The 1,050,913-nt window shown below is 42.6% G+C and overlaps 32 protein-coding genes, 3 long non-coding RNA genes and 1 pseudogene across 68 annotated transcripts; 22 read left to right on the top strand and 14 right to left on the bottom strand.

The window, feature by feature from the left end:
• Window positions 1–1,770: 1,770 nt before the first annotated feature.
• On the top strand, window positions 1,771–3,445 carry Nd-19 (NADH dehydrogenase [ubiquinone] 1 alpha subcomplex subunit 8). The gene is made up of 3 exons (XM_071707071.1): window positions 1,771–2,170; window positions 2,648–2,823; window positions 2,923–3,445. Exons 1-3 carry the CDS (start codon window positions 2,042–2,044, stop codon window positions 3,143–3,145), a joined length of 528 nt encoding a protein of 175 aa, XP_071563172.1. The 5' UTR covers window positions 1,771–2,041; the 3' UTR covers window positions 3,146–3,445.
• Window positions 3,446–3,510: 65 nt separating this feature from the next.
• Mgat1 (alpha-1,3-mannosyl-glycoprotein 2-beta-N-acetylglucosaminyltransferase) lies at window positions 3,511–7,651 on the bottom strand. The gene is made up of 13 exons (XM_071707059.1): window positions 7,259–7,651; window positions 6,913–7,126; window positions 6,735–6,817; window positions 6,516–6,646; window positions 6,326–6,437; window positions 6,067–6,239; window positions 5,670–5,900; window positions 5,428–5,566; window positions 5,090–5,318; window positions 4,896–5,000; window positions 4,673–4,763; window positions 4,415–4,585; window positions 3,511–4,334 (listed from the first exon to the last, which is right to left on the bottom strand). The coding sequence occupies exons 4-13, from the start codon at window positions 6,621–6,623 to the stop codon at window positions 4,221–4,223; spliced, it is 1,473 nt and encodes a 490-aa protein (XP_071563160.1). The 5' UTR covers window positions 6,624–6,646; window positions 6,735–6,817; window positions 6,913–7,126; window positions 7,259–7,651; the 3' UTR covers window positions 3,511–4,220.
• Window positions 7,652–9,266: 1,615 nt separating this feature from the next.
• On the top strand, window positions 9,267–14,965 carry LOC139772962 (T-cell activation inhibitor, mitochondrial). Of its 2 annotated transcripts, none has more exons than XM_071707056.1 (8): window positions 9,267–9,710; window positions 9,830–9,944; window positions 12,706–13,094; window positions 13,175–13,487; window positions 13,554–13,654; window positions 13,697–13,858; window positions 13,937–14,068; window positions 14,146–14,965. In XM_071707056.1, exons 1-8 carry the CDS (start codon window positions 9,682–9,684, stop codon window positions 14,378–14,380), a joined length of 1,476 nt encoding a protein of 491 aa, XP_071563157.1. In that variant the 5' UTR covers window positions 9,267–9,681; the 3' UTR covers window positions 14,381–14,965. The 2 variants fall into 2 exon arrangements, with proteins under 2 accessions (XP_071563157.1, XP_071563158.1); XM_071707057.1 differs by having other exon boundaries at window positions 9,269–9,710; window positions 13,715–13,858.
• Window positions 14,966–16,998: 2,033 nt separating this feature from the next.
• LOC139772968 (histone H2A) lies at window positions 16,999–19,051 on the top strand. The gene is made up of 3 exons (XM_071707072.1): window positions 16,999–17,186; window positions 17,308–17,515; window positions 18,181–19,051. The coding sequence occupies exons 1-3, from the start codon at window positions 17,165–17,167 to the stop codon at window positions 18,356–18,358; spliced, it is 408 nt and encodes a 135-aa protein (XP_071563173.1). The 5' UTR covers window positions 16,999–17,164; the 3' UTR covers window positions 18,359–19,051.
• A 589-nt stretch (window positions 19,052–19,640) lies between these two features.
• On the top strand, window positions 19,641–25,042 carry LOC139772964 (UBX domain-containing protein 1). 2 transcript variants are annotated; one of them, XM_071707060.1, is made up of 7 exons: window positions 19,648–19,851; window positions 19,925–19,978; window positions 20,041–20,202; window positions 20,347–20,598; window positions 20,681–20,918; window positions 20,992–21,172; window positions 22,303–25,042. In XM_071707060.1, exons 1-7 carry the CDS (start codon window positions 19,796–19,798, stop codon window positions 22,347–22,349), a joined length of 990 nt encoding a protein of 329 aa, XP_071563161.1. In that variant the 5' UTR covers window positions 19,648–19,795; the 3' UTR covers window positions 22,350–25,042. The 2 variants fall into 2 exon arrangements, with proteins under 2 accessions (XP_071563162.1, XP_071563161.1); XM_071707061.1 differs by lacking the exon at window positions 22,303–25,042 and having other exon boundaries at window positions 19,641–19,851; window positions 20,981–21,162.
• Window positions 21,174–24,748, bottom strand: LOC139772965 (ribonuclease Oy-like). Of its 3 annotated transcripts, XR_011718232.1 has the most exons (5): window positions 24,614–24,748; window positions 23,594–24,131; window positions 23,298–23,461; window positions 22,650–22,709; window positions 21,174–22,365 (listed from the first exon to the last, which is right to left on the bottom strand). XR_011718232.1 is itself a non-coding variant. In XM_071707062.1 (4 exons), exons 1-3 carry the CDS (start codon window positions 24,673–24,675, stop codon window positions 23,300–23,302), a joined length of 762 nt encoding a protein of 253 aa, XP_071563163.1. In that variant the 5' UTR covers window positions 24,676–24,748; the 3' UTR covers window positions 21,174–22,365; window positions 23,298–23,299. The 3 variants fall into 3 exon arrangements, 1 of the variants encoding a protein (XP_071563163.1); XR_011718231.1 differs by having other exon boundaries at window positions 22,650–23,461; XM_071707062.1 differs by lacking the exon at window positions 22,650–22,709.
• Window positions 25,043–25,753: 711 nt separating the features above from the next.
• Window positions 25,754–79,787, bottom strand: LOC139772958 (ATP-binding cassette sub-family G member 1). Of its 4 annotated transcripts, none has more exons than XM_071707042.1 (12): window positions 79,772–79,787; window positions 55,820–56,134; window positions 36,036–36,153; window positions 33,922–34,111; window positions 32,963–33,108; window positions 29,336–29,574; window positions 28,205–28,404; window positions 27,516–27,684; window positions 27,076–27,176; window positions 26,647–26,802; window positions 26,342–26,585; window positions 25,754–26,214 (listed from the first exon to the last, which is right to left on the bottom strand). In XM_071707042.1, the coding sequence occupies exons 2-12, from the start codon at window positions 55,992–55,994 to the stop codon at window positions 26,045–26,047; spliced, it is 1,908 nt and encodes a 635-aa protein (XP_071563143.1). In that variant the 5' UTR covers window positions 55,995–56,134; window positions 79,772–79,787; the 3' UTR covers window positions 25,754–26,044. The 4 variants fall into 4 exon arrangements, with proteins under 4 accessions (XP_071563143.1, XP_071563140.1, XP_071563141.1 ...); XM_071707039.1 differs by lacking the exon at window positions 79,772–79,787 and adding an exon at window positions 59,014–59,238; XM_071707040.1 differs by lacking the exon at window positions 79,772–79,787 and adding an exon at window positions 57,553–58,667.
• Window positions 65,653–67,929, top strand: LOC139772956 (uncharacterized). Of its 2 annotated transcripts, XM_071707037.1 has the most exons (4): window positions 65,653–65,807; window positions 65,877–65,926; window positions 66,029–66,146; window positions 66,729–67,929. In XM_071707037.1, the coding sequence occupies exons 3-4, from the start codon at window positions 66,038–66,040 to the stop codon at window positions 67,457–67,459; spliced, it is 840 nt and encodes a 279-aa protein (XP_071563138.1). In that variant the 5' UTR covers window positions 65,653–65,807; window positions 65,877–65,926; window positions 66,029–66,037; the 3' UTR covers window positions 67,460–67,929. The 2 variants fall into 2 exon arrangements, with proteins under 2 accessions (XP_071563138.1, XP_071563137.1); XM_071707036.1 differs by lacking the exon at window positions 65,877–65,926.
• Window positions 79,788–80,966: 1,179 nt separating the features above from the next.
• On the bottom strand, window positions 80,967–126,488 carry LOC139772954 (ATP-binding cassette sub-family G member 4). 2 transcript variants are annotated; one of them, XM_071707033.1, is made up of 13 exons: window positions 126,210–126,488; window positions 123,029–123,142; window positions 113,643–113,773; window positions 96,490–96,607; window positions 92,059–92,248; window positions 91,510–91,655; window positions 89,735–89,973; window positions 89,242–89,538; window positions 85,747–85,910; window positions 85,256–85,424; window positions 85,039–85,139; window positions 84,237–84,578; window positions 80,967–84,156 (listed from the first exon to the last, which is right to left on the bottom strand). In XM_071707033.1, the coding sequence occupies exons 2-13, from the start codon at window positions 123,085–123,087 to the stop codon at window positions 83,998–84,000; spliced, it is 2,115 nt and encodes a 704-aa protein (XP_071563134.1). In that variant the 5' UTR covers window positions 123,088–123,142; window positions 126,210–126,488; the 3' UTR covers window positions 80,967–83,997. The 2 variants fall into 2 exon arrangements, with proteins under 2 accessions (XP_071563134.1, XP_071563133.1); XM_071707032.1 differs by lacking the exons at window positions 123,029–123,142; window positions 126,210–126,488 and adding an exon at window positions 115,300–115,702 and having other exon boundaries at window positions 113,643–113,968.
• Window positions 126,489–127,394: 906 nt separating this feature from the next.
• Window positions 127,395–128,001, bottom strand: LOC139772955 (small ribosomal subunit protein eS28). Its single transcript, XM_071707035.1, has one exon. It carries the CDS (start codon window positions 127,891–127,893, stop codon window positions 127,696–127,698), a length of 198 nt encoding a protein of 65 aa, XP_071563136.1. The 5' UTR covers window positions 127,894–128,001; the 3' UTR covers window positions 127,395–127,695.
• A 559-nt stretch (window positions 128,002–128,560) lies between these two features.
• Window positions 128,561–152,405, bottom strand: Atet (ABC transporter expressed in trachea). 2 transcript variants are annotated; one of them, XM_071707030.1, is made up of 12 exons: window positions 151,887–152,405; window positions 144,481–144,650; window positions 137,420–137,649; window positions 136,388–136,505; window positions 136,121–136,310; window positions 135,799–136,006; window positions 135,549–135,725; window positions 134,966–135,330; window positions 133,523–133,691; window positions 133,344–133,444; window positions 133,108–133,263; window positions 128,561–132,916 (listed from the first exon to the last, which is right to left on the bottom strand). In XM_071707030.1, exons 2-12 carry the CDS (start codon window positions 144,639–144,641, stop codon window positions 132,572–132,574), a joined length of 2,220 nt encoding a protein of 739 aa, XP_071563131.1. In that variant the 5' UTR covers window positions 144,642–144,650; window positions 151,887–152,405; the 3' UTR covers window positions 128,561–132,571. The 2 variants fall into 2 exon arrangements, with proteins under 2 accessions (XP_071563131.1, XP_071563132.1); XM_071707031.1 differs by lacking the exon at window positions 151,887–152,405 and adding an exon at window positions 148,606–148,650.
• Window positions 152,406–167,394: 14,989 nt separating this feature from the next.
• Tbc1d15-17 (TBC1 domain family member 15/17) lies at window positions 167,395–172,104 on the top strand. Its single transcript, XM_071707029.1, has 10 exons — window positions 167,395–167,576; window positions 168,316–168,408; window positions 168,496–168,994; window positions 169,468–169,638; window positions 169,914–170,008; window positions 170,139–170,337; window positions 170,426–170,643; window positions 170,727–171,041; window positions 171,116–171,379; window positions 171,852–172,104. Exons 1-10 carry the CDS (start codon window positions 167,472–167,474, stop codon window positions 171,987–171,989), a joined length of 2,097 nt encoding a protein of 698 aa, XP_071563130.1. The 5' UTR covers window positions 167,395–167,471; the 3' UTR covers window positions 171,990–172,104.
• Window positions 172,105–172,715: 611 nt separating this feature from the next.
• LOC139772951 (uncharacterized) lies at window positions 172,716–173,754 on the top strand. The gene is made up of 2 exons (XM_071707028.1): window positions 172,716–173,073; window positions 173,156–173,754. Exons 1-2 carry the CDS (start codon window positions 172,844–172,846, stop codon window positions 173,658–173,660), a joined length of 735 nt encoding a protein of 244 aa, XP_071563129.1. The 5' UTR covers window positions 172,716–172,843; the 3' UTR covers window positions 173,661–173,754.
• Window positions 173,755–189,850: 16,096 nt separating this feature from the next.
• Ds (dachsous cadherin-related 1) lies at window positions 189,851–541,259 on the top strand. Its single transcript, XM_071707027.1, has 17 exons — window positions 189,851–191,545; window positions 466,476–466,656; window positions 471,645–472,127; window positions 490,782–490,945; window positions 491,319–491,723; window positions 494,586–494,994; window positions 499,681–499,959; window positions 501,385–501,608; window positions 502,189–502,855; window positions 502,948–503,298; window positions 506,919–507,245; window positions 507,329–507,773; window positions 510,573–511,521; window positions 511,822–512,107; window positions 534,181–534,477; window positions 537,286–537,736; window positions 537,872–541,259. The coding sequence occupies exons 1-17, from the start codon at window positions 189,860–189,862 to the stop codon at window positions 540,186–540,188; spliced, it is 9,921 nt and encodes a 3,306-aa protein (XP_071563128.1). The 5' UTR covers window positions 189,851–189,859; the 3' UTR covers window positions 540,189–541,259.
• On the top strand, window positions 336,036–338,531 carry LOC139772950 (uncharacterized). Its single transcript, XR_011718230.1, has 4 exons — window positions 336,036–336,194; window positions 336,828–337,096; window positions 337,393–337,596; window positions 337,692–338,531. It is a non-coding gene; the product is annotated as an uncharacterized lncRNA (long non-coding RNA).
• Window positions 372,806–374,931, top strand: LOC139772944 (KIF-binding protein-like). Its single transcript, XM_071707018.1, has 2 exons — window positions 372,806–372,936; window positions 373,177–374,931. Exons 1-2 carry the CDS (start codon window positions 372,882–372,884, stop codon window positions 374,733–374,735), a joined length of 1,614 nt encoding a protein of 537 aa, XP_071563119.1. The 5' UTR covers window positions 372,806–372,881; the 3' UTR covers window positions 374,736–374,931.
• On the top strand, window positions 376,556–379,444 carry LOC139772946 (KIF-binding protein-like). Its single transcript, XM_071707021.1, has 2 exons — window positions 376,556–377,459; window positions 377,847–379,444. Exons 1-2 carry the CDS (start codon window positions 377,405–377,407, stop codon window positions 379,370–379,372), a joined length of 1,581 nt encoding a protein of 526 aa, XP_071563122.1. The 5' UTR covers window positions 376,556–377,404; the 3' UTR covers window positions 379,373–379,444.
• Window positions 382,038–383,931, top strand: LOC139772947 (KIF-binding protein-like). The gene is made up of 2 exons (XM_071707022.1): window positions 382,038–382,177; window positions 382,255–383,931. The coding sequence occupies exon 2, from the start codon at window positions 382,284–382,286 to the stop codon at window positions 383,769–383,771; it is 1,488 nt and encodes a 495-aa protein (XP_071563123.1). The 5' UTR covers window positions 382,038–382,177; window positions 382,255–382,283; the 3' UTR covers window positions 383,772–383,931.
• On the bottom strand, window positions 511,682–513,830 carry LOC139772948 (deoxynucleoside kinase-like). Of its 3 annotated transcripts, none has more exons than XM_071707023.1 (4): window positions 513,637–513,830; window positions 513,103–513,293; window positions 512,672–512,921; window positions 511,682–512,583 (listed from the first exon to the last, which is right to left on the bottom strand). In XM_071707023.1, the coding sequence occupies exons 1-4, from the start codon at window positions 513,779–513,781 to the stop codon at window positions 512,297–512,299; spliced, it is 873 nt and encodes a 290-aa protein (XP_071563124.1). In that variant the 5' UTR covers window positions 513,782–513,830; the 3' UTR covers window positions 511,682–512,296. The 3 variants fall into 3 exon arrangements, with proteins under 3 accessions (XP_071563124.1, XP_071563125.1, XP_071563126.1); XM_071707024.1 differs by lacking the exon at window positions 513,637–513,830 and adding an exon at window positions 513,387–513,492; XM_071707025.1 differs by lacking the exon at window positions 513,637–513,830 and adding an exon at window positions 513,442–513,465.
• On the top strand, window positions 514,957–519,082 carry LOC139772943 (uncharacterized). The gene is made up of 3 exons (XM_071707016.1): window positions 514,957–515,835; window positions 516,033–516,159; window positions 516,831–519,082. Exon 3 carries the CDS (start codon window positions 516,855–516,857, stop codon window positions 519,027–519,029), a length of 2,175 nt encoding a protein of 724 aa, XP_071563117.1. The 5' UTR covers window positions 514,957–515,835; window positions 516,033–516,159; window positions 516,831–516,854; the 3' UTR covers window positions 519,030–519,082.
• A 151-nt stretch (window positions 541,260–541,410) lies between the features above and the next one.
• On the bottom strand, window positions 541,411–552,007 carry Eaat2 (Excitatory amino acid transporter 2). 2 transcript variants are annotated; one of them, XM_071707020.1, is made up of 11 exons: window positions 551,521–552,007; window positions 549,550–549,675; window positions 549,253–549,460; window positions 548,319–548,361; window positions 547,984–548,237; window positions 547,663–547,896; window positions 545,287–545,481; window positions 545,031–545,165; window positions 544,617–544,725; window positions 544,342–544,460; window positions 541,411–544,023 (listed from the first exon to the last, which is right to left on the bottom strand). In XM_071707020.1, exons 1-11 carry the CDS (start codon window positions 551,693–551,695, stop codon window positions 543,975–543,977), a joined length of 1,647 nt encoding a protein of 548 aa, XP_071563121.1. In that variant the 5' UTR covers window positions 551,696–552,007; the 3' UTR covers window positions 541,411–543,974. The 2 variants fall into 2 exon arrangements, with proteins under 2 accessions (XP_071563121.1, XP_071563120.1); XM_071707019.1 differs by having other exon boundaries at window positions 544,326–544,460; window positions 551,521–551,841.
• Window positions 552,008–567,990: 15,983 nt separating this feature from the next.
• On the top strand, window positions 567,991–636,522 carry Gaba-b-r3 (gamma-aminobutyric acid type B receptor subunit 3). 5 transcript variants are annotated; one of them, XM_071706983.1, is made up of 20 exons: window positions 567,994–568,083; window positions 571,711–571,919; window positions 576,213–578,521; window positions 598,496–598,813; window positions 600,871–600,975; window positions 601,541–601,606; window positions 609,776–609,979; window positions 613,174–613,398; window positions 614,502–614,562; window positions 625,624–625,747; window positions 626,548–626,664; window positions 627,009–627,147; window positions 627,703–627,819; window positions 628,015–628,176; window positions 628,332–628,435; window positions 628,764–629,057; window positions 629,677–629,921; window positions 633,039–633,218; window positions 633,714–633,941; window positions 634,252–636,522. In XM_071706983.1, the coding sequence occupies exons 2-20, from the start codon at window positions 571,859–571,861 to the stop codon at window positions 634,923–634,925; spliced, it is 5,733 nt and encodes a 1,910-aa protein (XP_071563084.1). In that variant the 5' UTR covers window positions 567,994–568,083; window positions 571,711–571,858; the 3' UTR covers window positions 634,926–636,522. The 5 variants fall into 5 exon arrangements, with proteins under 5 accessions (XP_071563085.1, XP_071563084.1, XP_071563083.1 ...); XM_071706982.1 differs by having other exon boundaries at window positions 633,018–633,218; XM_071706984.1 differs by lacking the exon at window positions 571,711–571,919 and having other exon boundaries at window positions 567,991–568,908; window positions 633,018–633,218.
• A 64-nt stretch (window positions 636,523–636,586) lies between these two features.
• On the bottom strand, window positions 636,587–643,996 carry LOC139772931 (uncharacterized). 2 transcript variants are annotated; one of them, XM_071706987.1, is made up of 6 exons: window positions 643,792–643,996; window positions 643,480–643,559; window positions 642,953–643,085; window positions 642,174–642,376; window positions 637,427–642,065; window positions 636,587–637,351 (listed from the first exon to the last, which is right to left on the bottom strand). In XM_071706987.1, exons 3-6 carry the CDS (start codon window positions 642,953–642,955, stop codon window positions 637,340–637,342), a joined length of 4,857 nt encoding a protein of 1,618 aa, XP_071563088.1. In that variant the 5' UTR covers window positions 642,956–643,085; window positions 643,480–643,559; window positions 643,792–643,996; the 3' UTR covers window positions 636,587–637,339. The 2 variants fall into 2 exon arrangements, with proteins under 2 accessions (XP_071563088.1, XP_071563089.1); XM_071706988.1 differs by lacking the exons at window positions 642,953–643,085; window positions 643,480–643,559; window positions 643,792–643,996 and adding an exon at window positions 642,634–642,908.
• A 1,731-nt stretch (window positions 643,997–645,727) lies between these two features.
• LOC139772941 (uncharacterized) lies at window positions 645,728–646,990 on the top strand. 2 transcript variants are annotated; one of them, XM_071707014.1, is made up of 3 exons: window positions 645,728–645,904; window positions 646,501–646,647; window positions 646,727–646,990. In XM_071707014.1, the coding sequence occupies exons 1-3, from the start codon at window positions 645,830–645,832 to the stop codon at window positions 646,862–646,864; spliced, it is 360 nt and encodes a 119-aa protein (XP_071563115.1). In that variant the 5' UTR covers window positions 645,728–645,829; the 3' UTR covers window positions 646,865–646,990. The 2 variants fall into 2 exon arrangements, with proteins under 2 accessions (XP_071563115.1, XP_071563116.1); XM_071707015.1 differs by having other exon boundaries at window positions 645,730–645,904; window positions 646,519–646,647.
• Window positions 646,991–647,126: 136 nt separating this feature from the next.
• On the top strand, window positions 647,127–652,628 carry Fig4 (polyphosphoinositide phosphatase FIG4). 3 transcript variants are annotated; one of them, XM_071707000.1, is made up of 14 exons: window positions 647,127–647,403; window positions 647,477–647,702; window positions 648,117–648,281; window positions 648,945–649,323; window positions 649,423–649,669; window positions 649,759–649,954; window positions 650,042–650,240; window positions 650,310–650,891; window positions 650,967–651,079; window positions 651,156–651,396; window positions 651,481–651,696; window positions 651,806–651,988; window positions 652,060–652,225; window positions 652,295–652,628. In XM_071707000.1, exons 1-14 carry the CDS (start codon window positions 647,320–647,322, stop codon window positions 652,388–652,390), a joined length of 3,093 nt encoding a protein of 1,030 aa, XP_071563101.1. In that variant the 5' UTR covers window positions 647,127–647,319; the 3' UTR covers window positions 652,391–652,628. The 3 variants fall into 3 exon arrangements, with proteins under 3 accessions (XP_071563101.1, XP_071563103.1, XP_071563104.1); XM_071707002.1 differs by lacking the exon at window positions 648,117–648,281; XM_071707003.1 differs by lacking the exons at window positions 647,127–647,403; window positions 647,477–647,702; window positions 648,117–648,281 and adding an exon at window positions 648,315–648,621.
• On the bottom strand, window positions 652,626–653,955 carry Rpl40 (ribosomal protein L40). Its single transcript, XM_071707013.1, has 3 exons — window positions 653,801–653,955; window positions 653,193–653,392; window positions 652,626–652,914 (listed from the first exon to the last, which is right to left on the bottom strand). Exons 2-3 carry the CDS (start codon window positions 653,380–653,382, stop codon window positions 652,718–652,720), a joined length of 387 nt encoding a protein of 128 aa, XP_071563114.1. The 5' UTR covers window positions 653,383–653,392; window positions 653,801–653,955; the 3' UTR covers window positions 652,626–652,717.
• On the top strand, window positions 653,945–923,954 carry LOC139772932 (protein turtle). Of its 10 annotated transcripts, none has more exons than XM_071706996.1 (24): window positions 653,995–654,082; window positions 654,930–655,106; window positions 657,036–657,186; window positions 668,824–669,186; window positions 669,531–669,572; window positions 724,164–724,221; window positions 783,934–783,978; window positions 828,933–828,971; window positions 858,327–858,454; window positions 859,113–859,286; window positions 859,705–860,030; window positions 869,688–869,821; window positions 889,175–889,400; window positions 892,294–892,572; window positions 897,311–897,352; window positions 899,198–899,485; window positions 899,727–900,136; window positions 900,714–900,985; window positions 901,250–901,422; window positions 903,463–903,543; window positions 907,394–907,579; window positions 907,822–908,049; window positions 908,581–908,662; window positions 917,063–923,954. In XM_071706996.1, the coding sequence occupies exons 10-24, from the start codon at window positions 859,132–859,134 to the stop codon at window positions 918,255–918,257; spliced, it is 4,077 nt and encodes a 1,358-aa protein (XP_071563097.1). In that variant the 5' UTR covers window positions 653,995–654,082; window positions 654,930–655,106; window positions 657,036–657,186; window positions 668,824–669,186; window positions 669,531–669,572; window positions 724,164–724,221; window positions 783,934–783,978; window positions 828,933–828,971; window positions 858,327–858,454; window positions 859,113–859,131; the 3' UTR covers window positions 918,258–923,954. The 10 variants fall into 10 exon arrangements, with proteins under 10 accessions (XP_071563092.1, XP_071563097.1, XP_071563090.1 ...); XM_071706989.1 differs by having other exon boundaries at window positions 908,569–908,662; XM_071706995.1 differs by having other exon boundaries at window positions 653,996–654,082; window positions 869,688–869,809; window positions 889,169–889,400; window positions 908,569–908,662.
• On the bottom strand, window positions 777,335–782,893 carry LOC139772928 (uncharacterized). Its single transcript, XM_071706981.1, has 5 exons — window positions 782,759–782,893; window positions 781,316–781,427; window positions 779,868–779,920; window positions 778,196–778,304; window positions 777,335–778,087 (listed from the first exon to the last, which is right to left on the bottom strand). Exons 1-5 carry the CDS (start codon window positions 782,792–782,794, stop codon window positions 777,624–777,626), a joined length of 774 nt encoding a protein of 257 aa, XP_071563082.1. The 5' UTR covers window positions 782,795–782,893; the 3' UTR covers window positions 777,335–777,623.
• Window positions 781,464–782,691, bottom strand: LOC139772974 (uncharacterized). Its single transcript, XR_011718235.1, has 3 exons — window positions 782,434–782,691; window positions 782,098–782,361; window positions 781,464–781,626 (listed from the first exon to the last, which is right to left on the bottom strand). It is a non-coding gene; the product is annotated as an uncharacterized lncRNA (long non-coding RNA).
• On the bottom strand, window positions 897,218–974,598 carry LOC139772942 (uncharacterized). Its single transcript, XR_011718229.1, has 3 exons — window positions 974,300–974,598; window positions 899,947–900,139; window positions 897,218–899,492 (listed from the first exon to the last, which is right to left on the bottom strand). It is a non-coding gene; the product is annotated as an uncharacterized lncRNA (long non-coding RNA).
• Window positions 926,061–929,935, bottom strand: LOC139772927 (uncharacterized; annotated as a pseudogene).
• Bdl (borderless) lies at window positions 935,856–946,462 on the top strand. 2 transcript variants are annotated; one of them, XM_071707006.1, is made up of 12 exons: window positions 935,856–936,470; window positions 937,025–937,167; window positions 939,665–939,893; window positions 943,056–943,192; window positions 943,300–943,444; window positions 943,559–943,833; window positions 944,182–944,316; window positions 944,401–944,660; window positions 944,833–945,008; window positions 945,084–945,128; window positions 945,264–945,446; window positions 945,556–946,462. In XM_071707006.1, exons 1-12 carry the CDS (start codon window positions 936,416–936,418, stop codon window positions 945,780–945,782), a joined length of 2,010 nt encoding a protein of 669 aa, XP_071563107.1. In that variant the 5' UTR covers window positions 935,856–936,415; the 3' UTR covers window positions 945,783–946,462. The 2 variants fall into 2 exon arrangements, with proteins under 2 accessions (XP_071563107.1, XP_071563106.1); XM_071707005.1 differs by having other exon boundaries at window positions 943,026–943,192.
• Window positions 951,889–968,765, top strand: LOC139772937 (protein croquemort). Its single transcript, XM_071707009.1, has 10 exons — window positions 951,889–952,271; window positions 955,104–955,355; window positions 957,933–958,093; window positions 962,855–962,999; window positions 963,268–963,474; window positions 964,261–964,472; window positions 964,906–965,377; window positions 965,671–965,744; window positions 965,876–966,089; window positions 966,195–968,765. The coding sequence occupies exons 2-10, from the start codon at window positions 955,239–955,241 to the stop codon at window positions 966,324–966,326; spliced, it is 1,734 nt and encodes a 577-aa protein (XP_071563110.1). The 5' UTR covers window positions 951,889–952,271; window positions 955,104–955,238; the 3' UTR covers window positions 966,327–968,765.
• Window positions 969,288–971,649, top strand: LOC139772936 (uncharacterized). 2 transcript variants are annotated; one of them, XM_071707008.1, is made up of 3 exons: window positions 969,288–969,440; window positions 969,665–969,881; window positions 969,966–971,649. In XM_071707008.1, exons 2-3 carry the CDS (start codon window positions 969,669–969,671, stop codon window positions 971,535–971,537), a joined length of 1,785 nt encoding a protein of 594 aa, XP_071563109.1. In that variant the 5' UTR covers window positions 969,288–969,440; window positions 969,665–969,668; the 3' UTR covers window positions 971,538–971,649. The 2 variants fall into 2 exon arrangements, with proteins under 2 accessions (XP_071563109.1, XP_071563108.1); XM_071707007.1 differs by having other exon boundaries at window positions 969,665–969,890.
• On the top strand, window positions 972,300–995,510 carry LOC139772939 (protein FAM151B). 2 transcript variants are annotated; one of them, XM_071707012.1, is made up of 5 exons: window positions 972,300–972,413; window positions 990,533–990,673; window positions 993,120–993,346; window positions 993,434–993,576; window positions 994,088–995,510. In XM_071707012.1, exons 2-5 carry the CDS (start codon window positions 990,541–990,543, stop codon window positions 994,482–994,484), a joined length of 900 nt encoding a protein of 299 aa, XP_071563113.1. In that variant the 5' UTR covers window positions 972,300–972,413; window positions 990,533–990,540; the 3' UTR covers window positions 994,485–995,510. The 2 variants fall into 2 exon arrangements, with proteins under 2 accessions (XP_071563113.1, XP_071563112.1); XM_071707011.1 differs by lacking the exon at window positions 972,300–972,413 and adding an exon at window positions 980,740–981,066.
• A 5,611-nt stretch (window positions 995,511–1,001,121) lies between these two features.
• On the top strand, window positions 1,001,122–1,046,423 carry LOC139772934 (uncharacterized). Its single transcript, XM_071707004.1, has 3 exons — window positions 1,001,122–1,003,533; window positions 1,041,512–1,041,821; window positions 1,046,068–1,046,423. The coding sequence occupies exons 1-3, from the start codon at window positions 1,002,130–1,002,132 to the stop codon at window positions 1,046,406–1,046,408; spliced, it is 2,055 nt and encodes a 684-aa protein (XP_071563105.1). The 5' UTR covers window positions 1,001,122–1,002,129; the 3' UTR covers window positions 1,046,409–1,046,423.
• Window positions 1,046,424–1,050,913: the final 4,490 nt, after the last annotated feature.

The raw sequence follows: 1,050,913 nt of genomic DNA, 5'->3' as shown, positions 1-1,050,913 counted from the left end.
GGGGACGGTTACCGCACATTTCGTAGAAAAATTAATTATTAAAGCATAAATTGCTTGATTTTTCGTCTGCTAGACTGCCACGGTCGTGAACGACGTGAACAGCAGCACGCACTATACACGCGGCGACCATATCAGAGCAATCCCCTTCACTCCCACTACTTCAAACGCTAGTAGTAGGGGAGACCGGGGCTAAACAGTCCGTTTTTTTTCGGTGCCGATTTTTAACAACAAAATAAATAATTGTAGTTAAATGTGGTATACCACTGTAAAGAGTGAACCTTTAGCTACAAAATTTATATAGGAAATTTTTGTCTACGTCGCTTTGTTTAACCGGTATAGAGCAAAAACGACAACGGTGGAAAAATTGAAATCTCAAAAATGCCGGGGTATAACAGTCTGCACTGCATTTTCAATACATATACGTACATCTAATCTTAAAAAATAATAGGATACATGCAATAATTGTTTTTTAAGAGAAAAATATAAAAATTTATTTAAAATTTTTATGCGAAACATTATTAAAAAATAGTTACGAGGGTTCCTCTTTCCGCAGAAGTCACTCGCCCGACTTGTTTCACTCCTCGACGTCCGATGACTCTATTCGGTGTCTGAACGGTTGTAATTCCCGTCTCATCCATATTCCATATGCAGTGAGCCCGAAAATGCCTTGGAAATGCACCCGGACTGCTTACTGACCGATTAGCCCCAAACACAAGTTTCAGGTTTGATCGCCCACGAAATATTAGACATCAACGATAATGAAAAAACTACACTGGATTCGTGTTCAGCATGCATTACTCTTTATAATCACGTATCTCGAGATTTGGAGAGCAAATATTATTGCAGATATTACAAAATTTCCACGCGCAGAAAATGTAACTTTCACCTTTCGAAAACACGTTTGCCCTCGTAAAAATCATAACACGGCAGGTAACCTGCCGAAACTCCGTTGGTCACATGGGTACTATAAGCAGCGTTTACAATGTTAATAGCGAGTTCGCACAATATACAGGTTCCGAGATATTTGATTAGACGTATTTACCCCGTAGACGTTTTAGCCCCGGTCTCCCCTACGCTGTTGCCAGAAACCCCGCGTCCCACTACTCTCCCCGATGAAGCAACCGAACCTCCTTAACTACAAGGAAATCTGGAACAAAAAATGAGTAAAAAGAGCTAGATGTTATTACATATTTTTTGTAATTTGAGCAAAATTATAACATTCAAAATTCTTTAGTAATATAATAATTCCTCCTAGTAGGCGATATTTTATATCTTCATATTTTATACGCGGTGTCTTTTCATTTTTTTCGGCTGATGACAGAGAACGAGACGTCTGTCGTAACTGTGGACGTAAAGTAAAGCAGAGAGAAATGTAAGACGTAAAAATACTATATAATTGTATATACAATAGTTACGGACTTACGTTTTTCTTTGCCTTAGGACCTGAGCAGAATGGTTGACTTATAATTTTAAGACAATGTTTTATACTTTAAGTCTTTGTTTTTAGTAACGCACAATTATAATGTCTTGTGTTTCAAGTCTTGAACATGTATACGAAATGTCAACATTTGTAACACTTGAGACAGATTGTACGTTACTAAAAACGAAAATTTAAAGCATAAAACGTTGTTTTAAAATTATAAGTCAACCATTCTGCTCAGGCTCTTATATTTTACATCCACAACAGATGTAAGCGCTTACGTCTCGTTCTTCTTGCGAATGAATTCAAGAATTGAGCTCCGCGGGTCTCTGTCTCTGCCATCAACCTTTTTACCATCGACTTGAGAAGTCGCAACAATCGAAATCGTGAATCGAATGTCGAGATAGAGCGAAAGGTTCGCTATTGAATATCGATCCGATAACGAAGTCGTCATTGAGGTTAGGTTACCGTCACGTTACATGATCGCGTGTGCATAATAAACGCGCTTTGCGATTTTGTATTAAAGTTACCGGGAAGTTTCGTGCCGAGACGTCTCTCATGACCGACGGCCCCGATCGTAAATGACAGGTCGTCCCGACGAAGTGCTGCTATAAAGGAAACATGGCCGCGACAGCGAAGACGGTACTGCCGGAGGAGAGCGAGCTAACCGTTCAGGAGCTGAACGTCAGCTGGCCGGTGTTGCAAACCGCGTCCGTTTATATCGGCAAGGCCTGTGAATGGTACAACAATGTGAGTTAGAAGTCTGCGTGACAGCCGAACAATCCCCCTGGTCCCTACTGTGTTCATTGCTCGTCGAGCCGTCCCCCTCCAAGGGATTACATAATGCTCGGAATCTCTGTAATAAATAACGTTTAACGTGTATGCGCGCCCTATGTAAATAATAATAATAAAAATAAATTGCTAATAATATATCTTTAATTAATAACTAATATCTATTAACTGTTAATATTAATAATTGATATTAAATAACTTGAAAAATTCTCATCTGAGACAGTATGTAATTTAAAACACCCTGTAGGATAAGTTACTAAGTTTTTAATTGAATTGTTGTTGGGTTTAAATTGTTTGCATAGCCCGAAAAGGAGTTATATCTTGTTAAAGAGCTTTAAAATATAAGAGTCGTTTTTATAATCTGATAACGCTTGAAGATATATGTTCAAGATAAATGGTCGCTTTCGAATTGCAAGAGATTTATTTCTTCTGCAGGACTTTATGTTGTGCAGACAAGAAGAGTGCGACCCACGTCGCTGTATCGATGAGGGAAAAGCCGTGACCGCTTGCGCAATGAACGTTCTTAAAAATATGAAGAAACACTGCCTAGAAGATTTTAACGCTTATATGTCCTGCCTTGAGAGGTCAACGGGAAGATTGGAATTAGATCCGTACGTTTATATATTACTTTATATTCCACTGTGTTAATTCCTCTTCTGATGCTTTGTATTAATTACGACAATGATCATATAACATGACTGTCACTTAAGATGCCGACTGACGCAAGCTGCCATGGACGAATGTGTTCGTAAGAATTTGAATATAGAACGTCCGCCCTTCGGATACTTTTGCGAGGCTAAAGTGCATAACACATCGAGGCCGCGGCCACCGAAAGAGGAGCCTACGGTGTTTCCAGATCCAACTCCTGGACTATCAGCCGACATACCACGTGAGAAATCGAAATATAGCAATCGCTTGTGGTATAAATCATAAATCTCTCAACGAACGTTGCTATAGTACTTTGATCGTGCTGCAAAGATGATATGTTTTCGAGATTCGGGACGCGTCAGGTAACTAGACAATTATAGGGAAACGAGCGTGTGTAATTTTCAGTGCGCGCACTGAACGCACGTACAACGTAGAAACGTTCCTCTCATATGAAAACAGAATTGTACATGTTCTGTGAATATAAACATATTAACAACAAAATAAGTGATAATTTGCTTGTTGTTATACCTTGTACAAATATAAATACGAAACATACAAAATATACTCTTCGTTTATCCACCTTAATTGTACATAACGTTTAATGTCAAAATCCATATAATTATCTATATATTAAAATACAAGCATTAATATATTATTAAACTCTGGAAAATATTTTATTTATAAAAATTGTAAAAATAAGTTAAAAAATCAATTTAGATTAAGATAGATCTTTGGCAAAGAGTTAAGAAATATATAGCCCATGTAGGATAAATAATGCAGATGCAGAGTTTGATTGGGTTTTTCGATAAAATTATATACTTCATTTGTCACATGACTTCATAACAAAATTAATTTTCAAAAGCAGCATATGAGCAAAAATATATCAACACATTCTCGTTTTGGAAGATACATGATAATTAATCAAGAGTATTGCTTTATCAATATTACTACGGCATTTTATGTACATGAGATACGATCAATTTCAGCAGTCATTTAAGTATTTATATACTAAAAAACGACGAATGTAATTTTTAGAAACGCAGATATACAATACATGATGTATGTAAATGAATATATACATGTAATATTCATTTACACATAAATCACGTACATGTAAACTTATTGAAATATATCTGACATGTTTCTGCAAGAAAAGATCACGTTCAAAACCGTTTACATGAGGAATGTAATACCGGCTTCTACTTAATTCTACAGAGCATAGCCGTACACTGTAGACATAAATACAGATTTCACTGTCAGCTTGCAATTGTTTTAGTATTCACATAGTCTGTTGAATACCAAAGAAGAAATACACGCAATATCGTGCAATCTATAAGTCTTTGTAGAGCATGATCATGTGTTAGCTCCATGTTATATCATAACCGCTCCAGTTTGCACTCGGTGCTAAATGCACGCGTCTCCTATTATAGAAAAATGTCACGACTCCGCGATATCCTGATCTCGGCACACCGCTCTGTAACATCGTATTATGGAACTTTAGGATACTACAGTTTAAGATAAATTACGAGAATATTAATGAAAAAGATACATTACTCTGAAATCGTCCATTAGACCAAGCAATTTGGTGGTATTTTTAAACGATTGACGAGTGTAGTATGGTATCCGTACTGGACCAGGAGCAACTATATTCCCACTCTTCAATTCTGAATAACTAACCACTGTCGACTGATACACTTGGTTGACGAAAGCTATATCGTAATTATCCTGGAAATGGATGCAACAATTACAAATACACGTTGCATTCAACATTTGTACTTGCCAATGGATTACGTCTGACATTTGCTCCCTTACTTTTAGTAAATAGGATAGATTCATCTTGGTGAAAGGCACAAATTGTTCATTCAGCTTGATGTACTTCAAGTGTTTTTCAAAGAATAAGCCGCTAGAAATAACAAAACAAATTTTGGTGCTGATTAAATTTACTCAAACTATTTGATTAGTCTCGAGTTACAACATCTGTCTGCAGTATCTTTAAATCTTAAATAATATGCAAATAAAAAATACGGATAAGTACTTGCTGACTCCAAGTTTGCCGAATGTTCTGGTTCGCGAGATTTCCGGGCGGATGCAAGCTCTATTCTTGCGCTGTTCCGGTTGTCTTATCCAATCGTCCCAATATCTACACGAGCAGATGTGTTATTAAAAACACAGATATTACAGATTGATAATATAAAATATAACTACAGTGAAATATAAAGTCAGACTTACGATTTGGGCCATTTTGGTGCAAGCTCCAACCATAAGTCGCGCGTGAGCATCCAACCTAAGCCAGGAAAGAAATCTGTCCTATAAAGTAAATGTGACGCGTGTTCGTCCACCAAGCCAGCTTTACCATTATCATTCCACGCTGATACACACCATAGAGAGCTATCGTTCACTAATAGGGGGTAAGTCCCCAGGAAGTACTCATAAAAGTCTGGTGCGACGTCCAAGTCGTCTACGTAAAAATCATAAGAAATTTTAATCAAATTTTACATCCCGTAGAGATGTGTCGCATTTGTTATGTAATGCTTGTGCTTATAAAGATTTGGCCGCACTAATCATACCTTCAACTATAATTGCTGTATTATAACCAAGCTTTAGAAATACTTGATTCAACGCCCATTTATAATGGCGTGCGATTTTGAAGTATCCTCTGAATTTCTTCTCTTTAGGTGGTATTTCAATATCGGATTGATCAGGTTGCTGAAATGATAAAGATTATAATAATTGCGTAATCTCATTAAAAGAAATTGAAAGAATCAAGAATTCATACAGATAACGATCAATAACAATACACTCAAATTACCTTTATATGTAGCAGCTGGTTTCCATATCTCGCTATGACATCAGCAGTTTGTCGATGATCACAGTCTTGCGATACAATTATTGGAAACTGTTCTTTACTAGGTCTTAACTTAATTAATTGGTTTAAACACCGCTCTACTGTAATACGATTACAAGAAACGACCAAAATAGCTATTATTGGAGATCCATCGGGAAGCTTTTGCCTCGAAGGAGTACTGTGTGTTGCCTCCGTCTACCGAGAGATTGGAAAATAGACAAAATTGAAAACTCGAGATATTGTTGAGACTATAAGTTAAATAAAAGTTAAATAAAGATTATATTCATAAATTATATATTTAACAAATCATTGAAGTTAATAAGATGATCAAATAAAATTGTTATATGGATTAATATATTACAGATAAGATAGTATCCTGTGTCGGCCCCTGTTCATTTTGAGACACCTTCCACTTATTTTTGTTTTCGATTTTTTGCAATAATATACTCTTCTTATTAGTCTCATATTTTTTGTGTTTATCTTTCTCTGTATCATCTATTGGCAATTGGGCAGCGCTTAATCTATCGTATTCTTCTAAAACGACAAATTATATATTACACTTGATTTATCTGTTCTCTCAAATGTGCGACACAACATAAACTCATTTTAACTGATCTTACTCTTAAGACGTTTGCTCTCCTTGATTCCTTCCAGAAGCTCCTGGTTTATGATTATCTGCTGTTTTACTTGCTTCTCCAACTTGCTTATTTGATTTGATAGCTTGTCCTTGTCCTAAAAACAAGGGTACAATTACAGTTATGGTCTTATCTTCGCACGACGGATCGTAACTTATTATAAGGATCTTCTCACCTTATCCTGATCCTTGCCGACCGATTGTTGATCCAAAAATAAAAAGTATGTAGCCACAGCCCATAAGATAAGGGACCCAAAGATGATACTGACTGATCTATTCCGCATGACAAAACCAAGTGTCACCTTAACTGCAACATGAAGAATATTGCTGCAAACGGGAGAGCGGGTGCGCGAGGTACGCGGAGCCGCGGAGAACAAGAGCGAACGGATACTAACGGGATTTCCACACGTTGCGGCGCACGTCAGTACATATTTGTTACACATGGATTCCTAAACGTGTCGTCCAAGTATCGTTCCTTCTGTGAAATTGCAACGGCCGTTAGGAACACAGGTATAGCGTGTATATCCCCGGTCGCGCCTTCGTGGTGCGATGCGTGGAGGCGTTTTTACTTACGGGCGTCGCGATCATATCCGCGATCCGGAGGGTCCTCGTGATCGCAAGTCATATGGAAGCGTCGTGTCCCGTGTCGCTCGTACGACCCGTATGAGTCATGGCAATTATTTACATCACACGTGGATACGACGGACCGGGGCTACGTTGCTACAGGCGGAAGAGAGTAATCTCAACGGCGATCGACGACGACGGCGACAGCGGCGCGCGAGCCGCGCTGAAAGCAGAACGTTTTTTTTTTCTTTTTCTTCAAGCGGATGTTCGAGCAAGTCCGAGTCCGTCCGCGGGTTAGGTTTCCGCGGGACGGACGTCGACGAGATACCGCGGGCGCGCAGCGCAGGTTACTTACCATTATGACAAACGGGAAGCGACACGGTGGCACGGTAGCACGGTGCCCCTCGGTGCCCCTTCACGCGGAGACTAAACTCGAGGTCCGTCCCGTCGTCCGTTGATGATCGAGCCACGTGAGATCGCCGCGGCGGTCCGCCTGAAGGACGAGCCAAGGAAGAAGGAGGCGGAAGATCCTGACGGAGATGCTTGGGACGGTGCTCACACGCTGTCTAGCTGGGACAGCTGTCAGTCTATGTTGGTACGTGTTGTACACGTCGGTAGATGAGCTTTACCTTGCGAGTGAGGCCACGGGCAGCTCTGCCGTAGCGGCGGCGCGCTCGGCAAAAGCCGTATCCGCGACGATAAAATTGATAATCCGTCGAGAGGCGATAATCATGGAGTGGGCAGCGCGAGATAGTGTATCATAGTGTATTATATTTCTTATCATTCTCTATTCCCCGCACTCCCCGGATTATAGTGATTCCCCGTTTGATTCGACTGAATTCTGCTGACGTAATGTGTAACCCCGCATATTTATTGTATGTACATTACATTGTATGATAACCCGCGGACATTGAGCGATATCAATCGGCGAACATGGAAGAGAGGGGAGTAGTAGTATAATATCATTCTGTTTCATAGAATCGGCTTCCGATTAGATCTCTTCCTTCACCGATAAGCGATAAGAGTCCTTTACCATTGATATATATAAAAGTTTTATCAATTATATAACTAATTAAGTCACATATTACAATTAAATTATATCAATTATGACTATTAATTACTTTTATTCTTGTTACTATTGCCACATAAAAGTAAATTTCAAGATTATACATCGAGTATGTACATCTACTCATGGATAAAATTATATTTACAGGCATAGAAGGACAGCTCCCTAGACAGCACACGCTTGTCTAAAAGACGTTGTAAAGATACATATATTTTAAAGATGTCTTTTAGGCCGGTATTTATAGTCGGTTCTTATATTTAAGACCGTCTTAAGTACAATCTTAAGATATCATTAACCAATCACAGAGCCGTATTAGCATCTTAAGCTATTACTTGACGGTCTTGAAATAAGATCTGACTATGAATACCGGCTTTAGACACGTATGTCTTTTAGACATGCGTGCTGTTTGGGTCGTCAGTGCTCGTCTATATTCGTTGGTATTGTTTATATTATGTTTACGCGTACCTTTTTTATGTAGACAATATAAAGCAATGTAAATTATTATAAATTAAATTATTATAAATTATAAATTAACTAATTAATTAACTGATTTTTAAAAATATATTTTCACAAACAGTTCTAAAAAATAATAATAAAAACAGTTTTAGAGTATAGGTTAAATATTAGATGCATTTCACACAGTTACAATTTATTTATATAATTACCTGTACAGTGACATAAAAGATACATAACACTACTAATATAGAAATATTATTTATTTGCGCTTATCTGATTTGTTAGTTCTTCATGGCGTGCTAAAAACTGTGCCCGAACTACATAATAACTGAAAATAAAATTGCAAACAAAATATAAATTTTTGATATGTTTGACGAAATGTGAATGTTCGATAATCCATGGATTACATAACAGATAACACACGGGTGTAAATTATTATTATACATATTTTACGCGTAAATGTGCGCGCGACTCTCGTTTCATCGTCTACCTACTTCTACAATCAAGCTAGTGGAATGACGTAAAACATAAAAAATATATATATTCAGATTTAAAATTTAAATTTTAAAACATTTACCTTATGGATTTTTTTTACATATGAAAAGAACCATCCGCATTTGATTTCGCTGATTTAATTTTTATTATTGTAGCTTAATTCTTTTCACGATTGGGAGTACGTCGAGGAAATTTCTGAGGGAGTAATATTCAAATAATATAAAAGTCTTTATTATTCTCAGGCTAACTTATCGACAATTTCACAGGCCGAACGTGTAATTCCGTCCGGAGCAACTCCGGAGTTTATCATCGGGGGCGTCGTGCAGCGCGCATTATTTTTGTATATTATCGGCGGTCGTGGTCGGCGCGTCGCAGTCAGTGCGTGTTGGTGCGTACTCGTGCGTGCTATGAATGTGTCTTCGCCGACCCGCTCGTCCACCCGTTGACGTCGAACGGTTCCGCCGTTTTGAAAAAAAAAAAAAAATTCTCAACGCGAGCAACGCGAGGTATCTACCCGTGTGAAAGCATCAAGCGAGAGGGGTGAGAGGAAAGGGGAAGCGGCGCATCCCTCGGGGCGAGAGTGAAAGAACGGTAAAAGGGAGAGAGGATCCGTGACGTGACGAGTCTCACGTCCGCTGCGTGATCAGCCGCGTGACATGAGAGCCGCACACACCGACGACGATATAACTGCCGGGGCGACGGCGACGGCGACGGCGACGTGGACGACGACGACGACGACGAGGGAGGGTGCGAACGAGTGAATGATGTACTGCACGACGCTCGGAAGATGGTAAGGGAAACCCAAAAGTTGGAGTTTACTCCACGAATTCTGGCGTTTACCTCTCACCGTGGTAAACGTCGGCAGCCCGTCCGGGAAACTGACGTTATACTGACAGCTCTTTCTGACAGCTTTTGCAGGAGGGACGCGGTGAGGGCCCTGAGCACCGGCGAGGTGTCCACCGCGCTGCGGCCGTTTTACTTCACCGTTCATCCCGACCTGTTCGGCCAGTATCCCACGCAAAGAGTAAGGATCGACCCGAATCCAAATAAGCATGCACGTCTCTACTTTAGAACGAGTGTTGTATGAAACGATCGGGATATATCGCGATATTATCGCGGTAGGCCGGTATTCATAGTCGGTTCTTATATTTAAGATCATCTTAAGTACAATCTTAAAATGTCATAAACCAATCACAGAGTATTAAGGCCATTGCACGTAACAAAGTTTTAGTCATAATCGTAAGGCCGTAAGAAAATAGACCAATATCACACTCGATTATTCTTCGAGCCCAAGGAGAATAATCGACTGTGATTGGTCTATTTTCTTACGGCCTTACGATTATGACTAAAATTTTGTTACGTGCAATGGCCTTTAGCATCTTAAGGCATTAAGATGCTAAACAAAAACAATGCAGATACGAGATTCTATTTGCTTCTCAGACAGCACGCATGTCCAAAATTGGGATGTAAGACGTCTTTTAGCCATCATTTCGTAAGACGCCTAAAAAATGTCTTTAAGACACGTCTTACGTTCCGATTTTGTGTGTGGACATGACGCTGTCTGAGTTCATTCGCATTCATTCCATACAGTCTTTCTCTTTCTATCGGAGTCTGCGAACGTGCATTTATATATATATTTGTTTTAATGTAAAATCTACAAGATAAGAGACGGCCAGAGACAATCGAGCTATCGTACACTTTCCCGAACATTTAGAAAGCTTTTGTCCTGCACCCACACACCTTGGAGAGAGGAAGAGAGTAAAGATAACGTCTGCGAGAAATATAACTAAAAGGAAAAGAATGGAGCATGGCGTTTGCGCCCGGTGTTTATTACATTTTCATTTGTTTTGCGTTCTCTTTTACCGCGAATTACGTCGACCATCCATTTCTCTTCAAGGGCACGAGACATGCGTGGCCGTTGTCAAAGCGTCGCGCCTCACAAAGCGATCGGTACTCCGGTAGCACCGTCATCGTGGCGTGATAGCGAGCGCGCGAGCGAATGCGGTGAACGGCATTATTTTTAGACGCGTGAAAACGCGCGCTGTCCCGTCCATGGCGGAATAGTGATTAGTGCGGCGATCTTTGGACACGCGCACGTGCGTGTGCTGTGTGCAAGGACTGCAAGGTTGCTCGAATCGGAATAAATTTCCTGCCGCCACGCAGTCAGATGTTTGTGTCGTTTATCAAGCGATAATTGTTTGCGCGCGAGCAGGGCCGCATCGAGAGATCGCAAAACGTACAATACGTCACAAAAACGTAGTAACGTTCAGTATCTCTCATTGTCAGATCCACCTGTTCGAGAAAGGATATAGAACAATTGGTGGAGAACTGCAATTAAAAGTAGCGGAGCGGAACATTTGTTTTTTCTCGCGAAGCCTATTTTCTTGAGTCTCGATGTGTTTATCATCGCGATGTTTGCTTATGGCAGATTGGATTGAGAACATGAGAACGATATTAATAAAGAGAATATCTGTGATATACATATATTTTTTAATTTTTTATATTCATAAAATGCAGACTATTTTGTACAACAGCTTTAATCTTTCTGTATAAATTAAATTAAAATCGTATTTTATTCCGTATATCGACGCTATTTCGGAAATTGGGCAATTAAACGCGATAAACTCGGCCCTGCGCGCGTCTGATTAATTAATATGTTGATTACGACTTATAGCTCACATGTAAATATTTTTGAGTGTAACAATGGTGACAATTTAATTCTGACAAACCATTAACCGCGAGAATTTTTTTTTATCAAATGCGAGAAGAAATTTAAATCAGAACTCGGAGAGTTCTGTAAAAAAATCGCGGATATTTTTAAAACTATAAGAGTTATTATAATTCTTTTTTTAGGTAGCTTTTTATCTCTTTACACAAAATATTTTTGAAGTGCTTAGCTAACTTTTATTAACATATTCTATTAGGATTGACGAAAGAACATCATGTGAATGCAGATTCATAAACAGTTTCTTCTCGAGTTGTAGCGTTTTCAAATAGCATGGATATCAATAGAAATATTTTTATACTATACACTCTGTTTCCCCAAGATAATTACTTAAGTCAATTGTTAATGAAAATTGTTTATCGAAGAAGATAAAAGGACTTGATCAAAGTCTATCCCTAGCAAAACCAGAATCTGAATGCTTGTAGTTGAAAATCAAATTAGTACGTCTTATCGTTATCCTTCGGTATTCGATTGTGATCAATCCGTTATCATATTCGAACAATGTCAGATAATATTTGGATGTTTGTATCGCATTTTCTCATAAATACGATTCATGGGAAACAGTTTGGCCAAATGTTTTATGAGCTCTATATACGAGGTCTGACAATAAATTTCGCGAACTCGTCACGGTACAATTGCTATATACATACCTTATTACCGATTACCACTGTGATTCTCTTAAAAGTAGTCCTCTTAGAAAGCTATACACCGATGCCTTGTCCACCCTTCAAAGGAGTTTTGGAACTGTTGTTGTGAAATGGCCTCCAGAGTTGCCGTTGTGTTACTCTTAATGTCATTAATGTCATCAAAGTGCGTTCCTTTCAATGTTTCCTTTATTTTTGGGAATAAAAAAGTCACACGGGGTCAAATCCGGTATGACTTTTTTATATAGCAATTATACCGTGAGTTACAAGAGTTCACGAACTTTACTATCATACTACAGATATATTATTACTATTATTTTCTTATCTCCATCCTTAATTACATGTTAATGCAAACAGTATATTAAAAGTATTGTTTGTATTTGTCCACGTTATTGACTGTAATTTATTATTTACAGACAGTGAATGAAAACTCTCTGAAGCAATTAAGTTCAATCTTAGAAACCCTGCAACAGAAGCAACCTATACGGCCGACCACTTTGCCCTTTTATCTACGATCGAAAGATGAGAAAGATGTAAAGGCTGGTAAATTTACGCTTGTTAAAATACAATTGAAAGAAAAGGATCTGAGACAAGCGATACTTTCCATTTTAAAAACATGCGATCTACCTACGACGTTTGTCGACAAAATCGAGGAGCAGAAGCCTCCTGTCACAAAGCACAAATCCAGATTTTGGCAACGCGCATATTCTGGAGAAAGGATGGACTTTTCGGAATTGGAAGACGATCCTATTTATGCTTCGATTATTATGAAACGCAAGATTAATGCAGAGCCAGATACGCTGAAGTAAATATAACATTGGGATATGCTTAAAATATTGCTATCAAAAGTATTACTATTATATTCTTATATATGTTTTTGATTAGGGCATATCTGGACAAACACATCAATGAAGTACATGTTAAACTGGAGGCATGTAGACCAGTAAGAGAGGAGGTGGAGAAATTGGAGAAAGTACTGTGCAGCGAGTTGGGTCTGAAGGATATCATATGGGACTGTGGTTGGAATATCGCCCATTATCGCGGCTGTTTATTAGCCTTTCAAGCGTTAGCCGAGCATCATCCGGAATCGATGGAGGTATTGAGAAATCGCACTCTCGTGTTCGCAAACGACACTGGTATCAGTTTAGAAGGCAATGTTATGCTGAATTCTGGGGAAGTCAGGCACAATTGGCTCGACGTGAGTTGAAAATAGCTTATCTCTATCGATACCTCCACATATATTAAACTCCTTCGTCTTTTACAGCTAATAAAGAATGTAAGAAAGCATGATGCCGTGTTGTTGAAATTGCCGGCGTTTGAAAAAGCAGTGTCCCAAGTACTTCTCGACATTAAAGTTGGTCGACGGTGCGTAATACATCATATTATTTGAGTTATGGTAAGGCTCAGGGTGCTCTATATGTGCAGGAAATTCATGCCTAAGGTAATGGTCGGCCAGTATGAGCAACAGCTGCGACAACTCACGACTACGCTCTCTGATTATCGTGGCAAAAGAAAGTATCCGAGTTCTTGGCCGGCTAGTCTATCAACTTACGAAATTGTCATCGAAGCGTTAGTATAAATATTGCTGCTTGTGGATGATTTTAAATCTTGTGCAAGTAGATCAACGCGTTTTATGATATCTTAAAGCGAGGCAGGTCCTTTGATGTTATCACCGACCGGACAATTCATCGTGCCATCGTCGTGCCCAAGCTTTCTCTTGGTAAATTTTATTACGGAGAACTTAGAGGAGGCTATGAAAAGGCTATATCACTATAATAAGTAAGACATCTCAGATTTCTGATTGAACTTAGATCAATATAGAACTTTATTACTATTTGTGTCCTTACTATTTGTAGCATAAAGCATGTGGAGCGAGAACTTCATCGTAAGACCATCGCGGAATTAGGTTTAGCTGCTCTTAACAAAGACGACAGCATTACTCCGGATCTAATGATACAGTGCTGCGAACGACTACTTCTGCACAAAAAGGATGTGGCACCATCGCTCGAGGGCGTCATGCTCTGGGTTACTCATTATTACTCCGTTATGAGCGACGGCGTTCTTTGTGTGCCATGGGATTGGAGGTTCTAACTTTCGACAAAAAACGAAATATGTTAACGGTTATTGTTAAGCCACTAGCGTAAGCGCAACGCCAATAATCACGACAATGCAAATAAGTTTTACAAGTTCCGAGATTTGCAAGATGCAAACGATAGTAGCAGTTTAAAACCGGTAATTAACTGCATAAGCTAAACTATTATGATAGATTGCATTATATAACAGTCATACTCTATTAAAATAGTTACCTTGTGTCACACAGATTTGAATAATATTAATTCGTCGGAACGAATTTATATTACTTGCGTTAACGTCGTCTCTAACTTCGTGACAGCCAAAGACAGATTTCTCTGGAAATGGCTGTTCCATGCGTGATCTTTTTTAAAAAAAAAATAAGATAAGACAATTGGATAGATAAATACAAACTGGGACTGTTGTAGACTCTTAACTAGTCTTGCATAAATCTTAGTTTAGCTAGGGACTCGATGCTATGCGCTGTAGACAACTGTACACATATATATATTTTTTTAATTCGATTCTATACCGACTCAATTGTCTAAATGTATAATCTACGATTGTGTCCAATCAAGGACAAGATTAAATCAGATTTCGCAATAATTGACGTTTATACATCTCTGAAAATGTATATATGATCTCCTTTATTCCAAGCTCGTCGGAGAATCAAATGTTTTCTCTACTCTAAAATATCCTTTCCTCGTTCTTGTTATACTCTACGTAGAGCAGTAGAGCACTCGAGTAAGAAATGTACAAATTATCCTTACGTAAGCGATAAGATGTCTATTAAAAAAAACGAGCGACTTTGACCAAACTTGAATTAAATGAATTGGCGACTAATTCAATCGGTAAAATTGTACAATTCGTCGTCCATAATCTAATTTTTTCTTCTCACGTGTTGGAGCGACTTCGATCAAACTCCGATTAACTCGACCAGCGATTACATTTGCTCAGTAATACTTGTATCATTCTATTAACATGGCTAAAATTATTTATTCCTTGTTTGGTACATGGAAAGAATTATATATAGGTAGAAACGTTGTCGCAAGCAAGATAAGTTAACTGGCAATTAACTGGTCAAGTAATACCTAATAATTACCTTGTCAACAGGAAGAAAATTATCCCAGTGAACATAATGTCTCAAATCGGGAGATAAGACGTCTTGAAGAGGTCATTAAGACGTCTTAATGACGTCTTTAAGATGTCATATCTCTCGATTTGAGACATATGCGTGTTGTCTGGAATCACTCTTTTGTCGTTTCACGTGTAGAAAAGAAGATTAGAGATTACCACTTATACAGGATGATTCAGAAATACTTGTACAAACTTTGGGAGTGAGTTCTTCATCACACATAAACAAGAAAAAAATGTCATATACACATATATATGTCCAGAAATGCCTGGTTTATGAGTTATAATCGAAAGATTTACATTTCAGGCCTGCACATTTGCCTGACCTAAATCCATTAGATTTTCGTCTGTGGAGACACTTAAAAGTCCTAGTTTATGCTGGAATTACAAATAAAGAGATGCTTTACCAACGCATCATAGATGCCTGCGAAACCATCAGCAATTCCGTCATGGGATCTTTGAAAGGATGCGACAGTCCGTGATTCGACGTGTTCATACGTGCATTGAAGCAGGTGGAAGACATTTTGAGCATTTGTTGTGAATTATAAGTAGATAAACAATCGAACTGAAAATTACATTACCCAGACAATACGCATGCATGTCTCAAATCGACGTCTTTAAGACGTCATATGTCTCGATTTGAGACATGCGTGTTGTCTGGGTATTCATGTGTTATTAGGCGATTTTTGGTGATCGTTTGGTATGGTTTAATTGGTACATATACCAAAGTTGCTATCGGTAGTTGCTATTGGTGCTGGTGCAATTTGATACACTTTTGACTTTGGTACGTTGCAATTATATCAGAGTCACGCCAAAAATCGTCTATTGTAGATGTATTCTGTCAGTTTTTGTCGAATGTAATCTTAGGCTGCGTTCGCTTTGGGTGCTTTTCGTGCTGAAAGCATCACTCCATCTTTTTTCAACATGTAATGAGCAATAAAGATAGACTGGACGCTTTCGATTATAACTCATAAGGCATTTCCGGACATATGTATACGTGACATTTTTTTCTTGTTTATGTGAGGAGAACTCAGTTTCAAAAGTTCATGTACAAGTATTTCTGAATCATCCTGTATAGCTAGAAATTTTACTTTAAATTTATGCCGCGATTGAATTAAAATCGAAGTTTGATCAAAGTCGTTCTCTGATGATAAAAAAATTGGTGATTTAAATAAAATGTTAGTAAAATATAGGCGTTACTTGATATATTAATCGTAGTTCGATCGCCTTTAGTGCGCCGAGGGGGATGTTTCGCGAAGCGTTCATGCGAATATCCGTCCGGAGTTCAGACTCGCGCCGAATTCTCGTCATTCGTCATTTCTCGTATGTCGTATGTGTCTAGTGATGCGAGATAACCAATTAGGCGAGGCAGGGACTTTCGGGCGGGACGTGGGACGTGTCGTGTGTCGTGTCGCGCGATCGGCGGCCGGCGCCATCGGCGCGGCCGTTCCCGCGCAAATGAGCGCCAAAATATCCGACGTGCATGCGCACGAGCGTCACGGTTGCGCGGGCCGCGCCGCTTCATTCGGCTTTCAGCGCTCGGTGTCTGCGTGTCGGCGTGCGATCCCGTGCATCATTCTATCTATCTATCTCGCGCTCCCTCCCCGTTCCTCCCTCGTGCAGTCGTGCAAGGAAATAGGAAACGCGCTCGACTAAACTTAACGGCGAGACATGTCTGGACGCGGCAAAGGCGGTAAGTAAAGACGAAAAGCGACAAAAAGGGAAGCCGGAAAAGGGAGGAGAGTCTCGCGCCGCGCCGCGCCGCGCCACGCCGGGCGACGGCGACGACATTCCTCGACGTGTCCCTTTTCCAGGTAAAACCAAGGGCAAGGCGAAGACTCGCAGCAGCAGGGCCGGGCTGCAGTTCCCCGTGGGGAGGATCCACCGTCTCCTCAGGAAAGGCAACTACGCGGAACGTGTCGGCGCCGGTGCGCCGGTCTATCTCGCTGCCGTCATGGAATATCTGGCGGCCGAGGTGCTCGAGCTGGCTGGAAATGCCGCCAGGGACAACAAAAAGACTAGGCAAGCCCTTCCTCATTCTCGCGCTCTCTCCCTCCCTCTCCCTCTCTCTCTTTCTCTCTCTTTCTCTGTCGCGCGCGCGCGCTTTCTCTCGCTCCGTCTCTCTCACTCATCGCGACTTCCTGTTTCTATCTCGTGTCTGCGTCTCGCTCGGTTTTCTTCGCACCCTCGGGCCTCGGCTCCAGGCCGAGAATCTATACTCCAGAGGGAGTGTAGATCACCGCCGTTAACTGACTCATTTTAAGAAAATTACTTCTCGAGTCGTTTTCGGCGTTATTCATCTTGAATCGCGGTATGCGCTCGTAAGCGCGACCGTTATATCACGCTCGTTTGTTTCGGAGGAATCTGTATTGCCTTTCGTAAATTCTATATATTTATTTATTAGTCTGCCCTTGCGTTTGAATTTTTGCAAATTGTGATCGACGTTGGTATATTTTGTGTTTGATCTTCGCCAACGTGGATTGCCTAGCTTATTCGAACATAAAACAAATGAAAAGGCTCGTTTCTTTCCTTATTATTATATAGAAATATGGAACAATTTGTAGATTATATCAATAGGTAGCATGAATATCATCTTGACTTGCGATACCTTGTAACGTTGTTGCTTTTTTTTTGTATTTAATATGTATCAAGTTGAAATTGTGTATAAATGCCTATTTTTTCCACAGGATAATCCCACGCCACTTGCAATTGGCCATTCGTAATGACGAGGAGCTGAACAAATTGTTGTCCGGAGTGACCATTGCTCAAGGTGGAGTCCTGCCTAATATCCAAGCGGTCCTGTTGCCGAAGAAGACCGGCACCGGCGGCTCCGGAAAGGGCGACAAAGCGTCGCAGGAATATTAGATTATTACACGTTTATAATTTTAACCGTAACTCTAGAGAGATGCCTTTGTTTCGTGAAACCGGAGTAAAAGGAACGAATGTCCTTATAAACCCGTATGATAGGACTGAATTTACACGGTTCTGGAGATAAAAAATATGGAGGTCGATAACAAACGTTACATTGTCATATTGGTTTCCTTGTTAGTTCCATCGTTTTCACGAATTCAAATCTGCGAACGTTTTTTTCCCTTTCTTCTTTTTTTAATTACGACCACTCGCAAGAATTTTCATTGTATTTGTATGGAGATTTTTGAGCTAGATTCACGCTCTCTGACACGTCTGTCCTTGATACTGTTGAAAGTATAATTGCTGCTTGACGAAATGTATTTGATAATTGTGTTTTGGTTAAAGATGTTACAGTGCTGAACGGAATCTTAAATTCCTGTCTCAAAGATCACACTATTAATTGTGACTGTTTTGTTCCTGCATGTGATGTATTTATGATACAATTATATTATTTAAAAACTACTGTTACAATTATATTCTTTCTGCATATATTTTTCTTTTTTTTTTTCATCTTTAGCTTCTCATTTATTTTGATTCTCCCGTGTCTTATTAACAATGAAGATTCGAAGATGTATTGCGAAAGCGCTTGAATGTTTTTGTTGAATGTAAACGATATTTAATGCAAAAATAAATAGCATTGCGTCCTTACTTGAAAGTTCAGTTCGCAGGTGTGTAATCCCAGTTTTAGATATAAATAAAACTTCGTTGTAGAAAGATCTCTTCGAGCTTTCGACGTTTCATGTTCCAATGTTCCATTTACTGTGAGATACCCTTTTTGTACATTTGTAATACAGCAACAGTCATAAATGAGTGAACCGAACGTTTCATTACGATTTTATTGTCTGCCATTATTCGCGAAAAGTTATTGATCAATATTACAATTTCGTATCGTTTGTTGCTTGCGAAATGTTACTGAACAATTCTGCCTAAGTGTGTACCAAGAAAATGTTCGGAATGAACAGTAAATCGGACTTTTTCCGTTTTTCTGGGAAAACACGATAGAAATCTAGGAAAGGACAAAGTACTAAACAATTCCGATCGAGATTGAAAAAAGTCTCACAATATCCCAGGTAGCATTAATGTCTAAAAGACATCATAAAGATGTCTTTAAGATGCCAGAAATCTTAAAGATGTCTTTATGATGTCTTTTAGACATTAATTGCTACCTGGGATTTGCCCGGAATGCCCGGTCGCGAATTCGAAATCGGTGCTCTTGAATCTACTGTCGCCATCTCGCAAACGAGTCCGGACTCCGGGCCTGCGTTGAGGTCTCATAGCGTTTAAGTAGCGCGTCGATTCGACGTGACATTTAACTTTTGGACGGCGGTGCTCCGCGGTGAACGGCTTTTTCGAGGTGGTACATTCGCCGAACGTGGCAGCGAGCAACGCGAAATGTCGTCGGGCGTGATAGACATCCTCGTGGACATGGGTTTCAGCATGTCCAAGGCGTAAGTTCGTAGATAAACGTCGCGCCGTCGGGGCCTAACCTACGTTGACGTTTCGACGTCGTTTTTGTTGCAGCGAGAAGGCCCTGGAGATCACCGGCAACAAAGGCGTGGAGCCGGCGATGGAATGGTACGCGAACGTTGCTGCTACGACTCCCGTCGCGTTGTGACGCTATCGATTTTTCATTTTAGGCTGCTGGCCCACTCGGACGAGGCCGAGTCCACGCCAGAACCCGTCGTAGGCGAGAGTGCCCCGGCGTTGGCTGCCGATGCACCGATACAGGACAACGTCGCTGGTGCTAGCAGCCAATCGGTATCTACGACTGAAACGGCCAAGTCTATGAAGTGCGACGTGTACGTTGAATTGCAAGGATAAGACCCCTAAACGGTGGAATATGAACGCTTGCTTAAGCATCGACATTGACACGTTACGCTCTTCTATGGAATATCGCTGAATTTTGCCAGAATACATGTCTTTTTCCAAAACTCTCCTTGCAGATGCGGAAAGCTATTCAAATCTAACTTGGAAGTTGAGTACCATGCCACAAAGTCCGGGCACGATAGATTTTCGGAAAGCACGGAAGAGAAGAAGCCACTCAGTGAGGAAGAGAAACGGGAGCAGCTGAAGATGCTGGAGGAGAAGTTGAGGCAGAAGAGGAAGGAGAGAGAGGAGCAGGAAAAGAAAAATGCATTTGAAAGGGAAAAGAATAGGATACGATCGGGAAAGGAGATGTCTGAAGCCAGGAAGAAGTAAGGGACAAAATAATGAAATTGATAACAGAGATTGTAATGCAAATTCTATATTTTATATACGTATATATGTATGTAACAGATTGGAAGAGTTAGAGATGCAGAAGCTCCTGGAGCAAAGAAAACGGGAGAAGGCGGAGGAGAAGGAAGCTAGGCAAAGAGTTCGAGCACAAATCGAAGCCGACAAAGCAGCAAGGCGAGCTAAAGCAGCTGCTGAAAGCAGCGCTCAATCAGTTAATACTACTTCGACCCCATTACCCGCAATATCTTCATCTGCGTCTGCGCATCATAGGAAGGATTACACTGAAACTAGGCTTCAGGTATTAATATAAATATAATGAATGAAATGTAAAAATATGTAGACCATATATTCTTCAAACAGTTGCAATTTAGCTTAGGCTTACCAACGGGCAAACCTTGACACAAAGCTTCGGAAGTAAGGAACAATTGTCTGCAGTAAGACTGTTTATTGAAATGAATAGGACAGATGGTAATGGTCCCTTCCAGTTAATGACCACATTTCCCAAAAAAGTCTTTACAGATGAGGATTACGATACGCCATTGGATGTGTTAGGTATGCTGTATATTGATAATTTATTCTTATATATATATATATACATTAGTTATCATATTCACATATATACATATATACGCGATAATTATTATTATTTATCGGTGCAACGAATTCTATTAAGGGGTTACATACCTTTGGCAGGCCTTTGGCAACTAGGTAGAAATTAACGCATTTTTATTGTGAGTAAAATTATGTTTTATTAAAAAATGAAAATACATGTTTTTTGTAGAGTGGCAACAATTTGTAGCAAAAAAATGTGATTCTAATAATTTTCTTTTATTTATAAAAAAAACAACTAAGGAATAAGAGCCTCCGCACAAGGCTATCATATGGTAACGTAACGTAACGTAACGTAGGTCTACGCATAAGAAACGTATAACGTTGTAACCGATACGTTTCTACTGCGTTGACCTACGTTATGTTGCGCTACGTTATTATACGAGAGTCTTGTGCGGAGGCTCTCAATCGAAAAAATCTTTATATAAATCACTAATTTCTGAGATATTTCTGGTACTGATATTTAAGGCTCCTGGATACTCGCCGTGGCCATGTTGGAATCGTGACATCAGAAGCGAGAAATGACACGTTGAAAATTCTTATATGGTATTCCAAAATACCAGTGGGCAGTTACATGCTCACTACTACCAAGTTTTTTTTAGAGAGAGGAGCCGACGTAAATGTTCGGCACGTATTATGGAACTTTTCGGAATGGATTCCGATCGGAATTGTTTAGTTATTTCCTAGATTTCTATTGTGTTTTCTAGGGAAAACGGAATAATTCCGATCGGCATCTATTCCGAAAAGTTCCACAATACGTGCCCTGAAGCCGTTCCCGTAGGAATCATAAATGAAAAATTGACTGTGAAAATCGCCTTAAAAGACCCACGGTGTCCGCGCAGTGTTAATAAAACATAATTTTACCCACAATAAAAATTCGTTAATTTTGACCTAGTTTTAAGGTATGTAACCCCCCGTAATTAATTATGCAATTTTATCAACCGTAATGTGATAACATCAAGTTGTAACTGTTTCGGTAATTGTATCGGTTGTAATTACGATGTGCGTATTTATCATATATATAAGCATTTTTCCTGGATATTGCATAAAGTATATTCTTGTTTTATTTACAGGCCTAGTACCCTCAGCAGTCGTGATCGTTCAAAAGAAGGTGGAATGATGTAGCCAGTAATGCCCTAATTTGTAAGCAAAAAATACTAATGTATATTATCATACAGATTAATTATAAGATAATGATAATCTAATATAATGATATTCTTTATTAGAAACGATAGATTCAAACTCATTGTGTGTGATATACGAATCTTTTCGATTTCTGAAACTGATTCCTTTGTAGTCTGCTTTTTCTTAACAAAAATTATAAATTTGTCGCAATTGAAAAAATAACGTTACGATTAAAAATTTAAATAATGAAACATTTGAGACTTGTATTAATATTTATAATTTTCAACGATACTACCTTCTGTTTCTACTGTTTCTTGTTTTCACGTTTCTTTGAATCTTGCAAACATTATTTAATCTAGAAATTATGATAACATCTCGATCTGAACTATATATTTCCGATGTTATTTTTTTAATACTACACAGAGAGAATTTTCTCTTAGAATTTACCTTGAAAATCATGGTAGTTGTGGGACAACATGTATTACGAAGAATTTTATGCGAGCTATTCTGATTAATATCTACCATAATAAAAAATATTAATATCTATTACATTAAAATATAAAATGTGTTTGATTAATTTTACTAAAATATATCTAGAAAATTTCAATAATTTTTTAAAAATTATCAATCTGCTTGGTAATTTTTATCACATTGTTTGTAAAATGTCTGTTGTATATTTCAAAAATTTCTTGGTTGCCAAGTTGTCCCAAGTTTGTAGTGAATTTAACGGTAAAATATAACGAAAAATTCTCTCCGTGTATTGATTAAAAACTCGAATCATACTATTTAACTTCTATAAAGATTTAGTGTTGATTTCTTTATATCATAAAATTTGAAATGGATCTGTATATTGTATATGTGATATAATTCTATTAAATTTTATCTCGCTGGCACACACAGGCACACACACACACGCATACATAAATAATGATTTTAATATTACCGTTATGTCTGCGTCACATAATAATGTGGTACATGACTAGGATAGATTATCTCTTTCGATCTATCACAGTTCGTAGGGAAATGATATATACCATCGCAGTTTACCAATTGTAATGTTTTGTCAAAACAAAGCCTCATCTCGATCACATATGACTCATGCGTTTTCTGGAAAAAAAATGCATTTGAAGTAAAAACTATTATGTTTATTTTTTTATATCTACATCTTTTTTTTATATCCGACAAAAGAAAAAAAAACGATTTAAACGACGTTTATCTTGAAATAATTTTTGGACTTACGTCGTCAGTCACACACATTATTTGTCCCCTTGTATTCAATATCTTTTGAATTCCTTTCAACATATCTTGTACCATATATTTGTTACCCGGCAAGATATTTGCTTTCGCAAGTACGTCCATCATATTGTACTTGTCGAATAATTTTAGTCCCGCTTCGAAATAATTAAATTCGTTATTTAAAGCTTTTACCGTGACTGCACAAGTGCCGTGTTTATCCCATTCGTGTTTCCAGAACGAATAAGGTTTAGACCCTTTATGGATATCGAGCCAATTTTCTTTTAATTCACTTTCTATAGGCGCTATAGTGCTTGGATTAAATTCTAACGACTTGTTACAAAACTGTGGGCCTAATGTGTTATATTTTGTGGGCCAAATTCCATGGATAGTCCACTCGTCGTGCCTGGGTAACGAGCAACTGCGTGTGTCGGATTTATTTTTCCATACGAAACAAGCTGTCAACGGCCATTGCTGAGTAAATATCAGGACGTCAAATTCATTGGATGTTTGTTTTCTGTACCCTCTTGTATTAAAGTATCTCCTATTAAAGATAAATAAAAGTCGTACATTATAAATTACAATTTATACAAATACAATTATTCGTAGAATATTATTTAAAATTTAAATCATTAGAATTATATTTAAAAATTGAAAATTATCTATATTGATTTAGATCTTGCATACCAGGAAAGTCCAATGGGTCAATTAGAACGCTTACGTGATCTCTTGATTGAGCCAAAGAATAGCTTGTCTCGCGTGCGACTTAATTAAAATAATTGAAAGTTATACGTATGTGCGCTATATCAATAGAATATCGGTAGATATCGATAGATATCGGTAGAATTCTTTGAAAATGCGTTAATAACACTTGTTGACACTTGCGTGTGTACGTTTGCAGGTGCTAACGCCAATATACTTTATCTTCAATTAACGTGTTGACCCAATGAGCCACATGATATTTACACAATATTTCGAACAATTTATTTTGACGCCTTCATCATAGATGTACATCGTTTTACTCACCCATGCGTGACGCACAGTAGATAAAGCAAGACAATACACGACGCTATGCTGTACTTGCGCATTCTGTTGGGAAGTGAGAAATCGTTCTATGCGAAGAGAGAGAGAGAGTGGAGACTGACCCGAGGGAGCAACGGAATTAAAGGCACTTAACGCTCCCACCTTTTTCACTACCACCACCATCTTTACCGTTCTTTACATTGTCTGTCCGGACAGCAGTATTTTCTACCTGATCTTGTCGCTGGTTCTTCGAGCGGCCGCATTATGAAAGCGCATCTGTATTTACCACTGCCACGTGAATGTTTCTAATAAAGTATTCTTAACCACAAGCGTTAAACTAAACATATTTGTGTTTATTTATGTAATATTATACAAAATATAATTTGTAAAAAATAATTTAAGCTTGGTACAAAATAAATTTTAGAAGAATAACTTTTGTGATTGTGATGTATCTTTTTTATAATCTTTTTATGAATTGCGTTAAATATCTAAGTAATAATAATCATTTCTTATTATTTAAACAATTAAGATATAATTGCTTATAATTTGAGAAGTAATTACCGCTAAGTCAAAGAGTGCATTTATAATTGAGAATATTATTACATTCTATTTAAAATCTTGTTAAAATTATAGTGTATATAATAATAAAGAGTGTATGAAAGCTTGCTGGAATTAAATTAAACGGTCGTAGATTATGACTACACGTCAGATCTTCTAACATCGTTTATTTATATTTATCGCCAGATGTTTTTCTTATTGTTCTACGACGTATGACGTATGTGACGTGTGTCCAATGATAAATAATAGTCATATTATCATTGTGCCAAGCTAGATGCTTAGACAAATTCTTGTAAACGTGTAATCGAATATGCGCAATAGCAATATTGATAGCAACGGTATTAAATGGCATTGCTATCTCTTATCATGATCTCTTCTAATAATCGTTTACAGTGAAAGAATAATTTTTTTTATATTTTAGACCGGTATTCTAACACATACTCTACGTGTCTTGTGCAAAATTGAATTCGACGTTGTAATAGTTATATAATTTTGTGTAAAAAAAACCTTATCTCAAACTTACCTTGAGGCGATACTTATTAAATATTCTAGCTTTGACAGTATGATGACAAAAATAAGAGCACATAATTTATTTTCTTTTTATTTAGCAAAAATTGTATAATTGATTGTCTATTTTATTTTTACAAATTATACTATTATATTATTTTCTGTCTTTTATAATTTTAGCTATAATTTTTCATTTTAGTTATAATTAATATCACGTTCGACATATTGTTGTATCGACAATTTTGTACCTTCGTCGCAAATACATTTCAAGATCACATTTCCAGAATGCGTTTTATTTACTTAGAAACACGCGTATAATGTCGACACATCATGATGCGAGCGAAAATGAAACATATATGTAACTAAGCATCACATGTTGAAATGGCTTTTGATTAATTTTCCTATTAAGTGGAGCATCTGGAAAGTTTTGTTTGGTTGCACCCTTTGCCTCAGCAAATAATATAAGATTCCCTTAGAAATAAATAAGATGACGAAAAGGGCGGATAAATCCAACCAGAAATTCGGAACTGTCTTCATACCTGGAACACAGACAAATTTACTTAAACACTTCAGATATTTACAGATTAGCATCGAAATAACGCGTGATGTGCGTAATACCTCCTAAAACGGGTACCAGAGCGACTAGACCGATCAGTAGGTTCTTACCTATGATTCGCATGAGTTCTGTAGGCGAGCTGAAATGACAGTAAACTTCTTCCACTGGACAAGGTAGTCTCTGTCTATTATAACCGTATACGGCCGCTGTGAGAGCTTCCAATGCGTACCGAATATAACTCATATACATTAGAATCGTTCGGTAGATCGGTCGAGGAACGATTGACTCACCAAAATCTTGCACCGCGATTAGCATCAAGGGACAACTTAACGCGGGTCCAGTGAATACACTATTCTGTAAAAGGACAATGGATCTTAGGAGAGTTTCTCCTTTCCTTTTGCAATTTTGAACGTACCTTGACATTAAACACACTGGCAATGTTGTGTCCTATGCTCTCCGCGATGAAGGCACACACGAAGCAAGTGCCGAAAAACATGGAAATTCTCTGCAACTCCAGGGGTTGCCCCGTGATAAGATAAACCATTGAGAGATATAAAACTGCGAAAAATATCTAGGAAAAGACCAAGAATAATTTTTAAAACGTTTGGATAGATAAACAGATCAGGATCAAGATTTAAAGTAAAATAATGAGATATAATTCTCTTTGCTATAAGGAGAGATTAAATTCTTCCCATAAAAATTACAATTGACGAAACCAGGAGCTATAGTTCACGTCGGACAATTTTTCTCCAGGAAGTTAAGATTTTTTATTCGGACGCCATCGAAGATATATAAAATATCCATACTATATAAAAGACAAATTATATAATTTACAGAAACCAACCTGTGAAGGTATACTGACTACTGTTAAAGCCCAATAATATGCGCTAAAATTGTACCATCTGTTGAAGTGTTCCCGTTTCATCATCTGGATTTCTGAAGGAACTGCAATGAGAAAATAACGAGATAAAATACAATTTTGAGCTGATGTCTTGAAAAGTAATGTCTTTAATCGTTTCTGTGTCTTTACGAATCGTGCCTTTAAGAAGAGATTTAATTTTTGAATATAATTATGGCAATTATACGACAAACAAATATCATAAAATCGTGTTATGCTTTTCAATTGTACGACGAACGTGCTTTCTTATGGCGAGATTTCCGTATCAAAGGAATATCCGCGAACATAAAATTGATAGGTAAAATTTCCGATCATTCAGAAAATTGATTTTTATTTTTTTATAAGCACTGTTTCTAAGTTTCTACGCGCAGAGAATTTTTCCTTACACTGCAGCAGCACCGGTAGCATAGGTAAGTACAGAAAAACTATGATGCACGCGAAGCAAAAGCCGAAATTGAAGAGGGCCTTGGAGCCGTCGTTGCCCATATTAAAAAATAATCCGCCGATCACTAGCCCCAAAAAGATGTTGAGCGATATCTTCAGGTATATATAATTCTGTGAACACAAAGAAACCTGCTCTTTATGCGCGACTTCAGAAGAGATTTCCTGACCAAATATCTAATATTCTAATAACTTTGTTAGCGCTCTTATCGGATATACTATGTTTATGTCTACTTTCTTTTCATTTACAAAATAGCTTCAAGATCACTCAGTATCGTTTCTTACGTTAGTGGATTCTCTTATAATACAAATCACTTGATACTTAGCATACTAATCTTAGTAAACAAAATGGTAGCAATTAATATGCTAGTAGTTTGCTACAGCAGATTTGAATAAAATGTTGCGATGCAAATTGGCATCACATTGCGTTCACATTAAGCTCATGTTCTACTATTAGTCAATATAATTTGACAATAGATTGCCAATAGAAACCAAACGACAGATTTTACTACCTGTAGCGGGATTCTGTCAGGTATTATATGTGGTAAAAGAGCTGTGCAACGATACTGAAACTGTCGTTAAGGAGTTACAGAATCCCGCTTCTGGAGAGATATGTAAAATACGCCGATCTTACTCTGTTTCGATAAAGCTGCAGCATCATTCTCCTCACTAGCGTGCCGAATTGATAGATCCACGAGATTTTCGGGATCTTTTGGTCGAGGTCAAACTCGCTCTTCGATCGAGGAATCGGAAGTAGCGGTAGCTTCGTCTTGACACATGTAATCATCCGGTCGATCCAATTGAAACCATATTCACCCGACGCGATCTCTATTACTGAAATGAATATTCGACGTTAATGTAATTTTGTTAACATAATTGTTTTTATCCAAATTAAACTATGTATTTTTAATTAATTAATTCCTAATTCTTAAAAATTAAATTATAGATTATTAATTTTTTATTCTTATAATCTTCTTTGCATTATTTATGAAAAGAGATTTCGGAGCTCGATGGAATTAAATCGTTTTTGATCGAAATTGAACTACATATAAATCCATAATTAATTAATTCCTAATTTTTTTAAATTAAATTATTAATTCTTAATTTTTATAATCCTTCTCTTCTGCATTATTTATGAAAAGAGATCTCGGAGTTCTAGATAATGCTTTTTTCGCCTACATTTTACTCTTAATGATGCAAATAAAACCATAATATCCGTATCATGAATTGTAAATCTTAGAAGTAATTTAAAGCATAGCCAATGGCTACAGCTTCATCCTTCAGATGTCCATCATTATCTCACACGTGTTGCTTCGCGAAGCGAGAAACGCGATTGCATAGGCGACAGGGTTCTTGAGTTATGCGAGATTATATACATGGAGAAAATTTTTCGTTATATTTTACCGTTAAATTCACTACAAACTTGGGACAATTGGCAACCAATCAAATATTATCGGTAACGATAGAAATTTTTTTAAATATACAAAAGAAACTTTACAAACAACGTAATAAAAATTACCAAGCAGATTGGTAATTTTTGAAAAATTATTGAAATTTTACTACACATTTTAGTAAAATTAATCAAACATATTTTATATTTTATTGTAATAAATATTAATATTTTTTATTAGGGTAGATATTAATCAGAATAGTTCGCATAAAATTCTTCGTAATACATAGATATTATCCCGCACAACTATGTATCATGATTTTCAGGGTAAACTCAAAGAGAAAATTCTCTCTGTGTAGTGTATAACTAACTCACTAAAGTCCGCTGGATTGTAATGTTTCGGGCATTCTAGGCCTACGTTTCGCAAGAAAGGCACTACGTTGCTCGCGGTGTCCCTGTAAACGCATTGTCCGTCGGTCATGACGTAAACGTGGTCGAATTTCTGAAACGCGCTCGCGCTGGGCGTGTGCACCGAGCACACGACAGTCCGCCCGAAACGCGCCAGCCTCCGGAGAACATCAACGCACTGGGCAGAAGCGATCTCGTCCAGTCCACTGAAAGAAAGAAAAAGATATCTCTTTTTGACACTTCTGTGATGAAAATACGCTTCGAGAGCGGATGAGTCTGATGGCGGAGTCTCTCCACGCGAGACTTCTTTGTCGTCGTTAAAAGTGCATAATTAGTATCTGCGATCAACATAGTCCGGGTGAGATGTGAAAATATTTACCGCGAGCAAATGTTTGCTGTCTCGAACGTTTATTGTCAAATAATTTTCTTTTATGCGCGTGTGTGCTTATATTTATGCGTCTGGTTCCGTCATCTAGCATGCCGTAACTACAAGAAGGAGAATCGATGATCCTATCTGCAATCGATTTCTAAAATTCATTTTAATGATTTTGTGATTTTTAACATAGCTTTTCGACGGATTTCTATTGACGCACGAGACGCTTTTTTAAATCTTGTTAGAGAGACGTGATTGATGAATAATAAAACATTTATGTATTATATTCTTCAGTTTTTGCTTCATGACAAATAGGCGGTCTCTTGAGATCAGTTTTTACTTCTTCTTCTTCGAATGCATTTGTAGTTCAACGAAGCAGAGTTAAGACGACAGAATGATCTTAGCATAATCGAAATTTAATTCCTGATTAGCAATTAGTAATTGGATAGCAATAAAAATGGATATAATAATTCAGCGAATATTAATACGATTTTAGACAATAGATTTAGAATAAATTATCGATTCTCTCCTGCATTTTAGATTTTTGCAGTTGCAGATATTCGCGTTTTCGAGGTACCGAGATGTGGCATCACTGCGACATTACACATTTCGCAATTGTACAGTGATTTTTTTTATATATGTAACCATTGTTTAAAACAATAGCTCCAAAATTTCTCTTATTTATTAGGTACACTCGCGTGATGATAGAAAAGAGAGATAAATCCTTGATGGAACAGCAACAAGATAAAATTTAGGAAGTATGATTCACTTGTTTCTCTATCTATCTCATCAGTTTTTATCGTTATTTACACACACACACACACACACACACACACACACACACACACACACACACACACACACACACACACACACACACACACACACACACACACACACACACACACACACACACACCACACACACACACACACACACACACACACACACACACACACACACACGCCCACGCACACACACACGCCCACGCACACGCACACGCACACGCACACGCACACGCACACGCATATACCTATATATAAATCCGCATAAATATAGAAAACGGGTTAACTAAGAACCAGGCGCGGTAAATGATGCACGAAAGTTTTATTTATATTTTTATTTTACATATTTACCAACCTTTGACTGCGTGCCGACTAGATTTATCAGACTTGAAACACAGCTCCGGTTGGAGTAGTAAAATCCCCCCCCCCCCCTATACACCTAATTAAATCGATTCGATTTACTTTTTGATGCTATATGCATCTAAATAACTGTAAAAAAATCATTGCGAAAAATATTATCTCAGCCAGGGTTCGAATCTGGAACTTCCTTCATTCCATGAAGGTGCGTACCAATTCGACCACTGAAGCAGGTTACTAGTCGGCACGCAGTCAAAGGTTGGTAAATATGTAAAATAAAAATATAAATAAAACTTTCGCGCATCATTTACCGCGCCTGGTTCTTAGTCAGCCCGTTTTCTATATTCGTGCGGATTTCCATTGGAACCTATACTTCGAATTTTATATATATAAATATGTAACTTGCAATATGCAACTACATGTATTTTTTGAAAAGCAACAATTAATGTGTTTTCTTTACACCAATTGATTTATCTTATTATTCTGTACCTGAAAGTGTTAAGGTACAGTTACTAAAAATGAATAGCTAGTTTACGAGATACTTTATATTTTATGTCAAAATGTGCCAGAATAAAATATGAAATTTTAATACTTTTAATACTTTTATATGAATATGTAGAGTAATTAGAAGAATCATGTTATGAAAAAAAATCATATAATTCCATTTTTAAAAATGGCAATGACCTTTATGTGACCTTAAAAAATTAATTCTTTTGAAAATTGGTTTTATCTTGTTTGGTCTTATTTTCTTTTGGTCTAAAATGTTTTTCCATATCTTTCATATTTTTCGAGATATTTGCTTGGACATTTATGGACAGACACCTTGTATACATATGTATATACATATACATATGTAATGAAGTAATCCAATCTCGATTAGTTATAGTTTCGAATTTTAGAATAAGTGCCTGCAGAATTCGAAATGTACTTGTAAGTTGTAAGCAGTTTCTATCGTAAGAAATAGAATCTTTTATAAGTAGTATTCGAATATATTATCATAATTATAATGTAAAATTGTAAGAGGAGAGTGGTATGAAAGACCGGTATTCATAGTCGGATCTTTATATTTAAGACCGTCTTAAATACGGTCATGAAATAATATCCGACCATGAATACTGACCAAAGAACCATGTTTTAAAAGAACCATCGCATATTTGACTACATTCACTGTGACTGTTACTAAGTAACTGAATGTAGCAAAAAATTTTAAAATATTTTAATTTGATAGCAACACTGAAACTACACGTCATCCATAGACATTTGACAGTCAACGTCAAAACGGCATTGCCGTATAGTGAGAGGTGAAAGATTTTTACGACAAAAAGTAAGTTTTTGAGTTAAATTTCCATGTCTTTTACATTTATTTGCGATTAAATTTCTAGTAAAGTACTCATAAAAGGTTCGAACATATTTGATCCAGGTTCGAGGTCTATTTGGAAGTAACACTCTTGTTTTTCGAGGTACTCATGAAGGATTAGAAACCATTTCGTCCAGGTTCGAGTATACTTGAAGTATTGCTTTTATTTTTCGAAGTAATCATACACGGAGATAATTTTTTCTTAGAATTTACCCTGAAATCATGGTAGTTGTGGGACAACATGTTACGACGAAAAATTGTATGCAAGCTATTCTGATTAATATCTAATAAAAAATATTAATATCTGTTACATTAAAATATAAAATATGTTTGATTAATTTTACTAAAATATATGTAGGAAATTTCAAAAATTTTTCAAAAATTACCAATCTGCTTGGTAATTTTTATCACGTTGTTTGTAAAATGTCTTTTGTATATTTCAAAAATTCCTTGGTTGCCAAATTGTCCCAAGTTTATAGTGAGTTTAACGGTAAAATATAACAGAAAATTATCTCCGTGTAGAGAGTTTGAAACTGCGTCAACAGATACGAACTGTATTTGTCGGATATTTAATCTCATCAATAATATATTCGCATAATATATCGACAGCTATTATGATACGAAGTGACATATATGAGCCTCTTATGAATGGTAAGTTATTGAGGTATATATGTAACTAGGAAATTAGATAATCAGTTCTAATTATTGCGATTAATACTTACGTGGTCGGTTCGTCGAGGAAAATGACAGGCGGATTATTTACGAGCTCGAGTGCTATTGACAGCCTCTTTCTTTCACCACCGGAGAGTTTGTCTGTGATTGTATTTCGCGTTCCGGTTAATCTGAGAGTACTTAAGATTTCCTCTATCTGAAACCAATTGTTGATATTATGCGAAAGCCGAAATGTATCTTCGTGAATTATTTTGCGTGCAATTTGCGCGGTAAAAAAAAGCGCTTTTAATCACTCGATGTTACACATAAAAACATACTGAACTGCCGGACGTTACGCAATTTTACTCGTAAAGGCGTAAAAAAAAGAACATTTATAAAGTAATCAAATACTACGATTCACTCCCGAATTCGACTTGTGGAAAATTTTTGGCTTCTTTTCCTTTTCTGATTGCGATTCTATCGAAAATTTTTTTACGAGTTGTAAAATACGTTATTTTACGAGTTGTGGGATATACGTTTAACGATGTGGCTAACACTAGTATATTGGTTCTCCAATGGCATTAGCATTTCAGATTGAAGTTCCTCGAGCGAATTATTGAAATTAAACTACATTATTATCAGCACAGAATTACACAGTAGTATTGCAAGAAAAAACTTAATCGCAGAAGAGAGAGGGAGAGATGATTATACACGAGTGGCATAAAAAATAGCTGATATGTTATTTAATTTTAAGAAATATCTATCCACACGCCGTTTATCTTGTAAAGTGCAGTTTCGCTGTGTATTACTCTCTCTCTCTCTCGTGTTGTCTTTGAATTTTAAACCATTTTATTGCTGTAGAAAAAAAGTCGTATGATTTTATGGCATGCCGAAAACTTGTCGTCGCTTGCCACTTTTAGTTTTACAATAGTCTGACGCATTGCGTTATTAAATTGCGTTTTCTCAATCCGTTTGTCTTCCAGTATATAGCTGTGATTTAAAAGGCCGAGATCTCTCTCTATATACTTACAGCGGCGCATTTCTGAGATTTCGATTTCCTTTTGCCGAGCTTTAAGTCGGCGGCGAAGGACATAGCCTCATAAACTGTGAGATTTGGTTGTATGAGATCGTTTTGCATGATGTAACACGACATCTTCTTGAATTCATGCATATCCCGCAGTTGTCCATTGATACTTATCGAGCCACCTATGTCCGTGCATCTGTAACCGGAGCAGCTTTACTTCACTTTATTTGCATATATTGAAAGAGAAAAGGAAAAACGTCGCACGTTTTTTGTAACGCGCCGGAAAACTTTTTGCCGCTTGTCACTTCCTTTGTATTAGGATACAGTTTGTAGTAACGCATTGCATTAATTTTAATATCATTGATTATTCAGTCGATGTGTCACAGGTCGATTCCGAGGTCAACAATCATTAAAGTTTACTAAAAAAGTTTTTTTGCAGACTGTAGTGTTTAGCCGACGAAACCTCGCATGAATGCTGACATAGACAACTAATCCCGGTTAATATAATCTCCGGCAAATGAATCCGAGAAGAATATTATATCCAAATGGAAATGTAAAAGCAAAACGATGTTATACCATTCTGACATTTACATTGATAAAATCCTGATCATTAGATCACTGGAAAAAATAATAAGTTATGTATTCTGATCGTTCTTTCATGTTGGTTTTTTTCAAATGACCATTTTATGCAACCATGGAATAATTAGTTATAAACATCATTATGCAGAGTTAGAAACTCGTTGATTTCTCATCGACATTTAACCCTTCGTGTGCAACGTCGGGTCACTCGTGCCCTGGCGAAAGTGACTGTCCCCTGTAGCTGTATTTGTTTATATAAATATAATGTTTAAACAAATGAAAAAATCGGCAATATAGCGATTGATCCTTAAAGTAGGATAGTTAATAAGGTAACATGAATTTTTTCAGATTTTTTTAGAACACTTTAAAGTATTTTTTAGGCGTCGGACACGAGTGACCCGACGTTACACGTTACAGGTGCCGAAAAAGACGTTGCACACGAAGGGTTAATTGCGCTTCAGCGGCTAAACAACGCGAGGAAGATAATAAGACTACACCGATTAAAAAATATAGTTGAAAATACTATAATTACACTATAATTTATAGTATTTTATATTACTAGTTTATATTACTTTTATTACTAGTTTATATTACTAGTATTACAATAGAATTTACTATAAAAATGAGTATCTCGACTATAATTTTTTAACCATGCAATTATACTTAATTTCATTATCAACTTTATTATCAGTGTAACCAATTTAAGGTGGTTCAAGCAGTAATTTGAAGTCACAAAAACAACTATTGTTACTAGTGACAAATATGAATAATTTAGTATGTAAAAATCAGCATACATTTAAATTAATTATTCCGTAAGGTGTTTTCTCATTTAACCGTTGCTATAAACTGAAAATATCAGAGCAAAGTCACAAATTTGACTAGAGTTGGTGATATAACCATAAATGATCACGCCGGTAAAGAATAAAATATACTAAAATAGAAAAAATATACATCACAATTTCTACAATTCCGCGATAGTGAATATATTCATACAACTGCCGAAAAAAATATGTTATCCTTATAACCTCCATTCAACGGTGGGAGAATGGTAGGACACGCGTCTTGTGCGTCAGCTGACGCGTGCGACGTTGCCAAGCAGCCACTCAAGACGGCCGCCATGACTCTCGTGTCGTGTCGAAACGTCGAAAGTTGCCGAAAGTTTGTCGAAAGTTTCGCTTTATTTATATACGGTACGGTCAATCAGTTTGGTGTCGCGTCAGTATCTTTAGAAATGTTTATTGCATCGATTAAACAGTTTTTTATTCGTTTATCTACTCGAGAAGTATGAACGTATTCCATAAATGTGCGATCTGACCCTCCTTTCCCTATTATCACCATGTAAAATTGGCAAAGTTTACGGACATATATCTCCGGAACCAAGCGGTAAAAAAATTCGAAATTTTTCAGACACACTCTAGGAACGTTAACCTTTCATTTAATATCATATTTTCCGGGCTATCTACATTTGACCTAAATGCTTGAACCACCTTAATTTGCTACCCGATTAAATAATTATTATAATTCGCGATTATTATACTGACTTGTATCCCGCGAGAACGTTGAGTAGCGTCGATTTCCCGGCACCGGATGGACCCAGAATCGCCGTCAGCTCGCCCGACTTGAATTGTCCGCTGAGTCCCCTCAGAAGCATCTTCGATTCTATAAATTTAACAGAAAGTTAAGCGGTATTTTACGCAAATAACAACGATTTTTTGTGATTAAAGTATCGGAAACATTTGATGTGCAAGGCAACGCACTGCCGGATGGAGATAATTACCATGACAACCTTATTTTAGTAAGCGACTATAAAAGTTTATTGTCGATAGACTTTATTAGTAAGGCGACGTATAGGTGATGAAGCTATTATAGTGTCATCGCTATGACTTTACATAAGACGTATGAGGTAAACGAAAAAGAGACCTTTGCGCATCTCCTTGAGCTCATTAGCGATACCATCCGTATCACTCGGTCACGAAGACACATTCTCGTCTGCTTTATCGTTGTTATAGGCATATTACAGGAATTCTTTATTACAAGCAATAAAGAACTCAACTCTGGATAATTTATTCGTGCTGATTGATCATTAAAACAGTGACCATATTATATCGTATATAAAAATCTCTTAAAACTAATGTTTATTATAGAAAAACTTTTTATCATTGGGTTTTGTTTAAAAGATTTATTATTCCACTAAAAATTGAACGAGTTTTAGCGATAATAAATACTTATGATTTTATTATAACAAAATAATCATTTCAAGGTATGACAAAAAAGTAATCACCTTAGAATTAATTGTAGAGTCTTCGCGTTGCGTATAACACGTGTAAAATGTAAAAACAAAGAACTGTTTATTACTGCGACCTGTGACTAAAGCCCTGTGTCCACGATACTAGAGATCGCTCCGAGATTTCGGACGGAGAAAAAATTGATCAATCATATTTAAATAATTCGGCAATTGACCAATGCGATTGGTTAATTCTTTCTCCGTCCGAGATCTCGGAGCGATTTCTAGCATCGTGGACAGAAGGCTTAACAGTTCCTGGTTTACATTTTGAACAAAACGTAGTATATAGAAAGATATTGAATATGACTGGTCGACAAATTTCTTATCAGGTTCGAAACCTGATTATCAAAGATAATGTAAACGCGATGTTTCGCAGCGGCAGATCGCTCAGAAATATGAAATTAGCAAAAACGCTATTCAGAAGCTTTATAAGAAGTTTTTAATCACAGTGGCTGATCGGTCTGGAAGAGGTAGAACGCCCGAAGCACAACTTGGCGTGATGATGCAAACATCATACGAATGGTGAAGAAAGATCCGAGGACAACTGTCAGAAATCTTTGTGAATCACTCTATCTGACCATTTCCGACCGGACAGTGCGCACGAGATTGCGGGAAGCAGATCTACAGAGCCATTTTACGCGTAAGCGCCCATTAATTAGTAAAAAGAATAAAAGGAAGCGACTCGAATTTGCAATAAAGTATGCAATAAAGTATGCAAATCAACCTGTGAAGTTCTGGAAACGAGTTCTGCGGACGGACGAGAGGAAGTTCGAATTTCTTGGACGCATACAACGAATTCGTGTGTGGCGAAAAATTACAATAGCCAAATGCTAGCAGAATACCGGTAATATGCCAGCAGATCCAAACATGAATATGCAACAGATTCCTGTCCACTACGTCCTCATTAATTAAGCTTATTTTCTAGCAGCATGATTTGCTGCCACAATATGTATACGCAGAAACGCAGCAGAAACCATGCACAACGTGTCGTCACGATCTACTATTATATCATGATGTCAGATTCTGGTAGATTTCTGTTTCATTTTCTACGCATATATCTGACACGGCAGATCATGCTTTGCTACTACCAAAATTATGCCAATATGGCATGCGGCACACAATTTGTAAATCCTGCCCTTAGCAGACGTGGCTATCTGGCGAAGAGCTTCAAGATCGTCACCTCCAGAAGACGGTGAAACATGGCGGAGGTAACATCTTGGTCTGTTTTTCTTGGGAAGGAGTGGGTCAATTAATAAAAATCAGTGGTATCATGACTGCTGACACTTAAATCGATATTTTACGTGAAATAATTTGGAAGTTTTATTGATCCAATTAGGCTCGGAGAACAACAAGTTTATTTTACAACAAGATAATGATCCCGTCAAGCATGCCGCCAAAAAAACAGTAAGAAATCTCTTACCTCCCACCACATAAAACTGCTTGATTGGCCTCCACATTCTTTAGACCTGAATTCCATCGAAAATTCATGGTCGATTTTAGACGAAAATGTGAACAAAACCGGAGTTATAAAAATAATTAGTTTGATGAGCTGCAACGACTTGGAAAAATCTCGATCTTAATCATTTGCATAATCTGGTCAAAAGTATGCCCACAGACAGTTGGCGGCGGTCATTAAGGCCATACAAAGGAGGCCATACAATAAATAACTAAGTTTTTTCAACTACAGATTAAGGGCCGATATCACAGTCTCCGATTAACGTGATCCTCCGATTAAACTCACTCTGCATCTCTTTCTAACTGTCCCCCTAGAAAGAGACGAAAAGACAGTTAGAAAGAGATGCAGAGTAAGTTTAATCGGAGGATCACGTTAATCGGAGACTGTGATATCGGCCCTAAGAGTTATAAAGTGGTCACTTTTTTGTCATACATGAAAATACTTGTTTTGGTAAGATAAAGTTATAAGTTCTTGTTGTTGCAAAAATTCTTTCAATTTTTAAAACAAATCTTTAGTGTGATAGTAATCCTTTCAAAAAAGCCCCATAATAGGATGCTTTTTCATTAAAAACATAATAGTTTTAAGAGATTTCTGTGTACGATATGGGATGGCAGTGTTCGGCATCAATCAATTAAAGCTTTAATCAATTAATCAATTGATTGAATATTTAATTGTGGCATTTCAATTGCGTATTTAGTAATCACTCATTATCAATTTATATATTTAGTAATCACATTACATTAATAAAAAAAATTACAAATCAGAATTATTACATGCTATATTTTATTGAAACTTCTTTGCCTCTTTCCTCGTTTGCCATCTTATTCTATAAAAAAAAATATTCTCGCAAGGACATACAAACAGCCAGTAAGAATATCTAATCTTTAAAATAAATAGCACACATTAAATCATCATCACAATAAAAATTAATTGTTAATTGCACTGACAATTAAAATTAGTAAATAATTAAATAATTAGTTTTAATTATAAGGACAATTAACAATTAATTAATTTTAATCATATAAAACAAATATATACACTCACAACTAACTAATTTAATTGTCAATTGCAATTAACGGTTAAAATTTTAATTTTCAATTGTTAATTGTCAATATGATTTAATTGTGCCCAAAACTGTGGGATAGTCACTTTATTATGCCGGTCACTGTACTTGTGACGTGAAAAATGATTAATTGCACTACGAACGGGCGAATCTTCTAACGTAAGCATAATTTAATATTATTCGATATAGAAGTTGTTTAAAGTGCAGACTCGATTACGATTCCAAGAAAAAAAAATGGGTATAGTATCTTTAGATGTAAAACAACATTATTAGGTATGAAAAGATCTAAATAACATGTAATTTTATATGATTATATATAATTAGATCCGAAATTTGGCGCAATATGATCTTATCTTTATATAATCATATTCGGCTTGACCTTATTATGACAGGGTGTTTCAGAATTGCACGGCACTATTTTAGGGAAACATTTTTTAGGTCAAAATGAACAAAAAAGTTTATATAAATATATGTCTTAAACTTATTTATTAATAAGATATTAAAGAGTAAAGATTACGTTTAACGTAAAACATTTAAAGTATGTTTTCGAAGTGGCCACCGTTTTGTTGAATTCTTCTTGCGTGCCAATAGGTCTATAATAAACTAAAACTTCATCCAACCCCATAGAAAATAGTCTAATGGCGTTAGATAAAGGGGGTTGGATAAAGTCTTTAGTTTATTGTAGACTCATTGGCACGCAAGAAGAATTGAGAAATCGCATAATGGAAGCTGCAGTAACTATCAGGAATATTCCTGATGCCATAAGACGTGCCAGAGAAACATGAATACATCATGCTGCATTCAACAAAACGGCGGTTACTACTTTAAATGTTTTACTGTTAAACACATAATCTTTACTCTTTAATATCTTATTAATAAATAAGTTTGGGACATATGTTTATATGAACTTTTTTGTTCACTTTGACCTAGAAAATATTTCCCTATAATAGTGCCGTGCAATTCTGAAACACCCTGTATATGACAACAGACCTGGTTGAAAATTATTATATTATATGACAACAGATCTGGTTGAACATCATTATGTATATATAATCATATTCAACCAGATCTGTTGTCATATTATATATAATAAAATCAAGCCGAATATGATTATATAAAAATAAGATCATATCGTGCCAAATTTCGGATCTGATTATATATAATCATATAAAATTACATGTCATTTAGATCTTTTTATATCTAATAATGTATTTTTAAATATATATAATTTATTTATTAGAAATATCTCGATTTATATAAATTAAAAAAAGTTCGATATTTGCAATTAAATAATTCATGCCGAGGAAATGTACAATTATTTGTAATAAATAATACTTATTTAAAAAAATAAAATATATGGTTTATTTATTAGAAATAAAATTTTATTTCGCCGTATTTAAATAAGAGATTTATTTCTGTGAAATAAATCTTATATTCCACAAATAAATTTTTAAAGCCGGTATTCATAGATCTTATTTCAAGATCGTCTTAAGTAATATCTTAAGATGCTAATACGGCTCTGTGATTGGTTAATGATATCTTAAGATTGTATAACTAAGACAGTCTGAAATATAAGATCCGACTATAATGAACATCGGCCTAAGTATTTTTTTTTCTCAGTGTATACTTTGTACGTTTAATCGTATATGATCGGGTTCACGGTCTTACTTGTTATTGACGTTATCGGAACAACTGGGTTACGCAGCAAGAACACGACATTAGCATATATTTCTCAAGTGTCATTCTCTTATCGTCTTCCGCTACATAACACACACGCACAAATACTTGTAACGCGTATACTTGCGCTTTGATTTGTAGGAAATACGATTAAATTAACGAAAACACTGAGGAAATGTTTACGTTTTTGCGTAGTGCGATAATTTATAATTGTATATAAAAATAAAGTAATTTATATTAACATAAAAATGATAATATGAGAGTAATATGTGTCAAACTAAAATAAGCGGCCGTAAGAATGTTCTGCTTGATTTACTTCAGATGAATGTACTTTTCTACTGTCGGCATTCAAGTAATTTGCCTCATTTATGTCATTTCCCTCGGCAGGCTGCTCTATTAAATAGTTAAAATAACTATATGTACCGCTAAGCTCTCATTATCTTTATTTTTGTGCATTTTACGTGAGTTTGTCCAAAGTCTTAGTTTCTCCACGAAGAGCTGCACAAGCAGCAAACGCGGTTGCATTATGCAGCAGCTGACCGTGAATTATACAATTTGCGCGTGATTTTTACAAGACGGCTATTCTTCTTTGTTTGTCACGCGCTGTCATATTTAACTGACATTATATCAGCATCCATCTATCATTCCTTCGCCTCGTCTCCGCGCAGAAGAAAAAGCGACCGCGACTCGCGCGTGTGTTCCCATCGATGCATCTAACACGTCTCGCGAAAACATGAGTCACGCTTCAATCGTTATCCTTTGCGGAATCACAAAGAAGGTTTCTTGACCTGAAACTGCCGACTCATGCATCAACCGCAAGTGAAGCGATGCGCACCGAGATCATGCAAAATGTACACGTCGCTTTCAGACGCCCTCGCTCCGCGCTATCGTTACGTTTTGAAGTTATCCTTCCCCGAAATCTTTCTCCTTTTTTCTTTGCTGGTATTTTGACGTAGAACTACGTCTTTGTCGACAGTAAGTAGGGGGTAACATGTAACATTGGGAGCACAGATGCAACGAAAACATGTCACACTTTGAACGTTTATATCTTCAAAACTAATAATCATAGAGTAATGATTAATACGTCATTAGATAGCTTATATAGTCCCATTTTCTTTCAAAAGTTTCAAAAGTCTCAAAAAAGGAGGAAGCCAAACAATTATAAGCAAATAATTATGCTCAAGTCTCAACCACTTTCAATATAATTCTTCTTTTTTGGCAATTTATTATTAATTATTGGCAACTTTTCTAATTCCATTATATTTTTTAGTCTTTTCTACCCCTATTTCATATATAATACTTTAAGATTTGGTTGATTAAATCCAACTTTATTAGGCTTCTATGTATTTACGTATTCCTAGCAAATTCTAACGTATGTAATTCAAGTACTAATCAATTTTAAAGAATTATATATGAAACTAGCTGATTACCCGGGCTTCGCCCCGGAGAACATATGTAATAAGACACAAATAGTCTCTCTCTCTCTCTCTCTCTCTCTCTCTCTCTCTCTCTCTCTCTCTCTCTCTCTCTCTCTCTCTCTCTCTCTCTCTCCTCTCTCCTTCTCTCTCTCTCTCTCCTCCTCTCTCTCTCTCTCTCTCTCTCTCATCTCTCTCTCTCTCTCTCCTCTCTCTCTCTCCTCTCTCTCTCTCTCTCTCTCTCTCTCTCTCTCTCTCTCTCTCTTCTCTCTCTCTCTCTCTCTCTCTCTCGCCATCCTCTATCTCTATCGCACTCTCTCCTCTCCCTCTCCCTCTCTCTCAGTCTCTCTCCTCTCTCTCTCTCTCTCCCTCTCTCTCTCTCCCTCTCTCTCTCTCCCTCTCTCTCTCTCCCTCTCTCTCTCTCCCTCTCTCTCCTCTCTCCCTTCTCTCTCCCTCTCTCTCTCTCCTCTCTCTCCTCTCTCCTCTCTCTCTCCCTCTACCCCTACTTCATGTATAATTCTTTGAAATTCAATCAATTATTTCCCAAAAAATTGGAAAAATTATAAAAACCGGTTTCCAAAAAGATCAATAACAAAAATAGTACACTTTATAGCACTTCCCGGGAAATTCTACCCCTTCTTCATATACAATTCTTTAAGATTCGGTCAATTAATTCCCGAAAAATTGAAAAAATTTTGGTACCGGCTTCCAAAAAGATCGGTAACGAAAAATTATACATTTTATAGCACTCCCCGGAAAATTCTACCCCTGTTTAATCTATAATTCTTTGAGATTCGGTCAATTATTTCCCGAAAAATTAGAAGAATTGGAAAAACCGGTTTCCAGAAAATCGGTAACAAAAAACTATACACATAGTGGCACTCCTCGGAAAATTCTACCCCTATTTCATATACTTTTGGTAGAAATTTGATCTATAATTCTTTGAGATTCGGTCAATTATTTCTCAAAAAATTAGAAAAATTAAAAAAACCGGTTTCCAGGAAATCGGTAACGAAAAACTATACACTCTATAACACTCCCCGGGAAATTCTACCCCTATTTCATATACTTTTGGTAAAAATTCGGTCGAATAGTTCAAGAGTGTATAAAGGACATACATACATACATACATACATTCATTTTTATATATATAGATAGGGGTAGAAAAGATTGAAGAATATAATAGAATTAGAACAAAATTGCCAATATAATAGAAAAAGTGTACAAATTAGAAATTTGCACATTTTTTCGCTTATATATAACTCAAGAACTAATCAACCAAATTTTAAAAAATTATATATAAAATAGGGGTAGAAAAGATTGAAGAACATAATAGAATTAGAAAAAAATTGCCAATATGATAAAAATCAGACGGGCACGGTAACAACTGTGCCGCAACCAACAACGTATTATATAGAACTACGTTTACCGTCACTAATTCATGTCACTAGTTAATTAAAGTAACTGTCCTTTGCTGAATACTTGAACATGAAATAGTGACAATTTTTTTTCTCTAAGATTGAGATACGTTCGATGTAATTTTCGACGAAAATGTATTTTTAATCTACACGAGCGAATAGTGTGCATCGCGACGCGATGGAAGGAAGCGATAATCGATCGGGTCCAATTGGTACACGCACCGCATAAGCGTGAAACAGATGTCCGTGAATCATTGCCACGCAATTGCGTGAGGAAATTTATAGTTAGGCGCGTGACATATCTCTCTGGCGAACGCGACATTGCGTTATATTTTATCCGCGTCGCATTGAATTATCATCAGCTCGTTTTTATTCGCTGTAACAGAATACTGCAAACAAGAATATTTTTCCGTCATTTTATTCGACATCAGAAGGAAAAGTAATGTTAGAGTCGAAGCTCGCGCACACAAATATGCGCAGCGATATAATTACAGATTGATTTTTCTTAATTTGCATAAGGAAAAGCTGACCGGATATTCTCGGTATAATTACACATCACTGATCACTTAGTTTTCATGATAATCGCTTAAATTAAACCCATGTGCCTGTAATTGTAGGAGCTACGTAACTTGTTTTTATTAACGGCTTTGATTGCCAAAGTCTTACGTGTGTGAAATTGCGAAAAAGAAGGAACACTTGCGATTCTGTTTTAAAGTATCTTTTCCTCCTTCATAAGGAATGACTGGTATTAAAGGAATTGATTGTAATTATTTATGAGCTTCTGACAGTTATTTTTCTTCGCCTGAACACTAACGAGAGAAGTATAGATTAAAAAAATGTTTGTTGACGCTTCATTATGTAGATGCGCAATTAGCGAATAATTAACATAATGCAGTTTATCGGTACTCTGACTCTTTGTATTATCTTTAACTTATGTTATCTTTCATTTCACAATTAAATCAGTAAAAAACATGTAGATTAATGAGAAATACTACGATCTGTTATTGCTATTTGCAATTCACGATTATCTCGGATATAACAGTTCTACGTTGTAAATCTTAAATGATTAATTTTCCTTAATGGTTTATTAACAATGTTTTTATCTCAAACTTTTGCGAAAGAGATATTATTAATGTGAACATATTACGTATTTCTAATGAAGCAGTTGATAAAAATGTGTTATTAATTGCAAGTTATGAAAATCTTCTAACAGATATTACGTTGTTTTTTAAATAATTACATCTCATCTGTATTTTTATGATATTGTGTTAACGGAAATGCGAATAAGTATAAGTACGATTATATCTATATATATATATAATTCAATGTCCCGATTGACTCATTAACGCCCAGCCCAAACCTCTAAACCTAGAAACATGAAATTCGAGGAGTATATTCCTTCCATGGCGTAAGCACTCACTAAGAAGGGATTTTTAGAAATTCGACTCCTAAGGGGGTGAAAAGGGGTAAAATGTGTTTTCACGACTTTCTCAATATCGCTTGGGCCCGATGAGATATCGACTTGGTTTTTGCTTACAAAGGTTACCCATACAAGTGCTTAAAAACATAATTCAAGATTTTGCCTTAATCATCTATCTATCTATCTTCTATTTATCTATCTATCTATCTATATATATATATATATATATATATATATAATATATATATATATATATCTATATATATATAATCGAATGTTCCGAGTGACTCATCAACGCCCAGGCCAAATCCTTAAACCTAGAAACATGAAATTCGGGGAGTATATTCCTTCCATGACATAAGCAACCACTAAGAAGGGATTTTTAGAAATTCGACTCCTAACGGGGTAAAAAGGGGTAAAATGTGTGTTACCGTAGCGAAGCACGGGTATCAAGCTAGTTATTACATAAGCAACTACTACATAACTACAAAGAACATTATTTGAATCGTATGTTTTAAAAGGAATTAAAATGAAAAATCCTGGTACACGATATTATGAGAATACCACGAGAATACCCACAATAATCTCGGAATTACAATTCGTTTCTGGCGAGTAGAATTTAGGCATTTAGAGTGATAATTATACATACACGTGTAGGCACTCCGATTATTCCAGTGATTTTTCCTTCGCTTAGCTGACGTTGAGTTTTATACGCAACTGATTTTGCTTCTTTTTGATACAATGTGAAACGAGAGATATATTGTGATAATGTGATAAGACATTAGTTATGAAAATTTTCATAAATTAAAATGACATTTAAATTTTTAATTTTTACGCGTATACCGGGTGCGCTCGCAATGGTGAGGCACGCCGTCTCTGCCTACCTCCTGTACTCCGCCTGTAATAAGGTAACTATTTTCTTTTATAACTCGAAAATTAAGCTTCGGCAAAAATTTTGCTACAGGAAAAATCGTCTCAGAATCGAATCAGGAATCTGTCTTTTGCGAGACAATAGGGTTGTTTTGAAACACCCTGTATATTATCGAGATGTAAAAGTTCAAGATCTAGAAATCAAGAGACACGGTGGTGTCTCGCGCCAAATACACGCGAAGCGAGACCGCACCGTGACTCTTACGCGAACGCACGAGTTGCGAGTACCCGAGATTTTGAGATCTCAATAACGAGTGAACGGATCAAGTTCTAAGTATAGGCTTGATCGATAGCTTGGGTTTGAATTATATAATAAATAACTTTGTATTAAGAATAAAACGTTGGAAATCTTTTTATTCGTTTCTTTATAAGGACAAATCACTGACCGAGCGGTACTGAGGGAATAAAAATTCTGCGTGAAGCATATATAATACTGTGCCTTCCTAGTTTTTAGATTGCTAAATAAACAATATAGACAACAGGATTTTTGTTTTGCAATAGCTAGTTATTTTGACCAAGCTCTTTTTCTTCCTTTATTTTGAATCTAATTATAATAAAACAATAAGAAATAATTTACTTTGTAAGATATAATGTTATTCTATGGAAAAGAAATATCTCTCTTCGAATACAAACGATACCAATATAAATTGTTTCTCATAACGAGAAACATATCTAGAGTTTCATTGTACATACATTATTGTTAATTCTAACGAACACCGGATCATAATAAAACGGAAGGCCAATTATACGAATGCGCAAATTAATAAATTGATAATTTATTCTTAATTTACAATATTTAAAGATGACGTGTGATTCGGTATATGAGAGCGGTCGACTTGTATTAATTCTGATTCTTACCTCATGTATGCCTCGGTTTTATAAGATTAATTATATAATTAGACTCGTGAAATTGTCAAGCGATTTAAACGGCGAATGTGAGTCAGGCGCGGGACGTGGTGCGCAATAAAACTTAAGACGTGTATTCACATATGACGAACGTTTCGGCTCTTCCTTTGAGCTATCTTCAGCATTTATTAAGTAAAAGAATTCTATTCCTGCAGAGCTCGAGGTAGAGCTCTCTCCTTTCTTTTTTGTTTCCTTAAACGATCGATCAAACATATTTTTCTTTCTTTTTCACAGTGGAAAATGTCCACTATTATCGTGCGTACCAGCTCGCTAGTCACGACATCTCCTCAGAAAGGGAGCTTTCTACCTCGAGCTCTGCAGGAATAGAATTCTTTTACTTAATAAATGCTGAAGATGGCTCAAAGGAAGAGCCGAAACGTTCGTCATATGTGAATACACGTTTTAAGTTTTATTGCGCACCACGTCCCGCGCCTGACTCGCATTCGCCGTTTAAATCGCTTTATAAGATTAATTAGAAAGTTGAAGGCTATGAGTAAAGGAATATGGGTAAATATGCATAATAGGGGACCCAGCCCCAATGACCTTGACCTTGACATATGTTGTCAAGGTCACCCTCCTGAGTGACCTACAGAAAGTTTTAGCCGTCGCTCGTTTTTTATTAAAAAGTTATTAACAAAAAAAGTTTGAAAAATATAGCAGCTATTTTGAGTATTGGAAGGCTATAAATGACTAATATACATGTTGAAATAGTTCACGCATACACTTTCCACGCGAACCTAGGTTCACCCCACCCCCCCTGCTTTCGGGGGAGGTGCGGTAGCCCCTCCCTCGCTTACGTGTGTACTGTTTATGCACACACATAAATAATACGTCAATTGTGTGTGCCCATACACACGTGTGTGTGCCCTGCTTTAACGAAAATCACAACTTTTATAAAGCAGGGCATACACACGTGTGTCCGTATTTTATTTATTATAAATTTTTAAGAGCCAAAATGGAAAATCCAGCTCTGTACCGGGTTGCGGCTGATCTTACTGAGTAAAACGAGCATAAGTTTAATGAGATTCGTTAATTAATTTAGCTAAAATTTGGGAAAAACCATTTGTATAGTTCACGGCTACAAATTCTTGCCGAATTATCTATTTCTACGCGATAATTTTAGTCTCTAAACATATTTCGGCGCAAAGCGTTGAAATAGTTTCTTTTCTCTAAGGAAGACTTTTTAGAAGTTTATTTCCACTTTATATACACAGACAGTTTGATATCTCCTTGCGTTATACATATTCTTCATTTAATTTTCCGACGAAGAGAAACGGATACGCCCGAGGAAGGACTTCGTGGAAGGAATTCTAGAAGAACTCCCGCAAAACTTTATATACTGCCTAAAGATATTATATCAAGTACATGAGACTAATCAGTAGGATATACTAACCGCGCAACTGTCACTTTGGAGAATTCTTGTTTTTTTTTCTTAGTATTATTCTGTAAAATTTGTAATTTATTGCATATCCCCGCAGGGTTCGCAATCTACTACCAATACTATCCTTCTCCTCTCACTTTAACCCTTTGGACCAACGGCTTAACGTCTCTTTCCGAAAGACGGAGCCCAGTTTTCTCCGCACAAGAGCCTATTTTGCACGGAGGGGCGCAGCTATCGGAAAAACATTCCATGCTTCATGGCTCTAGTGGACTCGAACCTGGTTCCTCAGATTACGAGTCTGGCGCTCTACCACTAGACCACACTGCCGCCCTTCTTAGTATTATGAATATAAAGTATTAACGATACATAGTCACTCGATAGCACAACGTATCGCCGAGCGTCGATCTTTGCTCTACGATTTTTCGAGCGATTTTAACGCGACGAGATGTGTCCTCTTCGCCGGGAACAATGATCACTCGTACGTCGCGCTTTCCCGGAGCGCTCCAAAGGCGATTCAAGGAAGGATTCAAGGAAGTTCGTCTTGCTATATATACTACTATTTCGGTTCGTGTTTTTGTTTGGGGACACCGGTAATAATCGAGAATCTTTTAATTTCTTACTTTAAAATTTATTTAAGAAACTGTTGGCCTCCTTGTTGAATACAAAGCTGTGCTCTTTTAATCACAGACTCATGCATTTTTGCCAAGGTGGGTTGAGCTTGTAATTTTTGAAATGCTACTACAATTTGTTCTCTTAAGTGAGCAACAATATTTTGACTATTTATGGCGTAAATTAAACGTTTGACATGACCATAAATAAAAATCGAGCGGAGTAGATCCGACGATTTTAGGGACTAAAGATACTCTTCCGCGGCCAATCCATAATTCGTTGATTTAATAAATCTTGAATAGAAGTAGTCTGTAGCAAGATCCGTTAGTCGAGATATAGTTAAGTGCGTGTATACTTCATAGATTTTCAAAGTTGTTTATTTCGAAAATAAAGCCTCGTACGAAAAAAATTATTCTACAATTTTGACTTATTTTGGCACAAAGAATCACCTTGTTCTCGGTTGTACTACAAATTACCACCCATCCTGATATAGATAATTGTATAAAGCTATACAGTACTATATACATAGTTATACAGGGTGTTCGAAACGGGACGGCGAAATATCTTGAAAAATATAAGTTGTATAGAACATTGTTTTAGACAAAAGTTGTAAGGTTTAAAAAGGTCTATTTACTAGTCTTATAAATTTGACCTTAGATGGCACCTCCAAGGTCGAGGTTCTTAATTTTGTTTTTGTTCTTTATTATTTAACTTTTATTATTTTATTCTATATATTCTTTATAGCTTATTTTCTTCTTTATTCTTTATTTTTATTAGTTACAGTCACCGATATATTACCATAAAAGAAGCTCAATAACTTCGAAACGGTAGACCCTAAAATTTTAGTGTTTTGAAAAGGTCTCGTGAGGAGCTATAAAAATATGTGATAAAAAATAAGAAGTCTCGTTTAAAAAATTCATGATAATCTCGAACTGATCTTGGAGACACCATTCAAAGTCATACTCATAAAGCCAGTAAATAGACCTTTTTAAGTTTTACTACTTTTGTCTGAAAAAATTTTATATATTTTTCAAGATATTTCGCTGTCTCGGGATTTTTCAGACCTAATCTATCCCTGTATAAAACAATATATAACCGTGTATAAAGTAATATAGTTTTTCTTTCAACCTCAAATAAGGTAGCAAAACATATTTTACAGATTCCCGTTGAGGGCACAAACTTTTGAACCCCCTCCTTTAAAAGATTATGACAATTATATTTTTTCAACAAGATTTAGACAAATATTTTTTTCTGAAATCAATTATTATGCTATAATGACATATTATGACATTTTTAGTAGCAATAATATATTTCGTTAATAAAGCTATCTTAGATTGATAGCAGAGATCAAGTAAAGGTTACCATATCTGTGAGAGAAACGTCGGCAATATTACGCCTGCATAGAATGCGAAATGTTACAAATTATAATCGCATTACGTATCTTTATTATAGACCGCAACAAATTTCACGAAGTTTCACCGTTGTGCGGAATTTCTTACAGAAGGAAAAGCTATCATAATACCTTCGCGACATTTTTACGAATCCGATTTTATCGCATACGAATGTGATTTTTAGGGCGAAAAAGATTCCCTGTAATTCCTACGTCTCAAATTTACGAGTTGAAAGATTGCCACAGACGCAAGTGTGAATCAATATATCTTTGTCATTAAAGTAATAGATTCGATTCTCTGTTCTGCGGACGCGAAGTAATTTTTTACTCGTCAGTTGTGGCATTGCTCGCGGTTGTTCTCACGTGATATCTAATTAGACGTCGAGAGAGTAAGAAGTCATTGCCTTAAGATACATCCCGTCCAGAGAATTGTCGATGCAGAGAGATAAATATATCGATTCAACATCATTGAAATGCACGCCCGTACTATATGTTACTTAACGCATATGACCTACTCCATTACACGCCTCGTTGCGCGAAGATACCTGTATTACGGCAAGAATATTCTCCGCGTGAAATGATCTTGACATAAATTACATCATACGTAAACATGTACGTGGGGTGTAGCGGTAAGTGTAGCCTACGGTGAAAGAATAAATCAGCATCGCGGAAAAGAGGCGTCAATGAAGTGCCTGTAGGCATCGACTTTACCACGCTTTTTCTGAAAAGCGGAATCTTCAGGAGAGGAAGAAAGGAAACTCTTGAGAGCAAGAGTTGAATGGAAAACAAATGAAAATTTACATTCTTCACTCGAGCAAGCGGAATACCGACGAAACCACGTAGTGGTACGTGTCTTGATTTTACAACATATCTAATGCGATATCTTTCAAGTCGATCCCCCTCAACAAAGTCTGCATAGTTAACTACTCGACGTGTAGCTGCTTGGAAAATATATATTTTTTTTTAATACAACTTAGTTACATATGTATGAGACTTGATTCCGGATAATTACCAAGAGCATAAAGAAAGCTGTAAATATAAAAAGAATGAGACGCCAGCAAAGCTGCTGTGGAAAAAAATATAAAAACAGTTTAATCGGAAGGTGGATAGAAAAGAAAAAGAAAAAAAGAGAGAACTTAAATTGACAGATCGTAATATAGTGAACGTAAAAATAAACGAATGTAAACAGAAGCCAAAAGAACATAAGCACAAAATCAATCTATAAATAATGAGATTCGGTAAAATGGCTGAGCGAAATGAAGAAGGAGAATTGAAGATTTTATATCAGAAGGTTTAATTGACTGCAATGTGATATAGGAAAAGACATTTAAGACAAAAATTAGTATCTTATTATTTTTCCTATTACTTTTCTTCGCGTGGGTTAAATTCGATTAGATTGGTTTGAAAATTTTATCCCACCGCGGATTTGAAAATAACACGGTCAAGGAGATGATTCGTTTTAGGTAATTGATCTTCTTTTGGCTGACTAAGTCTTAAGAATATGATGATATAATCGTCAGAAAACGAACGGTTTAGATGCATAATAACATATAATGGAAGTATCTCAAGGCTGCAATTCCTTTTCTTGCGCAAGTTGCGATAAATCGCACGCGATTTAACGACTTAATATTCTAACGGAAAAGTAACTTCTTGTCTTGTTAGTGATATGCTTAGAGATAATTTTGTACAATGTACGCGCTATATAAACGATTAAAAATAACATCAATCAGTCATTTATATCAATTAATCTGAGGGAAATGAATTTAATACTGAATTAATACTGAATTAATATTAAATTAATATCGAATTTCGATAGACCGCCACTTTAACCTAATCGAGCTGTTATATCTCCATTGGGCTGCTGTCATATCTTTAAGTTCATGATGTCCAATGCAGCTAAACTTACACGATCTGCGATTATATCAGGACACGAATCCGATTGTAAACAAGTAATCGGATGACGATATCGCACAAAATCTTATAGAAGAATGGTAGCAAAAAATGCAATTAACTTGGCTATTTATTGTTAGCATAACTCACAACTGAAGTATTTTTTACGAGTTTGGAACAAAAATGCGATTAAAGATCAAATTGCGTTCTTCTATAGTAATATACGATAGTAAAAACGCTACGTGTAGAGTCTAAAACTAACATTAAAAACAGATTGTAAAACTTACGCATTCCTTTTTTTCGACATGGTTGAAAAAACGGGAAGTATCTGTGCGTCTACTTTTTTATACGTTATATCTTGCTGTATATGTATACATATCGGAAAAACCGAGGAGCATCGCATCTGTGCGTCTTCTTATTTATACTTTTTTACACTTTATATCTTTTTGTATGTACACGTGTATGCTCCTATACCTCTTTATTATACTTTTTGTAACACACGAAGTTTATTGTTTTGTTTAAGGAAAATCAAGCATCGCCGTGACGCAAGCAATGTGCGTTTCTTATGCGATACATGACCTAAAATACATTTACAATGTAAATTATGATTGTCTATTTCACTTTATCAAGGATGCCGTTTGTTCACCTGCCGGCGTCTTTATTGAAACGACTGACTTGACTTTTGTTCTGGCGACCTTTGAAATCATAATCAAGCTAACGTGGCAATTCTCTATGCGTACTTGTTTTTTGCTTTTCTTTTTCAGTTGTGATATTGATCGAGAATTCTATATTTTTAAATATTCGAAAGGGATTATCGAAACGCGTTAATCTATCATAGCATTAATTCGTAGACAGTAATAGGACAGTAAGAATTTTCAGGTAATTATTTATATGTCCATCATTGCAGAAGGATTATTTTTTGAAATAATTTAAACTTGCGGCAAAGAAGCTTGAGTTCATATTCTGCAGAAAATTACATTTATTCTTTAATATTCTCGTCGATGTTTAATTGATAATTAAGAAATATTGCAATATTGATTTTGAAAAAATTGCTAAAACTAGACGTGCTCGCCGATGCAGAGTATGAAAATTCTTTTTCATTGCAAATTGAAAGTTGCGCTGTACTTTGTTCAGGCAAATCATTCATCAATTAATTGACAGGCCGCTATCTGTAATTATATAGTTTGATACCATGTAATACTTGCTACACAATATCTCCCGATTACATATCTCTCATACATTTCAATCATCATATTATCGAAAACAATGACATTCAGTTCATTTTTCCTGATAAAAAACAAAGTAATAAGTAGTGATATTTTATTATTACAATTATGACTCGATGATTCGTACGAGTTGCGAAACATAGTTTTAAGCAATTGCAATTTACAAAAAAATATACAACGCGAGATAATAGCAATTTGGCAAGTATAAAACAAATACTGCATGCCTGAAATGTTGCTGTAAAGTGCATGAATTGCGAGATGCCATTCTTTAATTAGAATAGATTGCCGTTTTGATATATATAAAAATGTTTATATATTAATATTAAGCATATCACTCCGGGAAGCATGGCCGTCAGCGTTTCCTATAATTAGTATACTCTTATTAGAAATAAATGTTCTAATGATATAATGAATGTAATCGAATGCTTCGATTATTATTGTCTGCGGTATATAAATCGCAATCTGAGATTGCTTTAGGGTACAGAATAAATAGCTTTGTATAAAACAATACTTTGCAACGATTTTCTTTTACCTATATTGCATAATGCATCGTCATGTGTTATTTATCTCGTGAAACTTACTCTTTATTTTATCAGTAATTGTAGGAATATAATCGGTGATTACCGGATTCCCAAAAAAAGAAGACTATGTCGCGAAAGTATTTATCCCGCAGACAAGAAACAATTCTTATCAAGTATTAAATAACTTGAGATCTTTAATTATCTATCTATTAATTATCTATTAATTATATTAGTCTACGATATTTTTAAAGTGTGATTGGTTATCAAATTCAAAAAAAGAAGAGTGTATTGCGTTATGAAGCTATAAAGATTTCGCGCATGCGAAAAAAATACCGCCTTATAAAGTAAATAACGTAAGACCTTTAGCATTAATCATGCCAATCATGTATTAATCTTGAAACGTGATTGATTACTGGATTCCTAAAAAAAAGAAGACTATACCGCGTTGCTATTGACTATTCCGCATGTGACGAAACTATTCTGGCTTAACCATTAAATACACAGCTTTGCATATACATATTTAAAGCGACTTTTCGATACTCTTTATACTCTTTCTTATGAAGTTTGAACTGAAAACGCGCGGCTTTGTACATCTCTTTGCACATCTGTTCTCACATTATTACAAAAATAGTCCAAAAAGAGTTCCAAGGATTCAAACTAGTAAAGAAGAATTTTTTTTTAAATATTTTAAAATTCTTTAAGTACTCATTATTTATTTAAAAAATACTCAGAATTCTACAAAAAATTGCGCATTTAATGGCTAAGATTAAATAATTGGAGACTTTTATCATTAATTGTATACTAATATCGTATGTCTCTTGACTCTCTTGTATATCAATCTTAACCCTTAAATGCCACCCGGGGTCCAGCGGACCCCAGACCCTTTAGAATGATATATTTTCAAATGTTCCCGCCAAATATGGAGCTCATATTTATTTATTTTTTATTTTTTATTTTTTTTATTTTGGAGCCAACATTTTAACTGTTGGCGATCTTAATTTTTTATACTATGTTGAAATTGAAATTTTAACAATATAAGCATTTTATTCTCTTTTCTAAGCCTTGAACAACATTGAAAATAATTTTCATAACTAAATATCAAAAAATCAATAAGTAAGGAGACATTTTTCATGCTGGGGTCTTTTAGACCCCATGTGTCATTTACGAGATTCTTGAGAGGTGTGGCATTTAAGGGTTAAGGGGATGCTGTAGTGGCAGTAATTACCGACATTTTTTTGAACACACAAAACTTTGAATTGGCTTTACGGAATTGAAAAAACTTTTTTACAGAATTAAAGTACGCACAAAAACGGAGGGCGCTGCAGTCGATTTTACATCAAAAACGAAAAAAAATAGAAAAATTATAGTTTTGTTATCGATTTCTGCGGTCGACTCGTGACAACATTTGCTGCACATAAAAATTTAAACTTTGTACGTATAAAATAAGCATACAGCGCCATCGGAATTACAAAAAAGAACAATGTTGTGCTTTCAGAAATGAGCCTAGAAGCTTTAGTATAAGAGAAAAATGTATCTGAAAATCTCATATGTATGTATGCGTGCGGAGTAGTATTGCGTGTAGCGAGAGATGGCGCAGCAATCGAACAAGGACATCAGATGTCATTTCGTTAGACAAAGACAGATATAGAGAAAACAAAATTAGAAATGTTGACATTATCGACATCGAGGAAGTTCGGCCGTCACTCCAGCATCCTCTTAAGAAAAAAAAGATTTATTACCTTTCCGAGAGCTCGGCACTGAAAATGTCACATCATTGAATTCAATATCCACCGCAGCCATTTTGGAGAGAGACGACATACATGTAGTGCCGTTGCCATTGTTGAAGACATCTTTCGCACTCTCGTGGACGCCGTTACCAGTTCCATTTACGTTGTTTTCTGGAGTAAGGTCCATGACGATTTTCCTACACCGGAGTTCTCGAGAACGGTTTATCTTCAGCTGGCAGCTGTCATCACGCGATACTTTCTTTCGCGGTACAACGAGTCGTTCGGCATCGACGGGGAAACGATGCGGGCGGAAAGAAATGATTTTAACTGAAAGCAAACGGACAGAAAAATGAGTGTCAACGTAAATTCAAAGAAGAAGAAAAGAGGACAATGAAGTTTCGCGCGCTCGAAAGCGTGGTTACCAATTTTACATTTGTGCAGAAAAAAATGACACTTACAAATATCCGGACAGCATCTTTAAGACATCTTTAAAATATCTTCAAGTCTTATATTTCGATTTTGGACAATGCGTGCTGTCTGGGTATCTTAATATGTTCTTTTTTTGACAGATGAAAAGGATTATTCGGAGCTCTGCGTTTCGTCATATTCGCGAGTTATGACAGCATGCGTGTTTTACAGCATTTAGAATGTTCCTGGAAGTCTCCTTTCATAAAGGAAACAGATCGTTTTTTTCTTCTTTATTTTTTTTCATCTTTTTTTGCATTTCTTTTGAAATCTCCGACGACGATTACGCGTGGCCCTTAGACGTGAATCGCCACGTGTATTATAGAACGTACGTAATAAACAACCAAGGTGAACGACAGTCGTTCCAGAATTTTACATGACACGCATGCGCGATGCGCCACTACGGAAATCTTATGCGGCGCATTGAACTTCACCCGCGCGAGTGTCGATGTTCGATCGAGCGTCCGCGACGTCCGTCGGTGAATTACGGCTAATAAACACACATACGTGAATGCGCGCGTGCCCTCGCGCCCCCGTCAGAGACGATAATGTGTCTAGCTGGATTTAGAAATAAAGGTCAAGGAGACGTCGAATAATTGGCTCTTGGAAGACACTCCTGACATAAAACTTAATTTCTTCTATCCCTTACAAAATCGGTACAACTTATTTATATGGGACACCGACGCCGACATTCGGTGACGTAGTCGCCTCGCGTACGACGTTGTGTACGACGCAATTACGAAATTGTGCGTCTAATATCCATTTCTAACAATCTAGATTGACTCTAATCTCGGTTTAACTTACTTTTTATCTTTTTTTTTAATTCTTAGAACCAGAAAAAAAAATAAAACTCCAAGTTAAACCGAAATTAATCTGCATTGGTGGAAATGGACATTTATAAAAGTGTTCACGAGATCGTGTTTTTTCCGTCCCGTTTTCATTCCGCACTCCGGATTAGGGCTGGTGATTTGCTTCGAAGGTTTCGATACTCGAAGCCTCGGAGATTCGAAAGTTTAACATTAAAATCTTCGAAGATCGAAATTTCGAAGCTTCGTAGAATCAAAATTATACAATTATTAATCTAATATAATAGTAATAGTATCACAATAAACACACATAAAATTTATAAAATTATATGACAAAATCTGAATAAAATTTCTAATGTTGCAATTATATGTCGCTTGTCGCAAATATATTTTTCGAAGCTTCGAAGACACCCTTAAACTTCGAAGGTTCGAAGTTAATTTCGAAGCTTCGAAACTGTCGGATGAGAGAATTACCTCGACGGGTGTACAATACGACCGTGTTTTACGAGCCGCGTTGACTAACTCGGCCTTCCGCCGAGTTTATTCCACTGTCAGGTTTAGTCACGCACCGCGATCAAAGGGCCTGATTTATTTACGATCCGCTATGACCGGCGAGGGCAACGACGTGACGTCGTCGTCCTCCTATCCCGATCCCGTGTCGCGGCCGCAACCCTGCCGGCTGCAACGACCGTGCTCTCTTCCGGTTTTACCGCCGCGCATTGTGCGGTTTCAGGAAAAGTCTGTTTCCGCGTAACACACGTGCACGCGAAAATCACGCGGCGTCGTGAAAATTAGAATTGTTGGTGCACGCGTTTCCGACGTGTGACGTGCGGCAGCATTTCGTGGAACTGCGCTTCAAGTTCCTTCACGATTTTTTCTACGTTTTTTAACTATAACCAGCCAAACTTATATTTTCGAGTTCTTAATTCTTCACACTCCGGTCCGTGAGACCGCTCGACTTTGTCGCATTGTCATTTTTATTCTAATTAATATTTTTAAGCTTGTACCGTAGCTTGAAATTGGAAATACAGGCTCTGAATAAAATGTTTATGTGATAATATTAGGTCAAGAAAATGATTTGAATTTAAACTAAATTTATTGTAAGAAAACTATAAAATTATGTTATTTGGTGAAAACTAGAAAACCGAAAAACGTTCAGCGATCCACTGGACCGGAGTGTGGCGAGCTAGGGTTAAATTCGAACGCCATTCCCCGGACCACTTTTCCTTTTAACAATACTGAATTTCACACTCGTTTTGACACATTTTCTTTATTCATCACGAGTTGCGTGTGCAATTTGTATTAAGATAAGCAAGTAAAACGTAAGAAGAGCGTGGGTAAGAAGGAAAAATAAGAAATGAGAAAACGTTAATCAGCAGTCAGCACAAAGTTCGTTGTCTTCGTAACGTATCCTACGCACAACCGCACATTATCTTGTTTTTTTATTTACAATATCTTTTAATTGTTTATCAACATTTCCGTTGCGCAAAAAATGCAAGGTTCCACAAGTTTTACACTCCTTCCTTCGCCTGCAAATTCTTTAATTCCTTTGTCTTTTCGCGCATTAAATTTCAACTTTGTCTTCCCAACTAGCTCTTAAATTCTGTTCGAATTCAGTTAAAGTTAAAAAAAAAAGTTATTCACTTGCAATGTCCGAAATGTAGTTTCTCAAACTCTCCGAACTTGGATTATTCGCGACTGGAAAATTACTGGCCCGCGCTCAGGCATTTTAAGATAAATATATCGCGGAACTGAATGACAAAGTCCGTAGATAAGAACGTTCCGGAAGTGGGCCGATGATTCTGCATCGCGAATGATCGATTTAACGTTTAACGGTCCCGTCGTCTTGCTGGAATAATGCTTCAATTTCGCTCCGATTTTTCGCTATTGCTGGGAAATTACGGTAGTTATCGAAGTTGTACGCGAATAACTCACGTTGTCGAACCCGCGGTTCGTCAATTTGCACTATCACACTGCTGGGTGACGGAGGAACCGCAGTGGCGGCAGAACGTTGCAGAACGTCGGCGTACCGCAACCAGCAACGGCCGTAGACTGACTCGGAAATAACGTTGGCTAGCTCCCGCACGAGCTATATCTCTCCCGTTGGTGTATATGTACGTCATGAGCCTCGCAACGGGCGCTCCTCGTTACGCTGCAGAGACCGCTGCACGCGGTGTGGTACTGTGGTGGGTGTCATGATGATGATCAGCGTCGTAGTTTGCGCGATCAAAATACGGGATGAGGCGAACGAGGCGCGGGTGTCGCAGCATTTTTGACGTCGATCGGCCGGGTTCCATGAGCGGAAACAAACGTGATGCCTTTTAGCGCGGACGAAACGGCGCGGCGGCTTCCGAGTTCTGTTGGTTTGGCGCCATTGCGCGAATATCGATTTCTTTTGTAGTCGCGTCCCCGCCAATTTTTGCCTTCTACGAAATTTAAACCGGTTGTTGGAGTCGTTTGTTTCGGGGTGAGATCAATTTTTCGCGGTGCGTCGCGTGGCCTGTTCCCACTAATGGCTCTAATCGGCTTTAATTTTTAATTTGTATAAAAAAAAATCAAAGGGAACCTACATGCATAGTGTGTATTTATTGTGCGATGGCTGTTGGATAAAAACGAGAGGAGAAAGAAGGGAAATTGATATATCTCCTTATATATTCGAGCTACTTACTCATTCTACATACATAACACTTTACCGAAATTTAATGAACAGGCTTTATTGTTCCATTGAATGAAAAACAAGTTTATTCGCTGATAACATTTATATTATCGCGATGACCTACATAGTAGTATATGTAATACATTATTTGCAGGAAATTTTTTGCTGTACACTATCTTAATGAGATAATTAAAAAGAAATGCGTAATAATTAAAAAAATTGCGTGTTTTCAGCCTCTTACCGAAGAACTTTCCAGAGAGAATAAAATTATTTTAAAGCGACTCAGGGTGACCCCTCCCCTCTCCTGGTCTTCTGTTTTACATTTTCGTATACATTATCGATAGAAGTTTAGTATTCGAAATAACTTGTCCGCTTTTCATTAATAAAAGTTCAGTAACCGTCATCAACACTACGTATTTAAACCCAGGTAGCAGACAGTCGTCATAATGACGTGATTCTTACGTCATTTATTCCTAAAGTTTAACGTAAAAATGACGTATTTTTCACGGTCCTAAGTTACATCCACAACGACGTCATTTTCTGACGTTTTATTGACGGCAAAAATAGGTCCAATGTACGACATACCGGTTTCTAGAAATGTTTTTTATGAAATTAAAATGTCTACTTGATAAACGTTTATAAAAAAATGTTCTTTTTCTTTATCTAAGATAAAAAAAAACTTTTTTAACTGTTTCGTTACATATATGCCATGTGCGTATAGCTGCTCTCAAGGCGGTCACCCATCCTAGTACAGGGTGGGGAAAAATTATTGGTCAAGCTTTTGCCAGTCGATTCTACTCGTCGAGATCGCCAACATTGCATCATAAACATGGTGCCGCAAAATTAACTTTGAAGGTCATTTTTAATGTCAAATTTTTTTATTGGCTTATTCGATTCTACTCGTCGAGCTGAACAAAAGTCTCAAAGGGACCATATGCCGGAAATCAATATTTCATAGAGAAATCTTCGTTTGAAGTTTTTAGAAGCCAAAATATTTCGTAAAATTAATTGTCATGGGTGTAAAATCTGCTTAATCTACTCTTAACGCTACCCAGGAACAACGAAGTGGGCGTGGTAGATTTTTGTTCCTTTTGGGGTGACTTGATTATAGTGAGTTCCCCTCGCCTCTCACTTCGGGGTGACTTGATTATTGTGAGTTCCCCTTGCCTCTCACTTCGGGGTGACTTGATTATTGTGAGTTCCCCTTGCCTCTCACTTCGGGGTGACTTGATTATTGTGAGTTCCCCTTGCCTCTCACTTCGGGGTGACTTGATTATTGTGAGTTCCCCTTGCCTCTCACTTTATCGTCGTCGACGTTGCCTACGAACAAACAGAACTGACCCATCGGCCCCAATAGCTCTGAGCAGTTGTGCTTGTCTGCCAGCTTCGATGTGACCACCACCGTTATCAATGCAAGCTTGGAGTCTCTCCACCAAATTATCTCGCACTCTACGAAGCACAGCTCGATTTCGTGCTAAAGTAGTAACCGCCTCTTCAATGCGATCTCGTAAATCCTGAGCCGTCCTTAAAGCCCTGCCTGACCCATAAACAATGGCTTTCAGAGCTCCCCAGAAATAAAAGTCCAGAGGGTTCAGGTCAGGTGAACGGACGGGCCATAAGTGTGGCGCAGGATTACGACCGATCCATCGGGTTCCAAAAACTCGTTGTAAAAAAGCGCGGACTTGCCTGCCGAAATGCGGTGGAGCACCGTCTTGCATAAAAAAAATTCGATTACGGGCATTCCTCGGTACCATACGTCGCAGTCGATTCAGGAGACTATGACGTAGAAACCGCAAATACTCAACGCTTGACAATCGGTTTGAGAGAAACACAGGAGCAATATAATCATTCCCGAGTATCCCTGCCCAAACATTGACTGAAAAACGGCCCTGTTGAACTCTTTGGACCATTGCGTGTGGATTGCGTCTGCGCCAGATGCGAACATTTTGCCGGTTCAAAATGGAAGTGCTGGAAAAACTGGATTCATCAGTGAATACTATATTTTTCAGAAACTGCCGATTTCTTCGGATCTTGCGAAGCATCCACCGACAAAAACGAAGACGAGCTGTGCGATCACCAGGTTGTAACTTATGCACTACCTGCACTTTGTAGGGTCGTAGGCCTTCCTCACGGAGAATGCGCAAGACTGTTCTATGATCAACCCCTACTCGCGCGCCTATGCGTCGTGATCCCATGACAGGATAAGTTCGAGCTAGAGCAATCACACGTTCCTCAATTCTCCAAGACACACGAGGACGACCTGCCCTACGCTACGGTGGCCAGCACCTGCAAAATTTATTTGCTCCTGATCATGAAATCGTTCATCGAGTCGTTGAAATCTCGACGATCAGGCACGGACCCTGGACGTAATGGTCTGCCATTAGCTTGGCGTCGCAACCAACTAGCATAAAGAGCTCGTGCTCGTGTGTAATTACCATGAACACGATCAATTGCTCGAAGCATTAGACGTTGGTCACGCCCATCCCTATGCGACCGATCACGACCACCACGGCCACCACGTCGAATGTATCTCAGAACTTTTTAGGAAATGAGAGGAGTGAGGATTACCAGATTTTGGTTGAAGAGTTGTTGAAAAATTTTAAAAAGTTAGGTTGCTTGATGAATCTCAAATTGCACTTCCTACATTCTCATCTTAACTACTTTCCTGAAAACCTTGGAGACTACAGTGAAGAACAAGGAGAACGATTCCATCAAGATATACGTGAAATGGAATTTCGATACCAAGGAAGATGGGATATCAACATGATGGCAGATTACTGTTGGACACTAAAGAGAGAAACGAATCAGAATGGGAAGAAGAGAAAGAGAAACCCACTGCATAGGTCATTCGAAGAGAAAAGAGTTCGCTACAAAAGAAAAACAGTATAAGAAGAACATCAAAGTAAACCTGATTCCGTACAATTTGTTCTGAAGTAATTCATATCCATGACATTTTTTTTCTGGATTTTTACTATTCACGATTTTCATTTTTTTTTAATTTGTGATTTTGCCAAATTTTTTTAGTAATGGAGCTCAACAGACTTCAGATTCGGAATCAGCGCATTAAAATACAAAAGAAACACACTTGATCCAGGTCAGAAGAAATTTTTCCGAATTTTCTCGCACTCGTTAACGTGATTTTTCGCCATTTTTAGCTACTTTTTGCGATTTACTCGAAATTTTGAGGGTGTTTGGGCTAAACGGACTTCAGATTCGGATTCAGCGCGTCAAAATACAAAAGAAACACACTTGATCCAGGTCAGAAAAAATTTTTCCGAATTTTCTCGCACTCGTTAACGTGATTTTTCGCCATTTTTAGCTATTTTTTGCGATTTACTCGAAATTTTGAGGGTGTTTGGGCTAAACGGACTTCAGATTCGGATTCAGCGCGTCAAAATACATAAAGATAGGTGGGTCTGGTCAAAAGAACAGACCACTTTTTTATTTTGTGTGCCTGTGTTATTAATACTGATGTATAAACAAGCGTTTACGTTAGCTCGTGAAGGCTGTTTATCTTTTCATAATTTCACAATGATTATACCGAAGGAATCTTATTTACTCCTTTTGCGGAGATCAGTCATGTAAAAAAAATGTCTATGATGCTTATTCATCGCTTCCATCTATTTATCTGATAAATTTAGTTATCGCATCACACATATAATAAACTCAAACCAATCGTGCGTTGTTCGCACTTCAGAATGTACGTCGAAAATCAATTATCGAAATTTTCGCGTGATAACGATTGATTTGTACGTAATCAGTGACTACTTACGTTTAAGTAGTCACCGCGCACTTCTCTCTATCGATCGATCGATCGGGGTTATAAATCTTTTTAAGAAATCGCGAAGATTCGGCGACAGATCATCGCGTTGAATGAGAAATTGACAGTCGATCTTTATGGCGCGAATCTCCACGGCAAACTGGTGCTAAACATAACATATGATAATCCAGGACAACGATAACAGCGTTTTCCGGTAAAGGTATAACATGTGCGTTGCTCTCTCCACGCGCGCGTTCGCAATACGATGTATTTAATATCGATACTTCTTGTTATTTATTTTAACTAATGCCAGTAAGTGATACTATGAGTGATACACGGTGTTGATGGATACGAACCCATAATTAGCCTCGATATAAGAATATCGCTATCGATTATGCCGTAGAGTTTTATAAAAAAAATTATCAGCGCTTGTGTCCGTGTAGTCGAATCTTATCGCTGTTCTTTTACATTAATTGATGTCACCGGCTTAATAATCATCCTTTAATTATTTAAATATCTGAGTTGTGATTAATTTGCAAAATATCAAAACACAATAATAATATTGATTATATCACTAAAAATACAGTCCTACTTTATAGTCCTACTTTGAAACAATGCAAATTGAAGGACTTTATTTTTACACCACCTGCAAATAAAATGTTTTACTATTTTGCATAGTGCCTATTAAAGAAAAATATATTGTATACAATGTACTATACACGGTAAAAAATATTTTGTATTTTAGTGGATTTCTATTAGTAGAAATTTTTGTGTTAAACTTTTGTGTTAACATACACTTGTGTAATGTAATTGCTATTGTGTTACTATTTTGTCCTTTCTGCGTTAAGCTAATATTCACGTTAAGTTAATATTCACGTTAATATTCTATGAGAGTTAAAATAACACAATTTATATGTAAATGCACGAATTCTTGGTGATATATTTTATATGTCAAAATAAACACTTAAGGATGTTCTACATATACAATCCCTGCCAAAAGTTAGCTTTCAATAAAAAATTATTAAAATGAAGACTTTGCATGTATGTCGAACAACTCAACATTTTTTTAATTTTCGAAGTATAGGTTCCAATGGAAATCCGCACGAATGTAGAAACTGGGCTAACTAAGAACCAGCGCGGTAAATGATGCGCGAAAGTTTTATTTATATTTTTATTTTACATATTTTCCAATCTTTGACTGCGTGCCGACTAGATTTGTCAGACTTGAAACACACACAACACAGCTCCGGTTGGAATAGTAAAATCCCCTCCCCCTACACCTCATTAAATCAATTCGATTTAATTTTTGATGCTATATCTAAATAACTGTAAAGAAATCATTGCGAAAAATATTACCTCAGCCAGGGTTCGAATCTGGAACTTCCTTCATTCCGTGAAGGTGTCGTACCAATTCGACCACTGAGGCAGGTTACTAGTCGGCACGCAGTCAAAGGTTGGTAAATATGTAAAATATAAATATAAATAAAACTTTCGCGCATCATTTACCGCGCTGGTTCTTACAAGGGAACGGTCGGGGGTGTCCGAGACCGATTTGGATGCGCTTTGGATATGTTGTTGAGCATCAAAAAATATTAGACTCGTATTTTTTTTTTGCGGCTTATCTCGACGTTTATTGGTCGAAAAAACCCGATTTAGAACCTATCCGATTTGGATGCGCTTTGAATATGTTGTTGAGCATAAAAAAACATTAGACACGTGTTTTTTTTTGCGGCGTATCTCGACGTTTAGGGGTTGAAACAACCCCTCGAAAATAACGGATTTTATAGTTTTTAGCGAATATCTTCGAAAATATAAGGCGTATGAAAAAAAGTTTGGTACAAAAGGTTTATGGCTTTTTGTGCTCTTTACAATGGCGTAATCAGATTTTTCAAATTTGTCACATTTTTTAATTTAACCCCACCCCCACCTATTATTTTTGCCAAATATAACAATTTTTCCAACGCAAATTTAAGAGCGTCAAATGCCAAATACATCCATGTGTATTTTTATTATGATACCATTATTAGATTTTTGGCAAGACGAGATGATATGTGGTATAGGCGTCGCGCTGTAGGTAGGTGTTGCGTTATTTCTGTTCAAGTTGCGCCGTACGCTTAAAAATTTCCATTTCAACTCCGGGATGACCGAAAGCGCTGATACGAAGGCCAGCGCAAGGCTATTTCGAGAGTCCTGGACTAGCAACGGAATGTCGACTCCGACATTATAAATACCGCCGAATTGTATCGGGCGGGCAGTCGCAAATTGGAAAGAGACGGTATCAAACCTAACAAAGACCACTCCATTAATTATAAAGTGCGTATTTATTTATATAATTAAAGTTCGAGACAAATATTTAATTGTATTTCGCGCCTCTTCCTCAAGATCACCCTGTAGTACCCGCCTCTCCATGCCAATGTTACCACAGGTTAAAAGTAAAATAAAACTTTTCCCCGCTACGATGGCGCTCCTGCGACGCGTTTCGTGCTTCATTCCAATTTTTTGTGCCAAATAGACCACACGCGTTTATTTTCCAGATAACAAATATGGGTAAGAAAAGCAGAAAACGGTCGATTGAACACGACGAGGAAAAGGAGAATAGATGGAGGAAACGATTTCGACGTCTGGAGAGACAAATAAAGAACCTCAATCGCAGTAAGTTGACAAGGTTATCAAGATTACGACACGCATAGACCACACGTACAGGTTAGGCCTGTTACGTACCGGACTAGGTCCGGGACCGCGTCTGCACGAACAGGAGTTCGACCGGACGCAAGCAAGATGCGTAGGCCACACGTACAGGTTAGGCCTGTTACGTACCGGATTAGATCCGGGGCTGCGGACAGTAGTCCGACCGGACGCAGACAAGATGCGTAGGCCACACGAACAGGTTAGGCCTGTTTCGTACCGGATTAGATCCGGGGCCACGTTTGCACGAACAGGAGTTCGACCCGACGCAAACAAGATGCGCAGGCCGTGCGTACAGGTTAAGCCTGTTTCGTACCGGCGTAGATCCGAGGCCGCGCTTGCACGAACGTTAGTTCGACGGGACGCAAACAAGAGGCGTAGGCCATACGTGCAGGTTAAGCCCGTGACGTACCGGATTAGATCCGGGGCCGCGTTTAACCTTAATAAGGGACGGACAAAAGTTCGTTCAGACGCAAAAGCGCACGCGAAAATTGAAAAAGTTTTCACAGGCCGTCGACGAATATTATTTTCAGACTCAAATGATTTCAGATCACAACGTTCCTGAGTCGTCACCAACGACGCAGCAATCCGTTTCGGAGACCGAGGAGCCCTTAGCCCCTATACAGGGGACACCACCGCCAGAGGATCCGATCCAAGCGGACGATCAACCGCTAGAGACGAACCAGGTCGACGAGAACGTTCTCAAAGCACTAGGAGAGCGCGTGGCAGTTGACAAGCCACTTGGAGCCCCGATATTCGAAGAAATCGTACTAAGATGGACAGATCTCTTCAAAGCCGGTCTTCCAAAGGAAGAAAAATCCTTGCTGTTGAAGAAATACGGAACACCAGAGAATTGCTTGTTCATAAATCAACCCAAGATAAATCCCGAGGTAAAAGCTTCTCTCAATGAAGCATTCATAACCAGAGACACTCGCTTAGTTGACAAGCAAGAGAAAGTAACCGTCTGCCTGGCTGTATTAGGGACAACTTTATCGGATTTACTGAAAGGTCAGCCTGTCGATAAATTAACGCTTCTAGAAAGATTGAGCGATATAGGAAGGTTGCTAGTGGATCTACAACGGGAGGAGACTCTCACGAGGAGAGCCCTGATCCTCCCTAACCTCAATGCATCGGTTAAAGAAGCCCTTAAAGCTACAGTCGTGGATGAGTGGCTCTTCGGGAAGCAGTTGGAAGAGAACCTTAAGACGGCGAAGACGCTAGAGCATTCCGCTAAAGGACTGAGCAAGACAACACCGAAAGTACCACCCAGTCGTATATAAAAAAAACTCCAAAGGTCCGTTCCGTCAACAGACCTACAAACGACAGTCCACGACGACGGGCGGACAAAGGAAACCTTACAGTCAGCGACACTCGGGATACCGCAAGCCGGAACACGATCGATATCCGAAACACGATCGATATCCCCAGAAGAAACGTTCCCAGGTAGCAAGGTGACGTTAATATGACGTCAATAATTCGTCATTTTTTGGGTACGACGTCATTTTACCAACTTAAGACGTATAAATGTCGTGACTTTTTTGACGAAATAATCGTAGAATGACCTCATTATAACGTACCATTGACGTCATTTGTATAACCATAAAAACACTTCGACAATTTAACCAAATTATAACGTCCAAGTAACGTTAGATTAGTGCCCATTTAATGACGTTAGTTATTTATCCATTGTACGACGTATCTGAGACGTCAGAATTTCGACCAATAAAAGACGTTAGTTAAATCACTTTAATACGACGTTCCTGGTTCGTCAGATTGTAGACCAATAAATGATGTTAGTTAACTGACGTTAATACGACGTATCTGAGACGTCAGACTTTAGACTAATAAAAGATGTTAGTTAACTGACGTTAACACGACGTACCTGAGACGTCAGAATTTCGACCAATAAAAGACGTTAGTTAAATCGCTTTAATACGACGTTCCTGGTTCGTCAGATTATAGACCAATAAATGATGTTAGTTAACTGACGTTAATACGACGTACCTGAGACGTCAGACTTTAGACTAATAAAAGATGTTAGTTAACTGACGTTAATACGACGTACCTGAGACGTCAGACTTTAGACTAATAAAAGATGTTAATTAACTGACGTTAACACGACGTACCTGAGACGTCAGACTTTAGACTAATAAAAAATGTTAGTTAACTGACTTTAACACGACGTACCTGAGACGTCAGACTTTAGACTAATAAAAGACGTTAGTTGACTGACTTTAACACGACGTATCTGGTGCGTCAGTTTGTAGACCAGTACCCAACCCAAGGAGCAAAGTGACGTCAGAAGACGACATCGACATAATGACGTCTATTTTTAGTCATTTTTGGTCTATGACGTCGGCAACTAATAATGGACGTTTATAAGACAATGATAACTATTTCATGCAGTGTTATAGCTATCAAGAAGATATCATTACAAGATTTTTGAACACTTTAAAGATGTACTTGTTATAGACAAGTACAGTTACTAAGGAAGCATCAGGGTCAGAAGATCGTCACTGTTCACTGGATCATCGAAGTCAAGCAACACGGGCGCGGTACTGTACTAGGATGGGTGACCGCCTTGAGAGAGCGGGGCTATATGCACATGATACGTAAAGAAACAGTTAAAAAAGCGTTTTTTTTCATAGATAAAGAAGAAAAACGTTTTTTTATAAACGTTTATCAAGTGGACATTTTAATTTCATTTTACATTTTAACATCTTAACATTTTAATTTCATAAAAAATAATGTAGATTAAAAAGTTGTCGTCTATTTGACGACATTTTATGGTCAGTCTTGTGACTGCCATTCCAAGATGACGTCCAAATGTTCAAAATCTGACGTACTTTTATTTCGTCCCGGCGACGTCATTAATTACGTATTAGTGACGTCAATATGTGACGTCACGGAGATGAGACAAAAGTACGTCATTTTTACGGCACTTTGACGTCATTTCATAACGTCGCAATCGTCAGAACATGACCAAAAAATGACGTTAAACAGACGTCACCTTGCTACCTGGGTTATTAGATCCGGTAAGGAAATTTGCCGGGCGTCTTAGATATTTCCATACAAAATGGGAAGAAATCACCACGGACGCGGTTGTCTTAGAATGGATATCGGGAATAGAGCTACCGTTAGAGGAAACAATTTGTCAAAAATCGATTCCAAGAGAGACGGACTGGTCGCCTGTAGAAATATCACAAATATCAGAACAACTTGAACAATTACTGAGAAAGGGGGCGATCGAGGAATGTGAGAGCGCCCAAGGAGAATTTATATCACCAATTTTCCTTACGCCGAAAGCGGACGGCACTAATCGTTTTATTTTGAATTTGAAAGAATTAAACGAATTCTTAGAGACAGAGCACTTCAAATTAGAGGATATCCGGACAGCGAGAGATCTTTTGCGTCAGGATTCATTTATGGTAACGCTAGACCTGAAAGACGCATATTATGTCGTCCCGATTAAAAAATCGCACCGGAAATACTTACGTTTTAGGTTTAGGGGAAAACTCTTCGAGTTTTGTTGCCTTCCCTTTGGACTGAATATCGCGCCTTACATATTCACGAAAATTATGAGACCGGTGGTAGCCTATCTAAGAAGGTTGGGACACATCTCCGTTACATACCTAGATGATCTTCTTTTAATCGGTAACTCTTATCAACTTTGCCTAAAGAATCGAGATGAAACTCGCGATTTATTACAGGAGTTAGGTTTTGTGATTAATGAGGAGAAAAGTCAACTCGAACCCTCAAGGATTCGAAAATATCTAGGATTTCAACTAAATTCTAAAAGGATGCTAATCGAGCTCCCCGATTCTAAAAGAATCAAGGTACTGTCCGATATCCAAAAATTTGAAAAATTACGCTCATGCACTATACGGGAATTCGCGTCATTCGTTGGAACACTCGGGGCATGCTGTCGAGCGGTACGCTACGGTTGGGTGTACATGAAGAGCCTTGAAAGGGAAAAGACGTTAGCATTGATAGCGAATAACGACAATTTTGAAAAGACAATGATCCTATCAAATAATATTAGAGAGGATCTAGTTTGGTGGAAATCAAACATCATGTCGGCAAATAATCCTATTGAGATAGAAAATTACAAAACGGAGATTTTCTCAGACGCGTCCCAATCAGGCTGGGGTGTAAGCTGTGAAGATGAGAAATCCTACGGACATTGGGATGAGGAAGATAGGAAACACCAGATTAATTACTTGGAGCTTCTCGCGGCGTTCTTTGGGCTTAAATGTTTCGCGAAAGATTTGAGAGAGATTTGTAACGTACTATTGAGGATCGATAATACGACAGCTATTGCGTATATTAATCGGATGGGTGGCACGCGGTACAAAAACCTTAGTAAACTCGCTAAGGATATTTGGATCTGGTGCGAGCAAAGAAATCTGTGGATCTTTGCTTCCTATATCCGTTCGGAAGAAAATACGATAGCTGACTTAGAATCAAGAAGAAGAGAACACGAAACAGAGTTTAGTCTGTCGGGATATGCGTTCAACGAGATATGTCGGGTGTTCGGAAAACCCGAGATTGACCTTTTCGCGAGCAGAATAAACGCAAAATGTGCGCGTTATGTCTCTTGGCGGAAAGATCCAAATGCGTTGACTATCGATGCATTCACAGTCAATTGGCAAGCATATTATTTTTACGCATTCCCTCCTTTCTCAGTAATTCTAAAGATGTTGAGAAAGATCCAATCTGATCGGGCTCGAGGCGTAATAGTTGTCCCTCATTGGCCATCACAAGCGTGGTACCCACTTTGTATGGACATGTTTGAATCGGAACCGATTTATTTCAAACCAGATATGCATCTTTTACTCTCTTCGTGTAGGGATCCACATCCCTTATGGAGGCGCCTTACCCTGGTAGCCGGAATATCATGCGGCAAGCCCTCGCACTAAAAGGAATACCAGAAGACTCCTTGGACATAGCAGTTTCGTCCTTAAGCGATTCGTCCGTACGTCAGTACGAAACGGCTTACAAAAAATGGTGGTCTTATTGTCAAGAGAACCACATCGACGCCTTCACGATTTCAATCCCGAATATTTTAAGTTTCCTTTCAAGAGAATTTCACACTGGAGCGTCGTACGGGACGATAAATAGCTATCGCTCGGCTATCGCATTTATATTGGGACCGGAAATCGGCCAAGACGACAGGGTAAAAAAGTTTTGCAGAGGCGTCTCGAAGAAACGACCACCGAGACCAAAGTACAACTCAACTTGGGACCCAAGGATCGTGATAAATTTTTTGGAAAAATGGACACCGAACAACGAGTTAGACCTAGAAAAACTTTCATTGAAGCTCGTCACGCTACTCGCTCTAATAACAGGTCACAGATTTCAGACCTTAGCACTCATAGATGTGCGGAATATCGAAAAAGCAAGAAACTTAATCGAGATAAAGATTCCAGCGAGGATCAAAACTTCGCGTCCAGGAAGAGAACAACCAACGTTAATAATTCCGTTCTACCCTCAGAATAGAGATATCTGCGTGGCATCCACACTGGAAGCGTATATGGAACGAACTCGAGAATTGCGAGGCAGATGTACAAGCCTCTTTATTTCGTTCAAAAAGCCTTACAAGGCTGTATCAACGCAGACCCTAAGCCGCTGGGTTAAGTCAACACTAACGATAAGCGGAGTAGATACGAAGACCTTTTCAGCATACAGCACGCGCCACGCTTCGACCTCGGCGGCAAAAAGGAGCGGCGTCAGCATAGATACAATTAAGAAGACAGCAGGTTGGACCATAGCTTCAGAGACATTCGCCAAGGTCTACAACCTAAGAGTGAGAGAAGAAAAAGAAGTATTTGCAAGGGCAATTCTAGAACAGTACCCAGGTAGCAAACACAAGTCATTTTGACGTCAAATTTTGGTCCTTTACTGACCATTCCTGACGTCACTAACTGGCGGCATAATGACGTTAAAATGACGGTCTAATGTCACAGACAATTGACGTCATTTTCTGACGTCTTATTGACGGCAAAAATAGTTCCATTGTACGACATACCGGTTTCTAGAAATGTTTTTGATGAAATTAAAATATTAAAATGTCTACTTGATAAACGTTTATAAAAAAATGTTCTTTTTCATTATCTAAGAAAAAAAAACTTTTTTAACTGTTTTGTTTACATGCCATGTGCGTATAGCCGCTCTCAAGGCGGTCACCCATCCTAGTACAGTACCGCGTCCGAGTCGCTTGACTTCGATGATCCAGTGGACAGTGACGATCTTCTCACCCTGATGCTTCCTTATTAACTGTACTTGTCTATAACAGGTACATCTTTAAAGTGTTCAAAATTCTTGTAATGATAATCTTCTTGATAGCTATAACACTGCGTGAAATAGTTATCATAAAACTATAATCACACGCAACTACATCCACTTATACCATAAATTCGCCACTTCAATCATAAAGTTGCGAAACAAACACATTGTAGTTAATTTTGTGGTTTTTATTTTATTATTACTTTATTAAACAATATTAAGAAGTAAAAATAGTTATATTACAAAAAGACATTATTTGGACGACTTTAAGACGTCTTTAGATGGTCTAAGAAATGACGTTTTATAAACGTCCATTATTAGTCGCCGATGTCATAGGTTAACCTAACCAAAAATGACTAAAAATAGACGTCATAATGACGTTATGGAATAACGTCAGTATAATGTCATTTTTAAAGACATAGTCGCTTTTTGGTCATTTGACGTCATTTGTACAAACATGACTAGTATTTGACGTCAAAATGACTTGTGTTTGCTACCTGGGTAAGCATTAGAAAGCATTAGAAATATAACTCCCTGCTAAAAAAAAAAAAAAAAAAAAAATATATATATATATACATACATTTAAAAAAAAAATAAATAAATAAAGAAAAAATAAACGCACTTCTGCCGTAATAGGCTTTAAACGTCTACAGGGTGATCTTGAGGAAGAAGCGCGAAATACAATTGTACGATTAAACGAACTTACCTGTAAGTGAAGTTCTATCGTAATTGTATGTAGCGCCTCTTCCGAAGAGATCACTTCCCACCCACCCATAGCTAAGAGACCTTAGCCCCTAAGAATTACGGCAGCACTTTGAAGAAATAAAGCACGAAACGCGTCGCAGGAGCGCCATCGTAGCGGGGAAAAGTTTTATTTTACTTTTAACCTGTGGTAACATTGGCATGGAGAGGCGGGTACTACAGGGTGATCTCTTCGGAAGAGGCGCTACATACAATTACGATAGAACTTCACTTACAGGTAAGTTCGTTTAATCGTACAATTTTAATATCTTTCAGAATGAAGTTTAATCCATACAATGTAATAATGCTACTTTCTGCAACTTTCACTGCTTTCAACTATTCACCTCTCTCTCTCTCTCTCTCCAAATTATGTTATGTACTTCTCGCTCAGCGACTCAAATCTATCTGCCGTCCGTCCGTGCCTTCCTTCAGAACGCGCGAAGGCTTTCCCCTACTCCATATAACCTTCCGGACTTCCTGCTTATTTATTTTCGTGCTAACGCTATCGAAATAGCGTAAACTCCTCGCTGTCAGCGCCTAGTGCTGACCTTCGCATCAGCGCTTTCGGTTGTCCCGGAGTTATAATTGGGATAGTGTATTATTGTAGCGGTTAATGTGACGCACGTTCAAATTTGCGACTGCCCGCTCGATCTTACAATTCGGCGGTGGTATTTATAATATCGGAGTCTACATTCCGTTGCTAGTCCAGGACTCTCGAAATAGCCTTGCGCTGGCCTTCGCATCAGCGCTTTCGGTCATCCCGGAGTTGAAATGGAAATTTTTAAGCGTACGGCGCAACTTAAACAGAAATAACGCAACACCTACCTACAGCGCGACGCCTATACCACATATCATCTCGTCTTGCCAAAAATCTAATAATGGTATCATAATAAAAATACACATGGATGTATTTGGCATTTGACGCTCTTAAATTTGCGTTGGAAAAATTGTTATATTTGGCAAAAATAATAGGTGGGGGTGGGGTTAAATTAAAAAATGTGACAAATTTGAAAAATCTGATTACGCCATTGTAAAGAGCACAAAAAGCCATAAACCTTTTGTACCAAACTTTTTTTCATACGCCTTATATTTTCGAAGATATTCGCTAAAAACTATAAAATCCGTTATTTTCGAGGGGTTGTTTCAACCCCTAAACGTCGAGATAAGCCGCAAAAAAAAATACGAGTCTAATATTTTTTGATGCTCAACAACATATCCAAAGCGCATCCAAATCGGTCTCGGACACCCCCGACCGTTCCCTTGTTAGTTAGCCCAGTTTCTACATTCGTCAAAATTTTTTATATGTTAGAAAGGATTACCGTTAACAGTTTGAGTATGGTTTTTTTGTCATTTAAATAATTAGTATTGTTTAAACAATTAAAAAATAAAAAAATTTTACCAAAAAGTTTTGAAACTTAAAATACAATATCAATAATGTATGTTTTTCATATAAAAAAAGTTTTAGAAATATCTCACTGTTTTTATTTATGTTTACCGCAAAAATGTCGATTCTCCATAAGGGATAATGTTAATTTCATCAACTTTAAACTTAAATAACTCTTAAATCGTTTAGTAAATCACTTACAGAGTATTTTTAATTTAATTTAGAAGAAACATCTCGAAATTTCAGCCATTTCTGAAGCAACCGTTCAGTGGATTCGTTGCAATTTTTTTGCAGCACATCAGAAAAACTAAAAGAACAATCTCACAAATTTTTATCGACTTCTCACTGTTTTTAAGATTATAAGTAGAACATCCTTAAGTTGTGTCATTTTCATTCTACATATAAGAGTTTCCAAGAAAAAGAGAAAAAAGAATAATATTTAATGTAAGAATAACATTTCATTTTAATTAAATTTAACATCATAAATATATTAATTTAACATAAACTTTCAGATAGCGTGGGTGTTACAATTTTGTGTTAATTTTTTACATATTATTTGTGTTATTTATTTACATATTTATCTTCTATATTAAATTAACATAAAAATTAGAATGGACGTTGTGAAATGTGTTAAATTTAACACAAAGTTTTTTAATAATTGTAAAAGTGTAATTCTCGCAAGTTATACATTACATATTTGCAACGTATTCTTCTGTTGCTAATTTTAGAAAAGTGAGAGAGATTTTCTTATAATCTATCTTTCCTGTCATTTTATATCAGTTATTACATAAACAAGTAATTAAGTAATTATTAGCCACATTAGTTTTCTTTCCCGTAAAAGAACTCGAAGCTAAAAAGAGAAGAGCAGATTTAGTAAATATGTAATTTGCAGATATGCATATTTTAAATAATAACTCTAGAAATGGTTTTTGCAACTGTTTGCAATTATTCACGCGCGTCTTAAAAAAATAATAATTGACTCAAGATTGCATAATGGTATAATAGTTTCCGACATCTTCATTGCATCCTTTAATGACACACACAGTGAGCATGATTAATTAAACGACGGAAATTCTACGTTTTTATTGTTAGATACTAACATATGATTAAAAGTCACGAAAGTAATCTTAAAGACGCTAATGTACACAGTAAAAAATCGTGTGTACAGCCAAATGCCTCGTCATCTAATTAGTGACGCGCATGAATGGATTAACGAGATTCCCACTGTCCCTATCTACTATCTAGCGAAACCACTGCCAAGGGAACGGGCTTGGAAAAATTAGCGGGGAAAGAAGTTGAGCTTGACTCTAGTCTGGCACTGTAAGGAGACATGAGAGGTGTAGCATAAGTGGGAGATGGCAACATCGCCGGTGAAATACCACTACTTTCATCGTTTCCTTACTTACTCGGTTAGGCGGAGCGCGTGTACATAGCGTGTACATAGCGGTCCATATGTTAAAATTTTTTTGTGTCACCAAGATTTGATTATTATTTCAATGTAAAATTAACATACAACAGGTATGTTATTTTTTTCTTAACATTTTTATGTGTCCCATTTATGTCAACGTAATAATTTAACACTTTATATATGTCATTTAGAAATTAAATATTATTTTGAGTTCTTTTAACACAATTACTTCAAAAAAATCAACACGTCTTAAAGTTATTTTAACACATAAACAAAAGTTAAACGTAAATTTTTAAATAATCGTAAACTTTGACATACAAAATAATTAAATTTACTAAAATTAATTGTTTCTATTACACATAATTTAAGTAAAATCTACACATAATTTAAGTAAAATCTGTAAAATATAATTAATATCATGTGTTAATATAACTTGAAAAATAAAGTCAAAAGAACAAATATAAATGTAAACTATAGTGTCAATTAAATAACATTTCTAATTTGTCAACAAGTAACACACGATGAATGAGTCATTTTAACTTATTTAGAGTGAACTTTCTGGGACATGTAAAAAATGTTAAAATTACGTTTTATTTTTTACTGTGTAATAGTGTGATCTACCTTTCTGGTTAATTATCTCCCATCCGTAACACACTAATTTACGACGTATACAGTATATCCTAATAAGCAAATTGCTTGTAGTATAACAAGAGATTGGCAGCAGATTTGCTCTAATGTCGCAACTAATCCGGTATCATCTGTATTCGCATTAAACTCGTATTTTGCCGTACAGAGCCTGCCAATATAATCTGACAGCAGATTGTCGGCAGAAACCGAACAGAATCTATCATTTCGTAAACATTTGAATGTAACACATTATTTAAATGCGGTTACGAAATGGCAAATTTTGCTTCTAGTTTCTACAGTCAATATGCCATTATGTTTTGTTAACAGATTCTGTTACATTTCTGCTGACATTCTACCGACGAAACTTGTGCAGCAGACACTTTCAAAATAATTTGCTCTCGACAGATTTGGCTATTATATCCGGGATTATATCCGGGATTATACATATAAGTTGTAAATTTATGCATGCCACAAAAAACAAACAATGTAAAACGCCGCATTTACGATTTGTCTCGGAACTATAATTACTATCATTTTCTATTCGCGAATTCATTTAAAAAACGACATTAATTAAATGTAGATTTTATAGCATGTAAATTCAATCAAAAAAGTTAAAATAAACGTTCTGTGAAATTAATCTTATATTTGTTCTTTGATCTTTGATCTGCCATTCAGTTATATCACTAATAATCACGTATCCGTAATACAAAAAATATTTTATCACGGTGCATGTTTCGACCAGTGTATTATAGTGCATAGGTCTTGGATAAATTGTAGATAATAAAATCCAAATAATGTAGTTGAATAAGAAAACAGCCAAACGAGAAATCATAAAATACGACCTTGCAATGATTTATCTGGTCAAAAGTTCAAAAGTCTAAAAGATTTTGAAAGAATTATCTTTATATATGTGATTATTGTGATTAAAATATTCTTTTAACGCACATAAATCTAACAGGATACATATTATTAATCTCTTACATAAAGATCAAATAAAAGAATAAAAATCGAAATACAGAAATCTAACAGAACAAACTTATTGTTAGAGTAAGTACAGGGAAGTTGCCAGTAAGTCGAAGATGCCTGCACTTTGTTAATATTTCATTCATTATCCGATAGATGGTAATGTTTTTAAGTCATTAACGTGAGATTGTGTGCGAGGGGCTTTTCACTCAAGAAATCTGGAAATCAAAGAACTTGGACCGCGGCATTTGCAATGAAATTTCTATTGACTCCCATGTTGATTTCTAAGATTTCTTCGGGATTACCAGTGATTTCCACGGGATTACCAGTGATTTCGAGCCGGGCTCGACTCGGGCGAGGTCGGGACAAATCGGTTTTTTTTTCGATTACTTATATTCGTACGAATCAAGTAAGATGTTAAGAACGTAAAGCAATTCAAATTTTTTAAATATGTACGAAATTAAAAATAGTTTTTCATGATAGTTTTTAGATTGTTTTTATTCTTAAATAAATCTCAAATATATATTTACTCAAATATATATTATAAACGTTACGAAACAATTAAAACTGATTTAAATAAAGATGAATATTAATAGATATTTGGAAAATTCCTTATTAAAATGAATGAAATTTAGAAATTGAATAAAAATATTAGTTTATTAATTGTCTAAACAAATTATTAGTCTCATCTTAGATAATTACTATTAGAATCCTTTCTAAAAAAAGGCATGTTAAGTCGATACTCGCATATCTCGAAGTTTATTGTTGCCGCTTTTCCGCGATGCCAATTGGTTCTCTCGCTGCGCTTACTTCATTTGCAGCTGTCATCGTATATTTTGACAGTTGTGTGTATCAAGAAGTTAATAGTGTAATAGTAATAGCATAATGTTAAAGCTAAATAGCGCGCGCGAAGCGCGCGTCTGTGGTGTCTAGTTAAACGTTAAAAGTGAATGGTTATTTTGATGAAACAAAAGTAATTACAATTCTACAAGAAAAAAATATTGTTTTAAAAAAAACCATGTTTTAAAAACTGGAATGAAAAATGATTCAGTGTCGAACATTATAGTCGTAATTGTTTTGGTATGAAATTATAAGGTTCGTTTAATGTTTTAAAAAGTATATTAAAACGAATGTTTCTACACAACTTATCTGCAAAATGTATTTAAATCATGTAACTGCGTACTACATAATACATTACAGTTTGAACTACATAAAATACTTTTAGTACTTTTTAATAACAGAAGCATTAATTTGTGATTCATAATAATCTTAAATAATACTCGAAATAATACATAAAATTACACAAAGAAAAATTTTTAATACTATTTATTTGATAGAATCCGATAGAATCTTCACATTTTTCAAATAACAATTATTACTGTGTCTGGAATTAACAGCCATATTATACAGTCTTTTTACTTATACCATAAATTTTTTAAAACTGATTAACAATATATTTGGCATCACGTATATAAATAAAATAAAATAAAATAAAATAAATAAAAAATAAAGCAACATTACACGGAGAAAAATGTTAGGTTTTGACGAGCGAATATTAGCCTGTGACATCAATATTGTAGTGCTGGAATGGACATAGTCATCAGGTAGCCTTACTGTTATGCTGCTTATGCTTTAGGAAGACAATTCCACCATGCTAAATCCTATTCTTATGGCACATGTACGCGTCTTTGTCTTACATATGGCAACAATGCATTTCCAAAGTTGTTTACTTTTCTCAATTCGTCGCATAATCTCGCGCATAACCTCTATTGTTATCTATAGAGGTTATAACCTCTATCTATATAGCGACGCCTCAAGCACAGGTGCCAAGTGTACGCTAATGCCGAAAGTGTTAGTTCTGTCCTAGCCTAACGTTGTGCTGTAAGAAACTAAAGTTTAGACTACAACTTATGTTACCACAGCATAAGGCATTTTCCTGCAATACAGTAGCGAAAACTTAACCCACTCTAAATGTGACTCTATGAGAATGCAATTTCGTCAGCACTACGTGTTGGGCTCCGCGTCAACAAAATTTTTTTTCCGTGTAATCTTTATAACAACTGAATTTCATTACGAATCGAAACATGAAAAACGAATATTTTTATTCTACACACAGTTTCACGACAAAATTCACAACAAACTTATGTACTTTAGTAAAAAAAATTAAATATTATTTCTACTTACGAAGGGTTATTACTTTATTTTGATAAACTTTATTTTAATCTCGAACTCGGACTATCTCGGATTATACTTCGCCCTCGACTTCGCCTCTTGTCAGCTGAGGTCGACAAGACTCGAGTTAGCACGAAAGAGATCCGAAGTAATGCGAAGTAATCCGAAGTAATCCGCTAATCAGTATGAGTTGGTGTGAGTGCGTGACACTGAGAAAACTTTTATAAGATTTCCACTTTGATTTCTATGTGATTTCTATCCATGGCTGACAGATTTCTGAATGATTTCTGTTGATTACTAAGATTTCTAAAAGATTTTCTTAACGTTAAAACAAGGAAATCCACGATTTCTCAAGTGAAAAGCCCCTCGATTGTGTGTGTTATTCATACAACGAGTGGAGACACATACACTCCAGTTTTATCTTGTGTATTCGAAGAATCTGGGTAGATCTGTTCAAATCAAGTAATGAATAGGCTTTATAATATTGTACTCTTCTTTGTTAAGATCTTTTATTGTTTCTTTTCATTGAAAGTGGATTTATTTAACATATTTTGAAACTACGTGAAATAACTGTCTCATGACCTGAATAACCATTTCTTTTATGACGTTAGTGTATGAAGAGTCAGAGGTGGAATTTTCTCCTCGTCATCGGGATAAAATGCCACTTTAGGAAAAATACTATTGTCGTGACGGATTATTTTATTTACACGAATATTAACATAAAATATTTGTGTTCTTATATTTTAATTTTTTTAAATATCGTGAACGCTACAATATTCGCATATCTAAATATATATCTAAAATAAATGTATATCTAAAACAAAAATATCAATTTTTCTGAAATTGTGTGTTTACTAATTGTTAAACTAATGGTTAAACAGTTTATTGTTAAAAATAAATCTATGTTTTTGTATACGTATTGCACTTCATTTATTGAGTGCTGCATGTCTCTCACAGAATTTATATTGATTGTCTTCTTCCATTAGAAGTGGCATCTTACCTATCCAAGCATAGGGGTAAGATTGCCAGTTTTGCAGGGATGTAATCAAATTACATTTTAATGATAACTTTTAGGGTGGCTATTTTCAGCACTGCTATGTAAAAACTTAAGTCTTGCAAAAATGCATTTTGCAAAAATTTCGAAGCGGTTGATTATTGGTATGATAGGATATGAGGATTAAAAAAATAATAATAATAACAGAGATCATTGAAATTGAAATTTATCGTAATACGAAAAGCATATTTTATTCGTATTATACATACAACATAAAGTTAATTATATATTAATGATCATGCCAAACCGGCATAATCAGGTACGTGCACATTTCGACAAAACTTGTTTTATAAAAGTATATCTATATTAACAATCGAATATGCTATCGATTGATTATTGTTTATTTCATTTTTAGGTAAAAATACACATATCGCATCGTAAAAATTACATTATCCGTTTGAGCGTCATGATCGTATTAGTATGTAATTGCATTTGTAAATCGTCGATTCAAATCCTTAACGTTGATGAATTATGAGAATATACAAAGAACTTTATTTACTAATTTACAATTAGATCGTTTTTTAAATCGCTGTTTTCCTCTCCCGTCCTTAAAAGTTTTCTGTTAATCTTTTTGCCACTTAACGACCCAGACAACCAAGTCTGTCAAAAGCAGATCTTGCCAAGTATTTGCTATAAATTTTGTCGACAGAAAGACTACAGATTTGATACCGATTCTGATATATCACATAATGTCGGCAGAACGTCAACAGAAGTATAACAGAGTCTGCTAACATAATCAGACAGCAGATTCGCGGTAGAAATTGAGCAGATTCTGCTGGAACCGTTCAGGGTCCGCGCGGTTTCTGTTGCCAATCTGCTCACGTTGCCTGTCAGTAAGCTCTGTCTGCTGCGCGGTTTCTGCTACCAATCTGTTGTCTGATTATGTTAGCAGACTCTGCTGGCGGAACACAAGCTGAATCGCGGACGCAAGTTGATGTCAGTCTGCTGACATGTCTGATCAAATCTGTTACCAATCTACAGACTACTATTATTTTGCTTACTAGGAAATTGACACTTGACACTAGAAAGGTCGGGGTTCACGCTTGTTTAGAAGAATAACTTCGTATTCTGTGTATAAAAAATAGTAACAATTCATAAGTAAGAACAAATCAACTTGATAATTTAATAATTTGTTCTTGAAAATTTGTACAAACTTGACTTCTGAACTGATACAAGTGTAGATTAGCGTAGAAAAGTTCGTCATTATTCGTGACGAGCTGTCAAAGAAATATCCTTACATACAATTGCTCGCCGTTATCTTCGGCGACGAAATGTGGCTGCGAATATTCATAAGCTTTTACAGGAATGCGTAAACACTTGTTTCGACATAATCTATTTATCAGAACCGCCGTTCTTTATAAAGCGTCAAAAACACGTGGTCTTCAAAGTACAAAATTAATCTGGCAAGATACGTAGAAATTCGTGCGCTTATATAAATCACCTTGGACGTTCGTTGTTTAGTCCGAATATAATTTTAAGAACACAAGCATTCACATTTGATTTTTTCTAACTCTTTCTTCTTCTTTTTTGCATCATGAAACTCACAGCCATTGGATAGAATAGAGTGATCGTTCGTGAAATACGTCATCGATTAAGGGGATGCTGGAGCCGCAGGCGAACTCGATCAGCGTCGATAAAGAAGTGCTCACCGACTATATCTGTCCTTGTATAGACAAGGATATAGACAAGGATAGCACCTAACCTTGCATCTTCCACTGGTCTAAGTAATATCTTTTTTTTTAGGCTTCAAATCTTACTTCTAATTGCACGATATTATTCCTGACAGTTTTTTGTAGAGGGCTGCATCACTATTTTCTGTATAGAAAAACTGCAGAATTTTTGTATAAAGCAAATATTGTCGTCAGGTGAAGACAATATTTATAAAAATAAATTTTTTTTTAGTTTATCAGAAAAAATCATGTACAGCCCTCTACATTTTTGTGCGTACTTTAATCGTGTAAAAGGATTTTCCATTCTGTTCAGCCAATTCAAAGATATTGCTTAGACCAATTATGCCTTGTCGCTGTCACTCCAGGATCCCCTTAAGGCCGCGTATTCGTCCACTAAGGGTAGACACGATCGAGGGCGACTGATAAGTCCCTCCCGAGGATCACGCGTGAATTGATCCTCTCGCTTTGCCTTCCCGTAGAGCCGCATAATTTAGTGATAACCGTTCGAATCCTTCTTTTGAAAAATTTTTCAAATGACTCAAGCGTATAAAAATTCGAATTGCCTCAAATATTATTCGAAACTGGAAGAGTCTTGAAAGTCTTGAAAAATCTTGAAAGTTTCGAAATTCTTGAATTTGTAAAGAATCTCTCATTTGAGGTGTTCGAATATCTGAACGTTTAAAATTTTTAGAAATAAGATTATTTTCCGTCTATGAAATGGATAATTGGAATTAATAAGTAACATAAAATGTTTAAAGAAAAAAATTTGTTTTCAAAACATTCAAGATCATCAAAATAACTTCAAACATTTTTTTATCTCGACTAATATTCGAAACAATTCTGGACGTTCATTATATAGAAGTAATTCGTACTTAATGTCTCGAAGTCATTCTGCGATCGCATCGCGCTGACAAACGCTTGAATTTCGACGATAAACTTAAGATCGATGCGTGTGCTTGGCTGTGTTCTAACGAAAATGGGTACTGATACAGTAAAACAGGGAAGATACATATTTCGGATATTTATACGTGTATACTATAGAATAGTACCCTGGATAAATATGTTACAATATCGTAACTACCAGCCGACGTCGTTATTAAACTAAATCATATAAATAAGTTACATCAGTATTGGTCCTATATATCAACTAAGCAACCCTAAAACACGAAAGAAGTATGTCATATTTTGTGGTACTTTCGAGACGTACCTCTTCGACGGCGAATGGTTGTCACCGTGAAAGTTCTCACCGAGAAATGCCGCGGAAATCCATCATTCGCGTAAAATTTTCTGTGTCTTGACTAAGTTGTGAGGCGCCGCAAGCGAGTCTTCGTATCGCCAATATCGCCATTTTACAATATCATTACGAGATTACCGATTACAAAAAAATGCGTCTGTTGTTGTCTGCGCAGTTCTACGCGGTAAAAGGTAAACGTAAAAGTATAACACTTGTGCTAACTTGTTCGTCCACTCGCAACCACATCTGATTTTACAAGATGCTTAAGCGCACCGGTAGTCTACCGGGCGGTCTTGATCTTCCAACGCAGGAAGAGATACGCGGCGATTCGCAGCACGACGAAGATGAGGAGGAGAGCGAGAATATCCAAAGTAAAGTCAGCGTCGAGCATGTCCAGTTCCTCCAGGGTCGTCTCCGGATTTTTGAAGTGACAATACACCTAAAAAAAAAAACACGGAAATTCAGCAACATTGTTTGCCCACGGCTATTAACGTCGTGCGGATGCGGCATCAAACCTACCTGGAAACATTTCAGTTTCTCCCGGCCGTAACCGTAAATGGTCAAAGCGGTGCCTTCGAAACCGTATCTGATGTAACTAAGGTACGTGATCCATCGTAGATAGACCGGGATCGCGTCGAAGCTGACGAAGAACCCTGAGAAGAGGAGGAAAGGCACCGACATCACTGGCGCCAGGAACACACCGTTCTGCACATTCATCGCCGCGCCGACCACGAGACCCACCGATTGCGCGACGAAAGAAATCAGTAGACAGGTGCCCACGAACATGGAGAACCGCGTTATATCCGCCGGCTGACTTGTCAGGAAGTACACGACGGTGACGTACAATATGCAAAATATGGTCTGAAAAGCAAAGGACGTGAGAGTAACCATTTATTCATCGTACAACGGTTACATATACATTGACAGCTAAGTCTGTCGAAAGCAGATCTTGCTGAAGTATCTGCTACAAATTTTATCGGCAAAAAGACTACAGATTTGATGCCGGTTCTGATATAGATATCACATAATGTCGGCAGAACGCCAACAGAAGTATAACAGAGTCTATTTATTATCAGACAGCAGATTGGCGGCAGAACTCGAGCAGATCCTGCTGAAACCGTTCAGGCTCTGCGCGGTTTCTGCTACCAATTTGTTGTCTGATTATGTTAGCAGACTCTGCTGGCAGAGCACAAGCTGAATGCAATTGATGTCAGTCTGCTGACATGTTTGTCATGTTTTCAAATCTATTACCAATCTGCAGACAGACTGCTATCATTTTGCTTACTGGGTTTCGCTTATATCGTTAATCGATGAATCTTACCTGGAACGGTAGATCCGAAACGGTAATCGCTAAGTAATACGACTTGAGAGAGTACCATCTGTTAAAGTTTTCTTTCAAAAGCACAGGCAGTTCCAGCGGGACTACAAATAAAAAAAAAATTAGTGTTTTATAGATATGTCACGATGTATCCATGAAAATAGTTTTTCGCGGTTGCAAAAGTAATAAGTATGATAAGTGTAAGTTGCAGACGACTTACAAGACAAAATTGTGATTGTCATGGAAGTGTACATGAGGAACAGCATGTTGAAGAACAAGAATCCCAGATTGCTAAGTACTTTGGCGCCGTCATTTCCGATATCGTAATACAGCGCGCTGATTAACGCTGCCACCAGAATATGAGCGAAGAGTCGGAGATACATGAGAGTCTGTAGACATAATAAAGAAATATTAGAATTAGATAACATCTAAAAATTGAGAAACACATATTAGAAATAATGGTATATTTCATTATAATAGTCGCGGTTATATTAAAGTTCCCAGACACCACCGTGTTCAAAATCGGGACATAAGCTGTCTTACAGACGTCATTAAGCTTGTCTTTTAGACATCATATCATACGACGTCTTAAAGATATCTTAAATGTCTTTAAGATGTCTTATGTACCGATTTTGGACATGCATGCTGTTTAGGTTGCAAGTATCGTAGAATTCGCAATTACGAATAGACAATGTTTCTTCAAATACCTACCCAATCTCTACGACTGAAAAGTAAAGCACGTTTCAGAATGATGTAAAATTGCGTTAATTCAGATGTGGGATATCTTTCCGGTGTAACTACAATGGATTCGTCGAGCAAGGCTATGTCAGCATTGTCCTTCTTATCCGGATCCATAGATATTGCCACATCCAGTGCTAAAACATTAATTTTAATATATACATTACTTTATATTATTTTCAAAAATTGCAACTGTAATATAATCAGAAGGAAGCCTATGTGGTGTCAAGATCCACATACACAGAAAAAAAAGGAAGTGTCAAATCAACACTGATATACTTATATACTATATGCAAGAATATATAATCTTGAAATCAGATTATATTGCATTAAATGAAGAAAACTTGCTTGAATGAAATTATTTATGTAGTTAAACGAAGTTTTATATAGTTTAATTAAGAAAAAAAACTTGAAATAAAAAGTTGAAATTCTTATAAGAAGATTACTGATACAAAGTATATCAGTCGAGAACAGAAAAATATCTGCTGCAAATGTTGCCGATAGAATGCCAGCAGAAATATAACAGATTCTGCTAACAGAATGTAATGGCAGATTGATAAGTGAATAAAATCTACCATTTAATTTTAAATAATGTATTCCATTTACATGTTTAAATAGTGAAATGACAGATTCTGCTCGGTTTCTGCCGACAATCTGTTGTCAGATTATATCGGCAGGCTCTGTCGGCAAAACACGAGTTCAATGCGGACACAGATGATGTCGGTTCTGTTGTGATATCTGAGCGAAATCTGCTGCTAATCTATTGTCATATTGCGCGCAGATTGTTTACTGACTATATTATATTATATATATATATATATATATATATATATACTAGCTTTTTCGCCCGCGCAAAGCGCGGGCTCAAAAGTTCTTCCTTCTTTTCTCCAAATAGTAATATTTACCCCAAAAAATTTTTTTTTCAAAAAGGGACCTTTTTTAGACAATTTTATATGGGAGCCCTTTGTCCCCGGGCTCAGACTCCTTCCCAAAACTCTCTACGGTCTAAGTTAGAGTATCATGAGATAATATACCAAATTTGGTTGTTCTAATTTGAAAACTGTGAGAGTAGAATAATAATATCACAAATTAAATTGATCATCAAATTCTAAACGCAACTAGTGCTAATAAACATTCTTTCCCAGCAGACCTTTTCCCCTCGCTTCGACCCCTTCCCAATACCCTCTACGGGCTAATTTATTAGACAGTAGACGATGTTATTTCCCCGAATAATAATATTTACCCCCAAAAAATTTTTTGGGAAAAAAGGGACCTTATTTTTATTTTTATTTTTATTTTTATTTTCTTATATTAATTTATTCTTTATCGACACCATCCCCGAAAAATTAGACAAATTTTGGTACCGGTTTCCAGAAAATCGGTCCATTAATAAATAAGTAGTTCGCGGTCAGACAGACAGACATTGGAAAAATTTTGGAACCGGTTTCCCAAAACCGATTTCCCAAAATAACATTTTTGTGAAAAATAAAACTTTTTTTTTTAAAAGGGACCATAAAAATTATGTATATTTCCCGAAAAATTTTGGAACCGATTTTCAAAAATAATTCTTTAAGATTCGGTTTAAAAATCGGTAACAAAAAATAATACACATCATTGCCATCCCCAGAAAATTCTACCCCTGTTTCATATATAATTCTTTAAGATTCGGTTGAAAACTGTACATTTGCATAGCGGAAAAACATACATACATTTTTTCAAGAAAATCGGTCCATTAATGAAAAATTAAACCCATCGACACCATCCCCGAAAAATTAGACAAATTTTGGCACCGATTTCCAGAAAATCGGTCCATTAGTGAATGAGTAGTTCGCAGCCAGACAGACAGACAGACAGACATTAGAAAAATTTTGGAACCGGTTTCCCAAAAAATCGGTAATTATGCGGTTCTCAAGATACGTCTACGGTCTAAGTTAGAGTATCATGAGATAGTATACCAAATTTGGTTGTTCTAATTTGAAAACTTTAGATTTGCATAGCGGACAAACATACATATATACATTCATTTTTATACATATAGCTGATTACCCGGGGCTTTGCCCGGGCGTCTTTTTTTTAAACGACTATATTTGTGTTATTACATTTGTGTTCTAGCTAATCTTAAGCCCCTTGCACAATAGGCGATAGCGATAGCGATAGCGACAGCGACAAAGTTGCCGACAAAGGTATAGTTTTGTCGGCAACTTTATCGCTGTCGCTATCGCTATCGCTATCGCCTATTGTGCAAGGGGCTTTATATCCACCAATATATGATTCATAAACACATATTTTCAATAACTTTCCACATCACCCATAATTCTCGTCAAATTCAATAACAACCTTCCTTAAATGATACTCTATCCATCAAATAACTTATTTTTTAGGCATAAATCGGTACCCCCTTCAACGATCATCGCCAAATTCAAAACAACCTTCTTTTAATGATACTCCATATAAGATGACATGTATAACTTATACACTTTTTAGGCAAAAATCGGCAACCCCTTCACCGATCCTCGCCAAATTCAAAACAACCTACCTTTAATGATACTCCATCCATAAAAAAAAATTTAGCTCGATATTTACGGAAATTAGAGCAATCACGTAGATTTTTTTAGACAGAAATCGGTAACCCCTTTATTATTAGCAATTTTTTGAAGTCTATTATATTCCTCAGTTTTTTCTACCTCTATTTCATATGTAATACTTTAATTAATAAGTGAGTAGTTCGCAGTCAGACAGACAGACATTAGAAAAATTTTGAAACCGATTTCCAAAAAATCGGTAATAAAACATAATACACATCATTGCCATCCCCAGAAAATTCTACCTCTCTTTCATATATAATTCTTTAAGATTCGGTCCATTAACGAATGAAAAAAATTTTGGAACCGGTTTCCCAAAAAATCGGTAATGATGCGGTTCTCAAAATACGCCTACGGTCTAAGTTAGAGTATCATGAGATAGTATACCAAATTTGGTTGTTCTAATTTGAAAACTGTAGATTTGCATAGCGGACAAACATATATACATACATACATTCATTTTTATATATATAGAGATAATATATTCTATATATATATATAGAAATGGATATATATTATTTCACTATTGAGATTCTATAGTTTTTGAAAAAATATACACTTAATTTATCAATGCTTTATTCTTATCGAAGTTAACAGTTCTTTTTCAAATTGACTATATATGATTATATATACTTACATATATATAATTTCATTATATATGTTTATATATGATTATATATAATTATATATAATTATATATGATCATATAGAGACAAAATTCATATATAATTGCATTATATATAATCATATATATTTATATATATTATATATCATCTTTTTCTCGTGGGTATATATATATATATATATATATATATGAAGTTATACATAAACAACTGAAAAGTTATTATTGCAGACATCATTACCAATATAAAAAAGTGTCATATACCTTGTTTAGCAATGTCGTTTGTAGCGTATCCGGAAATGAGTTTTCCATTACTAATCTCGCTAGTTTTCTCTTCCGTGAATTTCTCCTCCAGATTACTGACGTCATTCTTGTTTTTGATCTTCAACTTGTCCAAGTTATCACTGTTCTTCAAAATACCCGCCGCAGCGGTGCAATTGTTCATTCCCTCTTTCGTCTCGGGGAACGGGTGTCCTTCGCGTATATCGTATTTGCCGTTGTTTATCGCGTTAATTAAGTTCTTGATATTATCGCCGTATTCGCCGCATGACACCTCAATGACTGAAAAACAGATCAGGAATCGTGCCATAAATGTTTGCCTAAAGAAAATTACTAATCTATTATAAATAAAAGCAGATCTTACAGAAATAATTTTTTTCGAAACTATTTTCCTTAATTTATATCGCTCTAATATATAAAACAGTTATTATTATAAAATGCTAGAGAGCGCATTATAGTATCATTTAACAATACTCACTAAACGACGCCGGATTGTGATAGCTCGGGCAATTAAGGCCAATTGTCCTTAGGAAAGGCACCAGTTGCGATGTAGAACCTTGATAAACGCATTGACCCTCGGCCAATGTGTAGAGAGCATCGAACATCTCGAAAAGTCTCGCGCTGGGCTGATGAATGGTGCATATTATCGTTCTGCCCCCACGTGCCAGAGTCTTGAGTAACGAGATACATTGGAAACAGGACGAGGAATCCAGGCCGCTGTAAGTGTAAACAGCCGAATAAATCAGTATCGTTACAGTGTACTTATACTTTCTTCTTCATATTTAGTAAAAAGAGTGCAGTAATATATAATATATATATGTTTATCAACACTAATAAATAAGAATTAAGTCTTATTAAAAGTCTCCCCTCCTCCAACATTAACGTGTAAACGGCGCCGGTGGCGCTAAATAAGAGTAATTTTTTTAAACGGGGGAGAACCAAAAGTTCTTGATCCAAGTATAAGCCTTGAAAGGACCGGTCACGATTTACCCGCGTGACGTCGTGTTCTGTCATCATAGTCCACGGAGGAAAGTGATACCGAGCGATCCTTACAGAACAGGTTGCGAGACAAAAGAATGTTTCGAGAAGACGCGTGATACGATAGGTCAGGAAACTGACTGCCGAACTTAAACTTTGAACAGCATGAGTAATATATTATTTATGTCGCACTTACGTATCGCTACGTAAACACGCACAGATAAGATCATCTATCAAAAGCATTGCGCGCGATAATTCGTGGAATGAGATGCGGCGCCATTGTAAATACAAAAATTCCAATGTAGGTGTAGGTATGTACATACGGCGCCTCAGTGAAAGTTGCCGGCGAGAAAGAAAACATTTCAAAAACCGAGTTTACTTTCTCCCGTTGCGTGTTAAACCCTTTTGCATCTCATTTAATCTAACGTAAGTGAGATGATTCCAGATATTCACTCGTATTCGTGTATCTAATAATTTTTCTACATATATCAATATGTGATTTAAAGTGTGGATTAGTTTCCAACCGATATTAAGTAGAAAGCACAAAAGTCAAATTAATTTAAGTTACTTAATTTCCGGTGACAGATTTGATGGTTTCAAGAATAAAAAAATTTTCGTGTAATTATTTATCGTTATAGTTATCTTGCAAGATTGCAAAAGTTGTAAATCTGAAACATAGCTGATAGCTGCATCGATATTCCTTGAAAGTTGCAAGGAGAAATTCAACCTGAATTATACGCGTTTTATTAAAATCTAAAAAAATTCGTTCGTTTCCTTGCAACCTTGTAGAAAGATAAGGGATATCTTGGCATTGCCCGTGCCATTGCCCGTGCCATTGCCCCAAGATCGACATTCGAAGATCAAGGAAATTATTGAGGAAAGGCGAAGTTTCTCTCATTTAGAGAAAGCAAAAGAGATCGTTACTAGATTTCCTGTGGGTTGATTGACTAGAGATCAATTCGATCAAACGCTCTTAAGCATTCTACACTCTTCTTTATTCTCTTTTCATGCTTCATTTTCATTGATAAATCATATCACAAAGTTCGTTCTTGAATTAAAATTGTTGTGTGCATGGGGAATTAAGATTATAATACGCGATATGTCACTTATGGACAGTTTATCAATACACCATAATTTTTATCTGGATGCAACATGTTTATTTGAGTTAATGCGTCAGAGTTTTGATTTTTAAGGGCAAAATTGACTTTCAAATTTATGTAAACACGATCATAAATATTGAATTATGTATTTTGCATAATAATTATAAAAACTTACCTAGTTGGTTCATCGAAAAACATTATAGGGGGATTGTTCACTAATTCCAGAGCGATGGACAGCCTTTTCTTTTGACCGCCGCTCAGGTTCGAGGTCATGGTACGGCGGTGCTCAGACAAGCCGAGAGTCTCAAGGATTTCCTGGATCTACGCGGAAGAATCGACGAAATTCATGGCAATAAATTGAATAGCATGTAAAATCATATTGACCTTAATTGAGGACAAAGGCGGAAGTTGTCGCAAACCGGTTTGAAGAATACATTAAATTTTTATTTCATATAATTAAAATAATCCCGATAATTAGCTGTAATTGCGCAGATTTCCTTTTAATAAATAATCATTTTTTCGTAGCGCCGAAGTAGATAAAACAAGCAACAAGTACAACGATAAATTTTATTATTTATCACTATATGCAATATTTTTATAATGCAACAAATAAAATTTATATGTATTGCATATCTGTACACGAATAAACAACTGCACTCAACCGTTATGCACTTTGAAGAGTTTGTCCGAAAGGCAAAAGATTAAATAGGAGGATTTAACTTACCACTTCTTCTTTCTCTGCTTGGCTAACGTGTGAGCCGAGCTTGAGGTTCGCTGCAACCTTCATAGCTTCCGCGACCGTTAGATTCATGTGAAGCTGATTATCCTGCATGATGTAGCAGGAGAGTTTCCTGAAGGCACTGAGGTTTCTTTCGTGGCCGTTCATCGTGACGCTGCCTTCCGCGCCTGTCGTCCTGATAAGAAATTTCTAATGAATAATTCTAAATATTGAGGAAAAAACAATCTTGATACGTTTTGCTGCTAGCAATTCCCCGCAGATGCATATGTTGTATCATAAAGACGATTTATAGAAGATGCAAATTTATGCACACGCATATCTCTTCACCACTCTCATTGTCCGAATATAAAAACGTCTTTCATCCGCTCTTACGTCAGAACGACGCTCTTTTACGTCAGTAAAACGTTCGCTGAAGAAATTAGAATTTAGGCTGCCCTGGTGAAAAAATTCATCATATTTTCTCAGAAATTTTGTAAGAATTGAGACTTGTAAACAATTTTTTTTAAAATATAGAGGAAAGTCCCCTATTATGAGACAGGATCCTAATATGAGATATGTTAAGCTAAAAGGCCCTATATATATATATATATATATAGTATAGGCCCCATCTGTTGATCCCACCATGAAAAAACCTCGCCATCTCATATTAGGATCCCTATCTCATAATAGGAAACTTTCCTCTATAAAATTTCTCAGATACTTTACGGAAATAATTGGATGAGGATTTTCGGAATATATCAGTATCCATATATATGAAAATTTCTGATAAATTGCATAGATTTTCTCATATTTATTCAGATTTCTACAAAGTTGATATGTTGATTGGAAAAATCTGAAATATTTTATTTTTATTTTGTCTGAGTTTTTCTGAAATACGTTCCAATTCGTATTAAAAAATCTGAAAAATTCTGAGCATTCTGATGAGAAAGTCTGAAAATTTTAATAGAAATTCTGACTAATATTATAAAAAATTCTGAGACATTTTTCCACCAGGGCAGCAGTAGACGCTCCGTCCTGTTGGCCAAAAATACAGTCATTAATGACTCATCGATTTTTCGTTCCGTCGCATAAAGACAGGCTCAATGTCAGATCGTCGTGCGTGCATCGTGAAAAGGTTCTCAATCGCGGATGCGCGAAACGCGATATCGCGCGCACGTACATATTCGACGCACCGCGCTGGTTGACTGTGAAACCGGTTTGGAAAATGCGATGGAAAAGAAGCGAACGAGCGGCGAAACAACTTTTACGTGCCAACAAATACACCGTAGGTCACGTTGCTCGCAGGCAGACTGCATCGAGCCTGCCGAGCTGTGTACCACTGTGCAAATATTGCGGGGAGCAGAATCGAAAAGCTGATCGATCTCGAGGCGCAATTAAGCAGGTGAAATCGGGTGGATCGGAAGAAATCGAAAGTGATTCGTATCACCGGTCGTATTCGTGTCGCACATGTGTGTTTATAATTATTCATACCTTTTTTATATCTATATATTATATATTTTTAAATTTTAACTTAAATTATGCGCAGAATATTCATTTAAACAGACCGCGACGTACAAAGTCCACGACTGTGAACAAAATAATTTATTATAATTGCATATATTGCTTTTTATACCATAATTGACTGTCTCGATCGAAAAGCAATCATGAAACGTCGTTATATCGGGCAATTAGCGGCCGAGATCTGCGTGCCGGTTTCTACAAAATGTCGAAGACCGGTTCAAACAGTTTAATTTGAGAGCATTCCTCGGAAAGGTGTCATTTGCAACGCCCTTGTACATACGATTTAGAGGCAGCAAAACGGACGTTGTCACGCTATAGTTTCTTGCTTGACAGTTGTTCTTACAATCTCTACGTAAAATAGATCGGAGGCAGGAACGCGCCTTGACATCGCAACTATTCTATTCGATTTGTACGCAAATGAAAAGGAACTTTTTTTATTATGCGGAATTCTAAATAGGCAACCTCTGACTAGGCGATAGCTCTCGACGCTCGTAGCATTTTGAAAGATAATTTATTTCTCGGACAAGCCAGTTCGGTATCCATTGATTTATTTAAATAGATGCATAATGCCGTATTATTTGCATTGCAGCATTAATTAGCTTAACATTCCGGGACAATGTAATAAATAAAAAATATATATCGCGCTTTAAAAAAATACGCTAAATGAAAGAACCCAGTAAATTTTTCTGACAATTTACATAGTTCTTTTAGAGTATTCTTGAAAAAGTACAAATGTAAACTGCTTCATCAAGTGGAATGTTTTGGTAGAAGTTAATCGGCCGAACCATATTGAAGTAAAAAATATCAAATGTGTTGTCAATTTTTTATAAATTAAATAATCCCGAACGCTTTTGCGGAGTGGTTTCTATACGATGCGCAGCTGAATTGTATGTACGCATGGCTGTATAAAAATTGACGCGCGATATATGTGTGGATATTCCTGTCGCGCGTATAAGTAAAATTTTTTATTATCTCAAATATCAACGGCGGAATATTCCGGTTCCGTAGCAGTTTCATAACGGTACAAAATGCGAAGAAAGTGAGAACGTACATGTATCGCCGAAGAAAGCGAGACCGTAGCATGGCGAAGAAAGCGAAACGTTTGGACAACGTTTGGACAAAAAACTGAAAGTGCGCGGCGACGAGGTCATGGCGAGAGATTACGCGACGAAATCTTTCCGCAAAGAGACGCACGTCACCGTAAACTTTCCGTGCGCTGCATACACTTAAATTCGTAGTGTTAAATTATACTCAACTATAGAGTCATTTTTAACCGACTTCAAAAAAAGGAGGTTCTATATTCGGCGTGTATGTATGTATGTCCACGATTTTTTCTAAAACTACTGGATAGATTTAAATGCGGTTTTCACTGTCCTATAGAGCAATTCTCCAGGAAGGTTTTAGTACATAAAATATCGCGCTAGAACATCAGGGTACGGAGCAGTAAGGAAATATGCGATAATAATTATTATTCATATTAATTTAATGAAGCACTAAAAAAGTATAAAATAAAAAATTTTTTTTAAAATAGAACCAACTTCAAAAAAGCTCTAAAAAGTATTTAAAAAATAAAAAAAAATTGAAAAAAGCTTTAAAAAGTATAAAATAATACTTTTAAGGATCCCTTTCAATTTTTTGAAATCGGTGCAAAATGAATAATACTTTTAACAATCCCTTTCAATTTTTGAAGTCGGCGCCAAATTAAATTAATTTACTTTTTAAAGCTTTTTTCAATTTTTTTTATTTTTTAAATACTTTTTAGAGCTTTTTTAAAACTATTCCTACAGGTCTACTACTCCTATTCAATATGTCGTTAATTTAACTAAACTAATGAAGTTAAAATAATACTGTTTTGTGTTAAAATAATAAATTCTGACACGCGTATAATAGTTAAAAATAACAAAATGTTATTCAACTCAAGATATTGGTTTAAATTTCCTTTAATATTTAACAGTGTAGATTTGTACGAATGCCCTAATGTCCAGTAATGAGTTAAAACTTTAGAGTTGAGGCGTTCAATTTTTGCAGAAAGAGAAAGACGTTGTTATTCTCTGTTCGCGCATTATTCTCCTGATGGTTGCAGTTTTCCCAATAGGTGTCGCATTTGTTTATTGACGTATGAACAACAGTTACTCGGCGTTTCGGTTAATAATCTGACGTATATCTTTTCTAAAGAAAGGTCCGACGAAATGCTTCGCGCGTTGATGCTGGAAGAGACTGCGAATGTTCTGCGATCGGAGAAACTGAATAAAAAGCCGCTGATGGCGACATTCAAACCGCTTAAATATTCTTTTTGTTTCAATATTCTTTTCAACGGGTCTTTGAGAAATGGAAGTTTGCAAAGTATATGCAGTACTTTGTAGCAATATATCAAGGTAATCGAATAATAATATGATTTATAATATGAATAAATGGCGAATTAAAAAATCCTAATTTATGGAGATTGTTCTGTACGATAAATTAAAACCGACTTTTTGGAAGTCGCTCATTATTCCCGAGTGAATTTTTTGTCTCCCCGATTTTTCTTTTAGTAACTTTACTTTCAATAATACAGAATTAGTGACAATATAGGGGAATAATTAGAATGAGAGTCGTACACTCGAGTGAATCATGGAACACTATCAAGCTGTTCAACGGCAAAGAATGAATAAAATGACCTTTCATCTGCTACTACTACCAGCCTATTTGTATCTGTGGTAATATACATTAATTGCAACATGTTGCAAACTATTACGATAACAAGACGACAAGTATGCGCGAGTTTATATCTCATTCTACCGATTAATTTGCGCAAGATATATTTAATTCGAAATATGCGTGCGCCTTTTAACGCCATTTTAATGCGCCGTTACAGACGTTACAGTATTATTTTACTGGCAATAACTGTATCATGTGGAAGCTCCACAGCTGACTCACTTGTATCCGGTGAGGATATTTAGGAGCGTTGACTTTCCAGCGCCTGAAGGGCCCATAATAGCCGTCAGTTCGCTGGACCGCAGTCTGCCGCTGACGGATTTGAGGATCGTCTTCACATCTGAAAATGGAATAAAACTTTTAGATCCGTGATAATTAAGAGTGAAGCTTAATATTTTCTGTTTGCCAATAATATTGGCGATAACCTATAGACCATTAAAAGATATTTTTGATAGATTTGCATTAAAATAATTATAAAGAAATGATTTTCTGAAATAGTTATCTTTTAACAAATATTTTTTAATGCAAATGCGTGAGATAATAAGGAACAAGGATAAATTATGTTTATTTATTTTTGATCATTATATTTTCTAATGACTTATCGGATTGAAATATTTGCGCGTATCGTGAAAAACAAGTTTACGGTACGCACGTATTTGCAATGGCAAATAATTAAGTATTAATGGTACTCTCGATGAGCTCATATGGATTAATCAGAATTAAGTATTTCTTTTTTTATACGATCAGTCAACCGTTGACCGTCGTACCGAGATGGCACATAAGTGTAATCTCTACTTTTTATGACTTACGACTACTACTAATACATATCTTAAGGATATCGGACAAAGAGAACAGGACAAAGTCCAAGCCAAATAAACTTATACATTACATCGCATTCGCGTATACAGCTTGTGTGATTCATATATAGGCGCAAGGCCGGCGAAGAGCTATTTTAATTGATGAATTCGCTGCAACGTAGAAAGCTAAATTATTCCGTTATTTCAGGCTCAATTGTTAATTGCGATCATTAAGTGATTTATATAATAATAAAAGAAATAAAGCGATCAAGAGTGATAAAAATTTTTGGTAATAATTAAACGGATATGTATAACGTATATATTTTTAATTCGTAGTTAATTATATGAGGATTCGGTTTGACGCAGTTTCTACCTATTATGTTTTAATATGTTCAAAAATCGAAAACGCGAATCACTGTATACATTTTATTTTATATTTTATCTGATCACTATCAACTTACTTGGTTAAATAAATAATGCGTAATACCTGTTCTACATTTTGTATTCGTTTAAATATCTTAATTTTAAATCAAAATCATGACAAAAGAAATTTATCCACGTATTTTCAAACAAATATTTTTCTCGCGTTGCGTTGTAATAAATATAAAAAATATTTATTTACTCCCAATAACATAAAAACATTTTAATATTCTTGAAATACGGGAATCCCATTCTATTTCTGCCAGTAAAATTATTGTTCCATTCGTTATCGATTCGATCGAAAAACACGTTTTATTATTTACCAGCCAAAAAGAAACGAAACTTATTGCTTTTCAACGTAAAAGCAAGTGTAATCTTGTTTGAATTCCGGTATGCAAAAAGAGTTTTTTTCTATTTCTGCCAATATTGGTAAGAGAATTTACAAAGCGAAAGAGAAAAAAGTATCTGCTTCGACTGCATGAACATGAACAAAATTTATCAATCTGACTTGATACGTCAGAAGCGATAACGATACGATTGTCTTACTAGGGTCGTATAACTTGACCTCCCGACTTTATAGCTCTCGATTTCACTAGTGTTCTTATTTCAAAATCGTAAGTGGAGAAGTGGATAATGGCCTGAACACGATGCTTTAGCAATCGCAGTCCCCTTAACAGGAACACACTTGATTTAAAGTTAGGCTACTATTGCAACGCACGCGTCTGTCCCAAGGAAAAAAGACACCGGGCACGTTAATGTATATTGTTGACCGCAAAACTTTGCATATTGTTTCTCACGTCACGAACTGCATAATCAGTGAAACAATGAGCTCTGCAGAACAAAAGCTCGGCAGAACGATTTCTCAGAATCTGTTCTTCGACTTTAAAACTTTAATACATTCGCAGAGACTATGAAAGCACATAAAGTATATAAAATATACAATATATAATATAATATATATTATATAATATATAATATCTATTATATTATATATTATATATGTATATATATATATATATAATATATATATTATATATATATTATATATTATATATTATATTATATTAATATAATATAAAATATATAAGAAATGCACAAATTACTATATACAAAATAAAAATTGAATACTTTTTAACTATTGTAATATCGCATTTTAAAAGTTTATTTTATAGGCACGCTTTTTCTCCAAATCTGATAAACGAAAAATTGTTTAAAGAACGTTTTAGTCTCTGAGATGTCTAAAAGCGTCACAAGAAATATTTCGTTCGCTAATCGTTAGCCTTTAATTACCAAGGCAAGGAAGTACTGTCTATTTTCATTCATCTGACCATCCGGACGAGGTATTTCGTACGAAAGTAACAGCGAAATAATCGCTTAAAGACACACTCCGTATTACATTCACGTGTTGTCTTGCCATAAGATGGTGGCGTTACGTATGCACGTAAAGTGGCAATTTAACGTTCCCCGAGGAAGATAAATGCCACCGTTGTCACGTACGTCATTCATATGAGTATCCTCCACCTGGCCACCCGGTTGCTCGCTACGTGCGCAAATATTTGCGAATCGAACGTGAAGATGCATAAAATCGCAATGACACAAGCTACTAAAATGCTATTTTGATTTCAATTCAAGGCGAACCAGTTCCAATCCACTTTTATACATGCCGAGACAGTACCCAAGAGTTCTAGGATGTGATATTAGTGACGAAACGGACCGCATGCAAATCTCTTAATGTCGAACGCAAATCATTCTGGATTTGCGATAAATAGCGTACGAATTTCGATGAAATATCTTTATTGTCTATATCAATATATCTTTGTCTTTAAGCACGATCCGTCTGTTATATTTGTCACGCATTATATTTGGCAATACTTGCACTAAAAAAAAATTATTATTTGCAAGAAAATAGATTTCTTTGAATTTAGTTTCCTTTTAATTCAAAGAAGTATTAGGTAGATTCGAGAAAATATTTTAAACTCGCAATCAGAAAAATGTTTTATTAAATCCACCCAATACTTCTTTGAATTAAGGAAACTAAATTCGAAGAAATTTTTTTTCTTGCAAATAATAAATTTTTTTCCAGTCTATAAATCCGCTTTAAACTTTGGCTTTTATTAACTATGGCCAGTATTCATAGTCGGTTCTTATATATAAAATCATTTTAAGTTCATCTTTAGATACTACGTAGCCAATCAAACATTATCTAAAGATAAACTTAAGACAATCTTAAATAAAAGATCTGACTATGAATACCGGCCTACGTCTATTATTCTCTCTGGAACGTGTATCACTCTCTCTTTATCTTGACCAGGCATTGTTGCTGTTTCTAGGAAATCCGATAATGTGTGGGCGTTGTGCGTTCTCTTCACATGGCTTTTAATGTGATCAACAGGAAACATACGATTTCTGGAATATCCTGTACATTATTCCCTCCCCATGCTTGGCGAAGTTAACGCGAGGCGTTTATTGCCTCGTAAGATAATTTCGCTATGACAGTTTATCACCTATGACGTTTATTGCTCGAATGCACAATATTATGATCGTAACTACTATATATGACCGTATATACACGTTGATCTTATATAATTGCTTTTTCATGAATCAACGTTATATCCTACACATGTAAATATGACATTATACGCGCGAATATCGCGGATAAATTATTACGAACCTATCTCCTAACTCGGATTTATCGTGCCACTTATAATTAGGTCAAATAACAACTATTATTATCGATTAAATAGGGACATTTCGTATATAATGCCGATATATCTAGATATATATATATATATATATATATATATATATATATGCTCATACAGTGAGTCACTATTCTCACATCCGATAACTTTGTAACTATTTTGTTGCTAGAAAAATTAGTTCAAATCACAAGCATTTAATTATATATGTGCATCTTATAATTTTCTCGTTGTGTTTTAATTTGCGTTTGTGAATTCATTTTTTTAGTAACAATAGTTACAAAGTTATTGGATGTGAAAATAGTTAGTGACTTACCCGGTATATATATACAAATGTTACTGACTCATAAATAATATAATTAACGTTTCTACTTTTAAAATCGGCGGTATATAATTTTTACTACGTGTATTTTTTCTGACTTCAACCTCTGTGTATTCCAGAACACGGCCATGTGTTATAATCAGAACGCGGGTTCCCCGTTATCGCTCGAATAGAGAGCGGTTTGTTTAAAGAAAAAGCAAAATATACAAAGTGCAAATACTGTTAACCCGGTCTCTGTTCCTCGATCCTCGAAAAGCGAAGGAAGCCAATGACCTCTGCACGCTGATGGCTGCTTTCCTAAGTAGCAAAGAGCTACGTGCCCGATTAATGTAATTAAAGTAAGTGTCTTCGTGGAAAGATCCGCGTCTTTAATATACCGACTGTTTCATAAGCTTAAAAAAATGGAGAATGAAATACGACGAATCGTGCATGGCGAAAGGTCATCCGACAATCTAGGTCAGGAGGTTTCTGATATGTGCCGCACTATCATTTTAGATCATTATTGTCGATACGTTTTACGATCGTTGCAACTTTCCAAAATGATTGTGTCACACGAAAATATAAAAAAAATGTAAAAGTTACTCCTTAAGAGGATTGAAACTCGTTAAATGTTGTGAAATTATATTAAAAGTTGATAATCACGGTTAATACATTTTATTTAATAATAAAATATATTTTAGACTTCGGTCGAATAATTTCAAGATGACTACCGCTCCTCAGTGACAATATAAAGTAAATATCTACTGTCTGTAATAACGCCCACTAATTGCACCATTGCCGTCGATGGAGTACGTAGAATATCGCCGACCATACACGAACGAGCCTTCGGACTTACTCGCAAAGAGAAAGAGAGGCGAATCGAGTTTGCCAATTTCGAGTCTGGAAGAGGCTGCATGAGGCGAATTGCGCAAAACGTGGATTGCAAAAATCTCGCTTTGACATACGGCAGTTTACAACGCTTAAATTACTCCGATTGCTCAGGCTGTACGTTCTACGACCTACGTGCATGCGGATACGTTTATGTATTGAATGTATAAATACAGAAGCAGAAGATATATATATATATATATATATATATATAGAGAGAGAGAGAGAGAGGGGGGGGGGAGAGGAGAGAGAGACGAGAGACAGACGAGATCTCAAAATCTCATGCCCGGCTAGCTGTCTTTTCGTCATTTTAACATGACGTCATGTTAAACTTTCTTCATTTTATGTTGCAACTGTGCGAATACAACAGCACAAAAACGCTTCACGTACGTTTCATCGAGGCGCTGTACCCTAATTTCACAAATGTATTGTGTATCGTATGACCATCAGCCGCGACGAGCAATCCTATCTGAATAGTATTCGCACACATCCGATAATTTCAACACAATATTTGCATAAGACAACACGAGATAATCTCGAGAAATCCTCAACATACTATAGAAATTATTCCTCGTGGCATCTTCGCAGGCTGCTCTGAAGAATCGCGATTATCTCGAAGAGAACGAAAAATTCTGTGGACATTTTTTCCTTACTCCGAAGAAAATATCGAGCCTTTTATTAATATAATAATTTCGTGGTGGGGAAATGAAAAGTGTCCAGGATTTGTGCCAAATTTTTCGAAATATTGAAATATGCGTTTACTCACAAGACGACATTCGACGCCTTGGCTCGTCCCTATTCTTATACATTATTGATAAACATTTTAATGACCGTAAGGAAAGTGATAATTGCGAGCAAGGGTATTTGATAAGGGACGCTCGATGAGTCACCTTAGTATATCAAGTTTTATTATGTGAATACTGCCTTCTTGATAGAACAATGACATAGGAATTTCCGTAGGGAGAAGGGGGAGGAAAGAGATTGTAATAAAGACCGCTAAAGATAGCATCGCAATTAAGAGTAAGTAAAAACGTAAAGAGTGGGAGCCTCGGTAATGGGATGCAAAGTTGTATTGTTCCACGAAACAGGTTTCTTTATTTTTTGCGCACGTCGAAACGTGTCGCCACGCGAGCGATGTAGATTTTACTGCTACTCGAAATGCATCTTGCTCTCTAAATCAACGAAAAACACGCTCGATGGCCGTTACAAGTTACAAGACACGAATTCGATAAGTATAAGCCGGGAAGTCACAGCTCGTGCTTTCCGCGTGCCGCGATATCTGTTTAAGCTGATATCAGTTTATCTGTGATACATCGTGACATAAAAGATTCGTTCGAGCTCGTCAAGTACGTGCACATAAATAAATTTAATCGATCGAAAACCAGAGGCACGCGATTATGTTCCCCTAGCGCAACATCTTTGTAATAATGAAACGGGTAGACTTAATTGAATCTTGAATTTAGCTCTAGTATTGTTGGCCCATTATTCCCTCCTATATCTTTGCATAAAACGAGCCTAATATTTCAATAATTAAATATCATATCTTGTTGTTAATGACAGTCGCATTATTTATTTTCGATAAAACACCCTTATAAAAGACAAGATCATCAAAGTACGAGTGTCCCTGCATCCACGAATGCACACCTACAACCATATGTGTCCCGCGATAAGAATTATCTAACACAATGAAGTGCCGTTCGTATTTTTATCTGGACTATAACAATAATTATCGTTTGTAATACACGTTTCCTTGGTCCCGAACAAACAATTAGTCTTCTGATAATGTTACACATTAAACGAATGATATTTCTTGTTCTATCAGTTCTATGCCGAGTTATGAAAGCATCCGAGCGATTGATCATCGAAATGTTCGCCGCGCCGCGCCGGCGCGCTATGTAACGTCTATCACTGGAAAAGGGAAAAATAACGAATACGACGTATCATCGTCCGGTGCTTAATTACCGTCCATCCACGACAAGAAGATGAGTATTATTACCGGAGGTGTCTCTCCACAAGAGAGAGATAACATTACTAGAATAACGTAATAATGCTACTACGTCCTGAATTACGTGGTCGCGGCTGTATACTAGACTCCAAATGGCGGTCGTCAAGGCCGCCAGAGTATGATTTTCAGTACTCTCAGATGATGCATTACCGGCGGATTGCAAAAGATATTTTGATTTTCACATTCGATAGCACGACAAGGCGCGCGATCGATCGATATCGCGTATCTTCGCCATCTGCTATACGTATCACGTTCGGATGCTTCAAATCCATTACCAATCAATTCCGTAATCAAAGTGTCTAAAGTTCTAGAATATCCAAAGTAGAATCATGATCCGCGGGTGATGCCAATAAAATGGAATTTTATCGTTACAAGTGAAGCGATTCACTTCGCGCTCGCGAGAGTCACGATAAGACGGAACAAAGACTCTCCGATGATGTGTTTACCGCTCGATATTATTATTATACGTTTATCTGTCGACTACACGTCGATTCAAGCGTGCGTTTCGAGCAATGCTAGAAAGAACCGTGTTCCGTTCTCGTTTCTTGAAGAAAATCACATCTATTCCCTAAAATTTTCCCCGAAATATTTTCAAATGTAAGAGGACAGGGCTAGCGAATAAAGCTGGATATATATGTTAGTGCTTAAAATATGTTGATTTTTAAATTCTGACCAGTATTTTTATCAAATCTCTCATAGCACAGGTTTCATATATACGCACGGTCTCACATTCACGGGTCTCATATACACACCATCAATTATGAGAATCATCAGAACGGTGAACATCCTTTTCGGCACTAATTAAGAGATTCTCATACATATGAAGGGGTAAAAGCCATAGTGGCGTAAGTCAAATTTTTTAAAATATTGACTCGTGTGCATAGATGCAATTTATGTATTGTATAGATTGCATCTATGCACACGAGTCAATATCTTAAAAAATTTAACTTACACCACTATGGCTTTTACCCCTCCATATATGTACAATATATCGGCTCTATTATAATGCGAGATATTAATTTAAGTTTTTTCGTTGGAATTCAACAACTCTTATTAATTTGCGTTTTTCCGTTGAAATAATTCGTAATATCCATTACGCACTGAAGATGACCATATTGAAGGTTGAAACGTTTGTTTTTAATGTTACTAATTTATGATACATATTTTAAACACCAACATCCAGCTTTGTTTGCTAACCCTGTCCTCTTATATTGTTTATAATTATACGAACGTGGTAATATATTTACTTTTACATATTTTCCAAAGTATTTAAGATACACGCACACAGTTCAACTCAAGATTCATGTGTTTCTTTGTAGACTCAAGAATTACATGCCGACATACCTTGGAGATCTCTAAGATACCATGTCGTAATCGGCCTTCTTGCAAAATTGCAGTCGCTAATCCTATTCGTGAGAAGCAAGCATCGAATTACACCTCTTATTACGAATTTTTCATCGAAAACTTGGAGAAACACGCACGTTGCTTACGTTACTTTCAAATCGGTTTGCGCTGACGCTAATAAAGGATAAAGAGGTGAAGGCAATCCGTCCAGTGACCTGATTCTATAACGTTATAATTTCAATAATAACAAGCAGCAGTGAACGATCGATTTTAATACTCGGTTAATACCCTTACGCATTCATCAAAGATTGATTCGTTGCGGAAGTACTTTCATATGAGCTATAAGAAGAGAAAGAGGCAAGACGAGTGCGTCATGTTCTCAGCCTATAAATAATCGGAATATACGACGTAATCTATGACGTGTATACCCATAAAATATGTATACCCATAATATAGTCTGACTGCGATACAAAGGGCATTACGGAAAATTAATCGTGCGTATGTGTACGATACGACTTCCTAGCACTATTATTAATATATCGATCTGGTGCACATTAGGTACAACGGTGCACCTGATACTGATACCGAGCACAACAGGTGGTATTGCTTAGCTTGCGCCCGCGCAAACCGTGCAGCATCGATCGTATCGGATGGGGTTTTCCTAGGTTTTTCCTGTTCAAAGTACGAAAGAGAATCATTTATGAATATTTCCTTTATGAACCGCGTTCCGGCACCGCCTTATCTTTCGCATGCCGTATCACGATGATAAGAATATCCAAGAGTGCATTCGCGGGCGCCCGTTGCACGCGGTTACACCGTGCCGCATTTCTTCAGACACGCATTTCTTCGACGTGTTTGGCATGCGAACGGTGCACTTTCACTCGACGGTCAATGTCATCGGAAACCAGTTTCCAACCGTTTATCTGACGCCGGCTGGTTCCTGCATACGGGAAGGTGCGGAGGATAAAAAATCAGGAAATCCGGAGTTCGTTTTAGGGGTCCTTTCTCATGGGTATGTGCAAATGACCCGTAATACATTCACGGACGTTCCTAAACAATGGAATTATCTGCTACCGCATTAAAAAATATTCCACACAAGGTTATAAAAAAGCGTGTAATATCAGATAATTAACCGATGCCAAGAAGATGATTACGTGATAAGTAACGTCATTCACAGAATAAGTTAAACAATACTTCATTGCTGCACAATACAGAGAGCACATTTTTTATTTTTAGAAGAACTTTAAGTCAAAAATATGTTCTGCTTTTCTATAACTAAATATAAATTGTATTATTATATTAATATTTACTGGTTATATTCTCTGATCATTCGATAGATGGCATCCGACAGAATCCGTTTCTCGTACGTAAAATATGATGACCGGTGATATAAGAACGATATATAAATCACCCAAAATCGCACGTATGTCTAAAAAACGTGATAAAAATGTCTTAAAGATGTCTTTTAGACATGCGTGCTGTCTGGGATGGAATTGCACAACTTGTATCAGTTGTATCATGGAGTATCAATTGGAGCGGGTTGTATCAATTTACTCTTGTAATAAAGTGTGATACAATTTTGGATTGATGTAACGTTAATGTAACCTTATTTTAGTTAATGGTACCTTTATTTTTGAAGACTGAGATAATAATTAAATAAACACAAAACATAAAATGTATGTATTTTATAATAAATCTCGTTTCAAATAAAATAAATTTGTACATAATTTTGATTTTCACAATCCTCTACGTTATTAAAACGTCATTAAATCGTCACTAAAGGGCTAAAAAAGATCATAAAGTCACATCTTTTTAATGTCTTGAAATGTCGTCATTGACATTAGTCTGACATTTTTCTGTCATTTTCACGTCATTCTTGGTCATCTACATTGGTCATTTTTGGTCATCTTCTGACTAATTTTTGACATCACACAGTGTTGCGCAACGCCCAATTTTGTGAACAAAAGCCATTTTATGAAACGTAAAATAGAAAGTTTTTCTTTTTGCAAATCAAAAGCGTAATGTTTAAAGTATAGGAAAACGCATAAATAACAAGAATTTTTGCTCAGATAGTAATCTTACAGATCAAGAAATATGAGCGAATGAAAAAAACTGTTGTATGAGTACAATCATACCTATATTAAGAGGTTATGTTCTTCACGGTAAATTAGTACTGGAGAATTGTATTCATAGTTTAAAAATATCTAGGGGAGACCGGGGCACCATGAGCCACGGGGTACCATGGGTCATTGACTGTTTACGGTAATCCAGAATGTTTAGGTTGATTCAACTAGTATCATGTGACAGTTATTTCGTTGCCCATACTTCGTATCTAGGTGACAGTCATCAAAGTCCGTAGTCTCGAGACGCACGTGACATAAATGGTTTTCATGATGCGTAAATAACTTTTTAATCATTAAGAAATGTTTTAATATTGTTTTTGTAGTAAAATATACACGTACTAAAAATTAGGTGTAACTTTCTAGCATCTTTTGTCATTTTACTACACTACAGATAATCATGTATCATTTATTTTTTTTTATTACGTTTCACCGTTTTCTATATTAAGTGCATTCGGGGCATCATGGGACACTCAATGCTGGGGCACCATGGGTCACACATTAACCTATGCACGCCATCGAGGATATTGATAGATAAAAATTTACAGTCAACAGCACAAGAAAAAGAAGTAGCTGATGAAGTCCCAAGCCAGTTTAAAAGTCCCGCAGAAATTAGAGGCTATCCAAAGGCAATACATCAGTATGGAACTAGAAAACGTAGACAGCAGGGTAGCAGCAAAATTTTGACTGATTCTCCGGAGAAAAAAAGCTTAGTAGAAAAAAAGAAAAAACAAGAAGAAAAGGAAAATAAGACACGGAAGAGAAAACCAAAAAAGTAAAAAGACGTCCTTACAGTTATTAATAAAGAGAGTTATTAATGAATTAGATAAAGAAAAGAGTATAAACGTTTATGTTTTTTGTTTGTAAAAGTGTATAAACATTTGTTTTTTGTTTGTAAAAGAGTATGAACATTTGTTTCGTTTGTAAAAAAATGAACATTTATGTCTTTTGTTTGTAAAATGTTATTTTTGATCAAAGAAAACATGTCAGAAGTTAGTTTTTCTTTCAGAAAATAATATTTCAATAGTAAGTAGTTCGGATATCTTGTCTGTCCTGCACAATCCTGAATAGTTTTATAAGAAAACGTATAAAATAAATTTTTTTTTCAACTTTTGTAACATTTTGTTACTTCTTGAATGAATAAATCTAGTTTTTGTGTGTGACCCATAGTGCCCCAGTGACAGATCCATGGTGCCCCGATGTTGCCATCTCCCACTTATGCTACACCTCTCATGTCTCCTTACAGTGCCAGACTAGAGCTCAACAGGGTCTTCTTTCCCCGCTAATTTTTCCAAACCCGTTCCCTTGGCAGTGGTTTCGCTAGATAGTAGATAGGGACAGTGGGAATCTCGTTAATCCCGGGTATGGGGCACCTTGGGTCATTTCTCAAAAAATGTGTTTTAATTTTTTTCTTAAAAACTAATCAATATTTATCAAATATGCTAAATAAACTTTAAAATATACATTGCTTTAACTATTAAAAAAAAATGAGACAAAAAATCTTATATTTAAAGGTACTTTTAAGAGTTTGAATTTTTGTGGCTCATGGTACCCCGGTCTTCCCTATATATTAATCTTTTAATAAGCTCACTGATATTGGTTCTCCTATATGTCCTGATAATTTTCCTATAATATATCATAATCTAAATTATTGACAAATCCCAACAAATTATTATTCTTGACAAATAATAAGGAACAGAACAGAAATATTAAATAATGTTACGTACATTGTGTTACACTGTGTTAATTTTGGTCTACATAGTAAGTTTGAAGCGTTACTTACATGAGGCAAATTGAACTTTCCGCGCAAATGATGTGCGCCTAAGGCCCAGTTTCACAAGTGTCGGTTAACTTTTAATCTTAAATTAACTCACTCTTCGTCTCCTTCTAACGTCCCCCTTAGAAAGAGACGAAGAGTGAGTTAATCTAAGATTAAAAGTTAACCGACACTTGTGAAACTGGGCCTTAGGGTCGGTTTCATCATCTCCGATTAACTGTAACCTTCGTTTAGTTCGTTTAAACTCACTCTTCGTCTCTTTTTAAAGCCGGGTTCAGACTTGTATCGTATCACCGTATCGTAACATGATGTTTTCTTATCAAAATACGGATATGTTATAATGATGGATGGTTATAATTTATAATAATATGCCAAGGCTTTTTGTTTCCAACCTGTAAGATACGGGATACGAATAACGGATTGAAAACAAGGCCTTGGCGTATCATTATAACCAACATATCCGTATTTTGATACAAAAATATCACGATACGATACGGTGATACGGTACAAGTCTGGACGTGGCTTTAGGGGGACAGTTAGAAAGAGATGAAAATTGTGTGAGTTTAATCGAAGGTTACAGTTAACTGACGTTGGTGAAACGGGCTCTAAAGCAATTCAGATGCAAAACACTATTCCGGTATTTATAGTGTTGCGCAGCGCCCAATTTTACGGACAAAAACCGGCATTTGAAATGTATTCAAGATAAGTAGGGGAGACCGGGGCCTAACCGTCAGTTTTTTTTCGGTGCCGATTTTTAACAAGAAAATAAATAATTTTAGTTAAATGTGGTATATCACTGTAAAGAGTGAACCTTTAGCTACAAAATTTATATAGGAAATTTTTATCTACGTCGCTTTGTTTAACCGGTATAGAGCAAAAACGACAACGGTGGAAAAATTGAAATCTCAAAAATGCCGGGGTTTAACCGTCACACTGCATTTTCAATACATATACGTACATCTAATCCTGAAAAATGATAGGATACATCTTAATAATTGTTTTTTAAGAGAAAAATATAAAAATTTATTTAAAATTTTTATGCGAAACATTATTAAAAAATAGTTACGAGGGTTCCTCTTTCCGCAGAAGTCACTCGCCCGACTTGTTTCACTCCTCGACGTCCGATGACTCTATTCGGTGTCTAAACGGTTGTAATTCCCGTCTCATCCATATTCCATATGCAGTGAGCCTGGAAATGCCCGGAAATGCCTTGGAAATGCACCCGGACTGCTTACTGACGGATTAACCCCAAACACAAGTTTCAGGTTTGATCGCCCACGAAATATTAGACATCAACGATAATGAAAAAACTACACTGGATTCGTGTTCAGCATGCATTACTCTTTATAATCGCGTACCTCGAGATTTGGAGAGCAAATATTATTGCAGATATTACAAAATTTCCACGCGCAGAAAATGTAACTTTCACCTTCCGAAAACACGTTTGCCCTCGTAAAAATCATAACACGGCAGGTAACCTGCCGAAACTCCGTTGGTCACATGGGTACCATAAGCAGCGTTTACAATGTTAATAGCGAGTTAGCACAATATACAGGTTCCGAGATATTTGATTTGACGGTTCAACCCCGGCGACGGTTAGGCCCCGGTCTCCCCTACCCATCTAAAATTTTACATACATATATTACATATACGGAAAATAATGTTTTGCTTACAATTAGTCAGTGACCAAAGGAGGATGTTAAAAAAGGCCGATTTTCTGACTATGGATGGAACCTAAAATTCGAGTTGCATGGATATCTATGAGCTGTATAAGAAGTGGAAATCACAGCCCTTTTTCCAGGAGACCTGTGGAAAGGGCAGAAAATCCGTCAAAACTGTTGAAAATTGCGTCATTCTATCTATCCGGAGACAACTAGAGTCGGCGACATTTCAAATCCTAACACTAGGAATTGCATCAATGATTTCGAAAGCTGTCACTTGACTACTCGCACCCATAATGTTTTTTACATGTAGTGCAAAACATGCAAAAATCACAATTTTTCATATTCTGGTCCGTCATATTGGGTCCGCCATCTTGAGTTTCGGGATCCCGATATTGAAACATTATTAGCGATCTCATAAACTATTGGATAAGTATTTAACCGGAAGCTGGTTTGACTGAAAATTCTTCCATGTCGCCGACTCTAATTGTCTCCGGATAGATATATAGAATGACGCAATTTTCAATAGTTTTGACGCCGATTTTCTGTCCTTTCCACAGGTCTCTTGGAAAAAGGGCTGTCACTTCCACTTCTTATACGACTCATAGATATCTATAGAACTTGAATTTGAGGTTCCATCCACAGTCGGAAAATCGGCCTTTTTTAACATCCTCCTTTGAAATGATAAAAACATCGAGGGGCAAAGGGGTATATTAATTGCGGGAAAAGTCATATACTTATTACTTATTATTATATATTTACTTTTATTATTAACAAATACTTTTATTATTAATATCAGTAATATATAACATTATTATATGATTATGTAATATTTTACATTATTAACACATAATGAAAAATAATTTTCGCAGTAATTACATTTCTGTCTAAAAAATGTTTTGTTTATCAATTTGTGGTGAGTTCAAGAGTGCAAGAACTTCAGGAGACAAAGAAGAATTCTTCTTCGAAGGCAATTTTCTTAGCGACATAATTGCCTTCGAAGAAGAATTCTCCTTTGTCTCCTGCAGTTCTTGCACTCTTGAACTCACCACAAATTGATAAACAAAACATTTTTGAGACAGAAATGTAATTACTGCGAAAATTATTTTTCGTAATGTGTTAATAATGTAAAATATTACACATTTATATAATAATAGTGTTATAATAATGTTATATATTTGTTAATAATAAAAATAAATATACAATAATAATAGTAATAAGCATACGACTTTTCCCGCAATTAATATACCCCCTTGCCTTTCGATGTTTTCATCGTTTCAAATTTGGTCACTGACTAAACAAAACATTATTTTCCGTATGTAATATATATATATTATATATGTATGTAAAATTTTAGATCGATATCTTGAATACATTTCAAATGCCGGTTTTTGTCTATGAAATCGGGCGCTGCGCAACACTGTACGTCATTTTGACGTATGCTTGCTAACTGAGATATTTCCAGTACAATAAAATATAGTTCAATCATTTTTATATGCGCGTCATAAATAATAATAATAAAAATATAATTTATATTACATGGGAAGACTGATTGTCGGCATTGTCGCTCGTTATTAGTAACATTCGAGCTGCTAGAGATAAAGCTCCCATCTGCGTTTCTAATTATAATGACCCAATAGTAAATCATTATGTTCGAACATCCCATGCGCTACAATAAAACATGCGAAGTAACGATATCAATCAATTACAATTTTGACATTTATCAGACTTCATTAATAACTCTAGCAGGAAGTTATATTTTACATTTTAATTTTGCCTTTTATAAAAATAAAATACCGTAATAAAGTAATTCAATTTGACATTGAACACTTTTGCATGCTTTTTCGAAAAACAACTTGTGACAACTCCTTGTGTTACATTTATTCGCTTACATCTGCGGTCTGTATGCAAGTTTCAGCGTATCATGTGTAAAAATACAGGATCGTCGCGGACTTTACGTAATTAAACAAATAACGTAAATCAAATTATTACGCGGAAGTAGATAATGTATGATAATGTGTGATATTTGCGAGGAACAGAGTGTTCCTGGGTGTTCAATAGGAAGCTATCCGATTTCCATAAGTTATGTATGTTTGTTAAGCAATTATGGTAATTACATAGACCAGAGATCAGGCGAGTGCTTTTTAGAAAGAACCTCGTCATGCTGAATTCGAATAATGTAACACGTGGAATGCAGTTCAAGGGCGCGGTACGTTCACATGCGGTATATGATTTGCGAAACAATCTTTTTACAGTTTCTCGACTTTTTTTCTATGACACTACATCGTATTCAATTATAATAATGTATTATCATGCCCGGCTAATGCCTAATCGGTTGGGAATTAATGCTACGTTACGCTCTGACCGTTGGCTTGTCTTTCCACCTCCAACCAAGTTATATCGCGAATTTTTAACTGAAGTCCCATGGTATCGGCTTGCCCAATCAAACCTTATCCAATTACTGTAAACCTGAGGTATGCCGACCGCGCGCATGTTGGATTACGAAAGTCTTAGATAATATTTAGATAAAGAACATTCGTTAAACTGCAACACTGACAGAATATACAACAGTTAATTAAAAATTTTTTATACAACTTGGCGATATCTATCAAGTGTGAAATCGGTTCTGACATTTCACACGTGTAGAATACTAAGAGCTGTATTATAAGTGAATTAATATTATAGTTTATGATTCATTAATACGTGCGAGGAACGGAATGAAGAGTCATCTTGATTCTTCGAATGTTTGTAAAGAAAAAAAATTGCACGCTAATCGGCATGGCATTAACGTTGCGTGTGTCGTCTATTAAAAAATGATGTAACTATTTGCAACGTGAAACTTAAGTTCAGGGTAGCGATCATGTAACTTTTTCCCTAGAGCGGAAACGTGAAAAGTGAAAAGTTTCATGTAACTATCTCTTTCTATTGCTGTTGAATAGAAAGAGATAAACTTTTCACTTTTCACGTTTCCGTCCTAGGGGAAAAAAATACATGATCCCCAGATCGTGTCGAAGGTAGATATGATAACACCATGAGACGCCCCTTGGTGCTGCGCGTTAGATTGTAAGAACGCACGAACATGCGAAACGCATTTGGAAATATTGTGAGATGTTACGGCAATTTAGTAAAAGTTAAGCGATATCGATTTTCTCTTTTTTTACAACACTCAATTCTTTTGTAATATATCGCCATATTAATCCACCTTGCCTGAATCAAAAGTGAAAACGCGCCGGTCTTAATTATTGACGAAAATTATTCGATGTACGACTTAATTATTGGCAAATAAGCGTTGAAGGACGTGTACGTTATTCGACCGCGTATTGAGATCAAATCGACATTAAGTAGGAATAAAAGTGTACTTACTGCTTTTGCGGCCTTCTCGCACTTTATACGTGAGATCGGTGAATGCCAAGTCGACCGGCGGCCTCTTCGGCAGATGCGTGATCGTTTTCGGCTGCGCCGGCACGATCTGCAGTCGCACCGCCGAACTCTTTCTAGTTTGCAACAAAATTCCATTGCAGTCCTCCGCCGTCGAGCAATTTCCCTCATGCTTCATCTTTCAGCGAGATTGTTCTTCGTACTTTCGTCACGATCCGCGCGCGTATTCGCAACGTTTAGAGATCGATGAATCACCTTCGCGCGGGTAACACGCGAAAATATTCCGTAATCGGCGATTTATTTTTCACAACCTGCAATATCGTGCGCCCACATGATGCAATGCACTCCGTAAACCGACCATGTTAGGGATAGCGTTTTGTTTCGAGGGGAAAGAGAATATTACATCCATACACTGAGAAAAAAATACTGTTACTTCAATTAAATGTGGAATCCCGGGGTGCCAGAAACATAAATAGTTGATTCAATTGTATAAATAGTTGATTCAATATTTGAATTATTAAAACGACTACACTATAGTTGAATCAACTATTTATACAATTGAATCAACTATTTATGTTTCTGGCACCCCGGGATTCTACATTTAATTGAAGCAACAGTATTTTTTTCTCAGTGTACTATGAGTTACTTCCGGAGCGAGAACTTATTTAGAATTTACTTAAGTTTGCAAATCTCTTTTCCGTAAGAAATATTGCGCTTCTTTTAAACTCAACCAAGGCGTCAAGGTTTTAAATCCTGCTTTACGATGATTTACCATTCACGAAAGATTGCAAGAAACCATGTTTATGGTAGAAAGAAATTATAAGTATACAAAGACACACGATAATCGAAAAACTGTCATTTGTATATATTTGTATATGTTATTTCATTATTTTTCAAACAGAAGTATGACTGTAACATTAGCATTGGCCGTTTCACCGCAGTACAACCATACGAGACATAAAATTAATGCGATTGCGGCTACTAACTATGCAATTTACGTTACTTTAACGAATTATTAAAGGTTTATTCCATCAAACTAGTTAAAATACTAGAGTACTTATTAAAAAACGCAATTTAACTGAAATTTCAATATAATTATAACATGGAACATCGATTGCACGCAGAAAGATTATATGCCATAAAAATCTATGTAAAACAAGATGAGGAATAAACAAGGTCTAGAATTGACCTTGTTGTAAATTAGTGTTTTATAAAACAGCGCGAGCAATTTTTGATCGCCATCGCATATCAAGCGCTAATTTTTTTTATGATGTTGATTACGATTTACCCGCATGCTTCACACACAAAGCTAAAATTTTTTCTTTAACTTTATTCCTTCCTAATATTTACTCATGCAGTAAGAAACACTTGAGCCGTCGTATCGTGTTGTGATAACACCGCGAGACAGGAAAGACTATCCGGTTCTCGCGGAAACTACACACAAATCAACCTTTGTGGAAACGTTTAGAAAATTAATCTATCTTTCTTACGAAGTAATACTAGTACTACTCCAGCAAATCATTTCAAGAAAACTCCATTTCTTGACGACAAAAATTACAGGATGGAGAATGTCTCTTTATGAGATACTCTTCCGTGGAAAAGAGAAAAGAAGAGAATAATTTTGATGCACTGATTCTCTTACATTGTCCGACTTGGCGGAGTGCCGTTGAGAAATCTTCGTCGTTGGAGAAATCTCTCCGCGGACGCCGAAGCCTAGCCCTGAGATATAACGAGGCGCATCTCCGGAGTTTGACCCAAAGCGATCGCGAGTAGTACAAATGTGCGGACGACACCGAGAATGGTATAAGACACGACGACGCGACGCACTCGATCCGCACGGCTGCACGTGTCGCGGTGCACTCCCGAGCGTGCGCGACTCACCGCGGCTTTTAGAATCCCACCGGATGCGCTCCGATAACAAAGCCCGCGCGGCAGGAAGGATCCGGTGGGGTAACAGAGTGAGAGGAGCGGCGCGCTTCGTGCCTTCGCACCTTGTCCCTCGCGATGCACTTGCCGGCTGCCGCTTGCCGCCGCGACGACTCGAGACCAACTGAGCTAAAAAGCTACGAGTCTACTGCAAGTCCGTCGCCGTTGACCGCCACCGTGACGTCCCTTTTGTCTCGCTCCCCTGGCCTTCCTTCCCTTTTTCCATTCCGTGCCGATCAAGGAAGAAGGCATTCACAGTGTTGCACATGGGAACAAACGCTATATCGACAGATCAAAGTCTGCGCAGAAGGCGATGACTAACGTAATGTTGGTAATATCCGCGCCGAGGGAGGTCAGCCATCCTCTTTGATCTTATCACAAACTTTTCGTAATTTGTTATCGCGGTGGAAAATTAGAAAGCTATATATAGGCGGATGTGACTTCCGTCGAAAATCCAACGAACTCTCACCGCGTTTTAACGAATCGTGCTCGGATAAAAAACACCGTCCATGCTGCATCCCAGTGAATATAATGTCCCAAATCGGGACATTGTCTTTTAGACGTCTTTTAGATGTTATATCATCATAAGACGCCTGGAAGACGTCTTATGTCCTAATTTGGGACATACGTGTTGTCTAAGACGTAGTGAATGTAAAATAAAATTAAATATAACAGTTATTTTAATCACTTGCCGTCAGTTTTAGGACTGGATTACAATATATTGCGTTCTTAATGAGCAGGGCGTAAATGGATCGCATCTTGAATTGCCACCGTGGAAACTCACATAAATGGCTTCAAAGACAAAGATGTTTATCCATCGCGATGATTCGCAGGAGAAGAAACAGACTCTCTAAATCTCATAGAGTTGTTTCGTCACTAGTATATTAGAGTGATTGCGATAGTCACTCTAAAAGAGAGGGTTGTCACTCGAATTTGAGTAAATGCGGGCACTCATAAGGTAGGAGTGAATTTTTCACTCAAATTTTTAAAGCAGCTACACTACCGGAGTGATATGATCTCACTCTGAAGCTATGGTGAATGACGATGCACTCTAAAGATCGACTGATTTATGATTCTGAGTGAAATTTTCCACTCAAAATTGTGACATAATTCACTCCTATGGACATTGATCTAGTGCACTCGAAAAGAGTGCCCTTTCACTCAAATGGAGTGCAATTTCATTGCAACTTATAGAACGCAATTTTACTCTTTCTCAAAAAGTGGCGAATCACTCGAAGGGCACGGGCTCAATTTTCACTTTTCATTACACTTGCATTTCATTCGTTTTGAGTGATATTTCACTCTTCAACTTTTAGAGAGGAGGAAACAGAAAACGAGACTCCTAACTTTATCCCTATTTCGAATTAGAAGATATAAATAGACTGCGAAGAGTGCACTAAAATGGAGTACAAGACGTAAATACATTAGTCAAGGATATCTCAGTTGGTTGTAGCGCGTCATGTGAAAGAGCTTAGTTGTCCCAAACCAAACTCAAAGTTTTCGATTTTTCGACGTTTAGAATCAGGATTGTATGTTACATGCTCAGCAATAATGCGAATGCCAGCGATGACCCTTCTCGATTTTATTTGCAGTCAACCATCTGGAATATACCGATTGATAATGCATTACGCAAGCCATTGCTGCTGAAACAGCACTATCCACGTGTACCTGTATCGATGTTTCATAAGCGAGCTTATCGTCGAAGGCGGTTAATTAACATCGTTCGAGGCTATGCACGCGTACAACATTACAGACTGAACGTGCACGCTACAACATTAGTAAAAAATGCGCGGTCGGAAAATTTTTTATTTTACTTTTTTCAATTTCAATGAAGTATGCCGCCTGAAGGCATTCTTTACTTTAGGCTTCCACTGGAATATTAACGAGCTGAGGCATCAAAGGTAACGTATTATAATTGCGACAGTAACAGAGTTGAATCTCATTGGAGTCCTATATAATATAACTATTCGTAATTTTGACGAGACAACATTCTGGAAGAAAATTTCCTAACAGCTACGTATGGAATTAGTTTGCACGTCATATATACTCATTCAAAATGCAAAAGAGATGTAGAGCGGCCATTGTAGCGCCGTTAAAGGCTCGCCATTAATCGATTGACGTAAGTGCGTAATGATTTAATATGAATCTATAAAGACTACGACGGATTAATTACGATTATCACGATTCTTTGTTCTCCAATACCTTTAAATCATTATTACTGTAGTTGTTGAAACTCTTGCCACTTCAGTGCGCAATAATGTCATAATGTGTTAATAATAATCATGAAGGACAATTTTTTTACAAAAATATCTCTATAATCACTTCTCTGCATCTCCTATCAGGTTAAAATAAGATACCAGCCATACAATTCGACGAAGTAGACTCGTTTGACGTCAATTGAAACCTGTGTGTACTTCGCATGAATATACAATCACCGGAAGACTGAACGGTCAAGCATTGAGACGCATTCGCAAATCAAACGCGGTTCGACAGCAAAATTCTGCTTTATACGTCACGAATAAGCGTTCCCACTCATTAAATGCAACTTGTATTTTTTGCGCGTTTGATCGGCTATAATTCGCCTGAGGTCATATTACTACAGACTAAAATTTCGACATATTTGTGGCTGTATTTCGCTACGTTTTGTTACTGCGCTCGTGCAGAATGCAAAATGAAAACTAACAATGAGGAGAATGTATCGAAATCGGAAAATATATGCAAATACTTCAGACATTGAGAGAACAAAAATTTGAATTCATATTAAATACAGACCGTAAAAACAATGTTGCTTTTTAAAAATATCCTCATAATATCCAAAAATATATCCTACGTTTAAAAAACAAATAAGGAAAATAAACGGATAAACAAATCAGCGAAACATATAATAAAGCATAACAGTTTTTTCCTATAAATGATAAAAAAGAAACAAAGAAAAAATAATATCGAAAAATGAAGAAGAAATAATAATTTCCTCTTAAATCACTACGATGATTACACGATTGTACTCGCACTTGATCATTTTAAAGGTTATCAAATTGGCCGATAAAGCGCGAAGCTAAAATCTGATCGCGAGCGTAAAATGCGCATACATTTACGTATCATTTCAGAAGTAGTGCCTTGCCGAAAGACGCCGTCAGGCAATTCGGTGACGCATGTCAAACTGTCGTGCGTTCTTTCCGTTTAACGTCATTGTATATGCGCGCGTGCAATATAAAGTGGTTTGAATGCGTAAGATGCAGCCATATATCGCGGCACGGGCCACTTTTTTTATTCTCAAATATTCTTATACTCGAAATATTCACAAATTGGAACGAGTAAATAGCTTCCGATAAAATATTATGTCGCCAATCGCATACAATTCCATCGTACTTTTATTGGTCTCTCGCGTTTACGTAACTAATAACAGCTCATCACGCAATGAGAATTATGAGATAATCTCTTCCTCGTTTCCTCAAGTATTATATACAGTCACACGAAGTGCAATCATTTTTTCATTTCGGTTCGCGCGAAGATGAGATTTTTATTTCGAAGGAAAAGAACCATGAAACTATGGACGACAAGTTTTGATCTTTAATTCGATAAATTTAAAAGTGTGTCATAATAGCGGAAATGCTGAGCACGCTGCCACGCTGTCGTGAACGTGACTCTTTTGCCGATGATTATTTTTTTGTGCTGGAAACCTCAGAATAGAATTATACGCGGAAAAGCACGAAGGATTACAAAATCCGTGAAGAAAATTAAATAATTGGAATTAGAAACGTAGACAAAGTGTAATTTCCTTCGCGTTTCCTGAAAAGCGGCAGTACATAACTGTAGGTTGCATAACAGTTTCAGAAGAGCTATTTTGTCGTATAAATGCTCTGATAAAGCTGATAAGTGCCATTAATTGCAGTGTAATTTTACCGCAATTATATGTCATAAAATGCGAATATGATTAATATCATATGCTGAGAAATTTATTTATCAGAATTATTTAATTCTAATAAATATGGATTAAATAATTATTTAGAATAATTTAGAATAGTTTATAGAGGCTGTCTTCTCTTTTTTCCGCGAGTTTGTGGAGTAAAATCTCATTCTAAATAAATCTTGTGGTAAAATATTTTCTAAGACACGGAAAGAATCAAAACATTTAGCCTTAGCTAGCGTGCATGCAGCAGCAATTAAAAATGTTTCGCTTAAAGTATGCGTTTCTATTATTACAAGATGCGGTCTGTGCAATTACATCATAATATATCACTTAATTACACGATTAGAAAAAACAGCCTTGAATAAAATATTCTAAAACAAAAACAAAAGCGATAAAAATGATGTAGAAGCGAGATATCAGACGTTATCACGTTGCAATATGGAAATTATTAATAATTATATATGATGAAAAATTTATGAATTTATGCGAACGGAATAAATAATTTATTATAAGCGCAATTTATCGACAAACAGAAAAAAGTTTATATTAACTCGTTGACTACTCCGGATGTTTGCAATTGCTAACACTCCTCTTTCTCAACTGATTTATCAAATGTAGCGGAAGAATTTCGTACTTTTATAAGGATCGCGACACATGGATCGCAAATCTTGATGATGAAATAAGCAAACATCTTAGCGAACGAATGTACGGTTCGAGTACAAGCGAGTCTTTAGAGATTATATTTTCAGAAAAATAAATTTCCGTTACGGTGGATTATCGATCGATAGAATCGTTTTGCGAGTGATTCACGCGCACGCTGCCACGGCCAAAGCGAGTGTCACTCGTAGAGTAAAAAAGAGAAGCGCAAAGTCCGCTCGAACGAAACACCAATGGGCGCGGTGATAACAGTGTAACAGCCGCAAGGAAATGGTAGAAATTTTGCTGGCGCAGTTACTCGACCGTGGAATCATCGCGCTCTTTGTTCCCCCGTATCGCGACATTGGCGGGTTAATTAAAACGATAATAGCGTCGCCCATATACGGCGTATCTAAACGTTAACGGGACGGATTTCACTTATTATTTCGGCGAATAAGCGCAGATAAATCGCTCTCTCGTGACGTGAGAAGATAATCACGAAACTGTTAAAAGAGAAAGAAAAAAAATGGAGCGCTCGTGGCACGTTTAATTGGGGATAATTTTAATTTACATTTTTCACAACTGTTTTCGTAAACCGCCTAAAGATCGCGCGTGTTAGTATTGAAGATAGAAGCGGACTTTAGTCGGGTCAGATAAAACGCGTGGAAAAATGAGAAATCGCGATAACAATTTGAGACAAAGTATCGTAAGATGAACGCGAGATTCTTCACACGTGTCAAGCGGGTTCCCATTGTCTAGGTCATTGCAATTATGTAAATCAACGCTGGCAAATCGCATGTTGTGCTGCGCATAAATATATGTCAAAAAAATCATTTTTAATGATTCGCCAGAGCCGAGCTACATCTCGTTAAGAAAACTGTCTGTGTGTGCTCACATTGATCTGAGTATAAACCGGTTTGCATGATGGCGAAAAAAAAGGGAAAATTCTTGTCGTTTTTTTCTCCTCAGAAGAAGGATTGCGAATGCCAATCGAAAATGGTCCTTCGACGCTGATGTTCTAGAATCAACTAGTTCTGACGTGCGAGAATGCTGTCTCAAGAATGCCGTTAAATGAATACGGCAGACAGAAACCTATTATTTTACCGAAATATAAAGCGAGTCATGTAAAAGGTTACATCGCTTCGTAATTACGTTATTATTTTACCGTCGATTCACTGAAAATATAAATGGAAACTGATGCGTAGGCCCGGAACCAACGTAGATTTTATTTTAATTCATCGCGATGAGAAAAATATTATTTTGAGGGGGGGGGACTGTACACGATACTGCATCTATTATATAAGCGTAACATTTAATTTTACATCACGATAAATACTCGCGTTATTTGCCTGTTCGTAAGTTTTTTTTTAAATGAAGTCCGAGCTCTTGCGTAGAAACCTTGATGATATCTCTTAGTATTCGTTCGAAGATCAATGCGCTACAATTGATAATAAGAAGGAACAAAGTATCAAGTAGGTGCGAAGTCCTCTACCGTGCAGTATTAGCGACACTTCATCGTTCCCTAAGCGTCAATGATACAGACGCTGAAGTTTTCTCACGGCCGCGATAAGCATAGCAATTTAAATTTCGTAACACATTCCTAACACGTTCAAGTGTAAGGCCTGGCATCAAAGATCGAAATCAAGAAAATCTGCGAAGAAATCGGATTTTTTCTAATACTCATCAAGACACTTTACATCGTCGGAACATAACTTTTTTTTTACCGTCAACGCTTGTCCACGGAAATGATATTGTAGCTTTTTATCACGTTCTAAATCACCGCGTAATTTAGAACGTATTTATCACAGAACGCGCGCACGAAGTGGAACGAAGTTACTCTAATACAGCAAAAAGAACGTATCAAGACTCGTTATCTAATAATTATTATTCGATAGCAGACATATGAAACGATTCCTGGCAGCCTGAGACTTCAGGTTGAAGGCCTAAGTAGATCGCCGGGGGCGACAAAGTTCAAATTCCGAATATCTTGAGATCTGTTCACTTCTATTATCAGACGGAATGATTTATCGATGATTAACGATATCGATTGTATCGCATGAAAATCGTAAATCTTTAGCCAAGATTAAGGGGTATCATAAAAATTTTGTATACAATGCTAAATGCATCAGTGAGGTTCAAACTGCTTTCAATTTGAGGTAGAACAAGATATTACCGGTATATCATATATATATCAGATCAATTAATTGATTAATTAATGTAACTGTGTTTCACTATTTTCAACTGGTTTAACGAATGTGCGTTATTTCGATGTGTTAAATTAATAACTTTGTTATATTTAATTGATACATACGCCAAAAGCGTATAACTTCTTAAATTGTTATTTAAATTTTCTTTTCTTAATTCTGCAATCAGTTGCGATGATTAAAAATTGGTAATTCCAAAGTACTTGAACAACAAAGTCCACTGGATATTTTTCTTTTTAGAAATATCTTAGGCATTACGTAATTACGCGATTAGAATATCAAAACGTCACAAATGCGAAAATATAATTTAGTTAAAAGGAAATGAAAACATTATCGAGCATATGGATGAGCGAGGGTATTCTGATAACACTGAATTAACGCTGCCAAACACGATAATGACAAAACAATATTGCAGCGTTGTTTTAATAGCGTTATAAGTGAGTGCATTGCATTGTCCTCATGGGCTGCAAAATTTTGAAGATTTTTTTCGTAAATGCGCCGTTTCCTGAATTCCCTTATTATACTACACATTATTAACTGTAATTTATTGTAATTTAGATCGCGTCGCTGATATGAAGCTTGAGGGATTATTTTTATTTCTTATTTAACTTACGAACTATATTCAGGAGTTATACGTTCAGAAAGTATATAAGTAGCAAAATATAAGAGAAAAATATGCAATTTCAAGAACTCACCCATTAATCCCATTACTGAGCAGACCGTTCTGCATGCTATTCTTTCCGCCTTCCACCATGGTCAAAGTTACGTTGGTCCACACACGCTCGACTTACAATACATACGACACAGAACTGAAATTAAAAAAAGAAAATATTAATGCAAGAACATGGAAAGCCGCTATATGTATCGACACGTTACAGCAGACATTCGCTGGAAGTAAGAATGTCTGTTGTAATTGCAACCGTGTAAAAAATTACTTATTCACTGCTGAACACTAAGTAAGAAAATACTAACGTCGTACCTACTGGAAAAACAGATCTCGCAAGAATGAGTGTAATTATAGATAATAAGAATAATTATATACATGTGCAGAAGTCATGCAAATACGCTAAAAAGTAATCAATGCATTTTTCGTTATATAATAGTTACTTTATAATCACTGTTAAATAATCTACTTTTTAAACTTTGATAGTCAATAGTTATTTTAGAAAATAAACGATAAAATATCTCATGCACTATATTTACAATTGGAAGGATTATTTAGAATGTTTATGGAACTTGAGAGATTCAATAAATAATTATATTTAGTTATCATTTTGAGTCATTAATTTACAGACAGTTTACATTGTAAATGGGACGCAGGTCTGATTTATCAGAATGCATACAAATCAATCGATGCCCGTTAATTGATTTGTAACCCGATGTTCCTTTCGATCGCTCACCGTTTTCTAATTATAGGAGTTACTTCATCAAGGTTGATGCAACTGACAGACGAAGTTCATGTTCAACGCCGCAGACTTGCTAACACTGCACCTTACAATATATATTGCGCGCACGTTGTTACCCAGCGACATTCGCGAACGACTGTGATCGCGTGTAATTCAAACTTCATTTACGGATGATTACGGTGGAGTTCACGGGTACGATATTATGTATGAAGAAACGCAGAGCGCGCGATTCGTTATCCTCAACGTTATGCGTCACGTATAGCGGTAAACACACGCGGTTTCATAATATCCTTCTTTCGCCACCCTTTTCGTCGTGCTCGTTCCCGCAAACAACCGAAATAACTGGTGTTTCGCTGAAATTCAGGTGTTGTTCCGTAATATTTCAGATTCTCCAATTTGTCGCGGAATTTCCGTTGGCACCGTGAACGAAAAATACTTCCTGTTTAGCATGTTTACATTATTCATTAACGAATCAATATTCGCGCTCGCGTTATCTTCGCTCGGAGAACCAGAAAGGAGATAAGAATTTTAATCGCTTTACATTACCGGTTCTATGCCGATTGCCTTTTTTTTTTCTTCTCAAAGGTACCTACGCAGATTCCACGACACGAGCAAAATAAATTTCAGCGCCAGCGGAGGGATTTTTGAAGTTATAAATCCTTCGTACTCTTTCTCTCTCTCTCTCTCTCTCTCTCTCTCGCCCCTCATCAACATTCCTCTGCTCGTGGCGCGAGTATGCCGAAAACGCGGAATTTTATTGGGAAACTGTATATAGAACACGCCTCAAAGAACGAGTGATATACGTGCAGGCAACGTGCAACGCACGTGGTTTCATCGTAAATTAGGGAAAATATTCCGAGCCGGCTGTTTCTCTTGGCGCGGTACACGTGCAACGCACTCCCAGCGAATGACGATAATTGCTACATAGATACCGTTGCAGCTGGCATAAATATAATGGCCAAAACACGCCGGCGATGCATCTCGCGCAACTTTCACACGCTCGTCAGAGTACATTGCTCTTAACTAGACTTTTATCTAGTTTCTAAACCTCTACATTCTCTACAACGCTATGTGACTTAGAAGTTACATATCCATGTATCAATATTCAAATCTCAATAATTCATTCAGTGTCTTTCATTTACGCCGGTTGTGTAATTTCTTTCATATAAGTAACAAAAAATCCAATTACAGGAGTTTAATGAGTCAATTACGTGAAATAGCGAACAATTGGTAACTTTGAATTGAAGTGCCTCGAATAAATATTAGAGACGTATCTATATTAATTTTTGTGTGCTACCTAAATATTATTATATAAATCGACCCCAAGCTATCGATTGAGCCTACTTAGAACTTGATTCGTTCACCGTTATTGAGATCTCAAAATCTCGGGCATTCGCAACTCGTCGCGTCGCGTAAAGATACATGATGCGATCTCGCTTCGCGTATACTTGGCTCTTGATTTGTATAATTACACGCACAATAATCAAATTTACCAAATGCAAGTTTAAGATACACATTCCAGACAGCACCATGTCCAAAATCGGGACATAAGACGTGTTAAAGACGTCATTAAGACGTCTTTTACACATCATATCATAAGACGTCTTTAAAACGTCTTATGTCCCGATTTTAGACATGCGTGCTGTCTGGGGAATGTTATACTTGTACATATATTTCTGATGCATATACAGGGTGTTTCCTATAAGTAAGTATAAACAATTGAAGGCGATATTCCGTGGCTTATTTGAGGAAGGAAAGGTCCTATAAACATATACCCTAAACTACTTAGTTTTCAAAATACAGAGTGTCAAAGATGCACGCTTCTAATAGATCTAAAAATGTTTTATCGGTACTGGAAAATGGTTCTTAATACCACATGTACGCACACCAAAATAAAATATTTTTAAACGTTTTCTAGATTTTCGAAGTTTTCATTTTTTTCACGCACCCTGCATTTTGAAAACGAAGCAATTTAGAGCACATATGTTTATAGAACCTTTTCTTCTTAAAATAAGCCACGCCTTCAATATTTATCGCCTCCAATTTTTTGTACTTAGGTACTTAGGAAATTGATATAAAATCATCTTGTATTATATTTCATATCAATTTCTTTTTGTATATATATTTCAGCTAGAACAATACAATGGGCCTGTTTTCTGTTACTGAACTGGCTGCACTAGTTCAGAGTTTATCTTTTTTACTCCACATTGGAAGGAAAAAGATAAACTCGAATCTGAACTAGTATAGCCAGTTCAGTAACAGAAAACAGACCCAATCACTACAAATGTGCTTCGTGAGTAATGTAAACTTTATCTCAATTTTGTATCAAATAATCGTCAATGATGTACCTATTTTCTTGGTCCCAAGGCGATTGATCAATGATCAATCAAGTTATCAATCAAGTTACTAGTGAAGCGTATAAATATCTTGGTCGCACATGGTCGAAATAGTGAAGATTTAACATAGTTACCCGATTGTGCCGCAACTCTGCTGTCTGCAAGTTTCGTGAGCTAACCGACGCGACGTGAGCTAATCAGCTCTAGGCGAGGAAACGATGAAAAATGGAATCGGATCCAGATGACGGAGCTATCTCTGCAGCGCGGCGGCACTCTCACGCGCGTGCTATTTCGCGACGCGACATCGCACTAAGCTCGCCGATCGATCGCACGCCGGCTACGTCTTCTAATCGGCTCGGACCTCGGCTCGGCGTCCCCGTTCGCAAATCTCGCGCAGCGGATTGGCCGCCGATAAAAGCCTTCGGCGTCGGCAAACTTTGACACTCGCCCGACTCGCCGCTCGCCGCTTCTCCCGGCCCCCACCAAGCGGCCGGCCGCCGCGCCGCGCCGTTCGTTCGCCATTCACGCACCGCGGCCTTTAATCGCGCGTGCGTGTATGAGTGCATGGCTTGTATGCGCTCGGGCATGGCGGCCGCGCTTTGACAGCGACTCAGCTGACTGAAGCTTGACGCTATGACGCATGTGTGACAGATATTTGTGTACGTTGGACATACGGATTTGTGGATCGTACACACACAATTGAAATCGGACCTTGTTACCAATGTTAGGAGGCAAAATATATATCAATTTGATGATTCTTTGAATTTGGAGTAAAGTTATATCAGAAATAAAGTTATATCGTTCAACTTAATAAAACTTGTTTTTCCTGATTATCACTAAAGCAACAAAGAAGTTGTCATCATTGATGACATCTTGCTCATCAGCAACTGATAACTTTTTATCAACCATCGGTGTGGTCGCTAACTGCTCGTCATTGAAGAACCGATGATTCTTGCAAATATTAGATATATCGGAAATCAAATACGTAGCAAAAATATATTTTTGTTTGGAGTATTTTTTTTTTAAATAAATGATTAATATATATCACTTTGAATAAACACCTTGAAAGCTTAATTATTAATCTGTTCACATAACAAGACTTGTGAAGATTTCTGAGAAACCTGTCACCATCTTGCGATGACGGAACGAGGCGCATTGGGTCTGGCTAAATTTAATCGCGAATATTTGAAGAACTACGCATGCATCGAGCAAACTGCTACTATTTTGACTATTTTTAGTCCTCTCTAGGAAATCTACGGAAAACATATGAGTAATTTTTGACGTGTCTACGGCACGTAGAAGGAATAGAATAAAGCATGTTATACGTGATAAACTGTAATTTATTGGTATGCTAAAAGTGGAAAGACAAAACAGAGGCTACAATAAGAAAATTCCACTTTTCGCAAACATAAATAGAACACATGTGTTTCTTTCTTTGTTTGGTACATTGTTTCAAAATTTAAAAATAGACGTGATAAAACGGAAGAACCAGTCGCAGCTCCTTCCTCCTCGTCTTCGTCGACGTGCTTGCGGCCAGAATATCAATATTTAATTTCGGCTCTTTTGATGCGTCACACCAGTTTTCTTCCATCAAGCACGCGACGAATTGTTTCCTCCGGTTCAGCGGAGTCTCCTGGCCTCTCGTTCGGATTCCAGCAACGTCAGAATGTCCCCTTCGCGCACGGGACCTTTGACATTCCTGATAAGCTGCCTGTTCTGCTCGTTCAGGAATTCCACTTTGACCTGCGTGCATTGTCCCTGAGATCCCGTTCTGCCGAGAACCTTCACCACTCTCGCTCTCACTATGGGTTTCTCCATGCTCTCGATACGCGGCTCCTTATCTCACCGCACAATCGCACACGCAGAACGGCTCTCTCGTGCGTGTCGCAATGCTGCACTGAACGTGCAGATCGCTACCAACTTGGACCGCGCGAGAACCGCACGCAGATCAAATGTCATCTTGACAATGTTCCAAGAGAGAAAGATAGAGAGAGAGAAAGAGCGGAACGTGCCAGATGAAGATGCTAAAAAGTTTTTTAAACTTAGAGTGCGCGGACAATGCAGGAAACTATGTTGATCGAGTAATAATATAAGTGATTTTTTTTCTATTTCTGAACAAAGATTACATTTATTTAAAATCAATCAAGGATTTAGTCAAGATTGGTAATCTACTGGCGCCGCTGTTGCATTTAAAATAAGAGTGATGCATATCTACATCGTACGTGCGCACGTGATTTTGATGCCGCTCTCTGACGTCGCCGTGTCGCTCGGTTCGAAGTCTGCAACTCAGCTATGTCGTAAACATCTGTCGTTAAGACGCGTGACGCTATTGTGCAGAGTATTTCTGCGTCATTTCTACGAAACTTTGTCCGCAGCCGCTTTGGTCAATTTCGAGGTCGACACTTCAGCAACGGAAAGACGCCGCGGCGAACGTATATAAACACTTTGATGATCAGGCTTCACGGGCAAGGAAATAACAACTCGCTCATCGATACAATCGTTTATTCATTTGTGATTTAGTACAAACGTGACGTTCCTCGATAAAATCAAGACACGCAGTACATTAGCGCCGAAATCCGGCGAGGTTCACTCCCCGTTTCTTTCTCATCATCTCAAAAAAGAGATATCTCTTCTACGCCCGTGTCTCTCCGTACACACTCGCGTGCGCGCAATCACACAATGCATTCACATTCTTTCCGTCATATAAAATCACGGTAGTGGAAAAAGATTGCGGTATTCGGAATGGAGGTCGTGTAACGTTAAACATTGTACATCAATGTATGTATGTATTGCGTTGATGTGTGTGAGTGTGTTGGTGTGTGTGATGTGTGTTGGTGTATTTTGGTGTATGTTGGTATGTGTTGGGGTGTGTGTGTGTGTGTGTGTGTGTGTGTGTGTGTGTGTGTGTGTGTGTGTGTGTGTGTGTACGCGTTCAGACGGTTCAGACGCATGATAAATGATTTGAATGGATTCTTACATGCTGCAACCCTTCCCTATACACATTTTGCGCTTCCCTCTTGATCCACGAGTGAGATCCCTCTTGATCTATGGGTTTACAATGACGAATTTGCGCGCTTTTATACCGATAACGCTCGTGAAGTCTTGAACACAGAGCGCGTGATACGATCAAATACGATCATTATTCCGACCTCTCAAGAGTGCGACTTGCGCGGCGTCATGCGAAGTTGAAGTTTGATCAACAGGAAATAATATCACAATCAAGCATAATCGGGATTAGCCGCTAATTATCAAAAAAAGACGATCGATACGCCGGCGTACTGCACGTTCAGATCTCGATTGTGTGGCTGAATATAAAAAAAATCGGGAGAAATTTTACAGTACACTATATAATATTGTTATATGAGGATAGTGTGCGCGCTTTTTCAGGATAAAACTTTCCAGAGCAGCACATCGAGGTCTGAGTGCGTTAACAATTATCAGTTTAACCACGTATCGCACGCGTGCATGTAAAATTGTCATTGGGATATCGATACATTTACAAATGCCACTGTAAACACGAACTTTAATTACAGCAGATCAAACTTCTTTTTATACCTAGTGTCATGTAACATTTGCCTTCCCTTTTGGTTAATATCAAATCATTGGCATTCTACGTAATAACGCAGAAAGCTAATTAATCAATATGTTTTTGGCATGATATATGTATAACCCACTCATTTGTCGATTCAGCAAATAATCGGCATAGAGAAATTAAATTAAGTTTTATAATACAATAACGTAAGAAAGATACATAATAATTTACAGCAAATTTGCTAAAATTACTAAAATTGTGCTCCCCATTTTATCGTGATAATTATATACCTTGCTATACCTATACCGCCTTTCCTTTAATAATAAGTACAAATATAATCAAAATGAAAACCTATAAGATATATAATTCTAAAAATATACAAATTTATTTTCCACAGCTTAATGCATACGTCTTCTTCTAATATACACTTAATATCAGAATCATATAACGCGGAAAGCATGCGCACAAATTCTTTAGCAAAAAAGAGACATTTGATTCCGCATTTTAATACTGCGAAAATATATTTTGCAATAGCCAGATTTATAAAAATCTCAGTAATATTTCCAGTGATATACATATATTTAACACTTTGATAATTTCTGAAATAAAATAAAATAAAAATTATCGAATTATAGATGCGTGGATTATAATTGTATAAACAAATTAGTATCTTAAAAATTAATATCTACTATAACGTCACCTAAAAATTGTTCTAAATTCTGTTCTAAATTGTTCTGGAAATAAAATTGTTACATGGCAAGAAAAAAAATATTGCATAGTCAAAATAAGGCATTAATAACTTCGATTCAAAGAAATTATTTCAACTATCGCAATATTTCATATATAAGTAAATCTACGTACTTAATTAAGCTCAAATATTATTCTTATCATATTGCCATGCATTTACAGTAATCTATAATAATAAAGTAAATAAATGTATGTGTAAAATAAAATAATATCAAAATATAAATACTGTTTTCCTATCACTTATGTGGATAACGAAATTGTCAATTGGCTAAAAAAAATGTACCATTACCACGATGTAATAGAATTACCCTTGTAATAGAAAATATTGCACGAGAGAGATTATTAGGTAAAATATACGAAATTATTCCTTTTGTGATAGACTCTATTGCCTTGTCGTTCTACCATTATCGCTATTTACTCATTGATACAAATAAAAAAATGGGACACATTCATTGTTATTTACACCTGTAGCTTTGTGCATATTATACAAACAATTACCATAACTAACGTTCGTTAACTCTTAAAAATAAAAGACGCCCTAGATTACCTGCGAAATCAATATCTATATTGCATAAATCGTTTTTCTCCCCAAATTTATATTTTTCCTTCGATTTGTCCGTTAGTGCGGCACGGCCGTATCGATTAGTATTAGTAATATTTGCAGCAAATCTCAACTGTGTCCAAAATATAATATCTACGATTTTAATCCTTGTCGTCTTCGTTAATCGTTGAATAAATAAATCCGAATTAATATACTCAAGCATAGGCCGCGAATCGCATTATTATAAAAAGGAAACGTATTCATTGACGCATCATTTATGTCACCTTTATACAGCTTTATACAATTTTCCCATCGTTTGAAGAGTAATTTTTTTATACTATGATAAGTGTAACAACACTTAGTACTCGCACTTAAAAGCAACGCTCAGGCAGCTAGTGATTGGTCAAGTGTGAGCTTTTTACAATAAACACTTCTCTTCCTCATCTTTTCCCCTCTTATGATAATTATTATTAGCTATTATTATTAGGTAAATCGTTGACGAAATTACGATATGAAGAAAGAGCGATTATGTGATTATGCGAGACATGTCGCGTTTCTACCGTCTCGTTCATACGAAAACGCCATTTGTGAACGAGCGTTTGCTCTCGGAGTTGGCGAATTTTTGTTCGGGGACACTATTACGATTAAATGTGCGATTCGTTTACCACCGTGATACTCGTCGCGATCGTAATTGAAAACGTGGCCAACTATGTGTAATATGTAAGATGAGAAATAATGAAAGACTTATCTTAACGATCCGTATATGTCCTACCTTGCCTACCTATAGAAACCTCTATTTTCGCGTTTTCGCGCTTAAACGCGCTCGTTGGAGGGACACGGAGTCTCAAATGGGCCTAAGGCTCCTGGCGAGTTCGTAGTAATTGGCTATAAACGCGTTCGCAGTTTCAATTCGATACCAGATAGCCCGACGTATTGCCATATCACGAATCGGCCTACTGTTGTTAATGCGCGATTGAAGGTAGCCTAACTCCTGCCTGGACTATTTGTTTAAATGCCTATCTAAAAGATTATGATTCGTCTTTAATCAGAGATTCGAGTCCTCTCGTCGAGGTATATAACTCCCGGTAGCTACTTTACTTAATTACTCGAACTAACCAAGTACGATAGAGTGTCCTCTTTTGCCAACGGCAGAGATCATTCGGTTTGGTATCGCAAACACCGCTACGATCAATTAAGCACCCTTCGAAGCGTTACCGCTACACGATTAAAATAATAAAAAAATGTTATATATACTTCAATAGAGAGAGAGAGAGAGAGAGAGAGAGAGAGAGAGAAACGAAAAATTAAATAAAAATCTCTAACGACTTAAATCACGTATCAAAGTTCGCAAATATCAAACGATCGTTCGAATCAAAAGATAATTTACTGCATTACCTCAATGTCCCTATTCGAAGCGTATATTCTTTTCGTAGGATACTTCTTTCACACTGCGTTCCTTCGCGACTGGCGTTTGTCATCACGACAAAAACGACGTGTTCTACCCTTCTCAATCTCGAGATCGAAATAATCCTCGCGATCCTCTTCTTCGTCGTTGGTTCTTTACGGATCATACGAAAGTATGATCTTGGATGATATTCAGATCGTGGTTTATGGCGGTCGTAGAGTCATGACGTAATCGATTATTGTCTGTCCTGGACTCCTGTTAGTTAGAGTATTTAACGAAGGGATCGTAACTTGAGCTTCAGCACGAAGTAAACGATCACTCTGAGAACGAGCAGGAAGCCGAGCAGGGCGACGACGTCCACCCAGTAGACTGCGTTCTCCATGGCCATCTGTTCGAGGAATTTCGTCGGGCTCTTGAAGTGGCAGTAGTACTCGGAACACTTGAGCTTCGCCCGATTGTAGCCATACACGGAAATCATGGTGCCCTCGAAGCCGTACCTCACGTAGCTCATGTACGAGAGGAACTTTAGATACTTCGGCATGGCTTTGAAATTAACGAAGAAGCCGGAGAACAGGATGATCGGGACCGATATCACGGGTCCGATGAACACTCCGCTCTGTGGACGATAATATCGAATAAATAACAGGAACGTTGGAGGAAACAGCCCAGCAAACATCAAGTAACACGTAACTTACGTATGTTACTTGGTGTTTGCTGGGAGGAAAACAGTCGTGCACATATTTTAAGTATATGTAATAAGAAAGGTTGTTCTTATGGATAATACATTTTGCTGATCATCGGCATTACCTCCACGCTCATTGCTGCTCCTATCAGCAGACCGAGGGATTGCGCAACCAGCGATGTCAGTATGCATATATTTAGGTACATAAGAAAACGCTCCACCTCCAATGGTTGCGACGTAAGGAAGTAAACGATTATCACGTAGGCTATAGAGTACACCATCTGCAATGATTTACCATCGCGTGAGTCGTCTCGATATGTCTAGCTCTAATTGAGCATGGGGGACCGTAATTTGTACTCACTTGGAACGGGATGTCCGCCAGCGTTCTCGCGAGGTAAAAAGCTTTCAATGAGTACCAGTAGTTCAGGTGCTCCCTTACAAACACGGACATTTCCATCGGAACTGCGATAAAAGTGACATAGTGACAATAAAAGCACTGCGAATAATACATTTCGCGACGGCGCAGCGTCAATCACTTACATGTACATATCGTAGGCATCATGGCGGTGAACATAAGAAACATCACCGTGAAGAAGACACATCCGGCATTGCTCATGACCTCCGAGGCCTCGTTGCCAATGTCGTAATAAATTGCGCCGATCAGGAAGCCGACGATTATGTGCGAGATCAATCTTACTCTTGTTAATGTCTACAAAAACAACAAGACGAAAATCAGATAGGTATCTTAAAGTTGTGTCTATGTCACCAATATAGGAAGTTTCCATAAAGGAACTTATATCTTCTTTTGCAATAAAAAATTATGTCGCATCTATTCAACGACATAATATACAATTATTTGAGCAATTTTTTAGGGTCTTTTGCATAGCGCATAAACATAAGCATAAAGAAATTGATTGGTTCACATATACATGTGCATATAAAGAAATAGACCAATCCATTTTCTTATACATATGCTTACGCATCTATGCAAGTATGGATAGATTAATTAGACGCAGTTTTGCAATGCCGAACCAACTTCAAAATCTTACTTTTTCGAGAATAAATTTCGCGAAATATTAGAAATTCCGTGCCAACGTTATCTCAAATATAACGATCGACCTATAATCGTCCTCAAATACAACTCCATGTGTTATATGGGTTTTTAGAAAATCTCCCATCCTGTCTGTGATTACTTAATTGCAATGCAGAACTAAAAATTACGAAAATGACATTTAGTTCCTTATTGCATAACTATATCCAATTAGGTTCCAATTAGCTTCTGACGTGGTAATGTCATTTTCCTTAGAAAAGAAGGTAGAAAAGAATATTTCGATTTATGTGTATTACACAGAAAAAAAGTGTCAAATCAAGACTTATATACTCATATCTATATACAACAATCTATATAATCTTGAAATGAGATTATATTGGCTTTAAACGAAGAAAATTTGCTTGAGTAAAGTCATTTATATATTAAACAAAGTTTTATATAGTTCAATCAAGAAAAAAAGTTGAAATAAAAAGTTAAAATTCTTATAAGAAGATTATAGATTGTTGCGTATATATGAGTATAAGTAAGTTTTAACCCTTAAATGCCACCCGGGGTCCAGCGGACCCCAGACCCTTTAGAATGATATATTTTCAAATGTTCCAGTAAAAAATGAAGCTCATATTTATTTATTTATTATTTTTTATTTTTTTGATTTTGGAGCCAATATTTTAACTGTTGGCGATCTTAATTTTTTATACTATGTTGAAATTGAAATTTTAACAATATAAGCATTTTATTCTCTTTTCTAAGCCTTGAACAACATTGAAAATAATTTTCATAACTAAATATCAAAAAATCAATAAGTAAGGAGACATTTTTCATGCTGGGGTCTTTTAGACCCCATGTGTCATTTACGAGATTCTTGAGAGGTGTGGCATTTAAGGGTTAACTTGACATTTCTTTTTTTCTGTGTATAAGTACATCGTGCTCACCATATCTCGTATCTGCGATAGGAATGTCCTCTTGAGCAATATCCAGAATTGCACCCAACCGTTCGTCGGGAAGCCGACCTTCTGCTCTATGCTTTCCACGCTGTCCAGCAACGACGTCGTGCAAGAAACCGGCATGTTGATCATCGTCGCGCCAGTCGGTGGCTTCGCGACTCCGTTCGGTATCAAAGCGGCTCCCTCCGGTTTTGTCTGCTCCTGCGGCGACTCCTTGGCAATGTCGTTCGACACCGTCTGCGCTGCGGCGATGGCTCCCTGATGGTGCTGATAGTTGTTGCACTTGCCGTTGTTCACGGCCATCACGAGCTTGTGAACGCATTCGCCGTGCTCCCCGCAGGCGACCTCCATCACTGAAACGATAAAATTTGGTTAACGCACCGCATAAGAAACTTGGACGATGAGTATTAATCTTCGTAAGATGCTCAAAATCTCGAGATTGAAATTATAATCTTATCCTGAAAGTTTATCTGACAAAAGAAATCATAATTTAAAATCTTGTATATATATAGAAGCAACAATTAAAATTTGGATCGATTAGGATGATGGAAACTCCATCGAGTATACTTGCCGTAATCCGCTGGATTATGGTAACTTGGGCAATCGAGGCCCATCGATGACAAGAAGGGCACTAGGCCACCGACGTTGCCTTGATATATACACTGGCCTTCGGCAAGTATGTACAGATGATCGAACATCTCGAACAGTCGCGCACTCGGTTGATGGATCGTACATATGATCGTCCTTCCTGTAAGAGATACCAGCACGTATCGGTAACACACACACACGATTCCTTTATAAACTCCTTTATAAAACTTTACCTCCTCTGCTTAGGGACTTGAGCAAATTTAGACACTGGAAACAAGAAGAGCTGTCCAAGCCGGAAGTAGACTCGTCGAAGAACATAACCGGGGGATTGTTGACGAGCTCCAGCGCTATCGACAGCCTCTTCCTCTGCCCACCGCTGAGACTCTGGGTCTGCGTGTTGCTGGCTTCGCGTAGGCCAAGCGTTTCGATAATCTCCTCAATCTGTCGATTCGATTACAAGGAAAGATTTCAAGCACGAGACTTGCTGAAATAGTCTGACTTATGTCTCTCTCACGAGGAAAGACACGAGAGGAGAGAAATCATGTTTATTCGTACCACTACTTTCTTGGCATCTTGGCTGATGTCCTTCCCCAACTTCAGATTCGCCGAGACGGTCATCGCCTCGTAAACGGTCAAGTGAGGTAGAAGCTGGTCGTCCTGCATGATATAGCAGGACATCTTCCGAAATCTTCTGAGATTTCTGTCCTTTCCATTTATCAGGACCGAGCCGCTCAAGTGCGACGTTCTAGAAGGTATCGGGAAACGATTACAATTCTCGCTCAACCCAAATGCGCCGTTAATTTTCCGTCGAAATGATCTTACTTATAGCCTGCTAGAACGTTCATAAGCGTGCTCTTTCCAGCGCCGGACGGTCCCATAATCGCCGTCAGCTCTCCAGATCTGAATTTTCCGTTCACGCATTTTAGAATGGTTTTGTATCCTGCAATATAAAGCGAAGATAATAAAGAGAAATGGAGGATACGTGAGAAATATGTTCCTCTATAATCTAAAACATTTTGTCCGCAGTGCGGATTATATCGCTAGAAAGATTCGTAAATTTTTAAGAAAATTTAAAGGTTTCAGAAATTGAGACTTTCCAAGCGTGTATCACTATTATGTACAGTGCATTATAGAAGAGGATACATTAAATATGAGTGGCATTATTTTGATTAACGTGAAGTGACGAATATATCCAGCAAAAATAAATAAATTAGTATTTTATAATAAAGATCTAAACGCGCTCCAATTCTGGCGATAGCTGATTGCCAACATTCTCGCTACGATCTTGCCAATGACGTTCGCCAGATTATTATATAGAGTTATAGAGATACATTCGAATTGAATATCCCTCGGGCAGACAAAAACCCCTGGCTGACCTCCTTATCGCTGGTGCAGTTGCACCGCGCGGACGATGCAACTGCACCGAAACGTCTACCTGCATGCCCGTACATTTCTATCGATTTTTTCGGCCAGGTCGTTCACACACGTTGCGATGGGACGAAAAGCCTACCGCATGGTACCCCGCATATTCGATTCGCCACTTCAACCCGATCACTCTAACTTCTTGAATTATCTACGTCTTCGTTCCACAGCGAGCCGTTATTGAATCGATACGCGCGGCGTCGAAAATACACCGTGCCGATACGTTATTCCGAGGCATAAGCAGTTAATTTGATTACAGTAGGCGGCTTCGCTCGTCCAACCTCGGTTTCTTTTTTATTTCATTCTCGCGATAACGATCGCGCGATTAATGATTGATAATGAACTCGACGCGCGCTGCTAGAACGCGAATTAGACTTTCTCCCGGGAATTGGACGTGTGTAATTGCAATTGCCGCTCATCCTCGAGACTCACCTCTCTTTCTGCCCTCGGACACGCTGTAGGCCAGGTTCTTGAACTCCACGTCGACCGGCGGCCTTTTCGGGAGATGCGTCAGTGCTACCGCCGGCCTCTTATTGCTCTGTCCGGGACTGGCGCCGCTGTGATTCGGCACCTTCCTGGCCAGAACACCACCGGTGCACACCGTAGCCGCAGCCCCGTTCGACGTGGTGCCGTTGCAACTGCAGTGAAGGTTGTTCTGCGAGCTGCAACAACGATCGAAACGTCCATTCGTTAATTTCGCCCACCGAATGTCTGCATTCGACCGATAACGAGCTTAGCGTAGGGTGCTCTATAAATCGCAGAAATCCGCTGAACTTTTACGTGTCTTAGCGTGACCTTGCCAAACATATGTTGTACAATGATAACGCTCACGTATTGCTTCTGTCTCCTGCTTGAGAAGCGTGAAACCATTGCACGTTAAAAAAATAGCTATCTATATGCGATCCTCGCCACGTTGAATGCGGACTACGAATCAACGAAATTTTAGGAGTATGCTCCATAAGACTGTAATTAACTGAAAAATGAGTTCGCCTTCTTGTGCACACGATATCGGATGAAGCGACAATTGGATATTAAGCGCACATCCTCTTCAACGTTTCAACGCAATTCGCGTTTATTTTGCGTGTGTGACAAACAGTGCCAATCCCATTAATTAATCCGTAGCATTGAGTAATGAGACCGATTGTCTTCGAAAACGTAGAGCGTTGTTGAACGTGAGATAGATGCAATATTGCGGAACACGGAATATTTAGTTCATGGTCACTTTCAGCATTCGAAGAACAATGGTGTACGTGATGTCTCCTCCTATCTTATTAAATTTGGGTTCTCCGATTTATACTATAATTTGCAAGTGCATTAAGGAAGAATTTATTACCGCGTAATGTCCAATGAGCATAAAATACGATATCGAATTTATCCAATGGTATTATAATCGCGCGTAATAAATCCAGCACGTAGAAGAAATTCAGTTCATCTCTTCGGAGTCGTTTCTCTTATATTTGTGTATCGTATATCGTCACGGTGCATCATTACGTCTCGTAGCTAATAACGATTTTACGTGCGCTTTGAGTTTCCTGCTGTAAACGTAAATTTTCTGCAATTTCTGCCGCGGTTATGGCCGCGTGAAAGTTTACTATTTTCTAACGTTAAAGGAAGACAAAAACACGGGATCAGTTATTTTTACTACTTTGCGCTCGGGTAGACATGAATAAGAAACTTTGCTGTATTGAGATGCTCGATATAAATATTTCTGTGACTGTCTCTAATCACTATTTGGATGATTCACTATCGCAATTTAATTTATTTGCGAGAATCGCGGATCGATCGTACGATTATACGGGAAAATTTTTCCTCGGCTTCTTATTACTCGCCAAGGCTGCGATCAATTTTATTGCGTATATCCGTCTATCGTTCGGTGATCGCGCGCGTTGGAAAAACTTTCAATGGAACGCAATAAAAGTGGTAAGTAAAGTTTGACGTTGCGGTAAGTAAATCCCGAAGAAACGAGAGAGAACGTTGATATTAATTCGCAAAAAAAAGACCAAATAATTTGCACTCAACGGACAGCGCCAATGAAAATAGCCACACTTATTCGGCAGTTGGGTAATCGGAATGTCTCGTAAAGATTTGGAGTTCAAGTAGAACCAATAAAACTTCATGCATTTATTTTGCCACCCCGACGGATATTACTCACTTTCAAAAGCTTTACGTAGAGTCATGAATAAGCGCATTTAAAAATCATTGACTTAGATATTGAACCAAGACATCACAGAACGCATAAATTTAAAAGAGCACAATGCTATTATTATCTTTTATCATGTAAATTAAGCTACTTTTAAATTTAGCTTAATTTATTTTTAAATTATCTAGCTTCACAATATATGATATTAATGGTAAAATTGTTAGTTTATTTTAATTTGTTACTTTAATAAATTGCAGAGAGAAGTATGCGCAGATTTTTTGCAAATTTAATAAATTTAATGGAGTATTTTTCAAGGCACGTATTTTTGTATTTTTGACCGCGTGGCAAATGAGTCAGTCGAATAGACAGCGTGATTAAAATGCGAATGCGTAATATTCGATACTTTCGCTGACGATAATATCATGTAATAGAAATATTGCGTGCGAAACTTCAACTCGATTATATACGCCTGTCTGCATTTGTATAGCCAAGTCTTACAAAACCTTGCCCTCTGCAAACTTTCGTCTTATAAGTTCTCCTTGTTGTCTATCGATTTTTCATATGTATGATATTAAAACGTAATAACACTATAAAAATTTAAAATACCAAGTACCAACTTCCTATTTTTCCGTAATATTAAAGAATCTATCTTGCAATATAGCACTGAATTACGTTCAACTACTTAAGAAAGAAATACTTTATATTCTGTACTTAGTAAAAAAATTTTTGTTAAATTTAACATATTTCACATGTCCCAATTTATCCATTCTAATTTTTATGTTAATCTAATAAAAGGGAAATATGTAAATAAATAACAGTAATGTGTAAAAAATTAGCACAAAATTGTAATACATGCTATCTGATTTCTGATTTCTGAGCTATTTCAGACGCTATCTGAAAGCAAAGTTTAAATTAACATATTTATAATGTTAAATTTAATTTTTAAAAAATTGAATGTTATTCCTTTTCCTCTTTTTTTGCAAAAAAACAGAAGACAGCGATATCTCTTTATAATACATTATTTGAAATAGATGCATTTGATATATATATACAAAATGTAAAATGCCTATTTTATATTTTGCATTTAAAATACAACATTTTTTTCAAAAACTATTTTATATTTCCATTTAAATGGTTTTTATTGGGTACCCATTTTCTATTTCAAATGCATTTTTCTTGGAAACTAAAAATTAATCGTGATATCAATAACACCGTTTAACAAAAAAAGGGCACACGAACAAGAATACAATCATTTCCCGTATTTTTTTAATGCTGAATACGGTCCCGTTTATTAAATTGCTCTATCACGTCACAATTTTGAGAAATTTGCAGTTAAAATTGCGAAAGGAGACTATTTTAATGTATTTTTCGTTACATTATAAATACAATAGTATGTGTTGGAGAAGTTGTAATTCAATTTTTACAATTTAAATTTATGTTAAAAAAAATAAGAATTTAAGTATAAGAAATAATAGTAAGAAATATAAATAACAAACAATAATAATAAGTAAAACAGGACCGATGATATACAATTAAAATTACAGAGAAAAATGCCATTTACGACCCGGACTGGACAAATAATAAAAAATAAAAATTTAACCATATTAACCATAAATAAATATAAAAACATAAATATTAAAAAAACATTTTTATTTTAAAAACTATTTTAAAAATGCCTATTTTCCATTTCCTATTTTGGTTGTCTAAAAGCATTTTGTATTTTGAATTTTTTAATGAAAAGATTTCAACTAAGTATTTTGCATTTTTTATTTCAAATGGGTTTGGACACCCATTTTGCACATCATAATATATAACATAAGAAAATGTCGATTTAATAAATGGAGATTCTTATAGAGAGGGAAGTAACACAATTTAGGTGCTCATATTAATATTTAAAATATGTCACCAAGAGTTCGTACATTTACATATAAATTATGTTATTTTTACGTTGACTATTAACTTAACGCAGAAAAGTCAAAATAACACAATGGCAATATGTTACGTTATCACCAGTGTATGTTAAAAATTTACCGCGAAAATTTCTACACAGATAGAAATCCTTTCAAATACAAAAGGTTTTTTACCGTATAGATTGCTCATACAAAAAAATAAAGAAGACACAAAAATATTAAATATATGCTATTTATTTTGGGGGAGGGGAGAGATATTGCTTCGGACTAGTTTATATCTTCATCGTACAAAATATGATGAAACGCAGTAACATGGAGATGTATCTTTTTACTCGCTCGACTGACTCTCAGGAATCATCGAGAGAGTCGCACAAAGGAAAGGCGTCTTTGTCCGGTGCGTTACGGGTGCACTCGACGATGAGTCAGAGAGTCGTGGATACCGACTGTATCTCGCGACACACACCGATGTTTACTTTCAAGAAATTGCAATTGAAATTACGAGTGAGAGCACTGAGAGTTTAAACTACATACGTATATGCAAGTATGAGTTCGCGCATTCCTCGGTCTCGGGAAATGCTCAAGTTCGTGAAATGCTTAATCGAAGCTCCCGCGAGGTCAAAAACCTTGACCGTGATCGTCAATACGAGCCTTGAAATTAGAATCAATTGTCATGCTAATAAGCAATTCTTCGATAATCCATCAATATCCTTGAATATTTCAGAACTATATATCGCTGTTCTTTCTACCTGTGAATTTTAGTTTGACTTTAAGAGAAATTGATTTATCATTGAGTTTTCCTCTCGTTTGAGATAATAAACGAGATAAAAAGCTAGCGTAATTAATTAGTTGTGCATTATTATGTTTAATTATTATTTTCGTCTCAATTATTCTTGCACGCAAAAAAGATTTATATCGCAGGGGATTTTCAATCCGACTGTCATTAGCTTTGACAATAACAAGTTTACTTGCATGATACGCAATTTAGGAATAAGTTACCTATATAGACAGAATAAGTTACGTCATTTTATAATGGAGCTCTGTATTTTAGCATGCAAATTGAACGTTATTTTTAGCGGTAATAGATTAAATTTGGTCGAAAACCAAGTTTAAGGACAAGCCTTGAGAAAAGCACGATCGAAGCTAAAGCCTTGAAATCCCTTTTAGACCTCAGTATTTAAGGGAAAGGATTGCGTGTAATCCAAGGGTTGTATTCTTCCCCTCCCTCATTCACAGTCTTCATGACGCACGGCCAAATTCTGACTTATGTACATCGGAATGAATCTATTCTTGATAGCTTGATTTCGAGATTATGATACAAAGATTAATTTACAACAAAATAAACTAATCCTCACATGATTATTAGATTCATTAGTTACAATTCGCTGCATCTTGAAGCAATTTAGTATAGCACTATTATATAAAATAAAAAATTAATTTTACATTTATCACATATAACAGATTTAACATAATTAATTGAGGAAAAAATCAATTTGATGTTAAATAATAGTTTATGCTGATTCTAGAACTGTTTGATTAATTAAACATTATAAGAGCTTAGTGGTCGTGAGTGCGGATGGACGATGTTAATTTATATACAAATACATATAAATGTGTATTGTCTGATACAAATTTGTATCAAACAACATTTCTGTAAGAAATCATGAAGTAACATCGTATAATGTAAATCGATATCAATCGTATTAGTAAGTAATCGTAAGTAGGTGTTATAGAATTCTAAACGGTAAATCATAAGCGGTTTATATTCAACCCGAGGCCGAACAAAGAAACTAGATTCCCTTTTCTTAAGGCTAGAAACGAAGGCTGTCTGGTAGAGTTCGAGGTAATCTGGAGACCTTCTTTCTAAGTACTATTCCATACTGTTCCATCTACTGTGTAGGTGAATAATGTAAAAATTCTTCTTTAACACAACAGTTTTATTTTTTCTTTACGATCATCAGCTATTGATGATATATTAGTAACAATTTTGATTTATTTATTTAATAATCTCTCTTAATGACATAGCAATTATAAAACATTAAAAACCCTCTATAACCACAAGCAAGATAAATTATATTATAGTAACGCAATCTTTATTATTTCAATTCCATCAGCCATCATTTTTGCTTTCATCAATCAAATTTTGTAGTACTAATACTTGTATGAGTCAAGTAAATCTATAATAGCTTGATATTACCTATATTATAGTGTTTCAAATTTTTATCGTTTACATAAGGAAAGACTTTTATGTAATCAGGTGCGATATATTCCTAATTTTTTCTCCATACTTTTGCCTTTACCGTATAATTTCGTAAGAAATTCAATGCATTTTCAGCTATTCATTATTTAACGATTTAACATCTAATCAATCTAATCTATACATTCAACTAAAGTTTAACTCTTACTTCAATGGTGCCAGTTTACTTATAATAAGATGTTTTGATTGGCTGCATGTGTTTTATTTTTCTTATTTATGTATAGAACTTATGTATAGTGTTCATTTTTATGTATAAAACGCATTATGCGCACGGCACTTATATATGATATACAGATTTCTCCATTATAAAAAAAATATATCAATTATAATAAAAATTAAATTATTAACACTAATGTAATACTATATTAAATATTTTTAATGGAATAATCCGTCGAAATTTGCCATTAAAGCCTCTTCTAAAAAGGAGATGTGAAGTTTATTGTTGTCGCTTTTCCGCGATGCCGATTGGTTCTCTTGCTGCGCTTACTTCATTTGCAGCTGTCATTGTATATTTTGACAGTTGTGTGTATCAAGGAGTTAATAGTGTAATAGTAATAGCATAATGTTAAAGCCAAATAGCGTGCGCGAAGCGCGCGTCTGTAGTGTCTAGTTATACAAAAAATATATTTCACGAATTTTTATTTTGAAATAATTCACCTTGATCATTCTCGTGTTATTAATTTTCCTAACTCGTTACCGTTGACTTTTATTTTATTAACTGATTTTGATTTTTTACCTTGAAGCTGAACATAGCATCGTGTAAAGTTCAAAATCATAATTATGTTTACGTGTACATTTATATATCATTATATCAATGATTCCATTAATCTTTACGTAACTGACGTTTTTATTGTTCGAATATAATTTTCATTTTTAACTCGTCGCAGGAGAAAGGCAACAATAAAATTCAATTCAACTTTGCGCAGCTCTTTTAAAGATAGATTACTTATCATTACAATAAGTATCATTATGATTATTATTATGATCATTACGAGTGATCGTTGTAATAAGCAAACTAAAAGCGATAAATTATTGCTATTTTAATTTTTACTTATAGCAGTAATTTTATTTTCTTTCAATTTATCGTTAACCTAGCGGCCTCAAATTGAAATCCAAACTTCGAATAACGCGCAAATAATAATTAAGCGTATAATATAACAATCACAATATAATAATAATAAATTCTTACCCGTGGACCACATTATTTAGATTTTCCAAATGTAAGGAGGGAGGGGGTGATCTGATCGTCACCTGATGACTCCCACCTGGAATAAACTGCACTTGCTCATCGCCGCTGTACCTGGATGATCCGCCACCGCCAAGGGTGAGATTCTTCAGGTCAGCCATCATCCAATCGTGCTGTAAGCACATTTACATGTTAGAATAACTTTTCATTACACCGAGCAACACACAAACTTATTTCTACGCTTGACTTTTATTCCGACGAGACAATGATACTCGAAAGCGTGGGCAAGTCCAAGTTGTCAAAGGTACAACCCGTTGAGAGTACTCAGGCAGCGTGCAACACTTGGAATTCCATTATGATATCCTGCGCACTTAAAGTAATGGCTCAGAACTGTCGGGGCATTTTGCAGTGCAAGAATCGTGTCGCGTCTCCATCAGAAGCAACATTTTCTGTTTCGTCTTTGTCATACGGTTAGCTGAACATGCCGTGACGCACGATATCGTAACTGTACTGTATATTTCAGTGCTGTATTATCGAAAAATTTTTAAGAGAGACGAAACGGAAGGTTTCAATAATTTACGACCAGTCGATTGAGAATGGTCTCTAGGAAGCCCATCGATTCGACAATATTAGATACTGTATATATAAATGTTGGAGATAACCAAATGAACATCTCTTCTTTCAAGTCGTTAAGATTCGTTGCGTGAATCCGTGAATTGTTAAAACGCGTGACTCGATAGATTTTCCATTTCGTGCCTGTAGAAGAATGCAAAAAATTAAAGGCACAAAATAATTTCTATATTGTAAACTTAAACTTAAGTTTAGAGTATAAAAATTACTTTTTGGAAAAAAGTTTTAACTTACAATTAGATTTATTAGAATATTCTTTTGTATTTGCAGACTTAATACGAACAACAAAATAATATAATTCATTAATTTTAATACACGCCACTCTCATCATAATTAAAGTAAAATATATATTATATACAACGTATCGTACTAATCACAAACGCGCATCTATTAAAATAATGTGCATATTGAGTTTTCTTGCGTATACCAATCCAGAGAGTAACCGGAAAAACATTCGAAAAAATAGAAATTGTGTTTATCCATTGTGTTGCTGCAAAATTATTAAGAAAATAAATATGTTATCGCGATCGCGCATTGTTATCGTGATGCGCTATATATCACAGCCATTTTCGAACAATAATGTCGGTAGCTAAGCAGTTCTATGTTCTATGTTCTTTATGAATTATCATGCAAATCTGCAGGGAAATATGCATGAGTTTCCCCGGTACCGATACACGCGCGAATCGAACAAACTTTGAATAATCGTCGCTTTCAACCGGAGAGAAGAATATCGCTTGGTTTCACCAAGGAATAATAGTGGTTGTCTTAATATCTGTAATGCGTCTAACATACATACGGCGTGGTAAACGTGTCAGCATTAAAACCTACCAACATACTTTATTCGAATTGTCAGCGGTAAATGTAGAACAAAGAAATCCATTGCGACGCACGAGAAAGTGTAATCGGTATTTGCGTCATTATAACGGCAAACAGAGTTTCCTAATAGGGCTTTACTCTCTTTTCAGGAAATTGGCAGATGCAATCTTACTGTTGATTACCACACAGTGACGTTCTTCTCTCCCGGAAAAAAGATAACTTCCACAATGCGAACTTGAATTTTGCTCTTTTTGATAAGAACGGATTATCCGTATCGCGTATAGACGACGTATTATTGCCGGCCGAAAGAAAAACAAAAGAAGGAGAGTGTTCGTTAGTCGAAGAAACAAATCAAATATCGGAGAAACAAGACACACGGAAATTACCATACACTTCGCACTTTACTAGAACAATCAACAATCAACCCCGTCAAAATAACTAATTTCAAATTTCTTGTTTTGAATTATAGAAATTATTAAGGTGCTTTTGTTGGAATTTATCTTGACTTTTTGATATAAGAAAATGATTATATATACCAATTTATATTTTCCATCAATCACTCTATATTTCGAAGTTCTGTATATGGAATATTTATATGTAGCAAAATAACTCCACTATTCTTTACTTTAAATTATTAGAATGCTAGGCTCGTTACATGCAACGCAAAGAGTAATGAGATAACGGACCAATGATACGAGCTAAATAAAAACATATTCTATTAATAAATAGTTTATTTACACAAATATAAAAGAAACGAAATTTAATATATACGTTTCGACTTGACTTAATCTTCTTCAGTACAAGATTGAAAATATAAATTAAAATAAAAAATAATCATAACGAAAAATTAAAACGGCGATATTATCATTGATTATATATAACATTGTCAAAATTACCAAAAATAACAAAAAAAGGTGAGAAATGTGAATGTAAGGTCAAAAAATAAGAGGCCACGACAATAGAAAGAAACATGATCTTTTTATAAGTAACGTTGTTTAACAATCAAATTATGTTCGAGCTATTATGTCGTAAATTCAATAGTTAAAATAAAATTTGACGTATTCGTCGTTGAGAGGCGAGAATATGATTGTCCAAAGTGTCCAGAGGAATTTTCACGTGAAAATTCGAGTCAGATGGATGGTGTAAGATTTGAGTCGATTAAAAAAAGAAAAAGGCTGTATAATCCAAAGTAAGAATGCAAAGACTAATTGCCGAAATCCAAATTGAAGTAGTCTGAAGATATAAACATGATAATTGCACTTCTCTTAACCCTTCGCAGAACAAGTGGGGCATTAAAGACCCGGTCGATATTTCAGTTTTGAATTTTTCGGAGACTTTACGGACTCATAAAAAAAACCCAAATAAGAATCAGGCATATATAACGGTATAAATAGATTCTTAAAGCCTTCGAAAGTATACTTGAATTTTTTCAGATTTTTTATGGCACTATTACAGCTTGAAAATCTTAACTGGCCTAAAAAACCCACATGTTCGACGAAAGCAGCAAAATTACACGTGTTCTGCGAAGGGTTAATACATTTTTTTTTTAGAAAAAGAATTAATGAAAAACTGAAACTTATAGGAATGTGAAGAAGTAATAGAAAAGATGTATGCCCAACCAATTGTCGTTTGCCTCCCATCATCACGAAGCGTAATCTGAGGATAGGGGAGACCGGGGCAAATTCGACACGATTTTTTTGAAGGCAATTTTCAACAATTAATTAAAATTTTCAAGCAAATTTAATGGTACACGTTTAAAGAGTGTTCCTTCAGGTACAAAATTGCTTCAGGAAATTTTGCTGCACGTCGCTTAGTATTGCCCCCAGGAAAGGAAAAGTGACGCGAAGACAAATTTTCAAATTAAAAAATGCCGGGGCAAACTCGACACTTTGCCTGATCGACACAATTTGATCTGGAACTTATTTTTTATTGTCTGAAACTAAACATACATTATTTATCGTGTATTTAGAAAGTACAAAAATTCGGAATTAAGTAAAACAATCATTGGAAATAATGAGAACAAAAATTGTTGAACATTCAATTATTTTCATCTAAACTCATGTCTGAAAAACAATTTATGCAAGTAAATTCGCGATTAGACAGGCGCACACATTTGTCATGGGCCATATAGCTGTATGACAAGCATCGTTTGTTATTGGGAGCCGATAAAACGGCATGGTGTCGACTTTGCCCCGAACCTCGTTTTTCACTATTGTCACTCCAAAAACATGAAAATTTTGAAAATATTCAAAAACTATTATCGGATTCGTATAAAGCATCGAATTTCGCGTCAAAATCACTTACCGATAGATTCCGGCAAGAGTAAAGCTCGATGAAAGAGTATAGAAATTTTCGAGAGATCAGAAAAATTACTTTTTACTATCAAAAACGCTTATGTCGCGCTAAAAATTACACCATAACTCAGAATGTCACCAAATTCCGTTGATAATACTGGCACATAAAGACGCATTTACAGTAGGAAAGGCAAGTTTCTACGATAGATTTAAATTGGCAAAAAGTAAAATTAATTCTTTATTCTCGACAAACTGGCAACAATGTAAATAATGTGCACTACGTTTCGGCTCTTGGTGTGAGCCCTTCTCAAGTGCGGTCTAAAAACTAAGAACATAGAGTTGTATAATACAATAAATAAAAGATAGTCATTAAATTAGAGAGCATTACCTAATCGTCAATTTTGACTCGTCATTTGGTTGGCAAAAAGTGTCGAGTTTGCCCCGGTCTCCCCTACATGTCAAAAAATTGATAGATATAGTTTATTACAATTACAACTAATGAACATAGTAAAGAAAAAAGAAAGAATCTGCGATGTTCACACCTGAGATGTTAGAAATTTCATCAAGGATATCAAAATATGCGCTGTCAAGAAACTCTCAGGCTGGTATTCATAGTCGGTTCTTATATTTAAGACCGTCTTAAGTACAATCTTAAGACGTCATGAACCAATCACAAAGCCGTATTAGCATCTTAAGACATTACTTAAGACAGTCTTGAAATAAGAACCGATTATGAATACCGGCCTCAGTGTTTTTATTAGAATTAATTCCATTGTTTTCATTCTTTGATATGAATTATTTCTGAAATAAGTCTTTTATAACAATTTTTCTTAAAATCAAGAACTTTAATGTTATCGCGGTTGAAAGTATGATGTAGGTTTAGGGTATATTCAGAAACCACCGAGTGTCTTGAAGGGTCCAGTCTAATATTTTTGATGTAACTATTGTTTAATTTCTCGAACACGAAGTCTTTGTACACGATATTTGCAATGTACGCTTTTTGCACAATGTGTAAAAAGCGAATTTTATTCGAGAAAATTACTTTTCAGTGAAACATAAAGTAGTAGCAAATTTCACACGGCGAAATTGAAAAGTAGTAGCAAATCTCGCGACGATGCTGCGATAGAATGGGCGATCTTTAATTTATAAAAATCTCTGATCAACGTTGCTTGCAGATGCTATCAGAGCAGGTGAATCTCGAAACCTGAAGCCTCTCTAATTTATTCCCTTGAATTTCTGAGAAGTTTGACATTTTATAAGAATCTGAACAAACACGTTTCGGGAGTCATAAGTTGACCTGAACAATAAAAAAAGATTATAATAACTTAATATAGAAAATGCCGAACAATCCAAATTTACTTTAGGGCAAACGCGATTAATTCTTTGTTTAGCGCAACTGATTCAATATTCTAAAATGTTTCAAATTTTAAGCATATTTTTAATGAATTGAGTTTCTCTCGCTTTAAACAAAGAGAAACGTATCTACATATATTTAAAAAAAATAATAATAATATACAAACGAAATAATTAAAAATATAATGAAATTTTTTACTCATTAATTATAAAAATGGAGAAGAGGGAAGAAAGAGGACCGGTTTCAGATTCGAACATCGATAATCCTAAAGGGGATTAAGTCAGCGTGGTTCGTACGTTATGCTATAATTCAGGGCATATCTCTCATTTACACAGCACACAGTATGCACACAGTATATCTTGCTGATGCTGTTTCCGCGTATCTCCCGCGTCAGAATCTCGAAAATCGAAGATCAGTTCGCGGCTATTTTGGCCGTTGGAAATCACCGCCGCGCGGAGATATCTGTTTTTGCAGGGCGTGCACGTGTCAGGAATTACGCCGGTCGCGTGTTTGTGATGCACGATGCGCGCAATTGCATATTGCACACGACGGCAACGGCGCGCGGCGTACCCACCGCGCGCCGTTTCCACTGTTTCCGCCGCAACGTTCATCTGTGTCAGCAACCCGCAGCTAGGCGCCATTCGAAATGAGATTGTTCGGGTTTTATTATTCCGGGACGACACGCGTTCCAGAATCGGTCGGCCGCCAGGCGACCTTCTTTGTTTGAACAGCTAAACGTCCCGATCAGCCTCAGAGCGGCAATAGCCGCTCGATCGTTCCGAGTTTTCGTTAATTAAGCGCTCTGCTCACAACAGAATCAATTCTGCAAGTCTGATAAGGTACCTCGGAACTCGGAACTGCCATGGAGTGTGCGGAAAAACGATTCCCGTTTAGTTCTAAATGCAACGCTGAGATAAAGTTCAGTTTGGGATTCCCGACGAGCTGCACTTAACTCATGTAAGATTTATTTTCCCATATTAATCGCGGTGACAATTGCACTAATGAATTTATCCTGGCAGTACTTCGATTCTTTCAATTCGGATATGGTAAGAAAAGCACAATTATTCTATCAATTTATTTAAAGAGCAATACAATTGTGAATAAAATTTATGATCTCTTTCCTATTCGCATGATTAATTGAATTTAATCATTTAACAGAATATACTCAATGTATAGATAAAAAAAGATTGAATAATAAATCAAAAATTCTTCGTAATATAATTTGATATATTTCTAAATTTATATATTCGTGCAGAATATTTTGAGTGGAATCTCTCTCGGGTCTTTTTTTAAGTAACTGGAACTCTCCAAATTTTTACTAAAAAATATGTATATATGAATATATTGTCTGCCAATGGACAACAATTTTCCGAACGGAAGTACGATCGATCATATTGATATATACAAATTCTTCTCGTTGAATGCGATGTTATGCACATATATGACACGTGCAATTCGCTTATTGTACATTTGTCCTATATTGATGTTGATTCCAAGGCATTTATTAAATAACCCGGATCTTGATTCTAGTTCTAGATACGTTTGAGTCTGCCTTTATCAGGCAGAGGAATCTCTTGTTCCGCCCTACGTGGCATGATAATAATGTTGGAAACTTCATTTAACAAATTATCTCTAAATAGAATTATAAAAGCTATACAGCAAAATCACAATCGTATAACGAACGCAGCTATAAATGCCGTAACGCATCTCTAATCGAAGATTCTGCCGTATGCTGCAAATAATGCCGTATGATCATATCGCGGAAATAACAAGCGAAATAATGATGACTGTTTCCGTGGATGTCAATCGTCTCAAAAATAAATTAATATAAATCACGCGAGAGCCACAGATCTTCTCCCGTTCCCCAAATCGCCAAAGACGAGAGATGAAGACGTCAATTGCAGGACGAAAAGATCGAATGGCAGCAGAAGCACTTACGATAGAGACTGAAGAGTAATATGTCGATGACCGGATAAATCGCGTGCGTTACTACGCGATCAGTGCGTTAACATCGTTACGCGGAGCTTGATTTCGCAGCGCGTCACGATACATTCACATCATCGCTTTGCGTATAGCGAGGCTAATTAGTTAATTGAAGGATCGTTGATAAAGCGGAATGACCGCTGCACTTGGGAATAAATTAATTCCTCCTTCTATCCCGTAATTGATTACCGCATTAGTGGACGAGGGGGCAGATCCGCGGTGTCTATGACGCACAGCTAGCAAGAGTGGCTGAAGAACCACCGAAGTAGTTACACGTCCGTCCGATTGCACGCGCATCGTTAATAATCGACAACGTTAAGGAGACAACTCACCCTCGGACAAAAGTGGGTTCAGCTACCGCCGCGACGTTCGAATTCATACCACGGCGACGACGCTCCGCATCTTCGGCCTGATGTCCGAAACACCTTCGGGCGGACCGCGGAAGAACAGAAGTATCTCTGGGTACAAAGGGGATCTCACCACTCTGGTCCTCGCACTTGGTCAGGAATACGCCACGGTACCAAGCCGATTCCACCCCGCGTATCGAATCTCTCGTGTCGTCTGATTACTGATGCACCGCCACCACTATGTCCGTAACACCGCATTCGTTCGGGGATATACTCCGGATGTACGTACAGGAGCGATCGATCGCGAACGCTTTGCACTCACACAGCTGATTCTCCGGATGACCGATCGAACCAGGATCGGAGCGAACGCACCGAACGGATCCACAACGCGCACTGCGACTGGACGCAGGGAGAGCGCCGATCTCTCCGCGACTCACCACCGCGATCAGCTGTCGAGCTCTTGTGCACCTCCATACCATCTCCACCGACGACCGAGTGAGCCAAGCTCGTGAGCGGTAGGGTCCAGGGACGGCGGCGTCGATGGCGATCGTTACCCTGCCTTATAACTTTCTTCTTTTCTTTGTCGTTGTTTGTTAGGCCGCGCGAACGAGAAAAGTTATTCGTTCCTAACGTCAACTGCATGCTTTTTCTCTCCTTTATGGAAAATCGATTTGGTGGGCTCGTATAAAAGGAGCGGAAAAGTCGTGCGCAAATAAGGAAAACTATAAACACACGAGGCATGGGAAATTTGTCATCCAATTTTCTTCCCTCATCCCGCAACTAGATTCGTAAAAAAGCATTTTCTTAGTCATACCTTTTAATATATGCAACGCAGTTTACCAATGTTTCACATAGACTTTATTATTCTTGAGAAGAAACAAAATTCTAATTTTTCTTCGTTGTCTCTATTTCCTAAGTCTCTACTTCGATCTCGAGAATATTTATATCTCGCTCTAACAGCTTTCGCATCTTGCTTATCGTTATCACGTGTTAAAGTCAAGGATAGCCCTTGTCCTGGTTGTTGTTAAAACATTCATGGTAAATATTGAACTTTGGAACTTTATCGCATGCAATTAACTTAATCATATAGCGGTTACGCTATCGTAGTATAGCTGGGTAACTTAATTGCGTATGTTTTAAAGCAAATTTACAGTTTCCAGTTTGAAAGGTCTTCGTGGTATGCTTAATCAAGGACCCGATATTAGTCTTAATCAGTCTCCGATATTACATGCTAGACGCATTAGTCATCACATTACTGATATGAGCACATTGTTGCTTCTACGAATTTCCTTTACGTGAGAGAACGTAGCTGTAAAATTCCTGTAACGCGTTTCCTGGTATAACCGGGATTCAGAATAATTCAGTAAGACACACGCAAGTTTGTCATTTTCTATCGCTTGCTCACGTAACTGTCCTCTGCATTAAAAAGAGTGTTATCGCTTTAATTGTTCAAGATAAGAATAATCGACAAATTAACTCCGTCAAATGTAAAATATTACTTAGATTCAAACAATAAAAAGAAAAGATTACAATGCTCGATGTATTGCTGGATATTAGTCAAAGAAAAGAAGATACCGAGAGAAGCAATAAGAAAGAAATAAGATAGAAGTAATTATCGTTCGACGAGGCTCTCGGCTCTTTAAAGGCGCTGGACGGGGTGCCTCTTCCTCGTCGTACATCGTTGATCACCGCGCATGTACAACAAAGCGAGGTCGCACCAAACTGGCGGAATTCCCGTGCACGTTTACGCGAGTATCGACCTTAGAGTAGCGACGGCGGAGTGCTCTAGGAGAGCACGACGAAGAGCGCAGGCGGAAAGCCGAGCGAAACGATGATAGAAAATAGGAGAGGGAACTGTAATTTCTCGTGCGAGCGAGGAGGAAAGGAAGGAACGAAGGAGAAAGGAGAATGAGCCACCACATGCCGTGGGTCGATACTCTAGCACTGAACCCGCGGTGATACTCATTGAGTACGGCTGCACCGGCCTCGGGTACGACTGCACCAAAGGACGGGACCAAAGGCTGTTCGCCTGGCATTCACAAGCGCGACAAAGAGATACGGCCGGTTCGTAAGAGAGAGAGAGAGAGAGAGAGAGAGAGAGAGAGAGAGAGAGAGAGAGAGAGAGAGAGAGAGAGAGAGAGAGAGAGAGAGAGAGGAACGTACAAGCCAGTGCTGAAGTTCATTCGGCGGACATCTGCACTCGTGAATGAGAATCGAAGTTCGGATTCGGGTTCTTGGTTTCAGAATAACGCAAGTATTATTTAGCCACGCCGCGATACATTGTTTATTACGTTAGTAATGTAGAATACGCAGAGAACACATTCCTTCATTAATAATTAGGGCTCCATTGTTCGTGCATTCAGTTTGGTGTTTCGAAAGCATCATGAGCAGCTGAACAATGATCGCCGAGAGAGAAATGCATTCTGACAGGATATGGGTTTATCGAATTTTCCATGTTTCCTTTCATTCCATTCCGCGCGGATATTTGAACCAATTCGGCGATGGTTCTCTTTTTATGATTTGAGAATCGTCGCTACCTGAATAATTTCATTAAGAAAAAGCTTATTCCACCTATTATTGGTTCTAATAGGTCCATTCTAGCGGATTAAAGAACTTAGAAAATGCGGAGAACACTCTTAGGACTTTACGATGATTTCTTCGCCTCTGCACGAAACGTGATAGTTGAGAATTAACGCACGGCTGGAAAAATCTCTGATGATATTTCCAAGAAATAAAGAAGCGGATTGTTCTATATAGCAGAAGAAAAATGCAAGGCCCACCGGAGCACGGCTTACTCGTTCAGCTCGCGTAATCCTGGGATTTTATTATCCGACACATCCTGCTTGGACTCTCGAACTTTAGATTTTGTATCGCATTGATTAATTGATGTAGATTGATCTTTGGATGGTTGCTGACGTTCTTTATTCCGAACTGCGCGCGGAACATTTCGCTATTTTAGATTCGCTTTCCTTTGTACCGAACTTTGCACCTGTACGGTTACGAATAACGTTCTCCTGTCTTCATCACGTAACCTTGAGTCCGTCGATACTGCGTACCGTTGCTGGCCAATGGAAGACAGTGAGACATGTACTTTCCAAATTTGCGTTTTTTGATGAAAAATCTACACTAACGAACTTTCCTGCTCGGCGAAACAAAGTTGCATGTGAAACTGTGATTTGCGTTAACGAGTCGATGATGGGGGCGATGTTAAATTTTTACAAAGCGATTTGTATCGTTTGGATTTTACTCAGCGACCTTTTAATAATTCTTACTTAATTTTATCCATAAAATTGCAATAATCTTTTATATAACTTTTTGCTCAAAATGTTTATCTAACAGAGAAAAGCGATTTAAGAGAAAATGATACACGCCGTGCACGTTGCAGATAAAAGGCGTTTGCAGTTTGAGCCGATTTTTTGTGGTACTTGTTAAGAGGATCTCTGTAAATTGTTCGACAGTTCTTTTTATTCACAACCAGGTATTAGCTCAAGGATCCTCCGAGCGAGCCAATAAAGCTATCTTGCACGAATATCGGATGCACACGTTAAGAGCCTCAGGTGTTTTCTTGATAAGGATGACAAATGCGCGTGTCGAGATAGCCAATGTGGATATTCCTGTGCTATGACAATACCTAACAATACTGCGTACATACTTAACTGTGTCTCAACATCCTTAATGCTAATATACGTGCCAAGTGAAAGGAAACTCATCATGATGATAATGATAATCAAGCCTGCACTATCAAACACTGATAAAAGTATTTTGTGAAGAAACGCACAATTTTCTTAAAATTCATATTATTTAAGTTTGCAACTGAGAAATAAAATAATTTAATTAAAATATTCCAACGTGTGACACAAAATATTTAACAAAATATATTTCTTTCCAACCATGAATCGTCGCAGTACGAAGTACGAACTCAGATAAGAAGTTTTCAGTGAACGGTATTTCTTTCTGTTTGCGCTACCGAAATTATTTGTGCCAGGAATTATCTGTACTCTTAGCGTGTCTCTTAACGCTCGTTAATGCTGTATTTCTAGAAGCTCGGTTGGAATGCAAGCAACGACGTGATTTCTCGTAAAGCGATGATTCACAAATTGGTTCCGAATAACGTATAATTAATTCCTTGTTTCTCCGCAAGATAGGAAATTCCGGATTATGGGTGGGAGATCGAAGTTCACGCTGCGATCCCCTTTCTCTTCTAGGCACACTTCCGCCGACGATCCCCGGAACCGTCATCGTTGGCTGTTCCCAGTGCGCGTGCACTCGCAGCAACGATAGTCTCTATCCGATAGATTTCATGACTAATGACCTCGATCTAGCGCAGCATGTTTGATACGCTCCGCGTATCTCGTCTTTGTCCGCGATAGAAATCGTGACACTCATTACATCGGAGAGATAGATTTTCGGAGAGAAAGGCTTTCCGCGATTACGCTTCCGAACGCGCTTCGAAAGCGATCGATTTGCTCGCTTTCGTGAAATGGACAACGCATTCGCGTGGGTGGGCCACAGAGACAGTATCGCGTAATTACAGGCAGATGTACGTAAGCTTTTACGTAATCGAACCGTCCATTTCTGGCCGTCGCTATTATTAGAAGTCACGCGTAAAAATTCTCGTCGAAATATCGCGGTCTATGCGTTACCCGTAATTCAAGTGGAGAGAAAATACGTGGGAACCTGCCGCGACGAGTTTCCGAGGAAATAAATTCGACCCAAATTTGCAAGCGCGAATTTCGAACTGCAAATATCGCCTATCCTGGTCTTAAGTTACCTCAGCCAATATACAAGGATCACTTTAATACTTTATGTTAGAAGCGGGATGCTCGTCAATTGCTCATTTCTCTTTTCTCCCGCATTTTCCCTGAACAACTAACGTCTCCCAAGGGCGTGGTACGTATTGGAAACCTTCGTCCTGGTGCATAAAGTACCTTGAACGACGTGCGTGCTTAGCGAGGTTGACTCGCACAAGATGCCACGAGATTGCCGCGAACCGTAAAGTCTTGTTTGAGCGTTCAGTAATGGAGAAATTATTTTAATAAGCGTAAACTGCAACCGTAATACATCAAATGCACCGAAATTAAAAAAGAGTCGGGATAACTTCTCGTTCGTCAACTCCTACTTGCGTCTATTTTCTCGGAACAGTTAATTGCCGGCAAATGGCATTAATCAAAGGCGAGAGAAAGATTATTGCAAAAACGCTTTCATGAAATACGAACGTTTCGTTCCTCTACGTTGCTAAAATAAGGATTCGCGTGCGTACAGTAAACTCGATATCAAATTTGCAGCTCGATTAAAATTGAATAAAGCACTTAATTAGAACGATCGTTGCCTTTGTCACAATGTTGTCAGCGAGAGGCCGAGCCAAAGGCACGCGCATCTCGAATGCCAATTTTTTTTCGGGGCCACTTTTCTGTTCACCGTAATTGACCGAGAGAATTACGCGTTCCCTCGGGAACGCGAAACGTATCCCCATATAATTACTTCCTAATCGAGCAACTCGCGGCGCGAGAGCGAGGGTTTCAATTTGCGGTGCAAAGAAGCAACGCCTTTACGCCGAGAAAACGCAGTCGGGACCACTTTTCTCGACCCCTCGCGCCTCCCCGCCGCCTCACTCCCTCTATTTAGATGCTCTCCTCCCCATTTCTCTCTCCGCTCCTCCGCTTCGAAATACGGGCCGAGCTGCCGTACAAACCCGTCGTTCTCACTCGATTCCGAGGAACGAAGACCTAGAAGAAGAGATGCGCTACAACGATTTTCTTCAATCGGCATCGCCGATCGCAAATCGTAGAACGCGCAGCCTAACTTCAACCAGCGGCTGTGTGCCGTCGTATGTCATATGCGACTATTAATTAATTATCTCGAAGGCTGAGGCAAATATACGTATCTCTGAGAGACGTTATTAATTCATGAATTATATTATACTATGAATTATAAATGACCGTCGGGAACTGAAATCGCTTGGAGATACTTTCGGAAACTGTGACGCGCAATCATATCGCGAAGAAATATACTATCGACTTTTCGTCAGACTGGTTCTCCACCCAGCTGCATTATAATCGAAGAGTTCGGTGTAGAAATGAGATAAATCTGTAATTTGTGAAATAATAAAGAGAAAACACACACTCATAAATTACAGATTTATCTTATCCTCGTACTGATCTGCTCGACTGCGAACTTCGTGTCATGTTTTACGAGAGATGAAATCCGCTTAAGATTCTGCCGGAGACGCAAGAATATATATATTTAAAAACAAAAAATATATTATTAATACAAAAAACATGTCATGATGGCATGATTGATTTTTCAGAAAAAAATACTTGTCTAAGGCCGGTATTCATAGTCGGTTCTTATTTTAAGACCGTCTCAAATAATGTCTTAAGATGCTAATACGGCTCTGTGATTGGTTCATAACATCTTAAGATCGTACTTAAGATGGTCTTAAATATAAGCTTCGACAATGAATACCGGCCTAAAACTTTGTTAAATAGCTTAAATTTTTCAATAAAATAAATAAAATATATTTGAATCATATATTTGAATCTCGAGGGTCCTTATATTAATTTATATTAATTTATTTAAATAAAATTTATTACACACACACACACACACACATATATATATAAAATTATATAAATTAGGTATATATAATTATATCTAATTTAGCGTAAATATATATAAATTTGCATATAATTTGATGTATCTCAACTCGAAAAAGAATTCGAATATAATTTTGCGTAATTTGATATAAAGTTATAAATATTTTGATATAATTACATATAATTACTTTTTGCTCAAAAAAGAGTTCTAATATAATGTTGTATAATTCGATATGGAGTTATAAATATCTTGATATAATTACATATAATTAAATACATAAATAGATCTTATTGTATGTAATTATATGTAATATGATATAATTATATATATAATTAGATATAAACTTTTTTCCCGCCAGGAAAAGAATATAATTATCATAGTATTTTATATAAAACTATAATATATATACAGCTTTATATAACTATGATAGTTACATACAACTAATAAAATAATGTTAATATCCCACAACACATTTGTTGCCGCGGTTGTATTTCTCAAAACTTTTGTTCTCATGATTTTATTTTAATATTAGTTATATGATAGTTATATATGATACATTAGTTATATGAATACTTAAATTTCAGTGCCATCACATTATAGCTGGCAGAATTATTTTGTCATTCCCCGTCCTTTTTAAGAACGCTGCGAGTAGAATTTACGCAATCAAAGCGACAATAATTATATGTTTAGACACTATAATTATTCCAGTAATTTTCCTTTAATTTGACTGACGTTGATTTTCAAGCGCAACTGATCTTGTTTCTTCTTTATATAACGTGATACTATATACTAGCTGAGATAAGACATACATTATGCCAATTTTTATAAATTAGAATAATATTTAAATTTTTTACTTTAATGCATAACTTGCTATACTTACGAGGATAACGTCTTTTTCACAAATTTTCATATAATCCTAAAAAGCCTTTACAAAAGAAAGAAAAAGCCAAGTATATAACAAAACAACAAGTATATGTGTGGACTTTAAAAGTAACAGTTGTTTTAAAAGTTAATTTTGCTCCAAAGATGAACATGAGATCAATACAATTAACCAAGTACATAATTGTGTATGTACTTACATTATGTACTTCATCTACACATTTATGTACTTGGTTAATTTTGTTTTGTTATGTACTTGGCATTTTGTTTCTTTTGTAAAGACTTTTTGTTAGGATTATATAAAAATTTGTGAAAAAGACGTTATCCTCACCAGTATAGTTATATAGATATTTTCAGATCTTGAACGTTTGCATCTTGTTCATATATTTCACAATGCTCAAGATACGCATGAAAACTAAAAATTTAAATAAAAATAAGTGTTGAAAATTTCAAAACCAGTTCAAAGTTCGAAATTTTAAAAACAAAGGATACAAAGGGTTTACGAACCAAGCAAGGTGTATGTGCTTAATAATGTATTATAAAAAGTAAATATAGCAAACGTTTCGATCTGTAATAAAGTCTCATCTTCAGCGCGATATAACACAATAACCGTCAGTTACAGAGAAAAATTTTTCTCTGTAACAATATTAAAATAAATTTACAATCTAACCACATTTCATCGATTTTAGTTTAAGTGACGGTTATTGTGTTATATCGCACTGAAGATAACCCTATTACAGGTCGAAACATTTGTTATATTTACTTAAATTTGAAATACATTATTAAAGCACGTACATTTGCTTGGTTCGTAGATCTCTTTGTATCCTTTGTTTTAAAAATTTTAATATATTATTCTAACTTATGTAAATTGGTATAAATGTTGCATTATGTTTTATCTGAATATATCGTACGTTATATAAAGAAGAAACAACATCAATTGCGAATAAAAATCAACGTCAGCTAAACTAAAGGAAACTTACTAAAATGATCAGAGTGTCTAATGTGTCTCATTGCTCTAAATGCATAAATTCTACTCGCCAACGATTAATTTGAATTGCTTATATCTCCGAGACTGTCGTGGGTATTCCCATGTTTCGTGTGCCAGGATTTTTCATTGCTTAAGAATCATATTCTTGGCATTACATATTTTAAGAATCGCCGAATCCCGCTGGCGCTCATTCTCGAATTCTCGCCACCCTGGATACCTGGATACCCCAGCCATCATCGACCAGCAATCTCCCGTGACAAGGTTGAGCGAGCTACAACGGGGCGTCGTACGCGCTCGGTGCAATCGCACTCGGTGCAGCCGCACTCGCCGTGACACTTGGACCGCGTACGTGAAAGGAGTGTACGCGTTCTCCATTTCAAAGAGTTAGACACACAAAGGTCCTGGGCACGTCCTCGGCGTGGCCGTCCTTCCTCGCGCGTATTACTGTCAATTCAACTGCATCGCGATATTGACAATTACGTAAACGAAAGTTTCCATTGTTTTATCTAGAAGAGGCAGATATACAATCAGATGTTTTATCTGTAACAGCGTTTTATATCCGTTGTAATAATCTCGCGCGTATACATGCCTAATATAAGTCGAGTTTTGACATTTCTACGTCTCACTTGAGACTTTTTGCAGAAGAAAAGATTTATAACGTAAACATTTCTGCAGAAAAATGACAAATGCGCATTTTGCTGTGTAGGTGCGCAGCACGGCGACGTCTTTTTTTTTCATGAGTAACAAGTAATATGTAATTATTGCTCATGTACACATGGTTATCTGCGCGATTATCTATATCGATATTATCATATGAGATTTATACGCGAACGACATAACGAGCGAGCGGTAGATCAACAATTGTGTCACGCGGTGCTTTCGGAACTTCAAAGTATTGTAAGATGGAGATTACGACAAACTAGTTCTCAATTAAGATGCCACTTTTCTAGCAAAGGAAAATTCCATCTAGAATTTCGTAACATCGCGTTCGTACAATTTTATTTATCCTATATTCGTGATATTAAAACAATACGTTACGTGCGCACCGTTTGTCTTGGTTTACGTGCGATAAATTTTGCTACAATATGTAATTACATTATATCTTTCTGATGGAATAACCACTGATCTGTAATAGAATTTTTAAATGATATGCACGCCGATCACTCTTCTGCTATGAATTTCCACAGTTCAGTTAACATCGATTTTTATTGTTCAATTGGTTTCGTTTTTGCGAGGTACTCGAGCTTGTTTTATGCGAGGTACTACATAAATTATAAAAATTATAAATTATAATTGAAAAATTATAAATTGTAATTTAATAAATTTCCCATCTGTAATCTTGATCATTTCTTATAAGATGTATATGACTTTGAGATTACGTAAATGACTCAGAAATCTGATTCTTGCTACTTCATATAGAGTTCCAAATAGAAAATGTAAAATGTGTAAAACAGAGGAATTTCTGAATTTCTGTGTAAAAAAATTAATAAAATAGCTTATATTAATGTGCTGTCAAATTATTCAATATCGATCCCTGATGAATAAAATTAATTGCGTAGTTATTAGCATCAGTAATTCAGTATATTATTTCATACCGTGATGACAGTAATTTGCAGTATGAGTTAACAGTAAATTAAAGTTTATGCACAAACTTGAGATTAATTATACCTACATTATGGCTTCCTTCATCCTCCCAAGTGAATTGATATTAAATTCTCAATTCTCCAAAATAAAAAAAAATAACCAATTGCTATAACTATATTTTAATTTTCTATCAAAATACTTCGCAACAGACAGTTACAAGTGAATACAACGTAGCAAAAAATCGGCATCACGGATGTAAAAAAATTAAATTCTTCACACAACTTGTTTTTAAGTGAATTGCAAATATTACGTCAAACGAAGAAAAAAGTATATTACGCCAATAATATCCTAATGTATATTTAGAAGTTGTGTCAGAAATGAGCAAAAAGTCGTGCGTGATTTATAATAATAACAAAGCGTTCTCAGAAGCAAATAGATTTTTCAATTGAAACATAAGTAGTATCGACATAAGTAGTATCATAATTATGTCATATATTATTCCAATATCACATAATATATTACTTACAAATAAACTTACCCAAGTAATACTCCGATTTCTTTTAAATTTGGCACAAATGTAGAACTATGAAAAATATTTTACCCATATCTTTCCGTTTTTACCCATAAGCAGTTTTATGGGCAGTTAATATCCTTTCAATTTTCACTCTCCTATCATCAATAAATACAATAATGATAAATACAATAATGCATAATGCCTAAAAAACAAAAGGTAATACAAGATATAGGAGATTTTGGATCGTTGATTACAAATATAAAGTCAGATTTGCAAATTTATTTGTTTAAATTTTAAATAAATTAAATTGAAAAAATACAGTATGCTAACATATGCCATAAGAGTTATTCGAGTAAATAATGTTATATGGCATTAAATTTGTAAAATAAATTGTTTTAAATTATTCTAACGGTTCAATAAACGATCATTTTAAAATCGTTTATGGGCAATAATGGAAAGACATGATTGAAATATTTTTATATAATTCTATAAATTTGTGCCAAATTTAAAAGAAATCGAAATGTATCATTTGGGTAGGTTTACTTGTTAGTTATATCATATTACTTTATTGTTATTCATCATTCAATGAATGAATGAATAATTGACCGCTCCGAAAGAAATTCAATGTGACAATAAAGTGCACTTGCACGCTTAACAAGCTAAAAAATATAAGAGACGAATTAAATCAGGGAATTGAGAAATAAATTTTACGCGCGTTAAATCAACAAATTTTATATTTTATGGAACACGTAACAGCATCTTTCTTCACATTGATTTTTAACGTGACGGAACGGAAAGTTGAATAATTTATAAATGATTATCTCAGGGAAAATTCAACCAAGTGAATTAACCTAATTAGTGATTAATTTATCAATCAATATTAATAGTATTATTTTGTTAACATAAATAGGATAATTTATTTTTTGTTGTTTAATAGGTACACGGAGAGAAAAATTAAATTAGGGACAACGAATTATATGGTTAGAAATTTTGCAACAACCAATTGCGCTGGTTAAATTAATCACTGATTAAGTTAACCAGAATTTTATCGGAAAATAGAAGTTTGTAATTTTATAATTTTATTTAATTTTATAATTTATCATTGTCTTGATGTTTTGTATAAACATATATACGTATATTTACGATTTACATAATAATATCTAATTTTCATATAGAACTACATTTTATTATTGATGGTATTTATACCTAATTACCTATAAAAGTAATAGAAAGAAATGCATTTTCACGGCATATATGATATTATTGGATTGTAAACGCAATAATATCATGTTTATTTATAAAGCATCTATATAATAATAGACCATGAATTTAATATCTACTGCATTATAAGCTAATTGTTCAAATATTTGTGTTGACGTCAGGGACGGGTTTATATAGAAGCTTATATAGAAACTTACAATGTTTAAGCATATCAGGGCTTCCAACGAAAAGGGGTCCTAAACAACGACAATTATACCGAATAATGATACTTATGAGTAGGTATGTACAGATCTAAAATGAGAGATGAAAGACTGTGAAAGAGATGAAAAGCTATTTATCAATTCTTTTAACGGAAAATGACATTAGAAGAGCTGTTACTCATAAAGAAACCATAAGAGAATATGTATAGTTTTCATGAATATTGCTTATAAACACATTTTATTCAAATTGTATAGATATTTATTAATGTTCAAATGTTAGCTGTTATTTTTTAGATAGAACAGAACATTATAATATCAAAATAACGAGAAAATAATTTAATCATGATAGAAAAGTTAGTATTTATAGTAAATTTTTTTGTCATTTTTTGACGCCGTTGTAATTTTCTATTCTGCTCGAAAAAGGAGCCCCCTAAAATAGTATTAGCATCAGGCCCCGAAAAGTCAGCATCCGCCCCTCTAGTTGGCGTTCAAAAAATGTATCGATATAGTCGGTAGTCGATAAATGTTAAAACATTCTTTGATTATCTCCGGGGGTCCCTGGAGCTTCATACTTCATAGATAATCATGAAAATATATAGGGTCCAAGTGTCGATGGTTTGTTTTAATCTTATCAATATTGAGGCGCGCACAAATCAACAATAGAACCTTTCTTATTTTTTATCTTTCGACAGTTTTAGCTTCTGAGTTCATCGCTCAAGAGACCGAGGCTTGTCGTTCCTATAAAATATAGGCAATAGCGTCAGCTGTTTATTTGCGCGACTATCTGTACACATGATGCGCAACGGATTGCAATAGCGCAGGCGTCGAGAAGCAATTTCCGCGTAACTTTAACTTCAATCGCGTGCGCGTGATCTTCTCTCTGTCGATTGATCTGTCTCGAGTCTCGAGACAGATCTCGAGAGTCTCTGTGAAGAGAAGCACTCGCGAAAATGTAGAGACGCGAAATTTATCGCTAATCACCCCGAGATGCGCACTTTGCCGTGCTCAATAATGCACGGCGCGTTGCGCCCGAGTTTTAACCCGTCCGTTTAGGGCATCGGGACTGTCGGTAGAACACCGCGGGACGTTCCGCACCGCCAGACTCCAGAGATGTGCATTATTCGAAATAGATGCATTTGTGAAATGGAAAAATACAAAATGTAAAATGCCTAATTTTGTATTTCGCATTTAAAATACATTTCTTCAAAAACTATTTTACATTTCCATTTACTTAAATGGTTTTCATTATTCATTTTCTATTTCAAATGCATTTTTCTTGCAAACTAAAAATTAATCGCGATATCAATAACACTGTTTAACAAAAAAAGTGCACGCCAAGAATAATCATTTCTCGTAGTTTTTTTAAACGCTGAATACTACGGTCCCATTTACTAAATTGCTCTATCCCTTCACAATTTTGAGAAATTTACAGTTAAAATTGCAAAAAAGGACTATTTTAATGTATTTTGTCATTATAACTATATACGATATTTGACGTTGAAGAAGTTTTATTGCAATCAAAATTAAGTATGTAGTTAGGTCTTTCAACCCTTAAAAGGAATTTGTTGTGTCGATTATGACTAAAAAGATATTGATGATTAACATAGAGTCTGTTGCGTCAAAGTTGCGATTATTGATGGGACCTATGAAATATTTTATTTTATACTATTCAAATACGAATCTGATGTTAAAATTGATAAATTCAATATGGCGAAATTAAAAATGGTCGAATTTTTACTTTTAATATTCACCATATTGGCTTCGTAAAACCCTTAAGGACGTTCTCCGGTCTTTATACTAGAGAAAATCGATTTTCTTTAGATTTTCTTGAAACTGTGAATATACGTTAATTTAGGTGTGCTTTATGCGTGGTATAAATTTCAGTACCTCTTCCGGTATAAAAAATCAAGATACTGAGCCTCAAAGTTTCAATTTTTACCAAAAAAAATTTTTTAATTTAATTTTTTTTTAATTTTGGCATTTTTTCCTTATAGAACTCGACGAGAGGAGCAACTTTGGTCCTTTTGACCAACCTCGTATCTCTTACCGTTTGGCCTGGAAACCTTTTCATTAGTAAAAGTTGAAACTTTGAGGCTCAGTATCTTTATTTTTTATACCGGAAGAGGTACTGAAATTTATACCACGCATAAATTAACGTATATTCACAGTTTCAAGAAAATCTAAAGAAAATCGATTTTCTCTAGTATAAGGACCGGAGAACGTCCTTAAGTTTGAATAACATAATAAAAAAATATTTCATAAATACTTATTAATGGCTATGTAAGATGCAACTTGTTCTTCTTAAAGTATCCACTTCTAAAGCAAAATGTAATTTTAAAAGAATAATTAAATGTCTGTAAACAAAATGTCTGAAAACAATGTAGGTAAACATTTTTTGCAATCCCATATGTGAATGTTTATGTAATTCAATTTTTGTAATTTAAGTTTAGGTATATTAAAAGAAAAAGAATTTAAGTATAAGAAATATAACAATAAAAAATATAAATAATAAACAATAATAATAAGTGAAACCTATAGGACCCGCGTTGATATACAATTAAAATTAGAGAGAAAAATGCCATTTACGATCCGCACTGGATAAATAATAAAAAAATAATAAATATAAAAACATAAATATTTAAAAAAACCATTTTTATTTTAAAAACCATTATAAAAATGACTATTTTCCATTTCCTATTTTAAATGGTTGTCTAAAAAGCATTTTGTATTCTGTATTTTTAAATGGAAAGATTTCAACTATTTTTCTTTCTATTTCAAATGGGTTTGGACACCCATTTTGCACATCTCTGCGCACCGCAAACACGCGATCGAAGTACATCCATTTGAAGTACTCGCGGGCGTTTCTACGCATCCACAAACCACGCACTTTAAACGTTCTTCTCGTCAAGAAGAACTTCTCAATCCGATTAAACGAAACCGGTTTGCAATGAGATCTCTCCAATTTACGGATCAATTTGCATTAGAAACTGCGACGATATCAGAGCTTCTATAACGTCGTATATTCGACGTCTGTACTCTCTAAATCTCAAACAGTGGTTTCGTCACTAATATATTAGACTTATTAGAGTGATTGCGATAGTCACTCCACTCACTCCAAAAGAGAAGGTTATCACTCCAATTTGAGTGCCGGCACTTATAAAAGGTAGGAGTGATTTTTTTCATTCAAATTTTTAGAGCGGCTACCCTACCGGGAATTTATATATATATATATATATATATAAATTATAAAAAAAATTCTTTTTTTAATTCTCCTTGCTATCCGGATACACACGTGGGAATGTTCGGGAATGTTCTCTGTCACGTTCGCCGCTCGCCCCAAGAAGCTGAGGATCCGGAGTTTCAACTCGGTGAAAAGCATCCGGTCCCTCTCGCGGCGCGCTCGTTACTTTAATTCGCGAGGCAACGCGGGATCAAAGCCGCGCAATAAACGGCGGGCCGGGCGGACGGCGTTATCGTCCGCGAACGAGCGAGGCGACGGGTGCCTCGGACGCGCGCGCGCGCGCGATAGAGAGAGAGAGAGAGACGGCGAAGGAGGGGATGAGCGGGACGGAGGGTACAGTGCCGCGATGTGGGACAGTTGCGATGAGAGCGAGTGCAGGGAGCTGAATTCGACGAGGACGACGGCTGATCGCGCGAGGCCCGAGATGTTCGAGCCCACGGAGCAGGGAAAGGTGAGCGCGGGGACGCCCCGTTTCTTCCTCCCGACGTGTCGCGGGTGGACGTGGACGGCGCGTACTTACGCCGGGCTGTGCTCGTAACGTGTTCACGTTCCGCGCGTGCGATCGCACGGGATGACACGTTCGCCGAGAGTGCACCCGCCCGCGTGTATGTACACCCGTGTGCGAAACCGTCGCGCGATTCGACGGCGGGCGCGGAATTTCGACGTTCCGCGTCCTCGACCGATCGACCGTGACCGCGAACGCCCGGCGTTCGATCCGATCGACGGTCTCGCTCTCCGAGCGTTTTTTTTCTGTTTGGCCGGAGAGGTTAGGTTCGCAACTCGACTCTCGGCACCTCGCGAACGATCGACGCGTGGGTGATTCTTGCTCCACGTCGAAATTAAGAATACAATTTGCATTTGATATTTTGTTATTTGCTTATAAATAGTATCTATAATTCACTGTTGGCCATTATCTTTGATTACATCAGCAGCAGCACTCGCGTTAATGTTAAGAACTTCCGAACCTGCAGTTCTACATTTCAGAGATGTACCCAGTTCTGCTACCCAAGCAGAACAAAGAGTCATAATGAGATCAAAGTGACGTTAAAATAGCGTTTAAGTGATTTTTAAGTGATGAATAAAGTCCTGATGACGTCATCCTGATGATGTCATTATGAGTTTTATGTTCTACCTGGGTAGCTATTACTTCTTGCAAATCCTTGATTTATCATTAATTCTGTTGATACCAGGATCTCTGCATCCATACGGGCGTTGTACTTCGTGGAGCGAATGCCAGAGAAGACGAGGTTCACAGTTCAGGAACGCTCAATATCGTGGAATATGTAAGATTCTGTTATTACAGTTAATGTTATGTAAACATGTATGTACACAAACCTGTCATAAGAAGCTTGTTTATTTTTGCATCGCAGAGTTTCGGCAAATGCATAGAATGGAAGCCTGTAGAAGATTCCGTGGTATCGGAGTGGCAAGATCAAGATCCAGAATGGTCCTTAGTGGATACGCATACGAGAAGGACTCGCACGAATTCGGAAGGTCCGGACTCCGGACGTACGAGAACCGTTAAAATATTGTTCTCCGACTTGAAGTCGTTTCGAGTGAATCACGGTGGACAGCAGCTCATATTTATGCAGAGGGATGGTACCACCTACGTTGCCTTCTTTCAGCTGGCTAATGCTGAAAGTTTTGTTAATTCGCTGAAGGGATTTATTAAATTTGTAAAATCACGCTCGGACAAGAATTTATATCTGGTGATGGACGAAGTTGAGACTGTATTGAAGAAATCCTTCGCCGAGTTGGATCTGTTTCAAGAGAACGCTTCTGATTATGTGTGGAAGTTTGTGAAAAACTTACATAATCGTCCCTATGAAACAACGCTGGAGGCATTCAGCAAACTCGCAGATATCTGGTGTAAGAGGATAGATTAGTAATCTGTAATGAATACATCTGAAGGATCAAAGTCCACTTTTTGTCGAAATTGATCTGATCATGCTATCGTGTGACATTTTCAAAGAACTTTCACAGTTCTTATCTGTTTTGATCGAGAACAGTTACAATTCATTGGAAATAAGGCCGAAAGATGTGCTGCGCTGGGAGAAAACGATCATAGTCCACACGTTTGTGTGATAGAACCATTAAAGTCCAGCATACAATGTAAACACTAGGTAAACACTACGCATTCCGATATTTGCACTGTCGGTACTATTTTCAAGATATAAGATATCTGATATCTTGAAACTTAAAATTGTATTTTTCTCGAAATTACTCTGGATGGACATTGATCGTTCTTCTCCTGTATCCTTCAGCAGTAATAAATAGATCCTAATTTTCATTACATCGGTAAACATAAATAGTTTTATATACGTATATTACTAATGTTACAGTGTATAAAGAGCCAGTAAAGCGACCAGTTGAAGAAGCAGTCGCCGATTTATTAAATCAGTCTCTTACGATCGATCATCATCCGCATGTATCTGTGTCTATAGGATCTGGAGAAGAGTACGAAGTGATTGGAGTTGGAGTGGACCTACCTCTGCGACCACCATGTCCGCGTGGTAATAATACATTATTGTATACATTCAAAAATTCAGATATCACTATATTATAGGATGTTTGCTTATAACATTTTCAATTGTGTATATATGGAGGAGTAAAAACCATAAGCAATTTATATATTGCAATTTATATATTGTATAGTTTGCATCTATGCACACGAGTCAATATCTTAAAAAATTTGACTTACACCACTATTGGTTTTTACCCCTCCATATATATATATATATATATATATATATATGTTATGCTTAAATAAAAATTATAAATCTGTTAGGTGCGCCATTGACACAAGAACAGTGGGAGAAATGTAAAGATCGACAAGGAAGAATCACTAATCCTGAAGCTGTCAAAGAAATTATCTTTCGAGGGGTATGTGTCTAAATATTTTTTCATCAATGATATAAGTTGGAGGGATACCCGTTCTTTTCTCGTGTGAATGATATAAGTATTCTATATGGTGAAAACATAATTTTATGATATATTTATGATAATTTATTAGGGTATTTGTCCATCATTGCGTTTTGAAGTATGGAAATTTTTATTGAATTATTACCCATGGAAATCGACGCATAACGAAAGATTAGAACTTAAGAGGAAAAAGACTGACGAGTATTTCACGATGAAATTACAATGGCGTACATTCACGACCGCGCAAGAGAGTCGGTTTTCTGATTATAGAGAACGAAAAAGTTTGATAGGTAAAGTAGTAAAATTGTTATTTTTATAGGACTAGTTATGTGCTTTTATGTTTTGAATTAAAAATTGAATTTCTTAATGTTATTTCAGAAAAGGATGTTAACAGAACAGATAGAACACATCCTTATTATGCGGGGGATAATAATCCACACTTGGAGCAATTATACGACATACTCATGACCTACGTGATGTACAATTTCGATTTAGGATATGTTCAGGGTATGAGCGATCTTCTTAGCCCTATCTTGTTTTTAATGGATAATGAAGTAGATGCGTTTTGGTGTTTTGTTGGATTCATGGATAAAGTGGTAAGAGTGATGTTCTCTACATACATACGTAGTATAATACGCACTACGTATACCTGCAAGTAACTTTTATTATTTTAAAACAGAGCACTAATTTTGAAATGGATCAGAAAGGTATGAAAGCACAATTGTGTCAATTGTACACGTTATTATGCACTACGGAACCGCAATTAGCGTACTATCTGAATAGACACGATTCTGGCAACATGTTCTTTTGCTTTCGATGGTTGTTGGTATTATTCAAGCGGGAATTTAGCGCAATCGACATATTGAAATTATGGGAGATCCTATGGACCGATCTACCCTGTAAAAACTTTCATTTGCTTATATGTGCAGCTATTTTGGACACAGAGAAGAATATTTTAATAGAGAACAATTACGGATTTACGGAAATTTTGAAGGTAACTCAAAGCATTTTCCCGATATAATCGCGAATTTGTCGAGATCTATCCTGTTGTAATGTTACTGTTTACAGCACATAAACGACTTGTCACTTCATATCGAGTTGCCTTGGACAGTCTCTAAGGCAGAAGGTATTTACTATCAGCTGATGTCCGTGGAACATCAGATTCCTGATGATGTTCGTGTAATTATCGGATTGGAGCCATTGCATAAATCGTCATCAACGAATGGAAGCGATGACGAAGCGTCCAGTAATAATGTCCGAGCTAATGGTCCTCGTAGCAATTCGAGAAGAAATAGTTCAGGCAGCGCCAATGTTAAATTAGGAGATGACGAGGTATCGTTTGAACGCGGATTGAACATGTCGTATATGTGAGGTCAGGACTGGACCTTTATAATCATTCACTAACAGAAAACTGATTGAGAGTCTACGCGAACGGAGGATAATATATCTGTTGCAATCTTTACATCTGCAAACGGGAGTCTCACATATTATCTTATAGTTTGAAAGTAGCTAATCTTATATTTTAAACATATTATTGACAATAATTTCCACGCAGCTTTCAACGAAATTAAATCGATGCTTCGAGGCATAAACGATAGGAAGCATGTTCCTAAACGTATATCGATCAGATTTCTTTTAATTGGATGGTAGATGCAATTCTTTTGCTTTAAACGTTGTGATTGATTGATTGTGATCGAGATTGAAATTCTAAACTGTAGAATGTGAATGTAATCGATAAGTTTCGAGAAGTAACTAATTGTAGTGTTGAATTTTGAGATATTTATAACACTTACTGCGTGTACAGAGAAAAAATGGAAGGGAAGAAACAGATTATAATCGCTGCTCGTGCAAGAGCCGTGCAGATATTTTAGCGCGAAAAAGAACCCGCGACGATTGTGATGCGCGAAAACATAACAAAGACGACATCCTCAGACCTCGATAAGTGTTATATACGCGTAACTTTCACCTAAGTTACAGTCTCTTTTCTAGATTTGTATAAAGCTTGACGATATTACTGTACATTTCTAATAAAAATCACCTATTTAATCTTTCATATACTCCTGATGTGTTGTTTTCTCCCTCTTGTAGTCATTCTGTCTAGTGTCTATAAAATAATTTAAAGGACGGGAAAATTAGTAAGAAATACACTAACAAATAAATATCAACTGACGTTGATAAATGTGTATAACACATAATATAAATATTGATATTATCAGGCGGGGTTTTTCTGCGCTTAATAATTTGGTGAATTTTATATCTTGCTTTAAATTATGCGCTGACTAGTATTTTGTTTTGAAAAGCAATTTTATATCAAAGCTGGAAATATATTGAATTAAATTGGTAATTTTATATTACTAATAAGTATCACTTGCTATTTTTCGCAATAAATTAAATTATTTAAGTATGATGCTTATATAGAAGCTTCAAAATTACAATTTGGAAGGACCAAAATCAATGGTCGATTTGTTATAACGACGATAGTCAATCGAGTTGATTAAAGTCTTAATTGTGATCACTTATTGTTAATTGATAAAAAAAAATACATCGAGATCCATGATAGAATAAAAAATATCGAAATATTAATTTGTTAAAAAATATATTTTTTCGATATTTTATCGCTGATTTATTCATTTATAATATAAAAATATTTATATATTGCTCCAAAAGTTCCATCGCTTCGCGGTGGATGTCATGGCGTTTGTGTACGGTTCGCGCATTGGAATGTAAACAATGACGTACTTATGGCTGTCAGGTATACTCAGCTGATTTTTCGTAACAAAGAAAATTCGACCGAGCATGGAATTTGCCGTCAAAACGAAACGGCACGGGAAGCAGAGAAGGAAGCGACGCTTGAAGCAACGGCGGATGCGCGAGCGGATCAAGTGTGAGGTTAGGGTTAGGTCCGAAAGGCATTGGAAGGTCTTCCCCGAGTATGTCACCGATGCACGCGAGACGCTAGCGACGGGCACGATGCAGGCCGACGCTTTCTGGAAGAATTACGCGGTGGCCCAGGAATGGCAGAAACGGTGAGTTCACAAGTGAAATAGACGTCGAAGAGAAGGTCGAAGAGAATCGTCGATCCTCAAAAGGCACCTTGCCGATTTGCAGACACAGCATAACCTGGTGGAGATCGCGTTGCGTCGCCCTCGAGCACGAGAACAAACTGCTGCGCGACCGAGTGAGACTCTTAGCTCGGCATCGCGGCTATTGTGACACTCGGCAAGACGGTTATCACGCGGGGGGTAACGGCGAGGGCAACAATGACGACGACACGCGGGACGAGAACCACGCGGAACTCGGGACGGATAATGAGGACCTGGAGTTCAATGTGACCGAGGACATGTTGAACTTCTTTGAGACGAGCGAGAGGCATAAGCGAGAGATGCGGCAACAGGACGGATTTAACAGGGCCGCGCACGAGGAGAATTCGGAGGAAACGCCCTTCGTCGGCGCCGCCGAGAAGGCCCGGGTGAGAAACAAGGAGGCAGAGCTGCTGTACGGCGACGCCGGATCCAAGGTATTGGCGATGGAAACCGCTCTGCAGAGTACGGTGGAGCGATACGAAGATACAGCGAATCCACAATACTGGCCCAACATTCCTCTCAAACCTTAGGACAATTTAGTTAATCTAGTGCGCTCTGACAGTTAATGTTTACTAAGAATATTTTGAAAATAAACTTCCAAACTCTTTTTTATATAAATCGTAATACAGCATTACCGAAGCGTCAATTGCCTCCTCTTTCGCGATTGCATTCCAATGTCTCACACCATTTCACACTTCCAACTCCAACATTTCTCCGTTAGTGCAAAGAACAACCGTTAGAGAGTGCCACCTTAATGTTTCTGCGTCTCTTGTTTGTCGTTATGTAGCTGTAGATGGAATTACATAGCATTATATTGAGGCTCATCTCGATAAGATATTTAACTTTTCTTATCTTTTCTATTTCGATAATATATAATATATACATATGTATATATACTTCACCAAATAATTAAGAAATCAAGAAAAATTGTCTTAAAAAATAAGCAAATTTTAAAACTATAACTTTGTTTTAAAAAATGGGAATCTAAATCTAAAAAAAAATATATATATATGTATCAAAGCTTTAAGGACGTTCTCCGGCTCCAGTCGTGCTCAACTTGTATTCGTGCTTAAAAAGATGTTTATATACAAAATATTACATATAATAACATCTAAAAAATAAGAAGTTAACTTCACGCGAGAGAACTCATGCGGCGTTGCCAAGTAACTGACGCCTCTTCTCTTCTGTCACTCTGAACCGAGCGAAAAATTCATCAAATCGCGTACTTTACACAAGTATTTCTCGAAAACGAGTACCGCAAGGGTATTGACACTTAATTGCATATTATTTCTATTTTTATGGAGCATTATACATATACTAATTTTTCAAAAACATTTAGAGAAAACTTTTTTCACAATTCATTATAATGTCTCTTTTACAATAGCTCGGAATAGGAATTACATGTTAAAAGTTGAAACTTTGAAACTCAGTATCTCGATTTTTAATACCGCAAGAGGTATTGAAATTTATACTATCGCATAAAGCACACCTAAATTAACGTATATTCACAGTTTCAAAAAAATCTAGAAAAAATCGATTTTCCGGAGAACGACCTTAAATCTACTTTTGAATGGTCGCAGCTGTTTTTCACTTTCTTCAATTATGATAATTTTAACATACAGAAAACTACGAGCTCGACGAAATAAGAAATTCTTGTCACTTTGTAGGCGTGTCATGTACACGAAAAGGACCTAAACAAATTTTTTTAGCTTTTTATGTTGAAACCTGAAGTTTTTCCCTGTAAGTCCTTTTTTTAAGATTTTAATTTCATTTTTTTCTTATCAAATTATCCAGAAATGGAGAAAAAATGGGCAGTTTGACTTTGATTGTTCATAACTCCGTTAAAAATCATCGTCCAACAATTCCAGAAATGGTATGGCTGATTTTTTAAAAACTTGTGGACATGTTACAAATAGATGAAGATAACGTAAAAAATTCGCGATTTTTTTTTCATTTAAACCTCGGAAAAAATTATGTAAGGTAATTAAAAAAAATTTATCTAGAATTTGTGTGCCTCTTAGTACTCCAAACTTGAAAAAAGTTACAGACTTGCTGTGATAATATTTTTATTGAAGGGGTGACCTATGACCTAGTTTAATGGTAAAGCGCCAGATTCGTAACCACAAAAAAACCGGGTTTGAGTCCACTTAATCACAGGAATTTTAATGTTCTAAACTGCACCTCTCCGCACGAGAAATTAACGGGGTCTCCCGTGAGAGAAATTCTGTCTTTCGCAAGAGACGTTAAACCGTTCATCACGTTCAAATAAACACGCATAATGAAGCGCAAACCCAACCGTACAACTTCTACGTGGTGCGTTTTGGGAGAAGTTAAAGAAGACATTTTGCATTTTTTTAATTTTATGCTGAGGAAGTTAAACAGTTAAACAGTTACGCGGATGCTGAAAAGATTTTTCTGCAACGGATTTTTAAAATTTTTTTATCAAAGCAAATCAAGTATTTCCATGATACATTGTATGCATCGATCCATTTAAACGTGCGGATCATTATAAAAAAATTATCACAGCAAGTCTATGATTTTTTTCAAGTTTATTGGAGTACTATAATTGTAAGAGGCACAAAAAGTTTAGACGATAACATTTTTTCAGTTATTTTGCATAATTTTTTCCGAGGTTTAAATAAAAAAGAGAGAAATCGCGAATTTTTACAATTATACCATATTATAGAGCAAAAATTCAGTTCGATCTATTTCTGGAATTGCTGAACGATGATTTTTAACAGAGATGAACGATTAAAGTCTAAATGCCCTTTTTTTCTCCATTTCTCGATAACTTGATAAGAAAAAATTTAAATTAAAATCTAAAAAAAAAAAGGTAAACTAGGCCTTGACATGAAAAGGTCAAGAAACTTTGTCAGGTCCTTTTTGTACACGTAACACGCCCACAAAGTGACAAGCTTATTCGTCGAGCTCGTAGTTTTCTGTGTCATGTTAAAATTACCATAATTGAAGAAAGTGAAAAACAGCTGTGACCTTTCGAAAGTAGAGATTTCAAGCTTCAAAATTCTTTTGTTAGATTTGGATTCCCATTTTTTTAAACAAAGTTACAGCTGTTTAAAATTAGCTCATTTTTTAGACAATTTTTCTTGTTGTATATATGTAGTTGCTAGACTTACAAATCGTAAAAAATTAATGTAGATTTAATTAATATCAAATTTGACAGCAATATGGACTCAATTTCAGCGTTATTTGCTAATTTATTTCTCTTAATTAAAAAAGAAAGATCGCCTCTCGTGCGTTATTCTTTAATAAAAAGCAAAATTTTTTGGATATACAAGCATTACATTTCGTTTAGGAGGATAATCGTCGAAAATTTGAATCATTTCCTGTACAGCACAAAAAGGTTGCAGACGTAGGTTCTTCATCGTAATCATCATTAATCCCATCACTTGCGTAAGGCCGGAGCCAAATCAAACCGAGTGAACAAGTGCGAACAAACGCGAATAAGCAATCTCAATAAGTACGAACGGTTCGGCTTTGTTCGCGCTCGTTCATTTTTGGATTCGACTTCACGTTAAGTATTCGAATGACAAATTCGATTCGGATTGTCCTCTCTCTTTCTCGGAATAGAAAGGTCGCGTCCCAATCGCAAGATCGAACTTGTAGCTGGTAAGACCCGTCTGAATCGTAGACACGTACATACGTGCACATTAAACTCGCGAACGTCCGCGGTGCGAGACGCAACCAATCGCGCCGGAGGCAGTATCAAGTTGTTTCTCTCGCGCGGCAACGACGCGGCCATAAATGACACCCATCATATGAAATACACCGAGGGGGGAAGCAATTAATAGCTAATCTAAACGACGGAGCAATTGCATTCACATATTATTATTACTCGGATCAGAAATAATCGATCGCCACTGTCGCGGTGTGAAAAATATTATTGCCTCGCGACACGGTTGCCGCGTGTATGCCGCGTTACGCGCGCGTGCGTGGGACGAGCGTAGAAAAAATGAAGAGGAGAGAAAGCGCTTGGCGAAGATGAAAAAGTTGCACGCGGATCCAACGTGAAGACAGATGCTTTTTTGCTATCTGTTAGTTTCATCGCGAATATACATAGGTATGCACAAAACTCAGCGTTTTACCTAATATTTTCTGGAATCATTAGTTAAAAGACGTCGAAACAGTAAATAAAAAGAAACGCGTACTTAATTGCTTGATAGTCCGCCTAAAATGATTTATTCGTCATGAGGATGTCGTTAAGTTCATCACGGTAATATTGGTTTCAGAGAGATCAGATTCATATCTCTAGGATATGCTGCTGATGCAGCACTGGAAGACGTTCTGAAAGCGGGAAAAATCGGTGTACGGATTCTCGTCTATCGGTATCGCATTCCGAGGGATGTGCCCGGACGCGGTCGGGTCGGACCTGCAATTCTATCGTGTCGTCCACGTGTGTGGAATCGCTCACGGGCTCTGAAGAGTTGCCTGTGCGCGCGCTATGCCTCTGTAACTCAATTACCGCGTATTGTGTTCGTGCCTGTGGGTATACCACAGCGCACGCGGCGCACACGATTTACCGTGTGCACGACGGCGACGGCGACGACGACGATGGCGCGCGGCGGCGGCGACAGCGACGGTAACGCGAAGGTGCCGCGCAACTTGCCCACAGTATGGATCAAGGCCATAACTCCTGCGTGCGCGGAGTAAAGTGGTTGATATCAAGTAGTCAGAGTCCCACAGCCAGACCTCCTTTGTCGTTGATTGAACGTGGCGTCCCTAGAATTTCAGGGCTTACATACGACCCGAGAAAACGTGAGCATAGCGAAGATAGACCGTATCGAATTCGGTAAGTTCGTTAAATTGGGAAACAATTGTACAATCATATTTTTTTTCTCGTCGAAGATAATTGATTTAAAATATCTAGTAGGAAAAAGCACCATGCAAGTAAACCAGAGAACAGGCCTCATTTTCTTTTTTTTCATAAATGGTCACCTGGGGTTTTACACCCCAATTAAAAAGTCATTGTTATTAATAAAAGTCATTGTTATTTAGGTACATATTGCATATTTTTGATGGTTCTATAATTTAATAGTATTTGAGGATAATATGTATAGATTTACTCCAAGTAAACCAAATGATATTTAAAAAATGAAAGAAGCACACATTAAGGAGGTTCGATGGCTTCATCGGGGGGAGCAGTGGGACGCGGGGGTTCTGGCAACAGCGCACTAGCGTTTGAAGTAGTGGGAGTGAAGGGGATTGCTCTGATTGGTCGCCGCGTGTATAGTGCGTGCTGCTGCTCACGACCGTGGCAGTCTAGCAGACGAAAAATCAAGCAATTTATGCTTTAATAATTAATTTTTCTACGAAATGTGCGGTAACCTTCCCCTTTCTTTCACTCATTTATTTGTAAATTATTAAGTTACATGTGCATATTTTTTTTCCCTTATCATTTGCATTTTTTCTTGCACTTATTTAATTCTGAAGGTATGCAATATGTTATTTCCCATAAGAACCTATGCTAAAAAGTACAATTTTTGGAGTAGATTTTTTTCAAAACGGGACGGTGAAAAATTCCCAAAAAATTCACATAATTCTATTTTGCATTCCAGAACAACATATTAAAATTTCATGAAACTGGCTGCATTTTTTTGTAGCCACTGAACCTCCTTAAACGGCTTATTACGACAGTATTAAAAAAAATGAAGATATCAATTAATAAAACGCTTTTATATGGGTTTTCGATGGAATTGCATATTTAAAGGTTCGTAAAAAAAGTAGTTATTAGAAAAAAAAGAAAATTATTATATAATATTTATTTTATATAGTAGGTAATCTAAAATAATAAGGCTATTTACGCTATCATATAAAATCATGTATACTGTGTTTGCTCGTCCAGAATTATTAAAAACGATTTATTTTTATGATATTTGTTTATTATATTATATATATAAATATAAATTACATAAAGTATTTTTACATAAAAATAAATATTTATATTAAAACTTGATTCTTCCTAAAATCTTTTACATATTAATCGGATTGAAATATAATTAGTTTATCAAAAATATCATATTTGTTATTAACAAAAATATGTTTTGCATTCGATAAATTTACAACAATTATTTTATTGTTACTTTTTTTTCTAAGCTTTTACACATATGTTTTCATTAAATTTTGTTATTTTTTCTATTTTATGGTAACTGTTATAACATTATTATTTATTTATTGTAAACATATAGGTTTTCATAACCTTATTCAAATACATATTATTATTTCGAATTTATAATATAAAACTTTTACTATACTTTATTAATTTTTGTAACGTAAACAGTCACTTGATTCCTATACCCCAGCAAGTTTTAATAGGTACTATATGAAGGTACAGGTCCTAAATTTTTTCTATTATATGGATTAGGTTAGTTTAGAACTTTTAAGTGAAAGGTATAGATATGGATTCTTGATCAATAAAATAATTACTGTAACATGAGTTTCACTTTTTCGACACTGCAGGGGTGTTTCCCCTTGCTCGCCACACTCCGGTCCAGTGGACGGCTGTTTTTCGTTTTCTAGTTTTCACATAATAACATAATTTTCTAATTTGCTTATAATAAGTTTAGTTTAAACTCGAATTATTTTCTTGGCCTAATATTATTATAAACATCTTATTCAAATTCTGTATTTTCAATTCGTTTACATTACAAGCTTAAAAATATTAATTAGAATGAAAATAACAATGCGACAAAGTCGAGCGGTCTCACGGACCGGAGTGTAGTTAAGGACTTGAAAATAAGTGGTTAGTTAGGGTTAAATCATTCTAGGTGCCCATTCTCGGGTTAAAGGTTTTCGGTTTCGCGAGATTTATATATTAATCGTCTGCAAGTCATTACGATGGAAAGCTTCCTGAACGAAATGTTTTGATAAGGCGTATCGCGTCGCCGGATAATTCGGGGAAACAAGAGACGATCTTGCGATATATCGGAGATAGATTGAAGCAGGACGCGGGAGAGACAACGGTCGGATCATTCAGGCGTGCCTTATCTGTAGACCAAACCCGCGTACAAGGGCCGTAGGATTCCCGGACCAGTTTCGTGAGAAGGCGGTATCGATACCTTCGTCCTAAGAAGAAAGCTCCTAATTATCGAAATAACGTGTGTGTGTGTGTGTGTGTGTGTGTGTGTGTGTGTGTGTGTGTCGCGGTGCCCGATACTCTGGCTACGTGTTGGATCGAGCTCTATCTTTTCCTACACTCCCACAAGAACAGGATCCCGCGCGTTCCTTCGGATCTAAATTATTCCGTTCCCGTATCTTTTTCACGAAGACAAACGCGGACACGAGGTAAATTAAAATCGTCCGCATTGTTTATCGCAGATAGGACGCGAGAGATGCTGTAATTGAGACCTAATAGATCCGAAAGTAACAATGCGATGAGAATCACCGATGATGAACGACAACGATCAACGACCGTCGTTTTTCAACAATTTCGCGACGGCTGTAAACGTTCGCATGTCGATACATGCGTAAGAGCGTGTACGTTGCATGGTTTGCGTGGTACGACTAGCTCGGCTAAATTATTTATTTTCATTCGAGACGAGCTGTGACTTATAGGCGGCAAGTTCCCAATCAGTGTAGAACACGTAACTTGCAAAACGTCTTTCCTCTCTTTCCCTGGTAAACCGGTCGGTCCTACGCAAAGTAGCTGCGCTCCGGAGAGTCGCTTTATATTCCCTCCGCGACTTTCATTTAGATCTTTATCGATCAACTTTCACGGTGTGCACGCCGCGCATTGCACTTCATTACTTTGCTTCCGACCTCTGCGGACTTTCGCGCGAATACAATATCGTGAACTCGTACGTTATAAATTCGCTTTTCACTCCGTTACATCCACGAGAATCGTTACGGAGCTTTCACAAATTACAATAAATATCAATCGATCCCTAACGAACGAATGATAGCGATGTGTCATTAAATGTGACCCCCGAGTACGACTTTTTAATCGACAATAAGAGATTTCGAGCGCGTTGGAATTGGAAAGCCGGGGAGAAATAATATTATGTAAAGAACGAATGAGATAGCAAAATGCTAACTCGCGAACACGTGTATTCTTATAGCACTTAGGCGTCGTGCGCAATGACAATTATTGTCCATTATTCGCGTGAATAAGCATTCTTGTAAAGTCACGCTTTTTTACGCTAATGTACTTTTTTCAAGACGCGCCCATATTTTCTTGCGAAATCCATTCAACGGAAGTAAAAATTACCAAGTCTCTCGGCATTGCCGAGTGTACACTTTTGCAGTTGCAGGCTTTCAAAGCCATTTGTCTTCAATTATCGAGAGACACGCTCTCGGGACGGAGACGGGCGAAAAAATATCGAGAAGTGTTTCGTTTTGGCAAAGTGCTCGGGAATCTTTTACCCCCCGGCTCGCCAATTCCCAGAGGTCGCACACGACTCCTGGGGTTTCGTGCCCTTCTCCTCACTCTTCCCTTCGTCGCGCCCCGGAATCCTGCCGTTGCATTTGCAATCTCATTGGGACACTTTAAGGACCACCTTTCGCGGTACCAAAATGGCGCCGCTACGGACGAGGAAAAAGATCGCGGCACGAAGAGAGGGTGCTCTTGCTTTTTATCGGGTCCGTGTCATTGGCGGCCGCGACGAGTTCCTACAAGTTCGTATCGGATATCCGCGCCTCGAGAGAGGAGAGGTCCGCGAGTCGCTCGAAAGGACAACGAGAACGAGGACGCCCGACGCCGTAGAGGCACCTACGATCGCTCGCCTTATTAAGCCCCCTATCTCCCACTCCTTTAGCCCTATCCGTCTCTCTCTCTCTCTCTCTCTCTCTCTCTCTCTCTCTCTCTCTCTCTCTCTCTCTCTCTCTCTCTCTCTCTCTCTCGCTCTATCCCACTGTGCAGCACTTAAAATCATGGCTGCACGTAACCGTCTACTGATTATATGGATTCGGCGATGATTTCTGATGATGCCCCCGACCCCCGAAATGGTAAAATAATACAGTGTCGTGTCCTAGCCCCGGACCCTTTGGGTTCTGTGGGCCGGTTCGTTAGCGGGGCCTTGGCGCGAGGCACCCTGTCATTATGCGGCTGGTCCCCATCATCCCCCCACCAGTACTCAATTTTCGGTGCCCCTCCACAGCGCGCGAGCTCGACAAATCCCCCTGGCACCACCGCCGCCGCCGCCCTCCTTTCTTTTTCTGCCATGCGTGCGCGCACGGTCTCTTCGCTCACCGGGGGCCCGGGGCCCGGTCGTCCACGGTGCTACTATTCTACGCCGTCGCTCCGCGACATCGTCGCCTGTTTATTTACGCTGCGGGTCGCGTGAAACGTCGTCGTGAGAAAGTATCCGCGCGCACTCTCTGCCGCACGACGCGCGTTACATGTCCACGGTTGTTAACTCTTTTCAGGACGAAATAGAAAGAGCTTCTGTAGAGAAATATGTCATAAAACGCGAAAAAATTGCATTTGTGACGTCCGCAAATGCTCTTCACCTCTTTGACCGTAGTATCTTTGTGAAATGGACTATCTTGTATTCCATGACGCCGTTCGCCACGTCAAATTACGGGAACACTTATGCTTGCCTCTTCATAGTGGGATATTTATTTAACCCTTTGTTGTATAGTGTCCTTATATGGGAACATCTATTTCTTCGCAGTTTTTTTTATGTTTCTACGTATTTCATAATTGGTTTGTGTAACATATTTAGCATCGTTATGTTCCTAAAACTTGTATGTGTACATGAATAACATAAATATGTAATTATTTTTCCGTTTTTTATCCTATTACTGATAATTTATAAATTCATCTATCACTTCTAAAATAAAATTTCATTACAATTGAAATTTAAACTTTTCAAGATACTCTTGTAAGAATTTTTAAAAATTATTTATGCATATTTGCGGTATATTTATATTTGAAACTCTTGAGAATTATTCTAAGAGATTTTTTCGTTAAAAAGTAGCAAAAATTTCATCAATATCGGATCTGCCATTTTGTATTTATACATTTTAATTGCAGATTTAAAATCAGAAGCTTAAAAAACTCTTACGTATACAATTTTATACGTAAATAACCATAGTTAACTTTTTTTCAATTTTGCTGCCATATTGAATCTGCCATTTTGATTAATTTTGATTTCAAATTTGCAATTAGCAAACCCCAAAAATCCTCATATACTAAAATTCAGCAAAATATGTTCAACGGAAAAATTGTGCATCAAAGGGTTAACGAATATACACCGTAAATCATTTATCGAACAAAATAAAAGAGCAGCGTGAAAATATGCGACGTTTACTGACTTTAATTTTAAAAACTAATCAAAATGAAAAAGATATATAAATATTGATGCACCTTCCATAATTTTTCAATCTCTCAATTTTAATTTGAAGAAACGAAGTTTCGGAGGAAACCTGTTGGATGAAAGTAAGAAACGGTATCATTTTTTATCGTTGGATTTTATGAAGTAGAAGGAGGAATAAAATAGCAGACACAATTAGCGTGTGATATAACGCACGATATATCGGGGAGTTTATGTTAGTATCGCCTCGACTTTCGTTTTCTCGCCTCCAAATAGCATTTTTTACGAAATTTGAGCGAGCAGTCACGACCGGCGGACATTCGAAACTCGTAACTCGATCGCGCGCTGACTTCGCCTAGCAACGTTTTTCGTCGTGGCCTACGCTCACAAAGTCACACACACACACACACACACACACACACACACACACACACACACACACACACACACACACACACACACATATTTTCCCCTATCCTTCTCATCCCCACGACTTTGTATAATTCAATTTCTTCGGCATTGAAGATAGATCTATTCGCCTATAAAACCGAGTTGCAAAAAATAAGTTAAAGCGACCGCTTGCGACAAAGCCGGTGGGAGTCTCACTCTCGGATGCAGAATAGAGATTAAAAACGCCTAACGATATTCCTTAAACAGCCATTTACCGGTGCATCTATCTTACTTTCGAGAATAATGACACGACGGCTTGTTTTTGATCTTTCGAAATACTTATTCCGCGGCATAGTAGGGTTTTCTTGGGCGGCCGACGTCAGCTGATTGGCTCCGCCGGAAGTGGATCGACAAAACCGCGGGGTTCCTATTCGTACGCGCTTGTAAAGGCGCGCGGTCCAGTATCCTTGGGGTGCCACCGTCCTTGGGACGCCTCTTTGTGGGTGTAGGTGGTCCCCGCGAACGCGGCAATCATTTCGCTTAATGACGAGACCTCGGTCCTTTCCTTTCTTCGGTCTCAGATTATCGCGCGCCGTGGTTCTTCCCCCGGTATCCACGGGACCACTTGGGCTCCTTCCTCCTCTTTGCGTCCTCTCGCCCTCTGCCCCCGCTACCACCTTTTATCCCCGAACTCTGTAATTTTCCTCTAGCGACCGTGCCACCACGTCGCGCCGAAATTGGTGTACGGCGGAACGATTTCGTGGAAATATACGTCGTCGTCTAAAAAAGAGGGGAATCGGGCGCGACGGTGACGGTGGCACTTCCACTCCGCGACCTCAGAAGGGGGAACGACGGGAAAGAAGAGAGAATTGGGCGAGAACGAAGACGAACGGAGCCGAAGGAGAACGACGAGAATTAGGAGAGGAAAGGTAATAAGTAGAGGAGAGCAGAAGAGATAGCGGGAGAGAGAGGAAGTCTCCCTTCGTTCCGCGAACAGTCGTATGATGAGGAATCGTACCGAACGCTCTCCGTCGCTTTCCTCTCGACGGCGACGGCGAGGTCCGCAGGTGCGCCAATCTCTCTCTCACCCCGGTGCCATCCGTAGGTATAGGGACGCCGAACAAGCGTGACAACACGCAACATTTCTTTCTATCATGCCAAAAATGATACACATTGGTCGCGCAGATGGAAGTCATTATTATTACAAAGAAGCGTTTTTGCTGCCCGCCGTCTGTCGATGCAGGATACATAGACGCGCTGACGACTTACTGAGAAAAGCTCTCCTCCCCAAAAGTTTGCTTTCTCACTCTCTCACTCACACACACACTCTCTCTCTCTCTTTCTCGAATCTCTTCGCGAGACGAGATTGCTGCGCACCGAAACTTGCAATGAGCACATTCCCACGTCATTAAAACCAACTACCGCCGATCCCGGCCATTTTTATGGAATTTGCGCGCGGCAGGCACGATGCGCGACGAGCGCATCCTGAAATCGCGCGTCATTTCCACGCGGACACACGGGGACTATGGGGAGCGGCTTCCGCGGGCGAGCGACTTGATTTCCGGGAAATATCCAGCGTGCCGGTTGTGCTGTGCGCGCGCGCGTCGTCATGTTACGTGATGGCTAAAGTGCGCGCAGACACGTTCCTCCGCTCTTCTCCGCTTCCAGCACCTGCGAGAAAAGCCGGGCGGTGCGCCCGTTGGCCAAGCAAACAATACGGACGATGATGCGCCGTCCCGAGCGCATTGTCCGTCGCACCGCCGCACCGCGCGGCGAGGTAGTAGTAGGCGGCGGATTTATCTACCTACTCGTAGAGTCAGGTAGAGACGAGAGAGAAAGAGAGGGAAAGAGAGAGACTCAGGGGTTCTCGACCCCCGGGACACACGTCGCGTCGCCGCTCGGCGACCGACCGGCTGCCGCCGTCGCCGTCGCCGTCGCCGTCGCCGTCGCCGTCGGAAACGCCTTGGATGGAAGGTAGGGGGATGTTCCTTTCGTTCTGGACTGATTTCGCGCGGCCGACGGCATCGTGGTGATCTATCAAACGCCTATCATCTCGCGAAGTAACAAACCGCCGCGCCGTATTCTCCTCAAGCAACGGGTCTCTCGAAGCGGAGCGTATTGGCGGATGGTTGTAACGTGCGAATGAGATCCGATTTGCGACGGTTCCACGGTGATCGCCGATCGTTATCTCATCTCGTAATCCTCGTTAAACCTCATCTGCAAACATACTAACTTTTCGATCGCCACGCGCGCGTTTGCGTGCCCGGCGAATGCTATACAACCGCGAGGAGAGGAATGTCCCGCAATTGAGGAAACGCTGACAGTCTAATGTTAACCCGATACCTTGGGCTCCGTATTTTACGACAGTGCTTACACTTTTTACGCTACCGTGATTGCAGTTGTTAAGGATGTCCTATGACATTGATTGACAAGGATATTGGCATTTGGAGCGATCGAGTACTTATGATCTCCCGACAAGGAAGTGTTTATATCATTATATCGTTGATATCTCTAATTCGCCTTATATAAAGACATTTAAAACAATAATATTGCAGATTATATATGTGAGAAATTTGTCATTGGTGGGAATTGTCCGTCTGCATAAATTATTGCCAATCGATATGCGTGCATTATAATTTTTGCGAAATGGTTTGAAATACTATATTGTCCAATTACTAGAAATGTGCGAACTATATTCGAATAAGAATCGAACCGGGTGAGATTTGATTTGATTCGAATTCGAATTTCTATGATTCGAATTTGAACTATTCAAAAGTTCAAATCTAGATAGTTCGAATATGAATCATATAATTGTCAATTTTATAAAATCATATTTTCCGTTAATAAGCAAAATAGTATGTGATCATGTTAATAGTTGCATTCATTGAGTGCATTTATTCAGTATTACAGCCGGTTGAGCGACTAAGTAGTTAAAAAGTTTATTCCTAATTTTTTACATGCTCTGTGACCCTACCAAATTGTAAGTAAAAGTTTGAATATACGTAAGAAACAGTGAGCTATGAGTATTCATGATAAAACAAACTATATTATTTATGTTATTTGATTTAATTATGTATGTAATTGGGTAAAGTTATTGGATACTATATTAGAGTATTTTAATACTTTATCTATGATTTTTCGTCTAATAATTGCAGTTAAAGTATTTGATTAGTTTTATATTAATATTTAAATATGTTTTTTGCCTTAAAAAGAATTTATAATCAATATCTATGATTTTTCCACATCAAAATATTCTCTTATTATCTACGTGTTAAAATTCAATCTAATAATTATTATATTGTTAATTAAAAATTATATTTCAAGGATTTGACTCGACTTTCTTCCATTCGGATGAAATTTTGTTAATACGATTCGATTCGATATCAAAAATACTTGATTCGCACATCTCTACTAATTACATCTTATTACATTTGTGCAATTAATATTAACTTTGATTTCCTAATCTTAACAGATTATCAGAATTAACATGACGCTGGAAATATATGTTTATAATAATTTTTTTACTTCTAATACATTATAATTCGTAAACATCGTATAGTCATAAAGATGCAAACTTACGATATAAATCTGATTCGAAGCTTGTTCGTCGTACTGTAATACCCGTGGGAATTTAGAATTTCTCTTTCGATTCAAGTTCAGGTTGCAACTTACTCTATTCAGTTTTATTAGACGCTATGGCATTTCGAAAATGCGTTTTATATCTTATAAGCATTCTTCTCACAATTCGCGTAACACGCGTGTCTAAGAAACGGCACGTTCTCGTAGCCGCTTTTCCCGTCACGTTACGAAATTCCAGGACCTTTGTGTCTCATCTAAAGGGTCTTGTGTCATTAGTCAATTCGTACGATACATTGCCTATCGTTCGAGGGAATCTCTTTTGTGGAAAATGTTTGTGGAAAAACGTCCCTCGGCAAGCGTTTCTCAGGTCGCAAAATTCCAGGATCCTCACGATCTGCCGGGTTTGATTAGGCCGTTAGACAATCCGTGCGACGCATTCAGGTCTTTTCGTTTTGCGAGGGGCATATCCCTCCCGCAGGGTCTGGCTCGCGTACAACACGCGTTTCTAGGAGACGGCACGTTTCCTACGTGGTCGCTTTTCCCCGTTTCGTGTCACGAAATTCCGGGACCTTTGGTACGAAGAGGGTTCTCGGTACAGGAGGCTCGAAGGGCCGGGCGCGGAATGAGCGCCGACGGTAAGTCAGTTTTTCGCATACCGAGGCGCTCAGGTAGGTAGGTAGAGGTAGAGGAAGAAGCACGCGGCAGGGAGGGGGGGGAAGGAGGAAGATGAGGAGGGAAAGGGACGGGAGCGAGGGGAGCGAGAGGAGCGCGAAAGAGAGAAGGCGAGAGAGAAGGAGAGAGTCGACTCGGCATGCGAGCAGGCAGGCAGGTAAGAGAGTTTGGTATGGTCTAGCTGCTTGCTGCCGCGCGAAGCGCGTTGAATGCCGGGGCCTCGGTGTACTGGGGCCCGGTACCAGCGCCGCGCGGCGCGGCGCGGCTCCCCTCTCCAAGATGGCCGCCGCTGGTCGGGGCCCAGCCGGCCCAGCCGTGAGTCCCCCTGACCGAGCCAGGCGAGTCCGTCGGGTTAGGGGAAGGGTAGGCCTCGCAGGTGCCGCCATGTCAGTGCATGCCTAACCTCGAAGCCGCGCGGAACGGACGTTGGGCCCAAGTACGCGACACCTCGTGCTACCGCCGCTATATCTGCGAGGGATTCTAAGCTCTCTCTCTCTCTTTCTCTCCGTCGTTTTGGTCCCCGCGGTTCGCGTACCTGTTGCGGATCTGTAGCTGCCGTTGGACCGGGGCCACGATCCCGTCTCGTTTGGTTCGGGAGAGAACGGTGCGCGACCGAGGAGAGGGTCCGACCCTTCGGGATCGAGAGGAGGCCGCGCGGAGACGTCGGACGACGACCGGGGCGTCTCTCCTTCTCCGTGAGAGCCGCGGAAAGAAGCGCGTGTACGGGGCTAGTCGCGTCTCGATACCGTGATACTCGGCGCGTCTCGCGTTGCGAGGTTGGGCAAGGGCGCGTCGTTTAATCCATCTACTTCGTGATTTCGCGCTCTCACACGTATCGACTGGTGTACGATTGACAGTTCGGAGTGTTCTTTCGACGATCGCCGTTCCACCTACTTTTCCGCTTTTCTTCCGGAATTCTGTTCCTGGAGCCGCAGACTGGTTTCCCACCTTGATTCGTCAACGCGAACTGGTGGACGGACGTCTTAAAGCGGTTGACCAGCGAGAATGACAGCGGCAACGACCGGCCCGTGACGTTCTGGGACGAAACACGCGATCGGATTCGCGAGGTGTCCGACGGGACGGGAACACGACGGTCATGCATGACGCGGGGCGATCGCGCCGGGTTCGCGACCGGTCGTGCTGATCGGTTGGGCCGGTTATCGGGACGTGGATCTGACGCCGGGAATGCCCTACATCTCGCCGTCGATAGTCGATAGTCCGCTGAAGGAACCTGGCGGAGAAACCGGGAAAGGAGTCGCTTTCTAGGGAAAAGTGGAGCGTCGCGAATAATTCGGTTCCCTTCAGCCCGAACGAGCGAATCCCCGCGACGCGAGACGCGACGCCGCTATGTCCTCACTAAGGGTACCGGGACACGGTTTGCGCGGCCGCTGGTGCGAATCGACGACGCGGTGAGACAATTACGCCGGTACTCGAAACACGAGAGTTCGCTTAAAGTGAAGGGAGGCTGGTACTTGGTATGTGAACATAACAGTCGGTGGAAGTGAATCTTAGCCGCGAGAGACCCGCTTATACGGGTAAAACACAGTGATATTTGGTGGTTGCTTGTCGTGTTGGTGCTACAAGGTTAGGTTTATAAGTTGGGTGACAAGAGGATAGTGCCGGTGGAAGCGAGAAGCGCGACGGGAAGGTGCACGAGGACTCGGGGTCGTCCCCCGCGACGCGATCGGCGGCCGCGCGGAGAATGGAAAGGAGATAATATCGCGAGTCGAGGAGGGCGAGGTGGGCGAGGTGGGCGAGGAGGAGGAGGAGGAGGAGGAGGCGGAGGAGGACGGCCGTGGCGTGGTGTTGGAGGCCCCAGGATGTGGCGTCTGCTACTGTTCCTCGTCCTGGGAGCGACCCCCGCCCCGGGCGCGCTGCCCGAGCGCGTCAAGTACCTGGAGGTGTCCGAGAACGTGCGGCCGGGCACCCGGGTGGGTTTCATCGACATCGACAGTCCGCCGTATCTGATAGCGTTGGTGCCGGGCTCGCCGGTGGAGACCGACCTGATCGTCGAGCCGGCGACGGGCGAGATAAGGACGCGGGTGCCGCTGGACCGGGAGACCCGGCCGTCGTACAGCCTGGTCGCGCTGCCGAGCGTGCGGGTGGTTATCACGGTGCTCGACGAGAACGATAACGCGCCCACCTTCGCCGAGGCGCACGTGGACATAGAGTTCCCGGAGAACTCGCCCCGCGACGTCAAGCGGCCCCTGCCGCCGGCCTACGATCCCGATCTCGGCCAGTACACGACGCAACGCTACGAGATCGTGTCCGGGAATCACGGCGACGCGTTCCGGCTGTCGCAGCAGCGCGGCCGCGACGGCGTTCTGTACCTGGACCTTCAGATCGCCGGCTCGCTGGACCGGGAGGCGCGCTCCCGTTATCATCTGGTGATCGAGGCGCTCGACGGCGGCACGCCGCCGCTCCGCTCCCGCCTCACCGTCAACGTCACCGTGCAGGACGTCAACGACAATCCGCCCGTCTTCAACCAGACGCGCTACGTCGCGAGCGTGCCGGAGAACGCGACCGTCGGCACGCCGGTGCTCGCGGTGAACGCGACCGACGCCGATGCCGGGGACAACGGCCGCATCGAGTACTCCATCAATCGCCGGCAGTCCGATCGCGAGGAGATGTTCCGCATCGATCCGGAGACCGGGATGGTCTACGTCAACAAAGCCCTCGACTTCGAGTCCAAGGAACGTCACGAGCTGGTGATCGTCGCCCGGGATCGCGGCGCCCAGCCGCTGGAAGCCAGCGCCTTTCTCTCCGTCCGCGTGACCGACGTCAACGACAATCAGCCGGCCATCACCGTCATCTTCCTGTCGGACGACGCGACCCCCAAGATCAGCGAGAGCGCGCAGCCCGGCGAGTTCGTCGCCCGGATATCCGTCAGCGATCCCGACTCCCGGACGGAATACTCCAACGCGACGGTCACCCTGACGGGCGGCGAGGGTCACTTCGGCCTGGCCACGCGGGACAACATCATCTACCTCGTGGTGGTCGAGCGGCCGTTGGACCGCGAGGAGCAGCCCGTCTACGAGCTGTCGGTAGAGGCGACGGACGCCGGCACGCCTCCGTTGTGCGCCGTCCGCACCTTTCGGCTGCTCGTCACCGACGTCAACGACAACGCGCCCAAGTTCGAGCGCGACGTGTACGAGGCCCATCTCCTGGAGGTGTCCGAGCCCGGCACGTCGGTGATACAGATGGTCGCGACCGATCTCGACGAGGGCGCCAACTCGGCGATCCGTTACTCCCTGGCGAACGCGACGTGGTTCGCGATCGACGAGACCACCGGCCTCGTCACCACGGTGACGCACGTGGACTGCGAGGCTGACCCGGCGCCAATCTTGGTGGTGTACGCGACCGATTCCGGACGTCCGCCCCTCAGCAGCAGCGCGACCGTGCGAATCACCATTCACGATTTCAACGACAACGAGCCGATCTTCGAGAAGCCGCTCTACAACGCCACCGTGCCGGAGGACATGCCCGTCGGAGACTGCTTCCTCAAGGTAGGATTGTGAAAACCACTTTTCTCCCGTGTTGCGCGCCACGGAAATGTGAGAAAGCAGGGTAGACCCCTTTAAGTGGCGATCTTACTGGAGTAACAACGAGCAAGTTTTTGTTGATGGTTTCTTTAAAAAGTTGCTGATTGTTGCCGAAAGTTTCTTGAAGTTGTTTCTTTATGTTTCTGTTCGAGGTTGCCGCTTGTTGCGTGTCTTTATTCGAAGTGATAAAGATGAAAGGAAAACGCGTCAACGAGTAACAAGAACAAATGTTCCTTCAATGTGAACGTTCAGGGCTGCAAATGGGAAGACGGGAATAAAAACAAAACCCAAATGTTTCTGTGATTATGTTGCTTCGGTGTGGACAAAATGTTGCCACAAGTTGACATATTATTTTGACGGATTATTTAGAAACATTTAGCAACAAGCAAAAGTTGCACGTTGTTGCTCCAGTGAGGATTGTGTGCGTTTGGGATTCGGCTAAACGCTAATGTCACGTCAAGCCGCGTGACGGGTAAACGCGCGCAAACGCGAGAGTCTATGGGAATCGTTTCGCATCCTGTTAGCATTGTTGCGCTCAAAGTGTGAGCGATATGTTTACGTTGCGCTTTTCACCCGCCGCTCCGTGATATCGTGTTTTTTAACGCTGCTCTCTTAACGCCGCGCTCGCTCGCATATGAAGTCGTATATAGCAACGCTAACGGGCAATTGTTTCGTCAGTCGGGTTGCAACGCAAAAAGTTGCGGAATAGGTCCGCGGGCTGTTGCAATTTTGTGAATTGCTTGTCACGCCGTTTGATATCTATATGACGTACGGAATATTTTCCACACTTGTTCGGACGTTTGCGGGTGTTGCGTCGGACTGACGTAACGCTGTCATCTCCCTTAACAAGCGCGGTACTGTCGGTGTCTCTCTCTCTCTCTCGGTGCGTAATTGATATTTATATTCCGTGAAAGAGACGGAGAGAGAGAGAGAGAGAGAGAGAGAGAGTTCGACTCGAGCTTGAGGTTGAGGTGTCTTCGCTATCTTAATTTGTTAAACCACCAACGTCCGCGCGCGAGAAAGCGCCGATTATACAGAAGTCGCACAAGCCACGTTTCGCCAGTGCTCATCAATGCGAGATCGAAGTTTAATTGACATACACTTGAGAAATCACGCTAATCCCTACCGACCGATTCGATCGGCGAAAATCCGTCATCGGTCTTTATGCCGCGGCTTCTAATTGACCCGTCATCGGAATCGATTGCGCGAGAGACGTTTACCGGCCGTGTTGCACGCGCCTCGCGACACGATCAGCCTCTATAAATTAATATCTTAAATGTCGCGCGTCGGCGCGAGAGAGTGACGTTACACGCCCGGTGGGTACTTGGCGTTTAAACCCTTACATAAGCCACGTCGTTTCGCGTAAAGTCGCTAAGATTCACATTAAAGGTTCCTCGATGCAGTCAGCCGGGCAAAAGGGCACGAACGAACGCTCGTAACTAGCCGCGGGCCGTCAGGCACGTATGTTAAAGCCGGGAAAGCTGTAATTGGTACTTGGAGCGAGAGAGGGAGAAAGAGAGAGTAAACGGGAGGGAAGGTTTTCTTCGGCTGTTTCAATTAGTATCGCGAGTATCCGGACAGAGCGTTCGATTGATTTTCGTTTCGTTTTCTCATTCCGCGAAAAAGACACCCGGTCCATACGGCCCAAACAAATCCGTGCTACGCGTCATTTGCATACGGCCCGCGTGTCTTTCTCTCCGCGAGGAAAGAGAGGTGGAGTAGCGTTCGAGCGAATACGAGTAGGAGCCACGAGCGGCGACCTGAATGAGGAAAGAAGTGTTGCGTACGCACGGGCACGCATAGCGGCGACGTGAGTCGCTCAGGGGCGTAACGTCGTCGATCCGAGAGAAGAGGGGAGAGAGAGAGAGAGAGAGAGAGAGAGAGAGAGAGAGAGAGAGAGAGAGAGAGAGAGAGAGAGAGAGAGAGAGAGAGAGAGAGAGAGAGAGAGAAAGGAGAGAAAGGAATGTAACGTCTTCCTGGTGGTTCTCCCGCGCGCCTCGCTCTTCCGGCGCTCTCCTCCGCGTATAGACCGCGCGGCGATCACGAAGAAGAATCCCCCGCTGACGCGTTCTCTTAGCGAGGCCGTCGCCGCCGCTGTACATGCCGAGACGCCCTTTCCCCCCGGAGCGGTGCTAGAACGCGAACAAGTTAGTCCCGACACCCGATGGGTGCTTCACGAGCCGGCGCCGCGTCGTTACGTCCCGCCGTGCGACCGGCCGCGCACATTTGTATACACCCCGCGATGACAAGGCCAGGACGCAATAAAGGATAGATCCCGGAAAAGAGATAGGACAAGGGATAATAGACGGCGCCGCGCCGCGTCGCCGCCTTCCGCACGTGTTCGCAACGCGTCACTGAAATTTGAGATGTCGCACCGTCTCGGAAAGACGATTACGCGTGTACCGGCTGTCGCCGTACCGACGTTACGAGTGATCGTATTACGTTCGACGTAATCGTCGAAAGTAATATTACACTGCCGCGGCTCCCGATTGTGTCAGCGCGTAACGAATTTACAGCAAACTTTCATAGACTAGCAGAAATAACGAAAGGATTCATCTTAGTTCTCCTCGCGTAGACGGATTTGTTTCCGAAAGCCGTTAAAAACTGAAGCTTTAAACATGTCGATAACATCAAAAATAATTTGTTGACCATTAGATTGCCTCGATGAATGATCAATGCGTTTTCTGTACGCTTTGACGAAGCGTTTTTCGCCATTAATATATTAGAGTGATTGCGATAGTTACTCTAAAAAAGAGGGTTGTCACTCTAATTTGAGTAAATGCGGGCACTCATAAGGTAGGAGTGAAGTTTTCACTCAAGTTTTTAGAGCAGCTACTTTACTGGAACTTTAGAGTGATACGATCTCATTCTAAAGCTATAGTGAATCACGATTTACTGATTGACTGATAAATGACTCTAACAGAGTAAAATTTTCAATTTAAAATTGTAGAGTGATATAATTCATTCCTATGGACACTGATCTACTGCACTCGAAAAGAGTGCCCTTTCACTCAAATGAAGTGCGGTTTCGCTCCAACTTATACAGCGCAATTTTACTCTTTCTTAAGAGAATGGCGTATCACTCGAAGTGCACAGACTCAATTTTCACTTTTCGTTACACTTGCATTTCACTCATTTTGAGTGATATTTCACTATTCGACTTTTAGAGCGTACGCTTATCACATTTCAATTGCCGCGTTTCTGACGGAAATGTTCATCCATGACGGAGGGGACTTCGTAATAACGTCCGTCATTCATAGTAACGATTTGTGAACCGTAGATTCCTGCGAGGAGGAGGATGAGGATACGAAGCAAGAACGCGAAATGAAGGGAGAGAAGAAATCTCCTCCGCCTTCCTTCTCCCACATCCTGTCTGTCTCGCGCGGACGCTCGCTCGATCCTTTTTTGTCCCTCTGGATTGTCATCCGCGTGCGGCGCGGGTACCCACCGCCGAATGCCGATGGAAATTGCACCGGGAATAATCCGAGGGTATTTTTCAATCGTGCGCGCGGGGCACGACAAACGCATCCGGCGAAGCCGTGCGCAACGCGACGCCGGCCGCCGCGCCGCACCGATGTTATAATGTCTGCTCCCGGTACGATATATATTTTATTGGCGTTTCGCTGCCTAGTTCAATGATGATTTATAATTGTTGTTCGCTCGGCTGTAATTATTATAATTACAGATTTTTCGTCCGGGCTCTCGGAACCGGGCCCCGGCTTGGCCCGGGCCCGGGCCCGGGCCCGGACCCTCTTCGCTCCATCCCCCTTCGATGCGACTCCACCCCTTTGGTCCTCCGTCTCTCGGGCTTCTCGTCTCCTTTCCCTCTATGCATTTCTTCCGCTCTCGCTCTTGCTATCGGTCTCGCTTCTCTTCCCTCTCTGTCCCACTCGCTCGCTGTTCTTTCTATCTCGCGAACAGAGACCAGATCTACGGCGGCTCCGACGTAGAAACGGGTTTTGGAAGTTGGACTCGCGCGATGTCGAGTCCTTTGCGCTCTCGGCTCCTGAGAAACCTCTGTCTCTGCTCTCGCCTTCGTTTAACGCGAATCGCGGCCATTTGATTCTGATAAGGATATATGCCGATAGATTAGTGGGGCGGATGATTAAGAGAAAAAAAAAACGAATATCAAACACAAACATCATTTTCATTGGATCGGCAAATAAACTCAGTTATGAATACAATTCATTTCTTCAACACGGTAACCGTGATTCGCGTAGGAATCGCGCTTTCAGCGGACACCTTCGTCACGCGCGCGCGCGCGCATTTCTTTCTCGAATCTAACGATATCCGCGCATATTCACGCGTGGAATAACGGAACGCGCGCGCGTACGTACTTATGCGCGCGGCCTACACATCGGGAACACTGGTTCCAATTCATCCTCGCGCAGGTCTCTCATTATCCGTCCTAACCGGCGACGGAGGATCATTAAGCCACGGCGCCTTTTGTCCGTTTCTCTATACGCGTCCGTCTCTCTAACAACGAGCTCGAAAAGAACGAGGGACTTGAGAAAAACGCCAGCGAGGCGTGCTCCACTTCGGCGTACTTTCCTTCCATCCTCCTCGTTCTCGAGGACCGGGAGACCTCGCCTCCCTCCCCTGGCGCTCTCCTCTTCCCGATCGTCGCTACACTTTCCACGGCCACTGCTCTCGAGTCGAGAATCGATTACGAATCGGACGATCGCGGCGGTGCGTGGCAGTCGATGCGAATGCGAGAGCGAATGCAAGAGCGAGAGCGAGAGCGAGAGCGAGAGCGAGAGCGAGAGCGAGAGCGAGGCCGTTGCATCGGCTCCGCCGGTGCACACACACCGCGTGTATATCGCGGTACGAAGTGATGACCGTAATGACTCTAACCACCGTCTGACATCTGGCATTAGGCACTCGGGCTTTCGAGTGGCAACGCCCGCAGCAATTGTTGCCGTTTACGACTGCCGTGCGCGCTCTCCTTCTCTCTCGCGCACCGCGACGGCGGCGACGGTTCTTCTTCCTCCAGCTTCTTCTCTCCATCTCTTCTCTTCTCTTTCGCTCCCTCTATCTCGTTGTCGCTCCTACTCGGACGAATCCGGCTTCCTCGTCTCTCCGCGTCTCTCCTCTTCTGGTCCTTTCCCTTTCCCTCATGATCTTTCGCTCACGGTATCTCTTTCTCTCTATCTCGCCTTTCCTCATATCTCTCCTTCCCGCTCTTCCCGTATCTCCTTCTTGTTTCCTCTGTCCCGTTCGCTTACACGTCTTCTTCGTTCTCTCGCTCTTTCCTTCATTCGCTCCCGGTCTCTCCCTACTTCTCGTTGGTCCGCTCTCGATCCTACGCGCTATAGACCGCATTCCCGAGCGCAAACGACGAGGTAGAGATATATGTATATGCATTCGCATGTGCACCATTCGCGCGTCGCCGTCGCCGTCACCGTTGCCGTCACGAAGCGTGCAGCAGCACGCTCCGCGATAGCGCTACTCCGCGGCCCTGAAAAGTCATAATTGCGATATTCATATTCGCGCTACTCGCGCGACGCGCGATCGCCTCGTCGACAGGTGACACTCGCTCGCATTCTTTCGGGGCGAGCGAAGCGAATGAACGAGCGTGCGGGCGCGAGCGCGCGGCTCCGCTTATTTACGAGCGGATTATGCAATCGAGCGTGCTGCACACTCGGCTCTAATCGTAATACCGCGCTACATAATGCGAATCTGATCCTTTTTTTTTCCTAGGAGACTCGCGCGCTCCACTCGGATTGCAAAACGTGACACGCGCTCGTTAACCGCGCGAGCACGAGTGGCTCTAAATTAAAAAAGCAAATTTGTAATGAAGACTGTAGCGCGCATAAATATGATGTGTTTATAGATCCTGGCGGATTGGAAGTGAAAATACGCGGAAGTCGTTTATCTCTAAACTCTAACCTAACCGCGATGCAGTATTCTTGATACCCTCAAATATGAATTAAGCGTGTTTTTTTCGTATTTCGTATCAAAAGTGATTTCCATTTATGTAAATCTGCATGTTATTATGCATGTGTTGACAGCCCAACACAGTCGCTGAATTGAAACTCTCGATCCTTTTACCACAGAATCATATGCGGGTTGTGTAAGAACTGTGCGCAGTATCCGATGTAATAAATTAAATGCGTGTGGGATAATATAAGACTTAAAAAACGATATTTCATATAATCGTCGCGTAAAAATAAAATAATTTTCAATTTTTACGAGTTAAACGATTTAAGTGAGAAAGAAGTAGGCGATCGAGTAACTTCGTGTCTCCATAATATGTGTATATATATATATATATATATATATATACAAGTATATATATATATATATATATATATACTTTTATAAATCGCTAATTAATTCACGTTTTTTCGTTACTGCTCGCAGAATCGATACCTGACCGCGTCGAGAAGTCGTTAATGTGATTTAAGTCTTAGCTTAAGCTAAGATCCTGATAGCGATTTCTTCCGTATATTTCGTTGTATCGTTTCGCGGTCGTTTGCGCTCGCTTTAATTCTCTCCGCGCTGAAAATTTCCGCCGCGGCCGTACGGATGGTGCGAAAGTGTATTAGTCGCGTGTGCGTAACGCCGTTGTTCTCCATTCCGTCTCCATCTTGGGAATAATAGAGGCCCAGATCTCGATCCTCGGGATAGTCGGTAAAAAAAGGATATACCGCCTCTCACCGAACGGGAATAACGACTTATATCGCGAGACCGTATCGCGCGGAGCAATTACGGACATTAGAAAGTCATCCTTGTTAAAAGCGGTGCTGCGGACTGTTGCGCGTTAACCAAATTTCTCCTCGTACAAAAATACGCCACGTCGACGGACAATCGTGGTCCTCGCTAATGGCAATGAAACGCAGGAAACTCTGGCGTACGAATGAATTCTGACGCAACAACAAAGTGTCTCTCTAATCTCTCGTATCGCTCTGCGCAACTCTTTTGTTTACCCGAAACAATTAAATGGAATCTGGGTGGCGGAATGTTGTATCTCTGGATATAACAACGTTGCCGCTTTTTAAAGGAATCAGAAACCTTCAATCTTCGGAGTCCACGTGTTTCATCACACGAATTGCAGCGATTTCCCCTCCGTGCAGAAATGATCGGAATAATTCGCGCCGGTTCGCGCCAGCTGAAAATAAATGCCAACAAGGCGGCGATCGTTTAGCGATGAAAAGAAGAGAATTATCCTTATCGGCGTTGTTGATTACCATCATTTTCCCGCGCTCCTAGCAGCACTGCGCGCGATAACCATCCGTTATCGAGTTTCCCGCGTGTTCCTGGATTACCCAACGTTCTCTTCTATATCTCGATAGCGGGTGGTGAGGTATCGGACGACTTGCTCCGTTCGTTCTCGCGTTCCGTAACACCGAATACACGTAACACGGAGCACCGTGCTCCGTTTAAACAATCGTGAAAAAAGGCGAGAGACTTCTCGCTCGTAAATTTCGCGGAGAGACCAGTTCTTTATATCGACGAGGAAGCGTTACGCGAAGAAGCGACCTAAAACTTGACCGCCACACTTTCAGTGCATGCAAGTCTTTTTCCGCGTGTTACTCCGCACCGGCGGCGCGGCGGTTAATGTTACCCACCGGGTGGGAAGACCGCAATTCCGGGCTGAGAATTCCCGGGAGATTATTCTCCGCGCGCTCGAGATCCCGCGAAAAATTCGAGCTTTAGTACCGCGCGCCGGCATCCTTCAAAAATCACCCTTTCACACGCGCGAACACGCGTGATGCTTGCAACGGCGCGGACAAACGATGCCGACTGGCTATCGGGCCGGCGCGGCGCGAGGAGCAGATGGTAAGAAGGTGTGTACGTCGTAAGAAGTAGGTGATTGCTCGAGAACTCTTACGAGAGGGCCGGGACCGAGTTGGCGGGCTCTCGAGAATCTACGATGCATAACGCCGTTAAGAAGAACGGCTCGTAAAATCTTTGGCGAGCTCGGCCAGACACACACGCACGACCGGGACAAACCGAGAAAAATCCCTACGTTCTCTACGCGCGATCGTGCGGTATACCCCTCCTTCCCTTCGTGTCGTCATTACCGGGATTGTAAGCGCACCCACACTGGAAAAAAAAATCTGGTTGAATTAATTGGACGTCTGGTGGAAAATGAACGAACCAGATTTTTCCAATTAGGTAATGCAACCAGAATTCTAGTTATGCAACCAGAATTCCTATTAATTCAACCAGATTCTGGTAAATCTAACCAGTTTTTTCTAGTTGAAAATAAACAAGCCAGATTTTTTTTAGTGCGATAAGTCATTTTACAATAGCTTACGAACGATTCACGAAATCCTGGGAGAAGTTTTGTTCAAAGCTCAACACGTATTTTCTCAAAAATTTATTTAGATAGAAAAAAGATAGAAGATGATTAATGATTTAGAATATTTTTTCGGTAAACGATCAACAGCGCATAAATCAATTTCTATGACTTTCAGAATAATATTGTTAAGTGCTATTAGGGATGCAAAGATAGTAATTTAAGTAATCTCTCACTATTTTACTGACATTGCAAGATGCTTGATTCGTCAATAGTGCATGATTGCCTTTAAATATTCATAAAGTCGCTGGTATGTATCGTCGCTTTAATGAACGAAGATAAGTGGAAGCTCTTTGGAAGCTTAATCATCGCTATTGCGATAACGCTTATCATAATCCCGCATGTAAAGTATAATTTTACCGACGTTTTGAGCATTCAATAATTTTTTTTTGCCGCAAAACAGATGTGCGTTTCTCTTTCAGGAGAAATTGAAATTTCTCACGAAGAGCTTGTGGTCGGCTTTAAAAATTAAAGGCAGCGAATGATAGAACCGCGTATAATTAACATAGTTCTCATTTTCCGTGCTCCCTTTCTCGCTCTCTTTCTCGGACGAGCGGCTCAATTAAGTTATAACAAAGATACGAGGATGAAGGACGATTAAGAAACTCTCCGGATCTCTGTCGGAGAGCCGAGGGCGTTAAAACGTTAAAATCGGGGCCGTGTCTCGTATCCCGATCGAAGTCGGTCACTCTCGATCACTCCGTGCCGAAGAGCCCGCGGCTGCATCCGAGCGTTTCCTCCGAGTTTAACGAAACCAAGAGAGGCAGGAGGGCAAGGGGGGGGGGAGGGCCACGGAAGAGAGGTCGATCTTTAAGTGCGTGTGTATATGCATCGAGGCGTCGAAGAGAGAAAGCGCTCGGTAGGCAGATCGGGCTGTAAGGATCGAGTAGAGGCGGTTGACGAAGGAGCGAGAGAAGAGGGACGGGAAACTGCGTGTGAGCCGCACTTTCCAATGCACTTGGTATACGACCGGGAAAGTGCAACAAGCGGCGCGGCGGGCTAAGCCGAGAGTAGACCTCGTTCGCACGTGCATCACGCGCGTGACAGACGCGTTTGCCCTAAACGGAACGGCCACGATTCCGTGGAAATTAGTTTCGCCATTCGCGAAAGTTTATATCTCATCAGAATGAATAGGAATATACATTTCGTACGTTGTCGTTGAAAAAGAAAACGTGAAATCTCTCAAAATCAAAGCATTAACTTTAAGGGAACTTATTTGTAATGTTAATGACCAAATAAGTTTTCACGAGGCAGTTTTTTGTAATATTCCTTTCAATCTGCCAGACTGTATATTTGTTTTTATTACCTCGATTACGAAATAATCGAGGAAAATTTGTTGCGGATCGGTCGTTGCTCGATCGCACGGAATGTCCGAAGGCCGCACGCGAGATCGGATTTCGTGAGCTTGGCTTTACACTTAATTTCACGATCGATCATCGGCGATCCCACGTCCCGGGCATTTTCTCCGCCGCACGATTGAGCTCTGGGGCGCATTCCGTCGCACGCATCTCATCCCGCGCGACCAACGCGACCGGCTGCAACGCTCAGAGGGAAAACCGCTTTCCGATCGATGCCACGGCTGCAGGAAAGTCGTGTAGGTGGTCGTGTACGCGCTGTGCGCGCGGCTTGATTATCCTATCGATAGGACAGACGGTTATGCATGTGGAGCAGTTAACGAAGCACTTGAGAATTTCTCCGATGCAGAATGCCATTAGACAATTTACATACGCGCGGCACTTCGCCTGCATACTAATGGCCGGTGTAACGTGGCCGAAGAGTAACGTGTCAAAATACCACTTTCAATTGATAGTCTTAATCGCGATATTATTAAACGCGTGTCTCGATCGTATACTTAAATCATTTTTTTCCCCTTTTCTACTTTCTCTTGTCGTTAGCGAAAATGTTACGAGCTTGTTTATCGTCGTATTGCTATATAAGAATTGACTGGTTATCGGGGAAAATTTATTTTATGACTTACTTGAGAGGAAGCGGTGGCTGTATATTGATAGATTACTTCTACTCGCGACGTACATCAGAGAATGCTCTTTGCGTTAAACAAGTACTCGTGCTAAGCCATAGAAGATTACATTTGAGTTGTTTTGCATTATACAATTACATAATCCATCGTAATATGATCGATAAACGATACAGGCTGTGTTATAGTTAATATTTTAAATCAATGACACAAACGTCAGGTATTATAAACATATTATGTTATTTTTACAACCGTTCTACGTCTGTCATTATAGTAAAAGTTTAAGACAATTTTGATAATTTTATTGATATTTGGATTTAAAAGTAAGGATCCAATTTAATTCAAAATATTTTAAATATGTTATGTTATTATGACGCGTAAAAGAGTCACGGTGCGGTCTCGCTTCGCGTGTACTTGGCGCGAGACACTACCGTGTCTCTTGATTTAAGATCTTAGATTAGCCAAGGTTTAATCAACTTTATCCCTTTTTTTATCATTTTGCGCGCGAGAATTAAGGCTCCTGGGTAGTCACCGCGGCCATATTGAATTTCTTGCTATCGAGGCGAGAAATTACCCTATTTTAGGTTGCGGTAAATTCCGAAATAAAAAGACATTTTAATAAAAAATCACTATAGATCGTTTCAGAACACTTCTAAAATTGACCGGGGACTATTCTTTTCCCTTGACAATAAACAAACAACCATAAAACGAAGCCTAAACATACGGGAAAACAAGCCGTTTGACGACTATCGAAAGGAGTGGAAAATGTTCTTCCACATATGTATTCCTTGCAAATCTTACTTCTCGGTCAATTTTACGAGTTTCATGAATACGTTAAACGTTATAGCACAAGTACAGAGCGAATAATAAAGAAATTAAACGCAACACAAAATAGGTTGTCAACATGTCACAAAGGACAGAATTCTCTATTGGAGAGAGTTCTTATTTCTGCCGCGACGGTACGTCGCTACCGTCAACGCAGAGTTCTCGGCTCAGGGACCAGGAGCCTTAAAATGTACGTTCATCGAAAATACTCGGAAATCTCTAAAAATCAGAACTCAATATATGTATATTAAAATTCGATATTGTGTGAAGCTAGACCAAGCAAAAAACGGAAATGAGAACGGTTGGTGCTACGCGTATGTACATAGACGATACGTTCTATTTCTTTTCGGTATATCAAACTGTTTTTCGGTAACGGATCATCGATTTCTTCTTTGCGACGCGTATACAGCCTGTTATTGTAAACACGCGTTCGCTTTGTTTACGTTCGCGCGGTGAGACTCGGCCAGCAGGCAGCCATGCAGCGGCGTAGGCTGCACCGTCTGCTGCATTATTATCTCTCACGATGCATTCGCGAAAAGTAGGGGAACGTGGGGCAAGACAAGGTACCGGGCTTTTTTCCCCACCACGTGGAACTATCCATTAGATTTTTTTGGAATTTAATCATGCGAAAACCAGCCTTTGGTTCGACAGTCGCTGATTTCATTCCGATGCGTTGTTTCGTCATTTTCATAAATCGCATCTAGTTTGTGCACTGTGTTACGATATTGCGGATAAAGAAGGATTCAATAAAAGGATTTATATTGAAAAAATAGATGTTTGTTTTATAATTAGCAGTCATGTGGTTAAACATTAAATATCCCGTCTTGTCGCACGTTTCCCTACCAAGATATCAAACGCGATCATTTCTTGTAATACAAAATACACCATTCTCACTGTCATGTCAGTCCGTAAAATTAATCGACTCTCATTATTAACCTTTAGAGGACGGGCAAGTTTTTTCATGACTTTTTATGATTTTTATTTATAAACTTTCGTAGTATATGTGTTAAAGTGTTATACTACGAAAAATAAGCGACTCTCGTGAAGTATATATAGTAAACCTAAAAATAGACTTTCCGTCCTCTACAAGTTAACGACTCGTAAACGTATCGAGATAACAATTACTTATAAATATTTCGCGTTATGTTTTCATCGTACGCAGTAAAATGCATACAATTAACAGGAAGTGCCATATAAAGTATTATATTGTGATAATTAGTACGCATACGACTGCAATTGAATTTCCGCAAGTGTTGTGAGAGTGCGATGAGAAAACGTGGAAAGAGTACAAAATTTTTATTTATGTTTCTTTATGGTATTTGTATTAGATTATTTTATTTTTTCTCTTTTTTCCTTTAAAAATTTTTAAAAATATATATTGAGATTTGTATTTGATTTCTAGGCATTTGGTGTTTCGGTCTTTTCGGGATTAAATATTACATAACCATTAATCGCTTGTAAATTGAAAACTCTTGATTTTTGTATTTTTATATCAGTGTTTTTCATTTTAATTAATCTTTAAATAATATGCTAGTAGAGTACGTTGCACAATAATTGTGGAACACCCAGTATACTGCCGTGAGTAATGATATTGTTAAACAAAAAGTGTTATCAAGTATTTTATTGAAGCCGCATTTACTCTCCTATAATAAAGTATTCCATTATTTTATTATACTATCATATCGCGAAGCTAAAACAAAGAACTGCCGTATCAAGGCTAACGTATCGACAAAATCGCAGGTGTTACGAATCGTAATCCTTCTCATGGCGGGATAAGAACGATAAGAAACGATAAACCATAAGAACAGGTTAAATTTTTCACGGTGAGGCTTATGTGATGCGTTTTGCGTGCGCCGCTGTTCTATTATTAGACACGGATTAATCCTTCCGCGTTTGCCAAGTTATACATATCCTCAACGTCTTGACGATCAATCGGACCAAAACCAATGGTCCGAATCGTCACGATGATCATTTGCCAATTGCAGTCGATGAAATGAACGTTAATGTTTATTATACATATCCTATTAGATGAGAGATATATAAAAAAACGTGAAAACACAAGTGTGAGGTATATAGACGTAGAACGGTTTTGTTCATAAATTTATCACGAAAGAGTCCAATATTCGTCAAGTAGCGATTAGTTGTTAGCCAGGGCACGCTACTACGGCCACCCTGCGTGTTATAGCACTATAATCCAGTAAGGAACGGCGCGAATCGCTCAGCTCAGGGTCAGTTAACCCGGTCTTTTCCGGATCGAGAGCGGCTTCTTCCGAGTTACACTTAATCCGTTCCGCACTCCCATCTCTCGCGCGCGGCCCCGCGCGGAAAACCAATGGCTCCGCGACGGTGTAATCGGAGATAAGCGGTAAGAAGAAGCGCGGCGAGATGCGTCGAGTGACGACCTCGATTGACCCGTCGATCCGTCACGGTTCTCTGCTGCCACGGACGAGAGGAGGAAGAAAGAGAGAGAGAGAAAAAGAGAGAGAGAGAGAGAGAGAGAGAGAGAGAGAGAGAGAGAGAGAGAGAGAGAGAGAGAGAGAGAGAGAGAGAGAGAGAGAGAGAGAGAAAGAAAGAGAGAGAAAGAGAGAGAAAGAGAGAGAAAGAGAGAGCGAGAGGCTCGCACAATTAGTCGGATAAGGTGCAAGATCGGAGGATCGTGCGCGTCAAGTGGAAGCTAACGCCGAGCGAGCGCGAGAATGCCGAGGGAGTGCGAGCGGATCCTTGTGCGTGCACGCTCGCACGCTCGCACCCTCTTCCGTGTGCGCGCCGGTCGACGATAATACACGCGAGACACGCGTGTTTCACTAATGGATTCCTCTGGCCGCGGGGCCGATTCGTTTTCGTCGCGTCATCCCTACGCGGAATTTGATTAATTACGACCGCACGACCGGCCCGGTAATTACTTTCCGATAGGATCCGCGCCTCTCTTCTCACTCTCGGCCAATCATCTTCCCCATTCTGCTCCTCTCCCGTACCCTCCCACCCCACGTGCTTACCTTAATCTACCCGCTCGCTCTCGCTTCGACGGAAATTCGTCGTTACGCCGGCCGGGGCCGATCGATAAGACCGATAACTCGACAGATCGCGTTCCGATGCGATGCTCAGGTGGATACGGGCCCTTCGTCCCCTCTCTCTTTCTCCCTTCTTCTCTCGTCGCGGAAACGCTCGTACAAAATTTCGTATTGTTCCACCAAGATCGAAGTCTCTCAACTTCAATGTTCTCTCGTTTATACGAAAATTAATGCGCCGAACATCTCGCATCTTTTACGTCTTGCTTTTTTTTTTAATGCTACTTAATATAATCCAAACAAAGAATAATTTTTTTCCAGAGAAATAAAATTCAACCGTCAATGTACAATTACATTACAATCTTATAAACAAATCGTAAATAACACAAATTTAATAAATACTATTAAATTATATCGTTACGTACGCTGGCGTCTCGATAATCTTGACATGGCCATTATTACTCAGCCGCTCCAGTATAGACGTAACGCAAAATGGTATGATTAGCGGTAATTATATTTCGTTTATGAAACGTGCGTGGAAGATTTATTTTACCAAAGTATACAGCGAGAACCCATCTCTGACAAGATAATCATTTATTTACCTTCATTTACATATGGACGCAGAAAACAGGTCCGGATCAATCCGGTAGCCGTCGCGTTGATTCGTATATGTAAAATTTATTTCCCGCCGCGCGCGATCGTGGCGAATTTTTCACGCCTTACATTACGATGAGATATGAATGTAACTCTTCTACCGCACCGTAATTATAGCATAACGGGCCGTCTAGGAGTTCCTGGAATTATTCCGGTACTACCGGGGCAATTCTCTATTGCAATTTGATATACGATCGGTTCAACCACCCGCTCTGGTTCTTCCTCCCCGCATTGCACGTGTATCCTCGCTCTCTGGCGTTTACGACGCGGTAGACCTCGTATACGTTCGCGAGTTCCTTGGTGGGTATCCTCTCGAGCTGGCCGCCTCGAACTTTCACGGCGAACGAATCCAGAAGCTAAATTCGATTCGGCCCATTTGTCCAGCGTACCCGTTCGCTGGCATGGCACGTATCAACATTCTCGCGTTCCTGCGCAATTTACCTCGCGATCCGATATCTTGAGATATCTCGTGCCAATCGTTAAGCAGAATGCATTGGGAGCGTTTCTTCGTGCGGAAGGATTAAATCAAGATTCTTGTTTGACGTCCGCGAGACAAAAAGCAATTAATGTGACGTAACCGTGAGATGTAGAGTCACGCGCGGCAGAGTTCACGAGATTAGCGCATACTGTAACCGTCTTTCGAGCTAATATCCTCACGCCGATGGTATCCTGCCTGCCGATGAACCACGATGACCCTCGAGCGCCGCGCGCGCCGCCGCGTTTCATGCTATATTCGCGGTTCCGCGCGCGCGTGCGCTCATAAATAAGGGCCGTTCTCGTAAGCGAGTGGAAACGCGCGAAAACTCGTCGCGTCCTAATTTACGAGCCTTTAAGGCTCGTGCTACGAGTATATATCATTAGATAGCGATAGAGACGCCGTGAGATACCTTTTAACGCTATATCACCGCAGCACTGTGTCATCGATGATGATGACGATGTAGTAGTAATGACGCGGATATCCACGGGACCGCGCGTTTACACACACAAGATCGACTTTTAATTAAGTCCACGTTCAATCAACGGGCCAACCGCGCGGAATCGTAATTGTGGCTGGGTACGCGAGATGCGTCAGCTGCGTTGATATTATGGAGATGACGAACAAGATATTTGCGGATATATAAAAGAAACAAGATTTAGGACTCTCGAAAATGAATCAAACACATATAGTGATTGAAGGGCTATGAGAACACAATGCGGTTATTGGTGCGTAATCTTATAGATAAATTGATTTATTCAAAATTCCACATAGAATGTTCGAACATTTTGTCTTCGAATTGAGCCATCTGCAGTGGTATAACAATTAATGAAAATTTATATTCTCACACTCTCCGTTACCATGCTATAGGTGAGTGTTTCGGGAAAGTCGAAAAGCCAATCTGTTTTTAACATTGTTATAACGTTGTTACGTAGCGTGTAGCTGGACTATGAGATAATTGTCCGGATTCAAGTAGTCCGGAGAACATGAGTGTACGCATTAATAACGGTAGTCGAAATTTACATATCTCTGTCACAAAATTAAAAACGTAGACGGTAAAACTTATAGTAAAACTGAAGTCAGACGTTGTCAGAAGTAAAATGATTTTGTAGATAATATAATATGCAGTTTGTTACATTCGAATGCACACCGCGTGGATACGACAAATTGTCTCGCAAATTTCGTTATATCTTTACGGCGAAAGTGTTTATAAGCCTGATAAATATGTGTCGGCAATTTTGACGCTAAGAACTATTAATCATGCTCTGTTTGCGTATCGTTTGCGGTATTGATGTGGAAAATCCAATAATAATGTGATATGATAGGTTGTTATGTAATAGATGGATAGATAAATATATGGTTTTGTTGGTGCCTTCAATATGCAAAACGTTGTTTGAAAAAAAATTCAAGTAGCGAAGGAACTTTCTCAGTAGCTTGATTTGTATCGAAACTGTTGTCAAGAATGAGGATAGATAACCATTTATGTTACCAGGCGACGTTCCAATTAGCCATGCCATTTCTCAAACGGGAATTGTTGACCTTAGAGTTCTCTCGATGTGATATTTCGATAGTAACGTATGCAACGCTAGTAACATGATGATATCATTAAACCGGGTGTCAATGCAACCGCTGCAGTCTTCAGCAATTCAATTATTGGCGAGCTGGTCTCTCACAATGTTGCTTATCGTATAACTAAGATATCGTAAAAAACATCGTATCACGACCACGATCGATTACCCTTTTATATACTGTCGATTCTCGATGACTAAACGTATGATTTACGTTACGCAACGAGCACCATTGATATGAACGCGGCTTAGAATGAAATGTCATCATTATTCTATTCAACTCAAGTTCGACTAACGTCGATGAATGGGGTCCCGAGGATTATCGCTCTCGCAGCAGGTTGCGGATTCTCTCCGGCGCAACGTGTGAGGATTGGCATTCAGATCCGCGTGTATAAGACTAATTGTAAGTATGGTATGTGAATAGACACGCCTAAATACGTGGGGCCCTGATTTTAATTTCGCTGAGACTTTCACTCGCGAACACGACGCGACACGACGATGACGCAGTAGGACGAAGGGCGCGAGTAAGACTTTTAATTAAGCTGACGTTCAATCAAGCCAGCGTCTATCTGCCGTTGTTCAGCGCAGCTCGCTCCTGGTGCATTTCCGCGTTCCCTGAGCACCGCGGAGTTCAGCTTCAGGTGAGGCTTCCGCTTCGCCGTTTCTCGGTTTCTCGCTGCTCGAGCGTGGACGAGGGAGACGTCCTCACGAGACTCGTCGACCAGGTCAATCCACTCGTCCACGATCTCGAACTCGGGGGACATCTGTCCGCGTCTTTCTTCCTCGGAGCTCTCTTTCTGGTTCTTCTTCTGCGTTCGGTTTACCTATTTATGTCTTCATCTGCCGCGCTCTTATCGGCGATCGGCGAAACTTAGAAAACCCTCTGGAAGCGATCCGCCACCTGATCGTAATTAGATTGGCAAAGCGGATGAAAACCGGACGCTCGGAGATCGTTATTACGACAGCCGTCTCTGATTTTATGCGGCGTATGTGCGTCGCGCCGGACATTTGGAATGCGGCGTTTATCGTCGGGTTACGAGTTGCACGCGCTGCCCCGTTATCGGACCTAGCAACGTAGTTTTTTTTATCCGCCGTCGCGAGAGCGCTAGCCGAGAAGTCAAGTATATCGCGATGTCTCCGCGCTTAATGCACCTGTAAATTTCCATCTTATTGCCGACTACCGAACGCTGAGAAAAGCATCAGCCCTTCGAAGTTTCTGCACTTACGTCTGCATGGTCAGCATGATGTCGGTAGAGACGCGAGTCAAGCAATCAGGTACGATTTGCTCGCCTCTTTAACGGGCAGTAGAAAAGGTAATAGAAATTGTGCAAGTAATTTTCTATCCTTGATTTGCCTCTCTTTACCGAGGGGGTTACCCTAAACGCGGCTAAGGTGGAGAAAAGTCCGGCTCGTGGTTTGAATGGACGTACCTCGCGGTACATCCGCTGGTCAAGAGAGGTCATAGAATTGTCGTCATCATCGTCGTCGCTGCGCGACGACCTTGCTACGTCCCTGTGCCTTTTCGACTTGCATAACTAGCTCTGGTTCATCCGCCGGATGAGAATCGGCACGATGCCGTAATACGTCTGAATACAAGCTAGAGAGGAAGAGACGCGGGGGAGCGGCTGCTGGTGATGCGATGGACAACTGGCGCGGGGTAGGGGAGAAAAGGATGAGGAGGTAGCCAGGAGGAGATCCGAGAAAGAGAGAGAGAGAGATAGTTAGTCTGAGCAGCATCAGACTAACAGCAGGTGGTTGGTTGGCTTAAATGCCTTCCCGGGAATCGGTTCAATATACAGAGTGTCTCAGAAGTCACGCGCTATCTCCGAGTGCACATCGCATATATCCGAACTGATGGATGCCAATCTATAATTCTTAATTTATTTACAAATGTACGAAAATAGGAACAGAAATTTTGAGTATATGAACAAAACTGTAATCTCTCAATTAATTGGATGTGAAATTTATTTTAACATAATTTTTATTAGGCAGCTTTTGCGAATAGAAATTCAAGTTTTGAAAGCTGAGAGGAAATGCCGCGATAATTTTGATATATTCCGCACACACGTAGGCGAACTATAATCCTGGCATCTCTTCATCTCGAGAGTGCACATGCGTGGAAACGCATACGCGTGCATATACGGGCGCTATAAGTTGATTCGTGGCTCTACGTGTCGCGCGGGGGCGTGCACGCGCGTATGTCGTCTCGTTTTCTAGCGCTACGATAATCGCTACGATTTCCTCGGAAAGGGCATTCAAGAGGTCGGAAATGAAAATATTATCTAGTATCTGACTCTCCGCGTGACTCTTCCAAAGCGAACTCCGCGGCTGCGGAATGCATAGAACCAGGAAGTTTCTAGGCAGTATATCGTCCGTGTCGACGAGGTTTATGCAAGAGTCAGAACATTGTACCTCGTCTTTGCAATATGTTGCTTGAAGCAATTACTGATAAAGTATGACTTAAAGTACGCCTTCATCGCACGAGTGTTATCATTGAGTGTATCAACCCTTCGTATTATAGGTACCTTCTTTCGAGTCGTGAAAGGAAATGCATCTAGGAACACCGATTGTTTCGTTTAACTATCGTCAAAAATAGACTTTTGTTAAATTGTTGTAAGGACGATAAAAAATGAAATAATATAATTCAATTTATCTTAAAGTACAATGTATATTAATAAACTTTATAAACACACACACATAGAATTATGGGATGTTTGACGCATTTTTAAATACTTCGAGATTTCGGAGTATCGAATCGGGCTCGCAAAATTGCATTTTAAACGCCGCCCTGCCATTTACTTCGCTACCATACTTCCGTTGGCTACCGCAATCCGATCATCGGCCACGGTCTTCAAGCCCTTTATCTTCTTTCATCGTGGCGCGGTCGAGCCGAAGTTACGTGGAAGATCGCTCACGATCTTCGTCGAAGTCTTGACTTTCGAGAGAGGAGAAGCATGACCACCTGTCGTCTAGCCTCGTACGCCTCGTGACGTACTTTGTCCGCAGGATGTTCTCGGGTGGCTGACGTTATACGCGTGTCCATGTATCTACCAGAGTGCGTGCCTGTCTTGCGTGATATTTCGCGTCTGATAATCTTTGATGCGATGGAATTTACAACACGGTTAGAGGATGAGAACCGGGCTGTCAAGCAATAATTTTTTTTTATCACATTTATCAACTCGATATGATATTTTTTTCGTTCGAATGAAATGTTTATGTTTTTTATTTTGGTCGGAAAACCAAGTGTGTACCTCACAAAATACGTGAAATATCGCAACGTCGAAAAAATAGCTGAATAACGTTCAGTGCTCTAATATCGAATGTTCGTGACGAATCAGTTAATTTAGACCTAGATCAGAAAAAAATCCGGACTTTACACTTGCTTTGTGTTGATTGGTCGAGCTAGGTATAGGTATGTAGAAGAATTTTAAGATCAATAAAAAAGCATAAAAGCAATAGCTAATAGAAAAAACGGTCAGATATCGAGCAATAGTCAGGTGTTAAAAGAAACTGTCTTGATTAGAGCAATTCGTTTATTCTAAATTGCTGTAAGCTTACGTTTTGACCGTGCTCTTCTTCAGAGCAATTACGAAACAATATAAACGAATAAAAAATAATAATACACCATTATAGATCACATTTAAAGCGTTGGAATAATTACAATCGCGAAGGTCAAAGTTAAAACAGTAAATTGAATTTAAGTCAGTGATTAATATTAAAACTTAAATCTAAGTTAAGAATTTCAAAATTGAAATCTAATCAAAAATCGTTTTCGAAGAAGTCCCATAGATTTTAAGATCGCCGGGTCCTCTGTCTCGATCACACGCTCGTTATTATTGTTGTCCGACAATGCGGCGGTCATTGTGTGGCCGAGTGTAGACTTGACCCTCGTTACCGGAATGATCTCTACCGAAACGAGTCGTCAGTAGTAGGTTGTCAGGTTAGTATTATTCCGTGTATTCTCTAGCTCAGTGGTTGTAAGCGACGTGAGATTAATTACAAGGACGTGCTGTGAGAAAGACATTCGAAACAAGATGAAATCTATCATCGCGCAATACGACCCCTTACGTCATGCGTATTAAATGTTTACGATTCTCACGACTATACATATGTCGATATCGATTTCTTTCTCTCTGTACTCCCATTTTTTCATCTAAAATTTCTGCAATAATTGTAATACTCTCTAAATCTCATAGAGTGGTTTCGCCACTAATTAGAGTGATTGCGATAATCACTCCAAAAGGGTTGTCATTCTAATTTGACTAAATGCGGGCACTCATATAAAATAGAAGTGAATTTTTCACTCAAATTTTTAGTGGCTATTCCGCCGGAGTGATATGATCTCTTAGAAACTACAGTGAATCATGATTCAATAAAAATCGACTGATAAATGACTCCAATAGAGTAAAATTTTCTACTCAAAATTAGAATGACATAATTCACTTCTGGACACTGATCTTCTGCACTCGAAAAGAGTGCCCTTTCACTCAAATGGGGTGCGATTTCGCTCCAGCTTATAGAGCGCAATTTTAGTCTTTCTTGGAGTGGCGAATCACTCGAAGTGCACAGGCTCAATTTTCACTTTTCGTTACACTTGCATTTCAGTCGTTTTGAATGATAGTTTATATACTCTTCGATTTTTATAGAATAATTTCAACAATTACAAATTGCCAATAATAATAAGCTAAAAGAGAGCTGTTTATTGCTAACTGCGATCTATTCTTTAGAAGTAGCACATCGTTAACGCTAACACGTGCCTTCTCTTGCGCCATAGTTCCGCCGCGACCGTGCGTGGGATGCAATCGGAACGCGGTGCATTGCGGTGCGCCGGTGACGCGCCGCAATAACGCGAGCGTGTACGTGTCGATCGATTTACCTCGACGGCTTAAAGCGTGCAACGATTTCGTACGTGGCATTGGCCGATCGTAATTGAAGATCCGGAGGATACGCGTCGCGTCGGTGTCGGTGGGCATGAATATGGGTAACGCGTACCGTTCACGCCGTTTCGCCTCGTACGAGTCTCGTACGAGCGCGACGCGTGCGTGCCGCGCGTGAATGACGGCGCGGCCGGCGCGGCGTGAGCTTGTACGTGCACAACGACGGCGTCTCTCTACCTCGTGTAACTCGAACCGAAAGCCACTTCGGACACTACTCTCGCACGACTCTTTTTCTCTCGCCTCTCTCGCGCTCTCTTCGACGCGGCGGCGCGGCGTCTCGTTCGCTCGCGCGTCATGTAACGCGCTCGAATGCAAGCGTCACCGTCGCAACCGCGTCACTCGCCATCTGTAACCGATGGAATGCGTGTTGGTGGCACGTGCTGTTCGAGGAAAATATTGATGTTTACCAGCGAGAGATTCTGTTTGGTGTTTGCTCTGAGAGCGCCGGGCTCGTACATGCGTTTCTCTCTCTCTCTCTCTCTCTCTCTCTCTCTCTCTCTCTCTCTCTCTCTCTCTTCTCTCTCTCTCCTCTCTCTCTCGACCAATAGGTCTGATATTTTCAAACTCCAATCGCATAATATTGCGAAACTGGTTTCTAACACCCGTATTTACACAGACAAGTGGCACAATGAGTTGGATGTCTTATCGCTATACGTACATTATCGCTGACTTAGTTTCAAGAATTATTGTTACATTATATTGATATGATATTGCGCGCGATATACCCCGCAAAAATGCGCGTCAATTGGGGATTTCGCATTACACTCTTGTTTTTTTACTTTAAAAAAGTTGAGATAATGTCTCTTATAAAATTGCAATTTTGTGAGCGAGTCGTCTGGTTACTTTTCCATCCACTTTACATTATATTTTAAATCGCTATGACGACGTGATAAATTTTTTGATTTGAGTTTATAATTGAAGTGTCCGCTTACAATATAAGGCACTTTCACGACGATATTTTCCCCTCAAGGTAAATAAGTCTGCAACCGAGTGCAGATACTGCGCCCGGCGAACGAGAGTCCGGCGCGCAATTCTCTCATAGCAAGGCCAACCGCGGCATTATAACGTACGCGAATAATTTCGGCTCTTAATGCGTAATGCGTGCATATAAATTTGAAGGACGCCGTCGCTCGCGCTCGTCGCCGCCGCTGCGCCGCGCCGCGCCGCGGCCGTCGCGCGGCTACGTTTGTATTAAATTTCGCTAACGAGATTCGAAAATTAAGATAATCGTCGCCGTCGCAGGATTGCCCGTGACGTTATTCGGGCAAGGTCAGCCGCGCGGTTCGCCGTTTGCCTTTCACCTTCGGTGCATCGCGATGATATACTCGTGCCGGCCGAATCCTTAATTGGAACAGATAAATATCGCGCGACGAGCGCGCGATTGTTAACAATCGTGTCCGCGAAGTTTATCGCGCGGCCGAGGTAGCGCGAGTGGGCGATGATGCCGCCACATTTTTCCACGTCGACCATTTTTTCGGAGGTTTAATTGCACGTTGCGACATAACGTAATAGCTTCGCTGCGACATGAGAAAGAATACGTTCACCGTGTACGAGCAAAAGTGAAACGTTACCCGCGAATTATGAGAAATGGACGCAAGAGGATTAAAAACGACGTCGACTTTGGATATGAATTATAATACTCGTGACTCGTGAGCGGCGATTCAATTCGCGAAAGTATACGATCGGCAATGAAACGATTCTTTTCTCTCGACTGCTTTTTGTACAAGCTCTCACTGAAATACAATTGCGACCAGTTGTTCCCACATTGAAATAGCCAATTCCATTTAAATGAATAAAAGGAAATCGTGATAATTAGCGCAGGACGTTTGTAGATAATAATGTCACGAGCGCGTCGAATTAGCAGAAAAACCTTTATTTATTCATTCCGCATAAAATTTTTTTGCGTGAGACGACATAATGGTCTTCACGCATGCAAATTTGATAGAAGAAGGTTAAAAGGAATGTCACGGAATAAAAGCTTAATTTGCCAGTGCACACACTTATTCTTCCTAAAGTTTCGCCCGAGACAGGGCCCCCTCGGACGTGACATGAAATTCAGGAGGAAGAGATCGTCGATCGAAAGTAAAAGTATTCTTTCTACATCCCGCGCCTCTCGCGCCGCTCAAAGCTGTCTCTCGTTTTCTGCGTATGCAAGAGTGATCGCGGTGGAACGCGTGGGTAAGGGAACCGTGGCATATCGCATCGGTTCTCTCGAGAGCGCGCGGGGGGCCACACGGTGTCGAGAGGGGCCCGCATTCGTTCCGCGGAGAGCCGAGGGATACGTTGGAAATGCCGGGGATTCGCTATCAGATATTCGTTACTCACATCGGACCTTCTTTCACCCGCCGTCCCTTCCTCCACCCCCTATCGTGCCCCCACGTCGCGCTTCTCTGCCTCACGATTCGCGCATGTGTTTCGTTTGTACCACGGCGTGTAACGTATGGGCCCTGCGTTATTTATCATACGAGCCGCGGCCCGGCCGCCGATCGCGAACGGGGATGTACGTTGCATTCAGCGGGGCCCGCCGCCGCCGCTCACTGCGCCGCCTAATCATGGTAATTTTAAGCCGGCGATGTAAATTAAGGCGCTCTCGCGCGCGCGCAGGGCGGTTACACCGGGGCCCCAGTTCAGGTTGTTTCGCTCGAGAAAAGGTCCGCGCAAACCGATTATTGCAATAATTGTGAAACGATTGCCTTCGCGTCGGTAGCGTGACGTGATCGCGCGAACCGCGCGCCATCGGACCCATCGTCGCACCTCTCATCCGCGCTGCCTTTCGTCGATCCGAACTCTGTATCATCGATCTGTATCAAGAGACTCAATTAGGCGTCATTTTTTCTGTCGATTATTTTTATTTCTTCCAAATTAAACGCTTTTACACGATTTCTTTAACGACGAAGCGTATAATAATTACAGCAATGTACCTCGATTTACCTCCGCGGAAGCTTGCGCCTCAATTTCTCATCGCGATCGTCGCAATCTCACGACAATAACGCTTCGCCCAAGCGCTCTCGCGGATCCCACTGGCTTCCCATCTCGTCTCTTTCCATTTTGTGCCCCCCCCCCCACACACACAGACACACATACATATATACATCTTCGCCACGCACTTCTGTCTGCATCTTGCGAGAATGCATCTCACCGCGGCTCTCTCCGACAAGGCAAGGCAGCCACGACCGAAAAACCATAACCGTGGATAATGCACGGTGGTGAGGATCGTGCAGTGGGACCCGTCCGTTAATGGGGAATCGCAGGCCGGTAGCCAGCGAGATGTAGGAGAAGATGAGAGAAAGAGAGAGATAGAAGGGAGAAAGAGAGAAACACGGACCGACCGGCTACCCATATTCCATTCCGACGACCGGAGGGCCACGTCGGCTTTTTGCGGCTGCATTTCACTTGCACTTGGCCAAACTCAGCGGCGCTGCGTGCACCCGCCGTCATTCACCGGGCGCTGTGCTTGCCTCTTGATCCGAGTCGCTATGGGGGCGCATTTTCTTGGGGGTGTTCTCGAAGAAGGTCTCCCGCACACACGCGGCTCTTGAAACCGCGCGCCGTGTAACGTGCACCAGATAAGATAATACAACGTGAACGTTAATTGATCTGCTTTGCCTCATGCATGATCCAATCTGCTATGGTTGCATAGATAATATTATGCATGAAAGGTGGAGGGGTATAAGACGCTCGACGAGGTGTATCGAAAAATGGGGCGTTAATTACCATGCCGCCCATACGCGAGCGTTATGTCGCGTTAGCTTTATATTGAAATCACTGCGATTACACGTATCATCGACGTTTACTTGTGGTGAATATCCTTGCGCCGGAGGTGGCCACGGATTTTACGATCTGCTGCGTGCGTTAAAGGAGAGAGTGTCGAGGAATCTCAAATATTTCAGGCTGTGGCAAGCGAGCCTTAAGGGGGATCTGTAGTCTCTTCGTCGTCATCATCGTCATCGTTGTCGTTGTCCTCGTCGTTGCCGTTGCCGTCGCCATCGCCGTCGCCGTCGCCGTCGCCGTCGCCGTCGTCGTCGCCGTCGCCGTCGTCTAGATTAAAGCAATTAAAACGCGAGAGTCTCGAAAGCGACAGGGGGGCACCGCAGACATCCTTGTCCGTGTAACGCTTTCAAGGCGAACGGCGGCGGGTGTCACCGTATGAAAAGTGGAATACGACACGAGAGAAAACGCTGAATGCGCGCAGCGCGTCGTGTCATCGGCGGAAATTAAGTTAATTTCGTACCGCTGCTGAGGCGAGTCCCCGGTGTGTGCTTTTTGCTCACCCACGCTCGCCCACGGCCGCGCTCATTTGTCCGGTGCAGCGGGGTAATTACGGTGCCGATATATAGTGTGAGTCATCAAGAAATTTCCAAAGGTTCCAAGGCCGTCGCGGCCTTCGTTTCAGGTCCTGTCCGAGCTTTTCGTTATCTCCCGCGCGGCCTCGTATTTTCTCGCGTTTATCGCCTCCTACGAGCGTCGGTAAATTCGCGAGATTATTCTCTCGCATACGCGCTGCCGCGACGCAAGCAGCCTCCTGGAATCGTTGCCGTGCCTTCGTTAATTAAACCGGCGCGGCGGCGATTCGATACCGGACCGGACACGTTACGCCTTACGAAATCACGAAACTTACGAAACGAAATTTAACACTCGCACAATCCAGACGGAGATTATTATTATAATTAAAGTGCCACGCTTATTAAGCGCGTGGAATAAATATCCTCTCACAATCAGAGGTCGCAATGTTCAAAATTCAAACTGAATTTTGAAAGTAAAAATCGCAGGTTAACACGCACAGATGTACCATTTTATTTAATTTAGATTTAAAAAGAAACGTACAGTCACATCGCGTTATAGCTTGCTAGATTTTGTGACTAGTATGCGGACAAATTGCATCTTGGAGAAGTTAAGAAGTAAGAAGAACGAGGAGAGCGGCCCAAGGGATAAAAGGGCGAAGAAATTAAGGTAATAGGCTTTTCTTATCTGATCGCCAAAGTCAGACGGCCGTAAAGGTGCCGGGAAAAATGGAGTCCTCGAAGCGCGCGCTTTAATGGCTTTTCTTTCTCTCCTCTCATTCTTTCTTCTCATGCCCCGCCGTTCCTCTACGTCCGTCTCTTTCTCTCACAGCCGTGAGACAGGCGTCAGGATTCTTCTCCCCAGATCCGACCGTCGAGAAAACTCGTCCGGGAATTTCTTCCCGACCGCGCGCCCGTATCCCCATATCCCCTTCCCCGCTTTGCCCCTTTTTTTTCGTCTGTCTTCCCGTCGAACTGACCTGCGATACGGCATTGCAAGCCCACGGTCCTTCGAACTGGAGAGAGAGTCGACACCGCGACGAAAGGTAGGCGCGACCGATCCGTGAACAAGGCACCGGGCAAACATCGAGAACAGAGGGGCCAGCGTGCTGAATGAGAGAGGCTAGTTTGTTCTAAATCGAAAAAGAGCACGCGCAGGTGTTGGAAGAGACACAAGAGAAACGAAGCAAACGCGGCCGGATGGCTAGTTCGGTAGGCATTGATAATCGGTGTATGTATACACCGGTTGCATAAATCGGTTGCGCTACGGGAAGGAAAGGTGCTCTCGATTTTACGCCGGCGTCGAAGGAGCCGGCTCGATCTGCAGAAACGGGTGAAAGGAGATCGTATTCCTTCCCCCGCCGTTAATTGCATCGATCATACAATGTTGTGTGGTGATACGTTTATTTAATTTCCTCTCGCGCGCGAGCGCGGATTTGTTTTAGTTTTCTCACCAGCACATTCTGCCTTCACGCTTTGCTCGACGAGTCAATGCGATAACTCGGATCAATTATGCATCTATTATTAATAAAGGCTGTAAACGGCCGTAGTAACGGCTATAAATCGGTAGCTTATCGCGTCGTCCAACGAATTCGATCGCAGTTGCGGCTGGTTGCACCGTGTGTCGGTGAATTAAGTAACGAATCTTACCGATGCAAACGACGTTAATGCCGTTTGCCTTCGTGCCGTATGCTCGAATCGCACGTTTCCTTAATAAATTACACACGTATTGACACCTGCTGCTAATTCGAGCCATTGGCGTGAATATATTTGTCGGAGTAGTGATCAATTACTTAATTTGGTACACGACTCGGCAGTAAAATCTCCTTTTTCAGCAAATTGCACTGCTGTTCTATACGCCTTACGCGGATAACGAACCTGAATAACAACAAATTAAGCGCGAGTAACAGAGGTATTAATAATGTCAATGTAAATGTTGTTCGGCATTGTGAAACATTTCAGTCACGCGATTCGATAATAAATTATATACATGAGTACGGTTGATTCTTTGTAAATCATGATATCTGGTTATGTACATACAAAAGAAAATTTTAAAAAGATTCTCTTCATTAATCTGAAAAAGTTTCACGTGATTTTAACGAAATCGCGCGAACGCCTGTGCTATTTTCTAAACTGTTTTATATTAGATTATTTGAGCGACGAGGAGAGACGTCGTCGTTGTCGAGTTATTTCCCGCACGCCACGCTATTTGGCGATCGACATCCCCGTCGACGTACTTCGCCGTGGCGCCCTACTTGGATAACGAATCTGAAGAACGCGTTGTCCCCTGGCATTCAGCATGAAATTACGCGCTGTCGCCCTGACGTCGGCAATGATAATTTTCTCAAGAACGCGGCGCACGGTCAGCCGAGGCGACTTTCGTGCCTCGCGCATAATACGCTAGTCAGCGACATACTTGCTATCCGACGGTTAAACGAAGAGCGGAGCTCCGGTTATGAAACTCGCGAAGGCGAGGGAAGAAGAAAGGGAAGGGCGCTCTGCCTTTTAAGGCGAATCGACTTGGCTCAGTCCAGACCGGCGCTCCTCTTTTTTCCTGACTCTTCCTCATCATCTTCCTTCATCATCGTTTTCGACGAAATATCGGGACGATTCAATCGGTCGACTTGTTAATAGCGTTAATAGAGAAAATCCCGTTTGCCCGGCGTGAAACGATCGAGATCGGTAGGAACCGGCGCACTTTCTCGCACGGACGACAAGTGAGTTAATTAATAGCCCATCTTTTTCGCTCGGCTTCCTGGGATTCCTCAGTAATACGGTGTAATGATTTTTGTCGTCGTAGCCGAAGACACCTGTTGCCATTCTTACGATTGCTCAATCCGACGTGCAGAGCCGGCGATTAATTCACGGGAACATTTTCAAGAGAGAGAATTTATAGAATAATATTGTATACGTATGTCAATAAATATTTCACACGTTACATCTCTTTTTTCTGATATTTTTAAATTGATATTACAATATCGGTTTGAGAAACATCACCTCGCCAAGTATTCACGAATTAATGGCCGCGGTTCTGTTCGGAATATGGAGAACCGTACGCTTGCATTATCGCTCGTTATGAAACAGTTAGGTCTCGACTTCTTTTCTGATTTTGCCTGCGATTCCTCTCGAGGGCTGGTTCCCTGGGAAAAACATCGGTCCGTAATGCGCACGGGTATGAAGAAACTACGAGAGGTCGTTGTTTCTAGCGTAGCACGTCTACCTTGTTACAAATTACTCCATTAAACGTGCTACGGGCAACGCGGAAGCGATTTACAAGTGTTTCCTTCACACACAGTCGACGCGACGCGTGCCGGAGAGAGAAAGAGAGAGAGAGAGAGAGAGAGAGAGAGAGAGAGAGAGAGAGAGAGAGAGAGAGAGAGAGAGAGAGAGAGAGAGAGGAGAGAGAGAGCTTAAGAGACGCCATGCCAAGCTTTAGAAAAGCCGTCCTCGGATGAAAAGGCGAATAGGCGCACCGTGAAAAATCATACGCGCGCGACGCGTTCTCTTTCCTGTGCCAAGATACTCAACTGCTTCTGTGGGGCCCGCGGATAATGCGGGTCCAATATTTGGGCTGCGGCTGTCAGAAGGAGCACTCCGCCACCGTGCGTGTTGTCGCCGTCCTCGTTACGCGTGCTCCACTTTTTAATTTCTTTTCCGTCGGCGCGGCGGCTCCGAAACGGAGAGAGGGGCTTTGAGAGGGTTTTCGGTTGCCCACAGACCAGCCAGGGGTTGTCGAAGCCCGCCGTCAGGGTCTAGGCGAGGGCACGGAAACTGGTCAGATGTAGGAGACGAAGCGGGATACGGCGGGACAGGAGGGGGCGGAATGAGTGGCGAGGAAGAAGGTAGGGAAGGGTACGCGCGGGGGGACCCAAGAGAGTGAGGCGACCGGCATTCCACGGGGCCCGTATTAATTATACCAAGCCTCGGCGATGCTACGCGAGTATGGGAGAAAGAGCGAGAGGAAAAGAGAGAGAAAGAGAGGGAAAGAGAGAGAGAGAGAGAGAGAGAGAGAAAGATAGTTCTCTGAACTACTCGTTCTCTCTCGGCTACTACTACTCCTTTCTCCTTCTTCGTCCGTTTCTTCACTCGTTTCGCAGTGCGAGAAAGATGACAGCACGCGACGCAGGTGCGAGGGAGATGGACCAAGCCGGGCAAACTGAAAGGAGGAAAGAAGTATATAGATAAGGCAAGAGGAGAGGAACGAGAAGAGAGGCATCTCTCCCGACTGCGGTAGGAATACGCTAATGCGGATCTACTGCTTCTCTAACAATAAGCCGGAACGCTCGAAGGAATAAACCATAACGGGGTGCATCTCAGTAAGTGCAGTGAAGTAACCTTGTATCGTCAGAATGTCCGTATACGCGTATTTCCGAAACCACCATTTGGATGTGTGTCATTCTTTTATATAAAAAGGATCTTCCTTTTTTCAAGATTTTTACATGAAGTTGGAGATTCCTCTCGATGCAGGTCGTCGTATTTAATTTGGTTGACGAAGGATCGAGACCTTCCTGTCCACGTTGACGTGCTATCACTGTTTTGTATGCGAATAGAAAAGCGCGTAATGAATCCGTCTATTAAGGGACCAAGCAGGTCCCCGCAGGATTACGTTTGTGCACAATAGAGCGTAACGGGAGGGCGCGATCCCGACCTGAGAATTTCTGAAAAACCTAGAAGATATTTTTAGCCGAGATGAGGGAAACGGAGTTAGCGCGTTCCGAGTATAGGCCGCGCGCGTCCGAAGGAAAGAAGAAGAAGAAGACAAACGGCGGCGTAGACAGGAGGAAGAAGGAAGGTATCTGGTACTTGCGGCGAACGAAGGAGGATGGAAAGTAAATTACCTCTGGAAGGTGGGCCGGTATACGGTGCGAGGAGAAGAGAGATGGGTTAAAGGATGGGACGGCACGGGATTCGAGAGGATAGGATGCACGCGAGATTAGTGGACGAGAGGAAGAGAGACGGAGAGAGTCTGCTGACCGACAGTAGGCTAGCGAAATTGCATCGCTAAAATCCTAGGTCCTATGTCCGGGAACTCTTTTCTTTGGCGCTCGTTTTTTTATTTAAAAAATCCCTTCTTCCATCGTCCTTGCAACATGATCTATCGATGCTAATCTTTTTTTTTTTTCGGAAAAGAAACGCCGTTATGATATTATGATATCCACCATAAGTTATTGCATAGTTTTTTTCTATTATTTATAAGAAAGAATTTTAAAAAATTTCCCTTATATATCTTCATTTATTGTTTAAAAAACTCTTCTGGTATCGGTATTTGATGGTGAAGATGAGCTTTTTACAATTTTAAGAAGGGATATGAAGTATTTCGACGATGTGACGTCGACCGTCATTACTTCATCAAATCAATTTTTCTTCTGCTACACGGTGTCGCTTCCTCTTCTTCCTCGACAGAGGACGAAGGTGTACCGACCTTCCTCAGATTGCAAGACCACCTGGGCAGCCGCATCGCAGTCGACAATTCGTATCTAGCCCAATCAACCGTGCGAAACTCGCACGTCAACTCATCGCGTCATGCCCATCGATTTCAACGGCGATTCGCGAATTTACGAAGCGTCACCCCATGGGCGATGTCGATCTTTCTTAGGCGGCAAATGTATTTACATCGATTGTAAATCGAAATCGGTGTCAGTGAAGACACGATTGGAAGTTCAGGATTAGATCCGTTAGTTATTACATCGAGCTATGTGCTATAATTATAGATCCGTAATTAAAGGTTCTTAAGAGAATGTGCGTATTCTTAAGAATAAATATTATTGTATATTGTACATTGTACCGGATAAGTACACGTCCACAACATAAGTTAACTGCAGGCATCGAATAAATAAAAATATATATAATGTTTGAAACAACAAAAAGAGTGTCTCTCATCTAGCGACGAATTTCGCGTGATCTCGAGCCATCATTCGCCCAGTGCAGGCGGATCGAGCAGGAAGCGGTGCACGTTCGTGCGAAACCTGTATATCATCAGCCCACTTACATTTAATTTTCGTGCCGTGCAAATGACTGGTGCCGCGACAGTGCACGTCAGTATGCGTAGCGCATCGATTATAGCCGCGAGTTCTGCGGGAGAGCGGCGAGAGGGAACGCGGTTTTTAATTATTACGAGTAATTTGGAAGTATCCACGGAGGTAGCCTATCTTGGGAATATTTATAATTATCTAGGCAATGTTTTCTCTTTCTCTCTCTCTCTTTCTCTCTCTCTCTCTCTCTCTCTCTCTCTCTCTCTCTCTCTCTCTCTCTCTCTCTCTCTCTCTCTCTCTCTCTCTCTCTCTCTCTCTCTCTCTCTCTCTCACTCACTCACTCACTCACTCACTCACTTACTCACTCACTCACTCACTCACTCACTCGCTCGCTCGCTCACTTTTGCCGTGAGAGTCGATGCTCGCGGGAGTCTGCCTTTCATGCGTATCTCGTTTGCACGGTAATCATCGGCGCCGCCGTCGCCGCCACCGCCACCGCCTCCGACGTCACAACGGATTCACGTTGCAGTACGGTCCGCGTGTAGTAGTGTTGCGTGCGAAGAGGAGACGTGCGCGTGATCCACGAAAGAGCCGGTGGTGGCCACGCGAGCGCTTCGGGCGACTCGCCTCCGCGCGCGCTCGCTCGCTCGCTTTTCGCCTAGATGTCCCAACACATTCCTGCCGTACGCACACACCACCCGCGCGCGAAACAGCCCCAAATCAGTTTCCACTGTCCGCTTCCCTCATCCTCATCTTCGCTTGTTTCGGGTATTCGAGGGCCCCGTCCCGTGTGTGCGTGTCCCAAAAACCTCTCTCTTCCTCGCCCGTTCAGGCACGCGAGAGTCACTGTCTCTCTGGTGTCTCTCTTTCTCGCGCGGGCCGTGCGGCATAATTTCTGCATTCTCAAACGCCACTCCTCTTTTTTCGTTATTAACCCTTTGAATGCCGAGATAGACTGCAGTTATTATATTGCTCCGCGCCAGATTGCACCGCGTAATTTCAACCATTCCGTGGCTGCCCACTTTTTCTTCTGTCTCTTTCTCGTTCCTTTCTCCTGCTCCTTTTTTCTCTCCATCTTTCTTTTAAATGTTAACCAGATATCCGCGTCGAGGTGCGCACTAATAACTCTGTTAAGTCTTCGATAGGAAAATGTAATTAGTAATTGAAGATATATAGTTTTACAACAATTTACTGACTTATCACGGTTACATCTCGTACATTATATTGTTCAAACGATGGCGGTTTAGTTAAAATGCTAAGCGGAAATAATTATACAATGCCTTCACGCCATGCCGCCTATCGCGGATGATGCTAAAAAATATGCAGTTATTTTACCGGACGTCGTTATTACATGTGAGAAATAACCGCGTATTACCATGGGAGAGAAAAAGAAGCCGTCGCTGTAAATCCGGTGCTATACAATAGTTACCGTTGATCCGAGATCTTGACTTTACGGCAGTCATTCGTCGCATTATCCTAATGTATCCTGACAGCTCGGCCCGTCGACACAAACTCCGTAGAGGAATACCGAAGTTATCTCTCGGAACGGTGGGCGAGGAAGAAAAAAAAAGAGACGTGCAAGTAAGAATGTGTGTACGAGCAAGAGAGAGAGAGAGAGAGAGAGAGAGAGAGAGAGAGAGAGAGAGAGAGAGAGAGAGAGAGAGAGAGAGAGAGAGAGAGAGAGAGAGAGAGAGAGAGAGAGAGAGAGAGAGAGAGAGAGAGTCGTGTAAAAGTCGGCGTTCTTTTTTCCTTTTGTGAAAAATCAAAAAACAAATCGGGACCGCGCGTCGACGCTAGTCATGAAGCGACGATTTATCAAAAATTAATTATCCATTAGGCTTGGGATCGGGTAGAAAAGTGTAGCTTTGTTGCATACAATGGTCGGTTGCCCGGGGCCTCGTCAGGTATAACAGAATAAGGGAGAGAAAGAGAGAGGAGAGGGGGAAAAAAGAGAGAAAGAGAGAGACCGCGACGAGTTCTGCTGCAGCGGCCACAAAAAATCGTCTACGCCTCCGAATATTCTACCTTCGTAGCCAGGACGTCGTGGTCCATCGACAACAGGACATCTTTCTCTCTCATTGACTTTTCTATTCCGCTTTGTCTTTCATCTTTTCACGGATACGTCAAGAATCCCTTGGACGGTTATAAGCGATATCTCTCAATTAAGTAAAATAATTTCGTCTACAAGATTAATCAGTGATCTCTTAATTTAACACAATGAAAAACTTCAAAATATCATTAGTATCAGTTAGTAAATAGTTTTTATCATATTTTTAAAAGATTCCAAGATATGACGAGTAATAATTAATATAGTCTGTGATTGCGAGGAACTTATACTGATAACCATGTGTACTTTTCGATGCTTCTTTCGGTCTGATAAAACGTACCGTCTTTTCTCGCCAAACAAATCCGTTTGTTAGCATTGCTGTACGCCGTATTTCTCTCCGTACTCTCGGTCCTCGCTCTTGAATCAGATTCCCGCACTTCCAAGTAATTCCGCGCCGACGAAGAAGATCGAGAGGTGGCCGCGTGGTGACCCCGGAGGTCAGGAATGCCCAAAACGAAAGAGAGGGCACCGATCGGAGGGCCCCTGAGAGAGGCGTTCGGACCTGTGACGGTTCCGACTCGATCCGGCGGAGGACTTACGAGCGTTTCGGGACGTTTCCACGAGACGCGCGGGACGCAAGGAAAAGGGAAAAAAAGAGAGCTACGCGGGCGCGACGTTGGGGTACACTTTAGCAGATCATGTTAAATCGTAGAATTAGCCCCCTTGGTCCCCTTTCCCATTCCTTCTCCGCGGCACGGCATAACTTACGGTATTTATCCCGTAAACCCGGTCCTCACCCTGACCCCCGGACCTTATTTATAACTGTAGACAGGTTCACACTATGCTCGACCCTTCCTCCTCTGCGACACGTACGAGCCTCCAGCGCGCTTTAACTGACGGAATAATGCGAGAGGCGTCCTTCTCTCTCTTAGCATTCACCTCTCTCTCTCTCTCTCTCTCTCTCTCTCTCTCTCTCTCTCTCTCTCTCTCTCTCTCTCTTTCTTTCTTTCTCGTCGGCATTTACATTTCTGTACTACTTACTTGCCAGACACAATGCGCGCCCACTCGATAGCTCGAGCACGAGCGCTGGATACGCCCCAAGAGCGATGCTGTTTTTGCGGTTGTATATTTATTATTCTCTTTGATTTATCATACTCACAATTTTCTTGCTATTTGGATGCACAATGTAGACGTTTCCGATAGCTCGAGAGTGGGAGAAAGGCACAGAGAGAAAGAATTTTGCCGTACCCCGGGGCCCAGAGTGGCGAATACCTATGGCACGCGTGCCCCCACTAGTGCACGCGGTAAGAATTTGGGTGGCATGCACTACGACGACGTGCCATTTCTGAAATTTCTCTCCGCGCGCACTATAGGAAGGTTAGTCAACTTTGCAACTAAAATTTATTATGGACTCCAACAACGTGGGCACACGCAACCACTTAAAAAAAAATTAAATTTGCATATTTTGGCACGCACCACCAAAACAGTTCGCCGTCTCTGCCTCGCGGCCGTAACCGTTCGAGCACACACTAAAGATCGTACGTGTACATATCGAGTAGTGTGCAACGGGAAATTAACGTGGATAACTGTGAACGTATACTAATGGACTTAAGACAGGTTAATAAGCTATGTATATATAAAAGCCACTCAGGGGTAATACAGACGGGGCAAGACGAGAATTATTAGATTACATTTGAGTTTACGGAATAACGATCGCAGTAACATTCCTATTTAGCTACAGCGAAGTAAATAAATTTGTGAATTAATCAAACTCTCTCATTAGACGTATTGATCGCGATATTTTATATTTTACTGATAAAAAGATTTTACTGAAAAGACTGACACGTGTCTAAGTACACGAGCGTAGCGTGTTCGTGGTGGACACGCCCGGAGGGAGATTCTGCGCTTTTTCTGTGCATACATTATCTCCGTTAATTTATCGGACTTACATCTTTGTGCTATTCGCATGGTGCACGATGCGTTTCCGATAGCTCATACAAGTGTGAGAAAAAGGTGGGAGAGAAAGCGAAAGGGGACGGAGGGCAGGGGACGTTTCTGCGAGCAAGGGTCTGGAATTTTTCCCCCCCGAGATTTATCCCCCATCGTGTTGATCCCCCGAATTTACATTTCCATACTCACTCGGCTAGCGCAATGTAGCCATCCCGAGCCGCGCGCGAAAGAGACTAGAGCGAGTGGGCAGACGAGAAGCTATAATATTCGATAGTCTTTAGTATTCGCTTATCTTTATCGATCCCTCGAATTTACATTTCTGCAGTACTCACCTGTGCCGAATACTATATGACCTCGTCTCGAGGTGGCGCTTTCACGATTCTCGATCTCTAAATAAACTAAAGAAACGCGGAGTTTTATATCACGGTTGTTTTTGTCGCAAATTCCTCGTGCGTTACGCCACCGTGTTGAAAATATATCGTAAAACAGAATTAAAATTGCGTCAATATAGTTAATTTTTTTTACCGGAGAGGTTCTCCTTGATTTCGCATTACTTCGAGAAATGGTATCATCGATTCTCTTCGAGACGTTCCGGGCCCGTTGGTGGATATAGCTTCACGGCTGAAAAGAGACGGTGGTTGCATTTTTGTGGGTGGATGTTGAGGAAGAGAGTCAGCCCGAAGGGGACACGAAAGAACCTAGCGGTAGAAAGGGACGAGGATAAAGAGAAAGAAGAAAAAAGACAGAGCACGGATGGGAAAGAGAATTTTATTTTTGGTGGGTGGTTCGAGTGAGAGTCTGTCTTCCTCCTTCCTTCTCTCTCTCTCTCTCTCTCTCTCTTCACTTTTCCCCTCTCCTTTTCACTTTCTTCCTTCCGTCTCTCTGTACCGTCTTTTATTCGTTTTCACGTCCTCCATGTCCTCCTTGTTCACCTCCATCACCTCAGTTCGAAGGGACATCGGATACGTGCAATCGGCTAATACTTTAACATCTGTCACTGATGCAAACCGATGCCGTTTCCGCGGACCCACTGTCAGCATGGTCAGCATCGTCATGAAAAAAAACAAGATTCGTCTCTGTAATCCGCGCGGTTGACCCTACACGGATGGAGTTTAATTTGTATAGGACGGATGACTACTTCAATCACTTTTCATTTCACGAGGCTGGCATTTTTAATTACGTGTGACTTTATCGTCGTTACAAGGGGACAATTAAAATTCGAGCTATCGCTTGACTTTAGATTTTAGATCAAACTCGCTTCTTTGTACGCGCTTTATATTTCGTAGAGCGTGAAGGCCATCGCGTTCCGAATGTCTTGTCGTTCTGGACGCGTGGCTGAGAGCTGTGTTCAATAAAAATAATTTGTCGTCGAAATACATATTGTGTAAGAATCGCGCGATATGTCATGTCCCGGTCTTCATGTTCGGCCAACGACGCGCGAGATACGCTCGCGGCGAGCAATGTATTTAAATGTCTTTTACCGGATAAGAGAATCGGTGATGTGACAAGAGCCGCTCTTAAGCTATTAAAAATCGCAGTACGAGCATATACGTTTCTTAATACTACAATAATTATGTACGTGGCTTACATTGTCAGGATGATTTTCCTTTTTCTTTATAACACATTACTTTAAACTGCATTCTGACTAGTGGACTAGTGCCTGAATTAGATGTTAGAACTGTACTAATTTATCTTTAATATCGTTCGCGAGCAATATGTGAGAGAGAAGAAACATAATTGCTAAGAGAGAGAGAGAGAGAGAGTCATTCTATTCCTTTTACATTTCTTTTCACGCCGCTTTCTGTCTCGTTAAGGTCACGCGGATTATGCAATCACAGAGTTGGTGGAGCGTGATAATGCCAGGACACGCGTTACGCATACGACTATTGCATTCGCAACGATCGTCGACCTTAGATCACAGTACAGGCGACCAGGTGTGTCGCCTTATCCGGTCGGTATCGCGGTAGATAGCACGCGTGCGGTGCCAGAGAAGGGGCTTTTTCTGCTTCATGACTCACGTAAATCGTGCGTACTCTCGCGTAAATTGTGCATTGTCTTCGGGCTTCGCGACAGTCATGTGCCCCGCGGCCGCGCCGCGCCGTTCGAATCTTTCATATACCTCATCGTCGAGAACGCTAAGGCTCGCCTTATCTCTCACCTTTCAACCATGCGCGAAATCGTCGGCGCGGTTTGCCTACGCGCCGCTTAATTACCGCTAATCTGGTTAATCAGGCGCGTACAGACGGGGCCGCGCCTGTAGGCCTGAAAAATGGACGTGCGCCGTGCGCGCAATCGTATGCAGATTTTCAAGGTGCACGACCACGTCCTACTCTCGCGTCGCTTGTCGCAGGTCGCGAATTCCCGCTCGCGCGACAGTGATTTGTTTTACCGCGTTACCGGGCCAGCGAGAGGCGATAATCGCGAAGGAGGGAAATCGGGAGAGGACCGGAGGGCCCGCGCGCGCGAAAGGGAATGGCGGTAAGGAGGCCCTGGCGACGGGGGCCCCGTCGCGCTTTTTACGATCGCCCGCGTCTCTCGCCACTGGTCACTGGTGGGGCAGTCCTTGAGAATTCTTTTTTTTGCGCGAAAATTTAATTAGATCGGCGGTGGGCCCCGCGCGCACTCAATTTGAAATTACTTTTACGAGGGGGCCCCACTTCCTTTTTTCCCGCTCCGCGCGCAGCCACGGCGCCGTAATTAAAGCTAGGCGAGTGTCTGGGCCGCGTTCCTCCCGACGTGTCCGGTGCTCAGGGCCGACGCCCTCTGGTACCTCTCCAGCCTCCCTCTGGCTGGATTCCCTCTCTCTCCTTTCCTCGTTTCTCGTTTCGTCCTTCTCCTAAGTCTCTCCTCCCTTCCCCTCTCTTCGCCCGCTCTTCTTCCCTCCACCTCGCCACATCCTCACGGTTCACCGCGTTCTGCGTCCTCCTCTCTCGCTTTCCTCTTCTCGCTCTCGATATCTTAATTGCCCGTCTGCCGAGATATTTTCGCGAATCGCAAATTTATGGACCAGCCCCTTAGCGGATCGCGCTAACGACGTACTTGTGTGTACGTACGAACGTGCACGGGCGCGCGCGAGAGCAGGAGAGAGTTATAGGGAATGGCCGCGTGCGGGGAGGACGTGAAGGAAGAAGGTGATCCGGGGCGAGAGAAAGAGAGAGAAAGAGAGGGAGAGCGGGAGGACAGAAAACGTAATCGTCGGTCTCTCGCTGCGAGAATCATTTCGTTATTTCGCGCGCTCTCTTTCGTGGAATCGACGTGGCAATATCACTGTCTTAGCATTAAATTAAAATCATTAACGCCGGAATACTACGGTGTTAAATACCCGGCGCTGGTTGCGCCGGTATTCCCTCCTCTACGTGGCCGTTCCGTCCGTTTCCGTACGTCCGTCCATCGTCGGCCGTGTCCTGGCTCTCTCAAGCCATGCCGCGTCGCCGTCGCGCGCATGCACACACGTTGCATTAACATTTAAGTTACCGGCCAATCTGCTTTACGATTAACGAGCAGCAGGCATCATTTTAATCGGGAACTCAAGGGCGTATTCGTAGCGATTTTTGATGTAATCTTATTTCGCTCTGCGTATACGAGTCCGGATTGAGCAACACGATACCTCTCGAAAGGTTTCGATATCGACGAGACTCGAGAGGTTTCCTCCCTTGTAGACGAAGCCGTATTTTTCTAGCAGGTATATTAAAGGCGGAAAACTTTTCCTCTTTGTTGTAAGCAAACGCAGGATTTGTTTCTCTGTGTCGATACTCGTTACGAAAATGATATAACGTCACTTGTGACGATTTATTGTTAAAGATTATTCGGTATCACTTTATTTAGATCGTATTATCATGATAAAAGTTCTCCGAGAAAATACGGATCCCACGCGGATGAGATCGTCATTTACCGTAACTTATTTTCGTCTCACCGACACTGACTCTCTCTCTCTCTCTCTCTCTCTCTCTCGTCTTCTCGATTTCCATAGAAGGTTGAATTGATTTTTATTCATCGCGGCGATCCGAGAGAACTCCCTCCCGGTCGACGAATTATGCCAGTATAAAAACGATCGTACGATGCCCGGCAAGGATCTTGCGTCTTGAGCCGTAGCGGTTATCTAAATCTGTCGCGTGTAATAACGTGCGACGCCGTTTAAAAGGCGCACAATTTAGATAACATCTAAACGGGGCCATGAGGTATCGTTTGAGGAATGACTCCCATGCGATCAACTGTGGAGTCTCGACGCTCGTATCGAGGTAATTCCGAGATTCAATTTAGGGAACACTGCAGGCGTCGCGTGACATTCCGATGGACTTTGAATATAATTAATCCTTCGCTGTGACGATATGATTATTATTGTTTGATGATGATATCCACGAAATCGTCAATTAATCACATATTTCATTATCTTTCACGTAATTAAAGTTTTTTTTATATATAAATATCTTTGTACAATGATATAATTTATCGTAATTACACACAATTTTTTTTTTTAATAAATATCTTTTATATTACCTTTGCTCGCGACTTTGTCAGGACAAATATGTATAATTTTATTCTGTGTGCTATCTTAGTTAAGATTTATATTTTTAAGCATCGAATTGAGATAATGAAATTCGCCTGTAATCACATCTGGAACCTATTACGTTCCAAGCACGATGACCGATTATATTTTTGGGCGTCGCTGGCCGTTCGCGATTTAACGACGCAGTAAAAACGCACGCCCCCGTTATCGATAATGGAAACGGCGGAGGTCCGACAGTGCTTTAAAAGTCGTGATCGTGCGGGAGGGTGAAAGCCGCGTTCCACTGGCGAAGCTCGCGCGCATCGGGGTAACGATCGGGGCGGGGGAAAGGGGCCCAGAAGTGGTCTTTTGGCTACGTCGTCGAAAAAGGTCGAGAGGCGCGGGAGGAATTTTAAGTTGGAAACCTTGTCGCGCGTTCCTTTACCTCGAAATCACGAATGCCGGCGCCTCGTGCCGGAGAAGTACCTTTGACTTCTATCAAGCGAGAAAGAGCGAGAGAGCGAGAGAGCGAGAGAGTGAGAGAGGGAGGGGGGAGGATACGGTGGAACTCGAAAAAAGAAGGGGAGAAAGAGTGACGCGCGTGGAGATTCGTCCTTTCGATCCGATTTTCGAGTTCCTCGGAGTGGAAGAGAGCAGCGGAGAGCGAGGGGGGGGGGGGGCGCCGACTAGGACAGATCGTTCGCCTAATGGGGTTCCGTGTAACGCGAAAACGGTGCCCCAACGACCAATTATCGCCCTCTTCCTCCCGTTCTCTTCCGCGGATACCCGGTGGTTTCGGGGATCCAGAGACTCTGGATGAGTCCCTGCCACTGAAATTATATCGGCATATTCGCGTAAACGTTTCGACCCGTGTACATACGCCCGGCACTTGTATTTTATGGTTGGATTCTCGTCGTAAAATTAACGAAATTCGAAGGATATTCGCGGCGCGCTGGTCCACCATCCTAATTGACGACGTCGCTACCTGTGAAATTGATTCACTGTATACTTACCGTTTTTGGCGCGGACTTTCCTCCAACCGAGACAAGTCGTGGCGCAACGCGGGTGCCAGCTCCGCCGTAGCAGTTTGCATACTTGATTATGAACAAACGTTATTTGATAAATTAGCAGCTATATGTCTCATCGTGGAATCTCGTAGTGTCTCGTTTCTTGCCTGGCGAATGTCATAACGATTCGCCGCTATTCAGAAAAAAAATCAACGTTGCGGGTTATTCTAAGTAGTGGCTAATTTAATTTTTCGTCGTGTGCCGCGCAATGTCTACGTGACGAGAAGCTCAAGTTGAAAGTTCTATCGACCTCGGTCAATATGACCTTGGTGAGTTATGTGAAGCGTCATCGGTTTCGTGGTAATTAACTCGTCGTCAACATTAATTAATAGGCATTGAACAAGTATTAATGGATATTCAAATCGTTTCGTGGACCATTTACATTACGCGGATTTCGTGATTTACATATGAGGAAAATATATTTGTAAGCTAGGTTATCTCTACTTTATGAATTTGGCCAAAAAAATTTCAGCTAAACGATGAGACTTGCAGTTTCGAAAATCGTAATCAGTTGGTACGGAATGCTGTGAAATGTTGTGGAATTTTGTGGAACCTTGTGCTTCACTCAGGATTAATATCGCCGCGATGGCCGCTTATCCGAAGAAGCCCGGTCAGCTTGAAACGATCGCGATAGAGACCGCGAAGGCCGATATCTTCGGGACGGATAGTGCGTGTCTGCGGACGATCCAGTATTTTCTATACGCCGGTTGCCCGGTTGGTACAGCTCTTGCTATCAACCGGCTCGCGGTAATATTACCCGGAAAGCGTCAATGCTGCGCATTACAGGGCGCCCTAAGGCCCCGCGCTGCCACACGCCCACGATCGCTCCTCGATTTTCTAACGGCTGTGGCACGCACGCTCGTCAACCTTATTCCTCCACGCATCGTTCGCCATCGGTAGATGTATCAGCGATATATCTACCTCTCTTTGTAATAGAACGCCAATGGCTCTATAAGTGATTCACGCTAAGGACGCCCGTTCTTCCTTTCTGTCGACTTTAAGTTTGACAGATAAACATGAATCCCAAGCTTCGAGCGAAATCAGCGATATAGCGTGATTCGCTTTACTCGAAGGCGTGCTTAGATTTTCAGTTTTGCATCTTTTCACGGGAAATACTTTCACGGGAGAGACTCTTGCTTCTGAATTGATCGCGTTGCCATCGATCTAGGAGACACCATCGAGGAATTCGCGAGTTCTCAGAGTACCATGATTTCATGCTCGAGTAGCCGTGCATATGCGATATCAATCGGGAGAATGAGGCATCGAATAAATCGATGACCGGTTCCGGTCCAGCAGAGAAAATGGGTTTGACTGCAGAAATTAGAAGCGCGGCATTCCGCGTTTGTACGCTAAACCGGTAGATAAACGACGTTACCGTTGTACCATACTCATTTCTTCAGCGTTTCTTCAGCATTGCGTATCTCTTCTATCTTTTTATTTTATTTTATTATATAATATAATATAATAGACACGCACTCCTTCTCTCAAGAATCTTGAGGTTTCTCCATTAAACTTTTCTTATCTCTAATTAAACTCAGTATTCCGTTGTTACGGCTCGTTGCCCTTTATTTATTCATTTGATTTTAATTTTGTGAGCCTTATCTTATACATTATATTCCGTTTAAGTTTTACTTATTAATATTAATATTTTCTGCACACTTTTACTTAACATCTCAACGCGTCGTTGCAAAGTGCTCTGTACCGGTAATGAATGAAAAAAGGAAGAAGAGAAAGATTCAGGAAAATCCGGTCAACTGGTCTCTCGCGTACAAATCGCGGGCGACCGACGGCGCGGCACTGCATCGCCGGTGGACCGTAAAGCGCGGAATATACGGTGGTTCTTGCGGCGAGGACAACATTGTGATCGTACAAGCCATGCGTGTACATGTGCGTCAGCGAGATAAGTCGCGAGACAAAAAAGGGAATCGCGGGTCGCGAGGGAGAGACGCGGCGGCGACGATGGTGGCGGCGGCGGCGGTGGCGGCGGCCGCGTTCGTCTCGGAACTCGTTCAAGGTTCCTGCATTTGGAGGAGAAGAAGAAGACGACGAAGAAGCACCGCTGCTGCGGCAAATGGAGCGACTCTATAAAGGCCGAAGGATAACCGTGGCGCCGCGGTTATCCTTAATAATCGTCGCGATGCGTCCACCTCGCAGCTTTTTAGCTTTTCACGTCGTGCGGAAAAATCAGCGAATCGTTAACTGCTAAATACCGGCCGGGGTCCGGTATCCCGTTCGTCGATTAGGGTCGTGCTGCGCGCGAGCCTAATCGAGCTGATCCGCGAAATACGTGTATATGATACGCGCACCTATCACGAATGTGTTTCCCCGATTATACATTACGGTCGCCGCGTACGTGCATTTCGATCCGCGAAAAGTCCGCGAGTCGTTAATTGGCCTGCACGTCCCGGTGATACGGACGATAGATGAAGCCGAACGCGAAATCGATTTCGATACCAAACGAGACCATCGGTGTTACGCGCGAATGCACCGCGTTGCGTGTATAATGTAACCCCACGTGGGCGTGTTCCCTTGGATATTCATGCCACTCCGTGCAAATACGAGGAGATAAATGCAGACTTCGTATACCTCAATACGAGGTGGGATATGTAATGCCGGGGCCTCTTCGCGGGTTATCGGGTGTAGGAAGTATCGGGGCGGTTTTATGCATGGAAGTTGCGTTACAACGGCGATACGAATCGATTGTGAGTCGCGTCGATCGGAGCTTAAATCGACGCGCTATCGGCCATTAAGCGTATGACTTGATTACGAGGGTTGCCGATATGAGCTAGATGTCTCGATCACGACGAGCAACGGGGGAGACAGTACGTTGGATTACACGGGTAATCTGATATCCCGCATCGCGCATTTCTGTCCGCGGCTCCTTAAAGGTTTATAACAGCTCTTTCGACGATAACGTAATGGTCATCATTATTGCGGCAGTGGATATTATTATTAACCTTTTTTTTCCGAACTGTCATCTAGTTGTGAGTCGATAAATCGCAGGATAGCACGAGATTGGCCTATTAGAGCTAACTTTGTATCGTAGAGAAAAAGGACAAGGAATATCTTGTGAAAATGTCAATATTCTACTGTTTCACATATCCTTTCGGTTTCGAAATCCAAATTCAAGTTTCCAAGTAGCGCTTTCCCGTCGAGCCACTCTGATTTAGAGCGGGATCTCTTCGCCAATGCCGATAACTGTATTCGTGCGTACGTGCGTGCGTGCGTTCGTGCGTGTGCGTATCGGTGCGCGAAAAGTGCGCGAAGGTCGTTAGCCGTTAAATATCGGACGATGCCTGAGATTGAACGAGGTGCGTACGATCGAGAGAGATCTCTAAAGGGTTCGCAAGCACGCATGCACGCACGCATGCATGCATGCACGGGTAATATCCGCGCAGCACATACGCGTTTATGGAACGTATTAACCGAGTACACGAGCGAGAAACACGCCACAAAGACGCGAGGGTGTCTATACGCGACGCGGCGCAATGTTGCGTTTTTGCAACGAGAAAAAACGAACGAATTATATATTTGCAATTCGGCACAGGAAAGAAAGGAAAGGAGGCCTCTGTTTTTAGTAACACAAGCATTAAAAAATACTGAGCGATTTTATTAAATAATGACAATATAAAAAATACATAATATAATAAACGGTATAAAGAGCGGTAAGATGACAAGAGTCGAGAGCGCATTTTATCCCGTAAATTTCACGGAGAAACGGGAGCACGAAGCCTTACACATGAGTAATGCGTACGGCCGTTCCTAAACTGACGATCGGCGTAAGGAATCTCGAATGGAGATCCCACGCAAAAACTGGCAGAGACACGCGGCGTTTTTGAAGAGCGCAGAGGGTGCGCTCGTCGCGACGCAGGACGCCCGACATCGGCAAAAACGAGCTCTCTCTCTCTCTCTCTCTCTCTCTCTCTCTCTCTCTCTCTCTCTCTCTCTCTCTCTCTCTCTCTCTCTCTTTCTCTCTCTCTCTCGCTGATACGATTTTTGTCATCTTCCTTGTCAAGGACGCGTACGCGTCGTCGTGTGCACGTCGCGTCGTGCGACGGTAGTTGAGAAACGCGAGAAACGCGGGAAGAGCATGAAATCGATCAGAAGTCATGAGAGATCGAAGCGGAGAGAAGAAACGAAAAAGAGACGAGGAGAAGGAAGTTCTCGAAGGCGAAAAAAAAGAGCGAAAGGAAGAAGCACGCGTACGAGAGAGAAAGAGAGAGACACACAGACAGAAGAAGGGTTCGTCACGCTGGCAGGTATACGAGTACATACATCGCGTCCGCACGCACTAACACGTGGATCCATACCGCGACACATGGAACGTGTACGCGCTCGCGAGTACCTCGTTTCCTTTAAAAATCCGCGAAGCTATCGGGTTTCCGTCCTGCTCTATCATTCTCCTCCTCTCTACCTCCTCCGGTCCGTCGCGCCATGCGCATTCCCGACCTTGAAGGATGTAACAAGTTGTAACGCGGACCAACGTGGACGAGAGCGAGCGAGGCGATCGCGCGCGGTCGACGGAGCAGCCGACTTTAGCAGCTCCGTGGCAGCCTCCTGGATTGTAACTCTATAAAAGCTTAATTGTTTCTCATTTTACGGTTCAATCTTCGTGACTCTTCTCTCCTTATACGCTACGCCCTTCCCGGTCCGGTGCTATTCTCCCCCCCCCCCCGCTGCCTAGTTTCTTCTTCCACTGTGCCGAGCACGAGATCGATGTTGCCTCCTCCATCGAACACGAATTCCCCCGTCTCCTTCTTATACGTTTTCTCGTCGTTCCGAGATCCTCTGCGCTCCTCCGCGACGTCGATCCTCGTCTTCGGTCTCTCCTTTCGTGTCTTCGCCCTCTGCACCACCTCTTCTTCGTCTCGTTCGTATCCTGATTGCTTTGAGGTGGCTAGCGTAACTCTAGCAGACGCGTCCTCGATAACTCTGCTCTTACTGCGAGTCCAGTTACGATGATGATGATTTCCGCGATATTGGCTGGTCCATAAACACAGATACAGATCTCTGTAGCGTACTGAAATCTGGTTTCAAGCCTCACTCTTTAGTATTAATATGATCTCGTAATAGGGATCACTGCTGTTTGCTAATGCTCTTTTTCTGCAGCTTTACTTAAAAATTCATTTTTTAGCACTATTCATTCAAGATCAAAGGTATCAGGGATTGAATCACGCGATATGGAAATTAGCAGCTTTTTTCCAAGTTGCTGTCAGCGTGTTAAACGAGGGTGAGAAACGAAAAACAGAGTGACTCTTGCGACATCTCGTACGAAATCCCTGCGGCATGAAAGAGAAAGGGCCAGGTTAATATTACGCAGTTACGACGCAGTTCTTCCTTCGCTTCTCTCGAGCCTCCTTTTTTTTTATTTCCGCATCGCTGTTTTATCGCAGTCGCGCAACACCGCAAGAAAGGTCATCGTGCGCAATCACTTTTATGCATTTGCAACTCTGACATTGATGATGAAGCGCCTTTCAACTTTCCTGGGCACACCTTCTTTTCATTCTTCGGTTGACGATCATAATCAACTGCCGGTTGTGTACCCGACTTCTCGCTGAATACATGTTATCTTTCTGATGCTTGCTCAGCCTGATTTTGACATCGTATTATATTTCTTTCCACATTATTCGCAAGACAATCTTCGTCTTACTATCAGATATGCTCACAATTGTTTCACACATACACAAACTTCAAACGATAGATTTGATCTATAATGTATCTGTATTTGTTGTTTCTTATTGGCATTCACTTGTGATAAAGAAGCATAGTCGCATAACGTTAGAAGGTTTTAAACTAGGCTTTAAAATGAGGGACAATAGAAAAGACTAACATATAAAGGACGGTTACGAAACAGTCGCTTGTATCTACACAAACAAACGCTAGTGAGCGATCGGTTGCCACGTGATAATTATTCGTCGAGATATATGAGGCATTTACGTGCGGCGCGGTATAAACCCCGGAAGAACTCGGAAGAATGCCGTGGAGCCGTCGAAAGGATGGAGTGCGAAATGTTTTCTCGCACGAGCGCTTTGACGAGAGTTCGAGGAACGCGCTCGAGCGCGATCTCTCCCAGCCGCCCTGCTTCTTCCCCGCGATGTCTTTTGGGGTACGATATCTTTCCTCGAAACACTCGTAAATATATCGGTAAAAGGCGCTGCGGGCAAACTCGCGGGACCCGCTTAACCGGAGTCGATCGCGCGGAATTGCTTCACTCTTTCCGAAAACACTATTCCCAGGATACTCTAGGACTAGGAAGAGCCGGAGCAAAAAGGATGAGTATGAGAGCATGGTCGTGTCCTTGAGAGCTAGAGGCGAGGATAAATACACCCACCGTCCTAGAATTTCAACTCTCTAGGCCTTCTCTCGGTCTCTCACTCGCTCTCGCGGCGATGCCCTAGACCCGGTGCAAGAAAGGGCGTACATAGGCAAGTCCAGGTAGGACGCGAAGAAAGAGAGGGCTGTGGGTAGCGGAGTGGTGGAGGCACGGTTATTACAGAACGTTGTAAAATTATGGATCGTTAAGCCGCTTTACGAGTTTGTTCTGTTCGCCCTGGCATCTCGCTTCCTTTCTCTCTCTTCCTTTCCTACGCGCGCGCGCGCGCGCGCGCGCTCGCTCTTCTCCTTTCTTCTTCCTCTCTCTCGCCTCTTTCAGTCCGTGCGAGGATATATCGATTCTCTTCCTTCTCGCGGTCGATCTCGCGTTTTCTGTGCCTTGGCTCAATATCGATGGACTATCGTGGAATATTTTTCTTGGTTGTGACCGGCGAAATTCATTCGTTCGTTGTGGCGATTCGAGCAGTGCAAAATTTACCTTGATGGACATATAGGTACGATTTTTGTCACAAATATTCGACCCTGGCGATCGGCCTTACCGCTAAGGACGATGACGAGCGGTTGACGACAGCTTATCGTGGTCGCCGGGTTTATACGAGCGATGCCTCGGCGTGATCATCGTAAAACCTACCTACTTACGAGTTGTCGATACATGCGGCAACCGCGTACGCGTATGCGGCCGCATACGCACACTAACACGAATGCACGAGAATGCCGAGAGATAAAAAGATTGGTATCGATGCTGTTAAACAGTGCTAGACGATCGCTCGTTCTCTCGAGTCGCCGACTTATTTGAATTTTTTTCGTTTCGTACAAGTGCCGGAGTACTTTTCCAGTAATTTTGTGGGAGAGACGTTTTATCATTGACGTAACGTGTGCTGAAACCAAGGACGCATGAGAGGAAGGCTTCTAATTGCGACTGCGGATTCGACGCCACCTCGCTACTGTGATTTCGAGAAAATAAATGATCAAATTGAACGAGAGAGGTATATCCTGGCACACACGCAGAGCACTCACGCGAAAGCACGAATGAGATTAAATCCGGAGTTGCGTGTTTCCTGTTACGTGTTGTCGGGCGTCGGGCCAAGAGGTCTCAACGGAATGATATTATTAGGGATGACCCAAATAGGTTTTTTCGAATACTCGCCGACGTAGAAATCTTCGGGACGCTAACGGGTTTCAACTTATATGGAGCGGCGTGAGAGGGACGTCCGCGAGCGTGAACGCATGTAGCATTTCGAAAGGAACGCTTAGGGCTTAGAGGCATGCCATTATTCCGCGTGATCTGGCGTATTGTCAGATCGGAGAGTAGAAGTGAGAAGAACAAGAAGTATAGGAAGATAAAAATGCGATAGAAAGTGATGTAGCCTCGATGATCTAGAGCATCGTTTCTACCGCCGATTTCGTCTCGCCCCTTTTGTCCTGGGACGGTCAATATCGTTCGAAGCGCGTAAAACTCTTTCGTAATGGACGAAACAAAAGGTTGCGGATATCATTGCGCTCAGCCGCAGGTATAATACGAAATGCTCACGGTGGGCACATCTCGGTTTCCCTCCCTGTAGTCCGATATCTCTCGTTCGCGACCACCAAACCATTACTACCATCTTCTTCTTCGTCTTCTTCTTCTTCTTCTCCATCCTTCTCCTCGCCTTTTTTTTCTTCTCGGAAGCGATCCCATGGCGGTAAGGTAATTGTAGTGATTATGCCCCGTTCTCTCGTTCCCTCTTGCTCGCGCTCTTTCTCCCACTTTCTCGCTTTTTCCTCATCTCTCACTCTGCAGAGCCATCGATGTTCGTGTCCTTCGCGAATCCCAAAAAATCATACCGCGCCCGTAAACCCGACGAATGATCCGGCGAATCATCCTTTTTCTTGCCTTCCGTCATTTCCAGCGGTAATCGCTCGCTCTCTTTGGTTTTCATCGTCATTGTTTCTCGGCAACAACTCTGCCCCCTTCTTCGCCTATGTTTCGCTACTCTGATTCGTTCGTGTTTCTTGCTCGCCATCGACGAGCTCGCGATGGTGATCGATGTTTTGTTCAGATGCACTGGCAACAGCTGCTAGTTCGTCCTTTTCGTTGTCGTCGTTGTGCCAGTGAAGGTTCACCTGTTTCTACGAAGCAGATTAGGTAGTACGAACGGGTCCGTATTTCGCAACCTGCGTCCGTCCACCTTGTCGCATAACGTATCGTTGTGTAACATGCCGTAAATAGTATCCTATCTATTTGAGGATAGTTTTATGGCCACCAGCCATTGGTTGCGCGAAGAATCCTATGAAACGCACCTGGCAAATCCCGGTACTCGATGAAATGATATATCATTACATTTTTGAATTTATGAAAAGAAAACAATGGAATTTACACTTTAGCACAAAAATTTTATAGAGATTTTAAGATTTTAAATATTTGAAGAATTATTAATCTTGCAGAATTATCCAATTTTCTAATTGAAATCGCTTGAAGAGATATTTTTGGAGTTACATATCAGATTTTTCTTAGACCATTCTTCGTAACATTTTCACATTTTGTGTTACAACGCAAAACGCTGACGGAATCGCATTCTGATATACATCGCGAAATCACGTCGTATCGGGGACAGAAGCTTCGACTGCCGTGCATGCCGCCGTGATTTCGGTAGGGTGCTGCCACAGCGAAAGCCCGGAGTTTTCGGAAGGAGGCGAGCGCGAGGGCACGAGAGAGGAGAATGCGGAGAGGACGAAGGAGGTTCAGGATGCTCGCGAAAGAGACGGCGGTCAGCCCCTCGCGGTGTGTCCGTCAGCCCGGCTATATATCACGTGTAAACGACTCGGGTATTAGCATATCTGTATCTGTCCAGTGGTTGTCCCTGCCAACTCTACCGGGATGAACGTCTCCTCCGTACTCGCCTCCACCGTCCCCACGGGCCCCCTACCTACCTACCCGGGATTCTCCCTGGTTCCTGTGTGCGCGGCCGAGATGGACCGGGCAGATTCGGCGAGCGGACCGGCGAAGTCGGTTCGGGGAGACGCGATGACGAAGACACGCGAAAACGCATGGCTCGTACGAAGTAAGACGAAGAGAGATAGAGGGCGAGCGGACAGATAGCGAGTGCGCGGCGCAGGAGCAGAAAGGACACGGACCCGCTTGCCGAAACTTTAATTGGGAGCTTACACGACGTTACAGTAATGTATTTACGTGAGGGGAGGTCACCCTTCCTCTCTCCCTCACCTGTCGTTCGTTACATCGCGGAGACAAAGGTACCCGGTGTGCTCATTACGATCGTTAGGCATCGGCTGCGCCGACCGGAACGCCGAGAGATGGAGATGCTCGGCGGCGATGTTGCTCCAATAGTAGTAGTAGTTGCTTTCTGAAGAAGATGAATACGTGTGCCGCACGTCGTATTGCTTCGTACAAAGTAATGCCGCGAGGCTCTGCGCGGAAATCGAAATTTATAAATATAGCTATAGATACTTTTCTGACGCTAATTGAAAAGTCGTTATGAACAACACGAAATTATCTTACCACTTTGGTAATCGCAGTGAAAATTTTAAGTAGACTTTTGTAAAAATAAGTATGTTTTTCTTGTGGTGGGTTCGATAAGTATTTTTTTCAACGAATAAAATGATAATTGACGCGCCCTTGATGCTCGGTTCCGTCGAAGTTTACGGTTGTTTTGACGCCTCCGAATTCTCCGAACATGGACATCGATGCGAAGGCATCGATTAACGAAGGAAGGTAGCCGAGCGCATGTAACTTGCGCGTAATTCGGCGTAAGAGTCAAAGAGCTACCGATAGTATCGAGGAATTTTGGAAGCGAGGCTACGCTACTTAAGTTAATTACAAGCTACGTGCCTAACTCGGCCGTAACGTTTTGCGGGGATCGTCGCGGCGAGTTTTCCTCGGCTCGAAACGGCATGGAGGCACGATAAAACGATTACGTTCGGCGCGCATCGCGTTTCGGGGAAGGAAAAAGGATCTCCACGACGTGCCACGGCGCGGCGATGCGTTGATGCACCGAGCGAGGAAAGGAGAAGACCGCGCGGCGGTGATGGGGACAGGAATTGGGGACGATGAACAGTCGGCTCCCGTGAAAGAGAGACGAGGAAGTAGAGGGAGACCAAGGAGGGGCAAATCGGGAGGGCGAGACGGAGAGAGAAAGAGGGAGAGAGAGAAAGAGAGAGGCCGGGTCGTAATAACGGCCGAATCATTTTGCCGGGGTATTTTTCAAAATGACTGGGCACTGTAGGAACGGCGGTATGCCGTGTTCCCTCGCGATCCGTCGGGGGCTCCGCCGCGCCGAATTGCTCGCAGATGCGAGGGAACGAGGAGGAAGGACCCCGAAGAAGGGAGAGGGCGAAGGTGGCCATGGAAAGGAAGGGCGTCCTGTGTATCCAAAAGGTACAGAAGGGTGGAGGTGGGGAGCAGAGAAAAAGAGAGAGAGAGAGAGAGAGAGAGAGGGGGGGGGGATAAAAAGAGATGGGGGATTTATGCGCCTCATATGAGGGATGCGGAATGGGGAGGCATATGTATCGCGGCCAAGCCAATGGGAGAAAAAGAAAATGGAAGGATGGACGATAAAGGGCGGGGAGGCAATGGGCAGAGGGGGAGAGGAGATGGAATGAGATCGAGGGATAGAAAGGGAGGAGGATAGCCTCTGCTACCGCATGGGCCACCGGTAAAAAGAGCGCGCTGACCGAGTAATTGCGCCGATCGCCGATCGGTTCTCTACCGTGAGGATGAATATTTCGATCTCTCGACCGGTTTCCGGGAATTGCCGAGAGCGTGACTTCTTCGGACGCAGAAACGCTCGGGCATCGGGGATCGAACATTGACGAAATTTGTGCCACTGAAGAAATGCTGAGTTCGCTGGTTCTCGTCGCTCATTCCTTTCCGTGGCCCCTTCTCGTGGCCCTTTCTTCGCCGATCGCGAATCCACCCTCGGGCCTATCGATTTCGACGAGCCGCGAATCACGAATCTATATCAAGCGTGCAGGTGAAATAGGGACCCGCGGGGTCTGTGACGAATGGGCGCGAGGAGTCGAGGGGTTGCAGCACGGATCGAATAAAATGACGATCGTCGAAATGATTCGGACCGAGAGAAAGAGAGAGAGAGAGAGAAAGAAAGAGAAAGACTCCCTTTGTCTCTGAGCGGCGCGGCGGCCGATTCGTATTCGAGGCATATCCTTCGTTTAGGTAGACAGACGGTATAATTTCGTCGGGTCTGTGTCATTTCGAGAACCTTCGCGGCGCAACTCCTCCTTTCCGAGGCGGGCTCGCTAGCCCTTTACCTGGAGGATCCGTTCTGTCTCTCTCTTTCACCCGTCTCGATCCTCCCGCTCTACCGACTATCCCTCCCCTGTCTTAACTATCCGCCGTCTCATTATAGGCGGACGCTTAATATCGCGTGTGTCTCTACCGTTCTAAGACCGGGCAGTTATTTGCGAAATATTCGGAGCATTGCGTTGCCTAACGTCCAGAGACGCGCCGTGCGATCGAGGCCCTCGGGGCCTTGCGTCGGGCCCCGACGTTAAGGTACGTCCCAAATTCGTGAATTCTGGACGATCCGGAGATAAACGAGCGTCCCTCCATACAAACGCGTCACGAAAAGGCCGGTTATCTAGCGAAGGTTGTATAGTTAAAAGTAGAACTGGAAAGTGGGTAGGGCGGGTCTGTACACGCGTCTCGATATAAGCTAGGATGCGGGGTGTGTGCGTGCATACGTATGTTTGTGCATGTGCTGATATAGGAACGTGGGCGGTGCGTATCCGCCGTCATCGCCACTGTTCGTTAATTGCCAACGATTCGCTAAACATGCAACGACATTCCCGAACACGCGATGCATTTCGGAGCACTTTTCTTGGCATATCGGTGAAATACTCCGATTCGACATGTAAGGACGCGGAAGGGGAAGGAGGGAAAGAGGGAGAGAGAGGGAGGGAGAGAGAGAGAGAGGGAGAGAGAGAGAGAGAGAGAGAGAGAGAGAGAGAGAGAGAGAGAGAGAGAGAGAGAGAGAGAGAGAGAGAGAGAGAGAGAGAGAGAGAGAGAGAGAGAGAGGGAGAGAGAGAGAGAGAGAGAGAGAGAGAGAGAGAGAGAGAGAGAGAGAGAGAGAGAGAGAGAGAGAGAGAGAGGGCGAGCGTAAAGAATATCGCGAATTCGTCCCACAAGCGTTTGCACGCATACACGTGCGTGTCAGGTCTCCACGAGAGAAGTGTCTGGTCTTCTATACGCCGATGTCCGTTCTCACCTCGCTCAAAGAACGGTACTTTTATCGATACGACGTTTGAATCGCTCCACGATAGCGCTCACCGTTTTTCTCACCTTCGCTTCGAACGACACCGGGGGAATCGTTATCTGTCGCCAGCCATGAAACGTCGACAGGTCGGAATGATCGATACTTAACGGGTAACAATTAATATGCGAACACACGCGCGATTAGGCGGTGTTACGCGTATCAGTTAATCACGACGGAGGGAAATTCTCGTACCACTCCGACATTCGTATATTTGCCGAGTGCGTGGTCGACCAGTCGTGTATATTTTAAATGAAGTAACAGTATTTTTTTCTCAGTGTATGACAAGCCGAATGTCAGATTGCTGTTGGCGCGTCTCGACACTGTCATCGATAGAGAGGAGTGGTTTACAACGAAACGCGACACGCGAACCAATCCCCGGATGAAGAGGCAATAACATTTTACATAACGAGCCTAAAACTCCGCCCAAAATGAACCAACGTGGCCAAGATCCTCTTGCCGAAAGCGTTCTAACGCCTTCCTCGTGTTCTCGTGAACTCGTGCGATTTTCGATATTCCGGAGGGAGGGTTACGTCACTATTCGACCTTTACGCAACGCGCGTTCGGCGTTCGAGCGTAGATTTTCTTCACGGCTCGTTCGGCCCGACCGTTCGCGAGGCGAACGAAATATCAATTCGTCTCGGATCTATTTCGTGAGAGACCGCGAGCATATATTACCGCGAGAGAAGAGAGAGAGAGAGAGAGAAAGAGAGAGAGAGAGAGTAACTTGAATTTGATTTATGCCACGTTGAGTCACGGTGTAAAGTCATGTTAGTTACCACAAAGACTATCATATATCACTGCCCGATCGCGCGAGGGAAGTGCAAGGGCGGCTCGAACGCTCGTCTGAGCGCTCGTGCGCGCGCCGCGTTTAGCGGCTAATTTTATATCGTATCGGATCGTGCTGTAATATTCTGCCACCTACGTGCAGTCTGCGAATCGTCTCTCTGAACTAATTCCAAAAACGAAAAAAAAAAAAATTCGGGCGAATAATCTCGATTGCTGGCATGGACAAGTTCGCTCATCGTCTTTCAAAGGCCTGATTTCGAAAACTTCTTGCAAGTTCCGACGAGACAGAGCAGGATCATTCGCTAAATTTTCGAAGAAAGGTGTCACGCGACGTATCGTCGTGTCGAGAAACGAGTAGTTCTGCCGCAACGGGGGGAGGGAGGAAGAAGGGGTGTTGATTCTTATTACGGCACGGTCGTTCGCCGTCCAATTAGAGCCGTCTAATTGGATCCTCTCGTGGAGTCGCGGTGATGACGGAAGTGTCGATAAGACCGGGTACAGGCCGTCACAGTGAAACCACCGGACGAACGAACGAGACCCCGAGAAGAAGGCTGGGAGGGGGGGGGGAGAAGAAGGGGGACAGAGAGAGAGAGAGATAGAAAGAGAGAAAATCAGAGGAAGGCGCACGGTCGAATCCGTGCGTACACACGAGTGACGTATCCGAACGTATGCGGCCCTCACAGAGCGATGTGAGGCGCGAATATAAATCACGGCGTGTTATACACCCAAGCGTGTGCTGGCTGCAGCAGTGCTTTTGCACGTATGCACACGCGAGGAGAGACCGTGGCCGGGCGCAACCGACGCACAGTGCGGGCGCACACGAGGGCCTCTCCGTAGATCGAAGCGATCTTCCTCATGTTCTTGTTTCTCGTCTTCCCGTACCGGCCGTTCGTTCCTCCGCGTTCCGCTCCCCTTCTTCTCTCTGTTCACCGGCCACGTTCATCATCATCACTACCGAGAACACAAGCGTCATCCTCACCCCCCGATTCGTAAGAAGGGAATCGTGCAAAGAGCAGCAGCATCGTGGCTGTATTTCGCGCCCCACTATTCGTGAATTGCTTGCGTTGGACTCTCTTCCCTCTTTTACGATCTACTCCTTCGCGAAGAGTTAAGTCCGAAACGATTATGCATCGTCTTTGAGAACATTAACGCAGATCGATTAGAGGATGGTTATTTTTGGTGCTGGTAATAGGTGCCGCTTTTGGTGCCACTGGCTTTCGCTCATAATCGGCATCTCGCGACAGTCTGAACCACGCGTTGAAGTCACCCGCGGACAGCGCGATTCTTCGTTCACCTATGCACACGTCTACGCACGCCTGTATGCACGGTGCACCTTCCGCAGGCGGGACACGCTTCAATGCGAATACGATCGATACCGCGTCGATCGAGTGCGCGACGATAACGCGACGACAATAATGCAGCCATAATCGAGCACTCGCCGTCGGCGAATAGGCGGACGCCCGAGCATCTCGCTCATTAATTATGACAATGCGGTGCATCGCGCCCGCATCGTTCGTCACTCCAGGCCTCTATCGCGCCGTTGATAATTGCAATCAAGCTCGGCGTTTTCCTCCCGGAGGAGGCATCCCGCCTGCGTGGCTTCGCGGCGGGAATGTGAGAAAAAATCGGTCGGCGCTTCGAGTTGCTCGCGGAGAAGCTCATTGCGCGATCGGGTGATATATGGCGCGCGGGAGCGTAGGTAGGCATCCGTCCGTCCATTCGTCCATCTAGTCTATCGCGGCTTTACCTACGCGCGTCCACCTCTACCCGGCGTTGCACGGCGGCCTGAAATCCTCGTCGATCGAGCACCTGTCCGCGCGGATAGTCCTACAACCCCGGCAATAAAAGAGAGCATGAGCGAGCCGCGCCGAGTCGCACGGCCTCGCACATTGTTGCCACAACGATCTCTTCGGCTCCCCTCTTCCGCTTCCTGCATTCCAAACGATTTTGTCGACGGAGCACTAACGAATCGATTGTTGAAATTTATAGTAATAATTATCTATTTACTATCAACGTCCTTTCTTATCTCTTCTTAATAATTTTTTCTTCTTTGACCGCGAGATATATTACTCATGCAAATTGCGATTCTACAGAGTTTTAAATTTTAATTGTAGATCTTATCTAATAATTTTACCTAAGGTAATAACGTAGCTTTTGAGAGACCGCGTTATAATTTAACGATTTACTTTCCTTGCTTGGCCTTTGATTTATGTAATGTCGATTTGTACGTTGCTAGTATTAGTTTCGAAGCTTGTTCATTAGCGATTGCGTATCGATCGATCGTGATCACGTTTTCGCAAAGATTTAATACCTTCAGAAAAATTTGTTTAGTCACACATACTTGTTCCAGTTTTCCTTTCTCTTTTCTCGAATGTCTCGCTGGTGATACGTGCACGGGTCGTAAGTCAACATATCGAAACAATAAATGCGGCAAGATATACACGTGTTACTCCATTCCCTTTCGCTGTTTCGTCTTTGTCTCTCCTCGGCCGTGCTTGTCGGCGATGTTGACGTTTTAGAAAGCGACTCCACGTCGTCCCGCTGCTTTTCCGCTGCAGCGAGCGCTAATGAAAAATAGCAGGTGGAGGTGAACGCGGGATGACAGAGAGAGGCAAGAAGGAACAGCGCGAGACGAGAGTGAAGGAGCGGACTCCTATAGTTATCTGCATTCCGGTTTACCGAGAACCTATGCACTTGAAATGCATAACTCTCCTCTGCATGTGGCGTTCGCTGAAGCGAGAAAGAAAGAGAGAGAAAGGGAGGAGAGGTATAGGAGTTTGAATAATTTCGCAACGTTTCTAGGTACATATATCTTGATACTTACGCGCGAAACGTGAAACAAATTCGAGATATGCAAATGAACCGCGTCCCGTACGTCGAATTATAAATTAAATTTATCAGTTTATGTGTTAAACTTGGACAGAAAAAATATTTTCCGAAGAGATGGTATTTCAGAATATAATTATTTCGAAGAGAAAGACGAAGAGAATTTATTCTAATTTGTGAAATTTGCCGAGATGAGTTTTATACATTTCAAATTAATCTAAAAAGAACTGATATCTATCTATCTCTTTCTCTGAGAGTTGATCTGATTTTGATCGCGAACTCTTCTGGAATCCGTCGGCGAAAACGTAGTTTTGTCAAGAACGGCGTCTTATACGACTACCTTGCGTATCATCTCCGGTCTCTACTACGGCGATTCCGTAGTCCGATACCAGCGTACTTCACCGCGGTATTCTAGGATGCGATCCTATCGGTAATTGCGGCCGGCCATCTCGCGAGTTTAAACAGTCCTCGTGACTCACTCATAACGCGATATCCCGCAATTTCTATTATTATCCAACATATTTTACTACACCCTCGGTATGTGTATCAATGCCTATATAAGAACAGTGTAATTATATGTAATACATCACGTAAGCGATGCACCGACCGCGAGTTAGGCTCACGATATACGTCAGTCAGATGCACCTTAAAGAACTCCCGCGTTCTACGGTTACTCGCCTTAACAAATGTGAAATATTTGCGAAGCAGGTGCCGATATATCCAACATTATTCTCGAATATTTCATTTTTTACATATACTTCTCTTCGTATATAGAATCTTATATAATTTGGAAATAATCGAGATTGATAAAAATATCAATGATTTATTTAGTTTTGTGAGGACGAAGTTATTTTAAACGTTTTAGTCTCTTCTTGTTGAATTCCGCGCTGCTGCTCAGGCATTTTCAATTCGTGTTGCGTGCCGTTCCTTTTCACCTGCATCGTCTGGAATCATCTTACTCCGGGAAAAGGAAGCGAAGCTCACCGCTTCGTCGTGATTTCTGGGACGATACACTCGGCCGCTTGTCGTCGTGGGACGAGACGAACCGTGCAGCGCGACGCGATTCTATCGGTAATTGCAACCGGCGAGCGAAGCGGCGCGGCGCGGCGATCAGAAGACGATGCGACTCGACCGTCGCTACTCGTCACAAGACAAAATCTATGATGAAAAGTCGTTGAAAAAGAAATAATATTTTTGATGGATTAAGACGCAACAAAAAGGAACGAGAGTAAAATCAGCACATGTATTATGAAATGTTTTAAATCGCGTAATCATGCGTCAAATAAAAGGAGCTTGCGCGGAGCTCGACGGAGTGCAGGAGTGACGAAAGTAAGTCCTAACTAAGGGACAGGACGGGAGGGATATAACGCGGGAGTTAGCGAAGCGGATCGCGAGACGCGCCATAATGTAATGGTCGCAGGTGCAGTTCGACATGAACGCTCTGATGCAATTAGTAAGGGGCTGTATCTATCCTATCTGGGCACGAGTGCCTACAGCTCGTGCGTTACGCTGTGAGCGCGTAGCGAGAGAGTAAGAGAGAGAGCAAGAGTGTGTGGAGGTGGATTGGCTAGGGAACGTGTGCCGTTTATTTATGCGTGCCAACGAAGCGTGTCTGTCATGTAGGTTGGTAGATGAGAGCGACAAAGGCGAGAGATCGAGAGATCTCTCGGCGAGCTGCCTCCTCGACGCCGACGCGCGATGCCAATTGCAGTTGCAGTTGCAATCGTACACGCGTAGCACATGGGATTCTCGTGTGCGTGCGATTCGTGTCGCGCCGAATGCTTTAATTAGAGCAAGTTTGTGCCTGATGCGAAAGCGCTGTTGGCAGCCTGGCGAAAAGTGCATAGACACGTTCGCATTGCGGAAGGCATTGAACTCGCCGCCGTGAATTATTCAAGGCCCAAGCAGCGGTGTCCTTGATTCACGCATAATTACAGGAGAAACTCTTTCGCTGATATTTTAGTGAAGCTCTTTAACAACGTAATTTATGTAATAGAAATTCACATTAAAAGTCTCTTTTACTCTCTATATAACAATTATATTTTGCATATAAGAGGCGGGCGATCGCGTAATTACATACATACGCGCGGAAAATGTTATAGGAATATATTCAGCGTACATATCTATTATAAATATTATTAAAGTGACCGAGAGAGTTTGCGAATTAATATATCACCTCGTTGTGCCGTTTAACGAGTCTCGCGTTGATACACGCGGCTCTGTCAATAATGATTCATCGCGACTCGGTAGAATTCACGACCGTCCCGCCAGGTCGGCCCGTACGCGTTCGGTCCGCGTAAGAATCGGCGCGAGACAGCGCGCGTTAAGGGACAATTGGTTAACAGCAAACGCGAACGATCGGCGCAACACGATCAGCGACTAATTGGACACTTGGCAGTGAACGGGCCGATTCATCGACGGCCCGTCTTCGGTTCCGCAGATTAACTTCGCCTACGGGACGCCTTCTCTCTCCTCGCCTCGCCTCGCCTCGCCTCGCCTCACCTCACCTCACCTCTCCTCACCTCACCACGCTTCGCCTCGCCCGGTCTTGCGATCGGTTAACGGCGTGCCGACATACAACAGCGACGTTTCACCCAGGCAAGGTCGTCAAGTGACTGGCGAAATCGGATTCGTGCGCGCACAATTACGATGTCTTGTCGTGTCGCGCATGCACAGGTTTTACTACATTTGCGCACGACGTATGTTTCATCGATTACTGAATTATATCGCGAAGGAGTAAAATTTATAGTTCCCTTTCCGCCATTCTCTCGACGTTCGCGATATCGCGAGAGACCGAGGAGATAGAGACGTATTTACGCACGTAAATATATTCGCTCAACGTAATATCAGCCACGAAGTGAAGAGACGAGAGCGGGAATATCTTCGCGTTGAAGCGATATTACTTATTTGCATATCGATTGAACGAGCTCTCATGGACTGGATACGTGAGCCGAGTCTTAATAACGCGGTAATGAGAGCGTTTTCCTCTCAAACAACAGCGCGCCCATTACGGCGCGACGGACTCTGTTATATCGCCTAAAAAGGCAATGTACGAGAGGAGAGCGAGGAAAGAGCTCGCGGTGATGCAATGAAAATCGGTTGATTAACGAGCTCAGTTTATTAAAGAGCTCGCCGAGTCGTAGTTGCTCGCGAGCAATGATCTAATTAAATTACATCACGCCCGAGAATCCGCGCATTCACCTGGGTGTACTCGAGGGAATCAATTAGCCATATTTTACTCTGCAAACGCTTTTAAATTATGCGCTATATGTTATCGTCTCGTGCACTCCCGCAATTGTGCGGGCCGTCGTCGTAACTCTATATCTGTCCATCGGAAATGAGGGAATTATTGCAATTAAAATCATCAACGATATATACGTATATATATATTTTGATCGAAAGTTACGCATTTCCGCTTAATCGACCGTCGTGAAAGCAACTTTTGATATCGCATTCGATCGATTTGCGACTCTATCTGCGATCTGCGAGTCGCTCGACTCGTTATCGCGCCGGGATCGAGTCTAATTGCGCGACCGGCGAATGCCTCCGTTGCGGAATATCGCTGTTTCGAGGTGCGCATATCTACGTGCGTGCGCGCGCGCGCGAACGTCGTGGAAAGTCGTAAACGCGGCGAATAGAATAATTATCAGCGCACATGCGCCTTCCCTCGGTAGATAACAATTACCTACGTCGCGGGGAAAATTCGCTCGGCTACTTTCCGCGCAGCGCTAAACTCCGCGAGATTACGGTACACGTCGCGTTTTAATGGTCCGCGAGCATTAGCACGGACCACTTATCTTCCCATAAAAACACCCGACATTACGTCGTCCCCTCCAACAATTTTATTCGTCGTCGTGGTCGTAGCGATCGGCATCTAGCGGGATCTCCGTTCGCGGATATCTCGTAATCGTCGAGCATCTCGTCGCATCGCGGAAAACGTAGGTTTGCGCCGAGACGAGTCGCAATATTACGAGTGCTTTACAATTAGAGGAGAATACTTTAAATTAATTCTCCATTATCGAATTCCGTTTCTTTGTAATAAATTATATTTTTGATAATCCCAATGAGCTTGCTTTGCTATTACAGTCGAGATATGTTACGGACTGGCTGTTCACAAGCTCGCGGAACGTCAAGTCCCCAGGACGTACCGGCAATCGCGAAAAAAAGCGGATGTCGCAATCGTTCACGATCGGGTCCCCCGTGCCGCTAAAGGGCAAAGCTAATTTCCATCGATCATCCGCTCATCGTTCCCCGATTTTTGCACCGGTGAGGGAGGGGAGGGATAGCATTAGCATGAAGGCACTCCTCCGGGAAAAAGAGTTGCGCCGGGCTCCTTTGCCAGGCAAACTCCTTTACAGGCAAAATCGTGCGTCGGGCAATCGATCAATCGCTTCTCTAGGCGTTGCGGGTTATTACGTGAAAAATGCTTGTACCTTCGATAGCTTCTCACCGCGGGAGGGTTCGGACCCCCAGCGTACTCCTTCCTCGTCCTTCGTCGGTCTTTAGTGTATTCCTGTCGCTCTTTCTCTCTTTCTTTCCTTTTCTATCTCGCTTCTCTCTCTTTCTCTCTCTCTCATCTCTCTTCCCTCATCCTCGTGCCATCAGCAATCCTCATCTATCTTAGCCCTCTCCTTCCATCGAACGCCGTCCTAGGCCGAGTAGAGTCCTTCCAGCCAGGGGATTCTTCCTTCCTTCCTTTCCCCATCCCTTTTCTCTCTGTCCGCGGTTACGGTTCAACTTCCACGAGCTCCTCCGTACTTGATGGTACACGAACGTGCGCGCATATAATTCTTCGCGCAGGGGGGAGGAGGAGGTAGCGGCGGTCGGGGCAGGATAGAAGAGAGGGGGGATTGTAAACGGCATACGAGCAACCGCACGGAAAGCCAAAGTGATAGAGCATGATTTATCTGTCGGTCGCAATTTTTATCGTCGCCCCCCACCTTTAAAGGTTGCAGTTACGACGTTCGCGGTGTTGCCCGCGCGAACGCACGCTTCCGCGGGTATTTACGCGCATCCATATGCATCCTCCTCTCGAACCCGACGACGAGGGATTGATTGTAAATTTCGCCGTTGACAGTAGACCGGGCGCCTCCGCGTGACTTCATAGGGGACCCAAGTCTCGTGTGTATTGATTACACGATTTCGGCACGCGAACCTGATTTACGATCTCCGAAATCCGGCACTCGGAATTTATAATCAGATTATTGAGTCACGCCCATTCGCGCGCGTGCGCACACACAAGGCGGTGTTACCTAATCAAAACTAATCCAAGATCACTACTGGAGAACATCATAAAACGTGTATAATTTTATTCAAAGAGGTATTAATAGCGTTGTGACTTTTAACGCAATTATTTTCGGAGATTATTTTTATTTTAACGATGTTCTCAGGACTATCGTTTGTTTGGGCGCGCAAATTAAACGAAGCCACGACTCTCCTCTTCTGATTTTCTCGGCAAACTCGCGGTTGCAAATTGCTTGCGCGCCGCGATCACGGCGCCATAAAATTAAGGCAACGATTACCGCCATCCCGTTTTATAGATCCGCCGTATAGCCGCATTATTTAAGCGCGCGTACGCCGCGACTATATATACCATACATACCGCGGAATTTCAAATAAGAGATTGTAAATTTTGAAAACCCGGTGTGTGCGCAAGGGTTCAACCGTAAATTTCTCGCAGGTCGAACGGCGAGTCAAAGTAGGCGCATTTACGTATGCCGCTTTGCGTGCACTGTAACTCACGGCTATTGTTATTATCGTCGATCGACCATTAACGGCTGTCGGCTGCCGCCGCTTTCGCATCGATAGAAAATCGCATGGGATTCGTCGAGAGACGTGGCATCGTACACTGTTAAATTCGTAGTCAAATTATACTCAATTTGAATCACTTTTTACCATTCCTGCAGGTCACCACTGCATTCTACTCGATATGCCGTTAATTTAACTAAACCAATAGAGTTAAAATAGTACTGTATAGTTTTGTATTAAAATAATAAATTTTGACACATATGGTAGTTAAAAATAACAAAATGTTATTTAACCTTCCGTGTGTACACGTGGGTCAACGGCGTCCGAGCCAAAATGATATCTGTTCGAAACTGTAAAACTTGCAAGCCTGCAAGAAAATATTAAATAAACGACGTTCATCAAAATGACTATAAAATCGTTAACTACAATGTAGACAGATGTTTTGTGAATTTTTTTCAGATTTTTTAAAATACTTTAAGGTAGGGAAAAATAGCGTCGAACATGACAGACTCACGTATGCACTGGGAAGGTACCGAAAAAACGTATGCGCACGGAGAGTTAACTTAAGATACTGGCTTAAACATCCTTTAATATTTAACAGTATAAGCGCGCATGTACCACAGCTCTAGCGGGACTCCCTCTCTCGAAAAAACATCGGTCATTTTCCCGATCATTGTCCCGATTTCTCTTGGTTTCCCCGAGATTTTTTCAGACCAAAACGATGAGCTTCGATCGCGATGGAAATTTACATTACATACGTGAGATGACAAGAAGGATACAAGTTAACAATAGCGACAGATGCTTAGATGCCTGGCCTTTTTCTCGCTGCCAATGCGCCTGCATAGTTCGCTCGTGAAGAGCTCGAGCCTCCAGGGGCCGGTGCATTCGGCTGCACCGTACCGTGTAACGGGCTGTTTAGTGGCTGCTTAGCGATCCGATTCTACCGATTAAGAGGGAAAAAGCTTGCGTAAACAGCAGCCGGCGCGTATGTTTCGCACCGGTGGGTGCATATGTGCTCCACATTATATGTATGTATATTGTATATAACCGCGTGTACGTACGTTCTCCCCTGTGTGTTCACGCCGGCAGCGCACCGTATCGTGTTAAGACGTTACGCTGGTGCGACTCGAGACACGCTCCTGCTACGCGATAAATGCAGTTAGAAAATCTCAATCTGGTGCATCGCGTAACGCGTTAACGCCGAATGCTATTATCGAATTCGTATCACATATGTCTCTCAATTATTCTTCTTATTGATCGTATCATATCTCTTCTTCTCGATTTCGATCATAGACCCGGTGGTTATTTCGGGTCTAAAATACATACGTAATACGAGATTTAGCTCGCAAAATTATATTTATATCATGCCTGTCGAGATATACGATCGGGAATGTCAATGTATACCGACGCGCGCGGCGAAGAGGGGGCCCCCTAGGCGCAGATACCGGTACACTGAGAACGCCGGAACGACATTAAAATTATATTTACACCGTTGTAGTGGCGTATATAAATAGAAGTCACGTTCGCGTACTCGTACTAATAGCTCGCGCGAACGTCGGCAAGAAGTGCGCAGAGGGAAGTTTTATAGTGCATCAATAATGACCGACACCGGTGCCGGCTTTAAGACAGAACGTTACCTTGATGCAACTTGGATCCTTCATTAGGCGCTACCGATTGACCGGTAGGTAGGTAGGTAGGAAGATAGCCGTGCATGCACATGCATGCATGCATGCATGCATGCTGAACGCTCGACAAAAAGCGTACGCGTGCAAAGCGTTTCGCAGCCTCGGGGCGCAAACGGAGAGAGATTCCAGATTCTCGACACCACTTATCTCCCCTACAAATTTCTGCCAGTGGAGCAGATGAGAGGCGCCGATAAAAGTGCATGAAATATATCGATAGGCTGTGCACATATGTATAATCTTGATCGACGATCGGGTTATTAATAATTCGACCGCGTTTCGCCCACTGTAAATCACGCGAAAAACAAGTTGTCTACCAAGAACGGGCCTTCGCACTGCGAGCGTTTATAACTGGTTTCCTTCCGGAAGTAAGAAGGAAGAAAAAGAGACAAAGAAAGAAAGAGGAAAAAAAAGGCAAAGAGAAAAGATGTAGCACGGTTTAATACTGGTAGCGGAAGAAACGTGCCCCGGCGCGGCGCGGCACGGCGCGGCGCGGCGTTCCGCTATCGCAAATCCGGCGTTCCTCGGAAAAGAATATATTAACCCTCATCGGGGATGCGCATCACGCTCATCGATATCCCGCACTTTGTTTCGGCGAAAATAATCAATATCGGAGCTCCTCTTAACGCGCGCGCGCGCACACGGACTACCCGGCTTGAATTTATAGGCCCGCGATATCGGTTACGTCGTATAAAATCATAAGTAATTTACGGAGACGCGTTAAAAAAGTGATATCGATAGCAAACGAACACGGCGTCGTATTTCTCATGGGCTGTCTAGGATGTAAGCACGCAATGGAACGCGATATCGAGAGGATAAAATAAACGACGGGGTAATTAATCGAGACTTCGCGCGGCTACACGCGGTCGTAATCGGTGAACCGCGTTTTTTTCCCCCGCGTCCGCCAATCCACTTTGACTATTGGAGGCCAGTCGATATACGGTTTGTATCGACCCGCAAAAACCGTTTACCGTATACGCATGCAAAGCTGGTTTTATGCGCCCGCGGCCACCTGAAGATTCCAGATCTCGTCACGGTCACTTATACAACTTTGTTTCCTGTAAATGGAATCACGCGATGGAGTCACTGTAATTGTAACAAAAAAGCCGCGGCCGGCTCAATTCGTCCGGAACTTCCGCGCAAAAAACCGTAGTAGAGGGCGGCGGCTGGCGCACAAATTTGAGGGATCATAATTTTGGCCGATGTGCATGCGCGGCCATTGAACGATGAATATATGTTGTGACAGCAGGTGGAGGCAATTGAGAGAGGCGATTTGAGAATGCATTCATTTTATTACGGCAAGCTCTTTCTACATATTTCGATTACCTTTTCTCGTTTCTTACTGTAAACGCGAAAATGTGCGTAGGCTATAGGTGCGAAATTAGAAGAGAGGTGTTCGCACGGTCAACGGTTCGTGGAAAAACGTTTACGGTTGGGACGGATACATTGTGTCGACTTGTTACGCATTGCCGGGCGATAATAACCCAACAATGGCTAACGGTCCAATAAACGTTACAGATCCGATAACTGCCAAGTGCTATGTAAGTACCGCACGGGCGGCAACGTAGGCAGCGTAATAGGTCTATTTAAGCGGGACGGTCAGGAGGGTTATCATTACCACCGGGTTATTAGAATTCCTGATCCTCCGTGTCGATACGATTGCGCCTCCTCGGAGATACGTTTTATCTGTTCGAGATGTACGACGAGAGAGAGGAGAGAGAGAGAGAGAGAGAGAGAGAGAGAGAGAGAGAGAGAGAGAGAGAGAGAGAGAGAGAGAGAGAGAGAGAGAGAGAGCCGGTCCGGTCCGAAACCGCTACGTATGTATACTTTCGTCATGTGCGTGCAAAAGTCGATGCGTACCACACCGCCTCGGGCATTTTCGGTATGACGGAGTCTCGACGCCATTCATTTCTCGTGCAATCTTGTTGCACGAAGAAGCAAGCACGAAAGTCACCTCCGGCTTCGAAACCGGCTGCGTATTCGTCGATCGCTCGCTTTCAGCCACATACGTTGAACAAACAGGGCATTGATCGCGCGAGTGTCCATCAGCTCCGCGAAGTCCAACTAAGGACTACAACGGCCATTCTAGAATTATTCCGAAAACTTCGCTGGCGATGTCGTACGAAGTGCGAAGTGTCGTCCTATGTAAAATTATAGATGGTTTCACGGTCTGATTTTTGACGCTTCTAATTTCTGACAATCTAACGAGAAAATTATCTTATCACGCGCGTTTAAACCGCTCAGACAATTTTTGCGTCGACGATTCCTAAGAGAACAGCATTCGGATTATCTTTTCCGTCGTATTTTCATTGTTTGCGTCGGTTTGCGTGCCGCGAGCTTCTCCGGTGTGGTTTCGGGCGTTGCCTCGTAGCGTGATTAGAAGTGGAAGACGAACGGAGAGCGCGCGGCAAGATGGAGAGAGATTAGAAAAGATAGCGATGGCGGTGGAACTCTTCTAGATGAGTTCCTCCGGGAGAAAATAATTTGCGGGTGACCAACCGACCAGCGGTGTGTCTGCGGTCTTCGTACAATCTCGAAGAGAGAGAGAAAGAGAGAACGTGAGGAATGTGTACGCGGATGATCGCGGACGAACGAGAGGCAGGGATAGGTGGAAGGGAAAAGAATATTGTGGTCTCGACGCTCGTAGATGAGAGAGTGAACGGGGTGGCCGGTAACGGCGGAGGAAATGCAAAGACGCAGAAGGAGATGAAGACGAAGAGGAGAACCGCGGGCCAGGCCTCGACCTCGGGGTTTATTAACTCCGGGTAACGTTATACAGCGCTTTGTGGGTCCGCGAGCGCATCTAACGCACACTCCGACACGCGCGAGCTGCAAAATTCTGTGGTGTAAGATCCGTTCATTGTGCCGGTGGAGGACTATCTCGTTTAACGCCGGCCAAAGAAAACCTCCCAACGGTCCATGCCCAGTAATGCCGTGAAAGCGATTCTAAGAAGAATAAATTTAGCGGAGTATGGCGGTATCGAATGGAATATAAGAATTATACGCAATCACCGATTGCGTTCTTAGAATCGATCTAGTAAGTAAGATCAGTTGGTGTGAACGCCATGAAATATCATAGAGAATTTATTTTTTGAATAGGTGAACGTCTAATTCAAAATCTGCAACTTGGCGATTCCGGCTGTCTTAGAAAAATTTCGCGAAATCCCGTTAACACGAGATAGAGGATCGGTTCCCTTCCTCTCTTTTCTTTGCAGCGTTCATCTCTTGGATTTCCGGGCACAAACCACTCGGTTAGACTGGCTCGGAACGAATTATTAACGGCATTGGTCCGTCCGCGATTGCGTTTGTCCCTGACTTTGCCGAGAAAGGATGATGAAGGATGTACACATATTTCATGTAAGTCCGGTGCGCGATATTTCAAAAATCTGCTACAGGAAGCTCATAGAGCGGAACGGGAGAGCGAGATTACGACGGGCAAGTGAAAATAGGGAGGTCGATCGGATTGATTGTCTCAACGAATGTTGCGACAAACGGAAGTGTATTACACGAAATGACGTAACGCGGTGGAGAACCACGAGTAGGGTCGCGATGCGCGATATAGCGTATAAGAAAATATAATATAAATGAATTATACTTATATCGTGGCCTCTGTAGGAATTGTGCAGGTAATAGAAGCCGTTTCACGGCTTCTGGAGCGCCATCGCGCGAATATTAACCGGAGCCGCGCTCATGCACGACCACGTATACACGCAACCGTGGGATTTCGCGTTATTACGCGAGTCAGCGCATTTAGATATTCCCTCGTGTCTCATGGCGCTCCCGTATAGCAGCGACACGCGCGAACGTGCGCACACACACAGGTGAGAGAAGCGAAAGAGACGCGCGCGCGCACACTCGTAGGCGCACGTACTCGCGCGCACTCGCGTATATCCTCGCAAGGAGTACGGGGCCACGGTTTGCATTCACATGCAAACACAGTAAATAGTCGTGCAAACAACGCGCGCGGCAAGGGAATAATAGCGTTAGCGTAGATGGTAGCAGAAAAGGGCTCGTGCGAGCGTCACTCGCGCCAGACTGTACAAGAAACGCATTCCAGCATAAAGCACGCTGTAAGTCCCTCAGATAATTATCTTGCTTTCGAGAGATGGAGATAGAGAGAAAAGAAGAGAAAGAGAGAGAGAGAAAGAGCTCGTCCAACCCCGGAACTTTCTGTTTGCACGCGCAACACCGCTAAATCCTGTACGTAGTAAATGCGCAGCACGCGGCCCCGCGCTCTATATCTCTTGATACCTGTCGTGCACGTGCGAGCACGTTTCGCGCGTTTCATCCGGAGGCGATCTTAGTGGCGATGCGCGGCGCGTTGGATGTCGTTCCGATCTGCGGAATACCGCTGGACTTGCGTATAATACACTGTATTTTCAGAAATTGCTTCGCACGTCGATTTACGCACATAAAACCTGAAATCGCGCGAACGCAACGGTATCTCGCTCTTTTTACTCACGATCGGGCGCTCGTTGTGGCGTTCGTTTCTCTTCAGGCTTACGGTAGCTCGTTGTACCCAAGCTGATATACAAGATACACGGTCGAAGCGCGTTGCCGACGCTGTCACCTACGCTGGGGCTCTTCGAAAGCATCACTATTATACATAAGCTCATCGCGAGGCTCATCGGGTGTTTCGTAGTTCTTCTTTTCGTGACAGCAAAACGATATTCCGTGTGAAAATAGGGCGACGAAGGCTGATTTTCGACGGTGTTGGCGCTAGACACACGATTTCGAAAGACGCGCTGCTCTGAAAACATACGTATTTTTTAGTCGCGCTGAGATTCTTACACTGTCCGCAGGAATGTGTCGCGTCATACCGTCAGTTCCGGACCCTGCACCGAGGTATCGACCACGCAAACTTGTCTCTCAGAATCCGAGCCCGACGTGTTGTACGTTGCAGCTTGTCTTGATTTATCTGTAATATAGCATTAACAAATGATTGCTGCTGTGATTAGAAGATATTCGGTAATCTTTTTGCTTCTAAATCACATTGATATCTATATTCGAACGAATTTAAACAAACTCTAGTTCTTGTTGTAAATCGATATTTCGTAAGCTTGACGTTTGTCTGTAGTTTCGGACCGACTTGTTACATTGGCACACGAAAAACAATAGAGAAGAGGACTTTGTATCTTGAAGCGGGAAGAGACAGCCTCTTCACTCACGTGCGAAGGGCCCTCGCAACTAATTTCACTTTCAAAAGTGCCTACCTCGCGCGTTCTCATTATTTATCTGCAATTAAGAATCTCAAGGGGCGTCGGCGCTCTGCCACGCCGACGTACCCTCTCCTGTCCCACTACTGTCTGCTCCGCTCCACCTCCCGCTCTTCCGCTTTCAGCCACTTCTGCATACACCGACCGGGGCACCGGAGAAGAGAGGATCCTGACTGTTCGGGTGGTCTCTCGCACCGGCCCCTCGGGTTCATCACAAACAGCGCCGCGGCAGACTCGCGGCTCCCGACGGCGCTCTCCTTTTCTCTCCCTGCATGCAATTCTCTCTCGCTCTCTCTCCTTCCTCTCTCCACCTCTTTTCGATCTCTCTTTTTCTTTCTGTCTGCCTCGGGTTAGGTCTCCGTCCTCCCGCAGCTCTCTCTTCTCTCCCCTTTCTCTCTCTCTCTCTCTCTCTCTCTCTCTCTCTCTCTCTCTCTCTCTCTCTCTCTCTCTCTCTCTCTCTCTCTCTCTCTCTCTCTCTCTCTCTCTCTCTCTCTCCTCTTTTTTTTCTCCGCTGCCGCGCTCTCTGTCTCATTCTCTCGCAAGCCGCTCATCTCGCTTAACGTCAAAAAACATCGCGATTTTATCATCCCTTTCAATTAACTTAACAATATGCCAGATACACAACAAGAGATAGCCAATAGTTCCGCAGCCGTAAACGCGACCGACGGGGACCGACGGGGCGGCGCGGCCGCCGGCATCGGCCGCCGGCAAAGTTTCGTCCCGCTGTGCCGTGGCTCGGTGGCTGCGGTCGAAGCGAACGGAGCGACGCCGTGCCCGGAGCACGGAGAGAACCGGCGAGAACCGCGCGCATAACACACCACCTCTCGAACGAGTGACGATGCCTTGGCATTGAAACGAGTCTACTTTTCGGCGCGCGTAATCCCGATCGTAATGTCGTGGCCATTATGCCCGGTGATTCTTTCTGTCCCCTCTGCTCCATTCCCTTTCTTCCCTCCCTCTTTCTCTTTTCCTTTTTTGCCTCTTCTCTCGCATCTCGATACGTCGCGGAATTTGCCACCGCATGGTCGATAAGATTCTCGTGCATATTGAAGTAGGTGCTCGCGAGGATACAATGTTGGTTATCGAGGAGAAGCGACGGGAGCTCTTTTTTTTTATTTATACTGGTGCTTCTCATCCCGTTCGTCGTCCGTCCGCCCACACGTACATGATACTTGCTCTCTTTCCATGCATGTGCATGCCTCGAAAGATATCCCGAAAAGTTGTACGATGACAAATGATCACTCTCGAGTAAGCCATCTGTATTATGCGGCTTATCTCGTGATATAGTCGCGCTCGGAATATGTTTCGAATTATTGTTCGTTATATCGCGCTTGCGCTCGCGACTAACCGACTACCGATCTTACGCGCGACTCTCGCGCGAGCGTTTCAATTTTATGTCCCCGGTAGGTAATCTTGTTCTCAAGATCGCGCTCGTTATTTACAAGGAAGCTGGCTTTTTACCGCTACGCTATTTGTTCTTTTGCAGCTCGTTACGCCGCGACGCTTTTTCTTCGCGGTGGTTAAGGAGCCAGCCGGTGCCCCGTTGACGAAATGCTGCGGCGCGGCGCGGCGCGGCGGCCGTTTCGCCCCGCGCGACGTAATCTCGCGTTGCATTATTTACCGCGACGTCTCGCCGCCGCCGGTGCCAACGACCGGCGAGTAACGCCGCGCGCATTTTACGCTCGTAAAACACGATTAAAATAAAGCGTTAGATTTCTTCCCGAAACCACTTAACGACAAATTCCGGTCGTTGACTTTTGCAACGTCATTATTGCGAAATTGCCTCATTGTATCGGCCGAGAGGAGCGTAAGAGAACGCGCTACGGTTTCTGTATTGAAAGTAGGAAGTAAGAAGCTCTCTCTCTCTCTCTCTCTCTCTCTCTCTCTCTCTCTCTCTCTCTCTCTCTCTCTCTCTCTTTTTTCTTTCTTTCTTTCTCGACTGTTACCATCGATCAATCACGATTCTTATCTTCCAGCTGTGTCGAGTTCACGAGATCGCATTCGATAACGATGAGAAAAGAATTACGCAAACGTGCGGTCAAATGCTGCCGAACGAAAATGCCTACCTGAAAAGTTACGTTCGTATACGCCCGTCCATCGCGAAAAAGTTCTCAAGCTCTTCCACACGGCGCGACAATGTAACGAGGACCTTTATCGTGCGATGATTAATCTAAAAGTGCCTGCGAGATCGGCCGTGCGGCTAACGGAGCACGATCGTGGCGGAACCGTGTTAAAACGCGCTTTTTACCCCCCGCGGTAACCGAAACGCCTCTCCTGTGTCCATCGAGATCAGCACCGTCATCGTCGTCGTCTTCATCGTCCACCTCTTTCTCCTCCTCTCCTTCCTTCTCCTTCGTTTTCGTCCTCTACCACTTTGTTATCGACATGCACGCCGATAGATTACGCGGCGCGATGTCCAGTCCACCTCTCGCTTCACCTACATCCCGCCTACCTCCTCTCATTGTTTTTATGTATTTTATCCTTCAAAAAATCTCCGAGGAACACCTTATCTTATATAGGCTCCGTTTTCATCCTTCCTCGCGGGAATGTTTCGAGATAGAGAGACGGTGAGCGTGCGGAGTAGCGACAGTCTGAAAAAGTCGGGAAAAGAGCCCACATTTGCTCAGCTGCAAAGTGCAATGGAGTCGAGTTGAGAATGGTCTGCGGATCATTTCAAGGACGCGGTGAGACCGGTAGAAGAGTATCGTTGCGCGTTTGAAATTCCTTCGACCCACCTCGAGGACTCGCGTTCAAGTAATTGCCGTCTTCTTCAGTTCACCGAGTGCCTCTAACGGTTAAACTCGCGTCGGAGATTCGCATGGTCAGACACGGCGGCGTGCGTTTGAGTATCCATACATCGCGTGTCGTTAGGAAAACGCGCGATTCATCGCCGATTCAAGGAATTAAAAGACTAACTGGAACAGGAAGCGGAAAGACTCCGATAAAGAGATCTTACGCGTGCTATCTGTTCTCTTTCTCTCTCTCTGTCCCGTTTTCGTCACGTGGCAATTTTACCGCGAAAGAACAAAGTTTGTAGAGATGATATGAGGCACTTTGCGATGCCGCCGCGTGTGGAGAAAGACTTCCGACTGTCTCCCCCCCCCCCCCAGAGTTCGCGTGAAGAAACATTTTCGTGAATAAATATTACATTTTTTTTAGTCGAGGCAGCGGCCGGGATGCGGCCGGCCGTCTCGCACGTACTTACCTCCCGGTTTATCACGAAATCCGCGACCGGTGCTGCGTTTTTACGTTTTCTTTCTTTCCCTTTTCTCCCTTTTCTTTTTTTAATGGCGCATGGATAGTCCGTGCCAGAGCCTTGCTGCGGGGCTTCCACCTTGCTTAACCATCCTCGTTGTCGTCAACTTCTTGTTCCTCTTGCTCTACGCCTTCTCATTATCATGCTGCCGAAATGTAATGGGTCACGGTTTGCGAAAAGCGGGAAGAGAATGAGAGATAGAGGCGAAGAGAGCTCTCTCTCTCTCTCTCTCTCTCTCTCTCTCTCTCTCTCTCTCTCTCTCTCTCTCTCTCTCTCTCTCTCTCTCTCTCTCGTGATTCCGTCAGAACGCAGGAAGAGACGGCGCAAAAAGAGTGGCGAGAAAAGTGCGAGAAGAAGCGAGGTTGAGATGACGGAAACACGAGCGAATTCGACGATTGCGCCCGACGTCGTTTCGCGTAATTATTAATTACAGCTTTTAAGAGCCGTCTAAATGAAGTCGTCCGAGCACAATCTAGATTCCGCCCGAAGAAGGAAACCATTTGAGATTCCGCGACGGCGACTACGCCGCGTCTTCCTTCATTTTTTTTTATTAAGCAAACAGCTCGAGATTCAAAGTGTCCTAACGAGCTATTGATTTAATGGCAATCGGTTTAAATTATAATAAACCGGTTACGCGAGCTTCATCTAACGATGTAGAATATAAAATTTGACGGGAAAGTACTTTCGTCCTGCCGATCGCGACGTTTGCGCGGCCGCGAAGAAGAGAGCGCGGCGAACGGTGCTGATGATGCTTTCTATAGAAACCCGATTAGTCGGTTTTGTTTTCGAAACGCGGCAGCGCTCTTTAATAGCGCAACCTTGTAACTTATCGAGCGCGTACACGAAGGCTTCGCATTTATACGCCTATTTTATTTACCTTTACCGCACACAACTGGTTTCGAAGAATTAATGTCTCTAATTTATATTATATTTCTCAGAAACTTGTTATTACTTTTATGCCGTTCCACTTTGCAGCAAATTTAAAGTTAATTCCATTTACAAGGCCAAAAATTAATTGTCAACTTCGTATCATTATAACACGTGTAATTGTTGAATGAATCACGCGTTTGCGTGACAAAAATGCCTCGGATATAATTAGCGGACAAAGATATACAATATTTCCGCCGAGCGAATATTTCCGAGCGACAGCGGCGCTACACGTCACCTCGTTCCACATTGCACTCTGAGACTCAAAGGTATATCTCTCAGCGATCCCGAAAAGCCGGTATCTCGCGGAGGACGATCTTGAGCGAAAGTACCTCACGGTGATGCGCTCACGTCGCCCATCATCCTCGTCTACCCCGTAACCGTATTGTATCCGTACCGTATCGCCCGGTCGGGCCATTACGCCGGTACGTGGTCTATAAGCTATGGGGAGCACAGAAAGTTACGGGCGTGCGCGGTCGCGCGGCGAGAAAACCCCCGTGGACCGTGGCCGGTGGATCGGCCGGTTGTCCGCTCGTAACTCGAGGTAATTAGAATCAAGAAGTACCTACACCCTTCTTCCTCCGCCGGTCGTCCGTCCGTCCGTCCGTTCGTCCGTCTCTCCGCCCTGCCCTCGCTCTCTTCCTCTTGTTCTTATTCCACCTCTCTTGCCTCAATGCCTCGTGTACTCTGTCGGCCGTCGTCTCGTCGCCCCATGCGGCGCGTTTGCATATACACGCACGTGCGTAAGCGATGCGCGAGGCAGGTCGCGCAGCGCGTAGACGTGCGCGTGCGGCTCTTCTTCTCTTTCTCCCTCTTCCTCCTGCCGAGGAAACGTCCATCTCTTAAGTTGCTACCTTCTGCCCCGTTCTTGCTTGCTGCCGCAGAGTCTCCATAGGTCTTTCTCTCTCTCTTTCTTCTCTCGCGGCGCCATATGGAATTCCCTATCTGATACACGAGTATCCCCGCCGTTATTAACACGTTAAAACAGCAATGTGTACTCGCTTGAACGATGAATTAAACTAACGTTAAATTCTAAGTAAATCTGAAAGTTCAATGAAATTTATTCAATGAGATTTTTTAAGATAACTAAAAGGCTAGGCTTTCTTTTAAATGTTATTTGTGCAAATATAAAATCAAGACATCTTTTTACCGTTGACTTGTATCAAATATTCATGAGAGTTGTAGCTTCAACTTATGCAGTAAATGCAATTTCTATTTTTTCCCCTTTTTTATCTTGTTCCAGTCTTTATTTCTTTCTTTCACTGATTCTTCCTCAGTCCTAACGGATACGTCTCGCTTCAAGTACACGCTCGTTACGAATGACTACTTCGTGATTGCGATTATTATCGATCTTCCGGAGATGCTGGCAACATTATAGTAATTTCGTAAATCGGTAGTTTCCCTACGTATCTGGGTGGTTTCCTGAGGTCTCGTCTTGTGTCTTATGTCGTTGCGCGCGAGTAATTTTACTTCGTATGACAATTTTATTGACGATAAGATATAGCGAACTCGTTGCGGAACAGCTACGGTTGCACATACATGCGTGCACACACACACACACACACACACACACACACACACACACACACACACAAAATTAATATTATTAAATTTTTGACGAAAATGACGTTGCTCGACAGGTTCATTGAAAAAACTCGCCGGACGAGTAATTCAAGGAGTAGAAGTTTTTAACATCCTCAACGAGTCACTTCTATGCACTCTTTCCTTGCATCTATTCTCACGTCTGTATGATACGTGTTAATAGATAAAGAATAAACTGTGACAAAGCTCAGTTAATTAAGGGACGGTGTTATTAATGGAGTCAACGTTATCTATACCGTGTTCTCGTTAATCCGAGCGATTCGCGTATTTCGTATAATGGTGATAACGGAACGATTAGTTGCTTTCCACGTTTGATAAATAGCACCGAAGAGGGAGATCGCAAAATATCGACCGACTGTCGCTTGGCTACCGCGACAAAAGGACCGGCCGGCGGGATCCAAAAACTCGCGCCTACCCGTGAGCTGAATTAATTAGCTGCGACCGTGGCAAAATCAAGGCCGCGCGATGTTGTGCGCCCGGGTTCCGGGCGAGGACCCGGCCGCTTTTTAATAGCCCCCGGGAGTAATGATCGATTACTCCGGAGTTGCGTGTTAGGAGGTCCCGCAGGGGGGAAAGACGACATTGTCGCGCGATTCGCCCAGCAGGCGACTCCGGAACATCAAATGCGGCCGCTCGTCGCCATCCAAATTATTATTACCGCTCCGCACGGTAACACCCGTGGGCCCGCAGGTGTAAAAGCTGGAGTCCCCGCGTGTGCGTGTCCGGCCGGCGGCACACGCACTCTCACGCATTCACGGATTCCTCGTAGCGATAGCGTGTAAAAGCACGCTCGCACGTGAAAGGGCTTCTAAGAGAGCTAATGCGGCCGATCTGTCTCCTTTCGGCTGTGTAATCAGACGTACGGGGAGCCGGGGACCGGCGAGCGGAGGAGGCGGCATTAAGAAATGGCGCGAGAAATAAAAATTAGGCCCATTTGCTGACCGTTGGTATTCCCCCGGAGGTCGCCCAGGAACGAAGACCGGCGAAGATTTCGGTCCGGTCATTATGCAACATTGGTGAACACAAAGTTGTTGAGGAAATTTATGCATACGTGTATATACACAATCTTACCCCGCGCATCGTTTATCACTTATGTTAAGTCTGAAGACGTGACGCGTCTTTTAGAAAGATCTCACCGTAAGGTAATAAACGAAATAAAAAAAACTACGTCACGTATCACTTGAAAGAACTGAGTGAGAAACGCTTAACGTCGTAAGTTGCCATAGCGAAAGATTGTGGTAGCGGCGAATAGTCTCATTTTAATATGGCATACTTGCTGTCACAAATATCTTCTCTCATTCTATGTCGAGATACGTTTATAATGGTGCTTTCTCGTGGATTTATACGCGACATTATCAGCACACCGTCACCCTTTCTGCCCGATTATAGAGCCGGTCCTGGAGTAGAGGTCCACCTCCTGGATATGTCATCGAGATGTGGAATCTCCTCTTCTCATTTCTCTCTCTTCCTCTCTCTCTCTCTCTCTCTCTCTCTCTCTCTCTCTCGACTGGCGAGAGAGGAAGAAGTTGAAGGAGGCGCGCCGTTGTCGAATCGAAGGCCAGGAGAGGTCGTCGAACGGCCGTCGTTCCCGGGTGTAGGTGGTTGAGAGAAGGCCAGACAAATTACCCCCGGCTTAATACGACAATGTGCCATCAACTTTGGCCTACACGCTGACAGTTACTATTTCATACACCTCCTCCTACCTTCGTCCGTGTCCCCACCGCTCGCATCGGGCTCCATCGTCCCCCCCGGTTCCAAGTTCCAACCTCCCGCCGCGTCGTTATGCCACGTGCACGGTGGGCCAAGAGATCGAGATCGAGAGCGATACAACTCGATACACGCGAGCACGTCAGATTGCGGGGGAAGTTTCTTTGAACTTCACCAGGCAGATTCTTCGATTTGGATTTTAATTCGGTTCAGTGGAATCTATTTATTAACTTTTGTTTTAGCTCTTACAAATCTGTCTCCATCGAAATTTAATTCTGTTTCATAAAATGTACAGACATCTCAGTTGATACATATTAATTATGATTAATTTCTTATTGTACGTGGAATTCATAATCTTCTTGACATGATTACTATACTTGGTGAGACCCACGTGTTACGTGATACGTAAAGATCCGAAGGCGACCCAGATAATGTTGATCATTCAACGTTGATGTTCCGTAATTAAATAACAATTAGCGAGAATGAATAATCGTCCGAGAAGCGTAGGTATGCGAGCGGCGCGCGTGTAACTGCTCTTGATGTATGGTTCTATAAACGCGCATTGTGCCCGGGACGAAACTGATCCTGGAGCTAAGAGGCGAACGAGGAACCGCTCGCGCGAATGAAAAGTCGGCTCGACCTGGCAGACCTACCTACCTACCTACCTACCTACCAACCTACCTACCTATCTACCTGTCGGTGAATGCGAGTCGTATCGGTGGACGCTTCGCTTGTTTCGCGAAGAATTCGACAAAAGCGCTAATGAAGATACCCGCGGCTGAAGCAATGAATACGAAATGAGACGCTCTTAGAAAAGCATCGGTACAATGAACCGCGGCCACGAAAAGAGTCAAAGACCCTGAAGGGGAAGAACGCTCGTACGAAATGTAGTCACCGGACACTTAAACGACGTCTCTCTGCATCTCTCTCTCTCTCTCTCTCTCTCTCTCTCTCTCTCTCTCTCTCTCTCTCTCTCTCTCTCTCTCCACGTTCCCTGCCTCCCTCTCCCCCTCCCCCCATTTTGCCCCTTTTCGCGCTCGTTTTCCATTTTCAGACGCGTGAGAGATATCTCCGAATCATTAACGGCAATTAAAACATTGATCAAGTGGGACGGAGCCCCGCAACGTAGCAGAGGGACGTATCCAACTGAACGTGAAAAGGGTTCCGTGAGGTCCCGGAGGGTGAGCGAACCTGGGAGGGGAGGGGGAGAGGACCTCATGCGGCGAGAGCATATTACTTCGCAGGAGTCTACGTGGGCCCATCTCTTCTTCTTTCAGTTCTCTCTCGCCCTTATATATTTCCCTTCTTTCTCTTTCTCTCTCATTCGCTCTCTGCGAGAGCCTCTATGGATGCCCTGCTCGTTGCAGTGTCTCTCAACATGTCTCTCGTGTAGCCGCGTATACATCGCAAATGGGAGTTTTCCGCGTGGCTAGTGTACCTCAAGTGATTATCGTTGAGGCAATTTCTCTATTAAGCAATCTCAGCTACAACGTGTATATTTAATTGGTATATTGGTGCGAGTGTTCGCGTAAACGAGATCGATTAATACGCCCGTGAATAGTCGATTACGCAATCCGGCGGAAATGCACTATTTCCGCGTCTCAAGTTTCTCTCGCGACCACATGATTTAAGTAATTTCTAAACGACCGATCTTTTTTTTTTTTGCGTTACCTCGCTCCCGCTGCGCTCCGACTCGCTTGATTGGATAGCGGAGTTAAGCGGAGTTTAAATGCCAATCGTGCGTGATTTGTATCGCGCGTAACTCGACGATTAAATTGATTCAATCTGTAACGCAAATAAGGTGGACAATTTAACATCTGCAAAAGAAAACGTAAATCACATTAAGCACGTTTCATGTAATTTATTCCTAATTTGAGGGTTGTTAGTTTTTGCTTTTCCTAATCTAATCAAATTTAATTAGAAAGCGATATGACAGCACTGCTGTACTTAGAGTCGCGTTTAGAGAAATATATTTTTCGCTTCTTGCTCTTCTTGATGTACTTTTCCGTTTAGAGCGCATCTCGATATAAACGACCGGCGTGTATCGAGAAAATTGCTATCGAAGGAAAGATCAAGGGCTCGCAGCAACACGCAGCAGTATATGACGCGGCGGTACCGCGCTATCTTGCGATATGTTCGCATAGAATGGAGATAGTCGCGCGAGCGAAAAGCTCGATCCAGATCCTGCTCGTCCCTATTTCTCTATCGATGTATAGTTACGAAGAGGGAAGAGCCGGGACTCTCGCCGAAGCTGACAGCCACACACGAATGCATAATACGGTACCCAATTGGTATGGGCACCTTTAACTTTCTTACTCTTCTCTCTTCTGTCAGCAATCGGCACGTAAGGCGCCGCTAAACAATTCCGTCGTAATCGAGCTCGCCGTGCGAGAACATTTTTTCCATACCTCGTAATAAGCTATGAAGCTGGCGAGCATCTTAGATCAGCCTAGACGATGCGGGGGCGAGAGAAAACAAGCGAGAAAGAGAGAGAGAGAGAGAGAGAGAGAGGGAGAGAGAGAGGATAGTGCCATGTGGAAGCTTGTAGAAGGGAGAGATGCGAAGGGTTGATGAGTGAAGAGGCCGGAACCGAGAAGGGGTGAGTGTCGGCAATCGTGTTGTCATTTCTCAAACGGTCGTGCCGCCACATTCGTGGACTCCGGTCGTCCTCTTTCCCTCTGTTTGCCTTCTCCCTCGTTCACCTTCGATGTCTTTTCTAGCGATATCCATCGCTTCTCTCTCTCTCTCTCTCTCTCTCTCTCTCTGTTCCGGACGGAATCGCCTGTCGTGTCCCGTGTCGTGCGGCTATTTATTTAATATTGTCACCCGTCAACAACGTAAGGAAGAGAAGGGAGAACGGATGAGAGGAGGTGTCGGGAGTCTCGTTGACGATCTCGTCGCGAGAGATCGATGATTTCACTCGCCGCGGTGACGACGTCGACCGAGTCACGACGTATTTCGAAAGAAAATACGAAGGATACCCGAGAAAATAGAACTCCCTTTGATCTTCATGATCGATTATCGGTTATAGAATCGCGTGAGACGAGGAGCGCAATGATCCTGCGATAACGAGCATGCGAATGTCAAGTAGCGCGTCGTCTAATTGGCGATCAACGATAAATGGGTATCAGTAAGCAATCAACGATTCGACACAGTCGTCTGTTTTCGACTGGTTGTGACCTCCGGGGATCGATTCTAATAGTGAAATTAATGATTATGGTTATGACAGAAGTGCGCGATGATGTGTATTTAATTGAACGCGACCGCAAGGCCCCCGTCCGTTCTCGAATCGTTTCGCTTCGCTCCTAACAAAGTGCTCGTTCTCACGTTTTACGGAGGCACAGATAAATGGGGACGGGGAGGGGGAGGGAAGGGGGAAGATACGGCGTGTGCGTTAAAGGAATTTAAATTGGCATCTGCTGGATAAAGAGCCTGGAATTACTGCAAAAGTCTCCGATCCTCGCCCACGCGCGTTTATTACCAGACTCTTCGCTTCTCTCTCTCTTCCCTCTCCTACCCTTTTCTTCCTTCCCTCGCGTTTTGTTCTCTTCTCTTCTTCGGCGCCAGGGTGAACGGTTTAGGTTAAATTCGTGAGGCATGGGCAACCCTCTTATTTATTTTACCGGCTCGCGAAGATCGCGCGTATTCGATAAAATTCGACTTCGAGAGGATGCTCATGCCTTTCCAAACTTCATCTTCCTTCTGATCCAGACTCCTTTTCATCCTCCCGTCGGGATAATGATAAATTTTAGTATTAATAACTATTTCGATTCGAAGTCGATTATTTGGATTGGTTTACTTCTTGCGGTACTGCCTTCCTATTTCATTGATCTCTACTCTTAAGAAAATTGGCATATACATAGAACGTATATAACGGCACTTAAATGTCGATGGAAATCTGGTATCGTATGTATGAGAAAGGCAATATAAAAGGAGATCCACGAATTGTTCGAAGGCGCGATGTTCGCGATGCAACTCATTTCTGTATAGTTTTGTGAAATAAGGAACTGAAATAATTTCCCGCTGCATAATAGCTGCACAGTATAATTAGACTACACTGAAACGAATAAAAAACATATGATTCAAGACAGATTCACTCAACCGGAACAATACACATATGATTATGCTAATTAATGTTAGACCGTAATAAGCGTCGAGTACGTGACCGTAATAATAACTAAGTATTTCCATCGTATAAATTGTAATTTGCATAAATTACAAATGACACAAATATTACACAGTAGTTAACATAAGTAGAGTAAATATAACCAAGACTTAATAAAATTATCGAAACTGCTTGATTAGCGACAATTATTTTACAATTATTTTACAATGTGACAGTGCGTGTTGCGATGCAATATATATATTGAGGGTTGTATATTAAGCCCTTATAAAGAACTTACGTAACGAGGCAGCGTGTGAAAGAAGAATTTTCTGAATTAACGCGGTTCGTGTGCCGATGTAACTTAAACGTAAATTCTTTTTCGAGCGCGAAAGATCGCCGAATTCGACGTTGGTGCGCGAGCATCTCGCTCGAACACCTGCGCCCGAATGTCCGAAAGCAACGAGCAACGCGGAACCGCGAGAATTCGCCGTTCGTTCCACGGGGCCCGGGGTACCGGGGTACCTGGCGCGTTCGTTGGATATCCCGAATCCCGCGTTCCTCGGCACCTTGTCCCCTCGGCCGGCCGCGCCATTCGGTGCCTTTTGCGCGAGCAAGAGGGATTTTCGGGCGCCCCGTATCTGATTATTTACCGGGGACGGACGATCTTGATACCCGCCGCTCGCCCGGCTAAATGCCACGGGGGAATAAAACATTGTTTGCCGATAGGAGCCGCGCGGACGCGGACGTGGACGCGAACGCGGCCGCTGTACCTCGAGCCACGTGATATACAATGCCGTACGACCATCGTTATTTATGCACCTCCACATGCCGGCCCCCTTGCACTCTTCCACGCTCGCTCGGTCTGTCGACTGTTTCAGCATGATCAGGCTACGAATCAGACTACGTGAAACGAACGTGTACGTCCCCTAAATTCTGGCATTCTCTCCCCTCCGCCCTTCCTCGAGAAAACGATGGAATTTGTCGAAATTCGCGGACTTGCCGCAGAATGTAACCCTTCTTTTCTAAAGTCGAAGAGTGAAATATCACTCAAAACGTGTGAAATACAAGTGTAACGAAAAGTGAAAATTGAGCTTCTGCACAGTTCGAGTGATTCGTCACTCTAAGAAAGAATAAAATTGCGCTCTATAACTTGGAATAAAATCGTACTCCATTGGAGTGAAAGGGCATTCTTTTCGAGTGCAGTAGATCAGTGTCCACAGGAATGAATTATGTCACTCTACAATTTTGAATGGAAAATTTCACTCTGTTAGGGTCATTTATCAGTCGATCTTTAATGAATCATGATTCACTATAGCTTTAGAGTGAGATCGTATCACTCCGGTAGAGTAACCGCTCTAAAAATTTAAGTGAAAAATTTACTCCTACCTTATGAGTGCTCGTATTTACTCAAATTAGAGCTACAACCCTCTATATACCGTTAGTGGCGAATTCACTCTACGAGATTTAGAATTTCCTTGTAGCATCTCCCTTGATATCACAAGGGTATTGACATGATATCTCTAATGCCTATAAGCATGGATAATACTGAGCATTCGTTTACGTGTGCTTTGAAGAACAATTGCATTGCATATTGCAGTACGAAGCAGTGATACGCAAGAATCACTGCTGATATGTACACAGTTTCTTCTACTTTTCTGACGAAAGTCCAAAACGACGAAAAGAGGATGGATGATGCTGTTGCAGAACATCACATCGTTCCGAGTTTTATTATTTTCTATGGTTAATTGAAGCCGACGTTCCCTCTCACATAATCGACAGTACGTGCAATCCGGCATGATCCCCCGAGGCGGAATTCGTCGACATTCGCGGACGCGTCGTGGAATGCACGCCCCTCGTCGTTGAGAATCGAATCCTTCCTCCTGCGAGAGAGAACGAGGTATCAACGTGGTATTTTACAGGGGTCCGAAGTGCGCTTTAAAGGATTGGTTGGTACGCGAGTGACTTACGAGGAGCGTTTCGCTCGATACGAAATACATTCCGCTTGAAGCGCGTTAGGGGAGGAAGATTTATTGGATACGAAAGACGTTGCTGCGAATAAATGGCTCGGCATTAAATTTTAAGGAAGCATAATTAGTATCGCGGTATTCGGAATGTCCTGCTATCGGTACGCGCCGCGCGCATCTCCGTGCGATAAAAGCTTCGAGTGTCCTTTTGTAATATGGTCCATAATCACCATGCATCGACGTCAACTTGTTACGGCTTATTATCGCATATATCGTGTTATAATGTTACACTGTTGCGTGAACATCAACGACGACGAAGAAGCTGTACATACATTCAACAAGATGATGATTTTCGAAATAATAAATGTATAAACGTATGATTGTATTCGTCGAATTACAATGTATTGTGTTATTCATATCGATTAATTATTAATAGATATGTTAGAATCATAGCGTTTGTTTGATTGAGATGGAGTTTTGTCAAAGTTGATTCGTATCGATGAACGTTTAACCCCGGCGAAACGCGCGCGTTAAAAAAGGAATTCGCATTTCTCGCGAGGCGTCTTAGAGAAAGGCCTCGGATCTACACGTAGGTGGAAAGACGCGAGGCATCCGGTCCTCCCCCTCATCCGTCTCCCTGCCACCGAGGCGCACACTCTCGTCGTTATTGTCACCGGTTGACCTGTTCTCTTTTTCCCTCGACTCCACCTTTCATCGCCGAAAAGGCGGAGGGCCCCGACTGAAATTTCAACCAAACACACTCCTCACGGCCGACTCGGCAGTAAAAAAGCGAGCCCGCGCGCCTTCGCCCGCCGGTTTGCAACGTGAGATAAAGACGGCAAGAGCGATTGGGCCTGCGCACCGTGTCTTCCCTCTCGATTGATCTTCTCCTCGATCTCGCTCCCTCTCTTTCTCTCTCTTTTCCTCTCTTCCTTTTCTTTCTCCTTCACTTCGGACCTGTTGTAAACGCGAGACGGAGCGAAAATCGCGGAGGGCGAGCAAGAAAGAGAGGCCGGAAGATCGAGGGGTTAACGTAGCGAGGAAGAAGATAGGAGGGTGCACACGAAACTGAAGGCAGAGAGGCACATTAGAAAGAGAGAGAAAGAAGGAGAAAAGGGTCAAAGACGACGCGAGAAGTACATTGAAGCGAGTCGGCGGACCGGGGCCATGGTCAGGGCCCGACCTAAATGCGGGTCGAGGCGCGGGCGGGCCCGTTGATATCGAATTTATCGGGTGTCGGGTTGCAACCGTTCATGCTCTGTCCTTAAGCACGCATCCACGCGTTTTGCCGGGCCAACGCGCCCGCAGGTTCGCCGGGCGACTTTCGATTTGCTACGCTCCGAGAAGCGACGACGGCACCGCGTGGCATTAGAGGTCCGCGGGATAGGGAGATTGCGGCTCCCGATTCCGCCGCACGTCCGTCAGGAAGGTGTTGACCGTTTTGCATAATAGAACACCCTTAGAACTCCTGCTGCGGTGTATTCTTTGATCCACGCCAAGTCGAGATCAAGTCGCAATACTCCCGTATGACAAAGGAACATTGAAAAAATATCCTTTGATACGTGACGTAAAAAAAAATAACCCCGTATTAATATTTTAATGAATACTGAATCTTTTCATTAGCACGGAAGATTCGCGTTCGAGTTATACACGAAATCATAGTCGTTTAAAAGTTTTCTTTTTTGTCGCAAAAATCATGATCTCGTAAAATGCTTTCTGCCGCGCTATCGCTACGTGCTATTACGTTTCCTGTATCCCAGTCGAGAGCATTATCAACGCGGCCAATCGAGTTTACGAATGCGCGAGCAACATCACGTGTTTCGCTGCACGTCTCGAGCACACGCAACACGTGGAGTTATCGAAGGTTGAGTAGGTTGAGGAGAAGGTCGAGGCACTAGACAGATGTTGATTAGGTGGTGCTCGGGGCATCCTTTCTTCGATCCACCGGCCACTTCACTCTCTCTTTCTCTTTATCTATCTTCTTCTGCCAGCTAAGTCTCGTTCTTTCTTGTTCCCTTTTTCCTTCGTCTGCCTCCTTATACCATGCCTCGCCGTGAGTTTCGCCGAGTCGCTTCTGTTTTCAGTCAGACACGAAGCACGCAATTCTTGTTGTTCGCGTGTGTAACTGGCACTACCACCATCGTCGTCGTCATCGTTGTGTCGTTCGTTCGTTCGTCCGCCTGTCCGTTTGTTAGTGGTTCCTCGCGCAGCCGAAACGTCCATGTCCGATAAACGCCCATTTATCGCATGTACCGTGTTGCTATTAATATCAATCGCTGGAGTCATTTTTTCACCCACACTATACCTGCCATCGTCGCGTCGACGCGAACCGTTGGAGAAATTATTTTTGCCATGCGAGAGGATCACGAAAATTTATCGTTATAGAATATCTCGGATTGCATCCTCATATAGATTTACACGAAATTTGTTAATTTTTAGAGACATTTTTTATGATTTTTCTAATTTTTTGAGATGTAAAAACACATTGTATAAAATTAGAAACATAAATATAAGATCTAAGAACTAAAACTGTATTTTATTTAATCAATTATTTATTTAATCAATTTTACCGCAGATGCGATAACGAAGCAATACATTAATTACATAAATCGGTCACAGATAATTTCTGTTATGCGTCAAGTAGTTCAAACGAAACTATAAATTACGTTGTCGCTAGGGCTATTACCAATCGAGTCCTTATCTGGACGTTAATAGGAACCTGTGGAGTTCCAAGTATGATTAACGATCTCTGCTTAGATGACTTTCAATGATTTACATATTATAGAACATGTCTTAATTTGAGACCAGAAATTGTAAATATTAGTTTCGCCCGAAAATTATAGACGTTACCTTTAATTTTCGGTTGACGTCTCGACCGACCGAATTCGATTCTGAGTATCTTTCGTTTTCCTTAAGAGAAGCGTATGAGAGAAAGAGAGAAAGAAAGAGAATATAAATTATTTTCAGCGACATGGACGATAATGCGTGGCACAGTTTAACGGCGTTTCTTTGACTAATTTGTAATTGCTCCTAATTTGTATTTGCTCTCGTTAATTTTCGCCGACATTCACGAGCCTTTAACCTTTGTGATAGAACTTCGACGGGCCTATCAGCCTCGTGGTCGATACAATAGACGACAAAACTATCAGAAACATTTTATTGAATACGCGAGTTAGGAACGACGGCGAATGAATACGAGGCAAACGTGACAGCCGGCCGTTTAGATAAGCGTATCATAACTGCATTCTATGACGAGTGGTATTTTCGTGACATGCCTGCCCCACCGATTTTACAAGAGGAGCCTGCCACGGGCCCCGAATTAGAAATGTAGCCGCGGCGCGGTGGCGCAAGGGACGAAGAAAGAAATGAAGCGATTCGTATGCGACCCGTGAGGGTACCGTATGCGCGCATGGCCACATACTGGTCGCGGTGCCCCTTTTACGACCGGTATGAGATAGAGGGAGAAGAACGCGGCGAGGACAAGAGAGTACGGATATGAATGCGGCACCAACGTTATCCCACCTCCGCTTCTCTTCCTTCATCGGCTCCGACGCGACCGGAAGCGCGCCACTTGATCGTTACCGCGAGACGAGGTTTTACTCTCGTTGGCATTCGTCATACCGCGCGCTTGCACGACGCTTGCTTAACCGTGCTTTCTACTTGATGTATTCGCTCATCGGCGAATTCTAAAACCGCCGCGCGGTCCGCGGCGGAATTTTAAATGTCCGCTTATGATGTGCACACGTCGAGCTGAGGTCACCCGCGGCATCGTAGTTCTCGAAAATAAATCTCGCGGATGTCAGTTTTTCGATGAAGAGATAAGGTATCAGAGTCGCGTTGTAATATTCTGACCTTCAAGTCGTTTCCGTCGCGCATGCCTTGCAATCCTAATGTCTTATATTTCAGGATATTTCATATTTTTTCCTAAAAGTACTTTTATAGTGAATCGTATCGCGAGAAGCGCATTGCCTCCAATTATATGTATCAACAGTATTTCAGTATTTAAAATTATACGTTCACCGTTAATTTCCGCTATCGTGTTTTCACGAGAAAAGCGTGCTCGTTTATTTATTGACAGTTTCCTGAATATCTCGCGAACGGGGCTGCGATCGGTGAATGCCGATCTGTGAACCAGAGTCCGGGGCCCTTGCCGATAAAACGACCGGATAGTCGTAAATTCGTTTTGCCCGTCTCCTTCCACCGATTCCTTCCTTTCGCGTCGTCGTGGCGCGATCGGTAATTCCGCTCCCCGCCCACCTCCTCCTCATTTTGCTCCTCCGCTCCCCTTTTGCAATGCACTTAAATGTGCATCGAGCTTTGCACGCGAGCACTGGATTTCGTTGAAAGGTAGGACGTGACCGCGGGGAAGAGCACGAGGGAATCCTGCGGGATCACGTGGGTTAAGGATCCATCTCCTCGATGAAACCAAAGTAGAGACACTCGAGAAGACGCTCCGCGAGGTTGCGCCGAGGAGTCGCGGAGGAGAGAGCGGAGAGAGACGAAAAGAAATGCGCAAGAGCGGGAGACGAAGATCGTTACGAGGAGGAAATTACATTGGTGTCTGGACTCCATCGGACTCCTATTAGCAATAAAATTGACCAGTACGGGCAGCAACGGGCGAAGGCAGCTCGTCGGCGCGCTGCGTTCGCCGGTCGATCAGTCGATTGGTCGGTACGGTGTCGTCTCTTAAAGTGGTGCCTTGCTCTCGATGTATCACCGATGTTGCATCGATTACCGGGTCGGCGGCCACGGCGGGGTCGGATTGAGATCGAGGACCGGACGCAACGGATCGCCTTGGCAAGCGATCTGTCCCGGTTCGGCGGATGTCTGATTTAACGATCGCGCGCGGTTCGACGCCGATTGGCCGTCGCGTGATTCACGGCCCGGTATAATCGACGCGGCCGGTCGACGAGACGAAAATTAAGAACCGACCGGAAGAAGAGGTGAGGCAGTATCGACAATACAAAAATCCGGAAGTGGAGACGAGGAAAGATTTACGGAGATTGCCGGCCACTCTGAGACATACGAGTTTCGGCATTGCACGAAATCCTGGCAGCCTAAATTTCGAATACACAAAAACCGATGTCAATGACATTCTTCAAAGTGCACGAATATTTTCATCGCATATGTAATAAATTTCAATTTATTTTTTAATCATAATCCAAGAGATACTGGCACAAGTTGATTTCACAATTCGCCACGTATAGAATCATGAGCGAACGAGTTGCTATATCATGTTCTTTGAATGTGAATTTCAAGAGGAATGACCGCGAATTTCCCAAAGAAGAAAGATTACATCGCGGAGCGAAGAAACATAAAAAAAGGAAAACAACAAGGAAAAAGAAGAATAATGGGAGAAGACAAAGATGAACGTGGTTTAGGCCGTGCATACATAATATCTGATTCCACATTCGAGAGAGAGTCAGGAGAATACCCGCGATCTTGTTGTCTTTGGCGAGATAGAGCCGAGAGTACACGGCTAAGGGAAGGGAGGAAAGGCACGGATAAATGAGCCTGGAACAAAGAGAGAAACCGACGAGGACACGAAAATCCCGGGAACGAGAGCGAGAGGAGGACGGAATGCGAAGTAGGGATAGCGATTGTTTTGCCGGTGACATGATAATACTTAGCATAAGTGTATTTAAAGAGGACGTAGCGTTGGGATCTAAGGGTCTGAACGAGAAAGAGAGGAGAGCCCGAGGGCGAAAGAGGGAGTCTGTGTTAGTCTATGAGAGGCAAAGCGTGACGAGGACCGCGCGAGGAGTGCATCTCCGTCCGGATCTTCATTCTCGTCGTCATCGAACCGAAAGAGAAAGGAGGAAGAGGAACGAGACAGCGAGAAAGAGTAGAAGAATGAGTAGCTGGTTTTTGAAGGAAGATAGAAGGAGAGGAAGAAGTAACTGAGAGGATCCGGCGACGACGACGACGATGCGGCGGCGGCGGCGGCGGCGTAACCTATTGTCCTCGTATCCACAGCCTTTTTCAATTCAAATTGAAGCCGCAAAAAAAGCGCAGGGCACGCACACACGCGTGCGGATATACATGTCCGGCGCGCACTCACACTCGCGCGAGAGTTGGTCCACCGGCCTCTCTACGCGCGTCCCTCCGCACCACCTTCCGTCTCCCTCTCTCTTTCTCTCTTTCTCTCCCGGGCTATCGCTCGTTTTCGTCCACGTCGCGCGAGAGAGTGCTGATTCTATCGGAGCGTAAATATCACCGTCACAAACACAGGTAGCGGCGAGAGGCATCCGCCCGCCGCCTCCTCTTCCGCACACGCGCGTATCGGCATAATGCATCGACGAGAAAGGGGGGCTTTTGCTTATGCGTCGGGTGCAGAACGGGTCTAACCCGATGCGAATGCCTCTCTCCTCCCCCAGGCCCTGTCGTCGTTCCCTCGACTCGTGCGCTCGAATCCAAGATGCAACGCGGGTTTCGTGCAAACGCAGAAGAATTATCGAGAGTGCTTTCGCACACCCCGATCGCTCTACCGATTAATAACTTCCCAATAACGGATATTATGTCGCCCGTTTATTGCGCGAGGTCTTTTATTGCGTCTTAGTGCCAACGGCGATTTACATAACATGACGGTACGGCTCGGGTACCGAAAGAGAATGATGATCGTAATAATTGTAATTTATGCGATTAACTTCGAAAAAACCGGTATGCGCCGAAATCGCGGTAGGGAAAGATCTCCCCCTGACCTGTCTTAAATCTATAAACGCGTCCCCTGGGCGTTTTTTTTTGCGGCGCATGGGAAGCGCGCTCCCTTTCATAAATTGTATTTTACTTGGTAATCGTGTGAGATGTGTATTATATAAAGAGTTAAAGAGAAATCAAGATCAAATGACGAGCGATGCGCGATGTGCGCGGCATTAAGCAGCGCGCGTTAACGTTTATGTTATACTTTTTTACGCGGAGAAAGTTGAATGCGGGTAAAAATGCGGATTACATCGACCTCGTGAGTGCAGGAGGCACACTCATTGTCAGCGAATACATTTTCTCTGACGATCAAAACGGCTGCGTTATCTGTATTTGGCCAGACGTATCACGTAGAACGCGCTTATTTAATTTACATTGCAAATGTGACTAATTCGAAATACTTTGTGTGTTTTCAGGTAAGACACCGAATCCGCCACTTGCGATTAACCAGTCACGTACGAGCGGACGCGCGTAGGACGCGAGTTGTGTAAGTAACAAATTGCCTTCGTATCCGTCCGGGAGATGAGATCCATGGTACGGTTACGCGTTCTAATCAGAAAAATTCGTTTAACCATCCTTAATACGGCTCGCACGTATAAAAAGACTTAATTGCCAATCGTGCGGATATATACCGGCGCGCTCATAAGCATAAATTCAACATCGATCAACGCGTAGGGCAACTTCTCGAATTCAGTTGCCGTTGAGGATGTTGGTCCGAACAAAAAGATGAGAAATGCCTCGTATCCATACGGACGTAAATTATAATTGATCGAGGCAGCGACGATCGGAAACTGAGATTTGGCATTGATCTGCGATATAATGGCATTTATGCTAATCCCCGCGTCCGAGCGATCGAACATTAAAGGTATACCATGCTTATTAAATACCGCGGCGCGGCGTGGAGATGCAGCGGGATAACTCCGCGTGGATGCATTTACATGCGTCCATGTATGCACAAACGCGGCTTGCAGCGATTGGTATAGGGTTTCTCTCCCTCAAGTTCCTTGGGCGCTGCCCAAACTCGGCATAAATGAGCACAGTCTGGTAATATAAAGCGCTATTAGACGTTCGGTTCCCGGGACCGTGTGTCTCCGCGGGCCCTTTATTTGGCCACCGTTCGTCCCAATGACACTTTGCAAAGAACGGAATGATCGGTCTGCGCGGACCCACATATCGGGGGCTCCTTTGAAAGAATTATGGGTACGTAAGGTCCCGCGAACGATCTTTGTCTCACTCCGTGCGAGCCGCTCGAGAGTAGTCTCGAGTTTGTCCGTTTGGTTTTGCAGGCCCTTTAACTGTCTCTCGTCCCTCTCTCGCCGTCCCTATCCACTGTTTCGGCAAGTAGATACTTTAAGGCGGTACCGTGAGCACCAAGTAGTCCTCGATCGCGGAATCGAGCTTCGGCCCGGGGTTCCCGCTTTGCATTTGTTTCGCCGATCGTTCGCGGTTGGTGGGGCCCGCTTCTCCTTTCAGATGTCTTCCTCTTTGGAGGCCTCTTGCCATTCCTCCTGGTCCCCTTTCACCGTCGTCGCGCGGTGTTTCTTCCTCTCTCATTCTTCTTCTATCTCGCCGCCCGCTGCCCATTGCTGCCGATGCTGCTGCTGTTGCTGCTACTGCTGTCCCTACCGCTGCCCCTTTGCTTCTTTCTGAACAGCCACGTTGGTTCCTAAATTACGCGACGCGGTGTGCCCGTCCGCTCCTGTCGCTTAGCCGAAACAACCTTCACGAGACGAAGAGCAATGCATTTCGTTCCTGCTGAGAGTGCTCTCGTTAATTGATAACTGATATCTCAGGGGGTCTCTATCAGTACTGTTCAGGCTGCGACGACCAGAAGAAGAAACGGAGAAAAATCAAGTCCATGTCAAGATAGAAGTTTCTTCTCGGTCAAGTCTCCGTCGCCTCTCCTTTCTCTGTCGATCTCATCACCGTTATCCACGATCTTTCCAACTGTCTCTTTTCTCTACTTTCTACATTCTTCTTTCCTTTCTGTTCGCGCGGCGTCTCTTGTGCGGTGCTTCTCTGTCTCTCTTCCGGCGTTCTTTCTCAGCCACCGTGTTCACCACTGAGAAAGAGAGGGAGAAGGAGAGAGAGAGAGAGAGAGAGAGAGAGAGAGAGAGAGAGAGAGAGAGAGAGAGAGAGAGAGAGAGAGAGAAAGGGCAATCTTATCTCTCTTTTATTCGTTCGTTTCGGGACCGGCCAATGGCTGGATGGAACAAGGACGACACCGACAGAACCGCGAAGAGTACGAGTCGTGCGGAGAAGCGAACGAACGCCGCCGACTGTCGCGCGTCTTTTTTTCCCTTCTTTTCTTCCTCCGTTGCAGCAACTTTTGCCGCTGCCTTCGTTCATTCGTTCGTTCGCTCGTTCGTTGGTTCGTTCGCCCGCACGCTCGTCCGTTTGTCCATCTTCTTCCTCCTCCCTTTTTTTGAGCCTCCGCGCCTCCGCTTATAAGGCGATTCCTTGCGTTCCACTCGAAAAAAGCAGGAACCCGCGCTGCCGCACGCTGGGAACCCGGGCCCGGCCTCTCGCGGATCTGCGGAATAACGTTCATACGACGATCTCGGCGCGAGACACCCCTGGGCGAGTCGAAATAACTTCCGGGATGACCAGACGACTGGTCGCGCGGACCCTAGCGAGCGATTTGGCATTCGGACTATTATTTTCGCGTCGTTATGGCGTCGAATCGTATTTGTTCCGCGCGCGGATTTATCTTTAATCTTTAGAAAATAGAAAATCTAGTTACGTTGTATTTGTATCTATGTAGGTAAATGTGTATAACTTGTAACTTAGCTGAATGAATGGATCGTGAGCGTGGACAATAGACTGGGAGGTGTAATAGGAAAATTTAACGTTTCGAGTTTTGATAACAATTATTTGCGACGACGCGGAGTGATTATCAATTGTCTGGATTGCATCTTGCGCATTTTTTCCCCCCGTACGAGCGCGGACGTACGTGGTCGAACGAAACGGAACCGAGACGACCGATAAGGAGCATAATGGGAAATTAGATGCGGGTCGAACGTTGCCACGAAGAAGGCATCGATCATAGAGTACGTGCAAAGTACGGGGTACCGGAGACAATGCACGGGACACGTAATGACTAGGTTAATGGGAAAGGCAATGTGCAAACAAGGCGTTGCGAGTACGAGATGAGGGAACGCAGATACGCGTTAGGAAAACGACGCGATGATTCGGATCTTACATAATATCGAACGTTAAACGTTTATACGTGAATACGCACCACAGGTATCGAGTGTTGCTAGTCGCGAGAGCGATATTTACATAATTGTCAAGTGTCGAGTGCCTCTTAAACGAGAGCAATCTTGATGATCCGACGTATCACGCGGGTACGTTACGAGAGAAGAGCATCGTCGACTTTTGGTAGCCTCCGGGCGGGGTGAAGATCCTTTGTAAGGTCAGTAATCTCGCGCGGCAGTTGTCAGGTCAGGCTCTCTCTCGTCTCTCGGGGTGAGAGAAGGCATCGAGCTGCTCCCGCGAATCTCAATTCTTCGGGAGCCCCGGGATGGGAAGCGGGGGTGGGTTAGGTCTCCGTACGCGGCCCGTGAGGCCGGATGTTTGGCCCAGGCAACAATGGAGGGTGATAAATGTGCACGTCAGGGGCCGCGAGGAGGGCTTCTTCTTCTTCTTCCACAAGCCGCTGCCCGATGGTAGAGAGGTTCTAAGCTTCCTCTCCCTCCTTCTCCTCCTTCTCTCGGCAACGAGCCGGGACGAGAGAGCCTATCTTCATCTTGAAACGGGATACGAGGACGCCCGCGCATCCTAATGCCGATTTCGGTCGGCGCGGGCAGGTATATATACGTAAGAATACCGGGCCCTTCACGTGGAGATTTTTAGCGGACCGGTGTATGTCCGGGGTCGACGAATCTCGTCGCTAACCCCGAAGGTATTCGCGGTCACGATCGCGAGGTCTCCCACCGCGAACTCTATTATACGTGGGATGAAGTTGGCTTACCGTCGTCTTCCGTAAACACGGACATTTCTCATGATAAATGCGACGTGAAAATGAGGCAGGTAATACGATGACCAATAATCCCAGTTCGTGAACGTAACGCCTCGGGATCGTAAACGCGAGGACTAGCTTCGGTCATATTTTTAGATCCAGCATCCGCTCCGTTTCTCGTCGGTATATACGGGCCGCGTAGTCGGGTATTGTAATTAAGACCTTCTTTGGATACCTATAGTGTTTATTAGAGCCGTATTTTTCTGTAATGTTGCGGTAGCGACGCTTTTTGGCGCTCGCCACGACCATTTTTCTCCGTCTCGGCCCCGACGACTTCGCTCGTACGTGCACGCGCGCGCGGAGATCTTATCGGGAACCAATTTCATAACTCAATATATTCGTGTAGAGATTCCTGCGAGCAACGCCAATTAATTCGACGACTCGATTAACACCGATATAGCGGGCCGGTATCCGTCGGCTTTTATCGCATTTTAACCGTTCGCCGTTTCTTACGACTTTAGTGGTCTTCCTCTTAGCGTAGCGCTTCGTTCCTGTTTCTCTCATCTACGTCTCCTCTTCCTTTCTCACATGTGCCGTGATGTATACCGTCGACATCTTATTACGCGTTACGAGATCGAGCGTGGTTTTCTTTTTTTAGGGTGGACGCGGTTTGTTCACAGTCGAAATTCAAGAAGCGCGAGAAGCGCAACGCGCGACAAATGCACTGTTCCGAGTTGCGAGGCGTTTTTTTAATGAAGTAAATGCATTTTTTTTATACGCGTCTCATATTTTACATTGAATTTCATACAGATTTTCTCTGTTCGGTCATACATCGGTAGCTAATGAAATGTTTGTAAGTGTTAAATAGTGTGTTACCGATCAATCTAGATTGCCGTTGAATCCGGTAGAACTAGCTAGTATACTATTCCACCATGATTAGCGCACTTTGAGGATATTTTGATGCTTTTATAACGCCGTACATAAATTCTGTCAAACAAGCTTGGTTTTACCGTCAGATAAATAAGTGACTTGTGAACAAGATTGTTGAAACGCGATTGAAACTAGAAAAGACTGACTGACTGTCCGACTGACAAATGAATAAATTATTAAATATGTATGATTGTATAATGTGGTCGCAATACCGGTTAGTCGATACAGTTATCCGATAATCTCGAGCTCATTGAGCGCCGTGGCATCAATTCGCCGTGTAACGATTGCGTGGCTGCATACATCTCACAATCGTATTCGCTGGACCGTGACCATGTCTATTGAGAAAGTAAAAGCCGAGGTAAAAGAAGAATCCTGATATTTTTTTTATTAGGACTGGAATATTTGTAAGAATAGATAGATTGCCATCAAAGAAATTTGCATTTCCCAAGTGTAATTAAAAATTTCCATCGCGTTTAGCCTCTCGGCAGTGTTTAAGTAAATCTTAATAATCTTAATCTAATCCTATTAAAATCGAAATTGCTGCTTTGGCAGCAAAATTGCTGCATCGGACGCGTTAGTCGCATAAATATCACGTATCTACGATACTAAATCGACCAACAGCTATTAAATATACGGCCGTGTGTACTTCATTTCTATCGGATGGTATATTCGTGCACACTTTACCTTAGGCAGAAGGCAGATGCACAGCGCGATGCGTGCGTGCGTGCGTACGTGCGTGCGTGCAAGAGTTTTACATCGAGTCGCTAACGAGTGTCGCATAGCCGCGGACCGCCCGGCGATCCTAAAGCAATTATATTCTCTTCTGTCGCGGCGAAGTCACGAACGATCTTTTAGGGTAAACTCATACTACTTAGTCGGCAAGATTCTAAACGAGGAACGATTGCGGTACGATCGCAGTACAACAGCATCAGGATTACATGCGTTTTAATATGAAACGAGAATAGAATATCGTCTGATTGCATTATTCTTGGAACTTGAGCGGCAAAACTGTCTCTGTGAATGACGCTTTACCGCGCTTACCCTTGTGCAGCTAAAAAATATGATACATCGGTAACCCATAAGGAATTCAGTTTCTGCGACAGCTTCTGCGCGGAGGAGTTTCCCGGAAATAGCAAAATGAGTATAACGACGGGGAGGAATGAGATCAGTCTTGCGCTTATTATAAATAGATACTTTCGTTATATCGAAACGTCAATGATCATTTGATAAGCGCAGCTTCTCGGTAAGCACAGCTTTCCATTCGATTAGTTCGATTAAGATTCGTGGCGGCTGTATGGCCGCTATTGATGATATCACATGATGATAGATAATGAATAGAACGCGGTACGGGTAATAACTGTCGTTTAATCGGCTTCCGGCATCGTACAGGATTATGCATGTTCACGAATTATATTTAATGGATTAGCCACGTCCGGCTACACGTTTTCAATTAAGCATTTCGCAATCAGCGAGTCAAACGTCAATTATTATTATTGCATACCAGCATATTGATATCCGCCTGTATAAAGGCACATTAGAATAATTCGTAATACACAAGGTGACGATATTAAATTATAATACTATCCGGTCTTATAAATCATGCTATTGTTAGAAATAATGAACTTTCTACATGGTAACGTGAGCCGATTATTCGTTGTGGAAAAACAAGCTTTCTCGATGACGTGGAATTTCTTCATTTGTACCAGCGATATTTCGATTGCGTAACGTTGAATTATCGACACCTTGTCTGAGATTAATCTTTTAGCAATATTTCGAATTAGTAATACCGTCATGCATGATTTACGGAAGGAACGTTACGGATTACATGCTCGAATAATTTTAAACTCGAGTTTTCTCTCTCCATCTATTCCTCCGGCTATTCGGCTTTTTCTTCCCCGACCTGTGTTGCTCTTCCGCTGTGCATAGTCGCTCGACCGTTATAGGAATTCAAAAGCAACGCCTAGATGCGCGGGATAATTCGGTATGATAGCATCAAGATGAAAGCAAGCCAGAAAAGCCTCTAACATTTTGTGGAAGGGAGATTATATCCTCTATAGGTTCTAAGAAGTTTCCAAACGAGGCAATAATAATTTTATTTTACGGAAAAGGATTTAATTTCTATGTAAGACATCTGTGAAAATCTACAGTTTTATGTTCGTCCGTTGTTTTATATGTTTGTCTACAGTCTTATGATACATTTAATTATTATTAAGAACAATAGTTTTTTAATACTCCGAGAATAATTGATATTCCTATTAATTAAAATAACTATAATTGAGGAAGATAAAAATTTCTTTTATTATGAATTTTTATTTAAGATATTCAGTCAGATTTAAAAATATTTAGTTAAGAATAAATAACGAAGAGATTCTTCGAGGCACACCTTACTACGAGTCATTCGCGTGTAGCTCACCGCTTATTTCTCGGATAAGGGACGTTGCGCCGTAATTTGTGCGTATTATGCCACAAACATCGCATCTTATAGTTCGTCTAGGTTTGTGCCGAGCTCCAGGGGGACTGATGACGGTATGTGTCGTTAAAGTCTACGCAGGAAAACATCTCGGGGCGTGGGTGTCGATGGTCGCAGTTCATTGAAAATTCCATCGTGTCTCCGGAATCCCGTTAGAACCGCGCCAGGGGGGCTATACCGTCGCGTCTCCACCGGCGGATTATTTAGTGAAGGCACGCGCTACCGCTTGATTTTCACCGTCAGATAACTCAATCCGATGCGATACCTCCGCGTTACGTTGACGAATTCGGAGTCACGACGTAACAATCTGTCTTCGTGCACAATAGATTCTAAATGTTTTTCCGAGAATTTGGCATTAAACAGTCCCTCCAAGATATCTGTCTTGGTATTATAATGTTTGCGTTAACAACAAATGCATCAACATTTTTAAAATAATAAAAGGATGATTAAAGGATTCTAAATATTTACATTTTATATATCTTGTTTTTTATATTGACGACGATAATAGTTTATTTCTTAACTACTCGATTTTAAATAATTTTGTTTTATTTCTTTTATATCAAAATTCTAGGAGAATCCCTTTACCTATGATTATTAACTCGATAAGGATAACTATCGCCCTACCGTTACGGTCGACGCATTATTTTGATATTCATCGAGACGACCCGTGCGTTTCGCTCGCGCGACTGGACCGGCAGAGACAGGGCACGCTCTGAAAAGACGAATAAGCAAAGGGAACTGGAGGAGAGGAAGGAGGAAAAGGGACAACGAGAGCATCGGTATTAATTACACACTGCGCGTCTGGCTCCCTAGGCCACCTACGGTTACTTGCTTTGCATAATACGTATATACACTTAGCGTAAGGACGGTGAGAGGGAAGACGCGCCGAAGAGGCCTTCGTGAGGTCCGACGAAGTGTAAGAGGAGGGCGCGGGGGAGAACATAGCGAGAGGGAGGGAGGGAGGGAGGTAGAGAGGAGGATCTGGCGCGGATCGAAAACGAGGAACGGCGGAGAACGTGTTCGATTCCCACTCGGTCGGAACCGGAATCTCCTTCTCCGCCTCTTCTTCTCTCTCTCTCTTTCTCTTTCTCGCCTTCGACACAGCTCTCATTCCCCTGTATCCCTCTCGCTCTCGCGCGCACGTTTCAACAGACGTTTTCTCTCTTTCTCTTGTTCTCCCTTTCACGATCCTTCTCCCTTTCGTCGCCTCTCGGCAGTCTCCGCGGGTCGAAGCGCGCCTGATTATTTAGGCAGCGAATGTTTAATCGAAGCATTGTATCGGTGGGACCTTGAGTCGCTGGCTTCCCTCGGCCGCCCGGCTTCTCCTCTTCTTGAGTTTGGAGGAGACACCACTTCTCCTCCTCCTCCTCCTCCTCCTCCCCCCTTTCGTTCTCGATCGCCGTCTTCACCCTCTCACCCTCGTTCCCCGTGTCAACCTCCTTCTCCTCCTCGTCCACCTCCACCTCTTTATATTTATTCGTTTATTTGCTGGTGGCTGATACCTCATTACCGCGACAGATTCACCGATAAGCGCAACGTTCTCGGAAACACACAATGCGCCCCTCCTTCCTCGAGGAGCTGAGCCGCAGCTTCTTGGTCATCGGCAATAGAGGAGGAAAGAAGGGAGATCGCGGGATGGGGGCGAGGACAAGGACGAGGCGGCATCAGTAGCAGAGGCGCATATTCTCCGCACAACTTCTTCTTTCCGCGCTCCCCTCTTACTCTCCGTCTCCCTCATCTCTCCCTTTTGTTCCCGTTGTTGTCGTCGATTCTACCGGGAAAGTAAGTATCACTGCGACCCTTTTACATGCTTAGACTCGCCTTCCCTCCCTAGTGCACCACCCGGCGTAGCTCGATTTGATTGCGTCGCGCCAACCACCAACCCCGCGTCGGCATTTATCGGTCAATCTCACGCGAACTCACGAATCGGAATCTCTAATCTATTAGCGGACCCAGGTAGTCCCGTCCGATCAGCGAAGAAATAAGACCGTCTCGAAATACATATAGCTATTAGTCTTACTTACCTATTAGGAAAAGATCGAAAGAAAGCCGCGTCAGGTATCGGTATCTATCGGTTTCTCGGAGAGAATCGTCGGATATTTTCGCGAGGACCGATTAGGAGGGATAAGAAAGGATACGAAGGATATCGCTCGTAGCTATTAGCGCGATAGCAATCCGAGCAGAGGAACGGCTTTATGGTCGACCGGATGGGCGCTTTTATCGGCCGCTCTCGCGTTCGGCGACTCTCGCGCGCTTTTACGAATCTCATCGGCCGCGCCCGGACGACGACGGTCGCGTGTGTGTCACCCAGTCGAATCGAATTTCCATTTATTAATGACCGGCTCGCGCGTTGGCCAAGCGAAAAAACGAAAACGCGCGCTTGTACGCCTATTAGCCAGATCGTAGTTATGAGATAACGTCGTCATACGGAAAGAGATATAATCGACGAGGCATAAATCCGTATCGCTTCTATCAGCGACGCGCTTATTGACATGATTATTTGAGAAGAATGGAATGCATTATGTAAACGGGACAGATGAATGAGCCATTTGATTATATTAGGCGCGGCTGACTCCTATGTTATGTTAATTGGACCGGGCGGAAAGCTTCGGAGAGAAATCAATCCCCGCGGGCCGCAGCACGTCGTCGTTAATGATCTCGATCTTTATCCGAAATTCCGGAACGCGCGTTCTCGTTACGGTATCGCGACGCATTTATTACGTTCCATAATAAGATCCATTGAACGCGGGGAGTATTTTTTCCCGAGAAAAATTATAGCGCAACGTTAGGCTGCGAAGCGCCTCACGTCTCGAGCGCGCTCGCGCGCTAATCGCGATCTGGCTAGGATAGTCTGGTTACCGGGACAAGATAAATGGGGCCGCTCGCTTTTATTCGCGAGCGCGGGATCACAGAGAGTACGGACAGCAGGTAGCGTCTTGAGATTTGCAACTGAAATCAGATCACGTCGCTCGTATTACATCCAAGTGACTCGATATAAATACTGCAAAAGAAGAAGGAAAAGAAATCGATGGCAAAGGGAGAACACGAGGAGGGGGAGGAACGGAAGGGGGAGGAGGGGGGGAGGAGAGGGTGAACGAAGGGTTAGTGGTTGGGCATTATTTATCGATAGCAATGAAAAGGTGGCGGTCGGTGCTTGATGCCGGGGGCTCATTATTCAGATTAACGTTACGCGCCTTTTTTCGCCAGCCAATACGCCGCTGAATATTACTCAATAAATCATGGACGTCACAGTGCTAAAGACCCAAAGAAAGGAGGGTCCTTGAGATTTTTCAAATCATCCGACCTGATGAATGCAACATCGTTCGTCGGGGGCCACGAGCGTGGCGGCGGCTGTGCGGCGCGGCGGCCACGGGAAACATTTGCATGAGCTACCAACGCGCGCGGCCGCATTAGCATGAGTTAAAATGGTAATGATAACGCAATGCGCTCTCGATGGAGCATCATGGGATTGGCGTAACGCGGCCGTGGCAAATGTTAAAACGGCGTTGAACGCGACGTAAATCGGGAGTAGATAAGTGAGGCACTGCACGCGTGTGTCACGGTTGACGTTTTCTTCTCGATTATCATAAATATGTGTACATTGCGGCCGAGAAACTGTCTCTCTCCTCTCTCTGTCTCTTCATATCCTTTAAAATAAATTCAATATTCAATTTCTACCACCTCCTCATTAATTATCGTGTTTCGGATTAGTCTTGGATTAGTCATAGACGTTGAGAATAATCGAAAATAGCTGTTCGGTATTTTGATTAACGGTAATAAAATAAAAAGCGATTCGAGAGACCTACACAAATCGAGCAAATCGGGATAAATCAAGGAATATTGACGCAATCATTTGCGAATGGCGTTTGATGCGGCGCCAATTGTTCTTCAAGCTTGGCTACAGATTTTTCTAAATTCGGGGTGACCGGGTTCCATACCAGATCACAATCGCCCTCGTTCGCGACCGCGATGCATTACGAACGGTTAGCGTCGTTGTCGAGCGTGGGATAAATATCTAGGGTCTGTGTTTCGTTTAATTAGCATCGGTATATACCGGCGTACACTCGCGCGCTGTGCTTCACGTACTCGCGTGCATGTGAATATCTGAAGAGAGGCAGAGAGGGAAGGCGGCCAGAGGACTAATGTGCTACTTCGCGAGCGCAGACGAAGGGAGAAAAGGTCGCCTTACGAACGTAAAGACGTACGAATACCAGGATGAATAAGGGGGAGGGAGGGAGAAAGAGTAAGAGGCAGACGAAACAGGAGGAGTAAGAAAGGAGAGGCAACAGTCGGACGGATACGTTGATGAAGCACGGTAGTACCTCAGGGACTAATTAAATAAATCCGGGAGCGGCTTCTCGGGGGCCGCCGGCGATCGCGACCGTAACCGCCACGACGATGGTTAAGGTCGCCGTTGCGGAGGCGTCTCGGGTCAAGCGGGAGGTCAGCTTGCCGGCGGTCCACCGCTCTCCCGCTTTTCTCTCCCGCTCTTCTTTGTTCATCCATGCCCTATCCATCGCCGTGCCGGTGCTCCTCTTTTCGTGACGGAAAGTTAGCGCCGTTCCGTGTCATTGATTACTCTATATCTTTCGTCTCCGTTTAGTCGTGCTAATTCGTTCGATCGCCGAATATCGCTGGCTTCCGCGAGATTGGGATTAATTAGTTAAAAATAAATATCGTATCTACAACACAGAAATGTAATGCGACAATAATGTCATGGCACTCTTATACGGCAATTTTAATTCTTTTAATTTTATTAGTTTAAAAACATTTAGAAGTTTCTGTCACCTACAATGTAGTATATTGTATAACGTATATTGTACACGTTGATCGTTTCATGATACTTCCCTCGAGCGATAATTAATTAACTAGGTATCGCGGTGCCGAGATAATTCTCACGCGGGAATCGTGCGACCGGGACCGGGCTGACAAGGAAAAATCGTTTCGGCACATCGTTATTTCCAGCCGACCCGACAGTACGCGGACGTGCATGCATCCGCACACGTCTGTCTTCCAGCGTTTAAGCGAACCGCCTCGCCGATAGAGAAGTAGGAATCGATGATACCCGATGCACGACTCGATAGAGAAGCGGCGGACCGCCTCGCCGCGCCGGTGCACCTTACTGTTAGCAGGCGATATTGGTCTAGGTGCCAGCTGGTGGTAACAACCTCCGCTTGTATCCAATCAATGTATATCCAGTCTTCTCTCTCTCCCTCCCCGGCAGCGCTTCCTCTGTTGCTTTCGCCGTCCATCATCCGGCATGTCGGCATGCCGCAACCTTTCCCTTTCTCTCGCGAGCAGAGCACCCGGCTATCAGCGGGTCATTATACGAATACCACGATGTCAGTGATCAATACCACCTGCGGGCATCTCGACCGCGACGGGCCGGCACTTGCCATTCCGAGGAAGCTCGCGAGAATAGAAATATCAGCTATCGACTTAAAGCCGCGCGTTAACCCCGTGAGGTTCGCTGTCTCTTTCATTTATCACGAAAGTCTCTCGTGGGACTTGTGGTAGTCTCTCCTCGCGAACGGTTTTCGCAGTTAACGGTTCGCTCGTTTTTCCGGCCGCGAAAGCTTTCGCCGCGTATAGGTACTTATGCACGTCGTGTCGCCGTGACAAAATACGTATATGCCGAGATAAGTTGTCACGGATACGAATACAACCGTCGCTGTCCGAGATGATAAATAATAAGGCTCGTTCGCGTAAGGAAAACGGTCGACGACCGTTAAGAGTAGACAAGAGAAAGGGGACGAGGGAACAAAAGGGGTGAGTGCGCTCTAAGGACACCAAGCCTATACTCTTCGATCGTATACGCCGCTCTTATCCCCAATTAGCATACAATTTCTGTCATTGCGAAGGCTGGTGCGAGCCGGTGAGCCGAGTACAAGCACCGAATACCGGCTCTATACGTATGTTGCGGATGTGAGAGCTTTACAACCGGACCATCTACTCTCGCGACCAACCGCGCCGCGGACAAATTGCGTTGTCCATTTACATGTCTTTCCTGCGCGATACTGTTTCTGCTGCAAAACCTCGTCCATTCCGGTTGATTTACTCTGGCGCCGCGTATAACGTTCTATCGCGAAAACGGTCTCTGGGGTACACGATGTGCTGATCACCAATATAATCGCCGATGCTAACAAATATATTCTACATCATGGTTAGCGAGGTTTAAAAGGAATCGGTAAAAGTCCCTCGTTACGATAGAAAAGTTGACGAGAAGACTCGCGTTGATCATCACTGATCGCTCAAGAGATATGCAGGCAGATTCTTCCGGCGCTCCGCGTTAAAGTAGGAGCAAAAAGAAAAGATCGGACGTGGAGTATCACGGGTGTACACGACGACCCAGGGACATCGCCCCCTGCGGTTCGGCGATGCAAGTGCACCGAACGCGTATATGGAACGGCGCTTCGTGCGACTAGGGAAGAAGGGACGAAGGGACAGAAGAAGAGTACCTTGGAGAAACGTGCACACACGCACACACACGCACACACACACGTACACACGTGGAACGATGGTAGGACGTGCTGCGCGCGTTTGTGCGAACCTGCGCGATGGGACTTAGCGGAGGCAATCTATATGCAGGCAAGTGCGTGTGCGTCGAGGTACACCGTCAGGCATACATAATTAATATTTAAACAAGCAGCGTCTGCGCTGGGGAGCCGCAGCGGCGGCGGCGGCGGCTCTACGCGGTCCGGTGCCTCGTCGCAGAGGGCCCCGGACAAGAGACCCGCGAAGGGATAGCACGAGGAATAACACGGAGGCACTCGAGTCAGAGTGTGGTCGATGCGCTACGTGACCCGGCCATTGGCAAATCGCTAGTCGCGCGCAAAAGGAAATGAGAACGAAGCGCGCGCGCGCGCGGTAAACGATAAACGCGTGTGTACGTACGTCTTCGCCGTGTGTACTCGCTCATTCGGAGTAATTAGCAGTCGGGACGTGGATCGGGAGAAGGCACTCTCGAGCGTGATCGCTACAAGTATCCTCTCGCCAGAGTCAATGGGGCGAATTCGTGCGCAACGGATGCGCGCCGCCGCAAATAGCGCGCCGCTGTATTGTGCGCAACGTATCATTCGCGCGCGTGAAATATCGCGGCGAAGGAGTCATTATATCCGTCTTAACGTGAAATACACAACCTCGGTTTAATACGTAAAAAAGACTGTACTACTTCGCTTAAAGACGCTCGCACGCATTCTGACTGGCCGCCGCCACCGCGTGAAATGTTTAAAGATCGCCGGAGAAGAGGAGGATCGAATGACTGATGAACCTCGTTGAATCGAGGAGTACTTATCGCGCATCGAGCTTGTGAAAGAGGCAACGGCGCGGATGCCGGCTGGCGGATATTACATGTATCGAGGCACGAGCGCGCGCGTCTCGAGTGTACCGAGCGGACGCGATGCGAAAAGTGGACGTACCAGTCTGGAGAAATTCAACGTCTGGACGTCGGAACGTCATGGAGAGAGAGGAAGATCCGCGCGGCGGAAACCGCACTGTTTGACTTGGAAAGCGAGTCCGGACGCGATCGTTGAAGCGAACAGCGAGCGAACGGAGGCGGGAGATGAGTGCTTATCGTAGTCGCGATTTCTTCTATCGCACGTGCGCGCGCGCGCGCGCCCGTGCGCATTCGCAGTGGCATGAAGGATTCGCATCCGCTCTTCGGCGCGAATAGAGAAAAAAGCGGAAGAGAAGCGCGTGTTTCGTTACGAGAGGGTGGTCTCCGTGCGCGGCATGCCGATACATAAATATCTTAAGAGTTATTAAACGGGGACGCCCATTCTTTAATAACTGAGATGCAACCCGAGTCGTATATAGGTACGTGTACATCTTTGTGCGGATGAATAACCATTCAGTAGTATGCGGGCCTTGGGCCCGCGCCCATCATAAGACGTCCAACGAGTCTCCGGAGCTCGAGCTTCGGAAAGTTCGATTAGAGTTTTTGTTTGCTGCTCAGAGAGGCGAGATGCTCTTCTCTCTGCCTCTATCCCCCGTTCTTTCCTTCGCCTCCTGCCCTCTCTCTCTCTCTCTCTCTCTCTCTCTCTCTCTCTCTCTCTCTCTCTCTCTCTCTCTCTCTCTCTCTATCCCGCCGAACGCGCGAGTCCTGTTGCTCTCGTTCGGCTTTCCGTTCGTCGATGGTTCGTCCAGGTGCACGTCCCGCAGTTTCCATCTTCGCTCGCACGGATAAACTAAGACGGAGATGGCCACCCGCGATTTTTTCGTTGCCCTGCGCCGTCCATTCTTCCGTTCTCGCAACGGCGCATGTGTCCATAAGGGAGAAAGAAGCGTTCTCTCCTCTTTGCATACATTGTAACCCCGTAACCCTCGATTCACCAGCGGATGAATTATCCTCGGCCCTTTGTTTCCCTTTTTTTCTTCACCCGCGAGAGTCCGCCGGACTCGCATTCACCACCGCGGAATGAAGATACTTGAGTTTTCTATGTAATTAGTTTCGCGTAATACCTCTCTTCGCCGAATGACTTGCAAATGTAATGAGTGGTAGTAGTGGTTGCGGTAGGGTTTCTCCTCAAGGATACACGGGATCCGCAATACTGATTGAAGTGTTCTTCGTTAGCTTGTGCGCGCCCGCGTCTATAGGGATATATACATCGCGTTCTTCTGCGGACTATCGTAACAAAGTGGCGCTCTTAACAAACATTATTGCGCGCTATTACTGCGCCTTGAGTTGAATTAAGATTCTTAAAGCAACATTACGGATCTTAATCTTTACACAGCTGAAGAGATATCTTCGCTTTGGGAAAAAAAACCTCAAACCTTTCTCGTTTTGTTAGAGTACAACATTCTTCGGAGTATGCCTTTCAATCCTTTAATGATTAATGCATCTCTCTCTCGGCAATCGCAATCGGAGAGATCCATCGTGTGTCCAAAATCACTTGGAGTTCGATAAAACTATAATCGCTATCTCGCGCGATTTATGTATTCGCGTTTTATTGAAAATGCACGCGAGATAGAGTCTACCTATCTCGCGGAGACGGCACGATGCGCGCCATAACCGCCTACGAGTTAACACACGTGGACACAGCCGGTCGATCGCTCCGGGCTTCAATTTAATAGTACCCAGGCTAAAACAATAGGCCGGATCTGCCATGGTCGTCAGCCCGTCGTTTGGACAGCCCTGGAGGCCGGATCGGGAAAAAATAAATGGCCCGAAGAGCCGAAACTCTCCGCGCCCGCGCGCACGCGGAGAACGGGGGTGTCGGGCTCCCAGACAGAGGGGAAGTCGAAGGAAAAGACGTTTGTTAGAGAGGTAGGCTAGGCTGAGGAGGTATATATACCGCGTCGAGGATGTAAAGGTGGATGCCACCACGCCCAGAAACGACCTCGAGACCTCGTTCGCTCTTCCCCCCGTATGTCGCTTTCTCTCTTTCTCCTCTCATCTCGCATGTATTATCTCTCGCGAACCCGAACTTGTAACCCGTTCCCGCGAACCGCCCCGCTAGAAGAACGAACGGTATCGTGCTTACGAGGCAACTGGCTTCAAGGCCAGCGCATACGAAGCGGCATAAATGCGGCACAAATATTATAAGCGCTTACCTAGAATCGTCGGCGAATGGAAATTCGCCATGTTGATTCTAATCGCTCGCTTCGACTGCATAAACGACAAATTGATGCTGAATAACGCTTTCGGAGAATGCATTGTGATAAAACGCTTTCTGATTGGAATTGATCTAAATATAACGCCTGACATGCAACGAGTACTTAATACCGGTCACGATATGTCAAGATTTTCTGTTGCGCATTCCGTTATAGCAACGATTGACTTAATCCTTCGTGTTTAGAATTTAATAGATGGCATTAATCTCGACAATCTAGATTTGCATACCGATTTACATCGAATCTTGTAGCACGTTGAACATCTAAAATTGACTTATACAAGGCTTATCGGGAATTAATGTACATTCTCGTGTTCAAAATTTGATAGCTATAAATTACTCGTCTGCAGTAATTATAAAATCAACTTATATCGAATTTCGCAGCATATTTTGCTTGAAGAATGTCTTGAAACGAAAATGGTAGAAAACGAAAATTTTAATTTCAATTCTGCAGTTTTGCTCGATGTAAGACGAAGATACGTCTGCGTCTATCTTAATTTGGTCTTGTTAAGTAGTGAAATCTCATTTAGATAGTAAATGTCAATGTGAGATTGTGCGGCGTCCCTGACCGACGACTCGTTAACGACGATGGTTACATTCGACGTTTGGATTAACGATGATATCCTTCTCGAAGGGTCTCTCCTCTTACGTTATATCCGACGTCTCCGAGGAACGCGCAGGGATTGTAGTGGGAGGGTACGGGGCCGAAGGAGGATAATAATTTCTATGATTGCGACTCTAATAACACGGAATGCTTCCGCGCAGAGGAAAGGGTACAAGGTACATACCTTAACCGGTCCCCGGCGACGACGCGACGGACGCGATGGACGCGACGGGGCGAAGAACTCTCGCGGACAGTTTCAACCGGGTCAACGCGAGTTTCAAGGTGCATGGCACACACGTATGCGCGATACAGAAGGTGACTAATGGTGCTCCGGGGTCTCTACGATGTGTCGTCGGGGGCTGCAGCCGCGGATCGTTCCGATTAGCCATTACTTTATGCGGCGAAAGCGGTCTCTTCTTTGCCGTGCCAGGGCTAAGCTACTATGTAATTATCCTCGGAGGGTCCTCGAGGGGATCCGGGGGGACAGGTGGCAGGGACAAGTCATGCACCGTCATCGTCCTCGAGTTCGGATCCGTGCCCTCCGTAAGGACGAAGTCGGCGGATCTATGATCTTACGGTATTACAGCGTGTCGGCGAGACCGTTTTTCGTAAAGTCGACAAGAAAATCTCCCCCCCCCCCCCGCCCCCTCCACCCCTACTTATGTATGAGAAACATCCCGCACGCATGGACGCAACGATGAAGTAGCAGTATAACATCCTGCGATGTGCATTTGAGTTTTTGGCGGCAGCGTTTTGCATACTAAAGTGTTACTGCGCCGAGCGATTAACGCGTCAGATATCTACCGGGAGTTACTCGAGGGACTCGTGGAGGAGAAGGGAGGGATTCTCTCTACCTCGCAGAATTGATTCGTCGTCGCTTTCTAAATTCAGATGCCCACCGCGCTGCTGAGCCAATATTAAAGCGCCGAGGGAGATTCGATCGAGCGCCCGCGACGCGCACAGAAGGAGAGTGCCTTTTGCAGCGAGCGGAGCGAGGAGGACGCTCCGAGACGCCGAGGGAGATAGAGATGACGCAGGAAGGTCTAATTGTGAGACTGGAGGCCCCATTACGGGGCCTGAAATTACAGGGCCGGTCCCCCGACTGCCTGATCCATAGAGTAGTCGCCGTCCTTGCTCGCCCATAGGGCGCTGTTTTCGGGTGCCTCGACGCATTCCGAGAATAGGCACCTCATTATGGTACCCTCCTACATTTTCGAGGCAGCCTCCCGTGTCATTTGTACGGAGGAATCGGATTAATCCTCGCGGTATCGTCTAATCAATAATAAGGAATGCGTGTGTTTGACACCGTGCCTGTACGCCAGAAAATATCACCTCGATGCGATGATTAACTGGCGGCCGGGAATGAATTTTAACCCTGAAGCGCATTCCCTCGTAATGATAACTCTATCCTTATGCAGCGGAGATTCCCTAAAGACTGAGAATGTTTAGTAATTAGAAATTAAAGTGAATCTTTTCAATCTTAATCTTAAGGGCATTAATTCTGTCAATTAACAACACTTGAACGTAAATAAGACTTTTCTTTAAACAGATTGAATTCCTTCAAGAATTTTCCAATTTGTCTCTTTCTTAATCTTTCGAATATATTTATTCGCCTGTGACGAGTTTATGATTACTTAATTTCACAGCGGCAGAAAATTCACTTAGCCGGTTCGAGCAATCATGTCTATTCCAGAATATGCCTTGATGTCGCATTGACGAGCTGTGAAATTGAAAGTGGCAAAAGTTCGCGATGGTTTCGCGCAAAAGCACTTGTCATCGAAGCCGCGGCGATGTGGCTGCGACATGCCTGATAGCCGATGGTAATTGAGAATAATAGCCGCGGCGGCCGTTTCGCGTATGTACGTGTGCGTGTCGCCGCGTGTGCGTGTGCGTATACGTTCACGTATGTTACATACACGACGGTCAAGTACGTTCACCCCGCGGCGATGCGCGGCTGTATCGCCTCGTAGGTCGCTTCCCTCCACCTAATGCTGTGTAAACCTATTTGCTGTAAAATTACTCTGTGGTGGCATCTCTCGCTACCTCGCCTCGAGCTCATCTTGTCTGCCCCGTGCGCTCTCTCGCGTGTAGAAGCACACGAACGGCGGCGTTGAGAGCGTTCCGCTTTCGAGACGGGCGATTTAAAGGCTCTCTCTGTCCCTCTCTATTTCTCTTTCTTTTTCACTCTCTCGCTCTCACTCTCTCTCTCTCTCTCTCTCTCTCTCTCTCTCTCTCTCTCTCTCTCTCTCTCTCTCTCTCTCTCTCTCTCTCTCTCTCTCTCTCTCTCTCTCTCTCTCTCTCTCTCTTTTCTCATTCTCTTCTTGTTTCTTCCACCTGCGCGTCACCTGCCTTTTTATTCGTCGCCGCAGAAGCTCTTTTCGCGCGTGAAAATAATCAAACCGAATGCACCCGCGGCTCTGAGCCGCGGAACAGATCTACGCTCCCGTATTGTACGAGATCCTTTGCTTTTTGCATCTTTGATATAGCGCGTGCATGTCCGATATACATTAAAATACTGTATAAATTAAATGTTATTTTTGTGTATTTCAAACATTAATTATCTTTTTTTTTTTTTTTACAGAAAACTGTGTTATTTTTGTTAGCAATGTTAAGAAAGAGGTATAATGGACCTGTAATACAGTATGATATTCAGATGTAATTGAAAATGTATTATGTCATCCGTAATAACATTACGTTACGTCACGAAGGAAGAATGCGCTATAGCGGGAACACAGCGAATTGTCATGAATATTCCATCCCCGTCCTGTGCCTCCCTCCCTCCCTCTCTCTCTCTCTCTCTCTCTCTCTCTCTTCTGTGACCGAAAAAAAATTAATTATCTTTTGCGCGACATCTGTTGCGACATCCGCTCGTGGGCGGTGAGGCAGGAAAGAGGAAGGCTCCGGAAGAAACGGCAGGGAGGTTCGCGCTTTATATCAGTCCGCCTCTTAGGTGCGTGTGCGTGTGCGTGTGCGAGTGGGACTAATTCGGTAAGCCAGCGTCAAGCGAGACGAAACCGCCACCGTAGTCGTAAATCAGCGCGAACGCATGGCGCAACGGCACGCTGCGTGTGCCATGCCGCCGAACGTGGCCGCGCCGCGCGCGAATGTATTGGCGCGTACCTACCGGCCGCGGCGCGGCGGTCACACGGGTGACGGGAGATCCTCTCCAAACGTAACGCGCCGACCTGATGCACAAACTCACTATACACGGTAAACACCGTGAATTGATTCGTTCGTGCCGCGCACGTCGATCATCCGAGACCGGCGTTTATTTTCCCGTTTGTTTCTGGATCCAGGTTCTTTTCTTCGCGAGGAACACAGCACGGTGATGCAATTACTGAATCTAGCCAGGCGTGACTAATGAATAGTCGAATACATTCCATGTGGCAAACAGGAACGCGATGCATGTAAATTTTGCGAACCTGTCGACGAACTTGGCTCGCTCGCGCGCACAACGTCTTCCTATACTTTCATAAACTTGTTCTCTCTCTCTCTCTCTCTCTCTCTCTCTCTCTCTCTCTCTCTCTCTCTCTCTCTCTCTCTCTCTCTCTCTCTCTCATATCTCCCGCTCATGTACCGCAAGTTGCGAATCGCGCCGATGACGCAACCTCCCACCGCACACGTGGCCTGGATTTGTCAAGGTTCCGTCATCGCCATCGCGTGACCGGTTCTAAAGGATACAAATGTAGCCAGGTCGACGCGCTTTGTGCCGTCGATGACCCCGGCGCGTTAGGTGAAGGCCGCAATAACAGCAACCACAACGCCCCGGAACGTTGGCCGCGAAGTGTGAACTCGGCATTTTTGCCGCCTGTCCCCGAACCATTCTCGATCTGTCATTGAGCCCAGCCCTACTCGCCCGAGAGAGAGGACTATTAATCAGCCCGTGCCGGTCGGTGGTCCCTTTAAACGGATTTAAAGGACCACACCGACAAAGGAACGCTTTTTCGGATCTGTTCCCTCGCTTATTCGTCTTGCTCCGTCGTCTATTTCGAAAGATGCTGGCATTTCCCCGTCTCTAGTCCCGCCCGTGCGAAAATATCACGTCCGTCCAAATTGAGTTTTATTATTCGTCTCTTTGTCGGAAGGCACACCGCGTCTGCCTTCGTTATAACAAATTCTTTTAATTCACTTGTTTTAATTATTATTTTTTCAATATATTAACCATACTGCTGTGATAAATAAATGCTGATTCTCGAGCACTCGAGTATTGCAAACTTTTCCAAGTTCGATGCACGTTACGTAGTAATTCACGTCTCTTAAATTGCTACCATTTATTTCGATTTATACCCTAATCTATTGGCCATACAATTGTCAAAAGCGCTTCCGAGCGTAGATTGTATACGACTAGCGTGCACGGCATCATAATTTAGAAGTTATATCGTCCGTAACATATTCTAATAAGAGGCCTCGGCCGCGAATTCTCCCGCTAAATGTAGATTACAATCTGCAACGTGGAAATTACAATCCGGCTATTACAACCGGGACGTTATTGGATCGCGTTTTTCAGGCGGGTTTCGCGTCCTACCGCTTGATAAGCGGCGGGAGAGCCAATACCGCACCGCGTCCTCCCTGCACGCCGTATGCGAAAGAGCCGTGCACGCATGTAAGCACACATGCCGCACGTTCTCCACAGCGGCGAACCTAACGGTAAAACCCGGGATTCGATTGGCGAGATGCCGACGAAATAAAGAGGAAGAAAGAGAGAAAGAGAGAGAGCGAGAGAAACGTTGGGGACGGAGAGGATAATTACCAGGGAGAGGAGAGAGGGGGTTAAAGAATACAGTGGACGGCGGGAAGACTAGATACCGCGCTTGTGAAGAATGGGAACGATAACGACGATCGAGGACCAATAAACTACTGGTTGCGCACGCCTATCTCGCTTAGCCGCGGTGTAATTATTCCGGGGCGGAAAAAAAGGAACGAATAGCACATATCGACGGAATTTGCAACGTTACCTTCTGCTCGCCATGCCGCGCCGCGCGCGCCGATTAGCCGGGTTAAAGCCTATCCATCTAATCGGATCGATAATTCGACAAGGAGGCATCCTGGATGCGCGGCTGGATAACTGGTTTCCAGAAAAATCATCGTATCTCTCCTGCGACCGGTGCGCGGTGGAGAATCTACTACGTAACCACGCTTAAACAACCATAATTTACGTGTAGCAATAATCTGAGCTATCATTTTATGCACCAGCGCAAAATAGATGAAAAAGCAACTACCGCCTTGTACTATATGTTTGTACCTACCTGGAATATAAACTAGATATCGCGATTTAACTATTCTACGCACAGATTATTTTTTCTATTGCATGAAAACGTTCTAATTTTTCAGACGTTCTTTTCAGCTCTTCTCTTGTTTGACTTGATACTTGTTTGATACTTTACTGCAGGTCTCGCGTGTAGAAAGGTGATCGACTCTGAACTTTACGCGATTTTTACGCGCCGAGGTAACACTCGAGTGTGGCGAGAAGGTAACGTGACAAAGGTTGCGAATGATCCTGGATACGCGATTTCGAAGTTAGTACATGACTCGTGAGCACCGTGTGGCTAACGACACGCCAAAGGAACCGAGGGCTCATTTCGGGAGTTGCAAGTGGCGCCGTTAATATTATACGCTGGGATTCGATGTCCATCTACATAAGCAGATGCGCGGTTTATTACATGGGAGACGCCGCGGAGGGACGCTCGCGCAAGGGTACGGCATGTGAGCCCTTTTAAAGGTGTCGGGTGTGTAGTTTTGCCAGAGATCGCTGAAGTGAACGCCGCATTTTTTTTCCTCCGAAAATTAGTCGGTCATTAAATCGACCGCGGCTTCTCGATGCTTCTTCCGCTCTCGCGCTTTATTTCTTCCCGCTTCGAAAGTACCGAAATTGGCGCGTGACATGATTTTATCTATCGCGCTTACGCTGAACGCGTGTTATTAAGAGCACCCAACAGGGGCAAGTGAAAAACCTGAAAAATTCATCTGAAATCCGATCGAGAATTGAGATTAAACGGCTGATAATCGTGGCAAATGGGCTGGCCGTTTTATCGGCGAGAAGTCGTTACTCTTCAGCCAATCTTGAAGCACCAACATGAACCTGCGAAAGGAATCGGCATTTACGACTTCTGTTCTGCTCGTAGCGTGATTTATATGCCCATACGCTCTCTCTCTCTCTTTCCCTATCGTAACATCTCTCCGCATTCCTACGAATAGCTCGGAATCATTGCTCCTCTCGCTGATACTTGGCGAATACGTTCACAACAGGGGTAATTGTTCGTTGAAATGGTGCTTAACTCACCAGTAATTTCGCGAGGGCCGATCAGCTGCGAAATCGATCGCCAGGTCGCGAGGGACACGTCGACGCGCGCTTATGTGAGCGTCATTATCATTATCCTTGGCCATTTCAATTCCAACGAGTCTCGGAGCCCGTTTCGACGTTGCCTCGGGTTGCGCGGAGAGAGAGAGAGAGAGAGATAGAGCAACGGGCGTTTAATATTCCTTATCTTTTATTTAAGTTCCCGCACACACCCTCGTGCACGCAATCGACTTTGTAACTCTATGCCTTTACGTTCGCGCGCGCGCCTTCTATGACTTCGATCGAAGCTCGAGCATCGTCAGATTCGTACCCACACCGGATCCGATCGGTATCTCCAATCAGCGTAGTAGATACGTCGCCCGGTAATGTACATTCACGTGCATGTCGCCTAACGGTATCTCGCGGGAACAAGAATCCCGCGTGGTAGAAGGACGTCAGTGTGTCGATCACGCCGGGTTTCGTGGCGATGCAGCAGAGATTGAGAGAGAGAGGACCTTTTCCTTGTTTGATTATCGTCTTCTTTCCCGACATATTTTCAACATATTTTCACGCTGAAATAATATCCATCGAATGCACTTTACTTAATTTTCGAGAGTAATGTATAAGAAAGTCTAGATAATGATAGCGTAACTATCATCCTTACATTTAGCGCGTGTTAGATAAATTCCGAAGTTGTCAATTAATAACGCATCAATATCCTCTCCGAATAGTAAAATAAAAATTAAAGCGAAAGAACTTGTGTCCATGAGAAATTAACTTTCAAGTTAGTTGACTATCGGTGGTAAAGGTGACAAGATTAGTCTCACACATTCGTGCGAACTCCTTCGATAGAAATAGCGTTCCTTGACAACCGGTTCGGCGCCGCGCCGTTGCAACTACTCGCTGCACTCTCGCCAGTAACGAGCAAGGGTTGCGAGAGGGAGCAAGGCGCGGAAAGGGGCAGGCGCGGCGAGGGCCGGGAAATTAATTTCGTTGTACCGTGGATGTTCGCAGCACGAGCCGCGTACGCAACGTGGCTAACGAGCTTCCACGAGTTAAAAGTGAGCGCTTCGCGTTGCGGATTAAGATATCGCGCGGATTACTACAGCCGTACGCGCTTGAACGAGAAGGAGAGAGCAGAGGAAACGGACTTGCGCGAACAGGGGAGGGAAGGACACAAGGGAGAAGGGAGAAGGGAGGAAGGAGGAGAGGGGCCAGAGAGCAGAGAGGAAATCTTAATATACACCATCGGTGTGTACTAACATCCCTTAAGAACGGTCGACTAATTGCGCAAAGCCGTATAATCCGCGTAACAAAGCCACGCCGCGGTGGATTATATCAATTAGACGTTCGCGCAAATGCGAGCGCGAAAGTGAAGAGGAGAGCGAGAGGGCGGATACGCCACACGGGAGAAGGACGGGTATGGGGGAGGTGCAGGTTTGCGCCACGGCGGGGTGCTCGGGGGGGGGGGGGGGGGCCCGTAATGCCGGCGCTTGTACATCTGGTCGTAACGAGTGTTAAGTGTTACGACCAGCTAAAAGGACGAGACGGTAGAATGAGGAAGGATACACGACAGGAAGCTAATTATAATAATCCGTCGGGGCTATAGGGCTCGATGAATGACGGCTCCGTGTTCCTTGTAGTTAAGAGAAAATCCGTAGCCGTTTCTTGCGCGCGCTCGCGCGCGCGGCCAGGTAACACTCGCGCCACGTTCTAATCCGTCCATGCGTGGCGCGCCGTGTATTTGCTGTGCATTTGCGGTTATTCCTACCTAATGCCACCTCCGGTCTTTGCTAATGCGCTATCGGGAGATGAAGGGAGAACGCACGCGTATCTTCCCGCGAAGTAACGCGAGTGTCCTACGGCGCAACCGCGCGTGGTACAGCGCGCAACTTTTGATATCGCGATACGGATCTCCAGTTAGCTTTTGTGATCTAGATGAGATTTTTCAATCGTCCGTTACTGCGTGAATCGAAATTTAGCGCTGCGATGCCAGTGTCGCGATGACTCGCGGTCATCCCCTTTATTGTTATCCGATCGGCCGATCGCGGCCCGACCGGATTCACAAATGTGCATTTCGGATACGTTTCGGTGGGCGAGCAATCTGCGGCCAAAGGAGAATGAGCGAGCGAGCGAGCGAGCGAACCGCGCTTTATCTGCGAAGTACGCGAGGAGCCGCAATTATGCGGAGGGACTCTCTCATTCGTCATCCGCGGTGGTGATCGCTTATCAGCGGTCATTCGTTTCGGTAGCAATATGTCCTACGTGCAGGGCAAACCAGCGGTCGGCTGGCTACCCAGAACTTCTCGTCGGTCACCTCGGACGATCAGTGGCTGCATTAACGTCAGACGATCGCGTCGTCGCAGAGGAAAAAAAAAGGGGAAAAAGAGAGCAATAATAATAATAATAATTTTGACAACGAGGCGATGTCTGTAGATTGACGGAGGGAAAGGGGAGAGGAAATGCGCGAAGGGCGGGGGGGGGGAGCAGAACTCGGGGATCGATGGAAGAAAAAGAAAGAGACGAAACGGCGATCGTAACGGCGAGAATGTGTCTCTCCCTCGGCCCGAGTCCGTTGCACGGATGAACCAATAATGAGTTAAATGCAATTAGGTCCCGCCAATATGCCCTGTCGGTGGGTATGTACGGGCGTGAGAATGAAATATTGTAATTCATTTGGCGCCTCCGGGCTTGGGCAGGATGCATTACCCATTCCGCATTGCGCGATAGCGCCCAAAACGCCTCGCAGACCTGGGGACCGTGTGGCGTGGAACGCGCATGTATGCCGAGGGACGTTCACCGCGCGCGTGTGCGCGCGTATATGTACACGTAAGCGCGAATGGAGGTATGACCTCAGATGGATATCGGTTAATAGCTTTTTTCGGCCGAGGTTTCAGCATGAGAGACAGAGAGAGAATGAGAGAAGAGAAAGAGAGAGAGAAAAAAACGCAAAAGTGCACAAGAGGGGTTGAGGAAGAAAGAATAAGAGACAGAAGGAAGAGGAACACGGCAACTGGTTGCAGAACGGTTCTAGCCTCTCTCTCTTTCTTTCTCTATTTGTCTTTCTTTCTCTCTTTGTCACGCTAGCAATGCCGCTCTGCTCCCGCGGCCGGGCCCTGCTTGCGCGTATGCAACCGCGGTTCCGTAGCGGCAACGACGACTAGCGACGAGGGAGACCAGGAACTGTTTAACATACGGTAATGGTCGATTCTGCCTTTTTGTTCGTGTCGTCCTGTTACACGTGTGATATAGTGACGTAGTGCTGTTGCACGTTTGTCCTCCGACGATAAGAGCGTGCGCGCGTGCACGCGCGGCGTAGGTGCGTGCATGTGGTGGCACGCACGTACGTACGCGCATCGGGTTGACGCGCGTGTGCATATGCGTGTGTATGCAATTGACCGTGTACGCACGCAACGACGACACGCCGCGCCGGGAAGTTAGGATTAGCTCTCTTTTAAGTTAAAGCCCGAGGGTGCTGCTTACCTCCTGCACGCTCGTCCTGCACGTCCCGGCGCTCAGCACGTCTCCGGGCGAACTCCGCTAAACGCGCGCGGAGTGAAACAAGAAACATCTGTTGCTTGAGAATGTTAAAATTACACCGGCGCCGTAACAGCTTCCCTACCGCGGATTTGAATATTCGTGCGAGAAACCCATTGCGGTCGAAAGTTTGCCGTCGACCGCATATATAGATGCATACGGCTGAAGGAATGCTCCTTAACGCCCCATTGTTCGCGCCTAAACGCAATAATAGCGCAGAATAGAAACACGTGATTTTACGATACTCAATATACCATATAAATTAAAGTTGTCAATATCTGTTTTGAGTTTATGTGAAAAACAAAGTTTCTATTTTCTCAAGTGATATTTGCGTAGAGAGCCCCGTTGTGATGTTACCAAATTGATTTGTCCCAGCTCTATATCCCCGATTTCTCACGGGTTCGAGGTTCGATAGCTTTCACGAAATTCCTTTGTGCGTCCCTCCAGGCCCTTCCCTTTTAAGAGCTGAACAAAGGAACGATTCCTCGGTACGTTTGTCACAGTTGGCTTCTCCTTATAGGCGTGCCTACTTCTAGGTGGCGCAGAAGTGAGGTAATTAGACGGCTCACTGACCCGGCTTCCAAAACGAGCTCCGTCCGGTGCGTTTACTAATGAAAGGGAGTGACTAACGACAGATTATTAATATTGCTCGGCGATCTCGATCTCCATCTAGCACGATATTAACTATCTCACACGTATGAGGCCGGTTTCCTACCTCGCGGCCTGTGATCTCCGCGGCGCGGTACATGATGGCTAATTAGAAGGGTCAGAGGCAAAGGAAACCCTTCGCAGGGGCAGATCGTACACTGCCGAGGGAAGCATTACGTCAAGCACACAGGCATGTGTTGTTCGCTCATTAGCTGACGACCGTTGGCATCGCCATCGATACGATCAGCGTTCTTACGGTGGAGGAAGGTAACTTTCTCGTTTTTAACAGTTGGCCAAAATTACCCGAGCTAAACATCTAAAGCAATAATTAAGTTACTTAAACCCTCTTTATTAACAATAGTGGCGCTTGACGGGTTGGGTGTGCGCCCCTTTCTCTTTCTCTCTCTCTCTCTCTCTTTTCTTTTGGCGCTGGTTACATTATTAAAATCTTCATCATGGTGGTAATATTAAAGCGCGCGTTGAACGGTGCACGGTGATTAACGATGTCGAACGCTTCCACGAAAGTGGCAAGATAATTGGGCAACGATGACATTAAGGGACTTAGTGCTAAACCTCTCGTTATAATTACGGGCTTTCTCGCTCACCTAACAACAAGAGAAAAGAAGAATAGACACTTGAGAGTTGCCTGTCTCGCGGAATGAATTAGTCGTCTTCTCTCGATGAGAACGGTGGAAGATGGACGGGGGCGAGGATAAGGACGAGGAGGAGGACTCTTCGTAGAGCGAACTCGCATCGCGCGAGCATCGGCTCATTAATCTCCTGCAGTAATTGCGACCATATTCTGAGGGAGCGTGGTTAAGACTCTCTTCTCGGCTACCTCTTCTCCTCCTCCCTCTCCTCCCCCCTGCCTGCTCCGTCCTCCTCCTCCTCCTCCTCCTCCTCCTCTTTCTTCTTCATCTTCTTCAACGTTCTTCCACGTCATCTGCAGCGAGGGATAAAAAAGGAAGAGGAGCGAGCGCAGCGGGAAGGAACCTCGATACCTGTCCATCAGCGCCGATCGATTGCCAATAATAGCGCGGTCCCGGGTCCTGATCGCCGATCTTCGGCAAGTTTTTAACGTTTCAGGGTGCTCATCAATTCCCTCGCGATGCTTTTGCACTTTGGACGCGCAACAACGGATGTCGCTTCCGCGCGAAATCGCATCAGCGACACGTTTCTCGATGGTACATCTTTCTTTCCGCTCTTTCTTTCTTTCTTTTGCTTCCCGACGCGGACGACGTCGCGTCGTCCGGATACAACAGTTCCCGTTGTCGGCATCGCTCGGCATTTCTTAATTATGCAGTCTCCCTACCACGATTTTTAGGCGACGGTAAATTAATTATGAGCTTGCATATTATTTGAATGGCCGTTGCTGCTGCTGCCGCTGCCGCCGGGCCTCTTTCGCTCGCATTTCTCTCTCCCTTTCGCTCCTTTTCGATCCCTAACTCCCTTGCGCCGATCTTCTGCTTACGCGGATGCCGCGGTCATCATTAATTATCGGCCGATGTAATGACCCGGACGACCGAACCCATGAGCGGCCGCTATAGCGACTCGATTCGGCGCTCTCGGAGGTGTTTCCTTTTAACGATCGTGGTTGTGCTTTAAGGACCTGCCTGCAAAACCCGTGCTCGATAATTTCGTTGGACGTATTACGGACGAATACGTGGAACACGCGCATAAACGTAAGTACAAGTTATACGAGGTAATTCTTGGCTCCAACAGTTTTTTGAAATCATAAAGGGGCAAAGGAGCGTATACTACTTCGCTCCGTAAAGTTTCGGAATTTTCTGACGCAAAATCGGCTCGTCTATCTTGCTTTCTTCCATTCTCGACTCCGCTCTCTTTGAAAAACGCTCGACGTTTAATTTTAAAAACGGTAAAGATCGTTGAGGTAGCCTTAAAAACGACAAAAAAGATATAACCTTTCGAAAAAAGTACATTCTTCTAAGCTTCTACATTGAAAAAGCGAATCACCGCATTGTGTCCGATATTTTTTCACGTGGAAGAACATTGTTAGTTCTGAACGCGTATGATCGCTCGAAGTTACGTGATCATTAACCCTTTGTAACTCATGTTATCAAAAATAAAAAATATGACAACTATTTTAAATTGATTTACAACAGATAAATTCATGATTTAGAATGTTGATGGAAACTTTGCCGGTTTGTAACAGTAACGTCACCAGGAGTTACAAAGGGTTAAGAGGATCCATCGCGTGTAATTGACGCGACGCGCCGTTAACATCGGGGCCTCCACCCTTCGAGCGATCGGCGGCGTCGTAGCGAAACGCGAAACGTTCCCCGGCGGATTATGAGATGACTCCGTTCAACTCTCCGCGCCGGCGGGGTAACGAGTTCCGAATCGGCGCGGCGCGGGCGCGGGCGCGGCCGCACACTCGGGAGAGCCCCCGTACCCGTAGAGATCGGTCCCGCTACCGATCCACGAGAGATCACGATCGAGGTAGCCGGCGCGGTGGCGGCGAGAGAGCGGGACGCTATACGGGAGTACGATCCGACAGCACCCTCCCTGTCGAGTTGCCCCGGGGCCCCCGTGCGCTGCAACGAGAGAGTGAGTAGAAGCCAACATCGCGCGCGGCGTGAGGCGTTCCGCACACAACTCAAAGGTTGTTGACATAAACGGTCCCGGACGTACAACGTTTTAATACAAAGTTCTTTACGATCCCCGGGCCCACCGGTCCCGGGCCCCGGCCCCGACGCGGCGCTGGCTCGCGAGTAACTGGGGCCGGTCGGACGGATGGACGGACGGACGGTAAGCGGACAGGGCGGTTTGCCGGTACGCGGTGGGGCCCGCTCTCAAGATTAGGCCCCGTGGTGCGTATACGCGTCCGCATAAATCCCGGCCCTCCCATAAATTGCGATACGGTAGCATTAAAGTGAAAATAATGTATGAAATTTGCCTTTTGATCATTTTGTCGGCCGGGGGCGCGCGGCTTCCGCTCTCTCGCTCCCGCGCCCTAGGGGCCTCCTTCCCCTCTATCTGCCTGTCGTCGTTATGCCTCTCGATCAGACCCGTGCTTGTCCGCTGGTATCCAAATACGCGCGAAAAAAAATCGAACCAGATTACGACGACGAAAAATTTTCTAAATCGTTAATCGATAGTTTTAATCCGATTTGCCTTGCTTCAACTTTTTCTATGTTTTATTATGTAAGTATTATCCATTTTTTCAATAGACACGATATATTTCAACTGATTAATACGTCAACTGTAACGATAAAAATTGAGACCTGTAAATCTGTAGGATTTCCTTCTGCGATTTAAAAACACGAAGCTATCGTGAATATCGTTGCGAGTTTGGCACAATGTTACCGTCGTGCGTAACACGCGCCATCATCGGAGGTACGTATCTGGCGATATACGTCGTTGGAGGATGCCCTAATCTCGCATCGGGCCCGCTGGGCGCAACGTTCGCGGCCGCCGCACGTCCAAGGGCCTCATACTCCTCCCGCGAGTCCCTCTTCTTCTCGGGCTTGTGTTCATGAATTGCATGCTCCCGCTAGGGGGACGCGGCCTTCCTAGTAGCTGCTACTTATTTAGCCCTAATTTCTGTCCCGGGGGCAGCACCCACCGAGGTAACATACCGCGTGTGTCGACGTGCGTGCCCCGCGATTATGTGGACGCAGGTCAAACGGGGTGGCACGCGATAATAAGAATTCCGAAGCCTCTAATCCGATACGTTGCCGTGATTTATCGTACATTTTTAACCCCGACGCTGAATTTCTAACGTTTTTTTTAATGTTAATTCACGAGCATTAATTTTCGTCTGCCTCTTCTTCATTTCTCTCTCCGTATCTGCGAAATAATTTTTTGTTTTTTACCATACTGGAGATTTCAACTGCATCACAGACGAGATGCATCACTCGCATCATACGTAACCGCGCATGCATCACGGATGTCATTATTATCAGCTTTATTGCAACCGTTACTACAAATCTTGAGCCTATAACTGTACCTGCGGAAAGATAACGAAGTGGCTAGCTTCCTGGATATCTTTATTGCGGCAACGCGGAAAAAGACAAAAATGCCGCCGTGAAGAAATCCATCTCTCATGTGTGTACTGAACTCGCCGCTTGCTGGTAGCCGGAAAAAACAAGACACGTGAGAGACGTTTCCTCAGAACCTGGCTATCATACTTCGTTCTAACACGACGAGCATAGCATGCACCCCGCGACGATTATACAAACGGGAGTTTGCGAATTCGCATATGCTGTTTTCTGTTATTTTTATGCGTTATTTTTATGAACGCACGTTTAAAGTAACGTAATTTCTTTACCATTGTTGTGAACTAAAGCGGTAAATTGACATCAGTACTCATCGACAATTTCATCATGTTTCTTTTTCTTGTCTATTTTAAATTATTTGCTATTTAACGACTGTAGTAGAAGAACCTTTATTTAATGTAAAAAAATTCGGGTTGTTTGGAACCTCATCAGGAATGTTACTTTTTCTACACGTCAGTGCGAAAAAGTTTTTGAATTGCAAATCGATTCAAGTCGTTTGTTAATTAACACTATCGTTTAAAATTGCGATTTCATTATTCCGTTCGTTAAAAGGTACTAAGGGTGAATGTCAATTTCGTTTTGCGTATTATTATTTTAAGAAAATGAGGCATAAGTATGCCATATTAACATTTTGCGCGTTGTATTAATATCAGATTTTGCGATAATTAATGATGCGATAAGACCATTGCGAGTGGCCTTGAAAGAATTATCCACAGAAATCGAAACAAACTACTTCCAGTATGCTAAACGACGCGAGTGCAATCAGTTTAACATGTTCGTACGTGCAATTCGTATCCTATCTATGTCTCGCACGGCATCCTACGCAACATTTATCTCGCATGTTTCAGAATTATGTAAAATGCATCGAAATGCACTCGGCGTTGGCACGATCACGCGCGTCCCAGACTGGTGCTGGCGTGGTGCGAGCGTGCGAGCAACGCGGCCGTAACTCATCGCAAGTTTGTGCCCCGCGTCGTGCTTCCCGCGCTTAACTCACGCGTGTGTCACTAGTCCACTGATGTACAACGGCTACGTGTCGGCTTTGCTTAGGACGCGATTACGCGCTAATGCGTTTCTCGTTGCGCGCGTGTACGCTGCCGCTACACTCACCCCGCCGCTATACTAGGTACTTGCGCCCTACGGCGACGAGCAATAATTAACATGTCGAAATAAACGAGATTCTTGTCAAAATTCCCGTGTGTATGTGTGCTCGCGATAGAGCGCGCATAAATGCGATTATAATAAAGTTTCCGCGAGAAAAAATTAAAGGATTTCTTTTGAATCTGCTAATGTTTCTGGAAACGTCTCTATGATTGTTTTAAAGTATCACAGTGTTTTTTTTTATTTTTAAATTGGCATTATTGCACAATAATCTTGTTATTGATATAAAATTTATTTCGGCCTCTGATGAGGCGCCAGAATACCGATAATATTGAAGGCGATCTTCCGTAGCGTCATGGAGCAAAGTTGTAGCTGTGCGCGACGAAAGTCGCGAACATAAATCACAAGATGATGACGCGATTTCGCTTGTAACAATAAACTCGCCGCTTATAAATAACGGGCGCTTTTTTTTTCAAGATTCGTGTACTCGAGCCGGCTATCTTTCTGCATTGAGAGAAACGAAGAAAGACTAAGGAAACACATCCCCTTCCGAGGAAGAACGAGAGAAATTGAGAACAACGCGGTACGGGCTCACGAATCGCCGCCGCAGCTCGTTGTCAGATCGTTAGAGCAGTGCTCGCGCGCGGCTGCATAATTAATAGAAAAGTAGACAGCATGTGGTGGTGGCGGTGCAATCCGCGGACAAAAGTAACCCGTGCGAGATGACGATGGCAGATAATTGTGGCAGGGTACACGGTCGCCTAGGTCGCTCGAAGGAAATTCGAAGGCGGAGGAAGCCGAGGGAGTATAGGATTAGCGGAGAGGGGAACGGGGCACGATCGCGCGGAGGTGGCCGAGGAGAAAGAGGAATTGGAAGTCAGGTACGACGTGTGGAGACGGCGAGTCGCGTATGTACCGTACTGTCCGCGACTGTATACGGCCGCGAGTGCGTGACAAATAAATGCCTGCCCGCAGCGAAGCGAACGAGAATTTGCATTCGTACGCATAATGCGGTCGAGAAGCCGCCGCGCGCCGCGCCACGGCCGCTGCCTGCCCCACCGCCCTTCCGAGGGATTTTCTCGTTCTTCCTCTCTTCCTTTCTTTCTTCCTTGTGTCCTGCCTTGTGTGGGTTATTGCGTCATGCCTTTCCTCCGCGAGAAAATGGAAATTCAAAAATGTTGTTAACTTAATTAATGCATCGTGATATTAGCAGGTGAGAGGAAAGACGGAAGAAATAAAGATAAAATTAATGTTCTAAACATTTAAAGAAAATAGTTATTAACACATGCGAGAGAATATAAAAAATGAATGACGTATCAGCGAACGAGAGAAACATGTTGGCACATTCACGCATATTAGATGAAGTATTTATACAGCGTCCACAATGTATAAAGATGTCCATACCGATTGACGAAGCGGACTTGCGCTTCGTCCCGGCGGGCAAACTTGTAATCAAGATCGAAGGCTCGAAGGATGACAGAGGAAAAAGAAACAAGCGCATTAATGCATCCGGGAGTTAATTGAACCTCCCGCGTCAAAATCGTAAACGTGTCGCTGACGTATCTCGCCATAAATAATGGATCATCCCGAGCGCGTTAATCTGTACAGCCCGAGTATTACTAAATAAGTACAACATTATTCCGGCAGTAGTCCGCGATAAAAGTATTGCCCGGGCGGTTATAATTCGCCGTACATAATCGGAATAACGCGCGGCAATAACTCACATACCGCGAGTAATTATTATTGCCGGGCCGCAATTAGTTACTTCTCTCTGGTGTGATACTCCGCAACATTTTATTGCTGATTTATCGCTGCTCGCGTGTTAAGGAAACGTATCGCGCGCGATGCCCCGGCGCTCGTTTCAAATGATCAAAAGCCAGTTCCTTATTAAATAGGATTATTTTTATGAAGTCAACCGCGTATGCGACTTCTCACGCGATGTTATGAACTCGGGACCGATGTCATGTCGGCCGTTATAATTATCGGAATCGCGCGATATTACGACGCGTCTGCACGGCGCGCCTAATTAACGCTTAATCCCGCAAAAGAGGATAAAGGATGCCAATAGAGTATAGAAGTATTAAAAATTCTGCATATATTAAAAACGTTTATTTCCTATTAAAGTAATATAAACAAAAATTACATAGCGCCTTATATCGATACAAAAAAAGCATATTTGCAATCCATTGAATGCATACGACTTTATTTTAATTAAATTCTTGATTTTTGCTTTACACACATATTTCGTTACTATACACACAATCATTTTTTACTTTCCGGAGCTACTGGGGTAACCAAATTAGCAAATGCATTATATTCACTGTACTTTTTAAAACAGGACATTGGTAATCCGAGGGGCAGCATGGTGGCACAAAGCCGGGGTCCCGTGAGTACGAAGCTATGTCGAAAACAAGCGGGCGCGATACCGCGAGATAGGAGGGCCGAATCTGGACGTCACCCGGCATCGGCGCAAACGAGCGTGAACCGCGGACCGATTAACGAGGCGGGGGGGGGGAGGGGGTTGTTACGATGGGGGGGCCATCGTACTCGTTTGCTGCATCGCATACAACGCCGTACCGGCGAATCTTTACGCGAGTTTTTATGACTGCTTTTAGATTTCGCTAACACATTCGGGGCGCGCTGAGGTGACGATGGCAGAACGTCTGGAATGTCAAAGGAGAGTCGCGGACGCGCCGGTCGTGATTCTCCCTCCGTCCAAATTGCTCGTAAAGAGCCGTACCGATATGGGCCTTAATGGCTCACGGTTACGACCGACGCTGAACTAGTTATTGTTTTCGTCATTCCTCGATCTTGTAGACGCGGTTTCTATTTGTGTGTCTCTCTCTCTCTCTCTCTCTCTTTTGCAGTTTTCCGCTCGTTCGGCGGAATCGAGATTTCGACTACGAAGTCCATCGAAAGTTATTTTGAAACCATTTATCTCTCCGAAGCTTGCGCACATTTGACATCCTTCTGCACTTCTTTCGGTCTTTTATTCTTTTTTATTTTGTTCCGCTGACTCAAGGGCCACGGGTAAAAAGCACGTGGCGCAGATAGAGAGCGGGACACATTCGGATGTGGAACGAAAAGTAAAAGAGAAAAGTGAGAGATCGGTCCGTGGCGTTGTACGGAACGACTCACTTACGGTGTAACGTGGAATTCCAGAGATAAGGGGGCGGCCGAAGTGCCGGGATATTTCAATTTCGTGCCGCTTATCTCGCGGCCGTTGACTTACCGAAGTAAGGAAGCGTCGCTTTAACGTAATTACCGACAAACAAGTCGCGATGGATGAGGCCGTCGCCTTTGAGATTACCACGAACGAAACTCGAACGGCCGCGGCTGCGACGACGGCGATATACCGGCCGCGAGACGAAAATCTCTCGAAAACGCCGGCGTCCGCTTGTACAAATCGTTGTACATCGGCTTACCTTCACGATCGATAAATCACCTCCCCTTAAGCCGCGTTCGGTCGCCCTCGTTAAAATGCCGACGTATGTTTATTTTCCCGCTTTCTCACGCGACACTCAGCTTCACGCGCTTCGACGACGATGCGCGATAAGGTCCATCTCTATACTGCTCTATACCTACTCGTCGCGCGATAAGTCAGCTCCCTTTTGTGACAAACTAATGATAACGAGCCATTTGGTTGCCACAAAAAAATGGAGTTAAATAATCTGAGATTCGACGTGATAATTAATTCAATTCGAGCTTCCAGGCAACTGTCCTTGTCTCGCGTAAAATATCTATATTATCATTGGATACGGTTTTCCTCCTGCTATCGGCAATGATATAAATTCAAATATAGTACGTGGCACGTCACATTACATTGGATTGGCCGACTTTCTCCTTCGAGGAGACGTCGACTTAAAGACTCGGGCGGGAAGCCATTAGAGCGTGGTCTCACACGTTTCTAAAGTTTACGGTTTACCATTTTTCACCTGAGATTGGTTTTTCCGCGTGGTAAATTGTGCGTCATTGCCGGCGCGATCCCCCTTATCTTCGCGGATATTGCCGCCACCGCGTTAGCGATGCACTTTCGTATGCCTCCTTCAGTTTCGCCGCGGCATTTCAGGGTCCACGCATACCCGCTTTTATGGATCCTCGATGCGAGCGTAAATTAAAAGAATGCTCCGAGGAGGAGAAGACGCCGCCTCCGATCTGCGTTGAGTGTGTAGGCGCGAGAAGGTGAAAACAGCCGAGGCAGTTAGCGACCAGGTGTTACCTCGGTCTCGGACAGAGACGCTGCACCACGACGAAAGAAACTCCTCGGCTGCTACAAGCTGGCTTTATACCGTGCCCCCAATGGGCTCCCGTGATCGTTGCACGTACCGAATCTACGATAAACATGCTAAACGCACTAAAATTCTAGTAGCGCTAAATGCTATTAATTAAACTTCTCGGCAGTGACGGTCCGTCCGCGCATCGCGTCGCATTGCATCGCGGCGGTCTTCTTCCAAGACGGCCTTCCTAATCTCCTCTTTGTTCCTTTGTTGAATCTACGCGGGCGTGCGTAGGCCGCTCATAAAAAAGCGATCTATCGAGTTGCACGAAGGGAAAAATGACGCACGGGATGTGCACGTCGGCGACGAGGACGCAATCAACAAAACTGCGTCTCGTCGCGGTTCAATCCCGGTCCATTAAGATTTGGCTTGAGATTAAAGTCGTGTAGTGCGACCTACGTTCTTGGCGAGAATATATATATATATATATATACGCGCGCGCGCGCGCGCGCACACACACACACACACACACACACAATCGTCGAAATTCGTCTCTTTACTCGTTAAGCTTCTTCTAATTCGAGTTATTTGTTTTCGACGGATGCATCGACGCGCTTTTTGTTGTTTGCCATGATCCTTAATTGGTATCGAGTCGACCCTTACCTCTCGAACGTGGCTATGGCGAGAGACCAGCAATCGCGGAACCTTCCTGTCTGTTTGGAGCCCAATTTTTTATTTCCGATCTACAAGTTAGCTAGGCCATTTGTTCTTCTTGCCGCGCATTGCCCAAATTACGGCAACGTTTAGCTATTGGAGGCCGATAAATCTTGTGTGTATATGTACTGTTAATATATTTCATAATATATCTTGACACAGTGATATCGAAATAAATGCTTGGTTGCAGTGTCCCACATTAAATTACACACACACACGTATGTATAATGTATTTAAAAAAATGAAAATTATTATATTAGTCCTATAATCCGACACAAACCACACACAGCTCGATTTCTTCGCTTTCTTCGTACTTTGCCGTATGCTAATATTAACAAACTCTTTCACCGGTGCTCGTTAACCGAGTAAATACTATAAAAGCCGTAAAAACGTCTTTGTAGACGATGCCGAGGAGATCTTTCGGCCGCGACAGTCGAGTTCGCTCACGTTTGCCGCCTAAATCCACATCGGTGAAAACCGCGCTATTTATTGAAAAACGTACGCATGCCGCTTGAATGTCAATCGGCTTCGCGTCACGTTGCGCCGTGTTGCGTTTCGTTGTGTTACGTTGCTTTACATTTACGTTTGCCTCGGAGTCGCATAAATCGACAAGAGACCGCGCGGCAGCTTGGAATTGAGCCTCGAGTTAAACTTGGGGGAAAAAGACGAGGACAAACCGCCGCCGCCGAGGGTGAACTGCCGATGATGCGCCGCAAAGCGAATACTCCAGCGGCGTGCGGTCGGCATTCGCTGTGTTTACAGGAGTCGGCAGGATAACTTCAAATATTTGGGCTTTTAGACGGTGTTTGGACAGAAAAGACAGAGGCCGCCTGCTGAAATGATGAGGCCTTCTTCCTCCGTGGCCCCGGGTCGTACGGAAACATGAAACGGGACGAATCTACGCGCTCGACCCTCGATCCCTTCTCGCCGCGACCTTACTACGTCTCTGTTTGTAAGGACTAATCTTGATCCTCCACTCGGATCGTATACTAACGTCGTCGAGGTCGAACAACGCGCACCGCCTAGCCTGCGAGAATTTAGTCTCGAATAGATAGATATTTCTGTACGGCGTGCGGCGCGTTAATTAGCGACCCGAGGAGAACAAGGCGTATTCATTAATTTCGTGACAAATGAGCCGGTTGATAAGCGCATACCGTGTTTAATTAATTCCCGTTGTATCTGCGCCCGCGAATTTTCCGCCGCTCGTTACGCTCCGTCATTTCATTAATAAACGCATTCGCTTAGAAAGGGGATATCGGCACGCTGATGGCCGACGGTCGAGCGTTCCGCAGATGTTCCTGCCGGGGGAACAAATTAAATCGCGCGCGATCCTCTCGCGCGGAATCTCAAGCAGCTTTTTTGATACTTATATAATTGTTGTTGTCTAGAAGCAAAAGAAGAAGTCCTTTCTCTCTCTGTCGCAACTGTACATTTGCGCTATTGTACATTTTCTCGTTTTCCATGCCCTTCCCGCACCCTCTTATTTCTTCTTCCTCCTCCTCCTCCTCCTCCATCTTATTTTATTCAGGCTCATCATCGTTCTCTTACCGCCGGTTACCGGTGCTTCCATCATTCTCCAAAAGGGCCACGCCTGCCTCTCCCTCGATCCTATCTCGCGCCCTTCCTCCTTTTTCCTGCGTACCCCTCCCGAGTTCGTGTACCCTCCCCTCGTTTAATTATCTCCGCGCTGATTGGTAGCGAAGAATTTCACATCGGGTAATTTCGATCCCCTTCTCATCCCCCGTTCTTCCTTGCGTCCTCTTTACCTCCTCTTGTCCCTGTCCTCTCACGGTCGTTTCCTCATCATGTACATATGTATATAAAATATTTCGCTGTATACATAGCATATGCATAGCGCGATCCATCTTCATCATATCAATATTTAACAGGTACCACAAATGTTTGAGATTTTACGGCGAGCCTTCTTCGAATGATTCAAAATATACGGATTGGTCATCTTAAAGATATTAATAACGAAATGAAAGGCAACTTTCGTTACTTCCTTTGAACGAATTGCCGTTGAGTTTTCGTTACGTTATCCTCCAATAGCTATTCGGAACAATCGGATACATAAGATCCGTGCGTCGTGAATAGTCACATAATTTTCTGTGATGCGGCATAAGTCAGTTAGCGATGCCATATCGGACGTAATATCGCGAGAAAGCGCATCGGTCGGTTACATGTCGATCCGCTACAGATTTATGTTAGCCAACACAACACTCATACACGCTGGACTCGGAGCTCGCCCGAGGAACATAACACAGATAATAGTTAGGTATAAACTGTCAGCGGTTAGTAAACTGTTGTTAGTAGCGCAGCATTATGCGTCTCGAAGGTGTCGAACCTCTCCATCTCGTTCGTGCTCTCGCTTCCTCCGTACCGGGCCGGGTAAAAAGTCATCGGTGTAATCGCATCATTAAGGCTTTACGGTGTGATACTTTCGCGTCTTAGTTATTTTTAGTCGGAAGGCGAGACCACACGTGGTTTAGAAGATCTTAGGGAGCTGCCGACCGTCATCGAGCTACGGTTAAAGACTACAATTAGCCCGGCGATATCCCTCGACACGAAGTTGCCTATGTAAATTTCTTGTGACGCGTTTGAAATCAAGATCGATTCCGCGCAAACTATAAAGAAGTCTCGTATGATGAACGTCGGAAATGAGAATAGTTCATAATGCGTTTCGTGCGGTGCGAATTAAAGTGTAAGAGTTTCGAGGAGCGCGGGCGATGCGAGAGACGTATATTAATTTCACCATCGAGCGATCGGCAGCTACCGCACGATCGCACGAAGACATATTGAATTGAGTACGTGGCGGCCGGCGTAACGGGATCCTCGGGATGAGATAACGCGAGTATGCGGCAGAGAGCGACATACGCTGTCGTATTACAACAGAGTTATCGTTAATTAATGAGGAACTGCTGCGCCTCTCGGTAATCGTACCACAGTCTTACTCTCGTCGCAACGGTAACGGCAGATTACGTTTCGGAGTTTCTGCTCCGTCTTGGAATCGCGGAAGACGCGCAATTCTGCACGTCGTTTATGAAGCTCGAGACCGCGAAAGACCGTTTTCTGAAGAGGACGTCCGTGTAAATCGAGATTAAAATCGCGCGACACTCACGCGCGCCGGCAAATCATGCGAAATTGAAATCGACTTAACATATTCGCGTTAACACGTCGCGCGACATCGCTCGTGACGGTACGAGCAACGGTTAGGGCTGTCCCGCGGCCGGCACTAATGAAGCTTAGTATTCTCGTGGAGGTTTCTTAACGGCCGCGGCCGCTTGGCGCGCTATCGCACGCTGTAGTACAACCGACGATAGTTACGCTACGCTGAACTAGCGTGTGCGGTATTAGTTGTTGCTAATGAAAGCCCCGGCCGTTTATTACCGCGTCTTCCCCCTCCGCCGCGCCGTCATTCGATCGCTCCTCTATTTCCCGGCCTCGCCACCCTTGCACACTTGCGTATACACGCTCACTCGCGGGGTCGACGCGCGGCGTAAAATAGTGACATAACTCGTAGTAGCCGTACCACGAGTCAATTAGTTAGTTCTGCGTAGCACAAAGCACGGTGTGCTTCATAAGCGACGGTTAACGCTACCAGGACGCTGCGCGGCGATTTACATTGGTCGCTGCTAATGAAGCTCACGCCGCCGTCGCTATCATACATAATAGTTTGTTAGTCGCCACTATGTTATGGTCGCGCCGTAACTAGCGGTTGCACGGTGCCACGGTGCCGCGTGGCGAGCATTATCCCCTGAGAGACGTGCTCGACAACGTATCGGAGCTGCCGCGAAGAGATAATCCTCGACTTTGCGACGCTGCATGTAACGATTCCTCGGCGAAAACGCGAGACTCTCTAGCCCGGCATCCCGAAGCCCGGCAGCCCCCGCGAGAAGTGATGGTTTCTAGCAAGTAACGTCGCCATGAGAAAGATCCGTCCTCGCGTATCGATATCGAATCCATTGTGTCTCGGTTTGTCGTGCCGCGATCTCTACGTGCGTCCGCTCGAGCGTTACGTCAATCGAAGCATTCATCTTCTTTCTTTTACGTTTTCGTCGTTTTGCTTTTTTGTCGATCAGGAACAACGGGACTGGCCTCTCTCTTTTTCTCATTATAATGACGCTCGCAAACATCATCATCATCATTATCATTATAATCATCGTGCTTATCCTCTCGCTGATCCTATACTTTAGCGTCTTTATCGACGCATAAAAAAATATCGCAGGAAAAAGATCGATCGGGGGATAGCAGAATGATGGTCGCTCGTTAATTAAAGAACGATATAATAATTAATAATGCTCGGCTGAACAGAACGTTGTTGCGGAGAGAACCGCGGGAAAACACTTCGCTCTAGATCACGCTTCATATCACCCTTCTCTCTAATGTTGCCTATCAGATTGATTTACTACAAAGTGCAGATATATAGTTTGTGTGCGCACGTATGTATATATGTACAGTCGAGCAGTACGTACAGCGCTTATATATCGAAATTAACTACTAGTATCAATCACGAAGCTGTTTCCTTCGCGTAATAGATATGTTACTTTATTACATATTATTGACAAGTAAAGCATGATCATAAAAGCATTGTTAAGAAACATTGTAAATGTTTAATACCGCGCAAGATTATACTGTTTACTATATCCGCGCGATGATCGTGCAATAATAATTGTTCAAATCCGCACCGCGAATCGCAAGATGAAGAGATAGCTGCAAGCTGGCTACTCGTATATACTTTAACATCTGATTCGAGGGCTTATTATACAGATCGCTCCAGTTGCACCTGGTACGCAGATACTCGCGTCCGATAACTAGCAATGCGATAGGTGTAATTAATACCCGAGGCGTGGAAAATAAAGGAATGGGGTGCGTGATTTATATCGGCGTAGATGCCAGAGGAAGCGAACTTGGCGCGAAAAAATGCGCCTTCGGTGGGATGCGCAAGTGGTAGTTAGTAATTGTTTTCCAGCGTGATAGCGCGATCGCGCGAGGGACGGGGGGAAGCGCGGTATTTAATTTGCCAATGACGAGCAGAAAACCGCGGACGCGAAGGCGATTATCGAGCAACGGCCGTTATAGCTTTGAAATCGTTGGACGAGCGCGACGAAATTTCGCAAAAAATATTTTGCTCCGGGTCCACAAACGTTTTTTGCGTAATAAAGTAAAGTAAGTTAGCGGTCTCGTCTACGACTCGGGTTCGAATTTCCGCCTCAACCATCATTGCGCATCGATCATTATATCTTTCCGAGACAAGAAAACGTCGAAGGTGGAATCGCGCGGGGAGATGAGGAGGAAGAGGGAAAGCGGAGAGGCGCGCGGCCGGATCGTATGGATGGGAGTGCGAGCCCTAACCAGCCCGATCTAACCAGCAACTTGTAATTACTCGTAATAAATCATTATTCCGTCATTATTGTTTAATTATAATCAAAATCGCGACTTGAATATTGATTAAACCGCTCATGCTGCAACGCTGTGGAGGAGGGTCCGCGCGGCGCGGGTCTTCCCGCTTCTTCCACGTTCACGGAGAAGAATCATTAATTTGCCGAGGGCGGCCGCATAGTACACCCGCGTCCCCTGCGCTATTCCGGGACTACCGTTCGAAAGGTGAACGATCGTAACGTTGTGTACATGCCCGATGGGAGAGACGAGCGGCGAGTTGGAAAAAATATCTCTCATGATCGTCGACAAGAGATGGGAGTTACTAGTAATCGAGTCGTTTGCCCAAGTTATCGCTGCAACACCCGGTAACTGCCCGAACGAGGCCCTCGTGTCGCTCCCGTGTCGCTCTCGTGTCATTGAGATAAAATTCGCCATCGTAGCCGAACCTGAGAGCCCGCTAAGTACCTGCCTCGCGTCACGTGACCGTTCGCCGTTCGCCGAAGCCGCGGAATATCAATCATGAGAGACGTCCGGGAACGCGGTCCTCCCTCTCGTTCCCGTCACGGACTAGCCGTGGTCCGGTTCGTAGGAAAGGAGTGAGCAAAGGAGCACTGGAGGGAGAAGTGTCTTCCTTCATTGCCGCGCGGCTGCAGCCGGGGAGAAGAGATATTCCCGTGCACGCGAAGAAAGGGAGCACGGAGGGAGGAGGACCGAGCTATCGATGAGGAAGCCGAGATGAGAAGACGGGCGAGAGAAGGAAGGGAGAAACGGGAGAGGCGCGTATAGATCCAATCAAGTATAGCCGCTCATAATTCTCTGTTGTAATTATTGCAGAGTCTCGCAGAGGGCCGCGCTCAGGCCAAAGCGATCCTCTTATTTTATTGATTAAATTGCTATTACGTTATATATACGCAAGGCAGCGCCTCTCCCTCCTTATCTCTCGCTTCCTTCTCGCTCCCTTCTCCTTTCCCGCTCCCCCCTCGAATTTATCCGTGACGTGTATGCACCGCGCACACACGGTATATATATGTTATATGCACTGCCGCGTGTGATGCCGCGGCTGATCCACGATGGTTGAGGAACGATGCGGCGCGAAGAGGGAAATTCTCATAGAGGCAGAGGAAGGAGGAACCAGATAAATATGTCAGAGCGACTCGAGCAACGAATCCCGATCTTCTCGAACTCGAAGAGAGGAGCTCGAATAAAAGGATAACCCCGCGAGGTTCTGCGGATAACCTCGCCCTACAAGGGAGAGAGATGTGAAACGGTGTGAAACGAAAGAAGGGATGGACGGGGAGGGAAGGGGAGAAGAAGAAACGGTGCGGCGAAGGCTGCAGGTATTAATCGTTCTCACCTCGGAGGAGAGATGCGTTCGTTCGCGCTTGGATTCCTCATCAGGGCCGACGCCTTTAGCATCTATCTTCCTCCAGTTGCATCTCCCGTTTCCTTGTAAGGACAACGACTGGATTCGACGGCGAGAAAAATCACGGGAGTCAAAAGAGAGACATTGCAGAAATTCGATATCTCGGGGACCGCGATCTCGCAGTCTATAATTATTCCGTCTTCCGCTAGTTCAGCTAGCAAATTGCACTCTCTCTCTCTCTCTCTCTCTCTCTTTCTTTTCTTTTCTTTCTTTTCTCTCTCGCTATCCGAACGCTTCTCCTCTCCCATCTCCTTGTCTATCTGTTTGTTGTTCGGCCTGCCGTGTAGAGCTCTCGGAGCGCGAGGACACGTAATCCGATATGTCCTACTAGCGCGGAGATAGAGTCACTTGTTTGCGGTCTTTAGAGGATGCCACACTTCTCCCTCCGACGTTCCCTCTTGTTCGCGAGATGAGACAAACCCGACTCGGTGACGAGTTGTTCGTAAAAAGATGCATGGCGTGTTCGTACTTAAATGAAATGCTACGCCGAGGGAGCTTGTCGCGATGGTGAGCACGTCGTGGTCCGCGATAACATCCATCGTCCTGGGCAGCGATCGATCTTATGTTTTGATAGTTTTCACGGTGCTTCTTGCACGTTGTCGAGAAAATGTACGACGCTACCATTAAGGAGAAGCCCGCGCGCAATAGCGGATCGCATAGGAATCGCAGGAATTAGCATACTGAGCGACGAATAGTTATATTATATGGGGGAAAACGAAGTGCTCCCCCGAGCTGATGAACTTCAGATTGCGAGGATTTCGCCAGTTACATTAGATACGTTCAGTAGGTACTGTGAGAAGTGCGCGCACATCTCTACGTTCTTACCGTACTTATGCTCTTAATTAAATCTTATTTACTCGCCACGTTTCTTTTTTCTGCCGGTTCGTTAACGTTTATGTCTATACACGAGCAGGCAAAAGTGTAACTGACTGCAACGGCGTGTGTACTTTTGACATGTGTTTAATCGAATACTATCTTCTCGCGCTAATCTCAAATTGAAGGTACTACATACATTTTTTTTCCCAGACCCAGGCTAGACGCCAGACTCTACAACGCGACGAACGCGCATTTCAATCTCGCGCGTCGGCCGCGCGATTGTCTTTATCTCTCATCCGCATCGAGTGGTTCTGCCCAGCGCACTAATTAGCGACGAAAGCTCGCTCGCGTATTCCGCTCATCACCGACCAATCTCTCGTTTATTTTAATCGGCTAAAGTGTGAGCTTGGGAATTAGCTATTACGTCTATCGCAATCGACTTTTAAAACTGGCAGAACTGGCCTCGCCGAGGCCTGGGGATGGGATCGGGGATTGAGATCCCTGGGATCTTAGCTCGCGGAGAGCCCAGTTGGAAAAATAGCGTATATACCCTACGCGGCAAATCGCAGGCTCTCGAAGTATATCCCCGAAGAGGGCCTCCACGCTTCCCCTACGCGCGATAATGACACGGGGCGGTACTGCGCGTCGTAAAGTATCGCCGCGCGAAATTTATGGGGGTAAGGTGAATGCATATCTCCTTTCCCTCTCTCTCTCGCTTTCTATACCTCCTTGCCGTTCTCGTCTACGACGACGCACCTACAACCGAGAGCAGCTCGCGACTAGACTCTAGCCCAGGTGATTGTCCTCGTTCATCCGTCCGCGGAAAATTCCACGTAGGTCAATGACCTATCGTCGTCGTCGTCATCGTCGTCGGTTGATGCGTGATCGCTGAATCGGACTCCATATTCCATTGTTCGTTATGAGCAAGTACGCGGTATTGATTTACGATTGTGGTGATCCGCGTGTGGTGTAGCGTCACATCGTTTACCCCCCCCCCTTCCCCCCGCTCTGAGTTTGCAGCACTCGAAGCAAAATCTGGCTGGTGTGACAGGTGACATGTGCATCTCCTATTGCTGCTTCGCAATCAGTAAATTAACGATAAGGTTATAAGTTATAATTCTCTCATTTCATTGGCGTACACAATCTGTTGTACGGTTATTTGCTAATACATATCATTTTGTGCCATTTTATCTTTCATAACATTGGGAATAACTGTGCTATATCTTCGCTCACTTGACCGGAAGACGGTGTTGATTTACATGAATCTGACGAGACGTCATCAACATTTGTAAGCAGAATTATGAGAATTAACGTAGAGAGAAGAAAAGTGAATATCGGCAGCGCGAGTTCTCGCTACTACCGTTCTCGCATAGTAATCAAGTCGTCATAACACCAAAAGAGTATGCATTATGCCTGCTTTACGTCGAAAGAACTTCCAGACATTTAACTGGTATTCCGTGTGGTATTCATTTGATTCGCTTTGCGTGGACGAACCCTCCCTTTCCGCCGTTTTTCTCGGTTCAATCCATCAGCGGTATCAGTCGTAATGAGCAGTAGGTAGGTGTTTTGCGTGGCAAAAAATAAAATACTCGTCGGTATGCGCCGGTAACACCATCATACGTAAAAATCTTCTCTTCGAATGAAAGGACGTGCGCGACGCGAAGGAGAGAGAGATTGGCAAGGGGAGAAAAAAGAGGTCCAGTGCTATCGAGCCAAAACGGCGCAATTTTTGGTCGGGTCGGTGGCCGCGGAGAGAGAGGTACGGATAATACGATCGGATGATACGCCTTCTTATTTTTATGAAAGAATTTACCCACGATTAACACCGAAAATGGAGAGCGACTTAAGGGATTGAGGGGCAGCCCTCGTAAACGGCGCTGTGCTCCACATAATAACGCGCTGATACGGGCGTGTGCGCGGGCGCGCTGCTCATAATTCGGTAGGATGAGAGAACGACGGTGAGGCGAGAGGGGGTGGTAAGGGGGCGGCCAGAAGTACGACTTGACCGCGGGACACCGATGGCGAAGGGAGTAGCGGAGGAAGGTGGGGGGGGGGGGACAGGAGGAGCCGGCGGGGTGAAGACGCACACACGTGCGATCGAAGGGGTCTCTGTCTGCATAATACCCGCGCCTGTATACCGATCGGGGGCCCGGGCTAATCAGACGGACATAATTGATCTCACTTGTGATCTTGAGATTCGAAAGATCACGGACGGAGAGAGGCTCGAACCAATAATTATTGTTAATATCGGCCGCCCCGTGTCCCGCTTCCTCGCCGCCGCGCCGCGCGGTCCTGACTCTTCCCCTCATCCTGGCCCAGCTATATATCCTTAACCTGGCCTGGCGACGATGCAGCCAGCAACTTTGGCGTCCGTTCTACCTCTTCCTGCCTCCCTCTCTCTCCCTTGGTCCATCTTTTCCGATATATGTGTCTTCCTTCTCTCCCTCCATCCTCCGCTTCCCGTCGACTGCGCCCCCTTTCTCCACCCCGCGTTCGCTCTTTCCATCTTCGGGTATCTCTCGCCAGGTACGTCCTGTGTCCAGAGCTTTTATTTATATTAATTTCGTGGGCTTTTTTGCTTTTCGGTGGTTTCGGAGCTCCGGAGGAAATATAAAATAATAATGATAATAATGAGCCATTTTGCGCGTAATAATACGGTAGGAGCCGGGATACGCCGTGGAAGCCGCGCGATCCGCCGAGCTAATAATGTTGGACGCCGTGGCTCGGCTATATCGCGTTGCAGCGCGGACCCACGTAGTTTTCTTCGTCCGTACTCTGCTCTTTCTGCCTCCTTCTCTATCTCTCTTTCTCCGTCTCCATTTAACGGCACTTCCTTCTTTCGTACGTTCGTCCGCGTGCTCCACGTTTTATTTTTCTGTATTTGTAGGATTTCCTATTGGTATTTCTTATAGATTGTTGATGAAAAACCGTTATCGATTAGACACAGCGAACTACAGCGCCAAGTTCTTGTCTCCGCGTGCCACTAGCCGCCTGATCAAACGTAAATCGCAGCTTGCAAGTCGCCTGATTTTCCGAATTCATGGTAGTAGCGTGACAAGCGTAACAGAAATATCGTAGATGATCAACGGGTCCAACATATATAAACACACACAAACACACAGATCAATGTCATAATCGTCAATGTGAAACCTACGTGGATATTACTCCGCCTCCTACCGAGCGATCCACGCAACCTCTAAGGATTTTATGGCGTCGAATGGGATTTGGGTACACTTAGCGGTTATAAAGCGGCGAAGGTGCAAAGAGCCATTCGCGGCCACCCTCTTCTGGACCCGAATCGGCATCTTTCATCCCGAGGGAATCCGCGTTAGGGGGTCTCACGAAGCTTTTACAAAACCGCTCCGCTCTATTACACTGCTGGCGGTGTCCTTCCCAGCGATGCTTCTGTCGTTCACCGTTCCCGCGGTTGTAAGTAAATAAACGTGTTGGAAATTTTGTGTTTTACGGCGCCCTAAAAGAATTTAGGCTTAATAATAAATTAGTCTAACAGAAGGAACTGTGTGTCGAGTCTTCTCTTCTGATTTGGATTCTTTTACGTTAATCCACATTGATGCAGATTTGCGCGAATTTATCGACACGAGAAGTAAATAATTACTACTCGGTTTCCTAATGAATTTCAAATGGAATAAACACGTTTCACGTGTCGGAAGAGCCCCAGTTACGTGCAAACGAGCCATGCATGACTCCCTTCGGCGTGGATCGCATCATAACGCCGATCGTAAACCATCCCGTGAGTTCATTTGGCATGTCCGGCGAACGCTCGTATTTACCAGATACGGGATCTCGTGCACGAAACAATAAGCGAATCCTCGGTATTGAACCGGCACGGCCGAGCGGGACCGGCCGCGCCGCGCCGACCGCGAAAAGGAGGATACGAGGAAGGGAGAGGAATAAGAAGAAAAGAAGAGGAGGCGGGGGGGGGGAAGAAAAGGAAGAAGAGAAGGAGGCCTGGTCGAAGGTTACGACGTTCTCGGTCTTGTTCGGCTCTTCGACGTAGGGCGCGAGAGAGTGCCTTGTACCTCACACCCAATCAACTTAGATCCGCGGTTCCAGATAAGATTCTCTCCCTTTTTTCCTTCCATCTTTCACCATTGAACGGCGCGGGCGCGCAACCGCAGCATATATACATACATGCACGCCATCAGCGGTTAACCGGCGATGGGTACTCGCGGGGGCGGCGGCGACGGCCTGCGAATACTAAGTCACCGAGCGCAAAATAACATCGGAAGCTTCCCCATCGGCGGCGCTCCATCGTGTCCTTCGTTCCTCGCCCTCTTTTCCTCCCCCCCCCCCCCGTCACATCGAGAACTGACCCCGTCCTCTTTCTCGGCGTGCATGCACCCGGGTAACGAGCTTTCATTAGCGACGCTGTAGGCTAATGAGCCGTGTTAGAGCCGCTCCGTGAACGCCTTCGTACACCGGGGTACCCGACGTTCCAACTTCGTCGTTGCTGCTCTCCCGGTTGCCTGGGTGCCACTGGCTGACTCGAGGTCCCGAGTTTTATACGGTTCGCTCTCGACGATCGCCTCGGACAAATTATCTGAAAAGAAAAGAAATAAAATGAAATGAAAAAAAGTGCGTCGCCAAGATAAAAGCAGTTGGACTCGTTCCTCGCTCTCATATTGCTTATAATCGTATCGTGTCGTCGGTACGGTGGTAACTATTAGCCTCCAGCATTATTCCGTTCCCATCAATTCTCCCCAACGAAAACATCTCCGTCCGGTAACACGGCGGAGTCGCCGGCCGCGATTATCGAGGGGTCAAATCGCGCGACATTGGACGTCGATGATGTTAAATTGAATTAAATTCAGAGGAGGGCATGCGCGCGACCCTTTCTCCGCAGTCCTCCAACCCTCGCAAGCCACACCGAGTCGACTCACGCAAATATGTGAATACAAAGGCGTGTAGACGCGTACACGTACACATACGTGTACGCATATTAAACATCTGACGCAGGACTGAGGCGTTCGGTGACAGGGCGACAGAGCGGCGGGGTGAGAGAAAGAGAGACAGACGAAACGGGGAAAAAAGGAACACCGGGAGGAGAGCAGGTCGGCGGCGCAGCGGGCGTTTTATGGCGTATATGCGACATGAGCAGGGATATTGAAAAGTTTGATTGCCCGCCGGTTTAATTCGCCGCGTATTCGAATCCCGTGGCAGCGAAACGGGACCTCCTGCACCCACGGGCCCTACTGCCCCTTTTCCCCCCCTCCCCTTTCCCGATGATCGGATCCCGCCCGTTCCTCGCGCCACTCTCGCGGAAATTGATTTTGCGGTTGTACACCGTACAGGGATCGCGGCTCGTACCCCGCCAGATCTTGAGAACCGCGCGCCGAATTCAAATGATGTTTGAATTTTGTCCTTCTCGGGAGAACCGTCTGAGAGACTCCGCATTAAATTTATCAAATTAGATATCTAATTTGGAAAAATTTCTAATAACAGAGAATATTTTTGCATATACATAGCGGAAACTGCATTTCAAGAGAAACTTTTTATATAGCTACCAAGACGAAATTTACTGCGATACGACGTTCTCCAATCTACGATAATCGGAAAGTATAGAAAATCCTCATGCATGTATGATTATTCGATAGAAGTGGTAGTCGCCTAATAGCCGCGCTAAGAGCCTTAGTGCCCGTTGTATTGGATCGTATTTATTACCCGGATTGCCTTCTCCGCGTCCCAATCCCGCGCGGGGACGACGTTTCCTCTCGTTTCCTTTTATTTTCCTGTTGATCGTTTCACGCCGTACGACGTCGTCACTAAAATAACGTCGGCGAAAAGTATCGGTATGATCGGCGCGTAATATTTCCGCGTCCCGCGGAGAAATTGTCGACAACGACGACGATGCGAGCAACGATCGGCGCGCGATCATTAAGCCGTCTTCATTAAACCGGCTCGCGAAGCAATCGCTTGTGTGCTTTAATCTCCCTTTACCTTTCGTTATTCTCAAACGATTTTCCATTAATCACATCGTTTTCTGTGTTTTACAGGTAAGTCGCCAATATCGGGCAAGAGGGCTGCAAATACGGGGGAATAAACGCGCTCGGGTAAGTTACAGACGGAGGCGTGCGGCGCGAGGAGAAATAGTAGAAACAAGCGAGTGATTAGTGCGAAATCGCGAGATAAAGCGGAGTCGCGATTCCAGCCGATCGTGTGCCGAGCTTGGGAGCGCAGCTCTCGGCATGGGAGCGCTGGTATTTATGCTAATTACTGTCAACGTTAATTAGTGCCGGTGCCCTCGCAGCGCCGGTCTCTCGCGAGGAGCTTCGCGAATGGAACGTCGGAGTGAGAGGGAGGGAGAAAGAGTTGTTGGAGAATCGTGGACAAAGGGAGAAACGAAACGGACGGAAAAATAATTCGCGGCTGTGGATCGCGATCGAATCGTTCTGGCAATCGGGGGAGGAGAGGACTACAGTTTAACACAGCATCTACCACGGACTCAGGTTTCGTTTCGAGTCGTCTCGATACAGCATTGTAATCTCTGCGAGCTTCGGAGCGTCTTAATGAGAGCGTCCGCCCGCGTTCACGTGAACGGCCAGGCCTAATTTCCTACGTGGAATTACGTGACAACCGGACGGAACGCGATTGAAGGCGAGCATTAGAACGCGCAAGGAAGTCACGGTCGTGTCACGCGACAATTTCAGTGGGGATTCGCAAAAAGGCGTCGTTAGCGCGAAATTGTCGGAAACAGCGGGAACGCTAATGAACGGACGAGTACAACGGAGATTGGTGGTTGCTTGGATCCGTTGCCCGATGCGTGCACGCCACTCGTTAATTTCTCGGCCCTGATTTCCGCCTTATTTCGCCATTGCCTCATTTCGGATATCGTCTCGTAGGTATACTAATTTGCCGATTATAAAGATCGTTTGTGTCTTTTAGCGTTCACGTTTATATCGACGGCATATTTTCCTACAAATTCCTATTATACCTTACGTCAAAGTAGATAAGTAACGTAACCAAGCAAATTACACATTCAATTTCCGCATACTGCAATTTCCAATTTACTTTCGCTGACTGTTCATAATAAGCAGGGATATACTCTCGTCAATATATCTTCATTTTCCTCATGGTGCAAATACAGAAATAGATAGACAGGCATAAAGTATTTAAGATAATTGAATATTAGAGCCCTAATGAGACGCAAATATTAACGATCTGTACGAGAAAGGCGCAAAAGTATAAATTTAGCAATAAAAGACGCGAATATTATAAGTAAACATCATCGTCATCAAATGGTGATCATCGAATGCTCCGAAGAATAATAATAATTCATAAAAAGAATCACCGCGATAAAATTATCATTTAATTATACATATCCGTATCCGCATATCTTTCACTTCAAGAAAAAAGTAACTTTGCATGTCTATAATCATGAAAGTAGTCCAACAAATTCCGTGGAAATTAACCCTGGTAGAAATTGCCTTGCCAGCGCCACGACACTTGTCAGCGCCATGCAAGTTTGCCACGCCACAGCCTTATCCTAAAAAACTGGAAAGAGCCATATCAGGGCCATGTCCGCGCCTAATATGGCATTTACATAAAATTGAACGGGCGCAGGTCTGGATTTGACTGAGTTTCTAATGCGATCCACACTTGCGCCACATTAGGTGCTGTCGAGATTCTTCTCTTTGGCTTCTAGATCGACTTCTTAATGTTTTAGAAATTATTAACATATGTACGTATGTTAAATTGAGACAGGATTATTTTATCCTTCACCTGCCGCGGCCGGGGTTCTTCGGCTGGCAGGCTCTACTAATTTATCTGGCAATAATGATAATAAATAATAATAAATAATAATGATAATAAATATAATAAAATAATAAATAATAATAAATAATAATAAATAAATGGTAAATAAATAATTTGGTTCGGCATAAATAATAAATAATTAAATTGGCGCTAATCAGTTTTAGAAGAACTGATAGGCTACAACTACATCTATCGTAACGCTGCTGACAGCACTGCGCGGGGATATATCGCGGGCCTGCGAGCCCGTCCCTAATTGGCCCGCGCTATCGCGCCGAAGGCCGCGCGCCTGGGAGGGGGCGCGTCGCACGTCATCGATTCCTCTATCGAGCGCATTTTCGCGGTCGTTCTCCGGCGTTGGCACGTAAAAATTTTGGAGGTTATCGCGCCGTTATCTGCTGCTGGCTGCCGAGACCCGAGACCCGAGCCCGGACGGATACGAGCCGATGTGAAAGAAGAACACATTTTCGGTGAGGTTGCCGTGAACATTTCGCGTGAATAAAGCCACGACACCGCCCTCCGGGTCGCGTTCTTGCTCGTACCGACTCGTACATAATTCGCGTTAACTGCCGAGAAGGCTTACTTTGGTGTTGGTGGTCGGTATGGAGAGCGAGAGGCCCGGGATAGTCTCGTTGGCTTCGGGGGATCGCGGATTGAGATTGCAGGCTCCTGGAGATCGCGACCGTGGAAGGGACGCAGGCGACTACGTGGCAGCGACCTGATTTCGAGATCGCGAATCCACCATTTCTCGCGTTTTTCGTGCTTGCAACCGCGTGTACCATTTCGTGTATTATTTTGCGTCGTAATTAGTGTTGCCGTGTACTAGAGTTTGATTGAGAGTGTCGCGCGTGTTAAGCTTCGGAAACGTCACCCGGGTACCCACGGGTATACTCTCTTCTCCTTCTAACTCGCTGAGATAGAAAGAGAGCGGAGTATTGCTCGTGTGCACTCGGGTGATGTTTCCGAACGCAGCCTTATACCGGTGCGATATTAATTTAGATTTGTGCCCTGCATCTAATTTTTCCAAATTTTTTCTTGTTGCTATTAAGTGTGACCAACATCATCAGTGTCATGTAAGGGATAATTTATACATATTTATACAGATGTCTGAAAGCGACGACGGCGAAAAAATGATTTATCGATTTAAAATTGTGAGATTTGTTAACGTGGGAGAAAGATCTCACGAAAGAAATTGATATTGTCCCTTCAGCCTGGATTGACTGAGACGAGAAAACAAAAAGATTAAAAGTTCCGTTTCTTCCTCCTCCATATACAAAAAAGAACATCAATGAACTCCACGATATGGTGAAACAAGAATCTGAAGTACCAGACTCATGGCCATTCTACAATATTGACATTGTTGGGCAAGCAAGTATGTAGTATGTACAAATAATATTTCCTTTTTTTTTAATAAAAGAACCTTATGAATATTATATCCGAACTGACAAAGGTGTTCACAGACTAGCTCGATCCAACAGATCACAGCTAACGCACATAATGGTGATGCACAAAAATTAAAACTAAATTCTAAATCTATAATTAAATTGCGTCGATCTGTAAATGCCTTTATGTAGTTAAAAATTTTATTTAATTAAAAATGGTAAACTAATTAACTTATAGGTTTCTATTAATTAATCGCAATAAATGTAAATAAAATAATTATTTCAGAGACATTCACAGAAGCTATGGATCGTTTGATACTTCTTGGTCGAACTGAGACTGCTTTTTCGCAAGATTCGGAAGACGACGAAGAAAAAAATAAAAAAGCAGAGACAGTTTACCGACAACAAAAGTTGAAAAAAAATGTAGATGAAATTAAAAATCTTTTTAATGAAATTCCTATGTTCACAAAAAAATCTTGCAGTCAGTCAGGTTTGATGCATTTTAAAATGTAGAATAATATTATTTAACTTAACTCCAACTAAAACACAATCCAGGTTTTTAATATTATATTATATTAATTGCAGATAAAAATAAATCTGCTATGAAGTCATCAAATTGTCGGAGAAGAAGTTTACGGCTGTAAGGTCAAAATTATTGGAGAATAATGTTACGGAAAAAAGTATTATTGTACCAACTGCAAAAACATCTGAACCAGAACCAGAATCAGAACTATCAAATAGTGAGTTTTTTGTTCTTATTTTGTTCTATATATTTAAAATTTATTAAAAATGTGTATCGTGAACATTATTTTGATTATTATTTTCAATGAGTATTTATATGACTCAGCTAATGAAGCTGAGCATCATATCGCAAGCAAGCTTAACTTGACTTCGACAAAATGATATTTATAAAACGAACTGTAGTAAATCTGCGGGGTAAGGACCTACGGAGAGTCGCACCTTAGAGACTATTTCTGCGTTCTATTTTCGTTTAGTTTAAAGTACAGTCTTCTCGCTGCTTCTGCGTACTTACTGCAATCAGTAATTAATAGTCGACGGACACATACACTCGACTACCTTTTTTTCCATTGATAGACAAAGGGAGACGCGAGATGCGCTCAATTGCGTTTTTTCTTCCAATTTCATAAATTGCTCCATTTTTAATTTTTTATTAAAATTTAATTTTATCGATTTCTGTACTGGGGTATACCACTGAAATTCTATCATGAACTTTTACAATAAGATAGGATGAGCTAGAATGTATTTAGGTGTACTCGCGAATAAAGGCCTTATAGTTATAGTGTTAAGTGAAAAGAAGTACAAAGTATTTGTTTTTTATCTGGAACATAGAAAATTAATAATTGTAAAACTGTCGATGTAATAAGACTGCGATTATTTGCCAAATATAAGGTATTTTATTTTTAATTATAATGGTGTCATTTTATCACCCTATTGAACTTAATACCACTTCCTTTATCTCGTTGATATAGAGTCACGTTTGTCATTGTATACATATTTATTTTCATGTTTCCTAATTTATGAGATAGTAGTTAATTTAGGAGTAGTAAATATTATTAGTTCAATTGACAGTCTGTTAAAAATAACTAATTAAATGATAATCTTTAAATAAATGCATTATATGGATTTAGAAATTGTACCTTATTGGCGCCATGTTAGCGCCATACACGTGCCACGTTAAAAACTCGCTAGTCCCATGTCTGCATTATGATAGTACCTTACTGCCGCCATGTTAGCGCCATGCCAGCATCACATTAGATCTGTGGCGCTAGCGGGCAAAACGTGACGTTTCGAGGATGGCGCTTACCAGCGTGCCATGCCAGCTCCTGAAGTGGCAGTGTGGCACGCTGGTCAGTGCCATGCAAGCGCCCAGTCAAAATTTCTACCAGGGAACTGTTGGAAATAATTTTTTTCTCTACATCACTCCTTATTTGATATCTTCATGTTGAGTATAATTCCTTTGCGGATGCCGTTGACCTATCAGCGAGAAGCTTCTTCCCCTCGTTTAAAATTAATTCTTGATAAACGACTAATAAGGTATATACGCGAATACACGTACATAGGATGTACATTCCGTTATCGAGCAATAATCGACAAATGTTTCTTGTATCAGTTCTTACATCTTTTTCACAATTTGTTATGCGGCACATACCGTTTACCCATTATCATTTGCATATTCAAGATTTCATTTAAATAAGTCGATAACACGTATATATACATTCGTATATTTTATATAAAAGCAATTACAGTCATTTTTCTCGCGAGCGGTATGTCACGTCCCTGGCTCAGAGAAGGTTCTGGGATCTACACATAATATTCGTTGCCCGCGTTGTGCGTGACACATACTGATAGAGCCGTATTTGAAAAAAATCCCGCTTATTCGCGGGCTAGTACGAGAAGAGACCGGCGACTATCCTCTCGTGCCTTTCGTCCGTTCGCTGGGCATGCGAGTGCATCGCGCGTGCATCCGGAAGCGTCCTCTCCATGACGGTGAGTGCGACAACTTTCCTGTGTGTGTCTCCTGGGAGCTATACTTACCGGACAAGGAGAGCGAGCGCAGAAATCGCTACTGGTAGCAATAGACGGTACTAGAGCCGCGAATAAGCTGGCAGATTTAAGTGTACGTACCTACTTGCGACATAGATGCTAGAGAGACAACAGGAAAGAGAAAGAGAGGGAGTTAGGAAACTACAACGGACAGTTTATGATGCGGTGCGACTCGAGTCAAACGCGCCGCTGGTCGCTTCACGTCCTTTTCCCTCCGTTCAGCTGAACAGGGCGAACGCGACTATCTGCGTCCGTATGTTTGCGCGGGACCATCGGCTGAAAGGAACGACCGGTAGAGAGGCTTGGAAAAGGACCGCCGGACAGTTCGATGGAACTCACGAGGCAACCGCGGATATATCTCCCACTCGCTGCCACCGCGGAAATCTTGCTCTTCGCCGGGGACCGGAGAAGTTACCGCGATTCCCGCTAAATTCGTCGTATTCCTCGGGGGCTTTGAGCTCTCGGCGCGATGAGATACGCACGATTGCTTGTGTGGGAAAACCTTTCCGTAGTTTCAAGAGTCGGAGATTTAAGCGCCTTCCGCTCTGTTCATAGACTCGCGGAACGCGTAGAGACTGTCAGCCTTTTATCTCTTGTAGAGAGTTACCGAAGAAAGAAGCGTTTTTTATATATATAACGAAGATTACGAAGAAGATACAATAAAAGCTTGAAAAAATAAAAGGATCGATGCCACGAATAGGAAGAGGAAATCGTAAGCATTAATAAGGTGTACTGATAGATTGTAGCGGTCGTATGCGATAAATTTTTGTCAATTAGCCCTGACACGACGTCAAACGAGGACGCTAATTATTCGAGACACCCATTAATGGTCATAGTCAACGGCTACACGGTGTCCGGACACCATCGGGCGATTCGTTACGCGGAAGGCGCGGATCGGCCTCAACGCATATTTGTAAATCCGTAGGAATTAACTGACAGAACTTATTACCGCCTTATCCTTTATATCACCCGATTACCCGCCTATCTCATTAAAGCGGGGAGATCGTGTGCCGCGCGTGTTCCGACCCGGCATGCCGGACAGAAATCGTCGATTTGGTATCTCCGCTGAAATTAATGTTACGGTAACGCTATACCGTTAGTCGTGGAAATAACGCGTCTAACGCGCGCACCGCCGCGGGAAGGAATCGGAATCGCGGGAGCGCCTTAATAGCGGACACGTCGTACGAGCGAACAACGGGGATCGTTATAACAGTGAGCGACGTGACTATCGCGCGTATATACTCGCGATAGGTATACGGACGATTTTCCACGTCAACCCCCCGTTGACACCCGCCCGCCGATCGAAGGCGAGGCGAGTGCGCGAAGGCGAGATAAATTACGCGGAGATTGCCAACTAAATTAGCACCGCCCCGAGAGATATTTATATGGAATCGGATATATGGCGTTGGCGGCCGTGCGAGCCACCGCGCGCGAGGCGCGAGAGAGCCCGCAATCTATTTCGTCGACCGATTTATGACGTCTCACTTATATGGCGCGCCGACGAAATGCCCGCGACCGTACGGCAATTACGCTCGCGATAAGTTTCGTCCTGGAGAGAATACCGTATCCTTGTATCGATCCGATCTATTAAATTCGACGAATTCTACTCTCTAAATGTCATAGAGTTCGCCACTAATATAATTTGAGTAAATTCGGAAAGTCATAAGGTAGGAGTAAATTTTTTACTCTAATTTTTAGAGCGGCTACTCTACCGGAGTGATACGATCTCATTCTAAAACTTATGCTGAATCACGATTCACTAAAGATCGACTGATGAATGACTCTAACACAGTGAAATGTTCCACTCAAAATTTTAGAGTGACATAATTCACTCCTATGGACGCTGATATATTGCACTCGAAAAGAGTGCCTTTTCATTCCAATGGAGTGCAATTTCGGTCCAACTTATAGAGCGCAATTTTACTCTTTTTTAGAGTAGCGAATCACTCGACGTGCACAGGCTCAATTTTCACTTTTCGTTACACTTGCATTTCACTCGTTTTGAGTGATATATCACTCTTCGACTTGGGTTTCTCGAAATGGGCGACAAAAATGTCGTCTCATCTCCACGCCACTTTTTCTCCTACATCTTGTACAAATATTTCACGTTTCTTTCCGTGTCTCACTCCGACGAAAAAAATAAATGAGAAAGATACAAAAGACAGATTCTGCGCCATTAATTACCGCGATCGGCTCGGACGCGAGTCGGAAAGTATCCGATTACGGAGCACCACGTGCGAGAGAGGGGAAAACGAAAGGAAGAAGGTGGATGTATCTACCTTGTGCCACGGCCCCGCGGAACTCAGATAAATTCGTCGTTCCGTCGTGCTGCGGACAGCACCAGCCGACTCGGATTTACGAAGTTCGGCGGTTCAACGGCGGTGCACCGTTGCAGCCGCGGTGATGCATTGCACGGATGAGCTTACCATGGATGCGTGATAGGGTGACGGAGGACGAAAATATTGTTGTTCACATAGACGATTTTATTGAGCGTGAGAAAGCGTCGTACTAATACGTTTCCGTAGCTGAATTCGTAGATTTTAACGTCCACAGATCAAAAAATATTCATATAAGTTTATACTTTCCTAGGTATGTCGCGATAACGCGAAGATGTAATTTGATAAAAATTAGATATATTATCTGCGAAAAAAATTGCGAGAGTCTTCTGCTCATTATCAAGCTCCGAAAGTTCAGTTGGAAATATTGTAAACAAGGCTTCTTTCTACAAGACAAAAAGAGAGGCTGACACAGTATGCGACACACATACACACCCGCGCACATATACGCATACGCGCAAAAGAAGGAACGAAAGCGCGCGGACAACAAATGAGCGTAAATAACCGCCCACGCCCAGCCGCGACGCGTTCGACACCTTCCTCTACGCGAGCCCGGATCGGGCACATCCCGGTGCCATTATTTCATTAATTAGTGTCACTCGCGCTTACCCGTGGACATACGAACACGAGAACTTCTGCGTGCGGGCCGTGTTACCGCCACCCGCTTTGTTCGCCTCTCTACCATAAACCCTACGCCGTGAATTCCGCCTCCTTCCTCGGCATCCCTCTCGCATCTCGAGGCTCTCTCCGTTTATCTGCTTTCTCCGTTCATCCGGCGCGTCCGTACCTTCCTCTCTGTCTCTCACATCGTTCCGGGATCGTTTCCTCTTCTTCTCCCGCACCGTTCGCGGTCATTTTCGTCTATCGGTACGGCCGCGTCGGTAGATCGCAACGATAGGCACCGATGTGAATATTAGACTTAGAACGTGACGACGGGGCACTGAGAGTTCAGTTACTAACTTGATAGCCGCATAAGATCGCCTAGTTTGCGCGATCGGGGATCGTTGTTCCATTTCAATAATATTTTAACGCGTTCAACCGAGCGGACGCGGAGACTCTCGTCGGAGAAATATCGCCGGGAAAACTGGCTGCGAGCGTGATGTTCTATACGAACGAGTTTGCGTTGCCGCGCTCTTATCGCGGTCGCAGGAATGCGCAGGAATGCGACCGCGAGCGAGAATTCTATGAATATTGAACTTAAATGTCGACCGCACCTATCAATTAGACCCTAGACGGTGCCGAAACCCCTCACTCAATCTGTCCGCGAAAGTTGAGAAATTTATGATAGAGGCGCGTTAAGGTAATATACCTCCCCCCTCCTCTCTTGTGGCGCAACAACCTTGGGCCCGCTAGAACAAACACGTTCTCCAAGTTACGGTACATCCGCGCGCGTTGTGCATTGTACAGAGATCTCGGCGTTACGGCGGCGGGTGGCGTCGAAATTCGACGACAAACAAAAACCACCAATTACGCGTGTTATTACCGGTTATACGGCTGACTTGTTCATGCGTGCGCTCCGGGGGCCGCGGGGGCCGCCAGGGTACCGCCTGATTTCCTGTCGGCCCAACAGCGAGCGTGTCAGCCGCTTACCGACAGGATTTAATAACAGGTGCCGCGAGTACAGTGTGCAAATTTATAAGTCCGGCCGTACTATCGCGGCCGATTATCCTTTCTATACCTACGTATTAATGAAGTATTTCTGCCGGCAATTATCGGTTACGGCACCGCAATTACGGGCCGAGCGGCAACTTCTGGCTTGACGTTAAAGGGCGGTATATAGTATATATCCGCGGTAAACTCGGGAGTACGGTATCTGCCCGCGACATTTCTCACGAGAGAGGATCCACGAAAACTCGAAACCCCCTCGAAAACCCTCATCGCTCGGGGCGCAGCCCCGCGACGCGTATCACGTGGCGCGTTGCTTCACCCGCCGCCGCGCCGCGCCGCGCCGCCGGGCTGTCCCTCCAAGTGTCAGATAACGAAGGACTGACTTGTCGGGTATATACCGGTGCACGTATACGCGAGTTGGTGGCTTGATTAATATCGTTCTTTGTTACAACTTCAATTGCTTTTCAACGTTCGTACACGGTAGCCTCTGACCATCGCGCGGAATGCTTTCTTTTTTTCCTCTTTCGCAAAGTTCATTTGACGATAATCGGTTCGCTCGTACGCTACACGCTGCCGCGCGCCATTGCCGGCACCCTCGAACGGGTTAATGCGCATCGACATACGACAGAGCAGTCAAATCGATTTCCGCTTATTGAGCGCGCTCGCCTCACGCATATCATTATTGCGCGCACCAGCCTCACGTACCGCACGGTTTTACGGTTCTGAGTCGTGCAAATACGCGGCTGTACGTACTATCGGCATATATACAAACGTGTACGGCCGTTAAATCGTACTTGGGAGAGAAAATCGATAAAGATCTGATTTGTAAGTGAAGGAATTCAATAAGCGATAGGAAAAATGAAGCTGTGAAAAGAAGTCTTTGGATCCTGTCCATGGAGATCGCGCCCTGCTTCCCGTGTCCAAGCATTCGATCGTGTAAAACTCAAATTCTTTCCTTTTGTTTTAAATATTAACGTGCGAAATTTCACACACGAAGGCCAATAAAGATCGCCATATCATTTTATTTGCGGTGGCAATGAGCGAGAAAAACGATAACGCGGTTCAGTCCGCATCTCCAGGGGTCACATTTGTTTTAATAGTTCCCACACGACAGTCGGCCTGTCGTGTTATCGAGAAGTGAAATGTAATCGCGCGGTGTGCGAACGTGTACGTATCGTATATACGACGGTAATATAAACACAGCCGTACCGGCTGAGAGACGGGCCTAGGAAGTGTGGAAGCGCGCGGAGTCGCATAGCCGGCCGACGTTAGCGCAACGTTAGCTCCTCCGCCCTGGCGCGGGAGAGCCAATTGGTAACCGGCTGCACTTCGTAACGCAACACTTCTGCCACTGGCCGCGGGGCAGCAGGCCTCTTTTCATTACGATTCGTCGTGGTTTTCATCTCGCACGACGTACTTTTGAGCACGCGGCGACTTCTCCGCGCGCGCGCGCGATCTGCGTGCGTCGATCTCTCCGACGAAGATGTCTAAGGTCAAGTGGAATGATTGGATGACCTGTAGATCAACGATACGTTTGGAATAAAAAGCGGGGAAGAATAAACGATTGTTTTCTCAATGAATTTATATAATAATAATAATTATTTTTTAAATTAAAATATTGCGTCGCTCCATTACTTTTTAAATCTCATAAAGTGGTTTTACCACTAATTAGAATGATCGCGATAGTCACTCCAAAAGAGAGGATTGTCACTGTAATTTGAGTAAATGCGGGCACTCATAAGGTAGGAGTGAATTTTTCACTCAAATTTTTGGAGGGGCTACTCTATCGAAGTGATACGATCTCACTTTAAAACTGTAGTGAATCACGATTCAATAAAGATCGACGAGATAAATGACTCTAAGGCCGGTATTCATAGTCGATTCTTATATTTAAGACCATCTTAAGTACTGTCTTAAGATGTCATAAGCCAATCACAGAGCCGTATTAGTGTCTTAAGACATTACTTAAGACGGTCTTGAAATAAGATCCGACTATGAATACCGATCTAATACAGTGAAAATTTGCACTCAAAATTGTAGAATGACATAATTCACTTCTATTGACACTGATCTACTGCACTCGAAAAGAGTGCCCTTTCACTCAACTCTATAAGTTGGAGTGCATTTTCACTCGATAGAATCACTCGAAGTGCACAGGTTTAATTTTCACTTTTCGTTACACTTGCATTTCACTCGTTTTGACTTTTAGAGAATTTAGAGAGTAAGGCTGGTATTCATAGTTGGATCTTATATTTAAGACCGTCTTAAGTACAATCTTAAGATGTTATATAAACCAATCACAGAACTGTATTAACATCTTAAGATATTACTTAAGACGGTCTTGAAATAAGATCCGACTATAAATACCGGCCTAAGATTCGACTCGTATATAAGACTCGTAAAATTATGTATGTTATGTACATATGTAATTCTCTCTGTTAGATAAAAGTTGAGAGATGGGTTAAGAGAGTCGAAAGACGTGTGGCAGCGAGATAATGTATTGGCGATTACAATGCTGGCTCACGATCAAAGTTAAAAACGAGTCTTCTGCCGTGTCACGTCAAGCGGTCGCGATCTACGATATCGCAATTTACATTCGGTCGTCGACTTCGAGTCGCGCGATAGGACCAGGATTCAGGTCCGCGGGTCCGCGATCTTTGGCCGCCCATTAATCAGCTGAGAAAAATGACAATTACATCGGGGGGCATTATCTAGAGGCCGCGAATTTATCAACGTAACGCGAAATCTCTCTAGTCAGCTCTCGCTGTTCGGCTTCTCGCGATGGTAGAAGCGGGAAAGGAGATATCTCGCCGGCGCTCATTAATAAGGCAATAAATTCGGGTGGCTTACTGCCTATCTCGCTAATAATATCTCGCGAGGACACGCACGATCCAAGATATACGATAGCTATATGGTTTACCGGTTAGAATTACACGATCAAACCGTGTGTTCAATTCGCGCATAGACGCACGGCGATCATACATCCCGGATTTACGAGTCAGGAAGCACGGTTATTCCAGCATTGGCGGTGAATCCGCCCGCCCGGTCGCTCGCTCGCGCCGACCTCCCACGAAACGAGACTGAACGGGATCGAAAAACTTGCCCTCTCCTCGCGAATCTCTGACCCGGCTCCCAGGCTAATGCGCGTCAAGGGACAACCCCGAGATTGAATCACGCTCGTTATCTTGAGGCCGAATGAAAAAAGCCCTCGTTTCGAGATTACGAGCGTTCGACGGAGCGCGAGAGGAGGGCGAGAGTACCTCGTTCCGCGCGGGTGAAAGCGAGAGGGAGAGAGAGGGTAGGAGGAAGAGAGAGGGAGATAGTCCTTTATACTTTCACGCCTTAACGCGATCGTTCGGGAGTTAATTACCGAGCTCGGTCATCGCATGCCGCCGCGCCGCGCCGCGCCGCGCCGCTCGCTTGACCGTTCCTCTCTGCCCTTCGGGATGAATTTCGTGCGTACGGGATCTCGAGGGCCACTCGGGGAATGAAAGGGGGATCGCCGAGATGCGCGGCGAGCTCTCTCGCGAAATCGCTAGGCGGTTTCGTTCGGACGCGCGCGCGATCGTTCCACGCGCCCGTATACGTTATCGTCGTCGTAAAATCCACTATTACGGAGATTTTCCTGGCGTCGGAATGTCCAGCGTTAAATATAGAGTCATTATAAACTAGCCGATCTAATCTGTAAGGATGATCCCCATAAGAGAGGCGATTAAAATTCACGATTTATAAAGGCGGGCCGTAAAAAGTCAATTACAATAAAATCTTTATGCCATTTTACGTCACGCAAATGGACGCGTTCCGTGGGGGTATAAGTAAAACTTCCTGCTCGTGTGTATCGCGTGGTTATTTCAAGTTTCCTTTAATACACGCTACATTATATCTGCGGGATGATTCGCGCGAGATATCTTCGTCATTGCTGTTTTCAGGCGCTTTAAATGAACGCGGAAGAAAATTAAGTACGACGTTGTTTCTGTTGCATTAACGGCATATTAATTACCTTCGTAATGCTCGCTTCGTGTATCATCGTCCTGTTTCTTGCCACATTACTCTGTGGCAAGGATTCTTTGCTCAAGTCCGCTAGGATTCTCTGTCTTGTGCCAGCGTAAACCGTGAGACTTTGAATTACGACTTGACCGCATTGATATCGGCGCGGCGCGGCGCCGCGACGGAAAAGCTTCGCATTATATCTTCCTGCAATTTAATCGATCTTGTCCTTACGACCAGGAGGTCCTCGGTCCTTTCGCGCCCGCACATAAATAACCAGTAATAATTGCCGCGATGAACCAATAATTGCCGCAGCGCGCTTTCTGCCAAGCTACACAGCGCGTTCGTTAGGCGACGATGCAGCACATAACTCGATACGTTCTACCTTACGTTAAGCATCGTTAAGGGTCAACCAAGATTTAATTATCACCGCGAACGATGAGACATAAAAATGCGCTTTGACCTTTCTCACAAATGTTCATATTCCATTGCCGTATTCCGCCATATCTTCTATTTTAACGTATTTGTTGCTTCTAGTTTTAATCACCATGCTATTTTAGATCCAACTGTCGCATGGTTTTACGAACTTTCGCGTAAGATTATCTGATATAAGCATAGGCTGTAATTTAAACATATTTTAAATCGACCAGCTGTGTTGTTTTATTAACTTGGTTGGTAGTTGGAAGGGTTAAAGGACCGTGGCCAACTGTTTATAACTTCAGACAGTGCTACGTTCTTTTCTGGGCCACCCAAGTTTGCCCCTCGCAATATTACAAAGATTAATCAACGTGTCCGAGCATTAAATTCTTTTCTTCTGTTTGGTTCCTTGGAAGAGGAAGTGCAATAAACTACGATAAATGTCAACAATTCTCATAAATCATTTTGCGCTTGTATCCTAAAAGAAATATTATTGAACGCTTTAATAGGATTTTAATATTTCATCGTGCAATCATATTGGTATGCCATGAAAAAGAATAATATTAATTTATATTATCATATTAAAGTGAGAATAGCAATCTCTTATTTGCGTCCATACATGATGTTAAAATTATAGAAAAAATTTCCGTTTTTTACACATACATTATCCGAGGTAAGGTAAAGAGGAGAGGATCAACTTTCTTCAAGCGTTCAACGGCTGCGTTCCGATATTCACCGCCAGTACTGAAAATCTCTAGTTTATCGTCACGTACACCGGCCAATATCGCTCAGCTTTAGAAGATTATTCAAAATTCTTTGTAGCGCGCAATACGCAATCCTTATTTACGCGCCTTCGCGTAAGGCGTTAAATCAAGCGATTACCGACGAGCGTTTCTATAACGGCGATCTAACACGACCATCGGCCGCCCGATTTGAGTGTAGCGCATCCCACTTGGGTCCTTTCGACCCGCCTATAGCCTTCCAATGATCCCTTTCTTCCCCCGAGATTGTTTAAGGCACGGTTACCCAACGTGCTGGCCGTGCCACCATAATTTCCCGATTTCCAAACCGCCTCACGGCGGGCGCATCCCGATGTGTTGCCCCAGCCACCTACACCGTTCACGGGTCGAAGGTGGATGTGCCGTGGCTAATCGTAAGGTGTAAGGAAGAGGGACGCGCCATGGGTGCTCGAGGGGACTCGCATATGTATACGTGTCTCGGTCGTTTAATTTATATCCGTGTATACCGGTGTACGCTCCGAACTGTTTTTCCGTTTCCCGCACTCGTCGGTATTTCGTCGAATGCGGGAAAGGGCGAGAAATCTGGGAGAAAGCTCGTTAAACGATCCATCTCACCGATGAATGTAATTTAAGGACGTTGACGCCCCTTTCGTCGAACACTCTCTCATTCTCGGTGATCATCGATTCCTATGGATCATTTCACATCGATTCCTATGCGCGTGAACAAAGATTTTCACACGTTCATGCTCGTTTCATTTCTATTGTCACATTCTGGTCGCTAATTAATATCGCGCAGCGACGTTCGATCCCGTCTTGCTCGCGAAATCTAGCGAAGCACACATAAGTTTTATTCTCTTTGACATCCTCTGTAAAAAATGACTCCCTGGTGCTCACGGATATTCTTGCGCGCCAGCATCGGGGTATTTATTGAATCGATATCCGAGGCCGCCTTCTCTCAGTGGGCTTCTATCCGGAGCATCGCTCCGAGGTCTCAGGCATTTTTCATCGCACGCCGACACATCCAGACAACGTTTGCCAGTTCATTCTCTCCTTTCGCGGCGATGCGAAAGAGTACCGAGCGGAAGTGTAACATCGTCGGGTATGGTTGAATGAAAGCTGAATAAAGATAGAGAAACGGACGGAAACTGTAATTGAGTATCATTGTAGCGTGTCGATCGACCGATCACGGGAATCGTCGGCATTGTTTATTACTTACTCGATCGCATAAATCAGTTACCCCGCGGGTGACTTAATTAGGTAGGTCCCGGTAAAAAGGGTGAGTCGACTTACCACGGCCAGAAAACGCGCGGCGCTCCGAGCGGGTTAATGTGCGTGCGTTGCGTGAATTTTCTGCACGCATGATTATTCCGTACGCGTGGGCCTTTTGCGAATTCATATCTCGTGCGAATGAGTAATCGCTTTCGGTATCAAGACGAGACGTTCGAGGCGTTTATAATTGAGTCTGAGACATGGAGAGAAAGAAGGAAGAGAGAGGGGGGAGAAGAAGAAAGAAAGAGAAGAAAAGCATCTTGCCGCAACACGTAAGAATTTTCAATCAATGCCGATATTAATTTACGAGAGATTGCATGATTAAAGCCGAGACGCGCAAACGGTAAGAGTTGAAATATTCCTAGGATACCGATTCTTTAAAAACTGTGCGTCTCTTTGATTTATCGAGATGCCCATTTTGTAATAGCTCGCGCGAAGATTTTACGTTTTAGCTTACTTAAAACTTTAGCTTACTCCTCGTTTGAATCGTTAACATTTTTTGTTCCGCATCGACCGTCGATTGCGTTAAACTCCATTCGGCGTCGAACTTTGTGTCGATGCAAATGATCCGCGGTCATTTTTATGCGGACAGAAACATACTCGCGGTCGATCGAGCGCGAGGAAAGGGACACGAGTAAAGATTCCGGCACGGCATGACTGTACCACTTCGCGACTAATTAATGAACGTTGCTCAATTTACATTTACGAAGGTCCGCTAACACGAGCAGCACGAGCAGCAACGATTTCTTCTTCTTGTTGCGCCTCGCGTTCGGGTATTCGAGGGTGGGAGGTATAAAGGGGTGTACCTTCGTTAGCGCCTCGAAAGTCCGGAGGATTCCGCGAGAGCACGACCCCGTTGGACAGCACGGAACCGTTCGTTGCTGCCTCGTTCCTGCTCGTTGTATACATAATCAAGGATCGCGCGCATTTGTGTATGCACTCGGGTCTCGCGAGGCAGTTCCGCAAACATTCTTCGTGCCGCATGATTCGCCGTGTACGATTCACAATCAGTTAAAAAAAATTAAGCGGAAGAATGATCGCGCGCGTACGGCTGTTTATCTTTTAGATATTTCGTCGTGTTATTACGATCTCCGGGCGCGTTTTACGATTGACAATTTATAGCGGGCACGGCCAATTTGTTAAAATAATTCCGAACGTTAATTATAAGCTACAGGACCGGTGAAAAGGCGCTCACTCGCTGTCTTTATCATCGGCCGTACCGCGTAAATGCCGTGGGCGCTGGAGGATGAGATTGCAACAGTCGTGTATACCGTCTGAGAAAGAGAGAGAGAGAGAGAGAGAGAGAGAGAGAGAGAGAGAGAGAGAGAGAGAGAGAGAGAGAGAGAGAGAGAGAGAGAGAGAGAGAGAGAGAGAGAGAGAGAGAGAGAGAGAGCGAGAGAGAGCGAGTGTGCCCCGAGGGGCAAGATCTGGGAACCATCGAGGCGAGGAAAAAGTCGAAACCGCCGACGGATAGGCCCATTGGCCGGTGAGACGCAGACCTAGCCGGTAATCGTCATCGCGTCTTCGCGTAAATAAGATTCAGCCGCGAGGAATAGCGGCTAACTTCCTTCGTCTCAGTGCGCAACTTCGAAAAAGGATGTTATTTTATCACGCTCAAGGACCATTCGTGCGGCTCGCGGCTAATTTTGCGGTCAGCTAAACGACTCGCGAAGGGAGAACGAGGGGATGGCCGGGGTAAAGGGCGAGGGAAGAACCGGGGACGTGGAAGAGGGCTAAGGAAAGAAACTATCCGGCGCGGTTTACGCCGAGCTCACCGGAGCTCTGCTGCAGGAAAATGGAAATTGCACCGTCGTCCTTGAGATCCTTGCGCGCTACGCGCGTGCAGCAGTCCTAAGAATCCATCCGTTCCTTCGGGTTCAATACACATCTTACGTATTTATGGGAATTCCAGGCATCGTTATACGAGAGCCGACAAGTTGCGGCGTTTATTACTTACTTTATTTCGCTTAATTAAATTTAGAGGGCTGAAGTACGGTATTCGATCGTAAAACCATCGTCCCCGCCGACGGAAGGGCGCGTATTCCGCAGAACGAACCAAAATATCATACATAGTTTCTCTTAGTTGCTTCATGAAGGACAAACAACGGCGGCGGTTATTCCTTTCATGAATTCGCCGATTCGGATTGGCGGGTTTGGCAATTCTTGTACATATAATTTTCAGGCAAGAGCCGCCTTCTAATCACACACGTCGATGATAAATCTGCTGATGTTAATGAGCAAACAACTGCGTGACTATTTTCGCCAGTTATGACCGACCGGCTCGGTGGCTCGACTTGAGCGAGAAGCAGAGGAGACGTAAGTTTCCAAGGCCGGAGAATCATCTGAATCCTTGAACCTACAGAGCGGGACGGTGGTGATCCTTCCTGCCGACCAACGTCACCGTCTTCTTCTCGCGCACGAATTGCCTCTGCGGTCGGACGTAAAACAATCAGCCGGCGTTTTTTTTTTGGTCGCTTTCGTTCTTACTCGCTCCACGGCCGGGCAACGATCAGCGATGTGCCTGGTAGAGGCGATGGTAAAGGGCGGCCGGTGATGGTCGGGACGAGGTGGAGAAGGGAGAGGACGCGGAGAACGAGAGAGAGGGACCGGGAAAGAGAGAGAGAGAGAGAGAGAGAGAGAGAGAAGGCCTTTACGGTCGGGGCGCGCGATTAAAGTTTTTGCACACGAATGGGTGGCAGCCGAAGAACCAGACGAAAGAAGAGCGTGCAAGAGGGAAAAATCAAGAAAAGAGAGAGGGGGGAGGAGAAATCTCTCTCATGCCGCGGCGTTTTGCGCTGATCCGACGGATGTCCCGCGACCGATGATCGACAGATATGATTGGGGTCTCTCGAACTTGCAATTAGTCGCACGTCATGTTAGAATAACAACGCAACACGCGAGTTCGCGATTTTTCCCCTCCCCGCCCTCTCTCTCTCTTTCTCTTTCTCACTCCTTCGTTTCTTCCGTAAAAGGAAATATTGCGCTAATGCATCGATTGGGTAGCTTCGTCCCGTATCTCGGTCGCTCATGGCCGACATCGTGGAGGAGCTATTACGGGCCAATAAGAAACGCGGCGCAGCGGGACGATACAAGGGCCCCACGTGCACGGCATACATTATTCGAGCCCTAAAACGAATCTTGGCGCGGTAACGCGTGGTGGAATATAGATCGGGGGAGCCCGACTTTTACGACCGATTCATTAGCCACTGATGGATCTCGTCAACGATACTACCGAATCCAACGAACCGTGATCCTCGGCCGTATCCTGCTCCAGAAAGAGTCGATTCGTCTCGCCGCCGACTCCTCGTTTCAACGCCGCGATGCACCGAGTTCAGAGATCAATAAACGATCGGCCGTTGCGGTCCGACCCGAGCATCGGGGCGCGCGATCTGTGTTGTTGCACCAAGTGGGCACGGGCACAAGTCGGAGAAATTGTTTCCAGATTTTTACGAGCGATTAATTAGCGCCTGATAAATCTTATCACGGAGCTACATTCCTACCGCAAGTATAGACTCGTTAAGTCCTTAGCTTCGTGCGAATGTTTCACTCGCGATTACACTCGGAACCATCGACTCGCAAGTTGAGATAGATTTGGTGACTTTAACGCCCGAATTTTATACGTTCGATGTGCCATTCATTATATTTAATGTTCGAAGATTGCTATATGTTTATCGCGATTGAGATGGAGAATTGTATAATAATCGTCCTCCACTTCTTGGCATGTAAGCTCAAGTTAATAAATTATTATTATACATATTAATCATCCTCTCAATTTTTATTACACATTCCGCCATGTCTTCTTATTTGTCCGATACGGATAAAACGTCTCCAGCGTGCCCACGATTGCAGTGCAATTATCTAAAATTGCTACATAATCTCTCCGAAAGCGTATTTTGTGCAGTTCGCGGCGTGTCCCGCGCGCGAAATGGTGTTCCCGACGATAACGGGGAAAAAAATGGAAGATAGGGGGGAGGACAGCATACCGCGTTGATCGCGCGCGCGCGTTCTTTTTCGTGCTTTCGGTAGCGTTTAATCTCCTCGTGATTGCATATGCCCGTGTCCGATATGAAAGGATACTTTCGTTCATCCGTTGCGCGATGCGTGAGGCCCGGCAAGGTGCAAACCTCATACACCTGGATCGTTACACCGTGAATCAGCGATTGCTTTTACGAAGCCGAGGATATTGAAATGGGGCTGAGACGGAGGGACGTCGAAGAGTCGATTTACGAAGATGAGGCGCGCGCAGCTTAACTCGCGCGTTCTCCGCTTCTATCTCTCCACCGTCGTTCCCTCCCCCGCCTCCTCCTTCCATTTCGGTGACGACCCTCCCGGTATGCCGTTCCAGCAGTACGTCGATGATTATCGGGATGAAACGGTAATTTTGGTATTTCTGCGTTACGTGCCAGACTTCTCGCTCATGACATTTCACGTATCCGATCTCGACGTGCGACGACCCCTAATTTCGTCCGGAAAAACCGCTTATCTTATTAATCGATAAATTCGCGCTGTTATCGAGCGTAATCAATGTCGCGACAAAGACAGAATATTGTTACGCATGTTGACGATTTTCCCTTTCCACCCCTTCGAGCATCATAGTCGGCGATTTTATGTCGTGCGCGGTTACATTATAACTTCTGGTCTTCCTGGTCAGCGGGATTTATTTTTACTTCTGCGCGGAAGTGCAATATCGAGCCGATGCGCGAGTGTATTCTCTTGGAGTGTTCTCAGAGCCTGGTGAAGCGCCAGAACGTGGGACAGGGTAATAAATTATCATCGTGTCGATAAGGAATGTTGATGGGGCCCGACGATAGTGACCCGCGCGTTTCGGTGCGGTTATCGTACGCGGCTCCGGTGGTTATCGATCGCCTAATAGACTCGTTTCTGGGTGTCATTCCTCGATATCGATGCGCGTGATTGATCCCGTGCGCGATTAAGATTTCGTTGCCCGACGATTTCGTCTCTCCCCCTTTGTGAACGCGCCCGTCGCTATTCCATTCATTACTTCCCGTTCCGATCTTATCCCGCCGTTCTTCATTGAATCTATTCACGCGGGATTAATAAAGGCCGTGACGGACCAATCTAAATTTCATTCTGTTGCTGTGACATCGCTGCATTTTCACCATCTAAGCCGTACGCCATCGGCGGATGACGTTGCAACACCTGAAAGAGATGTGCAGTGGAGTTGCGGAGAAGCGCAAATAATCCACGTGCAAGTCTGATATTCTGTTTTTTTGCTCACTAGTAAAACTGTAACGTAGAAAAGGATGACGATTAAACTCGACTTGCTTTATTTAATCGTACTTTCGGTCATTCTCGCATGCAACCGGGCCTTGAATATATGACCAAACGCAATACACGTAAGATGACGTTACGATATATTGATTGTGCAACATTGCTACACGTAAAAAAATAGCTGTATGAGTGATATGCCATCCCGGTATTCGTAACTGTTAGTATTTTGCGACACTGTAACTGTAAGGCGTCCTATCCCGCTTCGTCTCGCCACAATGGCGCATCAATGAGCGGCATGAGCGGAGGATCCGCGGGGCCTTAATAGCCTTCGGGGTCCAGGAAGCAAATGAGATGAGCCCCCTTATCTCACACGGACCGGTATTTGTCCAGAGCGGAGCGAGCCGATCGATCGTAATTGAATCTCTGCGCTCGTTCCGCCCCCTTTATCTTCCCCTCCGCCGTTTCCCTTCCGCGTCCCGCGGAGCCTCTCGCCGATCCAGAAGTTCATTCTACAGTCATGCAAGGGGGTACGACCGCCCTTTCCATCGACATACGTACGTTTTGATCTCGCCTCACTAAAGCCACCACGTGACTTTATTCTCTCGCCTCGGCAGCGTGCATTTTTCCACGCACATTGTAGACGGAAAGTTGGCACGGCCCTGGATGTACGGCCACGGCCGCTCGGAGCACGTCTGCAGAATTCGCGGAAGGAGCAGAAAGGAGAACGCGCGAAGGGGTCGTCGCGGTTATAGGGCCCGTAATCAGACACAACACTGAGCCCGTTTCAAGCGCGAGAGTATCGGCGGGGGAATGAAAGGTCCGGAGGAGAAATACGCGAGGAATAGAGAGAATGAGAGAGAAGGAGAGAGGATGGAATTGCAGAGAACTTTTGGTGTCGATGGCCGAGGTCATCGCGCTGTTTTTAAGCTGTTATTACGTCTACTGTGGACTGGCACGGCCGAACTCGGCAACGCTAACGACCGCGCTGTTGCGAATCGCGGTCGCCTTCTTACGGATTTAATGATCTTCTCGCTCATCAATGAGATATGTAAATGAGGACCCGGTCCCCGGAATCCTATGCAAGTAACCTTGATGCTAACGCGTCGCACGATGCGATCGAGAAAGATACATTTTCGCTCGAGCGAGTCTTTGATGGCGCGCGTAAACGCGGACCGGTGCGACCGGGCGACTTATCGGCGGGAGACGCGTATTAAAATCTCTCGCGAGTCACTCAATAATTCGATGCGGCCAGGACGCGACGAGCGCGGGCACAGGCGCAATTACAACGATAAAAACCAATTTCGGTGCGAACGGCGTATCGTTTTCGGGCATCCCGCCTCTCCGCGGCGATCGTCGTCGAGATCCGTCGCGAGGTCCGTCCTCATCATCTCGCGCGGGAGAGATCGTTACTTTGTTAAAGCTCGGCAAACGGCCGGACGTCGGAATATTTAAGAAGAACATTCGTTACTCCGTTCGAGCCGAAGATCCACACTGGAGGCTAAATCAATTAATTTCATTTGCTTCAACGCCGAACCGCAGTGTAACTCGAGGTTTCATCCGCGATGATTGTGACGTTATAAATTGCGCGCCGCGGCCGCGCTCACTCTCGAAAGGTTGACCCGACGATTAGAGGCACTAAACCGTGGCTTTGCCGTACAATCAACAGCTATTTGTTACTACGATAATTGCGGACTGTCGGGACGCGGTTCAATCTGTCGACAAACGGACCGCTGAAAATCGAGTTCTCGAGCCTGACACGTACTCGCAGTATCACAATCGATCGCGCGGCTTCTCTTCTTAGAAAAATTAAGGTATAAGTATCCTATCGTTGTACGAAAATGCATCGTGCATGTTATCTCACGATCATTTTCAAACATCTTTTAATATCGTTCGATCAAGCAATCTTAATTTTAATAATTTATATTTAATTTATATTCCTATTTATTTCCAAAGAAAATTTCACGCGAATATAAAACTAGAATTTTTCTTTTTAAAACTCAAAAGTCACTTAAACTGAACCAAATCATTCAAGTACCACTTTCTTCTATTACTGGAATATTATTTGATTATTATACGAGTTTGCGAACTTTTTGCGAATAGCATGTACAGAGTGTCGGTAGAGTCCTTAACGAGTTAACGAGTCTGTTTTGCTGGATGGCCATAAGCGCGACGTGCCACGCGCTTTTTTTTCTTCCTCTCTTTCCCGTTCTTCTTCTCACGTCCCGCGGGATCATCATCGAGGGATCAAACCGGATCGATGAACGAGCTCATTGTTGCCGAGGCTCGAAAACGTGAGACGCCACGCCGGAACGTCACGGGTGTAAAGACGAACACCTCGAGTACCCTGAGTCGAAGGCACGCGTGGCACGTGTGACATGGACGGACGGATGAACGAACGAACGAACGAACGAACGAAGAAACGAACGAATGACGGTCGCGTCCTCGTCCGTTGCGGCCTCGTGTCGCGTCGTGAGATAAGTTCAGGGTGACGAGAACGCGCGATGATGTAAGTGCAGAGAGGATGTGGAGCTATGCGCTCAGTCATCATCGCGCGCTCGCCTGACTTGACGGCGCGGCGCGGCGCAACCGCGAACGACGTCGTGTGTGCGTGCACACACGTCCGCACAGACGGCTTACTGTCCCCATGCCCCGGCAATTCCATGCGAATCTTTTGCGAGATAGATTCAGCGAGACGACTCGCACCGCGCGGCCGTTCGTCCTGCTGAAGTCGTTAGGGGCGTTGCACCCTGCGGTAGATATAAAATCGTTGTCGCCGATGAGGGAACACGGAATGCGTTCTCCATCGAGTGAGACGCGTCACTCTGTCAACCGAACGCTCTATAATCGTTAATAAAAAGAGTCGTGCGTCGTGCTCGACTCGTCATTCGTTATACATGAATTTGATTTAATTTGCGAACTCAGTTGTAGGTTTTCGTTTGCGTATTTCTTTGCATATTTTCGAGGTATTTTTTTTTTTCTTAATCTCAAACAGTACAGCATTTAATTTCTCTGGAGATTATCGCGAGCGACGTTAGAGGAAACTGCCCGGTGAAACGATTTCTATCTTCGCGCGGAACGCGTTGGTACGCGTCACAACATTGAAGTCGCGTCCGGGCGGAGCACCCTCGGCTCGAGCGAAACATTCCATTCTGAAGTAACTACGCGTCGGAGGAACACGGGCCTGTGTTCGAGGAGAGAAGCCCGACAGCTCGTTTCGCGATGCATGAAATGACTCGCGCCGATTCGTTCGTTCGCCGCGCTCGGCATATATACGACTCCGCTATTACGGTATGCGCGTACGTACACGCATACTGGATACGTTGGGTACCCTGTTAGGTAACCCCGACGGGTGGTTCGCAGCTCGCGTTTAAGCCGCGGCAACAGGTAATCCTGTGTACGGCATGGATACTAAGTAGATACGCGCTCTTATCCAATAGCCGTAATACCGGAGTGACTCGCCACGCCGGTGATCACGCGCTCGCGCTCGGCTCGCAACGCTTCAACGAGCGCGGAGGCTGCGGGGCTCCCGACGGGGATGCGTGCATACGCGTGCTGCTATCATTGACGGATGAGTCACAAGATGGATTTGCACGGATCATTTTCGACGCTTTCGTTCCTGCGAACAGTGCTTTTGTAAAATTGAAGATGCGCCGCAACGTGGATGTAATTAGATTTGAAAAAAGATTTGATTTTATTACGTACAACGTACGATCGATATGATACCGATGCGATTGGGTTTCGTGCTGCTCGCGACAGATTGACGTAGATCATATTAATATTCGCGCAGGACAGACGTTCCCAGTAACCATCACGTAAGATTGATACGTGTGCAAAATTGATACAAGTATCTGATACCTCGCGCGAGCGATATCAGTGCCATCGCTATTTCTATCTACTATTACGAGATTTACGAGCGCGCAAAAAGAAGACGAGTCGAGTGAGGTTTCAGAGTGCGCGCTCCATAAGCGACTCTGACACCGTCGGCGTTGGAAAGGGGGTGGGGGGGGGGGCCCTCGGTAGCGCGTGAGACGGCATGAGTTAATCGCGTGCGTGCCAGCGCACTGCGAAAACCCGAGCTGCGATTTATACCTTCCGATCGGCATGGAGCGTCTAGGGAATAATTAAAGGAAGCGAACGACCGCGTGCCAGTGAACTGCTGCGGCAGTGAGCTCGCTAGTTTGTATCGTTACTCATAGCCGCGATTCGTAAACGGACTCGAACCTTAATTGCGCGCGATTAGAATCTCGCGCGTACTTGTTCCGCGCGGTTTCCGCGGACGGTGGACTCTTTCGATCGTCCCCTCGTTTCTTCCGCGTTCTGGCCTGAACGAGTCTGGGACAAACGAGTTATATATTTTTGTTTTACGAGCTATATTTGTGAATATAAACGAGATTGGAATAAGAGTGAAAAATGATAATTAACATAGGTGAACGTACGGAGCGAATACCTTTTACTTAAGTTGCTTCACAGTCGTGATTGCGTTTTGTGACCGCGGTTACAACTGCCGCGGTCGTGTAATAACTCTAAATCCGCGGCGCGCAACGTTGTTCCAGCGACGATAAACAAGGCGTTTACGTCGCTCGAACCGCGAATTGCTTCGCGAATCGTAATTCTATGCGCCTGCGGGATTTTCGCATCTGCCCGCGTTGCGCAAGCGCCTCACGCGCGGTAAAAATGATCCGCGCGGTTTCACCCCGTCCCTCATAAAACCGCGCATCCGTCCGCCCGTTATTAACTTTGCGCTATCTCGGACGACCATCTTTACGCTGCCGGATCGAGAGCACGTGGGGTATCCATCTCGCTGAACTCTTCTTGAGGGCCCACCGACATTACGTGCGCCAATATGTACCTACCGGCGCACCCCCTCGCGCGTTGCAACGTCAAACTCCACGCTCGGCTCGGACCTGCAGCTCGCCCCAGCTCGGCTCGACCAACAGGTTCGTCGTCTGCATCTCCCCTCGAAAATTGCCCGCCATATTTTTACCATATTACTTCATTTTTAAGCCACCTCCCACTCCCGGGACTCGTTGCCACCACCATATAACCGTCAATTTCTTTTCTCTCATCCGCCTTTCCCGCCTCGATGCGATTTTCAGCGATGCCTTTCCCCCTTTTTTTTGTCCTTTTCTCCCTTGTCCTTCCCTCTGCCCTTCGTTTCCCCTTCCGTTTCATCGTCACCCCCTTTCCTCATTCCTCCTCCTTCGTCGTCATCGTTCGTTTCGTGGCGCGGCCTCACCACAGGGACGCGATCTCGCGCACCGCCATTTTACCTGCGTATCGTTCGCAAGGCGATCTCTCATACTCTTCTTTTGTTACTCTTTTCTTCCTTTCCCAGTGCCCCCTCGCTCCTCTTCCTTCTCGACGTACGCTCACACCTTGCGCTCACTCTCTTCCGCCGCTCATTCTCCCTCTCTTTTCTTTTCACGAAAATTGCTCACCTCCATTTCTATTCTCGACTCTGCTTGCAATACCGTATCCGATAATGACTGTTACCGGTTGATGCGCGTATGTATACTCGCGCGAATACACGTGAGTATACTCGCGGCGGTCTCGAGGCGAATACAATCGGCGACGCGATCAGCTGGAACCCGTGGCGAGGAAGGGCCACGGGTGCGCTCGCATGGCCGAGCCACCGCAAGATGCGAGATGCACTTTTTGCGTCAATATTTGGAACGATTTTGAAATAATGATCACCATCTTCGGGGGCCGGGAGATGCGCGCCGGGGATATCGAGAGTGTCGGGCGGCTGCGGTGTGCGGAGAGAAAGAACAGCTGAGAGAAAGACTGAGAGGTACCTAAAGGAGAGGGAGAAGGAGGAGAAGGTGGAAATGAAGAAGAGAAGAGAAAGTAGAAGAGGGAGGAGAAACGGACTGCCTCTACGGGCAACTTAATGAGATCACGCGTAACCGAAAATTGTCTGACGTACCGATTTTATTGGAACGTCCGTCGGCCACGCAAAAATGGTGCCCGTGGGCCGAACTGGTAGCGCACAATGTAGACGTCCATGATGATGTCCGGGATGATATCCTTCCCCGGCGTGAAGGGATCTGCCGCGTGGTACCGGGCCCGGTGCGCGTTAATAATACACATTCGCGTACGTACGCTCCTTGTGATCGCCGTTGTCATGACGTAGTCCCGATGAGTCCAGCTCGACCTGATGAGATGGCCGCTAACCGAAAATCAGTGTACGGCGGCACTCTGTTGATGGTAGTCGAGGGGAATACATTGTACGAGCGAGAATGGTCCCGCGCCGAGTTAATTGGAAGTTCACGGACGTTTCAACGTGGTAATGATAGCGTTTGTACCGATCCCTCATTCACGTCCGTCCAAGTCGAATCCCCGGTTGTACAATCGAAAGTCGTTTCGGCCGTTACTCGCCGCTTTCTTTTTCCCACTTTGTTGCAATCTTTTCGCAAGAATGGGTAATCCCGCTTACGTTCGCCTCGTCGTGACGCGTCGTACGTTCGAAGGAGATTGGATCCCACACTGTACTGCACACATCGCAGTAATAACATTCCCACGTTGCTTCTTTTTCGCGCGTCGCATCCGTCGGCGCGAGAAGAATTATATACCTTTATCCGTCCCTTTACTTCACTCTTCGATAAATTACCTTATAGATACTGTAATATATGTCAATACACTAGTGCTTTCGCTAGTTTCTGTCGAGATTCCACCAGCTTGTTAACTTTAACCTTTCCCTTTCATCGTGCACAATTAAAGGGAATTCTCAATCCGCCACGCTTGCGTGCAACAATAAGAAATCATTATTTAGATACATATTGCGATTTCTAGGTAAAAAACATTTTAATGCATTAAGATCCTTACGTTTCCTTCTCTACGCTTCGCTGTAGCTAATGTATCCGTAACACATTGATACATCGCGATAATAATAGCATTCGTTCAGTGGCCCAACCTCCAGCGATCGTCCTTGTCACACGGGGCGTCTCGCGACAACCAGTGGTTCCATCTCGGCAAGTCTCGACTCGATACGATCGAGAGGACGCGACGATGTTGTACATTTACAGTCGGATGGTCGCGGCCCGTCCCCCCAATGGTTACATTGGCGACAGCGGCAGACCCCTGCGAAGTGGATGGAATTGTGACAACGGTCGTGAATGTAAAGATCCAACTTGTTTGCGGCAGTTGATAACTTGTCCCGCCATTAACGGCTGTTACAATGGCGAGCAGGTTACACGTCGCGCGCCGACGGACTATTTGTTAGTATACACCCAAGCGATCCCGAGATCGGTTTCCCTCGTCTCTCCGCGCGTCAGGTTTATCTCCTCGCGTTGGGATCGCGATCCTGTTATCCGACGGCTGACAAGGAAGTCGTGGCGGCCGTTGTCACGTCCATTGTCCTCTCCGAGGAAGGACAGCTGTCGGATATCCCGCGTGGACGACGCGTCGCTCGTCGATTCACGTTATATGTCGTAACGATCGCAAAGAGGAGCCACGCGAGATGAAATCGTAAGGTCAACGCGGTGCGCGACAAGATATTCGCACGCGCATGCGATTGATAGTCCTGCAACATCGGCATTCGCTTATTCCGTCGCGCATGATTGGCGGTGAAAGCCGCAGAAAACATCGTCGGACGGCGAGATACCTCTGGCCGTCCGCGATTATCGGCTGGAAAAATGCTTGTGACGTTTACGACCGCTTTATTATGCTTTCGTAAATGCTGCGAGCGCGAGTCGTCCCCGATCCGCTTATTTATTTGGATTCCTTTATGCGCGCCAAGTCAAAGCTGTCATTAACGATTAATTGTTCGATCTTGGTTCACGCGCGATTCTGCAATCCGCGAGAGCGATCGGTGAACGCGACGATGAATACACCGACGGTATATAGACATACGCGTCAACGGATACTCGTCGTTGCGCAATATTCGAGCATCTAATCGTTCACGATCCGCGCTCATTTTCGCGCGGCAGTCTTCTGCAATTTTATCTCGATGGCTCTCCGCGTTTGGCTTCGTCGTCGGCTCGAAGGGTGCCGATTACAAGCTCGCAGCAGATATACGAAAGCAAAGAAACGCTCGGAACCCGGAGATCGCGACGATCTTCGTCAGAAATCAAGTGGAAAGAATGATACTCTTCCGACAATGGAATCGAACCACAAGTACCGCGATGGCGACCGGTAAAAGATACACTGCGAAAAAAGAGGGACACCGGTTAGTCGGAGGTGAACGAGGACCTTTGTCGCGTTGCCTTTTTGCGATCCGGTTTTTTTTCACGGTCACACGGCGACCGTTGGGCAAAGGACGTATATGCGAAGCGATCGTCGTAGCCATCGGGCGCGTTCGAGCATAGCGTAATTGTTTCGAAACGTATTACCGAGGTTCGGCGAAAAATTTTATTTTCTCTCTCTCCGGCCGGCCGGCCAGCCCTTGCCTTTCCGGTCGGCTTGCCGCTACGCGATCGGGTTCGCTTAAAGTAACGGCAGAATCGACAGGCACAAATTTCGATAAATAACAGAAGAAGAGGAAGATTTTTGCGTCCAGCCGCTGTCCTCCAAGTATAATAACGGGTTTAATAATGACTTACGTAACGATCTTGCGAGCAGAGATCGAGAAAGGCTTGACGACCGGAGCAGAGTTGACGAGATGACGGAGGGAGATTTCTAATGACTTCTCGGGGAAAAAAAAAATATTGCGTGCGACTCCAGCCTCAACGAGATAATATTTCGACAGCTCGTAAGGACAGCGCGTAGAGAACACCCGCGGCAGAATAATGACACGTATACGCGCGACGATATAACGCAGGGATCGATCATAACTATGAGCAAGTTTTAATTATCGTACCGCGGCTACCTCGGCGTGTCTACTACCGTAAGATTGGCCCCCGGCGAGATCGTATTATTTATGCCTCCGTCCAGCCAAATGTATACTCAGCGCTTGTATACGTTCTCGCGCGTATGCTCACCTCGCTATCTCTCTCTCTCTCTCTCTCTCTCTCTCTCTCTCTTTCCCGCTGTCCCCCTCACTCTCTTACCCTGCACGAGCAGCATCGGAAGCCCACAGACGAAATGCGCGAGAGACGGTAATATACATAATGGCAGGTTATGCGCGAAGTAATCATAAGCCCGACTACGAAATTTGCGCGAATGCGTCCTTCGGCGCTCAAGAACTCTCGAGAGAGGAGAGACGAGAGCCTATACCTAAACGCGAGCGCTCGTGCTTTTTCTGCCGCCGGTCGATATCGACCGCGTTACGATCGAAGACATCTCGGTGAGAGGTGAAACGTGGCGCCTCATGGTTTCTTCCCGCGTGGTTTTAATTGTCCCGGCCTGAAAAAGACCGTCGCGCCGCGGTATTTCGCCGCTATTAGCAGGAGTATCCTTGGAATGAAGAATCGGCGCGAGGGGATACGCCGCCTGCGTGGACTACGATTTATACTGCTTCTTATCCGGGTGTTAACAGCCGTTACAAGATATGTACGTATAATTTAGTCTCGACGTGCGCACGTTAGCAGGTTACTGCATCAGTGAGAGAAGTATTCGAAACGTTTGTAACGTCTGAGGAGGCACGCGATCTGTATCAATCTCGTATATTGCGATATAATTTTATATCCGATGCTCTTATCCATTTATTATATGCATACTCTCTAAATCTCGTAGAGTGGTTTCGCCACTAATATATTAGAGAGATTGCGATAGTCACTCCAAAAGAGAGAGTTGTCGCTCTAATTTGAGTGAATTTTTCACTCAAATTTTTAGAGCAGACTCTGCCGGAATGATATGATCTCACTCTAAAGCTATAATGAATCATGATTCAATAAAGATCGACGGATAAAAGACTCTAACAGAGTAAAATTTTCTACTCAAAATTGTAGAGTGACAATTCACTCCTATGGAATGCGATTTCGCTCCACTTATAAAGCGCAATTTTACTATTTTTTGGAGTGGCGAATCACTCGAAGTGCACAGGCTCAATTTTCTTTTTGTTACACCTGCATTTCACTCGTTTTGAGTGAAATGCAGGTGTAACATATTTCACTCTTCGATTTTTAGAGAGTATGATGACCAGCATGGTTTTAATAGTCAAGTGTATATTGTAGAAAGATCCGTAGAAAAATTAACACATTATTGTTCGAATTTCAACGATTATTCTAAACTCCACCCTAATACTCGTATTCGGAGCTCTCAGACGAAGCCTTCTTCGTTGTCTCGATCGTGTTGATGGGGAGATTTTGGTCATCCGGTATCGCACAACGCAAGCGTAGCGTTACGTGAAGATAACGTAACGACCGAGTGGTTGCTGGGTATGAGGTACACCGTACGGCAGCAACCTCCTGTGGGTAAGATGTGGAACGCCGAAGGAGGCAGAGGCAGGCAGGCAGGCAAGCAGGCAGTGGTAGTCCTCGGTGCTGCCTGGACTGCCGTACCATATTATTAAGGCGGCCAACCGGTGTGACGCTCCGCCATCTCGGGAGCCAATGGGACCGCGTCTCATCGCGGCAGGAATGCGTCCACTCCTTCCCGCCGCACAGCTCTTTCTTTTCGCCCTCCGCGAAAAGCACAGTCCCCACCGTTTCCGGCACGCTCGACGAATTCACCGTCTCGCGGCGAAATCGATCGCCGATTACCTTATCTCGACCACCACCCGCCCCCTCCCGACGTGATTCCCGAACCTTATTAACTCTCAAATCGCGCGCGACTTCCGCTCCCTTGATCGCCACCGACCGACAAGCCACCAGGAATTCGCAAACACCTTCATTCACGTCAGCTTTTCTCTATCAAAGTGCTCGTCAATCATTATAAAGGCATTCTCGTTTTTTGTTACGTCCTCCCCTGAATGAGTTCGAGGTTTGTGTACGAAATAAACAGCAGGTTCAGATACAGCTCATACGGTTAATTTTTATTTGATTCCATTCTACGAAAAAAAAAGAAAACGTAATATAATAATTTCTTTTTAGGATACATCAAGTTAACATATACAAATGAAGCGAATATTAATCAAAGGAAGAGTGAGGATGTAAATATATGTAGATTGTTTGAAATAATATCGGGACGAGAGGATGCGATAATTATAAGAAGTTGTATTACCTACTCCGGTGTATTATTCCGATATATAAGTCTTTATAAGATAAGAGACAGGTAATTATCTCGGGCATACATGTCGCGTCAATGTACTTGGATTTGATACGCGCCTTCATGCCACTTGCCCGAGAAAGAACCGATCGGCCGCCGTTCTTTTTAGCGCTCTTCCGTGTACGCCACGCGGTGAGAAAAAATCGCGGAGTCTCTCAATTAACTGACGAAATGCTCTAAGATTAAAGCGCCCGGAGGTTAAATGCGATACCTCCGCAAATAAGTTCCGAGGACTAATTTTCGGGAGAATATTGGTCTTGCTCAGAAAGAGACGGATACCTGGAATCCATCGTTTCCTTCGAACCTGGATTATCACTACTCTCGATTAGTCAGGGTGGCTGAACCCGCTCCACCTGACGAACCAGCCTGTGTTCGCCTCTTCCAATCACGATCTTAATAACCGCGCACGGCCGAAAAGAGGAGACGAAGACGACGAAGACGACGACGACGACGACGACGACGACGGCGACGACGATAACGACGACGACGATGACGATGAGAACGGGAGGCTGGCAAAGTTGGCGAAGAAGAAGAAGAAGAAGAAGAAAGAAGAGACGAATAAAAGAGGAGAGGGACGCCGGATCGTCCGTGGCATCCGAGGCGCGTAATAACAACGACCAGAGCCCTCCCTCTCTCCCTCTCTCCCCTCTCTCCTTCCCTCTCTCTCCCGATTTCCGTAGACAATTTACGAGGGCAAAGTGGGTCATAAATGTAATTACGGCTAAATTATGATTATAGAGCTACCCCTTTGAGGACTGGCTCGTCTGTCTGCGTTTGTGGAGAGAAGGGCGGCAGTGGCAGGCACGATACTTCCGACAGGAATCTCTTTTCTTCGAATGTCGTGCGAATCGCGTGCTCGATTGTTCTTTATTATCGAGAGAAGAAGAATAATCTCTCGATAACCGTCGGCCGATGACTTGCAATTGAAGCGGAGCTTCTTTTCTCGTCAGTGTCGCGCCGAACGATGTTAAATGTGCGTTAGTTGCCCGCGCAAAAACTGTCGGGTTATACTTATAAGTGGACTCACTTCGTGGCTCGCCCTTTGTACTCGAGTCTTGTTAATCGATATATACGCGTCACGTACGTGAAGCCCCCGGTGTGGAGAGATTGAAAGGCGAGGAAGGAGGAGGAGAAAGAGGGAGGCGCCGTATGCGCCGCGCGGAGAGCGCACAAGGATCCTTATTAAAAATAATTCCCATGCGAGCGCGGGACCCTCCCCAAAACCCACCCACCTCTTCCCCGTTCGATTCTCCGTCAATTAAGAGGGGCCCCCTCGATCCGCCGTGGATCCAATTGGAAATAAAGATCCATCCCGGCGCGCACCGGGATGCTTTCCGACGCTTTCGCGAGCTTTCGTAATCATAGAGTTTCGCGATATGCTTATTAAATCGGCCCCCGATCATTGGGGGCAGTTGCACCAAGTGTACAACCACGGTTTTTCTCTTTCTCGGCTTCTCTTTGCCACGCTACCGCCCCGCTCGGCTTTCTTTTATATGGAGAACCGTTCCATCGTTGCTTTACGGTCATTACGCATCACGCTCACGAACGCACACGAGACATCGATTGCGAGCCATCGTCTCTCTCGGGCTCCGTCCGTCTTCCGCGTTAGACGAGACGCGCAATGAGCCGATGGGAGATCGGAGTCCCATGGTTGCCCGACGAATTTGTGCGTGACATTCCACTGATTTCAAGCGACGTTATTTATTTACATCCTTTGAATTGGCTACTCGTTGGATATTTCGTGTGCAAATCTTTGCGAACTTTTATTATTTCCAAGCATCTTTTTGACGCGAAATTAATGATGTTGAAATAAACGATCGATTTCTATCAAGCATATTCAAATTTGTCGAAGATGAATGTGTCAATCATGTCATTCCTTTTGTGCGATCGACGGCGTTTAAAAATAATTAATTCACGAGAAGCTATCTCGCACGCTTCTCGCCTGGTTTTCTTCGGTGTTCAATGTGAACATTCGTCGTGCCACCACCGAGGGGTACACAGTCAGTGAGATCTCGTCTTTAGTCTGAGGCGTCTTCGCTACTGCAGGGTACCATAGGTCACGGCCGGGGGTCGAGCGTGATTTTCCTGGCCCACCGTGTGCTATATCCGCGGCCACGCTTCGTTTCCTCCCGATGAATCGCTTCGTCCATCCTTTGCCCCTCTTCGCTCGTTCTTCGTTGGCGATAGATGCAGCGATGACGGAAGAGATCTGAGCCATAGGCCGATGTCCACATGGACTGTCCGTGATTTTCTGACGAGCTTCTCTTTCATCTTTATATGTAAACGTAGTTTTATATGTAAACCAAGCTAGATATATATTTTTATTTATATATTATATATTTTTATATTTTTATATATAATCATATAATTTTATATATAATTACGTATAATTTGTACTGTGCAATTTGCTGTTTCCTCGAATATCTTTCGCTAATAAGAGATAAAAATTCAGGCAATTCAGAAAGGTAAAAGTATGCTGCACGTCCGGAAATGATTTTGGAGATATTCTCTGTGAAAAAGATTATCACGAAGACTCGGCATAAGATACGTCGTCGCCACTGAAAATGTTGACGCGACGCTGCGGCTGCGCTACGAACGCAACAGGGGGTTCCGCGTTTGCTACCAGCCGCCTTTTTATGATTATTTGGCGGCGTTATTGCCTCTTGACCCGCCATTAAGCGGTTAAACGGGCCGAGGTGAGAGAGCTCCGGCCGCGCTCTTTACGACAGTCAGGGACACTCGCTTCCGAGGAAGACGAGAGGTCGACTGGGTGGGTCTTATCGGTCCTTATACCTAATTCACCCCGCATTTTTATTACCATGCAAGTCGATTGACCGGAGGACATCCGAGACCTTTGTAATGTGTCGAAAAATTATTTCATTACGATCATTTTGATCCATAACTTTCCCTTCTGGATTCTTCTGTAAGAAGAAAAAAGAACACTGCGAATTACTAGTGGATAGTATGTCGCATATACTCTACTATATACTTTTATATTACTTATTTCCCTTTATTATATACCACTTTATGTTATCTGGTCTAATACGCAAATGGATAATTTAGTCTTTTTTTTCTTAGTTAATCAGGGTGACTTGTCGCGAGTCATTCGTGACTCGCCCGCTTGCTCTCGCCCTATTCGATAACGACACGTCTGCGCTCGAAATTGCGAAAGCTCTTAGCGCCGTCGTGGAATCGGCGATTCGTGTCCGCGACCGCTCCCGGTTGTCGTCGTCCTCTCCGCGTCGCCGATATCGAGACGGAGCGACAGAGAGACAACGACGCCGGACTCCCCGCCTTAATTCCATTTATCGGTTCGCAATTTTTCGCGATCGCGGCATACATTAAGCCACCGTTGCAACACGTAAGTCTCGCGGATGTACGGTTAGACCCATGTTTCATTCATGAGCCATAAAGTTCCCGGAGGACGGTGGCGTGGACGCAGGGGCTATGCGAAAGAATCGCTTCGATCACTACTTCCTCGAACTCTCGCGAACGCGGACTTTACGTACGTATATGCGTGCGCGCGCGCGGAAACGAGCGCAACGGTAGACGATGTTCCACCGTTTTCCAATTATTTCGAGAATTATCGACCGCGTGTCACGGTGCGAGATAATGAGACCGGCGTGGGTGCGCCGAGAAATACCCCGCGCACTTGCGCGAGGGTGATACCGGGCGGACCATAATCGTATAAGTTATCGACAATAAATGGCTATTAAATTGGAATTAACTGGGAAAGTTACGATCATTTTCGTTATGCGGGGCGTAAAGACTGTGCCGCGCTTCGCTTCACGCTAAAATCTTACATGTTCCGTGAGATTATTAGACAGAAGCACAGCTGGATTTTACATTCAGACACTTGCATAGATTCTGTTATTACGCAAGCAAAACATGACTTATACCGTCATTCCGGTCAACGGCTCAATTACCATCTCGCGCTGGGCAAATCGTATAATCGAGCGACCGCGGAAATAACCGCGCTGACTGCTCTTCTTTCACGGTGATGCGGCGATTTTCGCGTAAAAAGCCGCGCAACGCAACGGTGAGCGTGGCAGCCGGATGAGATTAGATGACGAGATGCCCGTCAGTGGCCATGGCATCGCCCTCGCGGAAAAGGGCCGAGTAATACCTGGCGATACCGTCGCTCATTGTAGAAAACGACGGTATCCGGATACGGTGGATGGATTCGCCGAAGTTCTCTTCCCCGGTGGCTAACCGATGCGCGGCTTGTCTCATTTGCATTCACCCGAGAACTCGAGCGCGGTAGAGATTGCCGGGGAGCCGCATTAGAAGAAAGAGAGAGAATGAAAAAGAAAGAACGGGGAGGGGGGGAATTTCTTGGCTCGTCGCGTATCTTCCCGCATGTATTTGTTTGTAAGATCGGTGGACTTCTCTCTCGCCGGACGCGTCGCGTCGCCTCGTTTCCTCACCCTCTCACGAGCGCCCTTTTATTCCGCGATATCCAACGAGAGAACGTACTTACGGTCTCTCCTTCCTCACTCCATCTGGAACTCCGCGTCTTTCCTGCGCGGCGGGAATCGCGCTACCCATTTTATTCGTCAGTTTCTCTCGTTGCACGCGGGCCGGGACCGTTTCGCGGAGATATCTTTTACACGTAGACGCGAGAGATAATCCTAAGTAACCGATCCTGTCCGTGTGACGTCGCTAATGGGCCTTATTGTTATTGTTAGCTGCCGTGATATTCGCTGACGCTTCTTTCGCGGCGTAACGGCACATCTACAGGCGAAACGGAGACATGAAGACTTCTCCGGAGCGGAAGAACGAACGGAGAAGGATGGAAGATGCGATGCAAGTCGGAGCTTTATAACAACGCTTTATAGCTCCGGGTTCGTCGTTTCGAGTTACACGAGTTATTCGCACCGTGACCTATGACGCGGTGTTCCGGGACCATCCGCGGGTTTCCTTATCTCGCCATGCCTTTCCCGTTTTCGTGGCTTCCCTCGTAAACCCCGTTATGACGATCGTTCATCCGCTCCCGCGCTTACCGCTCGTTCGAGATCGATGATGCGATACGTGCCAAGTCCACGGAATTCCGTCGGGGGTTCCCCGCTTAATACACAGAGGTTTTCGGTCCCGCGATATCTTTGATCGCGATTAATAGAGGTCTGGCCATTGTTAAAGTAGAACTGATATCGGCAATGAAATCTATATGAAACAAGTTAATCGAATGAATGATGACCTATGATTAAAGTTTTAACAAGTCGTCTTTTATATATCGTAAAAATACCTTTAAAAAAGTTAAAAAGCGCTAAATGTTTGCAACCGTTAAAATAGCTATTGTGCAAAACAATGTTTTACTCTGTTTTTGCTATAAAAATAGTGATAGCAGACGTCACGCCAACTGAGCATCAGCTTACACACATCACAAAATTTAATTTTGTTATTATACTTAATACAATAATAAAACATTTAATGAGAAGAACTTGGTATTGTGCGTGAAAAATTGTATTTATTAACATTTAATTCTTTTATTATTATTCTTATTAAAATAGCAAAGTATTTCGCCCGAAAAATGTGATGTTGCTAAACAAATACGCATATGAACCTGTCTATACTAAGATCTTTTAAAAGAACATTCGAAAAATAAATAAATAAATAAATATACATATATATTCCAACTTTTTAAACTGCGCGCCGATCACAGTCGTACTTGAAACACAGTTATTGTTGGAACAATAAATCCCTCCTTCTCGTAATTAAATCAATTTAATTTAACTATCTAAAAACTACAAAGAAATTCCAACAATAACTGTGTTTCAAGTCCGACTGTAATCGCGCGCAGTTTAAAAAGTTGGAATATATGTAGGTATATATATATGTATTATAAATAATACATATAGGTACACGAAAATTAATATTGAGCTGCCTAAGATCTAAGCTTAAACCGAAAAATGGCTTGTATTCTTATTCGATTGTCGTAGCGGTCTTGTTTTCTCTTATTATAAATAAATAAATTTGACACTTTCGGTCATTCACTGTTAAAGGTTAGAGGATAAGATTTAAACCAATACCAATGAGTTAAATTTATTTTGTTATTTTTAACTACCATGTGCGTAAAAATTTATTAGTTTGTTAACAAAATAGAATTATTTTAACTCCATTGATTTAGTCAAATTAACATTGTTTTAGTTAAATTAACTACATATTGAGTAGGAGCAGTGGCGACCTACGGAATAGTTAAAAATTACTCAAAATTGAGTTTAATTTAACCCTATGAATTTAACAGTGTTGAGTGGGATCGTATGTCGCTTTTGGAAAACGTATCTAATGTTCGATACGCAATTCGATATCCTATAGGAGAACGCGCTAGGGACTCTAGATAAAGAGAAATTTTATCTCTATAAAATAAACCTCTCTATTGGATATCAGAGGTATAAATCCCCTCCAATTTTCATGCATAGCACGTGTATGTGGAAATCCCGCACCTAGGATTAGAGAACGTTTAATAAGTTTGGAAGTCACAACACAAATTTATAGATTTATACTGGACATTGTCTTTATATCAATATCGAGCAATAATGTACGCGTTTCTCAGACGACAACTGGAAGAAAAATGCATATCCCTTCAACTCGGTAACACATATAGAATAGAATTGATTATTTCAGCGTTTATAGCCAAGAAGGAACTTGGTTTACATTTTTCCTTAACCTCACTCATCCATCCACACCTTACATCTATTAATGACTAGACGCCACTCGCGCTATCACTGTATCTTTGTATTAACACATATAAATAATAACACATATAAATAATTTTGTTAGATAAATGTCCATGTAATGATTTTTCACTGTTAATACCTATTGTTTATACAGAAACGACACCGGCCGAACCCGCTACAAGTATGAATATTAGTCCGGAATTTTTGAAAGTTCTACAATTGTCGTTTGAAGTAAAGTACATGGATGAAAACACTACCCTTGTTGAGAAGAGAGACAAAATCAAAACGTTAGAGGGGAGAATGGGTGTATTACTGTATCATAATGTAATCCAACGTGATGTTCCAACGGATCCAAAATTTGATGATATTGTTGCTTTAGCGACAGCTTATTACAACGTAGGCTTGAAATATGTTATTTCTACGGATACTGACGATTTATCTATTGCTATACAGTGTTTTTCAAGATGTGTGGACATTTTAAAAGAAAAAATATCGGACCGTAAAGCTATATTGACATCTATAGGCGCGCTTAACGAATTGTATTCAGTTTATGAGAAAATGAACAAAAAGACTGATAGCGCATTGAATACACTGAATAGAGCATTGAAACTATATATGACATACACACAGGAGGAGAATTATCCCGATCCCATCCACATAGCAAGTCTTGTTGGTATTAAAGAAGAAGAATCGAATCCTAAAATTATCTTGAACACTTTACATCATACAACTTTACAGAACTTAAGACTTCAATATCTTACAAGGCCGAAAGATAAGCACCTATTTGTACAATACCTGAATAAGGAATTAAACACCCGATTGACAGACATAGTATCTAACGAAACAAAATTTGATGAAAAATGTCTTGATATGGCCTTAACTTTATTTGAGCTTTCTAGATACTTTCTAGCAAACGATCGTTTCACTGAAGCTAAAAGTCACATTGCTATTGGAGATTATGTAATATTCAGACTTCCTGCAGAGATATTGAAAATGGAAGAGAAGGAAAGGAGAGGAAAGAAAGGAAAGAAAGCTTCTTCGCACTTGCATAAAAGTTTGAATTATGCCATTGCTGTTAATGCTAAATCTTGGGGTTCCTATGGAGTTTCTCTTTTACGTTTCTGGATGGAACAATTCTCACAGAATAAAGGAAATCACAAATCTTCTGAGATACAAGATCTTATGTCAAAATTAGAAATAAAATCTGAGAAGTCAAATTTAATATTTTCTGACTTGTTAGAAAAAGAATTGGAAGGTATGATTATTCAGTTTACAGAAACATGTATATTAAATTTGGCTGATGCCAAATCGGTTTTTATAAAAACTTTAAGACAATTTGAAAAGGCGAAGGAACATTTTACTCCAGACACTGACACTGTAACTTATGCAAATATAATACTTGAAATTTCGGATACATATAAATATTTAGCAGGTTTTGAAGAACAAAGAGATAATCAAATAAAACTACATAAAGGGCGAGTAAATTTGTTAGAGGACGCTCGTAAGAAATTTCCTACAGTAATTAAGGATGATACAGAATTACAAATTTACAAACGGATTTGCTACGAAGTGGTGACTTCATGTTCCACGGTTATGGATTTAATGGTCGAGAAAACGTATTACGACGGATCATTTAAAGAGGTATCAACGAAAGCCGATCAATATATGAAAATGCTCGCAGAAAATAGTGGTTTTTATTTAAATGCAGTTTAGACTTTTTTAATTTTTAGTTCTAAGATTTATACGTTTCTCATTATTTGTAACTTTATATTATTAGAGAATATTATTTAAATGCATGCCGTTAACGTATGTGAGTCATATAAGGAACATGATTCATGATTAAAAGTTAAAAGAATATGTTTTATTAATTATCTGAATTAAATTTGTCTGAGAATAAATAATTTTTGAATTGAATCATGTTCCTTAATATTTTCATATGATAGACATATGTGTAAGAATATCATTCCATCATTTATTTACGTATTTTTATAATTGACAATAATATATGAGAATATGAGAATATATGTTATATACATTATGTACAGTTATATAAGAATATTTTTATTATATTAAGATCATATATAAATAGTATAATTTATATATACATATATATATAGGTAATCTTAAATGACATAAATTATATAAATATATAATCTCGTATATAAACAAATTGTAAAAATTATCATTGCTAGTAGAACTATGTGAAAAGAATATTAAGTAAAGAAATTGGATTTTTTTAGTAATTTACTCTATTTGTTTATTAAGCAATTTAAAGACAAATATATTTTCTATAGATTTAAATGCATTAACAACAGACTCCAAGAGTATATTAATTTACCTTCTCAAAGCGACGTGTGTGATTCCAAAGTAAAGTGTTGCTGATAACTCGAAAGAATAGTCTTATCCTGATTGTGTCGAACGGATATTACGTGATTACAGCCGTTGTAACATTCGCAGTAGCTCTGGCCAGAAACCCATTATCTTGTTTAAACGATCCCTCTAGATGTTGACAAAAATTATGCGAACTTCAATATCAATTTTAATGATTACAACCAAGAAACAGAATACATTTGAATGTGTATGTACAACACAGAATGTATAATTTAAAAAGCGCCTACAGACAATCGAGCAAATATTAATATAGTGAATTTGAAATACACATACATCACTTACAGAACTTTTTTAATTTTCTGACTGCCAGAAAGTCTCATCTGCTTACTTTGTGTTTTACATATATTCCGTCTTTATTTGTTTTTTCTGAGATTTCCTCTGTCGACTGAAAATTAAAGTTTATCTAACAATTAATAATATATCAAGTATTATTGGTGTATGAGAAATATTCGGCCTCCAGAGAGTTGAACCAGTACCTTTTGCAATGCCAGCAATTTTCTTATTAACACAAAAGGCATTTCATATAGTTAGTAATAAATAAAATAATTACATTATTGATGTTAATTTAAAATAATCTGATGGGATATTTCAATTTAAGAGAAAGCAGGATCACATTAAATCCGAGAATTTTGATACATGGTTTCAAACATCGCTACTCAATTCGAGCAGGTCCTAATATCCAATTTTTCAGCATCTTTTTATACCGTTCATACACTGTAAATTGTATCGCTGTGTATGACACGGCCTGATTATTTGAACGAGATTGCCTTTATATAAAGTAAGGAAATTTTTGTGTCGAACAATTTCTCTGAATCCCAAGAGAACACCTGCAAAATTTCATGTATCTATTCATGTATTGTCGTGTACGAATACTTCGTATTATTTGTATCTACCTATTGACAAAAAAATTTACGTCTCCACCTAAATGTTTGTACTGCTCGTGCTATGCTTGGGTTTTGCTTGGTACATCTTCCATTACGGTGCGAATGTATATCAATGTTAACCTTTGCTCGCCACATTCCAGTAGACCGCTCAACGTTTTTTGGTTTTCTAGTTTTCACATAATAACATAATTTTTCTTATAATAATAACATAAGTTTCCTTAAAATACGTTTAGTTTAAACTCAAATAATTTTCTTGATTTAATATTAGCATAAACATCTTATTCAGACTCTGTATTTCCAATTTCTACATTACGAACTTAACAATATTAATATTAACCCTTAAAGTGCATACGTTTTTTCGGTACCTTCCACGTGCATACGTGGATCTTGTCACGTTCAACGCTATTTTTCCCTACCTTAAAGTATTTTTTTCAAAAATCTAAAAAAATTCATGAAACATTTGTCTACATTGTAGTTGACGATTTTATAGTCATTTTGATAAACATCGTTTATTTAATATCTTCTAACAAGCTTGCAAGTTTTACTGTTACGAGCAGATATCACTTTGGCTCGGACGCCGTAGACCCACGTATGCATGTTAAGGGTTAAGCTAGCAGGACTACAATAAAAAAAAAAGAAAAAAGAAAACCAAGGGCAGAAATGCAAAGAACTGAATTTGTACTAATTTGTACTACCCAAAACACTTTACATATTCATTCCTTTTACTTCAAATAATCCCCAATTTAAAAATGATGTTTATTCTAAGAGCTTTTGGAAGAACATTCGAAAAATAAATAAATTTGACACTAGCGGTCATTGAGTGGGATCTTATGTCTCTTTTGGAAAACTTATCAATATCAAACGTACGCAATTCGATATCTTATAGGAGAACGCGCTAGGGACTCTAGATAAAGAGAAATTTTATCCCTATAAAATAAACCTCTCTATTGGATATCAGAGGTATACATTCCCTCCAATTTTCATGCATAGCACGTGTATGTGGAAATCCCGCACCCAGGATTAGAGAACGTTTAATAAGTTTGAAAGTCACAACACAAATTTATAAATTTATACTGGAAATTGTCTTTATATCAATATCGAGCAATAATGTACGCGTTCCTCAGACGACAACTGGAAGAAAAATGCATATCCCTTCAACTTGGTAACATATATAGAATAGAATTTATTATTTCAGTGTTTATAGCCAAGAAGGGACTTGGTTTACATTTTTCCTTAACCTCACTCATCCATCCACACCTTAAGGACCGTCTACAATAGCCGTAAGAGTATGCAGTAAGACGTAAACAGTAAGCTATTGACCAACCACAGTCGATTATTCTTGAATTGTAAAAATCCCATTAGTCAGTAGTTTACTGCTTACGTCATCTTACTGCATACTCTTACGGCTATTGTAGACGGTCCTTTACATCTATTTATGACTAGACGCAACTCGCTATCACTGTATCTTTGTATTAACACATATAAATAATTTAGTTAGATAAATGTCCATGTAATGATTTTTCACTGTTAATACTTATTGTTTATACAGAAACGACACCGGCCGAACCCGCTACAAGTATGAATATTAGTCCGGAATTTTTGAAAGTTTTACAATTGTCGTTTGAAGTAAAGTACATGGATGAAGACATTACCCTTGCTGAGAAGAGAGACAAAATCAAAACGATAGAGGAGAGAATGGGTATATTACTGTATCATAATGTAATCCAACGTGATGTTCCAACGGATCCAAAATTTGATGATATTGTTGCTTTAGCGACAGCTTATTACAACGTAGGCTTGGAATATGTTATTTCTACGGATACTGACGATTTATCTATTGCTGTACTGTGTTTTTCAAAATGTGTGGACATTTTAAAAGAAAAAATGTCGGACCGTAAAGCTATATTGACATCTATAGGCGCGCTTAACGAATTGAATTCAGTTTATGAGAAAATGAACAAAAAGACTGATAGCGCATTGAATACAGCATTGAAACTATATATGACATACACACAGGAGGAGAATTATCCCGATCCCATCCACATAGCAAGTCTTATTGTTGGTATTAAAGAAGAAGAATCGAATCCTAAGATTATCTTGAACACTTTACATCATACAACTTTACAGAACTTAAGACTTCAATATCTTACAAGGTCGAAAGATAAGCACCTATTTGTAATATACATGAATAAGATATTAAACACCCGATTGACAGACATAGTATCTAACGATACAAAATTTGATGAAAAATGTCTTCATATGGCTTTAACCTTATTTGAGCTTTCTAGATACTTTCTAGCAAACGGTCGTTTCACTGAAGCTAAAAGTCACATTGCTATTGGTGATTATGTAATATTCAGAGTTGCTGCAGAGATATTGAAAATGGAACAGAAAGATTTTCTTCACTTGTATAAAAGTTTGAATTATGCCATTGCCGTTAATGCTAAATCTTGGGGTTCTTATGGAGTTTCTCTTTTACGTTTCTGGATGGAACAATTCTCACAGAATAAAGGAAATCACAAATCTTCTGAGAGACAAGATCTTATGTCAAAATTAGAAATAAAATCTGAGAAGTCAAATTTAATATTTTCTGACTTGTTAGAAAAAGAATTGGAAGGTATAATTATTCAGTTTACAGAAACATGTATATTAAATTTGGCTGATGCGAAATCGATTTTTATAAAAACTTTGAGACAATTTGAAAAGGCGAAGGAACATTTTACTCCAGACACTGACACTGTAACTTATGCAACTATAATACTTGAAATTTCGGATACATATAAATATTTAGCAGGTTTTGAAGAACAAAGAGATAATCAAATAAAACTACATAAAGGGCGAGTAAATTTGTTAGAGGACGCTCGTAAGAAATTTCCTACAATAATTGAGGATGATACAGATTTACAAATCTACAAACGGATTTGCTACGAAGTGGTGACTTCATGTTCCACGGTTATGGATTTAATGGTCGAGAAAACGTATTACGACGGATCATTTAAAGAGGTATCAACGAAAGCCGATCAATATATGAAAATGCTCGCAGAAAATAGTGGTTTTTATTTAAATGCAGTTTAGACTTTTTTAATTTTTAGTTCTAAGATTTATACGTTTCTCATTATTTGTAACTTTATATTATTAGAGAATATTAATGCATGCCGTTAACGTATGTGAGTCATAAAAAACATGATTCATAATTAAAAATTAAAAGAATATGTTTTATTAATTATCTGAATTAAATTTGTCTGAGAACAAATAATTTTTGAATTGAGTCATGTTCCTTAATATTTTCATATGATTCATATTATTACGAATTATGATAGACATATATGTAAGAATATCATTTCATTATTTATTTACGTATTTTTATAATTGACAATAATATATAATAATATGAGAATATATTTTATATTATAACATAATGTATGTTAACATAATATAATATATGTTATATACATTATGTACAGTTATATAAGAATATTTTTATTATATTAAGATTATATATAAATAGTATAATTTATATATACGTATATATATATAATCTTAAATAACATAAATTATTAATATATAATTTTGTATATAAACAAACAAATTGTAAAAATTATCAATGCTCGTAGAACTATGTGAAAAAAATATTAAGTAAAGAAATTGTAATTTTTTAGTAATTTACTCTATTTGTTTATTAAGCAATTTAAAGACAAATATATTTTCTATAGATTTAAATGCATTAACAACAGACTCCAAGAGTATATTAATTTACCTTCTCAAAGCGACGTGTGTGATTCCAAATTAAGTGTTGCTGATAACTTGAAAGACTAGTCTTGCCCTGATTGTGTCGAACGGATATTACGTGATTACAGCCGTTGTAACATTCGCAGTAGCTCTGGCCAGAAACCCATTATCTTGTTTAAACGATCCCTCTAGATGTTGACAAAAATTATGCGAACTTCAATATCAATTTTAATGATTACAACCAAGAAACAGAGTACATTTGAATGTGTATGTACAACACAGAATGTATAATTTAAACAACGCATCCAGACAATCAAGCAAATATTAATATAGTGAATTTGAAATACACATACATCACTTACAGAACTTTTTTAATTTTCTGACTGCCAGAAAGTCTCATCTGCTTACTTTGTGTTTTACATATATTCCGTCTTTATTTGTTTTTTTTGAGATTTCCTCTGTCGACTGAAAATTAAAGTTTATCTAACAATTAATAATATATCAAGTATTATTGGTGAATGAGAAATATTCGGCCTCCAGAGAGAGTTGAACCAGTACTTTTTGCAATGCCAGCAATTTTCTTATTAACACAAAAGGAATTTCAAATAGTTAGTAATAAATAAAATAATTACATTATTGATGTTAATTTAAAATAATCTGATGGGATATTTCAATTTATGAGAAAGCAGGAATGCATTAAATCCGAGTATTTTGATACGTGGGTTCAAACAACATCGCTACTGAATTCGAACAGGTCCTAATATCCAATTTTTCAGCACCTTTTTATACCGTTCATACGCATTAAATTGTATCGCTGCGTATGGCCCGGCCTGATTATTTGAACAAGATTGCCTTTATACAAAGTAAGAATATATTCGCGCGCGCGTGTTGAACAGTTTCTATGAATCCCAAGAGAACGCCTGCAAAATTTCATGTACCTATTCATGTATGTCGTGTACGAATATTTCGTATTATTTACATCTACCTATTGACAAAAAAATTTACATCTCCACCTAAATGTTTGTACTGCTCGTGTTGTGGTTGGCTTTTGCTTGGTACATTTTCCATTACGGTGCGAATGTATATCAATGTCAACCTTTGCTCGCCACATTCTAGTAGACCACTCAACGTTTTTTGGTTTTCTAGTTTTCACATAATAACATAATTTTCCTTATAATAATAACATAAGTTTCCTTAAAATACGATTAGTTTAAACTCATAATTTTCTTGATTTAATATTAGCATAAAAATATTTTATTCAGACTCTGTATTTCCAATTTCTACATTACAAACTTAACAATATTAATATTAACCCTTAAAGTACATATTATACGTTTTTTTGGTACCTTCTAAGTGCATACGTGGGTCTTGTCACGTTCAACGCTATTTTTCCTTACCTTAAAGTACTTTTAAAAAATCTAAAAAAATTCATGAAACATTTGTCTACATTGTAGTTGACGATTTTATAGTCATTTTGATAAACATCGTTTATTTAATATCTTCTAACAAGCTTGCAAGTTTTACTGTTACGAGCAGATATCACTTTGGCTCGGACGCTGTAGACCCACGTATGCATGTTAAGGGTTAAGCTAGCAGAACTACAATAAAAAAAAGAAAAGACGACCAAGAGCAGAAATGCAAAGAACTGAATTTGTACTAATTTGTACTACTCAAAAAACTTTACATATTCATTCCTTCTACTTCAAATAATCCCCAATTTAAAAATGATGTTTATTCTAAGATCTTTTGGAAGAACATTCGAAATATAAATAAATAAATAAATAAATAAATTTGACACTATCGGTCATTGAGTGGGATCTTATGTCTCTTTTGGAAAACTTATCTAATGTTCGATACGCAATTCGATATCCTATAGGAGAACGCGCTAGGGACTCTAGATAAAGAGAAATTTTATCCCTATAAAATAAATCTCCCTATTGGATATATCAGAGGTATACATTCCCTCCAATTTTCATGCATAGCACGTGTATGTAGAAATCCCCCACCCAGGATTAGAGAACGTTTAGTTTTGGAAGTCGCAACACAGATTTATAAGTTTATACTGGAAATTGTCTTTATATCAATATCGAGCAATACTGTTCGCGTTCCTCAGATAACAACTGGAAGAAAAACGCGCATCCCTTCAACTAGGTAACACATATAAATAATTTAATTAGATAAATGTCCAAGTAATGATTTTTCACTGTTAATTCTTACTGTTTACACAGAAACGATACCGGCCGAACCCGCTACAAATATGAATATTAGTAAAAAATTTTTGAAAGTTCTACAATTGTCGTTTGAAGTAAAGTACATGGATGGAGACATTAAACTTTCTAAGAAGAGAAACAAAATCAATGCGTTAGGGGACAGAATGGATGTATTATTTCAAAATGTAATCGATGTTTCAACGGATTCAAAATTTGATGATATCGTTGCTTTATCGACAGCTTATTACAACGTAGGTTTGGAATATATTACTTCTACGGATACTGACGATTTAAATACTGCTTTACGGTGTTTTTCAACATGTGTGCAAATGTTAGACGAAAATATGCTGGACCATAAAGCTATATTGACATCTATAGGTGTGCTTAACGAAATGACTTTAGTTTATGAGAAAGTGAAGAAAAAGACTGATAGGTACTTGAATTTAGCATTGAAATTATATATGACATACACACAGGAGGAGAATTATCCCGATCCCATCCACATAGCAAGCCTTGTTGGTATTAAAGAAGAAGAATCGAATCCTAAGATTATCTTGAACACTTTGCATCATACAACTTTACAGAACTTAAGACTTCAGTATCTTACAAGGCCGAAAGATAAGCTCCTATATGTAAAATACCTAAATAAGGAAGTAAACACCCAATTGACAGATATGGTATCTAACGAAACAAAATTTAATGCAAAATGTCTTGATATGGCTTTAACCTTATTTGAGCTCTCTAGATACTTTCTAGCAAACGGTTGTTTCACTGAAGCTAAAAGTCATATTGCTATTGGAGATTATGTTATATTCAGATTTGTTGAAGATAATAGATTGAAAACGGAAGAGAAGGAAATGAGAGCTTCTGATTCTCACTTGTATGAAAGTTATGATTATGTCTCAGCCGTTAGTGCTAGAGCTTGGGGTTCCTATGGAGTTTCTCTTTTACGATTCTGGATGGAAAAATTCTTACAGAATAAAGGAAACAAATCTTCCGAGATACAAGATCTTGTGTCAAAATTAGAAATAAAATCTAAGAAGTCAAATTTATTATTTTCTGACTTGTTGGAAAAAGAATTGGAAGGTATGATTATTCAGTTTACAGAAACATGTATATTAAATTTGATTGATGCCAAATCGGTTTTTATAAAAACTTTGAGACAATTTGAAAAGGCGAAGGAACATTTTACTCCAGACACTGACACTGTAATTTATGCAAAGATAACACTTGAAATTTCGGATACATATAAATATTTAGCAGCGTTTGAAGAACAAAGAGATAATCAAATAAAACTACATAAAGGGCGAGGAAAATTGTTAGAGGACGCTCGTAAGAAATTTCCTACAATAATTGAGGATGATACAGAATTACAAATTTACAAACGGATTTGCTACGAAGTGGTGACTTCATGTTCCACGGTTATGGATTTAATGGTCGAGGAAACATATTACGACGAAGAGGTGTCAACGAAAGCTGATCAATATATGAAAATGCTCGCAGAAAATAGTGGTTCTTATTTAAATGCAGTTTAGACTTTTTTAATTTTTAATTGTAAGATTTGTACGTTTCTCATTATTTGTAACTTTATATTATTAGAGAATATTATTTAAGTGCATGCCGTTAACGTATATGAGTTATATAAGAAACATGATTCATGATTAAAAGTTAAAAGAATTTTATTAATTATCTGAATTAAATTTGTCTGAGAATAAATAATTTTTTAATTGAGTCATGTTCCTTAATATTTTCATATGATAAACATATGTGTAAGAATATCATTCCATCATTTATTTACGTATTTTTATAATTGACAATAATATACAATAATATGAGAATACATGTTATACACATTATGTACAATTATATAAGAATATTTTTATTATATTAAGATTATATATAAATAGTATAATTTATATATACATATATACATATATATATGTATATATATATATATATAATTTTAAATAACATAAATTATATAAATATATAATCTTGTATATAAGCAAACAAATTGTAAAAATTATCAATGCTCGTAGAACTATGTGAAAAGAATATTAAGTAAAGAAATTTGGAATTTTTTAGTAATCTACTCTATTTGTTTATTAAGCAATTTAAAGACAAATATATTTTCTATAGATTTAAATGCATTAACAACAGACTCCAAGAGTATATTAATTTACCTTCTTAAAGCGACGTGTGTGATTCCAAAGTGAAGTGTTGCTGATAACTTGAAAGACTATAGTCTTGCCCTGATTGTGTCGAACGGATATTACGTGATTACAACCGTTGTAACATTCGCAGTAGCTCTGGCCAGAAACCCATTATCTTGTTTAAACGATCCCTCTAGATGCTGACAAAAATTATGCGAACTTCAATATCAATTTTAATGATTACAACCAAGAAACAGAATACATTTGAATGTGTATGTACAACACAGAATGTATAATTTAAAAAGCGCATGCAGATAATCGAGCAACTATTAATATAGTGAATTTGAAATACACTAACATCACTTACAGAACTTTTTTAATTTTCTGACTGCTAGAAGTCTTATCTGCTTACTTTGTGTTTTACATATATTCCGTCTCTACCTGTTCCTTCTGAGATTTTCTCTATCGACTAAAAATTGAAGTTTATCTTAGTTCAATTAATAATATATCAAGTATTATTCGTGAGTCAGAAATATTCGGCCTCCAGTTAAACCAGTATCTTTTGCAATACCATCAATTTTCTTATTAACACAAAAGGAATTTCAAATAGTTAGTATCTAATAAATAACATAATTACATTATTGATGTTAATTTAAAATAATCTGATGGGATATTTCAATTTAAGAGAAAGCAGGATCACATTAAATACGAGAATTTTGATACGTGGTTTCAAACATCGCTATTGAATTCGAGCAGGTCCTAATATCCATTTTTTCAGCACCTTTTTATACCGTTCATACACTGTAAATTGTATCGCTGTGTATGACACGGCCTGATCATTTGAACGAGATTGCCTTTATACAAAGTAAGGAAATTTTCGTGTCGAACAATTTCTCTGAATCCCAAGAGAACGCCTGCAAAATTTCATGTATCTATCCATGTATTGTCGTGTACGAATACTTTGTATTATTTGCATTTACCTATTGACAAAAAAATTTACGTCTTCACCTAAATGTTTGTACCGCTTGTGCTGTGCTTGGCTTTTGCTTGGTACATCTTTCATTACGGTACGAATGTATATCAATGTTAACCCTAGCTCGCCACATTCCGGTCCAGTGGACTGCTCAACGTTTTTTAATTTTATAGTTTTCACATAATAACATAATTATCTAGTTTCCTTATAATAAGTTTAGTTTAAACTCAATATTTTCTTGGTTTAATATTAGCATAAACATTATCTTATTCAGACTAATTAGAATGAAAATGACAATGCGACAAAGTCGAGCGGTCTCACGGACCGGAGTGTGGTGAATTAAGGATTTATGTGTGACCAGCGACGGTTGAGAGTCGAAAATTTTGATATAATAAATATCAAGGACCAATAATTATTTGAGTTAGATAACCTAATTTACTTAAGCTTGTGTCAAGTTCCGATATTCTGAATTTGTTATTTCAGAATCAGTTAAAAGCTATAACCATTGACATTGGGTAAGCTTCGCTGTTCAGTTTAAACTCAAATTAAAAATGTAAGCATCACTTTTTACTACAATTATTATTATTATCAATATTGCAGTGATCGTACAGACGGAAAGTCAAAATACAATTTTAATGTACACAAGCTCTTATAATAACCTTTGCAGCTGAGATTAATTTTTTTAATTATTAGTAAGATTCAAACGATATCGGATATATCAATATTTAGGTTTAGTAAAGGTTTACATGTGTCTCTTAGATCTTCCCCATACAATCTCACCGAACATTTCTCTTGGTAGTCGATATGTCATATTTAGTAATACATGGTCTGTAATACTGAACGATATTAAACGATACTAAAATGAAATGCAACATTTGTAAGAACATCACATGAGATAAAAAAACGACACCGACTCACTTTGGCGATATTTCTCAAAAGAAGACGGGTATATTGCACGTTGCAAACTTTGTGGCCAATCACTTAATAATGCAGATAGGAAAAATTCTGTACAAATTCATTTAAATTGTCATAAAGAAGTAGTAGCTAAAATAACTCGACGAGAAGAAATTATTTATTCCTGGCTATCGCGACATTTCAAATTCTCAGGCTCTTATACAATCTGCAAATTAGGTCATTGCAAATCCATTATACTTCAAGGAATAGGTGCTTTTAAATCTCACTTGATTAAAAAGCATAATATAATAATGAATATTCAAGATATGGAGGAAGAATTGGAAATAATAACACGCGGATGGAATGAGACAGCTCTATCTCTAGATGGAAAAAATTATGCCGGTCCAAGTTATCATCACGATAATACACATTAGCATTCTCTTGGAAATCAAGATGATCAACAGAAGTAAACATCTCAGATATTAGTCTCTTACTTAGTCTGAATTATTAGTATATTTTATTGTGTACAACTAACATATACAAAGTTCGATATCTAACATTTAAAAACATAGAGACTGTATTATTTCCAGTCTAATATTTAACGTCTTTTATAAATGTTATAGTTATTTTTGAATTAAACAATATTATTTGAACGAGTTTATATCAAGTTTTGTTAACTCAAATATGCTGTCCATTTAATTATTATCTAATATATTCAGTGATTGACATATATATATTTATACGCAGATAACTGGGCAAGTATTACGGAATTTAAGTAGTAATTGTGTTTAAATATTTTATTTTAAGAAATGTGAATAATAAGAGTCACGATTCAATAATCGAATTACATATATGACTACAATATGATCTTGTCATTCTAATTACATTAGTAATTTTCCGATTCTTTAATCACTATGTGTATACATATATGCAGGTTCAATTACAGTGGACAACAGGAATCTAAATCCTATGATAATCTTCGGGACTTTGACCTGCGAGGTTACATGTAATACCAGCATTAACAATAGTTTTGACGAAGATATTGGAATATATCAATAAATAGATGCACTTGACAAGGAATTATATTTTGCATTATTACATAACGTAAAACGGTCTTATGATTTAAACATCAATCTTCTTACGAATATAATTGCTTTATTAATTTTTACTATTTACTAATTACTATAGTATTGCCAGTTATATGAGTTTTCTTTATATCAATATATCAATTCATATATATCTTATATAACGTTTTATGTAATATCGAGTAATATATACAAACCTATTAGCGTTGCAATAGGTAAATATGTATTAGAATTATAGAATATATTCAAATACTATTATAATATTGGCAATATTTAAAATATTTATTATAATTTTTCATCACGGAAAAAGACAGCCCAGCGTTACGTATTATTGACCGTTGCTAGAAGCGCATAATTGTTCTCAATGTCTGGCCGCGCACATAGCAAACGCAATCAGCGCATGTGCATATTCTTTAAATAAGTACACGACTTAGGTTTTGCATACTTGCAATAAAAGATTTGCTGTTTAAAATAAAAAGTCATCACAGTCTTTTGTGATTTAGCTCATCACGAATTTTTATTTTACCGATTTAATTTCTATAGACATCTAATTTAATTCACGAGACACATTGAATGTATAATAAATAAAAAATTACGGTGACCATATCCGAGATCATCGTTTGTTCTTCCATTATACGCGGAAAAAATTTCGCGTATACTGCCTATAAAAAATAACGCGTTAAGCATCTTTCAGTGTCGATCGGGGGAGGAATCTCGAGGCAGATAGACGATGATAGTCGATAGTTCAAACGACCTCGAGCTTCGGATGAGTTTAAGGAAGACACGTACCGCGGGGGAGGCGAGTGGCGGAACGCGAGCGAGACGGGGAATCTTATCGAGATTCCTGGCGGCCTTGCCTCTCGATTTATCATTCTCGCATAATAGGCCCGCGTGGAGCGGATATTCCGGAGCTCGCGAGGAAGAGAGAACATTGTTCGCCCTCCCGCTCACAGATCCTCCGGGACGAGGAACCTGCCAGAGAGAGAGAGAGAGAGTGGCATTGAACGCCTCATCTTCGCGGGTTGCTCTTTTCTCCTTGTGAGAAACTCGATCCAATCTTCGGACTGGGATCAATATAGAGCGCACTGAACATTTGTCTACCGTCTACTCCTTAAACTTGCATTTCGCGACCGCGGTCAGGGACTTCCTCGTCGCCCAAGCCGTACATTTCCCGCGGCCAGAAACTCGAACTCCTCTTCGCCTCTTCTCCTCTCCATCGAAGAGCCAAAGGCGAACCGGATACCGGAGCCGTTCGCCGACTCGCGCGAGTCGGATCACCCTTGATCATCCGCAAGGAGTCGTGATGGACTAGGCCTTCGGGAAATTTTTCTCGCATTGTCACGTATCTGATTACAATGGACGGGCGAAAGAGAATTCGCTTCTGGCAGTGAATATCTCGTGCGACTGCGAGTCCGCAATCGTGTCAATAATTATATTGATTAATAATAAATTTATTATTTACATTTTTTCTTTCAAGAATGTGTTGCAAGATTCTGAAGAAATTTACATTCTCGTGTAAAATCTGCGATAACTATTATATATCGAGCTATTTCAATCTGGCTCGTACATCTTGATAGCGCCCGTTGAGGCTGGATGGTAAAGGTGCTGATGGGAAAAGGAGTTTTATTACTCTTTTTCAACGTCCCATTGGATCCAGGCTGGTCGCGAAAGTGACAGCGGCAAAAAGCTCGCCGTCCAGTTTAAAGGCGATAAATATCAGATGCAATATCAACGGGTGCGCATGGTATGCATCTCTCGCCGAATGGCCTTGCGGTCGACGGCCATCGCTCAACAAGATTCTTGATACGAATAACTCGGCTCAAAGTATAAATCGCGCAGGAGCGCGCGCCGTAAAAAATGTATAACACGATCGAAACTTGATAGTCCTCGAAATCTCGCTCTAGAAATAAATCATTTCCATTAAGTTTGATGGTTGAGTCCACCGCACGATAAATTCGATGACGGATGGACCGCGCGAAAAATTCGCCGACCTTCTCAGATGCTCGCACGAACAATTTCGATCCTCTGCGTTGGCGTCCAGGTCCGCGATACTCCTGCGCACGCCGCGCCAGAGCGAGGAGAGCACGAGAGAGGAGAGGTGAAAACGAAAGAGGCAGATGGAGAGGACGAGAGGATATTCCGGCTCGGATTCTCGTAGCCCGAGGGGGTTACCACCAATGACATACTCACAAACCCAACATACGTAACTCCGCCGGTTGTTTCTCCCTCGTCCGCCCCCTGTCCACCTCCATCCCGTCACCGTCCCTCTCTCGTGGTACGGCCATATTTTTTTGTGCCCCGCAATTATTCGTCTCAAATTACCGGTCCGGACTGTAGTCGCGGAAAACTTATAATGCTGCAACGTTCCGTACGAGGTGGAGTATCGATGTTGCCCGTCGGCGTAATAAAAAGGTCGCTTCAAATACAACCGTCGAATGCTCGGTCATAAGAGCCCAGCCGTGCAGCGGCGCCGGACGCCGTACCGGGCCGGAAGAAAAAGAATTGTATTCTTCGATACGCCGCTGAGCTTTGATCCTCATGGCGTGTTCACGCCAATTTACATTAAGCAATGTGAAATTTTTGCAAAAGCTGACCGCGCGCGCCGATATCAATTAAGGGGCAGGTGCCTGGAGGAGGTGCGGTGATTTCTCGCGAGGGTTGCCCTATCCGCACAGATGATTGCTACACGCGAGACATACTTGGAGCTAAATCCGAGAGCGTTTAGCGAACCTGACTGACGGATAAGCGATGTACGTGTCAATGTTGGATCATCAAGTTACAATTGATAATCTCGGATTATTACAGTCTCGAGCTTCGATTTGTTTGTTTGTTGATAATGGCATCGGTTCCGCCAGCGTGTGCGACTTCCCGAGTTGCGATCGAGGGGCGCGCAAAAAGCGACTGGGGAGTGCCGCCAGGTCTTACATAAGCTCTCGGGATACTCCCGGCCGATCTTTTTCTCAGCTTCTCTCTCTCTATCCGTCTTATTTCTTCTCTCGCCCTCTTTCCTGCATTCCGTATCTTTCCGTACTCGCTTTCTCGGGCCTTTCTCGCTACTCGCTTCTTCAAAGAGTGTCCCTCTCGCGCGGGCACACCGGAACCCCGTAATTTGCCCGACGACGCGTAAACTAAGCACTGTGGGAAGAAAGGGCGCCGATCGGAATCGACTGAAATTATGATTTCGAGCATTCTCGGAGTCTTCCTTTATGCACGCATGCACATTGCACACGCGTGTGTCTTTCGTAGTCCGAGTTCTGTGACGTGTGTGCGTTCTGCGCAAACCGTTTCCTCGAAGTAATCATCATTACATACCTTATCGCCGTTACGTAGCGCGTCCTGTCGCCGTTTATAAGGACTCCGCGTGTCCCTTTTCGAGACGCAAACGAGAACGCAAACGGCTCCGTAGCTAGATAGAGAACCTCCCAACAGCGAACGGACAAAGGAATGACGCGAACGTTTGAGAAGGGAAAAATATAGGACCGCTCGTTCGAGTATCTCTCTCTCTCTCTCTCTCTCTCTCTCTCTCTCTCTCTCTCTCTCTCTCTCTCTCTCTCTCTCTCTCTCTCTCTCTCTCTCTCTCTCTCTCTCTCTCTCTCTCTCTCTCTCTCTCTCTCTCTCTCTCTCTCTCTCTCTCTCTCTCTCTCTCTCTCTCTCTCTCTCTCTCTCTCTCTCTCTCTCTCTCTCTCTCTCTCTCTTTCTCTCTTCCGCGAACCGTTACGAGTAATTGGTTCTCTAGAACGCGATTCCTGGATTCCACGGCGCGTTCCAATGCAAAGATATAAAACACAGGGCATTTCCGTAATCGCAGCGCCGGCCACCACGGTACCTTCGCGTTCCGTAGGTCGGGCTGTAAGCAGCCATTGTTTCCATGGCGCGATCGTTATACGACGGTGTGAATCGGCGAGGGCAATCGTGAGCCATCGAGGGAGAATCGCGCCGTCGAGAGTACTCTGGAAATCAAGACTTCAAGCGTAAATACTTGGAGGATGTATAGAGCCAATGTCTAAAACTGATTTTCATAGATTCTCACAAGGTTCTGCCTCTCGAGACAGGGAGAAATCGCCATTGCGTAAAAACAACTACGTTACATGCGCATGTTCCTGAATATTCACCTACATCCGGCAAAATAAAAATGTCTTCTTTCGTTTCTTTGGTATCCGCACGATGTAAAAATCTGTCGCTCGTCGCCAGCCATTAATTGAGCTGTTTATTTTGCAAGTTATAAAACGCATCGATCAAGCGTTTACATTAAAATACTTTGTGTAAAGAAATGTATGCGCATAATTTGTTGAAAATATTTTGCAGCTGCCTGGCCGGCAGGGACGTGAGTAACGTTTCTTAATCTTTGCAATACGCGCAAATGAGGAACGTCGTTTCGGCAACATCTCTTCACTCACAGGTTTTGCTGCGCGGAACATTTATCTCCTTCACCGACAGCAGCGGCGGAAGGAGCCTACGGACAGTGCACGAAGTGCATCTCTTTCGTGCTCATTGCGGCGAACGCATATTTGTGGACCATTTTTTCGGCCGCTGCGCAAAAATTTCAGTAAAATTACATAACGCACAGAAAACATTATCGCGCGATTCTTAATTCTCCGGTGGGCGCGTGAAAATTTGAAACGTAAGAGGGCGCGCGTGGGGTGTAAATTACATCCCATACATTATTTATGTTATAAATATTAAACCAATTAATATTTTTTTGTTTTCTGTTTAATATTATTTATTATTGAACATATCTTAAAGTATATTAATAGATTGAAATTTTCATTTTAATGTTTTTTTCGATAATAATCGGTTCTGTATTGAAATGAGTCCAGAATATACTCATTAGGAAAAAAGAAACTTGGGATATAAAACACACCCCACGCGCCCACTGCGATGGTTAATATCAGTATGACTGTTGCAATAGAGAACAAAATAATTCAATAATTCAATTTATTATTCAGAATCGTAACGTTTTAGTAGCGTTGTTATATCTACCAGAATGAATCTCCGCACGAATAAAAGCATTAAGTTGCAAAACCACGGTACGAAGTAACTCTCTGCCGGGGAGGAAAATAAAAGAGAATACCGCTGTTGGACAAAGTTGCGTGAAACATGAAGTAACTCTCTGCCGGGGAGGAAAATAAAAGAGAATTCCGCTGTTGGACAAAGTTGCGTGAAACATGAAACGTCGTTTCGTATCTGCTTCTCCCCGTTATCCCACTAATGACGATGTAACGGTTGAGGGCCGACAATGAGATTATCGCGGGACAGTCCCGTACATTCGTTCCGTCGAGATGCTTAATTCTTCATATCCGCCAAAGAATATTCTCCCAATGTTGCGCCGAACGTTGCGTTTCTCTCATACTATCGATGGATATACCGTGCGCGATCGAGCTGTGCAGGCGAGGAATTAGCGTCGATCGGAGAGATAGCCTCCAATTTCTACACGTTTGAATTATAGTTTTGTAACGCGGAGTGATAGTCCGGCACACCATTCTCACGCGTAACTCTTAGGTACTTCCAGGGAATTTTACACAAAGGAGAACGGGGGAAATGCACAATGTTGCGCGATGTGTGTTGTTAGCTTATTAAATACCGATTCGCAAATATTTCCCAATATAGCGCGTAAGACGTATAATTTTATTAGTTTTACGACCGTCTTAACGCAGATACGATGTGTTAATGGCGATTCGACGTACATTTAACTATCGTAACGTTTATAAGCTTATGATATGTGTCGCGCCCGATGTTTCTCTCCGCTCGGATCGTAAAACGTTCGAATCCTCTCGAATTCTTTCGGAGGATCTATGGGTCACTCGGTTACGTACTCGTTAGCTTCTTCGTAGCTATATGGCGTGAAAGCGGCGGGATATAACGCGCCGCCGCGGCCGTTTAAGCCGTTATCACTCGCGGCGACGTCGACGGGATTAATATCGGGCTATAAATCAGGTCGCATTTGATCGCCGCGAGTGTCCTTTTTTTCCAGAATAGCGCGTACTTTAATCCCGGCAGGGTTAACGCGCTCAGATGGTCTAACTGGACGGTCGTGCAAAAAAATCGCGCAAGTTGCGATATAACCGGACGCGTTGCTCGCAGCTCGATTATAATCGCCGTAGAGAAAGAGAGGGAAGGAGAGAAAGAGATTTGGCTCGGGCTTTAATAATCGCATCGATTACTCGCCGGAGTCGCAAAAACGAGCACGCGAAACGGCGTTCTTTAGTGGGTGAGAGAGAGAGAGAGAGAGAGAGAGAGAGAGAGAGAGAGAGAGTCCCGGGCCCCCCGGCTATATAGAGACGCCGTATCACAGTCGGTGTCGGTTCTGTGAGCGGGCGCATGCGAGCGTCCAGTCGCGGTGTCTTCCCGTACTTTACGAGACAAGGAAATTAGTTAAATGTGTAATAATGCTCGACGGGGGGGCGTTCGGGCACTCGAGACTCCTTCCTCCTCCGTTCGTATACCCGTTGCTTCGGCAATACTCATGTGTCCCTTCGTCTACTGGCTCCGTCTCGTCTTCCCCTTTTTTTTTCTTTCCCGTCTGGATTCGTCGTATTCCTCCTTCCCGCTGCCCCCCGCTCTCACGTGGCGCGATACCCAAAGCCACCCCACTGTCGTCTTTGGTCGACCACACGTGGCGAGTTAAGCTGTTTCTTTTAACGCACGGTCGGGACACTAAAGTCGGGAATCGTTTAGGTAGCTCGTTGAAGGTTGATAACAATGTAAACCCGGGCGTACCGCAGAGCCCCCACGCGAACAGATTGTCACACTTCTTCTCTCGGCCGAGTCCTTTATCTCAAAATCTCGGCTATCGCTGCGCGATGATTAAGTAGATACGACGTGTAATAGTCAGCCGTACATGTGCGCATATGTACGCATGCAGGTTTCTTTCTTCTTCTGGCCTCTTTTTGTCGCATTTAATATCACCGATGTCACGTCGTAAAGGGCACGCAAGATAGCCGTTAAAAATCTCGCGAATTTTACGAGTATGACGACCGAGGTGAGTTTCTACATTCCGGATTTTACGATTGGAATCCGTCAACTGAAATTATACGGCGCGCCTGCGAAAAAGAAATTTAAAGATACCTTTTTACGGCAATTTAAATGACATCCTTATCAGTTTAATCTGCATAATCACATAACAAAGTGAGTGCTTCCTGCTGGTTTCTCGTCACGTTCTCCTCGTATGTAGGATTCTTTTACATAAACTACGTTTTAAGCCTATTAATAACGAAGAGATATACGTCGGCAAGCTAACACTTATGAGCGATGCTCAAAAAAAGCTATTTACGAAAGCAATAATTACAAATCAGTCGTAATTAATTACGGTGCGTCGATCTACTAGGCTTCGATTATCACGATGTTACAGAAATCGCATGGTCTCATACGGCAATAGAGAAATTAATTACAAAATACGGTGGTACTGCCATTATCAGTAATTACGATCGGGATCGGAAATCGTGCCTCCAGAGTAAACCAATATCGGTTAATCACGGGTTGTCTTAATTGGTCGATGTCGAAAAAAAGGCTGGATTCGTCGTCGGAAATTGCAGAAATACCTAGCTCGATCTTCCATTCGATTTTTTTATACGGCTGGAGTAATAAATAACTTCACTATCGCGTTACCGCGAAAACAAAAATTGGATTCGTCTCGCAAAGTACAGAAACATCTACAACCCAGCCTTTCTCTTGCGTTTTTATATAGCAATAAATAATTTTACTATCGCTTTATCTCTTAATGGACAACTGCTGTTCCGTGAACAGTTACGACACGATTAACAGCTTTATTTCTCGGGAAAAAAGTATTTATCGTAAATAGTCAAGTCAGTCGATTTTAGAAATAATCCATAGTCACGTTTATTTTATCCGTATCTGCGAGGACAGAAGTGCGCGGCTCGTTTTACGCGATATTTATCGTAATTGAAACGTTCGTGCGGTGTGATATCCGAGCTTAACCAGCGTTTCTCTTTCTGTTCCAGGTAAGAGATGGACCTCCCATTGCTATGTGTGCGAACTCGATCGTCCCGTTTCAAGGTAAATCCCGCGGACTCGAAGAATATAAGGACGGTATGGCCGTAGATGATTCTTTTTCGGTACGAAATATATAAGGTGACGATTATAATGTAATCGTGTCGCGAAAGGACTTGCAGAAATTCAAAAAGAATGAGAAAGAAAAAGTTCGTCGCAACCAATTGTGTAAGGACTGGTGATTCATTACGCAGGCCAATCAAAATTGGCATGGCATTATTTGACGCACTTGCGAGATCGCGATACCATTTTCGAAATTGTAACAACCGATACTTTGACCAATCGAGTGACTCTTTCTTCGTTAACTTATTGCACAATTAATAGCGACCTGAACTTTTGATGCGGTGCGGTCAATTGGTACGATCGGGTCTGCAAAACTCCCGCAAGTCTATCGATAGTTCCACAATAAGAACGGCTGGACTATTAACTGTGTTGCCCCTTGTTCACCGATCGTTCGTTGACTCTCAGCGCACAATCGATCGTATCTCTGACTTTTCATTACGGTGCTTCGCGGTCCGCCGCGATGAGATCAATGTTGCGCGGGGGAAAAACGCGCGCGCTTATTGATAGACTCTGCTCGAAATAACAATGAGCCATCCGAGTTCCTTCTTACATCGCGATCCGTATTAAATTACCTCGGCTTTGTTTGCGGATCGTTCGTTAATCGCGGGCGTACGCATACGGACAGTACGACGCATGCAATTAACGGACACGGACGAGGGGGTCTATTTTTAGCGGCTGTTCCGCGCGCCGCTAATCATCGTTCTCTCCCTTTTGCAACGTGGCAACGATCGCGACGTGCGATCGTATCCGGAACCCTGACCGTCGGCAACGGCATGCCAGTCATCGACTCATGATTTTCCAACGTCGTTCGCTAAACAATATCTCTCCTTATACCTACCGAGCTACTCTTCGTCTTCGAAACGAGATTCCGCTCGATACTATCTCCGCGATACATACGTCTCGCGTTCCCGTCAGTCGTCGTTCGCGCGCGGGAGATGAAGGCACTTGGTGTGTACACACGGCGTACACACTTGCAGCGAAAACGAGATATCGGACACTGACCCGCGCAAGGAGTCGACCGACCATGGCTTCCTATAGCAGATATGTCATATTCTGTAGGTACATCACGTTCGACCGCACCTCGAGGACTCTGCTGTAGAAACGGCGCTGTAGACTGATAAGCACGCGACTGCGCTGATTGCGCATAAGCGTAGCATGCTGTTGCTGCAAATCTCGACACGCATAACGCTTTGAAATGAATTTCTTGTAGAAATATATCTCGGTTATTGCTGTGTGTCTAGAGAACGGGATTTCATGCTCTTCAGAAAAGTTTATAATACTTGTCGCACTTTACGAATGTCGATCCGGAAGAGAGTCGATTTTTTTTTTCAATTTTAAGTATGCACTTGGTTAGATTCAGGAGAGGCCTAGTCACCGGTAGCTAGGTGGCCAGTTAGCGACCAAGTGTCGTGTTTGCTTTGGCTCATCTTAACCACCCGAGAAGAGGAAGTGTCGATTATACTAACCTCGGAGGTTACACTTATCCTCTCATCATTCTTTCATCTAGTCTTTCTCCGTCCGTCTCATGGAAAATGCGTCTTAATAGGAGAAATCAATATTCTGAATATATAAAATTCGAAAATTAAATCATTGGAATCTTCATTGTGGCGGCCAAACAAGCCGTCCGCCACATACGCGCGACGGGACGCGCGAAGAAAGAAGGAACTCGCGGCGCGGCGATGGGGCGGGCGCGCCACTGGTATCTTCTTGTTCGTATTCAGAAAACAACAGGGGTCTGCATAAATAGAAGCACCCAAGGTTCATCGCTGTTTTGGCGTGTATTTTCAAGGGAAAATAGGACACGCATCCTACGGGCATTCTAGCGGTGCAGGCGACGATCCCGCTGCCGGCGTGTACCAAAGGACGGCGACTGCGATGGCACGTACCGCACTCTCGTGCGCTGATAACGACATAAATCCTTCCATTATCACAAAAAAATACTGCTTATATTTGTCAACAATCGTCCCGTTCGTGAAGAAATAATATCTAATAATTTTACTTTTCCACGGTGTCAGTGCGGATACATTGATAATTAATTTTGCGCAGATTTTTATGTTAGTTTGCAATTATTATAATTTGTTATTAAAAGAAAAGACGGATGCGTGTATATGTATATGAATATACAGGCGACGACGGATCAGTGTAACGTTTATTGTTTTCTTCGTGGCCTTTCCCGACTCGTATGCTGCCGCAGATGGGCCGAGCATCGCGCTTTCAATTAACGTTGTGTCAGCGCATCAGCCGGCGGCGTGGCATGATCGTCCCGGCGATCCACGTCGAAATATTTTCGGTCAATATTTATGCAAAACGCTCGGCTCCCCTCGCCGCCTCTCCTTTCTTCGAGATGTCGGAAATATGGTGATTAAGATTGACCCGTGCTTCCCAAGTAATCTTTCGAAGCAATTAACGTGTAAACAGCACGACACTGTTGCGCGCGCGCGCGTCTCGTTTGTATCGATCGCTGTTATTTTCGATAGCTTGGAAATTTGCATAAAATTAATACGGAAGTATACCTGGCAGCGCGCCGAACGTCAATTTTTATACGGGGAAACAACATACGGCGTGCACGCGTTATGGAAAAGGTAAAATCTGACGCTTCGGTTTCGCGCCGCGATTTTTTTACTTCGTAATAAGCTCGCTTTATGTACCGTTCGTTTAGACCGTTAGTGGGCGTAGTTAGGGTGTCCGGTTATTGATAGCATTATCAGCTTATTTTTTGACCGGTTCGAAAGTATTGAGAGACACGCGATTATCCGAGGAAGTTATTCGATCGTGTCACAGCTCATGTGTAAACTGGTTCCCCTTATCGAGCCTGCACCGTGTAAACCTGGCTCGTTCGCCATGCCGTGTGTCTAGGCGATTTCCTGCTAGATCATCCGATGGCCGCGACTCTCTTAATCAACTGGCACGGCGAGAGATTTGTGGGAAACCATCCGGCCAATAGTACTCCTCTATCCGCTTCGCGCCATTCGTCATGCCGTGGAATCTAATCTAGCGCTAAGCTTTCGTAATGCATCTTTCGAAACACGACGGTGGACTTTAACGCGTCGATGTCATTAACATCTCGATGGGATTTGAAATTATTTTTCACCGTTTGTTGAGACACATGCATCATCGATATATCGAGATAGTTACACCTTGTTACGAACTATCCCAACTGCATCGATTCTCAGACAGTATATTACATTGATTCATCACGTGCGCGATTTTGTAATATGTAGAATGTTGAAACATTACTGGCGAAACATGTATTAATCAAATTCTTTCGTTTGTTGTATCTATTCGCAGAAGCTCACGATGCCCATGTATTTTGATTCGACTTATGATCTAATTGCTATCTACCTACGCGCGCCATGCATGCGATTAATCTCTTTTTTCGTCGTTGAAGAAAAAGTGAAGTTCAGTTCCATCTGTACCGAAATGTAATGAAGCGGTTCACGGTCCACTTTCGCAATTTCTTCGTTCATCTTCGAGCCGCGCGGTGCTCGCTCGGCAGTGAGAAAAATGTCCGCTACACGAAAGTCACGGTACCGCTACGAACTCATGAAAGTCGATGAACCGGTCGCGCCGATTCGCTCGGACACTGCGACCAAGCGACCAAGGCTACGACAATTCCGCTCGCGAGCACGACTTCCGTTCCACTCGTTCTAGGCGAAGACCCTTGTGGTCGCGTCCCGGGCCGCGTCATCAAAGTATTGGCGTCCATAATGGCTTTATTTGAAAGTCATATTTAATGTATTTTCTCGGTAACGCGAGTCGGAAATTTTACATACCTCGACAATGTTGAAAGCTGAAGATTTCTCAATACGAAATGCTGTTATTGTATACCGGCACTTCTATCAGAACTAAAAGCTATGAGAGACTCCAGCATTGCGGGAATTTGTTTTACAGAATTTCCTTAACACGCATAAAAATAAATTTGATTTGAAATAATTTACAAAAGCAACACACATTAATATTTATTATGGGGACATCGCGCACACAGAGAGTTGGAGTTTATTTAAGAAAGTATCTGACGGTGATGGACGGTGAAAGACAGTGTTTGGAACGAGTTGTCCGTTGAATCGAGGTCCTTGATCCGCGTTAGTCATCGGTCCCTGGAAGCAAAAGGGTCGAGCGTATAATAGAAAAAAGAAAGCCAGAACGTATAGTTGAAGAAGTAGAAGAAAGAAAAGATTGAGATTCCTACAAGCGTGGAGATGGAAAATAACTCTGACGTTTTTGTGCCCCGACTCTTTCTCTTTCTTCACCGTCCTTACCTCGAAAGGGCCGTTCGCATCCGCGATAATCCTTTACCGTACCGATCTCGCCCGAATAATCCGTATTCATAAACGGTGGAGTCATTAGTGATTCCGCCGTATGGCGCGCGTGGGTGGGGACCGGTAATCGGTGAATTGCCGGAGGTGGTGGTGAATGGTCAAAAAGGAGGCGAGATGGAGGACGAGAGTAAAACCGACGGGCACAACCGGTGCGATATCCGGCAATGGTAAAGGCAGAAAACGAGAGGAATGAGGATCAGCTGTTAGAAAAAATCATTGAGGCGAAAGGTGAAGCTCGGGGCACCACCTTTACGGGATTTATGTCGTGTAGCCGTCCAGATCGCGGAATTCCGCGCGATCTATCGGTATCGGGGACTATCGTTTTGTATCATCGACCTGTTGGGCTCGCGGCCTCGACGTCGCGCGCGTGTCGCGTCGCAAAACGTAAATGCCCCGTAACAAACGAGACCTTTGGATTAAGCGTTATTACTGTCACAATAATTAGCTAAGGGAAGAATAATATGTTGAACTGGTTACCTCGATGTAAGTCGTGATACTGTCACGCACGTCTTCGGCAGTAACGTCTGACAAGGCATTTTTGGCACTACGCGAAATAATCGAACAATGGTACCGCATTAGGATGACAAAGAGGATGAGTGGGGAGCGCGGAGATAAGATGCGATAGATAAAGACGCGATTAAGAACGAATTTGTTTAGATGGATTAAGGGTAAATCAACCCCCGGGTGATTAATTCACATCTACGTGCGTCCCGAGATCGAATTATTCCCAAAGCGACAAAAATGTGCATATGACTCATTTAAGATGAAAGCATTAGCGATAATAAAACAGACATAAGATGAGTTTATTAACGTTATTCGTGATATTTTAAATGCATCGCTGTAATCCGTAAGGACGCGGAAATGGAGAAGGGGGGGAGGGAGGGAAAGAGAGCGAGAGAGAGAGAGAGAGAGAGAGGGAGAGCTACGCAAGGGAATAAGTGCGAAGGAACGAGAACCTGTATAAAGGAATGTAACAGAGAGAAAGAAATTAAGCTCACATATGCACAGTGCGGTGAGGGTCTTAACGACCGCGTCTCGCGGGGAATCTGGATTTCGAGTAAGCTCGTAAATCCCGCGCAGGGAGGAGGACGAGGTGAGAGGAGAGTGACGATGCAGCGGTAACCCCCGTGGGTGTTACATAAGAGAGAGGCTTTCCGTTCTTCCTCCTTCAAGTGTATCTCTCTCGCTTTTTTCATCCTCACATCGGACCCTCTCTTTCGACCGCGTGCATCCTCTCCCCCCTGGGCAAAGCGCGTCATAACTCAGGGACATCACCGTTCCGTGATTACGAGTCATTAAGGGGGCCGCGAACCGGTCGCTAAGAGCATACCCTTTGTGCATACCCCCGCGAGTGTGTACGTATACGAGACGATGCCCTCCTCTCACACGCATTGCGCGCGCGAGGAACGCGCGCGTGGTTGAGCTTTAACGTGCCAACGTACGTGACGCAACGTACGCACGCACGTGGAACTTCTCTCGTGGCTTAACTTTCAGGCTGACCATTCAGCCGGGGCCCACGGGTTCACCCGGGGCCCGGGCCATTTTTTACCTTTGCTCGCGCCGCGGGAGTTCGTATCTCCCTCTCTCTCTCTCTTCCCTTCATTTTCTCTTTCTTCGTCGCGGCTCCTCACCATCGTTCGCTCCCGAAACTCGCATCTTTTTCCCTTCTTTTCCCTCCTCCTTCTTTTCCCACCTGCGACAGGGGAACGCGGAGGTGGTTTCCGCACCTGTCCAAGATTTTTATTAACACACCACGCATGCCCGTTAAATCGAGATCGGAAGCTCTATCGCGTCCTCACACTTCTTCGTTACGACGTACTTGGCACGCCGTTTCGTTCTTCGCTTCCGCCTCTGTGTATCGCGTGACATCGTTTAAGCGCGCCTCGCCACAGAAATTTCTCATACTCCCGCGACTAATTAGTGTTATTTTCACTGTTTCACTATTTCTTCTTTTGTCAAATACCATTGGATGTTAAAATTATTTATCTCTTTATTTTTATTAAAATATCTAATGACTTTCCCAATAGGAAGAAACATGCAAGAAGTTCCATTTCTTTGCGTCTAAGTTCGTCTTCCTCTTCGCTTGTCTTTTCGCGAATTACCGTGAATAAGTATAATACCTATAGACCGATAAGCAGGCGGAATCGATTGTTTCAATTAAGCTAGCCCGTGCACGATCTGTTACGTGCAACGAGTGCGAGATATCGAGCCGGTGATATCGACCTGTCGGGAAACGCATCTGGGCCGCGGGGCAAGTGCAGATAGGGATTTTTATACGCCCTCTTGCCACCACCCCGTCTTAGTCAGTCTCGCTGTGGCAATTGCTGAATTGCTGAATATTTATACGTGGCATTCGAAGTTACAGACAATGAGTACCGAAGGGGGAGAGAGGTTGCCCACGAGCGCATCCCACGACTCGCGCCACCCTCTTCCCCCGTCTTCTGCTCTTCCGAACATACCTTCACGATCTTGAGCATCTTCCCCGACTAGGAATTCAACGCAACTGCAAGGAGTAAAATGTGGGGCAACGTTGAAGCGCGCGTGAGAATACCAAACTTAACGAGAAGAATCGAATGGATATTTCTTAGAGATAAAATCCGCGATAATCCGCGTTTTATTACAGATAGAAAATTTCTCGTAACACGTGAACTCGCATGCACGGGGCGAGCATATACGTGCGAGAAGTTCAAAGGAGCCGCGTTTCCCAGTGCCACTCGATCGACGATTCGCTACGGTCTTAGCGTCGCGCGGATGCGACCGTGCCGTTGCGAGTGCATCGTGATGCGCGCAAGAAACCGTTCGCGCGTATTACACGTCGACACGCGGGCGCATTCGCGCAGATCTACGCAAGAAACGCGCGCGGCCGTAATGTCGCGTCGCGGACGCGGCGGCGAGGACGTTGCCTAATGCTCGGCTCGCATGAGAGAGTTCGGTCTCTCGCGACAAAGTTCGCGGAAGAGTATTTATTTAATCGAATATTTATTAAATTAGATTTGCTTCTCTCCCTCTTCCTCTCTCTCTGCTTTCTCATCCCTTTATAAGATCTGAGAAATTTCCAAATGCTTACGTAGCGTTTAAGTATTTAGAGATGATTAACCCTTAAACTACATGGTCCATATATGGACCTTTGATCGCGTATAAAGCTGAGCGTCTAATCAACCAAATCTTAAAGAATTATATATGAAATAGGGGTAGAAAGAAGACTGAAGAATATAATAGAATTAGAAAAATTGCCAATAATTAATATTAAATTGTCCAAAAACATCAATTTTTGAAGAGTCTCAAGTGGTTCAGACTTGAGGTGTAGCCTTTAAGGGTTAAGGATGTAAGTTGCGATAGAATATTAAAAACAGATTAATCCGGAAAGAAGAGCTGAACTAAGAAAGTTCAGGTATAAATTTTAATTTATTTACGACATTGCGAGCAGATAATACTTTACCGCGATAAACCCTTCTTCATTTACAAAAAACGCGTCGATGCGCGAGTGGCTCGATATGTGGCGTGTCTTTGTCATCGACAGCGAGGCTGTCGTAAATTACGGCCGGGCGTCAGTCAGGCCCGGCTATTAGTAAATCGGGGCCGTGGTTTAAGCCACAATCTCTAGCAGACCGCAATTTCGTATCGCGCACGCGTTTTTTGCAGCGCCGCGGTTATTTATAACGTACAAGGAGCGCGTTCGGAAGGCCGCGTATTACGCCCTTTTTGCCAGCATCATCGGACAAAAGCCGCCACCGTCGTATGTACCCCGTCTCTCGCACACAAAAACGCGCACTTTCGTGCCGCGTACACACGACCTCGTACGCGCGTACGGCGAGTGGGAGGAGGAGGCGAGGAGCGCCGGATGTGTCGCGCTCGCTCCTGGATGTGTCGCGACGGTATCCAGAACGGCGTCCGTGAACCAGCTTGGGACCCGGACCCGTGAGGCCCGGCACTCGCTCGCGGAAGGATGCCGAAGCCGACGGGAGAGAACAGACCGGAGAGGAGAGAAGAGCGGCGGGAAGAGCTCGGGCAAAAAGATGGTAGCGAGTGGACCCGAGAGAGAGAGAGAGAGTGAGAGGGATTCTCGGGAGAAAGAAAAAAAGGGTTGGCGAAACAGCACGGATATTATTTGCCATTAAAGCGAGGGACAATTTAAAAGCTATTACTATTACTCATGGCCTTCGTGTGCACACGCTCTCGCCATCCGCGCTCGCGTTCCGCGGAGAGGACTTGCTCGCTCGCTCGGTCCACCGTACCCATCCCCTCGTTGCGCGTTGCCCTCTTCGCGGATCGTCTTGCGTGACCGAGCGTGTCCCACGTTCCCTCCCATGCTCGATTTTCGCGGCGTTATGCGCGCGTTTGCCCGTAACGAGCGCGAACGATTACCGCCGTCGTGGAGGACACGTGGGGGGAAATAATTTGCTGTGGACCTTCCGAGAAAGTACGAGAAGCTCGTCTTTATCTGCGATTACACACGTACATTTTGCTTGCTCTCTTAACCTAACCCTTGCTGTTATTACGTTACGATTCGGTCGGTTCATAGCAAAACAATTTATATGCGCGCAGATTGATATTGTTTTACGCCAGGTGGATTCTCGGTAAGTTATGCTGTGGGGTGTCTTAATATCTTTTTTGCTTTCTCCGTAAATTTTTCGAGGACTCTAAAGATACTTTAAGTAACCGCTTTTAATGAATGAATGGAAATAAATTATATAATTGGAACGACGGCACATGGGTAATGATCGAAGATAGGAGGGCCAGTGCAAAAACGTCAAAACCGCCTTCTTGTGAGTGATAATAACGGTGCATCGGAATTCTTTTGCAATGTACATGTTAGAAAGGCTTTTCAACGATGGCCAAGCTTAATGCATTTCTTTTCTAAATATTTCAAAGATTACAGTATATTCTATGTTTGCACAAGTTGCGATGAGTACTTGTACAACAGTATAATCAAGTAAAATCATAGAAATTTCTACATCACTTTATCTTTGCACTCAACTTTGCACAAGTTGCGATGAGTACTTGTACAACAGTACAATCGAGTAAAATCATAGCTACATCACTTTATCTATGTGAATTACTCTTTATGTCACGTATTTATCTTGTATAAGTGTATGTATTTTACCATGTAATATTTTAATAATATATTCTAGAAATTAATTAGAGTCGATTTATTAATAATTTTTATATAGCTCAGGCAATATTGATTTTTATTGCTCAACTGATTTTATCTTCTGATTTATTACATATAGATATTATAACATATACATCATACATGTTATATACAGCTGATATTGACAATTAGATTGTTTATAGCAAATTTCAATTATTAAACATTATTTAATTTCAATTTTAATGAAAATTTGAATATTTGTTTAATTAAAGAGATTTATTCAATCTAATATTATTCAAGCGACGGAAAACCGTAATACATCGATCAAGAATTGATAATGCTGGGAACGGAAGATTTTATAAATACTTTTACTTTGAGTATTAACCCTCCGTTTGTATACGTTTTGTTTTGCACTCTCGGAGTGTACATGTGGGTTTGTCACGTTTGACGCTATTTTTCTCTACCTTAAAGTATTTTAAAAAATGTGAAAAAATTTATGAAATATCTGTCTACATTGTAGTTGACGATTTTATAGTCATTTTGATAAACTTCGTTTATTTAATATTTTCTGGCAGGCTTGCAAGTTTTACAGTTACGAGCAGATATTATTTTGGCTCGGACACCGTGGACCCACGTATACAGACGGAGGATTAAATATTTCCTGATAACGAATCGGTGATTTCTTCTTCACGACGCGTACAATCTATTATTGTAAATGCGCGCTGGTTTTATTTACCACCAGCACTTTGTACGTTATTATCTCTCGAGACGTACTAGCAGCAACTATAATATATACTAATTATATAAGAAACACTAAAAATATCTTCATTCAACTACAAACTGTTCCAAAGAAATTCATAACAATTCTATGATTTGATCGATTTCATGAGTCACTGTATATTTCACTACACATATAGAGTTTTATGCAAATGCATATTACACAAGTTATCATGCGTGATTGTAAACTATAGTAACAATATCGAAAAATTTCTGATCGTACATGTTGATACCATTTTATCAATTTCACAGTTAATCGAGTATAGTTCTTTAAAAGTGACGAAGACGCGTTTCCTTCATTGCGGCGGAAATAAAAGCCGCATGAGTCGGCCACGCTACCGGTTTCCAAGGCGGGCAACGGCCGTGTCGGATGCGCGGCGAACACTCGAGAGGTACCGGCATTCCCTTTAAGAACCCCAAGCGAGCGCAACGTTCTCAAATTCCTCGCGCGGAAGATTAAGATCGAGACGCTCGAGAAAAGCCGAGTATGACGACGTGTGCGTGTGCGGTGGATTCCGTTAAGACACGGAGGAAGTACGGTGACGAGAGAAGGGAAAGGGACAAGGGAAGCAAGAAAGAGAGGAAAAAATGGAGAGGACTTAAGTGAAGAAGGGGCAACAATAAGACGAAGAAAAGAGGAGTGATTCTACATTCTACGTCGGAGTAGGGGGGAAGGGAAGAGACAAGCGTGGAGGGCAGAAAAAAATCTCACGGGGTCGTCCCTCGTTAGTCTCGGATCCCCGAATAATAGCGTTTGACCATTAAACACACAGCAGTTTGGGGTGATCGCGCGCGCCACCCCCCCCCCCCCCCCCGGTAAAATCCGCTGCTTGAGGGTGGAAGAGGAAACTACTAACACAAAATTGTTAATTCAATATAAATCTCGTAATCCTCAAAACGCACAAAGACGAAGTAAATTAAACAGAGTACCGGTTTATGAATTTTCAAGGCTGGTTTATTATTAGTGTGAAATATAAATCTCGGATATTTCTTCGAAAAATAACAATTGTCCCATAATAACATTGTGATTTTTTTGGATCCTTCAAAGAATTCTGCGCGCGCTTTCTCTTTCTTGTTCTCTCCCCAAAAAATAAGTTGTTTCGTTATCTTGATAATTATGTCGTTTTATAGAGCAAGAGTCGCATAAAAGCAATCTCTGCGATTATAGACAATTTTGGATTTTTGATCGAACGTTCTACAGTAGTTAACGTTTACCGTGGCTTTTGCGCGCCAAATGGATCCTTTTCAAGGATGCACTTTCGTACCCGCGGGCGACTCGCCGAACGAGTGCCGCCTGAACCGAATCACACATGATCCCGCTCCTAATTCTAATAGCTGCAATCTGCACCTGCTACGAACATGGCTGGCCGTAGGCTGTCGGGATGCATAACGGGATGCACGTTATACATATAGACGACTTGCCTCCTGCAAAAATTCTTGCATCTAATATCCCAAAATTTGCGGGTGCCGCCAGTAAGTCGCGTGCGTTGATTAAATTCAAAGCGCATAAATTGGTACACGGAGTACACGAGTCCTGCTATTAGCTGCACGAAATCGCGCGCGGGCTTCAGCGATCGCGTAAACGTCGATCGATCCGTTAATCACAGACTTTTGACAATAACGCGTGTTATGGGTACATTAACGTTACGCGTACGATAAATGATCTTGTAACATTTAAATTAGAAATTATTACGAAACAAGTTGCAAAACTTTCTGGGTCCGAACAGCCGTTCGTCAAACGAGATAGATCCCGCAATCATCTCGTTTCAAATGTTTTGTAATAAATAATTTTGTGAAGCTATAAAGAATCTTGACATGTGTCGCGGTTGTTGCCTCACAAAAATAATGACTATGTGGAACAAGACGCGAATGAGAAGTCGAGAGAGAGAGAGAGAGAGAGAGAGAGAGAGAGAGAGAGAGAGAGAGAGAGAGAGAGAGAGAGAGAGAGAGAGAGAGAGAGAGAGAGAGAGAGAGAGAGAGAGAGAGAGAGAGAGAGAGAGAGAGAGAGAGAGAGAGAGAGAAACACCGGCCAGCGCGTCTCCTTAATTATTTTCTAGCGTGTGCGTATATGCGAAGCGATTCACGGCTTGGCATATGCTCGTTTGCGATTTGCTCGCGAGTCGCGAGACGGCGATAATACAACGCGGCGAGTAACACGAGGAGCGGTAATACTTTGGCCGCACCGGTCACATCGCAACCTTATCCACCTCACACCTCGAGGAAAGAGTAGAAAAACCTTTCTTTTTTCATTGCACTCATCCTCGCTGTTCCTCCGCCGTTTCTTTCTCTTCTTCCTTCTCTCCTTCATGCGAGGCGATAATTACGTTTGCATTAATGTCAGTCCCGCGATTCCCCCGCTCGCTTTGTGCCCGGGGCCCTTGTACGTTTAATTGGGCGACAACAATCATAACGCGAGGTGGTTTCGCCTCAACACAGTGCCCGATACTGCGTAATTATATATCTTACTACCTTTTTGCTTCTTTTCCTAGAGATATTTACTTATTCATAGCTCATCACGTCGACTTGGGAATAAAATAAAGAAATATCTAGTCGTCCAAGTTAGATATGTATATCTAATCAACGGTAATTATAGTGCGCGGCACTCGTCTGTCGATTGGCCACCATTCCCGCGACAGTATCTCTGAAAAATCGCGAGATGAAGTAGATATTTTTACCGTCATTCCTCAGAGCCTGGCAGCGCGTCGCGCCGCGCCACGCCGCGCCGCAATAATTACGCGCAGGTCCTTCGAGAGAGCGGCGATCCGCGTTCACGATATTCCTGTCCGGCGACGGACAAACCGGCCTCGTAGAAACTCGGGCCTTGCGAGCCCGACTTTCGAGACAAACGGCCGATAGGCAATTAATCTCGGCTTCTCCACTCCGCTGCCTCTCTCTTTCTCTCTCTCTCTCTCTTACTCTCTTTCGTTCACTCGCTCTCCCCTCGCGCGACAGCAGCAACGAGGAAAAAGGTCGCGTAAAACGGACGGAAAAGTCTCTCGGGCGTCGTATCGCCGCGCGGACGACGACACGCCGTCCAATTTGAGAGCGATATCTTAACCCAGCCGGTGGCATTACGCCGGTAATAAATAACGCCATGACGATATAATGCATCGGGACGCCGCGCCGCACCAATCACCGGCGGATAAGAGATTAGTCCCGCGCGGCTTTCAGTTCGCTCCTGTGCGAAATTGCATTGCCGGTATGCAGAGGCGTTTACAGGTTTCGCATAACAGAGGTGACGTAAGCGATGCCTTTTTACGATCCCAGGTTTTTTTTGCCGTCGCCAAACACGGGAAAATTGCAAAAGTTGGGAGAACTTTTAAAAGAGCGATACATCGAGCGGGAACATCTGACAATACATCTCCCGTGTTCCGCGCGAAACTTGCCCGCTCGCTCGTAGAAACGTCGCTTCGCGTAATGGTTAATTCAAGAAGGAAAATATCCAGTTGTCTGTCGATCCTATCAAAACTGTGGAACAAATCGAACAAGCGGATAATATTCATCTGAAATTCATTTTAACACACGCACGTTTCTCTCGCAGAAGATACATCGTTGCCGCGATCCAGCGATGTCGAAATACGTATGGAACTTAATGTTTTTCCAGTTAAACAAGCAATTGTTCGTTGACGAGTAGTAATCTACTTAAGTTTTAATAATTAAGAACAAATTATAATTAGTATGTCCATGCTTTCTTTCTGTCCTTAATTAATGCCGAGTTTTTCGTTTTCGCAAATAGATCTCCATTTACTATTAGTAGATTTTTGTTAAGAGATTGGCGTTCTAGAAACCGACATACTTCGTTAAGTATATCGCGAGCATGAAGTAGCGTGAAAAAAGGAAGCCTTTTACAGCAACATTCCGGCGTGGCGTTGATAGATTTATCCCCGTCGCGTCGTAATTGTGTGAACCACGTGCAAGAATAACACACGGACTTCTTATGTTAGTGCTAGACGCATCTGCGAAAGCGCGGCCGAATTGCTCGAATGTGCGAACAGGTGCAATATACCTCGTTGCCTCGCGTTCACGCGCGTGCATGCGAGCATGCGTGCGTGCGTGCGTGCGTGCGTGCGTGCGTGCGTGCGTGCGTGCGTGAATGCGTATACCGCCTACGGTGCCGGATTATGGAACGATACCGCTGAAACGACGGGGATCGAGTTCTCCCGATCGACTTCCCCAAGTAATACGTTCCTTTCTCCGCGATGCCTGTTGCGTGTTTCGATGGCAAAAGATCGAGAGAGGCAAATTCGCGCGCGAGATCGTTCGAAGGGGTTCCTCAGGTCGTTAGGTGGACGAGCGGGAGGGCGTTTCCGGTGAAACGGATTTATGTGCGCGGTTGACCTCGCACGTAACGTTCCATTCGCTATCCGAATTTAATTGCATGCCGTTATGGTGAAATAAAGCGTCTATTCGACACGTTGGATGAGCTTGCAAATGGGAAAATCAGTTATGCGGATACTTGAAATACGAAGTCGATCCTCGCTAAGCGAGGAATTTGAATCGAGCGTCCTCGTCGATCGCAATTAGCAGATCTTTATGTACGACGTTGAGCACAGACTTGAAATTTAATTTCTATTAAAATTAATTTGTAACTAATAAGACAAGGTCTTATCTGAGCTAACAGAACTTTGAAGCTTGACACTTTTAATTTTCAACATTAAATATATTTGTAATTAGATATTATAAATTCTCCCGCGTGGAGAAAAAGATAATTTATTGAAGGATACATTTTTACTTTTAATTTTAATGTTTTCTTGTTTATATTTTTATTTTATTTATATTTTTGGGCTATCTTATATAAAGCGATGGATGTCATTTAGCTACGAAAGCAGACTATTTGTTACTTAAAAAGGGAAAGAATGTGTGAAAAGTGTCTTCTAATCTAAATACTTGGGTCTGAGGTTTAATTCGCGATTGAAGATTTGCACAATGTTCGAAGTCAAAGGGAAACTTGGTGTCTTTAGAAAGAGCACAGAACTGCTACCAAATGCGGACAAGGGGGTCACAGACAGGTTTAGTCACTTTATATGGAATACATCGAATAATCGGTGCGCGATTAGAGATTTTCTGATAAATTGGGTTGCGCCATAAAAGCGCGCGTAATAAATCCCACCGAAATAACGGCCGTACAATTAATTTCCATCCGAGGCTGTCGGCGCGAGTTATCACGGCAGTTCCCAGCATCGAATTAATTCCGTTGCATAATGTCGCAATGAAATATGCGCGCTGTTCGCGGATTCATTAATGCTCCGGACAAGTCATGCGACGCATGACGTGAATTTCTACGAATTTCTACGTTATATAATTTTATATTTATATCCATTTCCCGAAGTGGATTCTCGTTTCTTCATCTGAGTAGGTGACTCGCGTGCGTTTCACCCTGCGTGCGAACTGCCGGCGTTAATCATAATTCCGCGGGTGTATTCTGATGAGAGGTATCGAAATATCTGAGCGCGTTTCTTCATGCAACCACAGTCACCTCTCGATGTATGCGTGGACTGCCAATTGGCTAATGCGACTGATCGCTGCGCTTGAGGTATAACAATCAGCAGTCATAAAGTGTGTATTGCGTTTGCACGGACGAAGACTGTAAAGTCTTCACGGCGCCATTGTCATCTTTTTATTGAAGCTTATCTCATCGGAAACATGCAAATTCTATGATTGTATTAAAATGAACGAATATAATTTTTCGAAATCTTAATTTAATCATTTTAGTGGCTTTTTAAGATAGCATTTAAATTTGAAAACGTTGAGAATGCTATAACGTTTCTTGTTTTTTTTTTAATTTCGAAAAAACGAGCATTTTAAAAGAAAAAACATGGTCGCACGTGTCGCAATTGCAGCGAGAGACCATCTCAATCTGTCGCGATGCGGTTTCGCGTGCCGCTTTCGCTCGTAATTAACTCGGTGGACCGTTAATTCGTTACGTCGCGACCGGACTCGGAAGGAGGACAAAAATGAGAGGACTGTGTCCTATCCGCGGATCGCGGTATCGATTTCGCCGATCACGGCGCGTGATCATGCATCCATCCACGATCCCATATACGTTAATTACGCGAATTTACGTAAGGCAGAACCGTTCTCGTGCGCATACCGAATTCACCAGGACGCGACGCCGGAATGGACGCACTTCCTAATTAGCGAACGCGAACGGAGTCGTGCTGAGCAGAAGACATATCGCGACGCGGAACAAAAGATTCCCACGGAAATCCGAAACGTGAAAAGAGAACGCGGTGTAAAACGAGGCAATCGCTCGGGAACTTCGTTGTCCCATTTCTACCTACGCCCTTTTTTTTCGCCACGGCGCGCGGCGATGCAAGATGCACGAGATGCACGATCGGTCGGTCCCTGTGAATTATCACTGCCTGAGATTTGCATACAGCAACGAGGGGAAAGGTGCGATTTCCAACGTTCCGCATCCTTGTGAGGTGAGGGGAGAGGAGAGGCAGAGAAAGCGAGACAGAGAGAGAGAGAGAGAGAGAGAGAGAGAGAGAGAGAGAGAGAGAGAGAGAGAGAGAGAGAGAGAGAGAGAGAGACGGTTTATTTTCGGAGAAACGTGACCCGCGAATTCAAACTCGATGTCGTCGACACCGCAAGAGAAAAATAGATTTTTAGTTGCTCTCTGGAAATACCGATTCCTAACAGAGACTTTCAATCGATTTAACAATACTAAATTCTTCCGAAACATAAAAAAACAGCTATCTTTTAGATGGCTCTGTTATTTAGACTTATTTGACATTTTATACTTATTTCCCAATTGAAAAAGTGTTTCTTTGACCAAAAATACGTTAATGTTTTTAATGAAAAATGACGAATTGTGTTTGATTTTATATCGCGCTCTCTTTCTCGATGTATCGCCTTTTAAACTGAATCACCGCGACTTGCGTCTATTACGTTTTTCCACAAACTGGTTTTATTAAACTTTAAACTACACTGGTTTTACGAGCGAGTTATTTATTCGAACATACGGCAGTGTGCTGCGCTCCACTGATCCCCTTTTAAAATTGAACTGTTAAATGCATGTGATTTACCTAATTATTCACACAGAGCACGTGATGAAAGCGAATGAGTTACAATTTCTGAACCAATGTAATTATTAACCTACTTTTGCTTTGGTTCACGATAAATTACCTCCCACAATTATTATTTTTTTTGAAAATCAAATCTTTTAATATATTTAGAATCGACTTTCTTTTTAGAATATCCGAAGAGTATGCGTGCGATTGAAGCATTATTATGCGATTATTAACAATTTATAGTTTCGTGTAAATCTTATGTTCCTATAACACATTCGTCCAAAACTTTCGAGATATTCTGACGCGCGGGAGGCGTAATTCTCTGGTGAGATTTCGAGCGGTACTCTAACGCTAACGGAAAGCGATACAGCCCCGTACGACCTGACGATTTCTCACGAAGTCTGTTAGAAAGAACAAAATCTCCTCAGAGACACACGAGAAGACGCGGAAGAGACAACGGAGAGGTAGCGCGCGGGAGAGAGAGAGAGAGACAGACACGCGGCTATTCTGCGGTTTCACATTCCACGAGGATTTATCGTAGGAAAGAATGTGTTCACCGGGGTGTAGCAACAGCGTCATGAAGAAAACCGTGATCTGACTACATCTCTTGTGCGCGCTATATATCAGAAGAGAAGGCGGTCAGGAAGAGAGAGAGAGAGAGAGAGAGAGAGAGAGAGAGAGAGAGAGAGAGAGAGAGAGAGAGAGAGAGAGAGAGAGAGAGAGAGAGAGAGAGAGAGAGAGAGAGAGATAGATAGATTAAATTTATTATGCCCAAGAAAAACTATAGGGCAAATATTAACAATACAAAAAGAAAGCAAAATGTGCATGCTCTCTCTTACACAAATCGGTTAAGTGTAGAGCACAACCAGTAGCTTATTATAACAGTATACGCTGTAAAAGGACTAGAACTAACGCAACTTAAAAATAGGAACAACGTAAGTAGAATAAAACTAAAACTAATACTAAGAATAATAAGACGCTGCACAACTTACAAGCCGATAACAGGGAAAACGCCATCAAAAGCCCCGCACCAGCAATCGATATCATGCAACCTCACCTGCCAACAAATACGCCCTGAGAAGACCCTTGAAGGAGACAATTGAGGAAGCAGAGGTAATATTGCCTGGAAGAGAATGCCAAAAGTAAATAGATGAAAGATGAAAAGATCATCGAACAGGAGGAGAGAGAGAGAGAGAGAGAGAGAGAGAGAGAGAGGACGCGACCGCGCCGATGGTGAATCCTTCCAGCCCGCGAAGAGTCGTATACAGATGTATTCTACATCCTGTAAACGCGCGTGCGTTATATTACACATGCGTGGTGATAGTGAAGAAGTGAAGCACCATGAAGAAACGCACGCACGTAGGTAGGAACCGGGGAAGATTTTTCGTATTATTTCGGGGAATCCTCCGTGGCCGCGATCCTGACGATAGTCAGTAGGGAAGAAGTATACGCGCCGCTCCTTTCCTTCCATCTCGAAACGCAAGAAGATGGATACGGGAAGAGAACGAAACGGACGCGGACGCGCGGCGGGAAGGTTGGGCGGAGGAAAAAGGGAAAGGTAGAACCAGTGAGGCCAGCTCTGGAATCGAGATGACTCGTGCCTCGTAGAGGTCGACGTGGATCGTCCACGATATAGTCTCGGTTTGCATCGGCCTATGCCAGACGATGCCTACGAGGCGGCGATCTTTTTACCGTGGCTCCTCTCGTTACGCCTCGCGTCCCTTCTTGAATTGCATCCGACAATTGCGATTTCCTATAACGCGAGCCTTTTATCCGTGCGTCATTGCATCGCGAGCGCGCGCGTGACACGAAGACAATCCAATCTCAAAGCGACGAAGACACCGACAAAAACATCTCGTATTTTGTTGCCGTGCAAAACCATGTAATGACTTCCCTTGCATCGATGATACGTGTGAATTCAAAAGATTTCCTGATTGTGCTCGTAGAGAAAGAGAGAGAGAGATCTCATTTCCGCGTTACTGTTTCCAAAAATGTGTAGGCGGTGTGAAGCGTGTGATATATGTCGCGAGATTTTATCACTTCCGTTATCCATTTAGCTCCGTTTTCGTTGCGTAATACGGGTCGGGATTTAAAAACCGGCCGATGGTAAAAACGATGGGGATTAGGATGCCGGGAACGAGTGTTGATCGGAAGATGAGTTCCCTGCGGCATGGCACGGCCACGACAGGTGGTGTCTGTTTTGACGGGATGAATCGAAAGTGAAAACGAGCTGAGAGAGAGCCAATCCGATTAGGGAACGTTGTTTACCGGGGATTAGGCGAATGTGTGCGGTGTTTCCGGATAACGATCGCATTATGAAACCGATGACGAGTGATCGGCGTTTCGAATATCATCCACGATTGCTTATGTAATGCGGCCTCTTCTATTAAAGCAGAAGCCGCGATGCCGTGAAGAGATCCCCGCTTATAGAGCTAATATACAAGTATCTCGCTCGGGAAGAAAAGGGAAGAACCGGCCGGACGTAGAACCTGAAGAGAGAACAACAACGAGAACAGGACGGCCGAGTATCCCCGATGAATTATCCTCGGCAAATTAACGTAAACACAAACACTGTAGCCACGTCCACGCGGACAATGGAGCCGGTAGAGGGAAGGCAAGAAAAGCACTCTCTTGGGCTGAACTAACAAAACGGCCCTGTTTGCACTTGCGCCTCGAGCCGAGCGCAAAGCTCGCCGCTCGAGGTTTCTTCAATGAACTGACATCAATGACTATCAATATGCCACGAAGAGCGCGAGCAGCATCGTACGAGCGTAAAGAGATAATTATACCTGCGCGTATCTCGATCGATAAACGCAATCGTTCTTTTAATCGTGTTTCAATATCTCGATGTTGAAGATGATAGTTGTTCGTGAATGAATGAAAACTAACATCACTATCAATATCAATGTTCAACATAAATTTTGTAAGAATTATAACATTATGCAGTTTCTTATTTTTTTTTAATATTCAGATTTTAAAAATTATTATGCGAATTGCCTAGATCTATAGTTTCTTTTTATAATTATCATCTTTAAATAAAATGGGATACCTACATAGGAGTTTAGAATCACTATTTGTATATTATTTCTCCAGAAGATTGAAATATGTTACCTAGTATAATCATTTAAATGTGTGTGTATCGACAAATTTTCTTCTCAATTTTTCTCCCAAGTTTTCGATTGTTATTATCCAGAGAGACGTTATTGTATTGTATTGTATTATTATTACGTATTGTATTATTCTTCCCATTTCAGATAATAGCATTGCGAAAATCTCTAGTTTTTTGTCCGCTCAGTAACTTTTTTACATTATTTCCTTCATCGTTGACCATGGACCGTAGAGCATTGACCATTTTTGCGGAGAGAATGCCGCAGCATTTTATACAATTAAATGATATTATCTGCCACTTATCTCATAGGAAATACCTCTTTTTTGCAGATATTGACTGGTCCACCGTTCTTCTTCGGTACTTTTCTCTCTGTTCCTCATCTTTCTCAATTCTCTCCATCTTTCTCTCTCCACACCTTCTCTTCACCCGAAGCCTTTTTTTCGCTCGCTCCCGGCTTCGCTCTTCCACATTCTTTTTCTTCCGTTCGCTCTCCGGCTCGACGGTAGCCTACTCCTTTCGAGAGCCGTAAACGTAACCTTAATTACCAATTAGACGTAGTGCGGAGGCACGCTTTCGCCCGGTAAAATCGATTAACGGCATGGGACACGACGAGCACACCGCGGCGCAGCGCTGCACAGCTCGTCGCAAGCGCGCGGCGACACACCGATACGCTTATGCAAATCGACCGTACCGCGGAAACCATGTACGGAAAGCGCATACCGATCCCGGTACACTTCTGTGTGATCTGGCACACGGTCCGCGGTACTCGATTTCGCTCGTTGATTGGGAGACACCGCCGCGCCGATGCAGCATTTAACCGCGCACCGCCCCCGCCTCATGATCGCGCGATTTCACTCGACGATGTGTGGTTTCGATTCTTACCCGGATCCCGGACCACGGACGCGCGGACCTTGAGATCTGAATCTCATTGCGATGTACGTACACGTGTTCGCCTCCTTTTTTCCGTGGCAGCCCCTGCAATCGCGAGGCGATCGTGTTCGCCGAAAGCTCGCAGTTTTACATTGTGCTTTTGATGATAGGATCGGCACGGTGATAGATGGTTACCTCGATTGCCCGACTCACGAAATATAAGGCGCCTCGAAATAGAAGCCCCAGGCGCGATTTTGATTTTCAAGCCTCTTGTCTAAAGGGCGGCATAAATTGGAAAGCAGAAATGTTTTGGAAAACCGGGTTTATTCTGTACAATTTGTTACTTTACACATTATTTTCCATAATTAATCAAATTTGCAGCAGTACGGAGTAAATATATTTCGCATAATAAATATCTTTGTGTATCGTATTTGATGTCGTACGTACTATTAAGAAATGTAGAAATTGCGGGGAAGAGATCGAAGACAACGTATTATGCGTCAGCGCGCAAAAATATATAAAGGTCCCGGAGTTCATCGGGCAATCCTCGAATTCGATGGGTTCTCGCGGCAAGAAGAAAGAAGAAGAAGAAGACGAAGAAGAAGTATAAGCGTGCGATGCGTGTTGGTCTCGTGTCTTCGTGCATTCGTTCGTTGCGACGGTGTACGGCCCCATGTCGATGCTCGACGGCAACACAGGAACTCCGGAGCCGCAGGTATCAATTTATGCGGTGCAACATTGTCGGAACGCGCGCCAGGTCCTCATCCCGATGTCGGGAGGAAGGTACCCGAGGATAGGAGCGCCGAGAGAAATCCCGTAGCCGAGAGGAGAGCGTCTTGTAAGACCGTGTTGGAGGTCAACGATAATTTAGGCAGGCAAATACCAGGCCGATTAACTTTCGAGTCGAAAGAACTTGCGCTTATATATAAAATTATACGCGTTCGATTTGAGCGCACAGTTCTCCCGCGCCTTTCGCCTCTTCTTCCCTCTTCTTCCTTTCCCTCTTCATCTTTTCGTGCGGATACTTAGGCTGCCTCTTTCGCGTCCCTCTCGCTTTCGTTCGTTGTTCTTCATCCGCGGCGATTGAGAGGACGTCGTTCACCGCGCAGGATCGATGACCTGTTCGGAGTGATGGATTCTAAATTACCGTGAGATGCGTTTTGATTAATCCTCGGACGGGGAGGAAGAATACCGTGAGAAGAAAAGGAACAGGCAGAGTGAAAGTCCCGCTGAACGAAGGCGATAGATATCTTCCGTGAATACGAGGATGCTCGGGCGCTCCACGTGTCCGATAATTTATTAGTTATCTTTCGGTAAGACGTTTCTCGATCGTTGAACCCACTCGCTGTCAGTCATTGTTTCGTGTCATCGTTGTATGCAAGAACAATAATATTCGCCTGTCAATTCTTGTTTAATGTAATTCAGTTTATTAGGTAATCGGCGGAAATAGGTTAACCTTGATTCACCAATTCGCGACTTGACCTTGCGACTTCGTCAGGCAGCCGGTGATGCATGGTGAAGAAACGAAAAAGTGATATACACGGATCGCAGGACAGCAGCACGGAGGCGGTGACATACGCGCGCGCGAACGCGTATTCCGTTCTCTCCGAGACTCAATTTGTCAACGAGGATGCGTGGTTTTGTTCCATGGACCGGATTCCATTTCGATGTACGCGCGACCGGACAAAACACTGCTCGAGCAGACACCCGCCTTGGCACGCTCGCCCGATTATTGGCCTCAAGTCCACGTGAGCTTAGTCTACCTTTTTCCCTTCGCACTCCCTCTTCATCTTTTTCTCGGTGTCTGCTCTCTGCCTCTCGCTCTCATTGACTCTTCTTGCTGGTACCGAATTGGTCCACGTGATATCTTGCTATATGGGATTATCGCACGATCGGATTCACAAAGATAACCGTAGAGATCGAAGAGATCGATCACTTTAAATCAAATTGAGAGATAGCGTCAGATAATATGAAAATTATGAATATTTAGTTCAAAATCAGCAAAAAATAATAGTATTTATATTTGCTTCAAAGATGTAGCATTGACTAGATATTTTTCTATTCTCACATTTATCAATCAGCTGTATATATACATGTATACAATATATATATATATATATATATATATATGTATATTTCTTTACACGGAAAGAACAATTTTGCTGAAGTATGTAAAAATTAGATCAAATACAAATTTGAAAATAATTATGGTGGACCATCAAAATAATTACGTAGGATGCTCAAGCATGATGATAATGATGAAAAAGTTTCGACATTCTACCACTTTGAGCGTCTTACATAATTATTTCGATAGTCCAACATAATTATTTTCAGATTTGTATCTAGCTAAATTTTTAAATACTTCAGCAAAACAAATCATCCTTTCCATGTAAAAATTCTTGGATATCGAAATCGACTTTCTCACTTTATTCGATTTACGTGCCCTATTTTAAGTTGTTTCTATTTTCAGCATATATTGCGTGTCATAATTGTATTTTTAATAAAAATATTTTAGGGTGCGATATTAGGAACACTTTTTTTCGATGTCATTAAATACTACTTTTTTTGTTTTCCTTCAAAAAAGATAGTTAAAATAAACTTTGAACACATTCATGCCATAAAGATCATATCACAAAGATCATAATCCTAGAATAAAGTAATGCGATTTAGTTATATTCTTATAGAAGTTTTCAGTCAAAATTTTGGTTTTTTAAAAATGGAGTGCGATATTAGGTATAGTTCCCCTAATAAAAAAAATTAGTCGCGATAATTGCGTGAATAAGTGGTTACCGGTCTTCAGTCCTCGAGGATTTAAACGGCGGTGACGACAACGACGACCTCGAGGACGGGCGCGAGGAAACGGAGACGTCGTGCGAGATTCGCAATGAAGAGAAGTGGTAGCGTGCGGACAAGACTACGGCGGGCAAGACGGTGGCGCGGGAAGAAGAGAGACAGACTCTTTGGACGATTAAACAACTTAGGGATCGCAGACGAGCAAAGGCGCCGCTTGCCGCTCGACAGTGGAATGATTAAATAAATTAGTTGCTCGACAAAGAGGGGCAGAAGCGGGATGACTGCATGGGATCCGTACGAGGGTTAATCCCTGTTGAATTCCTCCTAATTATGCACGCTTTACCACCACGGCTACCAAGCCGAGAGGAGAAAACGAGAGAGAGACAAGAGCGGTTAGTAGAAAGCATATGTGAGAGACGTGGCGAGAGCGAAAGATAGAACGAGAGAAATCGGCGAGCTGCAGGACAGGGAGAAAGAAATGCCGAGAGGGAGGAAGGACGGAGACACGGAAAGGGCCAAGTGAGAGGAAGGTAGTACACGTCACCCGCCTCTCCTCCTTTTCTTCTTCAAGGCTCGTTCGCCTTCCCGGTACGCGCATCCCCGATTACCACGAGCCGCTGCAGCCCTACCGTCGGCCGTTTTACTTACAAATTCAATAAGCATATATCATATTTAATGCACGCCCTGAGCTGAGAATGTTTCGACCGCCCTGGACCACCTTTCTCTTCTTCTACCCGCTCTTCAGTCCAGCTCTCTTCTCTTCAGGCCCGTCGCGCGCCTCCCTGCGCGTAAACTTCGGCCCATCGCTCACTTCCTTCTACTCGGCTTTGCGCTTCCAGACGGTACCGCGTACCGGAAGTATCGCAGGCTGATTCTCGCGTGATTGTCTTTAGCCAATCCGGATCATTGTCATGCAAGAAAAAATTCTTCTTTTACGTTGTAGATACATGATTATTATAAGATAGCGCGAAATACAATTTAAATATAGATAGACGCTAAATATAGATAGTAACTGCTGAGTGGAATACGGTTCACGCTTAAACTTCTTACGAGGGGAGCACACGTGTAACGTAAAAATTTAATACGACATAACGGTACGGTCATACGTTTTTTCCCCCCACCACCGGTCGGAACAATCACGGCGGAATCCTTCTTCGTGTATTTGGGTGCGACGCGGTGCCGGAAAATCGATTCGACGGAAGAAAGACGCCTGCAAACAAGCCGACACAACGAGGGCTTTTATGTAGTCGAGGTTTTACGATTGAATGGCCCGTTAATAGACCTCACACGTCGGTGCGCGAAGGCGCTAGCCAGCCGTTAACCAAGTTACGGCAATGACGTAATCCCAGCGTCCGACGATAAGCGATCCATACGTTATCAAGATTCGAGGTAAAATTCAATTGTCTCATGCCTCCCTGTTAATTTACTACCTATAAACGTCAAATTGCGATTCTCTCTGAGCAACATGATAATTTGCGCTGTAACTTCTTTATTTAAGAAAAAAGGAATAATTATTTATTGCGTGTATAAATGCCATAAGAAGGCGATGCTTATATAAATTAGAAAGTTAACGTAAGTGATATACGCTTATTGATATCGCAGCACATTTGTTTATTGTTGAGTGACATATTCACACATCTTGACTGTACAATATTGACTATAAAACTTTCACGTTTGGTTAGCGAAGTAAATTCTATGTCTAGATTTATCTCTTGCGACAATCTCTTTCAATTTTGTTAGTTTTCAATGTGGAGATGTAGCTTTACCGTATTACGGAAATTTCTATATAAAATACAACCGGTTTCATTACTCCGACTACAATTCACGCCGACACAGCCACATACGATCCTCCCAGAATCCATGGAATTCAATCCTGTGTGCGCATAGAGATAAAGTGCATGCAACAATTCCACAAGTTGTAATAAATAAGATAAATTGCGGTCTATCTCGCTCGACAAAACTCTCCTGGGAACTACGCGAGATACGTTTACGATCTCTCTTGGAATTAATTAGCGGCCCGGTAATCTACAACGGCCACCGTCGAGGCCTATTACCGCATGTGAAAGTTCTTCCTTAAGTTTAATTAGGCTCTATAACAATTTTATAACTGTTAACTCACGAGGCGAAACCAGAAGTTGAAGTTGACTTCGATGCCTTCACGAGATCGTCCCTTGAAATTCGATTAAAATCCGGTTGTCGTTGCCGTCGAGCGAAGTTGGACAATGAATGCTTTAGCAGTGTGATTCATTTCCTTCTTAAATTAACGCGATATGAAAATTATATAGCCTTGATGTCAAAATTATTAAGCACCCTCGTAATCATTATGCTGTACCGAATCTAATACCAGGAAAGACTTCTATCGTTTAAAAGTTATTTACTAGAGTATTCATTATTATAAACGCGTTTATACGTTTATTTTTTATTTCTCTCAAAAATAAATGTTATTTTGAAAAAAACTTTATTTTAATAGAGGGTGCCTAATAGATAACAGCCCAAGGCTGTATATCTGTAGTCCATATATGATTTTAGAAACTAATCTTTCAAATTGTTTTGCCGTTATTGGTGGTTTACAGTCCGTCTAAATCATGTTCTCCTCTGTCGAAATGATTTCGTGCAGCTTTTAATTCCATATTTCTTTTACACCTCGTCTCGATATTCCGATCACGGTACCTACACACAGCAACATTGTTGTTCACGTGCGATCGTTCGAGTCCGAGTGCGACGTACCGCACGCGTAATGTTCGTAATGCGTGCGTCAGGCGATTACGTCGAAGCTCAAGTTGAAATTGCGAGATGATCCCCGAGGAGGATCGCAATGCTCCGGTCAGCTCTTGTGCGGACCTTGTTGTACTGTTCAGTGATCCGTTAGTATCCCCTCCCCGCCGCCCTTCCCTGGTAGCCCCCTCGCGCGGAGGTTTTCCTTCAGCCGACACCTCTGCACACGAGTACGAGTACGCGTGCGAGCGCGATCGCGGTGTCGCGCACGTGTACCTATATGTACATGCACGTGTATGTACATCTCGCGTACAAGCGTGCGCGCGCGCGCACATACGATACGCACACGCACCGCGCGCTATGCTCGGATCGTAATGCGTTACCCACGGCGGTCGGACGTTCGATGGAGAACGAGATAGCGGCACGTCGTACGGTGGGAGGCCGCGTATCTCAGGACATATCTACTAATTAATTTATACAGACTCCTCTCTCGGAGCGCCGGGCCGCGCACTAATAGAAACAGCGCGGCGGGGAAAAAGAGGGAGGAAGAGCGAGTGGACGAGTGGAGACGTATAGGGACAAGTCGGTACCGCACCATCGCGTGCGCTTTACACGCGCGTCGCTCTCTCGCGGGGCAGCAAGATGGCCAAGTGTAACGAGGCGTAGAATTAATTTTACTTAGGGATGCATTATTACATCGTAGGTCGTGCGGATTTCGATAACAATATATAAGAAGTGACAATGACCATTTTTATTGGCCTTTTGGATCTCGATATATATTTGAGTTTTCGAATATAGGACATTAGCGTTTTTCAACTATTGGCGTCGAATAAATGTTTTATAAATTGTTAGTCCGTATATTATCTTAAATGACGACGAATAACGAAACGATGTATTCGGATATCTTCGCCTGATATATCCTAAATTTCGAAGACAGATGTTGATAGAGAGAGAGAGAGAGAGAGAGAGAGAGAGAGAGAGAGAGAGAGAGAGAGAGAGAGAGAGAGAGGGGGGGGGAGAGAGAATAACTGACAGAAATACAACGCGACACCATCCGGTCGCGTGCTGAGCAAAGCGACGAAATGGGCGTTAATATTATTTATATCGATAATTGAGTGCAGAGTCATGGCCGTAGCCGCGTGTATATGCGTATGTACGAACACGCGTACACGCGCGTACGTCGACGGTCCCGCACCACGGGAGGCCATAAAATATCTTTAATGCCTTTCCGATTCAAATTCGGCCCTTAATGGCCGTAATAGTCATCCGTACCGGTGACGAGCGAGTCGAATCGGTCTTTGCACCTGTATCACGATCAAGCTAGCGTGGGTGCACCGAAAAATATGCACACGTCGCATACAGCCGTGACATTATGTGACATTATAGCTGTAACATTATAATTGTTCTATATTATAATCTATATTATAATCTATATCTGTTTCCAGAGTAAGATTTTTTAAAAGATGTTTTATATTAGTATCAATCGATTTTATAAAGTATAAAGAATTTGCTTATTTTTAAAATAAATTGTACTTTTATCAAAAAGATTCAACTATTTAAATAATTATTCATGAAAGCATTTAAATATCAAAAAACGAAATAAAAACAGCGTAAAAACGATTTATCTCTTTTATGGAAAGCGTTAGTATCGATGTTAATAGGATATTGTTACAATTGACTCAACTCTTGCAGTAAAGAAGCAACGCGAAATAAAAAGTAACAAATGGCAAATTAATTTTAAAGCTATATTGATCAATCTCTAAAGGTACGGCGCGACGTGTAAAAAAAAACAAGTATCTTGTTTGGTATAACGGCTAACAATCCCACGATTCGGAGAAAGAAAGTCGGTCGCACGTGTCACGCCTATTATTCTTCAAAATTGGCATAAAAGTGAAGTGAACGCACGCCTCGCGCACTCTGGGAATATTTGTTCCCTCAAATACGTAACGTTGATCCACGTTATCTTTCAACTGTATCGAGCTCCGTAGCGTTAATTAAGAAGTATTAATTAGTCTTGCATATCGTGGCAATCAAATATGAGAAACGGCTGATAAAAGACATAACATTATCAGTCACAGTTATACCGCGGATTCGATTCACGCGGAAATAAGAGTGTGACTTATAATCGAAATGTATCTTCGTAAAGAAAGATCGAGGAAGATATCAATCCGTAACGAGTCGAGATCGTGATTGACCGTCGAAGGAAACGACGGCGGTCCCTCTCGTCGGACGACGTTCCACTGCGTACGAGCTCAAGGACACTCGGACACCCTGGAATTCAGAACCGGTGGAACGACGCGCGCGCGTGTTCGTTCTGGAATTTTGCCCGTTCGTTTCTTTGCGCATTGTCTTTGCCCGCGTCGCGAAGAAACGCGTCTTTCGCGCGATTACCCGTAAAAATGTGTGGGTAAGCGCAAAGCTGCGTGGCATAGATTGCCGCAAAACGGTCGGCTGTGCGATCCAATTTAAGCGGCGTTGCGGATCATGAAGCGTTCGAGATGAACCGTCGAATAATCTCGCATCGGGAACACCTTACACGTCGGGTACTCGATAATCTGCGAGACGTGCAATTTTCTCGCGTCGTGTAAATGGCAACGCGAGTGTGTTTTCAGGTTCTCAGGCCTCTAAACTCGAAGAGAGAGAGAGAGAGAGAGAGTTCAGCATCCTCCATCTCGCGATACATCATCTCGCGATCGGGGCGCATCGGTTTAAGCGATTTAAACGCCGGAGAAAATTCGCCGAGGTGACTCGCACCGAAATTTACGCCGCGCGTATTTCACGTCTCCGACTGTCGAGGGGGTGCCGAGGTCCATTACCTCTCTACGAACGCCGTGCATAAAGAGGAGGATCAGGTCACCGAAAGTCCCGCCAAGTTGCAGTTATTGCAGCAAGATATCGTGATGTCGGAATACGCGTTACGTGATGGCGTAATAGTCATCGATATAAGTGACGATGCTTTCAAAGATGAAGGGTAATAATGCCATATCTTTACAGATTGGTCGATCGATACGGTATAGGTCAATAGATATATTTTAACGAATACTTGGATAGAAGATATAATAGGAGAAGAAGATTTAAGGAAGCAATATGTGTGTAGGTAATTTATACTTAGAACATAAGCGCAATAGAAAGATTAGTCTCATTGAAGATTAGACTAGCGGTCTACTCTTCTAAATAGAATTATAGGAACATTGATGAAACGTCAGGATTGAAGCTAATCATATCGTGCTGCACAGCGAGGGAAATAATTAGCTAATTGATTGCACCTGTAGATACGCGAGAGAACATTGATGAAAATAATTACTAAGAGTCTCCTAGAGACTAAAATAGAGCCGGGATGCGAGAGGGAGCCGTGGGGACCGAGCGGATGAGCGACACTGGTTTCAATAAGGCAAGAACACGGGCCCGGCAAACCGCAAGTCATGTTGGTTCATTACGCCGCCCCACGTGAGAGTAAGATGAGACTTCGAAACTAACCTAAGCCGCCCTGATGGGGCCCGCCTCGCGCGTAGCGGGGCTCGATATAACGCTAAGGCCGCATAGTGCGCTCTATCCCTCCGGGGCCTCTTTCGCTCTTTCTCTCGCCGAAAGGGAGGGAGGGAGGGAGGGATGAAAAAAGAAAGAAAGCCGCGGGATATTCCGCAAACGCGCTGTAAATTCTCGAAGAGATTGCGTTCGCGCCCGTACGCTTTGGGGGCATTAATTAAACCCGCATAACCGTGTCGTCCGTGCACGAATGCGCTAGACGATCCTTGGTCCCGCCTGGAATTTCCTTTTTCGACCGAGTAACTGGAGTCTGCGTGCCGTTTTAATAAGAACATACATATATCGCGCTCGTGTCCAGCTACTAGAACATTTATCACCCAACTGTGATCAGATATTTCTTCACACATATAGATACGTGTCGCTATAAGTAATATAATTAGAAGCTTTATGCAACTCTTGCGGTAAGACGGACATCGTTGTTCGAAATCCATGACGAGACTTCTTTGCGTCCGGTATTCTTCGCGCGAGAGGAATGACGCCGCTATATAAAGCATAGCGAAGATCTAACGCGCCGGTTCTGACGTTACGGTTAGCTCATCCGGCTCGGACATAGCCCGAGCGCGTTATCTTCTCTTCGTGGTTAACCCCGCCGAGGAGGAACGCAGAAGAATACACGGGGAAGATATACGCGAGAAGTACGCTCGGTCGGTCCTTCCTCCCGACCCTCCCTCATCTCCCCCCCCCTTCAGACACGCGGTATGATTAAATACGAAGGAGGAAGCGCGGTCACGACGCAAGGCGGACGCGTCTAAGATGAGTTAGAATCCACCGGCGGTTATGTGCCACAGCCCGTACGGTTAATTGGAATTTAGTGATCGTAAGTCGCGCCGCGCTCGTCGAGCCGGCTACCACGGACCGGCCGGTCGACCCCGAAGAATCGCAATTTCCAGATCGTTCTATCGGCCAGCCGTGAGAAGGCAATAAGAGGAGAATTGTCCACGAAGCAAGATCGATGTTGCGATCGGTTCGCTCCTATCGAAAACGGATAGTTCATTCAAGCTTATCAAACGCCTGTCGACGAGCGCAGATACGGAATGATGCCAATAACGCGCGAAGCGATGATGAGAGAAAAATATAAACACCGTTTAATATTAGTCGCATACCACGATTATTTTTCCGCAAAGTCGACGGTAACTCAGTGATGTGATACGTTAATAGGAAATTATTTTCGCCGATCGGGTGTGTTTGCTGATGATTTTCACGATGATTACTTTTATTTATTCAGAGGCCATCGAGGAGATTTGTTCGCGCAGATAGCGCGGCACGAATTATTTCGTGCTTCTTTCCGATCGGCGCGGCGGTGTACACAGCGTGGCGCTGCGTGGCGCGATTCTCCGCGCAAACAAAGTGATTCACGATATTAAAACGATGTAAACGTTGTCGAGATTGTAAACCCCGGGCGTGGAACATTAAAGCGAACGTTAACGCTCTTTGGAGCTCGCCGGCTAGAACGGCCCGCGCCGGGCGGCGCGGATCCCCCACGGATTAAGGACAATAATTTCAAATTCAAATTGACAGCCGCGTCGCTTATCGGCCGGCTCGATCCGCCCCGAAATCCCGCGTCTCCGGGCTCTCTCACGTACTCGCGCGCTGCTTGGAGATTTTCGGGGATATCAACCTCGCGGGATTCACGAGGGTCCGGGCATACGTGCTGCTCGCGTCCGTGCGGCGATAGCAATCTACATCCTTAATTCCGCGGGTTGTCCGGTCCCGGCCGAAGTGGATTGTAAAGTCGAAACGTCAAAACCGCACACCGGCTCGGACCACTCGTGTGCCCACCCACGTACGTCCCCTCTCGCACTGCACGCGTGTACGCCTGCGGCGGCAGTCGCTCGTGACGATCCTCGACGCGAATGAAAACTAAAAGAAAAGAAATTATATGTACATATATATATATATATATATGTATATATAGAAACGCGTTTCCTGTATGCCTCAACTTCTTTTCGAAGAACACACTAGGCTGAGTACACACGGAAATGAGACGCGTCAATAATGTGAGATTAAACGCGTGCAATAGCGTGTCGAAATTGCAGACGTACGGCGACGCGACGCGGAAGGAATGCGAGAGGAAGGAATATATGTGCGCGAGGCGCGAAGATCAGCGCGTAAAAGCGGAGCGAAAGGGGCTTTGCGGTCCATCCATCCGTTCAGTGTCGCGGAAGTGGGAGAAATGTTTGCATTAACGCGACGCGTTGTGTCGTAGTTGTCGTACGCGTCGCGGCAATACCGCGTACGCGGCCGTACGCTCGAACGCATGTGCGCGCACGCGACTGCGTTAGCGCCTCGACATTGTCCATAATTTAATGACTTTATCGCCCGCCACGATCGTTTAAACCTGTCCTCTCCGCGTTTGAGAGGCGAAAGCTTCTCCCTCACTTTCTTTCTCCCGGCCGCCATGCAGTTGCGGTATTCGCGCGTACAAAACGGACACGGCGCGAGGATATACAAGAGCATACGTCTTTCTCCGATTCTCATAGCCCGATTAATTCGAGAGCGTCGTAGACCGGGATTCACGCGACGACGATGCTATACACGGCATGCCGGTGGATTTGCGAGGGACACGCAGACTCGCGCGCGGCGAGCGATTCTGCTGAGGGGGCCGATCGCGCCGGAGCCCCTCGTCCAATAATTTAGCGAGTTTATCGCTTATGACGATCGTTTAAACCTGTCCTCGCCGCTGCTTCGACGGGAAGAAGAGGAACCGCGCGCGCGGGAGAGGAGAGGAGAGGAGATGATACTTTTCGTTCTCCTCGCCCGGCTAATTATTCGTCTTGCTGAGTTTCATACGGCGGGAGAAAAAATCCGGTGGGATTAAGCAAGTCCCGAGCGAGAAATATCGAATGCCTATCACGACGATATTTCGTCTCCGCGGGGGAATATTATTATCATAATCTTAACGGGATGGGCAGAATGATTTCGCGCAGTTTACTCTCCGTTAAGATACAGTCGCGGTCAAGATTTTTTGCCACGTCGGCGCCGCGCCGTGGAGAGAGCGAGCGGAATTGCCGGCACGTAGGGAGGTCAAGATCGTAGATCGGCCGATCGTCCGCAATAATCGGCGATTTCTAGCGATGGAATTGGCGCCGGGCGCCGTTTACGCCGCAATAGCCGCGCGCGATCGACCGATTGGCCGATCTGGCGTATCCGCGAAAACAGATCGGCGCGGATCGAAGGGATCGTGAGAGAGGGACGTACCGGAAGAGGATCCCGAACGTGGGCGCGAGATTGCATTTCTCGCGTCTCCTTCCGCTGCGCTAAGACACTACACCTTCCCTTATCTAACGGGATTCATGCAATTTTCTTACAATTTCTAACGACAATGTGGCATTTTTCATGCCGCGACTACTCGTAATGATTCTTCAACCGTGCTTAATTAAATTGACAGTTTGCGTACAACCGTGTGATTTGTCGGGATCTCTTTATTGCAATGTTTGTACACTTCTTGATCACTGTTATTCAAATGTTAACGTCGCGATAAAATAAAATTGAAATAGGCCGGACAGAAAATACGACGAGTATATAAATAGATGTCTAGAGATGCGATATATTAAGTAGATCGATGTCAGATTGCTTCTCTACGTCTCTTTCTCTCTCGCGTTGCAACCTCCACCTTGATTCTTCTTGCGTCTTTTAGAAATCGTGAATCGTGTCTGAAATGTGGCACGCGTGTGTGCAGACAATCAGAAATGGAGGAATAAGAAGTGACAGGGTGAGATGCGATGGTAAAGACGCTGAGAGGATAAAGGGCGAAGGAGAGGGTAAACGCGAGATAAAGAGATTGCGTCGATGAAAAACTGGGGCTGACATGTTAACGGCTGACAAGAAGCCGACTTTATTGGCCGTAAACGCAGCAATCTCTAAGCTGGTCTTATCCTAGTCCGGGGCCTGACGCATTCCGTGCCACTGGACCGCAAAGTCGTCCTTTCTTTTCTTCTTTTTCTCTCGCAATCGTGCACTTCGATTCCCGCCAGAGTCGCGTCGTATCGTTGATTCGGATCAGTCGTACGAACGAAAAGGAAATTATCTCGCAGCCGCATCGGTAATTGCGTCATTAACGTCGGAACCGGATATCCTCAAATCGTAGTAGCAACGCAATTTTTTGAAATCTGGAAGCACGTGAAAGTGAAAGGAAAACAATAAGAAGGAAAAAAAGACTGAGAGCGAGTTTTCTCATCATTTTCCGGCTTCGTTTCTTCATCCTCTTTGTCCCGTCATTCTCATTTTTCTCCTTAGTTACGAGATCGCGGGGGACAAGTCGTATCTGTCCCGGTGTCGAGAAACATCTGTCGGGTTTACGGCGTTATCGCGCTTCGTGGAAAACCGGTCGGCATATATACCAATTTGGAGATTTCGTCCTCGGTGCGTCCTCGAGTGCACCGGTGCAGAGTCGTCGAAATTCTCGACGGCGAAATAATGTTATTAAAGAGAGTCGTGTCCGCGCGGGCGGCGATAACACCCTTTTAAAGACGCGCGAGCCTCCGAGTCTTAATTGCGGACTAATATAGATACGATGACACGGAGCGGAGTCGACGTCTCTCCTCTTTCGCGAAATGTCACGGAGCCGGACGTCGTCGCCGTGAAGTTACGGCGCGCCGATCTGACCGGCAATATTTTAAGACGGGGTTAATTAGTCCGCCGGGGACTGTCGCGCCGCTTGAAGATTTGATGTTATAACGCGCGCTCGCGGATTTTTGCATAATTGCGTACACGCCGCGATTATAATCGCGTCGCTTATTTATCGCGAGGACGTCAGGTGGAAGCGTCGCGCCGTTTAACAGCGCGCGTGCGCTGGCTCATTAACGATTTCTTCTTGGAAGGAACTGCGCAATGCCGCTGCAGGCTGTATATCGCGAGAGAGAGAACCCTCGTCGGTGCCCCTCGTCAGTTCTTTGGATTCCACCTTGCAAAACGGGCCTGCGCCGGCTTTTGCGCCAACACCGTTGATTAATCCTCCGTTATTATGCCCCGCGATTTCCACCTGAAATTCAAACCTAGGTCGGCATTGTGAACTGAAAAGCGTCAGATAATGAATTTTAATTAGGTCTTAAGGCACGCTTTATTCGTGTATTAGTATATGCGTCGTACGCGCATACGCGTGTACACGCGTGTATCCAAGGGAAATATACACTCCCCATCCAGCACCTGTCGCCGGGAGGTTCCACGATTGTGATTATGTCAGAGGCTGTGGATCCTTAGAACTTCGGGATTGAGTTATAAATCATTATTACTCGTTATTCGATATAATTACATCGCTTTACGTCGTCTCGGATTGCATCAGGAGATGGCGTTTCCATAATTTTATTTTGCTCTCAACTCTCAAGACTCGCGCGTAAATCAATAGATAAATTACGTGTCGCGTAAGAATGAATTATGGTCCAATCTCTTTTTGGCGAACATTCCACATATCCGTAAACTGTAGATTCGAGAACTATCACGCGGATAAAAATGATAATATCACTTCCCGATGAGAGAGCGACGAGAAGCTTTCGATTGCATCGGAGCTGGCACCTCGGAATAAAATCGACTCTCGCCGTTTGTAAGTACTTTCGATGGCTCGCGATGCGCATCGCGGCGCGGCGCGCCACCCGGGATTCGTTTTCACACGCGTACATTCTCGCCGCGAGCGAGACCGACCGGCCGCGGCGCGGCGCGGCGTGTTTACGCGTGTGCGTCGTGCCGGGACCCGGGACCCCACGTGCGTGCCATGCCGTGCCGGCAGGTATGCGGCTGGGCACCTCCGTAAGGTCGCACGGGGAGGAGGCGCTCTCCCGTCGAGCACCTGTCGCCAAAAGGATCGGCCACCACCCGTATCGGCGATCCCTCGTCTACCGAGGACCCGGTCCACCTTTGGTCGCGGGATCCGGGGACGTGTGTACGCGTCTCACACGGGCTTTATCTCGGCGCGGTCGTCCCGCGCATGATGGATCGGTGCATTAGCGATACTGATTAGGTCGTCCTCGTAAACCTTTCCGTAATCCATTCGATTCCGCTTCTCCCTTTTGCGTCACGTTCTCGTCTTCTTCTGCCGTTCTAGCGAAGTCCTACTTATAATAAGTTTATTTGAGAAATTATATTCATTTTCTCTGTTTTTCATCCTCGCGTTTTTCTAAAATAAAAGGAGAACTTTCTGTCTCAAGAACGATTAGAGTAAAATGACAAGCGATAGATTACTGCAAGCTTACTTTAATCCGACTGTTGTATTTTAATCCTTCGTGCCGCAGAACGGTACTTAAAAATATTGTTCCACGTATTCAAGCATTCATATTCGAAAAGAAAAATCACAAGAGATCCTAAGTACGTTATTACTATGTCGTTCGGTTTAGATGATAATTATTATCCGTTTGATTTAAGTTGTGCGGTTCACCCGGCACTCCATCGGCGATCGTCCGGCTACACCGGCATGTGATTTCGCAATGGATAATCGACAAAGAATTGTTTAACAACGCCCGCATAAAATACCACGCGATAGATATAATACTGTCTTCAACGCAACGCGCGAGATGATGAACTTTGCGAGAGACGTCGTCGCGATAAAAGAGTGTACAGCAATCGGAACGTGAGAGACGGCCAGCGTTCGCCGCGGGCAACGCAGAAGAGAGGAGATCCAACCGCCGCGCCGCGGGATTGACCAATTCCACCGGGTGTATCTAGCATCTACTAATCGCGCGTATATGGCACCGGGCAACTTACCTAACAAATCGGCCGAGGAGGTAGGCGAGAGCCCGCGCAACATAAATAAGGGGAATCGAACACGCCGGCGAAATGTTAAACGTCCTAAACGTATGTGTGCATATGCACACGTACGCCGTAAATGTCAGCGCCGGGCGAACTACTCGCGAAGATCTCGCGAGGGAATATAAATCTCTCCCGCGCATGGATTCGTGCGCGTCTGTCGACATACGTATGTCGGAAATCTGGAATCTGCTGTAGCCCAGGTATTCGACGCGGGAGTCATATGGTAAAACATTTCCGCGATACGTCGAGACACACGGCCGTGTGTGTCAGCTGTGTATTATATTATATAATATAGTCGCGGCGCGATAAATCACACGTCGCAAGCGTTGACGCGGACGCTCGCGCGAAAGGAGTGCAAATTCGCGAATTAATTGAATCCGCGCGTCTCAGGCACGCGGAGACGCGCGAGACGCGATAAAAGCGCGAGGAGGACAGATGCCGCGAGAAAAAATTTGATGGAATATTAATTTCTTCCCGAGGTATCATTAACTTCTTTTTAATAATTTAAAGGCACTCGCGCGACACTTTTCGATGACGCTTTATCAACGCGAACGATCGATTTGTATTAATTAGAATATTTTCGACGTGTCGAGCGCGAGCGTTGCCGGAATATCGAACGGAAGGAACGGCAGAGTATATCGGCTTTTGATGGAGCGATACCATCTCTTTAGTACATCGTTCATTTCTGTAATTGCAAGGGTCTACGATTCGTCCGCATACGTTGCGCGGTCGATTCAATGCGTGTACGCGATAAGGGCGACGGAGTTACACATATGTATATGTGTACGTATATCCGTGTGTAATGGAGACGCGCGATAGGCGCTGCCACGGAAATAAAAATAAGCCAAAACCGCGTCTCGAGTGTAATTTATCATCTCGGGTGATATTAATGCGACTGCGGGTCACTTTTTCCAGAATCGGTGCACGCGCTTATACGCACGGCTCAAGTTTGTACAGGGCTCGTCCGTGGTGAAAGGGAGACAACGGAAGACAGAGAGAGAGGAGCGGAAAAGATGACGCGTGTATGTGTGTGGATACGTATAAAGAAGAAAGAGGAAAAAGAAAAAAGAAGGGACCCGGGGCCTCGGGATGTTTTCGTAGATGAGAGGCGATACCGCGCGAGGACCCTACCTTTGCAAAATTTTATTGATGACGAAATACGCAATCGGCGCGATCTACCACCATGCTACGCGCGCGCGCGCGTGAGCACGTGTCGTATACCTTCAATTATATATAAATAATTAACCTTCTGTATACCCGACGGAGAGAAGCCGACTGAGTCCAATTAAATCTGGCGCGATGCAAATCGTTTCACGTAACGGTCGCGTCCGGACGACTTTTGCCGACGTTTCACAGTGGAAGCGCTTATCGGCCCACCTGATGGGAAGATCGATGACAACCTTGAATAATTAGCTCGGCGTATGCTTCTCGACCAGCGCAAGTCTCCCTTGTGACACATTGTGACGCGCCCAGATTTCTTTTTTCAAGACTCTCCGGTAATTGACAGCAAAAAGGGGAAAGAAAATACATTTATTCTTCTTTCAATATTCTTTAGAAAAATTTCTAAAAAGTCTGATTTTACGGCTTTTACGCGTCCGTGCCAAATTAGTTCCTTAAGTGACCGTGATTGTGCAGTCGGAGGCGCGATAAAATCGGCAGAGGCCAAGTTTTGAGATTCTTGAGAGATTTTAATACGAATGTTAAATTATGTAAACGGCGTTCACTCGCCGGGGTTTTCCCACTTTCGCGCATTTTCATGTCGGTCGGAAAGAACGCGAGCGTAGTTTACGTTCATTTCGGAATCAGATACACGCCGGGATCGGTGGCATCAGCAATTGCTGCACGTTTCAGCGAACAAGCAGGCAACTTCTGAATTAAAAAACGCACCGAGAGACGGACGATAGTGTAAAGTATACACATATACATTTACATAGCTGCGTAATGTGTACGTATCGCTCTCGCCATTTTCCCTGCATCTTCCAGTTTCTCCTCATCTCAATCTCGCTCTTTTTCGCTGCTATCTCCCGGCTATCGACCGCGAAAAAATATTGCCTGATCGAGACGCAATATCTGGCGGGGCACGTTTAGAGCGGCAACACGGCGGACCTGCGGGGGGCGACCCCTCGTTCCCCGACGATTCTTTTCCTTTCCTCCTATCTTTTCTCGGCTCTTCGGCGAACTTCCGTGGCCCGAAAAGAGCAGAGAATACGGATTGAGTCGCTTCTGTTTCTCCGGCGTGTATATACACTCGGAGTAACTAATTATGCAGATAACGCTGCGGCAGCGCAGAAACGGGGGAGCACTCGAGATACGAGAGGGGCCCCAGTCGCGCTCTGTCCGCCTTTCGCGCCGTTTTCAACTTTTTTTTATTTTTATTTTTCGATACTCCGCCACGGATACTTCGGTTTCGGTCCCGCCACTCCCCTTTCCTGAGTACACTCTAATGTCCCGTGATAACGTTGGGGTATGGGGTATGGTTATTATATTTTTTCGAGATACGTATATGAGAGAAAAGAGAGAAAGAGAGAAAGAGAGAGTAGGCGTGAAATGGGATCGATCGCGGCACCGAAGCACTCCCTGAGTGCGTCGGTAAGTGGCCAAGTCCGATCATCTCGTCTTCAAATCCCGTACGTGCGTACACACATGTATACGCGTACCGCGCGTCGGGATAGAGTGCACAACGGTAGTAACGCGTAATTAAGCTAATTAGCATCTTGCGTTTATTAAAAATATCAATTTACCCGAATGCAAAAGGGGGCTTGCGCGCGCGCGCGCGCCACACAAGTATACGCGTGCGATCACACGCAGGTGATCGTTTCTCGCGGTGCGCGATCGCATCGTAACATCGTTATTAAGCCGAGAGTTAATTAAACGTCCGCGGTACATCACTGTCTAGTAACAAAGTATTTCCTTGCAATTTAGCGGCTCGCCCCGGAATCACCGCCCCGTGGTTTACCCCATGCGTTATATCCATTATACTGAAATCTCATCGTCAAGTTCCGGTGGAAGGTTTTGAAGATTTTCGGCAGGAGCCTCTCTCTTCTCTCGTAACGCGCGGAGGAAAGGAAGGAATCGTCCGGATCTCTTCGAAGCGTGGTGCACCCCATAACGCGCAGGTAGTCAGCTACGGCTACATGTTATGCACATATATATATTATATATCTATATATATACAAGTATAGATATATGTGTATATATATATATATATAGATATAGATATAGATATATATATATATATATGTATGTATATATACACACTATAACGAGTGCGGCAGTTTCTCATTAGCGCGGCCGCTTTTTCTGCCAACGAATTATGAATCGTTTTTATTGCTTTTAAAATTGCTAATCAACCGCTCGGCCGTCGGGGGCAGTCCCGGACTCGTTATGCCGCGGTGCCCCATCCTCCCTCCTCCCTCCCCCTCCCCCGACGCCCCTTTCCCTCGCCGACACCTATATACGCCCATGCTGAATAGATATTCGACATTCCTTTATTTCTGCATTCGCCATGCAACACGCGCTCGTCGACCGAGCCGTTTAATATGGACGCGCTTGATTTATTAATCCTTGTTTGATTTAATATCCCATTCGAATTACTTCGGTTTAAACTGCCATTGATCGCTCTTACGAGATAAGGCGGCGTTCTTCGTTTCGCCTTCACGCGCGTGATCGTCTTCTCCAAGTATTGGTACGATAATCGGATAAGATCTATGCACACACTCGCCGCACCCTCGGCACCTTTCGAAACGTCATTTTCCTTATTTCTCGAATCTGCGAAAGAAATCTCCGCGATTCCGCGAACTATTCCGTTGCGAGATCCTATGGAAGGCTTTATCGATCTCCCTCTCCCTCTCTCTCGTTTTCTTTTTCTCGTCGCGAGCGTTGCTGAAATGTCAGCCATAAATTTTCACAGGTGAATGCGTCACGAATGTTTCCTCGCTGTTTCGCCTGGTTAACATAAAACGGCGTTAGCCGATCGTTGCTGATCGGGATTGTCATATTCTGTTATACGTTACCACGTACGTTTACGCGAAAGGGAACACAGAAGTCTCTTCTGTACTTCTCATGTACGACAACGGCATTAATAGAGACGGCAATTACGAAACGTTCGATTTATCGTTGTTCACCAGCGCGATTCTGCCGCAGGCCGCTGCTGCGAGCGGGAGAATTGAAAAATTTCTAATTATGTTGCCGCTGTGTGCGATACACCGTTATGAATTTATACCGCGGTCATTATACCGTCGGTTGTGCGCTCGCCGGCAGTGCCGTAGCGTGGCAAAACCCGTACGATGCGCTTCTTGCCTTGCCTCGAATGAAGTTCACGTTAGCGAGTTCCACGACGCAAACCGGACGTTATCCACTTGCATTAAGTAGCACTAAACGAGCGAAACAGTACTTGATTTGAAATTAATAGTTGTCGGATATTATGATACGTACATAATACTTCTACTTCTAGCGCGTATAACATTACTTGCTAGAAATACTTGAACTGAAGTGTTATGCGGCTATTTGTTGACTATAAATTGTGGCATATGTACAGCGGCTCTATTAATGCTAAATACAGCCTACACAGGAAGAGGTTACCAAATCTGTACAACAGAATTTTATTTCAACTTTCTATATTAAACGAGAGCTGCGCAATATTATGCTAGGAGAAAAAAAACTTGACAATAAGAAGGTTAATAAATACGACAATCTACCGATCACTGTCGCCGTGCCGCGTTATTAAGTTTTAACGGAGATCGGCATGAAGATCATCGGGGGAATCATCGTGCTCGGACTCGGCCGACTGAGAAAGCGTATTCGCAAAGCGTTTTTTACTGCCATAAGCTCGGCGAGCGGACCATTACGCCGGGCGGGGATCGGAGGTGTACGCCTTTTTTGTATCCAAATAATTTGCAATCTACCGCGTGGCACAGAACATTATTACGAAACATTGTAATTAGCCCGCAACTCCCCGGGCTTTTTTCGATGGCGTATCTCCGAGAGACGATAGGTCTCGTCCCGACGATGCACGCGGGTGTGCCCCGGTGCCTTCACGTGGATCCGGATACCTTGGCGACTCTCTCCGCGAGCGAAAGAGAGAAAAAGAGAGAGGTGGTTGCCGGCGGAGGTTCGGACGTGAGGTGATTGATCGGTTCCAATATAATGAGTGCCGATAATGACCGACACGGGACAAGGCCCGGCGCGAACGGAAAGCGATGGGTCCGTACGATAGGAGTCCAAGGAGAGAGGATGCACTCGAGAGAGTCCTGACTCTCTTGAATCCGATGCACTCACACGCGCGTCGCCCGCGCGTCGTTGACGCCCCGACACGGCGGATCTACGCACATGCGTGTCACACGCACGCGTGTCGGTGATTTGACGATTAGAAAGAAACTTCGACGGATAAAGGAAGAGAACTCTGCGCGCCTCCGAGTCCGATACTCTTCGTCTCTTTCGAATCGGGACAGCGCGTGTCGCCGCCGCTTCGGATCGGAATCGCTCGGGGGCTTCTCTCTCTTCGGCGCTTTTTCAGCCGTGAAGTGTTGCTCCGAGAGTAAATTAATATATTATCCGGTAGTTATCGGGACGGGATCTGTCTGAATGATGATGGATCTCTTTCTAACGGAGATATCTGCGGTATATCGCGCGATACGCTCATACCTGGTTCGTTAGAGAACGTGCACGTAGCTGTTTGATTGCGATAACGAGGTGTGATCGCATTATCCGAGTTTAAACGACTTTCCGACCGCGTACTATATTATTCATTCAGAAATGTTCGCCAATTGTGGGTTTATTTAAGAATCTACACTTGTACGCGCTAACGAAGCTGGAGCAGCGAAATAAATGGAGCTAACTCTCTTTCTCGGATATGCATGTAATATCAGAAATCGTAAAATATTTGACTTTTGGCTTAACATCGCCCTCGGTCTTACCCCTCCCTTTTTTCCCTTCCTACCGCGTAGAGGTATTACCGAGGGTGTATCGCCACGGATCGAGCCCCGCTTTCTTTTGTCGGCAATCGGGCGCTTGCTACTCAAGAGAGATGACGTGTCAATTTGCTCTTCGTTCCTTTCGTCGCGCGCACCTCTTTACTCCCATCGCTTTCGGTGAATCTCCCCTCTCGGCGCCAATACACAGACGGCGAGAAAGAGAGAGAAAGAGAAAGAGAGAGAGAGAGAGAGAGAACGCGGACACGCGGGAAGAGAGCGAAAGAGAGGAAGCCGCGTTGAGTGGAAGCGGGACGGATCTATCTACCGGTTGTTATCTAGTGACGCGCCGGGGATTACGTTTGTACGATTCGCCGGCGTGGATGATGTTGTCGCCCATGGTGTCGGTGTTATCTCGACACGGGAGGGCACTTACCTGCCGATAACCGCGCCCCTCGCTCCTTCCTTCTCGCTCACATATACGCACGCATCTACTCGCCTTGTTGTTTTCTTCTCTCACCTCCCCCTCCTCCCTCTTTTCCCGCGAAGAAGGACCTTCCGTCGCGCGTCTCTTTATCATTCCCTCTCGTTCTTTCGTTCCGCGGTATTCGCTCATCGCGAATTTCGCCTGGAACCCCTACCCCCCCTCCGCCTCCACGAGCCCGTTCACCGCGCACTCGATTTTTACCTTTACCCTAATTTGTACGATGGCACGAGTGGAACCCGCGTGCATTCGTAATTAGCTCTCGCGACGCGACGATCCCGCGTCGCGTCGTCTTATCCCCGGGGGTGTCTCGAAACGGATCGTTATTAATCCGCATATACGTCGAGACGTTTCACTCAACGCGGTATGTACGTTTCATTTAGCCTTTAGCATTATTTCAGTTCCCCCCGCGAATTTCTCTCTCCTCAAAAGCGGATTGTTTATTAGTACGTATGCAAAAATTAGGAGGCTTAATCGATAACTCGAAAGCGCTTCCCCGTATGTATTTATCAGCTTCATTATTAAGTGCACTCTTCGCGCGCCGCGTAATATATTCACCGCAGAAATGCATCGCCTCATTCATTTTCATCCGATCTCCCGCACGACGTAATATTGCCCCCCGTCTTAAGCCGATCGCTTTCCTGTATTCAGCGCGACTCGCCAGCCAAGTCCGAGCGAGATATCTCCGAGCGAAGTCTGAAAGAGGACGAGAGGCGAAATTGACGAGAGCCGCGGAGAGGCAGACGAAGAGGGGAAAATAAAAATAGAAGGTCCCCCTAGCCGCGCACTAACACTCCTGGCGGGTAATGAGACGAGGAGAGTTTATCCCCCCGCCCCTTCCCCTCCTTCGCCGCTGCTGCAGCGCGGTGGATGCTGTTTATGCAAATGCAACCACGAATCACGTCCGGTGGCAATCGCTCCGGGAATTATGCCGGGATCGGCATGGAATGATTATTCCGTAGCGCTAAACTCATCTCACTTCGTGGGCCCCGGCAATTCGGGGCCCCGCCGACAGTCGCTGGCATTATCGGGGCACGGCGCGCTCTCTACCCTATTTAATTCAAATAGGCTGCGATGTGCACGCAACACCGGGCTCTCTACACGCATGACTCTCTTACCATGTTCGATCGTTGCTGGAATTTTTAGGTAACATTGAACTCTCTTCTCGGGAATCCTCAGGCACGCGCGTCCTTCCTCCGCCGGATAAGAAAACAATCTGTTCTTCCATATTTTTGTACTTTGATACTTGAAATTGATTCTGGATTTGTTGCTCGATCTGTTTTGTTTTTGTCGTTTTTATCGTTTTTGCGTTCCCTCTCTCGTTACGCCTCGTTTCTCGCGCACGCAAAACCGAGAACAGTCGGCGGCAATTAACGCCGTAATTGAAACCCTTTATACGAATTATAAAAAAAGAGGCGGCCCCCGAGCGCGTCCTTTCCGCGCGCGGGGGCCTCCGTAATTTCATCCGCAATCGTATCTCTGCATTTGCCTTATATTATCCCCAATTAAGGCCCCGCTCGACGTCCGCCCTGTGTGTCATTACCAATTAAGGTTCCGGTCCTACCTCTCCCGGGGGAACGAAATATGTACGTAGATCGCAGCCGCGGATGGGTGTAGGAACGACAAAGGGTAGGCTTGACGGGAAGCTTTTCCGTGCGAAGCTGGCGGACAAGAGGGACGGAGTTTACCGCAGCGCATGGTCGTGGCCCATTAGAGACTATCGGGAGTCCGGCGATCCGGGGCATAAACATGCTCGACACCTCGCCAGCTCGCGGTAATGCGTTCGTAACTCCTGGCAATATCCTGATGCCGTTCTCTGTCTCTATTCTCTATCCTTTTTACTCTATACCCCTTTTCCCTCGTCTACCTCATCAATTTTATTTTTTCTTATGAATTTTGATACGGAGTTATCTTTTTCACCATCTTTTCTCTTCGCAGCGCGAAATTCGCAATTATCCAGTATATACACAGGGTGTTTCAGAATATACTGTATATATTCTTAATCGGAGAGATGATATAACTGTGTTATATTGCTAGAAATATTATTAGAAATTTCAAAAAGTTTGCATATTATGCATATTAAAGAAATTTTGTTTTTTTCGCGATAAGATTCGACAAATGGCTAAGAATTGGATCGCGTTTTTGTAACTATAATGTTATTTATGAATAAAGTAGATATAGCAACACACTTCTCCTAACAAGATACATCACCATCCTAGATATCACGATCTGTCGAGACGCGTTAGATTAATGTCACGAAGCATTAGCTCCACCTCGAGCGACACATCGCTTGTCGTAACGAATATCGAGAGAAATGGGCGTTCACTAATCACAAAGGAATTATCATTATCGAACTAATTTCTACAGTGTATCTCAACTTCAAAAATCATGCTGAACATTATCTCTAATACCTCTAATGTCAGGAGAGAAATAATAGATTATCACAAAATGTAAAACATATAAAATATAAAAAGTGCTTTTAGGGATCTTTTAGATGCTTTTCTTATTTTTCATGTTGTAAACGATTTTGTTTTATTGGCACTAAAGTATTCAATAAAAATAGAATTCCTTAACGCACGAAGTAATAGTGTCTTAAAATAGTAACATATTTAGATTAAGTAAGTCAAAAGGAGATTAGTTAGCAATATTCTAGCAATTGCAAGTTTTAACATTAAGGAGATTATGAAATTCTCTTGCGCATGGTTTTCACTGAGGAAAATACCTCCGCTAAAAAAAAAAGATATCGGAGCGTGTCACAGCGCGATCGATCGTAGTATCGGTCACGGTGGACGAAATCGAAGAGGCGGCAATGTATAACGAGATTCGGGATACATTGAGATGTAAGATTTCCGGCCGGGGTTAATAGCGACATTACTCATTTCGCTCGACGTCTCTGATACATAAATGGAGGCATCAATAACAGCCCGGGTGCGAGCGAGATAAAGAAAAATTCTTATGGCAAGGTTGGACGAGGGCGAGCGAGAGGAATCGAGCGCTCGTGAAATACATAAATCGGTCAATGCACCGGCCTTCAGCGATTCCCGACTTCGAGTAGAAACATTTTAGCGTTTAGAAGAATGCGGGATAACGCGCGAGATTAGGATTGAGATTCCAACGTGCGTTGGTTTTTACTCGTCCGCCTTTCTGCACATTACTTACTTCCTCACGATCGAAGGATACCCGGTGGTATTGCGCAATTGAGAAGCCGCAAGATAAATGAGCACCGAAATAAGAATTTGGTTTCTCGTATCTATCGCAAATCACGCTTAGCAGAAAAGAATTTCGACTTTATCTATTGTAGGATCGTACGGAAAGAAACACGAGGTTTACAAGGAAATAGTGAAAAGAACTTTATTATTAACGAAGCGCACAAACGTCTTGCTCGTATAGCTTCTATCGGGCGACTGCCCTCATTCTACTCTCAGCCAAGCGAGGGCGCCGCTGCGTCGCTCGCGATCCCACACTATCTTCTCGACAGATAAAAGCGCCTAAACGGCACATTGATTAGTTTAAATGTGTGTGCGTATCACTGATCGATCAATGGAACGTCCATAAATCCTCGATGATAAGTCCGATGCTGAAATTGTTGATATTTTTAGGATATTGAAATTATTGCACACGCACTCTCGATATTTATCCCGTTCTTGCGATTAATTCAACGCGAATTTTAAATCATTGATATGAGGAAATACTGCGATATAAAGTGAAATTGTTGATTTTCGCAATCTTGCATTTTGAAATCGGATCGTTAAGTCTGGAACGTCGATGACGGTAGATGTTGGTACATGCAATGGTGTTAAGTGGCACGGAGAAAGTAAAAAACACGATGATCGGTGTACATATCCGCGACTCTGCAATTAAAAAATATTAAAGTTACGAGTGCCTACTCTTAAACTTTCGGCTGTGTACGTGAGCGAATGATAATTGCGATAACTTGTTAGTACAACTGTTATCGTCGGATCCTCTCGAGGATTACGCTCAAATGCAACGATCGTATACCTCGTAAAGCCGAAAGAAATGGGGGTCGATAGTGAAAGAAAGAGAGAGCGAAATAACGAACGGGAGAGAAAGGTTGAAACGGCGATATAACGGACGGAGAGATCGCGAATTAATTACTCATAAATCGCAATCAAATTATGGCGCGTATGCATCGGCGAGCACAGGGGAGAAGAGAAGGAACACGCGCGATCTCTCTCTGTCTTAAAAGATCGTCATTACGTCCAATCACCGATTCGACTCCGTTAATTTTGCATTTAATTACGCGAAAGCCCGTACGAGTTGTCTCTGTTCTTTGCTATCGGCTTATAAAACCCTCGCTCGTGTCTTAACCGCTAATTTTTTAATGTCCCGCGCGGATAAAGGCGCGCGCACGGCCGGAGATCCAAAGTGCGCTTTAAGTGCCCTCCTTAGGCTCGACGGGCGCTCTTCTCCTCGGTGATTAATGCCATGGGAGTCAATAGACTCCCGTTTTTCATCGACTGCGCGCCTGTATGCGCGTTGCGGAGCTTACGACCGATTATGACGCATCTATTACGAAGAATCGCTTGTAAAAGTTCGCCACGCTATAACCCGAGCATTATGTACGATGCATTGCCTCTTGAATTTTTCCACGCGCTTAGATTTTTTTTTTAAGGAAGAAGTATCGCTGTAGCGCGAAGAGTGATTCTCGCTTGCCAAGTGAAAATCGCGAGCGTTGTTTTGAGTGCTGCTCCGATCGAATTCCATGCCGCTCACGTACTTGTGTACATGAGTGGTGCATCTCATCGTGTTTGAATATCCGTGTTTGAATATCCTTATGGAAGAGCCTTCTATTTCCATACGCACGCGGAAAAAACGCGTTTTGTTGGTGACAATAGACTAATCACCTTGCTAAGAACGATCACGCGCAATTTAGTAACGACATATGTTCACAAGAAAGCTCTATGCTTTTTTTTTTATTAATAACTACATACTTTACTTCCATTACATTAAGTTCCCATAAGAAGTATTTAAGTCGGAGTCAAGATTTTTTTTTAAGGACGTTCTCCGGAAAATCGATTTTCTCTAGATTTTTTTGAAACTGTGAATATACGTTAATTTAGGTGTGCTTTATGCGATGGTATAAATTTCAATACCTCTTGCGGTATTAAAAATCGAGATACTGAGTTTCAAAGTTTCAACTTTTTAACATATAATTCCTATTCCGTGCTATTGTAAAAGAGACATTATAATGAATTGTGAAAAAAGTTTTCTCTAAATGTTTTTGAAAAATTAGTATATGATGCTCCATAAAAATAGAAATAATATGCAATTAAGTGTCAATACCCTTGCGGTACTCGTTTTCGAGAAATACTTGTGTAAAGTACGCGATTTGATGAATTTTTCGCTCGGTTGAAAGTGACAGAAGAGGAGAGGCGTCAGTTACTTGGCAACGCCGCATGAGTTCTCACGCGTGAAGTTAACTTCTTATTTTTTAGATGTTTATTATATGTAATATTTTGTATATAAACATCTTTTTAAGCACGAATACAAGTTGAGCACGACTGGAGCCGGAGAACGTCCTTAATGGAAATGTTGAGCATCAAGTGTCGCAAGTCGCAATTCTGTTTCCGCAACTCTCGTTTCTGGAATCGCGAGTGAAAAGGCACGAAGGGAACGAAAAGAAAAGAAGCAACGAGAGCTGCGCCGCGTTCCCGGCGTCTTCGCCGAGGTGTCGATGATCCCGGGACGCTACGTGTTAATTGGAAACGCATGAATCTAATCACTCTCGCGCCGGAGGAGTGGCAGACGCGATATACAGGGGCGGTCGGGAAGAAACCATAAATTCAAATCGGACGCATTAGCGCGTCCGCGGTGTCGTTTTACTCAAGCGGGATGCGCATCGTCTGTCTGCCTACGCAGGTCGCAGACCACGCTCGAAATAAACAACGTCGATTTCAAATCGACGCTCGAATTAAAATACCCAGTATTTAAACTGTATTTAAACTGTATTTAAAACTCGATGCTACAGAAATTTAGTTGCTATTTAAGGGGCGTATTAATTAATATTAAACAACAAGTTGCAAATGCGGTTCATTATGGCATATCGCAGATTAAATCTATGTGTGATGGATTCCTCGATAGTATTCTAATTCTATTGACGAATAATGTATACAAGATGAGATTATCCGGAACGAGGCATCAAGATATCGAGGAGGAAACCGAACCGTTTAGTCCCGAATGTAAAAGTCATAGATTGAATCGAAGTCGCAAAGTTACGGCGACCGGAATGTCATTTGATATAAAATCGCCGATAGTGCTAGACCAGCTAGACGATAGCGATCCTTGGTCCTCATATAAATGAATCGGACCAGCCTGCTGCGGCTTCCGTTTTATTGACGCGACATTGATTTAAATTGTGTAAATGTATATCACACACTATAAGGCAAGTTTATTAAAAGAAACTCGCTGCAGCAATGTTTCGCGCGTTTCCCGCGGAGCCATCTAAGCGTCCGGCGTGCTTCTCATGCGACGAAGAAATGAAAGCCGCGCTTCTCCCGCGATACCGCTTCCTCGGAGGACACGCGCGGTGTGTTCCTCTCGCTCGCGCGTGAAATAAGCGCGGAACAGGTTCGGAACAGGAACGTGCGACCGCCCTGTCAATTTATGAACGCGCGGCGCAGCGCGGCGCGTCGCATCGCGTCGCGCGTGTTACCCCGCTCGGCTGCTGTCGGTATAATTACATTTGAATGCGCGGTTGGAATCCAAAAGCGCTATAAATCTAACAGTGTCCGCGACACCTCTCCGACCGCCGACTTCGTTACCGTGTATACCTGCCGCAGAAGCGTAGATTTAATCATCCGCGGATATTTGCCATGGGCAAACAAAAAAAGATGCTGTCGTCGTGTAGCGAGTAATGACCGACTAAAACGATGTTAATCACTTCACGGACGGCGTTTAATCACCGAAGAATCCACGAGGCGCGTTTGTAATGCGGTTGTTTAAAACGTGGGAAAACTTGAAATACTCCGTTTTAAAAAAGATTGATGCTCACATGCTGCAGAATACGAAGTAATTTTAATTGAGGAAGAAAAGGACGGGATATCGGAATGAAATGTAATATACTGTGGCATCTTCATACAAGTCAAGATGTAAGATGTAGGCTCCGTATACTCGACGATTGGATCATAATGCGGAATATTTTGCTCGATGAATTTGTTATTTCGATATCGTGAAGAAATTCCTGCTGAGAAACAATCGTCACGCGCGATACTGCATCATTCTTGACAATGAGCGATGATTATTTCAACATGTAGTTATCGTATACACATATAAACTGCTTGTTGAACGAAGAGAGAGAGAGAGAGACGCAACGTGATGCGGATCTCGAGTACTTCAGACATTACCGGTGAAAGGTGACGTAGACAAGTATCTGGTAACGTAACAGTCCGATGTCTAACAATAGATCGTTTCGCTCCATTAGACACGCTCGTACACAGAATTCGCAAGCGGGATTCCGGAGTGATATATCGAAATTAATCTCCAATGCGCCGCGTCGCGTTGCGTCGCACCGACTATCGATAGATTTCAACGCGTGAATAAGCGAGCATCCGTAATGAGACGGATAACGTTGCCGGTCGAATACTTTCGGAGAGCCTGTCCGGCTGAATAAATTAGTGGCGTCTCATTTTTGTTATCGCCGCGTTGTCGGATACCGCCGTGCCGTTCTCGCGGGACACATCGGTAGGTGAAAATAATAAAAAGAGAGGAAAGATCGGGACGAGAGAGAAAGACACACGTCCCACGTCTTGATTAACTGCGCGCGGATACGAGCTACGTACTTGCCTCGCTGTGGCTGCAGCGAATAAATCGTTTCGCTCTATTAGTCGTAAAAGCGCGCGCGATCCTTCTATACGATCGCCCATAATTAGATATTGTGCATTAAGGTGCGATTTCACGATGACGCTCGACGCTGGATTCGAGCGTCAAATCTGGTCACGTGATAGATTCAGAGGGACGCGAAATATAACCTAACCACTGGATTGGCTGAAATGAGCGTCGATCGTCAAAGCTAAACACAGTTTAGCTTTTTGACGCTCGAATCCAGCGTCGAGCGTCATCGTGAAATCGCACCTTTACTCTCTTGGTGGTGCGCGTATGTACTTGCGTGCGCGGTGATACGAGTGTAGTGATTGTACGCGCAATACGTAATCCGAGTACTTTCCCCTCTTTTTCTCTCTTTCTCTCGCACTCGTTATTAAAACGTTCTATTAGTTCGAGGTAATGATCCGATCGCACCTACCGAGTGAAAAATTGTCATTTTCAGAACGAAGACGGACGTTAAGATCGCGCGCGGTGCGGCACGCAAGTGCCACGGTTTCCCACCGCTAAACGCCAGTCACATTAATCTACCGACGATCGTGGGTAGCAATCAGCAAAATCGCGCGGCGCTACGCGCAATTATGCCCTAATTGGGCGTCAGGAAATTAAGCGTGTTATTTAAATTGAGAGTGACGAAACATTACTGATGACAATTAAATCAATTAGGAATGCGTATTGTAAATTTGCTATACCATTCTTCCAAAGGTTTCATGACGCTTAATTCATTCGGGGGCATATTATTTTATTTGGATATAAGTCCTCCCAGGCATTTCATTCTTGTTAATAAACGGGGACTCTGATTTACTAATTGCGTCTTGAGTAAAAAAAATTTCGGTGTTAAGAAATCGAGGACGGACGCATCTCCCGAGGATCGTTCTCCGCCGCGCCGTATAAACTTGCCCCGCATAATTGATTCCCGGGAAATAACCCGACGGCGAATCTCGTGCATTATTAACCGGAATCCGGACGGAACCGGCCGACGGACATCAAAGTCGGGCACCACTAATCAAGTCGCAAACGGCGAAACCGTTCGCCTCCAGAAAAACGTTCGTATACGCGAGTCGCGACGACTCGCATCACCGCTCTCGTGGCCGGGCTCCGGGTCGAGAAACGGGGGAGATCCCCCGTAGAGGGGAAAGAACATCCCCGAGAGGGACGTGGATCACGGATCTCCCCGACACCGGTGCGCGCCTCTTCAACAAATAGATCGTCCCGTTCCATTACGGCCGCGCCGTGTGCGGTGCGCGCTCACACTCGACCGCCCGCCGATAATTAGGCACGGTCCGCGTGAGACCGGCTGTGGTACGCGCGCGTGTAACGACATGCGATTCGATGATATAACTCACGCGCCTCGACCTCCGGTCCGACAGCGAGCCAGGATGGTGGTATAAAGTCGAGCGCGTAATCGCGTGTATAAGTCGGCGGCTCCGACTGGGCGCGCAGGAACTTGGGTCCAGCAAGATATCCATCGCGAGAAGCGAATAGAAAATCGATCGCTTTGCAATTTCATAAAAAAACTCGATCTTCGATATGTGCAATGTCAGAAGAAATATACTGGCCAAACGGAACGACCGTGGTGCCACTCGACTCGCGAGATTATCCCGTCGTTGGAGCCTAAATGTACCTTCAGCGTGTAGGCGCACCAGCTCTACGTGGGATGTTCGGAGGAGAATCGAGCCGGCTATATCGAGGCGTACCAAGCGCAAGGCGAGCGTTTTGCTCGACAAGGCGAGGGGGAGCACATCGTGGAAGTACAGTAGCGGCAGCCCCGGGCATCACCACGAAGGCCACCTCATTATTTATCGCGATATCAACCTATATTTCACACACATGTACAGAGGACAGGGAGAAAGGGAGAAGGAGGCAGAGGAAGTCGGAGAGAGCTAAAGAGAGCGAAGGAAAGACAGAGGAGATACCCGTTCCCATCTCTCTCTCCCTTCGCTCGTTTTCTTCCTCTTCGTTTCCCTTTCGCCACCTATATCCTTCCCCCTCCTTTCTTTCCCCATTACGCACTTGCATCCGGCGAGACTCACACCTGTAGCTATGTAACTGTTACGGCACTATCTCGCTGTGATCATGCGCAATTTTAACGTTCTTCGCTAAGCAGTTTGGTGAATATCTTTCGAAAAAAAAGTTCAGAGTTTGCGACATTTAATATGTCTTTTAATATGTCACATTAGTGCGAACATTAGTTTCGAAAGACAAAACTAATGGAACTACGATTTTGTGATATATGTTTGCAATTTTCTAAAATCGCTATTAATATTGCTAACATTGCTTATACATATTTATCAGCGATAATGCTTGTACTTTCTATATTGGGTGATGTTTCTCCCATATGCCATGTATCATGTAGACGCATACTTTCGTGACAAAAACCGAAAAACAATGAGGTAATATCGCACTCGCTAATGCAACGTGCGCATTCTTTCCCATTGCGATTCAGTCTCGATGGTCTCAGCGACGTTTCTCGCTCTTTGCTCGTACTGCGGGCGCCACTCTCGTACGCTTTGCTTTTCGCCACTCGCCTAATTAACTCCGTCGATTGTCGGCGGATGGCAAGAAGCCGCCGGGTAGCGGATGGTTACGACTAGAACTAATCTCGCTCCGTACGCTCCGGGCTCCGATGCGTCTCGACTGAAAAACTGGGTCTCGCGATAATTGAGAGGGTGCGCGATGGGAACGCGCTAATGAAAGAAAAAGCCGGATTGACCGTCTCAAAATGGAAGGCACTTCGGTTCCCGTAATATGTATTTATCAGGACAAAGAGAAGCTTATGATGTAAGTTTTTCTCGAAAGCGAGGTGCGTTATTCTCAAATATAAAAACAAATAAGTCTCTCGGACTGATATCATTCGGTCGATCGCAACGTCTTGACGTCAGTGCGACGCATGATCGATCGACGTACACGTCTCTATCCGTTTTTCCTCTCTCGCGATGGTATTAAGAAATCAAGAGACACGGTAGTGTCTCGCGCCAAGTATACGTATATCTTACGCGGGCTCGGGACGTGACACACGCTGTCACACAAACTCTCGAGCCGCCACGGATGGGTTCCGATACGCGCGAGAACGGCGTTACAGAGTGAGAAACGGAACAGTAAACGAAAATAGTTACAGACCCCCCGCTGGACCTCGTGAAGGGATAAATTAGTTTTCTCTCTACTGTGCGCCTCTATGTCGCTTGTAGGTTTCGTAGGTACAAAGATATCCTCGGCGATACCGTGTATCCGAAACGTTTCCAGATTGATATTATGAAATGATCTTGTCCGGGATTTTGGAGGCGAGCGACAAAATCTTTTTTATATCTCTCTCTCTTCTCTCCTGTCTAATCAAATCGACGCCATCGCTGCCCTAAGATCGATCACCATCTGAAATTTTAAAATGTTCCGCGTAAAAAATGATAGCACACGATTCCTAGAATAATTAACCGCCCTGACAAGTCCGAAAATATATGTTTTGGATTCGTTGGAATTAATCGGAATAATTTCGGACTTCGTGTGTCTTAATCAAGCATCTGTTTTTTTTTTCGCCGGAGCTCGTTAAATCATTCGCGTGAGAGAAATCGTTAGCGGTATCGTAAATTCATGGACACGTGGACTCGCGCGTCCACCGTAGGCGAATACATATTTTCGCAGACGTTTAATACCGCGCGCCGGTTAAAATCGGTAGAGAGGAAAAGGAGGCCTGGAGGAAGACCACTCGAGGAGGAAGAGAACGGTTTGAATGCGATCCGAATGCAGCGCGACTGGTTCTCCTCGCGCGATCGCGGGGAATCTTAAGCACCTGCCACTTAAGGACCGGATTGCACCGCGGGAATGAGAGGGCGAGCGGAGAGATCGAGCGAGTCGAGAGAAAGAAAGAGAAAGCGGAGAAAGAGGCAGAGGAAGAGAGGGCTCCGAGAGCACGGGAAGAAGAGAGGCCGAGCGAGATATCCTTAGGGATCGAATGTTTCTCGAATCGCTATCGATGGGCGCATAAATAATCGAATACTTTTAAGTATGAACTGGTTATCGCGAATAATGGATATAATAAGATTGTCTTGGTATACTAATCGTTAATTACGTGATTTGTGAACAACGTTGCTCGCCAAGGAGAATAATTAACTCCTCTTTAATCAAACGCACGTCATCCCGTTCGTCCTCAATTTATAGTAAAACGACTTTACCGTACCTTACGGTGATCCGTAAAACGAAAATTGAGTCTGACTAATCAGAAACGCGATCGCATCGCTTATTGTTAATGGTGTAGGGTAATTTGTCTGATGGCGGTCGGATAAGATCCGTCCTTGTAGATCGTGTAGGTGGATGCTGGCGGTATTGCTTGGCCCCTAGCGTAAGTCCTCTCTACGCCGGAGACGCCTAGATCACTGAAGGAGACGGGGAACGACAATGGACGTGCCCCGGACTCGTGCTTTCGAACTTGCTCGTCGCACTCTCGGCGCGCGGCACGTACGGCGATGAAATCATAAATCGGTGAACGCCAGCCCGCCGGCACTGATAGCGAGCAACCAATAATTATGCTAATACATACATCGTAATATATCCGAGGAGGCGGTTATTCGTATACGTACCGGGGTACCGTAAACCGGCGGGACCGTTTCGATCTTCGGCCGCGGCGCGATTTCCACTGACTCGGTCGCGTTCTATTCGGAGTACAAAGTCAAGCTTGGCGACACGTCGCCGTCGATCTTCATCGAAGCCATCAGGCTGATATTATCGCCCGCGTATAATTCACGCGGGAATATTTACGACGCGTCAGCGTTCCGTCACAATATATCGGCTGACACTGTTACGGGAACATTATTTTTTTTTTACCGTGAGTAACGATACATTAAGACGTCCGTCAAATACACCACTATAGTTTTCTTGCTTGTGGATACGCTGGGATATGTCAATAAAACAATGATTCACGATCTATCGGACTTAGCGGTGTTAGTAGGTTTGGTAATCACAGATAAAAGGAAATTGCACGAGCACTTTATGGTGCTCTCGTAGACGTTGAACCCTCGTTATGAAGAGTGGGGGATGGGAGCGATAACGTTAACGAGTAATTACCGGTGCAAAGACGAATGGTCATCATTACGTCTTCATGCTGAATATGATCCCCCGAGATATCAACCGGATGCGAATAAAGGATAAAGGGAGCCACGAATCCTGTGGGCCGAGTGCCGCGCGCGAGTCGAGCAGATCTCGATGCATGGCACGGAAGACGATCGAGGAGGGCTCCTCTCTTTGGCTTTATCCGTCCAACGAATCTGGTTGAGTAGCGCCGTTAATCACGGTTTCGCCCGCCGACAAGATTAACGCCATTAACGCCTATGGGTACGAATTAAGAGAATATTATCGCGTGGCGGCTCGGAGATGCGCGCTGGTAATAGGAACCGGCAAATTAGGCCGAATGGCTCGGTAATCTATTAAGATAAGTTGTCGTCCTGGTCGAAGAGCTTTATCGCCCTCCTCGTCCGTAATCCGAACACAACTATATAGCCTTCCGTATCCAGAGGGTGGAATCGTTGACCGCGCGATCGAGATTTACGGCAATTATCATGTTGCGTATATATGCGCCGACCGAACTATTATACTTCACAATTATTAGTTTTTTATTTATCATTAACTTGTAATATTTATTCTTATTTAATAAAGCTCTCAAAAACATCGAGTACATATTAGGAGTATAAAAAAGTTCTCGGCTTTAGATTTCATGAAATCGAAACTACATTTTAAATTTTAGTTATTCTCCCGCTCTTTTGCGGATTGAAAGTGCTGACATATAGCTTTTCAAAATGCCACATAGTTTGGCATTTGATGCATATAACTTTACAAATCGGTGGTGTTTACAATGGCAATGACAAAAGAGCATATTCGATTTTCCATCCACTTTGCGTTTCATTTGAAGAAAAACGCTGCTGAAGCCACTAAAATGATTTGTACTGCATATGGTGAGAATGTCGTAACACATTCTACGTGTAAAAGATGGTATCAACGATTTCGCGAAGGAAATTTCGATCTTGAAGACCATTCGCGTGCTGGACGCCCTCCCCAATTTGAAACGGACGAACTGCAAGCATTACTCGATCAAAACACCGCACAAACTGAAAAGGAGCTTGCACAGCAGCTCTTTCTGTAAGTTTTCAAATAAAAATTGAATTTTGTTAAAAAAAGCCGAGAACTTTTTTATACTCCTAATATATGTAAGTTTAGCGACAATTTTTAAAAAGTACAATTTATCTAGTTTTTATGTATTGAAATGTTGTTTTAACTATCAAACGCTTTTACGCATCAAAAATGCGAACTCATGCATGTAACGCTTGTGCTAACGTTATTGCCTCAACCGGTATCTATATGTACTATCGTGATTCGAATTCGATAAATAACAATTTGTATCGCGTGCAGCGCAGAGAGCGAGATGAATGTTAACGTAGTCGGGGAATATAACGACCGATCGATTTGCGAAGTTGCTCTCGCGCCTGAAGCTCGAAGAGGCGAAGACGGAGACGCGCGTCTCGTTTTCACTTCAATGAAACAAGAATAAAAGATCGCGCATGCGATCCTGCATGCATTTAATTAATTACGGCAAAGTAGGAAGGGACATGCAAAGGGGAGATATGACAGCGGGAGGGAGGGGGTCGCTCTCTCCCTCGATTTTCCATAACGATAAAATACTGTACGTATCAACGGAACCGCGCTTATAACGAGCGTCTCTCGCTGAAGCGGTTTGGTCCACCTTGGGATAAATTCATTTCGCTGACAGAAGCACCGAGATGGCCCCTATCATCCCGTGTATTTTTCCCGAGGGGTAAACGCATCGTGTTGTTCGTTACTGCTATGTGAACGGACGGCGGCCGCGACGTCGCGAGGCTAAACCTCCGTGATTCGCGGCGGGAGCGGGACTCCGCGGGTCCGGTGCGCCGCGGCAACAAAAATGCGAATCAGGTTTCTCGCGGTCCCATTAATCTCGCAGATTCTCGGTCGCCGTTCTACGGTCGTCGATGAACTCGAGCGGCTGCGTTATAGGCAAGCGAATGCGCTCGAGGCGGTTTCTATACGCGCGGGGACGCACTTCGCGTCGATTTCCTCGAGTTGCTCCGATCGCGAGATCGAGAGTTATTTGAATATTCATTTAGATGTTTATGCATCCGCTGATTTAACATTCCCGCCTCTTTTGTTGCAATTTTCCAATTTTATGCAATTTTTTAATAGTTTGTAATTCTCTTTGAAATATCGCGATTCGAATTAGTTATGTAAATTAGATCATTGATATATGTATTAATAATATTGGCATTATTGATACGAGCTTGACAGAGGTGTATTTCGACCAATGTGAAATATCGATTACAAACGCGTTGTTATTACGACGAGTCGTTACACGATAGCGTATATATATATATATATATATATATATATACGCGTACACGCAACTGGAATCGTAACGCGTGTGCGTGCGTACGGAAACGCGAGCGATACACGTGCTCGATTATTCGAGTGGCAAGCCCAGAAAATATAAAATACGCGACGTTACTCATCGACTGTTATAAATTCGTCTCGCTATATTAGGTATCGGGTCGCTGTAGAGAAAGAGAGAAAGAGAGAGACGCGTTCACGTGGCTTGGCGGCGGCGGAAGGAAGATCGGCAGGATCAAGAGAGCAGAGATTCGAGTAAAGTATAGAGTGGAAGGGGGGTGGGGAGGGGAGGGGAAAGAGGTTACTTTTAGCGCGGAAGGGAGCGCGGCTACGCGGAGACGCGATTATTAATCGGCGCGATCAATTAAATCGCAATGGGATACGAGCGATTGCGTGCGCAGGATCAATAATATCGCGGACGGGCGTACAAGGCGCAGGGGTATCCTTTAATGCGAGGATAGGTGTATCGATTATTGCGATCTCGTTTATCCGACTGTTCCTTTTTTTTTATCGGGTTCAGTCGACTCTCGCGTAACAGCTCCGACGATATCGGCGTATTGCGGGCGAGAATTGCGCCGTTGCGCTATTGAGCCTCGTTTCATCGAAACGTATATACTCGCGATGGAGTTATCAGCGCGTTGCTCTCGCGACGGCCAATTTCCGCGCGAGATATGTTCGCCAGTCACACACGAGGCTATATTCGAAGTCGCGACTCGCGGAAAAGATCCGGACGCGGTAGTCGCGTCGCAATTCTCGCTGACTTACATGTTGATCTTTCCGGTGGATCGGCCAGAGAGAGATGAGAGAGAAAGAAGCGGAGAGGTTGAGGAACGCAGAAAAGAAACGCGAGTTAACCACCGCGGTGTCGTCGAACCGGTCTCCGCAGATCGTACTCTATTGAGACGGCGGGCCACGCGAGAAAAGCGTCGACGGACGGACGGCAGGTTCGAAAGCGAGGAGGAGTTCTAGCCAGGCGAGCAGGAGACTATAGAAGGCACACAGCGCGGAGAGCGGACAGCTATCTTAATCGACGACCTTTCTCTTAACCCGCTGGAGAGTCTCGCCGGTGGCGTTGCAGCACGCTCTCGCTCTCGGAGAGCCGGGTTCCTTCTGCGAGAGAGAAAGAGAGAGAGTTCGCTGCTCGCGGAGGAGGCCCGTTTGCGGAAGACGAAGAGATAGGGGTCCCAAACGCGGCCAGGACCTCCGCGGGAACATGCGGGAGAGAGAGTCTCCTTCCTTGCGAAACGCGGAATCCAATGCTGTTGGCGCGTTGAGACCGGGCAACCAGTTGGGACACGGGGAGATCGATCTGCGCGTGGGCGGTTGCCGAATAATAATAAACTGGCCCCTCTTTCGAGAGTCGAGGACCTCGGGCTATCCGTCTCTGTCTCTTCCTGCTTCGCCCTTATGCCGTGCTGCCCTTGACGTTCCTCGCGTTCTCCGTTCCACCTTGATAAGAGGAGCCCTCTTATCGCGATGTTCAACAAATAGCTGATATCAGCATTCTACTTGCGTGATTAATTAATATTAACTGTTGTAAATATCAACGGATAATTCGGTTTTTCCACTTGCTAAATACGGATAAGATCCGTTAACGTTTCGGCTTTCGTGCTTTCAAGGGGACAAGACCGACAAGACGTATCCGTCTGCGATCTTGGTGCGTGTGCGGCCGCGTTCGTATCTGAAATTCTGCCGAGCCGCCGCGGCCGGTGACAACGAGACAAACGGACGCCATTAACCGAATGCCGAATTCACGAAAAATAAACCTCGCGCACCTTCCCATCGTCCACCATCGTGACGATTCTCCCTCCACGCGCGAACACGGGGGCTGGGGCGAAGGGCGATAACGAATGGCGGGACGTACGTCGCGGCGATAGCTTGACAAATATATATTAAACTATTTTAATGAGAAGTGGCCGCCATATCTCATCGCAATTACCGGGCAGCGACCCGCCGGGGGCCCCGTTCGACTCGCCTTACGGCTCGCTGGTCCACAGCGAAAACACGCACCCCGAGAGAGCAAAGGTTAAGAGGAGGTCCATACTGGTTCCTCCAGAAACGGTCGTTGTGGCATATACCAATTTGAGATACTTCGAAGGAAAAACGCTATGAGAACCGGCGGATATCATTTCTAATAATAGTATATTGTTTCTAAATTTTATTGATAATTTTATATTACTGTTATTGGTTGATGAAGTTATCTATTTCCTCTTCTTTTCTCCCTTTCTAAACATATATTGTATAATATAGTAAACGTCTATCTCTATCACCGTTGAACGTCGCGTTTGATCGGTACGATGATAAACGCGAGATGAAAGATTCCGTCTTCTGTGGCAGGATCAAATAGTCATCTACAAGATTCTCGCGTTCGCGCGATTATCGTTCGATGGAGAACCGGTCGTTTCACACGCGCGCGGGTGCGTCTATCGGTCGAACGCACGTATGTCGACAAGTCTGTCGGATAGCCTCGATATTCGCCGCTAGTCTCATAGAAAATCAACCTCGACGTGGCCTCGTCGCACCTCGTCGTGTGGCGAGCACGAGAAAAAATGGCAAGGAGGCCGAGGTAGACAGCAGGACGCGGTGAAGAAGCGAGAAAAGTGGCAAGAGACGAACGGAGAAGGAGGAGGAGGAGGAGGAGAAAGAAGAAGAAGAAGAAGAGAGACACGTTGCCTCTCACTGCCGACTCTTCAGGCAACAGTGAGTGACGGTTCTATAGAGTTCGTCGGGTTGGTAGCTTTGTGCGAGCTTTCCCCCTACGATCCTCTCCTCCTTTCGCGGTTACTTTTACTCCACCACTCTTGCGAGCTCGTATGTAAAGCATAGTGGCCGCGTCTTCGGCACGACGTTTAGTACCGTACGTCGTGTACATCCGCTGTAACCTCACTGTGAAACGGGCCCTGGTATTCACGACACTCTCGAGCATGATCATCTTCTTGCGGTGTGTGCTTTGGCCTCGTTTCCCATTCCGGAAAGTGGGTACAGCGGGAATTACGAATATGTAAAGACTTTCGGTCAACCGGGATTTGGGAAATTTATTCCAACAAGGCGCATCGTACACATACATATCTATAATATTATTGAATCATTATCGTGATAACTTAAATTAGAAATTATGCTAAACATATAACAAGTCCTAAAATAATTTATTTTGCAGCTTCTCTGCTTTATTTGTGACGATTATTATAGGACGCAAAGAGTTGTGAGTCTACGCAACTCTTATAATAATGCTCGTTTTTCCAATTTTCCATCTTCTTTTCGGGCTTCTCTCTCCTCCCGTTAGTAGAAAATGCGTCTCGCAATTTTTCACCGTTCACCTCCCACGTCCCACGTGCTCAAACGTGCAAAATTCGCATACACGCTTGCGTTCAATGGAAGGGACGAGAAGCCGAGAAGAGAAGAAGAGCGTCGACGCGTGCGGCGAGAGCGAGGCGGCAAACACGCGTATATTTATTTATGCAAACGGAATACGGAGCCAACTAATTGTACGGCCGCACATTCGCAGTGACTCACGTGCCGAGCGTCGTCCCCCGGGTGTCAATCGCGTGACAAAGGTACTCGCGGAGATACTCCGGTTCCCTATCCACCCACGAAATTTCCGGCTCGGACCGTGTCTCCGACACCGACAAATAGCACAAGTCTACATCGCATGCATCCCGTCGCTCGCGCAATTAGGACCACTTATGTGCAAATGCCGAGAGTTTTAAGCAGGCGCTAGCATATATGTGTCGCGTGGAACGGCGTGAATGGGACACCATCGTCTGGGAACTTTGTATGAATTACAACGCGTGTCCCTTTGTGAAATAATACGTCTCGCCGGCAAGATGACATTTGCGCTAGTCGAAGAAGGAATCTGAATACGCGCGGTTTTACACAAGCGAAAGTGCAGATTTCCAAGATATCTTTCTTCAAAATATGTAAACGACGCTCGCGATGTTCGTGATAACGTCAGGGATAACGGACGGCGGAGGAGAAAGAGAGACGAGAGATTCCGACGACAAGAAGGAAAAGTGGAGGATTCTCGCGGCGAATACTCACGGCAGTGCGCCGGACGACGACTGTCAGTCCGTCAGCGAGGTAGCGAGCCGCGAATACCGAGGATGGCTTCCCTGCTCGCTCGACGAACAGCTCTATCTGTCGAGTTCGTGTACACAAAAAGCAGAGAGGCTGAGCCGTCGCGCGCACAACGAACGAAAAGCATGAACGACGATGGGGGCCGGGAGCCGAGAGAAAAACGCTCGAATATCGCTCGATGGTACGAAGGAGTTGGCGTGAAGATTTTGGAAACGCGAGTCAAAAAAGATCTGTTGCGATTGGGATCGCGATTCCGATGGAAAAAAAAATAGCCGGCGGCGACCTCGGCGACCAGGTATTGTGGGTATATCGCGAATAGCGAAAGCCTGGTTCGTTACGAGGAATAATAATTCTCACCAGAGGCGAGACGAATCGGTTGACGTAAATAGGCCGTAGAGGTGTGTCGCGCGCGAGATTAATTTACTCGATGATCTTGTGTGCTCGATGATTTTCTAATTTTCCACGGTGGGACTCGAGCGTGAAGGCCGGCCGCACGAAGGTCGATGGCATTGCGCAGCGGGAATTACTCGATGCGATGAATTCCTTCGTCGGCGACTGTTTCGGCATCGAGGGCACGTACTTATGTACACGTGGAAGCCGTTCCAGTTTGCCGTGAGTTTTACGAATCACCGTGAGCGATTACAGTGAGCTCTCCGCGACGAGGGGAGATACCGCGGCCGGCCCGCCGGGGATGATTTAGTGACCCAACGATGTGAAGGATAATCGTATGAAATATCGCCGCGTCGCGTCGTAAGCCGAGCCCCGCGCGATCGCGCGGCATAGTGAAGGTAACATCGCGGGTAAATGCCGCGAACGGGGGCGGACGCGGGGGCATCGTTGACCCCGGGGAATGTGCGAGAGCCCCGCGCTCGGTAAAGCTTAATGCACGGGAATTTCATACAATATTAAGGAATATTTTTTTCTCCTACGGAAGGAAACGCTGTGCGAGTACGATGCCATTAGCTCCGTGAATCGCTTGCATTAATCAAGGCGTCGCGCAAGTCCGATCGCGCGCGCAGAACACAGAGAGTGTTCCTGCCAAGCGCGGCGCCGGAAAACACTGACGCGCGCAGAATGCCGAAAGATCGTCTGACTAATGGACCGCCGGAGGTCCATTACGGTCCAACAGGCTCGCTTCTAGCGTGCATAGAGGCGTAGCGGGTTCAATAACGACCGCGGCGGCTTGTGAATCGTTTCGAAACGATTAAGCGCAATCTTACCTTCTTGATATTGCCTTTGACTGACGCGGTTTTGGATTCCTCGATGGATTGATCGATATAATGTATTTGCGAACGCGATATATTGATTGAAAATGCATTTAAACTTTAGTGCAATCTTAGCTAGGAAAAAACGTACGTACTGAACGCGGCTCTCACAATAGCGCGGTGGTAATTTATCGTCCTCTGTTAATAAATTGTTCTGCGGGTCCGCGAAATTACGTGGCGGGCAAACGAACGGGAACGATTAGATATCGAGATCGCGGTCGGTAAGAGAAAAGACCGAAATGAATCGTGCTTAGGCACACAATACGATCGCGGACGTCGGCGAACCGGTCAGGCAATTACTTGGAAGATCGATTATCGCCCGTTAATAGACTCTTCGCGGGCATCGGCGCGATGCCTCGCGACGGGAACTTCATAACTTCCTATAATAATTGCCACGCGCACGCGAAACGCTCATGGCGCCCGGCGCACCCAGAGAACTCGCATCTACATATATACATATATTTCGAAACGTGAAACGGCAAGATTTATACCCTTCCCCAAAGATTCTAGCGATAAAAAGTTTAGCTGAAAAATATCTTGTATTTTTAAAGCCAATTTTATATTCGTGACACAGCTATACAATTATCGACAGAATGGCGTTATCTTCAAAGCGGATCTGGAAATTGATTATTTCGTAGAATAGAATTTTCTAGGAGACCCGATCCTGAATGAAAAAGCAGGTGTCCTCATCAGACAAAAAATATATTACCCGCATGTCTCGTGACTCACGGACAGCCTCGCGTCTTGCGTGTCGCCAATATACGATCTATATCTCTCTAATGAGTGTCAAGAAGAAAGCTTGAAAAATTTCTTCCCTGCGTCGTTCAGCGCGAACGACTTTACGTTACTCCGAGGTCGTTTCTTCATCGGACGCGTCCTGGCGGCGGCAATTCGTTCAACGGGCTGAACATTCATCTCCTGCATATTTCTTCTGGCATTGCGGAGCGCGCGACATAAAGAATCGGAAGATCGGCGACGCACGCACTACTCCTCCGCACTTTGCTCCATCGACAAATACGAAATTGCTCTGCGAAACATTTTAAAGTATCATCTGTGTAGGCATTCGATAAAGTTCAATACTTTTGGCGATTCTTTCTCTATAGTGGCCGCTATACTCGAGAAATTTACAGATCGTCCCTCCTGATCGAACTCGGTTTTCGCAGGAGCGTTGCATCATCATTGCGCCGCTTGAAAGCCCGCATACCAGATGCATCACGCCGAGTCTCCGATTGACAGTGATAACTTTTGCACCCGGACAATTTGTACTTGTTGCGCCACGGTGGCGGCGACCACTTCAGACGTTGGTGACTGCGGGCGTTCGGTACCACGTATTGGTCCCGACGATCGGATAGGACCCTGGAAGCGACAGTGATGCGGCGCTATGTCGAAAATGCTAACGATGAAATCAAGTATGCGAAAGAAGTTCGACGGAAATAAAAATATCATTAAAAAAGCACGATTTCTAACGCGTTCTAAGAAGAGAGTTATCCTCTGAAGGCGAGATTTATCGTCCGAATCTGTTATAGCGTAATGTATCCTTCGACGGATAAAAATTGAGACGAAGTACCGGCTTGATTACGATCATCGGTATGCTCCTGAGAGCCAATGCCGACACCTGCTACTATGCAGCTGTAACAATTAAGTAAATAAATTCGCTACTTTGATCTGAACGCGGCTTAAGAAGCCGATGGGGGAGAGGAGGGGGAGAGAGGGAAAAAGCAAAGAACCATGGAGGAGAGTACCGCAGAGGGAAGGTTCGCGCGCCATCCTTAAAGGCAGAGGCGCGAGCATGCTGAGAGCCTTCCGAGGCACCGTATTTTATAACCGGTGTAGACAGCCACCGCTCGTACATATATGCAAGCGATTCTCCCCTTAGTCTTCCCTCCTCCTCCCCCCTCTCTCTCTCTCTTTCTCTCTTTCTGTCTTTCTCTCTATGGTAGTGCGTACAACGTAGCGAGAATGAGACCCGCGTCTGCTTCTTCTCGTGGTCCCTTGGCAAACGTACGCGGGACCCCACTGGCAACGATACCTCCGACCACCACGGCGACGGGGATGATTTCCAATCGTCTTTTACCTCCTTTCTCTTTCTCTGTTCCTTCGGGGACGATGGATGGCGAGAGGAAGGAACGTAGAGAGAGAGAGAGAGGGTTTTGACGGGTAAGACACGCGGGGTGAAGGGCGAATGGGGTCCTACCACTGTTGCGTTGTATGCGCACTTTAATACGATTATCTGATCGCGGACGGACATTCAGATTATTTATATTACACGCTTGTACTTGCGGCCGCCGGAAGATTTAAAGCCACTTTAAGCGATTGTAAAATGCGTTACATACGGCGTACGGAAAGGCGCGATTCCCCTTAGCTTTGTTGAATATTGGAAGCGATGTTGCGTATTGTAAGTGATACGATACATAGTGAGTTAAATCTTGATTTATAACTGGTCTTGCTAACGCTGACTATCTTTCTCACCGCGCGAAACGTTGTCCGTTTGACTGCTAGATCGCACAAAATTAGGGTGAGGAAATCGATTAAATTTTTAAACGTGAGAGAATTTGTTTTACGGTGTAACGTCCGTTACGTAACGCATCTAAGCGTGACGCGTAAAAGCATTATTTCGATCACCTGCTTGGGAATCTAGGAGGGTTTCCTCTCAAAGCGAACAAAGCGTTTACGATCTCTCGTGGCTTCGATGCCGGTCTGTCTTACGGAGGGGAATCCGCGTCGGATTGTATTCCGCATACACACCGACTGAAATCGATATTCTTCGCAAGGTCGGGCCGCAACAAAACGAGCGGAACAATGCATCACGCGGCATACTCCCGCCGGGGTATCGGAATAGCAGGTAAAACTGCTCGCGATTTAATACACCTTGCGATACTGTGTACGCGCGTATATTGTTGCTCCTTGGTGAATCCTCTTCCTCGGAATAAAGGACACTGAGCTTCCTTTCAATAATACGTTCGCGAAATATAGAAATAGTATGAAAAATATGATGTCGGTTTGCAATTAAGAATTCAATAGGATTTCTTAATAAAAGAACCAGCGTTAAATAACAATAAGGCATAATAATCCCCTTAATAAATCGTAATCCGGCGAGAAGGTGACGAAAGGAGGGAGAGAAGACTGTAGCGAGGGGTAGTCGAAGTCAAGAATTGCAATCGTATGTAAGTATTATCATGTGAAGGAGGTTCCGAAGTGAACCCCAAATCGGTTGCCCAGATCAGCATCGATATTGCTTTGCAATAATTCATTAGCGTAATTGTTTGGGTGGATCAGGAGTACGGGAGGACACCTCCTTCTTTCTGCGCTTATTCTCTTTCCTCTCCCTCCCTCTCTTTCTCTCTCTCTTCTCAGAAGAAAAGAGAAGTGGAGATGTCGAAAGGATCTGTAGTACACCCTGCCGTTCGAGATGAGATTCCGCGCATAATCCAACAAATTTCCCTCCTTCCAGCTTGATCCTTTTGTCTTCGTCTCGCTTCTTTCCCTCGTGAGAAGTGGTAACGCGCTCAGCATACTGTGCTGCACGAGCCACGAAGAGCTCATCGCCGCTTCGAGGTGGCAACAGTGTTGGCGGGAAAGTTATTCGACCGCTTGCCACTAAATCATTCCCCGCGGACTCCTGCTTTATTATCCTCCGTCTCGCTTCCACCTATGCTGGGCTCCATAGCGCTCTGGTTCTTTGTCTCTCTCTTTCCATCTCTCTCCTTCTTTCCTTCTCGCTTTCCGCACCTCCTCTAGTCCCTTCCTTTCATAGCCCTACCGTTAGTACGTCGAATAGATGCGTTACTTATCTTGGAAAAATCGCGATGGACGCGCGCACTCGCGCCGGGCACGCAGGGGATGTTGTTGCAAATTAGGGTTCTATTATGGTAATTCTCACACGCGCATTCTCGGGACAGCAGGTTTAAATCGACTGCGAGGCGCTTTGAGGATATTAATAACGCTAGTTTATTAACGCACGGCGCGTATTATGGGACGAGTCGTAATATTTTATAGCACTCGCATGTGTTCCCTATCGCCATACCTTCCCCCCTCCCCAGTGCGCTATCGACTATATATACCAATAAAATACACGTGTTATACACCGACTAATATAACGCGCGACGTATATACTTAAATATAACATAATGCGATCGCGCTATAATTTCGTTGCTCCTCATTATAACCCGTTCGTTTATGACGCTTATCAGATCGGAGCGGAGTAATGACAAATGCCGACGAATACGCGCGCCCGATTTATCGGCTTTCAGAAGCCTTCCTCTAGTCCGCCTATTGCGATCCGCTGGCGATCCGCCTACGTAGAAAGGAATATTTTCTCCGCGCGCGAACCGCCCCGACCTCCTTAATTGTAGCTCAAGATTGCAATCTTGTTCTTTCGACGCGCCCTCTCCCTACGATTCTCACGATTCTCGTACATTGTTTCCGAGTGGAATATTATTGCCTCAGCAGATAGCAAATTTAATTTCTTCCCGCGCGCATTCTTCTTACCTCATTCGCCGAACCGTCATCAGACTTGCAATTAATTGTAAGAAAAAAGACATTGTGGAAAGAAAAACGTAACGCAACTCTGTAAGGAAAGGACGTGTGGTTCACCGACGCGTGGTTCTGGCCATATTATTAATAGCGTATGATTAGAGAGATTTCACGTACAGTTCATTTTGCTTTCAACACTATGCCAGAACGAATAATCGCTTAATTTACTACGAAATGCGGAACGTTTCTCCACCACCGCCACACCGCGAGATAAACGCGAGCGGTGATTCGCGTTAATCATTTTCCTCGTTATAGTTTCGCGAATGATCCGGTCGCCTTTATCGGCGACAAATCGACCGTGTGCGCGTCATATAACGGAGTGATCGATCATCGCGGCTCGCCGATCACGATCCCGATCTCGCGATTCCACGTTCCCGTTCAACATGGGCGGAACGGTTCCCTCTCGAGTACTCGTATCACGGCTAGATGGCCGGCGCGATACCTCGAACGCGAGAAGAAACTTTAAACTGTCATTAAGGCAACTCGGCCTGGGTTAAGGGGTTCATTACCGGTCGGGATTCGCGTCTCAGTTTCTTCTCGCGTCGAGTTCCCCGCGAGACGACTACCACTATGCTCCGCGCAAATTACGTCTCGTGCCGGTATAAATTTACGAGTTCCTTTTCTCTTTCTCTCTCCCCTCTGTCTCGTTTCCCTCCCCGGTCGACTTAATCCACGTTCGACCGATTGGCCGCGGCGGCAATTACCCGATCGGCCCGACGATCGTAATCTGTCGATCGGGTGGCATTATCGATACACGCTGCCCTCAAAAATTAGAAATCGCTCGCCTCGTGTCCACAGGACGACTTGCGGTCGCGTTACGCGCCGTATTTGAAACGCGTGATAAATCATCGAGCAATACCTGTATCGCGTCGCCCGAAGGAAAGCGCCATTTAAGTTGCAATTCAGGGTGAGAAGTCTTATTGTTCGAGTATTCACGTTAAGACGAGAACCTGTTCATCAATGCGAAACGTATCTATCATAAGTCAAATATCCGACATAGACTTTAACATTTGATATATATGCATAAAACGAAAGAGAAAGAATCGCATAAAAAAACGAATACGTACTCTCTAAAAGTCGAAGAGTGATGCACTTCGAGTGATTATAGCCCCTGTGAGAAAGAGTAAAATTGCGCTGCATAAGTTGGAGTGAAATCGCACTCCATTTGATTGAAAGGGCACTCTTTTCGCGTGCAGTAGATCAGTGTCCATAGGAATGAATTGTCACTCTACAATTTTGGGTGGAAAATTTCACTCTGTTAAAGTACTTAATTTTTATCAGTCGATCTTTAGTGAATCGTGATTCACTACAGCTTTAGAGTGAGATCGTATCACTCCGGTAGAGTGGCCGCTCTAAAAATTTGAGTGAAAAATTCACTCCTACCTTATGAGTGCCCATATTTACTCAAATCAGAGTGACAAACCTCTCTTTTGAAGTAACTATCGCAATCACTCTAATATATTAGTGGCGAAATCACTCTCCATGAGATTTAGAAAATATGCATGTATAATTCAAACTTTACAAGTTTCTCTTACGATTATTTCTCTCACGAAAACCGAGGGGGGGATGATGATTGTCAAAATAAAGGACACTCCGACTGAGACGTATTCTCCGAGAGAACAATCTGCCAACGAGATGCGTTCGCGAGGCGGGGAAAAAATGGGGAGGCATTTTCGTTAACGACCGTACGGGAATCTCGTAACTTGTATTACATCGTGGGGTGGGGTAGGTGGCGATGAATCGTCGCATAAATCACACACGCTGGAAGCACAGAGGCGTCCATCACCGCCCCCACGTTCGTCCGTTTCGTTCGCTCGTCCGTCCGTCTGTTCGTCCGTCCGTCCGTCCGTCCGTTCGTCGCGGTAACGTCTTCGGGTCCTCCTCCGGGAGGGCAGGGAAAGGAAAGGTTCGCTCGCAAATTAGTCACTGGAGCCCAGATTACGAATGGACCACCTTCCCGGCAATCCGCGAGTATCCCGTTTCAGGAACGCCGGGCGAAATTAAACAAAGTGCTTCGCCCGGCGTTCCGCCTTCGTGGGTAGATTCCGCCTTCGGGGAGGCGCGACGACGTCGCGTCCTTCGTCATCGTGTCGTTTTGTTGCGGCGAGAAAAAAAGGAATCGCGGAACGAACAAATGGGATCGATAAATTTCAACGGGGAGTCATTCATCGCGGAAATGATCTTCCGCGAAGACTGTGAACGGGCTTGGACGCTTTCTCGTTACACATTCGATTTTGAATTTTTTTCTCATCGGATAGTTAATCATTAACGTTAAATTATTTCGCTTCTGAAAACTCTAAATCTTCTCGCAATCTATCTTTTTGACGATTTTACGAACCACTCATTATCGCGATTGTGAAACACATCTGTATTTCTACTATATCGTCTGAAGGATGAAGAATGTGATGAGTAAAGGACTGCGGTGAAGTGACGGATCTCCGTTTCTATCGTCCTTCTAAAACAGAGTTATACGATGAATTGCAAATATACGTGGATTTGCAGAGATTTGCACGCAAAAACGTACATATATGTCTCAATTCACGTCGGAATTTATTTTAATGTTAACCTTGATTTATCTTTGTTGCAGGTGGAAGCTACCGATCCCGATTGTGGTGTAAACGCGATGGTCAATTACACCCTGGCCGGCGGTCAGCTGGAGAACGAACAGTTCCTGGTGCGCAGTGATACGGGGGATATTTGCGTCCGATCGCCTCTGGACAGAGAAACAGTGCCTTATCTGGAACTGCCTGTCATTGCCACCGATAGAGGTTTGTGCCACTTTTCTTTCTATTGTCTGGCTGTTAAATTATATATTGATCTTAAAAAGAGACTTCATGATACGTATCTAGTTTTAGCTGAATAGTCGCGACTTGATTAACTATTTTAGATGCTATTTCTGATATTTCTATCTTTATTATTGTTTACAATTTTCTGCTAATTTACAATCGATAGTATTAATGGTACCATGTTAGAATCGAAATATTTTCCTTAAAGGAACAGAATATTCTCAGATACTGATCTCTTCGTTATTATTTGACATTAAGTATCGCAGTCGTGAATTTTTTCGTCCTCGGGACTTGTACCTAAACGCTTAACAACCTCAGCCATTGCAATTCGAAAGCCGTTGCAATGATTCGGCTCGATCGCGAGATCTCTCACGCCATCGCGATCTCTCGTTCCGACGACACAAGAACAATGCTCGGCTCCGCTATTCGCGTGCAAGCCTCATGTACACGCACGGGCGTCGATAAGAGTTAGCGAGACAAGCGGGAACAAGTGGAAACGGCCGCCCCGCGCGCGGAGAGCGGAGACACGCGCGTAGAAACTCGCGGCTCGGAAAAACGCGTAGAGAAACAAAGCCACGCGACGCGGAGAGGAGGAAGCCGGGGCCCCGGCTATCGGCCCGACGAGATCTAGTAGCTCTGTAATAGGGTGTATGATTTATGTCGATGGTAGGCTCCGCGGCCATTTTCAACGCAGCGGCTCGCGGTCGCCTTATGGGAAAGGACAACGACTGAAGGTCCATTGATCCATGGGGCTACCGTGTGCCAACGGCCATTGCGCTTACCGATTCCGCGCGGCGCGACGCGGCGCTCCGAGAAAGAGGGCGAGAAGACGGCGGAATAGCATCCGAGAAGGAAAATGTTAACCGATGGTTAAGAAATGAAAAAAAAGGCCGAATAAGGGAACGTTGCTATTGCCGACGTTATGCTGTTTTGCAAACAGGGACGAATGCATTCTCGCTCGTAATTGTCGCTCGTTATCGATACGATTGTTCGCCGTGCAACGGCAACGTCGGCGACACTATCCGACAGACAATAGAATCGGCCGGATATGACAGGCACCGGCATACCAGGGAACGACCGCGAGTACCGTCGCGAAGTGATTTATACCACCTGCTGACGAACGCGACGGTCATCCCAGTAAGAAACCGAAAAGCAAGAGGGAACATTTCTGCGACTGACTTGTTCTGCCGCAAAACGGAAGTGACAGCTCGCGATAATAAATAAATCTCATCTCCCTATGAGATATATGTACACGCGCGCACAATCGTGCGCGCTTGAGCGTATTATATCTCAGCCAAAGAGTCCGGCGCGCGGAAATGATTACAAATACCTTCCGGCGATTCGCACGTCCTCGCGCGTCCTAGCGCTTCCTCATGGCGCCGCGCCGCGCGCGCGCAGCCTGAGACTCATTAATCCTCCTCGCCTCTTATTTTTACACCGGCGATTAATTCTTCTTATTGCCCCGCCAGTAATTCGCGCGGAGAAAATCATTTTGGCGCAACGGCAGTAAAGCGAATCGCGAGCCACCGTGAACCGCGCGGCGGGCCAGGTGCGCATGATTTATACCACCTGTTGACGGTCGCTACGCGGACGACGACAACGAGGAGAGTTGCCTCTCTCTGTCCCCTTGCCCTTGCGTTGTGGTAGTTTCGCCGCTGTCAGGAGGTGCAAAGAGGCGCCGTATATCGTCGTCGATGTTTATCGGCGGGAAACGCGGGATGATAAGCAAACCACGGCGGGATTTTATCGCGCTAATAGCGCTGGATAATGCCGTGCGCGTTCGCGGCGATAATTATTACCTGCGCGCTCAGGATCAAGGCGGAGATCCGCGAAAGGCGTCTGCTTATATACGGATTTTCTTGCGCGAGTTATTTTGCCCGAGAAGACCGCGAAGACGAGAGCGGATGCGGAATCGGTGCTAAACGCGAGACGCCGCGCCGGCCCCTCGCGGGTTGTTAGATGATAATCACTTGGAGCAGTTGATGGATAATATATTTAGAACGATTTTCTGTTAATTATCGGTGCTAACTAAAAGATTAAAAAATTAATGAATTAAAATTTTCCCATCTCTTATTTATACGTAGCTCGGAGGACGAGTGTATGCTATTCCGATCGACTTAATCATGTTACTGTAAATTATAGGGGAAACAGATAGCATTGTAAACTCGCGATATGTAATCAAACCCTGGTGAAAAACGTCCTCTCAACGCATTTGCTATGCGATGTGATTACCTACCGATATCATCCGGCACGTACATCCGAACTGGATTCTCCACCAAGCGAGAGAACGGTCTTTAATGCGGCGGAATCTCCACTCGGCATCGATTACGTGCGAGCACGATATCTTAATGTAATTTCCACGTTAATCTCCCGAGCGAAGTCTTCCGTGTAGTCGCTGTCGTGCCGGGATTTTATCGTTCGTCTGCGATTTATTATCGTGTCGATGGAAAAAATAATCGAAGGTGCTGTACTTCCCTTTTCTCGAAATCTCGATATCGCGTTTCTGCCTCGCAAGTTCTCTATACACAGGTACAGAAACGTAAATAAGGAAGGCACGTCCAAAGGGATGCACGCTCCGGAGCTACGCCGGGAGGTGACTTTATTGGCACCAGCGTCATAAATCTCCGTTCAACTCCCACCGACTGTCATTGTCCGCGCCGTTTTTGCGCTTATTTATATCACCCTCTCGACTCCCGCCGCGTTACTGCGCATAATCTCGGATACGTGTCACTCGCGCGAGCTTTCAGCTCGCACTTTGTAACATATCCCGGAATTAACGTGCGCGCGCGTTTGTGCACGGTATATTAATGGGACGTCTTATTTCGCCCGTAAGAAAAAAAAAGAAATGAATCAAGAGGCACGGTGGTGTCTCGCGCCAAGTACGCGCGCAGCGAGTTACGACTTTACGCGAAGGGCAAAATTTCTACCGCAGTCGACTCCACGCGTACGATTTAAGGAAAAATCGTTTCTTGATCTTGGATTGTATGTGAAAAAAAGATATTGGAGATAGTAAAAAAAGAATCCTAATTAAGCCCGCAGGATGCCGCGTATCCGTAACGCGCGTCGTGGAACTCATTCCTCGCCCGGACGTAATTTGGCTGTATAAGGTTGAGCACCGCCGCACCTACCGGCCGCATAAATCTCTCGTGCCCCCCCCCCCCCCCTCGTATCCCCCGCCGCACGAATCCCGAAAAGAACTCATCCCGACGATCGACCGCGTGAAATTAAAAGGGCCGGACTGCAGCGGGCACGAAAATATCAGACAACGTGCATTAAAATGCCGTTGAACTATCCCCAGGAAGTCGGTATCCGTTCGTACCTGGGTGCGTTCCCCGTCTTCCGTATCGAACGCGAGAGCGCGTAATCAATTTTTTTGCCTCCTCAAGAAAGAAGAGAGAGAGAGAGAGAGAGAAAAAAAAACGCTATAAGTGCGTTATTTGATCTGTGGGAAGCGCCTGTGTCCAACAATTAAGAATTGACCGTCGTTAGGGACACGCAACAAGCTTTTTCGATAAGTTTCACGAATTGACCGTGTCCGCGATCTGAAGATCGATGCTTTTTCGATGCTTCGATGTTTCACGAACGAATCAGAGACTTCGTTCTTCCACGTACCGGAGAAGGGGGCCGGGGATCGAGGGACGGGTTCTTGACGCATGACTCCAATGACACTCGCACCTATAAATCTCCTCCGCGCTCGGAGAGAGCTCCGCGCGGCCGAGTCCATACATTACTATGAATTACGGTTGTAAACCGTTTAAACATCGGATTACCCGTTTTACATACTGTCTTTGATATTAACACTTGCATCGCGTATCGCCTAAATCCGAGGCGGCGACCAGCAACTCGTGGTATCCCGTCGTGATTTCTCGCTAGCGTTGCGTCGTGAAAATGCGTATATAGAGAGATAGAATTTGCAGATAATCTCCGATTAATTTCAACGACGATATGGTTTAGAAATATAGTTGCGGCAGACCACTGACAAGAGGTAGAGAACTCTCGCAAGTTTAATCCTTGAGTTCTACATCGTGGGACAACTACACTTGTATAGTATTGAACGATCGCGTTCATCACTGCCCATATAGAAGGGCGAATTGCGGAAGTACGGGGATAGTGGTGTAATCGCCTTCTCCCACAATGCAGTAGTCATTATCGCGCGTAGCTTACGGGTCAATCGATGTATCAGCGGAGCAATTACCCCACGGGGGCCCGCGATGCTCCTAAAAGAGCGCGGTCATTTGAGAGGACTCCATAAGCTTCTCACGTCTGAAATATTACCATGAGCGGCGCATTACCCTGCGCGCTCGCGCGCGCGCGGAGGGGTTAAGAGGAGCTCACGTCGACGCACACGTGCTCACGTGTGTCCGAATAAAACGACGGGAGCGGGACGGGAGAGATACTGACCGGGGGAAAGGATGCTGAAAGAAGAACGGAAGGAGAGCGAGATGGGACGAGATGAAAACCCGATGAACGGAGAGAGCGAGAAAAGGTTCTCCGGCGGCTGATTGGGTCCGAGAAAAGGCCGCGGGAACGGGACGCTCGTGATTTATGCAGACCGGCTTCGGGCGCGTCGCCGTAGATTCGTTCTCTACGCCGGCTAATACCCCGACATTATTTGGCTCGATAAGAGGATTTCGGCCGGGAATGAAATAAACATAATGTGCTCTCTCGGTCGCGCACCTCTCGCCTCCGCGCGCGCATATTGTGGACCATTCGCGGCCCTCCAGCGAGTACTCGAGTTCAGCGCTGCTCAACTCCGCTTGATTCCGATAAAATTAATTACGGATTATAAGTCCGTATTGTAAAATCGGCTAAAACGTGACAGTTGAACATTCAACATTCTTTCATTTTTATGAGAAATTCGATGACTTTCTTGCTACGCGCGTTCGATATCTTATCCTTTTTATAACCATTAATTGTGTAACTATATCCGTAACGCATATATCTAATGATACGCTGTATTCTGTTTGCAGGGGGATTGAGTACGATAGCGATCGTGCGCATCCAGGTGACGGACGTGAACGACAACCGGCCGATTTTCAAGCCGCAGCAGTACAACGTGACCCTGCGCAGCGACGGCGTGATGTACAATCCGATCTTGAAGGTGGTGGCGACCGATCTCGACGCCGGCTTCTTCGGTCAGGTCGCCTATCGCATCACCAGCGGCAACGAGGGCGGGGTCTTCGAAATCAATCGCGACACCGGTGAGATGAGGGTGTCGCGGTCAAATCTGCTGTCGCGCTCGCCATTGTATCAAATCAACGTCACGGCGACGGACGCGGCCGGCCTGAAGAGCATCGTCGACGCCGAGGTCAAGATCACCGTCTCCTCCGCGGGGCACAGAATCGCCACTTGCGAGAAACCGTGCTACACCGTCACGGTCAAGGAGAATATCCCGCAAAACACCGCTATCGACGGCATGAAGAACACCGCGACAGCGTCATCCTCGTCAACGGGTGAGTCGATTCACCTTTGTACTAACATAAGCCTTTTCATTGGCCGGCCGTTGTGTCTTGCATCATCACTCATGTAACATCGAACACGAGAATACTGTGACTGACGGCGAATAACGGATTTTACACCGCGAAAATTTTATATTTATACATAAATGAGTGATTTACAATATTTACATGTATATCGGCATTATCTTGATAATTTTCACGCGTTATATTCGTATATACCTTGTATATATTTTCATTGTGTTTTACTTGCGTTGCATTTGCATTACTTGTACTTGGAAAACTTTGAAGCTATTTTCGCGCGATGTCGCAATAGCGCCAGAGTCATTTGCGACGCTTGCGTAAGGGCACTCGTATGCCCGGAGTTAATCTGTCGGGTCTTTTAGAACGGAGGGGTATACGATTCTCGAACCGGCGAATGCCTCGGAAACGTATTCCACGCGCGGCGTTACCGCGTTAGCATAGTCGCGTCACGAGTAAAACGCTGAGGACTCCGCGAACGCCTACGTGTGTGCATACGTGCACGTGGACGGTACATTCAGGCACGATGCGCACGGACCTAAAAGCCGAAGCACATCACGAATGAAGATACCCATTCCGCCTTCCCTTCTCTTTAATACGAGATCGAGCGAAGCGGGTAAGTAGTGACGCACCGAACGCCGCGATATATTTTCGCACGCTATTTAGGGGTATTCGCATTTTACGCAGCGCCGAAAATACGACGGCAATATAGGTCGAAGGAAAAAATTCCGCAGGATGAAATGAATTTAGTGAAGGATAGGGGCTCTCAGCGGAGAAGGAGGAATTTCGAATTTGAGCAAACAGGTGGCCGTCGAAAGAAGAAGAGAAATGGGATTCGCTCAGCAGGGGGAGGCTGAGATCGTGGACGACGATGAGATGGAGAAGGAGGAGTAGGGGGAGGAGGAGGAGAAAGAGAGACGAAGGAGGATTGAGCACCGGTAAGGTCGCGGACGGGTGGGTGGATTGCTCCGTGCCGATACACCGAGACACGGGGTGGAGAGGAGGGTGGCCGATCGAGGGGGCGGGGGGGAGGGAGGGGGGAGGGGGAGACAGAGAGCAAAAGAGAGGAGAAGTACGTATCCGTGTTTCCACACTGGTGGTACATCCGATGCAAGATACGGCGCGTCACGACCCGCGCGCTCGCCGCGCCGTATACGCCGATGCGCCGTGTAAACTGTCCCGCACGGTATCGAGCGGCACGGCGCGGTACGTTATACGCCCGGGAACGCCGAATAGTTTACACGGTGGTGCCTTACCGGTGGTCGTATTGTTCGCCCCGGCGTTGCCCGTATATGCAGCCTGTTGCATATCAATGCGCGAAGGCTGTATTTCCCTCGCCAAGCGACGACGTGGATCTCTCTCCCTCTTCTTCCTTTTTTTTTCCCTCTCTCATCTTCTATTCCTCTTCGTCATTCTTTCTCCTCGGGGAGTTAAAAAGCATCCTGACCCTGTGCGACGTGCGGTTTCGACTTCGTGGTCTTGGTACCTCGTATCACTCGTACCTTGATTCCCCGTCTCATATCTTCCTCTTCCGTAGGTCTCCCTCGTATAGGAACGTTTAATCGCGATCAGGAGACCCACTTCTCGAATTTCTCATATTCGTGTCAATAAAATGTGACGAGTTCTGTGCGAGATGTATTTCTAACGCATTCTTTAATTCAGAATTATCTTTCTTCATTTTCGTAATTTTTATTTTAAGAAGTCAAATGTAGCCCGCGCAACTTTCTTATACACGCACAGGACATTCTTATATACTTCCGTTCCGCGCAATGTCGGTTAAAAGTCTGTACCCCTTAAGACTCGAGCATAAAATGTAAAACATACAACGAAACGCGCGCGCGGCAGATACCTTATACATGACACGAAACAACTGAGCACCGTCTCAGACACCGCGCATTCAAAGTTGTTCTTCCGGCATCGGCGCGATCGGCCGGTCGCTCGGTCGGACGGTCGGTTTCAGAACCCGACTTCCAATCGGCCACGCGTCCGGCCGCCATATAGAACCAGTTCGCGCAGAAGAACGCGGCCTGACACTCAGGCCCGCAATATTTGACACACGGCAGCCAATCAGATTATCAGATTAAAGTTGAACGGGGCCCGGCGATCGTCGGCACAGGTGCGGTTCGTTTCGGCTGTACCGGAGAGAGAGAGAGAGAAAGAGGAATCTCGCGAGCGCGCATTGACGTGCACCGGCGATTCGCGCTACCATTTTGCGACACCTGTTCCACTAAGCCGGACCGGGTCCGGACAAAGCGGGACGGCACAAATGGCAAACTCCGCTTTGAGTTTAGATTTCGATTAGATCAATGCTGTTGACCGATCGGCTTTTAGCAAATATATAGAAAACAAAGTGAGATTTTCGTGTTACAAAACGTTTTAGTTTTAGATATTATCATTATATGCTGATGTCGACATGTAAATTATATTCGAGCTGTTGATCAATCTCGTTGATAAACGTAAGAATTATCATCCAGTCAAAGTTTCCGACTCGTGAATGGACTCGTCGCCCATTAAGCGAATTAACTTTAATTAGTTCGTTTCATTCGGCGCGACGCGACACTTGCCGAGAGATGCCCAATCAGATTAGCAAATCTAGTCCACCGTTGATGTAAAGCGAGTATCCAGAGACCGGCTACCACTTTACGATCACCTGTTCCGGTCAAGCAGACTTCGCGCGCAAACGTTCCTAGCGAATTGCGAAAAAACCATGATCGTTAAAGGGGTGACGGCCGACAAAAGAGCGAACGTTTCGCCGATGCTTCGGAACTGTTAAAATCAACGTAGACGAACTCCTTATTGGGAAGCAGTCGTTCGTTTCGCGGACGGCCGGCTGTCCCGATCCTTCCATAAAACCTGGCGACAAAGTGAGGAACGCGCTTCATTTTACGGTCGAGTTTATGGCACTTGAGGGGGGGACGAAGGGGAGAATCAACCCGCCGTAATCGCGTCGAGTAGAGAAGACCGGTCTTATCTTATCTACGGAATGAACGGCCGCTCTCAGCCTCGCGTCGAGACCGATCTTCTGCTAAGGGAAGAGGGGAGGGTGTCTAGAAATCGTGATGACGCGGATTCGAAGGTTGAAAAGTTGGGAACGGACTCGTGACACGAAATTGGCGGCGATCGAGCGAAATTACCGGTTACTGGAAACGCTTGACTTCGTTTCGCTAGGAATCTTGTGGCACACACAGAAGGTCTCGCGACGCGAGAATACGAACGGTGATTGACACGTAGGTCGCCGGTAGAAAGTACGGGACCAGTGACATTGAGACGGGTCACGTTATGAAATCGGCGCACGACGAGCCAGTCAATTGGTACACTCGCCCGAGGTAGTTTGCTCTCTCTCGCCGGCTTCCCGCGAAAGCTCGGCGCAAACAACACGAAACAAGACGGCCGTTGTTGAACATCAGTTTTGCAACACGCGGAAGAGAGGCGATAACGACGGTAACAAGCGTCTTCGTTAGAAGGCCAAGGCGCAATCGGCAACTGCTCATCAGAAAGTCGCGCCGTTCTCCGTCTCTCTTTCTCTCGCGAATTTCCTTGCCGCGCTCGATTATCCACCTCGTTGGTGATCCGCGAAAAGAGTCTCGACAAGTGACGTCGAGCGTGTTATGTGCGCGAGCATTCGCATAGTTAGATTCCCATAGTTATAATAGCGCGGTGTAACAAGATAATATCTTTTGTCAGTCAAACATTATTTTGCAGTATTATTTCGCTCATATTCATCGCAAGTTTTCTTGAGAAAGGTTGGAAATATGTAAAATAAAAATGTAAATAAAACTTTCGCGCATCATTTACCGCGCTTGGTTCTTAGTTAGCCCGTTTTCTATATTCGTGCGGTTTTCTTGAGTCGCGATATACTTATTTAATTAAAGAGCGATAATTAGAGCGAGTAACGCAGAGTGAATTTCGAGGTGATAATCTCACCTCGACACTCTTGGATCGAGTATTTCGTACTTTTCGGAACCTGGCATTCTCGTCGAAAGAATGCGCGCTTCTCGAGTGCCGGTCTTGGGAAGACGCGAGAGAGCCGAACCAAGAGATCGCAACGGAGCGGGGCGAAAGAGAAGGATGTGAACGCGAAAGAAGGAAGAGACGGAAAGAGGAGGAGAAGGTGGACCGTCGTCGTCGCCGAGGTCGCATAAATCGTCGTGAGTCGGATTCCGGGCAGCCGAACGCGAGCCGCCATTGTCCGAGACTTTTTGCCCCTCTTTCCCTACCAAGAGGGGGGCTGCCGCTGCGGAGCTCTGCACTCTTTGCATATGCTTTAAATATCGCCGCTCCGCGCGTTCGCTTTGAGGGCTCCCAGTACCACTCTCCTCTCCTTTCCTCTCTTGTGCGCGAAGAAAAGACAGCGCGCGCGCGGGACGTCCGAGGGGCGCAGGGGGGGGGGGGGGGGTGAGAGTAGGAGGAATGAAAGATGAGGAACGTCGAGAGAGGAACCCGAAGTTCGCTGACTGTCGGACTCCTCTTGCCGCAATTGGAGGATTGCATTAGATGCATCGCGCGGCATCTGCGATTTGTATCCCACGCTGCTTCGAGAGCGTCAGCGTGATCTCGTATCGAGGCGACATAAAATAAGTAGTTTCTCGAATTTACGACGGGACGTAGCCAAGCCTTCTTCTTATCAGTCCTATAGCGTCGTTTCGTCCGCAAATTTAACTGTCCGAATTTCCTCTAGGTAATGATGCAAAAAGTTAATAAAAAAAAGTAAGATCGAGAGACGAGAGAGAATCGACATTTTGGAAACTACTCTAACCGAACAACTCCTAATCTTATCCACGCGACACATCGTCCGTCTTTAACGAATTTAACGATGACACCATAAAGATCAACGCCGCGCTGGCAAGTCGTTTAAGACTGGTCATAAAGATACATCCGGATATAACGCGTGAAACGATCTGGCTGTAATGTCCCGGAATAGGATATAATCCGCCACTCTCGTCGATGATCAAATCGTAAGAAATGCTCCGTCCGAGTTAATGATGCGATATTTCGCCACTCACCCCATCTTTATTAATTATTATTGCCGGTGTATCGTAATATCATTCCGTAATGTCCAATTCCCCGAGCAAATATTCGGCGAACGAACGCGCATCGAATTCGTCAGTTCGAAGTATACATTCCTTCGACGAACGCGATCCAAAGCACGTCTCGTCGTGACGCGCGTCGCCCTCTTTTCTTCGCCACTGAACTTCGCCGTCGCGTTCCTCTTCTCCGTCCTTGTCTCGATCCCTAATGGATCTCTTTTCTTTTCCTATTATCTCTCTCTTTCTTTTTCTTTTTCCCTCTCTTTTCACTTTTTAGTTACTCTCTCGTGCACGTCGTGCTTTCGCTGGACTTGCAAATTTCGCGCGGCAATCGCCTCTTTGGAATCCACGGCGAGTACGGCTGGCGGGGCCTCCGCAGAAAAGAGGGGGCCCGACCTAAACCCGCGCCGAGAAGATTCGCGGATCGAGATAGCGCGGCCGCTGCCACACGCCGCGCGCCGGGACGACGAATGCTCGCGGTCTGATTTGCGTAACGTTCCCGGAATTTCATCCGCGACGCCGTATCCCGCAGGCCTCTTTCTCCGACCACTCTTCGACTTCGAAGTTCGAGCGTACCAATCCTGTCACGAGGGTCCCCCTCACGGATCGTTCTTCCTGTACTTCATTCTTCGCACACACACGCGCGGTCGTTGTTCGCCGCTGCTGCTGCTGCTGCTGCTGCTGCCAGGGTCCGATTGTTATTTAAAATTATGCGCGCCATTAATTCAGCACGCCATCGCCTTTGTCCCCGAGGTTTTAATTAGTTTCTTTCGCGCATGTCCGAGCGAAGTCAAGGAGTACAAAGTTACGCGTGGTGTACACATAATTAATTCGCCCTGTCGCCGGCTTTATATCCGATGTTTTCATTACTTCCCTCTTGAGTATGGCTGCCATGAAAAATAAATTTTTTGGCGAATGGGTCACGATTATTATTTTGTGTTATCTGCAATTGTATTTATGCATTGCTAACGAAGTGTCAACAGTTTATCTTAATTCCTGCAAGTTTGAGTCTTCCGCACGCTAATTTATATCATTCATTAACAATAAATGTTATAGTCAACTTTCTGCAAACTCCATTAAAAAAAATTTCTCGTCTATCTCTGATCTTAAATGAATATCATCGGAATCTCCATTGACATCCCGAATGCCATTTGTATCCCATCGGAACATGCTTTTCAAGCGTGCGTGTCTCTCTCCGCGCTTCTTTCCTCTCTGAATTTATTTTATCATTGTTCACCACATTGTTGTTACCTCCGGGAGCGTTAGTCCCGCAAGATTGCTGCAGCGACCATTGTTACTCAGGTCGCGATTCCGAGTTCCCTCCGCCGAGAGAGAGAATCTCGGAAAAGCGTGCCTTTGAACGTATTCCACCGCGGAGGTCGTTCGCAGATCAGTGGAATTCGCAGATGCTTGCGAGATACACCGTGCTGCGCAGGTACGCCTCGCTATCTCGACCGTAGAAGCGCGCATTTGCGCGCGTGCACACGAACACGCGCATGCACACACGGAGATACGCGCCATGCCGCTTGCACATCGTCGCCTCACCGCAATCGTTTTCAATCCCGGTGCTGCAAGCCGCACCGGCATCGTAGAAATCTCAACCGTGCTGCAACCGACGTTATAACTTTCCGATCCAGCAATCGCATGGTTCTCTCTCGTCTTTTCCGGTATTCGCGTGCCGTTCAATTTAAACGCTATAGTGTGCGGTTAATCGGGACGGGTTCTATTCTAAATTTCTGTTCTATATTCTAATCACGCATACCTCTTATCGATATACCTACCGTTCATATCGAGATCTCTTAGAGCCGAGGATGGCGAAATAGAATTTTCTAATATCTCTGCGAGCTACCTGTTCGCCATTTATCCATGTTGCAACTCGCCTCATCGGCGTACAAGATCAGCAAGGTTCGCCACGAGGGGCTGACTGGCCTCTCCGGCGATATTCCTTCTTCCAGCTCGTCGAAAAGCTGCGCATCGATTATCAAGATCGTTCGCGTGCTGCATACGTTAGAACTCGAAATCACTCGCAACGCAAATCCTTCGAATATACTCTTTCCCTCGCATATTCGCCTCGCTGCCATATATCGTTGGAATTCACAGATGTTTCATAGTTGCATGAAACATGAATCGCGCGGATGGATCTTCGCGGTGAAACTGCGACTTCAACGTTGATTCTCGCTCGCATGAATGCGGGACCGCGATCACCCCAATTGTTTCCAATCCCACATCACAATCACGACGAGAAGGCGACCGAGACGTGAAAATCGCGATTCTGTATTTCAACATTTCCACGAATAAATGCGCAATATTGACCGAACCGCGGAATTTTACTTTATTTCTTTCGCAAGAATTTAATTTCGTTCGCGTTTAATGGAACGCTATTAGAATAATCGCCGTCTTCTTGATTTGCCCTGTAGTGATTGAGAAGTACTGGTTGTGGGACATCCTGTAGATACGCTGATAACAACGTATCGAGCTGGTACGAGAGAAACGTTACGAGGGGGTGAAGAGGAGATAGAGTGGGATTCTCGACTCTCCGTATTCCCCGTGTTTCTCTCCGCGTCTTCTATGATGCGCCTCCACGACTCTTATCTCGCGCTTCGTTATCGCCGTTTACCATCGCACGAAGCGGTGTACGGAGTCTCCCCTGCGCGCGCCCCTGCGTGTGTGCAATGTGTACGTGCAGCCGTGCATACATATCTTTTTCCCGCTCTTCCTACAGAACCTTCGACGATCCGATCCCTCGAGCGGCTCCGCTACGTCTGGAATTTCGTCGGGCCGGCTGCGGGAGAATTATCGTGGTGTAATCCTAGATGAGATTGTCCCGACAGAAAAGAAACGAAAGGGGGTGCCGGAGGTGCGCGATAGGAGCGCATGTCGATGCTCCGCGAGCGGCGATCTCACCGCCGCGGCCGGTCTTTTAGCCGGCAACATTACTCTGTGCAATCCGGTCTTATTGCGAATCCCTGGATCGTGTGCCACTCTCGATTTACCTCATACTCGCGAATCGTTCAAGCGCTTCAATAATAGTACACAGGTACTCTAACCCTTCGATACTTCCTCGACACACGACATGGATTTCATTCTTTACATATAGATAACATCGCATCTCGAAAATCTCAAAATTTATTTTTTCTTTTCATGCAGCATTTTCGGAGATAACGCCTGTCTGTGCCTCTCGGTCGCGAAGGTATTTCTCGCAATTCTCGCTTCACCCAAACGAACAGCGTCATTATTTAGGCTAGCCAACGTCGATGAACCTGATTTTAATTTATTTTCACGTCGCTGGAAGCCAGGCGGCATTATATTGTCACTGTCCATTGTCTTGTCTGTCTCGCTTGGACCGCACGTCCTGGACCCATCCTACTATCTCTCCGGTTCTTCGTCCGGTTACTTGCCGGACGTATACACTCGACCATTTAGCCGCGTCTTCACTCAGGGATGTTTAATGCATGTATAAAGCTCTATTCGTTTGTTCAGACGGTCCGACGCGCGCGCGTTTCTTGAGCTATTGTACACCGCGTGCACTCGCGCACATCGTGGTCAATTATTTGCCCTGGCACAACAAACCTCCTTCGTTGGTTACACGTGTTTTCTTCAGCGTCGCGAACTCTTTAGCTGGACGTGCCTAAACCTCTCCGTTGGCGCCGTTTCGTCCGAATTATTGTTACCCGAATTATTATCAGAACAAATTGCAGAAACATTTACATACGTTGCATGGGTTATATGCGTCTTTATTTGCGTAACACCCTAGAGACATGGTATCGTAATGTCCGATGAGAGAGGGGGGGGACGAATATAGCCGCGAGCGGATAAATATGCCTCGCTGCGGGAGACAGATCTGGACGACATGCCAAACAAGCAGACAGACGTGTCCGTAAGACGGATATGATCGGTTAGACAATCAATAGACCGAAGTGTCAATAGGCATATTATACATCCTCCAATCGGTCCGCTCAAACGCGTTCTAACTCTCTGCGAGAGGCCGCACGAAAGAGAGACGTGCGATCTGAAAAGTAAAAGAGCCGACCCGGTTCACGTGTCGTAGATTGAGCGTTTTAAATTTCTTGCCAGTTTTCAATTACACGCGTGCCGTGTAAGAAATGGCCGTTCTCCCATTAACGAATATCATTCCGGCCGAGGGGATCGCCGCGCGACCTCGATGTTTAACGTCTCGCGGGGCACCGGCGCGGCCGCGCTACGGGACGCCGATATAGCCGTAAACGGGCGCACCGACATTCGAAACGCGAGAGCGGGGCAGCCGGCGGCTCGGATCGAAGGAGACGGAAGGATAGAGAAGCGGTCTCGGGAGGTTCGTGATGGAGGTTCGTGGTAAGAAGAAGAGTGAACGCGAGCGCGAGCGCGGAGGAAAGAGGGACGAGCCGGGACCCCCGTCAACGACAACATACCACCGCCACGGTATCGCTTCTTCATCGCATTCGTCGCGTCGCTCGACGCTACCACGACCCGCGGCTAATCATCATTATTTAAGTATGAGATCGTTTTTCGCTACGCGACGGCGCGCGGTAGCGGCTACGGCGAGTGGCGAGCTCGTGGGGGCACGTATCGATCCTCGACAGCGTCCACCCCGGCGCCTCCGTGACGATCGCGTCGAGATTTCAGGGCGTCCCTTCGTCAGACGAGTCTCCGTACCGAATTCTTTCTTTAATTTGCACTTTTCGAGGTTCAATCTTTTTTTTATTAACTCGATTAACTGGCAACAATATAAATAAAATTACCTAAATGGAAGGCGAATTTGAAGAACTGCAAGGGGTCTTATGTGTCTCGTGTGACAATTACAATTCTTTCTTATTATGAAGATGCACGTGTTCGGTCGAAGGTTCATATGCATGATCTCTAGCACTAAATTGACATGTCACACGTGCGAAGGTGATTGGGAGACTGATTAAACTCGGTAATAAGACCGAGACAGGAGGTTAGAGGGGAAGGTTCACAAGGAAAATATTTATAAATATACATGACACTTTAAACAGAAATAATAACTCTGTCATACCGAGTTAAGATTCTCTGTGTCTTTTTTTTTAAGTTAATGGTATTATTTTGTTTCTTTATAAAAAACATCTCAGCAATCTCTCTTATCCTCGTATTACTTTCTTTATGGAAAATTTTAGGTGTTGTCCAATTAAAGTTGTGGTTGTTATATAACCGGTGTTTGCTCAAAACCGAGAGATTATTATTGTTTTTTAATATCATTACGGTACTCTTTTATCCTAGTTTCCAAGTGTCGTTTTGTCTGTCCTATATACGAAACGTCACAGTTATCACAATTAATTTGGTAGACAATATTAGTTTCTTTATTCATCATGAGTTTATCTTTACCCCTCTTAATAGCCGTGGCAAGTTTTTTTTAGGTATCCTACATAAGACATCCAATCCAACCTTATTTAGAGTGCGACGAATGCCCTCGCTTAGGTCTTTAATATACATGCAGGATCGCAATATGGTTTCGTGTATCAAAGGTACTATCTATAAACCGCTATCACTGGTATTATTGCTATCTATTCGGTTTTTAAATTGTAAATTAAAACTAAAAAACTTGCCATAGACTTGTTACAGACTTCACTTGATAAGGACCCAAACCAAGGGTCGAAACGTCGTGAATATTTATTTATATTTTTGCCAGTCGAGTTAATAAAGGATACTTTTTGGTTTTTAATCACTGATGGCGAACGAAGTTAATTTTTCTTGTTTAATCTTTTTGTTAGAACGCAGATCTTCTTTCCAGGAGTTTCGTCCAATAACTGTCCGTTCGTAGCGTCTGTCGGTTCCTGTCCGTATGCAGCTTCATTCGCGAATCCCCCATAGATTCCGAATTTTATAGTGCTCGCCGTGCAACTGTTCTGGAGCACCGTTACGACCGCGATATCAAGAGATGCATTCCAGATTGGAGGCCGCCGAGCGATAATTATAGTCGGAGCGAACGATTCGATGGCCATTCAACGCTGACCGCGACTCGACATTTCTAAGCGTATTTCCGAAATTTGATTACGTGCCGTTCCCTAATTAATGAGATACTCAATTCCTCGTTCGGGTTTGGCGCGACCGGACTCGACGGATCGTTTTCGCGCGGTCGCGCTATCTCGATCGCCGTCCATAAGCGGACCCTACCGGTCCAATTAAAAATCCACGGATTAATGCAAACGGTCGGGCCTTTCATTCGAAAGACCCGGCTTGACACCGGACATTCCACGGTCGCCGCGGGAATAATCGATCGCGCTGGAAGCCGCGCGAAAAGCTCCGGCAAAAGCGACGCTCCGTTATATACGCAATAAATCGCGATTACTCTCGCTCCTTTTTGTCACTCCGTCATTACCGGTCACAAAAGGTCCAGCAGTGATTTGTTGACACAACGATTATCTGCTCGAAGAGACTTAGCAAGAGCACCGAGATTGCGAAGACGTTTGAATCTCGGCAAATTTTTCGCATATAAGTATTCCGCTTTTCGAAATTCCACTGCCGACAATAAATGCTGAAATTTATTCTAATGTTTCAACATTAAAAGAATTTATACATCGTTTTTATTGTCGTAACGCTGAAAGAGCATTCCGCGCCGGTATTTAGAACGGGACGGCTCGTAATTCTGTTACGGCCGCGGGATGGACGTTACAGTCGACACGCGGAAGAGAGCGAAAGGCGTCGGAGGCGACAAAGTGTCCACCGAAGGCGACCACGAGAGCTACTCCCGGCGATCGTAAACGTTCGCCATTCGCGTCGTCGCGATTGCGAGGCGAGCGGCAGCCGCCCTTGAGAGAATCGACCGGCTTCCTCGAGCGACCGCGAGCGAGACGGATCCGTTACGAGCTAATTAGCAAAATAAGAAAAATCACCGTCGCGAGTTACATGGCGTCGCGTCGCCGTCGTCGTGCCGACCGCGTAAGCACGAGGGAGATCTCATGCTGCGAGACCTTCCATGATCCGATCATCGATCTGTGATTTATCACGCAGCGAACGAACGTGGCTTCTCGTCGTTCTCGCGTGCGGCTTCCGAGCGTGGCAAGTAATTATACCGGCCGTGTACTTTGCGATAAATATAGTTCGGTCTGACGCGGATTGCATTCGTTGCACGACGAAGACGGAGGAGAAGGAGGAACGTCCTGAAAAGGACATTTCTCCTGCGAAATGAAAACGATGTGAGATCTTGAAAAAAAAAATGTGTTGAAGTAATTCTAATTGAGTCGCGAAGAGACCCAGTGATCGTCGTCTCGCTTGACGATTTCTTGCTGCGACATGAACATGATTCTGTGCAACGTATGTACAAGAGTGCAGTGGCCTCGATATGGCCATCTGTATGTTACCGTAGCAACCAGCGGTATATACCAATGATTAAAAATCGATAATTAACCTCGTGCTAACGTAGATACGCGGCTTCGAACATTTAATCACTGTTACTGGTCTCGTTCAGATTATTCTACAAGCGAGACTGGAAGACGAGCCTCCGTTTGATGCGCGTTCTCCGCGATGTAGGGATACTTCTTAATGTTCGCGAAATATTCATAAGGCTTGCGAAACACATCCCGTGTACGCGTTATCGTTAATAGTTATCAGTCAGCGAGACGCGGAGAAGGAACTGAAAAATTTCTACGGAAAAAAAAATGCTAATAGCGCGTTATTAAATCCCGTAAGAAGCGACGCGGGAGATCTCATCAAGAGCCGTCTAAACGCGAGTCGATCCACGCGGTGTGATACGCGAACGTAGAAAAACTCTATTACGTATTAGAGGAGGGGAGGAAGGGGTAATCCGGAACGTCCAGTTTAGCGTCGTGATTGGAAGTCCGCGGGCGGACGTCTTGATTTCAATATAACGACTTCGCCACCGATCGCAATCACTTTTTGCTCGGGTGTCTTTTACGCGACACGCGCGCACGCGCACTTTTCAGTCTCATTGCCAATATTGTTGGCGTACACCAAAGTGAATAATCACCCCTCCCTCCCTCCCTCCCTCCATCCCTCGCCCGGCTCACTAGCGACGGTTACAACGACCCGGGGGACTTTCAGTCAAATGAGATTGCACCTTGCACGCGAGGCCCCTAGACGAGAAGCTCGCGTCTCCTCTACCCTCGCGAACGACCGCTTGACGTGGTTATTCATGAATGCGTCTCGTCGATTAATCAAGGGAGCGCGTAATTGCGAACACGCGTCAAACGTCGCTCGCGTACCAGACGACCGTGACATCGGGACGTCTTTTTGCGTACGCGCGCCGATCGTTGCGCGGGAGCGAGCGAGGCCGGACGAGAGAGGGATGAGGGATGTGCTCCCGTTGTTGGAAATTTACGGTAATACGCGTCGCGTCGCGCGAAAGAGAGACCGCGGCGGAGTAATAACGAAAAACTGGTGCTGTTTAATGACGAGCAATTTGTTCCCTACATTAGATCGCTCCGTGAAGACACGCGTTTCTGCCCGTGTGTACATAAATCGCGGGTATGCCTACGAATGAGACAGGTAATGAAGAAGGATAATTAGTCAGCATCGCGTTTTCTGCGACCGCGTTAGAATCGCACACCACCACGCGCAGCCGGCAGCGGACGCGTATACTTTATTTAAAGAAACGATCATCGGGGATGATTTATGAACTGTTTCGCGTACGAGTAATTGTCGGTCAACCTAACGGAGGATCACTCGCGCCCTTTTCGTTCTTCTCTTTCCGCATTTAGACAATTAACGTATACCCGCGTCGCGTCGCGCGTCGCCGCGATTTATGCTCCCGCCGCGTATTGAAAATCGCAACGTCGCGGGATGCGAATTTCTATTAACGCGCGGCCATTATCGTGCGTCCGCCGCGCCAATGGGATATTTTCCCCGCGACACGACGACTTCATTTCAATATATCCTCCCGGCACCAATTAGAAGCCTCGCTTCGATTTCTCATAGCTAGTACCGCTGCCCACACACGGGACGCACACACGCACGCACGTACGTATATCGTAGCGGCAAATGTAGCCTCGGGAGCATTATCGAAGATAAATAAATAGCATCCTGCTACTGCGATTGCATGAGCATCCTCGATCTTCGTGTTCGTCATCATCATCGTCTTCGTAGTTGTCGCCGCCGCGATACGTCGTGCATGTGGGAACGACCCAGATGAAAACAGGACAGAATCAACAGCCACGGAACGGCGATAGAGATGGAGAACGCGAAGACGAGTGGGAAACGGGAGTCAAGGAACTAGAAATGAATTCCATTTGTGCGATTGGGAGGGGAGGACCGTGAAGTGGAATGAAGCGGGATAGAGAAGGACAGAGCAAAAGAGACAGGCACGAAAAGCGAGGGGAAGGAAAGGTGGAAGGGAAATTCGCGGAAATAGGGGAAAAGGAGGAAAAAAACTTGTAGAAAATTTCGAAAGAGGTAATACGTTGCACGCGTTTACTCGCATTGTTTAGGATCGAATGAGGAAGGAAACTGTGGGCGGGATTATCCCTGACCGCTTCGCACGGTCAATACGCAGAAGTCGGTATGCAAGAGGTATCGCGGGTGCATCGCGGGTGTATCGCGTACGTTCACGCACGCAGCGGCGGTCGCGCCAACATAACACGCATCCCGTGAAAGCAGGATATGCTGATCGGTAAACATTGACCGCTACCTTCGCCATTCAAGACTGCTTGTCGATGCAAAAAGGAAAGGAGAATCGCGATAATAGTCCCTTCATAGGCGCAATGCGCGCGCGACGTCGCTCGATTTCTCCTCGCGCGTCGCCCGATATTCAGACATTACGAATTTGTTTGATAACGCCGTCTGTGAACTTTTCATGTCGAATCCGTGGCGTCGATTCCCGCCGGCCGGCCACCGAGAAATTTCTCGTAGAAATCCGACGGAACGTCTCGTTTTAACCGTGCCATTCGTGCGGAGAACGCATAAGGGCGAGAATCAGTAATGAGTGCGTTACGGGTTTCTTTCCTGCCCCGGCATCTCTCTCGTCGGGCAAAAACTCGCTCTCGATTCGATCCACGATGCCGGAGGACGAAGGATGGAAGGAGGAGGTCGGGAGAATCCAGCGCCGGACCGGCGATCTCTGCGAATTAATCAAATACGCGAGCGATTTGTCTTCGTTACACCCACGTGGGCACCCCGGGGGGACGCGTGTGTAACTGGGGTGACGAAGCCCTCGCGAACAACCGGCACCGGTGGGAGAAAAACGTGACCACGTTACATGTGCACCTTGTATAGACGATTATTCTAAATAAAAATAACGCTCTAAAGCGCAACGAAAACAGCGCGGAAATGGAAGTTTGTGTACAATTTTCCTTATTTACGGCCTCGTAAATTTTACGAAATATTGCAAAACTTGGCTTCCATGCAATAAAATTTCAATACTCACCAAATTTTAACTCTTATAATTGAAAAAGTTATCCGTTTGCTCAAGATTTCTTTTACTAATTAACTGTATAATATTTAAATGATTGGTTGATTATTTGCGATTTTTTGGAGCAAGGTAAAAATTCGAATTGCAATACATTGTATTCGTAGGAAGAATGCGCGATATTCGCGCACTTTGATTTTATTGTACCTTAAGATTTATTGCCAAATATGCGCGTATCTTAATGGCTAGCTTTCTCGCCACGGCGGCTTATACGGCCGGGAAGGGACACAGATTTGTCCGGCGTGTCATACCCTTCCGAAGTCGCGCGTCGAAATCCTTTTGCACGGGCAGAGGATACTCGAGCGGGTATCTCGGCGTATCGGGATGCGGAGTAAATCGTAATTATATACGGGGAGTAGTACAGGATCGGCGGACCCTCCTCTCGCGGCGCGCAGGGCCCGTGGAAAAAGATCACGCGGACGTTTAATAACACGGGTACCGAATGCTGATGGGTAGAGGTATCGCCGTGGATATAAAACGCGTACATCTTCTCCAGACCAGTCTCTCGCGGTACCAACGCATTCGCGTAATTACACGCGCGCCGCGCGTATATACGTTCACGCAAGAGCGCGGTGTTTCAATCCTTCGCACATGCATTTTACCGAATGAGCCGATCCGAGCCAAGTATGCGTATACTCGTCGGACGCACACATACGCGCGCGAGTGCGTGCCCGCACGTATATAGGGTGTCTGACCGAACAATCTTTCGGACGAAACGAGCTGAGGATGATGAGGATTGTATCAGTGTCCCGGACGTGTAAATGCTCGCGGAATTATTTAGCGTTGAGAATTAAGGTACTTTCTCGCGGATCAGACCTCGTGATGATCTTGTTTTAATTCTCCCGAACAAAATAAGAAATGTTCCTCAAAGTGTTGGGCACCGCTGACCGAGGTTCGTGCCGTTATTCGCACGTGTGTGCGTGTGGGTACGTCTTCCACACTGTCGCGTGCATCGATGCGAAAGGGGAAACGGGGAAAAAGGACGAGCGAGTTGGATCGAGTATAAATAGCGGTCTATAAATTATGCCGTCCACGTACGCGACCGAGTACCATCTTTAAGGCATTGGTCGAACGGTCGATGTCACCCGATGTCACCGACGACATTCGATATAGACGACACAGACATCGTCGTCGACGACGACGACGACGACGACGACGACGACGACGACGTAGACGTCACGAATTATCGTGGAAATGGAATGGACGGCTATCTCTCGAACTCGACTCGCCGAGACGATAACGTTTCCCGTCTACCTGGTTTTTTCTGTCGCACCGCGGAGAAAAACTTGATCGGGATCGACGGGAGACGGTCTCGTCGCGGTAGATCTCCCGCGACGGATTTGTCGAAACGTATCTAGGAACAGCACCTTCTGGATCCGAGTGATCCGCAGTTCCCGTTTTGGCCCCAGACTTACGCGCGACCGATCAAGCCGCCGATCGATCGGAGCAATTATCCAGGAACGCGTGCCGGTGCGTGCCTTATCTGCGTGTGCGTACGAGACGGGATACGTCTGTAATTGGATGTGGCCTCGCGATGTGTTTTCGCGGCGCGCGACGTCGGATAACGCAGCAAAGGCCCATATGGGCCGTAATGAATTGCCGTTAGACCGGATTTCATACATCATTAATAAAACGGTTAATTGCCGATTGCGAAAAGTAAACTGAAGGGGGACGCTTTTTCATCAATTTGATTAAGATCCTTTTTACGTAGGAACGACGTGGGTTAGCGATCCGCCTTTGACTCGATACTGACAAACTAATGATTTTGAGGAGAGGTCTCTCTGAAGAGTTAAGCTGTCCAATTATACAGCATCATCTATCAAGCGGCGGGTCGGGGACACGTGTCGGCGCGACGTGTTAGATCTAAACAGGTCGTCGACTATCCCTCGGCTATCCCTCGTATCACGCGACTTGAACCCCGCGATAATTTCGATTGTGTTTCCCTATGAATATAGGATCCTTATACGGTTCTCGGGAGGACGTGGGCGTACGGATCGCCAACGAACCTCGTTACGCCAAGAAAGCGCGCGCGCGCGCGCGTGCTCGCGCCACTTAAATCGTTCATCACGGAATTGCATCTGCCAGCGGTAATGACCGGCCAATTTGGCTATTAATTGATTCCGAGGCAGCGGGACTGGGCGGCCGGTTCGTGTGTGAGGAGGTCGAGCGAGGTCGATGTCGTGGAATCGATAAACCGCCATCATTCATCCGTCGACGCTCATTCGCACTCACATGGTGGTGTGCGGAGCACACGTGCCCCGTCCGTTCTCGCCGTAAGCGGCGAACGATCGATACTCGGTATCGTCATCACGAACGTAGATCGCGGGCCACTTCGCCCATCTGTGGTGCGACCATTGCCGAAGATCATCAGCTGTGAGATCGTGCCGCCGATCGGACACGATCCTTCGAGCGCAACGCTCCCCGATCGTAATCGTGACGAATGAAATCTCAGCGATGCTCGCGCGACAGCTCTCGTAGGGATCTATTTAGCACCTCGACTAGCCCGCTTTTATGGTGCCGCCGCGTAATTTTAATAGAAGAATAAATTTGCCTTTTTTTATACATAAAAGTAGAAATAACAAAGTGTATAGCAAATAGTGATTTTGTTTCTAATTTTTACGAGTTATATCGTGACGCAAAGTGACGTTAATGTTAGGTATCACATCTTCAGCCAACGTTTCTCTGGAGTATCTTGCTTGCAGTCACGCCGCACGTCAGAGTATTTTTCCAACGATCTAACGATGTGTGTACCGCTCGTTGAAGATCGTTGATATCGTAAAAGCAAATCAATTTGACATCTTCATTAGAACTTTGTATGGAATCGACAGACGTGGAATTGACTTTAACTATAGTTATCGATCTCCCGGTTTAGCGGCGAACGCGACGTAAGTATCGTGATTTAATAGCAACTCACGTCGATCAACTTAACGTCTGGTGAACCAGAAGCCATTATGAAAAACACTAAGTTGCGATAATGCAAATTTCAATGCAAATGCAACCGGAAACTCAACTACTTTTGATACTCGCGTCATAATTTATCGAGATTATTCCGATATAACTGTTTTAATTAGTCCCCACTAAACGAGGTGGACGACGAGACTTATTATGAATAAATTAACGCAATATGTGTTTCTCTTCCCTCGTTTAAAGCTATTTTTCCCCCTTTATTTATATCTGATGCATGTATACCTGTATACATTATTTAAATTATGCATTCTGCATTTCCAGGCGAACGACCAAGCAGGTTTTATCTGGCAAGGGAGGAAGCTGATCTCTCGTTGGATCCCAATACGGGGACGCTGAGGATTCGACAGCCGCTCGATCGGGAATCACGTGACAAATACATTCTCAGCATCGAGGCACGTAATGCCGGCTCCGTTGGATATTGCCAGGTAAATTGCGCATCCAGATAATCATCGTATCTCGGTATTAACTCACCGTAATCATAGCCGTTTATCCGTGTTCTCAATATATTTATCCTGAATGCACATATAATAAAATCCCGAGGCGTGCGAAAAGTCCGCGCTACGATTTTTTGCGTTCCCACCGATATTATTGTATTAATATTCAGTGAGCGGACGCGCGCATGCTCGTTAGCGAATTAGTATCGTATTTTGAAAGATATATACAGACTTGAGTTCGTCGGAGTTTCGCTTAACGAGTAGCGCTTTCCGCTTTCGCATGCCGCCGTGAAAACCGCGATCAATCGCAGCAGAATATTATGAGCTTACGCGACATCCGTCCGTGTTTTTCTTTCCGTTACAGATGGAAGTGATCGTGGAGGACGTGAACGACAACGCGCCGTCGTTTCGCACGAGTACCGTCCGCATCTCGGTGCCGGAATCGCACCCACTCCACGTACCCCTGTACGTGGCGCACGCTACCGATCCCGACATCACGTCGTCGCAGTCGATACGCTACGTTCTCCGTCAGAACAGCAACAATCTATTCGGGATAGTCGAGCGTACCGGCGAGCTCTACTTGGCGAAACGATTGGATTACGAGACCCAGCAGAGGCACGGCCTCCTGATAAGTGCCCTGGACGGCGCCGAGCTCTCGTCTAACCTCAGCCTGAGCGTCGAGGTGCAGGACGTGAATGACAACCCCCCAGTGTTTGAGAGGAACGAGTATCACGTGGAGGTTCCCGAAGGCGCCAGGCTCGATTCCCAGGTGAGAAAAATCTTCATTACACGCCCGTCACGCGAGCATTTGTTTGTCGAGAGGATGCGGTAGGGTTCTTCGAAAAAGGAAACGAGAAGGAGAAAGAGAGAGAGAGAGAGAGAGAGAGAGAGAGAGAGAGAGAGAGAGAGAGAACGAGAAAGCAGGAGAGAAAGAATTTCTGGATCGGATGGTAGAGGCGGCAGAAGTTAACAACCTCTCTCTTCAGCCTTTCTCCCGCTCTTCATCGGCTATCTCTTCACGGCCGAAGTGATGGTTCCCTTTTTTCCTCGGGTAGATTCTTTTTGCTTCCGTGCATCGAAACTTACTTCGCCTGTCTCTGGGACGCGTAATTTTATCCGGGACAACCAGGAAGGACGCACTTGTGAACTCTCTGCCCCCTCTCGTATCGCCAGGCGTACGCCACGGTTATACTAGTCGTCTACTCCCCTTCCGGGTAGTTTCTCTCGAAAGAAAAGGGAACAGGAGAAGAAGAAGAAGAAGAAGAAGACGTTGACTCGCGAAGTTCACGTTGTAGGCAAAGAGAGAATTAACCCCGCGCCGACTAGGAACGGAATTAACCGGACCGTTGCATCACGCTGCAGCGAGATTAGCCGATGCTACTCCGTCGTGGTTGTTCGACAGACCAGTTCAGTGCCGGGAGATGGATAGGGAATGCCCGATAATCTGATATCCAGACGCGGCATGTTGCCGCGGTTTATACCGATCGCGGCGAGCAGCCGCGAGTTCCACGAGAGCGGCCTAGGATTGATAGGTAACAGTCGATAGGCCCGCAGGAACGCCGCACATAGTCGATCATTTTGCGAGTAAATTCCCGACCATTTACCCAACGGGAAAAGATCTATCATGTTACGTACGGTTATATCAAAAATAGCAGAATTTCGAAATTAGATTTGAGAAATTTGAATTCCTGCGTTATTCGACTCCGCCCAAAATCTCGATCTTCGTTGTCGGAAAAAGAGCGACGCCCAGAGCGAATCCGAAAACGATGCTCGGAGACGCGCGGGTCCATCCGCGAAGATCGCCGACGGCAACGCGCATCTATCCTCCCTGTAATTATGTACACTGTTACGATAAATACCCTATTTTCATATGTATGTATGTATGGACTCTCACATTTTCTTTATTAAGCCCTTATTGGTCAGATACTATTTTAGTTTATTTCGTTTATTACTAAAAGTGCGGCCAACTGACCCTCTCACGACCTAAGTTGGTAACGCGAAAACCGCTTCTGTTATGTTCTTCTTCTCCGCCTTCACTCTGTGTGTCCGCGAGTCCTCCGTGCGCATTGTCACGTCTCACTGCGTACTTTTACCCGTGTGATTATCAATAAAGTTTCTTTATACACGCGGAGTCTTTTTGGCTTTCGTGTGATTTCACCCCACAATCTCGATCTTCGTTGTCGGAAAAAGAGCGACGCCCAGAGCGAATCCGAAAACGATGCTCGGAGACGCGCGGGTCCATCCGCGAAGATCGCCGACGGCAACGCGCATCTATCCTCCCTGTAATTATGTACACATATCAGTCATTACCCGGTAAAAAATCGAAATAAGGGTGAGCTTGGGTCGACGGCGAGGTTTTGCGACGAGGGACCGTGTCTCGAGGGAGAGGGAGAGTCATTAGCCGCGAAACTTGCGAGAACCGGGTCGTCGTTGATGCGCGGCTGGTAGGTCCGACGCTCCCTCGTGGCGATGGTAGCCGCGTACGGAGCGAGGGTAATCCCGAATACAAGGATACCGATGACGAATGGCAGTGAGATCCTTGCCACGAGATACGCCCGTTAAACGACGTCGCATTTTTAATACAACGCACAAGCGGATACGGCAGAGACGTCGCCGCAATTCGCGCTCCCCTCTCCCTCTCTCTTTCTCTTTTTCGTCTTGGCCCTTTCTCTTCCTCTTCCTCTTCCTTCTTCCCTCATCGCTACTCGATCTCTCGTTCCATCTTTCTCCTGATGTATTAGGTATATATCTGTAGTATCTATCGGCGAAACAGATCTGTGAGCTATCGGTGATATCCGGACAATATCTCAGCCGCCAGTATACGTTAGAGATGGAATGAGACAGGAAGATCTGAGCGTGAAAGATAGATACGCGGCAGGGAGGAAGTAGCTGGAGCGAGAGAGTAACTTGGCAGTGAGTGTAACCCTTCACCCACCGTGAACTAATAACGTACAGTTAGACACATTACTGCCTGCTTCTACGTCAGGTTCCTCGTTTAATGATAACTTGCATCCCATTCCCTCCTGGTCCTCCGCGAAGACAACCCGGTCGCGCGGCGTCTCTCTCATCCTCCTTCTCCTCCTCCTCCTCCACTCCCACCTCTTTCCCTTCTATCACCATCCATCATTTGTAAGCCGCGGGTTCATGCGCGAGACACGACCTTATACACTCCCGATCTTGCGCTTTTTCTTCCCCTTCTTTTTCCTCGACCTTCGCAATTCACCATCCTCCCGCGCTGGAAAACATCGTCTGGTCCGAACGTGTTTAGGGTTCGCGGTCCTTTTGGGTGCGTTTAATTAATACGGAACGACCGGATCGACTGGTCCCGACGTCGCCTCTGTTTCTTCTCCTCTTCTTACTCGTTCTCGCTCCCGCGAGATCGCGAGAAATGTCTGCGGATGATACGATTGCTCTTGTTTCGATTTTCATCGTGGTTCTGTTCGTCAGGAACTTTAACATTCCATCGTGCATGTTTTGATGTTTTCAGTTTGTTGTACTAAACGTTGTGAAGACGTTAAAGTCGTCGCCGCGCTCACGTGCAATTCAATAATAATTAGATTAATAAATTCGTTGAATGCATGGTCACATTGGACACATTGGTTATCGTGAAGTAATTCTTCGTCATTTGCAGATTCTTCAGGTAATGGCACTCGATCAGGACACGGGAAATAACGCGAGAGTGAGCTACCGTCTCCAGGGCACCACCGCTTTTCGCATCAGCCCCAACACTGGCTGGATCTACCTGGCGCAGAGTTTGGATCGCGAAACTCTCGATCGGCATGCCTTGACGGTTCTCGCGACTGACAACGGATCACCCGCGGCGACCGCGAGTGCCTCCGTGCTGGTGATGGTCCTGGACGACAACGACAACGATCCGCAGTTCGAAAAGGACTTCTACGGATTCGAGCTGCTTGAGAATCTACCTTCGGGCACTCTGGTGGGTTCCGTGAGCGCCAACGATCCCGATCTCGGCAAGAACTCGCTTCTCAGATACGCAGTGGTCCAAGCCAACAGCAGCTTCGCCGTCGATCCCGACACAGGTAAGAGGCTATCCCCCCCGTATCTTATTTTCCTGTTTTTCGTTCGCTTCGTTCCGTTTGCACTTCGTTTGCGTCGCCGTCAAACGCTACAGAGTATATAGGTTCTCGTCACAACGACGCTCGAGTGTTTGCGAAAGCCGGCCCGGGCCCGAGGCTTCGAGGACCGAGAGCCGGAGAGATGCCCACGCAGCTCGAAAAAAACTCGCGGAGAAAAATATTGGCGAATCGTTTCCACGGGTTTCGCCGAGTTTCGTTCTCGCGGCGCGTCCTCGAGTTGCTTGCGAACGTGTAATTCGAGAATTCATTGAACGGACCCGGCAAGGAATCGCATTATTCTCCGACCGGCTCGTTCCCGGACAAGTTAAATTCACACCGGAGTTACGGCCGCGCTACTCGACAACCGTGAATAAGAGATGTACTACAAGGAGAAACTTCCTGATTCGGTGGACGGTCCCTTCGGTGCTTCTCGGGGCTCGGGGCTACGGGTGACAGTGATCGATTCGCGACGATTAACATTTTGGCTGTGCGTTTGGAATTTCTTCCTCCGTCGTCGTGACGCTTTGCCTCGTATTATTGTCATACTCGCGACGCCGCGTATATTTTTATAGCGCGCAAGAATGCGACGCCACGAAAACGGAAGCGATGGCCCGCGTCGTGGTCGATAATTCTCGGTGAAATCCTATCGAACTTTATCTTTCACGCGTTTCGGTTCTCTAAATTATATCCCTGCCCTTCGTCTCGAAACGCTATTGCGAACATAATTGTACTCCGCGTCCGCCACCAGAGTCTTTTATTTCCGCCAGATGTTCAATCTCGTATATCGGTCTCTAACGCCGATAACCGATCTCTTTCTCGTCTACGCTTCGCCGCTATCTTCTATCGCGGCTCTCCTCGCGTCCTCGCTCAAAGTCAAGTGCGGCGGCAGCCCGCGGTTACTTCCTGTTTAAGACAGGTTCTTAGCCTGTTAAATAAAAATTGAACGCGCTTTCGCTAGCTTCTTATTAATTCTCCTAGTCTGAATCGCCGGTCGGCGTGATGTTCCGTTCCCTTGTCCCTTCACGTTCCTTTCAAAGCGATACGATAGAGAGAAACGGACGTTACGGGGTCAACGAAAGATCCATTTAGGCGCGTGAGGTGGAAGGGGGACGCTTACGTGCGGGAAAAAGAGAGACTATTAATGTACCAAATGGCCTCCAGCCATCAGCGTGTGTAATTTACGCGTTGCTTTTGCGTCAACCTAACGGCCCTTTATGCCGCGCCATTGTTGAACGATTTCGTAATCGATGGAAAGAGTTCCTCGTCCCTGGGCAACGTTGCTCGGCTCGCCAGGCCTCTCGCCGGAGATCTATTTCGAAATCCCTTGATGATATTTCGTCACTTTAAACTATACGTTGTAATACGTTTGTTAAATAAATCGGACAGTTCACAAATACGACCGCCGAGATTTAAGCTCGACGATGTCGCTCAATGGCGATTTACCAAATTACCAGGCTTGAAGTAACAGGAACGACACGTAGGGTCGTTTCTTTTTTGCGGGATCCCCGTATAACTCATTTTAAGTTGCGGCAGTGTGTACGCTTCGTGGGTATTAAAATATAATCCGGTAAGAGTGGCGCTTTCGCCTGGGTCGGCGTGTAACGAATCATCAGGAACCGGGGCCCGGGGCCCGTCACACGCCGCGAAATACGCGCACACGTATGCGGCGCGGCGCGCACCGCGTGTGCAATGCGCGCAGTTTGATTGGCATGCGACACGGGAGTATTTGTGTACACGCTCTCCGGTCCGAGAGACCCGGGTCCTCTCCCTCTCTCTCTCTCTCTCTCTCTCTTTCTTCGTTTCGTTTCTTCGCTGCCTGTTTGCAGAGGTGGGACTTCTCGAGTCATCCACCGACCGCGCGCGGACGAAGGAGGACCGTGAGGCAGAAAAAAAGATAAGGAATAACGACGGCGATGGGGATGGGGGTGGGGGCGATCGCACTGCCGGAAGTATCAGCTGTCTTGTCGTACGAGTACTTCTATATTAATCCCCGCGCTGTGCATGCAGCGCGACTGCACATTGTCCGGTCAACGGACCTGCGGCGCGGAGTGAGTTGAAATTTCGCCCGGCCATTGTCCTTCGATCGGAGCTCTAACCACGAGGGATCTCCCATTGAGAAAACCCTCGAGCGGCGGTGCCTCTCGCCGTTCCTTCCGCGTAGGTCGTCCTCGTAACACTCGCTTAATGGTGCCCTTTTCTCCATTCATCCAATTAAGGGGGCCCCTCGCGTGTTGGCTTACAATGTCGGGAGATCGACCGGCCGGTGATTTATGGAATGGCACGCCCTTGTCCGCGATGAAACGCGACGAGAAGTAAGGGAATATTCGATTGTCAGCGCGACTCCGACCGGTTCCTAATATGTGATCAGGGGCTGTTAGCAGTCGATGCCCCCTTCTCCCCCTCCTCCCTCCTCCCCCGCACGATTCGAAGACGTGTCACTTCTTGATGTTCGTCGGAAATGTCGAAGTCGCGTTCCTCACGGACTTCGCATCTCTCTTCCGACACGAGTCGCGGTAACGCGCACGTTCGCGTGTGAAATTCTCGTGCATTTTAAGCTGTTGCAATACGCGCGCGGTACGATCAATTATCGCGACTTGAGGAATTTCCGTGACCTTGTGACCTACCGTGACCGACTCGTCTATCGATCGGATACCTGTTGCGGCGCGGCCACGTGCCATCCGCGCCACGTGGCTCGTCTACTATAAACAGGTACACGCTCACTTCAAGCATGCGGTGATACTTCTACGACACTATCTTGTACATACTTGTAGCGGTCACTTTGTAGTGCGTTGACTTCGTGCGAGAAAGATCTGCAAAGGAAAAAAAAAAAAAAGAAAGTCGATAATCTCACTTCATTTATTACGTTCTACATGCGCGCCTACCATCCGGTGCGCGCCGCGTCGTGATGAATGACGATTACGGTCGATTTATATTATAATTAAGCAACGTGATATAAAAATATTCTTGATCGGATCTCGGATTATTTAGCGATATATTTTCCAGCGTGCCGCAAAAACACGTTTAGCGGCATTTCCCCGCAGCTTTTCTGCGCGTCGATAATTTGGTATGTGGTTTTGTGTCGGTGATCAAATTAAAGATAAGGTTGCTCAGCTAGTCTGCAACTTAGCAACTGCAACGCGCGCGCGTTGCAAAGCCGCCGAGCAGGTTCCCCCCCCCCCCCCCGGCGCGGACTTCGATCTAATCCCGGTCTGGGATTCCTCGAGGTGGTTTTCCAACGTTTCCGTTCGTCGAACGACTGTTTGATTTTCGAGAAATCGACGCCGTGCCGTCCGTTCGTCCGTCACGGGACTACGGGCTCGTACATCCAATCGCGGCGATGGATTTCCAAATATTGGAAGAGGCATGCAAAGACAAAAAGCCACGTTCCTCTTACGAGGATGACGGTGAGATCGGTCGCGCGGTCCCACGGCTAACACAAGAAATGCATTAGCACGCGTCCTACGATATACTTCTTATTGTTGCGCGATGGTATCCCTCGACGCGCGGATGGTATCCTCCCGGCCAGGCCGGCCGGCGCGTTTGCATGTCCCCCGTCGATCGTTTGTCTTGTCGACGACGGAGGAGTACGGCGTCGTCCAGCCACCGCGTCGGTGGTGAACGCTAAAACGGTCGCGATGGTACTCGATTAGGTACGTCGAGAATTCGCGGTGGCACGCCACCAGGCCGGGGCCCCGGCACGGCGCGGCGCGGCGTTGGCGCGGACATCGATAGGGGTCGTCGTCTCGGGCACGAATTATTATCCCGACCCTTTTCCCAGATCCTGGAATAGTTCTAGCGGCTGCTCGGCTAGTCGCTCGTTTAATTATCCATTAATGCACCGGCCAGGTGCGTCAAAGGTGGGGAGACCGAGTCCCTTCTGCGCTCTCTGACTCCACCTTTTCTCTCTTTTACTCCGCCATGCGCTCGCCCTCTCCCGCCCTCTTCCTCATTTTCTTATTCGTACCCTTCTCGTCCTCCTCCCCTCCGACTCCGACTACTCCCTGCGATACGTAATTACGGCGGACCTCGTTACACGCGCGACTACGTACGCCCCTAGTATGATTATTATATGCGAGGAGAGAGAGAGAGAGAGAGAGAGAGAGAAAGCGAAAGCGGAAACGAAAAACGAAACTCCCGGCATCGAGGCGCGACCGAGGAATACGAGCGACCGCGTACAAATGGTTCTTATGCGCGTACGAGCAGCGATTATCCAATTAACCGTTCTCTCGACGAGGAAAATTGATAAGGTCGGTCTAGACGTCCGCGCGATCGACGAGAGAGACGATCGGCCGATCGTATACGTATTCGATTTTATATACAAACGAATGCGCTCCCTCTCGTCCGCACCGCGATCTCCATTGGTCGCGCCAGTGTTTGAGAGTCGGCACGTAAGATCCGTCGGGCCCGGAGAGTCTTTAAGCGTCATCTAATATCAAGACAGACCGGTACGGAGCTTTTTGTCGCGCGCCCATAAATATTCCCCGGCATCCGCTAATAGACGCTACCCGCAGCGCTGCTGGGGAATTGCTAATAGATCGTTAATAATTCGCTATCTATACCGCCAGCCAAGCTCGACGCTCTCGCGTCGCTCGTGAAGCGCAATGAAAATTAATTGTTTCTCTTTCCCCCCCTTCGCTCGGCAATCGTCAGGCGAGATCACCACGTGCGAGCCGCTCGATCGTGAAACGAAAAGCGTCCACGAGCTGGTTCTGGAGGCGCGGGATCAAGGGACACCGTCGAGAGCCGCCCGAGTGTCTCTGAAGGTCACGGTCCTGGACGTCAACGACAACTCGCCCGAAATCGTCGATCCTCAAGGGGATCAGGTCAGCGTCAGGGAGGAGCAGCCACCGGGAACGGAGGTCGCCAGAGTGCGGGCGCTGGACACGGATCTCGGGGAAAACGCCTCGGTGACGTACAGCATCACGAAAGGTAAGAGTTGGATCGTTGAGTTTAACGTTGCTTTAACCCTTAAAGGCTAAGTTTCAAGTCTCGACTACTTGAGATTGTCCATATATGGACTTCGCAACTTTGATCGCGTATAACTCTGGGTCTCATCGACCAAGTTTTAAAAAATTATATATGAAATAGGGGTAGAAAAGACTGAAGAATATAATAGAATTAGAAAAATTGTCAATAATTAATATTAAATTGTCCAAAAACATCAATCTTTGAAGACGGTTTGAGCAACATGAATTATTTAGCGTTAAAATAGATTCTAGGTCCATATATAGACCTAGTAGCTTTTAAGGGTTAATTTATCCCGTCGAGATGTGTCTTAATCTCACGGTGGTAGTTATTTCATTCTCGATTACTTGTTCGTCGCTGTGTGCGACCAATCGGTTACGCGCCGCTCGTCTAATTAAGGAAACCGCGCTTTTACCTCGGATATGATTATCCCGGTAAGAAAATATATAAATTACAATTAGTCGTGTGTGTGTACGCGTTCAATAATTGCGCGGCTTCGTTACGAAGGCGCCGGGTTGAGTCGCGGAGAGTCGGGAATAATAGAGAAATAGCGAGAGGGCACTTATATGCCGGAGATTAGATGGTGAACTTGGTTTTTTCACCGGCCGCTCTAGAGACTCCCGCGGTGGAGCAAGACTTTTTGAGACTTTAATAACCCAGTGGCAATTACAGAAACAATTATGCACGGTCTTAAAAGCGACCGCGGGCGTTTTTGCCGGGCGTGTTATCCGTTGGCGAAATGTGCCTCGCCGCCGCCCTTGTGAGGAATTGTTAGTGTAGGGGAGACCGGGACCATATGGCTCCAGGGGCATGTTGTTCATGTGCTACTTTTTAGTATTTATTTTGAGAGGAACAGTGGATAAAAAATCGCGAAGTGGTTTTTTTAGAATCTAAAAGAACCATTTAGATTTAGAATCTAAAAAAAATCATTTCGCGATTTTTTATCCACTGTTCTTCTCAAGATAAATACTAAGAAATAGCACATGAGCCATATAGCCCCGGTCTCCCCTACGTTACTCCACTCCGGCGACGGCTAGGATCGGAATCGAATTTTCACGATTGCACGTACCGGTTAGCGAGAAAAGAATCTTGATCGCGAGATTAAATCTTAACATCGCATCGCGGGATATACTGCAATATTGTGGAGGAGTGCAACGATGTACCTCTCCCCGTCCACGTCAGTAGGCATTTCATTCCGCGCTCTATCGCGCGGCGCCTATTTCGCGTACACGATTCTCTTCAGGGTCAACGGCACAGATATCAGAGAATTTTTTTGTATACCGCGTTCAAGTTCGCAACAGCGAGAATAATCATCCAGACGCAATTTTGTCCGTCTATCTCTCGAGGAATATTTCCGTCCAGACAACCTGACTTGGTTTTTCGCTACAGGCCGAGACTCGGACGGCTACAATGTCTTCACCATCGACCCGATCACCGGCATGATCAGGACCAAGGCCGTGCTCGATCACGAGGAGCGCAAAGAGTACCGGGTGTCCGTAAGGGCGGCCGACGCTGGTCATCCGCCGCGACACAGCGAGCGCATGTTGCAAGTCGAAGTTCTGGCACTCGCGGACAACCGGCCGACCTTCACCAGCAGCAGTCTTACCTTTAACGTGAGTACTATTGACCGCACCACCCGGTAGGATTCATTTTCCCCATCAGATTTGTTTCTATCTTCGCTGGAGACCGTGGAGAGAGGACTCCATAGTTCCCTCTTGCAATTATTCATTAGAACATTTATGATCGCGCTAACATCCCTCCGACGGCGTCTCGCCGCCGTTGTTACGTGCGTATCCCGTGGATAGCTTCGCACAATTTATGCCACGTTAGAAATTCTGTAGAGAATTCTATGGGAGATTGAAATTTTATCGCTCTCTTATGATCTTCGTTGTTATTAATCGTTGAATTAAACATTTAATTTTGCACTTATTATCATTTAATTTTTGTCCCATTTAATTCCTAAAAAGATATATGTCCTAATGACTCAACATTTATCTTTCTTATTAATTAATACGCATAAATGAATGTTTTTGAATATAAATACTTATATAAATACTTATCTTGGCTTAATTATTAAGTGACACTTCCTCAGTTTCGATCGACATATAAATTATCTTTAAAAAAGAAAATATTTTTATAATATAAGAAATAAAGTGTGGACTGGGTTTGATAATATACACTTGCCTCACTCAGGTGCGCGAGGATGCAAGTATCGGGCACACAGTGGGGTCAGTATCGGGAGCGGGTCCCGCGGGTCGCGTGGCCTTCACCTTGGACTCGCTGACGCCGCTCAGCGAGTTTCCAGCTTTCGACGTCGATCGCAGCTCGGGCCAGCTAGTAGTCGCTCACTCGCTCGATCGCGAGAATGTAAGCGAGTACCATTTGAAGGTCCGCGCGTTGGACACGACCTCGCTCGGGAATCCTCAGAGCATCGCTGTTTCCGTGAAGATCGTCATAGAGGACGCCAACGATAATTCGCCGAGTTGGCCGCAAGATCCGATAATTGTTCGCGTGTCCGAGAAAGCGGCGATTGGCTCCACCATTTACAATCTCACGGCCAGTGACCTGGATAGCGGCTTGAACGGAGAACTCAGGTACGGTCTCGTAGCCGAGTTCCCACCGAAGGGTTGCTTCGCCGTGGACTCTCTGACTGGCGCTTTGACCCTGGCCAAGCAATTGGATAGAGAAGAGAGAGCGGAATATACCCTGATTCTTAAGGCATCAGACCGGGCACTGCCAGGGGAACAATTAGCTTCCACGGTCACCGCAAGGATCATCGTCCTTGATCAGAATGACAATGATCCCGTCTTCGTCGCGCCAGAGTTCACCAAGATAAACGTCGCGTCGAATCTTTTGCCTGGTAAGTGTCATATCTTGTCACTCAACTGAGTGTATTACACAGATCTACACATAGGACGATTAATCAAATTTTTATTTTCCTAATCTCACCAGGTGCTAGCCTGGTAAGAGTCGTTGCCGTGGACAAGGACTCCGGCGACAACGGTCGGATATCTTACGTGATAACCTCGGGCAACGAGGAGTCGCGGTTCACCGTGGGCTACGAGTCGGGTATCGTAAGTCTCGTGAAATCCATCACGAAGCCCGCGAACCTCGAGATTACGGCCAACGATCACGGATCGCCACCACGCAAGGCCGTGCTGAAGCTGAGTCTGAACCCGGTGGCGGCGCAGGCAAGCGGACCTCCTCGGCTACTGTTGTCTAACCCGATTGCCAAGATTTCCGAGAACCTTCACGTCGGATCGCACGTGGTGAACGTTGCAGGGCCAGCAATTGCGGATCAAGGTAAGACCAAAGATCTCATCGCGCGATCGCTTATATATCTCCACCGTGCTGTGTCAGTTAGACTAAAGTTTGTCAAATTTCTTCATTATTCATTGCGACGACTGAACATGAAGTTTAATAACATCATCAAACTAGTTTAGGCAGATTTCCGATGATCTCGAGCGACATAAACGTGTGTTCACGGCGTATAACATTCGGTGTATTTTCGTGAGAGAAACAAAACAAGCAACGCGGTCGAAATTTATTGATCACCAAGACATAACGAAGATGTGCGGGAGGACCGAAAATGGAGGGTATTCTTAGATACTCCGTTCTTATTGTTTCAATGGTGCGTAAGTCCTCGTCGGTGCAAACAGGGCTGTCAATTTAAGTGTGTAGGACTTGAAATTATAGCTTACTATTTCTCGTACTTCTCTCAGGCGTCTCATTCGCATTCTGACGATCGCGATTTCACTTTTCTCTCTCTTCGAGCGAGTCTTCGGCGTAGATAGTGTGCGTCGGCGTTTGCTGTTCAGCACGCACTCGCCGCAGCTAATAGGAAAGCTCTGCTACGAAAATACCTGGAATAATTGCCTCGAATCTGGCCGGTACCGAGCATTACAGTAAATTCAGCGAAATGACTCGCGCGGCTTGGACTCCCTCGGGGTTGTCGGCGACGCCGTCCAGAGTACCCCGCTGCGGCTCCGTTCGTTTGCATCTTCTCCTCGCACGCACGCATTAAAAAGCAAGTCGTCTGCGATCGAGAAAATTCCGAGATTTGTCCGTCTCATGGAATATGCCGTCATTTTTATAAGAAATGCGTCCTCGCATCTTCCTCGGAAAACGCGATAACGAGCTTTTGAGCGAACTCGTTCGCGTTATAATTTACGGCAAAGATTGCCACATCTTCCATGGGAATTAATATCTGGCGATGCCGCTAATTATCGTTGTGGAAGTCTCTCACAAGTGTGTGACTGGACGAGTCCGCGGCATATATTAGCAGTCCCGCAAGGAGGAATCCGGCATTCAAGAGAAAAAAACGTTTTTCTCGAAGGCGGTCTCCCCGGAAATTGTCCATCCAATGTATGATTGTGTCTCGCATATTCGCATCAACGTCTAATGAGTTTTTTCATTATGCGAGAAAATCGTCAATGAGCAAAATATCAATTATGTGTCACAAACATTTGATAAACACTAGTAGTTTCCTTACGCACGTAGGGGAGACCGGAGCTAGCTGCACTGTTAAAGGTTAGAGGATGAAATTTAAACCAATACCATGAGTTACATTTATTTTGTTATTTTTAACTACCATGTGCGTCAAAATTTATTAATTTGAAACAAAATAGGATTATTTTAACTCCATTGGTTTAGTCAAATTAACATTGTTTTAGTTAAATTAACTACATATTGAGTAGGAGCAGTGGCGACCTATGGAATAGTTAAAAATTACTCAAAATTGAATTCAATTTAACCCTATGAATTTAACAGTGTGGTACACTTTTTTTTTAAATTTTTTTACACGTAACTAATAAATGGAATACAAGCCGCAAATGAATTTTTCAATACCCGCATGCTTATATATATATATACAACACAAATTTTGTTGCACCAATAACAATTATAAAGCGACGACATTTGTAACCGGCCCCATATACGGGGTAAGTTGTTACAGTACTAAATTAAGTTGTGAAAGATCCAGTTTTCAAAGTATAAATATATTTAATAAAGAGAAATAACATGTAACAATATGTGTTATATTACACTTACATTGTTGAGTGCAAAATTATAATACCTATAGATATAATTTAACTGATGTTCTGTATTGACTGGTTCTGATACGTAATAAGAGACGTTAACGGTGAAATCTTACATAAGGTTAAAATATCTGCCGTTGTTATGCCGAAATTATGTGTTACATCGACGGAGTTGGTCGAAATTATAAGTAGAACAGCAGTAACACCTACCCCGTCACAACTAGCCCCGACCTGCCATATTTAGATATTTTGATTATTGTTTAAACAAAAAAATGTTTTAAGACATTAACATAACTGGAAGTTATTACGTTAAAAGTAAAGATTTTAAAGACACAGTTAGAATTATGATATGATGACCAGATTTTTTGTAAATATAACATTTAATACATCACTGATTTATTTTACTTTCGGCTGTACAAAACAAAAAATATTTTCTGTTTGTGAAAATACGCTACTCAGCCTAAAATAACTAATTGAAATATTATCGCAATGTTTTTGCGGAAATACTATATTTTTTATGCAGTATTATCTTTTGTCACTTTTACAATAATTGCCGTGTACCAACTTGCCCCATGTACCAACTAGCCCCGGTCTCCCCTATCTCCACGTGCGTTGGCGTGCATCTCGCGGATCATTTTTCCGCGCTAGATCCGCATACTCGCGCCTAACACGGAAACGATCCGATCCAGCCTCTGTTTCTGACGAACGGTTAAAGCGTGGTAAACCAGCCCCACCGAAGACGACAGAGCACGGTGTATCTCTGGTTCGCGGCTTATCTATCGCGACGCCGGGCGAGCGCATTAGCGCCCCATGGATGCGCCGAAGGTGCCAGTTCCTCGGGACCGGCGGCTCAGTAATGCATAGGGGGGAGGTTGTTGCGAAATGCGGGAGCGAACGCAGAACGCAGGAAGGTAGCAAGGGGATTAGAGAAAGGACGGGACGAAACAATGGCCGCGTATATCATCGTGCCGCCGGCCTGCCGCGGTGCGCATAGGCAAATCACCGACCTCCACACCACTCCACACGCGTGCACATACGCACACGACACATCGCTACTTACTGGTAACACGACGAAGGATGGCCATGGCGCGACACGCGCACATGCACGCTAAACCGCGTCGTCGCTTTGTTCTAAGTCCGCTAAAAATTCAACGAGCATGGGCTAAGCGCGCTGGAATTCGAGAATCGAAAGCATTAAAGTCACCGACGCGGCCGCCGCGCTCCAGACCGGAAAATCGCGCGTCGCGAAGCCGCCAGATCCACGAGTAGGATCATAGTTCCTTTCTATGTTTGGGAGTAAATAAATTACATGATAAATAACATGGTATATAAATTATATATATATATTTTCAATTTAGAAAAGACCAAAACCCATGGTCGAAACGTGCCGATTAATCCGACCATTCCGACCAAAACCAATGGTCGAATTGTCACGACATTGTTGAATGTTGTCGATTAAAAATAGAGTTTTTCCTGTTAATCATTTATTGGCGGAACAAACATATACTTTACTATATATATATTCTTTGAATATTGCGAGAAATAATTACAAATATTCGGCAAATATAAAACGTAAAGATATTTATGTGTAAAAAATATGCACGGAACAAATAATAATAATAATAAATTACTTCTACATAAAATTGAATCTAAAAAATAAGAATATACGTACTAGTTGATTTATACAAAATGGGATTCGATAGAACGAATGCCAGCAAAGCGAAAAAAGAAAAATGAGGAAAAAGATCCAATGTCAGAAGATAACGAGAATTAAATATAGCTATATTTCTTTAGCTCCAATAATCCTGTGATTTTTGTTGTGTGATTTATGATGCACACGTTTCTTAATTAAGCACGCATTGATGAACTTTTTATTCCGCTTCATAGGTAACGTCACCTTCAGCATCCCGAGCGACGTAGCGTCGAACAAATTCGCCATAGCACCCACTGGTCAAGTCACTCTTCGGGGTCCCTTGGATCGCGAAGAGGTTGCGCGTTACTCAGTCTCCATCTTGGCGAGGTCCAGCAAGCTTCTGGACATCACGACTCTGGAAGTGATAGTGATGGACGAGAACGATAACAGCCCGGAATTTCGGCCGGGTTCCTGCTACACCCTCGCCATACCGGAAAATCAGGAAACTTCCGTGATCCACACCGTGGCCGCGACCGATCTTGACGAAGGATTGAACGGCGAGATCTCCTACAGTATCGTAGGTGAGTTGTCCCGTCAAGTGTAGCGTGTACGAAAAATTGCGTAAATAAAATATGAGACTTAATCCTTGCGCTTCTTACTCTAGGCGGCAACATCGGCGCCAAATTCGCGCTAGATCCAATCACGGGGTCGATGTTGATGTCGAATCTGGATCGTGAGACCGTGCCCAAGTACGTCCTGACGATTTCGGCCAAGGACAAGGGACGGCCGAGCCGCGAAGCGCGTTGCAATCTCACCGTGGTCGTGCTAGATATAAACGACAACGCGCCGACCTTCGTGCAGAATAAGTACACCGGGTCCAGTTCGCACAACGGTTTCCCGTACGGATCGTCGAACTATCCGGCGAATTACCATCCCGCGAAGTACGTGACGACTATTTCGGAGGACGTCCCGCCGGACTCGAGCGTGATGTCCGTGAAGGCGACCGATCCGGACCAAGGGATAAACGGCAAGATTACGTACGCCATCTTCGAGGAGACTAGCTGGCTCTTCAGGGTCGACAACCTGACCGGCGTCGTTACTACGGCTGGGTGAGTGCACACGTCCCGTCGTTTGCTTTTTTTTACGTACGGCTTCCCTTCTTTCTTTTATCCTCTGTCACTGTCATCGTTTCCTTCCCTTTTGACCTTTTTCTGTTTCCTTCTTTCTCTCTCTGTTGGGTCTCTTTTTCTCTTGTCTCTCTTTCTCTTTCTATCTCTTTCTCTTGTCCTTTAGGCCGCATGTGAGTTTCGCTTCGCGATCTCGGCTACCAACCGACTAATTTCATCCTGGCGTTAATTACCGCGACCTTTATTACACATCCGATTAGGATCACCCAGGGGGATATTACGCCGGTAGTATAACGTCGTAAAACGGGAAGTGAAGACGCGCGCGCACACCTACGTACACACACACACACACTCGTAGGAGGGGAGCAGCCAGTCGGTTTACAGGGGGAAAAAGCTCGACGCTCGAGGGCAGTGCGGGAGGAAGGAGAGGCGCGGAGACGCGGTCTAGGAACGTCGTAAAATTATAAAGTCAGTCGATGCGCTTCACGAACGATGCACTATGGCCGATTAAACGATTCCGTATGCATAACCCGTCGGCACAACCCGAGATACTCTTCCTTCCTTTTTCCCCTCGCATCCCTTTCCTCTCTCTCTCTCTCTCGTTCTTCTATAATCTATAATCTATCTATATATCTCTTTGCTCGGCCCTCCGCCGCGCTCCGTCCGTCCCTCTTGGTCCGTGTGTGTCTCTTATGATTACGCGCGCAATAAACCGATATCTCGGGACATCGTTAAGACGAAGACTTTCCGTCCATGGCTTCCGTCCATCCCACCAAACAGCAAGGTCGTGGTTCGTTAATTAATGGACGATTTCGCTGCGGGGCTGCCGCGAACCTTGATCCCAGCGGAGCGCGCTGATCCAGCGGTTGATCGTTAACCGCTCGATACGGTCTTGGCGTACGGGCGGTGGAAAACCCTCAAACGCTAATTGCGCGCGCGAACTTCGCGGAATCGAATTCAATACCGAGCCCTTATATACAAAACATTAACTTTTACGAGTCGGACGGGTTATACGGCCGCGTAAGAGTTCCACGGCGATTAGGGCCGCCTGCCTCCGTGTCGCCTCCGTGTCCGGCGACCTCCTCCCGTCTCCCGAAGACGACACGACCGAGTGATTTCGATAAATCACTTCCACGTCGGGAATATGTAATTTGCTCGTTGCAAATTATTATGCGGAGTCGCCGTAAACCCGCATGACCGACCGACACGCCCAGCGTCCGTCTCGGTGACTCACGATTCGCGCTTTAATCCCCGTGGCAATTAGTTGCCTCCTTGGTGCCGATCTTGGTTTACGATTGCGATACGATTTCGTTCGACCGCGCGTCCGTTTACGCGCGGCTCCTTCCGCCTTTTGTCCGTTTCTGCTTCCGTCTATACCGACGAGATGAGTAGGTGCCTCGTATCGCGCGGGATATACACGAAGAGCAGGGAGAGCCGCGAAATCAATGGAGGAACGGTGTAAAGACAGAGAGAAAGAGAATGGTCGGCAGCTCCATGGGAAGGAGCTCAGGAGGGCGCATACTTTTGCGCCGCGACAGCCGTGTGTCATTTCAGCGAGACGCCATGTGGCATTTCAATGCATTATTTCAGCCGGCAAAATGCCTCCTGATATGCAAAACCAGATCTCGGTCTCTTCGAGCTGCTCCTTCGCCGTGTCTCTTCCACTCTTTCATCGTCTCTCTCTCTCACTCTCTCTTTCTTTCTCTCTTCACCCTTTCCCGCCGCGGCCACTGTCCGGCCACTGTCTCGTTTCGCCGTCTCCTGCTCCTCCTCCTCTTCTCTCTCCTCCCGCTTCTGTTTTTGGTATCCTCAGATCCTCTTCCCTCGATCGGTAGCCGCGAACCCGGCTTTCGTGTCGCCTTGTTACCGTTGCTCTTGCGGTGACGGTCTCGTTCCTCTTACCTTTTGAAAGCCGTGCCGTCGCGTCGCTCGATGCGGCACCTCTCTGGGAAGAGAGTGTACCGAACACTTTTCCCCTCTTCTACTCTCCGGAGACCACCCAGTAGAGACAATACACGGGTTAAACGAGGACCAGTTCTCTAGAATAATTCGATAAAAAGCTCGAACTGGTAGCAAGACGTCGAAATGACACCACGGATGACCAAATTTCTCGCTAAATTTATCCATGTTGCGCTTCGTTTATTTATCAATTGAGTGACAGCATCGCGAAAATTCTTGCATTCCTTGAAAGAATCATCCTGTCCAGCTAAGACGTTCCTTGCAACTGTCGTTCTGTTCGGATACGATGGAGATTCGTAAAACTGCATACTTCGAGTTGCTGTCGGCAGATACGGGAAGATACCAGAGCGGAAGATAACTGTGGAGTATTCGAGTTAGCTTCGCGCAATCGTAAATAAGCGTATCGAACCCGTGCACTACTGACGTCCGATCATTATCCCACGCTTATTAAGAATTATTGCGAGCGCGCGTTGTATCGCGAAGGCACGCTGGGAACTTCTCTCGCTTCGCTCGACTTGCATTTGCGTAACTCCGTAAATAACATTGTCTTAAGATACGACATTGTGAGACGCCTAAATCCGAATTCTCTCTAATAACTTCTAATTAGTAAAATATTCACTTAGATATTTTATTAATAACTAAGAAACGGCGATACTATTTTAATGTATTTTATCGAAACCTATCAAATTAGGATTTTAAAGAGAAATAAACTGTAATTGCGCGCTATGTCTTCTTTTTACTAAATTAATGTCTCTATTTCTCAATCTCGATAATAAGCCAACTATTCTATAACTAATGTCCGTCTCTTCCTGTTCGATACAGCCCACTGGACCGTGAACGTCAAAGCAGCTACACCTTCTTTGTGATCGCCACGGACAGCGGCAGATACGACGCGAAAAACACGTCGATACCCGTCGAGATCAATGTCAGCGACGTGAACGATAACGCGCCAATTTTCGAGGAGTACCCCTTCCGGGCACGCGTGCCCATCGGCACGCAGCCGGGTCAGAACATCCTCCGGGTGTCGGCCAAGGACGCCGACGATGGCGCGAATGGCGACATCGTGTACTCGTTGATAAACGAACAGGAGAAACCGAAATTTCGGATACACCCCAGCACCGGCGAGGTAACGACAAGCTTATCGTTGTCGCAAGATAACGGCCGGACGTACCACCTGGAGGTGTTGGCCCAGGACAAGGGTAACCCGCCGAAGAGCGCCAAGGGTTTGATCGAGCTCCAGGTCGGCGATCTCGCGGACCTGACGCCCAGCCTGAAATTTCAGAATGACACGTACAACGTCGTCGTTCAGGAAAATGCGGCGGCCGGCACGGAGATCATTAAGATCACCGCGGTGCGCAGCGACGGCAGGAGGCAGCGCGTCACCTATTCGATCGCGTCGGGAAACGACTACGATACCTTCGCGATCGACGAAGACACCGGTCAGCTGCGCGTCAACGATCCCACCAGGCTGGACGCGGAGCTTTGGAGCGACTTGACGATAAAACCTGATAACGAATTGCCGGACGACACGGCGCGCACCAATTCGTGGGGTAGATCCTTGGAGGGTCAGCAACCGAAGGAAGAGCCCAGAGAGAGTTCGAGGCACATTCTCAGCGTAGCGGCGAGGACGGCGGGCCAGGAGGTTCTGGAAGCGTACGTCAAAGTGATCGTCAGGATGACCGATGTCAACGATAACCCACCGATCTTTACGCAAACGCAGTACTCGGCTACTGTACTCGAGGGCAATGCCAAAGGAGATTTTGTCGTGAAGGTGAGAGAACTTTGTGATTTTATAAAGTTATATCGCCTTTATATTTGATACATTACACAGGGCCCCTTTGCATAATAAAACTAAGCATATGTATGTGATATAAACTCTATGTGGGTGTTATTTTTATGAAGTAAGGGTCTAAAAGAAATGCGACATACAATTAGGATTATCCAAAGATGCAAATATTTATTTGTACTTTTTCTGTCGTATGTTAAAGTCTAAATATAAAAATAGATGATGTAAAAATACATTGTATATGCGTTGGACACATATTATAATCGTCAATATTTGCTGCTGTAGCTTTCAGCAAGTGATGCAGATCAAGGGCTGAACAGCAGAATCTTATATCATATCGTGGACGGTAACCCAGATAATGCCTTCACCATAAGCCCGCCGTACAGCGGAATCGTGCAGACTAATATAGCCCTAGATCGTGAGATCCGCGAGAAGTATAGATTGACTATCATCGCGACCGACCAAGGAAACCCGCAATTAACTGGTACAGCTGCATTGAGCGTGCGGGTAATCGATGTCAATGACAATCAGCCTACCTTCCCGGAACACAGTATCATTTCAGTCTCTGAAGGTAAGTCACGAGAGCCGTTACTATTCTACCTTGAAAAACTTTTAAGCTTTACGAAATAGTAGGATATGACATGTAGATTGATGGTTTGCTCCTCTATACATTGTTATGAAAATTATCTATAATATATATATATATATATAATTAAGCTATTCTCAGATAAACACAATACTGTTATGTAAATAGCTTGCGTTACGCTTTAGTATTTAAAACTATTCTGGCGTTTGTTGTGCCATCAGTTTGCTCGTTAAGTATTCGGTCTTTACATTTCTCGAATTGCGGTACCATTTCCTCTAGACTTTTGTCACCGTCTAAGATCATAACCGGCGCCGGTAAAGAAAATAGGGTTTTTCTGTAGAGCCAGTCGTCGTGGATTTCGTGAATTTGTCTCAGATACTCCAACGACACGCAGTCCTCTTCTTTGCGTGCACGTGCTTGCATTCTTTGAAACACGACTTCAGGCGTTGTCCTCAGATATACTAAATCGCAAGTGAAAGATACAATTTTATGAAAGGGAAGTCGCGTTTTATATAAAATTTTTTTTGCTTAATTGACAGAGATACATACTTATTAAATCTGCCCTTATATTCGTGTTCTTCATACACCAATCGTACCAATTTTCTAAAACCATCACTTCCACGTCCTGTATCATATGTGTACGCTTCATATTTTCTAGGAAGCATCTTCCGCTAAACACGGATCTTTCCATAACTTTATACGGCGATGGTGTAGCCATAGTATGTAACTGTAGCCTGGTTAATTGAACGTACGATTGAAATAAGAACGCATAATTTACTGAGTCCTTGTAGAAGAGATCCTGAAAGTATTATTATTAGTTTTTCTTTTGATATCCACTCGTATCAGGACATATTCATTCAAATAATTATGCAAGACTGTCTAAATCTATATAGTGAGTCCACTGTATATCTTTTTCCACAGTAATGTCTACATCGCAAATATATGTCTCGCACAGATACGTTACTCTTAAAAAGACTTACCAACAAGTTAACTCCAGCCACATTTCGCCACAAGTCCATCGGCTCTTGCAAGATTGTAGCATTATTAAAACTCTGGAAGTGATCCAGGAACGTCGTTTTACCGCTTCCGATATTTCCCTCTATGCAGATCGTAAATGGGTTGTTGTAGAGTTTCCTCGGCGAAAGCATTGCCATGATGCAGCTGCTCCTTACTGAAACAACACGTTATTTCTAATGTGAGTTAATTGCACAAGACGACCGATTTCAATTTTATATTGCCATAAAGCGTCGTCGACGAAACTGACGGCCAGATAACTTTTTCAAGGAAATCTGCCAATCAATTAGACACAATCCACGTACTAAATCGGCTCTCATACCGACTTTCATAAGCGTCATCGTGGCTTATTGCGTTTTACGAGACAAAGTGTAGGAATATCATAAATAGTACCTATAGCAATTATCTCGGTGATGACTAAGCTCACTTTTATTGCATTATTCTATCGATTTATATAGGCAACGCGCGCGAGTAACTTCTTGAGGTTATCGGCGACGTACCTTTATGTCGCTTCTTATATCCGTCGTTATATTCTTCATGTGACGTTAAACCTCTTCGAAAAACACGCGTCGTGGCCACGCAAGTTGCTCGACGATGACGAACTGCGACGCGCGGCACTCGCGACAGACGTTGCCCAAGAGGCATGTTTCCCGCCGAAAGTGTTCGTCGCCATGTTTGTACGTCACAAAATGGGGAACGTGCTCCGTGCTCGCCATCTGTGCGAGGCGCGGCCGGCGGCCGGCGTCGGCGCGATCAGCTGGCGACAGCTGGGCGCTGCGCGGTGAAGCTATAGAGGAGCTGTGAAGCCTTGCGCACAATGGAGAGCGCGCATAGATATTAGGAATAAGAATAAATATTAGAAGTCGGAATTAGAAATAATAATTAAACGTAACGCACAATGGAAAAGAATAAAATATAAGATATAAATATAGGGATGTTCCTACATTTACATATCCTAATATTTAGTATTTATTAAATATTAAATTAAATATTAAATATTAAACAGGAATATTCTTATATTTATAAGTCCTAATATTTAATATTTATTCTTATTAATAATATGTACTCTAGTGTGCGCAGGACCTGAAAAAATATACAAAAGCTTCTTGTAGAAAAATGCCGAGAATATTAAATTAATATGTAGGGTGTATAGCGGGGTCATGGAAACCTGGAAAACCTGGAAATGTCAGGGAATTTGCGGGCTCCTGGAAAAGACATGGAAAAGTCATGGAATTTTGTGACTTTTCTGGAATTTCGTTAAATCCTTAAAAAATGACATTTTCTGTCCTTTTTTATCTCGCAAAAAATTATTAGCATCAGAAACTTTGAAACAGAAAGAGTCACGGCATCGATGACGTGTGTATATATATATATATATATCATTGCGACGGAAAAGCACGACAAAGCACGGATCGAGTCGCGTTGCATTAAGCGTCGTCTACAATACACGGAGTAAGCGTGGAGTAAGGAGTAAGAGTAGGCGTAAGAGGGCTATTTTCGGTTTAAGAGAGCTGGCGTAAGGGCGTAAGCGAAATAAATTAATTTTATTTCTTACTCCTACTCTTACTCTTACACTTACGCTCGGCCAATCAGGACACAACAGGCTATAATGCTTACTCCTGCCTACTCTTACTCCTTACTCCGCGCTTACTAGTCCAGTCAATTAGACAAAAAAAAGGCTTTTGCTCGGAAGTGAAGCGGGATCAGTGAAACCTTTTTAGGGTTGTTGGGGGGATGTAGAAGAGCTTATTTCTGAGTTATCGGGTTAATCGGACCGATGGGTTTTTAAGGGGGGGAGGGGGAATGAAAAATTTCGTTTTTTCGCAATAACTCGGCGAATTTTACAATCAACAACAATTAATGGTAGGTATTTTCATCCTGTACAAGTTTCATATTGGTCATATTTCGATTGAATTTATCAGAAAAGAGAGATAAGCGAGATACGCGCCGAGTCCCGAGCACTCGACTCGACACGCGCCGCCGCCGCCGGCGACGATCGGCCACGCGTTAAAAGCGCGACTTCCAGAGGCTTCCCTGGGCTCAATTTTTAACGAATCTAAACGACTGACCCCTCATTTTGTAGGTCTCTTCAAGCCCTACAACTTTGTCAGTGGCGGCACATTTCTATCTATTAATGGAAACGAGATAAACGCAAAAAACCGCGACAAAATACATTTTTTCCCACTTTCACCGGCTAGAACTCGACAAATATTGATTTTAGGTTAGGGTCTTCACGAAATGAATTGTAGGGCTTTAAAAGAGCTACAAAATGAGGGGTTAGTAAATCATGTACGGTCAAAATTCGCCGAGTTATTGCGAAAAAACGAAATTTTTCATTCCCCCTCCCCCCCTTAAAAACCCATCGGTCCGATTAACCCGACAACTCAGAAATAAGCTCTTCTACATCCCCCCAACAACCCTAAAAAGGTTTCACTGATCCCGCTTCACTTCCGAGCTCAAATGTCTAATTTGACTGGACTATACTCCGTGTATTGTAGACGACGCTTTTGGGTAACGGTGGGAGCGTGTCTTAACCTGCTTATATATAACCTTACTCGTCGCCTACGTGCGTATTCAATCATCTGTTTACGTTATACCTATGTACTCACATTCGACGATACAGTGGCGAATTGCCGGTTTCACACGTTTATAAATAATATAAGACAAAGTTGTGTTCTTGAAACGTTTGTTTAACGACGGTAAGTAATGAAAGTTTATTTTTCATGGTTACAGTTCCCTGACAAAGTAATTTATAAATATTAATAAAGCTGAAATAAAAGTGAATGAGGTTAGATGTGTTTATAATCAGTTTGTTTTGATATATCTGTCATGTTTACTTGTATAGTGCCGGTGTCGACTAGTTAGCCAAGTGTATATATAGGCCTATTCTTTTTAGCTGAACTGTGCAAGAAGTTGTATACCTGTGTACTTACATTCAACGATACAGTGACGAGTTCTCGGTTTCATACGTTTGTAAATAATACAAGACAAAGTTGTGTTCTTGAAACGTTTGTTTAACGACGGTAAGTAATAAAAGTTTATTTTATATGGTTACAGTTTCCTGACAAAGTAATTTATAAATATTAATAAAGCCGAAATGAAAGTGAATGAGATTAAATGTGTCTATAAGCAGTTTGTTTTGATATATCTGTCATGTTCACTTGTAGTGCTGGTATCGACTAGTTAGCCAAGTGTATATATAGGCCTATTCTTTTTAGCTGAACTGTGTAAGAAGTTCAGCTAAAAAGAAAAGCCTTATATATAGTAATTTTTTTTACATGAAAAAGAGCAGAAATATTCTTGTGCGCACTAAAAAACGAGTTATGACTAGTAGAAAGAAATATCAAACCGTTCATTTTCTAACATACTCAATTCAATCTTTCTGTGTATCTTGTTCCATCTTTCCCCATTACTCTTAATATTCTCTTCCATCCTCTTTTTTTCTCGGTTTAAATTCTCCTACTAAAAATAAATAAATAAATATTGCTGCTAAATATAATGGAAATTAACAAAATTTAATAAACATTAACTCATTACAGAAAAAATTAATATTTTATAAAAAAACTTTGTAAATTTTAAAAAATAATAGAAAAGCGAAGTACCAATAGATTTTCATATTCTTATCTTTTATCTGTAAGTGTTTAATTTCATATTTTTGTTATTGCAATTTTCAATTTTTTACCTTTCTTTAAAGATCCTGCTCATCAATGCATAAGCCATGCCGAATATGAAAAGTAAAAAATGCACTTTCAACAAAAAATGGACTGAAGAGGCCACGTTCTCATCATGGTTAAAGGAACCTTCGAATGACAAGTTTGCTGCCTCATGCTTCTTATGCAATTCGACATTCTCGTTGAGCAATATGGGTCGGGCAGCATTACACAGTCATATGAATAGCAAAAAACACCAGGACATCATAAAATACAAAAACTCGATAAGCGTATCGTTCGTCGATGGGAACGTAACTAAAGCTAGAGAAAGAGATGAGAGTACTGTAACTCTGTCCGATCCACGCCCCAAAAGTATTCTGCAGCCAGCTTCATCGGTATCGTCACATAAAAATCGTTTACTCCTTGAATCCTGTACGAACGTTTGTCCGGAACATTGCTTTACCAAAACATCTGCAGTAACTCAACAGGGAAAATTGACGAAAATGAAAAATTTCGTACAGACGGACGAAACATCAAAGGCGGAGATAATGTGGTGTCTAAATGCAGTAATGCGTCACAACTCTTTAAGAGACGTGGAAAGTAGTGTCTCGCTAATGAAAACTATATTCCCTGATAGCGAAATTGTAAAACAGATGAAGTTGGGTAAAGACAAAGCGTTGTACACAATTACGTATGGGATAACAAAACACTTTCAAAAAGAACTTTATCTGTTAATCCAAAATAGTAATGAACTAGTCATATCGTTCGATGAAAGCTTAAATAAAATATGTCAAAAGGAACAAATGGATATTGTGATCCGGTTCTGGGACGACGAGAAAAATGAAACTTCGACGAGATATTTGACTTCAACATTTCTCGGACACACAACAGCAATCGATTTACTCGAGGCATTCAAAGGCTGTGTACCACCGGACATGCTCAAGAAGATGACACAAATTTCGATGGACGGGCCAAACGTCAACTTCGAGTTTTTGAGAGATCTGAAACTCGATTTATCTTCCGATCCAGAGAACAAGAAGCTGCTTGATTTAGGCAGTTGCGGACTGCATACTATGCACTGCGCGTTTAAGGCAGGCATAAATGCAACGAAATGGAATATAATTGCATTTCTTCGGGCTCTTTACAACCTGTTCAAAAACGTACCAGCTCGAAAAGCAGATTATACCAGCGCTTCTGGTTCTGCAGATTTTCCTTTGAAATTTTGTGGAATTCGATGGTTGGAGAATATCGCTGTTGCTGAACGAGCTCGTGCCATTCTACCGAATATCCGTAAATACGTGGCGAAAGTTACCAAAGAAAAAAAGATTCCGAAATGCGCTAGTTTTGAAACGGTTTCGACCGCGTTAGATAACAAATTACTCGTTCCTAAATTGACCTTTTTTCAATCCCTCGCGAGCGATGTACAGCCATTCATGTCCGAATTTCAATCCGATCATCCGTTGACGCCATTTCTTTACGATGAAATTTATGCACTTGTTAGATCTATCATGAGGAGATTCGTAAAGGATGATGTCCTGAAGGAAACGGATCTTTCCAAAATCGACGTTACTAAGAAGGATAATTTGGTAACAACGAAATACATAAAAGTTGGATATGCGACTGAAGTCGCACTCAAGCACGAAAAAGGTATTTCGGATCTCGAAATACTACAATTTAAAAACCAAGTACTCAAATGTCTTCAAATCTTTGTAGAGAAGATTATGGTTCGCTCTCCTCTCAAATTCCCTCTAACAAAAGCCGTTTCTTGCATGGATCCGGCCATAGCGAGTCGAGGAGAAATCGGTTATAAGCGGTTGTCTTCCGCATTACGGATTTATGTGGAAAATAATTTTATATCGGGAATAACGGCTGATAAAATTGATCGCGAATACAGACATCTCATTAGTATCCCCGTCGTTCAAGAGAAGTTTAAAACTTTCAAGCGATCGGAGATTCGTTTGGATCATTTCTGGGTCGATCTTATCACGAGTTGCGGTAAGAAAGATTACGAAAATTTGTCGAGTTTCATGAAAAGCGTCATGATTCTTTCTCACGGAAACGCTGCCGTAGAACGAGGTTTTTCCGTAAATAAGCAATGTCTCATCGAAAATCAAAAAGAAAAGTCGTTGATCGCTCAAAGAACCATCTATGATACAGTCAATGCCAAGGGAGGACTTGAAAATTTCGTCGTAACGAAAGATTTGATACATGCAGCTCGTAATGTGTTGTATAATCTGATGTAATGTGTTGTAATTCTGAGTATTAACACTTCTCGCCAATAAAACAATGTTTTCTTCTGTTCTGGAGTATTATAATTTATTTTATCTGTATTTCACCGAAAGGTCACTTTTCTATTAACTTTCAAATTATGGATTAATGCCTTCGTGAACATAGATATTTGTTAGAAAATGGTCATGGAAAATTGAGATTTTTAGCCTGGAAAACCTGGAAAAGTCAGGGAATTTTACCGCTCGATTCGACTATACACCCATTATTGCATGAGTGATCCACTAGAATTTTGTTTACGAAATGGCAGAATGTAACAAACTTGGCTATATTAAAAATATATTTAATAAGAGTACATTGCCTTCATGTACAAAATTGCTGCTGAAATATTGGCAAATTGATAACCAACTTTTAATAAATTTAAGTTAATTTTAATTATTAATTAATTGTAGACTGGAGGATAATTCAGAGAGCGCAGATGTTACCGACTATTTAAAAAAATTAATCTCTTGGCGATTAGCCAATAATGGAATATTAATTTATTACACGCTGAAGATGACACAAAGAAAGTGTCGAAACGTCCGGAATATGTATTGATTAATTTATTTTATCTTATTGACTATATTTTGATTGCACAATAATTACCGCGCGTGGCTCCGATTGCCTCTCTCACTATTCCTTTTTTGATTAATTTATTACTATTTACGTGTTTCTAGATTTCTATATGCGGCGCAATAATATTACATAATTCGATGAAGTTATATAATATGAAGCCATCACGCTGTTGACTAAACATCTAAATCCTTTTCTGCCTATCAGATTTCATTTAATTTATGAGTAACGAGTGGTTTCTTAGGGCACTCGGTGATATCAAGTATCAAGTAGATATCCATTCGCGAGGCAAAATGACGCCGCAATCGCGAACTGCTTATTCTCGCTTTGCGGTAACGCGAATTGCTCTTCATTCCGTAGCTATCTATCTGCGATCAAAGGCGGTCACGTTGCGTTACAACGTGGAATGGAAAAGGAGGAGCTCTAGGATAAGCCGGGTGTCTCGACGACAGTAGCATCGCGGTCTATCCACGACGATCCTGTTGGCAAATACAAGCTCGGGTTTCACTCGCGATGACGATAGCTCGAGTTTCGTCCTGGTCGTTGGCTCGCGAATGTCTATCTGCCCCCTCCTCCTCCTCAAGAAATTCAACGGGTTTTATGATGGGTTCGCTCCTCTCAAGGTCGCCCACGTGCGACGAGAGGAGGAGACGTAGCGGAGACACTGCATACCGAAGTGTATTGCCGGAAGAAAAATAAAATTAGATGAATAATTAAAGTACATATTTAGTTTATTGTTTATTGCACTGCTGCATTATAGCGTTATTATCGAATGAAACGATCTCTTCTTAGAGCAGAAACGTGACGCGATCAGAAATCGGATGAGATTATAAAATAAAAAGCAATATTATGATAATCAATGCTAAAAATTTGTATAAAATATTAAGATATCCTAAGTTACATATTTAAATTAGTTTTAATTATCTTAAATGAATGTGAGAATTCTATTTAAAAATGCGGCAATTCCTGTAGGCGCGGTACTTCCAACACAGAAGCTTGATTTTGTACTTTGTATCTGAAGTTAGATTATAGTTTGCGAAAAGAATTCGGTATCTAGAATAAGGAGGAGACGAGTCGAGGAGCACATAAGCGAGAGAGGAGTCCAGCCGCGCCGAGAGGGCGGGGACGCATTCTACTCCACGTATAAAGTTAAGTGGCAAAGGATTTATGCCGGCATTAAAGTCCAACTGTTCGGAACAATCTGCATAACTTAGACGAGGCTGCCGAGACGCGCGTTCGGTGGCTCGGCTCCTCTGCCTTCTTCGCCTCTCTGCTTCTCTCTTCCGCTCTTCGGACCCCCGGGTCCTCTGCTTCTTCGCGGCCTTTCTCGCCGTCATATTGTTCCCCATTGACAGATACGATTCAATGGAACGGCACGGGACCGTGGTGGCCGCGAAGTTTGACGTACAAGCGCCAACCTCGCGCGCTACCACTCCTCGAGGTGCGGGGAAAAAAGAAGGTCCCGTCTCGTTGAGCCCGTCCCTTTCGATCGCCATCAGACGAGCAGAGCTAGTCAGCGAAGATGACGCGACGAAAGACGAGAGACGGGTGATCGAGTAAGTTCAACCCCGCATCGCCGGACAAACGAAGGCGGCCGGCCGCGGCGACGGCGCGCGGGGCGGCGCGGTTTCGATGATACCTCGAACGGGCCCCGTTTTCTTCTTCTCGCGGACTTCTTCGTTTCTTCCTCTGCCGGGTGGAATTCCCAATAGCAAGCAGGTGGCAAGTCACGCACGTTCTAGCAATCATTCCAGGACGACGGGAGATATAATAGGAGATTCCTCCGGCCTTTTATTGCGCTCGCGTTTTTGTTTTCGTCCCTTTCTTCGCTTTCTGCTGTTGCTGCTGCGTTTTCTATTTCTTCTTGTTTTTCCGAGAACGCTCTACACGAGGATACTAGATGCGTACTCGTTCGCGCCAATGCAATGGCGCAATGTGAGATTACTATCTAATTTGTATCGCCGTAAAACTCTTCGGAGTCTCGGTGTAAACGAGATTATTACCGCGTTAACGCCGAGCCGGGTGAAATTCATTTAGTATCGCACCCTGCTCCCGCAGAAGCTCCGTGGTTTGTTTTGCGATCGCGGTTACGGCAGTGCCACGTCGTGGAAGTGTCACTCTTCGCCTATAGAGATCCGATCAAATCGACCGTTTGCGATCCTCTTGGTTGCATCGACGCTTTCAATATCCTGTCAATCATTGAGGCGAAATATCTTGTCGCTTTCGCCCAACCGATACACTTCACTGTATTTAAAACGAATTTGATAGAAATGTGAATTACGTTGTCGTAATGCGAAACGTGACAGGATAACGAGCCTACTTCTACACTGTTAAATACGTATTAAGGTGATTGGGCTAAGTACCGTATGAGTCGATATATTATAAACACTTGTATAATTACTAGTTTTATAATGTAACTTTTCATTCGATCATGTATCAATTCATCTACTGATAAATGTAAACAGTTCAAGATTTGACTTCAGTTGACATTCGTACAAGAGAAATGCCGGCAATGTCGCGACATTGCATCTCTTCGCTGTAGGCAGCTATCATGCCAGTGCCATGTGTTTGAGTGAGGTTATGTATTGTGTTTATGTTGAAAAATAATGGAAGGTAACAAACAATTTCGATAACGGGAGATTTGCTTGCAAAAGAATAGTGCTGTGGAAAGAAAACACTACACGGCGCGGCGTTGCCACATGTTCACGTCGCGTACAGCTGATCGAAAGGCCGACAAGAAACGCGACGATTCATCAACTTTTGATTGAATTTTTGGCCTTATTACACGTCAACGTCGTTTTGTCTTATACTTAACAAGTGCTAGAAGAATCAAATAATGTTATTTTCAGTTTTTTGAACTTGTTTCTTTACAGATAGTGAGTGAAATCCTCGAAAAATGTATGTTTCCAGTACAATTCCCGTAAAACCTATGTTAAAAATGCCAACTTTGAGATTTAATATCTCAAAAACTAGACGTCAGATCTTCTCAAAATTGCAAATTTAAGTGTATTTAGGTTTTCTTTGTAACATATTTTTTAATCAGATTTTTTTCTTTGACATGCTCTGATAGCCCAATCACCTTAAAGGATGAAATGTGTCAAAATTTATTATTTTTACACAAAATGGTATTATTTTAAGTCCATTAGTTTAGTTAAATTAACTCTATATTGAGCAGGAGCAGTGGCAACCTATTAGGAATGATTAAAAATGACTTAAACAGAGTGTAATTTGACACTACGAATTTAATAGTGTAATCTTGATCCTCATCGCGTCTTTACAATAATCGCATCCCGGCATTCCCGTATAGAGATTTATGCTTATAAATTGCTAATTGATGAACAACTCGGCACGAAGTGGCTTAACAGAAAAAGCCCGCGTTCTCGTCGCGGGTCGGCTCTCTCGCCCACGACAACGATGTCGATTATGCTTAATCCGCGCGAGTTTCGCATGGTCGGGTTTTACCGCGATCCGCTCAAAAGCCCTACGGTAAACGTTTGTGTAATTACCGCCGGTAGAATAAAAGGATATAATTATCATCGAAAGCGGGAGGCGCGGCTCGCCGATGTTAGATGGGCCTTACCTCCGCTCCCATAGGGCCCTTCTGCAGGCCGTACGCGCATTCGTGGGAGAATTTAATCGACAGCGTCGATCGAACCGGCTGCTCCGAAAGTAGCAACTGACACGAGAAATCGAGACAATGGTAGACCACCGACGAGCGTATTTTCCATACAAGGAGCACTAATGTCGCGGTTGAGCGTGCGTTTGCGGATCCGATTCCGATTCGTGAAAAATGCGAGGAATACATTCCGCGATTGAGATTACTTTAGCGAAGTTACGCAACGAACGTTCAAGATATCACGATGCCCTACGATAATCTTTACTATTATATAAAGGGGAAAAGTTTGTTTGTACCATTGTTCGGGGTAATCTTAGAAACTACTGAATCGATTTTAAAAATTTTTACACTGGTGGATAGCTTATGTCTTCCTATGTAACATAGGCTATGTGCCATTGTGCTACAACCCAATTTGAAAAAAAAAATTTGGGATATCTAAAATTTTAAATTCTTTAAAAGAGTCATACTTAATGACTTTTCCTGTTCAGATTTTCCTAATCAACCAAATCTTAAAGTATTATATTATTATAAACCCCTATTATAAAATAGGAGTAGAAAAAACTGAGGAATATAATAGAATTCAAAAAATTGCTAATAATAAAGAAGTTACCGATTTCTGTCTTAAAAAATCTATGTGATTGCTCTGATTTCCGCAAATTTTGAGATATCGAGCTAATTTTTTTTTTATGGATAGAGTATTATTAAAGGTAGGTTGGTATTGAATTTGGCGAGAATCGGTGAAAGGGTTGCCGATTTTTCCTAAAAAGTGTATAAGTTATACATGTTATATTTGTCATCTTATATATAGAATATTATTAAAGGAAGGTAGTTTCGAATTTGGCGAAAATCGGTGAAGGGGTTACCGATTTCTGCTTGAAAAGTGTATAAGTTATACATGTAATTTTATATAGAGTATCATTAAAGGAAGGTTGGTATTGAATTTGGCGATGATCGGTGACCTAGACAGCACACGGATATCCGATGGACATCCATAAGACGTCGTTTAAGGATATTGAGGATATTCATAGGCCATCCGTTTTACGTCCTTCGGACATTCTATGGATGTCCATAGTATATCTGTTTATGAAATTGGTGGACATGCTTATATCCCTAAAACATGTCCACAGGATATTCGATGGACGTCCTATGGACATGATAAAAGGGAACATCTAGAATTGTAATTTACATTAAAAGGATAAAAACAATGAAATATATAAATATTTTAAAATAATATATTTATTAAATTATATAAAATATATACATATATGTATGTATATATGTATGTATCCACACACACACACATACACACATTGTTAAAAGTATTGCACGCGCGTATTGCAAATTAATTAAAGAAAACAGCAATTTGTTCAAAATAGTTATAAAAACTAATGTGGAAATTTCAATAAGGGTGTTCACTCAAATTTAGTAAAAAAAATTCCCACATTTTCTAGAAATTTTACTCCAAATTGACACTTTTGCATTGTTTAAAAACAAAAATGACTCAAAATGAGCAAAAGTGAAATAAATTTACAAATTGCATGTGCAAATGCAAATGTTTACAATGAAGAATGTTTTATTTTATATTGCTTCTTTCCCTGCTCTTTCTTTTGCACATCTCAGCCAAGTTTTAATGGCTTGCTCAACTTCTTTTCGATATATACAGGAATTCTAATATATACGCGCAGGGCCGTTTCAAGGGCTTATTGCACCCGGGTGCAGCGTGTCCCGCCGCCGCCCTTTTCTACCGATCGCATTTATAAAACATTGCACGATTTTGAATACTTAAATTGATACAAAGCTCTATTTTATATAAAACGCACTTGTCTTGCTTTTACTTCAGCAAATTGTTTGATGAGCTGCGATGTTTCTAACTTGCTCGCGATTTCATGCTCAATAGAAATTGTTGCTAAATTCGTTAACCTTTCCTGAGACATAGTCAAACGTAAATAATTTTTTATCAATTTAAGTTTTGAAAACGATCTTTCACCTAAAGCTACGGTGACTGGCAAAGTTAACAATATTCGCAAACTCACGTAAAGATTCGGAAACACTTGTTGCAAATTATTTTTCAATAAATAATTCAGCATTGCACTTGAATTCATATCGGGCATTAGCATTCCTTGCAAGAGTATACAAATTTTATCGTACAACTCGGCACCATCGATATCACTTTCTGTTCCAGCTTTATTTGAAAGTTTTGCTTGCAGTTTCTTGCACTGTTCCAAAATGTGCTCTTTACTCATTTTTTTAAGAGACGAACTATGGCGCAGAAAGTTAAAAGTTTCATTGTGCTGTTTCAATAACTCGAAACGTTCGTTTAAGGAGCTTATTGCTGTATCTAAAATACAAAAATAAAAATTTATTTTAAAGTTGTTTTTAGGATTTGTAATTGTTTCGTCTTTGTGTTCATAATCAAACTGTTTTGTTTTCCTCCTCGGGCGTATTTTCACTGGACTTGGGAAGTCTTCATCAGCTTCAACAATTTTAGCCAATTCCTTAGCACGCGTAACAAAGTCTTCAAACCCTTCGTCAGATCGTTTATCTGTTAAACTAGTTACGAGATTTTTCAGAACTTCTGCTGATAAAGAAATATTCATTTCGGAGTCTTGAAGCATTTTACTGACAACATTTACATTCGAAAGAATCTCGTGCCAAATGACGATTGAGCACACGAATTTAAAATTACAGAGTTTTTGTGCTAGACACTGTGCTTCATGGCGAGTTTGGATATCCGTTTCATTGATACTCGTCAGTTCCGTTAAAGCGTCATATATCTCGCCTAATTCGTATCGTAATGGCTTTATGGCTTCGATTCTACTTTCCCATCTTGTCGCCGAGACTGACTTTAGCGTCAGTTTTGTAATGTGCTGTTTTAGAACACCCCACCTTTTAGTCGATGCTGAGAAAAAATTGTAAAGCGCTTGAACTGTACTGAAGAAATCCACGGTTTGTAAGTTTACTTTGGCTGCATCACAGACCACTAAATTTAAGCTATGAGCAGCGCAAGGAACGAAAAATGCTCGGGAGTTGATATCCAGGACTCTCTTTTGTAAGCCACGATATTTTCCACTCATATTCGCGCCATTATCGTAACTCTGACCACGTAAATCTTGAATGTTCAAGTTGTAATCTTCGAGAATTTTAAGAAGAAATGTTGTTAAACCTTCTCCGGTGGAATCGCTGATGGGATGAAATCCAAGAAAGTGTTCGTTAATCTCGTACGTTCTTGTGTCTGCGTTTACAACTAAGAAACGAATTATCACGGTAATTTGTTCTACATGATTTACGTCTGGCGTGCAATCAAGGATCACAGAAAAATACTTTGACTGTCTCGCGTTATCCAGTATTATCGATCGTATATTATCTGCAACGAGACAAATTATCTCGTTCTGGATGATATTACCTAAATATATATTATATGATTATATTATATTATATGAATATTATATTATATGAATATATATATATATAGTATAATATGATTTACCTAAATACGTAGGTACACTTTCGTCGTTTTTTCTCTGCTGTATTCTGAGAATATGTCCTGACATTATCGGATCAAACTGAGATATCATTTCTACAGCTTTCAAGAAATTGCCATTATCTGGTTCAAACAGTTTACACGAAGATCCACGGAAAGCTAAATTCTGTTTAGCTAGAAATTTTACGACATGTAAGATACGCTCAAGCACAGAATACCAATGCTTTTGTTCTGCCTGAAATATACGCTGCTCATGTTGATCTATTGTTCTTTCCGTTTTGAACGCTATGGTCAGATCAGTCCACTTTTTGAAATTTTGTATATGTTCTGAACCTTTCTCATGTCTTGACAAGTGACGAGATGCATGTTGCCAATCACAAAAACCGTCGTTACCCAAAGTGCTGTTACAATTCGCAAATAGTTTACAACAAAAGCAAAAAATCCTGTATAATACGCGAGACTTCTCATTATGAACCCGGCTCACATTTCTGTATCTCATTAATGGCTGAACCTAGTTTTAAATTATCAAAATGTTTAAAAATTAAAAAGAAAAAGGCCAATGATCGAGCATTAATAGATGTTAAACCATATAATTAATTAACATATATACAAAGAACGGAACGTTTCGACTTCACCGAGCCTTCTTCAGCCGTAGTATAAAATATCATAGGTTAACATAAATTGTGTATAGGTTCATGTTAACCTATGATATTTTATACTACGGCTGAAGAAGACTCGGTGAAGTCGAAACGTTCCGTTCTTTGTATATATGTTAATTAATTATATGACACTTCTTACATGCTGCGAAATTAAAGAATAACTAGAACAAATTTTATTATATAATAGTTTAAGAAAGTCAGTGATATAAAATTTATTTTAACTAAGTAATGGTAGACATTAATATTTATAGAGTGCCGCAGCGTAATATTTGGTGTAATGGTTGGTCGACTAAAAATGTCTCTGTATTATTTTAAATGTTAGTAGACTAGTTATAAGATTATCAAGTAGTAAATATTGCAACAATTACACTTTGTGTTTTATACCTCTTTTTTCCATAATTTTATCCATAATTACATTTATGATTTATAATTAATAATTTGCTAATTTAAGTTTTATATTCTATTTAAGTTTTAAAATATAAATTTATTATTTAAAAAGCGAGCAGCCAAATAAGCTATAATTTTAATAATTCAAAAACAATACATAAACGTTTTAGAACAATTTACTAACTTGTATTAATATTACTTTAAACAAAATAATAAATTAACAGAATAACAAAACCGATAGTTTGTTAGACGAACGGAAAAAAGTTTCCTTCTGTGAAAACAAAGTTCGAAAATAAAAATTTTAAAAATGTCTTTTTTAATATACATTGATATTTGTTTGATTTTTAATCACCGCAGTAGCCTTAAATTCTGAGAAATACGAATTAAATTTCTGAGGGCCGGTTGTTCCAACCTGTTGGTAATCTAACTAATAGTTAAATCATATGTCTATCTTTGTCTAATGTAAAGGATAAACAAAGACATATATATGATTTAACTATTAGTTAGTTTACCAAAAGGTTGGAACAACCGCCCCTGAATCAAATTGATATTAAACTAAGGGACAAAACCATGCAAACATAATACTCTTATTTTCAACGAAAGAATTAAACATTTTATTCTTTCATTAATTATACACTTATAATTTTATTCTAAATATCGTAGTACTTTTCGATTTATGTAGAATTATTTATTTACCATATTAATTTAATGGAAGATTAATTTGTACTTGAATGTACACACTTTTATTAATGTGTCTTAATAAATATTTTTTTTACTGAAATAGAATATTATACTAAAATATAAAATATAAAATATAAAATATAAAATATTAAATATAAAATATTAAATATAAAATAATATAAAATATTATACTAAAATATAAAAATAGAATATATTACGCATTATATACATCTTGGAATAAAAACTTGTCTTTTTCTGTACAAGGTTACGATCTGAATTAATTATTTAGGATATTCGTCGAAACTTCATTTAAATGTAAAGAAGGCCGAAGTTTTATAAATCAGAGGGGGAAAAAAGACTGTTTACTAAACAGAAACAGAAACATGAAAATAAATGACATGAGAGACCAGATGCCTATATATATGCTTGATCAATGATTACAGGCATCAGTCTTGATACACATCTTGATACACACCATATCGTACAATTGCTAGGGCTGTTCTCTGACAGTGAAGTGTTGGAAAGTTTGTCAGAAAAACTCTTTTAATTTGGATAATGTTTAATGCAATCTTTTCTTTTACGGTAATAGCAACATGTGTTGCTATAACTGTAGCGGACGTACGTAAGTAAATATTAAATGTAAAAATCTGATTCGTTTAACAACTAAACTTCTGTCTTTTTTATACAACGATTTACGAAATTGATAAACTATTTAAAAAAATTAGGATCTTATTAATTTAGAATCTTCATTGTTCTCCCTCAAAATATACAAGTAATAAAACTACAGTTTATATGTTATACATATGTATATGTTCTAGATGCTCGTTATCTCTTTATCTCTTTTTATTATTATGTTAAATACTTTTATAACATTTTTGAAATAGTTAATTACATTAAACTTCTTTTATCTTAGATTGTTTAATTTTATATTTGCAAATTAATGAAAATAATTTAACAGCTTCCTTCATTCATGTATGTGGCCGCAACGATCCCAACTATAATCAGTGCATCGCGGACAACATTATCTATTTGAAGGACAATTTTTGCTACGGGACTTCTCCGGTTTTTCCAATGATTGAGCCATTAATGTTGGACAAAATTGCCGTTGTCGACGAACCTAATGTCAAACTGTATGTTCAAAACGTAGAGGTATATGGAAATTGCGACTTTGTTATAACCTCCATTAATGTGGACCCCGAAAGGCTCCACTTCAATTTTACTATTCTAATGAAGCGATATGTCATAAACACCACGTACGATTTTAATATACGTCTGCTAGTACCAATCGCTCACAAAGGAATATTACTCATTACTACGGGTATGTAAAATAATTGATCTTATATTAAAGTAAAACAAAAGTTTCAATGAAATTTAGCATAAAAGATTCAAAATTAGATTTTATTTAAATTGATCAAAATGTGTGTTTTTTGCAGATAATGTGGAAATAAACATAAAGTTGGACTTGAAAACGGTAACCAAAAATGGTAAAAAACATATATACGCATCGAAAGCAACCGTGAATTCCAAGGTTAGAGATTTTGAATATCAGTTCGGAAACGAGAAGGAATTAGGTCAGTTAAATCAAATTTTTAGAGCTGTCCTCGATGAGAATAAAGATATTATTATTAACACTGTTAAACCAGTATTGGAAAGGAAATTTTCCGTAATTTTAATCAACATGTTTAACAACATAACTCAATCTAATTACGAAGAATTCTTTCCCGAAAATGTATGACTTGTTATAGGAACTTTACAGCAGAAAAAAATTAATTATATTCGATCTAAGGGCCAGATGTTTATTTAAGGTTTTTTTTATATATTTATATCGAATGTCACATACTATATTTATGTCTATACTATAAATATGTCACATACTATAAATATGTCACATACTATAAATATGTCACATACTATAAATATGTCACATACTATAAATATGTCACATACTATAAATATGTCACATACTATAAATATGTCACATACTATATTTTTTACTTGCGCGCTCTTTAGAGGCATGTAATTTCACTAGTATTTTTAAATTTAAATTTTTAGGAAACATATTTCTCAAGCCTTAAAGTACACGAAATACAAATGGTTTCTCTTACCTCTTAAAATAGAAAAGGAACTCTTAATATATGTTTATTTTTAACATTAATTTTAATTTATACTAGAATAAAAAGATTGCACAACTATTTATAGCACATTCTGAGAACCAGTGAGAGTATTCTTGTAAAATGCCAAGGTTACCGAGTTATTTTAGCATTATAAGACTAAACATTGATATGGAAGTTATGTAGTCAAATTCATAATTACATCAATTACTTATCTGTTATCGATTTTCCCTCTATTCCTACAATCTTATTCTCTTTGACATATTACAGAAACGGTAATTAGCTGATATTAACAAGCTGATTAATAAAATGTTATAGTCGAATGTTTGATATGTTATGTGCGCGCATATGTGCGCGCGTGTGTCTATTGTAAGAATACTAAAAAGAAATTGTAAATAAGACAAATAGAAATTTAACGATTTGAAATGATTGCAGATTATATTACTATGTATATATTTCTATGTAAATAAAATTTTTTATTTAATTCAACAATACATCATATATATTCTGCATTTTAATGAAATAATAAATTTACTAATTATTACATTAACAATTAAGCATTTATTTAACAGGGATACGATACTGTTTATACGAAGCATAAATGATCAGTTACAAACAATTTAAAAAAATTATGTTTATTAATTGCAAACTAGTGAATTTTGTACACGTGGAAATATGTAGCATTACTTAATATTACATGTAATAATTGAATAAAATAATATAGTTTTATGTATTTTTATTAGAATAAAACTATATTTTTTCTTAAAAAAAATATTTGTTTTTACTCTATTCATTAATTTGGCGAATCTGCTAAAATCCTATAAATGCAAAGTAGACGTATTTTTGGATCAATCTGTCACTGAAATAAAAAAAATTGACAGTCCAATTAATGGAAATGAAAGGCAACACGAATATATATAAGCTTGATTAGTTTACGTGGGTTCAGTAATCTTGGTTGCTTTTGAGATGATAATACGACTGTTCTTTATATACATATAGTGTATATCTTAACAATCTTAACAAATTCGTAAAAGTTTGTAAATTTCTTTTGTTTGGAAGATATTTGCCATAATTTTTGCTTTTGGACTTATAACAACACATATGTTACAGCGAAACTACGTAAGTAAATAAAAAAATGTGTTCTTATTTCCATCGCTATATATATGTACTCATAAACTTTTCTGTTCTACACATAAATAAAGATTGTTATATTATAAGTGCTTCTCATTTATATTTACTGCTTTCGCCTAATTTTTGTACGAGCGCTCGCATGCGATTTTCGATGCGATCGTGAGGATATTTATGTATCGAGAATCCGCGTAACTTTAATCGCGTACCCCGCGATCTTTACTTCCGGTTCCAGCTGCGTCCGACACAGCAAGGGGGTTTTCAAGCGATAACAGAGTCATGTCGCGTCCATTGACGAGCGACGCGGGGTCGCTCTGCAAAACCGATTTACACGACTTTAACGATCTTCCGTGAAATTTACGAGCGGTCGCAGCCGCGTGTCAGCTAAGCTTTCCCCGTCCACGCTCTCTCGAATGCATCGTACAGAATAATTCTTTTACTGCCGCAGGTGTTGCTACGCCCGACGTATATCACCCAGCTCAGTCATGGAATCAAAAGCCCGCTTTCTGATGATGTATACTTCCTCCTAACCGTTGTACCCGCATATCATATACTTTATCGAAGAATCTTATTTGAATCGTCGAAAGTTACGGTTATTTATGAGGAAAATATGTCTGTCTTTCCCTCATAGATCATCTTTATTTTTTACAAGAATGCGTGATGGTTTCCCGTCCTTTATACCGGGATATTTTTATCTTAGGAGTGGCGACAATAAGAAAATATGAACTCAAGAAGATTATTCGATTGCAATCGTGTGCGTTAACTCCTAATATCTTAGGCGAAGGCATAAATTTATGTCTAAGGACAAATTGTGATCAGATTTGCAGTCGCGGCGATAAATCGCGTTTCGCGTGCGGTGATTGCATCATGCGGGGCACATGTCGCGCGCCTTTTGTGCTCGCGAAATCATTCTCGCGTTACGGTTTTCAATTTCCTCGCGCAACGTCCGGACAGGGCGATATTGTAATTTACTTCGCGCTGGCTACGGCCCCCGATCTTCCCTCCTCGCGTATGAGAGGCTCATCCGTTTCTTCGGACGGATTCGTTTCGACCGTTTCTTCTTAGCAACCGGCCAAGATAAAACGATTCGATAGTACGGATCCAATGCATTTTAAGCACCGACCCCCTTGATGTGTCTTTAACTTCGCGGAAGAGAGCATGCGCGCCCATATGAGATCCGTGGGCTACGCGTATATATGTATCGCGCACGATCGTTTCACGGTGACAAAGTGGCTTCGCGATGAGGGGACAAAAGAACGAAATCAAAGGCATCTTTATGCATAAGGATACAATCTGTCAGTAGCGACCGCGCGGCCCACAATGCGACGCGATAAAGCTCTTCATTCTGCTCGAGATCCCCAACAGTCTTCTTCATTTTCGCAAACGCATCTTACTAATTCCGTTGCTATCAGATGCTCCAGAGTAGTGCTTGCGATTATCCAATTATTTACTTGCAGCAATGAGATCTTCGCGAATGTGCATTTTCCTACGAGGCTGCAATTGCGTATCTTATTTATGACATAAATAAAAATAATGTATTTTTATTTGTTTATTTAATTTAGGGCGCCTGAGTTTCTTTTTGCATAAATGGTCACCTGCCATCTGGGATTATTTTTACAATTAAAAGTCATTGTTATTAAATACATATCGTATATTTTATATTGTTCTACAATTTATTAGTATTTAAGTGTACATTCTATGTATATAGATTTACTCAACATATTCTGAAAAAAGTAAGGAGAGACCAAAAAAATATTTTAAAAAACGAAAGAAGTACAATACAATTCAATAATGTCTTTTCGCTTGAGGTTCATTGCGTTGCATATTCCATATTAGAGTTGGTCAAGGTAGAGTTAAGCCAATATCGGCCGGAAGTTTCGAAGACGCCATTTCCCGATCAAACCACGTGACCAACTTGATACGCGGAATTTTCAAATTGCTGAAACTTCAGTTTGTATATTAAGGCTGCGTTCCGATATTCACTGTCAATATCGAAAATCTATAGTGTAGGTTAGTTACGTAAACTATAGATTTTCAGTACTTGCACTTTATTTTAAATAGTATTATTAAGATTTAAAACATATCAGTAGTATTTATTTCAAGTTAGAATATTTTATAAGTGCTGAATACTTTATATATTATTAATTGATATGACAACAACCTGTCAAATGTTTTGAAAAACCGGAAGCGCTAATCGGGAAATGGCGGAGCCAATCAGCGAAAGGAACACTAGTTGGCTTAACTCTTCCTTGACCAACTCTATTCCATATAGGATACGTTACATGCACTATAGAAAATTAGAAACGCAACTAATTTCAAGCGAAAAGGCATTATTGAATTCTTGTGTACATTAAAATTACGGTGACGTAAGCTTCATTTTTTTTCGATACTGGGGTGTAAAAATTACCCCGAAGTGCCCGTTCCTGGGTTAATACCGCTGTCGGCATAAAAGTATTTTTCATCCAATTAAAGAGACATTATTTTCAATTTCAGGCACCGCCATGGGAACTGTGTTGACGACTATCACGGCGAACGACGTGGACAGTTCGCCGGCGTTAACGTATCGATTCGGCAACGTGACCAGTCCGGGACCCTTCAGCATCGACCGATACGGCGGCAAGGTTGTTCTGCGGAAGCGTCTGGACGCCGAGACGCGTTCCGAGTACACTCTTCAGGTGATCGCCAGCGACGGAATTCACGAGGCGACGACCGATCTCACCGTTCGTGTGACCGATCTCAACGACAACGCGCCGCGATTCGAGCAGGCTGTCTACGTGGCTGTCCTTTCGGGTACGTATCGGGGGCACACGAGATGCTCTCCTCTTTCTGCGCGCGCGAACGGCGAACGGGAGGCGAGCGAGGCAGGTAGCGGATCGTCGTCGGATCCGCGATCGAAACTCTTGACGATGATCGGACGCGATCGACGATGATCGTCGCGTCGGTTATCGCGTGGCATACGCTCCAGCGAGCATAATTCTTTGATTTATTGAGGAACGATCGCCGTCGCGATTGCGCCGGTTGTTCCGCGAAGCGGTAGCGTGGGATGAAATCGCGAGACGAGCGGCCACGTCGGCGGCGGGGCACGAGATTTTTCGCGGATATACGTTTTGTTGCCGCGTTCTCGAAGCGAAGCGCATCGCAAATCTCTTGCGATTTGCCGCGAAGATTGTGCACTGAAAAATTCAAGTCTTGTCTGTTAACGGCCCGTTAACGAACGAAGTCATTCTACGAGAGTTTCGATGATTTCGACGAATATCTTATTTGGTGGTCCATTTGACGTTGTATTGTTCCGTCGCGGTCGTGTTGTTTTTATATCTTACACGCGCGCGAGCGAGAAGTCCACGTCGAGATTACGGTTCCATCAGTCGGGATTCATTACCGTTCGTACCGTAAAGTTGTCACTGGTCGCGCGAGTTCTGTCACCCCGCTAGACGATGCATCTCGGTGTCAGTGTCCCGTCGAAAAAAATCGAAACAGCAGTGGTACAAAGAGATGAAGCGAAGAGGGAGGAGAGGGAAGATACTGGCGGGCCCCTCGGCGCGAAATAAACGCGCGTTTAAAAACTGGTTTTTAGTAGACACGCGTTGTCCTGTTGCCCATGTTCCAAACTCGAATTGACACCGCGCCGAGATAAAGCGCGCGAGGATGAGAGGCGCAAAGGAGAGACGAGAGAAGAAGAGAGTGAGAGAGAGAAGAAGATAGGAAAGAAAGATGAGTAGAAGGAAGACCGATGAAAAGTTAGCTGCTCGAATATGGAAGAGAAAAAGATATAGTGAAAGAGAAAGGGGTAAAAGGGAAGGAGATATATGTATAAAGAGAGAGAGAAAGAGAATGCGAGATCGGCAGGACAGGGTGGAGAACGAAAGACGAAGGGAAGCAAGGAATGGCGAGGACGCGGGACGCGAGGAGGAGGGAAGGAGGGATGGAAGGAGAGCTAAGGTGGATTGCGAACTCCTCGCACATAAATAAACGCGAGGACACCGTTTGCGAGGCAGCCGAAAAGCCGCCTTCACTGGCAACCGCCGCGCCGCGCCGCGCCGCGCCGCGCCGGCCGGGTTTGCCGGCTTCGAGAGGACTCTTGAAACTTATTAAAAATACATAGGCCCGCGCCTAATGGTGCGCGTTTGGGTGGGCGGCGGGGAGGTAAGGGCGATCGGGGGACTTGGGAGGGTGGATTGGCAGGCGGTGGACGTGGAAAGGATTCTCGTGTGGGGAGCTCCCATGCACGAGAAAGCGAATTTGCATCCTCGATCCTCTACCTTTCAGCTTCATCCCGCGCTTCGTCTCGCATGTTCGCGAAAAGCTGTGTACCGTTCCTCATGGGAGGGACAGGCGAGGAACGACGAGACGGTTGCTTACAGACTCGATCGAGCGGAGAAGATTTTGGCGAAAGTTAATGAAACGCCTGGTCGGTTAATGGAACCATTATAGATGTTCGTGAAAGTGATAATATCAAGATAGATCGAAGATCAGTCTCGCCGACTTCTCTCATCGCGTTTTCTTAAAATCGCGCGAATTTTAATTAAATACTCAGGAGCTATTAGTCTACAGATACACTTTTACTTTTCTGTACAATGTAGACTTTCAAATTACCTGTCCCGCGGCGGAGTTAATGAGGGATCGAGACTGGTGGTGGTGGTGGAGCAATGATACGAAGATTAGGAGAAGTGTATCATCTCTCGATCGAGAAAGATGGAAATATTCTGGGCGCGACAGAGTAGGATTAAAAATAATAAAAGAGGGAGAGAAAGATGAAGTGAAAGAGAGAGTATTCTGACGCTGCTGGAAATGCTGGAATTTATCTCAATGAGAAGATGTCGTGTTGCGAATGTGTGCATGCACTGCAGTCATACGCTTCGCAATAATTATATACAGTTCTTCTTGCTACCTCCTCGTATTCTTTCTTTTTTCGTTCCTCCCGGCTGTGGTGCAAGGTCCCCGAAGGGAACCACATCCTCCAGGTTTATTTCGAATCCTCTTCCACGCATCGGTCTATATCTTCCCCTACCTTCTGCATTTTAGGCCGCGACTTGGCGCATTAATGCCGAGTTATCCGGCGATTTGAAACGCATCGAAATGATCTTTGTATACGCAACGCGCCATCGAGAGCCAGACTACCCAGGGCACCGCACGGCGCGATTTATATACAACTGGTTATTATTTCATACTTCCGTCCTGGCCTGATGTCAAGAAGGCTTATCTTCCTCGCTCGCCATCCGAAAAAAGGTGTTCGTAATGTCGGTTCCCGGGGCCCGGCGATGGTCGAGGACGCATCCGCAACAAGAAGACACGGAGAGTATTTGAGCTCTCGGGCCCCGCTGATCTCTCGATCTTTCTCCCGCGTCCCTGTCGAGTGGTCCCTCGTACAATGTACGACTCGATAATCGATCTTGCAGGAGAGTGCTTCTCGAGTCCCTGCCGTTCACTAATGAATGCCGTCTCGTGTGACGTTATATGAGCTCTCTTTATAATTTCGCATCTACAAATACCTTTCTCTTTACTCGCGCCCAGGAATATAAAAACAAAACACGCGGTACGAATTTATGTTAATGTAATTACACGCTGCGTAACGTGTCGATTTTTTTTCTCTCATTTCAGAAGGGCAAGGCAAGCAGGAAATTCTGACGGTAAACGCTACGGACGACGACCTTTCGGAGGAGAACAGTCGAGTGCGATATTATCTTCTGCGTCCCGTGAAGGGATTTTCGGTGGATCCCGTGACCGGCGTTCTGACTGTTAATCGCACAGCGATACCCAGGCCGATACCGAAGGAGATGGACTTGGCGATCGTCGCGGAGGACTACGGCAAGCCCCCGGCGTCGTCGGTGTGCTCGGTGGTCGTACGATTTAGCAGTTTAAAGAGCACCCTACCTGGACGGGAGTACAAGATCATGGTGAAGGAAAATTTGCCGAAGGGTACGACGCTGATGAAGCTTTCCGACGTGGACCTGCTGGGTGGCGGCATCGTTGCGGGCGACGATAGAACGTTTGAGATATCCAGAGATCGGCTGATTCTCTCGAGAACGCTCGATCGCGAGATGAGAGACAGGTAAGCGTCGATGGTTCAGATAGAAATCTGATTTATTACGTTAAGTCCTGATTTAATCGTTTCTTAGCATTTTGCTGCCACTCGCTTTATTTTACAAAATATCTAGACTATCTCTCAAGTTATTTGATTTTCCAGGTACATGCTGCAGTTGGGCAGCAAGATCGAAAACACGACGACAGGCTCGCTGATGGGAGACGAGCCAATAATAGTAACTATTATCGTGGAGGATGTCAACGACAATTATCCGCACTTCCTGGAAGAGCTCTATCAAGTATCCATCAAGGAAGACGCTCCACGTGGAACGACCGTTGCTGTCCTGCACGCCAAGGACGACGACTTGGCTAACAGCCCGGCGGCCACGTTGGTGTACGACATCACTTCGGGAAATGACGGCGGTCTCTTCCGCGTCGAGAAGACGACCGGCGCGGTCTTGGTGAACTCCACGCTCGACTGCGATCTCGAGCCCGAGGTCTACAATCTCGTGGTGATGGTCTGCGACAGCGATCCGATTTCGCCTCTCTGCGCGCTCGCCCGACTTCGCGTTCATCTGGAAGACGTGAACGACAATTCGCCCAAGTTCCCGGTTTCCGAGTATCTCGAGTTTGTCGGTGAGAACGAGCCGATCGGTACGACCGTTTTCTCTGCGCGTGCCTCGGATCTGGATCGCGGCATCTTCGGATCGTTGAACTACTCCATTGTTTCCGCCGCCGCCAGCGGGTTCTCCGATATTGACGACAGTTGGAAGCTGTTCGCGGTCGACGAATCGGGTACCGTCATCACTCGCGCCGTATTCGATTACGAGCAACGGAATCGGTACGCTTTTACATTGCGCGCCACGGACGCGGGCGACCGTACCGCGGCGGTGCGTGTCAGAGTGGAGATTGACTCGAGAGACGAATTCTATCCACAGTTCACTGAAAGAATGTACCAATTCGGAATAAGGAGCAGCGCTCAAATGTTGCCTGGCACGGTAATTGGTCACGTGACGGCGACCGATCGCGACAAGGGGCCCGATGGCCGGGTCGTGTATCAGTTAAGCTCTCAGCATCCTTATTTCAAATTGAATCGCACGACCGGTGCGTTGATCGTGAAACAGAAATTGATGCACATGAAGCACGAATCGTCCAGATTAGTGATCAGCGCGAGTTCCGGTAGGCAGGGTTCTCTGTCTAACAAGACGGTGGTGGAAATTACGCTGATGGACGATAACGAGCTGAACGGAGCTAGAGGAGCTACCGCTCTAGCGACGCCGACGGACATTGGTTCGAATATGGCCGTGGCCACTTCGGGTGGCTTGGCTGATTGGGTCCTGGGTCTGTTGATCGCTCTTCTTCTTCTCATTCTCGCGTTTGGTGCCATCTTTCTCTACCTTCACATTCGTAATCGCCGTCACAAGAAGCCCGGCACGAAACCAGGTCTGAACGGCGAGAGCAACGCCACCGCGTCAAATAGCTACGTGGACCCGAGCGCATTTGACACGATCCCAATCAGAAGCGTGACCGGAGTCGGAGCGAGCGGAAACGGTAGTTCCGCAAGTGTCGGGGGAGCGGGTGGCGGCACGTCTTGCCAGTTTGCCCCTCCGAAGTACGACGAAATACCTCCTTATGGAACATCCAGTCAATCCGGGCAGCAGCAAGCTACGTCCGAGCTTTCCGGAAGCGATCAATCGGGTTCTTCCGGCAGAGGCTCCGCCGAGGACGATGGGGACGACGAGGAGATCAGAATGATCAACGAGGGCCAGCAGACTGGTGATTCCGCGAGCGACCTTTCGGTTCACAATACTCAGGAATATTTAGCTAGATTGGGCATCGTGGATCCTCCAGCTGGCACACCTAGGAGACCTCCCGAGGCTCTGCCCCTGGACAGTTTGCATCTGTTTGAGGATGAAGCGAGCACCGAGGCGGATATAGCAACGTTGATCTATGGTAAGATTGGAGAACCCGGACGAGCCACTTCTGGTCTGGAAGTACCAGGTGGACCGTCGATGAATGGTTCTCTGAGCTCAATCGTGCACAGCGAGGAGGAGCTCACTGGCTCGTACAATTGGGACTATCTATTAGACTGGGGACCCCAGTATCAACCGCTGGCTCATGTATTTAGCGAGATTGCTAGGCTAAAGGACGACGCTGCCAGCGTTCAAAGTGGAAATTCCGGCAGTAGCGGCAAGACCAAGTCTGTACATAAAGCACCACCGCCGCCGTTGCTCACGTCCGTCGCTCCAAGGTCGCTGGCGGCGCCCGCGCTAGCGAGAGGAATTCTACCGAGGTCGCCGATCAGTCATGATGCCTCCACCTTCCCTTCCGCCGCACTGAGTCCAAGTTTCTCTCCCTCGTTATCACCCTTGGCTACGAGAAGTCCCAGCATCAGCCCTCTCGTACCACCCGCCACTCAGAGATCCAGTCAAAGTGTCAACCGAGTGATTCCTGTTGCTGACGGCGAACTGAGGATCTGAGGATATCCCGATTTTAATCCGGTGTACTTCGCGTACAAGTTTTAGTGTTAATCCAGTGATGACTCGCGCCGGGAAAGCGATATCGGATACGACATTATACGCAGTGTCTCGTATAACGCGAATAATATTTCTGTTAATATATACGTTGTTAAAATGCGATTGATCAATGAATATATGTATATTGCTCTCTCAGACTGTGCGAACAACGTGATCCGCAGGTGTGGTATTAACAAGTGATTTTAATTTAGTAATTTCAATTTGATCGGCCACCGAGAGAAATCGTGGCCAAATCGTTTTCCCCGTCACGCGCAAACGCTACCTTCCCGCAATTAATTGTTAGTTATTAATTATATAAACTTTATAGTTTCGATTCACCGCGAGGGGCGGTACGAGCGACTGTGAGTGAAAGCGAGAAAGCGGCGATTGCGCCTTGACAATTCCGTATCTGCTATATAACACGGACGCGTTCTTCGTTCCGATCGATAGCTAACTGAAAGCAAGTACTTTCTGAACGGAATATTGTAAATATCCGCCGGCTGCGACGGCGTTTAGTCATTAAGTAGCATTGTAAATAATAATCCATGAAAATAAACGACGATGTTGTCATAATCAAAAAAAGATAGACTGTCTTTATGTAAACCGGAAGCCGGATGATCGCGTCGTGCTCATCGAGCCCACTCCGCGTGAATGTGTACAGTAAATCTAATTTTATATATGTCGAATCGGTCGATACTACGACGAACATGGCGCTATCATCCGAATTGATAACGAAAACGCGCTATATCACGAGCGAACTGATCACACTGGATTTCGTGACGGCGCATCTCTAAAGGCATCCATAATATAACGTTCGTTGATTTAATTGTTACTTCGTCCCTGTCCCCCGAGCGCGATTTTGATGTAACGGGGGATGGAATCTCAGCCCGATACATATATACATACGCACTGATTATATATATATATATATATACAAATATATGTCATATTTTGTATAAATTGTTCTCTGTACAAAGACTTCCGAGCTGAGGGCCTTACTGCGACGTGGGCCTTAAATAAATGAATTTTTTAGGAGATTGTTATTTTTTTCTATCACATTCCAACATATCTCCCTTAAATAATTGATTTAATTACTAATTTTGATTTTGTCATTTGAAATATATTATCTAACAGGAAATCAGAAAGAGGGAAAGCGACAAGGATTGTTAATGAAGAAGACCAAATGTTCCCACGTATAAATTCGCTTTTTGTTATACAACACGTTGAGCCTTACAAGTATACACGTATTCTTCGGATTATTTTGATAAGTTTATTCCATGTTTCCTCCGCTCGTTTTACTCCCGTAGCCACACTACGTAGTATCCCTCTTTCAATGCTTGAGCATAAAACGCGCCGAGTAACAGGAGCACCCGATATATCACTTGAAAGAACGAGATATTTTAAACGAAATGAAATAATTGTAATTAACAAAATTAACATATCATAATTAAACTAAAAAGAAAATAATTTATTAATTATAATTAGCAAGCTTTTCTATTTTTATAAATTCCAATCTACTTTATAGTCCCCCTCTATTATTTATTTTCGTCATCCATTTCGATATGCCATTTCGATGTTTATGGCAAAATATAAATACCATTTACAATGTTTAATTTCTAAGTATCTTTACGGAATGCTTGCTTTGAATATTCAAATTAAAAGAATCCGATTTTGCATTTACTTTTTAGCTGGCTCATTTTTAACAACAGAAATTGATCCTCTCGTAATAAATGCGTGCACAAAACCACAAAATGATATTATTTATTCCGAAGAAATTAATTCCTAACGCGCTGCAAAATTTATACGAATAAATAAACATTAATAATCCCAAAAAATAATAATACTATATATGTACTCGAACAGTTTGTACATTTAAACAGTCTCTACGATAAAACACGTATCGACCTACCTAGTGCCTAGTATTAGCGAAACCATGTAGGAATCGTTTACCCATTATTACGTCTAGCAAAAACGGTATTATCATATGGTATATCCAGTCTTGTTGGAGCTCACAATGAGCTGCGCTATTTAAGTGTTCCGTTCTCTTTGTCATTCATAGAAGAATTAGTATGATCTTCCACGTACGGTCGAAAAACACGAACTTGTTTATTCTAAGCTACGGTCTGGACAACATTATATTGGAAGGTACGTTATATTCTACGGCAGGGAGCACTAATCGAAGAAGAGTGCAACGAGATAGAATCTTGGACGTAATTGTAAGTAATAGAAATCAACGTTATATTGAAAGCTTCAAATATCTTTTGTTCCCAGTTTGTGAAAGAGAAATTTTCTTTTTGGAAATTGGAGATAGCTCGCTGAAATGGTATAAAGCGTTATCTCCGATTTTAAACGAAATACACGTCCAGGGTTTCGACTTCTGTCTCGACAAGCACTCTCTCGCAAAAACACTCGTCTTTCAAAAGCAGAACACATAGGAAGGTTCTATACACCAGTTTCCGTCAATTAATGGTCCGATAGTTATAGATCGATATGACTTTTAAAATCTATTTAAAATTCTACCCGCTTGTAAGTCTTCTTTGCTGTATCTTCAGCGTGGAGTTTGGATTAATCTCCGCTGGACACGTAGTATACGTATATATTGTGTTGTGTACTTTTCTTAATTTCTCCCCTCCCCCCTCCCTTGATTCGAATTGTGATCAGTGACGTGATTGACCCGCGATACGCGAAGCGAGCGGTGTCTTTAAAGTGTAGTTCTAAACTGTATTCTAGTAATAACATTGTAGGGCAATTAAAACGTATTTGTTTTATCCTAGATATGTGTAGTATGCACATAGCTACCTATAACACAGTTATCACATCAAGCTCCCTCTCCCCCCCCCTCCCAATACCGTAAAAAATTTCTTTGTCTCCGATAGAATAGCTATATATTCGTCGCGTCACTGATGACAGTCAATGCTCAATCCCCGGATTCGGAGCCAGGATGTTCTAAGTCACATCGAGAAGCGTCAGGTATTTGGAATCGGCATCTACACTTACGCGCGACGAACGCGCGCTATACACCCGAAAAAGAAAGGAGAACTCAGGCGACATTTTACTTTCATCGCGCCTGCCTGGTTGGCGCATATCGAAATAAGGCACCACATTCGACGCTGTTTACACGATCGATCGTAGAAACGATCGCCGGATTCTTGACGGAGGTGGACGATCGAATCGATCCACCTCCGGGGTTTTGCTAGGGGCGAGTCTTTAATCTACGATCGTCATCTGTCGTTTATTCGAATGTGAGTCGGTCAATCGGATTAACGTCTTACTAATCCAGCCTGATCCCTCCGGGGGTCGTTGAACGACTTATAATCCCGACTTTTTGCCTGTACAACATCGAGCGTAATTATTACCGTCGTCGTGGCGATAAAATGCGCTGTCCTCGAGTCTTTGGAAGCCTCAATTCGTAATTTCAGAGTACGTCTATCAATTCTTATTGCTGTGCCTGCATCACATAAAAACACGTGCTCCATTCTTATTGACTGCTGAATATATCTTCGTGTCTTCATTGGCGATCATGTTTTTCGCGAGAACCCCCTTGTCTCGTTGGTGTAGAACTCCTTGCGGAAGATCTCTATGAAACTTCGAGGATTGTTTAAAACAATGAGAAATAGAGGAACTGAACACGCCTTTGGCGCAGAGTACGTTTTTGATCCTCGTTGAACAATTCAAACAGACGGCAGAGTCGATTTGCTTGCTGATAAGATTCTGCGACTCTTTAAATTATTTCGCAGGGCTAACCGTTAGTCAAACGGTCTCTTCCGTCACACTTCTCGACATGTGCATTATTCCGAAACTGAAAAAAAGAAGAACGGTTTGTAGGATGCTCTCGTCGCTCAACACTTGAAGACTTGACACGGAAAAAATACACAGTTGCCCCCCATTTGCCTAATATTACTTTTACGACGAGGGAGATCTAATGAGTGAAATGAGGGTGAACTTTACGAAGCTTAGCTATAGCTTTGATGATCTTCATTCTTTTCCCCGTCAAGTCTCCATTTGCTAATCAGCAGACGAATTAGCGATTCGCGAAGCGATGTCCATTAATGAATCGACATGACCTTAAAATGACCGTACAAAGTGATAGCCTAGCCCTACCAACAAGCGTGTTTACTTGGCGATCCCCGTTATCCGCGCGTCGTCTTGCATCTCAACGACGACGGTGTCAGGATCAGGTACCCTGTTAGCGGTAAGACATCCATTGGCGATAGTGGTTGGCAGCACAGTCTCCGACTAAAATTAAATTGTCGCGCATTGTTATGGTATGCCAGCGTGAAAATGAGAAATCGCGTTTCACACGTAGAAGCAAATGGGACGAATTATCGAGTCGTTAAACACGTTTTTCTAATTTCAGTACATAATTAATTATAATCAATTTGTCTATTTTACTTGGTAAGCTGCTGCGTCCAGTGCCATCAGTTCCTTTTTCGAGAGCTGCTCGACAACTGCAGCGGCGTAACAATCTCCTAGCATGTTATTGGTGGTCCTTATCCGATCCCTAATCGATAAAATTATATCCGTGTTAACAATTACATGTATAATAATACATTTGCATTCTTCTATATTCTATTTATATAACGATTGCATATATAATTGTTGTTGTAGCATTCTTTATTTAAAATGTTTCGTTGATTGTAAAGAATTGTTAAGAAGTTTATAATATATATAATATTCCTTCTCTCCTATATCATTCTCAAAAATGAGACTTAGCGTGATGAAATACTTTATATCTTGCAACATTGTAATGTGTATCGTAAGGATAGGATATATCATGAATGAAAAAATATTTTATCTGACACTCACACAAACCAGTCGATCGCGAATAGAAGAGAAACGTCATTGACAGGAGCATCAATGGCGCTTAGGACGACCAACAGCAGGACGAGCGCAGCGCTTGGTACCGAGGCCGACGAGACGGAAGCAGCGGTGGACGTCAGACTTCGCAAAACGAGATAATAATAAAAAATAAAGCGAAGTAGCGGCAAATAAAATATGATTGAATAAAATTTTTCGGGGTTGATTCGGCAAAGTAACTTATTGGAAGGCAAAGAAGACTTACATAACTGTGATGATCTCTCCGAAGCCCAGGTAGATACCGTTCATCTGGGCGATGAATATGCTGGCGACGGCGACGAAGAGTGCGGTACCATCCATGTTGATATTGCAACCGATCGGCAGGACGAATCTGGTGACTCTAGGGTCGACTCTGAGCTTCTCGGTCATCAGACGAAAAGTCACAGGAAGTGCGGCAGCCCTGTACAAACCTGCGTTAGCAAAAATCGGGCAAAGCACTCTTCCGTTGATGGTAGAAAGATTCGCTCCGCGTCGGCTGTCGCTGCAAGTCCTGGTGGTCATTCTGGCGTAAACTTACGGGATAGATATATATAGCGGCGGTTTATTTATCGATAGTTTCTCTTAGAGACGTAACCGACCAAGGCTTGAATCGAAACAGAACGAATATATAGGGAATCGCAGAAAAAACGGTATACGAACGAAGGAAGAATACTCGGAATTAACATCGGCGCATTATTAACTGCGGATAGTAGAAAGAGTGCCAGAACAACTGCCAGAATGACCGTGAGAACAACCTGAAAATCAATTGGGATTAGCTTAGATCACAATTCGCCAAGGATCGCCGGTAGACCGCGTGTCATCCGCCCATGGATCCTACAACAGACAATCGTATGGTACCTTCATGTTGCGGCCATCAATTACTTACCAAGCGCTACCCTCGGTCTCTCAGAGTCAAAACCACCTGCAAAAGGCCGCGTGCAGTGCGTGTTCTAATACATCATCATGATATTCATACAGTCTCTGTTCAGATACACTGAGAACAGTTTCTCAGTCAGTCACAGTGTACGCACAGTTGTACGCTCTCTTCTGGAAACAGTTAATCCACAGAGAAAACAGATTGAGTTAGATACAACCGTATAAGACCTAGGTGGATCATAAACAATATTGAGCACTGCTAAAAACAATAATACCAGGTGGGAAAGGCGAAAGGGGGTGTGGCGGTGTTCGGGAAATAGGAGTAATCGGGATGGGGGTACAGGGTAATTTTTATTTCGTATGTATCAGACGTATGTCGGACTGCTGGGTGAAAGAAAGAAAGGAAGGATCTCAGAGGTGCAAACTGAATTCGATTCGTAAGTGCGAACTGAAAAAATGATCGTTGCTTTGCGTGACTCTCAAAAATGAATTATTTCAAGAGAGACAAATAATCGCACGTCGTTCAGGACGTCGTACAGCCGTCGTTCAGGACGTCGTACAGCCGGTCATCGACATCCTCGTCGTACCTGCAAGAGCGAGCTCGGCACAAGCAACCAATATTTTTTCAGTTCCGCCAAATCCATTGTTAAAGAACGACGTACTTAAAATTAATCATATAATTTGGCGTGGAAGTCTCCTTTGGTTCGGTTTCTTCTTCCTCTTTCTCGCTCTCGGCGAGGGAAGAGCTCGAAGATACCGATTGTGGGAATCCTTAGAAGACTTCCACGCCGCGAATCAGTCCAGGTAACACGGAGTCAGCAGATCGCCGGTTTGGGCAATATCGTTTCGTCGATATAGTTTCAATTTTCGCGAATAACGCAACCGTATCTCGAATGTCATCTTCTAATTTCTCATTTGCGGTGATAATACGTTATTTGTTTGCGCGACGACGAAATTCCGTTTGCGTAACACCGTAACAATCTGGCTACCAGCTTTCGGAAGTTCGTATTGGCTTGGTGGTCGGGAACCGGCAGTATCAGCATTCTAAGTGCTACCCGGAACTGCATACCTCTTTCCCTCTTTTTCTCTTTCTCATGTGGCATGGCGAGCTCTCCTCGCAAGCAAACATTAAAAGAGATTGTCATGTATGGAGGAAAGACTAACAGGATAATTCAGGAATTGGCCAGCTCTTCCACAACGTGTTTTTTTTTATTTTTTGTTTTCTATATATTTATATATATATATATAGAAACTAAGCAAGAGGATTATATGAAGCAATTTTGCCGAAAGTTATGTAAAGCTGGCTTAAATAACTTGGAAAGGGATATCGGGATTGTGGCCTCGCAAAGCCTCCACATAGCTGGCTGAAACATATTGTCTCCATCAATCGATTCGATCAATATATACGTCTTTCATCGATCACGTATCACTCGTTGTCTATTTCGTTTTACGGCGTCAAAATGTTTTGACATCAACTACTCGCACTATCAATCGCGCGACAGACCAGCTCCATTTCGCGTAAGCATAGAAAGGTCCGCGTGACAAGAAACAAAAGAAATGAAAGGAAGGAGGTATAGAGACGGAATGTCGGCGGGAGATAACCGATGAGAGGGACGGATGCTACGAGGTGTCAGAAAATACGATCACAACGTTGACCGAGGCCCTGTGAGGCAGGCGAAATGGATTCTCTCAAGGTCGGGCTCGGGTTCGAAGATCGACGACTCACGTTGATGCCATGGCGAAGGCGGTGAGGGTACCCTGGGCCAGGCCGGCGTAGAATTTAAAGGGGTTCTTTCTAACGAAGGCCGCATATATCAGCTGCATGATCACCAGCTGATAGAAAAAGACACCGATCGCGATCGTGACGATGAACCACGCCAGCTGCGACATCACCAGCACCAGGTCATCCACGCCGAGTATTTTGCCCGCTATTACGGAGGTGATGCCGATTGGTGTCATCCTGGAAGCAAGATATTTTCCATTCTGCTGCGTTACAAAGCGACGTGAAATCATAAAGCGTCGTTTCTAATTCTCAGGGGACACTCACCACATGACGGTCGAGACCATTCGCATGATGACCTCGAACACAGCCTTGAAGAAGTCTATGACGACCTGACCTTTCTCACCGAGCGTTCCCAAGAACGTACCGAAGACCAGGCAGAAGAAAACTATACCCAGAGTATTCGTGCCGCTTCTGTACTGTACCACTCTCATCAATTCCTCGTCTCCCAGGACTGCCGTTGGTAACTGGTCGGTAACGTTTTGGAAAGGTTGCTTTTTCGGGACGTACACCGTGTGCGCCTATAATAACATCGTTATTTAATATCGAGTCAATTTTATTTCGATTTTATTTCATATCATAAGAATGAGGCGTATCCTTACTTGTTGGAAAGCTGCTTGAAACAAATTGTCCGGAAACATGTTCCTGCGAAACGTCAACATAAAATTGTATATATTTCAAATATTACTGAATACATTAAATAAGTGTAGACAATATCTTCTGTGTATTACACGAGACAAGGCTGTATATTTTAAAAATAACGCTTTTCCCGCGGCCTTCGTTATATTCATAGTCCTTACCACATTGATTAAGTCGCGGCGCAAGCTCTGGCGACTTTTCAATAAAAACGATCTTACGTTGCGTCACTGGAGCGAAACAATTGTTAAATATGGTTTCCGATAACCGAGCCGCGATATCTAGATTTTAATACATTGTTCGGAGAATCGTGCTGAGCATTGCGCGACTTTTAAACGGAGTAGTTTTTTGAGTGCGCCTCGCGTGAATAAAATACGCACGATCGATGAACTATTTTCGTCTCGACGAATAGTATCCGCGATCACGATGAATTTCGTTTAGTGGAGTTTACGGCTCGTGAAATGCCACGACCTTAATCCGACTTACAATTAGATAACTATGTTACCGCGATGATTCAGCAACGGCGGAGTAAAGAGGAGTATCACGCGGATCGATATTATTTCAATGTCACGTTATCATTGTCAAGCACATTTCTCAAAAATTTCGCAATGGAATACGCCGCAGCGGAAGCGCCTGACCTATTTTTGTCGGGAGACTCGAAAGCTGCGAAAATATATAGTTCGACAATTCTCTAACTGCGAAAATTACTTAAACGCAATTCGAAAGCAAACACATCGGAATTAATTAACATTATTTTGCCACCGTTTCATACACCTTCATTGACCTTCACACTCGATTACCTCCGTTTTCAATAGGAAAACTTCCAAGTGAGTCTACGTACATTATTGATATTGACAGAATCGATATCGGGCGATGAGAGATATCGCAGACATAATTTACCTTCCCAGGTCGAGCAGGCTGTCTAATATGTTAACGGCTCTCGCGTGATGCGAAGGGCCGATCGATTCCCTGATGCCGGGATTACCGGGATGAATAAGGAGGACTAGGGCCACGCCGAGCACAGCGTTGAACAAGGACGTCAGTATGAAGTATACCAAAGTCCGAACGGCGATCATTCCGTTCATCCTGGCGTTTAAGCTCGCTGAACCTGATGTACGTAAAAATAATTAAGATTACATTCGACGTATCCTTTACTTTACTATAGGTGCGTGGGACAATCTGAAAGAGAAAGCTCACCTGATATGAGGCTAGCGATTACCAGAGGTAAAATCATTAGCTTTAACAATCTCATGAAGAGCTCTCCCGGATAACTGATTAGCATCACCGCGTCGTCCCCAAGGTCCAGAGGTCGCAAGCCAAACCCTGCGAGGAGATATTATTAAATTGACTCGCGATTCTGCGCCACGAAATCTGTACTTTTTCCATTTTCTCGTATAAAACATTTAAGAATTTCTTACGGGACGCTTGCCCTTGAACTATATTTAAATTTATTACAGTTAATTGGCTTGTTATTCGATCGCGAAGAAAGGGCGTCGCGGTTGACGAAAAGGTGAAGGTTTGAGCGATTTCTTTTCTACCGGATAATGCGAGATTAGTTGCATAAGCTATCTACGTCCTGCTAAAGGCCATAACGCGTATACGTGTCTTCCCAAATGAATCATTTATCGCGACGGACGATTGTGTGGGGAATAGGTTCCGTCAACATTTGTGAAAAAAAAAGGAAAACGAAAGAAATTGACAATGTAGAGACTGACGTGTAACCTTGAATCTTTAATCTTTGAATAAGGAAGGATATGAATGAAAGCTTTGATGTAGACTGATCTATCGAGCGGCATCGTATAAATTATTACAATGCTATCAACGTTTCTACTTATAGTAAAATATCTATGGACGCTGTATGTCCGCCGTATCAGCTACCGAAGCTGAAAATGGAATTTTGTGCAGATGTAACACCCACCTGCACATTGATCGTTCTATTAATATTTTGCTATCGTTAAATTTATTCTTATGTGCCTACATCAAATGTACAGATTTATCAAGTAATTAAACAGTTTAATAAAATGTTTTTCGTGTTATACCTTCAGTTACAATTAAATGAAATCGCTTCATTTTTCTGACGTACAGCGTAAAACAATAAAATCGATTTTCACTTAATTAAATGTGATTCAACGTTTATTAACATTCGCGGATAAATCAAATGATATATTCATGATATAATATTTATACACGATACGCCATGTTGCAATGAAATGAAAATATGATCTCTATTAAATTGGCTTCGAGATTGAATCGACATAATGAAATGTTTTAAGGGAACCCTACGTCGATGAACAGCAACTTTTAACGAAATGAAAGGTGTTGCTTATTTTTACGTAATCGGAATGATAATTTCGAACTGGGTCGTTCGAGGTATACGTGTAAAATCGATCTATGAGCGAAAGCTCACTCGTATTACATTACAAGCATAAAACGTATCGTGTCACTGTTCACCATTACTATTTCCACGAACGTTTGACGTGTCACAGGCATATCATTGTGATCCACGCGTGTACTTAGTTTTTATTACGGAGTAAAAAATCTAGCGTACGTTTGTAAAAGCCATTAATTTAGTTTTCTGATCGACTAATTTGTACGAATTTATCGTCATACAAGATCTTTGTATGAGCGTAAAAAGCGACATTAAGAAAGGGCAGTCAGTCGTTGATGTGACAGAAGAAGAATCGCCGACTGAAGGATTGGTGTGTTGCGTTGAAGAGATTAAAATTTAGATAATCTGGAATTAGTTCCATATAGAGCTGCTAAACAGATTATACGTATGATAACTATCGCAAATGGCGGTCATAATTTACAACTGACATGTAAAGAAACGAAATAATGAAACGCGCGATGCGATTGATGATTCGCGCGATAAACATTTTACATCGCACAGTTATTATTTTCCATTTAATTCATATTTGATTCATTGTGTCTTTCAACATCAGCAACACACGCAAACAGTAATTTAGTGTACAATGTAATACAAAATCAAGTGCTATTAATTGTCCCGAAGTATTTTCTTCTTTTTTAAATGCAGCGAAGTAATGCTTCTTCTTAAAGTAAATATATTTCGAATCAAAGATTTTTTTGCGACTTCTCCAAATGCTCCAATTTCCAAAGGTAGTGTTAGTATACAATAATAAGGAACAAATAAGCATTTCCGTCGCTCACCGAGAATCATGCCAAAGAGTACGCCGGATAGGGTGACCAGGAGCAGCAGGTTCTCTCGCATCCACTTTCTGGTGTCGGCGGTCACCTTGCGGGGACCCTGAGAGGCCGAGACGTCCTGCCCGCCCATCTTGGCGAACAGATATTCGGAGAATCGGGCAGAGGACTTCTCTTCCATCTCACTGGGCCGCCAGCAAGCGCCAGCGGCGTACCAGGGGCCGGTGCTGGTCGCGTACGAACAGGCCGATCCTCCCGCCGATCTCCCCAAGCTCCCTTCTCGCGATCTCTCGCGGCTAACGGCGGGGCCCCGGCAGCACCACGACGACGACGGGTTGCCGTTTTGGGGGTGTTTCGGTAAATCCGTGCGGAAGGACCGATCACTCGCGCCTACCAGACGTCGTAGTAGCCTGGCGGCCTGGCGAATGCCTACTAATTCGAACGTGGTACCGGGATGGGATTGGACTGTCTTCCTAGGTGCTGGTGATAATAACGATCAGTGGCTGTGCTCCGCTGGGGCTCGCGAGACCGTCTGATCTCCACTCGGCCTCGGCTTGTCTGACCTCTCGGTATATGCGTAGTACCCTCTACGACGTGTGCGAAACGACCCGAGACGACCCGTGCGCGCTCCAAGATATGCGTATCTCTCTAATCGTAAATCAAGGAGCTGTCGCGAGGAAACTTGAATCTGTAGGATCCTTGTCACGAAATTGCTCAAGTAGCTCCTTTTCTCGAAAGCGGACGAAGCGTTCGCGCTGTTGCACAAGGTCAGTTATCCAAGAGGGCTGTTGGCAGCCGTTTCTTCAAGTACGACGATGCTACCGTCTCTCCTTCCAGTCGGCGCACTTCACCTCGTGAAGCTGGAATTCGAAGGGAGGAACTAGAGAAACCAGGGAATGCGATGCGATTCGCGACGGCGACGATGACGAAGAGACGAAGACAGCCAAGATTCAATGGACTGTTCTAATCAGTATTGCCTAGAGCGTAACTGAGCGTGCGCGTGGAGACTTCCGATACGTTTCTCGCGAAGGATGAGCCCCGACTGCCTGGTTACCGGCGGACATTGCCGTATTGATTTGCTAGGATTCCGTATCCCCGAGCGTTCCCCGTTTCTCTCGCCCGGCGACGACGGCGTAACGCCTGCGCGTACTCCGGTGGTTAAGTCGGTCGCGCAAAACGTGGGATACGCACTACCCCTGATGCTGTTGCTGCGCGGTGGCTGCATCGCGGTGAGACGCGCGAGACGCGCGAGGAGGGTAGGGAAAGATCGAGAGATGACGGACAAGGGAAACGGGGTGGAGAACAGGATATGAGAGAGCCTTGACACGCGAAAGTAGCGAAGACGAGGGAAGTAAGGCCGAAGGGCAGAGAAAACTTCGTCGGATCGTAGCGAAAATGTATCCGATCTTAAGACGGCTACGAGAAGCTGCGCTTACATTTTACGACGTACTTCATTCTGCGCCGCGGATTCAAGGACTTCGGACAAACGTCGCAGTATCGCAGTTTGTCGTTTATAAACGCGACCCTTCGTTTTTCAATCTTAAAATATCCAATGTATCTCGTTTAGCTTTAAAAATGTTAATCCCTTTTTTGGAGATTATTAAATTGAATTTTTACCCAAGGGCGTTACGTGTACGTCATAGCGGTGGCCCTGTGTGGGATGATGCTTATCACGAATACACATATAGCTCAATGCGCTTATATGTAGTCAATATGCTTATTTTAAGAATGGGGTAATCCAGTTTATTTTAAACGCTTAGCATCTCTCTCGACACGAATTGAATAAAACATTGCACATTATATAAAATCGTTATAACGTGACATATAAAAATAAATATCATCGCTTACTTGTGCTTTTATCTACTTTTTTTTTTGTTTACCTTTAAAATTCCTCCAAATATGCTCGTAATTCCAACAATTCGACAGCCTATTATCAGAATGATAAGTACTAAAAGAAGATAAAAGGAAGAAAGATGGGAAAATAATTTGTTTTGTATGAAAAGACTCGTGTCTTACAATTTAATTATGTAATGTACCGTATGAAAAATAAAGATATTAAAAAAACCATATATCATGCCTTTGCTTTAGCGAGGAATGGCGAATTGGATAACTGTCTGATCGGACGTAGGTAACTACTACCTTCGTCTGACCGCGACGGCTGTTACTACTGGGGAATCTTGGAAAGAGTGGAAACGCGATGTCTGGAAACAATGAGAGATGGAGGCACAACATTTGAACGATAATCTGCCCATTTCTCATGGAGCTCAGACCAATTCCGATTAATAAAAATTGTATAATTAATTAAGAAAGACGAGAAATACTTTGCGTTAAAAGATATCGCACTAATTACAGTCAAATAAAGAAGCGGAGGAAGCTCGATGATCGACTCGCCAAATCTGGGAAACTCAATATAGCGGAAATATCAATTTTATTTTACTCCCAATAGCGTATCGCCTTTGTATAATAATCACGTTATGTCACTGTCGGCTGCACTCACTTCGTGGAAAATTCGAAAAGCGGCACGAGATCCCAATTGACTGGCCATACAAGCGTAATATGAAAGGTATATGTAATACCAGAATATTCGCGATATTATTAATAAAGTGCAACACAGTTATTTATTCGCTTATTGAAGCAAATAAAAATTTTGTAATTATTCTCAATTACTACTGCAGCATGCAATCCGAATGGACAATTTTGCAAAAACAATACTTTCTTTATTAAGCACGGATCACTGTTATTAAGTTACTAACAGCTTGATGCGACAGTAATACAAAATACAATCACAATCTTGTTAATCACTTTTAATATCTTCTGATTTCTTTTCACTAAGCGAAACGAGCGAAACCAACGATGAGAAAATGATCTCTGAGAGGCGATTATGCTTCGTTTAAACACAGGTCGATAGAACCAGAAGGAAATTCCTACGTCATGTCCTGCTGATGAATGTTCTTTGAAAGCTGTGAATTAAGTAATCCATCAACGAAGAGAGTTCCGATATTTTAAAACACGCCATCCTGTTGAATAATGGAGGGTCCCACGCAATCCGAGTCTGCAGAATGTTACGAGAGTCAGGTCTCATCCGCCTCGTAAATAATCCAGAAGTACGAGGACACGACGACACGGGGCACCAAGTGTGTAACATGTAAACGCCTATTTACCGATATACACAGCACAATGTGTTTCGCATCGCTCTTCCCGTAAACCCGAAAACTTCTGCTGTCCGAGACTTCGGCGCCCACGCTCTAATATCGAGGAAGGAGGGATATTTTTCCTTCGCTCATGAAAGAAAAACATCCTTTATCCGCACGTAACTCACGCTTAATCCGAAAATCTCGTCGTTTGACGTGATAACAAATAGCTTTTCGGTTCAACAATACGGCCGAGAGTGTCTCGTGTGTATTAAACGCGTGTTGGTGGAAAAACTAGGAGCGAAATTAATTTAAGGATCTTTAGAAATCTATTTAAATGTAATTTTATACAAATGTATTCATGATTTTTCATAAAATTGATATACGAGAGAGTGTCGAGTCTCTTCAAAAGGCAGATATTTTGCGGATTAGACAGATGAAATTTCCTCCCTGGAGTCTCTCTCTCTCTCTCTCTCTCTCTCTCTCTCTTCTCTCTCTCTCTCTCTCTGTCTGTCTCACTCACTCACTCATGAAAGAGAAATATCGTTTATACGTCTGGCTACGTGGTTGGTGTCTACGTTTCGCATGCGGAGCAAGAATCTCATTACGAAGAAGATACCAAACGAACGCCGAAGAGACTCAATTGGATATCGGCTCGAGCAAGGGCTCGAGGTTCAGAAAGAGCGACGAAACGTCGTAGGAGAAGAATAAAGGTAGGAAGGAGAAAATTCCGATGATTAGATTGCCGGCACGTAGAAAAATACAAATCTGACTCTTCAGAATTGGCTTGAGGTTTATTCGCGTGCGCGTATTTGCTGATTAAACGCTCTTAAATCTTATAAAGCCATTATCCCCATCAAACATAAAATAGTACTCGAGCGAAGGAAATGGGAATCTTATAAAATATTTGATGTGTTCGATTCTGCGGCGCAATGCCGCCGATAACATCCGTCGTATTATTCTCTTTTGATGAGACGGCGAAGTTTTGGAGTTTATAGAGGAGAGAAGAGAAAGGAGGAGAGAGAGAGAGAGAGAGAGAGAGAGAGAGAGAGAGAGAGAGAGAGAGAGAGAGAGAGAGAGAGAGAGAGAGAGAGAGAGAGAGAGAGAGAGAGAGAGAGAGAGAGAGAGAGAGAGAGAGAGAGAGAGAGAGAGAGAGAGAGAGAGAGAGAGAGAGAGAGAGAGAGAGATTTACGTTTCGCAGTTATGTCACAAAAAGTCGAAATATTATGGATGTACAATGCATGTATATAAGCGTACAAGATAAATAATTCTCTTTCCTTTTACAAAGCACATGCAATTTCGATTATCCGGATGAAATATATAACGGGAAATCCAATCGTAGCAACACGACAGTTAATTTATTGACGCGATGGATATATTTAGTGTGGGTGTCGTACACGTAGTGACCATTAGCACACTGATCAGTCGGCGGTAATTAACGTTCACGTGCAAACGCGGCAGGTGATCGAGCGCTATGTAAATACACTGCAGAGATTTGCGTTTACTTCCGTATTGCGCGAAACCAGACCTGTTGACGTTAATAATGGCGCAATTCCGAGGATATTCGACACTCAAACGATTGTAATTCGTTATATGACGTATTTCTACGGTGCAAACAAAATCGCTCGAGGTATCCGTCGATTTAAGAGGGGTGTCACGTCGACGATGAAACAGTGCAAACAAGGGTATTGGGCACTTGATATTCGAATTAATACAGACTCTCTGGCCGTAAAAAGTCACCTTGCTCGCCGGAGGGTGGCGAAACGACGGCGATGTTGCGTACACACGTATATAATGGCTGTTTCATCAAACTTCTTTACTTTATAACGGACGCGTTTGTCGCGAGCGATAACATTCCGTGTACGAGATATTAACTAAAATGCACTTGAAAGCGCTAAATTAAATCTCTTCCTAAAATGGAGGAATTATTTAATTGGCAGTTTTGTGTGTCTCTATACACAGTAGGGTGGCAATATTTTTGGGTCAAAAATTTGATTTTAAGTCTCACCCCTTAAATTCGTTCTACGAACTCTCAAATGAAGACCCTTGAAGAGCAGGCGCTGTAACTTAATATTTAGAGGTCGCTCAAAGCCTCTAAACATTAAATTTTTTTCGAAAAAGTGGCAAAAAACTGCATTTTTCACTCATTTTCACTGCTAAATCTATTTTAGTTATCTTATTAAAGTACCTGGCCATCAAGTTTGAGGTACAACACATGAAACAAAAATGTAAATATAAGTAATTAATGCAATCTTTGGCATAAGATCGTCTATAGCAAATATAAAATAATTTAATGAATTTAACCATTTTTTAACCATCCGCGGCTTATAATCTTGTTTTGTAAGTAAATATATCAAACGCCACTTTAGAAAAACATTCTATCATCTTCAAACTAAAGCCTCTCTAAAGTTATATGCTGTAGCTCAAAAAATATTGCTATTTTATTAAATAGTGCATTTAATGTAATTTTCTACATTGAATCTTTTTATTATTTTGGAAAATAAATTATATTATCAATATATTATTTAAATTAAGTCTACGTTTCCCGCAGGAAGTTTTCGTGCATCGCATTTATCAGATTTCATATAGTTTACGCTATAGGTGATTATTTTAATGAATTTTGTATGTACAGTCGGCTACTAAAAATACATTTTTGTTTCATGTGTTGTACCTCAAACTTGATGGCCAGGTACTTTAATAAGGTAACTAAAAGAGATTTAGCAGTGAAAATGAGTGAAAAATGCAGTTTTTTACCACTTTTTCGAAAAAAATTTAATGTTTAGAGGCTTTGAGCGACCTCTAAATATTAATTTACAGCGCCTGCTCTTCAAGGGTCTTCATTTGAGAGTTCGTAGAACGAATTTAAGGGGTGAGACTTAAAATCAAATTTTTGACCCAAAAATATTGCCACCCTAATGCACAGTCTATACTTTACAATCGCAAACTTCCATGTAAATTGCAAATGCACGAACATCCGACTGAAGCGACAAAACTTGCTGAGTAGACTTAACGATTGTGTCGCCGTCGCGCAGTGGCCGGTATAGGTCGTTTCGAGCTTCGGATACCATCTCGGCGAAGCCAAGAGCTATTATACCGGCACGTAAAACCCACGTCAGCCAAAACGTCGAGTGTTCGTTCTTTCGAGGCTTCTCTCTTCTCTCCTTTATGATGTTCCTCCTCTCTAGCAGCCTCGAGTCTCTCGGCCTCTTCCAACATTTTCGTCTTCATCTACATCTTCTCTCGCCTAGATTCTTCAAGTTTCGAAGTCACTGGGTCAGGCGGTCGCATTCAAGAAATTCCAATACGTCGATCTTTGAGCGGCGCATGATTCGAAAACTCTTCGCGAACTTTCGTTCTGACGTTATAGTTATCGTATGTCGAGTATGCACGTTGATTCCGCGGAGTGTTCCTCTATCTCTTGTTTGTATTTAATCACAGTTCGTAAGCAACTTTAGGTAACACACCGCGCCTGTATCTCGCGCTATTGAGAAGTCACAGTGCTAAACCGCGTTCCGAGAACTGTTGCGGCATTTCCATTTGAAATGTAAAACGTTTCGCAGCGGAAGTGAGAGGATATACTGAAACACTCTCGTTAATGAATAGATTAGAATTAAAACTATTAGTTACTCATTAATCGTTGTTTTGATTAATTTTTCGAGATGCAAGGAAATAAAATAGGATATCTTAAAATAGTCTATATAATATAGCAAAAGAGATGAAACGTTTCCGCAGTAAAATATTTTCGTTTAGTTGTGATTTTTTAAATACTTTTCTGAATTAATGAAACGACGAAAGTTGTTTTGTCTTGAATTTAATCTTTTAATTAACTTACCAAGAAAGTTTAATTAGCAAAACTTATTTCAATTATATCATTTTATTATCATTTTACAAAGAATCTTCTACAAAGATTCTTTACATAAATCTTAATAATCAGAGGAATCTCCAAAAGAAAGTTACAAGTGTCAATTAAACACACACTTTTCATACAGAAATGTTTAGATTTAGAATAAAGGTATATAATAATATAATTTTACGAGATAATATAAGCAATAATTTATAATTAAAATGTCGCGAGCTAAGAACCATTTTGTGAAATATATTGTCAAAACAAATACGCTTCTTGCATTCTCCTCGCAACGTTCTTGATAGCGTCGTAACTTTACGCACCACATTTTGATTATGTATAGTGTATAGTACACGACGTTAATTATGATAATAGAGAATGGATTAAGCTTCAGTACAGCTAATTTTCGACGATAGAACGTGGGGAAGAAAATCCGCTACCGCTTTAAGACATTCCAGCACGAATATCTTGCAGACTCCGCGACGTCTCTCTCTCTCTCTCTCTCTCTCTCTCTCTCTCTCTCTCTCTCTCTCTCTCTCTCTCTCTCTCTCTCTCTCTCTCTCTCTCTCTCTCTCTCTCTCTCTGTCTCTCTCTCTCTCACGCTCGTTGGCCATGAATAAATACGAACTTCGCAGATGGTCGTGGTTATCAGCATCCGTGATGTCGCTCCCGGAAGAGTATTGTTGCGGCAACAATGCTATTTCAATATTTCGCGTTCGAATGTCGCCTCGCGCATTATAGTATGCGCGATCGGCAAATACAAAATACCGCCGACGCGATTCCCACTGCATATATATTCACTTGCGAAGATATGATATGAATTATTAATACGGAAGATTGCGCCGCAATAACTTTTTCTCGAAGATCGGAAAACCATTATTCGCCTTAGTGTCACGTTTCAGAAAAAAAAAACAGATAAAAATTATTATTTAATGTGTGTTAACAAATCAAATTTTTTAAATATGTAGGACTGTTTAAAATTGTAGTTGAAATGTTTCAAATAATCATTTTTATTTCAAAATCCATCTACTCCGCTTCCGGAATGTCTGAGCATCACACTCGGCTCATTTATATGTCAAAAACCTCCGAGAAAAACCCGCTGCGAATATAAAAATCACGTTACATGACAACGCAATATACACGTGGCGCAGTTGCTGATACGAAGCCGCACACGATTGTGTGAGTTACTTCCAACGACTCGCCCGTTCGTATGTCCGTATGTCTTTCCACGGCTCTTTCGCCTCATTGTTCGTCACTTACCAGCAAATGGAAGTCAAGCGAGCCCATTTCCCCTTCGTGCTTTCAGGCATTTTCATCACTTCGTCACTCGAAACGTGCGACGGTGTCATTTTCACCGCACGCTTGGTGCGCGCTGGTGAATCTTTCCAAGAGAGATGGGCGAAGAGATGGGTAACGCTGCTCTATACGATCTTGTATCCGGGTCTTTGACAGTTCGTTGCGAAGTTTCGGTTAATTAATGGTACAAAGAAAAGGAGAAGGAAGCACAGCAGGGAAAGGAGAAAAGGAGAGGAACGGAGGAAGTAGAGAGAGAAGGACGGCGCGGCGCCGTGAGGCGCGGGAAATTGTACTCCGCTCGGAAGACATCGTCTCCTAAAATGGGCTAAGCTGGAGTTTGATGGAGAATACGGGGTGTGCGCCCCACTGAGAGACGAGACCGCGCGAAATCACGGCACATCTATAGTCCCGGATGCGGGATCGAATTATTTGCACACTGTTGGAAAATTTTGTGTAGGTTTGTTAAAAAAAGTCCTTGTTAAAATTTTTGTGTAAAATAATCAACACATACATGTGTAGATTTAACATATGCCTGCTATGTTAATTGAACTTAACAAATTTAAAATGTAAAATTATTAAAATAATTTAAAGAATATGTTAAAGTAACACAATTTGAACGTATTTATTAAATGTGTTAAAATTTACAAAAAAAGAGTGTTGATTTTACTCTATAACAGAAGTGGGAATAAAAATTTACAGAAAAAGAGTGTTGATTTTATCTTACAATCTTAACTTCAACATAAAACTTATGTTAATTGTACACATAATTAACCTCAAATTACGATCAGAATTACATTTCTTTTCTGTTGAAATATTTTAACATAGTATCGGTGTTACTATTTAACACATCCATATTATGTTAAATTAACACAAACATTTGAGTGGACCGTTTGGGACATGCGATTTATGTTATATTTAACACAAATTTTCCAACAGTGCAGTCACGAAGGATCATACGTTCGTTTCGTTAAATTCCTTGGCGCGGAACGTTCCAATAAAATTGGAAATAGTAAAAAAATCACAATCTTTCGCATTCCGAGCCAGAAACAGGAAAATAAGGATGTGTGCCCCGCCTTATTCAACGTCCGATTATATACCAGACTTTTGTACAAAATACACGTATTTATATACTAAATTATATAACATCGCGTTACTTGAAAAATGGCAAACTGCTTTCGCTAACGGCACACGCGAAAGTACATTGTTAAGGCGATGTTAAATATTATACATGATATCCAACACAATTTCCGCATGGCGTAACTGCGCCGGTAAAAAGTCGTCATTTGAGTGACGAAGATTGGACGCTTCAATCGCTATAGCCACGCTCGATGGAAAGCCACATGTATTTCTAAAGTAGGAGGAGAGCAACACGTGTTTACGCGGAATATTGGTTGCCACGTAAATGGTTTCCCCGACTTCCTACGTATTGAAAACTCAGACCATTCCATTCGTTACTTTCGTGGCGTTTCGCAGCCCGCCCAGCCAGCGGTGCTTTTGAAAGGAACTGTTTGCAATCACTTGAAATCCTGCAAACAGGCACGCGCGCGTCTGCGTTTATTTTTCGATTGCTTTTAGATGAAAATTGTTTTTGCATTCTTTTATGCTAGCGGCCGCCATAATACTATGCGTCTACTTAGCAGTAAAATATACTCAACTTTTTAAATTGATTCAATTGATTCGAGAGAAACCCCATTTCGCTCGCTTAATAATATTTTTTCACTTGTAGTAAGTAGAAGATAAAATGAAGGAAGCACGTATATAAGTCAAATTTATAAGATACTCTTACTGCATCACTAAAAGAAACTCAGCTGAAATTAGTTTGGAAAACACGATTTAATAAATGGATCTTGAGAATCAATTTAATAATTGTGGCATATTCGTCACATTTATCTATAATCGTGAGGAACATTAAATATTAATTTTAAATATTACGAGATGTAACACAGATTATTGTACATCGATACTCTTAAGGAGATTTTCTACATCAACTTACGCTTAGTTACATTTACTAGCTCAATCTATTTTACTTTAAAGCTTTTCAATAAGTATTGAAAGCAATCACAATCTATTCTTTCCCATCTTCTTATTTCGCTTTGCTCTTTTATATTTTTTATATGTTTTTATATCAAACTATATATATATATATTTCGATGAAAACTTTTTCTTCTTGTATTCACATTGCTCTTGAGACAGATGAATTTTGACTAATCGCTTTTCATCGATATTCTGGATCTCAAGCGAAGTTTTGCAGGAATAATCGTTTGGCTTCTCAGTTGAGCAGACTCAGCTGTTCTCTAAGCAAATGTGGCTATTAGAGACCATCTGCGTCACTAATTATAAATCTCCATTTTGACCTGATACGCTCTTAAGGCGAGATAGAGTAACGAAGCAACGAATATAAAAATACGAATCTAACATTTCCCTTTTTTCTATCTCATGCTGACGTATCATAGCCCGATCGAACTTCCGCAATGCAAGAAGAACGAAAAAGATTAATGATTCTCGATAAAATATATCTTTCCTTTGATTTTGATATCGTTTTGCCGATGGGACGCTACATTCGCGAAAAATTGAATATCTTAAGAAGGATGTTGACTTTATCTCAGCCGAACTCTCGAACGTTGACGCGGCTTCTGGTTGCCTCCGCTCTTCCGAACGTTATTTCGCCGTGACCTAGGCTACAAATAAGAACAAATTGCCTCATCGGGAAAACCGGAGTTTCCGCCGGAAAAAAATATAATTGAGTGCGCGTCGCGTCCGTCCCTCTTCTCGTAATGACATTTAGCAAACGCGATCTATTTTTCAGTTTATGCAGGAACTGTATTCAATTTGCACAAAATTGATAATTTAATAACCTCGCGCGTGTGCGGTTTCCACATTTAGCCTCTGTTTAGATTAGTTTTCGGTTTTATTCCATTAAAATTTAAAATTCACTATATATTTATGAATATGTATGTAATATTTATGAATATATGTAATGTTAAAGGTTAAATATACGTTGTACTGAATACATCAAATATATAACGCGTTTCTTCAATAAAAAATCGAAACATAAACAATTTTTAGTTAAAACAGAAAAAAGAAGTTCTTGACAAATTGTTCATGTGTCCGCAGGGGAAAAGAGATGAGCAAATAAATAACAAAAACTCTTCAACTAATTTCAGGTAAATATATATAACAGTTGACTTTTAAAACGTAGTTGCTAGCTACTGCAGATGTTTAAGCGTAAGAGGTTCTGGAAAATGCGACGTTTAATTGAATTTTGGTGCAGAAAAGAGTAATTTTCAATTTTCAACAAAAGATTGACAATTCTTTAAATTATGTTAGTTGGTAATTGTTTATTTTCAGAATTTTGTTTTAATTCATATCTACGCTTGTGGCTCTCATTTTGTTTCAACGCTAGTTTGTCCTTTCGTGTTTTTTATCGCCAACATCGGAGCTACCATCCATTAAAGTGATGAGTCACGTTCTTCAATAATAAACGTTTAATATAAAACTCCAGTATTTATAATCAGGATAATTGAGACAATGAAATATAGCAGGATGTGTTGTATACAATTTAATTAATTTTTATAAAAATGAAGAGCACTTTCGGGAGTTTGTCATCATGTAATCTTGTTTAAAATTTCTCATGGGATTACCTCGTACCCAAATTGCTATTATACCAAAGAGACGTAATACTCTTTTTTACAAAGGGTAGCGATTTTTGCATTTTCGTCTGTGCCGCGACGAGTAAATATATTGTTTGAATATGGACGTCGATGGAAAATTTAAATTAAGTACAGATGAAACGATAACTATAATAAAAACCGATTAGCTCATAAGAGCTTTTTGTGAGAATTGTTCCCAGAGTTTTGACAGGCCCGTGATTTTTATTCAGAATTCAAGTAGTAAAAATTGACGAATAAAGCAAAGATGATTTATTCCTCGGATGTCGATTTTTAAACTGTGATATAAAGCATACATTTCTGTACCTTGAAATCTCGCAATACGCTGAAGAAGGACGCTTTATTCACATTGAATTTACAATTGTGTGAGAATATAAAATATAAGAAGAAAGAACCGGCGCGGCGAATCCTTCACTTCCGCATCCAACAATAGGATACCTAATTCAAAAATACGTCTTGCGAGGTTTTCTTTGGATTCTCTTTCAGAAATATTTCTGTTCAAAAGCCGATGGAAGAATATAAAAATCTCTACGTATAGATATCACTTACGATTTAATTGTTAAATTGGAAACTTGATTAAATTTCATTAAATTTCACTATTCTTCTTTTTCGGCTTTTATTAGAGTATTATCTACGCTTCCAAATATCGTCAAATACAAATATCAGACGTGTAATAAGTTTTAATAGCCGCCGAGAACTGATACCAAATGTATCTAACTGTGTATCTCCAGTTACGTAATCAATTCATTCAATGGGCGCATTTGCATGTACCGCGCGCAGATCGTCCACCGTCTTATCGCGCCCACAACGAGGCGATAAACGATCGACGAAGGCATTAGGTGTTTCCGAGCATAGCGGGAAATGATATTCTTGGCATCTAGCGCAAACTCACCGAATGATATATACCGTCCGGGGAATTTCGCTGTTTCGCCATTGAGATTCGATGCAATCAGGTAGTCCGGGTTAACTTGAAACTGGACACAGTGAATTAATTTCAACGGGGCTACTGTTATATTGCATCTTACTATTATTCTGCCAACTATATATTGTATCGATATTTTTCACTCTATCGAAGCAGCTTTTAACCCTCGAAAGAAGATTTTAAATTTAAAACGAATCTACACGTAGATGCATGTACAGTCTGCCCAGATACTTAAATAGCAAATATATAGTAAAGTTTTCTTTCGTTTTTACATCTCTTAAGAGATGCGATTTACGTCAAATTTCTCGGTAATAATAACATTTTCACATACATTGCGTTAAATTGATTGATGCATCTCCGCAGATATATTAAAGCTGATGCGAATGCGTGCGTGCTTAATCTACAGATAAAATTCCAGCGGGGAAACGATTTACATTCGGGGTATTTCCAACCCGCTGGGTGCGACTGCTGAATAATTCGACCTATTTTGTGTCATCCGGCGGTGTTATGAATAATCGGTTCCATCGTCAGTTCGTTATATAAGGATCGGGACACACGTGCGGGCTATCTGTATGGCCGCCCGGAAGCGTACCCAGCAAATTGAACTCCTGCAAGTTCAGAAACACAAAGGGTATTATCCGATGAACCGGCCGTCTCCCGTAATCTTTGCCCTGCCCTCTCCTGGAAGGGGCCAACGTAATCGCTTTATATGGTCAGTCGGAAGCAAAACAGAAACGTTAAACTCGATCGATCTTCCTCTCTCGGCCCGGGACGGCGCGGGAGGCAGCGCGTCCAAGGACGCGAAGAGAGGACTCCGGGGAATGAGGGACCTCATATAATTGCACTTGACATATTTTAGCCGCTGCCTCGTAAGATTTAGAAACACCGGCGAATCCAATTAAGGGAGCCGGACGGCACATTTACGTGCCCTTACACTCTCCGCTGAGTATACCGCCCGTGATCGAAGGTGGACTGGTAAATGTGGGGGCAGAATCGATACTATTAGTTAGCTAAAGAAATCCTAAGAGATCCGAAAACAATATACGTATATACTTAACGTGGCGCGTGACTTAAATGCGCTATTTAATCGTCGCGGATAAGAATCTAACGGCGTTTATCTGAAAAAGACCATGAAGATCTTCGCCGCGATCAAATCGATTCGATAATTAATTTCTTAAATGGAAGAGATCTCGCGAGTACTTTACGCGTTGCGCTGCTCTTTTCGTGACGTTCGTCTTGAGAATTTTATTTTCCGGTCCTTTTTGAATCACCTAGTCCATTTCGGGAACTGCACATTTCATTCGAGGAAAGCCAATATCGCGGGCAACAAAGACGGAGTTCTATACGCGGACGGCCACTATAAAGCCACACGCTTTCTCACTGTCGTCCGAATCACGCAGTGCATTATGTTGAGCGAAAGATGGACGCTAAATTGCAATTTATAATCTTATTAATAGGAATTAAGTGCGATTTTGTTGATAGTATGCCATGCCGTAACGCGTGCCATAATGCCGCTGATGGAAACATTGGTTTCTTTAAGAATGACGTGATAATTGTGTTTTTTGTAAAGTAAATTATTAATTCGATTAAATTCACGCTCGAGGTTCGTCTTAATTTGCGTACACAATTACATTTTGCATTCTAAACCAAACGCGAACTTTGTATACATTAAATTTCAATTTAAACGCTGGGTCGCGGGGAATTGTCGCGTAAACGTTGGATTACAGTTGTTTCAGCATAATATTATTAGCTTGTTTTTATTTTCTAGAAAAAATAAATCTTACCTCTGTTCTGTTTCTCACGGTCTACATCTTACTTCAGAATCCTCCGAAATGTAAAACTATAATGATTTGTACACACAAAAATTACTATTTCTCTCAGGATATTAATTGAGTCGCCATAGAGAGGTATAACACGTCCGAATCCGAAAGGTCATCCGAAAGGTTAAAATGCCTTACAACATTTTGGCACGTCGGTTTCGTTTACTCATTAAACAAGAGGAACTGCATCCTCGCTGATTGCAGCACAACTCTCTTTAAGAACAATCGACGGAAAGTCCGTTGTTTGTGTCGTCCTGGGTCAATTCAAAACTTCACTTAGCGGAAAGTATGACTGCGAATAAAGTGGGAAGAGAACAATCCAGCTCCCACGGCTCATTTCTGAGAGATTAGACGAATGCATCTCCGTCGTGGGAAGGAGGAAGGGGGGGGGGCGCGACTCCTTTATTCTCGCTGCGAGAGAGTAAATTATTGGCAAAATAAAGTGAGCGAAACTTGCAGGGAAACTTGTGCAACGAGACCCTGGCGCGCTCTTATCGTCCTTCAAACTCCGAACGGGGTTTATGCGAACTCAAACTGCGATATGGATGCGTATATAAACTGTCGTGAAAACTGTCGTGTGCGTACATAAAGCGTCGATCAACATACTTTATTGTCACGAACAATTTGAAGGTAGTCGAGGAGTAATAAGGTTTATTACTTTCCCGATGGGATCTTCGTCCACGGCGCGACCTACAGACCTAAACCGTCCCGACCTGCCATCCGGAACTTTCGCGAGGGTGGGTCACTTCTCATTACGCGAATAACCGTGCCGAGAACTTAATCGCCGTGAGATTAAGAAGGAAAGCTTTCAAGGCGGCCGTGGTAATTGAGGAGTTCCATCGGGACATTTAGGGAGTCATCCTTTGAACGCGAAAATATCGAGAAAGCTTTCACCGAATTGCAAACGATGTTCTGTACATCCCTGATACAGCTCTGTTCACTTTATTCGCTCCTGGACATTGATTAAGAAATTGGCTCATTAATTAAGGAGAAAATGGTGAAGAGGGTTCAAGTTTTAATAGTTTCTAATGATTATAAAAGCGTACAAACGCGTGACAAATTGGAATTCTTCTAATGAAGGTAACAATCATTATTTTATGCAGCCCTGTAATTTTGAACGGTGATATCTAAACGTGGAGAGTAATTATTATTATATGTAACTCTATAAATTATTAACGTCACTATATTACGGTTCAAAATCCTATAGCCCAGAATTAATCACGTCAATTAATAATTCATCCTCTCTTCCCAGAATATACAAACTCGCCCCGGAATATGATGTCCAGCTGCCGGCTCTCCGAAGATATGACAGACGGTGGGGAAAAAAATTTATTCGCGGTCTACTGAAAGAAACTTTCTCGCGTGAAGAGCGTCGAGTGACGCATATGTGTTACCGAATGTTCGAGTGTCATAATGTCCGACGTCGGGGACCACGCGCTTCGTGAGGGAGATTGAAAAGGGGATCTAGGATCTACGTGAGAATCTCGCGCCCTTGCTGGAAGCCGAGATCTGAAAGGGGGGGAGGGGAGGAGCGGGCTTCCTCTTGTGTGCTCGAGAGCGTAGGAAGTACGGGCGGCTGCGCGTTAGCCGATACCGCCGCTAAAACTCCTCCTGGCAGACAAGGGTTGGCGAATATTACGGGGCAACAGTGCGCGGACCGCCACCACGCGACGCGGTTGCTCCTTCGCGGTGCATCGCTCTGAGCAGGAGCGGTACCGAGAGACCATCCGTCAGCATACGCGAACACTCCCCGAGAAAGCATCACGCACGTTCGTTGTGAAAAAAAAAAAAACGTCGAGCGCCGTATCACCCGCGTCATCACGTTCGCCGTCTCGGCCGAGAGACAGAGAGAAAGAGGGAAAGAAAGAAAAAAAAAGCAATAAATATAGTTAGTAATATATAGACGAAAGCACATGCGTCATGTTTAAAACAAGCTCTAGGGACGCGATGCGTCGTTCCGTTAATTTACTCGCCAAATTGAGCGCGGGGAATTGCGGCTCCGTATTAACTTTTCCGAAAACAGTATCGCCAGTGCAATACGAGCCACTTTGCCGGGACTGAAACGATTGTTAATTCCACCGAGAATTTGACAGCTGCGAAGAGAGCGAGTAACGCGACCCGCGAACACGATTTAATTAAAGGCTCATGAAAGATTCGTCACACTCGAAATACTGATATTATCTTCAAACATTTATCCGACGACGTCGTACCGCCGACCACGAGGGTCCAGCTGTTAATTGCGTTGTTTTAATCGTTCGGAACAATCTTGATCTACACGAGAGTGCTCCGAAAATATTTAGTTGCGATACCAGCCGGCGAGTGTCGAGATAATCCTGAAATACAATCGCTACCGTGGGGGGACAATCAGTTAGGGCGATCCTGTGGGATCAAAGGGCGGAAGCCTCGATTGGACGTCCCCGTCGTCCGGTGCGTAAATTGGATGCGTCGTGCGATACACAAATTGGACTGGCCATAATGAAGAGTTTCAGCGAAACACTTTCCCGAAACGGCTGAGGAGGGCCGTCGAGATTAATGCAAATCCCTGTTGCACGTTAAAAACGACAAGCTCGGCCGAGCTCGAACGAGATAACGGGAGTAATCGGCAAGGAGCCCGCCTGTGAAAGTTAGCAAACAGATCGCCCCGGAATCAATTTCTGGTGAAACCGTGCGCGAGAGAAATGTGGCCGGGAGAGGAATGCCGCACAACTTTACGGTAATTCGTGTGCTTATCCGCTTTGCTTCACCCTTTCAGGCGCGCACCTTAAAGCGGTCGAAACGCCGACGTTAACAACTTTGAGGAATCACGATTTTATCCGCGAGCGAGCGATAAACACTCGGTATTTAACGCGATCCTTTCTGTCTCTGGAATCCGTTTATCGAAAGGCGTTTTTCAATGGATATCAACAGATATTTCCCGACGACAACGCGTTGCATTTCGTTTGTGCAATCAACGATGCTAAACGATCGCCAGTTTATACATAAGAGCAGCCCGATGGCAATTGCAACTTTATATCGCAGTTTCAGCAATTAGCAAATTATTTATATTAATATTTTAAACGTATTTCAACGCGACGCGTATAAAATGATAATTATAATTATCATTATAGAGAAATTACGTAAAAAATAATTTAATTTAAAAATGTAATCGCGCAATTTTGTCGGCGAAAGAAACACGTCAACTTGACCGTAACTTCCCAAACGAATTTACGTAACTTTCTCAGCTCATTTATTATAATAACGCGGAATTATTGACATTTGACACGTAACCTATTGCTAAAAAAATATGCATCTTGCAAATTTCGCCTACGCGCCTGAAATCATTTTCTCTTTAGCTCTGCCGATTTTCCTTCCGCGGAAAATTAAAACCGTCAACGAACTTGAGGACCATACGTCTTTCTCAGATTTTCGCTTACAGCTTCGGTGCTTCCGTGCGTGAGAAAACGCGCGCGCTTCACCTGAAACTTCTGCTGGCATGATCCCGCGTCGACGTCGAGAAACTCAATATCTTCCAGTATTTTGAAACAAACTACGCTAAAAACTTCGGCGCTCACGTAGCAGTGTGAGATAACCGTTGAAATCCAATGTAACGTTTTCGTGGATTTCCTCGGCAGCAGTTTGCCGCCCGCGCCAGTGTCTTCCCATTTTCTCGAACGAAGGCTGGTATCGCACGTCGCTGGTATTATTGGCATGTAATATATATTAATTAATTAGTTAGCTTTTCGTAAATAACGATTCAATTATGTTATGTCATTAAGATGCCAATATATTGAAAGTTGCAAATCGGACGGAGGCGCGGTAAACTTTTTATCGGCAATCTTTGATATATTAGTACGAAATTATTCTACTAATCCGAACTTAAATTATTTAAGCGTACTTACGTCGAAACAAATGTCGATCAGCTCGCAAAATAGCGCTCATTATACGGAAGAAATTGAGAACTGTTTTAACTTGTAATCCACGATCTAAGTAATTATCTAACTAATTTTGATGGAAGCGTTTCCGTAAGCTCGAATTTAATCTCACATGTCGAATTTGCCTACTGCTTCTATAGAGATGTTGGGACACGTCGCATTTGTCTATCGAGAAGTTTAGAGATAACACATCAATCTATCAAATGTTCCGCATTAAACATCGTGTCACGTCCGTGTCACGGTTTCAATTTAAATAATAAAATTGACTGACAGTTTCAGCATCAAAAGTTATAATTTACTATATCTGATTATAAAATCAGATTTTTTTATTTGCTCAATCAATTAGTTAAAAATGAACTAACTTGTCAGAATATAAATTGAAAGTGTAATCGATATACATTACGAAAGTCACATCTCTTTTAAAACTGACAGATAAAACGGACAGAATCTTTTCTACGTTTACCTCAATCCGCCGTTAACTGCTTAACAAAAAGTAATTTTCTGAAATGTTTTTTTTATTACCGTTAAGGAGAACGGAGTTCTCTGCAGGTTACTTAAAGATCTGGATATCTTCAGCCTTCTAATCTTTTCTCATGCGGCTTTTCTTTGCATTTTCTCCTTCTTTTAGTTGCTTGGTTACCTCCATTATCTTTTGTATTGCTCTCGAAATGTTTTGTCGTAAGAGAAACAATATGTGTAGAAAACAATATTATAGAAGCTAATATAAGTATTTTAACAAGACGAATGTTAGTGGCAAATTAGATGAAATTTCTTCTTAACGTACAAAAAAAAACATAAAAAAACGTGCATTGAGATATAATCGTACATTGAGATATAATTTTGTCTAATTATAAAATGTATACTTAATATATTGTAATGAATATTTAATTTAATAGCTTATTTGATCGATCTAGTTTATTACAGCAAGTTTTCAAAGCGAGTAGGTGTTCGAGAAGCCGATATTCACGTCCCACACATAATTTCGAAGAAATTCCTCTAGGGACTCTGGATACCAGAGATAGCAAACTCTCCGTAATAATTTATTTATTAAATTTCTACTTAGATTTCTTCGGAAATGGTCTTTCAGATTTGATAACTGCCCTCTGACCCATAACAATAATCACGATTTATAGCAATCAAGTTCACGACGATGCGACGGTAACTTCTCCAAAGTTTAGCGACTTGAAAATAATTTGCCAAATAATTTTTCAAATATCGCGATGGTATCTGAAACTATTTTCGACTTCGTGACATCGTTGCCGCGGACACCACGAGGCATCCGAGACATTTCTTGATCAGACAGACCTCACGTATCCCCGACTTCCGGGTATGGGACGATAGTTCCGGTATAGGAAATACCGGAACTATCCGTCCTACATATAACACATCACTCACCGTCTCTCCATTCGAATTGAATCACCCGCCCACCCTTTACCGAGACATACGTGGAACGACCGCAATTTACGGTAGGTCAGGTTCGACGGATATCTACCCCTTCGCGAGACTTCGCATCTTCCGCTCTTCTGTCAAGTCCGTAGAGGGGTATCGGTGCTACCCATCGCTCGCCGCGGGAAAACGTCGAAATAAAATCAATTTCATTGCAGCGAGTAAAATAGTATTCCTGGCCGAGACGGGGAGGAAATAATGACATAGAATTGTGCCTCATAAATATAAAATGATTTATAAGATCGAGAAGAAAGACCGGAAGAGGGTATAGATCATGATTAATAGCGCCTGATTAATCACAACTAAATGGAGTTGCATTCGTTACAGTGGAGGGTGTTAAAACGGATTTACGTGTACAATTTAAAAAGTGAGTACGCACGATTGAGACACTTATTGTCACGGTAGACCTCCATATACGCTATCTTAGATTAATTACACAGTCACACAAAAAAAATTTTTGTTCTGATCTGGGGATCTGACCATGTTTACTTTATGTTTTTGGGGTCGCTGAATCCGAATCCGAGGTCTATTTAACCCCATCACATCAAGATTTTGCCATAACCTCAAAAAACCCATAATTTAAGCTATTAAACGCATATAACCCTAAGAATGAAGTTGTAATCTGAAAACCCAAGCTCTTAAACCCCATAACCCCATAACCCTATAACCCACTTAACCAAAAATCTATCAACTCCAATAACCACGTTTGTCAGACATTTAACTTCATATGTACGCGTATCTGTCAGGTCTCCAAAAATGCTCTAATTCTATGCACATTCATTCATGAGTCTCTTTTCGAGCTGTATCAAGTTCTTTTCTCTTCAAAAGACCTATGCAAAGGATTTCTTTTACGCTTCTTGTCTTGACCAAGTGTTTCTCTTTTGAGCATCCAGCAAAAATCTGCAAGCATATTAACGTCCCACCGTCCCTGATAGCGAGTTTCCATAACTTTAATATCTTGGTGAAAACGTTCACCCTGTTCTTCACTGAAGTGTCCCAGGTTATCGGGAAATTCATCAAGATGAGAATGCAGGAAATGCAGTTTCAAGTTCATCAAGCACCAAGATGATAAAGGACTACGAGAACCTAGGATGCTTGATGAACTTGAAACTGCATTTCCTGCACTCTCATCTTGATGAATTTCCCGATAACCTGGGACACTTCAGTGAAGAACAGGATGAACGTTTTCACCAAGATATTAAAGTTATGGAAACTCGCTATCAGGGACGGTGGGACGTTAATATGCTTGCAGATTTTTGCTGGATGCTCAAAAGAGAAACACTTGGTCAAGACAAGAAGCGTAAAAGAAATCCTTTGCATAGGTCTTTTGAAGAGAAAAGAACTCGATACAGCTCGAAAAGAGACTCATGAATAAATGTGCATAGAATTAGAGCATTTTTGGAGACCTGACAGATACGCGTACATATGAAGTTAAATGTCTGACAAACGTGGTTATTGGAGTTGATAGATTTTTGGTTAAGTGGGTTATAGGGTTATGGGGTTATGGGGTTTAAGAGCTTGGGTTTTCAGATTACAACTTCATTCTTAGGGTTATATGCGTTTAATAGCTTAAATTATGGGTTTTTTGAGGTTATGGCAAAATCTTGATGTGATGGGGTTAAATAGACCTCGGATTCGGATTCAGCGACCCCAAAAACATAAAGTAAACATGGTCAGATCCCCAGATCAGAACAAAAATTTTTTTTTGTGTGGCTGTGTTATTGTTCTAAGACTCGGTATAAATTTAAATTTCTTTTTAGAAGTGAGTGTTTAACTTTCTATCGAAAAACTTTGTATTTCGAATTAGAGAGAAGAATAGAAAAGGCTCGTGCAATATACAAGTTAATAACCGATTGCAAATAGAAAAATGTATATTTATAGGAGAAATATATTCTTCTCCTTTCCTCCCGGAATTTCCGACGTTAATGTTTTTCAACCATTTATCATTCTTTTTGTTAGCTGTCACTGGTTCATATTAACTTTATTTGAAATCTGACGTGCAGTATATGTGTCGAGCTTTTAGATATTTTATATATGTACAATGTTAGCTAATCGTAATGGAAATCTAATGAAAACGGTATGATAGATTGCATTGTTGAAGAGAAAGAGAGAGAGATCAGTTTATTTGAGTATAATTTAATTATTTAATTTTTATTTATGTTTTTTTAAAGATCATATCTTTAAAAAAGAATTCATTTTATAGCAAAAATTGCAAGAGCAACAGATTGCCAGAGGTATAATAACATATGCGTAAAATTAATTGTATTTGCCCTGTTAGCTTATTGTTGTATCCACCATTGTCCAGTTGTATAATGTGTATTTAAAACATTTAAGCGAGGTCAACAATTTCATTGCCCCGAGTGAAAAGTTAGCGAACCCGTTAAGCTACGTTTTTCTCGTACCGTGGCTTGTTCCCACATTGCGCCGGCATTAAGCAGATTACGCGACCAAGTTTTTCAGTTTCAGAGAAACGTATGTTTCGCCAAACGAGCGGCTCACTTTTTCGGCGGGAGTCAAACGCCGTATTCTCAAAATCTCGTAATTCCGAATCGAAATGAGAAAAGTATAGCGCAACACAATTACACGACGTAATATCGGATTCGTGCTAACACGCTGTAACTCCGCCGAAACTCCTTTTCCGTTCCTCCCGATGTAAAAAGAAGAAAAGGACGGGATCGGCAGCCGCGCTTTGAAACATTTTGTTCGCCTTCATAACAAAGTTTGAAGCTAACAGCGTTACTGGCGCACGATACTACCGTATAACTATATTACATCTTAATGGATCTTTCGACTGCGACAAAGGAGCGGTAAATGCCGCTGGACATTTACCTGCGCGAGCATCGGCTTGCCGTAATTGCGAAAGATGTTGGTCTTCTTGCGATTTGTATTCGTGCAATGAGCACAGGTATCTCTCCAGATTGTCACTACAAACTTTATAAATTTCTTGACCGCGCAATAATAACGTGGATAAAACGCGTTCGGACCGAAGACTTAATTCTCTAATCTCGTTTGAGACCCCGTTACCTGTCGATGGAAATCAAATTACTGCCAGCTTAGTCTGACCGCTTTTCTTTCGCAATCTTATATCTCGCGGTATATTTTCAAATACCCTTCGATATTGCTAGATATTGCGCAGGTTCTATTGTTCGCCGGTTCTACTTCTTATTTAATAACAAGTCAGATGTTATAAATATCGTTACAAACGATATTATACGTTAACAATAATAACTGACATTTTCATTGGTTTTAATGCTTAATGCAAACAAGTTTCATTCGTGCAATTCCGAGAAATAAAATGTACATATGGTAACTATTAAGTCCACATATTACCGCTCGTTTCGTACGCAAGTAAGATCCATGCAAAAAAGAAAATGAGATTAACGAGCTCTGATACGAGAGGGGTGAGCTTTAAATTCTTAGCGTAATTAAAGAGAAGCCCCAAAGTGGCTCGTAAATGTAATACAGTGTCGCAGTTATGTATCCTACGACGTAATACCTCCATCTGAATTTCATTTGTGCTTGCTTGCCAATTTAATGAAATTATTTCATTCCCGTAAGCCTATTATATTTGGAATTGAGAACATCGAATCTTCCAAGTGTAAAATCGGCCCGGTGCGGGCGGCGTTGATATCGGGTTAGCCGGTCGGGAATTTACGTATGAATATTTCCATTAGCAGATTACTTTATTTTCCAATTACACGGGCGAGCTTTGTTATGATCGCTGTATCTTGATAATTGTTGTAATTTATAATTAGAGCGTATTGTACACTCCCCCCCTATCGCAAAAACGGGTCTTAGAAGTATTTTACATTTAAATGTACATTTGCGAATGCGAATGTATTTTTGTTGCGAAAAAACAACGAAACTCTTCTTTACGCGAAATGTACGAAAGCTTTTGATGCTGAGTGGAGAGCGGTATCTGTAACACAAGTGAATAAACTTTCCGCCTATATAAATAACGAAAGGCTCAAATAGTTTTGCGAGTTACTTGCCTGTACCGCTGCACGGCGAGTTATCTGATTTATCCGCGAGTACTTTTTCGATCTCGGAGATGGGGAAGAAGAACGTAATAAAAACTATCGAGTTCGATATCGATTCCGTGTATATACGAAAAAACGTCTGCCATCTAACAATAAGCCTATTGCGTTCGATGACATGTAAAAGAAATACTTGCAAAAAGTGATTTATTTATACACTGTTAAACTCGTAGTGCCGAATTATACTCAATATGAATCATTTTTAGCCATTCCTATAAATCGCCACTGCTCCTATTCAATACGTCGTTAATTTAACTAAAACAATGTTAATTTAACTAAATCAATGGAGTTAAAATAATGAGTTTTGAAACACATAATAGTTAAAAACCAAAATGTTATTTAGCTCAATTTATTGGTTTAAATTTCATCCTTTAACATTTAACAGTGTATTATTAAATATTACGTTAAATGAATTTACGTTAAATAAACTTCAAGAACAATTAAGATTGCGTGAAAATCAAGCTTGATAAACATCGATTGTCCGCGAAAAGACTTTTATTTTCAATTGCGCTTACAACTTACTGTGTAATATATGTGATACGTAATAACGCGCGTTATCGATTTGACACATATCTTGCGACGCGAACTCAGTCTCACGGCACGATCTCCTTTTTTCTTTGCAGATGAGGAGGAACCGGAAGAGCGCCTCGAGTCGTCACAGAATCGACGACTGATTATGACGCGCGTCCGCACGCGGTGGCATTTCTCTCGTCTCCTCCTGTTGTTCTCTTCCTCCGAAGCCCTCCAGGCACGTCACTGCCTGACCCTCCTCCTTCTCGGCCTTACCTCTCTCCGCACAGCCTTATCGTGCGACGAGAAGACGAGGCTCCAGAGCCGTGACCTGAGCGCGCTTCCTCGTTACCTTGAAGCACGAAGATACACGGAGCGGAGAGACCTCGACGCTCCCAGAGCGAACCCGGAATGGATGCAACGCGAAAACGAAGCTTCAAGCATGGCTGGTCAAAGTGCTAGCGATGTGGCCAGTGACGATCATTTCAGTGATTCGCTGAAAACTCGGAGTGACCGCGATGGATATGTTGACGGTCAACGCGGCGTTCAAGTGGATTCTGAAACCGTGAGCAATTATCCGCGACGGAAATCTGACGGTCGATTAAGTGATCCCGCGGAAACTCAACAAGTTCGCAAAGCAATCCTTTTTCCAAGTATAAAGCAGCGCGAAGAAATTGGGAACAATTGGTTGCGCACTCTGGTCATGAAGCAACGTGGTGTGCCAAAAAATCTTCAAGTTACTTCTCGTTACACGGTGAATCAGGCTGTGAATGAAGTTCAATTTCGCGACAGTGATAATGAAGCGAGCCCGACAATTTTAGACGGACCACGCCAAAGTGCCGGCAATCTACCCGGGATCTCCGTTCACGATCGCGATGCCGAGGACGCATTAATAGAGGTCCCGATCGATCGGTGGCATTCACGCGCGGCTTCGAGTGTTAGTCATCCGATGCGACCGACGGGGCACCGACGAGATCGTAATGGAGTCAGTTTCGAAGCGGTGCGAGCGGGTCTAAACGCCGATAATTTATTCGCCGAAACTGCTCGTACGAATGAACGCACGAACGGTTATTCGGCCCATCGAAGTTCGCACGGGAGTCGCAGGGCCTTAAGCCGACCGAAGCGGAGCGAGCGCGATATTGACGTTGCGACGGAGCACCGCGACGATTTCGCGGATGATCGGAGCGAACGGAGCGGGATTGCCGGCTTCTGGGTCGCGAGGCAAACTCATTTGAGCCGTCGCAATATCCACGCGCTTGATGATCGAAGCGACGGCGCGCGCGGCGGCTCCGAGAGCCGCTCGGCCGAGCGGCTTCACGAGAGCGACGGTATCGTAATAAGTGATGTTCGTAATGAGTTCGCGAACGTGAACGCGAACGAGTCGGACGTCAATGCAATCGCGATTGATGCAGTTGTCGATGACTTCGACACCGTCGGCACCGTCTCAATGGAGAACCAGGTCGAACTCGACGGAATTTCGGAAATCGAGAATCGGACCGTCGTCATCGACTCGGGGGTCGACAGCTCCTCGGATCTCGGTGGAGCGGAAATCCGCCCTGCGAACTGTCGTAACGTCGCGTGCTCCGAGTCGGGCGGCGACGACCCGTCGGTAATTAGAATAAAGAAGTTCGGCAAAGCGGAGGAATCTAACGAGGATCGAGAGTACGAGGACGGGGATCGTTTTACGCGCGTAGGCGAAATATCGACGGCGCCTGGCAACGATACCGATATCGACATCGACAGCGAGGCGCCTTTCACCGGTTTCGAGGGTTCTCAGAAATTTCCCGTAAAAATCAATCACAAGTCGCCGTCGGTGCCGTCGCAGGTCGAAAAGTTTGACAGGCGACACTTCGGCCCGCATAAGGAGGACGTACTCGAGGAAACATCTACATGGTACTCGAGTACCGTGCTACCTGACCTACCGAAGAGTCCCAGCCGAGACGTGCTTCATCGCAAGACGAACGACGATTCTGAGGACGAGGCGGACGAGGCGGACGAGGCGGACGAGGCGGACAATAGAAGCGAGGAGACGACGGAGATGGACGCGAAGCGGAATGATCCCTATGACGAATCGTGGTTACCCAGTACCGACGTACCGGAAGGACATTTGTCGGAGGTCCAGTCCGGCTCCGACGAAAAACTTGCGGTGACTTCGAACATCGCGGACAGTGAGTTCGAGAACGTGACACACGAGAAGAACGATTCCGACAGCAGGACGGAGTTCGACGTAGAGATATCGAGTGCGAGACCGATAGAGAAGATAAATATAACTATCCTCGGTCTTTTTGAGATGACGCATGGGGCAGTGCCGAGACCGGAAGGAGCCAGCGAGCTTCAAGCGGCCAAATTGGCGGTCCAGCGTGTCAACGAATTGAATATCTTAAAGCGCTTTCGCCTGCGGCTCATTTACAACGATACTAGGGTGAGTTAACTAACAAAGCTAGCTAACAAAATATTGTTACAGCAATTTAGTATTTAGCACGTAAGAAAGTATACGTTTTACTTTTAAACGTATTTTAACGATAATTAAACAACACAATTTATTAAGTAATACAATTAAATAATACAATTAGGAGCTCTCCTTACACAAAACGTTAGGTTTTAATAAGTTGAATGCTAACGGTGTACAAGTCCGAGATAAAAATTATACAATAGAAAGGCAAATTAATGCAAGACAAATGAACGCTGATTCTGTTTGAAACAATTCCGCACTTCCGCATCATTACCGTTTTTGTTCATAGAATTGATTTCCGTGTCCGATTACCGATACAGGACTGTGCGGTTCCTGAAATTTTATTCATTCAATTCTGTTTTGAATCCCAGTAGCAAGAAATTATTAAAACAACGCAATTTGACTATATACAAATCAATGAATCAGCAGTTTATCGTTATTCCGCATAAATATTTTTTCTGGCAAATATTGAAAAATATCGGTTACTCGCATTCATTATATATATATATATATATAATCAAATGTTCCGACTGACTCATCAACGCCCAGCCCAAACCCATGAAATTCGGGGGAGTATATTCCTTCCATGACGTAAGCACCCACTAAGAAGGGATTTTTAGAAATTCGACCCCTAACGGGGTGAAAAGGGGTAAAACGTGTTTTCGCGGATTCCTCAATATCTCTTGGGCCCGTTGAGATATCGACTTGATTTTTGCTTACAAAAGTTACCCATACAAGTGCTTAAAAACATAATTCAAGATTTTGTCCGAATCAACCCCTAAAGGGGCAAATCTAAATTCGGAGGTGAATTATAGAATCCTTCGCATACCGTAGCGAAGCACGGGTGTATCAAGCTAGTATTCTATATTTCGTCAACTAACAAAGCCAATTGAAGCAGCATCGCGACACGGATACAGACTACAAAGTCACACAGCGATAGGCCGGCTAGCTATACGTAAAGTCCCTTTTAAAATTTACGTACGGTACTTTATTTTGTTTGTTTTACTTACTGGCAAGATAGACGAGACGTTAATAGGATTCCGTCGAATACACATTAAATTAGAAGAAGCGGAGAAAAAAGCGAGAATTAAAGTCCGCGCAAATTTCTCAGATCCTCTCAGTTGTCACTAACACATTGCGCCGGGATTCTCGGGGCTTTCAGCTGAAATTTATAGTTTATTGGCAGCACAGAGAGAGACCTCTTGTCTGCCGCCCGCACCCGTCTTCCCGCTATCGCTTAAGCGCTTTACAATTGGTACGCGCGTACCGTTCGCCGAAAAATTGAGAGATGCTAGATGATGGCGATTGACGTCACTGGGTACCTCGTTACATGAGCGACGTTAAGCTCACAGAGGCAATGATAATTTCAAAGGTATTACTCCCTCTTTTGCTGGTCAAATCTGCATAGACATATTATAGAAGTTTGATCATCGATTATATGTATCCGTATCAGCAAACTTTTATCAATTTTTCTACGCTGGTGATTAAATCACATTGTTCCTACGGTAATCAGGCTTCTCGGCCATTGAGATGAAATCTCATGAGGTAATTGACCACGCGAAAATATCGTTTGAAACTCGTTCCTCATGAGTTTACTATTGTAATCCATGAAAAATAGTTCCACGTTTGTGCGGGGCATTATATATATTATAACGCGTTTATGCGAGGCATATGATAAGATATGCAAGAGCTTCGCACGCGATTACTTTGACGTTATCACGAGAGAATGCCGTATAATGCGCGATATAAGGAAACACTGTAAGGATTTGCATAATGTAAGACATAGGAGGGATGGATGGGAGGGAGAAATACCGCGAGGACGGCATCAACATACCGATGAGGCGTGAGATAAATAATTTATCTCGCACTTGAGGATAGAAAACGCTCGATAAATCTTGGATTTATGATTTTTAAGCCTTTAAGAATCCAGCGTCCTGGCCTAAGCCTTTCAAACTGCTCCTAATCTCTGTAGAGCTCGCAAATTCTCCGTCTGCGCGACAATGTCGCACGGTCTTCTGGCGACAAGCCGAAACCGCTGTCAGATGCCTCGCCTCGAAACAGCTTTGAATATCTTCTGGCAGCGCAACCTAACTACCATACGCGTTCCAACAGTTTGCGGTGCTTCTAGCGCATACGAAATACTCTTCGTAATGCTCGTTCACGTTGCGCTTTGAAATTTAATGACGATGATCGGTTCTTGTCTCGTTATTCGCTTACATAGGCTCGCGCCCGATAAAAGCTGCTTAAAAGAAAAAAAAGCAATATAAACTAACGAAATGCATATTTCGCGCATTTCAGAGGTAGAATAATTTCAATACGAGTAATTCAGATCTTACTTTGTCGATTTTCTAGAAGACCTCTTACATTAATTCGTGTAAATATCCCAGTGGGCCGATTCTATAATTCTAATCTAACGACAGTTTCGTTATCGTTATATTGTCGTTATCGTTATATATTGCGCAGATATTATATACGATAAAAAAGCTGCGCAACGACAATATAACGATAACGAAACTGTCGTTTAGAATTACAGAATAGGCCCACTGATAGCACATATTTGTTTCAGAAACTTTTCAAAAATGTTTGTTTGAAACGTTTCATAACCAGTTTTTAGAAATGTTTTTTATGAGTTAAAAGTTAGAATGTCCACTCGATAAACGTTCAAAAAAACATTTCTTTTTTGACAAAGAAACATTTAAACAAACAAAGAAACAGCTAAAAAAAACGCTTTTTCAACTGGTTCTTTATACAGCCGCGCGTCCGCCTGAAAAAAATCGCTCTCTCAAGTCAGTGGTCACTTCCATCCGAGTGTAGTACTGCGCCCACGTTGCTTGACTTTGATGATCGAATGGACAAGTGATGACTCTGACGCTTCCTTCTTACCTGTTCTTGTCTAGAACACATCTTTAAAATGTTAAAACATCTTGTAATGATATATTAACTGGTAAATATTAAAAATAATGCAACAAAAAATTTTGATATACAATGAATATTAATAATATTAATTAATATTAGCTGACGCTAATTATTATTAATTAATATAATATAATGTTAATAATGAGAAAGCCTAAAGGCTCTGCCTGGACACAAGGTGAAGAATTTATTTAATAAATTTATTTAATAAATTGAATTAAAGTTAAAAAACGATTAGGAATCAAAGAAACATAAATCAAACAAACATAAATTAAAAAAACAAATCTAGAAACCTTTTCCCATACAGGGTGTATGTTGTATGTGCACTTAAAAAATAAATATTTTTCATGTTTATATAGAATTATGATTATCTTTATGTACAAACTTAAAAAATACGTTTCTTAAACGTTTAAAACTATGGTTTAAACTATGGTTTAAACTATTTATAAAACATTCTGTATGATTTTGTATTAAAACGTTTCTTATTGATACTTGACGGTTATAAAACATTAGATTTTGTTTAGGAAACTAACATGTGCTGGGGGTATACTAAACAAAAATGTAATATGTCTAATTAAGATTCTCTTTTGCATTGTAATATGTTGTAACGACCCTATTTGCGCTAGTAATGGAGTGAGATCGTTAAGCAAACAGGAGATTTTTTTTCCAATTTCGTTGTCCTCTCATCTCGTTTCTGTTATAATTTACATTTCCGCACGCGCTTCGCGCTACGTCCGTCGCTAGAAAATGGCGAAATCAGCACATCAAGTGAAATTTCTGGCTTCCTCGATACCGCTCTGACATACATGATGTCTCTTATCGGGTAGGAAGTAATGCCATGCACATATGTGAATGCATTTTTCACGTTTCGCCAGCGGCAGAATTCTTATAATTCTGTCAACTCCATATTTCTTCGCTAAAATATTCCAGGATTATTCTAACACACGGCGCTTTGGGGATTAGACTTCGTCGTTTAAAAAAGAACCTGCCGCCTGTCGAAATGATCTAGTGCCGCGATTTATTGTTTTTTGGATCTTGATGGAAAAGGAAGCGGAATCGAAATTTTCGTTAATCGTTCCGGTACGATTCCGACGGTCACCTGAAATTCAGGCAGATTTCAAGCAAATTGGCGAATGCACTAGCGAACGCATACCGAATGCAGCTTACGAAACGAACTGACCTCGTGTTTACCCTAAAAGGGAGGAGAGCAAGCGGCGACGGTAACGAATTGCGGTTTGGTCACGAATGCAGCGCGATTAAATCCACGTTTTGTTTCAGCCGCACATTTGGATGAAAGTCGAGAATTATCACGCGTTTGAAAGTTCACACTATGGTATGCCTCCGCATCATTAAATCCTAAATAGTTTTGCGCATACGCGGCGTTTATTTAATGGAGCGACGCGACAGTCGCCGGTAGTTACAACACCTGTCGAGCTACGACAGGATCTGCAATGATGCGAGTCGAAATTTTACGATGTATATTAATATATTATAAATTTATAACATATATATGTATTTTACATCGTCGTCGTCATGCATTTTGCGATTAACGGACACTTTTTAACGGGAAAGTTCGTAACTCGTCAAAAAAGCTGCAGTACGTAAAAGATTAGATCGACGAGAGAGGTTGTTCGCTTTTCTCTCGAAATCCTCCTTGACGTTTATAATCACGCGCGAAAGAGCGAACTATCCTTTTAAAATTTCATAACATATAAACGTTAAGACGCATTGTATATCCCATGTACAAAACCGAATGACGTGCGTAATCTTAATGGAGCTGGTAGTTAAAAGGGAATTAAAGGAACTGTTAAGTCTCTTACATTAAAGGACTTAACAGTTCCTTCAATTCCCTTTTTTACAAAAAAGGGAATTTACTCCTAAAAACTTCTTCTTAGTAGCTTCCGGAATGCGCAATCTTAACGCAATAATTTGCAAGGTTGTAATTTGCCTTTCTTACAATTATGTCGTTCACATGGCATTGTCTACTTTATATATAATCGATATTTAACCGAATTAAATTTTTAAAAAAGTATAATCACACGTGCAATTGTCTATTGATTAATATTGACGCCTGTAAAACTCAATATGCGCGATATGAACGTTTGTTGGAGAGCTCTGCTTCAGAAATGGAGGACATAACTCACTTAACGCGAATTCGTGCTTCAACATTGCCATGCAGAGAAGCGTGCATAAATTTCGGATTGTTCGCCAAGTTCGAACTTGCATGACTTCTCATCCTCATCCTCAAAGCTGCCAGTCGCGGGCAAGTCTCATTATGTGCGAATCTCAAAGGCCCTGTGTGGCCTTTATGTCTCTGGCGAATTCATCTCTGCACACACGTGAATGCCGTTTATTCGTGCGTTCTGGCCGTACTCGACGCATTTGTACGTATGTCGGTGCGAATCACCGTGTGAACGCACGTTTGCATCGGAAATACCAGAAGACAGCCGCGATAATTTAACTTAACTAATCCTCGATCGGCAAAAGTTCTATAGAAAGAAGCCCGACTTTTCATACTTTTGAGAAACTAAACGGACGAAAAGTGTGGAGCGAGAAGTTTTGCAGATTCTGAATAGGATAAAAACAAAGAATAATCAAACTTTACGCTGACTCGCTTGAAGATATCGATGCAACATCAGCGGGACTATGCGCAAGCCGGAATTTCACGAAATTGAATAAAGAAGTAGGTAAAAATTGTTCGGGAAATTGATTCCGAATGAGTTAGTTAATAATTAATACACATTTGCAGGCGCGTATTAAAATCTACCAATCTAGCAAGTAATACATTGCGAAAATAAAATGCGTATTTATTCAAACTGCATTTTATGAAGATACGTGTAATCGAAAAAATTTGTATTTGTGTACCCATCGCAATATTTTGTCGATAAAAACGCGACATATAAATTTGTTCGGCAAATTCATGAGAGGATATATTTTATATTTCCTGAATGATAAGATATTGTAAATACAAAAGACGTTAATTACAATTTTAGAATATTTTATAGTTTTGCGTCGCATCAAGATATTACAAAAACATAACGTGTGAATTGAGATGTGCAATTCCTTATACTTATCATTAATGTAAAATAAAAATCGCAATCTATGAGGAACATTCGTTATTACACTTTGTTAATTAATCTAAACTCATTCCGAAAGAGATTACTGCGCCTTAATAGAAGTGCGAAAGGCGAATGGAGACCAAGAGGTTGACTACGGTTTCTACGAATTTACAATAATTCCGGTCGCTAAGTTTACAGAATGGCACAGACGCAATTAAAGTCGGCAAATTAAACAAATTTGACATTTGTGCAAAGAGATTAGTATATTTTATCCGTCGCTCAACCGTATAACTGTAAGAAATATAGAATTACAGTACCCATTTTGAATTACAGTTTCCATTTTCAAGCTAAACTATACTAGCTTCATCTCGTATAAGTCAACATAATGGATCTATGAATTTTAAATAGTAAATAACGCAATAAAAACTTTTTCATCTTGGAACGGTACACATTTTGCGCGCGCAGCCAGCTAGAAGTTAATTATTAATTTTTCTATAAAAGATTTAATTCTAGCAACCGCTATGAATTTAATTTCTTTCGCTTTAACCTTTCGTGGTCACACTGTCTATACTTCTACAGTTTCATAACGGTCACACAGGGGTCAAAGCGACCCCAGCGACTTTAATCAGCTGCCGTATTTACAGTTTTCGTTATTTTGACTTGAAAAAATTACTAAACCTTCTCTTGAAATATTGTAAAACCTGCCGAAATATTAAATTTGTTAACTACTTAATATTAACATATTGAAAAAAAAATCGTAAAAGTTAAGCTTGGAGTTAGTGTAATTTTGCTTTGAAAAATTGTTGGGGTCATACTGACCCCATAGTGACCAAGAAGGGTTAAAAGTGTTTTTAATGGGGTCATCAGAGGAGCTTGAATTCATCCCTGAGGAAATTATAGGAGAATAGTTTGTCTATTAATGCACGCAACCGCAACGCTAATAAATTATTGATTGCGCAACATTATCAAAGCGCTGCTGTGCGACATATTGTTCCAACAGTGAAACAAGGGATGGAGTTCCGAAAACGGTCTACCTCCGATTTCGGATGAAACTTTGTAGAAAGCTTTATTTCGGGTTAAGACTAAAGCCTTTAAAGGGAATTTTGGCGATTCCTATGACAAAGCTATTTTTTAAGATAAAATGATAAAAAGTATAGGAAGATTTTACAATTCTACAGGATGTTATAAATTGTTATAAATTACCATTATATATTATAAACACTTCTTTTCACTTTTTTTAAAATACGTGATCTTTCTATTCAAATCAACAATCATACTTTAAAGAGTTCTCATGTTGATTCAAAAGGCATTGAAAACATGTTCCACATGGACTTCCAACTTTTCACGCGAAGCGAGGTCCACTCCATCGCACCTCCTGCTTACTGGGCAAAACGAGGTCTGTCATTGTAGACATTGTACACTTCGGGTTTTTAATTTTCCACGCGAACCAAGCTCCACCCTTACCCACCCCTGCCACAGGAAAAGGGGCGGTGGCCCCTCCCCCACCTACACGTGTTCACATATATCAGCAAATTACTTCCCTTAGCACTGACACAAACTGTTATATTTCTTAAACTTTTTGTTAGTAACTTTTTAATAAATAACGAACGACGGTTAAAATCTTTAGAAGGTTATTCAGGAGAGTGCTTTCTGTAATATATGTCAAAGTCAAGGTAACATATGTCCAAGTCAAGGCAGGAGGTTGCTCCCCTAAACTAAATAATTACCACACTTACCATTCTTTTTACTATTTTATTTTAAAAAAATGGCTTTCTTGTAGGAGTCGCCAAAATTCGCTTCAAGGGGCTTTATTTTAACGCAAAATAAAGTTTTTTTTACAAAGTTTTATCGAAATCAGAGGTGGAACGTTTTCGAAACTTTTTCCGAAACGAGTAATATCACGGCATTTGCGGCGAAAACTTGAAGAGTTCAGCTCGAAAAGTTCAAAGCATCTTACTTTAACGGAAATATAAACAAAATTAACTCTTTTGAACCCAAGTCTTTATTTATCGAAAGAACATTTTCCATGACTTTCGAGATCTGCACAATTCTCTCATCTTTTCCATTATAGATCGCCACGATTCTTGAAGAAATCATCTTTTGACCTTCTTCCTGATAAGGTAAGAAAGAACTGTACATCCGTGAGGATCGATATCGCAAAAGATTTCTGTTTCGAAGTATAAGTAATCGTGCAAGGAGTTACCCAAAGAAATGAAGTGTCAAAGAGACGGGGAAAATGCCACGCGGTCACAAATTTAATCCATTTAACATGCTTCCTACTCGCTGCCAATCCCCTCTTCAAAGTTTCAAAGACTCTCGAAAATCATCGGCATGAATAATTATATGTACGTACGTTCGCATGTCAAGATATTGCTTACGTAATGCGAGAGGATCAGCATATTGCTGAATCACGTTGTCGTCTGTTGAAAAAGTGGCGATAAAGATGTCTAGCTAGAACAGAAAGCTCTTCGAGAATGGCAACATATGTGGATGTAATATTATCTCATTTGTAAAGTAAAATTTTAATTTAAAAAAAAATTATTTTGGTTGATAATAATAGACCTTGTTTTGTCGCAACGTCAATAAATATTGAAAGAAGTTTATAAATGTTAAAATATTGCGCTCGCATGTTGAGAAAATATTTTTCGAAAAATGTTAAATCCGTCGACGTTGCAATGATAAATGTCAGCGGAATTTTCTCTCACTCCTCGCTGGAGGAACGCATAGATTTTCATCGAAATTCCGTTACAGTCGATTCGCGCGACTTCGATGGGAACCCGAAGTGCACACGCATGAGTGCACATCTACGCAACATCCATACACATGCAGAAATACCTGTTTGATTTCGTTCCCCAAGGACGTATGGATTATGTGCGATCAAGTTTAGGCGCGACATTAAATTTGCCAGTATTTGAAATTCTCGCGTAAACCACGCTCCGGCGCTACGGCGACATAACGCGTAGCATTCAATATCGGGGGAAAATCGTGCAAAAATGTATTCCAAAGTCAACACAAACAACACGCCACTGACTCCGCCGCGGTTGTCGATCCTAAAAAAGGGAGAAAAAAAACATGTATCCGCCTATATGGCATCCGTGACTTTCCTGAAGATTAATATTTCAACGAGTCTTCCTCGCTTCTTTGCGGCGACGATGTCAAAAGGATACCCCATATCATCGTATTGCTATTATTCAAATGTATGCCACGTTGCTTTCCGCTTCAACGAGTTCGCGAGCTACATATTAACGAAGAATCGAAATTTATTTGTCTGAACTGCACGCTCAAAAGGAAATACTCGCGAAGCCTTCGCCCGCTATCGTATTCGAGCGTCAACATGTACATTAATATTTAAGAAGTCGTGCGGTAAAAAAATTTATTCCCATTTCGAAGCACGAGAGCGTTCTATATTTTGCCCCATGACTCGTGACATCCGCTCGAGTTTCACGGCGTCTCGGATTAATTCAGAACCTAACCGAATTATTGGACGTTATATGTTCGGTCAGATTTGTGCGAAGGCGAAAGAGTTACGGCGCACCGGAAATCGTTATATCTCGCGCACGGAAATGGGGGGGGGGGGGTTTCGCAGCCACGAGGGCAAGTTTCCCTGTACCATTTCCGCGAGAAACTTTGATTAATTGCCGGCGGTCGTCGTGCAGCCCTCGCTCCCCCGTCTCGCGACGGGATCCATTCGGAACGCTCATTATACCCCAGCGCGCACCCTTAAAATCCCCCCGGCGGCGTACCCCCACGAAGATCTCTCCCCCGATTGCCTCGCGACTCTCGCGAGTCTCTCGCGGCATACGAAGCGGTCCACTCCGCATGATAATCGGAATTTTCCGCCAACGATCGCAAATTGCCGACTGAAAAACTAATCGGTGCCGCGCCCGGCATGCGGAATCGCGGCACGTTCCGCGATACTCTCGCATTCAGATCGCAAATCCGTATACTGAACTCCCGCCAGTCGCCCGACCAGGGAGAGCTAATGGTTTTCGCAGAAATAGATTAATTAAAAAAAAACGATTTTTTGCATTTCCGTGAGAGAAATCGTTAAGAGTTGAGCCCGGTGTTTGCGATGGCAGCAAAGATTGCTGACAATAAATGTTCGTCATATTTAATGGTACGTTATTCCGAAAATTAAAGGAAAAGTCATCAAGTGCAGTCTGTGGTTACATTAATTTCAAAAGCGGTATTAAAAAGGAATACAATGCGCGTGATGGAGGATGCCGCTTAAGTCGCGAGGCTCTCTTTCTTCAGATTTCATCGGGAATGATTTAATTAACAAAACATTAGCGTTTGGGGAAAGCGATAATTATAGGTGACTAGAGTTTAGCAATGCTGAACTGGCTGAAATTGTAAATTCTCATTAGCCATCTAACGGCAACAATGATATCGAGGGTGCAGCGTATAACTTGGAGTATTACAGGGCTCCAACTTCTGAAAGGGGCAAAATTTGCGAAGTAATGGTACACGGGCGCGACCTGCGCGAACCGTTTCTTACGCCGTTTCTTTGGAACTCACCCTTTCTCCGTCGTTGTACTTTGAATATACCTAAAGGCGACGCTGATAGCGACCGTGCAACGACAATATCGATGAAAGTGATGAAAATAGGACTTCCCGCGAAGTTTCGCGCTCTCCCAAGACTTTAATTATATAAGAATTTGTTGCCGTTCTATTTCAAACCGCGATAATCAAATATTTCATTCTGTCCGCTTTATAAGGTGAACACGTGTAACAACGTCCGATCAATTATCATTTAAACTACTGCGTGGCTAACATTACGAAGTACTTGAATAATCACGTTTAATAATTCTAAATAATAATAAAATTTTATCGGTGAATGCGGTATCACGAATTTTCGCGGCTAGTAAACTTTAATTGTCACTGTCAAAACTTTTTTTCTTGAGTGTGAAAACTTTTCGCGAGCGTGCAAGTGACGGATTTAGAGTGCGCATCGCCCACATTCTAGAAACGACGTGGAATCCGAAAAATTCCATCAAAGAAAGTCTGTGCGCCAAAGCTCGTTTTGAGCGCGACGAGATTTCTCCTCCAATTTAAAGAATCGAAGACAATTACGCGTGGCCGCATCTCGTTTTTGGCTTTCTCGTACGCCCGACGTCCAGTGTGCGTCCGGTCCGGTTCGCTTATGACGGTCCACCTCGTTCTACCTATAATATCGCCCCGCCTTTATCATCCACCGGACGGAAAATCCCCTTTTCCATGCAATCCTCTGGATCCTCTCTTATATTCCGCCTTGTAGGCAGTCGATGAGTATCGAGCCGAAATCCGGTTTAACATCAAAGACGGATATCAATTTCATCTAGATCGGGATATACAACTCCCGATTGTCCCGAAATCGCTTTTGTAAGCGAAAAGATTTCACTATAACCGTTATCGTTATTTTTATCACTATAATATATTTTACTTACTTTTACAAGCATTCTTAACTTTCTCTCCTTCTCCCACTTAACTTATATTTAACTATTAATCGTTTTACTAGTAACGTAATTTTAGTTGAAGAGCAGGTTTATAATTTTTTTATTAAAATTTTCTCGGAAGTTGCTTTATTAATAAATCCGGATATTACGCATGACTATTCAAACGGAAATTCATTATGTATCTTGAGACGGACTCGTACAATTTATGTTATCTCATTTATATGCATTGTATTATATTTAGTCTTAAAGTTAATATTAACGTCACATTAAGATTATTAAGTTGATAATTGTATTACAATCATTGCGGCAATAACGGCCGATTTCAAACACCATAAATTTGAGACTCTGTGGAATCTGACATGCGACATTCCCAGTATTACACGTAATACTGGCTATTGTTTTTGTTAATTACGTTCGTGTACAGAACGCCATTGTGCTTAATATCAACTGATGCATTCCGTCAATTATCCAATTGTTCACTATAAATGTATAATGCCAACGTTTGTACGACCCGAATGTATAATGCGATATAATGCTGCTGATGCTGCAGCATGTATATACATAATATTAAATTTTTTTTATTACGCGAGAAGAATGATAATTATTTATCCGCACAATTTGAAAGAACGCCTTTGTAAAAATGGTATATTTATATTGTTGATATTAAATATCAATGAAGCTCGTCCATCTTATGGCTATACATTATTTGGCATATATTATATATATATATATATATATGCATAGATATATAAATATGTACAGCCGTAATATTTCAAATTTAAAGAATGTGACGCACAATTACTATATTGACGATGCTGCGATAGAAGGCAAATTGATGGGAAAACGCAGCGTAAAAATGCATCCCGCATTCAATCGTGGCAAAAATTTCTCTTATTTTCGTTTCACATAAAAATGCAAAATGGCGTTATAGAATTTGCAGCAATTTTCTATAATAACTTTTTTATAACTACCTCTAGAATCTAGTTGTCTGGAATTTCTGTCATTAATTCGTCGCTATTCGGAAAGATCTGTAGAAATAAAAAAGCACTTTGTAACAGTTCCTTACTGCTGTATTTATTTAAAAAATGTTCTCTCTTAATATCAAATAATCTCAATTAATATAAAGTACACATCAGAGAGATAGAGCGAGCGAAATGACAGGAATGATATCTCACGTCTTCTTTTATGATAAGGGAAAGTTGCACTCGGCGATTTCATGAGAAACGCAATTTCTCCATTGGTATTATCTAAATCCTGGTATTATATGTTACTTCTTCAAGCTCCATCCCGACGATGTCTTAACCCAGCGACTTATCTAAAGTACTGATTATTTTCTTTGTCGCAGAGAAGGGGGAGAGAGAGAGAGAGAGAGAGAGAGAGAGAGAGAGAGAAAGAGAAACAAAGAAAAATTTTCATGCCAGGGTTGCGTCTTGCCGCGTCTTTCAACTCCTAGACTTAGAAGCTCGCATTTTCACGCATATATGGGCTGAATCATAAAATCTGTCGCTTAGGGTAAACCTCGATCCACGAAGGGTCTTCGGGTTCCTTCAAGGATTACATCATAGATCGGCGGCGTGAGCGTCAAAGGTCTTTCGCGAATTCTCGTCAAATTGTAAATCGACCGTGGCTGATACGATTTCGCAGATCTAAGTCTTATCAGAGTTTTTCTAGGCGAAACCCTGGTAGTGCGATATATAAGATGATATTCGCACAAAGATATTTTTCGCTCTGCATTTTCGTGAAACTTTCGCTTAAAGCTTCTCGCGGTAATATAATTTTATCGACAAGAGAGAAGAGAAATTTGCCCCCGCGAAATCGTACGAACATGTCGACCTGACAAAGAACTCTTGCCGGGCAAGGGACGGCGTATCTCGAAAATATCAAAGTTCATGTAGACTCTAAGTTACAGTGTAAATCCTGAGCGATCGACATAATTTCACAACTTCAATCTTGCTGAACGATAAAGTATTCTCTTTGATCGCATCGTTTTATGAGGCGAATGTATCGGCAAATTTCATGTTAAACTTAAATAAAACCATTTTAAGATATTTTTCATTAGAAATATATATATTCGTAGACCAACAGATACATCCAAACGTGTAGCGTGTGTATGTAAAATAATAAAATTAGATCTTATAAAGATCTCATAAATGTCTTCTTAAACATCTTTTCAAGCTCACTTGAAAAAAACACTTTTCAATGGAGTAATCAATATTCATTATGTTCATGTGACTTATATATGTGGGTAAACAATTTTTATAATTTATGGAAATGGCGTACGTAGGGTCACAGGAAGGGAACAACAGGGGCATACAAATGTGTATTTGGCGGGAGCCTTCTTCGGTATTCTTTTGTAGGACTATTACGAGAGATTTGTGCGAGTTACCTATATCGCGACCACCTTTCGTAAATGACTAAAAATATTGAATAAAAATAAAAATGAAGTGCATAACGAATAAAATGTGCTCCGATAAAGAAGACTCGGAAGCCTTTTCCGCGCGATTTATGAAAAGGATCGAAACGAGAAACAAAAAATAAAAATGAAAATGGATATTCGCCCACGCGAATACTTCCGATGGACAAAAATTGCCTTCATATTTGAAGGCATTCAGACACGCATCTACACATCTACACGCAACACAACAACGACCCGACAGTTCGCAATTTGCAGCGAAAGTCCGGATAAAAAGGCATCTGTTGCGGCAATTGGCATCGCCATCGATAAGATAGTTCCTCCCCAGGTTTCTTCTGACAGACGGTGCGCTATCTGTGCGCGATAATGGACGGTGAAAAGCGCATATTGGAACAAAACGAGAACGAGACAATGGCACGAAATGCAGCCATGCGACGAGAATCGTAAAAATAGAGCCGATGTCCTTTTGTATCGAAATATTCGCGGATACGGATCAACAACTGTGTCTGTGTCGATCATATCAGTGTTTTAGGCCCTTCTTCCATCGCTTTCTTTCTCTCTATATATATAGACACGCATTTTATATATTTATCTGTAAATGCTGAATCTATGCTGATAAGACTGTACGAAATAAGATATTACGTGACTGGTTTGGTTGATGGAATAAAGAGAAGAGTGGAAAAATAAAAAGCGAAGGCTATACTATGATAAAAGAAAAATCGTATATTTACCCTTTATACGAATCTCCCCACAGGCGTTTTCCCATAGTACCGTGGACGGTGGCACACACTGATTGATAGGTTTAAAATCACATTGTTATCGTTCCTCCTCCGTTCGATTTTCCTGTCTTATTGACGTTTGGGATATGATCGTAAAACAATTTTGCTCGAAGAAATTGTCTCATAAAAATCTCATTTAGAGAAAACCGGGGAGGGATAGAGACAAGGTGAAAAGGACGGGTCTCTGAATAGAGCGGCCGAGCCATCGTTTCCGCTCAGCTTCATTCATTATCGATGGCACTAATAAGGATGTAAAAAGCTAGTGAAATAGCCACTCGCGATCGTCCCGCGTCGCGCCCCGGATTTTTCTATTTCCTGCTCCCTTTTTTCAATCGTCGATCCTATATCGGAGAAATTACAATTAAGCGTTAACGTGCTTTCGATTTTATATTCCGACGCGAATTAATTACAACGTACCGTGAAAAACGAGCGTGCAACTCGTTATCCATATATTTTTACTTTTATAATTAAATAATTAACTTTTTGCTTTTCTTCCCCGTATATATATTCCCGTGCCGTTCTCGCTCGAAATAAAAACATTTAAGTTGCGTCCATAATTCATGCAAATTGTTAACCGTGGAGCCATATGTGGTCTCGTGGGGAAGCGGGACAGACACGCGAGTAGTGTGTTTCAGCTGATTTGGCGGCCGGCCAGCGGGTGATTGCATTATACCGATTGTTTCTTCTCGCAGTGTCTAACCGCGGAACAGATTCTCTCTCTCCGCCGCTGACCAACAAGCGGTTTATCGGCCGGCCCTGGCTCTCATGACGGACGAGCGTCGTCCCGATACTATAAGCGTCAGCGATCTTCATGGCGCGGATAAAACGATGGAAACGAGAGACAGTATACGTGCGGATGAGGAGCGTTCAAAGAGAAAGATATCAACAGCAATCCCTGCTAGGCACACCTGCTAGGTCAGCGCATCGATCTTCAGAAATTCACGGCTCCCGGATCCTCCGACCTTATTCTTCGTAGTCTTCTCCCCCTATGTATCATTGTCTCACACGTCCGGCCCCTCGGCAAGAATACGCGGCAACAAAACGTCTCGTCCGACTATTGTCTCGGTTACACCCCATTCATGAGGCAGTTCGACTCTTCAAAGCCTCTGGTCGATAGTGAACTTAGGCGGCTAGGCGCACCCTTACACGCCATCGCGGCCACTCACACGTACACGTGACACGTCCGTGCGGGTGTAAACGCACATTGATATCGGTACAGAACTATCGGCACGGACGGGGCGGATTGTATTTTCAGAATGTCGATACACCGACCGATCTCGGAGGACTAGGCAGACGTTTATTGTCTGTCGTTTCTAAAAGGCTTATATTCGGCGCAGATACACTGAATGGAGAATATAAAGTATTCTCCCCGAGACTTTTGGCCTTGTAGATAAGAAAACGGCATGCCGAAGCGGCCCCGGTATGTGGTGAAAATATCTTTCTTTCTTCGTGGAACGCGATATTCTATGCAGATCGCGGTCACTCGGCGGAAAGCGATCAGACGCGAGAAATGCCATACGTTCGGTGCTCTAATATCTTAATAAAATTCCCACTTTACGCGATAGAAATGTTATCCTAGCTCGGATTCGAGAACATACGCTACAGACGTTGAAACGTGGAATTTCACGAAGATGCGGCTCAATGAGCTACAAGGTTTTTTTTCTGAAACATTGATCTTACAAAGGCCATCACGAAGTGGAGTAAAGACGATCTGCAGTTCTTTTACAGCGGCACGTGCAATTCGCTTTTTTTTTTTTTTACTTTTGTTCCGCATTGTGGATAACTCGATTCTAACAACATAGAGATAACCACAGCGGAAATTGTGTCGGTTAATGAAAATTGAATTAACTGAAAAATATAAAGTTTCGCGCAAACAGTTTTTTGTTTCTCGACGCAGATAATTCTCGTGAACAAATATGAAAAGTATTGAATGTTAGCTCGCCTTTGTAAAAAAAATAGCTAGATCTTTTTATATCCAGGAACAACGGCTTATGAAAAATAGCCGAGATGAATAGATATATACTTTAAAAAAAAATACGAAGCTAGTCAACAGGATCATAAATTTATACATGAATCGACCTGGCATTTCAACAGCAGTAAAACCTGGCGCAATGATCATTCATAGTTTATTTTAAAAGCACACGTGGAAAATAGAACGGTACGGGACACGACGTCCCGTGGGAGCTGTTTGTTAAAACAAGAAAAGGGAGCAGGTCATTAAACAACGACAAGTGACATTTATTGTTTCGGAATACAGGAGTACGGACCAAACCCGGAGAAAGTTTGGGAAGAGAGTATCGCCATAATTAATCACACCAGTATAAATCTCTCTTTCTCTCGCTTTCTATTGTTGTCCCTTTTTCTTCCTTTTATATAAAATTTTTCTTATTTTTTACAGCAAAACTTATACAAGTTAAGAGAGACAGGTTAAATAAGAGCCAGGCGCTGTTGATGGCGCGCAGAGATGTAGCTCCTTTTCTTGAAAAAAAAATTTATTTAACGTCCTTTTCGGTCCGACAGTTTGGACCATATTAAACAAAAATTATATAAATAATAGTGATAACGAAATTTCACGTATCTCGTATTGCACACATACTATAACAATGTTAGTTTAATTAAACCAATGAAGTTAAAATAATACTGTTTTGTGTTAAAATAATAGATTTCGACACGCGCGTGGTAGTAAAAAAATAACAAAATGTCTAACTCAAGGTATTGGTTTAAATTCCATCTTTTAATATTTAACGGTGTAGCTCGTAAACATTTCTCCGCGCAGAAGTATACATTTGAGATACATTTCTGTTGTTGTAACAAATAGACTGACGGGCGCATCGCGCGTATAAGAATTCAGGTCGTGTATTCTGCAATGTCGATTTTCGCAATGACGACTCGCCTCGCGGAAAATGTTCGCAGAACACGTGCGATAAACTCGGTGTTACAGGAAAGGTAAGTTGGAAATTGTCCAACCAGGTCTCGTACCAACCGAGAAGTCTTTTTAACTTACTCTCATCTGCGTAGATATCTACCGTAAGTCGCGCGTCGTCCGCTTAGTATTTTATGCTACAAGAATTCGCGCGAACGCTTCAAGAATCCATTTCCATTCGTCACCGATGTCGATGCCGCTTTTTCTCACCATTGATCCTCTCTATCTCGCGAGATAATAGTAATTTATCATGATGCTGCCGCGCCATCCTGACTGTCAGATTCGCACGTCGACTATGTTTCTTCCTCTCTCTCTCTCTCTCTCTCTCTCTCTCTCTCTCTCTCTCTCTCTCTCTCTCTCTCTCTCTCAGCGCAGCGGCGTTACACGTTCCGCGATGTTGAACCGCAAAGCTGTCACGACATGAAAAATGTAATATAGGATTTAACCCACAATCTGTTTTGCTTGTTGCAGTGTATGATATCTGTAGCGGCGGACATTCTCGAGTTTTCATTCCTCAATTTTAAATTCAAGCGGTGATATATCACATTGAATATTTGCAGTTATTATATAATCCCATCCTCATATTTTTATTCGGGCAGAAACGCATCGCAATCTTCATGTTGACTTATTAACGTGTCAAGTTGTTTCGCGGCTGTCGCTCTCATCTATTAATAATGTGAAAGAGAGTGAAATAACGTCGTTATGTAAATTATTTGCGAGCGAGGGGGACATTATGGTTATGACTCGTCCATCATAGAGGCGCAATTAACGATATTCATTACGGACTAACAGCGTCCACTAATTTGACAATTGATGCGAAAACCAGAGTATGTGTCAACTGTAGCGTGAGGCACGGCTGACATCTTAATTATCGGAGATGAATTATGATCGATGTAAGGACAGCATTTATGCGATCGATCATTAGGAAACAAAATCCCGCATTTAATTAAAGTTCAATATTTCAGATAAAATAATTCTACCACATTTCAATTTTATCTCTCATTGTTAAAATACAAAACCAACATGAATATTTAAATACAAGTTTCTGAAGTAATAAAAAGCTTGCGTATTTATTATTTTTCCATCGATTGTTTTGCAATTGTCTTGTAAATTATTAAATTTGTAATACATATTTAAAAAAAAATTAAAGATACAAAAATTCTCATCGCGGAAAATATCTGTATTATTTCTCCATTTATTCGCTCTCGAATGTTGAATAATACTGATCTTTTATACGCAACAGGTTTCGAGCCCCGTAATTGTATTAAAAGTGCTAATTTTTTGTCATTTGATTTACTCTTTGTAGAAATAGGCGGATCGAGGACTCAGCTGATGCTGACGCACAGCTCAGAATGAGAATTTACACGGGTTGTTTGTCCCCGTAAACAGAAATGTCGCGAAAGTCATGGATATGCATGGCACACCACGTTCGTTAAGCTAGTAGTTGCGCTCAGAATATTGTCAGACACACGGGCTCTGGAAACGTGCTGCGAAGATGACGAACATTTGCTCAGCGTGTATTCCATGATAACAAATTTCCACTATGAAACGCACACATATATTTTCTCCGTTTCTCTTCCTTTTCCAAGAAGCTTTTAATTTTCTGCTTTTCTAAATCATCAATCTGGTCCATTCAATATCTTCAACGAAGTGAGTACAACGTTTCCGGACGTTAATTGCGCCAAACGATATCGGAGACACGGGTCGGTGCCTGATATAATTTTTTTTTGGAATTGGCCACTCGAATTGTCGAACGGGAAAAGATGGAGACTCCAATTTCCTCGGAGAATGATTGGTCGAGTTTCGACTTTCGAGTGCATCCTCATCGAGATCCGATGAAATTGTAACAAGCTGTGGAGTAGATAGCACTCGTGTTGTAAAAGTTGGATCGGCAAGTCCCCTGGCTTCCTCGTAACTCGCACCGTCCTGCATCTCCACGAAGACTCTCGAGATTTTTTCCACGCTTTCGAGTTCGCTCCAGTCTCCACTCGCGTTGAATAATTGCTCGTTAAAACGAGCCGGGTCTTCCTCTCGCTTATCGTAGCGGTCCAACGCCATTCGCAGCTCAAAGAGCGCGTGACGCTTTTTTTCTCCGCGCTGGTAATTACACCGTTTGTAATCGATCGCCTCGCTCAAGCGACAATCTTTGTTGTTGTCGATATTCAATTAATACTGACTCTTTCGTTTCTTTCAAATTCTGAAACTTATTTGAACGAAGCAGTTTCAGTATGAATACATAATTTACAATATATAATTTATAATATCCCAACAATTAACACGACAGGTACTTTTATTAAAATATTTGTTGCACCCTCTGATGATAAATGTTTAGTTTTTTAATTCTAAGATATTTTTGTAATAAGTTTGAAATATTATTATGCAGCTAGTTTTCAATCCGAAACTTTCACTTCTCTATTTCTAGTGCGATTCCGGAGTGGCCGTGGATAGATTCTTTCACGCTTTGTACTCGACGAGGAAGAAACACCTGATGCCATTCTTGCTCGGCACCGCTTGTTCCGAAGTCACCGAGACGCTGGCCAAAATTGTGCCCTATTGGAACGTGATCCAAGTGTCGTTTGGCTCGACGGCACCTGCACTCTCGGATTCCAACGAGTTTCCCCTGTTTCTGCGAACGGTCGCGCCGGATTCGAGTCACAATCCGGCCAGGATAGCATTGATCAAACACTTCGGATGGGACACCGTCACCGCGCTCTCGCAAACAGGCGACATGTACTCCTTGGTAAGTAGGTCGTAAGGAACACGAATGTCGTTCGCAAATCGACTCCCCCGAATTTATCGGCGCGGCTTCCCATCACTCCGGCAGTCCGCGCCGGAAATAACTCGATCGCAATATCGATGTTATATAATTTTTCTCCGAGATCGTGCGGAAAGCATTTCAAGTTTATCTCATCCCCTCAAAATCTGAAGTCTTTATACAAACCGCGTATATGTAATGCAAAAATCTATAAACGTGGAATTTACACATAAAATTTAAGTAATACAATTTTCCGATTTTATATCCGCGAATAAACGCGAACGCGAGTATGAAATATTATCGAAATTCACAGAGACTCTCTATTTGAAAAATTATGTTTATGATAACGGATTGAAAATCGGCTCCTTCATAAAGAGCGGCGCTCAGAGAGTTGCAATTGACGTTAATCGCGATTGAAATTTGCACCAAAAAATATACCACTTATAAATCCAATACCTCCTATCTCGCCACTTCTACTCTACCGTATATAAATATCGAGATCAGATAAAGTGGAATCTCCGAAATACGAAGGGAATGCGCGCGCGATAACGTGATCGCGCGCGCGCGCGCGAGGACATTTTCCGCGTTATATTTATCTCTCCGTCTCGCTTTACGTAAACGTAACCGCGTGTTTAATTGCGAACTACACCGCGGAAGTTCGTTTGTGCTCGACGTGCGATCTATACAATGAAGTTTCCGTTATGTCGGCTTTAATTAACTTTCGATTTGTACTCACGCGCAGTTAACCAGAGTACCCGCACAGTTCGGTATCACGTTTCGGTTAATTCTCGGTCAATTTCCGTCGCTGCATTGTAACGGAAGCTACCACACGTCATATCCGGCTTTAATGTAGTCTAGGAATACGCGACGGACGCGGACCCAGGGACGTCGCGGTACTAGAATTTCGACACAAGCGAGGCAAAACAATAAATTGCCAATTTATGTTGCAATGTTGTTTTATATAATCGTTGTACGAGTGAGAGAAGTCGTGTATTTTTTCCCCGATATATATTTATTTTAGCAATTTTAAAACCGAGTTTCCCTTGATAGAAAGAAGTTTGATTCGACAAATTTCTAATAAAGCGTGCGCAACATATCGCACACCGAGAAGAATACTGTCACAACTCAAAAATTCGCAATTTTCAGGAGAGAGAAAAAACAAATTTAATTAAATTTTTTTGAATTGTGAGGTAACTAACACAATTGCAATTAACATTTTGTTACAATGAAACTTTACTGTTTTTTGAAGACGTCTGCTGTGAATTATTTATCAATTCACTTAACGACACTATTCATCCAGCGACCGCAACTTAATCGGTCTAAAAGAATAACGACACTTCTGTTCCCGTGCGGCGAGTTTTGCATATAGGACTTGTAACGCTATTATAGCATCTAGGGAGCATCTTAGGCATACTTTTTATGGGCTTAATTCAGAATCAAAATTTTTTGAGTTGTAACAGTAATCTTCTCGGGGTGCGATATATGTCATCTATCTCGAAAATTGATGTAAATGGAGTTACGAAAATTCTGCGGAGATCGATGCGTCAGTTCACAACCGTGTCTCGTTAAAATTCATATTGTTCCCAAACTGGGTTTAAACTACTTTTGAAATAAACGCTTTATGCTCGAACGTGCCCACGTACGAGCGATCCGGGGAAACACCGATAAAGATACCTACGAGTTTTGCTCCATGTCGCGAAGCATGTGCCGAGATAGATAAGAGAATTCTGAATGTTGTCAATTAAATTGCGTGACACGCTTGCCGAGAAGAAACGAACGAGCGAAACGAACGAAAACGACGCGGCGCGACGGCAATCCCTTTTAGGATAACGGAACGTAACACGTAACTCCCGTCGGCGTCGCCGTGACGTACGATGCGTATTTGTAAGGGTGACGCGCGACATTCCTGTTTTGCGCAAATAAAACGGGGGGCCGAGGGGGTAAATGGAACGGCACACGCCATTTTCCGCCTGTATCGCCGTCGCGTCGCCGCTGGGCTCCCCAGCGCGTGCTTCAATACGTCGCGCGTCTCTCTGTTTCAGGCAGTGAATGATCTGGTCACGGAACTGGAGCAGGCGAATATCACGTGCACCGCGACCATCACGTTCGCCGAGAACGATTACAAGGAGCAGCTACGGACATTGAAGGTAAAAAGTCGCGCTTAAAACGTCAATCCGTTCTCCCATCTCCGTCCTTCTTTTGCGACCACGGGATCGTTGTAGCGATCGTTTCGCGCAATTAGATCGATAGGCGGTGATTCGGTCGATCAGCCGGCCCGCTCGGTGCTGCGGGTCTTTCATCTTTCGGACATAATTCGCCTGCTTTGAAATGCAAAGTTCGTTTTCGCGAAATGAACGCTGAAGTATCGATTGGATGGCGCGATATAGACACATCGGGGGATTAAATTTGCACTCGCACCGTCGATGTGCGCGAATTAATTAATTCGATTTCTAGTTCAAACGATGATTTAACTTTAAGGACGACCGAGGAAACATTTGTTGATATAAATATTGCAGAAAGCACACGCGGGATAAAAATTCAATCTGGATTCGAACGCGAAATTGCGACGCGATAAAATTTTCAACGCGCAATCATCACTATCTCTTCTCGCTTCATTAGTATCATTTATCGCGTTTACGTGATTAGAGATGCTTCATCAAATGGAAACTGGAAACCTTTTTTGATTAAAGATATTAACTATCGCCATTCCAGGAATTGGACACGAGGATCATTATTGGAAGTTTTTCACCGCGTTTGGCGCAACGTGTCTTCTGCGAGGTGAGTTGCGAGAGAAAGCAAATTTGAATCTCATCGAGAAAATAATTTTTTTAGATTGTGTAGATATTTTCATAATTACCATAAGCAAGCTCTGTTCAAATAAGGGGTGTAGAACGTGGCGCCATTTTTGGCGAGTATAATATACACGATAAAGAGAATGGGGAACGACCACATCCTTACGGACTAATTAATGACGCTTTTAATAGCTCTCAACCCGTGTAATTTCGACAAAGTTAGGTCGCCATTTCGACTATTCATTTATTTCGAAAGTTTCCACCGATTCATTCCGAAACCCTCGCTAACGAGAAAAAACAATTTTGCGGTTGTTCCACACACGTTTGCCGGGCGGAATTTAGAGCGAAGTGGTTTTTGTCAAAGTAGAAGAAACGTGATAGAATGTAAACAGATAAACCACGGTCCCGTTACATTCGCAAGAACTTGATGCGTTTTGTTGCGCGCTCAACGACTGTAAAATCCGTTTAAAAGTTAAACTCTTGCAGCGCTCATACTTTTCGAACGTCATTACCAATTACCTCGATTAATTATCTCTCGCAGCAACGTTATTTACTTTATCTCTTTTACAGTTACCGTTACTGAAGATAGAATAAAATGCTCTTTCACACAAGTTTCGCTGCTGTCGAATTAAATTCTCTTAAAAATCTGATAACGACGCATTGACGTTTAAACATTATGCAATCTGGCAAATTGTAAGAGATAAATACACACACGTGTCCATTCGGACACGTTCGATCATTCAGCGCGTCATTGAACGCGCGAAAATCGGAAATGCTTTCGTGTCAAGTATTATGAATGCGGCGCGATATATTTTATGGAAAAATAACGCATCCATTATACATAGCTCGAATTTTATGATATCTACTCGACGGGGTAAGGATTCAATCCCCATACTCTCATCCGCCGACACGCACTACATCAACAATACCCTTCGAACTTCATAAGAGGAAAAGCGTTCCGGCAATCTCTTGCAGTGTTTCTGGATTTTACGAGCGCTCGAACGTAGGAGTTGTACAATAGTGATATTTCTTCACAAACGCCTACAAAACCGGAGTAAAAAATATCCGAAACGTTTCTATGCGCCATTCCACGGCGTCATGAAATGAAATTTTCAACGGAATTCCATACATCTATAAACTATCGAGTCAAATGGTTTCTTGATTTCTACATGGATATATATCACGCGTGTATATCTCTAGTAACATGGCGATTTTTCTTCTATTGCTTGTTAGATTCAACAGCTTCGCTATATTTTACGTACTTGTACGAAATAGAAAGGGAATATCAAATGTATCAGGTAGATATTATCAATGACCATAATGTGTGTATGTGTGTGTGTGCCGCGTAAGCATAATCATAAGCACGTAATGCCAAAGTGGAACACAGTTTACATTTTCCCTTTGTAATTTGAGGCCGAAACCGCGACCGCAGAAGCTTTCGGAGTCTTGTTTGTCGTGCGAATTTTCGAAGTACAGATCCGGCTCGCATAGTGATGAACATGCAGATTAGACACACTGGAATATACGTAAGCAAACAAACGGATTGATATCAATCGAGGGAGAGAACCCTTTCATTTCACGTCATAGTATATAATCTATACTGTAAACGTCATATCAAAATTATCATAAAGAATTCAGTGTTGACAATTAGTGAACCAAATCAGAAATTTTTACTTCGCCAGTAAATGATTAACGATAAGGATTTTTTTATTCGACCTATCTTTCTTAATTATAATCGTCACGACGTTTCCACCATGGGATGCTATATATACAATTATTAATTTAACATATAATAGTGACAAAATCCAAATATAAAATTTCTAATAACGCAATTATGCATTCTGCTAATATATGTCGAAGCTTCGAAGACTGATCCCTTTAAAGACTAATTATATTCGAAGCTTCGGAATAAAAGACTTCTAAATTTCCAAGTTAACTTTGAAGCCGTCAAAGAGCTCTATTTTGAATACCTATTACGGCAAATTTAAGGTTATAAATATCATATTTTAATGCAGTCTTTTAAATATATTTTCGAGGCACCTGAAAGAAAACTTTCTGTAGAAAATTAACTGGTATATAAGGGTAATATCGAACGATCGCAATTACTCCAGTTAGATCGGTCGTAATTATAATACCCTAAATGGGCATTTTTAGTAAAACTAGAAAAAATGTTCAACTACTGAACAGTCACGTTTGGAAGTTATTAAATGCATTCTTTAATAGATCTTAATTCTATTCTAACTAAATAATTCATAAAGGTAATTCAAAAGCCTAAAAGAGATTAACATGAGTTAGCTAACAGACAAAAATTACATCAAATTGGTCGAAATAATTTAATAATTTTTACCTCGAATAGTGTGCGCGTTCTCTCGCTTTGAACTTCGAGGCAATATTAAACATTAGGAAGGCTACACAGAGAACGCAGATGTGCGGGGCTAAAGAGGAACGGAAAGTGCTAAAATGGCGTCGTTCGAGATTACCCCATTCTCCTCTATATATTAGCATCGAAGTTACATCGATTGAGAAGGCCCCACGAAATATCGTGACGATTATAATTGACCAAAACGAATGGTTGAAACATCGTGACAATTATAACTAATATGAATCGATAGCCAGTTAGATCGAATAAAAAAATCCTTATCGTTAACAATTAGTAGATGTTAGATTCTGCATGTAAGAACTTGTTGAAGTAATTGTTCCATATGTATATTTGTTAAATTGTGAAAAGTATAAATGCTGTATAAATACGAAATATGAAACGTTAAGAGATTGCTTTAATTTTAGTAGGGCGAATAAGAATTCCGTAAAGTTGCTATCACTATTTAGCAAGCATTAAGAAAATGGTACAAGTTTCATAAACGAGCGCGATTCTTTGTGCTCTTGCTATTGTACTTACATAATAACCGTTCTCTCTTGCGGGCTCTTTATAAATGCAATTTCTTGTTTCTTGTTTATGCAATGTGCAACTCAGCGCGGCTGTAAATCTCGCCGGGAGTGTACGTATAACAGGGAGAACGACAATTTGTTTAAGTTTTCAACATGAAAGTTAATTAAAAAATTGAAATATATATGCCAAAAAAATCAGAGAATAAAATTTTATCATACGCATTTTGAAAACGTCGATATTCTGTTTTTGTGAAAAGATAATAGGAAATTGTGCGTGGTCAGAGGCGGAAAATGTCTGATATAAAACAAGTCCCAACTACTGGATACATCCCATTCATTATGAATGAAATGGGTTTGAATAAGAGAAAATGCCTGACACAAAACAAGCCCTAACTATTGATAAATACTTTATATCAGACATTTTCTGCCAGACCTTTGTCTCTCGTCGGATCCCCCTTCAACTTCGTTTCGGACGTTACTTCAATCTTCATTACGATCTGTAATTGCTATTTTGCGGGATTAATTGAGGCGTAAAAAGTGAAGAGAATAATTCCAAATTTTATTCGAAAAATATCTTCGGAGGAAGAAAACCAGCGCACTGTATCGTTCCATATTAAATTTCCAGTTATCCTATTCCTACATATACATCAGCGTAAACATCGAGTTGAAATTGCAGTCGGTTCGTTGCGTTCCGGGATATATGTGCTACTCGCATCCTTGCCACAAATTACCAACGTTGCAATAAGTCTCTCCATTTCCCCCCTTTCTATCTCTCTCCCTTTACTGACCCGTTTGCGAGTTATGCTTTAAAACGTGCTGTTTAGTGTTGCACAATTTTACGGTTCATTTCACAGGTTTGCTCGCAATGTTTCCACAGCTGCGTTCCTGCAAGATTAACTCATACATTTCAAAAAATTCAAAAATTCTCACCTATTTTAACGATGCATGATGCACACATACTCATTTTTTATAACATTATTTTCGCGCTAGAATGCCGTTATTCGGACATTTAGAAGAGCAAAAAGGTGTTTTAAACATTAGTTTTTTTAACGCGTTTGCGCCGAATATTTACGCATTAAAATGGTAACCGACACGAGTTGGAAAATATTAAGCATTCTTCGATAAAATACGAAATATCTTGTTATCTCGTTTAAAATCGCGAGACAGTAACGAATTCAGATGATTCTACATTTCGGCTGGCGCATAATTTTCTCGCTCGCGCTATTGTAAGTAACGATGGCCCTCATTCTCTCATTTAGCAGACACCGCACACTCCGCTACACGCGGCCGAAGGACAGGCCATTGTGTAACAATGCGATCGTGTGTGCCCACGTCAGCGTCCGCGGTATGGCACGTTTGCATTGAAGTGTATGTATCGGTTTGCCTTACAAGTTAACTGGGAGCCAGCTCGTTACGTACGTGACATCTTACGTGAAACGCGTGACACCTTAAACGTACCACACACGTACATACCTATTTCTCTCTGGCGCCTGTCACGATCACCCACCCGCACGTAAAATTTCCACCGTCGCGCAACGGGGCGATTTCAAATTGTACGAATATTCCTTGCGCCACCCCTATACTGGAACGTCAAAATTACGGGGACGTCCAACGTTAATATCGCATTAAGGATATTCATATCCGCGCGATCGATGCGTCGCACATGCTTCCCCGCAAATGGAGATTCCTGGACACGGTTCACGGAATATCCCTCAATGTCGGTCAATTACCTATACGGCGCGTCAGAATAAATTTCCGGGTCCACGAAGGCCAACATTCGGCGAAGGGGTGACATCTTGGGCGACCATACTGGCGATTCAATATAACGCCGATGTCACCGTTCGCGAAACGACCCTTAAACCGGCACCAAATCACGATTCGACCAATCGTTACGTTTTTGCGACATTTAATATTCGTAGATCACGCTCGAACCGTTTATTATGGTTAAAGGAACAGGCAATTTTTTTATTTCTTTCACACACTGCATCGACACGCAGCAGAGCACAACAAAATAAAAATAAATGAAATAGAACGAAAAAGATCAATATTACGTACAGAGTCAACAGGACCAGTAAGATCATTTTTATAAACGTACAAAAGATTGTATCCTTCGTGCTCTTGTAAACATAATCATCGTGCAATAGCGAGTTGATACGTTAAATGTAAGTAACTTCCTTTAACTAAAAGAAGTACCAATACCGTCTGATACTTTCTTATATTTTCTTCTAGCAGTTATATGGCTATATAAAACTCGAGACACATTATCTTTATATATTTTCGTACATTTATATATTCAGATATATGTATATCTGTACCTTAGACGTAAAGAATCGTGTCTCCAGTTTTTGTCAAAATGGAGTGAATATAACAGGAGTTTAAATTGTATAATGGTAAAGCATCTTATGTCTATTATTACTAGTTTCTAAGATACAATGTTTAAAAAAAGTCGTATTAAAAATTTTTATAGTGCCTAATTTTTAAACCAGGTACAGGCAGTTATACTATTAAACATGTCAGTTAAATTACTTTATTAAAAACTTGATAAATCAAGACGCTACTTTTATTTTATATCTAAAAAATGTATTATTTTCCTATTTAAAAAACTTTAAACCTTGTTTTCTCTGAATTTATAATAATGGAAATACGATTCTTTACCTCTAAGGTACAGATATATACAATTTATAACTTTAAAATAATTATAATACTTTCCCTGCGGTCGTTAGGTAGGATTTATGTACATATTTCATGAATAACCGTTAGATAAGATTCATCTTATCGATCGCATTATGTATACACAATATAATATATTAAATGCCTTACTGCATGTTTAAGCCATAATCATTGATTCCATCATAAGTGCCTCGCAACAGCTGCGTGAAATGTAAGGTCTGTATAAAATGTGCAACCTTTACGATAAACTTTTTATGATAATACAATGGCCAGCATCGTACACAATAAAAGAATGTATGCTCTTTTATAGCAAAATAACACACGACTAACATCAAGCGTTACGCGCTCGGCATAACTTTTTTTTCCGCGAGGATTTTTCCTGAAACAATATATAACTTTCCATACGCACGATTTTAATCCCATTTCTCTTTTTTACGTCCCTCGTCCGATATTCACTGATGACGCGTGCATAACGAACGCACGATTTTCCGGTGAAACGGGCAAATCTTCAATCTATCGATAAATCGGGAAATGGGATAAGCCGACGCGGCGCAAACGTCGAATTGCTGTCGGACCGCAAATCTATTATTCTGTATTGAGTGACAAGTTACCTCAGAAATTAATGGATAATAATGTAAATCCAAATCGCGACGTTGACACACATATGTCATGGAAGAATCGATCATTTCGGGGAAGAGTGCATCGTTACACGTGCCATCACCTGCTCTGACACTGAATAATTGATGCGGTTAAATTGAGAATTTGTTTTAAATTAAGAATCATTCCCATTCAATTACTGGGAACGCGCGCTCGCGCGGCACGTTTGCTGTAAGGAAAATTGCACAATGGCACGGAGATGAAAAACCTGTCGTTCAATATTTTTTAATGATCACACATAAGTTTCCTATCTCTCCTTCCGTTCTTTCGCGGAGATCACGTGTGTTAACGTTATCGAAAAATCGTACTTCAAGTAAAGCGGAAGCATGCAACTACCCCCTTTTCACTCCCCAGTCTCTGCGCCGGACCACAAATAATTCCAGCCATTAAGCGCGCTAGCGCGGCCTTTTGTGCACTGGGTAACAACTTTTTATTACCACTTTTAGTGCACTAGCCGTTGCGCTTGTAAAGAAACGCGGCAACCTGATTTACGAGAATGCTCGATACTTTCCGGACGTTTCCTTTTAGATTCGCTAAGAACTGATACGCTCTTTACTCTCGGTATGCCGTGCTCTCGTGTATGCGTATCACTTACCCGCAACAAAATACGTATACTACTTCCAAAGATGCAGACATTTTTACATAATGAACATGATTTCAAATGCTGCCAGAATTCACAATTTTTTATACAAATACAAAAAGTTGTTACTTTATATTATTTATCTCATATTTAGATTTTAAGTACAAATTTACGGTTTTTCGTATAGTTTCTGATATTTCATTTATTATTTAATAATTAAGAAACTTTTTTAACAGAGAGATTATTTATAGAGTTTAATGAAGAATTATTATTATACCTGTTGGTGTGATATAAAATGTACTCAACTATTGTATATTAAAATTATATTAAGAAATAAAATGTAATTAATTAATTAAAGTTAAAGAAAAAAACTTTACTGTTGAACTTTTTCAAATAGAATAACAAACGTTACATAAATCATAATTAAGTTTGTAGAATACGCTTGTTTCGCGCTCACGGACAATTGTAATCTCGTCTCTCGGAAGAAATTAATTGATTGTATCTCAGGGGGCAAAAATGTAACTGAGAGACCGTGACGCGCCGACCGAGTACAATTTAACGATGACCTACTTTATCCGCTAACTTGACCAGCGAAAAGGCGATACAAAATGCCTTAGGCAGATATTACAATGCTCAAAGTGCACCTGGCAAAGCTGGCGAAGCTAAACGAGCGGAAACAACGTTCCGGAGCGGAAGATACGGAAGATACGATGAGAGGAATAGCCAGTGAAGGCAACAAGAAGACGAACAAGACGCACGGCGAGATATATTTTACAAAGACATCCCGGAGGATCCGCGAACAACCCTGTTCTCCTCGTCGTTTCTCACTACACGGAACATCCAGCCTTATTACGCGATCGTCATAAATAATTTCGCCTGACCGACTACTCGCCGTCGATCTTCCCGGCGCGGCGGAGACTTCGCCAGTAGTTGAGATTTCGAGATCCAGGCGAACGCGATCGCGAACGATAATCCCGCAAGCTCCTGTCCTTCGGCAAATCGGAAAAGTAAACCGATCGATAGATAGCGAGGCCGAGCACGTTTCGCGACCCATTGCGCGTATATCGCGCCGTCCCCCGGGCTACCTTGACGAATCGTGGCAATCGTGTCAGGCATCGATCGCGATAATGCGGCATCACTATCGCGCAGCATTGTGCGTTCGTACCTATTGTTCGCGCAAACACGATGAACTGGGACAATGTTCTTTTGCAGCGCCGTGTTTAATCTCACGCTCGAGTTCCGGCACATTCCTCTGTATATCGTGATAAATATAGCGTACGCAACGGGGTTTATTACTCCGCGGAGTTGCGGGAACGCGATTAAAACGAATCTTTCATAAACTGCGTCTCCTTTTCGTTGCAGGCCTGGAAGCTCGGGATGCACGGCGGCGATTACGCGTGGATTTTGCCAGGTGAGACCATCGACGCCTTGGGGATAAAGGGCGATTGGTGGCGCGCCGGCATCGGAGAGTGCACGACTTCCCAGCTGTCACAGACTCTGGACGGTTTAATCATCGTCAAGAGCCACCCCACGGTCGTCGGAAACGAGACCAGCGCGTCGGGATTGGTATGTCGTTTTTGCCGAGTTGGCCGTTTCAATTTCTCTTATTAATACATAACGGCCGATAAAATATTACGTTGAGTTAGACTAGTTAGACAGTTAGACTGTCACGAACTAATTTGAACGACATATACACGATTCTTCAAGTTTCCCGTCGTCGCCTTCTTTGATTTACACGTATATCCCTTGATCAGTCGTTTGTTCTCAGCGACAATTTGCGTTTACGGTATCCCGCGTTTATGAGGCAACAAGTTTAATAAAAAATAAAAAAATAGATAACGATCGTTCCGGGACCGTTAATGTTAACGGCGGCGATAATTGCAGAATCCCGCGTCCCATAAAGACGAAGGCGAAGATGCGAAGAAAGCTTAGTCGCGGAGTCGTTGTGCAATAATAACGCCTGGGCTGCCGCTACAACCCTACCTGGGCGCCGTAATAAATGAAGTCCCACGAGCGGAAATTAGAGTGTGCAACGAAGAAAGCTGGAGGTCTTGCTATGGACGGGCAAGACTCCTTCCATTCTGTTCCATTAAAGGCCCGCGTAGTGAAACGTTAAAGTGGAAAGGGACTGGGTCGTAGCGCGTCTTTTCGCACCCCCCAGGAGCTGGGTAATCAGCCTAATGACGACTGACGAGCCGCCGTAATCGATGTTCGCGTCAAAAGTCAGCCGTCGATTTTGAGCACTCGTGAAAATAACAAATCGCAAAAATAGACAGCGCGTCGCGGTGCCGTCGTATGTGGATTGTACACGTCGCGGTTTTCACATCCGTCCGACGTCTTCCCCGAACACGTTTCCAATATAGATATCTGTCCCGGATATGTCCTGGGACACGCTTCCTTCTGCGACATCAACGTGAATAATTTCGCTGTGTACCCGTGCAATTTTCTCCACGATCGAAATAAAAATAAGGTGAAAATAATGATGTTTGGTGTAGTAACAGTTTCTATATAATGCTATTAATCCCTTGAGTGTCACACAATTTTCCTCGAATGGTCCTAAAATACCAAAAACAAAAAATTCTTGAAAATTAATGAAAGTTTACGTAGAGGAGTTTTTCATGGCGCTTTAATGACGTCATTATTATTAGTTGCAATTATCTGTAAATATATTTACAATCGGTTCTAGATTTCATTTATTTCTTTAAGTTTATTTAATGTGTTTTTTCATTTTACTAGCATATTTTAGACTCTTAATGTTAATGCTTAATATATTATTGAACAATTAGCCTCTTCGAATAACTACAAAATTTCTGATAAGGAAGAGTTAGCGCTAATAACTGAATAGTTAATGTTGTATTTTTACATATCTTTTTAGGCAATTTTTAATATCTCTCTATCGACATGTCCTTTCTTTGCATCATATAATTTAATGTTTTATTCTTTATTCCATTTTTAGACGCTAGATTTCATAATAAGTGCGTATGTATTCAATATCATCTGCAGGATGCAAAACGCAGAAAATCAATTTTGTCGCGTATGGCTACGTCGATTTTTCACAAAGATAATTTTTCGAAAATCCGGCGTGTACGCAGCACACATGAAAGAACGCCGCGCGTACGTTTTATATATAATTTGACAGGTGAACTAACATGTGTTCCTAAAAAAAAAAAACAGGTGGGAAAACATGTGTAGTGCAAGTGCTTTGAAACATGACATCGCTGCTATCGCGATAAATGCGCGCTGGCTTCACTAAATCAAGATTACAGGTCGATGTAATCGTCAATATCTTTGCGCAGAAAACCCGCAATCGAATGAATTTCGTCTCGTTAAAAAACTAACAATAAGACTCACACCGCTTCCAATAAACGCAAGATTGCTTACTTGGAACTATTAATTTGCGAGATATAATAAATTAATTATAAATAAAATTGATTTTGCTTCGTCATTTTCAAAGACATTTTCATCGAAATCGATATAATCACCAATATTTTCGTACAGAAAAATCGTAGTGGGATGATTTTTGGTTTCGTTGGAAAGCTAAGAGACTTGCACTTTTAATGAATACAAGATATCTCCGATAAGTAGTTGGCGAGATAACTATTATTTACGAAAATAAAACTGATTTTGCTTCAAAATTCATCTCTGTCTTCATATCAATCTTAATTATACATTAAACACAAAAGAATACAGAAATTATCATATTAATAAGCGGTCGATATAGCATATACAGCCTTCCGTTACCTGAATCATTTGATTTCTATTCACTTATTGTTTATTCCGTGCTCTCAATCTAGAAATAGTCATGGTCAAACTAAAATCGGCGAAAAGTTCAAAGTGCAATGCGAGATATATCCGAATCTAACAATAATAATAATCTAATTGAAAGCTTAATATAAACCGTATAGCTAGAGATATGACGTTCTAATTCGACATTAGAGAGTAATGTATAAAAACGGTGAGTTTGACATTCCTTCGAGGATGATTGCTCTAACTTTTCGATCTACGACATACGAGCTAAATTGAGATACGCGTTTCGAAAGTTAAGCCGCTGGAAGAGTATCTCGAGTATGCTGGGCATAAAGGGAAAGATTCAACGTCACTATTTTCCCCTTCAGCGAGCAATTCTCAAACTTCTGGCCGTAAAATTATAAATGTAAGAACACCCACGTGACATTTCAGCGGAAATTGCGGAAATGGTAGTTCGACCAGGTTCTCAGCGAGCTTAATGCGGCATACAGAAAAGCTCAAGGGTGCTTACTATGCGCTAATCTATAATAAAATGTGATTTTATATAGACACTTAATCAGATTTGTTGCGGCAAATTCGAGAAATGAGAATTTTCATCATCCCCGTTACTTGCTACGCAATTCCGATGAATATCGTAACTGCGACATCCTTGCTGATCCGGCTTACGATGCGCTTCAACGCTTCAACTAAAAATAACGTTGTTAAAAATTAAAATTCTTCCGTTCCTCCTCTTCCGCACATCTCGATATTGCCGAAATGTTAAATTAACGAGTGGCAAACTTTTTTTTCCTCTACGTTCGCGACAAACTTTTTTTCCCGTGCGAACGGAATACAACAACGCGTCGTTGTTAGCGCGAACGACAAATTAAATTTAACTCTCGCTCGTCAGTCGATTCAAACGTCCGTCCCTTCTTCCGCTTCAATTTTTTTCTTTTTTAATTATACGACACAGCGCCAAAGGTTTTACGAATCGTCCGAACACGCTTTATGCATTGATCCCATTCATTTTGCAGACCAGCAAGAAGTTTACTTCGGAACTGAATAATACAGGCGTTGCGCACTCGAAATTTGCCGGTCAAACTTATGACGCCGTGTGGGCCATGGCACTCGCTCTCGCTGAAACTGAAGTCCTCCTAAATCGACGGAACGAGAGCATGGTACAGTACACACACACGAGGAAGGACCTCGCCAAGCTTCTGCTGGAGCAGCTTAAGGATTTGCGCTTCATCGGAGTTTCGGTGAGTCCTACAGTCGAAGGATAAATAAAGCACCACGGCCGTTTATTACGTCCGTCCGCGAAACTTGAGGAACGCCACACAGGAAAGTGCATAAAATTGCCCCACGAGAGTCCATATGTATAGAACTACCCGCATCCATTCGTCTATAGATCCTCCCATAAAAAAATGTCGTGCAATTTTTAAGGTTTCAGTAATAATCAAAGACGAAGAATTTTCAACGAATATTAAGTTAAAAGACGTGGGCAAAATTTCAAGTCACGATTGGTTATAGATTGCGATTATTACAACATATCTTTCTTTTCCTTTAAGAAAGTATTCTGATTCGAAAGATCGTAAAAAAACATATTTTTCAAGAATTTTTTGTAGAGAAACGAAAAAAAACGAATAAGCAAATAAACTTTGCGTATTCTTTTAGCGTTATTTATTTTTATTTTTCAAGTAATATAAGAACGCTCTTCTTTTCTTATGTTATATCCTCGTCACTGCTCGTAAGAAAAAACGCATATGGACGGTGTAAATGAGATTCTAGCTATTCTATAGGTATTTGAAACGCAAAAACCAAAAATTTCTTATTCAAAAGTGTGGCTATTTACACCATTTACATCATTTACAGCGTCCATATGCGTTTTTTCTTGCGAGCTCTTAATGACCAGGATATAACATAAAAAAGAAGAGCGTTTTTGCTATTTAGAAAATAAAAATATATTCTTAAAATAAGGCTAAAAGAACATCATGCAAAGTTTAATTATACGCTTATACGCATTATACGCTCTCTTTTTTCGTTTCCCTACAAAAAATTCCTATAAAAAATATTGTAGAAATTTTCTTTTACAACCTTTTAAACTAGAATATAATACCCTCTTAAAATTTTTCGACGAATTTTTAGAGAAGATCCTTTATAACTCGCATGAAATTAATATATAACAATATGATTAATTAATTCCAACTTACAATGAATAAACGTGTGATTGGATTCACGTTTCAGTAATGAAACTCTAATTGCCTTTTATATTTTATAATAAACGATTTTACTGTGCCGTCATCACATTTTGCAGCTGTCCGTTCATACATTCGTCATATAATTGTTCTCGTTATGTTTATAGGGGCCGGTCTCCTTTGACGATGCGGATCGCGTTGGCATCACGGCGTTCTATCAGATGCACGGTAAGTTATGTGTCATTGAAAAATAAAGATAAATAAAAAAAAATGTATTTTTCCGACCGACGAAAGTCTTTCATAGCCCATATAATAGAATACCTATGGAATTTAACGAATCAACTGACACGAATTAAGGGATCAGAGAATTATTGGCTTAGCAAGATTTGATATACGATAAATGCCGTTTTGTTGACGCGAATCGAAACTTCACCGACGAGAGTCACTAGCACATTTCGCCGAACGGTCTCTGGACTTTACGCTTCATCCGATCGGCCCGAATGTCAATAACGGCGTTAAACGTACAATGAGCCAAGAGCTTATGCCATGGGTACACGATGAAACGATACAACTGGGTTGAGAGCACAGACAATGGCCCGATTCTAACGATGCGATGCGCGGCATATCGCGTGTTCTACCGACGAGGACAACTGGCGCGTGGACGCGCGCGCGTATAATCCAATTTATGAGTTTTCTATTATGAGCTGCGCGTAGCGCGCGTCTAGCGTCCCGCTAATGCGTTTTGTTTACGAGCATTTCCGCGCCGTGCTTTAGGTCCGTATAACTCATTGTCGGTCTATCACTAACGCGGACGCATATGTACAAGCGTTCTACATTACACCGTTCTCTCGTTATACAGAAAACGCAATCTTCCTTTCAGAAATCGCTTTGAACGTTATGTGTATCGCTGCGAATCTCGAAACGAGATTATCCGTCCCTCGCTTTGATATAGGGATACCAATTCCTCTGTTATCGATACCGCATAAATTACTCATTTGACATTTCCGCAGGTGATGATCTGCTGAAATATCTTATGCATTTAAATGAACGCCAATGACAATTATGTGCTAGGATGTACGTCGTGTAATTTGTATTTGAAATTAATCTTACTTATTACAACTTTATATATGATATGAAATTCAAAAAGCACATTGCAGAGCGTAACAAACAATGCATATGTTGATTGATGCATAAAGTATTAATTACATATTAAAGTCGCAACAAGATATATAATAATATATTTTTTCTTTCTCCCCTTGTTCTGATTTCCAATGAAATGTCTGCAGCTTGTTGCTCTTCATCCGTTATTTATTTTGTAGAATCTTCTTTTTGCACGTTTGATGAGATTCTGGAGAAAAACTTTCCTTATACAATATTTTCCAATTGTACAATTGGAAAGTTTTACACATACTGAAAATTTTTCAAGAAACACCCGACATCTTGATTCAAAAAGTTTTGAGCGACTCTAGGTGATTTGTTCAAATGATTGAAGCAATAAAGCTTCAATGGTGTGTACTATGACTTCTCACTTCTGATAAATGGAGCAGTGCGATCTAAATATGTGATTTACGCATGTCTCAGATGACCTATAGGTATACCCCCAGGCATTGGATAGTTCGGGTATACCTCGAGGTTGTCTCTACGTGAATTTCTGAGGTTGATATTTAACAATATCACTAAAAATGTTTGCGGAAATATATCCTACATTTCTAATGGTAGAAAGCACTTCTGGCTACGTCGCTGTGTGTCAACGGGCGCGCAAACGATGTGTTTGCCGCGCGTTTAAAAATAATCGTACACAGCGAGGCCGCATGACGACACTTGCATTAAATTAAAAATTAGTCTCTACCTTTTATCATTAACGCTACGGTAACGCTGTTGTCGCGCTCGAATATAACGTTAATTAATCTAGAGAAACATTAGCCGAGAAAGCCGCGCCGGACGCGCGATATACACTGATGCTCGCCGTGATTACCTCTTCCTGGGTCATTTCTTCTCTCCGTTATTCGCAAACGTATCCACATTGCAGTCACACATTCCGGAGATGGCAACCCGATTTATTAATATTACCGTAATAGTGCTTAATTGCACACGCGGTCTTATGAAGTCTCTTCATTTCAGCGAAACACCACCTTTTCCAATACACCGTGTGCACAAATAAAATTAACTGCATTTGCCACAGAAAAAGCGTAAAGGAAACTGGCTGTAGGTGTAGTAATGTGCAGCATATGTACCACGATTTCATTTATGTTTGTTATCAAAGATAAGCTGCTTTTGTAGTTACTCTTTTATCAATTTTTCATGTGACTTGACAAATTATGTCACTTGCATTCAAGGCATTGACAAATCTTTGGTATATCATTTGTAAAATAAAATTTATTTGAATAGAATATGAATTTTTAGACAACTGATTTGATTTTATTATGCCTTGTTTATTGTAAATTTTCCTACTTATGAGCCACAGTCATCATTCTGCTATACCGCTAACAAATTGACGTGAAAACTTCCTACGACATTCCCATTCGTCTGAAGACGAAATCGCATAGACTTCGCAAACTACTAACTCGACGCAGCACGACTGCAACTGCTAACTTCGCATTCGCGAAACTGGTATTGAATTATAAAACTGACTGCCTCTTGTACTCAAAATTGCAATCAGACATCTCTTGCACGTATGACGCTGCCACTGAATTCTTATCTCTTTCTTTCCATTTTTAAAGCCAATTCGAAATTGGATATTCGCCACAATTGGCTTAGCGTTTAGTTTAAAATGATGTTTAATTTAATCATCAAAGTAGCAATTACTTGCTACATGTCACTCCGACATATTATTTCATATCTAACACTATTTACAAACGGAACGTCATAATGCGGGAAACCGAATGTCTCCTGCAGATTAGTTTAACAGGAAATCAATACATATCGACCCCTTACATCGCGTCGCTACAGCTAAATCAAATGTAGGTCAATTAAACAGCTGGATCATTGCAGCTGTCAAGTGTAAACAATATTCATTTCTCAATATTGTTGCCAAAAAAGTATTCAAAAGAAAATTTCGTATCGCTATCAAGACTTTGCTTCCTTGGATAAGATTCATGAATTTTATTGTTTCGGTATTGATACGAATCTAATACTACGCGTATCTTTAAGAAAAAAAGAAGAAATGGTTATGTGATTTTAGGGGTCGAATATATCTATTATATAATATCGAATGTATTATATATATATATATATATAGAGTGAAAATTGACCCATCTGCCTCAGTCTCAATATTTTATTGCAATCAATCACGATCACGCTAAATGCCCTGCATGGAGCTGATCCTCATATGGATTTCCAATATGATGTTAAGTCTTTTAACACATTCAGCCATTTACCGCGTGATACTTCAGTAATGGCAAAAACGATTTTCTTCTCTCTCTCTCTTTTTTTTTACAACGACGAGCTGACGAAAAGTGTGAAAAAGTTTTCTGCACAATTTATTTTCTGGGATAAATTGACTAATATTTCACCGCGAATTTTTACGGCCCCTCGACGGTCTGTTTGTGTTACAAACTCTCTAGTTTCGCATTTGTTCGCGTTTGTTTTCTGTTTCTCATTCTATTTATTAGTTACGTATATACAAACCGCACAAAATCTCTCTTTCTACGAATATGAAATAAACTCCTGCTCCGTAGAATTAATTATTATGAATCGATGTCAGTCCGTGCGATATAATAATTGACTACTTTGATAAGTAAATAAAATAAGACAATTGAAAGCAAATCGAATTTACGCAAGCGGAAGCGATTCTTTCGACGCGTGAAATCCGCTTACGGATGAAGTTATTGCGCAGTTATCATAAATTCGCATACATTAAGGCACGTACCTCGGCACCGATAACGGCATGCCGCATAAAAATAAAAGCCAACCAATTGCATATTCAGTCAATTTTTTGCAGCGTCGCGTTTAGAGCCGGCATCTCGAGTCTCGACGCGCGCGAATCGACGATTTCACTTTTCTCTCGCGCATATGGAACTCTCTCCCGGGGAGGGTAGCTTTGCCCCGTGGCGGTTGAGGTAAGTTAACGGATCCTGAAAATAAAGAACCGCTTAAATCCCTCGCCTCGGCGCTGAAGTTTAATGCTCGTAAGGGATTTTCAGAGGTTCCGCGTTGCGGGAACACGGAGCAGAGTAAACATCGGCTTGGCCGACCGACGCGACGCCGCGACGTCGCGGTTTATGTACCTGCTAGATACGACGGATTCGTAGTCTCCGTCTGAGGATATGAGCTACGAAATGAGATCGTCGTCGTGAATCTCGCAGTAACGCAGTTGATAATACTCGGTATCTTATCGAGTCTCGGTGATCTTTTATATTGGCAAAAGTCAATGCATTATTAATAAGGATGGCCTCTCGTCTATTGATGGGTAACAAACGCACATGAAAGCGAAGAGATAGGAAGACTTGAGATTTGTTTTCGATAATACCACTGGGTAAACTAATATTTTTTTCATCGTGTTAAGTCGGCTTCAGAGTTAGGCAGAGCATATGTTTATTAAATTATAGCCAATGACAATGATAATAGCAGGCATAGTATAGACAGCACAAGAGAAAAAAATATCGCTAATATTATTATCAACATTATCAAGCAGTTTTAAAGAATTAGCTTTTTCAATTTTTTTTGTGAATTTGTATATTAATGAAATATATATTGAAATTAATGTACAAAATAAAAGAATATGATAAATTGTGTTAAAATAATTTTATAAAATTATTATTTTCTACCTTCATTAAATCAGTGTACTACTCTATTATCAGATATCTACATTAATTGCAATAATCACAAAATGTGGAATATGCCGATGTTAGTGGTACTTAACAGCAATATGCATTATGCATTACCAAAACTGATAATTTTATTTTTCCCGTTCAAAAGCAGTGATTTTCAGTTCTTTATTTTTGGCCTGTTCTATTTGGTTGTTATTACGGTAATTAATGCGTTAGTAATTACGTGTGCGTCAGCTATCTCTCGCGTAGTGCGCTGTGGTCAAATAATGGAAAATACGAGGTCGCAAAACCAAGATAAATGCGTTGTAATTGCTTTCGTATTATTCTCACGGGAGATGTTCACATGTCCTCGCCGAAATTTTATAATTAATTTCATGCAAAAGAGAAATTGCTCCGAACCAAACTGCGCTGCAATTTCAACCGGTAATCATTCAGTACAACGGAAGCTCGGCGCATCTGAGATAAATCGAAGAAGCCGAGGATCGTTCCACGTCACGTGTATTTGTACTTCCATAATGCTCAACCAAAAATTGCGTCGTTAAAATGCTAAATGCATCATCGTATCACCACAGATAGAAACGCGTGCGTCTACAGACTGAAAAATTTGAATAGATATCAAATTCGTTCAGAGATCCAAAACGTGCTACATCGTGCCCGAAAAATCTACGCCCGGAAAACGAGATTTGCGGGGTGGCGCAACGATAAAAGTTTACGCACGCGGAATTCGGATGAAACGTTGCGTATGACCGTCACGATGTTTTTCGCGATCCAGCCTGCGAATCATCGCTTTACACGTTGCTTTACGACTTTACGAGAATCGATATATACACACTGCGTTTCACGTTGAAGAACGCGATTCCGTCCGAGATTCCGTCTCCGTAGTCGGCACGAGCCGAAATCCATCGCGCCGGCGACGAACAATGGGTCAAGAGTTCTCTCTTGCCGTGCAACACACAATGCCGACGCATAATTCGAGTGGCCCCGTGGAAGCACCGACCTCCGGTATGCCCACGATTTCGACGGTCAGAATTCCCCGCGAAATCAAGCCTCCTCCTCGCGGGCACGCGTGTTCGCTCGCACCCCGTCAATGCATGCAGCGGATAATGGGCGGAAATATTTCCCCAGTGTGTCACCTATATCCAGGAGTATTGCCTCACTTTCGCGTATCCTCGATGCGCATTCGGGATCGAGGGCGCGATTCATTATTGCCCGCGTTTCTGCCTCTACCTGCCTTGTTGTCCGATCAAAAGCGACATGCACATGAGGCCGGAACAATCTCTTAAAAGCTCCAATAGAAAACAATAGATAGCCTCTTCCATATTTTCGTCTTTTCCTATATATAAAGTACGAACACATTTTTCGGATATTAACCTCTACAGGACCGGCCTTTTTTTGGACGACCTTTTTAGTTTTAGTGCTAGAACATTTTTGTCCTTGTCAGTGGGTTGAACTACGAAAAAGACGGCACCTAATATTAGGCTTCCGGTCCCGGAGAGGTTAAAGATTATATGATTATCGTGTTGTGTTTTGAAAATATATTAGAAATATTACTCAATATATTTCATATGTTTTTCAATCCTTTAGATACAAACGAGGACTTCTTTGATTTATAATAGCGTTATAAATGTTGTAGGTTATGCAATAATATTTCCCATTATTAGCTTAACAGAGATAATATTGACTATAGATTACCAAAAGCAATCTGTTCCAGAAACTTGTTATTACCAACGTCTTAAAACATCCTCCATAAAATTTGTAACAAATATTAGAACATCTGTCTCTCGTCGTAGTAAGTTTAACAAAACAAAGAGAGGCAGATAATCTAAATCTAAAACATTTTGTTTAAACTTGAGACCCTCTTGATACATAATACCGCAATTAAAGTTTATATCGTTCCTCTCTCTTTCTCTTTCTCCCCCCTGTTCAAGATCATTCGTATATTTCAAGATACAAAACGTTTTATTTTCAGTGTTCGTAATCTTATAATGTTTTCGTATAATATCCTCGCGATGAGAAAAACTCTTCGAAACTCGCGAAAATGATTTTCCACTCCGTGTATCACAGTGGGAAAGCATTAGTCGCGTGTCAGTTGGGTCAAAAACAATCGCACGGGAGAGAATATTCTTTATTAGGGAAGTTTTGCGACGAGAAGTTAAGGAGGAGTTAAGAACTCACTGGCTTTGTCGCCATAAAACCACTAATACTCTTTTCCTCTCTCTTTCGGAAGCGCTGAACCCAAACCCAAGAATCCAATCCCACTTTCACGCCTTTTTGATAACGCGACCGCCGTCCGTGGGTATATCATCACGGGCTCATCGCTCAGCTCGTTAACTCTTCGCTCGGAACCGCGCGAAGAAGCGACTTCTTTTTTAGCATCACACCGGTGGCATCGATTTTAGATAAAGTCAACGAACTGACACGAATTTCCGACGCCAATGGCAACTACGGAGTGGACCGGTACAAAAGAATCCGTACTGCTGTTTGGACAAATTAAATAGCATCGACTGCTACCTCACGCGTTTACCACCTGTGACCTGCCTTCGATCTATCTCTCTCTGTCTCTCTCTCTCTTTTTTCTCTGTTTCTCTCTCTTTCTTTTATAGCCGCACGCTCGTTTTCAGCTGTCAGACTCTACCGCAATCTATCAAATTCCGCGACAAATAGTAAACCTCGCGTTGCCGAGACTTGCGCGAGACTTTTCAACGCAATACGTTACAATTGCACAGGAGGGATAGAAAGGGACAACTATCTGCCCTACGACAAATCAAATGGAAGATCGATCGATATCGCGTATCTATCACGTATCCTCACTTGAGAATATAATGATAGACGAAGGGGAACCATCGAAGGCGATGGGGTGAAGTGACTATGTAGTAATTTCTCGTAAAGGTCAACGAGAGCTGCGAAGAATACTGAGCGCGTAGCGGTATAGGAAAGATTCTTGTACGACGGGCCGTCGTACGGATATCGATTCAACTCGGTATCTTTCCGAGAGAAAAGTGCCAGAGCAAGTTGTTTGCACATTACATTGAAGTGGAAATCGGATGCAAGCGAGAACGAGGAAAAAGGGCAGCGCGCAATTGAATTTTATTTTGCTTATTACGCCGCGAGAGGCAATGGAGTTGTTCGATTACCCTCAATAATCATGCAGGGCGGAGTCGGCCAAATAGATTTGTCGATTGTTTCGAGGGCAATTGCGACTACGTCACCGGCATCTAACGTGTCGTTTATTTCACTTTGTCATTTCCGTCGTTTTTCCCATTACTCACTATCGGCCACCGCCCGCGTCCACCTTACTTCATTCTTTACTTTATTGTGCCGCGGTACCGCGAGGTCACTTGAGAAGGATGTAATTCCCGCGTACTCCCGCTCCGAGGTATTCCATCGATCTATTTGCTCGGCGGCTGGTAGAGCAAGCTCGGAGCATATACGTTGCGAGAGCGCGGTAATCTAAAATTCGCCCGCGCCCAATTTGCACGCGAGATTAAGCACGCGGGAAAGCGGTCATCGCGTCCGTTGTCGCGGGTTTATCATGAAATATTACACACGCTCGCTGGAGAAATTGCGTCGCGATGTTGACGGAATATGACGGGCGCGCGTGGGGGGGAAAAAAAAGGGAAATAAAATCGCCCGTAAAACCGCTGGCGTCAGATCCCTTTATCCACCATTTACGTCCGAAACGTTTCGAGCGAAACAATCCGAGAGCTTGTACGACAGTTTGTTACACCGTTATAAAATCATGCTCGCCGTGTTCTTCTTTTTTTTTTGTTACTAACAATATCTAAGTGATAATCGCCGCGCCGAGAATTCGCGAGATCGGCGAACGAGCTCACGCGAGCGACGCGCTGAAAGGCAAACAAATTGCTCAACAAGGAACTACAAAGACCATTTTGCACGATCTAAAATTTTACGCGAAAGAATTTTAGCTTAAATTTTTGGTATATTACGCAGGATCTTTTATCTTAAAGATTTTATCCTATTTTTTATATGATAGATATAAAATTATGAATAAAATTCTGTTGCACATTTGACTGCAAATTATAGTTTACGGATCTAAGCGCTTCGAGAAGAGAAATGCACGAGGGAGAAATTTACATTGACGTGGCACGGAGAGAAACAAGAGCCAGCATGGGTAGTATAAATTGCGAGCATTTGCTGATTCCAGCAGAAAGAATAAATATAACGGCATGACTATTCTTTGTTGCGCCTCAAATTAAATTTGATGTGACACAGCTAACTGCTCTCTGGTACTGTAAAAGAAAATCGTCGGCAAATCTACAGGATGCTTCACGATGGTTCTAAGGCACTTTGCATAATGAAAATAATAACAAATTGATGAAAGCACTCGCGCATTTGTTATACGATAAGCAGTTTACTGAAACTTTAAATCTGCGTAAGAGGTTTACGCTCGGAAGAGAAATTTAGAGCATTTTAACTCGTGTGATCCAGTATCTTTACTTATTCAAGCGAGTTCTTGATTAGTACAGAATTTATAACGCCTTCAAATAGTTAAATATGAATTATTAAACGTTTTTACTATCTTTGAATACGATTCTTTCTTGCTACATTACATGTGAATTTCATGAAGGAAAGTACATATTATCACCCCCTATATACAGGAAATATCTTAAAAATGTATGATATCGAAATAATTTAAGACGCATAAAAATAATATTATCTTATTTCTTAACGATAAATGGCTACTATATGAAGTGTTCTATAATTACTGTACACTTTAATAAAGTATTCCAGAGATTAATTAGAATCGAAAATCCTGATACGAAAGTCTCGAAGTCATACCGGTCTATAATTGGATTTTTATTCTTTTGATTCTCACTGATTCTCACTGAATGTAATGTGAAACGAGCACAATAATTGATCGTACTTCCTTCAAGAACTTGGCAAGAAATCCAGATTACTTGTTTCAGAATCAAACGCAAGAAGTCTGCTGAAAGATTTAAGAGACAATCGGACATTTCTATGACTTGCTACAAAACGCTCTCATGCTTATTGTTTGTTACAACTTTTACATTTACGCACAATGACACCGATATCAAATTAATATTAATTTGATTTTAATTATATATGCATCAGCATATAGAATCAAGACAACTTGGCTATCGCATCGATTTGCATAATATTATGAATGACATTTAGACCGATTGAGCGATACAGTATAATATCTCAATTTCCAGAATTACCCGACAGATTATTAATTTTCTGTTACATAATATTATTAAATTAATCATTACGTTTAACTAACATTGTATTACTCTATAAAACCGTAAATTTTTTTATTATAAATATAATTATATGACGCTGACATAAATGTGACACGTTAAAAAAGATAAAAAAAAATTTTTTTTCAACTGTTGTGAAAACAATTAAAATCGTTTTAGAAAAATAAATATATCTTTTCTAATCTAGCGTATGTGTGTGCCTACTAACTCGCTATAATGTCACGCTTTGCTATAAGAAACGACCACCTTAATCGAATGGCGCTTAATCCGTTAGCCGGTTAGCCGAATAGGTTTTTCATTGAAATTTCGGCCTCAGGTGTGGTGAAAAGCAATGCTGACAAGGTTCGCACGGCTCCAATCCACCTTTTGCTAGCCTCGCGAATATCCGAGCTTACTGACACTAACCGATAAATCGTCAAACGGATACGAGAGAAAAGGGGGCGGATAATGGATTTCTAAGGACACCGAACGACGAGGTGGAAGGAATTGAAGCCTCGCCTCGGTTTGATTAACGTTGCCCTTTCAACGTGCATTATAATTCTATCCCCAATAAGAAGATAATCATCAATACTCCACAAGAGTCACGTCTGTGACACTTTGCTAAAATTAATATTGTTAAGATAAAACTTTAAAGCGCGATTATAATTGGGAGTTGATTCCGGCATTGTTGACACTTTATTCGTGGATTATAGTTCAAACTCCTTTCTGTTTCTGTATATATCACCAGTCTCTCGCGTACGTTAGAAGGGTAATTAATTTCGCCCTCAAAATTGCTCTCTATAAGGAGGAGAAAGCGGTAGTTGTGCAAGCAAACGAGAGAAAGAGGAAATTACGCTCCTAACGTGAATAAACGTCCCTTTGGTCATCTCGATCTCTTTCCGCTACTTATTTTCTGACACACGAACGGAACAGTTTTACCAGACATCACGATGAAAGGAAAGAGAAATCGGAATAGAGCAGAGTGGGCAAAAAAATTTGGTTTGAAGTAAAAATCGATAGCCTTTATTCCTAGAAAATTCATCTTTCTGCCCGCAATTTTGTTACTTCCTGTTTCACCAATAATTGCGATTTTTTTGTATTTCAAAAAGTTTAGCCCGCAAATAAATTCAGCGCACAGCAAATATTGAACTAGAAGTCACTTAATTAATTAGTCTTAAGTGACGAGTATTGATTTTTGTAACATCAAAGGTACATGAAGATAAAATTCACTAAACGATCCAATTGCAATCTGATAGCGTGTCACGCTTCCGGTGGCTGATGGCAAAGTTTTTCGATTACAGGACACGATATTAAGAGAATAGCTATCTACACTCCCGAAGATGAGAAACTGATAATGAACTGTCCAGGATGTGAGGCTACAAGATGGCCCGGAGGGCAAGTACCAGCGGCTCGTAGAGTCTTCCGGTACGTATTATCAGCGTTATCACTCTTGATTGAACCGTTCATCGTTATTAGGTAAATCAAATTTTGATTATCCTAATTTGCATGTTGATAAATTGACGTGTCTAATCTAAATACTTGAGTAATCATATTTGAAGAGTTTGATGTACGTAATAAAACACCGAAAGGTATTAGCACTGCTCGTAGCGCATATTTTCATTACGTCTGATTTTATTGTTACACGGAAAGAACGGTTTTCCTGAAGTATTTAAAAATTTAGCTAGATACAGATCTGAAAATAATTTTGTTGCACCATCAAAATAATTATAGTAGATCGCTGAAGTATGATGATAATGCTGTAAAAAATTTTGACATTTTAGCAATCAGTTTGAGTGTTCTACATAATTATTTTGTAGCAACAAAATTATTTTCAGATCTGTATCCAGCTAAATTTTTAGATACTTCAGCAAAACCGTTCTTTCCGTGTACAATCTGGATTTAATAAAGCGGAATCAAGATTGATCTAATCTTTCCATGCCTAACGAGGTGTTAATGAAATAATCACCGGCTTATACGTATGGAATATCTCAAATCATCGCCACCGTCAAATATTTATCTAGTTTCGACGCACGTTTGCATACGGCAATAATTCGACAACGATAATTACAGCTTGTAGCGAGTTAGCGTAATGTATTGTACAGCAATAACGGTATAGCAATTATAACGTCGCGGAGCATCGTATTAAATTAATTTATGCCGCTCGATAATTCATCAAGTTCGAGGGTAACAGGCGGAGTGATCGAGTTTGTTATTATTGCACACAGATTACGAATGGTGACAGTGGCACCTGCCGCGTTTCTCGCTATCACCTGCATCGCCAGCGTCGGTGTCACCTTAGCGCTCGCTTTTCTGGCCTTTAATCTTCACTTTCGCAAGCACAAGTAAGTTCGATATTCAATACAAACAATGTATCGTCATACAATTGATAAAATGGTGAATATCACGGAAGAGCTCATGGAACATCTAAACGATTTTATTACAATATTTATACTCGGTGCAAATACGGTCTCTGAACGTTTATCGATTATTCTTAAAAAAGAAAAGAAAGAAATTGATGGAATAATTTTAGTAAATGTAGAAGTATATGCAACGTCGTCGATTTTACGAATCAAAATAAATGAAGACAGCTCACTCATGGGGATATCGCGCTCGTTATGTACCCATGAATCTGTATGCAAATCGTCACGATATATCACTCAAGTCCATTATTCCTGGATATTGGCAGAAGCATAAAACTGTCGAGCCCGAGGCTGAATAACATGGCAGCGGTTGGTTGCGGCCTGGTCTACGGTGCCGTTATACTTTTGGGACTGGACGACGCCACGCTGTCCGACAGCGATGGTTATTATCCTACAGTGTGCAAGGTGATTAACACCCATTACGAGGAATTAACGTCCTCGACGACGCGATCAATATTATCGGTGTCGATTTGACTTATACAATGTATGCTAACGTTCCGCAGTAATCCCGGACGCTTTGCATTAGAAACATTACGTTGAAGGTGCGTTTTATTTTTAACCTTTAGAGGCCGGGAAAAGGACTTGAAGACTTTTTTTTTTTACTATTTTTCTCTTATTCAACACACAAATTTTGCCTGAAAACATCAAATAGCTTGTGTTTTTTGGGTGGTCGATATTTCGACCACCCCCGGCCTCTAAAGGTTAAACAAATCGGACCTGAGGATCTCTTTGAGAAAAGTGATTGAAGTTGGGGAAAAGCGCAATTTTCTTTACACGCAATAATAACGATGCAATTATTACTGATTGGTCGAGAATTATACAAATGCCCGATAATTACGCATTTTACATGTTTTCTCAGCGATCATTACAAAATGCTCGTTCCTATAATATTTCGCAATTGCAATAAATGCTCTCTTCTAAAGACAAGGATAACATGTGCCGTTCGTTTCTTATCAACAGGCAAGAGTGTATTTGCTGTCGGCCGGCTTCTCCATGGCTTTCGGCTCGATGTTCACAAAGACTTATCGGGTACACAGAATCTTCACGAGAAGCCGGAGCGGGGTCGTCAAGAACAAGGTTAGCGACATGCGAACAATAATTTTCCGCTCCCCCATTTCGAAGGGCGACACGTAACGTGATCAGACGCGAAACCAATATTTGTATCGATGAAAAAAAAAAACACCGAAAAGTTATATACGCGCTTCCGCGCGCTCGCGGAATCGATGCCACGGTCAAATTTGTAAATCACAGTTATCGCTTCGTGCTTTCCAGCTGCTCCAGGATACCCAGCTGATATTCTTAATCTGCATGCTTCTGGTGATCGACGTCGTCGTGGTGACCCTGTGGGTGATTCTGGACCCGATGCAACGTCACCTGCAGAATCTTACCCTGGAGATAAGCCCGCAGGATCGGGGAGTGGTGTATCAGCCCCAGGTAAAACCAGCGCGAAACGCATGCGGGACTCGCGTCCGGCTCGTTTCGTCATTTCCAGGCGAGGCTATATGGCCCGAATGTCACGGTTACGCCACAGTAATTATCGTTAACGACCCACGGCCAATTAACTCGTGCCTTTATTTGCCTTTGCACAGGTGGAGGTGTGCCGCTCGCAGCATACGAACGGCTGGTTAAGCGCTCTCTACGTTTACAAAGGTTTATTACTCGTAGTCGGGGTCTACATGGCCTGGGAAACAAGGTGAGCTTAGGGATAAAGACGTTTCCAAGTCCGTGGATATTGCAAAGCAGGCCAGCTCCCCCGATAATAGAGATTAATCTATTGCATACTTCATGCCGCGCGTTTTGATAGCGAGCCAGCTATTAATTTCTCGAATATCTGTATAATTCCCGCAGGAAATGTCGCTACAATTCTGTTTATCCTTTGATTGATCGTAAGCGGTTTAAATAAAACAGTTCGTCGAGAGACATGTCACGTGCCTTCCGTTAGAGCTAAAGTCAGGTTGCATCATCGAACAGTACGCCAGTTCGTATGGAGATATACACGAGCGAATCGCTGATGATTTCAGGCACGTAAAGATTCCAGCCCTAAACGACTCCCAATACATCGGTATGAGCGTGTACTTCGTAGTAATCACGTCGGGCATCGTCGTAGTGCTAGCCAACCTGATGCCCGATCGCGCGACCCTGGCCTTTGTCACGATCACTGCCCTGATTCTGGCCTCGACCACGGCGACCCTGGCTCTCCTCTTCCTGCCCCAACTGGCGAATATCCTGGCGGGGGAGAGGGCCGACCCGGTCGTGCAGAGTCTCGGTCTCAAGATCGAGTGCAACACGCGTAGATTCGTTACCGACGACAGAAGGTGAGTGTGACCGGCGAGAATCGTCTTCGCGACCTAAAACGCGGAAGTGAAGACAACAGAAAATCAAGAGTCGCGGGAGATAAGACAGTAAAAAGCAATGGTATCGTTCTATAAGTTCTCACTGCGGGAGATAATCGATGAGGCGGATCGACCTCCAAGACGATATCCCTTTATATCTCGTTTACCGGCTAGAATTCCCTCGCGTTATTTCTGCGGATGCTGAGGGAGAACTCGCATTGCGTCGTACGATTTTCTGGCAACAAACATATCCGTTTCGCAAATAAAATGTTTGCGAAATTAAGTGGCGATTGAGTTGCTGCGTTATTTGCTACTGAACGACCCGAGCAAAATGGAAGACTTGGTCTACGTTTCTGTCGCACTAAAATCTACATCTTATACGTACTTTTATATCGACAAATTCTTAACATAGCGTACGATATAAGAACACATTCATATATCCCAAGAATATGATCTTATATCGTACGCTATGTTTAGGAATTTGTCGATGAGATGTAGATTTTAATTAAATGTACGTATAGGATGTTTGCGTCTGTGAAAATTGTCTAAATAATTTAAAGTTTGGCATTTCCTTTAAAAGTAATCATATTTTGGACAATAGGGAGCTGCAATATCGCGTGGAGGTGCAAAACCGAGTTTATCGTCGTGAGATGGCACAGCTGGAACTGGAATTGGCCAGATTAGAGAAGCAACTGGCGCAGGAGCCGGTGGAGCCGTCGCGCACTTCATCAAGCGCCTCGATCCCGCAACGAAATCCAAGTATCGGGGGCGGTTTACCTCTATTGTTGCTCAGTGTCCTGCCGCCGGTTATTCCCCGAGCCAGCTGGCCCTCCGCGGATTCGTCCGGTAAGTGTAAATCGGCATCGCGATACGGAGATCCGCCGTGCAAAAACACAATTCTATTCCAATCTTTACTCGACTAAAACGTTTGGATTTATTTTGGACGCTCAATCCTCGTGACTTCGTTGAATCGATCCTTCTTAAAGTACAGTTAGACAAATCGCGACAGCTATTATAATAGCTATTATAATAGCTGTCGCGATTTGTCTAACTGTACCTTAAAAGCTACCGGAACGTCTTTCCGTATTACATAGAAAGAAGTAACATAATATTGATTGGCCGACAGAGTCGATTCATATATGTGGCATTCTACGGAACGATAAATTGATTTTTATTATTCTAAACTTGGAAGCTATAAGGTTCGCATTGATTCTATGAAGGACCGAAACCTTCTTCGTCGAAATACATTATTTATTACAAAAAACGTGAAGTTGAAGTTTGCTTGATGTAAATACGTGAAGGTGCAACTGACAGGTCGAAACGAAAGCACCGGAAGACAGGAATAGACGTGTCAAAACTTGCACGACGAATCGAGCTTTTGCTACCAGGAGAGAAGGAAGGAACCATAAGTATTAATGTTTTTTCTCGCTTCGTCGTTCTCTTTTTCTGTCGATCAGATGTCCGAGGAAGGTGACAGAAATCCCTTTATTGCACGAAAATTGCCTGAAAAACGTTTATTCGCGCTCGCCTGCCTGAGTTGAAGCGTGAAGAAAGAGTTCGCGAGATTTAGAAGACGTTAATGTAGCAGGAATAAGCGTCTCATTTAAATTCTTTCCCGAGATTTCCCCTGTTTCATAAATTAGATTTGACGAAGCGGTTATCGCTTTCACAGAGAAATGTAACATATGCATGCGCAAATTTAGTACTCGAAACACTATCGCGGGAATTAGGTGTACAAAAACACATTTCTGAAGCTTTGTATATAACAATAAGCTTTGTATATAATGCGAAACAAAAAACTTAACAAGGCAAAGTAGCAATAGTCAATCCTCTTTAAAATAGAGTTTTAGAAGTATTTAACTTTAGACTCGATCAACAGTCGTACAAGGCCATGTCGAGTAGCTGTAGGTGATCAATCTCGCAGAGAGAGGAATAAATCCCTTTCCATTCTCATTTTAACCGATCTACTTTTTTTTACAGATCGCATGGACAAAATGCAATAATCACTCGCGATTATTTTATTCGCTCATGTCGTCGCGACGCGCGGGAAACACGTGTGCGCCTCGTAATTGATTTTATTTATTTCTAACTGTCGAACGCGCGCGCGCGCGCCCTGACAAAGGGAAACTTTCCTCGAAAACTCGTCGCCTCACTTTGCCATTTGCAGCGCAAATACCGCGCATTTCCCTCCGTGGAATATCCGCTTTCAACTGTCATGCACATGCATATTTACGCTCCGATAATTCACCGACGGCGACACACCGCGCCGGAGCGCAAGACATGTATCGAGTACCCCGTGTTCCCCGCGCGTGTACCAGCAATTATCGTTAGCATCAACTTGACCGTGATCGCGAGAACATCAATTGAGTGTTATTCGCGAGCAAGAGAGCTCCGCTGGTCGAAGAGAGTTGATGGGTTTCCGCGGTACGCATATCGATCCTCGTTCCGGGATTTCGCATTACACTCGTGTCTCCAAAATCCCGGAGAGACCTCTCGATAAGTCCAGACAATTCCGCACACGAGTAGGTACGTCGTACGCCGAGTACGAGTACGAGTCTGCACGCCGACTGCACGTTCCACCCCAATATTTCTGAATATCTACCGTGGCCGAATCGAACGAGGTCAAAGGCTGCGCGCATCGGTTTATGTGTATGCATGCACACGGGGTGTTCTCTCTCTCCCTCACCACTGAGAATCGCGAATGCTTTGAAAAGTTTCGGAACCGTTTTCTCGGAAAAAGACGATCCAGCGACCCAATTTCGAATATCGCTTCCCTATTTGAACGCAAACTGGATATTGATATTAACGCAATTCGCGCTTTAATTAAGATTTTTCAGAAAGGATGACTCGTGTTGGGAAAAAAAAGTGTAACCACAATTTTTATTACGGAAATATTAGTTTCTGATCTATCAAGATGTTGTCGCGGGAAAAATATATTCTTCGCTAATGATATGAGACACCCATCAGTAATACATCCCTGCATTACGTAAATTACATACTGCAATGTGTACATGATATATGACGTACTCGCCACATATCGCAATATGCTCGCGTACTGAAACTCAGATGACGGAAATATTTAGTAATTATCGATCTCAAGTTCCTTCATATGTCAAGGTATCTGCACTGTCACTATTTGAAACGAACGAACATATGCCTCGCAAGCTGATTAAAGATGCGAATCTTCGTGCGCTTGCCGCCAACTTTGGATTTACACAGCATAACTTACAATTCGCAATATTATCGACCTTCTGAATCTCTTTAGATAATTATGACAGAGATTTCGAATGGTATATATAGTATGTCAGAGAATGTTTCAGCTTGACGTTCTAAAAATGCACGAGAAAGGAAGCTAGTCAGACACATCTTAACGTTGTACTATTACAAGAGACATATATACATATCTTCCCTCCTTCTTCTTCTATTCTAAAGACGATTTTCATCCTGAAGCTGCAGTCGTAATCCGATTAGGACGTTACACGGGATTAAGAGAACACTGATCTCAATATGGAGTAAAAATTTGGAGCACTTGCGTCGCGAATCTGAGATGAACGATTGTCTAGTCAGCGATATTGTATTATTAATGTTCAGAGATCAAGATATAGTACTGTCGCTCTAAATGAATAACGCAAATCGATTAAAATAGGTATAAAAAGATTTCTGGTTCGTGTTCTCGAAGAATTATCATTCACAGAGATATATGGATAAATCTCTTTTGGGATAATGAAGGAATATTCTCTGTTGCGCGCGCGCGGACATTCATTGGATTCATGACTCACTTCCGCATAAATGTCGTCTAAATTCGCACGTGCTTTCGCTTGTGCGAAATGCCGACGGCTAGGCAGAGATCCAGGCTTTAATAATGCGCGTCCATCATAATGATCGCTCGACACATAATGGTGGTTTCGCGTCATATACGAGTTTGGCCCTTGTTGAAATTAGGCATACGTCGCGGTACCGTAGCATTTAGCAGTCAACCGGACCTGGAGCCGGGCGATCCCAGACAAAGCCTGGCCGACCTTTACAAGCTACACCGTCGCCGGGAGACCGAGGGCCCGAACCGGCTGGGCGTTTTTCAACGACTCTTCAGTCTCTTCGGCAGCAGGCCGAGCAGCAGGAAAACCTCCACAGCGTCGTTCGGCGGTAAGAGAAAGCGTCGGAGAATAAAAGAATAAAGGCACTTTACACCTTAAAGCGATGTGATATAGACACGATTTAACTGTATATGTATATTGCAACGTCAGAAGCGAGTAAATTTCTCTCATAAAGGAACATTTTTACAAAAGCACGTAACAACCACGGCAGGAAATTTAACATAAAGGTAAAAAATGAGAGAATTGGGTCCGTCCGCGTATTATATCGAAATAATTTTGCTTTTTGCTCGGTCGTGAAATTTTCACTTGCAAGAAGTAAATGTAAATTATTTAGATTCGATGCACATTGCGGTCTATAATCGTTCGTAAATTGATAGGGGGGAAGAGGGGAAGAGATGTTATTGCGTATTATATTATATAACATATAACATTGTAGGTTTCGTATTTTGATAAATAAATGTGGTTTATATATTTTGCGTTCAGATCTCGCATTTCCTATAATTCATCCGCATATTTAATATGCTGCTTACATTATCTTCATTAGGAGTCGCGTCGGCGCTTCGCGTCCATATGGGCTACATCGCTGGTTTAGTGCCCGGCGCGAAAGCTGCCTCTACTTGCCAGGTGGATGCCCAAGGCACTCACTCGCCTCACACACGATGCGGTTCAGGACCAATAATTAGCATCACTAGCGAGGAAGACCGTAGGTTGAGCCTTGGGTTACGTCGCAAGGAAAGTAGCGAGCCTAAAGTAAATTTCAGCTTACCGCCACGTAAGTGACCTGACCTCGACATATTAAATTTTAATTAAATACACGCATATATTGTTTAACATTTTTGCCTTTACAGAAATATATCTAGTGCGTCGAAATTTTATGGCTTCTGTAACTTCATTCGTTTATTATATTTTATATTTAATATTAATACAAAAATATCGTTTTCTCTCTCTCAAAAAGAGAAAGGAAAGATACGGTTCTAAATGTCTTTTTTTATTGCGTAATATATCTTGCAATAAATTCATTCAAAGATATTTTGAAGAGAAAGCTTTTAAATTTAAACACTGCGATGTTGAAAATATTTCAGAGACGAGCACGAGTCAGTCGTCCTCTCGAGAGAAGATACGCGGCTCGCCTCGGTTTCCTCATCGAATTATCCCGGCGAACAGCTTAAGCGCTATCGCACAAGGTACGTCGATCACGAGACCGCATCGTTGGCACTCGATGGACGACGCGATGAAACCAAAGGTTACCCAAACAACGTCTCGTGGCTCGTGCAGTCCCAATTCCGACGTATGGACCACGAGCGAGATCAAGGTTCCTTTCGGCGAGTTGGACAGTACTGTCAGAGCCAAGAAACCACCGGACTCCTTAGCCCTGACTACCGCCGTAGACTCGAAGATGAGTCCAGTCGATACGAGACTGGGCAGTGATCTGAGGAAATTGTTCAGAGAGAACGACAGCGAAGAGGCAGTCAGTCCCGCCGAACACGAACTGAAGACGACGCGGTCGAGTTCGTCGTCCTCCTCGTCCCCGAAGATAATCGGTGCCACTAGCCATTCCGTACCCTTAAAGAACGATTCCACCCCAGAGACTCGATGCGATACCGTTTCGAACTTCCGTCAAGAATCGAGACCTCGTCCGACGAGCCCAGTGATTTCGGTGGTCGACATGGATAACCCAGGGGAGGAATCGAACGCTGATGCCGACAGTCGTGTCGGTACTTCCTGCGAAAAGAAGCCATCGACATCTGTAACGTAAAATATTGTGCACGTGATGGTAACAAATTTGTCTAAATGGTATAAAGTTTATTAAAGTTTAAGAGAGAGAGAGAGAGGAAAGATATATCAGGGTGAAAAAACGTTGATTTTTTCGTGTTCCACTCGCAACGCCTAATATTTCAAAGTCCTTCCGAAAGTGGGACAACGATTCTATCAAAATTCCTAATTACCGTAGTCGCTTAGACAATCTAAAACAAATTGAAAATCTCTATTTAGATGTTTCGTGTGATAGACGAAGGAAGATTGTCATGCAGGCGCATGATAAGAGATAATTAAAGCAATTACGGGCGCGTTATTGACTAGGATTTTCGCAACAGAGTCTGTATGCAATACATGAAGATTATATATATAATAACAATAAAATATAGCACATATTAGGTAGTTTTAAATTAATATTTCAAAAACCGGGTAGATCTTTCGATAGTCAATTCACAATTCAACGTTAAATAATGGCAATGTTGTTTATTAATTAACGTTATAATTGATTATTTACTAAGCGTTACATATGATTCAATAGTGTCGGAAACTGTGCAGTGGAACGCTATAAAATCGACACTGTCAATGCAATATAGATCACCAAAGACAATATAGACACCCGGCTCAACTTGTCGCGAGAGTTGACTTTATTCGTGCTCAAATCAATAAGCGAAACAGTGTGCGTCATGATCGTGCGGAGACTCCACAAAGCGACGTACGTGTAAATATATAGGTTTCTTGTTCGCGCTAAATGCCCAAATGCGAGGATCATGGACCAATCGCAATGTATAATCTCAAACATGTGTGTTCGCTAGTAACTGTGCCAAAAAAAAAAGAGAAAAAAGAAAAGCAAATTTCAAGACCCGTAAGAGTATACGTTTGTCTTGAAGGATTATAAAAGGGACCAATGCTTACGATATCCTTCTCAATATTATTTTGTGATGAAATGAGTTCGGTAATCTTGGCCCTAAATGTAAGTTGCATCGTAAAAAAAAAATATTGTTTTCGAAAGTACTTACATTAAAGTTTTATCTTGCGCGATAACGATCAACAAGAATAATGGAGATCAAAAAGGGAAACTTTAGTATCACTTTAAAGTACTTGATTTATAATCGATAACATATTCACTGGATATTTGAAAATAGAATACTTTCGCAACTATAAAACTCTAAGTATTTCAGAGAAGACAAACTGTAAATACCCTTACGGGACTGCAATCAAAGTGTTCAGTGCCCCAAACCTTTTCTCTAGTACCTGCGCTCATGTGCAATGAAAATATATCTGCTCGAGGTAAAGCGATTTAAAATAAGAATGCCATGTTTTGTTTGTAACATGCGTGAAACGTACCGATATTTTCATGCCACCGAGTATTAAACGTATAAACGTATAAATATGTAGATAAGGCAAATGGTGAGGAGACATATTCCTGCGAAAAGGTTTCCTTCCGAAGTCTTGCTATCCGACTGGTTTAACTCGGATATCTCGATGTGTCAATCAATAAAAAACTTTATCGATTAAGCAATAATCAGCATTGTCTGTGCAAATAAGAGAATGATGTAATAAAGAACTATATATATATATATATATATATATTCTATCCATTTTTGTTTTATTATATGAATATTGATATCAATCCCACAATTCAATAAAAGATGATTTGTGATATTCAATTAATGTAGGATTCTTTTATTCTCACATGCCGTAAGTTAGGATATATAACTAGTAAACTAATACAATATACAAAAAGACATTAATCCGTTACACAAAATAACGATTTACATTTTCTTATATCTTATATTTTCTTATATTTTGAATTAATACTTACATGTATTAAACACGAGCTATTATAATGATTTAATTTCGAGTCATTCAAGTATTAATATAAAATATATTTGAAAAATATATACCTTATTTACAATATTTTTCAAATATAAATTGTATTAATTTTACAAACATTAATATGTATCGTCTAATATAGTAAAAGTAGGTAAAATATATTATTAAAAAATGAATTTTTTAACATAATTTTTAAATAACATGTAATAAAAATGTAATTTTTTCAGGAAAAAAAAGATCAATTTAAATATCAGGCTTCTTACTGTTTATCAGACTTACTATTATCTAATTCTATTGCCGTTTTGCTCGCATCATTACATGCTAACGAATAATAAATCATTTTCTACCTGTCTGCCTAAATAGTATTACATAAGAAAGTAATATGTTACAAGGTACACGTAGTAGAAAAAAAAGAGATCTAATGATTCACTGATGCAATATTTAGGAATAACAATGAAGAGTTGAGCGCGCAAATGTACAGAAACGAGCGTATAAGTAAGATTGATGAATCCATTATATTACAACACTGCCTTCTTCTCTGTACGTCTTTCCTTTATACGTTTCATCTTCTGTAGCCTGTAGCTATATCGCCGCCTGAAACAATCAACGTACAACTTTAGCGGTGAAATCAATAACTTTTGACAAGTGCGAGTAAATTTAATTACTTACATTAATTTTTTCTAGGATTGTTTCTGCTGGTTTGTCCGGTTTCGCAGCCTCTTTCGAATCGTTTTTTGTAATACTTGGCTTATCATCCTGCGTAACGGTCTTTTTCTCCAGGGCGTTTCTCGCTTCTATCCTCTTACGATTCAGGAAAGCCATGCCATGCACCCTCAGATGCTTGTCTACCGCAGCTTTATCTTCAAAAACTGCCATACAGACGTAGCATTGATTAGCCACCGTCGTTCTCTCTCCCGTTTGCGAGTCATCGTCGTCAGGGGCATAAGAGGGGTTTTGATTCATGTAACTGATAGGATCTTCTATACTGTGGAGAGCTTTAAGATGCATCTGCAAGCTAGGAGCGACCATAAAGTTGTCGCCACATTCCAGGCATATCAGGTAACGGCCCTTCAATCGGTGATTGGCAGCGATATGCTCTCTTAAATCGGGCATATCGGTGCATTGTTGACCGCATTTCTTGCATATGAAATTACCTTCGCCGTCTCTATAATTTTCCTCCGCTGTCTCCTGTATCACGCATAATCCTGGCGGATTCATATCCTTCATTTCTACATCTCTACGCTTTCTTTGAGTCCATCGACGCTTTCTTTTGGTTACAAATAAAGCGCTGTCCGATTTTCGCTTCTTGCTATTTATAAATTTTTTATAACCACCGTTAATAAAGTCGGGCGACATCCGTGATAATCGAGGAGTGATTACCGCTACTCTGTACTCTGAATGCTTTTCACGAAAGTGTGTCTGTACCACGAAGCGAGAAGTATTAATCCGTTCGTTGCATAAGTGGCAGAGATAATCAATACCTTCTTCGTTTTGTGTATCTGTTCCTAAAGCGATACGCATTTTTGACTTATTGGTTACTATTCGGACGAAAGACTTCTTCGCTCTTGGTTTTCTTGGCCGGCTAATGGCCGGCTTATTTTCCAGCTTATTTTCCGGCTCATTTTCTAGCTCATTGACTTCTACAGGTTCAAGTAAATGCTGCGGCATCCTGGCAAGTGGAGGAGGTTTTGGTATGGATGTCATGTAACTTGCGTTTTCATCTTTCATCTCTATATCGCTCATCTCCGTGAATTGCTCTGATTCACATATTGTCTTCAAGTCAACTATTTTTATACGGCTATCTGTGCTTCTTTCGAATGTGGAATTCGGAACTTTTTTACTCAATATGATTGGCGAATCTACACGAACATCAACTGTGTCTACTAATAAAAGCTTTTCAGACTGGCATACAACATTCATTGTCAATTCGTTGTTATCTTTATCAGACTCTTTTGTCTTTGCTGCCTCTTCGTTGCTATTAGGTTTGTCATCATCTAATTCCATTGCTGTTTCCTCGTATGAGAAAGGATTTTCGTCTTTAGTTTCAATCATTTCAATAACTTGAAGAGATGAAGAATTAGATTGTTCTTTCGTTTCAGTGGAAAATTTCGTAACTGCCTCCTTAGATTTGGATGATTTTGAATCATTTGTCGCTCCATCCTCTATCCATCCTCTAATGCTGACTATTCTTGGCAATAATTCTCTTCTTTCCTTATCACTAATTTGTTTTATTGTTCGTGGACTTTCATTGACGACTTCATTGATATCTGTAGACCACGCATATTCCGTACCCTCCGAGCCATGTTCGAATATTTCTGAACTGATAGTTCGAGTATTCACAATTTTAGGAACCATGGTACCATCGGTGTTTTTGTCACTTTCAGGTGTTCCTGAAAATTGCTGCAAAGAGCTTTTTTTTTTAAATTTTAAAGATCTTTTACCAAAAATGTGGATAAATGCTTCTTTGCTAAGGATTTTTGACATGGATTCTACATGATTACTTCGTATATGATTGTTCAGTAACACCGACACATGTTTGTTATCTGTAGTTATCAAATGGCAAAAACGACATTTGAACCATATTAATTTTCGAATTCCAGGGTACTTCTCCAAGTATGTCATGTAATTCTCGCAACGTAAGATTACATTGCTTAGTTTACATATTACTAATCGTATTGGATTCTTCTCCGTTTTAGACGGATGTGTCCTTGTGCAATGTTGTACATACTCATCATATGAGAGAAATACTCGGGAACAATCTTCGCAGCCGACCTTCGTTTTGCTGTGCATGATAACAAAATGTCTAGTAATCGACTCTAAATCCCTAAAACCATCTATTTCACAAATTTTACAGTTAAATACTTGTTTTCTCCATGTATGAAAGCAAACAGTCCATGTGTGAATTTCTAAAGATATAGCAGATTCAAATACAGCATGACAATCTGGACAATTGTATGGTTTGCTCTTCTTAATTTTATGAAAGTTTTGATGCGCAATAAACTGTCCCATGGTTCCTTGGTAAGATAAACACATGTGACAAACTCTTTTATAACAAGAACAATACGCTTTGTCATTCGTAGGTAATTTTGAAAATCCAGCTATATATGATTTAGGTTTCAAAAGTCTATTGCATATTGGACATTTATGTACTGGATCAACCTTCGTTTCCCATTGATTTAATATCAAGTCATTGCTTTGCTTCTCCCGTACTTCCCGATTATATTTATCGAAACATTCGTCTAATATGCATTGCAGCGTATTGACAGCTCTTAACTTCTCCATAAAAACTTCCTTCTTTATAAAGTCCAAAACTTGTCGCATTTCTTCAACAATACATAGCAAATGATTGAGCCGTTCTTTCAATTCCAAACTATTCATTTGATAAAACTCATCAAACATTTCTCGTCTATATTTTATTATTACATCACACACATCTCGGAAACTTTCTTTTTGAATGCGACTAACTTTTTTTATGTCCATATAAAGATCTCCATTGTCCTCCTTAATTAGTGATATTGTTTCCAATAAATAATTTTGGGTCGAATGCTGAGCAGATATCGAATTTAAATGCGGAGGTACTTTCTGTAATTTTGGCAGAATTGGCCGTAATTGGCTTGAAGGTTTCTTAACGTGCAATTCGCAGCTGGAACTGCTGGATAATTCAGAAGGAGATGGAGAAGGTGTTAAAAGGGAAATATTGTTGTGAAGTGAAGCCGTTTGCTCCATGCCAACATTTTCGATTTCGTTAGAATTAGTGAGCGTTAATCTTGACTTTGAAGTGTTATGTTCGGATGTTGGTCGTTTTGTAGCTTTCGTGATATTTCTCACAATTGATAAATTAGAACTTTTTGAAGCTTTTATAATATTTCTTGTACTTTTCAAGAGATACCTTATTCCGTTTCTTACTATAATTTGTTCAGTGACTTCTAGTTTCTCGACATTGGAATCGCGCATCTTCTGCGTTGACGTATTGGAATTTGTACCGCTGCTATTTATCGAGATGCTTGAATTTGTTTTGATAGCCGTCTCACTTGCGTCATGGGCGATGACATTATGTGAATCCTGTCCAATGACAACCAATTTCTTGTTGGAAATAAGATGAGGTGGAAGTTGACTAATTATTGATGCAATATTCTTTGGATCTTGCAGAGTTAGTACCTTGGAATTACTATTTGTTTTTGTTGTCTGAAGATTTTGCTCTAAATTAGTTGTAGTTATTGTACTTTTCTTAGCAAGAAATGGAATACTAACCTTAATTGGATTATCTGAAATTTTACGAACGCCAGTTTTACTGTGGTTATTCGCTGTAGTTTTCTTTACAAAAGGTTGAACTGTATTATATTGTTGTACATGACCTTTCAACGATTGTTCAATGATAAGATTTTTATTAGAACCGTTATCGCCAGCTTTTGCAGTAATAGCGTTTTCATGAATCATGTCTGTTTCGTGTAAATTGTGTTCTTTATTCTTTGTTTTATTATTCATTCCGGCTGTATTAGCTAAGTGACAATTTTTTACCTCCTGTGCTGTCACTTGTTTTTGTTGTGTATAATTCACTGGTATTTCTGGTTCAAAATATTGCGAAGTAGGGCCGCAATCTACAAAAGTAATATCAGTGTGTGTACATGGATTATCTTCATTCTCCAAGACATTCTTGTCTGAGATTATATTAGCAGAATAGTTATTTGTATCATTATCCATGGAACTATCATCAATAAATTCAATGTCCAAAGGGCTTTTGCTAACATTAGATGAACTGAAATCCATATTTGTTGTTGATGTATCGTAAGTTTCAAATAATTCTCGACCCTCATAACTGTTGACAACTGCATTTATCATATCGTCATCACTTTTGCCATTAACCAGCTTCCACCAGTTATCTTGTAAGTTATACAGCTTTAACCAATCTATAATATGTGTGCGTAATATGAATGCCCATTCCATAAGTGCTTCGCATAATATTTCAAATTCAGTAGACCAATCACTATTGCTCATGTTAATAGGTAGTGGCAATAACATTAAATCACCCATATTTACTTTACTTAATTTATGCATTTTCAAATGCTCGACGAATTGGCACTGATTGTAGAATACTCTTACGGCCCCCAGCTTCAGACTCTTATTTATACCTTTTGCTCGAAAATACGCGCGTTTATCACTATTTATTTTTGTGCATGTAGAACATTTTATATCCGCAGAACGTGTCCGAGTGTGAGTACATACTGTTTCGAAACAATCGTGACACCAAAGCCCTAAGATCCAACTGCGCCGTGCGTTGTGATCTTCAAAACTGCTTTGAAAACGAAAACTGAAACAAGAATCACCACTTACAGGCATTACAGTTATATAACAGGATAAATCATAAACTTCTGTCGCATCTTAATGCGATTGTTAAAATGCTCTATTACAAACTCACCAATCTTTGCAGTGTTTGCACACGTATAACGGACCAGATTCCACAATCTCTTCGCTCAAGGATGCTGGCGGCTCTGTTGGCATGTAAGGCAAACAATGCCTGCCAAACACAATATTTTGTATAGCTTGGTGATACTCTAGTCCCCATCTGCGATCCTTATGCACTTTTGGTCCAATGCGTTGGGACCTCGAACTAAAACGATCCTAAAAACAAATTGCCGATCTTGGAGATAAAAGATATTAAATATCATCGTTCTGTTGGGATGCAGTTTTGAATAATTCGATGTTGCGATTGGCCTAGCCAATATTTTCGCAAGATCACTACATGCACAAGATACTAGAATAGGCTCCCTCCTACATATCCATTATCTCTATTAATCAACACCATGAATGCACAATACAAGTTTTCCATTCGTGGAGTTTGAAGCCAACTTGTTCCCTGCATATACTTAATACTTTACCATGGATATTTGTTACGGCATCCCTGTCACATTATATGAAATTTAATAAAATGAATCAACACATTGTTGCAAATCACACTACATCTTTCAGCCATGATGTGCCTTGAATCGCTGGCACTCTGTCGGTAAAATCGCGCATGATAGGAGCTGCCATAGTGGAAAGTTATTGAAACAATCTACACCCTTTTGACGCAACTCACGCAACAATTTAGCGTTAATCAAGCCGCAATCATTTCACTAATATCAACTCATTAATGTCAATCGCGTGGCGTGATAACTTTTACATTGTAATAGCATGATAAAATATATAGCTCAGTACCATTGGGTTCACAGGATAATGTAGTCACTGAGGATTTTTTTTGATGGTGTTACTGACTGTAACTACAAACTGCACGGCATCCCGAATTGAGACGACGTACTCCAATGATGAAAGGCCATCCAATATAAAGATCCTGAAATTTATATTTGAGAATATCAGATATGCGTTTCTCAGAACTGTAATCACAGTTGGATGCATGTGTCTTGATAAATCAATAAATCACGATGCTAGCAGTATATGTTGCTATGAGTATGATCAATTATGCTTAAATGTTCTCTATTTTTGTAGAGTCCATCATGCAGTGGCACACTACATGCATGTATTAAACAAGATAAAGAATTGTTATAGCTGTAAGGAAGCTGTGGACCTTCTATCCATATATTTGTATATATTTATTATATGTGTATAATAATCTAAAACACATGCACATCCATCTGCGAAAAAAACTAAGAAATATCTTCAAGATATATATTGCATCTGAATGGCAAGAAGACAGAAACTTCTGGAAACTAAAAACACTTATGGACCTGTAATGATATTCGCTTTCCTTAGATAACAAATTGTCCCAACAGCGACTTTCTTTTGCTGTGAAATCGCATGAAATCACCTGAAACAAAATAGATAACGTTTTATTTGTACTCCACAGTATAAATATGCGTTGTAACAGTGTGAGAGATAAGTTTCAATCAAAAATGAGTGATAGTCATGTCCACATGTGCAAGAAGCTAAGATTATTGATATTGAAACCCGACATAATATCTCTATCAAAGTTCAGTTTATATCTTATAATTAGATCGCAGTAAGGTATTATTATGAGATACAATAAATTGAATTAATACCGTTTCACACAAGATTCCTGACTTCCTGAGAGCTTGCAGCTGCGTCTAACCTCACGCCTCACAACAATCACTACTAGAGTGCGCTAGTCTCGAAAAATAACGTTTTGCGATCGTGAAGTGCGTAGTGCGGAGTGCGGACTAAAGAGGCGAAACCAGGCGAAACTTGAGGCATTCCAGATATGATAATATCCAGATTGTGTATTTCTTACAGAAACTAATAAAATTGCGCTGACAAAAATATGTATCAAATATCGCCATGCGCACACGCGACGCACGTTCGATTATCGTCATAAAAAAAAATGAGTGTAATCTTACATTATTTGATATTTACTACGTTTACGCGAGCGTTACTTCTGTAGTAACTTACGATAATTCACTCGTTTACGCGAAGGAATTATCGTAAGTTACTACAGAAGTAACGCTCGCGTAAACGTAGTAATTGTTATATAATTGACAATTAATTGTTTAATTGGACGAATGCATGATATACAATCACATATACATCCTCGACGTTTCGACGTACAAATGTTGACAAACATAAAATCGGGGTGACTTTTACTACGTTTACGCGAGCGTTACTTCTGTAGTAACTTACGATAATTCCTTCGCGTAAACGGAATTTTCCTTCGCGTAAACGGGCTTTTGTAGTAACTTACGATAATTTACTCCGCGTAAACGAGTGAATTGTCGTAAGTTACTACAGAAGTAACGCTCGCGTAAACGTAGTATTTGGCGCGTTTGCCAGTTTTCCTAATTCCTATTTGCCCACGTAATCCTGCTAATTGATCCTTTCATTTTTCCAATTCAGGACAAAGTAACAAAGAAAAGGAGGATTTCCAATTCTAATTACCTCCCATTATCTACGAAACATCAGAAAGATATTTTTTATCAGATGGAAATTTTAAGGCACGTTTTACGGTCCAAGCATCCAAGATTATGGATGGAGATTCCATAGAAAATCACGAAAATCTTTCTTCTTAGGACTCTTCCCTCCTCATGATCACCCTCTATCTTCGCAGAAATCGCCGATTTCGGACGCTTTTGTCGTGCTATATTCGTCTTCCCGTCTAAAGAATCATGTTAGCGCTTGCGGCTCGTCAGCAGTAGAGACTCTCTGATCAAAAAGCCTGGTCATAACAAGGGTCCGATATTTTTCTTCAAAATCCCATGCGAGAGAGAGCAACCTGTAACGTGTCAAAAATCGATAAGTTTCGTTGATATTTGTTTCTGGCAAATAAGTTATAATGGTTGTATGCGCAACAGTTTACTGCAATAATTCATTAATAAAAAATACATTATAGGAGTATTTCCAAGAGATTTATGTCGAGTCCAATGGGTATAAGAAAATGTTAATTTACTTTATAATAATAAGATTATGATACATATACTACGTTTACGCGAGCGTTACTTCTGTAGTAACTTACGATAAATCACTCGTTTACGCGAAGTAAATTATCGTAGTTACTACAAAATCCCGTTTACGCGAAGAAAAATCCTGTTTACGCGAAGGAATTATCGTAAGTTACTACTAAAGATATTAAGTTTTTTTAGGCATGTATAAAATATAAAATTAGCAACTTTTTTCTCCTTCCAATCTGAAATCTATTAAAAGATTAAGGTGCGTCTAATAATATGACCAGGGACTGTACATGGAAATTATTTATTATTCATATGAAATTGATCATATTTATATGGAAAATTTTTTTCTTTTTTCTGCATATAAGAAATTATTATAGAGAAACTGTATCATTTGATAATATTTAGACAAATTAAATAATAATAATAGGAATTAAATTTTAAAGTTTTTTAAAATGCTAATTTATTATGTTTGATAAAAATAGAAATTTCAGAAAACTGGCGCGAATTGAAGAAAAATGGTGAAGCAACCAATCAGAGGTTGCTAAGAGGGTCTCTAGTCAGCTGAGTCAGCTGCGTCACTTGCGGCGGCAGAGTTTATGGCCGAAAAAACTCCGTGATCGCGCGGAGGTCCATAATTTGTCGTGATCGTCAGTGATCGTCGGTTGCGCAACTGCGAAAAATGCCGTTTTACCAATTCAACTCGTTCACCGGCAGGCTGAAGCCGTCCACCAATCTTCAGCCCCTCTACCCCATCGTAAGTGAGGATATGTGCGGTCCGTGTTTCGGCACGTCAAAATTTATGACTGCTCGGTCTCGGCACGTCTCCGGCCAAGGATATCGCTGATCGGCATTTCACATTATTTCCATGGAATCCCCGGTGCCTCGTACCTTTTTTCCCCCTGAGTGCTGGCCTCGCGCTCGAGATCGACCGTCAATTATTTGTTATCAGGTCTGATTATCGAACCTAGAACGTAAAGCAACAATTCGGCCATGTCGAGTACCTGCGTTCATGTAACATCTTTATCAGATCCTCTTATGACACAATATGCTATAATTATGTTGATCAGTATAATGGATAAGGTGTACACCTCAAGTCAGTCTATCATACGTTAATTGTAATTGTTAATATTTTGGAAACGGAATAATTGGCACACATATAGACAGATTGACACGTATAGACAGAGTTTGGTCTATATTCTATAAATATATTTTTATCTATATACTAGATACAGAGAGAGAGAGATTGATTGAATGAATGAATGAATGAATGATCTTAGATGTAATATATTGATAGTTTTACTCAATGCATATGCTTATGCAGTGAGCAATAAGTTTTTTATATTGTTTCAGTCTCCTCTTCCTTTACAGAAGTCAGAGCCAGTGATTTACGACAGCATCAAAACCAAACCGGTGACGGTTACGCCCAAGGCGAGCTATTGCACCGACAAACCACCCACCCTTGATCCGAAATTGTGGGCAAAGTACAAGCACTTCCAGGCAAGTATACGTAACGATAATTTTCAGCTGCAATTAAATTTCGAACGCAGATTTCCTTTACATTTTCTCTTGCTTGCAGGCTGCGCTAGACAAGCCGGTATACTTGGCTGGTGGCAAAAAGGATAAGATGCTATTCGCATTCACAGTTGCATACGTCGGTGTTTGTACGCTACAATCACTCGTATTTATCGCAAAGGAATGCTTGAATATTATCTAAATAGAATAAGTGGATGTTATGTAGATAATAAATTGTATAGACTTCTGGTATTGCGATCCTGTATTGACATTACAAATGTTAATACTGGAAAGTAAGGAAAAGTAATTATATCAAATTTAAAAAATGCATTTTTTTTTATTAATATACCCCTATCACCTTTCCGAGCATACGAGACTACGAGTAAATTTTGTGTAAGAGGAAACTTGTGTTTTGATATGTGCAAACATTGAATTTGCGCAGCTTGAGAAATGCACGGTGTACTAGCGTGACTAACGCCCTCTCGACAAATCGTAAAGGTTATGTTTTCGTGTGTATCGTCAGAGAGACTCTGGTATCGTCTGCTAGCAGAGGCATATTAGGGTGTATTGTATTAGGGTTTGACAGCTCATTAAAGTCAGTCCGTCGTGTGTCTCACAATTTAATATAAAATCGTAATAATCGCTCTACGTCGCGCCATGGAGGAACAAAGCAAACCAACTATGGTGTTCCATCCGATTATTTCCTCTATACAGAAAATTGCGCTGTACGAGACGAAATCCGTGAGTTTGACATTCTAACTTAATACTTTCTGATTTACTCCAAGACCATTCATCACCGTTTACGCTTTTACAGCGATTCTATCTAATGGGATCCAACAATACACTGACGCGTTTCCGAGTTCTGAAAATCGACAGGATGGAACCGCGGGAGTTGGTTGTGGTGGACGACAAGAGGGAGTACACTCAGGACGAGATAAAAGATCTCGTCAACATGATCGATATGGGTAACCGGACACGTGCGGGACAGCGTAATAACGTGGGTGGTGTTGCACGTGTCGTATCTGCTTTTGGGATTGTTGGTAAGGTCATTACGCCACGTGTTTTCCAGCGATGCACATTGATAAACATGGAATTATTAGTAGCAGCACGCATAAGCTTTCGCAGTATATATGTATTAAACATAGAGTTACTTATGTAGTCGTACATATTTTTATTTAAATGGTTATCTATGGCATGTGCACCCTTTTCTTTTTCTTTCTATTATTCTATATTATTTGATAAAGATGTTGAAGCTTAGGCTCCTCAGTGTTTCAAGCTTCTCTCGTCCATGGTATAATATTTAACTTTCCAACATATATCATATACATAAGACTTGTTACTCTATTACTAATATCATTTATACCACCATATCAGATACTAAAAGCATCTCATCGGAATTATTTTTAATTGCGTTATACGAAACTTAGCTTACCTACATTTGCTTGCTAATAAAGGCAACAATAGTAAAGAACCTGCACCTAGTTCGGGTATATCAGAGGAGCCTGAGCAACAAGAATTACAAAAACCACTGCACAAACCGACACAAACTAAATTCACCTGGAAGAGTATGTGGCAGAGAGACACTTTCCCCAGGCTAGTGCCAGCTTTTGCTCTCCTTGGTAAGGCATAACGAGCTTTTTATTGACAAAGCCAAAGGTAGACGTATATAATTATCGCAAATGGAATAACTTTGTTACATAAAGAGAAAATTAGCTTTAGGTATAAGGGGGTACGTTAGTTGCTTGTTATAGAAATAATAGGTGAAATTTCAATTGGTAAATAGATATTTTGAGCATTAGTTTTAGAAAACTATGTGACAAAACATTGGTAGATAATATTATACAGAGTTATTCAGTTAATAAATCGATATTTGAGCGCCAATATGCAATCGATCAGAATAATAAACACTATATGATTAACAGAATTAATATTCACAATCAGACATCATGGTATATCATGGTATGTACATATCCTCCCTCATGCATGGTGATATTTTCTTTTATATAGATATATATTATATTTCTCACATGTGTGTGATGTAATTAGATTAAATGCATGGATATTACATACCACGCAGAAACAACGGACGCTATGTATTTAAAAAAATTAGTAGTGCTTAGGATTGTGTATAAAATATGCAAGTTATCAATGTCCAACTTTTTTTTTACAATTATTTAGAAATATAGTGAAAATATAAAGTATATCTTATAATATAATATATAATTAACAATAATAATAGTGATAAGTTGTAGACATGTTTTAGAAAAGAATATTTGCTGCAGGGTTTATACGTTTTTTGGAGGGATATTACATAATCCTAGTTACGAAACGTCGCCGAGTTGCAGTTATTGGTCATCATACAATATATAAAATAGAAGATACGTCAATGATATACATACCAAATGATATTATACGAATCTTCCATCCTGACGAACAGAGATACGTAAAGATGTTTCAAAGTATTGATCTCAGCAGTAACTTCTACTTCAGTTATTCATACGATATATCACATACTTTTCAAAGTAACATGGCACCGCCGACGTGTATTAAATCTGATGTTCCCACTGATATGCCTGCAAGCCAAAAGGAATCTGAAGAATCAGATGAATCTGAAGATTTTTTTAACATGTGGGCATTTAGAAAAGATTGGCAGAATGAATGGTACGTATCTTGATGCTGAGTTTGTCTCTTTATGTATATAACTTAATTAAGAAAACTTGAAAGTATATATATTTAATAATATATGAAATTTATTTACAGTAAAGGTGAGAAATATATGGATTACGGTATACGTAGCAATCCACAACGTCGTTTTGTGTGGAATTCTCACCTTTTGACGCCTGTAGAAAAAGATTTGCATCCTGAATGGATATTGTATGTAATACACGGCTTTATTGGTCAGTCAAATGTGAGCATCTTTGGGAGATCTATGTATGTCACCGTTATTGCCCGAAGAAGTAACAAATATGCGGGAACACGTTTTTTGAAACGCGGTGCAAATTTCGACGTATGTCCAGATGCATTTATAATTGACATAATTGTATTTATAATATTTCTCGTAGATATTTGAACTAATCAGTGATTATATAAATATAGGGAGATGTCGCGAACGAAGTAGAAACGGAACAAATCGTTCATGATTCTGGCGTAAGTTCTTTAAGTAAAGGACGTTTCAGTTCTTTTGTACAAATGCGCGGATCAGTGCCTGCTCATTGGAGTCAGGATGTTAGTAAAATGGTCCCAAAACCGACTATAATTTGTGATTTGTCCGATCCTTATGTAGAAACAGCAGGTATTGATATACAAATATTAACAAATTGATTTTATTCTGTGATTGTAAGATACACATAAAATTCTTATCCATTTAAAATATTTTTAGGAGCGCATTTTAATCAACTGTTGAAAAGATATGGATCACCAATAATTATATTAAATTTAGTAAAAAAACGGGAGAAAAAGAAACATGAAAGTACATTAAGCGAAGAATTAAGTATGGCTGTGAAATATTTGAATCAATTCCTACCTCCCGAGCATCACATTCAATATATAAGCTTTGATATGGCACGTATGAGTAAAAGGTAAGTTTATATTAACATTAAAAATATACGAAATGACAATTTTATTCTAATTTTTTGTCTTTTTTACAGAAAAAAGGTGAACGTTATGGGACGATTAGCAAACATTGCTTACAATGCTGTATTAAAGACTGGTATTTATCAGTCACAAAATCCTTATTACAATCAGAGAAATCTATTCTCACCACAAAACAATAATACGAGAAAACTTCACAAGACAAATTCAAGCTCGACTTTATCATCTAATTTAAACGACACCAAAAGCTCTTTTAATACTTCAATTAAAATGGATTATAACAGGCAAACAAATTTCATACATGGTTCCGATTCAAATACAGAAATCAATAAAACAAATGAATTAAATCAAATCCACAACAAAGTGAGGGAATGTTTTGCTAAGAGAGGAACTGTGCAAACTGGAATCATCAGAACAAATTGTGTAGATTGTTTAGATCGAACTAACACAGCTCAGTTTGCAATAGGAAAATGTGCTTTAGGGTTTCAGTTGTGTGCTTTGGGTGTGCTAGAATCTCCTAAACTCGAATTTGATTCTGATTGCGTGAGGATGTTAGAAGAATTGTACGAGGATCACGGGGATACTTTAGCCTTGCAATATGGTGGTTCGCAACTAGTTCACAGAATTAAGACATATAGGTAGATGAACGTTATTACATTTAAACGTGGCAATAATTAATATAATTTTAATTATACGAAACTATTGTCATTTAGAAAAACTGCTCCATGGACAAGTCAGGGCAACGATATTATGCAAACTTTAAGCAGATATTACAGCAATACGTTTAGTGACCAAGAAAAACAGCACACGATTAATTTATTTCTGGGTAAATAAACATGTATCTGTCTAATCTTTACACAACAATCTATAATTATCGCTTAATTAATGTGCGTATATCTTAGGATTGTTCATACCTGAAGAAGGTAAGCCTCCAATATGGGAAATACTAACGGATTATTATCTTCATCATCTACCTGCTTGTCACTACTCGCGTAAAAGAAGACTTCTGACGCAATGGTGGGATCAAAGTGTATTGAAATGTCTTCCTTATGCACTTGACGAAGTAACCAAATCCTGTTCAGAAATGATACAAGTGCAAAATTCAATAGAAGAAATGATCGACGTTTATTATGATTATCATAGGTAGTGTCACTTATTTCATAATTATACATATTATTATTCATGTCATCAATTTGTTTTACGAAAAATGCCACAAATATATTTTAGGCCGTATGAATTGTCCTTACTATCTGAGGTATACGCATATAAAATAAGTCACTCCGTTAGAGATTTTATGCCACACTTTACCACCTGCTATAGTCCATTTGCTGTTCGTGTACGACCAGGTAGACGGAGAGAGGAAGCAGGTAGTAAAAATTTAAATATGAAAAATCCATCTATGACTGGTCAGAGCAGTACGAGTAGTACAACGTCCAGCGCAAGGTACATATAACATTTAATTATCAATCTTATTCTTTGAAGTTAAAATTTTATAAATAGAAATTTATATTTATAATTAACTTTAATTAATGTTATCGATTATATGTTGCAGCTCAAGCGAGGATTCAAGTTCAGATGAAGATGAAAGCCATCAACAAATGGACGATTCTCAATTAATAACGTCTAAGGACAGTTCGGAATTAATATCATTCGAATCATTGTTTCCTTCCATGAAAGAAGTATATGGCACAGAACCAGAATATCCAAAACGGAATGATATTATTCTGTATAAAAAGTAATACAATCATTGTCTTTTTTATAAATATGAAAAATTTTTTATATATTTCAATATTTTCCTTCTTTCAGATTTGTTCTAATAGGGCGCAATGCAACATATCCCATAGATCATACTAAATTGCGTTCAAAATTAATTCAACAAGCATTTCATGAATCTACAGCTCCTGTAATTACGCTACCTAGTGTTAAAGACGCAAGCATATGCATATACGAGCAATATGTGAAAAGAGCCATAGTATGTAAATGTGTTGCATATAATTAAAATATTGTATAACTTTGTATATATTCATGAATATTTTTACAGGTAGGTGGCATGATACCAAATCCAAACGATATGAATTTATATGAGGCTTACGCTAGTCAGTATAAACTGCTCATGAAACCAGCATGCTCTGGATAAGACAAAGTTAATTTCACGTTTTATAAATGGAACTTATTGTACATATCATATTGTAAATACTAAATATTGTTAATGTTATATGTTAGCTTAGTGTCAATTTTGTATATGCAATTGGTAATAACTTAGATTTATTTAAATGCTCATTATATGCAATTATATGCTTATTCTATATCTAAGAATTTCGTAGAAAAGTTTTATTTTATTAAACATTGAAGAAGAATAAAGTTGCGAAAGATCAGTTTACCAGTTGTAATTTATTTTGATGCCATATATAAGAAATATACATCTCCATTTCCGTAACATAGAAAATGGAATTGGATATTTAGTCTACTTCAGCTTCTTCTTTGGTCGGATATTATTCGTGTGGCCACACTTCTTCTTACGGCAATTAGTCGCTCGTGGATGAAGACGAGCGTAACACTTGCGACAGATCATTTTGTCACAGTTGTATTTTTGCGCAAGTATACGCAGCGTGGGTTCAATGACGCCTCCTCGGAGACGAAGTACCAGATGAAGGGTCGATTCTACAAGAGAAAAGAGAAAGATACATTCTCATATACGTCCACAATGAGTCCTCCATTTATATTTTTTCAAATTTTTCAAAACTTGATGCCGTATTTGAGATGTCGTACTATAAAACTTAGCTTTTACTCTCACGCTAACTTGGGCTGCGTTCAGAAACATCACCCGAGTGCTGAAAATCTATAGTGCACGTAACATATGCTTTACAGCGCTCGGTTTCTGCGCTGCGCATCCCTGATAAAGATCAATAAATTTAATTTAACGTTACATATGTTCGCACCTTTTTGGATGTTGTAATCGGAGAGAGTGCGCCCATCCTCCAGCTGTTTGCCAGCGAAGATGAGTCGCTGCTGATCCGGCGGAATTCCCTCCTTGTCCTGGATCTTGGCCTTGACATTCTCGATGGTATCGGAGGCTTCGACCTCGAGGGTGATGGTCTTACCCGTGAGGGTCTTCACGAAGATCTGCATGGCGGTTTACCTGAATTGTAACAGAATCGAGAGAGCCGTAAGCTTTCGTTCACGATTAATATCACGCGTGCACGCGATGCTGAGGGCAACCTCGTTCGGCGACTATCCGAGAGTGCTGCGAGACGTGATCGGAATCGTTTTCAGTTTGAAATTTCTATCGAGATAGTAAATAGGATCGTGTGAGAAACAAACACTGAAATTTAGAATGATCCAAGAGACTTCAACGTTGACAACGCAGTGTCGTCACGCGTCGCGTCGCATTTGTTTTTCAGATTCCACAGGCCACCTGTGTTCGAGAATTATCCGGATTTTTTTTTGCAAAAAGCGAGTAGCAAAAGTAATCGAGCTTACCACGAGACTTAAATAAATGAATACGTGCAGTTATGAGGGAAGATTCGGAAATAAGTGTCGCGCTTACCGTTCCGACAACGTGCTGCTATCGAAACCAACCTAAAAGAACTCGAGCATGGCCGCGCCGCCACTTCCGTCGACAAAGCGGAAATACGACTCGCGCGACATCTTGCCGAGCGAGATTGGGAGTTTGTCGACTTGTGTCGTTTGGAAAGCATCCCATCGTGAATATCGTGATCCGTCCATCGTCCACGACCTGCGCAGTTCGCAGCGATCAATGCTGTCGATAGTGTCGATTTAAGTACGTCAACGAGACGAAATTATTAGGCTGTGACTTCTGGAACGTTAGGTTTGCTCAAACACGTAGAATAGAATATATTTCCTATTACTTTCCATTTAATGACACAAAATATACATCGTTCCATCTTTCTTGACATTCAATGAGTAAAAATTTGTAGAAAGAACGGACACTTATGTCGACTTGTGTCACTAAATGGCAAGCACTCATTAACAAACGATGCTAAACACGTAAATTTTAAATTAATGTTTCCGTTCAAGTAATTACTGTGCTTAGAATTCGCTGCTTCGAGAAAATCGCGCGCGCGCGTGCTTTTCTTAACACTACTCCGTCTGTTCTTTTTCGAACAACTTCCTGAACTGGTGCACACTGGTGCAATAAGTTAGAATGAGACAAGCATATTTTGTTTCGCTCTAACTTATTGCATCAATGTGCACCAGTTCGAGAAGTTCTTCGAAAAAGAACAGATAGATATCATCCACGACCACGATTTTGGAAAATTCCGTATGCGTATTAAACGAATTGTTGCATCAATCACCAATCGACTCGCTCTTCCGGTCATTTCTAACGTTCGCTAAAGCGTCTCGAATTCTGTACGCAAGATGATAGACGCGGCGATTAGATCGGTGACGCAGATACAGAAGTTTTCGATCTGATTCGCGCAGTCAAACGAGTCGACCAATCGCGACACGCGAGGAATTGTCGTCCCGGCTGCGATTGGTCAGCCCGCTTCCTTTGCTTTTTGAACGCTTCTCAGTTCACGTTTCGCCGACGTCGAATCCTTCGGAAATCGCGGGCGTCTCTTCTCGAAAGAATTCCGAATCGCGCGTTTGGCCACTTCGGAACGCGTTACGATGAGTCACAAACGAATCGTAATTCGTGTCTCTTGCGTTCGCAGGAAATTCACGTGCGCTCGATTATCATGTAGAAAAGTGTCGTGGCATCCGTCGACGCGGATCGAACGCGATGCGTGAAGCTGCCATTATGCGCCGTTACAAAGCCATTCCGGGGTAATTATTACAGTGACTATCGTTAGACGCCCGGTCCACGGAAACAACTAACACGGAAGAGAAAGGTTCGATTTTTCCTTAAAAATTTATTTTTTACAAACAAATTTTTCAATTATTACGATTATTGTAGGAAAATATTAAAAATAGTATATATATTAATATATTACTTTTAATTAATAATATATATACTTTTTTATTTATTATTAATATTTAAAAAGATAAGATGTCCTACGCGTCACTTTGCGAGAAGGTATAATGTTTAAGCGGCGAGTGACGATCGTTATTCTTTATGAAGGTGGGGGGAAAACGAGAGAGAAGTCAATAACAAACTCCTCGAGGGTATCTCGAGATATGTTTGCGTATTATCTCTCGCGGTAATTCGTTTGTGCAATTTCGCACTTGCGACTGCAGGCATGTCCGCGCGTACGTGCACGTCCCGTGTGTAAGTCCGTATCCGGCTTTCCGAGGGGAGACGAGGATCCCACGCCTCGGACCCGAGCGATATGCAAATTTCAGTAGTAACCCTTAAACTTTACGCCCTGACCTAGATGCTCACCTGTCTGAAGAGCAGCGGAGATGTCTCGCGATTATGCGCGATTTACCATGTCGCCTACTCAGTTGCAAACGCGAGATCCTCGCGGTAACGCCAAAGAGAAAATCATTAAGCATGTACTCGTATACCGTCCGTTATTCATATCCTTCTGCGATTAACTGCGAGAGAAGTGGACGAAAGGTGGGCATGAATTCGTAAAATAACCAATTAAGATTTCCAAGAACGGAAATTAATTTTAATATTGAGTTTTTAAAATAAAATTAATCTTAAATTAATTGAAATAAGAAAATACATTTTCCATCTCGTTTAACACGTATCAAACAAATTAGATGTTTAAATTACATTTAAATTAGATATTTACAAATCTCTTTTGTTCGAGATATATTGAACAAATTAGAGGATTCGAGATTTAAACATTTCCAAATCTTTTTTATACAAAATGTATTGAGCAAATTTGATGATTCAAAGATGTTCATAAATCTTTTGTTCTGTTTAAGTTATATTGAATAAATTGGATAATTTGAAGATCAGATATACTTATAAATCTTTTTCGTTCAAAATATATTAAATAAAGTGAACGATCCGAGGATCAGATATTCATAAATCTCTTTTATTCAAAATGCATTAAGAAATTGAATGAGTCAAGGCTCGGATGTTTATAAAACTCTTATCCTGTTCAAGGATCGAATAAATCGAATGATTCGGATACTTGTAAATCTTTTTTGTTTAAAATATATTGGATAATCCAAATATCGGATCATAAATCCTTTTTTGCTTAAGATATATCAAACAACTCGGACGATTCAATGATCGAAAAATTAGATTTTCCAGAACGAACTCCTTTCGCGATTCCCTTTCTAATTCGCCCACATTTTCATATCGCGATCATTTTTCCGCCTTTCTTCCGTCTGCGCATCCGCCGGACGCATTCCATAAACTCGAATGAGTTTCGCGATACTGCGAAGAAGAAGCTTTACGACTCTCTCTCTGTCTCCTCGAGCGTTTCGTTGAGAATTGCGCATTTCTCCCAAGTCACCGCGCGTTTCACGCCGGGGGGAATAGATAGGGGAAGACGCCGCGAGTTGGGGGAGGCGAAAACGCGAAAAGTGCCCTATAAATTTCGCCGTACAATGGAAGACCGTGGAAAATCGTCGACGGCCGACGATCGATCTAAGGTATTTGCGCTCGAACGAGTGTTGCGACACTTGTTGGCGCGTTTGAGCCCGCGCCTCCTCCTCCTCGTCCACTTTTACTGTCGACGGAGATCACCGGCGTGTATCATTATCGTGATTATCGATCGATTTTCTACTTCCTCGCCTTCGGTGAACAATTACCATGATCGATCTATCACCCGGAGTGCCGAGCGATATCTAGGCCGAAATCAAATTGCTGGTCTCTCGGATGCAAAGTACGGCCGATAACTGGATTTTCCTTCGTCCAGGTGGACCGGTGCCGGTGGTGCGATTGTGAAGAGCCAGCAGATTGCGTAATCCGATGGATATATCAGAGGGATAGGAATACGCCCCGCGTCCATAACATACGTACCGAAGGAGAAATCGATGGGGAGTAAAATTCCGCTTCCTGACGACCCGGTGAGTACGAATTTCAATAGGATTTCATTTTACAACCGCTCGATAAGATATTGATTTCTCGGCTTGTATCCTATTTCGTTTCATATGGCGCAGATCCAATGGATTATTGTACCTTAAATGTTTGACAGCGAATAAATGTTTACCCCGTAAAAAATATTTTCCTCGTGGAAACAATAAGAGATAGAGGGAAGTTTTCGCTTCCGTCGTATCTCTCGATTCGCAAATAACGGCATGTTAGCGATATCAGCAGAAACATGGAAACAAGCGAAACGTATAGCGTATTTATGCGATGGCTTATGTATTGTAGTTGTGTAATGGGATCCGCAGCTTCTTACTATCAAATGCAAACGCGGAGCACCATGCTCCGTTGTGTAAATAAGCTATGCTTATACCGACGAGATAGCCGACCGACCGGGCGTACGTATCACCAATCATTTGCCTAGACTAATCAACGTGCCGCGCTCTTGTGACGTGGTTTAAATTAGAGGACGGCGCGGAGCTCGGATCGCCGTGGCTTCGGGTTGCATTTGAATTGTGTATGAGTAAGCCCGGGTTAATGGTTAAACCCGACACGTGTAGCCGACGTTCATTTCGGTATGACCCGCGATAAACTTTGCCGTCGTACACGGCCCTATCCCGCGGCATCTCGCATAAATAATCGTTATCGGCTAATTGAAAAGGGACCCGATTACGATCAACGTCCGTGTTAATCCATCGATGAACGCTGCTCACGAAGATGTTCTCCGCTTCTGCGCCGAGATGACCGAGTTAATAATAAATTCGCGCCCGAATCTAATCCGCCGAGGGGGTTATCGAAAACAAAAAACCGCGTTTAAAATCGTACATTAACGAATTCGCGATAACGGTGTTAGTGCGATCGAATCGCATTATGGCCGTGACGCACGCGGCTGCCCTTTATTTACGGAACTATCGTGCGAGAGCTCCACGGTAATATTTACTCTTCCCTCTAAAGGAAAGAGGATTTCAACCGCGGACAACGCTGCCGCTGTTATTCTCGAGAACCGTCGTAGTGTTGTTGCTCGCTCCCTCATCCCTTCCTTATCCGCCGTATTTGGTCGAGGGTATAGTTTGCTAGGGGATGAAGCAGCGTGTGAAGAATCTGCTCCGAACACGCGAGTTTACACCAGTTACAGCTTACGCACGTGTAACCGAAGAATTCGATAAAGAGATAGATTTCAGACGATAGAACGACGTTAATGATACTTCTTTTTTTTCCTATGAATTAGCTGTCCGTGATTAATTGAATCTGCGTGTCGTTCCACGCGTCGCGATGAGAGACACGGAGCTTTTACGCGAAACCTAGTTATGTGCTCCTCGCGAGAGGCGCTCCGGAACTTTACAATCGTCGGTATACGTATATACGTACAATACGTAAAGTACTCGTAATCTAAAAGGAACCGCATCACTCTCTAAGGACAGATAAACCGCGCCTTTCGATCTCCCCAGGATCTACGGTTGCCTTTAAACTCTGCATTACCGGTGAGCGTACGCCCTGGATATGAAAGTTTCATAACCGAGGGCGCGCCGCGCCGTGCAGCGGCGTACTTCCGTTCCCTTTAATAAAATATTTTTATTTGTCGTAAAAATAGACGACCCCGGACTCGCCGGGGTTCGCTAATACCGCGTCGCCTCGGAAAAATCTCAAGTCGCGCGGTAAAACTTGCGCCGTGGAAAGTTATTTTTTCGAAAGCCCGTTTCCCCGCAATTATGGAGTTTCTTTCTTCCTTTTTTTTTTAATTTATCGTTACGCGCGCGTAAACACAAATACCTGTAGCTAAATACTCGCGTGTAGGCCTCTCGAGTATATGTATGTACACACATATACACGCGCAAATTCAAATCGGTCGGGCGAAGCCTCGAGCCGATTGATCGCACGATGTCAAGGGGGCAAATAATTGATTACGCGTACTTTCGCAACCGGGTCGCGATACATCGGGGACGACGCGCGCGAGATTGGGTCGCTCTAACCCCTTTCCGGGTTCCATGAAAAACCATCAATGATGGACCGCGGCGGTGTGGGATCGCCAGCATTGACGTCACGATATATCCCAGACGGAGGGGAGGTCAAAACGGCGAATGCATGAACGTTAATCCTAATCATGTTCGTCTCTCGTGTCGCCACGGCCGCGTAACGAGCAGGGCACGATCTCATCAGGATGGGGTATCTCTCCACTGTCGGTAGCGTCACGTTATAGCACGAAGATAGGTCGAGTTTACCCGCGGACCGAACTAATAATGGAAAAGCTCGTCCGAGTTAGTAAGATCATTAAACTGGCGCGATCCCCCTCCCCCTCCCCTCCTCCCCCTCCCTCCTTTACCCTCCCTCGCGATATATCCGGACGGAACTGAAGCCTAACTTAACGCGAACTCGTTCAACTACGCTTAACCTTTCATGACACTTTGACCCCGAATCGCGGTCGCGCGTTTACCTGGTAACAACGCGCCTCTGGACCACTGCCCTCCGCAGAGAGACTCGGCGAATTATCGGGCTCGCTCGCTCGCTCGCTCGCGGTCAACACGAATGTTCATCGCCGCAAGCTCGCCGCTGCAGTTGCCCAGCTCTTTTTCTCTTTGTCCGTTCCGTACAACAGCCGCGTACCATCGCGGGCCGGTTACTCGACCGTGGAAAATCAGAAAAGTGCAATCAAGAGTTGTTGCCATGGGTCGCGCAGCGCAGCGGATCGAGCGCCGGGATTTAATCGCAGCTGTGTGATCCACGCCAGTAATTACGCTTCATTGACGGACGAGCGGCCGCCGTCCGCTCCTTTTACCTCGATTTCCGATCCGGATCTCACGTAATCCACACTGTTTCACGGTTTTCCGATGGACGTATTCGAAGGGGCCGGAGTCATGCCGACGCGTGTCGCGCTCTCTCACGATACGTATATCCCATCACTTTTGTTGGCTTTGCTTTTACGCGGAGTCTTCAAGAAACTGCCGAAAGTTATTTTCGGTATACCGATACAACGAACGATGCGTTTATATACGTGCTTTACGCTCGCGGTGTTATTAAAACTTGCTAACGTGGCAACTATTAATAATAAGCACGGCTGCGTTCGAGAGCGCTGCTGACTTAAGAGTTTCTCGAGCAACGCGAAGGTTTTGTTTTAGAATACTGGGGTACTTAGCCGTCGTGGTGTATATGAGATCGTCTTACAAACTCCGTAGTGTTACATGTTAATATCGATTCAACAGTACATTACCTCGTATGTATACAGGAAATTTTGGGTATTGATTATAAGAGCGGAAATACATAGAAGCATGCGCGTGTCTGTCGTATGTATTAGATGCGAGATTAGATGGAATATTGTCCGCCTTTTATCTGTTCGCCAAATCGTATATGTGGCAGAGTTTAAATTGCAGTATTTACAATATCGAATTATACAATGAATTATGCGAGTTTCATTTCCCGATGTTTCCCCAATAATAATCGCCACTTTGCAATGTACACAAGTCGCAAATCTAAAAATATCGCATTGACAATACAAAATTTGGGGTCGCCGGATAGGTATTTGCGCGGAAACGCGTCAAACAACAGGTATAGACTGGCTGGAGTGCTGGGCAATTACGACAGCACGGGCTGTTCGTTGCAGCACGTCTGTGTGTCTGTATGTACCTGTTATATATCAGCGTATATGTAACATACACGGCGCGATGCAAGCGAGGCTGCCAGCACGTTTCTTGCAAAGTGTACTCCTGTAGCCTTTCGATAAAAGTAAAACGATATGCAAAAAGTGGGACAAATTAAAAAGTTAAATTCATTTCCGCAGCACTTAACACATTCGAGGCTTTTTGCCTTTCATTAGCTCGCTCTTTTTTTCTCATCATATTATCACTCGTCACGTCACGTGCCTGCTAGTTGTCGCTTTTCTTTCTCTCTCTTTTTTTGTACGATTATTTCCGCCCGTTATCGTCATTCAAGCGGGGACACGAAACGCGACGGTCGAAACGGCAGATTTTTTTCCCGTGTCCGCGAGGTGAATGGGAACTGAGGGAGATGCGCCACCACGTTGTATCCGTGTACATATATGTGAGGGTGAAATATCGGTTGCATCGGGAGGTAAAAGAGAAAGGAGAGGGCAGCGTGCAGTTTCGAACGCTATAGATAGGTCCAACCGCGTGCAGGTAGGACACGCAATGCAGTTTTGTAGAAATTGGGTCAGCGAATTTTCGGGTTAGAGAGAGACGGAGGGTGAGAGAGATCGTGGGAGGATAATTGAAACGAGAGCGACGATGCGCGAAGGCGAAAAGAGACAGAAAACGCGTCGAAGTAGAAGCGATGAGAGAAATAGTCGCGAGAGAGGGGGAGAGAGAGAGAGAGAGAGAGACAGAAAGAGAAGGCGAGAAACAGAGGGCTTCGAGAGATATATGCAATAGTCGCGAGCGAGAGAAGAGATAGCCGGGGATGCTGGACCAGGGTTGGAAGGTTGTTGTCGCCATGGTAAGGGATGACCGCGAGATACTGCGGATCAGACCGTACGAGAAGAAGAGCGCCGCGTTGCGAAGGGTAGAATAGATAGAGAAAAAGAGCGGAAGAAAGCGAAGAAGAAATAGCAGGGGGAGTTAAATGTATGTAAATTAAACGTCCTTCGACTTTATTTAGCGCGAGAGAGTTTAAAAGCGCGCGCGAGAAAGCGACTCGCGCTCGTTTCTCCCCCGGCGGAATACTACCGAATAAGGTACTCCGCTTGCGAATACCTTATTTCTTCGGCGTCGGGAACGAGAGCCGTCGTATTCGGGACTTGTTTTCCAAGAACCGCGACTATAAATCTGGAGAAGAGAGTCTTCATTCTCGATGCTCTCTGTATATGAAATTAGATGACTCGCTACCGTCTTTTGCCAGCCGGCAGAGTTGAACTATATTCGACTATAGAATTAAATAGTTAGAAACGGGAATAAACTTCGTAAAACGCGCGCGATCGCTGACTGTTATTATTTTATAACGTACGTAGAATAGATTCTTATATTTTATTATACGAACGCATCTCGAACAGAAAACTTGTGGACAGCGATTACAGCAGTTTTCCATATATTAAAAGGGCGAAATTTTACGCGATCGATGCTAGTTCGATCGAACCATTGTTTATTCGATCAATCTGAGGAAGAGGCGATCAATGATCGCGACATCGTGTTTATCGGATCGGCCTGCCCGTTGTCTCGAAATACGATGTTCTCCGGGGCGAGTTCTCTTCCTCATTAGCGAAAGGACGACGAAAGGACGGCGTTCTGTAATTAACGATACGAAGTGTCGAATAGCGGCGAGGGAGCTGGCGCGGCAGACGAAACGCGCGGCGGCAGCAGGTCTTCCTTTGACTCGCGAAACCAGACCGGAAGCGAGGCGGCTGCGCCGCCGGCTTCCGGCGCAAAACCGCGCTACCGGCACGTCATTTCGCGTCGCACAATTGCGAAAGGCGCATTCGCGCGGCGCCGTTTCCACGTCTATCACGATAGTATTGTAATGGCGCGATGAATGAAAGGCCCGCCCACGCCAACGAGCACGGCAACGATTTCGTGCGGAGCGAACAAACTTCCAAAGCGCTGAAATTGCGACTTATTGTGCCGACGTGGAAAATTGCGGATTTTATCTTTCGCCTGTGCACGCACGCGAATTGTTACGCGCTGGTAATGAGACGCGCGCCTCGAAACGCGCATGTAGCAAGCAAGGTGTTGTTACTAAGCCTATCTTGTTCTTCTCTTTCTCCACCCTCCCTCCCTTTCTCTCTTTCCTTCTCTATAATAAAACGCGCTTCTTTAAAATTCTACCAGGTGCTGATTAAAACAAACGCGAGGAAACGATATCGCTTCAATAAAACTTTTATACAATTCGATAACGTGATTTAGAAATAGGCCGTTATATATTGTTTGTTGTACTTATATATCTACGAGAAACGTACTTACAACTCGCGCATATTATACGCATCGCCTGTTCTGACAAAGTTTGGAAAGCACATTTTACCGCGTCCCTGTAGAACCATCTTGTTCCAAGCAGTATCCTGTCGAGTCGGTCCTAGCCAAAACCCCCTCGTGGCTCTTCGCCCCCTTCCCCCTTCGCCGCTCGGTCGAACTTTGCGAAAGCTGAGGAGTCACGGAGTTGCGAATGCGCCGGTCGCGCATTACAGGCTCGCAGCCGCTTCGTTCCCCTCAATAATGGAGCGAGCCAAATGGTCTAATTTACTCGATGTCTAGGTAGGCAGCTTGAATATGCATATGTGACCGCCGACACGGCGATAACGATGGAGGCGACGACAACGACGAGCCGACGAGCGCGTTGCGTCGCGTCGCGCCGCATTGCATTGCATCGCATCGCATCGCATCGCTTCGCTCAGGGTAGGCGCGTTCAACACTGCGAGTTATGCATACTGCACACTGCCACTGCGAGGCGCAAAACGGACACGTGCTGACAGATATGCGTGCACGTGTTCGCATCCCGGCTTCGTCGTATTCCGGGTACATCTCTTCATACCTTATTAGGCGTCGCTCAGGCTCGCCTACGTACGAGCACTCTCCGAATTAGGTCACTCGAGATGCATCGTGACACGTCGCGATGCGTTGTACGTTCAAGCACCTTAGACCTTAAACAGACGTGCAGCCATACACTTCCATCAATCTTTTTTTTGCTCTCGATCTCGCAATCGACGATTTCTCGGCACATTCTTACGTTAAAGTAATGTTTTCTGTTTTTTTTGTTGCCATTGTTTTTAGCGGTGAAATCGATCACGCAATAAACTGTACCACAATTAACAATAAATACGTTGGTACTAACGAGCCGAGCGTTTTAATAGCGGAGGTGCCAATAGGAAGTTTCGCAGACGGCGATGAGTAGAAGGCAATTGTAAATGTTATTCTTTGCACGCGGAATATCGCGCGCGAAACAGAGCAGAGTAGAGGAAGGATCCTTTCGAATGTAAAATGAGAGTCAATATTAATCGGCGTAAAATTAACTTGTCTTTGACCGCCGTTATGTTCGCGTGCGGCCACTTTCCAAACGGAGTTATCCGGCGAACGTAATGCAATTTTCATCGCAAGACTCGCGCATGCCGCGCGCAGACGGCTTAACGACGAAACGAAGCGGTAAATGTCCCTTTTTCGCCTACGGGAAATGTGCCGCGACGAGAAAAAAGTTGCGCTGCAAAAATAGGCATTAGCTAAGGTACGTTAGTTCTTTCATTGAAAGGATAGCGACGCGCCCCCTCGTCTGCGAGGAACATCGGCTTTCAGAGCCCACTCTCTGCCCCGTTTAAGTACTTGATATTTCGCTAATGAAAAACTCGTTTGCGCAACGCGGTTTCATGCGAGGCCTCATTATGCACAAATAATTTGACGCGGAGATAAATAAAACATTAAGCGCAGCCTTTCGGCAAGGAGGTAGATTTTCATGCGAATTACCCCGTAACACACAATAGTTGGAGTTATTAATTTAATCCCTTGCTTCGCGCTATACGTTACGTTACGCGGTATTATTTCCATTTAAATTATAATTCGTGTTAGTCGTGCGCTGACACATCTCGTCTGAAAATCAATTTATTTAGCGCGCGTTATGCCGTTGATAAAATTCTTAGTAAACGTTCGGAGATTTCCCTCAATGATAAGCTCAGAGAAAATCTCCGATATTCTCATGAGATCGATAATTCGTTGATGCCGCGGAAAATTTAATTTGCGTATAATTGGATATCACGACGTTCTTCGCCACGTTTCGCTTTCGTCGTTTCGTCGTACGGAAATCAGCGCTGGCAGCCGAGACTCTACCGATGAATCCTCGATAGGGGACTCGACTAACGGAAGCGCCTGCTTAAATGGGATTTAAGAGTCTTGAGGAAAAAGTAACGAACGCGTCATCCGCGCTTGAACCTATCGAACTTTATTACCAGCCGGCAATACGTGTTATCGGAGATTCGTTTACCCGGGTAGGAACGCGGGAGTCGATTAATTTCGCGGGGACCGTCATCGGAAAATTTCCTAATTAGCTTTCATTATACCCGCGTTGGTCCTAAATTGACTTTCCGTTAGCGTAGTCACTATATATAAATATGAGAGACCTTGGGGAGAAGGAGAGGTGAGAGATAGAGGAACAAAGGTATCTCTCTCTCTCCTCTCGCTACTGCTCCCGTTTCGGCTTCTGGGCCATCGCGTTCTCGTCTTGGCTTGGTGGATCGCATCGCGTAAAGGGGAAAGGCAGGAAGGGGATGAAGTATAAAGTAAATAGCCGTCACGACCGATCGATGCTTAGATATTAGGAAATTCGTTGATCCGGTTCACGCTGATGGCGTTTCCATCCGGAAGCTATTAAAGGAATCTCGATCACACGGCTGGTCTTAGCGAGCGATATCTGGTTGGCTTATCTCGACGCTGATAATTTGGTTTGGCTCACATCGCCGCGCCGCACTGATTGCATTGTGCATTCTTTGGTGTATTAGGTATTAGGTACGCCACAACGAAGGAGGGAAAATGATGTTGGGAGGGAAAAAGGGGTGGGATAAACGACGATCGATGAGTTGTATTAAGGGTAGACACTTCTCTTTTTATATCGAATCTTTTTTCTAATTTTGTGGAATATCGCCCGACCCGATTATATCGGCAGTTGTTATTTATAGCGCTGCGGAGCGAAGGAGCCCGAGAGATATATCGATGACTTCTCGTCTCATACAATGTAATGTATTACATCGCTCGGCGTCTAATATTAATCTTCCTATTGGATACTGATAACCTTCATTTACGGTCTTAGCGCGAGATCTTTGAAATTTAATTTCGATTTTTGTCGAGAAAGAAACTACGCCGCGCATTTAAAATAAGTGTAGCTTTATCTTACGATTGTTATCATACAATTATCAAACAATTTTATCGTATATATTTAGATTTAGAAGTTAGTTTAATGTTAATTTTCTATCTCTCTCTCCACATAATAACAGAAATAATGAAAATCTTGCGCGAACCCCGCCCGGTGAAGATCGAGTTCTAAGCTTTTACTTTCGAGGGCACATTCAGCGGTTATAAACCGAGTTAAGCACGGCTGTTGCGATGGTACGGATGCGTATATATCGGCTGGCGCGAGTTTACATGTCTGGAGAACCGACTGCAACAGCCGACGCCACCGCAGAATTTCAGTCCCGAGGGACAGCGCTAAACAAGTTTCTAACATACATACATACATGCATAACTGCGCCAGTCGCGCCCGTTGATCGGTTATTCAATCAAGCTCTCCTGTCCGGGGATATACAGAACTTGACAAAATTCACTAAGGGAATCCGCTTGCAAGTTGGCGTTTAAAATGCAATTAGGGATGATACTTGTTGAGAAAATACTTGTATCAGTTATTTTAAACACGCAATATACTCGAGTGATAACTGGCTCTGATTTTTGCTCCGATTTTTATAAAAATTCTTCGTAATTGTAGTTCTTTAATTTTATAAATTCTATGTCAAAACGCGAAGATTATTGTATTCTACGGTATTAATACTACTGTCCTTCTATTACAAATGGATTTGAAATCAATTCGATATAAGAAAACAAAATATTCGACGTGCGTTAATTTTATAGCAAGTGTTAAATATTTCGCGACACGCATGTTTTCGTTACGTACAAAAACTTACCATATTGCAATTCGGTGATGCTCGTACAAACTGCCACTTCGATCACTTACGAGTCATTAATAACGGGTGTTAATTATTCTCAGCGAGCTAAGAATGGTGAGTTACAATGGATGATCGCGTTTAGCTTTTACCCGACACCTTTCGCGACCGTGTCTCGAGAGATACTAACACACTTCTCCTAACGCTCTGTGTTTCTTTACAATATAACGTACTATTGTAAGTATACTGGTATACACGACGCGCGACGTCTCACCTTGTTTACATTCGCGCGGCGAGATTCAAACTATTTCAAACCGACAAGTTCCGTGCGTCATTATCTCTCGAAACGCGATAGATATTAAAAGTCAAACGCGATCGTCTTTACAATTCGCGTTTCTTGTAATCCGCGAAATTAGTAAACTCCCGTAATTAACAACGAAAGTAATTATATCGAGGCGACAATTATTTCTCGCAACAGATACATCTCACGAGATTAATTCGTGGTAGGAATTGGAGCAACAGGGAATAGAAATTATTATTTCTGATATCCATACAGTATAATTATTTCTCTAGCAATACTTGGAGCTAGATACTTTCGCTATTCATATGTTAATGGTAGGAATCGGAATGGGAAGTAGGAAGCGAAAGGAAAATGGGAATGATAAATTATCGATTTATTGCAATATTTACGGACAATAATTATTTTAACAGAAAAGTATATTTTTGTTTCGTCAATAAGTGATTAACAAGAAAGACTCTATTTTTAATCGACAACATTTGGCAGTGTCGTGACAATTCGACCATTGGTTTTTGTCAGATTAGTCGTTAAGACGTTTCGACCATGGATCTTGGTCGAATTATTCGATTAATCCGACAAAAACCAATTGTCGATTTGTTACGACACTGCCAAATGTTGTCGATTAAAAATAGAGTCTTTCTTGTTAATCACTTATTGGCGAAATAAAAATATACTTTTCTGTTATTATACACCGTTGACCTAAAAATCGGTCTCCATCTTAGTATTATTCATCTCAAGATGTGTTATTGCGAAAAATATTACCACATGCCTCAGTGGTCGAATTGGCACGACGCCCTACACGGAATGAGGGAAGTTCCAGGTTCGAATCCTGGCTGAGATAATATTTTTCGTAATATAAATTTAATAATTTAATTTAATAAAAATGAGATGCTTATACATAAGTATCAAAGATTATATCAATTTAGAAAAGACCAAAACCCATGGTCGAAACGTCTTGACGATTAATCTGACCAAAACCAATGGTCGAATTGTCACGACACTGCCAAATGTTGTCGATTAAAAAATAGAGTCTTTCTTAATAACTATTTTCTTAACGATTCTTAAATCCGATTGCATCGTGCTTTTCCACAATTAACCCTCCGAGGCCACCCCTCTTTTTTTAATACGCTCCGGCCACACTGGGTGGTCGACACCCAGACGAATTCAGTCTCATAATTCTAATTAATGTGCACGTAAAAATTCATGCAACATCTTAAGGGTGTTGTTAAAAAATAGGTATATATGATGCAGAACCCGAAATGTGCTCGATGAACAAAAATGTTGTAATTTTTGGTCGCGATAAGAAATATACGCCGAGATCTGGGTGGTCACCACCCATAAATAATTTTAAAATGTTTATTAAACATAACTGACCTGATTTAAAGCCTTTCTACTGTACGGATCTTCGAGAGAGGGACTCAAACTGGGGATCCTAGGTGGAGGGACACTGATTATAAAATCTATCTTAAAAATATCGGGCTTGAATTTCTGTCTGGGTGGCCGCCACCCAGTGTGGCCTCGAAGGGTTAATGTTTTAAACAAAATGTAATTATACTTAATTGTTTCCGGATTAAAAGTGCAGAGTAATACGCGACTCGTCAAATCAAGTGATTCAAAAGAACCGTGTTAGATCGATTTATTAATAATGTGAATGTTTCGCAGAATTTATTTTTTCACTCACATATTTCCGGACTTGTGTTATAATGCGAAATAATAATCTCTTTAACGAATGTGTATTATTTGTTTTTATAGATGTGCAACATCGCGGATGGTATAATAACCTGGATGGCCGTACGATCTACGATAATTCTCTCCACTGTTTGAAATTCGTTCATTGCTAGATATCGCGAGTGCCGAATGGATTGCACGACCGTCGTTATTCGTCGTATTACTCCTCCATCGCCAGTAGTAAAAAAGTACGCGTTTCATACGTTTAACATTGAGAGTGCCGTATAATAAAGTGCCGTACGATTATCGTACTTTTTGATGATTATTGCTTACAATTGATCGCGCGCGTGTTTTCGCGAATGTATGTGTGAATGAGTGCCATGAAAAAATGCTACAATGGAGGAGGAGGCCAAGGTGGCATCATATAATGGCGGAACAACCCAAGGGGTATGTATTTTTACTTATTATTTATTCATTCTTTGTTATATTTGTGGAATCCATTGTTTGTTCTCGCGTTGCATGACGTCCTTTTAATATTCTACAACAAAATTAAAATAAAAATTCGTTTTTTTATTAACACATGTTCTTTTGAAATGTTTAATAAAATAAAATTTAAAAAATTTATAAGATAAAGATTTTTTTTGAAATATAATTTTGTTACGAGATACCTAATTAAATAACTTTATTTTAAAAATACGAGTGAAAAAAAAGTTTAATGCACGAAATAATTATGTTCTGAAATATTAATTATTTTGAGTGCTGCTGTAATTTGAATATGTTTATATTTACAGATTAATATGTGTGTTACAATTCCGCTGCTGCGCATCGTACCGGTGAGTTAAATTATCTTTTTATTTTAAGGTAATGGATCTCTCTGAAAGGGATTGCAAATAAATATATAACATCTCATTCGTCCATTACTTTGATGGATCGGCTAAGATAAATTAGTATCAATATCTTCTCTAATGACATCTGTATATCTGTATAATATACAAACACGAGTTTAATTTCGACGCTCTTAATGCACAAGAAATAATGAACGGTCAAGAATAAACGTTCTCTGTAATATTTTCTAACAAAAAGACGTTAATTTCCGAGTTGCTTAAGCGGCTTAGACGATGTAAATAACTTAAACCACTTAAGATAACTGTGATCCTCTTATCCCTCAGGCAATTTTCATATTTCCTTTATTATCTCCCGTGAGTGTTGTAACCCATCGCGGCAACCTGCCGTCGCAAATCATGGTGTCACACGTGCGATAAGGTGGCATATACGGCGATAACTATTCCCGTCGAGCGGTCCGCGAAAATGCGATCGTTTTTCTGTCGTTATTCGCGTCACGTCTCTTACAATTGCTTTTTTCGCCGTTCACACGAACATTGGTTAGCTCCAAAGTTTTCTTTACTTTTAACGTGGCAAGATCGGTGGAGTTGTGGCGGTTTCAGTATCTGCGATCACGCACCTTTTGCATTGACCGTGCGGCTTGTATTAGCCCTCTCTCGCGGCGACCGGGACCGTTTAACCGGTAATCCGGCACGGAAGCAAATAAGTTAAAGTTCGCAAACTTGTCTCGTCGTGTAAACTTAAAGTACTTGGCCAAAACGTTTAGAGGAGACACAAGCGCGCGTGCCCGCACGCCGACGACGACGACGTTATACGATGGGAAAGTTTCCAAAGACGCCATTCTCGTATCTGGCTCTAGGCGTTTTCGACGATGTACCTCGTTCGCTTCCTACGTAAATAGGTAGTGCCTTGCCTCCGTTAAATTATCGCTAGTCAGGGCACCGTTTAAACGCGCGCGCGCGCGCGCGCCCACGCTTGTGAATCTAATTCGCCCTCGCGCAGATTCGGGGCTTACGCGGATTAAGCGGATGCGCGCGGTATATTGTTTCGCGAACAAAGTTCGATAATGGTCGGCTGAAGTGTTGTTATTCGTTGCTAATAATTGTTACTCTCTTTCTTATCTATAGAAATGTAAATTATATCTCCAAAAATACGTTCATTAAAAACTAAAAAAAAATTTAATTTATCCTTAATTGAAACGAAGATTGTATTATGCATTTTTACGTTTTGCTTTCGTGTATCTCTCATCTTTTTTGCGACATATGTTCTAATGTAATAAATCGTTAAAAGCTAAAAAAGAGTTTTATAACAAGGATAAGTGAAATGACACTTCGTCCAATATTGCCAGCCTCTGAAAGTATGCATTATCGCGAAGTTAAAGTCTAATATCCGAGATCTCGCACTCATAATATCAGCGTCGTGTCGTTAAATATTCTGACAGGGACGTTCGCGATATTCCAGATGATCTCGTAATTTTTCCCCGACAATGTTCCGTTCGCTTCCCGGTTATCGCTATGAGAGAATGGAATTTGTTGCGGTAAATGGATATTTATGTGACGTACATCTACCGAGAGCTCGAACGGGTTTACGCGCCGTGACTGTCGAGAAAAGAAGCGGGGACAATCTCATGCTCAATTTTCTAAATAGATCGAGTATAAAGTACATCCATCGCGTCAAAGCTTAGAGGGTTAATGCATGCGGTGCGTAACGCCAGTTTCCCAATTGATTACTTTCTTCGTCAAACTGATACACCAGTGATTTAATACACTCATTTTATACCGCTACACTCGTATCATCAATTTTTATTTCGTCGGCAATTAATCTGAACACGCGTAAATTTCATACTTCCAACGACGACGGTATCAGGAAAATGCTATTACACTCCATCTTCAAAAATCGATTTCTTTAAGGGCCGGGTAGGTCGAGCGTGGTAATGGCGCTCTTGGTTTTAATCGTATCCATTAATCGTTATTTCCGCGGCTGAATATGCCGCTGCGCTCGCACTGCATTGGACGTTATTCCTTTACAACGAGGCGTTCCTTAATTTACTTAGTACTGCTCGCGACGGTTATACACCGGGAACAATTTTCGAGAAGCCTGCTTTTTCGGTGTTATTGCCGACAGATGCGTTCGAGGTATGGATTGAAATTTAATTTCCGTGTGTTCAGATTTTGATATCGAAGACGCAATTTTTAAATTAAATTGTTCCGACACTTCGTGAAATTATCTTTATATTTATTCGCGACGACGCAAATAAATGGTGCAAAGTCAATAAATTTTTTCATTTCTATAGAATTAAAAATTAAAAGCACCAAAATATTCTACCGGTTTCGGCCAGTTTTGGATGCTCGAGCCGTGTCCGCTTTCGCTTCTCGGGTTTAATCTGTAAAATGTGATAAGTATAAAAATGAGCAACCGTCTCGGTGCAACGCGCTCGGCAGCGCGCTTGTACGCAGCATCGGCCGTTTGCCAGTGTTCGAAATCCAATTTCTTGCTAGCGGAAACCCCGGGAAACAATGCGTTCTCATTCTGCGCCGCTCCGATCCTGGAGTCCCTTCTTAATCTTTTAGTTCTCAGCCGTAAAGTGTCCGGCTATAACAAGTTACGGTCCTGGAAGTGGAGCGGCTGTGCGAGTATAGTGTATATAACAAGAACAGAACGCCATCCCTTCGTCTCACGACTTTTGTATTGGTTGCAACTTCGTGGAATGATACTTTGCAGTTCTTGCCAGCTCGAGGCATGCAGGGCGCGACATGGGGACGTCAAAAGATCACTATATAGAAACGCGACATCGCGATAACGCGTTCCCGCGTGATACATCTTCAAAGCAGCTTTCGCGCATATTGTTATCGAAAATCGGCCAGATATTTCTCGGGACGCATGGTAATTCGAGTAAATTTTCCAGGCGTATTATTGTCTCTACGAGGATGAACTGGGCGATACGACGTCGTAACGCAAATTCGATTCTTGATGTCGGAGCGCGCGATCTAGTAGAAACCCAAACACATCGTACTCGGCGACTCTCGGCAAACGTATCTCCTGTCCGAGATCCGTACTCCGAATGATATCGCGGGACGTGAAATCCGAATCTCAGTAGCCGCGACAACGGCGTTCTCGTCTGCGTATAGCGTGGCATATATAGGTACGTTAAGAGACTCCCCGGTTGCGAGAGCGAGAGGCTCGCTCGGCCGCTAGGAAGCCCGGGTACGCGTCGAGGAGAGACGAGGCAGGTTGTAAGCGAGGTGAGGAACCGGCAGGTTGAGACCGGCACGGTTTCTCCTCATCTTCTCTCGCTGCTCTCGGCGCTCGCCGATGCTGGACGCCGCGCCGGTCGTACTCGCGGTATCCGAGTACCTACTCGAGTCGCGGTCCTTTAGCCTTGGACGGAAAGCATTGACCTCGACGTTCCACACCGAGGGCACAACCGGTCACGTGAACCATGGTCTACTACAAAATATTCGTTCTCTCTCTTTCTCCCCCCCCCTCTCTCTCTCTCTCTCTCTCCTCTCTCCTCTCTCCCCCTCTCCTCCTTTCCCTTCTTTACACACACATACACATCCTGGAGGCTGGTGTAATTCTCCCTTCTCATTCTCTTCCGTCTGTCTTCCTCCTTCTGTCCCTCCTTTCGTCTGTCGTAATTTCTCTCGGACGTAGGTACACGCGTTGATTGTATATGCGCGATGTAAACGCTCTCGCTTATATAGAATTTTGCATAAAACTTGAAAATACCGTCAAATTTTTATTATGCACTTCGTTTTCCTTTATCTTACGTATACTGTACGCCACGGAAATTGTCGACCGATGATAGAAAAATGTCGATTTTTGACAGAGAAAATAATAATAAAAATATATATCAATACACACATTAATTACAATTTTAAGAAAAAGGTATCTATAACACGATAATTTGAATATATTGAATTTAATAAAACTAAAAGTGATTTTTTTTTAACGAGATATTTTCCTTTTAATGCAATTGCGGTTGTACAATATCACTGAAATTGAGATAAGCACGCCTTCTATTTTTGCTCCAATTATCGTCGATTCGTTGCACTGCATCTTCGACAACCCGTCATGGAGCAATCGACGAACGAACCGTTCCTCTGAAACGTGCACAATCTGACTGCCGGGAGAAAAGAGGTTGAAATCCCGATATTATTCATAATGCAAACAGTAACAGTGCAATATAAAGTGCCCTCGAAGCGTACAATTCTATAATAATTTCAAAGGCTTATATCAATTCAAGTCCAACTTACACGAAAAATTGAAAGCTTTATTTACTGAAAATAATGAATTTTATTTTACGTGTCTGCGTTTATATTAAGTTTTACAATTTTTATTAATGTTACATTTAATTTACCTAATTTATACGAAAAACTCACACAAGTTACACGTTTACAATATTCTCATATGTGTTAACCTATTTATTTATTTTTTACTATATATTTTTATTACGTATTAAATTGCTAAATAAATCACACGACGTTGCAATCAATTGCTAGAAATTTTTATGAAGTCAAAGATTTATTCGCAAATATTCATTAGAGAGGTACACGCATGAAATGAAGACCGTGATATGCGACATATACGATGCACGATGCACAATTGACAATTTTCAGAGAGCAATAGTGTTTGCTATTCATTCCGTTTATCATGAATTGGGTAAAATGGGCATGCGGGGCGCCAGGGCCGTGCGCCCGTCAGTGGCGCGGCGAAAAAGCAATATTGATCTTATGCTAATTTTGCTACTGAGTTATGAAGGGTTCGTGCCGAATAGGATAATTTATTCTCCTGTTAATGCCAACTCGTACACGCTCCCGCGACCGTCGGGCGTGCGCATGGCGAGTATACAGCCGTGCTACCGGGAAAATCAGATTCGCGCCGTAAACCGTCTGGAATTCCGTCGCGGATTCACGTACGTCACGGTAACATAACGTAAGCCCGGCGACGACGACGTTACGCTCCGACGGAACGAGGACTTTTCGCGTTGACGCGCCCTGTCGCAAAGGACATTCGCTCATTTCCTAGGACGGAGCCATACCGGAACTTTTGAACTCATACATTTATAATGGCAACTCCATTTTCGCCCTCGCCTCGGCCTTCGTGGACGCGCCATTTGTTACGCCGTCGCGACGTACGAGCGAAAACGCGCCTCTATCCGATATTTACAGCCTGAGTACATTGTCAAAACCAAATGGAAACGCATATGAAATGATTTGACTTATGGCAGTTGTATCTAGGATCTAAAAATATGGTGTTTAACTGATTTTGGTTATTGGATGCATAGGTTTATTCTGCATAACATTTACCAACAATTACTAAATCCAATTTTTTAATTAACTTTTTTCTGATCTATTTTTATCATTCTTTTATTCTTCTACAACTAATGCTGTTCTCTTTCTAATCTTTACATAAATTATAAGGGAAAATTATAAGTTCTTTGATGTAGTTTACTTCCTATTCAATCCATTAAGCTCTTTTGTTAATTGGAGAATCATCCACATAATTATTATTAAAACTCGATAATTGAATCACAAGCAACTTTGCTAACTGATTTACGAGTTTCTTCTCGATTCGTGATGCAACGCGTGTCCGTCGCAGAAACAAAAAGAAACATTAACGAGCGCGGTCCCTCGGAACGACTGTCACAATGGTTGCCTTACTGATCCCATCGATCATTCGCCTGTCTTCGCTGTCCGCCGAATTGCTCCCACCGTAGACAGACTGCGATGTACGCAGAGTCTGAGTTCAAAGTTCCGCTCGATCGGATGTGTATACATACCATAGAGCAGCATTCGAGCGGCCGCTGATTCGTATTTATGGGCCCCTAATTTCGCGCGACTCGACAGTTCGCGCCTTCGGTGGGTCCGAGTCGCATTATCGAGCTGTCGTCGGCCGCGAACGAAATAAAAAGCATCGTCGCGATGCTTTCTTGCAATAATATTGGCGTTGTCATCGAGCCGCGGTGACGTGCACGTCGCAACAATAACGTTACATCGATGCGATGCACGCAGGTAGATAGAAAACCGCGACGCGAGTTTCGCCGCTCGTGGTTCTCAGGAATGCAGCGAATTTGTAAAATTATTGGGTAGCTTTGTTTGACGTAGAAGCGCTTCGTTGGCGCACTAACGACAGTAAAATATTTCATCGTAGACATTCGACATACGGTATATCGTAGCAACGCTGGAAATGTTTTGAGAGAATGTACCAGTTATATTTACAAATATGCCAGTAAACGAATACCACGTCGTATTTATTAAAGAATCACATGTGATTCTCTGAATAATATCTGACACGGTTCCATCACTTTCAAGCATTATTCTACATACTACTGACATGTTGTAGAAACCCAAGATTCGACCGCTCTCATAATATTATTCTGAGAATGATCCGCGGGCGTGATCCGTGCTCCGGAACCCGGCAGCTCAGCAGAGGAAGTCGAGCCGGCAGCGGAGAAGCGCTCGGAGAGGCTAATCACGGGCGTTTTACCACCGTCGTCGCAGGAAGTATCAGCGCAGTTCAAGGCAGCCGTCGTTTGCCCGTGATTAGAGCTCGCTACGCGCTTGTGGACGTGAGATTTGCGGTTACTGGGATTTGTAGTACAAATACGACATGTGGACCCCGAATACGACCGGGGGGGCTATATACGGTCATACGACCCATACGGCTGTACGACACCGTATAACGATCGCTATAGCACGTACGATACGTCGGCGAACAGCGCGCGGGCAATGGGACCCTCGTTACAACTGTACAACTACTAAACTGCATTACTGCAGCTCGGGAATCTCGGCGTAACTTCGGCATAGCCCGGCAGGCCGGAACTATTTCCCCCGAGCGTTACCACGGTTTCCGTCGTTCTGCCGGACACAAGCGCGTTTCTGCGTTCCCGGTTCTCAAAGCGTTGGCGTCGTCGTCGTCGCGATCGGCCACGGCTCTCTAGAAATCGATCTTGATTTCAGCGCCGCTATTAGATTGGATTACGTGCAATGCCGGGAAATGCAGCCAGCGCTCGCCAACTATTGATCATCTCCGGCGAACGTCGACGCAAGATGCTAGGCGACGTACAGATTGTTATTTTAACACTCTCGCGCGTTCTCTCGTACAAGCCCAGCGAGAAACTTTCGGTAGTAGTTAAGGAAGATTAATGGCCAGACCGCGTTTATTTATCCGCTCTCGGACGAGGCGCGCGATACGCGTGTTAGATGATTGAACATTTCGAAGACCGATTGGATTAATCGATTATTGATTCCGCCGTCTTAACGTTTCGTTAAAGATTAGCAACCTCGAGCATTTTCGTCGAAGAACAGAGCTCGACGTTGTCGTGGCACAGGTGCGCTTGGATGATGCAAACAAAGTCTGATTTCAAATCCCTTCGCTCCGATTCTGTCCGAGATCCTCTGTGGCTATACTTCCGGTTGAGCTACGTAACTTTCTCTTTCTTTCTCTCTCTTTTTCTTGCTCTCGCTCTCGCAAAGCATTTTTAGAGAGCTTTACCTGCTGCAACATCGCCGGTTTTCTATTACGGAGCTGTTTCGAGATTGTTACAGCAGACGCCGGGGTTTGAGTACTGCTTGTTTGCTTATTCTTGCAAGGCAAACGTCGCTTCCCGACGGTACTAAGTACACGGCGTTTCTCAATATTCCTGTAAATAACAGGGACCGTACAAGAAGAGAATACCTCTCGTTGTACAGCACATTGAGGGAACTGGACTTACCGTTTCTATTCTTGCCACTTGTTACGGCGAAATAAAACGCGAATAGGGTATAAGCCGCTCCTACCTGAAGGGGGAGAGATCGCGATAAATTATGTAAATTTCGACTGGATATTTACGTACTTTCTGGCACGCTTTTAATGCGCCTCTCCCGAAGTTTCAGACCATGTAAAACGTTAAACGTTCCTCTTAAATCTGCGACGACGAAAAAAAAAAGAGAGAGAGAAGTGGAAGGAAGAGCGGAAGATAGAGAGGAGACGGTACCTAAAATTTCCATTAACGCTCGGCTGCACGACGACTGTAAATTATGACTGTAACGCGTAAGAGGAAAGGCGGTAACAAATGGTAAAATTATCCAGAAAATTAAGTTTCATAAAAGAGTCGGCGCTGCGCGACCGCGAAACGGCTTCTCGATTCGTGCCCGGATCGTAAACATGACCCGCTGCCATTAGACCCGCCGGTGCATCCCTCGCGAGTTCAACTAGTGTGAAATATTCTCCACTTTATTTAGATCCATTATCTATTTATGCGCTCTTCCACTTTGCCTATCACTTCGCGCTCGCTTCTATCCAGGTTGGCGAAGACGAAGCCTTACTGCGCCTTTCATCGGGACCGCGCGAAATACGTAGCAACCGATTAGCTCTGTTTATTTCCATTCATACCGTGTAAATGCTTGAATTAAATGAGATAAATGCATTAACGGCGAACCTCGATTAAAATTAACGTTATAAAGTTAGCGACGCGCTAAACGGGATCATCGGATAAACCGCATCGTAATATGAATCCACGCATGCCGTCGCAGTTAATTGCATTATACGAAGTCAGGATTTTCGTCTAGTTACGCGCGCGTGTTATGACGCTGCTAACCTTATCCCGTCGTCGATCTTCCCCGCATCGTAAACCCAATCCGTAACCATTAGATTAGAGCAGGATCCGTGAAATTTCGAGTTGACTTTGACGTCATGCGCAACGATGTACCTAAACTTCCGCGTTTAGAGATACGCGCTTATCCTAATATACCACTCACGTTGACGCACGCGAACGTACGTGGATCTATGAATCTCTCGCAGGCGCCACGTTTGTATCGTACGGGATGCTTTGTAGTAGTGGTAGCCTAGATTTTTACGTGCGATAATGCTATACTTCAGTTACCAGACACAAGCGGAGAAAGATCTATCTCTCGGCTATATACACAGTCGTGATACATTTGTGCAAGACACGTTTTTTGGGGCGCTACCGATTTGATATCTGAGAAAGTCATCGCCATTTTTACGATATATGTTATTACAGGTGTTAATTTATTTGCAAATTATAATTCGAATCCGTTCAAAATGCGCAAAATAATAATTTCTCAGTAATATAAAAATATCAATATAAAAATATCAATTGTAACACGGAATAAAGTGTTCTCTAGATTCGTGCTGAAATGCAACTAGGCTGTTTATAGCCTTCTATATAAAGAATAATTGGACGCAGCTGCTATTAGTATTGCTTCTAGATTATATTGCAAATATGTTCCACAGATTGATAGATTGGAGAAAATCATGCTTTGAAAGGGGCTCAACTGCGTTTCCAAAATCTTGTTTATGTGACGGAGATTAACTATGATCATGGATAGATTGTACGAATGCCGTTAGAGATAGGCAGGATTTGTATCTGCATTCAGTAGATTTAATTGATCAGATTCACTTATGCGAGAGATATTATGCGGTCAGCGGCGCGGTGGATTTGCCTCTAAATCAAATTCCCTTTTGACGCTGTTGGCGAAATGCCTCGTTAATTAGTACGTATTCTCCCTGGGCCTTTTCATTCGCTCTGTTCGATTTTACCGTGAATGATTCGTAAGCGCGTGAACGAAACGTAGCGCAGCGGCAGCCTCGTCCGCATACCCCCTCGATGCCTCGAAGCAGAAAAGCTTGGGCAATGGGATCGCTAATCTGACGATAAACACACATCCGGGCCGCCCGGAGTTCCGGTTGTTTGCGTAACAACAATAAACCCGCGAACGTTGCGCTCTGGCTGCGAAGATACGCGAGCTCGAATACGTCATTATTTACGTAGTTGGTGTAACAAATCTATTTTTTTTTCTGTTTTTCGCGGGATCGGAGGGACCAGTCGGATCGTATAAAACTAGGTGATTTTAAATGAAACGAGCGCGGTTGGTACGATAGCTTATCTCGCGCAAAATGCAATATGCGATAGGATTGAAGGTCCGATCCGCGAAATGCCGTTTCAGTCGCGTTCACAATTTTCATTTATTTCCGCCAAAACAGCATTTAAAAAGCAGATTAATTGCAGATAGATCCGTAAATTTGTGATTTATCACTTCGGCTATCAGAATCGGCGTTACCGTGAGATATTTGCTCGTAAAGAGAAACGGTGTCAATGTTAATCCGGAAATGCACGCTATGGTGAATTTAATAGATCCAAGCGATTGACTGATTACGTCGCTATCGAGCGAAATTAACGAGGCCCTCTCCTGCATCAGGATACAGGTAAATATGCATGCGTCATAATGCATTTCGCGTATCATACGAATGGATAATTTTGGGCCGTGTGTCTATCAGTTATGGTAACTATTCGCGGGATTCCTAATCCAGTTCCGAGTTTGCCTTCGATCGAAGTCGTACGAACCGCAGTTGCGAAGAACGGGGCGTATAGATGAGTGGTGAGTCGCAGTTGGGACCAACTTTGAAATGCCATCTGTCCCACAAAGCGTTGTAGCGCGCGCCCGACGACATTACTTGCGGATTCGATGTCGCAGTTGAACGATCATCGAGAGATAACAGCAAGATCATTTTCCTGTACTCGTGCATGGCACATGAGATTCAAGCCCGTCGAAATTACTTTAGCTGCAGTTCCCGCCTACGATCAATGTGGAGTCTCGACGAGAGAGAGAGAGAGAGAGAGAGAGAGAGAGAGAGAGAGAGAGAGAGAGAGAGAGACACCTTTTCCCGGCTGCGCGTTCGCCGAACAGGTTGAGAACAACAAGCGGCTCCAACAACGGAGATTGAAATTACAGAGTTTCTACCGTATCGGCTTTTTCATCTCGCGAATTACGTCGTGAAGTATCCGGGGAAACGAATCGAGATTAGTCGCGTTAAAAAGTTGCGTCGCTCTCTCGAGAATCGCGCCGTTCCGAGGTCCGAGATAATCCATTTACAGTTTCTTTCGAATCGGGATTAATTCAAAGACGGCCCGCAACTGGGACACACGCGAAATAGTTTATGATTGCGAAACAGTTTTAGACGCCAGATGACGAAGACGCGAAAAAGGGTGTCAGCTGAACGGAGAAAGCTGACGTGGAATGGCAAATAATGGCACGTTGTAGCGAATACGTTTAGCGATTAGAGGCGTAGGGGTTGAATGAATAAAGAACATGCCTCGCGTCGAAGATGAACCTCGGCCGACGAAACTTGGCGTTGTTCGTTACGGCAGGTAAATTGCCATTATAAACGGGACAATGCACTGTCGTTGTGCACACGCGGCAGAAGTTTGTGATTTCATTTCGCAAATCGTTCCGTTACCGGCGCCGCGCTCTTCGCTCGCTCGCTCGCACACGCGCGAGCGTCTCTTGTTTCTTTAAAGTTGCGGCTAAGTTTTCGATTTCGAGTTACCAAGCACGGTATTCACGGGTTATTACGCGCATAATATCGCGTGTCGCTGCTGCTTAAGTAGCTCGCAGTTAACGACCCGCCGTTCCAATATCGCGGGAAATATTTTAAAAATTACGGACGTTGTCGGGGTGATTTATACCATTAATGATTATATTACTATTTATTAGTCCATTAGCTGCTATGTATATCTTATTGCTTTTCGCGTAGAAAGCTTTTTACACAGGAGGTATTCAATTGTATATTGCACACACTAAAAACTCATTACCGCTTTTTAATAGCTTTTCATCTCGCTTTTCATACTTTCTGATGGAAGTCTCGTTGTCAGCTCTAAAAGTGATGATCGTAATTAAGCCGAGAGCTGTATGCGTCGTATCGCAAAAATTATTGATAGACGTGGCGCGAAAGGTATCGTGTAAAATTCGTTCATTCTTTATTGGAATCAGCGTCGGACGCGCGTTGATTATGCGTAAATAAATGAAATGATCGCGTGCAGAATCGCAGGTGGAAACAATGGCGGGACGCGGCTTTCATGCGCCGTATGCGCCGATATACGATATAAATTTCTACCGGACATTTTCGGAGTGTATAATTACAAAAGCCGGCCGTAATTACCGTGGGATATTTTTCAGTCACGCCTTCGGTTCTCCGGGCCGATCCGGTCGGAAATCAAATGAAATCGGCTGCACCGTACCATCACCGCCACCGCACCATCACCGCCACACCCGTCCTCTCCCCGACCCCGACGCATAACGATAGTCAATTCAATTTGAATCGCGGCCAAGCTCGACGGGACAGTTAATTACGTACGAATGACAGCTTCGCCCCGCGCGAATTTGCCGCGTCGATCCGTTCGAGTAGATCGCCATAGATTGGCTCCGCACGTTCTTTCTCTTTCTTTTGTCCTAATCGCGCGCGATATAAAGAGACTCGGTCGATCAAAAAACGCCGATTTGGATTTATCGTGGATCTCCTGCCCTGCCTTCCTTTCGCTTTCATTTGCCTGTTTCTCATTCGGTCTTGTTCCGTTGAGTGCTTGACACTCGAGCGGACACTCTTAACGCAGCGTCGCCGCAGTGACTCTGGCATTAATAAAGGCCAAAACGGACACCGCAATCTCTGCCCCTGGCAGTCTCGTTTCTCCCTTTCACTCTTCCCCAATCCGCTTTCTCCTTCTTCCCTCCCGCGTCTGTCTTTCTATATCCCTCAATCCTCTCTCTGTCGCTCCATTCGTCTCTCGCTCGCATACCCACGATGGTCTCGCGCTCTCTCGGTCTCGTCGGATCTCGTGAATGAAACGAAGGCGTGGCGCGCACGTTGATTCATAGTTTGACTGCGAAGCGCGACAGAATTCGTCTTTCCTCGACAACGGACCCCTCGACAATTCGTCCGCTCGATCATTTATTTATGTCCCCTTTCGTCGCGTCATTAACTCTCGTTAAAGGGCTGCCTCACGAAAAGTAACGATCGCGTGTGAGCGATTGCTCTAGGAGCGCTCTTCGATTTTCTAATAAAGTTGTAAGTATCGTGTCTCGAAAACTCGATCTCCCGAGGTAGATTGATAGCAGTCAATCTTTCGATATTGACGCTCGATGTTACGCGGTTTTATGCGGTGCCGCGAATGGCGCGCGCATCATTACGACAATTTTGTGACGGAGTGGATATCCTCACAGTGGCACTCTTCAATATTGCATTGATTGCGATATATCTGCATTATCGCGGCCAAAGTTATTTGGCCGATTGCGCTCTCCGTTATCGAGTGAACGCGCGCACTTAATGTTGTATGCGCACGCTAATTAGAAACTGAATTGCGGGCATCGCGACGCGAACTGTAACAGTGACCAACGACCGACCGCAAATCTTTTCGTTCGTGTACGATCGATCGATTGTTACACACCGAAACTGTTCAGACGTGATTACATTTCGCTCAAATGGATGAAGCGGATTTGACAGAGATTATACGCGGCAGGTGCGCGAATATCGACGTTTCCATCATGATAACAAGAGGGTAGGGGGAGGGGGAGAAGCTCGTTCAGATATCGGAGATTATTGCGCCGGTCTTTGATAGTCGTTTGAATTTGTAATCGGCCCGGGCTCGCTTGATATCTCTCGAGTTCATTCAAGACGCACTGATCAACACACTCGCGCTCTCGTTTTCGATTAAAGTAACCTTAGGCGAAAAGAAACGGGATTAACCTCTGGAAGATGATTATTGACATAGCGCGGAGAAAGATTAAAGATGAGGATTAATCCTTTTTAAACCCCCGTATACTGCCTGTTGGAGTCACTTTCAATTCTCCCCGGAGAAGAAAAGCGGGAGGGCAGTACAAGAGAGTAGCTCCGAGATCGCGGCTTGCTACTTCCTTTCTTCTCCGCATCAAATTCATCGGGCCGGCGATATGAATCGGCAGTATCTCGAAATAAATTAGATTCGCGATACGTGGCAAAATACAACGAAATGTATATCACATCTGCGAACGGTGTGATATTATACGCGCATTGTTATGATAATTCAGCGAGAACTAAATGATAGAAGGTAACGAGGATAAAGTTACTGAACGCGCTGGAGAAGCTATTATCTGCGATTTTCATAAGCGATTGGACCGCTCGCGCATTTCCGTTGCCATTATCGCTGTCAGGATATACGATGTGGTGGCTAGTAATGAAGACGGATCGCTTTCTGCGAATCAAACGAGACGTGCGGTTCTCTTTTTCTTCCCGACACCGACGGTCGGCGGTGAAACTCGAGAGGGACTGGATGGTCGGCCTTTAATCAGGTTTTAATTGCTTTAATTCGCGAGATTGTGGTCTGCGATCGCTAGGGAACGTCTCGTGAGATAGAGAACGCGGCGTTGCACGAATTTCCGATTATAACAAAGCCTTAGATTTAAATCTCGTGAACTGAACGAGATCAAAAATATCGTGATAAGCATAAGTAGATGTCGACAAGAATGTCAACTGTGTCAAGCAAGAATAATGGCATAAATATATTAATATGAGGCTCTTCAACATGAAGACTAACGTTTGAAGACTATCAATTAAAGATTGTTTTTTTGAGCTGAGTGTTATTCTCATAAAGATGAACCGTGAATATGATATCCATCGGCAGATAACATTATTCTCTTTCTCTTTAACTATTTCATATTTGCATAGACGAGTCATTTCGTGACTTTGATATCGCGTACATCTAATGCTTTTGACAGGATTGCTTGTACCTATACGAAATATCGCTTTTCCAAAATAAAATGCAAGAATAGATACTTTGTATCTATCACCGTAAGAAACAAATGTTCCTAATAGCGTTTGAAAAGAACTTACGCGAGCTTACATCTTTCCGTTGTATTTATTTTTAGCTCTTGCCATTTATTTCTCAGTATCTCATTTTCAAAGAGTCATAATTTCTGTGTTGCGTCGCGCACTCGACGCGCACTTTATTCGCGGGGGTAAATGCAACGCGCTCGAATGACGCCTACGCGCGATTAGCATGATTATAGAGAAGCGTTTATGGTCGTTTCGTCGAGAAAAATGAGATTCTCCGTGAGGTATAAAGCGGCGAGAGAGCCCCGAAGACGAAGGTACCGTTCTCTTATTGCTGGAAAGTATGGTAATCCGGCAAAGCGCGAAAGTTCTGCTAACGATTATTCAAGAGCGGCTCGTTCGCGCCGCACGGAAATTGGATCGAGGAATGAAATTCTTTCGTCTAATTAGAGCACAATATCCTCGCCCCGGCGAGAGGGTTACACTCTAAGCTTACTCTTTTACCTGCCCCTTGGATCAAACGTTCCACGAGGATTAATTGCTTCCTGAGGATAACGGTGTAGGGGGTGTTTCGCGCATCGCTCGAGGGGGTTCTGGTTAAACACGTCTAACATGTCCCTTTGTGCCGCCGGATAATCGCAATTTCAATGCGGATCGAGGAACGCCGTCAAGGCAATTAATCCTAATTTCATATATTATCGTATCTCATTTTTATCGCAGCCATTTTTTGGTGGAGTGAAACGAATAAAGTTTTAAAACGAATAAAATATTTTGTTTCTATGTGTCAGGTATTAGAAATTTTTTTTATCAGAATATTATAAATTTCGTGACGCGCAGACGTTATTTGGAAAATAGATAATTAAAATTAGTATAGAGAGGCTTGTGATTTTCCAAGAAAATATCCAATTTTGCAATAACGTTATGACAACATAGTGCGTATATTGGATGGTGAAGAGGACTCATCTGCCAACTTGTTTGCGCAGACGTTATTTAGCGCGGTATGTTCCATCGCGAAAACAGCATCATAGTCAATATCTACCCAGGGGCCAATAAATATACAGGTTACTCCGCATTGTTTCTCCGAACAAGGTATTCGACACATTCGCAGCATTATCGCTACAAATTGCTCCCCTCTCGCACGTAAAAGATAACTCTTTTAATTTTAGCACATAAATCTAGGCTGCATATTAATTTTAAACATTTAATATCATCGCGCTCTGAAGATCACGTGAAATCGTACGAAATTGTGTTACATGGAAAAAATGTGCGCGCATCTGTTCCGTACTTAATGACAATGAATCTGTTATGTATTAATCACGCTCCCGAGACAATACCGTAGACACTAGTTGAGGGTTTCTAGGTGTTTCCCTATCCCTTTGAACCTCTTGATCAACGTGATCATAGCGACGCGCTGAACTGTTTGCGCGGAGAGGCCGACCGCGATACTACGTCCAGCCTAGCCGTCCAGGATGGCCGAGTGTGGTTTGAGCGATCTCGCACGGCCAATGGACCCGCATAAATTAGAAGCGTTAATACGCGTTAGAGCAATCTCATCTTGGATATTGCTCGTGGGATAACATTACGTATCCGTCAGTATGTCCGCTATCGCGTATACGCGAATCCTTGTTGTCGAATTCTGCCCAGATCGTAAATAAATCGATGACAACAAACGGAACGATCAATGAGGGTAACGAACAAAAATACATCTCGGATTATATGTGTAAAATAAAAAGAGTAATAAACCGCGACGCCGGCCGCGGTTCTCGTGTTAATTAAATTCTTGCTACCGCGGCAAGTGGTAGAGACGCGAATTTGATTTAAAAAATTGAATAAATTCTGTAATTTTACCGGCGGTGTCTTCGCCCATACCGTACCGTATAACATTTTGTTTACTTTGGCGACGCGATGGCGGTTAATGGAAACGCTGTAATTAATTAAAAATGTTGTTGCGGTTGTGCGCGCTGCAGGGGGTGCACTTTATAACGAATTAATTCGAGATTGAAATTGTTGCTGAATGTTTGTCAATTTGCCTGAGAAAAATACGGGAGATAGGTACCGCAGGAAGGAAAAATATTTATCCTTCCTCCTCCTGTGGGTTGTGTCTCAATCCGAAAATTAAAAACAATTAACGGATATCTAACGCGCGCGGAGCGGAGCGGCGCGATTTCAGGACGACGCGACGCGACGGACTCTGCTAGGCGCAAACGGCGGCGATTGGACGCGCGGCGCCGCGCCGTGCGCGCCGGTAGCGTCAACTGGCCGGCGCGCGGAGCCGGCCGCGGCGGAGCGGACTGCGGAGGTGCGTTCGATAGCGCGACCTCGCGCTACCCCCAGTACCCGGCAGAGCCTCGTACGGGAAAGTGCTTCGTCCGTCGCGTCGGTACTTTCGAAGCTCCCTCGTACGCGGGCCGCGTGCAAGCTTCACCGTCCTCTCTCCTCTCTCTCTGTCTCTCTCTCTCTCTCTCTCCCCCCTTTCTCTTCCTCCCTCTGTCTCTCTTTTCCTCACTGTTTTCCCACCCTCGTCCTCCCGGTCGTTCTCCATTCGACGCTTTTACGAATTTTTCAAGAGATAAAAGCGTCGTGTCGGTCGACGCTCCGATCGGCCTCGTCGCGAGCGCGGCAGAAGAACGGCAGAAGACGGCTCGCCGTTTAAGCGCGAGTTGCTTTCCTCGCGGCTGTCACGCGCGTCACACCGCATTCCTTCCTTCTTTCCTTCCTTCCTTGCTCGCTGCGCCTCGCGTCCCGTCCCACCCGGTGAACGCCGTTTTACGTGCGGTTGAGTTTGCGTTTTGTGAGCGGAGCGAACTCTTTGTGTTTCCGTGGATCCTCGTTTTTGCCCAGTGTCCTTTTGTTGATTTTTGAGGATTTTTCAACGGCCTGCCCTGCCCTGCTCGCGCGAGAGCCCGGGGACCGAATGAGCGGACAACTTCCAGTGAGTTTTGTTACACACATTTACTCGTGTCTTATTTCGCGCTATCATAGCCACGAATTGTTTGCTCTTCGTAATATAAATCGACGAGTTTGTTATGCGAGAGCGCGCGGGATGAAACGAAAGATCTACCTACAGCTACGCTACGTGTTTTGAACGTGCAGTGCAATAAGATCCTCGACGCTTTATATCGCGTTTTGATTTATCGTTTATGAAACATAGTTTACCGACATACAGATTTTGGATTTCAAGGCGATTACCAGAGTGCACCAGGTGGTATCGCTCGTTTAAGGGCGCGCGATTAGCAAAATGGAGCAGCGCGCCGCATGTGAACGCAATATAATACTTGACGCGTTAATTGTTGCGTTAATTATATTCGATGAATTGTGTTTTAACCCTTTTGCCGTTCTTTCCGTTACACCGTCTCATTAGCCTCTTTTTATTATCGTCGGAAAATTATAATTTCTTCGTGCGCATGTCGATCGATATCAGGCTTGATAAAATATATGTGCAAACTTTCTTGTAATCTCTGCTGCAATTAATTTTCATGGCTCGTACTTGTACTCGCGTTCTTTATGCCGTTTTATCGCATTTTTAACATAAAAAAAAGCGTGAAAAATGTGAGATTATAAGAAAGAAAGCATTAGAACGAATCTGAAATTATAATTTATGAATATTATATATATATAAGAGTACCGAGTAGTCGAATACAATAGCACAATTAAAGGAAAAAAAGCAAAGGAATATAAAGTGGGTTCATTTTCTTGCTGATATAACGAGAAGAACTGAATGCGCGACATGTCAAAGACTCCGCGGAACATCAGCATTGTCAATATTGAAGCAGTAGCTTTCGACACGCGTTTCTCACGCATAGGGAAAATACGCGTTCCCGAGTCGGAACGGAATATATCTCTGCCTTGTATAAACTCGCTGCATTCTCATTTAAAATAAATAGCGCGTGCGAAGTGTCAGGTGTTTTAATTCCCGAGATCTCCGTGTCTTCAAAGGGAACATTTATCGTCGCCGGAAGATTTCTGTACGACGCCGACGCGCGACGCCGCCGTGCTCCGAAATTGAGCGCTGTCGATATTTCGGGTGAAGTGACGTTTGCGGTCGTGCGATTTTATTTTTCCCGGGTATATCTCACCGGAGTCAGATCGTCAAGCGGGTCAAAAATATACGCGACGCGAATTTTTGGAAGAAAGCGCCGGAGCGTCTGTTTCGCGCGGCGACGAAAGCGTATGGAAAAGTACGTTCGCCGATAGACCGCGAAGATAGACGCGGGATAAAAATTGCCGAGACTGTCAAGGGTCGGCGGGAATGCAACGGACGATTGATAGTCGTACCTCGGTGTTATCACCGTCGTAAATTCCCGCACGGCGCGGGCGTTCGGTTTACGCGTCCGCTCGCGATATTTTTCGCCACGGTATCGAAATAGAAAAATGTTTACGTCACGGGCCAGAAAGAAGCGTGATCAATATCGCGGGTGTCTAATTCCGATAACTCTCGCGATATGCATTTCAGGAATGTTGTTATCGCGACCGTGTCCTCAAACGCAAAATATCGCGGAATTACCGCGATTGTTAGACAAATATTGTGCGCTTCCGTTTCCACAATGTTGATTTTTGCCGTTATAACTTGAATATTATGGAACAGAGATGTTTTACGAGTTTAAGGGGACTTTACTCCTGTTACTCCTCGCGAATATTTTTCGATTTTAATCGATTCTCCATTTTTAATGAGATTTCTTACGTCCGTCGTGGAAATTTATTCGTTATTTTTTAGACTTCGTTCTGTTTATTGCGACGCTGCTAATATGTACGGTACAACAAACGCGAGCGAGCGTTAATGTGACACGCGAATGCGTAATTTGTCTTACAATGAGACTTCGGAGCAACGAGAGCACGACGACACGTCGCCCATTTCACCCTGGGACGATGCAACGTCACGAATCGCGAGAGCTTTGCACGCTTTCTTCCTCGCCGGTTCAACGAACTCCAGTTTCGTTCGATGTAGCTCAATCCGGAGAGGAATATATTCTCTCTCCCTGAAAAATCGTACATCATTAAACGGCAAGGAATAATCAAGGAAATTGCAAAAATTACTTTGATACAAATGCACGAGGGAGATAATCCGATAAAAATGGAGTCCCGTTTCTTCCCGATCGCGAACGTGAAGTGGCGTTACGGAGAATTCGCGCGTAAGAGAGACGAAAATCTTCCGCCGTAGCGCGCGGGTATATACTTCCGCCACAGCCCTCTTTCTATGTAAATATTTACGTTTATGTTAGGGGCTTTACGATATGTAGCCTATGTATGAGGCCAATAGACGCTCGATCTGTAGACCATGCAGGAAATAGACTTTGGTAAAGGGCTCAGATTTTCCGAGGCATTCGCGAAATCAGATCGCGGGGGATTACAAATATCGGGTAACTCTGCGCAAATCCCTTTGTATCTCTGACTTATATTACTGTTCCAATAACTCATACTATATGTTGCTGCACAAAAGCAACGGGGACTTTCCAGTTTGGAATTTTAATCGCGTGCTACGAGGATTTTATCATGCATTCCAATGTGCGATTCATACGCCCGTCAGATTGGAAATTAAACTTATCGCAATCAAACTGACAAGTTAACATCTAGGGTTGAACGGTGTATATTCTTGCGGTATTCGCCGGCCGTTCGCGAATTCTGATTTTTTCATTGCTGGAACAAATCGTAGAATTTTAACGCTCGTCGTTGAGCTTCTTGGCCAAGGGGTAATTGCATCGCAATTCCCGTCCTCCTACCTCGCAATGTATGTTGATCCCATTAGAGAGTAAAACCAACGTGCGGCATAACGCACGAAACAGCGGTGCAACGGGTCGGATATTTTTTTTTTGCCGCATGTCAGAGCAAGAAGGGATTCAAACGCGAGAGGGCGGAAATCTTTCCTGCCCATGCGACCGTATATCATTTCGGTTCTGCCACGTATATAAATCCGGTTATATAACGGCTCGTTTGCGTCCGTGTAAAGTGTAAAGGATAGGTCGTATAAAAAATATTTTTTCGGGTTTTCCGACATGAAAAAAAGTATCCTGACGGATGCTGGACGAGGACGCCGGGGAAGCAAGAAAGGACCAGCTGAATGGCCATTTTTAAGCATGAAAAATATATGCATTTTATATACATACGTATAAAAGCTGTTTCACCGATTACATTTTTTCACCACAACTGATAAAATACAACTATTTAAAGTCAAATTAAAACGATCAGCCGTTATATTTATATTTATATTTCAAGGATTATATCTCTTATTTTTAATCAATATGCTAGAACCATTTCCTGCAAAAGATGTTTAATTAAATATCCATATAATTACATACAATATTTGTTTACTTACTAATTTTGATGTTTTTTCGTTTGCAATAGATGTGTCCCGAGTTTTATTTCACACGTCCTCACGTTCCTCTTTGCACCATTGTAGGCAAATTTCTTTTGTTCTGCCCTTATCTTTAGCGTCTTTTGAAATAGGATGCATTACCGGGATACGAACTCGTTTTGGTGAAATTACTTTGCTAATACTAATGGACACAATCGCTGAGAAGATTGTTCCGTAGCTTTCAATACTATAATTAAACGAATACCACGAATTGGGTTTCGTAAATCTATCAATATGAATGAAATGAACTTCTACTTAAACGGTTTTTTTATTATGTTGCTACACTGCAAATCCACGTGTGTTATTTTAGCCGAAGCTCTTCTTACACATTTCTTGCTGTTTTAAATCACGCCATTTAACACGATCGAACGTATTAACTTTTATTTTAATATGATTAAACGTGCTAAATGACGTAATTTAACACGTAAAAAGAGCTTCTGTCTAATGTGTTATTTTTAGACGTTTATGCGTGTAAAAATAACACACTTAGATTTGCAGTGTATGTTATAAGAAATTCGCGAATACTATTTATGAAGTGGACTTGAATTATCGGGGATATTTTAGATTTCTATACATCTTGCGCAACTTAATGCATGCAATTTGTAAAATATATCTGGCCTTTAACATATTTTATTATTTTAAGAGCATCGCATAATATGCCAAACTGTCTATATAATGCACCATTTTAAATACTGGAATATTTTCATTAAAACCGAGCTCTTGGACGAAACCCATGTTTTTTTTTATAAAATGTATCGTTAGTGTGCAAAAGGAAATAGCAAGAGATTACATCGTATCTTATGCGAGCGCTCAGCGTGGCGTTCTCACGTGCGTTTCAGAATAGTAATCGCGTTCGCGAATTCTGCGATGACTCTCTCATATTTGCAGTTTAAAGGGATAAAAAAGATTCTTTTTCTCTCGCTTCCTGGAAAATATAAAACTGTATGAAAAATTATGTCATCACTGGAAGGGAAATAAAAGTTTTAAATTATTCTGGCCCGAAAAATCAGAAATAAGCGCAAAATTATAAAAGTCAGTAATAAAATGGAAAAGCGAAATTTTTTTTAAGTTAATCACGTATTTGTTTATATATGCGATTACAAGTACCGCGGTTGACGATGCGCAATTATTTCGAAACAGCCGACGCTATTTGCATCGTTGATTCTATCCAATCACGTTACGTACCTCAATTTTCCTAGTAATTGATCGACAGTTCGTCCATACGTTTGAATGTATGGAAAGGCAACATCGAAGCTTGACGAACGGTAGTCTTTGAAAGATAGAGAGAGGGAGAAAGAGTATGCGAAAGTGTAGCAAAGAAAGAAAGTCAAGGATAGAGGGGCGCGAGAGGAAACTTGAGAGACGCCTTGGAGTATCTGCGAGGAGTATCTGCGAGAAGTGGCTGCAAGCAAGACTCGAAGAACCTACGAAATCTAATTCGAGTACGTACCGGTAGCGGGAACAGGGCGGGATGGGATGTAGAGCCCTCTCATGCATATTCAGCGTATTTGTGGCCGGAGTGCAGCTCCGGGTAACTCATTGTGCTCGACTACTCGCGGCGTTTGCCTCATCTCGACGACGCCGACGGCACGAGGGAAACGGACGAAAATTGGCGGAGGGTACATATTCGTTAGAAAGCCGCGCGCGCGACAGGTGAGGAAGGTGCCTCTCGCCTCGGTTTCCCTGTGACTCGCATCCTACCCCTCACCCTCGCGCACCTGCCGCCTGCCCCTACTTAACGCTTAATGCCAACATCGGGATGCACGATAAGAGCGTCCTTGACGCGTATTTCCGGGAGCGGCTTCCGGTTCGTCCGGGAATGCCCGGCGGCGATGTCACGCTACAGTGATATCGTACGGTGACCTGATGTTTGCACAGAGGCATGAAAAACGATGCGCTCGCTCATTTCATCGTTTTAGGCGCGAGTAAATATTGTCAGCTTTGATCGACATTATACAATATCGCTGTAGCAAGATTTTAATTTTGGCGCGGAATGGCTCCTAATCATCGTTTTCGTGAGAAATCTTGTACTGACTCTCTCTCTCTCTCTCTCGTTCAGTTCTGCGTCATTCCGGTGAAGAAGACCAAAGTTACAATATTAGCCACGGCGAGAGAAGAGAAAATGTAAAAAGTCATAGGAACTTGTCGAACTGGTTGATTACAAGGCCGATAATACTTCTCCTGATGAGATGATCCTTTTCAACTTTGTCACGCTGATTGCCGGCGTCGGGGTCTCTCCAATTCCGGAATACAGTCGCGACTGCCGTCGAGGCTGTTGGATTACAGGCGCTAAGGTTTATGAACTTCACGCCGAAGTACATAGTAATCTAAGTTTAAGAAAGCTTCTGCGCCGGCCGACTACCAGAGAACACACAGAGGCGAACAGTTGGAGCAGTTGGAATGGGACTTAATAGAATGCCGCGGGTACCTGTCCTTAATCTTTGTACACTGAACTTGCCATCTATATCGCCTCTATTTATCTCGGAATTCTGTCTATATCGACGCATAGAAGCTATCTTGATTACTTAATCTCGCCATATGCGTTAAATGCTTGTGATTATTTCTGCTACTATTTTTCATATTCAGACAAATCTCGAAGTCAATATAATGAAACGGAGCGGCAAAAGCTTATTGTTGTCCTTACTGATATAATACCGTTATTATAATAGCATTATAATAGCAGGTGAGATTCAAAGATTTCTGACGCATTTCGCCGAGTAGGAAGAAACGCGCCGTGTAATTTACGAATGTTATTATACCTTGTTAAGTATCCAAGAATGACGCATAATTTATCGATATGAAATGACGTCTAATATCGCGCCCGAATTTGTGCCCGCTGATAAATTTCTAATTCATGGCGGATCATAAACCGAGCCCAAGTGAATATCAGCCAGGCATGTCGATTATGGGTCGGTCTGACCGAGACCGCGGGGACAGTGGAAAGGGATTGGTTTTAGGGGTCGTTACTTGGTTCTCGAGAGAAGGTGCTCTCATTGAGATTTGCATATCAATGGGAAATGTTTATTGATGGCCCGTCCGCCCACGTCAGAAAGGTAGAAGCGGGATGCGTCGGTAAACGGAAGAGCCTCCGCCGTGGCATCTCTGGACTGTATTCGCCTCACCAAGATTTACTTCCTCGTCGAGTAACCGTCTTTGAAGTAGCCAAGATGCTCCCGGTATTTTCAGCGTCATTTAACATCTAACGACATCCGCCCGGCTGAGAGGTCCTCCTGCCGTGGACCCATACCGGGACTTCCGGGCATGATCAACGTTTGTCTCGGTCAACGAACCAATAAACAAAGGCTGAAAGGCCTCTTCTAAGTGGTTCTGCCTCTTTTCCATCTTATCGGAAGCGCTTTCTTTGAATTCCGCAAATGATATAGCGATCACCGGCTTTTGCATACTCTGCCTTTCTTCTTCCCTCTCCTCCTCTCTTTCGGTCTCTTATCAGCGAGATTAATATGACATCGATTTCGTCTTTGAGTTATTTGTCTCGAATAATAAGGATCTTTGGGTCTTATCGTTCATATTCTTATCATTAAAAGAACATTACCGGAAGCAATACGCTTCGATCAAAAGTATTTGGAGCGAATCGAGTATTTATTATTAGTATTATTACTAGTCACGCAGATAAAATAATTCAGTTATTCAAACTAGAATGTAAATACGGATTATCAATATAGATGCAAACGAGGTTTCCGTATCTTCTGTTTCTCGGTTATTTACATATCATTTCTCGAAAACATGCAACGCGTAGAAACGGGCAAAGATACCTGCACCAGGTACGAAACTCGCGCACAACTGTATGTATCTTGCTTTTCTCTTTCCGCCTCTCTTCGTGCTATTCTGCCGGAGATCAACTACCGAAATTCGTGGCTTGCCTTTGGAAGCCTCGGCTCAAGCACTTTGCATACGTTCGACCATGCGGAGAATAACACGCGGCCGTTTATAGCTCGTTCCTTCGCTATTCCACATTGACTTTGCGCGTTCCTTTTTTATCTAAAAAAAAAAAGAGACATGCAACTTGCTTGTTAAATTAAATATCGTTTTCTCTGACACACTAATACGACACATTAGCGACGTTTACTCGTGTATATTTGTGTAAAGAGATTTAAACGATCCTAATTGAAATGTCGCTTAGGATTGTATCCATTAACCATATGTACGCCTGTCTCTTCCTCCTCTTGCGACACACTTTTTGTGACGCTGCGCGGAAGAGCGACTATTTACAGAAAATTTACAGAAACGCGTTTGGCGGATCCCTCGTGGCATTTTCCGTACGGTTCGATTGTGCCGCGGATAACGCAGGACCCGGCCCGATCTTGTACATTGCAGTCACGTAGGTTTCGATCGTGCGTTCCGTCTGATTTCGGATTCCTGGCGCCGCGGCGCCGGGTTTACTCGCGACCGATACATTGTCGGGTTTGTACGCGTCGCGGTACGGTCCTGTCGGAATCGTTTCCGATTTTTACCGAACGCGTTTTACCGCCGATACAAATTATTTCTGCACGTGTGATTATCCCCGTTATTCGGATAGTTTGCCTCGCCTTGCGGCGTTTTTCGTTATTGTCACAGATGCCAACAACAGCTTTGGCTTAATAATTCGGAACCATCAGATAATCGAGAATCGAGAAAATCTGGCAAAAGTAAGATAGATTCGCCATCTTTAATAAATAAATTATAGAAGTATATTAAATGAGAGAAAGAAAAAAGTTACAAATTAAAATACGAAAGAATATTATCATATTTAGTGAAGGATATTCTTGCAAGAGATAATGGGAATGCTTTGCAAAAATGAGAATGAAAAGATTGCAAAGTATAACACGAAACAAATCAGTTTTCATATTTAACTGTAATAAAAAGTGGCTCTATTCTGAATTTATTTGAACGCTCGCAGTCGGGGGCACCTTTACGCATGAATACGAAGTTAACTACGTTAAAATTGCTTAATTAATATTTCAATTGTGCGTGGTTCCTTTGTGGTGCATTCATATAGGGATTTAATTATGAGATGTTTGAAACTAGCCAACCGCAATTTTTTTACTTTTAAAGATTTATTTTATAGATTCGTGTCATATATACATTTTTTATTTGCCGCTCGCGCTTAAAAAAGAGCGACAAAAAATTCGGATTTTAGTTTCAGCCAGCGCTTTTCTGACGTTGGGGTGGTGGAGGGGTTTATTAGGGGTTTGGGATTGAAAGATTAGCTTGTCACAGCTTGGACAGATTTAGCCGATGCAGGGAAAAGTATGTTGCGGAAAGTATTCGGATATATGAGCGCATCGTTTTAGACCGCTCTAGTAAAATATGCTACTGCGGTTGGCGCCACGGAAAGAATTGCCTTATCAATGTTGTAAATTCGCTAGTTTTGCCGTACCGTGTACCTATATTTCGCGCATGCACCGCGATTCAGATTGACGTGATCCCCAGTAGAGAAATAAATCGGCGACACGAATTATTTTTTCACGCAGATGGTCGTTTTAAGTAAAATAGTTCGCGCTATTGGCTGATTTATGTGTTGACTTTAATAGTTGGTTAGATAATAAATCAATTTGCTATTCAATCTGATTTCTTTTCTCGTTCATTAACAATTCATTTAATGATGAAACATCAGCTGTTGTGCATAGCAATTTACGCCGCAGACAGTATAAGAATTAGAGTACAAATTATGAGCTAATTGTTTATTGATAATTATTAACTCATTATTTTGTTACTTTTTAGTCACAGTTATCTTTAGTTACAATGTCTTATCTTTTACCGTTAAGATAACCGCGTCGTAAGGACGCCCTATCTCATCGATAGAATTTGCAAATCACGAGGTAACCGGTTTCGAATCGTACGCAAGTGAGGTACTAGGAGTTTCGATTGTAGTTTAACGCAGACTCGCGTCGCGTAACTCGCGATCTTTCTTCCGTCTCTTCTTCCGGTAGACAACGATCGACCGCGACGTCAGCAGGGTCGATATCTGGCTCGGGTGCTTTGTTGTCCCGCCGGTTGTTTCTACTTGAGCGGTCCACGATGTAAATTGGATTCGCGGAATCAGAATGGAAATTCGTTGGTACGTAAACCGCGCGGTTCTTCGAGCTCTTTTTCACATCGCGCACGTATAGCTACGATATTTCACGTGGTCCGGGGTATCTTCGAGGAGCAGCAGGGGGTAAGAAGAAAGAGGGTCAGCCGCGCGGAACAAGGAGAGGATTTTTGGCGGGTCGCGAAGGGTGGTCGCATTGATTCTTCGCCGAAGGGTCGGTATGGTGCCGGTACACAGAGAATGGTTTCCAGTCTCCGTCGTCACCTTCTCTCGCTCATTCGCTCGCCTCGAGAGCTCCCTCTCGCTCGATAATGGAGGCCTGCAACGAGATACCTGCTCGGCCTGCCTGCCCGCTTATCCCGCACTCATTGTATGTGTGCGTGCACATATTTGCAAAAGTTACGTATGTGCGAACGATGGCGTCCGCTCCGCGCCAGCGCGTGCGTGTGCGTATGCATACATGTGTGCGCAATGTTCTTCCGTGAGCTAAAGCGTACGTACGGGTGATGCATCGAACGTTGGGGGGATAAGGAAGCAGGGCACTTTGCGTGATTGGGCCAGGTTCGTGAGGCACGACGGGTCTTAACCTTCTCGTATCTTACTCGCCTGCCTCGTGAAGCCTCGCCGTTCGCTCTCGACGAAACTTTCCTGACACCCAGTAGCGCGATGCGCCAAGCCGAGCCACGCATGGCTGGCAATAACGGGAGATAATGGAGAAATCCTTTCCGGATTCTAATTTAATCCTATTTTATTGTAGAGGGGTACCTTTGTGCCACGCGGAATATAAGCAAGCATATGTCAGAATGTACGTTGTCCGAAGATATTCATTGAAAAATGCGAACACACGAAAATTCCGATTTTTACGAAAGCTTTGTACACGTTACTCTTTTCAAAACCTTCAGTTGTCGGACACGTGGATTTATCTCTTAAAGAGTTTATCTCTTAAAAGACCTTTCCGACTGTGTCCACGTATATTTCTGGACGACCTTTTTACGTGAAAAATGTCAAATTTTATAAAAATAGAAATACAACAGATAAAATCACGAGACTGTAACAATTTATAGAATTGTGAATATAAATGCGGATATCATATATCTTTTTCCGTGCATTTTGATTCAGCGGAATTTCTTCGCACGATCGCGGAACACAGTTAAACCCATCCGAGCGTCGACACGGGAGATGACATCTGCCTCGCTTCGCGCGCTCAAGGCCGTCACGCGCGCGATGTTTCCTCGCGTTGCATCGCGCGTTGCGATCCAGGAAATTTCACCGCCGCGCACGAACACGTATATGATAATGGCGCTTTGTGCTGCAAAGATGATTCCCAGTGGATCTTTCCGGGGCGCGCCGACACCCGGCATTGTCGGGTCTGCCGCGGTTATCGTTCGGGCACATCTACCACGTGAAATTACTTTGACGAATTAATCACACTCCGTAGAGTTCTCTCGCTAACCCCAGTGATAAACTTCGAATTTCCACGGACACTTTCGCTCTGTTCGCGTTTCACGGTGTAACGGATATTATCCGTATAGCTATACGCGTACGGATCCGAGGAAGTAATTGCTTTCCGCAGGATTCTTCCTTGCTTCGGCGAACATCCCTCCCCGTTTCTTTCGTTATCGAACGCAAGAGAGAATTATTCGTTATTATTTCGACTGTACCGAGAATATCGATATTATCCGCCTTTTCTCGAACGTAAAAAGCTATCTTAGCTCTTTGTAAATCCTCGCGAAAGGCACTTTTCTCGATTGAGAAGAACCGTATAGCGTCATCTCTCTCTTTTTCGCTCTCTCGCCTTCATTCTCCCTCGCTCTCCCACTTGCCCGCGGTAGATTTCCGACTGGGGTTTCTCCACGTTTATCGGGAAACGACGGTAGGTCGGGTGGTGGGTAATTTGGTTACGTGAAGTATTTTTATCGAGCGGCATCGGAGAGAGTGTACGTTAGCAGCGAGACGGTGCGTGCTTTTGCCTCCCGTATAGAAAATTCGCGGACGCTGCAGCGTCCCTCATTCAGAAATCTCTCGGGCCAATGTTGTACGCGAATGTTACGAAAAGGTCCGCGTAAATTTGTTAGCATCATGATACGTTTTACGTAACGAGATCTGCGAACCGATTACTCTGTCCGCGGAAGGAATTGTGTTTCAGATGCCGCCCCGTTTCACGCCTCGCTGTTCCTCGCTCAACGAAGAATTTCCATTCGCTTTGAATTTCTCAAGCACCCTGTACTTTACCGTGACTTCGGGATTGCGAAACGCATGCACAGTCTATACGGAAGTCCGCGGGTTTTCGCCATGAAACGTTATCGCGGAAACGTTATCGTCGGCGCGCGGAATGGCCACTAAGTTGCAACGTTCTCGAGTCTCGAGAAAAATAACTTCAAGCAGTTTCTAAAGTGTCATAATTTTTGCATTCGCTACCACTTTTCTCTCCAACTTCGCGGCTCTATCGGACAGTAATATTCCTAGAGCATCGGCGTTCATCCTCGAAATAAAGCTCTCTTAGAAGCAGCGCGAATAAAAAGTTTCTTAATCTGGTCAGTTAGAACTTTATTGCTCCAAGCCTGATATATCGTTTGATCCGTCATTCGTGATTTAAATCGCAATTAGTCGGAAAGAAGCGTCCCGGAAATAACACACCGACTACTCGTCCTGGCTCTTGAATCAATGAAGAAACCGAATAACGTCCGTAGAAAACGGGCGGAGAACCCGTGCTGGAGGAGGAGGCAGGTAAAACCCCGGCGCGAAGAGAAATATCCCCTTGTGGTAGCGCTCGCCGCATTCCGCAAGGATCATTACGTCAAATAACAGAAATCTTCCGAATCTTGCCTATCCATCCTCCTGCCCTCGCTCTCGCTCTCAACGCCCTGTTCTCCTCTCGCTCGGTTCTCTCCCATCCATCGTCCTCATCCCCCTTCCGTTATTCCCCCGGCCTCCCCCCTCCTCCCTCTCCCGCCTCTCCGTGCTCGCTCGCGCGGCCACTTCGGCAGCCGGTTCTACGTCTCGTACGGTCTGTTAGCCTAACTTCGTGCCGGATCCGTGCATTGCCGCTGACTGCTGCAATGGTGCCCTTACCGCCTGCAAATGGCGTGGAATCGTGCAGGTATAGTCAGCTTTAGTGGTGCAATTCGTCACCGCGGACGCGGACAGGTCCCAGTGCACCTGCATTAAACGGCGCGCGAACAACCGATCGGGTGCTTGAATGTCGTGTCTCTTGACAGGAATCTCGAGTGGCGCGGTCGACACGAGTCGTTCTCGGGGCACACGTCATACGCGAGGCGAGGCTCGTTTTTACAGCGTGCGTGGAATAATATTCCCCGACTGATTTTACGATTAACGCTCGACAAGCCGTAAAAAGGCACGAGATAATTTCTATTAATACTTTAAAAGAGCAAATGTGCTTTTCAGCAGCCGCACACAGTATCGATTAAATTTCGAGCGATTTCAGCCGAGACATATATATATATATATATATATATATATATATCGCGAGCCGCGCCGATCGAAACTTGAATGTCGTTGAATTTAAGCTCCTTCCGCGTGTGCTCCCCTGCGTGAGTAATTAGTCACTTCGCTGGCGTGCAACATTCCGCGGTAATAGCCGATTTTAGCGCGGCCTAAAGCCGATTATACTCGCGGCCGAATAATTCACGGTTAATTGTAGGTGATATAAATTGTCGCTGCGCCGATCTACTGACGTAATTAGTAAATATGGAATTAACGATCCCTCGCTAATACATGGCGTAACGTTATCGCGCAATGTTTCGTGAATATGTATGCGTTTTGAGACCCGTGGAGAATTTCCCATGTTCATGCTTTTACGGCTGTTCGCCGGTGGCGACTGAAAAAGATCGTACGTTAATTGTTTGATTACGTTAACGATTCAATTAGCTACTCGCAATTAAACCGGCTTTGAGATCACAGTCAACTATCTCTATTGCGATCCTTGCATAATTCTCATTTTCAATAATGTGCAGGCGCGCGTATTATTACTCACACCTGTTTGAGATACTCGATACAATTAAAGTGTGAGTATTGGTTCAATTCACTTTTTCAATGAGTTGAGGGTAACGAAGTTATTCGTCACTCTGTCTCTTTACACAGTCGACGAAGAATATATTTCAAAATTTCTTACGTAGGTAATATTTCCATAATACTCGCATATCAACGCTGTTTCTTGCAGCCTTCCGATTACAAAAGGGTAGGTAACGCGGAAATGCTCTTCCCCGGACAGATACGATATTCAGATCTAATGAATAGCACACGAGAGAGGAATGCGTGCACGCGCGCATTACCGATCAACAACGCACGCAGATCGCGTCTCGCGCTACCATCTGTCAGGGATTCCGTTTAATTCACGGGGGGAAAAAATGAGGAAGCGCAGGAATTCAATATCCGCGTCGGTGCTCTCCTGCTCGGTAAAACGTTTGTGCCTGATTTATCCCGCTATTTTACGCTCTCGCTCGATCGGGCCTCGCAATTACATCGGCTTCGATCCCCTGATTACGAACGATCTCGGAGCGATCGTCCGGCACAGCTTCCACGGGGCATCAAATGCAATCACGCTAGTTGCGACGGCAAGAGCTTTTTGTCAGATAATTTGATTTCTTTCTCTGCAACCTAGGCACAGAGGCACCTTTCCTACGTACGTAAGAGGCGACCGACCCCATCCTACTCCTCCGTTGTCGCTTCGTTACGTGCGCGCGTAAACGTGACTAGACATTTTTCCGCGATTGCACCCATTCACCCAGGGCGAGCAGACTCGATTTTCAGTAATTTCACGGAATTCAACCGGTCAGGGCCGAATCATCCTCTCTCATTCGCGCGTGATTATACGCGCGCGAGTCCTCCGGCTTGCCTCGCTTTAAAGTCAGAGAGCGGACGGAGAAGAAAGAAGCAAGACGTAATAAGTAGTCGGGGTTGAGTTAGGGCGTGTCAGGCGTCGGTAAAGAAAGGTTTCGAGCTGCGGTAAGAAAGGTGAGATGAAGAGAGAGAAAAAGTGAGCGAGGGGAGAGCCGTGTGGACTGTGGACTAATGCCGAAGCAGAGGACGCTTCGAAAAAGACTAAGGACTCGTGAAGTAGACCAGGTTCGATTTGATTGAACTCCCGCGTGACACCGGCGTGGAAAACTACACCGGGAGTAAAAGTTTCCGCGAATTTCAAATAATCCTGAATGGGATGCAATTTGCGGAGACAGAATTCCGACGTTCAACCGGCAAAAGTTTGCTGTATCCAGCGTTTTCGCGAGGATAGATCTTTTCGTTACTGCCACGAAACTTGTTCCGCCACTTGCCAATTCGGTCGAGGCGTCTCTTCATTCTGTTAGAATATACGTTTCGCGCGCATTTATATATATATATATATATTTATCTCGAGCAATTTAATTATATAAGATAGAAAAAAGTCGAAAGAAATACTTCTCTTATGTGTATGCCGTATTAATATGTGTGTCAGGCTGCTCGCTAGCGGTGACGGCAGAACGCATTTCTTCGTTATCAATCAGACCATAAATTATAGCAGGCTCTTACGTTCATTCATAGGATACTCACGAACTCACGAAGTGACATAATCGACCCTGTTCCCACAGTAACTCAATGGAAGCGTTTTACGTCTAACAATACGACGCGTTGCCGTGCATCTCCCTCCTCATCGTCATTCGTGAGGTCGTTGAAGTTTTAAGCGGCGCTATGATATTCACGGACTTGGTTTCGACGTTTCTCACAGATATTAAGCGTTAAGTTAAATAAACGGAAGATGAAAATGTCGCAGCGACTTTTTAACACCGTTGAATTGCGATAATATTAAAAAAATGTCGGCGCCAGTTTATTGCGTATAAATCAGATCTGTAATGACGAAAGTCGTGGTGCGCGTGTTTCTTATGGAAATATACTGTAATTGGTTTGTTATAATGGACTTAACTGCCAGGATAATTTAGGTGAGGTAGGAAAACCGATCTTTGATATGTTTATCTATTTATCACTGGCCGCGGCTAATGAAACCTGCCAAAGTGCAACTTTCGACCGGCAAATCGTTGTCGATCTGCACGCGCGTTACCTCCGTGGGAAAATTGGTCTGTCCAACCGATCCCAAGAATTCTGCCCTGCAGTCTCTCGAACTTCTTTCAGGAAACCCTCCTTTACCTTCCGCTTGACGCGCCTCCTTCGAGGCAGTCCTGAGCGAGTACGGTCGCTCAGGACATATTTCGGCGCATAAGAGGTGTGGTTTTATCTCGATCGATTCTGTGAAAATTATCCCGTCGCGTGAGAAGGGATGATGCCACCTTTTCCTTACCTCACCGGTACGGTAGAGCCTACACATAACGGATGTATAATACATGCCGTCACTGTCTAAGCCACCTGTCTCCCCTCTGAAATCATAAATCCACGACTTCGCGGCGTTTCTCGAGCATATTATTTACGTTCAACGCTCGGAAAAGCGATTTCCTCTCTTGCTAGCGAGCGAGTCTCGTCGTGCAAAATTAAATTGTGCCGTTTTTTTTGCATACAGAATGCATGTTCAATCGGCATTTCGCAAACCTTATTTTCGCGTACAATTTTTCAAGGTAATGAAATGCCTGCGATACATCTGACAAGTAATAATTACGCGCGAGTTTCCTTTCACGTAGTTGACCTCTGAGTGCATAAAGATTGCATACAGCGTCTCATTTCTGAGATTTTTGAGAAAAAAATCAAATTTCGTTGATGTATCTATTAAAATTATTATTCACGGTTCATCCGAAAATTATAAACCGGAAGTAAGGATCAATTTTTGACATTATAAAGTAAAAAAAAAAAACAAGAGAACCAATTAAGCCATTATGTCTATATGCAAAGTTTAGCTTAGTTATTCGAGGTATAAGTCGCATTTTTCTATAGAAATGAAGTCATCAGTCGACTGTGCCTGCGATCGATATTATTCATCGACGTTTCGCCGCTTTAGCGCCGTGACTTTAGCCCGCCAACCGACATTGCAGTCTTTGCGGTATTGCATTCCTCGCTCCTTCTTGCCCCTGATAGAGGAATTTACCGACGACCCTCCGGGGTATCCGTTAATCTCGAGATCAACGGATTAAAGTGAGTTCGTGCCGTCCACACGAGAGCGCGGAAGAGCTGATATCAGCGACCCGAACATTTCGTCGTCGCGCCGAATACAATTATGGCAGGGAATACAAATGGCATGCCCATCGTGGAATTAACAAGCAGCGTAATTTCTTTCCGCGACAATTTTTTTCTATGTTACGAGACAAGAAACTGAAAGCTCGTTGCTCAATGTGCCGTCGAACAGTTTTCTTTTTATGCGCAATATAAGATTCAAATTTTTCTAATTTAATTCTGGAATACGTTATAGTCATCATAACATTCATAATTAGATTGTTAATTTAATAATAAATATTTTTTTATGTGATAAGAATTTTCTCTTGTATTGTACAATTTTGTGTTTACTGTTTTTTATTCGTGATAAATTCGTCAAGTATTCTCTCACGATATATTTGTTAATCTCGAGATCAACGGATTAAAGTTTGTTCTGACTGTACGAGGAACTGACGAAACGAGCTGTCTTCGCTTCCCCGTCTACCTTGCCTCTTTTGCCTCTCTCCTCTCTCTCTCTCTCTCTCTTTCTCTCATCTTCCGCTAGATCCAGCATCAGACTTGGATATGAGCCTTGACTTCGAGGCGGAGCCAGTATTTCTCGACTAATCTTGAATTCATTGTGCTGTGCTAACACGAGATAACTGAGGCGTTCAATAATAATTCCATAGTCAAATGAAACATTTCGGTGGCATGATGATTACGTTGTGTCCGAGATTAAACATATAACTAAGGCAGAGTGTGCATACTGTGCATATTTAAACGTCATTATTTAATGTCGAATTATAATTTAAGCTAGCGGTTTTCAGGCCAACGCTAGAGGCAGTTTAGTCAGACAGTTTAGGAGGGAAATACAATTATTATAGTTATATAAAAATTTGTTTTTAGCTTTAGCTATTAAAGCCTATTTGTTATAACTTTAGTGTGTGAATGATGCGATGAAAAATGAGATCGGGTTAAAGTAAACGCATGCACCGGATCTGAAGGACTCTCGAAGAATTGCTCCATTCACGATTCCTTCAACTCGCCCGTGTTAGTAAACATAGGACGCAGTCAGGATTACTCATACTATCGCTACCGGTTCTACGGAGATCGGTATACCAGTCCTCCTCAAACCGTCCTTCGGGTTCATAGTCAGATCACTCTCCAGCGGTACCGACGCGACGTAGGCTGGACCGAGAGACAGTCATATAGACGAGGACAGGGAGATGTGGAGATGGCTCGAGATACACCGTAGCGAGCAGAGATGTGTAACGTATGGTCGGAGGGTCGAGATGTTTTTAGAGGAAGGGAGAGAGAAGCAGGTAGGAAAGGTGAGAGACGGCCGCGGCCGAAGCGGGAGAAGATGCTGTAGAGGGACTGGAGAGAATTGCGAGACCACGGATCGGATGGTAGGAATATACGCCGATGGGAAGAGAGTAAAGGGAGAACCTTGGTTCCGCCATGGTGGTAGGGATGGAACGCGGTTTGTTCACTTTCCCGAACGATCAGCCCGCTTCCTCAAGGCGCGGTTGTGACCTCCCGCCGGTCGGAGAATCATTGCCGATGTGAAATTTCGCCGTGCTATCGTTCTACGATCTCGGGTCCGTTCGCAATCGTATTCTTCTCGACTTGATTGAGTTAGCCGTCAAATCGCTGCCAAATCGACGGTATACTCTGGCGCGTGCTCGTCTGACCCAACGAATTAAAAGCACAGTCGCTACGTCGCGTCGCCTCTTTACTTTCTCTTAACGCCTGCTTTTTATACCACTGGCACTATCTCGACCGATAACCGTTAGTCATTAATTTCTATTCGTATCTTACGAAATGTCGGGGAGAAATACGGAGAGGTACACGGATTAATTATTGTAATTAAGAGGGCGTTGAGCGATTTTCAACGCTGGCTCTCCCGTCGCGTCGGCACGACGACGTTATTGTAGATCGTATGCCTTTATATAACTTTGCGATTGTGCAAGATTTATACTCGACTGCGCGAACTTCGAAACTGCAGTAACTTGCAACGCAGAGTACGGGCGAAACATTATGTGCACGTGGAACGTGAAACCGCCGTGGAAGAAATTCGAAAAGTTGTCACGTAGCTTCCTTCGAAGGGCAAGAATAGCAAGGGTTTCGCGCTCTCGCAAAACGCGTCATCGGATGCGTCGCTTCCGAAACCGGTTTTCAAAAATTGCAGGAACGACTGACGGCCAACAACTGACACCGGGTATTGCATCGATCAGTTTAGATTACGCTTTTGCGACGACGCTCGTAGTGTCGAGCAACGTTGTGGACACAATACGAAAGTTAGGGAGACAATCTAAGCTTATATTGTCTTGTCGGTGACATTCGGGAATAAGTTGAACCGAACTAAGTTCAGTATTGTTACAAATTGTTACCAGGAGCATTAGCATGGCGAAAGATAAAAGATGTCTTCGAATTCAAGCGTTGCTATACAATATATCGCTCGACGGAACTGCAGTATTTTGTATTTATTTAGAATTTATTGGTACATACATCGATACATATTTTTATAAAATCATTCATCGTGCGCGATATATCGAACAAAATTCACTACAGGGGGATAAAACTCCACGGTATTGTCGGGCCCGTTGCTCGTTTGTAGCGAGAGATAACCATTCGCAGATAAGTCGAGCCTCTCCTCGATGACGAGCGAAGGCGGCGAATTTCCGAGACAATGCCGGGCTTTGCGTGTCAGCGAAGTCGTGGGAGGACATCAACATCACGCTTGTACGACGTCGACGGATTCCCTGGGGTGGATCGTGCAGCCTCGTCTGCCTCGTCCCCCCTCAACTGAAAAGCCAGGAGACGGTTGCCGGTTGTGTGGTTGGCGGCGATCGGACGAGGGAGGGAAACTCTACAGGTCGCGTCACTCGTTGTGGCGTCATCGCGGCGCGCTTTTGTCGTAGGTACTAGTACCATAGCGCCCTTCAGGCGCCGTTCCCATTGTTCTTTTTTTTTTTGCCCAGCTGGTGAAAGCGCAGGGCTTATCGCCGGCAATGGCGTATATTGGATTCTCATCACTCCGCGGCGATAATTCTTGTCGGCCGACCCACGGAAATGCGCGCGTCCCCGATGCCTCTGACAGCGGTCTCCAAAGTTTGGCGATGCCCGACACGTCTCGCCCGCATGCCGCACATTCGACCGCCTATCATTTCCCGCGTACTCATTCAATTGTTTGTTATGAATCCCTATTATTTGATATACACAGGCCGTTCGATAGAGGGGTAGAACCGCGAGGGATTGTGGAACTTTGAGAAATATATCGTCACGAGTCTCTCTTCCATTATGAGCTCCGATATCGTCAGCACTCAGCACGGATATTGATATCACAATAAGGGAGGAAAGTAATTTCGTTAATCGCGCGCACTATCCTATTAGTACATGTCAATATATCAATTATTATGTATTAAGTTAACGCACAATATATCCGTCCTACAACGATGGATGATCGCGAAAAATTATACGAGCGGCTTTCAAGTTACGCCAATTCGATTGGAAACGTGTCATTATTTAGTAGCGTCTATCGTGTGAGATATAATATTCTGTTATTAAGCATCGCATCAGGGCGTATCAGACTATTCTGCTGAAATATCCCTTCTCCTAAGATCGGGCTACCGTTACTCAGCGTGCCCCGGCATTCTGATCGAATTATAGTCCTTATGTCCTAAGACCAAGCTGACGCTCCTACGGGGCTTACACGAGGCGCGCCTGAGCCTGATACACGTCCAAGGTGAACCGGTGTTCAGAGAGGACCGCCAGCAAATACCTGTAGGTACTCTACATACTCCGTGGCTTGAATGTTGCGGACGTTCGTCGCACGTGTAACCTTAGGCCCTTGTTACGAAGATCCAGCGTCTCGAGAGTCGAGGCTGCGACGATGAATTCCAAATTTAACGTTGTTGCCTCGATAAAACATAAATTTATATAAATACATGTGCAACAATGTACACCGGTGTGTACATTCGATGCGAAAACGGACGATTTCGCGTCGCGATAATATGCGGGCTGTAACTTTTTTCTCGAAATTCGCGAAACGATAGAGTTCGGATAATTACAACCACGATTTATGTATATGACACGAACGAATGAACATCGCGTAGCATAAATGAAATTCATGCCGCTCGATTCGGTAATAGAGCGTACAGGTTTTACGATATGACAATCGCGAATGGCTCAATTATTTAATTAAAGCACATTGCGTTAATACATTAGCCGCAAAAAATAGACGACGACTGCGACATTTGTATTCTGAAAAAAAATCATAAATTTTTTTATTACACAAAAATTGAGACACATTTCATAATATTTCAATTTGTAATATTTTTTTAAATATAAAACAAAAAATATGAAATTATAATTATCAAATATGCAGCTTATTAAATGTGAAAATTTTGTTTTTACAAATGTCATTTATAATTTAAGGTACGTAATGATTATTACTATAGGTGTTGTTATATTAACGTATTGAAAATATACATCTTCTTCGTTGGCGAGAAAATATTTGCGCAAACTTCTGCAGGTGTTTTGTTGCTTGATTTATCGTCAAATCGGTTTCTGCACTTTGAGGAACAATTTGAAAGTTTTCCTGCGTACGTAGCAGATTATTCTTGAGAGAAATCAATTTCCTCATAAATCTCGAGCCGTGAAAATCCCCTGACCCCGATATGTTCTAAGAAATATACCTATACTGCAAAAGATGCGAATTTTGTTTCTCAGTTGCTTGAAAAGTAAGCGAGTTACTGGTATAGTACGGCCGCATATTTCGCAACTTTACCGTCGCCATTACTTCTGCAGTCATTAATTAACGAGCAGATCGTTTTTCGATAAATGTTACGCCGTTGTGGCGGCATATAGAAACCCTCTGCGACAGACAGCTCGATTTGCACAATCGTCGGGCATTTTCAATTCAAACAATTCCGTTACGAAGGTTCGTCACCGATCGTTTCTCACGGACCGTTAAGCCGGACAATAAAACACTTTTTATTCTTATCTTGTGTGGCAGGGGGCGATAACCGCGGTACCTGCTGTAAGTTTTCCTACTCGGTAGAAGAAAAATTTCGCCGTCCATACACGCTCACGGACGCGAGATCGAACGTTAATCCACGAAAGATCGAGAGCGATTTACGAGTCCATAAATTCGCTTCCGAGGGATTTCTTGACGAACGTTCAAGCGAGGCGGGGAGAACGGGGGTGGCGTCGGTGTAAAAAAAAAAAAGAATAAACGTCGGTAGAAAACTCCCCATCCCCCTATCCTCGTTTCTCAATGTCGAATCAGACGGCTCGCAAACGCGTCGAAGGCGTTATAAATTCACATGTCCGGCAGAAGCATGCGACCCCAGCTATACACTTGCAACTGTACATATTCAAGTCGCAGTCGCGCAGTTGCAACGCTCGGAAACGATAAATCGAATCTTTTAAGAAACGTCCGTACGACATTGCGACATTCTGCGGTTTCCTGAAATAAAGTGAAAGGTTTATTCACTGATGTATTTAGAGGGAGGAATTGAATAAAAAGGAAATGTATTGAAATCATTACAATCGGCGATTGAAATAAAAGGCTTAAAACTCGTGATTACAGTTTTCCTCGAGCCATTTACTTCTATAAGTCCTGGTAGCCGCTGTTCTCCCGAATTTCGACGATCGTGTCTTGAAAGCAGCGTACTCCTCGAGCGTATGCTAGGACGTTGCTTTCTCGAACGCGCCGGAAGTATCCTTTGGTTTGCGGAGCAGCTTGCGCGGTCGAGTTCAGGGTGCCACAAACCCCCGGCAATTTGCTTTGCCAGCGTTTACCGACCCGCACGTGCCGATCCCGACAAAGGCGGTTCGCTGTCGTCGTCGTTGTCGATGTGCCACCAAGGACGTCTTTTCGGCCCGATAATTCAAGGAGCAAGAATCGGGTCCGCGGTCACCAACTTTCAGTGCGCGACGCAGAAAGCGCGAAGATTAAGCAACCGGGATTAACTCTCGCAACAGCAAACTCTCCTTTATGAGTTCGTAATGGAACGATTAACCAGTGGCGATTTACGAGGGCCGAGAAATGAAATCTGAAGGCCGGTTTGGTCTTGGCGGTTGATAACGTCAAATTAAATTGTTAAATTACTCGTATACGGAAAGAACGGTTTTGCAGAAGTATCTAAAAATTTAGCTAGATACAGATCTGAAAATAATTTTGTTACACCATCAAAATAATTTATAGTAGATCGTTGAAGTATGATGATAATGCTGTAAAAAACTTTGACATTTTAGCAATCAGTTTGAGTGTTCTGCATAATTTTGATGGTCCAACAAAATTATTTTCAGATCTGTATCTAGCTAAATTTTTAGATACTTCAGCAAAACCGTTCTTTCCTTGTACGGTAGATGATAAGCGAAGTATCCAAATAAGATTTTTAATTTTATCTGTATTCATTTGACTTGTTAATCTAGCGTAATATAACGCTGGGGCAATTCTCACTCAGCACTTTCGACATCGATACTTTACTACGAATTTGTAACCTGTATGAGCAGCAGTTCTCTGATAGAAAATATATCGCAAGTCGAAAATGCTTTATAGTTGCAAAATTGCGTGATATGACAGATGCAAAGGGCACACGTCGACACCAATAGTTTCTGAAAAAGTGAAGTTCATCATATATCGTCGAAGCGAATAATGCTAGAGTGGAAATGCTGTTCCGTTCCACGGATAAAAAAAAATGCTTCGGCTCGTATATCGTAATAGTTTGGAAACCGTATCGAGCGAAGCCCACATAATTATTATGCGCATATTGCATGTTGCATTATGTGAAACGCGAGATGGCGAGTATTTTCGGTATCATTAAATTTATATTACTCGCTCGTATATTAATCACGTTCAGCGTACCGAGCATGTATATAATCTGTTGCGGGGACTCGCAGAGCAAACCAGCAAACATACGTATTCGTTTATAACACTATTACGCATTATGATGTAAAGCAACATTATTGGTTATTACAATATCTAATTACAGATGGGTTCGATTATCGTTCGATTAAGGCGTTTATCGCGTCGTTGTCAATAAAACGTTCGCGATAATCATTATTTTAAGAGCAGCGCGGCTGTTGCATGTAAATTAACATCCATCGCGTAAATAGAGGTTTGACAATCGGCGTCGCTCGTGTGCCGCTCGCGGTCTTTTTTTTTTTCAATCTTTGATTCGCGCAAACAGTACAGCTGCAGCGCAAACGGTAATCCATTAACTTCGTTTAGCTCCGAGGTGCCTGTAAATATCTCATTACAACATCGGCGGCCGTTCGACCGCAATAACCGGTCGTTGTCGAATATATCTGCATTGGTAACAATCGCCGGCCATCCGACCGTCCGCGTCGCCTGATTTACTCGATTGAGGTGCCAATCAGAGATTTGCGGGTTATTTCCGGGATGTGGAAAACCCCCCTGTTGATTGGCACACCACGCGGCCAACGCGACAGCGCGCGCGAGTTATCGACGAATCACGAAGTCAGTTTTGATATTTCCCGTCCGCGCACCGTCGGCACCGATCGATTTCCGCAACGCGGAAAACGTCCGGCGTCATCTTTGCGTCGCGTTGTAAACGCGCGGCATGCGCTAGCCGGGATATTCGACGCCATTTGACCACGAGGACGATAACGACGACGACAACGAACGACGCCGGCAACGTGTATCGACGCAAGTTGCGGCGGTCAAATTTACAAGCGCGCGATCTCGTGCGGGGGTATCGCGTCATATTTTAATTAGCGGAATGCCAGTGGAATTACCGCACGCCGACCGCTCCGCAAATATCAATTAGCCAAGTATCGGGCGCTGGCCGTTGCAATTAATGCGGCGCAAATATTTAGTCCGTTTGTGGTCGAAACCGGTATATTGACTCACACGGGCCACCTTCCGAGCGTGCTCGCGCACGTCTCGCGCTGCCGAATAAACGCACGCTCGGACACGTCGCGGCCGCGTTCTCGTGGCTCGCATATAGTCCTCAACCATGTTGTTGGCTGGGACAAAAATTTCAAGCGGGTTAACGAACGGAGCCCTGAGCCTGGAGCAAGCCGCTTGCGCGCTTTGTGACTCCTGGTCGCTTCTGTCAGCTATTTCGCTTTGTCAGTTCGATTGCGTTTAATCCATTAAAGCCCACTGTTCAACTAAGTACTTGTGCACTCCAAGCGATCTGCATTGCATTTAGAAATAGGCATGTTTTAAACGGTTTTTATTTTCTCAGCTGCTATACTAGGCGATATTTTCAGACGTCTTTATTTTACAGTGAAACGACGAATTTTTTTGGCGGAGTTTAAAAATTCCCCGTCCCAATGTTGTCAGTCCGATCATGATAGGCCCGTTCTCGGGAAAATTTGATATCGGATTTTGCCGATAGTTAGCGGGTGCGCGCAATCTCTTTTCAAATCGGCCTGTCAATCTGTCGAACAAATTCGTATTATTTTTCGGGTTTTCGGGCGAGCACGGTCAGGATCATCGACGATGTGCAACGATCTCACGGACGCAGTTAGTTTTTTAACCCTGGGGCTCAGCCCGACACGCGTCATTTATCTCCCAACTACGATTGCGTACTACGGACACTCGTCTCCGCTCGCAGTTCCGCGCCGAATTGCGTCGTAACGCGACGCGTCGATTAATCGACGAAATCAAGCGTAATTCGTCGGCGCGGGAAGGACAATAATCGTAACGGCGCGCGGCGGTGCTACGTGAGCGTCGTGGTCTCTGCCCTCACGGCGTTCCCCTTGATCGTCCGTAATGACTCGTACTTCCGCTGTTCTCCAGAGAGTGCGCATGAGAATGGAGGGCAAGGATCATAGACGAAAACCCCGTGAGACTCATGGGGGGCGCGCCGATTTTTATGTACGAGAGACAAAGCGACAGCTGGATACACCGCGACTGATTAGACCAATAGGTACACAGGAAATAAATCATTATAGAATTGAAAAATAACGACTCTTTCCTTCGTACCTCTCTTATTCCCTCTGTACATTCTCCGTCTCTCTATATTTGTTTGATCATTGTCACGGTTATCTCCAATCAGAAACTTCAAGTGTCGCTTCCTCTCGCTCGATCGGTCTGTTTGTCCGATTTTATTGACCGATGTCCTGCCGTCTCTTTTCGGCGGCGAGCGCGTTTCACTTCCACCCGACCCTCCTCTCCGAGCTTCCCTCTTTCGCGATCGCTGTGGTTCTCTCGTCTGGCATCGATCCGCTCGCTCGAACTTGATTAACAGTTGCAAATTTAATTACTGGCTTACCGCATCTCGTCTCCGCGCTTTGTATCTTCTTCTCGCTTCTCTACGCGCGAGTATATCTTCTTGCCTTCCCTTCTTCTTTTTTTTATCTCCCTTTTTCTCTTTCACCGTGCCGCACCGCAGAACAAACCCATCTCGGCGTTCGCCGTTTTTGCGGACCTTCTCCTCCGTCTTCAGTTTCTCGGCGAAACTTTGTGGGGAAGCGCGATTGCTCGTAAATGGTAGAATGTGGGATCCGGGTTCCACCTACATGGGTATTCGCGGTTTTAAACGAGTTTCCAGTCGTCGTCTCGCGTTTTTAGTCTCGCAAATGTAAACGGGAAAAACAATGCGTAACTATGAAATCATCTGTAAATTAAAAAGGAGCCAAATAAAAATCGTGTCTTATTTAATTTTGCCAAAATTAAACAACAAATATTTGGATTGCTGAAATTTAAAGGATTATATTTAAGTAGAGTCGGCAAAATTTAATTAGTTTTTTAAGTAGTAAACTAAGTCTCTTAATTCACTGAGCGTGCTCCACTTTTTGCAAGAAAGACAAATACTTTTATGGTTCCGAGGTTCGAAAATTCTTGGTATTCTAAATCTACAGCCGCGCATCCATTACTTTATTACATTCCATCCGATCTTTACGAGAACACCACAAATTTGCCATCGCTTTTGCGCGAAAGTCAGAAGATGGATATCTCATTGTAGAAATGTTTCCACGGCGAAAGCGCTTAAAACGATCTAAACATCGTGGAAGGGATTTAATCTTCCGTGATTTCCGTTTCCACATTTTACGACTGACGGAGAAAATAAAACACGTTTCTCGGTCATTACGCATGTTGCAATAAAAAGTCTCGCCCACGTCCGCACGAACGAGAAATTCGGGGGTTGACGAGGGTGCTCCGCGCAGTTTCCACGCGGATCTCAGCGCTCGAAACGACCGTTATCGCGCCTCGAAAGGAAATTAAACGGTGGAAAATAAGATTACGCGCAGCCGCCTTGTCGAACCGCTATCATTCCGCGGAAGATAACGCGACGGTATGCAAACCATGCAGCTCCGAGTTACCGCACCGTGCTGAATGACGACGCGCAACGATCTAAACAAGGTCTTTTACGGGCGCGCGTATCGCGGGCGCGAGGACAATAGAGAGGTGGCGGACAGGAATTTCGCGCCGAGATTTCGCGAAGCGCGCCCAGCCTAGCTAAGCTCCAGGACCGTGTCAAGACTCGGCGGTTGCCAAAGACTCTTCGCCGTTGCGCTGAGTGATATGATTATTCCACCTCGGCGGATGAGCCCCGACTTCTGTGCGGTGAACTTTAGAAGTTGCGCGCGAGTACCACTTGAGGATAATGAAACGATCCACAAGTTGTCGAGTGCACCACCCCTCGTCCTTCATTCTCGTTCCTTTCGTCCCCTGTCCTTCGCAGCCGCATCCTCACCGCAATCGGGGTTCGCCCGTTTGCGGATGAAGATAAAAAGAATGAGGCTTTCCTGCGCCGCGCCGCGAGAAAGCTCAGAACGCGCGATATCTTTGCTCATAACTGTTTTTGTCTTAGACGCGTGTGAATGTTTCGAAGCAATATATCTATTTTATTCTACATGGAACATTTCGATTATTATTATAGTACTGGTCCCTCCTCGAATCCTAATCGAATATTTGATACGTAGAAAAATCTGCAACAGATATAAAATTTCTTTTTGATTAGTTATTTTAATTTATATAAATGTATATAACTTTTTCTTCTTCTTCTTCAATGGCACTACAGCTCAAGATCGAGCCATGGCCTTTATTAAATCCGAAGCCTTTTTTCTGGTTTTTTAACAATAATTTTTTTTAACGGAGGGTAAGTGTTGATAGCCTACTGCCCAATCCCCAACCTGGAGGACCAGTCCTCAAATACAGAGGGGTGCTCGTGGCAAGAGATACTCTCGGTGGGTTGTCATTCTTTTCCGAGAGGTAGCAATCGAATAAAAACGATTTTTGGTCGGATTTAAACTCAGATTTTCGGCTCAAAGCAGCGCACATCTTTTTGTGCCATAATCGCACAAATATATATATAGCACCACTTATTTTTCCTTAACGCCTACACGTGTAAAATTGAAATATATAATGCGTATGCAGGGTGTATATATTTTTTACACGTTTAGATGCTTATGTCATGTCAATACATCTTTTCGTTATACGTTAAGGAAAAATAAGTTGCTGTTATAAATCGTTTATTGCATTTTGTCATATATACTATAACAATTCGATCGCACTGCAATGCCTCGCACTTTCGATTACTTCCATCGTCGGAATCTATTTTCAGTGTTAAAGTCGTTGTCAAACTTATTGTTTCGGTTTATTGGATAACCCCGTACCCTATCTTCCGCTTTCTCTCCTATACTCAGCCTCATTATACCTCACGTAGCGCGAACTTCTGAACAATATTAACGCAACCTCTCTACCGATTCCCTTGTAAGCCTCGACTGTCATCGTTTCGTGCCAGTGGGTTTGTTAGTGAGTAACTCGTTTAGTTAGTAACTTTAGCCCCATCCACCGTGATAGAAGTCCTAGGATATTCGAGCAAGTGCTGGTAGACCGGCTCTAGCTATCTTGCCGGTCTTGAGTTTCTCGCGAAGGTCACAAATGATTGCACAACTGCGATTTTATAAGACTTTCGTTGTTTTTATTTCGCGCTGTATTAAAACTGCCTCGCGTTTCGGCGATTGAATCGATCGTTAATCCATCATTAAAGGTAGAAAGAATTTAGATCTCTCACAGAGTCAGATTAAATCAGATATTTTTTTGAAAACTATTTTCGTACTCTAAACGCGTAGGTATAATGTATAAAAGCGTAGCGAGATATTTCCTAGTTCAGAAAACAAGTACAAATGTAATTCGCTGAACATTATTGTATCCGCAAAAACTTTCGCAAACGTTTCTTTTATTGGCCAAAGCTTAATTAGAACGTTGGAATACAGCCGGGCATCGTTGCATCGATTCTTCTGCCAATGACGTCGTTAACGAGATAATCAGACATGGGCCCGTTCAGGCTGTCGGTAGCTGTCCGTGCTTTTTTCGTAGCTGGACGTGCAGTACCGATCAGCTAAAGAGCCATTATAGATGAAACGAGCGAAGTCTTATTAACGATCAACTTCTCACCATGAATGATTAATTAATATCGCATTTTCAAATAGACATAATTTGCCAATATTGTTATATTATTAGTGTATATATTATAAAATAAAGTGTAGGTATAAGTAATATGTGTATGTGTAAGTGTATTATAAAATTTAACGAGGTAATAATTTTATCTAAATATATACGCTATCTATAACGTACTTGATTTATTTAAAAATAGGCCACTGTGTATTTACTTATCTAAAAAATCATAGGTGAATACTATTTTTTTTCCTCTTGAAATTTTGTCATGTTTTCAGACACGATTTATTTACATCTGTTATAAGATATGCCCTCGATATTAAGATGCAGTGGGTACGCAACTTGAGAAAATTAGCCAGATTAAATGCATGAGCACTTTGATTTAGGTCGCTGAATAATTAAATGTCGTTGTGTACCCACTCAGTAATTTTGTCATTGACGGCGATCGGATGAATTGGCTCGATTGTTATCGGCGACTAATGAGATCGATGTATTTATGTGACCCATATGCGCATAATGTAATATCCTGCTCTCGAGTCCGTCCTATGCAGAAATGCTGCAGCAGCTGCAGTTAATGCATCGGGGTGCACGGCGTTACAATCGCTTATGTCGATCGAAGCACCGCACCGGCGCGATTACACGTTTGCCACTGTCAATCTCCATTACAGAATCTCTAGCTTATTGAAATGTATGGCTATACAAAGTAATAGTCGTGACGCGAATATAAATTTTGTTCGTAGACGTTTTACTAAAAAAAAATTCGTTGTCACGTGAGAAATGAAGTTTTGCAAACCCATTGGGCAATCTTGCATATAATAAATTATTGCCACGTTGAAACCCCAGTACCCCTATCTGTTAATACCGCATACTCCGGAAAAGAAACGTTTAGATTTTTCTATTAAGATTAAATTAATGCTATTTAGATTAGTCTTTCCTTAAGATTATAAATGTTAATACAGAGAGATATAATACGTGAAATTTAAAGAAAGTCGAAGGTCGTACTTGAAACTTTTGCTAGCCTGCAACCCGCGATTGCATCGTTCTTGATTTATAAGCGAAACTAGAAATCATCTCGCTGGGGTGTGCTTACGCCCCTTATCGAGTATGCTATCGCATTGTAAAGCCGTTCTTTCACGTTTTCCGTTCTTGCTATCAGAAGTTCTCTCTCTCCGCACTTTATAGAAGTCGTTATCCGTGTTGCGCAATTGTGTCGGCGGATTCAGTTCGCGTTGTATACACGCGGCCTTTTAGAAGGGGCGTCCTCTCCCTGATGCGAAGATACGCTTCGGCAGGTGCACACATTTGTCCTGCGTTACGTGCATCGCCGTGAGAATACCGAGTTCTACATATAAATAGCGCCATTATCGCAGTCAAGGATAGGTCGTAAAAGCCAACGTGGTCCCTGGTGTTCATATATACGGGCGAGATTAACATGCCTGCTGAATGGTGCTTACTTCGGTGCGGTCTTACGGGGATCGGCCCTTTTCCGATATCTCGCTCTTACGCGCGCATTTTACGCTACTGGAGTATGCTTATGCACTTAACAAGAGCGTATTATGCTCGAGACTACTCTTTTTTCCAATTCGGATGATTTTATCATGAGACTATATGTACTCGAGAACAATAACGAAAGTTCTGTGGAAGATAGAAATTTTTAAGCTAATTACGGTTTACAGTTTTTTTTCCTCTGATATATCTGTATTATTAATGTATAGCATGTTGACGTATAGCACGGCCGCTATTATAATAATATTTGTTATCTAATAAAGATCGATAGAGAGCTAGGGGAGTAAAACTCATTCGGTTAATATCGCAGCGTCAATGCCATGCGGCATATACAACGGTGAAAAACGATTCTAATCATCTCTAATAAACCGAGCGTGCACACAAGCGGGGATAGTTACCGCAAACGCGTTTACGTCAACTGCAGACGCAATCGGTTTATCTGCCGGCATATGGGAGACAATGAAACGACGTATCTCGATCCCGCGACGAGTTGGACAATGGCGATCGCGCCGGTAAATAATCGATATAGGCGTGATCGACAGTGCGCGACAGGATATACATATACCACGTGTCAAGAGTAACGGTCGACGACTCCTCGAGCGCGGAGTGAACGTACTCTCCGTCGCCGTACTGTGAGAATTCGCGATATCGCGATGTTGGTGGGAATCGTGCGTTGCGCATTGTACTCGTTATAAATGCGGCGGCAAGGGGAATTTTTCAGGGCCCTCGGCCCTTTCTTTCCCTCGTGAGCTCCGCGGGGTTTTTTTTTTTCACCGCACGCTCATCTTGTTCTCATAATTAGCGCGATCACCGGTGCGTGTGGAACGTGTGGAGCTCGGCATTTTCGCAACTGACACGACGACATCGTAGGCACTTGTAGATTGTTGCTTAGAACACAATAGAGCGAGTAGAAAACAGCAAAAGCTTCTGCAGAACGAAGCATACTTGGTTTTTTCAGTATATTAGGAGTGCGCGCACGGGAAAAGAATATCGCGAGAGCACTGCGCGCTATAACTCTATATAGATCGATGACGAAATTAAATGACAATAACGGATTAGTTAACAAACAGTTAAAAGGCAAATTATCATCTATCTTTACGCTCTCGCGACGCGGAATGGCGAAACTCGACACTTTTCCGCCAGTCGTGGATATCGCTAATAATTAACGTCGCGTTTTAATGACGTACTATACCTATTGCACGTGGGAATAGTGATTATTATGTTATTGCCGCGCTCCGAAGACACCCACGAGACGAGTTGAATCACCGTCGGATATTACCGCCGGAGACCCGAGCAGAGAGATCCTAAGCGATAAATCCGGTCTCGTTCCTCTCGCCTGTGTCTCCAATTTTCCAGTGTCGCTTCGACTTCATTTCCTTCGAGGACGACGGGGACGCACGGGGGCAGGTAATTCGTTAATCGGGGTGTGTGTACGTGTATAAACTAACCGAGAGTTCGTAAATGTTATCAGAAATCAAGCAGATCTAATTTGCGGTGTACAACTTCTACACTGAGTAATCTCATTACACAATTCGCTGTGTGTTACGTGCAAATTTCATCTGCGGCCTGTTTGCACATTGTAGCACCCATTTATTCTTCCTGGAAATTCTTTATTATAATATTTTAATTCAGTATTATATTGTAATATTTTAATTAGTAATATTGGTAAGAACATACATGAAAATTATGCCTTAAAGCCCGCTCGCGATGAAATAAGGAGAAAAGTTTGCATCGCTGAAGGTTAATTCGCAAAGAGCTGTCAGCGTTTCCAGCAGTTTCAGCGTCATACCGTGGCAGGTATCGACGCGCCGGGGATTACGACGAATTGCGTAACCGCTTGGCTGCGTAAGCGTGTATAATTCGATTTCAAGTTCACGGAGAGAGAAAGCGAGCGAACTCTCGACTCGCGGACGAGCAGCGCGAATGACCCTGATGTAGGCCCCGTGCGAAAGTGAAACGAGGCATTGGTAAAAGTACGCCACGCGAAGTCGTTGTCATGACCGGACGACACACTTACATATTCGTCGAGCCCCTTTGAAAGGACGCGTTGCGGCGCGTAGTGCGATCTGTTTGTACAACTAGTGTAGGTCACGCGAGTAAAAACGAAGTGACTGCTCCAAAGATACATTCACAACGATCCTTTGTCATGTATTTTATTATATAAGATTAGGAATTACGACGGATTCTCGAAAATAACTTGATGTATTTGAATCTATTTAATGTCGTTGAAAGAAATAAATATTTTAAATAAAATCTTTATGATACTAAATCTACTTCAAAATTAATTCAGATCAAATTAGCAAAGAACAATTACGAATGAATACTTACATAAGTGAGCTTGATGAGGTCTTTTCCTTTGATATATTCATCGATACATATTTGGCTTCGTTCGTATTCACGGTACCGTCACTCGTTAAAAAAAAGTTGATTTACGTTCATATTCTTTGCTTGATGGATTAGCAAGAGAAACATTTTTGTTGTATCTAAAGATGTGTGTGTGTGTGTGTGTGTGTGTGTGTGTGTGTGTGTGTGTGTGCGCGCGCGCGCGCGTGTGTGTGACATTTGCAAAAAGTCTATAAAGTACAAAAGTGATACGTTACAATATTTCGTTCTGTCCGAAATGTCGAAATATCTCAGTCCGGCTCTGCTTATATTTTATTGTAGTCACTTGTACTATATAACCAGTAGTTATATGCACGTATGAGACAGCAGCGGGCGGTGCTCACTGCAGGATCCCTTCCTATATACCGTGGGGTGCTATATTTCCTAGCAATGGGTGGTAAAGTTTTTTCCCCTAGCGCACCGTTGTGATATACGGTCAAATCCCCGCGTTTCTACGCTTACGATTTTCATGATACGGTCCCGTACCTCCTTACTAGAAATTTATCGACCAACTTGTAAAATTATTAGCACGGATCCGTGACTCTGTATTTCTCGGCAGCTCGGCGCATGTATCTTCATGAAGCATCCTCTCGATATGAACAGTCGCGACGTCAGGAGAGACTGTAGATCACGAACTATATGGAGGCGATACTTCAACGAAAGATATTTCAAAAGAGGATAACGCGTGCACCCGTTATTAGTTCGCCGAGTCTTTGTGTGCCGTAGCGTGTGGGGCATCGCGGACTGAAGCAAATGGAATGAAACACGGTATCGCGAAAGATGCTTTCGTTTATTTAATTCTATAATATAGTTTCGCCAAACGTTATATTGCATTGCGTACAATGCATCATGCGCAATGACGAAGCGCTTGACGTTCAGTGAATCGTACGAAGTCCAAATGTTTTTTTCAGTCGATATTCATATCCAATTCTTATAAGTAGCTCACACTATATTTAACAGCTATACATTGGAGTGCCACTCGACAAATTGAAAGAAGCAGCGCATCCGACAATGGCGCATCAGTAATTGAGACCGCGAAGAAAGGAGAATAGCAAGCTCTGATGCAAATAGAAGAACGCGCTTTCCTCTTATTCCCTTTCAACTTAGCGCTCGGCATATCATAGGAATATACCGCGAAATGTCGCCGTATAAAAATCACCGAGGACTGATTTTCTGCCGACGATTTACCGACGATCTTATTCTTCTTCCTCCTCGTTGTCATCTCCTCTCAGGGGTAACGTCGGCTTTTTCAGGTTTTAAAGCGGAGAAGAAGTCGGCTTTCTCGGATACAGTAGAAGAGAATTGGGGGAGAAAAGTAATATATATATATATATATATATATATATATATATATATAACTTCTTCTCTTATATATACCTACACACACACACACACACACACACACACACACACACACACACACACACACACACACACACACACACACACACACACACACACACACACACACACACACACACCCACACACCCACACCCACACCCACACCCACACCCACACCCACACACACACACACACACACACACACCACACACACACACACACACACACACACACACACACATATATATATATATAAAAAGAAAGTTGAGTTTTTTCTGCCCTCATCCGATCGTTCTTCGCGAGGCTTTCCAATTAAAAATATAAAACTCCTTTTTTGTGATATACAAAAATACTTGGATTTATTCAGGCTTTGCCGATGAGGATTTCAGAGTTAGCTTTAATGTCGCGGTAATCACGTTAGAATACTGGCTTCTTGTTACGATTGATGTTTTAGAGGCGATAAAACTACCTTTATATAATTTGTTGAAAATAGATGAAGTTGCTAATTAATTAAGCCAATTTTGTATTGCATAAATTACTTAATTGAGTGGCCAGTAGATTTTCCTTACGGTTACGTAATTTAATTTCCAATACTGCGATCATTATTTTATCCCTCCAATTGGAAATAAATTAGAATTTCTTTTAATTTAGTAGGAAGACCGTGAGATCGACATCATAATCGAGAGAGATTTCTCGTCTCGGAAGGGTGGGAAAGGGGCGCGTATAGCACTCGACGCAAATGCTTGCATCCGATGTCTGGCACTCACCCTCCCGGCTTTCTGATCCTCGGCTGGAGGCTAATTAACGAGCGTAAGTAATGCGTGTAATTAAAAGGGAGGGAAAATATATTGCCAAGCCGGTGGTATCGCGAAGAAACGACAGGAAAACTGGTTGGTGCCACTTAATGGCCTCTCCTCGCGTGCCCTCCTGGGATATGTTCTGGGATGTCGGAGAGTGTGTGAACGTCACAGTCACATGAACGCAGATCGAGCTCGTTGGTGAATCCGCATTGGCGTAATTCCTAATATTTACGCAATTCGCGCACTCATCTCTTGCAATCATGCTTGAAATTTATTCATGATATTCCTCGTATGAAGTAATTGCACTTTCTTCATTACGTTGTTTAATAAAATTTCAACAAAGATTTCGTAGCTTCACCTCTATGCGTGTCACAAATTATACATATGTCGCATCATATTACAGTACAGTGTGCATTAGGATATATGCTATTTCTGTGCGCGTGCTTCATATGATTTGTGCGACATAGGAAATATTATAAATATTAATTCGAAATGTTGCCTCCCGCGCTTACTGTGAAATTCATTAAAATTTCCTTCGCTATTATGTGAAATTAAAATTAGAGAAATTAAAATCAGCAAAATTAAAATTAGCTCATTGACTACAAAGCGCGTATCATACTTGGGAGATCGGGGAGGATTCATCTCCAAAAATTACGATCTCCCCGTTTCCGCCCCGGATCGCATCGTATTCCGTAGATTCGACTGTGCCGTCGGAGTTTCGTCTGTCAGGATTTAATTTATGATAGGATCCCAACGCGAGTGGTATTAAAATCTATAATGAATGAGCGAAATGAATTGCACGTGCGCCTCGCGTTTAGTTGCACCAGGTTCTTGCGATTTCCGTTTTGGGACTACAAGGGCCATGCGAGAAAATTAATTTTGCCGGAACTTCCGCGTTCCGGTTCGTCTGTGACTTCGTTAAAATAAACGGCATTACATTTGAGCATGAATTATCATTTGTATGAACATTATAGCGAGATACTTTCTTTATGAGTAAAATGAGATGTTTGATACGTAATGAGACATCTGTTGTTTACGATTTGGAAAAAAAAAAAAAAAAAAAAAAAAACTTTTTTTTATTCAAATGGCATTAATGCAGTCGCGTAAAATAGACGCTCGAGCTTTAAGAAAACAGCGGCGCTATTTCACGCGAAATTAAAGTGTTCTTCGAGGAACTTTCAAATTCCCGTCCGACGGAAGGAGCGATTTTCCCCGTGCATTTTCGTTGCATCCATTGCGATTCGCTCGGCCGCTAAATATTCCAACGGAGAAAGATTTCCGCTGAGAGGATTTCGAATTCGCCAGTTGCCGGATGTGCTGATTGTTTTCACGAGGATTTCCATCGCAAACTGCTCGTTTTCCGTCTACGGGACGTTGAAGAGCTTTTGGCGGCTTTGTCGAATGAAAAATCAATTAACGCACTGCCATTCTCTTCTCGCACGTATAAGGCCATTAATGATGTACTTTCTGGAAATATCTGGAGATATTGATATTACTATTGGTCATACTACGATATCATTGCTTTAACTATAATAATGTCGTGTTTACTAACATTATCATTTTTTGTGTGGGGGATGAAGAATATTTTTTATATATCCAGCTTGAATCCTTTTTCAAACATAATCGATTTTGGTTATGTATGTCATTCATAATTATAGAGGTTTCGATATCAAATTTATTAACGCTAGAACCAACAAGGGAGTCAAAATGATCCGTTTGACATTTCTAAATAATTTATTACTCATTTTTAAAACATCTTAATTTCTGAAATTTTTCCTGACTTTTATTGAAATTATATGTGTGATTAATTTTATTAATTTGTTTTTTCTTTTTCTCTTTTTTTCTAAGATTTCTTCGGTGGAAATAAATGTAAATTAATCTGTGGTAGTTCTAGTTTTAATATAATTAAGTGCGCGCGCGTGCATGTGGTGTGTGTGTGTGTGTGTGTGTGTATCGATTTACGAATATAAGGCATAAATATGCTTCGGCACATGTTTCCAACCATAAGTATCTTTACCTAAGCCGCAATATCGTAATTATAAGTCGCGTAATTAACGTGGCTATAATTAACGATCGAGCGGTTACTTTACTTACAACATACTCAAGTTCCTTTTCTTTCTGTGTTTAAGAACTCGGATACCTTTTGAGAGGGGCTTTCGCTTCGTCGACTTGGAGTGACGTACACCGGTGAGTATCCTAAATCCTATAATAGGATTATAAATTGTAAACGCGGCTGCAAGAAACGAGCGTCTCTTCCCTTCTCTCCCCCTCCCCTCCCTCTCTCACTCTCTCTCTCTCTCTCTCTCTTGCTCGCTCGCTCGCTGCCCATTCTCTCCCTATCGACAATATAGCACCGCGCTTAATTCCCAAGGTGGTGTTTAAAGAGCGGCGAAACGCCGAAATTGCTGGTAATTAACGCGAGCCTCGGCTGCGCTCTCGCCCGTTCCAGGATCGAAATCAAATCGACCGTGGCCGCAGCCAGCCGATTTATTTCGTCCTCCGCCAAACTATGTACGCGAAATGGAAATTCGTATCGGACATAGGCGTCAAGTGTTTCACTCGAAAATTTTCCAGTCGCTTGTAACATTGAAATATTTCAAAATTGATACCTCTGATGAACAACGTGGAATGTGTTTTCAAATCAAATTTGAAGAAAATTTTGATGATACTTTATAAATACTTCCTAACCACTAGAATCTCTTACGAAAGGAGATATCCAACAAAGAAACATTCTCAACGTTACCGTTTCATCTTGATTCCTCGCAAAGAGCACTGAAAGCGCCTGAGAATGCATTATAGGAAAACATATTATGGAGACCCCACGTACTCCTGAAACATTCGACCGCCGTTTCGGCGCCTATGATATTGGAATTACGCGTTCGTACGTGTGTATGTGTGTATATTATGTTGCAGCCAACACGCCCGCGTTTACGTTCATCTTACACACATGTACAAGCGAGACGAAACTTATACGTATGCGCACGCGCTCGCGAATACATTCTTTTCCACGATATCAGTCGCGCAGTTCGCTCGCAAAAAGGGCTCCGCGAAATCAGACTCGGTGTCGGGACATACGTTCCACGTACATATCTCATTCCTATAGCGTCACTCTCGGACTCTCGAGACCGTGTTCGCTCGCTGCTTCAAGCGGATTGAGACTTCTCGTCGGCGGCGAAACCCAAAAGGGACCGCTGATGCGCGCACACACACGGCCGCGGAACGCTGTACGTCTGTCGCAAGTATGGGGAGGCTTCTCCTTTCCCCATCGCGGTCGAATAAATATTTTTCCAGCGGAACGAAGCGCGCGTATGTCGCTCGCGAAAGACTCGTTCTCGACGAGACTCGAGGATAATATTGGCATCGTTGAAACGACATGAGACCTTCCTTCTGCCTGGAGACATCTTTTCCGTTTTTACATCCCGCGATGGATACGCTTGTGTGTGTGCATGTCTACTTAGACGTTCGTAGAATATCGCTGGACCACGCAGCTTCCACTGAAGATTGCTATTGATATCCGCTTGTTGACGACGCCACGTCGCGGAATAGAGTCGTGCGTCGATCTGATTGTCAACAACAAAACTTATCTATTAACAATGTACCTGTTGTTAATAAAATAAAATACATGTGTTCACTGCATACTCGTGGTTCAGACACGATTTAAAATTAAAGTTATATTTTGTCAGTCATCTATTAATGTCTCTCGATGAAACGTGAATGATAAAACGTTGCCGATGTTTTCGGCTGTGTCGCATTTCATCATCTCGTTGCCCGACGCCGCGTTCTCTGTGTTCCCGTCAGCAGCGGGCAAAATAAGCGGGGTAAAATTTTTGCGCCGACGCGCGACGTCGCCGCAAGTAGACTTCTTTCACCGCGAACTGAATGCAAGCATCAGCGACACGGCGGTTGAGGGAAAAAAGGGTGTCTCGGTGGAGTTAGCGTGCTTAATTGAAATCAACCTCGCGTCGCGTCGCGTCGCGGCGGAGAGTTCTTTGCGCCTGAGTAGACGCATAGGACAGACGTGGAAAAAAAAGGGACGGACGACGTTTCGGGAATAAATGAGAAAATGGTTTTCCGCACTGGGGAATTAATCAAGCCACGAGCTCGGGATGTATGGAACAGGCGTGGTTGAATGACCGGTTAAAAAATATTGTTAGATAATCGGATTCATTTTTTTTCTTCTTTTCTCAAAAACAAGTTTGAAACAAAAATCCGCAAACGGATTTATCTCGTTTCAACACGCGTAGCGAGACCCGTGTGTTATCTCTGTCGTCCGACGGCGATCGACGAGGTAACTTTTCTTTGAAGGTGCAGTTTTCTCTCCTCTCGTTAAAGCTGCACCGAGCATCTTATTTATTCATGCACGCTGCAGCTGGTCTGCGATTACCGGGAGAGACGGGGAATCGGTACGGAAAATAATTTAAAGACGAGTAAATCCCTAAGCTGGCCCCTCGGCTAAGCTTTGCATGCCCCGACTTCATTTAAATGCAGCTCCGCTGCATTTAATTGGTTATTTACATTTTGTAGCGCGCCCTCCGCGCCTTTTCAACGATTAAAAACGGCTTTTCACGCGTGTCACATATCGCATAACGAGTATACGAATGATATCAGCAACCGAAATGCAAATAGCCGATGCCGCTTAACAATTTGCAACAGTTTGCAATTCACTGGCGGAGCGAGCCAGTTAGCGAAATTGGGGACCTCCAAAAAGCCGACCGTTCGTCGATAATAGGTTCTTTCCATTTACATCAAAACTCAGATAATTCTCACTTGTGACGTGGTTCTATCCTTTTTGGCAATTAATGAATAATAAAGACAGAATGACATCACAAGTGAGAATTATCTGAGTTTTGATGTAAATGGAAAGCAACTATTATTATATCGTCGCTTTATCCGTTGATTTTACGAAGTACCATTTTCTCTCAAAAACCTGTGTGAACTTCCAGAGGCCCTTTCACGTACTTTCTTTCTTTTTCCTCTGTTTTTGTTTTCCTTTTTTCTTTTCTCTCTCTCTCTCTCTCTCTCTCTCTCTCTCTCTCTCTCTCTCTCTCTCTCTCTCTCTCTCTCTCTCTCTCTCTCCCTTTTTTCCACGTTTGCTCGTTCCGAAGTCCCGTTTCCACGTTACTCCTTCTCCGCCGCGTTTCCGCAAGCCGGTAATATCGGCGATATATTAAAGTCGAGCCGCATTGTGTGTTCGAATATATACCGGAGGTAGAACGATCAATCGAACCCGGTCAGACGCAAAAGGCTTTCGCGGAACGGATATACCTGTCTCGAATGCCGCGGGAAACGGACGATTCTTTCGCGCGATGATGCGCCCTGACACCCACATCCTCGTAAATATTTTCAATCGCGTTTCCCGATCGCTGTGTGACGTTCGCGAGATTCGATCGCGCGGGTCCACGACCGAGCGCGGATCGTCCGACGCCATTTTCGTCCTACAATAATGTCGCGGCGGGACGTATCTATGTATGTATTTCAATGCAAATTTTATATCAATCAAACGGATTTATCTCCCACCCCTCTCCCCCGTGGTACATTATCGAATAATATTGTTGCAGGACATCATTCAATACTGTCATGCGAAATCTTTTTCAAATCGCGAATATGTGTGCGTGAACATCCGAGAAACGGAGAACGAATATCCAAGGGAATATCGCAAGATAAACGGAAAGAAATGTTGAACTCTGTGCTGTCGGCGAAACGTCTGTCTGCGTTACAGTGTGTTAAAGACGGTGTTCCCGTACAGCTTGAGTCATGTAACTCCGTTTCTCGCGCGTCGTCTGATTTACATTCTCACTTCGCCCGCAACGTCTTTCCGCATCGGCGCGACGTGCAGCGAGCGCGCGCACCGAAAGCGGTAACGCTGACTGTTTGCACGCGTGAACCGGCATATAAAGTGCGAACACGAGCAAAACTCGTTGCGTCTCCTTCACCGCATCTTCCACGCTGCATCGTTTTCCGAGGGGCCCATTGTGCTTAACTACACTCTTCGCTTTTCATAGCGTTGATTGTTTCCCTTTCTTCCTCTTAACTGCGGTTAAGAGGAATGGAACTCTGCGTCGCGTGATTTACAATCGGTGATGTAAATCAATGTAACGGTTAACGGTATCGCACATCCGGTATTTAAAAGAGGTTGTTACATTCTCGATTGATTGAAAAGAAAGAGCGGGAATTTGTCGCACGAGAGAATAGACTTTTCGAGTTATTGAAGGATAATGCGAGAAACGCGAATATCTGATGGCCATCTTGATCTCGCATGATGTACGAGCGCAACCTTATATACGCGCTGTATACGCGTATAGTGCTAACGTACAAAGCGTATATTGCTTATATTCCCAGCACACCTCGTGCCTTTTGCACGGGCAGGAAAAATACAGTAAGGACTCTTTTCCGAGCAAAATGCATCTAGCTGTACACGCGACTCACTTACCGCTTCTCGTTGACATCGATGTCTCGATGTTGAAAGGAGACGCGAAACTAAAACAAATAATGACGATAGAATTGATGACGATAGTCTCTCATCTTCTGTTGAATCCAGGTCTTGTTTTTCGTATATACAATTTTCTCGTGTAGAAACGACAGTGATCTTTTATTTTACGATGTACGTGCTCCTCTTGGCGAGGACTCTCCGCGTCCTTAACATCCCGCCGTCCTCCCAATATCGCGTCGTTCACAGCCTTTCACTCGAAAATCGCCGGATGCACCGATGAAAATCTCAGGAGTCGAGTATAGTCGATATTGTCAAAGGTGCGGAGGGTATGCAAGCTTCCTGGCACTTACCCCCGCGACGTTACGATCTCCGCGGGGATGGAGTACAAGATTGGTCCGGATGGCAGGGGCGCGTGAAAGTCGATAGATTCGAGTATAGACGCATTCCGCGCGATATAGTACGCGATATTGCTCAGTGCCGGCTGGGGAGGGAGGGGGTGTCAAAATGCGGAGGAAAGGTGAATGCGCGGAGCTCGTGTGCAACGTCGGACGGGGCTGAGAAAGCGGGGAAATGCGAGAGAAAAGGGAAACGGGGGAAAAAGAGAGGGAAAGAAGTAAGCACGAATATTCTACGACGGAGTTTATTCGCCATTTTATGCATTCGTGACGTGCACTTTTATGCATTCACTTTTACGGGCTGGAAAGCGACTTCTTACTCCTGAAAGTATGGGAAGAAGAAAGGGGACGGAACTGGGACGAAAGATGGTGAAAGATGGCTGGATGGCGAACTTAGCTTTGGGTCTATTGTCTCTTATTCCTTCTTTCGTTTCTATCATTCACTCATGGAATAGTGAAGTAGTCAATGAACAGGCACGAATGAATGAATATTCAATCAAATGCTTACTTCTGTGTTGTGTTTCGTATAATATCTATACAATTATATATTTGTTAAAAGTAAAAGAGACAAACGTATGCACGTGTTACCAATAATTTTCTTAATTATCATATATTTATCGATGAAAGTAACTTTTACTTAAAAGAAGAATTCAAATTACCTAAATGTAGCCTTAATATTGCTGACGCGAGGATTATTCGTTTTTTGCGATAAACGGCGCGCGGCAGCCTCGAGCGAAGAATCGTCTTGTTGATTCGCGTTTTCTCATTAACTGCGAATAAATAGAGCTGAGACAAAAAAAGGAGCTTTATTAAATGCGGAATTGGGCCCGATTGGAGGATCGGGCAAATAATAAAATGAATCGATCGCTTCGGCCGCGAGATCGTAAGGGTGTCGCGAGAGAAGGGAAAAAGTCACGAAACATTCGGTAATCGATCAGGGTGCTCCAATATCGTGGGGTATGAGCCGAGTTCGCGGCAGGGTCATTAAAAGCCGACCCCTCGAATGATTGTTCGCTGAAATTTATTGCTTCGCGTGGCGCGCGCTGAATTCGAAATTTCGCCGAGAGGCTCACGCGCGGCGAGAAACGCAATACGTAAAAAACGTGAGGCTTCGAGCCCGCGCGCGTTTCCTTATAAATTACCGCGTGTTCCTGGGAAGATGCCACTTACAGCAAGGTTAACGTAATCGGCATCGCTTTCGGGAAAGTCGTTATCTCGGTGGAGGGAAAAGTAAGGAGACAATGGGACGGCTTTTATTTTATAAGTAGCACGTTACGGACTAACATAATTGCGCTCTCACGGTCAGCAGGAAGGCCGAGTTTGACGCAACGTCTTCATTGTTCTCCCTTTCCTTTGAGGCGGGGATATAAGGTTACTTTTACTAGTTGCGCGAGACTCAGGTGCATCGCGCACACCCGCACGCGTGTGTATTGACGTAGATCGCGACCACTTCCGGTATCAAAGTATGGTTTCTTCTTGTCGCGTCTTCGTATTCGCGCTTCACCTTCGCTTTTGTAGTCGTGTTTCATCCGAAGACCCACGAGTATCCCCCAAGTAGATATTCTCTTACGCGAGTGACACCGACAAGAAGCTCCTGGGAATGAAAAAGACACTGCTTATAGTCGTAACAAAAATGCACTTTTATAATTTCGTTTACCGTGTTAGCAAAAGAGAAAGTCTATAAAAACTTACACCCTGCCCAGTAAAAATAGGCCGTAATCTATGTTAATCGTAACCTATCTATCTAACTTAATCTACTTAAATAACAGATATAATTTCACGTAATATAACTGAAACAAGTAACGACAGATATATATATAAAGGCAAGATTTATATTTTCATTACGGGGATTCTGATATCGTTCGAAGAGGCAAATCGCAATCCCGGATGCGACTCGTAGCTGCCCGATTAAAATCACATAAGGACGCCGATTACGCGCGATCGTGTTTTTAACCGACGACGCTCGTTACGGTTCAGCGTCAATCGAACGGAAGTATAAAAGAGAGTTTCTAGGAACAGAGCATTCCCGCTCTTTCTCTCTCTCTCTCTCTCTCTCTCTCTCTCTCTCTCTCTCTCTCTCTCTCTCTCTCTTTCTTCGCGTTGATTTTCACGTTGGTACCGGACAGACTCGAAAGTGAGAAACTGTGGGAAAGAAAAAAGGAGCAAATAAGAGGGTGGATGGTAGGTGCGCCGAACGACCGGATGGATGGAAGAAAAAGAGGAAGTAACACGTGCAAAACGACCGGCGGAGAGAGAGTTCGCCCTTGCGATTCTCGCACGTTACTGCGGACGCACCGATTCGAGTCCGGTCGACTGATTCTTCTTCCTCCTCTCCTCGTCGTATCACGGGAGGGAATTTTCTATCGCAACGGATGCGGGGGGAAATGACGTGGAAAATCGGAAGGAATGCCCCATCGGCCCATTGCACCGCTTTTTTTCCCTCTCAATCCTCTCTATCTTTCATTCTAACTTTCTACATCTTCATTAGGCATGTTGCTATTATAATTATAATCGCTATCATAAATTGCAATGATAAAGTCCGAATGTAATATGTTTATATCTATGTATCACCATTTTTTATATATTACAATTTTTTGATATTTTATACATTTAAATATTGTATCTTTTCTTTTTTGACGTATTAATTTAATTTACGCAGATATTAAATGTATTATGACGAGAAGTTTATATATAGAATACAAGAAATTATTTATATATAGAATAAAATTGACTCTTTTTGAAATTTTGTTACTTGTAATCAACTTAAAGTTGCGCTACATAACAGTAAATTTTTATATATGTAATAAGATGTTTTTTAACAATTAAAATTTTATTGTCAGCATAACTGCTAGAAAATAAAGATTTAAACTTGATATAAAATTATCTTTTATATCATCTTTATTATCTTTTATATAAAAAAACTATATATAATCTTTTTTTCTTCTGTATACAAGATTTTGTTCATAATATTCAGCACGCATCTATATCTTCATTTCTCTCGTTCGGCTACTTTTCTTCCGACGATTTTTATTTTTACTCTCGTGACCCACACTCGTTAACGATGAGAATTGCTCGCTTCTTTGCGGTCGACCATTATCCTGACTGGTCAGCGTCACGGATGCACTCACGAGCGTGAATGTACGACGTACATGTGTATCCGGACAACTAGTTTGTCGGTTCATCTCTTATATATATTTCGCCTAGTTAAATTTCCGTCATTGTGTTATTTTCATTGTGTTATCTTAACTTTTAAATGCCACACCTCTCAAGAATCTCGTAAATGACACATGGGGTCTAAAAGACCCCAGCATGAAAAATGTCTCCTTACTTATTGATTTTTTGATATTTAGTTATGAAAATTATTTTCAATGTTGTTCAAGGCTTAGAAAAGAGAATAAAATGCTTATATTGTTAAAATTTTAATTTCAACATAGTATAAAAAATTAAGATCGCCAACAGTTAAAATGTTGGCTCCAAAATCAAAAAAATAAAAAATAATAAATAAATAAATATGAGCTCCATATTGGCGGGAACATTTGAAAATATATCATTCTAAAGGGTCTGGGGTCCGCTGGACCCCGGGTGGCATTTAAGGGTTAATATGAAGTAACGTACAAAAATTATTATCATTAAATATATTATTATATCGTTATCTATATAATGACATTGAGGTAAACGTGACGATATTATTTAATGATAAGATGTTATCAATTTAGTAATTAAATTTATTTAAAAGTGTTCTCTCAACGTTAACAATTGCGGTATGAAATCCGTTCGGGATACTACGTGGCAACGGGAGAAAGAGAAATATAGTCTCGGCGACAAAATCGGGTTGGGGGTGTACGAGAAGCTTTCGAGAAAGAAACAAATGGCACCTTCGTGGCTCAATCTATCGGCTCATTTGAATAAGTCGAACGTCGGATGCATTCCTGCCGTAGCTTCTTCCTCTCTTCTCTCCACTGTGTTTTTCTCTCTCCCTCTCTCTTTTTTTCTCCTCGTTTTCTGTCTCCGTCTGTCTCGCATCTTCGCCATCTTCATCGCCCTCGAAGCTTCTATTCACCCCGTCGTCCCCCACAAGGGCTGCCCCCGGATCTTCGATAGTGGTAGTAGCGTCGACGTCTTTGCACAGTACTTTAAACGTCTCTTGATGGAAATCGCTATTATGCCATCGGTTTTACCCCCTTCCGCGAGTCAATTCTTTCGAAAGGCTTGATTCTCGATAGCTGCAGCTCTTCGCCTCGCTTTCATTTGGCCGCCGACAGATCCTCTGTTAGGATACATTCTCTGGAGATATAAGATATAGTGCGGTAGGCATGTCGATAATAATTAAAATATACAAGTTGGTTTAATTCCCAGATGTCTTATTCTCTATCCATTTTCGATCTCTCAGTTTCGCCAACAATGAACAACTTCTGTTTCAAAAACCAATACAAATATTATTCTATCTACCTTTTTGAATTAAGGAGAGCAATTGGCTTATTGTTGGACGTAATCTATAAATAACTTGGCTATTATCGCGGTTAATTTCGAAAGAAACTCAATTACTTGATGAATTTCCTTTGAAATACTTTGTATCGATAATTTTTCTAGCATTTTATCGTTGTGTCTGGTTAAAGTGCTTCTCGGTTCGTTAATCCTTTTTCGTTTTTCATAGGAAAGCACGCGCGCGTATTCTCATCTCTCCCTTTATTGGCCGTTTTACGCGCGCGTGATTTTATGGTGGAAGTAGCTTTGGCTAGGTACGAGATTTAGGAAACGGATTTTGGATGACGACGAGGCGGAGGCGGAAGTAATGTTGAAGAGGCGGGCGGAAGCTTTTCGAAAGTTTCCATCGAGATTTTGTGTCGACTTCCTCGCGGAGCGTTCACAGCCCACGATGGGATCTTCCACGCGAAGAAAACACGTGGCTGCATCGAGTTTTCGTCCGTTGGGAATAGAATTTTTCTCGGCTCCTCGATATATCACATCTTGAAGTTTTGGGAAGTTCGGAATGCTTCACGAGGGAGTTCTGGGAGAAATCGGAGAAATCATGTATTGCGATGAGGGGCTAGGCATCTTCTACGTCGTACGTGCGAAATCATCGTAGACTCGATGACTATTATCGCTGTTGGAATATTTTTTGTAACAAATGAGCGATTTCTCAGAGAAACATTTTTGCATTAACGCGATTGCGTTTCCGTAAAATTTGCATTGCGATGCTAAAAAACCTCGGTTCTTACTTATCTATTTTTATATCTATATTTTTCACCATTTGCAAAATATATTACAGTCATCGATTTACCTTATCTATAATCGCATGATACTATCTTGGTACTTTCAACGCATTAAAAAAAAACAGTTATAATTCTTTTTTATAAATTATGAAATAGAATAGACACAATATTTAAGCAGCGAGAATTAAACTACTATTTTTTGGCTGAACAAGATGCAGTAAATATGTTTGTTTCTTGGGCAAGATATAAGTGTCGCTGATAACAGGCGGACACGCGGTATATTTGCGAACCAGCGAGAGTACAAGTTTTATTAAAGATATCTTGATCGCGATGCTCGATATGTATGCAACGAATAAACTATAAAGCACTCTTGGGTGTCTCCGGTGGATTTCATGACGAAGCCAGTCGCGCCGCGCAGCCGCGTCCGTTCGCGTCGGAAAATAAGTATCCGCCTCGTATTACCGGGGGATCCCACGGGAATTGTAAAACGGAAGGCGGGTCGCGATAATTCTGTAGGTGTCGAGAGAGGATTCCGTGCTCGCGGCGAAATGGCATATTGGCCGAGTGCCCATGTGTATCCTCAGCGCGAATCGGCGCGGCTAGAACCGTCGCGGAAGAAAAGAACTGTGGACGCAATTTTTTCTCCAGATAGATTCTTCCTAATCGAAGAATTTCTACGGGATAATCCCGATAAGCTCCTTTTTCTTCACTAATAACGGACGTTATCTTTAATCCGAGATAAACGGAGAAGGATCACAAGAGTGTTGTGAAAAAAATTGAAAAAATATAACTTTGACAGTCTTTGTGTGACGAGCAATGAAATTTTATCATGACACTTGTAGCCAGCCGATCATATGGAATTCAATTGTATTCAGAACCTACAGGTAAAAGCTATATTAATTAGTGTCGAGGCGAGAATGAGAAATGACACTTTTAGAGTAACATTTTAACCCTTCCTGGGTTAATCCTAACATTTTAACCCGGATCAACTCCTTTTCCACTCGCCTTTTCCCTTCACGAATCTCCGTTTTTGGCCTCCCTCCGTGACGACCTCCGGGCATTGTTAAGTTTTCCAGCTCTCTTCCCATTCGCTTGTCAACTCCTGCAGAGGTGGCCAGCGCCCCGAATGGTTTCTGCTTTGTCTTCCACGGCCAAACATGTAGTGTCAAGCGGCCCACCGCCAGTCTCGGCTTTGCTCTTCTCGCGCTCTAATTGCACCGCTTTAGCTCAGTTTATCTTGATGTAACTGTTTCCAAATTCTACTTCCCTGTCTGTTCTACTGGCTTAACACATTGGACGTTGTCCCGTAGAATTAGACGTCGGTGGACTAGACCATAAAGTGAAAAAATATACGAGTTGAACAAAAAAAAATCTCAAAGTTCGGTTTTACACTTCCGAAAATAGTTACGATCCAAATAAATAACACATATGTATAAAATTAAAGACACAAATTATTTAAATTTCAAGTTTCTGTTAATTCTTTCGCAATTTGTTCATTTAACTATTTTAACTATTACATTATAATATCGATTTCTTTTCTTTCATTCTAATTTTCATTTTTACGCAGTCGATATGAATCGATGTGTCACACGCCATAATGTATCATCGATAATTTTGATTTGTCGACAAACGTTTCTGCATTGCGTCTGCGATGTAAATCATGATAAAATAATTTTTTTTTACGTCGGCGATACGGCATACTTTCAAAATTGGCGATTTATTTTAATCAAGACACGTTGGTGAATATTAATTAAGGAAAAAGTGGGAAAAATATGAGAGATTCCCTCGACAGCGACGTTTCAATTTATCTGTTTAATTGAAAAGTGAACGATTTACATGTACTTTCATGAGCATGTTATTTTATTAGTCCATAAAGCGAACGATAAAAAATTTTACGTAGATATTTTTCGGAAATGACAGCATCAGTACACACACACACGCGGACAAATTTCTCTCTCTTCCTTTCTTTCACGTGCACGATAATTTTGTTAAAATAAAATGACCGGAATTTTTATGCATTTATTTTCACAAAAACCGTTTAGTTTTTCAGAATGAGAAAAATATGATTACTCGATTTTTCTACTTCACGATCTCGTTATTATCTGAATTAAAATTGAAATGCAATTTTCTGGACATGTAATTGAACGAAATGCGAAAAAATATCTGTTTACGTCAGTCGCGGCGATTGAAGCCTCGCCATCGATTGGCGCTCAAACTCGATACCCCGTTCTCCTCGCCTTTCACGTCACGTCGTGTTTAGGAGGGATGGAGAAACAAGAGACGATAGCACTTCTTCTCTTCTCTTTTTCTTCTCGTTGTCTTCTGCATGTGCCTGGTATGAGGAGGCGGCGGCGACGGCGGCGACACATATTTTATTTTATAGAAAGTATGGTCACACAACACATACACAACTCTGTATGGTTGCTCTCTTCTGTAGCGAGCGGAAAAAGGGGATGTTGGTAGGGTTGGGTTGATGGCTCTGGTACTTCGAGCGCCAGCATCGACAAGGGGCCGGCGCTCTCTCGAGGATCGTTATTCACAACTATTCCCGACTAGTTCGTGCGAGGTGCGAGAATACAGGTTGGTCAGCCTCGAGCTACGACGACTCTGTTCTATTATTCAGCCGTCCTCGAAGAGATCGGACCCTGTGATGGACGGACAGACGGAGATAGAAAAAGAAGAGAAAGAGAGAGAAAATATAGACACAGAGCCCCGTGATTCTTTCGACGCCATCGGGAAAGTCTTGAGGCCCATACTTGCTTTTCCTTCGGTCTCGTCTAACGTCTTTCATTTTTCAATCCGCTCGCGAGCATTCGCGTGCGAGAAGTGGCGATTGAGAAATGGTGCGCGCTGTTACTTACTATGAAAAGCTCGCCGGACGCCATCATCCAGTCTTTCCTTCCCAAACCATCGTGGAAATGTCTGATAGCAGGATGTTATCTTCTAAGTTGTTACAAAAATAAGGTATTGTTTACATTTAATTCTGTGCATCGGTACATCCCGATTTCGCAAATATTTTCCTATCATCGAATAAATCTCCCGGAGGCTGCTCCATGTCTTTGGCTTCAGCTTGAGCAACAATGCAGTGACATGTCTCAATGTCTCTTACTCGATAGAGATTCGACCGAGAGACTCGGCCGCATGCCGAAGACAACAATTTCTCGGATGTGTCGCGTGTTTTCAGTCACATATTTCAGTCAACGCGACAGCGAGCACGTAGCGTAAAATGCGTCACGGTCAGCGAGCGCCTCTACGAACGTTGCTGACGCCGTATACTCGGTAGAGGGTGGTCGGTGGTTAAGGGTAGAAGTGATATATACACGCGACCATTGCCACTGTACATTCCGTCGGAAGTTACATGGTTTCATGGTGAAATACCGAGACTCGGAACACTCCTCTCTCTCTCTCTCTCTCCCTCCCTCCCTCCCTCCCTCCCTCCCTCTTTCTTTTTTCTTTTCATCGTCCTCTTTTTTTATCTTCCATTCGCATTCTTTTTATCGGTCTCAGCCTCTCCACTTCTGTCTACTCTATTCTCCCTTTTCTACTTCTTCTTGCTTCTTGCTTTATATTATTTTATTCCTCCCTTTCGCATCGTCCAGTTTGTCTCCATCCTCCTTCGATGTTCCCTCTTCATCTCTTTCGCGTGTGATATCATCTCTTTCTCCAACTGGACGAGGATAATGTCCGCGCAACCTTTGCCCCTGGGACCGACTCTTTCGTTTTCCAGCGTACGTACCATCGCGTGACAGCCCATCGCGCCTTCTCCTCTTCTTGTTTCGCGAAGTGAACAAGGCCCCGCACGAATGGAATTTTACGTAGGGTATGTTCGTAAAAATGCGACGACGCGACGCGACGCGACGCCGCGCCGGGGATGAACTTGGATTATGGAAATGCTCGGTAGCAGTTCTTTTTTTTCCCTCCGTGCCTCGGAAGAGCGACCGACATTAACGAATCCGCGTGTTGGAACGTGTTTTTAGCTGATCTGGATTTAACGCGAAACAAGAGCAGTTCCGTGCTCGTTCGTTAATCGGTTCCCCGACATGGCTCGGCGTTATCCCGTGAAATATTCGCGATAGCGTTGCATGCTAAAGAGGGTCACGTTTACGTTAAGAGATCACATAATACTAGGGGGAGATCGGGTTTTCAGCGTGGCGCTGTGTGAATCTCAACGATACATCTTTTTATAGGTGCGTTCGGGGAGACGCTATTAGCGCTGACAACGTCATTCTATCTCTGTTTCTGTTACTTACTGAAAGTTGAACAAGGACAGAGCACGCTCATAGCGGTAAAAGCGCGCTCCCCGAACCCAGCCAAAATGTCACTGTTCGCCGCCGAGTATTTTTTTTTATTTCCCGGACGAAATCGCGTCGTATGTGCGGAACGTTTCACTGATTCCGTAATCGAACAAACGAACGCGACGGTCGACGGGCTAAAAAGTTACGCCGCCTATGAACGACGCGACGCGACGCGACGTGACTAACGGACGTGAACAATTTTATAACTGCGACATTATCGTAAAAAATCTCTAATAGGCCCGCGCGGAATGTATCCATGGGTTTATAAGAGCCGAGACACGCCACGGACTACCCCCACGTTTTACGTTCCGTATCGCGCACACGTGATACGCAAACCGAAATGGGATGAAACGCGCGAGCGGCGCGGCTTCCCATAGAATTTAATTTAATCTTTCTCATTCGGTCAGTGTCAGCGGATATCGGCTGGCTGGCGGCGCGCATCGACCGTTCGTTCGGTTTGATCGACGTCAGTTAATTCAGACGAATGGATCGATCGCGTGCGCGCGAGCCTGCACCGCCGTCCGCCGCGCCGTGACGAGATCGTAAGGGGGGTGGGGAGGGGTGTGCACGCGCACCGTGCATACAGATTTTGCGAGGGTACTTGCATCGCGCTCGCGTGCAAAGCTCCGCCGGGCAAGCTCTCGCCACATTTGCATAACCGAAGTTTCCAGTTCCGTTGAACTAATCAATGCCGCCTCTCGCATCTTCAATTCCGTTCCCGTCCCGCGGATTTCTTCCTGACGTTTTTAAGGTTTTAAAATTTCGACCGGAGAGACGATTTCATTATCTTGCCGAAAAGCTACGTGATTCGCCGTTGATATATGGATCAGCCATTCGCTGATACGCCGCCGAATCTCGATCCGTCGTCGAAAGGAAAAAGGGCCATTGGGCCGGGATCCAAATTATTATCTGTAAAATTATGTCCCCGAGATATAAGCCCGCACGTCTGGCGTATAATTTTACGCGTAATATTTTGCGTGTAAAATGTCTGTCGCACGCGACGATACGACATGCCCCGTAAATCTCGCCTTCTTTATCGCCGAAAGCGGATTTAAGGATAGGATACATCGAGGCGTTCCGCGCGGTAAGCGTAATGCCGGGCTATTAAACGTAACGGCGCTTTTGTAATAAAGATAATAGAGAACAAGCAGGTGAGGTGGGTCACGGGGGACACCAGCGCACCCAGGGCGACGCTTCCGTTCTTTCTGCAAGATTGGAGTACGCAATACCGAAAGGAGGTTGAAAGACCAGAAACGCGACTACCAGCGGATGCTAGCACACGCTTCGCACCGTCTGAGGTGGTTCGGTTATTGCGCGACGCTCTAAAACCATATAGAGCACCCTCTCCGTTCTTTCCATACAAAATGGATCGCGTACGAGCTACCCCTTATACGCTGGAGCGCACAATATCGGATGAGGTTGATTGCATGCGTGCCTCTCGCGCGCGGGCGTCAGTCGGTTTTACCGCAGCGCGCGAGTATCGCCGGCAAGCGCGTTATTCGAACGTCGTAATTGGAAAACTTCGGGATTATTTTCCGACGGCCTTCTCCTCCCCCGGATGATTTAGCCGGATTAATAAGCGCGGTGTTATCGTTGTCCCGGGTTTCTTTAACACTTTTTATATCTCTGGAGGGCGTGTGTTCATTTCGCACTCAGATCAGTTTTATCGCTCGGGGCCAACGACCTGTGGCCTGGAATTTATAAGGGGGTTCAAGCACCGAAAATGTATCTGATATTTCGCGGAAGCTGTATAATATTAACCTCGGTATAAGATACGTCGTGATGTATGGCCTGCCTTCGCGTCTTTCTCTCTCATGTTCACGGAAATACAGTTCCTTGCTATATTTATACGGAAGATAAAGAACAAACTTTTACGTCTTTTGCCCGCGAGGGTATCTTACTTTGATAATAAGTAACCCTCTTTCCACCAGCGTTCCGTATACTTTTACTTACTCCTATGTACGTGTGCTCAATATACTAATAGAAAAAAATATATGTATTAACAAGCAAGCTGCAATATCTTATATATTAATCTTACACGAGAAGGTTAGTGATCTTCCGAGAGTTTTATTTATCGAGAAGACGGCCGCCGAAGAAGTTTAAATAGTTTATCGGTCGCTATTATTAGTGCAAGATTATGTTGCCCGTGTGAACTTCACGAGGAGGATAATGTTAGGTTCTCATAAATGATAATGTATGAGCGGGGCGTGTACGGGGAAAAAGACCTCTTGAATTACTTCCAAGCGGCTTACGCGAAGTAGTTTTTTATATTTTTTAACGCGTACGTCGATTCGACCGTGTCGTTTCCTTACAGTCTAGGTCATCGAGCGTGCTATGACCACAGTCGTTGAATTTGCATATAAGTTGGTTTTCAGGCTTTCCCTCGTAGGCGGGATGGTGTCCTCCCGTACGTGTTAGAGCGATGGCTTACGGGAAATGGCTCGTTTGTACCATCGGCGAACCTCGATAATATCCTCGATAGTAAATTAATAGAATCGTCTCATGAGCGAAATTCTAATCGAGGTTTTACTTGCTCGTATGGCACATCTTTCGTATCTTCTTGTTAAATATTATAGAAATGTTAAGTGAATTGTGAAACTTGAGGAAAAACTTAGTAGAAAATTTGGTAATGAATTAATCATGAATTAATCTTCTTCATTTGCGTTCCAAGTTCGTCTCCTGATTTCGTCAAAATCAATCTTACGGCATTGTGGTATGTTTACACGAAAGCAGCTTGAAGATCCTGTCGTAGAATGAACACGTTATGCGTATCTATGTTATAGTTACTAAGCGGGATTGCGTAATGTAAGTGGATTAATTGCCAAATTAACTTGAGAAATTTCCAAGTTATGTTATACTTAAACTCCGAGGGAACTTTAAGCCTGGAACTTGCGGTGACGTCGACTTCGCTTAAAGCCCTTCGTAGACCGGTTATCCTTTAAGCGAAATGCATGTTATACATTATGATAAGTAGAGTGAAGCGAAAACCATCACATATTGTAGCAACTTGGTAATCCGGCGTCTAAGATAGCATTTGTACGAGAAGGTTCTCTCATGAAGCGGCGCGGACGCATTTTTTTGCTCGAAATACGGTAATTCGACCTTACGCGCGAAATATCGACGTGAGCAACGTGACGTAACCGCAATATAGAAACTACCGCGGTCAAAAATTCAATAGCTATGTCTGGCTGCGCGTTATGAGATAAAATCGATACAACGCGGTGTGGCATCTGTGTTGCACGGGGGAGATGAAAGAAAATAATATATCCCACGTACAAACGCGGGCGCAAGATTCTCTTTTATATCACAAATTCCTTTCTCCCGGAAGCGTATTCTCGCGAGCGCACGAAAGTTCGCTACGCGATATGAGTTTAACGTTTGAGGATGAATGCCAAGTCCGCGAGCGATCGGTCAAGCCGCCGAGAATCGGAAATCACTATTTTCTCCTTATCGAGTGCCAATTGTGCCCAAGCGGCAAGAGCATTCAGGTGATTTTATAAAACGATTGTATTACACATAAAACGATTGTATTACTTGCTGCATCAAAGTAGCAATTAACAGAGGAATCTATGTATTCCGTTAATATCGAAATAGATATGAAACTTTAATTATATATACCGTCATTGAACTCTGTTCTCGTCCAATTAAATTATGTTCACAAGATTGATATATAAACGCGGGATAATTATATCGTTTAACTATAATTATATCGGGACAAATAATATTATATATCTGGTTAAATGATATCCGGCCGAAAACAAAGAAGTGAGAAATTAATTGGATACATTGGAATACACAGTGGGCACGTAAAATATTATCGGTCAATCTGTCGAATCGTTGATCGCAGTTGCGCAATTTCGCGTCGAATAAATTCCCTTAAAAGTCACGGTATCCTTTTTCAGCCTTTCGCGTAGCAGCAACTCTCGGGATGCGGGGCGGCAAATCGGAACGATTGTAATATCGCGAAAGCGAGCTGCGTTGGCCGGTGGACGATCGTAAAGCTTACGACGTCCATCGGAGCTCGAATGGAAGCGGGGGCGTTTTGCGATATCGTAAAGCCAGGGTGAGAGCCGGCGGAGCGTGGTGGTAGGCGCGCGCTTCTCTATCTCGCTCCTGCGTCCACTCCCGGATCCCCCGTGTTCACTCGGCGTGGCGGCTCGCCCCTGGAAACACGGCATTAAAATTCGTACACGATCATGAGGGCGGTATAACCCCGGGATACCGTGCCGCGGCTTATGGAATTCGGCACGATCGGGCCATTAAAATCTCTCGAGGGACAGCTCCAACCCGCTCTCTCTCTCTCTCTCTCGTCCGCTGCTCCTTCAATGTCCACGCTCGTGTTCCGTCTCGTGTTTAGCGCGAGGATCCGTGTCCCGGTTCATCTCTACGAAAACGCACGTACACGCGGATGAACAGACGCACACACGTACGCATGCACATTGCACACACGTCGCGCTCGCACGTCCCGCGGGGAATTATCGGGAGCCCAGGCGACGATCTATGTGCCACCAATCATGATCATCCGATGCGATACCGTGATCGATGGCGTGTCTATTCTCTGCCTACGCATTGCGCAGGAATCAAGTTCTATCCATCGAGATGAAGAACGCGTCCGGCAAATCGCGGCCTTTATGTAACACGTCTCGCGCGACAGATGCGCTAATCATTCCTACTTGCACGTCGGTGTTAATAGTTGATTTGAAATATCTCTTATTAATAGATAGATAACACAACATGCGCGTACATTCCGTTCGATACACTTGCATTTCAGCGATATTCATAACTCATGTATATGAGTACTTCCATATCGATATCCATTCAGAGTACCGAAATAAATTTCTTTTTTCTACTTTTTTAATAAACGACGGTTAAAATATTCACTTAAAGTCAAGATATATTTAAAAAGATTCGTGAAAATCGCTGGATCAAGGAAGGTTCTCGCGGTTCTCGCGCATAAAACTGTAATGACTGCCTTCATAAATCGTACGTTATTCCGGTATTTTGACGAAAGAAACTTCGTGTAATGAGGCAAATTGACGGTACTCTTTGAAATACACGTTCCTCGTGCGCGTAAGCGTACATTCGCCTCAAAGTAAATCGTAATTACGTGCGTTTGTCAAAAGGGACGCAAAGACCGCAATGCGTTTCGGTAAAAATTCTCCGTCCAAAAGCCCATCCACCGAAATGTAGTATGCAATCTCGCGAAATGAACCGGTCTCCTCTCTTTCACTTCATTGCTCGCGTCTTCTTTCGCAGCGCGATGCAATTATCGCGTTAGCCAAAGCGAAGATCAAAGATGCAGATTCCCGGGATCTCGTCATCATGGGAGCGCCAGGTTTTCGCTATCCGTCACTCTTTTTTCCATTACTCGTCGTATAATCTCCTCGGGTTTCGCGTGCTTCGCGTGCGCGCGAACTCGATCGAATTATTCTTGAAAAGTAGTGCATTGCCATAACTCCATCTCTTTCTCATTCCTCTCTTTCGTTTTCTCTTTCATACTATTTTATATTTTCACCTCTGACCTTTTGCGAACGCCACGAACATCGGAAATTTATATAGGAGCAACGTAGAGAGTGGGAGAAACTCCGATTCAGTATTTAAAGCATAGACTGCAAGCGATCGAGTTATTATGGAATCGAATTTCCTTCCGTCTCGGGAGAATATTATCGACACGTATGTCCGACGATCTTAAGGTTTCTTATTTCTCAACAATAGCACCCGGTAATATTTGAATACTCCTAGTTTCTTCTTAAAAAGAATACAAAATACAGCATCAAGATGCGCTTAAATATAAAAAAAAGAACTTCAAAGCATTCGTGCAAAGGTAGATATATTGTCACAAGCCGGTTGCATTACTGCAACGATAAAGATTCATTGTCAAAGAGACTTGTATCGCTTAAGTAAGTCGATTTATTGGTTACGTATTGGAGTACTCACGCTAACAACAAGCGGGTGGAGAAACGGGAAATCGGAAGCTGAGAGAAATGATCGTAAAAGAGGATGGGCGATGAGTTACGGGCGGCAACGTCGATTAATAAAGGGGTTGAAACGCAGCTGGAGCCTTGACTGTCGCATGACCACCACGCTACGGAAGCCGAATAAACGTTAATTCATTCGCGCCCACCGCGACCGCCACAAAACCGGTGGCTGCACACACGTATTGTGCTTTTACGCGCCCGGCGTACACGCCCGACGCTTTTATCGTACCGCTTGGCCGTACCGTTTCTTTCACGAAGATTACTCCCCTGAATCATGGGGAACGGAGAGCCGCTACCTCTCTTTATTACCATCACGCGCGCCACGACTCGATCTCGCCCTGTCGTCCTTTTTGCGTAAATACATCGACGACTTCCTATTCCAATTTCGTGAATCGGGCTCGGTGAATTTTGATACGATAGGCACTGTAGCAGGATCTCTCAGCACCTCAGTTCGTTAAGACAAGCATAACTTGATGTTAAGTCAAACATAGCGTTTGACTCGCATTCCAATCCAATCCAATTTGAATGGGATAAGCTAGAGTGATTTATATTATTACATAATTTTTCCCCTATTATTTAATATCGCATTTATTTAATCCTATAATCTTTTCCGTGCATCCGTTATTAATTGCAATATATAATCGCATATTGTAGATTTTTACAGAATTTATTCGTATAAATCATAAAACACTCTTTACAATCGAAATGTTTGTTGACCACATCCTAAGGTCAAAAATAGGAAATAGTATCTGTAGAATCGTACATTTTGATCCGATGATCGGATTGCCACCATTGCGGCGCGAAAGAGCGAATGCAATGGTTCTCGTTCCGAAGACTTTTGCCACGCCGCGCCGCGTTTCGATACCACGGATCTTGTTAAGTCTCTGCGCCGAGCGGCATCGATCAAACAATCCATCGAACCTCCATCGCTATCTGATTATCTCGACTATCCGACGTCAAGTAAGCAGATATATCCTCCCGCAGCAGGGATCGTCTTTCCATCGAATAAAGTATCTCGCTGCTTCTCGTTTCACGCCGGATCGGTCTTTGCTTTAGACGATATTAAGGAGGCCAAGCTATGTACTCAGTATTAAAAGTATGCAATATTGGATTTCACATCCTGTTCCTAAATCCCCCACTTTGGTTTAACGGCGAGTGGATCTCCCTCGACTGAAAGCGGAGATTTTATACTCTTACGTAATGCTATATCCAGTTTCTTTTACACATGAACAACTATGAAAAATAAAAAAAAGGATCTGTTGTGTAATCTTCAACTTTAAGTCTTTCGAATTTAATTTTACTTGTCAATTAATCGTCGTTTGTAGTTAATATGAGTATTGAAAAACCATCGGCGCAAATAATCTCGTCGTGTTTATCAGTTTGGAAAGCTCGTTTACATCTTTGTTATCGTTATTATCGTAGTTACGAGAAACGATAACGATATTGCGACAACGTTACTGGTGCGGTGCTGTCGTAAAAGTTACCTTGTTTCTCAATTGATTTTTGTACGTATATTTTTTTTAGGTTTTTCCTGTTTATTTTGACAGTTACTGTCCGGTTTCCAATAGTTTTTCCAACATCCAATAATTCGTACAAAGCATTAGAACTCGTTATATTTTGCTCAGTAATTAGTAATTATCGAAAATATTAGACTTTTACGAAAATGTTATATTAATAATTTACAAAAAATTTCTATAAGACATGTTTATTCTCTTACGCTCATTTTGATTAGCAGGGCATTGGTGTAAAATTTCTAGTTTAACATTTCCTTACAAATTTTCTCCCTTTCGCTTTTAGCAACGGCTTTTTTGGGAAGGCAGTCTGAGAAAAGGAGAGAGCCTGTCGTTATTTATAGTTTTTGCATCTCTGAAAAGTGTAAAGGGGGTAAAACGAGAGTAACGGTCCTAGAAGTTCGCGTAGATTAATCAGAAACACCTCTCAAGATCCGCGTCGGCTTGCTCTTTGTCCTCTCGGACTGATGGTGGAGCCCACCCTTCGACAATGCCGGCATGTCTTTATATCCACTGTTGCTTTGTTTAATGGCTGATGAGATGGAACCCTCCATGGAAAGCGCGGCGTTTACTTCTCGACGTATTGCGATAGGTACGTTTGTTTCTGCTGAACGAAGGGATGCTCGATCGTTAGTGCGAATTCCAAGAGCCCTGTTGAGCGGAGATAACGTATTGTTTTCGCCTCGAAATCACAGATTCGAAAGATTGCATGCGAATGGCAAAGTCTCTCTCTCTCTCTCTCTCCCTCTCCCTATCGTCCCCCCTCTTCTCTTCCCTTAGAATTCCTCTCAAGCATCAGGTGAGATCACATTACAGGGAGGACAATGTAACGGCGCTGTAACTGAGATAAGCGCTGACGCAAAGACCGCAATACCGGCTCACGTTGCACAGTTTCCAGTCCTGATGCGCCTCGGCGCTTGCGGTCTCAATGCCTCGAATCTACGACTGGACTCCACGATTGGGACGTCCAAAAGGGCGACGATCCGTACGCGCGGCGGCGGCGACGGCGTCGATTGATCGAACGGGCACGCACGCAAATTCCTAGGTCGGTTTTCGTGTGCGCGAGAACAAAGCTCACCGCTGCACTGCTGGGAAGTAGAACGTCGTACATCTTCGTCCAAACACACGCTTCGCGGAACGTGATCCTTGACCGTAACAAAATGGAAGTCCGAGTGAGAATCGTGGCGCCCCGGTGTAATCGAGAATCGGGAATCACTTCAGGTGACGACCGTAAGATCCGCAACTATCCTTTGACCCTCGTACCGACCGACCATCGGAGAACGGGGCACGAGTGCTCCTGCGGGAGTTTTCGGAAAATAAAAGTGTCCATCGGGGAAGGTGGCAGATAAGAGAAAATAAAATTGAACGGTGAGGGAAGTAAAAGGAGGAAAGGAGGTAGGGGGAATAATGGAAGAACGCGGAGGTGTAATCTTTTATTATCTGCTTACGTATGTTTGTCAGATGATGTTTAACTTTGTTAAAGAGAGAGAGAGAGAGAGAGAGAGAGAGAGAGAGAGAGGAGAGAGAGAGAGAGAGAGAGAGAGAGATGAGAGAAAGACAGAGATGGAGGAAGTATTATTTGTCATGGTAGCCGATCTATTCGCGTTTTACGTCAGCGACATTAATTTTAGTACTGGCATCCGGCTTTTTTTATCGGTTCGTTCTGCGAGACGCTCGTCCACTCGATACGACGAGATATTGCGGGAACCCCAGTGACGCCACTATAATTTGTAGGAGCAAGGCAGTACTTTTTTTTGTCATCCCTCCCTTTTACGATTGGAATGGCCGTAAACAAGTCTAATTGCTTCGCAGCTGTGCGCAGCAGAGAGACCACGTAGAAACAATATAATCTGTCGCGATGTGATCTTCTTTCTGTAACAATTTTAATTTAGCAACGCCATTGGGAAAATAAACGGTGGAGAACAATACATTTAATATTGATTTAATAGCGACAAACTTTGAAGTCAGACAGATCAATTCTGTGATGTTCTTTTAAAAGATCACGTCATTTTCTATTGTGAAATTTTCGTACGCTGCTATAAAGGTACAGTTTTTACTGCTCGCGGAACGAGACTGCGCGCCTTCACGCGAGTAAAAATCAAAAGCGTCTCGTTTTGTCAAGGATCACGATGCAAACGAAGAAGAGAATTTTCCTCATCTATTCGGAGTGATCATTCGTGATCGGCGTCTAGTCGATCTATTCGACGAGCGGGTTGAGGTATCCACCGATAATAGTCGCTCTCTCACGCGATCTCAAATTCAACCTATCGATCAGACGAAGCGGAACGTGGTACCCGATTGCACCGAGTGCCTCGGAACGGGGCGGGGGTTCGATCTCTCGCCACTTTTCCTCAAACTTCCGCGAGCCGGCCGCTAGCGCTGTTAGGTAGAGTGACGAGCGAGCTTATTATACGAAGTGTTTCCCTTCCGTCTTCTCGGCGTGATACTATCCGGACGTGGAAAGGAGCCGTAAGAAACAAGCGCGGCGAGACGCGCACCGTTGGCTATTTTTATCCCAGCGGACGACGACGAGAGAAAAGGACGCGGCTCGTGTTACTTTGTGAACGAAGCGTCAGATACGTCAGCTGATGACGTTCATGAACAGGTGGTCATCGATCGGCCCGAGTAAATTGAGATCCTTATTGACGAGCGACAGACGAAGAACAGGACGTGGAGAGCAAGGAAGCGTGGAAATTCGTTTCTACGCAACGTGACGCGTTACGTTATTAGCCATCTCGGCAAAAAGAAAACCCATCTATTACAGTCCCTTCGCAAAATTTCTCTGAGAAAAAAGTTCGCCGATGAAGCGACTCGCAATTAAATTCTACGCGATATTATCTTAAGAAACTTTAGATGAAAACATCCAGATTATATTGAACAAGCACCGTTGTTATCTGAATAGGTATTACGTCGCTTTTATGATTGTACGTGTAATTAACAAGGCCAATTCAGTTTTCTCAAAGAGAGACGTGTCGGTTAGTGCAGCCGGCGGGCTCAGGAAAGGCGTTTCCTCAGAGTTAGGGCAGTTAACGGAGATAAAAGACCCCGGTTTAAAGTCGCTCTTGGCCGAAGAGTAACAGCTCCCTCTTTCATCCGCTTTTTTTTTTCTTCATTCTGCGCCAGCTTTCTCGGAGTTTAGCTTTACGAATTTCAGTTCACTCGCCTATAACGCGCCGAGTCGAATTTATCGGCATCGAAATAGCGTAAGGCGTAGCGCAAGCCGGCGTTCTCCGAGTAATTGTCCTCTTCCGCCATGTAGTCGTCTTCACTCATCACTGTAATGCTCCGATCTCTCGATCTTTGTTTCAGACGCGAATCGCGGTAAACAATGCGATTATGCAGCATAACAATCATAGATGACACAACATGACAATATAGAATTGTTATTCAATTAGAAAAATCAGTTAGAAAATTTATCGATGCATGAAAAGCCGATTATTAAGAAATTTATATTTATGAAGAAGCGACTGGTGCATATTGTATACCGATGAAAATTGCAGGAGTAAAGTTCGATATATTACATTACATACACGTGCGAAACATAATATCTTATAAAAATAACGTTCACTCTTGATAGAACGGATTTTATAATTAAAATATAAAATTACAAAATACTGCAGATTGCGATGAATGCATATATTTTTCAGCAATTAAATTAAAAAATTGGTATCCAACAATTTAAAAAATTTCGACGTAATCTATTTTAAAGGTCATGATATCGCGAAATTTTCGGAAATTTGTTTACGCAGCGTCAGCAATATTTTCGTGAACTCTGTTAGTTACAGGTGATGACGTGGGTAACCGATGTAACCTCGCTTTCAACCATTCGGATATAATCAGTTGCCGCGTACTGCTTAAAAAAAAAAGAAGAGATTCAATAAACTCATTAATTACGCAACAGACTTGTCGGGTCGCATTCAAGTAATTACACAACATATATCGCGGTATACGCACGGTTAAGCGCGACTATAAACGCACGTGTACGTAGGTCGGTATCCGCCGAAACCTTTGTCGCTGGTTAATTAAGTCGCAAACCCGCGATGCGTTAATAACTTTACGCGACCGCTTTAGAATTCGTTATTTCGCCGAGGAAATTCATGAGTAGAGCGTTTAATCCGACAAAGTTATTTAATTAAAGACGGTTAAGACATCTTATCGATTTTGAGCCGGAACGTTTGGAAATAATTATTCAATGCCCCGTTATGAAACAAGGGTGATTTTATTTAACCGGCTTTTTCATACACAATTTACTTCATTTTATTTTGCGCGTAAATTATTGAAATTTCGCAAAAATCCTCGTATTTTTTTCTACCGCTCCCTTTTATTATACATTATATTTTATTCTCGCCCATTTTCCATTTTCCGTGAATTTGATTTTTTATAACTCGCAATACGCATCATGCCGTACAACATGAAATACGTTGTATGGTAAAAAAGAATTTCATCAAATGCAATTGAAAGAATCGAAAGTTATTTTTAAGTATAATTCTGCAGTTTCAAAAAATCACCAATTTCGCAATTTTATTTAAAAACCGCCGATCGTGAGGAAGGGACAATCGGATTTTTCAATTTCCACGGATTCTGACGCACGCGTCCGGTATAAAAAGAAGTACGCTCGGTTCGTCGAGATTTAAACTTTATCGCGACCCAACCGAACACTCCGTCGCCATACGTAAGCTGAATTAGGAGGTCGGTGGTCGCGACTTTCGGCGAGAGCTTTCGATCGCAATCCTATCGCGTTCTCTTATCCCCCCGTCCATTGCGCGCGACGATTCCGTAAAGTCCAAGTACCTGCGACTGCGTTGCTTTTTTCTCTCTTTCGAACTCAGGCAGCGAGGCTGTCGAGAGGCACGAACGTGAAACACGAACGAGAACGCGACGCGACGCGACGCGACGGAAAAAGGGATGAGGGTAGGTCGAGAAGGGGATAGCTACTCTTCCTGAAGAGAGGGTGGCACGCGAACGAAGAGATACGCGGTGTGCGCCGCCACGAAGGCGCTCGGTCGCGTTCGGCCAACTTCGCGGATCGTCGGCGGTCGATAGAGCAAACACGGCCGCGCCCCAACCCCCTGGGGGGGGGGGGCCGAGAGAGCGCGGAGGGTTGTTGGCGACGAGGGTGGGCGTATGTGTGGGCGCTACGTCGGGCTTACAGGGCGAAAGAGAGAAAGAGTGATCGGAGGGGGGGGGGTTGTGGGAGTTTGATGGGCACGTTCGGGAGGGGGGAGGACAACAGAAGGGACATCTCCCCCGCCGTGACCGAATATCATAATTATTACAAGCGTTACAGCTTCGAGACCATCCCGAAGGAACGCTATAGTCCCTCGTATCGTCAAAACTTTGCCATCGAGAATATGGCCGATCTTCGAGGCCAACTCCACGTTCCGTTGCCGGTCCCAATTCTTCGTCGCGATGTTTATCCATTACATTCTTCATAGTGAATAGAATTATTGCAGAAGGCAATGGAAAAGGTGGATACCAAAGTTGAATTGAAACATGTAGTCTTAATGTCCTATGCTCGAATTAATTATATTTATAATCTGTTTCAAAAGGACGCAAATTGTAACACATGCGATCTTTTGTGTAAATATTGTATCTTTATTAATCAAACTTGTAAATTAATGAGACTACACATTGAACGTACTAAAATTAACCAATTGTGTAAAAATAAATGATGTTATTGTCGATAAATGACAACTATATGCAACTATCATTGAAGATTCATTTTATATATTGCGTATCATAATGACAATTATGTTCAATTGGTACGCGTATATTGTTACTTTCGTAATCGTTTATATGTTGATTATGAAAGTGGAGAATGGAATATAAAAAAAGGTACGTGGTAGAAAGAAAAATCGGCCACGTGGTGGAAGATAATAATTATTACAGACGTTGCGTTATCAAGAGACTCCCTATGGAACACCATCTCCAGCTCTACCCCCTTGAAAGTTTACATGGGCCAACGCAAGAGATGTCGGATCGCGCCAACTTTGGAGAACCGCTTTTACTATATTATGGAGCGCTACTGATTTTAGTTAGTTTCATTTCGCTTTACACACTTTGTGCTTTGGTAAACCACGCAAGCTTGTACTATCAAGATAAATGTATATATACAGATATAGCGGTACACGCGAGATTAATTCAGTTACCTAAATGTTTTTACTGAAGCAGATTAATCTGTTTAACTTGCGATATTAATTCGTTGTACTTTTTAGTCATATGAAGTACCCTGAAATTGTTATCGCGTGGTGAGAAATATTAAAGGTACAAATTACGAAAAATATTACATCTTCAAGGATCAAAATGTTTAATTATCTGTGTCCATTTGAATCGTCGTTTGAGCATGAATGCAATTATCGAAAGCCAGCGTTTCGGAAGGAAAAAAAACGTGAATGGTGAGATCTGTGTCAAGAGGAATTTATCTGATTTGTCGAAAATAAGAGTAACGTTTACGAAGTTGTTCGTGTTGACGGAAAGTTTAAGGCAATGTTTCAATCGTTACAGAAGGGAGTTTTCAATACTGTCATGCACGCTTCATCGAGATTCGGAGAATCAAAAGATCGGAGATTAAAGTTTCACTATAACTTTGCCAATATTATATATATATATATATATTTATATATATTACATATATTACATATATTGGCATGCCTGCGTATATACATGTACGTGCACGCACACACTCCCACGCGAGCGAAATAAAGAAGAGTCCTTCTTTCCTTAATGGTGCCACTTGTACTTCCTTTTCACGGACCTTCTGAAGATTTCTTAAGTTCAAAAGAGTGGCCTGGCCCTTTTCTATCTTCCTTTCTTGATCTCTTTTTACCTTTTCCTTGAATCCGTAACTGTAAAGTTACAACATGGCACAGTAAGTGCGCAATTAACAGATAAGCGGAAGATCTTATATTACGGAAGATCTTAATTAAATAAAGTGGACGGCGGATTTTCAAAGCGGAGACGCAGCTATTTCTAGTAATATAATAATTATCAAATAAGATATACTTTAAATTGTTGTTAAAATCTGTACTCTCGCACGAACAATCTAAATAAAATAACGAAGCGTGCTGTTGCGCAATCCAAAGTATTCCGTTACTCGGGAATTATGATAATCTTAGTCAACAGGATAATCTCCATCTAGAAACTCCGATATATGTATGTACAATTCGCAATTCGGGAATGGAAGTTTTGGACAGAAATGGAAGAGATAACAATCGAGGTATGATCTTCAGTTCTCGCTCGGTCGCCTCATTTATTTCGTCGCCCATTACGTTTTTCGTTTATGCTCGCCTACGCTCGTATAAAAAAGGCGACAAGATATTGTGACAGGACACAGCTTGAAATATATTCGGAGTATCGGACTACGAAAAAGGAAAAAAAACGCTCGCACCTTGTCGACGAAATACCGACTTCAAAGCGCTCTTACGCTCTCTCGCCGACGTTTCTTCGTCTTGTCACGTTGATGTCGACGTCACCGTCCCGTTGTCGTTCACGTTGTCGACCGAGGCTAAGGAGACGCGCACGCTATAATCCGGTCCAACAGATTGCTGAAGAGGTGATGCGAGGCTGGGCTAGGTTTTCAAAGAACTTGGTAAAAACTGTCATCAGTATCATGGCTCGCCTCTCGGAGAGATAAAGCAGACGAGCGCGAGCGTGAGAAAAAGAGAAAGCCAAGGTGGATGCTAAGTTGGAGCGAAAAGGGGGGGGGGAGAAGGATTGGAGGACGCAAATGGGATTGCCTCTCGAATTTCTCGTCAGCTCGTGGCAAAGACTAGGAAACATTCGAACCAAACTTCTTTATTCGTCGGGAGCGATGGCCTACGCCACGGCTTTTCTTCTTCAGAGTAATGGAAGTTTCTTCTTTTACTGAAAAAGACGACTTTGTGGAATTTGCGACGGTGATATTTTCGTGGCCAAAGCCGTACTTATTCACGGTAACAACGTTGGATAATTTTAATCCAATAGAGAGAGACTGGATCAGTTTCTTATATTTTTATTCTTAATACAAAATTTTTTTATGATATTTTTACAATATATAAGTACCTACATTCTTAGATTAACATGTACTTGCTTTATGCGAGCGCGCGTGTGTATGCGTTTATTCAATTTATTCGATAAAAAATTTACATATTTATACAATCGCAAAGAAATCATGAAACGCGTATTGTTTTTCAATTTTATTGCAATGGGAGAACTCTCTGTTACGACGGTAATACTCCGATGCAGGATCTTGGGTATAACAAGTTGAAGGCGCATCGACTCATATTAAAGTCGTTAAAATCGATCGACTTACCCCGCGCCATTATCATCTCCGCAGAGAGCTATTCTCAAAGAGCACATGCTCACAGAGCGCATGTTTTCCACAAGAATCTCTGAAATTCCCAGGGGATACATTCTCGCATAACGATTCAATATAGCATATTCGTGCGAATTCTTTCATTTCGGAATATTAAAGGTACAGAGAATTGTCGTGGAGCAGCGCGGCAGATTTCATTATCGCACTCTTCCGATATGTATCGGCTTTACGTCCGAAGTTTCACGCCTTGCGGTATGAATCCCGAACTTCGCTAACGGAAACGAGAATAATTAAACGGGAATCATAACGAATGAAATAGCAGTTAGTGCAATATATAGGCTTGTCTCTAAGAAGTGCGGTGAGAGACGAAACACAGTTATCATTATTATGTTAGACACACTAGAAATCGAAACAATTTTCAGAATGATCAAAAACTTCTCGAAAAACTAAACTTTTTCAAAAAAAAAATGTCAACTATACGAAAGAACATAAAATAAATCATGTAAAAGAAATTCAATGTAAAAGTTCTTTACGTAGATAAATTCGCGGATATGTCTTTACACACGCTCCAAAAATGTTATTTCAACTCTAAAATATCGGCATGATAATCAAAAGAACGCGATCCGGATAATCGCGTCGATGTTAACGAGATCATAGGTGGTCAAGTGGAAATTCCCGTATCGTTGAACGAGGTTCACGGTGAGTCGGAGAACGCCTCCAACACAAACAGGCCGAATATTTGGGCAACGTACGAACATATTAGGAAGCTCCTTTGCCTGCTGACTCCCGCGGGGGACAATGGAAGCACCCGGAGGCGGGGACGCGTACTAAGCTCCGAGTACATTCTAATAAAGCCACTCGTCCTCTCGCCCTCTGAATAATGTTCTCCGTGCCGGTTGAATCCACGTCGGGGCTAGCACGTGCACGTAACGATAAGATTTGTCGGTTAGAAGCGTTCGCGAATACTTCCCGAGTCGTGGATACATACCGCAAATATGACGAACGACTCGAATCAAATTTACGATTTTAATAAAATTCGTATATTTGAAGCGAGAAAATTGAGCCGCATAGAATTTCCATTGAAATTTCGATAGTGTGCTATAGAAATTCCAAAGGGCAGCAACGAGATATTCTATTTGCCGATGATTTTTTTATTATTTTGTTTAATATTCTTAGGACATGCCCGGGAGTTTTTTAATTGGGTAAATTAATCGGGCAGAAATGCTTCAGGAAGAGTGGAAATCAGTCGCATAAAAATATATTCCGTATATTTGCGCGTTTTTATGATATTGTACATCACAAACTTGACTGAGGTCTGAGATTCATTCATGATCGAAGGAAATACGCGCACGTGCGGATTCAGCCGAATCGTGAATCGTTATAGAAACGAGAGAACGTCAGCGAGGAGTAGCTTCGCGAAAATCGCCGTAAATTATTTCCTTTCGGTCGCACTTAAGTGCGCCGACATGCAGTAGAGCATAAAGTACACTCGCAATAGCTCTGAGAAGCTGAAAATCACATGTACCTTTACTCTGCGAGTTTTCATCTCGAAGTCTCTTTCTCCCCATAAAACGCGCATCGGCGATTGTATCGATTACTGACCCATAAAGGCCGCGTTTAAAAGGCGGATACACCGCGAGGACACTCGTCTCTCTTCGCATCCCGTTTCTGCTTCGTCGTCTAACGTCCTCGTCCCTTTTGTTTCCCAAGTAACGCCGCGTTATCGTTACGTTTACAGCCTCGTACACGGGTGGAACAATGGACCGGGTCTCTATGCACGCGCCGCCTTTTCTCTGTCGGGGCGAGGCAACAGCCGCGGCGCTTCAAGCCCGTGCCAGGTATGCGCCTTTTGATGGCGCGAGATAATTTCCCGAGGAATCACCGGTATCTATGCGCGCCTTAAATAATCGATACCGTTCGAAATAGTCTCCCGGCTTTCAGACGCGAACTACAATGGCAGATCGCTTTGTCTTGCGCCATTAGCAAATGCAGGCGCGTCTTGATTGCACATTGGACGCGTCGCCCAGCCAGAAAATATACTCTCTAGATAGTCGACGCATTTGTAATAATTCACTTTTGACTTTAATCGGACTAAATTGAGATTAATCGAACTAAATTCTGGGAGATCAAATTAGAAAAGTAAGTAGTTTAAAAAAGTTTAAAAATTTAGTAGTAGTTTAAAAATTTTTCTAAGTAGTCATAAAATAGACGATAGCACATTTTTAACTGTTTATGCTTAACTATTATTACCGTATAACATCAATTAATTATTAATTTAATTTATTCAATTTACTCTTTTAATTTTTTTCTATTTTTAATTCTAGAAATGACATAAAATATACTTAATAGATATCGATGAAAGTTGACTTTTAATACCGTCGAAAAGTAAAGATAGAAATTGATTTCGAAAATGGCTTTCTCATAGCATTCTGGTAGAAATATATAAAGCGCAATTCAAGCAATATTGCTCGTATAACGTACTAAGTGTATTAAAATTTGGTAAATGGAGAACCGTATTTCCGATCAATACGCGTTCTGCACGTGTTCCATTCTCTGGCAGCGTCGCGACTATTTCGAGCGTATAACCGAAAGTCTAAAGAAACGCGCACAGAGAGAGCTCGACCAAGATCGATATTTTGCACGGCGGTCTTACCGAGGGGGCAGTCCTCGTGGTAATTCAATCGGAAGTCTGTAATCCAGGAATCGGAAGCTTTGAAAGGGCCTGGCAGGTTACTCACAGACTCGATCCAGGACATCTAGTGACATCGGCGAGAGAGGGTGTCTTCGTTAAGCATTCCGTGCGTCGACTCGCACTAATCTACATCTTTACTCGATTCGTCGTCGGCCGCTCTCCCGATGACATTTCCGGTTGCAGATGTCTGCCGGTGGATTGTTGGCCTCCCCTTTTACCCTTAATACGAGTCGAAAGCCTCGCTACGTATTCGCGGAAACTGCGAGAGAGGCGGAATAGAATTGAGTTTGAATTCGACGAATAATTTGCAAGAATTCCTCGTCGCCTCGTCTTGATTAAACGTGTGAACTTTTAATGTGAACAAATGCCGTTCCGGCAATTAGGAAAGTCTTATGTAAAGTGTTGTTAACGTATAGCTCGTAGAGGCAGCCTAATTGGGCATTATATTCTGTTACGATGGTTACGATACTAACATGAGTTCTCGAGAACATTAGGCTAGTTCCCTGACTAGACTGTAACTACCTCAAGGATATAATCGGTAGTTTCTTGAAATTGATAGTTCAGTCAACCTGAAGAGTTTATCGATAGTTCGCGAGCTCTTTGTAAGAAAGGCTCTCATTAAGGTCAAGTATGTTGCACGTCATTTAGGATATCTCCTGGAACACTCGTCCTTATTTCGTGCCATGCAGATCGTAATTTATTGTCTCCCTACTGAGAGCATTAAATAATATTACCCGGATATTACCAAGACTCACATAGTAGCTGTTCATAATCTTTATTGACATTGCACAATTGAACAGAAATTTCGTACAGACTGATATAAAAGTAGATTCGTCAAATCGTAATCCTCAAGACTTAACGTATCGACCCTAGAAATCCATTAAACACTTCAGCGACATCGCATAAGCGGCCTACATATAGTCGATCGGTGTCTGGTGCACGTAATATCATTTCATATCACCGACACAATATGTTTTCCGCGCGTTGCACACTTCAAACATCAGGCAGTCGCTGTTGACTAAACTGCAAATGACTAAACTTATCCAAATATCTCAAAGCTTTTTGAGCTAATTAGAATTCCCGGTCGGATCGATTAATGTCGAGATAACCGGAACCTTGCGAGTCTACCGGCTAAACCGGATGCACCAGCTAGGTCGTAGCTGGCACGAATTATTTTGTGACTCGGTCAATGCGAAACTTGGGGCACGTAAACCCTGCACCCGGAAGTCTCGGTTCACAATAATGGGTAGCTGCCGCTGAAGAGCCGGTGGCGCGACGGGGACGACGCATTCTGCGTCGTCGTCGTAATGTGTACCGCTCATTAGCAAGTGTTTCAACTTTCGTCAAGTTTCGCTGCCTCGGCTTGTGTGCACGCTACCCGCCTTAGTTCCAACGGTCTAACTGCTCTCTATCTTTCCCGCCAACTGCACATGACGACCGTTGTACGTGGTTGTTGCGTCGTTATAACCGCTGGAGTTCGGTTGAACTGCTGAAGGAGGCCACCGCGTTATTGGTGCTCGTAAAGCATACGACCGCGAAGCCTCGTACCGTCGCGTCGGTGACAGTAAATTATAATTAACGAGAAAACAACTTTTATCGGCATTACACTGTGTCATCGATGTTTTTATTCATCCATTAATCTATCTCTTTATGACATTCTTGCTAGATATTTCTGTTAATTTTGCGAAAGTATTAATTCTTTAGCACTCAAGTCATTATTTATTTAAGGAAAAGAGAGATGTTTCTAAAGGTCGCGAATGCTATTTAAATGGCACGCGCATGATTTTGAAAAGAATTTTGTTAATTCTCGGCGTTTACCATCTTTTTTAATCAAGTTCTCAATTGACGTGTTAGAATAGTTCGATTTAATCGTCGCAAAACGGCGTTGTCGTACCATGCCGAAAAAACAGCAGCGTGGGCACATATAGCCGCGGGTGCATCCGCGGTCTATCTACATGCCAAAAAAAGTGCAAGCGGGCAATGTGTGTGAGGGAAGAGGTACGCGCGTTCGCTATCCCCTGTAATTTGTACGTCGTGCCGAGAGCCTACGGCCCTCGAGCATTCATTTCGAAGCTTTCGCCGGAAATCGCGCGCATTTTTATTTTATTTAATTCACGGCATCGTCGCCATCCGATCCAATGCGGATTATATTGTTCCAACATGGAATCCCTAGAGGCGCGTTATCTACACGCGCGCGCGCGCGCGAATGTCATACGCGTTACGGCTCGCGGCGACATATACATATGTGCGTGTGTATGTGCGCGCGCGCGCGCGTGCGTAACTGCGTATGCGGGAGGAACCACCCAGAACCGCGCGGAAGTTTGCACAGTCCCCGACAAACATTGTAATCCGGTAACACTCCGACTGCGAGGATTGTCCGCGACCGGAGTGACGGTTGCGGAGCGAGGATAGAACGAAAAGCGGTAGAACGAGAGAAATAGGCGGAATTGTGTGTGCGTACACATGCGTTATACATGGCGCAGTGCGTATACGGCGGATATGGCGCGCACACGCACGGGACGCGACGGGGAGTAAGAATTGATAGGCGAGCCACGTGATGCGCTCTTTCCATCAAACGTCAGGCAATTTACGGGCGAGCACAGAACTCGTACGGAAGTTCGTGGATTCGTAATTCGGAAAATTTGCGCGAATCACGAATCGAGTGGTGCAGCCGCGCTTTTAGCCGCGATTAAAAATGAATATGAACGAAACGAGTATGGGCGAGATTTCATTGTCTAAATGATGACGCCGGCGCGCTCACTGATGTAATACGCCTTCAACGGAGAGCAGCGAAGAGATAAATTAATAAGTTACAATATGGTTGAGGGGTATGCGTATCAGAAGATACCACATGCTAATCCATTATACGGATAACAATGGACTCATTTTCTGGTCGCCGGGTCGAGAATGCAGGATAGAAGATAGGTCGCGTCGTACTTGGCATTTCGTATTCATTGACTGTGCGATGAAGGAGCGCTGAATGGAGCGAAGTAGGTGGCGAACGCTAATGGCAGGAGGGGGATTACAAGCGAGTTAATCTGGTAGCAAGCTCCACGGGTCAGGCATAGCGCGGCACTCGGCGCGCGGAGATGTTTCGCGTTAGTTTCATCCGGGGCGTTAAGGTTCTGAATTGGTCGATTCGTCGCGAAGGGGCGGCTGCTTGGCTACAGATAGGGGCGCGAAACTCGCTAGGAAGTTGAAGTGCGAACTTGCGTCCGCGCGAAACTCGCTCGGCGGAACTTGCTCGCTACGTTAGAATGACGCTCGTAGAAATGTATTAAACACCTTGCGGTTCGGAGGGGAGACGGAAGCTCGAAGTTTATACGAACAATGTCGCGGAGATCATTGGAAATCATCATTTAAACGGTCGCAGTGAAGCTGATATTTATAACCGTGTCGTTAATATTTACAGGAAAGTGTTTGCTTCTCTTCTTTTTTGTGTAGTTTCTGACAAGACCCATGGCGCGATTTTCCAAGTAGCAAGTTCTCTGCATTGAAATAGAAGCAATCAGCGCGTAAAATCATTCAACGTGTATTTGTGTGTGATATACATACATTAAACGGTAAACGTATATATGAGAAAAGCGAAGATAATTTTTTTAAATTTGTAATATTTCTGTCACGGCATTGAATTTCGTAGATACGAACACGCAGCGTTTTGAACGGGGAGGATTAAGTTCCAATCTCTGGGAAGGTATCTGGGAAACTATTTCATCGTGAAGCATACCGGTTTCGAAAAGGGGTGGACGCATTTCTGGGAATCCACGAGTTTGATTATTCTCTCCTCGAGAACGAAACGTGATCTCGGTCTGTGTCCCCAGATCACTTCCGGGCGAGCGACATTTTTTACGATCCTCCACGAAAGGGGCTAACCCCCGAAATAGAGTCAGGCCCTTAACAAATCCACCGACGGGATGAGACGAGAGGAGGAGGGAGGGTTGCCCGAGCCGTCATTACAAAACGGCGGTGTCCCAGCGACACGCTGACGTAACGACGTCATCAACGGCGTTTAGGGCGTACAAGGAACGTCGTTGCCGGAACGAACGGCGGGGTGGTTTTAGAGTGCGGTTTCCAGTTCCCTCGGACCGGGGAGGAACTGACTAGCCTGCCGTGCGAAACGAATGGCCCGTCGTAATCGCGGCCCCTAAACGCCCGACATTTGTTATCTTTAAACCAGTTGCGCGGGGAGGAGTAGGGAACGACGGTGATGGGCTTCGTGGATGATGGTGGAGTGGAGTACGCTCGGGCCAGGACCGGAAAGGAGAAAAGGGACCGGTAAGATAGATTAGTGGAATGATTAGCGACAGCTAATGGGGCTCGGTGTTACGTGGTTGGCTCACCTACTAATACCAACCTCCGACTAAGGTCCATGAGGTCGAATTGCGAGGCGACAGTTAATTTTTATTCTACTCAGGAGAACAAGAAAATCATCGCTGAACGTTGTGTAGTGGTAAGGAGAGAGGATTTAACCGAGGACAGAAAATATAAAGAAAGGCCGGCACCGATAAGTGAATGACGAGCTGGAGATACATGAGCTATCTCGCTCTTTCAGGAGTTTCTTTTTATGATTATAGTCGCGCTATTTCATTCTATCCTTTCTTCTTCCTTCTGTTCATTTTTCTGTTAAAGTTATTATGTTAATGCCGCTTGGAGAAAAGCTCCTTTCTCCATAATTGATCGTTTTCGAGATACGACGGTCGTATCAAAATTGCAATGAGACGCTCGTATCATTGTGCTGAACGTATCATATCATTCCATTGACAGGTCTGTATCTCGACTTGAACCTGACGCACACGTTTCCCCGTCAATAATGACCTACTTCCTCTTATCGCGTCTGCGTCTTATCGGTCTCAGCGTCTTCCGCGGCGTTAACGGGACTCGCGCGTTGACAAGTTCGCTATCAACAACAGGCGTCGGGAGATCACGAATCCCTCGTCGTGTAGCTTGCAGCCGTACACGTATTATCGTGTGCCGGTACGAGACGTGCTTGCATCGATAATTAGTTTGCCGGAGATTTCCGCCTAATTTATGTCCACGCCAGACCGTGACCCCCCCTCCCCCTCGTCTGCTCCCCCACCAATCCCGCAGTGTCGAAACACGTCGGAGAACAAGGCGGATATCGCGTACTCCGTTCTACAAAGTGCATCAGCGTATACCTGCATTGTTAGTTATCGCACACTTCTCGAGCCGCGAACTTGGAGAGTTGGAGATCATGAAATTTAATTTACGTCAATGTTTCACTTCAGAATATTATTAGTGTTATTAGTCATTATTTATACGCATGAACTCGGTATTGAATTAAATTAGATATTGGCAAAAAAATATTTAATTTCTATGTATAAGATAAATCTAATTATATCTAATTATTATATGTACACATATATTCTATATAGATCTATCTACATAGAAATTATATCTTTATTGCCGATATCTATATTTTGCAGTGTACGATGAAACAAGCGTTCGATCGTCTCTTTGAAAAATTCTGTCGCATCTTCTCTTACGTTTCACAGTTTCGATTTATCAAACGAAACGCTCATATGTATGCGCATGACCGTATAAACGAGCGAGGATAGTGCATTTTCCAGCGGGTAGTCTCTCGTTATCCCGTAATATGTTTATATCCTTTTACCCTTTCTGCGATGTTACAGGCCGTCATTAGAGGTGCGCTCTGCGAGCAAGGAGAACCCTGGCTGGTATCTTCTTGCTCTCCCGCCCCTAGATCGGCGTCCTGAAAGCCTCGTTTCCCCCGCGGAACATCCAGATTATGGGTTTATTATAAAAGCCATATCCACGTTGCACTTTACCCAGTTGGGTCGTTTCAACCCAACCTGTGACCTGCGGCACGTCCGCGACAACATGTCGCACTCGCGATGGCGTTCTCTACGAGTTTTCTTATGTACAACTTGCCAGATGGTCGCCACTATAAACGAATCAACACCGCATAATTTTTTCCATGGATACTCATATTGTCTTTCTCGATCTTGCCTTTATTCGAATTCGTTTTTTAAACATAAGGATTTTCTCTATATCCAAAAAGAAGACGATTTATCTAATTTACAGAGAACTCTGTGAGCTCAAACTTTTTTCCGTTAATTTATTCAAGGTGCGAAGCTAAGATAAGAAAATGAGAAAAAAGTAAATTGATTGAGATCTTGCGGGATTGATAAATCTTACACTATTAACTTATATTGTAAGGGAACACCTAAAATTGCATTCGCGTGCTTATATTAAAAGCGCCTGTTTGGCTTGTTTAGTCAAGTCGCGTTGCAATTAATTTTGTCGCGATGCGAACGTGCGGTACGATCTAGCTACGGCTGATCGAACGAAGGGTGTAACTATTAAATTGGTATTTCATCCAGTTACGCGATTGCGGGCAGCCCTGTTCTGTAATTAACGAACTTTGATATTGACCGATATACCGCGAGCAGTGCACCGTCGACATGTAGAACCTCTGCGATCTGCATAAAAGGCCAACTGCAATTCGACGAAACGCTACTCGCCGTTATTGATTAGAACGATATCCATTAAGGGCTTGAAGATAAGATGAATACCGCTGACCTTACAGAATCTACACACTAATACCAGTGAATTCGATTTGATCTTGCTGATGAAACGTGTTATTACTTTATGAAAGATCAATATAAGTTGATAAATAGGGATGTAATATTTTTCGAAATTTCATACACGAATTTGTAAAGCTTGTTCTATGTATTTCATATGTCACCATAATTTTTTATTGAAATGTTTAAATATTACGCCATTATCTCTGTCCTTAGTCTTTCGACTGACTAGCTTATTTATTGCTCCACTTAGAGTAGTAAGAAGTTGATAGAGCAATTCATAAAAATGTTCACGGCAGTTGTTGGGTCGATAATTATTGCCGGAATTATTCACAGGAAACGAGATGGGGCGGGGCAGAATTGGGATGTCGTGTGGCGAAGGGATTAAATACATATATATATATATATATATATATATATATATATATATATATATATATATATATATATATATATATATATAAGATTGAACAAACCGAGAAAGAAAAACCAGGTCTCGGCAGCAAACAAAAGGACAAAGTGCTCGTTGACTTCGGTATTTTCGGTAAGCGAAAAAATAAATTGGAGGACACTCGCCGAAGGCGAGTTCACGGCGAGTTTTCAAAAATCGAGGAAAGAGCGCGGGAGCGAATGGCGACAGCGACCATTCGTGTCCCTTTTCTTCCACGCTAGTTCCTTTCGGTGACGCTTTTGCTTGCTCATCTGAAGTAGAGATATGGAAATGAAAGGTGAGACGAGTCGATAGCGCAGTCGTCGTTGCACCGCAAAAATGTCGATAGTTTATGGTACGTAATTCCAATAAATCGTCTTCTTGTAGATATTCATCATGAACACAAAAAAGCTATGTTTAATATAAGATAGTTTAATATATAATAATTAGCGGAATTAACAATTCTCGATATGATCTCTATGGAACGTTTGATTGCGCGCAATATTTTTCCTAAAATTTTATTTTGGAAGTTTATTATGCATAACATCCCGTATACCATTTCACTTAGCACCTGTGCACTCTCGAGCATCATCCTTCCTCCGAAACCCGTGTTTCATCATCGCCTCAAAGGATTCTTGTTCCTGGGAGAGAAAGCTAGGGGCGCAAATGAACTCATTAATATACTTCCGGACGCATCTCTGGGTCTCTTCTTCGTTCATTGGACCGGTCGTTGACGTAACCCTTCCTCCTTGTTCTTCCCCGCCGGTCCTCCACCTTTTGGAGCTTCGATTGGATTTTATAGAGCGGCTGTTAATTATTCTCCTACAATCCCCTTTCCGCCACCACGCTCCTCGTAACCTCCGCACCTTAGAAATATTAATTTCTCAATTTCCTCTGAATCGCTACGGTACTCTGCTCTTCGTCGGAACCGGCCTTAATTGTCGCGATTAAATTAGACATCGACGGTTCGGGTAGAAAAAGAAGAAAGCCAAGAACTCGGCAAGAACGTAACGAGTGGAGTTAGGCGGTGGATTGTCATCGAATTGATGGTAGAGGTAACTAATTTGAGAATCACCGTTTACGTTCATTAATAATATTACATAATAAGAAAAAAATAGGGACATGTATAAAATATAATTGCACAAACTGACAATCACTTCGGTAAAAATAATAAGGAATGTGATCTATTTTATCATATTTTATATTAATCTATAATTAAAATTTAGAAGCATAGTAATAAAAAAGATAATATCAAATATCACTATTTCATATTAATGAAATTAATTGACTTTTTGAATCCGCAGTTGTAAATATTGTCTGAATAACGTAAAAAATCGTTTGTTCCGAACAGCGCGTGGTGACCAAGCGCAATTTAAACGTTTCACGCGCTTGCACTTTTAGCGGGCTTACTTTTGCGAACGTTGCTGCGTTATCTGCGAAAAGGCGATCTCGCCTCGTGGCTTCGAGGTTTTCCTGCGGCGAGGAGTGCAAAAATCCGATTAGCAGAGAGCACCTCGAGCGTGGCGGTTATAAGGGGTGTGTGCACATCCGGACCGGAAAGGGCGGGTGCGTGTTAGCGGCTAGAATGGATGTGGTATAATTCACCTGGCCTCCCGACCGTCCACGCCGCCGTTTCCCGAACTTCGGCGTAGACCGCGAATACGCACAAAGCCGGCAAAAAAGTATACCATTAATATATACAAACATTGGAACATTGGACTCACGGCGACGTGCCGCTGTTTCCGGGTTCCTTTTATTTTCTCACATACGCCCGTAGCTGATAATCTTTTTTCGCCCTCTCTATCCGCGACCATTTCTCGGGCGCGCGCTTACTTCTGGAGGTGACGATCGATAATGCTCTTATCAGACACGACGTGTGAGAGTCTTGCATCGCTTGCCGTAATGGAGGTCGATAAAATGGCATACCGCTGGATATATTGCATGGTGGCTTAATGATTAACATTAATGGGATTGGATCTCACGCGAGATGCAGGAAACTTTTTCATCGATATCCAAATTTGCACGTACGGAAGATCGAGAGTAGGTATTTTATCGCCATCTAAAAATAGCGTTACGCAACTGCGTAACTTTTCGATTATACAATAATATATCCGAAAGTGATGTTCTAGTGAACTTATGATCATTCGATACAGAGAATACTGTCAATATAATAAAAACTAATCTTATAGATATACATATATGTTTCACGGTATCTCTCTTCCATTTAAAGAAAGAAAAAGCAAGAATAATGGAGGCCCATCTGTTTTTTTTCACAAAAAAAAAAGGGAAGTAAACATGGTTTCATGGCTTCCGGATGGAAGGGCCTGGAAATAGGGTAGGAAAATAGGAAATCGGAGACGCTCGATTTCATTCGGTATTGGTTGCTTCTATTTTCTTTTTCAACCTATTCGGAAGCTGGTAAGTAATATTATCGCAGGCCAGTCGATGACATCTACGAATGTCGTTTGTCTTTCCATGAACGCAGTACACTGTTGGAAAATTTGTGTTAAATATAACATAAATCGCAAAACCCAAACGGTCCACTCAAATTTTTGTGTTAATTTAACATAATATGGATGTGTTAAATGGTAACACCGATACTATGTTAAAATATTTCAACAGAAAGGAAATGTAATTCTGATCGTAATTTAAGGTTAATTATGTGTACAATTAACATAACTTTTATGTTGAAGTTAAGATTGTAAGAAAAAATCACAACACTCTTTTTCTGTAAATTTTTATTCCTACTTCTGTTATAGAGTAAAATCAACGCCCTTTTTCTGTATATTTTAACATATTTAATAAATACGTTCAAATTGTGTTACTTTTACATATTCTTTAAATTATTTTAATAATTTTACATTTTAAATTTGTTAAGTTCAATTAACATAGCAGGCATATGTTAAATCTACACATGTATGTGTTGATTATTTTACACAAAAATTTTTACAAGGACCTTTTTTAACAAACCTACAAAAATTTTCCAACAGTGTAGCATAAAACGAGTAGTTACCGTTACAAATGTATTTGCTCTCATTTCACAATTACTTCCTTTCGATTACCTCACTTGCTGTCTCCTTGTCTTTGACTACACTTAGAGGCACTGATCTACAAATAGCGCAATACCATCAACGTGCGACTTTTTTTTAACTTTCAGTAAGCGCAATAAACATGAGCCAATAATTGAGTCGTCTCTTAACATTAGTCTCTTACAACGATGACCGTGTGCTACAACGAGTTTTATCGACGGATCTTGAATATCTGCAATTAAAGCGATTAAACATGACAGTTTACGTGATACGTTTTCGTCTTTATAGCATGTATTTCTTGGTTACCATCGAGCCATTTATCTTAGCAATTTAAGTTCTCAGCTATCATCAGAGTAATGAGCGAGCTTTAACCCTAGAACACACAACTTCCAGAGTATCCCGAAAATACACTATGGGTCTGGGAGACCCATGTAATTTTGATAGGCTGTAACTCTGGTTCAGATTAATGTTTTTGGACTTGTTTTTTTTCTTATTTCGAAGCTCTGACAATCAGATTTAAGAGTATGCTTTACTACCGAATAGGTTTTAATATCGAAAAGTTTTATTTTGTCTATTTCTTAAAATTAAGGCCGATATTCATAGTCAGATCTTATAAGATTGCTTTAAGTTCATCTTTAGATACTCCATAGCCAATGAAACGCGTCGTACAGCATCTAAAGATAAACTCAACAAGACGATCTTAAATATAAGACTATGAATACCGGTCTAAATATCGAAAATAGAAAATTCCGAGCAAGCGAAGTTTCGCCTGGGTCTGAGAGACCCATGCTCTGTGTGTTCTAGGGTTTAAAAATCACGTGGAGGCAATTGCGGCTTCTCCTTTTCGCGTTTCATTATCGCGAGACTAAAAGAGAGCGGGGATGGTCCGGGAAGGATGGGAATGATTGAAAGGCACGCGACCGATTTCATTCACGTTCGGTTATCTTCTCTTATTCCCGCCTTATTGCCTAAGGGGGAGGGAGGGGGTGGAGGGCGGACGGTCCACCGCGACAGGAATACGAAGAAAGCGGCGTTCCCGGATGACGAAGGTTATGCGAGGGGAATGAGAATCCTGCCGTGGTATTAGCTAGGGAATTTTCTATTTCAGATTCCGCGAATCCATTTTATCTTAAACTTCGTAATTCCATACCGCCCGCCGCCCTTCCCCGCGTGCACCTTCGAGGCACGAAGGAATTCACCCTCGCGACTTTTCTACCCCACTGGGTATTCCCTGCCCTCGACCTGCCTTGCCTTCGTCGGCCGTCTTCGTTCCTCACGGGAAACGGCGGGAGGGGGGAGGTGGATGGACGTTTTTATATTTTCCAGCGGGCAAGCGGGAGCGGCCGCTGCGCCACCGCCAACCCGGATTTTCCGCCGCCGTGATATTGGACAGCAAAAGTTAAAATCGTCCGTATACTCGTGCGCGCGCGAAGCAAAACGGCCACTCATTTATCTCGCGTTTTTAAATCGCGCGACGCGGAAATGCTTCGGAGTTAGAGAGTGCCATGAGACAGGATAATCGATCGAAAACCTTTCTCTCGTATTCATGGAACATCGATTAATATCAATTCTGATACACGTACCCGTTACAGCGGCTGCAAACAAGTCCTTTTAATGCATCACATATCGCATAATAAATCGTATTGCCGGATACACATTTCGGAAACATATAGCGTGCCAAAAGAACGTCACTTACTATAGATGTATAAATTTGCCAAAACTTTGCGTTTAAACATTTTTATACCACGGTCTTATCGTTAAAACGATAAAATCAATTATATACATATAATTTAAATAAGAAAGTCAATCTATCTACATGCATATCGTTTAGCGGCGCGAGGCTGACTCGCCGAGTAAGTGAGACGAATTCGGTACTCCAGGAATGCAAGCAGTGCGGCCTGCATCTCCGAGGGAATAGCTGCGGCGTCGCCGCATTCCTGCCGCGGGAAGGCGAGCGGCAAAGTAGGCGCGGATAAAAAAGGAAATTACGAACGCTCCGAGAAGCGTGAAATCGTTACTATCACGCTGCCATCCAATGACGACGACGACGACGACAACGCGCTGACAGCGCGTAGTTTCCGGTTTGCGGCGGGTGCACACGAGGTAGTATCAAAATGCACGGACGGGCGGGCACACGAGAGCGTACATACCTGCATTTACACTTAGATACTCCGCAAACACGCTGAACCTATTAGCCTGTACATTTGCCGGCTCCGTGTCGCCGAGAATTGATATACGCGGATAACAGATCGCATGACGACGATACAGAAACTGCGCGCTCGCAGTGCAGTTTTGTTTTAATATAGATATTGGTAACGTTTCATTAACGTTCGTATTGTATCGCGTGAACGCGTTGCTTTTCCAGCGTTTATCGAAAATTTCTTTTTTTTCTGGTACGTTGAATGTTAATTTTTAGGCGTTTCTAATCCCTTCCTCTGCAACAATGGCCGAAAAGAAGCAAAATTAAATTACTTTAATCATCGAATTAAAACGAGAAATGGGTATTTCCTTTGTCGCGTGTAACAATGTCACTGATGGTTTCGTTGCCTTGCCAAAGAGGTTGCATATCCCTTAGGGGACCTTCAAGATCTCAAGTTTCGGCAACATCCACGTTGGGAAACATTGCCGTAGGTAGTCCATAAACATGGCCGACGCGACGTAATGGTCGCTGTATTTACCCTCTCATAGCGCGAGATTAATAACGTGGTTGATGCATATACAACGACGGTACATATGCGTGTGACCTTATCATTGTTGTATTATATGATTCCAGTAATTCATACCGGACAGATTTATGTATTGCCTATTACACCCGCGAATAATGAGCTGTCTCCCGCGAATAATAAGCTAATTCTTATGGTGGCGTAAATACATTAATGTTCGTTATCGAGATGAATATGTTAGCGGCGAAAATATCACACCCAGCGCGCTTCGATCTCATAGATTGAAAAGGTAGGAAAGATTATTGGAACTTGATTTAATAGAAAGGATACTACGTGTTATAAATATGCATCCAAATCGAGAAAACTCCGCTATTCGAAATTATTCCAATCCTATATTTATTAATATAATTAATAAATAATTTGCGTATATCATCGTGAATAATTAAAATATTAAACGGCTGCTAAATATATGTGCATATTAAACCATCGGTATAATTTGTTATGAATAATTTAATAACATAATAATTTTCTCCGATCTCTCTATCTCTCGGTGCAAACTTTATTCGTGAAAATCGCGTTTTTGCATTTGTATGAATATAAGTTCATGTTATCGGTTTCCCTGTGCTGCTGGAAGTCCTTTACGTGCCTCCGTGTTTATGCATCTTGGCGGTACGAGCGTTGAGTAATGGCCACATTAGACCCCTTCTCCCCGCAGTTGTTCAATTTTCGCGACGCGTGCTGTCGCATCTTTCTGAACAATTACTTACGCTCATACGTGAAAAGGCAAGCCCGTAACACGTGTCTCGCCCTAAGTCGGGTCATGACGGATCCCGCGATAATACTCCCGCTACAGCCGGCATTAACGGCCCCGTCTTTGCGGAAATTAATTTCCGCCACCGCGTTGTCAAATTTTCACGGGGGTGCTACGTGCGTTTGGGAGCCAGCGGTTGCTACCTTCCTTCTTTAGCGCCATGATCTACCAGCGCGCACCGGATTGCCTGGTTACACGGTACACCCTTGCGTAACTCTCACGCTGTATCACACCCTGTGGGCGCTGCTGCATCCCTCGAGAGACAAAGTTTACTCTGTTTTTGCGGAAATTCTCCGCGAGAAGACGTGTGCGACGTATGCACATAATGTGCGACCACGTCGAAATTAATTCGTAGTCGTAAAAATGTAATAAGCATCGTAAAATTTTATTTCGCAAGAAAAGAGAAAACCGCACGAAACTGAAAGCTACTTTAGCGAGTGTTATTAATTCATTGTCATATTTTTTTACTTTGCACCTTAAATTATGTTTTGTTAGAAAATTTTATCATTGTGAATTGACAATTAAACCGATACGTTTGTAATTATTTATTATTATTTTTTTAATAATGATATTGAAGAAAAAACAGTTGCTTGATTGATTAAAATTCTCTAGCGTTCTCATATAATGATTCGCGACTGCCATTGTCGCAGTTTATTATCGTTAAGGTCGCGATGTAGCGTAAACGAACCTTAATTTACTCGCAAACGCACGCGGAAACATCCTCTAAAGTCCGTAGATGCAGGCACGGGGCATGGCACGGGGATGCTAAACGAGAGGGGGGTGGTGTCATCATCCTCGGTGTGTACAAGACTCGGCAGCAACCCGACAGAACTCCCCTCCCCCGTAACTTCCACCCCCGACGACGTAATTGAATCACGCTACGGACCGTCGAGGCATAAAACGTGGATTAAATACGATGCATACGTAGTATCAAATCCCGTTCCGGAGGGCTGCGCCGGCTCGCAACGAGAGGATGTCGACGCTGAATGTTGTGTCTGATGTACACTGGGAACTCTCTCCGAATGTACACCGGTATTCCAATGGACACCTGAATGGCCGGTCCGCCGCCGCTAATTTGTACACTTGCGATCCTTTTGAAGACTAATCCATAGGGGATTGTGAATCCGGCTAACCAAATCGGGTTGCTATCGTAACCCTTCGCTCGGACCCTAGACAGAGCTCGTTGATATTTGCAACGCGCAAACGAGAACGAAAGCACGACAGAGGGTTCGAAGTTTAGAGCTCTAAATCCGAAATCTATTTGTAACGTAAACGTGTCTGTTTTTAGCTCCGGCGTTCCCTTTGGCTGCAAGTGTCTCGTTTATCTTTCAGAGGGAACCCTGCTCGTGATTACGCGATACCGTATGCCGTATGCGATCAAGCGACTGTTTTCGGCTTGACAAACGTAAACTGCAACGGTAGCGACTAGCGCAATTTCTCTCGAGGTATCGGTGACTTATCGTCGATCGCTCGTCGCTGTTCGCGATACGTTGCTCGTCCGGTTTTCCCTTCACTTTCTGGACGCCTCAATTTCGTTAAATTACGCCGTATCCCGGCGAAAATGGAGGATAACGGTGATTGCAGAAAAGAAGCCAATAGAAAATTACGGGCGCGAAAGACAGAGGACATGACAGCGGGAGCAAGAAAATTTGATGAAAGAGTAGAATCCAGGTGCAAATCGAATCGCTCTTTTGCTGCATTTAAGTTTTAGCGTTTCCCTTTGTCACTCGACATGATACATTCGAGTTTTTTAACTTTTATTTCTTTGACTTCTTTTACTTTGTCAAGTGCGCTTTGCTTAGGTTCGTTGATTCCACTTTCAATTGATTTCTGAAATTGTATATAATTCGAGAAAGATAATTAAAATACAATGAAAAATTAGGATCCCATCCGTAAGTTCTTAATTTTATTTAACAATTAATAATACATAATTATATCTAATAGAAGATTAAAAAATATTATATACAAAGAACTTCTTAAATGTTTTTTTTTTGTAAATTTCATAACGTTACAGTGTATATATTTTATTATTTATTTGCAACAATTTGGTCGTATGTTTAGTAAAATCCAGCAGAATTTCGGAGATTTGAAGATCGACGATTATCGTCAGTTATTATGATACACGGAACCCTTGTGCAACATCCAGGATGTCTTCACCTGAGGACGTTTGTGAAATTTATGAATGTTGGTACTACTATTTTTAGAAAATACCAAGGGTGAAAGAAAAACCATTAATCTCAGAGTCCCAGTTTTGCTCCGCGGTACGTGTGGCGATGGCCGGAGCGACTCGAGGACGGAGAATCTTTCCGTCCGATGCCGTTTATGAGCGAACTGTTCTCAAACTGTTTTGTAAGAAAGATAAATAGGTGCTTTTGATAAAACTCGACTGACTCGACGCACTCGGGGCCCGAAGCATTGAATTTCATTATCGCGCGAGTCCTGATTTATCGCCCGCGCTTGCCTTACTCTCAAATGACTCGTCCTCCCGCGACCCCTTCCTCCTCGCGGCAGCCTTCTCGATGATCCATTTCACAAAACGCGATAACAAATTGTAACAAATCGCGGACGGCTTGCGTATTATCCGAAGGTCTCGAAGAATCCACGCAATCAGCCAGCGGTCGGAGCGGTCGATTCCGCTCGTAGCGATAAGGATCGTCGTTTTCGAGAATGACGTTATATTTTTCAGGCTGCGGTCACCAGGCTTTTCGGATTTCCGTCGCGCTTTTTTCCGTTTCCAAAAATTTCAGACCGCGGTCGGACCGTCAGATGCAATCGCCGAGAGAGCCGGGATGCATTCGCGCGCGTTGAATAATCAAACGAAAAAATTGGCTCGCCGTAAATGTCCATGGGATACCTATCGACATATCCTACCAGCGTGAAACTTCGCCCCCCATGCGCCGTCGTCCTCGCTTTCCCCGATTCTCCGCATCTTCTAGCGTTCTCTCATGGCCTGTCATAAAACTTTCATAACTTTCGGTATTTCCACGAGCGGCCCTTTTGCCAGTCCGCTCATGCGAGTCGCTGTATACGGCTCTCCTCTTCTTCCTTCCCGTCGTTTCCCTTAAGTAAGGGAACGATGAGAGGATAAACGGGACGTGTCAGGGAATAAAAATATCTCGCGGTTAACTCCCGAGGCACAACGTGCGACCAACTTCGACATACTCATAATTTGAATACTTCTTACGAGCCCGGTGTATCGTTAAAATTGGTTTTTAACCAGCGCCGTTCGAAGATCGAGAATGTAAATTTGGACGGAAGGATGGAGGATGAAGGCATTCAAGTGTTCGACCTAGAAGCACATCTGCGAACAAACAATTCGATTACATATCGAGAGTTTGATCAATCGTTATTATTTTTTTATGCGGAAAAGCATTCTGATTAAAATTTCGAGACATCGTATTGCCTATTTAATATTCCCATGTTACCGATACCGAGTTTTTTTTGCGAATATTTTCAATATTTATCTTCGCCACGAGAGAGCGCGAAGGCGCGGGATAAACGGACTGTCTGGCGTGTTGGGGTGTGCGAATCGTCACACTGGCTGAGTGGTTCATAAATTCGCAAATAGCTTCTAACAATTCATGCCATTCAATGCGGCGACGCAGCGCACCGGTAATCATTTCAAATGCACCGGTTGCACCGGTCGGTCATGTCCGGGCAAACATTCCGGCTAAGCGATTCGTCACGCCGAACTCCAGCAATGACGTTCCGATCGGTGACAATGCTAAAAATGTTGGCGCTTGTTATTACGCTCAGAATGTTTCAATCGCGACCGTCGCGCTCACTTTGTATCGCGTTAGCGAAATATTAAAAATATTACTGAGGTGTGATAAAATTGGAATGCATTGATGAAATATTCACCGTGCTTTATTGATCAATATACTTCATATTTTTCGAGCGACGCGGGAAACATCGGGAAATGAAACATATTGTTCCACGAGTTCTCGAAACGGATGAAAGGTGACCCCATACCGACAAAGCGCAAAGTTGGATCGAATAGCCCTGGTATATGGTTTCTGTCGTTACTGTTGCAACTGCCGTAATACCTCTTACAGCAGCAGCCGTCGCTCTCGCAGGCCGTTAAATAACTTCGTGTCTCGAATATCGAAGTGGAACTATGGCGCGGACAGAACGATCGTTCCGATCGCGTATACAGCAAGAAACCGTAGCTCACGCTGGGTCATCGTTAGCGATATTTGATTTTTTTTTTCACAACTAGCGATAAATCGAAAAATATATAACCTGCATCAGATCTCTTTTTAAAGACCGTAGGGTAATTCTTTAAGTTCCGTTATTAAGCTTTTCTGTTTTAAATATATAGATTACCTATTATTACCATTTATATTACGCTAATAATTTCGTATCTCAGAAACAAGAAGGAAATTAAATAGGTACGTGGTAAATTAAATCGTTGCGAACTTTTTTACGAGGTAATATTTTAGAAACTTTTACTTGCCCGCGTGCGCTCCTACCTATTTTCATTTCATTATCAAGCCGAAATGAGTTGCGCCGTTTCATTGTTAAACCGAATTCTCGCGCTGATTGTGAAAATACGGAGAGCGGTTAATAACTCCGAAAGATCTCATTTCCTTGAATTAATTTTGAACCAGCGTGCGCCACTTATTTCTGTAAAATTGGCTCTTTACGCGTGCGAATAATGTACAAAAGAAAAACACGCCGGCTCATTCGCCGCTTAATTAGCACTTTTCTTACTTTTGCGACATAGCGCTGCGTTGCTCTTAATCTCGAAAGGGATAATATCTCGAGGGTCCACGTTCAAAATGTGTATTTAAGCACTGCGCGCTCTACTGAATTTCGCAATTTAACGTTGCGATTGACCGCTGAGCTACGTTTCGAACGTGCTTCCTTCGGTTTCGTAGTACCGGATGGAAATTCGATTCGATTTCGTGACTACGTTAGTTGGCCATTGGACGGGATAACTTAAAAGTTATCCGGTACTGACCGCAAGATGAGGAGCGCGACGGGTTGCAACCGGATAGTTGGCGATTTACTATAGTAATTACCGAAATTACTGCACCGCATAATGACGGTAATTATCGCCGTAATTCGCGGTAATTGCCGCGGCAATTACTGGGCTGAAGACCGGCGGAAAGGCCGGCAGGTGGTTGCGTTGGTGACGATCGCCTTTCCTCCCTTTTTGCCTGGATTTCGTCCCCGCCTACGCCCATTGATTTTGATGAAAGAAAATGGGCGAGATATTATCACTCTTATTCCCAAGGTCAATCTTACCAGATGTTGCTTTTATATTGAAGTCCCATGGCTAGTTTCGCACTTTTACACAGTCGACATCTTGCGTAGAAGTTTGGTGTGATTACCAATTTGTAAATTCAAAAAAATTCAACCTAAGTGGTAGTTTTATTTCTTTTTCACAAAATTATATTACTTAACTTAACTCAAGTGACATATATTTCAAAAAAAGATATAAAATCTTTAATTTCTTCTTCACAAAATTATATTACCTAACTCAACTCAAGTGACATGTATTTTAAAAAAGATATAAAATCTTTCATTTCTTCTTCACAAAATTATATTACCTAACTTAACTCAAGTGACATGTATTTCAAAAAAAGATATGAAATCTTTAAATTAAATTACGCCAATTGCAAAGAGAATATGTATATTGCTTTGAAAGATAATTGTTGTGCAACTACTTAAAAAAAATAAAACCCAAGTGGTATCTTTGTGTTCCTATTCAAGGGTCTTCCTATTCCAACCCAAGTGGTAATAGCTTCTTAATTCTCTTTAACAAATTTTTAATATTACAAAGAATTATTTCAATTACAAAGAATTAAAGAAGTAACAGTACAAAATAAAAATATTTAATTATAACAAAATAAATAAATTTTTCTTGTAAAAAAACTTGGCGCTGCTAGACTTTGAAATTTAAACATTAAAATTTAAACATTAGTACTAGATTTTTGATTGAATAAAAAACAATAAACATAATTTAGGGAAGAATGCGACAGGAGTAAAAAAGCAGCGCCAAGTTTTTTTAATAAAACTCAATAACAAAAACATTGAAAAATTTATCAACAGAAACATTTCAAGTCAACATTTCAAGTTGCTCGGCCGCAGCGGGCAATATAATGGACAGTGACTATAATCAGTGTCCGTACCGCAAAGATTAAACACATGCAAAAAGATGGCAAAGAGATTGAAGAAAATAATAATCGATGATCAAATAATTGAATACAAAGATTAAGACTGCATTCCGATATTTACTGTCAGCAACTGTCAATACTGAAAATCTATATAGTATACGTGACGCAAAATATAGAAAAATATCTTTCCTTTTTTTGTAATATGTGGCAATTGAGAACTATAACTGTTGAGATTATTTCTATGCTTCTTGTCACACATGAATATTTCTCAGACAGGCGGTTCGCGAAAACGGACGAGAATAATAATTCTGTACACTTTAATCTTATATTACATTATAGAGACGTACATCATATATTTTTATTAATATATTTATTTTCGAATACTAACTATCTTTTGCAATGTTATTTAAAAATCTAGAGACGGTAGTGTCTCGCCAAGTATACGCGCAACGAGACCGCACCTTTTTTATTTTTTGTTGTTTGCTTATATATTTTAAATTAATTTTTTTGTTATTTTATATATAAATATATTTCTTTTTATAATCCTTTTTAATTAGGGCAAATTTTTAATTTTTGCTTCAAGGACGCTCTAAACTTCAAATACACCATAATTTTAATATTACACGATATGTACAATTGCAAGATACATGTGAGGTCAAAATATAAAATATAAAGAGAGAGCATAGAGAGACTTTATATATTTTAATATATTCAAAGTAATTTACTTATAATTAGATTGGTTAATGTTCATAAAAAATTTAACTTGAACAGATTCTATTTATTTTACCAATAACTAATTAAAAATAATGTTATCTACTTATGGTTAATATCAAAAGTAAGATTTCAGGAAAATGCTCTTAAAAAAGTAGACACTATTATATGCATGATAATTTATTGTTAGAACAATACATTGGTTCTAATTTAGCTGATAACTATATAGAATTACTAGTACTACGTTTACGCGAGCTTTACTTCTGTAGTAACTTACGATAATTCACTCGTTTACGCGAAGGAATTATCGTAAGTTACTACAGAAGTAACGCTCGCGTAAACGTAGTATAGGAAATAGATAATTATTTTATACATAGAGAATATTGCGGTAAAATAAAAATGATCAATATAGTTGCACTGATACTTTTGACAAATATTTCTTTATGCGTTTTCTCAATCATTCGTTCCTACATTCGTTCCTTCATTCGTTCCTTCATCCGTTCCTTCATTTGATCCTTCATTCGTTCCTATATTCGTTCCTGCATTCCTTCCTTTATTCGTTCCTTCATTCGTTCCTTCATTCGTTCCGTCATCCGTTTCTTGATTCGTCCCTTCATTCGTTCCGTCATTCGTTCCTCCACTCGTTCCTACATTCGTTCCTTTATTCGTTCCTTTATTCGTTCCTTCATCCGTTCCTTCATTCAATCCTCCATTCGTTCCTTTATTCGTTCCTCCATTCGTTCCTTCATTCGTTCCTTCATTCGTTCCTTCATTCTTTCCATTATCCGTTCCTTCATTCTTTCCTTTATTCGTTCCTTCATTCCTTCCTTCATTCAAATCCACTAAACCGCTCTTTAAGTAACATTTTACTACACCTAGGCTTTTTTGGATGTTAGATCCTGAGTCTAATAGATTCGCTATAATTAAAAAAAAACAAAAAATTATTTTATTTTAATTCAAAATTTTATATAATTTTAAGATATTTTATTACAAATAAACTTTATTCTTAAAAATATGTTGATTACCTTTCTCTACGCACTTAGAAACGATCGTCTTGCAATAATCCGCATTAACAGTGATATTCTCGCAATATGGAAAAATGTTTTCCTTTATGAACACGTCATTTTCATCAATCTATAAACAACAATCTCGTCATTTAATGTTAAACAATAAAATTTAGAACTAAAAATTTAAACCACAACTTAACTTTAATACATTACTTAAATCTATATTATATGTAATCTCATTTATTGTAATTTAATTTCAATTTCTTCTATCAATTAAAACACATTCATATGTACTATTTCACCTGTTTAATCTAGAAATTAATTTTCTTATTTATGAATTAAAGGAGAATGTTAATAAAAAAAGGCTGATTTTTGGCCAAAAAGGTGTAAGTAAAAGAAATAATGTTTTTTGTAGATTTTGATCTCCTGAATACGATAAAGCTATTAAAAAGTTCGTGGCGCTTGGGGAATACCTTGAAAATTGAGCATAAACATGGTGTATTTACAGAAATTCGGATGATGTATGCTACGTTATATCGCATAAAAGATGAATTTATGTTTATAAAAATGAAAAAATATGTAAAATGTGTCTAATATTGTAGGATACGTATGTTGTAAACGTATATTTAGTACAAAGAGTGATAATACGTTATATCGCAAGTGCTCGCTGCGACTCGATTCCTCTTTGTACTGTACTAAATATACGTTTACAACATACGTATTCTACAATATTGAATACATTTTACATATTTTTTTATTTTTATAAACATAATTCATCTTTTATGCGATATAACGTAGCATATATCATCCGAATTTTTACGTTTATACTCAATTTTCAAGATGTTCCCCAAGCGCCACAAATTTTTTAATAGCTTTATCGTATTCAAGAAATCAACATCTATCAAAAACACTATTCTTTTTACTTACACCCTTTTGGGCGAAAATCAGCCCTTTTTTAACATCCTCCTTTCTTCTTTAAATAAAATCTATAATTAAGGAATGCTACTAAACTACTAGCGATAATTAAATCCGAATCTAGATTTTATAAGAAAATATTATTATACATATATATATATATATATATATATATATATATATATATATAATAGTAAAAACAATATATAAAAAATCTTAAAGAGTAAAAAGGAAAAGTAAGCTATGAGAATCAAACGCTTTTAATTGTGTGTGAGTTGATGCTATGTATACATATTAATACAAACTATAAATCGTACGTTTGGCTCTACTTTGAGCTATCCTCAACGACTCGGAGATTTAACCGTCCGTGTGTACCTATATGTTTTTTCGGTACCTTCCCAATGCATACGCCTGTCTGCATTGTAGTTAACGATTTTGTATAGTAATTTTGATAAACATCGTTTATTTAATATTTTCTGACAGGCTTGCAAGTTTTACAGTTACCTATTAGCAGATATCATTTTGGTTCGGATGCCGTAGACCCACATATGCACACGGAGCGTTAATTTATCTATCATTTACTTTCCTTCTTATTCTTTAATTTTAATATTGAGAGAGTCTTTAGAGCTAATTAATCATTTATAAAAGTTTTTAATAAAAATAAGTAAAATTGAGCTAAATAAATAGTTTAATTGTTCTATTTGCATGCACGTGTGTGTGTCTGTGTGTTTTTATTTCTATATAATTTCTATATAATTTTTATATAAATACATACTACTCCGCGCTTTACTAATGCACAATACCACGCATTGATTTCTAATAAATCCTCTGCAACAAAAATTACAAATTTGTTAATAGAATTTTAAATGTATATGGTCATATAACTAAATTCATAAATTACACTTATTTAAATTTCAGTATAACTCGTTTAAATTAATGTTGACTCCTTTAAAGTGGATTTAAAGTTTTTTAAATCATTTTATACAATTATTTTAATGATATTTCTATTCTTAGGGCCGGTTGTTCCAACCTTTTGGTAAACTAACTAATAGTTAAATCATATATATGTCTTTGTTTATCCTTTACATTAGACAAAGATAGACATATGATTTAACTATTAGTTAGATTACCAACAGGTTGGAACAACCGGCCCTTAGAGATGCGGTTTTATTTTTAGAACTCTTCAATTAAAACATCACTCGGAGAGAATATCGTTCAAAGAAATTTCTCTCACTTCTCTCTGTTGTTTTTTTTATAAACTTTTATAAATAACTCGGTTTTCATAATCTTTTTTTTTGTTATATCCCATATCAAATTTTTAAAATAAAAAATTTTATATTTTAATACATATTCTCTACTCCTTCAAAATATCATTTACAGTTAATAGAAAGATTAGAGATTAATTACTTTCTTGTTTTCAATAACAAATAAATAGATTTGCTTTGATTTTATTCAACATGGACATATACATATAATAGTTAATGTTAAAAAAGTCACCGCTTTATATTCTAATAAGTAGTTCTCTCTCTCTTATATTGAATTTTAATAAAATTAAAATGGCCTACTCTGTATATAATGTTGTATATTATAGGATTATCATCTAAAATAATCTAGAATTATTTATTTGTATCCGTTAGTTAATCTGGTATTAACTGATAAATTTTAAATAAATGCTTAGGCGAAGGAGGAGCTCTGCCTCTCCCTTTGCACACCCTTTCCCCCAAGAAACTAACCAAAAAACTTACAGCCAACAGTAAACTGTAAAATAAATGAATAACAAACAAAGCGTTAATTCTTATTATTCATTTGAAGCTTACAATTTACCGGTTGATGTAGAATTGCAAGCAAATTATAGAAAGCAAATACTTTTTATAATTTTATTTTTACAAAAATCTTAAACTGCCCTTAAAAACTTGTGTATATGCCATGTCTTTTTATAATTTGTTTTGTTGATTATTACAAAGAAACCGTGGTTCTTGATGGAGTATTTCCAAACATTCACGAAATTAAATAAATATGTGTGTGCTGAAATTTAATTTCTTTAAATATTAAGAATTTTTAAAATGTATGTTGCAGCTAATGACTATATTAATTAATAAAATTTGAATCTAGAGTACGTTTCGTTAATTTTTTTCTTGAACTTTTATCTGTCAAATGCAACTAATTTTCTGTAGTAATTTAATATTTAATATTTAATATTTAACCTCAATGTTTAATACTCACTCGGTTTAGATCCATAATCTGGCGATGTTTTTGCATACGATGTTCTACATTCATCCAAATCTTGAAATATACCTTTTATTTCTTCATAATCAACTGCGTAACCGACTACCGTCTGATATTCAAAAGAAAAACTTATTATTTTCATGTATATAAACATTTCACATATATAATATTTAATATTTAAATATAAGTATAAATTAAATGACATTTATATTTAGTAATACATACTTATATAGGGTCACACAAAAGTTCTCGGAATTTTTTTGAAAACATTAAGTAGTTACAAATCAGTATAGGATAGGATGGGGGAGCTGGAACCAGTTAAGAAAGAAATATATTATAATCACCGAATATTTAGTTGAACTTTTAGTAATTAAATTCGAAAAACATTATGCTACCAAATTAATTTGGTATAACTTAAGTATTTAAATTCTAATAAAATCAACCAAAAAAATAAACATTTTTCAAAAATTATAATAAATTCCTATTACCCCAGGCAACGGGCAATAAGAACCACCTTATATGAGTAATGAGATCCATTGCCTATGCGGAACATTTAAGAGTGAGTAACAATAAAGTACTTATTTATGGAAACAGTAATTAAATAGATAAAAAATAGGTTTTATCTATTCCGTTAACCTAGGACGAGATCGATCATTAAATTTAAATTTTTTTTATTATTTCATAATTAATTTTTACGAATGTAAAAGTCGCAAATAAAATTGTTTACCTTTTTACAAGGTAAACAATGCTACGCAGTATTTTGTTTAAAATTTGTATACCCGAAGTAATTAGAGCCAGTCTAATTACACCATTGGAGTTAGTCCGAATTATCCCATTAGTCTAGTTTCTTGTCAGAGATTTAAAAGAAAAACTATTGAAAAGATTTTTTAATTTTAAATGTTTTGTCAGTAAAGAGTAAACAATCACAATAATAATAAAGAAAAAATGAATTTAATTAATGGAAAATGAAACCACTTTTTGCTTAAGAAAAAATCGATTCGATAAAAATTATAACGGAGCGACCGGAAACGACGTGCACTTTCCTAGGCAAACAAAACAAAATTGTTAAAATGTTCGAATGGCGGAAGGAGCGGTGTTCCATAAGAGTTACTCACACGCCGGTTCGGATTTATAACACGCGATAGTCAATTTATTCTAAGATGATTCTTATTACCCTGTGGTTTCTATTTCCTACAAATTAAATATCTACACTAAGCAAAACAAATTACAAACAATTTTGAGCATTTATTGTAATTTTAAAGTTATGTTTAAAGATGCTTAATTTGTATACCGATTTATAGCTGCTTAATGTTTTCAAAAAAATTTCAGGAACTTTTGTGTCACTCTGTATTTTTTAGACTATTTTAATTTTACTTTTAATACTTTATATATTTAAAACTAATGTACTTAAAAAAATATAAATCTCTGCTTTGTACTTACGACTAGCAGACACGTAGCAAGCAAAATAGTCTTCATTCTGCTCTATTCTTTACAATAGTATATTCTCCTATATTCTCCTTACAAAAAGTTTTTGTAGAAGTTGCGACAGATTTTCTCTATATATATACCTCGGCAACGTATTTATTCTAAAAATAAATTGAATGATGTTTAGCCGTCATTAATTTTGTTTATTTTCACTACTGTTATCAGAGACGGTGACAGACTTATAACTAATTGGTACCGGAAACCCATCTTTTCGGGACGATACATTAATTATCTATCCAGTCATCCATATAGATAAAAAAAATACAAAGAAACGTACTATTCGAGTTTTATTTTTTAAAAGTAGTTGCGCAACAATCATTTTTCAAAGTATATATATTCTCTTTGCAATTGGCGCATTTTAAAGATTTCACATCTTTTTTGAAATATATATCACTTGAATTGAGTTAGGTAACGCAATTTTGTGAATTATTTTGTTAGAAAGAAATAAAGCTACTATACATATCACTTGGGTTGAGTTAGGTAACGCAATTTTGTGAATTATTATGTTAGGGAGAAATAAAGTTACTACCATTTAAGATTTTTGGATTTACAACATACATTGCGCGTGTACTTGGCGCCTTTTTTTACCTTTTTTGAAAAAGGTAATTTTGTACTGATATCATGCATTTTGTAGTGATAAGCAAGTATCGGCAAAAAATTTCCATTTTTCATTTTTTACTTATTCACAAATTAGCAATAACAACAAAATTAAATTTTTGTTGAATTTATTATATATATATATATATATATATATACACACACATATCTATATTTTATATTAAAAATATGACAAAATTTAAAATATCTCAGGAAATCCTTAACGAAAAAGAGCTTTATTATAGTGTTGTAAGAACGTCTCGACGAGATCTACAACTTTTATTTCAAGAAAAAAATCAAGTTCCATTTAAGAAATAAGTCTCCTTTAAAATTTCTTGAAAATGATGACATGTATGACACGACTTACATTGAAATCATATGTCCTCCTTCAAACCAAACAACTTTCGTCTAAAGCATTTTTTTCTAGAATCACAAATAAAAAAGTTTTTGGGGGTGATTGATTAAAATGGGACACTCTATATGTATTATATGTATAATCTTACAGTGTTCCAATCATCATTATTTTGTTGCAGATCTGAGCTACACACACGAGGAGGGACTGATACTTTCAGCGTACGGTGAGTTACTCATTAATTTACGAATCTGTACGTAAAATGGTGAAAAGAAATCAGAGACCTGTCATTCTTGACCATTCGGCCTTCGATGCATTTCTCGTGTTTTCAAATTCGACGGATAACCGATAAAGGAATGAGAATATGACTCTCTTGATAACCAAGGCGACAGGCCTTGAAGTGGAAATTGCGATATTCAGACGCGACGCCTCCTCCGCGTCTCCCGGGGGAATCGAAATCTGCCATTTTTCTTTTCTCTTTCTAATGACTCGCGAAAAATTTCAATGCGTCTCAACGGCTCGCCTTTTCATGTCGAATAACAAATGACGGCCGACGCCGTTGGAAGGCTAGGTCGACACGACGCCGCCGTTGAACGAAGATGCTAGGTGAGCTATCTAAATACGTTGGTCGCTTCTGGCAACCGGAATAATTTTGTATTCATCATCTTTTGAAAAATACCGAGGTCACATATGATGCCCGGGCTAACGTGGCCAGATAGTGGTCTGAGGACATGCGTCAAAGTTGCAGAGGAAATTTATCACGGGAATGACGTATTCTTTTCTTCACTCATGTCACAATCTATTTAGTTTCTCTCGTTCCGCAGTGACAAATAAATGAACTTAAAGATAATGTCTAGTTTCGCTCAATATAATTTATTCTTAACAGCCGCGAAATCATGGAGATTGTAACATCTGTTGAGATATTCCTTTCAATTTATAAAATGTATATATTAACTTGCAAAATTAATATACATATATGTACAGGGTGTCTGATAATAAATGTAACAGCCGCAGAAGATAGGTGGAGCGGTCATTAAACTGAATAGAAAAGTACCAATTATAACAATATAAATAATGAGTTATTATAATTAATTAAGAATTTGAGAATCAGCGTGCGTTTGCGCGACTCGACGAGAAGAGACACGTTGTTATTTACTCAGGACTTTTCTTTTGCATGGACTGTTACACTTATTATATCAGACACTATATTAATTTATATAAATTTCTTTATCGCGTAATAACATTAGCGTAAATTGCATAATAAAAGAACTATTACTCTTCGGTTTGCTCCCCTTGCACGCTGCATATCAAACGGTTTACGTACCTACAAGACGTGCATGGGTGCGTAGACGTAGGTGGGAAACTGTGCTGAAATAGAGATCGATGGCTTAATATTTATTTCAAGTTTCGGGACGGAACGGATCCTATACGGAGAGCGGTATCTACGTGCGGTAGAATGGCGACCGTCGCCATCGACGACGTATTCGTGAGCCGTCGGCGCCTTCCTACGAGACGGATTGCCGTCCTGGGATCACGCCACCGGATGGCACCCGCACAAACTTGCCTTTCTGCCTGTATCGATTTTCAAGCTAATAAAGTTTGTATAGGTGCAAAAGTTGCGGAAACCCACCGGCCGGCCGTTTCCCCGTTTTCGCTCCAACTTTCTAAACTCTGGCCCTGGCGCATAATTCACGAATGAATTTGGATCAGCGGTTAATTTTTCGACTTCATCCCGCAGCGAATGAATAGTGATCCGACGTTATTTTATTAACGATGGTACGAGAGAATCTCGCAACCAAGTCGCGACTTTGCCGCTTTAATGAAAGCCATTGTTAGCCCCTTCCCCCCCCCTCTCGTTTCAACTTGAAGCTTGAAAATTCTGCGCGCGCGGATTTTGCAACTGCTTGAATTGAAACCAGCGCGTAACTTCTCAGAAACGAACTCGTTGCTATTAGTTGCATGTTCTTTTGTCGATTATAGAGGTTCGTTTCTATACCACAAATACCCATGAAAGTACCGCTTCGTTTATATCACGTTAATTTGTGCTGCGTAATTAATGAAGTTTGCTTAAAAAATTTGCGAATTTTACCGCGATCAAATTATTATTGTGCAATCTCGACCGCTTAATTGGATGTGAACTCCACAATTTGTCTCAGTCTCAGCCAATATTTTTGCCGGCCGTCCACGGCGAATGTTACATTTCCCGTGACGGTCGTATAAACGTAATAATGCGATCACGTCGCGCCGCCACGGCGAATTATTATCCGTCGCGACATACGAAATTCATTCCGACAGTTCGCTGGCTTTTTATCACGGTCGCGAGTTATTATTCTCATTTCGCGAAGCGGGGAAATACCCGCCTCACGAGGGACTCTCGACCGACGTTGGCGTTTAATCGTCGCGCATATCTGAATGAGAAAGGATTGCTATAGCGTTATTATTTCCACGCTCAACGACCATCCGTCGTTTTTGCCCTCCTCCCTCGAGACCGCGGGGTACGCGGCACGTGTGACATTGGCGGGGCCGTACATCGGAACTCGCGCATTTTCGTACGCACACACGTGGCGACGGCGACCGCGGGGTCGTGCGGTTTTCTATTAACTCGAGTGCCGCAGCAGCGTTGGCTTTTCAGCGTGGATTATCCCCGCGCAATCCGCGCTGTCGGGAAAAGCCTGTCGGGTTCCCAGGGCGAGGCGAGCGAAAACGCAGGCTATTACGGCGCGCCTGCGGGGGTGAAAACGTCACGAGAGAGCTAATGGCGGAGCGCATGGAGGCACGCTAAAAATGAAAACATTGACAGTCGCTCTGTGATAAATAAAAGATGCTTATTGCGATGAATATTACCACATGCCTCAGTGGTCGAATTGGTACGACACCCTTCACGGAATAAGGATAGGTTCCAGGTTCGAATCCTGGTTGAGGTAATATTTTTCGCAATAAATTCTTTACAGTTATTTAGGTGCTTAGCGTCATAAGTTAAATCGAATCGATTTAATTAGGGGAGGGGGGAGAGGTTTTTACTACTCCAACGGGAGTTGTGTTGTAAGTCTGACAAGCTAGTCGGCGCGCAGTTTATTAAAGTTGGAAAAAATACATGTGTAGTACACAAAAAATATGATTAGGCTGCTAAGATCCAAGCATGGACCGTATTTGGCTTGTTTAATATTGATTAAAAGATGCTTCTCTCTACTGCTGAAAAATTTAATTGACGTTTTGGAACGCAAGTCTCGTTCCTCTCTTTTTCGAGCGTATCGAGTATTTACGCAATAAGAGTATTCATCGACCGCGCCGAGCACTTTGTGAAATGAATTACGAAGAAATTTCTTCGGATAATCCCCTTATTAAACGGATGAATATGACGCGTGAGTGATTAAATTTATCTCTCTAATTATGCTTTCTTCGTTTACGTGCATGAAATAAAAATTATTATTCTCGCAATGCGAACGCGTAATGATTACTAATTAGCGCTAATAAGGTTTTGCGTGCAATACGGAAGATGATATAGCTGTTTGCAGGATTAACAGATAATTATCCCGGCCGCGGCTGTATCTCTACAGAGATATTATTTCAAAGAACGTAAGGTGAGGAAAGTAAAAGATCAAAACGAGCATTGCGTTTTAAGGGCTCGTAAAATTTTCACTTCGAATCCGGTGAGAGAGAACGCGCGCATTGGAAAATAGTTGGCACGTATATTACCTTCATTTCCTCATTTGCGAGGTTACGTCTTTTCCTTGCTCGCGTTTCAATGACGGTGTTATTAAATTCCTTTCAATAGTTCGCTTTTCGCGTGAATGAACATTATTCATTGAAGATTTATTCTGCTCTTCCATTGAGATGCACTGTTGCACGTTTATCGATTTCCAACAATAGAACGAACTTGTTTGAGTTTATAGGTTCAAAATAATAGCTCGAAATGTATAATGGGCGTAGCCGCGCTATTTATAGACATATTACATTTATGCTCTTTGTAAATACATAAACAATAACGCCGGGATTACCGGCGGTACCGCGCGAGAGATGTGCACCATGCCAAACCATTTTTTACGTATAGCGAATGTCGGGAAAACTATTCAGTGGAATTCTTTATACAAAAATATTACTCAATAGATCGAGCGCCCGTAATGCCAGAAATAACCGTAAGAGTTGACAAATGGTTGCAACCGCAATTTATCAACATCAAGAGTGGACAAACTTTTTAACGGGCTTGTTGGTGCGTTCGATCGCGTTTAACGAATAAATGCCGAAAATGTCGGTGGTACTGGCGATACGATTCGAAATGTACTTTGCTAAACGATTTCGCGAGGGTGGGAGCGGAAACTTTTCTCGAGGGATCCCTCCCCGTGAAAGGGGATTCATAAATGACGTGATGCAACCTCGAAAGATTGCGGGCGGGTGGTGGCATGTGATGTATACGTATAGAAACGTGTCAAAAGTAATGGTTAGCATCTGTCAAGCGGTGTCGAACGTCGCCGCGTTGAAAACGAACGCGCTGAATAAACGGCGACGACCACGTCTATCCCGTGATTCTAATTGTATCACTATAGTATCGGCGCGCACTCGTGACAATACAACCATCTACATTGCCGCCGTTGCGGGCAGTGAAGCGTCGGGAAGTGAAAAATATGTATATTTTCAATTCTCGGCAATATCTATCGCAGAAAACGGGAGGGATTCCACGTTTATAGAACTTTTCTCCTTCTCGGATATTACAGCTTGACAAAATAAGGAAAGCGATTCGCACTGCACATTCCCGGAGGCAGACGATATGATTTCAACTCGTCTATAGCTACTCGTCTATAGTTAAGTCGCTAGTTAAAAGTTATTCTGAATTTAGACTTTAAACTAATGCACACGGATGAATTAATATTATCATCGATAGATGACGTATTGCTAATCCCGTCGATTAAAACATTGAATGATTTTGAATGTTTGCATTGTCTCCCATATTCTTATTGTCCGTATCATATTAGAAAAAGTGCTTAATTATGTGATTAGTGTTTAATAATTGATTCTATACTTGCTTCACACAAATCGAGAAATAGCCATAGGGGTAATGTGAATAACATCATTGATAATCACGCGATTAACGAGTGAAATGAGCGTCGCGATGATGACAAGAAGATTGGCGGTAACGGTGCGACAACTGCCATACGTGACCTAGTCGGCGACACATGTTTCATAATATAAGAGTCGTCGACTTGACGCAATCTATCGCGACACTTTAGTGGGCCTTTTACGATCGTATCGTAATTATTAATCAGAGTCAATCGCATGTAACAAAAATCGTGACACGTAGCCAGCGGAAAACGTCCTTTCAATATAGACCCGCGATAAATGCCACTGTGTTATCCACGTTAACGTAGCTCGCTTCTTTGCGATATAATTACTAAGAGAGCGTGCGCAAATGTTCTTCTTACAATTAGACACTTTTTGCGCTCAATTATGATGAAACGAAACTTTATATTTCATACATCTCTTTTACATTCGTTATTAAAATACCATTTCGGTGCCGATCGATTTCGTCTGTACATTTCGTTACAAAATTTTCTCTTGCCTATTTGGTGCGAATTTACGGATTTTCCCTTCAATACAGCTAAATTACATACTGATTCGCGACTATTCGGGGGTTTTAGTAAGAGCGCGCGCGAGTGAAACTTCCACGTAGCGGGAGAGAGCAATTGATTGGCTCCTCTCAAACGTCTCGTGTATGTTTGCGAGTTTCGCGCATACCAAGTAATCTTGGTGCGAGTTCTACCGGAAGGAAGTGCCTTGTCCCCGAGGGCACGGAGCACCCGGTTTCCAATTAAGGTCTGATTACAGTAAATACGCCAACGTGACGAGAGCAATGCCGGCGTCCTGGCGACTGTGAGAGGAAGCCGTTTGAAACGAGAGGATTGTCGGGAGAGGCGTACTGGCATGGCGTAATCGCGTGTGACGCTACGCTCGCGCCTTGCTTATTTCGCATCCTTATTCGAATTTGTGCTCGACATACAAACTTGGCACCGGTCTACGGGCAATTACGTTTAATCGAACGAACGATTTGAGCATTCTTTGATTTTGCGTCGCGCATGGTGGGAAAATCGCTCGTGATTTCGTCTATTTCTACGTATATTTTTTTTGCGCGAATAATCGCAGAGCGTCGAGAGAGAAAGAGAAAGAGAAAGAGAGAGACAGAGAGAGAGAGAGAGAGAGAGAGAGAACAAAATTTCCGCGTGTAACGCAATCGCTTTACGCTCGCGCGCGTGCACGCGGATAAACGTAACTTCATCTTATGCATTCCGGACGCTATAATGCGTCCATCCTGTAATCCGATTGAACTTTGCATCACGTCGCGCAAGCTTTGATTTTCGTTACAAGCCCGTTCCCTTTTGATCCCCCTCGAAACACACAGCGGCGTAACGAACGGATTAACTCAACTTAATGCAAAATTGACAAAGGCGCGAGCTTAAACTATTATCGAGGGCCGCAGGGTATCCGATCTCTTTACCACTTTATTGCACATTACACATCCGACGCAATATCAATCACATTCTCTCTCTCTCTCTCTCTCTTTCTCTCTCTCTCTCTCTCTCTCCCTGCAACGATTACCACGGTGCACTCGCGAGCGCACAGTTCCTCGCGTAACAACGTTACAAAGCGATCCGCGACACGAGAGCACGATTCACACGAACATTCAGCATCTACGAGCAAGGCATATTTTCCCGGCGTATATGGGTATAATCGATTTCCGAACAACATTGCACGTATATCGCGTACGCGTATATCGTGAGCACGTCTGCGCTACCGTGTCCCATAACCGGCCCTTTTATTTTCATTTTTATTCCAATCGTCGATGATAAAGTGTATCTCTATCGGTGGAGATACGCGATATACCCGATGCGATCCGCGCTCTCCCGGTCGTTTAATAACTGCTTCTCCTAATTTGTTCGCTTTAGTCCCAGCTGAGATTTATGATGTTCTGCGGTCATAGGCCAAAAGGAGCATACACTTGGAAAGCTATCATTGATACACACAATGCGTGTAAATATAGCATCGACAAATAGACGGATCTATAATGTCTGGAATATATTTCGCGAGTATATAAGTGATGGTGTTATTTGTATTTTAGTCAACTCATCGTATATAGATAAATATCTATTTCCAAATTTATTCGGCAATATTGAAGTCTAGTCGGGGCGAAAACATAGCTGCGGAATTAAAATTTATGGAACGCAGACGAAAATACGACCGCAAGCTTTGAAATTAGCCAATGCTGAATGTAATCCAGACGCAGAATAACTGCAGCATTGCGTCGAGGGAAGAGATCTAATTGTACCGTAATTGTGACGTGAAATCGATTTCGCGTTGTTTCGGGACGGGAGTGGTCCCTTGGAAAAATTACGTCGCACATCCCTCTTTCTCTATCACTCTCATTTGCACCTCCAGAATTGATACTCGACGTTGGATCGACGCGAGTAATAACATTTGCATGCACCACGCGAGCGCTGCGCGTGAACGAGAAAACGTAACTAAATTACAAAGTTTATGCCCCTGCATTTTCCAGGACGCGGGACAAATTGCTACGCCAAAACGTGTTACCGCCGCGAAAGTGAATTAACATTTTCGGACTTTTCTTGTGCCTTCAAACTGGATGGCGGTTGCGCAACGCTTTGCGGCCGCGATTAACTTGAAAACAATTCGACGCATTCTGCGGGAGGCATTTCTATTTTTCCATTACACCCGGCCTATAATTTCTGTCGAGAGATATTTTCAGACGTATGCGCTTTTGAAGCTTGAGAAAATTGGATTTTTCTCTCATTCGTGACACTCCTGTTTGATGATAACATGAATATTCAGATTCTACACGAGTGTTTTCTCGCCGCGGGGGACGTATTGTATAATTTTCTTCCGTTCGAAAGGCGCGCAAAACCACATCACGTGGAAATCTATCGCGCCTGGGAATCATCACGTGCGTGTTTCCTCTCGCTGGCGTTTAACCGCGCACGCCGTTTGCATACATCGCCAAAATTGATACTCGGCAGTGCAATTTACGCAGATACATATGCGTATATTCGCTTAACGTCGACTAATGATACTCGCCATGCGCCGTGCGCACGCACATGCACAATAAACATCAGAAACACAATACACATCTACAAATGTGCGTTATATCGGTTTAGTATTTTAGGCTTTACTCGATGCATACATCTTAACACTGCGCGGACACCGTGTTTTTGGTGCACTCACCCGGACACCCTGGGACTCTTAGGTTTAAAGGGTTTCTGTGTTACAAAAAATCTATAAAAATTCATGTATCATTTTTAAGGTTTCGAAAAGTGATTTCTACACTTACATAAGGCCGGAACTGTGACAATTTTTTTTTAAGTGTTGAAACGTCGGGAGAAAAACTGTAAAATACGAAAAATCGACTGTGTTAAATCTTTCTCTCTTTGTGCCTCTCTTTTATGTGGTATCTTCCAATAAGTATAAAATCTATTATCTACAGCGACCGCGCGGAGAGACGAATATTCTGAGCTCGTCGCAGAATTCACATTTTCTGCATATCAGAAGGTAACTGAAGGCATTATCATGTTATATATGTTAGTAAATGGTAATGGTAATGGTGGTAACCATTACCACAAATATAACGATGCGGGTGAAGCTCGTAAATATATACAATTCAATACACCTTATTCACAGAACGATCGTAAACAAATATTAATTAGCCCATGTTTACTCACGTGAAGAAAAAACGGCGCATATACGTATATGCACTGTAACTATCTATTCTCATATTCGTAATGTTCATATAGACGTTTCCCCATATGGGCATTTCCCTGGACGAGTATTCGCTTGCTATGTGGCTCTACATGTATATTCGCTTAACGTCAGCTAATGATCCGTGTCTGCATATATACATCAAGTATAATACGTACATATACAGTGAGAGAGAGAGAGAGAGAGAGAGAGAGAGAGAGAGAGAGAGAGAGGGGGGGGAGTACTATGCATTTACCAATGAACGCTGCTGATCTATATCTATCACGCATGATAGTTCGGCTCTAATACTCGATTCAAAAGCGAATTAATTACGCGTGCGACATTTCTAGCATGTCACGCGTAATTCAATTGTTCAATTTGTGAAATTAATTTCGAAGTAAGTAATAAAATATAAGAGTTCAGGTTATGTGTATATACCGCGGGAAAAGTTTTCAGCGGCGGGGCTCTTAAAAGACGTCTCTCCGCTTTACTTTCCCGCCTCGGTTCCTGTTTTCATAAAGACGCTGTGCCTATTTGCGTACGGAAAACAGTGGAAAAGTCTTGCGTCGCGCTATTCGCCGTGACTTCGCCTGTGCAAATTTAATGTAAGAGCGAGACTAACAAATGGAGATTCTTTCTCACTCATCGCCGTTATCGCGAGACGGAGACCGCGACCCGAATAAGCGTGTCCGACGATGGTGCTCGCTTAATTACATACGTAATTATACTAATTATACACACGCGGACATGATACCAATCTCGATATAGGCGGATAAGACGGTGTGGGAAATGTTCACGTGGCACGCCAGATAACGACGTTATTGCCACCGTTCTTGTCGTCTCTCCCTGATACACGGCAGAATCGGCGGAGTTCTTGGCAATTTAGGGTTCGATTCGAAATTAGCCTGTGCACGAACATTCGCCGTCCCGATATCCCACGATAGTCGTAACTTCAATTGTTTTTCTCACTTCGATCACCGATAATCTCTTAAGAACGAGCCCGCAGTCTTTGTCGACGATTTTGGAGATCTGTGTGGAACCGATAGGAGAAGTCACCCTTCGCGCTGGTTTAACTGATCAAATTATTTGACGTTATCTTGGTTCTACATTCATAATACTCATTGTAATTTTTTTACATAAATTTTCTTCGGCTAAAATATATTTTTTCACTTTTAGAGATCGCGCCATTAAAAGCATTCCGTAAATCAAATTTATAAATCGAAACGTTGCTCAACTCGCGCGTATTTTTCTCGGTCTAATAAGCCGATTCGTAACGCCATTTCTCCATGAATATAAACGAATATTGCTGAACTTTCTGAAAACATAGATCTAAAATGGAATTTTGCGACACGGTTCTATAGACGCTATCAAAATTTAATTTCCGGCAGATAGAAGTGGCGGCGCGCGAGAAACATCGAAAAATTTTCGCACATCCGCACGTGGGAAATTGTCACGTGTGGAAGCGGATGTAGGGTCGTTATTGTCGACCTTGTTATATCGCCTCCTTCGAATACGGGAGAGACGCGCGCTCGCTCGCGCCCGCGGTATAATTTATCCCGCTTTAAAATTATCCCCAGGACAGACGTCTCTCTCTACTTCTGTTTCTGAATGATTCAAATCGCGTACGACAGCGCAAGGTTTCCTCCGTCAAAATAATTGGAAATCCGAGCCCGTACGATCAATATATACGAACAAGCGACTGTCATCGTAGTGATGCGTTAAAATGAACAGCCCCATGTATATAAATCCAACCATATGTCGTCTCGTTTAAATAAAACTCGTAACGAATGTTTTAATCGGCTTTGTTAGGCTGGCATATTGCGATGCTTTTCGCTTCTGTCGACTAGAAATTTCTATTTTTATATGTTATCGCTCAATTAAAACGGTTTTGTGGTAACATCGAAGATCATACGAAATATATAAATATGAGCGTAATATTGTATTTGTTACTTCTGTTTCTCTGATGCGAGCAAACAAATAATGGCTCCGCCGTGCCTAGCCGGAAGACATTACAGCTTTGCGTCAGATAGCGAACTACGAATCCACGTGACTTCATTAATTATCGCTGTATATATATATCACGTATGTCGCTTTTGTAATCTCGTTAGTCTGTAAATGCATTCTGCAATAAATTATTATTCACTTAGGCTTCATCAAGTATATTTATCTTCTAACTGCATATACACGTAATGTTAAAAAGGTGTTTCCGAGTTTTCTAAACAAAATATTTTCCCCGTAGAGTGAAATCGAATAGAAATGGAACAACGGGGAAAAATGATGTCAAAAACGTCGCGTGAATAACTCGTACGAAATTTCATGCGGAATTTACTTCGGCGGAGTTAGCCGACAAGTTATCAGCGATTCCTGACCGCGGAAAATAATGGACGGGTCGTGCGAGCCCACAGCCAGTATTGACACTCTGCGTTCATTTACATCGTAATGATGCCAAAGTGTCAGTCCTGTCAGGTGCACGATAACGCGCGGCGTCGAGGGGCGACGAAAATGTGTACGCCCGGGGACGAAATGGGGACAATCGTCGGTGCAGCGGGGGGGATAATGCAGCTCGCGATGTGAAGCGAGAGGGGGGTGCGGGGAGGGGAGCGATTTCGCGGTCGGCTAAACAAATTATCGCATTTCGATAACGAGGCCACTCATAAAGCGACGCGCACCTCAACTCCGAGACCCGACGACCGAAATCGCCGGTAAAACCGTCTCGCGGATGATGTAAGTCGTTTCGCTGACGTTGGTAATAGTGCGGTCGATCGTGACCGGAGAATAATTATTTTCCACCGAGAGGAATCGATCGTGCCACGATTCGATGGCACTGTCCTTATACTCCTTATTACGATCATCGATCCTGATTACGTCCATAAGCAGAAATATTGTCATATAAATCGACACGTTCTTTCCTATTTCTTCTTAAGTTAAAGGAGAATTAATTAAACTTAATGAAATAATGATACTTGTGGAGTATCGGTGCGATCTAGGAATTTCTCGTAAGATTCTTAACATCGCGCGAATATGAACTAACGACACGCGGGTAATGAGTTTCTCCACTTATGAGATAAAGCACACAAACATTCCTGCTCTAATTAAAAGCTGCACGACGATGCAATATGCTGTCATCGACGCTGTATACGCTATCGCGCTCGTTTGTCGTCAGAATGTTCCTGTATTGTCGTTTGTCGTATTTACGAACGCCCTTAGTATAATTAACGCGTCACTGTGTTGCGTGGGTATTTGAGTAATTAATTGCCTACGGCTAATGCTTCGCGTTCATGAAGGGAGTGACTTGCGTGCTGTCGACGTTGCCAGTATTTAATCGATGTCATGCGTATACCGCTTTATTTACAAAGCGAGTTCTTAATTTAGCCGAAAGAATTTTTTTTCTCACGGAGAGAGCAGCCTGTTTTAATAATAGTAATTTCCGAGATAATTATATCACGATTGAGATATACATAGCGGAGGTATGCAATAAAATAATTTACACCGCGTTTGTACTAACGTACAATATTTTTCTATATGTGTAATAACAGCGAGAGAGAGGTATATTTCGCGCGATGCATATATTTACTTTATTCGCCAACGAAATTTAATAACATAGCTGTACGCAGCGGCATAATAAATATATGTAAATAAGTCCTTTATATTATCGCACTCCGTCTCGATAATTACGTGCTAATCGCCGGGAGTAGTCTACATTTAATTCCGCGCTAATCCACGGTATTCATTACCGAATGGTATTGTCTAATCCTTTATTAACGCTAATCTCTGAATGAATTAATGCGTTCCGAATGATTTATTAACGCTCACGCTAATCGCCACTAACACACCGGGGCCAAGTACATTCGTTGATATTCGAACATTCACGAGTACCGCGGCTGTAATTAACGAGTCCACCCCCGCCGCTGCTTCGGTAATTAATTGCCCGCGGCTAATACCCCCTCCCCCTCCCGCCGATCATAGGAGGGGAGAAAGGGTGACTTGCACACGCCGCCACCGATGCCGATATCCCCTCGGCACGGTACGTCCCTGGGAACGAGCCCTGACCTGGAGCAACCGACCGACGGCGCGGCGCAGTGACGTTGCGGCGTGACGTCATGGGGTGCATCTGTGACGTCAAGAGGGTGCGGATCGCCGGCGCGGTGGGGATATGATTCCGTCCAGGTGAAACATCCAACGGCTCGGGTCAAGTTGCTTAACCCCTCGCTGTCGCCCCCCGTCTCTGACCTTCTTTTTGTATACCGAGGAACGCTTTACAAACTATTAGATCGCTCCACACTTTCGTGCTATATATTGTCGCTTGCGGTTACCGTGTAACCGCTATCGTAGGACACATCGTGATTCCGTCGGATTTTTCGTGAAAATTCAAAATTAATGCCCGGCTTTATAAGATTCTAGGTGATCTCTAGTTACTATACAGGGATGCATTCGTTTGCATACGTAAAATATTGTCGCGTAACGTGACTTTTCTATAGGAGAAAAAGCATCGACCCACTTCCCAAACGTTTCCGTTTGACATCATTCGCGCGATGTATTTTCGTCGGGCAACTGTAAGTCCTAATTCAATGCGCGTATGTCCAAGAAGAAATGCTCTTTCTCTCTCTCTCTCTCTCTCTCTCTCTCTCTCTCTCTCTCTCTCTCTCTCTCTCTCTCTCTCTCTCTCTCTCTCTCTCTCTCTCTCTCTCTCTCTCTCTCTCTCTCTCTCTCTCTCTCTCTCTCTCTCTCTCTCTCTCTATCCGATTCCGATAACTCTGTTCCGGTCCATGTTGGAATCGCCTTTGATCCGGCGCTTTCCGGCCGGTGGGGATACAAGCCCGACTCATGCATTTGTTGGTGGGGAAATGCCTTACTTGGGAGATGGGATGTGTCGCGGCGGAAACCAATAAAAGAATTTCCTACGGCGGCGAGGAAAACAACGTTTGCGTCGAGCGAATTGCGTTACACATCGCAACGGACGTCTGGAAGCGCGCCGGCTTCGCGGAATCAATGTATCAGAAGGCAAGGATTTATTATTATTTGCCGAACCATTCGTTGTGTTATTCCGATGTACATACACAGCGCCGAAACATCGGATATCCTCTCAGTCACAAATTCTACGATAAATTTCAATGTGAATTTTTTTCCGGACATAATTTATATTCCTGATTTTCGATATCGTATAATTAATTAATAATTAACAAAAACGTATAATTAATTAAATTTTAACATAAATTTCCACTAAAAAGGAAACGAAGTTTGCTCGATAGTAACTCGAAAACAAGATTTTGCTTCCAAAAAGACTCTGTTTTCAAGTTTTTTTTTTCTCGACAATGCTTCTGTTTCAAGTGACGACACTTTCAAGTCGATTATGTAAAACTGACCAAAAAAGTAAACTTCACAACTTTGAGACCGTGCGCACGGAATTGGAAGGAATTATTTTCAACTTTTCCTAAGACTTTCCGAAGATTTAAAGATGCTCCTTTCAAATACGGTTTTCTCTCATCGAGTTATCGCGATTTTAAGTGACCGGAATATTTTCAACCTCTTTCACGACTAGGAACAATGTTGCCGGCCGGCACTAGCGATGCACAATTAAATATGTGGTTCAAAGGATACATCCGATACGGTTCTGTGACACGTACCGATGTGTATATACATGTGCGTGCTTTCTCGTGTATTTCTCGCGGGAAGTCCACGACGTTTCGTTCCTCTCCTTCGTCTCACTCCGTCGCGCGCCGGCAACGCAGCTCGCAGCCAAGAAAAGGAGAAGCCCGCGAAATTTGCAAATGGAAGCCTCTTAGGGAACGACAGTAGAATTTTCGTGCAGCATCACGGCGCGTATCCGCTTTCCCGAATGCGTCCCTCTTCCTCGGCCTCCACGTCGCTTTCCTTCCGCCCATTTCTCTCTTTCAAAGTTCCACCGTCTCGAGACGCCGGCGTACTTCATCTCTTCACTTTCTACTTTGCCCTTTCTCGCGGGTCTTTGGGTGCTCTCCCTCCCGCCACGACACTTTGTACTTTAGATTTTGTTTGTATTTCAGATTTCCTTCCCTTCACGTATCACTTAGGTTTTTGCAATAACAACGTACCTTACCACCTCGATCATCGTGTTTCTGTACACTCGACTTTCTCGACGGTTTTTTTTTTGTTTTTATGTTATCTCCATTTCTTTCGTGTCGCGATTTCGCTCCACGGGCCCTTTCCCTGTCCATCACGGAAGTTTTGTACATTCCCGTCGGGAATTGTCCTTCGTTTCTTGCGTCGCGTCACCAACGTTTATAGCTCGTGCAGCATGCCGATACGATTGCCCCGAATAAAGCCATCCGTACAATTCCATTTTTCTCGCTGGTCCCGCTCTAGTCGGGATGTCACCCACGTTTTTGCCATGCATCACCGTTGAGTTTGCCGCATTGACATCGTTCGCATCCGAATCTTCGACCACGCGCGATTTATTCCTTGTACGTTCGCCTCCTTCGCTCCTGGCCCTCTTCGCGATGCTGCAGCCACCCTCTTTTTCCCCCTCGATGCGTTCCTTGCCCTACCCTCTTTTTTTGAATCAATAACGCGCCCGGCCGCCCGTAGGTATAGGTAGAACGGGTCAAGTGACCAGCCGCGACCCGTAAAGCCGGTACACCCGATGCACGGTAATATTACCGGGCCAGTTTCGGCCCGGAGAGTCGAGCGTGGAATTGCCAAGTCAGCTCATCGGGATTGAGCTTTGTTCCACTTCAGCGAGCTCGGCGTACACCAGAGAGCAACGGCCAACAACGTTGCGTTCGGTTGCATCGGGCCACCCTACAACCATCCCGCGGTCCGTCTCAAGAGTGCCCCCCCTCCCCGCTCTCCCCTTCGAATCGAGCCCGTGCCCGGACTTTACAACCCTCCGCACGAAAAAGCGTCAACCGCACGATGCACAGCGGGTATAGTTTCGACCGGTCGCGGCAACAGCAGCCGGCACGACGACGCTTCTTGTTGACGCTCCTCGCACATGTCGCCGTCCTCGTGCTCTTCTTCGTGGTCACGCGAGCAGCAAGAGCGGCGGGCAAACTCGTCCGCGTCGCGAGATTGCACGAATCCCGGTACAACGTCGGCGCGCCCGCGCCGCCGCGCCGTTCCGCCTGTTTGCAAGAAACGCGATGTCATCGGGTTTCCCGCTTTTGCCTTTGCGCGCGGGCGGCTTGTAATTTGCTACCACCTCGCGTAACTACATCCTCCTCCCATGTTTTTACTCGCACGACTTTATTACGTCTTATTTCGAGCCGGCATATTAAAGCCCGCTATACCGGATGCACTCGTCCGGCGTAAAAATTGCTGTAATCCTGAAAGTAGCCTACGGCATCATTGTTTTCGCAAGCGTGATTTAAGCGCGGGGAGAAAAATATGCCAGACACTTTCTCATAGCTGTGCTTTCGCGGGATAAAACGCTGAAAGGGAATGCAGTTTTTAATCGAAAAATATTTTCAACCACGCGCTTGAAAATTTAATCGTTTATCGGTAATCTGAAATGTAAATACGTGAATAATTATTTCCGAAATATTCTTTATTTTAGTATTCGCGTCTACCTACTCCACGTTTGTTATTCAGATTCGATCTCGCCTGATTATAATCGCCTCAAAATTGACAGGCTACTTCCAAATCGAAGTTCCAGGGGCGAAACTTAAAATTCTTATGTAGTACTTAAGGGAGCGTCTTGATATTCAGAAGAAACCTCCTTTGCATTAATTAAATTCGCGACGAAGGGAAAAGAGACTATCGGTCAGGAAGAAGATAAGAATAAAGAAAATGGGATCGAAGCCAGATTCGAGAAGTGAGAAAAAAGTGTGGGAAAGAGGAATTAGAAATTAGATAGAAAAATCAGGATAAAGACGCATCAATTATTATAACATAATCCATGCATTATTTGATATACATAAATGTATATATACATCATTTATTAGTGATTTTTATAGAATGAGTGGATATTGATTTTTACCGCTCGACTGATATAGATAAGTTAAATATTAATAAAACAAATTTTACTGAGAATTATTTAACAAATTTTAATTAGATTTATTTAATCACTTTTTGAAATAAAAATGTGTATGATCGATTGATTACCTCACGTAAAACGAACTAGTAAATTTAATATTAAATCTAAGTTTGAAAAATAAAATCCATCTTTATTCTGCATTCGACAAATAGAACTTAATTCATTATTATTTTTTTCAAGTTTCTTGAAAAAGGTAAAACTTCGCGGGTTTAATAAATCAAAGAATCAACATATGACTTACATTTTTCGTGGTGATGTAATCTCATTTTTTTTTGTTTTATTAAAATCGCGTAAAATTTTAATCCTCTTGGGAGACATAAAATTTGAAAAGAAAAAATTCACGAACTTCAATTTACGTAAAGACTTTTTCGATCAGGACGAAAGCCGATCGAAATTCATCGAATAAGTAGCGCAGTAACGGCTTCTCTAACGATACCGTGTTAAAACGTAGGAAGCGGAATATACGTGTTGCAAAATGTTAAATATCTTGGAACGACACATCGGCCGGCGCGCGACTTTGGTGTTTGTTTTTCAGCGCGCGGCGCGTCATTGTTGCCGCGTACAGATTGTTAGGTACGCAAGGTCGGCATGCTATCACTTGCGTGACGACCCTCGAGCGAGCAGGTAGCGAGCCGCTGCACGTGTTTGTCCCTCGAAACGCGATCTCACGTACAATTATTCTTCTCAACCCGCGCGATCGATCAACACCGCAACTAATCACTCGTGAACTTTGCGCCGACTACGCATCGAAGCAGATAATTTGTTCGATCGTTTTTAGCAGGAATCCTTTAAAGCGGGAATCGAAATCGCGATAGCGATGAGAATAGATTCTTTCGTTGAGCGATGATTATTTAGATTCCGATATGACCATCCTCGCATAATAACTTTATACTTTTTGCCAATTCAAATGCGATTCGTCTGTTACTTTTGGATCGAGTGACTCAAGTAACGAACAGTCGCGTATCAACCATTTATTATCGGTTTGAGAGACCATGCAGAAATAGGATATTCGACATGTATTTTCATAATGAAATAAATATATAGAGGGAGAGAAATTAAACGTATAGCCAGAATATATGAGATGTCGCACGTAATCGTTCCGCCGTAATGCAGTCGCACGCGATTAACGTCAGGAGTGCCGTGTAATTATCGAATTTTGGTAATTAGTACGGGCGATTGTAATTAACAGTGTTTTTGCGAGTATGGTCCTGTTATGTGTGCGTGCGTGTGGGCAACGAAGAAATCTGAGAGGAAAAGGTCACGAAAGCATCAGGCAACGGCGCGGAGCAACCGCGGAGTACATTTACTCATTGTTTTATTTTTGTTACTTGCGCAATTAATCGTTCGCAATTGTTTTTCACCCTATATATATTTTCCGAGACATAAATTATTTTAGACATTGCTATAATTTGGATGTGTTTATATTTTACAATTCAAGTAGCTCGTATCACTCCGCCGCTACGTATTGGCGAATGACACAGAATTACATTTCGTTTTAATTCGAGATAATGGATCTGTGAACAAATTTTATCAGATATATAAGACATGTAATCATGTGCGTATGTACCTATCAAGTTAAGAGCATAAGAGTATTACAAATACATAAATGTAATAGATACGTCTCGTGGATCCATTGTGTATGCTGTCAAATGGACGGACTAAAACAGATTACTGGCAATATCGAATCTTGAGAAATATTAAAAACAGCGGATTTATATCGTGCATACGAGAACGCACGCGTTCGAATTTTCTGTTACACATATCTACGCGATGCACAGGATTAAATAACTTGCGTGTATGAGCATTAAAATTTTCAATTAATACTCGTTAATATCAACTGATTGTCATAATGTATTATACGTGGTATTTATCTATAAGAAATATATATATAAATATTATTTACATATGTATACTGCTTATGCGATATGAATTTAGCGGAGCGAAGAGTAGGGCAGCCCGTGACGTCATTTAGAACCGACGACGGTGGCCGCGACGGCTGAGGTGGAACGAGGGGGATCGAGGGTTGGCGATAGGGGTAAAGCGGGAGGGTTGAGGTCGGTCTGCCACTGACGTAACACGCAGAGTCGGCGGTAGAAAGCACGGGAGGGAATGGGTGGTCGGTCGGTGGCGGAGCAGGATAGGAGGGGGGGAGTACGGGGGTGTATGAGGAGGGGGGAGGGGGAGGAGATGGACGGGGCGGGAGGGTACTGCCTGACGGGCATCGGTATCGACCGACCGAGAGACGCGATGGAGCGTGTAGCCGAGGGATGCTGGAGCATGTTAAGGGATGTTAAGAGCACCCCGCCGACCCTTGCGCTGCCCGGATATTTTTTTCTCCGCCGGCCTAAACGGCGAGCGACGCTTATTGCGCGAACTGTCCATCGTCATCGAGGGGGTGGTTTAGAGATATATGTAATTGTCATACCTGCGGGTTCTCGCGGAAAAACGAGTAACTTCTCCTGGACGCGAAGCTCTGTCAGATCTGTAATCGTGAACCTAGCTGAACCTGATTTATTATTCTCAGTTCGGAACAAGCAGCGGGTACATTTGCTTGGAAGAATGTCGAGAATGCGAGAGAAATCCTATTGCGAAATAGCCGACATTCATCGTACGTTACATCTGCACCTTCGGTGACTTCATTGTTACCGCGCACGATTTTTGAATTGGCGTGAAAAGATGGATAATTGGAAATGTATAATTTGAGCATAATTACATTAAACGTATCGATATAATCTCTGTAGAAAGATTGAAATATTACAAAATTTGGGACGCAGTAGAGGCGTTTCTGTCTTGTGGGCTAAACAATCCACTAACGGAACGCTAAATGCAGCGAAAGATATTTAACTGTTCGTTCAATCTAAACGAACCATCTCTGTTCGCTTAATTTACGTTGATCTTTGATATGTCATCGCGTGTTGGGACTGTCCGGTAAATGATGAATCTCAACAATGCCGGGCGCGTGTTGAATGGCTGAGAAACCATCACAAGCTCACTCTTTCCCGCCCCAACTTTCTTATACGTCTTATTCTCGGCTCGGTATTACCCCCTCCGCCCGCTTCTCATTCCCCCCTTTTCGGAGCAAGAACATTGGCGCCTCTTCCATCATTTCGGTCTGCTACGACGGCGGTTATAGGTGGGATGGCATCGGGACTGCGAGCATGAAAAATTGCAGGTGCAGCTGACGACACGTTAAAGCCTTATTAATTACATTCTTCTGAAACGCGTCCGTCTCTCCGAGACGCGACGGGCATTGTTTAGGTTCGTTCGTGAAAAAAAAAGACGTCATCGCCACTTGATAGCTGTACCATGCGAGTTTTCATCGTTGTAATCCCGAGCGTGTTTTAATTACGAGTTTTAGTCCGTGTAAAAAAAAACCTGTTATTAAGCGGTTAAAAATTTATTTAAGTTTACAAACTCGCGGAAGATATGACGTGTATTAAGTGGCTGTTGTTTGCTGAATACATTTAAACACGTTCATTTATCTCGAATTTATCAATTAGACCGTGGAATTTCGATATTAACGAGTTATTGCCGACCATAATGAAAGATTAATTAATTAATATTCATGCATATTTCGTGATTGTCCGCCGGTGATTACAAAAAGCGATTTATATGCATGTGTGTGTTTTAAACATTGCTGATACCTTTTTTACGCAATTAAAAACGGACTCGTTTATTTCTTCAGCGAGACGCAAAAAAATTAAGTTTTAAACTTTATATTAATTTAGATAAAGAACGAAGATAAGGCTTGCTGTAGCGCTTTAGAAAATTGGAGTTTGTAGACACAGTAGAGATTGCAAGTTCTCATACATCACGCTTCCTACTGTGATCCTCGCCGAAGCGAATGACTTTTATCCCCAGTTATCTTCTTCTATTACGAATAATTCATCGGCGAATTCCTATCGGTACTTTCTAGACAATTATCAATTCGATAATATCCAAGCGGGAAACGTTAAGACTGTTTGATAGGACTTCTGCTAATTATCTCCGGTTGTCGGCACATAAAGCGTCAAATCCGACATGCAGCAGCCGCGACGCAGCTGGATTAAACAATCTGTCTCTAATCAATGCGACGCTCCTGTCCATCCTTTGTATACCCGGATTGCAACTGCGCCGGATTAATATTCGATTCCTTTTGTTGTCTCGTATTCTTTACGCGATTATCTATTTTGCGACGACGAAAAATTGCGCCGTTGCGTCGTTTGGCTTAAATGCTTCAAGCCAAACTTTCAAATCCCGCCCGCGTGTTTTGTAACGAATTTTCGTTTCGCTCACCGACATTTAAGCGAAGTCAGTCGCGCATGAGTGGATTTACGAGAATTATGAGACCCGCCGAGCTGAACGGTCTGTGCGTTTTCGTTAAAACGCTTAAATTAGCGTGCGCGCGCGCGCGCACATACGCGCGAGTGAGATTTCAAACGTTTCGTATACGGATCCGATCGTGTACTGCAGCGTTACTGCAGCGCGAGAGAAAGAGCGAGGGCCATGTAGCGGCTCTTGTTTACGGGACAGGCCATTTCTGGGCGTTCATACATTCGACGCTTGCATGCCCGACAATGCGCCCATATATACATACGTCCGCATCGCGATGTAACGCAATTTGAGTGACATAATACGCCCGCGGAAATACACGGACGCGCACAAATCGCGGCCTTTCGCAATTTTAAACACCGCGGCACAATGAACGCGTGCGCTGGAAATCGATCGGAATCGCCACGCGGCGACGTGTATCTTTTATCCGCGCCGTTATCAACAATAACGCTCGTTTATTACTTTTAAAGCGCGCGCGCAAGAGAGACGGGGAGGGACGCGATATTTAGCGGCGTTAATTAACTTCGGTTTTCGGAGCGAATTACCGCGCCCGCGCCGCGAGTAATCTGGCGGCCGAGCATGATGCGACGATGATTTGCAGGAAAGCGCACTTTTCTGGCTTGTCTTTAATTACGCGAAAGTAACGCGGCCGAGCCAGGCTCAACCCCCGCAATCAACGCGAGTACCTTTGTTAATTAAACAAAAAGATGGGACCCGCGCGTTAAATTGACCGAGACTGCGAGAGGTCGGGCGAACGTAACGTAAAGGAGCTTATCCTTTTTTCTATTCCTTTTGCGCTCGCGCGTCGCCTAAGCGGATCGAACGGCAGCTTGTTAGCCCCAATAATTTGATTACTTCGCGCTTAACTGTGCAGTTTTTTCTCCCCCTTTGGCACTTTAGTTTCTACCGGGCGGCGCGGCGGCGCGGCGGCGCGGCGGCGCGGCGGCCTGGGCCGCGCCGCGCCGAGTGCGCGCGCGAGGTAAAGTGCATGATTGCGTGTCACGATGCAACGTGAATTATGCACCGGGGAATAATGGGGGACGGGGCCCTTACGATAAATTAGCAATGCCGCCGCCTCTTCTACCTGCACGTACAGCCGCTCGCCTTACACATTTGCAGCTCTGTGACATAATATCAATGCTGTGTGGGTGCCGTCGTTAAGATGCATTGAAATGCATCGATTTTTTATTACACGGCTAACGTTGCATGAAGGTGCTGCATTTCTCTCGGCGATCGTTGCAACAACGTTCGTCGAAGAGAGGTCTCATCAATCGTCTAATATAATCTTTCGTTATATTTTTCACGCCCGACGCGTCGCTCGGTCGCGCGTTACGCGCAATAATAATTTAATTTAACTCCCCTCCCTCCCCCCCTTCGCCCGCCTTTTGAAACTGAACGAGTAAATTCTCGCGCGTGCACGTTATCGAGTGTGTATGTTCGCGTGATGCACAACGAATCGCCGACAATACGTCAAACACAACGCGCGGGCAAAGCTACTGTAATAAATTCATAACACAACCGCACACGCTAGCTACAATTACAATCATCGATTATAGCCGGTAATTAGAACTTGTTTACGGGAACGCAATTATTACTTAATGTCACCATAGCGCTATTGTTTTCATAAATAACAACGATGCAATATCATGGAACGGGTTCGATCGTCACGTACAACGTATAAGCAAACGGGACGATTGTAATCGATCGAATGTTTAGGCTTAGTCATGTAAATCTCGACTACGTTCGCCGGGTTTTTTTTCCGCCCCGAAATGCGGCTGCAAATTCGCAGTCGGTGGAATCAGATCGTGTGGCCGAGCGCGTTTCCTTCTCCTCGATCAATTCGTGCCAGAGGACTGTCCTCGCCGCAGACACGCAAGGCGAACGGACGCGTGTCGCGTGAAGCGTCGTCGACGATTATGCGTTCGGTACGGTATAGACGGGGGGGGGGGGGGGGGAGAGAGGGTCGCGCGATAAATTAATAATATCACTGCAACGAGCCGCATGACGCGTTACCCTCCCACGGGAAAAGTAGATGTTGAGCATGATGGCCGCGCGGCCCTTTCGTTATTTACAGCGAGCGAACGCCAACCGACCGCAATAATTACAACGACGCGTATAATTATCGCGTTTTCAGAGGGGTTACGGCCGAAACGATCGTTTCGCACCTGCGGCGATTTTTGGGCGGAACGCGCGAATAAATGATGGGCCTCGGCCGGGTCGTGTCGGTCAGGTTCGAAAAGTTCGCCGCGATCGCCGGAAATGAATGGTGGATGTATGATGGAGCAACGGATGGACGGTCGGACGGACTCACGGCGGTTGACAGCGAGCGTATAAATTAATCGCCGGCCGAGATTTAATAACGAGCGTTGTTTGGCAAGCCGTCGGTGTGTAGTGAACGCGAATTGTAATTATCATCGAATATAAATGATGACTATTTGACATTTAAGGATATTCGTGGTGACACGCACAGGCACAGGTATATTATGTGTATTATATTTTCATGAATCTTCATTTTGCTACAGTGAACACCATGCTGATTACGATCCCGTACTCCCGAAGCTCTTAATCCTCCGGCATTCCGATGATATAATTAAACGAATGCACATCCAGCAAGTCTGCATATTACATTCTTGTGTAAAGTTGATTAATAGAAAGCATAACGATCCATGTACAATGCCTGGACAATGGAAATCACCGTATCCTGCGCTTTGCTTTGATTATTTCGCTGTGGGGCTTGTGAGTAGAGTACTCTATCCCGTATCAAAGTAGCTCTGCAGTTTCGGTATCATTCTATGATACGTGTCGATGACGCGTATCATTCATTAAAAGCACAAAGGAGCGTTGCAGACCGCTTTATAACTTTGCAGTGAATACAAGCGAAATACGGTTTTGTTACGATATGAAATTCCATTTGCGTGTCTCATTTGCGTGTAACCCAATCGTAGCCTTTGCGGCGCATATTGTCTGTTTATCTACAGTGGCTTTATTTATACGTCATGATTTTTACTTGCGGTACTATAAGCAGGAGCCAGGATATATATTCCGTGAAAAACTTTTCTTGAAACAACAGACGAGTGTATGTTGAGTGCGCAATTGAAAAGTTAATGCGGGCTGAATGGGAGGTGCTTTAGGAAACAACAAGGCGTAATGCTGCATAGTAATACTGTAAATCCCACCAGAGATATCAACGAACGATATAATTTGCCACATGACTTTCCGGCATATATGCGCTGGGCGCGGCGGGATTGAATTCGGACTCTATAATCCTCCGGGAAATATAACCGGGGAGTATAAGCAAATAACTGTTAAGTCAGCGATGTCAGAGCATTGGATTAGAGGCACGTGTTGCTAATGGGGGGAAAAACGTCGGGCCGACTTGAGAATGCTCATAATGCGCGCGTATATACGCGAAACTCACGGAAGCCAAACCGATCAACTCCATCGAATAAAAAATGGGAAAAAAATGATATACCAATCGTGCGCTCTGTCAAAAAAATTACAAAAAAATGGAGCTGATCAGTTTTGGCTTCCGAGGAGCTCGTATAGGAAACGCGTTTGCAATTCCGCGATTCGAATCAACGATAGCATACATATCGGAAATAATAACGTCGAGAGTTATAGCAGCCGGGAATGTAGCGATGTACGCCGGGCGTGCATGCAGGTGGAGAGAGCTCAGAAATGGCTGATGGTTGATAGGCACGCGCTCGTTAGTCGAGAGGAGCGAAGTAACGTACTGGAGCGCACGTAGTCCGCATCGGGACTCGTGGGATGGTATGACGAACGTGTCGCATAGTTGAACCGAAAATATGCTGCTCATTAATTAATAAACATTCTTCGGCACGTACTAAATTGCCCCGTCGAGTGCGGGCCGCGCACATTGCACGGTGACGACCCGCGCGACCCGGTGCACGTCGGGTTATCCACCGCAAGTATCGAGATGCGACGTTGTAATGGAAATTGTTGCTCTCATCACCAATCATATTTTGTACGTGCCTTTGTGTCAATGTGTAAATTATTGTTGTAAATAGGTCGGAAGGTATGTACGTGAGTTGACTCGGCATTGCATAAGCAAAGAAATAAGGATGCGGTAATCGATTTACGTCGATCACGCCGTATCTTCTGTAATCTCTAATTTTAGTCCATCAAGATGGATACATCAGCAGCGCCGTCTTTTGAAACCTTATTGGCATTTCTCTCTCATCGCAACGTACTTTTTCAATCCCGCACGAAACAGCATTTGCATCGCCGATGTAATAACTTCGCTCTACTTTCGTACTTGTGTATAATCATCCGAATGCGATTACATTTAATGAACTGAATATTAACCAACTTTACGCCGGCGCTCCGACGTGCGATTTTAATGAAACGCGCCGATGAAACGCAACGCTGTATACGTAATGATTATTTAAATAGCCGTTTGTATCCAAACATCGGAATTACACCGGCGTGTATTTAGACGCAATTTTCATACGTCATACCGGCGGCTGGCGGCGGGCGCGGCGAAATCGCGCGCACGAATAGGATAAATTCATTTTAATGCGGAATCGTATCTGTCCCGCGCTCGTGCGCTCTCTCTCTCTCTCTCTCTCTCTCTCTCTCTCTCTCTGTATTATCGCGTATTCAGAATGAACGCGCACACTCGGGGTATTCACACGCGCGCACCGGCAGCCGGGAGGCTGCGTCACCTTTCATTGGCATCGGAAACACATCAGCAGCACAGACCGGGGGATACGAGGTATCGAAGATCGGATGGGTGGTTTGGATAACCGCACGCGAGATTGATCGCGTTAGTGCTATTAATAATTCCGCTTGGCAGCGACTAAAGCCTGGCGCGCGCGTCGATGAGCATGCACGTTAGGTGCGCCGTATATATAGACGCATTAGGATAAAATCCGATAATCGTCCGAAAGTGATAGCCCGCGCGGTAATTTAGAAAATTTTTTTTTAACAGACCTCGCGCACATTCCGTCGAGTTTATCATCGGCGTGGAAACTGAAAATCAATCGATCGATCGGCTGTTTGTTGTTCGCACATTGTTTACAACGATCCCGCTGACTGGCGCGCGCATACATACCTCGAATGGTTGTTCATTTTCCCAATTATTATCGCAATACGAATTTAATGAAGTCTACAAAGTGCGCGTAAAATTTATGTAAATTAGCATTTGTTACGTGTTACCGCCAGAAACAGGATCGGCGCAAGTTGGCGTGTAAATTGGCGTATCGTTGTGCAACAATGTAGAAAAGGAGACACACGGTGAGTTTTAAAAATTATCCTTTAACTTCGTATTTAAATGTCATTCGATCTCCAACTTCAACGTATCTCGTTAATTCAAGCTCGACTTCGCACGTCAGCTTTTCGTCTCGTCTACATGACACCGGAGACAATTTTTTACTTGCTGGCGCGTGAAACGCTTTCGTAGATACGGCCTGAAATTGACTGAAAACACCGATAAAACCGGTGACTTGGTGTTTTAGCCGCTGATATACCGAGAGCATTCACTTGCGCGCTTGCGCCTGTCCCGTCGGCGGCTCCCATTCAAAACGCATCACAGCGGGGAGGCTCGGGACACATCGAAGATCGCGTGAGCGGCTCGGACAAAAGCTGCTTGGAGATTGATCGTGTTAGCGTTATTAATAATTCCCGCTTAGGCTGACCGACGGACGTTCTGAATCTGGCACGGTCGGCAGTCTTTTCCTACGAGAATTCGATTTTTCACTGCTGAATTTTTAACGTCGGTGGAAATGCTGCGCGGTGCCGGTCGCGAAGTAAATTCCTTTCGAGAGCTTTATTCTCAAGAATGAGAAGCGGCTAAACGTAGGAAGAGGTTTTAAATCAAACACACATATGTAATTTCACGAAGTCGAGTTAATTCGCTTTTAATTATCAGCCATTTTCAATTTGAAAACAGACAATTCAGAACAGAAACCATTAATTTTTTACCTCAACTCCAGCAAAAAGCGACCTGTGAACTTAAGATGTTATAGATAAAGCTAATATTTTCACGATACCAATCTTGAACGTGAAAAAGGAGAAAAAGCTGAAGTTGATTGGATTGGATAAGTAACGTTAGCAGCAACGCCGACGTTTAGGTTCGATTACAGTCAGCAATTCGCGAAATAGCTCGCGTAGCGAATCACCGTTCGATCGCTAATTCCTGCAGCGTCTCACGTATACTGGGCAGTGACTATTAGTTACTTCGTTGGTATACACACGTCCACATTATATACCACATACATATATATACATATACATGCACATATGTACTGAGCGGTTACACGCAGCTCGAAAAATATCCTCGTGGATTACGGGCCGAAACTACCCTAATGACGCCCAGTGAATCCCGGTCAGGGCGAAGAGGGAATTGCGGCCCGGGGGAGATCGCAGCTTTCGGTAGGAGGTATTAGCGTGATTACGAGGCTGACTGCAACTGGTCTCGCGAAAGTTTCACACGATAAGAGGGAGTACTTCCACCGCGGCGAAGTAGGTACTTTCCTTTCCTTCTTTGGCACGACGCTTGTGTTCCTCAGCCAGGATCAAATGGCCTGCGGATGCAAAGTGCTCTCTCTCTCTCTCTCTCTTCTCTCTCTCGGGGTCCACATACCTTCCGACAAACTTTAATACGTCGACTTCGACGAGCCCCATTTTCCGTCGCTGTGAAACGATGACGTGCCGCCGCGAAAGCATCACTTCAAAGTTTCATAAAGCTCCGCAGCGCGCGACACTCCGAATGCGCAATGTGTTTCACATATTCGCATGCGGATAATTGCGTGCACCAAACATATGCAATGAAATGACGTATTTTGCACATTGTCTTTTATGGGCTATCTCCGCTACGCGTACATTAAAATTACTCGGTTGTTAATAAGCGTTATGAAGATAAGGATCATTACATACGCAATATTTTAAATTCTTTACTCCAGAATGTGTTTGTCAAAAATATTGCTGTTGCAGATGTTTTGGACGCATGAAAGATTTCACGTTGATTTTACGTTGATACTCTCTAAATCTGAATCAGTGACTATTCACTGATTCAGATTTAGAGAGTAAAGAAAGCAATAATCGATTTTGTTAGTTAGGAAATGCTCGGCAAAATTCTAATAATTCGTGCTTTTATTAATGTAGCGCGTGCCCCCGATAAACAATAGTTTAATCATAGTTGCAATGCAATTTTCCCGCCGGTAATTATCGGGCCGTCCATCACACTAATGGTAATTAATACATATCAAATGATAATAACGCAAACAAATCGACCTCTGCCCAAACACTGCACGGGCCATTGTATGGCATGCAATTTTATACTCGTAAATTTCGTATCGTCTATCATCGGTGGTAAGCTAATGCCACCGATTCGACGATATCCTAGTGTCACCTGTGCGCTCTAAACGTTTGGCCGCGTTTCCATTATGGTAATGAACGTGCAACGCTATCGCTGAATTATTACCTTTCAAATCGCCAAAATGTAACGAAACGTTCGACACTTTACGCGTTTTGGGCTCGTTCATCGAATGCGAGATTCGATAATTTGCAAACGCGTTATCAAATTCAATCACGTGAATATTTCAACTTTACGCGACCACACACACGATGCATAAACATGATCGCGTACATTAATCAAAAATCGTTGATGTAAAAATCGAAAAAGTTAAGCAGTTTATACGCTTAGATACAGCCGGATGAATCTTTTCACGTCTTATGGGAATGGGGCAATATCGAAAGCACATATTCTGCACGAATATCAGCTTTCACATTTCAAGCTATGTGCTTGAATTTGCTAGTTTATTTTATTGGAGAAATTCTTACAAATAACACAACTCGAAAATTCGGCTAAAATATTGTTTTCAGAAATACAGCTTTTAATTTAACGACTCCACCGTTTATCGAAGAGTCGGTGGTCAGTTTATCTTACGTTTCATACAAAATTGTTGGATGCAGAATGTATTCGATGGGAAAATTATGCTTTCACATCAAATCGAGAGCTCATCCCTTCTATCGCACGGAATTTTGTTTCTTGAACCGTTCTTTTTTCTAGAATGAGCATTCATACCATAAACCGTAAATCGTCAATCTCCGTATTTACGGGATTTACAAATATTTCGCGGCTTTTTTAATGCAAGAACCGAATATGTGAAAACGCGCGATTTGTGTACACATATATATCGATTCCCGAATATTCGTTGTTTATTTGCCGGACGCGTTTTCATTCCATATCGGCGTCAATCCGCTGGCTTTTGCGCGCGCGCGCCCGCACCCCGATGTTTTATAATATAAAAGATAATCCGCACACACACACACACACACACACACACACACACACCACACCACAGCTCTCGTTCCATTGCTCTCCCGCTCGGGCATTAATAAAAACGAATTAAACGTTTTTCCTTTTTTCTTTGCGGTACAACGCGAACGCACATGTAGACGTGTGTCTCTTTTTCTCTTTTTCCCCTCTCGCGGAGTATATTTATTCTTTTCATTCGAATTTTATTCGGGATACATACGAAGTGGGTCTCGTCTATTTAGCGTCGTTATTCCATAACTCCGCTCCGTGATTGCCCTATAATTCTGACGATGTCGAAACCCACGGAATTCCGCGGACACGACATCTCGATGCACGCGCATACGCGAACGCGATTCGCGCGTGTCCGCCGACATACAGACTTATTGACACTTGCGTGCCAGATGTCCTCGGGTATCACGCGGCGATCCCGGTCGTTTACACGACTCGTCCGTGGCCTCGTGTCATCTCGCGTATGGCCGCGCGAAGTGCTTCCGATTTCCAGCACGCTCGCGCGCGACCCCTTGTCCCGTGCGCGACGTGCGACATAAATCCCGCTTCCGTTTCCAGTTTATCACGAACCGAGTGTCCGCGCGCACGTGGGGACACGGCGATCTATACCTCGGTCCCGTATTCTCACCGCGCATTTGTCGCATAAATGTGCCCGCGTCCGATTCTCATCTCGCGTTGACACCGGAGGCGATCCTCGCGCGCTGAGCAAACAACGCTTGAGATATAGGGACGGCTGCATTTAGCGCACGAAGGGAATAAGGGCTTCCATCTCCTTCCTATCTAATTCTAGAGTGAAATCCGAGCTTCTCCCATCACGTAAATAATGACAGTAACCATCTCGGCGTTTCCTCGATATTTCCCGAGTACTAATAATTTCGGTTAATGGCAAAACTGCGGCGAAACGATAATGAGCGCCCGCGCCGGCAGTTGGAAAACGTCAGTATAATTCACGCGTATGAACATTACGTTAAAATCGGTTAAAACGTTCGACCGACGCAATCAAATTTCATTAAAATTGGCGTGTAGAACTACGGCATATAATCAGCATCGGCCGGTCGGGTCGCATCACCCGTAAATGTCGACTGTAAACGAACTTTGGCTTTTTCAGCAACAAATCGCGCACAGTTTGCACGCGATGGCACGATATCGTCACGTATAATGCTATTAACGATTTATGGTGAGTGCGCAAATTATAAACGAACCGACCGTGATTGTAGGGAACTTCCGCATAGATTAATACTTAATTCGTAGCAAAAATGACGCTTCGCGCGAAGTTTAAATTACATCATTTTCGCCTCGCAAATAAATACGGGGAATTTCTGTGTGTTTGCACAATGCGTTTAAACGCACTCCGTTTTAACACGCCGATATTTAGCCGGAATTTATGTGGCGTTTCAGAAAGGCGACGGATTTTATGCCGCGCTTCATTCCCCACGCTCGTAACACCCGAACAAGCCTTTGCGAATTTTACGTTCGCTCGTGCCTTGAAAAAGAGCTATAACATGCGCCGCGCCGGCCGTGGTCGACACGTCGTCATAAAAAATCGTGCACTGGATGCATCACGTCAAGTTACATCACGCATGTTCATATCTTCGTTATTTCTGACAATCTTGACGATATATTGAAATATTGACGGATCGGTTTCATTAACATTTTTAACTTTGATTTAAACAAACCAAATACTTTTCTATTAAAGTTGTGACATCGAGAAATCTTTAAAAACCGTGAAATATTTTCTTTTATATAGTTAACAAAGTTATTTTAGAAATTTTCTGCTGGAATTAAAACTACTTTTGTTTTAAAATTCTGCATATCTGGAGATTTCGGATAAATATTTTTTAGATAATAAAAATAAATATTTTTCGCTCGATAAAAGCAATAGCTGTTTAAAGAAAAAAAACCGGCCAGCGATTTAGAATAAATAAATAGCTTAAATTATGAGATTTTTTTTAACACCTTACTATTGCTCGACAACTGGTTGTTTTTTTTCTCTAAATTTTTTAGATACTTAACTCTTTACCGCACGACGAGGTAACAGATTTATTGGCACTTTTGCGGGTTAGATACCTTCAAATGACGAATATCCCGAAACAATTCTCGGTCTCATTGTATTCGTAGTACCACATTATTTTCTGGATGCGACGAAGTGTGTCTTTCTTGATGTTTGTCGCGCAGAACAACGAGGTTCTTTTTACGGCGTGACGTAAGTGCCGTTTCCGTTTCTCGTTTATTCCCGCGAAAAAGCCGCGAGTAACCAACGCGAATTACCATGGCGCCTTTCCGCGCTCCTCGCACCTTACGTACGAGTCGCTCCATCCCTCTCTTTCATCTCGCCCGAGCTCTCTCGAGCGGCTTACCCGACATCCATCGTAGCTTTATAAGCTTCATGACCGATGCGAGAGACCAGGCTATCCGAGCTTTACGAGAGTTGTTTAAGGGTCTCGTCCAAACTCGTCCCTCCGAGAGTCCTCGCCACCTCCTCTTCCTCTTTCTCCCCTCTTTCCCCTCTTCGAATACTCGCTCGACTCGGTACATACGTATGTATATACAGGGTGATTCCAAAGGTTACTGCCAAAATTAAGGAACATATAGAGGGATCGAAATAGAACAACTTTCGATTAGAAACCTATGTTCTCCGAAGTAAGTTCTCTTAATAAGTCAGTACAGGCCTTTGAATGTATAATGGAACTCTGATAATATACCAATGAAATAATCATAATTTTCTACTCTTCCACTAGCTTTATTTTGTTTTTATTAAGGTTTTGTTAAGGATTACACTAGCACAAACTGAATTTACAAAAGGTGTCCGAATTGGCGACCTCCACATTGAATGCAAGCATCGTCGAACAGAACTCTGGCGCACTATCTCAAATATCTCACGTAATCCTTAACAAAATCCTAATAAAAATAAAGCTAATGGAAGAGTAGAACATTATGATTATTTCATTGGTATATTATCCGAGTTCCAAATATTCAAAGGCCTATATACTGACTCAGGATTACTTATTCGGAGAACGTAGGTTCTTAATCAAAAGTTGTTCTACTTTGACCCCTCTGTACGCTCCTTAAGTTTGGCAGTGACCATTTGAATCACCCTGTATATAACCGAATCGTGTCGTGCGCAATTTCATCCCGGCAATCGGTGTCGCTTATTCCCCTTGTGAATGCCGTTGAGAGTTCGACGTGCCACTCTGTCGAGATATCTCTCTAGGCATGCCGCTACTGCCGGTTTCCCGCCGATCGTCGCTCACGCCGACCGTTTTCTACAACTCGAAACCGCGTTCTAACGCGCAACGTAATTTCCTACGTGCCTAGCGCGCCCATGCTGCCGGAAACGCGCTGGGCGTCGACAATGGGGGGACGTTCCGACGACGCTCGCTGCTCGCTACAACCTCCGTGTTGAGAAACGCGACGCTATCTTACAAACCATCACCGTCGTACGCTCGCAATCAGAGGCTGAAAACACGGCAAATGTATGAAGGAGAGAGAGAGAGAGAGAAGCTCCACTTTGGAATATTTAAATCTCTTATAATGGCCGGTGTGTCTTTTCGAGATGAAACTTTATCTTTAACCGGTGGAGATGAAACGGCATAACACAGTATAACATTCATATTTATCCCAGCGTTTGTGTGCTCGAAGTCTAGCGCATAGAATGCTTTAAAATTCATTCGAAGCTCGTGTCTTTTTACATAATAAATCCTCAAATCTTCCGCGTACACCGAGTTTCAAAGGCACAAGCGCTAGGGAAAAAGTTTCAGTCGCAGGAGTGCCCGCAAGAAATCGGTGATTTATTAATCGCCCACTCTCTCGCCGTACACACTTCCAGCTGTTATAAACGGCTAATCGTCGCAATATCCGGGCTTGTCGGAGAATCTCGCGAGCCCCCGCGATACGAGCCAGTTGCAGTCTCGCGAATCACACGCGAGCTCTCGCCACATTAATTCACCGTCGCGTCGCGGCGACGAAAACGACGCGATATAACATCGCTCTCCCGCGTGGCATTTGACACTTATATGTACACTTGCGCGCTCGTACGCCGTGTATCGCGATTCGTTCCCGATGTACGTTAATAACAGCCGCTGTGTGAAATAATTCTCATTCGCCGGGGTGTCCCGCGGCGAATGGGCCATTCGGCGCGTTACGACTTTTCGCGAGCCGCCGGATGCCTCCGACGTCGCGTCGTCGTCGCCGGGTCCGAGGAACTTCCGCGCGCTGGTCCCCGAGAGATATAAACATCCGGACGCTCGAATCGCGATATCGCGCCGCCGTATTTTAAAACAAAATTGCAAAGGAGCACGTTACGACCGCCGTTTCGTATATAAAGCGAAATTTTCAGCCTCTCTTTCTCCTTGCGATAAATGAAATGCGCGCGGCTCATCGATCGAGTCGAGAGGGAAAGAGAGAAAAGAGAGAAAGAGAAAGGAAGTTTAGTCGAACAGTAACATCGAAACCGGTTGTTATTTCCGTAAATGGGGAATCGAGTGGACCTGACGCGCGGATTAAAAGCGCGCGGAGTATATAGCGCGCAACGACCTACCCCGCGCGCGGATTCGTTCCCGACGGTCGCACTGAATTTCTGGTTTCGAGTGGGATTTGCTTTCTCTCTCTCTCTCTCTCTCGATGGAGTCGCGTGTTATACCGAATTATTTGAGCATTCCGCATATAAATTACACCGATAATGCAGACTGATTTTCGTGTTAGTTAGAAATCGAGAGAGACTGGATATGCGATTACGCTAAATGCAATATCCGATTTTGCGAGAGTCCTCTTTTTCCCAATTTCGGCGATACCAACAGTACCGTGTATATTTACATTTTAATAAAGTGATTTTAATAATCTTTTGTTGACGCGTATCTTCGCGCTTATCAAGCGTTGTTAAATTCGGAACGCAGAGAGACGCTATTTAATACATTTATTTAGATGCAATATGTTTAATAAACAAATCAATTAATTTTTCGAGCATGTACTTCCCAACGTACGTTTTATTTGATGTAAAAGCGTTACAATGTAATTACAATGTACAAGCTAAATTGACTATGTTAATCTTTTATGTCTCTTTACGTCACATATTTTTTTCATTGTGTGCTTTCGCATTTCAAATTTTCTAACGCGTCAATCCTTAATCATCTTTCCTCGAAGCGCGGAACGCTCTAATAGCGTTAGCAGCCGGAAGCACACAGGTAATAGTTATTAGTCGCACGCATAATATATAAGCACATGCCGATCCATCTCCGCTTTCTCAGCATGGCGATCGACCGTAGCGATCGGTTACACAAGTGATCAGCAACGCATTTTCTCCCCGAGTAACTTACCACCGATATATTATACACCGATCGCGCGAAACCCGGCACCATGGACACGCGATAATTCACATCGCCGCCTTCGCGCGAACGTGAAAGCGAAGGCGTGGCACGTCGGAAGTGAGACGGACGGTTTTACGCGCGCGAAGTAGCCGTAACTACCCTCTGTGGATGCCTTTACCCGCGCGCGCCCCGAGATGGCCGCGAGAAATACGAGATACTACGCGACCCCGAAGGAAAGAGGAAATAGAGCGAGGTAGAAGACAATTTGCTCTGGGACATTCGAAACGCGAAGATAAAACGAAAAAAGATGAGGATGGAAAGGTGATAAAATAGGGGGTGAAGCGGAACAAAGCGGATACGAGATAAATGGAATATAATGATCGGGAGATGATACAGCGAACTAATTTCTTGTAGATTCGTTTGAAAAAAGTGTTCCACTTAACCGGCACCGTAAAAATAGGGAAATGAAGGGAGTACGATTAACCTTATTATTCGAAATTAAATTATGATATCGGAGCTTCTTGGCGCGCGGCGAGCGCGAAAAAGGTTAACGGGAAGTGGCAGGGAAGAGAGAAGCCGTTCCGACCAAATTCCGAGCTGCGAAACGAATGTACGAGCTGGCTCGGTAATTAAGAAGTAAGGTGGGCAGGTCGACCCGACAGATAAAACTCGCGCGCCTCGTGCAAACGTGCTCAAGCCGGTTACTCTCCCCCGTTTACCTACCTACCTACCCCCCGTTTACTCCGGTGGGTCTGAGTGAGTTCTAAGCGAGATACCATGAGGTCGTGTCTTTCTCTTTCTCTTCTCAAGCTGGTAGCTACGCCACAGCTGCTATCTCGTTTCCTCCCGCGGTGCAGCTTCTGTTTTCTCCCCCGTCTCCGTTTTTCGGATAGTTTCTTCGGATTCCCGCCGTGCTCGCCTCACGTCTCGCAGCTCCCCGTCTTAATCCGCGATGATATCGCTGACGCTGATCCGCGAACGTGTCTCGAATCGCCGGGGCCCGAAGGAGGATTATGCGTCCAGAATATACGCCGGCGGCGCGGCGATGGGACGGGGAAGCGGGAGGGTGGAGGATAAACTAGCTTGTCTTCGAGACGAGCGACACCGCCGTGATTTCTGGATATAGATGCAACCGTGAATCTAGATTACTCGCGATTACGGCTGTACTCAGACAGTTTGACGATGATCGTATTGAGCTCCGTGGCAAACAGCGAGCGTTCATTATTATCGCGGTACAATTTACAAACAGTTAAGCTTCAGGATCCTATTCATCTAATCAGAAATAAGACGTCTTATTTTGACATTCGAATTTTAAGTGCGCGATCGAGAGTTTACGCGCCTCCATTCCGGACTGTCGGAATTGAAATGAATGCTTTCGTGATGTGTCGACACGAAGTTCGCGTCACGGTTAACACTTCTGCAAACACGCCGAATGGACTGTAGAGCGTATTTGGGTAAGTGTTGTACTTCCAATTGTAACTGAGCGCGCGCGAGTTTGAATTCCGCCGTTTTCTATTTACTCACAACTTATGAAGAGCGGTAAGAACAAAAAGGAAGCAAAACAATCAAGCATAATGCAATATGTTCTCCGTGTGCATGTACGCAAAAAAAAGAACAGGAAAGAAAAAGAAGAGAAAGGAAGAGCCAACTGGACCTCGGTATTTTTCCAGATTTTATTTATTTATACTATTCCGGCATACGGTAAAAGGGTACATTTGCATGGAAATTCTTCCCCCTTGGACGTTCCCCTTGAAAGGGAGACGTGTACAAATCCACTACTCCATTTCACGCCAGGGAAGAGATTAAAGTATTTATTCCAGGACATAAATTATGACTAAAAAAAAAAGAAAAAGAGAAACGAGAAAGACAGAGAGACAGAAATTGTCGTAGCTGACCGAATTCCCGGACAACAAATATGTACGCGTTTTTTTACCCCCAGCTGTTTTTCCAAAGACTGCATACGAGCCTTTAATAATCCTTCCTTTGACCCTATCGTTCATAAAGTCCCTTCTCGGGCTAGATACCATTATCAGTACGACTAGCACGAAGACTTTTAACGTTGCCAAGGAAATTGATGGGTCGACTCGCGTATGAATAGAGACTTTTGCGAAATACGAGGATAACGAAGTATCCAATGTATTTTAAAAGTCTTTCTGAAAGAAAGAATCATATTTTTTAGCATAATATTTTAATGGCTTGTTATCTTCAATACTATCCATTATGTTCTTTAATGAATCAGGAAACATTAGCTCTACATGGAGTAATGGATTATATTACAAGAAATTCTTTTTTTTGCTTACGCGAAATATTTCCGCGGTTTATTCGGAGGATTTAAATATATTCATTATATGTATATGTAAATGTACAATCGCGCAAACGGAGGATACACGTAATTAAGGTAATATTTATTCTTCTTTTTGTGTGTACATGCGTATTATTTCTGCCACACGATGTATTTTATTAAAATATATAAAATGAGACTGAGCTCGCGCGCTCGGGATAATAAATAAATACGCGCGTCACGCAATATGGGCTCTCCGTGTTCGTTACGCGCGATTTTCTCTTCTCTATGTCGAGCTTGAAAAAAAAAAAGATCCGTGCAAGTGAGAGGATTCGCAAATGGAAATTGGCTGCATGACGCAGGCAGAAAGGGATATTTACTGCGCGAGAGTGGCAAGTCGTATGCAGTTGGAGTTAGAAGAAACATAAATAGATCCGGCGCCGGATCGAAAACGCGCGGGGAATGATTCCGCACCAGGGTGAAAAATCGCGGAGAAGGGTTGGGGGAAAATGCGTAGGCGGCTCCGATCCGGAAATAAAATTGCTCGAAACATTTATGGCGATGGACGTAACGGCGAGATAAAATTTATCAACGAATAAAAATCGACGCCGGCTCGTCTCGGCGCAACTCGAGCGCGGTGGATTCTCCGAGATAGAGAATTGTCGAAACGATAGGGTGGTGGTAATGGAGGTTTATTCTTCACGTTCGCAACATATGTTACGTTTTCAAGCTTCATGATCATTGTATCTCGGCGATAGAGAGTCTGATCGTCGTCGCAGCATGCGACCTTTCTCACCTTCTGCTTTTAGTTTCTCGGTCGCGGTACTAAAACTCTAAAACCCGAAATCCTTTTAATTCTCTTGCACCCACCTTTGGCTCGTGTAATGCCAGCCTGCGGCGAAAAGAGTAAAGGGGAGTTGGCAGTGGGTATAAGGGGGAGAAAGAACGCATGGTTGCGGAACTTGGGCAAGCCCAAGGGTGAGGATACGTGCAAATGGAAATTGGTTGCAAAGGAATATTTACTGCCGGTAGCGTGGTTGGATAAGAGGTCGTAACTTACGCCGCGGAATGAGAAGGACCGTAAAGAGGAATGCACTGACTCCGGTGCACTGACTTCGAGCGAAACGAAAGTTACGCGAGGGTTGCGCGGGAGGGTGGTGCACTGGAGGCTTTGCGCGCAAGAGAGAAAGAGAAAAAAGAGAGCGAAGAGAGAGAGAGAGAGAGAGAGAGAGAGAGAGAGAGAGAGAGAGAGAGAGAGAGAGAGAGAGAGAGAGAGAGAGAGAGAGAAAAGCGTGCTGGCGTACGTGTTAAGGGGGATGAAGTACCTGAAAGGCACATCATACACCGGACACATTGATCGATGGACCTGTGGGCTGCAAGGCCCGCGATAGAAACTAAAAGGACGAAGATAAATTAATACCGTGGAATTTTGGAGAGTTAGAAACGAACTCTCTCTCTCCCGCGCTCTCGAATCAGTACGTATTTCCGATGTCTCATCTTCGTGTTTACATTCACTTCCCACCGCCGTCTCCGATTTCAGTCGCCTCTAATTAGCCTTTTATAGGCTACATATCTCATCTCACCTATCTTTTCTCGATACATCGAATTCGCTGCACTAATTCCGTAGAACGCGATCACACCACGAATTCTCGTACTATACCCATCGACAGAACTGCCAGTTTTATTAGAAATTGATGCAATATATATGAAGTTTGCATTTATATAAATATTGAAATGTTTTAATCAAAACAACCACTTGATTGTTACTTCCATTCATAATCTAAGGAAAGCCTGCAGTATGATATACTAATTATAGCACTGAAGCAAGTACATATACAGTGAAAAATAGATTGCAACATAAGTGTCGGCAAGTGAAATTATTATCACTTGACATTTTGCCATTCCATCAAACGTATAAATAATAATAATGGCGAGTTGTTTTATTGGAATCTCAAGTTGCCTCTGCGATAATTCACGGAATATTTGACATAATTAGAAGGCGACTACTGAAGAAGCTTCTCTCGAAGATTCTAACGCAAACGACCATCTAGTCCGTCCATAATGTCCCGGCTCTTTTTCCCTGTCTACCCTCAAGTTCGTTTATTGAGGGAACTTTTGCTTCCATTAGTCTATAATTAACTGAGTCAAGCAGCCGAAGTCGACAAAGTCTATGGCGGTCTTCTCGTACTCCTCAGGAATCGACAAATCGTGCCTTCCATCCGGTGGACGTGGAGAAAAGGAAAAAAAAATAGAAAGGAGAGGAAGCAAAAGCCTCGGCAGAATCCGGAGGGAAGTCGAATTCGTTAATCCCGCTGCCCAGTCGTCCTTTGTGGTGGACTTCGGAATTAAATTTCCGGTCTTACGGAATCCGAGGAATCCTTCGTCGATAGTCGGTCCGTCCGGTAATTCGATCAGCAATCATCCTGAGGTCGACGGCGGGCGTCGTCTCTTCTTTACGGGTGGCGACCCGTGTACAGCGTCGCTATGTGTACACCCCGACAGATAAATAAATAAATGAAAGCGATACGCGAGAGCAACACACTCCGATAGCTGCAGGAATGATATCTGCGAGATAAAGAACTGAATATATACACAATTATATATATATATATCTTATAGATATGTATATACGTATATCCATAGACAGGATGATAGACGTAATTACATATTATCGATGTTAACAGACTGACCACGATTGCGTCGGCTTTCATTTGCACCGCAGGAGGGGAGGGTATGGGAAGGGACGCCGGATAATCATTAATTAATGGGCAGGCAGCTTTAATAAAATGCATCATAAATGCATTTCGGCACTAATCGCGCAGTAATTGAACTCGTTGATCGAAACAATTTCTCTCGTTCGTACCGGCATCTGATACCGTAGTCATCAGCGTAATCGACGGAAATATTGTTTATTAACAGGGAGGCATGTGTAATTCACGTGTACTTCGCGCGATAATGTTAGAAATAGCTTAATACAATTTCATGGACGTTGCATTCAGCGAGGTTGCGCCTCAGGTCTGCACTCTGCGCTACGAACGAAGCTTTGCCCAGTCGTACGTGAGACGAGCAGCTAGACGCACGCCCGCCGCGCCGATCCTAATCCTCCGCTCATGCATGAACACCGAAACAAGTGTGTGGCTGCTGAAACGAGCCGTCCATTTGCATTTCAATGCTCTCGTCGGTCCGAGCAATGCTCCGTTTCCCTTTCTCAGCGGCTGTAAGCGTCTGGCTGAATCGCTCATTTAAGACAGTTCCCCTCCGACTTCGCCCTCGTAATATTTCCTTAAAACTTAGTATGCACATGCAGAAAGCGTGAAAGTTAGTCAGTTAATGCCTCGGAATATCAAGGGCGATTACCAAGCCCCTCGGCAGAATGTCAAACGTGTCCCGCCGCGCTAGTCTAGATAAGAACGATATCGATGTAATCCTCGAAAAGACCCTCGCGCGGATATATCATCGTCGAAAATTAGGGGCGTACAACTTTGGAATCGTACCCCATTAACGTATCCGAGTTGCTCTTCGCGGAATTAGATTTGTCGCAGTTTAAACTGCAGGGCGGACACAGAGTATTCCGATATAATTCAAAGGGGCGAAATATGCAAAATTACCATCATTATCCAACGACAGATGCTGACGGTGCTGCAACACACATGTGAAACTTCCACAGCGGAGCTAATCGATTTCAATCTGAACTTCGGTCTGCAAATTCCGACCACCTGTTTATGGGAGCGGTGATTACCGAATGAAATTACGTGCACCTGTACGCACGCAGTTGAAGTGCATGCATACATTAATGCATACCTTCTAGCCGTCGAACTTCCTCGCGGACCTCCGGGCGCACTCGGTGTGCCCGCGCCAGCCTTTCGGTAGCTGAGAGAGACATCGATTTTCTGCCGAGCGATTCGATGTTCATACCCGACCCGCCGCATGAAGATCATTGGTGTAAACACGAGGCGGCCATGCGCGCGTGTGTATGTGTGTGTGTGTGTGTGTGTGCGGCATGGAGGTTTCGGGTAGACCGAGAGCGTCGTGCTCTCGTCGGTCACCCTCCCCCCTCCCCCCAGAGTACACAATCGCGCGGATCCCTTTGCACGGCGGATGAGTTTAGATTGATATTGGCTGGCGAATGGATTTATCTAAAATTAGAGTCCCCGTGCCGTCACACAGGCTTACGGTACGTCTCGACTCTCGCGCACTGACACGGTTCGACACACCGATACAACGTCGCGCACACCCCGCGTCGCGCTAAAGTTAGAACCGGCGCTCTGCCTTTGTCGATATACCCGCGGATTCAATACCGATGACGCCCGGTGCATTCTAACTTCGGCGCGTATCGAGGAAGCGATTTAAATCGATGCCGCTTGCCGCAAATGGCGATTCGTTGCACCTCGTCTATCCGGGTCTAGACAAACGTGATTTAACGAGAGACGCCTCGCAGTTTAATTTTCTATGATTAGCTCGTCCGATTAGCTTTTCTCACTGATCAAATTTTAGAACATCCATCAAAAAAGCCACGCGTTCCCACCATAAAATTGGAATTGCGGGATTCGATAAGTAGGGAGAGAAGCATCACGGCCAATAAAGAGGGACAGGCATGGCCAGAAGTTCTCGAATCGAGTCTTGTATAGCTCCACGGGACATTTCTCACGGGACGGGCGAGCGGACGATTAGATTTGGACCTGCAGTTTCCTAGATTTCTCGTCGATTCCAAAGAGGGGATAGGGAAAGAGCACTACGCCCTCGAGGCAAATCACTTTCATCCTTCGATCTCTTCCGCCTAGAAGCTAATAAGCCAATTTCGACGTGTCGCGCCGGGAAAGCGTAGGCCGAAGTGAGTAGTTTTTCTTCCTCTCCCCTTTCCGCGACAGTACATGAGAAGAGGGAGGAAAGTGCGGAAGGGATGATAAAGCCCGTGAAGTTAGAGGATCGTGTTGACAATGGGGGCGACGAATGCAAACGAGAAATCCTCGCTAGATGTTGCTATGGATCATGTCGGAGGGTGGATTAATGACGAGCAAACGAAACTTGGAAATTTGTTTATTTCTAATGAGCTTACGTCACAATTCAACTTGGTGGGCTTTTGGAGATAACCACGGCGAGAGAGGATCAACGAATACTCTGGTGATTCTTGCTCGAATTACCGTAAACGTTTACCCGGCAACAATTGCGCAAGGGGCAATCTTTATAAAGTTTAATAGCCGACGGCGTCGCAGCTCACGTTCGATTAACCAGGTACTGCATGAATTTCAAAAGAAAGCATCGCGTTTCGTCGCAGTTTCAGTGTACTTTCGGTGCAAATGAGAGTTGGATGGAGTTCGCGGAATTCTAAAGTCACGTCTCCGCGGGCTTCGCCGCCTCGGCTCGCGAACGCATTTATAAAATACAGACGTGACATTTATGATAAACTATCCGTGCCATTCCAAACATTTGCAATCACATTAGCGCTTCAATGAAACTATTTTTAACAATGTAGCGCGTGACGTAAAGTTCGTCTCTTCTCCTTATCTCGCCTCTCATTTTTAAAGTTTACGCTATAATATAACTTCGTTGAAGTGCTTCTTGACATTCGTCGTTACTCCAAGGTTTAATAATTTATTATTCACTGATCGTGAATTACTTATATTTTCTGTGTCCTGAATTCACAGTTCTGTCGTTATCTTTTATGCGAAATAATTTTAAACTATCGTAACTTTAAACTTATTATAGATTTAGATTACTTAAGTTAGATTCGCCATTTTCTTGATAAAATTTAATGGTATTTATTAATTAATTATCTACAGTTTTTATAATTCACAGTTTTTCTAATTTCTATCTTTCGTTACAAAAATTAATCTTGGTAATTACTTAAGTTTTACGTTATAGATTCATAATGAATACAGTTAAAGAATTAAATATAATTGTTGTTTTAATAATCGTCGAATATCATATCGTTATTCGATACAACCTGGAAAAGATATTTAACAGCAAAGAGTTGTAGAAAAATGTTTATACTTTTAGCAGAGAGTACAGCGGAATGTTGCGGGTACATTCGAGTGCTTCTCGCGAAAGACGGATTTCACGGAAGGCTACTTTCGTATCAACAAACTTCCGCGCGAATTTTACAGGCCCGTAAAATATATTGGTTTTCTTTACGTCCGCACGGCAGGTTCGTTAAGTGTAGCTATTTAATAATTTACGGTTTAGCATTTCTCTGCCGGAAACGCTTCCCGGACGACGAAACCGCCGCGCCCGGGCTGCCGCTGCCGTTGTGCCGCGAACGTTCATTTATTTCCAGCGACCGAATATTCTGCGATTCCGAGCGAATAATCTACGGCGGCGCGATTTACGGGCCTTCGTGACCGAGTTCTCCTCCCTAAACAGATCGATATCCGCGAATGGCGGTGACGTGAATTACTTTATTATCGGCTCTCTCTCTCTCGGCGAAACTATACTTCTGTCGAAAAAAAGTGCATTGACGCACGCAACGTTCTGACATTTTGAAATATGATAAAATACGTACATTTTTATCTATACCGAAAGCGAGGGGGGAAAAAAGCGAGAGGAGAAATGAGCGGAAAAGAATTCCGCCTTTTAAGTCCTCCATTTTCCGCTCTTATTGCGGGTCTATCCATTCTCGACACGATTTTCGTCTGAATATCCAGAGCTTTGCTCCCGCAGTCTCGCTCGTTTCCCCGTTTTTTCCCTCTTCTAACGACTGAACAGTCTGGTCGTGACAAGTATATCGACCGTTCTCTCGCCATCACCGTCTTCCTCTTATCTACGCACTCCACCCCCGTCGAAAGAAATGCCACTAATGCACGTGGTAACACCGGAATGCCGTCTCGAAACTTGTGCACCAATTCTCTCGTAGCTGCTATTTCGGCAGGGGTGAGTAGACAGACGTGTATACCGCGTTTACTCCTAGTCATAAAAAAGTTAATATTGTAACATCGAAAATTTGATATATTGGATTAATTCAGGAATCTAAAAATTTCTCTATGAAAAGAACCTCACCCAAAATGGGCCATTGGCGTACAACATTGAATCATATGCCATTTTGTAGGTATTATTGTACATCATTAGAAAAATAAGTTTAGGTTCTGGGACCGGTTCAATTACCAATCTTAATACCTATTCATTGTTACCTTCACCGTCAGAATTGTCAGAAAATGATATAAAAATATCTTCAATAAGCTTTGATGGTAGCTTGATTCTTGTGTTTGATCCTTTTTTCTTTCGACTAAAAAGTGCAAACCAGCCGCAGGTCTGAGTCTTCGCCGAACAAACCAATAAGTTTGTTTGTTTGGGAAAATGCCCTGAGCGCAAGGAAGTCTGGACGACATTATAAAATATATTATTTTATATAAAGTTAGTGATATTATAATATTTAAGTTAAATAGTGTAAAGTTTTTAGCGCCAATTAGCTAATATTACGTATGGTAATATGCGAAATTCACGTCCTAGAAAAAAATACTTTCCCCACGTTTTTTGAGACTTTGTGTGAGACTACGTTATTATTATTTCCATCAATCTCTTCTACAAATGCATATAGAAGTCAAGTGTGCGTTCATGGCCCAAAACCTAATAAAATGGGCAAAGTTCTTTATCTACAAACAAAACTCAAACTGTGCGTGTACATTCGTCATGCACTCGTGTAGGTACACGCAAACCGCAAAAACTATAGAAGTAACTGTAGAAATCAAAGCAATTAAGTATGAATTTAAAAACTAAGCTGTATTTTGCACCGTTCAAGATCCCGTATATTACAGTTCCATCATTCGTTCCAAGTAGGATTATGTCCAAATTAGGATAACGATGCTTCATACAATCTATCGTCTAAAGTTGATTAAATCACCGATTGCTGATTATCCATTCGGCTCCCAGTCGTAATCTCTCCTCAATCGCTCGAAGCGGGGGAGAAGAAGCGCGATCTTTCTCGATTAAGTCTCCAGTGTAACCAGGTTGCCAAATCGAAGAGAATCCAAGGACTCTCACGCCGGAGGTTTCTTTTTTTTTTTTCCTTTCGCCCTCTTCGCGTTCTTACTCCTTCTCTCAATCTAAAATCCTCCTCGACACCACCTCGTGCATCCTTGCCTTTGTGTTACCTCGGCTACTTCCGCCAACCTTGTACCTGTATGTACTCTTGCCCTTCCTCCGGTCATGCGATCGCTCTTACGGGGATTTTCCAGACTGTAAATTGCAAAAGTTCTAACGCGACTTTTCACGGTATCACGTCTCTAAGCCCAGCTGTTGTTTCTTCTTGTTTCAGATCCTGAGGCGGCCCCCGGGATCCCAACGCGTTCCGAGGGTAAGTTTCAGTTAATAATACAGAGGTTCATCAAGATTGACCTCTAAAGATAATCGCTTTAACGTAGATTGAATTTGGAAATTGTTCGCGGTTCTCTTAATGGGGATATGCAATTTTAAGCAAATGTACGGAGGTGGAAACGCGGAATGAATGTTAAATTATATCCATGTTATCCTGGGCATAGATTCGATTTTATTTCGTAAATCTTTGGCTGCAGATTCAATATTATTTTGTATAAAAAAATAATTCAAACACACTCTAGTTTGAATATGAAAAATTCTCAGCGATCTACTAATTTCGGCTCAAAGATCAATTCAGTGAGACAATCGGCGTAATCCCGACTATCCCGAGGCGTCCAAGGTCCGAGAAATTTGTAAAGGGCGCGGGAAAGGCCGCGATTGTTTTCCGCAGTCTGACGCGAACGCGCCTCTCGTCCGTATACTCGGCGAACACTTGATCGTATCTGAAATTTATCGAGGTAACAAGCAGCGCGACGCCACGGAGCGTCTCCTTCTCTCGGGGCCCTCGAAAAGTTCGCTCGTTCTTGTAAAGTGCTCGAAACAATTCCGACGCGAGTCGGCATTCGACGGCGTCGCTTTTGTATCGAGAGCGCCGGAACAGCGAAAGTTTTTGCATTCCATTATCACGCGGCGCGATTTATCCTGCGCTTGGATTATGCAACAACATTTACGTTCGTTCTTGCGTTGCGATTGTAAAGATGTTTCCGGTTAAATATAAAGGAGATATCTGGCAGAGAAATACTTTTCAAAGAAATTGTTGATAACTAAATTTTTATCGGTTGCTTTAATAGTAATTTAATGGTAATAATTTCCTTCGCTAACGATAATGACTTTTCCGTAAGTATATTTATCTTCCAAGCATGTCTATTTTAAGTAATTTTAATTTCAAAATTAAATTGAAATTACACTTTCCTCGAAAAATACGCCTACGTATGTGGCTACGAGCCCCAATTTCGTACTTTTATGTAAATCACCTTCGATCGAGAACGAAATGCGAAAATTGTTGCTTTGGACGCCAGCTCTCTCGTCGAAACGAAAGGCGCCTATTAATATTTTTGCGAAGCCGGACCGTGAAATTTGTGGCCTAATAGTTCCTTTGATCGCACGGCGAATCACGTAGATGTGTTATTAATGTCGAATTTCCATTGCATATGCATATATATGCATGTTAATTCTAATACGCGCGCTTCGCTATCGGGGATCACACCGGAGGGAATGACCGTATGTAATTAAACTTTCAAAAGATGTATATTAAATTAAAAAAATAAATATCGCTTCGTTGAAGTAGCGATAGTGGGCCCGAACGTTAAACGAAGAGTAAACGCAATATTAAAGTGATCGCACAGTCGTGTAAAAATTTTTTAGCGCTCTATTTGTGATATATGTGTCGCATCGCATCCACAGCTGCCTAAACGAGAAATCTTCGGGGGAACATTCGCAAAATTACGTTCGCCGTCACCGACGACGCCCCCTCTTCCCGCGAAGATGAATAAATTAAGAAAGGAGCTATATACTTTTGGCTTTCGACGGGTGAAGTCCCGTGCGTGCTTAATTAAATTTAGCGCACTTGGCGCGGACTCGCCTTCGGCTACCATTTTCTCCCTTGATGTTCCACGACGGCGCGACGGAAGAAAATAGTATACACCCAGCGAAGATATTATGCAAATGTTTGTCTCTCTCTCTTTCTCTCTCTCTTGCGCGCGCGCGTACTATGTGTGCAGCCCAGATGCTAAAATGATGAAAACTTAAAAATTATATCTCGCTATATTTCCGACTAGCACGAATCGCTCGAAATTGTAAAGAAGGTCTTCATATTTCGTCGATCCTTAGCGCCCACGATTCTTGCCATCTCGGTCCGTCACGATCGAAAAACGAGTGCAGGAAGCCTTACCTTACTTTCTGAGCGCTCGTTGTTCCCAAAGTTACGTTCGACGAGGATAATATAGCGGTACGCCCGTTGGAAATTTTCTCCGATTTTTTTATATTTTTTTTATCGGGATACACACGTCGACGAAGGGAAAAGGGTAATATGTTTTTATGGTTGTCGAGTTTATCCAGTGTCGGGAGCTGAAACGTGATTTAATTTCGCCCTTTAATCACGGCCGATGACAGAAGGCTCCCATAAAACTGAGCGTCATCCTGAGACAAAACGTAGTTTTCTCCCTCCCTCCCCCCCCTCTAGCGCGACCCGTTGGCTTTAAAAGACAAACCCTAAGTTCTTCTATCAGTGGCGGTCTATGTAAACTGAACTCTGTAACGAGTTTTCTCTGCGCCCAAATTGGCGTAAATCGAAATGAAGTTATCAACGATAGCAAAGTCATTTTAAAGTTAACCGTGTGACTTTGAAGTAGCGGTAGTACAATTAGCTAGGGAGATAATTAATTAGCAGGATATATATATATTTATTACATTATTTTCGTACAAATTTTCTAATCTCTTCTAAGTTAAATCAATATAGATGTATCTTATTCAGTGATATTTCTAAATTTATTAGCCGACTATCATTTAATACCGAACGCAAGTCGAGTAAATGTTTGGAAAGATACAAGCTTTAATCTTCCGACGACGTTGCATTTCTGTTTCATAAATCCGCAACGCCAAAATTTCGGGTTTTATCCGCACGCAGCGCTCCACGTGTGACTTCCGCGACATCCCCACGATTTTCTTCACCGTCTTCTCTCCGTAGAACGAGTGCCCTCGAGATAAGGAAAATATTAACGAAAAAAACATCTCGAGAAAAAACAATCCTGTAGAATATAGCCCGCGCATAGGGGAAAAAAACCCGTAGGAGAAAAACCGAGAAAACAGAAACGGGTTAAAGGCGGGGCGACGACGGATGGTCGCCCCGGGGTGTTCTCGGTAAATCCTTACGCTCCTGGATGCCGCCCTTCCGCCCGATCAATATTGCGTTGGTGGGGCCGAGGCAGGATGGTCGGCCGCGAGGGGCGCTAGGGGGTTGTTGAGCCGCGGAGGGTTAAAACTGGGCGAGGGGGTAACGAGGGGGTGCGTCGTCGCGGTAGAACCGGCGGGATCGGCGGGTGCAGGGGGCGGACGAGGGGGCATGTGAGTATCAGGGGGTATCTGACGGCACGAGGGTAGGAGGGCGCGGCGGCGGTGGGGGTTGTTTAGGTGGGGACGACGGTGGAGAAGCTAACGCTGTCATGGCGCCGCGCAGCATCGCCAGGCAAGCGGTACCTCGGTGTACACCCTCGCGGCGCGTTACGTGTTCTTCAGGGCTCCGCGATCGGCGGCGACGTGCGACCTGGTGAAATTCGCGGGCGACTGTGCGTCGTCGCGCACCCGCGCGACAAGCCGTTCGACTCCGGGCGTCCGCGCGCCCTCGCAAGCGCGCTGCTCCACTCGTCGTCGCGTTCTCTTCGCGACCCCCGCCGCGGTACCCCGACACTGACGGCCGCCGACCGCCGACCGCCGTTGCGAAGACGCGGCTCCGAGAAAACGTGAAAAGCGGCTCGTGACTCGCGATACAAGAGAGTCCGCGAGCGGTGAATCGCGCTGCGTCGGCGGCGGCGACGACGACGCGTTTTCCGCTTGTCACACGTCGCCGGAGTGCACGCGATCCGACCAGCAGTGACGCGAGTGACGGCAGCGATCCACGGCGATCGTCGTCGCGGGGATCCATCGCGACGGCGGTGGAGAGCGACACGCGCTCGACTGGCTCGCCCGCGCCGCCATCGATCGCGAAGGTCGAGGCTGAAGGTCGCGGGTCGTCATGTCCGCGGGTTATCTACGCGCGTCCGCCGAAACTCAGTGATCCGATCTGACTTTATCCCGGCGACGTCGGTGCGCGCGCTCGCCCACGGAACCGTGGTTCCCGCACGAGCTCCCGGGTTGTTAGTGCCGCTGGTGTGTACCCTACGGTGAATCGATGTCGGACGAGAGGAGATCGTGGTGACAATCGAGACTCCGATACGCGATGTCGCGGTACGACCGGACACGTGACTGAGGCGGAGCAGCGGCGCGGGATCCGGCGAAGGAGCCTTCGCGAAGTTCTGATCGGAGCACCAACATCGGAGCGAAGATAGGCGGGGGTGGCCGCCGCGGGTGGATCGAGCTGGCAGCGGCTGGGTTTCGCCGCGACGTGCTACTAGGAATAACAATGTCCTAGCGAAGGCAGGATCTCGTCTCTAGGCCGATCCCCCTCATCCTGATCCACTTCTCTTCCAGAAACCTTCACACATACATACACATATCCCGTCGGTCCTGATCACCAACGCGCGCCGCGTGTATATATATATATATATATATATATATATACCCAACCTATCATCATCGCGTCCTACACCCGCGCTCGTGCTGCTACAGATTCGACTGCACACACATATAATCGGCCCCAAGCGCGCGCGCACACATACGTATACGTACATAGACACGGTACACGGTGGACGGATATATAGAGACGTACGTCCGTGTACGCGCGAGAGGAACGTAAAAGAAAGAGAGACTTACACCCACGCACAGACACACCGCTGTTTCGACGCCCCTTTCCCGCCGTGTCATCCTTTCCGTTTTTCGTTCTTTATCGTCGATAGTCCGACGTATCGTCGCGTCGCGACCTTTACACGCAGGAAAACGTGGAAACCCGCGCGCGGGCGGACACCGGACACGGACACGTATCTCGGAGACGGGCGCGCGAGCCTCCCGAATCCAGCCAAGTCCAAAGTCCTTAATCCCGTGGGGTGATCCTGGCCCCGCCCGTACGCGAAGGAACCACACCCCGGCGAGCGAGAGAGCGAGAGACCGCGAGGAGACCGGGAGGAGGAATTCAGGGTCCGGATTTAACAGGCTCCCGGTAAGCTCCCGGCATCAGCAGTCGATTCCTTTTCTTTTTTCTTCTCCGCGCGCATCTCCCTCTTTGCCCCTTCCCTCCCGCGCCGCGAGACTCCCCATGGCGATGCGACTCCAGGAGTAACCTTGCTCCCGGCACGACGACGGAGGGAAAGATGGCCAAGGGGCGAGACGGGGCGAGCACCGGCTTTCTCGACCTCGGCTCGCCTTTTCTCTCCCTCTGCCCTCCCTTTGCCACGCGCCGCCGTCTCGACTGTCCGGCCCGATAGTGCACATGGCCTCGTTCCATGCTGGATGCAGGTTGCAACCAGCGCGGTGGGGTCGGGCAGGTTAGGTTCGTCTGCGACACGACGGACGGGTTGGCGAGGGTGAGGATAGGTCGTGATACATGCGCTCGGCCGATGAGGCCCGTGCGACCCAGAGGCTTGCGGGTAATTAGTACTAATTACGCGCGCGTAGAAGTCACCTGACTGCACACATGGCGGATCCTCACGAATGATCTCTACGAGGCCCCGAGATTCGTGTTCCCTTTGATCAGCGGAATGCACGTGCAGTAGCCCGCGAGTCGGTAAGATAATTATCCACGATCGAAGCGATGAGAGAAGCTGAGAGAGTCGGGGATACAAGACATTGATATCTAGATGAAACGTGATTGTTGTTTAACGCATCTTTATTTGACGAACGTACTTTTTTTAAATACATTTTTACGTGACTTGCGTATATACGAACGAGGAAGAAATATAATACAACGTTGCAATTGTTAAGCGATATTAATTACGTCAATGGTACCGAAATCGATTTCTGCTTCACGCAGCCACGAACTGACGCGGGTTTCGTGCATCGCGAGATTGCGATGTCTGGCCTCGAATTTAGCGGCAATACGAATTCCAAACATGCGCGCGATACGCATACACGCAACTGCTGCAGCTGGCAGTTGATGGAAGCAATTTTGGATTGATTTGTGCCTCGGCGTTGTTGCGATCCAGTCATAATTTCTGACAGCGTTGCGACCGCAGCGAGAACCGTCCGTGACAAACGAACGTTTCGAATTGCCGGAGTGTCTTGTAAATATCGACTGCGAATATGTAATCCGGGGAAAATGGGTTTTTACGAGATGGGAATTACGGTCGCGATTACCCGTTGGGGCTCGCGTTATTGCGCTTGGTAAATAAACATTTCTCCTAATTGTCCGCATTTCGCAAAAATATTTGCACACATATGGGAATATCGAAGGCGAAAGAGAAATAAAGTAGAATAGATAAAAAATTATTTTTTTATAACGAGATTAAAGGATAACGAAGTAGGTGACACGTTGACGTAATGTCGCTTGGTACATTCAGCGGCGCGAATAACATTTAAATAACATATACGCTGGAGAAAAATATATATTACATGACTGCTCTTGTACGTGTAAAATATAATGCAGACAGACGCGTTTACGTGTAAAATATAATGCAAAATGCTCTACATTGAAATGAATTACGAGCGTAGTAACAAATATTGACGGATAGTTACGCCCCGACTGGAAGAGAACAAATTATTCCCCCAGTCATCGACTTTATAATCATTTTCGTGCTTGGCCAGTCAATTTCTGTTCTTAAAAATAAAAAAAGAAGCATTAATTAAAATTTCCTAGCGCGCCATTGTTGCCATTGGTGGTCGGAGCCAGTTTGCCCAAGGTCCTGGTTCCTCTCGATAGACCTCTCGAGAGCCTTCGCCCTTCGCGACTGTTGAATCTCTCGCAGATTAAAAATCCCGTAGCGCGATCTATATATATCGATCAAGATCGACGACGTGGCGCCGCAGACTGTCCCGACGGCGATTTTATTGCCTCTTTGATGTTACTAACCTAGGAAATGTACGAAGGGCAGGTTTACGGTTCAGTAACCCCACAGAGCCAATCACGCGCGGAATAGATTCGCCGACCTGGAATACAATTTACAAACTCTGAAAGCATGAACTTGCTATAATTTATGTATCGTGCGCCGATTTTTCCTACCGCTCGTTTATTTACGAATATATTAAATCTCGAGGATTACCGAAGCATACAAAGTTACGATTCAATTGTGACGTATATGTGCATCTTGTATACTCCCTATTGCAGTATTCAGGTCGAAGATAACTTCTTTGATGTGCGAGAGAATTTACAGTAAATCTTAATGACAACATAGTAAACAGTACAGTTATTGGTTTACAATGACTGGCCACATCTTAAAAAATTAAAGATTATAAAGAAATACTATTAAAATGTTTTTAATTATAAATACAAAAATATTACAATTATTATTTTTTTATAATTAAAAACATTTTAATAGTATTTCTTTATAATCTTTAATTTTTTATAATGTGGTCAATCTTTGTAGAGTGACCAACAACTGTACTGTTTATCTATATAATCTGAAATCATTTTCGTTTTATTATAGGATATAAAAGAATCCGATGTGAGGATTCTTATATATTATCCGCGATGAATGCAATACGTATTCGTATTATCGACAATTCGAGCCTTTATGATGGGAGACGAGATACGCGTACTCGCCACGCTGTCAAGTTAATTTTCTGCCGATGTAAGCAGGTAAAAGCCGCCCCGCGGTGCGGAGCGGAGGAATCCCCCCGTGGCTCGTCCTCGTCAGAAATGAGTCGGTGTTGCGGAGAAACGACCAGTTAGACGAACATTAGTCTTCGCTCGACAGCGGCCCCAACCGATCGGTTGGCCAGCAAAACCTATGTATAGAATTGGGTTAAGGGGCTGGCGGAACGAAGGAGAGCCCAGCCGTGCACAGAGCCGCGGCGGGTGGAAGTTCGGCGATTTCTTGTAATTGAATCTACCGCGACCCATCGGCCAGTTATTGTTTCTGCCCATTCCGTTCGTTGGCTCTTCTACGCCAACCGGTCGGGTGTAATAATTTTTACAGGACACGTAATCAAGAAGTATCGGGAATCTCGTGAAACACTTTCGCGGGGTGCTTTTGAGACGGACGGAAAAATCACTACGATTACGCGGGTCCTTTGTTCTACGACGGAGTTTATCTAATTAGCGACTGGACTTTTGAAAAGGCGCTTTGCGCGGAGCTTTGTAAAAATGTATATAGAGCGCATGGACGCGGAAAGTGTATCGCGGTGTTTGAAAATCGCTTATTCAATAAAATTCTGGAACAGGGTACATGTACGTCATGTACGTGTGCGTGCGCACACGCGAGCGGTGTCTTATCGGGACTGCAGTTTCGATCGGGCATTAATATTCATCCGCACGAACAAGAATACAACTATTTTTCGCGCGCGCGTTCGAGGACTTTTCTTTTTTTTTATTCTCCCGTCAATTGTATCGTAACTAAACGTTTACAGAGTCGCGTGGGTGGGCGCGAAGAGGAAAAAATGCATTGTTGCTCGCAGCAGCCGCGAATAGCCCTCCGTTTTATCGCAATCCTCCTCCTCCCCTCCCTCCCTGTTTCTCTCCGCCGAATTCTCGTTTAATCTCACTTGACCCGCTGGAACTGTCGAAATTCTCGACGCTAACGGACACTAACACTGTTGCCCCACTAGGAGGCGGTGCTCTGCAATCAGTTTTGGATCGTTTCACACGAGTTATACTCGCGACGATACTGCGGAGCGATATTGGTTTCTCTCGTTTCGTTTCCGAGATTGACGTTTTGAGGAGTTGCAAAATTTATCAATGCTTCACGTAGCACGCAAAATAACCGTTCATTTGTTATTATTCGAATACGGCGTGTTCGATTATTCTCGATAAAATCGAGCTGTACCCACAAGATTGCAGATGCAACTGCAACTGTTCATCGAGTTTGTTCTTAAAGGCGGCATATCGCCGATTCATATTCGGAGCACATCGTAATGGGCGGCACGATTGTCGTTTCGCTTGCTTTCGAGGCGTTTAGCTATAGGTACACAGTACCCCCGATATCGACGCGGGAAGCGCCTAGAAAGGGCGCTTGCACATGCCACGGCCGATACCTTTCGAACACGAAGCATCGCGTGCCGGAACACGTCCGCGTTTCGTTCAAACGCGCCGATCTCGGCGGAGCAATTAAGCTGTTTTATTGTCGAACGAATGGGAAAAAAAGCGCGGAAAAAAAGCGCGAGATAGCGAGAGCGCGGCGCGGATTAAAGCGCTTTTTCACGTGCCGCTGGCCGACAAGCGCGGGATCTCTGTATTAACGAGAGGAAGGCCCCGGCAACGTGTCGCGCTTCCGCCATTAACGACCATCGCCGTCGCTTTGGACATCGAGCGCGATATTTAATCGCGCCTCCGACGTCAGCGTCATTTTTATCGGCCCGAGCTTTTGTTTTTTTCCCGTCCTTCCCCCCTCCACCCCTCTCTTTTCACGGGACAAAGTGCGAGTTTAGCGGTACCGGTCGGTTGATCGGAGGGAGGGGGGGATGGATTGTTGCATCCCCGCGGTGCATCATCGCCGGTGTATTCGTGTATTGTCGGCGTCAAAGCCGGGATGGCAGTGCGACGCGTATGACAACGAAGTATTATGTCGGACCGACGTGATGACACACTCAGCACCGCCGCGAACGAGCAAATTTCTCTGGCCATTCCTTTTTTCTCTCTTTTTTTTTACGAGAACTGCCTTGCCAGTTCAGAGCGAATAAGCTCTCAGAGGGAGGTTGATCGACACCGGTTGCCGAAATTGCGGTGGCGCGTCTGTCCGTCCGTCCGTCCGTCCGTTCGTTCGTTCGTTCGTTCGTTCGTTCGTCCGTCCGTCCGTCCGTTCGTTCGTTCGTTCGTTCGTTCGTTCGACCAGGCCCAGGCTCGTTAAACTGCGAAACTGGCAAAATTTCTGCAACGCGGCCCGCGCGAAACGAACGCGGAATAACGAATGCAGTTTGCTTTCACCCGCACAGTTGCATCGGCTGAGTTATCGCGTGCTGTTTAAATGTTAAAAATGATGCGTCAGAGCGATGTCTGGGGTTCGGGCGCGATAGGAATTCGTAACAGCCAGAGCAACGAGCATTAAAATTTAATACATTTCTAAATTATTTTACATTCGGTCAACAACGTATCGTCAACGTTAATATTATTGATGTAAATTATTCTCGGCGATGAGTGTAAGACGCGCGAAGCCGCGATTCGCTACGTCGCGTCGCTAGCATCGCGCGATCTGCGAAGGGGCTGAATGATATCGCGTATCAGCTACGAATTAATTCCGGCGACCGGGGGGACCCGTAAAATAGAAATTTACGATGGCGCGCGAGGCGAGGTGCCATTTTTCAGTGTCAGCCTCGCGGCAGGTACGTTTAATTTAATCGGCCGTGTGCGAACTCTGTTGGCCGCCACTTGTGTGCGCGCCACGGCCCGAAATGTCAGAGTCCACCGCACACGCTCGAAGGCATAATCTGTCCTTCGAGTGCCGAGGGGCGCGAGCAAGAAGCCGATCGAAGGCACTCGCGCGAGATCCCCGCGCGCCGATTGCGCCGACACGCGATAGCTTTTCGCAGCGGGTTTCGCGTAGGTCGAGGGTTGAAGGTCTCTCGCCGCCTTGGCATGGTCCGCAACGTTGCAACTTTGACCTCCATATCTAAGCGGACGAATCCGCCGCCCCGCTCTCGTTACGAGCGAATCTCGTGCACGCGCACGTCCGTTGTGTATGTGCATCGTGCTAAGGCGCGTGATATAGCTGTACATGGTGTCCTAAAATCGTCAGATATCCTTCCAGTCACGCGGATTCTACGATGATCCGATCGTGACATCGATTGTCGCGGTTATCAAAGGAAGAAGCGGCATCTGATCCGAATTGGTTCAATTTTTAGTTTTTAACACGCAACTGGGAATCCATCGTGTCTATTCTATAGGAATTCCACAGGGAATTCTGATACACCTTGTATAAAAGGCTTGATCGGCATACCCTTCGCTTCTCGTTTCCTTGAGCTTCCGTGCCATGCCGCGACGTCATTAAGACTACATTTTCACGACTAATCCTCGCGATTGGTCGCCGTGGCCTCACTCACTCACTCACGTGCTAACATCGCGAACGATCTGGCCACGCTGGGACTTTTCTAATCGTTCGTGGAACGAAAACCGATTTCCAATTAGGTGCCGCAATTAAGCTCGCAGCTAAATCCCTCATGCGGGAACGGTAACTTCCGTCTCGGCATGCAAGCCACGATTAAAGTCGCGATTCACTGCCGGCTTCTGTGTGTCGGGTTATCGATATTTTCGTTATCAAAACCTTTTTATCAGTGGCGGGCTAGCTCGAAGGAATGTCAGCTTTATAACCGCCGCCGCTTTGTACAGCAAAGAGAAATATCGACGTGCTGGACGTATGTGAACTGAGGGTTTATTTAGTTTCGAGATTGACGATTCACCGTCAGTGTAAGATTTTGCACTTATCACTCAAACCACGAAACATTTGATCGTATTATCTCGATAAAAAGGATGCGTGCGGCAATGATATCGCATGAATCATGATCGATATAAAATGTATATACCAGTACATTTTTAATTGTCAAATGCGAAACATAATTAATTTTCAACTATGATCTAATTCTTTGATTTTTATGTACGATTTTAATTGTGTAATTAGTGATTTATATGTAATATAAACGCTCGTATTCGTAAATAATTGTCAATAATATGAAATGACGAAAATTCCAGCTAGATTACGCAAAACCAATCAGCCAATTCGGCCACGCCAAATTTGTGCTTATAACGCGTGATTTGCTAGTACGGGACGTAATCGACATGCCTGCAAAACCGCGGACAACGTTGCAAAATACGATTTTTGATTCACATCTGTATGGCATACATATTTTTCCTGTTCTCCCTCCCGAAAAAGGAAGAAAAATCGTTCGCGGAAGGCAATCGAGTATCGCTTTAATAGCCGCGGCGCATCAACCACAGATTTATCCAGACTAATGCAGTGCGACACTTTATGGAAAATCGATTTCTATAAAACCCTCAAATATATATATATAAAATACATATATATGGCTATATAGACGTTGCGTGTAGCGCAGCGCGCCGTGCTGGCGTCTATTGCATTTACACTTTACAACCGTGAACACCGTGATTGAAACCACCGCTCTACATAACCAAGCCGCTCTGCCAGGTGTAATTAAAGCGGCTCCCTTGTAACCGTCCACGACGACAGCCGATCTCCTGTAACCGACACTCAGGAGGACGCACGATAACACGGGGTAAATTAAAAACCAGTCCCCAGTCGCTAGTGTCCTCTTAACCTACTCTTCTTGGATTATTTTATATATATATATATATATATATATATATATATATATATGTGTGTGTATATATAAAATATATAAAATATATATAAAACCAAACGCAAGTTTTATTTTGAGAGGCTTTATCTCGCCGATTGTGCCTGTTAGTCGCTTTTGAGTTGCAATCGATTTATTTTTATACGCTGCAACTAGCATCGCAACGACGCAGAATATACCGGTGATGCGCACCATCCCGGCGACGACAGCGGGTATTCATCACCATCGGCGTTCCCAACGGTGCTCAATTTTTCCTTTGTTCACCTTTATGAACCTACACTTTTTATACCGTGACGAATAGCAGTCATCGATTCCGCCTTTTTCCCCTTTATCCACGTGTCACCCACCCCGTCCATACGTAAGCTCGTAATCCGATTACATCGCTTTGCGCTATCCGCCTCTCTTTTAAACGCTCGCGCGCGCGCGCTATAATGCGAGCGTTAAAAATTCTGCAAAAATTGTTCGTGGATGTTTTAAACGCACGCGCGCGCGCTATAATAAGGCAATCACGGGCGCGGGATGTGTTACGCGGATGTTACGCGGACAATTTTAGTATCGAGTATCGATCCAGATGGCTGCGCGCGAAAGAGGAAAAACCGATTTAAGATAAAAATATCCGCTGAGGTCTCCGACGTCTCGTCTTCATGACGCTGTATCAATATCCGAGATCCACTCAAGTCGGGGTCACCGTCTAGCGCGATTTAGCAGCTAACAGCGGCCGTGTTGTAAAAGTCAAATAAAGTGGAAGTAAGCCGCGACTGAAAACCCGAAAAACGATGCTTAAAGCTTCTAACGCAAGTGCAACGTAATCTCTGTTTTCCAAACCCGCGCAGTGCTGATATCTTTCGAGCTGTATAGCTTCGTATCAGGTTATAAAATATAAAACAAGCGTGAGACAATAATCGTGTTTTGATACGGATTTATTAAAAGCATCATAAATATAACATATATATATATAATGGTTGTAAAAACATGTATGTTATTATAAATGTTATTAAAACGATATCCAGTGACAGAGACGATCCGACGATACAAAAGTACATGTTTTATCACTCAGGCTCGTTGTAACATCTGTTCCCTTGATCATTTGTCACGATTGTTCGTTTGTTATGATTTACCCGTATTTTTTATTTAAATACTTAAAATAAATACGATTGTTTATCTCGTCGGCGATTGTAGTTGGTATACCGGATTTATTTCACATTGGGGTATCTATATTCAATATTATATTTATTTTTTATCTCTTCTCGCGATTTTCCTACAATATTATCCGTAATTGAATATCACTTCATATATTTCGATATTCAGATATTCGAATGTGTAACTGGAAAAGAAATGTCAACGCAAAATCTTCTCTTACGTTTTATTTTATATAAATCGCAACACGTTTTTATAAGTGGCGCCGGCACGTGCACTTTAGGACGCCTCTGTCTCCAGCGCAAAGATCCTTCTTCTCCGACGATATCAGAAGTTCTCGAATCCAGGAGCTACTTACTCTTTTCATGTTCGAGCTTTCCGAAGCGCGCGCGCGCGAGCGATATATCGCGACCCGAGATCTCCAACAAAGTGGTGCGACGACAAGTCAAAATTGCATCTCGCGAGTTAGTTGGCTCGTCTTTCGTTTCGAGCACGGTATCAATCTCGCATTTCCCCGCCTACGCGCGAATGCCCGGTTCCTGGAGTGCACTCCGGACGAACTCGACTAGTCTCGACGTGGGCGGAGGGCCGCGCGTTTGTCGCCGGGTCCCGAATATAATATTTCAGAGCGCGCCCACTCGGCGCATCGGAATCTAAAAGTGCCTCGAGCCCGCATTCTTCCCTACGCCACGGGGGAGACGAGAGAGAAATTCTCCCTCGACGGCATCCTATTATTCGAAAGTTACGGCGAGGTGGCCCGTACACTTCGCCGTCGCCCGGATCGCCCGGTGATCCCGGGACGGCACCGCTCTAATTCGGCCTTAATGACCCTTTAAGCGGAATTTAAACGCGCTCGCGTACCCGGCGTAATTCAGGCACACCCCCCGCCGTTCGACTGCCGCTTCCCATTGCCATGAAAACTGAAGCATCTCCGAGTACGTCCGAAATCGTTCCCTCCATGTATTTCCGAGCTAATACATAATCATAACGTTTAATTTCATCTTTGGCGACATTCGGAATAATATTTGACGACACGCGCATTTGACTTTGCATCGAGAAATATATGCGCGGCATAGCAAATTCTCTTGAAAAATATTAAATTTCCGTCCTCGCGTATGCATCCGCGTATGCATTCCAGCTGAATTGCTTGCGCGCGTCACCTGTATGATGTAGAAAAATGTAGGCACGAGACATTCTCATTAAAACGACGACGCTACACTAGGACCATCAGAGAACACTCCCCTGTTTGTTCCTCATTTCCCCGTCTTTTCCACTTTCCTCCATGCGCGGCTCCCGTGCGGCTCTCTCGCCGTCAGTCCTCGTTTCCGCTGCACTCACATTGGCCTACTTATTCTATCTCGCGCGGTATTATGCAAGCCAGGTCGTTCGAGACTTAGTGCACGGTTAAGTAAGTTTGCGTCACCTGCTTTAGGCAGGCTCGTAGACGCAGCACGGCTATCCACGTTTCATGGATTTCCATCGTTTGCAAACGCGAGCGTATATCGTTTTCTGTAAGTAGCGATAGCCCTCTCCCCCCGATTTGATACCCACTCGAAATTTAACCAACTCAAAGCAGAACTCACTCGTTTAACGCGTTCACATTGACGCCGCGCAATAATTAAAATCGGTGCAGCGTATAAGAACAATGTATGACTTTTGACAGGTGCATAGCAATTTTTTTTAACAATGGCGTTCGCAATGGCGCCTGGTATTCTCCCGGTGGATCGCAAGAATCGTTATAAATTATTCAGGGATACGTGGCGGGAAAAGTAATTCGCCGTATCAACTCGCGATTAATTAGCATCTTGATACTATTTAGCGTCGCCGTGGGGCGATGAATATTCATCGGGTAACCGGGGCAAAAACAGCGGCGCGTTTGACTATTCCCCGGAATCAACCTGGAGTATTTAAATCCCATTAAATCGTCGCGCGTCACTGCGCGTAACGCAAAGCAGTCAGGTAAGTTATTTACGAGGAAACTCGCCGCGCACAATCGCCCGCGATTTTAGTGCGCGCCGTTAACTCGCGTCCATAATATCGCGCGGTTAAAATTTCTCTGTAACGTGCACGAGGCAGGGATCACCTTTGCGAGACGGGCGTATATTCCATTTAAGGAAACGACAATCCTCCCTAACGATCTTACGCTGAAACCTAGTTAGCAAAATCCCGCGATTCCCGGCATCGCGTGTCCATTGACGGTAGTAGAGTTTCTCGTAGAACGCGCTCCAAAATTAATATTTTTATCTCTCTCCCGCCGAAAGTCTCTCTCGATACATATATCCCGTCAGAGCGGCACGATAATAATTCACAGCCAACGAAAACAGTGAATTCTTCCTTGCACGAGGCGTGTGCGTGTTTAACAGTCGCACTCGGCCGGAGCCGAGCCGAGCCGAGCGGACACTTTAACGATTTTCGCTCGGCACGCAACGAGTGTAATTCAACGTCCGAATCTAGCTAAACGTCGGCCTTTATTATGCAGATTGCAGCCAAATGAAATTACTAGTCGTGCGCCGCGCGGGGAAACGAGCGGTGTTTAAACGGCAGTGATCAATAGTGACGTTGCGAGTTACGTGAAAAGGTACGCTTTTGAAAAAAAAAAACCCAACCGTAAAACCAGTTAGAGAAATATTGATCGGAAGAGCTGAAATGCAAGGGCGAGTCGTGAATCGTAATAATGACGTGCGGAAGGAAAACGGCTTGAATCTTCCAAATTGTATTCAAAGGCATCAGCCACGGACCGCGACGTCTGAATGGCTCGGAACTTGATCTCGCTCATAGTCAGCGAACCGCGAGCTGATCCGCTGACCTACCCTATCCGACCGGGCGTCGGGTTATATTGGTTTTCACGGCGAGAAATGCGCGAAGAAAAGTAAATTCCCTCCCCTTCCTTCCTTCCTTCCTTCCGAAATCCCCTTTCCTCTCCCTGCGAAGCCCCGTGTAACCGGCCCTCCCAGCACCATCGCGGTTATTGCTCGTCATCCCTCCCGTAAAAATCCTGACCCGGCCCCGGCGTAGGCGGAAGCGAGACGAGACAAGCAAAACGGTTAAGTGCACTTCCCTCCGGCACGTTCGATTCAATTGCATCTGCGGGCTGCTGGCCGACTCAATAGAGAGGCTTCTATGTTCCCTTCCCACCGTTTCGCCCCGTCCGTCTCCCAAAGTCCATTCAGAATCCATCTTTCCCCCTCCTCTTGTTCACCTTTCCGCCACATTCTCTCTCTCTCTCTTTCTCTCCGGCCGCTTCGGGCCCCTTGTACCGAAAAGAAAAACGATCACCGCGGTGAGAATACGGGGTAACCGCCAGCTCTGACTTGCCGGGCTTTCCCAACTTTTCGCCCGTTCGCGTAAATCGCGGTTTTAACGTGCCCGTGGCGCCGTTACTTTTCGAGTGTCTCGTCTCTTCGCGAGCCAAGTTGCGGAGATGCAGTCTGAAATACGGTTCTTTACTTGACATGCATTGCAAAGTTCTAATCGCTTTGCATTTATACTGAGAATAATATATGTGGAAAGTCTGACTTGGAGATCATTTTATCCTGCGCTTGTGACGTACGTTACGAAATGTTACAAAAAACGACACTCGAAGGTGTTTAAATTGCCACGGGAACTTGGTCTCGGCTCTCCTCTCGTACTATCGTTTCCTAACAATTTCAATCAATCGGCCCGGCCCGGCCCGGCCTCTCGTGAGGGGGCATTTCCTTCGACGGCCTCCCGGATTTTCGAGCATCGCGCGTCAAAGGATCGCATCGCCGCGAGATCGCCCGATCACAGACAATGACGTTCGCCAACGCTCGCTTTATTGGGAATCTTCGGAATGCGGCGTCCCCGGGTGGGCTCTCTCGCAGGCTCCCGGAAAACCGCGGAAATTTCAATCGTTTCCGGATCCTTGCCTTCCTCTCGCTGTTGTTTGCCCACATAGTTGCGCGCGTTCCTTCGCCCCGTTCTATCGCGCAATGTATAAACCCCGGGGGCCGCGGGTTAAAGGGCGCGCAGCGGCGCGGGCGCGCGCGTGCAAGAGGGCGCGAATCGGTATGCCGCGCCGTTTCCATCTGCAGTTTTGCGGTCGGCGAGGTGGCGATGCAGTTGCAGCTGCGGCCGGTCGTGCGGCTCATCGGTCGGCGACGCGTTTTGCGGCAGGGCCGGTCGTTATGCCGTAATGCGAATCGTCGCCGAAACAACCCCCCCCACCGACAAATACCTCGGGGTTTATGATACCACCGCAAATATTGGCTCATCGCCTTTTCATAAATACATCACGATAACGACACGCGTTCGGAATATTATAGTTGACAGGATTCACACACATCGGATCTTCAAAACCGACAGATCGGCTAAAAACGAGAAAAATATCGTAAAATATTATGAAATTATACATAAGCGTATGAGTTATCGAAAATAGATTTCTCGTTTATCAAATCCAGAGTGAATTTGCATGCGGCTTCACATTGAAAAGTGTGAAACTAAAAAGAGAGTGTTAATATACCGCGATATAAGTTGCATGCGGTTGGCATAAAACTGCGTGCTGTAATACGTTTCTCCTTAAAATGTCGGTAATAAAAAAAATAGTTCTTTATTTGTTATGCGGTAGACAGAGTAGAGATGTATATAGCTGCAACTGAATTGGGAGAGGAGGGTAGTCCATGGGCTAACCACGCGTTTTGCGCCGGTTATACCACAGCGCAAATCGGCCTAGTAAGTGCTTTGAATTTACGGTGCAATACTATGAATGGATCAGTCTGACAACCGCGCTGAAAGCGAATAAAAATCCATCGCGGAAATAAAAGTTTATTGATATGCTGCTTCTATTCTGCATATGGGCTTCTATTCGTTTAGATTATCCTACCATCCGCATGTACAATATTATTATATTGCAATATGGATTAAAGTTTATCACGAAAGGTTAATCCTGGTTAGAGAATCTTAATATTAAGGCTTTAATTCTCAATAATTCGGATGAAAAACTATCCTTGATATCTTAGAAAATCTTAGATGACAATTTGTACTTATGGGATTCACATATCGGTCAAATTTCACTTTATTGAAAATTTTATAATTATATCATAGATAATTACCTGTTAAAGATTCTTTACCTTATTTTATAATAATAATTATTTATTTTGGATATAATCTATATGTTATATAGAACATATATATAAATTTTTTAATTATACTAGACGCTTATTATATGTCCAAAAGTATTTATTCCAAGATGCAATGCAAGAAAGCAGTGTTTAAAATAAATTCGTTGTATGTGGCCATGCATGTACAATATATTTGAGCGATTTTCTAATCTGTAGGCAACAAAATTGTAGAGCGGTGTGTTTAGCTGTTGGATGTAGGATCGATAATCGAGCAAAAAAGCATTTTGTTTGCATTGCTACGACCAGCAAGGCGACGCGGCGGAGTTTTGTGACCGCAGTAGTATAAACCGACGATTTGCTCCGACAAATACTTTGGTGTTTGCTGTCCCCGCAAATTGTATTCGCAACTATTCGCGAATGCATAATTATTGCTTGCATATATACGCAGAACTTTCCGCGACCGTTACGTGTGTTTTTTTTTTATTCTTTCTTCGCGAAACGCTTTGATGCATATGCACAAATTCGGAACCGTTGTATCTGCAAAAATTTGCAATTACAATACGAAATTCATCATATTCAGTCCATTAGAAAATCGGGAATTAGTTGAAATTATTATTTGAAAATAAATAATATACGATTTAATTTATGAGCTTACAAACAAGCTGTCAATGATTTTACGGATGCGTTTGATTGATTTAACAATTAAGGACTAAATGCACGATTGAACAGGTATTTAGTTAATAGGATTTTATTTATAGATTTTTCGTCAACGATATAAAGACGTAGTTACATGTGATTTATTATAAATAAATAAAATATTACTGTTAAATTATTACCATTTATACTTCCCTGATATAACGAAGGCGAACGAATTGAGAATTATCCTTTCAGAAATTTGGAAGATATCTATTGTGTTAGTATTAAATCCGCGATAATAAAATTGAATTAACAATCGCTTTCACCTAAAGCCTATCATGTATCGACAAGAAAATGCCAATCTCTCAGCGATGGGTAATAACGAAATGTACTTATCCGGATAAGTTAAAATATATTAGAGCTGAAATTCTCTACTTAAATGCTATACACTCCCCTTTCTTCTACAGGAAGATATTACAAAAATAGATCCGACCGCGTCGCATAGCGAATGGTTTAAGACCATTCCGCGCGATAATAAAGGCGAGCGCGCGCGTATTTCGCCGGAGTGATATGAAATTCCGCGTTGCGATGCCGCGCTCGGCGCATGCGAGACGCCCACATCACGCGACGGACGTACATATGTGTATATACACGTACGTGTGGAAACAGGGCGCACTTTTATTTCCTTGGTTTCCCCTGCCGCCCCTTCCCCCCGCCCTCCCCATGCACCGCCATCGCCCGCTTTACGCGAAAATCACACGAACTCGTCGAAAGCTCTCTCTTTTCTTCTCTCTCTTTCCATCTTCCTGCCGTTTCTCTCGTTCTCCGCAAGTAGAACTGGTGCACTGTCGTGCGGTTAAAGACTCGAGGACTCTTCTCGCGATACGTTGCGTTTCCGCGACCGAAAAACTGACGGTCGTCGCGTGTACCAAAGCGCTTTCATGCCACCGCCGCGCCGCGCCGCGCCGCGCCGCGCCACCGGGTTCCTCCGCCCGTAGCTATGTATGTAATCTTTTGAGATTCGCGAAACTTTCCTCGTCTCGACTTGAGCCCCGAGAAAATCGCTCTTTATCGCGGAGGAAGGGACGGGGGTGTTTCACGTGTCCCCCTCCTTCTCGCATGCACATCGGAAATATTCATCCCGCGAAACGCGATGGTGAAAGGTGATCTGAAATCACAAAACGATATTTGCTACAAATGTTGTGCCCATTGTGAAATTTTATTTATAAAGAGCGCTGTTGCAAGATTATTTATACATAAAAAAATATTTCGAATTCATTGTTATTTCAGATTGTTTTTTCGTACACGCAATTCAGTTGTTGCAAATTTCTATGTGTAATGTAATAGGATTGACGCATATTGGTCGGAAAACGGAAACGCTTCAAATTTTAGAGTGCAATAAAATACGATTGTGCACGTGAAATTGGAAAGCAAAAACACTTTAAAGCCCAATAAAATACGATCGCCTGTGTTTAATCAAACAGACACAAAGCATAATGTAACATCCCGAAGCACGCGATATAATAAATAAAAGTAAAAAAATGCTTTGAAACATCATCAAGTATTTCGTCAAATAAGTTTTTATCAAGATTTTGCACGAAATGTGATACGATATTCCCATACGATACTAGAGAATCTATACTCTGTACAGAGGCGTTTGTATCGTGTTGCTAAATTAAAACGAATTTCATGACACGACACACTCTGCGCGCGCGTGTGCATACACTAGATTCTTTTCCATATAGCTACGGAACTTTCTTGCATTTAAATATAAACTACCTCCGGTTTACGTTTCTCATTTCGTAGGCGCGCAACGAAATCGCGTAGTTTCCAACTATTGTGACGACGTCTGGATAAACTTGCTCGTTAACTACAATCGAGTTAAGCGCCTCGGCATAGTACTGAGGCACGTCGATTTGACTTGCCGAGAGTTATCGACGTCTTCCCTACGTCAATTCCAGCCAACGAGCCGGGATTTGCATAGAACATGTCGCACCTTGTTTGTACGTGGTCAACAACCTTGTATTATTCCTTGATCAACTTGTTATTTGCTTTTCTGGGAGAGGGGGACGCGCCTAGGTTTCAATTTATTTCATTACCTTTGTTACCGTTGCATCGTAAAAGAAGTTACGTTTGCATACATATATAAGTAAGAGTACATAAAAGTATTTTATGAAAACTGGTTGGTGCGTTCTAAACAATAACGTAAGCTGTCATATTTCACGTAATACGATTCCATAAAAAGTAATTTATATCGGACGATTTTCTTTTTTCCAATTTCGTAACGTAGCAGAAGTACTAGAAGTGTTAAAAAGAACGGCACGGCGCGTTTATCTTAAGTATTGTGTCTTTAGACGTCGCGACGAGGAAGATAGATATGAATGTAAAGAAAGAATCCCGCTGGTTTTTGGTAGAGGCGTTTAAAAGGGGATAAAAGACAGACGGCAGACGCGCGGACCGCAAAGTTATACCAGGGTCTTTCTGAGATGGCGCGGTCTTAATGCCGATACAGGAAGCTCCATTGAGGGTATTTTGGACGTTCATTTGCATAAAGCGGATTCCTCCTCCTCCACTTTTCTATTACGTCCCTCCCCACCATCTCCGACTCCATTCCCTCGCCTCCTTGCTCGCTACCTTGCCGACGTTTGCCTCCTTCTACATCCGCTATCTGAAAGCACTTCCACTTTCTGTTCTCTCCCCGCCCTTCTATCTCGGCTCAGCACGCGTAGGTACTCGTTGTTTCGCTTTTATACATCCTTCTGCCCCTCTTCATTGTACCTTTCAACCGTATCCCCTTGCCACCCCTGTTCCCCTTCGCCACATACTGCTTATCTCCCCTTTGTGTTTCTCCGGAGGAGGAACTCGAATGCCTCCTCTACGCTCGAATATCTCTTCTTAACTTAGTTCTTCAAGTTACTATTTTACTACTTTCCCCCGTTTTCTCCATGCTATTTTTCTTGTCGTTATTCAACACTTTTATTGTTTCTCGTTAACGCCTTTGTGTTCGTAACCGAGCGCACAGCGCACCTCCTGGCACTTCCCCTTTATTTTTCTGCATACGTTAGGCTTTCATGCCTCCCGTTTGCTTTTATTTTTCTCTTCCTTTTATCTTTTATCTCCTCTTTTATATATCCGCTTTCATATATCAGCAGCACCCTTTTTATTACCCGCTCATTCCTTCGCTTCTCCTCGCGCGTGCTATATATGACTTCTCTTTTATTTATCTCGCTCAGTTTATTGTCCTTTTGCTTTAAACATTGCGTATTCTCCTATCTCGTTCTCGATATTATCAGCAGCGAGTCCCTCGTTTTAGACCTATGTCACCTTCAATACTAACCCTTATTCCCTTTATGGCCCTTATATTCCCCCCCAATCCTTATATTTCGCATCCTCTACGCATCCCTAGCAGACCCTCGAAGTTTCGTGCTCGAGAATTTCAGCGATTCTTAACCGTGCAAATGGTACAGTCGATGATTCCCCCTAGGGTTCCCGCAGAAGGTGATACAAAAGTCCGGTCGAAAGCGTAGGATAACGGAAATAAGAGATATATTTCATTGCCGTTGAACGTGGGGGTCTGGTAAATTTTGCTGCTAGGTCGATAGATAGGAGGCGAGATGAAATAATGCTAGAATATCGAGGCACAAAAACGATGGTCACGTATGATCGGTTTATTTTGATAGCGGCATAAATCAGATCTCGCGAAACTCGACGAATATAAAAAAAAAGTGAATACGCGATACGCGCCGCATCCGCTAACTATCGCGTCATTCTATCAGCCATTATTTAACCTTGAACCACTTAGAGCCACGGACTCTTGTAACAGAATTCCCCGAAACCGTGCCATCGATTTCCGATTGAGGTGAACGATTTACGTACATTGTGCTCGGACAGCGCACTGCAAGCAAGGATTACAGTTCACAAGATTAAGCGCCTTTTCCTGGCGGAATTCTCGGGGATCGATTATTTTTTATTCGGGAACCCTTACGAGGTAGCCGGCTCAAGTGGGAGTGTAAAGGTGTCGGCTGTGGTTATTCGCAATGCTAGTTAACAATATCTACATTATGTCTGCAATGTTAAGTCAACATTAAATTGCATTGTATTTGTTGATTGTTCCTACTGATAAAACTTGACTGTCTCTAAAAATCACAATTTACGACATACTTGCAGACATAATTATGAATGCTGCAGAGAATATATTATTGTGGATTCTAAAATTTCTTCGTGACTGTCATTAAGGGGACTAGGCAATCAGATTTGTCGAAAATGCAGCTTTTTTTTTTTAGAATTTATTACGAAGAAATTAATTGAAACCGAGACTTGTCCTTTAACACAATGTTTATTAGTAAACTATAACAAGAAAATTTTTTTAGTTGAAAATATATATGCATTAAAAACTTTCGCTTTTTTCTACGTTTTTTATTTTCTTCTTGTCAGTGATAACTCAAGTACAGAGGCGCTCTTTTTGACGAAAAACGAAAAACGTGCTGTTTGATTTTTTTTCTCAAAGACTCGAGTTTGCACAGACTTTTTAGAGGTTCAGTCCAAAATTATACATATTGAACATGTTCAATTTTTTCACTGCCAAATGAAAAGAAAATAAAAAACTTAAAAAAACGCGAAAATTTTTTAGTTGACTCGGTTTCAATTCATTTCTTTGTAATAAATTCCCCAAAAAAGCTTCATTTTCGACCCGTTCAACGAATGTCGTCAAATCGATTTTCCCAAAACTGACCTTGTCGATCGATAAATTACGTCACTCAGTTATATAACAGTGTGCAGATGCTTTTTAATGCCACCGAGTGACCTCGGCTGTCCGCTTTCGTCCCGAAATTCTAGCGCCGACGAGGATCTTCTTGCTCGGGGCGAACCTTGACGGTAATAATTAACATCCTCATCATCGGTGTAGGAGGACGTTCAAATAGATTCCGCGACGGATAGACATACCGTGGTGTGATATAGCCGAACCTGCAGCCTCGAGGCCGTGCCAAATATACATACGCGTACACTAAGATCATTCCTAAATGCCTCGCAGCGGATATATTCTGAACTCAAGAGGATCCCGGAGAAGTTTGTGGAACGTACCGTTGCTGTGATTACTAGCGATATATAGATTTATCAAGCGTTTGCGAAATTATGTCAGAATGCGTATACCTCCGCCTCATTAAATACTCAATGCATTCGGTAATTCGTGCCTTCGTGCGGAACCAATCTGTCGTCGTCAATCATTATAGAACGTTAGAGAAAATAACGTCTCCGTGATTGCTGTTAAAGTTATCCAAGTTAATAAGACCGAAATAACAAAAAAAAAAAAGAAGAAGAAAATTTGCGATTTCGCAATGCAACGCGAGAGCCGATGGCGAGAAAGTCGCAAAAATGGCTAATGACAAAGTTGGCCCGAGCCAATTTAGAAAGTTACGTTTCCCGTCAAAAGACGACAATCCGCAGAAGTTGGACAACCGTGTAAAGGAACTTTTTAAAGAGCTCGGTCGTTTGTCACGGTATATGACAAACTCTCTTCGAAAGTTAACGCGGATGATAATCAATTTAATTGTTACACGCGGGTGTGGTCCGCGCGATATAAAGTCGGTCTGTTTTTATTTCACCTTAATTGACGCTTGTTCGATTTTAGGGAAATAAAAGCATTAGCATAGGAATTTCGTGATTGATCGGACCCGTTTGGACTGTCGTCCAAAATCGAATTGTTCAGTTCAGCGGCCTCACAATGAAATTGGCCGTGAACATTCGGCGTAACAATTTTCCAAATGCGATTCACACGGCTGAAATCATTTTTTATTTTAAATACACGACGAGAGAGAGAGAGAGAGAGAGAGAGAGAGAGAGAGAGAGAGAAATGTTTTATGCATTACCATTTTACCAATGAATACACGATATAATACGAAATCGGTTAATTTATTAAATTTCTTGCATATCGTTTATACGTTCCACGTGACATTTATAATCTCAAGAGAGCTGTGCGCTTTTACATTACGAATTACTCGCAATTTTGCATCGAATGAATTAAACGTAAGGCAGAGATCTACATATATCTATATATGTATTACAGACATCCGTAGTACACGCACCGTGACACGTACGTACGAAGCAAACAGCAAAGATCTACAGTCGAACTTCCGAGCGCGCGTGCATAGTTGTTCCGGCCGCGCAGACGGGAAGTTCGTGCGCGTCGTCAGTGAAATTGGCTGAAAACTTTCGGCAATTTGGCGTACGCGTACGAGTAATTCACTCGCGTGTCCGCCTCGCGCATTGACCTCGGAAAACGGGTGTGCAGTTTCGCGAAATGCAACAAAATGTCGACGTTGAAGCGCGGTTGTTCGACGGACAGCTATACAAAACGGGAACCGAAAAATCGACCGATGCACACATCGGTTGCGCGACGCGCACCAATACTTTCCTCGCTTCCCACTCAACCGAGACACCGATAATGAATGAAATCACATGGGACGTATAGTCCTGACGCGAGCCAATTAGCCGACTGTTTCGTTTTGTTTCGAAATGACAGCACGTCGGATGAAAGTAGGCGGTGCAACGAATTGCATTAATAGCACGAAAGCAGATCGCATTACGAGCAAGAAAGAACTCACTCTCGTTGAATCCTCTGTCGATCCTGTCGATATCGATCTTACGCGTACGCTGGGTATTATTCGCTATAGGCGACGTTAAAAAGTGACGAGGTATCTATAATTCGTAAATAAGAATAATGCCAATTTCGTGCCTCATGATTCATCAAAAATATAAATATTTGGACGAAAGTTTGATTTAATATCAATGAAAGGGATTTTTCGATCAAATTTCGCAATTCTTAGCTCGCTTAGCTCGCAAGATGAAATCATTTCGTAGTCGAAATCATTTCCAAGACCGGGAAGTATTCGGAGCGGCTCACAGGTGATGAGCGCGGTTATAAAAGTGTGAAAACTCGTGAAAATATTTTTCCGAAGCGGATGTAATGTCTCCGAATTGATTTCTTATGTTTACTTTTTTTTTACTTTGTTACTTATGCTGGAATTTAAATTGTCGACATGTCCGGTGTTGAATTTTTCATAGCCTGACCGAATATGATACGTGTTATGTAGGGGGTTTCGTGAACAGTAGAGAGAGAGAGAGAGAGAGAGAGAGAGAGAGAGAGAGAGAGAGAGAGAGAGAAATTGGTCAGTCCCACCGGCTCGGCCCTAATAATCCAGGAACACGAAGACAAGTTATGACAGCCGGTGTCGCAGCCCCTTTGGTGGGTTGCAACTGCGTGGGCGACATGTGCCATTGTTCAAACAGTGCAGCCCAACACCTTCTATCAGCGCTGACCGTACCATCCACTATCCACTCCGACATTCCTCTCTCTTCAAGGTGACGACCGCGCGAGGTATACACGCTCGTCATTTATACCCTGACCCGAATACTTCCCGGTCTTGGAAATAGTTCCGACTGCGAAATGACTTCATCTTGCAAGTCGGTAGAATCGCGGAATCTAATCGGAAGATCACTCCGCGCCATTAAATCGATCGCGCTTGTTCGGAGCTGCTTAAATTCATATTTATGACAACGACAATAAATATTTCCTCGCACTTGGCGTAGTCGTTCTATACTTATCGTTCGATCAATAAAATACGTAATTTGTCAATAGTCGCAGAGCTCCAACGCCCACAAAAACAATAAAAAATAAAAAAGAAGAATTAAGAATTAAAGATAAATCTGCAGAAAAGGCAATTTTTTCGCGATGGTATCCCTGATCAAGCTGCCGACGATTAAATCTGCAAACTGACTCGGAATCGCGGTCTTCATTGCTCCAATCTCGGTCATGAAATAGGAATCTCTAACCCCACCGCCATCCGAGTTAGGGTAGTTTGACGCGAGGTAGTAAAACGTGACTTTACTCTGGAAATAATATCGGCCATAAAGTCGGGGGATAGTAAGGTAACCAATGTCTGTTCGAAAAGTCAATTCTGACCGCGCTTTAATCTGACAGAAAATACTAGCGGCGTTTTGTGCCGATATCTTACGAATCGTTGTGCTGTTTTCGCAATATATAAATACAAACGCTCTGCGATACTTAAGGGGATCCTAAACTGACCCAAATTACCGACAATTGCAGGGAGGGCTCCAACTTTGAGTAGACTGCACAGAAGTTAAAAAAATTTATACGCAATTGAAATATGCACGAAAACACATCGCGCGAGTGTTGATTTCAAGACAAAAATCGAAAAAAATTAAAAAAATACATTTTTGAGCTGTCACCTACCGTAAACGTTTGCTTAATACAGAAGTTGTACAGTTTGTATGTACAAAATAAGATACACGCGCCATTCGTATAATGTGAACAAAGAATACCGTACATGAAAAACTAAAATTAATAACGTAACAAAAAAGTTTGAGCCTTCGCTACTATTTTGTGCAAAAGCACATGCAGGTTGATAGGATAAGCAGTATTGCGTGTAGCGAGAGATGGCGCAGCGATCGAACAAGGACATATTACTATAGTTAAACAAGGACAGATATAGAGAAAACAGGATTAGAAATGTTGACATTACCGACGTCGAGGAAGTTCGGCCTTCGCTTTAGGATCCCCTTAAACTGCAGGAAATTGCAGGAGATACAATTAACTGTTTACGAAGCCACATTAAAATTATATTGTCAGAAGATATCTTACAAGTTTTGCAATTGGCAATACACACATTATGCGTAAATTATAATGTGTAAGTAACAACGACGGTTAGGAGAACGTCGTTAATCGACAAATGACACTGTCGCATACTGGAATTTAACTTCCACTTGCTGTTCTATCCTTAAAGGAAGTGCAAGCGTCTAATCTTCCATCTGGCTCAGCACTGAATGAATAACAACACCTGATTGATGTTGCAGCATTAGTAGCCGACGGTGATCATAAATAAGAGCGCTGTAAGCTTACGGTGTAACTTTACCGCGGCATTCGCTCGCAGATTACTGTGCAACACTACTATATTACTTATCCATTTAATGCAAAAATTAATTTTACAGCTTTTTCCCCAACGGAGATTGCGTCACTTATTAAGGAAATAGATAAAATTAATGTTCTTCTGTCTGTTATCTAATTAATTTTTTTTATTAGAACAGTTTTATCATATACCTTAAAAATAAAAAATAATTCAGTCTCCGTAGTATTTTAAGTCCAATATTTTAAGACTTATTCTATTAATAACTTCGGACAAGAAGAAATTCGTTCCATTCATCGTTCGTTCAATACGGACTCGGCGGGATCATCGAATGGGAGTGTCTAATACGCACCTGCTCTCTTTCTCTCTCTCTTTCTCTACATCAGTAGCACGGCCGTTTTATTAGTAGAATGGTCCGTAATTCCAATCGGAGTTAGTATTACACGAACGTGCTCCGAATGAAGTAAAATCTTCGCGTATTGACGCACGATAAATAATCTGCGGAATCGGCGCGCGCGCGCCATTATTCCGTGACCGTAATACATCGCGCGCACATATCGTAGTATAATTTGCATTAAATCGCGACTACTTTCCGCATTCAAGTTAAGCACTGCAGCATCAAATGCAATCGCTGTTAATTTACAATTCCATTGCATGTACCCTCATAATCAGCGTTGTTCGCTCATGTGGTTACAATCGAATTATTATAATATTTTTTTCCGTTGTCGAAACAGCATTGAAATTTCGACGTTACCGGCAATCGCGCCAATCGCACAGCTCGATTTTATTAGATATACAAAATCTCGAGTCCGGTTCGAATGAAGATTTTATATCGCGTAAAAAATACATGACGCGCTCTCGGATAGAAACGGCGCGTCCGTTTGCGATCATCCGTGACGGTGCTGAAACATTAAAGACCCTAAATTGGAGCCGGTTGATTAAGTTATGGAACTCACGTCACACGCTTCAAGGGTTAGAAATATTTAATTTCTCTCGTGCCGTATCATTTAATGCCGGCTCTATCCTCGCCTCCGCCAGGTCACGTGGCAGCCTCAGAAACGTGATATAATTACCAGTCCATCTTCGGAGCGTCTACCTCTGTCTGAGCATTGCTAGAGGCCGAAACCCAAATTGAATCAATCAAGCTTGTATCTGAGCACGTATGTTGCTAATCGAATCGATTCATGTTTCGCCTATACGGAATTTCAACCATCTACCAAAGGATTCATTCGTCTGTACGTACACACGTACGGATGCGCAGGCGCACGTGTGCTAATGGTTATTGTCCAAAGATATAGCTGTAACCGCAGAATAATAATCGACCGCGCAAGTGTGCGGAATAATGATTCATCCGTATGCAACAATCAATAGCACGCAATATCAATTATCATTAATAATTAAATGTGTATTGAGATAACATTTACTAATAATATTTAATATTTTACTAACGGAAATGAGTAAAAGTCATTTTCCAATTAACGCGTTACTGACCAATGAACGTATTTCCTTATGTTGCAGGTGATGACAGCGACACATTGCGGGGGTTAAAGTGCCTGTCGAGAACGGCGAGGAAGTGGCGAGGTTCGTAAAAATCGGTATCGGGGGCGTACGATCCGGGCAGCGGTAGTGGTAGCGGAGCGGCAGGGGTGAGCAAATTTCATTTACACTTTGCACTAGTGAGAAAACAAAGTATAGAATAAATCGAATAAAGTCAGATTTTGTCTAAAGCTCGCCAAGCCTCGACTACCCAGGCTGTCAAATCCATTTTCGTAAAGAGATGGATATGCGGATAATCCATCTGTCTTAGCTTCTCAATTTTACATACAACTTATCCCTATTAACTCAAACGTAACGTATCCCTATTAACTTATACGCTTAACGTTTTTGATGCAATCGACAACCATTTAATTATTACGTCGCGTCGTACCAATTGAAGTCGAAATTGATATTAAAATTATCCTCGATTTTTACATATAAAAAGACCAGCCCACAAATTTTTGTGAGATGAAACTTTTTTCATCAGCCATGACGATTAACGCGATATCCGATACGTCGATATCTCCGATAAATTCGCAATTGTTATTTACCGTCACTTCGTGACATATCCGCTACTTTCTGCAATGCGCGCACTATATAGTTTACGGCTCCTTATTTACCGCGGATACTCGTGGCTTGCGCGACATATTGAGCGACATGTTATTTACCGGCCATAGCTCACCTTCCACGAGGAGACCGGCCGATGATTGTTACCGCGCCGCGTGTGCTATAGCTATAACGCGGACGTCGACCGCTTATACCCCGCAGGTACTATGGGAGCGGGGGTATGGGGGGCGGAGGAGGGCTACAAGCCACGGACCTCCGGCGAAGGCTCGAGTTCCAGTGTACCGGAGGAACTTGTTCGCAGGGTCTGCGGTCCCTAAGGCACGACAGCTACCATGCTACCGAGGAGAACGCCGCTTGTGACGACTACGAGGACAGGTAACTGATCGCGGATGTCGCGGCGGAGGAAATGCGCTCCATTTGTCCAGCGGTCAAATCTGCTTTGCATGCAACGTGTGTAAAATTAAAAACAAAGAAAGTAAACTTATAATTTATTTTCTTATTAATAATATCGATATGATATTCTATGTATATACAGATGAGAAAAAATGATAGGAAAATATGACTTTTAAAACTAGAAGATATAAAAGACTCTAATTAACAGTCAATAAAGTAACATAAAATCTAATATGAGACATTCTATAATAGATGAGAAAAAATAATAGGAGAATAGCTTATAAAGCTCGTGCTAAAAGAATATTATACAAAAGACTCCAATTGGTGGTCAATAAAATAAACATATAAGTACTGAGAGAGGCAAAATCGCTTATATAATGAAATAATGACTTCCACTTAGGAGGACTGACCACGAAGCGATCCTCGCTTCCGGTCAGCCTACCTGCACAGGCTGCCGGCGATCGTATAGGCGCCAGGAGAGCGAAACGGTTGAGAAAAAGGAGACTCTGAAGCGACGCATGCCCGAATCGGATGAGATCGGTGCGGTGTACCGGAAGCTGCGGCTTTGCCTGGGCCTTTTCGAGCACGCGAGTAAAAACGATGAAGCGGAAGAGGACGATGAGGAGAAGAGGCATCGGTTACGGTGGTGTCGCAGGGGCTTCCGACGAGTCGTGGAAGTGGCGACAAGAGCTCTGCTCCTTGGCATCGCGCTTCTCGTCACGCCAGGCAAGTATTCTGTCTCCATAGCGCTTCTATCTCATAGCCGCGAGTTGATACCGGCATTAAAAGGCATTCGAAAATACAGGATTTATTTCTTTTGTCGCGCAAAGAGAGCTCGTTTCAGAAATTTCTACGTGTATATGTGTTCAAGTATCTCGAAAACTACAATAAAAATCCAAAACCTTGTTTTCTCTTGACAACTCAGTTGCTAATACCGCGAGTTGTTACTATTATTGGGTTACAACTTCGGAACTATGATAACGCGAGGCTCTGTCGTATCCGGGAATCTCTTCATTTGTCCGCCGGTGCAATCACCGCCGGTCTCGCGTTCGTTCCTCAATTAGCGGGGACCGCAAATTAGAGTTCACTAGTTGGCGGGACGTCCGAATGGTCGCTAATGCCGTGGCACCGTATCTCACGAAACGGGTCGTTGGTTCTCAAATCCGGCGGACCATAGGCGGGGCACCAGCCGCACCAGAGATGGAGAGCTTGCGGCTCGTAATGGGACGTCGACGGAGATCGACAAATGAAGCGAAATAAGCCGGCCGCGCGATCAGATAATGGCCATCGGACGAGAATACCAAGTGCTCGATCTCCTTAAGTCGGGCGAGATAACACGAATGGCGCGCGAGATAAGCTCAATTTTCGCGTATGTCTGAACCTGCGAAGATAACTTTACGCTCTGAAAGATCGCTTTGCGAAGAGAACATAACTAAATATATCGTCGCGGTAAAGTTAAGGGATCGAGTTACAAAAAAAAGCTTGTATAATCACAACTGCGTTTCCATTAGAAGGGTTAGTATCCTTTTGGTTGTACAAACATTCATTCCCAAACCGTTCGTTTGTTTATAATACAAAGACGATATGCGGTATTATCGATGACTAATAAATCATTCTTTTTATCACAACTTATGTTGACAACATAATTACGGAGGTCAAATTCGTCGCACAATTTTCGACCGACGACGCATCTGGCTAGATCGCGAACCTCATTCAAACTTGCAATCACAAATATTCTCTTTTCACGCGCACGATTCACGCGTTTCAATCTGAATGAAATTCCCCGTTTTGCAGGCCGAAACGGCATGAATGCATCGTAAAAAAGAGACTGCGCCTTTTATCAGTGCTTTGAGTGCGTTTTGACACGTGGCAGCTTGACTGTCCGACGGAAAATAATTCTCGCAATCAGTCAAAGAGACATAATTTCGGCTGGGACACGCGAGAGGCGTATAGACACAATATCAGTTTTGATAATATACAATGATGATATTTATACACTTTTGTAAACTCCTATATCCCATTAGGGTTTCGAAATACGCGATGCTTGCAAATCGTTAATTAGACTGTGATTCAGACTGTGTGGGAAATTGGAGCATTGTACGTTGCATCGCGAAATGGTCACGAAAATTATAATTAAAATAAAATAAATACAGTTTTGGAGGGCGAAACCACAAAGGAAGAGTGCTTTTACACGCGGATATCGCGTTCTGTTTTCACAATTATTCCGGCTGAAGTAACATTTTAAATCACGAGGACCTTAATCACGCCGTCGAGATTACTGAAGAGTAAAAAATAAAAACGCGCGCGACATGTCCGCGTTTCAGATTCTTTTTTTTTTTTAAGCGTACGCACATTACATGAGAACCCTTATGACGCTCGTTACTCTCATCAGTACGAACAATTTCATTAAAACTCTGCCTCTCTCACAAAATCTCATTCAAAATGTATGCTTGACTGCATTAACGGCACGTATGCGACGGTAATATAAAAACGTGTATTATTCTGCAATTTAAATACACATAATTTCGCTACTCCAAATATATATTTATATATATTAGATATATATAAGTATATATAATTGAATATACATATTAATTACTATTAATTGTTGTAATTAATTATACATATATATTGTGTGTGTAATTAATTACAACAATTGCAATAATTATTATTCGAAGAACATGATTTCTTTTTTATTTTTGCAATTCGGAATACTTGCTGGTAAATATTTATCCTTACGAACCCATTCTCAATGACCTCTTCTCCTTCACATAGATTATAAAGGTCCTCCTCCTGAGTAACCTTCAGAAGGTTTTAGCCGTCGCTAGTGGTTTATTTAAAAAAAGTTATGAACAAAAAAAATTTGAAAAATCTGATTTAAAATTTAATTTATTATTCTGTATAAGGAACCTATTATAAATTGATAAACTTTATACAAAAATTTAGTCGAGGCTTATATTTATCTTTCTTAACTTTCTCTGTACCCATATCTCAGAAATGCGTATTTTCTTTTTAGCATACATATCATTAACATAAAATTGTTGCACTATTGTATGATTGAGATATGGGTGCAAAGACAGTCAGGAAAGAAAAATATAAACTTCTAATAAATTTTTTATAAAGTTTATCAATTTGTAATAGGTACTAGAGCAATTTGTTATTAACAGCAAATTGCTCTAGTACCCTCTGTTGTACCTTTTCTTGTACATGATGTATAAATACAAACATTTTGTATAATAAAGTTATTCCAGTTAAATCAAGATATGATTTTCACAGCCAATCATATTTTGAGGAATCATGTAACGACATGAATGCAGCTGTTTAGCTGTCAGTTTAGCTGCAATTTTATTTTGTAGACTGGATTACTTAAAGGTCTTAAAAACTTCTATGATATATGTGAAGGAGAAGGTTACTGAGAGTGGGTTCATAAGGGTCAATATTTATCGGTGTTACTTATGAAGTGTACTTGTATCGTTTTTAATCAAAATCAAACGCTCTAATTAATAATGCTGCGGTTTTTCCACGGTGGGCTTCATTAATTTTCGTGCCTATGGTATGTACATTTTATGCGCATATCCAGGCGAAATAAAATTCGCGACGTGCATACAATATCGGAGTAAATCATTTAAAATATTTGAAATAAAATAGTTGAAACAGAACGCGCATTTTTGTACGGATTCCTTTAATGAAATTTTACTCCACTTTCGCGCCTATATACATTATCACGTTAACACTTCTGTGTTTAATTGAGCTGAACGTGTCCCGGCGCTATATCTAAGACTAACGTGTCGCGATATGCGATCGTAATATCGAAACGGGAAACGCAAGTTTGGGACAAACTGCTTCCCCTTTTAAGGGCTTCGTGATCGCAATAAATTTCCCTTTAGCGTACAATAGCGTGTCTCGAGCAGGACGCATAACTCTATAAACTCCACATAGTTTGTATCTCTATTTGTGCACGCGTTGCGGGGACGGGCGATTACGATTTCTTCCTCATAGCGATCAAAGTGTCGCGAATGGCGGGCCATTAAACTCGTTACTAGTGACGCGGGTGCCGACCTGGAAGGTATGTTGCCCTTGGTGGAGCCCGTTGCGCACGGGAAACCCGCGACGCGATCGATCGGCAGGCCTCGAGATAACACTCGACGACAGTATGACCGGCCATGATCGACATTTCGCGACGTTGTCGTCAACTGACAATGTGGAGCATCGAGATTCTGAGCCGATGCCCATGTTTTTACGCGAATGACGCACGTGTCGTTGCACGAAGGCTGCATCATCGTCAGTGCAATGGTTGCATCTTCCCCTCGCGATTAAGCTTTCAACGCGCGTTATTTTCGCGCGCAATACCCTTAAATCGGCAAATTTACGGCACAATCGTTAACGGCGAACGGTTAAACGTGATTTCCCCTCACCGCGTTTCATTTGTTACCGACAAGCGGGATTCTTGCGCGTATGAAAATCATAATAGCGCGCGTAAAGTCGATACTTAGTGGAGAGCCCAGTGAAGTCTCTCGGGCTCTCAGAGCGATAGTTTGCTCGCACGAGAGAGGATTTTCGCGTTTTACCGTCCCGAGCCCGAGCTACATTTACCCGTTTTATTTATACGAAATAATTAAAACCTATCTTCGAATCCTGAGCTCATTAAGGTAATAGTATACTCGTTAGCCCTGCTTAATTGTTCTACCTTCCGCCTCATCCAATTGGATATCTCGTGCGCAGGGGGCCGCCTCAACACACACACCTGGCTAGGTTTAGCTTACACGAGGTACGAGCTGATGGAACGGCTCGCTAATTTCACGCTTCGCCGCTGTTTGAAAATTCGTTGGCGAAGATGAGGAGCTGCTTCGTGGGCTTGTTTTAACATTCTCGTGCTTTCGAGGTGAACGCGTACCTGCGGCAAAAAAACCTACCAAAAAAATATATTATATTCTTTATATTTTTCAACTAAAAATTATGATTTTAAATAACTTACATATAACATTAAATTGACGTATTTATATGTGTGGTTTATTTGAGAAGTTACTTAAAATTATGTAATATTAAAAATTCTTTACATAGAATTTATTAATATCTCCATTGAGAAAGAAAGAGAGAATCTGAAAAGCGCGGGTTTGAATGCAATATCTGTTTCAGTTTGCTAAAACGTAAGAGCGAGATATTTTATTTCGAAAGAAAATATTTCGTTTTCGCGTCGTGCAGTTGAGATAAACGAAATTTCTCGCGTTTCGCGTCCCCGTGCGAGAAGCAGCTGCATATATTCCCCCGCAGAACATTCAAATGAATTGCTCAATCTGTTTATCTCGCCGGGAAAAACAACCGCGAAATAAAAGGCGGGTTGCCAAAACGACGTGGAAGTGATTCCCGTCTAAACCCACCTCACTCCCCCCGAGTTAACGGGCTGCGAAACGGAAAAGTCTTTTTCCGCGCGCATAAAGAGAGTTTCCGCGCCGATTGCTCGCTTTTCCCTTCGGATCTTCCGATGATCGGGTAATACGACTCGACCGAGTTTTTTCCCCTCGCCTCGTAGAGTCGAGAGGCAAATAATTCCTGGCGCGTTCGCGCCGTCGCGTGCGCGCAAAATATTAACGCGCGAGATTTATCGCGCGCGCCGGATCGGCTTGTACACAGACCGAGCGATTCCGCGCTGATACCGCCGCCGCGAGAAATATAGGAACGCGCGATTATCGCAATTAGACCGGTGCACGGTGCTCGGCAATTTTGCGTTATCGAGGGATATGTGTATCGTCTGGCCGACCTCGCGGCAACGTGTTGCATAAATCCTGGGGGGGGGGGGGGAGATCCGCCTCCACGCACTTTAACACATCAATATTTTAACGTTCGTATTTGAATGTAAATTAATGTCCGTACGAAGATATAGAGGTAAATGTTGTGAGTTTCCAGGCGCTTGGTTCATTCAACGGGCAAATTAACGAACGTCATGCGTGTATCGCACACCATGATGATTATAATTATTATCTGCACACATGTACCGAATCGCGCGGAGAGAGGCTTTATTTCGCTTAGCCGAGATAACGAGGTGTTCGCGTCGCGTACACGCGCCCGCACACGCTGCAGACAGACCGTTGAAAATTTAATAACAAGTAACAATAAAAACGGTTATTTGGACGCCGCGTTATCCCAGGAGGACCCCCGACAATGGCGATAATGGCCGCACAAATGTGCGTCGGTTGCTCGCGTCCGAGTCCGGATTATTATTCGCACTGCGTACACCGAGGGGGCGGATTAAAACGGGTTGTTGCATGATCAGAGACACGGCGGATGTTATGCCGATTTTCTCGTGCAATATCAATAGTATCGTCACGGCTCCGACCGACCCCGTTACGTTAATAACGCGCCGCTCTCGTCGCGCGACATGATTGTCGATCACGTTTGGCTCTTGCGACAAACGTGGGCACGTTTAATTTTCTGTTGAATTGGCGAAGCTTTCTAACGACTTTCTTTATCTCTTAGATGACAAACGGAGCCGTAACAAGGGGACAACTAACCCTTTACCCCTTGAATTTCGCTAAATTTTTAATATGTTAAAGTACACCCCATTCACTAATACAAAGTACTGTAACTCTGTCCAATGCGTAATAGATTATGAAATATTAATGTTTAAAATTTTTCGTGTGTATAATTGTTCTAAAATTCTACAGAATAAAGTTTATTTATGTATTACAAATGAGAAAAATAGAATTATAATAACATTACAAAGAAATACGTCACAATTAATAAAAATACATTACATGACAATTAATCTTTGGTGTCGGAACTTTCAATTTGTTCACTATCGATAATATGGTCACAATTCACAATGGGTACACGTTTGGATAATATCTATCATAGAAACATTTAAAATTAGTAATTTGCACCAAGCGCGTTTTATGAATGCAACTTCTTTGCACAAGCATGATTTATTTATTATTGATATCGGAAAAAATTTTAAACATTAATTCAACAGAAAAAACAAATATTTCATAAACTGCACATTGGACAGTTACTGTACTTTGTATTAGTGACTGAGGTGTACTGTAACATATTAAAAATTTAGCAAAATTTAAGGGATTGGTTATCCCCTTGTAAGATTAGCTGAGTGATCAAACGTTTCGCAACAATTTTCGATCCTCCGAGAAGTTTTCAGAATGGCTCTTGCTATTTCGCGATACCTCTGTTACGTTTAGATGATCGGGAATATCGTATGGTATGGATACAGGAGTTAGCGTGACTTTTCTCCTCTACGACTTCGTTGTCAAACGTTACCAAGCCGCGCGTACGTACGTATATCCCTTATCGAAAACTGCCTTTGGCGAAGCATCGAACTATCGATGGTTCACCGGGGCAGATGTCGAGAAGCCGCGATCCATGATATTACACAATGCATACGTAATGCACCCGCTTCGATGCGGCTTCGCGAACTGACGTGTCCACATATCCGTCCATGGCGGATATGCATCGCGAGAGCTTGTATCACGAGACATCATTTCGCGGGGAGGGGGGGGGGTACATCTGGGCGCGTTAATGCGAAAACGACAGAATCATTTAGCGACATTCTCGACCTCGGTTTATCTGAAAGCAGGAATTTATCTAGACTTATCGTAGAATTTACAATAGCGTATTAGATATTATCAAATTAAATTATCAAATTAAAATATCGTCATAAAGTTCGTTGAATAATGTCGTTTCGCTACGATTTGCCGCAGATAATATGATGTAAAGGCAGCGCAAGAAATATTTTATAAATATCACCGTAGTTTTAATAATAACCAAGGGTAAATATTGACGTAAAGAACGTCTATAATCGAGGCGACGCGTACCACGTAACACAGTTTCGCTAAAATTTCTCCCGTTCTACTTTTTTCAACGATAAAAGCACCCTCGATTTAGAACTCATCCGGAGCGGTGTCCGTAGGGGCTGTCGCGAAACGCGCGCGTTTCAGAGGCTTGCGCCCGGGGAGAGATTTATTACGGTCCCCTTTGTCGTACGAGTGCCAAAAATGTGTCGTATTTGCAACGCGAAGGATCTCAAAAGGGAACAGATATCAAAGTCGCGTCCATTATTCGAAATGGATATCATCGAGCTCTGGCCCGACTGTGTTCTGCAGTCCCCGCTCCCTGCCCCCTTTACATATGACGACGCGACGCGCGACTCTCCCCTTGATGTTAGCGATTTTCTGCGCACAGTTTTGGTCGTCGGCTTTACCGAGAAAGTCGCGCGGCCGATGTTGCAGCATACTTTGATGCGAACGCGCTACGCGAGGCTTAACTGTTCCCAAAGTTATAGCCGGGCATTAGGCGACATCGTACAAATGCACAATCTACGCAAAAGGGGAGAAACGCGCCGTTTCTCGCAGTCGCAGTTTCGAAACTGTATAATAGGAAGTCGCACATTGGATGAGCACGAGCAGTTGTGTCTCGACGTTGTCGCTCGGACGTAAAAATCCCAAGTATTGTAGCTCGCGTGTCGACTGATGGATATCGTGATAATTCATTATAATGTAATTATTGTCGACTTCTTGAAATGCTCGAAACGCATTTTATGGTCTCTCCGAAGAAAAGTTCGCGGTAATTAACGTTGTACTTTGAAGTCCTGAATGGTGGGGACATCAATCAAATATAGCAGTCGTTTCGTGACAAAAATCAGACCGTAATGGTACTGCCGCATTAAGAACTCCGTGGAGAACAGTAGTTCGTGAAGTAGTAAAAAGCGCGCGAATGCGGCAGCTGTTTACCGCAGTGAAACGTTAATCGCGACGATCGTGACGCAGCGAACGAAAGGCGGAGATAAAACAAAAATGTTAAGGGGTCGCCCCCGCGCGCGACAGATTCGTCCGAAGTTTGCTTGTCAGCAGTCAGATCGATATTTCCTAGTCGCGAAACTTTTCTCGCAGACGCAAAGTAGATCGGCTGTCATTCCCGATTTGTGTCCCGTCGACCGATAGAGCTTCTTGCGACACGAACTTCGCGATTACTTTTCCGCGGATAGCAGACTGCGCTGACATATATTTCTGCGAATCAGTTTAAGAGTATTCGGAGAGTTCGGTTTCCCTCTAGTTCCACGCCACAACTGACTTTTCTTCTGTTTGTCTCGGGCATTTGACAAAGCCCTATATCTCGTGTTTCTTATTTCGCGGTGCTCCGCGCGGCTATTTGAATAACACGAGCATTCTTGAACTGAGCTAAAAAGTCATATTAGCGTCATTTCGCGATATTTTCCATATATACATTACTGTCGTATACATATATGTATATATACATATGTATATATATACATTTCGCGCAAAGTTGTTTGGTTGAAAAGTAAACGCAGTGAACTAACAGCGAAAGTAATATTCAGTGATAGAGAGAGAGAACGTGGAAAACTTTCCATCCAGAAAATTGAAAGCGTTTTGAATTTCAGATATCAATTTATCCAATAGGTGGCTCCCTTTAATCCGTCGCGCTCGTCGTTTGCGCTAAGAACATTAATTATCCCGGAGAGAAGTTTCTTCTTCAGGCGCGCCCGTATTATCCCCCGCTGACGTGTTTACCATCGTCGTTTCACCGCGTCACGATGCGCCGTCTACTTTTTCCACCTTGGGACGACGTTCCCCCGATATAATTTATAGCGATATCTCTCCCAGTCGCGCGCGCCAATCGTAAACAGGGTATAAGACCAGCAAGAACACGATTGTATCGAAGTATGTTAACTATCCCCGTCGACATCTCGCGCGCGGCAAGAGGGCGGGCGAGCGAAATGTCGTTGTCATCGCGCGCGACACGCGGGACCGAAGGGATTTTCCTTTCGAGCACGCGAAAGCAGAGTATTCGATCTTATTCGACGTGGCATGGCGGCTAATGCGAAGTTAATCTCGCATGACGCCTCCGCCACGTGCGGCACCGGGTTTCCCGATCTGGCTCGCGGTAAAGAGCGACGTCAACCGTTGCCCCTGATTTACCTTTAATGGCTTTTAATGCCCTCCCGCCGGGGACGAGCGGAGGACGGCTTGCCTCTCGCAGCTTTCTTTCCTACCGCGAGACTCTCTTGCGGCAAGAATTACGAGCTTTCGATGCTCGAACGTCTTCCGCGAGCGCGAGATGCCAAGCGCGGGATGTTTCGATCAATTTTTCCAAAAGTGTCCCGATTCGTTTTCCTATACTGTCAGTCCTATAGCGATTTGAAACAACACCACGACATTCACTTATTTAACGCGAATGTAGAGATTATTATTGTTCGTTCGATTTAAAGTAAAACGCGCTGATGTGACCAATAATGAGAGTATCACAATTAAGAGATATCCATATAGTAATATCTCTTAATATCTCTTCTAAGATCCCCGCTTATTTAATTGTGAAATATTATCATTATGTCGCTAATGACCATCTTTATTTTTATTTCAGGCCTCTGTCAACAAGACGCGGTGCACATCACGGCTATCCTCGGAGAGAGTGTTGTCTTCAACTGTCACGTAGAGTTCCCCGGTGAGCACCCAGTGCCCTACGTTCTCCAATGGGAGAAGAAGGTAGGCGACACGGTACGATATCGGACGATATCGCCTCTGCTCTCTATATCCGTGAGTTAAAAAGACGGGGGCACTCCACGAGAGCGCCGCGCCTCTGGTATCAGCAAGCCTGCCAGTGTACCATCGCGACATTTTAAACGACGACTCGGAGAGAATCATTCGACGTCACATCGAGCGAAAAGTCTCCTTTCGCTTCGCTTCCTCGAGCAATCGATGCGTGCAAAATCGTAAACGCGCCCCCCTTCCGTCGCTATTAACACCCTCGCGATGCTAAACGTTCTTTTTTTTTTCCTTTCGTCGAGATAGTCGTTACAATTTCGCGCAATCACCCGATGATATATGGAATATAAAATAACGAGATCGTAGTAGCATAACATCAAGTAATAACGGCACGGAATAATGAAAAAGATCGACGTTTTTCGATCTCGCTTAATCCGAGACGCACTCCATGAGATATCGTAAATTTCTTCGGGTGGAAATCCACGGGAATTGTCGCAGTTCGCTCGATGCGCGCTCACTCCCGCGGAAAGAAATTTGCACTTCCGAGACTCCTTTTTTAATTCCCCGATTAAACGTTGCATAATCGCGAATTGGGGCGTGAAGAGGCAATATGGTGGGGGGCCACGCAGATACGGCGCGCTCCGGCCTGTCCTGCCCGAATAAACAGTTATTTCTATGAATTCTGCGACCCAGCTTCTCTTTCTGACCGCTATAAAGTTAATGTCCCATTTCTAGAATTTTTATATAATGGTGAGTGAATTCTAACTCTTCCGAAAAACTCGGGAGTTCTTGAGTCTCAAAAAGATTTTTGGTGCCTCAAGAATTTTATTCGACAGATATTATGATTCAAATCGATCCCAATTGAAATGAAAAAGAAAACTGTTATTATTAAAACTATCCATTTTTATACAATAAAACTGTGTAGTTAGCCATTATACCTTTTTGGATACCTTGTATTTAGTCGTCAGAGAATTTTTTCTTTCTGTCGTCGCTTATCTTTCGTAATAATTGACAGAGACGCGAATAATAAAGTTTCACTGATTATTCAAAAAATTAGAGCAACACTTGCATTTTTGATCGAATATTTACGGAATTTGGCGCCAGAACGTCGTCAGCAGTTTTTCTCAAATAACCGCACAAAATAATTTCCACAGCGCGTGAACATGAATGAATTTACATATGGTTACATACGCTAGCGAGCTTGTACCAGTGAGGCAGAGCGCAGCGGAGGGCACACGTTTTTGAAATGTTACTGCAACGTTATTGTTACTGAGAGAAACTTTAAATTGGCCGTATATTTACGATTTGTTGGCTTACGCGCTTACGTTCTTCCGTTTGGTCGTTTTGTATATCCTGTTTTGATTTTGATCGGTGGTAACCACCGACAACGGCGAACGGGACGCGCCTCTCGTTCGTGCGAACGAGCGAGCGAGCACCGCCGTAAATTACTCGCTCGAGTAGAGTAAAAAGTAACGTACTTTGTATTCACACGTTGTATATCTCGTCCGGACTGGAGAGGGCAGAGCACATTACGTACATCAATTAACGGCATCATCCGATCATTTCAATCAGTACTAACAACATGAATTCCAGATCATAAAACGCGCGAACGACCTTTTTTCATTCATCTCATGTGATGACCACATATCATCGCGATATATACATATGTACATGGAGCGAGCGATGCGGGTGCGCGACGAAAATGAGCGATACGCTAGATAACATAAATGTGATCACCGAAGCGAATCGAAAGCCGCTTGAAAAATAGCGAGAGCGATCCGTTGTAAAATGTCAATTCTAGTTCCTGGCGGCGCGGCGCATCGGAAACTTGTTACCGTGAATCGCTCTCGTGAAATGAAAAATTAAGGATCATCATGGTATATTCGCTTCATCGATATCCGGCTCTCCATTGGCATCATAATCCGCCGATCGATCAATCTCCTTCGAGTGCCCGCCAGGATTTTCATTCCTAATACGGTTAACGCGCGCGAAATGTAAAACGGTGTTTTACACACCGCGGAGCCGTAAGCCTTTTTTTCCCGCGCCGCGAATCAACGATGCGACGTATCGCGATTTTTCGCGAGTACTCGCGCACACGCTCACAATGATATTCTCGTGCCAGATTTTTCATGCGAGATTTCGTTGCACTGTTTCGAGAATGAGAGAGAAAGAGAGCGAAAGGACCGCCCGAATCGTAACGTGTATATTACTTTGAACGGCGCATAATTTGGTATCCGCGAGAGGATACCCACGCAGAATCCACGTTCGTAAAATCGCAAGACATTGCTCGTTCCGATTTTCTTCTCGATTAAATGGAGAAATGTCCGAGATAGTACACGTTTACGACTCGTCGCGGCTCTTTCGAATGACGAGCTCGCCGTTTCACGAATCTCTTCGCGATATAAAGAAGCGAGAAAAGCAAGGGAGTGCCCTTCAGTTTCTCTGCATCTTGGAATTTTACGTGTTTTTGATTGTACGCGTGCGTTTCTTGTCGTTCGTGAATTTTTATGTTTTATATAATCTTTAAAGTTTATTCAATGAATCTCTTATCTCGCGACGTAGGATGCAAAAATATAGCAGACGTAAAGAGATGTTTTCCTTTTATCTTTAAATCGCGAAATGACGTCAACTGTTCGTGATACTCTCTAAAAGTCGAAGAGTGAAATGCAAGTGTAACGAAAAGTAAAAATTGAGTATGTGCACTTTGATTTGCCACTCTAAGAAAGAATAAAATTGCGCTCTATAAGTTGAAATAAAATCGCATTCCATTTGAGAGTGAAAGGGCACTCTTTTCGAGTGTAGTAGATCAGTGTCCATAGCGAGTTATGTCACTCTACAATTTTGAAGTTTTGAATGGAAAATTTCGCTCTTTTAGAGTCATTTATCAGTCGGTCTTCAGTGAATCGTGATTCACTATAGCTTTAGAGTGAGATAGCATCACTCCGGTAAAGTAGCCGCTCTAAAAATTTGAATAAAAATTCTCATGAGTGCCCGCATTTACTTAAATTAGAGTGACAAGCCTCTCTTTTGGAGTGACTATCGCAATCACTCAAATATTATTGTATTAGTGGCGAAACCACTCTATGAAATTTAGAGAGTATCAATACAGGAATGATCAAACGGTGCGATACATTGCTCGCAATCAAGAATAAAAACCTCTTTCGTTCTTCAAGCTCGACTTTCGACGTCTATTTTGATTCCTCGTTTCTTTTAATGCATCAACGTCCAGTTTAAGTATCTCGAATTACTCACGCGCGGCTTAGTCCGCGAACGGCCAGCTCGTCCATCACGAAACAATGTGGAGTAGCGCACTTTTCCCACTTCTATCTCGGGGGCGGAAAATTTAAAAATCATGTCTCTGTCTCCTCTAACCTCTGGTGCCTTGCATGCGTTGTTCGCTGGCGCACGCGGTGGTGGCGGATTTAATCGGAGATGGGAAAACGCGCGTCGCGTGTGGCTAAAACAAACATAGTGTGACTGTCGCATGAAAAATACGATGCTATCGTCGGCGCAATTAGATAGGGCAATCGCGGCTTCGGCTCGCCGTAAATTACGGGATCGTGTTTCCCGGATCTTGCCGCTGTAAAAATTAGCCCCACCCTCCTGCGATCATCCGATCACCACCGCCGCTGCATGATCGTAGTCTGCGTGTAGAAAATTTTGCCTGCCAAGTAGCGTAATGTAATATGTGTATTATATGTATTAGTGATGCGTATAGTCGCATGTATATGTCGCGTCGCCGCGCGAATTTGTACCGCCGCGTATCGCACTTATCGGTCTCTCTCTCTCTCTCTCGCGATCAATAGTTGAAATATCTCGCTAATCCGGTAAGCTCCGCCGGTGCGAGATATCATCTCGCCGATCGGCGTGTACGCGTGCATAATGCCGCGAAATAAATTGATTAAAATTAAAGCGTTGCGCCATCGACGCCGGGCGTGTGGAGACTAACGCGATCGAGAGCGAATTATAGGCGTCGGGTGTTATTTGTGTATCGGATGAGATTACACCTGTACGTATCGCGTAAAACGCGTAAAAATTACATAATTTCGAACGCGCGAGTAAAATGCGGGCGGGATAAACGCGGCGAGATGACCCAGCGCCGGATCGGGGGCCCCCCTCGCGGACTCCGGGGATTTCCGGTCGATCCGGCGTCGCGTTGCCGTAAACGCATTACTGTGAATTCAATATTGACTTCGCAAACCTACCCTCGTCCCGGATTAATTAATTAATTGATCGATCGCGCGCGCGCGCGCAGAAGACTATACCGCGATCGACGCGACCGCGACGGTTGAACCCGACGACGTAATCTTAGAGCCGCGTTCGTACACTTGAGCACGCGTGCTCGCGTGCTCTCGCACCCCGTGCGTGCTCGAGAGCGCGGACGCGATTCTATATGATGATCGGCGGTAGCAAACAGCGATACATGCACATACGGTGCCTTCACGTGGCGGTTAGGTACCGTGCGAGCGCACTTCCGACGTAGGATCGATATGATAGAAATTAATCGCGAGTATAATCGTGTCGTTGCCCCGATGGTTACCCGTATATAGCGAACGTCGCGAATGCACGCGACTCCACGCGCGAATCTCACGCGTCGAGGACCGCGTAACACATGGCGGACAGACGGGTTTTATTCGACGCCCTATTGTATCTGCACGCCGGATTCCGGCCGCGACTATGGCTTGACTTAATCAAACGTCAATTTGCTCGATAATCGCTATATGTTTGTATATAATCAACATGGATTAGTAGGCTTTCAATATAAAGGGGACACGATGTAGGAATCGCCATGTTTCCTCTTAACGTAATATTTTCGAAATATACTGCCTGTATATAAGATAAAATGGCTTGTAATAATGAATGAACCAGGAATGAAGAAGTGTGTAAATATCATTTGCAAGAAAAATAAGGTAGAAGCACGTTGACGAGCTCTTGGAGATTGGAGATCAAAAGAACGCGAGGTTAATCTTATCTCGAATGGCTATACTTTCGTGAGAAAAAAGGGGCGACTTCTATATCGTAAAAAAAATTCCAGACCGTCCCACCTCACCCCAATCCACGTTCAATCGTCCCGGCAATTTTTCTATTAGCATTAATTACCATGTCCCGGCAAATCACTTCGGGGGGAGGCGCGAGGCCGGTCGGGGTCAGTTCCTCGTACATAGCCGTCCTTTTTACCGTCCCTCGGAAAACGCTTCTGATAGCGAGAGATTTCCAACGGTGGAACGACGCCGCGTCCCCCGGCCATTTCCATTTCCAGACGACGACTCGCCGCGATGAAGGGGGAGAGGGGAAACGACGCGAGTAGAGAGGTGGAGGTTGGCACGGCGAAGGGCTGTTTTCTTTTTTACGCGCGGCATCGCTGGAATCTCGCATAAATCACGCGAGAAACCCAGGGGCTTTTGAGCCACCCTCCTTCACCGTCTCGACCATCGCCCCCCCCCTCTCACGATTCGAACCCCTCCGCGCCAATCTCTCCCTCCTATACCCTCGGGCCGTCCGTCCCGCCGCTTTCGCCACCCCTGCCTTCCTCCCCCTGTCTATGGCGCTGCGGCTGACAACTAATTTCTCTTCCCGTCTGACTTTTTGCACCCTCCCCCTCCCCCCCTCGTCCATGGCGCGAAACTAGCCTCTCGCACTCACCCATACCATTTTTTTTCGTTCGCGTGCGGACGACGCACCTGATGCGGCCTGCAATGGGCTCGGTCTCGATTGCAATTACCGGCGATAATTAAAAGGCTACGATTCATAATTAAGAGACTCGAAAAAATTCTTAGTGAAAAGGCGAGACCGCGATGCCTTTCACGGAGCTTCCGTTTGCAGAATCGTGCCTTTATCTCGTGAAAATAGCTTCCACCTCGAAATATCTCTGGGTGAAAGAAATTTCCCACGAATATTACTCTAACCGTAGGAACACACGAGAGCGCTTATCGACGAGATATTTTCACTTAGAATCATATTTATTGGCGTTTGGCCAATCTTGGAACCAATTTTGGAACCTGCAGCGCGCCGAGTGAATCAAACACGATCGTATATCATGCGCGTCCATGTTATTGTTTGCTTTTCCGGAAGCAAATAGTTATCGATGCCCGATGGTACACGTTACCCGCGCGTCCGAATAGGAGACGAAGACCGGGGCCTTCGCTGCCGGCACCGCTAACTGATTCGATGAATGAAGAAAAAGCACTCTCATACATTGCGGCAGCGTACATTCTTCTGTACCGCACCTGCGGTTCTCGGTTGCGGCTGCGAACTAGTGCGAAGAGAACGCGATGTTTTTCCTCGACCTCTTCGATCGAAACCGCAGAGACCTCCCTTCGAAATTTATTCACTCGTCAATAAATCCGGCGAAAGTGTGCATAAAAATCGCGGAGTCGTACGGGCGCGGGGATAACTTTGGGGATATGGCTTTTTACGAGCGCGCGATTCGCGCCGGAGAGACGACACGCGGAAACCGCACGTTTTAACTCCCACCCTTTGAATGGCTTTTTGAAATCGCGCGCGGGCGAATCCGCGAAATGAATTCGCATTAAAGATCGCGTCGACATTTATCGCGCACGAGTTTGCGGTGGGTCTACCTGCCTGCCTAGTGCCTCCTCTTTTGCAATGCGCAAGAGAAATGCAAGTTGTCGCAACCGTGACTAACGTTTCCGACTCTCCCTCGGGCTTTTCCATCCTTTTATTTTCCACATCCCTCCTTTTTGCCCGTTTTCTCCTTTAACTATTCCGCATATGCGCGAGGAGAGTCACCTCTGATGAAATTGCCACAAGACAAATAACGTTAAACGCACACACATACCCGGCGCACATGCGCTAGGCGTAAATTACATCAAGAGAGTCATGTTGAATAAAAGAAGCTGAAACATAAGTGCGGTGGGCTTTTTTTTAATGCAATTCTAAATAAAATTTGCAAACAAAGAAAGAATTTTATATGGTATGTTTGATCCGTAATGCGGATTCTTACAAGCGTTGGTGAACAAATCGAGCCTTCACTCCAGATATCTTTGGTTCGGTTTTTACCATAAGCGTGATTAAAGTGAATGGTTCCTGCCTTTTAAGCCAGCGGAGGAAATTAAAAAAAAAGAAGAAAAAGAAAACTACGTTAAAATTATTTTTGCTTGTTAAAGTCGCAGGGGTGAGAGTTTTCATACTCGTCCCTCGTAAAGGCCATTCTGCGAGAGCCGCTGTACGTGCTAATACAAACGTGCAATTTGCATACGCGACAATTTGCATTTATGCCCGCCGCTAACTGGTTCGGCCGCGAGCGAGCGGGGATAAAAAGGAGAGGTACCCGCGAATTCCCCGGGGCCAAAGTACCGAAGAGTGGAGGAACGAAATTTCGTGTAGGGCGGTACGCCGCCGCGCCCGCGCGCGCATTTGTAGTCCGGTCGCGCGGCCGCGCGCCGCGCCGGCGCCGGCGCCGCGCCGGGCTAAAACTTACGCGCGCACGCACGCTTTTATTCCGCGGCTCGTCGCGACACAGCATCCGAGTGGCATCCCTTATGAGATTACGCGGCGCACCGCCAACACACGTGGAAAATTAATGCGCGTTTTCAACAGCGACGGCGGCGGGAGGGAGGCGAGGTGGGAGAGGCTTCCATTGTCGCATCCACTGGAAAGTTAGCCCCCCCACGGACTTGCTGGAAAGAGACGAGTCTCGCAGAAGGTTCACCGGGTCTTGTTTCGCGGGATGCACGAATACATTGAAGCCGACGTACAAAAGTACACGGGTACCGTGCGATAATGAACGCGGTTCAAAACCATTATTCCTCGTATAGTCATTAATTAATACGGAAGAAAAAAAAATAAAAGATATCTCCGTGGAAGTTATTCAGAGGTATTCAAAAGCGCGCGCTTTACATCATAATTGAATTAACTCTCGTTTCGGGTAAAATACTCGCATTGTCTTTCCGTCTAACGACGCGTGCGAGATGGTTCGATCGATAATCGCATAATACTTGCGTATTAGCGGCACGTGGCGTAATTTATTTCGTATTACACGCGAGAAATTATAATTTTCAAACAATTATTCACATTCGATTATTTCAATTATTTATGAATATCCGCATCCCTCCCCGCGGTCACCTGCGGGGGAGAGCAATCATTTTCCCATGGAGGCGCGCAATAATAACGAATAATTCTTCGGCTGTAGCGCGAGCTTTTAAATGTTTTTGCAGCGTTACCATTCATCGAGACATGGGCCCTCCAATGGAATTACGGCGGCATCGCGCAAATGTAAGTGGAGAATGCAAATTAATGCGCGCACTTCGCGGCGAGAATGCTGTGACTCCCATTGTTTCGCTCTCCACTCACCCTCGTGCTCTTCTCGCCGTTGCCGCTGCTTCTTTTACCCTTAACGAGCACTCTCCATCAAGAACGTATGTTTTTCCATAAAGCTAGCTGGTAAATGCTCGTATAGCTCGTTCGTTAATACATCGGGGTAACTTTCCGCGGGAGAGACAGGGAGAGAAAGAGATGGAGGGAGGGAGGGGGGAGAGAGAGAGAGAGAGAGAGAGAAACAGAAAGAGCAAGAGGAAGGAAGAGAGGGAGGAGGGTGGAAAAATCGGGCGGTATTAAATTTGTAAGAAAGGGTTGAAGAATCGGATGGGCGTAATGGAGGCTCTCCTTGTTTCCCCGCGTACTTCTATTTTGAAAGAAAAGTGCCGCGAGTGGCACCGGATGAGGGAGGGATGCTGGTTGACGACGGTGAGTAGGTGGTGGATATATCTCGTCGCGAGTGGAAGAGCAGGGAGGGGTAGAAGGGAGCACGACGTAATTTAATGAAACAAATGGAGACACGAGTCAACTGCGCAAACACTGGAAGGAGAGACAGGATGAATGGAGGACGAAGGGAGAAAGGGAGGAACGTGGACTGCTGGAGGACGAGTGAGATGGCGGAAGCCGAGATAGGGAGAAAGCGAGATTGGGGTACGATGGCAGAGAAAGACAGAGAGAGGAAGAGAGGGAGGAAAAAGGAGAGAGAGAGAGAGAGAGGGCGAAAGACGTGTTTGCGTGCGAGAAAGAGAAATAGAGTCTTCCTGCAATTCAATTTCACTGGCGCTTCCACTCGGGAGGCATTCACCTCTGCCGGAGGGACCGACTTACCCGTCCCGCCGCCGCGCTCAACTCCCCCGCGTCCTCCGCGTTAGAAACCTCTCTGAGGTCTCGGAAAGTTACCCGCAACCTGGCAGATCTCTCTCCCGAATTTCGGTTGAATATTATCCACGTCGTAGACGAGCGTTATCGTTCCTTTTCCTCCCGCGGAAAGCAATGTGAAACCTCGGTGTTCTGACTGTACATTTTTTTTCTCTCTTTATTCCGTCGACGGACGTAAGCCACGAAGGTAATTATTTTTCTATTCTCTCTCTTTCGCGGCGTAAACACGAAACCGAGGCAAGCGCGGTCTTCTTACGTGGAGGATTTTTTTCCGATGGTCGATTTAAGCTTCTTGAGCCTTCTCGTAACCAGACCTTTTGTAACATTATACTTATTACATTTTTTTAAATGTAATTTAAATTATTTCAATTTTCATTAATAACGGACGAGAATTTTACAAAACAGAAAAAGTGTTAGTTTTCTCGACTGTATTTTAGATTCTTCCACGGCGTCGTATCCGATCGCAACGATGTCTTCAAACATGTGTCAGTGTATCAAGCGCGTAAGAAATTTATTCCACCGGCGGGTAACGTCGCAATTTGCAATTGCGTCGGGCGTTTCGTCGCACCGCAAAGGGATGCAGAACGACACCGTCATGCAGTACAGGCGACACTTTATCGCGGCCGATGCAGGCGAATCAGCACGGGGTTAGGAGGTCTACATACATAATGCAGAATGTGCACGGAGGTCAAGCTGAACTACTCAACTGTGTCAGGGTTACCGTTCCTCCCTCGCGGTCGATCCCCACGTGCGGTTTCAAGCACCCCGACCCACTGTCTCTCCTGCAGTCGCAATCCGCTCCTTTCTACGACTTACTCTTTCACCGTTTAGCGAGCCGTTCGTTTCTCGTTATCCCTGTTAATTGGTGACTTCGTTTTTCCTTTTTTGACATTCTTATTATTAATGCAAACCTAGGTGCGAGGGGGTGTCGCGTCGTGACTAACGAAAAATAATTAGCGTCCGCGAGATCCCCCCAATCCTATCTCGAGAGGGTGAGAGTGGAGCCGAACCAAAATTGTGATTAGAAGAGTAATTTTGCGTTAGGTGGAAAATAAACGCTTCGAAAAAAAACGGCATAAAACATTCGTGGCTCGAATACAAATGAGTTCTGACGAGAGAGAGAATATCTCCGAGTAGAGTGTGTACGGTGGCTGCGAGCTAGTCTTTCTAACAACGTTACTTTAATAACGAAAGTGGAGGGTTTGCGGTGTGCAACGCTGCACTGGGAAACTTTGCTTACGCAGATAAGCGAGTAGCGGAGCCAAGGTGAGCTTAAGTAGACATGATATGTCTACACATATGTGAAGTGAAAAACTTGAATTAAATATGAGAGCATCAGAGCTCCGGTTTCCCCCGGCTGCTCTAATCAAATTTCGCGTACGCCTCGCGGAGTACATTTCGTATATAATATGACGAAAGAGAGTATTCAATGGAGCTGCGTGATGGAGCTATGCGGAAACCATCCTCATATTTCCGTGAAATTAGACGCGCGAGATTCAGCCGTGAGCTCAACCACGCGAGAGAGACCAGAAGGACCAGAGGCTCCGGTTATGATTTCCGAGTTAAACAATCCGTGGTACGCGCCAGCCATTAAGATCCTTATTATCCCGCGCAAACGGCCCGCAGGATCGAGAGACGGAACTGTACATCGTGCTGCGATATAGGAGAGCGCGCGCGCGAACACGCACATACACACGCACACACACGACGACCGCAGACACACCATCCGTGCCCGTGGTATTTTCGTTCATCGGATATACGAGAGGAGAATGAGGAGATTCCGCGGCAAAGATAAACAGCCGTTCGAGTGTTTGCCCTGCCGAGACAATTTTCTCGCCACCGACGTGACTATGGAAAGTGGCGTAAGATGCCTACCCCGCCGCCCCTCCAACGCCGTCCTACTCTTTTCGCTCTGGAAATTCAATGAGCCATCCGAGAACTCGCGATTTTACGAATGGCACACTTTCTGCCAGACACGTATCTGCTGTTTGTCGTGAAGGAGACGCTCGTGAGGAGCTGTCGGCGCACAGTAGACCTACACGCGAGGTGTTGGATCGCAGATACCTGTCGGTCAATCTCGAGAGTGATCCACGAGACAGATGATTGAATGTCACTGAAGAAATAAATGAAGAGTGATGAATAAAAAAAACAAGAAAAAATAGGAAATAAAAATGTCTACATTCTTTTGCTGTTAATAGATTGTTATTCAATAAATAATGTGATGAGCCAAATTCGATTTATATTACATGACAAAACACGCAAATATCCACGTTGCGCGGTAAAATCCCGCGGACTGTATAGCCGAACCCACGTTAAGTTAATCGCACGTTAACAGAGGTCGAAACTTCAGGGGCTAACTTTCAGGTCCGTCGGTTCCCCGTCGACCGAAAGCTCGCGAGTTTCGCGAGAAGGATACATAATTCATACGAATGCGCAGCGTGGAAATTGGATTCAGTTAAAGAGTCGCATTGCGCCGTAATATCCCACGCCGCCCCCGCGCCGCGCCAATTGCGAGGGGCGCACAAAGCTGCCGCGCGATACTTCCCAAGTTGCCTTCGTCCGCCGGCCGTTGCTGCACGTCCTTTAATTTGCAATTTGCGATAGTACGAGGAGCCCGAGCACGGAGGTAGAGCTTCGCGCAACGACGTCGAAATCGCTGGCAGCTTACGGCAGGTGCCACCTCCCCGGGGAATTAGTTCTCACCGAGGACGGGGGTGGACTCGATTGCCCATTTCCCAAAAGTGATATCCAGTTTCCGTAAAGTTTCTCCCCCGACAGGGGTGGCCGAACTTGCCGCGTAAAGCAAGCGAGTTTCATAAAGTGCCGGGGTACCGGTCGGTCGCCGTACTTTTCACCCCTGCGCCGCCGCTCTCCCCGCTCTCGAGTCCGCCCTCCGTTCAAATAAGCTCGATGAAAACAGCATCGACTTCCAGCGCGCCGCTCTGAAAGAGCTCAAGGACTCGCCCGTACTTGTTTCCGAAGTATTAATGAGCCGCTCCGTCGTTCAAAATTCGAAGCAGCCCCCGCGGCGTTTCGTACTTTTCTAAAATCGCGGCCCTCGCGGCTGGAGAACTCCGTCGGTTTTAACCAATAACCACAGGTTGTTATGACGTTGGCTTGTATAAATTTACTTAATTGGATGTTGACGCGGAGTATGCAAATTGGTTGCGAGCACAAATATTGATTGTTTGTCCTAATGAAGCAGCGACGTAGCGGCGAAAGCTTTGAGAATAAAACTTGCGCGATATCGATAAATATACGCGAAAGTAGAGAAAAAAAATGTAAATCGGATTTTTGTAGAGAGACATTTTTGGGGTGACAAGTATAAGTATACTCTTGGAGGCAATGGAGTATGAGAAAACGTAAACGTAATATCATACACTTTTCAGGAAATTTAAATGTGGTTCGATATCAAAACTAGCGGAATTGATACCGCTTGGAAGTAGCGGGACGTATCTACTTTAAGATCGCACCAAGTAGACCGGGCTCTCCCAGAACAAAGTTTCAGAAACTTTCACGTAAACCAAAAGAATTCGATTAAATATTGATGCAAACATCGGGTAAAATATCGTAGCTAAGCGTTGCTCACTCATAACAATTTGGCAAAACAAATGTCGTCTCGGCGAAAGTATTTCAAAGAAGAACGCTTGGATATTACTTCCACCTTACATGACTCCGCCGCGCCGTGACGGTTAACTTCCTTCTTAAAGGCCAACTCAGAAGTTGGATAAATTAATTTTCACAACACCTCCACGGAAAGTTCGACTTTCCATGCCTGTAGAGAGGGTCGAGAGTGGCCAATTTCACGCCAGGGCTTACTTTCCTCCCTGGGGAAGAAAATTGATACTTTCCATCCGGTATAGCGGGCGGAAAGTAACAACCCTTGGTGCACAATATACTATTCCTTACATATGTATATGCGTGCGAAACGTAGCGACATTAGCGTATAATCACGAGCTTCTCCGCGCACTTTACGCATACGTTATTTCAGTCAACATCTACAAAATTTGGAATTGTACGATAGGATACTAAATAAAATACGAAATCGTGCCGTGTTGATTCTCAGAGAGATGGTATCTTTTCGAGCAGCTCTTAAACGACGAGTAAAACATAAATGTTTCCATGTCGATGTAAAATATCGCGGTAACGTGCTGCATTCAGAAGGGATAAGGGATATTCTATCGACTGGTTGGCGACAGAAACGAGTCGCGTGGAAAAAGGCTATTGCGAGGGCCCTTACTTCCTATCCTTTACTCCGCGTCTTTGCTAAACAAGTTCGTGAAAAGGTATTGACTTTCAAGAAGTTTTCCCCGGTGAAGCGCTGGTCGGTCGTTGCCCTTAACTTGTCGCTTCTTGGGAATATTAATAAACTTCTTTCACGATAGAAAGTGCAAAGCAGTGGAAAGTGCTTCGCAAAGCACTGGAACACTCTATACATTAAAATCGTATTAATAAAATAGTGTTCCATGAATAATGTAATTGTCAACGTTATCTACGACTATCACACAGCTGCGGGTTTACTGTATTCTCTTTCATCATTCTCATATCAAAGAGGTATAAGGAATAATACATTTGAGTGAAGCGTTCAAACAGAATGCCGATATTTTTCAATTAAAACAATTTACACAGCCTGCATAGTTCTGACTTTGTGAAAAAATCGACAGGGACTTACCCCGCGAATCGATTCGCAAGAATATATCGTGTTTCTTCACGGAGTCCCTTCACCTTTGCGCCAGTTAGAGTTCGCGGAAATGATATCGATCTCTAATAACGTTTCCGTAGAAACTCACCCGCTACTTAGCGGTCCCCCTGAAATATTCATTAACTACTGCAAAAGACGTAGAATTCGTAATTCTATCGGCGGCTTTAGTCGAACTATTATTAGTCGGTAATAGTCCGATAAAATAAGGATGATAAATTCGATTCTACGAAAACTAAATCGCATTTCAAGCACAATCGGCGGGACGCTCATGAATTTTCATGCGGGTAGCTCAAGTCGGTACGTCGATACATTGCATAATAATCGGCGTCACTGAAATTGCAATATAAGGTTCTCAACCGCAATACCGCAGTTTGTGATATAATAATAACATTGAGTATATCAATAATTCAATTGAATATAAATCTAAAGCTTACATCCGTTAATCCTCATATCAACCCGCAGTATATGTATATATTTCCGCATAATAACCGGTATTATCAATAAAATCTAATATTGAAAACGTTAATACACATTTACTTTACCACGAGGGAGCAAATTAAATTGTCAATGCAGCTTTTCAAATCCCGATCGATCGATGTGCGGCGCGGCGAGCTCGCGCCGGCTGGCTGCTACGCTATTTCGAGAACCAACCCTCCTTCATTAACATTTAACTCGTTCGGCCAGCCTCGGGTTCGGCTCGATCTCCAGAGGGATACGGCAACTACCTTAAATATCAACCCTGCACACGTCGGTTATAGCGCGTCTAGCCTCGCTTCGATGTCGCTCGGGGGATGAATTATCAAAATTTCCGCAATAAGTTCCGCAGCCGGATGACCTGGGCGACAGTGTATCGTGACACGCGTAAGAAACGACTCACGCACGACTCACGCTCACGCTTGTCGTCAAACTGTTTTATGTTTTATCTGCCGTCCATTTATGCGGCCATTACCTCGCCAGTGTTATATCCTGAATTATTGAGTTCAATTTTCCGAGGGTTGCTTCGGCCGATTGAATTTTTTATCGTGGCGCATTGAAAAACGGCTTTCGCCGGTTTTAATTGATTTATCTGCCTGTTTGTATAAAAAAAAAGGGCAATTTGCGTTTTCGCAACGAACAATGTCGGCGTCGCGCACTGCCTATTACAACAAATGCACGTCTATTATCATCCCGAGTATATATTTCGGTGGTGTTAGCAGGGCTTTCGTTAAAACGTTCGACGCGACGCATGTTCGGCGAGGGTACTTTGATCAGGGATGGAAACGGACGCGCGGGATGTTTATGGCGCAAAAGTAATAAGACAAACGGAGTTACGAGCACATTTGTAGTTTGTCGATACTTGGTCGCCCGCGCATGCGAGCATTCCACGGAGATTGAATTATATCGGTACACGTCGCCTGACAACGTTGACTATCGGGAAGGTAGCACCTCATTCTCCTCTTTTCAATGAAGCGACTTTATCGGCCAGATAAATATTATTAGCCAATAAGCACTCGCTCGCACTCGATACCTCGATACCTCATCGGTGTACAATGTAAAATGCTTCCGTTGCTCGATCTCGAGAAAATCCTAACCGAAAGAGCGTCTTATTTTAGTAAAAAAAACAGAAGAGTGTTCATTATTCTGATGTAAAAAAAAAATACTTTAGAGACAATGCCCGTAATTTCGAAAATGTCATGCTATTTTCGCAGTCTCATTGTTACGCGCCACAAAAGTGATTCTACAATTCGCCGCAAAATAAAAATACGATGTTACGTCTCATTATTCAGAAATTGGGGTCCGGACTATGTAAGCGCGAACCCGTTCATGTTACATTTTATCAGAGAGAAAAAGAGAGAGAGAGAGAGAGAGAGAGAGGGAGGGAAAGAGCGGAGTTACATAAATAAAATACCAGGAATGAAAAATAAAACGGAGGCGAGTGACCCACATGACTGTCGCGCATACGTGTAAACACGGCGCGGCGCGCCGGCATGGCACTCACGCGAAAGGGAACGACTTATTCACTGAAAGCCTCCGCCCAACGGCAGTTGGGATGTGTGCCACAACCCCGTTGGAGAAATCCTTGTTTTTTTATTCTTTACTTCTACCCCTCTCCGCGCCCTCCGCTCCCTCCATTCGCCAGCAGCGGTGCCTCGCGATTCGGCGCGTCGTCCCGTTCGCCGCGCTAAGAAAAGGGCGAGAAAATAGGTCCCGTATTCCTCCGGAGTGCCATTCAGCGCTGTAATTTATTCCAGTTTCATGAATCCCCTTTTGCGAACCCCTCCCCGTCGCGGCCCCGCGTCCCCCGTCGTCCTTTTCACTTCTGCCGTTCTTTATCAGGGGCTGCTCCGCGCCCGTTAATCCGAATTACCTCCCTTTCTCGGCTTTTCTCTCTGTGCGCCGTCTACACCAACCGCGCCCCCCCCCCTCCCCCGGCCCCCGTCGTCCTTCTCCCCCCCCCCCCGTCGCGAATGCTGCCCCGCGCGTGCTCTCTAATTTATCTTGTCAAGCTTTCATTTCGTCCATTACGGACTTCTTTCAGGCTGCGAGTACTTGTTGCGCAGGTACGATTGATATTACGAATTCCGCGTTACTCTCTTTAAAAGCATGCCACCGAGGAGAAGTAGGCGCGCGAGGAACCCTCAGCGCGAAATATCGTTTCTCGTCGCGTCGCGGGGAGTCAGCGACAGGAGTCAACGAGTGAAATCCGCGTCCGATCTCTTTCTTAGGCCACTTAGCGCGCGCGAGCGTGTAAATCTAAATCGATATTCCGGCACCAGCCGGTACAGCGGGCGCGCAATAACTCTCGGCTTCGCAATATCGAGCGTGCCGGCGCGCGACGCGGCGCGGCGCGGCACGCTCTACGCGCTACCACCCGGGGAGAATAATATTGAAATCACGGGGTTGCACGTCGTCGTCATCGCCGTCGGGGTCGTCGCCGTCGGTAGTCGGTAGTCGTCGCCGCCGCCGCCGCCGCCGCCGCCGCAAGTAGGCCAGCGGCTCGAAATAGAAACCGTCAACTGGGGCAGTCAATGCCCAACGTAAGACACCACTACTCGTCGCGGCACGTTCGCGACTTTTCCGCGCCGACGTACACACGTTCTCTCTTTTTTTTCTTTTTTTCCTTTTTCATGTTTATTTCCTCTTTCTCTTGCCATACGCTATCGGGATACCGTCACGTTGCCTCCACGTGCCAAACGCAGCGATCTAGGTCCTCCAAAGCGATTCTCCGCTGCACGAACGTCCGCCCGGTGACCGCGGGATTTATGCAGGACCGAGACTTATACGATTCTGTCGACCGCCATTCCACGCCCGGGCGATTTACGTGCCTCGCAAACCGCATTCAGCGTGATCGTCGTTATCGTAGAAGCCCTTTGCGAATCGATCGCGAGACGCGATCTAATCAATTTACGCCGCTGGAACGTCAGTGAGCGACGGTAATATTTCTCCGCGTTGTTCCCTTCTCCAGAAATTTTATCTCGGTGACTTCGCCGACGAATAATAATTATGAATCGAGCTCAGGATGATCGAATTGTTGCGTTATGATCGTCGCAGTTTTGTCGTTAATCATCGCACGAAAAAATAAAACGTGAATATGAGGCACAGTTCGCGGCACGCGATCGAAGATTTAATTAAATCCGCGTTGCTACCTTTCCGCGTTAAATACCACGCGCGTGTAAATATGGGGGAGGAACAGGAGGAGGGTGGGTGACTTTATTTCGCTGGATCTTCCGCGCATCCCGTTGTCCGGGTTAAATGTCTTGAAGCGAATGCATTAATACGAGCGATAACGCAGCGGGCTTTAATGCAGGCGTTTACATGGGCCGTTTTAGCCCCGCAGGCTCGCTCAAATATACGGTGCTTACCAGCAGTTCTAGCATCCGGCTTAACAGGACGTAATTTTCCGCAACGGCGACGTAATGAGGCGTGTATGAAACGACACTAACCCCGTACGCTCATCATATCGTTCGTATATTCTCTTTATGATGAGGTGACATCGCTAAACTCGTACCGCTAAAAATAAACGATAATGCCTCGGTCCCCTCGTAACCTAAATTGTGATTAGGGCTCGAAGGAAGTATTTAGAATCGCGCTTGCAACTGACGCGCCTACGACGACGTTGATGCCAGTAAAATTTTTATTTTCGTTGAAGAGTTACAAGTATATTGTTAAGTAATCTATCTGCATGGCTAGAGTCTTTGCAAAATCTTTAGACAAAACAGTATCACGCTTTATTTCTGTGTACTAATTTCTTTATGTATTTCGAAACATATAACACACCTTGCGTATACTCATCCCTTGAAGTGCCGATGATCACTAATACATTTAAATATGAATAATCCAAGGATATATTATACTTCACATCACATACATACGTCTAACATTTGCTTCTATACTTATATATATTTATAACTTCCAACGATTGTTGGACGCTCATTATATCTTAATTAATGTAATTTGTACTTAATTGTGATCTCTTTTGAAAATTAAAAGCACGAATTGCACTATCTGTCCTATCTTGTATCGCACCTCGAGTGCGCTCACTCGCAAAAGCTACCGAACAATTACTCCTGCACATTCTCTCGCACCCTTTCTGCTAAGTATCCTTCAGAAGCACTGCGAATCTCGATTCTCGCTATATGACGTAAATATAATGTCGCGAAAACTTTCAATTAACGATCCCGAAACATCTCCTCAAGTTGAACTTCGACACTTCGAATTTCTCATTGTCTCATTTTTCTGCATTTTCCATTTCTATACGCAACGCGCCAACTCCATTGACAAAGTGCACGAGTATCTTGGGCGATGTAATGCATTCACATCCGGCATGTATCGAAAGTAGATCGCAGAATCCATTCAATCTTATACGACGTCATCCATATACGCGATCACATCGAGACGTGTTTTTTAAAGCGCGCGGATGCGTGGAGACGTCGTGATCTCGCCTGTTGTTCTCATTTCACGCCTTGCCTCCCTCGCGCGAGGAGCAAGCGACCCCCGGACATAACGCGCGAGCGTAACGCCCGTGGGTCGTTTCACTCGTCAGACATGCTGCATCCCTTGTCTTCATCATTTATCATCTCATGATCCACGGGTCGGTGCGAGTGAGTAACGAGGTTTGATCGCGCGAGTAGAAGGAAGGCCCCTGAATAATGGAGCGTGACCCAACCCGCCCCCCGTTAAGCGGTATTAAAACTTCATTCTCGGTCACCTTGCAAAAATGATGAAATCTTTCGAAAAGGCTTCGCGGATCCCTCCGGAGATAAAAGTTAAATTTTACAACGTATAACGTGGACGTTTCTTCTCGGTCGCGCATTCCGCGACTGAGAGATACATTATTCGAGCAAATTGTTCGATAAGAGTTATTGAATTCGCTGTTGATGAACTGCTTTCGCGTTTTATCGAAGCTCGAATTGCGAATGATGCGCGCGAAATTTGAAATAAAATCAGACGAACGCTCGCACCGGCTTTATACGCGTTCATTACGATCCCTCGTTTATGTTGAGTGTTGGTGTTGGTGCAAGGGGCAGGAGACACCGATATACATATGGTACGAGTCGTATCCGACCCACAGTGGCGAAGGATACGAGGGTCGTGTCTCGAGGGTGAGCGAGAATTCGCCGTACGGCCAGGCTAGCCTCAATCTGACGAACATCCGCGAGAGCGATCAAGGATGGTACAAGTGCAAGGTCGTCTTCCTCAACAGGTCGCCCAACGGTCACAAGAACGGTACCTGGTTTCATCTAGATGTCCACGGTAAGTAATCTCACGTTGTTTCTATATCATCTAATTCTCACGTGTTTTTCTTGTCGCGGCCGATGCGAATGCAACTCGCGGCAGCCGCGAGTATCTTTACGATTTCGGGATTAAAATGAAGCGGGCAATCTCTCTTCCCGTTAGACGACACATTTGAGTTTGCATCTCGCTTGCGAGACGAACGGCGGGAAGTACAAATGGAAAGTTACTTTCGGGTTATACGGAACTTGATGAAAAAGGAACTTGATATTCACGTAAAGTTGTCGGCTAGTAATAAAAGTTATATCCGCTATATGCTAAACGCGCTCTTACCCGAAGCTTTTATGTCCAGCTTATATAACATGAAATTACGTTATTTCTGCTTCGAATAGCCTCGTTAATATCACTTTGAACTTAAGAAGATTTTACGACTTTGGCTAATGCAGTTTTATAACACTTGCTGGAAGTTAACCGCGTAAGTTAAGGCCGCGTTTGAATAATTCGCCGAATGTGCAAATTTTCACAATTTGTCGGAAATGAGTCGCACGTAATATACGAAAAATATATCTTTATACTATAACTTGACTATATATAGTATTATATTACTCTTAGCAATATTTTTCTAAGACTGCTAATATTTTTAACGAAATAATGCGAGTTACATACGTTTCTTTGTGTTTTATTTATTATTAATATATTGTCTCTCGAGCATTAAATTCTTCAAATTTACTCGTATACTCAGGTAAGAACGCGTGCGTATGTTAACGTTTGATAATGGAAAATGATCTTGTCGAGAGATATGCATCGAGATCGCAGGAAAGAAACACGTTCGCGCATTGCTGGGAGACACGTGAAATTCCGGAATATCCTCCTTCTGCGCTTGGTTAAACACATCGGCGAGTGTAGTATACGAAAATATTCCCTTTTCCGTCGCGCCTTTTCTGTTCCTCCTCATACCGGCCGCGCCTCGAGGTTACCCCGTCGACGTGACTTCCTGTCAGGGAAAGAAAAGCACGCGGATCATATAAAAGGCGCATCAGAAAGACGCCGCCGCCGCCGCCGCTGGTTCTCCGATGTGCGGCTCGATGCGAATTGTACATTCAGCATTCAGCAAACACCGCGCAACCACGCCCCGTCGTCGTGCTCCCGTTCCCCGACGTTCCCCGAAGTTCGCGCGCATCGTGGAAGAAGTTATGTTTCTTGCTTGCTCAGCGCGCAGTTCGAACTTACGTCTTCTTCCGAAGTTGTTCGCCGTGTTGCCCTTCATCGCTTCGATGAAATTTCCCGAGAAACGCGTCCCTCTGCTTACGGCAGAGTAAAATGGAAAGGAGGATCGCAAAAAGATCGTGTTACAAGACGGGAAATGGGACGGAGGGAGAGGAGGAAAAAAAAGAAAGAAGAAAAGCGATAAAAGAAAAGGGGGAGAAACTTATTGCCGCGTTTTGCTCGGCTATAAACGACGACCAAAGAGCCGGAGGGAAGAGAAACATTTAGATGGCTTAGGGGGATGTGTCGCGTTGTTCTCTTCCCCCCCCCCCCCTCGTCGCACCTCATCCACCCCCGGTTCCCAGTCAGTTCGCTCCGCTTTTATTCCCAATTTCTCCGTCGTTCTCCGTCAAGCTCTCGGTCACACTCAACAATAATAACAACAACAACAACAACGGGCGACGACGAGAGTGACGACGGCGACAAAGACGGAGACGGCGACGAAGACGGCGACGTTGACGACGATAGACCTCGCAAACGGGCAGTATCAAAGGGAAAAATACTCGGGGGCACCCGGAAAGCGCTCAAGATCCCTTTGTACTTTGCAGCCGACTCCATTCGGTCGCTTGCTCGCGTTAGAGTCATAAACCGTCGCATCCCGTCGCGTCACTTTACCTTTTTCTTCTCTTCCGCTTCTTCCATCTTCGCCGCTGTATCTTCCAAAGCATCGCTCTCGAAATTAAAATTCCTCGTCTTCGAATAACGACGAAGTCAAGCAGACGGCGCGCATAGCGGCAGACAATATCCCGGAAAAACGGAAAACACAGAGAGAGAGAGAGAGAGAGAGAGAGAGAGAGAGAGAGAGAGAGAGAGAGAGAGAGAGAGAGAGAGAGAGAGAGAGAGAGCCGCCCCGAATAGCAACAATTCGTAAGGAAGTCTACGCTACGTGAAGCTTTTGCAGAAATATTTACTCGAGCCCTTTTCCGATTCCGCTGGATTTCTTGCGCGCGCGTCTACGTCGATTAAAATTTTTCCAACGAAACGATTCTGTCTCGCGGAAGGAACGCGCGGTATATACGAAGGGAATACCGCTCGGAGGTTTTCTTAACCATCGCCGTGGAAAATTTGCATTATTTCAATCACTCGTTTTTCCCTCGTTTTCCCTTCTCGACCGCTCTTCTTTCCCTCGCTCGAAATTGTCGATCTTGCGCCGTACCACCCTAAGACGAGAGAGAAACTATTCTTCGCGTCACCGTTCGGTCGCGAGCGATGGGCAGCGGCGAACCATTGTAATTTCTCCGGCATGAAAAGAGGGCGGGAACGATAAAAACGCGACCGGAACTTCTCGAGGAACATTTTCTAAACGTCCACCGTCCTCTCCTCGGAGACTTGATTGTTCTTCTAACGTCATTTACCCGCGGCCATTTTCTGTCATGGAAGTGCCAAGCGTCGTCGCCTCACTTACAAAAAAGATAAACCGCTTACATTTTTTGCGAGGCATCTTCGCTCTCCTTCGCGAGAGCACCGTTACTGGGTCGTGAAAATAATCGGCGACGAAGGGGATGGATTTTGTTGAAGTCAAATATAGAGATCGGTCGGTTCGCGTCGCGCTCTCTAGAGTTAACATTGTGGTCGTAACATAGCGATAAGATATAGTTGTATATTGAATCGTATATCTAATCTTGAAACTCGCCTCTATTGTTCACAGCGCCACCCAGATTCAGCATAACGCCGGATGATATGATATACGTGAATCTGGGCGATGCGATAATACTCAACTGCCAGGCTGAGGGTACTCCGACGCCAGAGATCCTTTGGTACAAGGACGCGAATCCGGTCGAGCCCAACGGTCGGGACGTTGGGATATTCAACGACGGCACCGAGCTCAGGCTCTCGACGATCAAGAACGAGGACATCGGCGATTACACCTGCATCGCCAGGAACGGGGAGGGCCAGATCAGCCACACCGCGCGCGTCATCATCGCTGGTGAGCCGGCTTTGATAAGAACGTCATGGAACGTCCTAGTCGCGCGCGGAACCGCAATTTCGTCGCGAAGTTGAGCGATAAATTATCCCGTTTACCCGCGCGGGAGCAGCGAAAGACACGATTACGTTCGACAGCAACCGAGCCTGATCGAGTGTGAGAGATAAAACTTTTTTAATTTAAGTCTTACTGTCATTCAGAAATATATTTGCTAGCGAAGATGTGGAGATAGAGCGCCGGGGATGGATATCGCGCGCACGGGATTATAACAATTACCGTGCCTTTAAGTCGTTTTAAATTTATGACAACGATGTGAAGTGATAAATGAATTTGCGCGATTATATACATACGTGTGCACTTTGATAATAACCATCTTCTCTTCATAATTTTTAATTTCTTAAAAAATATTCCCGTCAGGAGTTCACGTACACTCGACGTATTCGCGTTTAAAAGATTTTTAATTCCTAAAAAGTCCCTCTCACAAAATTCCGGACGTGATTTTATCAACGCCAGTCACGAGCGGCGTCCATTCCGCGGCTTTCCCCGTGGCGAATAACAACTGCTTTTTTCCGTCGGCGCGGCCCCCCGGTAATATCTCGCGGGAAACATTTGTGCGCGCGCTGTTAGGTATTACTGTCTGACAGGAGCGTGTTACCGCGGTTCACTGCAGCGCGCGGTCGCTTAATCTACTTGGTACGGCGGCTGCGACGCAAAAAACCGTCATAGCACAACTTTCGTTTTAGCGTCTCGTGTTAAACGAGCGAACGATACCGCGGTGTCGCGCGGCGCGTGACGATTGGAATAATTAAACGACCGGACTCCGACCGCTGGCGTTTATTACTTGTCCCCCGGAGTTGACGGGGAAACGTGAAACGTCCGTTCCGCGATTGATCCCTAGAAATATCTTAATCAATCACCTGTCCGTCACGATCGCCGATTTTATCGCTACACAAATGCTTATCGGCTCGGAATCTCGGAAAGATAGGCCCACGTCTGTGGACTGTCAAGCCTATTAAATACTTGTTTTGTTCTGGCAATTAAATGCCTATTTTTCGTATAGCAATAAGTTAGATACGTAATTAAAATATAATTAAGCAATATTTCATAAAAGTTCCGCCTCTACCTGGCGAAGGAGGAGAGAGAGAGGGATGGGACTTGGGAGCGCCTCGATACATAACGCCAGTAAACTAATTAAAGAAGAAGATACTTTGTACCGAAGCTAATAAGAAGGCGAGTCTTTGTAGCTTTTTTTCGTCGAACATAAATATAAAGTCGATTGATTAGTTTGCCAACATCGAGACGCCACGGCGCACTTTTTTTCGGAAACTAATTTAATATGAATCGCGCGATATATATATATGTGTATATATATATATATATGTATATAGTAAGCCCGCTTTAATACACTTCCGAAAATTGCCTCGACATGCCAGCGCGATTAATTATCCGCGATCAGCACCCGAAGAGAATAATGCAAAATACGGCTGCCTGCCAGGCCGATAATTAATAAACAGCAAACTGCCGTAGTAATTATCGAACGCGCCGTTATCAGAAACAGATATCCCTCGGTAATCAGCGATCAGCTGAACACCGGTAATGCAATTCCAATAACCTGCATGCCAGAAAATATCTTAAAGCGGGCGCGGTTAGTTCCGACAGTTTTGTTGTTTATCGATCCGCGTGTAAGCCGCTCTCTTTCTCTTTTTCTCTTTCTCTCTCTCTCTCCCTCTTTGGTTTTGCCCGATGCGCAATCGGAAACGAATTCTCACGGGCAGGTGAACCTCAGTCGGCCCAGTCCATCGGCGTCTTCGCGATACATTCGATAAATTCGGCCGTACTCCACGCGAGGTTTCATACGGAATAACAAACGGCCCTCTCTCACGAGCGATTTCGCAAAAGTTCTCGCAGTCGTCCTCCCGCGGGAGATCCGTCGAGATCTGAAATATCATGGCCGGGCACCGCGCGAGTCCAGTGTCATCCTTGATTTTGAAGCATCGTCGAAACGCTCGTAAAGCTGACTGATGCAGTCTGCGCGACTCCGGACGCGGCGCGCTCGCGACTCGCATTAATCGCGACACCGCTTCGACGTCAAGCGTTTAAAAATAAATCGTCGCTTCCAACAAGCTAATCCGCACGAAACGGAACAATTAAAGGTTTACGCGCACGTCTTATTATCTCCGGTTTAATTAACTCGATCTCTCCGTCCTTTGCATTTTGCGAGTGCCTCTCACGCCACTTTCTTAATGTCCGTTATGAAGAGGGTTTCATGAAGAGGGCTTTCACCGCGTGACGTAATTTAATCGAAAAGAATACAGAAGAATCTCGACTACTAGGTCTTTATCCCGTAACGCCCGTTTAATAATCTCGCGAACGATAATGAGATTTATCCAAGGGAACGCGCCCGATGCCGCGTGGTTTGGATTTCCGTTTGTACAACGAAGGGTCCATAACATCACGAATCCATAATAATTGATGACTTCTCAGATGACGCGGATAATCGTGTGCACGGACAGGTGTTTGCCATTCCAGGTCATGGCTTCGCGATCAAAACCCGGGAAAAGATAAAAGATAAAAGAAGTCGCAATCTCGTCCGCGTGTGATCGCGCAACCGTTTCAGCGTCCGTTTCTCCCTCCGGGGAAACGGAAATGTTTTCCCGTGATCGAAGGCGAAGGCGGGAATGCCAGTGCATCCATAAAGCGCATAGGACACGGCATCTGTGGAGGGCGTATAGCGCAGCGTCTCTTCCCCCGTAAATTTTACGAGCCGATACATTTACTCATATCGATACGTTCAGCTCGCCGCGATAAAATTCGCGTTAGGCAAAGTGGTTACAGCGAGCTTCCGGGCGTCGCTCGTTTCGCCGGCCAATTAAGGCTATTCCCGCACCAGGGGTTCCCGTACCGGGAAAGGGAGAGAAGAGAAAGAGAGAGAAAGGGGGGGAGGGGGGTTAAAAGGCGATTTGTCTTGTTTTTCCGGAGCCAACAGCCACTTTTCGCCTCCAAACCGCTTTCTTGTTCCATTTCGCTTTCCCTCCATCCCTTTTTTCCAGCGCCGCGTCGCCCGGTTTTTGCCCCCGCAACCACTGCAAATTTGTAAGCCGCGCCAGCGGCAAGCCACCGCCGCTAGGACATCCGTCTTCATCATCGTATTGTCTTACCGCCTCGCGCGCCGCCTCTTGTTTTCGCGCCCGTTCACGGGCTCGGCCGCGAGATGGTTATTTAATGGATTGAGAAATGGCGCGAATGTCGCTGGCTCGAAACGACGACGGCAAGAGATCGTAAAATTCGCTCACGCGCGGGGAATAAAATTAGACGTACGCTGCCAGAAACCATCGCAGCTTACCGCCGCTAAAGGGTATGCGATATGAGAACAAACTGTACGTTAGAATTTCTCTTATACATTTTATCTCTCGTTGGTTTGGACACGTATTTGTTTTATTGTTAGAATTCGCTATTCGATGGAATAAGATTTAAAGCTGGAGAAACGTAAAAAATTTCTGCACGCAGACGAGAATATAAAAAATCGCAATTTATCTTTTCCATTCCGCAAGAAGATGAGGCATACGTGTATTTCGCATGATGCAAACATATAATGGCGCATTTCGCCAAGTTAAACGAAGTAGAGCATTTAAAGGGGACAAGAGTACGCCGGAAGGTAAACATTACAAAAATAAATCATTCTAAAATTTATTCTGCAACTCGACTGCTGCTCCATTTGCTGAACTACTCTTCGCGCTGGGTGCCCTTCGCGTTTCTCGTGGTACCACGTATTTGCAATGTGCAGAGCAGAGCGTGATGTAGCGCGACGCTGCACCATCATAGCTGTGTACTTGGCATAAGAGTCGCCACTCGCCCCCCCCCTCTCTCTCTCTCTCTCTCTCTCTCTCTCTCTCCCCCTCTCTCTCTCTCTCTCTCTCTCTCTCTCTCTCTCCCTCCCCTCTGAATTTCATTGCTCCGGTTTGTCAAGATTTTCGTCTAGTTGGCAAACGCTGGAATTTGTCACCGTGACACTTCTCGCATCGGGAATACAACGGAGCCGCACGTATAAACGCAACGTTGGTTGATGATACAGCAGCACGGCGTGACAGTAGTTTAATAAACACTTTGTGAAAATATTTTCGTAATCTCTCGCGATCAGGCTCGCGTTATTTTTGCCCCGTAAATATCGACCGTACATCGGTGGAAATTGCTGCTCCAAAGTTGGTAAAAACAACGTCGTTAACGATCGCGCGTAATGTGCACCGCGCGTGCAACTTTATGGCAACCGCACGCTGATTCTACGGGCAACTCGGAATTCCATTGCCCTCATTTGCCCCCGAACTTTGCGAACTTTCTCCATCTCCATCCCCTTCGTAAAGTATCCTTCTAAGCTCTTGCGCGCCCGCATGACGTAACATATATCATCGGTCGCGCGCGAATAATTAAAATGTATTCTGTTGATCGCGCGCGAGGAACGAAGCGCCGTTCCCGCGAAGCTGCGAACGATCGGACAATGGGAAGAGAGCTCTCGGGATACTTGAACAGCGTTAGCGGGTGGGGGAGGGGGACGAGGAGAACGCGTCCTCCACAATATATGTACATGTAAATATACATGATAATTTCGAGAGTAAATTAATATTTACATGACCAACCAGAAAACCCTAACAAGTTAAACCTTAAACTGTACTCCTTTATTTTTTATTTAATTTTATTTATTTATATTTTATTTATTTATGTATTTATTTATTTATATTTTTTTTAGTTCCCAAAGCCTCCTTCAAACGGCGCCTGTGGACGCGAAGCGGTACGTTAATATGAAAAAAAATTTGACACAACGGATACATCCGATTTGATTGGTATTGGCTATTAAGGTAAACCCTTCTCTGCGCGCGTGCCCCGGACATAGACGCAGCGAGCGTGGAGGATTGCGAGGAAATACATTTCTCTTCCTTTTTTTTTCCCTTCCCTCCCCGGGCAACAAGTTCTCATTCCGCGCTTCGTACGTTTATCAAGATCGTAGATTCAAATTTATTCCTGTCGCGCCGCTGCGGCATGCACCGCTGCCTGGCGCGCATTGTGGCGCGTCTCTTTGGAAGTGCAACTGGATGCAATATATTGAGACATCGGGCGCGGGAGCTTTAGAATATCGTTGCCCTCGTTTCTGCGGATTTTCGTCTGCGCGCGGAGCGCGATATTTCTTGCGGAATTCCTCCGGCCCTTCCTTGGCCGAGACACGTTTACTTCCGCTCGCCAGCCGTATTATATTATCCCGTTCGGAATTTCCGCCGGGCATTCGCGTCATTCCGCCAAAAAGCTACGCCGCAACCTCGAATTTGATTATATCGATACGCGAGGACGACAAACACCGCAACAATCTGCCAAATGTTTAATTGTTCAAACGTACGTCAATATATTTGCAGCATCGTATAGCACCAGACGTATTGGCGTGGCGTTCGTTTACGTGTATAAATTTACACGTTGTTTGCGCGACACCTATACCCTGTTTACCTTGCCAACTAGCAATCTCTCGAATTCGAGCGTGTGTATATGGATTTTGAGTGTCACACGTCCGAAATTAAAATGTAAAAGCAGAAATGCGATAGAGATTGCGAACGGACGACGGCGTTCATTATCCGAACCATATAATTCACAATCGTAGAGTTTGATGTATAAATATTGAATCGTAAACAAACTTTTCTCTCTCTCTCTCTCTCTTGTACGGCAACCTGCAGTGCGTATGCAAAATCTCGTGCGACGCAATAAAAATAAAGAGCTCCCTGCTCTGGATTTCGTATAGAGTTCGGATTTTATTATCGTTGAGCTCTTCCCTCAGCAGACCTATCAACGGCTTTCAATGAACCCCCGGTGTCGCTAATTCCTCGACAACTTCGCGTACGCTCGCTCGTTGCGATCTAAAGGCCTCTTTTTCCCCACCCGTTGTCTGGCAACGTGGAGATGAAGGCTCCCGTAATCCCGACGAATGACGATAGATCGGATTGCGGAAAATGCCGCGGAATCGCGACGAGGATGGAACTCGGTCTTTTGTGGCGGCGAGAAATCGATTTTCCGCTATAATACGGCGAGATATTCGCTTCTGAGGCGAAGCCGCAAGTTTTGAAATTCTTCGGGCGTGAATACACGGAGAGAGACGGGCTGTGGGCATGGACGACGTTGGATATCGATGAAGATATAATGCACCCTGTTGAACGTCTCTTCCTCGTAGACTCGGAGGCGTAAAAATCGCGGAGGCGAAAGGCAAATTCGTGGCTACACGCGTTCAACCGATGCTTGGTACCCTCTTCGCCCATTCTTATTCGTCACGGCTTTTTTTTTTTTTTATTGAGAGACATTATCGAAAATCGATGGAGACGCTACAGCGCTCTCCGATTTCTCTCGTTGCCTGACGGCGAGTCAGATGCACCGCATGCTGTTGTCTCATCCGGGATATCTTTGACAGCGAGACAACCGATATCAGCGGTCAATCGCCACCGCAGATTCTAGATGCGACGGATACCGCTGCGGGAATACACGCGGTCGCTTTTCGGTTTCGGTGACCGTAATCGATATCTCTCGCCTCTCTTTGGCCTATCTTCTTCGCTCCGTAGTCGAGGCTACGCAATAAGAATCGTACGTTTGATTGATTTCACAGGTGGAGCCGTTATTATGGTGCCGCCGACGAATCAAACGAAGCTGGAAGGCGAGAAGGTGCAATTCTCCTGCGAGGCAAAGGCGCTTCCGGGTAACGTGACGGTGCGCTGGTTTCGCGAAGGCGCCCCGGTCACGGAGGTCTCGGCCCTGGATACCAGAGTGTCCATCAAGATGGACGGTAGCCTGGTTATCAATCCCGTCAGCGCCGATGACTCCGGTCAATACCTGTGCGAGGTCACTAATGGCATCGGCGATCCTCAGACTGCTAGCGCCTATCTGAACGTCGAGTGTAAGACCTGTTTAAATTAGAAAATCGAATTAGTAATAATTCTAATTTGATAGTTTCGCATTAGAAAATCAAACGGAATTAAAATTCGAAAAATGTCTCAAATAGACCTAAACGTCCGAAACACTAAGGACCGAGCTTAACGGTGTGCTTAAAACGCGAAGCTGAGCTAAGCTCCAAATGCAAAGCTTAATGCGATTAACGTCCGAAGGATTAATGCCATCCTGCATTTCGCGCATTTCAGATCCGGCGAAGGTCACGTTCACCCCCACTGTCCAGTACCTGCCGTTCCGTCTGGCCGGTGTGGTCCAGTGTTACATAAAAGCCAACCCGCCCCTGCAATACGTGACCTGGACCAAGGATAAACGCCTACTCGAGCCTTATCAGACGAAGGACATCGTTATCATGAACAACGGCTCCCTGCTCTTTACACGGGTCAATGAGAATCACCAAGGCAGATATACCTGCACGCCTTATAACGCCCAGGGCACGCAGGGCAGCTCGGGTCCGATGGAGGTCCTCGTGCGGAACCCACCTGTCTTCACCCTCGAGCCGGAACCAGTGTACACGAAGAAGGTCGGCGAGACGGTCGAGATGCACTGCGACGCTCAAGAAGCCGACGGAACGCAGAGGCCAACGATACAATGGCATCGGGTACTGTTTCAAACAGAAAAGATACTCGTTTAGTTTTCTAAGCAAAATTCTCGTTATTTAACTTTTTATCACTTTTAAATACACTTCTTCTAAACTACTGTTTGCAATAATTTTGATGGTAAAATGGGCATTTTTATTATTTTACCATCAGAATTACTCTTCCCTACCATTTATAATTTTATAACAATTGCAATTGTTTTTCTTCTAAAGCTATCTTTTAATAACAAAAGTTAAAAGACTATCTGATTAAAAAAAAACATCTTTTGGACATTTGTGTTGTCTAAATAATTGATTTATATTTAACGTTAGAAGTATCAAAGCAGTCCAAATAATTGATTTGTAATTTTTTATCAATTTAAAACGGTGTACTTTCTGCGATTTTCTATGAATTTTGTTGCAATAAGTATGTAAATGATTAAATTGATCAATTTATACTTTCTCCCTTGATCTCTTTATATAGAGGATACTTAAATAGAAATAGATACACATTAATCGTCGATAGTTCTAGCGTTAAGAAATATTTTTGAGGAGCTGTCTCGTCGCACAATTTTGTAAAACGTTTTTGAAATTATCTCAGAGGGATGGCGGACCCATCCAACGCAGTCGCGCGAAGACCGTCGGGGGCAATTTAACCATAGAGAGCCTTCGACGGGCGGATTTCGGATTTTATCAGTGCGTCGCCTTCAACGAAGTCGCCACCATCTCATCCTCGACGCAATTGATCGTCGAGGGTACGCAACCCCATGCACCTTACAACGTGTCGGGCACTGCCACACAATTCGCGGTAACGCTAATTTGGTTACCAGGCTATTCCGGTGGTCCCGATTACAAACAAGATTATACTATCTGGTGGGTATATGGGATAAGCTGATAGGTATTACCATTTAAGGTTCGTTCTATCGACGCGAACAATAATTGCTTCGCCTCGAATAAGGGGAAACGGCAGTTCTCCATATTAAAAGCAATTTAACTTGTATGGCACACGTTATAGGTGATATCGTTATCATCGATATCACTTATGAGCGGACCAATACAATTTTTTGTGCGTCTAACTCTAGAAATTCTCAATAATCTTTAACGTTTCGTTTGTCTTTCGTTGCCACCGTCGTTCAGGTATAGGGAATCGGGAACTTCGGAATGGAAGACAATCCCCGTGACTCCATCGGGCAGCACAACGGTGACGATCAACAATCTCACGCCTAGCACGCTCTACGAATTTCAAGTGATCGGAAAGAACGCCCTGGGCGAGGGAATGCTGAGCAAAGTCATCACAGTCAGGACGCTCGGTAATGAAAACTACGTATTGCGTTCAAATTACTTTGACTACTGAAGTTTTTCATTTTAATAAGTAAAAAACGAGCAAAGAGTGTACGTAAAGTCCAAACTCGATGATCTAAAAATAAATATTATGCATTGTTAGTAATTGAGCCACTCTCTAATCATGTATCTATCTATTAAAAATACTAACTATGGATATTTATCAGCATTAACGCTAATCTAACCAGTAATAACTAACAAATCGCTATACTTTATTCGCCGACTAACAAACTAATCTTTGCTATCTGTACAAATTTCTTTCTCACTATTCGCATCTATCGCTGCGTTCTCCAAGGCGTTGCCCTGACCCAGTCGGCGACTCCTTCCGCGCCTGATCAACCCTCCTCTTCGGATCAAAGTGGTAAGATTTGAACGAAATTACTATTGCGGTTAAACTCATATCGCGGTTAAAATGGGAGAAATATTGAAAAATTGAAATGAAATCAGCGTGACAAAATATTTAGTAAAAAAGCGACGCGTTTTATGCAAGCCATCTATAAAATGTTTATATACTGTCGTAAATTTAAAACGCGCGAAATGCATCGGGGGCAACATATACAGTGCAGTTCCTTCAAGATGTTAAAATCGACGATTTTTACTGCTAGTTTAAAACCGCAAGCTAGCGAAAACGCAATCGGTTGCCGGAATATCTCGGAATATCCGTGAATTGTGCGATTCACTTCGCAAGCTGAGAATGGCATCTCGATGACTGTCGAAAGGAAATTCATGCGTGAGGGGGTGTCGTTTCTCGTCTCGCTCCGCTCTGATCCTCTCATCGGAGTATCGATCGGCGAATCGAAAAGTCGCGCGCGATTTCTTCGTCGGCTAGAACCGTAAGGCGGGGGAAAAAAAAAGGAAAGAAGAAAGGAGAGACAAAAAGAATGAGAAAAAAGTGACAAGATAAGGAAAAGGGGAGGCAGGAGGGCCAGGGGAACAGCGAATGCGGATGCGGAATGAGGCGAGGAGCGGAGGAAAACCGAGAAAAAGGGACGGATAGAAGGAACGGAGACTTCCGTGGCGACTTATCGTATCGGAAAACCCATCGAGCCGTTCATTCTGCTTCCGCTTTTATTTCCTTCCCTCGAATCCACCGGTTCATTGCCTTCCATTTGTACACACCGTACCTCGAGCATCCCCGATACCGGCGTCTAGGGATTTCTATCTGGTTACCTTTCAAGCGTTTCTTTCGCCTATCTGACTCCTTTCCCGTTGTATCTTTTTCCTCGTTGTAGCGCTTTTTCGCTTCTTACGCTTATATCCCCACGCACAAGCCCGCATCATCATCGGGGCTTCGCTCGTTAGCCCGCGCCGCCGACAAAGGGCCCGGCTTCAACAACGCTGGTTAACCACGTTTAACTAAATTTTCTTTTTCTATACTGCTCTCCACACAAAAGCGTACCAAAACTCATCGTGTTTCACGTACATTCATCGAGTTTCACAGGAATCCTCCAACTTTCGAGAGAGTCGATCTTTTCCAACAAACAATTTGTATTACACTTTCCTACAATTTATGCCCAAGTTTTACGTTACGATTCTGTAATTCGAAGCCAAGAAGATAAAGAATAAAATTTTGTTATCCACCGGTGTGTAAGGGAGTATCTCAGTTCGTTGGCCGATTTGACATACTTATGAAAGAAAAGTTAAATTTTTAATTTCCGAAATCTAATTAAACAGTACCTCACGCGCGGGACATAGATATGAAATTTCGAATAATCCTCCGTATTGTGTTCTATATTACAGTTGAAAAAGATATATTTAGGCTGTAGTCGGAGTTAATTGACATTGATGAAATCAACCCTAATTCGATTAGCAGAGAAGTTCACAATGAGTTCGCTTAGATTTCATTCATAAGAATCTGAAAATAAACCACAGTAGCTTATTTTGCAGCCTTATAATATAAGCTTCTCAAAATATATAACGACTTATTTATTTCTAAGCAATTTAATTTCGTTTCTTTTCTATTTCTGCTTGATTTTTTAAGTTTTTCTGTTTCTTTCTTTTCATTTCAGACATCCTTGATTACAATAGTCTCGTATTACCGACTGATTCCACAGGAAACCCCGCGTTTCCGCCAATCATACGACCGAAAGGTATACATATATTTCTCTTTTTTTTAATTTATATTTTATACGTAATAGAATCCATAAAAATGATCCTTAATATTGTGCATTTGATAGTGATATTATCAAACGGCTATTATATTATCCCATTGAAATGTTCGAAAGTGTTCGTCACCGCTTTCACCCCGCCCACAACCGACGCGTTGTTTACGGTTGATGTGTGCACCGACGACACATATTGCCAATCTCCATCTCTTTCTCTCTCTCGTCGCAGATTCTTTTGGAAGGAATCTTTCGCGTCGCGAAGAGGTCGAGAGCGTAAAAATCCATTTTTTCCTGAAAACCTCTTTCCGTCTCGCGCGGAGGGGAGCGGGATTAACCGCCATTACACGCTATGATGGACATGAAAATAAGTGTCAAGCGGTCCGACAGGGCAATAAGAATGAAACGCGTGTTCGCTCCCACGCTCGCATACAGTTCGGCATACCGCGGAGGAAGATACAGAGGAAAATAAAAACGAAATCCTCTTAGCCGCGGCGTACCGGCGAGAGAGAGAGAGAGAGAGAGCTAGACGGAAGGCATTTCCAGGAGGGAGAGCAGGAAATAACATCATACATTTTGCACGTAGCAGACGGTTCCAAACAATCTACTCCGCTTTGGAGCTGAATAAACCCAAGAAAGTTTTAGTTGCCTCTCCCGCGAGTCGGAGTTTCAATCATATTTGGATCGTTGGGCGGAATAGTGACGTGAATAAAAAAAAGAGAGAGAGGGAATAGCAATACAATTCCAGGGTCCAGCAGTTTTTATACGTAATTACATTTTGAAGTGAAAACTTTATATTATAATTTTGTATTTTCGCGCAGCAGCTTTATTCATTCATTTAATAATGCCGCACTGTGTGTATTTTTTAACAAAATTTATATATATATATATATAATCTCCGAGTATGTACATTTCTCCGCAGGCATAACAGCCATTATTTGCGCAAAACTAATAAAATATAAAATCCTCGCATCTCTCGCTCGATGGAGGCGGGAGAAAGCACTCGTAATGGAATTCAGAAGGGGGAGAAGAGAAAAGAAATAACTTCATACGTTTTATCTACAAAGCAAATATTCGAAACAATACAAGTCGCTAATTTTGTATTTTCATGGCCAAATCAAGTTGCCTATTTGCCGGTTATTTCCAATTTTTTCACGTCAATTTCGTTCGCGTGGCTATGTAGTGAAAAACCATGAAAAGGTTCTTTGCTGCCTAAACGCTATATACAGGGTGTCCCATTTTAACTTGGACAGCAAAATATCTCAAAAACTAAGCTCCACATACAAAAATGTTTCAGACAAAAGTTGTATGGTTTCAAGGGGGACATAAGATGGTACCATTGGTTTGACCTTGGATGGTCGTTTAAAGCTCATATAAACGACACCTTTAATTTCTTAAATGGAAACCCCTATTTTTCAATGCATATTCTTGTAGCTAATCTCGAGAGCTTTTCAAAACACTATAATAAAGTATTTTTTCGTTAAGAACTTTTGGAATTATGAGGCTTGAAAGTTCTAGTATTTTGACATAAATTACAAAATATCTTGTAAAACATTAAGTTTTCGGTAATGTTACCTTAATACTTTTATGCACAGAATAATGAGACGAATCAATTGGTATGAAAAAAGACATAGTTGCTTTTAAGAAAAAGTATGCAGATGCGTGTTGCAAATTACATATTTTTTCTTAAAGGAACTGTGCCTTTTTTCATACCAATTGATTCGTCTCATTATTCTGTGCATAAAAGTATTAAGGTAACATTACCGAAAACTTAATGTTTTACAAGATATTTTGTATTTTATGTCAAAATACTAGAACTTTCAAGCCTCATAATTCCAAAAGTTCTTAATGAAAAAATACTTTATTATAGTGTTTTGAAAAGCTCTCGAGATTAGCTACAAGAATATGCATTGAAAAATAGGGGTTTCCATTTAAGAAATTAAAAGTGTCGTTTACGTGAGCTTTAAACAACCATCCAAGGTCAAACCAATAGTACCATCTTATGTCCCCCTTGAAACCATACAACTTTTGTCTGAAACATTTTTGTATGTGGAGCTTAGTTTTTGAGATATTTTGCTGTCCAAGTTAAAATGGGACACCCTGTATAATTGGACGTTTATCTAGCGCACTTGCACAACAAAGACAAAAGTTTTTTTTTGCAAAAATAAGTCTGTTATCTTTATTTCTTCGTCTCTGCATGCATATCGGGGTGAACGAAAATCAATTCATGTACTATGTCCCACGAGAGAATTTGGGGGGCGTTTTCTTTTGATCTCCAAAACTCGATTCAATCTTGTTAGCCTAACGGTATATTAATCAATTTGAATGACGCTAAAAATTGTGTCATTCAAATTGCCAATGTACGGAAAATCCGTGGAATTCGATAGAGCTCGCCAGTGTTTTAAACGAAACGTAAAACAGCTGCTGCCGATACGCACTATTTGATCGTAACTAATTAACAATAAGAAAATTTATCGTTTGCGTAATCAACAAAACAAACAATCGTGAAACAGTTTTTACGTTTATCGCAATTCGCAGAAACAACAAGGCAATTTCCGGCAATTTCGTAAATTCCGCCGAGATATTTTCCAGAACAGCGGCCATTAAATTGATAGGAAGGAAACGGGAAAATGGAACGAGATATTTGCTTTGTTGGAATAAATCTGTGGGGCAGATTGGGTGAATCAGAATATGACGGAACAAAAAAAAAACAGGAAACCAGGAATCAAATAAAACGTTTGCACTTCTCCGTGCGAATTATTCGCGTAATGCGAGCTGTTTTCTCACTCGTACTTCAACGTATCTTCTTTTTGAAGATCATACGTTATAATTCACAGCATAGCATGAAATCATGCTATTACTAAGAAAGAAATGGTGCCAGCTCGGACGTTAATAAGGTTAACGCGTGTACGCCGGAAGCAATTAGGTCGTGGCATTACATGTGTAAGAAGTGATGAAAGAAGCTGATCTCACGTCCGACTAAGCCAATTAAGAATTTGCACCGATACTCATTTTATTCCGACCTAGTGACTTCGCATTCAGTAATAACAGAAGTACATGCTGATTTATTCATATGAATTTATATCAAATTTATTCTTATTTTCGTATCATATATATTACGTAAAACATTATTATCATATCACGTAAAAGAAATAACGAGCGTCAACCTTGCCATTTCAGAGCTCGCAGGGTGTCCATCTTGATTTATCGGGATGTCCACTGTCACATTATGGACATATACATACATATGAAAATAACGAATATTTAAAATAATCCCTGCCTCAAAATGAACGTAGTTGATCCATCATGCTCATACCAGCGCATTTGCTCATATCAGCCAATGCAAAGAAATTTTAAAACCTTTTTTTTCCACCGTTGCAAGCGACATATCGCAGTCGACCCAGATACGCGATGATGAAAAAAGTCAGACATACAACTCGATGGCGCGAATACCGACGGATTTGATAGATGCGAAAATGTCGCTGCGGTCAGAACGGCGTTAACGTTTCCATCAAAAAAAGCTTTCCGCTGGCGCTGCAACTCGGTGCATCACCGGAATTATTTTGGAATTACAACAACATTTATTCGCTGACGCCAAAGAAACTTTCCCTACGTCGGGGTTTTTTTGCGCACACGCACAACTTTAAATCTCTCTCCATTTTATTACTAGAGAAATTATTTGTCAATCGGTGTGCACAGGGTAAAACATACCGAATGACGTGAGATTATAAAATTACCTATAAAATGCGAGATATTATCTTAGTTTAGTTTATTAGGATTAATTTATTCGATATTATTATTTCCGATCCACCTGATCGGCGTGATTTTAAATCGCCAGGACCAAAGCCAGGTACTCCCCGGAACCTCACGGTGACGGAAATCAGCAACGGTTTCCTGATAACCTGGCAACCTCCTGTGGAAAAAGCCCATCTTATCCAATACTATACTATCAAGTACAAGACGGACGGACCTTGGAAAACGCTCAACAAGGGCCAAATACGACCCGAGGAGACCAGTTATTTAGGTGAGACACTATTGCCTTTCTCTCCCTCTCTCTCTCTCTCTCTCTTTCTCTCTCTCTCTGTCTCTCTCTTGTTGATCGCAGCGATTATTATGCATAAAGTTTCTTACGAGCATCGGACAGACGTTCAGCACCGAGTACGAGTAATTCCAAAACACACTCATAAACCAATATATTACTTATTGAACTGACTTTCGAGAGTACCGGCTTTCATGCAATTTCCCATTTAACGCGAACGCCCACAGTGAAGAACCTGGTCGGTGGTAGGACCTACTATTTCCAAGTGTTCGCCAACTCGGCCACGAATTACGGCGCGAGCGACCAGGTGAAGTTTCCCGTGCCGGCTCGTGTTAAGCACAAAGCGATCACCGCGGGCGTCGTGGGCGGCATCCTCTTCTTCCTCGTCGCCATCATCCTCAGCATATGCGCGGTGAAAATATGCAATAAACGGAAGAGACGAAAACAGGAGAAAGGTATGAAACGCCCCGTGGCGTTATCGACGTATCGTACACCGTTTTGCCCGCAATTCGCCTGGACCTGTGCTCCTGGTTGTGTCGTCTCTGTGTTAATTTTTCGCAATAGAGAGAACAACGTTCTCTCGGAGAGAAAGTCTCGCAAAACTAACGCCATATATAATGAAGTTATAATTAACTTTTGTTAAATAGTTTGGATTTTAATAGATATATAATTTTAATCTACTAGCTGCTAATTAACTGCTTTAATTCGCACACGTTACGTCCTTTCGGAACGGAACAGAGCAAGGTAAAGTAAGTTAATTTTTGCGAATATTGTGCGTTATTTCTCTTACTTGGTCCGTCCGGGGCCCACTTATTTTTTAACTTTTAACTAAAAACTCGTATCGATTGTGGCAGCCATTTGTATTCAGTGCCCAGGACTGGCCAAAGAGACGGCTACGATTTGGCAACGCAGGCGCCGGGCATGCACCTGTGAATCTGAACATTCATGTTTAACATAATTATGTAACATTGTAGAACTGCTTTCAGCGTATAATATGGTGGCCTGCCGGGTCACCGACGCCAGGAACGGCGCAGGGCAGGGGCCCCAGGGAACAGTGCCTTTGAAAAAGTGAGTGTCTACCATCCAAAACACTATTATCCCCTCAGGTCCCAAAGAATCTTGACTCTTAATACTTTGGAGCATTCCTAAAGGCTCTGATCATCACGACAAATACGAGACCGAAGAGGTCGCAGCTGCACTGGAAATCTGTTTCATCTGCTAATCAAAGTTCGAGATTCGCAAAAGTATAGAAAATTTAACCATTCAATAATCGCGACGAATATCTTCCAAATACAACCCAATATGTAATCAATAATTTCCCGACAACCAATAAATTAGATGAATTCTGACAACGCATTAAAGTGCTCTAAACGTCGGCTCTTCAGAGGCCGATAAAGAGACCTTTGAACGCTTGATTAAGATAAAACAGGTCATACAGGCATCGAAGATCGACAATTTTGTACCGTCGAAACGCGTCACGAAGTGCAGATGCGACTTCAAAGAAACATATATCATTTAGGTTTAGCCAGAACTAGCGATTAAGTCCATTCCACCCCCTCTTAACGAGCAATAGGCGATCGAAGCACCTCAAGCATTTACGAAACCTGTCACGAATAATCTTCTAGCCAACAGATATTCAAACATTCACCTCTAATATGATATATATAATTACGCATATACGTTTCTATATTTATATTACCCCGGATGTGTCAAAATTCATATATATATATACTTCGTATCGCTCCTACGTCAACGACTCTCTCTTTGCAGCCATGGCTTTAATGATAATCCCTCTTTCGCAATTTCACTTCTCAAATTAATAACAGCCGCTCGATTATTTTACGAGCTAATCGGAAGTAACGATGACATGCCGTTGTCGTACCAGCGACACGTTTACAAAGACATATATACGACCGCGAGAGACTTAGCGAGAGACGTACGGAGAGAAATCCATTCTCTCTCCTGCCGTCAGCTCGATCCACTTTGACAAAGGACAAGCGCTATCCCCCTGAAACGGAGGGGGATTAAGGAAACGAGGAACGACAGAAACCTCTTTTGATCTACTTGCGCCATACATAACACTATGAGCTTCTAGATGTGTATATATATATATATATATATCTCGTAGCAATTAAACCGGCAGACTAAACCGCAGCAGCAGAGGTATTTTGGACGAGGTTTGGAGAAACGATCTTTCGATAATCGATAAGTAATTTACGCAGACACTCCCACGCGCAACACGACGTGCGGTGCGTGCATGCGTGCACCGTGCACGCCAGGCATGAACAAAAGAATCGAGCTCGTTTACGTGCGATCTGGCGTTCCGAATCGAACCGAATACCTCGTAGCTCGAGTCAAATAGAACGCGGCGAATCGTTTGCAATGAATAATTGCGCGCGTGATAATCAATTCGTTTCCCGCATCTCCGAAACTCGGTTTTTTTTTAGCGATGCGGGAATACGAAAGGAATATACGGAAAGGAACGAGAGTTGCGCATAAGAAACGGCACAGATTTTTGAGAACAGCAATCTCTAATATATTTGTTCAGTTTGAAAAGCGCAAGACAAACTTATAGAAGAGTACTTAATGCAACAACTGCAATTATTTCATTATAAATTAAACTTTGAGAGAAAAATCTTGGTTTTTTTAATGCAATCGCGAAATATCGAGGACGGCTCGATTTGGATCGCCGTGATCGCGATTCGCGTGATCTGGAACGACATGCACATACAACACTGAGAAAGGAAGCTACGAATAAGAAACGAGAACGAAACATGCAGACGTGCGATCGTCGTCGCACGTCGCGTTTTTGACGCACCCCCGTAATATTTGGGGGAAAAAACAGAGAAGCCACGGCGTAGCGCGTGGGGCGTTCGGCTTATTAGTGATTTCACGCCAAGCGGACTGCACGTGTAGTAGCGGGTAAAACACAGTTGTGACTCTGTTATGATTTCCATCGCGGCATCCAAAAGTCCACAATACGACTGCAGTGATGCCTATTCTGGATCGTAACTCGCCATTGATTTCGCGACGCCACCTCTTTACCGTATACATATATACATACGCGTTTCGTTATTCGCTTCCGGTCGACCCCGCACCCGCGACGACTTTTAAAACAATTCATTCGACCCAGCCATCGTTCACTGTCATCGTTTCTATCAGCCGCATGCGTTGCCCTTTACTTGATTCTCTCGAGTGCAATTATTGTCGGTACTGTGTCCGTACCGAATCTCAAAATGCTCCTTGTGCATCTTATCGCGGTGCTTATCGTGAGGGTGCTAACAGAGATCCAATCTCCTTTATCCCGTTCCTTCGTGTATTATCCTTACACGCACAGGCAACGCTCACGCTTCCACAATACGAAACATCGATCCATCGATCGAACGTACCAGAGACCAACTACGATCGCACGATATCTAATACAGATTTTTTCGTAGGTTCGAAGCCGATTGCGAAGACGTTCCGAATTGAACCGCATATACGTGTAATTATGAGTTAAAATGAATTTTCGCAGTCATAACGCTGTATTCTCGACTATTACATCGTCTAATTTGCGACCAAGCATGCGCTTTTGTAATTGACATGTACGAATATCGATCGTCATCCTTTTTCACTGCGCAAACAGCGGACTAGCTCTCTCATATCATTTTGTCGTAAATATAGAATTTCAGTGTGGGGGGATACTGCTACCATAATTTAGACTTAATACTTGCGCCTTGCGTGTACCTGTTCTATTATTTCCAATCCTTAGAATAACCCTTGAAAGTATCTAATTCATGCCGCCGTATCATGTATCATCCGTCGTCACCCTCATGATAAGTCGAAACGTAACGTCGCGCAAATTTTCACTGAAAGCGCGGTCGCGGTTTGTTGAGAGTTATACCGAGAGAGATCGATATTGCACGTTTATATACCTACACGTATATATATATCCAGAACGGGCTGGACGGTTCAGCCACTGCCAAGAGTCTTTTTCTCCGAGGCCCGCATTCGTGGTCATATGTCTGGGCTGTATGCCGAGTAGAAGCAACGATTGCAATTCCCTAATGCTTCAACAATGTCGGACACGGAGAGCGCATTAATTTCCTCGGGGACCACGACAGCTTCGTTTTGACGAAGTCGCGAAAAAACTTAACGAAGTTAAAGTTTAAGGATCGACTTTAACGTAATTTTCTTCCGTACGTGTCTTCTTCTGACGATTGCAGTCGGTGCGCTCGTCGACTCGGCAGCTCGAAATAACGACTACGAATACAGGCCTGAAATGATGCTCGGTGCTAAGCACCATCGCGATCAGAGCAAGGATCAGAAGAGAGCCGCGACGCGAGCTAGAGAATAGCGTCAAGGGTCGGGAGACTTTGGAGAGGAAGGGCGCAGGGTGCTAGTTCGCGAACATGTTATCGGCCAAAAGGCGGGAAAGAAAGGAATTGAAAAGAAAAGCGCCGGCAGATAGTAGAGTCAATCGATCGTAGTCAACGAAGGGATTTTCCCCGGCTACCTTTCTCTCTATCTCTACCACTGTCTTTTATTTCTTTCGTATTTTCCTTAGCGTCTCCGACCCTAAGCCAATTCTCGCGCAAAACGGCAACCGCGAGGAGGCCGACAGGCAAGTCAAGATAGCCGTTGCGACAAAAAGAGAAAAAAAAAACAAAAAAAGAAAAAAGGAAAAGACAAGACGATAAGAAATCGTGGGCGTCTCTTGTCCTCCTCTCTCTCTGTGTTTTCTGTAGGTCGACAAATCTAAACGCGTGCGGCGAGTCAGTCTCGACGCTGACCCGTTGCAGCCCGTTGAATCCGCAACTACCACCACCACCACAACCTCTTCATCAATCACCACTTCCTACGCAAGTAACCACCCCCGCCACTGCCACCTCGGAGCCGGTCCACGAGCAGGCCCCCCCGAACCGTGATCGTGACCATCACGCACTCCACCTCGATAATCGAGATTACGAGAGCGTGTTTATCATAGAGAGGCGGAACAGTAAGCCTAACCTCCGCTAGCCACACAGAAAAAAACCAAGTACTACCACTACTACTATTACTACTACTACTGCTACTACTACCACTACCTATTACTGCTACTACTACCGCTACTACCGCTACTACTATTACCACCACTTACTACGTACCCGAGAACCACGGTTGCTCCCGAGAACCATGAAAATAATGCCTCCCGCCGACGGTATACGTATATGTGTTTGTGTGTGTATAAACACGTTGTACCGAGCGGTCCGTCGATCGATCGAACGAACTGTCAGATCGATCGATTTCATTCTCCGTCAGTCGTCGATCCTCCTCGGTCGATCGAGCGAGCGAAACGCCAATTTGCCCGGTGGGACACACATGCCCGTTACTACTACTATTACTAGTACTACCGCTACTACTACCACTCTACTGCTACTACTACCTACTACTATGCGAGACTACAGCTCTGCAATGTTACCTGCTAGGACCTACTAATCTACTCTACCACCTACTACTATCTACTACTACTACTTAGGATGATTGTCATGACTGTAGATGAGATCTGCAATACAGGCAAAACAGCTAGGAGTTCACGCTAGTAACATCCAGTCAGTACCCTAATACCTTCGTTCGGCGGCCTTAGGGAGTACATAGATAAGATCGAGGCAAGGCGGTAGATTTCTTTCTTTCTTTTTTTTTTTTTTTTAATTCTTTTCTGCCGATCTGTGAAAGAATTTTTACGATTTTCTCGACGTATTATTCTGCATTATATTCACTGTCGTCAGTATATCGATCAATCGTTGCTTCTTTTATGTACTATTTCGAAGACGAACCGGGAGTAACCCCCCCAGCGCAGTGTCCGCCTCTCTTCCATTCTATCACGCTTTACTCATTTCATTGCTCTTTTATTGCGTGTACGTATTTCTTCGTTCCACATAGGATTCATTGTCACGCGCGCTTATTAAAGAACCATAAACTGTTATTACCTCCTACTTTGACTCAATCTATTCTCCTCGTTCATTCTTCACATTATTGCTTCTCTGTGAAAATCACCATTATGATACTTATTTCCTTTGCGAAATTACAAAGTGTTTAATATCATGTCTTTATTATCTTTGTACTGTTTAATTTCCTCTTTCGTCATTAACTAACTAATTTGCGAGAGGTGCATTATCTATTTGATCAGTCTTCACTCTCTCGAAAACAATTTTATAAGAGAGATTACGCGGTAATCATTTTAAATAGTTTTTAATATCTTTTAAATGAAAGACGATTATATTTTATTGCTTTCAAATTTTGGCTTTCAGATAGATCGCGCCTATTGAATAATTCAGAAACTTTATTGTGTTTTCTTCAGAGATTTTTAAACTTTTGTATCTCATATTATAAGCTTCACTATCTTTTTATCGCTAGTGTGTTCTTTGTCGCGTTTGTACTCGCTATTTTGCAATTCTTCATATTCAGTTTCGATTTATATTTTTCTATTAACGTTAAACTACCATTTGTATATTTCTTTTGCTTTTACAGCGCTCAACATGATTGCAATACTTTTCAAAGTATGTCACAAAAGTTTCTCATTTTTCTAAATATCTTCACATATTTACACATTTTATAATTGTTACTATCTTCCAGATTATTATTACAAATATGACACTAAGAGGTATATTATCCTGTTAATGCGTTCATTCGCTATCACAAATCACTATATCGCTTGACTTTAAAACTTTCCACCATGACGACGCTTTCATTTATCACTTATCTACTCAATTAATTGTTAATTGGCAGATAAATTTGCGGCGACTCGATGTGTTACGCATTTGATGAATATTATTTCAATTCATCTATCCGTCGTTTCTTCCGAAATTGTTTCCACGGAGATTTGTTTCGTACTTCACTAAAATAACCATCGAGTTTCCTTATGACAGTTATTTTTCTTAACTTTCATTCACCGCGCAATGAACATTTCTCTTTCTTAGATGCATTATTTTTAGCATCTATTAAAATTTACTTCATAAACAGGTAGCAGGAAGTTACTGGTATATTTTCATAGCTTGTCGCATAAATATGCACGTTTAAATTTATTCGTTTAGATAGAATTTATTACCAATAATTGATCTAATTACAAAGATTATCCAGTAGCTTGCTGTACATTTCTAGACCATTAAAATCCGGTTTGGTGCATGTTGTTTAATGATCACATAACGTTTATAATATCTTTCTAATTAAAGATAAGTCATATTAATAACATCTGAAGAATTCGAAGCACATTTTAGCCAATGCCGGGCTTACCATACCGCTTCACATTATCTAATCACGTCTTAGCTCGTCACATCACGGTATTAGTTCACAACATTAGTCCTTACAAGATGCTATTCTCGCAATATTATCCAATAAGATTCTCTGTCCATACATAGTCCACACAGATCGCATGTGACACGAGTATCGCCTCATATTTCGTCATAGATGCAAAAAGCAATATTCGTATACATCCGATAATAGCCGGCCGATGAATTGGTCGTTATATCGAAGAAACGTTTGTCAGAGGAATCGAATAAAACTTCGATTTGCGCGACCTCAAGTTTTCAACGGCGTACATATGGCACGTACGGGCTGCAACGATTATTGCGGCGCGCACGGGCCACGGCGGAGCTCTAATTCAAGCTTCTTGTGTTATTTGATTGTTTCCAGTTTGTCGATTCTAGATGACCAATAAACAGACAGACACGCTCTCTCACGCTTACACGCGAACACGCGGCAATAAGCAAGGCGGAGATAGGTAAGCCGCGCTCGTTGCGGCCGCGCGAAAACTTGTATATCCACATATATACTCATACCCGCTGTTGTCGACTGTCCACCTGTTAGTCGTTCACGACGCCACGTTGCATTATCCCATTCGGCCCGTTGAAAGTCGACATACACACTTAGACCCCGTTAGACCCTCCCGTCCTTAAATCCAATCTGCAATTGATTTCAACGACAGTCTCCGCACTTTTATAATTTACTCGACTGTGCCACAATCTTCTACTTCTCTTTCACAGGATCGAGTGTTTCCAGGAAAACGAAAATTATGTAATACACATATAATGTATAAAAATTCACTCGGATTATTTAATCGAACCTCGCGACGTGCTTACGTTTACAAAAATTACCTTGCCGACCACGTAGATGACAGTTTGTCCATCGCGTTGCCATTATTTGCGATTTCCTTACTGCGAAACACTCGGTTGATTCATATACTTGTGCCTCATTTTTCTACATGTTTCGCTGTGTCTTTGTTATCTCTTGTGATACTTTTTCTAAACGAGGAAACAGTATACCCTTCCATACGCCTTTCTACTTTCGCGTTGAATCCGATATTAATTGAATGTAACGACGGTGAAACGCGTCTCCACCGACACCCATAAGACACTATTTATCTATTTGCTCCCTAACACCACCGCCTAGAAAGTAACGTTCGGTTATTTAGCGTTATATTTCTTATCATTATCGCCACGACATATTGTGTTTTGTGAATGTAATCGTTGTGTTACAACATTCTCTCTCCCCCATCTTTCCTTGCTGCCGGACCCGAAGGAGGAGAAAAGGTGACGAGTTTCTCGGAGCACCTAAATCCACAATTGCTATTCACTGATCAAAGTCAAAAGAAAGTGCAAAAGATTCGCGCAAAACAATATCTATGAGAATGGAACAAAATTTTGCTAGCAAAAAGAAAACAAAAAATATACATACACATGAGAGAAATATAAGATTCGTTTTGTAAAAGTTAAAGAAAGAAAAGAAAAAGATCCACTCACTGCCGAGGCCTACCCATCCGCAACCCACGTCACGCCCGATCACTCGTGCACCGGAATGTGCATGCGCATGCCTTCCCTGCCTGCATCCGTTATTCATTATTATACGTACGAGTAATTGATTATTGATAATTATCTTGCCCATATTTAACTTGAACATTGGCATTTACGTTACGTTTGTTCTAGTACTTTATTTAACTTTCGTTCGTTAACATTGCCGTGTCTTTTGCCGTTCGTGTTGCACGTACTTGCCGTATCCGAGCGGCCGATGGACCACGTCGGAGGAAGAAGCGGGATAATCTCAGAAGCGTTTGTTTCCATAAACGATTTCATTAAACGAGGATGCTTCCGCGGAAGCGATATGAGTAAATTCGCGTTTATGCGGTCGATGAGTACCGAAATTTTTTCCCAAATATCAAATCAAAAAACGAAAAGTGAAAAACTATTCTACTAAAAAAATAGCTTTTAGCAATAACGTCACATCCAGCAATCACCAACGTATGCCTTTTTGTTTTTATATTATTTAACGCACGCTTAAATTCGCGACATAACGAGAACTGTACGTTTATTTCGGAAAAGTTTTGGTACTACGCAAAACGGGTGATATGGATCCCGCGTGGATCCTACGCCAAGATCATCCTCCGACGATGTCGATCGAGCCGTGCCTATCAATCGCCACCGCCGCGATCGCTCTAACGCTCCTTCTGTCCTATAGACCTAGAAAAAGCCGAGTACCAGGTTTAAGCCTCCTGAAGGAGATCCTGAGCCCGGATACCCCGGACTCGTGCCGCTGTCGTCCGCTGGGCAAGATCTCCCGCGCGGCCGACGGCCGCTTCGTCGTGGCGGACTCGGTTCTCAGCTCGGCCAACAACAGCATCCTGGACGTCTCCAGCAGCGACGACGGTGGTTTCCTGCCGAAGCAGCGGCTCAAGTCGTCGTGGCGACGCCCGCTGGTCGGCACCAGCCAGCTCAGCCTGAGATCCGACGGCAGCGGCGTGTCCATAGGTCCCCTGCCAGCGAGCTGTCACCACGGCATTGTAAACCCTTTGGCGAGGATACCGCCCGCGAACGTTTGCACGATCACGTCACCCAGATTCCTGGCCAGTTCGCCGAGCGGGGCACAGGTCCCCTGGACACCTTTGTACTTCAGCGATCTCAGCTCCGTCAAGCAACCATCCTCCGGCGAACGTTCCTTCCCGACGCCACCCGGCTACCTCCAGCTTCGCAGCGTGCACCAGCGATACAGCCAGGAGTTACCGTCTCTAAAAGCGATCCACGCCGAGTCGAGGCGGTTCGTGCCGGTCCAGCCGTTGGCGACGTCCTCGCCGCCGCAACCGGCCGGTCGACCCAGGGCGCGGTTGCCGCCGAGACACGCCAGGCACGCGAGATCGGCACCGGAGCTCGCTGCCTCGCCCGACCTGGAGACCTCGCCCGAGAGCAGATCGAGCAGCTCGGGTTTCGGCAGCAAGAACACCTCGCAGCAGAACCAGAGCTCGAGAAGCGGTAGCACAGTCGCTGAATGGAGGCCGCCGCCTTACAGACCACCCCCGCCGCCGTTGGTGGGCCGCTGGCTCGAGCTTCAGGATCAGGTCAAGATTGGGCACACGCACATACAGAACGCCGTGGACGCCGGCAGCGTCGACGGCCACTACGAGTTCGATCCGGTGTCGTGCACGCCGACCCCCACGTCGGCCTCGACGCCTACGCGGGAGGAGAGACCACCGATGCATCAGATCCACACAATTCACGTTCCCCACATCCATCAAGTGCACACGGTACATCAGCAAGCGCCGAGGTACACCAGAGAGAACATAGAGGCTCGGGTACAAGCGATGAAGGCGGAATTCCATCAGTTCCGGCAGAGACAGGCGAGAAGACGACAGAGCGCGCATTTGGAAAGCGCGTGTTGAAGAATTGAACAACTCGAAGGCGATCCGAACGATCGATTCAATTTCATTGGGGCTGCTGGGAGTTGAAACGATTGGGATGGTTGCCGAGTTAAATACATAACGTGCGAGACAAAAGTAAATTCTTAAAAGAAGAGCTAAGAGAAGGAAGCTAGATATCGCTCGCGATTAGATTTTGGTACTGGCTTTTGACTACCGTAGAAGATCGCGCGTTTCAGCACGGCGACGATAAAAAATGTGATCATCACCGAAGACCAACCACCGCAAGCACAACGAGGATCATCATCACACGTGATTCCGCATTTAGAGGAAGTTTAAGTCAATTCTAGTAGCTGGACATCCATCTACAAAAGAAGGCTGTTATAAGCATCAGCTCAGGATACATAAGTTTCGCACGACCACGAGACGGGAGCGACGTAGTAGAACCGTACGTTAAGACGATAATCTTTCGGAGTTTCGCCCGTTTTACCGATTATAAGAGGACCGTTTGAGTATCTTACGGGGGAAAACAATCTCGATATCATTTACTCGGGGGGGGGGGGGGGGGGACTAAATCCAGCGACGTCGATCGCGCTGGGACGAGATAATAGAAAAACGAAGTGCGTTAAACGAAAAATGTTCGAATCCGATTATTATTGGTCATATCCCGCGTACACCAACCACGCCTATGTCCGGTTTAGAGGACCGTGATTTTTAACGTTACTATATATAATAATGTAGAGGAACATACGGAAGAATTCACGGGGGGACGAATAGGGGGAGGACGCTTTTTTTTAAACTCAGTGAAACTGTCCTTTAGAGCTAGGAAGTGCGCAGAAGAGAAAGAAACACTCCCGATTGGCTCAAGGGGATGTCATACGTAGCGGGATTCTCCCCGTTATTATCGCGATCGGGGACGAAAGATGACGAGAAGGAGGGACAGGAAAGCGGGATAGTTACGTCGGCATGATACTCCAAAGAAACTGTACCACTGTACATGCTCCGCGTATACCTTTTAAATATAAGATTAAATTTAATCGTACGCTGTAAGTAATAATTAAAAACGAAAGAAAAACAAAAAAAGTAAGATAATCGAAGAATTACCACACACTCACATATGGACACGTACACACACACACATATACATCATGTACAGACACGTACATACACACACACACAAAGTAATTATATCGATGAGCAATGGACTCGAAACGTGATATTAGGCCGAAGCTTGCCTCGAGATTGCTTAAGGACTCACTCGTACTGCACTGCCTGTTTAGGGTTTCGCTAGCGACCCAACATATTATCGGCACAATAATTTTTCTTAAGCAACGTAAAAAAAAAACGAGAATAAGAATAACGTTCTTCGAATCTACGCGCGTTCGGCCAATGTAGCGCGGCGATTGTGTGTGCGTGTTCACCACGTGTGTCAGCCCGTGTGTGGGGTGACACGCTGGCTTTACCGCCTATCGGCACACCGGAGTTCACCGGTCGTCCTTCTCGAATTAGATTAGCGACGCGCGAGCACGCGTATCGACGATAAACGACGTCGACCGGACTCTTAAAAAAAAAACAAAGAACAATGAAAATCATTAGGAAAAAAAATCTTTCAACTGCCAATGAAAAGGGGGTCCGACGGTGCGTTCGATTCATTTCGTACGAAGCGTCGATTAAATAAGTAACACTAGAGCAATTAAGTGGAGAAAGACGACCGATAGAGACGCATGGTCATCATCGCCGGAAGGCAAGGTGCGCGCGCGCACACACGCGCCAATCAAGCCGAAGTTCGTGTGTAATTAGAGAGACGAAGGAGTTTTAAAACACGAAAGCGTACACGTCACACCTACATACATATATATACACACACACACACGACGGACACGATTAAATACAAACACGCTCATAAGCGACAGAAACGAAACACACAGACGCGCACATAATACGAGAAAGAGAGAGAGAGAGAGAAGCGTTCTTCGAGACCCACCTAATTCTCACCAAACGCATCGGATCATCTTGAATCACGTGAGATCGGGGGCCGGCGATCGCCGATCGCGAGGCGGGGGGGTTCTCGGGCGAATCTACGGGCTAATCAGTGTTGAGCTGCGCGACCTAACGCGAGAACGTGTGTCCCTTGGCGAGGGGGTAACCCGGCGGCGCGCTCGTTCCTCTTACCCTTTTTTTCTAATTTTCTCTACACGTGCGACCGCGAAGACACCTCCCCCGCACGTGGAATCGGCCCGGCCCGCGACTCCCGGCGTTTTACTTTCTTTATAGTACAAACACTTATTTATATATACGTACATATTATACATATTTATTATAAATATTAGCAAGGGCCCTACTCACGATTCAACTATACTTCGACGAACCGTAGACGGCGAGAGGAAGAGGAAGAAGATGAGTAAGAAGGGAGCGGCGTGGACGCCATCGAAGCGCTCTATACAATTTTCGTTAAGATGTGCATGCGTGCGTGCGTAACGAAGCCGAATCCAGACTAGGCGAAACGAGCGCGAACAAACGCGAATGAACAGCTTGCTTCAATCAGCGCGAGTGTTAATATTCGCGATACCGTTCGCACTTATCGAACTTGTTCATTCGCGTTTGATATCACGCTCGGCTTGAATCCGGCTTGACGTGCGAGAAAAGATGAACGTGCGAGAATAACGTGTGGTCGAGTGAATGGAGTGCGAACGAATATACATAGATTAAAAAGCTAGATCCAGATCGAGCAAAAGCGAGTGCGAACAAACGCGAGTGAATAACTTGTTTCGGTGATTGCGAATATCAGGGAGCACATGGCGGCGCCGTGTTCGCACTCATAGAAGGAAGTCCGTTTATTCTTTCGTGTTTGTTCGCGCGCTCGTTTGCTCGGTGTGTTTCCGGTTTTGACACGTGAGCAAATGCGGTTGTTAAAAAAAAAAAAAAAAACAGAACATAATGTAACATACACGATCACGCAGAGATAAAAGAATAAGAAAAAAGAAATACGATAAAAGTTAAGAAATAACGGAGGTGACACGAAAGAGTACCAATATTCTAAAGTAATTCTAATGGTTGAATTAATAATTTGATAATTAATTGATATTGTAAATCGTAAACGACGTAGCGTGTAGCGTATTAATCAACGAGAGCGACGAACGCGGCGAGTATTCATTAATTATTATATCCGCGCGGGAGTATTACGACGTGAGATATATACATACGCGGAAGGACGGGGGAGGAGGTGCTGAAGGACTCACGCCGGCAGAGAATGGTACCAATTTTTATCGTCAATCGCGTAAAATCGTTAATATGTTACTAGCGATAAAACGTATATCGGATGCATGAGATGTGTGTAATATTGGGGATGAGAATAGATCTCTCCGTCGAGTCAACGTTCACCGTTAGACGTTGGGGAAAACGTTTTTGATAACGCGATGATAATACACGCTTCGTAATCGTACATTATAGACACCCTCTCCCCCTTCTGGATGGATGCAGCAAAAGGAAGAATCATGTAAGCGAGAGAAGGCGATCCAACCAACGGACTTGTAGATGTATAAGTAACGTGTAGATATATCATAGTTAGATACACACAACGATCTCAAGAGGTCATACAGTGTGAACGATCGCGATAATGTACGAGAATGAGAGAGAGAAAGAAAGAAAGAGAGAGAAAGAGAGAAAGAAAGTATAAGAGAGAATGAAAGGAAGAGTATGTGAGAGAAGAGAACGAAGAAATGGGAAGTAAATAAAAGTAGTGAGTAACCAAAAGAGAAAATCTCGAATGATCCTTCGCGTTATCTTTGAGTCTATCACGCAGCGTGGAAGGCTCATACGATAAAACGAATATGTTCGAAACACGTATTCGAAATACGAGGGAGATGTAGGGAAATTGTAAGATTGTGAGAGAAAGCACTGTATGGTTGTGAGAGAAAGAGAAAGAGAAAAAGAGAAAGAAAGAGAGAGAGAGAGAGAGAGAGAGAGAGAGAGAGAGAGAGAGAGAGAGAGAGAGAGAGAGAGAGAGAGAGAGAGAGAGAAGAAAAGAAAAATAAAAGAGAAATGACGATTTCGCTTGAAACGGCATATTTATGGATAATATGGTTGAATCGTGAATCTGTTTGTAAAACTTTATCACCGGTCACGACGGTTTCGTTCGTCCTGTGTTCCTTCTTCGCGACTCGTGTGGATGATTTACGTTTGTCATCGTCATCGCGCACCTTTTGCGTTCGCGATATTCGTCGTTGTATCCTTCTCCGCGTTGTCGCACACGCGTGTAACTCGCGCGAGGCCGCGAGCGACCGCCGTGATTCGTGGATTAATTAATTAATTAAGCGTTTCGTTCGTTATGTACCTGAAAGCCAGTCGCGGTATCTCGGCTCATCGCCCGAGATCGCTCGAGCGAAATTCTCGGTGAGCCCTCGAAGCAGGACGTTCGCGATTTTGGAGAGTCGGCGATTTTTCGCGCATCGCGGACCACGTGTGCAACTTAACATTCGTCATGCGGCGTACGCTTATTTCGCTTAATGAGTTCATGTACAAACTGTAGATAGCCATAAATATATTTCGTAAATACATAAATCGCGAAAGTTGTAGCTATACTATTTATAGCTATTATGTCATATATACGAGAGGCGAACGCGCGATGGCGATAACCCGTAATATTGCATTAGATAATCGCGAAAGAAATTTACAATAGCTCGCGATCTCATCGTTAAATCAGCTCGTGTTAAATTGCGAACGCATTCCGAATGCATTTCCCACGAAACTTTGAAAATATTCTCGACGTATCTGCAACGATAAGTATTCGAGTCTTCGGCATATTTTTTTGAATTGCAAAGAGGCACAACGGCGACGATGCTGCTTCGAGGTTGTAGTTTTCGCGCGTGAGAGATGATAATTTGACGTGAAATTACATGCTAGTGTCATAATATTCGCGATACCACACGGTTGGATGATATCGCAACCTTCGGTCGCGTGTAAGACACGTGCGAGTCGAATTCAATGGCTCTCGGGTACTACGTTCTGCTTGGATCTGCGACCATCCATTACGCGCCTCGGCTTATTTCAGATCTTGTATAATATATGATATTTTCTTGCAATATAACGAATATCGAGAACGTTTCCCTTTCGCAATCGAATAGCAGATCTATGCGCTCTCGTGAAACTTGGTGAAAAGATCGTCGCGGCTCCAAGCACGGCTCTCATCTTCAAGTGCTCTCTCGCGTCATCATGCACACCGCGGCAACAAATTGCTGTGTTGCAACGATATTTGTTGCGCCGAAATTGAATTCGAGGAAAAAAAAACGAGATAGAGCAGAGATTTTTTTCTTTCCTTTTCATTATTCTCTCATTCTACTGTTAATTTGTTTCTTGTTGACTCATCAGAATGTACCTTCACACACACGTAATCGTTAAACCTTCTCACCGCCCGACATCGAATCGCTTCTATACACGCATGTAACGTTCTTCTGTACCGTCTGTATCTTCACTTCCGCTTATTCTCGACTGTATCCGCCGTCGGGCTTGTACACGGTACGTTGAACTGTTTCGTTGTCACTTTCGCGAATGCTCGTTGTTCACCTCCATTATCCAAGTTTGATTGATTGATCTATGCTTTCTCGCGAACCCCCCACGAGAACTCCAAGACGTACTAACTTAGGACAAATTGTAGACAATTTATTATTAAATAAAATGAAAAATAAATCGACATTTGAAACGAAATGGGCAACGTTCCCAGGACATTTGTATTGTATTGATTTGTCATTAAACACGTGTGCGATGAATTTCGATGCGGCGCAGTCACGACCTTTGTAGAATATGAAATGCTGCTGGATCACAGGTATGTATAAAAAAGACGATTTATTGATAAATGAGTAAATATTAATAATAATTATTGTAATTGTAACATTATAGCCCACACGGAGCAAAACATCCATTAGACATCCATCATGGAGATTCAAAACCTCTAATGGACGTCCATGTAACATCCACAGAACTTCCACTAATACTCGAAATGTCCGCTTGTAGTACCTCCATTAGATCTCCATTAGAAGTAATGATGAATGTTCCACGGAGGTAACATGGACATATGGGTGTTTCTACGTAAATAGCGTTTTTTACTGTCCAAGCTTGTTATATGTTCATGATTGAGAGGAGGGTAAGCAAGCGTTGTGAAAGTTCACTACTGCATCGTATTTGAAGTATCGCACAATAATCTGTTAATTGGGGAGTGGCTTATCCAATGGAAACATGCAGAAACTCCTAAAAATGTCAGTTACCTGGCCTGTCTATTGTCGAAAATTCTCTATTCCAGTTACACTTACTCCCTCCAATTGCAAACTCAATTGAAAATTCCCCATGTTCATTCAATCATAATATAGAACTAAGATTTTAACATCATTATTAAACATAAATCTCCCTTTGGAACCGAAAAAAACCGACTTCAAACTTGGTCCGGACATATGGAGTAAAATTGCACATTTTGAATTTTACCGCGGTTCCGCCATGTTGCATCGATTCAATGGGAGTCTGGTGTGGAGATTTCAAGAATTGGACATCAGGTGTGTTGTTTACATTGTTGGTGGTTGGTTGTTTTGAGCGTGATACAATCGTAATCGTGTATTTCACTTGGGAAAAGGTATGTCATAAAATTACGCGTTATTTGCCTGGCACATCTTTTTTTATTATATCGCAGTAAATTTTTCTTTCTAGTGGTAAAATTCTGATGATATTCGGTAGGCTAAACTTGATTTTTAATGGAAATTGGTTTACGTCAATTCAGGAGAAAGTGAGATTAATTCAACCATGAAATGTCAGTCTACTGGCATGTCATTCACCTGGCCATTCATGGGTTTGACGTTGAAATAAAATCAAACACGGTAAAAAACGTTGAAATAAAATCAAACACGGTAAAATACGGCGAAATAAAATCAAATACGGTAAAATACGGCGAAATAAAATCAAATACGGTAAAATATTTTTTTGGCCCCAAGGGCCCCAAAACGTTTTGGCCCCGTTTTGGCCCCAAAAACGGAATTTTTTTGACATTTCCTCTCAAAATTACTCATTGTTGAGGTAATTCAATATTTTACTAGACATGCAAAGTCGACTCATTACCGCACTTTACCAGATCACTGATGAATAAGCCATTACTTTCAGGTTTTTGATGTTGTAGTACGCTGGCTTTCAGGGTATGTTTCTGCTTCTATATTCGCTCAAAAACAGGAAAAAAAAATTTTTTTTAGGTATGTTTGAAATTGAGATATTTGCAATCTGAAAAAACGCTATTTACGTAAAAACACCCATGTATTAGAGCTTGTATGTATATATAATAGAACTTCTATAAACGTTTTATGGAGTTCTCATGGAGCATTCACGGCTTTTGTATGGACATTTCGTGGAGCTTGTATGGATGTTTTATGGAGCATTCTTAGATTTCGTATGTATATTTCGTAGAGCTCTCATGGATTTTTTATGGAGCATTCTTAGATCGCGCATGGACATTTCGTGAACCTCTTATGGATGTTTTATGGAGCATTCTTAGATCTTGTATGGACATTTCGTGGAGCACTTATGGATTTATTATGGAGAATTCTTAGATATTGTATGGACATTTCGTGGAGCTTTCATGGATGATTTATGGAGCATTCTTAGATCTCGTATGGACATTTTGTGGAGCTCTTATGGATCTTAATATACAGGATTTAAGATTTTTTAAGTAAACAGTTTTGTAAAAAAATGTTTAATAAGGAGATAATTTACATATACAAAAAATATCTATAATTATAAATGGAAATATAAATATAAAATATGAATATAAATAAAAATGCAAATATCAATATATTAAATCGAAATATAAATATATGTATATAATACATTTAAAAAACTCTGCTGTGCGAAGAATCTTTTTGATATTTTAAAAGACAGTTATTTCAATTTGTATCAGTTAATTACAGACTTGCGGTTTACTTCTATTTTATACCAATAATAGAAAAAGGAAATCTAATTGACGGTAAAAACCATTTAAAAAATGATCTCGGTAACACGGGCACGCCTATGAGAAAGATATCAGGTTTATGTAACATTACAAAGTAATACGCATTTGTAATGCTCGAAGAGACACTTGACTGACTTGACAACGGTATTAATTAAAATCGACACCGTGAAATGAGTATGCATTTTTTAAACGATAAGGTATTATAATTCTCGTTGATAAGAAACCTGAAAAAAATCGCTAGCAAAGACAAAGGCTTTCAGTTTTAACGTTTGCCGCAAGTTATAAATTATTCTGTTACAATAAATTATTTTATCTATCATAAAAAGGGGAATCTAATGTGTGTGTAAACTTTGCGCGCGCACACAATAGGTACATATAGTAACCGTCCACATATAGTTATTATACATATGATATACACATAACGGTGAAATATTGTAACAATGATGTCACGCTCTATCCATGTCTGCCTCTTGATGTTCTCTTGCGTGTATTTGTGCGTTACGTTTTTCCTCGTTTTCACTTCTTGCCTTTGAGTGCCGGAACCATTCCATAACCCTTCGTTGGATTCTTTTTTGATCGGAATCTGGCACATTTCGAAAAACAGATCCTAGAAAAATATTATAATTTCCATGAGATAAATAAAAAAAAACTGAGAATTACTTGTTTATAGTCACTTCAATATATTTCATATTTGTGAAGAGATGGTTGCGTGAATACTTACTGAAAATCAGTTTCATTAACGCAAGTTTGTGTAATGGCGCTTGTCCACGTCGGCCTTCGCAGTTATATTTGCCCGCTAATTCGTTTGAGAATATTTTGTAGAGAGACCTTTTTACAGCATCATCAACGTTACTCCCTCCTACTTATTGATTGAACATACGCACGCTGCAAAATTGAGGAATATATGTATATATATATATACGTATATATATATATGTATTATATATATATATATATATATACGTATATATATAATGGATATATGAAGCACAAAAAGAGCATTCCAGACAGCATACAACATTTTATAAATACTTTATGCTATCTGGGATACAAATAATAAATTGTACATCAGCTTACAATAGAATTGGCGCGTTGGGAATTAGGGTCGTTTAAAATTTCCTCAACCTCCATTACTTGGAACGTCGTCTTCAAGGGAAATAAATCTTCAATGTCTTCAAAAGAACATGTTGGATTCTGTAATTTCTTCTCTTCGTCTGTTCTCTTCACTAATATATATCCAATAAAGCATTTCCCTGTCTAACATCATATTTTATGTCACACGTGCATGGAAAGTGACACATTCCGCACGCGACGCGTGCGGGATTTACCACTTTCCACGCACTTGCAACATAAAATAGGGTGTGCAACACGTGCGTGAAGTTGAAAATTCCCGTGTGCGGTGACCGCACTCGCCTTCGGCTCGTGCGTCAACTCCGCACCCGTGAATTTTCATCTTCCAGCACTTGTTGCACAATATACTATTATGACGGTTATTTCTCGGGTCAATCTTTTTAGATGGTTTTCTGCACATACAAAGTAAATTATTTATTATTACACACAATTAGTGCTCTGCTACTAGACATAAGAAATTCACAAAAAAGTACAGTTATTCACCCAGTAAACACCAACTAAGGGTAATCAATGTTATAATTTGCCACTCAACAATGCAAAAAGGAAACAATATAACATATATGTAATTATATTGCATTTACATTGTCGAGTGACAAATTATAACATTAATACAATTTTAATCTTACTTGTTGTTTACTGGGCAGTTTGCATTTTTTCAGGCTCATAAATAATTTCAGCTTACCAAATGTTGCTTGTGATAATTGATAATTTAAATTATCATTATCTAGCATGAGCTCCCTCTCATGAGCTCCACTTTTCTGTGTGGAAATTGATTGGCCAACTTCCTGGGATGTCTCGGTATGCCGATTTATACCCTGCCGATTCTTTGTAGGTCCTTTGTACGTAGAGATCGCTTCTTCTTTTCTTCCACAAGACAAGCCATTTATGTTACTTAAATCTACGTAAACATAAAAAAAAGAAAATGTATCTACTAATTTACATCATTTGTCTTATATTTTTTTATATTCAAAAAGAGAAGACATAATTTTTTTATTTCAGCGTACAAGTACTATACTTTATATAACAAAGTTTGCTTACCTTGTGAAAATGAGCGTGAGCCTTCGTGTGACATTGTCGGCGATCCGTCGGAATCATGTCTCGTAACGCCCCGGGAAATGTGACATTCTTCGTACATGCATTACGTATATTTTCATTGTCATTGTCGACGTTTCTGTATCGTTTAAGTGAAAATGTTGCAAGACATTGAAAAATTAATATAGTGGTACTAGTCCTTAATGAATCCAGCACTTACAAGATATTTAGTAATTACAACACTGTTTTTTGGTGAAAAAGTTTATTACGAGTTTGCTATGTTGTTAGTGTGTGTGTGTGTGTGTGTGTGTGTGTCCATTATTCCTTGTTTACTAAAATATTAAATACACGGTAATTTCTAAACACTCTATGTGTATTGAATTTATTTATAATAACCTTTTGGAGAAAGATGTTGAGGAGATGGTACATTTATATATTGCTCTTCCTCGCTTTCTGATGAAGAATATATTTTCGCTGCTCTCTCTTCGCTGTATTCTTCTCCTTCCTTCTCCGTATCTAAGTCTGATGTATAAAGGGCCCTTTCTGTTTTCTCATAAGCTTCTTCTAAGGCTGTAAATATTATATTAATATATCATTAAAGTACTAAACACAGTATAAATACTATTATGTCTATCTCTAATAGAATATTGTTTTGTTAAAATACTTACAATATTTGCCAAATGTCCAAATAACTTTATGGGATGTCCACCGAATGCTTGGTACTTCTTCTTTTTCTACTGCTTTTCTGATTCTTTGATCTGTTTTATAATGTGATGGATATTTGCACATATCTTTACTTTCAAACCATACTGTTGGTACAACTTGAATTCCATCAGTAAACTCTGCGATCACGAATCGTCGACTGGACATTATATTTTCCTGCCAAAACCAATTATTGTACGAGTAAATTGTTCAAAACGCGTCTGCATTGACATACACATACACAGTGAGACATTTTTTGGAATACAAAGGATTAAGATAATATATGGTATTAAAAGAGAGAATTAACAGTATTTTTCAATCGAAACAGTAGTATGTATGTGTAGAATAAGAAAGAATTGTATATAGCACCGAACCTCATATTCATATTTTATGCTCTTAATTATGAATCTCAATTATCAATTTATAGTGTTTATAAGCGGTATTACAGCAAAATATTGTGTATCTTTACATGGCAATTTTAAAAATTTATGATTGATTTTACTTAAAGGCCAGACTTGAAGAGTAGATAGATTTCTTACTTTAAATATACCTAAACTGACAGAACTGCATGGTGGCAAATATTGTACGTATTATACAGTTCCTCAACAACCATGAATTTACGACCGATAGCAACGTTTGTACCTTCAGTTGTAGTAGCGATATTTTCCAAGCATACTACATCGTTTCCTATGAGACAACAGTTATTAGGAGATTTGATTGATATAATAAAATTTGGGATTTCTATTTTTGAAAATTGCGGACTAAAACAACCTGTCACCAGTGGCCCCTTATCATGTCGATCTTTGACACATATTTTTGAAACATTTTTACTGCCATAAGTGTTCTCACAAAAACTCATTTCCGCATAACGATTGCTAATTTGTTCCAACGGTCTCTCGGATTTCCTTAACATAGATTTCAACTCTTTCATGAAATTTTCAAAGGGAAAAGCACTAAAAGTGTCTAAGGGTCCAAGCTGTTTTACGCTATCAGTTATATGCACAAGACCGTGAATGTTATGAGATACAAATTCTGGCCCATAAATTGTGATAAAACATTTAACGAAATAATATAATAAATTTTCTGCGTATGCAATGTATTCAGAATTTTTCTGACTTAATATGCGCACAGCAACGTGCAAGCAGAGAAAATGCGAAAAAATGTCTGAAGGCAGTTCTTTGTGCAATACAACAGGTCCAGTATACAAAAGAAATTGACGGAACTCGGTTGCTTTCCATTGAGCAACATCTTGTAATGCTTGTAGTTTTCTTGCAAATTCCCGCGGAATAAAAGGTCTGATATCTAGAAGAAAGATATCTGAAGAAATTTGGAAACATTATTTATTTTTTGAGACGTTAAAAACCTTGTTTTAAGAGGACCACTTAACCATAATTTTATTATCTTCTTCATAATACCAATAAATATCATATGCATAGGATCTAACGGAATCTGATATATAATATTGAAATTTTTAATATCTAGTAGTACAGAACGACCGAGATGGTGCTCTTCTTGATCTTGATTACGAAAACTATGATCAGTTCTATTCTGACAATGAAAATCGGGCCCTTTATACATCAGACTTGGATACGGAGAAGGAAGGAAAAGAATATAGGAAAAAGAGGTTTCTTATTAACAAGAATTATAATACCTTATCGTTTAAAAAATGCATACTCACTTCACGGTGTCGATTTTAATTAATACCGTTGTCAAGTCAGTCAAGTGTCTCTTCGAGCATTGCAAATGCGTATTACTTTGTAATGTTACATAAACCTGATATCCTTCTCATAGGCGTGCCCGTGATACCGAGATCATTTTTTAAATGGTTTTTTCCGTCAATTAGATTTCCTTTTTCTATTATTATTGGTATAAAATAGAAGTAAACCGCAAGTCTGTAATTAACTAATACAAATTGAAATAACTGTCTTTTAAAATATCAAAAAGATTCTTCGCACAGCAGAGTTTTTTTTATGTATTATATACATATATTTATATTTCGATTAAATATATTGATATTTGCATTTTTATTTATATTCATATTTTATATTTATATTTCCATTTATAATTATAGATATTTTTTGTATATGTAAATTATCTCCTTATTAAACATTTTTTTACAAAACTGTTTACTTAAAAAATCTTAAATCCTGTGTATTAAGATCCATAAGAGCTCCACAAAATGTCCATACGAGATCTAAGAATACTCCATAAATCATCCATGAAAGCTCCACGAAATGTCCATACAATATCTAAGAATTCTCCATAATAAATCCATAAGTGCTCCACGAAATGTCCATACAAGATCTAAAGCCGGGATTCATAGTTGAATTTTATTTCAAGATCGTCTTAAGATGCTAATACGATCATTTCTTGGCTGGATAGAGTCTTAAGACTACCTTTGACCAGACTTAAGACGATCTTAAATATAAGACAGAAATTTTTATTAAAATCTTAAATATAAGATCTGACCAATGAATACCGGCCTAAGAATGCTCCATGAAAACTCCATAAAATGTCTACAGAAGCTCTATTATGTATCTATATGAGTTCTTATATATGTCTATAGAACCTTCGTGAAACCTCCATCATTACTTCTAATGGAGGTCCAGTGGAGGTACTACAAGCAAACATTTGTATTTATTTAAATTGTGTTTGTCTATATGTGTGTGTGTATACTATCCTCCTTCTGTTAAACATTAAATAAAGCAGGAGGTCTACTTAAAAATTTCACATGGGAAACATATGTCGTGTAAGGTCTTCGTTTTTTTTACAAAACTCTGTGTTTATTATCTTTAATTAATTTCTACTGTACATCCATAAAAGCTTCACTAAATGTCTATACGATATCTAAGAATGCTCCATGAAGACTCAATAAAATATTTATAGAAGCTCCATTTTATATCTATGCAAGCTCTATTATACGTCCATATATCCTTTATCATTACTTCTAATGGAGATCCATTGGAGGTACTACAAACGTACATTTGGATTATATATATATAACTTGTATTTAGATTTATATGTTTGTATTTATATTTGTATTTATATTTATATTTGTATTTGTATTTGTATTTGTAAACTACCCTTCATAAAACATAAAATGATTTTACAAAATTCTGTGTACTTTGTTCGACAAAAATTTTTATCCAGGTTTTGGAAAATTTGTTAATTAATTATTCTACAATAATATTTCTCAAAATATTGTTTCTCTTTTGAGACTATGTTTTACAATTATATTATGTCATTAGTCAGTCTTTAAATAAGAATATGATAATATATTTATGTACGTATATCTATATATATATATGTATCTAAACACGTAATAACATCTTAAATATACTTCTATATAGTGTACATGCAGTCATAAAAACTCCATGTAATGTCCACAAAAATTCCAAGAAACATCCATATGAGCTCCAAAAAGTGTCCATCGAAGAGCTCCATTATATGTTTATAAAAGACGTCTAATGGACGTCCATATTATATCCACCATGGAGGTAGATGTCTGGTGGAGCTATGGATGTTCTTTGGACGTCCATTAGAGGTTGTGTGGGAGGTTTAAATGAACTGTTGATGCACTATGCAAATATTGCCCCAGTCGATACAGAGTATTGGTTACATTACATCTATGTTATAATTATTATTTCGCACTCAACGTATGTCATTACAATTACATTGTTGAGTACAAAATTATAATATAGATGTAATGTAACTGATGCTTAGTGTCGACCGGGGTGTTATTTGGCATAACGTTTAAATCGATATCTAAATTGCTAGCTATTACTCACAACGCCGCGTTATTCTTCCCTAACTAGAGGATTTCTACGCCTCGGTAATAACAGAGAGTGATGTAATTGCTGGTCAAGGTAATAAGATCATTGTCAGAATAAGAAAATCGGGTCACCGAACGGTTATCGCGTTTGTATACGCAGTCATTAAAAACCGCGGTATTCGTTAAAACCGATCCTATTCGTAAGCCTTTCCTCATTTTTCAGTGATATGGAAATAATTACAAAATATTTGTAAGACAGGTGGAGACGCGAAATACTCTTTGAGCGAGGATAAATTTTTAACTTGATATGTAAAATCACGAAATCACGGCGCGGCCGTAATTTCCTTGAGAAATTGCGTATAATTGGATGCTAAATGTTTCATGGTACATTTGCGCAAGACGTCTGCGGCACAGATTACCGCAAATTGCCGTCATTTCCATTATTTCCCTGCTCGGCATACGCGCGACGTTGTTTGGCCGAAAACTGGAGCGGCGCTCCATTACGAGAGAAGGTCCTTTATCAAAGAGACTCCTCTGCTTTTCGACACGCATTAGATTCATTTTTATGTACAGAATGCCAATTCAAATCTTGACGAAGCTTCATAAATTATCTCTCGTGGCCCGCCTCAAGAGGAGAAAACGTATTTCAGAGACGGATCATTCTTCTACCGCTTCCTGTATCCTTTTCACCACGAGTTCGTTTCCCCGACAAGGAACCACGCGCTTTTGTGATAAAGCACTCGAAAAATCTCCAGCAGCAATTCGATTACTTTCAGAGAAAAGTAAAATATGTTCTCGTCTCTCGTGAATCGTCTTACATCGTAAATCTAAGGTAGATCTATCGCGCGGATATCCCCCGGAGGAGTAATATTTTTCTACGAAAATTCTGGAGAATTATTTTCACCTCAGATCATATCGCCGCGCGCAAGAGATAATTGCTCGATCATCACAAAAGAATTTAAAAGTTCAGTATGTCTTTTTGGCATGAAATGCTCTTGTACGAATTTCAGTGTGTATTAATCGATTAATGATCTACACTTGCGACCGACAGGGATTGTGGGGTTAGTGAACTGCAAATAGATGATCCCCATTATACCGCTCTTTGAAACAGGTATTCCGCAATGGCAGACACGATCAATTCGGATTACAGACAGGTGAAACAGGAACGAGCCGTTCCCTCTTCTGCGTCGAACGATGAAATAATACGATCGGTATCATTATGCGCGCATTTATTTCCAGTGTCCCGGGCACGTCCAATCCTGGATCGTGATCCATGCGAATGGATCCATTATCTCAACAGCGTGACAAGGCTGTGGGCAGTCTGCTAATGCGGCAAGGGACGGACGTGACGTAATCTGAGGTCACCCACGCACGGCTGCTCCGATGCAGTCTCGGCTCGTGCGGTTTCGGCACACGAAATGCATCAGGGATCGATGATTCCGCTAATATGCGCGAAGAGTATTTCGCCATCGTGACATATTCTAGGATCGTTTCGACCGCAAAGGACGACTTCGCGGTCGTACAGAGCATTTTGACAAAACTTGCGGTACGTAAGTCGCGTCATCGAAATTTTTTTAATGCGATTCGTACGAATATCACAGATCAATAGCTATTTTAATATATTTACAGATGAAACAAATACACGTATTGTTTCAGAATTTTTACTATATTTCCGTATTATTTTAAGAAAAAATGAAAAATTTAATCCATAAGAAAATTTACAAATAAAAGTTGTTTATTCTCTATGTACTTCACGGCAGAAAGGAAAACCATCAATTCCACGAATAAGACTTTATGGTAAACAGTCGTAACCGGAAACTAGCATCTTAGCTAAAAGAGCCTCATAAATGACAATTACTCGACGTAGGCGTATAAATAAAGGGTTCAGGGGACCTTCTCTGGCGTCGTGAGAATTCGCGTACTTTCTCTTACATCCTTTTCATATTAAACCTTTTATCGTAGATCTGAACGTCATTATTTTTCATGTATTATTATTATCTATTAAAGTAAGGTCGATAAAATATGTTTCAAGCCAATATTCATAATCTTTATCACATAAATAAATAATTGCCGCATTGTTTTTCAATTTAAAATCTGACTTGTGTAAATCACATCTGTAACTATCTTCGTTTAAGGAGATCAAGGATTCGTGTATGCAACCGGGTGTAGTGAACTTTTAATCTCTACTTGCGCCGCACGCGGGGCTCAATCCTCTCGAATCAGCTTTGACCAAGAAAGAACAGCGATGAAAGAGCATGAGTCGGCGACCGATGATAAATTGAATGCAGTTTAATTCTTCCGTTCCCGTTGTAAGAACGTAACCCTTCGCATGCTTCAACAACGACACCAAGGATTATACATCAGAAAGATACTCCAGAGAACAAATCTAAACGTCACTTAATCATATCCATCACGTTTATCTTTGACAACCGCATTGTGTGTGCTAAATAATCATTTGTATTCGTATCTGAACAGACGTAAAAAAAGCTCATTTATTGTAAACAGCAAATAAAAATTACTTGCTGTTATTGCTACTGTTTTTTATCGATTAATAAAACATGGACTTCTTATAAGACGTTGTGTACCCTGCAATACATTTTCTTGTCGATTTTTCCGAATTTACGGTGAAATAAAAAACTAAAACGTAGATACTATACAACGCGCTCGTCGGAGGAAGTACAGGGGCACGGCTTTCTCTGTACTCTGTGCGATTCATTATTCCGAATGTGTGTTTTTTTTGCCTTTACAGGATTAAATTAATCGCGTGTGATATATAGGTCACGTTTTGTGCAACGCCGTTCATTCGTGTCGCCATGGGTGTGTCGAGGTTCGCATGCGACGCAAACCGGAGCATTACGCACCGTAAACGTAGAATCGCGATGATCTATCCTCTCATCCCCCTCCCGCGCAACGTCATCGTCATCGTCGGTCCAGCTACCCTCGCAGCCCCCTCCCGGTGCTCGTTACTCCTGGGCTCTTCGTATCCGCTCGGATTGAACGAGTACGGCGCGATTACTCTATCTAGTGTTGCCTCCGGAGCACTCTACGGTGAACCCAGCCTCGCCTCATCGAACTGTGCGTCGTTCGACATCGGCGCAGGATACTCGCGGACGCGTTCGCCAGTGTCAATGACCTCGATGGTATCCTGGACGAGGCCATAAGCCAGGACACGATAATCGCGAAGCAATGCTTGAACAGTAGAGCCGACGTTCACCGAGGAGAATTCCCGGATGCCGAGATAAAGGAAAATTCGAGCAGGCACTTGAGGAAAGTGTATGAAAATTCGGAGGAAAGAATTCAAATTGTCTCGGCGCGAAATTCGGGAACGAAGGAGAGAATGATCGAAACGTACATTTACGGCGTGAGAGTGACGCATGCCGATTGAACTCGAAGGTGGCGGTCTGATATACTCGATGAATGGGTGATGATAGATGTATCGGTATCGTTGTCGCGGAGTGTGACCTATCGCCAGCGCGTTTCCGCCAGCGCGTCCTCACGTCCGTTGACGCAATATAAGTAAAGTGAAAAAAAAAACGCGAGTCAGGGATCGGAACGTAAGAAATCGCGATGAGTCGCGCCGCGAAGTTCTACAAGCTGCTGGCGGTCGTACTCTGCTACGAAGGTAAAGAATTTCAAAATTTCGGAGGGACCGTTATCGCGCGAAAATCACCTCTTTTGCGTTTACTCGAAATACAGGGACAAAAACATTTTTAGAAAAAAAAAAAGAACCAATTTTTCAGTCTAGAGGAACTTAGAATTTCAGACCGTATAACAGCCGCAGACGGCACAATTCGCTGATTGCCATTTAGTGCGAAGCGAAGAAGACGGACTAAATTCGAGACTGTCGCCGAGAGAGTAATTAAATGAGAGAACTTTGTTTATTCGGGCAAATGCAATCGGTCGCCGCCGGCCCTGTTTGTGGCACGGGGGGAGAACAGATAACAACAACGTATCATTTTGTTAACGCGCTCGATCGTCACGCATAATCCGGCGGAAAATTACGCAATCTCTCCGGAAATTAGTCCCAATGTGTAATATCACTTTACACGCGACGTCTTCTCACAGGGCATTTATCTACAATGTTACGCCGCCGGATTGCGTAGATCGATATAAAATCGGTCGCGATTTTTTTTTTTTTTTTCCGAAATGTGATCTCTCATATCGCCGGTTTTTCAGCCTGCAGCTACAGCTTAATGCTGGATGAGGATAAGGAACCGAATTACCTTACTGCCGGGGTGGGAGAGTACGCAGTATTTAATTGCGATCTTGACTTTCCGCACGAGACGCCGATTCCATATCTTCTTCAATGGAACCGCGACGTAAGTATAATCAGAAACTCGTAACTTATCATACGATAACATGTTCATTCAGCAGAAATATTTTAATATCATCATGAAAAATGCTCGTCTCTCTTTTCCTCCGTCTCTCTTGCATTACTGATCTGAATGAGTACCGTCATTAATTATTTATCAAGTTTATAAATTAGTATAATCCAGTAAAAACGATACATATATTTATGAGATAGATGCTATTGAATAATATAACAATGCAAAATAGTACTATATGTTGGGTGATTCAAATAATATTCAACGCCTTGGATTTTACCTTGGATTTTACCTTGGACCAAATGTACACGTATTTATTATGCAAGTATTTATTAAGTAATCGTAAAAGCTACAAGCTACAATGCAGACACGCGATATCCGATATGATATCCGATGCGATGCATTGGCAGGTTTTATAGAAAAATCAATTTTATCTCAGAATGTAAGACGTATATATTTGACTTTGATATAGAAAAATTGCAATTCTTTTTAATCTTTTGCGCTGTAATAACATGCGTAGCACGTTGTCAGTTTTGCTACAGTTTTATTTACATTATTACCAAATAAATACGAATTATATAAATGATGAAATAAGTTATTAAGTGATATTCAAGTTAATTTAGGCAATAAGAGCCGAGCGTGGTTTCAATCGCTAAAATTTATTATACAAAGTTAATTAATGTCAAAAATACATCACGATTAATATGTCAAATTACATCACGTACGTTTCGACCCTTTTAGCGATTGAATACCACGCTCGGCTCTTATTGCCTAAATTAACTTGAATATTTTTATATACTGAGCCTCTACATATTTATTATTAAGTGACATTTTTCGCAATAAATTAAAAAGAGCAAGATTTTACGCAGAGCTCGAGGCGACGCGATTCACTTAAACGATGTACGCATATAATGAGATACCGCACGTAACAACGGTAATATGACATGCGATTGACTGATTGACGATTAAAGAGCGTTAAAGCAGGTTGTTAGTCGGCTAATTCGCATATAGACGTGCTCGCGCGTACTCGTCGTCTTCCGGCGCGGAGACGCGGAGAAAAAAGTGTCCAAGGTAGGGTGGGTTATACGATTTCTTCGAAAATACATCCGATATTCTGCCGACACGACAATCTATCTGGATGTGGATTTCTGTGTCTTCTCGATTTCAGTAGACACATAATACGCGAGAGAAGCTAACAGCATCGAGAATCCTGATAAAAAAGACGATATCTTCGCGTATTGGCGAGCTAGAAAAGAACAGAGCTTCGACCGGTTAAAGGAGAGTAGCGATAGATGCTTAACAATTTATGGAATATTGACGAAACTCTTCGGGGGAAAAGGTATCGATTCTGGTAAATAGTAAATAGTAAAAGTGGCGAAGCGATGAATTTCGGTCGGAGTGCGAGACCGCGCGCGCTCGCGGATGTCGCCATTCGACGTGGCCGTACGACGGAAACGGATTTTGCACGTGGCTATCGCGGAATCAAGTGGAACTCAGCTCCGATTGGTCTCTGATGCGTATGCAAAACAGGTGCTCCTTCCCTCTTCGTCTGTCCGCCGTGGTAATTGGAGTACGGGACGCAAGGCTGCATTATATTTAGTCACGTTCAGTCTGCGACGAGGGGACCGACCAGTGGGTCACTGTTAATGCATTGTCAGATGATTAGAAGCGATTAACGCCATTCCCGCCCCCGTAGACGAGACGTATCCTCCTTTCGAGGATTTTCGGCCCCGCCGTTGATGAATGTGGGTGTTGCTGACCGACGACGGCGCGGGCGGGCTAATTAAGACGCCGCATGAGCGATAGGTACAACGCGTCCTCGGTCATTACGCCGTGGTCATCAATAGCGCGCAACCTTGCGCGAATAAAATCCAAATTTAACATTAAACTTCTTCGTTGAACCGCGGGTAGTTTTGTATTCCGCGAAAGGATGACCCAATTAACATATAGTTGCAGCCGCTATCAAGTTACGCGGTGTAATTTCCTTGAGACGTAGGTTCGCCTACGTTCGTCGTATGTAAAAATCGGTCATTTAGATAGTCGGATATTCCTTAAGAAGGAGCCGAAAATGAAGTGATTCTTTCTGACGAAGTCATTTATAAATCCTGGCTGAGGTAATATTTTTCGCAATAATTTCTTTACAGTTTTTAAAATAATTAAATCGTGTAGATTTAATTCCGGGGAGGGAAGGGTATTAATTTTCCAACGATAGCTGTGTTTCAAGTCCGACAAATAATCGGCGCGCAGTTTATTAAGTTGGAATATATGTATATATATACATTGTAATTCGTTACTTCTATAACTATTAATTTCTTTACTTGCGCACCATGTACCGCGCTTGACTCGTATCGCCGTCTATTAATTTGTTGACATTTTCACGAGTCTGATGATATATTTGTCATTTACAAATGCTCGCGCAATTTACGAAATCATATGGATCTTGATACTTGAAAACAGCTTAATATAATTCATTGAGTCTCACTTTTTCCAGAACCGTTCAGTGTTCACTTGGCACGATGGACAAGTCACGGTGGAACTCACTTACAAGGGCCGCATACACTTGCTGGACGATGCCGGTCATCGCGGATACGGCCAGGGTAGCATAAACCTCACGAATATTCGCGAAAGCGACCAAGGCTGGTACGAGTGCAAGGTGATCTTTCCTAACCGAACGCCGAATTCGAGAAACAATGGCACGTGGTTTCACCTCGCCATTGATGGTAAGTTGGTCGCTTGCAGCAAGTCTTTACATTTGCATGCGAATCTTTAAAGATTGCAGCAGAAAAAGAAAACAGATAAAACAGCAGACATTTACTGACGACTAATTTTATGGACTAATTATCGCAAAATTTTCTTTGGAGTGCAAAATCCAATCGTTAGCATGTAGATACCAATAATCTATTAATATTATTAAAGCAATTAGTGATGAGATTAAGTATTTTACAAATAGGTTCGAATCTGTTGGCGCAGTTTCGAACTCTCGATCTATGATTACTTTGAAAAATAAAAGCAATACTTCAAGTATTCTCGAACTTGGATGAAATGGGTTCGAACCCTCTATGAGTACCTCGAAAAACAAGAGTGTTACTTCCAAATAGACTCGAACCTGGATCAAATACGTTCAAACCTTTTATGAGTTACCTTTACTAGAAATTTAATATCTGAAGCAAATTGTGTGTGTGTGTGTATACACACAAATATCTCTTTATTACAATTTTACATTATAACATATTCGAATATTATTTGTAATAGATTCGATTCTTTACGATAGAAACTGTTAATAAGTACATTTTGAATACTGCAGGCACTCATTCTAAAATTCAAAACTAACTAATCGGGATTCGATTACTTCGTACAATGTATGAAATATTATTTCTTATGAATATTACTCGAATCCAAGGAAATAAAACTTGATTATTGGATTTGAATCGGATTTTTAAATGCATATTGAACTTGATCCCATCCCTAAAAGCAATATATCTATTAAGAATGCAATACAGGAACGTATTAACAGACTTTAATAAGACTAACCAAGATTGAATATTAAACTAGGTCAGCTCGACGGATAAGCTAACCGGGCTTATAGCTGTGAAATTCGCGCTCTAATTTTTTGGCAAGAAGGATGTGAGTCTTCAAACTTAATCGCTCATTTAAGCATCTCCGACGTTCATGACTCTAAAGGCAGGGGAGCCTATCTTGATCAAAGGGTCTTGGTTCTCCTTTCTCACTTGACCTCGTGGGGTTTATTGCACGCAGCGATATTCAGATAAAGTAGTTCTTTGAATTATTATAATTAATCGAATCCCAAGAAAATATTGTACGAAAATTCCTTCAATCCCGTCGAAATCGAACTCCGGACTCATCGACTACGAAGTCGAATCACTTTCATACAGAGCTACTATCCCAAAATATAAGATAAACGCGATAACTATTATAGTTTCTTCTGATTATAATTGTATAATACAGTAAATTGTATAAAAATTCAAGAAAATATTGTAAAAAAATAGATTTTAAAACGTTTTAACAGCTAGATAAGTTATGAGAATTTTGATCGATTATTAGGAGAAAAATTATTGGGATTTAATATAAAAGCTGTATTTACCATATACGTATCATTTAAACTTAAATCTGTAGATTGTGCTATGTCCCCAATTGGGGGAAACCCTATTTTATTTATTAGCTCCGACGAAATTTCTCATTTTACATTAAACTCTATTACTTGACATGAAAGAAGACTGAGTCACTCGACTAACAGCTTGTTTATCTTGATTTATCGCGAAATCAGTTATTCTTAATTGTGCTAAAATAAATTCAAGGTTTTATTAAAAATTAATAAACAATTTCTACAAATATTGCTACGAGACAAAATTATACATTTAGATTACACACTGGAAATGTCATGCGTTGATATGGAGCTTATGGTAATAATGCATTATTAACCGATGCTAATGGGTTTGTCTTGACACGTATGACAAAATGCAGAATTAAGAAAATTGCAAAGAAAAATGCAAATTGGTTGGTTTCGTGCTGTTAATGCTAATACAAAAGCAGTCGACAGTAATTAATAATGAAAAGAATAGGGGAGACCGGTATAACCCTTCAACCTTGCTATTAAAAAGAAACATAATTAAAATCGTTAATCTTTTAACATTTTAAAGAGGCAAATTTTTTAAGTGGGCAAGTCAAGCGTAGACAAATAGCCCCATATGCGGGGCTATCTGTCCACATTCGAGGAGCTATCTGTCCACATAATAAAAAAACACATTATTTATATTAATATTTATACTTATTTATAATATTATTTATTATTAATATATAATATTGAAAAAACTGCCTAGTCGTTGGAGTCAGAGCAGTAGTAGGCATTTTGTGTAGATTTTTTAACAGGATTCCTGCATAGAGCTGACTTTTCTTTATATACGGTGGCATTAAACTGATTTTGAGTTCGTTGCAAAATCAATGTGATGAGTTTCTTTTGTCCCCTCAATTCTTTAATTTTTTTTTGTATTTGGGGCCTTTACTTTATCCTCGGCAGCGTTTGAAATAGAAAATACTCAATAATTTAAGACAAACTCATGTATTTAACTTGACGTGTATTTTTAAAATAAAAATTTAGTTACGATTCTTGAATCGCAGGATCAAGTAACTGCTCGTAGGTCACTTTTTTACAGTAGCGAATGAGAGCCCGAACATTTATTCCAAAGTCTAACGCTGTTTTTACGAAAAGATTCTCGCTAGATTTTTATTCTTTTAATCGCTCTAAGTATAATTTTATTGGATATGTCTACCTTATCCATCTTAAGGAAAGTCTTTCTTTTGTAGTTACGCAGCATTATCTATTAATAAAAGAACAATCCGTCATTGAAGTGTGGACACATTGCCCCATCAAAAATAGGACAGATAGCCCCGACCCCGACCACGTTTTTCAGTCTTTAACATGTTGCCAATTTTAGATTATGCGAAATTAAGATTTGACGCTTCTCACACCTGATAACTATATATTAATTGATAATATTATGAATTGCTTACTTTAATTTGAGTTAAACTACTGTCGCACAGCAAATTTTTCGACCGTCGAAAAATGTGAATAATTGTTTTCGCTTTTCTTTTAACGTATATAGCGTCTGCGAGAGGCATCGCAAAAAAACAAACAACATTTAAATCTCTTACGTAGGGCATTTTTCAAATACTTGTTACAATGGTAGAGACACATGTCTCTTAAAACTTGAGATAGCAGTACTATGTGGACACATAGCCCCCGTAGACAGATAGCCCCGGTCTCCCCTATATTATAACCCCGCTGCTGCTTACTAACCTGAATCCGGGCAGACTCGTTAAATCGTTTAACCTAGGTGTGTCGCCGTTTCCGACAACTGTTGCAGGTGATACGTTACTTGCAATACCACCTGTCAATAAAACTGCCATGGAAGGCGAGACGGTCTCGTTCGACTGTGTCGCGAAAGGAGAAGGTACAATCGTAAATTGGTTTCGTGAAGGAGTACCGATCCCGGAAATACAGGTACGAATTTTTTGCGTTTCTGATTTTATAATGAATCATTTTCGACGTGTCACATAATTCATCGACACTTCGACATTCGTGAATGTGTTATTGTCTTATTGTGACAGGATCTCAAAAGAAGAGCGTCTACTGGTGCTGATGGAACGCTGGTCATAAAGTCAGCTGCCATGGGCGATCTTGGGGAGTATACGTGCGTGGTGACTGGAGAGACTGGAGATCAACAAAGTGCATCAGCTTTTCTCAATGTTCAATGTAAGCACAGCGGCGCGTGCATTACCATGCATTAAATTTACGTATGATACCATTAAATTTACATCTCTAACGAAAATAATATTAATAATCTATTTTTTTTTTTTTTTCATTTAGACAAGGCGAAAGTAATCTATGCACAGCGGGAAGTCTACCTTCCCTACGGGAAACCAGCCCTCTTGGACTGCCACTTCAGGGCGAATCCGCCCCTTACAAATCTCCGTTGGGAGAAGGATGGATTTCTCTTTGATCCTTACAATGTGCAAGGGGTCTTCTACAGGAGGAACGGATCTCTTTACTTTAGTAAAGTCGACGAGACGCACTCGGGAAGTTACAGTTGCACTCCCTACAATGAACTAGGCACCGAAGGGCCCAGCCCTTCGATTACTGTGGTGAGTATTCATCGTCACTGCTCGATGTAGAGAACATGGATTGAATGAACATGAAAAAGAGATCGATCGACATTAATGCTAGCATTGAGAACTGATTAAATTGATTAAACTGATTGATTAAACTATCCGCGACAAGTTAATTACTTTTTTATTCTTCAATTGTAAATTACAGTTTTTTAGAACGAAAGAACTGAGATTTCCTCTTAATGGAGCACGTTAGTTTCTCTGTGTGATTTATAATCAGACAGAGAATAAAATAGCGATGAGCACACTTTGTAGTAGACTGGTCAATGTTTTCAAAACAAATCACCGACTGTGTGAGATACTCAATACTATTAATTATTACAGATAGTTCAAAGGCCACCGATGTTCACGGTAACACCGCAACACATGTATATGCGAAAGCTAGGCGAGAGCTTGGAAATTCCTTGCGACGCCAGAGACGGTGACGACTCGCATCGACCAATTATCATGTGGTACAAGGTATCCTATTTGTCAATCGGGTTAATTATGCGTTATGTGGTAAATTTAATTAGTAATAAAATGGACAACTTTCTTCGACGAAAGGACGGGTCGCCCTTATCGCCCGAGAGAACCATCATAATCGGCGGCAATTTGACGATAGAGAGGATCCAAGAGCACGATCGAGGAGTGTACCAATGCGCAGCCAGCAACGAGGCAGCGACGGTCGTCGCGGACACTGAGTTAATGGTGCTGAATGTTCCACCTAGAGCGCCGTACAACTTAAGCGCTAATAGTAGCAATAACGCCGTCACTTTGACTTGGGTACCTGGATACGTGAGGCCAAAGATGGAGTACTCAGTATGGTAACATCGCATATGTAATTAACTGTCGCATAATTAAATATCCGTATCTCGCATATATATGTAATTAACTGTTTATGACGCTTATTCGCCGAAGCACCCAATTCTCGAAATTGTCGCGTTTGCTATAAGAATTTTTCATAATTAATTAAGATGAAGCGTATTTTTGATGTAGGTACAGACCCACAGACACGTCGGAATGGAGAACCATGAAAATTCTTTCGAGAAAAATTACGGAGGCGACGGTCAACAATCTTAACGCAGCACGGGAATATGAGTTCATGGTTTTGAGTCAGGATAAACACGGCGATGGAATGTTTAGCAAGGCACTTCGAATATTCACTCAGCCGAGTAAGATTAATCGTCACCTCTGTCACGTTTAAGCGTGATACGTGAAATGAAGTAATAAATAATTTATGTTTCTAGCTTCTGTTGATGAGAACTCGGCGTCGGAATACCGTAGTCCGCAAGGTGGGTAAAAGAAATTTAACGACTGACTTTATGTAAGTAAAGCAAAACGCAATTTCTCTCGACGGTCTCTGTACATCGTGCATCTCTTGATAATTTAATTGAATGTTTCAAGGCTGTGACACGATTCTGTTTCAGAGATCGAGATCATGGGGCCGCCACGCAACGTGAGAGTTCAAGCAACGGTCGAGGGTTACTTGGTCACTTGGGAACCACCTTTTATGGGCAAGAACCAAGTTAGACTTTACACCGTGAGGTGGTATAGAGGACCATCCGAACATTTGTACGGCAGAGCAGAAACGACAGACACTTATTATCTAGGTAAGCGACTCTTCATCATCATTGCGTAATATAATTATCAACAGCTATCGTTAACATTTAAATTGATAATGATAATAATAATTGATATCTACGCTTGATACGATTTCAGTGAAAACTCTAGAGGAAGAGAGCTTCTATACCTTCGAAGTGGCAGCGATGTCCCTTACGGACGACGTTGCAACCAGCGAACGAGTCGGTTTGGAAGTACCCGCTTACCGTCGTAACCGAGCGATTTCCATGGGAATTGTCGCTGGTATAGGTTTTCTAGCGGCCGCACTGGCCGCCGTGTGGTGGGCGAGGAAACGATTCTGCCAGCAGCCGTCTGCCGAGAAGTAGCCGAGCAAACACGTGGGATGCACGTGTGCGTACTCACAAACAAAATAGTTGTCCGTGCGAGTTCGTAATCGATTATAAATATTCATGTCGCTCGCTACGTGCGATCATCAGCGAATGAATCATCGGCTTAGAAAAAAAAGCATGTGTCATCTCTAAAGGCACAATTCCGCAGACGAACTTTTTTTGAAGAGTCGAAGACCTTTTCAGCCCTCACTGACATGGCACGAAAGAACATAAAACAAGAAACAGAGTAATATCTAGTATTATATACATATGCGGTGACGGCGAGGAGCGCAGAGACTCTTGGAACGTCCGTTCCAAGCCGATCCTATTTGCCGAGCTGCCGAGCGTTACTACCGAGTGTTCTTGCATCGCTAATTATATCATACTTTGTGTGCCGTTTAACAGCTTTATTAAGTAATTGCACGTTGTAAGTGACTAGATTTCATGCGCGAGCTGCAGGTCGTCGACCGGTCGAATGCGAGACCGTGAATTAAAGAGAATTGCATATTATCACGTGTATTCTTTTTCTATTGTATATAAATTATGCCCGCGCGTGCATACATACGTTTTTCACGTATTCTCCATTATTACTCTTACTGATTTTATTCGACGCGTTCATTGTCGTATATGCTTGTACCATCGCAATAGTTGCATATAATAAAGAGAGTGGGAAGCAGCATGTTCTTATGTCAGTCACCTAACAACATCATCTGTTTCGCGAATACTACATCTTTCGTATTTATAGATATATATTTTGCAAATAAACCAAATCGGAAACTTTTACTTTGCCAGTGAATAATTAACAATAAAGTTTTTTTTATTCAACCTAACTGACTATCTATGTTAATTATAATTCACCAAATAGTCGAAACGTCACGACGATTACTAAAGATATAGCTAGTTAGGTCAAATAAAAAAATCTTTATTATTGTTCTAAATTTTTATTATAATACGTATCCAGATCGTTTTCCAGGTCGTAGGCAGAATTCATATCGTATATGGAGAGATAAAAGTTAAAATAAACAGCCGCTGATAACACTTTATCAAAAATGATTTAGCAAAATGTATATTATATTATATTATTACTCGCTTAAAGTTCGCAGTTAGACTCGATTAAATGCCTATGTCTATCATTTCCCTTTGTTGAGTTTATATTATATCGTAGATTTATGGAAATACTAAAAAATATATATATAGGGAATTGCTGAGATATATTTGAGCGTAATCGCGACTTCGTGTTATTCCTCGTGAACAACTAGTTTTCGGAAAACGTAGAAAATATATTTACGATCGCCCACGCTTACCTCACTATCGCTTTATTGTCTACTGATCGTGATGACATAACTGGCATTGTTTACACCACGTGTAAATTCACTACCATCATTGCATTGACACCAAAGGCGCGCGATCTGTTTAGACATGAAATCTGGTAAATTGGCTTGCGGTCGATGCAGGTCTATATCGTTGCACGAGCATGATGAAATACCGGGTGCTCTTGCCAGCAAGCGAGCGAGCGAACGTTGACGGGCTTCGTAAGTAGTCAGCTGATATCCGGTGATCCACGAGAAAAACGATGTTTCTTGGCGCTTGGCGTCGCGCCCGCCGAAAGATAATGACTTCTTCCAGCGGCGAATCGCTGGAAAGGCGCCGTTTACTATATGATAAAAATACAGAGCTCAGATGGATGCTACGAAAGTTGCATGTGCGCGCAGTTATCGAGGACGTTAAATCGTGGACTGCAAGGCCGAAGCGATACCTGTCCTCGGAAGACATTTAAAATTATCGCGACAGATCCGTTGACTGCGGTTGCGTACCCTTTCATTTTGAGAGCTTACAATTAGTCAAATGGTCAACGCTCTGTTGCGGATCCAGGCATTGGCATTGGCCTTGGCAATATCGCGTTCATGCACACGATCATATAATTTTTTCTTACTTTTCTGCTGTTCTTTTTAAAGTTGAATTTTTTTTTCACTTCCTGGCATAAGCTGAAATTAATAAAGATTGATAAAGATGAATTTTCCTAAGAAACTTTTGCACATCTGCAATATACAGGTCACAAAGAGCAGACATGCAAAAACTCGTTGATCTCATCGCAAAAACAAGTTGTCATTTAATGCGTGCTTAGCATTTTTGTTTCCATTAATTGGATTTATCAATTTTACAGTGTCAATATGCAATATATTTTTCAATATATTGCATAAAATGTACCGTTATACGCAACCTATTTCTCAAAATATACAATACACTGCGTAAAATATGCCGTTATAAAAAAAATTTCAATGTTTGTTATACTTGAAACTAAGATTAATTGTAACATCTATTTTCTATGAGCAATAATGTTAGCGTGGTGAATTTTACCAGTTAAATTATAACTCTTTTAAGCATATAATACAACAATCACAGATCCGATCACTCCTTTTAGACTAATACTCCCTTGACCCTCTAAGAACTAAATTTTCCGAGGGCAATTGATTAAATTAAAGCCGATGGAAATTATGACGCTCGGAGGTAATGTCCTATTGAATCTAAATGAAGCTAATAGGCATTACATTCAAGTTGTCAGCGTAACGATCGATAAATAGCATGACATAATGTATAATGTATCTATGTGTTAAACTATACTGAAAAGATACTGAACTGTTTTTTTCCTTGGGAGCGTAATTTGGACTTAGCATCACAATATATACTAAATATATCTCCGATTATCGCTCAGTTTATCACTAACAATAGTCTGGACGTTTAAAGCTTCTAATGATTGATGATTAAAATACCATTGACATTGACTGCTTGACTGATTAGTATAAAAAAGTATCGTATCACGCTATAAATAACGGTCGAAATATATAGCAACACGTGAAATTAATCAAGCGTTTGAAAACAATTACAAAAATTTGTGTGAAAGCTTATTGTCTTCTAAATATTCTGTTTTTATATTAAAATAGTATACAGATTAAGAGCATGCAGATATGCAAAAACTCATTTTGTGAACTACCTTCATCTGTCTGCCTTTTTCGAAACATTTAAAATTCAATTTGCCTTCGAAATATTTTAAAATTCAGTTTCACAATTAATTAATATACGAGTGATTTGACATTAGTCTAAAAAATATTAATAAAAAATTTCACTTTTAACAACGGGCTCGTTGGAACATTAAATTTGCTCCCGTCGGTCGCTTTTCGAACAGGTTTTCTTATCTTCTCAACGCTTATACGCAACTGGTTTCCAAGCCGAATTTCTTTGACGACACCATTATCGGTCATGACGCCATTGCTAGTTTCATACGAGCGTTACAAAAAATTAGTGAATTGTTCTCGTCTGGCCCGATTGCAGCCGTACCGACCTGATTATTTTTGCGGAGGCAATAAACGTCTTTAGGTCGCCGATCGAAATTTAAAGGTTAATCAACGAGACGAGATAAGATGGAAGGAAAGGGGTCTTCGTACGCGCCGTTAAACAGCGCGATGACATGTAACAAGGGTTGAAGGAGAGGTGGTTGCACTTCAGAGGCTTGCTACCTGCCGAGGGTGCGATGATTCTTATACAGGTTGCGTATCGGCAGTCTTGGATTCGCCGCGCCGCGCCGTGTCGACGGATCAGCGTGAATCTGCAGACGCTGCATCTGCTGCGCTATATTTATTGTCTCCACAAACGGCTGGGAGACTTCGAAATAACCGGTAAAACGTGTACCACCTCGTAAAATTATATCTAATGATATCACAATCTATATAAGGAAAATCTATATATCAGAAAATAGGCTTAAATAGAGACAATGAAAAGATAGCGAGACAGCGACCCTATACGGCCGATGGTGAGAGAAAAGTAAATAAGAGAAAAAGATTACGCGTCGTTTGATAATGCTTCTTAAACTTCTTAAAGCGTTTACGCGTTAGACTTCGGCTTCATCTCTCCATACGGTATCTAAAAAAAAGGAGGTCAAGACTATAAGGATCGAAAACCGGGCGGGAATGTCTTGGCTGCAAGTGAGTCTGAAAGTGATTACTTAGAGATATTGAGGAGCATGTCCATGGGCAGCCATGGGCGTGTCGGAAGACAATAAATAAATTTCGAGGATAAAAAATCTCTTTGATATATTACATCAGAGCGGTATGTATTCTTTCTATTAGAAGACGTCCTCCAGACGACCTGTATAACTACTCTGCTTTAATTGCCTGACAAAGGCACAAGATTTAATTTCTGCTCACATTCAATTAAATTGTTGATCACAAGACTCAATCATTATTCTTGACTACTAAGTAATTGGTAGTTCCTTTTTAAAATGCACATGTTTTTCCATGATACTGCGATAATACAAAGGATATCGACCTGGATGTGTGTGTGTTGTGATTTGCGTATCTTCCCACATTAAACAGGTTTTTGTATATAACCAATTTATTGTTGGATGACTATCTTCAACCCGTGAGTTCTAATCTTAGATGAGGAAGTGTCGATAAACGGTGCGTACAAACTGCAAAATCGGATTACTTCCATTCGATAAACCACTGACGCGGTTCGACCATGCGACGATAATTTATTCACGTTTATGTAATCATATTTATGTATTGCGATGTAACAACGAAGGCCAACAACAGTTTGTCTTCAAAGGCCTACCAATAGGGCCTTCCTTCTTATTGCGCTATTCATCATCTTTAAATTTATTGGGCACCTAGTTATGACAGGTCGAGAGTTTCATATTCCTAACGCAAAACCAGTAGTCTACTTGCATATGCAAATCGTACGTTTTGTTCTGTGAAATTTTATTCTGGTTGGCAGATGTCCTCCATTTTTATGTACGTGCATTCGTTTTGAGACGTGAACGCAACCAACACGAAATATGTGACTAATAACACATACTCAGCGGACAAGCGAAAAGTTCAATTTAACACCATTGGCTTAATTGGTAGGAATGAAGTGTGCCACAAAAGTGTGCAAAGAAATTTAACATACATTCCTGACAATTTGCCGCAATATAGTCTAAAAATTTCGTAATTTTAATCATTTCTTGTATATATATATATTGTATTGTACTCTAAAGATATACAGCATAATAATTTTCTATATTTTAATGTAGAAAAACAATGAATTTATGAAATATTGTAACGTATAATGTGTTTAAACATACGATACGTTACAAAAATTACTAGAACACTATTAAACTCGCTTCCTTTTAAAGCATACATAATTTTGTATATATTAAATAATTGTGCAATAAATAGAAATAAAAAGAGAGAGTAGGAAAGAAGAATATTAAATTTATAATTTATATACTTTCTATAAATATATAATTTATATGCCCTCTATATATTTCTCTATAAAAATAATCTTTATGTGATAATATTTCTATAATTCATGAATTTTTTATAATAAAGACAAATTTATTATAAATATGCAAACTTATATATCTATAAAGATTACGTTCCTTTCTAATATGACTATCGTAATAATTTCAAAAATTTTTACAATAAATCACGTTTTTCATTATGTTGATCAAGTAAATAATTATATAATTATTTATTTATAAATTATTTCACGTACATATGTATATGTATATGCTCATTTAGATTAGATCAGTAAATTAAATTTCGAAAAAATGTACACTTGCGTCATGTGACTGATTTTCTATAATATTGCGAAACAGTTTAAATATTTGTTCTTTTTGCAAATATTATTTGTACGGACAATAACTACTTCACGACTAGTCGCGAAGATGAAGAGTTTGTAGAGCAGATAAACCCAGTCGCGACGAAAGAATTTAACCCATTCCGTGTGTTATTGATGACGTTGAATTTCTCGTTCAAGCTGTTTCATGTTTTGGCTAAAAATAGAATTATTACGTCTTTTTAAGTAGTAAATTACTTAAAGAAAACGTTCGAACAAGAATTTGAATTTTTTTACTGTACAAGGCACTTCATTAAGCTTTAACGTTAAGTTGTAAGAATGTTCAACTTTTATAATCTTATAAATGTGTATATGAGACATGCGCGATATTGAAACATGTAAAAAATAAATGTATAAACACAACATGATCACGCTAGCGGCCCACGTGGTCCGAGTGCCAAGCTGTGTATATGTGACGGAGTAAGGAACGTTTCAAGTCGACAGAAGGCCAAAGTCTTCTCACGTGGTCGCGCGTTTCATCTACGCAGCGGTCAATTTGTTGGGCTGGTAGCAACGAGGGGGACCTGGAGGACTATCTGAAAGGGAACAAGGCGCGGTCGCCAGCCGCCAGCCGCCAGGGCGCAAGGGACAGAGATGGTCGGAGGAAAATGCTCCCTACGTGGAGGGGATAACAGACTTAGATACTGCCTGTTGATTCACAGTGCTCGTCAGTAATAAACGCGTCGTATGGCGAACCGGATCACAGAGAGACGCGCGTGCAGTGTCAGAGTTCTTAAGTTCAACGTATACTATCATCTTCCTCTCTTATATCTAGAATTAATGCCAACGTCGTTGAAAGAAGACGCTGTAACTTCGGCAGCTTATTGAATAGTAAGTTCCTGCATTAAGAGATATAGGTCTTAAAGAAAAACATCTCGATTTTGAAATCGCTGTACAGTAATGTGTTAATGTAGTGTAATTATAAAATAGATGTTTAAACAAAAATTGCATAGATCGTAAGTAATATTATTTATTTGCATATTTTCGTTTGCGTACTGTAGCATACAGACGTTATTGGAAAACTAATTTACATCAAGAAGTAAGTGCGCGATCAGAAATATAATTTGGAATTATATATAATTAGCGATTTACATTAAAAACATTAACATTAATTTCATAAAGATTTATTTATTGAGGGTACAGACTACTACAGACAGCTACATATATTAATTGAAATGTTTTGAACTTTGCTTAGATCTGAACAGTATCAGTATATAATCGTCAGTTAGAGGTTAATAAACATTGGAAATAGTGACCCACGACGGTTAATTTTCAAAATAGCCAATTTCTATTCGCTTTTCTGAAAAGCGTCTTAACCGTCGGTTAGAGGTTAACAGACGTTCGCGTTGGAAATAGTGATCCTAACATGCATATTTTATTTACATAGCGTTCCATTATTTAGATAACGGAAAACTAATATATAAAAAAATGCGCGATTAGGAATATAATTTGGATTCATATATAAATTGCGATTCATAGAAATATTAACGTTCTTGCAAAACTAATATGTGATGTAAGTATTAACATGAAAAAATAAATTGTGAGATAACCTTGCGTGATTATACACGCAACATTAAAAAAAAAATGATACAGTGCGATAAGCGTATTGCAAGTATAATATATTTTTTATAATTTCTGGGCAATTGGTTATATCGCTGGTACACATCAAAACTATAATTTTGCAATATTATCGACAGTTAAAATACATATTACTCACACAAGATATTACATTTTGAGATAAGAATATTCAAATTATTGCAAAGTAATAATCAAACAAAAGCAATTTTGTGATTTACAATAGTTTTTTTACTCAAAACTTAATGCGTTATCGTACGCAGATATTGCCACAATTTAATAATTTGTTTAATAATATATACCGAATTATTAATTATTTTCTGAATTGTATAAATCATATCTAATACAGCTGTGAATAGATCGTTACACGATTCAATCGAAATTGATTTGAAACAAACAAAGTCAGCCTGTAATTTTCCATTTAGTATTTTTCCGTAGATTTCTTGACATGCTATAAGTAGCTTAATAAGCTTAATATGACGTGTTAATTAGCTTAATAAGCTTTATATCAAATTAGTTTATTGTATACTGTTATAATAAATAATAGAAATAATTTACCAGCACGCAATGTTACGCGTTACTGAAATGAATAATAAATAACTTTTTTATATGATTACGCACAATGTGATTAAATGTATTTTTTGTTCGCTAATAACATCTCATATCTAATCTACATTTAAAATGACAGAATAATATTTTTCTATATCACGATTTAGCTTCTTGTATTGATTATAATTCCTTTACGCTCACAGGCTTACGCGAATTTCGATTTTTTCTGCAATTATTGTTAATTACAAGTGCTCAATGATGATGACGTAAAAGCTTTACTATTATATAAAAGGATCAAATCGTATTCAATATTCCATAGGCTCACTAATGACGAATGTGTTATGTATACTAGGTACTGAGTACAATGTGGAATCAAAGTTCCATGTAAATAAGCGTTCAATACGTTCTTTTGATATTCTTACTGAGAATATCTAATCAAATATTTCTCTCTTATTTGCAAATACAAATCTCCTTCTTCTCTCTTTCTCTACACAGAGAAAAATAATATTCTTGATTTGAAAATATCTTTAATTTCAACGTGGAAATCTTGAAGTGAGAGATTATATTGCGTTAAAGGAAAACTTGGTTGAATGAAGTCGTTATATAGTTCAACCAAGAAAAAAAATCATGAAATAAAACGTTGAAATTCTTATAAGAAGATTATATGTAATCTTGCTTATATAAAAAACAATCTATATCTTCTTATAAAAATTTCAACTTTTTATTTTAACTTTTTTTTCTTGGTTGAACTATATAATTAATGGGTCTGTTTTCTGTTACTGAACCGGCTGTACTAGTTCAGAGTTTATCTGTTTCCTTCCAATGTGGAGTAAAAAATATAAACTCTGAACTAGTGCAGCCAGTTCAGTAACAGAGAAAACAGACCCATAGGCTTCATTCAACCAAGTATTTTTCAGGCAAAATTTCTTCAAGCAAGTTTAACGCAATATAATCTCTAATTTCAAGATTTCCACGTTGAAACTAAAGATATTTTCAAATTAAGAATATTTTTTCTCTCTGTGTATCAATTTTATTTTAATATAGTTTATACAGAGAGAGCTCTCTAGTTTTGTTAGAACAGTAAATCAACATACTTAAATCGATAATCGATTTAACTTTTCGATGCTAATAAGTATCTCACTTTAATCACTGTAAAGAATTTATTGCGAAGAACTAATTATAAATCTCGAATCTATAGTAGACTTTTTTCGTCTGAAGCTGCATTGGACAACGGTCGTTTCATTCGGCGTTATATTTTGTCTTCTTGCTCCGTTCTTTCAAAGTCTGTGTTGGGGCGCTCACAAGCCTATCTGCCTATCCGGCATGCTAGTCGACACACATGTGAACCTGAACGTGTCTATTCGTGTCGACGACGCCTACGCATTCCTAGTCGACTCGAAAACTCCATTGGCTTAAAGAAACGCACTACGTACACGCAACAAGGCGCACCGTACATACGCGCACACTTACACGTATGCGCGCGGCTACGACGTAAACTCGTCGTTGACTGGTGTAGATTAGATACGTTTTATCTTGCAGACTCTGAAGCTCGAAAGACTGACTAGAGACACGAAGGAGTGAGAGAAGGGATTAACGAAAAGGCCGTACGCTCGAGTTCAGGGTGCACATGCTGAAGAGAGGAGGATCGGTGCACGCGGAGATACAAGCGTCACTATGAGGCCGTGGATAAGCAAGTCGCTTAGCTTTGGAATTTTAGGGCTCTTTCTGGTGGCCCTCGGTAACTCCCTCTGCTTCCTATGGCCGACAATTTTTGATCAGATTCTTCGAAAAGTGAGTGGACGATGATTATTACATTTATCCGCGACAACATGTTTACGTATATGGTTCAAATTATGGATCAAATTTAGATCAGTTTGAAGATCTGCTTTAACTATTGTCTTTTGATAAGTTGAACTTAAAACGGATTTGTGCGGATTTGTATAAGGAATATTGACATTTTAACAATCTAATCTTGCTTATCTTAGCGGCACGATACGTGGGCATCTTGTCCATATTATCGCCGAATCATAAATTTAATAAAAGAAACAGTTTCGAAAAACAGTCAGTTACGAAGTCGTCCGATTATTCACACAAGATTAAGAAAATATTTGACTTAAAAACAGGAAAATAATTTAATAATTAACCCTCAAAAGCCACACCACAATCTCAGGGACTATTATTTATATTTTTTAATGCGTATTTTTTGGTAATAATTTTTTAAAAACAAATTTTGAGATTACCATCATAATTCTCAAAATATTTCTCAAAAAATTTATGATTGATTGGAAAAAAAAAACATTACAATACGTTGATTTTTCCGAAAACTGAGCAAAAAATGACTGAATTCCTCTAGATCCCAGTGTAGCTTACACGTATGTAAAAAAAGTGTAACCTGCGAAGGTTAATGTAATTTTTATATATAAATATATTATAAAGTTATAATAAACAGCTTTATCATTTTACTTATTGACTGCGCCTTTTTATACACTACTTCGTCTCGATTATTCATGTAAATCTTTATATCATCGTTATGAATTTTATGTGACTTCTTTACGCAGAGGATGACACAAAAAAAGTGACGACACGTTCGTTTTTAATATATTTATTTATTATTATAATTTGTCTGCGCATTGATTACCGCGCTTGGCTCCGATTGCCTCATCTATTTCCTTTGATTTATCATTTTAATATTTATTTTTCTCTGGTCTACTTTTAGTTCTGATAGATTATTAATTGTTATTCCAAAAAAAAGTATATATAAATTGGTTAATTGACATAATTAATTGACTTAATTAATAAAAATAAACAAAAAATTCTTAATCATGTGTACAATATAAGAAGCAAGATACTGTCATCCATAAATTAGATCGTTCGTTTTAATTTCATATATATCGCAAGATAGTCTCGTCTTCTTTGGCTTCTTTATCATCGGTCCACCCAATGAATATTCTAGGGCGGGACAAAGAGGGAGAAATGAACTTGTTCGGAATCTTTATTACACGGATATATATAATTGCAATACAATTCAGATACGCGCGCGCGAGAACGATTACCCCCCGAAATTTCCTTTATCTTAACGTAGCCGTTGAAAACGGTTACGGCAAAACGGTCCTCGGCCGAAAATCTATGTAGACCAATCGTTAGTCATCACATTAGAAGCTGTTATCCTCACACGTAAACATAGATACATAAATTATAAATGGTATTCATAAGAACGAAATAATATTGACCGATTGTTCATACGTTCAAGCCGCGCCAGCGGCGTTCAATCAGCATCGAAATAAACATCTTCCGTCAGCTCCAGATTATTCGCTTACAGTTAAATTCTAAATATGTATTCTTAGCAAAACGACGCCGGCGAATGTGTTGGCCCCGATTAATTATACTTATCAAGTTTTTCTCAGAAAGGAATAACATGCGCATCGCGTGTTTCTTATCCATAATAGCGGAAAATGAGAGCTGGCACGTCCGTGTATTAAACGCCGCCAAACATGGTGCTGCATGCAGGGCATCTCGCGTTTGCGAGATAAATAAGATCACTCTCGTTGAACTGGTCCACATACTATGCATTTAGAGACTGGACACTTGTCTCGGCGCTAGTCCGGGGCCCGATTGGAAAAGTGGCCGATTGTCCCATTAATTGATGTCTCTCTGTGTCGCGGCACGTCGCGAACGGTTCCATTTCACGCCACCGCCGCCGGCAACATCATCGCGCGCGAATAATCTCGGTGTTGATAAAGGTAGAAGAAACGTACCCTCACCATCGTCACGTCGTCTGTCTTTGTTTTCCCTACCGAACCACTCGCGCGAACGACGCGACGCGAAGATTAACAGCTGTCGCGGATAAATTCTTATTCAAGATCGACCGCCAGCAAATCCAATTCTTATCACGTTTCTCATTATAATTTACAATTTATTAATAACTGACTAACTACAAATATCATCTTTCAATCTTGTGTCGATAAATTGATATTAATAACCTTTTACATCACAAGTGAGTAATAGATTGAATTGTAAATTGTAGATGCATAATTATATTACAATATGTATATGAATAATTTATTATTTTTGGATTTTTTACGCCTGCAATTCAGGACAATGTATCGTGCAAATTGTTTTTTTTTCTCGCATTATTGTGACCGCGCGGATAGCTACCATATAATCTGTCAATTAACTGTTGCGTGCGTTCATCAACCGTAAAGCGCGATCTGAATAGCTACTTAAGTACCATTTTAAGAGAAAATTATTTTGCATTGTCGTCACCGCACTTGAACTGCAATCAGCGAAACATCATCAAACTATAAAGTGACATTTGCTGTTATCGGCCGTTGTTTTTCGTTTCTGTTAAATATTTCTTTCTATCCCTAGGAATTGGCCCTCTCACCGACTTCTAGGAGTTTCCACGTGTGGAAGGACACCAGCAACATACCGCCAATATTTATGAAAATATATTTCTTTAACTGGACCAATCCGGAGGAATTAAGCCTAAAGAAACCGCATTTCACTCAAGTTGGGCCTTACTACTTTAAGTAAGTAACCTTCACCCGAATGAACGATTTTGATTACAGCCCTCGATTTCTAAAATCGCGGTCACAAAAAAAAAGAACGCAAAATAAAAGCGCATTCCCTTATACATCGACAAGGCCAAACTTAATTCCTTGAGCAAGACTACACTGTTAACTTTCACTTGTATGTGTTAATTCGTTCAAAAGAAGATCAATATATTTAGATATCATTTATGAATATTATGAGCCGATGACCGCGGAAATATAAAGTTACGAGATCGTGCGATCGACGCGCATGCCATTCCAGATAAGATGAAATTACAATAGTGTAGGGGAGACCGGGGCTAAACCGCCAACGGGGTTGAACCGCCAAATCAAATATCTCGGAACCTGTATATTGTGCGAACTCGCTATTAACATTGTAAACGCTGCTTATGGTACCCATGTAACCAACGGAGTTTCGGCAGGTTACCTGCCGTGTTATGATTTTTACGAGGGCAAACGTGTTTTCGGAAGGTAAAAGTGAAATTTTCTGCGCTTGGAAATATTGTAATATCTGCAATAATGTTTGCTCTCCAAATCTCGAGGTACGTGATTATAAAGAGTAATGCATGCTGAACACGAATCCAGTGTAGTTTTTTCATTATCGTTGATGTCTAATATTTCGAGGGCGATCAAACCTGAAACTTATGTTTGGGGCTTATCCGCCAGTAAGCACCCGGGGCTGGTCCGCCAGTCTCGTCACTGTGGCGCGCCGGGCGCACGACTTCAGCTCACGGCGATTTCAGGTTAGGTTTCCCTCGAGCGTGATTCTGTCTTTCCTTGCACGTGCGTCAGTTTGTGTAGGAGGGAAATGGTACGCACGTATCGTCGCAAAACGGGTGTTTTGGCCGACCGAAAAGATGGCCGACCGTTGTTTTCGAGATCGCTCACGCTCACGGCACGTCGGCGAGGTACGGCGAGGCACGGCACGGCTCTGAGATCCCGCGATTTCCGCGCGAGAGTTGACATGCCGCGCGCGCTGTAGATCGTCCCGACTCCCGACCGCGGTAGGTAAATCGTCGTTGTGTCAGTGACAGTCGCGCGTGCGACCGCATCGTCCAGCGTTCGCCGCATCGTCTCGGCGTCATTGTCGCCGCCGTTGTAGTGGTGGTGGTGTCGGTGGTGGTCATCGTCGTCGTCGTCGTCGTCGTCGTCGTCGTCGTCGTGGTGGTCATCGTCGTCGTCGTCGTCGTCGTCGTGGTGGTCGTGGCCGTTGTCGTCGTGGTGGTCGTGGCCGTCGTCGTCGTGGTGGTCGTGGCCGTCGTCGTCGTGGTGGTCATGGCCGTCGCCGATTCCTCGACGCGCCGACGACGCCGTCGAGTCGGTAAAATGGTCGCGCTCCACCGCGAGCTTTTCTAACCCACCTGTCGCTATTTATCGCTCCCCCGCGAGAAACGCGGCTTGGTTAGGTTGCTCGAGGGTCCGCGCTGATCCTATGGCACCGGAACGCCGTCACGCGTATTCCCCGTGGTTGCCCGCGTTGACAATGTGACGTGCCGTTGGGGAGTTTACGATTTGGTTAACCTCTGTATTCACGTGCCTAAATTGTTTTATGGAATAGGTAAAACAATTATTTTTTAATAATGTTTTGCATAAAAATTTTAAATAAATTTTTATATTTTTCTCTTAAAAAACAATTATTAAAATGTATCCTATCATTTTTCAGGATTAGATGTACGTATATGTATTAAAAATGCAGTGTGGCGGATTAGCCCCGGGGGGGTGGCGGTTCAACCCCGGCATTTTTAATTTTTCCACCGTTGTCGTTTTTGCTCTATACCGGTTAAACAAAGCAACATAGATAAAAATTTCCTATATAAATTTTGTAGCTAAAGGTTCACTCTTTACAGTGGTATACCACATTTAACTAAAATTATTTATTTTCTTGTTAAAAATCGGCACCGAAAAAAAACTAGCGGTTTAGCCCCGGTCTCCCCTATAATTAATATCGTCCTGTTAATGCGTCTTAGGGCCGGTTGTTCCAACCTGTTGGTAATCTAACTAATAGTTAAATCATATGTCTATCTTTGTCTAATGTAAAGGATAAACAAAGACATACGGGGTGTGAGAAAAGTATGGAAACCCTGAAAAATCTCGAAAACTATAAGTTTTACAGAAAAATGTTTCAGACAAAAGTTGTTTGGTTTCGAGGGGGCCATAAGATGGTACCATTGGTTTGACCTTGGATGGTCGTTTAAAGCTCACGTAAACGACACCTTTAATTTCTTAAATGGAAACCCCTATTTTTTAATGCATATTCTTGTAGCTAATCTCGAGAACTTTTTAAAACACTATAATAAAGTATTTTTTCATTAAGAACTTTTGGAATTATGAGGCTTGAAAGTTCTAGTATTTTGACATAAAATACAAAATATCTTGTAAAACATTAAGTTTTCGGTAATGTTACCTTAATACAGAATAATGAGACGAATCAATTGGTATGAAAAAAGGCACAGTTCCTTTAAGAAAAAATATGTAATTTGCAACACGCATCTGCATACTTTTTCTTAAAAGCAACTATGTCTTTTTTTTATATCAATTGATTCGTCTCATTATTCTGTGGATAAAAGTATTAAGGTAACATTACCGAAAACTTAATGTTTTACAAGATATTTTGTATTTTATGTCAAAATACTAGAACTTCCAAGCCTCATAATTCCAAAAGTTCTTAATGAAAAAATACTTTACTATAGTGTTTTGAAAAGCTCTCGAGATTAGCTACAAGAATATGCATTGAAAAATAGGGGTTTCCATTTAGGAATTAAAGGTGTCGTTTACGTGAGCTTTAAACAACCATCCAAGTTTAAACCAATGGTACCATCTTATGGCCCCCTCGAAACCAAACAACTTTTGTCTGAAACATTTTTCTGTAAAACTTATAGTTTTCGAGATTTTTCAGGGTTTCCATACTTTTCTCACACCCTGATGATTTAACTATTAGTTAGTTTACCAAAAGGTTGGAACAACCGGCCCTTAATCAGATTAATTTTTCTTATAAACACAGCGTTGTAAAATTAATATTTTATAAATTGTATATCTTCCATCTGAAAAAGCAACAAGTGAAGCAAATGATTGTTAAACAAACAGCTGAATTTTCAACAGAATTGATTGACCTTAAGACGAAATAACCATTTTTCAAAATATTTATTATGTAAATTATAATCGTGTTTCAAAAAATTACACAATAATTACGTAATTTGTGATCTTGACAACATTGCATGCAAAATTACAAGCTACAATTAATGTTGAAATCGAAATGACATTCACATAAAAACGCAATCAGTAAAGTTGAAATTGATAAAAAAAACACCCTAATTATCATAATTGGTATGTTAATCAGTGTTATTAACAGTAAAAAAATTATCCGCAAGTAAAAAAAATGCATCGAAATGTGACGTACTTCGCATGTATTAAAAATTAGATTATTCTAATCAGACTACAAAATTACAGTGCAATAATCCAATAATGACAATGAGGAAGAAATAGTTAACCTCGTTATATTGACATCTTAATGAACAAAAAAATACCGGTCCAATTACGCGACGCGACGCGTAGGCGAACCTGTATGAAGTAATTGACTAATTAATTACTTTCTTCTCGACCGTGATAACACATGCCTTGCATGCGACTCTTCGACAAGTGCCGCTTCGCTTGTATCATGACCTTCGTTCGACTGGTTTACCTCAATAAACTTTCACGCTAAAACCGGTAAACGCGCGAAACACCAACTTGCATGGAAATGATCCGAGGTATCAGTATCATCGGCAATTTGCATTTCGCAAGATTATACCTCGCGTGCAGTTTATTATGAAAAAATAAAGAAAAACTGAGTATTAAAAGATAATGTGACTGCGATAATTCCTGTCAACTGTTTCTTCAATAACAGCAATAAATTAAAACAGATACTGTAATAAAAAAAAGTGGCAATCACAACAATTGGATCGAATTTTAAACATATAATTAAAACTCCAAATTTCTGCAATTTTCGTCGATCAATAAAGAGAATTATGTGCGGTCAGCGAAATATAAAACCATGTACGTAATCTTTTGGAACAACGGTCGTCAATTAAATTCCACCAATTTTTTTTTTAAAACATATAGCATTAAAAAAAGAACAGAATAAAACAGAATTCTCCCCTTTCAAATTCTTGTCCTACAATCCGGCTTCCGTCCCTAATCTTGTATCGGTAATATAAAGATTGCACCTTTGACAATAAGAGAGCATTAGGTATGGTCATCATCATTACATGCGTACGTCCTGTTGCGTGGCAATTGCCCTGTTAATATTAATAAGCAAAATATGTAGGTCAGATGTCTAAGCCGCGGTTAAACAAACGACTTCAGAATTCGCGACACGTACCGACCAATGAAATATGTATCAATTAAAGTGATGCAGAAAATGCATATATTGTTTAACTTACATATGAAGGGGTAAAAGCCATAGTGGTGTAAGTCAAAATTTTTTTAAGATATTGACTCGTGTGCACATAGATGCAATCTATACAATATATAAATTGCATCTATGCACACGAGTCAATATTTTAAATAAATTTCACTTACACCACTATGGCTTTTACCCCTCCATATAAAGAGGATTACTGGACGCTTACACTCAATTTGTATTTCATTAACGTTATCTTCTAATTCATTTACGAATAATGCTCGGCAACTAGAAAAGAGATTTAGACTGCGCAAGACTAAATAAAGACCGAAGGAAATCGTTAATGCAATTATGAATTGCAGGGAAGTAAGGCAAAAGGACTACATCAAGTTTAATCATGAGAACAACACTGTCAGCTATAGGCAACGACGATTATGGTACTTCGATGAGAAGCAGAGCAATGGGAGTCTTAGCGACATCATTACCAATTTGGACGTCGTCATTGCGGTAAGCTGCTTTATTGCATCTTTTGTCGCGTGCTTAGTACAATAAATTGAATTCTCGATATCAATTGTAGAGGCGATAAAAGAGATGAAAAAATAATCACGTATATCAGAGGGCATCAAGTATATCGTAATCAAGGAACAACCGTAAAGATGTATCCAAATGTTTCCTGCTTTTTTAAATTCCGTCCTGATTTAAAAATGGAAACACGATCGATTCAGGAAGATATAAAGATATTCGATACTATACATATATTATTTTCTTCTTGCAGTCAGGAGTGTACACAATTCGATACTGGGATCTCGATTGGCAGAAATCACTGTCCTTCCTCTTAACCAGTACCAGCCGACGGCATTACACTAGTAAAACAGTAGGTGAACTGCTGTTTACAGGCTACAGCGACAACCTGCTCACCATGAGCAAAGTTATGCCGATGAATGATGCTCCGCCTTTCGATCGTTTCGGCTGGTTTTACATGGTACGTTTTATAATAAGACAGAGTATCCTTTTTCCTCTCCTTAGCGATTTATTTTTAGCAGTCAGCAAGGTCAAAAAAATATCAAGTATTACTGCATACTGCATTATTCTACTTCTCCAATATTTGAAAACCAGAAACATCTCCCACTTTTGTGACTTTATAATAAATCGTTCATGTCTTTTATAAGCGGTTTAAAATGCTAATATTAAAAGTAACATTTGGCATTGGGGATCGCTACGAGCAATGCAAAAGCTATTAATATCAAACAAATAGTGCGCGGAGCATTTGAGCTGCATGGTACTAAGCAATGGCGTTACAGTCGACGATAGAGTACTTGTAACCTAACCAGGTTTAAATTGGTAATGAATGGAAGAGATAATATAGGTCGCGCCGCGTAGCGAATAAAACGCCCGAAGATACATTATATATATTATACCGATGTTACTGCTCTGCAAAAATTATAGTAGATTAATACGAAAGGGCGTATCTCTAAACACTTTAAAAGTGGAGTAGCTACGATTACATTGTTGAAACAACTGGCTCTCGTAGAGATAATGATAACACGCATCGCTCACATGGGAAATAAATTAAATCGCTGCTTTATATCAATGCTAATAAAAAATATTAAAGAAAAACAGACAAAAACATAACTTTTCGTTGACAAGAAGTTATCAGTCCGCGATACAATATATAAACATGTTCTGATATAATTATTAAAAGGTTAAAATCGCTAGAAAATATTCGAAAAGAAGTGTACTATAATTTATTGTCATTTTGATTATGTAGAGAAACGGCAGCTACGACATGGACGGGCACTTAAATATGGAAACGGGTGAGAATGACATCAGCCAGTTGGGAATCTTGAGAAAGTGGAACTATAGAGATACGTTGAAATCCTACAAGAGTCCTTGTAACGTTATTGAAGGCAGCGCGGGAGAATTTTGGCCACCCGGCAGAACGAAAGATGAGATTACTTTGTTCAGCGTAGACCTATGCCGGTTAGTCCAAAAATACTATCAAGTTTACAGAATAGAATAAATTATGATGCGCTTTCGTCTATTTACGCGCTCACGAATAACGAATTAAACGGTATTCAACGAGAGATCGAGATTTTACTTTTAGATAGCAATCCAGTTCTACTTTCATTGCCGTATAAATAATATCATAATCAGATTTTAGATAGCATCTTGTTCTATCTAATAAACAGAATTACAGAATTTCACGAGACACATCACATATATCAGTTGTGTTTAATTATCTTCAAATCGCCACGGCGTCAGAAACGGCATAAAAATAATCCATTTAGTGCCACATACATATCATCAACTTTCTGTTATAATATTATTCCAATAATTTTTCTAAGCAGTGGTACAAAGTTTATCATCTGCACTCTTGATTTTATTTCCGGTTCTTTTTTTTATATTATTCTAGTCCATTAATCTACGAATACGAGGGAACGGTTTCTCATTTCGGCATCGAGGCTTATCGATATACCATCGATAAGAAGACTCTCGGTAACAACACGAGACGACGTTATCCTCACGACCAGGCAAAATTTTTCGAGCCGACCACGACAACCGAGGACTTCTTCACAGCCGAGCATTTGTCCGAGATGGGATTCAGCACGACCACCGAAAACGTGACTTCCGACAACGGTCGCTCGTCCGAAAAGAGCTCGGACGAATACTCGGACGACGATCCGGATGTCATTAACTTGGGTCATTGCTTCTGCGGTGGCGAGTGCACGCCGTTGGGTCTAATAAACGTGTCCGCGTGCCGTTTCGGTGCGCCGGTCTTCGTAAGTCTACCTCATTTCAACAAGGCTGATCCCGTGCTTCTCGACCAAGTCGAGGGACTGGAGCCCAACGAAAAGGATCACAGCTTCTCCATCACCCTCGAACCCGTGAGTGCCGATCTAGCGAAATCGTTTCTGGAGCGCGAACGAATAAACTTCGCCGCGATAGAAATAACGGCGCGGGTCAGTCAACCCCGTGCGTTACTGCCGAGATACTAATTTTACTATCGCCTTTCATCCGGCCTATCGAGCGCGGAGGATGTGGCACTGCCCGCGATAATACGCGCTATTGAGAAAGCAATCGCGTTGCGTTTATTCGCGTAGCTTCGTGTTACACATTATAGCGCTTAGGCACTTGACAAATATAGGTGTTGTCTTACAAAGTACGCTCGATATTTCAGATGACGGGAATTCCTCTAGACGTATCGGCTAGATTCCAAATTAATGTTCTTATGCAGCCATCGGCGACTGTGACGTAAGTATTGTACATGAAAGATTTCAAAAACTTGTTAAACTACAAAAAAAGAAAATACGTAGCTACATATCTTCACAGTGATCTTATCTACAATTGATTGCATAAATAAAAGGAAAAACATGTTTACGCAGGATGTTTAACAATGCGCCCAAGATCTACATGCCGATATTTTGGTTCGAGCTGAAGGTACAAGTTAACGAGGAGATGGCATCAAATTTAAGCCTGTTACTAGCATTTCCAATCGTGATGCTAAGTATAGGCATAATTATGATAACTATCGGATTATGCTTAATCGGTACCGTAATGTTCCTTTATTTCAAGAAGAAACGACATATACCTCCAGCGGTACGTATACGATTGATAAAATTCTTCGAATTCTTTTCACGGCTGAAAGAAAAATATTTTTGTCGCAACACTGACTGAAACTGACACGCGCTGACAATTTTACAGGATACCGCGTCGGAAAAAGCAGTAGACGAATCGCCTGACAAGAAGACGGAAATGGTGTACATGGATAAGACGAGTACCAATGAAGAACCCAACGTCAGAGGCGATCGCCGTTTGTACGCGAAACTCTACTGAATGTCTCTCTGCAGACAGAACTTCGTCTCTGGAATAAATGGTGTGAAGAAGTGTGCAATTGTGGAGCAATTTTGATACATGAAAAGATTGCGAAGACGTTAGTAAAGTAAATTTTTGTGTGTCTCAGTTTTACTGTAACGGGTGGGCGCACTAAAACTTCTAAAATATATGTATCTTAGTGAAATATGCACGTCGACAGAATGTTTTATGTGTGCATGGTCGTATGTATAGATTCACGTGAAATTTTTCTATATGCACACATATGTTAATGTATGATCTGCAAAAATCTAAATAACTGCAAAAAACGCAAAAAAACAAATAAAAACAAGGCTATTTACGATAATAAAAAATATTATCGTGCATGTACATACGGATTAGCATATCGCAAACGGTCTTTTCTCATGTAAATGCATTTACGCAAAAAAATTATAACTTCAATCAATATATGTTCAATCAACATTAATAGGAATCGGTAATAATAGATTCCTAATAAATGTACAAATGATATGTAATTTTTTTTATTCATTTAATTGAGATGTAAATCTTTTAGACATATGTGTATATATGTCTGTAATATTTTGAGTGAAACGTCAAAGCAAATATGAATAGAATAATTCTTCGAACAAAAAGAGATCTCAAAGAGTACAGAAAGTGAAAGTGATGTAAATTTGACGTCATATTGACCAATTTATGTCATTTTTTTATCAATATGACGTCAAATTGACATCGTTTTGACTTTTCTGCTTTACTTGGGATATTACGCATCGTATAAGTCGCGTATTTCTTCGCAAGAAGGAAAAACTGAATATTTCTTTTCCTTTTGGATCTTATTCGCATTGCGAATAATAGACTCATCGTGATTGTTACATTCCTCCGTAATAGATTGAATGATATTATCGTGTTTATAAAATATCAGTTTGGTATATTAAGACTGACGAAATCGCGCGCGCGCCAATTGTGTAGTGAAGTTTTTAGTTATTTTCTTCTCTCGATTCAATAGACTATTTCTAAACACATACAATTTTAAAACACGAAGTTGCAAATCAGATTGCAAATTTTGGTTTAATTCGGCTGTTCTGCTAATTTATTGCAATATTAAGAAGCCGAAATTGTCTCGATCACATACTGTAAATAAGTTATTCTATAGACAATTATAAACTGTTGTATACTATCTGTGCCAAAATATACAATTAACGCCGTGATTGAATGCAAACGAACGGAAAGATGAAAGAAAAGATACAAACAGATTTACAATGTTAAGGGGCTTCCCTAGTGTGACAGGGCCTAAAATGAATGATTTTTAAAAGGAAAATGACAAAGCCAATTAATGAACAACTTTTCCCACATATTTTACTATATTTCAAGAGTGCATACAAATTTTTTCAAAATTTTATATCTGTTATTAAGCCCGTGCCAGCCATTTTTTTGGAGTGCCGCGAAAAATTTGTATGCACTCTTGAAATATAGTGAAATATGTGGGAAAAGTTGTTCATCAATTGGCTTTGTCGTTTTTCTTTTAAAAATCATTCATTTTAGGCCCTGTCACACTAGGGAAGCCCCTTAAGCATGCGGTATTGCGATAAATCCGAATTTATGCTTTGCTCGAACATAGTAAAATGTGAATTGTATCTCTATTAAATTTAGATTTTTAGATATTAATATTTAAGGCGCATGATCTACACAATCTATACAACGAATTACGTCAATATTTAAGTATATATATGTACAAAAAATACATATACATATATATAATATATAATATATATATATTATCGTAGATATAATGTGCATAATACGCTATTCTTGTACCGCAGAATATCGGTGATGTGTTTTGATATAATTGTTATCGTGCGGATTCGCTGTTCTATTTAGATAGGTATTTTAGACGTTGTGGTGCAACGCAACCCAGACAGCACGCATGTCCAAAAGCTTTGAGACGTCTTATGTCCCGATTTTGGACATGGTGCTGTCTGGGAATTTTTCGAGATAATGTTATTCGAGATTACGGCTTCCTCGTATGAAGCATAGATATAGTGGAATGAATGTAAAATTAGTCTCGTCTGTAAAATTAGTAGAATCCACCGAATATGTTATATATTGTTAGCAATTTTTATGACTTGTTATCATTGCGCAACATAGACCGCAGTCCAAAATTACGTATGTTATTATAATTGTTCTTCCTGCGATGCAAAATAAGTTATATGACAAAATTTGTGATATACTCGAAGTTACCTTATTTGTATTTGTATATACAAAAAAAAAACAGCCGTTTATAAGTGCCAATTATGTTTAGGCTAAGCATTATATGTATCCAACCTAAGACTCGACACATTCGATGTTCTCGATATTAATGTAACTTTAAACAAGTGCAGTCAGTGGAATGTGAAAGTATATTGTATATTTCATGTCCAAATATATCGGCCGTGTTTCACTAGACAATTTTATATTGTATTTTAATAAAAGGTCTATACTCTTTTTAATATTTGTTAAATGATCGACTTCGTTTCATCGATCAACTTCGATTCATTGTGTTTTATACAGTGAAAGTAGATACACTGTTAAATATTAAATGATGAAATTTAAAACAATACCTTGAGTTAAATAACATTTTGTTATTTTTAACTATCATGTGTGTGTCGAAATTTATTATTTTAACACAAAACAGTATTATTTTAACTCTATCGGTTTAATTAAATCAACATTGTTTTAGTTAAATTAATGATAGGAAAGACCGGAGCGGAGTCATCACTACAGTCAGTTCTCTCGGCTACAGTTGTCTCGAAATCTGTACGTTATGTGAACTCGCCATTATTGGGCGCGTTCAGCAGACACAACTCTTGAGTCTCGTCTTATCAACAATCTGCCTTGATTGGTTGGTTCTAAAAGTAAGAGCCAATCACGTTCGACTGCTACTGAGCGGCTTGATCTGCTGAACGCGACCAATATTTGTAAACGCTACTTTATGATGTCCACGTGACCAACGGAGTTTACTGAGGTTATGTGCCATGTTGTGATTTTCATTAGGCAAACGTGTTTTCCTAACGGAGGTTAAGAGTTTAAAAGTGATATTTTTTTCTCTCAAATTTACTTATTATTTTCTCTCCAAATCTCGAGGTAAGTGATTCTAAAGAGGAACGCATGCTGAACACGAATCCAGTGAGGTTTTTTTCATTTTCGTTGATTTCTAATATTTCATGAGCGACCAAACTTGAAATCTGTGTCCGGCGCGAAGTCGTCACCAAGTCACCGGGGCAGACTCGTCACTGTGACCACCTTACCCCGGTGGTTTCACTCTATTTTCCGTTGCAAATGCGTTATTGTTTTCTTTTCAATTGCAGGAAAATGGTACGCACATTCCGTCGCAAAACGACTCCCGTCGACAAAGAGCAACTCAAGAAGGCAATTGTTGCGGTGAAAAGAGATAATTGTAAGATTATGGTAGCCGCGAAACAATTCGGAATCGCGAGATCTACCTTGAGCGGCTGGCTGAAGAAGAATAATGGTGCAATAGCACACTTCGATGACGTGGCCGTATCACATCATGGAGGCTTATCGGTAAATAATGTAAATTAATTTTTAAACGCATGCACTCTGCTCAGCGAAATTCATATTTATGCAACGTCTTAATTTCAAATGCAGATTATGGACTCTAAAAGTGAAAGCACTTTGGTGGAATACTTAGCACATTGCAACGAGATGTACTTTGGGCTATCTACGAAGGAAATGCGCGGTTTAGCCTTTGATTTCGCCAAAAAATTAAATCTGAAGGTACCAGCATCGTGGGAAGCTGCTCGCATGGCCGGTGAAGATTGGCTAACTAACTTTCTCAAACGACATCGAACATTATCTATACGCAAACCGGAAGCGAGGAGTTTAACACGTGACACCAGTTTTAATCGGACAAATGTAGAAAGGTTCTTTGCGCTGCTAAAATCTATGCTGGATAAATATCGTTTCCCAATTCACTGCATATGGAATATGGATGAGACGGGAATAACAACCGTCCAGACACCGAACAGAATCATCGGCCGAGTGAAACAAATCGAGCGAGTGAGTTCTGCGGAACGAGGAAACCTCGTAACTTTGACGATGGCGGTGTCAGCGATTGGGCAATTTCTACCTCCTTTTTTTATTTTTCCTCGTAAACATTTCAAGGAATATTTCCTTAACGGCGGACTACCAGGCTGCACAGGTGAAGCGAATCCAAATGGCTGGATGAACGCGCAGCATTTTGTCAAATTCTTACAGTTCTTCCAGTCCCATGTGCGTGCCTCCGTTGACGATCCAGTTTTACTGATACTCGACAATCACGAATCACATTTGTCCATCGCTGGTCTCGACTATTGTAAAGCGAATGGAATCATTGTCCTATCATCACCGCCGCATTGTTCGCATAAGCTGCAACCGCTGAAACGCACCGTCTACGACCCGTTAAAGAAATGTGTAAACGCACAGTGCGATAACTGGATAACGTCGAATCCTGGTAGGACAATGACGATGTACGACATCCCCGGAATCGTGGCTAAGGCACTACCACTTGCCGTAACATATCAAAATATTGTGTCCGGGTTTGAATGCACTGGAATTTCTCCATTCAACCCGGACATTTTCCAGGAATACGAATTTTTGCCGAACAGCGTTACGGATAGGGAGTACCCTTTTACTTTCGTTGATCCCGAAAAACTCTACGCAGCCGATCAGAACAAAGACAAATTCGATTCCACGGATTTATCCATGTCTCATTATAGTGATACATTGTGGGGGAACTTGAACGCAACGACGCTTGAAAGTATTCCTGAAGCCGCTCCGAAACAGCCGACTCATGAAGAACGAAGAACGAGCGTCGTCCTTACTGACTCGCCTCAAATGAGGGAATTGGCGACTGAGCAGGCGGAGTCGGGGCAGAAAGAAAATGAGAAACCTGCTACGAGGAAGAGAGGCCGGCCCCAAAAAAATGCAACGCAATCAGAACCGCAGCCTTCGACGAGCGGTGAGCAAGAATCGAAGTCAGAGAAATCGTCGGATTGCGACGAGGACTTGGATAATATATGCTGCGTGTGCTCAGAGGCGACAGAAAACAGAGATGACGAGAAACAATGCATTTCTCGTTTGTGCAAGCGTAGGGCACACAACAAGTGCGTGCGCTCGTCAGACGCTGTTTTTACGTGCTTCAACTGTTTAAATGATACTGATGACGAAGAAAGCAATTGATTTTCTTGTAATTATTTTCCGCCGTCGTATTTTTAATTATTTAATAAATGTTTCTATTTTTCTATTAAAAAATAATAAATGAAATGTAGCCTATCATTTTTCACAATCGAAATTATTATGTATTTTTATTTAAAATCCAGTCCGAGAATGGAATGACGACTCCGTCCCGGCAATTTTGACATTTTAATTTTTGCTTTTCTATAGCCATAAGAGTTCAAAGCTCTTTACAACGATACACCACATTTCACTAAAGTTATTTATTTTGTCGTTAAAAATCGGTACTGAAAAAAATGACGACTTCGCCCTCTCCTACATATTGAGTAGGAGCAAGGGTGACCCACAGGAATGGTTAAAAAAGACTCAAAATTGAGTATAATTTCGTACTACAAATTTAACAGTGTAAATTAAAAAAAAACGGCTGGTATTTGTTATCACGTAAACTCAGCAACTTTCTTAAACTTATTTAAGTCTCTTCCTTTTATATTTTCATAATCAACGCGCGATCGTGCTCTCGATTTCCTAAATGTTTTATCATTCTTAGGTAACGGTTGGATTCACATCTAGAGACTCTCTGTCCACGTCGGCCACGATCATCAACTGTTAACGTAAATTGCTGCATTACAGACGTACGATGGCGTATTTTTATTAGAGTTTTGGACAGTTTTAATTGCGGAACCCACATTTATCATCAACAATTAAATATGCATAAATAAAAAACTGTATCGGAATATTACATGTATAAAATTTATCAAAGATACGAGATTTGTTTGTCATGCCGCACTTGTACGCCATTACGCGTAACGTCAACATTAAACTCTTGCAACAATTAGTTGCATAATCCCGATCGACCTGGTGGATCTACCGCATCGTGCGCAAGTAAGATTACGTTAATTGTCATCGCGTAAATTTAGGAATTTATGAAAGAAAAACTTAAATGTGTCGACAACAAGTACGGAAGTAAAACGTCGAGTTGATAAAAAACTTGTGGGGCATTATCTCATATGCCTACTATCGATCATCGCGAATCTCGTGACTGCGAATGAATTATTTAAGGAATCGCATCTAAAGAGAAGTTGCTGAGTTTATTTATGCGCGGTGACACGCACATCGGAGCGACTGCCGAAATGTGGAACAATATAAATTATGATTTATGAGTGTTAAAATAATCTTTACTTGGCGCATAACCTCTAATTTCTCCTCTTTTTTTTCAGTACTTTTCAGTACTTTGTTAATTACGCTTGCAAATAATATTGTCACATATTTAAATCCTGAATACAAAACGAATAAGACAGAACGTTCAAGGCTGAGTTTTAAATGGCCGGTGCATGAGTACTACAACGTATTCACATGTTTCTATAAAAATCTTTAAAAATTATCAATAATCTACGAATTAATTAACAGCACATTTACAATTAACAATTACCAACACATTTGTTATTTAATTCAATACAATTCACATTCTCTTTAAATATAATTATTATATTTAATATCCCAAACTATTGACGAATCTTATTAGCAAAATTCAATAATCAAGATTTTATGTTACTGTTATTATACAATCTCTCGACAAATAAATTATACAAAATCGCTTAAGCCTATCGCTTTATTAAGAGAGAGAAACGGCGAGAGGCGTGGGAGTTTTATCCTTCGCAGAAGACCAATTATCGATTTACCTCCCTTGCCTTTGTCCCCTTTTTAAAATAACTCGTTCGTATTGTAAGTGTTATATACAGCAAGATTGTTTGTGTAAAGACCCAGGCCGAGTTTTAACAGAGTGATTAATTTAGATTTTTTTCTAGATACACACAGGTAGTCCTCCTGTGCATCTTGTTTACGTTCCTGAGACGAGATTCAAGCAAGTGCTAAATAAGTACGGACATATAGACTCGCGTTATAAACGTTCCTACTTGCTTTCCACGCGTAAAAACGTGTGACGGAGGACAATAGGGAAACATCTTTCGTCAATATTCAATTCCCGATGCGTGACAAAATGCGCACACGTGCGTGAAACAAAGCGGAATGAAGGAGAGGCAGTGACGGCGGTGAACATGTATGCGGCACAACGCGCGGAGATCGCAATACTCGCGGCGGCGTGCAGATTATATTCTCTTCTCTTTTCTTTTTTCTCTTCATCTCACGAGGCAGCTAAGCCGGCTTACCGCGCGCGCGAATCGCACGCGCGTATAACCCGGGCGAGCTGAAATCGCGTATTTAAAGCGATGCATACGCAATTGTTGACTTTGAATGTTGAATACGCAAACGAGCCGCCAAGCAAGCACGCCGCCGCGCTGTCAAGAGTTATGATACGAGAGGCGCGCGCGAGGTAGAGAGATTTTAGAAGACGAACAAGATCGTGCGCGCGCGCGCAATGCGGAAGATATCGATGCCGAAATGATATGCGGATCGTTGAGGAGCGAAAACATTTTTGAATATTATTTCGCAAAATGGACTCTCGTTAATCATTCCTAATGCTTCTCATCCGCGCGTGATAAAGCAATGAAAATAACTCACACACGTCCGAAGAGGTGAAACATTATATCTTACGCGACTATCTCTCCTTATTATCAGCATAGCTGTAGAGCGTATCATTTGCATAATTGAAAACACAATGCTACACTTAATGTAACGCGTGTCCCGTTAATTAGCGAAGAGTTAAAACGTTCCGCCGCACGGAAGGGGATCGAAATAAAAACTCGCGAGAAATGTTGCGTTTCTTCAAACGTTATCTATATATCATAGGAATTCCACGTTGATCAACTCACTTGAACGAATTCTGCCGTGCTCTTTGTTTTTCCGCACCGGCGAGTGAAATCTGCGATGGGATTAGCGTATGGACGAAAATTGGAACGTCTAATTGTCACGTCTGCCTGCCGCGCCTGAGCACGGAACCTTCTTTTTAAAGCGGATGGACAGCGAGCTCGTCTCCTTATTGCTCCGGAGACGGCGAAGCGAAAAAGTTTCGGTCTCTCGGGCGAGTAACAAAGAATAGCGTTCGCTATTGTCTCGCGGAAATACCCGTATCTCTATTGTACCTTATCACGGCGCTAAAGCCTAGCCGGAAGATAACGACTTGAAAGGTTCGCAAGTTTCACGCATCGGCAGGATTAACAATCCTTACAGAACAATCCTTACCGCTTACCCGACGTGCCAATGCATACACGATGGACAATGATTAATTGTGTTTGTGTCCTTTGCAAACGATTATCTTGTTAAGAGATGGATATATCCGACACTTGGATTAATTACAAACATAATTTAAATAAATAATATTGTTAAACGTAGACCGTGGAGATCGGAAAATGCATAAATATGTATTGCAAATGACTGGAGAGAATTTTTTTTTTACGTAAGCCAAACATTTTCATAGCCTCCGGGAGATCATTCCAAACGTTGTTACAGAGAAAGAATTCTGGAAAATTACAAACGTAATCTAATTTGACGTGACAGCCGGAAAGATTAAAGCAGTACGGCGATACTGCTGGAGATACTTTCTAAGTAAAAAATTGAATGTTTCTCGTAATTGAAATAACGGTCCATCAAGCTAATTAAAAGTGACAGGCGCGAATATTAAAGAAACGTGCAGCGTATCCGTGACTATTCTAAAAATGAAATTGCATAAACGAGAGATGCAGGATATCATATATCTTTAATCTTTCTGCATACAATATTAACTGCGCCGTTACGAGTGCGCTATCAAATGAAGCAAGAGTGCAATCAATGACGCATACTGGCTCGTTATGTCGCTCGCACGAACTTCGAGCAAACATTACCTACGTGGCAACGAGATCTAAAGGGAAGAGTTTCTCTAATATAAAGAGTGAAACGTCACTTTAAGAGGCACAAAAGGGCCGCAATTCCAGAGCTAAATAAATAAGTCGCCCTTCTGCAAAAAAATGGCGTGTCGTTCGTTTCGTGAAATTAACGCATTAACACCGCTGACCCGTCGTGACAATTCATATACGTGGACAATAATTAATTACGGTTGTGCCCCCTTGCGAACGGATATCTCGTTAAGAGAAGAATATATCCGACACTTGGATTAATTACAAACCTATTTTAAATAAATAATATTGCTAAATGTAGGCCGTGGAGATCGGGAAATGCATAAATATGATTAAATATTTAATTAATTGTATTTAAATTAAAGTTGTATGTATATCAAAGGATTAGACTTTTATCTCATCGTAATTATGGTTTTATTTTCGTTACCATAACCACGAATAATTATTATAGCTTCTTCCTAGAAACGAGAGATACGCACGTGCGAGTTATTGGAGCATTTAATATATAATTATTCAATTATGAATCGCGTGCTGGACATCAGGGAGCAATCAATCATGAATTCAGTAAAACACTCGGAGCGTCACCCTGTAAATTTGTTCTTGTCAGCACGGCAAGACGATATATAAAATCAGTTATTTTTTTCTACAAAATATTACACGTCTGACATGTTGTATAAATTTGTCATGTGATACCAGATGATTCAAGATAATGTTGTGAATAACAATTTGATGATAACTTGAGATGCGATGTTTAATAGTCATTCCTTGAAAAGATAACGCTCATAAACCTATATGATTTCCCTGAATTCCGTTGATTCGCAAGGATTTTATCATCTTTTTATGCAATTTACCAAGAGCAATTTACAGAATGGCATCTTTTCGATTATAAACCGCTCCTTTATGCACAATGCTACGAACACTCACCAACTTGGATAATTAAAACAATTGTGATAAACGAGTAGAACGAGGAAAATGAGTATACACTTTTCTTAGTCACAAGCAAGAAACTCAACCGTCTTCTTTCGCGATAAAAACGTGATGACTTTTCGGAAAGGTAAATTATTATTCACCCTGCGATTTACGTGAGCAAAAATGTTGGACGTTTTCTTCAACTACTCTTCCACCTTCGTTCAGCTGGAATACGTATGTTGGAAGAAATTTCTTGTCGTAGAAAAAAAAAAATAGAACGGTGAGTTCCATTATAAAAGTTTTACAAGGATTGGTGCTTAAAACGCCCTGGCCCTTCGGTCGTGAACCCTCGGCAGATGTTTCACCCCACCATGCCGCACGGGGAGCCACGAGAACGACCCCCGTCGTTGCATTTATGGTTCGTTTGGGGATCCTGTACCGAACACATGTCGGGCACAAGCCACGGCGAGCTGGACGGCGTAAAACAACACGGCAATAACAAACGTGAACTCGTTTCGTTGTGCTCATGACGCGCAAACTGTCGGTCCCGTCCTTTCAGAAACCCCATCAAAGCCGTTTCAATCGATTAAGTCGCGTAAGGGTGTCGCCTTTAATGCACCACAGAATTAATTGAATGCGGTGTTGATAGAACATCATTCTTATCACGAGGCGATTGATTGCTTTTATTGTTCCATCGATTTCTCGTGTTTTCTAAGTCTCCACAAAAAAATTTCATTTACGAATCATATCGTATGCTATCGTAACAGCTTTATAATAGCAACAGTCGGAATAATAAATTATTTTGACAATAATCGACAAATGAAATAGATACACCGAAAAAATCATATTCTTGATTTTAGAACAAAACCCTCTAAAGCTTTCCTCTAATCGAATGTTCTAAAAAATTTAGAATATTCCCCTTTAGAAGTCTCCTGTTAAGAATAGTTTCTAAAATAAAGAAAATATATTCTAAAATGCTACTTCGGTGATCGGTTAATGCGGGGTCAAATGACACTCGCGCTCACGCAAGCTCGTATATTGCTCGCGCTCCGCGCTGTAGTATACGGTGGTGATATCTAATACGTAACCTAGTGCTATTCTTAAAAAATAGAAGATAAAAAAAATAAAAAATAGAAGAAGTGAAAGAGTGGCTGCTTCAGCATAATTTATGTGAATTAATTAGCCGTTTTGAGAGTAAGTATACGAATTGGAATTCTTGTGAAAGTATGTAAGTGTGAGTATCACATAAGTATCACATTTTATTATATTACAGTTACATTATTGAGCGGGATATTATGTATTTTGCTGCTTTGTGTTGAAATGTATTGCATGTTTGATTGTTTGCTGTAGACGAAAAAATAAAATTCAATGCGGAGATTGACAGTTCTCACGCAAGATTTGATTAGAGAACTTATCCCAGAAGTTGGCCTTCGGGCAGATTTTGAAGACAGCTTGTTAAATCTAAGAAAGAATGCCGCATCAGGAAAGGTATATTATAGTATCATGCATCAATATACATATGGGTAATTATTTATATTAACGGATACTTTGCCTTAACCTTAATTTATATATGTTACAAGGATATTAATTAATGTACGTGTTTTAATGGTATGAGACCGGTAATTAAAACAAAGTAAACATTAATCAACATTTTTATAACATATATAACAAGGTCAAGGTCATCGGCGATGAGGTATATTATAGTATCATCATGCATGAATACATGTGGGTAATTATTTATATTAACGGATACTTTGCCTTAACCTTAATTTATATATGTTGCAAGGATATTGATTAATATACGTGTTTTAATGGTATGAGACCGGTAATTAAAACAAAGTAAACATTAATCAACATCCTTATAACATATATATAAAAAAGTCAAGATCATCGGCGATGAGGTGTCCGTTAACTCTAGAGAACTAACATTAGATATCAGGAACATTAAAGTTAACGCGTAAGTAGTTGTCATTTTGATGACCATTCTTTTTTGCTTTAAAAGAAGATATTTATTGGTATTTTTTAATGATTAATTTATAAATATATTTCTTTCAATATTGTAAATAAGCAAAAAAATTCTGACCTTATTTAACGTCCATTGTTACGTTTAAAACAACATTTTGCTTTGCTTTCTTAGCCATATACATTTTATATTTACGCGTCGTTAATTTTACGAAGTATTAGCTTTCTAGGGTTAATGTAAAAATTACCAATACATGTTATTATTTCTATGTTTGTACATATTAATAAAAATTTTCTGTCATAGATTGAAGAGAGTTATACAAATACAGAGAGCTTAACTTTGAAAGACATTGATGAGACATTTATTTTAAATATTCAAAATAGTGAGTTTGTGAATGAGGAGGAAAACTTATTTCTCGTGTTGCAAGTCGAGTCATGTGAAGAAACTGATCAGGTAAGAACTACTAACTACCAAAACAAGTATTCGTCTAGCATGTGATATCTCACTCTCAGCATGAGCTATATATCTCTGTTGTTGATAATCATCAATCATGATACATACATGATACGGTACAACTTTTATGAAAAATACTATCAACTTTAAGGAGTTCCATGCTAATCTACCAAGTCTGACTTTTTTAATGTTTTCCTCTTGTCAATGCTATTTTTATAATAGGTAAATCAGCTAACCAAGTAACTTGTCAGATTGCTCAGCAGGTTGATGGTACGGAACTCCTCGTTTTTCATTTCTGTAACTTGTATTATTCTGTTTTTAAGGCCGTTCAGAAAAAAGAGACAATATCTAAAAGTTCGGAAACTGGGAGTTTCGAAGATTCCAGAGCTGGGAGCTCAATATCAGCACAATCTGACACTGACAATGAGAGCGAACACTCAACATCTGGTAAAAAAAAGGAGCAGATTAAAGTCAAATTATGAACCAAACTAACGTTTAGCTTCTTTTAAGGACCTTGCTCACTTGAAAGAATTGGTATATATCGGATAAGGAATATCCTTATCTTATTAAAGTCTTTATTCCTAATTTCTGTGTAATTCCTTATTTTTTTTCATTGTATTTTAACTCTTAGAAGAGTACCCTTTTTTAATCCATTTAAAGAATATATACTAAAGGATATATGTATGTATACTATGTTATTAGAATATATTCTATTACTAAGCTACTTACTCATATTAGAGGTATCTGGTATATTCTAATTCATTAGAATATTTCATTATACTACCTATTAGAGGGAAATCCTCTCACCTTTAGGATATTGTACTTGGCGCTTATTTTAGTGGGAAATACTCTGTAGTTTATCGGATTATTCTATAATGTAGAATATGATTTTTTCGGTGTACATAATCATACTTTAGATTGCGTCATGTTATCATATATTAAAGAGTATTCCGGGACGTGTTTTATACATTACATCAGGTATCACAGGAAAGAATTTACAAATTGCAATTGAAGAATACAGGAGAAAAACGATCAATGTCTATCCGGAGTAATTTCTTAGGGTTCGAGAAAAGCGCAAGTTTCAAGACATCAGATATCTTGGGATATCTATTGAGCAAAGTATTAGATAATGAATATCAGAATGCAGTGTTTACTTAATGTTTACATTGGATTTAGGTTGGAGTCTGATGGTTTTTCCCCACAAGCATGTGGATTATGATAGCTTTTATCTCTCGGCCTTGTTTCCAATGAATTGTAACTGTTCTTGATCAAACAGATAAGAATTATGAAAGTTCTTTGAAAATACCACAAAATTGCATGATCAGATTAATTTCGACAAAAAGTGGACTTTGATCGTTTTTCCCCTGTACCCTTCAATTATACAGGTGATTCTTTGACAGCTTTTGGATACCTTTTTTTTCTATTGCCCAATACAGTACAAGCATGCATATTTGTACTACGTGTGTTACTCGCGTGATTTTCTACCCCGTTCATGTGGGGCAGGATAAAGCCGTTACCTTCAATGTACAGTTCAACCGGCATGGCAGCGAAAGGGTGTCCGAAAAAAAAACCGGATCTTTTTTTTCTTTCGATGCATACAGAAAGCGCTTTCAACCCCTGGATGCAGATATTCCGCTCACAACCCCCCGTGTGACGAGCAGTCTACCTATCTGGAGGCCCGATATTTCCGCAATGGCGCGTCACCCCTTCCGGTTGCGCAAGTACAACATCAGCGGCGATCCGTCGCAAAAACGTCCCACGCGGAAATCCCGCGCGCAGCGAGGCCGCGATAAGAGTTCGTGACAATGAAACGGATCCTCCGGCAACCCTTTGCGTCTCGGAACGATTTTCTATTCGATCCACGCGTCGCCCTTCCGCCCACGTTCTACCTTCTGGCTTCTTCCTCCCCCCTCTCCCCGTCGTCGATCCGCATTGTCGTCTCCGTCTGCGTTTCGCAATTCACGCTCTGAGCTCTGAGAAGGCTCTGAGACGGGGCTCCCCCGCCCCGAAGACGTGGCGGCGAGAGCACATGTGTACCGGCGCGGCGCGGCGGCAGCGTTGCGGCGTTGCGGCGCCGCGAAATATGACGGCCTGTACGTGCCATGCCATTACGTGCGCCCGGATTTCGACGATCGGCCGACCGCTTCGCTCCGCTCCTGTGGAGACAGTCAGTCGTTTCGAGGCTGCCGAGTTGACCGGGCGTCTAGTCGAGAGCTGGTGGAGAGCCGGGTTGTTCCGCGCTGTGTATCTCTCTCTCTCTCTCACACACACACACTCTCTATCTGTTTTTCTGAAATCGTCATTACTTTTCTTTCACGCCTGCCCGGTGTCCCTTCCTTTGTCGGCCGCCCCATCGAGATTTCGACGACGAGGACCATGGCGAGTACCACGATCGCGACGATTGTACTGCTGGCGGTGATCCGTAAGTTCGATGTAACGCAGTCGTTTTATTATACGTTTGGAACAAATATTTAGGATATTATTCGAACGGGGTAAATATTATGTCTCGCATCGTGCTCCAAAAATAAATTGATAAAGACGGATTTGTGCTAGTCGAACACTGTTAAATATTAAAGGATGAAATTTCAACCAATGCCTTAAAATAACATTTTGTTGTCGAAATTTATTATTTTAAAACAAAACAGTATTATTTAAACTCCATTGATCTAATTAAATTAACATTGTTTTAATTAAATTAACGACATTCTTTTTTAAATGGAGCAGTGGTGACCTACAGGAATAGTTAAAAATGACTCAAATTGAGTATAATGACACTACGATTTAACAGTGAGTTGCACGCAGTTGAACGGTTTACTTTTATTACGAGGAAAATATGGTTTCCTGGAGTAAATTAATTATTAATGAACGAACTTAGATTCCTGTTATTTTATTAAGAATACCGAGAAAGCTCGCGACGATATATTATTAAATTAAGTCAGTGCTCCGCTTGTTATTCCAAACAGAAACACCGTCTCGCACGTTAATAAGATATATCACTCAGGTGAACGTTGCTCCGCATAAGAATATTAGAGACTCCTCGTTCGGTCTCGAGGGACGGTATACGTGGCGCAAAACCTAGTTTGTTGACAGTTCGCTGATGTTCGAACATAACAGCCGTAATACGTTCAGGCACGAGAATATAAATCACCGTGCGAGAAACGGTCTTTGGGTCGTTTGCAGGCAGTTCGAAATGGAGCTCCGCAAAACCGGACGTCGTGTATCGATCCTATTTTAAAGCCGCGTCCTGGCACGACGGTTACGAGCCTGACACTTAGCAGATCGTGAAATCGAGAGATCTGGAGTATCTTTCTCGACCGCGTAAAACCGTGGCCTCGCTCTCGCCTCACGCGCATTGAAAAACCAAACGCTCCTCTAATAGACGTATCGATTTTCTTTTTTTGTCGCGCCACTTCTCTCCTCGCCATCTCCTGCCCATCGGGAGCTTCTTCGAGGGTTAAGTCGTGTGAGTAAAGTTTACGCGCCGCGAGCGTAAGTCGGATGGAGCCTTCGAAACTTGGCCGAGAGAGCTTAGCGACCGCTTAGTCTCGCGTTCGGAATTCCCTATTCGATTCCGCGAACGGAAGTCGGACGAGGTTCGGAAAGTTGATTCGCGACGAGACAATGAAATCGACGGTGGACCGTCGCCGACCTGGACGAGCGAGTTGCTCAGTGGATCATGACTTCACGACCGAGGGGCTTTTTATAGATCACGTCGATGTCGATTCAAATGTCCCGGCACGTTCGACGTCGCGGCGAGCAAATGAATAATTTTAATGGATAGCCAAGTCCGTCAAGTAGGTAGAATAGAAAGTTTCGCAATTTAAATCAATTCGCGACATACAATGTCCCAATTAAAGGAGAGCAGGGCGTGAAAGGGACTTTATATACGGAGCACGGTAACGAGGTCTGAGATGCGGAGCGGTCGGAGCAACTTCGGTTAACGCCGATTGTAGTCAATTAAGTTGTCTTTCGCTCACACCTCCGCCGATACGCAACAACAACAACCTTTCCCAAAGGATTAACTCAATCGCCGTCTACCAAGCTGATAAGGGTGGTTTCCCAGGATTTGGAGGACGCGGCCTGTCGGAACGGGTGACACATAATAAATCCTCCTCATCTCGATCCGTCCCTCAATCGATCGCTAATAATAATCTCACGGTGACGCACGTCGGCCGACATATATATGTCCGCATGCTCGACCAGGCCTTTAACGTCTTACATTAAATTAGCCCTTAATTTTAACCGCCGCCGCTCGATTACGCGACGGGGGCACAATTAATTTCGGGATACACACACAGAGGCAATATTTACCGTACACACGACCGTGGCGCGTTTGGCTTCCTTCCGTCGGTTTGGCTTTCCTTCCTCCTTCCTTCTCCGTAAGTAGGTCATAAGACCTATCGCACATTTTCCTAACTCCTTCGCTTTTAACGTACGGAAGTACTTTTCTCTTGTTTCCGACATGCGAAAGTGTGGAGCAACTGATCCTACAGCGAAACAATTACGCGATCGTGTTTGCTATTCAAATGAGAGCAAATATTTTTCAAATGCATTTTTCTGTTGTATCAATACCTGTCGCTGGAAGGGAATGCAATTGGTATACCTCTCAAAAGGCATCCTACGATCCTGGTATCCACGCTACCACGGCTGTTGCTTATAAAGCGTCCGCAAAAATAGATTAATGCCGTGACCATGGCGATGGTGGCATGTAACTTACATGCCGTGCAAAAATAGTACGAAAATAAACTGTTTTTAGCGCAACTTTGCCCCCGTCTACGACCGCGGTTTATGTGGTAAGCGCACAGGGCGGAAGATACAAAAATAGGGCTAGCATAATTCTTTCTCGTCGAAATTTCGATCGTATATATGGTCACGAATTTCGCAGCGATAATATAATTTCACGAAAGACGTAAGTATTTGTGTAAGAATTCAGGAACGTCCGTCTTTAAAACCGATAAAGGAGAATACTTTTTGCTATTATTACGAGGCTATTATCGATAAAGATGGAAACAGCCACGTGACACGCGCAAACAATTAGCTTACGGAAAGTTAAAACTCTCGTGACGTAAGTGTTTCTCATTACGAAAATGAATTATGTAGGCAGGGTGACCAGCCAGGCGGCAGTTAGTTGTTTATCTGAGCCTAGTAATGAACCTGTGTATTTTGGCGAATTTACATTTCAAGAGAATTATACACGTTTCAAAATGTCGAAAAGATGCTCGTTTCCTGCGCAATTGTTGTACGTAAATGTCACAATGTCGCACATAAATAATTCGCGAGCAATATTATGATGTATGTCGCAAGCCTTCATGACGTACACTCAGGTATACATCAACGTAGAAATAATAACATTAAACAATTTTGCATATTATATTTCGCTGTAGCAGCAAAATACGTTTACTAATAGCGACGAGAAGCGGGACTTTAGTCATTGTACGAACTGGCGGGAGGGAGTACAATGACTCGTCGTAAATAATTATATCAAGACGTGCTAAACGGTGAAAAAAGGACACAACAAGTTGGCATTGGATCGTGATGTTATTACGCAGCGAGTTATGAAGCTGTATTCGCGATTTAAACGCTTAAATGCTTCAACTCCTCGCAAACCAATTATCGAGGAATATTCCGAAACAAAGCAGAATCGCATTTCAATGCCATATGACCGTGTCGTAATCTACAACCCTGGTCCACCGGTTTTATTATATCATTTCGACAAAGGAGATACACTTTTTGTATGCGGAGATATCGCGGAGATAGGATTTCGTTCTTATCTGGAGCGAAGAAAACTGACAATATGAATCACCATCGCGACGTCGCCGTTTGATCATCACCTGAGCGGAGCTTATTTGAAATCATACAGTTTACATGAGATGGAAAAAATACGCGCTGATAGAAGCGTGTTTATCCGCGATAAGCGGAGCAGAGCGCTCATCGTTCGGTTGCATGCTGTATTATAGCTAGCGTAAATGGTACACTTGCACTTCTCCGATATCTGGCGAGCGTGTCCGAGCCGGCGTAAATTTGACCGAGATGTAGATTGGAAATTCACCCCGGCTTCGTTGTAAATGCGGTCGTTGACTTTGGCAACGGGAGCGCAGCAACGCTTAGTGAATCGATTATGTGAATCGCGATCCACGTTCGAGCGTAAACGATTGAGATTGAAGCGAAATCATTGTCGCGTGAGAATCGACATGGTCTATTAGGTTTCGTTAAATAAAAAGGATCTAATTCATAGAGAGAGATAGAACAAATTTTTTAAACGCTATCATGCAACCGGCTTAAGCACAGTGCACGTCCGTCATAAAACGATAAAACGAGAACACCTATCTGTCTGATAATAGTGTTTTCTCTCCTTTTTTGTAGGCCAAGATAATTCTCATCAAATGATCCGTCCTGTCTCGATCTTCGTCAAGTCGCGTTCGGTATTTAAAAAAGAATCACCTGAATTTATTATTTTACGCGTGTATGACGTCTGTGAATTTGCCCGGGTAACCATATCCTCCATAATTAATCGGTTTGTTCGAGTTTCTAGTGAGATTTGGTATCAAATATGATATCAATATCCTACACGTGTAAGCCGAGGTCAAATTCCAAAACTTGGTCAAACTTTTACGCTCGACGGAATCCACGATGAAAATTTCTTGGCTTAAACCATTAAACTTTGGTTTGAAGCATTAATGCGAGGTCTTTATAAACTCTTCCTGCCTTGGTCCTGTTACATTGATATTATAATATAATACAACGCGCGTGTGTGTGGCATACGAATTATAGAGTATAGTACACCCTCCGGAAATCAATCGCGATCTGTTTGTAAGTTGAATTAATATTCTGTTACGCCGCAACGGTATTGAATACGTTTCGTGTTGCGTAAATCCATAAAATGGTCCATTCCACTGGCGCGCGAGTGGTCAACATCTGCCGATACCGAAGTGGCACTTCTGACGCCAGCACAGAAATTTACGCGAGACCTCGATAAACGTTGAAATAATCAATTTAGAGAAACATGATATATCGCACTTTATCTAAAAATATATATGAGATATACACACGCGCGAATTTAAGTTTAAACAGCTCGAAACAAGTGTGGCAGGTGGCCCGTAAGCTATTTGTCGTGCGGTACGCGTTATTTGTTTATCATCAGCCTGTCAATGTTACGTTTGCGTGGTCTCATGACGCGCATAAATCATTCCTTGATTCGCGCAGTTTGTGCCACAGTTCGTAATCGCTACAGTTTGTAATGATCTTTAACACCTGAAACTTTATTCCTCGTCTTCGAAGATGATCGAGTATCAAGCCATAAATTACTGCCATTACATCTACAATTATTTAAAATCGAGAATTCAGAAACATCGATTTTCGAAGAATACAATTTAGAAAAAAGTTAAAAAGCTATATGACTACTTTTTTCAATTTTTATAAAGACTAGAAGTATCGGTTACATCGAAAAAGTTCCTCTCTGATCCCCATAAAAAAGTTTCAGATCCGCGACCTAATCTGCATCTCCGTGTAGAGCTTGACTGACACGAAATTCCGTTACGCAAATCCGAGATATCAAACTTCATTCAAAGTTTCAGATTGCTGTTCTCGACCGGTCGATTCCCTTACCTTGATCGAGATTTAAGTTCCGCGGCCATAAGTCACGCTTTGTCAGCCGGCTGACTAAGGCGAAACCCGCTCGGGATCCGCCTCGCCGGCGCGCGGCGCGGCGCGGCGAGACGATCCGAGCCATCGAAAACGCATTCCGAAGCGGAAGAGAGATCGGCGGTAGTCGCGGCTATTTGCAAACTCTACGGGGCGCGGTGACGCGTGAAAGATGCTTTTATGTAGGTATGCAGGGCTACGAGGGGCATCGAGTTCTTTTGTATCGCGAAAGGCAAGCCACGTCGATATGGCGGCGCCTGTTCGCGAGGCTGCTGGGAAGCACCGACTCGATATTCCCGTTGCGTTCCTTGTCATATCCTCGTGATACCCGTCGCGTCGGTGTATACGAGCTAAGAAAATACAGCTACCGCGATAAAGCGCCGCTCGAATCGTTGCGCAGCTGAAGGGTGGCCGATACAACGTTCACGACGTTTGACATTCTCCGGCGAGGCTCGATGCTCGGTTTGGAGAAATATCGGAAATCGCCAAGACAAAATTCCGCAGGGACAGGAAGGGGACATTTTATTTTCTGTAATTTTCCGACGTGTACATACGGGGGAATACGCTATATCATGTCATTTATTAACGGAGCACGATACTTTCCAGGAAGATTGATTTCCTTGATGCAATATCGTTCTCTTCCTTTCTTTTTCTAATTTCTCTAAGTGTAAATATACATATATCCATCACTCGAGTGAATATATTATTCGTTGCCTTAGCCTCGAAGTTAAAATCAATCCATCAAAATTAATAGAACTTCTATTTTCAATTTAAATCAATTTGTTTTATTTTGCAAACATATGATGGGTATTTCCACTTGTACAAAGTTTTATTGCCGCCTTATCGAAAATATCATGATTGTTTTATTGCACCAAGTTGTATACATTACGCACTCGACGTCATGCCTTTATTTAACAAGTTGAACATTTCAACGGATCGATGAAGACATTAACGGATATATCGTTAATATCCTAATGGCCTAATACATAAAGTTGCATCAGTTTGAGCGTATTACTTAAAGACGTTATGCATCGCATATCATGATTGATTATTCGCTGAAAGCAACAAAGCAGCTTGATCTGACAGCTTGACAGTTTTACATTCGACATGTGTCCATAAAGTTAAAAGATAAAGAACAGATTATGCAATTCCAAAAAATGAAATAATCATAGATTTAAGTAGAATTTAATGCTAATTTGAATGCTAATTTTGGGTTTAAATTAAATTTAATGTTCTAATTTATGCTTTACAAAAATCGTATAAATCATTAAATTGTGATATTATGTATTAAGAATCTAGTGCAAATGACCGAGCGGAAAAACGTATGACCGAATACATGAAGAGCTGAATGAGAGAAAACGTGAATATGCGAGACTAAAAAGCACGTAGTTTGTAAAAATGAAAATGCCTGGCGAAGATAATTTAAATTATAATAATTAATAAGAGAAAACGGAATTCTAAAAATATTCTATTTAAAAGAGTATCTACTATATTTTGCGAAAATTTCATGAATTGTATTAAATGATATACCTAAAATATTTGCGAATAACTATACACTCATACATATCGTGATATTATGTACTCATTTTTCGTAGCCAATCCTATTGAAAGAATTTAATTCAGAATTCAGATTATTAAACTTCCAAAAATCAGTAAATTATTAAAAAAAAAGAGAGAAGTTTCAAGAATCATAATTTCAAAGATTCGTAGAATTTTAAATTTAAAAACTCGAAGATCTGTAAAGTGATAGGAGCACATTATCAATGTATGTCAACAGTATGTTAAAAATTGTGGAAACTTCTATTGTACCGAGATATTTCTGGCATCTCTGACATACATCACACTATGCGTTTCGAAACACGTTTATTTTTATCGTGTAGACTGTAGCGTAATATCTCTTCTGATATGAGAAAACTTCCAGACGCGATAAAGTTCACGGAAAACGCGGTGCAATGACGTGTCGCATTGTTAGGAAACGTTACACCTCGAAAGAAGACAGACGATTAATCGTCCGGCCGATTAGTTCGCCCGAGCCTCGGTCGAGGATCAGCTCAATTGCCACGATCTCATAGCGTTCGGTCGCACGAGCGGACCTCGACCGCTCGTAACAAAAAAAAAAAAAAAAAAGAAGGCCCGCTCTTGAGATTTTCCCCCGTGGTCGGACCGGTTCGAGCACAGTGCGGTCTCTGTGCGGGATCGCCGGACCGGAAACGGCCTTTTCGAAGACATTGTAGCGGCAATATGCCTGCCAGAAGGGCGAAGAGCTTAGATTTTTGGCGAGGACAAAGGGGCGCAGGGGCGTATCTATAAACGGTATGTGTTTCTCTCGAGCGAGTCAGGCGTCTAAGAAGAAACTTTCAGATATTCAGAAAAAAAAACTTGCTCTAAATGAAACACCATCAGGCGACGAGGATCGAAATGAATGTAACATGGCGTGACTAGTTGAAATATGATTTGCTGAGTCATCCCCTTGGTATCGTATGTCTAAGCACACATTAACTCTCCGTACGAATGTCATTACATTAAACCGGGAGTGGCCGCTAACTTTGTTACGGTATCATTACTCGACAAATGCAATTCGCTTACCTGCAACAGTTCTTCCAGCCATAAGCAAATTATGCAACGTATTCTTTCTCGCTCTCTCACAAATGATGGATATTTTCCAATAATGGGGTCTCTGTATGCGTATCGTTTTCGATATCCCTCTTGCTCATCGCGGCGTGAATTTCATAAAAAGATGTAGAATTTCTACAGAGAGACATACGCAATCCTATACGGGTATGTCCAAATAACGACGATTATTAGGCATAAAACAAAGTGCAATGGAAATGTACGGGCAAAAGACTGTTATTAATGGTTAAAAAAAAAAAATCGGCACAGCATCTCTCTATCTGCTCGGTGTGAGTCCGGATTCACCCCGTGATCGCTGGACCGGAAACGAGTCAGCCGGAATCATTGGCGCGGCTACGTGGCTAGTTATCGATTTTTCGCGAGATTTCTTTTTTCCTTTCAGAGAGGTTTGCAGAAAATAAAATCCGAGCAACTTAACGAGCATAGTAATTTAATCACGCTAACCTGCGGGCTACGCAGGAAAAAAGGCTCCCCGCAAAGTTTTCGCGCTTCACAAGCTGCTGGTATAGACAAGGAACAAACACTGCCTTCCGATTGTAAGCTGATTAGCCGTTGCGAACTTTCTTATTACGGTCGATATCGGTATTAGACTTTAAATGACACGCCCGCATTGTAGCATAACATGTCCGTAGAACCTTTGTCATTTTCTTCTCTCTCTTTCTTTCTCTTTCTCTCGGGGAAAGCAGAAACTTTTAATCCAAATATTGAGAAAAGATAGTAATTTAATTTGTTACGAAAATATTTGAGAGTACTCTTACCTCTTTGTGAGATTCTCTGCCAAATTAAAAAATAAAAAGCAATCGTTTTTTAGAGGACCTCACCTCTATCATGACGCAAGTCGGTTGTGTTGATCGTTTATAAAAAAAAAGATATCAAAAGGGCTCGGGCGGGAAGGCCAATCGCAATCTGTTCGGAGGGGTCACTCGACGTGCGCGAAGTTTGCTCGCCACATGGCCCCCGGAATGTACCGGAAATGATCTAATCCACTGGGGAAAGAGAGCCGTGGAATTTTCCATGAAGGCGCAACGACGTAAATCGACGCAACTCGGTTATTAATTCATCCCGACTACGTATGGTCGCCGACTCCGCCGACCGTGTACGTACTCGCTGCTCCGCGTGCAATCGGTACCTATCTGTGCCACTGAGCAAATCAGCGCAAACAATAAAAAATAAAAAAGAAACGAAAGAAATATCCACGCCGTTGCGAGGAGCAATGTATCTCTCGCTCGGCGAGATGACCCCAGGATTCGCGCGGTCGCTCGTTCCCAACTAAGTAATCGCGACGGTTTCGCGAAACGCCGCTAGCCGCTAAGACGACGACCGACGGTTGGGGTTGGAAGCCGGTCGTAATGAACGTGACAAATGAACGTGATTATATCGATCGAACGGCACAATAGGAGGAGCTTCTCGGTCGTCTACGGTCGCCGCGTCGCGCGAGGAATTCTCGAGTCCTCGCTCAATTATGGAAGCGAGCCACATCGAGTTCGAGTATTGGGTCATGGGTCGCGGCGGTCTCGAGAATATACCGGGATGAGGAAGGTCAAGTCCGTGTGTTGCGCGCGAATGCGAAACGCGGTCCCGATAATAACAATCAATGGGTTTTTTTTATGTTCCAGAGGCTGCCATGTGCAACAAGAACTGCTCGCGCGTATGCTATCCGAGCGAGTTCTTTCCCGAGCTCAAAGGCAATCTCACGAAGATCGTCTGGGCGCACGCTGTCAACAGTATGGCGGAATTGGAGAAGGCACTCTCGTCAGGTAGGTCGATGGGGCAGTGCGATCGACAATGCGCGACCCCGGACTTCTATTCATTCTTCGTTTATTGCCCTCGAAAGCTGAGGAGAGACAGACGACGCTGCTCTGGTTATTCTCGCGTGTTCAAATACCGCCGGCGGCCGGCGTTGCCGGCGACGTCGGTATTGCCTTGAAGATATTCGAGTTTTCGTGGTTTAGACTTTTAGACATGCCTTGGATTGTTTCGATAGACATGCCTTGGATTGTTTCTAGGTAAAAGTGGGTCAAAAAAAATTTTTTTAAATTTGACAATCGAAAATTAAGCGACCCAACTGGGCCAAAAATTCCTCTTCATTAAACCTCACGACGTTTCGAACATAATTTGATACTTTTCAAGTGAGAGATTGTAGAAAACCAGCAAACATTTACGCAACAAACGTCATACGTCGCCTGACGTTATGCCCTAACTACATCGTGCGTCGAAATAATAAAAATGTAAATGAGATAATCGGAACATCTTGTCCATTATATCCGAACCGTGTCATGGTCAAAGTCACAATGATTTGTCATAATGATTTGTCATTGTTTTTAATTTGAGACGAAATGCTAACAGACATTATGTCACTAAAGTACTAGCTTCGAAGTTAATTTCAAATATCAAGCTGTGTTTTAACTCGATATCTGAATTACGGCTAGCGCGGTTCGTTGCGTATTGGGAGTAAACCGTGTACCTATTATTAATCACGGAGCGGACACCCGCGGGTGACATACGTTATTTTTTAGTCGCTTTTTTATTCAATTTTCCGCTCTGCCGGCGAAATTCGTGACTTGGGAGATTTCGAACGAAGCAACGTTGCAATTTCATGTTAAAACGATGTACACAAAGATCGACATCCAAGAAATAATTTCATAGACATTACTTCGAGGAAATTTGCTTTCGAGGCACTACCGCTCGAGGGTTAATATTAGCATTAACGCTATCTACGTCAATAAAATTGCAAAAGATAATAGTTGTACGATAAGATTTTCTAAATGATCGCCGACGGGCAGTGATATAGGCTTACGCAGATTTAACGGAAGAATAGCAACTGAAATTGCAATATGAAGCAATTTAGATATCCATCTAACCACGAAACTATTTACAAACGTGATAAATATTTAATATTGAGTAATGTACTTGTCGGTAGGTAACCTCCGCGAAAATGTCGCGTTTCGATGGCAATGCTAATTTACCGCGATCGAGTTCGCGACTGCCATCGACCGTCAACGTATTATTAGTTAATGAACTACGTGGCATTTCGCTGACACATACGCACGGCTCTAGCCTTCAATGCTTTTTGTGTTTGTCACTTTCATGGATATTCCCATATATCAATATCGTCCGATTGTGCGACGCCTTTGTGTGCACAACCCGCATACGATGACACGTATTTTTACATCGGCGCGCTTTAAATAATAGCGGCATGTCCTTGAAAAGTGCACATCCAGAAATATCGACAGCGAGGGAAAGAGCTTCACGCGCGCGGCGCGGCGCGGCGGCGCGTCTGCATCCTGCATCCCCCGAGATTTTCTTTCACGAGGCTTTTCACGAAGCGCGAGTCCGTGTAAAATATAAGTCGCGTCGAGATCAATCTCACGTTTTTCGACAGCCACTTTTCCCCTTTGACACGCGCGCGCATTTCGTATGACGATCCCGAACGGATGTGCGAAACTTTTAAAAGGAGATCCTAACTCTCGAATTTAAATTTTCTACCTCCGTGCACGACTGGATCCTCATAGATAAGTCATTTGTACGCAGTCACGTCTGACGCGAGAGTTTTTCGAAAAGAACATCCGCGCCTCCGCTGAATTTCAATGAGACGTCAAGGTAATCGCAGCTGACGGTCACAAAAAACGAAAGTCCGATCCTCGTTGTTCAATTTCGCGGCCGAGCGCGTCGCTCAATTATGAAAAATCGTATCAAAATCGCTAGATCCGTCGCGTTGATCGTACATCCGTCGCGCGTCTCTAATAAATCTTCCGCGAATCTTTTTACTATGTCGGAAGAACGTTCATCACTCTGTTCATAATCTCCCGCAAATCTGTCTCGAAGCGCGACGTCGCTTTAATACCCGGCAAAAAAAAAAACCATCGCGGTTTTGCAAAGCAAAAACGTCCCTTCGGTGCGACGCGGTCCTCTGAAGCGACGTGAGCCTGTCGCTTCGCCTTCGGTCTTGGGAAAAGCCAGAGTTTTCAGTCGTTGGAGCGTTAAACGCTGGCGGATATGTGGATCCGGCAGTCTTCCAGCCTCTTTAGGCGTGATCGATATTCGCCACACGTGTGTATGCACATACCCAGAACCCTCCCGCCCAACCGGTCGTCTCAACCACGGCTGCTGTCTCACACTCTCGCGCGCGCGGGCGCGCACACACACACACACACACACAGACACACACACGTACCCGCAGACAACCGACTTTCCTTTTTAAAGGGGACGTCATGATGCTGGAGGCCGACGTCGTGATGGGCAAACTGAACAATACCAATTCTACCGAAATCCCAATAATGGCGCATCCGCCGGCCACGGAGAGCGATCTGTCGCTCGAGGAGTTTCTCAATATCAGCAACAACAACGGCAGCAAGGGCATCAAGCTGGACTTCAAGTCCAATGAGGCTTTCGAAAGCAGCAAGCCTATCCTAACAAAGTTGCGACCAGCCGTGCGTATACACATAAAAATGCATCGCTCGATTATCTGGAACGTAATTAAGCAAGCGTAATAAATAAAAAGATATTTGTTTGTCCAGTTGAAGTGCCCAGTTTTCCTCAATGCGGACATTCTTTCTGGACCGGTCAACGCTACCACCGTTCCGCTTAATGCAAAAGATTTCCTGAAAGGAGCCAACGATACCATACCGGAGGCTGTTCTCTCCGTCGGTTGGACTACCAGGTAAACAACTATCGGCATGCACGCTGAACAGAGTAACAGCAGTTTCTAATATGCAACCTTGTAATTAATCAACCGTATAAGCAAAGAAATATATATTGTGACCCTCACAAGATCTCTTATAAAAAAAGGGGTTATAAATATAAAGTCCCTGAGAGAGAGGAGATAATTCAACTTAGCGTTAATGGAATACATATTGAACGCACGTCAATATTAAATACGTGCTTTCAATATGTCGTATTAAAGACGTCAATATTATAACGGGAACGTCTGAGGGCCCGGCAGATGAATAATAAAGAGAAAATCTTTAGATTCAATAATAAAAAAAATCACTATTTGCATGATCCATAATAAGATTCTAGTTTTTTACATTCTTTTTTTTTACAAATACAGCAACGTGCAAAGAGAATTCTCCTTATTCGATCTATTATACTAACAACTAAAAGCTAATGTAAATTTTCGCCTAGCCGTATGATGTGTGGATTGAATCTCAACGATTCCGTCAATATTTCAGGTACGGAAAGGAATCTAACATCACCGAGGGTCGATACACCACGGAGCAGCTGAAGAAGATGGTCGATACTCTCAAAGAGAATCGTGTCACCCAGCCGGTAACTTATCCCGTACGAGCTGGCCTCGCGGCGAACGATATCGATGGCATAAAGGCGTTGTTGAAGAACACAACGTTCGCCAACGCGACCCTGACGATCTGGTCGTCGGAGGGCGATTCCGTCGACGCCGCGCAACTTTCGAAACTGATCAGAGAAGTGGGAGTCGACAAGGTCTACGTGGACGTGCCGAAGGACTTGAGGAGCAAGCTCAACCTTTCGGGCGCGTCCGCGATGACATCCGCGGTGATGATGAATTTGGGCGCGTCGCTGGCGCTCTTGGTCCTGTCGAGGATGCTGTAAGGCCGAAGACATAGGGTAGCAGACGTAGACTTGCGGTGAGATTCGAGAAAAGGGGAGGAAGCCCTTCGTTTCGGGGGGGTGGGGGGGCCTCTCGATAAAGAAACGAAAGTACGAGCGAACGACGAACTCCGATAACGATCGCACGCCGTGAATATCGTTTGATCGCCATCGCGATTGTTCAGTCGGTTCTTCGTCCGATTCATCGGCTACATTTCTTAAGACGTATATACCTCTCACGACATCCGATGTTCGCAGCGAACAATTTCCGCAGCGAGATATTTTCCACGCGAGATTCCCTATTCCGAGAAAGAATAATATGCCCGTTTTTTTTTGCCGATAAAATGTGTACTTAAAGAAATTGTTCAAACGACACACAAAACACAAGCCAATTGTATAAAACTTTCTTTTTTAATTTATCTGACACAGTAAGTCGTAACGTAAAAAAATAATAACGCCTGCGTATGTGTAGGTAAACGCGTTTCAATTATATGGAGAATAAATAACTTTAATACCGTTGATAAACACAGTAACGCTTTACCTATTGTTAATTAATGTCTAAAAAGTTTCTTAATATTATATTATACGTATGTTAAATAAAAATCAACTGATAAACGTATAGCAACCACACATACACGCAACCGATCGCACATTCGAAATACTTGTTGCGTAAAAGACAAGACAGTTATATATGAAGGACGCGCGTCTCTGACAAATTGCCCTGAAATTTTTTATTAAAGTACAAAGTACAGCGAAATGGAAAAAGGAGCGCACCGTACGTGATTTCGTATCAAAAGTACTACTTGCCGTGCGTGCGCACACTCGTGTGTTTAATGTCCCTTCGTAATGTTCACCACCCTGTACCTGCGTTTAACATATCTCCGATTTAGGTGCAGCAACAAATTATATTAGTATATCTATGTAAGCTACGTATTAAAGCCAAAGGATTTAAAAAAATGCAGTATACAGTGCGAGAACGCATTGCGTTTGATAACGAGTCAATAAAATTACGCAAAATTATCGAGGAAATTCACTCGTGTTCATTTATCCCGAATTACCTCAAAAGAATAGATTTTTTCAATAAATAAAGATCAGATTATATAAAGCCTCAAGCCTGAGGTAAGCCTACAAAAATTAATAGATATCAATCTTGTAAGATCGTGTCGCTCTATGTGTAACAAATTAGTAGAACAAAATAGCTATTGTTTGCTAATTCACTAAGGCGCCTGCTCGCACCATTGTCGTATATAATTACCTGTGAAAATGGAATGCAAATACCCGACGCGTAGTCGCTACAAGTAATCTAACAGATTTGTCAGAAGGAATAATCGTACGCTGTAACAATGGCATTCTCTATATGCTGATGTCTAGATTTTACCTAGCAGCGCGGTAGATTTATGTGCATTTGTGTGACATTGAATATTAGAGTAGACCGCGCTCTGTTTATGCATGATAACAACTACCGTTTTTTTTTTAAACCTTTATTTTTCGTTTCCATTTTTATGACGCTGTAAAGACTATTACAAAGACCCGCTTTCTTCATAAGCTACCGGCTGCGCGGAATGTTCCCGTTAACTACAAGGGGGCTAAAAAGGTTGGCGGAGGTTAAAAGGTTCTCATGAGCGATGTTTGCATTTAAGACACAGGGTGTAAGCCATAATAGGGTACGCGCTACATATTTGCTCTCCTCTGTTTGTCATCTAGTTATCTTCCAAGCGCTTCCGCTCGCGTTACTCGGCGGAAAATGGTTTCAATTGAATGATAAATTCCTGAAACTTGTGCCATGAGAGACGACGGAACGTTCGCGAGATTCTTAGATGTTCATACAGATCAAGGCGTTGGCAAGTGTTGAAGGCGTTGGTCCTTCATTGCAACTCGATAAACACGCCGAGGCGGAAACGCGTTTCTCTCGCCGAAACGCGTCTCGAGCCTCATGGAACGACAGAGCCGGACACTTTCTCTCGCACACGGGGGATACACGCCGCTGGTATTTCAAGGTGAACGTGGTGAAAGAAGAGGAGTATCTCCCGCGGGAGTACCGCGGGAGGTGTCCCGTCGGTCGAGCGCGGTCGTGGTGTCAAAGGTCGCGCGACGAAGTGGCCGGCGGCCTTGGGATTACAGAAGAAGCTATTCCGGTTATCACAATCGGACTCCGACACGCGTTTTTCGTCGCCCCATCTCGCGTGGCCACTCAGCAGGTGCGCCGTGCAAAATGGGATTTTCTACGTGTGCGAGAGCGGCGACCATCAGACGAAAACGCATCTCGGAGATTGCTGGCCACGGCGGGTGTTCCGTGCTCTTTTTTTCTCTTTTTTTTTTTGCTTTGAAGCGAGAATCCCGAACCCAGTCCCTTCCCATCTCTTCCCTCCCGATTGCTTTTAGCGTGTTGAGCGTGATTTATTTCTGTAACGAAGAAAGTACTTGCGACAAATCTATTCGGCACACTCGCGCGGCAATCTGCCTTCGATCGTGCTTTTAAGAACGTCGAAAATAATCTAAACGTGTCATGTAAAAAATAAAGGAAGTTTTCCGAAAGTCTTCTACCATTTCTCATGTGTAACGAAAGATGGAAATCCAACTATCGCGGACGGAAAGTGACATTTCTGGAAGTGGCAAAATGACCCAAAAGCATAATCTCCACTGATAACCCCGATAAACTTGGACGAAAGGCGCGAGAAATCGGAAGAAACGTATAATAAACTGTGCGATACGCCGATAGAGAAGTCGCGCGGAATTATCTATCGCTTGTGAATTCACAATACCGACGTGTCGCGACCCTGATCAGCTTTTTTTTATTATGCTAAGCTTATTTGCCGCGAATTTCATTTCTTGCGATTATATGTATTTCGCGACATTATAAATTATTTCATCCATGTTAACGCGCGGAATGTTCATGTTTAAATAATCCGATGGGAGATTAATGTTCCGACGCGACGTGTTGATTTCAAAAAATCGACGAAAGCAAATATCATGGTACAGTAGCCTTGATAATCATTATTGATATGATAAAGAACGATCGAGCATCTGTGACTTATGAATACATAATAAAATTTCTGGATAGATAACTAATCACTCTTTCGGATGAAAGAAAAAAGTACGTGGATTTCAATGTGCCTCTTTTTCGCATAATTTTTATGGCAAGCAACGAAGAGTTCTCGATTCTTTTAACTCATTCTATTACATTTTCAAGTATTCATAATCAATTCATTAGTCATGCTTTAATTTTAAGCAATCCGCGGCTATTTCCAGTCACGAATGCCAGCTGTGAAAACGTGAAAAATGTTCGTGCACGAGAAATCAATAGAAGGAACGAGATAACAGACGGCGACATGAATCTTTAAGTCAGTGACGTATGAAAAAAACTATACGTGCATTCGAAGGGGGCCCACGCTACGTTCTGTAAGTAGAACAAATCGGTACCTCGCGTCCGTTTCTCTTCTGGCACGAAAGGCGCGCTCCAATCCGCGTGACTAATCTCGTTTCGTGTCCACGAAAATCTTGATGGAACTCCACGTGACCGTGCGTGCTGCCTGTGAACGTTCTTTATCTCAACGATCACGCGAGTCCTCGCGTACGCCGGAACAAAGTGCCTGCAAACGCGTATCGTCTGGATCGTGTGTAACACGAAAACGCCTCACGACGTCACGATAGACTCGTTTGTGATAAAAAGTAAATGGTAAAACGTAAAGAACATTATCGTTACAATTTACGATCAGGCGTGGCGGTTATTCGTCTCACCGCGTCCACGGCGAAAGCCGGCGCAAACGCGCCTCCGAAATGGCACGCGTATGAGAGATTCTTAAAAAGGGAATTTACCCTGCCAGAGCGCCATTCATTTAACGAGAGCGGACCTCTCACCTCGTTAATCTGCGCGGCGCGCGATTACACGCGTTCCACGCAAATTCCCGCCGGACGGATGCGATTTAATCGTCGTTTTAACGAGTCGGCGTTAACGAGACCCCGTTTGTTCACCCCTCGCGAGCCCCGACAAGTGGATATACAAATTAACGCGGACGCGAGCGCCCGACGGGGCGTGAAAGCGAAATAATTAGAGAAATCCACCGTCGCCGGCGCTAAACGCCGCGTCCGCGCGCCATGACCGATAGATTCCGCGTTGTAAAATCAATTTTTCCGCCTCCTGGCCGCGCGGTCAACGCGTACCTATTACGCAACTCACACTCCCGACATTTAGGGAGATTAGTCCGACGCGAAACATTTTAATGATCGTGCAGCGTAAGAGCAATTTCGATCCTTTCGTGAAATCCGACGTTTAGCAACGTAAATGCATGTAAAGTGCAAATTCCAATTTTCGCCGATGCGCCGTAAACGATCGTGCATCGTGCGTCATTTCTCGAGAAAAAAAAGAAGGAAACTTAAGAGACTTGATTTCAAATGCCGCCTTGCTTTCACCGATCTCTCGATGTCTTGGCGAGTCGGCAAAACGTGCGGATTGTGAAAACGCACGTGCGCAACAATCAGTTGGGTGATTTCCTGACAGAGACCCGACGTGATCTTCAAACTCGAGATGCGAGAGCACGATTGGTTCCCCTTTTCTCCAGCTTCCTGGCACGGGTCGGTATAGGTCCGGTTGGCATGACATTTCTTCGCGAACAACAGGTCGCGCGCTACAGATCGATCGATTGAATCGGGAACGGGGCACAACGTGACAGCCGTGACGGGGAGGGGGACCGCCGTGTTTATTTATCACCGTAAGCACACACCGCGGCTTTAAAGGGGCGACAAAAAGCACCTGCCGACCTCCGTGCGCGACGAAAAACCAGTCCTCGTTGTACCGGTTGCAAGGATCGGCATAAACGATCGGTATCTTCCTTCCTCTCGCATTCGCTCTCCTCGCAGCTTCCTTCTCAATTCCTCTTTCCCTCGGCGTATCACGGCGAGACTTCCCCTACTCCCCTTTTTATCGGTACCGAAATCCTCTCTTCCTCTCCTTTCGGCTCGGATTTCGCGGCATCGTCGCTCTACTCCGAATCCCATCTCTGAATGGCGGCGCAAAAGTGAATGGGACGCCCGGCGAAAAGGCCATGCCGCCGCGCCGCGCCGGTCGCGGTCGACTGTCGTTCGACCCGGACGATCGTAAAATCGAGAGACGCGACAGAAACGTACGTTCCGCGCATTATGCGTGCCGTGGACGCGGACGAAGAAGATCGGAGGTAGGAGATTTCCCGCGAGGGATTAAAATTGCTCTTCTTAGCGTCGCTCGGCTGATACCCCCTTCGGCTTAAAAGCATTGGCGACCGTTGGATAATCGCCCGCAAAAAAAATGACTTTTGCGCAAAAGCACAAGATGGATGGCGGTCTGATAACGCGTTTTTAACCTCGATCATCCATTAACTCTAAACCCTTACCATATGTCCTCCTGGAAGATACATCTCTGCTTCTTGTCATTTAAACTTGTTATTTTTTCCTTGAAACATTTGTTTCAATTCTTAGATTTGCGTAATTAGAGGAAATATTATTATTTTCTCTAATTTGATGTCGTAACTATTTTGCGTTAATAAATTATTCAAAGTAAACATAAAAAAGTTTTAATTTGCTGTATAGCAGCTATGATGATGTGCGTATCTCAATATTACTGTGGTTTAATGAAGAACTAAAAAACAATTAGTGCTTGTATTTCCTAAATAAAGTATCTACTACTAGAGGATAAATGTCATTTCTATATAAACCCGCTTCATAATCGCTCACGATTAAGATACATTCAAGTAGAACGACGCGTGTACCACGGGCTTCATTCGATATTAAATCAATTTAATGCCTTTTATCGCGGACAAGAAGCAATCTCCACGAGAGTCTAATGCGGATAATGTCGTGTCTATTCGAAATAAATTGTAAACCGGTTTCGACAAACGCGTGACACCAAGGACCACGAGGTCTCGCCACATTGATCTGCACCTTCAATTTTTTCTAGGCTTTCCGAACAACGCGACATATAAAGTATCGCTACCAAAACGCAATGATCTCTACATTCGAAAAATACACTTAGATCGAAATATCAGTTAACTCTTACGCCATTTGTAATACATGCCATTTACATTCTGATGCGTGAACCACACCTGTGTTCACAGTTCTCCAACCTCGCTCGGCAAAGCGTGACAAGGCTGAGCATCGTTTCCTTCTTAGCTGTCGTACTTTATAATAAATCTGTCTTACAATAAATAGGATAACCAAATAAATCTCAATTTATCTGTTTGCTCACAGTTAATAAAAAAAAACCTATTTTCGAAGATATTTATTCTTGAATCGCCTACACCCCTCTATCAAGAAGAAACAGTTCCTTTGAGTAATCGGAAGTCGACGACTTTTTAAAGGGTTTATCTCTTTCGTACCCCTTTGTAGCACATCCGGCGGAGATGCGGCCCATCGCGTCCGCGGACTTGTCTCGCCCCCTCTCTCCCCTTTCCATACCGATGCCTATTGTTTCACGGTGCATCATCGCGGAGTCCGTGAAACAACGTGCACGGAGGTTTCTTGCGGAGGTAAAGGCGAAGGACGAAGGGGCGAAGGAGGCGACGGCGACGGGGTACCACGACCGATGCGGCACGAAGGGGGCAGTGGGGGCGAATATCGCTCGCACGCATGCGCGGTGCGTTCCGCGATCTCTCAGGCAGGCCGGCGGCTGCTCCGGCTGGCCTCAGTCGTCCGCGACATTCTGTCCGCGATACGATTCGGCGTGAACGTGTCGTGTCCTCCTCCGGGTCCCACCGAATCGCCCGTGCCCCGGTCTAGCAAACTACCCCCCTCGAAGGAACCGGTGGTGAACGGAAGAGACTCGTGATATCGCACTTCCGAAATCATCGGAATCGGATGATACGTACGAACGATATCGTTTAGGGGATGTCCTCTTGTAAAAAAAAAATATCCTGAAATAATAATCTGATGAATGAAAAATAAACGTTGTTGAATTGTCTGAAGCGTGGTGAACGAATCGAATTAGCCGGTGAATCGTGGACTCTCGGGACTCAAACACGGACACTTAATAATTTTTAAAAGATTAAGAGGGTGAATTTTTATTTGAGACCACTGGCAACTTGTGGAACGCGGAGCGGCGCGAGATGACATTGTCACGAATCGTCTCCGCGAACGAATCCCGGTATTTTCTGTGACGTTCAGGTGATATAAAGTAATCAGTGACGGGCACCGTTTCGCAGCGATCGCCGATTGCACTGGAGCCGCGCCAAAAGGAGTCACGCTCGGGATTGCCCCGCCGTTTCAAGTTCCGCGGTCACCACGTGGTCAGTGCAACCTGGCCGCGACATCGCCGCGACGTGCGGTTAAATTTAGAGAGAGATAGAAACGAGTCCGTGGTCGGGGAAAATTGACGGGGTTCCCGGGATTGAATTGTCGACCGATCAGCGTCGAGAATTCGACGGGGCGCGGCGCCCCCGTTTCAGTTCCGATCGATGGAATGCCCGACGTAATACCGATCGTCACGAGTGCTGTTGCTGCTGCTCGGCAATCGAGACGGCTTGATGCGCCGCTGAGGGACACGCGACCGGCGAGGTATCGAAAGGTGATCGACAGGTGCGACCGCGCGAAAGCTGCAGTCACGTGGCCCGGGATGATGTAAGGTGACCTGAGAGAAACGGCGCTGCGGAGAGAGAGAGAGAAAGAGAAAGAGAGAGACGAAATGACGCGCGACAGGAGGCTGCTGCTGTTGCTGGGCCTGCTGATGGCTTACGGCCTCTTCGTGGTCGAATGCCGGTACCATCAGCGCGAGGACGCGACGACGACGGAGGCGAGACACCGACACAGGCACAGGCATGAGTCCTCGAATCGAAGGGGCCACCACGAGCTCGACAGAAGATCCTGGCAGGAGGTGGACTACGAGTACGACGGGGACTCCGAGGATCCGATCGACGAGGACGATTACGAGGCGCGATCGTATTACGATCATCCCAGATCGCATCATCGATCCGCGCAGAAAAGTTATCATAGTCGGTTCGAGCCGCGCTATCCGTCTAGGTATCACAACGGCGGGTATCACGCTGGAAGCGGCTGGTACGACGAGAACAACGGCAAGCGCAGGATCTCATCGCGGTACAATACGAAGAATCACCGATACAGACCCGGCAGGACCTACCACAGTCCCGCATATTCGCGCAATCGCGACGCGTCGGACTTCGACGACGACACGTCGGAGGAAGATTATGATTACGAGAGGCCGCACAGGTACGGAAACGGCGAGGCAGATAAGCACCACGAACGGTGGAGGAATTCTAGGCGATACCCGCCCTCCAGGAGAGACTCGAGGAACAGAATGAACGGTTATCACGGTGCGAGAAGACATCGCTTGGAAGATCACGAGGACGTCGTCGATCGTGTCGACGCGACGAGATGGACGGACGACTGGAAAAGAAGATCGAACTCCTCGGACTCGAAATACCATTTCGCGAAGGACGACCGAAAGACGGAGGAGGACGAAGATTACGAGGATCACGGCGGGCTCGAGGAGGACGATAAAGACGAGGACGAAGAAGATATTTGGAAAGATATCGCGGACGACAGGAATGAGGACAACGAGGAGGAAGAATTCGATAACGATTTCTACAAAGGCGAGACAAAGCCACCCTTGAAAACCTATGACGATATCATCCGAAGGCTCACGTCCGACGATCCGAAAACTACTGTCAAGAGAGATTATCGGAATATCGAAACGAATAAGCATGTAAAGCGCGATGGCTACAAGAATGTCAAGCACGAATCGAGAAACGTCTCTAGGCCGATGGATCTCTTCACGAGCACGCCTCATGTCGCTAGTACCACGTCCAATTATTTCGTAAATAAACGAACTGCGGAGAACTCGACCGTCAAATCCACTGGACATAAGCCCTCGAAAAACACGGTCGGTGATTCGGTGGTCAAGGACCACGATCGGCAGGAGGGAAAGATCGTCGATACCCAGGCTAAGACTAAAAGCCTTGAGCAGGATTACGACGAGTACCTGAACAGCCCGGATAACGAAAAGGAAGACGATCTCAAAGCTGGAAACGAGGACGACTCGGCCATGCAGGCAGATGTCACCTCACATACGGTGAGTAACAGTCATTGTGTGAGGAAAATTGATTTCTTAAGTCTCTCTCGACAACTAAAGCGAGTAAAACAGCAGGAGAAACTATCGTAATTCCTTATGTTGCTAATCACGGCGTAACGAAGAGATTGCACAACCGTGACAATAACAGGATATTATTTAACAATCGCCTGCACGCGCAGACATGTAACACCGGATGTAGCACACGTAATTCATGTTTAATTTTAATATATAAATATATATTCGTTACTACAATGTTCAACTTAACATAAAATTACAGTAATTAATTGCATTCATCGATTATTATCAATAAGTTAAATTATAAATTAAATTAAATTAAATTAAATTATTCTTGCTCGACAAGAATCATGTCAACCTTTCGTCTGTATACGTAAGTCTACGTCATCCGAGTCAAAATAATATCTGCTTATAACTGTAAAACTTGCAAGCCTGCTAGAAAATATTAAATAAAAGATATACTTATTAAAATGACTATAAAATCGTCTATTAATTACAATGTAGACATATATTTTGTAATTTTTTTAGATTTTTTTAAAATACTTTAAGATAGGGAAAAATTATTGTGTCAAACGTGACAGACCACTCCGAGGTGCAAAAAAAAAACGTATACAGACGGAGGGTTAAAAGACGTACAGAGAATTGTTATAAATCGACCGAGTGTCGTTGCGTCACGATATCGGAGACAGACCAACTTCGAAGCGCGGATGCAATTCGGTTTCCAAGAAATCGCGGAACGAATGAAAGAGCGCTTTCGTATGCATCCGATGCCGTCGCGAGAGCTGGAACTGCTGGAAGCCGTAAAGTCAGTTACCGTCGAGTTCTCCCCGGATCGACGTTACCACGGTGGAGATTAAGATCGAGTCAAGGGTTCGACTTGGCGAGCCACGTACGGTCGCACACGGTGAGCCCGATCTCTATTCGATGCTTTTCCTCGATCGCGAATGCGCCGCTACGTTCGCATGAAACACCCAAGGAAAGAGCACGTGGCGCGAGAGACCGTCCTGTAATAACTGTACCCGAGGAGAACCCTCTCGCAGATCTATCGACGATCTCGGGCAATCGACGATCGTCTTCCGCATCTTTCCGGATACGTACGGTGATCCCGATCGTAATTCTCGTCGAACGCAAGATCAGATACTTGGTGAATCGCCGCTAATTTACCTTATTTACCGTGCTATCATTTGCGAGAGTTCGCTTATACAATCGCGATTTGCGTTTTCTTATTCGGTCGGTTCGAGGTGGACAGCCGTAGAATTATAGGATACAATACGTCCTGTGTGTGTGTGTGTGTGTGTGTGTGTGTGTGTGTGTGTGTGTGTGTGTGTGTGTGTGTGTGTGTGCCTTTTGTCAGCAATTTGTTTCGATAAACCGAGCGCGTCTCCGAAGAGTGTCATACTGAAAATAACGGGCTATGACAATGATTTACTTTTACTATGATGACGAAGGCAGCGAAAAGATTTATTTCTCTGACATATTTATATTGGCTCGTTCGTGTGTACTATTAAAACTAATTTTGTCAACGCTGGATTACGCAAAATGCCAGCGTGCCTGGCGAGCGTAAGCCGAAGATCACGAATCGATCGCTCTGTCTGTCATCGTAGCGTATAATAAGATCGACGGGAAAGCGCATTAGAATTGCTCGTCATTCACGTAATTCACGCGGGACGTGGGCCAGATCATCCGAGATTGCTCGTTCCGCGCTGCCGAACTCGAGATTAACTTTCACGAGGAGCATCGGCGCCGAAGACAGCAGCGGCTTGCCTTGGAACATCATTTCGAATCTTGACAACCGTCATATTGCACAAAACGGACACCTGTCCGCTATAGTTGTAGCACTGTCACGCCCGTCAAAAATCATTTTGCTTCGCGAGCGACGACGTCTAGTTTAATATGTCAATGTCCTATATCCTATATGCGAACATCTATTATTACTCGTTATAATTTGTCATTTCATAATACATTTATAAAAGTACAATTTGTCAGTGATATATTTAAGAAATTACGTTTTGTAATAAATAATATCCAACAATCTATAATAAATAATTATTTTTACATTTAGTTATTAAATTAATTAAATATTAAATTAAATTATTAAATTAATCACACATTGAGATTCAATTTATGTAAATTTCTCGTTTAAGAACAAATTAATGAGACATTCCGTGAATTACAATCCCTGGACTACAATGTTAATTATTTTCTGATCGGTGCAGATTGCCAAACTCATTTCGCGGCTCCTCAAGATTGTTTAAGTGCTCTGCTTCTGAGAACAACTTCAGATGCGTTCTATTATGGACGCTTAACGTTATTAATGACCGGCGTATCTGCGTACGTCGCGACGTCGGTGATTCCCTTCACCTACACAGAGCCAAGATTAGATTGACCTTGGCAATGCGAACCAGCAGTCCGGCAAAACTTCTCGCTTCATTCGCGTCAAAACTTCTCAAATTAACGTTCGCAGACCTGACCTCGGAAATCGCCGCCCACTAGGCGCCAATCGTCTGCCAGACTTCACTTGACAGCTTGATCGCCAACAGAAGACCGATGCAATAACAGTTCGAAGAATTTGTTTACCAAACGCGAAATTCCATGGGAAAAGAGATCCAAAATAATTTTGCAAAGTGCTCGCATCGTTGTATCGATACGAACCCAGAAATATCGTACAAGCAATTTCACGAATACGTCACGGTATATTCCAAGAACAAAAATCTATAATACCACAGCACACGTAGAATTAATATAAGCGGGAAAAGATTAATTCGTTACTTTAGAAGAACGTTTCGACAACGAGGCTGCAACGAGCCTCATCGGCTCTGATGCCTTATGTGCTCCGGCGTCAAACGAGAAACGCGATGCGTGCACCTTAATTTCGCGGTAGCTCGCAGCGACGGGCGGCCCCGACGAGCAAAACGACGATGCACGTCCACGGCGGCTGTCGTCGCGATCGTGCTTTGCCTTTTTTTGCGCCAATTTACAAAGGTAAACTCGCCACGTTCCACCGACTTCTGCATGCCGGCCGGAGCGGAATTACCGCGGCCGGGGGTAATTGAGCAATTCCACCGCGTGCACGTTGTCCATCCATGGTTTTCCGTCGTAAATTCACGGTGCACCGATGCCGAACGATCAAAGAGAATCCTCCACCGCCACCGCCACCGCCACCGCCACCGGCCGATCGGGCTACCGAAGGTTTTCGGTTTAAGCGACCGCAAATTTTATTGCCCTATGCAATATGGAAGGGAGACGTACGTGGGGACGGACGACAATCAGACTTTGCATATTTAGTCGATGATTAATCCCAATGACCCACATACGACGGGAGAACATTGAATTCACGCTCGCGCACACGGTAAAATTAAATTAAACGCGAATAATTCGATGCTTCGCACGGCGGCGACTTGAAAGAAACCTTCAATTTTCTCGTATATCTTTTTACCCACGTTCCGGTTTACTGAGCATCTTCAAAAGCCGCACAGCTCGCGATTTGTGCGGAACCGACTAGCGTTAAATTTAATTACGTTAGATCTTCGGAAGATAAATAGTTCGGAGCAATATTTATTCGCAATATGCACCTTCAAACGCCAAGGAATGTCGTAATATATTGGAATGAAGATAACGTTTGTTTCAAATATAGGAAGCAAAAGTAATGGACATTGTTTCCATTGTTCTTTCTTATTAATAGCACGCGAATGCGTCGTTCAGACCTTAATCCAGCGTTTTCTTTATCGTTTCGCACGTCTATCTAACGACACTAGGTTAATCCGCAATTGACCTACCTCTTAGTGAAAAACATCTTGTGCAACGCAAAAGTATCGGTCTTATCCTAGACGCTAATATGCTAGCAAATGCATGTTAACCCTATCTTGTTCGCTTCTTAGGATTCTGGTTGAAGCTTCGGAAAAATGACGTTCGAATTATCAAAACCGGGAAAATCTATCGTCGTGTGGAATTTTATGATTATTGTCATGTGCTACTTATAGATGAGCGCTAGAAGTTAAAGTTCGCGAGAATATATCACAAATATGTCATTCTTCGAATCGAGAGTTCAATTTATCTGTCTATTATCAAACAAATCTTCTACGTTTACGTAGGACGTTTTATCTTTCATGCATTTCTCGCGAAATAGATGCTTTCTACTATGATAAAACATTCAAAAGTAAAGAAATAATTCTTCGAATTTGAGATTGTTTCAATACACAGCTGTTTCAAAAATATTTTTAGATTTCAATCGACATACATCGTAAAATCTCCATTAACGCCTCGTATACACGCTAATAAAAAAGAGATAATCACATTCTCAATGATTACAGACTAAATATTGGCATATTCCCCGTTAGTTTTTCTAAGCGAGTCATCCTCGTATTTCACCCCGGGGCGCATGTTACATCCGGAGAGCGCTCTATAGATGCATAGCAGCCTCTCAATCTCGGGGGAGAGATGCGATACGTTTCAACAACCTTCCTGCCTCGCCTCGGTAAACAGTCGATGGACTTCGCGGAAGCGCTGTTTACGCGAAGCTCTTTCGGTGTTCCCTTTTTTTCGATCCATCCGTTCCCTGCGCGCTTTCAGACCGGCTCCATCCGCGAAGAGAGCTCCTCCTTCGTCTCGATTTCACGCAGCCGCGTGCCTGCGCGCGCTCTCTCTTTCCTCTCTCCCGAGTAGGTACGCATCGCCGAAACGTACCCTCGCCCGATGGTGTGTGCGCATTAAGAAACGACTTTACCACCTGACCGCGCCGAGGAGCGCTCATAAATCCGCCGTAAAGCTCACCGCGGAAGCTCGTTACCGCGACGCATAAAATGCGGCCGGCGCATCGCGAAAGATCGCATCCGCACCGCGAAGGAAGGATCCGGCGAGAGGGGATCCACACGAGTGCGGATTTACGGGCGACACGTAACGCAACGAGGCATGAATTATAAAGCATCTGGATGAGCCCTCCCTTCCCGCGCCGCAAAAACCGCCTTCCATTTTCGGCGATCGTAAAATGCCCGGGCTATTTTCGTGGGTGGGTAAAATACGCTGATGGCACGATGTTGGTTACATGAGCGAAGAATTATCACAATGTGTAAATCGACATCATACATTTAATTTCATATGAATCATTAAATGCGTTTCGTTGAATGCCCCGTTGAGATCGTGAGATCAGTTCCTTATCTTCCGCGATTTAGTTGAACATTTAGTTAACGCAACCTGCGTGATTTCATCATAGATATTTCGCATTCTTCGCGTTATCAATCGTATGATCTTTTATGAGTAATTCGCGCGCAATTAAGACCAACTTGCCTTTCTCAGCGACACGGTATTTGCGCATCGCGCGTTAATCGCGCACGTTACTCATTATTTCTAAAAATACAACATAGTCATCGGATGACGATAAACGACAACAAGCATCGAAAAGTTGACCGACATCGGTGAACATCAGGCGTCAAAGATCGTCGAACCACTGACCTGCCGAGATAATGATTCGTCATCGATGTCGCGGAACTGCATTCGAGTCTGATCTATGCAGAAGTGCATCTACTTGAGGGACGAATCGCCGCGTATGAGGAAAATTCTGACGACATTAATAGTCGAGTCTACTGTCTGCTGTGCTTTCTCTGCGGTACAGAAACAAGTTAAACATAGTTTTATTAATTATTCATAGCGACGATTCGAGATTTAAGTATTTCGTCATATACGAGCTCGACTAAATTACTTATCTGACGTCATTATTCTGACAGTAAAAACACGAAAGTTACTGCTATGTTACCTGCGGCGGCAACTTGTTTTACATAAATCATCGTAAGCTTATTAGCTCTCATTTAAACTTATTGATCATGCTATATGTTTCTTTCCCTAATTTGATAATGACCAAAACATGAGTTGCAGGACGACGATTAATTAAAGTAAAATAAGCAACGTAAAAGGTGTAACTATTATTAAAACTTGTTTCTAAAATTAATCACGAACCGGTGGCCCGCCAAGATGACGATAATTTGTCGTCGTCGCGACGCAGTGATTCAAGACTGAAGCAGTTAATGCATATGGTTCATGAAGGATTCTTCAAGACCGAACTTGTACGGAGTATTTTAAGCCTGGTACTCTCGCGTTGCATCAATTCGCGGCGTATTCGAGGCATGCCATTAGTCTCTTTCATTGAGCACTTGTAAAGCGATCTATCAACGAAAGTCGCGGAATCACAATACAAAGCTCGGAGAACGCCCAAGAAGAATAATCAAGCGTGAAATGAAGAAGCGTCCGTTGCTGATAAAAACTATCTTCGCAATGAAGTCTCTCGATCTGGGTCTCTCTCTCTCTCTCTCTCTTGTCTGGAACACGAAATAAACACGGAAAAGCCGAAATCAGAGCGCGACTTCATTTAACGCGAACACGACTTGATATGAGACGACATCTGTCATATCGAAATGCCAGAAAACTCCGACTGTTGTGTCTAGTTGTCGTGATTTATCAAACCCGAATCGTTTTGCTGATGTAAGAATAGACGTGTACTTTGTTGCTAAACAACGGGCTCGAATCCAGGCGCTTTTATTCCCGAATACTTAAGGAAATTATATTGAAGTATGTGATCTTGCGTTTCCTTTTTTCTGCAATTGACAAGTCGCGTTATCCTCGCTGAATTTTGTATCGCGCACTCCGGCGTCATTTAGACCCGGTAAAAATGGATAATTATTCGAAATTGTTATTAATAGCAATTATTTTGGCTCGACACGCGTTTTCGGAAAAATTCGCAGAATTTTTTACAATGCGGTATTTCTATTGCTAGAGACGATATTAATACTCGCGCGGTTTCTATCCTACTTTATGGTCATTATTAGTCAAATCAAGACGGATGTTATAAAAATATAACTTCGTTCACATATGACATATGATAAATCGCCAGAGGAGCAGTGAAAATCGCGCGATATCACTTCGCGCTTCATGCGCGCATTAATCTGAATTAGACATGAAGATCGGTCACTCATGAGTTTCGGCAAGTCACTTCATTTCGGCTCGCAGAACACTCGTCCGCGTACCGACTCTGCGAGATACGTACTAATTAATTCCTGGAACCACATCCGCAATGAGAATTGTCTCGCTGACGTATTTGAAGTTATACACGCACCCGTCTGGATTTACGTCACTGGCGATCTCTGGCCGCCCTCCAGGATCAAGCGCAGTTAATAAAATCTGAGATGTTCATTTAAGCCCTTAATACTTAGGCGTGGGGTTTATTTTCGGCATATTATCTCAAGGTTTAGATTCAAGAACGTCTACAGGCCCTTCCAGAATATCTCATGGTGTCTTTGGAGGACTGACAGCCGGCAATTACAAGTTATGTTATTTAATGTTGTCCTATTTAATGAAATAACAAGAGGTCTTTCGAGTTAATTCAAGGTCAATTAGGGGAAAACGCACACGGTAACTTTCACCCCGCCAGCTAATTAGAAAGTTAATCTCTGCTACTTAACTTAATACCTATCTCGCCGAGGGACATAAAACGTCCCCGATTGTTATTGTCAGAAATATTTATCCTCATCCTCATCCTAAATCTGTTTCGACATTTTTATCGAAAGACCATTCCTGGCGATTTTCCAAATGTGCCGAACGCGGTAGGTTTCGTTCTCTCGCAACCAGGTGCAATTCGCCGGATATATTTTGGCGATCGTCCAGGTCACCGACCGGTCTCGATCGAATTACACCCCTCGCTCGTTCCCGGAGATATATCGATCGTTATTCATCGCGCAGGACGATACTGTCGATTCCGGATGCGAGACGCGGCGAGCGAGAGATATCGCTCGAATTTTCGAGCTGAGTTTTAGGTCAAACCCGCGTCACTTTTGGAGAACTTCCAAACGCTACGCATCCCCACGAACGCGAGTCGCATCGCAATCCAAAAATATTTCCCCGGCGTCGTAACTAGACGAGACAGTGTCGTTCGCATCCAAGGGGAATTTAACGCCGTCGGAATTAACGCATTTAAGTAGCCGTGACTTCTCGCGGACGTACATCTCCGTCGACTATCGTTATCGAACGAAGAGTGACAGAAGAATCGTTCTCGCTATGCCTTCATCGTCCCATATCGCGCCAATGAAATTGCTTTTTACTGATAAAATTAATTGACAGAATGACCTAATAAATATTATCGAGTGTCTCGTGATGTGAGGTCCATCAATTACGATGCCGCGATATACAATGTAATCAATAATTTCGACCGCAATTTCGGGCGTCACGGGGCGTGAGACCTGTGAGAGATCCTTCCTGGGACAAACGATCAGGATACTCATCAGGGTATTAATTCTGTTTACACTGTCGATGGGGGACGTACCCACGAATCGCACCGTGCCACACCTCGGTTTCCATTAGGCCCTTCAGAGAAACGGGAAGAGGAAAGGCAATTTTGCCCGTCGTCGCTCGAAAGGCGTCGATCGGTCAAATAACATGTTACCACCTTCGATTTAAGTTAATGCTCACACACGGGGATGAAGCCATTATAAAAAAGTCCTGATACGGGATCCGAGCGTCGATGGGAAAAACGGAGGATCCTGTTTGTCTTACAGTAATCGGACGCGTGTGTGCCTCTCGGGCTTTAATAAAGCTTGCGTTATCGGCATTACGTTACCCCATTAAGTTCCGATGAACGCGTACGCGGTGCTCCCTTGCATTTTTTTTTTATTTGATACTATCCCGGTTTTTTATGGCAATCTACCATAACGTTTTCGCTATCGATTAATCGATCGTAGAATCACATTATTCTACCGCAATCGATTCTCGGAAATCTTATTATCATTGGAGATTAACGCAAAGTCGCGTTACGTAACGTCGCTTTTCAGACTCCGTGTCAGGTTGTGGTAGTCAATATAAATCGTTTTAACGACTTTCCAGTTTGGTAATAAGAAAACGAGGAACGGCCGGTTCTATAGTGCATCCACACGATTTCGCATCGGACGCAGCATCAAAATACAAAGCGCGATCGATGGTGCGCTCGTACGGAAAACGAAAAAGAGGAAAGAGAGCAGGTAGTACGATTTCTAAGAAAGAAAGAACACGTTCGTTCACGCATAAAGAGATGGGATCGCGTCTCTCACAGAGAGAGAGAGAGAGAGAGGTCGGCGTGCCCCGCCGCTTCTTACGCGGATTAGGTATACAAATGGGAATACGAATTTCCATTTCGGATCGAAATCTGCCGTAAACGATCGATTCCCGCTGCTCGCAATAACGAAAGGTACGTCGAATTTCTGCGCCGAGATTTCTTATGGGGCCTCACGTTTTAATGGGCGAGCCACGTGAGGCGGCACACGTTCTGCGGATAGCGTGTGTTAACGTTCACAAAACACACGACCGTAAAAGGCAAATACTCACGAAATTCTGTCGTGGCCCCTCCCGCGGCTGGTGCATTCTATTAACGGAACGCCTGCCGAATTGGAGATTTAATCAACTGAGTGTGCCATGCAATATTCATACGACAATGCCGTTGTGACTTGGCGAATTATTGATCCGCGGCATGATCTATTTCTATAGCTTCGTGATCCGATCCGGTCTCATTAATAATTTGCAAATTTTTATTAATTCAACTCGCCGGAAATTAGTATATATTTGGAGGAAAAGAAAAAATACCGCATGTTAAAATTGCAATGCTACTGTCGTGTCTGACGAAGCGTTGATTGAAATTGATTGCCGAATTAGTGAGTGAATGCTAACGAGGCTGCGGCGGCGGCGCTCATCCCTAATCGTCATTCATAAAGATGACAATGCAGCTCGTTACACAATCAACGGTGTTGATTACGAAATCGCGTATCTCGCGGCGCGTTTGACGAGCAGAATTCTGGCGCCAAGATCCGCGATATGCGTAATCGGTGTCACGTCGCGATGCGAGTGTGCGCGACGATCGTTAATCGGCAGGGATTCTCGCGATATATAGGAGGAGAAGGACATCGCCGCGGCCCCTTAATGAACACCGTCCGGCGAACGAGCGACGATAATTACTCATTAAGCCGCCGCTAAGTTTCCCCAGACGCCCCGTCCCGACGTAAAACGTCGTAAAACGTCGTAAAACTCACTTCTGATTCGTTTTTACGGCCATTCGAGTGTATTTACTTATGCCACGAGTATATTTCACTACATTCCGCCGTTTTATCTTCTTTTTATATGGCGGCGAACGGAGAATTAACTTTCCTCGTTGGCGAAGGATTCCTCGACGTTGACGTATCGAACAATGTAACCGAAGATCGAGATAACGTGCAGTCTCGACGCCATACGATATGAATACCTGCTGCGGCGGGAATACAAAGCTTGCGATAATCATCGCGCGAAATTACGAGCGATTAAGTTTTCACGCGATTCTCGAGATTCTCCGAATGAATGAAACGCGCATATAGCCGCGATTTGTTGAACTAGGGGGATCAAGAGCCTCGCATTATATTAAGGCATACAATTATCGAATACATTCCTGCGATACCGCGCTGCACTTATATAAAACGCAATCGATTAACCGCGATTTCTTACATAATTTATGCCAATCGCGTGTGAAATTACTATGTTCAGTTAAAACACGTTAACGATCGTGACACGCCTCCATCTTCATCCCATCATGTATCCCTCTGATATAATAGTTGCGCCAATAAAACAAATTAATCCTACACACTCTCGACCGATTAATGTTACGTAACACGATAATCGTGTCAAAGCGCAGCTAATGATCTCGAAACTAATTCTCCAACGCATTGATACAACGCGCCGTCGCTATGTGAATTCCCTACCCCACACATGCAAATTCAATCGCTGCGCTGATAGAATTAATATTATTAATCAGTGCCAGAGCGAGTCTTTGTGCATCCTGCGGCCGATTTATCCTCGAGTCGACAGCGATCTTGGGTGGCCCAGAAAGACGCACTCGAGGCACGAAAGCTCCGCTCTTCCCGCATACACCGGGTCATAAAAGAAGCTCTATGTTCGCGGCACGACCGTGAGAGACGCTCGTTTCGGCCGTTACCATAAAATTAATCGCTCAAATCGCCCGTCTAATTTATCCCGATAAGGAAGACCGACTATTCGCGCACGGTTATGACCCGCGAGGTTCGTTAAATTCTACAATTTCGTCTATATATCATACGTCAACGACATGCACTTCGCATGGCGGAGTTGGTCCATCGAGCGCTTCTTTGATCTTGTTACGGGGACGTGTTAGTTTAGCTGAAATATCGTTATTCGCTCTCGAGGCATCCTGCGCAGCTGAACTGATTAATGCGTCACTTTATACATGCCTAGAACTAATAATTCAACCGCAAAAAAAGTAGCGAACAGCTCATCGAGCGAATCGCCGCGGTTGATGCTCCCGCCGCTTCATGAATTGACGAAGTTCGAGTTGGGAGAACCGTGAGAGTGAAACGTTTCCAAGCGTTGCCAAGATCTGTCCACACAATTTGCTCGGATCACTTTTGATCTCGCGATGTTATGACCCCAGAAAAACGTTCCCAGTTGATCCACCCGCGTGGGTGCCTCCCAAAATTTACGGACCTACAGTCATTTTCATTGGCCCTCGTTACTGCGCGCGGGCCCACTTAGAGAAGCCGGTTAAGACTAGACGCATTTAAATTGTCGTCGCTTATCGATATTTTAATGGTCACCGGTTTTCAACGTCGCTTCCAGATCGTTTCGACGCGCAACGCACCGCTATCAAGGAATTATATGCCGACGCGACGCTGCAGAAATATTATCCGTCTCTCATTGCAATTATCCAGTTGATATTTTTTGCACGGCGATTGTGCCATCCTGGAATATAATATTAAGTTACGAATACTTGCTTATCCTGTTAAATTCGTAGTGTCAAGTTATACTCAATTTGAGTTATTTTTAACCTACAGGTCGCCACTGCTCCTACTCAATATGTTGTTAATTTAACTAAACTAATGAAGTTAAACTAATACTATTATTTTTATTGATTTAATCCTGGCTAGCCACACTTATTTTCGAATCCTTAATTCGCCACGCTCCGGTCCGTGAGATCGCTCGACTTTGTTGCATTGTCATTTTCATTCTAATTAATATTTTTAAGCTTGCAATGTAGAAATTGGAAATACAAAGCCTGAATAAGATATTTATGATAATCAGGTCAAGAAATTGATTTGAGTTTAAACTGAACTTATTATAAGGAAACTAGAAAATTATGTTATGTAAAAACTAGAAAACCGAATAACGTTCAGCGGTCCATTGGACCGGAATGTGGCGAGAGCTAGGGTTAAATTTCATCCTTTAATATTTAACAGTGTAATACCTCTCCTTGCGCAATGACGAAAAGCTCGTTCCGTACAAGCGAGAGCAGCAGGTGATCGCCCGAGGGATTTATCTTAAATTTCGAAATTTCGATGGAAAGATACGGTCGATAAGCAGAAACCCATTCCATTGTGACGCAGCTAATACGAAAACGCGGAGTCGAAGCGGCAAGGAACATGGTTTCGCGTTCGTAGCTTCCGTGCAATACTTACAACCAGCGAGGAATCCACGGTAATATCGCCGACGTCGTTCGCAGATGAAAGAGTCGTTGCCAGCGCCTAATTTACAGCGCGTTGCCCGTTGCGAAAAAAGGAACGTTTTATGCACGCCGCGCGTTTAATAATACGCACCGCGCGAAAACGTGTACGCGCGCCGCCGCGTCATAAAGTATGATTTATTCCGCTCGCTCACCATCAGACTCGTCGCCGGTAATTATCCCAGATAGCGCGATATATAAGCCAATTTATCTAGCGCGACTGGCGAAACGAAGTGGCGCGTTTCGCCGCAATTCGCATTTGTGACTCGCGCCCGCCTGATTAGCCATGCCTGTTGTCGTTAATGCAACCAATCTGTAATAATCACGTCGATTCTCAGTCGATCGGTATCGATGAACGTTACCGATTAGAGAGCGTAGCTATGCGAGCGTAGCGCTCGATTGAGAATGATGTATCGGTAATAAATAATTTCGCGTGTAATTCGAGATCCCTTTTGATAGCGTAAATCAACTGCCTCTAATTTTCTCTAACGCGAGAGCGAAACGGGATTTTCCTTAAAAATTCATTTCAGCCGCGCCGCGCGCGCTCACGAGAATCCACGATCGATTAACATACGTACTTAATGTGCGAGCGCGAGTCGTTGATTGCACGACAAGCCTACGCTTCGTCCCAGCGGCTAGTAATTAATATGTCCCGCGGAGGGAATTTGCATGCATGGTCAAATAAGCAGTAACGCAAATATCCCGCGGGCATAAATCCAACGTATATTCGTCCACTTATAGTCTTACACGTATACAATGTGTTGTCACGCGGTATTCGTTGATAACTCGATTAATTTACTTTACAGCTCATTAGGTATCAACATATGTTAACACTACTTATACTATATTCTTAAGCGCGTGTAGAAAATTGTTGAATATTCTATTAGTCGAGCTTAAAAACCGATGCAAATGATCGATAATTATCGTGCCGCGTTGCAAACATTACATCGCAAAGTGAATGTTAACGGCAAGACTGTTGGATTGATTGATCGCGCGATTTATCGGAACTCCTGATTAACGTATCACTATATCGAAACGCCTCGACGATACATAAATAATTAATGCACACGAACGCATCGAAGAGCGTTGGAATTTTCGTTACGTCGCCGTCGCTTCGCTTTTTAACGTCACGCCCGAGCCACGCGGTGGACTTAATTAACATTTAATCAACCTGGCCACATATCACGAATCGCTTTTACACGTTCCACTTATCATAACGCCGTCAGCGGCGATTTATTGCTGTACAAAGACTATCCGCGAATTCCTTCGTGTCTTAAAAGTGCATACGAAAAGTATTCGTAACGCGTAATGCACGAGCGATAGTGATCTATACGAATACACGATCGTTCGTATACTTTGGTGCAAAAAAATATACTGCATTCTTGACTACAATCACAGCTGGGGAAATGTATGATTTCGAATATGCGTCCGCCTGTTAGGTTTTCTTTCTCGTTTTCTTTTTCTCTTTCTCTGATGCAAACCATGATGCAAGTCGTCGGTACGAGTGCCAGGATGCGAATGGCTGAGCCGTGCCAAGTGCATAAAGTCCCCGGCCGTCACGGATACTTTCGAACTCGCGCGCACGGTGTTCCAGAAAACACGTGCTTCTTTTACTCGGTAGGCCCCCTGACATGTTTGCATAGATGTTCCGGCGTGTGTTTACCCGACGTATCCATCGTCTCTACTTTATGATACTTGTACGCTATATGCTCTCACGTACGACCAATATTTACAGCGCTCGACTATGCACCTCCACCGGCTCCACCGCGTGATTCTCCACGTTATACCGTGGAGAGAGAAAAGAGTGGCCTAATAACTCTGGAACAATCAACGGCTCATTTGCTTCCACGCTTCGTCACGCTCGTTTCTTTCGTTCTATATATCAACTAATTATCCGTTACCAAGAAATCGAGCGGAATTGTTACAGGTAATGAGTCGCCCCATTAATAGTATCCGTGCATCTCGCTCGTAGCAATGTCCCTGTATACGGTCAATTATATGCAGCCTTTCACAGTCATTATTGTTGATGAACTAAGTACAATATAATTTCTGTGTTTATACTTATTTCTGTACATCCTTTAATACTGTCGGTTTTATCAAATTATACACGACAGGTGATATTGAAATAATTTAATGCTAAGTATATACAAGCACAATGAGGCAATACAGGATAGACACAATAACGGCAAGGTATATTATATGCAAAAAGCGCATCTATTTGTCTATTTGTCTGGAAGACATGCTACGTGTAGGCGTCAATCGGCGCCTGATACGCACTACGGTAATTGTATTTCTCTGCTACGACACGCATCGTATCTCAGGATCTCATAATGAGGACTCTTTATGATAATTTATGTAAATCCTCCCACATTGCAGCAACAACACAGAATTCACACTTAACAATCAATTTGATTTCCGGGATTGAGCATCGATCAGTGTCGATGGATAATTTATGAGAAGAATTATGAGAAGAAACAACTCGCACGCTTCATTTAATTCTCACAATTGATTTAAATTATCCGTTTTTACGCACAATTCACGTTGTAATGCTTCTCGGCTCTACAATCTTAGCACCGCTCGCGATTTAGAGGAATTCCGCAGCGTCACTCCGACGATCGTAATAGACCGGTAGATCGCGCGTTGTGTCCTGCTTCATTCCGCCAGGATAATTGAACGCGCGTCGAGGAGAGAGAGACCGATCGATCGACCGGTCACGACGATCGTGTAAAATACGATATGGAGACTCGCGGCGGCGGCGGCGCCGATCGAAGGTTGCCGCGAACCTCCTCCCGAGCTTTCGCAACGGAAAGAATTGAATTCCCGCGCGGTAACGTAAAGGCTTAGGGAGACGCCGAGAGGAAAATGTGTAACGAGAAGATTAGCTGGCTATAAATGTTGCTCAGAAAAGCAACGTGCGGAGATTTGCATGTTTTTTTTGCACGATTTGCATTCAACGGCTGACGTAAGTGCAAAAAACCAGAACAAATTTATTTAGAATAGACCTGACAAATGCGATTAAGAATGCTAATTCGTCCTCTCGTAATCATTCTCCGAGTAACATTTGTTGATCGCAATTAATGACTTTCTAGTCTGACTTTACCGTCTGACAAATGTAATATCGATTTCTTCGTCCGACACTAATTACATTAAATGTATGTACATGTAAAATTTATGAAGGGTCTAAAACGCTCGTGTTTTAACACAATCGATTTACCAAAGAGAAAGAATCACTTTTCAATTTTGATTTTATACTAAATTTCTATTTTCGACATTAATAAATTTTTTACGTTAAAATAAAATCACTTTTTCTTATTCCTAAAAGACGTTTGTCCATCCGACAGTTAAAAGAAATCGAAAGAGATGCTCCGTAAAGATGCCAACGTTAGTAACATTTAATATGCAGTTATCTCGTGCGTAGGGCTCACTGAATCATCCGCGATGCCCTCGTGGATCTCTCTGCTTGTGACTCACGAAGAAATAATGATGCAGACGATCGCGCGCGAGACTCGTCCCGAGCCATTGTTGCGCTCAATTAAAATGCAGGCGAAGAATCATGAAACTCGATACACCTAAGCGCGAGCTGCAGTTCATAAAGATTTAAATTTGCTCGTTACGTGACAATCAGCCGCGCACGCTCATCTTCGGAGACATCTTGTTCTTCCCACGCGCTCGTTAAGTACGTCCATAAATATGCTCTCGGTCTCACGGAATAGACTCTATGTAGACCCGCCCTATGGAAATTAATTCTCGGCTGCGAGCGTCGCGTAGAGCGGCTACCGCTCTGTCCTTTCTCTTCAGAAGGGTGCGAAACGTTGACAAACTATCCCTGCGCTAATTCAAGAAACGCGAAATGCATAGTATTCCACGATATTTATCATGCGACAGCTGCCAAGCAAAATTCAATATTTTTCTGCCCCCTCCCCCGCTGCCCTCTACGGCGTAATGCGGCGTGAAATTAATTTTCTTGACTTACATAGTTAGATTTCGCTCCGTTCGCGAACCACTTCGTGGCAGTATTATTATTAGCGACAGCGGACAAAAAGTCGATTGCTAATGGACCGCTTGATATTTCTAGTATCTTGCAACAATTCTCGCGATATTGCCCCGCATATTTCGCATTTTTATTCATAAAACTGCCTGTATCCGCTTTTTACATTTCTTATTATCGTCGTTGTAGCGACATTGCAAGCATTATTTTCAATAATTACTCACATATTAGCCACGTACGATATAACGAAACCCGTTACGAGTTGATCATTAAGATATTTCAATGCGAAGAAAATTCAATAATTTTATAATTGATTATAGATTTCGAAGACTAACAGTTCATAAGTTACCAAAATTAGTTTTTTATTATTCATTTATGATCCATCTGTATCCTGCGTATGAAGATAGCAACTGATATCAAGTAGCAAAGTAGCTCCGTCGCAATTTGTTCAAGCGTTCCGTTGCACAACAAGAATACGATCACTCAAATTTATAACGCATAATTCGCGACATTCCCGAGTTGTCTCCGACTCGCGGAGTTTACAGAGACCGCCTTATGCAAATAATAATCGTCGTAATAATTCTACGCTGGTTTTCTAGGTGTTCGCGTGTCACCTCGGATTTACCGCGGTTACATTCAAGCACGCGTGTATGATAGATCGACCATCGCGCACGATGCCTGAGCACAGTGTTTCCCAACCGTTATTCCTTCGCGACATTCTTGCAATTTATAATTTCAGTAGCAATTATAAATGTCTGACTGAATAATAAGTGCTCTCTAAATCATTGCCTCTTTCTGTGTGACAACAATCTCGCGCATTATCTTATCATAAGCATTATAATTGTTAAATCATCATGAAACAGATTGTTGGTTGGACAACACTACGTTAATTACATCGTGATAATATTTTTGGGTTCGTTACATAATCGTGTGGTAAAGTGATTGAGGTCCAATCATGTGTAATACAAGGAAGTCATTGCCATGCCGTCGTAAATATAATATTAACTTGGCGAAATAACGATTATACTCAATCAATAATCATAATTCTACTATGAACGTGATAAGGAAACGACAGGAGTCAATGGGATTTTGCATGGTGGAGATTTGCGGATTGAGGTACGCGCATAGTAACGATAAATCGTGTATGCTCAATATCCCGCAATATATTCTCGTTTGCCAAGAATTAATTTCACCTGTCGTTTAAAACATACGTTGAACATCTCGAAAATCATCGGCATCATGTTAGCTAAGAATAATTACGTCCACGATCATTATCGATCCGTTGTATAATTATCATACGTTGTTTGCTTATGAATGAAGAGCCTTATCGACATGAACACCGTAAACGTCGCAGAATATCCGGTACGGTCATATTATGGTACATATATTATGGTAAAGATCAGAGATACGTTAATTAAAAAGATTGATCTCCTTCTGAATTTAAATGATGTTAACACGTCACCGAAGGATATTTATAACGACATAATAATACTTGATGAATCGTATGAAAAATTAAACAAGTATTATCTACGTTCTCATAATGTTATCCTCAATTATGTATATTTGAAGTCATTAAAATTGAAATTTGCCCGAAGATTAAAAGATTGATACGCTTGACGCAATGATTCAGCGCAATAATTAACATATCATAAATTGATATTTTAATCACTATGCATGTATCGATTTATTAGTTACAACGCAAATTTTTGCATAACGTATATCGGATTTCTCATTACTTAATACAACAGACGAATAATATAACCGAGTAACATTTACTTCGCCAGTAAATAATTAACGACGTACAGACTTTTTAATCGACCCAACTGGCTATCATTATAATTGTCACGACCATGGGTTTTGGTCCTTTTAAATTAATGTAATTTTGATGCTTATATATATAAGCATCTTCTCTCTCTTATTTAAAATCTCTGTAAAGAATTTATTGCGAAAAATAATACCTCAGCTAGAGTTCGAACCTGGAACCTTCCTCAATCCGTGTAGAGTGTCGCACCAATTCGACAATAATATGCAGGGGTAAAAACCATAATGGTATAAGTCAAATTTCTTAAAATATTGACTCGTGTGCATAGATGCAATCTATACAATGTATAAATTGCATCTATGCACACAAGACAATATCTTAAAAATTTTGACTTACAGCACTATATGGCTTTTATCCCTCCATATAATAATAACATAAGTATTAATTAAATAACCTATTAATATACAAAACACTCGGATGTTATCGTTGGATAAAATGTCTCAGCAGGATTTGCGCTGCGAGCAATGTGACTGTTGGGAAACGTGCACTGATTTTCGCGGAAAAGTCAACGGACCCGAACGGGAGCTTGGCAAAAGCTTCACGTGCGAAAACGATCCGAACCGAGCCGAGTTTATCATAGACGCGTGCACGCGTACGTGCGTACGTGCGTTTAATGCACCTCTCCGTGGCGCGTGCATTGCTATATAACGTTACGCGCTTCTCGGAAGAACCTTACCATTCGATTGCGTCTAGCACGGCGCAAAATGATCCGTATCATCCAAGTGCATTTACATTTTTACCCTTCCTTCGGCACGACTATTAGCTACGACGTAACGAATGTACGATTGCCGGGATAAATTCGTAATCTCGGGATACGGGCGTTATTACGGAATATTCTGTTAACGAAGACTATCGCTGAAACGTTGTCAAAATATATTTCCGAGATTCCGAGCACCATGAAGACATTTGCTGGATAAAAGGTTTGCGATCACGATCTTTTCAGCATAGTTAAACTCGTACTTATCATAATGAAGTGCTATAATCGTACGACGGTAATAATATAGTATTTAAATAATGGCAGGGATATCAACGATATAAGGAGCGATATACCGGTACTATCGAAAAAATGACGGCATACTCGACGGCCGCGCGCGGCCGTCGATTGCACGTGCGTGAAACTGCGTGTAGAAAGTAGGAAACTATGCGGTCCAATTTATAGCCGTCGCCAAATGCGCATGGGAATTATCGCGGTGCCACGGCCAGGATGTGTCCACTAATTATTACGCCTCGGCCTCCCGCCGGAGAAATATGGACCCGCTAATCTCGATCGTTCCGTTTTGCTTCCCGGCTGTTTTTTTTTTCCTTCGCTCTCGGCGAAAGGCTACCGCACCCAATCCCACAGCAACTTCTTGCGAGCGTCAGGGAATTTTTTCCGAATATCGCTCTTTAAGTTTGACATTTTAACCGGCTATAACTTTGACATTTTAATGACTTTATCGAGCGAAAACAAAATTTCTTTCGCCGCGATTTGGTCCGTTGGTCTAAGAGATAACAATCGCGAGATTTGTCGTACTGTAAAATCAAACGGAATAAAATTGCATTAGAAATACCACAATCGAAATGGGTAAATTAAACGAAATGGTACCCTCGTCGAGAGAGCGCCGTGTATCACCAACATTTTATCTCGCTGTGTCGTGAACTGTGAACATTACCGAGTCGGTTTTCCCACATTTATAAGTGACATAATAACTTCGACACCGAGGTCTCTCATTGGCAGCGTCAGCATTCATACGCGGTGATAATTTCGCAACGATTTATCAGACGTGTATCTCTCAGCAATGAGCACTGCCGCGTGAATATTAACGGAGCGTTAATGCGAATTTGTGTACTTCTCTAATTGATTTCAAAATCGGCGGAGCATTGATAGAATTTCGCCGAGTCATATATGCGCGAACGATTCAATCGCCATTCGCCATTATGATCGTGATTTATATTACGACGGTAAAAAATATACATAAAGTGATCTATCATCGTATCTGCAAATTGGCACTGATGCCAAATAGCACTTAACTTCGTTCCGCACACACCGCTCTAATCTTAATCGCGTACATTAAGATAAAACTTTCGACTGCCTAATTTGCATGAATGAAAATTCGTGTTTTCGCATACGCGCTACCGGGTATGCTACTCCGAATATCGACTCGGTTATTTATGATTGGCATTTATGGACGAACACCATGCAATAAAATTAAAATAGAAAATTCAGCGACCGCGATCTTCCGCTTTTGCCGTTATCTCTACATCCACTGTCTACATCTACATTACTAGGCGAGTTACTGTAGTTACTGTGAAAACAAGCTACCAAAGTCATCCCACATTGTCGAAACATCGGCTGGAAGCTATAAAGCTTCGTATAAACGAATACGACGTCAACGATCGCGTCGTGTGACCACGACGGACGTCTTTAGTTATCGCAGGCGGGTCATTCTAAAACAGAATCGCGGGTATAAGTTCTGTTCCGCCTGTCCAGAGAAGAGCAACGACCCGCTCACCGCACAGACTCCAACGCGGTTTGCTAACATTCGCCGGCTAGACACCGGCGCGGTGCGAGAGCCGTCCATCTTCAGTCGCTGCTATTTCGGCGTCGTCGCTACGCGTCCTCTCTCGTGGTATATAGCCGCATAGTTGCGCCCGGGGGGCACGCGGTATAATGTCGAACGATCTAGTGATATACGAATGCGAATTCTTGACGAGAAAGCTTTCAGAGCCTACGTGGAAGAGAGAGAAAGAAAGAGAGCGTTATGCGTGGGTGGTGACTGGTGAAGTTCGTTGACATTAAAGCAATCGTGGCGATTTGTCGGTTTGCTGAAGAACGGGCCCTCGTAGCGAAGTTAATCAGAGTTTCGCCGGCGGCGAGCTGTGGAACTTCGCGCCTCGTAGATTCTCCGATTGCGGAGTTGGAGATAAATCGGAGAAATATATGGAGAATTAGTCGCGCCCCGCCCGTGAGATGATATCCGATCGGCGAAAGGGTTGTATCCCATTTTAGAAACCGGTCCTTGAGACGCTTATACATCCGCGCACGCACGCACAGGCGAAGAAGGTATCCTGTGTTTATTTGCTCGGCTGAGATCGGCGGCGGCGGCGGCCGGCGGCCGGTGAGATCTCGTGAGTAGGCGCAGCGCACTGTCATCACAATCGTCTCTCGCAAGAAGCAGCTCTTGTCGGGGAGATGATCGAGATGCGTCTCTCGCGCCGCCCGATAACGGTGCATCGAAGACGACACACCGAATGGCTTCGGGAAGCGCGTTTCCATTAGCGGTAAAGGACTAATTGCGTCTGGCTCCACTGTCCTCCTCCACTGTAATACTTCTCCTCCGAGGTGGCCACGCGAGCCGCTCTAATCACTTTCCAATCTGTCCGCGAATGAAGGTTGAGTGCAACGTGCCGTCTCGTACGATTGGGGCCTTCAATAGCCTCTCCCGTATTGAAAGAAGACATGTCGTCATTGTCCTCTCATATCACTTTAGATAGCGACGCCTACATATGTTTACAATTATACGACGATGCCCATCGACATACTGTGAGCAACGTTGGAATTATTTCACGATCTAAAAATCCCCTAGCCTAAAACGAAGATACTCCGTCACTTAAGTTTCACGCTTTTATTCGTCGATCCATCAATCGAGACGCAACCGCAGAACGACCTATCGCGTTCTCAAGCCATCATCTCTCGATTAGTGACGAAGGACTAATTAGGCCGCGTCTGTCGGTCGTCTGGATGGAGATGCAATCGGAGGAGACCTTGACTGAGCGTTTTGTCATCGTGACGTTTTAACGAGCGACGTCTCTAAAAGCGTCTCTTTTGTTGCGTCACGGTTTCACGCTCGCGATTAGTCACGGGAAATCTCCGCGCCGTTGAAAATCGGCCGTTTGTGTCGGCGGGATCGGGTTAAGGCCGTGGCTCAACGAGGTCTTGCGCGATGGTAGCGGTCACGGTGTTTACACAAAGGCGGTGGTCAAGTGCCCCTCTGAATATAACCTGAAAGCTCGTGGGCAGTATAGAGTATCTTCGGATCTCCGAGTATAACGTGGCACGGGAAATCAGCCCCAAGTGCTGTCAAGCACGATGTATTGGATATAGAAACTGTGAGAACCGAAACTTGTTCCTTATACTTTGAACAAGGGTCCGCAATAATTATCGTATTTAAATACGACGATTAAATAAGGAACAGCGTGAGACATGAAGTGCGTAAAGGTCGAAGATGATTGATTTTTGCCGGTTCCCCCAAGAAGAAAACCCGATGGACCGCGCTTTCTCCGAGAAAGCTTAATGTCCGAAGTATTTCATAACGCTAAACTCTCTAACGCAATAGAAAAAAAAAACTGAAAGAAAGAAACCTGCGTGCGTACCCAACGCAAAGTCTCATTAGTAATATCGTAAACACCGCCGAATCGTTATGGATGATTTACCTCGCCGTGGCGCAACGTTCCTCTAACTTTTGCGCCCTCGATTCTGTGGAAACTTTGCGACTCGCGGTTAATTGAAAATACCTGACCACCCATTGTCGCGAAGTTTAAGACTCGGCGAACGCCGAGCGCGTGATGTGTGCAAACGGCTACAAATCAATCTTTGCCTCTTCTCTCTTTCAATGTTTTATATATTTATATATTCGGTATTTTTATACCCAACGGTAAGAAAGGCGGAGAGAAGTAAAATTGCGCGAAACAAATTGGTCTCGACGCGGCGACGTAACGCCCCTGACATTTCGAGGGATTGTTTCCGCGGGGATATCTCAGCGACATTACTCGTAAGTGGTCCGTAATGCGCTCGTAAGTGTCGCCGATGATTGAAGAAAGCGGCAATTATGCGCGCGCGCTCTCGCCTTTCGCGCGAGCGTTGTAAAGCACGCGTCAGAAAAGGTGCGCGTGCAACGTGCGTACGGGTTTCGCGGTAACAATGCGACTTACCGTCGACTAATTATCTTAATTTGCCGTTCCTGCGCGCTTCCCGTCGCGATGCAGACTTCAGAGACCTTATTGACACTTCTCTTTACGCGTTTAATGACGACAGGCGATTATAAAGATAGAAAAGAAAGTTAATATCTCATAAATTCAACATTTGTCGGATATTAATGAGAAGTTTGAGTCAAACGGGCCGTTAATAATAGGCTTTTCTCTCTTTCACTGAAAGCGCGTTCAACGTGAACGAGCGTGATGAATAATTTACGCGACTGTGGATGAATAATTTACCGCACGTGCGTGCGGGTGTATCCGATCCCTGTTATCCTTCGGACTTGAAAACATTTTCAAAAGGGAACGTAAATAACCTCGAAACTCGTGTACGCGATAAGTGTGCAACAACGCTGAGAGCTGCGAATTGCATACGAGACGTGACCGATGCGAGCAATTAAAAATTCAAATACGCTAAATCGCGTTATCCTCACCTGAATAGTCAATTAAGCGGAGCGAATGGTCTATCGGCACATTCCTAGGGCACTGCGGTCGCGATAACGTAAGTGTCGTGCGAGTAAGACTATAAATGCCATTAACGCATTAAGGTGCTGTTTATCGATCAATCGGCCGTGATCGATTACACACGGTTACCGGGATTTGCGTCTACCTGTGTGCGCCTGAATCGTCGACGGATGACAAATGTCAATAAATTACATCTTCCAGCACCGGGCAACGAGCACCGGTTTAACCGCTAATTCGAAACTGGTTTAGTGGCATAAAATGTAAAACGCGTAGAACGCGCAACGGCTAATAATGTAATAACCTAATGACAACCGTCGAATATCAACGTCAAGGAGGTCGCATAGCCAATGATGTAGCATCAAACGGAAGCATGTCTTGAACATTTACTATCTTTAGATAACAAATCTTTGGCGTGCCCTGAAAACTTAATTTTTAAATATTGATCCATTTCTTCCTGCGGTGCCATGATTAAGTAATACGTATTGCGATGTTATCATTTGAGAATGTATTCCTATCGCAGTGCGCATTGAATTTTCCCTAATAAAGCCCGAAGCCCGAATACATTCGAAGGAACTCAAAAGTACATTTCAGCTGTCTAATGCGCTCTTACGTGGCTTGCTAATGACTTACGCATCACCGACTAGAAACTGGTCCACAAGTGTAAAAGGCGCGCGCGGAAGGCAACCGAAGAGAGGACATCGCGTGGATAACGGTGCCGCGTGTTATCTATGCATCGCTTGACATTGTCTTACAACGACACGCAAGAAATGTAACATGCCGTCATCTATTAACAATGGAACCACACGCGGCATGTCTCTTGTAGGTACACCATGACGTCGAGGGCCTGATGCATATTTGAATCGTGCGTCTAACGGGGTTTTTGATGAAACGCGTTTTCTTACGCGCGTACAACCGAGACACGTTTGAAACAAAAAGTATCGTACACTGTTAAATATTAAAGAAATTTAAACCAATACCTTGCATTGAATAACATTTTGTTATTTTTAACTACCATGTATGCCAAAATTTATTATTTTAACACAAAACAGTATTATTTTAACTTTATTGGTTTTATTGAGTAGGAGATGTGGACCTATAAGAATGATTAAAAATTACTCAAATTGAGTATATTTGACACTACGAATTTAACAGTGTACAAAGCGAAATTCTATATAAGCCCGCTTTTGAAAACAAATGATAATAAAATCATTAAAAAATTAAGATTTGATGATTATGCAATTTTATTTTGTACGTCATTTATTCTTAGTTCTCTTAACAACTATGCTTAAGCCTTGCGTCCATGGAATACATTTTTTGCTACATTATTGAGTAATTTACATTTCTAAAGTTTTGTGTCCACGATGTTAGAAATTGCCCCGAGATCTCGGACGGAGAAAGAATTAATCAATTGCATTGGTCAATTGGCCGAATTGTTTAAACGTGATTGGTCAATTCTTTCTCCGTCCGAGATCTCGGGGCGATTTCTAGCATCGTGAACACAAGACTTTAGAAATGTAAATTACTTAGTAATGTAGCAAAAAATTTATTCCAAAGAGAGACTAATTCACGTCAGATATATGAGTTAAGTCCCTCTCTCTCTCCCGCTCTTTCTCTCATCTGAATGAAGAAATAATCTGTATAAGCATGACGTATCACGATAAATTATGACGCATGAGTTACCGCACACCTACGTCTACTCATTGACTACGCTTTCGTATCATTTCTATCACACTCATTTCTAGTATTCATTTCGAGCACTCGGCTCCGTTAACCACTGCAATGTAAGGTTCAGAAGAAGAAAGGAGTGGCAAAGAACTCGGATTATTGTAGGTCGGGAGTTCGCGAGGTCAAGTGATAGCATCGCGATGATGCACACCGCGATTAAACCTCGCTAATTGCTTGCTCCTCCGTGATAGGATGTTCGTAAATAACCTATCCAGTAGCTCGAATTACTAATCACAACGGTATTACATGACAGTACCGAAAGATGTTCGCCATGTTTTTCGTTTGCAGCATCGTGCATCGTGCAATTATACACTGGCTATTCGGAGCTTTTTAACTCGCGACACGGATGCGTTTCGCGTATAATCATGAATCCTCCACATAAATATTCAATAAAGTGCGTCACGTAACGTGACAATAAGAGTTGTGGCGGTTCTAATGCCATCGTTATTCGCTAATCTCTTAATGAGCCGATATATTTTTGAATCGATGATTATTCATGTATTTATATGAATAATAGCGATTTCTATCGCAAGTTTTTCCGAGATCTACTATTTTATGCTGCAATTTCTATTCGCGATTGTCTGCATATCCTTCAGATTCTGCAAATTGAGTCGCACGTAAGTTTGCATAACTCGCCCGCTCTTGCCTTAATTGAGAAACGCGCGCGCGCGCGCGATACAAGGCGATCCGGCTCCATCCGACACGACCGAGTCCAATGTTAATATTCATCCGCGGGATGACGTGTGGAGCACGCGCATCGACAATTGCGCGCCAAAATGTTACAACAGATCTGATTACCGTCGCGACGCCGTCTGCGACATGCACGGCGTGCGTTAAATGAAGACACTCGGCGCTCATTTTCATGCGGGTCAACTATTTTTATCCCACCGCGACATTACCCGGCCGTTGTCCATTCGACGTCTCTCCCTTTCTCCTCCTCACTCCGGCCGCACGATTGGCTTTTGCTTCTGCACGCGAGATCGGGCCCTGCATATTTTGAGGCTTGAAGTGGAACGATTAAATCGGCTAGCCCGCCCCGTCTCATTGTTCTCCGACGCGAAATGTACCGCCCGCCGTAAATTGAAGCTTTGACGCACGGGGCACGTTTAACACACGCGATTCATTCGGTCATTAATTTCTCGCGGCGCTATCTCTGCGCGATGCAATATCCGCGAGGACAACCGTTAGGTCGTTATACTAATAACATTCGGTTGACCCGTCGTTCCAGGTAGTATCAATTACCCCGTTGAAACCATTATCAGCCAATTAGCGTGGTAGGTAATGGTCCACCGAGAGGGTGGATTTTACCTTGAAGATGAAACGACCGTGCCCAAGGCGAGTCGTTAGCGGTATACGCGGTTTGATACCCTCGTGTGTGGGATGTACCACGCCTAAAGCCGAATGCAGTTCCTCGGCAATGCCATTCCAGCATTACGTACACCCACAATAATATTCATGAATAACAGATCCGCGAGAATTAAGTTTATTCACCCTGTAATGTCAACAAAGTACAATACGTCGCGAATTTGTTTCGTAATATGCGAACGATCATCCAAGACGTCTATTTGTCTTACGAGAAATTTCGCAAGACCTCTCCCATTCTTTCGCGGCTTTCGAAGCGAGCGGCGACTTTTGTAAAAAAAAAAAAAGAAAAATCTTTACGGTGGGCAAATGCTGTGAACCGCGTGCACGCCCATGAATGCGAACGAGCGCGATTAATTAAGCGTCTACACGAACGAATAGCCGATCGACGCCATTGTTACCGCTTACGACACGACGACAGGCAGTGTCAAGCCATCGATATGCTTGCACGGTTCACTTGTTGCACGGTAGCGATTTAAATCCGTTTGATAAAGTAGTTACCGGTTCATTTCAATTGTTATCATACATAATATGACAGAAATTATTGCACTTACACGCGGAAGACTAATATACTAGCTTATGCATCTTACGCTATCTATGCTAGCTTATGATGCTTTATTATGCTTTTGTGCAAGAGATTACACGAATGGCAAATAATATTCAAATACCTTTAAGATCATATTTCAGAGCAATTTACATAATATCTAACAATTCGTTAGCAGCTAGCTGATTGCGCCTATGAAATGTGGGTATCTTACAGCGTCGACGTTTCCCAGAAGTAAAAATAAAGTCTAAGAGAAATAATAAACGAATGATCCCCGTTTGATGAATGACTTTATAAGCTATTCCACGAGATAGAAATATTATTTTTGAACTCGCTTAACTAGATTGTTAATCTTTCGCGGTCTCTCCTCGGATACCATTATTCCGATGCTGGCAACGAGGGTACGAGAGATTTATCGTTTCTATCGGTGGTCTGAGCGAATGCGAATAAATAAATTTCACAGTGTGTTTGTTTACCCTAAAGACTTTCTAAGGAGTGTCTAACGCTGTGCACGGTACCGCGTTCTCTCCTAGGCGTGAATACGAGATGATGTCATACACAAGCGTTGCACCTTCTCCCTATTTAGCGGCCAACAACTCGACACGCGTTGAGGAACTTCTGGATGATCTCATTGGATACTGGCGCGAACGCGCGGTGCCAAAGGCCACGCCACTTGATTCATGTTAATCCAGCGCCGGCACAGATAAAACGCGGAACTCTGTCCCCGCGACAGTCGGTGCTCGCTCGGTTATAATTTAAAGCATTATCTTAAATACGTTAGGATTTACGTACGCAGAAAACACGAAGGAAATATTTCGTAGATGCAAGGCTAAGGAATTAACACATCCATATACCACTACAAATTGCGGTAAAAAAAACAACATGGATGAAAGACTATTAGCATTCGAATAAAAGCAAGAGAAAATCGCTCGGAATTTCGGATCGGGCAGAAGATCTATGAGCGCACTTGGTCGGTCGGGGAATGTTGGCCGGAGACAACGACGCATACAAAAATGCCTCCTCCGGGTGTACGACCTTAAGACCTGTCGCACGAGTTTCGAATAACTCGAGGGACCGTCGTTTCTCAAAAGGTTTCTAAAAGTCGCGACCGAGCTTTTGAATTATTTCCAACGCTTCAATTGTGGGCCGAGTCAAGTCGCCGAATCTACGGTGCAGTACACCGTTCGTGTAGCCCGCGAGTTACGTCCTCGTTAACTCCGTTGACACTGAAACCAATTTGTTTCGTCGTAAATCGATTAACCGCTGAAGCGTCGCCGGAGACAGCCGGGCGTCGAGGATCATTGAATGAATCATCGAAAGTGCTCGGTTTCACTGGTCACGTACTGGTAAGTTATTCTGCGGTCTGACATGGACCACCCATGAAAGGGCGAGCGCAGTCCGGGATCGCTCTCGGGAAAGAATCTGGTCACGTTGATTCATCGGTCCTAAAAATGCCCGGTGCTGTATACACGAACGAACAACGATGCTGTAATCGATCGCGTATACGTATTACAGACTCACAAACGACGATACGGGCGTCTGCAAATTCTCTCAACAAAACGCCCCGCTGTTCTGAAAAAGGCAGCTCTAAATAATCAGTGAACGCCTCATAAAATCGGTAACGGAGCACGCCTTTTTCCGATAGCCGGCCGAAGCCGGCATGTGACGGGCGCGTCGCATGTGCTTGCAGTCAGTGACATGTTGTTCGAAATGTAAAAGAGATCCGAGTGACAAGCGCATCCGATTGCTCCCTTTGGGGTATCACATTTCGCCCTTTAGCCCTTTTTACTTCGGCTCAATATATACACTCTCGATCTTTACACGATATTCTTGGATTTTTTATTTAATATGGGTTTTAATGTCAAATATAGGATTTCTGTCGGGTTAAGCGGAATAATTGAATGTGAATAGAATCCAACGTTAGCTTCTTCCGTGAGCTCCATACGATTTATATGAACTGCCAGGCGCAAGAGCCACCGTATTATGATTCTACATAGGCCACGTTATCCCAAATTTCAAAATCACGTCATGGGGGTGTGAACAGTTCGTGGAATGGTTGATGACGTTATCGCGCGGCGTTAACGGGAAGCTTGTTATAAATCTGCTGGACCTCCCGTAATCCTCCAGATCTCACGGATGAAGTGAACCTGTCGTCGCTCGACTGGACGGACGACCAATTCAACAAGAAACACGCGAGCATATTATTAATGCGTCAGCGCGGGAAATTCTTTCGCTACGTCGCTCTCACCAGAGTCTAAGTTTCCGTCTTCAAGGTCACACGCATCAATCGCAGGGATAGACTGTTTTCGGATGATGATCGGGTCTACATATGTCGTACGAATTGGAGCCTGACATAAGTAGCCAGCGAGCTCGTAGACTTATGTTTCAACACATGCGACGACGGTCGGACGAGTAATGGATGCTTCGACGAAGTCAACGGTCAAAGATGTCAAGCTGTGCGAGTATCAGTGAATTATTTTCTGCCACCATCGACGCTTGAACGATTTCAGCCTGGAGAGTTTATTTCAAGCGCGGTTGTACTAGCACACTGCGTTATATCAGTTTAAAAATGATATTTTTCAGTAGAATTAGAAAGTTGAATTTTGAAAATTAACTTGTTATACCGTATCAAGTATACAAAAGCATATCGGATAGGTAACAGCGATATTTTTTCGTGAAAAGGCGATCAATCCGGACACGAGAAATTTTTAGCGTGAGCTTTACGACATATGTATGACGTTATTTATAAAACGCTTCAGCCGGAACTTCATTTCACAATGTTTCGACCACGAAACACGTCTCTTACGAGACGGACAGGCACTCTTTCGACGAGTACTTTCATCTCGAGAGTCCCCTTTGGGCCGTTGCCAATTTCTGGGATAGAAAGAGAGCTTTATTTTTGGTACTTTAATAAAAATATTCCTAAAGTCTCCGCGTTGAGACAACATCGATGATATTGCGGCCGAGCTAAAACTTTGGCTCTGATCGTTTAATCATCGATCACAAATGCTATTTAATTGAATTTATATCCAATACAAATAAAGCCACATTTCAATGTAAACGGCGTAAATATCGTGTGTGATAGGGAAAGCGGTCAGAACGCTAATAAATCGTTCGGCTTGGAAAGGCCAAGAAATTATTGCTCGAACGAACTTTTAACCAATACCGATAGCAAGAAATGTATAGGCTATTAATATGTCATACGTGAAAGGCAAAATATTAATTACGGAAGCAGATATTATCAGCTTAGTTTGTTTTTTCATTTCTCTTTTTATCAAATACGAGTAGATAAACGTATAAAGTCATAATCGTTTGAATTATAAAAGATGCTGCTATTTGTAATATTACTACCGTAAGATATGCCACATTATTTAATTTATTTTTAACAAAACTGATTACTGTGTTAAATAACAAATCTATTTAACTAATCTATTATCGAGATTACGATTTTGCAGCTCGAAAGTTTATTAACGCATGCAATATTGCTTAAAAAAATACCGTCTTTAATAATGTAATTCTATAAATATTGATAATAATAAAAAAAATGATAAATCAACGCTCTTATTACTATTTCAAGTAATCGGCATTCAAGTCAATTGAATCGGTGGATGTACAGTCGTTCTTGGAAATAGCGTTAACTCATTGCAATGGGAATCATGATTCGTCTATGGCCTTCCACGTCTAATGTCACCGATTCATGGTAGTAGACAGCCTGGCAGCGACTCGATTCCTTTCTCGGAACGACGTGGCTGCATTTCGTATGGCAAACACACAACGTCAACGTATCCTCGCACTTCGTTCTGCATTTCCGTCGCGTCGAACGCGTCATGACGCGTTTAAGAATAGTTGCACAGAAATATCAAAAATGATTAATCTTATAATAGTTAATAGATTCGGGATATAAATTCTATTTTATCTCTCTCTCTCTCTCTCTCTCTCTCTCTCTCTCTCTCTCTCTCTCTCTCTCTCTCTCTCTCTCTCTCTCCTCTCTCTCTCTCTCTCTCTCTCTCTCTCTCTTTGCCTCTTTCTCTCTCTAACATTGAAATGTTCCAGTTATATAGGTATTAAAAGAAGTATTAAGATAAGTATTAAAAAACCAAATAAAATAGGTATTAAAAACCAAAGAACAGTGTAGTTGCGGTACGAGCTGTCAGTGCTAAATGCAATGCTTGCATTGCTGTCAGAGGGGCCAACATTTTTTAACAATACTTTCATTAAAGAAGTGAAAGCATGAATAAACATGAATAAGTAATAAATAAGTGAAAAAATAAAAACTGTTTTTTTTGCGATTTTCTCCAAAACGCAGCAAAAACGAGCAAATCTCTAAAGGATTTATTTTCTTAGTTTATCGATCCTCTACATGCTTCCGAAGTTTTAATATTTTATTTCGAGACAGCCTGTATAAATATTGATAAACGAATATAATCTGTCGCAGTCCTGTTTCTGAATTATGACTCTAATAACTGACGAGATTGGACACTTTATCAATACGGACGAAACAAAATATCTCCCGGCTTTAAAATCGTATTCAATATATCTATATGTAACCGCTTTTAGCTCGATGGGTGGCCCGTACCGAACGTGTTTTGTTCATTTATTTATTTAGCGCGGAGATCAACTATCGGAAACATGATCGATTTGCCTTGGGTCTTGCTCCATTGTCTTCCGGCGCGTTCTATCTGATCCACGAATATTAATTCAATCGGATACAACGCCCTAGGCACGTTACACTCTTGGAGAGAAGTGTTACAGAAAGAAAAAAAAACACGAGCATTCGAACCTACTTCGAGGCTACGAAACATTATCCTAATTATCGTAAGACACAAAATTGTAAAAAAAACTAGGACAAGCTACTGTATTATATATAAGTAATACCTATACAATATTTAAAAAACCATGAAGTTTTTTTTACATAAACACAAATTGTGTTTTTAAAAAGCTACACGCACAAAATTTATATTCATAACATAATGTAATTATTCGATAATGACATTATTCGACGTTACATTATCGTTGATATAAGACTGAAATTTGTCGAAATTTATATAAATATATTATTATTATATATAATAGTTATATAAATATATTTATAGAAATATAAATAGTTATATATATATATTTATAGAAATTTGTATATAAATATATTAACGCTTAAAACTATCTCTCGCTTGCAAATTTTCCTTGCAGAAATGATGCATATCGATTTTAGCTGAATAGCGGAGGATAAATTATGCAAACCCGAAATACGAAACGGAGCAATCCTCTCTAAATCGCATTTCCATAAAGAAAGTTATTGCGATAGGGAACGCACCAGCCCTGTTGGACCACCATGGAAATTTTGGGTGGTCCCACGTAGCCGCACGGGGCGAGCCCAATATTTAATAACAGGAGGTGCACCGAATTTGCACTGATACTTCTTAATGCCCGGCACGTTGCCGCGAGCTGCATTTTTCAGGGGCGACCGAAACCGCCTTCTCTCACTGCGTCCGTCCCCCGTTGGTAACCTCGGCTTTTACACCTCCAGCCATTTCTTGCCCGATCTAATTTGTAACTGCATTCGTCGTACGGACTGACTGGAAATTACTAGCGCGCACTCCGTACGATCGGTTTTTTTATCGCCAGCGTTTACCCGCCAACTTATGTTGGTAAACCCGCTCTCCAGCCCGCGGCCACGCAAACATTGTGGCAGGCACTTCGTGCTACCTGGATCACCGTCGTGCCGTATGCACAGCATTCGAATAATTAACATGTAATAACGTAATGGACAGTGCCGTAAAACAAAGTGCGAGTTGCGTGGGTTTACGAGTACTTCGTGGTACATACGCAAGACGAGTTACACCTGCGCTCCTCCTGACACATTCAGCTATTTGCAATTAAATCTCAATTTGAGATTTTTTTTACGCTGCAAACACACTTTTAACAGATATCTCTCTCCACTTTCCTGTATTATTTGCGCGAAACATAGAAGGAATGGTGAACCGATGGAAGTTTCATTTGAATTCCAATAAATTTCCAATGATTCACGCCGCTATATTTTTCTCGTTTATGCGTGTACATAAACCGGAATGTAAAATACGACCGCGTGAAAATTCCTACATACCAGCTTATATACATATCCAATGCTTTACGAGTAGCCTCGTAAAGTAGGGTGTCGAAAACATCGTTAGTGTAAGGATCTCCCAAACATACATATGTCGAAGACTCAATTCCATCTTTTCATAACGTTATTAGAACACACGCGACGAAGCTTTTTCAGTCCGGAATATCGCCCCGTCCGCGTAAACAGTGATTCACGTCGAATCTTATTGCGTTTTTACTGCAATAAGAGCGACAACGTACGATAATGTCTGTAACAAGCTTTGCGTATCTGCGACGTAAAGAGATATTAATTATAAAGAATTGTATTTTACTTATTATATGCAAACACATACATATAACGTAATGGAACTCGAAAACTGGTGCGATTATTCAAGATAGCGCTGGAGAACAAAAGGTTAATAAATAACACTCGAATCTGAAATGATTGCGTCATTATGCGTCATTATCAAATAATTCGTAGAATGACAACATGAATATGAGACAGATAAGAATGTGCGTAATTCAATTATCCGTCGTGTAAATAGAACGATTACTTGCCGGCGTAGTGAAATGGGAAAAATTTCCCTACTGCTATCGCAGATGGTCTAGTTTACAATAGTTAAGCCATCGGTTATCGGTTCACGAGCGTGTTACGAGTGAGATCCTTGAGTGCACGTCTGAAAATAGAATAAATAACGATGTCGACGACCCCAGGGGCTTTTATCACGGAATTTTCACAACCTCGTTACTCGCGGACGCTTACGCGGACAGACGAATTCTCTCGGCGGCGCGGCGCGATCAGAGATGCGGCGGCGACCCTTGACCCGTCCCGCTCGCAAAGCCCGGACACTCGATTCCGAGAATCATCGAGGGCGATCGTGCATGTTCCGTATCGTGTAACAAGTGTATCCTTCTAAAATCCTGCCAAGGTTATCTTTATCGCCCCGTGAATACGATTTGCGTGCTTTAACGGTCGTAACGAATAATCGCAATTGAGTGATTCTCCGCTCGTGGAAATTAATGCTTTCAGGTACATCTGCATGATCACGCATGCATGATTTCAGACCCATAAAACTCGTATTAAGTAACTATTAAATGAATGAACATTTCAATATATAGATACGACTAAAGACATCTATAAATGTAAACCAAAAAATCCCTTCAAAGTGGAGAACGGTAAATATTCTGACGAGAGATTTAGAAATTAAAGACCTGATTTTCGCAGGCGGCACCAGTCATATCTAAAAGCCAGATTCAGAGGAACCGCGAGCCCATTTTTAAACCGAAGACCCGGCTGACCTTTCGCCGACCCTGATTCCTTCGGGATCGTTAACGATAGCGCGGCACACACATCGCGATATATACCTTATATTACTTAAATTTATTGACGGTCTAATCCGCTTTCTGCGAGCCGAGATCAAAGCGTATGGCAGATCTTTTATAGTAAATCGTCGAGAGAGAGAGAGAGAGAGAGAGAGAGAGAGAGAGAGAGAGAGAGAGAGAGAGAGAGAGAGAGAGAGAGAGAGAGAGAGAGAGAGAGAGAGAGAGAGAGAGAGGAGAGAGAGAGAGAGAGAGAGAGAGAGAGAGAGAGAGAGAGAGAGAGAGAGAGAGAGTCCCCACGCAGTTCCTATTCTGACATCTCGTAAGAGGCACAAGTTGAAACAGCCCGCCATCACCTGGCTGCTTTGAATAATTGACAATGAGAAGAATAAATTTTTCCATTATTACGATTTCATATTCGAGCTATTCTGATTAATATCTACCATAATAAAAAATATTAATATCTATTACATTAAAATATAAGATATGTTTGATTAATTTTACTAAAATATATGTAGGAAATTTCAATAATTTTTCAAAATTTACCAATCTGCTTGGTAATTTTTATCGCGTTGTTTGTAAAATGTCTTTTGTATATTTTAAAAATCCCTTGGTTGCAAAGTTGTCCCAAGTTTATAGTGAATTTAATGGTAAAATATAACAAAAAATTCTCTCCGTGTAATAGTAACGAATTTTTCATGACATCTTGAAGAGTTTTTAAAAATTAATTAATACTGATACTCCCCACGTACATGATATGATTGTGCTACAAATGTATATATATGTATGTATGAATTGCGGTCAAAATAAAAAATTGTCTACATTATTTATGAATATTGCTTTGCACGTTAATTTTCAATGATATATACATAAGAAACGAAACTTTTTTTTAACTAAGAGATATAAGTAAAAAAAATTTTTAGTTTTTGCTACTCTACCCTATCCATCAAATATTATATGGGCCTAGTTTCTACTTCTTATTCTTCTTAAACTAGACTGTATATCTTCTTTTCATTTTTTTCCTAAATGTTTTTGCTATATCGTTCACAATAATATGTGTATGTAACATGTGTAAATGTATACAAATATCTACGAGTATATCGAGCTCGGGTCCGTGGATACGTGGGTTTGCTAAACTCAAATGACTGTGCGGTCATTCCTGCGGAAAATTTTGAAACGGTTAATCTTTCATCGTTAGAGCCACATGTTGCACAACCCACGAAGGTTGCCAGGAACAAAGGAGCGTCTGTAAAATCCTGAACTACTGTCCGTTGGTTCAGTAACTCAAGCATGGTGCAAGGCGCCTTCGACGATCGCAGAAATAATTCTCCATTAGCGAAATAAATCCCTTTATAGAAGTCGACATCTCAATCGATAGCGATAGGAGCGGCCGGATCGCGATTGAAACACGATCGATAAACACGGTAAACGTTTGCGTAACATTCGATTCATCAGTTACCGAGTAATGGGTTTTGTACGGGCTATTCATTTCAAGAGACAGCTTAATTCATTTGCGTTGAGATCTCATCTCGCTTCGTATAGTTTCTCACTATCCGAAAATATTTAAAATGGTCGGTCGATCGCGGAATACTGGATAAAATAGCATTCTATCTTTTTTTTTTCAACATTAAATTAAATAGATTTAAATCTTTAGCGTTTAGAAATGGTATCTGATAACGTGAAGAAACATTTCTTCAGTTATCTCTCTTCAAAAAATAATGATAAATTTAAGATAGTTAAGAGTTGAAAACAAAAATATATCATAAATATTGAAAAATTTATTACTTTTCAAGTTTCACATAGCCTACGTAGCAGCAAATATGGTTCTGCTTCTATTTTCTAAGTTTTTAATTTTAATCTCATCAACGTGATGTAGTTCAGATTTCTGGGACGTTCGGCGATTATCCGCCGATAAAACGGAAGGCGTGCGTGAAATCGGGACCCCGCCGGACAAAATACTCCCTAGATTCAGCGCACGCATTCGCGAGGATTGTTTCTGCTACGCGGCGCGACATCAAAGACTCCAGATGTTGCAGACGGCGATTAAGTAGGTCTCCGCTTTCTTTGAGCTCGCGGATCGGCCAAGATGAGGCAGGAGAAGGTGCACGCTAAACACTATTAAGTGCACGTTGCACTATTAAACTTATATCCGAGAGAAAATCTGCCGAAAATTCACGAAGGCGTGTTGACTACCCACAAGCAAAAGGGAGATCATTTCGCGGGTGAATTTTTATATATTGTCGATGCCTCCCTCTTACCCCACATACAAAAAACATTTTTTTCTCGTTAGATTCATATCAATCTCACGACGTCTCGCTTTCTCTTTCAATCCGCCGTAAACGACAAAAAATGGAAAAAATTTAAACCTATGTGTTAAGGCAATGTTCTGGTTTGAAAGGTCGTAAAAAAGGTATTTTTCAGGAATTTTTTATATGCATGAAAACGAAAAAAAAAAACGAATAACACTAAACTTTGCTGTTCTTTTAGCCTTATTTTAAGAATATATATTTTTATTTTCTAAGCAACAAAAACGCTCTTCTTTCTTATGTTATATTCTAGTCACTATAAAAACTTGCAAGAAAAAACGCATATGGACAGTGTAAATGATTCTAGCTGTTCTAGGTATGTGAAACACGAAAATAAAAAATGTTCTTATTCAGAAAAAGTGTATAGCTATCGTCTGAACTAGAACTAAACCAATATTTCCATTCTGAACAAAATGGCGGCATTTTTATTTAAAATATTATCGTTGTTCCTCAAAATTTCGTTAGCATTTTATTTAAAAAAAAAAACTAATAAAACGTATATTTAAAAAAAAACCAATATAACGTTTATTCTAGTTTAGACGATAGCCACACTGTTCTTGAATAAAAAATTTTTATTTTTACGTTTCAGAGAAGAGCTAGAATTACACTCCTACTGACCAGAGTATAAAACATAAAAAAGAAGAGCGATTTTGTTACTTAGAAAATAAAAATATATTTTAAACATAAGGCTAAAAAAACATGCAAGGTTTAACGTTACTTGCTTTCTACGTTTCTAAGAATTCCTTCAACCGTCGATTAAGTATTCTGTTTTATCTTTATTATATTCATCTATAATTTGCTTCTTATATGTCTATAATTATGATATATTTATATGTAATATTATTAATTTATACTACTTAGGTCTCTAAATCACGATGTATTATTACGTGCGCAGGATTACACCGATGACGACAATGGCGAGGAGGACGAGGTCGATACCTTCACCACGTCGTCGACTACTACCACAACTACGACGACCACGACGACGATGAGGCCAAAGACGTCGCTCAACAACCAGCACTACGATTACAAGGACCCGAGGGCCTACGACAGCGGTACCGCGGCTCAGTACAACGGATACCAAGCGAAAAACGATTATCCGCCGATGTCTGCTCACAGCGTGCACAAGTGGCAGTCGCTCGGCACTCGCGAGGGCGTCAAAGAGACCAGGAGTAACATGCAACACTTTAACAAAAACGGAAAAAGTGAGTACACTTCATACCGTCGAGTGCGTCACGATGACTCTCACGAAGTTTTTCTTCCTACGACATCTTTATTATCGAAAAAAATGTGTGCGGGCGGTGAAGCGTATTAAAAGAGCAGTTTGTAAGCGATCGCGATCGCGATTCCTCGTAATCGGTTTATGCAAATGCGCGCGCGTAACGTCGTTCTGCATTTTCGCCCGCTGACCTGACTCAATTTAATTTTAGCCCGTCGGAGATGCGCGCGCGCGCGTCCCGAAATAGTTATTAATCGTTATTGAAACCACGCTGGGTGGTCCCTTCCTCTGGTGGCGGTGTTCGATCAACGTTAATAACACAGTAATATTTCTCGTAACGTCGGAGATGCCGCGGTAATTATCGATGTACCTTCCATCGCGCGTGCGTGCGTCATACGCAAATGTTTGTGCAAAACCGCAGCGCGCTTATCCACCTACCTAATGCGCTACCACCGGGTTCGCGGACGGATGTGCACGCGGACGTTCGTGTTCACGGCAATCAGGCGTACACGATGTAACAGCGATCTGCCGCAATTATGAAACCGAAGCGGCGCGGATAAATCAATTGGTAACCGCGATCGTGATCGGGACAATATGTATATCCGCGACTCGCGAAGGGGAGCACGTATCAGCGCGTATATTTCAAGATCGGCAATGTTACATTGTAATAGGAACGTAATATATCGCGCAGCCGACCGTCCAGTTGGTGTAACGATGGTTTTTATAATTACCCGTCGCAACACGCAATAGATAAATTCGCCCCGTGCTATATTACGATTGCGATACGGACTCCCAGGCGCACGCCTCTATTTGTGCCCCGAGGCATTGCACCTTCTCCGTCGATGCGATTGCACAAGTGCCATTCACATCTACATCCGAGAGGACAAGAGAAAGAGAGAGCCGATGGATATGATGACTCTTCCTTCTCATCGGCTTCTCTTATTAACGAGCGGACGACATGTATCATAAAAACAGCCACTATAAATATTTTCATACGTCGAAGAAAATAAGACAAATGTACACTGCTGTAATATTTCCTATATATATATTTTCTATGCTAATCCTTTTTTTCTTCTAATTCTGTTTTCTTATCATTACGCGCGCTTCATAAATCTATTACATCGCGAGGCTATACAGTCTCCTCAAGTCCTTATTTATCGACTGCTTTTTGCCGTTAATTACATCCGATTGCGCGATCGCCTCTTCCTTTGCGATCGCCTTTCGAATCGAATCCCGACGCTCAACAACGCGCGCGCGCGGGGGGCAACGCTCGGTCGTGGAGAACGGATTTCTACGAGAAACGCGCGATGGAGTTCGCAGGTTATTAATATGTAAATTAATAACGACGACTGTGTCCCGACCGCGTGCCCGTAGCGGTTGCGGCAATTTGCAGCCGCGTGAACTCCCGCGTCGCGTCGCGCGCGCAACGCATCAATGCGCGCGCGTGCGTGCCGCGGGATTGTCGGGCCCTGATACATTAGCCCCCGTAGATTGAAATCGATTTATTATCACTCACCGAACGACAGCGATCCCGCCTCCGCTCGCTCGACAAAATCCTTCATCTCTTTTGCACGATGTTACCTTCTCCCGTCTTCCATCCGGATATCTGTGGAATTTTATTATATGCCAAATAAAATTTCTTCCATTTTTAATATTAAGCTATTAATAAAATAAAATTAAAGAGCTTAGAGCCACAATTAGGTGTTCATGTCAATGTATTTAATATGAATTAAAGTTCACGTTTCGGTCCGTATTCAGACTATCTTCAGTATAGTTACAAATTAAACGGCAATTGTGAAAATTACAGAAGCACGCAAAAATGCTAAGTAAAAGTAGTGATATAAATGATATAAATGTTCCTTATAATAAGACATGTTGTAAACTGTCACTATGTTGTTAATAACGGTCGAGGCACATATTTTGTTAAGCTATTAATTAATTTACAATTTTAATTATGAAGAATTATTAATTATGAACGATGTACACATGTGAGCGTTAAAATAAATGCATAGAATGCGTAAAGCTTTCGTGGAAAGCGTAGCGTCATGATATCACATTGATGACATCACATTCCGCTAACTCGCATAATCCTGCATACTTACGACATGATATATACTCGTTAAACATGCTACTGTGCCTTTCGTGGCACCAGTTGATCAAATACTTTCATGTTGAGTCAGAGTATAAATTTAACGTACAAAACTAGCTGAGCCGGCCACAGAAAGGAAGAGTAAATCATCGATAAGCTTGAATCCCGCAGTTTTCTACCTGCGTCAATAATAAATATGCATGGTATTGTGTATCATCGCGACGCGACGTTCCCCGGCTTAACTCGAGAAATTAGAGAATAATAGACGATCGAAGCTAATCCCTTTCTCTCATAATACATTCCGGAATACGTTTGAATATGGGATGTACGCGAGGTGAGAGCACATACTTCAGAATTCCTGATGGCCGTGCCTCCATTGTGAGCACTGCCGATGTGATCTCGTGCCGAGAGTAACGCCTCCAGTCGGAAATTAGCATATCGCGATCGCCCCTTCGAGATTAGGCGGGCGAAAAATTCCGCGAAAGTACACTTCCGAAATCTCCACCGAAATCATATCTAGCGTTTAGTGTCTTATACGCGCCGCGAAACGAACGTCGCCGTCGCTTCGAGAAAGTAGTCAAGCCAGCAAATCTATCATTTAGTTTGTATATTTCCTCTAAAAAAATATCTTTCTAATATCTAATATATGTAATATCTGAATCGGTATCTCCTTGCTAAAACAATTCACATCCTCTTCTCCATTGTCTGCTATGAAACGCCGACGATTTTATAGTTTTCCAAAGTAATTGCGAGTTGGCGTATCAATATCGCAACCTTCCACGTGGTCAATTCTGCAACGACCGACAAATTAATCCGCCATCCGACATTTTAATGGGGGAATAAGTCGGCGCCGAGCATAAACAGTCGGTATTCGCAATAATTTTTTATTAGCAACGACATGGCGCCTCGGCTCGTCCGCGGTATAGTCGTAAAACATGCGACCGACCGGCGAACTTGATCCGATTAACATCGTCGTTCGCGCACAACGCACAATCGTTTCGTCGCAGACGGTCCAGTAATTCAGAGTTACTATATCTCGCTCTATCTAACTCGCACAAGTCGTCATCATCCCGCTTCTTAATTCCGCAATAATCCTAGAAGTAAAATAATTGCAGACATGGACGACGTTAAACGCAACGGAGCGGACACTAACTACTTTCTTTCCCCGGTGATCACTTAGCGATCGATCTCGTGACCTGCGATCTCGCGAATGTGGAGAGCGGCGCGAATCGCCATTCGCTTCCTTAAGTGGCGACAACATATGGTCTCTGAATTTCTTTCCGTACTAATGACATTTCTCCGCTGTTATTATTTGCGCTAGAATTTACCGATTTCCTGCCACAATGTAGTTTCTCCGTGCAGCGCTCAAGCGAATTATGCGGAGTGTCGGTGTCGCCGTAATTATCGACAGCACGTGAAACGCGCGTAGAAAGCGATTAGCTATCTCTGTGCTGAATCAATAGAAAGCTCTCATAACTTATGTCACTTGATGCAGGAGATGCATCTCCGCGCTCGCGGATCGAACTGGCCGCCTGACATCTTGATCTCGATCACGAGAGAGAATTCTCGCTTCTCTTCTCCATGTACATATTATCGGAGAGCGAGCGCACCGGATTCGTCAATCTGATTGTAAGGAAGATCCGTTTAACGGAAGATCCGTTTCGATAAGACGAGCTTTTCTCTAATCTGACTTATCCGCTCACGCCTTCCGTTTTATCGAGACAGTAATTAATGAGTTATATGGAGAGAGACGTTATATTACTTGTGGCTCGTTACAACATAGAGAATGCCGCTTCAACGCAATCTCTAAGTCTTTTTACGAAAGTTAATAACTTAAAGTCATGAGAATGGAAAGGTTTGAAGGTTTCAAAATTCGAAGATTTACGACCCGGAAAGTCGCAAGATCGAAAGAATCGTGAGGAAACATGTCGCAAATCAAATATCACTGCCGCGCGAGTAGGTGTAGCTACCGGCTTTCTAAGAGATAAACACAATTGTTACGCGCCGGGAATGAGGATTATACATAGCGTAAACCTCATTTTTTTTTATTGGATTTGCGAAAGCGGGTTAGTTACGCCTGTCATTCTCATGATTACCACGATCCCACGGGATATTGTACTTTACCGGCGAATGTTTGCCCTAGGTGCTGAAATCCGAGAGGCTCTTCAGCACGCAATTAAAGTCAACAAGGAAGGCAGCTGCCAATGGCCACGCGCGAGAGTCATTCCGGTTCGTGACGTTTATCCGAGCCCATCGACCACCTACATCCCACACTGCGCCATATTGCACAGGTGCTCGGACGACACCGGATGCTGCAGATCGGAAGCGCTCACTTGTGTGCCGAAGCACTCTCACCGCGTCGAGCTTTCCTTCTACGTAAGTCCGTTACGTAATTTCTTTTATGAAAATATCATTCATTTTTTTCAGCTTTTCTTTTTTCTCGCTGTAATATGTTCATTTTCGTATCTAGATTCGACAAAATAAAATGTAAATCAATTTGACTCGCGAATAGTTAAATAAGTAATAAAAATAGTTCACAAAAAATCATCAGTTTTTAATTAAGAAAAAAGAAGCAATCAAAACTAATTCCTACGAAAATATCATCAAAGAGCTGATACATAGCTTGTTCGTCGATGCATGACAAATTCCCCGCGTATCTTTCACGCTCAATGCGGGGGAATTTCGCGGGACGCGTCGGAGGTATGCAAGGCCGCAATTATTATTAACTACCGCGACGCATAATTTGCCAAGATAACATATTAAGCGAATTAACGGCGCGGCCGTTAGCTGCGCGGACCGAATCGATTGAACGATAAACGATCTCGTAAATGTGGGCTCCCGCCGCATGCCGGATAAATCGCCGGTAGAAAGAGGTGCGTCGGTGCCTCGCCGCGCCGGGGCAACGAGATGGATGCATCGACGTAAGGAGAAAGACGTTATCCGGCGGGAGAAAGTACCATTAATCGTGTAAACTGAATTGCGGACAATTTATTAGCGGGATATGTCTCCCGAGAGAAGAGCCAACAATATACGGGACACGATTTACGGATCGTTACCGTGATATCGAACCGTGCAAATCCGTGTAAATTACCTCTCAGCTTTGGTCATGGCAATATTTTATACACAGCTTTTATAAGCGCGAAACCCGCGAAACGCTCCATCGCGATAAACGACAACGACCGTTTACTTTTTTTCTTTCTCCACTATGCACGCGGCTGCAGACGCGTTATAGCTGGTCTGGGTCTGGAATTGGATGCCTGCGCGAAATGGTTCTTTTACATAGAAATAATCGTGGTAATTGGTCCGGTTTTAAGTGGACGCATTAGTGTCACGGAAAACAAGTGGCATTACAGGGCGACCCGACGTATGTTGACTAATTGAATTATTTTTGCCTTTATCTGGCTACTACATACGCAATCAGACATCGTAGTTGAACTGTAAACCGCGACGTAATAAACGATCGCGAATTCGACGCTCGATAACGATAGATAATAATTCGCGTGTCACACGGCGAGATTTTTTTAAAACTCTTTGCTCCGGCAACGTTACATACATAAACGTAAAAGCAATGAAATATTAAAACCATAACTTATCTATATATAAATAAAATGTCTATATCACTTATAAAAATGTTAAAACCATAATTTACAACGATGATAATAATTCGCGTATCACAGCGAGATTTTTTTCAAGATTCCTGCCGGCAACGTTACGCATATAAAAGCGGTAAAATATTAAAACTATAACTTATAAAGTATTTATATCACTTATAAAAAAGCAAACCTCGTCTTAATAATAACGCGGGAATTGCAACATGTTTCTTCCCCTTCGACATTTCTCATAGGTACTACGTGCCGTCACGGCATAATTAAGACCGTGAAGAAACGGATGAATACGAATGTAGCGTGTCTGGTCGTGGATTGTCAATATACGTCGACTTTCGAGCGCCGTCAGCTTAAGAACGCCGCTTAAGTCAATCGTAATTTGACGGATGACACGCGCCATCGTGGTTGGTGGTCCGTCGCCGTCAGTTTAACGGGACAGCTATACTTACGCGCGCGTTTACATGCACGGCAACGATATATCGGAAAATTATTAGGTCTCCAGTCGTGATGCTGTATGTGATTATCAGCGTCGATACACAAGCTTAATGTTCGCTCACAATCGCACGATCTTGCGCCGATGATGGATGAACGATCTCGTGATGAACAAATGAGATTTGTAGCGAGAATCGTCTTTACTTACGTGGGATCGGATTTCCATTGGGAATTAATATGATTTGGCAGAACAGGATTTCTCCGTAATTTTTTTTTTTTCACCGCCGACGAGGATATTCTCAGCTTTAGACCTTCATTTGGCGAACCGGTAGTCGTGATTATGCAACTGATCGCGTTTACAGGTTGAATTTAAACACGCTGCTTATTTCGCAACCCGATACTTTGCGCCAGCGCCGTTTCATCGCGCGCGATTATGGAGGACCCCCACGATCGGTTTTCACCTCGCCGCATGCACACCATTATTTTCGCGGCCGGCTTGACCTAACCCAATTCCAGGTTGCACCGGGTTGCAGAAATTTCGCGATGCACGCAGACCGATTGATTTTCAAGTATATACCTTTATACCTTGTGAAACGCAAGCGTAATTATCAGTAATCATCACCTTTTCAATTAGAAACGCCGCCGAAACATAAATGCCGTTTAACAAGTTCGATCATCTTTGGATGATTACACCTCACATTGTGTAACAAATTTATCACTTTTCCGCGAATTCAATCTTAAAACGCATGGTATACACAAGCGCTATTTCGCGGTACAGTGACCGTAAGGCATTCGCATCATAAATATGCAATTAAAAGCAAATACAACGAATCCGCTCCTCCCTCATTATACGCCCGTGACGCCAGCCAAGCCGGATTAATTACTCGCCGAAGCTTTCGTCGCAGAGTGGCCGGTTCGAAGCCCACCATTGGTGTATTATTATCTCTGCGTAATGAATACGTAATGTCATAACCGCGCGCGTATTGAGTGTACCATAAGTCACCTCGAGATTGCCAAGTCGAACGAATCGAAGGAGGGGTGGAGGCAAGCAATTAACGGTTTATGACGTTTTCATTAAAAATTAACGAAATGGCCGAATGTCTTCCGATGAAAACCCACGCGCCTGACTACCGCGCGATAAGAACGATAAAATATCGCGGAGTATAAAGCGTTCCTTAAAGTCAATGTACTACACCTCGCATAAAATACGTATCGGTGACCAATGTCTTTTTTTATACGTATCGCTATACGTATCGCGCGATCGGTGTGAGTCGCGCTTAATTAATTGCGCTTCGAACATCCGTACGGAACCGCGTCGGAATGCAAAAGAAAATCGAAAGTGAACAAGAGACTCCGGCGCACGGGAGAATATTGACCCTTGATCTCTCTTTTCGATTAATTGCGAGCAGGAGATTTCCCCATTCCTCTGACTTTCTCTAGAACCTGGTGATTTGTGAGTATGTTAATATCGCACACTCATTATTCCCGCATTAAGTTGTTACAAGAGACTAATTCACGGTCCACACACGAATCCGTTCCGTAATACCACGTTTCTATCGATTATCGGCGGTCTTACGACGATTATAGGAATCACGCGACTACGGATCTTCATTCCACGCATCAACGTTTCAATGAACCCCGCATGGAATTCAAATCCTCTGCTACTGAACTTAATGAATCAATTAATCCGGGTGATAAATGCGTCCCATTTATATCGGCCGCAGAGCGAACGACAGACAAGTGCAGCACACCGTGGGATATTAATCGTTTCTTATCTGTGTGTGAGAGATATTTGACACTTAAAAAAGAGACATGTGTCTAATGGAAGACAGCGGACGATTGTATTCTAGAAAGATTTGTGGACGAAGCAGAACGAAGAAAAATCAATTCTTGATTATATCTTATCGCACAGAGATATAACTTTATACGAACGCGTTTGATAGTACTCCATAGTAGTTTGATAGTTAGTTTACCACTTTGAACGTAGTAGATATTCTTGAACATACCTATCTATATATATTGAATTATTTCGACAATAAAATGATATAAAAGCATATATCAATAAGATTAATGTAATTACTTCGGAGAAACAGATTTTCTGTTGCAATTATTATCGGTCGATTAAAGAAAAAATTCTCAACAATTTTATTCGCTCATCAATTCCGTACGCAATGATGTGCAACCGTCATTTTACGGTCGACAATTAGTCTCGTCTTTTAGTTACCTCCCGTACCCGTCAAGCAACAATAGCCACGTATAACGTTCTGAGAGGACGGCGACGAGGGTTGTGGTCAATTGCCATCGACCATTGCTTCGAAGACGTTTAAAGTCTTTAAGTCGCCACAGCCCATACTAATTTCCTCCTCGTAAAAATTAAGCTGTGAAACGATCGTGAGAAATTACATGGGTTGGTCGGTTAAAGCGAAAGTTAGCCGCATGATTTCGTGAATTTTAATTCGTGAATTTAAATAAAACTGCAGAAAACAAACTGAAAAAACTAGTCTGGCTGTACGAATCTTGGCTTATCAATTTTCACTGAAGATTTTAGATTTTGCAATTAAAAATAAAAATAGTAATAAATCGATATGTTCCGGGTCGGACTTTGCAAAATCCCGAAAATGATATCTCCAACGTAACGGCATTAATAAAACAGACAAATCTTGTTTTACACTTACAGAAATATCGGATATCTTTTATTAAAGATGAGCCTAATTTTTTTAACGATACTCTCGTTTGAGAACAAAAATCGGTGCGATATAAATTCCAATGAGCACGTAATTGCCGATACCGAGGTGCAATAACGCCGCGGGTATAATTTGCATTTCGCCGCAATTACCAGTTTTGCCACGTAACATTAGCATAAGTTCTTGCCGATCGTTGTGAGAAACGATAGCGGGTTAAGAACGAGGAAACATTTATTAGGAGGCAATCATATCACGTGTTTTTTGGGAG

This window comes from Temnothorax nylanderi, unplaced genomic scaffold, assembly GCF_030848795.1.
Source record: "Temnothorax nylanderi isolate EJ_2023f unplaced genomic scaffold, tnyl_v1.0 TNYL_tig0055_pilon, whole genome shotgun sequence".
NCBI lineage: Eukaryota > Metazoa > Arthropoda > Insecta > Hymenoptera > Formicidae > Temnothorax > Temnothorax nylanderi.
Note: the sequence above shows the minus strand (reverse complement) of the source record. Positions and strands in the feature narration are given on the sequence as shown.

What these genes read in the sequence shown, in the direction of transcription:
- Nd-19 (XM_071707071.1), top strand. Translation starts at nt 2,042, where the DNA reads ATGGCCGCGACAGCGAAGACGGTACTGCCGGAGGAGAGCGAGCTAACC. An exon ending in CCTGTGAATGGTACAACAAT is followed by an intron (nt 2,171 to 2,647) that starts GTGAGTTAGAAG and finishes TTTCTTCTGCAG; the next exon opens with GACTTTATGTTGTGCAGACA. An exon ending in GGAAGATTGGAATTAGATCC is followed by an intron (nt 2,824 to 2,922) that starts GTACGTTTATAT and finishes CTGTCACTTAAG; the next exon opens with ATGCCGACTGACGCAAGCTG.
- Mgat1 (XM_071707059.1), bottom strand. Translation starts at nt 6,623, where the DNA reads ATGCGGAATAGATCAGTCAGTATCATCTTTGGGTCCCTTATCTTATGG. An exon ending in GCACCAAAATGGCCCAAATC is followed by an intron (nt 5,001 to 5,089) that starts GTAAGTCTGACT and finishes CTGCTCGTGTAG; the next exon opens with ATATTGGGACGATTGGATAA. An exon ending in GGCAAACTTGGAGTCAGCAA is followed by an intron (nt 4,764 to 4,895) that starts GTACTTATCCGT and finishes TGTTATTTCTAG; the next exon opens with CGGCTTATTCTTTGAAAAAC.
- LOC139772962 (XM_071707056.1), top strand. Translation starts at nt 9,682, where the DNA reads ATGATGTACTGCACGACGCTCGGAAGATG. An exon ending in GACATTAAAGTTGGTCGACG is followed by an intron (nt 13,655 to 13,696) that starts GTGCGTAATACA and finishes GGTAAGGCTCAG; the next exon opens with GGTGCTCTATATGTGCAGGA. An exon ending in AGGCTATATCACTATAATAA is followed by an intron (nt 14,069 to 14,145) that starts GTAAGACATCTC and finishes TACTATTTGTAG; the next exon opens with CATAAAGCATGTGGAGCGAG.
- LOC139772968 (XM_071707072.1), top strand. Translation starts at nt 17,165, where the DNA reads ATGTCTGGACGCGGCAAAGGCG. An exon ending in GTCTGGACGCGGCAAAGGCG is followed by an intron (nt 17,187 to 17,307) that starts GTAAGTAAAGAC and finishes TCCCTTTTCCAG; the next exon opens with GTAAAACCAAGGGCAAGGCG. An exon ending in AGGGACAACAAAAAGACTAG is followed by an intron (nt 17,516 to 18,180) that starts GCAAGCCCTTCC and finishes TTTTTTCCACAG; the next exon opens with GATAATCCCACGCCACTTGC.
- LOC139772964 (XM_071707060.1), top strand. Translation starts at nt 19,796, where the DNA reads ATGTCGTCGGGCGTGATAGACATCCTCGTGGACATGGGTTTCAGCATG. An exon ending in GGTTTCAGCATGTCCAAGGC is followed by an intron (nt 19,852 to 19,924) that starts GTAAGTTCGTAG and finishes TTTTTGTTGCAG; the next exon opens with CGAGAAGGCCCTGGAGATCA. An exon ending in TACGCCATTGGATGTGTTAG is followed by an intron (nt 21,173 to 22,302) that starts GTATGCTGTATA and finishes TTTTATTTACAG; the next exon opens with GCCTAGTACCCTCAGCAGTC.
- LOC139772965 (XM_071707062.1), bottom strand. Translation starts at nt 24,675, where the DNA reads ATGCGCAAGTACAGCATAGCGTCGTGTATTGTCTTGCTTTATCTACTG. An exon ending in CTACTGTGCGTCACGCATGG is followed by an intron (nt 24,132 to 24,613) that starts GTGAGTAAAACG and finishes TATCTTTAATAG; the next exon opens with GAGATACTTTAATACAAGAG. An exon ending in TAATGTGTGTGACTGACGAC is followed by an intron (nt 23,462 to 23,593) that starts GTAAGTCCAAAA and finishes TTTTTTTTCCAG; the next exon opens with AAAACGCATGAGTCATATGT.
- LOC139772958 (XM_071707042.1), bottom strand. Translation starts at nt 55,994, where the DNA reads ATGGACCTTACTCCAGAAAACAACGTAAATGGAACTGGTAACGGCGTC. An exon ending in TGCAGCTTTATCGAAACAGA is followed by an intron (nt 27,685 to 28,204) that starts GTAAGATCGGCG and finishes TTGTGTTCACAG; the next exon opens with AATTATATATACCTGAAGAT. An exon ending in CCAGTGTGTTTAATGTCAAG is followed by an intron (nt 26,586 to 26,646) that starts GTACGTTCAAAA and finishes GTCCTTTTACAG; the next exon opens with AATAGTGTATTCACTGGACC.
- LOC139772956 (XM_071707036.1), top strand. Translation starts at nt 66,038, where the DNA reads ATGGGTAAGAAAAGCAGAAAACGGTCGATTGAACACGACGAGGAAAAG. An exon ending in AATAAAGAACCTCAATCGCA is followed by an intron (nt 66,147 to 66,728) that starts GTAAGTTGACAA and finishes AAATGATTTCAG; the next exon opens with ATCACAACGTTCCTGAGTCG.
- LOC139772954 (XM_071707032.1), bottom strand. Translation starts at nt 113,835, where the DNA reads ATGAAGCATGAGGGAAATTGCTCGACGGCGGAGGACTGCAATGGAATT. An exon ending in AAACGACATTGCTAAACAAG is followed by an intron (nt 85,911 to 89,241) that starts GTATATGACACT and finishes TTAATGTTTTAG; the next exon opens with CACTGGATGTGGCAATATCT. An exon ending in AGAAACTGAAATGTTTCCAG is followed by an intron (nt 84,157 to 84,236) that starts GTAGGTTTGATG and finishes TTTTTTTTTTAG; the next exon opens with GTGTATTGTCACTTCAAAAA.
- LOC139772955 (XM_071707035.1), bottom strand. Translation starts at nt 127,893, where the DNA reads ATGGAGAAACCCATAGTGAGAGCGAGAGTGGTGAAGGTTCTCGGCAGA.
- Atet (XM_071707030.1), bottom strand. Translation starts at nt 144,641, where the DNA reads ATGATGGCTGACCTGAAGAATCTCACCCTTGGCGGTGGCGGATCATCC. An exon ending in GTCCGAGGGCAGAAAGAGAG is followed by an intron (nt 136,506 to 137,419) that starts GTGAGTCTCGAG and finishes TTTATATTGCAG; the next exon opens with GATACAAAACCATTCTAAAA. An exon ending in TATCGCAGATACGAGATATG is followed by an intron (nt 133,692 to 134,965) that starts GTGAGCACGATG and finishes TTGTTTTTGTAG; the next exon opens with ACATTAACAAGAGTAAGATT.
- Tbc1d15-17 (XM_071707029.1), top strand. Translation starts at nt 167,472, where the DNA reads ATGTGGGACAGTTGCGATGAGAGCGAGTGCAGGGAGCTGAATTCGACG. An exon ending in AAGAAATTATCTTTCGAGGG is followed by an intron (nt 170,009 to 170,138) that starts GTATGTGTCTAA and finishes ATAATTTATTAG; the next exon opens with GGTATTTGTCCATCATTGCG. An exon ending in GATTTACGGAAATTTTGAAG is followed by an intron (nt 171,042 to 171,115) that starts GTAACTCAAAGC and finishes TACTGTTTACAG; the next exon opens with CACATAAACGACTTGTCACT.
- LOC139772951 (XM_071707028.1), top strand. Translation starts at nt 172,844, where the DNA reads ATGGAATTTGCCGTCAAAACGAAACGGCACGGGAAGCAGAGAAGGAAG. An exon ending in GCCCAGGAATGGCAGAAACG is followed by an intron (nt 173,074 to 173,155) that starts GTGAGTTCACAA and finishes GCCGATTTGCAG; the next exon opens with ACACAGCATAACCTGGTGGA.
- Ds (XM_071707027.1), top strand. Translation starts at nt 189,860, where the DNA reads ATGTGGCGTCTGCTACTGTTCCTCGTCCTGGGAGCGACCCCCGCCCCG. An exon ending in CGCGTCGAATCTTTTGCCTG is followed by an intron (nt 502,856 to 502,947) that starts GTAAGTGTCATA and finishes TAATCTCACCAG; the next exon opens with GTGCTAGCCTGGTAAGAGTC. An exon ending in CTACGTGGCTGTCCTTTCGG is followed by an intron (nt 534,478 to 537,285) that starts GTACGTATCGGG and finishes CTCTCATTTCAG; the next exon opens with AAGGGCAAGGCAAGCAGGAA.
- LOC139772944 (XM_071707018.1), top strand. Translation starts at nt 372,882, where the DNA reads ATGTACGCGTTTCTCAGACGACAACTGGAAGAAAAATGCATATCCCTT. An exon ending in ATGCATATCCCTTCAACTCG is followed by an intron (nt 372,937 to 373,176) that starts GTAACACATATA and finishes TTGTTTATACAG; the next exon opens with AAACGACACCGGCCGAACCC.
- LOC139772946 (XM_071707021.1), top strand. Translation starts at nt 377,405, where the DNA reads ATGTACGCGTTCCTCAGACGACAACTGGAAGAAAAATGCATATCCCTT. An exon ending in ATGCATATCCCTTCAACTTG is followed by an intron (nt 377,460 to 377,846) that starts GTAACATATATA and finishes TTGTTTATACAG; the next exon opens with AAACGACACCGGCCGAACCC.
- LOC139772947 (XM_071707022.1), top strand. Translation starts at nt 382,284, where the DNA reads ATGAATATTAGTAAAAAATTTTTGAAAGTTCTACAATTGTCGTTTGAA.
- LOC139772948 (XM_071707023.1), bottom strand. Translation starts at nt 513,781, where the DNA reads ATGCCTCTTGGGCAACGTCTGTCGCGAGTGCCGCGCGTCGCAGTTCGT. An exon ending in ATATAAGAAGCGACATAAAG is followed by an intron (nt 513,294 to 513,636) that starts GTACGTCGCCGA and finishes GTGTTGTTTCAG; the next exon opens with TAAGGAGCAGCTGCATCATG. An exon ending in TGGCTGGAGTTAACTTGTTG is followed by an intron (nt 512,922 to 513,102) that starts GTAAGTCTTTTT and finishes TAATACTTTCAG; the next exon opens with GATCTCTTCTACAAGGACTC.
- LOC139772943 (XM_071707016.1), top strand. Translation starts at nt 516,855, where the DNA reads ATGCCGAATATGAAAAGTAAAAAATGCACTTTCAACAAAAAATGGACT.
- Eaat2 (XM_071707020.1), bottom strand. Translation starts at nt 551,695, where the DNA reads ATGGAAGAGAAGTCCTCTGCCCGATTCTCCGAATATCTGTTCGCCAAG. An exon ending in AATCGCTAGCCTCATATCAG is followed by an intron (nt 549,461 to 549,549) that starts GTGAGCTTTCTC and finishes TACGTACATCAG; the next exon opens with GTTCAGCGAGCTTAAACGCC. An exon ending in AGCCTGCTCGACCTGGGAAG is followed by an intron (nt 548,362 to 549,252) that starts GTAAATTATGTC and finishes GACGTTTCGCAG; the next exon opens with GAACATGTTTCCGGACAATT.
- Gaba-b-r3 (XM_071706982.1), top strand. Translation starts at nt 571,859, where the DNA reads ATGGAGTTGCATTCGTTACAGTGGAGGGTGTTAAAACGGATTTACGTG. An exon ending in TTACGTGTACAATTTAAAAA is followed by an intron (nt 571,920 to 576,212) that starts GTGAGTACGCAC and finishes TTTTCTTTGCAG; the next exon opens with ATGAGGAGGAACCGGAAGAG. An exon ending in AGCAGCTACGGACATTGAAG is followed by an intron (nt 600,976 to 601,540) that starts GTAAAAAGTCGC and finishes TCGCCATTCCAG; the next exon opens with GAATTGGACACGAGGATCAT.
- LOC139772931 (XM_071706987.1), bottom strand. An exon ending in TGCAAACACTGCAAAGATTG is followed by an intron (nt 642,066 to 642,173) that starts GTGAGTTTGTAA and finishes TTCTTGTTTCAG; the next exon opens with TTTTCGTTTTCAAAGCAGTT.
- LOC139772941 (XM_071707014.1), top strand. Translation starts at nt 645,830, where the DNA reads ATGCCGTTTTACCAATTCAACTCGTTCACCGGCAGGCTGAAGCCGTCC. An exon ending in TTCAGCCCCTCTACCCCATC is followed by an intron (nt 645,905 to 646,500) that starts GTAAGTGAGGAT and finishes ATATTGTTTCAG; the next exon opens with TCTCCTCTTCCTTTACAGAA. An exon ending in CAAAGTACAAGCACTTCCAG is followed by an intron (nt 646,648 to 646,726) that starts GCAAGTATACGT and finishes TCTTGCTTGCAG; the next exon opens with GCTGCGCTAGACAAGCCGGT.
- Fig4 (XM_071707000.1), top strand. Translation starts at nt 647,320, where the DNA reads ATGGAGGAACAAAGCAAACCAACTATGGTGTTCCATCCGATTATTTCC. An exon ending in ATGGCACGTATGAGTAAAAG is followed by an intron (nt 650,241 to 650,309) that starts GTAAGTTTATAT and finishes TCTTTTTTACAG; the next exon opens with AAAAAAGGTGAACGTTATGG. An exon ending in CACGATTAATTTATTTCTGG is followed by an intron (nt 651,080 to 651,155) that starts GTAAATAAACAT and finishes CGTATATCTTAG; the next exon opens with GATTGTTCATACCTGAAGAA.
- Rpl40 (XM_071707013.1), bottom strand. Translation starts at nt 653,382, where the DNA reads ATGCAGATCTTCGTGAAGACCCTCACGGGTAAGACCATCACCCTCGAG. An exon ending in CGATTACAACATCCAAAAAG is followed by an intron (nt 652,915 to 653,192) that starts GTGCGAACATAT and finishes TTTCTCTTGTAG; the next exon opens with AATCGACCCTTCATCTGGTA.
- LOC139772928 (XM_071706981.1), bottom strand. Translation starts at nt 782,794, where the DNA reads ATGAAGACTATTTTGCTTGCTACGTGTCTGCTAGTC. An exon ending in AGATTATGGATCTAAACCGA is followed by an intron (nt 779,921 to 781,315) that starts GTGAGTATTAAA and finishes TTTTTGTTGCAG; the next exon opens with AGGATTTATTAGAAATCAAT. An exon ending in CATTAGTAAAGCGCGGAGTA is followed by an intron (nt 778,305 to 779,867) that starts GTATGTATTTAT and finishes TGTTGTTTATAG; the next exon opens with ATTGATGAAAATGACGTGTT.
- LOC139772932 (XM_071706991.1), top strand. Translation starts at nt 859,132, where the DNA reads ATGGGGGGCGGAGGAGGGCTACAAGCCACGGACCTCCGGCGAAGGCTC. An exon ending in CATCACAGTCAGGACGCTCG is followed by an intron (nt 901,423 to 903,462) that starts GTAATGAAAACT and finishes TTTTCATTTCAG; the next exon opens with ACATCCTTGATTACAATAGT. An exon ending in CGAGGAGACCAGTTATTTAG is followed by an intron (nt 907,580 to 907,821) that starts GTGAGACACTAT and finishes GAACGCCCACAG; the next exon opens with TGAAGAACCTGGTCGGTGGT.
- Bdl (XM_071707005.1), top strand. Translation starts at nt 936,416, where the DNA reads ATGAGTCGCGCCGCGAAGTTCTACAAGCTGCTGGCGGTCGTACTCTGC. An exon ending in GGTCGTACTCTGCTACGAAG is followed by an intron (nt 936,471 to 937,024) that starts GTAAAGAATTTC and finishes CCGGTTTTTCAG; the next exon opens with CCTGCAGCTACAGCTTAATG. An exon ending in CCAGCCCTTCGATTACTGTG is followed by an intron (nt 943,834 to 944,181) that starts GTGAGTATTCAT and finishes TAATTATTACAG; the next exon opens with ATAGTTCAAAGGCCACCGAT.
- LOC139772937 (XM_071707009.1), top strand. Translation starts at nt 955,239, where the DNA reads ATGAGGCCGTGGATAAGCAAGTCGCTTAGCTTTGGAATTTTAGGGCTC. An exon ending in TTGATCAGATTCTTCGAAAA is followed by an intron (nt 955,356 to 957,932) that starts GTGAGTGGACGA and finishes TTCTATCCCTAG; the next exon opens with GAATTGGCCCTCTCACCGAC. An exon ending in ATTTGGACGTCGTCATTGCG is followed by an intron (nt 963,000 to 963,267) that starts GTAAGCTGCTTT and finishes TTCTTCTTGCAG; the next exon opens with TCAGGAGTGTACACAATTCG.
- LOC139772936 (XM_071707007.1), top strand. Translation starts at nt 969,669, where the DNA reads ATGGTACGCACATTCCGTCGCAAAACGACTCCCGTCGACAAAGAGCAA. An exon ending in GAGGCTTATCGGTAAATAAT is followed by an intron (nt 969,891 to 969,965) that starts GTAAATTAATTT and finishes TTTCAAATGCAG; the next exon opens with ATTATGGACTCTAAAAGTGA.
- LOC139772939 (XM_071707011.1), top strand. Translation starts at nt 981,021, where the DNA reads ATGGCGAGTACCACGATCGCGACGATTGTACTGCTGGCGGTGATCC. An exon ending in GGAGAAGGCACTCTCGTCAG is followed by an intron (nt 990,674 to 993,119) that starts GTAGGTCGATGG and finishes TCCTTTTTAAAG; the next exon opens with GGGACGTCATGATGCTGGAG. An exon ending in TAACAAAGTTGCGACCAGCC is followed by an intron (nt 993,347 to 993,433) that starts GTGCGTATACAC and finishes TTGTTTGTCCAG; the next exon opens with TTGAAGTGCCCAGTTTTCCT.
- LOC139772934 (XM_071707004.1), top strand. Translation starts at nt 1,002,130, where the DNA reads ATGACGCGCGACAGGAGGCTGCTGCTGTTGCTGGGCCTGCTGATGGCT. An exon ending in CAGATGTCACCTCACATACG is followed by an intron (nt 1,003,534 to 1,041,511) that starts GTGAGTAACAGT and finishes TTACGTGCGCAG; the next exon opens with GATTACACCGATGACGACAA. An exon ending in CTTTAACAAAAACGGAAAAA is followed by an intron (nt 1,041,822 to 1,046,067) that starts GTGAGTACACTT and finishes TGTTTGCCCTAG; the next exon opens with GTGCTGAAATCCGAGAGGCT.